The 1,055,000-nt window shown below is 38.4% G+C and overlaps 29 protein-coding genes and 9 long non-coding RNA genes across 66 annotated transcripts in view; 21 read left to right on the top strand and 17 right to left on the bottom strand.

Moving 5' to 3' along the window:
* The window catches only part of arl10 (ADP-ribosylation factor-like 10), a 6,891-nt gene extending 515 nt beyond the window's left edge, over positions 1–6,376 (top strand). The window contains exons 2-4 of one of the 2 annotated variants that reach the window (XM_082141471.1): positions 942–1,122; positions 4,041–4,216; positions 4,527–6,376. In XM_082141471.1, coding sequence (XP_081997597.1) covers positions 942–1,122; positions 4,041–4,216; positions 4,527–4,694 — 525 coding nt within the window. In that variant the 3' untranslated portion in view covers positions 4,695–6,376. Of the gene's footprint in view, positions 1–932; positions 1,123–4,040; positions 4,217–4,526 lie in introns of both variants that reach the window. The other variant, XM_082141470.1, reaches the window with a different exon arrangement.
* Positions 6,377–7,692: 1,316 nt separating this feature from the next.
* nop16 (NOP16 nucleolar protein homolog (yeast)) lies at positions 7,693–10,716 on the bottom strand. Its single transcript, XM_082141488.1, has 5 exons — positions 10,524–10,716; positions 8,676–8,784; positions 8,532–8,586; positions 8,330–8,436; positions 7,693–8,248 (listed from the first exon to the last, which is right to left on the bottom strand). Exons 1-5 carry the CDS (start codon positions 10,628–10,630, stop codon positions 8,111–8,113), a joined length of 516 nt encoding a protein of 171 aa, XP_081997614.1. The 5' UTR covers positions 10,631–10,716; the 3' UTR covers positions 7,693–8,110.
* Positions 10,717–21,627: 10,911 nt separating this feature from the next.
* On the top strand, positions 21,628–84,382 carry grk6 (G protein-coupled receptor kinase 6). Its single transcript, XM_082141311.1, has 16 exons — positions 21,628–21,834; positions 31,283–31,378; positions 55,008–55,120; positions 60,153–60,230; positions 60,470–60,570; positions 62,222–62,314; positions 62,877–62,940; positions 64,467–64,607; positions 65,268–65,458; positions 65,556–65,593; positions 75,303–75,392; positions 75,477–75,685; positions 78,702–78,839; positions 79,314–79,451; positions 82,635–82,769; positions 84,200–84,382. Exons 1-16 carry the CDS (start codon positions 21,783–21,785, stop codon positions 84,248–84,250), a joined length of 1,728 nt encoding a protein of 575 aa, XP_081997437.1. The 5' UTR covers positions 21,628–21,782; the 3' UTR covers positions 84,251–84,382.
* Positions 84,383–86,498: 2,116 nt separating this feature from the next.
* Positions 86,499–88,652, bottom strand: LOC309477999. Its single transcript, XR_014198738.1, has 2 exons — positions 87,358–88,652; positions 86,499–87,308 (listed from the first exon to the last, which is right to left on the bottom strand). It is a non-coding gene; the product is annotated as an uncharacterized lncRNA (long non-coding RNA).
* Positions 88,653–102,187: 13,535 nt separating this feature from the next.
* Positions 102,188–111,857, top strand: prr7 (proline rich 7 (synaptic)). 2 transcript variants are annotated; one of them, XM_082141453.1, is made up of 3 exons: positions 102,188–102,450; positions 103,785–104,599; positions 108,391–111,857. In XM_082141453.1, the coding sequence occupies exons 2-3, from the start codon at positions 104,299–104,301 to the stop codon at positions 108,825–108,827; spliced, it is 738 nt and encodes a 245-aa protein (XP_081997579.1). In that variant the 5' UTR covers positions 102,188–102,450; positions 103,785–104,298; the 3' UTR covers positions 108,828–111,857. The 2 variants fall into 2 exon arrangements, with proteins under 2 accessions (XP_081997579.1, XP_081997580.1); XM_082141454.1 differs by having other exon boundaries at positions 102,192–102,450; positions 108,394–111,857.
* Positions 111,858–112,162: 305 nt separating this feature from the next.
* dbn1 (drebrin 1) lies at positions 112,163–193,245 on the bottom strand. 6 transcript variants are annotated; one of them, XM_082141304.1, is made up of 15 exons: positions 193,056–193,245; positions 140,384–140,439; positions 138,252–138,364; positions 136,518–136,592; positions 130,650–130,796; positions 129,262–129,339; positions 128,215–128,366; positions 128,064–128,127; positions 127,673–127,726; positions 125,027–125,141; positions 123,613–123,717; positions 118,713–118,805; positions 116,189–116,625; positions 115,889–115,994; positions 112,163–114,996 (listed from the first exon to the last, which is right to left on the bottom strand). In XM_082141304.1, the coding sequence occupies exons 1-15, from the start codon at positions 193,136–193,138 to the stop codon at positions 114,944–114,946; spliced, it is 1,731 nt and encodes a 576-aa protein (XP_081997430.1). In that variant the 5' UTR covers positions 193,139–193,245; the 3' UTR covers positions 112,163–114,943. The 6 variants fall into 6 exon arrangements, with proteins under 6 accessions (XP_081997430.1, XP_081997428.1, XP_081997431.1 ...); XM_082141302.1 differs by having other exon boundaries at positions 136,503–136,592; positions 193,056–193,243; XM_082141305.1 differs by having other exon boundaries at positions 128,070–128,127; positions 193,056–193,241.
* LOC309478074 lies at positions 161,714–169,371 on the top strand. Its single transcript, XR_014198810.1, has 2 exons — positions 161,714–163,894; positions 163,929–169,371. It is a non-coding gene; the product is annotated as an uncharacterized lncRNA (long non-coding RNA).
* A 7,991-nt stretch (positions 193,246–201,236) lies between the features above and the next one.
* LOC309477386 (uncharacterized protein) lies at positions 201,237–219,750 on the bottom strand. The gene is made up of 10 exons (XM_082140645.1): positions 219,597–219,750; positions 215,665–215,925; positions 212,720–212,897; positions 210,579–210,815; positions 207,678–207,793; positions 204,966–205,113; positions 204,782–204,834; positions 204,555–204,652; positions 204,308–204,458; positions 201,237–203,938 (listed from the first exon to the last, which is right to left on the bottom strand). The coding sequence occupies exons 1-10, from the start codon at positions 219,615–219,617 to the stop codon at positions 202,601–202,603; spliced, it is 2,601 nt and encodes an 866-aa protein (XP_081996771.1). The 5' UTR covers positions 219,618–219,750; the 3' UTR covers positions 201,237–202,600.
* LOC309477387 lies at positions 212,904–214,356 on the top strand. The gene is made up of 2 exons (XR_014198620.1): positions 212,904–213,768; positions 213,834–214,356. It is a non-coding gene; the product is annotated as an uncharacterized lncRNA (long non-coding RNA).
* Positions 219,751–227,316: 7,566 nt separating the features above from the next.
* uimc1 (ubiquitin interaction motif containing 1) lies at positions 227,317–241,450 on the bottom strand. Of its 5 annotated transcripts, none has more exons than XM_082140289.1 (18): positions 241,096–241,450; positions 240,398–240,473; positions 240,166–240,293; positions 238,808–239,062; positions 237,093–237,599; positions 235,988–236,054; positions 235,168–235,205; positions 233,377–233,757; positions 233,000–233,248; positions 232,675–232,736; positions 231,960–232,075; positions 231,822–231,886; positions 231,482–231,710; positions 229,219–229,279; positions 229,013–229,121; positions 227,899–227,947; positions 227,734–227,779; positions 227,317–227,634 (listed from the first exon to the last, which is right to left on the bottom strand). In XM_082140289.1, exons 1-18 carry the CDS (start codon positions 241,201–241,203, stop codon positions 227,466–227,468), a joined length of 2,715 nt encoding a protein of 904 aa, XP_081996415.1. In that variant the 5' UTR covers positions 241,204–241,450; the 3' UTR covers positions 227,317–227,465. The 5 variants fall into 5 exon arrangements, with proteins under 5 accessions (XP_081996415.1, XP_081996414.1, XP_081996416.1 ...); XM_082140288.1 differs by having other exon boundaries at positions 235,168–235,265; positions 236,012–236,054; XM_082140290.1 differs by having other exon boundaries at positions 236,012–236,054.
* Positions 241,451–242,430: 980 nt separating this feature from the next.
* Positions 242,431–249,596, top strand: znf346 (zinc finger protein 346; the record flags this gene model as incomplete). 3 transcript variants are annotated; one of them, XM_082140175.1, is made up of 7 exons in its annotated part: positions 242,489–242,637; positions 242,969–243,072; positions 244,785–244,877; positions 244,977–245,124; positions 245,883–246,098; positions 247,608–247,707; positions 247,789–249,596. In XM_082140175.1, the coding sequence occupies exons 1-7, from the start codon at positions 242,517–242,519 to the stop codon at positions 247,922–247,924; spliced, it is 918 nt and encodes a 305-aa protein (XP_081996301.1). In that variant the 5' UTR covers positions 242,489–242,516. The 3 variants fall into 3 exon arrangements, with proteins under 3 accessions (XP_081996302.1, XP_081996301.1, XP_081996300.1); XM_082140174.1 differs by having other exon boundaries at positions 242,508–242,637; positions 245,883–246,167; XM_082140176.1 differs by lacking the exon at positions 247,789–249,596 and having other exon boundaries at positions 242,431–242,637; positions 245,883–246,167; positions 247,608–247,711.
* Positions 249,597–284,682: 35,086 nt separating this feature from the next.
* fgfr4 (fibroblast growth factor receptor 4) lies at positions 284,683–295,650 on the bottom strand. The gene is made up of 20 exons (XM_082141254.1): positions 294,957–295,650; positions 293,832–294,015; positions 291,991–292,172; positions 291,765–291,903; positions 291,274–291,534; positions 291,088–291,177; positions 290,825–290,991; positions 290,584–290,707; positions 289,669–289,859; positions 289,433–289,571; positions 289,145–289,338; positions 288,895–289,040; positions 288,686–288,807; positions 288,489–288,599; positions 288,219–288,409; positions 287,435–287,557; positions 287,078–287,148; positions 286,705–286,842; positions 286,517–286,622; positions 284,683–286,424 (listed from the first exon to the last, which is right to left on the bottom strand). The coding sequence occupies exons 2-20, from the start codon at positions 293,920–293,922 to the stop codon at positions 286,248–286,250; spliced, it is 2,763 nt and encodes a 920-aa protein (XP_081997380.1). The 5' UTR covers positions 293,923–294,015; positions 294,957–295,650; the 3' UTR covers positions 284,683–286,247.
* Positions 295,651–319,453: 23,803 nt separating this feature from the next.
* LOC309477199 lies at positions 319,454–322,801 on the top strand. The gene is made up of 5 exons (XR_014198574.1): positions 319,454–319,591; positions 320,141–320,231; positions 320,324–320,422; positions 320,642–320,765; positions 322,411–322,801. It is a non-coding gene; the product is annotated as an uncharacterized lncRNA (long non-coding RNA).
* A 35,307-nt stretch (positions 322,802–358,108) lies between these two features.
* nsd1b (nuclear receptor binding SET domain protein 1b) lies at positions 358,109–377,300 on the top strand. The gene is made up of 24 exons (XM_082140666.1): positions 358,109–358,213; positions 358,332–358,462; positions 360,002–360,584; positions 361,673–361,814; positions 361,963–362,135; positions 362,224–364,078; positions 364,158–364,270; positions 364,378–364,654; positions 364,924–365,024; positions 365,148–365,193; positions 366,126–366,307; positions 366,487–366,618; positions 368,034–368,157; positions 368,249–368,449; positions 369,725–369,904; positions 370,115–370,271; positions 370,354–370,559; positions 372,291–372,403; positions 372,496–372,765; positions 373,319–373,435; positions 373,519–373,660; positions 373,745–373,851; positions 374,617–374,815; positions 375,135–377,300. The coding sequence occupies exons 3-24, from the start codon at positions 360,234–360,236 to the stop codon at positions 375,647–375,649; spliced, it is 5,703 nt and encodes a 1,900-aa protein (XP_081996792.1). The 5' UTR covers positions 358,109–358,213; positions 358,332–358,462; positions 360,002–360,233; the 3' UTR covers positions 375,650–377,300.
* Positions 377,301–378,484: 1,184 nt separating this feature from the next.
* Positions 378,485–386,431, bottom strand: rab24 (RAB24, member RAS oncogene family). Of its 3 annotated transcripts, none has more exons than XM_082140669.1 (9): positions 385,982–386,428; positions 384,979–385,122; positions 384,656–384,724; positions 384,499–384,577; positions 383,038–383,105; positions 382,857–382,956; positions 382,719–382,769; positions 382,554–382,613; positions 378,485–380,616 (listed from the first exon to the last, which is right to left on the bottom strand). In XM_082140669.1, the coding sequence occupies exons 2-9, from the start codon at positions 385,093–385,095 to the stop codon at positions 380,555–380,557; spliced, it is 606 nt and encodes a 201-aa protein (XP_081996795.1). In that variant the 5' UTR covers positions 385,096–385,122; positions 385,982–386,428; the 3' UTR covers positions 378,485–380,554. The 3 variants fall into 3 exon arrangements, with proteins under 3 accessions (XP_081996795.1, XP_081996794.1, XP_081996793.1); XM_082140668.1 differs by having other exon boundaries at positions 378,485–380,619; positions 385,982–386,425; XM_082140667.1 differs by having other exon boundaries at positions 378,485–380,619; positions 384,499–384,724; positions 385,982–386,431.
* Positions 386,432–387,076: 645 nt separating this feature from the next.
* taf9 (TAF9 RNA polymerase II, TATA box binding protein (TBP)-associated factor) lies at positions 387,077–395,556 on the top strand. Of its 2 annotated transcripts, none has more exons than XM_082141448.1 (7): positions 387,077–387,229; positions 387,655–387,736; positions 388,192–388,328; positions 388,413–388,547; positions 393,037–393,118; positions 393,321–393,449; positions 395,230–395,556. In XM_082141448.1, exons 1-7 carry the CDS (start codon positions 387,194–387,196, stop codon positions 395,391–395,393), a joined length of 765 nt encoding a protein of 254 aa, XP_081997574.1. In that variant the 5' UTR covers positions 387,077–387,193; the 3' UTR covers positions 395,394–395,556. The 2 variants fall into 2 exon arrangements, with proteins under 2 accessions (XP_081997574.1, XP_081997575.1); XM_082141449.1 differs by having other exon boundaries at positions 387,078–387,229; positions 393,339–393,449.
* An 815-nt stretch (positions 395,557–396,371) lies between these two features.
* siah2l (seven in absentia homolog 2-like) lies at positions 396,372–439,132 on the top strand. Of its 2 annotated transcripts, none has more exons than XM_082141422.1 (2): positions 396,372–396,927; positions 436,509–439,132. In XM_082141422.1, exons 1-2 carry the CDS (start codon positions 396,538–396,540, stop codon positions 437,058–437,060), a joined length of 942 nt encoding a protein of 313 aa, XP_081997548.1. In that variant the 5' UTR covers positions 396,372–396,537; the 3' UTR covers positions 437,061–439,132. The 2 variants fall into 2 exon arrangements, with proteins under 2 accessions (XP_081997548.1, XP_081997549.1); XM_082141423.1 differs by lacking the exon at positions 396,372–396,927 and adding an exon at positions 428,868–430,055.
* A 4,451-nt stretch (positions 439,133–443,583) lies between these two features.
* Positions 443,584–448,417, bottom strand: rbmx2 (RNA binding motif protein X-linked 2). The gene is made up of 6 exons (XM_082140363.1): positions 448,319–448,417; positions 447,635–447,750; positions 446,656–446,707; positions 446,434–446,563; positions 444,394–444,574; positions 443,584–444,286 (listed from the first exon to the last, which is right to left on the bottom strand). Exons 1-6 carry the CDS (start codon positions 448,321–448,323, stop codon positions 443,685–443,687), a joined length of 1,086 nt encoding a protein of 361 aa, XP_081996489.1. The 5' UTR covers positions 448,324–448,417; the 3' UTR covers positions 443,584–443,684.
* Positions 448,418–448,552: 135 nt separating this feature from the next.
* Positions 448,553–451,367, bottom strand: gpr119 (G protein-coupled receptor 119). The gene has a single exon (XM_082140364.1). The coding sequence runs from the start codon at positions 450,716–450,718 to the stop codon at positions 449,645–449,647; it is 1,074 nt and encodes a 357-aa protein (XP_081996490.1). The 5' UTR covers positions 450,719–451,367; the 3' UTR covers positions 448,553–449,644.
* Positions 451,368–457,929: 6,562 nt separating this feature from the next.
* Positions 457,930–474,326, top strand: slc25a14 (solute carrier family 25 member 14). Of its 2 annotated transcripts, none has more exons than XM_082141437.1 (9): positions 457,930–458,096; positions 458,664–458,759; positions 459,418–459,556; positions 463,153–463,247; positions 467,909–467,994; positions 468,910–469,005; positions 469,135–469,259; positions 469,351–469,564; positions 471,946–474,326. In XM_082141437.1, the coding sequence occupies exons 2-9, from the start codon at positions 458,696–458,698 to the stop codon at positions 471,985–471,987; spliced, it is 861 nt and encodes a 286-aa protein (XP_081997563.1). In that variant the 5' UTR covers positions 457,930–458,096; positions 458,664–458,695; the 3' UTR covers positions 471,988–474,326. The 2 variants fall into 2 exon arrangements, with proteins under 2 accessions (XP_081997563.1, XP_081997562.1); XM_082141436.1 differs by having other exon boundaries at positions 458,661–458,759.
* A 1,052-nt stretch (positions 474,327–475,378) lies between these two features.
* pof1b (POF1B actin binding protein) lies at positions 475,379–508,805 on the top strand. Its single transcript, XM_082141313.1, has 13 exons — positions 475,379–476,004; positions 483,048–483,116; positions 492,430–492,647; positions 493,189–493,222; positions 493,460–493,540; positions 497,515–497,607; positions 499,208–499,321; positions 500,501–500,653; positions 501,406–501,525; positions 503,723–503,851; positions 505,204–505,274; positions 505,379–505,505; positions 506,949–508,805. Exons 1-12 carry the CDS (start codon positions 475,495–475,497, stop codon positions 505,500–505,502), a joined length of 1,716 nt encoding a protein of 571 aa, XP_081997439.1. The 5' UTR covers positions 475,379–475,494; the 3' UTR covers positions 505,503–505,505; positions 506,949–508,805.
* LOC309478059 lies at positions 483,168–772,997 on the bottom strand. Its single transcript, XR_014198796.1, has 2 exons — positions 772,911–772,997; positions 483,168–485,782 (listed from the first exon to the last, which is right to left on the bottom strand). It is a non-coding gene; the product is annotated as an uncharacterized lncRNA (long non-coding RNA).
* On the top strand, positions 526,461–533,888 carry LOC309477670 (protein sprouty homolog 2). The gene is made up of 2 exons (XM_082140988.1): positions 526,461–526,990; positions 531,269–533,888. Exon 2 carries the CDS (start codon positions 531,337–531,339, stop codon positions 532,186–532,188), a length of 852 nt encoding a protein of 283 aa, XP_081997114.1. The 5' UTR covers positions 526,461–526,990; positions 531,269–531,336; the 3' UTR covers positions 532,189–533,888.
* Positions 543,166–545,360, bottom strand: LOC309478250. The gene is made up of 3 exons (XR_014198906.1): positions 545,142–545,360; positions 544,718–544,848; positions 543,166–543,447 (listed from the first exon to the last, which is right to left on the bottom strand). It is a non-coding gene; the product is annotated as an uncharacterized lncRNA (long non-coding RNA).
* Positions 608,681–611,535, bottom strand: pou4f4 (POU class 4 homeobox 4). The gene is made up of 2 exons (XM_082141835.1): positions 611,263–611,535; positions 608,681–610,795 (listed from the first exon to the last, which is right to left on the bottom strand). The coding sequence occupies exons 1-2, from the start codon at positions 611,380–611,382 to the stop codon at positions 609,887–609,889; spliced, it is 1,029 nt and encodes a 342-aa protein (XP_081997961.1). The 5' UTR covers positions 611,383–611,535; the 3' UTR covers positions 608,681–609,886.
* On the top strand, positions 685,722–701,272 carry klf5l (Kruppel like factor 5 like). Of its 2 annotated transcripts, none has more exons than XM_082141394.1 (4): positions 685,722–686,037; positions 691,709–692,495; positions 692,616–692,675; positions 692,784–692,858. In XM_082141394.1, the coding sequence occupies exons 1-4, from the start codon at positions 685,867–685,869 to the stop codon at positions 692,834–692,836; spliced, it is 1,071 nt and encodes a 356-aa protein (XP_081997520.1). In that variant the 5' UTR covers positions 685,722–685,866; the 3' UTR covers positions 692,837–692,858. The 2 variants fall into 2 exon arrangements, with proteins under 2 accessions (XP_081997520.1, XP_081997519.1); XM_082141393.1 differs by lacking the exon at positions 692,784–692,858 and adding an exon at positions 700,023–701,272 and having other exon boundaries at positions 685,723–686,037.
* klf8 (Kruppel like factor 8) lies at positions 709,057–771,428 on the bottom strand. Of its 3 annotated transcripts, none has more exons than XM_082141373.1 (6): positions 770,357–771,428; positions 733,630–733,734; positions 720,118–720,574; positions 714,819–714,930; positions 712,962–713,104; positions 709,057–711,854 (listed from the first exon to the last, which is right to left on the bottom strand). In XM_082141373.1, exons 1-6 carry the CDS (start codon positions 770,639–770,641, stop codon positions 711,673–711,675), a joined length of 1,284 nt encoding a protein of 427 aa, XP_081997499.1. In that variant the 5' UTR covers positions 770,642–771,428; the 3' UTR covers positions 709,057–711,672. The 3 variants fall into 3 exon arrangements, with proteins under 3 accessions (XP_081997499.1, XP_081997501.1, XP_081997500.1); XM_082141375.1 differs by lacking the exon at positions 770,357–771,428 and adding an exon at positions 756,847–757,128; XM_082141374.1 differs by lacking the exon at positions 770,357–771,428 and adding an exon at positions 734,202–734,709.
* Positions 751,892–859,203, top strand: LOC309478055. Its single transcript, XR_014198792.1, has 2 exons — positions 751,892–753,395; positions 857,169–859,203. It is a non-coding gene; the product is annotated as an uncharacterized lncRNA (long non-coding RNA).
* rbm41 (RNA binding motif protein 41) lies at positions 758,862–781,076 on the top strand. Of its 6 annotated transcripts, none has more exons than XM_082141351.1 (7): positions 758,862–758,884; positions 773,754–773,870; positions 776,051–776,252; positions 776,376–776,580; positions 776,658–777,142; positions 777,858–778,005; positions 780,775–781,076. In XM_082141351.1, exons 1-7 carry the CDS (start codon positions 758,877–758,879, stop codon positions 780,963–780,965), a joined length of 1,356 nt encoding a protein of 451 aa, XP_081997477.1. In that variant the 5' UTR covers positions 758,862–758,876; the 3' UTR covers positions 780,966–781,076. The 6 variants fall into 6 exon arrangements, with proteins under 6 accessions (XP_081997477.1, XP_081997479.1, XP_081997476.1 ...); XM_082141353.1 differs by lacking the exon at positions 758,862–758,884 and adding an exon at positions 772,118–772,348 and having other exon boundaries at positions 776,086–776,252; XM_082141350.1 differs by lacking the exon at positions 758,862–758,884 and adding an exon at positions 772,119–772,348.
* On the bottom strand, positions 783,023–787,132 carry cldn2 (claudin 2). Its single transcript, XM_082141445.1, has 2 exons — positions 786,976–787,132; positions 783,023–784,491 (listed from the first exon to the last, which is right to left on the bottom strand). Exon 2 carries the CDS (start codon positions 784,434–784,436, stop codon positions 783,621–783,623), a length of 816 nt encoding a protein of 271 aa, XP_081997571.1. The 5' UTR covers positions 784,437–784,491; positions 786,976–787,132; the 3' UTR covers positions 783,023–783,620.
* On the bottom strand, positions 812,017–813,226 carry LOC309477983. Its single transcript, XR_014198718.1, has 4 exons — positions 813,139–813,226; positions 812,844–812,927; positions 812,450–812,539; positions 812,017–812,258 (listed from the first exon to the last, which is right to left on the bottom strand). It is a non-coding gene; the product is annotated as an uncharacterized lncRNA (long non-coding RNA).
* Positions 829,163–861,906, top strand: LOC309477896 (uncharacterized protein). 2 transcript variants are annotated; one of them, XR_014198713.1, is made up of 4 exons: positions 829,163–829,261; positions 838,251–838,364; positions 838,556–841,600; positions 861,361–861,906. XR_014198713.1 is itself a non-coding variant. In XM_082141397.1 (3 exons), the coding sequence occupies exons 2-3, from the start codon at positions 838,313–838,315 to the stop codon at positions 839,629–839,631; spliced, it is 1,128 nt and encodes a 375-aa protein (XP_081997523.1). In that variant the 5' UTR covers positions 829,174–829,261; positions 838,257–838,312; the 3' UTR covers positions 839,632–841,366. The 2 variants fall into 2 exon arrangements, 1 of the variants encoding a protein (XP_081997523.1); XM_082141397.1 differs by lacking the exon at positions 861,361–861,906 and having other exon boundaries at positions 829,174–829,261; positions 838,257–838,364; positions 838,556–841,366.
* Positions 830,820–838,296, bottom strand: LOC309478006. The gene is made up of 2 exons (XR_014198744.1): positions 832,972–838,296; positions 830,820–832,695 (listed from the first exon to the last, which is right to left on the bottom strand). It is a non-coding gene; the product is annotated as an uncharacterized lncRNA (long non-coding RNA).
* Positions 861,907–874,265: 12,359 nt separating the features above from the next.
* On the bottom strand, positions 874,266–891,493 carry LOC309477525 (uncharacterized protein; the record flags this gene model as incomplete). Its single annotated transcript, XM_082140809.1, has 5 exons — positions 890,591–891,493; positions 890,194–890,505; positions 889,564–890,110; positions 887,294–887,406; positions 874,266–874,648 (listed from the first exon to the last, which is right to left on the bottom strand). Exons 1-5 carry the CDS (start codon positions 890,670–890,672, stop codon positions 874,266–874,268), a joined length of 1,437 nt encoding a protein of 478 aa, XP_081996935.1. The 5' UTR covers positions 890,673–891,493.
* Positions 891,494–941,694: 50,201 nt separating this feature from the next.
* On the top strand, positions 941,695–1,002,962 carry LOC309477908 (uncharacterized protein). Its single transcript, XM_082141414.1, has 3 exons — positions 941,695–941,722; positions 993,855–993,968; positions 994,771–1,002,962. Exons 2-3 carry the CDS (start codon positions 993,911–993,913, stop codon positions 995,700–995,702), a joined length of 990 nt encoding a protein of 329 aa, XP_081997540.1. The 5' UTR covers positions 941,695–941,722; positions 993,855–993,910; the 3' UTR covers positions 995,703–1,002,962.
* On the top strand, positions 947,701–955,116 carry LOC309477965 (uncharacterized protein). Its single transcript, XM_082141497.1, has 4 exons — positions 947,701–947,781; positions 953,809–953,861; positions 953,947–954,258; positions 954,342–955,116. Exons 3-4 carry the CDS (start codon positions 954,015–954,017, stop codon positions 954,899–954,901), a joined length of 804 nt encoding a protein of 267 aa, XP_081997623.1. The 5' UTR covers positions 947,701–947,781; positions 953,809–953,861; positions 953,947–954,014; the 3' UTR covers positions 954,902–955,116.
* On the top strand, positions 973,184–975,445 carry LOC309477953 (uncharacterized protein). Of its 2 annotated transcripts, XM_082141480.1 has the most exons (5): positions 973,184–973,289; positions 974,254–974,319; positions 974,531–974,614; positions 974,923–975,012; positions 975,204–975,445. In XM_082141480.1, the coding sequence occupies exons 1-5, from the start codon at positions 973,189–973,191 to the stop codon at positions 975,412–975,414; spliced, it is 552 nt and encodes a 183-aa protein (XP_081997606.1). In that variant the 5' UTR covers positions 973,184–973,188; the 3' UTR covers positions 975,415–975,445. The 2 variants fall into 2 exon arrangements, 1 of the variants encoding a protein (XP_081997606.1); XR_014198716.1 differs by lacking the exons at positions 974,254–974,319; positions 974,531–974,614 and having other exon boundaries at positions 973,195–973,289.
* Positions 988,667–1,055,000, top strand: part of LOC309477898 (uncharacterized protein) — a 97,505-nt gene continuing 31,171 nt past the window's right edge. Inside the window, exons 1-2 of the mRNA XM_082141399.1 lie at positions 988,667–988,760; positions 991,600–992,327. The gene's annotated coding sequence lies outside the window, so the exon portion shown is untranslated. The remainder of the gene's footprint in view (positions 988,761–991,599; positions 992,328–1,055,000) is intronic.

The raw sequence follows: 1,055,000 nt of genomic DNA, 5'->3' as shown, positions 1-1,055,000 counted from the left end.
AGTTAATTGAACTGAGCAGACTACGTAGCGACTGTATGTCTGTGTGATTTTTGTATGCTGTGTGCAAATGTGTGCATTTGGATTCTATTTTGAGAAGTCACAGTATCTAGATGATATAAAAGTAATTATGTTCATTTCTGTTTATTTGCAATGCTTTTTAATACTTATCTCTAAAAGATACCCGAGAACAAAACAACCGTTTCAAACGAATTATTGCTTATTATCAAAACATTACTGTGTTTAGATGAGCTTAAATAGCCTACACAGTTCCCAAGTTCATGAACAACTTGAAAATATCTGAATTTACATATCGTGATATAAAATGATGTATGGAAAAAAAGTCATGGAAATGAATAAATATGGAAATGTAAATACTAAATAATAATATTTAGTAATGCTCAGGTCTATGATATTTCTGCCAGCAGCTAGATATTGATCTTGGGACAGTAAATCTTGCTTGCAGGTGATTTTGAGTTGGTTCATTTCAATGAATGAGTCAAACCAGTAAACAAAATGATTTATGATGAAAAGATCATGAAAGTTCATGATAGTGGGTAAAGTATATGGATTATTCATCATGAATATACAGTGCCACAAAAACAGTATGACAATGTAGAGTGCTTCTTGAAGATGACAGGCAAAATTAGATTGTTATTATTGTTAAAAACAATAAATCAGGCATAAGCCTGTTTTTTTCTTCTCTGCAACAGCAACAGAATAGCCAAAGTAACAGTAACGGGGTCGGTCGGTCTGTATGTTATTACACAACTAATACCCTAATTAATAATGGCAAAGGCAATGACTATTTGCAGAAATTGCAAAATTAATCCCTGCTTTATGTGCGAAAATCCCAGGAAAAACAGACTCTAAATCCAGTCCTGCTGTATTGCTCATTTCCCTGCCTTCTCTTCCATGAATGTGTGTATGTTTAGGAGGAGGAGGAGGAGGAGGAGGAGCGCAGTGAGAAGCAGGTGCTTGTTCTTGGGTTGGACGGCGCTGGTAAGAGCAGTATTCTGCAGGGTCTGAGTGGAGCGGGCCACAGGACGAGCAACCGAAAGCCCACGCGTGGCTTCAACTTCATCAGCCTACACACACCTGCGTGCCAGCTGGACTTCCTGGAAAGTACGAATTGGTGCCAGATCACCCTTTCCTCATATTCACCTGCATACCTTTGTGAAAAACAAGTACACTTTAGCATCCTTTAGAGAGTACTTAATATGGAAATAATCTGTGTTCAAACCGATTAATCTTGAAATGTGTGTGCATGTAAATTTTATTTATATATATATATATATATATATATATAAAAATAAATATACATGCACTCACATTTATTAGGTAAACAAAAACTTTTATCTTAGATGCGATTAATCGAGATTAATCTCGTATTAATCGTAATATTATTACATAATATATGTGTGTTTATATATTACTCTCTCTCTCTCTCTCTCTCTCTCTATATATATATATATATATATTTACAGTGTATATATACAGTATATATGTGTGTGTGTGTATATATATATATATATATATACTGTGTGTATATATATATATATATATATATATATATATAGTATACTGTGTGTGTATATATATATATATATATACTGTGTGTATATATATATATATATATTAGAGCTGCACGATTAATCGTTAAAAGATCGCGATCTTGATTCAAACACCCATGCAATCTCTTCCTAAATGACAACGATTCGCCTGTGTCTATTAAACCTATTAAATCTGCGTTTGCGCTGCCGCTGACATAGAGAGAGACGTTATCATGTATGAAACGGCTTCACAAAAAGTATTTTCAGACAATCATTCATTCAAGAGATTTGTTAAAAACAGTGATTCATCCAGTAATGAAACAAGTGAAGTATTTATGAGTGAGTCATTTAATCATTCATTCAAGAGATTTGTTCAAAAGTGCTGATTCATCCAGTAATGAAACAAGTGAAGTGTTTGAGTGAGTCATTTAATCATTCATTCAAGAGATTTGTTCAAAAACGCTGATTCATCCAGTAATGAAACAAGTGAAGTATTTATAAGTGAGTCATTGAATCATTCATTCAAGAGATTTGTTCAAAAACGCGGATTCATCCAATAATGAAACAAGTGAAGTCTTTGAGTGAGTCATTGAATCATTAATTCAAGAGATTTGTTCAAAAGTGCTGATTAATCCAATAATGAAACAAGTGAAGTCTTTAATAATAATAATAATAATAATAATTCATTACATTTATATAGCGCTTTTCTCGGCACTCAAAGCGCTTTACATGGAAGGGGGGAATCTCCTCAACCACCACCAATGTGCAGCATCCACTTGGATGATGCGACGGCAGCCATATTGTGCCAGAACGCCCACCACACACAAGCTTACTGGTGGAGAGGAGACAGTGATGAAGCCAATCAGTATATGAGGATGATTAGGAGGCCATGATGGACAGAGGCCAAGGGGCAAATTTGGCCAGGATGCCGGGTCATTTATGAGTTTATGAGTCATTGAATCATTCATTCATTCAAGAGATTTGTTCAAAAACAGTGATTCATCTAGTAATGAAACAAGTGAAGTCTTTATGAGTAAGTCATTGAATCATTCATTCAAGAGATTTGTTCAAAAACTCTGGTTCATCCAGTAATGAAATAAGTAATGTATTTATGAGTGAGTCATTTAATCATCAATTCAAGAGATTTGTTCAAAAGCGCTGATTCATCCAGTAATGAAACAAGTGAAGTATGTATGAGTCATTGAATTTTTAATTCAAGAGATTTGTTCAAAAACTCTAGTTCATCCAGTAATGAAACAAGTGAAGTCTTTATGATTGAGTCATTGAATCATTCACTCAACCCGATAAAAAAAACAAAAAAAACATTCAGATTAATTAAACATTTTTAAATAGACTGCAGCAATTGACATTTTGTCAGAACCTCTAGTAAATGACATGTTATTTTGCTTAGTTGTCTGTTCAGAATCATTATCTTTATTTGAAACATAAAAATCGTGATTCTTAATTCATCCAGAATCGTGCAGCTCTAATATATATACTGTACAGTGTATATATATATATATATATATATACAGTGTATATATATATATATATATATATATATATATATATATATATATATATATATAAACACATATTTTATGTAAGTAAACAACTTTTTTTAGATACAATTAATCGCGGTTAATAGATTTGACAGCACTAGTTTGAACTGAATGTAATGTTTTCAAGACACTAACATTTATATTGCAATTACAATTATGATTATGTTATATTACCAAAATTATGTTTTGCGCCCCATACACTGACAACCATATAAACATTCAACACACTATCTAGATATTTTGGACAAACACAGGCTATTTTTACTATATATTAAGCATACAATACGTTTAAAATGATTGTTCATATATGTAAATAATATGCACTACTTGCAGCAATCGTTCTCCCCTCCACCATGTTTAAAGTTTATGTCACTCCCAACTCGGAAACTTGGGTATCAAAACTATCCCCAAGTTTCCCAGTGGTATATACGACTTCATGGCCAATTTTTAACAAGGAAACTCAATACAATACTACCGAGTTTCCTGGTTACGAAGTACGATAATTCCGATAGCACACGAAGACAGCATTAATATCAAGTACATTACATGTGTTTTGACATGTTAGTCAACACATCAAAATTAGCATACTTCTTTAAAGCTCAGCAAAATAATATTAAAATTATTATAAAGTGCACTTTTTAAAAGTGTACTTAAATGTCAAGAAACACAGTCTTAAAGTTTTTTATAACATTTATAGTATATTTGCATGTACAGTTTTTGAAGTACACATTCAATACAATTAAGCACACTTCTTTTTCAGAAGAGTATGTTCATATTCCTCATGTGGGATACTTAAGTTCTTGCTCTCCAAGTGATAATGACTCAGTTATTGCCTTACCAGCCATTTCATATTTCCGTAAAGCCTGTTCATCTGTGTTTCTGGCAGTAATAACACATCACAGTTAATTCAATCACCTTGTCCCATCAGTTGGAGGTGGTGAAGACTTACGAATATACTGGGTGGATTACCTAAGGAAAACACACATCTTAGTGTACGTGGTGGACTCCTCTGATCGAGGCCGGCTCCCTGAGGCCAAAGACGAGCTCCATCGGTTGCTGAAAGCAGACGCTGATCTTCCAGTGGTGGTCTTGGGAAACAAGCAGGTGACCGAAAGCCTCAGTTCATAGTTGAACTTTAACCCTGTTTAGTGTCGGAAAGGCTTCATATTGATTTTCAGTGTTTTTTCCCCCTCTAGTTAAAGGGATAGCTCACCCTATTTTGAAGAAATTGTTTTTGCCCATACAATAAAACGGGTCCAAAGCAGCACTGGACCAAATTATTTTTTTGTTTTCTGCAAAAGTAAGGCATACCGGTTTGGATATTCCCTTTTGGGTGAACTATACCTTTAATAGAGTAGTAGGCTCCCTGTTTTTTGTGAATCTTGACTAAAATGCTTTTTATATCCTCATTCAGGATAAGCCCAATGCTGTTAGCGTCCCGGAGCTGCACGAGGCTCTTTCCCTGAGCTCTGTGGCGGATCAGAGGAAGCTCTTCCTGCTGGAAGCTCAGTTGGGATCTGACGGATTAAGCAGAACCTGCGGCCTCCAAAAGTTCCAGGACCTGCTTCTGACATTGGTGTGACTGGTTGGCACTGCGGTGCCACAAGAGACTGGCAAAGGGATCTTTTGTCATTCCATGTATGGGTTTCTTCCTCGAATCGTGTGAGAAGTAAGGAACGGTTCCGTCAGGATTATGCTACTTAAGGAGTTGAACAAAATGAGTACTGTGGTGATGTGGGCGTTATTGCTGCTAGTTACAGCGCACAATATCTTACTTTTCATGAATATGATTATATTCAGTATTACAAAGAGTGTATTATATTATATATTATGTTTTATCTCTGCATGTGGAGTCATATTTCCAATAACAAACTTATGTATTGCTGACACGTTCTCCTGCTTGCAACTGTAAGTATTTAGCTTGGAAATGCTATATATACATACAGTACCGGTCAAAACTAAGTTTGGAAACATGACTATTTTTAATGTTTTTGAAAGAAGTCTCCAAAGCTCATCAAGCATAGCATATATTTGAACAAAAATACTGAAAAAACAGTAATATATTCGAATTTAAAATAATGTTTTTCTATTTTAATATACTTTAAAATGTAATTTATTCCTGTGATCAAAGCTGAATTTTCAGCATCATTACTCCAGTCTTCAGTGTCACATGAACCTGTCAGAAATCATTCTAATATGCTGATTTGATGCTTAGTTATTATTAATGTTGGAAACAAGGAAATTATTGGATATCACTGCAATAATTATCCAATCACTGACTTTTAAGTATTTGCCTTTGGAAATCCAAACAGCGACTTTTTTGTTTTTGTTTGGCCGGGCAGTGTATATATGAATATATGTGTATATAAATATATGTGTGTGTGTGTACATATATGTATATATATTTATATATGTGTATATAATTAATAGTCTGATTTAAACACAAATTAATTTAAAAATATGTTTATACTTCAGGACAAATTATTATTAATTTATTTTATTGATATGAGAATTCAGGGCATGTCTGTAATTATCATGACAATAATGACACAATGGAAAAACATTCAATATTTATTTTCTTTATGAGAAAAAGAATCTTTATTTTTTATTTATTTTTTTAAATAGGGACATTCCGTGAGTGAATGAACTAATCCTTGAACGCTTTTTGCCTCCAGCATGTCAGATTGTGCTGTTGATAGTGGATGCCTCAGATAATTCTCTTTTTATAACTGTAATTCAGGCTTCCAACTGAGATGTGTTGAATTTGCACAGCTGTTCAAAAATAAGGCCTGTGAAATCAATACAGTCTGGTTATGCAAGTGGTTTGAATTAGCATCAACAAGAGCTAGTGGTATGAAAGAAGAACTATATGAAAAGTCTCTTGAAATACAGCTTATTTACCCCATATTAATTGCAAATTACAGTACACTGGCTACAGATACTCCTTTCCTGGAGATACATGGACAAATGAAATATGAATGTAATGCAAATGCAGTATTTTACAGTCTTGTGAGGATTTGGCAACGCTGAACAGTTGCTGTGAAGATTTTTTATTTGAACTCATTCACAACCATGCTATGCAGCATGTGACATAAGATGAAGTGATGAAGCAACAACAGTGTCTACAGGAGCACTACAGCACTGAAAACATGTACAAACCCTCAACGTCATTTTGGCACAATGTTGAATACTGCAGAAAACAACTGACGTGTCAGATAAAAAAGACCTTAATAAAATCGTGTGATTAAATTTTTTAAAACATTATTTATCCTAATGTTGGTGTAATTTTGCGGTCACATTTAACATTTTTCAGTGAAACTTTGCAGGCAAAATCCAGTAATTTCAATAGAAATCTGCGTGATTGGGGTATTTTGCACAAGGACGAAACATTTCCCCACGCAGATTTCACATTTCCTGCTCCCAGGTTCATTTTCAGGATGCTAATTGACTACAAAGCATTGCACAAAACCAGCACCAAAAGTCGCATTAATGGTAACTCAAGTAACTTTTTTTGATCCACCGTTTACCATTTGATCAAACTATCATAGTTGGTTGAATGAAGCTCATCAGGCGCCACCTACAGGCCTATTATGTGAAGTGTATGCGGACAACAACACGCGAAATGGTCAGGTGAAAGGACTTTAAAATTTTTGATAATTATGCAACAATAATATAATTGTACAGTAGCCTACTACTGGTCAAAAAATTTGGACACATTACTATTTTTATGTTTTTTTTTAAAGAAGTCTCTTATGCGCATCAAGCCTGCATTTATTTGATCAAAATTACAGAAAAATATTACAATTTAAAATAATGGTTTTCTATTTTAACATACTGTAAAAATATCACTTATTTCTGTGATGCAAAGCTGGATTTTCAACAGCCATAACTCCAGTCTTCAGTGTCGCATGATTTTTCAAAAATCATTCTAATATGCTGATTTATTATCAATGTTAGAAACAGGGTTTTTTTAACCTGTGATACTTTTTCAGGATTCATTGCTGAATAAAAAGTTAAAAAGAACAGTATTTAATTAAAATAGAAATTCTTTTATAAGTCTTTACTGTCACTTTTGATCAATTTAGCACATCCTTGCTTAATAAAAATAGCCTATTATTATTTTATTTTTTTAAAGAAAGAATTTTACTGACCCAAACTTTTGAACGGTAGTATATATTGTTACAAAATATTTCTATTTTAAATAAATTCTTTTTTTTTAAATCCAAATCCTGAAAAAAGTATCAAAGGTGATAAGTATATTGTAATAGAAAACCATTTTTTCAAATTATAGTAATATTCCTCAATATTGCTATTTTTGACTGTATTTTCAATCAAATAATTGCAGCCTTGGTGAGCGCAAGTCTTTTAAAAGACATTAAAAATACTATCCCCAAACTTTTGAACGGTAGTAACACAATAAAGCTCTTTAAAAAACACCTCTAAATTATTTCGATATGGCTGAACATATCCCAGATTTTTCCTTCATGTCACACTGTATCAGATTGTTGTTTTCAATCCCATGTATTAATTTTATTTGCCAAAACACACTAGACATCCATTACAAAGTCAGAATTAATCCATTGTAATTTATGAGTTTATATATGTCTGCATTTCACTCAACATCATACAATTACAAATGCAAAGCTTATATACATCTACAAATACTCAATTTGCTCACTAGATTCATTTAAACACTTAAAAGTGAACATGTTCTTGAAGATGCCATAGTAGAAAGGAACTGTTGGATATCCTCTCATCCTGAAGACACTGAAGACACTTCAACACTGCTTCCACTGTCCTGCAGAGTTTAGCTCCAACTTTAAACTAGCACACCCTGAACCAGCTAATAAAGCTCTTCAGGATCCCTTAAAAATAAAAATAAAAAAAAGTTCACATGCAGGTTGGATATAAACTTGGTGGACAGTGTGTCTCCAGGAGCAGGATTGAAGAGGTGATATTCTGACTAGCAGTTTGAGACCCCAGTTCTTCACCGTGACATCACGTAGACTTCCGAGATTGCAGAGACGCAATGAACGCGGCATATTCCCCAGGATGACACCGTTTGAATAATTCCACTTTCCGTTTGATCTGCTTCGGCGTGTCCTGGTAGTAATTCTTCTCGTCCTTTGCCATTGCCTGAAATGTCAATAAAGCATAATCAGTTACATGAACTCTATCTAAAGAGTGTTATTTGTGTACAATACGGCTCTCTTTGACCTTGTAATCCTCGTTGTGTTCCTTCACCATGTATTGAACATATTCAATCATGTCGGTGGAGCACGTGGTTTTGTCTTTCCCACGGACACTGGCCTCTGCCTCCATTTCTGCAGGCAAAACACCAAATCATATTGGCAGTGCATGAAAATATTACTACATCTCAATAATAACAGATTTCATAAGCACTGGTTTCAAAACGTACCTTTAATGACATAGGGTTTCAACACAACTGCCTCCATTGGTTCACTTTTTGTGTCCTGAAACATCAGATTAAAGCAATTGGTTGTCCCGATCAGGCAGTATTTGTAGAAACACACTGTAACGGTGATTCAAGCTTGATACTTGCCTTTTTAGGTTTAATAGGAAGCATGCCCTTGGTCCCAGGTGACAGTCCCATGTCTTGTAGATTTTGCTTCACTGTTTTGTGTTCATCCCAAGCTTTACGGATCTGAGGACTTGTTAGATAACCCGTTTCATGATAAACTTCATAATTGCATAACATTGTAGAGTAAAAGTCAACAACAGATTTTATCACTCTTGTGAAAATACACGAGCATACTTTTAAAAAGACTAACCCTTGGGCATCCTTAAGGACATTTTTGTCATGTTCCTGTTTTTTTATTGGAATTTTACTTTCACCCTGCTTTAATAAATCTATTTTTACACTAGGTACACAAAATAGTTGCACTCAAAACCTTAAAGACCAAAATGTTTCAATCCCAGGGCCATTTAACTATAAAAGTATGCATTCTTTGATAATAGGCTTTCATTCTGTTGGCAAGGCTTCACAATTAAAATCTGTACTATTTTTTTTTTTACCAGATGGCTCCTATAAAGCTAACTTCATGTTTTCTGCTTCGGTGTATTATGGACAATTGGATAAATTATTTAGCAATAATTGTGTGGGTTTGTTGGTGTGGATGTCAGAGAGTGGTTTGTATATGTACTAAACAAAATTGTGTGTGTGTGTCATTTTTGAGAGAGAAAAATTAGTAATGTTCTGCAAATCACAAATCCCATCTTTGCTGGCATCTAAGTGGTTCTGCGCCCAAACTAAATCTTACTGAAAGCGAATTTTTTGAGATATCAACCTCAAATTTGGAACACAACTTTTGTTTAGATTTATGGCTTTGATTTTCTAACAGTTTAACATGTTATAAACTATATCATTTATATAAAATACAACAATAATATGCCAAGGGTCTCCTTTAAAATGAGACCAAACTTAAGTCTGTGCTCCAACGTTTACATTTTTTATGACCATTTTTTTTATGACACAGATTGTTGTCCTCTAAGGACCTCAGATTAACTGTTTTAAATTGACACACAAAGAGTTAAAAAATAAAATACTTTATTGTAGCAAAATGAATGTAAATTACATTTAAATTAAATGCCACGAAACTGCTTTTTTGACACTTAGGTACATGTTTATATGTAATTGCGTATGTAATATGTTTTAGTTTAATGTCGTTTCTATTGAAACTTTTGTGTCATGCATTTAAATATATTTGTTAATTATCCTTTTGTAATGATGAAGTTGCAATTTAATACATCAAATATAATAAGATTAAATGCAAAATAGAATAACACACTACAATTAAAATTATAATCTAATACTTTACAAGTGCTTTAATATGTTAGTCAATGCATCAAAATAAGTGTACTTTAAAGCAAGACAAAAAATTATGAAAACATGATTTAAACAAGTACACTTTAAGTACACTTGAGTGGAATTTTATTTAGTTCATACTGTATATTATCTGCAGGTACAGTTGTTTTGAAAAAAAAAAAATACTTTAAATATTTGAAGAACACTATAAATGCACATTCAATTACACGCATTTCTTTTTAGGGATAGTCTTAATTATTAAATCATTCCCCCTGGTTTCACAGACAAGGTTTAAATCGAGTCCCAGACTAAAATAGCCTACATGTTTGTGCAACTTGCACTGATAGGCTATATCTTAAAATCTGTCAGTGCCATTGTTTTGTCTCAAGATGCACACCAGTAATGTTTTTTTCTTTTTCTACGGCATGTTTATACAAGCTATTTAAATGTCCTAAGTGTAACTAAGGCCTAATCTTAACCCTATATGTGAAACCATGCCAATAACTTAAAAAAAAAAAAAAAAAAACATTGTTAGCAAAAAGCCCTTTCTAGATGGCATATGATTTAGCATGTCCCTATACTTACCATTCAATGTGCGGTTTCTCCTTTCTTCTTAGCTTCCTTTTCAGGTTCTTCTTGTTTTTATTATAATCAAACGTGTTACGTTTACTTTGTTTCTTGAGTTTACCCATAATTATAAATTAAAACACCAGTCAACAACTGTCTTTACTCTGCGACACGCGTGTTTGAGGAACGCGGAAGTAACGACTTCTTCTCCAAAGGCATTTACGTCGACCTGGTTCCATATCGCCACCTGCCGTCAAAGGTGGAGAGACGACAAGCTTTGCCTAGTAGTGATTGTGAAATATCATGTTATCAATTTTTTTTTTATGTGTTATCGCTAATGGAGAAGAGTGTGGATAGAGAAGACTTTAAGTTTCATTCATGCTACCTTTATTAAGTGGAGACACGAGGAGGACGCAGTTCGCATATTTTGACCATTTACAAATGCAAGCGGGGCAACAACAAAATACGTTTTAAACATTCTGAGTCCCCCCTCCCTTTCCTATCAGTGCTTTGGTCCACTCTCCAACACCACCGACACACATTACACCCGCGGAGACAACGTGTAAGTAAGTTACAATCTGAAATTAAAATTAAGATTTATTTGGTTTTAACACTCCTGTGAGGAACTCCGTTATAGCGTTATAAGAGAAGCTGTAAAATAAGTGCGGTTTCTTAATTAATTGTCTTTTGCACGTCTTGTGTTCTTGAATGTAACGCAATCTGCTTTAGAGAAGGTGCACTTTAGTGAAAGAAAAATATTAAAGCGTATCACTGTGTAATGTGATTAAAATGGTAGTTCTTAACATTTTACTGTAGTGGGGATGTTACTTATGAGCAAACATAAACCGAAGTTTCTTCTCAATGCACTGTTTGGAATCTGACACCAACACTTTTTTACAGATATTTTGGTAACACTACAATAAGGTTTCATTTGTTAATATAAGTTTAACTACATTAGTTAAGATGAATTGTGAACTAAGAATGCACAATACTTAAGCATTTATTAATCTTAGTTCATTTTCATTTTGACATTTACTAATACATTATTAATGTGAAGAGGGGGAGAAAACAAGAAAGCTAAACTCTTAGTGCAGCCAACCTTAAGGATATAAGAACACTTTACAATATATCTAGTTTAATCAAAAAGCATGTGTAATTTATTGAAATCATGAAACTTTTCATGAAATTTAACCGTGAAACAACAATGTATTAACAGTTTAACAATGTTTTAAAAAAAAAAAACGTTAATGTTTTTTTCTTCAAATTCCATTTTAGTTTTACCCGGTTTCTGTTTTATTTTGTCTATATGGTTTAATCAAAAACATATCTAATTAGAAATTCTGTATTGTGCATTTAAATTTTTCTGGTAATCAAATGAAGGAATAAAACATTAATTTATCTTTTATTCAAATGAAAATTAAACAAGCCCTTTAATTGTTTGGCAAACAAGTGCAACACAACAGAGGGACGCTAACAAGTTCCAAAGAGGTGGTGGAGCAGTCTGTTGAGGAGGCATTCAGTGACCCTACAAGAGACGATGCCCTGGAAGGAAATCATGGTACACCCACCTACTACATCCCTCAGCACAGAGTGTCCATCATGGAGAGAGATTCAAGAGGTAGTCAAGCACGCAAGATCATCTTCTGCCCCAGGTCCCAGCGGTATACCGTACAGAGTATACAAAAAATGCCCTAAGCTCCTCTGAAGGCTATGGAAGCTTATGCGGGTAATTTGGTCCAAGGGAACCATTCCAACAAGCTGGAGAAGGGCAGAAGGGTGCTTTGTGCCCAAAGAACAGGGATCCACACAGATCAGCCAGTTCCGAACTATCTCCCTACTTAGTGTGGAGGGAAAGATTTTCTTTGCTGTGCTTGCGAAGAGAATGCATGCTTACATGACCCAGAATGGATATATTAACACCTCTATCTAGAAGAGTGGTGTTGAAGGGTTGTCCGGGTGCTTGGAGCATACAGGGGTTCTCAGCCAACTCATCCAAGAAGCAAAGGAGAAGAAAGGCAACCTAACAGTTGTCTGGCTTGACTTTGCAAATGCATATGGGTCTATTTCCCATACCTTGATCCAAGTTGCTTTGGACTTTTACCACATCCACATCCCACATAACATCCAGGGCATGATCACCAGTTATCTGAGAGACATCAAGCTACGATTCCAGTCCGCCAAGTGGCAGCCAGTGGAAAAGGGGATAGTGACAGGATGCACAATCTCTCCCATCTTGTTCATCATGGGAATGAACCTGATCATCTCTGCAGCGAGTACAAAGTCAAGAGGGCCGAAGACCGCAGCAGGATGTCAACAGCCAGCAATCAGGGCATTCATGGATGACCTTGACCTTGATCGTGATAACACCAACTCAAGTGCAGGCAAGATGGGTCCTAGCGAACTGGATCGCATGGCCACTTGGGCAAAGATGGTCTTCAAGCCCAAGAAATCAAGGAGCCTGGTGATCCAAAAGGGCAAAACAGCTGGAAGGTTCAAGCTACTTGTTCAAGGGGAAGTAATCCCGAACATCCAGGGGAACCCAATTAAATGCCCTGGAAAGTGGTATGATGATTCCCTGTCAGACAGGAACAGCATCTCCAGGACTGGAAAACAAGTTGAAGAATGGCTGAAAAAGAATGACAAGTCTGGCCTGCCTGGGAAATAAAAGTGCTGGATCTACCAACATGGCCTGCTCCTGAGACTCATGTGGCTTCTCACGGTATATGAGGTGCTTCTATCAACTGTTGAAGAAATGGAGAGGAAGTTCAACAGGCACCTTAGAAGATGGTTGGGAATACCCCCGAACTTTAAATCCTTGGGGCTTTACATAAGGTAAGCTCCAGCTTCCCCTGTCATCAGTGGTGGAGGAGTTTAAAGTCGCCAAATGCAGACTGTCCCTGACATATAGGGACTCTCAAGACCAACTCACCAGGGAAGCAGGAGTCAGAACAAGATCTGGCCGTAAGTGGGCCACCAGCACGGCAATTATCCAGGCAGAATGTTCTCTCATAACCAAAGATATCATCGGAAAACCCTGCACTGGAAGACAGGGTCTAGGAACAGCACATTTCCAGCAGTGGTCAAAGTCCACCCCTAGGGAGAAGAGAACCATGATCCAGGATGAAGTCTGAAATCTTGAGGAAGAAGGGAGAAGAGCAAAATCCATCGGGCTCGCAACCCATGGTGCCTGGACGAGGTGGAACCTCCCCAAGAGAACAATCACATGGAGTGAACTGTGGCGGCTGGAGCCCTTCCGTAAATCCTTTCTACTCCGAACAGTGTATGACACCTTACCAACCCCAGTCAATTTGCACAGGTGGGGGATGAGGGAGGACCCACTGTGCAGGTTGTGTGGTGGGAAAGGAACAATGGTGCACATTCTGTCAGCGTGTAAGATTGCATTGAGAAGCATTGAGCAAGAAAGGAAGAAGAAACAACCAGCCAAAGTAAGACCACTGCTGAGCACCATCGCCTTTGTGAAAGAGGGCCAAAGACCTGTCATCCACAGCCAAGCCAGGCAGAATCTCCTGCAGTCAGCCCAGAGATGGGAAATGGAGGTTGATCTTGAGAGGAAGCTCCACTTCCCCGTGGCAGTATTTTCCACAACTCTAAGGCCCGACATTATCATGTGGTCTCCAGAGGGAAAGAAGATCATTCTGGTGGAGTTGGTGGTGCTGTGGGAGGAGGGCTGTGAGGAAGCTGCAGAGAAGAAAAAAGCCAAATACCAGCAACTTGTCCAAGACTGCCTGGACAAGGGGTGGACAACACGGCTGATGACGGTGGAAGTCGGATGTCAAGGATTCTCAGCTCAATCTGTGTGGAATCTATTGACAAAGGTTGGATTGAGAGGCCACTTGAGGAAAGCAGCCGTTCGTAGGCTGGGAGAAGCGTCAGAGAGAGCCTCCTGTTGGCTCTGGCACAAGAGAGAGGGCACAAGCTGGAAGCCTGGAGGAGAGGGGCAGTGACCTGGCCAGTCACTGCTGACCCGCCAACTGGAGGGTGTTGTGGTTAAGGGTCGAAAAACCCAGTGAAGTTTGGGCACCACCTGATGACCTCTCTCCCAGGCCAAGGCTTCATCCATTAGAAATGGGTGTATGGTAGCATTGCAGATGTATTATACAACTAATATAGTTCATCTAATATAATATCACATGAAATTTTTCTTCATTTTTCTTTTTTCAGTGCAGTTTTTCTCCAGATATTAGCATGATAAATGTGATTTTGATTTTATAAAAGTTTAATAAACAAGAAGTTAATATTAAGTGATGTACATTTTAGAGAACATTTAGCCTGTTTTAGCTCTATTTCACCAACGAAAATAGTTGGAAACTAAGCCACGGCACTGTAATTGCGTCTCTGAGAAACACACCGAGGTGTTTCCTTACTGAACGAATCAGTTGAATCTCAATGACTCACTCATTAACAGTGACTTGCTGCCTCCTACTTGCGGTTTTAATTTCACATTTAAAGTATTTTTTCATGTTTTAAATCATTTCAAATATAAATATTCAACATTTTATTTTTAAAACATCAAAATATTATTTATGTCTGTGTAAAAGCATCTAAATGCCACTTCAAATGCAGCTTCTGTGTTTCCTCTCCATTGCAAATATTTTGATACAGCCATTTTGTGTCTTATTATAATTTAATTTGATTACATTTATGAAATTTACACAAAAGATGACGCATGCATATAATTAGGTTTAAAAATAAATGTGTAAAAGGTCTGTCCCAGACAAAACCTAAAATACTATGTGAAGGACGCAAGATAATTGAATAATTATTATGATACCGCGTGGTGAACCTATGAACCTAACATATTTAAACAACTATTGCTTTGTGTTGTTGGCCAGGTAAAATGACAGAGAAAAGAAAAACGGACATAAGATAATTTTTCAGTGCACCAAAACGCCAAGTAAATACAAAATTAAGACAATACATCATTATAAGAATGGGTGCTTATGGAAATACTAACGTCATGGTGTCACAGGCAAAGTGTACAGAAAGTACTGAGGGACAGGAAGACCAGGGACAGTCAGGTTTAGAATCTCAGGTAAGTGTGTTGAGCTTTTGTTAATGTTTTTTGGAGGTGTGCTTGTTTAGCAGATGAGCACCACTGACTCGACAATTTACAGTATGACCAGCCAATTTAACAAGTGTTATGAAAAAAAAGAGTCTTTATTTAGAAGTCTTGCTATTGGGTTGGATGAGGTAGTTATTAGGAGTATGCAACACATCTTCTGTTCCAGGAGTCAGACTGTCCTGAGACATTTACCCCTTTTCCACCAACAAGAACCGGGTGCTGGTTCAGAGCTAGAGCTATTGCCAGTTCGGAGTTGGTTCGACTGACGAGCTTACTAAGAACCGGTTTGCGTTTCCACCGGCCAGAGAGCCACAACAGAGCTATATCTTACGTCACTGCATACGTATCATGTTGCCCAGCAACGCTAGTCCGGCAGCGCCAAACACAAACACACCAGACTTGTTCGAGATGCATCGGCTTCTCGCAGAACGATCAGCACATGAAATCAAAGCACTGCGAAAGCGATCAAAAAGCACAAGGAGTCGTATGATCTCCAAACACTCCCGCAGCTCTGATCGGTCCACGCTGCTCCGATGCATCTCGAACAAGGCATCAACAATAATAGACGTTGCGTTACTATGGATGCTCATGGGTTTGCGAAAATAAATCGGCATCCAAACACGGCGAATCCAACGCGTTCGTGCAGCTCGCCGTAACTTACATAGACGGATATTATAATCGAGCTGCTATTAGCTCGACTAGCTGCTATTTAAAAATGGCGGTCACAAGTTTCTCTTCAGTCTTGTTGGCCACGGAAACCCCGCCCTCAGCCTCTGACGCAAGCGGTTCTTTCTTGGCTCCGTTCTAGACCCTGCAATGATTTGGTGCTACTTAAGAACCAGTTTTACTGGTTCGGAGCTGGTGCTTTGGCGGTGGAAAAACAAAGAACCGATTTGAAACTAGGCTCTGGCTCCGAACCAGCACCAGCTCTGCCTTGGTGGAAAAGGGGTAAGTGAGAGTAGAGGAAGGGTCAGAACCAGGGAGAGAGCCAGAGAAAGCAGCACAAGGAGACAATATTGCCAGCACCAGCACAGGAGACAGGAGCACAGTCTAAAGTTCAGATCTCAGTGACTGCACAAAGCCATACCAACCACATCCCCAGTGTATCGAGAAACAAATACTTCCAAACAAGTCATTGGCATTTCAAGAGAAATGTTACCAAGACTTTCCATGGCTACATTACAGTCCATCAGAAAGAGGGGTCTTGTGTTTTTACTGCAGCAAAGGTGTTTCAAATCAGTACTCTTTAGGTCATAGACCTGATGCTGCTTTTATTAGTACAGGCTTTAGAAATTGGAAAAAAGCCATTGAAAAATGTACAGCACACCAGACCTCCCAAGCCCACCGACATTATGTGACTTGTGAGTGCACATCAGTCAAACCCAATCAGCGCACAGTTATCCAGTGCATGGGGTAAACAGCAGGAGGTGGCAAGACATTGCTTGAATAGAATTGTTAGCTCTGTACGGCATGTGGCAAGGCAGGGACAATCTTTAAGAGGCCATACTGATGAAAGTGGGAATCTCTATCAGCTTCTGAAACTTAGGGCAGAAGAGGATGATCCCATTTTATTGAAATGGTTAAAAGATTGCACCATGGCACAAGCCCTGAATCACAGAATGAAATCCTGAAAATTATGGCCAATACAATAATCCGTGGCATTGCAAGTGAGATTAGGTCTCCGGCCCTTGTTGGAGATTAGGTCTTCCAGCCCAGTAGTTGATGGTACCCAGGATATTTCTGGTGTTGAGCAGGAAAGTGTCTGTCTTCTTCTGTGTCTCCAAGATGTTCCTTTGCTGCAGTTTGACAGTTTACCTTTAGTTCCATGACATCAGCTACATGTTCAAGAAACATTTGCATGTCATTCATTTCGGTAAAGTTGAAGCAAAAGGGTTCCAGAGCATCGATTCTGTCCTCTGGAAACTCAGCCTTCTCTAATCTGTCCATGGCTTATACTTATATACTTATCTACATTAAGTATATATTTATATATGTATATATACTTACAGAAATGATTTTTTAACAACATTGGGAGCTGTTCTCAATCCGACACGAGCCACACATGCGTCGATTGCAAGTGACGTCACTTGCAGAGGAAGCGCTGGTGTCTGAGCGTGCAAGGGCAAGTCTGCAGTCAGACCCTTCTCGTCTGCGCTATGTGGACCATGACCTTGTTCCACATGAGGAATTTATTGGATTATACAGTTTGTCAGAGACAACAGGCCAGGGCATTGCCTAGATGGTAACTGATGTGCTGTTGAGGCTCAATCTGCCCATGTCTGCTTTACGTGGGCAGAGTTACGATGGCGCCTCAAACATGGCAGGAAAGTACAGCGGTGCACAGGCAATAGTGAGGGAGCAGCAGCCATTAGCCCTCTATGTGCATTGTGGTGCACAGTCTAATCACACAGGCTGGCTGCTCAGCCTCACCAATGATCCGGGACTGCCTTTCTTGGGTCCACCAGTTAGACATCCTTTTAAGTCAGTCAGGAAAATTTAAGAGAATGTTTGAAAACATAGTTACCTCTGAAAATGTACCCATTACCACACTGAAACCTCTATGTCCAACCAGGTGGACTGTGCGCAATTCTGCTATATTAGCTGTGCTAGGGGAGTATGAGCGGGCACTTGGCAGCCTAGAGGAGATGGCAAAAAGTGTATCTAGGACAGCTTCAACTGACTGTGTTGGGCCTCACACTTGCTTCTGCTGTTGTTGGAGAGCTTGAGTGCCTAAACATTTCACTGCAGAAGAAGACCCAGACTGTCTCTATGCAGGCTGCAGGAGATTGTGTCCGATCCTCTCTTCAGGGAAAGAGAAATGACAAGAGCTATCTTGAACTGTATGAGAAAGCTACAGCATTGGTTAACTCCACTGAATCAGTTGACTCTACTGAGACAGCAAATTCAAGGCGCTTTGCTGGCAAAGCAGTGGATCATTACAGGGCAGAGTTCTTTAAAGTATTGGATTGTGTGGAGGTTCAGTTTGGTGACCGTTTCAATCCAGACAGTCTAAAGACTCTGCAAAACTTAGAGAGTGTCCTTTTGACCGGGGTGTTAACTGATTCAATGGTTAAATACCCTGAGTTGCATAGAGGTTCTCTCTCAGTACAGTTGCCCCTCTTGCGCCAGAAATACCCCTGTGGCAGCAGTGGAGAGGCAGCAGATGTCCTAAGGTAGGGTGACCATATTCCAGGTCATGTCCGGCCGGGATTTCGAGATCGCCCAAAATATCCGTGATTCGGCTTTTGCATTCATTTTGTTTACATGTACACCTTTTGATTCAGTAGTACTGAATTAATTCCGATTGGTTAATCTGAATGTAGTGTTTACATGAACGCTAAACAAGTGATCGGTTGATGTGCGTGTAAGCATTGCTAAGAAAATTCCTGTGTTTTCGTCTCGATCGGGATCCGTGTGAATCAGAATGCATGACCTGCAAAGCTGGCACGTACGTGTCAGTGTCAAATAACGTAATAATGTAAACATAATGAATGGTGACTGTAGAAAGCAAAAGCCGAATCCCGGGCATTTTGGGCGATCTCGAAATCCTGGCCAGATATGTCCTGGTTAAACAGGACGTATGGTCACCCTACCTAAGGGGAATGCCAGTGGAGGTTCGGGGGTTGTTTGACCAAGTTGAGGTCCTGTTCAGAATTTTGTTGGTGGTGCCAGTGTCCTCATGTGAAGCTGAGAGGAGCTTCAGTGCATTACGGAGACTGAAGACGTGGCTAAGGGCTACAATGGGCCAAGACAGACTCAACAGTGCACAAAGACAGGCTGAACAGCCTTAACATAAGCCTTTTGTTTAGTGCCTGTCCTGTCATGCAAGTTAGATTTAAATTACAGCTATATTTTATTACTACATATAGAGCAGTGGCTATAACCTAATAACCTAATCATTTTATTTGTTACAAAATCATTTTATTTCTTTTATAATGGAAAATTTTTCACAATATTGACGTTTTTCATTACTTTTAAAGTTAAGTTGAAAACTTAAAGTAATAACTTTTTTTTTCTCTCTTTCTCATCTATACTGATCTCACTATACAGTTGTGTGAGGGTGTATTTCTAAAAGAGTGTAGTCATGCCTTTATTTGCTAGGCATGGTAAATGTTTTTATATACTGTATTTTTAATTATAACTGTGAAGCAACAATGTTGCTATTAAATGTGCTATATAAATAAATAAATGTTGAAGTTAAGTTCAAATTCCATTGTATTTTGGTGGGTTGACTGTGTAAAGAACTTCAAAAACCTTGCAATAAAAAAAATTTGTTTTGAAGAATTTTTTGGTCAATTTAGTCAGCTTTTCCATTGAACCAGAAAGAAACTTTGAGAAGAAGGATAATGGAATGGTCTCCATGCTACACTAATAATAGTAGTAAGGCTTTCCTCTCTGTACACATTTCCTTGCAAGTATATTTTGCCTGTATTATTGGTGTCCCCTTCAAAAATTGCTCTTGAGAAATGTTATGTTTATTGTCCCCCCCCAACATTTAGATGACATTTTCACCCCTGACTTCACCGTGTTATTATTATTAGTAATTTTTATTATTCATTTTCATATTTATTGTTATTATAACCATCATTATTATTTTATATATATAAAGGCTTTAAATAATGATGTATAAGTTACCCGTTTTACCTCTAGATGGAGATATAAACTAAGCTTTGCAAAACGCACAAGTAACGAGTGCATTTAATCTGCAGTTCATGTAAATATATGAAAAAAAGTTCAGATGTCTGAAAAAGAAAATCTGTTGATGTCATCAAAGAAAAGACAGATATTGATAAATAGACAGTGATCAGCTTATATATTCAGCGTTATAATAATAATAATAATAATAAAACATCGTATAATAATAAGCAGATATATATGGGGATACGGAAACATATTATAGTATCTTACAAAAGACAAGCACGAACATTCAAAAGTCTGATTGAGAAAGAACGAAACCTACTATGGCGAAGATTTGGTCATGAATATTAAACAGATCACGTGGTCGATGTTTTATAGACTTTTTACTAAAGCAAGTGTACAAACATTTTTAGGACAACAATAATGAGCATTAAAGCACACACACACACACACACACACACACACACACACACAGTATATATATATATATATATATATATATATATATATATATATATATATATATATATATATATATATATATGTTTTAATGCTCATTATTGTTGTCCTAAAAATGTTTGTACACTATTACTGACCCCAAACTTTTTAACGGTAGTAATAATGTTACAAAAGCTTTCTATTTAAAATAAATGCTGTTCTTTTGAACTTTCTATTCATCAAATAATCCTGAAAAAAAAAATTTTGTACACAACTGTTTTCAACATTGATAATAATAATAAATGTTTCTTGAGCATGACATCATCATATTAGAATGATTTCTGAAGGATCATGTGACACTGAAGACTGGAGTAATGATGCTGAAAATTCAGCTTTGATCACAGCAATAAATAACATTTTTTTTAAAAATTACTGTTTTTGCTGTATTTTGAATAAAAGAAATGAAGCCTTGGTGAGCAGAAGAGACTTAAAAAAATTTTTTATTACAAATAATATAAACAATAATTGTGGCCACCACTATATATATATATATATATATATATATATATATATATATATGAATATTATGAATATTCAAGAGTTAAGCTTACAGTATTATTTATATAACGTTAAGCCTTCAAATATTGCCTAGTCTAACATCTATCATTTGTTATTATACTAATACTGTACACCTGATTGAAAATATGTCAGTTCTTCGTTTTACATGCTAAATCAATCACATACAGCGGGAAAGTAATGTTCTTTTAATGTCGTCGTCGTCTTCTTCTTCTTCTTCTTCTTCTTTTGTTTTCCACAGGACCGTTCAAGCAGGACGCTCCGGGTTGGTTACCACGCAACGTCAGCATGTCTCATTAATATTCATGAGCTCAGCCTTTGCCATAGTAGGCTCTACGACGCAAGTCCGAAGCTTCTGGGCGGGGAATCAGAGGAGCGAAACGGCAGAGCTGAGAGTAATTCAGGGTTAATAATATTCCGCCGTGGGGGGGAGCGGGGGAGGACACACATACACATACACACACACACACACACATACATACACTGCCAACCCGGCGACGAGGTTGGGCCTGCGGTGCCTGCCTGCCTGCAACCCAGGAAACATGGAGCTCGAGAATATCGTGGCCAACACTGTTCTGTTGAAGGCGAGAGAAGGTAAGACATGACAGCCCGCCTGATCATTGTCACTTTTGACAGCTGTGTTCCTCAAACGCCGTGCTTATCTGGCTCAAAACGATGGGGGATTCCCCCAAAGGAAGTTAGGCCAAAAAAGACAAGAGAAATGCAAAGAATGCATGCGTTATGATGCTTATTCATTTAAGAATCAACCCGAGAGTTACACATTAATCATGGTGTGTTGCTCGCTCGCCGCCTGCTTTGTGTTGTGTTCCTAACCTTGAGCAAAAAAAAGATGGACCTGTCAATCAAAAAAACATCTCCGTTTCTGTAAAAAACCCTGTTTGGGTTTTATTTTACGACATTTCTAGAGAGTTTCCGCATAAAGGAGAAGCGATAAACACTGTGTTGTCTGAAGTGTTATATATTGACAACAGTCATTAGTCTGTGTGCTCGAGATAAGCGCCTGAATTAACTGAACCTCTGAATTAACCGACCCTCTGATTTTTGAAAGTGTTTTTCAAAATAGTGATCTGTCTGCCTACTTGATAGTCAAAAATGGTGTCTAGTAGGCACTTTCAGTTGTTTATCATTTTTTCTGCAGGTGTATTTCTCAAACATGAGGGAATCCTGCTGTATTTTCTCTCGTCCGTGTTCGAACGGTCTTGCGCTGCACACTTGGGCTACTAACGTTACATTTGTTACGAAAATGAACAATGGCAGCCACAAGGTCTCTAAAAGATCGATGTGATTGTAGTTAATTTTATTCAGTATGAAATAATACATACAATCAGTGTAAGAAGCATATGGTAATTTTTATAGTTTTACATTCATTTTCAAAATACACCAAAAAAAGTTTTTAGTCAGGCCCATACTAAATATCCCAGGCAATGTATTACAAATGACAGTTGTTAACATTAGGACATTTTAAAATGTTGAAAGCTGTCTTATTCCATAGATGGTTTCAGTTTTGTCACTGCTGTATGATTGCTTAATGTGTTGTTTCCTCCTTTTTTTAGATGATATTTAGCAATAGCTTATCTGTAGACAGAGCTCTATATTTATGGTGTACTTACATTCATTTTTATTTTGGGAAACTTGCTTGTTTATCTTATCAAAATTGGCTTTGCAGTATTGTAATATTGTAGTATTTATTATAAATTATTTATCTGCGCACATCATTGATTAAAAATAATAATAATGTGCCCCCGTAATCCTTAATCAAATTAACTTGAAGCGACATCTCTCCTCTTCTCTGATGACACCATTACTGGTCAACCTGTCACTCACATGAGATCAACCAATAACAAACCAAAACCTTTCAATCAATTCATGTTTCACTTGGATATACATCACAATTGGGAAGAAAAGAGTATCGCAACTTCTGTTTCATGGCAATTTTAAAGTTTAAAGGGTTAGTTCAACCAAAAATTGACTCATCCGACCTCATGTTGTTTCAAATCCGTAAGTCTTTCATTCATCTTCGAAACACAAATGAAGAAATCTGAAAGCTTTCAGTCCCTCCATTTACAGTCTACGCATCTACCACTTTTACGCTTCAAAAAGAGATTGTAAAACTAATCCAAATGAATTGAGCAGTTTAGTCCAAATTTCCTGAAGAGAACCAGTTGCTTTATATGATGAACAGATTGAATTTAGGCTTTTATTTACATATAAGCCTTGATCAGTGAACATAAACAGAAGATCAACCGAACCTGCTTGATGCGTGAGAACAAACCTCATTGGTTCTTTCTGAAGCTCAAACATGCTGCGTAACACATGAGAACGAACCTCATTGGTTCTTACTGAATCTCAAACGTAAAGTGTAACACAAGAATGAACCTCATTGGTTCTTGCTGAAGCTCAAACGTAAAGCGAAACACGAGAATGAACCTCATTGGTTCTTGCTGAAGCTCAAACGTAAAGCGAAACACGAGAATGAACCTCATTGGTTCTCTCACGTCAGGTGAACATACTTGAGCTTCTGTTTACCACAATTGATGTGTGAATTGTGGTAAACAGAGTTATATGTGGATAAAAGCCTAAATTCAATTTGTTCGTCATATAAAGTGATTGTGTCTCTTTAGAAAATTTGGACTAAACCACTCGTATTCAATTCATATGGATTAGATTAACGATCTCTTTATGAACTTTTTGAAGCGTTAAATTGGTAGTTGCGTACTGTAGCTGTCAATGGAGGGACAATAAGCGAAAGTCCTACGGGTTTGGAACGACATGAAGGTTAGTAATTAATGACAGAATTTACATTTTGGAGTAAGTCTGTAAAGCAGACTTCCATTGAAAGTGCAATTTATCCGTTGGATGGTGAAATTTTGCTGACAAAATCGAGTCATTCCAATAGAAAAATATGCAATTCACATGAGGGCAAAACAAATTCCTCTCGCAGTCGCAGTTTTTGCACGTTCAGTTTGGTCACGCAAATTCTCTGTGCTGACCAACATAAAGCTGCATGGTTTTGATGCCATTGAAAATGTCGAAATTTTGCTAATCTGACCTCACTTTAAATGCACCCTAAACACATATTTAACTTCTTGTTTACTCCCTTATACTCTCTACTAGAGCTGCACGATTCTGGATAAATTAAGAATCAACCTTTTTTTTTTTTTTTTTTTTTTTACATATCACGATTCTCCTATGATTCTGAATAGACAACTAAACAAAATAACGTAATAATGCTACAATCTATTTAAAATGTTTAATAATCTGATTAATCAAAAAAAAAAAAAATCGGTTTGAATGAATGATTCACTTATAGGGCTGCACGATTAATCGGATCATTGGCTATGCGCCAACCAATAAAACGGCTCCTTTGAATTGCAACCAACAGATTGAAGCTCAAAAAAGTGCATCCATCTATCATAAACGAACTCCACACGGCTCCAGGGGGGTTATAAAGGCCCGTCAAAATACCCGTCTAAATGCCCGTCTCGGCAATATTCTCTCGTTTATGTCATAAGTGAACGGTTGAGAAGGAAACCGAATGTTTGTCATTTTTTTTTGGTCCGTGCATTCGTGCAAATTTTTTTTTTTTTCCTGATCCGAAAAATGATCCGATCCGCCACTAGTTAATTGCGATTAATCGTGCAGCCCTACTCACTCATAAAGATTTCACTTGTTTCATTACTAGATGAATCAGCATTTTTGAACAAATCTCTTGAATAAATTATTCAATGACATAGGCTAAAAAAAATGTAACAGCCACTTGTCGCCACCTGGTGGCGTAACGATGGAATCGATACAATCGCTATTTGATCGTTATTCGCTACCGTAGACATCAGTGTTTACTTTTGTCCCAGCACTTCTGTGATGATAATCTGAATTGTTGTAACACAGAAACAATGATACTGTGTGGTTGAAAAGACTGTGAAGCTGTTTCGTACCTTATGAAAACTGCTCTCTGAATCAGTGGCAGCACCGACACAGATCTGAATGTTCCGGTGTGATTTTGTCAAAAGTTTAATAGAAGTTTTAACAATGGAGGTGTTTCATTTCAATGCTGGGAACCCACAGGGTTTATAGGGCTCGTTCCACTTTTTCTCAGAAGAGCTGTTAAACAGAAAGCACAACAAGGAAGATGAGTGTTTTATATGCTATGTTATGTTCTATACTTTGTTGGTGATTTATATCGTGAATAGTGTGATGAAAGCAGGGCCTTTTTGGTAAGTGCTGGAGGCAAGTTTTGCACACAGTGAATGAAACCTCTTCACCTCTGCACTGCTGCTGCATAAACAGTATATTTCACAAGCCATTTGCATCTTGGCAACTTCCCACAACGATAATGACAGAGGTTTGCTACTGTATCCATACCATTGTAAACTCGCCACTGCAAACCATTTGTTTGAATTGCAAATAGCACACTGTGACGTTAGAGACACTTATGTTACAAAATAAATGCTGTTCTACTGAACTCTCTATTCATTTAAAGAATCCTGGGGAAAATGTAACACTGTTTCCACACAAATATTAAGCAGAACAACTGTCTTCTCCATTGATTATAATAAGAAATGTTTTTTATTTCTGACCATTACGAAATGATTGCAGCTTTGCCATTACATTTTAAATTGTAATATGTTTCACAATATTGCTGTTTTTGCACTGTGAACTAACATGAACAAACAATGAACAGCTGCATTTTTATGAACTAATATTAACAAAGATTAAGACATTCTGTAACAAATGTCTTAATTATTCATTATTAGTCAATACATTAACTAATGTTAACAAATTAACCTTATTTTAAAGTGTTACCAATTTTTTAAAAACATTTTTATGTCTGTGTAAAGAATCACTGTCCGCAAACCTGCTTTCATTATCATCACCACAATCATTTTAGCAAAAAGTTTATATTTGTTATCATGGCACATCTCTACTATCACAGTTCAGTGGCAGTTTTGTGGTCAAAAATGTAATTTGATGATTTTTACATCATGATCAGTGAGCATGATCATTTGTTTGAACTGCCTTTAGCACACTGCCTGACTTTACGTATTAATTATTGTCGAGTTATATCTTTGAGGTAAGTTGAGGTGCAAAGTCTGGGCTTTCACAGCAGGTTTTGATTATGTAAGATAATGAGGTTTCTCAACTGGGCTCATCTAGAGTCTCTTCTGTGAGAAAGTCTTTGTTGTGACGTACAGTCGTGTTTTGAACTCTTATCAGATCGCAGTCACAAGCTTCTCCCGTACATTTGTAATCATTTTATCTTCTGCCCTCCCGTCCTATCCCATTAGCGCCGAATCTATTCTTCAAATTCGCTCATAACCTAGCAACAATGCAAACACCTGGCCGTAGCTTTCACAAGAGTCCTCTCCATTCCCGACGAGCGTGTCCCACGCGCAGCATCGCTTCCTGACCTTTCTCTGCGCTGTCTGTTGACAAGCTCGCCGGGCCCAGCACCTGGGCCAGTCATTCTAATCGGGGAGCCCGAGCTGCCCTGATGACGTCAGCTAGGACAAGTGCGGGCCAGCAGGACATTCTCACGGCATTGGCGTGATTCTTTTCCTGAAATCAATCCAGGGACGTATTAGATGCGAGCTGAATGTAAAGATGTACAACAGGGACTAAATCTTACGCCTGTTCATGTTAGACCAGAATATCTCAAATTTAATTTGATAATAATTTAAAGGGGTCCTATTTTTCTTTTTTACGTGTTCAACTTTCTTTAGAGTGTAATGTTGCTGTTTGAGCATGAAAAATGTCTTCAAGGTTACAAAGCACACAAAGTCAATCCAAAGCAAGTTATTCTCTATACCTATCAGTAAGCACTGTTTCTGAACTCCCTGAAATGCTTCCATTGTAGTCTTGAATTTTTTCATGCGAACGTACACGCCACAATGTTCCTCATTTAAATAATTCCCGCCTAAGGCATATGCAAAAAAGGGGGGTTGAGGCCTGGTTGAGTTGTGTTAGTAGTATGTTGTCGCCATGTCCAAGAGACGCTGGTTTTTCCAAAGATGGTTTAGGGTTGATCAGCTTGTTCTTCTTGATTGTCATTATCGGACTCTGACTCAATCTTAGAACGGTAAAACTGGTGCAATAGTTAGCGTAGTTACAGTAGTGTTTACAGCTGCACCTCAGGAAGCCTCTAAGCAGATACTCTGGTTATGTATGCCGTTACATTTCTGACACAAGCTCTAAGGCAGCAATAGACCAATCACAACACACTGGGGGCCAGCTGACCAATCAGAGCAGTGCTTTTCGGAAGGCAGGTTTTAAAGTAATCAAAGCTAAAAAAAGATAGGGCTGGGCAAAAAAAATTATTTTTCGATTAAATGTGGTCGATTTCAGCGTAAAAGACGAAGGGACTGAAGGAACTGTCCCGATCGGACCAGTGCTGCATGGTCACGAAAGTTTAGCACTTGCACGCGTTTTCAAGCCTTGCCAATTAAAGGCATTTACGCGAAAGATAACTCGCACACACTGTGAGAAGTTTTGTGTGCATGTCTCAGTTATGGCACAAATAATACAATTAATTCTCTTTTCACGTCTCCCTGCGCTTAAACGGACAAATTCACACAGATTTATCTCAAAATGCCTGCCTTTGCGAGTATGCAAGTAAACATTGGCTTAAGTAAACAGTAGAGAAAGAATGCATGTGTATCGTTATGTTGTATCCATGCATTAGTCTTAAAGTGACAGCAGAGTAATAGTCCTGCTGGTGTCTGTTTTTTAATGTTAATCAAACTACAAAAGACAAAGAAATCACTCCCTGCTCTTCACTGAATAACGTTTTTGTAACGTCAATTAGGATTAACTTCTATTTAATTTGTACAGAGATTTACATTTGACTACTTTATTCAATTTCTGTACCGGAGAACTACAGTTAGACGTACCTAAAAAAAAACTTAAAATCACTGATTATTTCATTCGTATCTTTGTTCTATTGTGTTTATTTATTTGCGTTATTGCTTGTAGTTAAATTAATTATTTATTTTTTATTATTGATTGTTAACTTCTTTTTAATAATCTTTGAAATGTATGTTAGCTAGTTTTAGCTGTTGGAACTGGAATCGAGAATTGTTAAATTTCACTGGTATCTAAAAATTTCGGTGTCAACTTTTACTTTTTACAATACAAAGTTACATGGGTCAAAAACAATAACTATTTTATTCATTTATTACTTTTTTCTGTGTTGGGGCCAGTGAAAAATCATTGAATCAAATCGAATTGAGATCTTGTGAATCGGAATCTCAATCGAGATTAAAGTGGGCAAATTCCAATCGCAAGTGAGCATCTCTATGCCCTACTGACTCCGAAGGGCAGATCCCTTGACGTGGGGACTTTGGAGGGAGCAGGGCACTTGAACAACTTGAATTATTCTGTTTACATTAACTCCAACTCTCCTGCCATATCTTAATTTAAAAATGAATTGCGTGGACTTGTCTCCCTGGGTCACATGACCATAACGATTAAATTACTTCCTTGAAGTGACCATCGTCCTTAAAGAAAGGATTCAGTTGTTCACTATAAATGGCCCCTTCCTGAATCGTTTGGAATTCGCCAAGAGGGTGAAAACGGGTGTTGCAACAGTGCAAATGATAATAAAAGCAATGTGTTTGAACATTAAACGATGTACACATATTCTAGTAGACCCTATAAACACAATTATGAACCTGTAAATGAGCATATCAACATCATGATGGCAAATTAACTGTAAAATGCAATGTAACACGTGATTCAAATGAAGTAACAATCACATTAGTATAGTTTATGGAGCAGTTTAGATTTTATCATGTATATTACTGTATATAATTATACTATAAATATAAAAATGTATATATTAGATATATTTTTAAAGAAATGTATATTTTATTCAGCAGGATTGCATTACATTGATCAAAAGTGACAGTAAAGACATATACAATGTTACAAAAGATTCCCATTTCAAATAAATGCTGTCTTTTTTTAACTTTCTATTCATTAAAGAAAAAGAAAAAAAGAAATTATGGAGCAGTTTAGATTTTATCATGTATATTACTGTACATAATTATACTATAAATATAAACATGTATATATTAGATTTATTTTTAAAGAAATTAATATTTTATTCAGCAGGAATGCATTACATTGATCAAAAGTGACAGTAAAGACATTTACAATGTTACAAAAGATTCCTATTTCAAATAAATGCTGTCTTTTTTAACTTTCTATTCTTTTTTTCTACATGAAAATAAATAAATATGTATAACAGTTTCCACAAATATATTAAGCAGCAAAAACTGTTTTCAAAATAAGAAGAAATGTTTCATGAGCAGGAAATCAGCATATTAGAATGATTTCTGAAGGATCATGTGACACTGAAGACTGGAGTAATGATGCTGAAAATTCAGCTTTTCCATCAAATAAATAAATGACATTCTAAAATATATTAAAATAGAAAACAGTTTTTGAAACTGTAATATGTCACAATATTACAGATTTTCCTGTAATTTTGATCAAATGTGTTTTTGTGAACATATGAGACTTCTTTCAAAAACATTAAAAGTCTTACAGACCACCAACTTTTGAATGGTAGTGTGTATGTGCATTAAAAAAAAAAAATTTATATATATATATATATATATATATATATATATACATACATTTTATAATAAAGGATCACTGTCTGCAAAACTGCTGTCATTGTCGTCACGGAAATCATTTTAGCAAACCGTTTCTATTTTGGATATGGTTGGTCATAATTTTATGATTTTTACATCATGATCACGGAGTAGGTTTATTAAAGGGATAGTTCACTTTGAAATACATTTTTGGTATGTTTTAGCTTACCTCAAGGGCATCCAAGATGTAGGTGTCTTTTTTTCCACAGTAGTTTCAATTTTGATATTTTTAGGTCAAACCGTTCTTGTCTGTCAGTCATATAATGCAGGTCTATGGTCATTATCTCAAAACACAAGCACAGAGTCCAAATTAAAACAATTCCCCGTCGTCCAAATTAAACAATTCCCTATCGTAAGTACACATTGATGGCCTAAGACACGAAACGAGCGGTTTGTGTGAGAAAACGAACAGTATTTATATCGTTTTTACCTCTTATACACAGCCATGTCCAAGTGATCTGATCTGACGTGTACGCAGACTGGTGCATAGATATATACACACCAGATGTCGCCTTGTCTACGGCAGTTCATTGGAACGAATGTCTTTAAGGCGACATCTAGTGTATATATCTATGCACCAGTCTGCGTACACGTCAGATCAGATCACTCGGACATGGCTGTGTATAAGAGGTAAAAACGATATAAATACTGTTCGTTTTCTCACACAAACCGCTCGTTTCGTGTCTTAGGCCATCAATGTGTACTTACGATGGGGAATTGTTTAATTTGGACGACGGGGAATTGTTTTAATTTGGACTCTGTGCATGCTCTTTGAGGTGGTGACCACAGACCTGCATTATATGACTGACAGACAAGAACGGTTTGACCTAAAAATATCAAAATTGAAACTACTGCGGAAAAAAAGACACCTACATCTTGGATGCCCTTGAGGTAAGCTAAAACATACCAAAATTTAATTTCAAAGTGAACTATCCCTTTAAGTGTCATTACTAGAATTGTCTCTAAACATTTTAGAAATGTCTTTTTATTTCCAGTTCAAAGCTATGTGGTGTATTAGCCATCCCAAGTCTTCTCTTTAAAAAAGAGAAATGTTGTTACCATCACACAGGATCAAACATCCATACCATCACGCATTATACCAGAATCCACTTGATAAATCTGAGAAATGTTTTAACATCCTTGAAACAGTTTGAAGAAGTCTTATTTTTCAAGCTTTCAAAAGTGTCCTAATTGAAGAATTACCAATATATGACCTATTATTATTCACATAATAGGATAATATATACGTATTCATATCCCATTCAGTCTTCTAAAGCCCACCTGTGTTAAGATAGTAATCTAATAGCATTTTAGAGCCTGTATGCAGTTCCTGCCTCTAATTTGATCTTTGCTTGATTCCTTTGCAGGAGGGGGTGGGAACAGAAAAGGCAAGAGCAAGAAATGGAAACAGATGCTTCAGTTCCCTCATATAAGCCTGTGTGAGGAGTTACGTCAGACTATAGGTACACAGCTCACGTTTATATCAAATATGTCATAAGTGTTGATATGCAAGTCACATTCATGTCATATGAACAAACTGTTCACTCGTATAGAAAAAGTTGTTTTTTCTGTGTTTTTTATTTTTTTATTTTTTTTATTCTCAAATTCTCTGTCATTTTATTGTGGTGTCTTAAAGCTATCTGAAATGTGATTGCAGAGAAATATGGCAATATGCAAGGAAAATACCAATCTTAAATTGCTGTGGTTCGCCGGGTGAACTATACAATGAGAGAACAAAATACATAGATTTATATTGATGGAATGTCTTAAATAGTATAGCAGAAGTCTTGATTATCATTCTTAAATTTGGGGACAGAAAAACAGGAATCACCATATGGCCTAATGTGATTATTAACCTTCAAAAAAATTATGATTCCATTAATTAGATGTGAGCGCAGCATGTTCAAATTATGGCGTTACTGCGGTTTCAGAGCATTTCTCAATTATTGAGTACCTCACATTTATGACGTGATTTCTTATGAGGAATGTTGATGAATTACGACAGTGCTGTCTATACTTTAACATAACTTTATGCTGTCTATACTGTAAAATATTGTGAATGGTTATGAGTGCACATTTTATCTCCCTCATCTTTTTGAATGAGCAGCTGAAAGTAAAGCATTTCAAAATAAAAATCCCAGGTGTATTTTGGGCTTGTTTATAATGAAACGTTCCTCATTATGCCAAAAAAAAAAAAAAAATGTTTGGTTATTTATTTGTATTTTGGTCACATAATTATTGGCTAATATTAAAATTCTGTATTATTTTGTCTGAAATGAAATGATTAAAAAATAATTCATTAAAAATGCTACAATTTAGGCATTACAATATTATAATGTGCAGTATGAAAAAAGGGAACTAGTGTTATTATTAAAATGGTTTAGTTATTAAAAATCAGTGCGTTAACATGCACCCTCATAATGCGATTATAATGGAATTTTGGCAGTATTGCGATTAAACCATCTCATGTAAACGCAATATTTAGATCAAACTGATGCGATTTAAGCTCATAATCGTAGTAACCATATTCGCATTAAACTATGTGGCGTACACCGTTTTTAATCGCAATAAACAGTCATGGAAACACCTTAGGCCTTTCCACACTAATACTTTTTTGTTTGAAAACGCATATTTTTCTCTCCGTTTTGGCCTTCCGTCCACAATGAGACGCCATTTTTATTAATGAAAACGTAGCTTTTTGAAAACGCTCTCCAAAGTGGATACATTTTAAACTGCCGTTTTCGCGTTGTAGTGTGGACTGTGAAACCGGAGGTACTTGAAAATGATGACGCATGTTTAGTCATGTGATGCATATTGTACCAATAGATATTCAGGTTTACACCGGTATTGTGCCTGTTATGTGCTATTCACTTTCACACAGTTGCTAAAATATGTTACTTTGCACACTCTTCATATCACAGTCCTGCAAAGTTGACAGAAAATGTACTCTCATTTGCCAAACTCGCATGAGAGCAGTTGCGTTTTAAGGCTGGTTCACACGGGACGATTTTAAAATTGTCGGCCGATTTTCCAAACCTGAGAGACCCCACACACGGGGATAAAAAATCACGGGTCTAACAGTTTTGGTCGTACAGTGTGTGGTGCGCAGACACACGGCAAAATCAACACATCACACACGAACCGATTTGACTCCCGAGCATTCCCAGATCAGACGGGAAATCGCGCAAAATACCTCGAGATCAAACGTGACTTCAGAGTAAACAATCATGGCGGACGAAGAGGATGCAGTGGCAATAGTTTGTAGTTTGTTTTTAACCGAAAAAAAACGTTATCAAAAGAAAAGGCGATGATCTCTGACGTCCACCGGACTTTCTGGTGCGCCATACCGCCGGCTGTTTTGATTATATTTCCCGGTGTTTCCTCGCCGCCTCGTCACCTCGCTTTCTGATTGGCTACACTCCACAGTCCACAGGCTGCGTGCTCGGGGGACACCACACACGAGAAGAAATCGGGCCAAATAAATCCAACATGTTGGATATCCCCGATTTGAGATCGGAGCGGTCCCGACGTCCTTCCGAGCAGACGAGAGCAGCCTTAACACACCACACACGGCAGGAATATCTGATCAGATTATTTTACGATAATCGGAGCATCCTTAAGATTGTCGGAAGGGGTGAATCGGGGCTAAAATCGGCCTAATTATCCTGCCGTGTGAACCAGCCTTTAGACCAAACAGATGGTGACCTGGACGCATCAGTGAATGGTGAGATATTTAGCTAAATAAAATGATCCTGCCAGAAGAATTGCGCGATAACTTTATTATTTATTTTTCCTTCTGTATGATCTCAGTGAGCTGTTGTGAGGGTTTACGCATGCGCAGGAAGGGTGAATTCCCGACGTTTCAGTGTGGATAAGAAACTTTTGGAATATGCCTGAAAACGATAGTCATGAACAAAGAGCGTTTTTAAATGAAAGAGAGCTTGTGTAAGACTGGGCAAGGTTTAGCTCTCCTCTGGCCATGGACTTAAGACCAGTGTGGAATCTTCTCACTCAATTTACCACTCGCTGCTGCTTCTCATTGCTTTTAGAGGAAAACTGCCCATAACTGCTGGTCTAGGATCAGTTTTCATCGTAATAGTAGAATATTGGCGAAACAGATTTGGTGTTCTTAAAGGTTTCTATTTACAACGTGTTTCGCAGCGTTGAGCAATGTTGCCAATCACAAACATATCAGATGATTTCTTGAACACAATTAGACGTGTTTCAATTAGAATCCACTCAAAGTTCTGCACGCTCGCAAATGCTCATTATAAGTTAACTTATAACAAACAAAGTGTAGAAATGATGTCCTCTAAATAAGAGATTGATTGTGCTTCAGTCAGCTTCATTGATTATAACGGAACTTTGTGAGATCGCGATGAATTGAGGTGACAGCTTTTTTTGGTGATTATAAAGGGAGCGCTCTCTGCACTTTCTAGGCTTATAATCCATTCAGAATTGAAATACAACTTTTTTTGCTGCATTGAGGCAATGGTTATTTTTTAGGTGTGTAACGATACCCTCATGTCACGATTTGATACATATCACGATACTGAACTCAATATTAGAATTTTTTGGGGGGGGGGGGGGGCGAACTATACACAATACATTTTGCCACTATCCATGATACATATTGCCTTTTTGCATTGCAATATATTGTGACACTAATACATTGTTACACCCCTATTATTTATTATTTGAATTGGCTGCCATGCTAAATCACGAACATAGCTGCTTTAATAACAAATAATTTATCTGGAGCGTTCATGCTGGGATTGTATTGGTTGTTGCTAGATGACAGTAACTTGAAACCATTTCCTGACATACTATTTAAAATGTGTTTTTAAGGAGGAAGCGCATCTAACCTGGAGTTGGTTTACCCTTTGCCTATGCAAACAAGGTGTCGCACATGTGCAGAGACTAGCGCATGCATAGATTCACACACACAAACACATTCCCATATTTCTTATGTCTGTTTGGCTCCTTCTGAGGTTAATACATTAGTCCAGCTGTTTTACAGTCTTTGTAAAGGTTATGCATATGCAATATTGTATAAAATTGTATTATGTAAATCGGGATGTTGAGAATGTAGGTTGGCCACAGAGTTTCATGTCTGCGTCAGTTGACAGGGTAAGTGTGCGGCTGTTGTTGAGGAGAGGAAACTGTGGCTAGGGCAGAAAGAGGAAGTTAACTGTCATTTTTTTGACGTTAGTCACTTAATTCTTGTCAGGATGAGAAAAAAAATCTGTCAATTGTGCTGTTAATGTCTTTGATTTTGCACCGGGAATGTACAGGTCAATACATTTTGCAGATGCGTTGTGAATTGATTTGTTTAGACTTTTACATTTTTATACAGTATGTCTGCCGCCATGTGACCAACTTTTGCTGAATCAGTTTCCTTTAGAAGTCACATAGATGTTCTTACCAAATCTACTGTAGCAATGTGTGTATATGCATGCTCCCCGCCACCGCACCTCCCAACTCAGTTCATTTTAAAAGGAAATATACTATACAACAGGGTTCAAAAACTTCAATAGTCAATAATTGTATCCCTTAAAACAGGGGTGTCAAACTCAGTTCCTGGAGGGCCACTGTCCTGCAGAGTTTAGCTCCAACCAGCTCCAAAAACACTTGCCTGGAAGTTTCTAGTAATCCTGAAGACCTTGATTAGCTGGATCAGGTGTGTTTAATTAGGGTTGAAGCTAAACTCTACAGGGTTGTGGCCCTCCAGGAACTGAGTTTGACACCCCTGCCTTAAAACCATTTTTTAAAAAGTATTCATGCCTTAAAATAGCTGCAAATGTAACGCCTGTTTCACACATACGTGTTGTGGCATTTTCAACATTTTTATTGTCAGCGTCTTTTATAGATTATAGATTATATATAGATTTATATATTAAGTTGCTCAAGCAAGTGGCAAAGCGGTTAAACATGTAGGCCTAATTATGTTAACATCGCAAGCATTTTAAATTAAAACATACAATTGACAAAAACAGCTCTCTCATACCTTTTCTTTTGCATTTAAATCTTTTTTACAAGAAATATTGTGGGTCACAAAGAACTTGTTTTTCCACTTCCACGAAGAGACGAGTACAACTTAAATTACCCCGGGCTTAAAGTTAAAGGGGTGGTTGATTATGATTTCACTTTTTTAACTTTAAGTAGTGTGTAATGTTGCTTTTTGAGCATAAACAACATCTGCAAAGTCACGACGCTCAAAGTTCAAAGACAAGGGAGAGATTTTATTTTATAGAAATTGCTTTTTAAGGACTAACAAACCTCCCAGGTTAGTGACATCATGAACCCTAAAATGTACATAAACCCCACCCCCGGCAACACGATTTATAGATTATCATGACAGAAAATGCTAATCAATGACTAGAAGATAACTACACATAAGCTACATAAATTCATCAACTAACCATTCAGAAATGTTGTCTACATGTTGTCACTTCTTCTTGAGTCTCTCCATCTTTGTCTGACTCCGGTTTGAACATAAAAGACATGAAAAAAAATGTTCAGTGCATGTCTGTGTGAGGTAAAAAGACACAAGCTGTTGAAGTTCCGCCCCCTGTGCTGGGAGCAGCAGCTCATTTGCATTTAAAGGGACAGACATAAACGGTGCGTTTTTGCTCACCCTCGAAAAGTGACAATTTTAACATGCTATATAAAAATATCCGTGGGGTGTTTTGAGCTGAAACTTCACATACACACTCTAGGGACATCAGAGACTTATTTTACATCTTGTGAAAAAGGTATTATACCACCCCTTTGAAAATGACTGTGAAAAATAGTTTTTGGGAGGAGTAAAATTTACATATGTGGTTTCAACAACCAGATGCATTTACACTTGTCCAGTTTCGTCTGGAATGCGGAGACGACCTCCTGAAGTGGTTTAAGCAATCGGATTCAAATCCGTCTCGAATGCATTTCAGAGGGCATTTACTCCTGGTCTTTTCACGATCGGATAGCTATCCGATTACAGAAAACGCATGAAGTGGCGAGGTGTAAACAGACCCTTAGAGAGCAGGATGGCCGATATAAAGCGATATATAATATGAATAATTAATATTTATTTTAACTAATATTTAATAAGTTAGAAATAAATATGAAATATATTTAATAAATAAATCTTTAAAATAAACATGCTTTAGATGGCAATTGATTCTGCAATCGTATTACAGTATTTTTCACAAATAAAGTAATTGTTTTAAAATATATGAATAATAAAAAGGAAGTAAGCACGGCAACAGGGCACTCAGTAATATGGTACGTTTGTGCACACTGGTAATCATATCTTTTTCAAATAAAAACAAGGTAACACTAATTTTACATAGAGCACACAGTGAAAATGGCATGAATATGACATAGTGAGGAACTGGATATAGCACAGCACATTTTGACGGTAAATGAGAGTATTATAGGATATTGTTTGCCTGTTACTAATAAAATAAAAGCAAATGCTTTTTCTTTTTTTTTTTCGCAAAATTTTTTCACATACCGTTTACATTCTTTAACAGTTCAATCTAATAATAACATATTAGATATAACTGTTAAACAGAGACCGTAAAGATTAAACTAATGAAGACGGATAATGTGCGCGCAGTGTGTCAGGCGCATTCTCACGCATTTTCAGCGCCACCCGTCAAAATAAAAGTCTCGCTTCTGTCACATCGGCTAATCAGAAAAACGTATCGGCCAATGCCGATATATTTTAAAAATACAGAATATCGGCCGTGGTGATATATCGGTCGACCACTAATTTTATGTATCGCTCTCTACAACGTCGGACACATAACGGTCATTAATATGATTAACCTTTTGCTTGACTTTTTCAAACAGCTTATTAATGTGTTGCTAATGTTACACAAACCATCAGAATCAGTATCCTTCTAAAAATCAGATGAAGTAATAGCACTTCTTTAGAATAATGTTTTCTTGCAGAAAGTTGTGGAAGAAATTTGAGGTGTTACACAATCACTCTTAACTTCCTGACAGTTACTGATTTGATCTTGAGTGTGTGCAACGCCAGGGAAACATGCCATTTCCTTCTGTTCTCACAACAAAAACGTCTTGTATCTAAATAACATAGCTAAAAATGCTCAGAAAGGTAGATTTTCACATCTTATTTTGAAAATGTAAATGTTGCATGGCTGTGCAAAAGTGTGTGACGATTCAAGGATGTTGTGTGTGATTTATAGCAAGGCTGGCTGAATCTGATCATTATTATTATTTAGTATATTCTGACTGATACCTATAAGCTAATGAAGTTATGGTCAATATCATTTAAATGGCTAATATCTGTACAATTTTTTTCAATCAATTGTTTTAAATGCAAAAATTTAGGCATGAGGCATCACAGCATTATAATGAAAGTATGAAAAATGCAAAGCAGTATTATTATTAAACAGATTTACTAGTGTTATAATTAAAATGATTACTGTTTTTAAAGATTAAAGGAATAGCCTAGTTCACTTAAAAATTCACTTTTCCATCAACTGTTTGGTTACTGACATTCTTCAAAATATATTCTTTTGTGTTCAGCATAAGAAAGAAATTCATACAGGTTTGAAACAACTTTAGGGTGGGGAAATGATGATCGAATTTTCATTTTTAAGTGAACTATTCCTTTAAGTAAATGTTAGATGACATCAAAGGCATGCACAATTGAATATCCAATGCTGACCAATACCGATAAATAAATAAAAATCTGATAAAGGCCTATTGCCAATTATGATACTTGTATATCATGCTTACCTTGTTTCCATTTGACATGCTATATGATATGTGTTTTTATTTTATTTATTTTTTTGCCACGATTTCTGGTTGCTATCGGTGGTTTCCAAAAGTCCAGGTCAAAAGAGTTCAGTATTCTGGCCCCTATGTATGGCTCAGTTTTCTGATCCAATGGAAATGAAGGGCATAATATCATGATATGAAAAAATATACAGTATAAGCACATTTCTTCTCAACAAGCTATAATTCGAGTTATCATTCATGTTTGTAGCACAAACAGTGTGGGATGAGTTACGTGTTGAATTTACTACTTAGGGTTAAGAGTTTGTTCACATCCTAAGCCTGTGTGTAAGCAAAGCTGCTGTAAACAGCACTGTTACTGTACAGTAGACTTACACAGACACATAATTGAGGAGTGGGGTTTGGGGAGGGGGTGGATGGATTAAAAGTACCTATTAGTTTAAATCCAATCATATAATTTCCTCTGAGTTGGAGCCTAATTTATCCTAATGTCACCAGATTCTGCAAATGAGATGTGGTTTAGATGGGAATCATCTGTGAGCCGCCCAGAAGTCTACTCTGGGAAAACATTGAAGAAAAGCTTTCTCTGTTTCCCATTAGCCTGTTATATTAGCATGGTACCTGCCATAACCAGAGTTCTTTGGTGAAACATAGTCCCATGAATATTAATCAACTTGAGTTGGGCAGGAAGTGAAACGTGTGTGTGTGTGTGTGTGTGTGTGTGTGTGTGTGTGTGCTGTGCCCATCGTGCATCTCATGCCTGTGTCTTTCTCACTTACTTCCTGTTTCCTTTGTTATAATTACTGTCTCAAACCATTCCCCGAAACAGCTTCAGGTTTCTTTAGTTGGCTAATGGAGTTCTAATCTGATCTAAAAACCTTATTATTATTTTTACTATGACCACTGCCATTACACTTTTGTGAATAATCCCATGTTCTTTCATGTCTCAACTTTGGTGCCTTTTAAGTGTAAAGAGAATCATGCTGGCTTCGCCTTAGGTGTCTGAAGAAGGAACTTGAGTGCAAAACCACAAACGAAGGACCAAACAATATAAACATTGAAACGAATGGTTAAAAAAGACAGCTTTGGGCATCTCTGATTATTTTCAACCTTCCATGCCTGGGGTGTTCCCATCCCATTTAATGTGCTCCATTCAATAATACCTCTCTTCATCATTTTACATTGTGAACACGTCATGTCTTGCCACATTGCTTCTAGGGAGGCTTAAGATCAGTGCTTTCGATTTTTCTCCACTTTGTCAGCAGTATTATATCAAAATGTTCCTTACGGACAAGTCTGTCCCTAAATAATGAAGCTTTCTCTTACAGGTTTTATGTTTGATAGTGTGCCTCACAGTGAATTGTGCAAAAGAACATCATGTACATTTCATAAGTGTCATAAAACATCCTAATAAACAAAATACCATGAGTTACTTTTATTAGCATGAAGAACCAGTCATTAAGAAATCAGAATTTCGGCCATTTGCTTTCTTCAGTTTTTTAAAGAAGAAAAATAAAAGGTTGTGTTGGTATTAAGAGCTTGCGCTGACTCTGAAATGGCTCTTTTTTTCAGGATGATGTCACATTCTAGGCCAAAATAATAGGTGTTGAAAACTGTTAACAAATGGCCAGATGGCAACTTCACTATTCTTTTAGACTACTAGTATAAAAGGGATGTTAACCTTTAGAAGGACCTTTTTTTAAACCTCATTAAATGCATGTCATCTTTTATGTCAAATGTATACATGTAATCTATTCGTCCAATTAGAAACAACACACCAGGGCTGCTATGAATTAAATTAAATCATCATCTTTATTAAGTTATCATTATTGACTAAATCCATTTTTGCACTGAAGTGACATTTAAATGTATTGATTGTCACAGACTGTTTAATGCAGCTCAGAGGTGGCATAATGCATTTACCCTGTAATGACAATTGCATAAATAATACAATGAGATTTGGTTTAAAAATAAAATTCTGTATATTGAAATACCAAATGATTTTTAAGTGGCAGCAATTCCCTGTATTAATGAGTGAGTCATTGAATCATTCATTCAAAAGATTTGTTCAATACGGCTAATTTATTCTGAAATGAACCAAGTGACTGTCTTTACAAATGGGTAATTGAATCATTCTCTCAAATGTGTGTTTAATGCTGCTGACATATAATTTAAAAACGTATTATCTTTTCAAATCTTCTATTGTGTGTCATTATATATATTGAGTTGGCTCATGCTTTTTATTTTTCGCACTTCAGAAATGTGAAGTAATTTCTGGTAAGGGAGCATAGTGAGCATCGATGCTCCCTGTTTTTTGTGGTGCATTGTGGGATTTTTCTGCGATCAAATGTTACAGAGCACTGAAAGGATTTTGCGATTGAGACAGCCCTTAAAAAGACCGACTCTCTGATCAGTCCCTGACTACTGAAGTAGGGAGCTGATTGAGACGGCTAAGTTAGAAGGCTGTTTGTCTAAAGGTATGCTATGCTAACAGGCTAATCGGTTAACCGTGAACAAAGTCCTTTTAAGATAAGTCAATTCACTCGGCGGCCATCTTTGAAACGCCTCTCGGGCATGCAAGTGCAGCTCCTATCTCTTTGAATGGGGAAACATCAAATTCTCCAAAACTGTTCACCAAGCTCACGATTAAATTTCATATTTGAAATCGCCAATGAAATCTGACAACAACTGTCTCATAATTTAATTATAATTTTGTTTCTAAACACTCGAATCATGACAGAAAACGAAAATTTTCAAGCTGGATCAAGCTAATGCGCAGTGGAAGCGCACATATGCACTTTAATCCGTATGACTTTACCAATCAGCGATTGGCTCTTATTTAGAAAGTGGGATATTCCGCCATATTGAGCGTTGCACTTTTCCCCATTCAAAACAATAGGAGTGACGCGTCGTGTGTTATTCTATAGTCTTTGCCGTAAACTAAGTGGCCTAATCAGCTAATGGTTAGCAGGCTAGCTATCTAGAAGGATGCTAATCTAGCAGGCTAATCTGTTAGTGTTATGCTACTGATACTATTAGTGTAGCTTACTGATATAATAAACCATAGATCTGCGAATGTTTAAACTAATAATTTAAGCTTCCGTTATTTGGTATAATGTGACCACTTAAAAGACATTTATTGTCATATTTACATTTTCAAATGCTCTCAATGACCTTGATCTTCATTTTTCATATGACTCAATTCCTGGGATGAAATTTTCTTCCTCTCCACAATCATCTGCAAACTGGTAATCAGGTCTGGCTCCATTCAACGCTCATTTTCATGATCCATTCCTCCAAGGATTAAAAACAAGTACTTTTTGTTTGTTTGTTTCACATGGAAATATATCATTATGGAAGTAAAATGGGTTGACTATAATTGTTGGATACTTCTGAAATGTTTTAAATGGCAATCACGACAAGATATAAACATGGATAAATAATGCAGGACCATTTTTCACATCTTTACGCAAGACAATGTTTTCCAAGCTTGTTCAGTCTTGTCTAATTGTTGTGTTTTGAATTCATTGGTATTCTCCTGAAAAGGGTAATTCGGGAAAGCCTTGGGAATTTTTCGCCCTGTTGTGTGACATCACCTTATGGAATTGAGAAAACATGTCTTCATTGACTTTTGTCAAAGGTCATGTTTGAATTGTTTGTATGAGAATGTGTCTATTTTATTGCCATTGATTCATAAGCTTAGAAATGTCTACATGGCACTTCAGGCCAGACAACAGCAGATGTTCAGCCGCTTTTCTCCGTTTTAAAGCACAGCCGCTTGGCCTGGCACCTCAGGAAGCTCTCAGCTTCCGTGTTTAAAATGCAAGGAACCAAAAAACAACCAAAATTACAACATGCCCAGTAGCACATTATAATCCACTCGATAACAATTTTAGATTCGATTTTTGACAAAAACTAAACAACCCAACATATGTTTTTAGATTGTATTATATATTTTTATATTGTTATAATTTGACGTTTAATCTCCAAATTAATGCAGAAACAACATAAAGAATACAGTAGCCTATATTTTAAATAATTGTTTAATGGATTATTTTTGTGAAAGAAGGCCAGTATCACTGATACCAGTACTGCTACTAATGTCCCTATGGAAAATATTTATTTCTCAATTTTAGCCATTAATTATAGCCATTCAGCATTACAGTATAATGTAATGCTGTCAATTTCACTTTTAATTTAAGTGAATTTATAACAGTCTTCACACAAACCCATTATAATAAACGTCTCATTTACCTGTGCCCCTCAATTTTTCAATCGTCCCAGTCAGGCCATTTCAGATTTTTACTTGCCCTGTCAAAATGCACAAAGAGTTATTGTTTTCATATTGTTTTTGACCTATGTAACCTTGTAAACAGTGCTTTAAGATTTTCAGGTAGGTCTAACAGGTAGGAAATAGCCTATACAGACATTGAATAAAGTTATCAAACACTTCACAGTCTTCACTGCATAAATTATAAATGAAATATAGATTAATCATTATTAATGCTACAAAAGTTATTCGGTCAAGAGCAGGGACGTGCACAGACATTTTGAGGGGCAGGGGCTCAAGTGAAATAAAGGGCACTTCTCATAATTACGTCTTTTTTTTTCTTTTTTTTAAACAAAAAAGTATATATATTAACGCAACTCTGACTTCCTTTAAAAAAAAATTATTAAAAAAGTTAATTCATTTTATCTTCCTCAAACTCACGCAATTGTTTCATTTTCAAAAGATGTCTACAAAATAATCAGTTCACACTTCACACAGAAACCATGGTCTCCTTAGTATTCACTATTATAGAGCAGCAAAGGATCCATTCCACAATGTGCATGTTTTGAAAACATTTTCTATGCTACTAGTTTCAAGTATATATTTAGAATAACCTAAATAACTGCATCAAGCAGAGGGGCGTGTTTTACTAATAATTTGTTTATTTTTGCACAAGGCACTACATCATTTTAATTATTTTGGTGTTATCAGAATACATAACACTTTAAAATCAACACAAACATTCACTCTAAACTGAAGAGGGCTGTTGCTGCTATTTTGTTAACTTTACTGAAAAAAATCACTCCAAAAATGATTGACAAAATACAAAAATAAATTGTATTATATTACTAACTTATTTTATTACATGGCTTGGGAATGCTCCTTTAATTGCGTTGAATATTTTTTTAATGCGTTAAACTAAAAAAAGTATCGCATGTTAACGTGTACATTTTGACATCACTAATACAGTATACACAAATATATATATATATATATATATATATATATGTATGCATACATACATATTTACTCTCACTCACACACACACACACACACACACACACACACAGTATATTGTGTATATATATCCATGGGCCCATGGTTTCCGTGTCAGGCTCCTGTGGGCTTCTGTCTATATGGCTTTTGTGAGCCACCACTGCAACCGTAAATGAGCCTTCAATTCAGGTTTATGACATTGACTATATTTCCTTGGCTGTATATTTGGCTTTATCACAGAATTGCCCCACTAACTAAACAATGACAAATGAAAGTCTAATATCAGCCAATGCTCTTGGAGATTTTAGCATGACATTGACCTTGCAATTTAAAAGTGTAATTGATGATATTGCTCCGGTGAAAGTCAGGAAGAAGAGTGGCAGACATAAAGCACCTTGGAGAAACTCAACAGCAGTGCAAAATCAGTGGTGGACAGTAACGAAGTAAATGTAATTCGTTACTGTAGCTTTTTTGCGTATCTGTACTTTACTGAAGTATTTAAATTTGGGAAGACTTTTACTTTAACTCCACTACATTTCAAAGTCAAATATCTTACTTTTTACTCTACTACATTTTCAAAATCAGTCGTTCCTTTTTATTTATGAGTGGATAAAAACTTAACTGGTCAAACGAGCCACCTATCATAGTAGCCTACAACGTGCGCGCTTTGTTTTGAACTTGCCTTGGTGGTATCTACTAAGCACGAACCAGAGCCGTTAAATATGAGAGTTGCGACCATAGACAGTATATAAGAGGTTGCGACACACACGGCTTGTTCGACTTGAACCGGCGCTGCACAGACCGATCAGTTTATGACATCAAAGTATAGAGCGAAATCGCGAGAGCGATTGAAAAGCATACATTACAGAGCCGTCTACTCTCTAATCGCTCTTGCGGTATTTTAATGTCATTCACCGATTGGTCTGTGCAGTGTGCCGTTTCAAGTCGAACAAGCCTACTGTGATCTCGCCGCCGCCAATAATTTTAAGCGGGGCAGAGCGCATCAGCTATTATTGCAGCAATTATCGGTAAATACTGACGCATAATGAACATTGCTTATTACCTTGACACTAAAATTACTTGCATATAATAGCATTTTTTTTTCTGAGGAGTAGCAGAAACACTGCATTAATACGTTTTGGTGTTTAATTTTGTAGGGAAATTGGCTGCTCCCATAATGTAGTGTGTACTGAGTTAAGCAAGAGTCTTGTGACAAAAATTATAATAGGACATTATAGCAATACAAAAATCATAGTACTTGGATACTTAAGTACATTTGAAGGCAAATACTTTTGTACTTTTACTCAAGTGAATGTTTAAAGGCAGCACTTCTACTTTTACTTGAGTAATATTTTACCTTGAGTATCTTTACTTTAACTCGAGTACATGGTATGTGTACTTCGTCCACAATGCAGGGAAGCTATATAGATCATTGAAAAAGTTGTCTTCAATCAGCTGAACAAATTCTTAAGCTCGAATGGATACTTTGACAATTTTCAATCTGGTTTCTGACCACATCACACCACAGAGACAGCGCTCATAAAGATAATAACCGATATTCGCTTAAATACTGATACAGGCAAATTATCAGTGTTGGTACTACTTGACCTCACTGCTGCATTCGACACTGTCGATCACAACATACTTCTTGACAGGCTGGAAAACTGGGTGGGGCTTTCAGGGATAGTCCTAAAATGGTCCAGGTCATACTTAGGAGGGATAGGTTATTATGTAAGTATAGACCGTATGTAGCCGCGCCCCTTTTCAGTGCTGCGCTCGTTGTCTTTTGACTTCCGGTCTGTATTTTCACAGCGATTTTGCGTGTTTATTAATGAATGGCTCGTTTTAAAATCTTCCCGGTCGACTGACATTTGTTAAAGGGATAGTTCACTTTGAAATTAAATTTTGGTATGTTGTAGCTTACCTCAAGGGCATCCAAGATGTAGGTGTCTTTTTTTCCGCAGTAGTTTCAATTTTGATATTTTTAGGTCAAACCGTTCTTGTCTGTCAGTCATATAATGCAGGTCGATGGTCACTGTCTCAAAGAGCATGCACAGAGTCCAAATTAAAACAATTCCCCATCGTCCAAATTAAACAATTCCCCATCGTAAGTACACATTGATGGCCTAAGACACGAAACGAGCGGTTTGTGTGAGAAAACGAACAGTATTTATATTGTTTTTACCTCTTGAACACAGCTGCGTCCAAATGATCTGAGAGCGCGGGCGGGTATAGACATATACACTAGATGTCGCATTGGCTACGGTTTCGCAGTGGATGCCCTTGAGGTAAGCTAAAACATACCAAAATTTAATTTCAAAGTGAACTATCCCTTTAAGTCATCTGCTACATTACAGTCCTCATGATAACTTTCGTTAACTTTCCATTAAGTAAATCCACTTCAAAAGCTAATTACTCCTGGACAGCAGTGCCATAGAAATATACACAGCGGCCGCAAAAACGGAAGTTAAAAGACAATATTCTAAAGATGGCGGCGCCCTCGTTTCTCTGGCGCATAAGGTCTATAGGAGACCATAAGTCTGAGTGGACATCCATGACATGCGGAGTCCCTCAAGGCTCAATTCTTGTGCCACTCCTGTTCAACCTGTATATGCTCCCAATGAGCCAAATAATGAGAGAGAACCAAATTGCTTACCACAGCTATGCAGACGACACACAGATCTACTTAGCCCTATCGCCTAATGACTACAGCCTCATTGACTCACTGTGCCAATGCATTGATGAAGTAAACAGTTGGATGTGCAAAAACTTTCTTCAGTTAAACAAAGACAAAACCGAAGTCATTGCGTTTGGAAACAAAGATGAAGTTCTCAAGGTGAACGCATACCTTCACTCTAGGGATCAAACAACTAAAAATCAAGTCAGGAATCTCGGTGTGATTCTGGAGTCAGATCTTAGTTTCAATAGTCATGTCAAAGCAATAACTAAATTAGCATACTATCATCTGAAAAATATTGCAAGAATTAGATGCTTTGTTTCCAGACAAGACTTAGAGAAACTTGTGCATGCTTTCATCACCAGCAGGGTGGATTATTGTAATGGCTCCTCACTGGCCTTCCCAAAAAGACCATAAGACAGTTGCAGCTCATACAGAACACTGAACAGAACCAGAAAATATGAACATATCACACCAGTCCTCAGGTCTTTACATTGGCTCCCAGTTACATTTTAGGATTGATTTTAAAGTATTATTACTGGTATATAAATCATTCAATGGCCTAGGACCTCAATACATTGCAGATATGCTCACTGAATATAAACCCAACAGAACACTCAGATCATTAGGATCACATCAGCTAGAAATACCAAGGGTTCACTCTAAGCATGGCGAGTCCGCTTTTAGCTATTATGCCAGCCACAGCTGGAACCAGCTTCCAGAAGAGATCAGATGTGTTCCTACAGTGGTCACATTCAAATCCAGATTCAAAACACTTCTGTTTAGCTGTGCATTTACTGAATGAGCACTGTGTACAAAATTTGTACTGTTTTTTTTTTTTTTATTCTAAACTGTTTTAATTATTCTTATTTATTTTGATTATTTTAACTTCTTCTACGTAAAGCACTTTTAATTACCATTATGTATGAAATGTACTATAGCTATATAAATAAACTTGCCTTGCCTTGCCTTGTTGATCCAGCAAACAAACTCCACCCTGAAGTCAGCATGAAATCAAATTGTTTTTATTGATTTTGACTCATGTAAACTTGTATTTTAATAAGTAAGGTTGTTATCATGCCACCGTGTTACCATACCACAGCAAAAACTACTAGCCTAACATATGCAACATTTAACCAAATGTAGTTCAAGACAAGTTAAATAAAATAAGAACAAATAAACAGATTACAAGCAATAGCACAAATAAGTACAATAGAACATAGATGCAAATGAAATAAACAGTGGTTAAGATTTTTCAGGTGGGTCTAAGTCTAACAGTAGTATTCAAGTATGAAATGCTACAGAAATTGAATTTATCAAATGAAAAATAACACTGCATAGTATTCGCTGTATAAATTAAATACAAAATAATCTTACAAAAGTTATTCAACTACTTTCATTTTAAAGCTACAAAAGTTGTTCAGGCATACGCAGGGAGTGCTTTTTTTGTTGTTGTTTGACATGAAAATTAGACGGCAACATGAATATTAGTTTCTTGCTCCAAAACAGTCGTAATTTAGCCTTACGTCACAATTTTTGGTTTCAGTAACATGCAGTGACGAATTGTGTACTAATACACTAAATTGGATCAATTTCAATTCTATTTTTACTTTAAATAGAAGCTCACTGTGATTATCTCCCATCTCCTAACTCATTTGACCATTCACTAACAGGTCACTAAACCCCTCTTAGAATTAACAATGTGACAGAGCGAGACCCTGTTCTAAAGGCCAATCTCTCCATCTTTTCTGATGACTAAGTACACTCAAAGGAAGCCTTGTGACCGTGTGAATGAAACCATGTTACTGCTCATTTAATCATTTCCATATAATGGGCATAGCGGGTCAAACCTGGTTTGTTTTTAAGGTTCTTAATAGTGTTGTATAATTGAAGTACACCCCATATAGGGGAGGAGAGGAAGATAAAAAGCGATCCCATTTCATAATCAATTATTAACAACATATAATCACTCACAGTCTACTGGCTACAACTGAGACAGTTTGAACTCATCACAAAAGCTTAAAGTAGTCAATCAGAAACCCACTGATGCAAACCACTGAACAAAATTGTGCACCACACATTCTACGTCTACATGCAACCAAATAATCAGTTTGTAATCAGATTGACGACTCAATCGGACTCAAAAGCCTTCATGTAAACGCCTTAATCGATCCAATTGAGCTCGATCTGAATGAAATTTCGGGTGTGAAGGGGTGGGATATTCCTTTTCTGATCTATTCGATAGGACATGTAAACACTTGATCGGATTGAAAACCGAAACTGGAAAGTACTGCACATGTGCAGTGACGTACGGAACAAGCTGTTGTAGTTGTTGAATGAAGTGTCATGAATGACTGTCGTGTCATTCTAAAATTCCCCTCAATATTAAGATCAATATTAAGTCATAAGAAAAGTAGCAATGTAAGAGAATAGTATGTGCAAACAGCGGGGAAACTCTGTATATTCCTGCAGTGTGTGCATGTCAAAAAACTTAAATGTGATCAGAAACTTGTGACCTAAATGAGCACATCAACCCGATCACTTAATTTAGCGCTCAAGTAAACACTACTTCGGATTCGGAAACAAAAGTTGTGCATGTAAACATTGCCAGTGTGTGATAAATTGTCTTATTATGACACTAAATTGTATGATGTAATCAAATACAGTGGCCCCAAAAAGGATTTGAACACTTAAACCACAATTACAATGCCACAATATAACAAATGATCAAAATGCAATTATTTTAAAGAAATAGAGCTCAAATATACTTTTTAATCTGTAAATTTTGCCTTTTTAAAATATGAAGCAATAGATTAGTTGTTAAAAAATGACCTCAAGACCAATTAGTTGAAAATAATTGAAGAGTAGCTCATGAAAAGTGACTTTGATAAAAGTTGTAGCATAATTTTTTTGCTGGTGCCACTTGGTTTGATATTTTGTATCTTAAAGGGTTAGTTCACCCAAAAATGAAAATTCTGTCAGTAATTACTCACCCTCATGTTGTTCCAATCATGTAAGACTTTCGTTCATCTTCGGATCACAAATTAAGATATTTTTTATTAAATCTGAGAGCTATCTCACTCCTCCATAGGCTTCCAGAGGGACCGAAACTCGCCGGCCCAGAAAGTCAGTGAAGAAAATGTTGAAATAGTCCAAGTGACTACAGTGGCTCTACATTAAGTTTATCATGCGACGACAATACTTTTTGTGCGAAAAAACAACAAAAATAACGACTTTATTAAACTATTAGTGTTCTTCAATGTGGGCCTCTGACGAGAGTTCACGGGAGCGCCACGACGCATGTGCGAGAACTGAGATTACGGCGTTCTTCTTCTACTACTACTTGTTACTGGCTGCTCACTCCTTAGGAGTATTATCGCCATCTACTGTACAAGATGACGTCCCGACATTGCCGGGAGCGCAAAACGGTCTGTTTACAAGCAGCTGAAGACGCGCGCTGTATGTAAAACTGTATTCGTAAATATGTCCGCAGATTTCGATGTAGATGAAGATTTGATTTTTTTTTTTTAACCAACCATACTTATTTGAACCAGAATACACAGACATTGAACTACAAGAGATGGAAGATGCTGCAACACAACCGCAGTCTGCTTCTGAAAGACAGAGAGCATTGGACAGCTGATGGTGTAAATGTAATCAGTGCCAAGCGATGCCTACTGAGGCCATCCTTAAAAATATTTTGGTTTGCCGTAACAGCCAAAAAAAAAAAAAAGAAAAAAAAAAAAGGGGTCGGTTGGTCGGTCTATTCTTTCTTCTTTTTTTTTAAAGATTCAATGTAGAGTTTTGGTTCATTTAAGAGACGAGAGCGCGGGCGCCTCCATGTCCTGATTATATTGCCTGCATGCTACAATTAATACAAAACGAAATTCACTTTAAAGAAAGGCTTTCTACAAGACCGACCAACCGACCCCTTTTTTTTTCTTTTTTTTTGGCTGTTACGGCAAACCAAAATATTTTTAAGGATGGCCTCAGTAGGCATGGCTTGGCACTGATTACATTTACACCATCAGCTGTCCAATGCTCTCTGTCTTTCAGAAGCAGACTGCGGTTGTGTTGCAGCATCTTCCATCTCTTGTAGTTCAATGTCTGTGTATTCTGGTTCAAATAAGTATGGTTGGTTAAAAAAAAAAATCAAATCTTCATCTACATCGAAATCTGCGGACATATTTACGAATACAGTTTTACATACAGCGCGCGTCTTCAGCTGCTTGTAAACAGACCGTTTTGCGCTCCCGGCAATGTCGGGACGTCATCTTGTACAGTAGATGGCGATAATACTCCTAAGGAGTGAGCAGCCAGTAACAAGTAGTAGTAGAAGAAGAACGCCGTAATCTCAGTTCTCGCGCATGCGTCGTGGCGCTCCCGTGAACTCTCGTCAGAGGCCCACATTGAAGAACACTAATAGTTGAATAAAGTCGTTATTTTTGTTGTTTTTTCGCACAAAAAGTATTGTCGTCGCATGATAAACTTAATGTAGAGCCACTGTAGTCACTTGGACTATTTCAACATTTTCTTCACTGACTTTCTGGGCCGGCGAGTTTCGGTCCCTCTGGAAGCCTATGGAGGAGTGAGATAGCTCTCAGATTTAATAAAAAATATCTTAATTTGTGATCCGAAGATGAACGAAAGTCTTACATGATTGGAACAACATGAGGGTGAGTAATTACTGACAGAATTTTCATTTTTGGGTGAACTAACCCTTTAATGCATTGAAATTTTTAAGTGTGGCTTAAGAGTCCAAATACTTTTTGGGGCCAAGGTTTATAACATTTCTATTTGGATAAACATTAAAATAATAACTAACAATGATGGCCAGATGTTTAATGAACCAAAAGTATTGGTTGGGTGACTTAAAACATAACTTTATTTGAACGTGTAGTACATAACATGCTTTGACAAAAATTTTAAAGTTTCATAAAATGATCAACCTTTCAGCCTCAACTTCACATAAATCATTTTTATGAAAAGGATGTCAAAATTATAAATGATGTGCATTTTATCTGCTCCATAAACAATTCTACATAGGCTTCCTTATTATCCCAATTTTTTGAAAGCATATTAGCTTAGTTTAAATGTACATTAAAAAATCTGATTTTCACATTGATCTGAACGGCTCTGATCTGAACAAAAACAGTAGACAGGCTGAATAAAAATGTAAATCCTCTCTCTGACAGTAGGTGGCGCTTATGGAACAGCAGAAATATTGCTGTTTCCCCGGTAACCTTTGTAAACAAAGCTTATAAACACTAGTTAATTGGGCATTACACGGAGGGAAGATGAAAAGCACATGCCGTCCCCCTCACATTCATATAATTCATTCATTCATAAATTCTTGCAGATATTTTCTCCAAGCGCTCTGCCTTCCGTCATGTTTTCGAATGCGTTCGAACAGTCACAAAATTAAATGTGTAAACAGGAACGTGTCTCCCTCATCTACTTGTGATCAGAATGACCAAAACGCATCTTAATACCAGGTGTAAACCGGTCCGAAGTTTCCCGTTTTGTTCCACACAAAATAATAAATAAAGAAATATATGAGTTTCCTAATGAGGGGTTTGTAAATGAGAATCAACAGCATCTCCACAATGTATGGTGGTGGCCATTTCAAATTTTCAACAGTAAATCTGAAGACAAATATTTCTCTAAAGAGATCGCATCTGCTCTAATTAAAACAAGCGTGTATCAAGAGCAATAATGCTGATAGTAATCTGCACTCGGCAGTAAAGCTTGGCGCTTTGTGCCAGAAGCATTATGAAGGAGCTGTAAGCTCTCCATGTATTTATGCGGCATTGCTATCAATACCAGCCTCCTACACACTGCTTCTATGTTGCTGCTGGTCCACACACTCCCATTTTCCTCTGTGTAAATCCTGCTGTCTCTTTGCATATACCTGAGCAGCAAATGCAAATCTCAGCCACTGGCCATAGCCTTCCCACTCTGTTCACTTCGATGCATTCTCTGTCTTCATAATCACACTCATTTCAACCACTGCATCGGGTGTGTGGCCAAAGACGTGGACTAGAGCAGCTGTTACAGTCGGAACCTTGTGGTTTGAAATCTGCCTCACCTTACGTTACCGTAAGGCTTAATGATAGGCATGTTAGGCTATACTTGCTTTATCTCAAATTGAAAGAGCTCTATATCAATTTGGGCAATCAATCGACCAACATTTGCCTGTTTTGAGTTTATTGGCTGGTAATTGTGAATTTTTGTTTGTTTGTGTTTTTGTTTTGTTTTTTGTTTTTTTGGATTTTGAGTGAATATTGTGTAATTATTTTAATTTCAGAAATTCCTTACACAGAACAAACTACATCAATTAAATTGTCTTACATAATTATCTACAATATGTTGACCATTGGCCACCCTGATCTCTAGACAGTTCTTAACTGGTGGTCCATAAAATAAATAGATATTTTAAATGGAAACATGAAATTAAATTAAATGAAATTAACAAAAACAAAATTATTTTTTAAATAAAATGATTTTTTTTTTAATTCAAATAAAATTAATTTGAATTAAAAATTAAATAAATGTTACATTAAATAAAATAAAAAGTTAAATATCAAAATGAAACAAATTTTTACAATGAATTAAAATGAAAATAAAAATTTAAACTGAATTAAAAAAAAATGTATAAAAAATTTATTTACTTTTTTTATTGAATTAAAATAAAATGAAAAATAAAATAAAATTTAATTCAAATTAAATTACATTCAGGGCTCCAAGACTAACTTCTGAGATTACCATAAAGGTAATTAATCATAAAATGACTATTGTTTTACATTAATAAGTGCAGTTACTAATAATATTACATGTCTATCTCTCGGAAATGCACATTTGACAGTAAAGCACTGAGCTTAAGCTGAACAATAAGCAATAACATGTAAAAAAAAATTATAATAATTTGATAGAGAACATTTTAAATACGTTAAATTAATATTTTATCACATTAAAAATAACATTTAATGTTACATTTTGAAATAATTTCCATGTAAATACCCATGAAGCTGTGTTGACTGTTTGTTACTGTTTGTCTTTGTTCTGAAAAGTTATTTAAAAATAAAGTAAAAAAAAAACAAAAACAAAAAAAAAACATTTGAAGTGCTTGAATTTCACTCTAAATAGGTTGTACGGACCCTGAAATGACTATTTCTGCCACAATACCATGGTTACAATTAGCGTTACTTAGTACTACATTAAAAATCCATGGTGAATGTTGGTGATTTGTGGACTGAATGGCCTTTCATAACTCATACGTTTATGGTACAATGTTTCTCCTGGTTTCCAGGTCAGCACTATTTGACCTGATATGGTTAATATCAGAGAATTCTGCACTGAATTTGAATGTTTCTCATTAGATCTTGCAGTAATGTTATTAATACTGCTGTGAATCCAAACACTTTCTCACTGGATCACCCAGCGCTGTGTAGTAACGGTGTCACATGATCGAGATCGGTCCACGAGTAAAACTGTTGTGAGCTCGCGATGCGCTGTCTAGTATAAACTACGAAAAGCTGACAAACTGTCCGCGCTGCGCAGCTCGAACAAGAAGCACGGTTTCTTTATGCTTTGCTTTCGTTTGCCATTTGATATTCCTCATATGCAACAGAAATGGCAGCTCTTATCAGTTGGGCATTGTGGTGGTCGCACCAGTGCAAACTCTAACAAAAATGTTGTCACACAGCAAGAAAAAAGTCGAAATCGCAGTCTGGACATTTTCAATTCAATTAAAATTAAATAATAAACAAGTATGCAAATAATAAAACTGGTACAGGCACTTTGAGTCTTAATGCTCAGCGCTCAATGATTTCTCAAATCCCAATCATTTTTGTACACTGTTGGGTTTATACAGTTCATGAAAATATTAAAACATTTCAATTTTTGATTTTTAGCTTTTGTTTACGCTAAACATTGGTACTGTGTCGGGTCAGCACTTGATTTTCAGAGTAAAACCTGTGTGTCAAGCAAAACATGCTGTTCTAGATATCCGTATCGGCCATTGCAAAACCCGGTCGACCACTACTCTGGATGCAAGTACTGTGCATTTTCTCTGAATATGGCTTTAACGCAACAGCTTTACCAATCCTGGGGTGTGCCTTTGATATTTTGAAGATGTTGTCGATGTTATTATCCGTTTTGTTGTGGTCAACTAATGGTTTCGTCTCTTCAGTTTCCTTTCCAAAGCGAAAAGAAGAGAGGAAAGTGCTATTGATTTTTATTGTATTCATTGATTGTCCCAAATGATATTTACTCATATTTTCTTTCTCTCTGTCTCTCTCGCTCTCTCTCTCTCTCTCTGTGAGTGTTTGTGCTTAACCCCACCTTTTCAAAGCCCTTAGTCACTGTGTTTCGTGTTGGTCTCTTTTCACAGAGAAAGACTACAACAGCCTTTGTGAGAGGCAACCAATCGGCTGCTTTCTATTCCGTCAGTTCTGTGATACCAGGCCGGAGTTGAGGCGCTGTGTCAAATTCTTGGATGCTGTGGTGAGAAGCAGACCGCTAATTATTCTTCACTTCAAAGACAAAACCGTTTCTTCCCCTTTCATCTGCAAACCATACTGACTTACGTACAGTGAAATGTACAGTTCTGGAGCAACTACAGGAATAACTTTTGTCCCTATCCTTCCCTTACCCTGAACTATAATATAGTGTGAGGTCAGTGTGGTGTTTAGGTACATCTATGTTGGATTTTAAATCTTGCTATGATTGCCATTGCTAAAAGCTACACACCACAGCAATACAATAACGACACAGAGGAACAATACCATTGGAATCACTTTCAGAACTATGTTTTTCCAGATAATCGGAGATAAAAACATTCATAAATATATGAGTAATTTGCTCTAAAAATAGACCTTCCCGAAAATTCACAACATCTTTGTAAACTTCAGATTTGATAGTTAGAATTTTGTATGTTAATGAATTCCAATAATTTGTGAATTTGGCGCACGCTTGTTTACAATTAGCATAATTTCTGGCCATGAATTACAACTACATCATTTTTTGTACAGTAATGTTGTGGGATATTTGGACTCCCTTCCCAGGTTTGGCTCCAGTATATTGCAACAAAATGCAAAAGAGACTAATTTGCCATATGGCGAAAAAAAATATTCAATTAAAATGCAAGTTTGCTGACAAATACTATTTGTGCTAGAATAATAAAAAGGAAAAAAAAAGACTATCCAGCTTTTTTCAGTCTTTTTTTATAATGAAATGTATTGTCACTATTAGTTAACTAATTAATTTTGTTATTATATGAAAATATTAGCTAAAAGATTACATACTACATATTACAAACTAATGTTAACATACAAGACTTTTTTGTAAAGTGTTACCGAAATTATGAACTTTAAAAAATTTGAGACCAATGACGTATTAATACCTGATTAAGTTTTAGTTAGTGTATGCTTTTCCCTGTGAGCATTTTGTTTTTGCATAGTAAAATAAAAACTGTAGCTGTATTTTGCCTGTATCTTGCCATTAATTATAGGCTAGTCATTCAACATTACAATATAATTGACAGCTATCAATTTCAACATTTATTAGTCTTTAAATATAACAACTTTTAAATTAAGTGAACTTAAATCAATCTTCACATAAATATCAGTCCTGTACATTGAGTGCTTTTCTCTTTTTCTTTTGTTCTTTGATTAACATTAATGACAGACATCAGCAGATTTTTTAGGCTGCTGTCACTTTAAGACCGTGACGTGGATCCCATTTTCTCCCAAATCTTTACGTTCATTTAAAACTTCATTTAACTCGTTTAGCCTAATACCGTGCTTGTGAGGATACTCAACAAAATGGGCATTATGGTATAATTTTGTGGGGGGTTTTCATGCAAGTGCTGTCTGAAGCGGTTTTCTGTGTGCACTAGTCGTGTGTGTCGTTGTGATTGAATGGTGTAAACGCATTTGCATGAATAAGACCGTGGTCATATAACATGTTAACAGTCCGGCTGTCAAAATGAACGGTAACTCATGCGATTATTTTTTTCAGTTTAACGCGTAACATTTTTTTAACGAAATTAACGCAGCATCTATTTTATTTCCGTCATCCTTTGGCTAGCGTAACGCTATTAATTTTGACAGCCCTGCCGGACTTTTAATATAACTACAGCATGTGCATACAATAAACAGAACATTATCGACCATTGGTGTGAACGCCAATATAATATTGTTATAGTTCTCGTTATGGGTGTGAATGAGGCTGATGTTAGAGTGGTTAGTTTAGCACCCTGCTAACACCAGACTTTTGCTTTGTCTGGACAGTAGTCTACTTGTCCTGCCAACATGTTCAACTGGCCCAAACACAAACTAATTATAACCTCTACAATTTTTTATGTTACAATTGTATATTTATATTTATGATTAAAAATACCTTTTAAATATGTATTTAAATTAAATGTAATTTAAATATAATTTATTATACATTTTTCACACCTTTTTCACCAAATATTTTGTTTTCTATAACAAGAATTGTTTTTGTAATATCTGTAAATTTTTATTATTATAATATAACAAATTCATAAACACTTTTAAGAAATAATGTCATACATGGCAAAACTGATTGTGATTTTCAAAACATTGTAATTGTATTATTTATTATTAATAACTATTATTGCAATTTTGACAAAACTATGTTAGACAGTGGCAGTTAATAAATTTACCAAGCTGTCAAAATTAAAAAGTTGACAAGAATTTACAACCAAATTTCACAGAAAACCAAATGTTAAAGTTTGCATAGCATTAAAAGCATTTACATAGTCAACAAATATACCGTATAGTGCTGGCCCAATAAAGAAAGTTGAAATTTCTTTCAAGCGTACTCTTACACTGACCATCGTCTTTGTTGAGTTACTGCTTATGTGTAGCTTTTCAGTTCCATCAATTATGAGCTTCCTTTTCTGTTAGCATGCAGTGTTTTAAGGCAGCTACCTGTAGACAGTAAATAGCATGGTAGAACATAAGAATTTGGAACAGAGCCCATGTCTTTTGAATCAAAGTGATTGTAGATTAATTTCACTACTAATACAGATCATAAAAACATCTTCATGGCCTGCCTCTTTATCTCCACCTGAACAGGAATGCAGGGGTCACATTTGCGCCACTGCCTCTAACCCGAGTGAATGCCCACCAGCAAGTTTAGCCTGAATTTCTTTTCCACGCCCCTAACTTAGATGTTATAGTAGGAGCAAGCAGACTTGCGACTTAAGATTTAAGATCCTTTATTATAAAGCTTGACGCACTGGGCTTGGAGATAAAATTACATTGAAACAGAGAGTACCAGACCTTCCACTGAGCATTTAAAACTACTGATTTGAGATCAGTTCTGTCCTCCAAAATCCTGAGTTATAGGGCAGATTTCTCTTCGTAAATATTTTGCCGTGACATGCTGTTTCAGATATGGAATGCAGACTATTACTAAGCTTCAGCATAAACATCAGAACATGCATTTGGTCTTGGGTGTACATGCGCACGCCCACATGAAGAACTTGCTAGTGTTTGCTCCACTTTTAAAGACCTTGATACTGCATGTTCAGTAGAGAAACTGTTATTTTGTAAATAAACATGAATCTAAAACCAGATTGTACACATTTTCTGAAGCAAATGTGAGTGTTGCATGTTCGTGCAAAACTCGCTGCTAGGGTGTTGTGGGTGTTTGACAGCGCATTGGTATGGTTGCTACAGTGGTTGCTTGCTGGTCCCAAAAAAAAAAAAATGGTCCGCTTCTTCAATATTTGCATGTTTCTCAGAGACTGACGCCTCAGTAAGTTGCATATAGGAAATTATCAAGACAAGTAAATGATTGGGATGCTTTTTAGTAAAGTGGTAAGGCCTTCAGTGTTTAAGATCAGAAAGTAAAGCACAGAAGATTATGCTGCAATGTAATCTTTGTGATATAGTATTTGTCTTGATGATTTTGGATAAAACCCTCAGAAATAACTGTATTTTACAGCTTTTCTTAGGTTTACAAATTTAAAATGTACAATATTGGCTCTTGTTTATTGTTATATAAATATTGTTTTTGGGGGGGGGGGGGGGGGTTGTTTTGTGTTGTGTTTTGTCTTGGGTTTTATTTTGTTTTGTTTGAGGGTTTTGTTTTGTGTTGTTTTGTCTTTGATTTTATTTTGTTTTTTGTTTTGTTTGGGGGTTTTGTGTTGTGTTTTGTCTTGTGTTTTATTTTGTTTTGTATGGGTTTTTTGTTTTGTGTTGTGTTTTGTCTTTGGTTTTATTGTGTTTTTTGTTTTGTTTGGGGTTTTTGTTTTGTTGTTTTGTCTTGGGTTTTATTTTGTTTTGTTTGGGTTTTTTGTTTTGTTGTTTTGTCTTTGATTTTATTTTGTTTTTTGTTTTGTTTGGGGGTTTTGTGTTGTGTTTTGTCTTGGGTTTTATTTTGTTTTGTATGGGTTTTTTGTTTTGTGTTGTGTTTTGTCTTTGGTTTTATTGTGTTTTTTGTTTTGTTTGGGGTTTTTGTTTTGTTGTTTTGTCTTGGGTTTTATTTTGTTTTGTTTGGGTTTTTGTTTTGTTGTTTTGTCTTTGATTTTATTGTGTTTTTTGTTTTGTTTGAGGGTGTTGTGTTTTGTCTTGGGTTTTATTGTGTTTTTTGTTTTGTTTGGGGGTTTTGTGTTGTGTTTTGTCTTGGGTTTTATTTTGTTTTGTTTGGGTTTTTTGTTTTGTCTTTGGTTTTATTGTGTTTTTTGTTTTGTTTGGGGTTTTTGTTTTGTTGTTTTGTCTTGGGTTTTATTTTGTTTTGTTTGGGTTTTTTGTTTTGTCTTTGATTTTATTGTGTTTTTTGTTTTGTTTGGGGGTTTTGTGTTGTGTTTTGTCTTGGGTTTTATTGTGTTTTTTGTTTTGTTTGGGGTTTTTGTTTTGTTGTTTTGTCTTGGGTTTTATTTTGTTTTGTTTGGGTTTTTTGTTTTGTGTTTTGTCTTTGATTTTATTGTGTTTTTTGTTTTGTTTTGGGGTTTTGTGTTGTGTTTTTTGTCTTGGGTTTTATTTTGTTTTGTTTGGGTTTTTTGTTTTGTGTTGTGTTTTGTCTTTGGTTTTATTGTGTTTTTTGTTTTGTTTGGGGTTTTTGTTTTGTTGTTTTGTCTTGGGTTTTATTTTGTTTTGTTTGGGTTTTTTGTTTTGTGTTGTTTTGTTTTGTCTTTGATTTTATTGTGTTTTTTGTTTTGTTTGGGGTTTTTGTTTTGTGTTGTGTTTCGTCTTGGGTTTTGTTTTGTTTGGGTTTTTTGTTTTGTCTTGGGTTTTATTTAGTTTGTTGCTTTGTTTGTTTTGTTTTGTTGTTTTTTGTTGAGTTTTGTCTTGGGTTTTGTTTTATGCTTTGTTTTGTTTTCAGATCCATGCCTCTGTAAATTCAAAAGTGAAACGGAACTGAAATTGAACCTGTATTGAGTGATGATAATGCAAAATCATAAGTGTATAAATAATGAAGAATGTAGATATCTAAAAATATTACATGTTATATGCTAGTTACTTGTTATATGTCATATGCTAATGTTTCTCCATAATTTCAGGTGGAGTATGAAGTAACACCAGATGAGAAGAGGAAGGAATGTGGACAGGAACTCCTAGACACGTACCTCAACCCAAAGGTATCGAGAAGAGTAGCACAGGGAACACCTAAATCAGTCTCTTATATTAGTGTGTGCTCCAAATATATTCATTTAATGTATGGCGTTTATCATGATTTCAATGTGTGTGTGTTTTTTCAGTTGATTTTATTGACAAGTTTTGCAGTGAATTTTCCCTTTGTTTATTGTATAATTCATGAGCATCTATGCGTTTATTAGTGCTAAAGGATAGTTTCTCGCACTGATTGTTCCATTTGCAGTCAGAGGACTACATCCCTGAGGTAACAGAGGAGATGGTGACTAAGTGTGCAGAACGCTTGCAACAGGAGGCATGTAAAGAGCTCTTCGTGGAGTGTACCAAGTGAGTCTTTTAGACAGGAAACACTTATTATCCCATTAGATAGCACTGGTAGATGCAACTACTCTGACACAGTCTGACAAACACAAGGCATCTGAGCAACACATTTCTGAGTAAAATGAAATTCTGTGCATTTTCATGTAAATTAATTAAAGTGGATCTTGGCCGATTTTCAACCCGTTTTGTATTGTTACAATGTCGGAAGTATATGTAAATGAACAATGTTTACTCGTTCTCTGTTTCCTGGACCTGGAAATTCATGTTTATTTGTCATCAAAAGTCCACCGGATTACGTGCTTCGCTTTATCCGGCAGACTTTTGAAAGCTCCAGGACTTTTACGAAAACTAAAGATGACTTTACTAAAGATTTACTTTAGATGCTTCCGCATTTCTGTATCCCTGCCCACAGACAGCTGTATCGACAGAGGGTTATTAACAGAACAGTTATTTTAAGAAAATTGTTTTGTACTATGTCTACTCTTTAAACAGCATTATGGGAAAAAATTACTCTGTTTTCTCCAAAAGTTACTCTGGCGTCGAGTAATGATGCTCATTAAATATGCCCTTGTATCCGAGCTACACCAGTCACATCGGGTTATCTTATATAGGCGGCCCAGAGGCGAGCTAAACAGATGACGACAGCGCTGTGACGTCGAAGTCATTAGTAAACATTGCAAGATGTTTGAAACGGCTTTGGCCGCTACAATGAACGAGTTAGACTTGGCTTTTTATCTAAAAGAGGAACAGAAGACGGCGCTCGAATCGTTCCTTTGCAAGAAGGGCGTTTTTTCTTTTTTGCCGACCGTATACGGCAAGAGTCTAATCTACCAGTTAGCTCCGCTGGTAGCGAAGCGTATGGGGCTTATTGTTGTGATTGGTCGTAGTGTTATCCAATTGCGTGCAGTGAGATTTTCAAATGCATGCTTGGTGCCACCCCTCGAGCTGGCCGATTTTCATTAGTCAATGCCAGACCATTAATCCTTCAGATTTAGGTCTGGATTTCCAGGCTAGTACAAAAATGGCAACATCTTTCTTACCTGTACGCAACAGCGTTTTGCTTCAGGGTTTTGGCCGGAACTGACAGAACAGCTGTTTCTTTTAGTTTTTCCCCACTGTGTCCGTGGTCATCCATTTTGAAATGTTGACTACAAACACTGAGGTTTTTCCGATTTTCCACCACGGCCTTCTCTCCGCATTTACGATTCTTTGCAGCCTTCGTCCACTTCCGACAACTCGCTGGATCCTTCACTGGAAACCTAAAATAACCCTCTCCTGCTAAATGTTTTCTCTTTGAATTTGTGCACGCTGGAACAATACAAGTTGACAGTATTATGCTTAACAGTTTGCTAAGAGGTATTTCCTACTAAAGCAAGGGAGTATTTGACTCTGGTAAGCGTATCCATTGCACGCCCAGTGCAGTATGGGTGTTGAAGTTTTCCTACCTATTTGGTAAAAGTGAAGACAAGCCTTTTTTCTCAGATAGCACTGATTTAAAAAAGAAAAACACCTTTCTGCTGCATAGGCAGCCAAGTTTTATTGAAAGTCCATTTTGCCAGCGGTAAAGTGCCCCTTTAATGAAATCAGGATGCGTGAGTGAGAGTGTGTTTTTTCACTGTGCAGTCTAGTAACTCTTTCTCTCAATGTTCTCTTGTAGACTGATCCATGACTACCTGAGCGTGGCCCCCTTCGCAGACTACCTCGATAGTATGTACTACAGTCGCTTCTTACAGTGGAAATGGCTTGAGAGGTATAAACAGCACCTCCGCACGTTTTGAACTTTTCGGTTTTGTTTATAATGTGTGAGCTCAGTAATTTTCTGTAGTTCTGATGTTAAATGTGAGAAATTATATATAGCAATATAAGAAGTTTTTCTTCACCGCAAAGTAGAGTCTAATTATTCCATTGGGTGCCATGATTTATTTATGAAGCTAAGCTTATACAAACCAGATGTGAACTCTGAACTTGCTATTTATTTACTTTTAGTCATAAAAATGTCCTCTGACTGAAAGTCTAAGCCAGGCCTGGACAGTTCCCATCAAGACATTTTACAGAGAAGAATATGATATGCCAGAACAAATACTTTCACTGTCATGTACACTTTAAGAGGCCTGGTACACTATCCAGCTATTGAATACGAAAAAATCCCTTAATTAGATTAAAGCCATGCGTTTTAACATTGTCTCTTGAGATATAAGCTTCTTGTAAAGGCAACAGGACTGTAAAAGTATGTTATAATTAAATAAGACTGGGTCATGTTCGTTCTTCTGAAATGTAACTTTTGTTTATTATTCTCTTCTTTTCCTTGACAGACAGCCAATCACAAAAAACACATTCCGTCAGTATAGGGTTTTGGGAAAGGGAGGCTTTGGTGAGGTGAGTCTGAAATTTTGCTCTGTTTATTGCAGAAACATATCAGGGTGTTATTAATTATTATCTGGAATGCCACTAAATCAAACGCTATCTGTCCATTCCCAGGTTCATAAGGCTAATATCCTATTTTTGTTACACTATCAGACATAAATCCTTCAGATTATCATACATTCTGCCAGTCAATGTTGGCAGATATAGAGAAAGCAAGTCTCCAATTCTGATTTCCCTACCAGATATCTAATCAAATTGAGTATTTTTATTGCCCTCCGCTGCCCTGTGGAAGCTTCTTTTGGAACGTCAGTCATATTTGACGGAATGAAGAAAAAACAAAACAATTTTTTGCATTGTAATATTAGTTTTATTTATTGAAATTTTTTTCATCATGGTAGTAAATGTTGTATTGACTTAATTTTTTTATTTTTAAATATGGTACTTTTTTTATACTTATTATAGTATTGGAAAGAATTATCATAGAAAATATTGAGAATTGCTACAAAAACTTTAAGAAAGTTAACATTTTAAGGGAAAAATCTGCTTAAATACCCTGTTAAGCCTTACATATGAAATAATAGTCCGAAAAATCTCTCTTTTTTTAATTGAACAGTTTATTGAACCTTTAGACAAAATATAAAAAATAAAAAACAAGTTTAAATATGTAATCTAAATATGAATATCATATTTGATAACTTAGGCTTTTATGGCTCATATAGAATGATATAGGATGATTTGGAGCTCATACTCAAGTAGAAAAAAGAAAAGAAAAACTCAATTTTATTCAGAGTCCCAAACTGAGCAAAAATATGCAATTTGGAGCAATTGCTGATATTTATATGGGCAAAAAGTTGGTCTTTATAACTATATAGCAGACTACTTAAATACAATGCATATAAATATCAGTTGTCACTCTGTCTTTTTTTTTTTAAAGATGATATTTAAATGCTTATTTTCATGATCAAAGTTTTAATTGTTCCTCAGAAGCCTGATATATCATATTTTAACATGATTTTTCTAAAAAATTATGTATAATCAGGTAAACTGAAGTTGCTTTTGTCTAATAAGTGTTAATCTTGAAATATTACCAACGATGGAAAAGTTATTCTGTTTACTTTGCAAAAATCCGTTAAAAATTTCTCAGCAAAAAGACACGTGTACCGCGACCTGAAGGGGGCGTTTTTAGAATTATACTAAAACCTTGCTAAAAACAGTTTGTTCAGCAAAGTTTTGATCATGTTGATAATTTAGAGGCCTCATAAATTTGCATATCAAACAGAATACAGTACATTCATTTGAGATTCACCCTCTTAATGCAAACCAAAATCAATTACCAAACTTATCAATGATCACTTTAATGTAACATCTACCCCTCTATCCCCCAAAATAGCATGACATATCTCTCTGTATACTGGTTAGAACAAACTGGCTTATTGTGTTGCTCTTAAACCTGATCATTAACGTAATGCGCATAAAAGAGAGTTACTAATAAATGGGCCTCTAACTTCTCCCACTGTGTTCTTTTTTTCGCCCCCAAGGTCTGTGCGTGCCAGGTGCGGGCCACAGGGAAGATGTACGCCTGCAAAAAGCTGGAGAAGAAACGCATCAAAAAGAGGAAAGGAGAGTCCATGGCCCTGAACGAGAAGCAGATCCTGGAGAAAGTCAACAGTCGGTTTGTTGTAAGCATCTGTAGTGCTTGTTTTGCCCATTTAGATGCGTCACATTCTTCCACCTCCTCTGTTAACCACGTTTTTCACACACACACACACACACACACACACACACACACACACACACACACACACACACACACACACACACACACACACACACACACACACACACACACACACACACACACACACACACAAATCGCTGTAGTTTTCCAATCTCTGTTTTTGGGCTGATTAGATCACAGATGTCCTGCTTTCATGCGAGATCACGTCTGAGTTATCATTCTGAATCTTGAGATCTGTTGTCGAAAAATTGTAGTTGCGCTATTTTCTCTATTTAATGTTTACATTCAGAATCCTACATTTTATTAAACAACAGAAACAGGAAAAAAATATTTTTTTGATGCTGATTCTCAGCGGCCTTTCAAAACCTTAACGTCTGATGGTAACCCCTAGTTTAATGAAATTATAACTTTGTGTTTGGGGTTTGTATCCAAAGGCCTGACCTCGAGCACGCTATTTTGAGCTGTTTTGTTTGGCTATTATTCTCAGGATTTTCTCATAATTTCTTCCTATGTTTTTAGATACTTTCCCACGCAGGCTGTATCAAACATGGGAGTTGTGTTTTGTAAATGAAACGATGTACCTTTCTGTTTTCCCGTGGAGGTGAGTCTGGCGTACGCGTACGAGACGAAAGACGCCCTGTGTCTGGTGCTCACGCTGATGAACGGAGGGGACCTGAAGTTTCACATCTACCACATGGGAGACGCGGGTTTTGATGAGAAGAGAGCCGTGTTTTATGCTGCTGAGATCTGCTGCGGGTTAGAGGACCTCCATCGGGAGAGGATAGTATACAGGTGACAAGATTCAGACTGAATTTTGGATTACAAGGGACTGTTTGCAAAAAAAATCTGTATTTTGATTGACTTACTTTCTTTGTTCATCTTCTATCAGGGATTTGAAGCCAGAAAATATACTATTGGACGATCACGGTAAGTTGGCGACTGATGTTTTCTCTGTGATTGCTCAGCAAATTCAGCGGTTAGTGTTATGTTAATTAGTTTGACAATGGTAAAACAAATTTCTCGAAGAAAAGGAATTCCACATGGAACATCACATTCTGAACTGTAGTACTTATGTTTGTCACAAGAGGGAGTACTTTGTATAATATTGTTTTTGTGCCATAAAATCTTTTTCATCAAATGAATTACATGACATGCTGCAGGGGTCCCAAACTTATGGAAAACCTGGAAATATCAGGGAATCAAAAAATAATAATTTCAGCCCTAAAAAATAAATAGATTATTTATATTAGGTACATTATATATATTTTGATTAATGGCGATTAATTGCATCTAGCATAAAAGTTTTATGTGTGTATATGTGTGTGTGTATGTGTATATATATATATATATATATATATATATATATATATATATATATATATATATATATACATACACACACATATATAATATATATAAATATAAAAATATATATATTCACACATATATTATGTAAACAAAAACATTTATGTTAGATGCGTTTAATCTATTCGACAGCTCTAATGATATAAAATTTGCCAAAACACTATGACCACCTGCCTAATATGCTGTTGGTCCTCCGCGTGCTGATAAAACAGCGCTGCACGCACTCGAGGCACCGACTCTGCTAGAGCCCTGAAGGTGTCCTGTGGTATCTGGCCTTCAAGTCCTGTAGGTTTTGAGGTGGAGCCACCAAGGTTCAAACTTGTTTGTCCAGCACATTCAGATCATCAGCTCAATTGAATTGAGATCTGGGGAATTTGGAGAGGGGCAACACCTTGATCATGTTCCTCAAACCATTCCTGAACAATGTGTGCAGTGTGGCAGGTGCTTTATCCTGCTGAAAGAGGCCACTTCCACCAGGGAACACCATTGTCCTGAAGGGGTGTACCTGGTCTGCAACAATGTTTATGTAAGGTGGCACGTGTCAAATTGATGTCCACATGAATGGTAGGACCTAGTGTTTGCCAGCAGAATATTTGCCCAGAGCATCTCACTCCCTCAGCCAGCTTGTCGTCAACCAGACAGGTCCCACGCACCAGGACCTATGACCAGCTTTTCGGCTCCATACCGAATCGATCTTCAAGCAAAAGGAACTGGATGAATAATTGAATGCTACGATCCCAATCTGAATTTTGACTTGTGATGCAGGCTGAATCATAATGACACTGTTTTTGTTTGTTGGCCAGAGGAGAACTCTGCCTGGTTTCTTCCAAGTTTTTTTTTTTTTTCTCCATTCTGTCACTCACACACACACTCCAGATCTGATGAAGGACCTGCGGCCGGACATGACGACAACGATGTCCTGAAATGTCAACTAGTCTCTCCCCTGTGAAGGCCTCCTTCCCTTTACCTCTGTACAGACAAAACGTTGTCAAAATAGTTCCGGTTCACATGGCTAAAGCGATTAAATAATTCTGTATTATACATTTTTAAGGCCAATTTGTAAAGAAAGACTACACGCCTGCGCACATATACAGTATATTCAAACGCGCATACCTATAGACTAAACACGTAATACGCATGTGCACGCCGTCAGCATTTTCACAGGTTTGTGTTTTTAAAGCTTGCATAGAAATACAAAAATATATATTTTTAAATCTTCAAGGCTTGCACCTTGGAACCTATTTCAAGGTTTGTGTTCTCGAGCCACCAGGCACTGTTGTGCGAATGAGCGGGCCGGAGCGCGTTAAGGGTTTTCTGTTAGAAAGGTGTCATGTTCATGTCATGTCTAAGTTAATAACTAATGATCTTTGCAACGGAAGTGAATCAATCAAAACTAACTTCAGTTGGACAATAACTTTATTCTAGAGCTGCTGTAAAGCCAAAACAATCTCTGTTACTTTAATTTCCTATTATCACTGTAAAGCTGCTTTGAAACAGTCCATATTGTTAAAAGCACTATATAAATGAAGGTGACTTGAGTTGACCTGATGGAGTTTGGGTTACTAGCCACTGTCGCCTCTGGCTTTCTTAGTTGGGGGACACTTAATATTCAACAATATTATTGATCTGACTGTAACTGATGCTGCTGTACGAGATCTGACCTGAGCTGGACGATGACATCATTTTTTTGCAGAACTGCTTTATAGATGACATGAACTAATTTAATAATTGATAATCTTCAGCTGAACAACAGCCGAAATTGCATAATTCACCTGTTTTCACTGTAAAGCTGCTTTGAAACTATCTGTATGGTATAAAGCGCTTTATAAATAAAGGTGAATTGACACAGACACGGCCATGTGACGTAAAAGGACTCATTGGACCACCGACCTTCTTCCACTGCTCCAAGGTCCAGTTCTGATGATCGCTTTCGACGGTGGACAGAGGTCATCATAGACACTCTGATTGGTCTGAGTGCGATGAACTGTGTGTTGACACATTCTTCCCATAACCATCATTCAAATTTTTGTGTGACTCATAGATAGTTTGTTTGCTGGATAGCCTTCGTTGCCCTCGTGAATCGATGAGCCTTGGCCGCCCGACACCCTGTGGTCAGTTTGTTGGTTGTCCCTCCTCAGACCACTGTTGGTAGTCTCACCACTGCTGACCGGGGGCGACCCACAAGCCTTGTCGTTTCAGAGACACTCTGACCCAGTCGACTTGCCATAACAATTCGGTCCTTGTCAAAGTCGCTCATGTCGTTTATTCCTGCCCTTTTCTCCTGCATCCAACACATTGATTATGAGAACTGATTGTTGGATGACCATCTAATCTACCCTGACTAGGAGATGATCAATGATATTCACTTCACCTGTGACTGGTCATAATGTGTTGGCTCATCAGCGTATATTGTAATAATATTTCACAATATTACTATTTTTAATGTCTTTTTGATCAAATAAATGCAGCCTTGGTGAACATTAGGCATCTTTCAAAAATATAAATCGTACCGACCCCAAACTTTTGGACAGTAGTGTATATTGTATATTGTTGTACGTATAAAAAAAAAAAGATTTTGTAATATATAACATAATATAATGCAATATAATATAGCTTTTAAAATGTTTGTGAGTTTATAATTTATGAGATCATAATAATACTAAAGTTATTTATCAGGTTGTCACAAACCACTCGAAATATCCATGGAAAAGTCAATGAATACTCAGAAATTAATTGATCAAAATGTGAGAACCCTTACGTTATTAGAAATCCCTCAAATGAAGAGAATTGAAGTATTAAATTGCAACAACAGCAAAAGAAAATTAAATAGCATAAAAAGTTTGCTTTGTTTCCATATACAGTACAGGTCAAAACTTTGGAAACATTACTATTTTTAATGTTTTTGAAAGAAGTTTCTTCTGCTCATCAAGCCTGCATTTATTTGATCAAAAATACCGAATTTTTTTTTTATATTGTGATATATTATTACAATTTAAAATAATTGGTTTTCAATTTATTATACTTTCAATTATCATTTATTTCTGTGATGCAAAGCTGAATTTTCAGGATCATTACTCCAGTTTATCACATGATCCTTTAGAAATCATTATAATATGATGATTCATTATCAAAGTTGGAAACAGTTCTGCTGCTTAATATTTTTTCATAACCTGTGATACTTTTTTAGGATACTTTGATAAAAAATAAAAAAAGCAATTTTTTAAAAAATAGAAATCTTTTGCAACAACAATATACACTACTGATCAGTAATTTGGGGGTCAGTATTTATTTTTTATTTTTTTTGAAATAAATCAATACATGTATTCAGCAAGGATGTGTAAAATTTATAAAAAGTGATAGTAAAGAAGATTTATATTATTAGAAAATATTTTTTTATTTTGAATAAATGCAGTTCTTTTTAACCTTTAATTCATCAAATATATTAGGCAGCAGAACTGTTTCCAACACTCATAATAAATCAGAATATTAGAATGATTTCTAAAGGATCATATGATAGACTGGATGTCACATGTGACACTGAAGACTGGAGTAATGATCCTGAAAATTCAGCTTTGCATCACAGGAATAAAGTATATTCAAATAGAAAACGCCTCGGTTACGACTGTAACCTCGGTTCCCTGAAGAGGGAACGAGCGTTGCGTCGAAATTGACGCTATGGGGAACGCTTTGCGTGATGACGTCTTGAAGCACATGTAAAATCAGTCCAATGGTGTGGCGGAACGTCAGAGGCGGGTGACGTCACGTACCAGGAAGCTATAAAAGCCAGCCCGAAACAGAAAACGAAAGCTTCGTAGAGTCTGAAGTCGTGCTGACAGGCATGAAGGAGATATGGCAAGGTGACGCAACGCTCGTTCCCTCTTCAGGGAACCGAGGTTACAGTCGTAACCGAGGCGTTCCCTTTCAAGGGAACTCGCGTTGCGTCGAAATTGACGCTATGGGGAACGTCTATATACCAACGCCACCATAGCTACAAATGTCTGTCCTGTGTGAAATCAAGTGAGCAGCACTAGGAAGACAAAACCTGAGACCCTGGAGTAGAGTCTAGGTCTAAAGAGTAGAACCTGACGAAGGTGTGCGGTGAGGACCAGCCTGCCGCATCACAAACGTCCTGTAAAGATACTCCTGATAAAAGGGCCTTAGAGGCCGCCATACTCCTAGTAGAGTGCGACCGGACAGCCAAAGGAGAAGGCTGCCCAGCCGCCTCATAAGCAAGTGAGATAGCCTCAACCACCCACTTGCTCATCCTTTGCTTAGACACTGGACCTCCCTTGTTAGGGGACCCAAAGCATACAAACAATTGATCGCTTTTACGCCACAGGGCAGCTCTGTGGACATAAGCGTCTAATGCCCGAACAGGGCAAAGCAAATTATTCGCCTCCTGGTCCGCATTTTGAAAAGGAGGAGGACAGAAGGCCTGCAGAACAATAGGTCTAGCCACATTAGTGGGGACCTTGGGGATATAACCCGGTCTAGGATGAAGAAAAGCTTTAACCATACCCGGAGCAAACTCCAAGCATGACGGAGCAACCGACAATGCTTGGAGATCCCCTATTCTCTTGAGAGAAGAAATAGCAAGAAGGAACAGAGCTTTCAGAGTTAGGAATTTCTCAGGAACCTCCTCAATAGGCTTAAAGGGAGCCAGGGAAAGGCCTTGCAGCGCAATGGACAAATCCCATGGTGGCACCCTAGAGCGAACTGCAGGCCTCAGCCTCCAGGTGCCACAAAGGAAACGAGATACCAAGGGGTCTTTCCCCACAGACATTCCACCCAAAGGAATGTGGTAAGCACCTGTGGCCGCCACATAAACCTTTAAAGTGGACGGGGTCAGACCTCTAGTGAACCGGTCCTGCAGGAACTCCAGCACTGTACCAATTGGGCAGTTGACTGGATCCAACCGACGGTCACTACACCAAGAAGTGAATACTCTCCACTTCAGGGCATAAAGTTTCCTCGTGGAGGGAGCTCTGGACTGTAGAATGGTCTCAACAACCTCAGTTGAGAGACCTGACTCTATGAGCTGGGCCCCCTCAGAGGCCAAGCCCACAGGTTCCACAGTTCCGGTCGGGGGTGAAAAATCGAGCCCCCTGCTTGGGACAGAAGGTCCCTCCTGACAGGAAGCTCCAGAGGATGCCCGTCGAGGAGGGACACAAGATCGGGAAACCATACTCTGCCCGGCCAGCGCAGGGCTATAAGAAGCAGGCAAACCCGGTCCCTGCGAACTCTCTCCAGAACTCCCGGGAGCAGAGCAACTGGGGGAAAGGCGTACAGACGTAGCCTCGGCCACGTCTGTACCATAGCATCCAGTCCCAGAGGAGCTGGATGCGTGAGGGAGAACCAAAGTGGACAGTGAGACGTCTCTCGAGACGCAAACAGATTCACTTGTGCTTGGCCAAACTCCCTCCATATCAGCTTCACCACCTCGGGGTGGAGCCTCCATTCCCCGGGCCTCGGCCCCTGTCTCGACAGAGTGTCTGCTCCTATATTCTGGACCCCGGGGATGTAAGCTGCCCTGAGTGACAGCAACTTCCCCTGGGACCACAAGAGGATATGGCGTGCCAGATTGGATAATGGGCGCGAGCGCAAACCCCCTTGGTGGTTGATATAGGCGACTACCGACTTGTTGTCCGTATGCACTAACACATGGTGTCCCCTGAGATCTGTGATAAAGCTCCTCAGAGCCCGGAAGACAGCTAACATCTCTAGGCGATTGATATGCCAGGAATGATGATGGTCTTCCCACAGACCTTGAGATGAGCGACCCACTAGGATCGCTCCCCAACCCGTGAAGGAAGCATCCGTCGTTAGCAGTTTGCGACGACAAGGAGCTCCCAGCACTGGGCCCTGGGACAGGAACCAAGGTTTCTTCCACATAACCAAGGCACGTAGGCATCGCCGCGTGACCTTGATTGTGCGAAATGGGTTGCCCCTCGGGGAAAACCCCCTGGTCCTGAGCCACCACTGCAGGGGCCTCATGTGCAGTAGTCCAAAAGGTATCACGTTGGAAGCTGCTGCCATGAGACCCAACAGTCTCTGGAACTGTTTGACAGTGAGTAGCTGGCCTAGCTTTACACTTTTCACAGCTGCAAGGATGGAATCTATACGTGGCGGTGACAGGCGCGCCTGCATCGACACTGAATCCCAAACCACGCCTAAAAAAGTGGTCCTCTGAAGTGGAGAAAGCACACTCTTCTTGGCGTTCAGCCGTAACCCCAACTCTTTCATATGGGCGAGAACAACATCTCGATGTTGAACCGCCATCTGATGCGACTGAGCTAAAATCAACCAATCGTCGATGTAGTTCATGATGCGAATACCCTGGAGGCGCAGAGGCGCCAGAGCTGCATCCACGCATTTGGTGAAAGTGCGGGGTGATAAAGCCAGGCCGAATGGAAGAACTCGATATTGGTATGCTTTGCCCCCGAAAGCAAACCTCAGGAACTTCCAATGACACGGACTGATGGAAATATGGAAATATGCGTCCTTGAGATCTATCGTGACAAACCAGTCCTCGGACCTGATCTGTGGCACGATTTGTCTCAACGTTAACATTTTGAACTTGAGCTGCATGACTGACTCGTTCAGAACTCGGAGATCTAAAATGGGACGCAATCCCCCGTCCTTCTTTGGAACTATGAAGTACCGGCTGTAAAACCCGGTTTCTCTGTTGGAGGGAGGTACATATTCTATGGCCCCTTTCTCTAACAGAGTGTTTACTTCCTGTTCCATAACCAGAACCTGCTCGGGGCCCACCACTGTGGGCAGGACCCCCATAAACCGAGGTGGGCGTTTCTTGAATTGTATCTGATACCCTTTTTCCACGGTCTGCAGGACCCAATGAGAAACATTTGACAGTAGCTTCCACGCTGTCAAAGATTCTACTTAGAGGTACCAGCCTCTCGAGACTGGTTTCTGGATTTTGTTGCTGTTGAGTAGTCGGTTCGTCGCCCTGTAACGGCGCACCGGCAGGGAACGACCGAACAGACTGCTCTAGCACCCTCCTCAGAGGGGGCGGGCATCCCGAGGCCACTACGTTTCCGGGTGGACCTTGAGATATGTGCTCGCCGGAGACCGCTGCGCCCTGAAACACCGGAGGCGGCAGGGTTGGCAGACCGGTCCCCTGAGGGCACAGAAGAGAGACGGGCACCGTAAAAAGAGGTGTTGACCGCTCTGCTTCGGGGGGGACTACCCTCATTTGTCCTGAGCCCTCGGACATCAGGACTTTTTCCCAGCAGCCTTCTTGGCGGTAATAACGGTCCGCAGATCCGTTTTACCCCTCGAAGACTGCTGGGTTTGAGAGCAGAAAATCCCTTGTCCCCGAGATTTTTGTGGGGGAGCACGTGAGGAAACGCTCTGTTTCTGAGTGGCACGGTGCTCAGCGCTCTTTTTAGAAGAGTGAGGCTGCTCCCGCTCAGCAGCCTCAATGAAAGAACGGCGGGGGAGAAGTTTCTGAAGTGCAGCTGCCTGTTTTGAAGCTTCTTGTGATTTAGCTACAGCACTATTAACTGCATCTCCAAATAACCCTTGAGTGGAAACCGGTGCATCCAAAAGAACATGTTTCTCTTTGTCCTTTATATCACTTAAATTGAGCCACAGATGCCTCTCAGTGGCCACCAGGGCTGCTATAGAGCGGCCAATGGATTTAGCCGTTTCCTTGGTGGCCCTGAGAGACAAATCTGTGGCTCTACGCAGTTCAGACACAGTATTGGAACCAATACCCCCGCCCTCCTCAGAATCACCCAATAATTCAGCCTGGTACGCTTGCATTAGTGACATTGTGTGTAAACACGCTGCAGCTTGGCCGGCGGCGGCATAAGCCTTATGAACCAGGGAAGATGTGAATTTTACTGGCTTGGATGGTAGTGCAGGAGCCTTCAGAGAAGATGCCGTTGCTGGAGAGAGATAGCTCGCGAGCGTCTCTTCCACCTTCGGCATCTCCCCATAACCATGCTCTTTATAATTGTGAATGGAAGAATAGTGTGATGTTTGTGCAGTATACACTCTATATGACACTGGTTTCCCCCACGATCTCGACACCTCGGTGTGGAGATCGGGGAAAAACGGAAGGCTTCTGCGCTGAGGCTGTGCACGAGATGGCAGGAAACGCTCGTCGAGCTTGCTTTTCGAACGAGCGCCCTGCCGATCCTCTGGCCACTCAATAGATAATCGCTCGACAGCTCTCGTAACAACATCGAGCAATTCTTCAAACGCATGAGACTGAGGTGGCGAATCCTCAGACTCAGCGTCAATACTAACAACGTCCAACTCCTCAGAGCTGGACAATTGCAGTATTGGTGCCTCTATCGGGGGGGAAGAAACCGCAGCGCGTGCTTCCACAACCTGATGAGAGGCACTGGATCTATCAGAAAGAGGCTGAGATAAGGCAGAGCCTGTCTCAACATCTACTGATAGATCCATTTGCGAACCCCAGGTCTGGGATCGACGCCGTGCCTCGGCAGCGGCGGGACCCGAGCCCTGGGGAACGCGATCCTGGTAAAATAAAGCCAGGCGGGATCTGAGCGTACGCATAGGAAGCGCGTCGCAATGCTCACAGCCAGCACCCTCGAGTGCTGACTGGGCATGCTCTTCACCCAAACAGACAACACAAAGAGTGTGAGTGTCCCCACCCGTTAAATAACGCGGGCAGGGGTGAACACACACTCTAAACTGCTGCTGCTTACTCGCCATATCTGAATATATATAAATAATACAATATAGACAGACAACACCAAATAACAAGGACAGATTTCACACAGAGCGCAACTGAAGACTCAGAAAGCTTTCGTTTTCTGTTTCGGGCTGGCTTTTATAGCTTCCTGGTACGTGACGTCACCCGCCTCTGACGTTCCGCCACACCATTGGACTGATTTTACATGTGCTTCAAGACGTCATCACGCAAAGCGTTCCCCATAGCGTCAATTTCGACGCAACGCGAGTTCCCTTGAAAGGGAACTATTATTTTAAGTTGTAATAATATTTCACAATATTACTGGGTTTTTTTTCTGTATTTTTGATCAAATAAATGCAGGTTTGATGAGCAGAAGAAACTTCTTTCAAAAACATTAAAAATAGTAATGTTTCCAAACTTTTGACCTGTACTGTAACTTGTAATAAGTTATTAGTATTGAAAAACGATATTTTGTAAATGCACTAAGCTTTTGAAGATATCTAGTGGCACAAACCACTGACAGACATAATTTAATCTTGTTTATGAAAGGACTAATAAAAACAAAGCTGTGATGTTTCTTCTCAGGTCATATACGTATATCAGACCTGGGCCTGGCTGTGCATGTACCAGATGGTCAGACAATCAAAGGCCGGGTGGGAACTGTGGGATACATGGGTATGTCTTTGCCTTTATTAACCTCTAAACAATATCAACAGCAGAAGCAATCCATGTAACCTGCATATGTCTGTCTCCCATCAGCCCCTGAGGTGGTGAAGAACGAGCGTTACACTTTCAGTCCAGACTGGTGGGCTCTCGGCTGTCTCCTCTACGAGATGATCGAGGGTCAGTCTCCCTTTCAGCAGCGCAAGAAAAAAATCAAGCGAGAGGAAGTGGAGCGGCTAGTCAAAGAGGTGGAGGAAGAATATTCCAGCAAGTTCTCAGAGGATGCCAAATCACTCTGTAAAATGGTTAGTATCCAGTTAAATATTAATTATCCAATCCAGGGATTTTGGTACTCACCGATACCGATTACCGATGCCTGTATTTTCATTGCATTTGTCATTTTTAAAAATATTGGGGAACCAAAAGAATATGAATCATTATGTTCAGTATCGGTATCTGTATTTCCCTAATCCAATCCACTTATTAATTATAATTAATGTTATATAAATTTAGTGATCAGAATAATACACTGGGGGGAAAAAGTTGCTGCCTTAAAGGTAGGGTAGGTAATCCTGTTCAGAAACACTTTTTTTTATACTGGGTGAAATGGTCCTTCCATCCTGATAGTAGTCAATACATTATGTGTTTAGAAAAAGGAATGAAAAAAATCAGACCTCTGTTGCAGCTGCAGGACAGTAAAAACTCTGACCAATCACTGCCATTCGGTGCGAATGTAAAGAACCAATCAGATGCCTTCATGTCTCGTGCCCGCCCCGAGCCCCACTGCGCGCGCTGCCCGGCGTGCACTCATCACATGTCACCGTTCCCGGAAATATTCAGCTCAAAGCACCTGCATATGCAGTCAGCGAAGGCAAACAAGGCAAAAACTACTTCCTCGGACCCTGCCCGCGCTCTTGAACGACCTCCTCTGCTTCGCCCTCAACCCCGGACCTGTCCTCGAACCGACGATGCGGTACTTGTCTCCGGACTCGGAGTGTACGTTAGTCTTCATTAGAGTCAACAATGTTTTCATCATGGAAACTCTTACATGCAAAACACCGTATATGTTATGAATCTTACACGAAATTCATCTTCATCACAGTGTAACTGATGGTAATGGAAAAACGTGTATCAATGCAACCTGTTTTTAGTTTTGCCTTATAAATATAGCTCGTTACCGAATGAAACTTTACCATTATCGATATGCTAGCTTGATAGTGAGTACTAAAAGAAATCTTATTTGTTTATATTCATAGTGATAAAGTTAGGTATTTTATTACATGTGATTCTGACATGATGTCACTGTATGTACTGCGCTCCTTCCTCTCCACTCGTCTCAGGTAATAAATGCGTCTTGTTCCAGCCTGAGCGTTTGGCGTCGCGCGTTCATGTGTTTTGGGGGCGTGGCTTTGGAAGGAGCTCAGAAGGGAGGGGGTGGAGTGAATGGAAATAATGAGCTGTGTTTATTGCAGATTAAAAGGTCTACAGTCACTCGATTTTTATATTTTCTTTTTCAGAGTACTTACATTTTAATTATGTATTGGTATATAAAGACAGTTTAAACAAATTTGGAATGTTTTTTTTTTAGAAAAATGATTACCTACCCTACCTTTAAATATTCAAGTTGATTGCACTTAAAAATTTAAGTAATTTCAACTGACTTTAAAAATGTCTTTAAAATGACTTTAAAAAGTTAAAGCAATGCAAAGCATGTGTTGTCATAACTTATTTTTACAGTGTAGCAATTAAACACATCAATATTTCTGAGAAAATCCACATATTAATTAAAGATGCTCTGTCAAGTTTACCTTCACCCAAAAATGAAAATTCTGTCAACATTTATTCACCCTCATGTCGTTCCAAACCTGTAAGGCTTTCTTTCTTCTGTTGAACAAAAAAAGAAGATATTTTGAAGAATGTTGGTAACCATATAGTTTTAGTTCCCATTGACTTACATTGTACTTTTTTTCCATACAGTGGAAGTTAATTGGGAACCGAAACTGTTTGGTTGGTTTTATAACAACATGAGGGCGAGTCTTATATAGTTCACACAAGACACATCTCATGATGGGTAAAAGCAAAGAGCTGTCTCAAGACCTTCGCAACCTAATTGTTGCAAAACATAATGATGGCATTGGTTATAGGCGCCATTCTAAGCTTCTGAATGGTCCAGTGAGCACTTTTGGGGCCATAATACGGAAGTGGAAAGACAATAATTTCACCATAAATTTGCCTCGACCAGTGCTCCTCGCAAGATTTCTGATAGAGGAGTGAAAAGAATAATCAGAAGAGTTGTCCAAGAGCCAAGGATCACTTGTGGAGAGCTTCAAAAAGACCTGCAGATAGCAGGTACTGTTGTCTCAAAGAAAACAGTAAGTAATGCACTCCACCGCCATGGCCTGTATGCACGCTCACCACGCAAGACTCCATTACTGGAAAAAAAGCATGTTGAAGCTCATTTAAAGTTTGCTGCACAACATTTGGAAAAGCCAGTGAAATACTGGGAGAATATAGTGTGGTCACATGAGAGCAAAATTGAACTGTTTGGATGCCATAATACACACCATATTTGGAGGAGAAATGGCAGTGCACATTACCCTAAAAACACCATACAACTTGGTGTTGGCTCTTGGACAACTCTTCTGATTATTCTTTTCACTCCTCTATCAGAAATCTCGCGAGGAGCACTGGTCGAGGCAAATTTATGGTGAAATGATTGTCTTTCCACTTCCGTATTATGGCCCCAAAAGTGCTCACTGGACCATTCAGAAGCTTAGAATGGCGCCTATAATCAATGCCATCATTATGTTTTGCAACAATTAGGTTGCGAAGGTCTTGAGACAGCTCTTTGCTTTTACCCATCATGAGATGTGTCTTGTGTGACACCTTGGCAATGAGACCTTTTTGTAGGCCATCATTTGGGACTAAACCAGCTGTTATTAATTTCCACTGACAGGGGGCTGGATTGCTTTTTAATTAATGTAAGTTTTCAGCAGTTGTCTTGGCTTTCCATGCCTTTTTGCGCCTCCCTTTCTTCATGTGTTCAATACTTTTTCCCTGTGTCATTTCACATTATTACACATAACTTAATTTCTGAACTTATTTTTGTTTGTTTCTTTGTATGTATGGCTTACTTGGGTTGTTACCAACATCTGGTGAAAATGTCATGTCAATAGCACCTTTGGAAATATATTTACTGAGAAAAATGATGACGTGTTCAATACTTATTTCCCCCGCTGTATATATATATATATATATATATATATATATATATATATATATATATATATATATATATATATTTTTTTTTTTTTGGTTTAGCTGCTAATCAAAGACCCTTGTGAGAGGCTTGGCTGTCAGGGGGGTGGAGCTTCAGAGGTGAAGGCCTACCCTATTTTCCGTTCCATCAACTTCAAGCGGCTTGCAGCAGGCATGCTCGAAGCGCCCTTTATTCCAGATGTAAGTATTTTCTGAGATTGCCACTTTTTTTAAACTGTTATTGGCAATATCAGTCATAACAACTATTGTTATTACCATTACTCTTTCACTGTTTAAATGAATAGTTCACCCAAAACTGAAAAATACACCATTTTTGTTTTTTAAATAATTATCCTCATGTTGTTCCAAATCCATTTCAATTTCTTTTTGGCTTGGAACGCAAAAGGAGACAGTTTGAATCATGTACCAGTCGCTCTTTTCCTTGCATTTGCAGTGAATGGGAACTGGAGCTTTCAAGCTTCAAAAAGGACACAAAAGCACCATGAAAGTATCATAAAAGTAGTCCATATTACTTTTTATTTATTTATTATTATTCATACATCAGCTTTGGGGAAAGAAAAGAACACAATTTTAATCTTGCGAATGATTTGTTCATAAAATCAGACATGGCTTCTTCAATGAGACAACGTAGCATGATATGTTTCTCTGTTTCAGCCTCAGGCCATCTACTGTAAGGACGTGTTGGACATCGAGCAGTTCTCCACAGTGAAGGGGGTGGAGCTGGAACCCAAAGACGACTCCTTTTACTGCAAAGTATCCACTGGAAGTATTCCCATCCCCTGGCAAAATGAGGTTAGGTCACTACCCAGAATAACCTTGATAAATGCTTTACTCTGAACTAGACATGTGCCGGTATTCGGTAATACGATAAATCGCGGTAATGAATATGCATGATATTGTTATCGCGGGCACTTCAAAATACCGTGAAAAATAATAGATCAGAATTTAGATTTATAGAACGCGCATTAGCTTATTTTCCATCAACCGCTTAAAAAAACACTGCGTATATGCTGCGCGAAACACGTGCGCACTCTGATGTAAACAATCCCCACATGTAGAAGCACTGTGTGCATGCGGCGCAGTGCGCGCTCTAGTCTAATGTATACAATCCTCACATGGAGATGAAGCACGGAGCATGAAGAACGCTGCCGACGATTTATCCCCCTTCTAAAAGCAGGGCTGTCAATTCTACGCATTCAGCGTGAAACTCAAGCAATCGACACTTTTCACACGCTCTCGCTCCACACATCCATTATCTCACGCAGAGAAAAATCGCGGAGCAAAGATCGCACTGCCACCGACAGACTAGACAGAGCAGGCTACTTTTGATATGAAAACAATTCTCAGCTCTCATGTTCTGTCCATTTTATTACGAAATTCAGACAATAAATACCGTTTTGGCGCTTGTAAATGTGACGTGACAGATCGCTGTAGCGCCTCAGTTCAAGCAAACCGATCATCTGTTACTTTTTATTTAAAGATACAGTACAACTTACCGAAAGGTATTTATGTCTCATACATAATATCCATCAATTGGTGTTTTAACCACGAAAAGAGATCAATAAAACTGCAGGTGAACAATTATGTCACAGAACGTTACATTTACCTCAGGAAAGCCATTTAATGACCAGCACCTTAACTTAGTTGACTAGAAAAAAAAGCTATAGAGGAGTATTTTGCTAAATATGTGCACTATATTACATTTGTATTATATTTTTACTTGTGTCATAATTGTTATTATGATGAAAACCACATTATATTTAATTAAATTAAAATATTGTGATAATACCGTATACCGTGATGAAAGCTCAATCAATTAATCGCAGCATGAAAATTTGATACCGGCACATGCCTACTCTGAACCCTGATTGCTGCTTTATGACCAGCATGCAATAAAAAGGAAATTAACGTTGACTTTGATAATGTGTACAAACAGACTGCAATCAACACAAATTGGGGATATTTTCTCTTGAGAATAAACAGGACGTGCACTCAATGCTGCCATTATGAAATTGACTTCATGAAATAAATAGGGACGTGAAAAAGTTATGTTATTACAGCTTTCATCCTATAACCTTTTTTAATTGTTAAAAAATTTTTAATGCAGAATCAATATCAAAACTTAGAATGCAAGTTAGAAATATTTCTAAATTAACTATAGAAATTAAATTACTTTTTAATGAAGAAAGGTAATGTCATTTTAGTTTGGAGGATGTGTGTTATTTTAGTATTTATTATTTATATACTATTGGTATTTGTTCATATTTTGTATTAGTTTTTTTTTTTTTTTTTTTTGTGCTTTTGTCACTTTTTTTAACAAATATTTCTAAATAGTTTTATTTACAATTTACAATAAGGTTCTATATAAGCATTCATTAACTACATGATCTTAAAGGAATAGTTCACTTCAGAATGAAAATTCTGTCATTATTTGCTCGCCCTCACGTTGTTTCAAACCTGTATGAATTTCTTTCTTCTGTTGAACTCAAAAGAAGATATTTTGAAGAATGTCGGTAACCAGACAGTTGATGGAAGCAACTGACCTCCAAAGTAGGATAAAAAATACTATAGAAGTCAGTGGGGTCCATCAACGGTTTGGTTACCGGCATTCTTCAAAATATCTTCTTTTGTGTTCAACAGAAGAAAGAAATTCATACAGGTTTGAAACAACGTGAGGGCGAGCAAATAATGACAGAATTTTCATTTTTAAGTGAACTATACCTTTAGGTGCTTTCACACCATGTTGTAATGCCCGTAATTACGTAATTTCAATATGTAAAAATCGTTCACGTCCTCATAGAGTTCCATATTACAACTTGTAAGCTGGGAATTTTAGGACAGATCCTACTTGTACCACGTGACCACTGTACCACCTGACTGCTGCAGGTTCATTTAGGCGTTGATATGCAGTTAACATGAACTAACAATGATAAATACTTCTAAAGCATTTGTTAATCTTAGCTAATGTTATAAAAAAAAAAAAAAATGTATTCAGCATTTACTAATACATTATTAAAATCAAAAGTTGTGTGTGTTTATATTATTTAGTGATATGAGCTAACATGTATTGCTTAGTTGATGCATTAATGTTAACTAATGGGACCTTATAGTAAAGTGTAACCACAGTTTTAATGAATTTTTCTTTCCATTTGAGTTTTATTTCACTTCAACTTCACCTTATTTCAGTTAGTTTCCAAGGCATTATTTCATTTTTCATAAGATATTTTATCTCAGTATTATTTATAGAATATCATAGTTTTTTTTTATTAACAGTTTGAATTAATTTTTATATTTTGTGTTTTTATTTTAGTTTATTTCTTGTAATGTTTTTTACAAATATTCCTAAATTTTAATTGAAATTTTTTGTGTTAATTTAATAGTTTTAATTTTATTTCAACATGACAACAACACTGGACAAAATAAAATAATAAAAATGTATTTATAAAAATTCTAATTTAACATGTTTTGTTCATGAGACTAACATCCACTGCTAGAAAAAAAAAAGTGTAATTGGACTGTTGTCTCAAACTTTTGTAGTTACTGAGAGGTTAGTCTGATGCATGAGGCACACAAAAGCTCACACAAAGAGTCGTCATCCGATTGGTTGATTTCTACATGATTTCCCAGGAGACGTGTGTGTCGCGTTCTTTAACGGTTTGTCTAGAACCAAAGCCGCCGTCACGCCAAACCCCCTCATAGAAGAAGAAAGCCGTCGTGTTTACAACTGTGAGAATCACGCTTATCATGATCAACTAAACTGGATTTTCAAAAATATGTGAAGTATGTGTAGTTCACAGCATAGACTCTTTAAAATGCGAAAAAGAGTTTCACACGCCAGTCTGTTACTGTAGGGTCATCGACTTCTGAAGATCTGGCTACACAAGACTACTGAGATATAGACCTAGTGACAACAAGCCCCAGTTTATATTAGTTTGACTTTAATTCTATGTGTCGTCATTTCATTGATCCATTCAGATGATAGAGACTGAGTGCTTTAAAGAACTCAACATCTTGAACTTGGATGGCACTGTGCCCCCTGACCTGGACTGGAGAGGTCAACCCTCGCCCCCACCCAAACAGGGCTTACTGCAGAGACTCTTCGGCCGGCAGGTGAGATTTCATCACATTCTTCTATTATTTAAATGCATTGCTTTTGTTTCAAGACATTATTGTTTGTTCCATTAGTGAATGAGGTTCTCAGCCAATACTGTATTATGTTTGATAGTGAAATCGTATACGGGTTTGCAGGCGATTCTTGTTATGTAATAAAATATCAGTGTGCAGGTTTTCTTCCCCCTCTCCCTGCTGTATAATTAGTTAAGTATGAAATGATTCATGTAATATAGACAGATTACAAATGTATAACTTTTTAGAGCCGGTTACCTTTGTTCTCAGTTTTATTTGGCTCTCTTGTCACTCTTTAATCGATATGCAAACTAAATGTAAAGGCATGTTAAAAAAATTTGGCACACAATTTTGTGTTTTAGACAAAAAAATGCTTTTTGCTATAAAATTAGAGATGCACCGATTGCAATGTTCTTGGCCGATTCCGTTTTCCGATTTATAAAAAAATTTTGTAAGTCTAACCTCCCGATACTGATTTTTGCCAATTCCGATTTTCTTTCTAAGAACTATAATTGACAGCATATACAAACAATTTTTTTTACTTTTCTTCAATACAAATTTTTTTTTTTTTCATAAAAAACCACATGTAAAAAGTCAGTAATAAAAGAAGAACAAATAAACAAATTGTATTATTAACAAATTAGACTACTGTCACTTTAAGAGCTTATGCACGGATCCAACTTGCGTTCTTTCTCAACTATTTACATTCCAAAACTGATTGTGTTTAACTGAATACTCACCAAGACAGGCATTTTGACATAACTGTGTGTGTATTTGACCGTTTAAGCGCAGTAAGCCACTCATTTTGGTACTTGCGACTCACAAGCTGTTTGAGAGGCGGCTTTATTTGCGCGCCACTAATTTAGATCAGTGGTGCACGTGCTTTTGGTGCGAAACCTGTGGAAATTTGTCAAATTATGCGCAATACAAGCACTATTTAACTGGTGTGAGTGTGTTAGAGGAGGCGTGTGTGTGTGTCAATTCGCCGTCTGAGAAAAGAGAGCGTGAACGCGCAGCTGACGTTATTGGCCGAGAAGGCGGAAAATCAGCTGATTTCGGTCCCTGGCTGGTCGATCGGTGCATCTCTATGTGAAATGGTAGAAACATTGGGAAATGGGTGGATTTTTTTTTTTCCAAAACCGTTATTTACTACTTGTTAATGCTAGACTGTGGCAGGTGACATTGAGAAAGGAGCATTTTTATTTTTGAGAGCATTTGATTGGACAAGATTTGTATACACCCCTGAGTGCAAGATGAGTCATACATTTTGGGGGGCTGTTTTCCAGGAAGAGAATGTCTGCTTTTCAACTTTTATTAGCACACAGATGACCTCAAAGTTAGTTAAATTTGATAAGGTTTTTAATGCTGCTAAATCCCAGTGTTTGACTGTGCATGTGTCTATGCTGCCCCCGCAGGACTGCTGTGGAAACTGCAGCGACAGTGAGGAGGAGCCCACGCGGCTGTGAAGGCACGGCCTGCCTAGGGCTCCTCCCCTACACCACTGAGGATCTCATTTGTTTACAGTTTTTGCACATTTGTATTTTTAAGATAGCTCTATATAAACATTGGAATGTATATTTTCACTATATAGCCATGCAGTGTATCTTATTTAAAGTCATCGAAATGAAAAGGACAGAAAAAAGGGTCCCAATTATTGTCCTTTTATCATGTGTGAAGTATGGCAAGGACAGATCGTTCAACACTGCTCAAGTCTCAAACCCGGTTGAGCCCAACCGTTCTTGTACATTTCGTAGGTATGTCTCACAGCCTCTTTGCGCTTTTCTTTTCTTTTTCTGTTCTTGTACGATTTCACACATGTACAGGATGCACTCTGAATATTTGTTTTAGACGTGGGGAGCAAAGGAAATTTGCTTTTGCAGATATTTTTATATTTATATTTTGAATTTTATTTTCTTATGGTAATCTCGACAATCAAATGGCACCATTTGTATAAAACAGTGATAAGTGTGCATTAATGGATTTTAAAAAAAAGAAAAGAAGCAAAAACAGGAAAGGACTATAAAACAGAGGGAAATTTTAAGATCATAAATTCGCTACCAGAAGTCTCAAATATGTTATCTAAGGTTACTTAGCTAGAGATACCTAGTAAACCAAATAGGCATGACTTAAGTGCATATACGTACAATAACAACTGCAAACAGTTGTACCATGTTGTAAATACGCGACACTCATCTGTAAAGTCTTCAGTGCGTCTTCCTGCTAATTCTTCTCTGGATAATAGGGAAGAACATCCTGATTATAGTCCATAATGAGTCAAACCACGAGGCATTATTTTCCATTTCACAACATGACTGATAATAACATGACATTGTAATTTGTCAAATTCCAGCTCTGAAGACCGAACAACTTTAATACTCAAACGATTCTCAGCAATTGATCATTGCTTAACAGTTCATCATGCTAATAGACATGTTATTTAATGTTTTTATAAGTAGATTTGCGCAATTGTATGGGCTGCATACAATTTTAATTGCTGCTTTTTTACATGTAGGTCAAACAAAAATTCATTTGCCAAAAAGAAATGTTTTGTTCTGTGTTGCGTATCCCCTGCGATCTCAATAAGCTCTTTATGTTTTCAGTTGCTCGGAAATATGATGTCTTGGGAACTTTGTTGTAAATTTGATCTCTTGATGCACTTAAGACCAAACAACTTCTTAAATTGTTGTCCTCCATCTTCATTGAAGGTGCCTTTTTTAAGTTTTAAGGTACTCTTGTCATTAGGGCTGTTTATTCAAATATCTCCATTATATTTTTTGAGTTGGCTTAGCGTTTTGTGCGCACACTTTCTCTTTTCTTCGCTGTTGTTTTACCTCGAATATTACTGTGCCCTGTGGATGTTCAAACTTTTTCTAAACCTTGTGAATTCTTATTTTGGACATCGTAGAGTCTCGCGAAAGGCTTTGGGACTTTATATTGAAGCCTAGCTGAACGCGTAACATCAGTGACCTGCCAACTCAAGGGTCTGTAAAACATAACATACTTTGGAGGAAGTCTTCAAACGCACCGCCAGCGAATGACTTGGCGGATCCTTGAAAGTCGACACATTTCTCATCCACCTGCAGTTTACTTTAATTCTCTTGGATAAACTCAAATACATTCCAGTCTCTACTGTACTGTACAGTTGTAAAATTTACTCAGTTTGTTTTGTTGTTGTTTATTTAGCAATAATGGATTTGATAAGTATAACTATTATGTAAATGTGTATAAAATGACATTTCAAATCTAGAGCGAGACAAAACTTAGTTTGACTCAATGTTTTCCTGAGCCAGGCTTTTAACACTGTGAAGTGATCATTTCTGTCACAGTTGTATTTTTTTTTTTTCGCAAATTTATAACTGTATGTATGTACTGTATGTGTGCTTAAATGCTGTATGTCTGAGTGTATGTGTGCTTTAACCTGCACTGTATGTGCCCATATTCTTTATCATAACCACTAGTGGATGCCATTTTCTGCCCTAATGAAACGTTACATTTTAGGGAAGCTTTCAGTGTTTTTCTTTTCCAAGAGGAAAGGTGGAGAACTTCAGCCTTACTGATAATAATATTGTCCATTTATTAGTAATACCAATATCATAGATTTCATGTTTACCTCAAGGCAGAGCGAATCTCATAAATTTCATAGACAACAAGACTGAGAAAAGACATGCCAGTGGCTTTGGAGGTCAGTGTCAAAATGGAAACTAGCCACATATGTCAGTGTTATTAATCAATGCATTTTAGTTGTAAACAATAAACGCAGACCCCATTATATGAACTCTGTCATATTAGTGTTTTTGTTGTTGTTTTGAAGAGTATAAACAAGTAAGATTATTCCTACATCTTGTAAGCCTCAAAGTGTACGGTGCCATTTTAAGCATCGTTTTCCATTAGCAAACAACATGCCATTGAGGGCTATAGAATCAAATTAAACTTTTTAGTAACTGTATAATGTGCTTATTTGAGTAAAGTATGATATATACAGTAACTGGAGGATTTGGCTATTGTAAGTTTAATGTTTTTTTATCTCTATTGAATTTTTGTCTAGGTTTGCTGATAGTGACTCAATTTTAAAACAGATTTTAACATATCTGTATTATTTTAAAGCGGCACCTTTTCTTTTCTTTTGCCTAATGTGTATGTAGAAGTCCATTGCCCTTTCATTTAAAGGGATAGTTCACCCAAAAATGAAAAAAAATTAATTACTCACGCTCATGTCGTTCCAAACCCGTTAGACTTGTGTTTGTTTTTGAAGCACAAATGAAGATATTTTAAATGAAATCTGAGAGATTTCTGTCCCTTCATTGACAGTCCAAGCAACTACACTTTGACTCTTCAAAAAGTTCATAAAGAGATCGTAAAACTAATCCTTATGAATTGAGCGGTTTAGTCCAAATTTTCAGAAGAGATACGATCACTTTATATGATAAACAGATTAAATGTTGGCTTTTATTCACATACTATAAACATTGATCAGCGAACATAAACAGAAGCTCAGCCGTACTTGCTTGATGCGTAAGATCAAACCTCATTGGTTCTTGAGAAAGCTCAAACGTGCTGCGCAACAAAAATGAACCTCATTGGTTCTTGCACGTCAAGCGAACATGCTTCTGTTTATCACAACTGATGTGTGAGTTGATGAATGTTTTTATGTGAATAAAAGCCTAAATTTAATCTGTCTAGCGTATAAAGTGATCGTGTCTCTTCAGAAAATTGGAACAAAACCACTCAATTCATATGAATTAGTTTTACAATCTCTTTATGAACTTTTTGAAGCATCAAAGTGGTAGTTGGACTGTTCATGAAGGGACAGAAATTTCTCGGATTTCATTTAATAATCTTAATTTCATTAAATGATGAACGAAAGCCTTACGGGCTTGAAACGACAGGGTGAGTAAATTATCAAATAATTTAATATTTTTGGGTTAATTATCCCTTTAAGGCCAGATGAATGTGTTTGGTTGTCTTGTACCTGTTTATCCCTGTTCTTGACGCCTTATTTTTATGTGATACAAAAAAAAGGTTCCTGGATTGCACATTGAAAACTAATTTTTTGCTGAACTCAATAGTTAATTCTCACTCAGGTTACTGCCATTGTTATGTATGTTTTTATTTGCTTAATATATACGGCCTTACTGATAAAATAATGTCAAGTTACTGGTTTATATTTTAAAGTTGCATAAAAGACATGCCATTGGGAATGTTTATAGACTTTTCTGTAAAGTTTTTTTTTTTTTTTTTTTGATGGTGATGATGACGACAGTGAAGGAATTTGTTCTTTCTTGTCAAAGCACTGATGCTCATTTTCTCTGTTAAGTTTCTGCTGTCCGTCTCTGGCCTGTGAAGCCTGTACATTACGCATGGCCTCTCATGCAGGTCTTCTGTGTAACAAACTGAATTTTGTTCCCTGTTTTCCTTTTTATCTGCATTAGTATTCAACTTCAATAAATTTTTATTTGGTTAAATATTGTGTAGCTCTTAAACTCACTTCATATTTGAATTTATTCTATCTTAAATCTATCACAATTGACAATTCTTGTTTTTATGGAGTATTGCAGTATTTGTTATTTGTGCACATCATTATTTTTAAATACATGCGCCCTCGTTATCTTTAATTAGAATAACTTCTCCCTTTTGCAGTGGCATCTCTTCTCTGATGATGTGTTTGGCGTGAGGGCGGGACAACCTGTCACTCACATGAGATCGACCAATAGAAAACCACAACCATCCAATCAATTCCCCATGGACAAAATCAAGTCCCGCCCATACATTTTTCCTCTTTACCAAGAAGTAGTTTTACTCAGTTCCATGCCGACTTTGAGACCTTTTCTTTCTGAGTGACTACACCTTTGCAATCAGATTTACGAAGTTTTGTGGCTTTCTGTGGTCCACACTGCGAATTTGTATAAAGAACATATCTGCGTTAGGGAAATTTCCACAAAAAAAATTGCCTATTTGAAAAGTCTGGATTTCGTATGCAAATTTAATGTAGTTAAGGTAAATGTGACCGCACCTTAAACAATAGCCAATAGCGTTTGGTTTACCTCACAGACTGCAAGTCGTACTTGACAGCACCATGGAAGCGAATCCGAGCGCTGATGATACGTTGGATTCAATAGTAGAGGTGTGAACAAATTCTACCCATTTCATTCTTAACCAACGTACAGTTGGAAAACGGAATAAAACTTGAGCGTTTGAGCAACACACACACATCTCCAACTCATGTTGCTCCGTGACGTGTCAATGGTCACTTTGGCCAGGTGGTATTTATAGCATAGGGGGCGGAGCTTTAGATTCTAGAGAGCATTTGATTGGACAGAAAATGTGATGAGAAGCTGAAGTCCGTGGTGATGTCATAAAAATCCGTGATCCATTTTAGCGGAAGTGAGAGACTGTAAGTTTTGAATGTCTATACCTCCTAAATGCGAATTTTGTCATTGTTTTGGAACACACCAGCTTATTCATAACCTTAAAGGGGCTATATGCTTTTTTCTGAAATTGAAACTCGCGACTGACACCTGTGGCCAAAAAACAGAACTGCTCTTTCAGAACGCGCGCTCGTACATGCACACTTCACAAGTCATCTGCTGCAAGGAGGTCAACATTATGTTTACTGAGGTAAGAACAGTCAAATACACAATTCGCACAATCCATTGCACTGCTTGCGAGTGTAGGCTACTTGCTGACTAGCGGTGGTGGCAGAGTGATCTGAAACGTTCAACATGAACGCGCTTGACGTCACATCCGCAGACAGCGCGGGAAAAATCCGACCCGACAGAAAATAGGAAAAATAGGATACAGGCTTATAGGTGCACCAACTATGAGCGGACAAGGTGTCAGTATGCTCATCAGGAGATGTTTGAGTCATAAATGGTAAAATAAAAAGGCTATTGTTACGTTTATTTTGGGGAAAAAGATGCATATAGCCCCTTTAAGGCCTAACATATTTATAATTCATTTATGATTTCAGGGGGTCTTTAATGTTCCTGACAACATGTAGTCTCATTTAGACACTTGTTAGCAACCACATTTTTCAAGTAAATGCTTTAAAAAAAATTATTACGGACATTTTCAAAATATCTCCTTTTGTGTTTCACAGGATACAAGTTTTGAACCACAAGGGTTAAAATGATGACAATGTTCATTTTTGAAGAACTATCCTTTTTAACAGAAATTGACAATAAGAAACGGCTCAGACTGACAAATCAGACTCTTTAATGAGCCGCAACTGTACACTGATCCAGTGCCTGAGAGTAACAGTGTCTAGATGCCACTAAATTTTTGATACCCTTCTTTTTTTACGTCAGATGGGCAGATAAACAGCAGATGGGCTTCATCTGATCGCTCAATACCTTGTTATCCAATCCTAAAGAAAGGTAATGTCATTTATGCATCACACTAGTTTCAGTTCAACCTTGTTACATAGCTCAAATTGTGAGTGGCATTTTCTGTTAGCACATCTCCTGTGCAAACCATACATGATGTTCCCTTACACCTCGCTCTCCTCTCCACTACTTCCCTCTGTTGCTGGGCAACGATCTTTAAGAGTGATTTAAAATAAATAAATAATGCTGCAAATAGACTCTTCTGGGTTTTTTAACATTTGGTGAAGAGCGAAACAACCCATCACACACCGTCTGTGAGGTGTAGACGTAGCATCTGGCTCAAGGGCCTTCAGTGAGAACATGGGGGGGGTTGTTATTGACGATGAGAGCATTGAAGAGCATTTCTGCTGTACCTGACCAAGGTTTCTGGAGGGACAACTATCGAAAAAGTATCTGCTGTGATGGTGTTCACACGTATATGCGTCTAATAACGTTTGGTCGTTTTTTTCTGCCCAAAATCTTATGCTGCTTTGACCGCAAGAAGTTTTTTTTTTTTTTTTTTTTTATCTCAATATCTTCTTGATGATCAAAATAGCATTTCCAGTTATTCTTTTGCACAAGTAGTAGCTAAGCTAACATGCTAATTGGCTTGTATATGATAAATTCCGATGTTCCTCATTTGTAAGTTGCTTTAGATAAAAGCATCTGCTAAATGAACTGTCAAGTCAATTCACCTTTATTTATATACAATACAGATTGTTTCAAAGCAGCTTCAAAGTAATAAACAAGTATATAACAAAATCAGTTATGCAAACTTCATCAAATATGAGACAAATTCTGCTATTGGGCCGTGCTAAAAAAAAAACAACAGTGTTCCGGAAGTGTCGTAATTCAGCTTATGTTGCTGTAAATCTGCGAAGTTCATCAATTGTTAAAGTAGTTAAATTAAGCAGCTCTACAGAAGGAAAGGTGTTGTTATTTAGCTCGAGTCAGTTCAATGTTGATTCAATTCTGTTCAATAACATTGTCGGTTGCAAAATCAATCATGAAACCAATTCGATTCAGCTTTGAAGTAGCTCTACAGAAGATAAAAGTGTCAACATCCAGCTAAGTTCAGGTAAATATGTGAAGGTAAATGCTAATCTTGCAGGCTAATTCGCTAGCATTGTGTTAAAGTAGTAGGCTAATGGTATTGCAGTATGTTAATATAGCAGGTAAATTTGTTAGCAGTAGGCTATGCTAAGTTAGCTGGTTAATTAGATAGCTAGTCAGTTAACCAGTTAGCTTACAAGCTAATTGAAATAACAGAACGATTAGTGTTTAAGTAAGCCATTTATAGTTTTCGTTAAAATACGATTTGTTACATGTATTTTAAACAAAATTAATCATCATATTTACATAGAGGACATGATGTCAGGTTAACCTGAGTACGTAAAATAATCTTTTATTGGTGTCAGCTTTCCCATAGAAAACCATAGCTTTATTAATTTATTATCAGAATAATGTTAATGGAGCAGATCCTTCCCAAGAGTGATGTTTGTGATTCTTATTATTAATAATAATATACTTCTTGGAAAGTAAAGATTAATTATGATAGTCCTCCACAAAAAAAAAGCAATAAGAAGGCTTTTATTGGTGTTGTAAATCAGGATAGTCAGTAGTGTACATATTAAAATCTGAACATGGATCAAAACATTGTGTTCACTTTGAATGTGAGCACAATTATAAAGCATAAAAAGGCCAGACAAAACAAAAAGCACAAAAAAAACTTTGTTGTGGCTTCATTAAACATGTACAAAGCTTATTCATCTACATACATTTCAGAATTTAATAATAATAATAAATAAAAAAACAGATCATCATGACATCTGGATAAATGTATTTTGTATGGAGGAGTTTAATTAAACACTCATTTATACTCACTAGTAGGGAATTCTACATTGTATCGCAGATATCCAAAAGAGTATAGTTTGTCACGTTATGATCAAGATGCAGAGAGGCATAGCGGATCTAATTGCAGCTTAACTTTATTAAATAACACAAAAGATTGAAATCCAAAACGGAAATAAAATGAAACAGTGTGAAATGAAATGAAAATGTAAAATGAAACAACAAACAAAAAAACTGAGAACTGAAGGCATTATATACACAGAATAATTGAACTCAGCATGAAACAGGTGTGAGCTAATCAATGAAACAATGAATCAAGGTGACAACGAAACAAAAACAGGAATAAAATAGGAAATAATGATAAATTAACAGTCCTTGAAAACGAAACCAAAACACTAACATTGTGTGACAATCCATCTGTAAGATGAAGCTTAAGAGAAAGTGGGTCGTTCAACACAACAAAGACAACTAAACACAATCTAAAAAAAATCGACATCTAAACGGCTGAAATAGAGGAAATCCTTTGTTTGGAAATACAAAGTCCTGCAGCAGACAACTCAAGTCTACCGGTATCGTTTTGGATGTAACCTTCGTTCCCTGATGGAGGGAACAGAGACGTTATTTCGACTGACAAATGGGGTCTCATTTGGAGGCCTCAAACAGTTTAGAAAAAAAAGTTTAGAAAAAAAAAACAGCCAATGGAATTGGCAAGTGGAATTTGCATGCCAAGCAACTCCCTGTACATACGGATATATAAGATAGCAGCAGCATGCATCCACTCATTCAGGTTTATGCTGAGGAGCCAAGACGAGGGCTCCAGCCAATCAGCGGTGGTTCAGGGTTGTGGCAGGGGGGACATAAAGTCTTCGTTCCCTCCATCAGGGAGCTAGAGTTACTTCAGTTACCAAGACGTTACCCATCTGTCAGTACTACAACGTTATGTTGACTGACAAATGGGGGTCCCTATTGAAAGCGCCACAACCACTGAACTGTGTTACGAGTGATGGAGATGCAGATCCTGGCAAACTGTAGTGTGCCCTTTTAGCAACTGCTCCTATTGAGTCGTAACTAACCCAGTGCCTCACGTAGGCCCAGAATGTTAGTCCTCCATGTCAACGTGATGGAAGGGACAGGGCTTACCATGGAGACGGTCGTAGCTGCTGTTCCTTTTACTTTGTTATTTCACAGGAAAAGTACTTCAGTTCTAATTTCCCTTTTTTTCAGCCATGACCAGTATGGGGAAGCATACCTAGTCCAATGGAGAGGGACGCTACGGAGGCCACGTCCTACATGTAGGGATGGACATATGGAAATACACATGTAAACCCGTGGGGGAGTGCTACATAAGGAATGACCTCTGCTTTAGGTCCTGCCTAGACAGGGATGGAACTACTACCATTGCAGAGATGAGGAAGAGCAAAATCTGCCCAAGGAAAGACATACTGTGGAAGAATACACACATGGGATTACCAAGGAGGAATCACAACACATGGGGCATCTATGCCAGTACAGGGGCTGACCGAGAGGGGATGCACTCGAGTACTAGGGCTGGCGTTGGACAGCTCCGCCACTTCTGACTGCTGAAGTATGCTTTGGAGAAAACTCAATCCAAGATTCACCCTTAGAGGGGAATGGGGCTGCAAGCAAGAGACAGAGCCAGCCTTCCCGCACATTACCTGTTTGTACCCAGTGCACAGGAAGAAACCAGCTCCACCCAAAGATTGTAGAATATGGCGAAGGTAAAAGGTGTCGCCCAGCCTGCAGCTCTGCAAATGTCTGCCAAAGAGGCCAATGCACAGGAGGAGGCAACACTCCAAGTGGAGTGAGCCCTCACTCCGAGGGGGTACTGCTCGCCTTCAGATTGGTACTCCAAGGCGATGGCATCCACTATCCAGTGGGCCAACCTCTGCTTGGAGACAGCCTTTCCCTTTCTGCTGACCTCAAAAGCAGACAAAGAGTTGCTCAGAGCTTCTAAAGCTCTGCATACATTGATAGTCATTCAGTTTATAGGAATGGTCAGAGAACACTGGCTCTCATTATATGAATGAGAAGGAAGCTGTCGCAAGGAGCATCAGGTCTGAAAACCAGGTCCAGTTGGGCCAGTAAGGCGCAACTTCAAGACCTGCTCCTCATAGGCTCACTGGGGGAAACGCCTATTTGCGTAGGCCCAGGGCCAACTGTGTGGAAAAAAGCTTCCGTGCCAAGGTGGGCCTCAGTCTGGGAGTAAAAAAGCTGGCAGTGGGAGGCAAACAGGTCTACCTGTGCTTCCCTGAATCGACTCAAGATCAGTTGGACCACCTGGGGATGGAGTCTCCATTCTTCACGATTAAGCTCACCCGGAATGTAAATGGCGCAGAGCGACCTGAGCAGCGGCTGACTCCAGAAGAGATGGCAGAGAAGTTAAGACATTTGACGTGAGTTTTCAGCACCTTGGCGGTTGATATACACAACCGTCTCAGTGTTGTCCGTCCGGACCAACACACACTCGCCCTGATACAACAGTCGAAGCCAGCACAGGCCGAGCAGCAGTCATCAACTGCAGGCAATTTATATGCCACAGTTGAGGTCCCGTCCAGGAGCTTGAAGCTGCGTGCCCATTGCATACAGTGCCCCAACCTGTTCTGGAGGCATCTGTTGTCACAACAACATGCCTAGACACTTATTCTAAGGGCACTCTGGCCCGTAGAAAGGCAAGGTCTGACCAAGGGCTGAAAGTTCAATGTGCCAAGGAACCATACCCATCTCAGGACTCAGCTGCGTAGCCAGTGCAGTAGGGGTCTCTTATGCATCCCCTTGGCGGGGCAAGGGCAGCCTCCGCAACTTTGGTAAAGACACGGGGAGACAGGGGAGGGGAGGACCTTGTACTGGTACACCCGACCCTCGAAGACTAACTGAAGAAACGGTCTGTGTTGAGGCACAATCAAGACGTGGAAGTACATGTACTTCAGGTCGATTGCTTCAATCTTGGGGAAGAACGCACGTGAGAATGCGTTTCTGTGTTAAGATTTTAAACGAGAGTTTGTGAAGGGCCCGGTTCAAAACTCGCAGGTCCAAGATCGGCCGTAACCCACCACCTTTCTTGTGGAAACATCAGAGGGGGCTCTTGCCTTCACGATGAAGTAGAGTCGTGACCACAGTGTCAACATAATTATGCCCTCGCAGTAAGGGCATGAACCATACACGAACGCCATTTTAGCATATTCTGTTTATTTACTAGTGTGTTCTAATATGTAACTATGCCATGTTTGGTCTCATCTGACAGCTTATAAACTGAAATGAATGGTGGTGAACTTAATAGAGATATTAAAGTATCCTAATGTGCAATCTAGGTACTATTGGTTAAACATGCATTGAGGAGAATATGTTAATGTTCTTCTCCCCCTCTTGATCACTAACCATTTGCCTCATTTTTGGTTTCCTGTCGGTCGGTTTCGGTGTTGGTATTCAACTCATGTTTAACAATGCTTTGCTCAGGGTATAAGAAGGAAAGGTAACCGTTGATGTGGGAGAAAGGCTTTAACCCCACCACTCCCGCACACCGGTGCGTAACCTCATACTACAAGAAAGGCTTTTACGGCCTCTTCTGCACAAGAGTTACAACTAAGTTTTCAATACAGTATGTTGTTCCATTCTACTGTCTGTATATTTAAACATGTAACTTAATAAATATCTTTGCCTGCTTTAAAGGCTTTGAGAATCTTTCCTTTTATCACTGATTATGTTGAAAGCTAAAATGATTATAACTTTCGTTATCTAAAAGTTCAGGTTAAATCCTATGTTTTCCTATCATTTCTAAGAAAGACCTTTACCTTTAAAGAATAAGAGGTTAAAGAATAACAACAACTTTAATGGAGTCTGATTAATTATATTGAGTCAGATAAATATTTGAATTATACACATCATCCTTCAACTGCCTTTTGTTCCGATTATTGGTTCAAAATAGAAGTGTAAGCTTCCAGCCTTACAAAATTAATACTTTTATTCTGCAATGATGCATGTAATGGATCAGAAGTGACAGTAAAAACATTTATAATGTTACAACAGACTTATATTTCAAATAAATGTTGTTCTTTTGAACTTTCTATTCATCAAGTAAATTCATGTTGCCATCATAGGGAAAAAAATCATTTTAAAATATATATTAAATATAGAAAGCAGTTATTTTAAATTGTAGTAATATTTCTCAATATTGATTTATTTTGATCGAGCATTAAGAGACTTTAAGAGACCCAAACTTTTGCTTTTGCACAATTTGGCCACTTTTTCCATTACTGTATCACTGGGATGATATCTTTATTTACATACACTGAAAAAATAAATAAACCATGAAAAAAAAGGAACCATGAAAATCCTTTGTTTCTCAGCTTAGAACTAGAGATAACTGTTTAAGACATTGTCACCTTTGTAAATTATAGACCAACATAATCATGCATCTACTAATGGACAATGTTGAAATTCTTTACAATTATTAACATTCATTAACAAAGTTTCACTCGACAAGTTAATAATGGGCTTGTTCCTAGGATAATGAAGCCACTACAACATTTTGTCTCCCAAGAAATCAAGGTTAAGCCAGCAGTCTAAATATTTACCAGTGTGAAGAAGGCACTCTTCCTGTAATATATTATACTTACTTTTCATTCTGATCTCAAGACTACGCTTATGCAAAAATTCTGTGGATATTGCCAAAGCTTAGAGAGAAAAACGCAAACAGGCTTCTGTGACGACAAAGTTTTTGTGTATTTTGTGACAAAGTATTACTCATCGGACAATGACTCTCATTGTCTCAAGTGTTTGAGTCAATGTGTCACTGATTGTATCTGTATTGCTAGGCAGGCCAGATTGTGTCACACTCTTAGTCTGCTGGCATGTGATCCGTCATACTGAGCGTCTGTGGGTCAATTCCTGTCATTGAGGGCACACCACAGAGGCAGAAGGAGGTCAGCCAATCACAAAAAGAGTGACCTTTTGCCTCCATCGAGATCACTGTGTCATTTTTTCCCTGAGTCATTTACCCCATTCAGAATGAATGACATTGCCTTTCTTCTGAGGGATAATGCAGGAAATTGGCTTGGACTTGGCTGAAAGCCCTGGTGAGTAAATAATATGTGGCAAATGGTTCCTCTCCCAAGAAGACAGTATAAAATGGTTTTCCATTAAGCTTTTTTATGTTAAAATATGTAATATGCTAATTAAGTAATTCCTGAATACGTATGTATTCAACCATATAGAGTACAATGTATACAAATTAGAACCCTTTTACGCGAAAAGGAAAACACGAATTTTCCGCGTACAGACGACACCATTGTCAAAACGATCCCCATTCACACGGATCCGCGTAAACGACTAAAAACTCAGTATTCTTCTGCCAGATTGAAACACTATGTATTGAACACGTAATACTCATGTACATAACGTCATCATCTTTAGAGTTTCACGTTTTTTGGTTGTTTACATGGAGACTTTTTTTTAAAGTTTGCGTTTTCATGTAAATGAACAGCCAAAACACATAAAAAGTTTTACGTTTTAGTCATTTAAACAGCCCCTCAATGTTGGGCTACGTTTACACGTGGCCGGCTATTTTCATAAACGGACATGTCGCCCTCTCTGTTTTCAAAAATAACATCGTGCACACCTGTCAGTTTTCAGAAAAGTATTCGTTTACACGAACCCGTGTATATATATGCCATCAAGAGCATGCCAAATCTGTAGGTGGCAGTGTATCGAGAAGCTCAAGCCCACATTAGCCAATCAGAATCCCGAAAATAGCAACAACAGCACTCATTCATCTCTGCTTCTTGACATAATAGAGCAGCTGTATTTGCAAATGCAAACAGACGAAAAGGGTTTGCACCAACATAAATACGACTGCTACTCTGAATGCATCCACGATCACCATAGCCAAATGAAAATGTAAACATAGGTCGCACTTTTGACGCAGGTGCAAGTTCTGTCGCATACTGTGACGTCGGCTGCCTAAAACCATAGACAGTAAAAGAAATGGACACAGCGACCCCATAGACTTCAACGGAGACTAGTGAAGTCAATTAGAAGCACTCACTTCCTGATGGCTGAGCGTACTGCGCAGACTCAAACTGAGCTTGATGACGTAGATGTGACGTGTCTGACAGTTGTAAGTCTTCTAGTAGCTGTGCCAAGAGAAATCTGAATCATTCCCTTCCGAATCTTGCAGAGACGGAGAGCGTGAGTAGGAGCTGTCCATGAGCTAGGAGCAGGAGCAACTTTATGACTCTCTATGGGCTTCTCCCTTGACTTTATCGGACTTTATGCCTCCACGTCCCCCCGAATGCCTGCGAGCTTCTCCTCCTGTCTACGGTAATTTTTCTACTGTGCGACAGAGAGTTGCGTGATTATGATGCAATCGTTAGCCTATTTTTACAAAATCGGCTTCTAGTTCTAACGGCTTCATCATAGTGTAAGATACAAGGTACTGGAGCCTTTTATACACTGTCGTGTTTCGTTAGAAATAAACAATAGACAAATGGAGTCTTTAAACGCCTCAGATGTAAAGTTATTCGCTGTCAAAGTGACGCCAAAATGAATGGGAGTCAGTGGAATGCTAACAGCAGGTGATGGCTTGTTAGCCAATGGATGCCCCCATAGAAGGTACGCTTTCCAGGTGCTGGATTACCCCTGGTAATTTAGGCTGGATTGCCTAAAACTCAGTTTTTCTCAGTTTACATGCAAACGTGCAAACGAAGTTTTCCAAAATCTCCACTCTGGCCGGAGTTTTTAGAAAGAATCTTTTTCAGAGGCGAATCTTCAGTTTGCGTGTAAACGAAGGGCACAAACGAAGTGAAAAGTCTCAGTTTTTCAAAGTAACCATGTACGTGTAAACGGGGCCTAAGAGTGACCGGACAACAAACAAAGGAAAAGGAGTACTGACACAATTAAAGGTAATTAAAAATACACCTCTGAAACAAATGAACTCATAAGGATGTGACCATGGTAACAAAGGAGTGGCGGGAAAATCAAACAAAGGAAGACATGTGACTAATGAAAACAAACTGAATGTCTATTAAAACTAAAACAAACTGAACATAACTATGACACTGAAGAGATGATGAAGAACCAATTTTAATTTAGTTTAAACATTACCGTTTATTGATACATAATAGTTTGTCAATACATAGAGTGCATCAAATATGGTAAATTAAACCTCAAATGTGCTTTCTTGATGCATGACAATAATCCTCATTGGTTCTCATGCATCAAACATGCATGTTTGAGCTTCCATTAACCGTATTTAATGCGCTCAATTGGTATGGAATATTTTTTACTTTGAAAGTGGTTAGTGCTGCTACCTTATATAGAAGATGAAAAATGATAGGAATTCTAGAAATCTGATATCTAAAATATACATTTTTGGTTTGAAAGTGGTATGTTACAAGTTTTAGTTTTGGTAGATTTTTTTAGTGTAGACCAGGCAGTCTGCCAAGACCAAATACATTAACACTGCCATATTCATTTACATGGCAAAACTGCTGAGATTTGTCATAATTGAAAAAAGGGATAATGTCTATTGCAATGCTTAATATGAAAATAAACACATTTGGTTCTTTTGGATGTGTCTTTTATCTTTTATTTACTTGTAATCATGACTGTTGCACTATGACTGTCACATCTCTCATACTTTATAAGAACAACCATGTACAAACCACACCTTTGACTAATTAAACTCAAAAAAACGCTGGAGCCTCAAAAATCATTTTCACCAATCATTTTCAAATTTCTTGCAGTAATGGAGTGATGTGCAGTGACTTTTATAGTAAACTTCTAAAGGGCACTTACGGTTGAATGGAACACACTATGACTCACAGAAAATACTGCAGCTTTAACACAAGGGAAGCACCGAAGGACAGATAATGCTGGTAAGGTGAAGAAATGTATGGGACTGATTGTGGAGTTATGGAAATGAAGTGGAAAAATTTTCCCATGTTTCTGCTCTCTAAAGGAACTGAATGGTATCATAATAGATCAAGGTTGATATCTCTGAACTGCCTTAAACAGAATGTGTATGAGAGAGACAGACAGACAGACAGACAGACAGACAGACAGAGAGAGAGAGAGAGAGAGAGAGAGAGAGAGAGAGAGACAGACAGACAGACAGACAGACGGACAGAGAGAGAGAGAGAGAGACAGACAGACAGACAGACAGATAGATAGATAGATAGATAGATAGATAGATAGATAGATAGATAGATAGATAGATAGATAGATAGATAGATAGATAGATAGATAGATAGATAGATAGATAGATAAACAGATGTGGGCATGAAATTATGGTATTCATTAATTTCAATATAATGTGCTCATTCTTTACTGGGAAATAAAAGGCAAAAGCAGACTCTCTGATGTGTTTTATTCATCCACAGGGCCAGCAAGGAGAGAGAATGTTGTTCAGCATGAAAAACAAAGAATGCTTCAAGGAGGTTTTGCCCAGGGCTTTCAAAAATGAACACAGGCATTGATGGTGTCTATAGTATGATGAGTGTGTGGAGAGACTACGTCTAAAATGAACACAAGCATTACTCTGAGGTAAATAACACACTGCCAATCAAATAGCATTTTTTTTTTGTGCATGCTAATAATGGCTTATCCTATTGTCTGTCCTATCCTATTAACTTGTCTATGATGAAGAGTGGAAGCCCACGGCTACACTGTATGGTGAAGCACTGCATAATCATATTGGTAAGCAATATGGCAACCTCAGATATAGGCAACAACTTTATAGTCACTGTGAAGCTGGTGCCGTGTTCATGCAAGTTGTCATAGCAATGCTCTTTTCCCTTATGTCCAACACTGTAGCACAGATTAAAAGAGGAGGTAGTACAAATCAGTTCCATCCTGCTATCCTGAAGAATAGCCAACACTTAATAAATACGTTCCACAAGAGAAGGTCTGTCTTATGCAAAATTCTTACAATATGTTCTATGGAAAATCTGTTCTAGTATTCTTGAGCATATTTTATTCTATGGAAAAAAGCTCTTGAGCATGGTCTATACTACTGTACATGTTCTGTTAAATGCATTATGTTCTTAAAAACCGTCTTCAATGCTAAGTGCTCTTGCGTATGTTTCCTAGAGTGCCACTATTGGGTTCTAGAAGTAAAAAATTCGTTAATTTCTCCATAGGGGAATTGATTTTTAATTTATAAGTCTGTAAAGAGAGATATACCATAAGCTATGAGGTATATATTAGGTACCGTGTATAGCTATACTTCCGTTGAAGTGATCAGTCCAAGGTAATGTTTTAAAGTCCCCTTAATGTAGTCAATAATTGTATCCCTTAAAACTCATAATGCACTGTGAATGACATTATTACTTCTAATAAAAGTTTGTAATATTGTTATTCACCTCTGAGCTGGTTGGTTTGGTCCATGGCTTATAACTTAAAATTCCAATGTGAAAAATAGCCTTCTTATGGAATCAAGGCCACTGTTGCACTCTACACAAAATGTTCTTGAGCATGTTTTTTTCAATCAAAATGTTCTCGACCATGTTCTCTCCAATACAGAATGTCCTTGAGTATGTTCTGTTATGCAATATGTTCTTAGAACATTACTTGCAGTGGATTCTTAAGCATGCTTGTAATGAATTTTATTTAACAAAGTTCAGAAGCAACATGTTCACATAATCCAACCAATCAGCACAAGAGGAATAAGCATATAGCCATCACTATACTCGGCACTTGTACATTCTTAATCGACTGATTCTTCGTGTCTTGAGTGAGTCTTCATTTTATGTGAGTGCACATCATTTTAATTGTATTTCTCAAAGGTGCTTTAGATTTTTTTATGTGAAACTTTTTTTTGTATGTGTAAAATAATTGAGTGCATCTTAAATAGTCATATCAACGAACCTTTCCATCCAGTGAGAAGCATTTGTGAAACAAACCGAAGAGATTATTGTTATCATTACTGAAGTTCTGACGTTTAGACTTCATTTAACCAAACAATCACAACCACATCATAAACATGACCGATACAGACACAACAAATAATCCCATTCAGACAAAACCGTGCCACTTCAGTCACTTTGTTCTACAAACAGTTAAAAAGGAGGAGCGAGCATGTCAGATTGTTTAGAGAACCGTTATTCTCAATTTGATATAGAGAGCCCTCGTGAAAGCAGCAGCGCATCTCGCGCGGAGTGCCGTTGTGGGTGTTTCATGACGCGCGCGCGTCAATTACAGGTGTCCATTAACAATCGCGCGCATCACGACCAAGGAATGAGGCGGAACACCAAACGCTTTCTGTTTATCCAGGTAAACATTAGTGAAGACACTAAAAAACACACGCATGTAACGACAAGTCTGCTATTAACATTATGTGCCGCTGACAACTACCGCAACTTTATATGGATTGAATCACGTCCCGACCATTGAAAAGGTGTCACGCGTCTGAAACATCGTGACTGGAAGACGCTTATCATGTAAGTAGCCTACGAGCTTAAAGCAGCGTATTTGTTTCTATTTGAAAATTACGAACACACATAGGTGGTTAAATGTAGTATAAAAATGTAGTATACGCCTAATAAAAGCTATCTAGTGATACGGGCGTTCACAAGTGAAGATTGTCAAGTCCTTGCATGTTGTAGTTTACTCTTTGTAATATAAAATGTGGTGTTCATCAGTCATTACCAATTGCGCACATTTCTCCACAAATATCACCCACCTGAGAGGCTGCATATCATCACTGCTATATTAATGTTTATTTATGGCTTTATTCATTTATTGTGATGATTGGACATGGACATATTATAGCTTACCAAACACTGAAAACTGTGTTGTAATTATAGAAAAACAACACAGACCTTATTTTATTTGTAAAAATGTTTCTTAGTTATGTGATAACAGATTTTTTTATATATTTTTTGTATGAAACATATGCAATATTCTTTATATCAATGACAATTTGTTAATAGGGGGCATCAGCAAAGTCATATTTCTTCCTCAGTTAAGTAAGAGGTGATGACAGCTTCCTTCTCATTCATATAATGAGAGCCAGTGTTCTCTGACCATTCCTATAAACTGAATGACTATCAATGTATGTTAAACAAAACCGAATGTAACCACTTGATCAGAATTGGGGGAACCATTATTTATTGACCAATATTTGCATGGAATTGTCCCCAGTGTAAAGCAGCTCTGGTAGTTCCTCAGGTAATCTATAGGTCATGTCCTCCAAAAAATGACATAGCTGAAATCGTTTTTAAGGCAGTGTGTATAAGCAATCGGAAATGGATGACCACATTCAGATGGGAACATCAGATGCCATCAGTGATAATGACACAGGACAAAGAATTATTCTGCTTCCTCAAGGTCAGCAAGATCTCGGATAGAGATGTAAATGTGTGTAGGAAATAAAGCTTTTACTAGATCATCTCAGAACTGGTTACATAAGTTGTCTCAATCTTAGTTATAAAATGGCATTTTTATTTGTCGGCAGTCGAGAGCTGTCATTAACAGCTGAAGGGGTGCCATGTTGAAAGCCATCATTAATTTTCAAAATACATTAGTGAATGAAAACTTACTCTGTTGACACCATTTCTTTACAATCTTTCTGTAAAACTATGCGTACTCTCTTAATGTATGAAATTGATACTTACCCCCTAAAGTCATTGTGTGAGTTGTGCTTGAACAGCTGAGGTTAATTAAGAAATGGGCCATTGTGTGTGAAATATTAAGGGTCTGTGTTTTGAAAATATGACAAGTTCATAACTTATGACGGTTGCCCCCTTCTATGTTCTTTCCCTTTGTTGAGCAGCGTGACTGCTGGTGTCCTCTGGAGATCTAAAGAGCCCTGATCTGCTCAGCGGAGGATCACAACACAGGAGGAGACCCAGGCACTGTGAGACGTTAGCATTCCCTCATTGCACCAGCTGTCAGGAAAAGAGCATCTGCAGATATTCATTTCTTCTAGGGAAAGGGCCCCTGGAGGACCTTCGGAACGTGCCCCTACAGTTTCTCTTTTGCAATATTTCGGACATCTTGCGTTTTCGTGGAATGTGCTTCAAGTGAAATCAGGTCACTTTCTTTGACCTCCGGTCAGTGGGAAACCTTTCCGTCGGTTAACTTTGAAAAAAATGAGCTCAGCAAACACTTGGATAGACTCGTAATGGTTTTAAACAACAGGATTCATAGAAATATGATAGCTATGGTCTGTTCGTGTGCTTTGAGACTTGGTGCGTGAACTCTACGACTCAACCAGCAGGTCTCCTTAAGACTTTAAATCTTCCCACTGGATCCTGGAGGGCACAAACTTTATCAAGGTGATCATCATGGTGATGTCGCAGGGGACCTATACATTTTTGGCATGCTTTGCCGGCTTCTGGCTGATCTGGGCTCTCATTGTCATGCTTTGCTGCTTTTGCAGCTTCGCCCAGCGCAAGCTGAAGCTGCGGCGTGACGAGAGACTGAGGGAACAGTGCCTGCGGGCACTGGAGATGGAGCCTCTGGACTGCACCGGAGGAGGATACCCTCCTAGAGAACCCCCTCAGTTCTGCCTTCCACTTCAAATGATGTCTCCACAGCTGCCTGTTACACACACTCTCCCTCAAGCAAACTGGACTGTCTCTGAAGGTAGGATGTTCAAACAAGCTCAATCATCCAATGCAGTTTTGTCTGCTATCAGGGCTATGGGGACTATTTTGATTGAGGAGGCATGTAGAAGCTACTACATTCATTCATCCACCCACACTGTTGGAAGAAAATCGTTTCTTTACAAAGAGCCATGACTTAAAAATCCCAATGAAAATTTTTTTTTTGACTTTTAGACCAAGTCTTTTAACAACTCTTAGCAGAATATTAGCAAAATAAAACTCAAAAAAGGACTAGACCTTTGAAATGACTAAATGTTTCGAAATGTCCTTCTCCAGCTACCTGGTTAATTGCAAATACCACTTCATATAATTTAATGTGACCTTGGTCAATTTTCAAATCGTTCTTTCACCCTTTCCTTCTAATGTTTAATATCTCTTAGTTATTAATCTATGAGAATATATTTTGTAATTTTATTGACTTTAACAAGTTTCGACGTTACAGGTATGTTAAACACCTTTCACCTTTCTGACTCTTACCCCTCCTAGAGGTTCTAAACTACATCCACTAAACTCAGCACAGTCCTTTAGCCTGACTACTAATCAGACATTTCCTATAAAATTCCTATAGACTTCCACTTCAACACTAATGCTATATAAGCTAGAATTTGAAGCATTTCAAGTACACAATGCCTTCACAACTTTCAAACCAAACAACTTTTTAAACTTCCCTGCTGAAAAACACAGCATTGCTGGTCACCTGCACAAGGCAAGTTTTGCATGCTGAAACCAGCATGGGAAGCCGGAATGGCTGGCTACACCAGCTCCGTTTTCCTTGAGAACAGAATGATTATACTGGTCCACCTGCTAGACCAGCACAATATCATCATAAACCAGCCTGAACAGACATGACATTTTTCAGCAGGGTTGTCAAGACAGTGTCAGTAATTGTCTTGATGATCTTACCATTTCCAATTAGAAGTATCATCTTTCAAATAGCAATCTGCATAATCCAATAACCAAGCAGAGGACGCTACTCCTTTATTACCTTTTATTAATACTTTAAGCATGTTGTGTTTTAACACTGTTTACCAATCAACAAAGATTGTCCATCTCCTAAGGGCTGTACAACTGAAAACCTTGACTCCTCACACAGTGTTGGCAGCCCGAGCTGCATTCTTTCATGTATGACATGGTAACAGTGAGTCTTGTGGGGGTGTTGTGTAGGCAGACGAGTACAGCACTGAGCTAGCAGCAGCTAGAGCCGGGATAATCATGTGCTTTGGCTGCCAGAGATGGTGGATCCCCAGCCATGGGCAAAGAATGTCCCTTTAAACCTGTGCCAAACACACGGGATGGATGACCACACATTGAAACAGGGCCTGAGTAATAAGTCAGCTCATAAAAGAGTAAGAGACGGAAAGAATTCTGCTCTTTAAAGGGACTTTGTATCACTTTACAACAACAGACTCATCATGTCCCCTGTGACGCATTGAGCACCAAATGAGAAAATGGTCTTTAAAAAAAAAAAAAAAGTTTTTAATCAAGTAAACTTTCCCCAAAGATTGTATTTAATGAGAAGTATAAGTTTCAAGCTAGAGTCACCATCAAATGACTTATCTGCCGTAACACTGTCCTTGAATAGCTTCACCAGCAGGGACAGTTTTAAGAGGGGTGGGGGTGTATAATCATTGACATGTGCCTGACCCCTTCATAACGGACCTCTTCTACAGGTCAATACTAAATTCTGCTAGATGAATTGAAGAAAAATACAGTTTTAGATGATGTTGTGAACAGACCTGAAACTATAGGATGTCTGGAATTGACCCACCATATGAACTATTTAATGGTGCTTGCTAAGACAAACACAACTATTTCTTTAGTAAATACATAGACATGAATGTTATTTTAAATCATTCAGCTAGCCTGGACTGGCCATATCTACTTGCGACCCTACATAGGACAAGCTTTTTGAAGAATAGATAGATGGATGGCCATATCTAGGTATCAGAATATGATTGAGACCTAAGGCTGGAATACAATACACAACTATAAAAATTTAATAATTTTTAATGAAATCTGAGAGCTTTATGTCTCTCCATTGACAGCTACGCAACTACCACTTTCAAGCCCCAGAAAGGTAGTAAAGACATCATAAAAGTAATCCATGTGACCCAAGTGGTTTAACCTCAATTTTATGAATTCTTTTTGGGCAAAAAAAGAAAAAAAACATAATTTACCACTTTGTTTGGAAAATGTTTATCTCCAACGAGCGTTCACGAGAGCACCACAATGCATGATGTTTTATTAACAAAGTTCAAGAGGAGCATGTTCAGATAATTAACATAATTAACACGAGTGGAGAGCATTCAGTTAATCAATCCAATTAATGATAAGAGGTATATATACAGCAGACTTACCTCTGTTCGTTGGCAGTTTATCAGCTTCTCTCCACCACCCCTTCTCCACACTTTTAGTTCTAACTATTCCTACCGGGAGGAGTACTCTGGGTTCGGGCCAAATTCTGAGCTTGGAGCCCTCCCCCGGACAGCACGCCAAATACGCATCTTTACTCTATCTAATTATATGTAAGTGTGAGAGTGGACATTGTTACATGAACGTGGGTTGGGGGATTCATATTTTGTAAATAAAGTGGTAAATCATGTTTTTTTGCACAAACAAAGCACTCGCGTCTCTTCATAAAGTCGAGGTTAAACCACTGGAGTAACATGGATTACTTTGTCTTTACTAAGATGTCTTTACTACCTTTCTGGGGCTTGAAAGTGGCAGTTGCGTAGACTGTCAATGGAGGAACAGAAAGCTCTCACACTTCATTATTTTCATTTGAGTTCCAAAGATGAATGAATGTCTTACGGGTTTGGAACGACATGAGCGTGAGTAATTAATGACATCATTTTTGGGTGAACTGACCCTTTAAAATATCAAATATGTTTGATCTCCTCCGACTGGACGGATTCATAGTCTGAAGCAAAAAAAAAAATCACAGTCCATGTTCATCATACTACGTGATTTTCTGCAAAATCTTTTAATTTTAACATACAAAAATATGCAGACTGGCTCTGACTTGTGTCTAAACTGCAAATAGGGGCAAAAATCATGTAATGTATTCCAGTTTTTAGAGTTTTTCGACATGTACAGCCACCCAGAACACCCTAGCAATCCCCTTGCAACCACTCCTTGGATGGGCAAGCACCACTCACATTGTCTTGAGAAAATGAAAAAAGGTTTTCTCAACAATGTGGGTTAAAAGTGCAGTTTAAGAAGCACTGCCTCCATTAGCTGCAATCCTATATCAGAAAACATGATAACTAATAAGTGCTGCCTCTTAGCACTGCTAGCCTCTATGACTTTTTCCGGTTAGCTTTCATCTTCCATTCTAGTAAAAGCACTAATGATAGAGGGAAAACACTGCCTAGTCAAACAGCAAACAGTCTTATCTCCGACCTCAATATGCTGGTTATAACTTCTTTTCACAAAATAAAATCTATCCTAGCTTTCATCTTAGAGTGAGAGGTGACGTTGGAGGAAATGATAAAAGCTTCAGTTTTTCTACCCTCCCCTGATAAAATATACCAAGCCCTTATTTATGTTGTTTAATGTCCTCTGATAACTTAGTGCAGAGTTTTTTTTTTTATCTGATAAATCATGTGATTATGTATGTTTAATGATGTCTGGGCTGACTTGGAAAAAGAAAGGCCCACAATATTTTGGGGTCATGAGGCAACAGTGATTATAAGCAACTAAAACCTTGCATGTTTGGTGCAGCTTGCAGTGTTCTTTCTGTTCCTTGTTGAACCATTTGGCTTTTCTCAGCAGACACAGATGTCTTTGGAAAACCTCCATGCTACGAAGAGGCCGTATTGATGGAGGACCCACCGCCCCCTTACAGTGAAGTTCTGTCGGACCCCAGGGGAGGAACTTACACCAAACCTACAACCAGGTCCTCCAGGGAGCACCAAGAGTCTGAGACCAGCAAGATGGCCCCCGTGACCGTGTTTCCCGAACGTGGCTACTCGTCCCTCATACGCCTACCTTCGGCCAGACGCTGGGACTCGCTGGGGCACCTCCTGTCCACCATGGACCTCAACCACAACAACCTGCCAGTCGAGCCCCAGGCCTCTGCCATCACCACCATGCCTCGCGAGGGCCGGACTCACACAGACTTGGGCTTGCGGGGACTCCGCAGTCTGGATCAACACTATGGTTTGCCCACCGCCTTTCCCCTTTTGGGTCGAAGCACAGCGGTATGAGCCCACAAAAATAGACCTCACAATGCTGAGTCATATGTGGTCTGAAGAACTGCCAGAGGCGTTTCGATTGCTGTCTTTTGGGGGCAGAATCGGTTGAATCAGCTTTGTTCAGGGGTTAATTTGCAGATCCATCACACTCGCTTCTCTCTCTCGTCCTCTTTGCTCTCCGTGGCATCTTCGGCTGATGCAGAGCAGCAGCTATTATGTGAACGCTGTTGCCATGGCTCCCAGGAGCTGTCTGTAGCCCACCAACACCTCGCCCCTCACGTCCTCTCTCATCTGCGGCTCACTGATATAATACAAATGACGTTTCAAACCCTGACTTTGTGAAACAGGGTAAAACGCAGAAGTGCGACATAGCGAAATGACAGTGGTTGCTCCGTATTGTAGCTACACAATGCTGCTCAGCTGTACAAAATGTTGTTTCATAAACTGGAAAACAATACCTGGCATCTCTTTCTGGATTCTGTGCCAGTTCCTTTCTCGGGAAGGAGTCTGAACTTTGGGGGTGGAAAAGCTTCAAAGTATTCTCAAATTGTTCCTCCAAAGTAAGTTGTTGCCTGAGGAGTTGCAATTTTTGGAAAGATGTCTGTAGTTTCCATTGGAGAAAGTTGTCTCTCACAGCTTTTAATACATTACCATGCGGGTACACTGAGAAACTGCCTTTAATGATATGTCAGCAGTACCATTCTCTTTTTTTACAGATTCTGAATCTCTGTATGAATAATGATTTAAAAATATATATATATTAAATCCATCCTCCTGAAGTGCTCCTCAGATTGATGATAGCACCTTGTTTGTAATGACCTGCGAATGGGATTTGTCAACATTTTCAAGCATCACCATGTTGCCCACGGTACTTCCTGCTGTTGTTGCAGCCACATGTGGGATTTCCGGCATTTATTTAACAAACCGCATACATTTTTGCTAGGCTGTTTGTATTCTTTCGTAATCAATGTGGTGATTGCTGCATTGTGAAAATGCTTGATTTCAAATATTTTTCCCTTTTACTGCCATCATTTCTCTTACGTATGTTTCCGTGCCCTTAAACGATTCTACCTCAAATCCATTTAATGGCTGTCTTTGTCAGTTTCCCAGCGTATAACACTGCTTTCATGCATGTGCTGGATGCTTTCAAATGACATTTGATTAAAATAAGCTCTATTTTGGAAATGTGAGAAAGCAATTACAGTGTAAGTGGGCACACAATGCTTTTACTACATCATAGTGATGTCTTTGCTTCATCCTTTTTTTTTAATTGCGCAGCCATTACTAGAGTGCCTGAAAATAACAAAAGCATAAAGGAAAAGCACTTCCCACAACCCACATTATAAAGACTTGGTTTATGAGGCAGTGTTCCTTCCTTCATTATAACCTGTGCAGAAATTATATAATGCAATTAAATAAAGAATATATTTATTACTTATCCCTACAAAGATAAAACGATGCCCATGTCAAATGTTGTAAATCAAGCGCTGCTTCTTGTTATTTAAATGACAGAATGAAGGTGGGATCACAAATGAATTCTTTTGAAAAGGTTGAGGAGGAAAAATACTTTCTCAAAAAGTACACCATATTCTCTTTTTTAAATAAAAATAAGAATGTCCTGAAAAAATGACAACTAGAACTAACCTTAAATGCCAAATATTGATCAATTCAGGGGAAATATCCATATTCTGCACAGACCAAAATACAAAATTGTACAAAGACAATCAATGAAATTTACTGCACCTTAATGTCATTTCAAAAGCACCCTCTTACAGCAAGTTACGGCATTCAACGTGACTACAGCCCTCAAATTAATCAATGGGAAAGGTTTGATTATTCTTTTGGGAAGTATTAAAATGACTGTATATGCTTTTCCCTCTCTGTTTTATATATTCAGTTACATCACAACCGAAGCTAAAGACAGAGATGTAAACTACCTTCTCTCTGCCAGCAATGTGTTGCTATGCGACCGTAGCAGAGCCGTGTGAATCTGTTTGCATAGATGAAGTGAGCAGTACCGTCACTGCTCTGGTACACAGCCTTCTCACATCCACTATGATAAGTGGACTGTGGACTGCAAATTAGCATACAGTGTACGAGACATATTATGTACCAAATGTACCCCGTTTATGCCATTTTCAATGAAAGCCGTCATCAAGAGGCTCTGGTGCATCAATCCAAAGGGTTTATGTTGAGTAAATCTCTTTTGATCTGGCAAGAGTCTCAATTTAGGCCCAATTTTGTTCCTATTTCACACTAGATTTACACTCCAGATTTTCTATAGCGCATTTTCTTTCTTGTCACTTGAACTGTGAATGGCAAACTGTGAAAGTGTATCATGCAATGTTCATGTAGCCTGCAAAGTGTGCTTGCGTGTGCGGACACAATAATCAGAGCTGTACTAATTCACAGCTGCTATATATTTCAATGTTCATTTGAGGATTTTCGGTTCGTTTCTGAAAATTTAGACGATACACAAACAGCGCCAGTGAATGCCTAACGTATTTGATTAAACCTTAAATTCATGAATGTTTCACCAATCATTATTACATATTCGGGTCTTAAGCAACCCGGATCTATGTCTAACACGGATGGATCTCTAACTGCTGCTGTAGTATAGAACTCTCCTGATATTAGAGTAACTATTACAGAAGAATAAAATAAAGTATATTTTGTTACCTTTTGGAGCTTGGAAAGGTTCAGTTAGAGCAGATGTTTTATACCATCACCGTCCTCGTCAGAGCTCTTTTTCTCAGTACATTCAGCATCATATTTGCGATCCCAACCATATTCTCAAAGCTATCGTTTTCACCGCCTTAAAAATCAATATTTTGATCGCTCGCAGCTTCTTCACCAGATCCACCAGTGACACTAAAATTTGATTGTGTTCAGTATTTACTCCTGAAGTAAATCGCTGAGCCATTTCAAGATTTGCTGATGATACGTTCTATTCTTTTGTTTTCTGCCTGCTTTACTATGAGTGAAACCATCATTGTGTATCAGACATTGCCACCTTGTGGAATAAAGGTTAATTGCACTTAATTCAGTCATCAAAGATTCAATTATTGTTGTGATTCAAAAAAATGAATTGGAAAACAGGCATTCTTTTGTAATTTTTTTTTAATTATTATTCTTGTTATATTGTGTATAATGAATTAAGGAATACTAAGAAGGTTGATGTCTAACTTGAAAAAATGAATGATGAGGAGGGTAGTGAATGACGTCCCGGGTCACTAATGACCCAAGGTATGCGTTTAAGGGAGGTGCAAAGTCTCAAGTTATAGGACACTGTTTAAACATTTCTGTGTCCAGTTGGTTGCAGACAGAAAAACGTGAAAGTACACAAGTTTTCTGAAGGATTTTAAAGTCTTTTATTAACATACATAAGCACATAGCATGTCACAAAAGATCTTGTGCTTGTTTCAAAAACAGCGTGTGAGAAGCGGACGGGAAAAAAAGGAAGAGATAGAAAAAAATAATTAAAAAAAGAACTTTCAGGAGTCGCTAAGCCTTGCTTCAGGGGCAAAGAAGAAATTACTGTAGTAGAACAGCAGTAGTAATAGTAATAATAGTAGTGGTGGTAGTAGTAGTAGTAGTCTCCTAGTAGTTTGAGGGAGAAAGAGAATAATAATCACTACTAAGGAGGTTGGAGGGTGAACAGGAATACACGGAAGTCGTTTTAAAAGGGGCTAAGTTACTGTTAAAGATGCGGGTTACTTCCTATTAGGTTTCATACTGAGAAACCATGTTTTCTCTCTCACCAAAGAAATGCAAGAAACCCAATCCAAACGTACGCCACCCCACGGTTTTCATGAGTGGTGAATCAATACATGTTAGTTATTGAAGTACATTTTACATGAGAACAAAATTAAAGCTATTTACAGAACAATACTATTGGTTTAGTCTTATTGCTCGCCTTTCCACTCAAAAAAAAAAAAAAAAGGTTTGTAATGTAAAGCCAAGATGTTGTGATATGGCTTTTCAAAATGACTAAAAGTATGAGGAAGACAGTGGGTGGTGATAACTTGGCAGTTAAGGATGTGGGCTGGTACAGCAAAGATTACAGTTTGAGTCAGTGTTGAGTTAGTGAGATAACCTCTCACCATTCTGCCCTTGAGCAAGGCCATGTGTCCCTGCACTAGTCCTTGAGTAAAAGTCAGTTACAAAATCCAAATTTGATTGGGTTGTAATAATTGTAGGTAAAAAAAAATGTGTAGACGTCCATAAGGGTAACATCACTCTGAAACGGAGTCCTGGATAAAGCATTTTTAACAAGCAAAAAAAATATTATTGTACGGTATTTCAATAATGGGGGTACCAGGGTTTGAAGTGTGTAATTATTATGAGTTTCCTTCCCTTGGAGCGTAGAACTAAAAGGTTCCAAATCACATCCACGATAAATTAAGGTCAAGGCCATACTCTACGCAAGTACACAAACACAAATGCTTCGGTTTCATTCGCTAAAATATGTTAAAAGAATGCAATTCAGCCTCAAGGGGCGCTATAGCCAACATCAGCATAAATCATCCTCTGTAAGACACTGAATCCTGGTAAGCATGTTTACTTGGAAAATAGCAATGTGAAGGGAATTATTTTGGCTTCTTAAAGGGATAGTTCACCCAAAAATTAAAATTCTATCATTTACGACATCTGCATGTCGTAGTTGCCTGTATGACTTTATTTCTTCTGTAAAACAAACACAAAAGATAATATTATTTACGGACACCCTAAAAGGACAAGGTGAAGAAAAAAACATATGAGATGGGAGAACAAATTATTTGCCAATGCTTTTGCGTTCTCTCGCTAATGTTTGCGTTCCCCCAAGAAACTTTGCGTTTTGCGAGCGAACGCAGACATTTTGCAAAGGTTTTGCGAGTGCACGCAAAACCATTGACTTATTATTTTTCCTCCCATATCATATATTTTGTTTTCACCACCATGTCCCCTTAGGGGCTCTGTATATTTTGAAGAATGTTGGTAACCAAACAGCTTGTTCCACTGTTTGGACATAAAACAAAATATCTTCTTTAATGCTCCACAGAAGAAAAAGTCACATAGATTTGAAGCGACACAAGGTCGAGTTTTTGTCTGAACTATCCTTTTAAGTACTGAGGTCTGTTAACGCCACAGTAAGGCCGCATGCTAACATCTGGGACTGCGAGCTTGCATTGGCGTCGACGCTTGCGTACTTATGTAGAATATCTTTCAGGCCTGAACCTCCCCAATAATAAGGGACTCTCTTCTCCCTTTATCTTTAAACTAGATGTACACGCATACAGTTTATGTGCACACACTACCGCATATATAACTAAAACAATTCCCAAAGGAGTTCACTACAATTGTTATTGCCTAAGTTTCTCAACAAATCAAAGCTCTATTGCAGTTGTTCATAAAAAAAACCAAACGTCAGTTTCAGCCATTGTTTATACACATTGTCTCATATGTAGTCAAAATATACATATGCCACCTGGCGCTAAAGTCCTAAAAGGCCGTTACACCGACACGTCATACTCAAAATAATTGGCACAACACAAAATTGTTTCATAATCACATATAAACCCCCTTCATTTTCCGTTTGCTAAATACGACTGACTCAACTGAAGCTAAAATCGAGTTCTGACATGCCTTTGCTTGGACGAGGGGTGAGGGTTCGAGCGTCCCTGACCGATTGAGTCATCAAAGCAAAGACCCCTGTGGGCATAACACTCAAACACAAGTGATTTAACTAAGCAACTAGGATTGTGGGGAATTTGATTGAAGCGCTGAGCAGACCTAAGCTCGGCGTTGATTAAGGAGATAGAAACTAAAACGGAATCTAATCTGCTACTACACACACCTGTTAGGCACAGGGATCCATACAACACAGGTGAGCGCTAGAGACGCACTGTGCTATACTCTGCATAGCAAAAAGAAAAAAAAAGAGATCGAAATAAATAATAAACACACTCTCACTCACATACACGAACCGAAAGCGCTCATACCCACTGGCATCTTTAACAATAACCCGAGTCCTTCTGTGGCTAACATTGTTGTTGTTTTTTTCTCTAAAACATTTTGATGCAAGACTTCAGTAACTGTTGTAAAATCAGTTTTCGTCGAGGCGTCGCCTCGGTTTCCCTCGGTCGCTCCTAATCATCATCTTCCATCACGGGGTCTGTATCCCAGCACGTAATGTCGATTTCTGCAGAAGACAATAAGACAAACACCTTATATTAGGATGTTTTTTTTTACGGTGGGATGTACCGTAACGACAGACAATTAAGAAATTAGTGTTGCTGTAACACAGCGAACAGCCCCGCACACATGCAAAATGGACAGTTTTTCTCTTTTTGAAAAATGGACCAAAAATATTAATGTCCCCTCATGTACTAAGGGGGTGTAGACAAACCAGGCCTTTTATAGTTAACTAAAACCATAAAAAAAAAACTTTTGTTTAAAATAAAATGACCTTTAAATGAAACTATATATACACTGTATATATATATATATATATATACTACACACACACACACACATACATATACACACCGTTATGGTGCCGTGTCAATGTCATTTTTACATGAAGTGCTGAATTTTTGTTGTTACTTAAAATAAACATTAACTGAAATAAAATATTTTAAAAAACATTTCAGCTAGTTTCTCATTTTCATTTACAGTAGTTTAATACTACAATAACTAAAACTTAAACTGAAATAAAAAAATAAAAACTATAGAGACATATTTTTTATAAAAAAATGACAAAAACACAACAACATTGTAAAATAATGAAAACAGAAAATATAAACATAAAACAATAATAGGGACTCAAGGGATACTAAAATAACAATGATACAAACATTTGTCCAGGAAATCTCTTTAAAATGATAACTGTCCTCCCCATTAACTGTAAATACCATTTATATTTGATTATCAGTTGAATGTAAATGTGAACTAAAGGTTATTGGCTACTTTAAAAAAAAAAAGAAACGAGCCCTTCATTATGTCCCACCCAAACTTCCTGTTTCCCATCAAAACAGAAACAAGAATTGCGTTCATTAAACCATTTGATGTGCTTCAATCTGTGGCGATCTCACCTGGTGGTTTGTTATAAAAAACTGGTGTTGGGTTGACTTTTGCAGTGCAGTCTTCTGACTGGGCGAAATCCTCCTCCTGTGATTGGCTGAAGTAGCCTTCACTCGCCTGCATAAATGCAAACATATGATGGCTATATGTAAACATATAAAGCTCCATGCAAGCATAGAGTCCTGAATATGTGTCTTTGGCATTATGATAATGTCAAATATAGAAAGTATATGCTGCCACCTAGTGGCAAAATAAATATCATGCATAAGGAAATAAAACATTTAGAAGATTGATAGGCTGTTTTAACAGACCTGGGTCCCTTCTTTAAGCAGCGAGTCTCCATTGGTCAGCAGCAGCTGTCCGTCATCCAGGTCCTGGCTGTCGGAGCCGGACGCGTGCTGGAGGGCCTGCTGGTAACTCAGGGTCATCTGGTGGGGTCCCGACACGTCCACCAGGCTGGAGGGCTCGTCTTCGGGGCCGGTGCAGTAGGGGGTGTCGGGCACCTCATCGAAGCTCATGAGCGGCTGCGGGAGAGCAGGGGAGGAGCCAGGGCGATGGGGCTCCGGGGTGTCCTCCATCAGGTCCATGATGTGGGCGGGGGTCTGGGAGGGGGCCGAGGCTGGCGCTGGGCTGCTGTCCCACAAGTCTAACAGGGTGTCATCTGTGCTGCGGGGCTGGGGGGAGACACTCGGAGAGGTCTTGCTGAAGCCGGATTCCTGCACTGGAGTTTGCTTGGGAGTGTCAAAGGCTTGAGGGAGGGAAAAGGACATTTAGGAAACACTCATGAACATATAGAACTATATTACCACTGTCGCCTCTGGCTTGCTTTGTTGGGGACACTTAATATCTGACTGCACTGACGCTGTAGTATGAGAACCGAACTGAGCTGGACGATGATCATTTTTTACTGCTTTATATATGAAATGAACTAATTTAATAATTGATGATCTTTACAACGGGACTGAATCAACACTGATCTGATTTCAGCTGAACAACAGCCCAAAATGCATCGTTTTCCTGTTATCACTGTAAAGCTGCATTGAAACAATCTTTACAGTATAAAGTGCTATATAAATAAAGGTGACTTGACTATTATGTTCATGTTATAAACAATTTATTTGGAGAGAACTGCAATAACACTTTCTATGAAACCTACAATGCATTACACCAGGGGCCTAACATTTCAGAGAAGAAAAAAAAGTGTAAAACATTTACAGAATTTAAATGTTTACTGTTGCAGTTTGCCTTCTAAAGAAAATGTATTATTTTAATCTACAGATAATATTACAGATAATATTGTAATAACGTATTTTGAAAATCTATTTATGACATTATAATAATGTCAAATCTGGTTAAAATTCACCGAAAGTCGGTCCTTATATGTAAAAATTAAATATTTGAGGTATATTTGGGGTTTCTTGGCATCAGAGAGTTGGGTAATCTGAAAATATTTCATGTGATAAAGTATTTGAAATCAATCTGTCAATATTGAGTGAAGCCAACAAAAGTCATTTTTAAGGGTCAAATCAGATATTTAGGCAACAACTGCCCATTTGCACCCTTTTACAATATATAAAGGTTTTCATAACCCCACATAATATGTAATTAATTATGCAGTTCTAATATACAATTGCCTATTTACACTTATTTATGGTTATGGTACCTAAAAAGTGTTACATGCAGTTACTATAAATTGTGAACAATGCAACTAACCCTAAACTAAACCAAACCAAACCCTAATCCTAACCCTAGAGTAAGTACATGTAGTTACTTAATTTTACTCAGTACTTAAATGTATAATTACACTGTAACAAAGACACCTTAAAATAAAGTGTAACCAAAAAGTTTTCTTCCTGTTCTGATTATGAGTAAATTGCGCCCCAGTGAAGTGCTTTTCTTGAGCATACTCAGTGCAGTCAGCGTGGACACGCAAGAGCTGAGAAAGTCAGTCAGCTGTGAAGGCAAACACAACCTGGACAAACAAAAGAGCCCCAGGCTGCATCACAGGGGCCGGTCTGCATGCGCTAGATAATTCTGTGGGAGCAATAACAGCCTCCCATCTGTCTTAACTTCTTGAGCTGATGAGATTCAACATTTTACATCCCAAACAGTCTTTGCTGACTTATTAACTAGTTTTCTGGAGGACATGGTGGGAGATTATTTTTTTGGGATCTAAACTTTTATTATTTAAAATAGCACTGCTGCTTTATATATTAAAGGTCTGTTGATCATTTTATTTCTGTCTCCAAAAGGCTCAACTTCTGTGGTGTACTGACGCGCCATAAACCCGCATGTAAAATACAACAAAAGGATAAAAAAAGATGATACTAAGCGCCAGATTTACTAAACAGGGTAAATAAGCATTAGTGCAATTCCCCCAAAAATGGGAGATGGGAGTGGAAAGTTCTGCATGTGATCTACTGAAGAAGTGCACATAAAAAAACACAGACGCAGCCGGATCATTTCCATAATGACCGACACAATCTACCAAGAGAAGCCAAATTAGCGTCTGGTTTAAGACATGCTTTTTTTGGGGTGGTAAATAATGGTGCAAATACCAGTAAATTGACTAGCGCAAACTTTAGTAAATCACCTTGCATGATTCATTTAAATACCCATAAATGTTGCGTCTGAAAGGGAAACTCTTACAAATGCATATGCAATAAGGTCAGCCGCAAAAAAATCTGTCCACGGCAAATTTTTAACTGCATGTCTTTAGTAAATCCGGACAGTCGTTTTTTTATCGCCAAAAGAGGGTTTGCACTGGAGCAAGCTGTTAGTAAATCTGGCCCTATATGAATATCAAAAAGAGTTCCCTTGTTTTTAAGGCCTTACCAAACTCCTTTCGAAAGAAGTCATCTTTTTCCTCCTGAATGGCGATTTTAGGGATGGGAGTGCATCCAGTGGTCATGCTGCGCTCGAGGATTCCTTCGGTAGAGTCATCTGAGACATCAAAAAGAAGGTAAATGTTTGATGATCTCAAGCAACACATGCCAGACAAAATATCAATCACAACACAGATGACAAAATTTACAAACAGTCTGAAAGGATTGCTATCAATGCCAAACAACAGCAAGCAGTGTTTTGTCTGTCAAAAAGTGAATCGTCCACAGCGTTCTCATCAACGACTGCGACATTAAAACACAGACATGCCGCTGTGACCATGAAGACACAACACAGTGTGCAGCACAGAAAATGAGTTCACAAATTTACAAATGCATGTCGTTTTCTGAACATGCACTCAAGAATGATGTTTTATTAAAAAAATGTCTTATACTCAAAACAGCTAAAGCAAGCTGTCAGGTTAAAAAATATTTTTTTATAAGTGACAGGTGGTCAATATAAGACAAGATTTTAAAATTACAATGTAATAATGCAGAACAGATCTAGAATCTATTTGACTTGTTCATGCAATTTTTAGGAAATATCTTAATAATGATAACAACCCACTGGAAAGAACAATCAAAGATGAGTTCTCTTTAAAATCTCAATTATTTCTCCTGGACAGTAATGATATTTAATCGACAACAAATTAAAACAATTTTACTATCTCCCCAGACAGCAACATAGTGTCGGCACAGATCCGGCCCACATTTGGTACGCTTTGAATCCACATGTACCAGATGTGGCCCAGATCTGGGCCGACACTATGTTGCTGTCTGGGCAAATATAGTCAAATATATACAGTAAAATATCACAAATTGTGCTCAGGGTTGCAGAGATTTCAAACAGTAATCAAATTTATTCAAGATCAAATGATCAACAATCATCTCATTTATTTCTGTTTCATAAATTTGAGACAAAATTACTTTTGAAAAAACATTCTGAAAAGTCATGTCTCCTGAGCTCTGAAAGAGCAACCTCTGAACTATGAACCCAGCTAACAAAAATATGTTCTAAGAACATAAAAATAATAATAATAATAATAAACTTATGTAAAAGTTAAGGAAACCTTCCATTTGCTCATTTTGCAAACATTATGTTACTTTTGAAATGTTCTTTGAACAATCTAAAACAAGTATTAGCATTAAAAAAATGTTGATGAACATCCAACTAAATTGTTTCAGGGGAAAAAATCCATGAACAACATATAAACAATGTTTTTGTGCTGCTAACGTTTTGAGAACAGTGTTAAAGACCATATAACTTTGAATGAACATTATATTAATGTTACTAGAAAGAATGCTTGTTCATAACTTTGTCAGAACGTTCTGAGAACATTCCCTGATAGCTGGGAAATATTTCATATGGAAGTCACCAATTTGAAATGCAACAAAAACACTGAGAAGCAAATTTTGGTGATTAATACGATACAGCTTTAGTGAAGACCTCACACGACATATAACAGACACAACTCGTGAAACCACAATGACCATTGTAAAAACTGCTTGCACATGCCAAGTGACACAATTCAAATTCACCCATTTCTGTAAGAGAAAACCATAGTATCACTCTACATAAACTCTCTATATTGGGTCTTAGTACAGACCCAGTGTTTAGTCCTCACGGGCGACATTTGTCCTCGTGTTGCTATTTAACTTTATACTTGAACACACCACAAGGTCGGCTCCACAACAGTACAGTCACACAAGGTCCACGGAGCGCAAGCCCAAGGGCTCAGAGACCACAATCACATGCGGTGCAGCGTGGCGTACACTCACAGGTCAACAGGACGAAAGGGAGCGCAGGCAGGGCCACCGGTTATCCGTCAGAAAGAGCATGGGAGGAGAGGAAGGGGGACATGAGGGGAGTAACATTGGTGAGATTCAACCAGATCTCCCTAACCAAAAGAATCAGTTTGTCTCAGTCCTCCAAACGTCCATGGCTTAGCTTCAAAATAACACATGCTAAATGTTTCCTGTGCAAAATACAAAGTCAAAGGACAACAAGTATAGAACACATAAACTGACTATGGATCCAGAGAAGATGGCAATGTGGATCAAATAGACGTCTTGAGAAAGAAATGGATTGTGACACTGAGAAGGCCGTAGTACAGTTAGCTAGTAGGCTACAGCAGGTTACTTGAGATGGGACATACAGGACGGGAGATGGTTACTTTACAGATTTGAGGACCTGACTGTTGTGGGTCTGTCATCATCAGGACGCCATTATGTTAGTCGCATTTATTAAGCGCAGTTTACTCATCTACTTAATATGAAATGATAACATTTCACTCTGTTCTGTGTGACTTCCGCTGCAGACTTGTTTCGATGAATTACATAATATTAAACAAGACTACACTTTAAGACTAGACTGGGTAAATCCAGCCTGATCTGCCGGCGATTTGATTTCGCCCTGCAGCTCAGGCTGAAAACCTGTACATTTATCTCTGCTGCTTCCTTTACAAATTTGTGGGAACCAATCACAAACTGGCTTATCCACCTGGCGGGTTTAATCCAATCCAATCCCAGAGCTGTTACGGCTCTGTCCAATTATTTTAACCTCTCGACGATGCTCAATGGCTTCTTTTTAGCAAATAAATCGCTCAAGTGGGTGTAAATACCACAAACTTTCATGTTTTTTTTGCATAACCTGCAAAAATCGTTCGATTCCATTGCTGCTTCTGCAAACGTTTGGTTACACATTTCCTGCCTGGAGTTTTTGCGTAGCTCTCCAAAGTCACCTGGTCTGATTTGGTTGAAGGACTATCCAATTGCGTACAGAGTAATTTGAACTATGCCCGTTGATCACGCCTCTTGTGCAGTAGAAAATACAGAGCAGACTCTCCAGACCAATGTTCAATCTTAAAAGATTGAGCTTGGTCTGGTGATAGCCAGACTACTTTAAGATCTTAAAATTAATAACATTTCTGTAATCGTTTAACCACTATTTATCATGTAATATTTGTTTTGTTTGTCGTTGGATACAAAAGTTTTTTTCTTAGTATAGTCCTATGCTTTGACTGAATAGGATCAGTGCTGGTGGAACCATAAAATACACCAAAAATGCAACATAAATTCACAAAAAGTAATCAATTTTATTTGTGCGCTGTTATCCAATCTTCAGAATCAATACGATTGCGAGGAACAGACCCAAATTCAAGCCTTGATTCAGCGATATTAATCTCCATTCTCAGCAGTGATCATAAAAGACAAATCCAAGCAGCTCGTTATAAATGATTAATTCCAAAATTGTTGCCTCAAGAAGCTTTATGACATGTTTTATGGCAGTGATATCAAACGCACACTGGCTCTTGCTGCTTCGTCACAGATCGCGACATGCCCTGTTTCAGGTGATGTGTGTTTGACGGAGTGGATCGGGATAAGATTTTCAGATATTAACAACTTAAATTCTGCACTGTACCTCATACAAAACTATTGTATCTCGCCAGAGAGGACTTCGACTACAACACATCATCATTTGGACTACTTATGCAGCATCTATCCAAATGTACAAAAATGTGTTGCGTACTAATACCAGCATATTAACGCATTAAGCCTCTATTGGCTGGCTTTGGACCAAAGTGTTCGGCAGGCCAAAAAACCCTGGCTGTTGGCCCCAAAGCCTTGGGAGTCCGAGTCCTGCACGTGGGTGGGTGCCCGAGGGTATCCGATGGGTGAACCGCTAATATTTTATGTAACGGGTGGAGTAATATTTACGTTGTCATCTGCAGTGCAAGTGCGGGTCGAGAATCAATAGGCATGGGCGGATTGCGGGTCCGATAGCCAAGACCATTTCGACTCAATTCGGTACCCACTGATAGGCAGCTGATTTAAAATGGTCCCGAGCTTATTTCATGAGTTCACACTTACAAATAAGTCAGATAGAATAAATGGTATGTGTATTTTTGCGTGCTGTCCGAGGAGAGCGCTCCGAGCTCGGTATTTGGCCCGAAACCCAGAGTACTCCCCCCGTATTCCTGACTGTGGTAGGGATGGGAGGGATGCTGAAAACTGTCGAGGAATGTAGATGAGTCAACTGTGTATAAGTTTTCCTCTCATGCTGATAGGATAGAAGTGGTAATTGTGATTGACGACTTGATTGCATAGATTATTTGAACGTGCTCCTACCGAACTTTGTTAATAAAACATTAAAATCATGATAAAATCATTTGTGTTCACGCTCTGTAGTCTGAAGACCACCAAAGGTGTCTAATTTGCAGTATATTGCTCATATTTGGCTATTTGTTCTTTTAATTTTAAACCTCTAAGCGTCTGTATAACCTATTGTGTGATGTATGCACATTTGTTCAAAATAGCCTGAATGAGCAGATTGTTCACATGATGTAGGCAAAAGTTTTGTATTGTTTACACGACGGATGCACGTTCTCATCTTTTTTTCTTTTAATTATTACCATGTTGGGCATTTAAGAAGTTTTTCTTAAATGCATCAACTCAAAATGCCTAATGTTGGTTTGATTGCTTGTGTTACATGAGAAAATAATATTTTTTTTGTCATTGTATGGAGAAGCGCAGCTTGGACATTCTGCATAATATCTCCATTTGTGTTCCACAGAAGAAACTAAGTCATAATGATTTGGGGCATCATTAGGGTGAGTAAATAGTGACAGACGTTTAATTTTGGGGCGAACTATCCCTTTAATACTAGCACATACTAACCCTGGAAGACCTAGTGCGTCCCAGTGCAGTGCAGCTACAGTGAATGTGATTAGTGTTGCTGAGGAAGCCAAAAGAAAAACGGTAATTCAGTAAGAAGAGTGGCTACAGGCTAGACTGGTGACTTGGTGATCCTACGCTGATGCAGTGGCCCTCAGCAAGATCTGTCCAGTACCTACCAGGTGGACCTGGCTGCCGCCGCTTATGGGGCGGAGTGCGAGAAGGGGGCGGGCTGCAATCGGATGGACTGTGCTGCTGCCTCAAGAATGGACTGTCCAAGCGGCCTGGTAAACAGGAGACGGGACCATCGTGTGGGACACATGGACACCCACACACACACAAAGAGCGACGTACACAGGTGTGACAGAAGAAGACCAAACCGGATAGACATGAGGAAATAAATCCAGGGATAGAGAGGGGAGGAAATTTGTGTAAAAGTGAAAGATCAGAAAGACAGAGAAGCACGAGTTCAAAACAGAAGTGATGAAGGATGTGCACCAATTGGGTAGAGGGTAAATATGATCCAGGATCGTCAGAAGGAGAGATGGAATGGACGGATGGTTAAAAAGGAAATGTCAACAACCAAAAGGATGGAGTGAGCAGAAGAAAAAAAAAGAAATTACCAAGAAATAGAGAGAAAGAAAGTAAGGTAGAAGGAGAGAGGTAAGAAAACAGCTGTTAGTGTGATGGTCTCACACCCTTCAACATCAGATGGTAGTGAGGAGTTTGACATTCACTCCAACACTGAAAAGTCTATGATCTTAAATAAACAATGAAATGAGACAATCACCCATAAATAATATTGCATTGTTCAGCAGGATCATACAGTCTGTTGGAAAATGGCACTAATAAAGCTTTTTGACAGTAAATTAATCTTTGCTTTAGCATCCCTGTTGAAAACTAGGTTAAGGTGGTTTGCTGGTTTAAGATGGTTTCTCTAAAATAGCATTGATTCACTTAGCCTCCAAAAGGCACAATTGAAGCTATTGTGATAAAGTTGAAAATAAGTTGTAGTACGAAGCAAAACAACAATTTGGACCAAAAAAGTATTTTCTCAACTAAAAACAACATCAACCAGCAAACTCCATGACTTAGCAAAGCACAATCAACCAATTCATTCCAAACGTGATTGCATAGTGTTAGCATGTGGATTAAGGATAAAAAATACATACAACACAGAAATGTTGGGTATTTATATTGATCAAAATGACCAGCATGTTTTAGCACATACATAATCATGTTCTATAATTCTGAAGACATTCTCACATTTATAACTGTGGTTTACAGTAACTTGTAGCCAGCCAGCATATATGAAGTTTAGATGCTTCTCTCTTTAACCTCTTTTCTCTATATAAACATATCAATATCTATCTGTCTATATAATTTAACTATATGAATAATCTGTCTATGACCCTCAGAAATCGGTCATGGTGATTCAGAGCAGAGATTTCAGACAGATGGTCTCTCCTGAGTTGTGTTGTTCAATTCTTGTTAAATGACAGATTGAGAGACAAGTGAAGAGCAAGTAGCAGGACAAACAGAGGATCAGTAGCATCTCCTCCTCCTCTTCTCCACCATTCACTATGATCTTACCGGTCCTGTGCGTGGTGACTGGTGAGATGTCCACACTGTTGGCTATGGCTCTCTCTCTCTGCTTGAAGTATTCCCGTGGGTTATCAGGCCTCTGGGCAATGATAGCTGCTGCCTCCTATAAACATATTTAATATTTAATACATAATGCTATCGGTCAAATGTTTTTAATTTAATTTATTCCTGTAATGCAAAGCTGAATTCAGCATCATTACTCCAGTTTTCAGTGTCACATGATCCTAATAAAATTATTAATAATTGAGCACCAATAATAGGCCTAATTGAGCACCATAACAGCATATTAAAATGATTTCTGAAGGATCATGTGACACTTAAGACTGGAGTAATGATGCTGAAAAATCAAGAAATCAAAATTCCCTTGAGCTTTTAACATATCATCATAATCATCATTCTATAAGAATATCCTGTAAGTTTCAGAACTGAAAACTTCCTTGTTACTCCAAAAACAGCTTTTATTGTAACCAAGACCAGATAACAACTCGTTGTGGAATGAGCCAATCTATGACAGGTAAAAGACAGACTCCTCAGAAGAAGATCAATGCCTATAATAACATTACCTTCCAAAGGATCCTAATGCTAGGAATGGGGTTATTTATTTTCAACAATGTGAATGTCTCAGTTGAGCATTATTTATTTGTATTCTGTACATTTCACTGTGGATTCTTTGGTAAATCAGTCGCAATTTCGGCGCAGGCTTTGCAAATAGACTTTTACGATATGGACTCGACAGTATTGCCACAACATGTAAGTAACTGTGTTAATTCTAATGCCTGATCTGTGACCAGTGATTTCTGATATGAAATGATTCATGTAGGTACTTGTCAGATGTTCTTTGTTTATGTGTCAGTAAATCAAACCAGTGACTAAACGGTCAACTTCACATTGTTTCTCTTAGTAGGATGAAAATAATCTGTTATTTAAACTGTGATTAAATTACCGTATTTTCCGCACTATAAGGCGCACTTAAAAGCCTTTATTTTTTTCAAAAAACGACAGTGCGCCTTATAATCCGGAGCGCCTTATATATGGATCTGGCGCCTTATATTAATGTCTGTAAAACAACCGCTGACTTAAACCTTTTGTTTATACTTTCGCCTGGCACCGTAGCGCGAGCCTCCGCTGACTGCGCGCGCACCTCCCCAAACAGACGAGGCATTTATACTTGACGCAACTGTTTTGTTTTAGACTGAACACCAGACCATACAACTGATTTAGACGCGCAAACTGGGTGCCGGTGTGATGAGATGTACTAATATCCGTCTGCTCGGGCAGATTCGGCTCAAAGTCGTGCATCTTCGGATGCGGAGGCGCGCGTGCTGTCACAATGACGTCATTTTGCCGCGCGCGCGCCTCCGCATCCGAAGATGCACGACTTTGAGCCGAATCTGCCCGAGCAGACGGATATTAGTTTTTTATTACCTTCGCGCTCATGCGGACGCGTCGAGTATAAACAAGGTTTTACAGCTCAGCCACTTGTTTTTTTCATATTTTTTTGCAAGTGGTAGATCTTGGTTTACATTTGGACTTTGGATGTGATCTTAGGCTTGAAAAGGTTGGTGACCACTGCATAACGCAAACCCAGTCAAACGTTTGACTGCAGTATCTTCTATTCTATGCGCCTTATAATCCGGTGCGCCCTATATATGAAAACAGTTCTAAAATAGGCCATTCAATGAAGGTGCGCCTTATAATGCGGTGCGCCTTATAGTATGGAAAACACGGTATATATAGAAAGCCATCAAATTACGCTCCCTTCACAATTGCTGGAGCTGTCAATCAAACAGCGTATGTTTTTCAGTGGCTGAGTTCTGGACTCTCGCCAAAACTCTTTTATTTACATTGTGTTTGCATTGTTAGTTATGATGAAAGCAGTTGCAATGACGAGATCACTGCATTCATGCACTCAACATGTCTGTGATTGGCTACAATGCTCATCACTGCAACCTTTCATGCCACAATCTAAATATAATGCTATAGATCTAAATATAATGCTATAATTAACACTTTTCATGATTAGATAACTTTGAGAGCTGTAATAGTAAAAACGTAGTAAACGTCCACATGTAATACTAGCTATTTCTTATGCAAAGCTGTCAGCCAATCACAGCAGTGGGCGTTTACACTGAAGTCTCTCAGCAGGCACGCTCCTTAAAACTGGGTAAAATCAGGGTAGGAAATGACATTTTATTTCTAAATGATGACAAGTTTTGATGTAAAAATCATACTAACACTATAAGTGCACCTCAGGAAACATTATAAAATAATAAAACAATGCAGGTCATGACCCCTTTAAAAAAATCTTAATTATACCAAACTTTTGACCGGTAGTGTATTAAATGTAATAATTACATGCTGCGCAGGTAAGATAGTTTTGCATTAGGATTTTTTGGCCCCTTCTCATCACGAAGATCCTATCGACTGCACACACACAGAAACACACTTGTCTTTAAATAGCCCGAGGAATCCCACTGACCCACATGTAAATCCCAGCAGAATATCTGTCATCATAACACATAAAACAAATCTGCTCCACATTTCAGCTTGTTAGGGTCTGCTCTCCTTTTTAATACACTTATCTGAGAAATGAAGCGATGTTAGTGTGGCTCTAACAGCTCTGTTTCAACCCACCTCAACCTCTGATTCCTTTTTCTCCAGGTTCGGGTCTTCACAGCTGGGCTCTGTCTGTAAAGAGAATCAGTGCACGTTTATTTCCAGCAGGGGGCAGCAAAAAGTTTTTATAACAGTTAAATGTGGGTTCCTCCACATGCCGATGTTTGTAACTTATTTACTTTACAAATGACTGGTGCAATAAATCTGAACAGATTTTGTGTAAATACTTCTGAAGCCTGTGTACTGCCCTTGGCCACTCAGCAGCCACTTATTACAGGCACAATATTACTGAAGAAACATGGGTCATAGGTCTTACCACCCATTGGTTATCATGCATTCGTTGCATTTTTCAGGCCAGAACATCTTTTAAGACACAAATCCTGGTTTACTGTATGCAAAGCACACGCACTCTTACAATCAAGGGTTGATTCCTTGACCTCTCTTTGGCCTCTTCGTCCTCCAGCATCTTCTTCCTGTGACCGCGCATATAAACACAGATAGCATCATAATAATGTCTGGCTGAGGGTCATGGGTATTGGCGACTGTGGCGTCATTCCTACCTGTGTTCCTCGATCTGCTGCTCCCTCTCGCGGTACCGCTTCTCTCGATCCTCTTGCTCTTTTCTCTCCAGCTCCATCCTCTCTGCTTCAAAGCGCTGCCGTTCCTCCGCAATCTTCCTTCTCTCTTCCTCCTTTCTCAACTCCTCTTCCCGCTTTAAACAGACACACATCAGAAAAATATGAGTAAAATGTATTTAAATAAGATAGATAGATCTAAACATTGTACAACACAATACTGAACAGTAAATCAATGTTTTGGGCCTCCATTTTATCCATTGTAATTAGTAGTATATATATATATGTATATATATATATATATATATATATATATATATATATATATATATATATATATATATATATATATATATAAAGAAGTCTGAAAGAAGTCTTTCAGTTCTTTACATAAATGTTTCAAATGTTGATGTTCTGATATTCTGTGTATATGTAAGGGATAATGTAGAGCTCGCTTCGCGTCGGGGTCCTGATCAGCCTGTCGGGGTTGTATTCGCTATAACAACCCGCCCTACATTATCCCGCTTATTACATGGCTACCTACCAAATAAATCAATAATTTGAGACAAGATATTGATTTAAAAAGGAGTTTATTGATTTAAAAACGATTGTATTGCTTCCACTAAAGAAAATAGTCCGTTCCGTCTCTACGGTTAGAATCCTGCGTCCATAGCAACGCTCTGTTTTTCATGGCAACGGTGTGTTATACTTCGCAGCGGTTTGTTATCAAGAAATAACAGACCACATTCTACATTAGAATTCAACCAAGCCATGTAATATATATATATATATATATATATATATATATATATATATATATATATATATATATATATATATAAAAAATTACAGTATATTTATATCTGAAATATAATCTGACAGAAGCACTTCCTCATTAATGTTAAAACAAAGAGGCTAGTCAGATGAAGCGTCACATTGTGCTTACACTGGTTACAGTGGTTCACACTGCCATCCTCAGCGTCTCAGATCAAGCATCTTAGCAGCAGAAACACAAAAGTATAACATTTCTACCTTGGCTTGTTCCCAGAATTCCTCTCGATTGATTTTCTTCATCTCGATCTCTGCATTTGTTTTCTGGTAGGTGGTGCCCTGCGGTCAGGAGGAAAGGGGAAGTGTGAGTACTGGCCATTTTAATTGGACAGCCAGCTAAGGACAAAGATGTTGATCCAAGGGAGGCACTATGGGGACAGTTTGTTTCTTCTCCAAACATAAAGTCAGCTAGAGAGCACATATGTTGGGTTTTCATGTTTTATGGGGATATTCCACAAACTATATATTCTATCCTCTACCCTAAACCTACCCATCACAGAAAACTTTCTACAGATTTAGATTTTCAAAAAAACAATTTCCAAAAAATGTCCCCACAAGACCAAAAAATTCTGCCATTACTATCCTTGTGGAGAACAAACTGGCTTTGTGATTAGATTATACCAACATCACTTGGTTCTTGAATTTTATTGGTTGAAATGCTATTGGTTAATACCAAATTTTAGGGGATACAATAAAGCATACAATTTGCATATGTTATATGTTTCTGAAATTGTTGATTACAATTTAAAAGAACTGTTTTCTATTTTAATATATTTTAAAATGTAATTTATTACTGTGATCAAAGCAAAATTTTCAGCATCATTACTCCAGTCTTCAGTGTCCCATGATCCTTCAGAAATCATTCTAATTTGATGATTTACTGCTCAATTGCCACCAATTAGTGCTTATTTATTAATAAAAGTTCTTATTTTCAATGTTGAAAAAAGTTTTTACTGCTTTCAACACTGAATATAAGAAATGTTTCGTGAGTATCAAATCATCATATTAGAATGATTTCTGAAGGATCATGTGACACTGAAGACTGGAGTAATGATGCTGAAAATTCAGCTTTGATCACAGGAATAAATTACACTTAAAATATATTCAAAACTGAATTAAACTGACTTAAAAATTAGATGAATCTTGTATAACTTTAAAAAAAGTTACTTTGATGAGTTAAAGCAATGTAAAAACATTATTGTAGAACTTATTGATCATAATTTACAGTGCAGTTCTTTCATATTGTATTTCACAATATTACTTAACGTGAGAAAAAGAGACTTCTTAAAAAACATTAAATTATAATTATTACAAACTTTTGACGTAGTGTATACTTGGCAGAGACTATCATTCAGATAAGTGAGCAAAACAGCAGGAAGGATCTAGGTTATTTTAAAGTCTGTTTCGTATGGTACATAAGCAATCATTGTTTCAGTTCCTCTGAATCAACAATGTGGCTCTAAGAGCACTTTCCTCTAAAAACAGCAACAAGGCTGTGCCCTTGTGTCAGACATCACACTATTAGAGAGCCATTCACAGACAACTTGAGTCGACCCCTTTCCAGTGTGCATGCAAACAAAATCACGCACAACGTTCTCTGGGTTCTCCTCGTCTTTCGTCCGCAGGCGGCTCAGCACTGGGCTGGCCACTGGAGCCGTCCCATTGGTCAGCCTCTGTCCGATGGCTGAGGGGTCGATGTCGTCTATGGTGCTAGCGTTCACGACGACGTCAACACCCTGAAGAAAGAGAAGAAATTCATCAGTAGTACTGCTGCACACACACACGCACACACACACGTCACCTGGCAACCAGCATCAACCGCGCATTTAAATGACGAGAACTCTTTTAACTGTCACAAGAGAGTCAGACAAAAGAAGAAAGTCACAAAAGCATCAGGCTGCATTGACCGACTCTACTTGACAGGTTTCCTAAAGACATTTTGTGATTCTACCTTGTCACGTGACTTTGTATGAGACTGTTGTGAGGGAAATGTTTAAAAATTACAGTCCAGTAGTAAAAGTCTGATCAGTGTTGGTAAGTTTGATTCATTTCTGTGAATCAGTTCAAACTGTCTATTTAATGGGATTGGTTCACAAGTCTTCTTCAGTTACTTGTTTGTGCCACCATTAAAAAGAAGGGGTTTGGGAGATTGGAAGTCTGATTCATTTCCGCAAACCAGTAAAAATATGGTAATAGTTGTCCATTTAAGAGAATTTTTGATGTTCATGTGGCATTTTCTATTCAAATACACACATATATTGAAAATAAGGCTATAAAATATCAAGATATAATTTTTCTAGCTAATGCCGTGTCATAATTTCAATTGGTGCAACTGCAACAAAATTTACACTACTGTTCAAAAGTTTGGGGTAGGTAAGATTTATAATGTTTTGATTTGTAATGTAGTCTCACCAAGACTGTATTTATCTGATCAAAATACACTTAAATCAATAATATTGTGAAATATTATTACAATTGAAAACATTTTTTTTTTTTTTTTTTTTTTAAATATGGACTTGGAATTCCATTGGAATTGGAATGGAATTTGTTTCAGGAGCCATTACTGTAGTCTTCAATGTTACACGATCCTTCAGAAATCATTAAAGTATGCTGATTTGCTGCTCAAGAAACATTTATTAATATTATCAATTTTGAAAAAAGTTGTGCTGTTTCTTATACTGTTGTGAAATTGTGAGTTTCAGCATTCTTCAATAAATAGTATACTATTTATCTGAAATGTCTTTACTGTAACTTTCGATCAATTTAATGCATTCTTGATAAATAAAAGTATCACCTTCTTTAAAAAATAAAATAAAAAAATTCGTACTAACCCCAAACTTTTGAACAGTGGTGTGCATTATCAACTCATCAATAACATAATTAATGAAAGAATTAGTCCAAAGTGAATAACTGCAGTTAATAACATATGAAGGAATAACTATGAATGAGTATGAATGATTCATTCACATGCAATTAGGCTTTTCATGCAAGACAAAACAAGTCTTCAATGTGCTTGTGCGAGCATCACAGAATATAGAGCTCTTCCTCTAACTAAGCTTTTGTAAGAATATCAAACAAACCGACTGAATCTAGTTCTTGTGTATTTCTCTGACATAGCCACATGAATACTGCCATCAATGTTTTCAGTAGCTCAAAAAGAGCAACCGGTGAGTTGACTGGCACTTTAGATCAATTCATTCCTGATAGCACCGTCTCTCTTTCAACCCAAAAGCACAATCTCTGCGGCGGCCTTGGTTGTCTCGCTGATGTTTATCATGGAGTTTCTCTACCTCAATACCTCCATTTTCTCTCTCTCCCTTTCTCACCCACGCACCCACGTTGAAGAGATTGAGAGGCTTGAAAAGCAGAGTGGCCCCCCATTCAGATGCCTCACACCGACAGACACCTCCAACACAATAGCCATGAAGAGGAGCGAGTTAGTCATCTAAAAACATCTTCTGCTGCTCAATACCAGCAGTTAGGTGCATACACTCAGAAGCACACACACATCCAACAAACCCAACAAGACTCTGTGGCCCACCCACATGACTAGATTTACTCTTATCTGCTGGAGCACAGGACTGAATTACAGCAGAACTAAAGAGGCATGCTTTTAAACAAAGCCATAGAGAAAGCCTAAACAACAACAGAGGTGGTATTGAAAAGCACTAAAATACATATTAGTAAAAAATTCATGCATTATGAGTCAATGTTTGAAATGAACACTTCTGATGCACTTCTGAAAACACCAATTATGTTTCGATGTGTGAATCTCACGAAAACATGACCAAGTCTCATTTAACAAAACAAAACTTATTTAAAAGATATTTTATGCATATACTGCAAATAAATGTACTGTTTTCTAATTAAAGTCGTTTCAGTGGAAAAAAAGAACAATTTTGTGTTTCTATGCATATACTGTAAATATAAATATACACCACAATAAAATGGGCGCTCACTCTTCCTCGATGTCCCTCAAGCAGTTGTCTTGCTATCCCACCAAGTTCCGTGTTACGGGAAGAAGCAGTCTCCTGAGGGATTATGCCCAGAATGTATTCAACACCTATGGTGTTTCGGGGGAACAGCAATCTCCAGTAGGGTTTCAGCCAATCTCCACCCAGCAATGCTGCCGGAGTGTTGTGGACACACGTAAGGTTGTTACAGCAGTTTGCCCAGACTGTCCCATCAGTCCCATAGTGTCAGAGTTTTCCACTGACAGTCCTGTCTTTGTTCAATATGTCTTTGTTTGTATTGTGCTTGAGCACATGGCTCTGTCTTTGTTTGTGTTGGCCATGTGCTCTGCTGTTCCTGCATCCTTGTTACCAATTTCCACGCCGCCTTGTTTGGTTGTTGATGAGTCCTTGTTAGTCTGAGTGTGCTCCCCTGTTCTTTGTCGAAGTGTGCACACCTGTTCCTCATGTTCTCAGCTCCCTTTACAACGAGTTCTCTTTCCCTCTTGGTTTGCCAGTTCGTTGTGTGTGCCTACTTTGCCACAGTGTACTTCTGTGTGCTGCCTTGTGCATCGCTTTTCATTGTTCAAGTTGAAGATAGTGCCTGGATACCTTGTCTTGTGTCTGTTGTGTCTCCTGTTTGTTCAAGCCCTGCAAGCTGAGCTTCTCTAGCTGCTTCCTCTCTCTGCCAAGCAGCAAGACCGGTGCAGTGATTGATCATGCCCTGTGAGTCTATCTACGTGTGCTGTATGATCCTGTCTGTCTCTCGCTGCATCCATTGGCCTTGTGCTGCACATCAACCACAGCACACCAGCCTGCTCACCTTGGGCTGGTCTCGGCGGCCACCCTCTCAGCTTGCCTGTCATTGTACTTCGTTCCCTTTCTACAGTTTGGACTGTTATCACCTCCTCACCCACCATCTCTCGTCTTATCAATAAAACCCTTGTCATTCTGCGCTTGAGTCCTCTCTCATAGATCCGTGACACATAGTTGCAAAATTTGGCTGTTCCCTGCCAGTTAGCTGTTCAGGGAGCTGAATGGAGCAATTATCTCTTTCATCTATTATGGCTTTCAGTGGCCTGAGGGCAAGTTCCCTCTGAGGTAAGTGTCACACCACAGTATTGGGTGCTCACTCTTCCCTCAAGAACCTGTTTTACTAACCAGTGTTTTGGGAAGCAGCAGTTTCTAGCGGGATCTCACCTGAACTCTGCTCAGAAATTCTGCCGGAGTGTGGCACCCGCCTCCCTCTTCAGAGGGCATCAGGACATTTAAGGTTGTTCATGGGCATCCGTGTACTGAATTGCATTGACTGCATTCCCCTTCCTGTGGTCCTGAAAAGTTTATCAGAAGCTCAATTTGAACCCTTAAGAGTCAGCCACAGAGTAGGCTGTGACTTTTTTTAAGTGGCTCTTCAATTCAATTACTAAATTATTTCTTTAGAAGAGCAGAAGATCTGCAGGACCTTTTAGAACAACCTCCTCCTGCTTGGATTTTGGACCCCAGACCTGATTACATTCAAAACATGCTTGGTCAGTCCTTGAAGGGGGCTGACCGTATTCATTGTGAGCATTTCTCCATAAGGCTTACCGCTCCTTCCTGGCTCTCTTCTCGAGGGATGGGAGTCAGGCTTCTGGTTCGGGTTCTGTGCCTATTGAGGCAGCACGGCGGCTTAGATCATGGGGTTTGCAGGTGGACTTGGAGGAGCTTAAGACAGGTGTCCCTCTTTCTCTTGCTATATCCACTGACTCAGAGCATCTTTTGAGAATCCTGCGAATTCTTCTGATCCTAACGAGGAACCAATGCTGTCCGCATCTGGCTCAGAGGAGTTAGAAATAGTCACGCTTATGTGACTGCACATCTGGTCATACTTCATGTCTTCTTCCGCTGCATGAATCACTGGAGCAAGAAAGGCTTCACCTATTCACACTCTTAGGATTTACGTGTACCGCTCAGGCCAGTGGCATTTATGCACTTAAATGCTGGTCTACCTAGAGGTCGCAGCACCTGTGTTCACATAGCAATGCCTTTCGCATTGAATAACCGATGCAATTTCTCTGGCCTATGAGGCGTGTGGAATGGCTTCGCCTCTAGGTGTCAGAGCTCACTCCACCCGGGTATGTAGCATCTTACAAAGCACTATCCAAAATCCCTAAGAGCGTCCCCTCCCAGGGGGAATCTGGGCATACTTCAATATTGTGTACCAGATTTTCTTTGGGGCTCTCAGGGGGTGTCTCTACTTATCCTGCCACCCCTGGTGATTCAGGAGGTGGAGGTGTCCGACGGGCCATTTGCCCCATCTTCGCTCACAAGGGAATCTTCCCTTCAGTTACTTCGGGTGGTCCCTCAAGTTCGCTGCTTCAGGGCCTTGAACAAACCGATACTGTCGTAAAAATTATTCCTCTGTCAGACTTTGCGGCAGCTTGGCAACTTTGGCTTTGATGGGCAGGCATCTTTCCTCAGTGGGCTGTTGACATTCCCACTGGGGCAATGACATGACGCAGCGTTGAGTTACATTCAAAAGGGAACGTCTCTGATGACGTATGTAACCCGGTTCCTTGAGAAGGGAACGAGACGCTGCGTTGCCACACTTCGGGTGTGCCTTTGTGGCTTCCTTCAGACAATTAAAATCTGGAGATTCTGTGACACAGGTGCCCTTTTATGGTCATGCTTACGTGCTTTGCTACGTAACTTGACATCACCTTAGCCAATCAAGATTGGTGTATTTACACATGTGTTTCAGACATCAGTCGCGCAGAAGCGCTCCCATTGTGACAACTCTATTACACAGCATTTCATTCCCTTCTCAGGGAGCCGGGTAACATATTAACCTGAGGCGATTTATTAAATGAATATTATTTTAATGACAATTTGCCATATTTCCTCACCAATTCTCATTGTTGTGAATTAAGATATTTTATTTTTTTATTTAAACTTCATTATTCTCAATGATGATTCCCATTTGATTCTCATTACTGTAACTAAGTAATGAAGATCATATTGTCTGGACACAATCTGCATATGTAAAGGCAGTCAAATGAACTTCAATGAAATGTAAATACCTTGTAAAAGTTAAGACTTTAATTGAAATACTTTTTTACATAATGATAATAAGATTGTAAATAGATTTGTAAACATTAAGGAAATGGGAATTGGAGGGGAACATGGTTAATCACCAAAATAATGTCACATTATGATCTTTTATTTTTTCATGCAAAATATAATTTCTTATTTCTTTTATTTGATTTTGTGGTGAACTAGACCTGCTTTGCTAGCTTCACCCCGACACTAACAAAGAAAATTATTTTGGATGAATCACATTTCCTTCGTTCCAGACAGTTTTTTCAGGAAAGTTAGAAAAGATGAAACCTAACAGCTAACACTCCTCGCATGCTCAGAGGATAGATGATGTCAAAATGAGTGACAATGGGTTCATATATCATTGAAATGGGTCATTACCTAATTTAAAAGGGAAGTAAAAGATGTTTGTTTTACCTTGGGGAGACCCACCTGGAAATACTCGGCTATGGTGGCTACATGGCTGGCACAGGCACACTTCCTGGCATCGGGCACATCTTCACCAACCTGAACACACATTGTCAAGTCTGTGTTTATTCAGAGAATTCAACTGCAGTGTGAATAAATTTTTTTTTAAAAGTCTAGCACACTTCAGAGTACTGCCAATACATAATGGTCTCAGATTGCTCCCCTAGGTAGTTACAACCTCCCACTGCATTCAGAAAACCAAAAATAATAACATATAATAACATCCTTTAACCTAAAATTGAGGTGAACATTGTCTTCCACTGCAACCATTAGGTGCATTTTCAAGGCGCCAATACATTTAAAGAGAGACTGTCACTTTAATAATTCAACTAACAATAGAGATACTTCTCTGATCAGCACCCATTCAAAATAAAGAAGCTCACACAATTTAAAATAATTGCTGTGAGTGTGACATAAAGAGATAAGTACTAAAAATACAAAGTACAAAACATGCTTGTAATTAAACGAACATAAGAAAATAATGAAAGTATTTAAGAGTGTCTTTCATATGAGTTGTGCGCAATTGCTTTTTATGCAGTATTTGTATGCACTTAAAAATACTGGTGCAAACTTCAAATTGAATGATTTACACTTCTGGTCAAAAGTTTGGAATAATTATGTTTTTTTTATTTTAAGTCTCTTATGCTTGCCAATGCTGCATTTATTTAAACAAAAATACAGTAAAACAGTAATATTGTGAAATATTGTTACAATTTTAAATAACTGTTTTCTATTTTCTAACTAATTCCTGTGATGGCAAAGCTGAATTTTCAGCATCATTACGGCAGTCTTCAGTGTCACATGATCCTTCAGAAATGATAATGCCCAATTATATTACTGGTACTCTATTATTAATAATGTTTCTTATTATCACTGTTGAAAACAGTCTTCATATTTTTTGTGGAAACTACGCATCCTACGCATTTTAACGCATCCCTGCTGAATAAAAGTACTAATTTCTTTCTTTCTTTTTTAAAATCTTATTTACCCTAAACTTTTGAATGGTAGGGTATCACATTTTCCACAACAACATTAAGCAGCACAACTGTTTTCAACATTGATAATAATAAGAAATGTTTCTTGAGCAGTAACCTTTGGGTTACAAGTCCAACTCTCTAACCCTTAGGCCACAACTGCCCCCATAAAAGACTTAATGTTTCAAAAACATAAAACAAAAAATGTAATTATTCCAAACTTTTGACCAGTAGTGTAAATCATTTAATTGGACAGCTAAAATAAATGACTGGAGGCTTACATTTTCTTTATTCTAAGCAAGATTATACAGTGATTCATCTATAATTTTTGCCCTCCAACTCATGTTCAAAATTCAAAATGCCTTCAAGTCACTGTTATACTGGCCTATATCAGGCTGTGCACAGTAACAAAATGTATCTTCTAATCTAATCTAATCTTAGATCTTTAGCAAAATACAGTAGTAATTTCATAACTACTAATTCAGGATTGTGGGGGCTAAATATATGGATTAGACTTGGGGTCTCGCTCCCACCACCATATCAAAATTATTTCCTGCTTTTGTAAGATAAAAGAATGCATGTATAATTAAAGGGCGGCACTGATGTCGGTTGACTGTGGTTATGTTGACTGCTCTGTCTTTGTCGACCTCTAGAGCTGAAGTGTTCTTGCTAACGGCTTGCAAAATGTCAGTGTCACTGAGCGCAGGTTGTTACGTCATCTCACCCAGTTGATGAGGACGTAGCGCGGCAGGGCTGCCGTGGGCTCCTTCAGACTGCAGAAACCGTACATGATCCGGGTGTTATCGAAGGTGACTGCGATCTCTGCCAGACCGCCATCTGTCAAACACAACAATCACAGAGTTTAGAAAGAAAAGTCAATTTTTTCCCATCAGTTAGTAGTGTATTTTTTTTTCTTGTTTTTCAGTCAAAATATGGCCCATACTGGCCGACCACACAGTAATAGAACATGCTTTCTAGTCTAATCTTCTAAATGTTGGATCTTTAGTGAAGTAGTCATTTCTTAACTACTATTTAGGAAATAGGATTGTGGGGGATATGTGTGGGGTCTGGCCACCACCACCATCAGAATTTTTTTTGTTGCTTTTGTTAGATAGTTAGAGACATTTTTCTATAGCAGTTAGTAGTGTACAGTACTGTGCTTGACTGCAAAAAAAAAAAAAAAAAAAAAAAATGCTATTAAATAAAGTCTTGTTTTCCAGTAAAAATATCAAAACAAAAATATCAAGATATAAGACATAAGATATTAAGTTTCTTTTCAGAGAATAAAATGAAGTATTTTTCTTTTTTTAAGCATAAACTTTCACTAAAAATTCCATTGGGATAAGAAAATACTTATCAATTCAAAATACTTTAAGATATTCTCTAAATAATGTAATAGTCTTAATGTCTTGCAGTTTTGCTTCTGAAATAAATGTAAAAGTTTTGTGTATGTATATATATATATATATATATATATATATATATATATATATACACACACACACACTGTATATATTAGTAGTAGTATTTTTTTTATAAATATATAAATGTTTTTTAATAAAACTGTTAAAACAAAATAATTCTTAATAATACAATTCTGTAATATTAGCTGCAAACGTTTCTTATTTAAGTGGCCCATTATGCCAACCATGACTGATCGGTTAGTTACTGCTTCTCATGAGAGGTAATGTGCCAATAGACAGAAACAAATCTCTGGAGAGGGTTTGGACAGACAGACACACACACACACACACACACACACACACACACACACACACACACACACACACACACACACACACACACACACACACACACACACACACACACACACACACACACACAGTCTGGTGGAAGCTCTTTCCTGCTCCGGAAAAAGTTAATTACACAAAGTAGCAGACACATAAGCCCACTACTTACTGCCCACATAAAAACATTTTAATTCCATGTGTTTAATTTCAATGTCCAATTTCCCCCAACTCTGTGTACACTAAACTGATCTAAATATAATACCAATCCTGGTCATTTAAACGGATCATTTGAAATTGCAATTGGATAGATTGGATCCTTTCTGCTTTGAAATCTGATTGGCTGAGCTATATATATTTTTTTATTATTATTATTTTTTGTTATATCGTTATACAAAATATCTCAAGTTTGGATGGATGGTTTGCATCACTCTCATATTGTCATATTTACAGGCATTTTTAACAATGCTTAGATATGATGTTGAAAACTGCAGCAAAATGATGGCTTTAGAAACAAATACTTCAGGAACAAGAAAATCAAACTGTTCACTGTAAATAAACATTGCGGGAAATCTCTTGCAAACAGAATTCCCACAACAAATCGAACTTCTAAATCCTCTGTGCTAATCAACACAGCCCTTAATAATAACCTTCCCTCAGTCACAGACTAAATGATTGTCATCAGAGAGAAATGACAGGTTTCCCTCCTCCAGCTCTGAGGGAAAATACAGACCGTACAGTTTGATGCACCATAATAGTTTGAAAACGTAGTGAGATTTGAGTGACGGTTACTGACGCCAGTGTTTGGGATCTGTTCTGTTCATAGCTGGCAGGATTACAGTCCATTGGGTTTTAAGATTATTTAGATAAGCTGCAAATCAATAAAGATGTTTGTCCCTGCACAACTCCAACAGTGTTAATATCACATTTAATGCGTTTGGCTTCCGTGTCACGATATAATCGCAGGGTGGCGTTCACCGGCATAATCATGGTACATCAACAATGCAAATGAATGTCATCAGTCACAGTCTAGTGCATGACTAGATTCTGGTCGGTTATTATTAGATCGTCTATATTTGTACAGGAGGTATGTTGAGATGTAGCCTACCTCCCGATGAAGACAGGATCAAATCATTACTCTCGTCTTCATATGTGTATAAGGCCCTGGAGAACAGAGAAAGAAGAGAAAATTCAGTAAATGCCTGTTCAATCAAAGAATTCAGCAACAACAACAATACAATGCAAGAATAATAACAGTTATGAAGGAGGTTGCACAAAAATATTGGTTTTACGTAAAGCCCTTCTGCATAATGCATTATAAAAGTATTCATAATGTATATTATAATGCATTATATCTTTTCATAAATAATTGCAACCAAAATGCAAATCTAAAATTGGTTGTTTGCCATGTGTTTTAATGCATTACACTTTCTGCTATTATAAGTATATAGTATGTACATGGGGAACAGGACTATAAAATAAAGTGCTGCCAAACTCATCTCTGAAAGACTGGAATGCGTTCTATCCAGAAGGCCAAAGCAGTGCACTCTGGGACAAGGGTGCTGTTAGCTCCGAGGAGAAAAAGGCATTATCCTCTGTCATCTGAGAGCTGTGTGTGTGTAGGAGGATAAAATATGGAGCACTAGTACTTGTTATGCTTCTAATAAAAGTGCATCTGCTGCTTTTTTCATCCTTTCTCACGCTTACCTGCAAAAGCGAAAAGGATTCTGGTACAAGCGATATCTAGAGATATTAATGAATTGCGTACGCTCAGATAAAATATATCCCGGCATTTGTAACATGCCAAGGCTTTGATGTTTCGTTCTTTAAATAATGGAGATAATCATTAACATACTGTAGTGCACAGCTAATCTCATTCCCCATCACTGCAAAAATAATGAGTGGGAGTTTGGTGCTACGCTAGTAAAGACAACAAAGAGAGGAACAGAAGTTCTACTGCCGTAAGCTACCGCATGAAGCATGGGAAATGGATTAAAATGGCGTGTCTTGCTGTTTAGATGAACTGATATACAATGCTGAGAATATATTGTCCTAAAGTCTAATAAAAACAGTAACTGCAACTTCAGTACAAATGTGTAATTACAAATATGTATTTAAATACATGGCATGCAAGTTTCAATAGAAATTACATTTCATACAAGTATATTTTAGTTTACCATAAATCCCTGTCAGTACATTCGGCAGTATTCACTTTCACCATATTTCAAAGACAATATTATGAAATTACATATAAAGATATACTTAATTCCCACTCAAGTGTGTTGAAAAAAACTCTTAAGTTCGATTTATTGCATTAAATATAATTTAAACTATAATACATTTTTATTTCATTTTAAATAACATACAATTAAAGTGTACAAAAACATTAGGTTTACAGTAGTTCCCACTTAAAGCGATATTTCACACACACACAAAAAAAGAAAATGATGTCATCATTTACTCACCCTCATGTTGTTCCAAACCTGTATGAGTTTCTTTCTTCTGTTGAACACAAAAGAAGATATTTTGAAGAATGTTGGTAACCGGACAGTTGATGGTGGCCATTTTTTTTCCTACTATGGAAGTCAATGGGGTCCATCAACTGTCCGGTTACCGACATTCTTCAAAATATCTTCTTTCGTGTTCAACAGAAGAAAGAAACTCATACAGGTTTGGAACAACATGAGGGTGAGTAAATTATGACAGAATACAGACTACTGTATCCCTTTAAGCATTTTGTTTAAAAGTTTATTATTTTTAGCAAAAAGTACTCATTAAAAGTATGCTAAAATGTGCCAGTGCCATTGTGATATGTTGTGTATAGGGTGTTGCTTTTTGGTTGTTCTAAGTGTTTTTTAGTGCATTTCTATTTATCTGCAAGGGTGTTGTGAATGGTTGTCAGGTGGTTGCTCTAATCAAAGTCTAGTCTGTGGAACTTTTCTGCCAGTTTTATAATTCGCAAGGCTAAAAACATGTCCAAAGCACAAACAAGCAGATTTAAACAGTGAGGACTTCCCTTACCTGACACTATCTTCCAGCCTTTATCAGCCTTTATACTGACAGGCTTACAAAGAGACCCCTATTATAATGCAAACAATCACATGCAAATATTCTGGAGCGCTGGCAGAGAAAAAGTTTGGCTGCAGCCAAGGGTAAAACTACGCTACAGCTCTTAAATAATAATTATGTTGTCACATGTTTATGGGGGTAGAACAGAGAAGCATGTCAGAGTGGCTGAAGGTCCACGGGGTTGATATGGATGTGTTTGAAATATGTAGATTTCATCTGCCTGTGTGTCATAATGAGAGGAATGTTGTGTGCAATGGCCAATCAGCTTTGGTAAATTACATCTACCAGAAATCAGTTCATCTTGTCAAATGAACTAACAGCATTAGGACAGTATCCGTTCTTCGCAACGTAACGGCTTCTGCCATCATTCATTCGTCAATTACAATTTAACTTGTGCATCAGCATCCGATGTTCTTAACGTTAAGTTTGTCTGAAAATAATGTAATATGCCATTTAACGCAATAAACAAGTATTAAAAGCAATGTTGGTATCATATTGGTTATTACAGATTTTATAAATGCATTGGTGTTGGTTGATATGGGATATTAAATTGTGCATATGCACGTACCTTATTTTTGCAATTAGATAACATTTGTTGTAATCTAAAGACCACTTAAAGAGGTAGTTAACTCAAAAATGAAAATTCTGTCATCATTAACTCCCATAAGATTGTTTATTCATCTTTGAAACACAAATGAAGAGATTTTTAAATGAAACCTGAGAGATTTCTGTGAAACTTGAGGTTGAGGAGATTCCCCCCTTCTATGTGAAGCGCTTTGAGGTCTCAGAAAAAGCGCTATATAAATGTAACAAATTATAAAGTGCTTTTCCCCTGCATGGTACAACTCACTTTTGGGGGGGTAGTACCTGGTTAGTACCTGGTACTTCTTTTTTAGTACCACCTCGGTTGAGGTTCCAAGCGAGTCGTCCGATACTAAAATGTGACGTGTAAACACTGCAGATCACTGATTGGTCAGAGAGAATCATCACCCACTTTGAAGCGGTACTAAACTGCAGTGGGAAAGCAAACCGAGCCAAAGTAAAGCGAGCCGAGTCGTGCCGAGTCGTACCACGCCGTGGAAAAGCGTTAAAGTATTCCAAAAATAATCTAGCTATTTAATCCAGAAAGTCTTATGAAGAGACACAATCTCTCAATATTTTCATTTGTGCTTCAAAGGTGAACGACGCCATATGAGTTTGGAACATAAAGGTGAGTAAATAATGACAAAATTAAAATTTTTGGGTGAACAAACTATTTAAAGTTTAAAACACTAATAATTGAATAACACTAAACGAAATCTCCAGCATCTCTAAATTCACTTGTCTAATTTAAAATTCTTGGTTTTAGCATTATTATTTTTCATTTATTCAGACAAAATGGTAAAAATGGGACATATTATGCCCTTTTTACACAGTCTTGATTTTGTTTTGTTTTTGGGATCTACTAGAATAGGTTTTCATGCTTGATAAAAAAAAATAAAAAAAAAACATTATCAGCCCAAGAGCTGTAGTTCCAACCTCTTAAGTTTGCGATGCTGTTTGTGAATGTTCGTTGGAACTATGGTTTTGGGAAACGACAAATCGATGAACTATGTTGGTAACGACGGAACTTGCGAGCATAGTTATGCTTAGAGGAACGCACCCCTGTTTTGTTCCAGTCTCTCAAAAGCCCCTCCTTTTGAAAAGCACAATGTGCTCTGATTGGTTGGCAGGACCAGTGTGTTGTGATTGGTCAACTGCTTCAAACATGCTTCAGAAACACACCCCTTACCATAACAGAGTTCGATCTGGGGTGAACAAAAAACAGGCCTTGCCCCCTTTATTTTGCATAGACCTTGGGTGGGAATTATTTAAATGAGGAATATTGTGATGTGTTCGTTCCCGGAAGAAAACTCAAGACTACGATGGAGGCGTTTCAGGGAGATCAGAAACTGTGCTTACTGACTTTGTGCTTTGTAACTCTGCAGACCTTTTTCATGCTCAAACAGAAGCACACACACACACACACACACACACACACACACACACACACACACACACACACACACACACACACACACACACACACACACACACACACACACACACACACACACACACACACACACAAAAAGCACAATAGATACTCTTTAATATCAGCCATAAGAGGAAAATAGTATTTTAATAGTAGTGCATCCCTACTCAGCAGGCAACTCCATATTTACCCTTTCCGGCGGCTGTAGGTGCTTTCCACATCATTGCTAGGGGGTTGCTTGGAGGAGACCCTAAGCAGAAGGCTACACTAATAAAAGTGTACTAATGAGTTGAGATTCGCTCATAGGGTGAGTGTATATGGTTTTGCTGAAACTTCAGCTGCAACCCTTAAAGTTTATTTTAGTTTGTGGTTTATCACAGAATACGGAGGAGCCTGATAGACACAATAATGTTGAAGAAGAATAACACTGGCCCCCAGTGCAAGGCCATGCATTATGAGTATCCAGTACAGAAAGATTTGACAGATTCCAATCCATCGCATGTGATTACTCGGAACCTGCAATTATTATGTTGATTATAGAGGAGCTGAAAATAAGTTCACTGGAAAATATATAGCCTACAGCACAAAAATAGACCTACTTGACTACGCTCTAATTGTTTTCCAACTGAGTGGTCCCACAATTAAACATCTAGGGCAGAATTCTAAAACCTCTCCTTCTCCCGAGTTCCTCTTTCATCACCGAAACATTTCCCCTCAACCAAATATCACCATTCCCGTCAGGGGCCTCAGCCTGAGTCATAAGGTCCCTGGCTCATTCACAGTCTGTCTCACGACCCCCCTGGCTAACATAACGGTAAACACACACACACACACACACACACAGCTGAATATGCTATGGTAAAGAGTACAAGATGGAGGAAATATTAGTAAATAAGAAATACCACAGACATCAGAGAAAATAATACAGGGAGGAGGTGCAGCGTTTGCTGTTGTGCGCTTCTATAAATATTCCATTTAAATCTGACTCGTTTTATTATTCATAACAGACTCTCATGACCTAGAAACGCGGCTCAGAGCGTCAACGAGCCCAGGGAGAAGCTGAGCGCGATTTGCTCAAGCCCCAGATTGGGGGGCTCCTCTATTGTCTCGCAGGGTGGGAAACATGCGAACAAACTCTCTATAGCCATGCTAATTAAAGCGTTCCCTTAGCGTGAGTGAAACGTTGAGGCATTCCTACCTTAATAACACTACATGACCTCCTGCAGTGCTTGTTTCGTTCTGTTTTATTAATTTATTCACATTTCAATGCAAACCATAACTTGAATACAATATAATTATGGTGATTCGTTGTAAAAATGCCAAAAGCGGTACCAAAAGTAGTCCAAATGATGATATGTTGCAGTCGCCTCTGTGGGTATATAATAGTTTTGTATGAGAGACAGAGCAGAATTTACTGTAAGTTATTAATCGCTGAAAAATCTTATCCTGATTCATTCCATGAAGGCGCACAAATCAAACACGCATCATCGGAAACACAGAATGTTGCTATCTGTGACGAAGCAGGCGAGAGCCAATGAGAGTTTGATATCACTGCTGAAAAACGTGTTGTAAAAATTCTTGAGGTGGCCATTTTTAAATATATAATGAGTGCGGGATCTGATGTTTACAGTCGCTGCTGAGAATGGAGATTAAGATCACTGAATTAAGGCAATTGATTACTTTTGTGAATTTATGTTGCAGCTTTGGTGTATTTCATGGTTCTATTGTCAGTCACAGCATGGAACTATACTGAGAAAACACCTTTTGTGTCCCACGACAAACAAAATAAAAATATTACATAAATGCTATTCATTTTAAGGCTTTGAAGTGTAATCTTGTTTAACATCATGCAATCCTTCGAAACAAGTTTGCAGCAGAAGTCAAACAGTACAGGGCGAAATGTTATCATTTCATATTAAGTAGATATGTAAACTGCAATTAATAAATGCGACTGAAAACAATTACATTAATATGACAACTGAATACAATAGAATCAAAATATGAATGCAACGATTTTAATATTCATAAATAAGGATTTGTAAGCAGCTTTTCCAGAGCAGCAGCACGAGCTCTGATGACGACAAACATATATAACTACTATATATAACTACTATATATATATATATATATATATATATATATATATATATATATATATATATATATATATATATACACTCACCTAAAGGATTATTAGGAACACCATACTAATACTGTGTTTGACCCCCTTTCGCCTTCAGAACTGCCTTAATTCTACGTGGCATTGATTCAACAAGGTGCTGAAAGCATTCTTTAGAAATGTTGGCCCATATTGATAGGATAGCATCTTGCAGTTGATGGAGATTTGTGGGATGCACATCCAGGGCACGAAGCTCCCGTTCCACCACATCCCAAAGATGCTCTATTGGGTTGAGATCTGGTGACTGTGGGGCCCATTTTAGTACAGTGAACTCATTGTCATGTTCAAGAAACCAATTTGAAATGATTCGAGCTTTGTGACATGGTGCATTATCCTGCTGGAAGTAGCCATCAGAGGATGGGTACATGGTGGTCATAAAGGGATGGACATGGTCAGAAACAATGCTCAGGTAGGCCGTGGCATTTAAACGATGCCCAATTGGCACTAAGGGGCCTAAAGTGTGCCAAGAAAACATCCCCCACACCATTACACCACCACCACCAGCCTGCACAGTGGTAACAAGGCATGATGGATCCATGTTCTCATTCTGTTTACGCCAAATTCTGACTCTACCATCTAAATGTCTCAACAGAAATCGAGACTCATCAGACCAGGCAACATTTTTCCAGTCTTCAACTGTCCAATTTTGGTGAGCTTTTGCAAATTGTAGCCTCTTTTTCCTATTTGTAGTGGAGATGAGTGGTACCCGGTGGGGTTTTCTGCTGTTGTAGCCCATCCGCCTCAAGGTTGTGCGTGTTGTGGCTTCACAAATGCTTTGCTGCATACCTCGGTTGTAACGAGTGGTTATTTCAGTCAAAGTTGCTCTTCTATCAGCTTGAATCAGTCGGCCCATTCTCCTCTGACCTCTAGCATCAACAAGGCATTTTCGCCCACAGGACTGCCGCATACTGGATGTTTTTCCCTTTTCACACCATTCTTTGTAAACCCTAGAAATGGTTGTGTGTGAAAATCCCAGTAAACTGAGCAGATTGTGAAATACTCAGACCGGCCCGTCTGGCACCAACAACCATGCCACGCTCAAAATTGCTTAAATCACCTTTCTTTCCCATTCTGACATTCAGTTTGGAGTTCAGGAGATTGTCTTGACCAGGACCACACCCCTAAATGCATTGAAGCAACTGCCATGTGATTGGTTGATTAGATAATTGCATTAATGAGAAATTGAACAGGTGTTCCTAATAATCCTTTAGGTGAGTGTATATATATCTGCTCTGGAGAAGCTGCTCTCTGTCTCAAGTCGGACAAAATTTCGAACCGGCATGCACTGCTTTAAGTCAGACACCGATCAGTTTGCACAGCGCTGCATGAAGTCGAACAAGCCTAAAGACTAATGACTTAACAAGACACACCTGAGAGCAATGAACAATGAATGAACCAATGAGAACGTGACACATGAGACTATGGAAGCACATGACAGGATCACATAAGACTGTGATTAAACTTCAAAATAAGACATGAAACAAAACACTCTTGAAGTTCACTGACCCTGATGCTACAAAGATGTGAATGGTTTAAGTAAAAGTATCGGCTAGTGACCTTCCTCATTGTTAATTACATAGCAGACATACAAAAATGGCCAAATTAAAAGGTATGCCAAAGGACGAGAAAAGAATGTGCACGGAATTTGGTCAGTTCCACACAGCTGCAATTAGTTCCATTCTGGCTTTCGGAATTCGTTCTCGACCGTGTCATTATGATTACTCCGCCGCACGCCTAAGCAGGGACTAGTAATCTGATTGTTTCTCCGAGGGTCGCCGTGTCCAATCTGCCCCATACCCATGACTGCGCTCTTTTTTCCAGGAAGCCAAAGCAATCAAACATTTCCGAAATGTTTCCTACAGCCTCATAAACTGATTCCACATGTGTTGCCTCTATGAGAAACAAGACACAGGTAGTTTTCTCTAAAGTGAATGCATATGCACAGTACTGAAAGTCTCTTTCTTGTTGTGCAGAAGAGGAAGTATTGTGACATTGGAAAGAAAAGGTCACGGGTTTTGTAGTTCATGTGTTTTGTGTGGGAAGGAATATGTTGATCAGGGAGAGAAATGGCTGTGATAACAGATTTTATTAAATATTATCAGGTGTGCTTTGGGGAAGCACCGAAACTGATGTTAAAAGATTGTAGACGAACATGGTTTATTCAATGCCTTGTGTTGATATCTATCAAAGCGGTGTCCAATAACCAATATAATAGAGCATAGTAATAAAGTACATAGATGAAAAATATAGATATACACCCTATGCAAAAACTTAACCATTAGCTTATCAATAAGGCACTACCTTATTAGTACCTTAAGCTAATAATATGAACCCTTAAGGTAGTAGTGTGGCGTGTTGGGGAAAGTTACTTTTAAATGTAATGCCTTAATATTGATAACTAATTGTGTTACTTAGTTACTTTTTCTCAAGTGGAACTTCTTTGATCAATGTAATGAGTCCTTGCTGAATAAAAGTAATAATTTCTTTCCAAAAAATCTTACATACCCCAAAATTAACTGCAAAATAAAATGCACAGATCATCTTGTATAAAACAAAACACACACACACACACACACACACACACACACACACACACACACACACACACACACACACACACACACACACACACACACACACACACACACACACACACACACACACACACACACACACACACACACACACTTCACCCAGCTATTCTCTTGCGAAGAGATTGTCTCTCTGTAAATAACAAAGCTCAGCAAAACGTCCAGCCACAGAGGAGCTCATGCAATTAAATTCAGTGGATTGCAAATCAACGGTGGGAGGCAGATGCTATCTAAATATAATTGGCCAATACAGCCAGTTCTAATAAAAAAAAAGAAAGAAAGGATGCAATCCTGAATCATAGTTTTCAAACCCATCAAGTCAGTAAACTAATAACACTTGGAAATCTGCATTACAGTACAGTGGGAAATGTCCTAACGGAAAAGTGTTTTCCAGGTCCAGTAGTAGTGTATAAAATTCAATCCCGCATTCGCCCTAATATAGAACATGCATTTATTTGCACACAAATTCTGTTTCTGCACCAAAAATATTGACGCAGTAACAAAATTTGTGTGAAAATAAATGGATTAAAAATTACATCAATTCAAAATAAAAGTACTGAAAAGTGTTTTTGTTTGTTTTTTTGTTTTATAATACCACATACTTCGCTGTTTAACTGCAGAAAATGAGACGCACATCCAAGAGAAATAATGGGAGAAACAACATAAATGAGACTTGATGTAACTCTCACAGTCCATGGAAGGACCTGACAGCCTCTATGAAATACACAACAATCTAAGAATGTCCATTAATAGGCCAAATTGAGCACCATCAGCCCTGTGCATATATATATGCCCTACGTTTGATGTACTGAAGAACAGCCGTTTTAATTGGAACACAAATGAGAGAAAAAAGGAAAAGCTCATTAAAGGGGAAAATGACATGCACTTCAAAGAGCGAAGGAGGTGCTAAAGATAAAGAAATGGCCTGAAATAGAACAGTACTTCTCGTTCTCGGCTCACGGTTGATTAGGGCTGATGCTGGATTATAGTCCAGCACTAAATCATCACCTCTGTCCCGGGGCCAGATCGGGGCAGGTTTCCAACACACGGCCCAGATGTTCATTCAAATAATCTGTGTAGCCTCAGAAAACAGAGCCATTGAAAATTTTGATGAAAAAGCTTTGATAAAAAGAAAACCTGTTTCTTAAAGTAAACAAAATAAATAAATATAATTACATTTGAATAAGCAGTATATTATCATATAATAATAATATTAAATATAGATACAAGCAGTAATTAATGGGATAAGCACAAAGAAGGCACGATAAGTTGTGCCAGCATGGCTGGGAGCATCAGATCAAATGCAACAATGAGCAATTAAAGATATATTAAGATGATTTTAGGTGAAAAGGCTGAAAAATCATGAATACAATCACTAGTAATGTGATTTAATGGCAGGGCTTGACATTAACACCCACCAACCCGCAAATGCCGGTGGATTTCAGCAGTGGCGTGTAACGCAGTCACTCCTACTCGCCACTTTAGCGGGTTGAATCTATATACATTTTTCAATTGTAGTCTTTTAAAAAGGCATCTGAAATAATAAACTAAGTGCAATGAAGTGTTGTCAAAAAATATAGATTTTTCGATACATATCGACACTGAAATATGGGTCATTACCTCCCTGAAAATGACTTTTTGCAGGTTGGGATGTCTGTAAAGTGATAGCAGCATAATATACCTGCTGCCAAATTATGAGATAGTATTAAAAAGATCTATATTGCAGTTTTTCCACTTGGTATCGATGTCAAAATTGTGGCCAGTGAAAATGCTGAGTGGCAAGTAACTTTGGAAAACCACTAGCCACAGTGACTGGTGAGCAAAAAAGGTGACCAAATTGATGTGGTGTGGTCAAAGTAAGGTGACAATGACACATGCTAAATTTGGTGTCAATATGCCAAAGAATTGCAGCGATACAGCCTCTTGGCATCATGCCATCTAATTTGTTGAAAAACAGTTTCATATATCGACATGAAATGAAATCCATAACTTTTTGCAGGCATTGTCTAAAGATCGTCAAATCAAGGAATTGACCCTTCAAGGAATTGACCCTTCGCAGGGAGTTTGATTGACAGGCGATCTGACCAATCATAATCCGCCATCCGCCGAATCCGCCATTTTTGTTCGACAAAGCAGTCAGGAGAGATAGTAGATTAACGTTGGAGGATTTGAACTTGAAAAACGGTGTGTACTGACGTCTTTCCACGGTTAAAACAACATTCCTTCGTATGTTCATTTGTTTATTTGATGCTATAGATCAGTGGTTCTCAACCTCTCCTGCAGGGACCCCCTGACAGGCCATGTTTCTGTTTTAACCCTGAAATGTCACACCTGATTCAATTAATTAAAGGCTTAATGAGTAGTTGACTAATTGATTAATTGACTAATAACTACTCATTAATTGAATCAGGTGTGCCATTTCAGGGTTAAAACAGAAACATGGCCTGTCAGGGGGTCCCTGCAGGAGAGGTTGAGAACCACTGCTATAGATTAACTAGAAGGAAGAGATGATTGGTTCACGAGCAGCTTTAAGAGGCTCTACCGCGATCTGTCAGACACATTAAAGAGCCACAATCGGTATTTATTGTTTATATTTTGTAAAAAAAAAAGGACCAAATTTGAAAGTTGAGACTTTATTTATATCAAAAGTAACCTGGTCTGTCCTGTCTGTCAGTGCGTTATCAGTGTCCTCTCTGCTCCGCGATGTATTTTTCACTGCGTGAGAACATGGTGTGGCGTGAGAGCGACGTGGCTTGTCGGACGTAGCAACAGTAACTAAAGGGGGCGGGTCTTTGCGAACGGTCAATTAGATAACAAATGTTTTGTTCCTAGCCCTTACAGTTCAAAAGCTATTAACATAAACATGAGTGCAACTTTGGACAGTTGGTGGCGCTAGAGCAATTGATTTAGACACTCCAAATTTGCTGTGGTTAATGTTCAGACTGTCCTTTATCTGTGTGCCAAATTTCATAATTTTCCCACAAGCGGTTCTAAGGGCTGCCATAGACATAGAAGAATAGATCCTGGTCCCCAATCCACAAAATCTGAAAATTTCGTGTAGAGTCTCCTTTTCTGTCTTACACAAGAAATAAAGCCATTTACATTTCCAACAAGGAGAGTTTAATGGCAGAATTTTTTTATTTTTGGATGAACTATTCGTTTTAAGACAATTAAATATGGCATGTACTCTTAATAAGGGTTGTGGACTGGAAGAAGAGAAGAATGAGAAGGAAAGAAAGGGCTTGAGAAAGCAGCAGATGGACGCATCTGGCAGTGTAAGCCTGCGGGCTGGAGTCGAGGGGGAAGGGTCATGAGTCGAGGGGTCAGAGCGACACGTGGCCGACACACGGACAGATGTCAGCAGGACACAGCATGACGAAGGGATTCCGAACCAAGTCTCAATATAATGTGTGAAGATTGCACATATACTAACACATAGGGTCCTGTTATTCACACTTCTCAAAAAAGAAAATGGAGATTCGTGCCAATGTTTTTTTGGCAGATTTGCTTGTTTTCACTGTAAATAGGATACACATGCTATTTTACTTCACCAGTTAATTCCAGTATACAATCGGAATGCACAATTTAGACAATTTGGTATCGGCTAATATTAGAGGACTGATATTGTGGACTAATTAAGATGATATTGGATACACAAAATCATTTTTATTTATTTTTTTATAAAATTGCATTTTGTGTTGTATAATGTGCATTGTATTTTGTACATTGTATTGCTAAATGTAAATTGTATCGTTTTTGCATTGCAATTAAATTATATATCAAATAAAAAGACAAACTAGTGAACGCACATACACAAAAAAGGATGCAAGATGTAAATGTACTTTTATACATTTTAACCTAAAATATTCATGTTTGATTTATGTAAACTGCCCGTTACATGAATATAAGCATATGTTTGAACGTGTGTGTGAGTCTGTAATCTGGAGTGGATTTTACCGTCTGTCATCACTCCCTCTTTTCCCGGACAGTTTTCCTCAGACCATCTTAAAATCCCCAAATCAATAATTTAAGCTTAACCTTGTTCACTGCTAGAAGTGAAAAGCTGCTGACTTATTCATGACAGGAAGCCCCCTCCCTCCACCGCAAAGAAAGGAAAAAGATGGGGAAGGGGAAGTGGGGGAGGGGGTTATGAGACGGTGAAAAAAAAAGGAAAATCAATAGCAGGATTTGAAATAGAGGTGAACTACTAGTGCAGACATCTGCTACCCTGAGCCGAACTGTCCCAGCTGACTGCTGAGAGAGCTTTTCAGAGAGGGACGGCACACATGACAAATTTACATCGGTGTGCACACAAACCACACACACTTAAGTAGCAATAATCTTAGTCCATCAGTTATGCAAGATGAGCTGATTTTGTGCACACATACATGCAGACACAAAGCAACACATATTGTCACATTCATGCTCTCTTCTCTACCCTCACTTCAGAACAAGTTCAAGCTTGCCCTCTCCACTCCCAGCAGAGCATCATTAGGACAGCCAGCAGCATCCCTGCCGTTACCATGGCAACGCTGGTCCACGGGCATCTCTCTGCTGGAGGGGTGTGTTCATGCTCTAGTCTGTGCCCACTGCATTAGGATGTTCCACAGAGGTCCACACACACACACACACACACACACACACACACACACACACACACACACACACACACACACACACACACACACACAAACTAGTACGCAGTGCATTTGCAAGATAAGACTAGCCAATTCAACACACCAGAAACACCTGTTTTAAACCCATTATGTGTGTGGAACTGGACAGTCGACTTAATTTCATGCAATAGAAAGAATAACTTTTGCTCTCACATTCGAGTAATATAATATAATATAATATTTTTCTGACAAAAATTAGAACTAAAATTATTATTTTGCCCTCAGATTCTAGTGATTATAATATCATCTAATATAATCTAATAAATATATTATAGAAAATAGAACTAAAATTATTCTTTTGCTCTCACATTCGAGTGATTATAATATAATATAATATAATATAATATAATAAAATAAAATATATTAAAATATATTAAAATATAATATAATATAATATAATATAATATAATATGATCATTTTAATTGTTGCAGTTTTATGGCACTTTATTTATTTTATGGCACTTTTTGTAATACTTTTTATAATGTTTAACTGGTAAAATCACTGCAACGCATGGCCTTGAATATCTTTGTGCTTTAATATATTATATTAGTATAAACACATACAATATTACATTTTATGTTTGGCTGTAATATCAATGGGAAATAGCAATAATGTTTAGTTTAATGCTCAAATGATTAAATAACTAGCAGGAAGGTTAAACTGCTAATGAAGTTAAATACCTTTTACACCTTTGTGCCTTCATTTCACTTTAGAGAGACAAAACGATACCAGCCCAGACAAAACGGTGTCAGTGTGAAAGCATGTATTGTGAAAACATGGAATGTCCCCAGAAATGACTGTCACACTGTTCTAGTGGCTGACACAAGTAGGTCGTTTTCATTTGAGGACGACATTTGTGTGTATGCATGTGCATGTCAATGTCTATTTGTCAGTTTGAGTGCAAGCTGCCATCTTGAGTTGTCTTGTCACAGCTCGGTCCAGTCAAGCAAAATCCAATCAGAGGCTCTAGCTCATTTACAGCTGTAAAGTACAGTATATGTATTTGACTTTCAAATATAAATGAGACTGCTTGATGAAACATCACTTTGTGATTCTAGAAAGCTCTGAGTTTAAGTGCAAAAATACAGAGGTGACTTTACCCTTACACAGCCATATACAGAATATCAGGATATACAGGCATATCACACTGTTGTCATGGCAACCAAAAATTCCCATAAAATGCATAGGGGAGTATGGTCCCTCTATGCAGCATCTAAAATGGCTGAGCTACCATAATTCACTGCTCTCAAGACTGAATATTTTGGAGATTTATCTGCTAATGTTCTGGAAATTACGACTGTGACAAAAGAGAAAGCCCTAGTAAAAACAATAGCGTTTTGCTCAGCTAATGATCATTCCAGATCTTGATGCGCCGTGGTTTCCTGACAAACCAAGCAAACGTGTTTTCAAAACTGGAGCATATTTGCCACACATATGGAAAAAACATTTTGCACAAGTCCTCATGCGTGGAAAAGCCTCATGCTGACTAAGACAAATATTCCTTCAGGAAAGACGATCACAAAACTTGGTTCATTTTCTGCACATAATTGCATAAAGATCCTTGTTGCAAAGGAAATGAGTTTCTGGAAAACTGTGCTGAGGGCTGCAGATTTGTTCGCCCTGTTTTGGACATGCTGGGTCGGAGCTTATTCACACAGCGTCTCCGTGAAAAGTGTTTAATGAAGGCCTTCAGACTGCGACTCAAATATTTCGAATTGTGAACGTGCATAAACCAAGTTACCAGAAGTGTGAGAATTATTTGAAATGTTTGAAACATTAGTCAACATGAAATGACATTCACAAACCATTTTACTTCAATAACCTGACATATTTCCAAGTGAAACAGGATATTCAATGAGAAAAAAATGTGGATCTTCAACCACTGCAATGGAATGTGAGCATGAACGACCTGAATGATTACTGTACCGTTATAAGATGCTTTCGTGTAATACCATGGTCCTTTTTATAACTATTTAGTAGCAGGTTTTTATTTTTTATTTTTAAGTGGCTAGTGTCAACTCTATGGCCCAACCTAAGACAGATGGACCTGGGCTCTGTTTCATTATAGGATCCAGTGGCTCCTATATAAATGTTTAGGGAAAAAAACGTTTTCTGAACTTTTCTGAAGAGACACGTTCACTTTATACGCTGAACAGATTGAATTTAGGCTTTTATTCACATATAAACATTCATCAACTCATACATGAGTTGTGGTAAATGGAAGCTCAAGCATATTCGCTTGACATGCGAGAACCAATGAGGTTCATTCTCGTGTTACGCAGCTGCCATAATCCAAATTCAATCTGTTCATCATATAAAGTGATCACGTCTCATCAGAAAATTTGGACTAAACCGCTCAATTCATATGGATTAGTTTTACGATCTCTTTATGAACGTATGTACTTATGTACTGTAGGGTCAAAAATCGCTTAGATTTCATCAAAAAGATCTTCATTTGTGTTCCGAAGATGAACGAAAGTCTTACGGGTTTGGAACGACATGAGGGTGAGTATTTAATGACAGAATTTTCATTTTCATTCATGAACACTTCAGTGATGAAGAACATTCTTTGCTCACTTTCTGTGTATAATGTATTCCCAGTTTGAATATGCTACTAAAATAGAAAAGTCTTTATTTTCTAATCTGCAATAATCGACAATAATTTTTTTTTTTGTCATAATATTGCTGCCTTACACTTTAATGAGTTCCTGTTTTTGTAATAATAATGAATATATTTTGTAATAATTTATAGTTTTTATGTAGGCTATTTACATCATGCAATTATTGTATGTATACATATACATGTATACAACATTGGAGCAGCATTAAACAATCTAATTAATAATAAATGAAGACAACAGAGATAACTTTAATAAGGTAGGCTAATTATACAAATTGGCCTTACAAAGGCCATGGCAATCAATTCCATAGGGCAAATATTGTCATTTCTTACCCATGTGCTGCTAGGTAATGGAAAATACAATAAATTGTAGCACAAAATCACAAAACCGCAAAAGAGTCTAAACACAAGAGCAAAACCTCTTAAAAGTCAATAATTGATTTGTACGAGTATGAATAAACCTCCTCAACATCAAGCATGGCAATGCATGACATTTTCTTGGGAGAACAATGAGTGAAGGCTTATTCATATGGCATCCTCAAGGTTATTGAAAATCAGATAAATTCAGTAGAAGTCTCTTCTCCATAGGGGTTTTTACCACAATGATCAGCCAAGACAAAGTTTTCTCAGGATATCCAGATATCTACAGCGAAAACTCTCGAGTTCTTCCTGGATTAAAATACCTCACATGTTATGTTCCTGTTTCAGGGACATGCCAAAAAAATAAATAACTTGAATTGATGAGGCTTTAGAGACTGTCTATGAGGCATATGAATCATATGCACATCTCTGGAAAATCTATGGCCTGTAATCAGGAGCAGTCTGTTTCGAAAGTGCGGTGAAGAAGGAATTTGAGCAACATGACTCTAGATGGTACATTGGCAAACTATCCCAGAGGCAGATCAACCGCTCTACCAGGCCTGAAAAGAACGCAGTGAACTTAATTGGCAAAGAGTTGTTTGTGACGACCAGACGTGAGGGGGGGCATCTGAGTTATGTCGCCGTTTGACCCGCAGCTAGAACATGGTGACATCATTCCCTCGGCTTGGTTAGTCATCGTTCTGTAAAACTAGAGGGGCTGAGAAGGGGTGGCGAATAACCGAAAGTATTTCTTCAGTCTGGGAATGTGTTGGGAGTATGTGGCGGTGTATTAGCATTGGGAGGAGGTCGAGAAGCTGGGAAAATACCCTTATATAGTCATTGGTACAGCAAGACCCAGGAATCCATGAGGAAATGACCATGTGCTGCTGGTGAAAATGCTATTGGTATCAATAAATTGGGCAACCTCAGAGGAAATACAAGCCACCTGCAGAGCTATCTGCTTTCATTACCACTTCAGTGCAACATTGAGGAATAATTATACGTAATTGCAGTGATTACACGGGTTCCACAAGGTTTTCCATTTTTGAGTTTCCGAGTAATAGGTTAGATTAGAAGGTAGAAATGGGGACTCAGAGATGGGGACGCCAAAGCTTCATTTCGTGTTATATTCAATTTCGTGTTATAAAGTCAGAATTGCGAGATATAAACATTTATATCACGCACTTCTGACTTTATAACTTGAAATTGCGAACATGAATTGGGAGAAAAAAAGTCAGAATTGGGAGATAAAAAGTCACAATTACCTTTTTTATTTTTCATTCTGTGGCGGAAACAAGCTTCCATAGATTCCAGTGACTGTGAAGCAATAATGGGTGAGCAATAATGATCGACATGTGACACAATGATGATGTGGAACTTACACACCCACATACATATAACAAACATGCTGACATTGAGCCTATACTCTGAAAAATAAAGATTCGTTATTGGCATCTATGGTTACAAGAAGAACCTTTTACATCCATGGAAGCTTTCCATTAGATTATTAAAATGTTCTTCACACTAAGAATGTTTCTCCCAATATTATACAGCCTTAACTGGCTCTATTTATGTTCCTGATCTTACTGTACATGATTCATCAGTGCATATTATTGCAAAAAAAAAGTTGTTCTGCCTCTTACATGACTTTTGCTCTCATTGCATATCCTGAAATCCATCACAATACAGAAGTAAAATGTAAAAAATGTCAACTTTAAACACATCCACCCTAGCTCACACGTATACACACAAATAACAGCATACAGAGATGCATTAATGCAGAAACGGGGTCACAGGGTCCTCATGGAGATCAGGTCACATCCCATCCAGCATCAGCGCTGCTCTGACTCAAACTCTGTCAGACATAAATACCCTCTCCAGCACTTAATGCTTACTCAAGCTCTCTAGATTCAGAAATACTACACACATTGTGCACGCATACACAGTGTATGTTACATTACTCTTTTTAACAGCTGAGATTTTTCAAGCCTGCACACACACAAACATACAGTCACATCTGTTTCATTCAGCTAAGGGATGAGTGATAACTAAAAAAAAAAACTTTATTCTTCAAGAGTTTCTATAATTAGGGAACCCACGCCTCTTCGAAGGGCCTATTTAATGTAGAACCGGCAGGAAAATTGCATAGATTTGAAATAGAAAGAAACGCTTGAAATCATTCATGTCAAGGGCCTTATGTAGAGTTATCCAAAGTGAAAGATGAAAATCTATTCTTGGAGCTGTGTGGATTAATCTAGCAAAAGAAAAAAAAGAAAGATAAAAAACAGAATGTACCATAACCACAAAAGATTTGGAGAAAAAAACGCACTTTAATCTAACTTAAGACATTTGAGAAAGATGTCAGTCGCTTGATGCCAAGTCTAATTGTGAGTCCAGGATAATTTAGGCGTAACTTCCACTGCATCCAATCACAGCTGACAAACTCACATTGTCATTTAAATGAGGCTGCTTGTCTGCATAAAAGAGCATCACCACAATTCATTTAAACAAGTTGTGCTACTGCCACATGGAAGGAAACACAAAGAAAGTGATTAAAGTGCATGTTAATTCCATCCTTGTGGGTACAGCTGCCTGTTTGTCTGAATGCTGAAGTTAACGTCATTCAAGATCAAGGAGATTCACCAAAATTATTTCTTCTTTCATAAAAGTCTCATATCTGAGGTTGTAGAACCCTTGTGGCAAAAGTACACTTTAGAATTCTTTTAAAAAGTGTCCATATTATTGTTTAATACTTAAACTTTAAAATAATATACTTAAGTGCAAACTGAATGTAATGTTTTCGGACACTTAATTTGATTCTATTTACAATGAAAATGATTATAGTTTAAATCTATAAGGAAAACTTAAAATAAACTTTACATATTTATATTTAACTATACATCATATGTAATTTCAGAAATACTTCTATTGTCTTTTAAATATGTCTAGTGTACTGCTGAATGCAAGCATTTATGGTCAACTACAATATACTTTAATGGCATTTCCATTGAAACTTAAATATATATGTAATTACACATTTGTAATGATGAAGTTGCTATTTAGTGCTATATAAACTTGTAACAACAAATGTACAAATGTAATACCAAATAACACACATTATAATCAAGTATACATGTGCTTTACTATGTTAGTCAGCACATCAAAATAAGTGTACTTCTGTGAAGCATGACAAAATATTAAAATATAATTATTTAAAAAGTGAATTTTTAGTAGCCTAATAAAGTGCAGCACAAAAAGACATGCCACTGTTTATAATATTGTTAATACTTCTCAAACAAGCAAGAAAAAAATTATACTTTAATCATTACTGTACATGGCCCTGTAAAGTAAAGGCCCTGTTTACACCTGGTATTAAGATGCGTTTTGGTTGTTCTGATCACACGCAGATTCCCGTTTACACCTGGTGTTTTAATCTGTCTCTTTTGTCCACTTTTTTAACCACTTTTGTCCTGATGTCTTCGAGGGGAGGGTTTATGGGCGGGTAAATGTGCGTTTTTTTTCAGATCTTTCGATCTAATTGACCAAATAAGCTCATGCAATTTACATATGAACGCGATCGAAGGCGACAGCAAATAATTTTCATCTGAGCTTTCGGTTCTGCTCTGACAGCTGCAAGACCACACCAAACACTGTGAGTGTGCGTTAGAAATCAGGATTGATGAGAGAACACTGTGCTTTGTACAGCCGTTTTTCATCTTCAAATCAAACTTGGGTCTCCATCTGACAAAGTTTAAATCCTGTCTGGCTTACGGACTTCCAATAATGTTTACGCATCAGGTCAGTAGCGAAGAGTAGGCGGTCTTTTGTGGCTGTTCGAACACATTCGACGACATGAGCGTTTACATTATCTAATGCGTTTTCGACTACCTCTGGAAGTGGTCGAAAGTGGACAAGCTCAAACATTTTTTTGGGGTTGTCACAATAGCAAAACTCTGAATTTTATGACACTCGCTACCAAAATGAATTTGCTACTGCATGCACTTCTTTGGCCCCGTTTACACCTGTATTTAGCATCGTCTACTTGTGATCCGATTGACCAAAACACATCTTAATACCAGGTGTAAACAGGGCCAAAGAAGTGCATGCAGTAGCAAATTCATTTTGGTAGCGAGTGTCATAAAATTCAGAGTTTTGCTATTGTGACAACCCTACATTTCTTGTCCTTCGTATGTTTTACTTACTCTCAGTTTATTCTGGCAGTAATTTTCATTTTGCCTTATCACCTCGAGCGATTTCTGAGTTTCTCGCTTCTAAGTGTGTATTCCCTCTGCTTCCTGTTGCTCTGGAGACAGCATGACTGTTCTCCCTTTCAGTGTCAAAACTAAAACTGACCGCTGAAATGTCCAGGATATGTCGCAGCCTTACCAACAGCAGATGGTCAGCTGTAAACAAGATTTGGGGATTCAATCGGCAAACAAAACCAAGCTGACGTGCTTGTCTTCAGGCTGTTGCCAAGAAGGCCGTCACAGAGCTAACCTGAGGCTTCTCATTTGCTTTGGAAAAGGCCGGCTTCACTTTACAATGGCTGGGCAAGGTTTCATAAGAAATGATTGTCCAATTCCCTTTGGATAATCAGGTTTCAAGACACTAAAACACGTCCTTCCACGCAAGGCCACAAAATGCAATGTCCTGTTTAGAACTCATTGTCCGTTTTATCCCATTACATGAATTGACACTATGTCTTCGCTGCAGTGACGTAAGAGATTTATTAATTTATGAGATTTAATATCTGGGGCGTACATCCAACTGTATTTTTAGGATTAACAGCAGTTCTGCCAACCTTTGTGAAAAAGAACTACACTTTACTTTTAAAAAGAGTACTTGTAATGGAAATGATTTTTTTCATTTTTTTATATATACTTAATTTTTTCTATGAAAAATTCTTATTAGAACTTGAGTTTTTTTTTTTTACATAAGTAGGATTAAGTGCATCTTTAAATGTAAATTAATAATTACTTTTACTGTCTTTGAAATATTGTTAAGCATTTATAGTTAAACTAAAATATACTTTAATGTCATTTCTACTGAAACTTGAATCATGTCATGTATTTAAATATATTTGCAATTGCACATTTGTAATGATGTGCAATTTAATATATTTTTTAAAATAAATTTACTTTAAATGTCATGTTGAATAACACCACTGTTAAGATTATTGTCAAGTACTTTACATGTGCATTAGTATGTTAGTCACAATTAGGGTGCATACAATAAGTGTACTTCTTTAAAGCATGACAAAGATTATGAAAACGTAATGATTTAAAAAGTATTTTAAAGGAATGGTTCACTTAAAAATGAAAATTCTGTCATAATTTACTCACCCTCAAGTTGTTTCAAACCTGTATGTCAGTTGATGGACCCCATTGACTTCCATAGTAAGACAAAAATACTATGGAAGTCAATGGGGTCCATCAACTGTCTGGTTACTGACATTCTTCAAAATATCTTCTTTTGTGTTCAACAGAAGAAAGAAATTCATACAGATTTGAAACAACTTCAGGGTGAGTAAATTATGACAGAATTTTCATTTTTAAGTGAACTATTCCTTTAAAGTAAAAATGTACATTACAAAGTTCACTTTTTAAAAGTGTATAAGAATTATAGTCATGAAAGTGTACTCTCTTTAAGTACACTTAATTTCATTATTATGCACTTATTATGCATTATTATACTTAAATTCAACTAAGCACGCTTATTTTTCACAGGGCACTATAAAAAAAAAAAACTATCATCTCGTTAAAATATTATTCATAAAAATCAACGACATGCACGCCTATACAAATTGTGCTAAAACTGTGAGTTACACACTGGTCCTGTTCCAATCCCCAACAGCAAAACAAAGCCTGGAACAATATGCAAAACACATTTCATACTGTATTACACACGAGGGAACGGCCAGTTGTCTCTGCATTGGAAGGTTAACTGTAATATTTCCCAAGTGAAATTCTCAAATTTCAAGCTCTATCCCACATTTGGTCTGTTTCAGCCGCCCTGGTCTGTGTCATGTGGTCATGATGTCACTGCACAAGCAGGCGGTTCAGTTTTGTGGTTACTGAGGTCATAGTCACTTTCCATGTCACCCATTTTATGCCTGCTGATGATGCTTCGATACTAATGCTAACAGCAGATTAGCATTCCGTTTTGAGTTTTTTTCTCACTTGAGTCACAAGAGACAAGGACACATCTTGCTAATGGTTATTTCTGATTAGGACACTCAAATCTTTTCAGACATGCATTAAAAACCCAGCTGGTCTTTGGGGAGACAGTTAGCTCCTTGAGCTGAAGTGCTTGGCGTGAATAATACGAGTGTTATTTATCTCAAGCAGAAGAATACGAGAGCTGTCTTGCAAGGTCAGTACCCTACAATCGGGCCAGTCACATTAACCTTTTGCTTTTCCTTCAGGCAATAGTTTGCCGGTTTCTCTCGGCTAGCTTTCAACAGACAATTGATATCTTAAAGAAAGATTTCAGGCCAGTTCATCCCAAGAATGATAACTATAACGTGATAACATTCTGTTTATTATAAGCAGTTATGTCGTCTGCCACTTTAAACGCTCAAGCTTTTTAAAATCGGTGGATTCTGATTGGCTGTCAATGATTTTAGGGTTCATCAGTAACTTTCTAGCCAGTAATTCCAACAATATTGTTACTCTGAGTCGTTGTCGTTATAGTTGTTCTGATAGAATTAGAATGATTATAAAACCTTTAGTTATATTTATCAGTATAGTTATCCTTGGTGTGAACGGGCCTTTAAAAAGGGATAGTTCAACAAGGTCCAGCTTCTGATGTTCATTTAAAGGGAAACTCCACCCAAAAATGAAAATTCTCTCATCATTTGCTCACCCTCATAGCATCCCAGATGTATGTGACTTACTTTCTTCAGATTAAAAATAATAATTCATCTGCATATAATGCAAGTGGATGGGACCCTCAAAGATTACGCTTCAAAAACCATGCAAAACCAACACAACAGTCATCCTTGCAACCTCACTTGATGAATCAATGTCTTTTGAAGCTAAAAATTATGATGTTTTTTACTTTTTCAACAATAAACCGTCGCTTTGTGAATTGTGATGCATGCACAAGAAGTGATGCATGTTGCAAGAAGTGATGTGGAAGCAGAGGAGACGCCACTTTTTGCACGAGTTTCACAACACGTAACGCACCGATTTATCAACCGGGGTTGTATGGATTACTGTCGTGTTGGTTTTGTGTTGTTTTTGAAAGCAACTTTTAGGAATCTATCCACTTGTATTATATCGACTCACAGAGATGGATTATTTTTTTCAAACTCCAAAAAGTCTAGAAAGTCACATACACCTGGAACGACATGAGGGTGAGTAAATGATGAGAGAATTGTCATTTTTGGGCGGAATATCCCTTTAAAAGCAACGGAACCAAATACTAATATTAATTATGGGCCATTTGCTCAAAGCCTATAACATGTACATGTTTAAAAAGAGTCCACTTAGCTTGATGGCATTAAAAAAAGCAGAATAATTCAACAGCACTCTAGCAGGATGCTAAATATAGCGTCACATCTGCCTGAAGTTAGAAGATGGAGGCCACTATAATACGCATGACAGATTCTTCGCACCTGGACAACGGAGGCTTCACACCCACATGGGATACTGGTTCCAGTTGTCATCCATGTTGTCATTTAGTGGGTGAAGTCAAGCTACTCTGACGTTTTCCTTATTGAAGTGTAGAACGGTGCCACCTGCTCTCATGCACATGCAATTAGACCCTTCAGTGGGAGGGCAGCGAACCTGTTCACATCAGTGTTGCCAAGCACCAACAGCCACGCAGCTAAAAAACCTCAGCTGTCTGCAAATAGAGCGCTGCGGTGATGACGTATTAGTGTAGGCGACCCGGAAGTCGGCATCACACTGGTTCCCTAGACAAAAAACCAATAGGATTCTTCCATCGGCTTTTGAGAATATTGCCGAAAATAAGCTGTGTGACCAACACATTCTTTTGATTCTTGTTGTTTATCATGACAATCTTCACTAATGAACACAACTTTTATGAATGTTGAAGCCTAAATCCAATCACCAGAAGAAAAAGTAAAATGTAACTGCAACTGTACTTTTGGTATACTAAACTGATATACTTAAAGTTTGCTAAATTGGAACAGCTAATTTTGTACTTAATGCACTGTGCAGAAATAGTGCTGAAGTTCAACTAAAGAAATACTTAAAGGGATACTTCACCGATTAGCATTAAGCTTTGTATCAGTAGACACCCGGTAGTATTTTCGAATGACCATGCTTCCCTCCCTCATGTCCCCCTGAGACAAGAGCTTTTTTTTTGGCCAGAGGCGAGAGACTGCTGTCAGTAGTAGGAGCTAGTTCTGCATGTTTTCAACCCGCCCATAGGGGGTGGGATCTCACGATAAAACGGCGTCTTTTCAGTTTCGAGTCAACTAGTAGCCTAGTTGTATCAAGCAAGTGCATTCTGGGAGTTGTTGTCTTTCATCCACATGAGCCAAAAATACATTTTCTGGCTTTTCTCAGTCTAGAAGGCACCAACTTCTAAAATAATTTCACATTTCTACTACATAAATGACCCAATTTAAATACACATTCATCAAGTCGGATTCCATCATATCTTTATGCAAACAATAATAATCTTTTACATTGTAATCCTTTTAATTTTAATATTTGGCATGATTGTGTGCTGCTGTGCATCCCTGTGTGTTTAATAAGCAGAATGTACGCGCGTTGTTATAGGCGCACATTACTAACGCGCTCTTTAAATAAAAAAATACATATTGCGCCATTGACTTTAGACCAGTTGGTCAATGGCACAGTCTATTTCTGTTGCCTCAAAATAGCAACGCGCCAACTATGCGCCAGAACACACCTCGTTTTCAGACCAGCACGCCCATGGGCGAACAAATGGGTGCAAATGCATTTGCTATTTAAACAACGTGGCGCAGGACGTGACAATGATACTTGCGTCGCGCTTGCCGCTGAATTGCGCCGGGTGTAAGATAGGGCCCTGAATTTTCAAATAAGGGGAATAAGCCTGGATAATATCCAATTTCAGCTAATATGTACGGAACAAAATGTGGAACAACGAAGATGAGTAAATAATGACATAATCATTTTTGAACGAACTATCCCTTTAAGACAGATAACCAGAACATATGAGGACAAGAGCAACAGGTTTATAATATCTTTAGAATATGCTTGTGAAGAATTGGAGCTGTTGTCCTCTTGTCTTCTCCAGCAGGACAGTTAATGCATCGGGAGGGAGGTGGCAGCTCACAGAAACGCTGTGTTCTTCTCTTGGAGGTGACTGTAAAAAGCTCCAGGAAGAAGGCGTGAGTGAAAGCCTCTAGAACAAGCCCGGCTCCATATGGCTAGCGAGAGCTCCAAGACAAGCTCTTGCAGAGTGACATTTAGACAAGAAGTGCATGTGAAAGCATGACCACTGAACTTCTGTGCTGGATTCCAAATGCCAGTGTGTCCATTTATTGTGCAGACGCTCAGCCGATGCAAAGAGAGTAAAACTGAAATGTATCAAGTGCAAACAGCCACTGGAACCTGTGGCCAGACTATAATGGCTGGTTGACATTTAAGCATGAAAGGTTAGGGGGGTGAAAAAAAACTTTTGTATTGCACATGCTCTTGACTGTTTTAGAAAAGTAAATAATTATTGCGATTTGCAATTGCTGTAATTTAAACCACATATTTTGTTTTAAAACTAAATAAAATAAGATCACATAATTTTCATATTTGATTCAAAGTTCAAACCACTTTAACACCAGCTGGGTGCTAATCATTTCATCTCTATGCAGACTTTTTTTTTTTAAATTTTATCAGAATGGCCAAACTGAAGCACTGCCCCTTACACAAACACAATTACAGTGTTTGCTTATTGCTACTCCAGTTCCACTTTAAAAAAAATTGTTCCCAATCACACCACCTGCAGGACTCCACGGCATCTCACTCTCAGCCGCTTTCCAAAACAATTCACTGGATAATAAACATGGGCAGCCAATCTTTCAGTAATTGTGTGTTACTGTTCATTAATCTAATGTGGACATTGTTTTGAGTTGTCTGGTCTGGTTATTTCAGTGGGCGTATATACGGCATGAAAGAGATACAAACCCCTGTTTATCTCATTAAAGTCACCATGAAATCAAAATCAACATTTCTTATTTTTTATGGAATTGCAGTATTTATTATAAAAACATGAATAATATTCAAATAGCGGAATAGCAAATAATAAAAATATATCTATTTTATAACTGTACATTACAATATTGTGATGCCTGAACTCACTTGTAACATTTAAATAGATTGATTTTAGTGCTTTATCATTTTCATTTTTCTAGACAAAATAGAATAAATATACATTTTAATATCAGCCGTTTAATATTGTCACGGATGGTTGCAGGAAGGCAGATGAAGATAATGTTTCCAAACACAAAGTTTTAATAATAATTCAAATAACAGGCAAACAGGCAGGAGGAACTTAAAGGCTGTTTACACAATATTGTTTTCAGCTAAAAACGTAAAACTTTGTATGCGTTTTGGCCGCTCATTTACCCGACAACAGCGTTTTGGGTGCCCGAAAACGGGTTTCAAAGAGCACGTTTTTGAAAACGATCTGTAAACAACAAAAAACACGAATCTCTGAAGACGATGACGTCATGCACATGCATATTACATGTTCAGGCTATAGTGTTTCATCGCCATCTAATGGCCTGGCAGCAGATTACAGCGTTTTTAGTTGTTTACGCGGATCCGTGTGAATGGGGATCGTTTTGACAATGGTGTCGTCTATACGCAGAGAACTCGCATAAACGTACCCTGAAATACTCAGTGATAATGAGGAGATAATGAACAGGTGTGATGATCTGATGAGTGTCCATGACAACCGATGACTGGAAGGAAACAAAGACAAAGAACACGTGACTGATGAAAACCAACTGAAAGTCCATGAAAACAAACTAACTGAGCAAACAAACTAACATGAAATAATCTGTACTGTGACAAAGTAAGAGTTAAGTGACGAGGAGAGTTCCAATTGAAAATCATTGTTTCAAATCACACAAAAAAAAGTTAGAAAAGGCTACTCATAGATATGCAAATTTAATGAGCTCATACCATCATGAGGGGCCCCTAAAAAGTGTGGGCACCCCACCAGCTCTTTCAAGTACACCAATGCCTGAGTCATACGGATTTATACAAAAACATATAAGCCAGTGACTCTGAAACTGCAAATGGCTTGTGTGGACACACACAATCGTAATATATGGTAATCACTCATATAGCATTGCTTGAAGGCATATTTGTAAAGGAAATGAATGATCGCTGCTTTATGAACAACGAGTTCACTGACAGATTCCATGATAAACCAAATTGATTATGAGTCAAATGCAGTCCACAGCTTTGCATTACTATGCTGATAATTCGTTTGCTGACAAAAAGTCAGAATCAAATCACATAAAGCTCTGTTATTCGCAGCAGAACACTAATCAAATGAGGCAGGTTTACAGTATTATAAAGCATGCAGTGTGTGACATGCAGTCTACAGGACTAACCAGACCATCTGGACCTTTCACCACCAAGAATATTTAACCGCAACACTGTACAATCCAACCATGGCCAGCACTCCACAAGCCTGTCTTCAGCTTCAAGGCTTGATAAACCATTGTCTGCACCAAAGCAACGAAATACTGAAAAACAAACCAAGGCAGCGCTCTAAATAACCAGGACTGCCCGTTGTTACCGTCTAAAGGTGAAGAGACAACAACACCTGGTTGAGGTGTGAAGAGGCAATCATGAGGTGCAATGATGTGCGTTTCCAATATAAACCTGAAAGGAAATTTATCACAAAAAAAGGACTTTGTAAAAACTGTACTTACAGTCGTGCTCACCCAAGAGTAATAATAAATATACATACAAATTAACTAATTTGCCAAAATGTATTTGAAATACATTGATTTCATGCTAAGTTTACTACAAAAACATTTACATATTTTATTACTAATAATTAATTACTGTAATTTAAATACTGTATAAACTAAAACAATTCTATATGGATTTAACATCAAAATTATTTTAAAGTATGTTTATAATCTAACCTTCTACCTTTAAATACGTTGGTCAGTTCAATAATAATTCATACACTTTTATATTATTTATTTGAAAGAATTAAAAGAGCAGTTTCATGTCTATCTTTGCATTGTTCAACTGGTCAAGTTTGAGTGATTAGTAATAAGTTGAGTAATTAAGTAAATAGTAATACGTAATGCAATACTTTTTACATTGAGTATTTAGTACAGTAATCTAATAACACTGTTGAAGGTGTAATTAGAATTACTTTTTAGAATAACTTACCCAACACTGGTTACCAGTGTGGTCCAGTTCTTTTTAAAGAATCAAAAACAGCCATGACCAGTGTAGCTTGATTCCAGAAACAAACTTATAAACTGGTTCTTTTAATGAATTGTTCAAAAATAACTAATTTAATTAAATCATTCAGAAAAACTGCTCAGTATAATTTACAGCATAGCAAGAGAGACTATTTCTTTTCATACACTATAAAATTTTTTTTTACAAAAGCCTTACATTTTTAAGTTCAATCAACTTGGATGTTTAAGTTATTTCAGCTTAAAGCTGCAGTCCGCAGTTTTTCCACTTTGTCGCCATCTCTGTTTGAAATCTGCAATTGCAGTTATTTGCGGAATTGTCAACTTTACGTGGGTTGTGCCTCGGCATGGCACAGAGCGGATGAATCCAATGTTTTGAGGAGAATGTGTGGCTGTCAGTCACCGCGCTGGTGTGGATACTGTCATTCACAATCACAGATTCAACTTTTTGGAAATATGACCAACATAAGAATTTTCACCAGAAAATGTCATCTGAAAAAGTATGTAACATCCACTTTTGTTCTGACCAACTAAGGGGAAAAAAGCATTGCCGTAATTGTCACGTCAAACCGCGCAAATTATACTTTGTTCTCAAATTGTTAATGTTAACAACATCAGCATTGCGTGACTACATTTAATGCCCTTCCGATATTTGTCCTTGTTTTCGCATGGGCCGGTTGCAGTCTCTTTTTTTCACAGAAGTCCGAAGTCTTTTGCATTTTACAACGGGTGAATCTCCAGTTGTCACTGGTAATTGTCGTTTGAACCTTTCTGTATCCGCCATCAAATTGATAAGTTTAATTACACAAGTGCTGTGAGAAAAGGCTATAAACATCCTCACACACAACATAGCCTAGTAGCCGAGACTCCATCTTTGTGTGTACGTATGATGTGACGTAATGACGCAAAGACATGCTCGAATTTCCCGCAGGAATCCACCAGTACCACTGGAATTAAAAACATCATTACAAGCATACCGTTTTGAATCGAGCTAAGGCAAGAAGATAGTTTTGAACACCGGCTGGTTATGTACTTGCTCAAAAATTTATTTGGGATAATTTTTAACCCCAAAAAGCTACGGACTGCAGCTTTAAATTACAACAAACTGAATGAAAATCTAATACTTTTTATTTACTTCAAAATATTAAAATTTTGCTTCTCAAGTAAATATATTGTGTTTCAAAGATGCTTGAATATGGAAAACAATACGAAAATACTGGTCCAAAAAATACTTTCTGGAGTGTAAATTACGGGATCAATGGCAAGAGTTGAGCTTTCATCAGCCTCTCAAATGTCATTGCATTCGCTGGCCTGCGATCTTTTCACTAGTCGCTCTGAAAGGACCATCTGTGTGGACAGTGCAGCCGTGACTGTCCAGATGTCCACTAGTGAGTGGGCTGATACCACATCAGCAGGGGTCATTTCCACTTCATCAATGAAACACACAAAGGAAACGTCACTGGGAAACAAAGAGGTGGAACTGGCAGATGCAGCAGTGAGTAAGAGAACAGGAACAACAAAGAACGATCCAGAATAGCCTGATGCTTCAGTCAACCCACTCACTCTTCTACCATCCCAACTCGAACTACATAAATCCAGCTCTGAGCACATCTGTCTACTAACTACATTAACGTTTTACAATCACCTCAGTGAAAAAGGGAACAATACCCACAGGAGGTTTGATTAAGTCACACATCATAAAACTGTTAGATTGGCTGGCTACTACAGCCGTGTTGCTTTGGTGTAGCATGGCCAACAAATTAAGGGCCTCGTAAAATCCGACCGTGAAAATTTCAATGAATGATTGAGCAAATTGTTCAGCTTTTTGTACAACACAAATAGCTCTAGAAGTGGCAGCTCTTTGAGTGCTGGAGGTCTGTTTTTTTTTACTTACAGTTATTGACTGAATCATATCTACCCCCTTGTGACCATGATAATATGATTAAAATTCAGACACAAAAAACGTGATTCATCTCAATACACAAGACCGTGGGTGGCAGGATAAGGTTTCAGTTTCTCACCAAATTTGGTCCTTCCCTTAGAAGATGTTAGGAAATAGCCAATACAAATCCTATAGGGGTTAGTTTAGGGTTAGTTTGATGAAAATGCTGTCATTAATTACTCACCCTCATATCGTTCCAAACCCGTAAGACTTTCGTTCATCTTTGAAACACAAATGAAGATCTTTTTGATGAAATCTGAGAGCTTTCTGTCCCTCCATTGACTACCACTTTGACACTTCAAAAAGTTCATGAAGAGATCGTAAAACTAATCCATATGAGTGGTTTAGTCCAAATTTTCTGAAGAGACTTATATGATGAACAGATTTAATTTTGGGCTTTTATTTATGAGAAAAAGAAAGTATATTTTAGTTAACTATAAATGCTTGTCAGTACATTCAGCAACACACTAACCATATTTCAAAGACAACAGAAGTAATTATGAAATTACATATACGTACTAAATATGTACTAAAGTCCTACTTAAGTGGGTAAACAAAATACAAAATTCACAGAAATTCAGCTAATAGCATTTAATATAAATTTAAACTACGATAAATTAAGTCATTACAATTAACATGAAATCAAGTGACTAAAAACATTGCATTCAGATCGCACTTAAGTATATTTTTTAAAGTATATTGTTTTCACACTTAGTACTCTTTTACTTCACAAGGGATACTGTAGACATACTGTAATATCAACAATTAAAAGCATAACAGAGCCTATTCAGTAAGTTGGTCATCCTGATGTGAACAATGTGACAATGTGAACTTTTCAGAGGTTAGCCAATCAAAAAAGAGCTAATTTACCTTGAAAAAATCTTAAAGGTACAGTGCCAATACAGAAAATTCTGATTGTTTCGAGAGCAAGACATCTTTATAAGATTAAGTGGTTTTCAAGAAAAAATTTAAAGTTACAAAAGTGAAACTCAAAATGGAGGAAGATCTATGGTAGACACTGCAATAAATAATAATAGTATATCCACTGGCCCTCTATGGATTTCACCAGCGTCAGCAATTGAAACTGCACAGCTCAAATGGAAAACAAACACAATTTGTACCACCATTTCACACTGAATATTGACTAGCCATCTGTCAGTGGAAGAAAACAACATGTTGAAGCCACAGATGACTTGGCTTGTGGTTACAGCCCATGTGTACTACCCAGCTATTAGGAAAAACAGGATGCAATGCATATGGATTACATTGGTGAAAACAGTCCTTCATCTGAATATATAAGGGATCAGTCTTAGTAAAGTGCCAAGGATGGTCCTTCCTCAGGGAGGAGATGCTAGTATTTGAGTCAGCAGACTGCTTCTACTAGGACTTGACACAGATTTGTTTCTTGGTCACCAGCACACTATAAGCCTAGCAGTGGGAGTTTTGTCCCAAAAATTGCCACCGTGTGCTTCCTAAGGACCTCTTGCTAATTCTGGAAGCATGCAATGCAGAGCTTTGAAATGGATTAAGAGAGTGTTTTGCTAAGATTAGAGCACTGTAAGAATATATCATCGGGTGCACTAAGAAAGTCAAGACTGAAGTTGATGCTAAACCACAGCGTCACTGAGATTTTTGCCAACTATAATATTATAATTTTTTGTTACTCTGCACTACTCTTAAATGGCTGTTAAAGAAATGACAACTAAAATGACAATCCTGTAGTCATTTTCTCATCTTCATGTTGTTCCGAACTTGCATGACTTCCTTTACTCTGTGGAACACACAAAAAATATTGGTTACACTTTATTATAAGGTGTCAGTGTTCTAGTGTAATTATGCATTTAAAGGGATACTCCACTTTAAAATTAAAATTCTATCATCATATACTCACCCTCATGTTGTTTCAATCCTTTATGAATTTCTTTCTTCTGATGAACAGAAAGGAAGATATTTAGAAGAATATCAGTAACCAGACAGTTTCTGGTCTCATTGACTTCCATAGTATATATTTTTTCCTACTATGGAAGTCAATGAGACCAGAAACTGTCTGGTTACTGACATTCTTCTAAATATCTTCCTTTCTGTTCAGCAGAAGAAAGAAATTCATAAAGGACTGAAACAACATGAGGGTGAGTATATGATGACAGAATTTTCATTTTAAAGTGGAGTATCCCTTTAAGTACTGAGTATTAATAATTCATTAACTACATGTACTTACTATAGGGTTAGGATTAGGGTTTGGTTTATGGTTAGTTGCATGTAATTATGCATAATTTATAGTTATTACTACAGCAACTACATGTAACGTGTAACAAGGACATTGTCATTATTTTGTACAAACAATGAAAGTCAATGTGGCCCAAAAAGATGTTTATTTCCGCCAAAAAATAACTTTTGAGTTCCATAGAAAAAAGAAAGCTATTAAGGTTTGGTGCTCCTTGTGAAAAAAGGTACATAATAATATAATATAATAAGAGTGAACTGAATATGTTTTCGGACACTTAAGTGCATGTTGATTGTAATTAAGTAAATGTGATCAGAAAATTCTTCTGGCAATTGGATTATCATGATGACTCAAAACTTTTGTTTGTCACAGAGCTTATTTTCAGCAAAAATCCAAAAGCCTATGGAAAAATCCTATTGAAGTACACTACAAGTGCACATTCAATACAATTAAGTGCACTTCTTTTTTCACAGAGAATGACATGAGGGGGAGTAAATGATGACAAAACCTCTTTGTTTTTATGTGTGAAGTTTCCCTTTTTATATAATATGACATTTTGTTCAAACTGTACTTTCATCCCTCACATAACATGTAGCTTCACATAACATATAGCATCTAAACTGACTAAGGTCTGTTGCATTGCCGTGTCATGTGCTTACATAACCCTTGGAAAACTCTCTGACCATTAACCACAAGGAAAACAAACATGACATTGAGATACACCGAGGTTAGGGTGAATTATGCAAGTATATTAGATATAGCCTGTGACAACTGAAAGTCAGATTAGCAATGACACTGCCTTCGAGTCGAGTGGTGGTAAGGGTAATCTGTGAGTGACATTTCTTCCCGACTCCTGTCCCGAATGACAGGACCATGTATACATGGTATACATAAACAAAAAAAGCATAGCTGTGAGCAAGTGCTGGGCCTGGAAAAGCACAGAAAAAGAGTGAAAATGAAAATAAAAGTGTCATGTGTGAATGGAAACAGAAAGAGAGACAGACAGAGATGGTAAATAAGAGAGAGAGAAACAGGTGGGAAAACAGGACATACTCTCTGTACGTCTGCCAACCACGACTATTCATCAAGGCTTTGTGGAAAACCCCTTTTGCTTACAGTACGTGTGCTGCCCTAAAATTGAATTCAAAATCCTCAGAGCTTCAGATCAAGATAATTTGTCTATTTTGCAGATCTGATGATTTGTACTTGATATTTAATTTGATCCAAGAAGGGTGGAACTGTATCATAATACTAGATACACAGTAGTGTCTGGTGTTGGCAAGGATTTCTACTGTTATTGTTCAGGGTTTCTTAGGATTCTTCTAAAAATAACTGATAGTTATTGCAAAGAAGGGAAAATCTTTTTTCCGTTTGATTTGGTTTGAGTCCAGAAGTTTTGGTTTCAATCTCAATCAAAGATGTTGATGCATCACTATGAAATACCCTAAGAAAAGCCCCTGTTGAGCACAATCATTAACCCTGATTTTAGCTCAACTGCAGTACCATGATGTTCATGTGTTTCTGGGGCACTGAAATCTCAGAAATATGTCGCCAGTGCCGTCAGTAGAAGTTGGAGAGATTCACACTCCATTCTGTCCAACACTGCGCTGTGATCACACGCCAGCGCCGATGCCATTCTTGTGAAACTGCCTCCATCATCAGGGGCAAATCCTGTTATCCACGCAAAACACCCACAGAAGCTTCCAGACCGTTAACAAGGGGAAATGGATCTGGATGGACTTGACAACTAATCTCAGGGCCTGTAGGTCCAAAAACTGGGTTAAAATGAAACATCCTTACATTTCAGGACTGGATTATTTGTGAGGTTTCTCATCACAAGTAGGATTTGTTATGGGAACCACACATGGGTTTGGGTACGTCAATCAGCAATTTGCTTCGGTTCTTTGTTGGTTGTGTCTCTAAATGACTTTGACTTCCGAGGGGGAAAAAACATGGACAAAAACACGCAACAAAAATATCACCAGATTAGATTAAATATGGGTTTGATGTCGGGCTGTGAGATTCAAGGAGGCCATTAGAACCTGGACAAAACCAGTCAAGAAAAACTGTTTTAAAGTACAGGACATGTCCGGGTCAATCCTTGGTTATTTTTATCATTAGGTACACTTTAATCTCGAAGGGTGATCAGAGATTGGATCCTGATTTAAAAAAAAGTGCAGCATCCCTCTTACGTTTTCAATTACAGTCCCAGTCGTTTCATGGCTAAATTTAGCGGGGACAGTTATCTAGACTCCTGTAGCCGCATCAATCACGGATCTTCGCTCTCGGAATGAAGGCAAGATATCCACTGTGGCGTTTTTATTCTTGGACAAGGAAAGGCATCGACATTGGCAGACATTTTCTTGTTCAAACAATTCCTAAAAAAAAACAGCTGGCTTTGGTATAGGGATTGAAAAACGTGAACAAAAGAATTAGTAATTTATCTATTGAGCCTTATGAAAAGGAACGAGGAAGTCCTGACTTACATAACCTCAGGCTGACTCAATGTGTCACCAAAAGGAAGGTTAGCACTCTAATTTATGAAAAACCTGTCTCATTCTGTTATCCCATTGAAAACTGACACAAAGTACCTATCTATTTTGTGCAGATCTAACTCTGGCTCAGTTTCTGGCTCTGCCGGACAGAGGCTCATCATCAAAAAAATTTCCCTCTGAAGAAGAAAGATTTTAAAGCTGTTGATAACCAATATTCAGAAACTTTTGACCTTTTTATGACAAGGAAATGTTAGTTCAGGTTGTAAAATGACATGTGGTGCTGGGAACTTTTTTCCCAATAAATAATAAAGATGTGTACACTCACATGTATTCATGGTGTAAAGAACCACAAGAAGTTTCTTACACCACACGAAAAAATTTGTTATTTAATTTAAACATTTCTTGAAAATGATATATAAAAAGAATTCAAAACCATATGAAACCAACTTGGTACATACAAACATTTTTGAAAGATGTTTCCTTTTCCTTATTATGGACAGAATGAATTGTCAATATTCCTTACTCTTATGCTGAGTCAGAGAATACTGCAAATTCATTTGATTTAAATGGGCATGGTTCGTCACAAGTATGTACAGAAAACCAGCAAGGGTTTGCAAAAGTGAAACCCTGTTATATGCAATGTCAACTGTCAAATTTGGCTACAACCTTGGAAAAAAACACATTTGTGTACATTTATGGCTGTGGTCAACATCTGATATGTTCTTGGCCATTTCTAACACAAGTCCAATTGGCATTCTTTGCCACAAACCAATTTGTAACATGACCAAGAAGGGAGACAGGAAACGGCAAACATAGGTGGAATGTACCGGGCTCCTTTCCGACTGATTGATGCCTGCAGGGTATTAAAATTCCACTGCGGCAATCCGGTTGCCCCCACCAGAGCAGAAAAGAGATCCCTTGCCAGGAATGACGTGGCCTGGTGCAGTTTCATCTCCCAGCTAAAGGCCTTTAGTATTGCCACCAAAAGTCAGTGCAAAAGGATCAGCCATTGACTGGACACTGGGTGGGTGATCCGATGGGGTTTAAGTTGTACCCAGTACAAGAGACAGAACAAACAGAGATGAATTAGGCATGGGAGATTTGGATATACTGTCTGGGTGTAGTCGGTTTTTATATCCGGCCAGAAAGAACAGATCAGAGCGGTGTCTCTGGCCTGGCATTAAACCGGTACCCATCAATCCCCCCATGCCCCTCCGCTTAAGCAGTGTGCTTACCTCAGCAAAACGCTAAGGTCTACTATCATTCTTATATCCACACATCATACTCTCTCAGTCTTTCTCCTCCTAAATCTTCCTCTTAGCTTCCTAATCTCTTAGCTTGACATCCATTTTTTCAAACCTCCAAATTTCTCAAATGTAAAATGCCTTCATAATCAGCAGGAAGGACAACATCCACAGGAACAGAAACACAAAGACAATCAATCTCCAGCTGCAGAAACACTATTGCTTCTGAGACACTGCTTTAAAGAATCAATTGTGTGTATTTTATTGATGCAGCCTGCACCATAACTGCCGATCTGCTGTCTCACTTAGCTGTAAATAACCGAAGAATGCTGGGACTATGATAATGATGACACTAAAACAATATAACTAGCAACTTTCAGCCATATATAGGCTTTTCTATGAGTTTACACTACCGTACAAAAGTTTGGGGTAAGTACTTTTTTTTTTTTTTTCAGCAGGGAAACATTAAATTGAACAAAAGTAACAGTAAAGACATTTATAATGTTACAAGATTTCTATTTCAATTCATCAAATTGAGCAGCACAACCATTTTCAAAATTGATAATAATAAGACATGTTTCAAATCATCATATCCGAATGATTTCTCAAGAATCATGTGACACTGAGGACTGGAGTATTGATGCTGAAAATTTTAGCTTTGCCATCATAGGAATAAATTACATATTATAATGTATTAAACGAGGAAACAGTTGTTTAAAATTTTTATAATATTTCACAATTTTACAGTATTTTTGATTCAATAAATGAGCATAAGATACTTCTTTCAAAAACATTACCAAATCTTACCGACCACGGCATTGAACAGTGTGTATTACGTATATTTAAATGCTATTTATTTGGTCTAGGGCTCAATTTAGAGTGTAATTAATTATATATATCACACAACGCAATAAAAACAACAACTCAATCATACCAATATTTGGTATTCTTTTAACATAATACATGTTCATGTATTTTCAGTGCTATCTCGCAACCATCTACAAATTCATCACAATCTCAAACTTTCTCGATAAATAAACTTTTATTTGAGATTTATTATACTTTATGCAACACTTAAAGTTCTCAAATCTGATTGGCTGAGAGCCTTTTCCAACCAATATCCATCCAATATTACACTAATATCACACGGAAAGCATTTCACAATTTCTACTGGATCTATACTGCAGAATTTCGTACAAATATGCTATTTTCAGACAAGAATGTAGTTGTTTAGACCTCAAATATGCGATTTATATATAAACATAGAACCTATTTGACGATTTGTTTAGACGTTTTCGGAGATGTGAGCTCCAGGCCGTCAGCGGCCGTCATGTACCCGCAGAGAACAGCTTCATCTCGGCCAGTCTTTCGGGAATTTGCCACTGGCTCATATGTAGATAGTAGTTAACAAGGTATAATTCATTTTGAGTATATCAAACGGTACATCTTAGGTCTTGTTAATCTATTACTTGTTCAAGAGAAAATCGATTTGGCTAAGGCAAAGGTAAGTTTCATAGCTTTATTTTTTCATTTAACCTAAATCCTATACTAACAAGAGCGCTGCTTTTGTACTTTTGATTGATTGTTTTGCTTATGTGCATTTGAATACTCATTCATGCATATTCATGACTCTGTGACATTTAACTTCTGATCGGCTCAAGTAGGTTGCAGCTCACTTGATCAATAGCTTCAGCTGAGGCTTTCTGAGTGCAATTCAGCATTTGTCCAGCCGCTCTGTGGGTGTGGGGAAATAAATCTGGCCCCAATTCCCTAATCCCCTGTCACAGAATATCTCCTATTCCTCTCAAATTTAAAATCAAAGAGACCAAAACTAGTAGTACAAATCATTTGAGGTACAGCCATGTGGTTAAACGATCCTGGAATTAAAAAAATATATTAAAAACCCTGCCTGATCTGAACCCATTTCATTATAATTTGGGTGAAATGACATAAAAATGGTTCTCACTAGCATCTAAATGTTAATAAGGACTAGGCTAATTCCCCCGGAAGCTCCAAAGAACCTGACCTAAATGGTAAAATTACTCATATGCATTTTGTGTGTTTTTCTTTAAACTGTGTCATTCCTGCATATGTGGGGACTTGTGTAAATCTGTGTCCTTAATTCTCTGGGATTGATACAGATTACAGTGTTGAGGGATTTGGACTTCATTCAATGGCAGGTACAGAGCCTGTCGGAGCCAACAGGTAGTGTGAGTGTCCAAAACCGACCAACTGACTGCCATTGGTCTAAATATACTGATGTACTGATTCCAATGTTATGGTTGTTATCTTGTCCCTGCAGGCTGGGAGCCGGTCTGGCCGCCTGCTTGTTTGAATACCCAGCCGGCCTGCCAAAACGTGCCCTTTAGACAAATTGTGCCCTCCCGACATGGTGAGCAAGTCCAAGACCTTGATTTACTGAGTTAAATCATCAAGAGATAGAGACTGGAGCCATATGACTTTGAACAATGTTAATGGCTCCCTTGTGAAAAAGAAGTGTGCATAATTGTATGGAATGTGCACTAGTTTACTTCAAATTATAAAAGCATATTACAGTGTTTCCCACAGGATTTTGTAAATGTGTGGTGGGGGGACCTCGGTCCCACCAGGGGTTCATGGGGCATGCCCCCCGGGAGAAAATTTTGTAAATTTTTAAGTTAAATTCATCAATCTGGTGCACTTTGAGAGTTCAGAATGAAGAGCTCCAACCCATATTCAGTGTGCAAATTGAACTGTGTACAGACTTGTACCTGAAATTTAAAGGGGACTTAAACTTCTTTTTAGTTGTGATATAAATGTCTCAGTCTACATTACACTACATATTGCTACTACTACTACTACTAATAAGAAAAAACAATAATATAATATTATTCCTATGACAGTAATAACCATGTATTGTAAAACAAATGCATTGAAAAATAAATGAAACTTTCATAATTAGTTTTGGCCTAATTTCCATACATGCAAGAGATAAACCTGTGACGGAAACAGCAGTCGAGCTTTTATTTTGGCGGAAAACAAGTTTACAAATGCGTCTCATTACAAATCCAGTGAAATGCTGTAATCATCAACTATGCAAATGTGAAAATAATGTGTAACTGTGTTCCCAAATGCCCACTAAACTCAGCACATGAACAGATAGAGTTCACTGCATTCATCCACTTTGAACTGAGACGCGAAGCTGATCACATGCTGATCGGGTGAGCGAAGAGACCAGAAATGGAAATAACTTATATGTTATTATGAGAAATTTAAATATATTTTCCAGCCAAGACAGTCTATGAAATGGAAGCACTAAAATCTATTTGTGACGGTCAATGTTGATATTGTGGAAGGCCGCCACAAATAAATCAATGTATGGGATACGCTGATTAAACAATTTACAGATCAAATGTATATTAACCCTGATTAAAAAACGTACAGATAATATAATATAAATGAAAAAGGCCACTTAAGTGTATTTAAAGATATTATACTTTAATGACTGTGTTTCTTAACACATTTGAGTACACTTTTATATACATTTTAAATCATTATAACCTTTAGTCACACTTTAAAGTACACTTATTTTGATGTTGACTAACATACTAAAGCACATGTAAAGTAGTTTGATATTTAAATTTTTACTAAATTGCAACTTCATCATAATGTGTAACTGCAAATATAATAAACTCATGACAAAAGTTTCAAAAGAAATTACTATATTACTAATAAACTAGTTTATCATAAATGCTTGTCATTACATTCGGCAGAAGGTTTTAACCATATTTCAAAGACAGTAGAAGTAATTATGCAATTATATATAAAGATGTGCATCCTACTTAAATGGGTATAATTGCATGTAATTTAATTTAATATAAATTTTAACTATAATACATTTTCATTTAATTGTACATAACATGCAATTAAGCGTCTGAAAACAACATTCAGTTTGCACTAAAGTATATTCATTTAAAGTATATTATTTCTATAATAAGTACTCTTTTTAAAAGTAAGCTAAAGTGTTTTTCTTTTTCACAAGGGTATCCATGTACCCAAACCTTAAGCTAAGCTAACTGCAAGGACACCATCAAGCTGAAAATAAAAATCAGCCGTCCAACATTTAAAGAGGAAGTGTGAATTTTTTTCATATGATAAAATATTTTCTCATAACTTAATATGCTGAGAAAACTATACATAATGCATTGGTAGGTTGATTTGAACAAAAAGTGTAAACACTGTGGCACTATCAAAACATTGCATCCTGACCGGCCAGACAAAGCAACTTTGGCTGAACCAATGCTGTAAGCTTTTGAAAGGATCTGTTTGTCTGAACGTGCTTGAGAAATCTGCATTAAAATACTTATTATTATAGGTTAATTGTTTTCACTTTAGCTGGCTAAACAAAAAACAAGAAATATGCAAAAAGCCATTTTGAAAGTATTTTGTATATTTCAAAATGTTGTATGACTACATGAGTTTTTTAGCACACATTTCTAGTGAAATTTTGGCAACTGAAAATGTTCGGCCAAAAACGAAAAGCAATTTGTCTGAAATAGTTTTGAAGGGCCAAAATCATCGACTAAAACAGTTGGTGGCTCTCTGATGATGCTTTTTGGCTGTGCTAGAGTCAATTTCATGCACATAACATGGATAAGCTACAACAGTTGAAAATATCCGTGTTGTGGACGCACAAAAATAAGGCAATATGTTTAAAAATATCAACCATTAGTTGCAACTTGCAATATCTACATTTTTAATTTACCTGTGAATCTAAAAATTCTGTTCTGTCAATTATACTGATTGACTTCATCACTCAGTTTCTTCTCCACCAATAAGCTGGTGGTTGGCATTCTGGCGCAATATGGCTGCCGTCGCATCATCCTTTGGTGGTCGTTGAGGAGATTGAAATGTATTAAATGCTATATAAATGTAACGAATTATAATTAATTAATTAAATGATCCAAATTTAATTACTGAAACTTTATTTCCGGTTTCAGTGTTTCGGTAAAAAAATTATTTTGGTGCATAACTACACATTTCAACCATTTTCCTGGCTGATATGAAAATTCACAGTTGTGTGCAGACACAAACCATCAGACTATCAACAAACTATCAATGAGGAAATCTCACTTTAGCAGACTTACAACCACTGGCCACTGTGGTTAGCTGTGGTCATTCAGAGTACATCTTCCTCTTCCTTAAATCCCCCTAAATCAGCTGACAGGCAAGCAAACTTCTCTTGTTGCAGGATTCAAAATTAATCTTAGCGAATGTTATTGTGGATGAGAGCGAGGCTAAGCACACAGCCAGATGGTCTTCACAGGGGCACTCAGTGCTCACTGCGACGCCAACCTCCACTCGCGACCGCACAAAACTAACTCGACAGTGCACTGAGCTCTTCACATCAACATATCAGACTCCACTTTAAATTAGAAATCTGTGCATGTGTAAATAGCAACATGTCTCATTCGCTAACTGTGCATACACATGTGTTTTTGTGTGTCAAACGCGAGTACAAATATTTTCACGCAGAAATCATGATTCACCAATCACTTCTAAATTTTAGGATAAGAGACTGAGCCACTGCCAGTGACTTTAGAAACATGAAATGTATGAAGACATAATGTTTATTTATAGATAAAGTGACCCTAAGTGATAATGAGTCACCGTTTTCACAGATTCACGTTTTTGAAGTTTACATAGAGATGATAACAGTATCGTTTTCAAAAACTTGCACTTTGAACTCTATTTCAAAGTTTGCATTCTCAAGCCACCAAAACGCTGTTGTCGTGTAAATGAACGGCCAACACGCATTCAAATTTTTCTATTTTCAGTTGAAAATGGTGTTGTGTAAGCGGCCCCTAAGTTAATAACTAATGATTTATTCAACAGAAATGAATCAATCAAAAACTTACTTAAACTGGACAATGAATTGTCCATTACTCTGTTCCATTATTTTCCTATTATCACAGTAAAGCTGCTTTGAAACAATCTGTAATCTAAAAGTGCTATATAAATGAAGGAGATTTGACTTGACCAAATAATTGTCTCTCATTTGCACTATGAACGCCATCGGAAACGTATTCAAAGATAAAAGGCTCTTCGTGATGGCATTCAGATTCAAACCTCACCTCTCCTTCCCTGTCTCAGATAGTTCTGAGCTTTCAACTGACACCCACACTAAGCAAATCATTTCCCATAAATCCCCGAGCCTCATCCACTAGCATAAGCCTAGTCCCTGTCAGAGACATAAATATACATTTTCAAAAAGGATTAGAGCACATTTTTCAGCACATATTTCAACTGTTATAACTGTCGGCTTAAAATAAGATATTCCAGAATAGAATCCAGGGAGGAAAACTGAAAATGTCTCTGAAAATAAAATCAAAGACAATAAATACACTCAAAATATTTTTTCATATCTTCGTCGCTGATGATCTGTGACAATTGAGTTTACGATTTCTGAAATAAAGAAATTCATGCTGGTGCTCTACATGGAACATGTTGTGTTTGTTCATTGCAAAGTACTAAAACTCAAATTCAAATTCAGACCACAAAAGTTCTCCCTCAATCGGAATCTAATTCCCAGAAACGTCACAGCCATTTGACATATTCAGTGAGGAAAGATGATCTTAAAGCTTTAACTGGTGCAGATGGTTATTGAGACTCCCCATTGAGAGCCTGTAGTGAGATAAATGACCTTGAATGAAGAATAACTCTAAAAATAGACCCAATCTCAGTAATGCAATGATGTCCACTTATAGGTGCAACAAGTAAACCTATAGAACCAATTTAGTAATGTAGCATGCTTTCTTGACAATTTACAACAACAGTTATTATAAAGCATAAGACAAGTCCTTTAAATGATTTTTTAATGGAAAAACAGTGACGCACAAGGTTTCTATTTTTATCAGAGAGTTTAATTATGTAGAGTTCAAACACTAATCAACACCTTCAAGAGATTCAGTCAGTAGGTGATCATGCATATCCAGCCAGTCATTATTGCAAAATATGTGAAACAGGGGAATAAAAAATAAATAACTATATGAAAATGAAGTATAGTTCTGACTTAAAATGATTTAACTGTAAAGTATAAGAAGTTGGCGTAGAATGATACAAGATTGACATAAAACTAGCATTAGCAGCTATGTATGAAAAGTAATTGCTGACGCAATATTAAATTATACAATAGGGGCTATTATACAAACATATTTTACCTCAGAATTCTTTGATTGACCAATCAGAACAATGTTTTCCAGAGAGCAACGTAAAAAAGAAAAATGCCCACCTTTGTTCATGTCAGCGAGGAACTGAGCTGAGTACTTAGCTCAGTGCTAAGTGTGCTTTTCAATGCTATCACTGGGAGAATACTTTCATAGAGTAAAAAAAAAGATGAACTTTTCAATTGACCAAACTTAGGTGACCCAAAAACAGCTAAATCGGCTCTTCAGTTATATAATCTAAGCAAATTGTGCCCATGTCCGTTTGAATGGAGACAATGTTTTTTTTTTAATACCACTTTAAAGCACCCTAGACAATCTTATGCTATTTCGCTACTCTGCTTCTAAGAAGTGCTGCCAATAAAGCACTTAAATTGTCCTGAATAGAAGGCGGTTTTAAATCTTGCAAGTTAATTCCCAACACTTGTTCATGTTTGACTGTTTAATATGAGAATGGCCTCAAAAATCTGTACATTCACTCAGACCTACTTAGGGAAGTAAACTACTTTGGAAAATTGTTTTAACAGGGCTGAGGGAAATGTTTGAACAATAAGTTACTTATTTCCACGATCCATGTCCTGTCAACTGGTTTAGTTGAATAATTAAAGATTAAACAGAGTGAACTATCACAAATATTCACTGCCCTTAGTGACCACTACATTTTGGTCTTCTGTTCACAGCTAAAATAAGACCAACTAACAAAACTGAAATGAATGGACAGACCAATGCCAAAAGACAAAGAGCTTTTTGATTTGGGGAAGTCAGTAGCTGTTACCAGAGGGAAACTGGGAAACTTATTTTAGCAGAAGAGTTTCCTGATGGGAAGTTCCATCAGGTCAAAACCCAGTGGGGATCTCGCTATCTGAAAGCTCATTTTTGTCTAATGAAATTTTGGATGAATCTTCAAACAAATCTTTGTTAATGTCACCTCACTATGCAATGAAACTGCTTTTTGGAGCTTGCATGTTACGTTGAACCTCTTCGGCAAATGTATCACCAGCAGATATTTAATAGTTTAGTTTATCTGTGCATCCAAAACACATTAGCAGAGCTGTTATCATCCAACTGTGATCTCATGGCTCTGTCTATCGTTCTGTCCAGATGTAAAAGTGCCATGTCATCATAATCATCCTTATCACTGTTACCAGTTTCTCAATGATGTAGTTAATCCAGTGCGAGAAGGAACTGCCAGATGTTCAGCTCCACAAGCAAATCCATCTAAAATGAATCGGTCACCTCGTCTTAGGCCTTTCATAAACACTGTCTGAACAAAATTTGGTGATCTTTCCAGGAAACAAAAAAAGATTTTCCCCTTATGGAAATTTATGGCCATTAATGTCTTTCAGTGCAGAAGTTAAAACTCCTGAGAAACAATATCTGAGAAAGTTTCATATGACCACATGACATTTTCTTTGTTCCACATTCTTGTGTGCAAGCAAAATGTGTCCGTGCATGATTTTAATTTTGCCAAAACAATCATAAGAGTTGCCAAACGTTCTCACCTCTATAGTCACCGCTTGTCGCAGTTCTGACACAACTTGTCGACACCACAAATTAGTAAATCAACAGTTCACCACCATTAAAGAATCATTAGCTGAAAGCACAGTCAAACCACAACCAACGCAGCAAAAGATTTTTCGGTCTTGTTTCATTTCCAGTAGAGTTTAAATATGGAATCACATTTGCTGAGGTTAAGAAAACAATCTCCCACAAAAGAGTTCTCATTCCTTCTCAAAATATTCTGCTGCAAAATAACAGTCTGCAACTTCATAATAACTGCAGTAATCAGAGTTGCAACAAACAACTATTTTGATAATCAATAGATCAGCAATTAATGTACAGTCTCTACTGTATGTATATATATTGTAAATGCAAAATAAAATATGTAAATGTTATACATTGGGTGCAAAAACATTTTCCCCATCAATTAATCAATATAATTGATGGGAAAAACTTTTGGCACCCAATGTATACATATATATGCATTTATGTATATGCATTTACATGATAACTGATTATATTGACAAAAAAAAAAAGAGTTGTTTTCAAAATGAAAAATCAACAAACAAAAAAAGCTGTTCTTACCAGCTATCTATGAAAATCGGAAAATGCTAAACTTTGAACTTTGAGAATGTTGTGGCCTGGATCTTATCAGAGCTGGGATGTGGACATGTTTGCACTCCTGTAATGTCAAGGGTCGAGAGCCAGGCAAGGAGCCGCCTTTGTTATTAATATATGCCACTCACAAGGCGAGTAGAAGGGAAAATACACAGCCATGATCTGAATCAGCTGCCTTTCACAGACAGCCTTGAGTCCATGAAGAGAGAAGCCAAAGTATCATCTACCTACACAGCGCACCACTATGTCTGGAAAGTGATAACACTGCATGTCCTCTCTTCAATTATACTGCAGTCAGACTGCATTTCTTTCAGTATGCATCACAACTGAACTGTTACAGAGTACCGCCACATTTAAGATCAGTTTTAGTTGGAAATACCAACTGGAAATTGTTATCACATTAATGTGACTTACTCGACGCAAAAACCTCATAACAGATGCTTTGAAATACGCAAACTCATTTTATGCATCGTTGCATTCCAAACTTTGTCATATTCAGCATTGCCACAAGGGGCGCTGTAGTGCTTATTAGCATAAATGTCTTATTTTGCATTTAAACTACTGTTATGACAGAAGTTCAATTCGTTTAAGTTAATTGAGTCAAATATTTACTTAAATAAAGATGTTTGTCACTAATGTTTCGACACATTTCCCGAAATTAGTGTTTTTTCTTAGTTTTATTGTGAAATTAAGTTCAATTTAAGGTTGTCAGCCTAATTTACATGCTTTTATGCAAAACAATATAAATGTAACATTGAGATAAATGTTCTGAGTTTGGAATTAAATAATAGTATCTTCACTGTTCAACAGTTAATTCAACAGTGTGGTCATCTACTTTAAGCCGGGCGCACACTGTGCGATTTATTATCGTCCTTTACGATTGTTCTTTGTCAGACAGTACGAACATGATCATCGCCGTAAGCCATGTCACACAGATCTCAGTTGTCACTGATGTCAGACTGTACGAGAGTAAAGACGCGTTAAAAATGGACGCACGCAAGAAAACTTGTCCGGAGTTTTACATCATCGATCAATGACACGTTCGTTCACAGTGAGCTGCATTATACGCGGGATTGAAATGGTGGCTACAAAGAAATCTCTAAGGTAAATTTTGGTCATGGCTTATCTTGAAAAATGAAGACAATTTGACGGTCGTTGTAGGAGAAGTCACACTGCAGGACTGTGAGTCAAATCTTTTGACACTGCTAGAATTTCGTCGGAGGTAAAATTTTATCGCAATGGTCATTAATCGGCTGTCGGTGAACATGTCGAACTAACAATCAAGACTTCAGATTTTAGCCAAGGATCAGAGGAATCTTTTAGGATTTGCAAAATTTGTCTCAGACGGCCAAATCGTGGCCAAAATCGTACAGTATGCACCCACTACTTGCAACTACTTTGCAACTACATGTCAACTAACTCTCATTAGAGTATTAAGCCGCGTTTCCACCGTAGGAACTTTCCCCAGGAACTAGGAACTTTGGGCTGGTACTCGATGTGTTTACACCGCAGGAACCAGGGTCTAAATGAAGTTCCGGGTAAATATTTCCCCCTCCGATAGTCCCTGCTCATGAGGTAGTACTTTTTCAAAGTTCAGGAACTTTCAGGGGTGGGACTTGTGCGCTGCACAAGCTGATTGGTTGTGTTCACGCCGTATTTTGGTTGGATGACTCCACGCAGCATTTATTTATTTTTAACCTCCCTTTTTAAAAAATCTATTGCCGTTCGTGTCGTGGCTTCATGCAGTAAGAGTTGTCTGTCTGCAAATATGGAATTTAATAAAAAAAACTGGTGGACTGGCAACGAGTTTCAGGCTTTATTAAGGGTATTTGTGGAAGAGGAAACTTTCTGCGCGTTCGTCCCAGCCATCTCACGGTCAATGTCCGCAATAGCTGATAACATACAAATTTTATATCTAACGTTAGCATTACGAGCTTTCTGAACACGCTTTAGTATCAGTGCTCGTCTATTTTGTTTTGTTAATTACCTCGTTAGTAAACCAATACATAACTGCAGCACAGTTTGAATCTCCTCCATACTTATTATAAATGTGGCGCTCAAAACTGATTACTGTCCGTCGCAGACTGGGAGGAGCAGTTGCGCGCAGTTTACCTTCCCGGTACTTTAGACCGCGGTGTAAACGCAGAAAGCAACCGGTCTGGGGCAAAAAAAGTTCCTGGGACAAATTGTTCCGGGTAATTTCGGTGGAAACGCGGCTTTAGTAGGATGTAAGGTTAGGGTTAGGAACCTTTTCATAGTCCCTAGCCCAGACAGCAACATAGTGTTGGCCCAGATTCGGGCCACATCTGGTGCGCGTTGAATCCATCCTGTTTGGGAGAACTAATGGCAGAAGTACTTGTTTTTTGGCGTGTTCGCACCACAGGAACTAGGAACAATTTTAGTTCAAGGAACTCCTTTTGGGGGAACTAAATTAGCTCCTACTTCAGAGTAGGGTCTAAACCAGCACAATATGTACTATATGAAGTGTACGCTGATTGGCCGAACGCACGCGAAACACCAGCACAAACACATCAATTATAGTCTATATATTTATGCCAGAAAACTAACTCTACGAACATGGAAAACAGTGATAGACGGACCTCTCAACCTTTACGCTAAGGAGAAAATCCAATGCAACTTTGAAGGGACCAAGCGAAGCATGATTATGTATTTCTGCTCAGCTAGCAACACTAGGCATCAACCACGAGGCAAATGCTAATACCTTTGCATATACTGTTTACTTTCTTTGAACAAACGTTCTATCTAATAACATATTAGACAGGACTGTTTAACAGATCGTAAACTAATAAAGATGGAGAATGGGAGCGCTGGGTGCTTAGGCTCTGGCATTCTAAAATATATTTCCACTGTGCCGTCAAAATAAAGGTCACAACAACAAGCGCGGCTTGCATCACTTCAGAGTTCCTATTTGCGGTGTGAATGCAACCAGGAAAATGCCCCTAGGGGAACATTTAGTTCAACTTATAATCATGTGCAACTTTTTTTCTGGAAAATGCAGTACTTTAAATGTTGAGTAGCTTGTAGCTTGGCAGGCTACAGTTTTAATGTAGCTTCCCCAGCACTGGTTCAGCATGATAGATGACTTGATGACTATGATAGTGACCTGATGCAGAAGGAATGCAGGCATCAGACTGTGGGAATGTGGGAGATAAACTCCCTGCAGGTGAAGTTGAGATCTGGACTTCACACCACACTTTTAGGGAAATGGTAACATTTTACAGAGTCTGGTAGACCATGCGAAATATGAATCTCCAGTCCTCTGTGTGGTTTCCCCGACATTTCTTGGCAGCCGAACGCAAACAGAAGAGTTGTCTCTGGGGCTCTCACGTGCTTTCTTTGTGCTCAGAAGACCTAAACAAAAACCAAAAGGCTTGAGCTTAGCTGAAAGAGCAGACTTCTTCTGGCTGAAGAGGCAGTGGTTGTGTTTTGGTTGTGGCAAATGTTGCTGTTTGTTACATTTGAGAAGATGTACAAGTTGCAATGCACCAGTTTGACAAAAATAAAGGTTCCAAAATAAAGGTTTTCTCAACAATGCCATTGAAGAACCATTTTTGGTTCGCCAAAAAAAACTTTCAATGAACAGTTCTTAAAATAACAATTTTATCTCAGTGTGAAGAACATTTAAAAAATCTAAAAGAACCTTTTTCCACTATAAAGAACCTTTCAGCCGCTGGAAAGGTTCCATGGATGTTAAAGGTTCTTCATGAAACCATTGATCCCAATACAGAACCTTTATTTTTAAGAGTGTAGCACTTGAGTAGCTTTAACAGCAATTGTATATGCTAATAGTGTATTTCTTTGAGTCATTAATCTAGATCTGTTATGATCATAATATGTATCATGATGTATGATTATGTTTCCCACCAAATTCAAGTTGGGAATCTTTTCTTTTGCATGCTCTAGTTATATTACTGGAATTATATAAGCTACTGTATAATGGATGTTTGTGAAATTTAAACCGGAGTAACTTGCTTAAAAAGCCGTTGGTGAAATCTGCAAGAACTGTGTTCTTCCTGCATTTTCCTACTGCAGTGTTACACAAGACATCCTGTGCCATGATGCCCCGCAGTGCGATTGGGTCCCCACAAATCTCCAACAGCTCTGAGGTTAAAGGAAACCATGTATGCAGGTCCACCTCTGCTGCAATGGTTCACATGAAATATTGATTGAAACAAACTATTTATCATTTACAAAAGGTTTTCTCAAACAGGGGTTCGTGAGGGAAATGCAGGAGGTTAGTGAGTAAATGAAAAGCTATATATGAAATATATCTAATCAAAACATTGTATCAAATTGATGTATACAGTCTGTTGTGCTGCGTTTTTCAGAGTGAAGAGTGGCACTGCGTTCATTTCTGTGTGCAGCTTATAATGCAGTGTTTTCAAAGCAACTGAAGTTTGGGAACCCCTGATTTACAAAATCATGGACATATGCAAAACTGCAATGACCCAACAGGAGCTAAAGAATGGGATGGGGGATCAACCAAGACCAAAATTGGAAAATTTCTTCCAGAAGCCTAAGAAGCACTATAGACAGCTGATATAATATGTGACTGCTGACCAGAAGATACTCCACTAGTCTTGATCCTTCATCATCAGGTCTGAGGATCACATATCCATATGCTTTCTTCAGATCAGCAGCCCGAACATTCTTTGCAACAATTCTTTGATATTTGAGAGTACTCTGATATCCAACTCTCTATCCCAAATGGCTTGGCGTCACCTATCCTTGACAAACTTCAAAAGCTTTCTTTTCTAAACCCTACGGCACCCAACACATCAAAATCCTTTTAAAATAATTACGACAGCCTTTAGCCTATGAAAAACATCCTGGAACTCGCCCTCCAACCTTACACATGCACTCAGGACAATTTGATTTCCATGTCCGATGCGCCTCAATATGTTTAGAAGCTTTATCTACTCAGTTTTGAAGCCTACCCTGAGGTTCCTGGCAATGAATGGTGGTTAGTAAAATGCTGCTGACCCTCTGGGCTTGATCTCATCTTTTAAACACAGAGTTCACTTTGTGTTTAAGGTTTTCCAGACACAAAGGCTCCATAACGTGGTGTTGGTTGTATTGTAATGACACATGGATGAATACCAGGAAGAGGAATGTGAGTTAGCTCAATGATAATGTCAACTATGTGGGTACAGGAAAGAGGAGAGTAGTGTTTGCGTCTGGTATTGTCATGTGGTTTTACGCACGTAGAACAGGAGCATTGTTTGGACCAAGGTTTAAGGGTGAATATGGAGGAAGGCGGCTGTTTACAGAGGCTGAAAGTCTTTGTTCCCCTCAAGTCAATGTCACATAAAGTGGCAACTGTGGGACATCAGTTTATTCATATATAATCATATAATCAAGCAAATTACAGAGTGCCGATGCAGAAAACAAACATCTCAATGAAAATGAGAGAATATGAATCCTTCAGGGAAAAAGTGATTGATTTTATGTCCAGTTTATTTTGTGTGTGTGTGTGTGTGTGTGTGTGTGTGTGTGTGTGTACTGCATAGCCAATAAAAACTAAATAAAAACAAGATCCTACACTATTTACATAATAGCCAGGCTGTGGGTAGATTTTTATACTAACACTGTTAATTGGCCAAGCAGAGACTCAACTGGCCAATGCTGACTATCTCAAAAAGCTGAAATATCAGCCAAATCAATGGGCCTGACCAATATATTGGTTTATCCCTACTCATAACACGTCATCCAGTCAGGGTCCAAATTATGCTCCGTACAACTAAAGACATTTTCTCAAAATAATCCAAACCAAACTTTTGGCTGGGGTGCTAAACCAACAACGCATTAGGCTAATGATTCAGAACTAACAGTTTCGTTTCAACACAAAGAGATCAGATACACTGTCCTGTACAGGGTCCACAAACACGAGGGCCATACAAAAAAAACATATACGCAGTACAAAATGCTGAAATAGGCGAAAGTAGTTATTATAACAGAGGTAACGTTTCCGTCTGGTACAAAAGATAGAGATGAGAACACAATAAACGGCTGACAGGTTGACAGACAAGCCGTCGCCTCGCCCATCCCTGTCCTGCCATGCAAATGGAAAGGAGCTCCATTATTTCCACTGATATACTTCACTCAGTAGATAAATAATTAGGAAAGCTGCAAATGTTTGGGTTTTGGCATGATTATCTGGTCATGCTTTCTAACTGGCAAATCACAAGCGCTGTAGTGAAGACTCCCTTGAACTGAGCAAACAGTACAAAATCCCTTGCACAACTCTCTGGAGGTCAAAGCATGAACTGCAACCTAGTGTAAAATCCGAGTACACGCTAAAGATGCCAACAAATTAAAAATGTGTCATTTACACTAAAATGTATCAAAGTATGCACTATTAAAATGCAACTACCCCCCAAAAAACACCCCCCAAAGAATAATTAAGGGGTTTAAAAATCGATGTATCAAACAAAAGCCCCCAGAAATTGGAAACAAGAGATCCAGGATCCATCCCAGACGCATTAATCCACGCATCCCATTCTGTGCAACCCATCCGCATATAGTTAGAATGCCAGTTTAATTGTTTTAATTGCAATGCGGTAACAGCGTACTAAAAGAAAGGAGTCTTTTTAAGTCAGGTTTGATTTATCTTACCAGTCGGTTGCCGACGTCTCGTTGATAACGTCCTGGTAGGCTGTTAAGAGGGCCAGTCTGTTCTTGCTGAGATTCACAGCCATGTTTCTGCCACTGCAATCATCCAGCCCAGTGTAGCAGTGATGATGAGGAGCGCGAGAGTCACTGCGGACGGAGCGCGAGAGGAGAGGAGAGGAGGAGGAGGAGGAGGATAGATGTTGCACGCTGAACAAAGAGACGCTGCTGCCGCTCTGCTCCGACGCGCTGCGCGGTCCTAGTGCGTTCTTGTGTTCATAACAACTACAATGGAACGCAACGTAGTAAAATAAGCCAAACTGTTTAACTGGTCATTTTAAAAACGCGATGCTCATGGAAGAGACGCAGAACAAAGAGCAAGACGTCATCTGTTGCATGTGTGCATAGGCCATTGAAAACAGTGAATATATCATGGAATGTAATCATTTTCATCCTATAGGCTTCAAACTGTTTAGTGTGTATGGGGCGCTGAAAATAAACTGCACAAAAATGCTTTATTTTGTTAGATTTAGTCTTTTTATAGGCTATAAGAGTGTAAAAAAATTCTAAAGTGTTCTTCTAAATATAATAATTAATAGGGATGGGCTACAATTTAAATTTACTACCATTCAAAAGTATGAGGTCGGTAAGATAGAAAAAAAATATACTTTTATTCAGCAAGGACACAGTAAATTGATCAAAAGTGACAGTAAAACATTATACAAAAGAACTAGGTAAAATATTTATATTTCTAATAAAAGCTGAATCCTGAAAAAATAAAGGCCATCACAGTGTCCACAAAGATATTAAGAGTTGATAATAGTAATAATAACAATAAATGTTTCTTGAGCAATCAGCATATTAGAATGATTTCTGAAGGATCATGTGACACTGAAGACTGGAGTAATGATGCTGAAAATTCACAGGAATAAATTATATTTTAATATATATATATATATATATATATATATATATATATACAGTTTTCACTGTATTTTTGATCAAATAAATGCAACCTTGGTGATCATAAGATACTGTCAAAAACATTTCAAAATGTAAAAGATGTCCAAAAAAAAACAAACAAAAAAATACAAACGATTTTAACGATAGTGTTAATATAATATTAAGCAAAACCATTTTTATTTATATAACGCCTTTCCATTGCTCAAGGATGCTTAATACAACTTAATATAATGCATATGCAATTAAATCACACAAGCTGTAAAATCTTTATCAAAATAATTAAAAATATTAAAAAAATGGTGACAAACAGCATCAAAGCAAAGCACATAAATCATAAAGCTGTACAGTCAGTGTCCCTCTTATTTCGGAGGTCTCTGAGATAAGTCTCTTATAGGATTTTAGTATTAATATTTCGTTTATGATATGTGGCATTAGATGGGATGGAATGAGCTTTCAAGTTGTCTGTGTGCTGGATGTGTAGACTACGGCTGTATCTCAAAACATGCTGTGCCGCCTACCTAGACAGCATTTTCCGGGCTTTTGATCCCAAAATGTTTCCAGATGCTCAAAAACATTGTTTATTTATTTAGTTAGTTGTGATTGAATGTGTTCAACTAGACCAAGTGGACCACACACTTTCAAATGTCAGCTACATTGTAAGGTCATTTGGCATTGTCCTGTTCTTCTGGGCCGCCACAAAGTCAAACATGAAAGATAATCTTGTGCATGGTGGGAAAATCTCCATCCCCAAAGAGTAAACAAAAGCGCACCTTATCCTATAGTATCCTGTACTTAACAACCTCTTAGAGCTCCAAGGATTCTGTCCAATCCCATATAATGGCACAAGGCCAGGATCTGTCAGTCACACTGACTGTGTGTGTAATGTATTCAACTACGGCACAGATTTCATCCAAGATACACACACTTCCAGTAGGGTGCTGCTTTCCTGCTGAAAACAATTGCAGCATATCTAATCCCACGACCCAAAAACACACATTTGCTGTGTCGCACATTGGGAGATGGGCACGCACACACACACACACATGCACACGCGCACGCACACACACACACACACACACACACACACACACACACACACACACACACACACACACACACACACACACACACACACACACACACACACACACACACACACACACACACACACACACACACACAGAGAGAGAAATAAGCTATAGTGCTTAGCCCTTCACCCTCCTCACAGCCCAGCCTCCACATTAATGGCCACACACACACACACACACACACACACACACACACACACACACACACACACACACACACACACACACACACACACACACACACACACACACACACACACACACACACACACACACACACACACACACACACACATTCACCTTCCACTGCAGTCTCATCCAATCAGGATCTGTGTTTGCCTCAGAGTTTCCCCTCCCCTTGGCTGCCCACTAAATGGGTTACCATTAATTAATTCTTCTCACTCATCTGGTCCTTGGCGTCTCCGACTGCCTACAAAGGTAGCAATTATATTCCGTGGTGATGAGGATTGTTCTTAGGGAAGACATCTGTCCGGCAGAGCCTCGGCAGGCATCCAGAAGGAGGCATTCAGGAATACAACTTTGTGGGCACAATACAAGTCTCTGATTGAACTGCTATTGTGTGTTTAACAGCTCCTGTGATGTTTGCACCAGAGGTGATTTTTCACCTAAACACATTCTCTTCAGCTTGCTATTAATTATCAGTTCCAAATATACCGCAAAATAGCAATGCTGAAAATTGGTGTTAAAGGTGCCAAGCAACTTTAAAAAAAATTTGCACTAAAAGAAATCAATGACACTTTTAATTTCTAAATCCTGTTAAATTTACTGTAAAAAAAAGAGCCAATTCACTATAAAATATGTTACAAAAAAACTAATCTAAACTACTAAAATCTACTTTAAAGTCAGCATGAAACAAGTTCCTTCCTTATTGTGATGCATATCCAAGTGTCAAGTGAAAGGTAGGGCAGGGCTTATTTTTTGGAATCATCGGGAATTGTTTGAATGGTTGTGGTTTGCTATTGGTCGATCTCATGTGAATGACAGGATGTCCCGCCCTCGTGCCAGTAAACACATCATCAGAGAAAAGAAGAGATGTCGTTGCAAGAGGGAGAGTAAGTTATTTTGATTAAAGATTACAAGGGCACATGAATAAAAAAATCGGTCTTCATGCACTCTCTTGACAATGGACCTACTTCGCACAAAAAATGTCACCGAAGTTCTGCCAATGTGAACTCTTTGCTAACAATATATTTACCTGTTAGGCCCAAAGACAACCATAATTGGCATCTGTTTCCTGGCACTTAGAATCTCTCGGCTCCCTCCAACGATGAAAAGTCCTCTGCTTTCTTATTAGTTTTAGGATGTCTGTCTGTGCAAGCTATTGGTGATTGATTAGAAATAGTAAACATTTTGCACCCTCCAAATACATGAAAGTTCGTCTATCGCTCTCTCAGCTGCTGGCTTCCTATAAATGAACTGTCCAGACTGAGAACGCACCTCAAAAACCTTCTGATCGGCCCAACAAAGAATCTGACTTCATACTTACTTCAGGGATATATCTATACATTTTCTACACAATTCATTAAAATCGCTTACAGCACCTTTAATTTTTACAGTTTCATTTAAAACTATAAAAAAAAATGCATTTGTGAAAACATTTTTATAATAAAATTGTTCCATTAAATATATTATACTATATATTAATGGATTTCAATAATGTATAACATTTGTGTTTTGCTCACCAATAGCCGCAAGTTTAAAGTCCACGGTAAAACACAGTCCATGCAATTGTGTGAATATGTTTGAGATGGTGTAACAAAAACTTCATTTTTTCTTTCCATTCATATGTCAAATGATCCAGTGTCACAAGATGAGTGATGAGTGATCAAATGACAGTATGTGAACAGTATGAGAACATGGTTTTAGGAAATTTGATTATACTGACAGTGGACTCCAAAAAAAAAAAACCCTGGCAGGGAAAGATTTAAAGTACAGTTAAAGTTATTATGCAAAATTCATTTTAACATAATGTTTGAACATAAATGTCTGTCGGCAGTGTGTGTACACAACCACCCTATAATGGTAAAAATCCACCCACTCCTTTTTTAAATCCCCATTAATCATAAGCAGTGTCTCAGAACAAGCTGTTTGCAGTTTCTATGCAATGTGACGTCACATTACACAGGCCCCGCCCACGACTGCTGACGGACTCTGCCCTATTAGCATAGACTCCGCCCTCAGTGAACTGTACACAGTCGGCCATGTTTATCTCCTCGACAGAGCATTTAACAGCAGCATTCGAGTAAGAAATATAAAGCTATAGTTATTCAATCAAGAGTAGTGAGTTATTTTCTGTTTTTCTTTTGTTGTTTGATTCATATTAACAGCATAAATATGCCCAACAAAGGCATATTTATGCTGCTTTATGCAGCAGTAGGTACTGTATATTACGCTGTTTTCACTTTAATACACAAATCTAATATACACAAACGATTTCTTTACTTGCTGTTTATGTTACAGACATGAACTTAGTTTAATTCTCACGTGACGCGCCATCTGACATCCAGCTTTCTGTGCGTGAGCTTTGGATGTGTGTGCTCAGAAAACCATATATCAGAAGTTTAGACTGATATGGCTTTAAAGTAGCCTGGGAAAACCCAGACAACTTCCGGCAAATTCAGATTTGCTCGAGAAGTAGTCTGGCAAAGAGCTCATTCAAGCCCATTTCCATGGCCTAGAAATCGCGGCACCAATCAGAAACGTTGAGGCGGGCTTTACACAATGACGATCGCTCTAATTGGTTTTAGGTCTATCCAATTGCGCCCAAAAAGGCATTTGAGCGACGTCCGTTCAACTTTTAAATGCATTATTATATTCAAATTGCAAACACATGAGGACAGTCTCCATGAAAGACCCACTGGCAGATGAACGTGCTACTACATTTCTCTCCGAAACGGTAGGAAATGAAATTAGATTTAATAGAGGATTTTAACTGTGACACGATGATTGACAGGGCAGTTTAAGTGACAGGATGCACGCGACAGATCCGTCCGATAAAGATGACGAAGTTGTAACTTATGTCCCAAAGCTTGCCTACTTTTTTGCTACACATTCAAAAGTAAATACCTTTTCTTCACAAAAAGAGTACATACTTTTATGGCGTAGTGTAACTTAGGCGAATTGGGACGCAGCATATGGCTTTACACGATGACGATCGCTCTGATTGGTTTTAGGTCTATCCAACTGCGCCCAGAGACATTTGAGCGACGTCCGTTGGTGACGCCCCTTTGGAAATGATTTGTCTATGGAGCTTTGCCAGACCATAACTCAGTTACTACTGAGAATGGTCTGGTTTTAACCAGGCTAGCTTTAAAGCACATGCATATAATACATTTTCATGATAATGAAGAACTGCAATGTCACGTGATCGTGACCGCGATGTTTTAGTTTTTGGCAGAGTATCTGATGCACCCGCTGTACAGGCTCCTCCCTCTTCTGGAAAGCGGGGTGGGAAGCAGCAGCTCATTTGCATTTAAAGATACATGCACGAAAACTGCATGTATGCGTCCAATTCGCATACCATCCGTCCTAAATAGTCTTCGAAAATATAATTAGCTAGTCCCAAACCCGGATGGTCTACTATTTCCGGTCAGAATACGAAGTGCAGATCGATGCACACTCTAACGGCTAATATTACCCACAACCCCTCGTGCACGAGGATTCGACAACTACAAACACAAGTGAAAAGTGTTAAAAAACTACAGACATGGAGGATGTGCAAGTCCGGCGGTTATGTAGAGAGGTTTAGATAAAGGGGTTTGACTGAGTGATTAATTATCAGTATCTAACCTGACAAAAATGTATTTATTCAATGTTTACCACATTATATTTCATCTGCAGTAGCATTGTGGACTTTTGTAATGATACGTTTGGCCATTAACTTTCAAATGCATCATTATATTCAAATTGCAAACACATGAGCAGAGTCTCTGCATGAAAGACCCACGACTGGCAGATGAACGTGCTATAGCCTACATTACTCTCCGAAATGGAAAGGAAATTAAATTAAATTGAATGTGGAGGATTTTGACTTAGACAAGATGATTGACAGGGTTTAAACTGTGACAGGATGCATGTAACTAAGCGACAGAGCTGTCCGGTAAAGATGACGAAGTAGTATGTCCCAAAGCTTACCTACTCTTTTGCTACACACTCAAAAGCATGTACTTTTTCTTTCCAAAAAGAGTACATACTTTTAGGGCGTAGTATAAGTAGGCGAATTGGCGAAATGTTTTTCCTTCCACTCAAAAATGCATTTACAACATGGTATAATACATGATCTGTGGGGTATTTTGAGCTGAAACTTCACAGACACATTCTGGGGACAACTGAGACTTATATTACATCTTGTAAAAAGCGGCATAATAGGGCCGATTTAAAGGAATATTTCAAGTTTAAAAATTAAGTGACGAAGAATGGTAACTTTGTCCTCTGCATTTTAATCCATTCAAGTTAGTGCACTCACATTAGGAGCAGTGAGTAGTGAACACACACTGCAAACCGTGGACACACATCCGGAGCAGTGGGCAGCAATTTTGCTGTGGCGCCTGGGGAGCGATTGGGGGTTAGGTGTCTTGCTCAAGGGCATCTCAGTGGTTTCCTGCTGGTGTTGAGAATCTAACCCACTACCTTCGGGTTACCAGTCTGGACTCTTTAAGCATTAAGCATAGTATACTTAAAATGCAAAACATAGTATAAAGTGCAAAAATAATAGTAAACTATAAGTATGATGTTAAGTTCACTTACAAGTAGGCTACTTACAACTGCAGTATAAAACCTGCAAGTACTGTATCTGTGCACATTCTTTTTCAATTAATGTCATCTCAATTTTCGATTAAATTAACTTCCCCCCTCACTTGCAGGGACATCTCTTTTCTCCTTTGATGACGTATGACACAAGGGCGGGACATCCTGTCACTCACATGAGATCACAGTAATAAACCACATCCATCCAATCAATTCCCCTTGGACAAATCAAGTCCCACCCTACATTTTTCCTTGTTCAAGAAGCTGCTTACTCTTGATATACGTCACAATAAGGAAGAAAAGACTACCTTAAAGTCTTTGTGCATGCAAATACTTTCATGTTCGCCATTTAGTTTGGATTTCAAATATTTGAAAGTAAGAGTTAGTAATATGTTAGATGGTTGTAAAGGGTTAAACCAGCACAGCAGCTCTGTGAAAATACAATCCACATACCAGACATATGAAAGCAAGACCCATGGAGAGCCTTTTAAGTTAAAACAAAGAGCCTGACCAGCGGAAAGACCCGTGGGTTATGTCCAAAAAATTAAAGGAGAGGGGAGGGGAACCATGCAATTTATTCAGTCCTACAACAAAAATCCTCTCATGAAAGACTGCGTCTAGTACTTTGTCTTATCTGAAGTACTTTCTAGATTGACAGTCAAATTTGACTAGTTTGATTCTAGGGACTGGTCTAGGAATCTATAGCAAATCCCAAAGGACAAATCAGCTTTGTAGCAAATGTTGATTAAGCCTGAAAATGTGTTAATCTTTATGTTTGGAAGTTCAATATTGGTAAGAGGTTATTGGATAGCCTTTAAACACAAGATGATATCGCACCCTGGTGGCCACAGGCTGCTGCAACAGAAAGTTGAGAGTGCCCCCCCTTTCAAAAATTACCATACACTGTAGTTAATGCAGTTTGTTACTACCATAAATCCCGCAGTAGACCTTAAATGGGCAAGAAGCCATATTGAATTTTACGCAAATTAAAGCAAGGCTGTGAGGGAGAGATTTACGGTCTTCATGCGCTGTATAAAAGGTACTAGATCACATCCAATTTTCAAAGCTCACACCTCTATCTTAAGTTTTTTGGAAAGGTGTTTTGTCAGTTGAATAAATCGAAATGTTTTTAACAAAAGTAGGCTACAATCCACTGAACACATTAGCCCTCACTAAAATAATTTTTTACATGAATGACCATCTATTTAGCCCCCACTGTCAAATAAATAAATAAATAAAATGAAATGACAAAGCTTCTGCCACTTTAAAGATCACAATTTATTTTACAATAGCTATAGTTACTACAGTAAAATAATAAATTGTGATCTCTTTAAAGTGTAAGAACCTTTCAGCAATTAAAATAACAGCATGCAAGTACATATTTTTTTTATTATAAATATTCAGTGTTTAAACATGTCTGCAGTGACAATCTGTCACAGAGTCCATGTTCCATTAGCATAGCATGCAAAATAAGAAAAGAATTATAATTTTTTTAACCTGGTGGTATTACAACAGTTTATAGAACATTAAATAGGGATTAGCATTCTGTTTGGCTGCCTTTCAAGTACAGAAATTAAATGAAAGAAAAATACAACCAACAGAATAATAAAGAATGATCATACAAATGTGTTTTACACAAGTAATTAATCATTAGCAAACCGAGTGAAAATTATTAAATATAATTTGTCATCTGTAAACCTGTGAAATACATTGCATCAAGAGGTCGGTCTAGGAGGAGTGAAAAGCAAATTAAGTAACCCATTTTCTCACAACAGGCAGTTCTACATCAGTCTCTCTGTAAACACATATCAATGATGTCTATGGTAAACCATTCGATGGTTTATCAGGAACACAAATAGTAATTAACTACAATATATGACTATATGTTATTAAAATGCATTTTTAAATGATAAAAGAAAAACAAAAATGAAAATTTGCATTGGGACCCAAAATATGCATACCATTTGCACAATACAGTACATTGTTTCTAAAAGGAGTAGCTAGGGAAAATAATGATAAGATCCAGCACAGAGGTCATATGGAGCCCATTTCTTAAATAGCAAGGTTCAACAAATACACAAAGAGAAGAGAGAAAAAAAGAAAAAGAAATAATAATAATAATAATAATAATTCACACTGCCTAAGAACAGTAAAGAAGAACCTATAAAGGTGTAAAACATAAATAATAACTGAGAGTATGACCTACACCCACAAATGACACTGCTTTATCATAAAATAAAAGCAAATTACCATTTATAAACAAAGCAATTTATGCCTAAGGAAAAAGTACAGTAGCTGACCAAATCTTCTGCAATGATGTCCCAATGTTTTTGATATCTGGATCCAACAGTAACCAGACCCAGATTCTGTGTCCATGTTTTTCTTAAATACCTGTATTTTTTTAAAAGAAATCAAATGCTCCATAAGTCATATTAAATGTCCTTTATTGGCTGGCCACTTGATGATCCACTATCTACAGCATATGTTTCAACTTAAAAAGTACTAAAATATAGAATAATCAAGTTCAAGGCACCTTATCTTTGGTAAAAACCCATGGCCACCTGCATCAGTTCAAAGTTTAGTAGTGTTTTAAAAGCAGGTAATTAGCAGATAGCAATGCATCTGCAGAACTGTCTCTTTGATCATACACAACACAAACGTGTTTGCAGGAAAGGCAGAGCAGAGAGGAGTGATAAAGTATGCAAGAGTTAGTAACGCTCCCATGCCTGCATGCTAACAGCTTGATGGCTTTGAAAGGAGGGAACTAGAGAGTACTTTGAGAGAGGAAACTGCATCCGACTCTTTGAGATCATCAGTAGGTACACGCTGCGAGTAGAGGTCACTGTTTGATTGAGGTTCTAGATTTGGATCCAGAGATGCGCTCTCTGGTTCTTTCTTAACTGTCACTGTGCTTACGCTGGTCTTGTCTTCCCCTTGATTCATGTGATAAATACAAGGTAGAGAGTCTGGGGAAGCACCAATACTGTAGGGATTTTCAAGGGGGACATCCAATTTGGGCACTAAAGAGAAACAAGTGGCTTCGGGAAGAGTCAAAGCCACATTGGTCCTGTCCTGAACTAAAGCTCTGGCCCTGCTAGGAGAGCTAAGATCAGCTGGCTCATCTTGGTTCAAAGGCACCAGAAAGGACATGCCATTCCACTTTAGAGATGCTTCGAGATCCTCAGTTTCCACCTTTGGTCTCTTGGTCATAGACTGGACATCCCGACCTTGCAGTTCTGTGAACTCCATGTCTCCAGAAGACCTCTTGGAAATGGCTCTCTTGCTCAGGTTCAGTGGAAGGGATTGATCTTGAGGTGCACTGCCGTTGGGTTGGGAGGTCTTGCCAAGATCCTGAGCCAGAACTTCGGAAAGTCTCTTGGTGAAGGTGTTCATGTGTGTCGAGCCAAGACGGGTGCGCATCAGTTGACGCAACTGTAGGCTACAGCCGATGTCAAGCGGAAGGATCCTAAGAGGGGGCAGGGGAGCTCTGGTCATGGCCAGTCCTCCGTTTTGGGACGAGGCATCCAAACTACACCCTGAACACTGGTGCTGGAGACTCTCAGGGGTCTCGGGTGTACTGACTTTGGGCTGATGGACCATAATTGTCTGGTGGGGCGTAGAAGAATCTTGAGGAGTTACCTCATGAGCACTCACTCCATTGAGGCCGAGACGGGCTCTAAAGAGGTCCAAAGGACACAGTCCTTTAGTGGGACTGAATCCTTCAAGGGAACCACCTGCCAGCAACTTGCAAGGAACCGACAGAAAAGAGGGCGCTTGAGGTTCTACAATCTCCGTCTTCACATCTCGTCCCAGTACGGGTTGGTGGAGCACCGTATTAGAGGGTACAAGGGCCAGACCTTGGCCATGAGGATGGTTGGTGAGCTTCAGTTCTTGAAAAATAGTCAATGGCTGCACGATTTCCTGATGGGGTCTTTCTGGTTGCTCTGAGGGAGGTTTGGGATGCAAGGGCGGTCTTCCAACTCTGCCTCTGGCCAGAACTTTAGCATTGCGTTTTCCAGGTGGTCTTCCTCTTTTCCGTACAACAACAACAACACCATCTGGCGGTGAGGCCTAAAAAAGTAGTAGGGCAAAGAAAGGTAATCTTAGTTATGCTCATTTTATTAGTCGGTCTGAAAACTAAGCTTACGAAGTACCAGGATGATACAGCAAGCGTTTTTGAGAATAAAGAAATCACTGGATTTACCAAAATGTGTGACCTCAAACCTTCTGGAGCTTTGTTTGAGGTTTTCTACAATAGTGTGGCATAATTTATATCAGACAAATGGCATGTATGAACAAAGCATGGTTCTTAAACCATAATCAGATCTAATATGGACTAAATATTATGTTTAACTCATCTTATTGAGAGATCTTGCATATACGGAACAAAAAAAGGTCAGCATTTCTCTTTTCTAGTGCTATAGAAAATAAAACCCGCACCTGGTTTGTAACTGCATTCTTTTTTGGGCTGTTTGACACCCCTCTGCCCCGTACAGTCTTTTTGATGGTAGTGGGTGAGAAAGATGTAGCTCTGGGCTTGCCAAGTTCTGGGTTTTCTCCCCTTACATACAGTTCATAAGGGAGCATCAGCCTAGAATTTGATTGAAAGTGGGCATTCAGTTAGATGAGAAAAGCCCTCTGAAGCAGCAGGAATTAATTGTTGCTGTAATCAGAGCTTCACGCTCACCTTTCATAATGCCTCCTTGTGCAGGTGGCAGCGCTGGTGCTGCCTGGGCTTCCACCCAACTCATTGTACACGGTCTTCCACAAACGGTGCGATGTCACCTGCAGGCGATGGGGAGGACAATGGTTCTGACTCACACTACTGAGCTCACCGCTAATGCTTTCATTCCATTATGATGGATTACAGCTTACTCAGCAGGGCCAAGTAATGAAACGACATGACAAACTTACCCTCTCATATCCCCCCAGTCTTTTTACAACTGAATACATGAGGAAAAGGTCAACTGTGGGCAAACAAGAAAACGGCTTGGTTAATTAATAAGTTAAGGTGGAAAAAAAAACTACAGAGAAATTATTCTAGTGAGTGACTGGTGCTTAATTTGTTTCACATGTAAAAGCAGTCATGCATACATACTCTTTTTGAAACCCAGGTTGGGAACTTTGCTTATAGGGGAACCCCTCCGCTCCATAAAGATAAATAGCTGATCCAGGAAGAGCTGCTCTTCTGGATGTGGGAGCCAGTTCCCATCCCAATGCATCTCCACACTGCCCATCACATTCTCCTACAGGAAAAAAAAGTTACAACACATTAGACGATCTTTTCAACAATAACAAATTAATAGCAACAGATCGAAACATTAAGGCATGTACATTCACATTGGAAAATTTTGAGAGCAAATAAAAGGTACATTGCCTATCAATAGTGTAGCGATGTATGAAATCACAGCTCGTGCAGAAGTCACTCAGACTGAGCAACTTCCTCCTGGTGAACGCGGAAAATCCGCATGTCCACCTGGATTTCCATTAAAATGTCTGGATTTTGCCCCCAACAAATTCAATCAAAAGTGGTAAATGTGACCGCACCAATCAAGTTTTGGATGTTAAAATCCGATTCAAAACTTTTAAAGATGAGCCATGAGCTTGAAGTTGCTAAGAAAAGGCAATTATTTTAAATCTACCCAGCAAGCAGAGCTGTTTTGAAGTTTTGCAGGCCAGCTAGCTAGCGGGATAGGGAATGTTAGCTAACATTGGCTAAACTCAGGGTTGCCAACTCTCACACATTTGGCGTGACACAAGCTTTCAGGCTCTGTCTCACGCTGCCCAAGTAAATCTCACGCCAAATTAAAAAAGTCAGTGTGCTGCACATACTGTTTGGCGTATGACATCAAGAGTCGTGAGAGCACTGCATGAAGTCGAACACATGTGTTGACAAGGTATGGGTTTTAATCAAACCAATGAAGACCTGCAACCTCTTGATTGGACCAGTCTGTACCAATCACGTTTTCCCCAAACCATGCCAGGGTCACTGTATATAAGCTGCTGACCCCCACCTGCACGACAATCACCGAAGATGTTTAGACTGCATTGAGAAATGTAGTATTTGTACACAAAGCATATTTACACGGTAACTAGGGATGCACCGATTTGACATTTTTTGCCGATACCGATAACCAATAATTCTTTATATTTGAAAGCTGATCAATTATATATTGGCCGATAAATCTAAATCCACATTAATATATAACTTTTGAGAGTGGATTACAAAGACAAAAGTCTCACCATTAAAAGCCATGTCATTACAGCTGACAGGGCTCCCTGTAATAATAATAATATTTTTACATTTATATAGTGCTTTTCTGGGTACTCAAAGCACCTTTACATAGAAGGGGAAATCTCCTCAACCATCACCAATGTACCTGGATGATGCGACGGCAGCCATATTGCACCAGAACGCCCACCACACACCAGCTTATTGGTGGAGAGGAGACAGTGATGAAGCCAATTGGTTTATGTGGAGATAATTAGGAGGCCATAATGAACAGAAGCCAATGGGCAAATTTGGGCAGTTTAACGTTTCATCCGATCTTTTTGACAGTATAGTGTCCCCATCACTATACTGGGGCGTTAGGACCAACACAGACCCCAGGGTGAGCAGCGCCCCCTACTGGCCTCACTAACACCTCTTCCAGCAGAAACCTAGTTTTCCCAGGAGGTCTACTCTGCTATGAAGTAATATGATGCCATAAAGAATCGCATACGCAGGGTAAGATTTGTGAAAGTGTACATAAGTCTGCAAGCGTAAATTAAATTTGCATGCGCAAGAAGATTTGTAAAGGTGTAAATCGCTTTTTAAGTGTAAGAAAAAAATATTTGCAGGCAATGCATGTTTGTTTAAAGCATTAGTTAAGAGATTTTTTCCTTGAGAAAAATGAACATGTAGCTACTGTACCTGATATTTATCCAATTGAATCGATATTGACTCAAGATCAGAATCGTATCGCAAGCTTATGAATTGAATTCGTGAAATTCGTTTTAAGCACTAAAACAAAAAAACAGTAGGCTACCAGTTATTGTACCATGTAAACATTGTAACATGTTGTAACTTAACTTAACGAAATTCTGTTTACTTGGCGAATGTTTTGACTATACACATTTAGATTTTTTGGGGCATAATTTTTTTTAATAATTTAATATTTTAATAATTAACATTCATTAATTTAATATTTTTATTTTTACAACAATACAAACCCCAATAATTCTCCAATTCTATATTAATAATAATAATTATTATTATTTAATAAATATATGTATATATTTAAAAATAATAAATAAATAATAATAAATAAATAATAATAAAACAATAATTCTCGCTCCAAACTAAACTCAAGTTGCCAACCCTGGCTAACTAGCAACTCACCTTACAATATTTAATATTGGATATTGTAGTTAGAAGTATGGAAAACCGCAGTGTTCTCAAATAAAGTATATTTAATACAGTATTATCAGCCTTGTATATTTTTTATTTTCAATTGTTGTAATGTTGATTAATCTATGATCAGGATTGTTTATTAAATGGCTTTTAACTCTTTCATAGAATATAATATACATTTTTACCCAAGTTCAGTTTTTTTTTAAACCTAAAATTATGATAAAATTGGCAAACAGTGTCACAAATGGTGTGAAAGGAAGTCAAGATCTCAAAGTTAAAACAAAACAGGAAGCACTCAGCGACATCACAGTATTCTTCACTATTTGTTCAACATCTTAAAACATCCTGTTTGGTCATCAGATCTGTATTCATAAACAAGTCTATAGAACAAATCGAGTAGCAAACTCCACAGCATACCTTCATTCTTTCCATCCATGACTCTGATAAATTGTTATTGTTTAGCTGATCGGATCCTTGGCCATCCCTGCCCTTTCTTTTACGAGGTCTCCCCTTCAGACTGAGAGAAGAGCATCCTGGGACAGAAACATATATCATCTTTAGTCAACAGTACTTCACTTTTTTAGCTTTTTGTCATAACATGCAAAATAATTTTACAAAACAAAGTGAACAGTCCCATTTGATTCTTTCCTGTAGTGTGTAGTGCCATTAGTACAATGAAATACAACTAATAAAACAGCCATTTGTTTGAGTTAAAATACTGTAAGAGAATACAAACTACATATTAGGGTTTTCTACATGAATACCACAAGTGAAAATCCATTTCTCTCAATGTTAATAAAGTACAAACTAATACAATATTTAACGCACTCCTTTCTAGTTAAATATTAATGTGAATGAATTACATTTTAAAAAAAGAGCAGGTAGCCTTTAAGTATTTCTCAGTTCAGTAAATATTGTATTTGTAGGGTTGTCACAATACCAATACTAGTCAAATTTCAAGTTTTTTTTGCACCAATTTTAATACTAGAGCAAAAACCATTGTGACTTTGTTTAAATATTTTTTGAAGAACTTTTTGAAAATTAAAAATATTAAATATCTTTAATACATGAAATTGGTTAATTTTGAATGCTAAGTAAATAATACATTGAAACTAGAGATGCACCGATACTAACTTTATCTGCCGATACCGATTTAGATTTTATCTGCCAATACCGATAGTTTGATTTAAAAAAAAAAAAAAAAAAGCTCTCGCAACTAATGCTGTAAACTATACAGGGAACCCTCTCATAACGGTAGATTACTGTAATATTAGAAGTTCAAATATTATATTCAACTGAAATGCATTTCCAGATATAACAATTACACTAAAATAAAAACTGAAATGCTTGTATACAGCTCTGTTGCAAGGTAGTTTTCATAAACATGCGTCTCATGACTAATTTATTCAAACACATGTATAATTAACAGTAAATAAGCTCCAGCTCACTTACACATAAGGTAGTTTTCATAAACATGTCTTCATGACTAATTTATTAAAACATACAGTAAATAAGCGCCTCTCTAGTGTTTTTTTATAGCTTACTAATGAACTGTGAACATTAGCCAACTTTCCTGAGGTTAACGGAACATTAAGTGGCATTGTTCACAAGCTGTTTTATTTACTTCTTTCCAAGGTTGAAACACAAGAGCGATTACTAGAGTGGTAAGTTGCACTTTATCGTTCAACATGCCTTTTGATGTTCATGGTCTTTTCATTTGTTCCATTTCGCTCTATATATATATATATTATAGAGGAAGACATGACGTGCATCAACTACGCAACAGGGATCTGTAACTTCACAACAGGGATCTGAAACTTCACATTTAAGAGCATCGAAACGCCAATAATTTTTTTATTTCATGATAAAAAGGACATCATATTAAAGCTGAGACTTTTCTAATCAGAAATAAAGCACAAAGCGATTAAAAAACAGTGGACCTGGCAACCCTGGCTTGAACTACGGGTGATTCATAGGGTCAGACAGAGCCTGATTTAACGTTGCGTTCTTTTAAACTGTTAATGCGTTAACTTTCTTTAACAGCTCTAAATTTGGCCAATGGATAAAATAGTTTATTTATCGGCCGATACCGATTATTGGCTGATTCATTGGTGCATGCCTTATTAAAACATTAGTATGTAGCCTTCAAGTATTGTTCAGTTAAATAAACATTGCACCAAAAAAATGTTTTATTTAAAAGTTAGTAATACATTTAAAAATTAAGACACTTTCCAGGTAACAGAACAAGTAGCAGGTCTACTGGACTGACACTAAAACTTATGCACCGATCTATTTTGACATGCCAGATTGTTTTTTTGTACAATCTGTTGTCAAAAATCCCAATTTCAAATTCAGTCCCGCATTTTATTATGCTTTGCAGTGTGTACTTAGCAGCATGAAAAATTATGAATGGGTTATGTACAGAAAGCGAACAAAGAGCTCTTCCTTTATAATCAGTGAAACTGATATCTCTTCAGTTCAGCCACAGCGCAAGCTCACGGACTGCAGTCTATATTGCACAATTAATCTGTTATTTACAGCATCTTTATACTTTGGTGGTTGGAGGACACACTGTGCAAACTCTGGCGTATTGAGCCATACTAACTAACTTATTCTGTCTAAGCCCATTACGTTCATGCACTCAACAAATGTGTCTGTGATTGGCTAAAAAGTTCAATACTGCAAAAGCACATTGTAAATAGACTTACTCCGGTCTTACCAGAGCGCTTACACAAATATGCATGGAAGCGTTTGAAAGCGGCCCCCTATCGGGGGTAACGGATTGACTCGGTGCTTGGTTCTGCTGGTACTGCAGAAAGGCTGGTGCCGTTATGCTTTTAAAGTTTAAGTAACGACTTAGTACTGAAGTACCGGTACTTTTGACAACCCAAAAACTCACAAATCAGCCTTTTACCTAGGATGTACACTGTGTTTTACCATCCAATTGATCTAATTGATCTGGTTGTCTTTAATTGAGTTAACTGTCTACATGTTTGACAACTGAATTAGCCTGCCACATCACAGCAACGTTTATGGATAATAGGGCTGGGTATTGACACAAAATGTTATGATTCGATTAAGACTCACAAGCTTGAGATTCGATTTCATTTCATTCGATCTCGATTAATCGGGGCACGGTTAAAAATGGGTCCGTGACAGACTCTGTTCTGTTTATCTTTACAGACACGCATTTTCGGAGGCCAAAATTTCGGTGCATCCCTAATTCTTGGGGTTCATTCAAATGAGAGTTGAATAAAATCGAGAAATCAATATTTTTAACCTAGCCCTGTCACAATCCAGCAAGAGTGTATTACTCACCGAGCTGTGTCAGTATACTAGCATTGCTGTCTAGAGTAGGGTGGTTGAAGGTATCCCGACAGTAGAGGACTCGTGTGTTTTGGAGGGCCACTTTTATTCCCCCCAGAGCCAGCAGATGGGGGTCCTGCAGACCAGGGCAGCTAGCCTGATCCGGGACGCGGCTTTGAAGGGAACGGAAGCGGCAGTACTGGGGGTAACTGAGGACCTTCACCTTCTGCTGTACTTCTAGAGACTCGTCTGAAAGAGAACACAAAACACAAGAGTCAGTCCATACATTAGCCTATGTTCAAATAATGATCAGTACCAGTGTCAACACCCTCACAACAGCTTTAATGCTCACGTGCAAAAAAAACCCCAAAAACGATATATTTAAATAGAAAATATACTCATTCAGTATTAGCTACAATCCCTGGGCCCGACATTATTATCACACTCCAGGGTTCTGTTTGCAAAATATTATGAATAAGGCAATTTTACATTTTTGTAAGATGAATCACAATAATCTGAATGATTCCCTTTCGGGTCCCCCCTGAAATTAAAAGTAGTTCTCTGTTTTTATTTTAAAAATAGTAAACTTTTAAAATGTCATTTCTATTCTATCACAATCTCACAAAATGCTGCCTACAAGTTCCTATTCACACATTTCACTCTTACTTATACTTAACTATAATGTGACGTGCGTTGAGTTGCCTTTAGGCTGAAAAACAGACACAATGGACAATTTCACAAGCCTTCCTCTTTATTCACTTCCTGACAAAAGCCTAACTCAAACAACACAAGTTTCATAAGAAAATAAGACAAGATGTACTTAGCGATTTTGCAGTTATTAACCAAAACTAAAACTATTCAAAATTGTTGGTTAATTGAAATAAAGCTGAGATAAAACAAAAATTTGGATGAAAAACTTAAAAAGGAAAAAAACTAAAACAAATGAAAACTCCCATGATTTTCATTCTTCAACTTAAGCTAAATAAAACTGAAATAAAGAATTAAGGGTGAATATAAATATAAAAATAATAATAATAATAATAAATGACAAAAGCACACAATTAATAAAATAATTCAAAGCTAATTCAATCAAAATATTATATATATATATATATATATATATATATATATATATATATATATATATAAAGAAACTCAATATAACAGAAAACGATAAAAAATTTACGTGTCAATAATTCTTCATCAAGAGTAAACAAAATACATAAAATGAAACATTTCTGTCAACATTCATGTCTATCTGCCGCTCAACAAATAAGGTAAGACACCTGGGCCTGTTGAATATTAATTACAAGACAACACAATTAATATTCATGAGCCAAGCTGATAAAGGACCCACTTTATATTAAGTGTCTTTAACTACTATGTAATAACATTTAAATTAATACAGGGTTCCCACACCTTGGTTAACTTCAAATTCAAGAACCTTTCAAGGACTTTCCAGGTACAATACCCTTAAATTCAAGGACTTAATATGAGGACACATTTGTTGTGTTCAACAACTAACGTTGAGGTACCATCGTAGTAGTTTTGTGTGCGCGTGAACGTCATGGCAACGTACAACACAAAGTACCTCACGTGGGAAACACTTAACGTAATGCGTAAATGCGCGTAACTAAAGTAAATCAAGCAAGCTAGTGTGCATAGGCAAGAAGTGTTGGCGAAATAACACTTTCATCCGACCGGAGGGAATAATATGGATTTTTTTTCTAGAAAACTTCTTGAACAAAATAAATTCAAGCACATTCAAGGACATGTATCTATGCATATTTATTTCCCAAAACTTTCCAGGGCCTTGAATTTTTTTTTTCCAGATTCACAAACTTTCAAGGATTTCAAGGACCCATGGGAACCCTGTTAATAATTTGATGCAGTGCACTTAGTGTACATGCATGTTTTTACATTGCACTTATATTTTAAAAACACCTGCATGTATTTACATCTAGAATTACACTGTTGACCCCTTAACCCACCATTAAACCTAGCCATACCACCAAACCTGTCCTAACCTTACCCATATCCCACCTCAATATCAGCAAGTGTTTTGCAATACAACATTAACACAATGAGTACATTGTATCGAACTTTCTTTTTTAAAGAAACAAAAATGCAGTTAAGGATTTTTCATTACTCACCGTCACTCTCCGTTTTTCCTTCCTGTGGAGAACTAGCATCTTGTGAGCCATCAGACCCTATCAGAGGCTCGTGAACGTTTGGACTGCTGTGCTTCCACTGTGGCGGTTCCTGACAAGTCCACTTCACCAGATCCTCCACTCTGACTACAATCTTTTTTGATACAGCGAGGACTTCATCCTGTGCAAAGAAATGCAAAGTAAACGTCTACAGGACGAAACGACGCATCTCATACCTTCACATGAGCTTACAGGCAGGATCTGGTTTGGCTTAATGGCCTGAAGTATGTTAACACCTTTAGTGAATGCTAGAGAAGCCTCTCCCTTTTTCCTATGCTAGTTAACAAGAGACGCATAACCTCAGGCAAAAACAACCAACCAACTGCTTTAAAAGAAAAAGAGGCGTAAAAGCCCAGTTGACATTTAGATGCTTATCTATGCGACATTCTATTGTATACAATGAAAACCCTGAAAAGCTTTAGTATTTCTCCTTACTCATTTATTTTGCTACAAAATGGCCTTTTGTTCTAAACACATTATGAAGAAGTAAAACATTACAAGGGACATTGTTTAAAATGCTGTCTAGTTTAGCCATGACTGCTTCTTACAGCAAATGAATGAGTATCTTTCAACTTCAGATGAAAGAATCTGAGAGGAGTCTTGAAAGCTGTGGTCCGCATATGACTGGATTCTCCTAAATAAACTAAAAAAGAACTAGTTTATGTTCATTACTAATTCAAAAACTCTTCTTCATTCTATGTTTAGAGTAATAAGAGCCCCTTCAATCATTCTGTTACTAAAAATATTGCTAGTTAATCATTTAACAGCAGTTTTTCAGTTGTATACCACAGAAAGAGGGATTTGATTTACATTCTCTTTTGTATGTCATTCTCAGGCCACATTCAAGAGAAAACACTTAAAGTTACATAAAGCTGTGATGTGTGGATGCACGTTCCTAATAAGTATTATCACATAATTTCTATACATCTATTAATGTTTTAAATAATTAAGGCACCAATAATAATTTTTACAGAACCTTTTCTTAAAGTCTTGTAGAGTACATGTGTTTATTGTCCATCACTGGATTGTAAACTACTTGGCAAAAAAAAAAAAAAAGCCTTTGGTAACAGTTCTTATGATATTTTATAAATCATTCTAATATGCAGATTCGGTGCTCAGTCATAATTATTGGTGCACAATTATTAAAGGTTCTTATTATCAAAGTTGAAAATAATAAAACAAAGCTGAAAATAACAAAAATTCACATATTTTTGTTATTATTTTCTTTCTTTTTTTACTTCAGTAAGGACTTACCCTAAAAATTCTATCAAATAAATAACATAAAATTCCATCATTAATTCTTGTATTGAGTATTTAAAGGAAGAAGGTTACATTAGAAACATATTTTAATTTTAAACGTTAAATATTGATGTTTGTTTATTCAATTTAACGGCATGTATCATCGAGGCTATTTACATGGCAAACACAAGGTCAATATCATAATCCATAAAAATGTTATTATTATATAAAACATTTCAATTTGACATAAGATAGAAAATCTGAAATACATTCAGGTGATACATTCTGAAATATTCCATGTAAACATGTTTCTGAATAAAAGCGTTTTCTAGCAATGTTATGTACAAAATGTACAGTATATGAATATAAGAATATATTTGACAGTCAAATAACTTGACACGAGAGACATAAAGGAACTTTGCCTCTCAATAAATAAATAAAAACACTTATAAGTCTTGAGTGACCCAGTAAGCACCTAGTGAAGACGACTTGGTCATGTCTTGATTTGAAGTTATGGAATAAATATGAAGTGTGTAAACAATGTATTTACTGCTACTCTATTTCTTGAATCCTCAACAAATCTTGAGACTGACCGAAATCCACATAGAGTTTGAATGTGATCACAGAGTTCTCAATGCAGCCTATCATGCACACAATAATCTGTTTCTCTTTGCATTTGGTCAGTACATTCCAGCACATTATTAAAAAAATATTCTGATTTCATTTTCATTGCTACTTACTCCAAAAAGTAAAAACTGTACTTGAAAAGAAAACAAGATTACTTTGAATAGAATCATTGTAAAGTTGTGATGAAGAGCTGAGCAAGTCTTGCATATGTATTTCCTGGTCTGAGTGTGACTTCCTGCTTAAAGTGGAATGAATTGATAAATAAAAAAATAAAAAAAAAAAAAAAAAAAAAATAAAAAAATATATATATATATATATATATATATATATGTGTGTGTGAAAGGAGATTGTATGTGTGTGTGAGCAGAAATGTATGTATGTGAAAGGAGAATGTATGTGTGTGACAGTAGAAATGTATGTATGTGAAAGGAGAATGTATGTGTGTGTGAGAGTAGAAATGTATGTATGTGAAAGGAGAATGTATGTGTGTGTGACAGTAGAAATGTATGTATGTGAAAGGAGAATGTATGTGTGTGTGAGAGTAGAAATGTATGTATGTGAAAGGAGAATGTATGAATTTAATTTTTTTTATTCATATATATATATATATATATATATATATATATATATATATATATATATATATATATATATATATATATATATATGTATATATATGTAAACACAAACTTTTATTTTGGATGCGATGAATCATTTCACAGCACTAAATGCATTACAACCAACACTGATACTACATGCATGTTTGTGTGTGTGCATGTATAAAAGCTGGAATCGACGTAATCGATTACGTCGATTGCGTAAATTAGTCGTTGCGCGGTTCACATCCGGTAACGTAAAACTGTTTACAACACACAACTGCAAAATCTGTTAAATTACTATGCATGTACAAAACGTTGTGGATATCCACATTCAAACTGATAATACGTAGTAATTAATGTGGCGCTCACGCACACTTCCCCCTTAACCACAGGTTATTTCTGTATCACCCTCTTCGCTCTCACCTCTCCATGCTCCACCGCTCTGCCCTTCGGAGTGTCCTCAGGTAAGAAGTAGAGTCTAGAACTGGCCAGCAGGCGGCGCTGCGTCTGATCTTCCCACAGCAATGTGACCTCCGCTATACACACCGGCTCCTGAGGGCCACAGCGCATGAAGTAGAACTCCCCGAGCTCCCAGACCCGAGTCGCACCCCCGGATTCCTGCTTGCAACCCACTGACTTATAAAAGGCAAAGGAGCCTCGAAGGCAGCTAGGAGCACCTAACCACTGATCAAGACAAGAGCGAACAAAAGAAAACAGGTTAGAGAATGAACATACGACTGAATGCACATATGAGAAAAGAAAGAAAACAATCCTGTGCAGCTGTGAGAAAACATCTTAAATACCTTCAGTATTAAAGGGATAGTTCAGCCAAAAATGAAAATTGTGCCATTTTCTATTCAAATTTCTGCTGAACACACAAGAAGATATTTTGCAGAATATGGGTAACCGAACTGTTTATGGACCCCATTGACTTCCATAGTATGGAAGAAAAAAAAAGCTATGGAAGTCAAAATATCTTCTTTTGTGTTCTGAAGAAAGAAACTCGTACAGGTTTGGAATGACTTGAGGCTGAGTAAATAATGACCGAATTTTTTTGGGGGGGTGAACCGTCTCTTTAATGAGTCAGAGCACAAAATTATAAGTTAGCCTACACACGATCACAAGCAGTCTGTGGTTAAAAAACAACTCATCAATTCATTCATTTCAGTTGGAATTTGCTCCTGCGCAGATATTTTAAGCAAATAGAAGTGTTGTCGTTGCACAAACACTTCATAACAGTCAGAGCTCTGGTAGGAAACGTATGCATACGGAGCTCAAAAACACACATGCAAACACCCTTCACATGACTCACATGACAGCGTCGCTGTCTTCTCAAATCAGCTGAGCGCTAAGACAAAAATATTCGACGTCTCGACTTCTAGCAGGATATTTTTTTTTTGCTAAACATAAGAGACAAAAACATCCTATAGAGTGGGGCAAATTACACATGAACTAATTCACGTAACCCACTCAGAATCGTTTGGTAAAGTTTCCATGGTTGAAAACACATTCCAATGTATTAATCTACTTAGGAATGGCCTGATAGCAATGGAAAAACACAAAGATTTTTCTATTATTTGAGTTGCAGAAAGTAAAACATAAAAATCCCACAGAGATGATGCCACAGAGTTTTTTTTGGCTATCAAATATAAAAATGGACAATAAATGTGAATGCTACACTAATTATTTTATGGTTTTTTTTTGTGATATTCAAAGAAATATATATGAAAAATGTTATTGTTGTTGTATTAGCATTGTAAAAGAGTTTTAAAAATAAATAATAAAAACTAATAAAATTGTAAAAGTTCTAATGCAAAAAAGCTAATGGGAATTCATTTATCTGAAACACTTATTTGTGTGTGTATATATATATATATATATATATATATATATATATATATATAAAGATTGGTTAATTTTATCTTCAACATAATGAAGATAATTCAGTTGATAACATATTTTTGGTGAATGTAGAATAGTGTTTAACTATATTCATTTAAATTATATTTATAACATTAAAATTTTTAATACTATTGTTATTGTAATATTTTATTTAAAAAGTTATTGTATTAGCATACTAAAAGAGACTTACAAATAAATAAAACAAAATAGTTAAAGGTATAAGTAATGCAAAAGGCTAAAGAGAATTCATTTATCTGAAACAAAATGAATTCATTTGATGATAGATATTTTGATATTAGATCAAATGGACAATAAATGTGGAGGCTATACTGAATATCACAAAAACTAATTATTTAAAGAACTATGTATATACATATTAAGATTGATTCATTTATCTTTAACACACTGAAGATCATTTAGTTGATAACATGTTTTTGGTTAAAAGCATGAATGTATAATAGTGTTTAAATGTATTAGTATGTTATTTTAATGACATTTCAAATGTTTTAATACTAGTATCAATATTTTTGTTGTTTTAATAACTTACTGAAATGTTATTGTTGTTGTATTATTAGAAAAGAGTTATAAACAAATAATAAAAACAAATAAAATAAAATAGTAAAAGTTATAATGCAAATATTTTACAAGGGTGTATGGTGTATGTATGGATGAAAGCCTATATTTTTAACTATGATAAAATACACAATTTGAAGTTAATATCTTAACTTAAACTATAAAAGTTATTAATGTCAGCACTACAAACTATTTTCAAACATAGTCTACACCACAATGACAAATCATAAAGTAATAAGCTCTTTAACTATAGGCGATCTTTCTGTTTTCATTGTCATGATTGATATTGACATTAAAATATGAGTGAAAAATGATAAATAATGCAATATGCACATGGAAATTATTTAATTTATCCTTATGCATTTTGTAAATGGACAATTCACACATGCATAGCATTGTTTGTCATCTGTTTTCCACAGTAATATTACATTGCCTCTTGAACGTGGCCTGTGCATGACATTACTCAGTACTTTAACTCAACATGTCAATCACAGGACCCGTTCACGAGGGTCAATCACCCCCGCCCCACCCCCACTGGTAACCCACATTTTCACCGAAAAACCAACCAATCAGAAGCCACAACACTCGGCGTCCACATGTCGAGCGCCTACTGGTAAAAAAAGAGAACTAGTCTTACAGTTAAACCACAATACACGTCTGTGACTGTCAACTTTTCACTTTATATACTCCAACGAGCATTTAAGTGAGTGTTTCATCCCAATCCAAGAAAATATTACATGGAGAGCTTGAGAAAGACTTTGAAAGAATAACCAAAATGACCTTGGAGTTTTTACTGAGCCCAATTTTTTTTACATTTATTAGCATGCATAATGAAAAATTACTCGTATCAGAGTTGCTGATCATGAGGATGAAAATTGATTATATTTTATAAACAATCATTTTTAAAAAATAAACAAAATAAAAAAAAACAGCGATAAACAACATCCTCAATCCGGGTGCTCTCTGAAGCTAATAATACTGGTATTCACTCAATATGTGAAACAACATATTTCAGCCAACTTCCTACTGCCACATACATAAAAGTCTCATATATCATGACAAAAATGTAGGCTACTGCTGTAGCCTAGCATTTCTAGCCAACACGAATAATCTCTTAATATTAAAAGCATTGGAAAAAAATAAACGATGTTATTGTATACAACAATAAAATATACAACATTTAAATATACAACATTTAAAAAAAATAATAACATCACGGCTCGTGTAACGATCAAATAACTTAAGTTTGACGAAAAAACTTCGTAATCTCAAATAAAATCAGCAGCTCCACCAAGTTTACCTCTTCCTAGAAGTTTCATTTTAAAATCAGGCTTAATATTCGCGGGATTTCATCGAAAAAATGTGTCGACAGATCGTGAATATTAACAATGCAGCTTTCCCTTTAAAATCGTGGGCTCGATTCGTATCGTTTTTAATAAAGAAATTAAAACAAAATCTGCTTGGCAAACGTGAAATGTGGGGGTGGGGGGCAAAAGAGGGAGAATCTAGGTAGTCAACACGACACACAAAGAAATTAATCATTAACGAAAAAAATCGAAATATCAAACGCACGCGCTCTTGATATAACAATAAATCGTCACACAAAAAACACACAGCGTCGAGGAAATTTCAAATACATTTCGAAACAAATAAAAGTTTCTCGGCGAAATATGAGGCAATATTTTCAAGTCTTCGTTGGCTTATTGGATAGGAATCAATTCAGCATTTTAGCGAACTTCAAATATTACGACGTGTCGCGGGAACAGCGGGTAAAAAAAATATAGGATTTTAATTTTTAAAAACAAAGCGAATTTCGAGCTCGCGCGCCGAGCGCCTTGAGCTGCAACAAAGTAACAGTTTAAAGTTGTAATTCAGTTTACCTGTATCGTACTCTGCTCCATTGCAACTCAACATTCCCTTATCCCTCTCGATGCCCCCTATCAAGTTACACAGCCGGGTACTAACAGCACCGGCACACACATAAACGTAGCTGAAGAAAAGCTTGTGCCTTTTTGTGAAAATAGGGCAGGATCTAGGTGTGGCTTAACTCCATTTGCCAAAAGAACTTTAATATATGTTATGCATTGTACACAAAATTGCCTGTGGAAACATGCTCGCGGTTTAATTTAACCCAGTGACTAACAGTGATCACGAAATACAACACAATTTCAACATGGAGCCTTGAAATCAGCATTTCGAGACAAAATCCATATGTAGCCTACACTACAGAGCATGCGTGCTGTTCTTCAATAAAATAGCCCATTTTGAATGCATAAAATAAGCAGCGAACCCTCTAAAGATTTGCATTACTAGTCCGACGTGACATATTTAATATTTTGTGTTATTATTTTTTTAAATTAAATGTTTAAAAATATAATGTCTGGTCTATAATATATGTATGAAATTTCCCTCAAAAAATGTACATTTTCCGATTGTAAACACTGGTCTTGGTGGTCAGTACAGTCGTTTGCTGAAACTATTAGATGAGACTTATTAAATGTATAGGCTAAAAGATATTAAAATATTTATATAATAAACAATGCAAAATAGTTATATTTTGTTCTCCAGCAGGGGGAGTGTCCACGTGATCCACGAGACAATGGCTGTGACATTTCATTTTTCCTGCTCTTGCTGACACCAGAAAACTGAAAACATAAGACAAAATATCCTCATAATAGTCTTTTTTATTAATATTATTACAAGTTATTTAACAATTTGATATCAGTTACTGGCCAGCTCTCATTTCTTAAGCGGAGGGCAACAAATACAAACTTTACAATACTGATAAATGTTATTGAGGATTTGATTATTTCCGCGTGGTCTTGTGGCAGAACAAATGTTGCTGTCCCGCATCAGTCCTGAGAGGATATGTGGAAGCAGGAGGTCACACCACACCACCATTATAAACAGCCTCTTGCATTTGTGTTTTTATTCTTTCAGGTCATTGTAGAATGTCTGGGTATCTGAAGCAACTCAATGTAGTTTTCCACCTAATCAAGTTTAAAAGATTTTAAAATATAGTCTGGAGACATGGATCTTCTGAATTCTGAATGGTCATCCTTTGGTGAATAAATGAATGAATGAATAAGAAGATAGAAAAGGCAGTAAGTAATATTGTGATTATATAGGATCATAACTGCATAAATGTAATGAATTATTTGTTATTATAATGAACTGATAAAAAGATTTCTTGACGAGAAAAAAAAAGAAGTGTAGTTTTCATGTTTTCAATTTTGTAACCTGAAACCTGAAAATGAGGAAAGTATGAAGGTTAAAATGGATTTTTAAGGAAAAAGCAACAGTAGTATCATTATATCATTAATAATATCATCATCCTTCTCATTTCATCGACAAGCTTTATATTTTCTAACTCTAAACATATATTAGCGATTTGACAGCACTAATATTTGTGTAACACACACATGTTATACAAACTTTTATGTTATATATATATATATATATATATATATATATATATATATATATATATATATATATATATATATATATATATATACATATATATATACTGTGTGCATAACAAAAGTAGCAATAAATGTAATGTAGGGCCTATATAATGAATAATTGTATATTGGATTCAAATAATAGTTTTGGAGAAATTATATGCTTTATAAATATACAGTATAATAGCATTTTGAAGTAATTATGAATTGTGCCATTAAGCCACCCACAGTCAAGGTCAATTGTTTCTTGTTTCACATATGGCTCTGAATATATAATGCTCAAAACACAAAGTCATGATTTGATCTGCTTACTTCAACAACATTAAAAATTCGGTTCTTTTAGTGGAGTTTGCAACGAAATACCTCTTTAGCACACACACACACACACACACACACACACACACACACACACACACACACACACACACACACACACACACACACACACACACACACACACACACACACACACACACACACACACACACACACACACACACACACACACACACACACACACACACACACACACACACACACACACACACACACACACACACACACACACACACACACACACACACACACACACACACACACACACACACACACACACACACGAAGCATTCTTCCTCACACTGACACTGGGTTTAAAAGACCTCATGGAGGCGCTGTTGCCTTTAACATTTTTTTTGTCCGTGTCAAACTCTACAGGTTTCATCAGTCGATTTATCCTTCAGTTTCTGTGAGATATGACAGCTGAGATGTGCTTCAACATTCTCTAAATAAGCAAATCAAATAGATTTGTAAATTGGTTTCATATATGATATAGCCAGGAATAAACAGTGGCTTAATATTCAGACTCTTATTCTGTGATGGAAATAAACACTCATGAACAGATTAGTTCACATCTCATCATGGTTCCTACTGAGCCATTGTGAAAGTTAACAGATGAATTATGTACTTTTACATAACAAATTGAATTATCAACAAAAGTCTTATCTGTGTGAGTGACCAGTGAACTCATTGTGCCATCTTGCTGTTAAAAGGCTCATTTAAAATGCTGTACTAACAATTTCTTCAAGAAAAATACACTCTTGTGAAAAAGTGTGTGCTTAATTGTATTGAATGTGTATTTCAAATCTTAAAGGTAGGCAAAAACAATGTAATTGCACATCAATAAAAGGCCATTTAAGTGTACTTAAATCCAAGTGGATGCTGCACATTGGTGGTGGTTGAGGAGATTCCCCCCTTCTATGTAAAGCGCTTTGAGGTCTCAGAAAAAGCGCTATATAAATGTAACAAATTATTATTAATTACTTAAAAAGTACACTTTCATTCCTTTTTCTTCACTCAAGCCTACACTTTGCACCTTGCAATAATGTCAAATTTAAATGTTTACTTTAAAGTACATTTTAAATAATTGTTTTCATAATCTTTTGTCATGCTTTAAATAACTACACTCATTTTGATCTGTTTACCAAAGCAACATGTAAAGTAGGCTACTTTATCATTTTAACTATTGTATGTTTTTTTTTTATTATCACATTTAAAGTTTATATACTTTGAATGTGCTAAAAGTGGGTCAAAAGCAGTAATTTCAACTAGCCTAATTACATTTAATATAAATTTACAACAAGTCTCCAAAACATTACATTCTATTCACACTTAAGTTTATTTATTGAAAGTAGCCTATATTATTTTTCTAAATAGTTTTTTAAATGTACTCCAAAGTGTATACTACATCTTTCTCACAAGGTGAGAGAGAGAGAGAAGCTGAAATGCTAAGTATAGCCTATATTTTAGCATGCATGCTAATAGCTTGTTTTGGCGTATATACTTTTACATTTGGTGATAATAATAATGTTTTTTTTTTTATTGACCTCTATGATAAACTCATTTACAATCAAAGCTATTAAAGTATTTTGTAAACTGGCTCAACCAATGGCACGATTTGGAGGCGGGGCTACTTGTTTGTCGAACCAATGGCAGGTTCTAAGAATGCTAATCAGGCAAAAGTGGAAAATGCATTATTGAGCTAAATTTATGGAATCTTTGAAGAAAAACAATAGCAATTGGAGTAATACAAGACCACCAGGGTGGGATGTTGAAGTATTTAAACTAATTTAGGCGAAGAAAATGATATAATACCAAAAACAAACAGAACTCTATAGGCAGCAGCTAGAGAGAGGAAACACTCCACAGGAAGTGTCTAAAATGACTGGAACACAAACTGGACAAAGAAACATAGCAATGGTACTTTTGAGTTATGGGACGGTCTGCCTGAATTTTCTTTTAAAACCGACCTTGACCCGGTGGAAAAGCAAGCTTTCTCAGGAAGTTTGTGGCATCCTGAAATCAGATTTAGCTCAAATGTCAACATACTTATTGCAGGGGTTTTTCCTTTCTCTCTTGGCAGTGAAATCTGAAATATGACACTTCATGTTTTAGTTTGCAATCTTGCAAGAAATACTACTCAGTATTAACAACTCATGAGCTTCCTTGTTTTGCTCAACTTCTCGAGGCTGTGCGAGGCCACAAGGATTCTGGGCTTCTGCCAAATAGTAGCAGAAGTGCTGGGCCGATAATGGAACACAACTAGACCTGTTTAACTCCTCTGAGTTTCCTTTCACGAGTCCATAAAGTCTTATTGCTGTAAAATAAAATCCTTTAAGCCAGAACTAAAATCTGTTCCAAATTTAACAACACAAAAGCCTTTGTTTCAGCTGTTTTTTTCCCCCCAGAATAAAATATGCGTCACAATATCACATTGACAAACATGAGCATGTTCAAAAAGCGTGTGAAGTAATATGTGTATGATGGAAGTGTGAATCAACTGACAAAAACTTGATAAACACACAAGTGACAAAAGCAAGAGCCTCTGCTGAAACAACACAGCTAAAAACAGCCCAAGCTGCTTGGCTGCTTTTAGAGGGGTTTTGGCTAATTTATTTAGTTGGACCAGCTAAAACCAGCAGAACACCAGTTTGGCCAACTAAACAAATGGTCAAAACTTCTCAAAAACCAGCAGAACACCAGTTTGGCTAGCTAAAAAAAAATGGCTAAAACCAGCCGAGACCAGCTAAAACCAGCAGAAAACCAGTTTGGGCAGCTAAAAAAATGGCTAAAACCCCTCTAAAACCAGCCGAGACCAGCTAAAACCAGCAGAACACCAGTTTGGGCAGCTAAAAAAATGTCTAAAACCAGCCGGGACCAGCTAAAACCAGCAGAACACCAGTTTGGCCAGCTAAACAAATGGTCAAAACTCCTCTAAAACCAGCAGAACACCAGTTTGGCTAGCTAAAAAAAAAATGGCTAAAACCAGCCGAGACCAGCTAAAACCAGCAGAACACCAGTTTGGCCAGCTAAAAAAATGGCTAAAACCAGCCGAGACCAGCTAAAACCAGCAGAACACCAGTTTGGGCAGCTAAACAAATGGCCAAAACCCCTCTAAAACCAGCCGAGACCAGCTAAAACCAGCAAAACACCAGTTTGGCCAGCTAAACAAATGGTCAAAACCCCTCTAAAACCAGCTGAGACCAGCTAAAACCAGCAGAACACCAGTTTGGCCAGCTAAACAAATGGCCAAAACCCCTCTAAAACCAGCCGAGACCAGCTAAAACCAGCAGTACACCAGTTTGGGCAGCTAAACAAATGGCCAAAACCCCTCTAAAACCAGCAGAACACCAGTTTGGCCAGCTAAACAAATGGCCAAAACCCTTCTAAAACCAGCCGAGACCAGCTAAAACCAACAGAACACCAGTTTGGGCAGCTAAAAAATGGCCAAAACCCCTCTAAAACCAGCCGAGACCAGCTAAAACCAGCAGAACACCAGTTTGGACAGCTAAACAAATGGCCAAAACCCCTCTAAAACCAGCCGAGACCAGCTAAAACCAGCAGAACACCAGTTTGGACAGCTAAACAAATAGCCAAAACCCCTCTAAAACCAGCCGAGACCAGCAGAACACCAGTTTGGGCAGCTAAACAAATGGCCAAAACCCCTCTAAAACCAGCCGAGACCAGCTAAAACCAGCAGAACACCAGTTTGGGCAGCTAAACAAATGGCCAAAACCCCTCTAAAACCAGCAGTACACAAGTTTGGGCAGCTAAACAAATGGCCAAAACCCCTCTAAAACCAGCCGAGACCAGCAGAACACCAGTTTGGGCAGCTAAACAAATGGCCAAAACCCCTCTAAAACCAGCCGAGACCAGCTAAAACCAGAACACCAGTTTGGGCAGCTAAACAAATGGCCAAAACCCCTCTTAAACCAGCAGTACACCAGTTTGGGCAGCTAGACAAATGGCCAAAACCACTCTAAAACCAGCCGAGACCAGCTAAAACCAGCAGAACACCAGTTTGGGCAGCTAAACAAATGGCCAAAACCCCTCTAAAACCAGCCGAGCCCAGCAAAACCAGCTACTTGTAGCTTAAACCAGCTAACTAGCCTAGCTTGTTTTAGCTGTTTGTTTTTTAGCAGGGATGGTTTATAATGTTTGATTTTTTTGAACATAAAATGTGTGAAGTGCAGGCTTCTTTCAAAGATTATGTGCACCAAGTTTTCCTAATTATTTTTGTATGTGTATCACACTCTAAACCCAAACGTTCTTTGTTTTTTAAGATGAAATGAGGTTGGAGCATTTCCAAGAATTTCTACATAATCATACACATACAGATCCTCTCCAGCAGATACCGAGACAATATTCGCATATTTCAGTGTCAAATCACATGGGAACTTGTTTTGAGGCTTTGCAAATAATGCCTGCAAGCATCATAACCGTTATTATTTTACACATATTGTCTCTTTATGTCAGTTGTGTTTATTTAATACATTTGATTAAATATTTTCTTTATTTAAACATAAAATAATCATAAAACTTTTCAAAAATCTTCAATTTGTTTACATTAATTTTTAGTTAATGCATATACAGCGTTTACTGATGCATTTTTGACATTTCAAGTTGTGTCAATTATTATGAGTTCATGTTTTATGGATGAACATGAATTAACAATGAACAATGTTGCATTTATAATTAACCTAACCTATCTATAAAGTAGATTAATTAATGCTATACATGTTGTTACATTACATCAGGAATACTAATTCATCAACTAATTACATTATCATATATACTGCAACTAATGCATTAACATTGAGCCTTATTGTACTAAAATCAAACAGAAAAAGCGTCATTAAAACATTTACTAGTTAAAAACTTCAATGTATTGGACCTTCAAATTGATTTACCTCAGTCACATTTTATTTTCCACTGTAGATATGGAGTGCAGAAAACTTGTTCTGTCCATACTTTAGGACATTCTCATGAATCCCACATAACTGGGTCACAGTTTCAATACAAAGTGTCCCACAGAGACGTCACCCCCTCCCTCACTGTGTGACATACATTCCTCCTGTTTCCCTCCATATTCTCTCTTTTCTTTGAGGACATTTGCACATGTGCAGGGGGAAAGCATGAAAACACAGACCAATTCTTCTATCATCATCTGAATTTTCACCTTCTTTACTCCAGTCTTCAGTGTCACATGATCCAATATGCTTCTATATGCTGATTTGATCCTCAGTTATTATCAATGTTGGAAAAAGTGTAAGGAAATATAAAAGAAATTACGAAGTGCTATATCATACAAATACCACAAGATGGCGCTGCCATTCCACAATACAAAAATCACACACTGCTTATTCCAAACCTCTGATCCTGAGTGTGTGTGTGTATATCCAACTAAAACGAAACCAGAATGGCATATTAATGTTGCATTACTTCATTCCACGTGGCTTAAATATTTCTAGTCAACCTGTAGTTCATCCGGTCGGAGACTGAATAGCATGTTTAGAGAACACTGTAAGCACTTGAAATATACCCAGCACTTTAGAAGGAACATTCAGAAAACGACATGGTAAATATTTGCCAGCTTCTCAATGAAAATGTAAAGAAAAGATTGCTGTAAAGGTGTGCGCTCACAAACATTTCGATGAAGCACCGCTCAATTTTAAACCAAGCAACTTTCTTTCATATGCGTGGGGAACTTTTTCTCCCTCGTGTGAAACTCCGATCGTGAAATTTCACTGAAGAAAAGGGCACTGGCAGAAGTTATGTTTGATAGGTTAAAAACAGACACTTGAGCTGTCAATATTATTTAATACACATTTATAACACAACAAAGGCTTTAAATATATAAATTTGTGTATTTTTCATTTTATAAAAAGCCATAGAAATGGAGAGGCATTGAAAAGCACAGACACCAGTGTTACTAAAAGCACGTCGACACTATCTTTTGAATTTTCTTTTTCTTGAGAGTCTTAGGCTGTTCTTAGAGGAGTCAATAAGGCAGTCGGTGTTTTCTGATCGAGGACTGAAGGTGTTACTGGGACAGGAAGTCATCGACGAGGAGTCTACCCTTTCAGACGTCCCTGTCACCGCAGGATCGGCAAGACCGCTGGGGAAGCATTCATGAAATGATCAGTGCTGATTTAATGGGGGAAAAATTAAAGGCATATGCACATACAATGTTTAGCAAACAATATTGAAATTGTACCAGCTGCTCTTTGTAGAAACATCAGATGGTCCAGGTTCATCACTGCCTGAAAGTGAAGAATTAAATATAATAAAAAGCCTCATCGCTCAAGCTTTACTGGCATAAACAGCAGAAATTCAATCAATATGCAAATGTATTCAATAAATGTAAATCAATATTACACACCAGTGGGTCTCCGTTCTGTCCGTTCCAGAGCAGAAAGTAGGCCGTTTTCCTGCAAAAACACTACAATAATGAAACTTGATACAAACACAGGGCTCGACATTAACGCTTGTCTGGGACGAGTGGATTTTTGAAAGAGAGTTATAATTGCCCCGACCGGACAAGTAGCTTGGATTAAAACGGCAATAACAAAATAACTAGGGAATCATCAAATTGCGAGAACGATTCTGCATTCATTTAGCATAAGTGCCGATTGATAGTGGATAATAATATAACATTAATAATGTACTGACGGTAACCAGGTTGCGCTATCGAGAAGAGGAGAAATGGAAACAAATGAGCACAGCACATACAAAAGAAACTCAGTTAACATACTGCGGTAAAAAAACAGTACAGTTAAATACAGTTAAGCAACATCACACGACCAAGAGTGTGAATAACATCATAACTGAAAATGTGACACTGATTTAATATGACAGTTAAATAAACAAGTAATTAATATTAAGTCACTTAGATTTTAGACGGTTGAGCCAAAGATTCAATGACCCATTGAACGAATTGAATGAATAACTCACTTCATTAAGACGGTTTAGTGTTTAAAAGTATCATTCTTTCCAACATTTCTTATTTGTATATTAAAAAAAATATTTTAAAACAATCTCATAACATTATTTAAAGCAGTAGTAATTTTTCAGGGTAAATTATTCAATTTGATCGGTAACAGCCCTATAGTGTCTTTTATTTCTAATTTAATTTATTGATCAAATTTAAGAATTTAAAATGAAAGATAAAGCATATATTTATAATATTAGAGGGGAAAAATGCCCTTTATAAAGGTGAAAATATCCTAAATATGCAGATTTAAATATGTCAACGTGACTGAACAGTGATGAGAATATTGCTTCAGAATAAGTTATATTTACAACACAAAAAATATAAATAAATTCCAGACAAGCAAATGTTTTACTCGGACAAGTGAATGACCGATTTACTTGTCCAAAAGGACAAGAACGTGAAAAGACAATGTCGAGCCCTGACACAATACAAATCCTTTCAGAGAACGCTAAACATTTAAAAATGATGAGTAAGCATACTTGTTTCAGTATGTAACGGTCACCTGATTAGTTCCCGGGTCTTTCTTTTTAAAGCACGACTCAACATGTTCTGGATACTCCTGGGCAGAAAACAACTCCTGACACAGGTAGCACTTCTCCATCTCCGCTGATCTGTGAAGAAAATGACCATTAAAAGACAGTGTGTCGTGTCTTTTATGACACTACTATTGTAATTTATTCTCAACATGTTCATGTTTGCTTCACCTACTTGCCAGATCGCTGAGATGCCTCTGTTAAATTTCCTCTGGTCCTCTTCCGTCGGGCAACAACTATAATAAAATTAAATATTTCATTTCACAAATTTATTGACCTTTTCCACAAATATCTCAATAGACTCTATGCACACCGACTGCATATGTATTTCCACTAATATCTCAGTGCTAAGCGAACTCTTTCTGTCATATGTCTAATAACTGTTGATTACAAATAATTACATTATATATTAATACATTATTAACATTTAAAGCGACACTATGTAACTTTTCAACCTTCATAATATATTTCCAAGATCCTTGTGATGGTACATCGACTTACAATAGGTTGAATGACACGTCTGCCATAGCCTGACAGGGTCTGTATCGCTTTTACTGGCACTATGTAACTTCGGGGTTCGGGTAGTAACCAGAGCACAAAAAGAACTACAAAATTCGACTGCTTTACGGCATACGTCACTTCCACCACCACTTCGTCAAATTTGGACGTGAGAGGCCAACCAGCGTTTGTTTTCGGCTTTCGTGCGTATGTTTTTGTCATGGGGGTTGTTTACACCTGGCCACTTCATGCATTTTCTCAGATCGGATAGCTATCCGATCGTGAAAAGTCCAGGTTTAAATGCCCTCCGAAACGCATTTGAGACGGATTTGAATCCGATCCCTCAAACCACTTCAGGAGGAGATCTGAGACGCATTCCAGACGAAACTGGACAAGTGTAAATGCATATGGTTTTTGAAACCACATATGTAAATTGTACTCCTCCCAAAAATGCTAAAAAATTAATTAAAAAAAATGTGTGAGAGCGTTGTATAGGCTATTATGTTATATCCAGATATGACGACGCGCTGGAACACGCATCACCGCAGATGAGCAACTGCATCAAGCCAATGTGCAAACTATCGCAAATCAAAGTGAAAGTAAGTCGCAGACGCTTAACACACAATCTTCATCATTAAAAGTAAAGAAACGAAATGATCTTACCAGGGCTGTTACTGCTCTCTCTTATTGCGGTCTTTGATTTTGAAATTTTAGCTGATGATCTATAAAATGCAGCTCATATCTGTTGCTGTTGGTGACGTGCACTCCATTAAATCTGCATAAAGCGCAAGAATTGAAGATCGAGTTTTAAATCCGTTTCGCAAAAATACATTTATGTGACCAGGTGTAAATGGAATCGTTTTGATAAATCAGATAGCTATGCCTCACGAATTAGTTTGCCAGCTGAACTCAGGTGTTGTGAGGTGTGACGGATATCAGACAACGCCGTTTGATGTTGATTCCTGCGATTATCATGAGAAGAGCTTTCAATATCTCACATAATTATCATAAATAAGCCTAACGTAGAGGTTGTAAATAGTGTAAACGAGCACAATTTGCAAACTATTATGATAAATTGCAATAATCATGTCTAATGACATCATAACGGCCAATGTTATGAAATAATGCGACGTACATTTAACTTAATTGATGTTATCTGGCATTTTGTAATGTTTACATTCCAATAAAAACAACACAAATTAAATTATACAGTAGGCCTAGACTATAGACTATTTACTTGTGATTTAGCTGCAATCATGTAAAATTTTTATAATATAATTTACGACAGTGCAAGTATTCCACAGCGACTCTAGGGGTCGCTGTTTGACAAAAACACAATTTCTACTTAGTGTGGCTTTAAGTATAACCATAACGTTTTAGTAATAAATCCTAGATGCGTAAAACCTTTAATGTGAAGGTGGATCGGATCAATGTTAATTTGTCCTGTTATGTGACACTTCCTGAAGATTTAATTTTGTGCTAAATCTCCATACCCAGCACAGCACCGGAAGTCACGATGGACACTGATGTTAAATGCGAACGTGATTGTGCATGGAGTCCATTATAATAATCATAATATTTGCATAATGAATATGATTGATCTTCTTCCCTAGATCTATTTGCATACTGAATATTATTATATTCAGCATACATACTTCACACATAATATTCAGCAATATTACTGATTTGACTGTACTGACACTATTGGATGAGAACCGAACTTAGCTAGACGATGACATCACTGTTTCTACAGAGCTGCTTTATAGCTGAATTGAACTCATTTCATACTTGCACCGAAACTGAATAATCTCAGAACTGATTTCAGCTCAATAATGACTTTACTATTGTCTTTCATTTCCATCACTGAATCAATATTTTCCTGTTTAACCCTGCTTTGAAACAATCTGCATGGTATAAAGCGCTCTATAAATAAAGGTGACCTTGTGATTGTTCTTCCTGCTGGTCTGCTTCGCCGTCACAGTAAGCTGCGTGGATCTCGATCCTGCTGATGGGGAAGAGTTTAGAGCACATGGGACACTCCATCCTCTGACCGAGAGGAGGAGCAGCTTCTGCTGGATAGATCTCCTGCTCCATCATCTCCTCCGCTGCCACAGACGCACCTTCTCCCTCCTCCACCTCCATCACGTCGCTGGCAGCGTGAGACTGGGGCTGTGAACAAGGCAAGCTCTCTCACAATTACAAGGTCCTTCAATCTGCTTGTAAATAAAAAGTGTATTTCTTTAAGGATGCTGCCTGTGTGTTTGTATAGTGCTACTGTACCTGTGCGGGACTGGCGGGACTGGTGATCATTAGCTCGGGTGAGCTGTTTCCAGTCATCTGAGTCTCTGTATTCACATTCAACCGAATTATGTTTATGCCACAGGAAAGGCTTTCATCATCTACTGAAGAGTCACTTACCTGGACAAACTATCTCATCCTCGTCACAACCCTCATGAGTCTGGGCTTCCTGTTCCTCTTGCTCAGCTGGACCCTTTATTTGAGTTTCATCTGAAATATCCCACGGAGTTTTCTTCCTGTCAATGAGATGCGATAGGCCAGCTTTATAATACTTTTATGATGTTACTTGTCCTTTTTTAGAGCTTCAGCACCATCCACTTCATCACTTTGAGTAAATCTTTCAGTTCTATGCCAACTATTCCTTCAAATACTGTATATAAAAAATGAGAAAAATAAAATGGGTACATATGCAATAAAACAAATGTAAATGATATACAATACATTTATATTATACTATTATAACAGGAGGTTCAAAAGAAAAGCATTTATTATATAAATCTTAAATATATTAAACATAATTAATAAATTAAATATAAATCTTTTGTAACATAATACATGTCTTGTGTCTTTTTAACTTGCAGACCCTTAAAAGTTTTAAGTATATTAGACCATTCAATGCATTACAAGGCATAATTCATATATTAAAAATACTTTTATAATGCATTCACATAAAGGCTTTAAGTAAAGTGTTACTGATATAGCCTTTTTAAATGTGGTGCTGACTGTGTGCTTCTGACATAAGTATGTCATCTAGTTCTTTCAAAGGGTAGAATGTGTGACATAATTGGTGGAAAAGCCACAGTGGTGGAAACTCCAGAACTACACTGTATTTTACCTGAAAGATCTATTCGCAGCTGCAGTTACAGGCTCCTCTTGGCTGAGGAAAGGGCTTTTTTCCTGTTGAGAAGGCAAACAAGATATCAGCAACAGGTGCTGTCTTTGTTATAGTCAATAACTGGAGTGTCATCTTGTGGTTGATAATGGTATTACACTAAAAACAAAACCCTACAAAGCTACTTAGAGCCATGGATCCAAGCAGACATGCTGAAATTCTAGTTCTGACAACAAAATCGGATCATTTCACACGACACCGACATCCCTAGATCTAAACAATCAGCCTGATATAGAGATTACAATAATAACAAAACCAGTATACTCACTACCTGCTCATCTTTTGTCTCCGGAGAAGACACGACAACGTATGTTTCGCTCTGTCCTCCCTCAGCCTCCTCCTGTGACCCCACCACAGACCCCTGCCTTTCTTCCTCCCTCGCTTCTTCTACCGCTTTTCTGTTCTTTTCCTTCCCTCCCTCTTCTCCATTCTCCTCCTCATCCTCTGACAGCTGAGGAGCTCTGTTGCGCTTCCATCTCCTCCCAGCGAACGGCCTCTCTGAGGACCCAGGCAACACCTAAAAACAAACAAATGTATAATTTGGCAATCTTGAGGATTGAGGAATATTCATAAGGAAAGCTGATCAGTTTCAGATTGTTCCTATAAACGCTGTAATGCGACGTTTTGACAGTTGATGTCACTCACCGGCTGCCCCCAATCTGCTTTGCGCAGCAGCTTTCGCTGGGCCTCCTTCAGGCTCTTCTCGTACACCTCCATCTGACACATGATCACACGTGTGTACTCGTCCGGGCTTTGACCCATGGGACAGAAAGGCACTCCCCAGTAGTAGGAGATCGTGCATGGTCCTTTTCCCACTGACGTATGTGTAGGTTTACGGTCAGAGGTTTGGGATTCAGCACCTTTGGACGCTCTTGAGTCCTCCTCCAGGACAGACCGAGACATTTGTGTGTCTTGTGTGGAAGGATCGAGGGTGATGGTAGCTGAAGAGATACAGGACTGGTTTGGAGAAAGCTTAGTCCTGATTGGCCTGACTGAAATCTTCTTGACCGGGCTTGGGAAGAGAACCTGCAAATGACAACATTTTCCAATTCTGGTTAAACCTGGATGTTTATATGTAGCTATTGGAATATTTTTGTAATCAGCATATTCCCAATAATCTAAGACATGCACATATTATATTTTTTGGACATGCACTGATACAAGTGAATGTTCATTTATGTGGATATTTTGACCCAAAATTCTGAATACAGGCATATGGGAGATTCAAATTTCTAGAAACCAGAACATTAGCGGTATCTGGTTATGGCAATATTGTGCTTACAAGGGGCTTACATAATCGGAATTAGGGCTGGGCGATATGGACCAAAAGTCATATCCCGATATATTTAGGCTGAATATCGATATACGATATATATCCCGATATTTTTTCCGCAAAGTGAGAGCAAATGTTCAGTCAAAGTCAAAGCCAAATATGACATGTCACAAGTAGTTTTATTGAAACTGGCTATTTCAGTGAACAGTTGCAAAATCAAATGAATAATAAACAGGTTTCTTCACCTTAGGTCTGCACGATTATGACATAAATCATAATTGCCGATTATTCCCTTGGAATTGTGATTTATTAATTATGATTATCAAAGGTTACATTGAATATATATATATAAACAAATTTTGTGTAAACATGTTATAATTTATATAACATGCATACATACATACATTCATACATTATATATATATATATATATATATATATATATATATATATATATATAGGCAAATTATAACACGTTTACACAAAATGTGTTACACACACAAGTACTTTTCCCCTTTACTTAACATAAATTGTAAGAATATGACTAATAGTAAAGACTAGTACTAATAAATAAACATTAGGCCTATGCTAAATCTATTAAATAGCAGTCCCAAACTAGTTTTTGTTAACTGTAGTTTGTTATAAAAATATAAAAAATAACACAAAGAAAAATAGTGGCATTTTGGGGTTAATATGGAAACGACAGTTACCATGGTGAATACAAAATATTAACAATAACTGTTAATGAAACATGGAAACTCCTGGTGAATAGAATAGAATGAAAATCATACCTGCATTACTTTTATTTCGTGTTATTTACAACGTAACGGCGTTGCATGCTCGTAGTTTCTTTTGCACTTTATATACAGTGAGGCGATACAGCGCACGCCGACGCATTTGCGCGTGCAATTGAGTGTGTTGAGCTACGAGTACAGGATAACGGCTGACAGGACAAGAAAGTCCGTTTTTCTGAGGTGTTTCATATATCGATATATGTGATACGGTCTAATTCCATATCGCATTTCAAAAATATATCGATATATCGCCCAGCCCTAATCGGAATACATTCAAATACTGATTAATATAATAATATCCTTGTGCATTAACATGCAGCTGTTTTAAATTTACAAACTGTTAACTTTAAAGTACAGTATCCTGCCTACCTCATCACTGCCATCATCTTCTTCATCATCATCATCATCTGCTAAATGCAAGACCATGTGACTGGTAATTTCATTCCAAGACTGGTTTGGAGCTTTTTCTGCAGTTTAACACATGATGAAATGATTAGGGTGAACCCAAGTGTTCAGAAGCACAGATATTGTGCACTACCGTTCAAAATATATATTTTTTACATGTTAGGGAAAGAAGCCTCTGGTCAGACTTCTTACATTGATAAACAGAAAGTTTAAAAGAACAGCAATTATATTTTCTAACATTATACATGTTTTTACAGTCACTCTATATAAAATGATTAATGGTAGAGTATATCAATAGGAGCTTTTCAACTTTTATATAATTTTTCTTTACAAAGGCAGAATAATTGGCCTTGCTGAATTAACATTTGTATGGAACCATCGCACAGAGAACCCAATAACTTGTCAGGCCCTGTCGGCAGGAACCAAACTCGCTCTGTGTGGTGACGAATACTACAAAACACAGCTCAGTCTTGCAGCAACAGTGGGTCAACCACACATGCAACTTGAAGCATAAAGTAAATGCTTTTCTATTGCCAGAACTCACAATCAAACTGTCATTTCTATTCTCAACACTAAGCACTTCGTTTGACATGACTATACATCCCCAAAGTACCACTTAGAAATGAACTATGCAAGTTAATCTATATTTGTGTGGCAGCATCAGACAAAGATGGCAAGTTGAAAATTGTAAACTCTTGGTTGTAGGCCATATGTCTCAGAGTAAATAGAGCAAACATTGCCAGTATGGCCACAGTAGAGAGGAGGAGTGTAAGAAACAACATACCAGTGTCAGATTTTACATTCTCACCCTGAGTGGTTTGATCCTCCACTTGCTTTTGGTCAGGAGTTTTCTGTTAAAATGATAACACAATAGAGTTAGAACACAAATAGAGATGATAGATAGAGTCAGGGACGTTCAATCTCATCTCTGAAGATCTCGAGCGAATCCCAATTCACATTTTATGTATCCTATACAGAATGAGAACGTATGGGTAACATAGTAGGTCGAGGATTTTACAGATACTACACTATTTTTACACATAATACCTTCTTGGGTAGCTCTCCAAGAGCAGAATTGTGTCATTACAAGTTAAATCTTTGAAATAAAAATGATTAGAACATGCATTACAGAGGATTAAGGCCTGTTGACACCATGAACGATAACTATCCACACACCAATGCAGAATAACGTTCTGATTATAGAACGATTTTTAAAACTATATTTTTATTGTTATAGTTGTCATCCTTGGTGTGAATTGGCCTTTAATCCAGTCAAAACCTGATAAAATAGAACTAGTCTTTACAAAAAACATGTGAATGGGATTAGAATGAAGCTCTCTGAAGAATATACACACTATCGTTCAAATGTTAGGGGTTGGTGAGACTTTTTAATGTTTTTGGAAGAAGTCTCTTATGCTCACCAATACTGCATTTATTTGATCAAAATACAGTAAAAACCGTATGATTCTGAATTTCTTACAATTTAAAATCCACTTTTCATTTCAAGCGTAATCATCATTTATTCCTGTGATGGTAAAGCAACATTTTCAGCATCATTACTCAAGTCTTTAGTGTCACATGATCCTTCCATCATTCTGATTAATATGCTGATTTGGTGCGTAAGAAAATTTTTTTTGTGTTAAATGTTAAAAACAATTGTGGTACTTAATATTTTTGTGGAAACCGTGATACATTTACTTTACTGTTTAAAAGAACAACATTTACTTGAAATAGAAAAGTTTTGTAACATTATTAAGTCTTAACTCACTTTTGATCCGTGCTAAATAAAATCATTTCTTTAAAAAAAAAAAAAATTCATAGTAATCCCAAACGGTTGAACAGTAGCGTAACTGATAAACATCTACATAGTTTTAAGCTGTCCTACTTACACTTGTTTCAGTGACGTCTTCATTGCTGTTTTTGGGCACACATTTGGGGCTTGATTTCTGGGATCTTCTAGAAGGTGAAAGGCACGAATCTGGATCTGTGCTCAAACCTTGGCTTAGCTGTGTTGGTAAAGGAGTGTCTTCATCAGGTATTTGAGTATCGTCTTCCTTCCCGTTAGCATTTGATTGGCCATCTTTGTCCTCTGGCAGATCCCTTGTTGGTTTGAAGCAATCCTGAGTGAAGACGGGCCATTTGGAAAGAGGTGAATCCTTCTGTGGGGACAGAAACCTGTCGGCGCAGGTGGAAGTGGCAGTGCTGTCCTCTGTGTGAAAGTTTATCGAGCCTGCGCTCCCCGGGATGAGTTCCTGACTCAGTTTCTCCACACACACTATAGGCTGGCGAATGAAGCTGCGATGCCTGGGGAAGACAGGGGACAACTGGGACTTGGATTTGAAGAGCTCATCCTCTGGAGTGTCGCTGATGACTGTCAGTTTATCTGAGGTCTTGTCCTGGGAATATGCATCAACATGTGGGAAACAAAGGGGAAGGTTAATATTTTTATAATTAAAGGGATAGTTCAGCCAAAAATTAAACAACTTCATTAATTACTCACCCTCATGTTGTTCCAACCCCGTAAGACCTTCGTTCATCTTCGGAACACAAATGAAGATATTTTTGATGAAATCTGAGAGGTTTCTGAACCAGCCATTGGCAGCAACGTCATTGCAACTTTCAAGGCCCAGAAAGGTAAAGACATACCATAGTTAAAATAGTCCATGTGACTACAGTGGTTAAAAAAAATTTGGTTAAGAAGTGACAAGAATACTTTTGTGCGCAAAAAACAAAATCGACTTTATTAAACAATTTCTTCTCTTCTGTGTCAGATCTCCTACTACGCTATTTGCGTAGTGTAAACAGTGCAGCGCTTCCGGGTTCTACGCAAGAACGCCACCTCACCATTGGCCGACGCTGGTCACGTGAGCGCAACGACACATGCGTGTGATGCTGACGCAGGAGCTAGTATAGCCAATATTGAGTCGATGTTCTGACGTAGAACCAGAAAGCGCTGCACTGTTTACACTACGCCAACAGCGTAGGAGAATGACGTGGAAGAGAAGAGATTGTGAATAAAGTGGTATTTTCATGTGTTTTTTCGCACAAAAAGTATTCTCGTCGCTTCATAACATTAAGGTTGAACCACTGTAGTCACATGGACTATTTTAACAATATCTTTACTACCTTTCTGGGTCTTGACAGTTGCAATGACGTTGCTGCCTATGGAGGGATCAGAAAGCTCTCAGATTTCATCAAAAATATCTTCATTCAAAGTCTTACAGGTTTGGAACGACATGAGGGTGAGAAATTATTGACAGAATTAAAATTTGGGGGTGAACTATCCCTTTAACCATGTATGAAATATAAGTCCAAAAACTGTATTTTTAAATGAACCTTCAGCCTTTTTTTTGTTGTGTTGTGAATATGTATCATATTTTTGTTGTGTATCATATACAGCAAAAAAGGCCTTTTACTTGCTAAAACAGTATAAACTATCAATCAGATGAAAGAAGGTATATAATAGATTGCGTACAAAAGCAAGGTTGAGATCATTTTGACAATTTAGAGGCCTTGGAAATTTGGGTATCAAATATGATACAGTAGGCTTTATAGGTTTAAGAAGAAAACATATATAATGTGAAGCCATTTCATAAAAATTAACCTGAGAGGTAGCAGGAGTCTTGGAGACCTGAGTTAAACTCCTCGATGAAAGATGCGAGGAGGTCACCTGTGACAGATCAGGCATTTCCAGCAGCGGACTAGTCTTTTCCCTCTCATTCTCGCTGTGTCTCTGATCTTGTCTGGGGTAAGACAGCTTTCGTCTCAAGTGCAATATTGTATTTGCTACATTCTGCTGTGGTTGACCTGAAGAGCTGGCTGCTTCATCCTGACCCTGTGAGTCTTTTACAGCGCTCTCCTGCAGAAACACACACAGCATTTTTTATTAATGCCATTCTGCTCTTTTGGTATGAGACTTGTGACTTGTGAGACTTAAGGGTGGAATCCACTACACATTTGCACAGACCCTCCCCGATTTGCAGTCTGCACGAGGTGCCCAAAGTCTGAGTCGATTTTAGAACACGTATTGTTTTCATGTGTCATGCATCTCCTAGCAGAAGTGCATGTTGGTTGTTTTTGGAATGACTTGAAAGTCTGGTAGTGTGTGATCCTCAGTTGTTTAGTGCATGGTGCCAGTTTTTCTCTGTAACTATTTAGAAAGTCAGCAAGTGTATGATGCCTAGTGCTTTAAAGGTGACATATTATGCCCCTTTTCACAAGATGTAATATAAATCTATGGCGTCCCCAGAATGTGTCGGTGAAATTTCAGCACAAAATATCCCACAGATGATATATCATAGCTTGTCAAATTTGCCCCTTTTTGGGTATGAGCAAAAACGCGTCGATTTTGTTTGTGTCCCTAAATGCAAATGAGCTTCTATTCCGCCTCCGTTCCATAAGACGGCTGATCCTTTACATGGGCTTCGGATACTCCGCCAATAACAAAACGTGAATCTCCCTCATCCAAAATCCCAGAAATAACCAATAGCGGAGTGCAGCCTTACCGAGAGACTCAGGAAGAGGTAGCAACTTTTAGACGCACATGGATGTTTCTGGATGGTTAGTGGATACATTTATGTAGTTGTTGTGGAGTTACATTGATTCATCTCATCGACTTGCATGTACCGGCATGTTTAACTTTTACATAAGTTGACACAGTTCCATGAAGTCTTTATAAGACAGCTGTGAAATGGTTTGGTCAAATAGTGTTCAGTGCTTGTCTGTGCAGCCAACAACAGTTTGCATGCTTTGCTCGAACTTTGCGTTAGAACTGGTTACACTGTTATCGCTTGCGAAAACCAAATGGCGGCGCCGGGTTGGTAGATGCACCGGGGACCCGATTATAGCACTTAAACACGGAAAAAGTCAGATTTTTATGATATGTCCCCTTTAAAATCTGTTCCCATTTTTAAAAGTCGTGTAGTGGATTCCAGCCTTTATGAGAAAAAGTGTTTCCCCAACATGAAGACTTTCTTCTATGGCTTTCTGTATCTCGCTGTCTTCCAGCTGTCGTCTCTCTGCAGCAGCGCTCTCCGCTTCCTGGGCGCTCAGTCTCATGGCCAAGAGCAGCATCTCTTCTTCCGTCATCTCTGAATTTTCAGAGAATTGAGGCACAGAAGGGTCTGAATGAGATGTACGCCTAATATTTCAGGCACAATTTATGATTTGTTTAGAAAATCTTGAGTTGCGGTACCTCGTAGTTGGGACTCGTTCTCTCTTCGTCTCCTCCGGGATGTCCGAGAGGACCGTTTAAGGGGACTATCGTCCTCCTAAGGATAAAAAGGTCAAATCTAAAGTCGGTTTATTGTCATTTTATTCCTTTTATTTAAAATTAACCACAGTTATGTTTAAAAATGTCATAGTTATAAAAGTCGCATGAAACGGAAGTTGCAATAGTCTTTTCTTCACTATTGTATGTATATCTGAGTGAAACGGCTTCTGGAGCAGGAAGAAATCTAGGGCGGGACTTGATTTTGTCCGTGGGAAATTGATTGGATAGTTGTGGTTTGCCATTGGTCAATCGCATGTGAGTGACAGGTTGTCCCGCCCTCACATCATCAGAGAAGAGAAGTTGTTGCAAGAGGGAAGGGAAGTTATTTTGATTAAAGATTACAGGGGCACATTATTTTTGTATATCTAGAATGTTTGGAAAAACAAAAACAATACATTTTGCAATTCCATTTGGTGACGTTACTGGCATTGAAATGAGCACAACACAAGACAGCCAACTACATTGATAAACTACTAAATATGTGGTACTAACAATGTTTAGCAGAAACAATTGTTAAAATGGTATTTCTTAAAGGAGAAGTTGCTGTTTTTCCCACTTAACCAACTCTCAAACCTTTAAACGAACGAACACACACACACACACTAGGTGGTACACAGTACCTCTTGATCAGAATCAGATATGACCAGGGTCTCCTCATTGTGCTCCACTCTGCTGACTTTAGCTCTTCTTCCGCTTTCATCCGGTGTGCGCTTCCGGCGGGGCATCATGCGACCTCAATAACATTAATTTTCCCTCTCTCTAACTTACACACCTTTTGACACGCTGTCTGAGACGCTACCTCAGCTAACTGCTCAGAAACTTCTACTGAACGCGTTCAATGTTCATATCAGGTAATACAATGTTAGTTCGTCCAGTCAAAGGCTCGAAAAACAAGGATTTCAATTCCAGGAAATTTTCACAAGCGACGAAACTAGAGTCACGTGAGCCAAGAGAGACCAAGAAAGACGTTACGTCATAGCCGAGAGCGCGCGCGCTGGATCGAATCATTTCCGTGAACCGGTTTGTTTCAAAGAACCGGTTCAATGATTCTTTTACGTCATTACGTCGCCGCATGACGCTGAATTTTAAATGTAAAAAAAAAAAAAAAATCCATAGGTTCTCAAGACATTTAACAAAAAACGCAAATGCAATACTAAAATACATACAAATATTTTAATTAAAGGACATCACAAAAATAAATTAATTTACCAGATATTTCTTTAGGGGAATTTTTATAGACTTAAAATAAGTTTCAAGGGCTGTTTGCAAAATAACCAAATAAGGGTTTTAAGTCACTCCACTTACTCCAATGAATATAATTTTTTTTCTAATATCAAAAACAGATCCATAGATAGATTGTTATCAGCGTGGTATTTAATCCTCCAACGTTTAAATAAATCGCAGTAATTAACGTTACTTTATAGGCGCATAGCCTGCTTATTATATATATATATTTTCAAATTTAATTTACAATGTTGTTTAAAATTTCATATGTTCCAATTTAGTTTGCTGAAGACAAAATTCAGTTAATAAAAACTAAAGTAAATATCCTATAATTTTCACCAACAACAAAATTGTGGCTCAGTTAGCGCGAGAATTGGATCGATTTAGAGTCAGACCACTTCCTGAATTTACTAATTGGACTCAATTTATTCTCAAACCAGCACACGTTAGTACAACATTTGAGGTGATAATAATTATATTTGTGTCAAATCTATGGTCTTAAGGGGAATTAAGAGGTTATTTTGCGTTACTTCAAATTGTTAGATGGTAAACAGCTTGTTGGAAGATTCGCCGTAACTTAAAAAGAATGCCAACTTTACTTGCCAAGTAAAAAAAAGTAACGATCCTTTAGCAAATAAACACTTCAATTACACTCCAATTATAGGAACAAGACATGTTAACCTCTTCTAGATTCTCTTACATATCCTTGTGTCATGCGCATTGCTTGGCGCATATAAATAATTTTGTGAAGCATGTAGGATAAATGGTGCACATATTTGTTTGTAAACAGAATAAAAATGGGTTACAGCATTTCGTTATGAAGAAACTTGTGCGGCGCATGTCTCGTCTGCGCATGCGCAACCCGCCTCCTGCAACCATCATGGCGCAGCAAGAGCCGAATGGAGATTTTCCATATTTACCTTCAGGGGCGGCCGAGGGTAAGAGATCGGCGACACTCAATCAGAATAAATGGTGTTACTTTCGATGCATTATTTATTAGTAAAACATGACATTTATTCCGAGAATGTACAGTGCCTGAGAGTGGGAGCATGGTAGCCTAGCTCAAGCTCTCAGGACTGCTGCTTTAGTGTCTATAGGCAGAACAGTGTACACAAGGTCGATGTAAGACATAGTCTGATACTTGCAATTAAATGCATAGAAAGTCTATTTTAGGTGTGCATACTTGGCCTTGTAGCTTTTTTGTATGTTTCTTGTATACAACAATGAAATGCCCCTAGTGATTGTTTCTGATGCTGACCTGTCTTTCAGTGAACCGAATGATAAAGGAGAACAGTGACTTGTTCTCCGATTCTCAGTGTAAAGTGTGTAGCGCTGTCTTAATCTCAGAATCCCAGAAACTTGCACATTATCAGGTAAGCTTTCACATTCACATAGACAAAGTTTATATGATCGCAACACGTCCTTTGTTCGTCAGCCAATAGAACACCAAACGTGGTTTTAAGGGCTAAATATTGATTGCAAGTATTTCAGGCTGTGTTCACAATGACATACTAGCATACTACTCGTACTATTTCTGCAGTATGCATACTTTAAAAATGTTTGTATGCATGCAATACTCAGATGACTAACTGAAATTGATGAACTCTTCAGTATATAACAGCACACTGTGCTGACTGCTATCAGAGACAGTGTATAGTAGAGTGCAGGACACTTCAATTATATTTAAAGGGAGAAATTTGTACACCCAATGTGGTGCTTTTAATAAAGAAAGTTCCAAATAAGAGAGTGTAAAACAGAGTATGATACCGTTCATGACAGAATGAGTTGCTGATTTGAAATATATCCTATTATTCAAATGTTTAGTTAAATTATGGGTGTGTTCACACACTTGGCATGTTTGGTTCGATTAAAATGAACCCTGGAGTGATTGCTCATGGTTCATTTGAATAAGTGTGAACGCTGTCATCCAAAATCCAGGGATTCCTGCTGGTGTTTTGACTCATTTACACATTTTATTAGCTCTTCACGAGTTCTCAGCTGGTCAAAATACCATCATATTTATCCCAGCACACAGCATTGTTTTGGATGTTCGGTAAGTTCTGTGGCGAATATAGGCTATGTCATAAAAGCCAACCAATCAGGTTGTGAACGTATCCCAATGCCTTTAGGTTCATTATCTTTAGGTTTGGTGCTAAAAATACCAATGTGAATGCTAAGCGGACCAGGACTAAATGTTTTTTTTTGGTTCAGGCCAAACAAACCAAGCGAACCAAACTACTACGATGTGTGAACACACCCTAAATATTTCCCAAGATGGCCGCCGAGTCAGCTGGCTTGCTTTAAAAGGTACTTTTGTGTACAAAATACAAGAAGTGCGCATGACAAGAAGCAAGTGCGCAAGGCTGTCCCAGGTTGGAAAAATGCCAAAGTTTAGTGCCCATAACGCACACTGAATCCACACTCTCTCTAAAACTGCTTCAGAGCAGTATTTGAGTCTTAAGCCCAAAGTATGCTTTGGATGTCTGCATTATAATTTTCATCATCAGGAGGATCTGCCAATGTCTACGCACACTTTCACACACACGCACAATTTTTACTTAACTTGAATTTTTACAAAACTATTTTGTACGTGTGTCCCATCGGGTAATCTAAGTTCTACACACTTGCGGTCTTCACGCCCAACTCTTGGGCCAAATACAGGAAATATGGCATGTAAGTAGACAAGTGGTCAAGTGCAAAGGCTGTATCCCACTATGCAATACGTTCAACATGACATGAAAATCATCTGGTCATTTGATCTGACTGTCAAAGTTTAAGAATTTTTTTTCCCCAAATGTGAATGAAAGATGCTATACATATTTCCAAAAAAATTTGCTGAATAAAGCTTAGAAAATGTTTGAGGTCATGTGTCAACTGTAGTGTACTACTGGATAAAATGTTTATCATTGTATGTACAGTATCATACTACACCCTGTTTCACATACTCGCCTATGAATAGTACTTGAGGATGGTATAGCTTTAGTGGTTAAAGTTCCTGTCCCATGACAGGACTCACTTTCTAAAACATCAGCTAAAGGACAAATTAGGACCTTCTCAATGTTAACCTTCCTGTCTCTTCTTGTAGAGCAAAAAACATGCGAGCAAAGTACGCCGGTACATGAGCCTTCACGGTGATGAGGAGCCTATTGCAAAACGGTCCAAGTCTTCAGATGATGCTGTAAGTCAGATGAGCAACCAGATGTCATGGAGACTTACTGAATATTAGATCACGGATATGTTTGTGTCCTGTATTAATGGGCAGTGTTCTGTTTTGCAGACAAGTAATGTCGACGAAGAGGGCAAATACAAAGCCTGCAATGTGTGCAACATGGCATTCTCTTCCCCGGTCGTGGCACAGTCACATTACCAGGGCAAAGTTCACTCCAAGAACCTTCACTTGAAGACCTACGGTCAGCAGACTCCTGGTAAGAAGACTTGATTATCATTAAATTTAGTACTTGAAATACAGGAATGAACAAACTGAGCTGTACTCTTGTTTTTTATAGTAGATGGTCTTGCTTTGCGATCAGTTCTTTTGCACTGGGTATTTTTGTAATACATAAAACCTAAAAAAAATCCCTCTTGCAACAACATTGCCTCTCTTTTCTGATGACGTGTTTACTGACACTCGGGCGGGACAACCTGTCACTCACATGAGATCGACCAATAGCAAACCACAACAGTTCAATCAATTCCCTATGGACAAACTCTACGTTTTTTCGTTTCACTCTGATATATGTCACAATAAGGAAAAGAAAAGACTTCGGTTTCATGTTGACTTAAAACACACAATGTAGTAGAGCTTCACTCGATTCATAACCCACGTGATCTTATACTTAAATGACAACCATTCGGCTATGTCTATTAAACCTTTAATAAAATCATGATGGAACATTCAACGATTCAACAATCTCCCACAATTCTGAACAGACTACTAAATAAAATAAAAATAGAGGTTCTGATAAAATATTAATTGCTGCAGTTTATTTCAAAATTAATTTGAACAGTATTTTTAAAATGGTTTAAATGAATGATTCAATGACTGACTTCTTCACTTCTTTAGTTTTTCACATGCTAATTGTAGACAATATTCAGTAAATATTACACAGAGCGCTAATATTATATTCCGAACTGGTCATTTCATCTAAAAATCTGACCTGCTGTGTTTTCCCTCATCTTCCAGCATTACCTCAGCCCAAAGCACAGGTGAAGAAGGATGAAGGGCTACCGAAAGGTGTGCAGGGGCCGGCAGAGCGTGACCCCAACCGCTTCTGCTCTATCTGCCAGGCCTCCTTCAACAATCCCCTCATGGCTCAGCAGCACTACAATGGCAAGAAGCATAAAAAACACCTGACTAAACAGAAGCTGATGGAGACCTATGGGCCGTCCATTGTACCAGGTCAGAACATAGAAGGGGGGTCTCACAGCCTTCATGACATCAAACAGGACTTACACTTACATCTCTCATGTAAGGAACTACATCTCAGAATTGTATCCAGTCAGAAAAATAGCATTCATTTTGGTGGCTTTATAGATTTTTAAAAATATTTTATCAATAATTCATATATAAATATGAAGAAAGCTTTAAAAAAAAAAGTACAGGCTTCACATTTTTTGTTTGTTTTTAGAAGTCAAAATTACTTTCAGTGGTAAGCGACTGCATCTCTAGTTGTTTTTAACCTGGAATGTTCCTTTTAACCTTTTATTTTTCAATTAAATTCCTATAAGTCTATATTATTTTTACTTCAAAATATTTTCTGCCACATTGCAAATGCCATAACTGAATAGGTTGCACAAAACAAAAGGAATATTATTGAATACATTTGCATGCACATCAAATTCGGTTTAACATAATAAACAGTGAGTTGAATATATATTTTGAATTTGATATTCCTTCATACATGGTTATTGCAAGTAGTGGTCAACCGATATATTGGCAGGTATTGGCATTTCTTAAATTATAGGCATTGTACCATAAGTTTCTCTTTGGCCCATTGTGTCAGAAGTGGGACTTTAATTTTGAGGATGGGTCAGACTTTTATTTTGACAACGCTGAAAACGGCAGTGCATGATCACACAGTCTTTATTAGTTTGCCGTCACTGTTTAACAGTTCAGTCTAATAAATAGAATAAAAAAATAAGTTTTCTCTGTTCAAGTCAAGTCACCTTTATTTATATAGCGCTTTTTACAATACAGATTGTATCAAAGATACAAAGTTTACATTTTGTTTACAAAGATTAAACAGTTTATAAAAAAGCGTCAGCATTCAACAAACACAAATTTACATCAAATAAATTGGGATGTCCCGAGCCGAGCTCAAGGATCGTTTATTTGTATAAGGATGTATTATTTCCTTTAGCTGATACGCTTCAGATGCACACTGTTCGCCATGATGGTTTTGAATTACTTGAAATATGATTGGAATAACTTAAAAAAAAGAGTTAATTGCAACGTGCAGCGCAAGTCTGTCATATCGGCTATATTACATTATAATGAGAACATTATAAATGTGTGTTTGAGGCATGGCTTTTAATGGTGAGACTTGGTTTTTGTATTCAGGCTGTTAAAAATGATATAAAAATTTGGATTTAGATTTATCAACCAGTATATCCGTTATCGGCTTTCAAATATAAAGAATTATCGGTTATCCGTATCGGCTAAATTTTCATATGGGTGCATCCCTATTAAAAAGTTATTATAATAATATTATAAAAAAAATTATATTATCAAATTAAATGTTAGTAAATTTGTACACAAAACACTTTGTTTGTATGTCCTTCAGAAAAATGTACCTGATAAATATCCAAATGAATCTATCAAATCGAATTCTATTCAGAGTTGAAATTTGTCAATGACTCTTTGTTGTTGTGTTTTTGTCACTAAAATGTGAAACGTCACTTCTCTCAGCCTCCTCACTGAAGGGCTACCCATGTACTGTGTGTAATATTGAGCTGAACTCCGTGGAGCAGTACCAGGCCCACATCAGCGGCTCCAAACACAAGAACCAGTGAGTATCTCATGCTGCTTTCCTGAATACATTTCCTTTTCTTATTGGTCAACAAATAACATATTTCCCCCATTTCCACAGCAACAGACTCAAGAAAGGGCCAAATGCGTTCGCCTGCCCACCCGACAACTACCAGCCCGATTTCCAGTATCCGCCCAACCAGGAGGGTCTGGAGTCCGGGGGGGACTGGAACAGCTTCACTGAAGGCTATGAGTGAGAAGATGCCCTCGACGTTGGTTGCCCTCTGCTCATTTGTGACAAGCTTCCTCTGTTTAGGCACAGGTCAATGTGTGTCTGCACTGTGCATCTCCTAATGCCAGCTATTCACTACGATACATCTCTTCCCGTCCATTGATTCCTTCTGTCACTCTCACACACAGTTGAAGGGACCACAATAAACTTCCACAGCTCCCCCCCCCCCCTCTCCATATCTGAAAGCAACGGAGGCGAAACTTAAGAGTGCTGCTTTTTCTTTTTTTCTCGAGTGTTAGGAGTGTTTATTAGCGTTTATGTATTTTTTTGGTTTACAAAAATTAATTTCCATGTTCTCCACACACAGATGCAGGTCCTGAAGGTGGTTTCGGGAGATGTTTTGTCTATATGATCGATACTCTTATTTGTTGCTTTTTATCTTAAAACGCTCAAGCTCCACGTTTTGTGTTGAATGAATGTCTTTGGAGTTCAAAGGGGTCGGATTTGATAGTGCGCAACATTTGGAAAGTTTGCTTTTCTTGGGAGCTTAGAGTGCTTTATTTCTTAAGTTCTGATTTTCTACAGCAATTTTGGAGAAATCTATGTATTTTTAAGCAATTTTAGTCATTTCTGTTTAGGCTGGGCAGTAGATGTCTTTCATTTCTCATGGCTCCTTTCCATTTCCATGTAAACGTGAATCTTTAAGTAGGAAGTATGTTGTAATTTCATATACTTAGAGATTTAAGCTAAAGCTTCAGTTCTCACATCCAAACTGAATTTGTCCTAGTGATTAAAATTGTCCAATCATAAAAAAATTAGTCCCGCTCCATAAGGGTGATTTATTTTAGTTTCCATTTAGGCACAAACGCATAAGTTCATCTTGACATTGTCACAACATAGACTCTTGCAGTATATTCTGGTGTGTTACTCTTTTTACAAAGTCAATCTAGTAAGAAATTGATTAGTTTCAAACGTGCTTGTAAGATGAAAGCCTCTGTTAGGGTATAATGTGAAAACGCTCTCGAATTTCAAATAGGGAAACATAAATGTAACAAGTTTTCGATGACTGTTGAGCATATGTGTAATGTATGGCTTGCATTGTTTATTTTTGCAATGTACATTACATTGCAAATTGTCCTTGGCATAAGAGACTGATGCCAATGCTAAGACGTCAAATCAGCAATAGTTCAATTAGTGTTTAGCACCTCCATATTAAACAAACGCTTCTGTTTAAGAGTCCGTTTATTCGGGGGAATTGTATATGAAGTTACTGTGAAAGGTTGAAACGCTACTTTGTCATTAAAGAACCGAATGTGAGAGACCATTAATGTTTTCTCAGACTGAAAGAGCCTAGTTTTTACTCTTTTAAGCTTGGTATGTTAGATGTATGTTTGATGGGCTTTGAATTCATACAGACTCGTCATAATCCGTTATGCTATTGAACACGATAGCAGTCAGCAGAAGAACTACTGTAAGCGAGTATAGACAGTGTTATGTTATACTGACGAATGTTTTTGCAATCTTGAAGGCTTCTACGCTGCACAACAGCAATTACGTGAATGCATAGGGCCTTCAAACTTGGTAGCATTTATGTATTTGATGTCATTTTGCTTTTATTGGTCAATTTTCTTTTCAACAGACATTGTGAGCCTAAAAAAAATGTATGTTACTTTTCATCCAGTAAAATGTTTTGAGAACTCCTGTATTTCAGACATGTTTTAATGAGCATAGCCTACCTGAAATTGCTCTATCTACCGGTTTTTCAATGTGTTATTTCTCATAAATGTGCATAGAACGGTAAACCAGCGTGTTTATGATTACGATAACAAATGAATATAAATACCAGTTTGTAGCATAACGGACTGTTTTTGTACAGCTAAAATAACTGGAAGCGGCCGACACCGAAAGCCTTGCAAATTTAAGTTAGAAATGGCTCTTACATTTAAAATAAGGTGGATACTTAAAAAGAGCCATATTAAAAATAAAATAAAGTCCTCCTATAATTAAGTTTGCCGGTTTTCATTTGTTCTTTATGGAAACTTGTTTCCACCATAGAATAAAAAATAAAAAAAGTAATGGCTTTTTATCTCGCAATTCTGATATGATATAATATATGATATAAACTCGCAATTGTGCGTCAAAAAGTCAGAATTGCTAGATAAAAAGTAGCAATTATCTCTTAAATAGTTTTATTTCGTGGCAGAAACAAGCTTCCATAAGTCTTTGACCTTTCGAATTAAAGCTTCCGTAAGCAATGCTCCCAATGCCCTCCAGAGACACTGAAGAATCAGATTCAGTTTTTTTCTGTTTTTGCTACTGTACCGTTAAGACGTCTATATGCAGTGTTGGGGAAAGTTACTTTTAAAAGTAATGCATTACAATATTGAGTTACTCCCTAATGTTAGGCCCTTACACACCAAAAGTGAAATGAAAAAGCCTCAGGCTGAAGGAAATGTAAATTTAGGCCTGTACAGTAGAGGGCGCCGCATCAAACAAACCTCTGTGCTGCCATTCTGTATTGAAGAAGAATGGGATGTTAAAAAAAACAAAAAACAAAACAAATGTGATGGTTATCTAAAGTCATTTTTGCTTGGTGGAATTGGATCATTGAAGGTCAGCAGCAAAGACATTGGTTCACACGAAAATGAAAATTCTGTCATCATTTACTCACCCTCAAGTTGTTACAAACCTGTATGATTATTATTATTTTTTGATAAACACGTTATAAGATATTTTGAAGAATGTTATTAGCCATTGACCTCCAAGGTATTTTTTTCCTACTATGGAAGTAAATGGCTACCGTCAACTGCCTGGCTACCAACATATATTTTGTGCTCAACAGAAGACTGAAACTCATACAGGTTTGGAACAACTTGAGGATAAGTAAATGATGACACAATTTTCATTTTTGGGTGAACGAGAGATTTCAGTCAATAAATGGGAAAGAAAAAGTAACTTGTGTTACTTATTTGAATAAGTAACTTAGATATTGTTTAAAAGTAATGTTTTTCTTTACTAGTTACTTTTTAAAAAAGTAATCTGATTACATAACTCAAGTTACTTGTAATGTGTTACCCACAACACTGTCTATATGTATGTCAACACTGTCCTCTGTTATGATGGCCAAATCGCTGAATATGGAATTCTAGACATTTTAGTGTAAATGGTTTTATGTGCGTTCGGTTGTAACTTGTGAATTACCCGGGTTCTTTTTCCCCCCAATGTAATTTTACTTTTCTATAGAGGCGAGTTGGGCCCTGTCCTAAATGGAATCTAAAACCCTTGCATTCTTCCTCCAATCGGCTGCTTCAGTGCGGGCGCGGTAACCGTACACATCACAGGGCGCATATCACAAAGGGGGGCGCTCGCGAGCACCCTTCTGAAACCTAAAATGACAAACGGGACACCTTCATGAATCTGTCTTATCTTGAATCACTACAGTACACATATAATAAGTGTTTATATTCTGACTATTTTAGACTGGTTCGGGTCGTACCACTGCGGAGTAGCCCAGTACCTGCGTGACTCGTCACAGATATAAACAGAGAGAAGTAGCTCCGGCTACAGTGTTCTTCAGCAAGACGCATGCAGTTCTGCTTATTAACCACTAGAGCAGCGAAAGTTACGGACTGCAGCTTTAATGTCCCGCCGAAATGTAATGTATTATTTAACAAAAATCCCAACGTTGGCCTTTAGTTCATGGCTACGGGATGTGCTCGTTCGTGTGAATCTGTCAGTGCCGCAGTTCACTCCATCTCGCCCAGAAAAAGCATACAAGTTGTGAGAAGTCAAGATGAGCAAAAACGTGACACGAAGTGTGGAACAATTTGGGACAGGGCCTTGGACTTCAGGTGGGAAGTTAAATGTCTGTTCTGTGGTCCCTGTGTAAAAGATGACACAATTTTGTCAAAGTGAAAAAAAATCAGTTGCAACTTTTTTCAAATTTTTTTTACTTGCACTGAAAAGTTTTATTCGAATTCTTCCGATTCTGGGCACATGAGTTCCTAAACATGATGAATGATGGGATAGGCCTTTGCTTTTACTCAAATACCGCTACGAAGTGGTATTAAAGAGAGTGTGAGAATTTAGTGTGTGTTAAGGGCACTAAACTTTATGCTTTATATATGTCATCCCCCCCCCCAAAAAAGCATACATGTTCAGACCTTGTCCTCTAGATGGCGTACTTTACACACTTGTCTTTACCTTTTCTTTATCACTTTTGGTGCAAGATGGATTTTGGGCCAATACATGGCTAATATATCTTCTCTGAAATGCATTTGTGGTAATGTAAACTTCTCCAAAATCTAATCAGTTTTATTGCTCATGGTGCTGACAGAACCATTCACCATCTGTAAATCATCAAGGATGAGTTGTTAGCATTAGAAACAGATTATCGCTGTCATTGTGGCTTATTGTCAATAAACTTTTGTCTTTGCTATACAACATAGATAATAAATCAACTCTAATAATGAATAACAAACAAACAACAGTTAGTTAAACGTTCACAGTTGCTACACATAAAAAAAAAAACTATTTTCTTAAAACAAAATTGTGAGTAAACTTCCGTTTTTACATGAGACTACTAAATAATTTTTGCAGCATAAATGGAAACTAAACAGTGGATTTTTAGTTCCCAGCATGCTTTGCATAGGGCTGGATCAGGAGATTAAATGTCAAAATTAAAGTTTGAATAAGACCTGTTTGTTCATGTTCAGTTAGGCTATGACATTTAAAGCTGCAGTCAGTAGTTTTTCCTCTTTGTCGCCATCTCTGTTTGAAATCTGCAATTGCAGTTATTCGCGGAATTATCAACTTTACGTGCGTTGTGCCTCGGCATGGCACAGAGCGGATGAATCCAATGTTTTGAGGAGAATGTATGGCTGTCAGTCACCGCGCCGGTGTGGATACTGTCATTCACTATCATAGATTCTACTTTTTGGAAGTATAACCAACATAAGAATTTTCACCGGAAAATGTCATCTGAACAAGTAAGTAACATCTACTTTTGTTCTGACCAACTAAGGGGAAAAAAGCATTGCCGTAATTGTCACGTCAAACCGTGCAAATTATACTTTGTTCTCAAATTGTTAATGTTAACAACATCAGCATTGCGTGACTACAAATTTGAATGCCCTTCCGATATTTATCCTGGTTTTCGCATGGGCCGGTTGCAGCCTTTTATTTTTCTGCAGCCACTCCGAAGTCCGAAGTCTTTTGCATTTTACAACAGGTCAATCTCCAGTTGTCACTGGTGACTGTCGTTTGAACCTTTCTGGATCCGCAATCAAAACTGATAAAGTTTAATTATATCAAGTGCTGTGAGAAAAGGCTATAAATCTCCACCACCAACATCCTCACACAGCCTACTAGCCGGGACACCTTCTTTATGTGTACAGATGTGACGTAATGACGCAAAGACATGATCGAATTTCCCGCGGAAATCCACCAGTACCACTGGAATTAAAAACATTATTACAAGCTTACCGTTTTGAATTGAGCTAAAGCAAGCAGATAGTATTGAACACTGGCTGCATGGTTACTTGCTCAATTTGATTTGGGATCATTTTTAACCCAAAAAAGTTACGGACTGCAGCTTTAAAAGAGTTTCTGTTATATTGATTGTTTTTACTGTTGCCATTGTGTTGAAGAGGAGAGCTTGTGCTTAGGTGTTGTGTAAGTTTATAGTGTTACTGTTAGGCTATATTATATTATTGCTATACCCAATAATCAATAATCAATAGCTGTAATAATGTTAGTAGTGACAAACAACTTATTTGTCCTTTGCAAATGTTTGTTAGGTTCAGGTTCAGGTTTATTGATTTAGCCCATTTCATACACAGAACGGTAACCCAATGTGCTTTACATCATCATAACAATAAAAATATCATTAAAACAAGTTAAAATAAAATACAAGTTCAGTCAGTCAGTAAATCAAACACAAAACATCAAATACAAACCCCCCCGATTAGTAAAAGGCATCAGAGAAAAGTTTAGTTTTTAGTCTAGATTTAAAAATAGAGAGGTCTTAATATCCATTGGAAGAAGGTTCCAAAGACGAGCCGCAAAACAGCTGAAAGCTGCCTCTCCTTGCTTAGTACGAGCACTGGATTGTACCAGTTGAAGTTTTCCTGCTGATCTAAGTGATCTTATAGGGCTATAAGTTTCAAACATTTCTGTTATATAGAGAGGTCCTTGGCCATTTAATGATTTAAAAAGAAGAAAAAGGACTTTAAAATCAATTCTATAAATCACTGGTAACCAGTGTAGAGATTTTAAAATAGGAGTAATATGTTCTCTTCTTTTGGTTCTGGTCAATAGCCTTGCTGCTGCATTTTGAATTATTTGAAGAGGTTTTATTGTTTTTTTAGGAAGCCCAGTGAAGAGACCATTGCAGTAATCAACCCTGCTGGTAATAAAAGCATGAATAAGCTTTTCTAAATCCACTGTTAGTATGAAGTTTTTAACCTTTGCGATGTTTTTTAAATGAAAAAAACCCGATTTTGTAACTGCCTTCATGTGGCTTTTGAAGCTTAGGTCGCTATCAATAATTACCCCTAGGTTCTTAACGGTTTCTGCTACCTCAAAACCTTTTGATTCCAGTAGTGTGGCAGTCTTTAATCTCTGATCTTTTCTCCCGAAGATGATTACTTCAGTTTTATCTGTGTTTAATTTAAGAAGGTTTTTAGACATCCAGTTTTGAACTTGATTGAGATAATGATAAAGAGATTCAAGAGGAGCGAAGTCGTTGGGCGACAAGGATAAGTATAACTGTGTATCATCTGCGTAACTATGGTAACTAATGGAATTGTTTTTCATAATTTGGCCAAGCGGAAGCATGTATAAATTGAACAAAAGAGGGCCAAGGATTGAACCCTGAGGGACACCACATGTTAGGGGCAAAGGGGCTGAGGCATGTTGACCAATAGACACATAAAAACTCCTGTGCTCTAAATAAGACTTTAGCCAGCAGATGATTGAGCCAGAAAGACCCACACAGCATTCAAGTCTTTCTATTAGTATGCTGTGGTCCACGGTGTCAAACGCCGCACTGAGGTCCAACAACATAAGAACAGTGGTTTGTCCAGCATCATTATTTAGCCGGATGTCGTTGACTATTTTAACCAGGGCTGTTTCAGTACTATGGTATTCTCTAAAACCTAACTGGTAAAGATCGAAACAGGAAGTTGAGGTCAGAAAAGCAGAGACTTGATTAAAAACTATTTTTTCCATTATTTTGCCGATGAAATTAGATATGGGTCTGTAGTTGTTAAGGACAGACCCATCCAAGTTGTTCTTTTAGCCACAGAAAAGCTAACATGTAATAACACAAGAGTTCATAACTCTCTCTGTGTAATAAACCTACAGACTACAAATTGTTACCTCAATTTCGAGTAGATTCTAGGTTTGATTTTACAGTGACAGCACTATTTCCAGTTCCTGTATCCCTCATGTGCTGTAAAAAATCAATGCGGCGAGATTTTGCCAGGTATTTCCATTTATAAAAAGGCAATGGGGAGGAGGCTTGACTATTTTCATTGATAAGATCTATTTACTCGAAGGGGGAGGTATCTGGTGCCTTTCCATTCACTGAAAGAGAGGAGTACTGCCCCTCCAGCAAGGCGCCACAGTGTATAAACAACTTAGTTGTATGTACTATACCAGCATGCTGAAACATAGACTCCCCTGTGTGAGCAGAACAAACCCCACCCACCATCATTTAAAGCTTGCATGTATATTCATCGAAGAGATATTAGCACCGTGTTAGGTTTAGCTCTCCAGTGAATTGCTGTTATTTACAGGCATGACAGATTAATCTCTCCAAATTTGCCCCGACAAAGACGTTTTGAATTACCTGGACCTCAGTGCTGTGAAAAGAGGATTGTGTCGAGCTGGATGTAGCGCAACATGCTGTAACTTCAGTGGTTATAGTCTGTAGTTTCATAGTTCGACCCCTACATTTCATCCGAAATGAGGCCCGGGGAGCTTTGGGTCATGTTGAGTGTAACTTGATGAATGAGTGCTGGACTTTGGCAGACCCATTCAAGTTTACACTCGCGTTTCTAAACATGCCCTTGTGTATTGAATGGCCACATGGACACTTGTTTGAACCGAGTGCTGTTTGCTGAACCCCTCTTCGGGATGTGTAGTCATCCTTTATTCGCTGTTTGCACGCTTTGCATGGAAAAGACCTCAAGCAAACTGTCAAAATGCTTTTTTATTTAAATTTTATAGTTTTCCTAAGGCAAGACACCACAGGTGAACAGGGGGAAAATGTTAACAACAATCATAGTACATTAAAACAACTGGTTTGGAAAAGCAAAGTTTTCTGAAATAACTGATTTCCAGAAAAGAAATCTATTATTAGAAAATGATACGAGATTCAACTCATTATTTTAAGTTGAAACGACTTACACAGCCAATTTGATTGTAGGCTACTTTAAAATTTAAGGCAGCAAGTTTAGTTTTTTAGTTTTTTACATAAGGGATATTTGATCTCTTTTTATCACTCCATAAATCAGAAAATACTTTCAACAGTGTAATACTGTATTAGGAATAAAATGTTATTGTGAATGATTTTTGAAAAAACTTCAGATTATAGATATAGGAATAAAACTGGGAAGCTGGAAGAATTTCTGGCTCAGTGAAGGAGAAAAAAACTCATTTTGAGGAAACAACTTTTAAAGATATGTATTATCATTGAAATCTACAGATGCAAATAGATAAAGTGTAATATAATAAACACTTTAATGTGTATTTTGGGTGTGGTTTTTTTCACTAGTCTGAAATAAGATAAGTTATGGAAGGTCAAAAATGGTTTTGCCTGCATGTCTTGCCTTAATAATAATAATAATAATAATAATATATTTATTGTCTACTTATTTATGCTACTTTCCAAAAAGTCTATGGACCTCTTTTATGGTACTTTTGTGGGTTTTTTTGTCCTTTTGAAAGTCCCTGGTCGCTTGGAAAATTTGTTTGTGTCCCACAGGATTGTTTATGCTTTGAATAACACGAGGATGTTATTCTCACGTCATTCTCATTATGTTTTTCTTTTTCTTTTTGATTGAACTGTCCATTTCAGAATATTATGATTTTTCATAAACCTCATTGAGTCAATCACGCTTTAGAGTGTTATTATTTAGAATATTTGAACTGATGGTACAGTGTGTGTGTGTTTGGGTGTGTGGACAGTCAGGATGCAGGAAACAGGGGTTGGGGGTTTGCTCATGGGTGAAGAGAGAAAGTGTTGTTGAGGGGCATGTGGGCGGCAGGAGGCTGTATTCTCTGTTTTGCCTGTCACAGTTTCAGGGGGTTATTGTCTAGGATGGAGACATCCGGAGGTCAATGCCTCAAACCCTGTGTGAGGAAGGGAACAAAACAGCCCTGTATAAGAACAGACCAAATGGGGATCACAGGTGGCAGGAATGGACTACATCTATATGGAAATGAGCTCACTGTTCTCAGCGTCCCACTGCAGCCGCTGCTAATTTGCTTATTTTCACATGGAAGAAGAGTATAGGGTGGATCTCACGAAAACTGAGAATGTCCCGGTCAAAATATTAATTAAATACATAAATACGGTTATTTAGGACAATTGGGATCATGGGAGGATGTTTTTTTAGTTTTTGTTTTTTGACATTATTTTCATGCCAATTAAGCACAGTTTAAGCACATTTTCTTGCTGTAATATGTCCAGATGTTTTTTTGTTTTGTTTTTTTTTCTCCGAAGACTCCTATTATGTGTTAGTACTTTACATTTAAATTGCATTAAGGAAATTACATCTAAATTAACAAAATGGTACTTAATGTTTAGAGTAAAATATTACTTGGACTTGAAAGAACAAAAAGGAAAAAGAGTAAAAAATGTCAAGACCGACTTTAAAATAATGCGTTACAATATTGCATTACTCCCTAAAAAGTAACTAATTGTGTTACTTTTTATGGAAAGTAATCTTGCGTTACTTTTTTTTTTTCACCTGGGCTGGGCTTGCTTGAATTTAAAAAAAGTCCTATTTTTGGCAAATGTAAATTTGGCCCTTTCACACCAAAAGTGAAATAAATAATCAGTCAGACTGAAGGAAATGCAATGTCACGCCTGTACAGAAGAGGACGCCACTCAAACAAACCTCTCTGCTGCCATTCTGGATTGAAGAAGAAAAATCAACAAACTTTTGAAATAAAAACAAAAAGATTTAACACAAATGTGATTTTTATAGTCATTTTTGCTTATTAGTATAGTTGATCATTAGTATAGTTGGATCAAGGTCAGCAGCAAAGACATTGGTTAATAAAGTGAGATTAAATGCATTAAGTATATTTGTGTAATTTAACATTTAATTACCGGTATTGCAGGTTTGCATAATATTCAGAGTTTGCATTTCACTGTTTTTATTCATTTAGAGGAATATCTGTTTTTGTTCTAGAGCTACAATAACCAAAAGTTACCAAAACAATCTAAAGTAATTAGTTACTTTACTAGTTACTTGAAAATAAGCCACGTTTCTTGTAATGCATCACCCCCAACACTGGTCAAGACCATGACTAATTATTAGAAATTCTCATTTAATATTTTAATAAATAATGGATAAATATAATATGACTTTTTTTTAGCAAAATAAAATGGACAAATGAAGTAATATCCTCACTTTTCAACAAGAACCTCTTTCAGAGACCCATTAGAAATGAAACAAGCACTGCTGTTGGCTCACCCTGGTTGAGTAAAAGCTTAGTTTTAGCCACAGAACGGGCTGAGCCGTTCTCCTGAGATTTTGCAATAATTTTCAAGTGTTTATCCTTCAGAAACAAACAGCGCATGAGATACATGTTTGATTTCAGCTCAAACTTATTATGTAAAAAAAAAAACATAATTTCCCGAGAGCCGTGGTTCCAGGAATTAACACCACCAGACGTCCATGGGCAGTTACAAAAAGGCTGTTTCATTACGTCAAATCGGATGTTTGCTTGACATAATCCAACAAACATGAGAGCATGTTGAACTGGTGATAAGAGGGGGCCAAACATTTGTTTGCCTGATGGCTGGGACTTTTTAGCGTTATGGCTGCTTTAGTTTGCAAATACGAAAATAGAACGAATAAGACAACGACTGGAGATAAATAATTGTGTCTTAATGGGGTGTCCATGATAAAGGAAAGGAAAAATCTAGTTTAAACACTTCCCAAATTCTTGGCAAACTCTGTGTATTCATGGTTCCATATGATAAAAAAAATAAAATAAAATAAAATTCCTTTAAACTCATCTTCAAAACAGATTAAAATGTCATATGATGGAAATTTGTTTTTTTTTTTACTTTTTTTTAATTTATTTACAAATACAATGAATTACACACTTTGCACAACATTAACTAACCTTGCCTTGTCATAAAAAAATCTAATTATTTGATATTTAAGAGACGTATTGACCTGTTTCTGCATGTTAGATGTATTTTTAAACTTTTTGGCAGCCAGAAGTTTTCAAATATTATAGTGAAGCAGTTTAAACATTTATTTTTTAAATTAAATTAATAATAATAATAGAAGTTTGTGAAACTACCAAAAAATTCCTTCTTTTAATGAGGCCTTTCTATATCAGGACAGTTATATCACTATCGTTTTTTTATTTTTTATGCACCCCTAAAAAATATAAAAATGAACTTTAATAAAAAAAAGTAAAAATGCTTATTAAAAAAAACAAGTGTATCAAGTCACTGTATGTTAATGATTTTGTTTTTAAACATTGTTATATAATGCATAGACATGGACATATTAAGTATGACAGTACTTTGTAGGGTCCAACATTGTCTCCTAAACATTTCTAACATTAGCAGGATATTTCTAAAGGAGTCCACGCTGGAGTGAATTTCATACCACCCCTAAACAAACCCCATAAAGGAAGCCGTATATGTCTGCATGCAATTCTCAAGTAGGATTAGTTCACTATGAGAGCTGAAAGAAAGTCCCATGTACTCCATTTCCTGGGCTCCGGGACAAGTGCAGGTGGCTGAGGGGTTCGGATTACACCCCAATGAAAGTTCCCCCTACCCTCTGGTCCCTCCTTTCCCTTCCAGCCCCCCTTTTACCCAGCAAGCCAAACCTTTCCATGATCTGAGAATTCCTGCAAACTACTCCTAATTCTTCTGACAGATGGACACACTTAATCTGCAGCGGTCAGGCTGGAAGTAAGTGCTACAACCTGTGAACAGGCAACTAGGACAGCCACCTGTCAGGACCCCTGTCACATGATAGGCACCGCATGGCACACAGCTAAGCTATCGGGACATATTGTTGCAGAAATATGCTTGGGATTTAAAAAAAAAATTAGTTTTGCACATTTGAAAAGTATTGAACAGTAAACGAGGCAGTTTGTATTAATCTCTAGAGCATTTCAATCCCCGAAATCCACAAATTTTTGTAATAAAAAGGCCATTTTGAGATACTAAAGGCCGGTTTGCAGCTCAGTGGAATGAAAAAAGCACAAGGTCTAGGGGATGGTGTTGTAAATGAGTTTTAAATTGTAAAATTTACAGGTTGTTCTGTATGCTTATATACAGAATATACTAGAGGTGTAATGATACCCTCATGTCACGATTTGATACATATAACGATAATGAACTCATGATACGATATTATTGCGATACTCCAAGACACAAGGTAAAAGGTTAACAAAAAATGTTATACTGTGTATTAAAATGCTCAATTTGATACACTGTGGGTGTAAATGAATAGGCTTGGACTTGGTGCTGGAAACCCAACGCGCAGGACAATAGTGACACCAGAATAAAAATATTCATGATTCTGAAGCTGAAAATACAGGATTATTTTAGACGAATATGCTTGCACTCTGTCACTGACAAGATTTATTTAAAATAATTTAGGCCACTTTTTACTGGTAACATTAGACATTTGGCATTATCAGGACCCACAAATATTCCCCCATTGCATTATTATACATTATAGCCTATTCAACATTATATATAGTAGTTTAATGTAGTACTGACATTAAAACTCTGTAATCTATACACAATACATATTGTCACTATCCACGATATATGATATATTGTTACACCCCTAATACATACAGATATATGATAGCTGACGGTTTTTTTTTCTCAAAAACGACAGGATTTCTTTCTTTTCTCTCTTTTTTTTTTTTTACATTGATTCATTCAGAGCCTATTCAAAATGACACATCTCTAACTTCACCCCAAAAAGGAGGTGTTTCCCACAGCATGCCAACAGATGGATATCATTTTGATAGTTTAAGTGTCCGAGGAAGCAGAGACGGAGTGCGGCTCTAAGAACCCATAGACCAGACAACAGGTGAGCGGTTACGGTCAGCCGGCAAATCTTACTGATATTCTAACCTATTGAACTTTCCCAGAACAGGGTTCCCCTGTAGACACACATTATTGCATTGCAGGACCTGTTCCATGCGCTTTGATCCACTCAATGTGAAGCAGATCTGTGGCGGTGGCCTTAACAGTGAGATAATGAAAGCAGGCTGGCTGGGAGAGAACTGACCCAGGACAATGCTTCTCTTTCAGGCTGCTGGCATGAGCTGTTGGATACTTGTACTATACAGCTAGTAAAGTGACTTTCCAGCTTCAGCACCTTTAGCTGATAAAGCGGAGTGCAAACAAGAATCAGCTTCCTTTTTGGTTCAGAAAGATCTTTCCCTGGTTAACTAGCAGTGCCAGGGTTTTTCCGAGCTTCTTCCAGTGTGACAGCCTCTGGTTTTTTTATATATCCTGCTGAAAAATAGCTAGTGGACCAGCTATACCAGCTCTAACACTGGTTTATGCCGGATTTCTCAGCAGGGTAATGATGGAAAATTATGAAGCATTGGAAAACAACTAGATGTTTACATTTTCTGAAGATAAAGTAAGTTGCCAGCAGGGACTCTTCATTGTACATATAACATGACAATAATGCAATGCTCATATATGCAATTCAATATATCATTTGCACATTACCGTATAGCAGACGTTGCACATTCGTACACTTGCATTTTGCAAATATCTTTATTGTAAATAGCATATATATATATATATATATATACGTAATTCTGTCTATTGTGTATTTTCTATATTTTTATCACTGTATTGTGTTGTATTGTGTTGCCTTTTTTATTATTGTGATATATTCCTTTTAATTGTCCTAACTCCTATGTATGTCTGCTCTTCTTTTTTTTCTGCACTGGATTCTCCTATAAACATACTTGGGATTAAAGCTCATTCTGAATCTGAGTTCCGAACATGATTCAGGTTGGATTCGAACCGGGATTCTCTTGAGCGCAGCGACACTTCCTTCCCTGTGAAGTGGATTTTACACGGTATTCCTCCATCTTATGTGAAATTACAGTAGTGAACATGTACATGAACAGTGAACATGGGATTGAACATGCTATTTTCGAGAGTTAATATGAAATAACTGATCATCGATTCATCACTTCACAGGAAGTGGAGAGGGAAATTGCACATTGCGCATCACTCAAGCACTTAAAGAAGTTTGAATAAAATATAGGTGGTGAAAAGGAGTTGAGTATCCAATGTTATTATTGAGTATAAAGTCCTCATGAAATAAAAGTTGCGACAGACTTTTCTTCCCTATTGTGATGTATATCCGAGTGAAGCGGCTTCTCGAACAAGAAAAAATGTAGGGCGGGACTTGATGTTGTCCATGGGAAATTGATCGGTAGTTTGCTATGTCAAGTAAAGTGAACTTCAGCTGATATCCCATTCTCAGAAAGCAGAGAGCAGTGAACGGTGTAAATCCTGTCAATCAGAACAATCAGCATAAGACATAAAGCCTGAACAGTCTGACATCAACAAGGAGAGAATTTACTATGAATACATAAAATGACTGATGACCACAAACACACAAATAGGACACAAGAAATGGATGAAAAAAAATATAGATCTGCTTTTTTGTCATTAGTGGGAAGAGCATATTCTTATTTATTATGAATTTCATTATACGTTTTAAAATTCATGTGCCCTTGTAATCTTAATTTAAAATAACTTTCACTCCTTCCCCTTTACTTTAAAATAACTTCTCCTCCGCTTCAAGTCAAACACAACTCTCTTCTCTGATGACGTGTTTAATGGCGCGAGGGCGGGACAACCTGTCAATCACATGATATCACTGCAATAGAAAATCACAACCAATCGATTCTCAATGGACAAACTCAAATCCTGCCCTACATTTATTCTTGTTCGAGAAGCCCAACTTTGAACATTGTCTGGCTTCTCTCAGTAGATTGTAAGTATGAACATTTTATTAAACAATAAAACTTATAATATAACACAATAAGTGTTATGAATCAGTTGAATTAATGATTTAATTACACAATCACACAGACAGTAGGTGCTCCTGAAATGGCATACTACTTAGTTTAGTTTGCATACTTCTTAGGCACTACATTTGATGAGGAACAAACTTCAGAAATGTTAAAAATTGTGTTCTGTAGGCTCTATGAATATGTGTAGTAAGAATGAAATCCAGATGCCATTCACAAATGGCTTCATGGAATAGTAAAATTGGATTGCGCACTCCATTGGATGCGCACTTTGAAATCTCGATAGAAGTACTTTTAATACTTTTTGTCTACTGTTTTTATGAATGCTGTGAATTCGGACATACAACCCATTTCAGCCACACTTTAAATTAGCATCCAATTTTCACTATTAACTAACTGATAACTAAGACTTTTTCCTCAATAAACGCCTAATTACTGCTTATTAATAGTTAGTAAGGTAGTTAAGTTTAGGTATTGGGTAGGATTAAGGGATGTAGAAAATATTCATGCAGAATAAGGCATGTTAGTGCTTCATAAGTACTAATAAACAGCCAATATCTAGTAATATGCATGATAATAAGCATAGTGATAAACTAAAGTTTTACCCTCATCTCACACACTGTTTTTCATAGGGTATAACCTGATCTGTTTTAATAGGGAAGTGTGCATAGTTTTGTAGTTATAGTATTGCTACAGTCGGAGTCAAGGAGTCACTGAAATGAATCAGTAAAGGAATCTGAACTTGTGAGTTGAATGGACTCAAACAATTCGAGTCATGTGAATCAAAATCCCTGTTAGTGTATTACAACAGCTTCAAATGTGGCTGATCCAATAAGAAACTGTGTTTTATAAAATGAATGTTTCCTGAACTCAAGGATCAAAACGCATTTGTTGCTTCATAAGCTGGATGTTGCGCTCAAGTTGCACTTTTGTTTTGGGTGAGTGGGGTGAAACAAAAGGCTCGGCTTCGGCTTTTGGGTTTTAGCCTTCCTTCGGACTTATGGAGGAAGGATCTTTCACTTCCCTGCTTGTAATAAGTGACTTCTCCTGTTCCATGCGCACAATGGTCACTCTGTTGGGCCCTTTTTAAAGGCGTTGAGCCTGCACGGTTCGGCAGCCCTCCCTGCCGTTTGCTTAGCCACCCAAACGCCAGGCGCAAGGCAAACAGAGCCAGCCTCCACCGCAGCCTTTCAATGCTCCGTCCTGACTCTAAGAGGCTTATGTCCTCACCCAGGGGTGGTAGGAAGCACAGGATGAATGGATGAAGGAGGGAGGGGCAGGAAGGAGGAAGGTATCGGCCCAATCAGCCGTTACCGCTGAGATCAGAGGAGCTAAAGAGAGTGACCGGTAAAGAATGAGCATTGCTGCGGTACCTCTCCGTTACGATTCGAAACTCCCCTCGGTGAACTATTTGGTCGACTTTCAAACAAGAGATGAGGAAATAGCCGAATGCCGGTGATGTCACGCTTTGCTGGAGATGCAAACATCTTTAAAGTAATCTCCTCTTTTTGTTCTCTAGGTTTTTTGGGAATGCAGGAGGATCCATAATTATTTGCTAATCTGGGAGGAAGTGCTGTTTGCATGAGTACATTGAGATAGAGGAGAAGGATGGGTCTATTAAATAAGACCCCATTCAGTGAATGAATGAGAATGGAGGGATGAATAGTTCCTCGCACAGATGAATACAAGCGTATTGCTTTGCACAATGACAAGACCACAGGGACCTTTCTTTGAAATCGGGAGTTAATCTGGAAAATTCCTGGCAGCAGGCACCCGACGCACAAATCCTGATGCCTGGAGAATGGCACACTGGCACAACGTCAGTTAAAGGCCATTAACAAGGTTTTACAGCCCCCATGCAAGTCCAATGCGGAAGAGATGAATACAGCCAGCACGTTTTCTAGGCCAGTCTCGCTTCTGTTTCATCTCAGGAGTGGCATGTTTGTAGTGCCCATTCATTTTTTGTCCTATCTAGTAAATTATTTCAAATTATAAAAAAATGCTATTCTCACATACAATAATTTGAATACACATTCTCTGATGATGAGCATGTTTTTAGTTTCTTTCATAAAAGGTAAAAAAGGTCAGCTTTATATAGCTGTCTTGATATCATAATGAAGAAAATAAAGTGTCATTAAAAGAATGAAGTCTTGAAAAGAAAACCTTATGAAATACCACGGAATAATCTTATATTACTGTTGTTGTTGCTATTATTATTAATATTTGGTGGGGAATCAAAATTAGTATAATTAATTGCATTTCAAAATTCAAATCTTGGTGCAACCAGCAAACAAAAACATGCAGGAAATTATATTATACATCCATGGACAAAAGTATTGGCAGTGACATAAATTCTGTGTTTTGCAAAGTTTGCTGCTTCAGTATTTGAAGGTAATTTTTTGCATGTTTTATGCTGGAAAATAATGATAAGCAATTCCGTTTCAAACGCTTTTATTGGCAAAAACATTCAATATATCAACCCGATCTCACGGGAAAACGTACAAATTCTACGAGGTGGCTTATTCGTACGAATTCATACGACCTGACTCGTACGAATTAGTAAGATTTTTGCAAAATCGTACATATTTTACGAATTTGCCAATTCGTATGAATTCATACGAATGACCTACCCCTGACCCCGCCCCTAAACCTACCCATCACGTGGGTTTAGACAAATCGTACAAATTCGTACGAGTGAGGTCGTACGAATTAGTACGAATTAGCCAACTTTTTATCATTCGTATGAATTCGTACGAATTGGTCGTGAGATAGCGTTGAATATATACACATAGTCGTTGTTTATAGTGTTGACCCTTCTTCATAACCTCTGCAATTCGCTCTGGCATGCTGGACACTTCTGGGCCAAATCCTGACTGATGGTGATCCATTCTTGCCTTATTGGTGCTCACAGTTCATCACAGTTTTTTGGGCTTCTGCTTTTGTCCACTCACCTTTTGAGGATTGACCACAGGTTCTCATTTTTCAGTTTTCAAAATTTCAATTTACTGATCTCCGATCACTCTTGCCTTGTGACATGGTGCTCCATCATGCTGGAAAAAGTGAAACAACTAGAAAATCCAAGTTAAACTGTTTTAAACAGCCCACAATTAGCAGGTGAACTGTTAATAATTGAGTTTTTGGATAGGAGCATCCACAAAAGACTCGGTCTTTGCAAGGAAAGATGGGTCATGGCTCATCACTTGGTGCTAAATTTCAAACCATTCGAAAATCACATTTGTCAATGCAAGATTGCAAAGTATTTCGGTATTTCACCATCTACCATGCATAATATTGTGAAAAGATTCAAGGCAAGGCAGTAAATCTCTGTTATGCGTGACTTCAGATGGTATTGCATGAGAAACCGTCATGCTACTGTGTTCAGTATAGCCACATGGTTTAAAGGTATGAGGAAAATATATGAATTTTTACTTGATAGTTACACCATAGGACATTTTTCAAAATCATATGAATGGAAAAAAAGTACATTACGAAGAACTTTTCTTTATCGTGAACTCTCTTAAATGTCATTGACCCTTGAACTGGCCACCCAACTGTCTCAAGACAGCACCATTTCCAATACCAGTTAAGCACTTCCTTTACAGGAAGAGGAGGAGTGGTGTGCTCTAATGCAAACACCAACATACATAAATGGCACGGTTCGGAACTGTGATTCAGATCAACCGAACACAAGACTCATTCTTCATTGTGCAACGGTGGCTAACCTTTTTGTGCCATAAGCCAGGAAATCCTGGGTTGGCGTGCCGGTTTGGCTACCAGTCCATTGTCTAAACCCGGCATCAGAGACTCCATTGAAGTTCTCCATCCAGCTGTATAATTGGGTAGAGACGGGACCCCCTCTAAAAACAAGATATTGCCCCACTCAGCCGGGTTAGAGCAAGCCGAAGGTGTAAGCTTGTTCGCTTCCTGCCTCTTCCTTCTCAGGATTCCAGTTTCCTGCCTGGAGCTATTGCGTTTCATGGTGCATTTCCCCAGTTTGGTCGCATGCATTCTGCAATATTAGGCAAGGCCAGATTAACATAAGAATCCCTCCAGGAGTGCTGTCAGTGCAGGAGATGTTTCCTCAGGAAGTGATTTGCTGTGTAATCTTAACTGGCCAAAAGCAAAAAGAAAAGAAAAGAAAAGAAAAAACTGCAGGAATATGTAACTGTCAGAAGTTAGCACAGCTTGTCTAAATGAACACGTTCAAGGAAACAGAGGTGACCAGCAGAGGAATCTTGGGTTTGGAATGGACAAGAATCCAAAGCCACTGCCAATTGGTTTCTGTGAACAAACTAAACATCTGACCAGAGATCTCAGCAATCTGTTTCCAGATATTTTCTGGGAACTTTATTGTTCCATAAAGTTCACTAGAAATTATTTCTTTCAAAAACACTTTCTCCTGTGCTCTCTAACATGTTCTTTAGCATGCTTCAGGGTTAAAAGCACTCTCTTACTCAGTGTTTTAATCAGTTTTAGAATTACATTTAAAAACTGTCTGTCAAAAGTTACATATTCATTGTTTATACAGAATAATTACAGCCGATTTATCAATAATATAAGTGTGAGTGGGCAAGGCAAGAGACCCGATACCTGGGATTCCAGCTTACGAAGTGAGACCTCAGATGGACAAGGTTGAAGCCGTATGCAACTGTCCCGGACCCCATACAAAGAAGGAGGCATGTTCTTTTCTAGGACTAGTTGGATGGCACCGGCACTTCATAGCACAGTTCTCCAGCATAGCTGTCCCCCTGACTAACCAGACCAAATTAACTGTTAAAAACCCAGTGATTTGGCCTGAGGACTTTGAACAAGCCTTCACTCAGTTATCTGTGCACATCCCCAGTCCTGCGAACAGCACTTGTTTTCTGACAGACAGGGCATGTGGAATAGTGTGAAAGTACATCTGTGTTGTTCATTGGTGGCCAATAAAAGCGAGAGCTGATTCTATGGTATGTTTTCTGATGTTTCATTGTATCTAATTATGACAATATTCTTTAACAGATGCATTTGTCACACGGCATGATTATTTAAACTTGTGGCAAAAAAAATATAAATTTTTTAAAAAACTTTTTTTATGGTAAACGTTTACAGGATTTTATGATTATGCACTTATACTTATATATACATGTACCCCTTTTTAGATGGGGTGCATTGCGTTAAATAAACAGCACAATTCACTTTGAGGTACGCAAACTCCATGGAAAGTCACTGTGCTCTTGGTTTGAGTAGTCTTGGATTGATAACCATTAGTCATTTTTACTCTGTTATTTGCTTTGACTTTTCATTTTGCTCTTGGTGTGAATAGTCTTGGAGGTCTTTCCCCCCTTGCTGATGGGCCGGCCAAGCACCTTACTGTCCATTCACGCACAAAGACCACATTGAGTCTGCAATGCTGGACTGAGAGTCTTGACCTGTAGCCCTGAGATAAACCTTCAAAACAACAGCTGTGGTGGAGGAGGGGTGAGACCTGGGCCTGTGGCCATGGTCACGCATGGAGGCCTGCTGTTCTTCAATTGAGATGGTCAGATCCCTCTTTTTTTGTAATTAGTTCTATGAGTGGTCTTGGATCAGAATATGGAAAATTTTCTGTAACATCTTTGTAATTAGTGTGAATATAATGATCTATCTATCTATCTATCTATCTATCTATCTATCTATCTATCATTTGAATTAATTTCAGAATAGCTGTTTTAGTGCTCATCGTCTCTACCGCTTCACTCAATCGTACGCACACATCCACAGTCGAAGCTTAAAGATGTTTTCAGCTGTCATTGCTGGCTGCATAAGTGGTTCTTTGTTCTCCGCATGCTGTGAAAGTGCCGGTTTGAGCCACTGCCGGCCTCCCCGCGGCTCCCCTCCACCCCACAGTTCTGTGACGTGAGGTCACTGCTATGCCCTACCTGAATCCAGGCCCTTTGTCAAGCCAGGAGACCCCACCAATACTGAGGGAGACCTGCAACTGGATCTCGAAGTTCCTCTGGCTTCTATTCCACTGTTCTGTTTTCTCTGTCAACAGAGCACTTGAGAGAGTGAAGGGGCAAAGTACTTCTGGTCTTATGGTGATATGGGAGTGCAAGGACAATTTAATCCTCCACGGCCTCTTGCCCTGAGACCTCTATGGCTGGTGTGTTCCTTTGAGAGGCTAAATGAATGTTCAGACGCACAGCTGTGCGAGAGCTCAAACGAAGTTCGGTTCATGACATAAATCTGCCCTCGAGTGGGCTTTATCTCCTATCTGAGCTAAAAAGGCAATCCAAACATAATTCAAAATATTTGTGTTTGCTTTCTACGAAACTAATTTGACGCACTTAATGTTGTTTTCTCATCGACTTTGTCCAGAGCTTTTCATAGCTCCCTTGGCATTGCAAAATATCAGCATTTCTTTTATTTAATTAAAGTTACAAATCATGCATAAGTGCTTGTCCTCTTCCAAGAACATTTCACAATACAGTTTTCTCTTCGAAAGCAATCTTTAAATGAGGATTTTCTTGTATGTTTCGAGTAGGCCTCAATCACGCTCGGATTTCCGAACTCTGTTATGTTATTAGCTTTTGGCGCAATTTGACTGTAAGTCTTGAAACAGATGTGATGCTTTTGGTCTCAGATGAGACAGATTTTATGTTTGCGAATGAAATGCCTTTGATATCTGAGATTTATTTGACATTTATTGTCGTCGATTGTCTGATGTGGAATACATAGCTATAGCTTGTAAGCCTACAACACTACAAAACAACTCTGAATCCAATGGGACATTGTTCTCTTAGCAATAGAGAGACTTTATGGAGAATTTATGACTCTTGGGAAAAGCCCAGAACAAATGAATAGTGAATTAAGAGGGACACTTTTAGTGGCAAGATAAAAACAAACTCCTAATGCCAGTGCTGAGAACGGAGCACAGATCACAGCTTTTGTGGCACTCAAAGGAGTACTTATAGAAAATTAGTGCAGAATATTTCATTCATTATTACGGTAATAACTAGATGTACCGCATCGCGGTACAAAATATGACCGCCGCTCAGGCCTGCACTGGCTTTCCACAAAAATAAATGACGTGGAGTAATTTGGCTGTATTGCGTGTTTATGTATATACCTAAAAAAAGTAATAGTATGTGCATGTCTGTCTGTGTGTGTGTGTGTGTGTGTGTGTGTGTGTGTGTGTGTGTGTGTGTGTGTGTGTGTATGTGTGTGTATTTGTGTATGTGTGTGTCTGTGTGTGTGTGTGTGTGTGTGTCTGTGCGTGTATGTATGTTTGCGTACATGTGTGCGCGTGTGTGTTTGTGTGTGTGTGTGTGTGTGTGTTTGTGCATGTGGATTTGTATGTGTGTGTATGGGTGTGTGTCTGTGCGTGTGGATGTCAGTGTGTGTGCATGCTTGCGTTTGTTTGTATTCCTGCATGTGTGTGTGTGACAGTATCATCCTAAACCAGCAACCCTTCGCTCAACAGCACCATCTACAGGCCGATGAGTGTACAGTCACTAAATGTGCACATAAATGAATTTATTTTATACCCCCCCATGGATGAAATTCTACAAAACTTAGCAGAGGATACCCCCAGAGGTTGTCAAGTTAATCATACACATGAAATATGGTGCAGTTCTGAACATCTCCACTGAAGATAGGGGCGATTAAAGCAGAATAATATTGCATTTTCATTTTTTATGGGAGGGGCGCAAATCACAAATGAGTGATTATGGGCTAGGTTGATGTGCCATAAAAATTTCTTCATCCTCGGTGCCACGGTTCAGGTAGTTATTTAGGAAAAACTGCATTTTTTTGGGTTTGGGGGGGCCCAGCGCGGGGGGGGGGGGGGGAGTGGCCCCCGGGGACCAAACGAAATTTTTCCGTAGAAGTCTAGTAGAGCAACATACCATAAAAATTTCTTCATCCTCGGTGCCACGGTTCAGGTAGTTATTTAGCAAAAACTGCATTTTTTGGGGTTTGGGGGGGCCCAGCGCGGGGGGTGAGTGGCCCCCGGGGACCAAACGAAATTTTTCCGTAGAAGTGTAGTGGGGCTACATGCCCACCAAATTTCATGTTCCCCGGTGCTTCGGTGTCCCTGGTATCGTTGACGAAAAATTTACGGGGGCCCCAGCGCGGGGAGGGGGGAAGTGGCCCCCGGGGACCAAACGAAATTTTTCCGTAAAAGTCTAGTAGACGAACATACCATAAAAATTTCTTCATCCTCGGTGCCACGGTTCAGGTAGTTATTTAGGAAAAACTGATTTTTTTTGGGTTTGGGGGGGCCCAGCGCGGGGGGGGAGTGGCCCCCGAGGACCAAACGAAATTTTTCCTTAGAAGTCTAGTGGGGCTACATGCCCACCAAATTTCATGTTCCCCGGTGCTTCGGTGTCCCTGGTATCGTTGACGAAAAATTTAAGGGGGCCCCAGCGCGGGGGGGGAAGTGGCCCCCGGGGACCAAACGAAATTTTTCCGTAAAAGTCTAGTAGACCAACATACCATAAAAATTTCTTCATCCTCGGTGCCACGGTTCAGGTAGTTATTTAGGAAAAACTGCATTTTTGGGGGTTTGGGGGGGCCCAGCGCGGGGGTGGAGTGGCCCCCGGGGACCAAACGAAATTTTTCCTTAGAAGTCTAGTGGGGCTACATGCCCACCAAATTTCATGTTCCCCGGTGCTTCGGTGTCCCTGGTATCGTTGACGAAAAATGTACGGGGGCCCCAGCGCGGGGGGGGAAGTGGCCCCGGGGACCAAACGAAATTTTTCCGTAAAAGTCTAGTAGACCAACATACCATAAAAATGTCTTCATCCTCGGTGTCACGGTTCAGGTAGTTATTTAGGAAAAACTGAATTTTTTTGGGTTTGGGGGGGCCCAGCGCGGGGGGGTGGAGTGGCCCCCGGGGACCAAACGAAATTTTTCCTTAGAAGTCTAGTGGGGCTACATGCCCACCAAATTTCATGTTCCCCGGTGCTTCGGTGTCCCTGGTATCGTTGACGAAAAATTTACGGGGGCCCCAGCGCGGGGGGGGAAGTGGCCCCGGGGACCAAACGAAATTTTTCCGTAAAAGTCTAGTAGACCAACATACCATAAAAATGTCTTCATCCTCGGTGTCACGGTTCAGGTAGTTATTTAGGAAAAACTGCATTTTTTGGGGTTTGGGGGGGCCCAGCGCGGGGGGGGGGGAGTGGCCCCCGGGGACCAAACTAAATTTTTCCTTAGAAGTCTAGTGGGGCTACATGCCCACCAAATTTCATGTTCCCCGGTGTTTCGGTGTCCCTGGTATCGTTGACGAAAAATTTACGGGGGCCCCAGCGCGGGGGGGGGAAGTGGCCCCCGCGGACCAAACGAAATTTTTCCGTAAAAGTCTAGTAGACCAACATACCATAAAAATGTCTTCATCCTCGGTGCCACGGTTCAGGTAGTTATTTAGGAAAAACTGAATTTTTTGGGGTTTGGGGGGGCCCAGCGCGGGGGGGGAGTGGCCCCCGGGGACCAAACGAAATTTTTCCTTAGAAGTCTAGTGGGGCTACATGCCCACCAAATTTCATGTTCCCCGGTGTTTCGGTGTCCCTGGTATCGTTGACGAAAAATTTAAGGGAGCCCCAGCGCGGGGGGGGAAGTGGCCCCCAGGGACCAAACGAAATTTTTCCGTAAAAGTCTAGTAGACCAACATACCATAAAAATTTCTTCATCCTCGGTGCCACGGTTCAGGTAGTTATTTAGGAAAAACTGCATTTTTGGGGGTTTGGGGGGGCCCAGCGCGGGGGGGGAGTGGCCCCCGGGGACCAAACGAAATTTTTCCTTAGAAGTCTAGTGGGGCTACATGCCCACCAAATTTCATGTTCCCCGGTGCTTCGGTGTCCCTGGTATCGTTGACGAAAAATTCAGTAAGGTGACAAAAAAAAAAAAAAAAAAAAACTTTGACAATCCCTATATGACCGGCTAGCTACGCTAGCGGCGGTCATAATAAATGGTAGCACCTATAAATATTAAAATCATTCACTTGATTATTGTTCATTTATAACATTTGCACTTTAATCTGGATTTGGTCTGGATTTGTGTCTGAAAAATGTTTAATGACTTTAATAAATCATTAATCCCACTCACCTGCTGTTTGTGTCACTTAAACATATACAAATCACATATATCATAGAAAATGTATACATAACTTTACACAAAATGTATAAAGCAATGTTTATAAAGAGTTTTTTTACAGTGTATGTGACCTTAGATGTTTTCTGGTGTGTAAGGAACGACAAACAGAGGTGAAACCGGGAAGGAGAGAGAGACAGCAGCGAGAGCCCCGGGGACCGGCTGCTGGTAATGGCTTTTGACGCTCACTTCTTCCGTAATTTGCCGATTAATGGGTGACAGATGCGCATAATGCTTCTGTGCATGGAGCCAGCCAGGAGAGGATGGACCGGGAGTGCTCGTGGGATGAGATAATGCCTATGAGAGGAAAGAGAGTTAGGACCCTCTATCAGCCTCTCTCGCCCGCTGCCCCAGTGTGATTTCCAACAGATGTTCAGCACAGAGAGAGTCGCATGCCAGTAAATTCAGCATCCTGAGAAATCTCTGGATCTGAGTTTTAGACTAGGAAAAGTTTGAGACGTGGAGACAACTTGAAATCATCTGTAAATCTAGGGTCTTTCAAACCTGTGAAGGGTCTGCAGGAGGTCTGTGATTAGATTTTTGGGAACACTTTATTTCCATGGTCCCCTTTAGACATTCTAACAATAACTATAAGAACCTTTGCAACTACATGTCAACTAACTCCTTTTAAAGTATAAGTAGACCGTCTGATAAATATCTGCTAACACTTTATTTCGATGGTCCCCCATAAGACATTTTACTGACTATATATGACAAATATTTAAAATATACCGTCTTTATGTTGTTTCTACATTAATTTGGAGATTGAATGTGAAATTATTATAATATAAAAATATATTAAAAACTTAATTGTTAGGTGTAATTAATCACAATTAATTACAGAAAAAAATTGAGATTAATTAGTTATGTTTCAGTTATTTTATTTATTGACAGCACTAATATACTGTGCAACAATTAATCGCGATTAATCGCATCCAAAATAAAAGTTTGTGTTTACATAATATATGTGTGTGTGTACTATGTATAATTATATTGTATATATAAATACACACACATGCATGTATATTTAAGAAATATTTGCATGTATATACTGTATGTATAAATACATCATTTATATTATATATAAATACCACATTTTTCTTAAATATATACATGCATGTGTGTGTATTTATATATACAATATAATTATAATTATACATAGTACACGCACATATATTACGTAAACAAACTTTTATTTTGGATGCGATTAATCGCGATTAATCGTTGCCCAGTATTATATTGATGATTTCAAGTTTCCACGCCCAGGTACCAGCACGTTAAGAGCCCCAAAAGTGCCCGAAAGGTTGAAAAATAATAATAATAAAATATAGCTGCAAGCAGCGATGACGGGCCCAAGCCAGTTGCACCACTATCCCGGTGCCTAAAGGGTAACTGTGCACGACAGGCAATATGAAGTTTAACCCTGTAAATGTAAAAAAACAAAAACATATCAAAGATGCCTGAATATGACACTTTTACTGCAGCAGCTGCCACTTTGACCGTGAACCACAACAGCCACATCCATAAGATCATTTAAATTTAGATGAATTTCATGTCATAAGATGTCATAGGTCACTTTGAAATCTTATATCTATATATATTTAAATTGAATATCTTTTGCAGCTCAAAATGTTTTAAGTCCAGCTTTCATCTAAAGGTCTTTTTATATTTTTATTAACCTAACTATTAAACTAATTATATAAAACTATATTGTAGGTTCCCTTACAAATTAAGGCAAGGTGTAAACTTTAAGAGTTTATAATTGCCCTTTTTGCAATTTGATTGAAATACTAACATGTTTTTTAAGTTTTCTAATTTTACAACACAGTGTGTGTGTTTGTGTGTGTGCACTTAAAAAAATGTGGCTGCCTTGAATTTTTAAGTGCAATCAACTTGAATGATTGAGTCATTTCAACTTAAATGACATTAAACTGACTTTAAAAATTAGTTGAATCTTGTATAACTTATAAAATAAAGTTTACTTATTTTGATGAGTTAAAGCAATGTAAAAACATATGTCGTCATAACTTATTGATCATATAACTTTTTTACAGTGTGTGCATGTGTGTGTGTGTGTGTGTGCGTGTGTGCGTGTGTGCGTGTGTGCTTGTGCGTGCGTGCGTGCGTGTGTGTGTGTGTGTGTGTGTGTGCTGAATGCTGAGTAGATTTCCTGCAGTGAGTTGCAGGGCTCCGGATCTGAGGCCATCTCGCCCCCTCTAATCCCCCTTTCCTGTTTTGTGTAAATGCAACGCCACAGAGGAAGAGCGGGATTTATTTGATAATTAGGCAGATAATACCTTACAGCCAATTACCTGAGATGGGTGGGTTACGAGTGTGTTTTGTGAGCGTGCAGGGCTTGTGGAAGAGGTGGTGACGCCCATATCCCTCCACACTTGATAATAAACACTCAGCGATTCAGATTTGCAAAAACCTGGAGTCCTTGTTGGTCGGGTGAATCAGTGCACATGGAAGCGAAGCATCTAATTGAACGCTGTCAAGAAAGCAGACGAGCGTCGGAATCTGGAAGAGTTTGTGGCTTTGCAGTTCTGCCTAAGCAATTTCACCTTGCACTCGCTTCTCCACACACATAAATATGGCCATGGATCAAAGCCTGGCCCACAAAATAGCATCAGTGTGGAGATGCTTCTGTAATGTGGTTTGGGTATTTTTAAGACCGAATGACTGCGAGAAAATCTTTTTGCAGTGAATGAGTTTTTGAGCCCTGTAATCTGATCAATTTTCATTCGAAGCTGAAATGGAAAAGAAAGGAATGTGCTCTAAAGGAAAAGACAGATTTAGACTCGGCCAAATTAGTCTGTAAAGGAAGTCCTTTGTTTATTTTCAGCTGTAAATGGGATCTCCTGTCAGCACGACACTTGCCTTGGCCTTCACACTTCTGTTTATTGGTTTCTGTGGGCAAAGAATCCCCTGCAAGCTCCTCCATACTTTGAAGAACATCCATTTCAGTCTCTGGCTGACTTGGTCTGGATGTTGGGAGAGGTACGAGGAGACATGCATTTAAGACAATGAGCCAATTGGTTATTTTGGAAAAGGCATCCTTTGGTCTTTAAGACATCTTTAACACACTTTTAACTTTCTTGATGTATAAGGCCGAATTTGAACTCTCTTGCATGGGATCCTTTTCTTTAAATGGATCCCTTTCTTTCTCGATGGTCCACTCTATACATTCTACTAACTATATAATTTTGCAACTGCATGTCAACTATCTCTCATTAGAGTATTATAAGGTTAGGTTAAGGTGTTAGGGTTGGGGTTAGTAGAATAAGTTGTCATGTATAGTCTGTAGAATGTCTAAAGTGGACCATCAAAATAAAGTGTTAGCAGATATTAAGCAGACAGTTTACTAATGCTCTAGGCAAGGCAAGGCAAGGCAAGTTTATTTATATAGCACATTTCATACACAATGGCAATTCAAAGTGCTTTACATAGAAGAAATTAAAATAATAAAAAGAAATAAGAATAATTAAAACAGTTTAGAAAAATAAAAAATAAAATACAGTACAAACAGTCGGACGAACATTGGCACAGTGCTCATTCAGTAAATGCATAGTTAAACAGATGTGTTTTGAGTCTGGATTTGAATGTGACTACAGTAGGAGCACATCTGATCTCCTCTGGAAGCTGGTTCCAGCTGCGGCTGGCATAATAGCTAAAAGCGGACTCGCCATGCTTAGAGTGAACCCTTGGTATTTCAAGCTGATATGATCCTAATGATCTGAGTGATCTGTTGGGTTTATATTCAGTGAGCATATCTGCAATGTATTGAGGTCCTAGGCCATTGAATGATTTATATACCAGTAATAATACTTTAAAATCAATCCTAAGTTTAACTGGGAGCCAGTGTAAAGACCTGAGGACTGGTGTGATATGTTCATATTTTCTGGTTCTGCTCAGAATCCTGGCGGCAGCGTTCTGTATGAGCTGCAACTGTCTGATGGTCTTTTTGGGAAGGCCAGTGAGGAGTCCATTACAATAATCCACCCTGCTGGTGATGAAAGCATGCACAAGTTTCTCTAAGTCTTGTCTGGAAACAAAGCATCTAATTCTTGCAATATTTTTCAGATGATAGTATGCTGATTTAGTTATTGCTTTGACATGACTACTGAAACTAAGCTCTGACTCTAGTGTCACTCCAAGATTCCTGACTTGATTTTTGGTTGTTTGACCCCTAGAGTGAAGGTATGCGTTCACCTTGAGAACTTCATCTTTGTTTCCAAACGCAATGACTTCAGTTTTGTCTTTGTTTAACTGAAGAAAGTTTTGACACATCCAACTGTTGACTTCATCAATGCATTGGCACAGGGAGTCAATGGGGCTATAATCGTTGGGCGATAGGGCTAAGTAGAGCTGTGTGTCGTCTGCATAGCTGTGGTAAGCAATTTGGTTATTTCTCATTATTTGGCTTATTGGGAGCATATACAGGTTGAACAGGAGTGGCGCAAGAATTGAGCCTTGAGGGACTCCGCATGTCATGGATGTCCACTCAGACTTATGGTCTCCTATACTCACATAATAACCTCTCCCATCTAAGTATGACCTGAACCATTTTAGGACTATCCCAGAAAGCCCCACCCAGTTTTCCAGCCTGTCCAGAAGTATGTTGTGATCGACAGTGTCAAATGCAGCACTGAGGTCGAGTAGTACCAGCACTGATAATTTGCCTGAGTCAGTATTTAAGCGAATATCGTTTATTATCTTTATGAGCGCTGTCTCTGTGCTGTGGTGCGGTCGGAAACCAGATTGAAAATTGTCAAAGTATCCATTCGAGCATAAGAATTTGTTCAGCTGATTGAAGACAACTTTTTCAATGATCTTACCTATGAAAGGAAGATTTGAGATTGGTCTATAGTTGCTTAATATGGTCTTATCCAGATTGCTCTTTTTCAGGAGGGGCTTGACAACTGCAGTTTTTAGGGAGTTTGGAAAACTCCCAGAGAGAAGTGAAGCATTTACCACTTCTAGAAGATCTGCTTCTAAACTGTTTAACACACTTTTGAAAAAAGATGTGGGAAGTGTGTCAAGAGCGCAGGTTGATGTTTTAAGGTGCTGTACGGTTTCTTCCAAAATTTTGCCATCAATTTCTTTGAAATCAGACATAGTAACTACTTTCTCAGGTGGTTTGATCTGTCTGACCCCAGCGCAACTCAAGGATGTGCTGATCACCTTTCTGATATTATTGATTTTGTCAGAGAAGAAGGAAGCAAACTCACTGCACTTGCTGTCTTGAGAGCATTTCACTGGGAATCTGGCTTGGGGGGTTTGTCAGTCTCTCTACAGTAGCAAAAAGAGTGCGTGTGTTGTTTAAATTACTGTTTATAATATTTGAGAAGAAAGTCTGTCTAGCTTTGCCTAGTTCCATATTGAAAGCATGAAGGCTGTCTTTGTAGATGTTATAATGGACTACAAGTTTTGTCTTCCGCCACATGCGCTCTGCTTTTCTGCATTGTCTTTTCATATTTTGCACTGCTGTTGAGTTTCTCCAAGGTGCCTTTTGTCTGCCACTCTTCTTCCTGACTTTCACAGGAGCAATATCATCAATTACACCTTTAACTTTTGAGTTAAAAGAATCAAGGAGAAAATCAACAGAGTCAGCAGATATGCTTGGTGTTAAAGATATAGCCTTCATAAATAGTACACTAGTGTTCTCATTTAAGCATCTCTTCTTGACAGACACAGATCTGGCTTCAGTGGCAGGAGAGATCAATATATCAAAGAAAATACAGAAATGATCAGACAGTGCTACATCCTTAATAACAATCGATGAAATGTTTAGACCCTTACTGATAAGTAAATCTAAAGTGTGTCCACGATTGTGTGTGGGTCCATGTACATGCTGAGTCAGATCAAAAGTTTTTAAAACAGTTTTGATTTCTTTTGCCATATTATTTTCTGCATTATCTATATGGATGTTAAAATCTCCAGCAATGGCAAAACAGTCAAACTCTGAGGTAATTGTTGATAACAGTTCTGTAAAGTCCTCAGCAAAGGCTGGAGAGTATTTTGGAGGCCTGTAAATAATGAAAAGTAAAATGCGTGGAGCACCTTTTAACACAATACCCAGATATTCGAAAGACAAGTAATTCCCAAATGATATTTGCTTACATTGATAGATATCTTTAAAAAGAGCAGCTAGACCCCCACCTCTAATGAGAGTTAGTTGACATGTAGTTGCAAAGTTACTTGTAATTAGTAGAATGTCTAAAGTGGACCATTGAAATAAAGTGATAAATATGCATGTATAGGTCTGTTTATAAATTGTGAGAAAAATAGCATGATATTATTAGACAACATGTTCATGTAATAGCATGTATAATAAATAAAAAGTAAAATATAATATAATACAAAATGAAAAGGTAGCCTATATTGCTAAAAGACCCCAGTTTGGAAACCTCTGGTTTAGAATATGTGTTACCTTAACTAATCTGCAATATATGACATTTTAGCCATAGAAGATAAATTATAGCACTTTTGTCTGATTTTATGGTTGATTTGACAGACAGGTTATTAAAACCTTGATAAACAGCTTTGGAGATTGTCTTTCCCCATTCAAGATCTGTAACTGAATGGGGCCGCAGATGGCCACCAAGTGGACTGACTTGCCTAAAAATGACTTTTATATGTAAACATACTAATGAGTTGAAATGCTATTTCCAATTCATTAAAGCGTAGACATTTCCCTCATTTTGGTCTTAACTTAAAGTTTTACGGTGTGCCATGCCTCAACATTCAATGTCTGGAAACTTGCTCTTTTACACTCTGATCCACTTCATTGGAGGCTGCCGTTTTCCACAGTCTTGGGCTGGATCCCAGTCTGTGCCCTCGGCATGCGCGTCGCTCCTTAGCTGATGTGTTCGCGTGGAAGATCATATCGTGTTGGTTTAGCCATTCGATACTGACAAACATTTATTCACCCTCCACCCTTTCTAGTCGCCCTCTGCTGTGCCGCTCCAGGTCATTAAAAACTTGTCACAGTTTGGGCCGGTTTAAAGGATTGCCGTGGATAAGTTGCCGTCACACATCTTGTTGTGGGAATGCTGATAAAGTGGGTTGGTTTGGAGATTATGGCAGACTATGAAGGGAAGTGAGGCGGTGAAGGGGCCCAGATTCCCCATTCCGATTGCAGGGGCCCATCCCACTCCTCCCATGCTTGAAATCCAAGCCAAATCAATTACACTCCCCCGGCACCTCAGAAATTACAGAGCAATAAATAACCCCCCAGAAAAATATGAAGGAGTTTGCAGGCGGTGGTGAGGCCCATGGCTTCTTCATGGTTCCCTCTTCTCCCCCTCCTTCCATCTTCGCCGCGCTCTTCCTCTTTCAGGGACTTTAGTTTAGGTCCCCTTGATTCCTCCTGCATCTCTAGTTTCAGGGCTTTCTGTTGTCCATGACCTACAGTCCAGCTTTAGGATATGTGATCCGGTGTGTAGCAATCGCTCTGCTTCTCCTGTAGCCGACAGGGATTGTGAGACATTTATATTGTTTCCTGAATTGGACCTTCAGCTCTTGGTCAATATCTTGAGCCAATATCTCACATTTTAGAATTTCCCAGATATTTTTTTGTTTCATTTATGTCTTTGCAAAGCTGTCTAAATATACCATATTTAAATGATGATATTTATTATTTATGAATGCTCATTCTAATTAATTATAGTAATTAATAGCCTACTACTAAATGTAATAATGTAGCATTGTATTTAATAATAAAATAAATATTCTGTATTTTTCTCTAAACAAATAAATAATTGTATTCATTTATTTATTTTTGAGATGTAACTTTCATGAAGACATGTTGAAAGTTTATTAAAGGGTTAGTTCACCCCAAAATTAAAATTATCCCATAATTTACTCATCCTCAAGCCATCCTAGGTGTCCCATCCTACTTTCTTCTTTCAGCCAAACACAATCGGAGTTACATAAAAAAAAAAAATATCCTGGCTCTTCCAAGATGTATAATGGGAGTGAATAGAAACTGAGATTTTGAAGCCACAAAAAGCGCATTCATCCATCATAAAAGTAATCCATACGACTCCAGGGGGTTAATAAAGGCCTTCAGGAGTGATGCGTTTTTGTAAGAAAAAAATCATGCTTACATTTGCTTTTTAACTTTGTTTCCATAAGAATTTCATTGTACAAATTAAATTGCCATCTCGTAAAATTGTTCGTTTTCTATTTTTCTCATGAGATCGGATTGGCTACCATAACAATTAGGTAAACCATGATGTATTTACTATAACAATATAGTTACATTTGCTTGGATTTTTATCAATTCATTCTCACCACATTAATTGAACGAAAAAGTCATTAAAAACAATATTTAGACGTGTTTTGGCTAATAACAGCATGTTTTCTGACCTGACCTGACAGACTCCACTTATCACCACACAAAATAAACTCCTTTTAAATCCTTACATAACCAGTGTTTCCCAAAGACACAAAAAACATTTTAGCATAAACTCTTTCCATCCAGTTGTACACATAGCATGCAAGTGACTGAAAATCCGCTGTGCGGACTCAGAAATGCTAAGCTTAGCTTTTGTTGTTTTTAGCAATTTTAGCTAAAAAGAACTGAAAACAACAGCATTAATTGTTACGTCTACTTGCAAACTAGTTAACTAAAGAAATGTCTAGGTTTACTCATTGTGAAGACCACTTTAAAGCAATTCTCTCAAATTTGAGCCTCTATTTAACATGTTAGCATTTACAGTGTACTGAAGAGCTCACAGAGAGATATACGAGTCTGACATCAATATTAACCGGAATGTCAAACTCCACTATAATCCAGCAGCAATATATCTTCAACATAAACTCTGACGTATGCCAGTTCTGACAGTCCATTTCAACGAAGTCCAAACCTGTGTGGAAGCGTAAAAGCCAAAATAAAATGGCGCCATTTACTGGGGGATGTTTACCCTTCACACTTCCTGGCCTCACACACTCTAAGCATTATCCACAGAGGCTCTGTGTATAGACAAGTGTTCAAATACTTCCCTTGATCAGCAGATAGAGAGAAAGAGAAAACACACTCACTCACACACACACACACACACACACACACACACACACACACACACACACACACACTCACACACAGATAAGCCATTGTGCTCTCGTCCGGAGCACTGGGCTGAAGGCTAAGCGGTTGAACATTAACTTTGAACTGCTGGACGGTTAGCATGACTCAAATACAGCCAGTCCTTACATCATGTGTGTAACAGTGAGAAACTATACTATTCTATAACAAGAGAAATCAGTTTTTTTAATAAGTCTGATGTTTGTGTGTGTTTTTCTTCACTAAGTGAGGGAATGTGTCGCTATTAAGAGAAATTTTGTAAGTGTGTGACCTTAATTGGAACAGGATACAGGAAGGCAAACATCTGATGTAATATTCTGAAGTAATTGCTACATAATTACTCTGGCTGGCCTTACTGCACTACACACTGGTTTCTGTAGATAAAAATGACATTGACATAGTGTGCCCACTGTAAGATGTTTCCATTGCAGAACGTTCTGTTATTACTTTGCTCTTTAGCAATATCACTCCTCAAGAGGTTTTGATAATAAGATTGACAAATGATGCAATGTTGCATGCAACATATCAATTGTTTATCCTAAGTATGTACTTTTCAGGGCTACACGTGTGCGAAAAGGAATGTGTATCAGTTAGAAATACTTATGGGAATCGATGGTAAAGCAATGATATCAGATTGTAATAGTACTTTGATTTCCCTTGTAAAAAAGTACACTTTAGCATAATTTTTAAACTTATTATGGAAATAATATACTTTAAAATAAAATTGTTAAGTGTGAATGTAATGTTTTTGGACATGTAATTATTCACAATTGAATAATATTTTATTATAGTTTCAATTTATATTAAATGCAATTTATGTAGTTATAATAAATGCTGTTTTTTAGTAGGACTTAAGTGCATCTTAATATGTAATTTCATAATTACTAAAAAAAAAAAAAAAAATGATATGGTTAAAGTGTACTGCCAAATGTACTGAGGCATTTACGGTAAAACACCCTAAAATTCAAGTAAAACAAAGTAAAAAAAATTATAATCAAGTACTTTAATTGTGAGTATGTGAGTATTTCAAAGATTATAAAAAAATATATATATTATTACAAAAGTGCACTTTTTAAAGATGGTATATATTCATATACCATCATTTACCAGGTTATTTAGTGCACAGTGCTGCTAGCAATGCTATGTTTATGGGTTAAAATGCTTGAACTGATTAACTGTATACCCTGAACTTGGATAAATGCATTAATGCATAAATGCGGATGTTCAGCTACATTTGGTAGTAACTGCTTGTCTGGCTATGACTGGATCACCTCTACTTCTTGCGCGCCAACCAACAATCAGCAGAAGCAGCAATTCTTTTCATCAGTAACACCAGAACAGTGATTATGGTCTTGGGATGAGTCGAGAAATATCTCGAAGGTTGGCGGGCTTGAAACACATTCTTGCTTAAATGATTTAAAACAAAGACAAACTATAGGTGGCATCCAAAAAGCAGTAACTCACAGAAGAGAGACTGTTTGACTGAATTGAGGTTAAGTCAAATTCAATCACCAGAGACGAAATGGCCGCTACTGATGGATTCTGAAAGACAGTGAAAACTTACATCATTGATGTTTTGAATGAATTGCCTGTGAACTGAAAACAAAACAAAAAAAACAAGGTCAATTCTAGTATGTTTTGGCAGGGACATTTCCAAGGACAGCTCCAGCCAACAAAATCGGGGATTGTCCCTGGACAACACGGACATCTGGTCACTCTAAGAACAAAAAATTGAAGTAGGAAGCCAGAGCTTGATGCAGTCCAGGGCATTTGGTAGGCTGGATTGGGCCTTTGCCCTTTGGCTAAACATGCAGGACATACAAAGAGGAGAGACGCCTAGTCCATGGTGGACAAACTCTTATCTAACCAACACCAGCTGGCTGAGATTGTCTCCATGGAGAGACAGACGTATGTGGACTGTAGAGATAGTTGTCCCCGATAATTATCCCATCTCATAATGGTTTGTTACACATGAGAGATAACTAAGTGATACAGTAGACTTGCGTCTAGACAATTTAGATGGTGACACTGAGGTGTGATCAGATAGTCAATCTGATATGATTGAAGCAGACGAAATACTAACAAAGAATTGTGTGAAAAGAATGCATTGATCTGATGTTCATGGAAAAAATACTGGCCTCGTTAAATAAAAATCAGCAATTCTAATCCCACGCTAAACCATCACAAACCCGGTGGCTATAAACCTAGTTCGAGATTCTTCAAACATTCTCTCAGAAATTCAAACATTCTCTGCTCACGCATTCACAGAAATAAGATACAAAAATGGCTCAGTATTTTAAATTATACTTTATTTAATATAAAACAAACAATAAACAAATAAATTAAATATTTCTAAAATAATTCTTTAGAGGGGAAATTTATAATATCATTGATTGTTACAATGGGGAATACACAAATGGAATGTCATGTGTTTTATAATTCTTTGTACAATTTTTTTTTTTTGTACACAAAGACTGTGCTCTTACAATTTTGGTGGTGTCATGGACTGCTTAAGAATTTATTTCCTGTTTAGAAGTCAAACATCACTGTAGCTGCCTGAAAAGAAGATATCGAGCTTTGGCGATAAATCGAAATTGAACAATTTTGCTCTCATTGGGGAAATCAACCACCAATTGTCCCAGAATATGCCCAAAGGGAACCGTAGGAGCGTCCCTGGCTGAGAATGCAAAGTACTAGGTAAATTAACTTGAGAAAAGCCATTGGCTTCTTATCAGCTTGTGGGATGAGGCTTTGCATTCCCTGAAGGACATTGCTGAGTTTGTTTAGAAAGGCCAGCATTAGCATTTGTATATTAAAAGATAGTGCAGGATAAAGATGGGCAGCTGGAGCCATTAGCATAATAAGGGGCTTTCTCATTTGCACACAGGCCTTAGACAGCCCCCCAATCACCCTAGCCAGCAGTCACACACATTACAGCTGCATGAGACCATTGTCCACCTCGGCCTATGCCTGGATCCCGCAAACAAGCCGGGGTGGTTAAAAGGTTACAGCCAAACAATGGAGGATTCACCATTTGAAATCAATCAATATCAAGGCATTTCACATTCAATCGAGTCCTTTTCTTCCGTACAGTACTGACAATTGAAGCGTTGCTGGTCCCCGCGTTTTCTCATTTTGAATGGGGTGAATGGTTGGGGAGATGACCACGACAAACCATGCTTACCAAACGGTGAGGCATGAAATGAACAGAACAACAGGAAGTTGAGTGCTCAGAGGTTTAGCCTTGACAGTGTACAATGGTACGAGCAGCGAACAATAGCTATTGTAAATGTGTCGATTGTTCAGGGATAGCTTCAGAATAGATTTACATAATTTCTTCACCTTCACTTTATATCATTTAGAATAATTTATAAAATGTAATTGTTTTCTGTAATGATATGTACATAAAATATTTTAAGATATTCACAGAAAATAAAAAAATCAGGCACTTTGCTGCCACTACAACATGCAAGATCCTGAGATTTAAGACAGTTTTTTTAAATAAAAAATGTAGAATAATTTTATATAGAGAGAGATTTATATTTATCAACGCTATTCGCTTTTAATATCAAAATAAATGTTCTCTTTAAAAAAAAAAATCTGGTTTGAAAACGCTCCTGTATGCTGCTCAATATAGCTTTCTACATCTAGCAGCACCCATTCAATAAAAACTCATGACCAGTCCTCTAGTAGAAATCTGATGATATGAGAGTGAAAATGATTCATCAGCGAGTTTCATAGTGCCAAGCATCAGTATAATGTTCTTAGGCATAACAACAAAGGTGAAAATCCTTGTACCACTTTTCATAGCAACATCTGATGTCCACAAGCTTGTGCCCTCAGCCAAAAGGGCCTATCGCATCGTCGTCTTGAGGTCCATCCGAGAGTGCACATCGTGGTAGCCAAGGAGGCATGGGACAGTTGACATCGCATCATGGGTAAACACTGAATCATTGTCTGAAGAGCAAGAGCTGGAGGTGTCCTCACAAGATGGGGAGTACTGTTCGAAAGGGGTGGATAGGTCCAGGTACTAAAAAAAATCAAAAATATGAATGGTTTAGAGGTTTGGATACAAAAACAACATCTTGTGGGACTCAAACTTTTGTTGAAACAGGCGTTTACCTCATCTGAAATGGACACCAGCACCCTATCAAGCTCTTCCACGAGCTGTTTGAATGTTGGTCTTTGTGTTGGAACCGCATGCCAGCACTCTCTCATCTTCATGTAGCTATAAAAGCAATTTGAATATAAGTAAATCACAGTGAAGACTGAAATTAAACTTTTTTTTTGGTGAACAGATTGATGCTTACAGTTCATGGGTGCAGTTGGAAGGTTTGTCCATTCGATGACCTTCCTTCAGCAGCTTAAAAAGCTCCTCTACCGGTATCCCAGGGTACGGCGATCCCCCCAGTGTGAAAATCTCCCACATCAAAACTCCAAAGGACCAACTGCGGAAGCAAGAGTCCAAAAATGTCAGTGCACCATGTAGGATAATCAGCTTGAGCCATTCTAATTCAATCCTCTTGTTGAGAGCATATTTTAGTCATTAAAAACGTCCACCATCTAATCAGGATTAAACTATACGGGTGCATTCTGGTTAATCTGAATGGACCGGCATTCCAGCAAGGGGGATCCCTGCTCAGCTGATTCTTTGGCATAGCTGTAATGATTAGCCAGACTTACACATCGCTCTGGTGTGTGTAGACTCTGTCAAACAAGGCTTCTGGTGCCATCCATTTCACTGGCAGACGTCCCTGAAATTGGAAACAACAGGGCTGTGAGTGGGACAGTTAGCTGCCACACAGGCCGAGCCAAAGCACTCCACCTCCTTTTGATCCACAAAAATATGACTGCCCATTCTTTCGCTAATCCCCGCCCCCCTTTCCCCAATTATCTTCAATTAAGCTTTCTGCCAATCACTATGGACACATTACACATCTGTCTTTCAAAGCATTAAGGCATCAAACAGGGCCATGCAGTCCTGCTTACAAATGGGATGTCTTCAAAAGAGCAAAAAACTTGAATAGAATTGTTACTTACATTAGTGGTTTTTTTGTAGTAATCAATTTGATGCACTCCTCTTGCCAAACCAAAATCTGCGATTTTCATCACGTTGTCCTCTGTCACAAGAACATTCCTTGCTGCTAAATCTCTGTGAATGCACTGAATGGCAAAAAAAAAAGAGATTTCTATTTAGTTAAAATGGCACAAACAATTTTTCGCAGACTCTTTTCCGCTTCTGGTAAGTAGATAAACATGTTCACATTGAGGCTAGAGTTTTGTTCCCGCAAACCAGATGAAACAGAAATGAAAGCTGCTTTCTATATGAGGTCTGCTGTATAAATCAACATATAGCAAGCAACATTTGCAAAAGTTTAAACAAGCCGAACTTTAAATAGAGTTGGACTTTACATAAAAACAACACAGAGCTAGTTTCTGATGTAAATGCATGTCATTAAGTTTATTTTGGTTTTCATTTGAAATAGAAGTGGTATTTGAGGATTGAAAAAGAGGACGAAAAAGGCCCCTGGTTTGTGGCCCTTAATGGAGGGGTTTCAGACGACTGCATTCTTAGCAGGCCACAAAAAGCTAGTAATACGATCCAGTGCACAGGCGGGTCCGAGCGCCTGCTTGCTAACAGATTTATGGCAGTGCTAAAAAGGACAAAGCCCACAGAGACAGGATGGACACAGCGGTAAACACGACACACCACCACTCCACTAAGGAATGCTTGGCATCACGTGTCAGACAAAGGGACGTGTTGATAAGATGCAGGGGGGGCTGGTTTCAAACCGAAGCTAATTGAGCCCTGCAAGCAACTTACTCTTTTGGAGGCCAGGTACTCCATGCCTCTTGCCACTTGGTAGGCGCAGGAAACTAGGTCTTTGAAGGTGAGCTGTTCCTCAGGAACCTTGGTCACATCGAAGGTGTAGTCCATGCCTGGAGGTCGACGAGCTCTGAGGTATTCCCGTAGGCTACCCTTAGACGCATATTCAACCAGCACGTAAAGTGGACCTGATCCAGAAATATAAATTGAAATGAAGTCAAATGTCCATATGAAGTTAGTTCAACCATGTCACTGTGTTTAACTTACCATCCTGTGTGCAAACACCAAGAAGATTTATGATGTTCTTGTGCTTGTCCATCACCTTCATTAGCTCCATCTCAGAGATGAGGTCTGCCAGGTCTTTGTCAGTTGCATCATCTAAAAAAAAGACAGAAAAATCCTTCTTAGTCTGAAATTCAGAAATGCTTAACACTTGAATACGATATCTATAAGTACAGACATACCTTTTAGCATTTTAACAGCTACAGTTGCCGTTTGATCTTGATTTTCTCTGTTTATACCATAAGCCTCAGCTCTCACCACTTGACCAAAACAGCCCTCTCCAAGTGGTTTCCCTAAAATCAAACTAGCACGAGAGAATTCAAATAAATAGTCAGTTCACCATCATATAAAAGAAACATATTTTACAGCTATGGTTGCTAGTGCTACTTACTTCTCTCTTGGAAACTCCCAGTCAGGGTCATAAGGCAGTTCAAACTCCATAACTCCAGCCAGCATTGGGGAACAACTGGAGGAAAGACGAGCCACCCTCATCAGTGACGCACTTGATTTTCCAGAAGAATTGGACTCCACAGAATACTGAAATAGGGTCCAAAACATACAGGATTAGAACACAGAATGCTCTGCTGAATACCATGTTCTTGGGGAATTATCATGAGGATTGTTCAGAAGTGTCATCTTACCTGTCTGCGTAGAGGAAATTTGGAGAGTTTCTGCACTGGGAGTGTATCAAAAGGCTCCCGACTGGGATGAACCTGCATTCGGCATAGGACCACGATAACTATGGCCATCACCAGTGCCAGGAAGCCAGATGCATAGATGATGATGTCAGTGTACTTGGACTCTGTAAGGTCTATCTCCTTGGCCACGTCCTCCTCTGTGGAAATGATAAGTTTTATTTACTTGTACCCCTGAGTCACGAACAATATTTATGATTTGTGTCGTCAATGTGTCTATACAAACAAATCTACCTAATAAGACTGTAAGCCAAGCAGACTGATGAGAGAATCCAATAGAGTTTCCCGCCAAGCAGGTGTATTCCCCAGCATCCTCCATTGTAATATTGGTAAGATATAAGACTTCCACTTCAGACATGTTCAAGCTTCCTGTCTGAGAAGGTGGAAGAAACAATCAAAATGCTCATTAATTCCATACCAATCTAGTAATGTGATGTACCTCCAGAAAAGTGTAAAAACTCGCTAAATACCTTCACGATCTTCACATAAGGAATGCCATCAGGCCCATAACGGCTGCCATTCATCTCTATGTGCTTTAGCCATTGGATGTGAGGCTGGGCATCACTGTAGACTTTACACAGGAACTGGGCATCTCCACCCACTACAGCTGTAATGTTTTTGGGTAGACCAGCTTGAAGGATGGGTCTGTGTGGAGAGCGTTCTGAAAGAAGAAATCTGAAAGTTCAGTACTTTGATACTATATTCACAAAATATTTACAATTCTATCAAAATTCTCAACATCCCCCCAAAAATAATGTTATCAATGAATGTTAACATTCAAACGCATTTGAAGGAAGATAGTCTAAGGCACAGGGATAGACAAGCGGCACTTCCAATGCTGATCAACGCTCACTAATTAGTTCCATTAAGGGATTTTTAGAACCAGGCCCATGTATTGGGTTGCTTTGAAGTTGATGGGCTCTTTATTTCCTGTTCTTTCCACCCTGTCTACTAGGACACAGCAGTTGACCCCACGCCGGACTCTTAACAAACAGGTCTGTCACAGGTCAGGTAGAAAATTGGTCTGGACGCCTCAACCCACAGCGCTTCCAGGCACGTACCACAGACCGATGCCAACCCCCCAACCTGCATTCCCCTGCTGTGATGATATTTATTGCCCTTTTCCTGTGTAGTTCTTAAATATCTGTATAGACATGTAGAGCCTCGGGTGAACCCCGGTGCCTGTGGTGCAGCAGTGTGCCCTGTGGCTCTCTCTGAGGTGCATTTGGTGCCTGTCTCGCTATGTGACGCCACTGAGCTGCTGGTACAGGATCTCACTGATTTGATGCTTATTGCTTCTGACACTTGCTAAGCATGGCAGACTTGCGATGGCTCCTCGTGGAGCCAGGCGGCTGTCTAGAGCAGGCAAGCAGAAGCCCTCTTACCCAACACGTCCAAGAGGTAGGTGTGAGCAATGGACCCATATTTGTTCTCCACCACACAACTGTAGTTCCCACGGTCTGAGGGAACCACACTCTCCATGACCAGGCTCCAGTGTTGATGTCGTAGCTATGAACACAAAACGGTAATGTGTAAGCATGAGGCGGTGCTGATATTTATTGTGAGATTTTGAAAAGTTCAAGTTTGTTGGGATGTCTCCAACAAACCAAAATATCAATCTCTCACCTTGATGCCTCCAATCCGGTGCTCTCCTCTGAATTCTCTGCCATTCTTTAGCCAGCGAATGGTGGGAAGAGGGTTCCCTGTGGCAGGGCAGCGGAATTTGACAGTGTTTCCAGCTGGGACTGCGTAGAGCTTCTTCTCCATCCTTTGAGTAAGAGTCCAGTATGGTGCTAAAATGTAAGAAACAATGGTACAATTCAAGCTATCACTCTGGAACTGAAACGCAAGTAAACGCAACTGAATGTGTAGTTACAATAAACACTAACCTCTGGAGATGTAGACCTGGTCATTTTCAATCTCAGGACCAGCGTCATCAATACCATTGTCCTCATCATCATCCCCTGATCCTACAGCATCTGCAAAGGAGCATTAAGGGTTCAAGTTATTAGATGAACATTCAAAAGAAAGGGTTATTAATGAGACTATTAATCTTCTTAACGGTCAGAACCAACCTGCCACTGTGATAGTGAAGTTGCGTAGAGCCTCTTTGGTGCCGCGCAGCATACACACATACACTCCTGAATCTTCATATGTGGCATCCGCAATCTCCATGACTGCTGCCCTTATCTGGATACGAGCATTGTGTTGCACCCGGATACCACCCTTGAACCACTGGACAGCTCCAGGACGGTTTGTGTCACAACGGAGTTTTAGTACATCTCCAAGCTCTAGAAGTAGATGCTCTGATGTTTCCTCAGTTGGCTCCTCTGAAACTTTTTGGACAAAACATGAAAAACAAAGTTGCTAATGGCATTACTATCACACTTAACTGAAGCTTACACCTTAGCTGTGACCTTTTAACTACATTATGTGGTTTGTCCCACTAAATACTCGTAATATGGTTTTCACGGCAATAAAACCCCAATGGCTGACCTGCCAGAGAATGATGGTAGATCAGCCCTGAAGAAGAGAAGGTTAGATGTTATCAGATGCTATGGCTTACCTGATAAAACTTCCAGCCAGGCAGAGCGCGTTGTTTGACCAACTGAGTTTTCTGCCTTGCATACGTACTCTCCAGCATCTTTCACGGAGACATTCACTAAAGGAAGAATGTTGACTTTGGAGAGGTTCTCAAGAAGAGGCTGCGGGGGAAACAAATGTAACATTACTCCCTCTTTCTTTAAGACAGAAAATATGCACAATAGAGGATCTTTAAATCACTTTCTCACCGTAAGCGCTGTAAAAAATGGTGATCCATCAGGCCCTTGGCGATTGCTGTCCTTCTTGAACCACTGGAGACGTGTTGAGGCTGGCTGGTGGAGTTTACACACCAGTTTCACATGTCCTCCAACGAACACAGTAGCATTCTCAGGAAAACCAGGAATAAGAATTGGTCGAGAAACTCGGATATCTGGCGGAATGTAGAAAAGGAGGTTTTGAACAACTACTCCTATAAATACTCTGTAGAATAAACCACATTTAATAAACACTTCTAATTAACATAACTTCTCACTAATTGCTAACCAGAGCCTTTCTCACAGAGATCACCACTGTTTTGGAGCAAATCAGGCAAACAAAGCCACAAACAAAAGAGAGAACAGAAACACAATTCTTAGCTGAGAATGACCTAACTTTGACTTCACAGCAGTGTTTCTTGTGGCCCGGAGGTGAATGTGATTTTGAGCATTTGAGTGAAGAACGCCCCCTAACCAAGTAATGTCACCTCCAGCACTGAAGCATAACATTCTTCCACCAACACACTAATGAACTTCACTGAATAAAACTAGGGCCTGGCCCGTATCTGACCCTGAAGAGGGTGTGAATGGTCAGCAGGAAAATAAAGGACAAGCTAAACAAAACACACAAACACATGCGGCCACCAAAAATAGCCTGAATGGCTCAACTGGCAAACTTTACATGAAAAATATGCCTCTTAAGGACACATTTTGAAGGGGCATGCAGTCTACATTTTTATCATAAGAGGGTAATTTGCAATCATGAAGTATCACAGTACTAACGGACTAATGGAAAACTCCATTAACCAAACTCCAAACTCCAATAAATCCACGAAAGACTTGCGTTATTTCTGAATTTAAAATGTGCATAAAAGTTATATCAAATAATTATATAACTTACTAGTTGTAGATTAATCAAATTATTACTACAAATGTGTGTATTTTTAGTTCCTCTTCAACAAGTTCATTTCTGCCTCTTCTTGTTCGTTTAACTCTGCATGTCTCACTTGCTTGGGTGGCTCGGCCCATTAAAGTCTTACAGTTGTCAAATGACTTTAATTTCTCCTGGCAGGAACTTAGTGGGGCATTGTTGGGCTGCACCACAGGGATTGTCAACCTTTATCACCTTCCTAGCACTGTATGTAGCTCACAAGTGTTCAGAGAAAGATGCTTTTAACGAAGACTTTGCCCCAGCATTGACAAGGGTCTACATCTTATCCCTTCATTCTCTAGACCTCAGAATGGTGCACTCAGGGTGAGCATATCAACAGCCTAACAAAAAATGCCACATAAAGCTTTTAGGTAATCCTGTGATTTACAAGAAAATACTTTGATTTGTATACATAAGGCTTTTTCACACAAAAAACAGTTATGTGTAAGTCTTAGTAGCTCTTGGAGATAATCGGATACCTCCCTGGCAGGTACAAAATGGAGACAACCCAGTGTTTGTACAATTAAATAGGAGACCCATCTTGCCCCAAACCAAGCCCCCCCCCCCTCAACATCCCACAAGCCCCTGTTACTGGCACCGGGCCAGACAGATTTACACTTCCGAGCCTCAGGGCTCTGGAAGGATCAGGTAGCACTGTTTATAGCTCAAGAAAATACTGGGATTCTCTTACTCTCGAAACGATTACATCCTCTCCAACTTCTCCTGGACTTAAATTCTTTACAATCAGCTCGGCTCCTTTTATCATATACTGAATATTCATCAGATATTCAAACCGTTTTAAGTAAAATTCTAAATATTAAGTAACTTTGACAACTTTGTATTTTATACTTGGAAAAGTTGGATTTGGGTGATTTCAAATGACATTGTTAATTGTAATCCATACCTTTTGCCCGGACTTCCCTAGATGTTATGCTTCTTGAAAACGCCAGTTCCGTGAAGCAGATGGTAATGAAAACCTTAAAGATGCTCAACATCTTGCTGAGGTAATGTTTGTGAGTGTGTGGAAGACAGCTGGTCAGCTTCAAATGCTGACTCCAGGCATTGGCAACCTCACTGTAGTCACAAACCTGAGAGAAAACAGAACTGATTTACAATTCACAGAAGCTATTGTGAAAGATTAACCTTTAAAATTATACATAAATGCATAATGCATTGCACATCCCAACCCTGCCCACTAAACCACATTTAAAAATGAATGTCCTATTGTACACCTACATCGTTGTTAGACATTGTCTACCTCCTCTTGTACATGAATAACCCTCAGGTACGAATGTGAAGCAGTTAAGGACAGTTGTATATGAATAGAACCTGTACAGCGTGCTTTTGATGGGTCGTTTCAATATAAACACGTGAATTGGACCCGGAACATCAACTAATTGTCCAAACTCTGAATCTATAAAAATATATTTTTAAACAAAAATCATGTAGCCTACATTGAAGATTTTTCCACGTAGCTTACTCCGAATGTGCTTCTAAAATACTTATTTTGCTCAGCATGAGAGATAAATAAGAGCAAACGTCACGAGGGTACGAGGAGACACATGTGTTCTCAAAACATACGAGAATTTCACACCAGAGTGAGAGTTTGGTTAAGGTAAATAAATCCGTTTACAAGTGTGAAACCACTTGGTAGAGTTAATGAAAGTCATTCTGAGCGCAAGTAAATGTTTTCAGAGACAGAAAATTGGAATTGAAGCTAATCAATAAAAGTTTTCATTTACGATTCAAAGCGAGCATTGCGTTTTTATACGAAATTCCCCAACTTCGCGGAAATAACGCTTAAGAGAAGTTTAAACTAAACAGTACTATTTAATTTACAATCTAATTAGGCTACAATAAGTCCATAAAAATTAGACAACATTTTCAGTTGAATTTATCTGAAGCAACTAATTAGTTAATAAATAGGCTACCAATTGATATATGAATAGGCTAATATTCATGCAACGAATCTGATCCTAAATTTAACCATATGCACACACAAAACAACAACAACAACAAAAAGTTTTACCTATTTTCGTGTGCCCTTTGCCCGGTCCCTATGGGTTCGATAAGGCAGTACTTAGTGCCCTTGGATCGCGGTGGCCCTCGAGATACTCATGTGTCCTTTTTTCCCCTTACAGATTAACAATACTTTATCCTTGGAAATCCAATAAGCAACTTTTGGGAAAGTCTGAGTTACGCTGGTAAATCCATTTAAAAAATAAAACCAATAGACAGATAGTGCAAGGGTAAGACTACTAATCTTCGGATTCAAAGTCCAGTGCTGCTTTCCTTTGATGAGCTTCTCCGTGTCTCGCGCTGTGCTCGTGAGCGCTCCCGACTCCAAAACCGCTATAAATCCACAGAAATCAACGACGCGGAGGATTTAGATAGTGTCTATTTTTTCTTCTCAAAATGTAAAAAACAAAAAAAATCCAGCCTTAGATTGTGTGAACGAAAGCATCCAATACCAAACACATTGTAGCGTCCCTCTGTCTTATTTCACATGAATAATGTGATTTGCGCGCACTGACAGCGGAGTGGGGTTTTGCGCGCTCTCTCTCTCTCTCGATTGGGTTTTCTGTAGAATGATTTGCTCCACACAGCTTTGGTGAGTTTAAAACTGAAGAGCCCGAAGAGTCTCTTTCTGGCAACTCTCTGCTTACACTCTGAGGCAGAGCAAGCGTCTGACTGGCAGTGGGAGACAACAGCACTCTGAGGGGAAGGTTCATAACAATGGACTAAAACCAGAGGGAGAGAGAGAGGGGGGGAGAAGGGGGTGTCAAATCCCCCACCCACAAAAACAAATCCCCAGAGGCAGACCCTAGCAATATAGACTATTTATATTAGAGGTAGATAGATAGATAGATAGATAGATAGATAGATAGATAGATAGATAGATAGATAGATAGATAGATAGATAGATAGATAGATAGATAGATAGATAGATAGATAGATAGATAGATAGATAGATAGATAGATAGATGTGTACTCTTGAAACATTTTGTCTGTTATATGTTGTTTGCATCCTTATTTTGTGAAAAACTTCCCCCCCCCCAATTTAATAATATTTTAAAACAACGACACAAAACAATTATTATTATTATTTTTTTAATTATTTTTTAAATCTCTGGCCAATTACACCACCTAGACATTTTTTACTTTAAGCCCAATAAATAATATGACTTATTTCATATATATATATATATATATATATATATATATATATATATATATATATATATATATATATATATATATATATATATATATATATATATCATCATAGAATAGATTGATTAAGGTATTTTTTTAAAGAATTTTAACTTAGTTCTGGACAAAAACAAATCTGATATGTAAAAAGTAAACAATCCCACACTTATATGGTAAATAGACTGACTAAATAACTCTAAATTACACCTAGATTTATTGCATTGTAAATAAGCAGGAAAAACAAATTAGGCAGTTCCTTTGAAAAGTTCACGAGCTCTGTATTCAACAACTGTAAATGACACCTTTCCTTAATTACATTATTGTGTTATCTTTCCCACTAATCCTTTCAGAAGTGACGTCACAATGCGCGCGTAATTGATTTATTAGTTGGCGATGCCAAGAATGTCTTTTAGAAACATCGCGCTTTTTCTTCTTTCTTCTTCTTTTAATTCCTGGATCAACGTATTTGCGACTGATCATAGGCTACGTTTGTTCAAAATGACACATTATTATGGAAAGTAGGCTAATCACTGTTTCCTGTCCTCGCTGCAAAGCATCTTATAGCGCATCTTATATTGGACATGCGGTTAATGTGAAAACTGTAATAGAATGGTCAAGTTTCCGCGACCGTGCAGGTGTTATAATGAACTAAAGCCTGAGGCGGAGAGAGTGAGGCTTAAAGTGCTTACGAGAAGGATCTGAGGGGAACACTTGGTTTGAAATGATCCCGTTTCTCCCATTCATCAGCGGACTGTGGCATAACGAGCCCCGCGGTCAAGTCCAGAGGAGAAGACACACACACACACACACACACACACACACACACACACACACACACACACACACACACACACACACACACACACACACACACACACACACACACACACACACACACACACACACACACACACACACACACACACAGTGCACATTCATTTCACGCGCATAAATAATAAAGATGATCAAACGCATTATGTTGATCAAAGGCTAAACATTACTCATGAATAAATAAATAAATAAATAAATAAATAAATAACTACTTTTCATACATTTAAAATCACTTTACAACCGGCCGAACTAACATAACATTTTCACAAAGAACACAGACCAAATGTATTAAACAGACAGACAGACAGACAGACAGACAGCTAGCTAGCTAGCTAGCTAGCTAGATAGATAGATAGATAGATAGATAGATAGATAGATAGATAGATAGATAGATTAGATTAGACAGACAGACAGACAGACAGACAGACAGACAGATAGATAGATAGATAGATAGATAGATAGATAGATAGATAGATAGATAGATAGATAGATAGATAGATAGATAGATAGATAGATAGATAGATAGATAGATAGGACAGACAGACAGACAGACAGACAGACAGATAGATAGATAGATAGATAGATAGATAGATAGATAGATAGATGTTGAAAAAGCTTTTCTTTTCTCCTATTCCTTCTATATCACTGTCCATCCCGCTCTTTCCCTCTGTCTGTTTATCTCTTACTTTTTCTAATTTGATCCTCTGGCCTCTCTAAAGAAAACGCTGACATTCCCCCGAACAATGCCAGATTTCCCCCCACCATCGTCCTCAGCTTGTGTCTCCAAGGCCAGGAATTAAAGCACTCTGGAGTAACAATCGGCCCCTCTCCCAAATCCCACTGCCCGGTCTTTGTTATGTCCTGCTGAATGTGAATGCCCCATTAAAGCCTATTATCTGGAGCTTCTCCGTTGCCCTGCAGATCCACTTCTAACCGTCCCCTCAAAAGAACTCTCTCCTCAGAGCTGTGGCTGACCAGGGTAATCAGGTACACACATTATTTCATGATTATATCTAGTGTTTAGTACTCGAAAAATATGAAAAGCAACCGCTTTTGCCCACTTGTTGCACACAAACAGATTCTGCATATTTTTCTAGATTCGAAAGTCCAAATGTACAAAAAACAGGAACAAATTAAGCTGTAAAAGATGGCCATTTCTTGACAAGCTCACAAACAAGAGGGCAGCATGCTGGGAAGAACACCAATGACCTCAGCCATTAATAATTTCACATTACTCTCAACTATGCAAGGAATCCTCGGCTTGAAAACACAACATCTTAACCAGTCACTATTGAGTTTCCCTCCAATGAAAACACCCTCGATTCCTGTCATATATATGTATGTTGATAGCCAGTGTTGATGTTTATACTACATTATTCTGACTGTCCAAAGTTCACTATGTTACTGGTGTTGGGCAACACATACACAATTACAAGCAAGTGTTTGTGCAAGAGGCTGCCTGAATGTTACTGTATTACAGTTCAAACTGTAACAGATAACCTCAGAATGACATCACCGGAGTATACACTTTTAAAGCATTTTCAGAATTATGAAAAGTGTTTTGGTATTTTGCTACTCACAGTTTAAGCTTTAAAGGGATGGTTAACCGGAAAATGATAATTCTGTCATTAATTACTCGCCCTCATGTTGTTCCAAACCCGTAAGACTTTCCTTCATCTTCGAAACACAAATGACAATCTTTTTGATGATATCTAAGCGATTTCTGTCCCTCCGATGACAGAAACACAACTGACACTTTGACGCTTCAAACATGTGAATAAAAGCCTAAATTCAATCTGTTCATCATATAAAATGATCGTGTCTCAGAAAATTCGGACTAAACCACTCGATTCATATGGATTAGTTTTACAATTTATTTATGAACTTTTTGAAGTGTCAAAGTGGGAGTTGCGTAGTTGTCAATGGAGGGACAGAAAGCTCTCAGATTTAATCAAAAAGATCTTCATTTGTGTTCCAAAGATGAATGAAATTCGTACTGGTTTGGAATGACATGATGGTGAGTAATTAATGACAGAATTCGATTTTTACTTAACCTGTTCGTCAATATTTATTGCATGTTTGAATTAATCAGTCATGTTTTTCATATAATTATGTCTATTTAGGCCTATTATTATAGCGTTGTAAAAACTTTATTTTGTATAATTTAAATGTACGTAATCTAAAAATCCGTTAATTTGAACCTTTAGTATTATAATGCAGGACCAGCTGGGATTCCCTGTTTAGTTTACAGCATTAGTTTTCCTTGAGAATAATTCTTTTAACTGTTTTTTTTATTTTTTTATTTTTTACTGTTTTTTAGGCCTGGGCATTGACACAAATTTCACGAACAAAATTTAATGTACAGTAGTCTTCATGACAGACCCCAATTAATATCGAATTGAATCGTGAAATTTGTGTCAATGCCCAGGGGGGGGGGGGGGGGGGGAAGAGTTAAAAAAATTATATAAATACATTTTATTTTTTTCTCTGAAATGTGTCACTTTGGTTTTCAGTGACATTGCTTTTACATCAAATGTGCAAAAGTTCAGATACATCACAAAAATGATTCTACTGTTTTAACAGGGGTGTGTAGACTTTACATCCACTGTATATTTACACACATAAGTTGTCTCTCTATATATAACATTAACAATATATAGATAAATACCATTTACCAAATTTGACATTGTATTCACTACTTTTCTCACACAGTATAAACGGGTAAACATAATTAGCTTTATATCTTTTGAAAGCGATCCCGTATTTGGAGGTCATTGTAATTAAAAGCCCCCGGCTAAAGCAAAGTCAAAGGGAATGCAGCATCCGAGAACCGCATTCCCCGAATGCATGTTGGCAACAAATCAACAGCAACATTCTTCTTGTCCTCCCCACCTCCTTCTTATCTGATTACATTAGTGATACGCTGGATGGCCAGCTGGGAGACCTGAAAGAGTCTGAAAGTATTGATACTTGCATAACTATGCTAATGAGCCGCTCCACTGATGGCTGTGATAGGGGAGACAGTGGTGTGAATAATTAGCCAGGGTTGCAGCCAGTGAACGGCCTATAGCAACAGAGCATGTGAATGCAAGGTGGGGCTGGTCGCTCATTAACCGCAGCACTTGTTGGTCCCAGGCTATTGTCTCGTGTTTGTGTTAATTATTAGCTGGACCGGGCCAGACAATGGTGTGACTGAGAGGTCTACTTTGTAATGCAAGTTGACTTCTGCTGCCAAACATATTCTGCGAGGGTCCCACACCCAGCTGTTTTTACAGAGATGGATATCCCTGCAGCCACTGTTTTCTCTGCTCGTCTTCTTTTCTTCTCTGGTTTTCTCTTCTTATTCTTTTTTTTTTTTTCATTAGAGATGAGGGTAGATGAACCTTCTCTGAACTCATCTCTCTTGATGAATCTGATAGAATGTGTGAATGATTTCTTAAAGCATGAGCATATGTGTTAATTGACGAGTGCGAGTATCAGATGTTTTAGGACATCCGCATGCAGTCTCCGTTTTAATTAGTATCTGTTCTAATTAAACTCCTTAATTACTCTTTTTTTCACACCTTTCTGGAAAAGAAGTTCAAAGGACAAATACTTCTTTAAACTTTATTTTGTGGATCATTTCAGCCTTAGATATGCTGCCTATTTTTAGTCTGAAAAATTACAACATAAAAACGTTTTTTACATTTTTAAATATCCTATTTAGATAGATAGAGCAAAAGGAAAAAGAGTCCTCATTTGTTAATATGAAAGTGATAACAATTTAGGACTATTTCCTCCACCATCAATGTTACAGATAGAATTTTAGGGTCTGATTTTCCCGTGTGTGTATTTGTGTCAGGGTTAGTTAATCATTATTTAAAACTCCAATTCCCCGCGAGTGAATTAGGTGAATGCATCATTGTCTCATTAAAACAACAATCCATTTGTGTGAGTGTAACAGCTCTCGTCATGAGGCAATTCACACTCTCACTCCAGACTCGAGTCCTGATATTGCCAGGACAGGTACACTTACACACAGTATATCTTTCAGTACATACACACACATGTCTGATTTATCCTGCAGAATTACTCATCCAAGCATCGCCTAAGCAGGACAGCCCTTTGATAAACTTTGCACATATGAACGAATCAAGAGATTACACTCTGTAAATATGTTCCGAGCTGCGATGATCTCGGGAGGTCCCGTGTGTATTTTGGTTCACCCTGACAAGCTTTTCATCCGAGGGCCTTTCTTTTGAGGATTATATCCAATTGCTATAGATGTTATCTCCATGGAAACAAAACCATATTTGGTGGAGTATTGATTACAGCTGAAAACAGAACCGGAGCACCCAGACAGTAACCCCGAAGTCCATGTTTATGTTCATAAAGCTTGCGCTAAAGGGATCAAGACATGCGCAAGGAGAAATAACATAGTTGGAATTATATGTAACTGGATCTTCCCAGATCATCCAGATCTCAGAGAAACTGCCCTTTTTCGGGCTATATGCGATGCGAGGCATGCTTGCTGCGTTTTTGAAATCCCGATGTTCTCCGCTTCCAAGGCTTTGGAGACGTCCAACATTCGTGACTGAATGTTTTTTGAGCTGGAATCAAAGAGCGCTGAAGCTCGAGCCAGATCAAAACTGACCATTTTAATTAATCAGCGCAAGCCAGTGAATATTAGCTCGATGATGTGCTTCAGATCACTTCATTCCCAATTGCTTGTGACAGATTCCTGAGATTTCTTTTCATTAAGAAGGTGTCTTATGAAGACATTAAGCCTGTTTGACAACGTCACACCATTCTTTGTTGGCTCCACGACCCCCTTTGTGGACCGGCCTTGTGGGGTTCAAAGGGTCGCCATCCCCGGTTTGAATTAAGGAGTATCCAGGGTTCTTCTCCAGGGCTTCCTGCTGTGGCCTATCTTCAGAGGTAATCCAGGGGGATCGGCTCATAGTTCTCCGCAGCTTATTAGATCAGGCCGCTGAAGAAAGCAGGAGCTGGAGGTCGCATTGTTTGGCCTGATTAAGAGCTTCTCGTCGTTGGAATCTGGGGAGCCCTGAGTTTGCCTCTCAGCTTTTCTCTCATGTGACACATTGTTGCGGGATAAAGTGAAGAGTTTCTTTTAACGGTGGCTCATGTGTTAACAATAGGATGTGCTGAGATTAGACTTTACTTCTTCAGTTTTACCCTTTGAATGAAGATTTTGCTACTGCAAGTAGAGTGACACAGGTGGTCACCATTGATAGTAGTTGTCGTCATGATTGAATACATTTTTACCCTGTTGTAACTTGTTACCCTTTTTGGAGTCCTTGATTTTGATAGATCAATAATGGCATTCTGATCTGAGGCACGGTGATTTTGTATAAAGATCGATAAACTGGCCACAAAATGTTTCTGTATGGCTGCTAATGCAACACAATTCTCATGGCAATTTGTAACAATTTTACGTTTCGGCAAATTAGCGGCTAATTCGTATAATTGTACGATCTCATTATATGTTTTTGCGCAATATTCTTACACCCGACTTATTATTAGCTCTTTCCCCGCCATTGACGAAAATTTCCGTCATTTCTGAGACATGCTTCGGAAATCTATGGCTTTCTGGGTTTTCACTGTTATACGGTAGGGGGCGCTGTAACACATCTTCTGAAAGACTACTGAATCTCCGGAACAAAACACAGGAGAAAAAGAAGCAGAAACATATGTTAAATAACGTGATCATCAACATTAAACAGCATATAAATCTAAATTGCCTAATGTTAACGAATGAAAGGTCGACCCAGGACGAGCTACAGGACTGTGAAGCTTTGGGGATGTTGATGGACTCTATCTACTCCATCTATGTTTTGATCATAGTTCTGAATCAGATCTGGATGTAGTCTTTGATAAAAATGTGATTTTCCAATGCTATCTCTCGACAAATTTGAATGTATTTTACAAGGTGCCTAATTCGTACGAATTCGTACGACCTCACTCACAAACCCAGTGATGGGTATAGGTTTAGGGGCGGGGTCAGGGGTAGGTCATTTGTACGAATTCGAACAAATTAGCCACCTCGTAAAATACGTACGAATTGCCATGAGATTGGGTTGGATTTCTTCAGCTTTTTGCTCAAAATGTTGCTTTTTTTATGAAACTTATCCAGATTCAAGTGTTTCTAATGCAACACGTTTTCATGGCGATTCGTAACTTACATTTACATTTACATTTACATTTACATTTATTCATTTAGCTGACGCTTTTATACAAAGCGACTTACAATTGCTATATATGTCAGAGGTCGCACGCCTCTGGAGCAACTAGGGATTAAGTGTCTTGCTCAGGGACACATTGGTGTCTCACAGTGGATTCGAACCCGGGTCTCTCACACCAAAGGCATGTGTCTTATCCATTGCGCCACCACCACCACAAAATGTAACTATTTTGCATTTTGGCGAATTGGTCACTAATTCATACAAATTTTTATAATTGCATTCACACGTTTTCATTCAATCTGCTTACACTCCATTGATGGTTAGATTTAGGGCTGAACAAAAAAACGTAAAAAAAAAACTAAAAAAAAAAACTGTTGAAACCTTCAAACTGACATTAGCCAGATATATCAGTCTGCTGCTTACTAAATTGATGAAGTTCATATCATGCTTCAATGTGCTGGTTTATAGGGGAGGTAGTAATGATGATTGATGTGCTCTGAGGACTTGAAACAGTTCATCTCAATAAGCCAGCCTCCAGTGTTTTGACCAGCAGGCAACAGGTGTGCCTGCGGTGTGCATGTATGGATCAGAACAACACAATGATCTTGCTTATAATAGCCCTCCCACCCCTGATCTACACCTGGCCCCAGGAAGCCACGGGTGGGTGCCGAGAAGAAGACCCTCTTAAAACCCACTGGAGATCCCATATCTCGCTCTCATGACCGTAACGCTCGGTGGCGTGTCGCTCTTGAACTCGTCTCCAGAAGAGAGAGGCAAACCGCCTTCACATTCTCCTGAGACAAAAGGGGGATGGTTCCCGGGGGGTGAAGGTTTCTGGTATGTTTGGATTTTGAGATTTCAGTCACGGTTTGAGAGACAAAAGGACCTACACTCCAAACAGAGACAGGAGGGACCAGGTGCCACCTGGAGTGCAGCATCAGGGTCTTGCTCGACAGCGCCAGCGTGAGACTGGACCAGCAAAGACATTACCAATGCTTTTAAGATGTTTGAAAAAGGCTTGTGCATTATTTTATATTATTATATTTATATATATTTATTATATTATATTTAGAATAAATGTTGAATAAAATTGAATAAAATATTGTTTTGCTTTGGTATGCTTTGTTTAGTGCTTTAATTAAAATTATGACTTTAAATTGTTAATTTATATATTTTTATTTTACAACATCATTGATAATAATTATTATGTTTACTTAATTTAATGTTTATTACATTCATTTACATTTAAAATAAAAATGGTTAAACTTTCATTTAAGGTGACATAGTTACACATTACTGCATGTACACTGTAAAAAAAGTTGCTGCCTTTAATTTAAGTACAATCAACTTGGATGTTAAGTTATTTTAACTTAAATTACATTAAACTGACTTAAAAAATGAGTTGAATCTTGTATAACCTATAAAAAAAGTTGATGATTGATTTACTTATTTTGATGAGTTAAAGCAATGTTGTCACAGTGAATTACTATAGTAATAACAGTAAATTATGCACAATTACAAGAAACTTACCCTAAACAAAACCCTATACCTAACAGTTACTCTATAGTAAGTACATGATAATTAATATGACTCAGTAGTATACAATGTAACTACGTCACCTTAAAATAAAGTGTAACCTAAATATGTTTTTTGAATACATTGTTTTTTTTTATCATTGGCTTTGTTTGCTTTGTTTTGTGGTTGTGACTTTTATTTATTTTATTTTATTTATACTTTACACTTTAAATTCAATTACATTTTAAATTGAATAATATTACGTTTATTTCCATTAAAAATAAAATAAAATGTTAAACCTTCGGTTTTTACGGCTTTATTTTGAGCTTTAATGAGAATTATGACGTTAATTATTTATTTATATTATTATATTTTTAATTAGTTTATTTTTTTATTTTTTTATGAAACTTTTAAGCTTATTTCCATGTTAAATAAATATATTTTCTTGATTGTTAGTTCACTCTCCCTGGAGATTTCCCGCAGTTTTGGGTGTCCACATCTGTGCCTGATTAGCACAACAAAGGAAGCCCAGCGCCTCTTGCATTAATGAGAGCTCCTCCAAGCCAGGGCCGAGGACCTCAGCACAATACACCCAGCAAATTACCACAGGCTTCTGGAGAAGACGCATTCACATCAATGGCAGCTCCTGTTCTACAGTTTACCAAACCAAAATTACATTTGAAAACCTCTTCCATAAACCTTAACCCTAAGAAAATTCCTCTCCAAATCATAATACTACTTACTCCCACAGTCCTCTTTTATTTCCTGGGAAAGACGTTGGGGAAATAGGAACGAAAAAGACCATAGGTCCATTGGTGATGTGAGCACCATTGTGTTCGGTATGGATTCAGCTGCTTAAAGAAGAGCAAACATGGATGACATTTGAGCTGCGCAAACAGAGCGCTCCTTCGTCTGTTTGTCTTTGCATGAAATGTGAGGAATTGTGGAATGACACTTTTGAAGAAAACCTCACTTTTAGTATCTGATTGATCACTTTTTAATAGGTGATTGGTTTTGAGCCATAATAGAGCGCTGCAGTGATGACGTATTTTGTAGGCCAACTCGGAAGTCAGCATCACACTGGTTCCCTCAACAGAACCAAATATGATACCACTGGCTTTTAGATTATTACAGAAAATAAGCTCTGTGATCAACAAAAGTTTATGATTCTTCTTCATCACAATAATCTTCACAAACGAACATTTTATGAATTGTGAAGCCTATATAATCGCAGAAGCAAAAAGATAAACGTAGCCTATAAACCAACCACACCACAGCCACATGGCTTCAGTGTATCAACACTGTACAAAATATTGTATGATCAATACATTATGATAACATATGTTTTTACATTGCTTTAACTCATCAAAATAAGTTAACTTTATTTGTATAAGTTATGCAAGATTCAACTAAATTTGAGTCAGTTTAATGTAATTTAAGTTGAAATTACTTAAATATTCAAGTTGATCGCCCTTAAAAATTCAAGGTAGCCACTTTTTTTTTTACAGTGCACCTTAAAGAAACTCTTTCAGTCTTTATTTAAAAACGTTTTTCCCTTAAAGTTTGACTTTCAGTTTGCAAGAGCAAGATTATAAACACAAGAGGACTGTAAAAGTGCAGCGGACTAGTGAGTAGAAGCGTTTCCCTGCTGTGTGATAATGTTTAATGTCCCTGACTGACATTATATGTCGTCCCATTTTACCACTTTTCAGCAACTACCTTTTTTAAAACAAGTAAAAGCTTTAAACAAATCACAAGGGGGTTTTACTGATTTATTGTAGATAGGTAACAGAATAAAACATGAAAATATCTAGAGCTTCTATTAACCACAGACTTTATTTCAGGCATTTAACCAGAAACCCATTGGCTTCAGGACAATGGAATCGGAAGTGCTAAAATGCTAACTCATTTTTTGGGTTTGGCCTACAAATATACATCATTCCTGCAGACCTCTTTTACCATAGACATGCACAGTTGATTTGCCAAAATATATAAAAAAATGTTTTACATAAAGTAACATTTTTACAGTAAAGTATGAGTGAGCATGTAGAATCGGATATATGAATGAATCTATCTTTTCTATTCCTGAACTAATGCAACACATGATGCTGCCAAAATTGGATTGAAAACTGTCATATATTATTCGTATGTCATTACAAGCTGTAATCATTGCCTAACATGTTCATTATCACTGCTTAACTGAATACGCAATGTTTACAACCCAGACAGCAACATAGTGTCGGCCCAGATCCGGCCCACATCTGGCACGTGTTGAATCCGACACAATGTTGCTGTCTTGGTAACCACAAAACTTGTAGTATCTTATTCTGCCATTACTTTCATACTCATCTCTGGCTGATAAAACTGAATATGCATATTCCGTGAAGCTGCTTTGAAACAATATTGTAAAGTGATATACAAAAAAAAACCTGAATTGAACTGAACATGACACAAGGTCAGTAAAAATCAAGCGCAGGTGCCGAGTGCCGAAAGGCTGTTAGAAACGTGGCCTAATGTCAGAACAAGGTGCTAATGTTCTCCAACAACAAAACGATGATTCACGACCGATCCCACATGAATGGTCAATTAATGTCCTCAGTTGCTAGTGTTTATTACCCTGCCTAAATGAATCGGGGGGCCTCCCCGGAGTCTCCTTCTCCTCTCCTGCTAGCGAAATGAGAAACAGCAACGGCGCTTTTGCTGATTTGCCGAACACGCACTGTGTGGTCTGAAATAGAGGGGGAGAAACGCCTGACTTTACGGGCTTCAGTAATCGGCAGGCGTTAAACTGAACAATTAGGCGCTGGCTATATTGTCGCCCGGTTTATGGCTCTACTCCGGCTTTAGCTCGCACAATATGGCTCCATTCAGTCACCCCTCCCAGCCTCTCTGGTAGCGGGACGCAGAGACACCCCTGAGCCGAAAAGAGAGGAAATTACAGGTATATGCAGCTAAGCAGCTTAGTGTACCGTTACAAACTGAGCATGGGTAATGAGACATATCAGTGCCCTGCGGCTGGAAGGATGGAACTTCTCATTAGGACGTCTTTCTGGACGTTATGGAGAATAGGTTAAAGGGCCAGACCCCTGAGAGAGTGACACCGGTCTCAAATGGGATCAATCGGGGCAGATGGCAACGGGGCAAAGGGATTATTCGTATAATCTGTTTAATGAAATCTTTAATCTTGGAACTTTTCTTGAAGGTGGTCTCAGTTATTCCACCCTGACATACTATTCTACTAACTATAAGTAATATGTAAACAAACTATTATTAATTGTCAGTCAAAATAAAGTTAGCAGATATTAAGCATATAGTCTACTGACTGGTTCACATTAATACTCTAATGACTGGTAATGGCATGTAGGTGCAAAGTTACTTATAGTTAGTAGAATGACTATCAAAATTGTGTTACCGTTAAAAAGTGTTACTATTAACGTCAGTTAACACATATTCTAACATTAACAAACAATGAGCAATTTGTTAAAGAATTTATTAACACTTTATAATAAGGTTCATAGTTAACATTAGTTAATTTATTAACTAACATTAACTAACAATGAGCAATGCATGTGTTACAGTATTTATTCATCTTTGTTAATGTTAGTTAATAAAAAAATACAGCTGTTCATTGTTATCTAATTTTAATAAATACAACCTTGATTTTAATAACGTATTAGTAAATGTTAGAAATGAACATTAACTACGATTAACAAATGCGGAAGAAGTATTGTTCATTCTTAGTTCATGTAAACTAATGTAGTTAACTAATGTTAACTAATGAACCTTATTGTAAAGTGCTACCAATTTATTAATCTTTTTTGAGGTTAGATTAAAAAAAACTATCCATGTTAGCTCAGGTCATTAAATAAAATTTGATTTTAATAATGTATTAGTAAATGCTGAAATTTAATTAACTAAGATTAATGAATGCTTTACACTGTAAAAAAAAAAATTTGATCAATAAAAATAATCAATGTTTTATTTAGCGGGAAAAAAGTCAACTATTTTAAGTTTGTAAAAATAAATAAATAAAGTTTAATGTAATTTAAGTTAAAATGACTTAAACATCCAAGTTGATTGTACTTAAAAAATTCAAGGCATCAACTTTATTATTATTATTTTTACAGTGTTTAAGTATTTTTCATTGGTAGGTCATGTAAACGAATGTGTTTAACTAATATTAACAAATGGATCTTATTGTAAAGTGTTACAAATATAACATATGGTAAATAAATAAAACCTGTTTTTATACACTATATTTCTCCAGCGTTTTTCTGAACCGGTGGAAAGCCACAGGGCTTGGGCCCCAGAATGACAGAAGGTGAGAGTGTACGTGATGTGTTTGTCGACAGATCCGACAGGGCCACAGCTGCAGGCCGACCTCAGGGTCTCCCGAAAGGTGTTTGCAGTCGGATGTAGACCCTCTCCATCATGCTGAAAAGTGATGACCCCCCTGACAGTACCCTGGCCCCTGTGGAAAAATGTGTGTTTTGCGGAAGACAAATGTGAGCCAAATTCGCCATAGAGGATGATATTTATCTCTGCTATAGGAGACTGAGATGAGCAGCATTAGTTTAGTATATATAATGGGTAAATGAGTGACAACGCTGAAAGAATTAGTTCACCCAAAAATGAAAATTCTGTCATTTACTTGCTCTCAAGTCATTCAAAAAAATGTTCTCTCTTCTATGGAACACACACACACACATTCACACACACTTAGTATGATTTATAAGCTGTTTATAAGCCGACACCAAAAAATGTCCGCACAAGGACAAGGATTTCGGATAATGCCATCTTTGTGGGGACATTTTTGACACACACACACACACGCACGCACGCACGCACGCACGCACGCACGCACGCACGCACGCACGCACACACACACACACACACACACACACACACATTCTTACATCTATCTTTATGAGGACATTCATTGACACAATGCAATCTCTTGCCGCTTACCCTAACCTTACCCATCACAACTAAGTGCCTAACCCGGACCCTGACCCTAAACCTACCCTTAACCTAATTATAACATTATCCCTAAAATCAAGTCTTGATCCTCAAACAGGCCTTTAAAGGGCTCTCATAAGTGAGGACCGGCCAAAATGTCCTCACTTTACACTCTTTGACCTCACTCCAATGGTCTAAAACTCAAACTGGTCCTCACAAACATAGTTGTACAAGTACACACACACACAGATATTTCCAACTATTTTGTTCATTTGTTCACTCCGGACTCACATTAAACTTTAATGTGTTTTGGCATGGTAATGAATATGACAATGTTATGACAAATTTAACGTTATATAAATCTAAAGATTTAAGATTCGAGGTACACTACAAGTGCACATACAATACAATTAGGCACACTTCTTTTTCACAAGTTACAGATTTGGAACAACATGAGGGTGAGCAAATGATGACAAAATGTTTATTTTTGTGTAATCTATCCCTTCAGTTGTCCTTTTCTTTACACTGAATACTTTTTGGTAGCAGAGATGTAGAAATAAAACCATCTTGATGTTTTTTCATGCCCCGTCGAGTCTTCCGCCCCATGCCAGTCTAAAAATAGCAGCCCGTGCACTTGTGGCTTGTGATGGCCTGACTGATTGCGCTGTAGCGGTCTGTGATTTCAGCTGAGCAGAAAACCATATCGTTTCCGTGCGCCACGTGTTCTTTCCCGTTGTTTTACATATGGCTGTAAGTGATTCCAGGCGTTTGCGATGCACTGTGACGCAGATTACGAAATGTAAGTCAGGGTACAGTGCACGAGAAGCCTTCAATTCACCCTCTAATTACATTCATTATATCTAATTATGTCTATTAATTATCTGTGAAATAGCCTCAAATGCACAAATAGCACCGATTTGTTAAGTTCAGGACGTTTTATTTAGAAGGTCCCGGAATGGTTTCTCTGGTCAAATACACTGTTGGGGAAACGCATAGGTCGTGCAGTGTAAGTGATGGCAGCTGCTGTGTTTAATATGGCAAATCTCAGCTTCCTAACCATTGGCTGGATGAAGTGTTAATGCTCCCATGTGATGACAGGACATAAACAAAAAAGATGGCTGAAAAGGGAAATAGGAAAATGGTTGAGTTGTCAAATAAGCATTAAATCGTTCATTTTTTATGCCAGTAGATGCTCTGAGACCTTAGACTCACAATAAATGATTACGTCTGTAAAAACAGACTAATTCTGAAGTCTCAAGGATACATTGGTCCCCAAAATAGAGGATTTGGACACTTAAAGCAATAGTTTACCCTAAAAATTAAATAATTTACTCGTCCATCATGTTGTTCCAAAACTTTCTTTAAATTAGAGTCAAGGCGATTTTTTGTTCTGCTAACATTTGACAACCAGAAAGTGTCACAAAAGTGCACTTTTCGGGGCCAAAGTTTCCGGGGCCCCAAGTTGATCCCTGTAATAAGTCCTTCATGTTGTTCCAAAACTTTCTTTAAATTAGAGTCAAGGCGATTTTTTGTTCTACTAACATTTGACAACCAGAAAATGTCACAAAAGTGCACTTTTCGGGGCCAAAGTTTCCGGGGCCCCAAGTTGATCCCTGTAATAAGTCCTTCATGTTGTTCCAAAACTTTCTTTAAATTAGAGTCAAGGCGATTTTTTGTTCTACTAACATTTGACAACCAGAAAGTGTCACAAAAGTGCACTTTTTGGGGCCAAAGTTTCCGGGGCCCCAAGTTGATCCCTGTAATAAGTCTTTCATGTTGTTCCAAAACTTTCTTTAAATTAGAGTCAAGGCGATTTTTTGTTCTGCTAACATTTGCCAACCAGAAAGTGTCACAAAAGTGCACTTTTCGGGGCCAAAGTTTCCGGGGCCCCAAGTTGATCCCTGTAATATTTCCTTCATGTTGTTCCAAAACTTTCTTTAAATTAGAGTCAAGGCGATTTTTTGTTCTGCTAAAATTTGACAACCAGAAAGTGTCACAAAAGTGCACTTTTTGGGGCCAAAGTTTCTGGGGCCCCAAGTTGATCCCTGTAATAAGTCCTTCATGTTGTTCAAAACTTTCTTTAAATTAGAGTCAAGGCGATTTTTTGTTCTACTAACATTTGACAACCAGAAAGTGTCACAAAAGTGCACTTTTTGGGGCCAAAGTTTCCGGGGCCCCAAGTTGATCCCTGTAATAAGTCTTTCATGTTGTTCCAAAACTCTCTTTAAATTAGAGTCAAGGCGATTTTTTGTTCTGCTAACATTTGCCAACCAGAAAGTGTCACAAAAGTGCACTTTTCGGGGCCAAAGTTTCCGGGGCCCCAAGTTGATCCCTGTAATATTTCCTTCATGTTGTTCCAAAACTTTCTTTAAATTAGAGTCAAGGCGATTTTTTGTTCTGCTAAAATTTGACAACCAGAAAGTGTCACAAAAGTGCACTTTTTGGGGCCAAAGTTTCTGGGGCCCCAAGTTGATCCCTGTAATAAGTCCTTCATGTTGTTCAAAACTTTCTTTAAATTAGAGTCAAGGCGATTTTTTGGTCTGCTAACGTTTGACAACCAGAAAGTGTCACAAAAGTGCACTTTTCGGGGCCAAAGTTTCCGGGGCCCCAAGTTGATCCCTGTAATAAGTCCTTCATGTTGTTCAAAACTTTCTTTAAATTAGAGTCAAGGCGATTTTTTGTTCTACTAATATTTGACAACCAGAAAGTGTCACAAAAGTGCACTTTTCGGGGCCCCAAGTTGATCCCTGTAATAAGCGCAAGTCGTTTTAGAAGCCAGTACTTGTGCAAATCCTCAGTTAGTGATCTCAGCTCATGACTGAGCGTCAAAGAGAACGACAGAGCAATCCAATGAGTAAGTCAGGGCCCGAATCCTCCGGTAGTGATTGAGGGCCAGGTGGGGGCCCTTTCAGCTCAAACGGACCTTGAAGGCGGCTGATTGAATTCCCACTTCCTCTCTGTGTTTCCCTCTCAGCGGTGTGGACAGCAGGAGTGTATCCTGCACGGCACTTCATTCTGCTCCACTACTCTTTCCACACTCAATGTGCTTTTTGTTCCCCCTTTACACACTTTTACACACACATACACGCTCAGAGAAGAAGGACAGAGGAACTCACTTAGGTTTTACAGTTATGGTAGACACTTACAGTTTAAATGAAACAGAACAATGTTCAACACTTCCATGCAGTGGGAGCTGCATACTAAAATAAAAAGTATGTGAAACAGGATGCAGTATGCAGTCACATGCTGTCACATGACTTAGGTAGGTTGTTTGATTAATTCAATGATTTAATTTGATGTAAAAATTTCTTTTGGGAGACCTATCTAACAATGGGTTGAGAAGATGTCAAACTGTGGTTGATATCACTCTCTGTTCATTCATCATGCTGGTGAAAGAAGGTCATGTGCATTGCATTGTGGGATACATTATTCCATGTGCACATTTTGTAAGTAGCAGGTCATTCGATTACTCCATGCATACATACAGTTTACAAACTACAGCGGACAGAATACACACTGCTTACTTCAAAAAACGTATCGTCATTCTAAAGATATTCAAAAAGATTCCACCAAAATTACACATACGAGAAGAACCAATAGAGGCTGTATTATTTTCTCACCATCGTGACTTAATTTTCCTATGATCTCAGTATAACAAATGTTGCTGTCTTGTGATTTTCAACTCAATGTATTTTGAGAAACTGTTCGTCAACTCACCATTTCTCTGGTCAGCCGCAAACCATACAGATGTGTCTTTGACAATAGTCTCCGTCTCAAATGTCAGACAGTAGTTTAAAAGTGGTCCATCACTGACAGACATGGAGTTATTTCAGTCTGAGTGTCTGATTAGAGTAAAAACCAACATTCTTGTCCATGACAGACATCCCACCTCTCCTGGAAGGTCCGGGAGTCTCCAGCATTATTGATAGCGGCTCCCTGACGCCCGCAAATCCCAGAAATCCCAGAGGCCTGTTTCCACCTGGTTTTAAAGTCCCCCTGTAGTCAATAATTATATCCTTTAAAACTCATCTTTGATCACCAAAATTACTTATTTAAAATGTTTTTCCTTGAAATGAGTTTTTGCAGGGTGGGATGTCTGCCATGATCATACTGCACTTAGTAATGTTTATATATATATATATATATATATATATATATATATATATATATATATATATATATATATATATATAAATTCAAGTTCATCAGAGTAATTAGAGATCTCAAAAAAACAAATTTTTTGTTGCTTTAAAATCATGAGAAATTTGAGATTAACAAAAGAACGTTTGTCATATCGAAATTACAAGAAGTTTAAGTCAAGATCAAATTTTGTCATAATCACAAGAATGATCAAGAAAATCAAGTCGCAATCTTGAAAAAACTACTTTTGTTGTGTCCAAACCACAAGAAATGCAAATTGAGATCTCGGGAAATAACTTTTATTGTTTCAAAATAACGAGAAAATCAAGAGCTCAAGACTTCTAGGAAATTCAAGGAAATTTAAGACTTGATCTCAAGAAAACAACTTCTGTTTTGTCAAAATGCTAGGAAAATCCTGTCAAGGTTTTCAGAAAGCAATTTTTGTGTTGTATCCAAATCACGAGAATTGCAAACTGAGATTTTGAGAAACAACTTTTGTTTTTTGAGAAACAAATTTTTATTTAGTTGTGATCACAAGAATATTAAGTTGGGATCATGAAAAAAGAAGATAATTCATGACCTCTTAGCAGAAACAGATCAGTGAAAAAGCCTGTATTATGATTCTGAACATTCATTATGCATTGTATTATTCAAAACATTCAGAATATGCATACATGGTTGATGTGTTGATCTTCAATAATTTCCAAATATTTTCCAAGCATTCCTGAAATAAAACATCTGGAGTGCTGTAGATTCCAAAACATTTATAACGCAGAACATGGTAGAACATCTCATAAGGCCACAATTATTTTTCTCTAGATCAATACCCTCTATTTACGCTTTCCTTCGAAATCAAGCAAAGCCATGTTTACGACTCAATGCAGGTCTGTAGTAGGCCGACTCAAAAAGTGCACCCTGCATCCTGTTGCATAGACATGTATCTATTAACATTTCGGTCTAGACCCCTTGGTCCCTGCTACATAGACTCGGAGGCACCATAAGTATCCACTTAAATTTATTGGACTCCCTTAAAACCACAAACTCAGTGTTGAGCTGCCGGTTGTCTGAGGCCCCTCTTTCAACACCCGTGTAGTGAAAGTCCTGTCTAATAACAAGACGGACGTGGGCTGGGGCGACGTCAGCTTTCGGATCCGGCTGGTCCGTTACAATGGACTCCTGTCACCGACCCCTCCACCCCGGGATTCGGAGGGAGTGTCTGGATATGAAGGCCAGGGTTGGTGCTGTTCATCCAGGCAGAGAGCGGCCCCCGGGGATTACGCAGGGGCCGACGGACAGACAAGCCGACTGCAGCGCCATGCCGCCATCCACTTTTGAGGAAATGACCCCATGCTAAGTGTTGCCTGACATACTAGAGAGGCTGGTGATAAAGTAATTGGCAAACGTAGAGACTAATCTCACTTGTTGAGCATTTACAGGCTGATCTGAAGCTCTGATAAGCACAACCCAGACTGCTAACCTGCATATCTTAGTCTTGCGCAATCAACCTAAAGACTTAAGATGAAGTTCTGACTAGTAATGACTGAGAACGGTTGAGCAGGCTAGAATTTGAATGCACTTTTTCAAAGTATTAGACGATAAAAGTGTCGTTAAAGGAATGGTTTATCCAAAAATTCAGGCATTATTTACAATATTTATTCACCCCTATATCTGTCACGAAGTGGCTGTGGTAATCACATCGTCTTTAATCATAAATCCAACTGGGAACTAACAGGAGATCACAGGGATAATAAGCATAGCAAACAATCATGTAAAACATAGACAACACTGAACAAAGAACAATGAACTAAGGGGCTTAAAGGCCCCCTGAAATCAAAATGTACGTTTTTTAGCTTTTCGTATGAATATGTTAGCCTTAAGTTTACGAATAAGCTGCTGTGTTCCAAAAACAACGACAAAATTCGCATTTAGGCGATATAAGCATTCAAAACAGTGTCCCACTTCCGCTAAAATGGATCAGGGATTTTTATGACATCACCACTTGACATATGACACTTCAGCTTCTCATCACATCTTCTGTCCAATCAAATGCTCTCTAGAATCTACAGCTCCACTCACTATGCTATAAATACCACCAGGCCAAAGCGACCATTGACACGTCACGGAGCAACATGAGTTGGAGATGTGTGTTCGGTTGCTCAAACGCTCAAGTTTTATTCCGTTTTTCAACTGTACGTTGGTTAAGAATGAAATGGCAAGAATTTATTCACACCTCTACTATTGAATCCAACGTATCATCAGTGCTCGGATTCGCTTCCATGGTGCTGTCAAGTACGACTTGCAGTCTGTGAGATAAACTAAATGCTATTGGCTATTTGAAAGGGGGAGGAGCCATTCAATATATCCCGCCTTAGCTTCATGTTTCAGTGGAAATTACATCAACGCATCATACAAAGCTGCACATTCCAAGGCACTTCATTGGGCCTTTAAATTCACACAGGGACTAATCAACATAACATGGAACAGGTGCATAACTCAAATCTGAAACCATAGCAACCAACAAGAAATGATAACACAGGCAAACAGGGACAGGGGAAACAAAACCAAAACACAAATTAAACTAACATACCCTGACAATAGGCTCAGCCCGCTTCAAGTCCAAACCCATGTGCTTTCTTTTTTTTCTTGTCTGTAAAAAAACAGAAGAAGATTTTTTTTTAGTTCACACAACTCATGTTTCCTCGACTTGTCAAGTAAACATCCGCCAAAAATGCTGACGCAATTGCGGGCAAATAAATGTTTTCCTTTAAATTATAGTCACAAATGGGAGATAGACGCAAGTATTTCACTATCTTAAAGCAAGATTATCCGATGTATCCAATCTTTTAAAATCAAAATGAAAGCATTTTTGTCTGTTCATCAAAAAAAGTTACTGTATGGCTTCAGAAGACTTGTAATATAGCACACAATTATTATTATTTTTAGTAGTATGAACTTTTTTAATCGATTTTTTGACCACTTTTATGTTTTTCTTCTTTTTTCAAAACTGGGTAACCAAAAATGTCTACTTTTGTCTAGCACAGAAAAAAACAACCAGCATATGGGTTTGAAATCTGAATAAATGATGACATAAATTACATTTTTGGGTGAACTATTCTTTTTAAATGGTCAAAAGCTTACGATAACACTAATCATGCCAAACTCCTGACATATTTAACAGAGGAAGACATACGGACTGACACGGCTTGTACACAATGTGTATTGAATGAGACAGATGTTTCCGCATCATCATGACATACAGCCAGTCAGTGGTCATCCAGTAGTCATACTCACTGAATGAGTCACTCTTTGTGGCTTTTTCATCCAGGATATTTCACAATGGAACTAGGCTGTGGATTAGAAGTGTGTGAAAGAGTGCTTCCGAGAAAGCAAACCTCATTTTCGTGCTGGCTAAGAAAACAAACACGGAATCGGAAGGGAAAGTGGGAATTGTAAACAAACTGTTCTCTTCTTTTTCCAGAATTTTCTTAATTGCACATGGAAAAATGGTAAGAAGAGATCAAACCGATCTTTACATGTGTTCAGCGGCGCCCTCACATATTTAACGCTTGTATTCTTTTGACGCTTGTATTCGTCTTGTTAAAAAGAGGTAATGAAAACAGCCTCGCATTTCTGCAGGCGACATAATCAAAGCCTCATTGGCTGCTCTTTGAACACGTCTTTATTTTTGCACATTGGCAGAACAAAGCTTTGCTGGAACCAGCCAGAGTGGCCCACACATCCATTCTGTAATTTATGGATTTGAAAGAAAATTAGTTTTAAAATACAAGATATTCTACACTGTAACGGATTTCTGTAATTTGAACAGTATTTTACTGTAATATGTACAGTAAGATACTGTAAAATATGTATACAGTATGTTACTGTAAACAGCAAAGGATTATGGGAAAATATAGGGTCACTACTGTAATTCTTCACTACTGTAAATCAATTTACAGTAGTGAACTTGCCCGCGAAAAACTGACCAATGGCAAGAGGGATTTCTTTTCAAGTGTTTTTTTGAGGGGTGAAGTGGCAGTTAATGCACGGACAAAAGATCATGTAACTCACCAAAAAGGTTAGTATATAATTTCTATTTTATATAAAATAAACATTTTCAAATGTTTTTACTTATGTTAACAGCAAACTAACATGATGTATCGTTTTGTTTTCGTCTGAATGGTTTTAGTGTCTTTTTTTCCTGACTGTCGTCAGAATGTTTTTTTTGGTGCCTTTATTACTGTCTTTTTTCCTGACTGTCGGCCGGGTCGCTGTCACGGTGATAATATTAACTGGTGAGTAAGTTAAGTTCACCTATATTAGCCGAAATATTCTTTAGTTAAAACTATAAAAAATAATGGTTGTGTGTTCCTCTGCCTCTTTAACGCAAGTTAGCTCATCAGGCGGGCGGAGTCGACGGTAACGTTAACCGAGCTAACAGCGAACTCAACGTGAAATACTGAGGTAAAGTGAGATAGACGAAACCCTTGTTAAAGTACGGGTTTTAAAGACCCACTCCGATGAAAATCATGTTTTTCTAGGTGTTAACATGTTCTTGTGGCATTTTCTTATGCTAGAGGACATATCTTGAGAAAAATAAGCTCAAAGTTGTATTTCTGAGTATTTCTGCATTCAAATGGCTGTGAATCAGTAGCAGACGCTAAAATGCCGGCTAAAATAGACTGGAGTTGTGACGTAGTAACTCCACTGGGCGGGGCCACAAGCTCATACTCCCCTCCGCCCCGCACGCTCAGGTTCTGAGGAGTAGAGAAGACGATGGCGGATCAATACCTATGTGCGGTAGCGGGTTGCAATGCTAAGAGGAGAGATATTGGTATTAGCTTTCATGCTTTACCAAAACATGTTGCTGTGAGAGATGAATGGATTACGTTCCAGGGTTCCAGACTGCGACCATTTTTTGAGAATGTGCGAGTTAAAATTTTATGTGGTCGCATTTGTGCGAGTGCATGGTCATGTACTACTCAGTTAAATTCACGCATGAATTTTCCTGCATTGAACTTGTTTTAGCGCCCGCCAAAGTGAATTTTTGTCCCGCCAAAGTCTTATTTGATCGGTGAGTAATGTAGATGAACTGTTGCGCTTGTGACAGGACATGTTTATAACTGAAAGAACGAGCAGAGAGAGAGACCCGGACGCGCGCGCGCGCACTCTCTGTCTTCGGAGCCAGGCGAAAATGTAAACAAGACTTCACCGTCTCCAAACTAAGCGCTGTCTTGCTCTCTCTCCCTCGCACATATTAATCAAAATAAATCGACACGGCGGTAAAAGGTCGGAAGACCAAAGTTTCATGTGGAGCATTCGGAGATTTTTTTTCTTTTTCTGAATTGCCGCTGGGTGTGAATTGTGCTAAATAAGTTGCCTTATCTTCTCTGAAAAGCGTTCCGGACATTCAGCTGACATAAAACAACACTTTAATTAAACGAAAAAAACTATCCAGTGATGAAATGTTTTCTGTGTTGACAGAAAGAAAGAAAGACAGAAAGAGGCTGTTGCTGCCTATGTATCTCGCTTCAGCCAACGGCTCCGCCCACAACGCAGAGGCGAATTGCTAATGAGCTACTGCCGCTCTGCTGAAGCGAAGTCCCAGAAAACGGCACAGGTTTTGTGATTTTGGCTAAAAACGGCATAATCATCATTTCAAGACCACTGAGAATGTTTAAAAATAGCTCAAAATATGATCGGAGTGGGACTTTAAACAATATTTTCACGTAGGCCTATATGATTTATTTTCAGGTTTGTGATCTGGATAATGCCATCTGCAACGATGGAGTGTGTTGGAGCCTTTTCATTGTGATAACATCAACTGGTATGTAACGTTATGGTCACCTTCACCTAAATTAGCCGAAGTAAACTTATTAAACAGAGAAGCATAATAACTTTGGTATGTTCTGTCTCCTCTTTCACAACTTTTTGGCAGATGTACAGCGTAAATACTGAGTAAAACTTAGTTAAAGGGATAACGTAGTACACCTTAAACAGAAAATTATGTATGTCATCATTTACTCGCCCACAACGTGTTCTAAACTTGCATGAAGTTCTTTCGTCTGAACATTTATGTAAAATAAGATATTATTAAGATATAAAATAAGATATTTTGAATAATGTTGGTAAATAGTGGCTGGTCCGCATGGACTTCTATAATAGAAAAAATACTTTGGATGTCAATGGGGACCAGTAACTGTTTGGTTGCTCATGTTCTTTAAAATATCTTCTTTTGTATACAGCACATTAAATAATTTAATGGAAGTTATGAACAAGTTGAGGGTGAGTAAATGGTGACAGAATTTACAATTTTGAGTAAACTAACCCTTTATCCAACACCATTGTTAATTTCATCTTTTGTTTTATTTTCAAGTTTGTGGTCTGAATTATGTCGTCTGAAATGTCGGAGGTGTATTTTGGAGTCTTTTTTGTGATTGCCTTCGTAATGGTGATAACATCTACAGGTGAGTAAGATGACATCAACTAAATTAGCTGAAGTATGCATTAGTTAAGCAGGCAAACATGTTCTTTTCTGTTCTTTATTTTGAATTTGCAGCGGCCATTCCCTCCGGACTGTACATCACTGCTGACGCTCTCCACTAATACACAGAACGGGTTGACGTTGGAGGAGGAAGAGGAGAAGGAGGAGGAAAGGGTTAGCAATATACCATTATCAATATAGCAAAGTTTTGCTAACTAATATTTTTAATGTTGTTTAATTGATTAAAAACTATAAACACCATACAACATTATAACTTACCTCATCTTCACCCCACATGTTATTGTTGTTAGTAATAAGTTCTGTTATTGTATTTTAGTTTTTTTTTCTGTAAACTATAACACTAAAAGGCTGCTGTGACTTTATCTGTTTCAGGAGAGTCTGTTCTCAAAGCAAAAACATGGATGCTGACAATGAAGGGCAGAATCATCATCCAGTTACAACTGCTAACAGACGACTCTTCAGCATTAGCTGTCTATTTTGTCGAATGCAGAATCAGGTAAACCAATATATATATATATATATATATATATATATATATATATATATATATATATATATATATTTTTTTTTTTTTACATTACATTACATTTACATGCATGCATTTGGAAGTCACTTTTATCCAAAGCAACTTACATTGTATTAAGTTTAATTTAAATTATCCATTCCCTGGAAATCTAAGCTACAGGAATATTGAAAAAGAATGAAGCTTTAATGATTTTAATGTAATGTATTATGGGGTAATACCATCCCTGTAGGTTAGGGGTGGAAATTGGCCAAAATTTGATGATTCGATAGTATTGCGATATTTGGGCCACAATTCAATATTATTGCGCTTCCTAACATTGCGATACAGCAAGTATTGCGATTCGATTCTGCGATATATTGCGATTCATGTCCCCCATATTATTCAAAGACATTACAAAAAATAAGACTGCTCAACTCACTACAAATGTCACATTAAATCTGTGAACATCTTCTACACATTTACTGGAGGCTAGTGCAAAAACTTTGTCCTTGAACATTCAGGACACAGGACCTTATTACAGAACGTAATTATATGAACGCGTCACCACCGCATTAGCACCAAAAACATGGAGATTTTATTTTAGAGAATAATTACACAACCTATTCGATATACTATAATTCTATAATTAAATAAACTAATCGAATATCCAAAAATTGTGACTCATCCCTGCATTTAATACCTTGTTTTTTTCCCAAAATCTTCACTTACGTCTCGATTTTCGAAGGGGATTATAAACGTTTCTTCCTTGGTTCGCTTTTATTTAGGCCTATTACATTCACATTCTTTACTGTGGTAAAGTAGAAAAACGTTGTAGGACAGATAGCCTACATTTTTACTTGCACGTCAGATTCATTTCAACACAGTTTTTGCTTGTTATTAGACATGTACGGCGCGTCAAGTTTATTTGATTTTTAGTTTCGCTCTCTTTGGCAGCGCAATTTCAAACATAGCTTAAATGTCTTGCCCTTGTGGAAGATTAAATTCACTTTTCATACCTTTTACAACAAGTAGAAAACATGAAGATATCAGAAAATAGATCGATGGTCTCTTTCCTCCTCGTGTCATCCCACTCAAAGCACAGAGCGGTATGGCTTCATGTGGAATCACGTGTCTTTGTGTGGAAGTATTAAACGAAAGTTTTTTTTTTTTTTATATAGATTTAACTTTTCTATTATGTAAGTTTCTAATATTTACTGATATGTATTTGAATGCTTTACAGGCTTTGTGTTGCTTCTTTGACGGAATTGCTCAAATAAAGACTTTTTTGCTCGAATAAACTACATTTTTTTATTTCAATTTTCATAATAACCCCCCAACCACTGCAGGTAGTTGGTCCATTACCACCGCAGTGGTAAAAAAAACTGCCACCGTCACAGCCTTATAACCTATATTGGAATACTTTGCGCTACTGTATCAATATAATTGCGTGCGCAAAATATCGCGACACTGAACAGAATCGATTTTTCCCCCACCACTACTGTAGGTGGATTCAGAATCAGATGTAGTGCTTTTATTAACGCCAAAGTACATGCAGCATCAAGTTTGAGGGTTAGGGAAAATTCTGCCAACACCGGTCTGAAAAAATTATATATTTTTTCCTTGCTTGTGTTTGCAGGTTCATTCTGAGAGTCAACCCTGATGGCACCAAACACCAAAGGCACAGATCAGATGGAAATCTGGAAAGGTCCAAAGAAAAGCATCAGCCTGAAACCCTCAGTGTTTCTCATCAGAGAGGTTGTCAACTTTGACTGGCAAAATTACTGAAATGTAACAACACAACACTGACTTTGACTGTATTTTATTGTTTTAAGGCCTGTTTTGCTTTTCAGTGTGTGTACGTTTTTGCCATGCTACAGATATAAATGGTCACCAGGAGATTAATTCTATGGACTTTGGAGATGTTGCCTTTTTTTTTCTTCAGCTAGTGGCTCCTAAAGGTCAAGATTTGTAATTTGTACTTCTAAAACAAAATGTTCAACGATTAAAAAGAATATTATAAGGACAAATGTTTGTGAGTTATTGTGATTTTTTGGGGGGTGGGGTAAACATAAATTAAAAAAAGAAAATTTAAATGAAAAAAACAACAAAAAACAATACTAATACTGTAAATGAAAATACGGTAATAATACTGTAAATGCAAGTACAGTAAATGATACAGTATACTGTAAGTGAAAATACAGTAATAATACTGTAAATGCAATTACAGTAAATGGTACAGTATACTGTAAGTGAAAATACAGTAATAATACTGTAAAACATTTTACAGTAACTTACTGGCATCCAGCTGCCAGTAAGTTACTGTAAAATTTACAGCAACCTCTTTACAGTGTAAAATTAAACCACATCAGAAAGATGCAGTGCCATTAGCACAGTTCAGGGGTTAGTAAGCAATATTGAAATGATGGTAAGAAACTCTGTAAGAAAAATTATAGAAACTCACATAAAAGATGAGTTTCAATTTCAATTAATAAAATTGGACAAAAACAGTACTATATTGAAAAAAACAACCAATAAACTATAGTTAAACAAACCCCTAAGCCTTTTAACTTTTGACATGCAATCATCTTGCAGTTTGTCACATAAAACAGGTGAACAATCCCTCAGAATTACATCGGAGGAAGGACCTAAACAATATACAGAGACCAAAATATCAGCATATTTTGTTGATCCTGAAACAGCATTTCTGTGCGAAAAAGTAGTCCCTAAACTTAACCCTACCCATAAGTTATCCCTAAAATCAGAAGGAAATCAGGTGAATAAAACCAATGTAGAAGCACCTAACCCTGATTTGTAAGCCTAAACTTGAAATAAACTGTAAATTTGTCCCTCAAATCTGATTGGTTGATTGGAATGTTGACCCAGGAACATGTTTGTGGCGAGCAGGACGAGGCTGAGGGCCGTGGGAGAACGGCGTGAGGCTGGTGGCGTGATTGATAATGAGCGACACCTGCGCGACGCACCGGTCTCGTATCTCTCACGGAGGAGCGGAAGCATAAAAGGAGGAGCGACGATCGTGAGAGATACGAGACCGTTGCGTTGCGCAGGTGTCGCTCATTATCAATCACTCCCACGGCCCTCTGCCTCGTCCTGCTCGCCACAATGTTGTACTAGGTTAAATCGGGTTCAGCAAAATATCATTGAGACAAGCAACCATCCAAAACACACCTGCAATGACATAGAAACTCAGAACACCCTGGCCAACATCTTAGCCGTATCTCCACGTTCTGTGGCCAACCACCACTCATGATCTAAAGCTATTTATTAAATACAGTTCAAAATGCATATGTTGCAAAATAAATGAAAAATAATAGGCTACATGATGTGGTTTCTGCATGATTTCCAGTTCAACCAAAAGGGCCCTTATTTATCTCGCCTTACAGACTTGGAGGAGAGAGACGGCGAGTCCAGGGAAGTGAAGCAGACCACATTGAATCGCTCCCGTTTGACACTAATAAGCAGATACGTTCTCCAATAAATGCTGGTGACATTTAAGAGCAGTGCCAGCTGTTTGTGGAATCTGTGTGGAGAATGAAGGGAGGAATTAACCGGCTACAGGAGGATCCTGACTCCCTTATATATATATATATATATATATATATATATATACACACACACACACACACACACACACACACACACACACAAAAACCCACAGAACACCAAGATCCGGCCCTGAATAGCCTCCACTGGCTCAGGTTCCATAACTTCCTGTCCTCTTCTTCCATCTAACCAAGGGTAAAATATCATTTTATTTCTCTGCCCTTCCTTCCAGTAAAATTTGGGAAGGGAGAGCGGGAAAGAAAAAAAGGTTGTCAGGAATATATTTTGATTTCATAGACTCTTGTTTTGAATATCCACAAACATCTACAAAGTTACAGAACCACAGGGCAATGAAAGGTTAAAAAGGATAGAAAGATCTTTCCCTCAAGAGAACAAAGCATCAGAATGGGACGAAGAGAGAGACAAGAGAGAAGAATGTACATGTTCAGTGTGTGTTTGTGGTCTCCGTGCCTCATGTCGTGTTCGGTGGGGGCTTGTGGTTACTTCGTTCTGCGAGGGAGACAGACTGACGGCGACCCTACACATGTGGCCCTTTCAGCTCGAATTCCTCCTGACCAGAGAATCAGTTGAGAAGCAACCGCCAAGCATTGGCTGAATAAAAATGACTCTTGGTTTAATTTCATTCCTCTTTTTGTATTCTATACAGCGCAATAGTCAGGCTCTGGGAGTGAAAATCCCATTCATTTTCGCCAGAGGAGACTTGGATTCAAACGATAACTTTAATAAAATTACGATACAAAATGTCAGACCTCTCCAACTTAAAATTTTTCTGTTAATTTGATCAATTGTAGCAACAGTCTGTTAACGTGTTCAATCAGAAATAATATATTGAGACAATGGAAAGATGTGAATTGTTAGTTAGTTCAGTGATTCCTAGTGGAAAAACTACATTACCAATGATTTTGGAACATTGTACCAATGAACACTGTACAGTGCCTGTCCACTGACATGAACGCTGCACATTATTTAATAGATTTAAAAGTTAGTTTCCCTGTGCTCCCAAATTACTTACATTTCGTACATATATTCTTATTTTGTAGTAAGCTTAAATATATATTGTTTCTATATACATAATCAGCATATTTAAATCAATAGTTTTATATTTCTCCATTGTTTTTACTGAATATGTCATTTGCAACGCTTCATGGGATTGTAGTTCTTTCCCTCAATAGCTGTCTAAAAGTCTTTTTGTTCGATTTTCAACTGTAAATTTGCATCAAATGAATTTTTTTAAATCCCTTTGTGACAAATGAATGGGGAGAAATACTTCTGGAGCCAATATCGCTGAAACAGTAGACAGACGCAGTTGCATTCTATAGGGTACATTTCCACTGAATCGCTTCTTACATTTTTCCAAGAGAACGTAAGGTGGTCTGTATACCAACTCACTATCATGATGCTAGGGTGTGCGTTACAGTATGTGTTTTCTAGGGTAGTTTTGGTTGTTGCCAGTGTCTGGGCCACTGCTAGTTAATGGGGTGAAAGGTGGTGTTAAATCTCGATACTCTCTGGTCTCTAGATATAGCTCAAGACCCGTTAATCTATGTGACTTCTATAGGTCAGACCTATGAAAATCTTAAGTTTGTTCACTTACAAAGTAACAACTCACAAATCATTAGTAGCACATCTTCAGGTTTCATTCATGTTTGTAGCACAACCAGTGGGACAAGTTTGGGTTACAGTTTATTTTAAGGTGACGTATTTACATTGTACTTACTCAAATAAGTACGGAGTAATATTAATTATTGTACTTACTAAAGAGTTATGGTTAGGGTTTGGTTTAGGGTTAGATACTTGTAATTATGCATCATTTACAGCCATTACTAAAGTAAGTATACGTAGTAACGTGTAACTACATCACCTTAAAATAAAGTGATACCCAAGTTTGGCCTCAAAGTTGAATACTTAGGGTAAGGGGTTTATTTAAATCACTATTCATTATTACGAGTGATAGTGAGGGTGATGATTGCTAATTGTGCACAGCACCAAATACTTCGACCTTGCTCATCTCGGGTCACTAAAGTGTTTGTTGTCCTTCAAGTGCTTTGAAGCATGTTTTCACATCTGGTTCTGAAATATGCGTCTCACACTGTCTTGGTTTGGCACTGGAGGCATGCGGGTAAGATGCGTCTATTTAGAATATGCAGTCAATGTGTCAGAACTGACAGTTAAAACACTGTGACGCACCAAGCCGACGGTCGGCCATCGGCGTCAGCTCAGTTTTTGCGATGAATCAGACCCCGTTGCTGGCTTTTTGGCCGATTGGCCAAGTCCATGATCAAGTTGTACATCCAAGTATGAATTAAAAGTTCTGGGATGTGCTATAAACTATGGACTGTGCATCTTACGTTACTTGAACGTACACCAGAATAGTTCAGTACAGTGTCATCTGGCGTTCAGAACAGGTAGAATCCATCGAGTCCAGTGAGTCAGCATGTGAGTGAGTACTCAGTACATTTGGATGATTCTGATTCTACAATCTTGATTGATGTGACTGGACCGGCTTCAGGTCTTCAGAGACTCAAACTACAGCGCTGAGACAGTATTGCAGATAGTTTACACAGAAACTTCTGAACCCTGTATTTCACCTAATTAAAGGAGACGTTAGTCTGTGTGTAAAATGCCCACGAGACCCTCGTTAAGAAAAAGAATGAAGGAAAATTCTGGGTTTGGATATCTGAATATAAGTGCCATTGACGTAGTATGAGCAAAATTGCATGCAACTGAATAATTTCTCCATGATGCGCTTTCAAACAATTACAGACCTCAGATCCCACAGAGAATTTTAAATGTACATGTTAGATGAAATTCTGATGTCAAGAAATAAGTAATCACCCCTTAAACCGCACTTTAAATTAGACTTTGGCGCATTTTATAAACTGCGGTTTGTCTTCGATAGTTTGCAGGGCTGTGAAATGCAGTGTGAATGCGACACTTAAGGTGATTTATGTTCCACTTCTTCTTTGTCCCGGTAGCTGAGTTTCCACACAGTTAAGTGTCTCCCAGTAACCACAAAGTAAACTGGCTTTGTTCGTCTATTCTTTTGTTGTTTTTTTTGTTTTTTTATTACTATGGCGTACCCACAAACCTCTTTGTTTTGTCTCGTCTTTCTGCCTATGTACAGACACAATAATGAACACTCTCAGCTTGGTGAATCATTTATGAAACTTTTCACTCCAATCACAGAGTCGAGAAAGTTCTGCCGATAAACTTGTAAACCACAGGACATTTGCAGAGCATGTCAATGAATTTCTAATGAAAAAAATAAAATAAAAACCACATTGTTTTTTTGTATTTCTGTAATCGTTTCCGTAATCAGGATGAGGGGTAAATGTTATTTGCGGTGTTTTGGTTTTTCTCCGGCCTGGAGACGGGAGAATTGAGGCTGAGGCTGGGTCATCATTGCTTCCCAGTAGAACTCCCAAACCCGGCCAGACGCTAATGAAAACCTTCCCTCTCCGTTTAACAGCTCATAGATAAAAAAGCGGAACTCGAGAAGGATAGAGACAGTGCCAAACTCCCTATCTCGCCCTCTCAGATTTACTCTTCCACTTTGTGGAGCAGGGATCTTGTCTGTCGTTTGAGCTTTGCCATTAAGGGAAAAGCTGTGACAATATTCAAATAAATCAAACTGATTCTTAACTATCACTATAACTATAACCAGGGTTTGAAATAAACTTTTTCACTCACCGGCCAATTTGGCTACTACATTTTTAAGTTACCGGCCATTCAGAACTTCTAATAGCCAAATATATATATATATATATATATATATATATATATATATCATACATTCATTTCTTATTCAAACAAAATCCGATCATCCAGCCATTTCCTCCCTTCCTCTTTCATCCACATTCTTTTCATCAAAAATGTGTTTTAGGTGGACAAATCAATACAGTACAAAGAACATCAAACAAATGTAGGATGTTGGAAAATAACAATGTCTTTTCTGTTAACCGCCATTTGTTGCGTAGTGACGTACATGTTCAATAAGCCAGATATCAAGCGTAGCGTCGGTTCTGGCAGGTCACCCTCAGCTGATCCAGGTATACCTATAGGAATACGATGCCTATCACTGTATACATATATAAGCTCCTTCAGTATTATCAGCAGCTATTGCGTTTCTCAGGACCTAATTACCCTCTTCCCTCCCCAGCTCCTCCTCTCGTCCAGTCAGGATTTGGCATTCTGATTCCCCATTGAATCAGAATAAATTCTCGAATTATGTTGTACTTTAAAATCTTGAATTAATGATATCTGCAATACATTCATGTTGGTTCTGTTCTGTTTACCCTAAGGGGGGTTATTGCTGCTCTCCCTGCTCTTGTCCATGCTAGGCTGCATCTTGTCCTCCATACCGCCAATCCTGACAGAAATGTGCAGATTCTGCGCAATACGCTGTATTTAATATTTCATGATGACTCATGAGTTGAGTATTTGCGCTAAATCTGTGCAGATTTGGCTTACACGAACTTCCCCAGCAAAGTGAGTAAACATAATAAGTAACACACCAAATTGGCTAGTGATTTGCCAGCGTTACCCGCCACAGTTGATTTTTACCCGCATTTGGCGGGTCGACGGGTGTTAATTTCAAACTCTGACTATAACTAAACCCCCAATGGTGGTAGCATCCACATCTGGTTGAATCACTCAGGGGTGGGCCGCAGTTCTTGCCTAGTGTGGCGGCACAGACAGGTGATAATGAGGAGGCTGTCTGCTTTTACAGTAGGGCCGATGTGGGCCCCATGCAGCGGGGCACAAGGACGGCGTAGACCTCGTCAAGGACTACCGATGGGGCAGCAAGGGAGTGATTAAGTTTTTAGGGAGCTGGCGGGCAGATATGGGGGTTAGAGGCTAAAGAGAGGGGATTTATTAGGGCTGTAAATTACAGTCAGACGGCTTCCTCCTTCTCCCTCCCCGCTTCCTTTCCTCTCACCCTCCCTAGCTTCTCCACAAAGTCCTCATAGTTCCTGAACCTCTCCCCAAGTTTAAGGGTGCAGTAGAGACAGAACCCTCCAGGCTCAAAGGCGTCTTTGTGCACAAGAAACCCAGAGAAAGAGAGCGGGTGAAAGATGGATATGAGAAAGAGAGTCAATCATTTGCTTTGACAGATTATTGTGACCTTTGTGAATGTCATTAACACTTCATTCAAACAATCAGGCTTTGTCAGGGGTTGACACATCTCCTAACTGACCACTAGGGTGAGCTTGAGTTAGCAGAGGAGATGGAATACACTGCATGCATCTTTGGAAACCCCCTACATTCAGTGAACGTCATCTTTTCATTTATTAGCTGGACAATATTCCAGTAGCCTAAGTAAATAGAAAGTGCAAAACTACACAAGCAGACATTAACTGCATCCGGACATTTATTTGGCGTAATAAATCAGAATATTCCATACTCCCTCGCCTCAATCCTGAATAAGCACACTATTTCACCTTCAACAGAAAAGCACTGTTGCATACTGCAAATGCTCCACTTTTGACTGGTTTTGACTGGCGCTTTCTTAGGGTACATTTATAAGACAACGATGTACTAAATACTGAAACGTTTTTCCTTTTCGTTTTTCAAGTACAGACGACAACAGTGTCAAAAATTCACCCCAGTGAAAACAATTTAAAATGCTGTATTCTGCTGTCAGGACAGTTGGCGATGTCACTTTGTAAAGAAACACTACACGCCTATAAACTAAACACATAATACGCATGAGCATAACGTCACCGGTTTCACAAATTTGCGTTTTTGTAGTTAACATGGAGAAGATAACGGTATCTTTTTCAAAAACTTGCACTTTGAAACCCATTTTCAAAAGTTTTAATTTTCAGGCCCCCAAAATGCAATTGTCGTGTAAATGAACAGCAAAAACGCATAAAAAGTTTTCCATTTTTAGTTAAAAACTGTCATGTAAACGGTCGCTTAAACTATTCTGTCTCTCATAGGTGGAACTGGATATGAATTGAATTTTTATTTTATTGAATTGTTTAATTCAGGTGTTCATATACTACTCTAAATATAGCGACTCCAAATTGAGTCTCTAATATTTAATTAAATACAACTGTTCATAATTATGAAAATATGCCTCTGATTATATTATAAATTATATTATTCAGCAGCTAGACCCAGTCCTCTAATCTGATTGGCTAAGCAGCAAGATTTATACTGATATTTACTATGACTGTTTGTATCACTCCACCCGTTTGTTTTCATGGCATTCTGCAGAGTATGTGAGAGTATGTGCGCAGATTGAAAGCAGAGTGAATTGTGTAATTTTGCCTCCAATACTGAGGAATATACAAATTAACTGGCTAATATTCGTCTGAAACATAAGTTACTTGACATTAAAGGGATAGTACACCCAAAAATGAAAATTCTGTCATCATCTACTAACCCTAAAGTCATTGCAACTACATAAGACTTTTGTTCATCACAAACACAAATAAAGATCTGTGTCTCCCAAAAGAGTCGCAATCACTTTATATGATGAACAGATTTAATTTAAGCTTTTATTCACATATAAGCATTGATCTACACACACACAGAGCAAATCATATTGTAAACAGAAACTCAAATGTGCTTAGATCTCACATGTCAGTCAAGCATGTTTGAGCTTCCATTTTCCATGTTTAATGTGCTCTATGTACTGCATTGTTTTTAGTCCAAAGAATCAGTCAGTGATTTGTAATATCATGAAAGTAAATGATGACTGTTGTTGTCAGTGCGGAAGAAACTACTTCAAATTGTGAGTAGCTTTAACACTGATTCAGTTGTTGGACTCAGAACATCTCAAAGAATCGCTAAAACACACAGGAATCTCTTCAGGGTTATTTTTGGTACAGACATTTGGGGAAGATTGTGATGTGGGCAGAACGGTGAAAGAGAGGGTTCTGCACAACGAGTGTTTTGTAGCTTTTACACACAACAAGAGGGAGCTTTATGTTTAGAGTAACCGGTAGGTTGGACGAGGCAGGAAGAGGGCGATGTACAATGATATATCGCATCTATTCACACCAGGCATTTCTCACTCCTGGATGCAAGGCTCAGCTAAGGCCATCTCACTTCAATGTCAGTTTGTATGGGCTAAGGTATTTAATGTGGACCCACTACTGTAAAGACACTCAATAGGGAAGGTCTACGACCGAGGATATGTTCAGAGATCCCGAACACAGCTCTAGTACAACACAGAAATTGCAATCTAAGAGTCCCAGCTGTGTGGTTTGGTGTGCCAGAAAGCATTTCAGATATTTTTTTCTTGGCCTACCAAAAGACTCTCATAGCATCCCCCCCAAAAAGCTATTTTGTGCCCACATAGCACCAATGTCTGAGTTTACTGGTAGCATGTTAAGGCAGAATTCATGTTCTGTTATTGTTAGCTCTCAAATAAAATACAGCACCCTTTCGACTCTATAAAACATGGGTGGGGCTTTAACAGTTTTGAACTCTACTCGCAATAAATGAGCTATTTTGGTCATTGAGTGAACCAAAATCTGTAGCTCAGGGGTATTTGATGTCACATCTGTTTTCGCCCACGAAAACAAACTGAAGATGTGTCATGTAGTCACATATTTGTATTGTATTTTTATCCTAATAACTGGAATTTTTCACAATCCTAGAACGCTCGTAAACCTGCATCACATCACTTTTGGCAAGATTCAAAAACACATTTTTTTTTATCATAAAACTATTCATACTGTCAAAGAAATAACTTATCTGCACAAAACAAGAAATTAATTTAAAAAAATGACCTGTATTAGTTCCAAACCGCCCAATCTATTAGCTTCTAAGAGCATAAACTCTCCCCATAGCCAAATAACTCTGTTTTTGTGCATAAATGTCATCATCTAATTGTTTTACAAGTTAAGATTAATAGGAAATTGGCTTCAGCTAAGTTTAAAGCCCTTATATCCATCTTTCAGTATAAGATACACTACCGGTCAAAAGTTTTGGATCGTTAAGATTTCTAATGTTTTTAAAATAAATCTCTTCTGCTCACCAAGGCTGCATTTATTTGATAAAAAAAAAAAAGAAAAAAAAAGTAATATTGTGAAATATTATGACAATTTAAACCAGCTGTTTTCTATGTGAATATAAAGTAAAGTGTAATTTATTCCTGTGATCAAAACAGAATTTTCAGCATCATTACTCCAGTCTTCAGTGTCACATGATCCTTCAGAAATCATTCTAATATGATTTGATGCTCAAGAAACATTTATGATTATTATCAGTGTTGAACAGTTTTTTACATTTTTTATTTCAGGATTCTTTGATGAATAGAAAGTTCAAAAGAACTGTAACATTAAACACTACTGTTCAAAAGTTTGGGGTCAGTAAGAATTTGTATTTAATTTTTTGGTTGAAAGAAATAAAAGAAATCAATACTTTTATTCATCAAGTATCAAAAGTTACAGTAAAAACATTTATAATGTTAAAAAAAGATTCTATTTCAAATAAATGCTGTTCTTTTGAACTTTCTATTCATCAAAGAATCCTGAAATAAAAAAAAATACACAACTGTACATGAGTAATGATGCTGAAAATTCAGCTTTGATCACAAGAATAAATTACATTTTAAAATATATTAAAATAGAAAACAGTTATTATAAATTGTAATAATATTTCACAATATTACTTTTTTTTTTATCAAATAAATGCAGCCTTGATGAGCAGAAGAGACTTATTTTAAAAACATTAAAAACTTTTGACTGGTAGGCTAGTATATATATATATATATATATATATATATACATACCCACTGGTTTAGCGGTAAAACACAAAAATAATCTAATCTACTGTACATTCCTGAGCAGGACGCTAATAGTTCAGTGTAGCCATTATGTCACGGGTCATTTTCAGAGGCCAGGACTGTATGATATGTGAACCTGGTAAGTGATGCTCTCCAGTAGTACAGCGTGTTTTATCAAAGGGGGCATGTGTTCCTGTGATCTCTCCCCTCAGGGCATTATCACTGCTGTCCCGCGCTCTGTTTTATCAGGGCTGCTGGGGTGGAGGGGAGTCGGTGTGGGACGGCTTGGCTCCAAGTGCTAGGCCTGATCTCATGGAGCTATATCAGCAGAGATAGTCCTGCAGAGGAGTGGTCGACAAGGTTTTAGACTGTGTGTGGGACAAAGACACCTCTCTTATGGGAAACCAGCACTGAAATAGATTATCGGTTAGCATTGGGTGTTGTTTCCTGTTTTAACATCAAAATAAGGTTAGATTGGCAGTGCGTACTGTAATGTAGAAAGAAAGCTATGAAAATATAACCGTACCAAGACTGGATTATAACAAAATGGGCAGTTGACTTCAGTATCCTGCAATGTGACATGGCAATATGTCATCAAAAACTTTTATTTGCGTTATTATTAGCCATGTAGTTTAAAAAAAAAAGATATATACAGTATATATATATAGTTTTTAGTTCAGTTTTACTGTATAATTAAAAATGTATTTTCACACTACAGGACTATTTAAGTAAACTGCAAAAACAGCTCGGGGTTTGATGACAATAAAGGAAATGAAATTGACTTTTGGAACAAAGTAAAGAAAATGGAAAAACACTCTTTTCTCTTGCTAAGACTGGTTCCATAGCTAGAAATGTATGTATGCTAAGTACAAAAAAAAAAAAAAAAAAAAAAAAAATGATTGGAATATAATATAATATAAGTATAATATTTGAAAACAATCGTATTAGTGTCAACATTGTTTGCTGTGGTGGAAATGACCAATAATAATAATAATAATAACAATAAATTAGGGTACATTTTCATATTTTAAGAAAGTCTAGAACATAAAAGTAATTATTGTTTATTTATTATTTATACTATTTATTTATTCATTCATTCAGTTGTTCATTTATTCACTAATTTATTTATTTAGGCTTTCTTTTCTTTTCTTTTCTTGAGGTGGCTGAGAGGGAAATCTGACTGCATACTTTGCGTTCTGATCTAATCTTAATTCTTCTTTTAATGGGTGACACAGACTGAATCAGGGGTCAGCATGAAACTGGCCAGATGGGTGGGAGAGCTGAGCCTTATGGCTGTGGCCTTCTCAACAAGATAAGCTGCGTTGTGTCCACTCACCTTCTTCCCTGTGGCACAACCTCAGGGGGGCAGATAAGGGGCTCTTTGATGCATGAAAGGGGGAGAGGACAGGGTAGGAGGGCAGAAAGACAGGATGAGAAAAAGAAGACCCCTAATCTTTTAATTAAGTTTGCGGAATAGCCTTTCGGTGTCGAAGTAAATGCCACTGTAAAGTTCTCTCTAGACTATATACAGTCAGATGATTAGCATAATTCAGGTAACTTTGATTTCACAGATGAACTGTTCCTAATTACCTATTCTAATGAGAGCATCATGCGACTTAATCTGCTAACTTTTGAATGCCCTGGAATCACAGCTTTGGTGGCATTTTGGATTCAGATTTTAGTTTTATTGTTCATATTAAGTATGAACTAATTCAACCTAATATGATCTCAACATAGAAAAAAATAGTGCTTATTCCAAATATATATATATAATGAATTAATTGTATTTAATACTTTACAAAGAAAATACAAAAATGTATACTTTACTACATACAGTAAATATAAAAATATGAATAATGTATGAGTATACACAATTAAATGATTTGATTCAATAATATTTAATTTGAAATAATTTAAAATATTTAAAAGATGTTTACAATTATATTGATTATATTCACACACATAGGCATGAAGTATATATAACTATATTTACATATATTTATTATAACTTATATATTGTAAATGTTATATATATAACTTAATATATATATATATATATATATATATATATATATATATATATATATATATATATATATATATATATATATATACAGTGCTATGCATAAGTTTAGACACCCATGCTAAAGTTGACTAAAAAGAGGAATAAAAAATCATCTTTTGGAAATTGAACTTAATGCCTTAATTAAAAAAAATTGGAAAAATCCAACCTTTAAGGACACCAATTTTCTTTGTGAATGAAAAATGTATCGTAAATAAATAAATGTTCTTCCTTAAAATACAGGGTGCATAAGTCTGGACACCCCTATGTTAAATTCCCATAGAGGCAGGCAGATTTTTATTTTTAAAGGCCAGTTACTTCATGGATCCAGGATACTATGCATCCTGATAAAGTTCCCTTGGCCTTTGGAATTAAAATAGCCCCACATCATCACATAGCCTTCACCATACCTAGAGATTGGCATGGTTTTATTTCAGTTAGCCTAATAGCTGGTTTGATTTGCATTGAGAGATGATCTTATGGAAAGTACTCCATGCCAATCTCTAGGTATGGTGAAGGCTATGTGATGATGTGGGGCTATTTTAATTTATATATATATATATATATATATATATATATATATATATATATATATATATATATATATATATAAAACTGTATATACAGTATATATATTGCACAGTATTGTTACTATTGTGTATACAAAAATATAGTCCACATGCATTGCCATCCTATTTAAACAATTAAGTATGACAACTAACAACGACCCACAGCGCTAAGAGCTCAAGCCGAATTCCAGCACAGGAATGAAAGATTAGGGTCACAGACTGTGTGTAGGCTAACGGCGCTGATCCACTTGTCCGACACGACTGTCGCGTGGTGTCGCGACGCCTCCCCACATTGGTACGTTGATGGGGGTTTACCGCTATGGGCGTGGTTTTGACCCAGCGGGAAATGTAGCGTATCAGAACAGAGGACCTGCGAGAGACTTCCCTCCGTCTCCATATGCTCTACTTCTATTGGATAGACGCGTCGCGTCTGACGGAATTCATTTGCATAAAGATGGGCATCGGCCAGCTTTTTGACGCGCAGCATTTTTTCAAATGAAGCGCCGCCTTCCCGGAATGCTTTGCGGGCGCGACAAAGTCGCTTGACGTCACCCATAGGAATATAGTGGAGCGCGGCGCGACAGAAGTGTCGCACGGACAAGTGGATCAGCGCCGTAAGAGGTGTGGGGAGAACATGTTTTACAGCAGCGCCACACCAGAGTGTCGGAGGCAACCGGCAGCCTGTCTGTCTCCATCTCTCCAGTTTAATTAGAAACACAACTGTGATATGAACCGCCGCCGAACAAAGAAACAGTCAAAGCCCTGTTGAAGATGCAAAGTACACCACAACCGCCCAGTTACAGTGCAGAAAGCGCTATCTCAAGGCCTGGAAGACAACCTTCACACTGTCCTAGATTGAGCTATCTATGACCTGGCCCAACACGGTACCCAGCGGAGATTGGCCTCTGCTTTTATCTGCCAATGTCATTACTATGGCAAAGGAGAATCGGATTAAGGCTTTTGGGACAGTGTTATCCATAGCAGTGGGATAGGATGTTAGATAAACAGGAGATGAGGAGGATAAAACAACACTGGGGAGGCGGTGTGGTTTAATGAGAGTCTTACAAAAGGAGCCCTTATATCCTTCACTGGGTTTTGCCGTTGTCAATCAGCCAGACTCCTAAAGATAAAAGTCCTACGTTCCCATGACCTGAACTGTATCTAAATCAGGTCTCAGTTTGCTGATTGTGGCTAGAAGGAATTGCAAGCAACTCATTGAATTAAACATGATATTTTTAAGTAAAGACTGAAATATTATTTTCTTGTAGAACTCAATCATCTTTGTTTTATTTACAATTTCGAAAATTCAGATAGTTCACCCAAAAATGAAAATTTTGCCATTATTTACTCACCCTCAAGTTGTTCTAATCCTGTATGAGTTTCTCTCTTATGCTGAACACAAAAGAAGATATTTTGAAGAATGACAGTTGATGGTAGTCATTGACTTCCATAGTATTTTTTTTTTCCTACTATGGAAGTCAATTGCTACTGTCAACTGTCTGGTTTAAACATTATTTGACAACCCTCAAGTGTCCATGAGAATGTTGTAGGCTCACCTCTCTATTTATGTGTATGTATTTTTATTGGACAAATTAAAAAAATTGCTATAGTATTTCCGATTCATTTCCTATGGGTGCCCAATTTTGCCAAGTTTTTTTTTTCAACTTCGTAACATTGTTGAATCGAGTCCAAATTGTTTTTGTGTGTATTGTGTTCAGGTGGCAAAACTTTGGAAAATTAGCCAAGTCTTGTACCACTCAGATTAAAGAAACTATTTAAAAAAACAAAAACAAAATTTGTCCCGAAGAACCCTTGAGGGTTAAAATATATATATTTTTGTGTTCAACAGAAGAAAGAAAATCATACAGGTTTGGAACAACATGAGGGTGAGTAAATGATGACAGAATTTTCATTTTTGGGTGATTGAAGTTGCTATAGACTTCTTTGTTAAACGGTTACTTCACCCAACTCATCATTTACTTACGAAAGTCATTCCAAACCTGTATGATTTTCTATCTTCTGTGGAGCATAAAGGATAATATTTTGAAGAATGATGGCAACTAAACAGTTTCTGTTCCCACTGGTAACCAAAGGAAACCAAAACTCTCGCCAAAATTCATCAAAATGACTTATTTATGTTCCACAGAAGAAATAAAGCCATACTGGTTAGGAAAGACGTGAGGATGTGTAAAATATGACATGATATTCTTTTAAGTAAATAATTTAAAGAATTTAGTTTGCCAATCATCATTAGAAACCTTCCTGTTGTTGGACATGGATTATGATTAAATGTGTTTATTGTTTTAGTAGTATTGCTCTCGTACAGTCAGGGAAGCGCTGTAAACTTTTAATGATGTCCATAGTGCAAAAGAAGCATTTAAGAAATCTTTTTGCAGTTAAAGAAGCATGTGTTACCATTAGTCAAACTTCCTCAAAGTTGGTTCCAGTGTGTAACAAAATACTACAGTTTGATATAGACCAAGTCTTGTTCTTGCATGATCTATAGGGTTTATAGAACAAAAAAACAATGAATAGCATTTAATTTTTTCAGAGCATTATAAACACTCCCACAGCAACTCAGTCTCTTTCATCATTGTTCAAGATGAGCTTTGCGTCAGTCAGCGAGATAAGTTCAAGAGCCAGGACATGTGTTAAGTACGAAGCACTTGTTGTATTTCCTGTTTGGCTACATCCTGTCTCGGACCAGATGATCCAACGCTGTTCCACTTTTATGTCTGATCTCCTGTCCTCACCGGCCCGCGTATTCCAATCCTCTCTCTCAACCCTTGACCAACCTTTTGCCCCCGTCGCCCCTCTTAAAATCCCGTTATCCCTCACCCAACCAAACAGGAAAAATAAACTTGACCCTTCAGATAGCTAGCAGTTCCTGTGGAGAAGTGACCCCCCGAATACGCCGCCTCTCGGTTGCTGCATTCTTCATCCCCCTGATCAGCGCTGAATGTTTACCCAGGTGGAAGGGTCAGATCTCCGCTGGGCTTCAGGGAGTGGATGCCCGGTCAATCTCTCACTTTCTCATTCATCTATCTTTCTGTCTATCTATCTCCCTCCTAGGCGGATGATTCCCAAGAGATGCTCTCTCTCGCGACCTCGCTCTTATCTAGTGAAAGGGTCGTATCAGAGAGGCCATTTGCTTGAAGATATCAAAGTTCTGGCTCGTCTCCGTCCTCGTCTGTGCTGATCATCTAAATTTAAGAGCATTTTAAGCTAATGTTCTTGAGACTTACAATTTAAACATGTAACTGTAAATAAAAATATTTGGTAACACTTCATTTTAAGGTGACACAATTACACGTTACAACATGTGCTTACTATAACAATAACAGTAAATGATGCATAATTACAAGTAACTAACCCTAAACCAAACCGTAACCGTAACTCTATAGTAAGTACAATGTAACTACGCCAACTTACAAATAAAGGTTACACTTTATTTTAGATGTCATTGTTACAGTCTAATTATATATTTAAGCACTGAGTAATATTAATTAACTACTTGTACTTACTATAGGGTTAGAGTAGGATTAGGGTTTGGTTGAGGGTTAGTTGCATGTAATTATGCATAATTTATTGTTATTACTACAGTGTGGCAAGTACATGTTACATATGTAACAAGGACACTGTAAAATAAAGTGTTAGCCAAATAAAAGTGTAACCAAATATTTATATGAACTCAAGGAGCTATACTTGCTATACTGTTATTTCTGTGTTTGTAACTTAAATTGAAAAAATGTAATGTAAAAATGCCTATGTCAGAATGTGTTCATACCTTGTACCACTGTACCATGAAAAAACATATTGGATTGGACAAGTACATGCAATTTTACTGTAAATAATGTTAAAAAAAGATAAATTAGGCAATGTATATATATGTATGTATACACCTTGGATGTTTAAGTCATTTCAACTTAAATATCATTAAACTGACTTGAAAAATGAGTTGAATATCTTATAACATAAAAAAAGTTGAAAAATGCTTATTTGGCTGAGCTGAAGCTATGTAAAAAGTAAAAACATGTTGTTATAACTTACTGATCGTATAATTTTTTACAGTGTTATGTTTATAGTACAAGTTTTTTTTTCAGTGAATATAATCAGCTGTTATCATAAAGTTTCAGGTAAATTGACAAAACAAACATTTTAGTTTAAATTTCAAATATTCCATTTAAAAAAAGATTCAGCCTCATTCAGTAATGATGTCACTTTTTTAAAATAACAATATTATTGTGGTTTCTGGGTATTTTAGCTGAATGCAACAGCATTATTAACTACTAAATCCTCACACATTCCTCAAGCATTATCACAGTGGGAGGAGACTGATTTAAGCTCAAATCTGTTTCTATTTTAATCACTGCACTTGATGCCTGAACCAGAAGAAGACATGGGGAGCGAGAGAGAAATGGAGGCAGGGAGAGAGAGAGAGAGAGAGAGAGAGAGAGAGAGAGAGAGAGAGAGAGAGAGAGAGAGAGAGAGAGAGAGAGAGAGTGACCTGAGAGAGGTGAGAGGTTGGGGGTGATGGTGCACTTACGAAATTCATCAATCCAGCGTATGTGAGTCCATGTGTGCATCACTGCCTGGCATGCTGGGAAACCGAGGTCTTCCCACACTCCCCCAAGAAAACCAACGCTGGACAAGACAAGTCAGCACTATCAAAGTCTACAGACTGTGACCGAAGACAAATACACCAGCACTCCCATTCCAGATTATTAACTCATCAATCTGAGCTCTCAGCACAAGACCTGATGCGTCCACAGCTGGTTAAAGGACAAATATCTCCTCTCTAAGCAACTTTGAAATCTCAGTCTGTGATATGCATATTCTAATCTTCTCTTAGGTCAAGTTTCAACCTTGCATGCTCAACAACAGCGCCCAAAAATGCACCTTCAACCCCCCGTTGAGAGCTCTTAATATAAGAAAACATGGCTAACATTTAGAATTTCTAGGAACAATCCTGTAAACCCTCTTTGAAGTTGATACTATCAGAACTGAGAAAGATCTTAAACGTGATATCATCGCAAAGATTCGGCATTTAAATGCCAAACAATCCCAGATCTATTGATACACATGTTGTTCCAACCCCTTCCAAGCAGTTGATATATTTAGCATGAGTGTGGAGTTCAAGACACAACCACGGTTTTACAATTAGGGAGGACGAGGTAAGATAATGATGAACGTCCTCCATAATAACTAACGTAATAACACCCAAACATAAATAAGGGCACTTCTTGACACGAATTACAGGAAAAAATTCGTCCACTGAGATCTCCCCGTGGATAACATGACGACACCGAACGTGTGTTATGTATTGGAAGCGTGAGGTATGTGTGTGTGTTTAGCGCAGCTTTTTCCCCGAGCCCTCAGTTCCGGCAGAAGGATCGAGAAAGAAAAACAGCCCTGTGTCTTGTTGCCGGACTGGAGCGGCGCACACAGAACACATGGTCCCAATTTCACGGCTGTGGATAGAGAAGTGCGGGCGGATGCGGGGGCAGGAACAAGCATGCAATCTGCAGGCATTAATACCTCAGTAATAGTCACATTCGCTTAAAACCAGGAAACTGTTTTTTCTTTCTTCAACACACACACACTCACACACATTCACTCTCTCTCTTTGAGTGGCTGAAGTGCAGCAGATTGTGCTAAACAAATATAATGCAGAGAGACGAGCCCATGTCCTGTTTCCTTTGCGTACCTGCAGTCTTAATGAGTGGCGTTACAGTAAACCGGACATGTGCTTTAGGACTCGCACGCGTCTGGCCCAGGACAGGAAACGGTCCTGTTTTCCCAACTGCAACGGGCTGTTCTGGGGAAGTTGACGGACAACTTGAATTTCCAAACTGCGGTCTCGGAGACCAGCGTGTAATTACCGGACAGGAAGCTGCTTTTACCCGGGGTTTTGTGTTTTCCTGCTGGTGTAACCGCAGTGCCCGGCCCTGGCCTGCGTCGTGAGTGTTAAAATGGATTTAAAGGAGGTCAAATGACAGGATATGATAAGGGCTTTAGTGCCTGTGAAGGTTTTAATAAAACCCAAGCCTGAGCTTTGAACTGTGTCTCAATTATAACCTATCAATGATTCTCAAATGGCCCCCGGGGTTCCTCTGGCTTCTGTGTAGTATTATGGAAAGCATGACTTCTGGGTAGAAAACACTTCAACTGTGCGGATGTAAACAATACAGCAGGAATGGTTCCAGGATAGTGTGCCTGGGGTGGGGGTGGGGGCAGCATTACGAAAAAACTTGGAAAGGCAACATTAGCCTATATTGCAATTGTTGGCAGTGCTTGGTAACTGATTATATGGGTTCTGGATTACATAATCAGATTCCAAAAATTAAGTACTTGCAATTAGATTAGATTACGTTTTAAAACGTGGTTTTAAGAGGGGGTGGTTAGCACAGGTAGAATCTGGGGGGCATTGAGGCTCCAACTCCACCTTAGACCCGGCCCTTCAATACAGTATCAATTTCTGGGATCAATGAATGCCGTTTTTCCACACAGGGATAACCTACAGAACATGCACATTTGCTAACATGAATGCTAAGAACATGTATGTTTGCAATAAATATGTATATTTACCCACAGTTTGCTATATTTGCTATCGTTTAATGAACATGTGCTAACAGTTTGCTGAGAACATACATGTTAGCTACCAGGTACGTTTGTTATCCAAGAACAGGCACATTTAATAACATAATGCTAACTTGTATTGACAGCTTCTTTAAAACCTTGCAAAGTATTTATTACACTGAAATTTGAGGTAAGTAAGCCATCACTGCTCATTTTAGTATGTGCATTCTGGATTTCTGTCTGTACTATTTATTGTTACAGTACATAAAGGCAACTGTTGAGCGGTAAAGCCAGGCGCTGCCAGTTTAGCGTAGCATATGAGAGGAGCCTCGAGTTTCAAAGAGGTCAGATAAGCTTGTCGAATGAGGTGCACACAAGCTTTTGTTTGATCCTCAAACATCATCACAAATATCAAAGCTACTGCCCACCCCTGCAATTTGGAGCCAGAAGGCAAGACTTACATGCATTTTCATCTACAGCCATGAGACACTGATATTATTCTCAGGTTTAAGGCTTTATAACTACATCTCTGTGTCATGGAAGTTATTAATTACAGGATACAAATGTGAATAGGTCTACAGTGCGGACGTATAAAGGTTATATTGTCCATAATAAACAACATGTGACCTGCGGAATTGAGAGGAAGTGCATAATGTAATATACCTGCATTACAAATGGTTTTCCTATAAGTGCTAATGGCATTAGCATGAACTGAAAAGGCATGGTTCATGGTTCATCTGCTGATTTCTTTTTCCTCAGGTGCAGAAAGTTCAATCATATGATGCTGACCCCCGTTTGGCAGGGTGATGGGTGAGGGCCAGCTTTCACATACGGAGCCCAGTGAGGAGAGCCAGCATGGGGGTAATTAAAACAAACTGCCAATGCTGTTTTAGCCTGAGCCAAACAAACGCCATCAAGTGTGGTGCTCTCGAGCATGATGTTGGTTGCCGGCGCTACAACGAGAGGTGCCAGTTGGGCTAGTGATCGTGAGGACATGCTAGACTGTCAGATTCACATGAGACAGCACACAGTATGTTTGCTTAAATGCTCAGACAGAAACCGTGTCTTCACCTTAAGATGTGTTTGCTCAGCCTTTGGTTCAACAGTAATCTTATTTTCTCACACTCTGCAAGAAAGCCATGGCTTTTGTTAAAGGGGGAAGGTTGAAATCTTCCAGAGATGCACTCAACCTGTTCACCACCTAGGTTCAGCTGGACGGTTGGCAGGGTGACAGCGTGGCTGGCACTGGCAACTGTCTGGGCCAATTTTGTCTATAGGCTAGCTGGAGATGCTAACAGATTGTGTCAGCTTCTTCAACACTAGATTAGAACACAAGCATATGCTCTCACAAGCTAAAAAAAAAAAAGTCTTTGTCCATTTTCACTGTTTCCACAGTGATAACCTACAGAACGTGCACATTTGCTAATATGGATGTTAAGAACACAGATGTTTGCTTACATGTTTGCAAAAACTATGTATATTTGCAAATAGTTTGCTAAGAACATGCACGTTTACTAACATGATTGCTAAGAACATGCACGTTTGCTGACGTTTGATATGAACGTGCTAACAGTTTGCTAAGAACATGCACGTTTGCAAACATGAATGCTAAGAACATGTATGTTGACTACCATTCATACCAACGTTTGTTAACTTGTATGCAAAGAACAGCCTATGTTTAATAACATGAATGCTAACCTGAATCATCCATCATACACTCCACTCAGTCGACACTGATGTCCAAAATCTGCAGACAGTCTATTACTTTCAGCAACTAGCATTGACTCATCCAGACTGCAAATTAGAGTCAAAAGTGGTTGTAGTGCATTACACCCTTAACTAGTGTGAAAAAAGGCTGCATTGCTATTTGTCAAGTATTTTCCTTAATTTTAGTCAGTTGGTTTTTTCAGTTGGTTTAGAATAAATCAGAAAGTAAAGATGAGTCCCTGTGTCCACTACTCTCCTAGAGGGTCCTTTCCATTACATTCATTTTAGTGAATCGTTTTGTTCAGACAATCAAAATTAATTGGCTCAAAAAGATTTGAGTCCTTATGTTCACAACTCTCCTAGAATATCTTTTCTCTTTAGTGACTGGGTTCATTTAGACGGTTCAAAAATAATTGGTGCAAAAATATTTTTTTCCCTACGCCCACGACTCTCCAAGAATGTACTTTCTCTTTTCACTGGTTTACTGAATCAGATCATTCAGATGATTTGATATGGCTTGGTTCATAAAGATTCAATTCATCCCCCATTCACAGCAATGTACACCAACTTTTCAAAAGTTATATATTGTCAGGGTGTTTCATATTAAACAGTTTAAATTTTAAACGCTCACATTTAAAGTTATGTTAAAGTCCCCCTTGTGGTGAAAATCAAGCTTTTAATGTTGTTTATGTCAATGTGGTGTTTTTAGGGTACTAAAAACTTTAAAGGTACAATATGTAAGATTTGTGTAATAAAATATCCAAAAATCACTTGCACAGTGTGATATATTTCCTGCAGTTGTGTACTTACAATATCCCAAAAGTTCCCAAAGATTTTTAATTGTAGAGAAATTCCAATTTTAAATAATGGCTCGTCCCTGGTAATTGTTGCCTGTCAATGGTGTAATATCCGCGTTATTCCTATTTTCCGCTTGTACTGCCATAGTAACCATGGCAACAGACGTGGACAACTCCGTTACGTCTAGCGGCACGCTCACACTTTTTTGTTGTTTCGTTCAAAGATAATGGACCATGGCCAGCAAACTTTGGGACAAACGGAGAAATAAAACGAGGATCAATATCGGCGTGGCGTTTTCGAGATGCCGAGAGCTCCACGTCCACGACTAACTTCGACTTGACAGAGACGCCGCTCTTCCATGTACTTTATTAGACAGGTGAGCAAATGTTTATAAAACTAATCAATGTAATATAGCTCAACATGATGAAATGTTAGAATATGATCAGTATGTTATTCTAATGTTGATCTAGCTTACTGCTTGTCTCATATAGCCAACAAACGAACACATAGAATAACATTATAACTTTCAACACACTCAAATGCAGTTTAGTATGATAGTGTAGACCAAGTGAAACAGCGCTGTGTTACCTCACAAGTTTAATTCGTCTAATAAACTGACCTGTGTGTGAAGTAATTCAGCACTTGCGGGAAGTTCGGTAGAATGAAATGTCCTCATTCCTTTATATCCGCGGGACTCGTGTGTGGCTATGTGCAAATGAGAGATATGTGTCTCTCATTTGCAATCGCACCCTGCTTCATAACACAGTCATGTTAAAAAACATCAATGTATTCAGTCATCCATAAACATTATTAGATCCATCGGCATTACGACAAGTTCCATAATTCCTTTTAGAGTCATCAACCTACGCCATGCCTTTGTTATTGTAAGAGGTAAGCAACCCCTAGCGGCGAAGAAAATTACATATTTTAGCTTTTTGAAAGCGGTTTGAAATTGCTGGTGTTTCTGACATCACAAACTACCTTGTAACCAATCACGTCAACATGTGATCATCAACTAGTGGATCTCTGAGATGGTGTGAGTGAGTGGAGGCGGGGCTCATTTGCATATCCATTGAACCGCATATACTAAATGAGGCAAGGGTTACATTCAAGCTATTTTAAGGCATGAAGAAATTTATTTTCTAGGAAAAAACATTTAAATATGTAATTTTGGTGATCAAAGATGAGTTTTAAGGGATATAATTATTGACTACATTGGGACTTTAAGTTACATATTGTGCAAATATACATTTTTATAAACATTTTGTAAATATAAATAAATATATGTGTGTGTATATATATATATATATATATATATATATATATATTATTTTTGTGCACCTTATAAACTAGAAACACACACAGCTTCATAATTTTCAGAGACCCTCCTCAGCCTGAAGCGAAACATGAACAGATAGCGGGAGGCAAACGGTCTCAATCCAGCCACACTGTCCCTCATTGTTCAGGCTCTGAGAGGCCATTAGGCTCCACAGAGGGCCGTCAGAGAGGCTCTTTCTCTGTGGATGGAGGGGTGCATTGGTAGAGGACAGCTCTGAGAAGGGCAGCAGTGTCCTGGGCAGCAGGCCTCGGCTTTGATGGGGCCAAGTCAGGCTTTGGCTGCATTCCTCGCATGTCTCCCTGGTTTCCCTCTACCACATTACGACCTCCAGTCTAAACAAACAAGCTGCTCTCGAAGGCCCAAACCCTACCCTAAAATATAGGCCTTCCATTTTTAAAAGCAGGAACACATATTCTTTGTTTCCGTGCCCACAACCAAAGTTGTTCCACATGTCCCAGTTTCTAAACTCTTGTCACTTGCCACATTTTGTATGGAGATGTTCGCCTCGGATGATGCTGAACTGAAGAGAAAGACTCGCTGTGTAAAGTTGATGTGGCCACAAAAGGTAAGGCCACCGAAATTCAATGCACATTAAAAAGTGTTTACTACATTTTTTTTCTCCTCTCAAAAATTCTTAACATTTCCTCCCATTTGGGTTATTATGCCAAGATGGTGGCAAATTTCATTTAAAAGGAGAAACTGAAATGGTTTTATAGCCCATCTGGAAAAAATGAATGCATTCACAACTTTGAAAAACAAACTAATTTCTCATAGAGTGAGTGCTAAAACAGGCAACCGCAATGACTTCAGTTTAACTCGCAAACAAAAGAGCCAACACAAGAGAAGCAAGATGTATTATGTATTAATAGACACTAAGGCAAAAACAACTTTCATACAATTGAAGTGAAGATATAATTGCCCATGCGACTTTTGTAAGATTTTTATTCAGGTTTTTTTATATTTATTTTATAGTTCTAAATTGTTTTATATTATATTATATTATATTATATTATATTATATTATATTATATTATATTATATTATATTATATTATATTATATTATACTTGGGAAAATACAATATTGGTCATATTTCTTAGTGATATCATTAAACCAAACCCTGAGGCAGTTTTGCACAAAGGGGCAATAACTGTGGTTAAATACCCTCTGATTGCTGACTGCAGACCTTGAAAGCAGAGACAAGAGGGGGGAAGCCAATGAACCGTCCCTGTTTTTAGTGGAGACAATGACCTGAAACAAACCTTATGAGTGACATGATGAATAGTGTCATCATGACCAATAGTGTCATTCCCCAAGGGTAAGGTTGTGAGAATGGTGAGATTGACATTGCCCTTTTGTGCAGGCCTAGAACATGATCTTCCCATCATAAAAACTTTGACCATCAGAAGACCAGCTGCAAAACTGTTTTCAGATCAGCAGGCAAAGGGAAACCCATGATTTGAGTAAATGAATTGCTTTTAAGGGATTTAGTAATATCTTGTTCACCAATTTCACCTAATGCGGTCTTCGCCATTTAAGTAGACTTCATTGATAGAATGTTTTTATATAAGGATTTTAAATTTTGTTGACGAAAAACAACAAAAGCTAAGCTGAGCATTACTGACATTAGCCGCTTTTCCATTACAGATTCGTGCAAAACTTTTACAATATTTTCTCAATTCTAAAATAACCGATGTTATGCAACAAAAACATTTTTCTTTTCTCTAGCGATAAGTCATTCCAAAAATCATGGCAACGGATGTTGGTAGGTTTAAGTATATCGCAGCAAATTGTATTATTTTTAAATAAAAATAAAATGTTTAAGTATATCGCAGCCACCGTACTAGCCATTATTTTTAATCGAAAAAGACGTAGGTGTATTATCCAAGCATTAATGGCAAGGAAAGCCCCTTATACTTGGGAGCGGCCGTGTATGAGGTGTTTGTGGGTGTTTCTCCCTCATATCTGCTTCAAGATCTTGATACATTGTGGAATTTCTTTGTTGTTTAGAATCCCGTAATTCCTTTGTCTTTTACGAGTTTAATAAAGAACTCTCTGTCTTGTCTTCTGTCCAAACATACCGCGCCTTCTTTAAGGAATGATCGACTGTTACGTATGCCAGGTGACCTGTAAATGCAGAAAAACGTTTCCATTGCAGTTTTGCAAAATATTCCTTTTTCAAATTGCCTGAAAAACCACCTCATGCGAACGTAAAAACTTAATGACGTGTTTCCATTGGGTGTATTTTCAATTCACAATTTCAATTTGCGCAATTTGAAGGGTAATGGAAACGCGGCTATTGTTACTGACATTCATTTTGCAAAAAAACATACTACTGTCCAGTCTTGAGGGTAACACATTACAAGTAATGCGAGGTATGTAATCAGATTACTTTTTCATGTAACTAGTAAAGTAACACATTACTTATATATTTATAACAATATATGTTACTTTTTCAAATAAGTAATGCAAATAACTTTTTTTTTCTTGCTGAAGCAAGAGTGTTGTACTTTCATCTTCTGCATCCTATTCTTCTGCGATTCAAAGGGGCAGCACAGCTGAAAGGTTTGTTTGAGGTGCGCCCTCTTTTGTACAGGCGAGAATTTGCATTTCCTCCAGCCTGAGGCTTATTTATTTCACTTTTGATGTGAAAGGGCCTTTACATTTAAGCCCAGCCCAGATGAGAAAAAGTAATGCAAAAGTAACATAACGCATCACTTTCCAGAAATACTTATTGTAATTAAGTACTTTTAAAAGTAACTTTCCCCCACAGTGCTGTCCGTAAACATACTGCTGCCCACTTATGAATTGGAGAAAATATTAAAAGCCAAAGTTACAAAATTTGTGTGATTTTTTGCCTACTAATGCAGATTTTTTTGAAAACACCAACTTTGCAGTGCTGAAACTGTTTGTTTAAGCGTCCTGAGCAGCCTGACACAACAACCAATGGTGTGATTTTGGGGCGGGACTAATGACCAATGGCCAATGGCAGACAAGGGAATGTTCGGACATTTTTTTGTTTGTTTTTTTGTTTGGTGATGCAGAAATTACTCACTCCACTTTATTAGAAGAAATTAAACAAACTAACAATAAGCAAAACTGTCACTGTCATATTAATTTATGTTTATATTTGGCATAAAACATGTTTGACAATGATGATGGAACTTTTTCACTTTCATCTTCCTTTTTCATTCATTATGAGTTATTATACATGCAATTTTATCTCTGTCTTTCTTGTTCTGCACAAAGCGCATATTTGCATGCAAATGGCAGCATTTTAAGTTAAACAAATAAAGACATTTACATAAAGCTAGGCTAATGAAATCTTGCTTTGTTTCTTCAGGTTTTCTGAGGCCTCTTTTCCTTTTGTTTCTGTCAAACATTCTTACCACCTCCTGTCGGCCCGCTTCCGCTCCTATAGCCTTGAGGAACATCTATATTGTCTCTCCGTCTCAATCACGCACACACAGTCTCTTTGTCTCTCTGTCCATCAGGTTCAATTCTGAAGCAAATGGTACTGACATCTATGTCTCTCTCAAATACACACACACACACACACACACGCACACGCACACACACACACGTCTGTCACACTCTAGTGATTTCAAGGAACCAGCTGCAATAAAACTGTCTTAGAGCTCATATATTAATCACTTTTCCTATTTGGGCTTCATGACTAAATCAGTGTAATGGAAAATCAACAAGCAGAAATTAATTACATTAATTAAGAATCATATAACAGGAGTCTAAAAAACAGTTATAGTTTCCTAAATGTTGCCCAGTTTTCTAGGGTTTTAACCTTTTTTCACATTTTGCACAGTTTCCGAGAACAATAGGTACAAAAATAATATGATGAAATGTGAGAAATATTTTAAAGGAGATATATATTAAACATACAGTCTGAGAGACTATATTGAAAATGTAGGATTCCAAATCAAATCATGTACATTTACTCATATAATAATTAGTTTAGCTAATTGAAAGAATCTGTAATTGTAGAATAATATATATATATATATATATATATATATATATATATATATATATATATATATATATATATATAATTTATAATACATTTATAATATTATATATATATATATATATATATATAAATATATATATATATATATATATTTATAATCAAATCAAATTGTGCCATTAATCATGTGAAGTCTTTGTACAGACGGTCATACATTCTTGAAGCATTATTCTCAAATCATGCTAGATAACATGACCCTCAGGTTATATAAAGATAATTATATTAGCGTTCACACCAGTGGATGATATCGTTCTGCTTATTCTAAGCGGGTGTTTGTCTGTCACTTTAAATGCTCGAGTGTGTTAAAGCAGGATGGATTCTGATTGGCTGTCAATGTTTAGGTTCATCAGCTGGATAAAATCGTTCTGAAAGTGATTCCAAATTTCCAATGTTATAATTTCTCTGTGCCATTATCGTTAAAGCTGTGGTGTGAACTCTGCTATTCATTAATACTGAGACCGATTTTTATAACTATATCTTTATCGTTATCATCCTTGGCGTGAACGGGCCTTTACACAAACTCAAGTTCATGCAGCTTGAGCGCTGCTTTTATTACTAAAGAGGACAACTTACTAAACAAAATGAAATATAAAAGTATATATTTGGATTAATGGGTGGGAAGGAAGAGGCTCTCAACAGCATCAGATCGTGACCCGTCCCGGTCCACCCACACCAGCAAGGAGCCCTAAACCCTCTCATCAACAGCTATATGACAGGCCTCATCCCACAGAACCACGATTCAGATTGACATCTCAATGAGGGGGCCGGTGCCAGTCTTTTACAAGCGCCATTTCACGGCTGTGCTCTTTGTCCTCTACCCCCCACTCCACCCCACCGGGTAGAGACCAGCCCTTTCTCTTTCAGAGAGAGAGAGAGAGAGAGAGAGAGAGAGAGAGAGAGAGAGAGAGAGAGAGAGAGAGAGAGAGAGCTACGACGGGCAGATACGGGGAGGGCCTCTCGTCATGCCCCACTGCCCCTCAATCGGTGTCTGAGTCATTGCCCACAAAAACTGGCTTGCTCCATATACCTCATTTTTGCATATGAATGAGCGGCCCATTGTCCGGCCTTAAATGCACATTAAACCTGTCTGGAAACAATCGAGAGGAGGCGCACACTTTTTCCCCACCTTAATAAACTAATTAATTGGACATATGAGATTTAGGAGAGGAAGAACATCTTGGCGCTGTTTATTCCAGTGCTTCCTTAAGCAACGGCAAGTGTCCCACATAAAGGAAAGGATGTTTATAGTTCTGCCAAGAGTAGCTCAGTGTCTTTGTACAGAGGCCAAACTGAGACCTCTGGCTTTTGTCTACATAAGAGGGGTTGAACAGACCCATCCAGCCAGGCAGACCGTTGCAGAGACACTTTCGTCGTGTCTTGCCCTGCAGGCCTGCCCTTTGCTCTGGCCTGGAGAGCAGACATTGGAGATGGGCCGAGCTCAGGCAAACCAGGTCAGCTAAGATCTGAGAGAGAGCAAAGTGCATGTCCAAAAAAGAGTGATTAGATATATCAATAGGCATTTGCATTGACTCACACCATTGACCTGCTCTGGTCAGCTTTCTTGTCAGCCTTGTTCGGCCGTGTTGAGAATTGTCGGTTCACTTCATCCACACAGAATCTCAGTAAATATATTATGATTGATGCAGGTGTGTAACGTTCTACAACCCAAATCCAATCTGTTTTAAGGCATCCAGAAATGAAAACTTTGCCATCATTTAGCTGCCCTCTTGTCATCCCAAACTCATTTGGACTAAATACTTTTCACTAGATACTTTGAAAAACGTTTCAGTTGTTTTGCCCATATACAGTGAAATTATTGGACCAATTAATGGGGGCCAAAAATGTCAAGCTTTAAAGCTCATATCAATTCTGAACAGTGATGAACATCAAATGTGTCTGTGTATGCATGCACCAAAACTCAACTAGGAAACCTCATTGGATCTCGCACAACTTGAGTGATCATATCAATTCAGAAGACAATACACCAGGTAGTTTCTGCTACATGTATGTCCTTTTTTCAGCTTGAAAGTTTTGGATCCTATTGACTTTAATAAAATGGCCATAAGCTGAAACATTCTTCAAAATATCTACTTTTGTGTTCTGCAGTTATGAGTTTGGAATGACATGAGGATGAGTAAATGATGAAAGATTTTTCACTTTTGGACAAACAAACCCTTTAAATGAGGGGTTCTAAATTATACGCCTTTCCATGATGTGCACAAAGACTCAGAGACGGATAGTTAAACATGGAAAGGGAATGCTTCGGATACCCTTCATCTGCGTACAAAGCTAAAAGAGGACCAAGACTGAGAACATCTAATCTCTGGTTTTCCTGGACCTTTTCTCAGAGTTAGCGGTTTTGCTAAAGTACAGGGACTTAGATGTGAATGTCAACAGTCCAGACTGGACATATAGAATACAGAGTTTTTATAAGTGGCTTTGCATCTTAAAATCCAACAAATAGTCATTAGCCCTGCATTTTTCACCACCTACAGCGCTAAACTCGACTAAAATCTGCCATTGCGCTCTATGAAGAGATTTCTGTAAAGATGTGAATCGCCAGAGCCGCTAGTCTCCAGCTAATTTTTGTGGCGTGCCCCATGTTGGGCTTTGTGTCCTGGCTGTAAATGCTTGGCTCCATCCCACATGCAGAGGTCCTTCAGGGCCAGCGTCCCAGAGGGGGACTCCATCCCTAGCCTCCAACAGCCGTCATCTGCCCAGTGGGGTTTGTTTGTACTCGCTCCGAGCAGGAGCTCCGCATTTCTCCTTACACAATGTCCGGCCCCGCCGATTCGGGGCTAGGGCCAAGATGCCCTCAGCGTCGTATGGTAAGTAAGGAGCCCCGGGGGCCTCTTCGTTGAGCTCCTGACGGCCCAGCTGCGCATGAGGTTCCTCATCTTTCGTGCTCATTCTTTTAATTAGACAATCTGAGAAGTAGCTCTCCGAGGGACACCTCCACCTTCTCAAAAAACCCTGCATGCTCAGAGAGGTGGCGGTCCGCATGTGAGCCCCAAGCTCATATACATAATCTCGCCACATACCTCCACCCCCCCTCCACCCATCTTCATTTCAATAGCGCTCCCCTCCTTCACCCCACAGATACTCAAAAGGAGCCCACACCTCCCATTTCCAGGAGCCTGTGGGCGCAGTGAGAAAATGAAGACCTCTGCGCCCCTCCAAATCCCCAGGAATTTCTCATTAAGAGCAGGTCCTGGGCTCCTGAGGACCCCCGGGTTCCCCTCCGCACCCCCCTGCTCCCTCAAGAAGTCGACCCTCTTGCCCGAGTAGAATGGACTACTCCAGTCCACTTTGTGTCGGGCGGCTGTTTCCCTGTGTGTGTTATTCATCTCGCTCCCATTCTCCAGGCACAAGAGGCTTTCCCCGCCAATGGTGCTTTGAAAGTCCTCAAGACTTCCTCTTCTTTTCACCACATTTTTTATGTGTGTGCATGTGCGCAAGTCAGTGTCCGTAATGAAAGGCCCGGGCTCTGGATAGCACAGAATAGGGGTAATTGAAATTACATTTTTTTTAACGGTCTCCCATGATAGGAAGCGGGAGTTGGTTCATCAGGACAGTTCTGAGGTTTTGTGCCTTGCTTGGCATTCAGCTACAGGCTGTTTTATTGACGGGCGAGTGTTTGGGTGCGGAGAACAAGAGTGTACTTTAGTGCGAGCGGGACGCAGTCAAGAACAGTTATGTTTTTATTTCTTTGTGGCTTACAATCATATCAGCTCAATGCTAAGTGTTGAAAGAGTATGTTTAAACAGTATGAACAATATGGTTTAACATAAACTGATAAGATAAAAGTAGATCTTAGCGAAGAAGTGGGAACTCCCTGTAAGGTGATCGCAAGAAAATTAAACAAATTCTATGAATAAACATCAATATATGCTGACCGTGTAAGTTCTTATAAGTAACAGTTTTCACTCCAGAATCATTGTAGTGCGGCCTGCAGGTATTTCGTCTATGAAAGAGTGATTGACTCCATCTAGAGGAGAGAATGACTCTCTGCCTGAATGTGAGTCCCTTTGAAACTCACTCAAAATCATAACCCAACACAAGACAGGACGTAACCCTACTCAAGAGTCAGTTGGATCAAGTTTAGCATGCAAAATATAATTTCCTCATTCACATGAAGTCAAATTACAAGTCCAAACATGAATTGTTAACTGTATTATTGTATAATTTACGTTCCTCTGACAAGCAGTGAGGAGTTTGCAGTGCATTTAGTTTGTGTAAGTCTTTGTGCTGTAAATCTACAGTCTTCGTTTACACAGGATGCACAATAAAACTTTGAGTGACTCATTTATGTTTCTCAACCACTCATGGTTTTACTTGCCAATTCGTGCTATCATTCAAGACACTGGGCTGTTTAAAAAGTTGAGTAAGGGAGGATGTGGAAAAGAAGGAAAGCAGTGAGACAGATATAAAGCAGGAGAGAGCTGTCACAAATGAAGACAGCTGTCAGCTGGGATGCATGGCGGGGCTCAGAGGTTAAGGAGGAAAACAACGGGGGTGGACAGTGGAATCTCAACAGGAAAAGACACACAGACTCAGACACACGGGCCTCCGGAACTCTCTTTGAGAGATGGATGGGTACAACCAGACACCTTCAGCAGATCAGCTGGTGTACGGTATAGCGTAACGCACAGGATAGCCTCTACTCATCAACATGCGGACACCTGATGGCCCTGTCCTAAATGCTCCATATTTGTGGTGGCAATGCCACATAGACAATTGGGAAGTAGTCCGATGCTTCAGTCCAGACTTCGCAAAAAGAGAAAAAGAATCATAAAATGATGAATGTATCAATAAGGTGCAGTAGACCTGCATGGACATGCATGAGCAAATCCACACCAAATGTATAATTTGGAACAGGGCCCAGGGAAGCGGGCTTCTTAAATTCTTTTATTGAGTAGTGCTGCCCTCTGCCAGTAATATTTGTTAATACATTTGATGGTTTGTTAAAGTCCCCCTATAGTCAATAATTGTATCCCTTAAAGCTCGTCTTTGATACCCAAAATGACATAGAATTATTTGTTATTTTTTTTACATTTAAATAAAAAATTATTCCTTGAAAAAAAAATTATTCATGCCTTAAAATAACTTGAATGTAACTCTACACCATTGCCTCATTTAGTATATTGCGGTTCTATGAATGTGCAAATTAGCCCCGCCTCCACTCACTCACACCAGCTCAGAGATCCACTCGTTGACGATCACACGTTGACCTGATTGGTTGCAAGGGAGTTTGTGACATCAGAAACACCAGCAATTTCAAACCACGTTTTTGAGACTGTCTTTGGTTCACTGCAGTTTTAAAGAGAAAATACTCAGCAATGGTGTTGACTTATGAATTTGCACATGGTTTGTCTTAAAGCATATTAAAAACACCACATAGACATAAACAACATTACAAGCTTGATTTTCACCACAGGGGGACTTGTCAAGTACAAGTATTGGCCATCAATTAAAGTATAATGTATAATATTGCTTCCTTAAAATTAATAATGATATAGGCTACTGATATTAAAATCGGTTCTCAGATTAACCTTTTCTTGTATATGTTAGAGGAAAACTATTAAACTTCATTTACATGCATCAAAGTGCAATATCCAGTGAATATTGTTCACTGAGTCTAAAAGATCACCAAAGTCCCACAATCTAAATAACACACAAACACACACACACACACACACACACACACACACACACACACACACACACACACACACACACACACACACACACACACACACACACACAAGACATGCTCTGCTGAACGATTGTTGAAGGGTAATAGGTCAAGACAGAACTGACTGACCACCAGGGGGCGTAAGAAAGAAGGCTGGAGAAATATTAACAGGCATTATTCATCCAAAATGAACAATATAAACAATGAGACGATTAACTAAAATCTAAAATTATATTATAAGCAAAATAGTAATATATTATAATAATAATGTAAAAGCATAAAATATTTTAGTATTATACATATGCAATCTATAGTTTTATTACAGTTTCAAATTTATTTTTTCATTTTCAATTTAATGTTTCTATTTTTAAAATAAAACTATTATGATAAAAATACCTTTACAAAAAATGTGGCCTTTACAGGGCATCTCTTCTTTGGCCTTTGTGCATGTTATGCAGCTTTAAATAGTTTTGTTGTTGTTGTTGTAAATCAAATTTGACCAGAAATAGATTTTTGACATTTTTCAGACATGAAAAAAAATCTTTCCTGAAGATTTAGCCCCACACACATAGTGTTCTACAATAGGGAACAATGGGGCTAAAGGCCCGGTGTAAAAGGCCCTTCTGAATGTTCTTCTTACATGACAACAAAAACCAAAACTTAACTAGACTTAACATACGTTAGTGTATAGGTATAGGCCTATTGGTGTCAAGTTGCCAAGTGTGGAGGATAATACTCATAAACACACACACATTTTGTTTTATCAATAGGCTATTTAATTTCACCCTCCCCTTTCATTAATAGGGATGAATTCAGGTTGATTGGGACACTTTTCCTCAGTCATCTAAAAAAAGTGTCCCAATCAACCTGAATTCACCCCCAATCAACTAGTAATCGTTAATTACAGTTAATCAGTGTGCAATATTTCAGATGGCATTGTGTGTTGAATTAGCAAGTAGGCTACAAATGTAGACTAAATGGACAGCCTGTCATATTTGACTGAGAAACAGAAACAGAATAGAGACAGACTTATTAAGAGTATGAATCGGTTATGGTAAAGTTTCCTGCTGTATTTTCTGCCAGTCGAGGCGCTGTTCAGTCGAAAGCAGTCAACAGGCCCACAGACAGCGCTGCTGAAACACGAACTCTCAGCTCAACACCAATTTTGACATCTTTCGCAAATGTACTTTTGAGGTACCAGCGAAAAACATCTTTAACGACGTCGCCAATCGACATGATAAGGGTTCCCAAGCCCCAAACACGCCCTGCCCTTATAATAACCTCACGGGACTATTACAGTACAGGTTTTGAGTTATTCAGGATTTGGAATAATAGACGTGTTGCTATGCAGTGTATCATATGTACGTTTATTGTAACGTGATCTAAAGCTCATGCTCGTCGTATTAAAGCGCTCTAGTGTCACATTCACACGACATTAAACTCGGCCACAGTCGGTGAGATGATGTCGGACTCCTCCATTTTCTCTCTCCTCAGACAAAATTAAATAAATAAATACACGGCAGAGAAAAACAAATGCGCTGTTTATATATTCACACGTCCAAACAATAGGATCAACACGGTTTCGGTGTCGTTTCCATATGTTAGAGAAGTGCGTTGTGATGCATTGACAGCGATATTTATGTGGGTCTTGTTTATTCCACAAAATCTTAGTAGACTACCTAATATATTTGTACATATAAGCCATTTTTATAGCGCAGCATTGCTGAACGCACGTGCGTCTTCACGCGCACTGTCATTTTATCAACTCTAATGTTAAAAAAACGTCGTTTGAAAACGAGTCACAACTTCTTGAATGTATAAAAGCCTTACTTCAAATCGAAATTTAACACTTTGTGGCCTGTGCCAGCACACACCAGACTCCATCTTGAATGATCAAGAGCGCTGAAACTTAAATATAATCGCGTATTTGCATACGCTTCCGAGTGTTTGTGTTAAATTTGTGTTTATTTCAGAATAGGATTTTATGTCACTTAGAGGAAAGCCTACCACTTAAGGGTAGAAATGTCCCGTTACAAAAGCACAGTATATATCTTAACATATAAAAAAAATATATTAAAAGGACGTAAAATGTTCGATTAAGCGTGCATTTGAGCGTTTTGAAATGTTTAATTGTGTTTTGGGATAAAGTGAAGCACAGGAGTTGAGAAGAGCTCCTCTCGCAAGGGGTTGGGTTGCCGTGCCGATTGGCTGCTGTTCTTAGACACATACAGTCACGGGCTTGAAACAGAACCAGGGGCAGGTCGACAGCAAGGAAACCATAATCATTGAAAATGAAAAGTACAACGTCCGCATCGTAACGCAGAGGTACGTTGTGACTCAGACATCGCGCACTGGGAAGGTTCCTCTCGGTGTGAGTGTTATAGTGCATGTGTTTTTATATTGAAGGGGTAGAGTGATGATGATAGCATGAATGTGTTCTCAGGTTCTCTGGCCTACTACTGCAGCTGCGGCTGGGATTTTCTTGATCCACTTTCACAATTTGGGAAAAAAGGTCATTTCACGCGCGCAAACGAAGAGTTGTCAATATGAATAACACTGGCCAACATTTAAATGGTAAGATTCCATCGGTGTTTCATTAGGCATCACGTTTTATATGTTTTAAAATAACGAAATATCCGGTGTAACTCTGTGAACTCTGATGTTTGTTCGGGAGAGAGATATTATTAAAATATTAGCTTATAAATATTGATGAGATTAGCACGCGTGACAATGAGCACAGCGCTGCCAGTTTTTACATGCATGTCACTATTGTATCTCTTCATAATACTTCATTATGTGAATCATGTGTCAGAGTTCACTCTTCGCTCTGTTATATATGTGCGCCCGCTATCATTCCTGCGTTCCTGTGTTATGGAGAATGTTCGAAATGGAACACCATACTTCCCCTACTCGGAATAGTAAGCATTAAGCAGTACGTAATTAATCCGTTCCGAACGTACAGTCGCGCTAAAAACTTTGTAAACGCTTAAGAATTTTACATAAAATTCCACTATAATGTAAACAAACCTCCGTTTAAGTCCTATAGGCCTATCTCAACTAGGAGAATCCAATTAAATGAATGATTCATACATATTTATACTCACTTATTTAGTATATTTCACTTGTTTATTGAGCAAAATTATGCAGGTGAAAATATCCTTTTTTTGGAGAAAGGAACATCTAAAATTATATTATAATAATTCAATAGTTCATATAATAATAGGGGTAATTGGAGAAGGTGTTAAATAATTGGATAAAAATCAAGTGTGAGTTTGACAGCCTCAAATTACTGAATGAACATGAACCTGGGTCTCCTGTCAAAAAAAGTTGTTGATGCTTACTAGGCTGGAAAAGGTTGCAAAACTATTTCTATAGAGAATACAAATGGACTCTCTTACTCTTCCAAGAAAAAAATATCATCTGCAAAAATCTCTCCAAAAGCAGGACATATAATATTCAAGGAGAAACCTCAGAGTAACATCTAGAGATCTTCCGGTTAGTGTTTGTGAGTCCACCATCAGCTATACTAGAGAGACAGGGCAGCAAGACAAATTTTAGTCTAAAATTTGACAAAGTAGACGTGGATGAGACTAATGGAAGTGTGTTTTGTGGACAGATGAGCCAAAAAAAGAGCCTTTTGGTGTTAATGAACCATTACGGTTGGAGAAAACCAAACACTGGATTAGGCTTAATAAACAAGTGAAAAGATGTAATTATATAAAAATATATAATACATAACTCCTTTTATGTAGTTAAAAGGTTTAGATGAAGATGTGATGCAAATTTAGGCCTACATTTTTTTGCAAAATTTCCTAAAGGTTCCTAAACTTGCAAACAACAGTGCTGGGCACTTGTTGCCAGCTTTTCTTTACTACTACTGTACCATTCTTTTTTTTTCTTTTTTTTTAGCGAATCCACACAGAAGCACAATTTATATTTGGCTACTTATTTCATTTTAAGATTTTTACTCTTACAGAGGAAGTGATGATGAAGTGAATGCTTACAGTATATGTATATAAAAATTTGTTTTTCAGATAATGGAGCAGTGCCAGTATGATTCGGTCACATATGCTTACTCTCAGTAATTCCACACATTGGTGTACTTGTTCACAGGTGCTGCATCTGCTTGACAGTATATGGAAATCTTCACCCATTGGCAGACAGACACTTGGCTTTGACCCTGGCCCTTCCTGTCTCACCTGTCCATGGGTTAAAAACTTAAGAACCATAGTTTACTCATATTTGTCTCTAGAAAAGCCTTGGAGGCTTATGGAACTATGTGTGCACAAATAACTCAGATTGGTGTGTTGTAGCCAGACTGAGTTATTAACACATCTGTCTCAAAATGGATGCAGCTGTGACTGACAGCTGCACGTCCCCACCCAGCCCTGATTTTAGTCTGGACTCATCCAGTCCATTTGCAAATGGACTGCACTTTGAGTCAATTCTGTTTGAAGACGAGGACGAGGATGAAGTTATGGATCCAGAGACAGAGTCTCGGCTGGAACGAGCCTCGTGTGGCTCAACAAGAGAACATACAACAAATACAAATTTAAAGACAAAATTGGATGTCAAGCCTAGAAGCAAAATTTCAAAGGCTCGCTCCTCCTTGGGGAAAGAAGTCGTCTTTGAAGACAAGTCTAAAAGTGATTGTGGGCTTTCTTCTCATGTGAGCAGGCCTGCCAGGATTGTAATGGCAAGTTCACCATCAAACCACCACCAATATTATTAGATATCTCTTCATACGAAGAGATCAGCTGTTCTGCAAACTTTTAAAATTAGGACCATGTCAATATACATAATGCTAGTTATTAATACGTTTAATTATTAATAAAATAATATAGTTGATCATTTATAAAAATATGCTCATAAAACGTATATGCTAAAAAAATTTATGAATCCTATTAAATATTTTTGTATGGTGACCTCGAGATCCTATGATGAGGGAACAACATATTTTTCTTGTGACCACGAGTTTAATGTGTAAACGAACCTGTAAATGGATATTATTAATTAACATTTTATTTAGAATAAAAAATGACAGACAATGCGGCATTAATATTATATGCGTTAATATTTATATGCATTAATATTTAATGCAGCATGAATATATATTAATATATTTTATTATATTATATTATATTATTGTAGCCTATTATAGGCCTATTAGGCTTTTATAGTAATTGAAATTATATCCATTTCTGTGTGATGGATTGATATAGGCTTCTTAGCATATGACTATTTTTCTAGGCACACTTACGTACTATTAACACTTACATAACTACGGTTATTTAACATATTAGGCTATAATATTTATTATTTTCGGCTAGTAATTACTAGACTACATTAGTAAATAGGCATAATTATAAACATGTAATTAGTTGTGTCTATTTATGTCTCATTTATCGCTACACACTGGCGTAGCCTAAGCCTACAGAAATACAGTCATCAAGTCAAAACTTTATTGGCATGATTGTCGGGTATATATGGGATTTAAAAAAAACTTATGGCACTTTAAATATTAAAATAAATAATATAGAATGTTAATTAGGTAAAGAGATACATGAAAAGGGAAAAATGAAAACAAACACATAGGCTAACAATGAATATAAAAACTTAACTAATAGCAAAAAAAGACTAAAAAAGAAACGATCAGTGAATGGATTTAAAATACTGTGGTATGGGAAGGATACATTTTTTTTTCTTGTAGGCCTATATTATTTTATGTGTTTACATATTCTTTTAACATAATTAACCTAATTTATATATGATGTCTACCAGCAGACAAAAAAAACGAAACGAAAGGCTCTACCACCAGTGAAATATTTGGAGCATGAAGTTATATGGGCTAAATTCAACCGTAGACCATGGTGGCCCTGTCAGGTGTCTGTTCACCCAGTCGAGGGAGTTTACCACAGAATTAAAGGTAAGTACACACAGAAGCCATACTGTAAATGTCCCTTCATCATTTCATGAACCAGATTCATAACTTTTCAGTCGCTTTTTTCCACACAATCCACCCACAAGAATGTGAATTGTCCTTCCTTGAATTGCTTTGTGCGATTGTGTTTCAGAGCCACCAGATAGGACCAATCGTCAGTATTTCCTCAAGACATTTGGGGAACCTGAAGAACAGGCATGGGTTCCTGAGCGATCTACTCATATATTTGTGGGTGGATATCAGTTTAACAATCTCCCTTTTGTGAAAGGAAGTGGACGCCAACAAGATGAAAACGTCAGACACTCTGTAATTTCTGAAACATCCTTTCAGTAAAATGGATATTGTGACCTTTTTAAAACCCTTGTGAAATTGTTACTCTTGGGTTACTTTGCAGATACCCAAGCGCTTTCTGAACTCTTGGAGAGCTAGTGTGGTTGAAGCAGAAGCTCTTCTCCTGGAGAAACCAAGGGTCACCACTCCATGCTCAGACTTCTTCAAAACAATCTCTGAAGGAACCACAAATAACACAGAAAACAAAGTCTCTGTGCCAGTGGAATTACCCAGCATTAGTCTTCTGAGCAATGGGACAGTTACACAGAAAGACCACCTGAACACCTTACCACATAATCAGGGGTCTAAAAACAAAAAGAAACAAAGAAAGTCGTCAACACATTTGAAATCATCTGAGGAATTTCATTATGAGAAGGATAAGATTATGGAAGGGATGGACAGTCCCTACTCTGACATTGATTCGGTACCACAGATCCGCAGATGTCCCAAAAGCTCTGAGCGAATATCAAATATCAAAAAATCAAACTCAACCCCAAGTCAGCTTCCCATTACAAATGACAAAGAAATTAAAAAGAATGTGGAGAACCAGGGTGGCCTTTGGTTCAGTAAAACAGGGAAAGGTCAAGTCAATGGGGGACTCGGTCGTGCTGGAATTAAATCTGTGAATTGTTCTTTTGGGAAGGTATCTTGTAAAATTAAGATGCCAGATTCAGCAAGCATGAAATCCAAGGACAATCAAATCACCGGACTTGAACATCTATCAACCGAAGCCAGGAAAGCTCTTGGTAGGAGAGTGAAGTGCCTTCCGGCAAGTAGTCGCCTGATGACGAGAGCACTGAAGGCAATGGAGGAGGAAGAGTGGATGAAGAAACAACTGGTAAACCGAGAGTCAACCTCAAATGTTGAAATAGGGAATTGTGTGTCTTCTTTTGACTTTACATTACATGAAACAACAGATGTAGACAACAATGGCCCGTCACAGAAGATTCCAACTACCGCAATCTGTGATCAGAAAGAAGACTCAAACTTTAGCACACACACCCAGCTATCATCTGATCTTGAAAGTTGTAAAGACAATGAACATTCAGTCAAATCTGAGGATGAAACTTCTTTGATATCTCAAGCACCTGTTGCCTTTCATTCATCCAAATTCAAACAAGAGAGTCACATTTCTGATTTATCTTCTAGTTCTACTCCATCTTTGTGCTTAAATATGGAAGATATGGAGAACATGAAAGAATTAACCTTCAAATCTCTAGCAAATGAACACAGTGGCCAGCCTCTGTCGTTTCATCCTGATGCAAACTATAAGTTTAGCACATTCCTAATGATGCTCAAGGATATGCACGATAGCCGGGAAAACGATGGAACAGCATTGGTAATAGAACCGTTACCCAAAAATGAACTTATTAAAGAGGAGCCATCACTGATTCCGAATGTGAAGGATGAGCTTACCACAGTGAACACAGTAGTTACAGAAAAATGTCAATTAGGCAAAATCACATCCAAACGGAAGAAGATGAAGCTGAAGTCTGGGACAAATAGCATCCAGGAAAATCATCTAAACCCTACAGTTTCAAAAAATGCTCAAAGACACAGTAAAAAAATTCGTTCGAAAAAGAAAACCACTGTGGTCACATCAAACATCCACTCCAAAGATTCATTTGACAAACTGATATCTGAGCTTCACCTGCCCTCAGAGGAACCAGAGACCTCAGCTAAGTTCTCAGCTAATGTGCCCAAAAAGCGTTGGCAAAAGTTTGACCAAGTCAATAACAAAGCGTTACATGCAGACGAAGGAGGTTGTATTCAAGAGACAAAACGATTACCCTCAGAAAATTGTGAAGTTTTGGTGGGTGGCACAGATAAGTCTTTTTCTTTTGTGCCCGAGAAGGCAACTTCCATCAATGCATTAGAAAACACTCAAGCCAACTCTCAAAAAAATGACACCCCTACAGGTAAGGTAGACAATGCTAATATCATCTAAAGATTGAGTCAATTTTTAAGTGGGCTCAAAAATGTTTGTGCTTTTTACAGAATGTAAACGTATTCGGAAACCTAGCAAAAGACTCATAGAATGGACAGAGGAATATGATCAATTGTTTTCTACTAAGAAGAAAGCAAAAAAGAAACCTGAGTCGTTTACTAAGGTAGCTAAGTTTATGCTAGCTAATCAAGTTCAAGTTGGATGTGTAAGTTATCCTGTATTGTGTAATTCGCTTTAACATTCTGACAATTTTTAAAAACTTCTGAATAGGTCGAAAACCATAATTGCAGTGGTCCAGTGGAGAAAACATCTGGCGAAAGTATACAGAATCCTCAGGTAACAGAACTAGGTGTGTCGAGGCCCCTGCCAGAATTACAGACCCCTCCTCCAGAAGACATGTCTCGGAGTACTCCTTCAATAAATATTACGCCATGTCAAGAGAGTCAAGTGTTGTCTGTTGACACGCTAACTCCACCTCCAGAAACAATCCCATCACCATGTGCTGAACTTTGCCATAAGGAGCAGCTTCAAAATGCTTTGGCTATTGGTGAGTAGCTTTTTCTGAAGGTTTACATAATTATGAAGAAATTCACAAATTTGATGGAATTGTTTGAAAAATATTACAGTATTTTTCCAAACAGTCATCACATTGTTTTACCAAATGCAATGGTCATATGTAGACCCTAGTGCAAGCCAGAACCACTTTTTTCCCCTACGTTTTAGTTTATTTATTGTTTTAGGGCTGACTATATTCATGACTTTTTATCAGAACAAAATTACAGTCAAAAAGAAATGATTGTTCATAATTTTTAATAGGTGATGGTGTGTGTCTAAGCACAAAGAGACAACGGAAACCCACCAAAAAGATTCTAGAAAGCTCCATTGAAGCTGAACCAATTCTCATGCCTAAAAGAAAGGTACTATTTAAAAAAACTGTTCACTTTGATAGATAACTAAAAACTATTTGTGATTTTAGTCTAGTTAGTTTAGTCTAATGACAGGACAAAGGGAAATTGGGCTAATAGCATTATCATTCACAGGTGAAGTCACAGAAGATGTGCTCATCTGGACAATCTACAAGATCAGGTTTGACTGCTTTCACAACTCTTAAAACCATAATATTAATATATTGGACTGCTTCATTATTTTAGGGACATAGCCAACAATCAGAGACAATTCAAGGGGCCACGTTTTCCGAACATACAGCCCTGGGGTGCGTTTCCCGTACAATGACGTAACTCGATGCTTAACTACCATAGTACGATGCATTGCCGAAGAAAAACTAGCTAGTTAATAGTTTCCCGAAACCGTATTGACGCAAATTTGCCGTTCAACAACATTGGTTAATGATGTCACGCAGGTGATGGAATGATAACTTATTTAAATGAATTCCGTTTGAAATCGAATTAATGCTAGATTTTTTGCTATAAATTACGGGCATGGCATCTGAGGACTAATTTTGCTTTATTTCCAGATTCAATCATAGTGAGCCTATGAATGAGCTTCTTACGCACTAGAGCACGTATGCACATGCACACTCTTCAGAGTGCTTTAAATCTTTAAATGCTTTAAACAGTGCTTTAAATCTTTTGACAAACTAAAAGATGTAAATGACATTTGTTTGTATTCAAAATAAAACATATAGATTGTACTGAATGTCATCTTGCTTATTTTGCTCCACATAAGGGTTTATTAAGTCCATACGACATGCAAACAAGAGGTCAGAGCTGTCGTTCTAACCACACAACTTTTTGATGCAGTTTGCGAATGACGGAACTTGCGACCATAGTTGGCTAACGATGCTTTTGGGAAACGCACCCCAGGTCATTTAATTATGTACTAAAAGATGTATGTCCATCAGTTACATTTTCAACAATAATCTAATCTAGTTGAAAATGATGTTTTAAGCTCTAGAAGATCTGGCATATGCTGCCACTGAACTTTATTATTTTTTATAAGTTTATTTGGTGCCTTAGTTGTCTTTTGGTTTACAATCTGTAATTGTATTGTAAATGAAGGAATGGGACAACAATCATCTAAAAGTAAGAACAAGCTGTCTTCTGAGTCCATCGACAAACCAACTGACCCAATACTAAAAATCACAGAGATGGAGATAAAAGTTGCCCCTGCAATGCCTCATACAGTTGACCCAGAATCCACAGCGGATGACTCAGAGGCTCTCAGATGCTCAAGTTCAGAGGTCAGTAAAAAGAACAGTCTTTTATTATTTCTTAATGTTCACTTGATTGGGTACACCTATACAACTGCTTCTAATCAGCCAATTCAATCAGCCAGAGAATTCAATGAAAATTATTTAAATCAATCTTCAATTAAATGCTCATTTAATTAATTAACCGGAATATCTGGCATTTCGTTCAGATGTTTGAATCTAGTTATGGCTTGAGTTCTGAAAGAGAAGAAAATCCACAATCTGATGAAGGACTCTTGGATAATAAACGACTCTCAGAGGACAACGGTGGCAGCATCTTACTCAAGGAAAATGTGTGTCAGGTAGGTGTGTTGAGGCCCGTTTACATCAAGAACGATAACTATTATTAGTGTCCACGCCGACGGTCAATAAGTTATGTCGTCTGCTGCGTTAAATACTCAAGCTCTTTAAAGTCAGGTGAATTCTGATTGGCTGGCAAGGTTTAATTATCATTAATTGTCCAACAAATCACTCTGAAAGTGATCCAGTGATATTGTTCCTTTTCCCTAAGAAAGGGGCGGGGTTTAAGCGGGCTAATTGATTGGTGAAGTCCAGCAAATGTCACGCAGACAGAAGTCTGTTGACTTAAAAATGCTGCTTTCGGAGGATGCATTCCAGGGTAGGAAGGCATCAAGGCACGTCCGAATCCAATGTTAGCTTAACTTCCTCTCTCCTGAGATACCTTCATCTGATCGATTTTTGAAGGCAGCATAGATGTATCCTTCACTGTCTTTGATATCCCCCAATCCTGTGCTTTCCACTGCCTCAGAAGTCTGTCCGAAATGAGTTTTGTGAGGTACCTTCATGCGCAAACGCTGCCTGTAAAGTCCTTGTCTGATTAGGCAACAAGTCAGCTGCCTAAGTTTTCGGACGCAGCCCATAAGATTTAATCTTAAACAAATGACAGTGTCAAATGAAATGACATTATCAATTGGAAAAAAATTATAACTATATTTCAGACTAAAGGGATAGTTCACCCCAAAATGAAAATTGTCGCCTTCTGAAGCGAAGCGATGCGTTTGTGCAAGAAAAATATCCATATATATCCAATATACCCAGTATCCAAACGAACATACGGATTCGACTTAAGTCTAAAGCGCAACTTATGCGAGTAATGTGACGTACTACACTACTTCCGATGTTACAAGTTGAGTAAGTTGCGCTGTAGGCGCAAGTAGACTGCGTATGGCTGTTTGGCCTGAAGCTAGAATTTTACTTACTAAGTTTTAAATATTTATATTTTTCTTACTCAACTCATCGCTTTGCTTCAGAGGGCATTTATTAACCCCCTCGGAGCCGTGTGGAGCACTTTTATGATGGATAGATGCTAGATGCACTTTTATGATGGATAGATGCACTTTTATGATGGATAGATGCACTTTTATGATGGATAGATGCACTTTTATGGACTTAAAAACAGAAACAACCATTCACTGCAATTATAAAGCTTGGAAGAACCAGGACATTTTTTAATATAACTCCGATTGTATTCGTCTGAAAGAAGAATGTCATTTACACCTAGGATGACTTGAGGGTGAGTAAATCATGGGCTAAATTTTACTTTTGGGTGAACTATCCTGTTTCAAAGAAGTGATCTTGATCTTGATTTTAGCAAATTAATTTATCATTTAAAATATGAATTCACTAAATTCAGTTGTCGATAGCTATGGTATATTAGACAATCCCTCAATGACCTCCTCCTCTGCTGTTTCTGAAGGCATGTGAGAAGCAGGGAGATCTCCTTCTGTGCGAAGGGCAATGCTGTGGGGCATTCCACCCACAATGCACTGGTCTGAACGAGCCTCCCACAGGAACATTTTTATGTCAAGAGTGCACGTCTGGTGAGTGCCTGCTTCATAATTCACAAACCAACAATTTGACTTTAAATAATTTTACAGCTTTTGACAGCTGGTTTTGTGAATATTTGAATAGGTATACACTCATGCTTTGCTTGTAAGAGCCTGGGTGAGGACGTCAGGCGCTGTATGCTTCCTGGATGTGGGAAGTTCTACCATGGGGAGTGCGCTGCCAGCCATGCACCCACTGTACCTCTGAACCGGGCCTTTCGTTGCCCTCTCCACGTCTGCCTGTCGTGTTTCATCACAAACCCTACCAATCCGTCCATATCTAAAGGTTTGTTGTGCTTAGAGCAGTTAGGTGCTAGATAAGGTAATGACCTCTGCCTTAAATTTTTTTTAAATTATTCCACCTAGGAACAGCGATATATTTACATGTGTAAGATTCAGTCCATAAAGTGTGGGTCCAATAAAGTTGTTATTTTTAATTAGGTGAGTTATCTCATCATCATGGCAACATCATGGATGCTGTGTTTGTTGGACCAGTAAGAATTAGCATTAGGATGTTATCTTGCAAACTGGCTATACCGATATTATTATAACATGAAATATTCATGGGCTGTATTGACCAGAATATTAACAATACAGATAAGCCCATGATTATTTCATGTTGTAGCCGATATGAAAATTCTATGCTATTTTGTCCAAATCATTTTAAAAGTAAATACTTATCAAATAAAATCAATCATTTGAATTAGGTGAATTTGTGCATCACAACATTATAATGTACAGTGAGAAAAATGTATATTCATTTTGAGATTTGCTAAGTATTACATTTAACAGTATTTTTTAGTGCTTTTAAAGATTCACTTCAAGTGAGTGGCAAAGGTAATCTAAATTTAAAACTAAAGGAAATTAGCACGTACATTTAAATGTCCAATTTTGCCTGACAAGAAAAAAAAAATAACCTTCCACCATGGTTAATGATGATGACGTTGAATTCGTGGGACCGTGGTGTAGTTCGTTTATAGCCTACCTTTTGCTTTTTACTTCTGGTGACTGCATTTAGGCTTCAAAAATCATAAAAGTTGTGTTCATCTTTGATAATAATCTTGATGGACAAAACATGCAAGTATCATAAACTTTTGTTGGTCACAGAGCTTGTTTTTAATAGCGATAATCCAAAAGCCTATGGGAACATCCTATTGGGTTTTTGCCGAGGGAACCAGCGTGATGCTAACTGCCGGTTGGCCTATAAAGTGATGTCATACCTGAACCACTCTATAGGTAGGTGTGCGCGGAGTCTCCACCTTCTTTCACGTCAAAATCTAGAGCCGAATACAAACATATCCACGTTGCTATGATCAGATGCTTTTCTTATGCTTTATAAAAAAATGCTTGCTGTTTTTTCAATTTTGTTGTGTTTATTTTGTAATTGAGAGGAAAGCGAGCTGTACATATTTACATATTCATCTAACCATCGCTCTTAGCAGTGCTGGTCACGTATTTCAAACTTGTGAGTATATCGGGGCCTTTAGTGTTCACCATCTAAAACACATATTTTTCAAAAGTGGGTGCTTTTATTATGAAATTCTCTGTATTTTGTGTCTAGGCCAGCTAACCCGCTGTATCAGATGCCCTGTGGCATATCACGCCAACGATAACTGCGTTCCTGCTGGGAGTGTCACACTCACCCACAGCAACATAGTGTGTCCCAACCACTTCACACCAAGAAAAGGCTGCCGCAACCACGAGCATGTCAACGTCAGCTGGTGCTTCGTCTGCTCAGAAGGTTCATTCAGAACGTTCGTTCTGTTTGCTGAATCACAGTTTGCACCTCTGATTTTAGTGTGTGCACTAAATCATTTACATTATAATAATGCCTTTAGTAATCCTTGATGATTCATTCAATTCAGCTTAAAAGAACTTCCCTAAGAAGCTCACTTTATTAAACCCTATCAGAAACACTTCTTCTCTGAATCTGTATCACTTCCCTCTACAGGTGGTAGTCTGCTGTGTTGTGAGTCATGTCCTGCGGCATTTCACCGAGAGTGTCTCAACATCGACATGCCAGAAGGCAGTTGGTACTGCAACGACTGTCGTGCTGGAAAGAAACCGCACTACAAGGAGGTAGTGTGGGTAAAAGTGGGCCGCTACAGGTCAGCATGCACACACCGACCCTTATCATTCCTGTTTTTTACAGTCAGTGCACACAACAGTTTCTGCTCTACTCTTTGTTAGATGGTGGCCGGCAGAAGTTAGCAATCCCCAAAACATTCCTGAGAATATCCTACGCATGAGACATGATGTCGGAGAGTTCCCAGTGCTTTTCTTCGGCTCTAATGACTACCTGTGGACTTACCAAGCCCGTGTTTTCCCTTACATGGAGGGTGATGCCAACAGTAAAGAGAAAATGGGAAAGGGAGTTGACTCTACCTATAAGAAAGGTATATCTTCTGCAACTAATTATTGTTGCTTGCTTTTTGTACTATTTCTAATGCCCTATCGTTTTATTAGCAATCAGATTAACATTTTTAGCTCAGTGAATGATAAAACGGGTGTTAACATCTATATTAATTTAAATGTAAAATAAAACACAAAAAAATTATATGCTAATCACAAAATCATATGCTAAAGTGAATTACAGTGCGTGCATAATTATTATGCAAGCTAATATTCTGATCAAATAAATTTTTTTCAAGCACATTTGACCAATTACAAACCACAATAATCTGAATAACTTCGATTCATTTCATATTTAATAATTTATAAGAGATATATAATTGTTAAGGAAGGCTGGAAGTGAAAAACGCCTTAATTATTAAGCAGGTTTTCTTTTACAGTTAAAATAGGCCAAAAAAGAGATTTAACTCGCACTGAAAAGTCTAAAATTATGAAATGCTCATGAGAAGGATGCAATACTAATGCAATATTAGAAATGGCTAAATTAAGGCGTGACCAATGGACAGCAAAACGCTCATTGGTTCAGCAGGGTCATACAAAAACAGGCCAAGAAAAAGACATGTTAACGGCAAAACAAATTGGAATTAAGGTGAATAATTAGGTGTGAAACCATCAGGAACCCTTTAGACTCCAGTGCCACCATTTTCCAAAACTGCAACCTACATGGAGTCTCCAGAAGTACAAGGTGTCAGGATCTCTGAGACTTTGCTATGGTAAAAATCCTGAAACATGACCCACACTAAATACGAATCACAAGCTGAAGTGTTGTGAAATACACGAAGACTGGTTTTTTATAGGCCTTATAGACAGATATGTTGTCTATAAACAGTCTTCATGTATTGCATTAGTACTGCAAGTAAGTACAAGGTGTCGGAATCTCAGAGACTTTGCTATGATAAAGAATCCTGAAATATGACCCACGGCACACTTAATAAGAATTACAAGCTGAACAAAGTAGTGTGAAATACATGAAGACTGTTTATAGACTACCTATCTTTCTGAAGGCTTTATACACAGATAGGTTTAGAGTGACTCTTGAGGGACCAGTTCAAGTCAGACAACAGCAGGGAGTCGTGATTTGAGCTGCTATAACAATGAGTTAAACAAACCTTTTAGGGGTCAGGGAACTGATCAGATCCAGAGAGTCCAACATGCCGGACGGGACCTTAACTTTAAAGGAATAGTTCTCCCAAAATGAAACTTCTGTCATTATCCAAATGAAATCTGCCTAATGTCATTCCAAACCTGTTTGACTTTTCTGTGGAACGCAAAAAAATATATATTTCAAAGAATGTTTCAACTGTCAAGTCAATAGGGTCCAGAACAAAACTGGCCCACAATGACTTTAATTTTATAGTCAAAAACACTTCTTTTTTTTTTTTATACTATAAAGTACACAAGTGTTAGAGTGTTAGATGACGGCAAAGGTAATTTAAATTCATAAATAGGGAAATGTACAAATACATATACAATATTGACCGATACCCATAAATTATAAAAATCTTTAATATAGGCTGATAGGCTAAAAACATGTGTAACTCCTTAACGACTTCATAGCAATGCCTTAGCAACCATCCACAACACCCTAGCAATCGTGAAGGCGACATTTGCACACACAACTCATGTAAAAACCTAGTTCTTATATGATTTTTGGTGTAGCTGAAATCAGTGATCAAATGAAAATGTCTGAAATCAAAATGTTCAATGTGGTTTAGCTTTGGAGGAAGCTGCTCTAAGGTTCAAAGAACTGCAGGCAGAGAAAGAACTACGGCAGCTCCAAGAGGACCGACAAATTTACAAGAAACCCCCACCATACAAACATATTAAGGTACATGACCATTACAAGACACACTATGAGATTGATTGCTAGCTTTATGTTGCAATGGTATGTTGTAATCTTATCTTGGTTAAATCCAATAGGTGAACAAACCAATTGGCAAAGTTCTGATCATCTCAGCAGACCTTTCGGAGATTCCTCGCTGCAACTGCAAAGCGACAGACGAGAACCCCTGCGGAATGGACTCAGAGTGCATCAACCGTATGCTGCTGTACGAATGTCACCCACAGGTTTGTCCCGCAGGCGAGCGCTGCCAGAACCAGTGCTTCACCAAACGGCAGTACTGCCAGGTGGAGATCTTCAGGACACTGTCTCGCGGCTGGGGACTGCGCTGTGTGCATGACATCAAAAAGGTGAGCTGATTTCGAATGTTCTTCATGGGCAGTGTCTCAAACATCATTCATGCAGACCACACAATCAAAAGCCCGAAAGTATACTTTGTTCGTGTTCCAGAACTGTCCGCATAATGCAATTGCTCAAAAACAAAGGTCCACTACGTAGTGTATCCATTCACAGTCAAAATAAATGAAGTATACTCTGAAGGGATTTGCATGCTCAACTGTGCACAAGATGGAGTTGAATGTGGAAAACATAATATACCACACAGTTGTATAACGCTTAGCATGTTGCTAAGCTAATTGCTCCAAATCAACAATATCATAATTGCTTCTGTAATCACACCAAAAACTGTGTTCGGTTTTAGAGTAAACAAACTTTCGAAAAGTGACTGACTTTTTTTTTATATTGAGCACTCAAATTTTTCCAAAGATATTTAACAATTAGTCCATCTCAGTCCTCCTCCTTATAATGTCTCTACAGAGAGCCAATATGGATGTGGATATAATTAGCTTTAGCTTGTCCATTCTGCTTTCTAAACAAGTCTTTGTTTTTAACGCTTGACCCAAGGGAGGATTTGTTAACGAATATGTTGGAGAGGTGATTGACGAGGAAGAATGCCGTGCCCGGATTAAACACGCTCAGGAGAACAATATCGGCAATTTCTACATGCTTACGTTGGACAAAGTGAGGTTCTAAAACTACAACTCTAGTGTCTCCTAAGATTTCTGTTATAGAAGCTGAATAAATTGCTTTGTGGTTTCTGGAAGGATCGAATTATTGATGCCGGGCCCAAGGGAAATGAAGCCCGTTTTATGAACCACAGTTGCCAGCCGAACTGCGAGACCCAAAAATGGACAGTCAACGGAGACACACGTGTTGGGCTCTTTGCGCTCACAGATATCCCTGCTGGTAAGTCAAATTCTTTTTATATAGAAGACTCTGTGGTAAAGCCTCACATTTACACCGCTTTTTTGATGTGCATTTTCTTTAAAGGCACAGAGTTAACATTCAACTATAACCTTGAGTGTCTGGGCAATGGGAAGACAGTGTGCAAGTGTGGTGCATCGAATTGCAGTGGATTCCTGGGAGTGAGGCCAAAAGTAAGCAGATGATCTTTTATATAGTATAACATAATGCTATAGATTGATCATTGATTTGTTTGATATAATAATGTACACTGCCGGGCCAAAACAAAAAGTCGCTGTTTGGATAGGCAAATGCTTAAGAGTCTATGACTGGATCATTATTGCAGTGATTATTATGTTATCATGTTATATGTTTGGCATCAGTTCTTCTAGCCCTAAGTGATGGAGTGTGTAGCTTTTCATTTCTTAAACAACCATGTAGGAAAACGCATTATTCGTTTTCATATTCCAGGCCATATTCCAGGATGACAAGGCCAAGATTCATCAGGCTCAAATTGTGAAAGAATGGTTGGCAGGGAGCATGAAGAATCATTTTCACACATGAATTGGCACCTCTGAGTCCAGACCTTAAATTCATTGAAAGTCTTTGGGATGTGCTGGAGAAGACTTTACAGAGTGCTTGACTCTTGCATTGTCAATGCAAGATCTTGACCAACCGATGCAACTCTTGATGGAAATGACATCACAAGATGTATTTTGGTCAAGATCGTGTATTGACAATGCAAGAGTCAAGCACTCTGTAAAGTCTTCTCCAGCACATCCCAAAGACTTTCAATGAATTTAAGGATGGACTCTGGAGAGGTGCCAATTCATTTTCTAATGTAAATCTGTCCGATTTTCACAATTAAGTTTTTAGTATCCAAAGCATTCTTGCAAATTCAGTGGTCCTTTCTGCTTTGATAAGTGATTGTAGTTAGACATCAACCCTGTGTCTATCAGAACAACCCCCCATCAGATGATAAAGGCCGTAAACTGAAGAAGAGGTCCCAGATGAAGCGCAAATCCCAGCAAGTAATCAAGGAACGGGAGGATGAGTGCTTTAGCTGTGGAGATGGAGGACAGATTGTGTCCTGCAAGAGGCCAGGCTGTCCTAAGGTTTACCATGCCGACTGCCTCAATCTCACCAAGAGACCTGCAGGTCAGTCTTTCTTGAAGTATTCTCAAACAGGCCACTCACTGACCATAAAGTCATTATTCAGCTCTAGTTAGTTCAATGTTGATTCAGTGGAGTTCAATAATGTCAATGTTGCAGAGTTCCCTTTCAGTAGGTCACGTTCGACATTACGTTGACGTCTTGGGATCCCCGTCTCCGTTCCCTCCTTCAGGGAACGAGGGTTACATGCATAACCGAGACGTTCCCTATCAGTCGTCTCCATTCCCTCTTTCAGGGGACGAGAGTTACATACGTAACCAAAACATTTTAAGAGATTCAGTGAGAAACTTGTTTTGCGTTTCAGGCCGTTGGGAGTGTCCCTGGCATCAGTGTGACCTGTGTGGACAAGAAGCAGCTTCCTTCTGTGAGATGTGCCCTAGTTCCTATTGTGTCGAACATCGGGACGGCATGCTTTTCATATCCAAACTGGATGGGCGATTGTCATGCAGCGAGCACGACCCATGCGGCCCCGAGCCCCTGGAGCCTGGCGAGATCCGGGAATGCCCCGGGGAACTCGCCACACCGTACCCTATAAACGTCATCAGAGATGCCAAAACCAAAACCACAACCCGAAACACTATGGATGTCCCGCAGGCTCCCTCTCCCCCTGATATAGCCCCTCAGGTCTCCTTTAGCCCCCCCAGTAGCCCTCCACCACTTAACATCTCTTTAAACTGTGCATATTCACCCATCTCTCCCTATGGAGAAGAAAACGAAGAAGAGGAAGAGAGTTTGATGCACTTAGAAATGGATGCTGAGAAGAGCGTATCTCAAGATAATTCGGAACGGTTGAGGATAAAGAAGAAAACCGAAGTATGAAGGTTTAATCTATTGACTATTGAAGCAAACTAACCCGGGGTTTAAATTTCCCAAACAGACCTCTTTTCAGCCATGTTCTTGTTTTCTCACACTAACTTTCACTGAGGGTATCTGGTGTACTTTGAATTCCAATCACTACAACATACTTGAAGATGGGACTCAAAACAGTTTGCATCTCCTTCTGTAATCTCTTGCTGATTTTATGAGGTTGATTCGAACTGCACTGAGGAAGATGACAATGCTTACGAAAAAAAGATTCAAACAATGATTGAACAGTATCCACTTCATACAACGCCATCAACAGTTACGACATCATGGGACGTCATGAGATTTCGGCCATCTTATTATTTCTTGCTACATCTGGCACTATGAAAGATGTTGAGCGTCACAAAAAAGCAACAATGGAGAGAATATAGATACAGTATTGAGGGAAGGGAATATATTTTTCCATGGAAATGCCATTGCCTTCTTCATCGAGTCAAATAATAATGACTATAAATAAATAATACGTACTGTTACCAAAACTCATTTGTTCTGTAAATTTGCTCTGTGAGCAAATAGTACAGAACATAAGCTAAGGTTAAATTTTACTATTGAGAAAGTGGTTGATGTATTCAAGCCCAAAGTATACTTCGGTTTTTATGCGAATGCTATATGCATACAAGTGCGTGTGGTGTAAATTTCGTCTTCAGCACAGTACATGTACTGTACACATGCAGCCCGACTTTTGTAACCGTGTGTAGTTTAGTTACGCTAATAATCTGGTACACGAGGTGGCAACTCTGGGACGAACTGTTAAAAAAAAAACAGGAAACATAAGAGATGGAACAACAAACTTCTGAAGACCACGTTAACAATAGAAATGCACATTGATGAGCAATTGTGTGAAGAGATTAAGGTCTAGGGAAAAATAGCATGGACATTAGACAAAGGTGAACATTTCTAGTGCACGTGTCAACCGCCTATGTTGGCATATGCTATCAAATTGATTATACTTTGAAAGGCTATGTGTTTGGCTCTACGCATATACAAAGCATTTGTATCAAAACTGAAATATACTTTGTTGACGGTAATTAAAGTGCCCCTATTATGATTTTTCCGATATTACCTTTCATGCAGTGTGTAATATAGCTGTTTAATGTATTTTTTTTGCAAAATTGTGTCCATTAATGCAGATTGTCCTATTGTTCTTACTACTTTGAGTGATGATAAAGGATGGAGCGAAATTGTTTTAACAAACTTTAATGTTTCATCCGTCATTCACGCTCGGCTAACGTATGCACCGTTACTGATTGTTATAGTTACAGTTCCTGCATGTGCACTGCAATAAATTAGAAACATACACATCGGTTTGTTGATGAACAGACAGTTGTTAATGCTGATGGTGAGGAATTACAGTTGCAACATCTCATAATGTATGACAGACTAAGTTAGCGTATCACTGAGAAACGTCCTGCTCAAATCATCCTTGCGATGGAGGTTCGGGTTGAATAACTAGTTCTTCTAATATTTCATCTTAGGACTCGTGCTCGGATTGATATGGTCAAATCAACGGCAATTTCCGACACACGCTGTTAGCGGTAGACCAATCACAACAGAGTGGGTCATTTGGCCAATCAGAGCAGAGTAGCTTACGGAAAGGAGGGATTTTTTAGAGAGACTGAATCATCGGACGAGTCGTTTGAGAATCATTGAAAAATGTGGTGATGTGCAATCTATATTACGAAAGTGTTTTTTTGACCTTTGATGCATGTTGTAGGAGACTTCCAAAACACAATTAGGAACCTTTAAAACAGCATAATAGGGGCACTTTAATACAATTAAAATATCAGTGTCTTGATCCTGTATTTTCCACATTGTATTATAGCCAGCCGTTTAAATTTCTTTAGACTTCAAGACTATCATTTTGTTAAAGCACTTTTGTATAATAATCCAAAATTTGCCTGCTAACACATGCTAAAACAAAGAACATTACAAGAATGCTTGTAATTTATTTGAGATCATTTAGGAAATTTCTCCAGAAATGTCTTTGAATTAATCTTAGCCAGATGGCACAAAATCCATAAGAGCTTGATGCAATTTACAAAGGAAGTGTTCCTCTGTTTTAATTGATCATATCAACCGAAGAGACAGATATTCCCACAATCCTCTGGTGTAAATTGTGCTGTGAATTTAATGGTAAACTGTGTGATTTTTGAAACGCTTGCGGCATCAAACAGTTACAAAACGCTCAAACAAACAGGAAGTCCTGTCCCAACTCACACCAGGGCCGCTCAACCAGGGCAATCTTATAAAAGCGCAACTATGAGGTCTAGTTAGATAAGCAAATAGATGAGCTGTTTTATCATGTTGTATATGTTTTTATACATTTAAGCTATATGAAAGAAAGTAACAGACTTTGCAATCCGGATACGTAAACACTCCCAGTCAAGTCTTTGGTGAAAACTTCATGTTAAATCAACATACAATTTGAATGCTCATATTTCTATTCCTCTATCGTCATTTGTGAAGCTAATGTATAGGACAAATGATTTTCGCCTGTTACTTGTCTACACTCCTGAATTCCCTCTTCTGATTTTCCTGACCCCCGTCTAACTGGTCAAGTTTTCTTCATGTTGAACAACATTTAAACTTTTTTTTTTCTCTTTTTTTTTTACTGTATTCCTGTATAGAATTGTTAACTTAATTGTTTTCATGCTGCTCCTAGAGTCATTCCACTTCAGTATATTTCAGACAAATTATCAAGCAAAAGGGGGAAAAAATGTGTTGCCTTGTCAGAGATTTTAATTGTGCTGTAGTGCTTTGTACAGAATAAACAACAGTACACACTTGTTGCATCCTTGCTGCTGTTTTTATTACCTCCCTGTATATAGTTTGATCTAAATTGTATTTCATTTATTTATTGCATTTGCCAATCATTAATTGTCAGTAATCAAATGGGTGGGGAATTGAAGCTATTAAATCTCACAAAAAATGCTTTGGTCATATTTCACCCCAAATAAAAATTAATTCGATTTCACATAAAGATGATGAAACATCTTTTATGATCATTGACGTGTTTCGGATTGCAGCATTTATTTCATGACAATTAAGCACATTTCCACATGCAATTATTAGCCAACAATAATGCTGGAAAAAAAAAATTCTCATTACTGTAACACAAAACTATTCTATTTACATTGTAAACCAAGTATACATAATGGTAGACTTTGTTATACTGTACTTTATATATACTGATTATAATAATAAAACAATTATTTAATTTTTTATTGTCCAGACAGGATGATTTAATTTCTGTATTACAGTAATGATAATTTTAGCAGGACAATTGTCATGACAATAATTTCACAACGCAAAACTCTTGCAGCTAATTTCATTTCAATCTTCACTTTAATTCTTAATAAAACTGGGGTGAAGCTGTTTTATAATGTTCAATATACATGTATGTGTGTATATATATATATATATATATATAATAAATGAATATATTATTTTGGTGAGAGTATATCTTAAACAAAAATAAATAAATAACTTACATATGTGAGTGCAAGCAGGAATAGGCAGCAAAGGATGAATATGATATGTTGATAAAAAAATATTTTCCATGTTGAATTTAGGTGATTACTGCTCAAAGTTAAAAGATTGATTTACAGTATTGACACGAACATGCTAACCGCACACTGAATATTTTATTATTACAATATCTGATCGTTTGTAATGACTTGGGCTGCACAGCTTGTACTATTTTGATACATATTGGTAAAGATGGTCCGTATATGCATGAGGTGTTTAAGACCACATGCTTTAGTTTTTTTTTAAGTGACAATCTTCACGTAATCTCACAGTAAAATGTAACGTAGTAAATTAATATTGGGTCCTTCTTTCCTGTAGGATGCCCAGTGAAAATGGCACAATATCAGGATCTCTTTCACGAAAAACATTTTTTTTTGGCCAGTATTTAATACATTCACAATATGAACTGAGAGTGAAATAAGGCTGTAAAGTTCGCACAAACATGTCCACAACAGTTAGTGTCCCAGTTTACAATATCTTACCCATTCAGTCAAATTAAATAATAATAGAAATAGCTGTAAACATTAACATCACATTCATCAAATGCTGCACATCAACTCACTTTTGAAATGCAAGGATAGATCTATTATGTCAAACAGTCGACTGCAAATAATGGGCAACATGATACAGGAAACCTTGGGCTTGATTTTCAAACCGTAATATTTCCAGATATCAAATTCACCGTGATGTTAAAATGTTCAAGTGACCATAGTTGTAGTTATTAGCCTTTACCATTTTGACAGCATCATTATGATCCAAGAATATAATAATGGGAAACTGCCTTTTACTCTGTGATTTTCCACCCAATGAACATCCAAACCATTATCGTGAGAAAATGTTTGAACTGGTTTCAGATCTGTGAAAACTGCAACTTAAATAGCTTCAGTTTAGTGTGGGTGTATGCAACAAAACTGTTCATACATCAGTACAGCGTGACAAATGAAGGGTGTAAACATTACGATCCTCAAAAGATCTATAAAATGGAGACACTTTAAATTATAAAAAGTGATGAATCACTCAAGGCATAGTTTGTGAAAATTGGCAACGATCATCTCCATGCGATGGCATCTCTCCCTAAAGCTTGCTTGGTGTCTTTTTCTTTTTGGTAAAATGGATTGCCATGCACTGTTGATATTTGCTTCAGTCAATAGAAAAGGAAGAATCCTTGACCTTCTTCGTTTTCAAAAGCCCAATCTCAACATACTGCACAGCAAAAAAAGAAAAAAGAAAAAGCAAAACACTCCAGTGGATGCTTTGAGGAGTGTAAAAGACAGAGAGCCTCCAGTCATCCCAGAATAGATCATATGATACAGCAGTTTTTCCTGTGATAGGTCAGTTATGGCAGCAGTTGTCAAAATAAGAGTCCTTCTTTTGCCCGAGATCCACCCCCTTCTCTTCTGTGAGGATACAACACCAAATAAATAAATAAAATAAAAATAGACAATATCACATTATTTTAGCAATTCTATTCCTATTATTATTTACTTGCTTTAATGGTATTCGTAAATAAAATTATTATTAAATGCATTCAGAATTTGATGCATCAAAAGCTTTGGAAATTGCAGTGTCAATTAAAGCAAAATGCGTTCAATCGATAATGTAGAAAATTTACAAGAACATTGGTGTACATCTGTATATGAATAAGAATCTGTTATAAAATAAGCATTAAGGCCCGTTCACACCAAGGACAATAACTATTAGAGGATATCGACATGAAAAGTTCTTTTTTTGAGTGGTCTAAACTGTTTTTATACTATTTTATAATCATTCATAAAAAATAAAAAAAAATAAAAAAAATTGTATATATATATATATATATATATATGAAGAGTTCAGATGCAAAAGCCTCTAAGTGCCATCTGAAATTTTCTTCTAGAATGATAATTTTTATCAAGCTCATACAATTAAGTTCAGTAATTTCACTTAAATTACAATTAATAGGTATTTTCATTGTCATTTAAGTGAAATTACTGAACTTAATTATATGAGCTTGATAAAAATGATCATTCTAGAAGAAAATTTCAGATGGCACTTAGAGGCTTTTGCATCTGAACTCTTCATATATATACCGTATTTTCCGGACTATAAGTCGCTCCGGAGTATAAGTCGCATCAGTCAAAAAATGCGTCATGAAGAGGAAAAAAACATATATAAGTCGCACTGGACTATAAGTCGCATTTATTTAGAAATTTATTTTCACAAAATCCAAGACCAAGAACAGACATTTAATCTGGAAAGGCAAGTTATTCAACTACACAGTAGCACACAGAACAACAGGCTGAGTAGGTGTCCGGTGTGTTAACGCAACACATTAACAGTTATTCAGCTACACAATAGCATAAAGAACATATACCTGGGAGGCTGAATAGGCTAAATTAACATAAGCCAGCGAGTCCAACAAGCAAGTTACCAGTAAACAAGTTCACCAAGCTCCCGCGATCTCATTCCACATCATTTTCTTCATCATCCGTGTCGCTTCTGAACAACTCCGCCAACTAGAGCGCCCTCTCGCGGCTGTAGACGGTAATGTTTTCTTATGGTTCATCTCAGTCTGAATTAATTTTGATATATAAGTCGCACCTGAATATAAGTCGCAGGACCAGCCAAACTATGAAAAAAAGTGCGACTTATAGTCCGGAAAATACGGTATATATATACATACAGTATATATATATATATATACACACACACATACACTGACGGGACACTATTTTCAACAGGAATAACAGCTCGTTCTGCGCGTCATATGTCATTACGCTATTTCAACATCATTCCACATGCGCAGTCCTTTCAGTTTCGGTTTTCAATCCGATCAAGTCTTTACATGAAGGATTTTCAGTCTGATTGAGCCGTCAATCCGATTATTAACGGATTTTTGGTTGCATGTAAACGTAGCCAATCAGAATCCATTTCACGTTAAAGAGCTCAAGCATTTGAAGTGGCTTACGGCAAACCTGCGGCGCACGCTTAGAATAAACGGAGCGTTATTCTTCATTGGTGTGAACGCTAATGTAGTTATCGTTCTTGGTGTGAATGGGTCTTTCGGCATCTAAGCCCACGTAGGTTAGGCAGGTATTTCAAAGCCTGCAAATCTTTGCACATACATAAAGATATCATGAATGTTTTTCACCACAAAGACAAGCAATTTACCAAGGTCATTGTAGTGAAGTTTCTGTGCTTTTTCATGCCTATGGTAAGCATCAAGTAACTGACAGAGTGCTACATTAGTTAGCATGAAAGCTGATGTACCTGAAGCACACAGGACCAGGTGTATAGTGTAAAAAAATAAATGTGTTTTTTAAAGATTTATTTTTGAGAAAAACATTCCCACCTTGCATGATCTCTAAAGCACAGCTACTGAAATCATCAGCCACCTTCTGAAACACCTCATCTGTACGGGAATAAAAAAAATTAAGAAGTGAAACTTCTCGGTGTGTAATAGCGTGTTCCACATAAGTAGTGCTCGACAGAGCAGATACACTGAAGTATCACTTACCAACATTTTTTCCTGTTTTGCTGGAGGTCTCGAAATGTTGAGCACCTATTTCTGTAAAGAAAAGTTTGTTTTTTTCAAATTGTTTTGCAATGGTTGCATAACAATTTTTTTTTTAAAAGCAGCTAAATTCATGCTTACCATCTGCAAAGTCTTGAACATCATGGTAGTCTACTTGCCGCACACTTCGATCGGCTTCAATGAGGTCACTCTTGGTACCACACAAATATATCTTGCAGTGCTGAAATTAAAATAATGCGTCAATGAAGTGCTGAATAATCTTAAGGCGTTCCTGTTGTTGTGAGACATGGGTATATTTTACCTCTTCACAGTTCTGTAACTCCTTCACCCAGAACCTGGCCCTTTTAAAACTGCTGCTGTCAGTCAGATCTAAGTGCAAAAGTGAGACAACCACATATTTAAGATAAAAATGTAATGTTTTCCAACTTTTCTCTTGCAAGGGACTCATTTCCTTATGATTATTTCCATGTACACTACCATGCAAACGTTTGGAGTTGGATATCTGTTATTTTAAATCATAATACTATTTCACACTATTATGGTTTAATATATATAATAATATACTGTAGTTTTAATTAAATAAATGCAGCCTTGTTGAGCTTCTTTCAAAAACATAAAAGACTAATTTTGAAATACAAACATATTTATAATGTATGAGAAATGCTCACCAAGCCTGCATTTATTTGATCCAACATACAGAAATGTTGTGAAATATTATTACAATTTAAAATAATGGTTTTCTATCTGCATCATTACTTCAGTCTTCAGTGTCACATGATCTTTCAGAAATCATTCTAATATGCTGATTTATTATCAATGTTGGAAACAGTTGTGCTGCTTAATATTTTGTATAACCTGTGATACTTTTTTTCAGGATACTTTGATGAATAAAAAGTACAAAAAAAACTATAAAAAAACCTAGCATTTAATTAAAATAGAAATCTTTTGTAACAATATACACTACCGTTCAAAACTTTGGGGTCAGTAATTTTTTTCTTTTTTTCTTTTTTTGTTGAAATAAATTAATACTTTTATTCAGCAAGGATGTGTTAAATCAATTAAAAAAGTGATAGTAAAGATTAAAAAAGTGATAGTAAAGATTTATGTTGTTAAAAAAGATTTCTATTTTGAATAAATGCTGTTCTTTTCAACTTTTTATTAATCAATGAATCCTGAAAAAAGTATCACAGGTTCCTAAAAATAATAAGCCACACAACTGTATCCAACATTGATAATAAATAAGCATGTTACAATGATTTCTGGAAGATCAAAGGATAATGAAAAATTAAGCTTTGCATCACAGAAATAAATGATATTTTAAAGGATATTAAAATAGAAATCCATTATATATATATATATATATATATATATAACTGACTGGTCTAAAATGTGTTATATATATATATATAAACATAAACATTTTAGACAAGTCAAAAAAAAAAAAAACTATCACGTGAACAAAAAATTCAATTACATGAATTGAACATATTTCGTAATATTTCGTTATTTTAACACATTTTAACTTTGACAATAATTGTTTTTGTCTCCCAAACTTTTAAGTAGCCCTGATTAACTTAGAACTTATTTGAACCAAACACATGAACTGCCTTGCAGGACTGGTAACTACTGTAAAACAGACACAGAGTGAGCAAGTATGAGCCGTTTACTTGCTCACCGTCACCTGACTAGACTAGCTGCCACATCCTGCATTCTTTCCACAAAAAAGCCACTTTCCGTGTCAAACTGTGAGAGAGGGATATACCATAGCAGACGATGGCAGCACGGGCTCCTCTGTAATAGATTCTGCTCATGGCCTCGTAACGTTCAGACCCAGCAGTGTCCTGAGATGAAGGAAAACACATGAAGTCACTAATAAGTGGTCGACAAGCGTATATGAAGACCCTAGTAACAACACTTACCCATATTCCCAGCGTTATCACTTTGTCATTGACATTGAGGGCTTTTGCAACAAACGCAGCCCCTATAGTCTTAATGAGACAAAAACAAATGAACACGTCACGCCTAGCCACATCATATCAGATCATTGACATCAGTGGAAGGAATGGTGGCTTTACCTGTGCAGCTGGTTTATGTGACACATGATTAAAGACAGCTGATACCCAGTACATCTTACACAAAAATGTCTTTACTGAGAACAAACAATCTCAGAAGATGTATTAGTTATGGCCCTAATGACCATAACTAATTACTTCTTCAGGTTTCTATGCAAACGCATGCTTACATTTTGATAAGGTCCAACAAGAAAGCGGCGATGTACGTATCTCTCCACCAGGCTGGTTTTGCCCACACTCTCCTTGCCAAGCATGACCACCTTAGCGTCCACTCGCATGGCAGTCATGATTATTTTGGTTTGTAGAAAAAGACACTAAAAAACAACAACAACAAAACAAAACATGGGTCAATTGTGTAGACATTATATATACACTCTAAATATGTACAGGATATCCATTGTGAAAATGAAGTGTGCTTAATTGTTTTGAATGTGTTCTTGTAGTGTACTTCAAATCTTGAAGGTATATTTAAAAGAAAATGTACTCGCAGTAATATAATATTAATGAATAAAAGGCCACTTAAGTGTCCTTAAAGAGAGTAAACTTACATGACTGTTTCTTAATACGTACACCTTTAAAAAAGTACACTTTGCAATAATGTCAAATTAAAAGTTTTTCTTTGAAGTACATTTTAAATGTTTAGCTGTGTTTATGTAGTATACTTATGTTGATGTGTTGACTAAGATGGTAAAGCACATTTGACGTTAATTTTAAATATAGTAAATTTACAACATCATTATTACAAATGTGTAATTATAAAGGAATTTAAACAAATGACAAAGGTTTTTACCAAAAATTATTTGTCAGTAACGTTACATCATGCAGTACACTTTAATCATATTTGAAAGAAAATATAATTACGAAATTAAATATAAAGATAAACTTCTTTTAACTTAAGTAACGTATGCCAAAAAACACAGTTGGTTACATTCAAGAGTATTTAATATAAATTTAAATTATACAACATTCTCAAGTGTCCGAGAACATTACGTTCAGATAGCATTATGTATATTACTTTCGACATAAATAGTATGCTTTTTAATATGCTTAAAGTGTTGTAGTAAAGAAATCAGAGCTAGCTTTGGCTAATGCGCAGTTTCAGTTTATCAAGCAAAATATTATCCATATGAAACACACTAGAGGTTTGTTGACCTTCTCATATTTTTCACTCACCTGTGTATCAGTTGACGGGACTTCAGGGCGACTTTACTGACAGATGAACACTGTAACTGGGTGGCTAATGGTTCAGTTAGCAATCCAGACTGATGTGCCAGTGAAAACTCCTAATAATACTACAGTTAAAGACTACTTGATGAATAAATACATAAGCAGCAGCGAATCACACAAGACACCTCGAACTGAGGACACGGTCAAAATTAAAATATTCAGTGATTTGTTCACCTTAAAACGATAGAAAAACAAACAGCTTAGATTTCAACATCACTAAATACAGCAGAGCTAGATAATTTCCGAGCCATGTTTCTCCCGTTAACAAGGGACAACTACAGTAAATGGTCTGACAGATGTTAGACGTATTCGGTGGAAGAGGAACTGTAGTGTGTCTAGCTATCTGGAATAAACTAGTGTGTGTTTTTTTGTTTATATAGAGGAGGATGTGACTTCACTAGGGTCAGTGGTTGTGTTTCAAATGGCCATGTATGAATCGGGAAACAATTGTTCTTAAGAGTCGGAACTGTTCGTTGATGGGTCAGAGTGAATCAGTTACAGCGTTTCTGGGGGTTTTGTCTGGAATAAAACGTACTGGAAATATGTTTACAACTTAATTTATGTTTATGAGTTACAACTATGTATAGTGCAAAACGTGCAAAACTATTTCGCACGCAAAATTCTAGCATTGTTTAATGTAAAGGCTTAACGTTATTGAATTTAGGTTCAAAATATATTTTAATAAGTTAAATCGTGACTGTAACGAATTGAACTTGGACAAATTAAATTTGTACAAATTCTCGTTAACAATACCTAATCGAAAAACATAATATAGCTTTACTGTAACGTTTAACGCTTGTAATATGCTATTTTTAAAATCAATTGCTTGAAACGAACTGTTCGAAAGAACCGAGTCGCAGAAATGATTCAGACGTCCTATTACTATAGGCACGTGCTGCAGTTTGGGCGCGTTGATTGTCTAAACCGCTGCTGATTGGTTCCTCGAGTCACTTGACGCGTCACAGTAGGCTGGATCTCTCTGTGATTGGTTGCTTGCATCCGCCACTCATCCTTTCTTCATCCCGAGTGGCTGCGCTGCTTCGGCACCGCCCATGGTGGCCAAAATGCGGTCTAGGTAGTCGACTCCATAGACTCTGTACGTTTGAAACACAACCGAACCGAGGCTTCAGGGGGAGGAGAAGCTGAGTTCATGTGAAAATGGCGTCTCCGAAAACAGTGCCTAAAGATGCACAGGTAAATAATGAATCAGAAACGGTTTTATCGCTGTGCTGTGCACCATTAATTGTTATTTAACAATAGTGATTAAAGCAGCATGATTAAAGAGCGACTGTGCATTTTATTCATCTTACTTATTCTTGTTTGTGCACATACATGCGCTAGCACGCTAACTGGTCCACTGACTGTGTCTGTAATGCAGTGGTTTGAGTTTCAATTTGGCGCGGTTCTAACACGTTGTGTTATAATTTGCCATATTTTTTGGGAATATAAAGGTTTTGCATGTATGATTTATTTACAAATGTAAAGTAAGATGTGCACGGGCTGCAAAGAACCTGCAACAGAGTCGAATTGATGCTAATATAGTATGCATAATATTTCCTTTTCCCATTGTTTGCTTTCTTATTTTATTATTATTATTATTATCTTTATTATCTTTAAAGGTTATGATGCAGATTCTGAAAGACATGGGGGTCACGGAGTACGAGCCTAGAGTGATCAATCAAATGCTGGAGTTTACATACAGTAAGTCAGGATGCCTTTAATGAAATCAAAATTGACAATGTTTATTTGTTCATTGAACATTGCAACATTTATTATGAATGATTTATCCATGCAAGTCATTCTTTTTTTATGCATGTGCTCTCTTAACCTTTAATCAAAATAACTTGCAACGACATCACTTCTCTGATGACGTGTTTAGTGGCGCAAGGGCGGGACAACCTGTCGCTCACATGACATCACATCACAGCAATGGCAAACCACAACAATCCAATCTAGTCCCCGTCCCGCCCTTCGTTTATTCTTGTTCAAGAAGCCACTTCACTCAGATGTACGGAAGAAAAGACTATCGCAACTTCCGCTTCATGCCAACTTTTAAGTATATTGCTAAATGCATTAAGAGAAAATGTTAACGCACTCCAGCAATAACCTTTCTGTACTAGTAAATCGCCCAATAACATTTTAACGTTTTTCTACAGGATATGTAACCACTATTATTGAGGATGCAAAAATATATTCCACCCATGCCAAGAAGTCCAGTGTGGATGCAGATGACATAAGGTTAGCAATCCAGTGTCGAGTGGATCAGTCGTTCACATCTCCTCCGCCACGAGATGTAAGTCTCTCTTGATGACTAATTCATAACTCATATGTGACTTCTGGTAATTAATTAACAGTGCTGTTTGGTCCATGGTTTCAGTTTCTGTTGGACATTGCAAGGCAGAAGAACCAAACCCCTCTGCCACTGATCAAACCGTACACCGGTCCACGTCTTCCACCAGACCGCTACTGTCTCACCGCACCAAACTACAGACTGAAGTCCCTGCAGAAAAAGGTATTACTTTAGCTTTAGTCTGTCTGGTCAAAGTTTTGGATTTGGTGATCTATGGATATAGAGATTTCTTACTACAGTTATTGTATCAAACTTTTTTGGCTTAGAGGCCCACCTTTTATCCATGACAATATTCAAAACTATAGTTTTGTTTTTCAAAACTTATTTTGTTTTTAATCTACGGGATTATCTATTTTCTGTTGATAAAAATAAAAAGATATTATTGTTATGATTTAAGGTTTCCAAAATGTTTTAGAAGCTGAATGTTTTTCATGGATCCCAAATCTTTTCACCAAAGTAATGAACAAGAGTGTAGTCACAATTTTCAGTGAAGGTTTGCGGGGGAAAAAGGTCCATCCATAGAGTATGTAGAAAGCCCTGCTCACAAAGAAGTCACTTTTCAAATCGGGCAAGCTTTGTTGGCCAACACGGAGAATTCACATGATTGCAAAACCCATTGCAAAATCTATGGGGAATATTTTTTTTTTACCTCCACGTGGAATTCACAGAAAAATGGTAAATGTGACTGCATCATATGAATATATATAATTATTATAATAATAATAATAATTATATATAATAATTTTTTTACTATATAGATTGAATTCTTTAAATGCATATGGTATTTTATTCATTTACATGCCCTTTCCAAGTAACCAGCATTATTTTAGTATCTTTGAAATACTATTATAGTTTTATTAATATTTAGAAATTGTTTATATATATATATATATATATATATATATATATATATCACACGCGCACACACACGAAAGAAGAGTTTGGTTGCAAAATGCAACAAATCGATGTTGATTAATTGTAAAAATGTGTTTTCTTTACCAAGAAAGTGGCAAGATGAAAACCACTATTTTCTGTTTCAAACTTTCACATAGCATTTTTAGGTTATAATAACATAAAAAAATTCAAATCCAGATTTAGATTTTCAAAGATTTATTATAAAAAACGGATAATCCCCCCCCCCCAAAATGCAATAAATCCATGAAAATTGTTTCCCCCCAAAATACAATTAATCCATTGAATCAATATAAAAGTTATTTTTCACATTGAAACTGTTGAAAATACACAACAAATTAAGTTTATTAGTATAATAATTAGGGATGTCCCGATACCACTTTTTCACTTCCGATACGATACCGATGTCGCAGCTTTGGCTATTGGCCGATACCGATATCAATCCGATATTTTTATTTTATTCTTGAACTAATACTACTAATAATAAAATATATGGAAGCACTTTGCATAATTAGCCACATAAAAACATCTCACTCAAATGGAGAACAAATACTTCTCCAGTATATAGCTAGTCCACAACAGCAGCTGATAATGAAAGACTGCCAAACTTTATTCAAAAGACCCTGAGATATGTTTGGTAACCTGAATGAATTTAAAATTAATTTGCTATATTTTAGATCAATATATTTGTTTCCTTAAAATTTTAATTAACTTTAACTTTATTCTCATCTGAATTATAAATAGTTTATTTCTGTATAAAATAATACTACATTTAAAAACACATTTGATCTTCTTTTTTTAATCAATGTAGAATGTGTAAATTAAAAATAAACAGATTAGTGCTCTGTTTTAGGACAAGAAATGAAAACCAATGCAATATGATGAATGTCCAAAAGATGAGATCATTTTTGCTTTTAAACAGTGTGTGTGTGTGTGTGTCTGTGTGTGTGTGATTTTGGTTGGGTGACAGTTACAGTTTGACAAGAGTTTACAGTTTGACAAAAGCACAATGTTGTGTTTTACACAAATATAAGTAGGCTAAACACTTTTTGCAGTTTTAATGATGTCCTGTATGAAAATGACGGAGTATGTTTTTCGATCGCGCCCGTGCCTCTCTCTCTCTGACACACACACACACACACACACACACACACACACACATTCCAGCATTGCAATCTTGACATCGCAGCCTGTTCATTTTGCTGCATTCACACCAAACGCGAATAGAGCGTCAAATTCGCGTCTAGTTCGATGATTGAACAGTTTGAATCCATTCGCGCGCCCAAAGCGAATAGGACGCGCCGCGCGCGTATAATGATAAAGCGAGCATTTGAAGCAATATAGACGCGCGTTCAGAGCTAAGGCAGGGCTACAGATTAGGTGTCCGTCCCTAAAGAACCCGCATATGTCTATGCGCGTATCTAACAGTATCGTTAGTTCCGTATTACATTAAATAATGTGCACGCGAGTTTTATTTATTTTTATACCGTCTATTCTCTGTGTAAATCCATGCACCAAACGTACGTTCAGTACGAATACATGTACCATTCCACCCCTAATAGGTATCGTATCGGATAATTTTTTTTCTCCCCTCCGATATCCGATCTAGCGTTTTGGGCCAGTATCGGCACGATACCGATGCCGTGGATCGGATCGGGACATCCCTAATAATAATATTAGTATCATATTTTTTGTAAGTTTCACATACAAAAAAAAACGTACTCTGTCATATTAAGAACACTGTAAAGAAGATTCACATATTGTAGTATACATTTTATATCACTTGCCGAAACCACCACAGGTTCATCAATGCCGTCAAATTTATTCCTTTTTTTTTTTTTTTTTTTGATCGAAAAGTACAAAGTAGATAAGAAAAACTAGGAAGCCGGGTGTATTTAAAACGCCGCGGTTACTGTTTACAGTGCTACAATGCATGGAATGGTGCGCTGTGATTGGTTGAGCGAATGTATCGCATTCTGCAGAGAAGGGAAACTGGCGTTTGGAAAGAAAGGGAGAAAATGTGACAGAATAACATGGCGGATATCGCATTTTATGTAAAATTTTAAATTGACTTTTCGATACCGACCAGATACAATACTTATTTTTGTAGGAACTCAATTTAAAAAAAAAAAAGTTTATCGCATTTTGGCTTTTTTAAATTTTATATATAAATTTTATATATATATATATAAAAACACCTTTTTATTTATATTTATATATATATATATATATATAAAAAAAGGTGTTTATCGCATTTTGGAACCAAACTCTATATGTGTGTGTGTATATATATATATATATATATATACACACACACATATATAGAGTTTGGTTCCAAAATGCGATAAACACCTATAAGTATACAAAATACAAAAATAAGTATTGTATCTGGTCAGTATTGAAAAGTCAAACAAAACATTACCTAAAATAAAAATGATGTGTGTGTGTGTATTATAATACACACACACACATCATTTTTATTTTAGGTAATGTTTTGTTTCAAGTAATGACAATAATTTTTGTGGTTTTAGTTTTTTTATAGTCGAGTTTTTATTTCGACTATAATAAACCTGATAGTAACTTTTAAAATTTGGGTCTCTTCATATCTAGGTTTTTCTAGACTGTGTGAAATCCTGGGCCCGTATTCATAAAGATTCTAAGAATCCTCTCAGAAAACTCTTAATTTAGCTTAAAAACTTTTACGTAGGAGTCTTAGCTTAAGAGCAATTCGGGACCGATCTGAGAGCAACTCTGAGTAAGGAAAAGACAAAAACTTTCATCTTAGTGAGGAGGCGGGGTTGACCCCGTTGCTATGTATGACACAATCTTTTGAAGACTGTGATTGGTTGGTTGTCCAAAAAAAAAAAAAAAAAAGTGATTTTAAGTATAGGGTCTATTCTAAGCCTTCACTTTGAAATTACATGCGTATTTTTTCCTATTTGACCGTTCACACACACACACACACACACACACACACACACACACACACACACACACACACACACACACACACACACACACACACACACACACACATTATATATGTGTATATAAATCCTTTTTAGTTTTATTTACCATGGTATGGTAATAATGTATCATGCATGCTGTTAATTTCCTATAAGGTATTTGCTTGGCTTAGAATGATAAAAATTGTTCCACTCTTTCCAATTATTTTCCACTGATTGCTGGCATGTCTATTTAAGTGGTGGTTTGAATGTTGGTTTTAATGTATCAAACATGGAATTTTCCCAGCTGCCAAATATCGTAATGTAGTGATTACTTTCATTTCTGGCGCTATGGCATTTCTGTGCAGTGTTGGAGATATTAGCGTGTCTCTAATAAGATCAGTCACAAACACGATCCCTGCACGATCTAGCGTCTTATTAACTCACTGTCATTCATTGTCTGCAACACATTTCTTCTCCCTCTTCGTCTTTCTGCCATTTTCTCCTCTGCTAAAGAAACTCTTAAGCCTCTTAAAAGTCCTCGTCCGTGCTCCTAACAATTTTGACCTTAAGACCTCTTTTAAGGGTTAAGATGCTTTCTGAATTACTTTTTTTCTTTACTAGGATTTTTTCTTTAATTTTAAGAGTAAACGCCCACATTTCTAAGAATTTTCTTAGAATTGTGTCACTAGGAGCTACTTTTTGCATTAAGATTCTTTATGAATACGGGCCCTGGTTCTTAACATGAAACTAACAGATGTACTGTCTGATATGGTTCTGATTTGCATGTTTAGGTGTCTTCGTCCACGGGCAGGATAACAGTGCCACGGTTGAGCGTGGGAGCAGTGTCCAGTAGGCCAAGCACTCCAACTCTTGGTCAGTTATTCCAAATACTTCCTGTATAAACTGAAACATCTCTAACATCTAAAGGCACTGAGTTTTCAGGACACTTTGCATGCTCACGATTTCCAGCATACATTCATTGAGCTATTTGTAGATACATAATAATACACAAGCTATTAGTAGTTTTCCTTTGTTCTCTTTGGTGAACGAGCAAAATCTAAAACTCAATTTTCAGGATCCTCGTGTTTTTCAGGTACTCCATCAGTGCAGACAGTGGGGACCAAAGTGGGAACACCTGTGTCACTGACCGGCCAGCGCTTCACCGTTCAGATCCCCAACTCACAGGCTGCCTCTGTCAAATCAGGTACAGTTTCCACCGTAGAACAAGCAGTTCTCTTTGTATGATCTTCTTGTATATTAAGGACCATGTGGAAGATTTTGTGCCAAATCAGTGAGCAGGTCAAAAGTTAAGCTATTAATTGAACTACAGTACCTGTCAAAAAACAGTACCTGTTTTTTTGTGGAAACAATGATACCATTCAAACATTTGTGGTAAGATCTAAAACAAAAAAGGAGAGAGAGAAATTAGTACTTTTTATTCATCATTGAAGGGGACCTAATGGCGCTTTTCCATTACCAGTACCAGCTCAACTTGACTCGCCTCGGCTCGCTTTTCGCTCAGTTTTCCATTGCAGATAGTACCTCCACAATAGTACCTGGTCGTCATAGCGACGCCACAGGAAACTGGCGTGACGTAATCTTCTACGCAACACACACCCGCTACCCACACACACAGGACAATGGAGGAAATCGCATCTGGCGCGTGCAATGATGACGCAGTGAATAGTGACGATTCTCTCTGACCAATCAGCAGTCTGCTGTGTTTTCACATCACATTTTAGTATCGCCTCAGCTCGCTCAGAACCTCGCCGGAGGTGGTACGAAAAAAGTACCTGGAAGCAGGTACAGGTACAACTTTTACACAGTGGAAAACCAAACAAAGGCGAGTCGAGGCGAGCTGGTACTGTGTAGTAGAAAAGCGCCATAATATGCAAAATTCACTTTTATATTGTTTGTGAACAGAATAATGGGTACACAATCACCCTGTTGTGGTAAAAATTCATCCACTCCGTTTGTTATTTTCCCCATAAATCTGAAACTGTCTCAAAACGAGCCATTCAGGAATGTGCTCCAGTGTGACATCACACATGCCCCGCCCACGACTGGTGACAGAATCTGCCCTATTAGCTTAGCTCCTCCCCTCAGTGAACTGTACACAGTCCGCCATGTTTATCTCCTCGCCAGAGCATTTAACAGCAGCATTCGAGTAAGAAATATAAAGCTATAGTTATTCATTCAAGAGCAGTGAGTGAATTTCTGTTTTTCTTTTGTTGTTTGATTCCTTTTAATAACATATATAGCAGTAGGTACTGTATATTACGCTGCTTTCACTTTAATACACAGATCCAATATACACATGTCATTTCTTTCCTTGCCGTTTACGTTCACAGACATAACCGACTGTTTGTGAACTTGGTCAAAAACTCAGTTTAAGCGCAATAAGACGTGAAAGAGAACGTAGTTTAATTCTCACGAGACTGACATCCAGCTTTCTGTGCGCGAGCTTCGGATGTGTGCACTCAGAAAACCATATATCAGAAGTTTAGACTGATATGGCTTTAAAGCACATGCAGATAATAAACTATGATGATGATGAACTGAAATATCAAATAAATGCTGCTCATTGAACTATCTATTCATCAAAGAATCCTGAAAAAAGTATGTCCATTTCCAAAAAAATGTTAAGCAGTACAACCGTTTTCAACATTGATAGTAATAATAACAATAAATGTTTCTTGAGCACCAAATCAGCATATTAGAATGGTTTCTGAAGAATTGTGTGACACTGAAGACTGGAGTTATGATGCTGAAAATTCATCTTTGCCATCCCTGGAATAAATGGCATTTTAAAATAAATTCAAGTAGAAACCTGTTCTTTTAATTTGTAATATTTCACAATATTACTGAGAGACTTATTTCAAAAACACTTTAAAAAGAACTTTTGACAGAAATAAAAACATGACAGGCTTTAAGAACATGTAGTGAATTACAGAGTGAATTATTTAATTTGTTTTCATTCACAGCTACTCCTACCACTCCCACGGTTCAGAATGTCCTCATCAACCCCTCTCTCATCGGCTCCAAGAACATCCTCATTACTACCAATATGGTGTCGCAGAATTCATCTAGTGACTCTACGTCTCTTAAGAGGAAGCATGAAGATGAGGATGACTATGATGCTTTATGACCTGCTGTTGTTTCTTACTAGTATGGAAGCAAAAGTGATCATGTAAATAAGCATTTGATAACTCTGAATTTGCCTTTCAGTAGTATTGTCTTGTTTAGAATATTACCATTGCATATTACCATGTATTGTTAATTTTTGTAAGTAAAAAATCTAATTAAAATGATACATTTTGTGTTTTGTTGTTTTTATGTTTCACAGACTTCATTTAGTGGTTGAGTTAATTATGGTGCAAAAAAATCTTGATCACCCTGAGCCAGTTTAATAAATAATTTAATTATTTAGATAATTTATACTCAATATTAGGTGTAAATAAAACGTAACGTGCTTATGAAATCAATGAAGTGCCAGCAGAGGGAGCTACTTAAACCAGGGCTCTTACTCCAGGATGCTGACACTGGTATATGATTATGGTCTATTATACTGATATAATTTAGAGGCAGCAAACGAGAACGGAACAACATTTTTACATAGAAACAAAATCTTATGTGCACATATAAAAAAATAGCTATTAATATGTATTTCGAAGTGGGGTTTTTTTTCTAGATTGAGAACGATTGAAAATAAATAAGCTCATTTTAAGGTATTTTTTTTAAATATTCTCATTGCACATATTTCATATGTGTATCCCAAGCATGTTAACTGAAGTGATTTTTTTTTTTTTTTACCAGATAGGAGGGGGTTTTAATAGAGCTAATAAAATATGTTCCTTCAATTTTATAGTCCAGTAAGAACTTTTTATTAAGACTTTATATCTCATTTTGGTTTTCTTTCTGTTTAGTTCTAATGATTTAGCTTTAATCTTTTAAAATGCGTCAGTCTTCTGATTGCATAAAACGATGAAACATCCTTCTGTAGTGTCGAAGTGCCGTAGTGCAACTGTTTGCTGTTTACTTCACTAGCCAGTCACGTAGACTCTTACGTAAATGTCAAGAACAGCTCTGTGATTGGCTGAGAGGAGTGTCAATCAAACGTCCTTCATCCAATAGTCTCGTTACTCCCTCTCAAACTATGGCGGCCATGTTGTATCCGCGGGGGATTGGAGGCTGCTCGGAACCGAGTCTCTCGTCAGTTAGGAGTACATGGTGAGGCTCTCGGGCTTGAACTCGTCTGGGTTTTACACCATTAGAGATCTACACTCCTCGCCATGAGCCGTCCGTCCTCGACGGGTGGTGCGGCTGGGGGACTCGGAGCTGGTAAAACAGGAGGAAGTAAGCATGGAGGAACAGCCGCAGCCACAGCCGCCGCTGGGGTCTCTGGCTCTGTCCCGGGCTCTGGTACTGTGCCCGCGGTTGCTGTAACCCTTCCAGCCGTTGCCCTACCGGGACAGTCAGCAGAACTGACAGCGTTGTTTGAATGCCCGGTGTGTTTCGACTATGTGCTGCCTCCGATATTGCAGTGCCAGGCTGGGCATCTGGTGTGTAACCAGTGTCGGCAAAAGCTCAGCTGTTGTCCAACCTGTCGCGGCCCTCTTACGCCGAGCATAAGAAACTTGGCAATGGAAAAAGTTGCATCTAATCTACCGTTTCCGTGTAAGGTAAGAACAACCCCGAAGCACGAGTGAAATGCATTCACAACTTTCTTAATAACCAATCCAGTCCCTGCCAGGTTGTTTCATTCTGTCCTGTATGATGATGGCACACTCAGCCATGAGTTTAGAAAGTGTGCTCATATCCTGTAACTAAAGCTAAGATGCCACAGGTGTATTACAGCAAGCCAAGAACATGCAGCCCTTCTCCTTCATTCATATTTTCAGTCACCTTTCGCTTATATTTGAAGTGACATATCTAGCTGAAGTGTGTATTTTGTCTTAAAATACTTCATTATCTATTCTTTATTCTAGCTGAATATTCAGTTGTTCGTAAATGGATATCATATCACTAAAATTCAAAATTCTTTTTTGAGCATCCCTACCAAAACCGACGTATCAACATTGTCTCAACCAATGGCGTGTGTTTGGGGGCGGGGTTATCCTTTTGTTCAACTAATGACAAGCAGGGAGGCGGGGAGTGTTTCGGAAACCTGTGTGAGAACATTCATTGTTGTTTTTTTGTATTTCCGTTTGGTGACGCTAGGGGCGCAGAAATTACACTTTAGCTTTAACATTTGAGATGGGGGTCATATAGGCTGTGCCCTCATTCACTATTCCCTACATTAGTCCACTAAAATAGTTCACTTGAGAGAGTGAATGAAAACTAGTGAGTGAATTCGGACACTGAGCGTACCGGACGGGCTGCCGCTTTTGCATAGTTTGTGCTTGCTGTTCAATAATCATGGCAGCTCCAGTTGTTATGAACATATTTATCTTGAACTCTGTCATGGAAACTGTGTGAACCTTAGTTAAACAATTTAATAATCAGTTAAAAAGAAACTTAGGCTATACTTGTATGATATTATGCTGTGGCCACATTGAACCAGCGGTTTGGAAAATGGATGGATGGATGATTCAGTCGAAGGCGTCATCTTCTGGTATGACTTGGATATCTATTTGGCGCACGACTCTCACAGACAGTGCATTATGGGTGCGCTCCAGTCGTTGAGTGTATATCATTTGTACACTCGTTATTGCGGTGCATTGTGGGATTGAATGAGTGCACTCAATAATGTCCACTATGGTTTCGGACACCACTACAAATGGCTGTTCCTTCAAACAGTGCCCAATTTAAGGGTATAGGGGCGATTTTGGACATAGCCATAGTTTCACAGGCCCCCCATCATACTCTTAGATATATCGCTATGGATATATACACATATAAATTGTCTTTACTTGCAGTACAGAGTCGTTCTCAAGCTGTTTGCGCAATAAAGAGCTGCATGCCTCACCGCATACGATTAAAAACATTTTCAGGTTTTCCACCTCATCCAGTGCTTTTTTTCCATCTTATAAATTATACTGTTATTATTTCGGTGTGAGAAAGCGCTACAAACAATTCAGTGCTTGACTGAAGTGTCCAAATGAACCAAAATTAATCAAAAACATTTTCAGACTTTTTGCAAACCTAGCAGTCCCACCAAGATTTCCTGAATTTCCTTTATTTTTCTCTTTTTTTTTCTTTTCCTTTTCCTCTTCCTTTCTTTCTTTTTGCAGATTTTGTCATCAAATGACTGACTAATAACTGACTTTGTGGTGTAATTCAGGGATCAGTCATATTTTACTGGGGTAATTACTGGAGCAAGTTTGATTGCTTTGTTTAAATATAAGAAGTCTTATTAAAACCTTGCTTGACTTGGTTTTGCTTGTTGGACCAGAAAGATCTGAATTCACTCTGAATGAGTTCTAACTCTTGATACAGCATTAAACACTAAGATCAGTTCACATTTTTTCCCCGTACCACTGCAGCATTGCTGCAGTGTGTTGTAGCTTTCTGGGCAGTTTGAGCTTAAAGTTTTCTGTTGACTGGCCTGAAACTCCTTGATTACATCATCAGTACATTAAAGTTGTATTCTCTATGTTATCACTGGTTGAAAGTTGATCACTACTCTTGTTCCCTGGGGTAATGTTTCCTCCTTACAGTGGCTATAATCAGGACATGGCAACTGGTACGTGATGTTGTGCAGTCTTTAGAGTCTGTGATACAAGCCATCAGTAAAGGAAAGTAAGCCTCAACATTTGTGGTGAAAGTAAAGCTTGCTCCACTGTTGTTTCAGCAAAGGGCTTTGTCAGTTAGTTGTTCGATGCTCTGTGCTAACAGCATTATATATGAAAAAAAAAAAAAGGAGGGATGTTGTGAAAAATCTCGTTCTGGCATTTTTATTGCAATCTATTAATTTTATTATAATTTTCTCTCTTTGGCCCTTGGAATAAATAATAGATAGTTTTATTTTGGGGTCATTAAATTGTATTTTTGGACTGGGGAGGACATCGAGACCTGAAAGTTATATAGTATATAGAACTTTTTTTATTTATAAAATAAAAAAATAAAAATAAACTTGCCTATTTCAAGTGGTCAAGAAAAAAATGTTTTTCATGAATTTGCCTCTTTAAGCTAGCCTGGGTTTCCCCATGCTGCCTTGAGCGCAGCGCGATTTTATTCACGCTGCTAGGCAGCCTGGACACCATGGACCAGATTTTCCCCTCAAAAAGGGAACCAACCAATCACAGAACGGGGAGGGAGCAGCAAGACGATGACGACATCTATGCGACACACCGAAGCAGTTTGTTTATATCTATGGATCCAACATGGCATCAGACGTGAAGTTACCTTTCGATGCAGCCTTAGATACTGTTCTAAGTAGTTTAGAACGCAAGTTTATTTCGTCTTCTTCCTCGTCGAATTTCTGTCGCTCTACATACGTCATCTGGTATAATTGAAACGATTGGCTATGAGCTACGTGCAGGCGCATCTGATAGACATTCGTAGCGCCCAATTAACGGCTCTGGGCATTCGTAAACCACGCCTCAAATACGAGAAAATGAACGTGGTTCCCAGACCACGTCTCAATGAGAAAGAGGTCTGACGTTAGCCAGGCTATATTTAAGCTGCTTTTGTAGGTATGACTATATGACTTTCTTCTGTGGAAGACAAAAGAAGATATTGTGAAGAGTTTGGTTACCATACACTTGATTTGTATGAACAAAGAACAGAATTTCTCAAAAAAGGTTCCTTTGTGTTGTTCATAGGCTAATAAAAGTCATACAGGTTTAGAATGGCATGAGGGTGAGTAAATGATGACAGAATTTGATTTTTGGGTAAAAATAATACCCCAAAAAATGTAAAGTCAAAATAAGCTACTATAAGCTAATTAATAAGGTACTGTTTATATATTTCCTGGCTATCTTTGCATTGATGCATGCTATTCTAAATAAAAATTGGCCATTTTAATAAGCGTGGCTGCTTTGTATACAGGGGTTACCAGGGTAACCATTATATTTCTGCTGTTCCATAAGGGCCACATATGGCAATTCAATTTTATTTTAATTCAGCCCACAGCAAATATTGACTAGGCTAGTCGGTGTTACTGTTGTTACAAGGTGTTCAGCCATATACTGATGACATTACTTGGCCACTGCGGCACTGCTCCAACTGTCATGTAGCATTTTTTTATAGAAAATATAGTTCAATTGGACAACAGATGCCACATTTATAAACTGAAAGTGTCTGCTGCGTTCCATAGCACAGTGCAGCATGAGTCAGATTTCACTTATGTGATGAGACTAAAGGCTGATTTATACTTCTGCGTCGGACCTATGCCGGAGCCTCTACGCTGTAGGCAACGCGTTGGTTTTCATTTATACTTCTGCGTCGTTGTCCGCGTTCAGGCGCGCAGAGGGAGCATGTGAAACCCGAGGGAGCGGTCCTAGCAGACCAATCACAGCGCTTGCGTCCGCGTAGAGTTGACGCGTTGTTACATTTTTGTAGAGGTGCACGTCAGGGTACGCGCGCTACACACAGCCTACGACGTAGCTACGGCGTAAGTTCGACGCAGAAGTATAAATTGGGCTTAAGGAGAGGTAACCGACTGGACCATGGCGCCATGGTGGAGGATTTGGTGCGTAACATCCTGAGCATAATTGACAAATAAATAAATGTAGAATGTGCAGTCAATACCGCTGCTGTTTATTTTATTTAGTTTATTTTGTGTTTTGCTTTCTTTGTTTAGCCATTGAATCTCACCATTGCATACAACACTTGAGACTCTGGCTTCTTTGACACTTGCTAAGAAATAAGTAGGAGAGAGAAAATATTGTCAAATTCAACAGTACTATAAATAAGCTTTAACAACACAAATTATACCTTAACCTGTTAACTTGCATCCCCATTTGGGACCCAAATCCAAGAAATGGCATACCCACTTGTGTTACGCAGCACGTTTGAGCTTCAGCAAGAACCAATGAGGTCATTCTCGTGTTACGCATCACGTTTGAACTTCAGCAAGAACCAATGAGGTTAATTCTCATGTTACGCATCACGTTTGAGCTTCCGCAAGAACCAATGAGGTTAATTCTCATGTTACGCAGCACGTTTGAGCTTCCGCAAGAACCAGAGGTTCATTCTCGTGTTACGCTTCACGTTTGAGCTTTAACAAGAACCAATGAGGTTAATTCTCATGTTACGCAGCACGTTTGAGATTCAGCAAGAACCAGTGAGGTTCATTCTCGTGTTACGCATCACGTTTGAGCTTCAGCAAGAACCAATGAGGTTCATTCTCGTGTTACGCTTCACGTTTGAGCTTCAGCAAGAACCAATGAGGTTCATTCTCGTGTTACGCAGCACGTTTGAGCTTCAGCAAGAGCGAGTCTAGCAGTCAAGCATTTGAGATTCTTTATAGACTTGATGCGACAAACTGGTAGTTGGCGTGACTGAAATCTCTCAATTTCATGTAAAATATCTTCATTTGTGTTCCTGAAGACGAATGAAAGTCTTACAGGTTTGGATCAACATGAGGGTGAGTAATTAATAACTACCCCTTTCATTGTATATGTGCAGGTCTTAAAAAAGGTCTTAAATGCATTAAATTTGATTTGAAAAACCCTGCAGATACTCTTTTCCACATTCCTAAAAATGATTTATTCGGTTTATAAGAAACATGCGCCTCGGGAGAAGTGGAAAAGGAAACGGAAGACTTGGATCTCAGTCGTAGTGTCCCGTCAGATGTGCTAGCAGCACACCTCATGTAGGATGTCCGTTTGGAGCTCGGCCCAGAGAGTCTGGCAGGAGGTGAGCAGTTCCTCAGAGCTGTCACTGAGATAGGATGCTTTCCTCACACGCCAGGCTCTGTGTCCGGCTGGCATACGCAGCCAGATTAGACATGGATACACTTAGTCCCCTCAGGCTTGGGCATTTATTTTGCCATGTGAATCTATTTTCAGCCTGTTCAGCGGGTTTGTTAAGACACAAGCTGATGTCACCATGAATAGTGGCGGGTGCAAAGCGAATTAGAGGTTTGTAATGATCCTCATCAAACCCTGTTTAAATAGGAGAGCACCACAGTGTGGCGAACACTGGGGACACCGGGCCACTGTGTATTGCAGCACTGAGTGAAATACTCGTCCAAGCATCTGTGTACACGACACAAAAGGCTCTGCTGCCCTTGAAAATCAGTTTGTGCATGGTTTTGAATTCTTATATTCTTGTTTACAAGATTTATTCTCACATAATTCTTAGCAAAAATCTTCATGATTACCATAGAGAATGTAGACCACATCAGGCATGCTGACGTTTAGTCATTTTGATATTTTTGGTATTGTTCTATAAGTGTCCACTTGGCTGGCTGTTGTCAGCATAGATATGTATAAGTAGATGCCACACTCCATCGCCTCAGACACGTCTGCTCTCCTGTCATCTTGCAACGGTCAACGTGTCGTCACTCAGAGTAAGAATCAATGATGCCACAACATGCAGCTTCTGGTTGTGAAACCGTCGAGATTTAAATTCCCCAAGAAATGGGATAACCTATCATAGGTGAGAATGTGTTGGTTTGTGTTTTTGTATTAACTCAAATGACATGTTTTTACTATGGTACTTTTACCGTGTACACGTTTTAATGTCTTGTCAGCTGGTGCCTTCGTCTTGTTGTAGGCTATTGTGTTAGTTTAGCTAAATCATCTGCTGAAGTGTATTTCATATATAGATATTCATACATGCGTCTACCTACGGTTGCAGACGCTCAGTCAACTGGCTCGTGAACGTTCACGGACCGCTCCAATATGGCGGACAGCTTGCGTATAGCGGCCCATTGAAACGGCCCCTAATGAGGCATCTATGTGTATATATGTCTTTGGTTGTCAGGCCATTGTAATGTAATGTCTGTTTTCTTGGTTTTAAATGTAAATAAAATCTATAAATAAATATGAGCAAATTTGAAATAACTGGGAATTATTCATATAAAACTTACACATTTTTTAATGTAGTTAATATTAAAATATTGTCAAATATTTAGTTTTTGCTTTTAAATAAAAATAAAAACTTCATTTAAATAAAAGACATTAGCAAATTAAAACTAAACAAATACTGTTTAGCATGTTTATAAAATCTTCAACAAAAGTTGAAATTTAGTTTTTATTTATTTAGTACACACACACACACACACACACACACACACACACACACACACACACACACACACACACACACACACACACACACACACACACACACACACACACACACACACACACACACACACACACACACACACACACACACACACAATATTTTAATATATTGTTGTTATGCCCCTCCTGAAAAAGAGCATTCTTGGTACCACTGATCTCTACACACAGATATAGATATTTTTTTAGTTCCATAGTACATAGAATTTAAACAACATATTGTTTTTGTGCCACATGTTTTGGTTACATAACTCTCTTCTTTTTTCTCAAATATAGGCACACAAACCCAAGTATGCCGCTTATCATAAAACACATAGACAAATATTTCACATGCAATATTATACAACACACACACACACACACACACAATCATGCACAGAGATCTCCAGGCACTCAGTGTCAATTAAGTAAAGAAATGGAAGGATTAATGAGAAATCTGCCGTTTTCACACATGAGCTGTGCTGAGAGGTGGATCAAAAGAGCATTTTAGCGCACCGCGTTTCCTCCCCCTACTGTAAGAGCTGAGGAATGAATGTGAGCAGCCCCTAATTAATTTCACAGATGAGTTGCTCACGGGGTGACTCGCTCGCCCCTCTGCAGCTGCATGTGTTGAGAAGGGACACGGTCAGCATATTGACGTGTGAACTTCAGAGGGCAAAGAATGACAGAAATGAAGGACAGATTTTGTGTATCTCTGGAGGCCGAACGCAGAAAGGATGACCGAAGTGAAGTGTTAAGGTTAACGCAGAGTGCTTTTAATGGCATCTGTACATTAATTCGCCAGAGGTGATGTAGGACTCTTCAAGGATCTGTGTGGTCGATAAAGTACAATTGTTGTTTGTTGAACTTTCCTGCATCATAATACCTCCTGTTTCTGCACTGGAAGATCACACTAGCAGAGATTATAACAGTGAGCAATATTTTTTTTTTTTTTTTTTTTAAATGTCTTTATGCCACTGTAGAGAGACTAACAAACCCCCCAAGTCACATTCCCAATGGGTCAGACAGCAAATGGAGTTTGCTTCCTTCTCTAAGAAAATCAATAATATCAAAGTTGTGCTGAGGTCAGACAGATCAGACCCCATCAGCAGAAAGTAGTTACTAATTACTATGATTTCGAAGCAAAATTTTGGAAGAAACCGTACAGCACCTTAAAACATCAGCCTGCGCCCTTGATGCACTTCCCACATCTTTTTTCAAAAGTGTGTTAAACTGTTTAGAAGTAGATCCCCTAGAAGTGGTAAACTCCTCACTTCTCTCCGGGAGTTTTCCAAAGTCCCTTAAACGTACAGTATGGAATTTTTCGCCACTAGGGGTCGCTAACCTATTTACAATAACAAAGGCGTAGTTTGATGACGCAACATTTGCTAAGAATTATGGATCTTGTCGTCAACGTCAAGCCGACCGATCTTATCTATGGATCTAATAATGTTTATGGCTGACTGAATACATCGATGCTTTTATCATGACTGTGATATGAAGCAGTTCGGGATTGCTAAGAGACAGCTATCAGCTATCATATAAGGAATATGGACATTTCATTCTACCGAACTAACGTTACACACGAGTGCAGAATTACTACTCACAGTCACAGGTCAGTTTATTAGACAAATTAAACTTGAGGTAACGCAGCGTTGTTTCACTTGGTCTAACATTACACTATCACACTAAACTGCATTTGAATGTGTTGAAATGTATGTGTTAGTTTGTCTGTATGAGACTAGCAGTAAGCTAGATCAACATTAGAATAACATACAGATCATATTCTAACATTTCATCATGTTGAGCTATATAACATTGATTAGTTTTATGTAAATGTGCTCACCTGTTTAATAAAGTACATGTAGAAGCGGTCAAAGTCTCGGACGTGGAGCTCTCGTTTATATACTGTCTATGGGAGCTCTAGGCATCTCGAAAACACCGCGCTGATATTGATTCTCGTTTTAGTTCTCCTTTTGTATCCAAAGTCTGCTTGCCATGGTCCATAATGTTTGAACGAAACAACAACAGCGTGCAAATAGACATTGCGAGCTACCGTCAGTCGCTTTGGTTACTATCAGAGAGCTCTGGTTGCCATGGCAGTAAGAGCGGAAACCAGGGACAACGCGGATATGACGCCATTGACGGTGACAAAACGGAAATAAAGAAACGGGACGTTTCTCGAATTAAATTACAAATTTCTCCTGGTTTGAAAGTTGTTGGAAACAGTCGGGATAATGTAAGTACACAACTAAAAAAAATATATAACATAGATATAGTGATTTTTGCTATTTTTAAAGCAAAAAAGTTACATATTGTGGCTTTAAAACTGCAGTTGTCAAGCCTCTCCTGAAAAAGAGCAATCTGGATAACACTGATCTCTATCTAACGTGCAATATTTTTACTGAACATTGACCATATGGAAACTCCGTACTATAGTGGAATTGCACTGATTTGCTATTTTTTATTTTTTTTTATTATTATTTGGAATTGCTGTTTTTTTAGGGTGGGGGTGGAGGGGTATAGATAATGGCATCAATTATATGCATTTATTCATTTTTTTGGGGAAGTGCCATGATATAATATATGCATAACAAACACAATTATATTACACAATTATACAGCACAGCAATATTTTAAGGAAAGAGCAGAAAGAATGCACAGTTAGCTGTTTTAGATCTGTTTAAAGAATGCATGGTAATGATGAGGAAACTGTCACTGCTGCTTCTTGCTGATTCAGTGGATATTTTCTCCACACCGTCACTTGTCATTATCGCATACAGTGCGGAATACAATATAAACACCTCTCAGCTCCACTGAAGTGCACACATTGTCTGGACTATTATATCCATTAGTCATATTACACAGCCACAACTGAAATCATAAAAAAATTATAAAAATTAGTATGGATTATTCAGTGGTTTCTTTGGTTGCGGTCACATTAAGCTATGAGCATGTGAAATTACTTTGGATCCTGCAGCGCATAAGTTTGTGTGAAAGGATGCCATTAACCCCCAGTTTCACAAAAAAAGGCTTAAAGGTGCTCTAAGTGATGTCACGCGTTTTTTAGGCCAAAACATTTTTTGTCACATACAGCAAACATCTCCTCACTATCCGCTAGCTGCCTGTCCCCTGAACACACTGTAAAAAAACGCGGTCTCTGTAGACACCACAGGCTCCACAAATGGCAACAAAAACAAACTGGGCTCACCCGTACCACGAAACACAACAAACAGTGCTCCAGCCAATCACCGACAAGAAGTATTTGAGGGTGGGGTTTGGGGGTTAGTGCACGTGCACATGAAGGGGGTGTGTGGAGGAGAGAGAAGCATGAAGAGGGAAGTTTGAATTATGGCCGACACACGACCAAAGAGACGACGTTCCGATGAACAAATTGCAAAGAGGGACAAGGATAAGGAACGCGCGAAGTCCCGAATTTACATCGGAAAAACCCTCGAAAGGTGGCGAGAACTTCGGCGGCACAAGGGCTTCCAATCCGACATTCAGTTGCTCTGTTTTTGCAGAACAGGTAAATCCATTTTTATTTCTAAATTGACGTTCATGTTCGCCAAACCAACACAAGGATGTAATTAGCTAGAACTATGCAGTCAGCGTTAGCTTTGGTGAATACAACATATATGTTTCTAGCAGTGATCAATCTCTATTGTAAATGGTCAAGCAAATTCACAGTAGGGCGACAATTTGTGTGAATGATTGTTTTCATCCACTGTTTGTTATGGATTTGAATGTTCATTTATAGGCTATAGACAACTTAGACCAAAGTTTTTTATGCCGCCGCCGTTGTTTATGCTGACTGGGAAACGCGAAGCTAGCGTTATCTTGCTATTATTGCGTCCTTGTATGGGAGCTATAGTTATAGTTATAACCTCAGGTGGCGAAACGATTTTAAGATAATGTTTCTCTTTTTCTGCATTCTGTTCTGCAATATATAAAAGCATTTATCTAACTTGGTGACATTACACATTGAATGAAGTATCAGTAAAACTTAACTTTGTTTTTAGTGACTACTTTGACTTTCCTTTATGCCGGAGGGGAGGGGAGGAGGGAGGAGACGGGATGAGGAGGAGGGAGGGTCTAGCTAGCCTCCGTTTTGTTTGACAACAATTCGAATGTCAACACTCCCGGCATCACTTAGAGCACCTTTAAGTCTAGTTCCAGACTAAAATGCATGTTTGAGCTGTTTTAAATGAATGCAACTTGCACTGAAATAGATTGTTTTGTCTCAAGATGCACACCAGTAATGTTTTTTTTTTTTTTTTTTTTAGCACGTTTATAAAAGCTACTTAAAGGTCCTCATTAAACTAAGGCCTAATGCTGGCTTAGTCTAAGCCCTGTCTGTGAAACCAGGCCTGAGTGTTAAACAGTTTGGTTATTTTACTCAAATACACAAATCAAATACTTGAGTAAAACTACAGATACCCTAATCAAATATTACTCAATTAAAAGTATTAAGTACTACTTTTCCATTTTACATGAATAAAAGACAAAAAACACTTGATTTTTAATGTACTTGTGTTATAAAATTACTGATCGATTAACCATTTATTTATTTATTCTAGCCAGCACTTGTCATACTAGTGATTAGTAGGGGTGTGTGATATTAAAACGTGATGATATTTGAGGTGATTCATTGAGGTGAAAAGCTGTCTTGAGAGATCAGCATGACTGTTTGCAGCAAAACCTTTCACAGTGCTTGCATTATTTGCACTGCAGGTTTTAGAGTGAAGCACAGCACTATTTACATGAGCGCAGGTTACGAGTTTCTTCCGTTCACAGTAAATGCTGCTCCACAAGAACTTAGTCTCCGAATGTGCTTTCTGTTCAGGTTTCCAATAATGTGCCTTTGGAAATGCATAAAAATCTGAGGCGCTTTGTGTTTCACAGCGAAGCGTTGCGCTGTTATCATTTATATGCATGGAGCGCGTCTCAGCAGCTTTGTTGAATGTGTAGTATTACGTACTACTTTCGCCATTTTGTCATTGACCTACAAGTTGATCATGTGATGTGACCTACCAGTGTCAGTCGCGTTGCTTCACTGCCATTCATAAATCCTCTCCTGTGGCCTCATGGGATAGTAAAGTATCTTATCATATGCACGCTTAAGTAGTGAGTCATCCGGGTACTTTTTGCCTACTCTTTTATCAGTATTGTAAATTCGGACATACTGTTTTTTTTGCCCTACTATATAGTAGGGAAGTATGTAATATCAAATGCAGTCTCTCTCTGCATATCCTGCAAGTTTGGGTTGCTTATAACATTCATCTGGGAATGCAACGTGCGTCATTTCACCAGATTTGTAACGTAAATCATTTATAAACTCAAGCCAACACAGGAGAAAACATCAATATGTTTCTAAACATGCAAACTGTAGTTGGTCACGATTTCAAAGTTTAACCCCTCGCTCGAGTTTGCATGTATTGATGTCCACAAACTCCACATGTTCTTGTCCAAGAAATTACAGTGGCTGTAGCATTTGTAGCATTTATAATTAAATGTTTGGCCAATATTAAATAAAGATATGATCTGCTGTAAAGTGAAACAACACGCAGGCATTTGTTATAATATGTATAGGAGTTGATTGTTTATTATGTTTGTTACATTTTGTATTTTTAATCGTGTTGTTCAATAAAACTATACGATTACTTACTTTTGATACTTTATTTGAACCAATTATTATTATTATTGTCTCATTGTTATTAAATAGCCTATGTATTTTAAGTCATTTTAAAGACTATTGTTGTTCACTTAAGTCTTTTTTTATTACCACAAAAATGATTCGATTAACCGTCAAAATAATCGACAGATTACTCGATTACCAAAATAATAATTAGTAAAAGTTTCTTAAAATAAAAATACTCTGATAAAGTACAGATACTTAAAGGGATAGTTCACCCAAAAATGAATATTCTGTCATGATTTACTCACCCTCATGTCGTTCCAAACCCATAAGACTTTCGTTCATCTTCGGAACACAAATGAAGATATTTTTTAGATATTAATTTTGGAGATTAATATTTTGTAAATAAAGTGGTAAATTATGTTTTTTTGCGCAAACAAAGCACTCTCGTCGCTTCATAAAACTGAGGTTAAACCACTGGAGTCACGCGGATTACATTTATGATGTCTTTACTTGGCCTTGAAAGTGGCTGTCAAAGGAGGGACAGAAAGCTCTCAGATTTCATTAAAAATATCTTAATTTGGGTATGAAAGTCTTGCGGATCTGGTAATTAATGACAGAATTTTCATTTTTGGGTGAACTATTCCTTTAAGTCGTACAGTAACAAAGTAAAAATAGTTTACTGTACACCACTGGTGTTATATAAAAACGTACTTTTTCAGATGTTATTGCTGTTAATATATCAGTACATTTTCATCAGCAGCCCACAGTCAGTTTCTAAGCTTTACTGTCAACCATTTCTATGGAACAAAATATGACTTAATAATAATAATAATAATAATATGATATCATTCCTTTTTTTGGTTTCGGTCTTCCCAAACCAGCCATGCTAGTCTTGAGAGACTTTAGCGCATGTTCTAGGAGCTTGTTTTGTTTTGTTTTTTGTTATGTGGTTGCCGTTTCAGGCATTTACCTCCTCCACTTTATTAGGAAGAACAAAGTAATAGCACATTCCCGTAAGCACAGTAGTTACATTTCTGTGCAGCTCTTTATTATATGAACGGAATTGCTTTTCATCACGCGCTGAGCAATTTCATCCTCAGCTCCGTCTTCAAATTGGATTATCTGATGCAGTGGAATGCACCCAAGCTCCTTCTTCCTCCCGCTCTCTCACTGTACAATGTGAGGACGCCTATGGAAAACAGTATTGAGCTTTGGTGCCATGTCAGCAGCATTTTGTATCAGCCCCGTGGGCACACTGATGCGTCGCTCCTCACTTCTTCTGCACATTAATGATGGACGCAGCGATCCTTGACCACATTCTGCTCGGCCTGTTTAATGATGCGACATCTGCCTCGCGTACGATTCTGCCCGAAGCGCGCAACCTTCCAGTGGCTCTCTAGCGATCATGGCTCACTGGCCACAAGGAAAATGGCCCATCGTGGAATCCAGACAGGGTAATGGAATATAACGATCCGCACAAAAAGCAGTTAATCATTTAAAAGTTAATAGGTTAATTGAGCTCTTTGTGACAACTTTTAAAGGAAACCTTTGTGAAAAAGAAGCACACTTTGGCATGCTTTTAAAAAGAATACTTATTACGGAAATAAGAATATACTTTAAGTTTTCGGACACCTAATTGCATGTCATTTACAAATAAATGAAATTGGATTATAGTTAAAATTTATGATAAATGCAATAAATGGTTTAAGTACATTTTTAAATGTCATTTCATAATTACTTCTATTGTCTGTTGAAATACGGTTAAAGTGTACTGCCGAATGTACAAGCATTTATGGTAAACAAAAATATACTTTAGTGTAATTTCTATTGAAACTTTTATGGCATAAATTTGTATTTACAAATGATAGTAACTATCATGACGTAATGATAGTTGCAATTTAGTACATTTAGAAAATATTGACTTTAAGTGTAGTGCTAAATCTAGTTCTTAAAATGTGCTTTAGTATGTTAGTCACATCAAAATAAGTGTACTTTAAAATGTTTAATTAATAATCATAATGTAATTATTAATGTCATCTCATGTTGTTCCAAACCCCCCTCCATACAATGAGAAGTCAACAGGGAGGTCGGGGACCATGTTTTGGACTTAATTGACTTTCATTGTGTGGGAAAAATGAATGAGAATTTTTTCATAATAGCAGAATTCAGTCAGTCATATGGTTTTGAAACAACATGAGGGTGCGTAAATAATAGCATCATTTTTATTTTTGGGTGAACTCTTTTAAGTCAAACATTGTGACCTGGATTTTTCGCCATTTGTATATGGTTTCAACAATGGTTTCTTATTTGAAAAAAAGCTTCTGAACTGTAGACTTAAATTTGCATCTGGACAGTTTGCTGAATTTTATTGAGTTTAACCTTCGTCCCTCATCGCTTAAGCTTTGTTTAATGTCCATTATAGCGCAGTCAATGAGCTCTTTAGCCAGCCGTAATCAATCCCTTACTGGGTGACCTTTCCTCATCCCATTAAACTAGCGAGCACTTACCTTAAATCCATGGATGAGTTAAATAAGCTAAGTGAAGGGGCCTACCAATCCTCTTTGTAAATATATAGCTTAATATCTTCCCTCCCCAGATCAGTTCCTCGATGTGAATATGGTTAAAGGAAGTCAGGCGAGATTAATGGGATGGCTCAATTGTCTCGGTTTCAATCATCTTCTCTTTGTAGCCCTTCTTCTACAGCCCGTCTCTGTCCCCATCCAGCTGCTTCCTTAGTAACTTGGCCATTCACTTAACGGAGCCTTTTAATCAGGGGCCATTTGGAGCAAAGAGAGCTCTATGAGAGACGGGCAGCTTGGACTATTGTGCCTGAACTGAATGATTCCCAGGAGGCTAAACTGGAGGGGACACCGCGGTTTGTCATACAATGGGGCTCAAATTGAATGAAAGTGCAATTTAACCTTGTTCTACCCAATTAGGATTTGAGGAATAGAAGATATTGATGGTTGGACATGCCACTAGACAGATTTTCAAACCAGTGATTTGTAGGTCTCCTGTCATGGCATGTAATATTTGGTCAGGCTGAGGTGGAATGTTGTATGATTTAAGTTTTTTTTTCAAAGAAATTCATTCTAATCAATACTAAGAAATATTATTAAGGACCAAATCAATCAATTTGAAATGATTTCTGAAGGATCATGTGATGCGCTCTTTCACTTGCCCCTTCAAAAAATGCGTCAATGTCGAGCCCTATGCGTGGTGATGAGCCAAAACATTATGACCAGTCACAAGTGTGTCGTTATTAATGTCTAGATAGATTAGATGGTAAGTAAACAATCAGTTCTCGTAATCAACGTGTTGGATGCAGGAGAAATGGGCAGGAATAAAGATCCAAGGAACTTTGACTTGGGCCAAATTATTATGGCAAGTCGACTGAGTCAGAGTATCTCTGAAACGACAAGGCTTGTGGGTCGCTCCCGGTCAGCAGTGGTGAGACTTTACCAACAGTGGTCTGAGGAGGGACAAACCACAAACTGACCACAGGGTGTCTGGCGGCCAAGGCTCATTGATTCACGAGGGCAACGAAGGCTATCCAGCCAACAGATTATTACTGTGGCATAAGTCACACAACATTTTAATGATGGTTATGGGAAGAATGTGTCACTACACACAGTTCATCGCACTCTGCTGTATATGGGGCTTCGTAGCCACAGACCAATCAAAATGCATATGATGATCACCATTGAAAGGGCACGTGAGCATTGGAACTGGACCTTGAGGCAGTGGAAAATGGGTCACCTTGTCCGATGAGTCCTGTTTTCTTTTACATCACATGGACGTGTGCACCGTTTACCTGTGGAAGTGATGGCACCCGAATGTACTGTGGGACGACGACAAGCCGGCTGAGGGAGTGAGATGCTCGGGGCAATATTCTGCTGGGAAACCGTGAGTCCTACCATTCATGTGGACGTAAATTTGACGTGTTACCTACTTAAACATTGTTGCAGACCAGGTACACCCCTTCAGGACAATGGTTTTAACTGGTGGAAGTGGTCTCTTTCAGCAGGATAAAGCAACTGCCACACTGCACACATTGTTCAGGAATGGTTGATTGATTCATATGACTCATATGATGAAGAGTTCAATCTGTTGCCCCTCTCCAAATTCACCAGATCTCAATCCAATTGAGCATCTGTAGGATGGGCTGTACAAACAAGTTTGATCAACGGCGGCTCCACCTCAAAACCTACAGGACTTAAAGGATCTGCTTCTAACGTCTTGGTGCCAGAGACCACAGAACACCTTCAAGGGTCTCAGAGAGTCCATGCCTCGGGAGGTCGGCGCTGTTTTGCATATTAGGCATTTGGTCATAATCTTTTGGCTAATGACAACATCTGTTACATTTGATGATATTTTGATGATGGCTGTGATTGTGTTTAGTAAAATGTTGTTGTTACACCATGGCTGTGTCCAAAATCGCCCTCTATACCCTTAAATAGGGCACTATTTGAGGGAACAGCCATTTGTAGCGGTGGCCGAAACCTTAGTGGACGTTACCGAGTGCACTGATTCAGTCCCACAATGCACCGCAATAATGAGTGTACAACCGATGTAACCCTCAACGGCTCGGGATTACCCATAATGCACTGTCTGTGAGTTGCGGCAAATTAATTCCAGTGTCTCGCCAGAACATGGCGCCTGCAACTGAATCATCCATCATCCATTTTCCAAACCAGTGGTCCAATGTGGCTACATTGTAATATCATACAGTATAAATATAAATATGAAGTATAAATTATTATTTAATTTATTAAATTGTTTAATTAAGGGTTATACATGCTAGTTTCCATGACAGAGTTCAAGATAAATATTTTCATCTTATTACTGGAGCTGCCAGTTTGCTAAGTTCCAAATAATTATTAAACGGCAAGAACAAACTATACAAAAGCTTCATCCCTTCTGGCTTCCTTCTTTCACTCCCTCAAGTGGACTATATAAGTGGAGTAATGTATGATTTCAAACACAGCCCATGTGTACATGTAGGCAGTTTTACATGGCCTTTAGTTCTCCTGTGGATGAATGTTTTATTGCGCTGAGATATCACATCAGTGGTTTATAATATAGCCAGGCATATATGCCATGCCAGGCGGCGTAATGAAAAGTGTTGACACTAAATTATTTGTGGCAGAATATAAATTTGTATAATGCCAGACATGGAAATATCCAAGTCATTTACTGCTAATTCCAATCAGGGAGGGGAAGCCATTTCTCCTAATTCATTCTCTCTCTCTTCCTTCCCTTCATAGTCTCTCCATCATTTACATTTCACACTCTGTCGACCCTAAAATTTCCACGTTCCTCAGCTCTTTACATTCTGCTCATGTCTGCGTTAAGAGCTGGGATTCTCTCTAGTGTTTGTGTGTGCGTGTGCAGGAAATGGAAATTGGAATGGTTTTGGAGTGTGCACACACTGGCAGGCTGCCAATCTCATCCCGTCACTGTCTCGCTTGGCTCTTTGAGCGCTTGGTGTTGGGGGGCTGCAGTTGATTGATTGACAGGTGGTCCTCTCTGTTGAGCTCTTCGGGGTACAGCTATGACAGAAATTGGTGCCTGTTGTAAGGCGAGTGATAACTACTGCAGTCTGTCCCTCAGTTTGGGTATGTTTGTAATATTATACACATCCATTTGCTTAAATGTATATTATAGCAGTTAGTTCTGGTCTACTTATTGGGATGAAGTACTAATATTTATTGAAATGATAGTCTAATATAAGAATTTCATTGTTTCTATAATATAACCATTCGGCCTGGCGGTTGAAAATCGGCTTTTGTAATTTTTTTTCATTTCGAGTACTGATAGGTTGAAGATCAGATATTCTTCAAGGATTTTGGCTTTTTTGTCTCCAATAAAATCTGAGTTTTGGCATCTGGAACTGTGTGACTCAAGTGATTTTAGACTTTTTCTACAACAAAAATCTGCAAAATGCTAGACCTAACGAGTGGTAGCTGACTAAAATACCCGTAATTTTAACCCTTCCATTTAAATTTTGCATTGCAAACGTCAATAACAGCCTCAACTTGTCAATGCTAGCAAATGACCATGGTATAAACTAGGGATGGGCATTTGTTTCTTAAAATTATTAATTAATTTGATCAAAAGTAATTCCATTTGGTGCTGACGGAGTCACGTGATGCGCTCGAGGTAGTTAGACGGGCCCAGGAGAGCTCTCTAGAAATCACCTAATATATGTTGAATTAAACACTGAAACATTGCCCAAATAGTTGTAAAAAGGTTATCTGATACTTGTGTGTAACGCGGAACTATGGAGCGTCGACCAAAACCCAGGAAAGATGAGCATAAAGTCGCCGAAACTACTGAGAGAAAGTCTCCGCAAATGGCTGCTGAGGGGATCGTCTCTGAGGGGGAAAGTTCAGCGGGGGTTCTTGCCGCCGCGCTGAAAGAGTTTCGGGAGATCATTGGGAGTGTTAAGCAAGAGCTGATCTCTCAAATGTCGGAACTTCGCAACTCCATTCAGGGATCAATTGATACCCTGACCATGTCTGTCTCATCTATGCAAGGCCGGATCGCTACGGCCGAGCAAAGAATCAGTGATGTGGAAGATGTAGTTTCGGGAAATGAGCGGTCACTCAATCTCATCAAAAAAGAAAACGAGGTTCTCAGAAATAAGATGGAATATATAGAGAACTACAACAGACGAAATAACATCCGCTTGATTGGACTGAGTGAAGGAGTTGAAGGTCGGGATACGGTTGAATTTTTTAAGACATGGCTGCCGAGCGTGTTGGGAGAAGAGAACTTCGGCGCTCCAATTGTCATCGAGCGTGCACACCGCGTTCCAGCAGTGCGAGTCCCGGGAAAGGCTCCGCGGCCCATCCTGATTCGACTTCTGCGATTCCAGGACCGTGAAAGTATTCTTCGTATCGCCCGAGATAAAACACCAATTTCTGTTGATGGAAAGAGAGTCAGCTTTTTCCCGGACTTCTCATCAGAAGTGATGAACCGCAGAAGAGGGATGATTCCAGCGCTTAAGGCATTAAAGGAGAAGAATGTCAACTGTCATCTTGTATATCCCGCTCGTATTCGCATTCTTACGGAGGATGGTGGAACACGGTTCTGTCACACGTCGGACGAAGCCCTCAAGTTTCTGTCGGAACGTGACTGAGTTGTAGTTGATGACGTGGTGGAGTCTACGACGTTTTGGGATGGATACAGTCTAACGTTACTTGTCCCAGATCGATTTGACTCAGCGATTAGTTGTTAGATCTGGATGGGTGAGTGATTATGTTAAACTGAGATCTTGGGAACTTAATATTCTTTGGCCACCTGTGACTTATTTATTTTTTATTTTTTGAATGGGTAGCCTATAACGTTAGGCCTATTTTGGTTTATTTTCCCCAAGTATTGAGTTGGGCCTACTGTATTTCGTTTTTCTCTTTCTATTGTATCAATATCAGTGAGGGGCTTCATCTGATAATGGACTGAAAAAAACAGACTTGGACAGTTTTTCTCTGACGGGCGGCTGCACATGATTAGATTTGTAATAAGAGTTCAATATGTTTAGGGCATTATTATAAATGACTGTTGATTACTTATATCAGTGTGTTTTATATATAAGGGAGCTCGGGAGTAGCTTTTCATTTTTGCTTGGGAAGGAAGTGCGACCTATTCGTTTCTCAACGTTTTTTTTCCCCCCTTAGCTGCTGATAGTTCTGGTTCAGCAGCTTTAGCAGGGTTTCTGTGTTTATATGTGTTGTTCTTTTATTATTATTATCATTTTTATGTTATTTATTTCCTTTTCGGAGAGATACATGTCAACATTTAAAATACAGGGTGACAGTGGATCAATCAGGATAATGTTTATTTTTTATGAGGGTGTTTTATATGGTGATTTTGATACCATAGATTATACATGACAACAAAACCTTTGAAATTTGTGACTTTTAATACTAAGGGTCTACATAGTCCAGTTAAAAGGAAAAGAGTATATATGTACCTTAAGAAGTTGGGGGCAGAAATAGTTTTTCTGCAGGAAACCCATTTAACGGACTCCGAGCATAAAAAATTAAAAAGGGAATGGGTAGGTCAAGTGTTTGCTGCATCGTTTAATTCTAAGTCAAGGGGAACGGCAATACTGATAAATAAAAATATCCCTTTTACAGTTACAAAATCGGTATTTGACCCCTCAGGAAGATATGTAATGATACAAGGACATATGTATTCTGAACAGTGGACAATGTTGAATATATACGCGCCAAATATTGATGATCACTTGTTTATGCAAAATGTTTTCCTTCAAATCGCTCAATCATCAGGCTCACTTTTGGTAGGTGGGGACTTTAACTTTTGTCTTGACAATGTACTTGATAGATCTTCAACCAGACCATTGCCTCTTTCTAAAGCAGCTCAATCAACCACTGCTTTTATGAAAGATTTAAATCTAACTGATGTTTGGAGGCATGAACATCCACAAGATAGAGATTACTCTTTTTATTCACACCCTCACGATTCGCATACCCGTATAGATTATTTTTTGTTATCCACCCAACTTTTATATGGTGTGATGGATGTTGAATATCTTCCTCGTTTATTGAGTGACCACTCTCCCCTTGTAATGTCATTGTCCATCCCAGAAAAAATAGGACGAACTTATAGGTGGAGGCTAAATCCAATTCTTCTTAGACAATTGGAATTCCAAAAATTTATTAGAGAACAAATCGATATTTTTACGTCTACAAATAAACATTCTTGTTCTAATAGCTTCATATTATGGGACACTTTAAAGGCTTATCTTAGGGGCCATTGTATTGCATATACTAAGGGGTTAATAAAATCAAAAAAATCCAAATTGAATGAGCTAGAATCCGAAATCTTAGCACTTGAAAAAATATACCATAAGGATCAGAATAAGGATGTTTATAGGGAATTACTTAATAAAAAAATGGAGTATAATAAAATGAACACCTACCAGGCAGAGAGGGCTATTATTAGTTCTAATCAACGTTATTATGAGCTTGGCGAGAAAGCACATAAAGTTTTGGCCTGGCAATTAAAACGGGATGAACAGAAGCGAACGATAAATGCTATAAATACAGGCAACGCGGATACATATATTCCTGTAGAGATTAATGATGCATTTAAGCAATATTACACAGAGTTATATACTTCTCAGGCAAGTACAGAAAGTACACAAATGGATTCTTTCTTATCCTCAATCCACTTACCATGTCTTTCAGAGGAGGACAGGCTTGATTTGGATCAACCTTTTTCTGCCTCTGAGTTGACTGAAGCCATTCTTAAAATGCCTAATAATAAATCTCCGGGTGAAGATGGCTTCCCATCCGAATTTTATAAAGTTTTTAAAGATTTACTTGTGCCATACTTGATGGAAGTACTTGACCAGTCTAGGACGGACAAGTGTTTTCCAGACTCTTTTTCCAATGCATTAATTTCGGTAATATACAAAAAAGGTAAAGACCCGCTGAAATGTGCGTCCTATAGGCCAATTTCTCTCCTTAATGTGGATTATAAATTAGTTACTAAAATGATAGCCAAGAGGTTAGAAACTCGTCTTCCTCTGCTGATTAACCCAGACCAAACTGGTTTCGTAATGGAGAGGCTTTCAGCAAACAACTTGAGGAGACTATTCAATGTCATTCATACTGCTAAAGAAAAACGTATACCGGGAGTAGCTGTCTCTCTTGATGCCGAAAAGGCTTTTGATCGCATTGAGTGGCCATATCTTTTTGAAGTGCTAAAAAAATTTGGATTTGGAGCTGCATATATTGACCTAATTTATTCACTTTATAAATCTCCTAAAGCAAAAATAGTTACTAATGGAATTACTTCTGCCACATTTCCCTTGTATAGAGGATGTAGACAAGGATGCCCCCTAAGCCCAGCTCTCTTTGCACTAGCTATTGAACCTCTAGCCGAGGCTATTAGATGCCACTCTGATATAAAAGGCTTTGGAATCGGCCCTGAAATGCATAAAATATCATTATTTGCAGATGATATTCTTTTATTTCTTACTGACCCCATAGACTCTTTGTCAAATCTACAGAATGTGTTACACTTATATGGCACTTTCTCTGGATACAAAGTGAATATTGACAAGAGTGTCATTTTGCCATTATCAGGGTTTGACTCTACTGCACTGGACGGCTTTTCCTTTAAGTGCTCTCCTACAGGAATTAAATATTTGGGTATTCAGGTAGATGGTGACTTAAAGAATCTCTATAAACTTAATTTGGCTAGTCTTTTAGAGAAGGTGGGTAGAGATTTAACCAATTGGATGGATTTACCACTCACATTACTTGGTAGAATAAATGCTGTTAAAATGACTATTTTGCCCAAATTCTTATATATGTTTCAATCTCTTCCAATATTAATCCCTAATTCATTTTTCACTTCTCTTAATAAGTTATTAAGATCCTTTATTTGGCATCGTAAAACTCCTAGGGTCAGCCTTGATAAACTGGCTTTGAATTATAAGCAAGGAGGACTGAGACTTCCCAATTTTAAGATGTATTATTGGGCAGCCCAATCCAGGTACTTAGCTCAAATGTTTGCTAATACCCCCTTTCCCTCTTGGCTGAATATGGAGAAATTTGAGATAAAAGAAGAATGTCCTGCAAATATTTTATATACATGGGATGACAGACTGATTAAAACAAGAACTAATAATCCCATGATTAGACATTCAGTTCAGACTTGGAATAAATTGCGGTCTCTGCTGGGACAGGATCATTTTCTTTCCCCAAAAACACCTTTATGGGGGAACAGATTGCTACCAATGTGTCACCAAAACAAAAATTTTAAGATATGGGCAGATAAAGGAATTACACTGTTAGAGCATTGTTTTGACGGTGATGTCTTAATGTCGTTTGAACAGTTAAAGAATCGATATAATTTGAGTAATAAAGAATTTTTTAGTTATCTACAATTACGAGATTGTTTAAGAGTCAAAACAAAAACTTATCCTAAATTACCAGATTTGACATTTATTGAGCAACTCTGTTATTCCGATAAACCACTATATAAAACTATCTCTAGAATATATGAAGCTCTTATCTCAAATCAGCCCTTAGATGACCCAGATAAATCCAGAAGGAGATGGGAGCAGGATTTGGGGGTAACGATAGATGCAGACCTGTGGGGTCAATTATGTAAAGATGGGGTCACATCAACCTTGAATTCTAGGTATAGATTAATTCAGTTTAATTTTTTACACCAGCTTTACTACACTCCAGCTAGATTACATACATTTAATGACAGTATTTCACCCCTCTGCTTCAGATGTGGTACAGAGGAAGGGACATTTTTGCATTCCACCTGGTTGTGTCCTAAAGTTAAGGTGTTCTGGGTACAAGTATGTGATAGTATATCACAGATTCATGGAATTGACTTTCCAATGGATCCAGAGGTATGTTTATTAGGCAATTTTAACAACTCTAACCTCCGAAACAGACAGGCTATTAAGCTTACTGAAATGTTGTTAATAATAGCTAAAAAATGTATTGCTTTGAAATGGAAAGCAGACACTGATGTGCCTATTGGAATGTGGTTGTCAGAGATTTGCAGCTGTGTACCCTTAGAGAAGATCACATATTCAATGAGAAACAAGGGTGAATTATTTTATAAAATCTGGAACCCCTTTTTGAATTATATAAATATAGTACCACATGTCTTGATTTCATAGTTAACTGTAGTTAACATAGTTACACTGTCTTACATTGTATCTCCATTTGCTTTATTATTATTATTTTTTATTTTTGTTATTATTACTATTTTTTTATTATTATTTATATATATATATATTTTTTTTCTTCTCTTTGTTGTGGTTTTTGTTGTTACTGTTGCTTCATTTGTGTTTTGTCGGATGTTTGTTATTGTATTTGGAAAAAAGTTAAATAAAAAAAAAAAAAAATTAAAAAAAAAAAAAAAAAAAAAAAAAAGTAATTCCATTTTGTAAGATCATTTTCATCCAAGTAATTCCAAACTTCGCGAGGCAGACGACAACATTATGTGATCAAATACAAACAACTTAACACGCTCCACAGCGCCACCCAGTGTAGTTAGTTCTAACTGCGAATTAGTGCTTGTGATTTATCGTGGATATAGTGCATTTACGGCCGAATATTCGTGCACACCCCTAGTATAAATGGGAAAATCTACAGCTAGCTGTGCAATAAATAATTTTAATGTAAAGGCAAAGAACCGCCCGTCGCTAAGCGGAGGGTTGTTGCCTTCACATAGTGCATTCAAGTCATATATCCATTACGTTTACAACCGTAGGATGTGCGCTGAAGAAAACGCATCTCAAACGCATTAAACAACACGCACGTCGGATGGTGGTGAAAGCCGTGCAGGTTTATGTTTTAGTTTGAAGTCCTTAATATAAAGAACATCTCATGTTTAAGATAACTTAAGCCCAATTTATACTTCTGCGTCGGACCTATGCCGTATCCTCTATGCTGCAGGCTACACATTGGTTTTCATTTACTTCTGTGTCGTTATCCTTGTTGACGTGCAGTTACCCATAGAGGGAGGGATTCTAGCAGACCAATCACAGCGCTTGCGGTTTGCGTAGAATTGACGCATTGTTACATTTTTGGAGAGGTGTGTGTCAGGGTACGTCGTACGGTCGTAGGCTATCTGTGCTACACACAGCCTACGACGTAGCTACGGCATGAGTTCGACACAGAAGTATAAATTGGGCTTTAGGGTGTGTTCCCACCTGTAGTTTCGGTTCTTTTGGTCTGGACCAAAAGGTGAAAATACATTTAGTCCTGGTTCACTTAGCGTTCACACTGTCTTTTTTAAGACCGAACTTAAAGATACAAAAATAAAAAACGTATTTTGCGACGGAACTCGCCGTCCAAACCAATGCTGTGTTTTAGGATAAATGTGCTTGTTGTATGCGTACATATGATGGCATTTTGGCCAGTTGAGAACTTGTGAAGAGTTTATAAAATGTGTAAAGGAGTCAAACAGTGGCAGGAATGCCTTCGTCACACACACTCACACTCACACACAAAGATCTGCTGCAAGAAGATGGCGTTTCTGATGCCTGTACCGAACTGTGATGGGCAACATCACAACTATGATGTTTAGGGTGTTTTTGGTTCGTTTAGATGACTTTGGTCTGTGTTGCGTCCATATTTCAGTCGAACCACACCAGATTTTGTTTGTTTGGTGCACACCAGGGTTCGGATGGCAGCGTTCACACTTATTCAAATGAACCACACTAACCAAGTGTGAACAGACACACCCTTAGATCGTGCACTTCTCCGGCAGAAGCTCATTCTGTGTTATTTTTTCAGATGTGTTCACAACATCATAATATATCGATTATAAATAATATTGTCCCGTCCTGGGGGGGGAAACTCGGGGTTTGGTCCTCACAGAGAGAAGTTTTGCATGTGCAGTGTTTAAAACGAACTGAAAGACCCGTACTGAATACGTGTACATTCACACCCTTAATGTTTATCAGTTAAGATTTAAATTACAGAGCATTAATCACAATATAATTTTGTTTTAGTTGTACTTTGGTTTTGATTTATTTATTTATTTTTTAGTGGTTTTGTGTCTATGGTCTACAGCATTCGTACCAAACAATTTTTTTTTTATTGGCAGAAGAAAAATAAAGTGCCAGACCATGATGTGTCTGAAATGTCACTTAACTTGATAATAAATGCATCTTTTCTTGTAGAAAGCACGACACTCGCAAGTATGCTAGCACTCGTGATATCTCTTAAATTTCACTAGTGTGGTCCAGAAGGTGTTTAAAGTCCCAATGTGGTGGAAATCAAGCTTTTAATATTGTTTATACGTCTATGTGGTGTTTTTAATATGCTTTAAGACAAACCATGTGCAAATCCATAAGTCAACACCATTGCTGAGTATTTTCTCTTTAAAACTGCAGTGAACCAAAAACGTGGTTTGAAATCGCTGGTGTTTCTGACGTCACAAACTACCTTGTAACCAATCAGATCAACGTGTGATCGTCAATGAGTGGATCTCTGAGCTGGTTTGAGTGAGTGGAGACGGGGCTAATTTGCATATTCATAGAACCGCGCATACTAAATGAGGAAAGGGTGTTGAGTTACATTCAAGCTATTTTATGGCATGAAGAATTTTAATTTTTTTCAAGGAAAAAACTTTAAATATGTCATTTTGGTGATCAAAGATGAGTTTTAAGGGATAGAATTATTGAATACAGGGGGACTTTAAGAGAGAGCTGTTTATTCAACCTTCTTTGAATAGATTACCTGAACAGTTCCTGGAATTACACATGACATTTGCCTTACTGTGAAAACACATTACTAGCTCCTGCGAAATAAAAAGCCTTATGTTATTGTACTGAACCAGTATCAATACGATCTGTCTCAGTCCCAGCTCAGCGAACATTACATTTAAACTGCAATCACGGGTCAATCTGTCATGCCCCATAAATCCATGAGCAGTATCGCTTAATTGAATTGCCTGGTTTTGAGAACCCAAGGCAAGTTTAGTGCTTTCTGTATCCTTTATCTCTCATCATGGGGTCCAAATGGAAAAACACTAGGTTTTTTAGCTGGAGAAGTACACCTTGTCCAACTCATCCTCGTGTGTGTGTGTGCGTGTGTGTGTGCGTGTGCGTGTGCGTGTGCGTGTGCGTGTGCGTGTGCGTGTGCGTGTGCGTGTGTGTGTGTGTGTGTGTGTGTGTGCGTGCGTGAGCGCGCGCCCATATGCTCATTACGACTGTATGGTGTGACACTGTATAACATGCGTCAACATTAAATGTCAACAAAAACCCGATCCTGCTGTCTGCTACGTTATATCCTCACTCCTCAGCATGATTTAAAAAATCTGACACCACCAAGCAAACATTTTATTATATTTCTCAAAATGATAAACACAATATAATTGTACCTTATTGGTTATCTTCCAGGGTGTTGAATTTGTTTTACCTTTGTGTTATGTTGTGTTATGTAGTGCATGCAGTTAATAGTTTAAAACACTCTAGCAAATCTCAAAATTAATATTCAGTTTTCATATTGTACATTTATAATGTTGTGATGCCTGAATTGGCTTGTAGTAGGGGTGTAACAATATATCGCAATACAAATATGCAACAATATGTATCGTGGATAGTGACAATATAGCCTAGTTCAACCAAAATGAAAATGAGTGTGTTAGAAAAAAATTCAAGTTTACAGAGTTTTTAGTGTCAGTATTACATTCAACTACTATAATATTGAATATAATGTATAATAATGTAATGCGGAATATTTGCTGGTCCTGATAATGCCAAATGTCTAATATTACCAGTAAAAAGTGGCCTACATTATTTTAAATGTATCTAGTCAGTGACAGAGTGCAAGCATATTCGTCTAAAACAATCCTGTATTTTCAGCTTCAGAATCATGAATATTTTTATTCTGGTGTCACTATTGTCCTGTGCATTGGGTTTCCAGCACCAAGTCCAAGCCTATTCATTTACACCCACATTGTAATATCAAAGTTAGCATTTTAATTAATCGTTTTTTGTTAACCTTTTATCATATGTCTTGGAGTATCGCAATAATATCGTATCATGAGTTCAGTATAGTGATGTATCAAATCGTGACATGAGGGTATTGTTACACCTAGGGCTGAAACGATTCCTCGAGTTACTCAAGTTACTCGAGTTACTCGATTACAAAAATTCCTCGAGGCAAAAACTCTGCCTCGAAGCCTCGTTAAATTCCTATGACGCGCACTAACGCGCAGGGATCTGATTGTTTCATATGGACCGTTGTTCAATGTTCAGGAAGCACACCATAGCGTGTGATACATTTTGAATTTAGTTGGCGCGATGGCGGAGAGTAAAGATAAACGCAACTTTTAAATACATAATTACATTTTTAAAAACAAAATTATAGGCTTAAGTGCAGGGTCCGAAAGTTGGTCGTTTTGTCGCTATGGTTACACACACACACACACACACACACACACACACACGGTGGCAGTGCGCTCAAAGTCATCTGTCAGTTGTGCAGTTACCCAAAATCTCCTGAATGAAGTTAAAACCCATCATGTCACTGAAATGTGTTTTTTTAAATCAAGTGATTAAAGTGCTCGTTGCCGCTGCGATCAGTGGCGCGGATACAGTGTTTTCTCGTGTGGCTCGCGCACACACCGCTCTATCTTTCACTCGGACGCGCGAGACCTTGTTTGTACGTCACGTCTGCCAAATAGTTACAGACAACAACAAAAAATGAAAATCCCCAGCCTGCTTCTCCAAATCCACTCGTACTTTTGGGGAAGACATTATAATCGGCTACCAAAGTAATTGAGCATAGAACATTTTCAATTAACAAACAATATAATACTACAAAACGTGCTAATATACTTAGCCTAAGTGAAAAACAAAATGCTGTTCTTTTTCTATTTAACAAAATGCATATTTGCAATAAAACATTCCCCTTTTCAAAGCTACACTATGTGTAGGTGTCTCCAATGCATGCAATTTGAAGTTAAATTGCAGTTAAATGCAATCCTTTTTTTTATGTTGTATTAAGAAGACAAAACTAAGGCCAAATGGCCTTTACTATTTAAGTTTGTATTCATAGATTTACATGTTATACATGTTTTACAGTAAGTTGACTTGTATTGACAACTTGACAACTGTATTGTTATATATATTGTTGGCATTGGCACTTATAAACACTAAATGGGTAAAAATTGCAATAAATAGGCTTAGTTTTGGAGCCAAATGTTGGAGTTGGAATAAATACCTCTGGTTTTTTTTTTTGAGAAATAAAAGCCAAATGCTTGATCATTTTACAGCCACATCATTTTCGTTATGCATTATTTGTTTTGGTTGTTTAAAAACACACACATTTTTTTTATCCGATTACTCGATTAATCGATCGATTAAGTGCTAGATTAATCGATTACAAAAAGAATCGATAGCTGCAGCCCTAGTTACACCCCTAACTTGTAGCATTTAAAATGATTTTAGTTTTTAGTGTTTTATTTTAATTTATTGAGACAAAATAGTATACAATTTAAATATTGACCATTTAACAGTTAACAAGTCATCTTCATTTATATAGCGCTTTTAACAATGTAAATTGTTCCAAAGCGGCTTTACATTGATAAGAGGAAATTAAAATATATAACATGAATAATTGGCTTCAATTCTGTCTGATATGAAATTTAAATTCAACAAATTTTTAGTTTAAAGGTGCTCTAAGCGATGTTGGGTGATGTCACTTCTTGTTGACGTTCGAAGTATTGTCAAACAAAGCGGAGGCATCTCTCCTCTAGCTAACTTCCCTCTTCATGCTTCTCTCTCCTCCTCTCCCCACACCCCCCTTCATGTGCACGCGCACTAACCCCCCAACCCCCACCCTCAAATCATTCTTGTCGGTTATTGGCTGGAACACTGTTTGTTATGTTTCGTGGTCCAGGTTGGGCTAGTTTGTTTTTGTTGCTGTTTGTGGAGCCTGGGCTGTCTACAGAGACCGCTTTTTTTTTTTCAGTGTGTTCATGGGACAGGCAGCTAGCAGATAGTGAGGAGATGTTTGCTGTATGCGACAAATGTTTCGGCCTAAAAAACGTGTGACATCGTTTTTAGAGCATCTTTAAATTTCCAGGAAAACTGTATCATGATATATACTTTTACTGTGAAATAAAAATGACTCAAACTGGGATGTTCTTACCACCCACCCTAAAATACTAATGCATGTCATTGTAATGAAATAAGAATGCGAGTGTCAGCCTCCTTCCCGTGTAGCCCAATAATTGTATCCTCCTGATTGTCCTGCCAGTCATCATCAGGCTAAAAATAGGCGGCCTTTTCCAAAGCGGGGAAACCAAGAGGTATGAGCCTAGTGTGAGTGTGTGGGTGTATGTGTGAAGGCACTCACCCAGAAAGTGAAAGAGGCTAAAGATGAGTAGAATGCAGTGAGACAGATTGTCTCTCTCCTTGTGCATGAATGTAAATAAAACCTGTGGCAGCCAGGTTCATCTGATGCATCTCAACCCTAAGGAGGGCCTTGAAGGAAAGAGAATGATGAAAAGGAAAATGGACAATGGGGAGAAAAAAAATGAAATGCTGGAGCTGTGAAAATAAGTCATAGTCAGCAAGCCAGCTGTGCTTAAGGAAAGAAAATCCAATGCATGGTGTGATTTATTATAGGCAGGCAAACACACACACACATGTGGAATATACAGGATTAGGGATTGGCAATTTATTTGCTGTATATTTCCTAAACATTTTTGACAGTTTGATATGAACAATTATTATGATATTAACGGTTTATCGAAAAAGAAAAAAAATTGTAGGATGAGACCTGGATCTAGCCTATTTGTCGGTTGTGGATTTTATGTACATATGTCCGGCGTGTACATTACCAGAGTGGTTAAAAAATGTGTTTACATGGATGAATCATTGACAATAAGATCAGTAATTTGCATTTATACTTTTATTTTTTTATTTTTCATAAATATAACAGGATTTTTATTAGGAATGATTACAGAATTATAACAGAAATTAGTAATTTTTTCATTTTAATTATTAAATGTAAATCTTGTACTCATTTAGTGACTGTAAAATGTATAAAAATACCATTTATAATTTGAATTACATATAGATAGTATTTTTTTATTTGTTATAAAAGATTTCTACTTTAAATAAATGCTCTACTTTTAAACTTTCCGTCAAACAATTGTGAGAAAAATGCATCACTGCAGGTTTTACACATTCAAGCAATTTTAAACCATTCCAGCGCAAGAAGAGGCGAAAGAACTCAATTCAGTTCTCGTGCGCTGTTATCTGTACGTATAGCCGTGAGATCCTCTTTCGTATCTCCTTGCACTTGAATGGACACATATACGCATAATTATGTCAAAATACCCGTCTAGGCAAGTATTCTCGTAAACCCAGTTGGTTATGTCTAAAAGGAATATTTCACTTAAAAATGAAAATTCTGTCGTAATTTACTCAGCCTCAAGTTGTTTAATGTTTAATTAATGTTAATCAAATAACAAAACACAGCACATATGAATCCATATTTGATTTATACAGTGAACACTATAGTGTTATTTTACATTTAGGCCTAATTACATTTCTGTACCTGAGTACTACTGTTAGACCTTACTTTATTTGTCTATATTGTATTTATCTATGCTTATAATTAGTGTATTTTTTCTTACTTTTTTTTACCGACCCTGTCCTCCTCCTCCCTCCATTTAATTTTTTCTTGCAGATCTGGAAAAATTATCCGATCTGTGACTAAAAACCGTAATATGATCCGAACCGTGAGTTTTGTTATCCATTTGAAGGATCATGTGAGTCTGAAGACTGGAGTAATGATGCTGAAAATTCAGCTTTGCCATCTCGGGAATAAATTAGTTTAATATATATTAAAATAAAGTTGTTTTATTTTGTAATATATTTTTTTTTACTGTATTTTTGATCAAATAAATTTAGCCTTGGCGTGCCGTGCATTAAAGACTTTCTTAAAAACAAAAATATAGATAGGCTATCTTTATTTTGATATTCACAAATCATGTATAATCATATTTTTCCCCTATGGCTCACTCACTCGTGTATACGCATGTTTTTATATCTGCCCTTCAAAGTGCCGCAAGGGGAATAAACGAGCCCAAATCTAACATGAAAGACCTGTAGATTACGTTCTGCTTGAAGTCCCCAAATGGCTGTGCTACAGGCATGAGAGAGGGGAAAAAAACACGAGCGGAGGAATGGGGAGGTGAGAACCCCCCCTCCACACACACACACACACACACACACACACACCTCCTCCTCCTCCCCCACCCCCTCCCGTCGTGTGCAAGCGTGCTGCCAGTGCTGCAGTCCACAATGTTTTTCCGCGTCCGCAGCTCTGCTGAGTTGTCACCCTCCGGAGCGCAGCAACAACAGAGCAGAGAAGAAAGAAAGAAAGGAGGAAAGATTGTTTTGCAGAGATCGCAGTCATTTAGCCAGCTATATTTGTAGGATCTTGCACAATATGAGAAGAGGATGACGCTTTCCTGCGGGTACAACATCTCAGCTGACTGCGTTTAAAAGCCTTTAATTGAGGCTGATCAATATGAACAGGATGCTGCGGTTCGTAGATGTGTTTGTGGCTTATCCTGAGAGCTTTTTCAAAGAACTGATTTGACCTGAAAATCCAGAATTGGAAACTGAGAGAAAAGCGTGTTGTTGTTTTTTTGCGTCTGCATGGAAGGAGAGCAGAATTTAAATTGGGATTGAGGTGTTTTGACACTGACAGTTTCTGAACGGCTACTGAATCACAGCGCGGGTCTCTTTCTGGTCCTGTGAGGGGACAATGCAGTCCATGGTGTATGTTTTGAATCAATAGATTGTTTGTTTGGTTTTACTGCTGTTATGTGCATGTGTTAGCCAGCAGACGAGGGGACTGCGACGCTCTAACCGGTCCGTAAGACTTGTTTTGGCAGTGTCCTTCAGGACACACAAACAGAATCTGAGGTAAACGGAGAGACATTGAATATAATTACTTTGTGCTGCCATACACACTTGAACTTGTACAGATGCACTCAGGGGAACGTTGTTTTCGCTTGAGTGAGAGAGTACAGCGTGTTCAGTTTGCCTCTGACTCTTAGTAGGGTCAGTAGGTTCATTCCACACAATTTCAAAATCATTTTTTTTGCATTAATTGTAAGATTCTTAAGATTTAGATTTTATCCACCTGTGAATGGGAAGACCCCAAACAGGTTTCTTGTTTATGTTGAGCAGCATTTCTTCAGGTTGATTTGTGAATACTGAAGATAGAATTAGGCTAGCCTAATTGTGTCCGACGCGGCAAACGGTCTCCAAACATTTTGACTGGAGTATTATTGTATTGAGGTGATGTTGTGCCCGGCCTCCTGTTTCCCTCTCCTGAGGGATTTGTCCCAGTTGCGGTGCCTGCTCGGTTGGCCACGACAACGAGGTGTTTGTGTCACTGGCACAAATCGACCAGTTTGTCATACCAAGCCACTTCCAGGGAGCAAGGTGAGTATTGCATGTGAAGATCATAGTTCAATATATTAATTTTATTTTTGTTAGATATTATGTATTATGGTACTTGTTCATTTGCTGTTTGCTGCAGGAATATTTTATAGGTTTTTCCCCTTCACTTAGGCTATTTTACTTGTTTTCATATGTGTCAGCTGGCATTAAGCCCATGCATTTACTTGGAAACCAAAGGACAATTTTAGGAAAATATGAATGTTACAGGAATAGGGAATGAAGTTGTGCTGCCTATGCCTATGGGCATAAAGTTTTAAAATATTGCTTTAAAAATACTCTCATAATAGTATAATGGTAATAGAATACTTTTTCTAGGCTAAGTTTAAAGAAAAAAGTCATAAAACACGAAATTAAATTCATAATTTTATGAGTCACAAAAAATAGCCTCAAAGACAAAAAAAACGCTAAAAGGCTTAAAACTATCATGTTTTTTTTTTTTACGAAATGTTATGAAATTATTAAATTAAACTTTGATTTTATATAAGGCGTTTTACAAAAATTCTCAAAACATTACGATTTGATTCTAGAATTGTTTTTGTTTTAGTCTCGCACTTAGGCTACATGTCATCCTACATTACAGAAGGCTCAGTTTCCATGTCTTTCCAGCTCAATGCCAATTATACTATGTTCATACAGACACATTACACTAATTGCTCCGTAAAAACATTAAATGTAATTGAAGAACCGAGCGAGAAGGCTGCAAGCAAGAACTCCCCTCCCCCTTTAACCTAATTACTCTGGCTTTCACTGGGCCGATTTCAGCTTTCAAACTTTTAACTAAATTGCTATTGATTCCGAGTGTCCAGGCTTCCATTGCAGTGGTTGAAGTGGGTGCGACGGCTTGCCACTGATCAGGAGAAATCTGATTTCTCTGTGCCTTTCGATTGGGTTATTTGAAGGCCCCCACAGAGATGATTGTAATTATGAACTGGGTCTTGCTGCTTCCCAGCAGTGATGAGGTCATGTGCAGAGACAATGACATGGTGCCTTATAAGAGGGGACCAAGATGATGGTGGCCTTTCTTGGTCAAAGAGCGCTTTCTCTTGCCGTGTCATATGCGTTCACCCTGTCCTTGAGAGAGAAGGGAAGAGAGACGGTAATGATGCCATCTTGTCTGTCCTGGGTTCAGTCTCTTGGGATCTGAATGCGGAGACGCCTTCGCTTTCAACTGACACTTCGGTGATGGCAACTCAAGGTCCTCCTGCTTGTTAATGGAGGAGAGATAAGCCTGCCTCTCATTCATTTGCTCTGAATAGGTGAATTGGAGACATCAATAGTTTCTTGAAATGAGGCTACCCAGTGCCAACTGTCAACATAGTAGACAAAGGCATCAGTCATTTGGTACAAGAAACGGTACCCTTGAAGCTTAACAGTACTTGTAGCACAATGTGCTTAAAATTGTTTTGAAAACTGAGCATTTTATCCTAGGGTAAAATTAAAACCCAACAAAAAACAAATGAAGTGTGACTTTTACATGCCCATTTTGTGTTCTGATTTGCCGTTAATTTGTTGATTTTTTTAAAATACATTTTCATGTCAACACACTTCAAAACTAGTTAATAGATTGTCAAAATTCCTTGTCATCTATCAAAATGAGACTATGACTACCCCCCCCCCCCCCCCCCCCCCCCCTTTTAGCTAAAGTGGCAAGATATCATTTGCAACTTAAATGTGGAATTGTGTAAATAATTCAGTAGCTAAGCTCCTAGCCCAGGGTCTGTGCGTCTCCACAGGGCTAAATTGGCACAGCGTCAAGGGTGTACCAGAAAGAGAGCACTTCATTTGTTATTTTATCAGGTCTCTAGAGCAATGTATGCTGGTGATAGATTCAAAGTTTTAATTAAAGTGAATGAGAGTAGGGAACCAGTGGCAAATATGTTGGTCCTCTGCTCTTTTCTTTTTTCAGAATTGATAGTTGGAATTGTGGGCATATTAGTGTTTGGATGTTCAAATGCATTGTTGAAATGTTCATTTGTTTGCTCTAAGGGCTAATCAATGCTTGGTTAGTGATATACTGGGTTGTTTTGAGAAGTTCACAGCTGAATTCAGGTATCCACCTTATTCCTGATGACCTTACTGCGTTTTGAATTATGGGTGGCACCTCCGGTTTGGTGAACTTCCATTCAAAAAGGCTGAAACGAATCATTTCAAATCATAAGGTTTCCCTACAAATAAAGCTGATCCGACAGTTTGACTGAATTTTCCTTCATGATTTATTTTCAGACATCATGAGAATAACATTATACTTGGTATTTTAACGTGACATGTTATAACAAGAATATCTGTGGCAAGAGCTCTTTTTCAGTCGCTGCTTTCTTTTCCTCGTGACTATTTTCTTTTTTCCCTTTGCAATTCACTGTTAAAGTATGAAAAAGGACAACATATACTGCACATTTGTGGTCTGTTCTCCTGAATTTAACCCTCTGGAGTCTGAGCGTTTTTTTTGGCCCTGGGGGTGTTCTGACATGCTCTGACATTTGTGCTTTTTTCAGTTGCTTATAAACATATTAATGGCAAAGGTGTAAATTCACTCTATATAGCACAAACAGGACTACAATAATATGTGAGCCACATGTATGTACATGTTTTCATTTTTGAGAGAATAATGTTTATGCGTGGTTATCGAAAAAACTAAAAATTAAAGTTTTTGAAATAAGGCCACAAAACACATACTAAATATGTGGCAATAAGACTTTTGACTAATGGATATCGTCGCCTATAGTTTTTTCTTCCAAATTATGTGAAAATAGTCTTGCTTTATCGTTCACATAAAACCATACATTGATTTAAATTGATGTAAAACAGGTTTTGCTTGGAAAGCCAATATGCGAGGGGGGCGTGAACGAGGAGTGGTTTACACCTTAGAATACACCCACTCTGCATAATTAGCCATTCACTCAGGTGTGACACTGACTGAGCCACAATGCATGAAGGACAAAAGATATATTTAGAAGAAGACTTATATTGACCATTTAAGATTTTGCTTACATCTATCTTGTAGATATGTTTTGCTATTTTATTAAAACGGTTACAATTACAACAATAATTACAATTTCAACAATATTTCAAGTGTACTCTTTCTTTGTAAAAAAAATGATTATAGGCCTACATTTTATCTTTGTATTCATTAGTTTGAATATAACCAACATTGGAACAGCTAACATCTTAGTTGATGACTTTATTTTTGACAAAAATAGTATTTTATATAGGCCTATAGAAATTGCTAAACAAAAGCTTATTTGATGTGGCAGTATATTCTACAGTAAAAACTGTACCCAAATCTAGTCAACAAAATGTTGTCTTTCATATTTCGTCTGACTGTAACGTTGTTTTCATGAAATATTAGGGCATATTGTTAATTTGCAGTTTAATACCTTGCTTATAATACAAATAGCCTACATTTTATTTCAACATTCAGTCGATGTTTACTTATCTCAGTATAGCAATGCAGTTTGCTAAAACATCATCATTCATTCACACACGCGATTTAAATTTAAACTGTCTTTGCCAGCTGTGGTAAACAGCGCGCATCTCTGCCGTTTATCCATTCATAAACAGAAACCCACGTGAAGAAATTCACGTGAGAAGGAAAAAACTTACTAGTATTCCTCAGCTCGCTCCTCGATATACCCGCACTTCTGAGGGACATTTTCCATTAGTATTATTCCTCACAGCGCTGCAAGACGGTGTAAACAGGTAATGATCTAAATAAACTTGTGTGTTTTCTCGAGCTGATGGGGGCGTTCACAGGATTGCCTCAGCCATTTGCGTTTGAATAGCGCGCGCTCTCCGTGGGCGGAGTCACATTACATCTGAATTAGCTGTAATTAGGTCGACTGGAATCGCTCTCTTTTAATACAGATTTCACAAGATGAGAATATTTGTTTTTTATATAAATTACTTCATTTAAAAGAAGAGAATTCAAACTTCATGCCTGTTTGTCTGTATGTCTGTTTGACTGAGTATTCGCTTAGTTATTGTTAATTTTCGGACGCGTTTCAGAATGGACTACACTGGCAGAGAGAAGGCAGAACTCGCTTCGTGTTTATTTTTCTTTATTTGGCAAAAAGCACAATACTTTGTTTTTATTGTGAGTATACACAAAAATAATACACATTTAACAGAATCGATTGATGTATGAAACTCCTATGGAAAATCAAAGTCAACAGAGTATTTATGAGTTTCTTTTACACTAATAAAAAAAAAGCGAGCTGGTATCGCCGGCGATACCGTAGACCTCAGGGGGTTAACTTACGGTATATGCCATTAATAACTCACTGGAATGCTCAAAGAATCTCTTGTTATTCTCCTCAAATCCTCACGTCTCTTTCCAGGTTTGTTTTCACTGGTAAATGCAATTTATAATCCGTCAAAATGACGGAAATCACTTTGAAATAGTATCAGTAATGCTGAAGTTAATGAACATTTTTGATTAAGGCGGCATAAGTTACATAATACAGATATATATTACTACAGTGATAGTTAACCCGTCCATTATTGCTGTGGAAAGACTCGCGCTTTTGGGGTTGTTTGGTCTGTTGAAATACCTTGTTGATGCTTTTACACTTAAATTTCCTTTTAATGTTCGATGGTTGAAGGGTGAGTAGATTAATTTCATCTCATTGTGACACTTTTTTAACGTATTGCGTTCATAGAGCGAGCCTTTTCACTGATTGTTTACAGCTTAACGGAAGTTACACCCATAATTCGCGCAAAGCGTCATGGGGCGTAGGAATAATATGGATAGTGATGAATGAGGGCTCTGAATACACACATGCTCATAAAATCGCACACACACGACAGTGTACCCTAAACAAACACTTGATACGGTTCCCTTCCTACCAGATACGCCAGTACCCTCAGCTCCAACAAGCTCCAGAAAAAGGCTTTATCTCCACCATACGGCCCTAGGATTACCGCTCAAAATCCTGTCATTCTCTCATTAAAAAGGTGGATTAGAGGATAACTGTCTGATTTGGAGGGAAGAGATGGGACACATAAACCTTCAACACTCCTAGAAGTCAGATTGTTTGATTCGTAAAAGAAAGGCTGGGTAATGAGGAAGGATTAGCTAAATGAATTTGAGGGTATTTGGACACAGGCCATGTCCTAATGAAAGACAGTTTGGAAAACCCAGTGTAACGTGAAGGAGATATAATGATTCTTTCTCCTAGCTGCTGCTTAACGGCTTTTGACAATAAATGTCAGTGTTTTAAGGCAGTTACAGCCTCTGGGGTCTTCTGGACCACTGGATAACGGCTGTCACTCATTGATTTTTGCTAGGCAGCCAGTGACTTACCACTCAGATTAATAATTAATTTGGCAGATATTGAAGCACACCCTTGGGGGGCGTTGAGTGGGCTGAACGCCCACACCTCCAGCCTTGCACTAACTTGATAGAAACCGATTGTACTGTGGTGCAAGGATTTAAAAGTAATTTATAAAGTTTACATGGATTTTCAGAAGAAAGAATCCAATAATGCTTTAAAAATGGTTTTGAGTGGGAAACTAATTATTTATTTTAGTTTGTGTGCTTGAAAATTTCGACTTGGTCTTAGTTCTTCACTGTCTAGACATAATTGAGCTTGCTTTTTGTCAGAAAGTCTGTATGTTGCTCCTTTTTCCTGCCCATTCATGCTAGGATTTTCTTTCTTTGTTGCTTTGTCTATGGCCTCATCTAAACCTTCACCCATAATTTGAGTTGAATACCTTGTCTTTACTGCAGCTCTGCTAAGCTGATGAAATTCCCTGAAAGGGGCATTTATCAGGTTATCTTGGGATTTCACCTTTTGTTGATGCAAGTCCAATCCAGTAGGCCATTCAGGGAGATAAATGTTGGTTTTAGAGTGTGCAATGAAAGTCATGCGGTGTGCACATTTCTAGTAAAGTGAGCAGAATGGGGGAACATTCATATTTGACCTTCATTGATATTCCCTTCCTGAGATAATCAAAGAGAGAGCCTTACTGTGCTATTCATCTTCAAGCAACACAATCCATCCCGCTCATTTCCCCAAACTGCATGGACACGTGCATTAAAAGAATGAGAGGGTTGTCACAGCTTGACACATGATTAGTAGCAACGTCGCTTTTATGGCAAGTACACACATGAACAGACGGATCACTCTATGTAATTTATGGAAACGTTTCAAATGATACTGCCATATCTCGACACGTGGCCTAGTTCCTTCTTTGCCCTACCTATATATAATCTCCTGTGTCCTTCACCTGCCCTCCTGAAATCCCCTTATCCTACTTTTTCTCAATTTTTTCTTGTTCTCTCACCATTTCTCAGCCTCCCACTCGCTGTTCCTGCTACTCTGTCAGTGTTTTCCCATTACTTACCCGAGGACTCTTAATCCAAACATTCTTCACTTTCAGTTTTGTACCAGAAGCCTTTTATTAATGTCTCTTTTCTTCTTCTTTTTTTCCCAACAGTATGCCTCGGCCGGATGCCTGCTGTCCCTTCACCACAGCGAGAAGCCAGAACATGAGGAAGTGTGTGAGTTTCGCCCGTACACCTGCCCATGCCCGGGGGCCTCCTGTAAATGGCAGGGCTCCCTGGAGGCCGTCATGCCACATCTCATGCATGCCCACAAATCCATCACCACCTTACAGGGCGAGGACATTGTCTTTCTGGCCACGGATATCAACCTACCCGGGGCTGTGGACTGGGTCATGATGCAGTCGTGTTTCGGCCACCACTTCATGCTGGTTCTAGAGAAGCAGGAGAAATACGAGGGACACCAGCAGTTCTTTGCAATCGTTCTGCTCATTGGCACGCGAAAACAAGCGGAGAACTTCGCCTACCGCCTCGAGTTGAACGGCAACCGTAGGCGGCTCACGTGGGAGGCCACGCCACGCTCAATCCACGACGGTGTAGCGGCAGCCATCATGAACAGTGACTGTCTTGTATTTGATACCTCTATTGCTCACCTGTTTGCAGACAACGGCAATCTGGGTATTAACGTGACCATCTCCATGTGCTGAGGTGGCAGCGTTAGGCTTTTTCCATTGATCCAAACCATTGACAACCTCTGCTCCCTAACAGACTGCAGATTCTGAAGGCAACGGTTGGGAGATGTATACATTTGTGTATATTTCTGTTCAAGAGTCACCTGCAAAAACAACGCAGACTTTCCAGATTCACTTGTAGGTTAGTATGGTAGATGGATGGCAGGAGTTCTTCTCGAGATAAAGAGGGGAGTGTGCAGGTGTTTGGAAGCCAGTTGAAGTGCAATTGAGATTTTTCCCTTGTACACCCCAAGGATTCAAACACCTCAATCTTCGGAACCTTCCGGTAAAGTTCAGGTGTGGATGACCACATTTATTGTCTGGGATGTCCGGCCCAAAATCCACAGGAACTTGACAAGTGAATCTAGCTTCACAGAATCAAATGCTACATTGGGAAGATTCTAGGCATGAATGTGTAACATTTGCCTCAGAAAACCTATGTGTACAAAAACTGCACTGACTACTTTGGTTTTCCTCTCGGTATATCGAGTGGAACCATGACAATGTAAATGGTAATCCTCTGAATTTCATAGTTGTATAATGGCTTGATAAAACAATACCCATGGTGGAGATGCAGTGTGCATGGTGGAAATAAAATTCACTTGCAAAAATAACTACAGAGCCACCATGTTTAAAAGGCAAGAATCTAACCTCTTTTTTTTTCTTACCTCTTTTATTTTTATTTTTATTTTTTTACTTTATCTGTCTTCAATGTTGCAAGATGTAGATGAGGATAAGTTTGTTAATTTGTGGTCTTCTGTTAACTTATCCAGAGGAGAGAACTGGTTTGTAATCAACACAGATTCAAGATCATCAGCTACATGAAATTACAGAACTACAGCCAACCTTTTCAGATGTTCTGTTACCCATGATCTAATGCCACATAATAATATTCTAAGATATATTTGTACATGATGCTTGATTTTTAAATGGATAGTTGACCTACCAATGATAACTCTGTCAACGTTTACTCATCCTCATGTTGTGTTGTAACACTTTTTGTGGGACACCAAAGCAGAAGTTTAGCAGAATATCTCAGCTGTTCTCTTCCAATGCAATGTACGTGGATGGGGACCAAAGGACAAAAGATACACCATACATGTAGTCCATACAACTTGTGCACTATATTGCAAGTCTTCTCAAGCCATATGATCGCATTGGGTGAGGAATGCCTAAAACTTAAGATGTTTAACACTGAAAACCATGCCTTTCACTTTCCTTGTATGAAAAAGAGCAGCTTGCACATTTAGCTAGATGACTGCTTATGTGTCCCATATGGTAGAGGTAATCATACAGAGTTCAGAATTAAAATTTTTGTGAGAACTATTCGTTTAATATAGGTGTTCCACCTTTGCGTAAATTGTCTTGTCACCAATGACTGTATGTAAAAGATTTAGCCTGCGCACAAACCCCCATCTGTTATTTTCCCATTGATTAAGTGTCTGAATTTGACTGGTTTTGTTGTCTTTGTACTTTTTCTTTCTATATATTCAAGGTAATCTGTAAGATTAAGGAAAGCTTTTGTAAATATATAAACAATTTTAGTTTTGTTGATATTTGTTGTTATTGTTAAGTCTCTTTAAAATGATTGTTTAGTCTAGACTGAAGTTTTGTCTGTATGATTTGAACAATTCCTCACTCTCCCCTTGAGAATGAACCCACAATGCCTTACTTGTATACAAACTTAGTCTTTTTTCGAGTCTGCCTTCTTCTAGGACTCAAAGTGTGTCAGGTTCAGGTCACTATGCTCCAAACCTCCAGTGTCTTGAAAGAGACTTTTACAGAATTTACAAAGTGGCATTATGTGTGGGAAGGACATGGCGTGTTCACAGAAACCATTTCACTTACACTGTTCAAGTATGGAACCCAGCCTCTTATCAAATACCTCTGAAGACTTTGGAGATGTCTGTGCGAGAAGAGCATTGATATCCCTGAATGTGGTTGGTTCTGTGAAGAGATCCCAAGTTTGATGCACAACTTCACACCCTATTTCATTCTCTCTGGAAAATAATAATTTAAAAATGTAAATTAAATGTTTTATAAATCTGTTCTAGAGCAAATGCATTCTGTTTTGTTGATGAATTTGTACATTTATAGACCCATATGTGGAGATGAAAGTGCGGTCAATGTCTCCGGACAGACTCTCGTTCCCATGGTTGTGCTCTCTACATGCAGTTGTCATGGCAACTAAATATGCTAATGAGGAATCTAGCTCATTCATTCCAAGTAGAAAATTCTTTTAATTCTCTTAGTCTGAAATCCTATTTTGACACATTTTGTAGATGACAGATCAAAATCAGTAAATATGTCAAGGTATCTATAGGACATGGATCATTCCTCTAAAGACCTTTAAAAATGATGCTGTTAAACCAAATGGAGGGTGACTAGCACTTCCATCATTTTAAGTTATGTTTAAAAATAGCAAATGTGTGTTGAACAGGATGGAGTACCTGCATGTAGATGGCAAGCCCTGAAGGAAGCCCAGAGCCCTGAGTCTTGGGTGGTGTGACTATAAAAACAATAGTAATGGGAAAAACTTATTTTACACATTTAGCCTAATCTGTTTGGATTTTCAAATAATACACAGATATATTCAGTGGTCTTAATTCTGATATGACCAACCACCAATTGTAGCTTGTTGTAGCAAAACATACCATGTCAAAATAGACCAGCAGCCATCTGTCTAACTCCCATGGTATTTCAGACTCCCCTACACCCAAGTGAACCTAAAACGGAATAAATACATTTTAATGAAGCCACCAGGTGGTTTCCCGAGCCGTGTGCCGTACCTCGCAATCAAGCCATCATGATCAATATTGAGCACCACATCCTAATGAACTGGCGAATAAACAAGTTCCCGTCAAGCACTAGAATCCTTAACATGCATGATGATGAAATGAGCTTTTTCCCATTTCCTATGCCAACCCAGCGATACAAATACTAGCACGTGTGAGTTTACAGGTCAATCACATTTGACAAACTCTAACCCTCATTATTTCAAATGCATTAATCTAGGAAAAACAATATTGAATAGATAAATGTAAGGTTAAAGTTGAGATAAAACAGAAGTAGCGACTGGACTTTTTTTTCTTTCTTATTGTGACGTACATCCGAGTGAAACGGGTTATCGAAAAATAAATTGTTGGGCAGGGACTTTCGTTCTATCGATATATCAGTTTTTGATTGGATGGAGGCACTACTGTCGCAGAAACAACTATTTCAATAACAGTTACTGCAATATATTAGACTCGCTTTGCCACCAAAATCTACACTGTAAAAAAATTATATGATCAATAAGGTATGGCGTTTTTACATTGCTTTAACTCACCAAAATAAGTTAAGCAATAAAAAAATTTAAAAAAAATTGAAATGAATTAAACATCCAAGTTGATTGTCCTTAATTTAATTTAATTAAATTCCTTTTTTACAGTGTATTTTTATTTTGCTTTTAGAGGTCGTTCAAATGTAATTTTCCACAATGAATGGTGTTTCTGCAGAAACCTAATGCTTTGCTCTTGACCTGTTCATTAAAATTTTGTTACATTGATATGAACATTCTTATGGTGAATAATTCACATAATTTAGTTTGGGAAATACTGTGAGACTGGCTAAAAATGTAAATAATAAGGCCGCTTATAACAACAAAAGACCGCTACATCCAAAGACCTGATGACGTATGGCAGCTGTTTATTTTTTAATAATCGGTGTAAGCATTTTTTCTTCTTTATTTTTTGATAGCTTCATCAAACCTGGGTTTGTGATGTACTCTAGTGAGTGAGCATGAAAAGAGGGACTTCTTATGAGAGTGACAGTGCAAACAAACATTTGACCTTTAACCTTGAGTATTGACAGAATCTTTAGTGTCTGTGACAGAACAAGACTAATGGAGTCACATCTGCAATACTCCTGATTGGCCAATTAATGGATTGTTAAAATTTGACTTGAATTGAACTGCTCGCAGTAACTAAGGATATTACATATAAGGCCAATTTTCTTAATTTACAGTATAAACAGCTGTGCTAACTGGCGTTTAGCTACCGAAATCAATTATTTTGGACATAAAAAAAAAATGTCCAAAGACAAGCTAGATAAATTCACCACAACAACCTACATTCACAACTCTGTTTATTACAAATAAATGTGGTGTGTATCTATTCAGAGTATATTTGTGTAGTTCTGTTTTATCCTCTCTTGCTAGGTTATTGAATATGTTGATGTGGCAATAGCGATCATTTGAAATATTAGTGATGAAATGCTGTTTCCTGTTGAACAGGTATAAATGGATAATGTGCAAACCTGCATGGTCTGATATATATATATAATTTTTTTTTTTTTTACTTCACGCCCTTAACTAAATGTCTTTTAATAGTTTTACAACTGAATCCATAATGATTGGTGTACTTTGATTGCATCATCTTGATTTTAGAGTATTCAGTTGACACTGTTCATCAAGACATTTTTGGTTTTTGTACCATTTCAACTCAAATAAAGATTATTTATTTGTCAAACAACTGTGTTGGGGGTAATGCATTACAAGTAACTCGAGGTATGTAATCAGATTACTTTTTTCAAGTAACTAGTAAAGTAAAGCATTACTTTCATTTATAATAAAATATCTGAGTTACTTATCAAACAAGTAACTTAATTTTCTCATGTATTGACTGATAGCTCTCCTTTCGGGAGGGACGTGCAGAGGCGTTGTGTGTGAACATGATGGTTATCGCAGTTCTAGAATAAATGTGAGCATTTACTCATCTCACTCGCACAAAAACAGATTCAGTATTCCTGTAAATAAAAACAGTGAAATGCCAATTCAAAATATTATGCAAATCTGCACTAATTAAATATGTTAAATTAAACAAATATACTTTATGTATTTAAAGGCACACTATGCAGTTTCTGTTTTTCTCAAACAGCGACCCCTAGAGCCGCTGTGGAGTACTTGTATTTACCGTTACTGTCGTAAATACCACTCACGCAGAGCCGTCTCTGTACTCTTCCGACCGCGCTTTCTTCGTCGACTCTGCCATGATTCACGTCTGAAATGCGTGCTAGTGTCTTCCATAGAGGCTGCTTCATATGTTGTTGATGTATGTGACATCGTGCCGTAAAGCAAGTCGTGATTCTCGCGAGATTTGTCGGGTCGCCACCTCTCAAACCTGCATTGATGGTTTTCCCACCAGCGTCCCCCCACCCCCCGCCCCGCTTTGCTATCGGGATGATTCGCCCTACTACGAGTTCTCACTGGTTCGTGTTTTTGAAGTTTGCGCAGAAAGAACTTAACGGTGTCGTGTTAGCGGCCCCTAAGTTAATAACTAATAATCGTTGCGACGGAAGTGAATCAATCAAACTAACTTTAGCTGGACAATAACTTTATTCTAGAGCTGCTATAAAGCCAAAACACTTTACTTTAATTTCCTATTATCAATGTAAAGCTGCTTTGGAACAATCTACATTGTTAAAAGCGCTATATAAATGAAGATGACTTGACTTTAGATAAACATTACATATGTTTGTGTTGAAGTGTTTAAATTTCTTCTCCAGCATCCCATTCTTCTACGATCCAGATTCCAGAATGGCAGCACGAGAAGGGATCCAGAAAGGTTTGTTTGAGCGGCGCCCTCTTCTGTACAGATGTGAATTTGCAGTTCCTTCAGCCTGAGGCTTATTCATTTCATTTATGGTGAGAAAGGGCGTGTTATGGTGTGACATAAATATAACTTTTTATATTAGAAAACAAACTAGAAAAAAGTAATGTAAAAGTAACATAACCAGGGTTTGAAAGTAGGTACCTGTATATGTGTGTGTATGTATGTGTATATATATATATATATATATATAAACACACACATATAATAAAATTTGGATTTCATATATTAATTTCTTATTCAAACAAAATCCTGTCATCCAGCCATCTCCTCCCTTACTCTTTCATCATCCTCATCACCAAAAAGGTGGACAGATCAATACAGTACAAAGAACATGTAGGATGTTGGAAAATAATGTATTTTCTGTTAACCAAATGCTTTTTAATCTTCGCTATTGCTTCAATGCAAATGAACAAGCGTGCCGTTATTTGTTGCGTAGTGACGTGTGTGTTCAAGTAAGCCAGATATGAGCAGATTCTGCGCAATACGCTGTATTTAATATTTCATGATGACTCATGAGTTGAGTATTTGCACTAAATCTGCGCAGATTTGGTTTACATGAACTTCTCCAGCAAAGTTAGTAAACATAATAAGTAACGCGGCAAATTGGCTGGTGATTTGACAGCGTTACCCGCCACAGTTGATTTATACCCGCATAATTTCAAACCCTGAACGCAACCCAATACTTTCCATAAAAAGTAACGTAATGTTAATAAAGTAACGTAACAAAAAAAGGGAGTAACGCAATATTGTAACTCATTACTTTTAAGTGTGACTTTCCCCAACACTGCAAATGAGTATATTGTGTGATATCAGGTGGTCATTATACAGTTAATTACTCCAGACAGATGTTTAATAAAAAATCTAAAGATTTATTTACATTTTCAAATTACACACACACAAAAAACACAAAATTTGTATAAAAAAAAAAAGAGGTAAAATTACTATCTGCTCAGTTTCGCCTGTTCTCTCTTTCACGACTGTGATCTCTGTGTTTGGCAAACCCTCGGTCATTACCTCTGTCTCGCTCCCTTCTGTCTCGGTCTCTGTCACGTTCCCTTTCTCTCTCTCGCTCCTCATTTCTCCCTCTTCCTCTGTCCCCCTCCCTGTCTCGCTGTCTTATGTCCTCTCTGTTTCTATCTGTCCAATTGTCTTCTTCTCTACCCCTGTCACGCTGTCTTATGTCCTCTCTGTTTCTATCTGTCCTATTGTCTTCTTCTCTACTCCTGTCACGCTGTCTTATGTCCTCTCTGTTTCTCTCTGTCCTGTTGTCTTCTTCTCTACCCCTGTCTCGCTCGCCTTCATACCTATCTCTGAATCTGTCCGCCTCATCTGCTCTGTCCTGTGGATTCCTGGGATCCGGTCCGGGTCTGTCCCTTCTGCTCCCTGCCAGTCCCTTCACAGCGTACTTCTCATATGCCGTGTCCTCCTTCTCCTTCTTCACTCTGACAGGGGAAGACGCTGACGTCTCAGTCCGTGCCTCGCGTTTCTCTTCCTTCAGTGCCTTTTTCTTCTCTTTCTTTTCCTTCTTCTTTTTCTTCTTCTCCTTTTTATCTGAGGTATAACAACATGAGCCAATCAATTATTAAATCAATAAAAACGTGAATTGCCTCTTGAAATAATGTAGTTCCACTGACTGTACAGATACAGCCTCTCTTTACCTTTTTTGGGCTTTTTCACGGGTACAGCCTGATCTTCCTCAGACTCAGTCTCAGAAGGTTGGGGCACGTTGGGAGCGCATCCCTCCTCTCGCAAACGTTTGGTGACATCATCGATGTCATCTGTGTCCTTTGGTGGTCGGTAATTTGCGACATGGTCCACACGTATGGTTCGACCCTTAATCTGTGGAGCAGAAAAACAATTCATAAAGAACAAATATATACACTCACCTAAAGGATTATCAGGAACACCATACTAATACTGTGTTTGACCCCCTTTCGCCTTCAGAACTGCCTTAATTCAACGTGGCATTGATTCAACAAGGTGCTGAAAGCATTCTTTAGAAATGTTGGCCCATATTGATAGGATAGCATCTTGCAGTTGATGGAGATTTGTGGGATGCACATCCAGGGCACGAAGCTCCCGTTCCACCACATCCCAAAGATGCTCTATTGGGTTGAGATCTGGTGACTGTGGGGGCCATTTTAGTACAGTGAACTCATTGTCATGTTCAAGAAACCAATTTGAAATGATTTGAGCTTTGTGACATGGTGCATTATCCTGCTGGAAGTAGCCATCAGAGGATGGGTACATGGTGGTCATAAAGGGATGGACATGGTCAGAAACAATGCTCAGGTAGGCCGTGGCATTTAAACGATGCCCAATTGGCACTAAGGGGCCTAAAGTGTGCCAAGAAAACATCCCCCACACCATTACACCACCGCCACCAGCCTGCACAGTGGTAACAAGGCATGATGGATCCATGTTCTCATTCTGTTTACGCCAAATTCTGACTCTACCATCTGAATGTCTCAACAGAAATCGAGACTCATCAGACCAGGCAACATTTTTCCAGTCTTCAACTGTCCAATTTTGGTGAGCTTGTGCAAATTGTAGCCTCTTTTTCCTATTTGTAGTGGAGATGAGTGGTACCCGGTGGGGTTTTCTGCTGTTGTAGCCCATCCGCCTCAAGGTTGTGCGTGTTGTGGATTCACAAATGCTTTGCTGCATACCTCGGTTGTAACGAGTGGTTATTTCAGTCAATGTTGCTCTTCTATCAGCTTGAATTAGTCGGCCCATTCTCCTCTGACCTCTAGCATCAACAAGGCATTTTCGCCCACAGGACTGCCGCATACTGGATGTTTTTCCCTTTTCACACCATTCTTTGTAAACCCTAGAAATGGTTGTGCGTGAAAATCCCAGTAACTGAGCAGATTGTGAAATACTCAGACCGGCCCGTCTGGCACCAACAACCATGCCACGCTCAAAATTGCTTAAATCACCTTTCTTTCCCATTCTGACATTCAGTTTGGAGTTCAGGAGATTGTCTTGACCAGGACCACACCCCTAAATGCATTGAAGCAACCGCCATGTGATTGGTTGATTAGATAATTGCATTAATGAGAAATTGAACAGGTGTTCCTAATAATCCTTTAGGTGAGTGTACATGATGTCAAAAATGTACAAATAAAAAAAAAATATATATGGCAATAAGTTAAAAAGGGCACTGATAACTACTGATATCATAATGAAGAAAAACAAAAAATATAAAATTAAATATATAAACATTAATTAAACAATACATTTAAATTATATTATAAAGTATATTAAATAAAATATAATAATTTAGACTTTTTATAATATGATTTGTAAAGAAAAACTAAAGATATAAAATAAAATATATAAACATTAATTAAATTATATATTTGAATTATATTATAAAGTATATTAAATAAAATAATTTTGCATTTTTATAATGTTCGACTGCATGATATTGTTTAAAAAAACAACAACTTTTATCTCTAAAAATATATAAATAGAACTTTTTTAATATTTGCCTTTTTTACGATTTTTTTGAAAAGCGTGTATACAAATAATGTCACTGATCCACAACTAGGCTAGCATTTACCAATTATATATATATATATATATATATATATATATATATATATATATATATATATATATATATATAAACAAATATAAATAACAACAAATAGCATATTCCAATAGTACACACAGCGACTGGAAAAGCCCTTCACCTTGATTCCATTAAAGTTATCCACAGCCAGAATGGTGCTCCTTTGATCCTCATAGCACAGGAAGCAGAATCCTTTGGATTTGCCCGTCGTCTTATCTCGCACCAAGTTGATGTTGGCAATCTCTCCGTACCTGAGACGCACAGAGGAGGATGAAGCTTGACTAGGAGGAAATAAAACAGAAGCACTGCAAGAAGATGTGTTTTTGATGCAATTAGGACTTACTGGGAGAAAACACAGATGATGTCTCCTTCTGTCAGATCATATGGAAATCCACCTGCAGATTACAACAAATTTACAAACAAAGCTGAACAGCTCAGCATTTACCTAAAATAAATGATCAATAAATACAGAATTTATAAAACAAAGTATTATGCAATTCTTAAAATTGTTCTTCTGGCAAATGAATGCGAGTAATTAATATGAATTAAAGGTCAAATCAGCATTAGTGTGCACATGGTCTTCTAGAGAAAGAGTGTGATCATGCCATTGTCTGCAGAAGAACACGTTTAGTGAAAGAGGCAATGCTGCCATCATCTGGCACAGTGCAAATATAGTCCATCCAGAGAGCATTGCCTACTACACCACAGACCCCCACTAGTTTTTACACTGTCTTTCTCGTAATCAATTTATTATTTTAATCTTTTTATGTGTTTTATTTAAATTATTTATTTATTTAGTATGATAGCTTGATCTTTTATATATATTTTCGTTTTTACATTTTTTACAGTATTTTTCTAATTCAACTTATTCTTATTCTATTCTTATTTATTATTTTTAAGTATTTTATTCAAATTATTTATTCATTTACTATGACAGTTAGTTTATTTATCTGGTGTAAAAATGTCGCATTAACAATAAAGGAAAAAACTTAGCCTAAACAAAACATGGTCAGGTCAAAGTGTCTGAATAATGTTTGGTCCCAAATTTTTATACATTTTAATCCACTGTATGAAGGATTTGTGGGCATAATATGTCACAGTTTACTTTATTTTGCTATCCTCACTTACATAAATTAACTATAGTGTCCTGCACCCACTAGTAATAAACAAAATATAAAAAATTATATCTGGTGTCTGAATCCTTTTTGGTTTGACTGTGTGTGTGTGTGTGTGTGTGTGTGTGTGTGTGTGTGTGTGTGTGTGTGTGTGTGTGTGTGTGTGTGTGTGTGTGTGTGTGTGTGTGTGTATAACCAGTCACTTACCGATGAAGACCCAGGCGCTGTCCTTATAGACTGAATGCCAGGACACACTGTCTTTGACACCCAGTTCAGCCTCTCTTTCATTCAGTTCATTGATAAGTTTCACTTTGGTGAGTGGACTAAAGACAGATAATGAACATATATTTGCATTATATCTTATTTAGTACTATGCATTCTCTCTAATGATGTTTATTATTCTGTTGTGGTCTGTGCATGATGATACCAGAATTACTTATGATTCTTCCATTAGGATGACTTTTCACTTCTTGAAAACAATTAACTTCTTTAAAATATGTCAACTGTATTCAGACATTTTATCCCAAATATCCATTTATGGTAATACAGTATCCTCTAATTATGCAATAACTGTCACGCTGTATGCCGAAAGAGTGGTCGTTTTATGTTTTCATTTTCTTGTTATATGTCAGTGTCCTATAAATTATTCAAAAAGAATAAATGAATCGAGAATAAGTAGTTTACTTTCATGTTTTACCAGATGAATATTTAGCTTTTAGCTACTGCTACAGACACTGAGGCTAGTTGTTTAGCTTTCACCTTTAGCGACATTTCCTTTTCCATTACTGAGGGGTCTAGTAACTTAACTGTATTAGACTAATAAAAAACATATGACAACAAAAGTAAGGGAGATATTAAATTCCAAAGCATAAATTTCAACGCATCACTTACTTCATTGTGATGAGCCGGAGTCACTCCGGAAGGATTTAGTTCCACTAGCGGTTTTCGCGTTTTGCACGTGGTACTACTTTTTCCGGGTTGTTGAAAAGGACTGTGGGATATGTAGTTAACTGACTGTTAAACTCAGATTTCTCCTTTAGCATTAATTGTGTGTTTGTAGCTGAAAGTGTATTTCTCATATTTTGCAACAGGTTTTAGCCTACAGCTGAAGAACTAATGAACATATGAAGCACACTGATAGTTTTATTGGCATAGTAAAAAGGCGTAACACTATAGATGTATAACGTTTACATAGGCTACATGTTGCCTATATACAATTTAAAGGAGTACAAAAATAAATGGTCTACAATAAAATAAATGTAATGGTAACATTTAAATAAAAGTAGAAATAACATTGAAATAGCCTAAGTTAACCTAGCCTATCATTTTAGAAATAAAATAATACACTTATTTTATTTGAATACACTTATTCTAACAATAATTTCACTGTTTACACATGTTTCCTGGCAATTTATGTTTTTTTGCACAGTTTTTAAGTTGTCTTCCAATTAGTGGTTGGCCTTTTGTCTTAACACAGGGAAACTTTTTGATGCCCAAAACCCCCACTCTTGTGGAGGACCACAAGCAGATCATATTTTTATGAAGCCCCATTTATACTGGCACAAAAAAACAAACAAAAAAAAAGTGCAAAATAAATGTCATAACAAAAAGACAACATGTTTTGGTCAATATTAAATACATTCCTTGAATTTTGTCATTGTATGAAGTCAAAGCAAATATTTAAATATCATTCAATATATTCTTTAGCAAGTGTTTGCTAGCCAAAATCTTATACTGCTACAACGTACATAAATATTCGGTTTGCATAGTTCATTGTACTCTTACTGTTAACCAGACTTCCTTTCCCATACTTTTTTTTTTCTATATCACCAAATTACATTTATTTGTGAATGTATAATGGATAACAAAAAAAACCCCCCAAAAAACCAAAACTGTTTTGTTGAATATATATGAGTTTAATCTATTTTACAGTCATCTATTTTACAACTGAAAAAAAACACAAGAAAAAAAAAGAGGAAAGGGGGAACTAAGTGCTATGGTTATATTTAGAATGTAATGTGTTCATTGCAAGCGGACATGTTAAGCAAATAAAGTCTGTTTTATTTAGACAAATGCTCTGGTCTCCACATCCATTAACAAAGCCATTAACGACAAAGCAAGACCTTTTACAGTTTCCTGTGACTAGAGGACTAAAAGGACATCCCCACTCTATTGGCAATATTATCCTGATGTAGTTCAGGAATTGTGGCAGACCTACTATATCTTGTCCTGAAACGCTACTGCCTGAGTGACAGTCGGGTGGTCTGTGGGGTATCTGTCCGCTGTCTCGGAGTGTGTCACACAACACAACACAACTTTAACATGAGCGAAGAGCTCGCAGATCTTGTTCCTCACCTCTCGCTGCCAGCAGGCGTAGACGAGGGGATTTATAAGGGAGTTCGAGAGTCCCAGCAGCCAGAGATGGTTCTCCAAAAAGTGATAAAGTTTACAGTTTGGACAAGACACCTGCACAATACTGACCACAAAAAAGGGGCACCAGCAGAGAGTGAAGCAGCCAACCAGCATTGCAACAGTCCGCAGGGCTTTTACGTGACCCCAGTAGCGGCTAGACGACAGAAAGCGTGTACCCGATTGCTGGGCGGAGATGCGCTTCTGGTGGCCGCAGGCGATTTTTAGGATGTCCATGTAGAAATAGATGAAGACCGAGAGTAGTGGGAAGAAAAACAGGCAGAAAACCACAATGATGGTCTTAGGCTCGATGACGGAGAAGAACGTGCAGACATTGAGATAGTCTTCTTTCTGCATTGGTTTCAAAAAGCTGGGCGAAAATCCCACAAACATTGAGATGAGCCAGACAACAACCAGAGCCCCAGCAATCATCTTCTCATTCATAAGCTGCGAATAGCGCAGGGGCAACTTTATAGCCATGTAGCGGTCCAGTGAGATCAAGAACATGGTTAGGATGGAGGCCGCAGAGGGTGCGAGGATAAAGGTCATGCGCAACAAACAAATGCCCTTCTCCATGGAGGTCGTCGTTCCTTCCAGAGCATCAGTGGCGATGCCAGTGATGGCAATGCCAACTAGGATGTCCGCAATGGATAGGTTTAAAACAAAACACCAACTCTGGCAGCCCCTTTTGCGGATAAGCAAGACCAGGGCAATAGCGACTAGAAGGTTGGTAGAGATGATCAAAATGGATCCTACACTAAGGATGCAGCCCATGGTCACTACTACTCTTTCCATCTTGGCAGGGGTTGTGAGCTCAGGACTGGCTGATGTCACTCTATAGTTCTCCAGTGAAGTCTCCTGAGACAAGTTGAAAGCAATCATTGTTGCATTAAATGTCTCATTTCATTTCAAAGTTGAGAGTTTAAACAGACCAAGATATTGATGGTTTCAAGGGGAGGAAATGGACACAAGGATGTAGATTTTTCTTTGCTCCCATTGGGAAAAGCAAAACTTTTGGCTGCTGTGGTTCCGTTTGTCCGACCCTTGTTCTGTCTGGCTGTCATCCAGGTCCCATAAGAGCATGCTTCCTTCTAAGCGACTATATCCGTGAGCATTCGATTATGATGAACCTAACCTTGCTGAAGTACGAAGACATCTATTGATGAAATCTTTATCCTTGGCTTTTCATTAAGGAGTAATCTCAGGATACTATTCGATTTCCAGATGTTTTAAGAGTGCTCCTTGCCTGAAACGGTGATGAGAAGCAGAAGTCCTTTCTCATGAAATCTCCGTAAAACTCCAATAAATTCAACAGAAAACATATTCCAACTAAGGAAAAGATGTCCAGAACAAGGATTCCAAGTGAGTGCGTCTTTCAGATTCGGTTGGCTTTCACTCAAAATGGGGTGATGTGCCAGTGTCCATTTTGTTGTCCGCAAATCTTAGATGTCTCTCTGTCAGCAAGGGGGATCAGTCTACTTACTCTGAGCAAACAAAAAGGGGGAAGAGAAACTGATGAACATGGAAAGAGGTTTGGGTTTGGAGAGTGGGCTGGGAGGTGGGTGGACACTAACAGCGTGGCTGTGATCACTCATGAGTGAGCCAACTCTGAACAAACAGAATCACTCATGGGTGAATAAACCTTTACCCAAACCATTTAGCATTTTATCATAGGAGCCAGAGTCAATGCACAGATATGAATATATTTTGAGAGCAGGACGAATCAGTGACATTGATTCCGCAATAATGCACTTCAACTTCCCTCTCGAGGTCAAATGAATGAGTCAAAGCCCTCAAGTACAATGGGCTTAAAATTACACAACTGGTTTTTAAAAATCTGCACACAGTTGTCCATTCCGAGGAAAGATCTATTTATAACAGTGCTACACAATAAAGCCTGACTCCCACCGGCCAACAATGTGGTGATGTTATTCATCCCTACTAGACTTTTCACTGCTATTGAAAGTGGATTTTGGTCAGCAGTTGTTGTGCCCACTGCTACGCTCAGCTCACAGAAAGCTCTTGGATGCGATTTGTGCAGAACTGTGTCTACCCCTCGCCGACACATCACTGCCCGTCTTCACCTTGAGGTGGATAAATAAGGAACGTCTTGGGCTCTTTGAAAAGAATACTGAAGATTCTTCAGGTTGTTCAGAGCATCGGGAGAATGTCTTTAAAGCGGAGACTGCTTTCCATGTTGTTGTGCTGTGCGTATTGCGTGGCGTCACTCTTTTGCCTTCACCCGGACAGAAACAACTGTGTCTCGAATGGTGCCCGGTGAGTTTAAAGGCCACCTTAAACTATTTAAAATACATCTAATCTTAATTTTCAAGCAATTAAAGGGATAGTTGAGGCATTTTTTAAAATATCTTCTTTTGTGTTTAATATGTTTGTAGCGACTATTTTAATACTTGTAGCACATTTTTTAGTTTATGAAAGTAGCCCACACTTTGAAATATACTCGCAGTAACTTATTTAATAGTTTTATACTGCAAGTATACTACTTGTAAGTTTTATTTAAGTGAACAAAACATCATACTTAGGCTATAGTTCACTATATATATATATATATATATATATATATACATATAGGCAACATTTTAAACAAAAGCTGAAAACATCGCATTTTTGTTGAAGATCGCGTCCCCCAAAGCTTCACAGTCGTTTCCTCTTCATGGGTTCGACATTTCATTCAGTAATGTTAGGCAGTTTTAATTTATATGCTGTTTAATGTTTGATGATTGCGTTATTTTACATTTGCGTAAGCAATCTTCTATTGTTTCTTCTTCTTCTTCACCTGTTTTGATCTGGAGATTCTGTACTCTTTCAGAAGATGCGTAGTTGCGCTCCCCTACCGTATAGACCTTATGCGCCAGAGAAACGAGGGCGCCGCCATCTTTAGAATATTGTCCCTTAAAAAGAAAGGGGGCAGGGCTACATAAGGTCTATAACAGTGAAAACATGGATAGCCGGAAAATTCAGTCAATGGTGGGGAAATGTAGTCTGGCTATCACCCGACCAAGCTCAATCTTTTAAGATTGAACATTAGTCTGGGGAGTCTGCTCTGTATTTCTACTGCACAAGAGGCGTGACCAACGGGCATAGTTCAAATTATTCTGTACGTAATTGGATAGTCCTTCAACCAATCAGACCAACGATCCAGGTGACGCACTTTGCAGCGAAAACTCCAGGCAGGAAACGTGTCAACAAACGTGTTGGTTTGTAGCATTGATCAACGGTTTGCAGAAGCAACAATGGCATCGAGTGATTTTTGCAGGTTGTGCAAAAAAAAAAAAAACATGAAAGTGAGTGGTATTCACACCCACTCGAGCGATTTGTTTGCTAAACTAAAGAAGCCATTGAGCATCGTCGTTGGTTAAAGGAATTGGATCGGATTAAACCTGCCAATAGCGTGCCAGGTGGATAAGCCAGTTTGTGATTGGCCCCCGTAGATTTGTAACGGAAGCAGGATAGAAGAATGTACAGGTTTCCAGCCTGAGCTGCAGGGCGAAATCAAATCGCTGGCAGGTCGGGCTGGGTTTACCCAGTCTAGGGGAAAAGTAGGTTTGAAGTAAATTCCTCTGTACACTACCAGTGGACTAGCCTACACAAAAAATCAGATACTCAGACTCAGGAACATATCTGTTTTCTTTAGTAATCAATATTTTTCAAACAATGTAAATTTATAAGACAGTATGTAAAACTATGTGAAAAAGTATTTAATAGGCTTCTCAATCAAAAGAGTAAACACATCTACAAGCCAAGTATCCTTAGAATACTTAAAGTCTGGTGGTGAAAATCAAGCTTTTAATGCTGTTTATTTGTCTATGTGGTGTTTTTAATATGCTTTAAGACAAACCGTGTGCAAATTTATAAGTCAACACCATTGATGAAAATGGTTTTCACCATTGATGAAAACGCGGTTTGAAATCGCTGGTGTTTCTGACGTCACAAACTACCTTGTAACCAATCAGGTCAATGTGTGATCGTCAACGAGTGGATCTCTGAGCTGGGCTGCGTCAAATTTCAGGTGAAGGATAATCCACATCTTATGTCCGAGACTGTGATCTATCTATATGACCTTATTATTTTTATAAGTATTAGGCTTAGCATTATTTCTGATCACTGTTGATATGCTATATTTTTACCATAAAACTTTTACGACAAACATGTCCTGTAATATCTTCAATTGTTGCGTATACCGAGCTGCAGCGGACGCATTTGTAAACGACTTTACTTGGACCCATTGTGCGAGCTGTCTCTTTAATACCGCGTGGTTTATATACATGTTGCTGCTGATTGGCTGACATTTTTGTCACACCCAAACAAGAGAAAACGTATCTCAAACCCCGTTGCATACCGTTTCCAGGAAACATGTCGTTCAACCCGGAAACCGTAGCAAAACGTTGCACGCCGGTTTGAGCTTCAATGTGGTGTGAGTGAGTGGAGGCGGGGCTAATTTGCATATTCATAGATTATTATTTTTTCAAGGAAAACACTTTAATATGTAATTGTGGTGATCAAAGATTAGTTTTAAGGGATGAAAGTATTGACTACAAGGGGATTCTCGATCAAAACATTGAGTACAAGTATAGGCCAAATATACTTTTACTTTTCTGTCAGTATAGGTCAAGTAAGTGCAATTTTAAGTATATTTCTGAGAAGTACATTAAAAGTGTACTTTCTTATTTTTAGTTTTAAGGAAGTATGCTAATAGCAGACTTTTTCGTGAAGGGAGTGATGACCGAGTGTTTATTTTTGAAATGGAGAATCATCCCTAGTGAATCATGTGCATGAATAACTGTAACTCATGACGTTCATCACTTCTGTGTGTTGCAGGAATCTGGTATCAGTTGTTCAGCAGCTGTACCAGCGTGTGATGAGGCTCCTACGCACAACTCTGTGACACCACATCTAGAGGGAAGGTGAAACCACAACCAAAGTCTACGGACCACTTATCATGAGATCAGCATTATTGACATAGAACTGTTGACTTTTAAGCGTGAGAACTTTAAAATATATTTCCCAACATCATAAAAAAGGTGCATCTCCTTTTACAATGAGTTTGTGTGTTCAAATTTATGATCTATACCGAAGCATTAAAAAGCCATAAGAGAGATTTACAATGGACGGAAATGACACTTTTTGTGATCTCTTTGCAGGTTGGGGTGTTCATTGCGAATGATGCTTATTGACGTAATGATGACGTCTTATTCTGCTGGTGTGGATTTGTGGGAGCATAAAGATGGACAAATTTTGCTTGCATTATAACATGCAATCTGTATAACCTTATAGAGCAAATGGACAGACAATACAGAGAGAGTCAAAAGGTGATTCTTTGGTTGAACAAAGAAGTTAGTTATTGAGTGGTGTGATTGGGGAGTTCACAGTTTTCAATTAACAAAGTTACATCTTTTCACAATACATTTTTATTTTTGTATTTACATTTTTTTTTTACATTTTGTTTTATGGGGGAAACGCAGACCTTTTATTACCGTTGAGTGATAAAAGAAATGTGTAAAGATGAAAATGAAATAAACTTTTACAATTTCTGATCTCTGAATTTTATTTTATTTTGGTAATCCAATATACAGCGGGGGGAAATAAGTATTGAACACGTCATCATTTTTCTCAATAAATATATTTCCAAAGGTGCTATTGACATGAAATTTTCACCAGATGTTGGTAACAACCCAAGTAAGCCATACATAGAAACAAACAAAAATAAGTTCAGAAATTAAGTTGTGTGTAATAATGTGAAATGACACAGGGAAGAAGTATTGAACACATGAAGAAAGGGAGGCGCAAAAAGGCATGGAAAGCCAAGACAACTCCTGAAATCTTACAGTAATTAAAAAGCAATCCAGCCCCCTGTCAGTGGAAATTAATAACAGCTGGTTTAGTCCCAAATGATGGCCTACAAAAAGTTCTCATTGCCAAGATGTCACACAAGACACATCTCATGATGGGTAAAAGCAAAGAGCTGTCTCAAGACCTTCGCAACCTAATTGTTGCAAAACATAATGATGGCATTGGTTATAGGCGCCATTCTAAGCTTCTGAATGGTCCAGTGAGCACTTTTGGGGCCATAATACGGAAGTGGAAAGACAATAATTTCACCATAAATTTGCCTCGACCAGTGCTCCTCGCAAGATTTCTGATAGAGGAGTGAAAAGAATAATCAGAAGAGTTGTCCAAATGCCAAGGATCACTTGTGGAGAGCTTCAAAAAGACCTGCAGATAGCAGGTACTGTTGTCTCAAAGAAAACAGTAAGTAATGCACTCCACCGCCATGGCCTGTATGCACGCTCACCACGCAAGACTCCATTACTGGAAAAAAAGCATGTTGAAGCTCATTTAAAGTTTGCTGCACAACATTTGGAAAAGCCAGTGAAATACTGGGAGAATATAGTGTGGTCACATGAGAGCAAATTTGAACCGTTTGGATGCCATAATACACACCATATTTGGAGGAGAAATGGCAGTGCACATTACCCTAAAAACACCATACAACTTGCTGTTGGCTCTTGGACAACTCTTCTGATTATTCTTTTCACTCCTCTATCAGAAATCTTGCGAGGAGCACTGGTCGAGGCAAATTTATGGTGAAATTATTGTCTTTCCACTTCCGTATTATGGCCCCAAAAGTGCTCACTGGACCATTCAGAAGCTTAGAATGGCGCCTATAACCAATGCCATCATTATGTTTTGCAACAATTAGGTTGCGAAGGTCTTGAGACAGCTCTTTGCTTTTACCCATCATGAGATGTGTCTTGTGTGACACCTTGGCAATGAGAACTTTTTGTAGGCCATCATTTGGGACTAAACCAGCTGTTATTAATTTCCACTGACAGGGGGCTGGATTGCTTTTTAATTAATGTAAGTTTTCAGCAGTTGTCTTGGCTTTCCATGCCTTTTTGCGCCTCCCTTTCTTCATGTGTTCAATACTTTTTCCCTGTGTCATTTCACATTATTACACATAACTTAATTTCTGAACTTATTTTTGTTTGTTTCTATGTATGGCTTACTTGGGTTGTTACCAACATCTGGTGAAAATTTCATGTCAATAGCACCTTTGGAAATATATTTACTGAGAAAAATGATGACGTGTTCAATACTTATTTCCCCCGCTGTATATATATATATATATATATATATATATATATATATATATATATATATATATATATATATATATATATATATATATAGTCATTGCATGAAGGACCACCCACATTTGACATCTCAGCTCTTTCCTTTAAAATGAATTTTTCTAAAATTCCTTCTTACAATTAAGGTTAAGGAAATCTCATATAAAATAAGTCATAGAGTCTATCCTACCAATCAATTTTTACCAAAAAAATAAAAGTGATATTTAAACTAAATGCTCTTTCTGTGAAAGTTCTACGGAAACAATTTCTCATATGTATTGATCCTGCCAAGATACAGTGTTTCTGGAAAGATGTTAAGAGATTCATTGCTGATAATATTTTAAATACTTCTCTCTATACTTATACTTATCCTATAAATATGTGATTTTAAGTTATGGTATTAAGGACCATTGCTCAAAGGATGTTGGTTTCCTTATAATTTTTTTTTATTTATATGTAAATTTCATATCCACAAATGTAAATTCACAAATGGCAAACCCAATTTTACAGCGCTTAAGAAGATTAAAATGTGCAAAGATGCGATGTCAAAATCTAAAAATATGCAATATGTTCTTAATTTAACATTTTCATATAAACAGTATATATTTACACTTATTCAACAATATATATACATGTTTATAGACTCTGTTGTTTTCTTTCTTTTCATTTTCTCTTTTTTGTAATTTCTATTGTATTGTGAAGCACGTGACATGTTCTGATGTAACATGGACATGCTTTTGCACATTCTATTTGTTGATAAAAAAAATAAAAGCATTAAAAAAAGCCATGAATTTCTTTAACGTCACCCTGGGGGAAAAAAGTATTTAAAAAAAATATGTTGTTTAAATCAAACCTCACTGATTGCTCCCCCTTGACGGACAGGGTGACATTGAAAAATGGAGGGGGCGGAGTCTAGTCTCTTTCAAACTTCCGGGCGGGAACTTCCGGTTGCGGTGAGTTGAGTTCCTGCTAGAGACACATGATGGTAAACTAAGAGCCGTAGGTGCGCTCCTGGAGTTTGACTGCGAAAAGTACAATAATCCTACATGTGGTCGAGACGATGGGGTCAAAAATAAAATAACAGAGGTGACTGAACCACCAAGCCTCAGGTACGTGAGCTCACGGAGTGATATCGCGATGACTCAGTTTTGTACTTTATAATGCCGAGAGTAGTTCTGCGTACCTGGCTAACAGTTACAAGCCGTTAGATGTCCGATTCGCAACCAAGTAACGTTATAGCGGTCTTTCACACTACGCCAACGCCATAGATCCATTTTATTTATATTGGTGAGTTTGTTCGCATTCTGTTTATCTTTTTAATTTGCAATAATAACCTAAAAAGTTAAATGTTACACGGGTTGAAGAGAGAATAGGCGAGAGCCGTTGCTTGCTGTCACTCAACCTCCTTGGCGACGGAAGTAGGTGGAACTTCAGATCACTCCCACCAATCAGGATCGCAGATAAAATGACTGACAGACTTTACAACCAATAGAATTACCGCAAATTTCCTATGGCGCTTGCAATGATTCTTTAATGCGCTTCGTCGTATTCCGGTGCACATTTGTCTATGCATCTGGGAAGACTGGCTGTAACACAGACGGGTAGCGCTATGTTGTACAGTGTGAGATTAAAACAGCTGGTTTGCTCATATTTTGGGTTCCTGCTGTTTTTAGTAGGACTCCATCAAGCCGAGGGGGCCGCTACAGAAATGGCAAACCTGAACTGGAAGCCGTTCGTCTATGGAGGAATGGCCTCAATTGTCGCAGAATTCGGTGAGTCTCTGTTGTGCACCTGCTATTTTTATCACCTATTAAAGAGCACTTTTTCATTTAAGTTTGCATTGCATTTATTCGGAATACATGTTATTATCTCATATGAAAGTGACAGAATGCATATTCATATTTGAGAGAATATAATGTATTATTTAGTTTTGTTCAGACGTATTTTTGTTTACGTGTCCAATAGCTGATATAAAGAATAACTGATAGAAAGTTTCTTTCTACATTTTGACACTAATATGTAAATAATAATAAGGTTTCCACAATAAAACGGGCATTATAATTTTTTTTTTATTATTATCATTATTATAATTTTATTATTATTATTATTACTATTTATTACTTCTATTAGATGCTTTACTAAATATACTGTTATTTATAACTATCAAAGTATTACCTTCAGAATCACAACTGGCGTGTTTGCACAATTGGAGGGACTTTAAAATGAGCCTTGATTGTTAGTGGAAGAATGATTTGCAGAACATGAAAAACAACATTCCCAACCACACAAAGAGAGCGAACTGTTCAAAATAGGGTAAGACATTCGATGACAGATAAGAGAAACAGGGCAGCCTTTAGATGCAGTACTAATATGCATAATAAAGTACTTCTAGATTTGATCTGAAATGTAACTCATAATTGAATCTTGCAGGTACGTTTCCCATTGATCTCACAAAAACGCGTCTCCAGGTTCAAGGGCAGACGCACTGCATGGAGGTCCGATATCGGGGGATGTTCCACGCTTTATTCAGGATTGGAAGTGAAGAAGGCGTCCGGGCGTTGTATTCGGGGTGAGTTTGAATTATTTAAAGCTTCTGAATGACAACAAACGCTTCACTTTAGCATCAGTGTTATGGTGTTTTACCTTACAATTTCTGAAGATCAGAGTTGTGTTCCCTTTTAAAGGTATATATGTAACCCCTTCAGTGGGTTTTAAATACAGCTGATAGCTGTAATAAACTCTAAATATAGATGATATTTAATTCACGAGGTTTGTAGAGGAGCTGAGTCAAGTGAAACTGGCCCTCTGCTTTGGCGTGCACAGACTGCAGTTCCAGTCTACGTGGTCATTTTATCTGTGCGTCTCAGAGCATCTTGTTTTTCAAACCATCATCTGATATTAATCTGCTGTTTCTTTCCCTGGCCTGAAGCTTATGGTTAGGAGGTTACTGCCATTGCTTAGCCTTAAAGTGTTTTAAAAAGAAAATATGTATTAATTGTTAGTGATTCAACTTTTTTGCCTGTCTTTTTTGCAAGTAGACTTGGATTGATAAAAGGACCAGATTTATATATAGAGACTGGTGGGCTTTTTTAATTATTTGGGCCAGATTAATTTTAATTAATCCGGCTGATTCTTTTCAGTGAACATGTTGAATCGTTTTGCAAACAGACTGAACGATTCATTTATGAATTGGACTCTTCCGTTTGCTGCGGTTCTCGAGTCAAAAACTCCCTGATTTAATGGGAAGCTTTAAGAAAATTAGAGATGCAGTGATTTATCGACGGCCGATATTTATTTAAACTACTGTTAAAACTGCTACCTAAAAAGCACTGTTTATTTCATATGTATCTTTGTTCTGCTGTATTAATGTATTTATGTTGGCCTGCTGAATGTTAAATGGATCCGCTCCTTGTTCATTAGAAAATATTTGATGATGCAGCAATAAACTAGCTTGTACGACTTAGTGCATGCGTTTTTGAACTTAATTTATAACATGATCGAAATACTTACTGACAAAACTTCAAATAAGAGAGCAATTGACAAATATCAGTATCTGAAGCTGCCAATAATTGTTTGTTAAAATTGGTATCGGTCCAAAAAAATCCCACAATGCATGTGCATCCCTAACAAAAATCATATTAGTTATTTCAGAACTAAATCTGCTGTAAAAGGTTGAGCTGTTTAAGCCTATTATATGAAATGCTTGATTGTGGATGCATAGCGTTCTTCTAAAAACATTGATGCCTTTTAGCCCATGTTAAAGGGGTGGTTTACTGCTTTTTTTCTTTGCATGATTGTGTTTATGGGGTGCAATATAACATGTCTTCGTGTTTTTTTTGTCTTATTTTTCATAAATTTCACCTTTATTGTAAGCCGCTTTCTCCTCTGTCATTTGAACGACCGGTTGACTTCCTGATTCTATGAAACCACTCCCTCGGAAACAGGCAATTGGCTCAGATTGGTTAGTTGGGCCGGTGTGTTGTAATTGGCTAAACTGCGTAGTGCATGTTGTCTGGAAACTTCACGCCCATTACCTTTACGGGCGAAAGTTGCATGTGCTCCGGTCAAATGTAAATAATGGTGTCAATACTGCCGTATCAGTTTGAGCAGGAATCAGACCCAGAAAGCGGCAATGAAGAGAGTCAAGCAACCTCCGCAAACACGGCTCTTACAAAACGTTTCTGAATGGTACATTTTTTTATTATTATTATTCTATTCTATTCTATTCTAATCTACTATTATTATTATATAAGAATTTCGATACGCTGTTACTTGAAAATGCTACTGCTGCTTGTTAGCTTTTGAGATACGGTTTTCTCCTGATTAAACATTTAATATAACTGAATAAACGACTGAGTAATACCGTTTTTTAAAGTTATTGTTTTAACTTGAGCAGCTGAAGTTTGCTGTTGCGATTACATATCATTTTTTGAACTTTATACACGTTTGTCTTATACACACAAAATAGCATCGAACTAACTGGCTATAAACAAACAGCGTTGGCATTGGTTTACGTTCTTGATCAAATCGAAAAATTACGTCATAAAATATACATGGAAAATACATTTACAAAATTAGTACATAATTACAAATTCAGGTCCAAAATGTTTGTACGTGTAAGTGGCTACTAAAGCCAGCGCTGGCATTTGTTTACGTCCTTGATAAAACTAAAACATTACGTCTGAAATTATACATGCAAACATTATAAAGTCTTACTTACAGGTTGTGGCCCAACAACTGCTGCCTCTGGTTTTAAAGTTGGAACTGCTTCATGTTTTAGTAACAGTTTCTTGTTGAATCCGGCATTGAATTCGTGGAGATTCTGGAAGCTGTCTTCCGTAAAATGCGCAGCACAGAGAGCTATTACGATTGAAATTTTCAGGAACATAATCAAACATAAATTTTAGCCATTGTTGACGAACTACAGCGTCCGAATGAAGCCCGGACACAGAAGACCTGGCAGCGGGGTGAAAATAACACACTTTCGACGGCATGGCTACAGCTCTCCACTATAGGCCTAACTCTTCCTCTTCGACAAAGCCGCAGAAATATGGCCATGCCCCCTTTTTTGCATGGGTTAGTTACGTATAAAACCCGGGAAGTATCTCGTTGTAGTCCCATTCGAGTCGTTTTTGTAGGCATTAAACTTCCTGATTTTTAAAAGAGGATATCTCTGCTTACGTTGAACTTTCAGCGCAGCAACTTTGCAGATACTGTTCTTGCACCAACAGCAACATTACACACCATTTAAAATGAAAAAAGTGAAATCACAATCAACCACCCCTTTAAGTCTGCATATAATGTATGCTTCTGTTATTTGCCACTACAATTACAGACAATTTGTATTCCCCAATTTTTTAATACTATATGGTATATTTAGTCATTTTCACTTGTTTGAACACTTGAATTATCAGTAGCCTAACTTAAATTGATATTTTAGTCTATTGAAAGTTCATGTTTTTAGTAATAAAACATTAGCATATTTTCAGATCAATACATATTAAATGTGTGCTCTTATCTTCCTTATTGACTAGTGCTGGCTAAAGCAAATAATAAATGTGCTTCATTGATTAGTACCTTTTACTATTAATACTTAAGTTAAGTACATTAAAAATCAAGTTGTTTTGTACTTTTATTCATGTAGATTTTAAAAGTAGTACTAGTACTTTCACTGGAGGAATATTTTATTAAGTTTACTCAAGTACTTGATTTGTGTACTTTGTCCACCACTTATCACAACATTTTGTGCAATTTGCAATGAGGCCAGCCTGTTTTTCAGAGGAATTTCTTTTACCTGTGGTACTATGGAAAAATATGGTGAAATGGTGTACTTTTGTTGAACCAATTTGCACAAATGTTTGCATATGTGCTTTGCATGATTTTGTCTTTGTTTTCTAAACATAAGAGAAACTTTTGATGATGTGCACACTTTAATGTTTTCTGACATTGACGACCATTCATTCTTTTCTCTATTAGTTTGGCTAATCCTTAGAACTTAATTTAAATCTTTGCATTAATAAATGTGCTTGTTAGTCATTGCATGGTCTTGTGATGAATTTAGTCTGTCATTGAAACTGATCTAGGCCTATTTAGATTTCCATTTAACCTCAGAATGGAAAGAAAGCAATGACCTTGAAGTTGTGGGTTTTTTTTTTTTACTCCTAGAATTTCACCTGCGCTCCTCCGACAAGCTTCCTACGGCACAATCAAGATCGGTACCTACAACACACTGAAGAAACTGTTTGTTAGCCATCCTGAAGGTGGGTTTAGGATGAATCCTTTGATCATACTGTTCATTTCATACTACATCTTTTCTTCTCAGTGCAACATTTCTTTAGTTTGAGAACAGAATGGAAAAGCTACAAAGCTTTAAACTTTGTATTTGGCACTTTGATACTGTTATCCTCAATTACATGATCTTACAATTATATTAATAGCTAACTATATCTAAAATATAAAAACATTGATATCAAACATATCTGCGACCTACTTTGACTGTAGCGGGTAGCTCTATGACAAGGAATGAATCGTCTCCAGAAAATGATCTACACCGTAATGTGTTGAGCGATATGGGGTAGTCATTGACTTGTTAGCCAACATGACAAACATGTTGCACACATCCAGTCACAAATGTAAAAAAAAAAAAAATGTATTAGAGTAGCAATAGCTTTGAAGGGATAATTCACCCAAAAATGAAAATTCTGTCACTAATTACTCCCTCATGTCCTTCCAAACCCGTAAGACTTTCGTTCATCTTCGTAACACAAATGAAGATGAAATCATTTTTAATGAAATCTGAGAGCTTTCTGTCCTTCCATAGACAGCTACGCAACTGCCACTTTGACGCCTCAAAAAGTTAATAAAGAGATTGATTGATTGATTGATCACAAATAAATATTCATGAACACACATCAGTTGTGGTAAACAGAAGCTCAAGCATGTTCACCTGACATGAGAGAACCAATGAGGTTCATTCTCGTGTTACGCAGCACGTTTGAGCTTCTGCAAGAGCCAATGAGGTTCATTCTTGTGTTACGCAGCACGTTTGAGCTTCTGCAAGAGCCAATGAGGTTCATTCTCGTGTTATGCAGCACGTTTGAGCTTCAGAAAGAACCAATGAGGTTCATTCTCGTGTTACGCAGCCTGTTTGAGCTTCAGCAAGAGGTTTGTTCTCGCGACTCAAGCAGGTTCGGTTAAGCTTTTGTTTATGTTCGCTGGTCAATGTTTATGTGAATAAAAGCCTAAATTCAATCTGTTCATCATATAAAGCGATAGTCTCTTCAGAAAATTTGGAATAAACCACTCGATTCGTATGGATTAATGATTTCTTTATAGTTTTACAATCTCTTTATGAAATTTTTGAAGCGTCAAAGTGGTAGTTGCGTATGCGTAGCTGTCTACGGAGAGACAGAAGGCTCTTGGATTTCATAAAAAATATCTTCATTTGTGTTCCAAAGATGAATGAAAGTCTTACGGGTTTGGAGCGACATGAAGACGAGTAATTCATGGCAGAATTTTCATTTTTGGGTGAACTATCCCATTAATTTCCCAGACTACTGAAATCAATGTTGAATTAGATAGTTAGAATCAGTCCAACGTTCATGTAGTTGTCCAAATAGTGTTGGTGAGGATTTACATAAGCAATTGACCGTTCGCAAAGACCCGCCCCCTTTAGTTACTGTTGCTCACGCCGCTCTCGCGCCACACCATGTTCTCACTCAGTGAAAAATACATTGCGGAGCAGAGAGGACACTGACAACGTGCTGACAGACAGGACAGACTAGGTTACTTTTGATATGAAACAGTCTCACCTTTCAAATTTGATCATTTTTTTTTACGAAATTTAAACAATAAATACCGTTTTGTGGCTCTTTAATGTGTCTGACAGATCGCTGTAGAGTCTCTTAAAGCTGCTCGTGAACCGATCATCTCTTTCTTACTTCTAGTTAATTTATAGCATCAAATAAACATGAAAGAACATAAGAAGGAATGTTGTTTTAACCGCGGAAAGACATCAGTACACACCGTTTTTCAAGTTCAAATCCTCCAATGTTAATCTACTAACTCTCCTGACTGCTTTGTCGGACAAAAATGGCGGATGGCGGATTATGATTGGTCAGATCACCTGTCAATCAAACTCCCTGCGAAGGGTCAATTGTTAACAGTTGCCCTTGAATGCATTTCAGGTCAGTCCCGTCGTAAGGTTACATTTTCAGTTAGCTACCTAACACTGTGCAGTAACTAGGCATGATGCAAGTCAGAGAACAATAAATCCTGTCTCTCGTGTGCTAATCTGAGTTTGTCCTAACCAGCTGTGATTAAGTGGCAAGTCGTTTTCTTTGTATAAATCTAGCATTTTGATGAATAGTCATGCCCACAGTGAAGTCTGTTTTTATTCAAGGTGTCGTTCCACAAAACAGATGGGATTCGGGGAAATTTAATGATTTTGGTTAGATTTCTCTTACAATTCTGGATCCATCCCATCCGATCCTGACATGATGAAAGCAAAAATTCAGTTCTCATTCATTTCTCTAGGGTGAGTTTCCCGTTGCCAACTAAGGAAACACACCCCTGACTGATTTATAAGTGTTTTTGATTCACTAAAAAGAACGGTCACATAAGAGCACTTTGTTCAGGAAGCTCACTGAATTGTCTAGCTGTATAGTTTGTGATTTATTAAATGATTCGTTCATCCCAAAATTTTAATTTACTCCTGTTGTTTCAAATCCGTTGCAATTAAGATGTCTTTGAAACCTGAGCGAATTCGGTCCCTCCATTGAAAGCTCATTGCACCAAAACTTTGACGCTTCATAAAGAGATTGTAAAAGTGGAATCAAGTGGTTTTATCCAAGTCGTGAACTAGGGATGTCAATTTTCACAAATTCCCATGATCGATCGTCGTTTAAATTAACGATCAATTAATCGATTAATCGTTAGCCTTAATACTGCGATATGCGTCCACTGCAGTGGCTATAACAGCATGACAGGGTCTGCAAATGCTGCTCAAAACGCTATGTTCCTCACCAAATCAATGAGAATGGTTTTAAATATAAATAAAGGGCTAGTAGGATTGTAAAATGTTTCGATGTGATTGATAAGTAAATTAATTATTTAATAATCAAATATAACTACTAATACAACGTGTCACCAACGCCGCCTCATATGCGCTTAGAATGTGTGACTGTTGTGGACGCGCTCTTCCTGGAACAACTGCACGCGCTGAATGAATCTGCTACCGTTAAACTGGAGCACTTTGCTAGCACGTTATTTATCTAAAAGAAACGCATCCTATATGAGATTAATCAGATATATTCAAAATAAACATAATATTACAAATTATATCTGCACAAAATGACGCAAATGCATGCACAAGTGAACTTGAACTAAGTTACGTGCCATTCATTCAGAACTACTCATGTTGTGGACGCGCTCCTCCTGGAGCAACGCGACACGGCAACTAAACCCAAATAATTCACAATGTTTTATTACAATATTGTAATCTTTATAATGTTATGTAATATTACAGTCTCAATAGTCATTATTAGTCGTGCACTGCCGTTTGAGCTGCGCGCGCTGAAGCTGACGCTTTACTACAGAGTTAATTCTTAACCAAATGCATCCAATATGAGATAAATCAGATATAGATAGGCCTACAGAAAATAAACAGTATTACAACTTACATTTGCACAAAACAAAAGGCTGCGAATGCACACGCAAACTTATAGTCATGATGAAGGTGTAAAATGGTCCCAAACATAACTCCGGCGCGCTCGCTTTACATGTTGCGCGGTTGAGCAGCGCGCACGCGCATGAAGACCTGCTTAATCGATGATCGATAAGTTGTATCGATTAAATGTATTATGGACAATTAATCGATCGTCGATTAATCGTTGACATCCCTATCGTGAACACATCAAATATGGTGAACCGAAGCTCAAATGTGCTTGATTGAAGAAAAAAAGAAAAAAACCCTCATTGGAACATTATTCTGTTTTCTCACCTCCTGTTGCTTGCTTGGTGGTGTTACACAATGGGATATAGATAACAGGGTTTTAAGGAACAGGTATTTTTGATTTGAGTAAAAAAAAAAAAAGAATTATGTAGCATTAGCTAAATTTTCCACTGTTACGAGGCTCTACCAATACTGTTGTTGAAAACAAGGTGTAACCACCATCACTAATGTGCGGTCCAAACAAAGGCAGACAGGTGTCTAGCATTACCTTATCTGGTGCTGGCGCCGCGGATTTCCATCTGACCTGCTACAGAATCTTCCCTGCTCTGCAAACAACATTACTTGAATCCCTGTGACAAACACTCAAAGAAAGGTCACAGCTTGGCCTTTCTATTGTATTAAACATGCTGTATTTAGACTCTTCTGGATGATTTCTATTGCTTTTACTGCATGGTTTTCCAAGGATGTTGCCACTTTTTGTCAAATGCTTATTTTGATACAGGCTTTGCCTGCTGGTGTGGGGATACCAATACCCGTTCTCCTGCCAAAATGAACGGCTGTTCTGACTGTTGGTCACATTGATCAAGGAATCACTGTAATTATTGATCTAAATTTGATCCACACTTAAATTGTGTTCTTTCTCCTCCTGTCATCACACTGAACTCTAATCTCATTCATTTTCTCTCTTGGGGTCTTATCATTAGTGCCTTGCTCTATAAAGACTAGGTGCCACATCTTAAAATACTATAACAAGGCTTTACTCAGAGCATTTACAAAAATAAGGCTTCAGTGCACTTTAAATTAGTTTATCTGTGGTTGATTATTGCATGTCTTATTCCTTCCTTATTGTGTTTGTTACTGATTTGAATCATTAAACTGCTAATTGATTTGTAGCTTCTTTTTTAGTCTTTAATGAAACGTGTTAAAGAACCATTCTGAATCTAATGGGTGCTCTTGTCTGTTTTCCAGATGAAACTATGGTGATTAATGTGTTTTGTGGGGTGGTGTCTGGTGTTTTGTCCTCCTCTTTGGCAAATCCAACTGATGTGCTAAAGGTATGTAAAATCTCCTGTATGTAAAAAGCCACAACAAATTTTAGTATAATAATGCAGAAAATGTTTAATATAACTGTGCATGTAATTAGTCTTTTTTATTTATTTATTTAGAATCTTTTGATTATCCAGAGAGAATAAATAAATGTAAAAAACTAAACATGAATAAATAAATATAGAAAATTTTATTTGACACATGAGATTTGTTTGATCCAAAAACTGAAATAGTACTACAATTTAAAATAAAGTAATGGTGAAGCTGAATTTTCAGCATCATTACTCCAGTCTTCAGTCACATGATCCTTCAGAAATCATTCTAATATGCTGATTTGATGCTCAACAAACATTTCTTATTGTTAGCAATGTTGACAACTGTTTTTGCTTATGATAGTTGTGCTGCGTAATATTTTAATGAAAACAGAATTGTTTTTCTGATTGTTTTGATAATAAATTAGAGATTACGATTCTCCCACATTCCTGAATAGACGCAACATTGATTTCAGTGTTTGACGGCTTGGCCAGCACGCAGATTTGCTTACGGTTATGAATTGCATGCAAACACATTTTGTGTACATACTTTGTGTTAATAACCGAACTGCTTGCGGCCATGTTAAAGATAAGTATGTTTCCCATCTTATCTTTATCCTAGCTAGGATGGCACGATATTGAAGAAAAATGTGATATGCGATAACTTGTTAAATAATGCAATATGTTACGAAATAGCTTGAAGTGTGTAAAATAAATAAATATTTAAAAAGTTTCCGCTACATTTTGAAGTAACCTATTCAAATCATTCAGATATCGCAAGCTATTGTGATATGTACATTTGTGATATTTAAAATTTCTATATATCGTGCAGCCCAACACAGACCACTGAGCTTGTTTTGTCTGAATTCTTATTTCCCTCGGCTTTATCAGATTCGCATGCAGGCTCAAGGCAGCCTGTTACAGGGAAGCATGATGTCTAATTTCATCAACATTTACCAGACCGAGGGCACGCGAGGCCTGTGGAGGGTGAGTGCTTTCATTACTTCTTGTCTGAGACATCAGTGGTGAGATTTCAAAGCATGCGTGGCCATCGGCTGTTTGAATATCTCCTTAGCGTTCCAGCTTCTGGGATTTTGATGCCTGTCTTGTTTTCAGGGTGTCATTCCTACTGCACAGAGGGCAGCCATTGTGGTGGGTGTGGAGCTGCCAGTCTATGACATCACCAAGAAGCATTTGATTCTTTCAGGCCTGATGGGAGACACAGTGTTAACTCATTTCATGTGAGCATTTCTAGCAGTTCTTTTGATACCTAAAATTTGAATTATTAAAACATTGACCTCATGAATCACATTGTTTCTTCTGTTTATTTAGTTCCAGTTTTGCGTGTGGTCTGGCAGGAGCGCTGGCCTCCAACCCAGTGGACGTGGTGAGGACGCGTATGATGAATCAGCGTGTTGTCGCCGGTAACCATATGTACAAGGGCACCCTCGACGGACTCATGCAGACCTGGAGAAATGAAGGGTTTTTTGCTCTCTATAAAGGCTTCTGGCCCAACTGGCTGCGTCTCGGGCCCTGGAACATCATTGTATCCTTTATCAGTAAAATACTTTGTTTTAGGACCTTAAAGGGGCCAAGTGCGATTGTTCAAGTGGTCTGGTTTCAGACCTGCTTGATTCTATAAAACCCTGGTGCTTTTGCTTTCATCTTCATCACAAACTTGCATGGCGCATTATGAAGAGCAGGTCAATATATTGTTCGTATTTATTCGGTGGTATTATGCACAGCAGAGTGAACAACACTTGGGTCACTATCAGAGCATGTGAGCGGAGTGGAGCGGGAGCGAGCGGATCTTGGACAGAGCGCAGAGCGGCATTTTTAAAAGGACGGAGCGTCGCCTTATTTCCCGCTCCAATTTCGCTCAGTTCACACCACGAGTCTGAAGCATGCTCAGTCAAACCTAAACCAGGATCCATCTGTCTTGCACAGTCATCAACAGTAGACTATTTTCAGTCAAAACTCGGCTCAATAATGGAGTTCAAAAAGTAGGCTACTTCAAAAAGGAAAATGAGAAGTCATACAGGTGTAGGCTACTATTAATATAAAACCAACTAACAATGATAATGTGGTACAAGAAAACGAATGTGGAGACATCGTTTCAGTCAGCAAAGATTCATTTTGGAATCTCAAAAGACACATCTCTCGAAAACATGAACGTGACCTACGCGAACACGCAACAAAAGGTTAGCAAATTGAATACGGTAACTTGTAACAAAGTGTAAATTAAATATAGCATAATATTCAAACAAATTCGTTTTTTCATTCAAGTAGACCTAATGGTTCGTTTTATTTAGCCGAATTTGTGTCGTCCGTAATAATATTTATATTATTAGGCCCATTTATTCGTTTTATTTTACAGCAGTTTGTGTGTATGGAAGCCAATTTAAATTTTAATCGTGCGCGTTGCGCAAAAGTTCACTTATCAAAATTCTGGCCTTATAGTTAATTTACTTTTAAAAAATGTATATTTTTGTTTATATAATTTTTATTTATATTATTAGGCCCATTTATTCGTTTAATTTTACAGGACTTTTTGTTTAGGCTATATTCCTTCTTACATAGGCCTGTAATTTGAAATAAAACATTTCAATTTGAAAAATGTTGTTGTTGCTCATTAGTTGTTTAGGAGGTAAGGCTGTGGTCTAAGCTAAAAGTGATATACATGTAGATTTTTTTCCTTTTTCGGAGCGAGCGGGGGGCGATTTGAGTGGAGCGCGAAGCAAACCTCGTTGAGCGCTGAGCGATAATGAGCGGAGCGGCCTGATGTAGCTTTGAGCGGGGGAGCGGACGGGTGAACAGTTCCGTGAGCGATGAGCGGAGATTCTCACCGCTCCACTCCGCTCACATGCTCTGGTCACTATATGTGCGTCACAAGAAGGCGGCTTTCTGCTGCATGCTAACGGGCTCAGAGAAGACAGCTGATTGTGAGCCTTTCATTTGCTCTCTCTCTCGCTCGTATTCAAGGTAAATCATCACCAGTGTCATCCCCTACACTGTAAAAAAATGATTGTTGGTTTAACTTAAAAAGTAACCTGGTTGCCTTAAAATTGAGTTCATTGAAATCAGAAATTTGAGATTGGTTTAATCAACAGAAACTCAAAATATGATGTTATCTGAACCACATAAATTATCCAGTTGATTTGACAAAAGAAAAAAGATAAATTTCAAGGATAAATCATGAAAATATTTGTTTACAGTGTCCATCTTTTGTTGAACTAATGACGCTGGCTAAAACGCATGAGTAGGTTACTTTACTTCTGTGAAGTAACACAGTGCGGACACAATTTCACGATCCGCATGACAGCTTTCACATTCCAATTTTTCATGTGAACCATGCTGTTAAGAACTAAACTGCCAGTGTGAAAGCAGTCTGTGAAATGTCCTTGGGTTCGTAGTGTTTGCATAGTCCAACCACTAGAGGTCAGTACACTGCAACATGAGATCGATGGATATACAGTATATCTCTCTCTCTCTCACACACACACACACACACACAAAGTGGGCCCCAAAAATACTGTATTTCTATTATTAATATATTTTCATGAACTTATCACAGGTATTACAATATTATGAAGTGGCATTTATTTTGAATAACTCAAACACACTTTTCAATCAAAACGTAAAATAAATTTGTTTAAGGTTTCAAAATTCGAAACAATAGATATATTGTTGAAATCAAAGACAAAAGGAGTGTCTCAGAACAGTTAAGTTAGTTCTTGCGTCATTTGTTTGCAGATACCACTGGCTTCAATATTTTCTATGTAATGCAATGAAATTCCAACATTTTGAAATAGACTTAAAGGATAAGTTTGTAGATTTTCAACCATAACATGAGAATAAGATTTGTGTGTGTAAACGCATATGCTGACATCTGTCTATTCTTCCTGTGATCCTTGACTTAAATATCAGTTCTTCCTCACCTTTGAGCAGCTGAAGAAGTTTCCGTTGTAGCTGAAACTGTGACTTCGCTGAACTGTGTGTCTGTGTGTGTGAATGGAGCTTTTGTCCTTCAGCATTCATCATCCCTTCTCCATCACACACACCTATAAGTATGTTTATTTAAGAACTTGTTTTTTTCTGTTCTCATTTGTATTGCACATACTTGACACATTTAAACACTCGTTTTTGCACTCGTTAATGCTTTATTTTTCACTCCTGGCAGCTATCTGTCCGTCAGCGTCATGTTCACAGGCCCAGTGGTGATCTCGTAATATATGCTTAGTCTGGTGAATATCTGAAGTAAAGTGCGATAGCTGGAAACCATCAGGCGTAGTTTCTCCTCACTCATGGCATCAAACGATTATGCTCAAGTTAAGTTACTAAAGACACGTCCACCGGGTGAGGATGTAGAGCAATAGATAGTGTATTACTGAATATAAGTAGATTTGTTTTCTACTTTTTTCTAGAATATTTGAGGTCAGCACACTCTAAATGAGATGTTATCCTTGTAAGTTAAACTGTTCACATGTAGACACCGCTGACAAATCTTTTTGCTTTATCTGTAGACTGCAGATATGATAGGACATGTCCATGTTGCAAACTTGTATACAGGTCAAATTAATACCAAAGGATCTAGTAAGTTGGTGATGTGACCTCACATCCTGGATCTTTGAAATCAATGGGCCCGCCCCGTTCATAAAACTCAAGCAAATTTTAGTGTAACTTTAATCATTCATAAGTCCGTTCTTTCTCAAGTTGGCACATTTAAGTCAACGTTGCTTGTTTCATAAGGCCCAATGTGCGCAAAAAGCTTCTTTTATCCAATATTATGTCTAAGACTTCTGAAATTCTCAATGAAAATAGGTGAGGAGTTTATGCTTGAACACGCACAGAATTGAAATCACTTGTGCACAAGATATATGTACTGGTTTTCTCTTTTTTTTTTCTCTTTTTTTTTTTTTTCAGCGATCTCTTAATTGCCACATAGATGTGTGTATGCAGTTTGTGTGTGTGTGTGTGTTCTGAGAAGCACATGCAAGATAAACATTTTGGCAACTGTCAAAAGTGTGTAAATACTGCAACTGTATGATAGAACAAAAATAAAATATTAGCATATACTTTTTTTTTTTGCATTTTAGGTCAGATTTTGTGGAAAAAGGGGTCAGTAGCATTTCTGGCGCTTGCCTCCTTTGCCAAAGTGTACATGTTTTGAACCAGAACTGCACTGTTGTTTCTGAGTTTTAAAGTGACATTATTATTATTATTGGGAAGGTACTGTTACATATTTATCTTTGTATGTCAATATATTTCAAGCCTTACCGCTTCCTGCTTTTGTATTTATGTCTTTGCCTGATCGTTTTATGCCTCTTGGTGTGCTAGCCAAACATGAAGGGTTTAACTTCTGCTATAATTCAATGTGCTCTGTTGTTCATAACCTTTAACATGTTCTTAAGCAATTCAAACTACTGTAAACTAATCAAACATTCTTGCTTAAGTTATATGGGCAAACTGTTCTTCATACGACTTTAAGGGGTTTTCCTCTTTGATATACTTGCTTCCAATTCTTTCTCAGACTTTGGCTTTTGCTAGATTGGTCATTACAGCATGGTGCATGAAATATTCCTCTGGATAACTTTTGAAAATGCTTATTTCATTGTGTAGCAAAGACCAAGAACCACATTAACGAATGTGCCAGTGTTTTTATTTCAATTTACTGTTAGTCACCCACAGATCATGGTCTTTTTTTGCTTTGCAGATTTTCAACTTTTTTTTTTATTATTTAGCAGATATTTGCTGTTTTATTGTATGAAATGTTCTTTTGTGTAGATGTACTTTAATTGTATAGGGTGTTCATTTGGATGTATAATGGAAGCCATGATGAATGTTCTGACAACACTGTCATACAATGATAAAATTATACAATTTACTCCTAATTTAAAATTTACTGCAGCAAATTCATTTGATAAATGAGCTTATGAAAAAGTGCAGAATTAAGTTTACACACACACACATGATATATTTGATGTGTGTGTTTTGAAAGTGGGTATAAAAGCAAATAAAATCCCCAACGCTGCTTTTTTCTTTTCTTCAAAAATCGAAAAACATCCAATATCCATTGCTGTATATTATGCTTGCAATTGCCAATTTCTTTGTGAGCCACTCTTTAGTTAAATGTCTTTGGTGAACACATTATTTATTATGATCTGTTGCTTGAATAGACAATGATTGTATTAAACATGTCTGATGTTTTTTTTGTGTTTTTTTTTTTGTGTGTGTGTGTGGCTGGTTTGATTTATTTTGCTTTGTCTGATGTAACTGCACCCTGATAATAAACACAGTTTTCACTGAAAGTTCGTTGTTTATAGGTCACATTTAGTCCCATTGAGGCATAGGACCAAACAAAATTAATGAACTGCATCATCATACGGTTCTGTTGTGTTTGAACGTTTTGTTCAAAACGGCATCACACTTTTTTTTTTTATCAAATGACTCTAACCGTTAGCAATTTGATAAAAAAAAAGTGTGATGCATTTTTCAATGATATTATGAGATCATCATAGTGTTGCAATCAGGCATGGAAGAAACATTGCACCTCCATGCCAAGGGTTGAACAGTTTGGCCACCTGCCCAGATCTTTAACCATCAGACTTACACCTAGCCTACATGCCAAGTTGTAGCGTACAATCGGTAGAATTCAAAGGTATTTTCTTTGAAAAATTTGCATTCATGAATATAAAATATTGCAAGAAATCGTAATAAGTTAATAAACATGAAAAGGGTCGTTTCACCAAAGAGCACATATTTTTGGCTGATACAAAAGTTTGGGGATGAATTCCTTCCTATAATGTTTGAAAAGTCTAACCAAAACACACTGCAATAAACACAGTTCCAAACTAAGTGAACATGGTTTCTTCAAATTGATGACAAACGATGTTGGGTGTTATACTGGGAGCAAATACTGATATTGAACTCTGCAAGTTTACAATTTACTGTAACAATTATTTACTGGGTAGAATTATTTGTTTAATTATTTTTTTTTTTTAATCCGGAAATCTTTTTATTATGTCACTTGAAATTATTAGATATATCCACAAAAACAAAATTAACAATGAGTGTTGGTAGTTGACGGTAGCCATTGACCTCCATAGTACAACTGTCTGGTTACCAACATTCTTCAAAATATCTTCTTTTGTGTTCAACATAAGAAAGAAACTCATACAGGTTTGGAACAACTTGAGGGTGAGTAAATGACAGAATTTTAATTTTTGTGTGAACTGTCCCTTTAATAAATGTGCCAATCCTTTTTTTCCACAATGTACAGGTGGGCCTCCCTGTTGCTCCTTTCAGATATTTGAGCTTAGGGAGGAGTGATTGAGAAAACACGCCTCTTCTCATTTATACAACATTACTGGAGAAACTTCAGGAGTCAGTTAGCGGCGCGCACACGGGCTTCGCAAACTTCACACACATTCATATGATAATTCTTTTTTAATTTTCTGGACTTACACAACCGCAGAAATGACTCTACCATACTCTCAAAGCGTGAGGACGATGAAAACCGTGACCGTCGCGGCGGAGCCGTGCACACAGACTGTCATGACGACTCCTGGCGGGATAAACGACGGTTCAACGACTTATCACACGGTAACCCTCGCTGGATCTCAGCTACAACCAACCTCTCCTGTCGGGATAAATGACGGTTCAACGACTTATCGCACGGTAACCCTCGCTGGATCTCAGTTGCAACAAACCTCTCCTGTCGGGATAAGCGAAGGAACGACTTACCGCACGGTAACCCTTGCTGGGTCTCAACAACTACAGCCCGTCCAGTACATTAACAACCAAATGCAGGGGAACGTGGTGTACGGAGGCGCGCGTTACCTGGTGCCCGTGCAGCAGCAGCAGCGGCCCGCGGAGTACGTGTACCTGAGCCAGGCGCCGACGCAGCGCGTCATGCAACAAGTGTACGTTCAGAACGCTCAGCCCATGAGCGTCAGCAGCGTCGACGAGACCGACTACAGACAAGTTGTGAGTGTTTATTTATGCTTCTAACTTTTCCTTTTGCTTTACAGTAGTATCTAAATAGTTAATATAATATAATTTAGTATTATACTCAATCTATATATCTATATAATCTATATAGGGGTCCAGGTAGTTTGTGGAGAAAATGACCAAAATTGACAAAAGATGCTGCTGATGCTGTCGTGTCGATACAGCTGTATTGGAGTTTAATGTCAGCAGCAGCCACCGAGTTCAAAAGTTTTAGGTTTCTTTAGAGCCCCCTAAGATCAGAAATTGAAATTTAAAATGAATGTGCTAATGCAGTTTCCCAACTTTTATTTTTATTTTTATTTTTTTGAGTCACGGTAACGTTACCTCTTAATTTTTCCATAACTTGTGGTACCCTACACTAGTGTTGTCACGATACTGGAATTTCTAGTAACCTCTATACAATAACTTGAAAAGTGTCGATATTCAATACTATTTTCGATACCATGGGAAAGAACAGCTGTATCTGTCTTAGATATTTTTTATATTTTCAAATTTTTGTTCATCCAAGGAAATCAATAATCAATCGCTTTATATGATCACAGATTTCAATGTAGGCATATATATATATATATATATATATATATATATATATATATATATATATATATATATATATATATAAACATTGCTCAGTTATTTTTAACTATCTCACCTAAATGTTTCAATGTATTCAAGAGTCAGTGTATTTATGTTTTTACAATGAGCTAATTTTGTTGCAATAGCACAAGATGTCTTTTCTTTTCTTTTTTTAAAATCAACCCAAGTAAACAGTTAGCAATAAAATAAGAACAAATAAACAAACGACTAAGGATAGCACAAATAAATACAACAGAATAAAGATGCTTTCACTTTAAGACCTGACTCACGTATCCAGTATACACGTGCTTTCTTTCTGAACTGTTTACATTCACTTAGGACGATTGTGCTTATGTGAATACTCAGCAAGACAGACATTGTGGCATTTTTATTTATTTTATTTTTTTTGAGTATTTGTCCGTTTAAAGGGATACTCCACTTTAAAATGAAAATTCTGTCATCATATACTCACCCTCATGTTGTTTCAAACCTGTATGAATTTCTTTCTTCTGCTGAACAGAAAGGAAGATATTTAGAATAATGTCGTTAACCAGACAGTTTCTGGTGCCATTGACTTCCATAGTGGGAAAAAATATATACTATGGAAGTCAATGGGACCAGAAACTGTCTGGTTACTGACATTCTTCTAAATATCTTCCTTTCTGTTCAGCAGAAGAAAGAAATTCATACAGGTTTGAAACAACATGAGGGTGAGTATATGATGACAGAATTTTCATTTTAAAGTGGAGTATTCCTTTAAGTGTGTTTGTTTGGCACTCGCAAACTTTATAAGAGGCAGCTTTATGTGCACGCTTTGAATGTGAGCGCAAATGAAAAATTAAAATGATGCGCAACTCTCGCAATCCTGCACTGAAATTCAGACCAACCTTTCTTATGATTTGCATTTTTACTATCCATTTGTGTGTGTTCTTTGCTATCATTAGAGACATTAGAGATTGGTGGTATATGTTAATTAAATGCTACATATTTTAGCAATTTAAAAATGTTTGAAGGATTTTTACACGGCATCCCTGACGCCAGGGTCACCAGACGCAGCACCCTGGTTGGGAATCACTGTACTAATGTAATGGAGGCCAGAGCTGTGCAGGTAAACCTCACTGCCCTGATCTCAAGAGGATATTGGATATTGGATCCCAATGAATATTTTAAGGCTATATTAGTACCTGGACCAAAGATGGAAAGGATTGTTCTATTAAGCTACGTTATGTGACTTCAAAATTGTTCAATTACCAAAATTTGAATAATAAGAAAGTCAGGCTACTCAGTTAAAGATGTCATAGTAGCTTGAAGCAACAACAACTGAAACTCAAACCGAAAATAGTTAGCAAGCAAAAATGGAAAGAGACAGTGCCATAATATAACATGAATCAACGTCGACATGGCTTTTCAGAAATACGTTTTAGTTTGCATAGCATCACATTTTAGTTCACGACATTGTTTTTTTGTGAGTTATAATAGCTCCTGCCATTTGACCTTATCTGATTATAATAGAAATTAGAGCTGTGCGAATCGCATTTTTGATTTTGGCTTCCAACGATTATGAAAACAAGATAGTCGAGGTAAATGATCATTGTGGCGCTGCCACATTCAGACGGAGCGCTTTCGTTCCTCCCTAAGCCAAACTTAACATCCAGATCAGCCGAATAAGTGAGTGTTGTAAAATGCAGTCTACTGTTGCTAAACTGAGGGACGTGCCTGCCTAATATTAAACAGTGTCATTAAAAAGAATTAAGCCGCTGTGTTCCCCAGGCGGCTTTCCGTGCTCGTGCTCCGAGATGGAGCGGAAAGCGCATAAGCAAAGTATAGCCTACTGTTTGATTCGGATTAGCGATCTCATAGCCTACTCACAAAAATGTCAAAAAGCCGTTTTGGCAAGTATCCTCGTAAACACAGTCGTTTGTGTCTTGACTCTTAAGTGAATGTAAACAGTTGAGAAAGAAAACGAGTGCGTAACTGTATATTGGATCTGTGCATTCGGTCTTATGCCATGCTCACACATCACATACTCCCTTTGCAGTGCGTATACAGTACGTATTGCAGTACGTAGCCTATGCAGTGCAGAAGCAGCACGGTCTCTTGTGCTTTCACATAAGACACGTTCGCAGTGTGCAACTGATCTGCGGCTGTATCCACAAACACAGCATTTATTCATTATTTTTATTTTAAATACAAAATTTGTAACTGAAAAATGCTTTATTCAGCATCTTGATTCTCTTTGTACACAGTACCGTTCCACAATAATTTCATAGACGTATTCACGTTTATACGCCCTAAATTTGAACAATGTATTATTAAATGAATTACCGTACTTCTAGATTTATATATCAAGATGCTCAAGCAAGTGGTAAAACATTTAAACATATAGCCTACTTTTCTTATTAAAATCACAAACATTTTAAACTAAAACTTACAACTGACAAAAGAGCCGACTCTCATGCCTTTCTTTTGTATTTAAATCTTCATATAAGAAATGCGGGTCATAAAGAACTTGGTTTTTCTTAAATGAATAACTTTTGTAGCTTTAAGGATTAATATAAATTGAATGTATCCAGGGAAGACTATGACGTGTTATTTTACATTTGATTAGTTTTACTTCGCTACATTAGTAGCCTAATATAGTTTTTGCTGAAGTAGCCCATTGATAATTGTGAGATTTTACTGATATCTTAAATTACTTATATCATGAAATAAGAAGGATGAAGGTTTCTGTGCGTTCGTTTTCGTCATTCCAATTAAACTTCTATCTGACTCCATTTGATCACAACCTCGATTGGATTGGAATGCCAATTGGTAAATTAAATAATAGTTTAGCTACGCATTTGATTATTCTATTTAACTCTTTATTGAAATTACACCCGTTCATCCGGATTCCTATAACGCTTTGAGTCTCGAACCGGCCAGGTATACGATCTCATAATCACAAACTCGTCAGTCTTGGTCATTAGACAGAGCTGGTTGACTAATATTCTAGACGGCCGTACTCTACTTACTTATTCTAAAATATATTATTTAGTCCCCATAGATCTGAACACACTTAATGACGGTAAGATTATATCTAACCAGAGGTCACGACCATTACCACAAGCTGACCAACTTAACTACTTCTAATGGTAACTTTGTATAATCATGCCATGGTTTCCCACGTACACTTAGGTAGAATAATATTACAATAGTAAGAGGTTGCGGCTCACTCTATTTAGATTGGTCTAACACACTGTTGTTCTAAACGGAAAACCCATTATTAGCCTCTACAGTCTAAGTATACATGACTAATGTTAGTCGGAGCTCTAAAACTTCAGTCGGTGTGCTCCTCTGCTCCACCTAAGCTGTATTTTAGTCCGTTACCAAACACGACTGTTAATTAACTTGCATTGACATAGAACATCATAACAATATATATAATCTTTCTAAGTGAACCGAGTGAAGAGAAGAATGTGTAGGGAAGGAAATAGGGAGAAGGAACAAATGTGAAGGAAGGACGGGAGGGAAAAACATCTTTCCCGCAACTTCACCCTGTTGGGTGTGGAGACAAATGGCAGTATGCGTGTCCATATCTCAGGAGATCAAAGTATCTGAGGTTCTGTTTGTCAGTGCTTGTCAATTCATGAGCATTATTAATGTTTTGATGTGAATAAGGGAAAGTAGGGGTTAGTTGACAGTGGCCACATAGGCTACGCTATTTCTCAGTAACTAAGTGGTTTTGAGTTGCATGCACATGGGCGTAGATTACGCGGGCTTTTTCGTAGAGCAAGTGTGTTCACGACAAGTTGAGGTTTTCGCGGGCCAATGTGTATACATCCAGACTTAAAATTCAAAGAGTCAAGATAGTCTATACGTGACTTTCACGTTTCCATGGTAATCAGTCACTCGTGCATCACGACTCGCCCATGCTCGCACCCGCGCTGTATCCAAGGGGGTAATCCATCAGCCAGAAACTGAAGCTTCCCCGGGGGCCGCCATTGATTAGCAGACCATCACCTGCTGTTAGCATTCCATTGACTCCCATTCATTTTGGCGTCACTTTGACAGCGAATAACTTTACATCTGAGGCGTTTAAAGACTCCATTTGCCCATTATTTATTTCTAAAGAAACACGAAAATGTATAAAAGGCTCCATTACCTTGTATCTTATGTTATGGCATAACCACTCGACTCTCTGTCGCACAGTAGAGAGATTACCGTATAAACAGACGGGTTGCTCACGTCACATCTACGTCAAGCTCAGTTTGAGTCTGCGCAGTACGCTCAGCCATCAGGAAGTGAGTGCTTCTAATTGACTTCACTTTTCTCTGTTAAAGTCTATGGGGTCGCTGTGTCCATTTCTTTTACTGTCTATGGCTGTATCCATCATTTTCATCGAGGTCACAATGAGTTCAAACGGCAAAAAACTCTTCACTCCGTTTTCCCGAAAAAGTCAAGCACTGTAAGGCTATGTTCACACTTAGCGTCTTTTTTCAAACTGCCAGCGTCTGTTCTACATTATAACCCTATGGAGTAAACCGTTTTTTCAAAAAAGTCCTGAGCGCTTTTTTAGACACCACCGCCGGCGTCTTTTTCTGCAGCTCAGAGCGTCTTTTTAAGTTGAAAAAAGTTCAACTTTTCTGAAAAGAACGCCCTACGTCAAGCGCCTTTTTGACAGCTGACCAATGACAAGCGAGTAGCGAGACCTGTCCTTTCCATAACAACAAGAACAACTGTCTGTCGTGCACCCACAAACGTCTTTGTGAACCGACATTCTCCTCCCCGGTAACTTCAAAAGCCAACGCAAGAGCCAACTTTCTCTTTCTCGACATTTTTTGCATCACACAGCACTAGGCTACTGTTGCAGCTCTTGTTATAGCAGCCCGGTCTCACCCCAAAACGTCATATACTTACGCGTCTTGACCATGCGTCAACATACGACGAAAAGGGTACCCCTTTAACGTCAATATGAGACGCAGACAGAAGCGCACCAGCAGCGCCTCCTAGCGGTACCCTAACGCATACCTAAACCTACCCATAACCCGAATCGTCACATATGGACGTTATGGGGGTACCCTTTTCGTCGTATGTTGACGCATGGTCAAGACGCGTCAGTATATGCGCCAGCCACAAAAGACGCGCTCGGCTGCTATTTGTAACCGAACGCTGCCAGCGTTTTTTTTTGCAAAAAAAATCCCGTTGTCAACTTTTTCTTGTCAAAAAAGACGCTAAGTGTGAACATAGCCTAAGTTGTCATGTGGTATCCGAATTGTGTTGCACAATGATGAATAGCACTGCCTATTTCTCGAGTTGAATAATTAACAAGTTTTGTTGGAAATTGAAAATATTCACTACCCGCACAAACGTGCGCTTATTTTCAGTCTTTTTTTTATTCGTAATGTCTTTTATTTTCACAGATATGTAATCAAAGCCCTTCAAATTAGAATAAAGATGGTGATTGTTTATGCTGAATTTAGATTTTCATGCATTAAAAGCCACTATCTGCTTGAATCATGCAGCGTTGTAACGTGTAGCCTATATGATGTTTACCATATATAATTCGGTAACACTTTACAATTAGATTAAAAAAAAATTGTAGACAAACTTTAAGTTGTCTTGAAAAAGCCGAAAAAGGCTATGTGCAGTATAAAGTACAGAACATCTTTCTTTCTTTCTTTCTTTCTTTCTTTCTTTCTTTCTTTCTTTCTTTCTTTCTTTCTTTCTTTCTTTCTTTCTTTCTTTCTTTCTTTCTTTCTTTCTTTCTTTCTTTCTTTCTTTCTTTCTTTCTTTCTTTCTTTCTTTCTTTCTTTCTTACTTACTGTTTTATTGCTTTAAACATAAATAGCATATTAAGCCAATTAAGCAAAAACCTGTCAACAAAGGTCTGAAAAAACGAAAAAACAACAACTGGTATAACGCTTGGCATTCTATCCCCCTCACTTTTGAAATGATGGCTACGCCCCTGTGCACGCACAAATAAATACATGTTTCTCTATGTTGGTTTCAAACATCTATAAATGTGAATTCTGTCTTCCAATCTAAAATTACAATTTCATCCTTTTATATCCTAACATGTCCTGCTATTGGTCAGTGCATGTTCATTAACTTTTTCTTTCTGTCAAATAATAACCTTCAAAAGGTTTTTTTGTAATCAACAAAGTTTATGTTTATTCACTGGAGTAAAAAGTGTGACAACTAGCTCCCCAGTCCCAACAAATGAAATTATGAATCTTTACTGTATATTGCCTATATTATACTTATAATAACTTATAGTTTAAAATGTTTGTTAATGTTAATAATTTAGTTATAAAGTTAGCCTTTTCCCCTTGTACCTTTAGATCTTTATCTCATTTTAGTAAAGACACAACAAAACCACATGACATTTTTTTTTGACTTTTAAGCACAAGACAAAACATGTTCAAGAAGCCTGATTCATTCATGTTTTCTTTTTCTATATTCAGAACATAAATGGACAAACATCTTTCTACAGCCATTCATCCAGTCCCGTCAAGAGCCCTGAACCATCTGAGGTAATAAAATAACATGTTCACGAACATATAAGGCTGAATACTGTTTGCATGAAATCATATGGTTAGTAGTAGCACACAAACACACACACACACACACACACCTAAAGTTACCCTTGACCTCTTGACTTTCATGCCTTTATGCGGAATACATGAGCAATAGATACTGTATTACACATGCTTTCCTCTAGGTTTGTTCATGCCTCTGGCTTGCTAGATGAGCTGGTAGAACTAGCTTTACTGTGAGGCAGGCTTTGGTGTGTATGTGTAGTTGCACGCACATGCTAATATGACCGCGTTTGAGCACAAGTGCAGTACCTGCAGGGTTTAGGGTGTGTCTCAGAGAAAGAATGGACTCGGTAATTCCCAGAGGAGACAGTGTGTTAACACCCATTTAGATTGGGCCCGACAATAGTCATAATATTGCAAGGAAAGTGTTAGAGGGAGTTGTCCTTTATCGCAACTGTTGCTGTCAACCAGCCTGCAGGTGATTAGAAGATGACAGGTTTATAAAAGAGCTTAATGTGTTTTCATAACATAGCTGTGGTCACACGGATGTTTTATTGTTTTATTTTTTTTAAACTTAGTGTATCAAGAAAACAGCAGTGTCAGTGAATTGTCATTTACATTCAAGTTGCAGTATTTTAAATTATGCAAAAAGTGTCTAAATATTTATTTAATTGTGTGTACGTGAGATTTCAGATAAATAACAACTTGAAATTTCAATAGATATGTCATCCACACTACTTTCCTGCAACACTGAAAAATAAGGTATGATTTTTTTGTTTTGTATTGAGCCAAGCAGTGTTTTTGGCCAGCTGAAAACACCAGACGCTCTTCTGAAAATGCCTTGCTGTGGTTTTTTTTGTGTTTTTTTGTTGAAATGCTTTGGTTGCTCTGATACGAAATATCCGTGGAAGTGTAACTAGTATCTGATTTCACAGATAATTTGTTTCTATATATAAAATGACAATACAATGAAAAGTGTTTGCTTTGGCTCTTGCTTTAAATGATTTTGTTCTGTTGTTGTGCTTGTTTTTGTCGTCTGATGCCATTGTACAAGCCGAATGTGGCGGTTTATCGGTGTGGTATTTGTCCCTCCCCTCTTCCACTGTGATTGGACGGCTGGGTAAAAAGTAGGGGTGTGCACGAATAGTCGAATCTTCAAATATTTGATCTGTAATTATTATTCGAAAAATAAAAATACTATTCAAATTTTGCTACATATGTTGCTTTGCTGGTCGTAAGGGGGTGAAATCCTAAGCACGCAAACTAAAACTAAGTGTCGCGCTGTGAAGCTTGTTAACAAGTTGATCGTATCTGATCACAGAATGTTGTCGTCTGCCTCTGGCGCACCGAAGTTTGGAATTACTTTGATCAAATGGATCAACATGACGTGTGGATACATTAGCCCTATTCGCACAGGATTAGTATTACCTGGTGACCTCTAGTCATTTGTAATAATTGCGGAGGTTGTCTGTGATCTTAATCTCGTGCAAATTGGCCATGTCTGTAATTTGTCAAGTAAAAATTTCCCCGCAAACCTACCAGATTTTGCCGAACACCGAGGTCCTGTGATAATATTAGTCCTTTGCAAATCAGCATCTCTGCGATTTGGCGGGGTCGTATATCATTTTTTCAAGGTTTTTGTTTCCTGTTCGCCCGTTTTTTTTATCCATCTTTCGCGAATAATGGAGTGTTGGAGTGTTTTGATAGTATTTTGGGTGCTGGGTATATCTATATCGCTATACACCATACAACTATAAAATTGGCAGAAAGAGAAGGCTGACAACCATCAGAAGACTGAAAACAAAAATGATTAGATGGAGATGGATGACATGTATAGCAGCATGCGGTATGAAACACTCTTCTGTTTATGGTATATCACACATCTATAGAACTATAACGACAAGACATTTCCAATCAATAGCCTATCCAAAATATGCAAAGCATTGACATCATATCCGGGAGATTCGAGTAAAATCACAGGCTTCGCTTATCCCGTGGGAATGTGCCACACGAAATTCAGATGTGGGGGTAGGGTGACCACCATCAAACAAACCAAATGTGGGACGATTAATACGTTTGTGTGGGCCAATGTGGGACATGTTAACAACACTAAAACATAACCTGAAACTGTAATATAATGTCTATCTAACTTAATAAAAACATTTGTATTCTGCCTTTCAGCTGATACAAATACAAAAAATTCTGGTGTCTAGAAAACACCATTACATCACAATGTAACATAACATGTCTTTATTTTACATGTCATTTAAATGGGCGGGTCATTTTTTAAATCACACAAGTTCCCCAGATAATACTAATCCAGTGCGAATAGGGCTATTCTTGGGTGAAACTGAGTTTTCACCAGGATGAAATCACATGAAATCCAAACATCAGTCGAATGAGGAAAGACAGCTGTCCATCACTGCATTCACAACTGAGTGAGCCGAGAAGATAACTTATCTGATAGCAAAATTATGTCGAGACATATGCTTCCTTTAAGTTTGGTCGAGGGAGACAGGTTTAAAGGGGTGGTTGATTATGATTTCACTTTTTTAACTTTAGTTAGTGTGTAATGTTGCTGTTTGAGCATAAACAACATCTGCAAAGTTACAATGCTCAAAGTTCAAAGCAAAGGGAGATATTTGCTTTTAAAGAAAGTGCTTTTTAAGGACTACAACAAATGTAGGGACTACACGACATTCCTCCCTGGTTAGTGACGTCACTAACCCAAACATTTACATAAACCCACAGCCCCCGGAACACGATTTATAGATGATCAAGACAGAATATGCTAATCAATGACTAGAAGATAAGCTGCATAAATTCATCAACTAACCATTCAGAAATGTCCTGTTGCATTCTACATGTTGTCACCTCTTCTTGAGTCTCTCCATCATTGTCTGACTCCGGTTATAAAACATAAAACATAAAAGGCTAAACGTTTTAGAAATTTTCAATGCATGTTTGTGTGAGTGCAAGCTGTTGTAGCTCCGCCCCCTGTGCCGGGAGCAGCAGCTCATTTGCATTTAAAGAAACAAACACAAAACTGTGTGTTTTTGCTCACCCTCAAAAAGTGACAATTTTAACATGCTATATAAAAATATCTGTGGGGTATTTTGAGCCAAAACTTCACATACACACTCAACATCAAATACTTATTTTACATCTTGTGAAAAGGGCATTATACCACCCTTTTAAGAACAGAAAACACAAAGCGCTGTAAGAAACTTCACTTAGCACACCGTTATCGGTGTCTCTGAAGCGTCTGTCGGTGGAGCGCATTTTCCCTGAACCTGGACTTATTGTTATCAGAATGAGGAGCCAACTTTCACCCGAACATGTGAATATTATTATTTTTTTCCAACATGAACATGTATAACAATATAAGCACGATAACCATATGCTGACTCGACTGTATATGGACGTTCTGCACGATAACTTTATTCCCGTTCGCTCTGCTTCAGCCAAACAGATACAGTTTGTTCTTTGTTTCTTTTGGTTGGCCAGACTCCAGCCAAAGCTCAGCCTAATGCTGTTTAACACAAGAGTGTGAAAAAAAAACAGTGCCAGAATTAAGCCAGAAGTGCAGAATGTAAGCCAGACTCGGCCCAGACTTTGTTGCTATCTGGGATGCATTTGTTCTGTATATTTTATTGTTTACACACATTGTTTAATGTTTTCAACTAAAAGCTATAATGTAAGCTTGTTGTGCATATTTTCTTATCATAATCTTGTTCACAAATGATGACAAAAAATGTAATGTTAAAAAAAATAATGGGTATCATTCACCAAGTATGCTTACAAACGATTTTATGAACAAATCACGATTCACCAAAAATTCGGAATTTAACCGTCGGGTTTCAACTGAAACCACACGTACGCAAAAAGCACTTACTCTGTACAGCCTTATAATCGTGTTAAGAAATTGTATTTTATCCTATCATGACTATAATACAGTTTTTTTTTTACCCAAGTAAAACAATATCATTCCAAACTAGTCATTAAGTGTTGAATGTTCTAAATGAAAATAGACTGAAACCCTTTACAAAGAATCTTTCCATAAGACTGTTTTCAAACATTGCAATATTATTTTTCTGTTTATAATCACATGATCCCGAGTCCTTCTGGTTCATTTTAAAAGCTAATTTATTTAAGGTCTTACCTAGGATTTTTAAATGCCAAATTCAAATGCTCCCATGCACACAAGAACTATACATGAAAATTATTAATACAATTTTTACATATTGTAATCCCTCAGAGATGTGGCAAAGAAACATGTTTTTTGGCATTCAATTTTCACTCCAAGTCATTGTTTTGCAAGAGCCAAGCCAAAATCATGATCTTTTCAGAGTCAGCTGTCAAAAAGTCAAATCATAGGAAAACGTCAAACAGTCAAGTAATGAGTTGAAGGGTCTAATTCAAGTCTTACTAATAATGTATAAAATCATAATTACAAGCCATTTCCAAATTTGTTTTTATTAAAGGCAAAATTAATTTTAAATATAATTATTAAAAACTTGAAACTTATGTAAAACTATTCCATTGGAGACAGCAGATAATCGATCTGTAAAAGTGCAATATCAAATAATAGTCAACAAAACAGCTAGCTAAACCACTACTGTCACGGTTCCCCTGTTCAAGGACTCTTATTTTGTTATTCTGTTGCCTTGATGTTTCTGGTTTCATTTTCTGTGCATTTGTTCCTGTTTCCTTTGTTTCCATTGTCGTCTGGTTAGTTTCCATAATTACCCTTGTCAGTATTCATGGTTACTTCATTAGCCTCTTGTATTCTTGCGTATATAATTAAACACCCCATGTTTTTAATCAGTGTTTGTCAGTCGTTGTTCACTTGTTGTAAAGTCTCCCGTAACGTCAGTTTGGATTAGTACTACTATTGGCTTCTTGTTTGGATAATCCTTGTGTCTGTATGTTCATGGACTAAAGACTGCTTGCTAAACAATCCTCACCTCTCCTCGTCCCTGCTCGTCCCATGATCTGATGCATGAATTCTTGAAATTCAACACAAAAGAACCACAGCACAAAGTTACAGTTTGTTCATATAAGATACTCGCGTACTAAAGCCCATTTTTATATTCATCATTGTGCCTGCATCAGCTCAATAACATCATTTGAAACTCCTCCAAACCAATCTTCAATGCTATCTCACATTACCATTCAATTCATCCTAAATGTGTTGAGTGCAATACACCTAATCACAACTAAATCCTCCTCTGTGAACGAAACTCAAAGCTTATGATGTGCTCCCAACTCCTGTCCCAGCATGTTTGCGAGCACAACCCTATGACAGCTTGAGTGTAATGTTTTTAAAACTTTAGGATAGGCCATATGAAAGACCGATGACGACTTAACCTTAGCACTAGACCTTCACGTTCAAGGGTTCAAAACAGAATGAACTGGCAGTGCCCATAGAGACAGTGTTCAAAATAAAACTGACAGGAACCTGAACAGATAACAACTTACAAGTCAAATTTTTTTTCTTCTGATGCGTAGAACCGAAGTTAAAACGACCAAAAATCAGTTTATTGAAATAACCCAGTTTACATAATCTGACAATGTTTACAAGTTTATCAAAAAGCAGGTTATTCCCCACATGCATTTCACTCAGAGTATGCAACATACTTCAATATAATTAGTCCCTCCATTCCTTCAAATGTCAAATCTCTCAGTTTCTCTGTATCTCTCTCCACTTGCTTCCTGTGGTCAGACACAACTTTAGTTTGAAAACCGAGCTCCTCCTTCCTTTCACTGTAGACCAGAGCAATGACCTGCTGTTACACTGGAACAGAGGAGCTTTTGGCTCACACATTGACCTATTTTTGCACACAGTAAGGTATTGTGGAAAGCAAAAGGCAGAAAGGACATCCCACAGTTACAGGATTAGTTTGTTTGTTAGGTAGTAATGATTAGTAGTGTCTTCTCATAATTCTTGGGAACTCGCTTATCAAAAGGTTAGATAAGACTTAGTTGTTATTTTCACATCAAAGTAAAGGGATACTAATCTGCAGTTCCTATTTCTCAGTAATTATTGGGTGATAGTAAAGTATCACTTTTGCCCACTCAACCATATGTACATTTCTGGAACATGTCAACAACAACATGTCCTGTGTGAACAGACTTGGACTCGAACTTGGACTCTACATATCATATAATTAATTTGATTAATTATTATTCAAATGGAATCCCTAGTGATTATGGATTCAAACTTTTATATAATATAATATAACCCTACAGTTTATATAAAGGTAAAGTATTTTTCATATCTTTACATGGTGGGATATATATACAGTATATAAAAAATTTTTTTTATGAACTTTCCGTAATGTTGATTTTAGGATTACAGCACTTTCTGTGCATTCCTGTGCAGAGTTGCTCAATCCTGCTGTGGGAATCGATGTTACAATAGTACAACTGAATGAAATTTGCATATAAGAAGGGAGTTCAGGTGATCTGGAACTACTCCTAGAAATATTTTGTACATTAACTCTTGACATAACCCATATATAAAGTTTTTTTGGTCACACTTTAGACTATGGTCCAATTCTCTCTATTAACTAACTATTAACTAAGACTTTTGCCTCAATAAACCCCTAATTTACTGCTTATTAGTAGTTTTTGTAGCGTTTAAGTTTAGGTATTGGGTAGGATTAAGGGATGTAGAATATGATCATGCAGAATAAGACATTTATATGTGCTTTATAAGTAACTAATATCATGGTAATATGCATAAGCAACTAGTTAATAGTGAGAATTGGACCTTAAACTAAATTGTTACCTTTTTTTTTTTAAATGCACACTTTTATTGATTATGCATAGGCCTAAGTGGCAGTTTGTTGGACTTCTAATTCTAGTGATACTACCTCTAGTCACTGAGTGAAACTAGAAGAACTAAACTCTATAATGTGTCCTTGCTTGCTGTGTGCAGAACTTGCTGCAACTTGTCAGATGGTAAAAGTAACTAATGTCCAAAGTACGTTTCAATCATTGATGATTTCTTATCTTCCTAATCTTGTAAGAACACACCCAGACGCAATCTTTTATTAACACAACTCTGCATCCACTCATGCACAGCTTATCCTGTAAAAATTAAGAGTTTAGTAATATGCGCAACTGTTAACAAGCTGGGCTCTTTGTTGTTGCAGCTCCAAACCGGTTTCGGCACAGTAGTCTCAGTAGTCCTTGAACTACTCTGAGTCTCAGAGTCAGTCCACACACCCAGTTAACACAGTCACTGCTGGTCTTCCTGCTACAGAATGTGTGGAATGTTCTCAAGGCCTGACACACCCATTGTCAAAAAACACTTTTGTCTTTCTATAAGTGCTCTCATAACAGATGCTGACCCCTGCAAACACCTGGACGAATGTCTCTTTTTATAGTACTTCTGCTGCATTGCTTAACATGCACTTTTTGCAGAATGCATAGGACAGAGCAGAGACACTTGTAGGATACTTGCTCCAGTTGCTCTTCTAGTAGAGCACGGTGCTACCAACACTAAGGTCACAATTTGAGTCACAGGAAACACATACCAGTTGAAAACCTGGTAATCGTAAATGGTACGATGGTAATGGTAAATGACTTCTAGTTGTGTCAAGATGATTCAAATTGAAACCTAAATATCTTTTGTAGTGTCAGTTCAGTTATTAAACCAGACCCTGAGTGATTCTCTCTCACGGATGAGTGGAATCTGGCCCGACCACTCCGACACACCTTGAGTTCTCGAAGTTACTGGAAGATTGACGAAACTGCTGCTCTGTCTTGCATTATATGTCGTGTCATCAATCATTTTGATACCCAAACACCGCTGAAGCTTTTAGAATGCAGAAATGTCAATCAATCTGAAACGCCCTTAACTAGGGATGAAAACGCTATTAATTATGGATGCACCAAAATAGATAATTTGGCCAATAATTATTTTAAAAAGTATGCATAAGTTTAGACACCCATGCTAAAGTTGACTAAAAAGAGGAATAAAAAAAATCATCTTTTGGAAATTGAACTTAATGCCTTAATTAAAAAAAAATGGAAAAATCCAACCTTTAAGGACACCAATTCTCACCATACCTAGAGATTGGCATGGAGTACTTTCCATAAGATCATCTCTCAATGCATATCAAACCAGCTATTAGGCTAACTGAAATTAAACCATGCCAATCTCTAGGTATGGTGAAGGCTATGTGATGATGTGGGGCTATTTTAATTCCAAAGGCCAAGGGAACTTTATCAGGATGCATAGTATCCTGGATCCATGAAGTAACTGGCCTTTAAAAATAAAAATCTGCCTGCCTCTATGGGAATTTAACATAGGGGTGTCCAGACTTATGCACCCTGTATTTTAAGGAAGAACATTTATTTATTTACGATACATTATTCATTCACAAAGAAAATTGGTGTCCTTAAAGGTTGGATTTTTCAAATTTTTTTTTTTATTAAGGCATTAAGTTCTATTTCCAAAAGATTATTTTTTTATTCCTCTTTTTAGTCAACTTTAGCATGGGTGTCTAAACTTATGCATTGCACTGTAGCTTTCCAGACAGACAGACAGACATTTCTGTAAAGCTGCTTTGGAACAATGTGTGTTGTGAAAAGTGCTATGCAAATAATTTTGACTTTGAAAAATCAGAGCAATGCCGATAATTAAAAAATGGTCATACTGGCCGATATCATATTTGTGCATCTCCACTACTACTACTACTACTACTACTAATGCTTTCTAGCAGATGACAATGTACAGAATGCAAAGTTTGCTTAGAGACAGATTAATTTTTCCATCAACAGCTTCAGTAGCTGCATATCCCAAAGTTGTTCTGCTCCCCTGGAGGCCTTATACCTTTATGGTTCACTCAATTCCCAGCATGTAGTTTGGTCTTCTGCTTTTAAGAGTATTGTTAGAGAAGTCACTCAGGAGTGTCTGAACTGGATCGATACACATGGGTGTGGGTTTTTTAACTTACTATTCATCGAGGTGTGGACTGGCTGATGTCTCTCGTAGTATGCATCACTCACAATCTACTACTAAAATGTAACAGATACTTGTAAACGTTAACCCTCATTTCTGAGCAGACATAGGCAGAGTTTGTTTGTTTCTTTGAAAAGTTTCCTCCATTTTGACATAGTAACAGTTATGGAAGCGTTATGTTTTGCATGTGTCAAGGAAGAGCAGTGTTGATCCTGTAGCTGATTTGTTTAATATTAAACTTACAGAGAAACATCTGATAAAATTCATGTAACTCAACAAAAGTTGTGCACTCATGCTCAGAGTATCCTCTCTTCACATCCTGCCCTTTTCTAGTCGGACTTGGTGGAGAGTCCAAGCATTCAGGGGGACATCGTGGACTTGAGGGAAATGAAGAATGGCTTCTCGTCTGAGATTAAGACCGAGGTATTCGAGGTGGAACCCGTCGCCAAGATGGACAACCGCTTCTTTGGTGAGCTTCTTGCTGAGGTTTACCGCAAGAACTCCGATATTCACACCTGCATCTCCGAGCATGTGGCGAAGATCCGGGGAAGGTAGAGCACATCCTTCAGCATTTTAATGCTTTTTAAAACAGTTATTTCATAATAAGTACATTTTCGCAAGCTAATTCATGAAATGCCATGCTTCAATTACAATAATGAGATATAATGTGCAGATTGCATCTCACATATTCTGCCTTAGTGAATTCCTCCCTGTGTGCCTTAAAGGAGTATTTAAATTGAAGATTTGCATGCAGATAGCAGCCCTTAACCCTGTCAAACACTAGCTAGATGATTGATGACTTAACTGAGAAAACCTATTACAGACCAAAATTACATCTCATCTCTTCACCTAATCTACAGCCACTTTCTCAAATGACTCATTAGAGTGATCAAAAACCTGAATCCTCTCCGCCTTGTCTAAAGCTGTCTAAGAGCAAGGCTCAATCTAGTGATTCATGGCAAGTTAAGAGGTTCTGTACTTTACACCTTAGAAATGATTGTGAGAACAGCAACACTTCTGGACGCCTCTGCTTTAAGGCTCTTTTTTTTTTTTGTCATTTTGACTCATTCAAATTGTTCTCCGTCTCTGCAGGAAACACCTTCTGGACTCCACCATTGACTACAAGGTAGGGAGTGGCAGATTGTTCAGTTCCTGTGAAGTTGGCTAAAAGTTGTCCATGTTGCATACAGGATTTCAAGTTTCAATCATGGTTCATTCCAAACCCTCATTCTAAATTAATTTATCAATTCATGATATTTTGGAAAGAAAAAAAAAAGTTTGAAAATAATGTTCTTCCAGCTCTTGGTCGAAGAATATATGATGAACTTGTTAAACACTTGTTTGTCTGTATGTGTGTTTTCAGGTGGACAAAGATGAAATAGAGAGTCTTATTCCCAAAGGAGTGTCTGAACTGACTAAGCAACAGATCCGCTACCTACTGCAGGTGAGCGCACATTACGAACGACTGCCCTGCCCACTTCCAGTCAACCCCACCCACCTCTCAGTACACCCCACCCTCAGACGTCTCTCCTGACAGCAGCAGATTATTAGCTCATAAAACCTGTCCTAGGAACACATGTTCCTCCAGGCACAATGTAGCCTCTCAGACATTGTTTGAGCTGGGAGTCTGATAAAAAGAGAGAATTGCTTCATCTTCAGTCATTTTTTGGATATTCAGTCAACTTTGAGCAAGTTAGATTAGATTAAGTGCTGTCATTATTTTCTGTTAATATATATATATATATATATATATATATATATATATATATATATATATATATATATATATATATATATATATATATATATATATATATATATATATATATATATATATTCTGTTTTCTGTTCTTTTTTTCCACAAAAAAAAGTTAATATATGTGATTATTCATTTAAGATATCATTCACTATATTGTCAAAAGTATTGGGACATCCCTCCAAATCATTGAATTCAGGTGTTCCAATCACTTCCATGGCCACAGTTGTATAACATCAAGCATCTAGGCATGCAGATGCGTCTACAAACATTTGTGAAAGAATGGGTCGCTCTCAAGATCTCAGTGAATTCAAGCGTGGTCCCGTGATAGGTTGCCACCTGTGCAATAAGTCCATTCATGAAATTTACTCACTAATACATATTCCACGGTCAACTGTTAGTGGTATTATAACAAAGTGGAAGCAAATGGGAACAACAGCAACACAGCCACGAAGTGGTAGGCCACGTAAAATCACAGAAAAGGGTCAGCACATGCTGAGGCGCAGAAGTCGCCAACTTTCTGCAGAGTCAATAGCTACAGACCTCCAAACCTTGTGTGGCCTTCAGATTAGCTCAAGAACAGTGTGTAGAGAGCTTTGTGGAATGGGTTTCTATGGAGGTATTTTTGGTGCAAAACTACTGAACGCCTGTGACAGTGGAATTTGAAGTTGTAGAGAATAGCCACACATGTGTATCAGTAAATTTGAAGTCACAGAGAGAAATGTTTTAAGAGTTGCAAACTTGTAGACTTTTTTTTATCTTCCACAAACACAACACAACAGTCACACCTTCTCAAATTCTTCATTGCAGGTGCACAAATCCTATTCTACAAATCACAAATTAAGAAACTCATACGCTCACATTTTTGCTACAGTTGCTGCAGTGAATATGGTGCAAAACGCATTTACACACCCGCATCGAGAAATGTGAAGTCACGGAGAAATTTTGCTCATCTGCAAATCAGTATGTGAATTCATCCAATGAGAGTTGCACACTTGTAGAATATTTTCTCACAAATGTCTTGTATATTTTTCTAGCACAAACACAAGTACATAACTACAGCTGCTTGAATCTGCCTCGACGAATCTCAAACACTGTTTTTAGCTTTCAAGTGACAAGTTTCGCGCGCTCTCCCTTTTGCACCAAGTGCACCGTGAAATGTGGGGCAAAAGTGAGTTGTGCATCTGTAGAGGCAGTGGGCGGAGCCTACATGAATATTCATGAGTTTCCCGGGCATGCGCGTGGAACTGCTCATTCTAGTTCACGCTCCTCGTTTCTCAGCAGGTTTAATGGATTATTTCAAAAAAGGTAAAAATAGTTTCAGCGCGAACTTAAACTACAATTAAATAGAAAACAGTTGATAAAAATATTTCACAATATTACTGTTTTTCAGATAAATGTAGTCTTGGTACCTTAGAGGTACCTTACCTTAGAACCTTACTAATACCAAACTTTTGAACCGTGTATATATTATTAAATCAAAACCAGAACAAGCACACCTTGCAATCAAAACATTAAAAATAATATTGTTATATTATTTTGCCAGTATGTTTGTAAATATTTTTGTTTAGAACATCAAATTGGTGGCTTATTATATTCCGTAAAATAATGTTAAGTGTTTTTTGTTTCTCATTTACAGTAACCTAGTTGTATCAAATGTAATTTATCCACTTTTGTCCATACAATTTTGTTTAATCCAAATTGTACGTATGTATTAAAGCAACACATTCATGCTTGAGTTTGGTCTTACATGATTTGGCTTATTTAAACGAACAAGAATTTAAGAACAATCACACCAGGATATATTATATATATTTTTTAAAGTGTTAGCCCATAGATACATTTGTGAAGGTTTATTTAATTTATTGCAATCAACAAATGATAATAATTAGTAAAAGCCACAGTTTTAAAGCTTTGCAAGGTGCAATTTATACGGCGAGTTGAAGTTTGCTGTAGCTACTGTATATAGGCCTACACGAAGTGAATGCCAGCAATCATTCAGTCAGTGACGAATTAATAACAACATGAATTTAACAAAACGATACACAATTGTAGTTTAAGTTCGCGCTGAAACTATTTTGACCTTTTTTGAAATAATCCATTAAACCTGCTGAGAAACGAGGAGCGTGAACTAGAATGAGCAGTTCCACGCGCATGCCCGGGAAACTCATGAATATTCATGTAGGCTCCGCCCACTGCCTCTACAGATGCACAACTCACTTTTGCCCCACATTTCACGGTGCACTTGGTGCAAAAGGGAGAGCGCGCGAAACTTGTCACTTGAAAGCTAAAAACAGTGTTTGAGATTCGTCGAGGCAGATTCAAGCAGCTGTAGTTATGTACTTGTGTTTGTGCTAGAAAAATATACAAGACATTTGTGAGAAAATATTCTACAAGTGTGCAACTCTCATTGGATGAATTCACATACTGATTTGCAGATGAGCAAAATTTCTCTGTGACTTCACATTTCTCGATGCGGGTGTGTAAATGCGTTTTGCACCATATTCACTGCAGCAACTGTAGCAAAAATGTGAGCGTATGAGTTTCTTAATTTGTGATTTGTAGAATAGGATTTGTGCACCTGCAATGAAGAATTTGAGAAGGTGTGACTGTTGTGTTGTGTTTGTGGAAGATAAAAAAAAGTCTACAAGTTTGCAACTCTTAAAACATTTCTCTCTGTGACTTCAAATTTACTGATACACATGTGTGGCTATTCTCTACAACTTCAAATTCCACTGTCACAGGCGTTCAGTAGTTTTGCACCAAAAATACCTCCATAGGTTTCTATGGCCGAGCTGCTGCATCCAAGCCTTACATCACCAAGTGCAATGCAAAGCGTCATATGTAGTAAAGCACACCGCCACTGGACTCTAGAGCAGTGGAGACGTGTTCTCTGGAGTGACGAATCACGCTTCTCTGTCTGGCAATCCGATGGACGACTCTGGGTTTGGCGGTTGCCAGGAGAACGGTACTTGCCTGACTGCATTGTGCCAAGTGTAAAGTTTGATGGAGGGGGGATTATGGTGTGGGGTTGATTTTCAGGGGTTGGGCTTGGCCACTTAGTTCCAGTGAAAGGAACTCTTAATGCTTCAGCATACCGTCCTGTTCCAACATGAACACGCACCAGTACACAAAGCAAGGTCCATAAAGACATGGATGAGTGAGTTTGGTGTGGAGGAACTTGACTGTCCTGCACAGAGTCCTGACCTCAACCCGATAGAGAACACCTTTGGGATGAATTAGAGCGGAGACTGAGAGCCGTCCATCTCATCCAACATCAGTGCCTGACCTCACAAATGCGCTTCTAGAAGAGAGATCAAAAATTACAATAAACACTCCTAAACCTTGTGGAAAGCCTTCCCAGAAGAGTTGAAGCTGTTATAGCTGCAAAGGGTGGGCCAACTTCATATTAAACCCTACAGATTAAGAATGGGATGTCATTAAAGTTCATGTGCATGTAAAGGCAGGCGTCCCAAACTTTTGAAAATATAGTTTGTAGATTCACACATAAACAAAAACGTTTATGTTAGCTGCGATTAATAACAATTAATCGATTTGAAAGCACTAAATATAATATAATCTAATAATAGTTAATACATATGAAGCACTTTAGTTGGCAGTAGTTTCAGACACAAAGTAAAGTCTTTCTCTCCCTCATCTAGACTCGTGTGACGGCTGATAAGACCATGCGTCTGTTGATGGCCACGTTCAGCAGTCTGCGAGAGGAACTAGTGCGTATGCAGGAGGATATGAGGGTGAGTGCGATTATTCTACCACTAAACCAACCGACAGCCTCCTGTCCTGCAGAAGCAGTAGATATGATGATGGAACATATCAGGTTTTGCCTCGTGGGCGTGCGTTTGCTTTACAGTCCAGCTTTCAGCTGACCTTGTGTTTTTCAAGGTGTGATGCGTGTATACACAGATTCAATGGTATGATGTAACAGCTACACAACAGCCGCCAGCCCTTTAACATTATATTAGCATTGTTTTGTTGAAGGTAAAACATTTTTTTTCTAGTTCTTCGATTAAACATGAGAAAATTACAAAAGTTAATGTCAAATGTAATAATATGCACCTTACTTCTGCAAATAAAAATTCAGATTGTGATACAGTATACCACAAGAATATCTGCTTTGTTGGTATAGCAAGAGGTAATTTCCTGTTTGACTGAATAGAGCTTCTGCTCAGTTTAACATGAATCATCACAAATACATGCAGCATCTTTTCAATTGGTAAGCCAAAATGGAGCAGCCAACAGCTACTGAAGACAGCAACTACATCAGTGTCTGTGTTTTCACTAATTATCCACTCAAAATAATAACTGTAAAAAGATAATTGCTTATAACAAAACTTTGTGTGCGGTCTCTTTTGAAGCAAGACGTATTGCAAACTTGATTAAGAAATACGGAAGTGATTGCACTGAATAATCTGTGCATGAATGGATGCTTGTGTGTGTGAGACATCTGACTGATCATGATTGGTCAGTTGAAGCATTCTGATGTCATATATTTTATGGTATGACTAGGGCTGCATGATTTGGGAAATTCTTTTATTCTTTGCAAATTCTTTGCACAATAATTAAACATGACTATAAAATATGAATAATAATATTGTTTATTATTATTATTATTACTATTGTAATATTTCACCTTAAAAAAAACTTTTAAAAAACCTGTAAAACTACTAATATTTAAGTCTTAATTTTCAAGCATTAAACCATCAGGCTTTTTTTTTGGCAGAAACCGCAGGGAGCCCTTAAAGCTTCTCTTTTTTTGAAAACAGCTGCTTTATACAGTAAGCGCTTCTCATTACAAGTTTGGGAAGATGGTTGGCACGTGTTGTCTTCCCAAATTCCAAAATGCATGTTATGAGTGACCCAAACTCAGAACACATGCGGAGAGGATTTCATGTGGAGTCGCTCTGAAACACTGAAAACACCAGATCGCACTAAGCCATATCGAAAATTCTGTTTATTTTGATAATTTGTGCAGCGCTAGTTTTGACCATTAAACTATATATTTGATCATTGTCCTTGGCAGACTTTCTTCTTACAAAAGTTTTACTTTTAAAAAACATGTAAGCACTTAAATCAAAGGTAATTAGCTCTAAAAGGTGTGGTAATGTACAGTTAAAATAAATAAATAAATTAAAACAGACAGTAATAAGAGTCACCGTTTTGTAGTTTGTGGAGGGTTTTTGAAGATATAACCTGTTAGCATAGAATTTGAGTAGCATCTACTGAATTTACAAATCTATAAGCCTTTTTTTTTTTTTTTTTTTTTTTTTTAACTAAGCATGCACAATTATGTGGTTAGTTGCAACTTGCATTTGGATTAACTGTGTGCATTTGCAGAATCTGGAGAGTGAGAAGGAGGAGCTGGAGAAAGAACTGAGCTATAGGAAAGATCAAGGTTTTCAATATGAGAAACTACTGGAGAACGTACGTGAGCAAAGCAGACATCTGCAGGTACCATAAAACTTGACTTCATCACTCCTGTCAACAATGCAACACTTTAACAGCAGCCTTTAAGTAAGAAATGTATTCTTATTAAATCTACTAAAGTTGTTCAATCAAGAGCAGTGAGTGAATTTCTGTTTTTCTTTTGTTGTTTGATATATATATTAACAGCATATATAGTAGCAGGTACTGTATATTACGCTGCTGTCACTTTAATCTAATATACACATGTGATTTCTTTACTTGCTGTTTACATCCACAGATATAACCCACTGTGTCCATGTGAACTTTGTGTGTTTTTGACATAACCTTGTGTGTATTTAACAGTTTAAGTGCAATAAGACGTGAAAGAGAAGTTAGTTTAATTCTAATAGGACGCGCCATCTGACATCCAACTTTCTGTGCGCGAGCTTCGGATGTTTGTGCTCAGAAAACCATATATCAGAAGTTTAGACTGATATGGCTTTAAAACACATGCAGATAATAAACTTGCATGATGAATGATGATGAAGAACTGCAATGTCACGTGAGCGTAACCGTGAAAGAGATCATCAAAACCAAACAGATGTTTTAGTTTTTGGCAGAGTATCTGATGCACCAGATGTAAAGGCTCCGCCCTCTTCTGGAAAGCAGGGTGGGGAGCAGGGTGCATGAAAACAGCATGTTTTTCCTTCCACTCAAAAATGGTAATTTACAACATGGTATAAATTATCTGTGGGGTACTTTGAGCTAAAATTTCACAGACACATTCTGGGGACACCTGAGACTTATATTACATCTTGTAAAAAGGGGCGTAATAGGTCCCCTTTAATCAAGTAAAATACATTTGCATATGCCTGCCTCCAGAGCAAGACATCGACGATTAGTTTTACATCATCGCACCATAGGCATTCAGTCGCTTAACGACTGACAAATGCCCACACTGGATGCGAGTGTTTCGTCTCATCACATCACAGGCAAATAGAACCCATTATAATCAATGAAGCTCTCTACACTGCCCTTAAAATGTATCATTTCAGATAGAGAATGATGGTCAGAATGAGGAATGAAAATAATAATTTTTCCACACTTATATTTGTTTTTTGTTTTGTGCAAAAACTTGTCATGACCCCTTTAATGATGATAACTAACAACCTGTGCATGTTATTAGATATCTATTTCAGATCTTTCATTTCCATTTTCTCTTAGGCGGCTTTGAAGGAAAGTAACAATGCTCAGCGTTCTCTAGAAAGTCAGCTACTGACCTTTCAGAGCAAAGACCCCAGCAAAGACTTCCGCATCAAAGAGCTGGAGGGCAGCAAGAGGGCCCTGGAGCAGGAGAATGAGCTGCTCAGGAAGAAGGTGGGCAAACCTCAGGGTCTTCATCAAAATTCGGTTTAATAATTATACACCATACACTCACATTTATTATATAAACACAAACTTTTATTTCGGATAAAAAAAAAAATATATATATATATATATATATATATATATATATATATATATAAATTATTTTTTTATTATTTAAATATCATTTATTACAAACACCAGCTGTAAAGTGCATCTAAGCCTAGTCAAAATCCTTTATTATACACATAACACACACGACTCACAAGAACAGTTCATTTCCTATCAGATATAAATGAAAATGATGATGACTTGAAATGACTTGCGGCTCATTGAGTCACATCCATCACCGCTCCGACGGTGCGATTCACTAAAGTTTTCAATAAAAGAACCAGTCAAACGTTTGTAAAGCAAACTACACTGGTCACACTGCATGTTTGTGTGCAGTGAAGTGTGCCGTAAAGACGACACAAGAGAAACATTGTTCACGGACCTTTAAACTCATCAATCAATTCACACTGAAAAATGATAATTTCTTCTTTGTAGACTGTGGCTGGTCCAATCTAACTACATGCTATAATATTATGTTTCAGTATTTACTTAGCATTATTTACTATTTTACTATATAATTAGCAGTCTTGTAGTTGGCTCAAAAATAGGAAAGTAGACATTGTACTGTGGAAATCATTGATTCTAGGGTTGTATTTTTTGTCTTCCCTTCCCTCATGTGTCTTCTTCCCCTTTTGTCTGTATCTCTTCCGCAGTTGACAGGGCAGTGCAGTAGTTCCACTGTCCAAATCAAAACACAGGAGCTGTCTAGAGAGTATGAACGGATGCTGAATGATCTACGGGGGGAGAAGGACAGAGAGCTCCAGAACATGCGGGTAAATAAGGAAGAAACAAAAAAAATGCAAAGGAGTTGATGAATTTGTACTCAATGTACAGGGTTCCCATGCTTCTTGAAAGTACTTGAAATTATATTTTATTAGCAAAGAGCATTTTCAAATGATCTACCCTATCAGTACGATCCGAGGCTTATTTATATAGCCGAATCATCTTGGTTCCTCGAACCAAGCATCCCTCCGACGACTCACTCTCGTCTAGCTCCTATCCCAGTCAGGGATGCGGGGGAGAACTCTGGGTTCGGGCCACATTCCAAGCTCGGAGCCCTCCCTCGGACATGAGGCAAAATACGCATATTCTTTAACTCTATTTATTTATAAGTGTGAACTCGTGAATTTCAGACTCATGGATTCAAGGGCTAGAAAGTATGTGAAAACAAACATAGGTGCTTGAATTAAACCTAAACAAAATTTTGTGAGTAGCATGGTGCTATTACAAAAAATGGCCTTTATACACTGAAAAAAAGCGTTGTGAGTGCATGGATCGTGATCACGCGCAGCAGCCCTACATGATAAACACGTGAAGATATTAAACAAGCTCAATATCAGGGAAATTCAGTGGCGCTTGGCACAGGATTCAGCTACATAAAATAGTTTAATCAAATTTCCAACGAATAATGCCTAATAAAGTATGTGTGGTAATGTGAGGTTATATATTTATAAACATTTGTTTTTGTCAAACCTTGTATTATTTGAACTGAAAAGTTGTTTAAGTCCTTGTGTTATAGTCATTTTATGGTTTAGGATGTTGCATAAACGCTGATCTCCCCCAATTAATTTTATTTGTGCATGTCTTAAAGGTCTTAAAAGACTTAAAATTAATAATAAAAAAACCTGCAGATATCATGTAAAATATTTTGAATATTTTGTAATGCCTAATAATTACCTTGTCCACATCAATTTCATTTAATTGCAAAATGTATGTATATTTTAATGTTTTAAAAACCTGCAGATATCATGTAAAATATTTTGAATATTTTGTAATGCCTAATAATTACCTTGTCCACATCAATTTCATTTAATTGCAAAATGTATGTATATTTTAATGTTTTAATCAAGTAATTATTCATAAAAAACTAAAACATAGATGTTAAAAGCAGGAATAATAAAGCTGAAAACTGCATCTCTCGTTCAAACTCGCTCGCTCTCTCTCTCTCGTACACTCTACTCTCTACTCAATGTATTTAAAAAGTCATTAAGTTTGATCTTAGTTGTCAGTATATGCCTTAACATACTGCAGTAATGATAGACACAGGTATAGTAGGTCTTTGATAGTGTCCAGATTGGCAGTAACAAACCCACCTTTATTGTGTTTGATATAAAGTAAAAGGTGCTTTTAAAAAGTGCTTGAAAGTCCTTGAATCTGGTGTTCATATGAAAGAGTGGGAACCCTGAATGTATTAAATTTTTAGGTAAAACGCACTTAAGTATGGAGAAGCTGTTTATTGCTTTTATAAGCATCCTAAAATGCTTTTATAAAATGACTAGTAAGACTCAAATGTTCAATAAATATTAAGAGACAAACTATTTCATTCAGTAATATAGTTAATTAGTCAAACTGTAGGCTGTGGATGATTGATAAACAATTTGGGTCATTAATATACTCTACTGTTCAAAAGGTTGGGGTCAAAACAATTTTTAAAATGTTTTAAAAAAAAAATTATTATGTTCACCAATTCTGCATTTATTTGATCAACATTACAGTAAAACTGTAATATTGTGAAATATTATTACAATTTAAAATGATTGTTTTCTGTTTTTATATATTTTAAAATGTAATTTATTCCTGTGATTTAAAGCTGAATTTTCAGCATCATTACTCTAGTCTTCAGACCCTTCATAAATCATTCTAATATGCTGATATGGTGCTCAAGAAACATTTATTATTTTTATCATCATATTTGATAACAGTATTTTTGTGGAAACCATGATAAAAAAAAATTTCAGGATACAGTACTTTGATCAATAGAACACGTTTATTTGAAACGGAAAGATTTTAGAACATTAGAAATGCCTTTTGATCGATTTAATGCCTCTTTGCTGAATACAAATAATTTCTTTAAATACATTTATAAACAAATCTTACTGACCCCAAACTTATGAATGTTAGTGTAGAATCCTTCAAATGCATCCCATCTAGTCAGAACTATCTATTTTATGTGTATTTCTTGTTTTCCAGTCTCAGCTTATAAAAATCCAGTCGGAGCGCACCGTAACACACACCTCTGACAGCACCTTGGAACTGCGCATCACTGAGCTCCTGACCAAACTGGAGCAGCATGAAAGCGTCATCAGACGCCAGCAGGAGGTACGTCAACATACGCCCTCATACAGACATAAAATGCTCTGTCAGTGTTGTTTTTAACAAGCACACAATGCGTTTGTCATCAGATCTGCCATGTGATGCGACATTTTCCCAATGTTTCCATGAGCTGAAATTTGACAGCTTGGAAACCTGCTGGAAAAACATAAAGCTCAATGAGTTGAAGCAGTCCTTATTTTTGGCCTTTTTATGCCCTTTATTATTAGATAGGACAGTGTAGATGAGACATGATCGAGCCGGGACTCGAACTCAGGTCGCCTGAGGCACACCTGCGTCATTTGTCGGAGCGCTGCCCACAGGGCTATTGGTCTGACAGACAGTGCCTCTTTGAACCATTTCATTTTCATCATGCTATGTAATGTATGCAGTCTGTCATTCTAGAAATGCCTCAGGAGCAATTTTAAGTTAAACCTGACTTAAAGGGGATCTATTATGCAAAATTCTAAAAAAAATTGTCTGCAAACGAGTGGTTTCAGGTTTTCCCGTACTCTTACATAAGAGTAGGGTGAAGCCCCGCCCATGACTGGTGACGATCTGCCCTATTAGCATAGATCCCGTCCTGAGTGAGAAGCACAGTCTCTGCCATTTCTGTTTACTCGCTGTATCAGCTAGCTAGAGTATTACAATGTCTGCGCCAAAAAAACTTTACAAATGTTATTGGATGTACCAGCAAACATGAGTAACCATTGACTCCAGCCGTCTGAGCCACTGAGTTGAATTTCATTTATCAAGGAAATGTGTCAAAGAAAGTCGTTAATGTGTTATATATTTGAGAAAAAATCAATTAACGCCTGATTGCTTCGCAAACCAGTCACTGATCAACACTGGATTTGCACTAAACTTGTGTCTAAAAGATTTTTAGATTAACATGACGGTACATGCTAGTCGATGAGTTGAATCAACTTAACTCCACAACAACTACATAAATGTATCCACTATTTCTTGTGAAAAGGGGCATAATAAGTCCCTTTTAACTCAGGATTAACCGAATTAGAGGTTCTAGGTTTACTGTAAAACTAAAACAAGGATTTTTTTTTTTTTACTCCAGGTTAATTCAGTCATATAAATAGATATTTAGATATAATAGGAAAAATAGATATTTAAAATATGAATTATATCAGAAGTCGGTATTGACATGTTCAAGGAAAACAACATCTATTTCTAAACGCATCACTGAATGAGGGCATGGTTCTCATTGTAAGGAACAGCACTTGATAATTGGCATTCTTTCGTTTCTTCCGTCTCTGCGTTACCTCAGCTTCATTACTCTTGAGGAATGTGAAGTCATAGTACAATACTGGAGTGCTTCATTCTGACCTTTGTCTTTTTACTCTCAGGAGATCATGCGACTCAAACAGCAGAAGACTGACAGCTCCAGCAGTGCGACGAAGACTATCGTTACAAAGAGGTGTGTGTGTTTTTATTGCTTATGAATAGTCTGAATACCATGTGAAAACTAAATTGCCATTCAGTCCTAATGGTTATTGTGAACTCTTTCTTATCATGGAACAGATACGCGACCCAGTACCCTTTACTTGGTCTGCTGAGTGACGATTACAAGTACACACCACCTATTAAAGAGGACAGGACCATCATCTTCGAGAGTACGGGGGAGGTCACCACACGAGTAATCTAGATTGTAAGACTTGAAATTGTTTGTAATGGGAGGCATTTCTCCAGGTGTTGTGTAGAAATGACTTTTTACTATGGTCACCTAAAAGGGGTCATGTAAATTAGAAATGTTCTATGATATTTTGAAAGGGAAAAAAAAAGCTTTTTAGAAAAGGAGGGCGTTTACATAGAGGGGTTAAAGGTACAGCAGGCAAAACATTTTTTTTGTTTTTTTTAACACAAATGCTCATGTAAAGCTAAATTCTGAATCTATTGGATTATATTTAATATTATAAACATACACTACGAGTAAAAAGTATGGGGTCGGTAAGATGTTTTTTCTTTTTTAAATTGATACTTTATTTAGCAAAGATGCATTAAATTGATCAAAAATGACAGTAAAGACACTTATAATGTTGCAAAAGTAATTTTTTTAATCAAATAAATGCAGTCTTGGTGAACATAAGACTTCTTTCAAAAAACATCAAATTATACTGACCTCAAACTTTTGAACAGTAGTAGGGTATACTTATCATTGACTTTAAGTTTTCTGGGCACATGTATATTTTCATGCAAAAACAAAAAAAAGTGGCACGAAGTTTTCTTTAGTTGCACTACAAGTTTCACATCATTTCCATCATTTCACACCTTGTCCAGAGCATTTATCTTAAGCATGTGTTTGTCTGGGAACAGTACACTGTTCTCTAGTTAATAATAGATCAGTCCCTGGCGTAGAGGGCCAATGCTAAATTCTACTGCTGGCATAAATGAATGATGTCATTGAGCTCACTTTTTGCCAGTGACCTCATTATTTTATACACAATAACCGATGAAAAACAAAATGATGCAATAAAGCGGAATGCATATTTAATCACACTTCTGCTTAAACAAAGAATTGCCAGTAAGCACCACAAAGACCACAGAAAACAGGTGCTGTTCTTGCACCAGTTATTATTTCTAAGATAAAACGGTATTTCAGCTCTATACAGCCCAGTGAATGTTTACATCGACACCAGCAGTGCCAGAACATCTTTACAAAATGTGTTGAGTTGACAAATCTTGTGGTCGTATCATATTTTCAGAATGGATGAACCAATATTTCAAAGTCTCATCATCGCTGGGCGTACTTTCTGGGAAGGAAGCCAACTTGTCTGTATCCATTGAGTTTCCTACAAAGATTTTTGTTTCCCCAAAGAAATTCAGAGTGACATTTTATCACTCGGAATATTATCAAAACTACTACAATACGAAACAAATCCTGAAATCTGAAAAACTGCCAAGCATTCTCAAGCTTGTAATGAACGCTGACGGGGAAATACCCAGAATTAGCTGAGATGGTTATCAGGTGGTTAGTGAATATAAAATGCGTTTCCTACTAAAACACAGCATGCACAAGTAGCCAAACTGTCTAGGGAATTTGTCCATGTGTGTTTTGTTATTACCAATTCTTAGAAGTGTCTCTTTCTGACAGGAATGAACTGGAAGAAGAAGATTCCCCGTCTGAATCTCACTCCCTCTCTCTCTCCCTGCATGCCGCCCTCTTCCCAGTGGCTCCTATTGGTGGCGGTGGCGCTGACTTTTAGTGCTTAGGCTTTGGAATTGGATAATGCCATATGAAGTATGAACCAACCACAGCATTTAATGACACAAAATCTTCCAGAAGCATCTTGTTTATTACGATATAGCGTGACTACTGATAGTTATTTTTATATTTGTGTCATCTCTTCATATGATGCACCACAACACTACTGTAAGAATGTAAATATTTGGAGAGAAACGACTTGCAAGTATCATATACCTTGGCTGGAATGAAAGTTAAGCATTGTCAGTGATGTAAAAGGTGATTGCTGGTTTTCTTATTCATTTGGGTACATTAATTATGCAAAAAAAAAAAATCTTTATTTTCTTATGTCACAGAGTTGATGCTTTATATAGAAAATGATGCCTATAGGTAATAGTGGTCGACCGATACATGTTTTTCAATGACAGATATCTGGAGAGCAGGATGACCCACTAAATACAAAAAGTTTGGGGTCAGTAGCATTTTCTAATGTTTTTGAAATAAACATCAACCAGGCTGCAAAGCACGTTTGATTAAAAATACATTAAAAACAGATATTGTGAAATATTACATTTTTAAATAATTTCAAATATTCTATTTGAATATATTTTAAAATGTAATTTATTCCGGTGGTGTCAAAGCTGAATTTTCAGCACCATTACTCCAGTCGTCAAGTCACCTTTATTTATATTGCGCTTTTTACAATTTTTACAGATTGTGTCAAAGCAGCTTTACAGTGATAACATGAAAATAATATAACAATGTTTGTTTCTAGAAGAAAATTGTCACATGATCCTTCAGAAATCATTCTAAAATTATGCTCAAGAAACATTTCTTCTCAATGTTGAAAACAGTTGTGCTGCTTAATGTTGTGGAAACCATAAAGCATTTTTCCTGTCTGTCTATTGTCAGGATACTTTGGTGAAAACAAAAGTCAATATTTTATTTGAACACATTTTTTTTTTTTTTTTTGTCGTAACAATGTAAACGTTTTTTCTCTCTTTTGATCAATTGAATGCATCCTTGCTGAATAAAAGTCTTACTGACCCCAAACTTTTGAATGGTAGTTTATATAGCCTAGAAAACGTACACGAGAAGCACAAGAATGTAAAAATAAATAAAGTACAAATAAAAAATAAAAATCACATTATCTGTTTACAAAGCTGTTGGATATTGTACCTGGCACAAGGGGGCGCAAACACACAGTTATCAGCCGATGGCAGATCGTTTATTTTTATTTTTTTATATATAACTAGGACCCTCCTAGCGATTGTTAAAAAACAAAGTGTAGCCTAATCTCTGGCTGATACATCGGTAGACCACTAATATGTAATGTAAGCTGGTGAGGGGGTTTACTGCTTTAAAGTGGTTGATAGCACATGGGAAAACTGATTAGTGTAAGCTAATTTCTCAAAGCTATACTGTATGTAACTTTTTTTCTTTATCTGTCAAATGGTTCATTTTAGCCTATGTAAACATTGGTTGTTTTTAAATAGAGTTAATAAACATTAAAACTTACATAAACATTTCTGGTTTTTTTTTTTTTTTTTTATATTTGGATTGTCAATTTGATTTATTAGCCTATTAATTGCTTTGTTTTCTTTGTTGTTACAATAATGGTTTCAACATTTTTCCTGTCTGTATTAGGTTTTTTTTTTTTTTCAGTGTCACTGATATATAGGCTAGCCTACTATTATAGTTTTTGTTAAAGTCCCCCTGTAGTCAATAATTGTAACCATTAAAACTCATCTTTGATCATCAAAATGACATTTACACTTTTCACTCTTGCCTCATTTGGTATACGCAGTTCTATGAATATGCAAATTATTGAATTTAATTAGCGCAGGAAGTCAGCGTCATTATTTGTAAATTGGCGGCTTCACTTTTCTACAATAGAAGAGAGTGAAGGTGTGTCGTCCATCTTTTTTTTACAGTCTATATGGTTGCTAAGCGTCTAGCTGTAACATTTTAACACCACATCGTATCACACTGTACAAATTTGGCACCGCAATGCGGGGTTAACATAACCCCGGGTAAAAAGGGGTACCAACCCCACTTCTAAATTACAAGTGTGAAATGTTCCTTTACCCAGGGATAAAGGCAATTAGACTGATGATTACCTGGGGTTAAGCGCAGTGTGAAAATCCCTATTGGCTTGTTAGTCGTGACGTAGGGAATACTGTTTCCGGGTCCAAGGCAAGCCTCCATTCGTTTCAATTGAGAATACATTCTCAACTGCCGTTTATGAGCACTGTTTATTCATATCACACTTTTAAGCTCAAGATTTTAAAATGCTACAGAGTACACTAACAGTCTCCTCATGGCGTCCCGGACACTGAATATTTGAAAGATTTATAAAAGACGAATATCTCTCTGGCCAACTGAGATTTCGCTATGGAGATAAAAGTTAAAATCATGATTTTTTTAAGGATCATGTTGCCTTGGCAACTAGATGAAATAAAATAGGTTTAAGCTTTTTAAAAATATTTTATTTTATTTCAGTTAAAGTTTATTTTGTTTTAAGTAACGGAAATGTTTTTTTGTTTGTTTTTGTTTTAGGTAAAACCCTGGTATGAATTGCTTAAAAATAAAGTTCAGAAATCACTAGTCTATTCACCAGAGGGCGCCAAAACAACAACTTTTCCTTTCTAACACAGGACAGCTTTTGACATCCCCTCCATCAATGAGGTCATTATATCTGAAAGGGCTTGAATACCACTTTGGGTGATTCATATCTTTGATAAAAAGATTAAATTAAAGTATTTCCCTCTTAAATGCTACCTATGATAATCCTAAAGTTAATTTCAGAATGCAAACAAATGCTAATGATGGTCATTTAGGCGATGTGCATACACTGTATACAAAAATGTAATTTGTTAATGTAATATCACCAGTAGACTATATAAGATCACACAAAAATTGTGATCAAGCACTTTTGAAAGATTGTTTGCACAATACTGCAACATTTACAAAGATGAGATGCAGCATTATACAAACCCTGTCCAAAATGTCACCAATCAGCAAGACCCCAAAGCCCACCGTTAAATGTCCAGCCCAATGTCGGTGTCCCACACACCTACAAAGACTTTAAGAACAGACATCACCCCAGACTAATGCCATTTCCCCCTTCACTGGTTTCCCTGCTCTCTTTCTCTCTCCGGATGATCCCACGGCCCTGCTGTGCTGTACAGTGAGAGGAGAGCAGGGGCAGTAATGCAAAGGCATTGATTATGGCTGATAATTCAGAGCTTTGATGTGGATAATGCAGCCCATCTCTTCCTGCACTGGCCGTTCACTCCCAGCCCCTGGGGCCACAGAGGATATTGGGTTTACAGACACTGCTCAGTCTCTTTCTCTCTCTCTCTCTCTCTCTCTCTCTCTCTCTCTCTCTCTCTCTCTCTCTCTCTCTCTCTCTCTCTCTCTCTCTCTCTCTCTCTCTACAGTATATCACTCAGTCCATTTCTCCTGCACATTTTTATGCGCTTCGGACTTTGGCGAATTACAGTATTTTATTAAACAGATTTGCATTTTATTAACTAATTATCAAGAGGAAACATTGAGTTTGTTCTTTCTTGGTTGCTTTACTTTGTGTGTGTGTGTGTGTGTGTGTGTGTGTGTGTGTGTGTGTGTGTGTGTGTGTGTGTGTGTGTGTGTGTGTGTGTGTGTGTGTGTGTGTGTGTGTGTGTGTGTGTGTGTGTGTGTGTGCACCTACTTAACTATATTTTGTAGACATATTTGTACCCAGAAGGGACCAAAAACCTGACAAAATCTCCCAAAACCTCCCTTTAGCGACATCCTGCATATTGTACTGTGTATAACTGTGTATGTGACAAATAAAATTGAAATTGAAATTGAAATTGAATTGATCCTCATTTGTAAAACTGGTATAAAAATAAAGTAATAAAGGCTTTTTAAAAATGTAAAAATGCTGAAAGCTTTGTGTGATGGGTAGGTTTAGATGTAGGGTTAGTTAGTGTAGTGGGATAGAATATACAGTTTGTACAGTATAAAAACCATTACGTCTATGGAATTTCCCCATTCAGATAGCTAGGTAAATGTGCGCGCGCGTGTGTGTGTGTGTGTGTGTGTGTGTGTGTGTGTGTGTGTGTGTGTGTGTGTGTGTGTGTGTGTGTGTGTGTGTGTGTGTGTTTGTGAGGTCTGGTTTGAGTTTTAGACCATTGGAGTGAGGAAAGAGATTAAAGTGTGGACATTTTGTCCGATCCTCACTTTCTGAGACCCCTTTAAAGGCCTGTTTGAGGATCAAGACATGATTTTAGAGATAAGGTTATATTTAAGTTAAAGGTAGGTTAGGGTAAGGGTTCAGATTAGGCAATTAGTTGTGATTGGTAAGGTTAGGGTATGGAACTAGAGATTGCATTGTGTCGAGTGTGTATACCAACTTAACTAAATTTTGGGGGAAATTTTGTACCCAGAAGTGACCAAAACCTGACAACATCTCCAAAAACCTCCCGTTAAGGATGTCTTCATTTGTAAATCTGGTATAAAAATAAAGTAATTCAAGTTTGTTTGTTTTTTTTATGTAAAAATGCAGAAAGCTTTGTGTGATGGGTAGGTTTAGGGGTGGGGTTAGTGTAAGGAGATAGAAAAACCATGACGTCTATGGAATGTCCCCATTTAGATTTAGCTAAGTAAACGTTGTGTGTGTGTGTGTTTGTGTGTGTGTACCTGTGCTGCATCCTCTGAGGATGCTTGTGTGTGTGTGTGTGTGTGTGTGTGTGTGTGTGTGTGTGTGTGTGTGTGTGTGTGTGTGTGTGTGTGTGTGTGTGTGTCAGGATATGTCTCTCTTGTGTAAATCATGTGTTCCATGATCTTTTTTCCTCTGTTTCTCCAGTGTGTCTCCACTGTATTTATTTAGTTGTGTCTATTTGTGTCTGGAATCCTTTGCATGCTTGTTTTTTTCACTGCCTGTTTTTCCCATTTCCCATAGACACTGATTCATGTGAACAGACGCAGACCTCGTTTGACAAAAGAAAGGATCCAACTCATTTTTTGTTAACATTGAGCTGTGGTTGACTTAGACTTGATGAATGCTCAGTTGGTGCTGTTTTTGCTTTGGCGAATTTAATGCAAAATATGTTTATTTTGAATTTTAGACACAGCATCTTGCAGGTCCTTTTGGTCCTGTGGGTTTAAAACACACTTTTAATACTAACACTAGTTTATTCAATTTGAAGATCTGAAGGCCTCTGCATTTTAACTGAACCAACAAGTGTCATATGCACCACATCTCAAATGATGTATAGTGTCTAATATAATTATGTGGTGGAAATAACATTTCAAACATTTCAGAAAAAAAAAAATATATATATATATATATAATATATATATATATATAAAATATACATAATTTAAAAAAAAAAATTCTAAAAAAAAGATTTTAAGGAAGTAGAAATGAAAAAAGAGTAGATTTCAAATAAATAAATAAATAAAGATATATAGATAGATAGATAGACAGATAGATAGATAGATAGATAGATAGATAGATAGATCACTCTCACACTATTCGAACCACAGAACCCCAACAACAGAACCAGACTCAACAAATCAAGCACATTTTCCAAGACATGCCTAATGATGACAGAACAATCCACCAAAGACAACACTACATACCGATGCAGAAGAGCCGCCCTGACGATGATTGACAGCTGACACGGCCTCTCACAGGAACCTGAGAGCAAGATAGCGAATAGGAGACGTAACAAGAAAGGGAGGGAAAAACAAAAGCACAGGTGCCATCTAGCGCTTCCCGCTCCCCCACTGAATACCATTGCTCCGTTGGGTCAAGGGCCCGGGAGGTGAAGGCTATGGGCCTTTCAACGCCACTCTGTGTCTTTGACAGCACGGCTCCGATGGCTGCGGCAGACGAGTCGCAGGTGACCAGGGTATCACCGGAGGTGCTGAAATGTGCCAGCACTGGGGGCAATGTGAGTTGAGCCTTAAGAGTGTGTCCCATAGCCTTAATGCTTGAGTCCACACCCAGGGTTCATCTATCCGCAATAGTTGCTGCTGTAGTGGCTGTAGTTGGGCAAGAAAATTCAAGTAATAACCAGTCATTCATAGAAAGGAAGCCTCCTGCACTGGCAAAGTTGGTTTGGGGAATGGACTGGATAGCCTCCACATTGGAATTAAGTGGCGAAATGTTCTCCACCGACAATTTGAATCCCACAAATTCAATGGCGGGTGCAGCAAAGAGAAATTTGTCACTGTTGAGGGTCAAGTGATGTTTGGCTAGTGCATCGAACACCTTACTGAGGCACTCATCATGAAACATCCTGGTCCCCCCATTCACAATCACATTGTCAAGATTAATCTTGACAGAAGTCATTATCTTCTGTAAGCAGGAACGGTCAGAGCTTGGGTTGGGAACATCCAAAGCATGCGCACAGAAACCAGCCTCTCATACTGCCTTGAGCACGATACTAAACTGAGTTCAGTATAGAAGGGCAAAGCGTCCACATGCAAAGCGTCCACATGCTCAATGATATCTGCATCCCACAGCCACTGCAGCTGACACACCATCACAAAGGGCCAGGGGAATACGGTGTAGTGGTTGAATTACAGGGGTGACAGCGGGATTGAGGAGAGGTTGATGGGTAAACTTGGTGAGACAGCCCAACCCTTCAAACAGTACTGGCCACTGTTGCTGCCACGTTGTAGTGACAGCCAGAATAGCAGACCCCAACCCACCCCTACATGTCCCCCAAAGCGAGCCCCAAAGCAGTGAACAGATTCAGCCCCATCACATTTGCTCCCTTATGGGCCACATGGAATACAAAGAGGGCAGTGTTCTTTTCCCATAACAAACAGTCAATTTAAGCTACCCTAGTATCTCTATTTTGGAGTTGCTTTACCCACAAATGTCAGTAGAGGGTGCAGTCAGGGGGAGGGCATTATAAAAAAAACTCTCTGTATGTGTTGGCATTAAGAAGAGAGACACTAGCCCCTGTGTACAGCAGCAATGGAACGCACACATAATTTAGGGATACAGTACATTATTTGAATGTCGCCAATCCACCATAGACGACAATACATATGTATTTTATCAAATTTAATAGAGTATGATAAGATTATGGACCAGGGTGGAAGAACACTTTATTTCCTAGAATGCATCATCTGTGTTTACAATTAGATTTAGAAATGGTTGTGTTTTAAAAGTTTTTACAGTCTACAAAACATTCTTGAGTGATAGCCGAAATTGATTAATGACCTTCTGAAAAGATAGAGCTTTTCTAGTCAATTCAGCTTGGCATTATACAATAAGAGAATATGAATCACCATCCACTTTCACTGAATTGAAAAGAGCAGCTTAGACATTCTGCTTAGCATCTCAATTTGTGTTTCACAGAAAAAAGAAAATAGTTCTAAATTACAAATAATCACAAAATGAGAGTAAGCAAATGAAGACATCATTTTAAGTTTGGCGTGAACCATTCCTAAAAGGGCATGGAAATGGCTCAGCCCCAGTGTTTGGAGACTGCAGCAAAAGCTTTGAGTAAGTTTTTCTGGATGTGCTATTAGGCTCTGTCCACTCTACACTCAGCAGTGAGAGAGACTGATTCAGACAGAAGTGCTTCCGCCCCAGGTTCATATTTCCTCACTTCTTGCTGCACTTCAATAATTAATATTCATAATCGCATATCATGTCAGCAGAACACCCTCAGCTTCCTCTGCGGAATGACTGATCCCATCACCAACATTATTTTCCATTGTCACATCAGCATATATTAATATATTTTATTCTACATTGCATGCAGCTGAAGTTCGCAAGCGTTGGCCAGCCTCCTGTCACATGATCCCAGTGGGTGGTCACTTAATACAATTAAGTGCAGTGACACAAACTTTAGAGTTAAAAAAGGCTAAGAAGCAAACTTTTTGCAATATTCTTTCTTTCTTTCTTTCTTTCTTTCTTTCTTTCTTTCTTTCTTTCTTTCTTTCTTTCTTTCTTTCTTTTTGCTGATCAGATTGCAGTGGGGTATGGAGGACTTGAAGTAAAATTCACCACTGGGTTTGGTACAATAACTCAAATTGTAGCCGATGTTTCATTACAGTATACATTGTTTTTGATACCCACTATCAACAAGGAGAAACACTGCAGCATTAATAACATTAAACTATAATGTTTGTATTAATGCATAATTTATTAAAACTATATTACATCAAAGTCTCATCAACATTGCATTTTTTTTTTTACATCGATTCAAATATAATAAATTAAATAATACATTATCAAGCATATTTTTTATCTTATATTTGTTGTAGTATTTGGCCTAAACCAGAGTGGCCTATACAGGGATGCACATAACTGGTGCGCACGTGCGCTTGAGTGGTAAAAATAAACGATGTACAGCAGAAAATGTGGAGGGAAGTGCTTTTGAGTACCAACATTTTGGGCAGTTTTGAGGACAGGGACATGTTTACTTACTTAAGTAGGATTTCTGGATCTCTGGTAAGATAGCAATCATGATGATAAGTATGTCCATTAATTATTAGTTATTAATAAGGGTGCAATGCAGTTGATCCCGTGACGGATCGGCACCTATGTGATTCACTGATTAACTGCTAAGTTTAACCATCATAGAGTGAAAGGTTTTCATTTGGGCGTGTTTTATCTTGCCAAATGACACATTCAAATGATTTTAAACGTGGAAGGAGAGGCGGAAATCTGGACTCCTGCTCTGTTATCTGTGCCCACAGCCACACACACCCGCACACACCAGAAGTGTGCGCACGCAGTGAGAGAGAGAGAGAGAGAGAGAGAGAGAGAGAGAAAAAGGCGCGTTTCAGACAGCACTCCAACACCAAATTGATTCCTCTTTCGTGACACATACACACACAATTATGTCAAAACACCCATCTAATACCTAATTCTCTCAGTTATGTCATAAGTGAACAGTTGAAAAATAAAGTGACAGCAGCCTAATATTTCTGCTGTTGTCTGTTTCATTAATGTTAATAAAATTAAAACAAAGATTAACCTATATTTTAATTTCTACTGTGAACAAATAGTGTTATGGTGAGGAGAGCAGTCAGGATGAAAGTGATGACAACAACTTGTAGGATAAGTGTGCCACGTAAAGTGTGAGTACCAAGCAGCGTCTTCAGGTGCTCCCATGAGAACCAGACAAAAAGGTTATGTGCACCCCTCTATATGTGTGTATATAACAGAATATAGTGTATATATTATATATATATATATATATATATATATATATTCTCCTCACCTCCAGGAGAAAGGAGCTGTGTGCAAGCGGAGCACCCGGCTAGTTGCAGTTTACCTGCTCATAACTGACAACACACAGGACGAAACTGCATCAACCTGGAAATTGTAAAATCTAAAATCTCGCAAAGGTTCTGCGTGCAGTCCAAGTAAATACTTACTGCAGTAAGCACGTACTGGACACATCAACGATAAGGCTGGATCTGGCTTGTCTCGAGGCAGCGCTTGCAAGTTCACCACTTGATCCCTAAAAGGGATAGTGGGGACTTTGGACATTTAGCCCGGATGGGGTTTCAGGATAACGTGAGAGGACAGACCGAACTCAAGGCATGTTTCACTGACAGAGAACACCTGTAGGTCTCCCACCCTCTTGATGGAAGTGAACGAGGTCAGAAACACTGTCTTCAGAAGCAATCATGATGATAAGTATGTCCATTAATTAGAGAGAGCCCTACGCTTGACTGACTCCAGTGGCTCAAAGGGAGCTCTCTGTAGGCCCAGCAAGTCAACAGAGAGATCCCACAAGGGAATAAGGGTATTCAACCTCCTGGCACCTCTAAGGAACCTGATGATCAGGTCGGTCTTCTCTAAAGACCTACCATCCAATGCGTTGTGATGTGCCGCTATGCCACATACACTTTCAGGGGTAAGGGGTACAACCGGCCCTCCAACCTGTCTTGCATGAAGAAAAGCTCTGACATGGCTGCACATCTCTGTGATCTTCCAGTCTTCGTTACTTCCGCAGAGGACACATATGCCCCAGCAGCCTCTGAATTATTTTCAGTGGGACAGCTGTTTTTCCTCTGAACGAATTCAGGCAATTCAGCACTGACTGTGTGCTTTCGTTCATGAGATGCGCAATCATAGTGACTGAGTCCAACTCCATCCTGATAAAAGAGATTCTCTGCACTGAAGAGAGCTTGCTCTTTTCCCAGTTGACCTGAAGCACCAATCGGCTGAGGTATCTGAGTATCAGGCCCCTGTGTACACACAGGTGATCTCAAGAGTGAGCTAGAATCAGCCAGTTGTTGAAATAATTGAGAAAGAGGGGGGCGTTGAGAAAGCGCACTTTGTCGATCTCCCTCATCTCAGCAAGGTTCAGCCAGAGATGGCGTTCCTGGACCACTAGTGTGGGCCTCGCCTGACCGTGAGCCGGTATTGTAACTTTTGTCGCTCTCAGAGTGAAGTCAATTGCCAAACGAAGTTCCTGCATCAATCCAGGATGGCCATGGAATGCAGGGTGGAGGCGGTCTGTCCAGCAGCAACCTACAGGCCCTGTACGGGAGCCTAGGACAATTCCGTCAGGTGGCGGCGTTTTGCAGCCACAAATGCACCACAACTGTATGCTCCACCTGAGGAACATCCGTGTACCCCCTGGCTGCCCCACCATCAAGGGTAGAGAGATTGGAAGAGTCTGTAAAGCATGATCTGACAGTAAAACATCTGGCTTCCACAACTTTGTGAGCTCCTCATGCACTTCCGAGAAGAAGGCCACTAGGGTGGGGTGTGGCTGTGAGTCGCGCTCCAAGCTCAGATACCAATTATCCGACTGAGAGCGCTCAGAACAGAGTAGAGGATTTCATTCTAGCCCAGTTTTCTCGCCGGCCCAGGAAAGTATGGCCGGCAACTCCGCGTCACACTCAGACTGGGCCAGTGCACCCAAGGGTGAGAGTCTAGCCGAGTCCTCCATGTCGGAAGGCACTGGCTCACCTGCCGAAGCTGCTGAGGACAGCTCATCCTTATCCGGAGGCCTGTATGAGAAATCAGGTGCATCATGTATGCAACGTCAAACTCATCCGGAAGCTCCACCGGGTGCAATGTGTGTGACGAGGAATGGGAGGCCCGTTCTAGCTCTTTTAGAGGTGGGGTAGATATACCGCTGCAATGCGCTGTAATCTTCCAGCAACGAGGTGAATGAGAATGAGCATCTGTCTGTAGTGACATATTAGCTCCTTTTATACCCGTATTATTTATACCCAAATTCTCATTGGCCTTTTCTGAAGTATCAGAGGTATTTGGGGCTCCCAAGTGCGACCCCTAGTGTCAGCATTCAACATCACGCTGAAGTGACTGACAGATAGGGAACTCATTAGTCAACTAGAAAAAAAAGAAACTTTATAGAGGACAATTTAGCTAAATAGCAATTGAATATAATAGTCTTGACTCTGTTTTGTAATATTAACTACTAATGTACCAACTGACAGGGATCACTGTATAGTTTACAGCTAAATGAAAGATATTTTTTTTCCTTAATTGGCGACACACTGCACCCGATATATATCCAAATGATGCTATTTTGAATCAACATCGAAATCAAATCGAATCAAGACCTTGTAAATTGGAATTGGAATCCAATAGTGAAATGTTTGTCAATATCCAGCCCTAGTCAACAATGACAAAATTTTCATATCTGCATGAACCATTCCTTTAAAATCTCAGCGTATCTACTTCATATGACCTGTCAACCCCCTTGCTCCAGTAACTAGGGCTCCTATCAAGGGTCAACAGAGTCCCCCCTCACCTTTGGCCCTCATATACACAAACTCTGCTGACACTGAGACCTCTTTGGGATGGGCAAGTACCTTCATCTTCTCCAATTGGCTGTGACTTTCTCTCAGCCATTTGACCTCTCCTCCTCTGTGCTGATGGAGTTTAATAAGAAATGGGCTTGTCTGTCAAGTCGTGGTTTTGATTGGGGGTGTGGCCTGCATAGACATTTAATTTCCATCATCTGTTGAATCTATATCTCCAGTCATAAGCCTCCTGATCTGTCCAGGGGAAAGGTGACTGACTGCCTTCATTTGTGTTATCTCTCCACATGTTCTCTTGGCCTCCTTTCACTCTACTCATACTAGTGTACGCCTAAATGTTGAAAGTATAAACTATTCAGCAGTCTACCGGACCCCAAGCTGAGTATTTATTAGGATGAACTGGTGCTTTCTCTCGTTCTCATTCATCAAGTCTTGTCTTTTATTCTATCTCCCCATTTCTTCATCTGTTTTCTCTTTATCTGTTTATGAGACAACGAACAGACACTTATGGCAGGTCTGCACTGTCTTAAAGATGTTCTTAAAAGGGCATTCTGGAAACTCTCCTTCTTCTTCCCTTCCTCTATCAGAGCTCAATCATACTTAATGCTGTCTTTCCCCTCACTCCATCCATCTCTGTCATTCTCTCTCTCTTTCTCCTTCGCTGAGCCTTTGCTGATGCACTCCTGGCCATTAATAAAAATTTTATACATAGTCAGGAAGTGCATTTGCAGCGGGAGCGGCTGGAGGCTCTCAGGCCGGCAGGAAATGAGCCTCTGGCTGGCGGCCAGCTCGGCTATTCCGAGGGGCCGTCAGCTCAGCCAATCAGAGAGTTTGGTTCACTTAATGGAATATGGATACTTCACCCCCAATCTATTAGCGACAATTACGTGGTGCGTAGGGGGGACAGGGAGTGTGTTTGTCTGTTATGAGAGGAGTTTGGGGTGTGTTTTGATGGGTTGTGTATGTGTGTGTGTGTGTGTGTGTTCATATCTTCGCCCATGTCCATGTAATGGGGTGATGATGTGTAAGTATCTCCATGTGTGCATGGGACCAGGCGGCGAAAGGGGCAGCGGGGAAAGATGGAGAATGTGGAGGGGGGTGGGCATTAATTCTGATCAGATACAGATGGTGGTGTTTACGTAGCTCAGTGGTACAGAGCAGGAGGATGAGAGGGCTTGACTAGTTGTTTGGAAGAATAAGCTCCACTTGAGTGTGTGGGGTTAAGACCACTTTAAAAACGATACTTCAAGAAATCAGGAAGAATAGCTCTCTTTGCTTTCTGGGGTGTAGTTTAAACGGACAGTTGTCATTTCCTCACCTTACCAAAACTATTTTACTTTATTTGGAACACAAAAGGACAAATTATTATTTTTTTATTCTATACTGGTCACTCTTTTCCATGACAGGGGTTTTAAGCTTCAAAAAGGACGCAGAAGTACCATAAATGTAATTTTAGTGATTCATTTGACTCGTGCACTCTATTCCAAGTCCGACCAATAGGCACACATATATACAGTGTGAGTGAGTTGAACTTGACAACCAACTCAGTCTGATTTGTGAACAAATCATTCAAAGCGCCACTGTGAAAAGTCAATTCATAAAAAAATAAATAAAAAAATAAATCGCAGCCATTTGTAACCAATGTGTCGAGGCTTCCGTTGTCAGCAGCTTTGCAGGTATTTAGCAGTACAAAAACAGTTCATTATGCTGCTTGATATTGCAGATGGGTATTAGTTATTGCACTATTTTAATATATTATAATCATAAACTGATTTGGTGCACTTTGTTATTCTTCTAGTTATCTACTTGCAGCTCAATTATTTTATGTGAACTATCCCTTTAAGCGATCTAGAAGAGGCAGGGCCGTGAATGAGGAGTGTTTTGTAACTCAATATTACAGCTTCATCTGCAGTGGTGCTTTGACATGGGAAGTGATCTTTACACTAGCACTGTCATAACAGAACACACACACACATTCACACAAACACTCTTTGTTTCTCTATTTATCAAACCCCAAAATTGTTTGTTTATCTAGCCTTGTTGAGTCTCTTTTTCTGCTTTTAATTTTCTCATTCTATCTCTCATTTTCATATTTGAGTTTGAAACACACAAACATGCAAATCCCTCTTGTTTACACACACACACACACACACACACACACACACACACACACACACACACACACACACACACACACACACACACACACACACACACACACACACACACACAGAATACATAGTGCCGGCAGAAATGAATGACTTTGTCAGCTGTGTGCCGGTCATTAACCAGGCCTTTTAACATTGATCCTTCTATGGGCCAGTAGTGCCTCTCTCTCTCTCTCTCTCTCTCTCTCTCTCTCTCTCTCTCTCTCTCTCTCTCTCTCTCTCTCTCTCTCTTTCTCAGGCAGTATGAGTGCCATGGGCTGAGGCAGTGGCAGGCCTTGAGGGAAAATGTTCCCATCACACTCACACACATACTGATAATGTGAGATGGATACATGCTATTGCATCATACAGATGGGTAGAGATAAAAAAGGACATGAGTAATTGTACGTCATAGCTATACATTTATTATTTTAGGAAATTTGTACTATAACACCTATAAAAAAGAACTTTTTGTTAAATATATATTTGAACTTATTTGTATTTTAAAAAGATCCATTTAAATTATAAAATGTATTGGTCACAATTTAGATTAGGTTCCAATTCTCACTATTAACTCTTTAACCCCAAAGTGTAACTCCGGTGGTATAGGCTACTCCCACTTTATGTCACGTTTTCGCTCGTAACTTCATGAAACATGCTCCGATTTGCTCAAAAGATATGCTCAAAAACCAAAATTCATTGCGTCGTTCACAAGATATTCTATCCTCACGGAGTTAGGACATATAAAACCGAACAGGCGCAAATGTATAGCTAAGTAAAATCAATTATAGCTTTCACGTGACGTTTAAGTCAAGTCAAGTCATCTTCATTTATATAGCGCTTTTAACAATGTAAATTGTTCCAAAGCGGCTTTACAGAGATACAAGGATAGTTTAAAGTAACAGAGATTGTTTTGGCTTTATAGCAGGAAAAGTTTACACTTGTAACATTAAGAAACTTGCACAGATCATAGAAAATGGCACATCAGTACTTACAGTGCATGCTCCAAATTGAAATGAGTCCAAAATCAACATAATCCATTGCGTCGATCACGAGATAGTCCTCATGGAGGCATCATTTTAAAAATGGCCATTAGTGGGTGTCAAGGGCTAAACAAAAGGTTACCTTGATTCCAAATGCTGTAACTTGATTATTTTATGCTATCACCACAAAATTTGATCCAGATGCTGCTCAAATGTAGAGGAACTTCACCAAAAAAAGAATGGTCCTACATGTTATTTCCTTCCTGAGTTATTGCATGTCAAATAAGAAAGATATTTAAAATAATAATAAAATATTATATATATATTCTTTTATTTTATTTTATTTTATTTTATTTTTGTGTGTCTTTTATCAGCAGTAATGTTGTTGTTGTTGTTGTTTTTTTGTTGTTGTTTTTTTCTATCAAACAATACCTACCTTTTGACTCTCCTTGCAATAGTTTTGGAGTTATGAGTCTTTACTTTGTGTATGCCACTCAGAAAAAAACAAATCTAAACTAACTCCTAAGGGCTTAAATGGTTAACTATTAACTACGACTTAGTAGTGTGCATTCATGGCCAGCTACAAGACTTTAAGATAAATAGGGATATTATTTAAAGAATATATTAGTTTTTAACTAAATTAGATGAACAATTCTGGGCCATTTTCCATTGGTTTAATATAGCTTTTTTTTTTAAAGGGCTTGCCTTTTACAAACATTCATTATAACCTTTTTTAAAAATGTTGTTCAAATGTGAACACCATTAACAATCAGCATACAAACAACCGTGTAAATGATCAAATATCTAATGCAAACAAACCATAAAATCAGTAGTTAAAAGTTTTACAGTTCTAGGTAAGAGGTTTGAGGACATTGGTTTCAAACATTTATTAAACTTAGTCTTAGAGCCTTAGATTGTCAGGCATTAACTTGTAAATTACATTTAGTTTTATTTATTTATTTTCTTTTTATCAAATCATAAACATTGTGATGAAACGAGTAACTTAAAAAATTGCTAGAACTTTAACGAGAGCATCTCTTGAATTTGCTGTCAGTTTCTAAATTTTAAAGTTTCTTTTTTTATTTAATTTTTTTATGTGTGTTAAATTTAATAACATATGTATGGTATGTTTCATGAATAGTTGAATATTATGAGACCACAAATGATGGGAAAAAGTAGAATCAAATACCAGTAAACAGAACTGTTACTGCTATTTATGCAGTAAATTAACATCCATCTCATTGAATAGTAGGTTATAGAGAGAGCATAAATTATACAAATTACATTGCGAATTACATTCTTTTTTGGGGTTAAGCTGTTCTGTCATGCGTTTTGAACGTGTTTAGCATAGAGAAACCTTATTCACTCTCCTCTCTCGTGCACTGTTTGGTCATCCTAGCTATTTCCCTCTACAGGAAGCCAGGAAGCACCCCTCTTCCTGCCCCATTACGCACGCGCACACACACACACACACACACACACACACACACACACACACACACACACACACACACACACACACACACACACACACACACACACACACACACACACACACACACACACACACATCTGAAGTGCCAGCCTCATCAGCCCTGTGAAGGCCTCATCGACACGACAGCCATCGGCACTGATCCTCAACAAACTCGTCTGCATACCGGCGTGACTCCGATCTTCAACCAGATGTAACTGGATAAATATTCTGAATGTTCTGATCCAATCTGACTTCTGACCTGTAATGCTGCCTGAATCATAATCACACACTATTTGTTCATTGGCCAGAGGAGAACGAGACTGAGGCTGGTTTCTCCCAAGGTTTTTTTCTCCAATCTGTCACCTGATGGAGTTTTGGTTCCTTGCCACTGCTGCCTTGGCTTTTGGCTTGCTTATTCGGACATTTAATATTCAACAATATTATTGATGTGCCTTACTTAAGGTGGACGATGACGCAATTTTCTTCTATTATTTTCATGTTATCACAGTGAAGCTGCTTTGATACAATCTGTATTGTAAAAAGCGCTACATAAATACAGGTGACTTGACTTGACATACACACATGCACGCACGCACACATATACAGTCACATACACACAAAATGTGTCCTGTTACCTTGGAGATACCTTCCATGTGACTTCTCAATAGACTGACATGGACACATATGAATATCCTGTAAATTTTATGCATTCAAGTTATTATTTTAAATTTTTTTCATTATAATTTACATTTGTTCGTTCTTGATCATTTCACTGCGATAATGATAAGGTTAAAACTTGTTGTCTGTTGGCAATGACTGAAGTGAAGGAATATGGGCTGGGTTCCAATCTGTCATGCACTCGATTGAGACACTGAATTATTCACTGTTCTAGGATGTAACCTGCTCTAGGACAGCTGCTAGCTGGCACAAACACATCAGAATGGGTCAGTGAGTTCCGAAATGTTGAGTCTACAACCACATGAGGCTCTTAGAGTTAAAAATTGCATGTGATGTTCATATACCTCGATGTTCTGTTCATGTTCACCAACTGTGACGTTCTGTAAAATATCGAGGTCTTCCTTTATATATATATATATATATATATATATATATATATATATATATATATATATATATATATATATATATATGTGTGACCCTGGACCACAAAACCAGTCGGTAATTTAAAAAAAAATTAGATTTATACATCATCTGAAAGCTGAATACATATTCTTTCCATTGATGTATGGTTTGTTAGGATAGGACAATATTGGGCAATATTTGAAAATCTGGAATCTGAGGGTACAGAAAAATCGAAATATTGAGAAAATCGCCTTTAAAGTTGTCCATTTCTATTGGCGATAGTGCTGCATCCATTCACAAAAATAAATGTTTTATATATTTAAGATGGGAAATTTACAAAATATCTTCATGGAACATAATCTTTACTTAATATCCTAATGATTTTTGGCATAAAAGAAAAATCTATAATTTTGACCCATACAATGTTTTGTTGGCTATTGCCACAAATATACTCGTGCAACATCAGACTGGTTTTGTGATCCAGGCAGGGTCACACACACACACACACACACACACACACACACACACACACACACACACACACACACACACACACATATCTATATCTATATATATCTATATCTATATATATCTATATATATATTTATTTATTCCATATACTTTTTTTCCTATAGGCCTACAGTGGCACCAAATGTTATTGGACACTTAAGACACACTTTTATTGCATTAGAAAAATTATCAAACCAAGTGGTATCTGCAAACAAACGTCTTTTCACAGAACTAACTTGCTTGTGTCAAAGTGATTTTAGTGGATGTATGAAGGTAGTTCTCCTCAAGTTCACACAGGTGTCCCAGTCATTATGTGTTCAAAATCATAAAGTGTCGATACCTTTTGGGTTAATTGACCGTTCGCAAAGACCTCTTTAGTTACTCTTGCTATGTCCGACAAACCACGCCCTCTCACGCCCCACCATGTTCTCACGCAAAGTCTAAACTTTAAATTGTGTTAATTTTGTTAACGAAATTTAAACAATAAATACCGTTTTGTGGCTCTTTAATGTGTCTGACAGATCGCGGTAGAGCCTCAGTTAAAGCTGCTCGTGAACCGATCATCCTTTCCTTCTAGTTAATCTATTGCATCAAATAAACATAAATGAACATAAGAAGGAATGTTGTTTTAACCGCGGAAAGACGTCAGTACATACCGTTTTTCAAGTTCAAATCCTCCAACGTTAATCTACTAATTCTCCTGACTGCTTTGTCGAACAAAAATGGCGGATTATAATTGGTCAGGTCGCCTGTCAATCAAACTCCCTGCGTAGGGTCAATTCTGAACAGGATATCTACAGTAAATGTGATATTTTCTAATGCACAGATTCTACATACTTTTAACGGTAGCTTAAGTGCCCAAATACTTGGTGCCACTGCATGCAAGTGAAAGATCAGCAAGAATGAAATTGTTGATATGTCTACAGAATGTAGAACTGTTTGTCTCTTTATGGCTCCATGAACTTACACATATTCATCAATAAAGTTCTTGTCAGTTATTGTGTTTCTCATCTCTCTCTCTTTCATTGTTTTCATCACCTTTCATATTGTTGACTCATATTTTCCTTCTTTATCTTTCTATCCATTTCTCACTGTGTTCTCTCTCACTCACTCTCTCTCTCTTTCTCTTTATCTCCTTTTCCCTTCCTCCCTCTATCCATCTTGTTAGGCTTAGCTCAGGGAATCATATAGAAAAGTTCCTGAGGGGGAGAAAATTAGAGATTGGGTTTCAGCCCGATGATGCCACTTAGCCATTAACTATCTCCTGCAAAACCAAGTGCCCCCCCACCCCAACCCTCCTCAGCCCGGCCCTCCTTCCTTCTACCATTCATATCCAACCACCCCTCCTTCTCCTCCCCATCCCATCTCCCTCCCTCTCTCCCTCACTGTTTCCCACCCTTCATCTCTATCTCTCTCTCTCTCTCTCTCACACACACACACATACATACACACACTCTGGGAGTGAGTGGATGATCGCATGAGCAGGAAGCGCTGACCATACACAGATAGAGAGAGAGAAAAAGAGAGAGAGATAGACAGTCCGAGAGAGAAAATCCAGCACTACACTTTCAGCTCATACTGAGAGACGACAAACTACAGAGCTGCTGCTGTGGTCTTTCCACACTGTTTTGTGGAAGTACTTTTGAAAAGCAAAGCTCCTCTCAGTTACTTTGCCCTGGGGACATTTTTGTTTCTTACTCAAATAAATTGGGATATTTCGTGTGACATGTTGCCCTCATTTCTTCGTCTTACTTCTGAGTGCTCTTTGAACATGCAGTGCTCTGGCTTGATAAAGGCTGTTGGTGTTCTTCAGAGGGAATGACTGAGCACTGAGGAACCAGGATTGCTTGCACGTGTGGGACACTTGTGAAGAAGCATCAGGAGGCAGAAAACTGCTCAAGAAAACATAAAGGAAAGAAAGAAAACAAGAAACAAACAAACATAAAACACTGCTTTGGCGCAAAATGGATCTCCCTCCTTTTAGGGGTAAGAGATTCTTTATTTAAATCTATTTAAGTCTTAATCTGTTTAAATCTTTTTTTTTTTCTTTTTTTTTTTTTTGCTCAAACTGTATTCTCTTGAGATTCTCTAGATCTAGTTCTCTGAATGAAATATAATCTAGTTGACATATAATGGGAGTAGAATAGCATCCGAGTGAGAGATGATCTCTGTGTGTCGCCTACCCTGACCCAGCCAATGTACTGAGCTTCGGGTGTACAGGCATGGAATTGATTGTCCTCAAGGTTGGAGATGTCAATACTACCCAGTTTGTGCTGGCAGAGGCTGATGGAGAGTTTGGAAGTGGACATGGGACAGCGCTACACACATGTGTGCTCAAAATGGTTTATAGTGAAGTTTGTGTGTATTTGGAATTGGTTTGTGATAAAGCTTTCAAAGTAGAGGCCGGCATAAAGGAATGTGAATTTTGTGAATGGAATGTGAATTTTGTGAATGGTGCAGGTTAACAGTGAAAACGTATAAAAATGTCTCAAATTTCCTCACTGTGTCAATTCGTTTTATATTGTCATAATAGTTGTCAATATCTATTAATATTAATATGTTCATATTTAGAGTTATAGTTTTAGATTTACATGTTTGTCAGTGTTTTTTTGTTTTTGTTTGTGTGTGTGTGTTTTGCTCAATAATACTATCTTTTTCTTATATATTCCTCCTTTCTCTAAGTAACCCTCCCCCTTTCTCTTCTCAGTCTCTCTCTGTCTTTCTCTCACCCAAACTTGCTGGTCTGCAGTGTCTATTTCAGTCCTTCCTGGGGGTCGGATTCGGCACATCCGGAATCTCATACAGTTTATTGTCATTCAATCCCACTGTGTTCCCAGAGGGGCCTATAGGGCAGATCCCAGGGTCCTGGTGCCTGACAACTCAAGTCCAGCCGCAGTTAAGCCTGGCCCCTAGGAGCATATATATGCCCTCTGCAAGGCCCCCGGCCCCTACCCCCCACGACTACCAGCTAATCAACCCTCAGTCAGCAATTGCCAATCTGCCACTCTATCTGAGTCAGAGAGAGAGAGAGCAGAAATGGAAAATGGATATCTCTAATGACAGTTAGCCTGCAGGAAGTCAGACTGGCCTGATGGCTGGCTGCAGAACTGCTGGATGCTTATCAGTGGCAGCAGGGGTCAATGAAAGGAGACTGGAGGCTTTAAAAATAGCACCACAGCATGATGTCATTGGCCAACTTCTCATCAGCCCCCAAACAACAGCAGCAGCACCTCATTCACCTGATGGTCACACCCATCAATAGATAAACAGGCTGAACAATCTTCAGCTGTTCCAATGTTGTCCAACGACCCTTTACAGGACGACTGTTTTGCCTTTTCTCATTTGCCTGTTCTCATTTGCCTCCCTGTTTGGAGGTTTAAAGTTTCTCCCAGTCAGTGGAGTGTGGTGACTGTTATGAATAATATGCGCTTCTCATCCTCTTCCTGCCCTGGATTGGATTACTATGTGTGCAAGGTAACGGGTGCAAGGAGCCCCGGGGCAGAGCCGCGAGGTACAGCTCACTCAGCACTGATACTCCCAGAGCGCAGAGGCCTGTCTTCAGGTTACCCCTCATGGCAGGCAGGGCTGAGTAAACAAGGCCACTCTCTCCCTTCTTTTTCTCTCTCTGGCTCACTAGATGCAGCTGTCTCTCACTTGCTCTGAGCTGTATGCACAGTTCTGGGACATAAAGTGTGCCTTAACCTGGGACAGGTGTTATCTTCTTGTGCACTCACAGTCTTCCATTTTCTTTTTCTTTTTTAGATCAGATGTCTGTTGCATGAATATTCCCCCTAGTATAGTGGTTTAAATGTGATTTTAAAAAAGTTGGATGAGTGCTCATGTGACCTGAAAGAAAAAGAGAAATACAGACAGCCATTTGTGGTGAATGGTTATGGACTTGCTTTACTTCATCCAATGTAAGAAATGCTGTCAAATTTGGAGAGCCAGATACAGAATATCCTTTTAAATGATAAAACCATCCAGCAAAAAATAGAAGATGGAGTCTTCAGATGTGGGATCGGGAAAAAACAATACTTTGGATGAATGCTAGATTGCAGAAACAGATTCTGAACTGGCCTAAACTGATCCATTCAAGTGCTATGCTGAAGTAGTGTAGTGTAGTAACCTTCCTATTTCCCTCATTCCCAGTCATCACAATTTTATAAAATGTATCAATTTCAGCAAAGTTTTTGCTCATTTAGAGTAATTCTTTTAGAGGTCATGGTCAGAACTTACAAATGAGAAGACTTGACCTGAACAGCATAATCAATATCTCAGCATACACTCACAATGCAAGTAGACTTGAATCAACAAATCCAACGTCTATTGAATGTTCCCTAAACAACAGCCAGTAGCACTTTGGAAGGCACTCAAGTAGCAGTTATCCACTGAATTTGTTTAAGAGAAAACAGTTGTGCAAGCTCCACTGTAGAGACATGATAGACCAGTCCACGGCCCTAGTACGGCCTCACCCTGGTGTGCGGTCTGGGGCAGGTGGAGCTAAAGAGTACTCTGGGACTCAGTAGGGAGTGGTAGTATGCTCTTTGTTGGGGGTTTAAGTGTTGGGGTGATCTGCTGGACTTCCTGATGTCAGCACCTTACCTGCTATGCCACTGTAGTGTGACTTATCGACCCTCTGGCACCCTGACTGCTACTGCTGGGTGCGGTGGAAGAATGTTTCTGGGGCTTTTATATAGCAACTTCTGCTCTGGTCTTCTGCTTCACAGCTTATTTTACAAATGCACTATGCTCATTGACAGAGCTTGGAAGTGGTTGGTGAACTCTACTGGGAGGCAGTTTACGGTTAATGGATGGTGGCTTTCCAAACGGTCTGGCTCAAGGGAAGTAACTCATGGGATAAATGGGTATTTCATTGATGATAACTTGAGAGGAACTTTTGTGGACGGAATTAATGGTGAGTGGGCAGTTAATTAGAAAGTAATAGTTTAGAATTTTTCTTTGTACCATTTCTCAGAGCCCAGGAAATACATATTTTTGAGGTGTAATTTGGGTCTGCTTTTAGACAAGATCTCTGCAAGTCAGTGGAAAGTTCCAAATAAACTCCAGTGTAGCCGCGAGTGATAAATGCTCCCAAGTGCCGACACACTTGAGGAAAACCACATGGAGAGGACATGTGCAAATGCTCAAACAAATATGCAACCAAAGTGCCTGACATGACACAGATGAGCTAACCCAAAACTTCCTCTCTGGCTTGCCCGCAGATGCGAGACTAAAAGTCCAATGTTGTTTTCGAACTCAGGCCCCAAATAATGAGCTCATGGAAATGAACAGCAGACCCCTTTCAACAATTAGATGGACTGATAGGACCTGACTACAGCTCTCTGCTGGGTTTGATGTAATTACTCTCCAGGACTTCTCTTTCCTCCTCTGTGTAATTTGCAAATGCATTTTGTGCTTCCGACCTGGGCCTCCTTATCTTGAGTTTCTGGCTAGGCAGTGGGAGCGGGGGAGGATGCTATCTGACTTCTTTTTTTTTTTTTTTTTTTTTTTTGAGAGCATTCAGGGCTCTTGCCAGGAATTCAGCTGACTGTGCCCCGGATGCTTGAGGGACTGGGAGCAGACACTGCTTCTTCTAATCACTGCTGTTGTGTATGGATTTCCGTTACTTGTTATGTCAGAAACAGCTCTCTTCTCATGGCCAATCTCTTCCTAGGCAGCCTAAAATGTTTGCTTTTTTCCCTATCACACATTGACTTTTGGAACAGTCTGAGAGTCTGACAAACATCAAAAAGTTGTCTTCTATCTCTTTATTGATGGAAGAAAACAAAACCCATCGCTATCTAATCCAATGCAATCCAATGTCTTGTTTGCCTATGACGTCCAATAATGCAAGCAACATGTTTCTCAATTCCAGGATGCTGATTATTTCCATGCACATTCCAAAAGCCATGTTGTTCCTGTTTATGAAGGATAAGGCCTAACAAAAGAAGGGCTCCAGGGAGGGGCAAAATTCCACCAAGCTGCTGAGGAAGAGATACCTCAGGACACTAACACTAATTCTTTTGGGTTCCCCAGTTTCTCACAATTCATTGCTGTCAAATTCTTTGCTCTGGTTCCTATCCCTTGTGTCAACAGCTGTTTTCTCCAGATGCTAAATTACAGTGTGATGTCAATGGCGTTATCTCTCCATCCTCTGTGTCTAATAATAACCATAGCTTTAGCCATAGACCATCTGAACTTCAACCATTTAATTTGATTCTAAATCTAACACTGATCCATTTATTTTATCTTTTCATTCTACAGGTTTATCCGACGTACCCTGATATTGGTCAGCCTTGCAGCTCAGCCCCTATCCTGGTGGCCCTGAAAGAATGGATCCAGTACCACCTTTTCGGATGGACCCTGAAAGCCTGGATCTTCAACAGGTCCCTGTTTTGTCCATAGACCAGATCCATGCTATAAGGGCTAATAATGACTATGTGGAACGCCCTGTGGCGCTGGAGCCTGCCACTCAGGTTGGTGTCTTCTATGTGCATGATGAGCGACATCCTCAGATGTCTCGCAGTCAAAGTCAGCATCAACATTCCCACTTGGCCTACTTGAGTCGTTCCAGTACTGTGAGCTCCATGTCCCGCGGCAGTGCTGCTTCGGACCAGAGACTTCTTACAGGACTAACGCCTTCCCATTCTGGTCTGGCCACTGTGGTGCGGTCCCAGCCCAAAGGTGACTTGAAACCTGACTCACTAGGCAAAGGACTGGCTGACAGTGAGGACTTGGGCCTGCATCTCTTCATCTGTGAACGTTGCGGCCACTGTAAGTGCCAGGAATGCTGTGCCCCTCGTAATTTGCCCTCCTGCTGGACCTGTGGCCAGCGCTGCTTGTGCTCAGCTGAAAAATTCTTGGAGTACGGCACTTGCCTGTGCTGTGTGAAGGGTCTGTTCTACCACTGCTCGGCAGATAAAGAGGACAACTGTGCTGACCGACCATGCTCCTGTGCCCCGGCTCACGCCTGCTCCCGCTGGAGTGCCATGGCCTTCCTGGCGCTCTGCCTGCCTTGCCTGTGCTGCTACCCTCCTGCCAAGCTGTGCCTCACTTTATGCCAGCGTGGCTACGATCGCGCCACACGTCCAGGCTGCCGATGTAGCAACACCAACACTGTGTGCCGCAAGATCTCTGCCACCAACCCTGCACCCTTTCGTAAAACCCTGGAGAAGCCTGTATGACAGGCTGAATGAGACTCTCGCAATTCTCCTTCGAGGAGACACCTCTATTGCTGAAGCAGCCGGAAAATTCTGCTAAATGAACTGACCAACTCTAAACCAATCAGGCCTCCCTGCATCATGTTCATCATCATGTATGCTATCCAACCCCCCTGCCTCCCCGATTTTTTTTTAGTAAACCCATGTCTATTTATTTATTTATTGGACTTTCCAAGATGGAGTTGGGTAATGTGAACCATATGTAACACAGGGAGTATGCTATCAAAATAAATGCAGAGGCTGTACTTAGTAAAAGGATCATCTAGGCATCGCTTTCAACAGAAAGTCAGCGCTGAGTGTGTCTTCTTCAGCCTTACTGAATGGAAAAACTGTAAGCAAGCTGGTTCACTCTGACTTTACGTGGATACAGGGCACTGGTTAGGGAGGAGAGCCCAACCAAAATCTGACTATGTAAGTCAATTCTGTTTGACACCAAAAACAGGACCATTTAAAATCAGAAGATTAAGCTCACCTAAGAGGGATGTGTTTCAAGAGAGGCGGTAAAGAGAGACATTGTGTGCGAATGAGTGTGTAAGGAAGAAGAAGGGAAAATGTGTGCGTTTGTATGTGCATGTGTGTGCAGTCTCAGGCCGGCATCTGCTGTCAGCAGAAGCCTCTCTTTTTATTTTTAGAGGAGCTACTCTGAAAGACAAAGTGTCTGGTCAGGTTTCCAGCCCAGGGCAGCCTGACGCCAACCTCTCCCAAGCACTCTTACATCCTCAACTCATTTTTTCTCAGCTGCCCATTGTACTTTCCAACTGTTGAACATCAGCGATAGGATCCCTGTCCATTTCTGCACCGCTGTGGGACCAAACATCAAAAGGGACTGCCTGTCCACCTTTGACAGTCAGGATGAGATACAAGCCATTACTTTGGACAAATCAGCCAGAAAACCTTTGGGACCATGCTTTAGGTTATCATCAGATCCGAGTTGTATCAGCAAAATGAAGCCATTGTGGTTCCCCAGTTCTGCTATACACGAGGCATGAGTATCTCTAAAGACTTTGGCCTTTCCTGAGCTTCTCTGGTGTGCCCTGAATGCTTTGCAGAAAGTGAGGTTAATGGAAACTGTTGTGTCATCTGACAGGGAGAAGGGATTGTGTTGAGACAAGGGCTTAGTCACCTGGCCAGAACGAGGTAGAAAACCACACTTGGGAACAAGGTGAAACAGATGCACTGGCATCCAAAACTGGGAAGCAAGATGAATGAAATCCGTTTCAAGTGTGTGTGTTCTTCCCCCAAAAAATGCACATCCTTGTGAGTTCCTTTGCTATATTTTTGTATGTACATAGAATTCTTATTGTATTTGTATTTTTATTCCATTTGTTTTAATCTGGTTATTATTATTACCATTACTTTCTATTACTGTTGGACATTAACCTTGTCAGAGACCTGGCTAATACTTAAGACTAACCATAATGCTGATTTTGTATTGTGGAGGAGAGGTCCCTTGTGCATAACACTTGTTTTGCATCGCAGTACAGTAAATTTCCACAAAAAAAGTGAGAATTCTCTCTTATTAGTCACATCTATCTATCATAAATTGCTTTTGTCCTAAGAACAGAAACAATCACTCAGAACTGATCTAAAATATTTTGTGGTGTTCAGACAAGACCTAAAAAGTCTGAAATAAAAAAAAAGAAGAAAAAAAAGAAAGAAAAAAAGATTGGTTTAAGTCACACACAAGCTTCCAGAGCCAATCATATGTTTTTCTAACTACTCAATATTTACTGGCATGAGAGTAAATAACATGCATTACTATCAGAGTGTGTGGCAAACTTTCACAGTGTGAAATAGTGAGAAGATACCTCTCCTCCACAGTTGCATCCCATAAGAATGGCTCCTCTAAGGAGCGTCTATGCTATGGGGTTTCAGTGTGCAGGTACATACAATTTACAAGAATGCCTAACGGGTGCTGTCCGCAGTCTCTAAGTTAACCACTAAAAGTTCACCATGTTGTATTAGTAAGTATTGCTTTGGTACAATTGGCATCTTGTAAGTTGTAAAAGAATTAAAGGAGAATATATAAATAAATATATATATATAAATCTATACAAATGAATCTATTATATATATATATATATATATATATATATATATATATATATATATATATATACATTTTACACTTTTTTGTTGCTGATATTATCATAAAGCCACAGATATTTATTTAAATGGTTGCAAGAAAAGCTATGTATTTATTTTGGGTGGATGATAAAAAGACATTGAATGAAAAGACCCATGTGATGATTTCAGCTTTTTTCAAAGAGGATTGGTGGATATGGCCATGTGGCCATGGATAATAAATAAAAAGTTTTCAAATATTCTGTGTACAAAACTTGTTTTTACATCTGTGACAATTTACAATTCTGACTGTAAATTTAATTGCTTTTGATTTGAAATGTTTAGGAAAGATACAATTTAATGCAAGGCTTTAAAAGTACACGTACACCCACAGCTGCAATGCTGAGTCTACATTGTTACATCTGTAGTTTTGTGCCGTTTGACTGCTATTCTGCAGATACCTGAAGGAGTTAAGTGCATAAGTGATCTGTTTAGAAGAAAATGCTGTGAAGTAGCAAATACTGTATATGCGTGGACACTGGTTTCAGTGCCGAGGGGTTCCGGTCAGTCTTTGTCTGTCTCTTTACTCCACTCCCCGCACTTCTGCCTGTTTGCCTCATAAATAAGTAATCAAGGCCAGCTCGTACTAATGGCCTTGGAAAAGAGGGACTAGAGATTTGTGTGTGTGTTACTTCTGATGTGTGAGAGTGTGTATGGATGTGTTTGTATCACCATTTGTGCTGTTCATCACAGACACACAACCACGCCTCATTTTCCCAGAGCTTCAAAAGCATTAAGCCTGTTCCCCAACATCTTAATAGCCCACCCTCTCTCTCTGCTTTGTCTATATGAGAAGACACTGCATGAATAATACAGTCTTGCCTTTATGTGTGAGTACATTCAGATGTACAGTGCATACATCAGTCTGGCGTCTGCAGACACACGGTTCTTGATAGTACAGTATTTATTTAACCCATTAAAAGGATAGTTCACCAAAAAATAAAATGAATTTACTCACCCTCATGTCATTCCAAACCTGTCTGACTTATTTAAAATATATATAAAAAATAATAGCATAAGTTCCATATGTATTCCAGGATTCATATAGTCTTCAAAAGCTACTGTATGCGATAGATTCAACCCGATCTCACGGCAATTCGTTCATATTTTACGAGGTGGCTAATTCGTACGAATTTATATCACTCGTACGAATTTGTAAGATTTTTGCTAAATCGTACCTATTTTACGAATTGCCCAATTCGTATGAATTCGTAAGAGTGACCTACCCCTGACCCCGCCCCTAAACCTACTTATCACTGGGGTTTAGACAAATCGTACGAATTCGTACGAGTGAGGTCGCACAAATTTGTACGAATTAGCCACCTTTTACTCACTTGTACGAATTGGTCGTGAGATAGCGTCGGATAGATTTGTGTGAGGAACAGACGGAAATTTGTGTGAAAATTTTAACATCAAAGTAAACTAGGGTTTATAAAAGTTGTTTTGCATTATGGTTTTTAGTTAATATAACTAAATATAAATTTCAATTAGGGTTGTTTCATCAAACGTGTGCTCAAACAAGAGGTTCTGTGCAATGACACAGGGTTCATCAAGATGTGTCATGGGATACAGTAAACCAGGACTGTCAAAAGTCAGAAAAGAAACTAACTCTGGAGGGATGCTCTTTGCTTTCTTAACCTTTAACCCAGCTAATAAAGAGCAAGAAGGGATGGGGTCGGTTGATCTTCTACCATCCTGACCTCATGGCCTCTGTAACCAGTGAATCCCCCTATGAGGGCCTTGTCTGGCGGGGACAGGCACTGTTGAGGACACTCCAGGGGTCGGGGATGGAGCTATAGAGGCTGTCAGTCAGAGCTCCATGCATGTGTCAATCACAGTGCAGCGGTGTGTGAAAATGGACCTTTTCTAAGACACTCTAATCCAAATGTAAAAACACTCCACTTAAAAGCAGCAGCATTAGGGCTTACAAATCACTTACATAATTGAGCAATATCAAAGCTCTTATTCTAAAATTAGATGTTTGCATTTGTAATAGTTCAAAATCACGTGTGTTTGAAGCTCCTTCTGTTTTACACTAGCTGTATTAGCTTACATGTAAACGAGCCATTTGCCTTACTTAAGGCAAGACACTAGGCAAAACCATAGTTTTTTCATGCACTAGTCAGTTTTTAAATTTTGGGCTGTGTGTATTTTCCTTCCATAACTTGTCTTCTCTCAGAGTAGTGGAAAGAAAATATCCCAAATACACAATGAAGTGTTTTATCTATTTATCTATTTATCTATTATCCACTTTATCTCTGAAGGTTTTTTACAGAGCAGTTTGTTCATATAACATTTGCCTGATTTACTGATATAATTTTTTATTCCTAAAAATATGTTGTTGTTTTCTCTGGCTGTTGATAGTATTTTCTGATTTATGGAGTGATAAAAAAGAGATATCCAAAACCTCAAAAAGAATTTTGAACCGGGAGTTATCCAATGTTCAGATTTCTGTTCTGGAAATTAGTGCATATTTAATTAGACAATGTCTCATTTGTATATTTAAACACAACTTGTTCTTGTAATACAAAACAATTGTCCTACAGTTTTTCCTCACTCGCTTTGGCACATATTTGAAACAGTCTTAATATTCTCTAATCTGTAATTATCACTGTCTGTTGGAACATCACGGGCCTCATTTATAAAAATGTTTCGTAGAAACCATCATTTGGTCTTATGATATTTTCTCAAATGTGCGTAGGCCTACGTGTAATTCAGAGAACCAACGAAAACAGTGCCCCTCCCTTCCAGATGTGAAATTTTATAAATCGCAAATGATCTTGAAGTTGTGCGTAGCGGAATGGTTTCAGACCTCCGCCTTGTAAACGCCACCTAAATGTCATGAACATATAAAAGAGGACCAGTCAATGTCAAAATGCTTTACTTGAGAATTGCGAGCGGCAAGACTTGCTTAGATTTCCAAATACCTGCAGTAGGCCTACTCCAAAGCTGCATCTGAAATTGCGTACTTTCTGAGTACGTACTATATTTGAAATTTAATTTAATTTGCGGCCGTTAAAACAATGTTCTAGGCTAGTATGAAAATGGGTAGCATGAATGTTACTGTCACGTGACCTACCAGCATCCAGTGTTAGGGGTAACGCATTACAAGTAACTTGAGTTAAATAATCAGATTACTTTTTTCAAGTAACTAGTTAACACATTATTTTTAACACATTTTATTTTTAAAGTTACATCAAAATATCTGAGTTACTTTTTCAAATAAGTTACACGTTTCTTTGTTTTTACATTATTACGTATTATTATTACGTAATATTGTAATGCATTACTTTTAAATGTAACTTTCCTCAACACTGCCAGGCCAGCGTCAGTTGCATTGCAACACTTCCATTCAAAAATCCTCTGGGATAGTAAAGTGTCCATCGAATGCGCACTTCAAAATCTCGGCGTAAGTTGTAGGTCACCCGGGGACTTTTTGTCTACTTTTTTTTCACATACTACGTATTCGTTCGCAAACTATATATAGTAGGGAAGTATTCGATTTCGGACGCAGTGCGACTCTCTGCCACAAGGAAAAGTGTGCACGTCTGCTTAAAAATATAAACTTATACACTTCCCTCGTCCACTTCACGAAGTGGAACGCACTTCAAAATGGCGGCGGGGATTCCCCCGAGGGGAAGTGCTTAGGGTAGTTCGCAAGTGCGTGTCTAAAAGCGGTGCTGCGTTCCAGTCCACTTTTAGACACGCACTTGCGAACTTCCCTAAGCACTTCCCCTCGGGGGAATCCCCGCCGCCATTTTTGAAGTGCGTTCCACTTCGTGAAGTGGACGAGGGAAGTTTATATGGACAGACCCCCGTTCCCTCGATTTTGATCAAGGGAGCGAGTCTACTTCATATGTACACTTCAGGCACCTATATGTCCCACAATGCAGTACGATTGTGACGTCACCACAAATCTCGTTTAATCACCACCACAACAAACAACTCTATGATATATTAATTATATATATTTTTTAATTTAAACCAACCCACAAACACCTATATACATTTGGATGCTGCATTAAACAAATTCCTAAAGGGAATTTAAAAAAAAAATAATAAATCAACTCCACAGCTGATTCCAAGTGATCAAGGGCTTAGGACGTTCCAATTCAGCCCATTTGAGTTTCCGCCAGTAGTGGGCACTTGTGCATCGTAAGCAATGACGTACATCCGAGTGAACGAGACGGAGGGAAGTTAGCGAGTGAAGGGCATGACAATTTTGGACTGGAACGCAGCCCCTGACGTGGCGCTAAGCACTTTTCCATGTCAACGTTTTAAATATGAACGTTGGCATTGGATTTTCGCGTTTTATAAATGAGGACCCTCAACACTATTGCTTGTCTGCAAAATATAGTAACTCAGAGTCAGACCAAAAAACAAAAACAAAAAAACTAATTAATTCATGCTTCAAAATCTACTGTAATTAATGTGTCAGTGAATCGGCCAATGCTTTGCTTTTTATCATCGGGTGTGCCACACTATTGAAATATTTGTTATATACAGTACAAATGTCATATTTTTTTCAACTTTTCTGTTGACACTGACTGCTTTTATACAAGAGCACTGAGCTTTTTTGACACTGTTTTTTTTTACCAAAAATAACTGGTAAAACTCAATACTTTATAAAAAGAAAATGAACATTTGTATTCATACAGTACAGTTATTTTACCAACGGAAAATTACTTGACAGTTGCTTGTTTATTTTTACACACTCTATTACATCTTCCCCTGATACCACCACCACACATTCTTATCTTCCTATGCTGTTCCACGACAAGCAAACTTTTCAGTTTACATGTAACACATTTCTACAAAAATAAATGTACTGAATAAATATACAGTTATTTATGCTGTAGCTGCTGCTGTTTAGGGTTGGGACATTCCTCCGTGTTCAAAAATGGTGGTGATTGTACTTGGAAAAATACATTTGCATGTGATAGCTCACACGATGAAAGAATGTTTAGAAGTTGTTAAGAGTTTGACAATTTCACTGAGAATCTACGCATTGATCAACAAGCCTTTTGCATTTAGTTATTGTGCAAATTGTAGACAGCTGCGCTTACTCTTTTACACACGTGCCAAAACAATCAATACAATATCAACAAAATCAATAAGGAATTCAAATCTAATGAGAACAACAAACTAACTGTTCATAGATGTGAACTTATTGTTTTGAGGAAAACAATTATCTAATTCAAGAACTGAGCATAAGTGACTGAGAAAAACTGTATTGTGATTATTCAACTGGTGAAAGTATGATGATATCTATTGGTTACATGTTCTACCGTATTCATGATGTAGTGTCTTAAATAAAAGCCATTTTTGAATGCATGGTTACTTCCAGCACGGTGACTCCGAAAAGGTGAGACTGGTGTGTGTGCAGGCCTGAGCTGGAGCCTCAGAGGCTGGGGGAGAGCTGGAGCTGTTGACAGGTGGAGGTGTGATGGAGAAGCAGGCGCCAGAGAGAGCTGAAAGGGGCTGAAGAAGGCCACGGTGCCGGGGCAGAGCGGAGCCAGCCTACAACCCCTAACGGGGATTTTGGAAAGACGGGGCATCATTGGTCATATATTTGAATTCTTTTTGCCATTTAAAACATATATACTTTTATTTATTTTAAACTGAACTTTATTCATTTTTTTTTATTATTATTATTTTGAAATCTAATGTTTAATTTAATGTCATGGTGATTTTCTTTCTTCTTTTCTTTATTTTTTGATAATGTTGTGCTGCTCATCTTGGCCAGGTCACTTCTGTAAAATAGATTTTTTTATCTCAGAAAGTTTAATCTGGTTAAATAAAGGTAAAACATTTTTTTATATATATATTTATGTAAATATATTTTCTACCAAGCCTTTTTTTGGGCCATTTTTTGTATATTTTATATTATATCTATATTTAATTTTTTTAAATTTTTTTTGATAACAGTTTATTAAAATGTGTTCCACACTTTCTATCTATCTATCTATCTATCTATCTATCTATCTATCTATCTATCTATCTATCTATCTATCTATCTATCTATCTATCTATCTATCTATCTATCTATCTATCTATATCTATCTATCTATCTAATATTATTGTTTTATTAAAATAATAATAATGCTAATATATATATACATATTTTGCCCTCCATTTATTTCAAACATAGAAAATACATTTACAAATCTCACATTTAAAGAAAAAACTTGAATTGTTGTACATGAATACATGAAGTTTAAAATGTAAAAAAATACAAATAAATAAATAAATAAATAAATAAATAAATAAATAAATAAATAAATAAATAAAATAAAATAAAATAAAATAAAATAAAATAAAATAAAATAAAATAAAATACTTGCCACACTGCAAAAGTTGGAGTTTATAAAAAAGTTGGATGAATAGTTTGAGGAACATGACCAAAAGTTCAAGATGTTGGCAGGTGGTTTTAATGTTGTGGCTGATCAGTGTACTTTAGAGTGTAATTTTAAATGATGAATGCAAAATATCGTTTTGATCTTTAGGAGACTATTCCATCCACATTTGCATTTAGCCTAAATGCAGTATACTGTAAGATTGGAAATGTGTTTTCTTGCCCCTGAAATATATTTTTGAAATATATTTTGGTATATGAACGTTAAAACTAAATATATTTTAAATGTAAAAAAATTTATGTGTACAACATATATGTAGCATATATTTAAATATATTTTAGCCAAAAAAAAAACAACAACAAAAAATCACTGTATGGGTAACATCCTACGCTCCCTAGAATTGTCCAAAATGTTTCATCCTCATTTCAGTTTGTTAATGGACGGATATGGTCCAAGTAAATGAATCTCAATTATAGACTGTCTAGACATGACTGAACGCCATGGCTGTGATAGAGTTTCTGTTGACTTGCCGAGGGCCCATCTGTGTTGTGGTGATCGGTTAGAGGTTGGCGGTGTTTGTGTTAAAGTGTGTGAAGTGTGTTTTAAAGTTGGGTTGGCTGAAATCTATGTATCCTGCTGCTCTTATGTGGCCAATGAGATGGTGGGAAAGAGCAAATTTGGAAAAGATGGGAGATTTCCTCCCCGCTAACAAGTTCCCACCGAACCAATTTCATCAACCCTGTGGGACTCAAATCCTAAGCAGTTTTTTTTGCATAATCCCTTGAGAAAAACATTCAATTATTAAATAAAAATAGAGATTTTTTTGATAACAGTTTATTAAAATGTGTTCCACACTATCTATCTATCTATCTATCTATCTATCTATCTATCTATCTATCTATCTATCTATCTATCTATCTATCTATCTATCTATCTATCTATCTATCTATCTATAGCTATCCATCCGAGGTGGGACTGTACTCGATGAAAGGATGGCGTGGTGGAAGAGTGATGTGCGGCGGGGGAGACAGAAGAGCACAAGGGAAGAAAGAGCGAGGGAGTGGGGGAGGAGAGGAGAGGAGGAGGACTGTTTGCGGGCCTGCTGGGTGGCTGAGTGCAGACAGCTGGAGGAGGAGTTGATGGGAATGGTATCTGCAAGGTCAGGGGTCACTGGAGAGAGCTTTAGCACACTTCCGCTGCCGGCCCCACGGCTCTCCAGTCTCTGGAATTCTGCTCCTCCAGCTCCCACTCAAACTTGTGTGTTTTAAGCCACGTTTCTTCCCTTTTCACTGTATTATTTTTTTTTTTTTTTTGTCTATCTCTAATAACAAAAAAAAAAATAACAAAAAAAAAAAGTGGAATATTGGATGTGGTACTATGATATTATTGTGTTTTTGGGGACATGTAAAAATGATTTTTCGAAGTTGTAAATAAAACAGATTATTGGAGTACATTTTACTATGTTTAAAAATGGCATTTCAGAATGTCATGTTTAATTCAATATGTTACTTGCTGTTGCTTTGCAATTATAAGCGATTTACTAGTGATTTTTTCCCCCAAAGTAAATACTACACCATTTTAAGTCCTTAAAGTCATGAACACATAACATTTCCACCATGACTATTAATGAACCTATATTACTGACATATATAAAAATATGGATGGATGGATGGATGGAGATAGATAGATAGATAGATAGATAGATAGATAGATAGATAGATAGATAGATAGATAGATAGATAGATAGATAGATTAAAGGATGCATGTAGCATATAGGACAACTGTACAAAAGTACTACAAATACTACTATACCATCGATGCTGCAACAGTTCTTTTTCCATAAGCATTCAAAGTCTTTCTTTATTTTTACAGTCATTCCTCTCCACGCCATGGCCTACATGCATATTCCTGTGTGTGCTCCCACAGTCAATCAATGGCAGTATGGATCTACTGCCGCATCTGTAATATAGATCTGCCCTTGCTCGATCCATGCAGTCCTGTCATTTCAACAGCGGAAACGCTGAGCTCTTCTCTCTCTCCTGGTCGCGCGCATATCGAGTGGCTGTTTTTCTCTGCGCTCTCTGATGGCCCTCGCTACAGCCGTGCAAAGAGGCCAAACTATGATGAGGATAATATCTGTTATTTGGCCCCAGCCAGGGAAGCAGCACACACTGCACTACCATTAAAGGGCATTAGTGTGTGTGTGTGAGAGAGAAAGAGAGTAAGCATATATCTGTAGAAAGTTTGTGTGGCCTCTATAAGGAACAAGATAGCATGTGCTGAATGCTATACATGCGTGTTTTTGTAACATGATTCTGTCATCATCTGTGTGTTTCTCGTTTAACGGCCCCCCCGCCTGTCCTCCCCCTCCCACACTCACACACACACACATACATACATGCAGGGGAATGAGCAGTGCAAAATCTCCCTGCAGATGTTCTCGATTGTGGTGATCCAATATCCTCTTGTGTTCCGCTGTCTAAAAAAAGAGAGCTGTTTTACATTTCCCCTGGGGGCAAGAAGGGAGAGATTCTCACAGCGATAGAGCTGACCCAGGTCCTTCGAGGGCTGCCCCACATTATTTTAGACTGAGTCTGGGTTTTTTTTATTATTTTTTTTATTTGGGAGTCATTTATTTTCAGATATGGTGAGGAAGATGTGATAAAATCTTGTTGTCTGGTCTCTTCATGTGATGTTTAACAATTGCAATCCGTACAATCAATTCATTTGATTCGCGACAATTCTGAGAGACAAGACAGAAAAAAACACACATCGTTTTTATTCTCAGAAAAAACACCTACGTTATATTTTCCTCAAGTGTTTCTGAAAACATATCAACTTCACAAACTGCTTAGATTTGCCAAGATTTCAATGTGAAATAAATATGAAACATTTTAATCCAAATCTTTCTAGGACTGCGCAATCCATTTGAAACTCTACGCTCTATACTTTTATGATATGCCACCACTAATTCTCTCATACGTTTCTCTTTTTATTTTTCCTACATTTATTTTACATATAGCAACATTAAACTTGATGCTTTAAAAGAATATTCATTGGTTTAATATAATTTAAGCTCAATTGAGGCTGATTACCACAAAAACTTATTTTGACTCGCCCCTCATTTTCTCAAGTTGCAGTGAGACACTTACAAATGGAAAGTTAATAGGGCCAATTTTTGGAGGTTTTTTTTATAATAATAATTTTATATTTTATAAAAGCACTTACATTAATTCCATTAAAATGTGTTTAGTATTTGAGCTGTAAAGTTCATTTTTGGGTTTTAGGTGCTATGACAGCTAAGTTGTAAAATTGGATTGCAAAATACTGTAACTTTATAGAGAAAAGGTTAGTAAGTGTTTTTCGTGCTATAATCATGTCAACGCATATTATTTGCATCTATTGAAACAATCATTTATTTGCTTAATGGCCCCCATTTCCACTAAAAGTGCCCCACTGTGCCCTAGATTTTGTTTTGTTTTTTAAGAAAAGGAGAAAGAAAGAACCCAGACAGCAACATAGTGTCGGCCCAGATCCGGTCGTGGATTCCACACAGCCCAGATGTGGGCCGGATCTGGGCCGACACTATGTTGCTGTCTGGGAAAAATCTAAATGAATTTGTGTGGTAATCAACATTAAACCACAAGTGCTGTCGATTGAACTAAACTTGTATTAAACCCGGAATAGTCTTTAATGAAATAAAACTGAGACCTCAATTAACTCTGACCCAGACAGCAACATAGTGTCGTGTCGGCCCAGATCCGGCCCTCATCTTGGCCGTGTGGAATACACATGAACCAGATGTGGGCCGACCCTATGTTGCTGCCTGGAGAGCTATGAAAGAACAGCATCTGAGCATCCCCCCCAATATAGTTTTTGGTAAATAACGGTAAGGTCAATTATACGTTATTATGCATCTAATATGATGGGTAATGAGATGTGATAAATGTACAGTACATTAAACAACTGTGGTTTTAAACGTGTGATCATGATGCATATGAAGGCTGATGTACCAGCTGTGTGTTGGTGTGTCTAATCCTGCGTGGCTGGAAGCTGGAAACAGGAAACGCTGGTGCATTCCTCACATTTTTCAAAATGCTGCAAATTGCTGAGCACATCCTTTTGACCGGACATGATCACTGACCTGGGAGGTAAAGCGAGAGAGAAATCAGGAGGAATAGAGACTGATGCACATGTGGGAGAGAGAAAGAGAGAGAGAGAGAGAGAGAGAGAGAGAGAGAGAGAGAGAGCACTAAAACACTATCTGTTCCGTTCCAATAACATCAATCCATGCTTTCACATTTGTGGTCACATTTATAACCTGCAAACGGAAATATTAGTCAATCATCTAACAGATCCGTTCAACAGGATCTCAGCTTGAAAAGACAAAATGATGCCTTTTACAAATGGGCAATTGCATCTTGTGAAAGGATGTACCTTTACGACTTTAGTCACCAAAGCCTGGATGATTACTCAGCTTGAACAGCAACAATAACCAGAATCTCGGTCTTAACAAGCCTGATGCGTGACTCAGACTGAGGAGAGGAAATGCAAAGAATAGAAACATCCAGTCCTTCCGAAAGGCAAGCGCATAAATAGGTGGCCAGCTCAAGCAGGAAGTCTCGGCCACTGTGATGGTCAAGCCAGCCTCGGTGCTGTTTTCCTTCTCTTTGCACGTACAAAGGGGGAGGGAACACATTTTTTTTTCTTGCAAAAAATGAATGGGGAATTCTGACCATCCTGAAGAAAGAGCTGCTGGATAAATTATTGAGTGCATTCTATCAAGTCTGAGCACTCACTCTTATTCACTGCCTTCCACTGCAGGTTAAGTGTAGGTCCATTCAGTCTTTTAAAGGGAGACTCCGGGACGGTGGACCACGGTACGATGAACAGATGTTCTCGATTGTAAATGGTAGCTGGCACATTCCACTTGAAGGTTAACAGGAAAAACTCAAACCTAATATTAAAGGTGTAGTTCACCAAAAAATTAAAGTCATTGACTTCCATAGTAGGAAAAACAAATACTATGGAAGTCAAAGGCTAAAATCAACTGTCTGGTTACCAACATTCTTTAAAATATATATTTTTTGTGTTCAACAGAAGAAAGAAACTCATACAGGGTTGGAACAACACGAGGTTGAGTAAATGATGACAATAATACATTTTGGGGGGCAAACTATCCCTTTAAACTATAAAATACAAATACAATACAACAAGTATTCATCATCCATGTCTCTTGTGTCAAATCTGTCCTGTTCAATCATATGTAAGATATATTACATATAGTAGTAGCATTCAAGTCAAGTCACCTTCATTTATATAGTGCTTTAAGCAATATAGATTGTTTAAAAGCAGCTTTACAGTGATAATAGGAAATTAAAGTAACAGAGATTGTTTTGGCTTATACAGCAGCTCAAGAATAAAGTTACTGTCCAGCTAAAGTCTCAACGATCATTAGTTATTAACTTAGTGCGTCCTTTATACACAAATATAAAGGATAATGTAATATTATATAGTAAATTAATCAATGTAAATATAAAATATATAATTTTTCCATGCTTTGACCCTAACTTGCACCTATTCCATATGGCAAAGAGATGAATGATCTTTGATGTAATGAAATACACCTGAAAGTGGCGAAACTGCTTGAAAATTAACTTCTTTTCTTTCTTTTTTTACTGGAAATAATCATTTAAAAAAAAAACCGTTTCTTTCTGACTCAAAACCTACAAACAACTGACAGACAAAATAAAAATCACAAATCAAACTAGTACTTAATTTAAAGGTGCAGTATGTAATACTGATAGTGGTTGAAATGGGTACTGGAGTCCAAATTCAAAATATTGGGAAAGGGTTGTTTCTCCCGCCCTCTCCTCCTCAGACTGGACGTTCACGCGTGTTGCCAGATTGAGGATGCAATAGGAATGATCGCAATTCACAATGGAAGACGTTGAGCTTCACCCTCTGGATTTATCCGCGTTTTAAAATGCGTTTAGTCGTAGAGCTTATTGTGGATGCCGAGGCTTTTTAGGTTGGGTAGAAAATGCAACCTTTGACCAAGTTTGTTTGCTGGTTTCCATGGCTGAAACACACTGTTTTATGGCAACTGGCATCCTGGGGAGTTGAAATTCTATAAGGTAAATTGGCAGTGGGCGGAATCACACAGACAAAAACAAAAACAAAAACAGTCATTCCAACACGTATGTAAACTTAGCATGTTTCATAAATATCTGAAACATATTATAGTATTTTTATGCTTTAGTATAGTCCATTTTTTTTTACATAAATCACCTTTAAGGTAATTGTCAAATATATCATCATGTTTGGTTCCTTTTGAGAAGAATTAGAATGAATTGTCTCGCTATCAGCATTACAGAAATAAAATGCTTTGTAAAAATGTTTTAACCAAATATTATTAGCATTAGCAATGTCTATTTGATAATGCTAATTTTAAGGCATGTGGACTCTCATGTTCACAGGAATTTGCATATCATATGTCTGCTTTGAAGATAGGAATTCTTCAATTCAAACTAGCTCTACGATATGCATCTTGACTGTGCAGTCGCTGTATAATCGACCTGATAATACACTGACTCAGAGGGACACATTCGTGTAGTTTTCATTTCCTCTTCCCGCTTCTCTTCTTCATTCCTGCTACCTCACACACCATTCAGGAAAGTGAAGCCCATTGCCAGGCGGGAAGAACGTCAGTGGCCGATAAAGCCATCGGGAGGAACTTGGAAAGAACATGTTTGATGTCAGCGCCAGCGTATTTTTGGGCCCGTGCGGAACAAAAGGCCTGGTATATTTAGCGGTGGTCAGGAAGCAGGCTGAGAGAAGGGCCGGGGGGTTCAACAGAGGCCTCGTCCACTTTCCCACACTTGCAGACCGGAAACAGGCGATGACAACTACTCCACCAAGAGGCCCCAGGTCGCCTGTTAGGGGAGCCATTGAGCTCAGAGGAAGGAAGAGGTTATACAGCCCTCCCCCCATCAACATCCCAGCTTTCCAAGAGTGACCTGAGCTTCCCCCATTATGCATATTTTGTCAACACCAAACGTTTTAGGCAATGTGAAGGTCCTGGCCCAGTTGCATATAGGCAGACACATGTTAATTTTTTTTATAAAAGGAACATTGTGCTTCCTAAATGTGTAAGTTAAGCTGTAAAAATGCCATCACAAATAAATGAGTTTACAGCAATTCACTTCCAAACAAACACGCTGTGTATTTCTCCACATCTTTTTTGGTTACATCTGTCCTACGCTCCATCTGCACATGGCCTGTGTTGTCTGACCCTGGCTTGTACTCAAGCTTGGCATACTTTAGTGGCATGCTTATCCTAGACACATTTCCTCCGCAGGAAACTCAGTATTAGATTGCAGTTTTATTTATTTACTTCATTCACACAGCTTGATTGCAGAATGCTCAGGGGAAGATGAAGTTTGCTAAAGCATTTCCCTTGCAATCTGTTATTGGTCTTGTTTATTAAACAGTCCTTTGCCATTTCTGCTTTATTTTCTGTTAATATGTTCAGGGATTAATTTTACTTGCTCTAGAGTAAAGCTATAGGGTGAAGTGAGATGATTGTCAGCTCATCATGAAATATCTAAAATAAATACATAGCACAATCTTTTATTCCTTAAGGGCATGAATTGCTCGTCTTTCCCTGACAATGTATCTGCATTTAATGTCACTAAACATCATACTGTATATGTTTTAGACTGTATACTATGTCTATAACTTCTCTATTACTGTTCTTCACCTACTAACTACTGTTTTATAAGTTATTTCTCAAAATATTACTTTTCCTCACTAATTGTAGCCTACCACAACTTATTTCTGAACTTTTTGGCTTGGTTTCACTGACAGGGCTTATACTAAGCCAGGATTAGGCCTTAGTTCAATTAGGACATTTAAGTGGCTTTTATATGCCTTATAAAAAACATTACTGGTCTGCAACTTGAGACAAAACAATGGCACTGACATATTTTAAGATATGTCAGTGCATGTTGTTTTCAGTTAAACCAGCTCAAATATGCATTTTAGTCTGAGACGGCTTAAAAAATAAGAGGTTGTAATGGTCAAAGAAATGAACACATCATAAACGGGACGCCTTGTTACGCCTCAACCTCAGTATGTACTGGGTTTTGTCTCCATCTAGTGGTCAGTGGGTGTCTCTGCAAACAGCACACAGTTGTACATTTATTGAGCTTTTATATTTGCCCCCAGTCACATGAAAAATGCAACGTTAAAGCATAAGACACAGACACATATTAATTTAAGTCAGATAAATGAAGGATCAGAATAACAAGTGTTTGTCGTGAGACCTGTTCAACTAAACATATAGCCTATGCTTAATATAGTTTGTTACCATATGTCACCGACAGAAGGCAGTGTTGTTATATTATCAATGTGTTTTCACGCGTTTGCAGCGCAGTCGTTGTCGAAAAATTGCTCTGGTACTTAGGCCCAGATTCAGATTTCATTTGATGTCCTGTCAGTAAAGCTTGTTGATTTCCCCCCACTACTTTCCCACCACTAAAAGGCATTTTATTAAAGTTGGAATGCCCCCTTTTAATGTAAAATAATTTTAATGACTGTTTGTAAGCTTTTTCCCCCTTAAAAAAAGAAAAGAAAAAAACGTATCAACGTTACATGGGCAGTTTCCTGAGCTCATATGTATCAGAGAGGGACTTATGTGACTGAAAGTGTCTTGATATTTTACCATAACAAAATGCCAACAGATTAGGCTACCAGTGTAACTGTCTTGGTTCAGTTTGATGTTGAATGTTAACCTGAATGTTAAGAATGTTAATTCTTCTTTAAAGATTAACAGTCATTCATCTTTAAAGTGGTTGTTTGGAGGTCTCTGCAGTTTGTTTATTTGTGTTTGATATAAATCATATATATGTATTTTATATATTTCATTGTTGACACTTGATTTATCAAAATTGACTAGGTGCTACCAATTGCATGGATAAGCCTCTTTCCCCCTCAAACTACTGCTTTATGTCAGTTTGAAAGTTATGTTGACATGTAGAAGCAAATTACTTAAACAATCATTTGGCTGTAGTTTGATAAAACTCACATGCATATGTCGGTCCAGGATCTACTGGCTGTTTACAGGTGAAGTACGAAAAACCTTGAAGATCAAGTGAATGCAGGCAAATGAAGAGGAACGTAATAAAGAGGTGTCTGAAAGGCGATATCTGAGGGATTTATTTATTTTCTGATGGGGGGAACGTAGGCATGAAATTGTTTGGGGAGTTTAAACGCTGAAGTATTGAGGGAGTTCAAGGCCAATAAATTTAGAGAGCACAAAAGTCTGCGAGTAAAGAGCAGAGTCTATTTTTATTATTAATCCTCAAAATGAATTAGATTTTTTTTTTTTTTGTGGGGGGGAAGGGGGGTTGAGACAGAGTTGATTTTTCTTCTTTTTTTCTTTTCTTTTCCCCTTCATTTTTCAACAGATGTAGAAATGATTGAATTCCCACTAGGCCTCATTATCTGAATCCTCCTGATGCCCAGGGAGGGCTTAAGGTCTTAAAGAAACGATTCAAACATGATTTGTATTAAAGCCAACAATCTCCCGCGCTGGAACATCAAATTACTGAAAACTTGCACAGAAAAATGCGTGTGTGAGGGAGTTGTGTTTTAATGTGTGTGTGTGTGTTTTGGGGCGTGGAGTATTCACTTTCCACTGTTAATGCATTTGGCTCAATGAATCTTAACTCAGATTATAACTGATTATGTCGAAATAAAGAGTATAGTTTTGGTCTGTTATTTTATTTTTGATGTGAAAGTTGCCTCAGGTTACATTGTTTTGACATACTAAGCTTTAAAAAAGTCATTGGCTGATACCTCGCAACTTTTAGCACATCTATTCATAAGAGCAAAAGGCTTTAGCATTAGCAGAGTTTATTAGCGGATACATATGCAGCCTTGTTAATGACTTAAAGCAGGCCTCATGGGAGCTTCCTTCTCTTCTGTGTGTTAATTAGTGCTTTGTTTGCTCGTTTATTAATGGTTCAGCTTTAACCTTACAAATCCGTCTCCGGCAAGCATGCACCCATGCCAATTCTGTTCTTTTTTTTTAAATGTCTCTTCTACTAGTGAAAGCAATTGACATAGTGCAAACAGCTGCATGCAACACTAAATAGATGTGACTTTAGGCGTCCTCCGCTTTCGAAAAGCGATGTTTGATCCGTATTCTGTCATACTGGTTGAGATAGGCCTCAAAGGCTGGAGAGAGAGCAAAGAAAAGAGACATGAATGAGAGATATGTTTCTTTGTACCGACTGTGGCATAGCTTTTGACTGTTGTGAAAAGAAAATTGACTGTGATAGTGAGACTCACAGTGAAATTGTCTAAGGGGACGATATGCCCACTAGTGCCCCACATTGGGCTCCTCTGAATGGATTCCCACCGTGGGACTGGCAACCACATATTGCTCTGACCGATGGGCAAGCGCAGTTCTTTGATTCTTAATATTCCTAGCAATCCAGGGCCTAGGCAGCGCATGCACGGCCTCACGATCCACTTTTCCTGTTCTATCCGCTTCTCTACTTCTCATGTCTTCCACTCACTGTTTCTACTGAATAAAAAGCTTTGAAGAGGAAAAAAGATAGAGAGGGTGGAAAAGAGAGGGAGGATCGATGCCCCCTCTGAAAGATGCAGGGCCGAACAGGGCCCGGGCTGCATTGTGAGTCCGGCCCCTCGTCGATCGATAGTGCAACTCGAAGTCAGGAGGAGGCTGAAATCCCTGGTTGAATGAAGCACAGCTAAAAACACCAGAGGAAAAGCAGGAATGCTGAGAGGAAAGGCAATTGACAGGCAGATTGATTGATAGAAAATCTAAATTCAGATTTTGGGGCAGGGAGCAGCACATGGTACTGGGTGTAAATGTTAACATTTGTGTAGTGAGTCTGTACTTGGGTGTTCTTGATACGTTTGTGCATATATTAAACAATTAGCAATTAAAGGCAGATGCCACACCAAGAGATGCAGAATGACTGATTCAGTGTGTTTCAGTGAAGATTTGGCCACCAGCGCAGTGTAGCAACAGCGATGGGGTAGAATAATAATAGCCAGAGCAAGACGGCAGCCCGCCTAGTGGATTATGACTTCATCTACTGCTAATGAGGGAAAGACTGCTCTTTGTTCTTCTTCAAATCAATAGACAGATCATAATAAGACCTGGCTCATTTAAAGCTTTCCAACAGGATCAGAGCAGCGTGACTTTTATGAGGACAGACCCAAGCTGTTCCACATTATCTCAGATAAGAAGGCCTGAGCAGACCTATGGGAATTGGGGTTCTTTTGTGTCTCCAATCATTTGCCGCCCTATCAGGGCACAAGAATGTGGACAAATTATAGTACAAAGATTCAATTACCCAGGAACCTTTTGAGACATTTTAGCACGTTGGAGTCTTAACATACTATTTTTAATTTTACGGTCTGATCTTGCCTAGCCTTAAGTTTTCAAATCGAGTCTTTGTGAGTTTATTTCTTTCGTAACAGATTCATTCCATCATATGCTAGGCCCCACCCACACTATTTCATCGTACAATGTACATTAGTCTTTGAATTAGCATCTGCACCTCCCTGTGCCTGAACAAACACTTCCTCGTGCAACCCTGCCTGACTCTCCAATAGACCCGTCAATGCTTCCCCATCTCTGGGGCACTGTTCCTTGATAACCCATTAATCTGGCCAGGCATCCGAGAGCCTGGGCAAACACCATCTCTATATGGTAAACACCCTCCCCTCTCCCCCTCTGTTGCCCAGGTGGCTGGGCACGGGAGCCTGGCGCCGTGGGGTTAAATTCTTTCAGATCATGTACACATAATAGGCCCGGTTAATATTCATGACAGGGGCCAGGTACAGGGAAGGTTAAATTTGACTTACTTTTCAAAAGCGCATTACTAATGCATGATGCCAATAAGAATATTCAAAGAGGCCGGGTGACCAAAGGTTGATGAGATCCTTACCTCTCCACTGACATTTTAAACACATTACCATGTGGGTGCCCTGCCTCTCAATTGTGGAGAGAGAATAAATTGCTGGCTAATCATGGCTAACCCCCGGCCTGTCCGAGCACAGACCTGCATGATGATGTTACTGGTGAGAGGGCCACTTAAGGGTTATGTGGGTTTTATTGTGGAATCTGGGTAACTGGAGAGGAAGAATCTCTTATGATGAGCAAACTGATCCGTCTTGAACTTTCCTCCAGATAACTGTCAAAGTCAAAACCATAATATGGCAACATTGTATACAATCTGTTGTGGCCACCAGCATAAAAGCACCTCAGTTATGTTAATCTCATGTACAGTAGCTAGGCTTTTGAGTACCATCATACAATCTTGACAATTTTGCTGAAGGGGTCATGTGTCACCTTTTTGACATGACATTTAGGGACAAGTAGATCTTAAATTGTATACAAGTCTGAGGGCTAAGTAGGATATACTGTGTTCTCAAGGATATCTTGTTTACTTTGTACCAAGTATCCAAGTAAGTAGTCTTGTGTAGCCAGACCTTTGCCTGATGACATGACATGACATGACATGACATGACATGACATGACATGACATGAGGGCTTCATCCGAAATCGCATACTCTCATGAGTAGGTACTTATTTTGAATAAGTAATTAAAAGTACCTTCTATATAGTATGAATGTAATCTGGACGTACTACAGTCGCAATGTTGTCATTATCAGGTGACCAGTGCCATGCACAATACAGAATCTCGCCGGAAGAAGTAGGCCATCCGGGAACTTTTTGCCTACTCTTTTTATGAGTACTGTGAATTCGGACATACTTTTTTTTGTCACATACTCTTTTTCGCCTACCATATAGTAGAGAAGAATGCAATTTTGATTGCAGCCACGGTCTGGGTTGTATAGCCACTGCAATTGGCCATGGACCACCTATTTTGACTGGAAGATGACGTCTGACTGACATGTAAAGTAACTAATCAGAGTTCGTTTTGCTCAGTGTCAAGTTTATGGACGGGTAAATATCGCTAAATTCGGAGGATTATTTATATTATTGTTATATCGTGATATCTCCCAAACCTAAAACTGCTCAGAATTGAATATTTTGCCATTGTTTCAAATCATCATTTAAAATTTGAAACTGTGAAGAAATTGAATGGGAATTTTAGAAAGTTAACATAGCATTCTGGGAATATGTGTTCTTACACTCTGTTCTATAAATGAGGTACAAATTTATATTGGGGACATTTCAAACTCAATTACCCTTTTGTCTGGCCTGTTGTTTAACTTTTTAATCTTCATACAATTTTCAGACAAGTCTTTGTCAAGCCATTGTTCTAAGCCATTGATTCTTGACAAACCCTCATTTTTATAGATAATAAATTGTGGGTAGAAAATAAATTGCTGGCCAATCATGGCTAACCCCCGGCCTTTCCCGAGCACAGACCTGCATGATGATTGGCCACTTAAGGGTTGTGTGGGTATTATTAGATATGCTCACTGAATATAAACCTAACAGATCACTCAGATCATTAGGATCACATCAACTAGAAATATCAAGGGTTCACTCTAAGCATGGCGTGTCCGCTTTTAGCAATCATGTCAGCCGCAGCTGGAACCAGCTTCCAGAAGAGATCAGATGTGCTCCTACAGTAGTCACATTCAAATCCAGACTCAACACACATCTGGTTTTTTTAACACATTTTTATTCCTTTCAATGTAAAGCACTTTGAATTGCCATAGTGTGAAATTTTAATTCCTTTCTATGTAAAGCATTTTGAATAACTGTTTTAATTTTTCTTGCTTTCATTTTGTGATTATTTCTATTCCTTTCAATGTAAAGCACTTTGAATTGCCATAGTGTATGAAATGTGCTATATAAATAAACTTGCCTTGCCTTGCCTATTATGGAATCTAACAAACCCTAATATTAAGATTTAAAAAATCACACTGAATTCCAGTTGTTTTATTTCTTTCTACTTTCTTTCTGTGAGTGAATATTCTTGATTTCTGTTTGCTTCCTCAGTTCATATTCAGGAATTTAATTTTCAGAAGCAATCATAGCAAAAACAGTACCATGTTAATATGAATATGTTTTTCGATAGACCAATAAAAACAACGATTTAAGAAGTTGAAATTAATTCAACTCTTGCCAGTTCTGTTTGTAGTGTACATAAGCCTGTGCGATTTTTTTCCAGCTTCTTTTGCATAGTCCTCTTCGAGGGAGACGATTAATGTGGGAAGACCCCTCTCAGGGTGGACTCTTGAGGTCTTGGCGGTGAGCAATGAGATTATTCTCATACTGAAGAACTGACAAGTCACATCATCAATTATATGAACTATTTCAGTCATTCTGCATGTGAATGAGGTAACAATGAATACATCAAATATAACAGACATTTTTCATTGAAGAAATGAATTTGTCTTGATGCTGCTCTATCAAACCTTCCCCCATAGTCCAGAAGTCCACATTATGGCTGTATACCAGAGGTAGTCTCTCATGGCTTGTCACAGGTTGGTCACCCGCAGGCATCTGATGGACAAAGCGATGTGTTAGATAACAAACAGAGGGCAAACTTTCATCTTTCAGACCTAATCAGTGTCAGCGGCAGCTGAAATGGAGCTGTCTGTCACCCTGAGGCACAACAGAGCTACCGTCAGGAGGTAGAGGAGCAGCACTGGAGGCTTCAGGTGACACACATGCATTACTGGCACTCGCAATGCCCTGTTTGCTCCAGTTGTTTCTTTCTTATCTGTTACCAACAGCACAGGCATACAAGCACACACACATTTATCTCACAATCCTGAATATAATCTAAACCTGGAGTCTAAAAAGTTGAATTTGATCAAATTCTCGCTTACACATCATGCTAACACTTGTTTTGCTGGTTTTGAGTAAGATAGACTCACTTTCTAATAATGTTTTGTTTTTCTTCACCATCTTCTCTGATCAAAGTCAAGTTTGCAGGGTTATTTATACACCACATTTGGCAAGGGGCGTGTTGTCCTTTCTTAAAACATGTTGATTTGTCTCGCTTTCCTTCTTTGGCTTTTTGTTACTAAAAGACTGACAGTCCAGGGGCCCGCCTGATGTATGAATATGATGTATTTTCCACGCACATATTGGGATTTATAAAAAATTAACTTTGCATGAATATGTGTGCAAAGTCCGCACACTCCAGACCAAGCGTACACACTCTTTTACAGAAGTGAGCGAAGTAATGAAGAAAACAGATTGATTTTAAACTGTGTTTTCATTTTGATATACACATTTAGATCAAATATTCCACTCTCATTAATGGAGTTAAGTACTCAAATTAGGCTACATAAAGTCATTATCCAAAAGTTAAACAAAAAATTTTAAGTTACAATTTGAATTTAGATATTTGTAGTGAATACGCTGCTCTTGAACACCTTTCCTGTGGCATGCTACCTTTTAATGTTTTAATGACAGCAAAGAGTGCTATGCGCATGATAGACTTGTGTCCTGAGAAAATATTTCTCGCGAGATCAATGATCAATTATGTGCAATTTCATTTGGTGGTAAAACGGTTCATTGGCAGGTTTGAAAAGGTTCGATGACAATACTTTTTAATATTTATAGTCCGTATCTCATATTTTCCTAATAGGAATATGCATATGTACATAATGTAGATGAGGATATGCATAGTAAAAATAGGTGTTGTAGGCTCCATATATGGTGATGTCGGGGAGGAGATGGGATGGAGATACATATACGCACAATCTTCCGCTGACTGGGTTTTATATCTGGGACGCATCCTTTTATAAATCTGAAAACTTTTGTGTGAACCCAAAATATACAGCTTTAGTGCGTACACACACTTTTAGGATGAAATCTATAAAGTTTTAATACATGAGGCCCCAGGTTTATAGGCCTTTAAAAAAATTACTAGTGGATGAATTTTTCATCTAATCTCTTTCTGTAAATGATATTATCTAAGTCCTTCCAGACCTTACTCCCAATGGGTGTCTCCTCAGACCTGGGCCCTGGTTACTTCTTAAACGGTGGTAAATGGCTCTCGGCACAAATAATGCATAAACAGCTGTTTTGCCCAAGTAAGTTATCCTCTTAAAAGATTTAGAAGCCTCTCCCGCACTCTCTCCCACTCACTCTCTCTCTCAGTTAATTCATCAATTTCTTATGATAGCAACAGTTCGGAGCAGCGCAAGTGTTTAAGTACCAATTAGGGGCCTGGTTCCCTTGGTCCTATTTGCCACACCTCTTCTCCTCCCCAATCTCTATTCCTCCTTCCTCCTCCCACCTTCCTCACTGTCCATGTCCCTTCACACCTCTTTCTGCCCCCACTGACCGCACATCCATTCTGTCATCTTCTCATCCATCGAACCCCCTCCCATCTTCTAAGATGCCTTCTACTTAAATTATGAGGTTCGTCGTATTTTCTTTATTAAGTTTTTAGTACCCTAAATTATTTATCCTTGATAATCACTGATCATAAGATTGAAATAAGAGCACATCAATCAAACAGAGTTTTATTAAAAGCTCTCTTTCCCTCGGCCAGGGACAGTGTCTCCACCCTGAGCAAACATCAAGCCAAATGGTGGTGTCCTGAGCTGGCGCACCCCAATCTAAGATGAACCCACTGGACTCAGTCAGCTCAGTCTAAAACCCTAAACAGGACATTCACTTCAACCTTAAACACACAGACATATGCACACACACACATATACACATCTTGTAATAAACAGGCCAGAGACAGATGGTGTTCATCTCTCTCATGTCAGAAGATCTTAAGTTGTATCCCTTGAGGTAGAGCTCGACAGCCGTATCTGGGTTTATAATTAGCCTGTAACTGATTGGTCATCACTTTTAATTCTGATGTCTTGCCACATCTTGGAAAGCGGTTCAAACTTGATTTGCTGAGAGTCCTCATGACTGAGAAGAGGGCTGGACACACATTCTGTAGTACCATATTCTTGTACAGTCGGGTGTCTTTTCATACAAGGCCAGGCCGAAGCGTAGGCAACTCTGACTCCTGAAGAAAGGAATAAAACAGATGGTAACAGCCTAAGAAGCACTTGAGAGAAAAACCTTTTGGGACATAGTCTGAATTCATAACTTTTGCATGTGGGGCATGTGACATTCTAGGAGGGAATACAGTCTTAGGGTGTGCAATGAATTTTCACACATTTGATTTTCTTTGTGTTTCTGCAGATTTCTTTGACTGGTCTTTTCAGTGTTTACAGCTGAGCACAGCTACCGTTCTCACATTTCATTCTGTTCTTGTGGATATTTCTGGCATTCATCAACATCAAAATTGTTGAAGCAATATAAAAGAATATAACTTGAATAACTTCTTGATCCCGGAAAAGCCCCCAATTTATGTTACAACCCAGGATGATTTCAATGTCTTGGAGTTTACCGAGTCTTAGCTCTAAACATACTTTAATAGACATAGGTAATGCTCATACAGGATCTTAGTTCTTTCAATTGTATGTCACATTTTGTCACATGGAATCTAAAAGCAGAAGAAAACACCTGCTTTTAGATCCCTGACCTACTACCACACAATTTGACACACAATTACCCACAAGAGCACCAGTATCATTTTATATGTAATGGCATATCAGGATATATATACTGTCCTCCAAAAGTTTCTCAGTAACAGCTAGGTCTATGTTTCCTGCCACAAGTTCTCTGCCCCCTTCTTAAAAACTTTGTCTTATATTTCTGTATGATTATTTCATTTTCCCTCACTTTGATCTGAGTTGCATGCCAAGGGACACCATTTTTTTACACGTTCAAAGATGTTTTGGAGCCAACTAACTTTTTCTGTTTTCTGTTTCTCTACCCCTCCCACCTCCTCTTTTCCTGAATGGCAGGAGAGAGGGTCTTTATTCTGATTTGACACCACTAGTCGGGCATGTTTCCTTTTTTTTTTTTTTTTGCTGACGTTCCACATCAGAATTGCACTCTGAAGAGGAATAAAAGATCATCTTTGAGAGTCTCCCAAGATTCCCAGCGCCCTTTCAAGATGCGCTTCTCGATTCATTTACTTGCCTTTCATGTTAAAAATTCGGTTTCATTATGGCAATTAGCTACTTTATCTCCATGCCAATTATTGCATTAAAATAACCATCCTTCTCATCTGAAGCACCGTCTTTTTGGGGGTTTTCTCTAATTGATTCTTCTGGATAGCACTGTTTCCTTATTGCTGTGTATGGTGATTTGTTCTTCCTCATTTGAGGAGCATTTGCTTGCTCATTAATGGTAGCTTGTTAAATTTCAGGATTGTGGTAGCACCATGCCAAATCAGTAGTGCAGTCCTGTTAAGTAATTTGTCAAACATGCCAGATAACGGGCTGTACCACGGAGCCATGACACAAATAAAGTCCCGTCCTTTGTTGCATGCTTCATGCCTTGCTCGAAAGACAGTCTTTCATTAAAAGAACGAAAGAAAGAAAGACAGAAAGAAAGAGCAAAAATATGATGTGTGTGTGTGTGTTGCATGCATGATTTATGAGGTCCACGGAGAAAGGGAGCGTGGAGAAAGAGAAACAGAGGAGGAGACAGCTTCAAAGGGGAACGCTGTTGATTTTCTGCTCCGTCCAGAGATCCGGGAGGTCGGGCAGAAGGGGAGCCCAGGGGAAAGGCTCCTTGGTGGTTCATTCGTCTCTCTCGCACCCCCAGCCCCCACCGCCCCCGATATCCAGAGATTCCTGCACCCCCCTGATCTGTGCCCTGCGGCAGCCAGGGTCAGCCTCTGGCTCCCTCTAATGAAGCCCCCGGCCCCCTTGCCTGCAGACTGAGTGGCATGTGTTCGTTTCACCTCCTACTCGACACATCCCTGTGCGCCTGCTGAAGCCCAGCACATCGAACTGTACACGCACGTACACACCAGCCACCCAAGCCTTTGATTTGGACTTCTCCAAACAGACATAACCATTTCCAATCCACCTTCACTCACAATGCCCCATTGTATGCCAGTTCAGGCAGCTGAGTTAATAGAAAATAATTTGGAGATGATTGTTGGTACCTTCTTTTCATTTACCTTAACTTTTAATAACATGATTGTTAGTTATTGATTGATCCTATTCACTTGGAATTATGTCTTTGCACAGTGAAGAAACCAGGATTATTGTCTCCATTACATAAGGAACATTTTCTTTTCATTTTCTAAATTTCTGTGACATTTGATAACTGAAATCATTTAAAAATGGGAACCTTTTTGACTTTAACTCTTATCTTTGTACGTTTTAATATGACCATACCTCCCTTGCTTTCTCGCTAAAAAGAAAAAGCTTCTGGGAGGCTTGGGGGCGGCTTTGGCGGCTAATTAAATTAGCAGCTAAATTAAAACTTGATTATTCCCATGGTATATGGTGTAAATATATTTACATACTACCCTTTTTTTTTTTTTAAACAAGACTGTCTTTTTCCTGGGGTTCTTTTTTGCCGTGCAAAGGAAGTTCTTCAAGGCCATGTCTTGAGGGGATCGTCTGGAGGACGGAGATCTTTAACTCACTGCTAATTGCATTAATCTAAACTCTTTCAAAGTACTTCTGATGAGGCTAATTCTGTCTCAAGCTCCTCTCTTTTTTTCACAGTTCCTTGAAAGGGGACAGTGCTTACGGAGACACAAGCAGCTAAGTCTTTCAAAGGGGATTCAAACGACCCTCCTGCCGCTGTCTGACGGAAGATGTCTCTTGGGACTGGAGTATGGCTGTGCATTTTGATAATGCTGTTGTAGTGGATTTAGCCTTTAGTGTTAAGGATTTAATACAGTTGGGAACTGACATTTTAACAGTTATTTGTTGTTGTGGCCAATGGGTTGGATGAGCAGTTAACACTGCAGGTGGTGTAGATTCAGAACTGAAGTTCAGGTGATACAGATCTAATCAAGGGTTATTGATGTGGCCAGTGGTGTGAGAATTACATTATGGCTGGCATAATAGATACCATTCCATTACACAGCTTTTTCCATGTTTCATGGTTTTAAAGTAATTTTTGACTTTTTAAATCCATATGCATCAGGAATATTCTGGGTCTATGGTATGGAATTAGCCTACCACAGAAAGTTGTAACTTATACCTCAGTTTGTAAAAAAATGTACAAATTAACAAATGATGTGTCTACAGTTTTTCAGTTGCAATGGATGCAAATAAATTAATCTTGATTCATTATAGATGTGGGCAACGGTTCCTTTTGAATTTTAAATGGATTGTTGTCCGTACCTAACTTGCCGATTAAGAGATATTTAATTTACACTAAACAGAAGCAAAACTTGTAGTCTATAAAAAGTATGTCACAAATAAGAACCTTTTTTTCCCACTTACCTTTCTGGAGATTGTTCATTAGGAACATAGGGTAAGTGATGCTTCGTCAAAGGTTAAAAAATCCTCCTGTTTTTTTCTTGGCCTTGGACCCATTTATGTCACAAGCATTTTTCATTATGAATCTAACACTGCACTTTTGTGTGGACAGCAGGCAGTGACTTGGAAAACATAACCCTCCATTCATAATTTACTAGTATAGCATAGGACCAGTTCCATTAATGGTGTATTCTGGTACTGAGGTTCTGGACATAGAAGCATTTATAGAGCGTTGACTTCTGGGAGCCCAGGGCTCTTTGTCTTTCTGTTGCTCCCAATGCCAGGAATCAGATGAAGGCTTCCAAGCGCACTTTGTTTTGTTTAGTATTTTCATGTTCTATCCGTTAAAGTAATGGTCGTTCATGGTCATTCACATTCTTATGTTTTCAATGGCCTTGATATTTTATGTAAGACTGTTTGTGTTTGATTTGAAATGTTCAAGCAGGACCTGCAGTACCTAAAAAACGTCAATGTATTTTTATGGTTGTGTACACATGTACAAGTACTTGAATTCTTTGGCTTTGTAAGTAAGGCTAGGTATGACTGACTACCACACAATACGATACTACATGATGGGGCTTTTCACACTTGAAATAGTTAAACCTGGGTCATTCCAGCCCCGCGGGTAAATGGGTTATCTTGCCTCACGTTTCACATTGCTCATAATTTACACATAGGGTTAACGATTAATTTTTGGTGTTCATAAGCTGCCGTTTCACACGTACACTCCTAAACCCTGGGTTAATGTTCTTATTTGCATATTTGCGGTGTCCGTGTCATTGATTGAACAAAGGCAGTACACGATCGGTGTACATAAATTCTCTAGAATTGTGTATCCATGTATTGCTGACTGTACTATCAAATTTATACTGAATGGACTTTTCGGACTATAAAAGTAAGAATGAAACGATCTCTTCTTTACTCCAATTGTCACGTATTCTGTCACCATATGACATTTGTCACCCCACTGAAATGACTGTTTATATACAACACGCAGCGTTTCCATGACTGTCCAAAGCACATGAATATGAGCCACTCGATTGGCCGTCAATTGCCTAGCATCTACTGTAGCTGTAACTTTCTAGCACCACTGCATAGTTTCACACTGTACATGTTTGGCACCGAAATGCAGGGTTTTAACATTGCTCTGGGGCAGGGTTTCACAATTGTGGTGATATAGGCATATGTACAGTTTACATGTATCATGATAATAACCACATGTAAAAAACAGTGCTAACCCCGCTTCTAAAATACAAGTGTGAAATGTTCCTTTACCCAAAGTTGAAAGAGTGGTTACAACGACAACCAGGGTTAAGCAGAGTGTGAAAAGCCCTGATGTGTCACAATTCAATACATTGTGGTGCATCACAATATCAAAAGGTCAAAACTAATATTGTGATATAATGAAGAAAAAAAACTAATTAAAACAATGGAATGAAGAAGTTTTGCTTCACTATTAATTTTTGAAAGCCATTTATCCTCCAAATCAAGTCATGAGGTCCAACTAACATGCAGTTTTCAATTTAGTATTTCAACTTTTTATGCGTTTTGGCCGTTCGTTTACACGACAAGTGCCTGAAAAAGCAAACTTTTAAAAACAGGTTTCAAAGTGCAAGTTTTTGTAAACAACAAAAACGCGAATCTCTAAAAACGATGACGTCATGCACATGCATATTACGTGTTAAGTTTATTGTGTTTCATCGCCATCTAATGGTCGGGCAGCAGAATACAGTGTTTTTAGTCATTTTCGCGGATCCGTGTGAATGGGGATCGTTTTGACAATGAAAATGGTCCTTTTCCGTCTGTACGTGGAAAACTCAAAGGAAAAACTTCTTTGTTTTAAGCATATCGTTGTCGTGTAAACGTAAATTGAAACATTTCTTGATGATGGTTTTCAAGACCACATGAAACCAACATGAATACAGAGTTAGCAAGTTTTTGAAATAGAATAAAATTACTTTCTTCCATATGGACATTCTTGTTTTTTCTTGCCCAAATACAGTACGTGTCCAAAAGATATGTGGGATCATTTTCAGGACATGATATAAATGCACAAATAAATTATAATAAAAATATCAATGGAATGAAATACCAATCTTATCAAAGATGATTGCAAGTTTTGTGACACTTGACTGTATCGGCACAACACTGTTTGTAGGAGTGTGTGTTTGTGAGTTGGAGGTGGAGATTGGGGTATGGTGTGGACCCAGAGGAGTGAAGCAGTAGGACGGCTGCTGTCTTTCCGCTTTGCTGAGTTTTCCTTTTGCCCCTTTAGTGGGGATCCTAACCTCTCTGACAAAGACACGGCTTTCTCATCGATTCTCGCTCACTGACTCTCCCTGTGGCCTTGTCCTTTAAAGCATGGATGTTATGAATGCTCTGCCCTGCCCTGTGTGTATGTGTGTTCACAGAACCATGATTTTGAATGCCTGAGTGGATCTTTATGTGCGTGTTTACAAGGTCATATCAGGTGTGTGTAGAGAAGAAAAAAATTCGTAGAGGTGGGGACCGGCAGGGAATTTGTTTCTGTTTGCTTGCATCTCATCTTGAGAAGATACAAAGAAAATTCAACTCCTTTTTCATTCTATTTCTTCTCTCTCTCTCTCTCTCTCTCTCTCTCTCTCTCTCTCTCTCTCTCTCTCTCTCTCTCTCTCTCTCTCTCTCTCTCTCTCTTTCTCTGTGTCTTGACAAAACTTTGCTCTGGTTGAGGTAAAGCCTCCCTTGGCCCCTGTCCTGGCCCTGCTGAGTAGGCGGATGTTCATCCTTCCCACTTGTTTTTACGTGCCATTGGCCTTCCCATGTAAGAGGACTGTCTGGTAGCTTCTGCATCATTTAACAGGCTGTAGCAGCGGGATGCCAGGTACTGTCCTGACATGGCAAGGCCCCCAGGTGAGCCGTCTCACCGTTGGCACCTCTCTACAATGCCACTCAGGGCTTACTGAGTAAAACTCATTTCTCTTGCCTCTCTCTCTGCTCTGTTATCTTTGCAATGCCGAAACAGCACACAGAGAAAAATTATTCTTTTTTTCCCGTGCATTTTTCAGAACGAAAAGTTGGAGACTACAAACACTTGCTAAGATTAGTTTTCTTTCCAAATTTTTTTTTTAAACAGCCTCAAACTAGTGTGAAAATACTGTACTTGCAACATCAACAACAAAAACAACAATAATAGTAATAATAATAATAATAATTGTGAGCTATTATGGGGGTGTGTCTGATAATATTCTGAATTCCTGTATGGGATCTTTCCCAGAAGATTTATTGTCAATTGCTATAGATTTAGTTATATTTTAAACGCTGCCCTATCTGTGATTTGTTTTATAGATGATTCCACACACATGGTCTAGTTTAATTTAAAATGCTTATTTTTGAATATTATATTATATTATATTATATTATATTATATTATATTATATTATATTATATTATATTATATTATATTATATTTAGGGCTGTGCAATGATTAATCTCGATTAATCACATCCAAAATAAAAGATTGTGTTTACATAATATATATGTGTGTACTGAAATATAATTTTACATAAATATAAATATACTTATTTTGTATACATAAATACACACACATGCATGTATATATTTAAGGAATATTTGCATGTATATACTGTATATATATATATATATATATATATATATATATATATATATATATATATATATATAATTTATATTATATATAAATATAAATATTTTATATATAAATAACACATACATGCATGTGTGTGTGTGTGTGTACTTGTACAACTATCTTTGTGATGACCAGTTTGAGTTTTAGACCATTGGAGTGAGGACAAAGAGAGTATAAAGTGAGGACATTTTGGCCGGTCCTCAGTTTCTGAAACCCCTTTAAAGGCCTGTTTGAGGGTCAAGACTTGGTTTTAGGGATAAGGTTATAATTAGGTTAAGGGTAGGTTTAGGGTAAGGGTCCGGGTTAGGCACTTAGTTGTGATGAGTAAGGTTAGGGTAAGCGGCTAGAGATTGCATTGTGTCAATGAATGTCCTCATAAAGATAGATGCACAAGAATGTGTGTGTGTGTGTGTCTGTGTTTATGTGTGGCAGAAGTGTTCTCTTTGTAAATGAGTTGAGTTTAAGCTAAAGCAGGTATGAAACTTGGAAAGATGCTTTGCTTGTTTCTCTGGATCCCTCTCCTCATTGCCTGTTTTAATCTGACTAAATACGATAACCTGCTCTTCATAAAAAATGGATGCTACTTCATTCAATGGGACCACCGGGGGCCCCAGGAGGCCCCATAAGCGAGGAGGTTGAGGGGTCTGCTCGCCAAAATCACCGGGCGTAATTAATTTCCCCATAAATGAAATTTGGTTAAAAAGAAAAAAAAGAAACCAAAGTGGGTGGTGGTGGGGCAGAGCGACGGAGCAAGGGGGAGCAGAGACGCTCTTGCCCAATCATGTGGGAGAGTTTGTCAAGCAGGAGATTGCAGTCTAAAATATTTATCAGCCGCCCTCCACCAAGAATGAGTGAGCCAGCTCCAAGAAGGGACACGACCTCTCAATATTTCATGAGCCAGTCCTGGCCCAGACATGGGGCCCGCAACTGGGCTGCCTTCCCCTTTAACGCTACATGCATCAGCCGTCCCTTTAATGGACCCAGAGGTTGGGGCTGGCATAGGGTAGGATAGGGTATGTATTTTGATGGGGGGGTTGGTTAGGTAAATAGAGGAGTGGGTATCCATGCAAAACATGACCTTTAAAACTACACACAAAAGAAGAAGATAACAATGACCTCTTGCCTGCTTTAAATGTTAGTTGGGATAGAATTAGAATGAATTGAAACTCGATTGAAAATGATTTTCCCAATATACACTTAATATTGGTTGTTTCAGACCTGTGCCTGCACAATCCCCAGCCCGTATGCAACAATAATGCAGACTAGTGTAGGAATTCACCCTGAACTTGAGCTCTGGCCTGCTGTAAAGCACCCACTCAATCTTGGCTGTGGTCAGAGGAAACCCCGTGTTTAAGAATACAACAGATCACATGAAGGATAAGATACACCGTCTGCTGTGGGGACAAATGAACACATACTTAGCCCATGGCTTCATAAATACAAAATATCTGGTAACATTTTATTTTGATGGTCCCTTTTGAACTTGCAACTAACTCTCACTAGAGTATTAGACTGTCTGCTTAATATCTGCTAACTCTTTATTGTGATTGTCCTCCAACAGACATTCTACTGACAATAAGTAACTTTGCAAGTACATGTCAACTTATTAAAACCCTAAACCTATCAGTCTACTAATTGCAATTATTTACACTCTAATAAGAGTTAGCAAACATGTAGGTGCAATGTTACTTATAGTCAACAGAATGTGCTAAAGGGACCATCAAAATATCTCATTCAACTCTGAAATATCCATGGCTGACTAGAAAGGAAAAATATCTGCAAACGAATTGCAGATATTAAATAAAAAAAAATGGGTAAAGGATTGAAGGTTCACTATCAAGTAAAGTGTGACTGTGCATGTCTGCATGATTACCATTGGTTGTGCTCCAAAAGAGGTGCTAACGTATTTAACCTCAGTTCTTTTACCTTCCTAACTGCCTTAAATATATCCTGACATTGACAAGAGATCAAGGCATGAAAGGTTTTACTTATGAAAGCTACCAATGGCATTAACAAAAAGTTCATGCTGGGCAAATCGAAAGAAACAGATGTGCAATTAAACTCAAAAGCTTCCTGGTGATCGCTTGCATGTGGGAGGTTGAGTATTTGCATATCCCCAAAACCACATTTGAATGATTGTTGATTTTACATCTGACAAACTACAGTGATAGAGCAGTGCTACTGATCCATGCTCATATGTATGCTTGAAATTAAGTACTTGTGGCATGTTGATGGCAACAGACCAAGTTGATAAAGAATATTGCCTCTTATCCTCACTCAGCTCAAACTGTGTGGCCTATTGGGTGGTGCAACAAATTCAGCAGTAACTCTTTAGGATGCAATTCTGGCCATTTAGTTTTTTTTTTTTAAACAAGTTATTTTAACGTTTAATTTCGAGCTCTATGGAAATATCTAGCCTATCAGTACAGGTAAATAAATAAGGGTAACATCCAGGGCATGACAGTCCTTGCCAACAAGAAGATCATTGCCGTTTGCTTTGGAGTGTCGCACCTTGAGCACCACTGGGTGCTAGTGTTTGACCTTTGACCTTTCAGAGCATTGCATGTGCCTGGACCGCTCAATAATTGATGTGTGTGCATCATCCTGCCATGGGAGTTGGGCCACACCCCCTGTAGGCCTGGTTTCACACGCACACTAGTATTGATTTTGTTAACTGAGACAATTCAGCCAAGTGAGGAGCATAAACACTGCCCACTTTCTTCAATATCAGTTGGATGGTTCATTTTTGAGCGTCCTTCTTTTCATTTTAAATACAGCAGAGAGAGAAACATGAGATATGTAATGTCCTTATCTGTTTGCAACATACCTTTTCTAAATGCCTAAAATTTTCACACAACAAAAAAATGCCGTGGGTGTACTGGCTTTACATGTTTCTATTCCCAAAGTACCTACCTAGTCAGTAGAGATACACCGTTCGACTGGCCATAAATTGGAACCGGTTTTTAGTTTTATTTGGGCCGATCTCTGTTCTGAACTTTCACACAAACTGCATTGCACTCATTTCCCAAAATATAATTTGGGTGGAAATATTACAAAGTCTGTAAACAGGTCGTTAACACAGGCCAGAGATGGGACATGCTGAAGACGATGGCAAAGAGGAGACCAGCAGAGAAAATACAGAACCAGGCACAACAAACTCACTGTTTGCAGTGCACGAAATATAGGAAGTAAAATTTTTAATTGGTGTTGGGGTTAAATGTATCTCTGAAAGCAAATGTCTTCAGAAAAGTTTTGATGGCATTTTGTTTTCCTCTTTCCTTAGCTTTGATCTAATTTATAATATTACCGCCCCTTAATCTGCACGTTTCCACCCACAGCACCGCCATTTGATTTTCACAAGCGACAACAGTGTAACCAGTTCTAACGCAATGGCAAAAGTTCGAGCAAAGCATGCAAACTGTTCTGTTGTTGGCTGCACAGACGAGCACTGAACACTATTTGACCAAAAAGTGTCACAGCTGTCTTATAAAGACCTAAGGGAACTGTGTCAACTTGTGTAAAAGTTAACCATGACGTTACATGCAAGTCGAATAGAATTAGATGTATCAATGTAACTCCACAACAACTACATAAATGTTTCCACTAACCATTCAGAAATGCCCAGGTGCGTCTAAAAGTTGAGGAATCTTTTTGTCAAGTCTGCAGCCTGCGTTGAGTAAGATGTATTGTCGCTGCATATTCTACGTACACGGTTAAATTGACTGATCGGAAGACTTTTGATCAACGGCCTGGGATGAAAACTATCCCCATGCAATATAGTATTGCGATCCATGGGCTTGCGAAAAAGATCAGTTTTTATGGTTGTGCCATTTTTGTATACCTGAATGTCCAGGAAACTGATGCGATGTTTTTTATATTCCAAAGTAAATTTCAAATGTTCATTACAAGAGTTAAGATACTCATGGAAGCCCATTAATTCTAATCTAATGTGCAGTCAATAATCAGAAAAATATCATCGATAAACCGCTTGTAGAATAAGATCTTAGAATAGAATGGATTTCTCTGATGCAGCAAAAATTGGTTTTCAATGAGACCCATAAATGAGCAGGCATAGTTAGGAGCCATTTTACTTCCCATGGCAGTACATTTCTTTTGTATATAGAACTCATCTTGAAAACGAAAAAAGTTATTGGTTAGAACTATATTAGCCAAGTCTAATATGACACAAGTCTAATATGCCACCGTCATGTGGAATATTTGTGTACAAACTCTGAACATCAAAAGTAGCCAACAGCAAGTTGTCAGAGGTAACATCAAAGGTTTTCAGTGAATTGATAAAGTCGATAGAGTCACGTATATAAGAAGGGAGGGTAACCACTTCCGATTTCATAGTCAACGAAAGCAGATATATTTTCTGTTAGGCTACCAATCCCACTGGCAATAGGTCCTCCCTTCAGAGGGATATCTAAGCCCTTGTGTATTTTAGGGAGAGTGTAAATTACAGGGATCACTGGATGTTCAACCTTAAGAAACTCAAAGGCATTTTTGTCAAACTCGCCATTGTTGAAGTGATGTTCTAGTTGGGAATATACCCAGATCTTCAACCTGTTAGTAGGATCAGAGGATAATTTCTCATAGAATGTCAAATCACTTAATTGTCTTTTAATTTCATTTTCATAATCCACAACATTTTGCAAAACAACAGCTCCCCCCTTATCAGCAGGCCGTACCACAATCCTATTATCCTTACTCAAATCCATTGCAGCTCCTCTTTCCTCTTTAGACAGATTATTGTACACTTTATAGGCTATCCTTTTTTCTTTTTTAGTAGACCCTTTACATCATTCTCAACTAAACGGCAGTACGTGTCAAGAGAGGCATTGCGGTGCTTGGGAGGAATGAATGTAGACCTTTTCTTGAAGTGACTATAGGCCGAGTCACTAGGGACAGAGGTGGCAGACGAGTGGACTTGGTCCAAAGAAGAAACACTCCTAGTTAGACTGTTTCTCATATCAGAATGGAAAAACTCCCTCAATCTCAGATTTAAAAAATACTTCTGGAAATCAATAATAGTCTCAAAGTCATTAGTGTGGGTGGTTGGAACAAAACTCAGTCCTTTACTTGTCTTAACAGACAACATTTTTTCAGAAAGATTAATTACCGTACTCTCCTACTGGTCTGGATGCGGGGCTGCCTGCGTCCTTAATCGCTGACTTCTTCAACATCGTTTTTGCTTGGAAAGCTTGCTCTCCGCCAGCGATGTGGATTTTGAGGTCTTCTTCCATGAGTGTCTTAACTCTTGTAATGAACATTTGAAATTTACTTTGGAATATGATAAACATCGCATCAGTTTCCTGGACATTCAGGTATACAAAGATGGCACGACCATAAAAACTGGTCTTTTTCGCAAGCCCACGGATCGCAAAACTATATTGCATGGGGATAGTTTTCATCCCAGGCCGTTGATCAAAAGTCTTCCGATCAGTCATTTTAACCATGTATGTAGAATATGCAGCGACAATACATTTTACTCAACGCAGGCTGCAGACTTGACAAAAAGATTCCTCAATAGAGGTTATAAAAAAGATTGGGTTGATTCGGCCAAAAAACGTTTTGATCAGATAACACAAGATGAGTGTCTTCGATCAAATAAGCGCCCTAAAAATCCAAACAAGTCTCCTTTATGTTGTGTAAAATATTCCCCACTTGTGTCAGAATTTAGAAAATCTGTTTACAAACATTGGCACATTATTGATTAGGACCCTAAACTAATCAGAGTTTTTCCAGAAAAACCGAAGCTTATTTTTAAGCGTGCCCCTAACTTAAAAGACCACCTAGTTAAAAATGATATACGTCCACAACTCACGACGTCCTTTTTTTAGTATGCCAGACGGTAACTATAGATGTGGCAGTTGTGGCCAATGCTCATACACACATAAATGCAAAAAAAATTATCATCCACAGACTGGCAAGACATTATCCATTCGTGGTGTCATTACATGTAGCACAACATATGTTATTTATTTAATTTGCTGCCCTTGTGGCTTAGCATGGGCAAAACAACGAGAGCTCTACGGACCAGATGTACCATTAGAACAGGGGATGAGCGCAGTCCTGTCGCAGCTAATTTTAGATTAGCCGGGCATCAGCGCCCTCAGATATATCGGGGTGGAGCGGGTCAACAAACCGTCTAGAGGAGGAGATCATGATAAAAGGCTTCTGCAAAGGGAAACTTTTTGGATTCATTATTTAAATACAATGTCTCCCCATGGTCTTAATGAAGAATTTGATACAAAACCATTCTCATAAAAAAAAAAAATATATATATATTTTGTAAGAAATTGTCTGTTTCTATGCTGACTACATTGCAGCAGGTTTTATGTGGGGTAATGTTCTTTAATTGTTTGGGGTTGGCTTGTATATATGGAATTGTTTCTTCCACTGATTGTTTTTCTTTTTACTTTTCTCTTTTTTTTGTTTTCTGTGGATAGCTATATGTTATGTACTCTTTTGGGGATATTAAAATTGAAAAAGCCCCCTTTAGAGATTTATAAGTTTGTTAAAAAAAAAAAAAAAAAAACTTTATGTAAGTGTTCTCTTAATTGAGTAATGTGTGGGGCTATTAGGCTTTTTTAGACCTAATCAAACTAATTTAAATCCCATGGTGGGTCAGTTGATTGTAAGGCCTATATATATATATATCCCTTCATCATTTGCGCCTGGCAAATACGCCATTATAATAGCAAGCCGCCATGGAACAAGCGCCTGCTTTTAAAGGGAATGTGAGATGACGCTCTGATTGGTTTAATTCACGTTACGCCCTAACCACACCTATGAGTAATGTAGCTACTTCAGACCAACCCATTTTACTTGCGTTTCGCGTTTGATACTTGCATTTCAGATCGTTAAAATAGGGCCCTAAGAGTCTCTCGGTAAGGCTGCCCTCCGCTACCGGTAGTTATTTCTGAGATTTTGGATGAGTGACATTATTCACGTGTTTGTTATTGCCGGAGTGTCCGAATCGGCTCTCTTCTGATCAGGGCAGGGAGCAGAAGCTCATTTGCATTTCAAGGGACAAACACATTTTTGCTCACATCCAAAAAGGGGCAAATTTGACATGATAATAAATTATCTGTGGGGTATTTTGAGCTGGAATTTCACAGACACATTCTGAGGACGCCATAGATTTATATTACATCTTGTGAAAATGGGCATAATATGTCACCTTTAAAGTCAGACCATTCTGTTTTTGCTTTAAATCATGAAATTATGATTGCTAGTTATGCAATTATGATTGCTAAATTATGATTGCTAGATTGTTAAATTATGAGCTGCTAGTACTACCAGCATTTGTTTGTTTCTAGGCGTTGGTGTTGTTTTGCTTAAACTATTGCGTCATTAGCTTAACAACATGCTGATTACAAACTTGAATCAATTCTGTTTGCTGTGTGGAGTTGCTACCTATGTAGAGAGTTTCAAATGGTTATGTTTTTCAGTAAAATTTCATGGGTAAACGAGGTCTATTGTCAATAGTGTAGTGGTGCATGAAGCACCGACCACACAGAAGTCACTTTTGATCCAAGCAGCTTTCTGTTGGGAAGTGCAGAGAATTCGCAAGACCAACTTGAACACAAGCTAAATCTGCATGGAGAACTTTTTTGCCTTTCCAATTGCACACAAAATTTCTGCTGAACAACGGTAAGTGTGACCGCACCTTTATTATAGCTTGACTAATGGAGTATGTTAGTTATTTTGGTCAAATGTGTAATTGTGTGACTTTAGATAACGTTGATAAGTAATCATATCATGCTATAGTGTGATTATCAGTGTTTATGTCTTGTCTATTTATTATTATTTATAGGTTATCCATACATTAACACTAATGGAAATAATTTTCTATCCAACAGGAAGCGGTGTTTCAGGATGAGTGGTTAAATCTTAGATGATGTGCTTCAGTGCATTGCATGAGATATTATTTTTTGCTTACACATTTTGTTGTCTACGTACAGGCTCTGGTTCAGATGTTTTTCTGGGTCAGTTCTGGCCCCATTGGTAAGACTGACCCCATCTTGTCCTCATGAGATCCCCTCCCTGTCCGCCCCAGGTGCCCCTGGCATAGTCTTCACTCAGTTTTGTCCGTTAAGTACCACCTCAAATATTGATGAGTCTGTGTAGGTCAGGAGGTGGTGCATGCATGAAGTTACTGTTGACCACTGAGGTTTAGCTAACCCCCTCTGAAAGTGCCCATCTACAGAATGTTCAGCTTCAGAAGCCTCTGAGGAGAATGTACTGGAGGTCTCCATAAAGCTGATGTTTTAACAGTAGCCATTAGGGGTGTAACGGTACATGTATTTGTACAGAAAAGTTTTGGTATGAGCCTTTCGATTCGGTACCCATGTATACCAAACAAATACAGTGTTGTTTTAACCAATGCATGTTCAGTCTGTCTCAGTGTGCGGAACATAATTTCAAACTCAGAGTTTGCCCCATAGGATGGGACAGTATTGTTTTGATCTTATTTATATTACATCTGAAAAATGACGAAGGACACGGAGTGAGCTGCTGCCGGAAAAGTTATCTTAAACATGGGATGTGCTTTATATGAAGCAATGCAATTCATAAACCCTTTAAATCATAAATTTAAAGACAGGCATAGTTTGTTTTTTGTCCCTGATGTAGCCTACCGAAAACATACCAAACCGTGACTTCAGAACCGAAGTACATACTGTACCAAATCGTAATTTTTTTGTCCCGGTACACCCCTTCTTGCCCTTCTTTTTCGTCGTTTTTTGGAAATAGGAGTAGTTTAAATTGTTACAATTAAACTTTTGGTCAAACTTTAGATTAGAGTCCAATTCTCACTATTAACTAATTATTAACTACGACCTTTGCCTCAGTAAACGCCTAATTACTGCTTATTAATAGTTAGTAAGGTAGTTATTAAGTTTAGGTATTGTGTAAGATTAAGGGATGTAGAATATGATCATGCAGAATGAGGCATTAATATATGCTTTATAAGTACTAATATATCCAAGTTATATGCATTATAATAACTGTCCATAACTAGTAAATTGTCCATTAGTGAGAATTGGACCCTTACCTAATTGGAACTTGTTACCTAAATTCTTTGTATATCAAAATTGTATCTGTTTTCAGATCAGTAAGGGTTTATATATATATATATATAAAAATCTTCTTTATTTCTTTCTTTCATACATTTGAAAATTTTCATGACGGTGAGTCTGAACTTACAGTAGGTATTTGGTAAGATATTATCAGACTGTAATGATGGTGTGTAAACATAATGTAACTGTTGGTGCACCATTTAATATAGTGCAGATTTGCAAACTATGAATCAAACGTTACATATGCATAATTTTGTTTATCTTTCTGGACATCTCTTACCTGTCTGTGAGATAAAGATCTGTTTCTGCTACTGAAATGCAAATGGTATGGTTCCTGCTGATTTAGTTTTTATCTTGGTTAGTTTTTACCCTGCCTGAGGTTAACACTTTCACACAAACTATCACACAAACAGCAGAACCTCATTGTCTATTGACATGTTTCGAACCCAGTGTGGTGAAAGTGAGAAGTTGTGGGGGAGGAAGCACCTTGTAACCATGATCTGACTCGCGCGTGTTTGTGTTTAAAATTCAGAACTCTGCTGATTGACAGAGCCTTGCGTGTGGCTATTAAAGAGGATTCGAGCAGCCACTCGACGGAGTGTGAAATTACACCTGTTCGCTGTTTGCACACACTCTCATATCTGCATGAGCCCAAAATCACCATCAGAATTATATTCAAATACCTCCATGAGACAGCCAGTGACATGTGAAGGTCAGGTTAGAAATGTTTGTTTGGGATGTCAGTTGTCTCATTATAAATTGGATATTTAATCCCATGTTCAACTTTTTAAGATATATTTATGTTTAAGTAAAAGTAGGACTAGGACTTTTTACACTGACTTGGGAAATGGTAAGTAAACCAATGCTACTGTATCTATGTAAACCAATGCTAATCTGTAAACCAAAGTGATGGGTAGGTTTAGGGGCTGGATTAGGGGTAGGTCATTCGTACGAATTCATACGAATTAGGCAACTCGTAAAATATGTACGATTTAGCAAAAATCAGGTTGAAATAAACATGAAAGAGAGTACAACATTTAAACAGAAGAGCACAGAAAGTAATGTTTGCATAGGCTAGGATGGGGGGGTAGATAGATAGATAGATAGATAGATAGATAGATAGATAGATAGATAGATAGATAGATAGATAGATAGATAGATAGATCTCAATATTTGATCAGTTATGTGTTTTTTGAATTTGTGTCCTCCTTTTCCAACCCGATTGATCTACCCGTTCTCATGCGATTACGTTATCCAAACCATCTGCGCACATTGTCTTCCTCAGTGCATAGACGTGGATGAGCCGGGCTGCTCGACTCTTGCGTGTTTTTACTTTAATTTGTCTGTGCTGTTTGTTGAGTGGTCCAGTGGAGCGCGTGGTGACAGATGATGTGAATTATTGATTGCAGCCTTCCTGTAGCTGAGTGTAGCAGGCCTTGTTCTCCTCCTATCCCCACCCATCAGCCTCTCTCCAGCAGCACCACTCTACTCCGCCTGCCCTTTGCTCCTTCACCACCTGCAGACTGAGCACTCACTGAGCGCCCTGGGCTTCAGAGAGAGAAAAGATAGATGTTCACTTTGGCTCCAGTTCTGTTCACCAGATCCATGCCTTAACATTCAATTCAGGCGGATCTCTGCACCCTGCCCTACAGCTGTTCACAATAACCCTTCAAAAATGGCATAATTGTTGCAGTAGTATTTATTTATAGTGAAATTGGGACAAAAGTTGGAAATTGTAGAGAATCTTGATTTTAGGGGACTTGTTAGATACAAGGTGTTAAATACAAAAATACAATTAAGAGTTTTTGTTTCATGTTTGTTTTTAAGTATCCTCTGATACTTCTCCACAGCATGGACCCCACAAGGTACGGTAGAAATTCCTTAGTTGCCCATGTTGATGTAATGGCATCAGGCAGTTGCTTCAGATTTGTCAACTTCAGGTTCATGTTATGACTCTTCCATTCCACCACATCTCAAATGTGTTTTGTTGAATTGAGATTTTGTGACAGGAAGCCAAAAGAGTGCCCCGAACTCTTGTTTATGGCTTATAAATGAACCGGCTTGAGGTGATGTATGTTTTGTGACATGGGATGTTATCCCACTAGAAGTAACCTTTAGAAAATGTGGTCATAAAGGGATGCAAACCACCAACAACCAGCAGAAGGAATTCCCCCAACGTCAGTCCTGCTAACCATAGACGTTGAAACCAGGTGGGATGGATCTATGGATTCAGGTTGGTAATGCCAATATCTTCCCCTACCATCTGTATGTCAGAATAAATCAAGAATTATCAGTCCGCATGTAATAATCTTCAGGTTGTCTGCAGTCCTGTTTTGGTCAGCCTGATGTGTCCAGGTTAGGTTTAGTTTCCTGTTTTAGGGCTGACAGGAGTTGAAGCTGGTGTGGATTTCTGTTGCTGTTGCCTATACATTTCAAAGTTTGACATGTTGTGGGTTCAGATATGTTCTGCTGTTTGTCTGGTACTGTCGTCTTCCTGTCAACCCGAGCCAACCTAGCCATTGTCCTCTAACCTCTCTTACTAATTAACAAGGTGTTTTCACCCACAGAACTGCTGGGTTTAGCTTCAACCTGTTCCAACACACTAGCCTGTAATTGTGAGGTAATCCTGAAGACCTTGATTAGCTGGATCACTGGTGTTTAATTAGGGTCGGAGCACCCCGGCTCTGAGAGCCTTGCAAATCCCGAAAGGCAGGCAGTTTCTCTGATCTAATACTCTAAGGCCATGTTCAGACTGCCAGCAAAAGACAGATTTTTTTTGCATATCCAGATTTTATCCAGAAGGGTTTTTGAAAGCCTGGACAGCAAAAAACACATGGAATCAGATTTGTTTCAAGTCTGATTCAAACCACATTTGACTGGCTGCTCAAATCGGACTTCAAATTGGCTTTTGAGTAACTCTTAACACGACACACACAACGATACCCGGTGATGGAAATGCTGTAAGTATTCAAACAGAATTCAAATGGTTTTTGAACAGTATTCAAAAAGATTTGCTGTGACTACAGCACAGAACATCACAATATATACCAGTCTCCAGTTCCAGTCTACCGATTCTGCACCGTGCCTTGACAGGGCGCTTATTTGGAGAACGAGATGATGCACCTCCATTTTTCATGTATATGTTTTGAAAGCCTTGTCACATACGTGGGTATGATTACGTTGTTACCAAAGCAACCCAAGCAGATAGGTTGATTTATGTCTGGACACACAAATCTTATTTGATCACTTGCAGTTAATAGTGCAGACAGTCTGAAAAGAAAAGAAATCCGATTTGCCTCACTTGGATCACATGTATTTACTATTCTGTTGTTTGGTTTGAACAACAGCTGAACCTCTAGAACACGTCTGGATGTTTTTATATGGTACACTTGTTTATATGGTACACTTGAGTTGTGGAACATGGTTTAACTTTAGATATTTACTTAGTTTATCCAGTTTTGACTGTCAACAAACTCTTGCACACTTTGTAGCTTGCTCTTGCCAAGAACACTCTTTCTTAGAAAGGAAGAGCCTGACGTGAAGCGATCCAATATGTTTTGTTTTAAATGCCATTTAGCGATGGGTAAATCTCAAATTGATTATACAACAATAATAGACTGGTGTGGATTTTTCTTTTTTTATATCGGTGCGCCAGTCTTCAGGAATGGTTATACTGGGTGTATCTTAGTTCCATAGTGCCTCTAGGTCCCTTGAAGTTAACCAAACCATTGTGACAGATATAATGGCTTTGCATTACAGCTTAGATCCCAGTTCAGAGCACTATATCAGTCCAGTTCATTACCTAAACCCAGCATTTCATTAGTTGTACATCTCTGTAGAGTCCCATGGTGAATTCTCAACTTGGAAACAGAGTACAGATTTTTTTTTAGAGCATTTTAGCATGTCTTGCACTGCACCGGCTCTTTTGTTGGAATGCTAAAGCTTTGCTTCTGAATATAACCTCAAGCCCTGACTTAGCCACTGTCTAGGCCATTAGCAGGGACTGTTGCATATTTTTATATAGCATGGTACCGCTGCTGTCACATGTGTCAGGAGCCACTTTTGGCCTGATGGATTGGTGCAATGGAGATACCATGAGTCGAGGTGATGGCATCCGTAGTAGCAGGCGGGGAAAAAAAAGAAACAATTACCTTGCTGCAAAAACGTAAAAACCTCATCAATATTTCAGCTTGCTTCTCATTGTACAAGACTGTTGTTCCTCTTCGCTGGCTGAAAATACTTTCTTCCCAGGCTGCTCTTTACCTGGAGAGTCTCCAGCTGCCGTGGCACAGCCGACTCTAGACAAGAGGGCATGGGAGTGAAAAGTGGTCATACTCATTGAGTAGTTTCTCCTCATAGAACCCCCGTCTCCTCTGCCCAGGTCCCCATCACACCACCAACATCTCAGGAAAGCTCCTTATTTTGGTGATGATTAGCTTATTACTAATTCATGAGGCCATTCAGCTGTATGGTTGCCCCTTCCTCTCATCAGACCTCTTCTACCCATTCCTCCCCACCTTGGTCAAACCATCTAGTAACCCGTCCACACACACACACACACACACACACACACACACACACACACACACACACACACAACACACTTCCACCTTTTTGGGCTCTGAAGCACATTGATTTCTCCATTAAGCAGCACTCCAAAGCCACTCCGTCCCCCCATGGATTCTGGTCTCCCTTCCTTCTCTTTGACTCACCCTCGGCCAGTCATCTGGGAACAGCTGAGAGACAAAATTGCTGTCAACACTCTGATTCACATCACATCTCCAAGTGCTCCACAAATGATCCATGCAAAGCACTATAGACATGGAATGGAGACTGTCTATCCATAGTGCCTCCTGCTGGAAGGATGTGAAACTACTTAGTAGGCTGGGTTTCTGCTGCTTATGGGAATGTCACTAGAAGAGGTACACCAAGATGTGTTAGAGCAGGGTTGGAGCTAAAATTGACAGGAGCAGGTTTTAACACCCCTAAACTAGATAATACAGCAATAGTTTATATTACATGACTAATATATGTTGGGACATTGTTTGTTGCGGACTGTGATGTGCAACAGATTTTTTTCAGATTCAATCAATCCCTTTTTTATTGTGTTTATATTAGGCCATATGTGGGGAGAGCTGTGTGAATGAAATTGCTGAATTTGGAATAAACCGTGCTATGCATTTTCTTTCGGGCGAGTGAAACCCAGGGCCACAGGCTTGATGGATTTTTGCTGAAGTGTGTTTCAACATGTTGAACCTGTGGGCCTGCTGTATTGTATCGGAGCACAGCTCTAATGGTGGCAAAGGCAAAGTGCAATGCTGCATCTAGGAAAATCAATATGGTTCTGCCATGGGTTTAGGTTAGAAAAAAAAAATCTCAGATATGCATCCTGATGAAATATTATTTCTCCTCCCTCCTCTTTTTTTCCCTGTTAGAGTGATCATAAAAACCGTGTGCCCTCTTTATAGTATCGATCAGTCAATAAATGACTTCTCCGACCAAATGGTGAGTACATTATCAGGTCATAAGTACACCTTAGCAGAAAAAAAAGCACAATTTGCCAAACAATTTTTTTGTTTTGTTTTGTTTTGTTTTGTTTAAAATACATTTACAACACTATTATTTGTTATATTGCCTTAGCATTAAATTACAAAGAACTAGTTAACACTGATGCAAAGGTTTCTAATTCATCAGCTGAGGGATGGTACATTTGACATCTTTCTCTTTTCTGACTGCCACAATCAACCTCTATATTTTATTTTGCTTTTAGAGCTAATGAGGACGCAGAAATCATATTTGCTGACGTCTCCCTTTTACCACTAGTTGACCGAACTATGATGAAATGTGAAAAAGGTCTGTTCTAAGTGCCTCGCTCTAAGTGCCACAACAAATAGCTTAGCTCTTAGACATTCATACTGTTGGTTTGATTGTTTTTCAGAGTAAATGATGTGGAAACCACGACTAATGTGAGTAAATAAGGCAACATCCAATTTATTTCCAGCCATTTCACATATCATTGATCCTTCCTTGGATGTACATTCATTAACATGCATAATTAAATTTTCTCCAGAATATAACACCACTCAAGGGGATATGATTTGAAGGCAAGTTATTGAGTAATGTGCAACTGATCGTGAGGTCATCATGAGCTATGATTGAGAGTTTCAGGTAAGCTAAAGGACACTTTACTCCAACTGAGACCCCTGGACGTCTCATTTTCCAGGGTTGAGTTAGTGGTTGAGTAGGAGGAGGTTGTGTTCTACTTTGAGGAGGTGCTTATTTACATGGCTGACACACTGGGATCACCTTCAAAGCAGCTCGTAATGAGACGGGACGAGTGAGGAGGGAGGCCTGCCGCTGCATGTGGTGCAGGGGACGACCGGGGAATGCACTGAATTATAAATGAGTCTTCTGCACAAGAAATGTGACAGTTAGCTTTAATTCCCCGTTTAGCCGGAATAGGCTTAGACAAGACTGTGCTAACTAATCAATAGAGCCCCTGCCGCAAATGTTCTCGCTGCTCCTCTACTCCTCAAGCAGGCCAAGACTCAGATGCCTTGAACTCTACTCTGCTCTGATTCGTCTTCGTGTTACTCTGTATGAACATGGCTTTTACATATTTTTGGATGTGAAGTTTAAGAGGTAAGCACTCCACACCATAAATATGGATTTTCCAGATCACATCACCTTGAAGGAGCTTGCACTGAAACTGAACTTTAGCCAGTCCTTTAGCCAGTCGGTGTATGGAAATGCAAATAAGATGATCAAGAGCATTAATGAGTGAAATTAGACATAAAGATACCTACATTTCCCAAATTTCTGCAGATATACTGTACTGGAATCAAAGTCCCTTAATGACATGTGAGTCATTAAGGTAGCCATCTTGTAATGCCCCATGGCAGCTATTTCTTATATGGACAATATACCGCAGAACCTGATTTCACACAACATCTTCCTGGGTCAACATCTTTGTTCATCCTGGAACTCTATTCCAATCAACCAATCAGATTTGAGGGACAGTTTACAGTTTGTCAAGTTTAGGCTTACAACCAGGGCTAGGTGCTTTTACATCAGTGTTATTCACCTCGTTTCCCTCTGAATTTAGGGATAACTTATGGGGTTAGGTTTAGGGATAGGGTTAGGACAAGAACATGTCTAACTTGGCAAAATCAGGACGTGCCAATATAATACAGCTCATATCCTTTCATATTGGAAAGACCAAAATCTCCAAAATAGTTAGTCTGTTTCCAGCCAAGTCTTTAGCAATTTTTGAGAAATCTTCATTGCATCTTTTTCATCAACACTATTGTATTCTATATATTTATTTATGCTTTTTTGCTTATTACAGCACTTGCATATTGTTGCCATATTGTTGGTTTGATTGCTTCTATTGCGCTCCTAATTTGTAGGTCGCTTTGGATAAAAGCATCTGCTAATATAATAAATGTTGCTTTTTTCTCATTCATTTTTCTACAAGTATTCCATCTCCCCCTTATATTTTCTTTGTTCATTGTAAAATGTGATCAGTAAGGCAAAGACAGACATAAGGTATGTGAATGTTATTTATAATTCTGTTGAAGAGTGCATAAATGTTTCACAATGTGGAGAGAGACCAGGGAGTGTTACAAACATGCTGCATTTACATAATAGTTCTGTACATAAGAGCTTGCCCTTGTTTCTACGTGTGTACAGACAAATAGTGCAGTAAAACTGATACAAAACCATTTTAAAATCTTTTAAAGCAACAACAAAATGTATTATTAAAAAGAAAAAGAAAAGCGGATTCATGTCAGTAGACAACAAAGAATAAGGTTAATACTGAACTAATATCCACAAACAAATACATTACATGGCATTAGAACATGAAAAGTGAAAATTTTACTAGTCTCTGGTAGATAGACCTGGCTGTATTGCATAAAATCAGGTTCAGATCACTTGTTTTGGCCAAGATCTGCCAACTTAGACAGGAATAGAAGACTTGTTTGACAAATTTATTTATTTATCTGTTTGTTTGTGGGTTTTATTTTTAATGGTACAATACTGGAACTGCACATAAATATGGTACTGCAGTTTCTTCAAATGATTGTTCTGGGAAAAAAGAAGAAATTATTCATAGTCTGTTTGATAAGAATTTCTGTCTGTCCAGAAGTAAGTACAGATTATTTCACAGACAAAACTCTGTCATAACTGGTATATCCAGTTCTTGAAATCTAATTAACTTTTTGTGAAGTGCCTCAAACAAAATTCTTTTAAAGATTGATGGCACTAACCTGGCCAACTTTAGCAAATCCAATACTAAGATTTTATTTGATCATCTTGGAACCTTCTTAACAGTTTCCAAGCAGACTGTGAGAAAAAAACACAAAACACACCAAAAAAAACATGTCTTCCAAATTTACAGCTGGAAGTTGTGCATCACACACAGTAGTGTGGGTGGTCCCATCTTAAGGCAGGGACTAGATCATTTTACAAACTTTTCATCTCAGTAGAGGTTAAAATGTTTTGTGTAATTCACTTTTTGGCCATTTAATTAAATACAATTGTTTTTAAATGGAACGACATCTTGATAATTGTTCTGATTCTTTCTAGAACATCTTGAAATCAGGTCTATTTTAGTAAGGTGTAAAGGGGCCAAACATCCTTCATAGTGAAACATGCAAAAGCTTTTCTCTGACCTTGGCTCATCAGTTGGGGCTGTGGGTTGTGTAGATGCAGTGGAGGGAAAAACTTTATCAAATCTCCAATGACTTTTGTGAAATTCAAATGCGCTCCTACAAGCACAAGATATGAAGCAGACTGGCATTCGCAGAGATGAGTGATACGGCACCCAGCGCTCTGACAGGACGGCGATCGATCCCTGCAAACCTTGTCTTTATAAAAGGCATGCGAAGATAAAGGGAAAAAAGCTCTAATAAACATCTCTTTAACTTGGCTTGCTTACAACAAAGCTACCCTTTCTGTCAGCCAGAGCTGCCTTAGAAAAAAGGATGCACATGTGATCAATTATGGATGCGCTGTCTCCTACCCCTGGAGTTGGCGAACACATTAGGTAATGCAGGAGCTCAATTTAACTAGATGGGCTTGTTAATGTGTCCCGCTGGGAAAGGCCTCCGGTTCCTTTGAGTTTCCTCTTGAGCGGGGAGGGAAAATAATGTTTGGAGATGGTAGATGAGAGAACGCTTGGAGTTGGCGCAGCGTCCCAAAGAGAGGGCCACCCCTTCCATGCTCGAGTCAAGGACACACGATGTGGGCGTTGGGCATAAACACTGTCAAGGACGCTGGTTGTGCCCTGGGAACCGGCTGCTGAGTAGACTGTGCTTTGCAGTCATTGTGCTCCTAATGCAATGGAGATTTAAATGATGTCAATGCTTGATTTTGACTTCTGGTGGTTTTAATATGTTGTCAGATATTTGGTTCCATTTATTCATTATTTCACTTGAACTTTTAAAGTCCCCCTGTGGTGAAAATCAAGCTTTTAATGTTGTTTATATGTGTATGTGGTGTTTTAAATATGCTTTAAGACAAACCATGTGCAAATTCATAAGTCGACACCATTGCTGAGTATTTTCTCCTTAAAACTGCAGTGAACCAAAGACAGTCTCAAAATCGTGGTTTGAAATTGCTGGTGTTTCTGATGTCACAGACTCCCTTGTAACCAATCAGGTCAACCTGTGATCATCAATGAGTGGATCTCTGAGCTGGTGTGAGTGAGTGGAGGCGGGGCTAATTTGCATATTCATAGAACCGTGTATACTAAATGAGGCAAGGGTGTAGAGTCACAATCAAGCTATTTTAATGCATGAACGTTTAAATATGCCATTTTGGTGATCAAAGATTTAACGATACAATTATTGACTACAGGAGGATCAGTAATCAGTTAAGAAATTCAAAGTTTAAATTCAAACTTGCAGATTATTATTTTGCACTCATGCATTTTAATTACTCTGAACATATTTAAGTAAGATAATTCCTACATTTAACTTAAAATTATCTTGTAATCTCAACTTAAATATTTTTAGTAGTGGAAACTTGGCAAGCGTTAACAAGCTAATTCAGTAAATGCTGACTTGCTAATTGGTAACACAATGCTTTGATAGAATTAGCATAGCATAGCAATTGCTGAACGAGAATGGCAATATAGAACTTTTTACATACGTACAGTAGATCTGTTCTCAAACCAAGCTCATGCTCCACTTGATGGTAACCCTCCAAAAAACCCAACATAACTAGCATAACAAATCATTAAATTAAACACTACTAAATCTCCCACTTAACATTAATCTTGCATACAAAACCCCATTATGTAACACTTAATTCTAGCATTTACTATCCCTTTTGAGTGCCATGGCAAAGCACGCTGCATAGGAAATGGAAATAACAGTCCAGTTTCAGTTAAATTTAAGCTTGTCTAAATTAAAAGAATCCAGTTAATTAAACTCAAAACAGTGAAAACATTCAGATTACTTAAAAAGTGTCAGTTTTGTGAACTCAAAAGGAAAAGAACGTTCTACATACTCATAAAGGTTAAATTGATTTATCTAATTTGTTCATACTGTTCATACTCAAACCAATTAATTATTTTGAGCGTTAGGGATTAGTTTCAACCCACAGGGCTTGTAAATTATTCAAAAACTGTTCTTATTGTTTGTGATATATTAAATCAAACATGACTTGAAGGTAATTTGTAGTGTCGTTCAAGAGGAACCTGAGACCTCTTGTTCGTCTCTTCTGGATTATTTTGCTTTGCTTTACAGTAGCATGAGATGGAGAGTTTAGCTCCAAGTATAGTGACCCAGACACATGCAGATTCAGTTCTTGCCGAGAAATGTATGATCTTTCTCCTGTGCCATGCACTCCATAATAGGCCTTTGTAGAGAATCTAAAAGGACCTCAATTAGCGGGCCGAGAAAGCGTATGATGGAATGAGAGTGCCATCCGTGAACTCACTCTGCATGCGTCCGCTAATGCAGGCTCCGTTCGGGTCTGTGCCCTCAGCTCTAATGTGAGCCACGTTGCTCTTTGAGTGACACACCGTATGCAAAAAAAAAAGAGAGCGAGACCAGACTGGTCTGGGCTTTTTAATGTGACCACTTCCTTGGGACCGGGACCTGAGTGGTAATTGCAGACTGACGGAAGGGAGGTGGCAGGTGTGACTGTCAGCTCTAATCAAGCCCTCGTGCCCAAAACCCATGATCCTTCAGGAAAAAAAAAAAAAAACGAAAAACGAAAATAGAGCGCTCACTTTCCACCGCCACATCCATTTCCTCTCACCCCACCTTCGCTCGTCCCCTGACTCTGTTTTCACCTTTCTCTTCTCTACCTTAGCCTGTGCTCTTTCACCCCTTTCCACACCTGTCGACTCGATTATGGAAATTAGCATTTGTGACGGGGCTCTAAAAAGCAGATTAGCAGGAGGAAAGGCTTTTTATTGTGACATGACTATTCCATTGGGGGACCAGAGGGTGGAATTTGCACATCATTTGGAGGGGGTCCCTTATGTTTGCTTATTCTCGTTGGGAAAGAGAAGTGGATTGTGAATATTGTTTTGTGTGTGTCCCCAAGGGGGCAGGGTATGGGTGCACAACAGGACGTCCCGTGGAAGGAGTCTTGTTTCAGCAATATCCTGTCAGATGTCTCTGACCTGCATAACCTCAAACATGAACACAATCATTAAATGCCACAAAACAAGTCTTCTTATATGCATTTTTTATTTATTTTTTATGTTTATGTTCTTTTAGGAATATTCCCGGTTCAATGCAAGTTCAGGTCAATTGACAGCATTTTTGGCATAATGTCGATTATTGCAAAATATAATTTTGACTCATTCAGGATTACACCGAGGCACTAGATTTGAATGGAGACAATTTTGGAGAAATGTAAATCCTAACATTTTTAAGGCTCAAGATTAATTCTTCCATAAAATCTTTGTTATTGTCATTTTACGGTTGTTTTAGGAATTATGTTGTCAGGGCAATGAAATTGTACATTTGGATAAAATTTTATACAGAAAAGGTTAGTAAGGTTTTTTTTTTTTTTTTTTTTTTTTTTTTTTCACCAAAATAATTTTTGATAATAATAAACTTTTGAAACAATTAGCATTTTAACATTCCATTTTAAGTACCAAAAAAAAAAAAAAAAAAAAAAAAAAAGTGGTGTCGATTGAGCTTAATTTTTTTTAAATGTTTTTACTCTAAAAACTCCTGTAATGCAGTAAAAAAGAAGAATATAACATTTGTTGTTAATCTACTTCACACAAGCTTTCAAGTCCAAGAACTTGTAAAGGCAAGACAATGATAAGATGAGATCTGAAGTCTTTTCAGAAAGATTTGATTCATTAAAAATGCACTTTGTCCCATTACGCCGACAGTGTTTAAATATTGTAACTGCCATATATCAGGTTGCATTTCACTGTATCATAATACAGTACTTGAAAAGTGCTTAACCCAGGGTTACAGGAAGATCTCTCCCACGTCAGCAGCTCCTGCTTCTCAACATCTGAGGCCTGAGTTCTCTTCTTCATCTTTTTGAAGGTAGTCACTCAGAAGGAGGGCTCTGAACTGCTGGTGAATGCAAACTGTGCGTCAAGCACAGAGTTTAACTCCTGATCTGATGTCAGTATTCATGGCGGTGAGTAAATAGCCTTCCTTATAGGATTTTAGTATCACGTAGTATCATGTATTCATGGCCGATTCCAATTCCTATTGTTTTTTATAAGCAAATTGGCCAATTCTGATATTGGTTGCCAATTTTTTTTTCTTTGTTTAAGCAAATTTATTTGTTGTTTATTTGCTCTATAACAGGTAATATAATCTATATAATCTATAACTGGCCTTAAACAAAAAATATCTGTAGCCATTTGAAATGAGAGACAACCACTGCATTTTATCACGGTCCAAACAAAGATGCTACACACACATTTTATTTATTTAAATTACATTGTTACAAGTTTCTTGTACATATAAATAATGAAATTACAAGTTTCATTATTTATATGTTTTATTATATCTTCAACATTAGCCTATAATACATCGTTTTGTTGATTCAATGAAATTCAAGTATATTTTATGGTAACACTTTATAAGGCTCATTTGTTAACATTAGTTGACTACCTTAGTTAACATGAACTAAGAATGAGCAATACTTCTACAGCATTTATTAATCTTAGTTAATATTAATTTCAACATTTACTAATACATTATTAAAATCAAAGGTTGTATTTGTTAACATTAGTTAATGCACTATGAACAAACAATGAACAGCTGTATTTTTATTAACTAACATTAACAAAGATTAACTAATACAGTCTCAAGAAATGTATTGCTCATTGTTAGTTCATAATACATTAACTAATGTAAACTAATGAACTTTATTGTAAAGTGTTACCATTTTTATTTAATTTAACCTTTTTATTAGACACGCAGTGGGGAGAGGTCAGGAAATAATGAAGGAACAGAGTCAGAAAGTCTCACAAATGACGGGGAGCTACAGTATGACTCATTTTAGAAATCTGAGAAAGCCTAAATTTGAGCTATTAAGATGATTTATAAAAGGAAATGCTATAAAGTTTAGGCTATAATTATACTAACATTGCAGGAAGGAGTGTTTCAGTGCCTAATTTGATATCTATAGCTTTATTGTATTAAATCTCTCTCCTTCACACTGTCACAGGATCATTCCCGAAGGGTTTGGGTGTCTGATTGTCCAGGCTGGTCATGTCTGGTGCTTCGTTGAACAACATGTGGAGGAAAGCCAGTATTGTGTAGAATATTTTATTTTTCTGCTGAGGAAGCCAGAAGGTCAATATCTCACGTCTTTGAAGATGAGGAAGTGGAGTTGTTGCTGTTTTGGATTGGTAAAGTTTTGTTAAGTTACATTCCTGTCTTAACTTTAATTTTAAGTTTTTCACTACGTATTTATTGTAAGCGCTATTTATTTAAGACAAACATACATCTGTCCAGTGTAGTCCTAAATATGTTATGCCATTTTTAAGGTTTGTTAATCATGGCGTGCAAGTAGGTCTTTGGTTATGCATATAGTCTGCAAAAACATTGTTTCAGAGCATTCAAGCAGGTATCATAGTGGCAGTTTGGTGTTTAATGAAAATAGAAATATTATTGATACAAGTTAGAGCTATAAAGTAACAATTATAACACATTCACAAATTTTCATTTGGTTCACAATATTTCCCAATCCTGTTCCTCTCGCTTATACTTTACCATCCTATTTTTGAAAGTCGCAAAAAGATTAAAATAGAATAATAACCTTATCTTAGTTAAGTAAGAATTATCCATACATGTACTAAGTGGGTTATATTCAAGATGACAAAATAAAAATGTCCCCTCCCACCCCATACAGATTTTGTCAGACCTGCACATCCACAGAGTGGCTTAAGTTTGAAGAATGAATAAACCCTCTGTAAACGCATAAGAAGAAAGACGGCTGGGGGGAGGAGGAGAGGGGAACGACATGGCTGCTAATTTGCTGACATGGGGGCGATGGGGAGGTTGGCCTCTGATAATATTGTTTTTTTGAAGGAGCAGCACAAGTAGTGAGAGGAACAAAAGTAACTGTGCCCCACAAATCCTGTAGCCAATTAGTCTGTATCAATAATTAATAGGCATTGTCTGTATGGGCCACAGCAGATTGAGTTTCTCTCTGCCTGCCTAGATTGTTATGACAAGTAGTGACTACATAATGATATTAGCGATTAATAATTCAGCGCAAGCAGTGTTGCTTCAGGTGACTGGGCTGGTCGTGCTTCCACTCCAGACCACACATGTGCGGGGTGGTCAAAAATAGTATGTGTTTGTTTATATGTGTGTGGTTGAGGAAAGCATGTTGATGGACAAAGTAAATCTAGCTAAATAGACTAAGTAAAACTGAAAGCAACACAAGAGTTGACCCTGAAAGGTAACTGTGACCAAGTGACTTTAGGTGTTATCACATTGAACACAACCTCTTACATTTAAAGGTGAATGTCTTTTTTTCTTTTTTTATGTTTCATTGGCTGACATTGCAGTCTTATTTTTATAGTGACACCTAGTGGTGTGGATGCAGCTATTGTAAAAATAGATTATTCACAGGTATTTGAGATTAATTTATTCTGCAAGTTAATGTGTCCGATAAAAGGGAGGTAAAGTGAGTTGTAGTTGGCTGGTCATGTGACCTCAAAATGGCCGCCCCTATGTAGGGACCCGCTCTATGTACAATAAATCCTTTTATTGGACTACTGATATTGTATGACTAGTGTCTTCATCCAAGTGAGCAAGGTTATTATCGTTAAGTAAAACTAAAGCTATTCAAAAAATGTTTGTTAATTTAAATAAAGCTGAAGTAAAATAAAAATGACTATTAGGTGAAAAACTTGAACTAAACAAAAATTAGAAATGGCAACCAACTAAAATAAAATTACTAACTGAAAATAATGAATAAATAAAACTAAAGATAAAATTGAAGAAAAAAATGTAATAGTAATATTTAAAAAAACAAAAATGAATACATTTACATTTATTCATTTAGTAGATGCTTTAATCCAAAGCCATTTACAACTGAGGAATTCAATAAGCAATTCATCATAAAGAGGCATAAACACAAGATTTGCTAGTTATACAGAGACACCATTCAGAAAAGTACAAGCTAAAACAGGGAGCGATTAAGGAATTAAATACAATTATAACAATTTACTTAATAATAAACTTAAAATAAAAATGAAAACTTAAAGGTTTAGTTGACCCAAAAATGAAATTATGTCACCATGTACTCATCCGCATGTAGTTCCACTCTCATAAGACTTTCGTTCATCTTCAAAACCCAAATTAAGGTATTTTTAATAATATCTGAGAGATTTCTGTCCCTCCATTGACAGTCCACGCAACTGCCATTGCCATGATGCCTGTCTTGTGTTCCCCTTGTGCCATGTTTTGTAGTTTTTTTTTTTTTATGTTGATTAGTCTTCCCCATGTGTGTCTTGTTAATTTGTTAAGCTTGTTTGCCCCTGTGTATTTATAGCCCTTGTGTTTCACGTGTTACTTTGTCAGTTGTTGTCTGTGATCCTCGTGGTTTTGTTCCTTGAATTCTGTTATCTGTTTAATATATTACTTTATTTATAAAAAAACCTGCGTTTAGATCCTCACCTTCTCTAGTTTAATCCAGCACCATTACAACCACTTTCTCTTCACTTTTTTTTCTGAAGAGACACAATCGCTGGTTTAATTTAGGCTTTTATTCACATATGGGACAGATTTCTGAGATTTCCTTTAAAATATCTTCATTTGTGTTTCAAAGATTTGTGTTTTCAAAGATTTTGGAAAGACGTGAGGGTGAGATTAGCGTTAGGTTTAAGTAAATCAACCCTTTAAAATATATGAAAAAATCCAATTTAAAATGTGGTTACACTTTATTTTGAGTTAGTCTATAACTATAAAAAACTCTGCAACTATGTCAACTAACTCTCATTAGAGTATTAGTTGACTGTAGTAGACTGTTAGGTGTTAGGGTTCGGGCTAGTAGAATAAGTTGACATAGTTGCAAAGTTGCTTATAGTTAGTAGAATGTCTAAAGTGGACCATTAAAATAAAGTGTTACCCAAAATATTAATAAAAGTATATAAATAAAATTAATATAAACTATACAAACACTACATGTGAGTGTATGTTACTTAAAAACATATCTTCCAAAACTGTTTAAAAATGTGAGAAGAAGTGCAGTAATAATATTAGTATACACTTTGAAGCCAGTGGCCGCTGCGCTCCTGCCCATAAAGCCCACACTAATGGATTCAGAGCATCAGAGCTGTCTGCTCAGCCCACAGGGGGAGGATCTGGGACTTGCCTTGTTGAACCCACTTATGTGCTCTACTGTCAATGTGACAGATTGGTGTGTGGCCGCCGTCCCAGCGGTGCAGCTCCACATCTGGACCATTTCTGGCTGTTTTGAAATGCTTTAAGTGCTTTATGAGGTTGCCCAAGTGACAACCCTTAGATCAGTTTTGTTTGTTAGGACTGATTTCAGATTAGCATTTGATTTAGAGCATCTTTCTGGCAGTCTGCTGCCATGCTGATCGAATGATGTCAGTCCAGTGTCTCAGCATTTGCACATGCCTTTTTTCTAGCGCTGGATTGTTATAATTATATGTGAAAATCAGTGCTAGAGGAGGTCAAAATGGCTTAGTGTTTCAACATCACTCTTGGGGAGCCCTTAAAAGATGCGGTGGATAATTCAAAATTCTTTTTTTTTTTTTTTTTATAGTTTTAAAAGCACACAATCCTAAAGTTTTGAAAGTCTGAAATTTGCTTGCTCCCCACCATGTTAAAATCTTTGTGAAGTGTGCATTATGTAGGAAGAAATCAGTCACTTATTCTATAGCGTAAAATATAACATTAAAATCACATATATGCTCAGTTTTACATTGAAGGTTTAATCATTTTTTGTGCATTATTTTTTTCTATGATCATATGCTATATATTCTCTTCATGTGCATTCCTGTAAAAAAGTTTATTTAACTTGGATGAATGTAATTAACATTTCCCTAGCAGATTTGGTAGGTTTGCTCCGACAGTTTATTTCCGTAATAAATTAATGACTTCCTCTGATGTGCTAGTGAGGGCCTCTGATATTGTCTGATTGACGTTTAACCCTCTCCATTATTACACAGGGGGTAATCAATAAATAAATGAGTCATCAATGTGAATTAATTGCTTAGCAATGCATTATTCATCTGTAGAGTTCATTTACGAAGAGAAGATCCCAGTGCTGTTTATCAAGTTGAAGGAAGAGTGTAGCAAAGAAAATCTTCTGCATTGAAGTTACAAGAAGACTTCTACTTTTTCAGGTACCCTGTGCATATATTATACTACAAATAGGTCAAACTGACTCTGTGAGAGTTTTATTTTCAACAGCTCAAAGTAGATTATCACTTGTCGAGTCGAGTCAAGTCAAGTCACCTTTATTTATATAGTGCTTTGTACAATACAGATTGTTTCAAAGCAGCTTTACAGTGATAACAGGAAAATAACACTCCAGCTTAAGCAAGTTCAATGATGGGTAATTTTTGTTGTAAAAAGGTTTGTAATTTAGTTCATTTATATATCTAGCAGCTCTGGAGAAAACCGTGATGTCATCGTCCAGCTCAGTTCAGTTCTCATATAATGGTGTCAATGCAGGCAGATTAATATTGCAGGCAATAATATTGCTGAATATTATATGTCCCCAACTAAGCAAGCCAAAAGCCAAAGGCGAAAAAGGTGAAAATGGCGACAGTGCCAAGGAACCAAAACTCCATCAGGTGAGAGAATGAAGAAAAAACCTTGGGAGAAACCAGGCTTAGTCTCGTTCTCCTCTGGCCAATGAACAAATAGTGTGTGATTATGATTCAGGCAGCATTATAGGTCAGAAGTCAGATTGGATCAGAACATTCAGAATATTTATCCAGTTACATCTGGTTGAAGATCGGAGTCCCGCCGGTATGGAGACCGGTTTGTTGAGGATCTGTGCCGATGGCTGTCGTGTCGATGAGGCCTTCACAGGGGAGAGTCTAGTTGACACAATATCTGCTGACACTTCAGGGATGCGTTGTGGTCGTGTTTAGGCACAGGTCCACCAACTAAACTGGATACGGCCCATATCCGGCCAGGAATCTACTTGCTCAAAGGAATGTTGCAGGTTAAATACTACTATTCCTATTGATAGCCATAATAATGGCATCTGTGTCATTGTGTTGATTATTTAACCTGTTACTTGAAACTAATTCTTTTTTCTTTTTTTAAAGCATTTGTCATAGTCTGCATCAACATTTTCATTTAGCACCTATAACTGGTGCTAGCCTGGTGTGGTGTCAGGTAACTTTATGTGTGATTAGTATTGATAGTTTTCAATTGGTGAGGAGTTCATGTCTATGTTGATGTATGTTGATCTCTGATTGTAATGGAAATGTCACAGATACAGGGTTTGTACCATCATACAGGTTGGCTTGATTATAACAATTAGATAATCAGCTTGCAATATCAGTGTACCAATATCAGCTACCAGGATCAAGCCTGAAGTGTCATAACCAGAAGTACGTATAAAACTTTAAAAACTTTTAAGCTGAAAAGTGTCATTTTTTTCATAATATGTCACAAGTAATCATGTCTCTGGAATGTGCTTTTAGCGAACAACACTGCGTAGCCTTTAGTGGTGTTAAAAAAAACACACAAAAAAACAGTACCCACCTAAATGGGCCTGTCAGAGTTTCCAAACCGCAGAATAAAAAAAACAAGGTTCAGGTCTCCCCTGTTCTGGCATTATTCATTCGCAAGATGCATTATATCCTTTTAGACACAGCATGTTTACTTAGACCTCACATTACTTTTCTGTGTAGCCGATACTCAGCAGCTGTTGCATAACATGAATCGAGTCATATCACAGACGTGTACAATGCGCACACTTGCAACATCAGACTAGAGCGCTTCCCCCTGCTGTTGTTGATTTCGTTTGATTCATTCAGTGAGCGTATTTACTTCCTCCGAAGCGAACGGGGTATAGAGAAGTGAATCAGATGTGTTGTGCTCAAGCCTCCTCTAATTGACATGGACCTCTCCCTCCACTGGCTTTCTTCTATCCTGTGTAAAAAAAAAAAAAAAAACGGATAAAAAACCCACTACGTTTGTACCTCACTGTTCAGCTTTTATCTATATTTTAAGCCACACACAAGGTGTAGAGTTGAGCTGGAGCTTGTTACAGGGGCCTGCGAATGCATAATTCATGAGCGGGAGCGGGTTGCAGCAGCAGCTAAATAAAAGATATTTCTTTCCGTGGCAGGACAGCAGCAGATACCTGTCCGTGCTGCTAGCTAGTGTCGTGGAACATGCAGGAAGATCAATACGCATTTGTGTGACACAAATCGCTCAGTCGACTGTGTGCCTTGAAAGTGATCAGTCCCCCAATGCTTGTCCCTAATGTTGATCCACTCTCGGATGCCAAAAATACTTACATTTCAAGCACAGCAGGGCCTCCTTTACCTGACGTTCCGCAGTAGAGGCGAAGGAAACTAATTTGTCTTGTTCACAAATCACACTGTAAAACATTATTGTGAATTTAGCAGTAAAAGACTGTAAAAACGCTACGGTGAAAAATAACTGTTAATTGGGTAAACAGAACGTTTCCGTACTATATACGGTAAATAAATGAGATAGATCTAACCGTACATTTAATGTAATTTTACAGTAAAATACCGTTAAAGTTAAGTCATTGTATAATTTACAGTATATCAAACCGTAAATTGACATTCCCACAATTCCCTGCGTGACACTTCACATTTGATGTATTTTTGTTGAAATAACTGTTTCTTCAACGTTTTTTCTAATCAGTTATGTATATTATGGTTTTATGTTACATTTAATGTTGTTAAATTAATGTTTATTGCATTTTTAAGATGTCATGTGTGTTACCATGATGGTGTTTAGTGTTTGTGTTAATTACACTGTGCAGCTTATATATGTATATATATATATATATATATATATATATAATAACCTTTTTGTGGAAAAGCTGCTTGCGATGAGTCAGCATGTGACACTCATCACCACTGATTGGTGTTTGTCCGTGTATTACAATGGTACAAATCAGATATTAGAACTTCAATAGGTCAGTAAATTAACATTATATCAGATAATGAAATATGTTTTTTTACTGTAAATTTAAGTTAAGTCTGTTCAACCTGAAATATTGCTACCGTATTTTTTTCCGGTATATTTCTGGCAACCACAGCTGCCGTTTTTTTACCGTGAATTTAACAGATTTCTTTTTTTACAGTGTACAAATGAAGCCAATAACAGGTTATGTGACTGATTTTTTATGTAATTACCAGTCTTTGAAACTCTTCAACACCTAATGAGCGTGAAAGAGTCAGTGTAGGCTGGGAAGTTCTTTAATTTAAGGCAGCACTGAGCCACTGTTCCACTTTATTAGCCGTCGGCACTGAGCCCATTACAGAACACTCCAGTTTGCAGGACTCAAACTCTCAAACTCCCTCTGCCTAGATTGCAGTGGATGGTGGATAAGGCAAGATTAAAAAATCATGTCAGGAGAAAAGACTTGATGTGCAGGCGGAGGCATAAAACCGCATACGGAAGGCGGCAGCTTCAAATTGGACAGCAGACTGCGCTGTATCTCTACAAAATGCATGAATCCACTGAAGACCCGAGATCAACCCCCTGACTGCCTGTCTTGGTTTCTCTTTTTGGACAAAGCAGCTGTGGTTCTGTTGAAGGGCTTCGAAGGAGTATCTCAGGGAGCGACTTGATCACGTTCTGAATGCGAGCTGGAGTGAGGGTGCGAGCTGGTCAGAACAGGGGGTGCGGGTTCACATCTAAAGGCACGTGCGATGCAGACTGAAGCGTGCAGAGCTGCACCGAACAGACTCTGGCTATGACGGGGTGGAGAGTTGGGGGGGATGATCTTTTAAAAGCCTTCGTTCTCCACCAGTGAAATTATTAGCAGTATATGAAAACAAGGCTGGCTTCAGGCTAGCCACCCAGGAGAGTGCTCAGCCTCAGGGTGATTCAGAAGAAAGTAACTCAGGAGAAATAATGGGGCTGGGAATACAAGGGGAAGGTAAAGGGAATTTTTATTCGGTTCACTCATAGTCTCGCTCTTCGTTGTCTCTGAAGCATTCACGACTTGCTCACCACCTTCTCTTAGGCTCAAAGTCCTCGCTTTCTTCTCCGCTCCTGTACACCCCACATCTTGGCTGTTGTTGTGGAGTAACAAAGCTAAAAAAAAAAGCCTGATGTGTGTTCACAGGAGCAGACTCTTTCGTTGCTTGGCGGTTCACCCACTTTCAGACCTGCAGGGTCTTTTTTCTTCTTCTTGAGTTTGTCTAGGGCCAGTGTTTACATGCTATACAAATGTGAAATGTAAAGCAGACCGTTCACATCGCAACACATTCGGACATCATGCATGGATTCATTATATTAACTTTCATATTCAAATTTGGACCAAAAACTATAAATCTAGTAACATTTCGACTGCTTTGATTGAATCTGAATAAGCATTTTGTTAAAAAAGGATCACTCCAGCAAAGAGACCTTAAATATTTACTGAAAATGTAGCTGACTCTCAGCAAATATAAATCTTGCATAACATCATGAAGCAGAAGGAAATCTATCCCTTCTTCCCCTCATTTTCTGAATGAGCGCTGCCTGTCTTTGACCTCATACAGATGGATTTTTTTTTACAACAAAATATTAAATTTAACAGAGACATATCTGTTAAAGTGGTATATTTCAGAGTAAAATACATTTAGAAATGCATCGTATAATCCAGATCATGATATGTATCGCTCCCGTTCCAACAGGATTTTCGTGATGGAATTTTCCTCACATTTTCTGCACTTGTAAATGGGCTTTCCTTAGTGTGGGAGCTTGTGAAGTGTACAGTGCCCACACACTCAAACTTGTGTAGCAGGACCAGCTCTGACTGTTATCAGTTTTGACATGTCAAAGGCAAGGCAGGGCGTTAGCCTGTGGCGTCCGGGAAAACATGCTAATAGTCAGATGCATTAGTGCACTCAGGGGCTCGTGATGATCAAAAAGGATGTGTGTTTTTCAGCAGCCCCATCTCACGGCCTAGCAAAGGTACAACTCGTGCAGACAGCTCCTGCTCTCCGTCCACATCCTGTACATTTTCAGAAACCTTTACCTTTACCTTTACCTTTACCTTTACCTTTACCTTTACCTTTACCTTTAGTTATTTAGGTGCACCTTGAGAGCAAAAGAAAATTGTTGTCGTTTTTAACTACACTTCACAGTGTTTATGTATAATTTGGAGCTGGAGTGATTACACAGTTGATGATTAAAACATGTATATGTAATGTTAACATTATTATGTTGATCTGGGTCATCTTCAATAGATAGATACTGTGATAGAAATATTTTATATAATGGGTATTTTCAACATTAAATGTACAGAGAAATGCAAACTAAGGATGCTCCGGTCAAAGGCCATATATACTTAACCAAAAAATGCTTAACACAGTAGAACTAACAGTCATATGATTAGCTAAGATCATTACAAACCAATCACCAGAACAAATTACAGTGAAGAAGACTTGAATGACATTGATTTTTACTCAACTGTATGATATAAATGTACATGTATCTTTCTATTCAGGAGACTCACTTGGTTGTTGTGGCCAGTGATCTCCCGGCCGTGAATAAAACTTCATTTCTACAAAGAGCAACTTGGGAGTCGTGTCAGGTATGCTGCCCAGTTGAGAAATAGATTCTACGCTCAAAAGACAACAGCAGAACATCTATGTGTGATTGAGGTTGTCAAGGTTCTACGCTCAAAAGACAACAACACAACATCTATGTGTGATTGAGGTAGTAATAGAAGTACTAAAGATTCTATGCCCAAAAGACCACCGCAGAGACAGTGTTGATAGTGTTGGAAGACTATAGAGCCGCCCTCGGGGTGAGGCTGTAATACTCTGAGTTAGTATTAAATATCCTGTGTCGGACCAGCGTACACCTGAGAAGGACGGTGAGAGTGTATAGATGCTAAAGACCTGTGTGCTCATGTGTGATTGAGGTAGTGATCGTAGCTTCTTGACGGGACCCCGTCACCTTACTTCAGGGAAGTATTGTATTGTATTGTATTGTAAGTATTCAGGTAATTCAGGGAATTACCTCAAGATACTATAGTTATTATTTCTAACAACTGGAAGTTGTTTAAATTGTCCGTGGTGAAGAAGTCAGATTAAGTAGGTTGTATTCGTATTGAGAATTTTCACGACAATAGATGGATGGATGGATGGATGGATGGATGGATGGATGGATGGATAGATAGATAGATAGATAGATAGATAGATAGATAGATAGATAGATAGATAGATAGATAGATAGATAGATAGATAGATAGATAGATAGATAGATAGATAGATAGATAGATAGATAGATAGATAGATAGATAGATAGATAGATAGATAGATAGATAGATAGATAGATAGACTAACACTGAAACAGCATTGACTCAACATTAGCCAATGAAATATATGGTGCTTCCATCTATCGGTACTGTCACTGAGCATTAGTTCTCTTTTTTTTTTATTCCATTAGAAGACTCTCATGAATATGCTAGTGTCAAGCTAATAAAATCCATTAATATTAAATCCACCATAATACGCACCCTCTGCTCTCGTAATGGAGGTCCTGCTTTCACTGATAATTTAAAGCCACTGTGACCAGGAGTATTCCTAGGTTTAATTGGGGCGATTCATTTCAGTACAAGGAATTTTGCCTATACCAGCATGATGTTCCAGTTAATATCTCAAGAATTCCACTATTTTAAAAAATGTAACATTGCTTTTACCTGATTCTGTTGGCACATGTATTTTTATAGGTGTCGAATTCAATAGAGAATGTTGGGGAGATTAGGAGTGTTATAACCTGTAAAACAGGGAGTGTAACACAGGGTGAGGTTTAAAACCATCAGTTTAAACAATTAAGAATGAGTTAAAGGGGTGAAGTCACTATCATACATCACCTCCACCTTAGGTGACAGTACAAGTTGCAAGTGTCAGTGTCAAAATATCAATTAATTAGAGGACAATAAATCTATAAAAATCTTTTTTTTATTTTTTTTTTATTAATTGAGGAAGGAAAGTACAATTTAACTTTGTTTATAATTTAAACATGGATGTTAAATGACAGAACGGGTAGAGGGTTGTTATCTCCCATGTAGCCTACCTTTTGAAGCATTTTATTTTATTTTATTGCATTAACAATAACAATAACAATAACAATAGGGGAATACAGAGTCATACAAAACACTTGAATCTATGAAAAATGTATGTGTTAACATAGATTTTGATTTATGTATATGATATTTCCCAAATAAAATTAAAATTTTAGTTATATTATCCATTTAAACCGGTATCACAATCCACAAACAAGACACTTATGTCAGTTATAGTGACAAATTTGTAAAACACCTCAAAAATAAACAGAGAAACTTTGGACCAACCTCTAAAGAAGTTTTTCCTGCTATAGTTTACTTTCGCTTTCGAACCCGGAAATAGGGTCCAGAGGTCATTTTGTGACCAGGTAACCATGACAGCAGTGTGCTACTGACATTTGTTATGAATCAGTATCAGGCGATAAATCGACAAAACGTATCTTGTCATTGTTTATCATTCTATTATTAAAGTAGATACTGTTAGCTAATTTTCCAGAAGCGCTAAAATGGACAATTTTTGTATATCAATATAATAATAAAAAATAAAAAAACTGGCAGATATTCCATGAAAAGTCAGATCCCCATAGTGTCGGCCCAGATCCGGCCCACATCTGGTACGTGTGGAATCCACATGTACCAGATGTGGCCCGGATCTGGGCCAACACTGCTGTCTGGGTTGTCTGGCAACGCGTGTTTATTGAGTCTAATACACGTTTAATATAGCCTATTGATCTCCTTCAAAGAGTTTGACACGCAATGGGGGAAGAAAAATAAACTGGTTCTTTAATCTAGCGACAATAAACGCGTTTTTCAACTCTATTGCCTATTTAATAGGCTACATTTGAAGGAGGGTTTCCTCACATGTCTGATACCCATCATGCATTTAGGGAATTTGGCACGGCAAAACCTGGTGTTTTCAAAAGGGTGAATTTTTATCAGTGCCCAAAAAATCCGGGAAAGGTGTGCCAAGGGCTGTTTAAATTTTCATGGCAAACCAACAGACTCCGTGGCCTGAACAGGTCGTTGAGTAAATCTCCAGTGGCTGTTCAAGCAAATACACTTAGCTACTGAAATGAACTGAATCCTGTCCAGTCAAATCTTTAAAGGGTCTGCATGCCAACCCCTCGTCATGACAGCCATCGGCACAGATGCTCAGCAGTGGCCACAAGAACCAGGCGTGATGAATCTGATCTTCAAGCAAAATGAACTGGATGAATATTTGAATGCTACCAAGGTTTTTTTTCCCTCCATTCTGTCACCTGATGGAGTTTGGGTTCCTTGCCACTGGCTTTATTGGGGACACTTCAACAATAGTATTGATCTGACTGTACTGACAGTGTTGTATGAGAACTGAACTGAGCTGGACAATGACATAATTTTTTTGTTGTTGCAGCAGAAATGAACTAATTTCTAATCAACTAATTGATGATCTCTTTACCATAGACCTGAATTAACACTGACTTAAGCAGAGCAACAGCCGGAATGCATTATTTTCCTGTTATCACTGTAAAGCTGCTTTTAAACAATCTGAATTGTAGAAAGCACTATATAAATAAAAGGTGACAACTTGACTTGACTTGACTTGTCAGATTTGATATCCACATTGCGTCCTTCCATAATTCTCAATCCTCACATTTTGAAAACTTTCTGCCATGGCAAAGCCATTTTTTTTTTTCTGTTTAAAATCTGGTGTCCAATGTATCTCAGGACTAACTGTGTACAAGGCCCTACTTTTTTTTTATTTTATTTTTTTTTTATTTTTTTTTTACAAACATTGAAGGCATTGCTCCTGATTTCTTCTTCAAACATGCCCAGAGCTCGAGTAATTACAGAGATCGTCAAATCCTTTAGTCATCGCTGATTTTCATTAATAGACAGTGTGCTCATTAATCTGACTGTTGATGCACTTATTAGCGCTCATCAATTCATTATTCATGGCCTGAGTGAATACAAAGATAGCGGGTGTCTGTGTGGGACAAGGCGGCCAACAGCAAAGCGTCCTGCTGAAATACCACCAGCAGCACCGCCAGTGCTGGACGGAACCCCTACTACTCGGTTCGTTATTATTGCATATTGTCCTCACACCGACAGGTATAAGCACACACTGGCCCCACAATGCCGCGGGTAAAATGTGAATTCATTGTGGAACGCTTGTTGGTAATTCTGTTAACAAAAGGTATCCTTAGAAGGAATTAAATATTTATTCGTTCTATGAATAACAATTGGTTAGGGACGACTGGCTGTGTTCACTCTGTATGGCACATTTCCGAGAGATACAGTACGTGCGAAAGAGTGGAGCAGAGTCTATCTATCTATCTATCTATCTATCTATCTATCTATCTATCTATCTATCTATCTATCTATCTATCTATCTATCTATCTATCTATCTATCTATCTATCTATCTATCTATCTATCTATCTATCTATCTATCTATCTATCTATCTATCTATCTATCGATCTATCGATCTATCTATCTATCTATCTATCTTTACCTTCTCCATCCGCAGGCCTGATTGCTTGATTGCTTGACAGTGTTACAGAACGGTTGGGTATCTGTATTTATTTATTTATATAGTAGTACAATTTATTCTAACGCTCATACACTGTACAAATTATATATATGATCAATAAGCTATGACAACATATGTTTTACTCAAAAGTTAAGCAATTTTCAACTTTTTTTATGTTATACAAGACGTATAATATATACCATTTTTTTAATTAGTGTATTACATAGACTTTTCCCAGTACATTAAGGTTTTTATTGATGCAAATGAGAAGGGGGTGTTACAGTCAAATAATGACAATCAACTGCAGTTTGTAATGTGTTTAAAATGAATTACATTTCTAATCGTAATGGTCACTTTGCCTGAAAGAGCTCCTCTGTTATTTTTATTTTTTATTTTTTTCATCATAACATATTTATTTGTTTATTTCTTATTTCGTTTGTTCTCTAAAATGTTGTCGTGATAATGGTGACAGCACTACTGGATAATTTTTTCTTTGCTAATAAATTCATTAACATAATCAAGATAAATTTTTTTGGTTACACTTTATTTTGTGTCATTGTTACAGTGTAATTATATATTAAAGTACCGAGTAATATATACCAGCCCGTTCTCATCCCAAGTCGTCATATACTGACGCTTTCAAAATTTCTTCAATATCTGACGCACAAAGCACCCTTTAGCGTCCACATGAGACGCATAACCCTACCACAGACCTAAACCTACCCATAACCGAAGCGTCTCATATGGACGCTAAAGGGTGCTTTGTGCGTCGGATATTGAAGAATGTTTGAAAGTGACGATTTGGGGATGAGAATGCGTGTACTTTAGTGTTAGAGTAGGATTAGGATTTGGTTGAGGGTTTGTTGCATGTAATTATGCATAATTTACTGTTATCACTATGGTAAGTGCATGTAACATATGTAACGAGGACACTGTAAAATAAATTGTTACCAATTTTAGCTATGTATAAAACAATAGAAGAAGAAGAATTTTCCACATTTCTGCACTTTAAAGTTCCCGTTATAAACACATAAAAAAAGTTTGGAATGCAATCAAATTTGAAGGAAATGATATGCTTTATAACAGGATTGCAGGTAACAAACAAGCTGCTACTCTTCTGAGAACACTTCTTGCGCTATAAGCAGTTTTTGATTGCGTTTATGATCATATTCCTCTTGTTAAGGTGTTTGCCTTCCTCGCTGTTAATTACCAGCACGAACTCCCCATGACTGGGCTGAGTGGAGCTGGCGGAGGGTGAAAACACTGGTTAAGCAAATTGGTATTTAAATGTATACTCGCTGGCCTTCATGCCTTGCATTATTCATTGCCGATACAAAAAAAAAAAAAAAAAAAAACCTTGCACTTCAAGCCGGGGTTCTGCAGCAGGCGGACATGAGGCCTGTCTACTGGGAAGTGCGAAATGTAGGGCAGAGAATTGTGGTCCGTGCATTCAGCACTCACTCCTCTTCTGTCTGTTAGGCTATATATATATATATATAGCCTAAGCACAAGTCAAAGTTTATGTTAAATGAAAATCTTTTATTTAAAATTTCAGATTTTTTTAAACTCTTCATTTTGCTGACTTTTCTGGTTTTGATTATTGATCGTGTATTTGATGAATGAATTGCGAAGCATGTACTTGATGTGCATCTTCAAAAATACCCACCGTCAGTGTATTTAATTTCATTAATTTTGTACCTCAGCTAAACGAATCTATTTAACGGGTGTCCGGCTACAAACGGGATTTTATTTTGTAGTACCGGACCGTGTTAGGGTATCTTGTCAGTTTAGAATAAATTATGTATGGGACATGATTAGAAGCTTATACGCATTACTTTGAACATATTTCTTTGAATTAAATGTGAGAAACTCATTTCATCTGTTTTGATTTACATATGAAGTGGAATTATTTCATCAGCATGGACGTATAGATCTAATAACTGATCTCCTTTTGATTTTGTGACATTTGGGAAAACACATACTTTTGAACAGAAGGCCCAATAATACACATACCAGCATTATCTTAAATATGTTTTGTTTTTTTATCCTCATTTGTTCTAGACCTTTTCGTTGTCACTGTCCATTGTTTATATACAGTATATATATATATATATATATATATATATATATATATATATATATATATATATATATATATATAGTTACGTGCGTGTGTGTGTGTGTGTGTGTGTGTGTGTGTGTGTGTGTGTGAGTGTGTGTGTGTGTGTGTGTGTGTGTGTGTGTGTGTGTGTGTGTGTGTGTGTGTGTGTGTGTGTGTGTGTGTGTGTGTGTGTGTGTGTGTGTGTTTATTTCGGTCATTATGTAGCCTAGACATTTCTATATTTCTGGTTTGATATTTATTAAGAACACAACATGATTATTGTCATTTGTTTTTTGTTTGTTTTTTAAATATAAAAATACATTAGGCTAACCTATGTGCAAATTATAGAGAAATGTTGCCTTGAGATGTTTATGACATAACAAAAACAACGTTATAATTTAGACTTTTCCAGCACTGCGTCGTGAAATTAACTTTTGTTAGGTGCTGTCCGTGGTCCTGAATGCCCTGATACGTTACGTTTTATACTGACATTTGTCTTAAGTGGATATTTTTGTAAGATTGTTGTCCTTTTGTATAGAGCGGTGACATTACATCAGTAAATAACGAACAAGTAAAATCATAGTAGCCTATCTTTACCATTATTTTACTATTAGGCCTATTCATTTATTATTATTTTGTACTTTTCTTCTCTGTTGATTGCCACTTATTTGACCGAATTAATACAACACAATTCTATACCCTATGTCCATCAATTTACATGTACATTTGGCAGACTCTTTTATAAAAAGAAAAAAAAGTTCACTTCGAAACTAAACAATAGCATTTTTATGTATTTTTCTCTCTGTGACAGACAGAGAGCCTCCCTCATTGTCTTCCTCGCGTGTTGGAATGAGCACGCGCCCGCGCTCGCTCTCGAGGAGAAGCGTCCTGCACGCGGAGGAGCAGCATATATATCGTCATTAAAAAGTTATTAACTCCCACGATTTAACTCTTCAGCACTCGTATAATTCAGGCTTTCGGATTTTAGAGTGTTCTCGTGAAAGTCTCCAATCTCCATCATGGGTCAATGAAGACATAAACGTTCATTTTAACCAATGAGGTGTTTTATTACATAATAATAATAATAATTCAGACTACTTGCATTTGTCTTGACTGGATATCTTTTTGTTAGATTTTTTTGTCCTTTTTTTTAGCCTTATGCTGTAAATGTATCTTTCGTTTTTATTTTATTTTTTGTGAAATAAAACGTCACGTCACATAATATTCAAACAAGACGGTTCATGAGTTTAGGTTTATATAGCCTAGATTCATTGGCTCAGAATATTTGATTTGCATTTCATTTAACAGAGCGAAGACTAACATAAAAATCAAAATAGTTTTTGCATGAATGAAAAGTGATACAAAGTCTTCAGCCGAAAAAGTCACGACATTCCTAAGACTATTTGATAAATCTTATCATGACCGATCAAAATACAATAAAACATTTACAAGAGTCTCACATTTCGCCCTCTACACCAAGGGATGAATAGAATATCCCCTACAGTAAATGTGTTTAATCTGTAATTGTTTTTGAGTATTAGGTAACACTTCATTTTACAGTGTCTTTGTTACATACTTTACCGTAGTAATAACGGTAAATTATGCATAATTACCTGCCCTCAACCAAACCTTAATCCTAGCATAACCCTATAGTATAGGCTATATTGTTTTATTTTGTATAATGTTGTATAATTATAAATAATTAATATACTTAAATATATAATTACACTGTATGACCTTAAAATAAAGTATAACCCATTTTACATTAGTGTTCATATTACATGTAAATTATCATTACAATAATAATAGAACAAGAACAAAGTGTATTTAGAAGACGTGCAACTCAATTTTAACGTAAATTTAATGTAGGCTATATGACACCGCATGAACACTAATGTCAGGTCAGGTGTGACCTTTAATGGATTTTAAATGAAGACTTTTACATCTAAATAACATAAAGCTGATAATTAATTTTGACCAGTGACATCATTCTTTTGCAAGTTGGACAAGAGCCAAATTACATGATATAGTTTATTACTCTGCTTCGATTGTTTTGATGGTCTATCAGTCAGTTTGTCTCCGTGCCAAATATTCAGATCTCTCTGTCTTTTGATCATCCCCAGCTGCTTCTGTCATTCATTAGACTTGATTAAGTATACAAGAATCTTAATTACAACAGCCATGTTTTAATTCTTGTCGAATATGCATAATTCCAGTCTGTGATGTGGCATGCTCTTGAGTGATCATATTACACAGTTATATGTATATATTTATTTTAATCCGCTGTTAAAGACAGCAAGTGTTACAAAGATTCCCTTGTTCACCTTGTCAGGATCAATTTGAGTTGCTCTCCTTTGCACCTTAATTTAGGACTTTTGTCTTTCAGTTTCGCAAGTTGGTTATTTTTAAGTAATCCACAATGATTGGCAGTCAAAAACCAGCTCAGACTTCAGGTTAGGCGCTTTCGTAAGCTTTCGGTTCTCTCAGTGTGAGAACTCTGATATCTTGAACGCTGTATTGGGCTTATATATTAACGCGCTTTATAAATATTGCATTGTACTGATTTAGAGCTTCCAGTGCCGGAGGTGTGATCTGACCGTAAAGCGCGCACACGCGGATCAAAACATGGGAGCGCGCAACGCGGATGGAAACACTGAGGGAAGTTTATTTACCTCGCTCGAAATCGTCTGTAAGGCTGGGCTGAAATAAATGAAACGTTGCTGCAGTAATTCTCAAAAAAAAAAAAAAAAAAAAAAAAAAAATTCGCGATTACTACTCTCGACTGAGCCGGTCGAACGGGCCTTGTTGCTGCAATGTTTGTGAGGAAAGAGGGAGCCATAGTCATGTACCAGAGAGCTGATTCTCCAAGGCCCTCAGTCGAGCAGCACTCAAGACTCTGGCTTCATTAAAATTTTATACGCAGCGCTTGGCCAAGGTCTATTTATGAAAATGCGCTTTCCGCTCCATGGAAAACACAAGACTGTAAGGAACCATGGGGAGGAATGTAAATCTAAGAGCGGAATTATATACACTTACACATATTTTTCACTCCAGCTGCATTTTACAAAATAAAGTAACCAATGCCACAGTTAAAATATTGCCTCGCATTTGACGTCTATATGTTGAGTGGTTTCAACGGTTGATGAATTATGTAGATGGTTTGGTGAGAGATATGCAAATCCTCAATTGTGGGCACATTTGAGCACGATAGGCTATACCAATTTGAGTATATTGTCTCGCATATTTCAAGATATTGATGCAAGAAACAACTGTAGCTAGCCAGTATGTTTCCTTTCACTATGGACAAACTGTGATTTGTGCTGATGAAAACACTCTAAATATAATAGCGTCACAATATTAGGTTACACATTTTGGTAACACTTTATTTTACAGTGTCCTTGTTATGTTACATGTACTTACCATAGTAATAACAGTAAACTATGCATAATTACATGCAACTAACATTCAACCAAATCCTAATCCTACTCTAACCCTAGTAAGTACATGTAGTTGCTTAATATTACTCAGTACTTAAATATATAATTACACTGTAACAATGACACCTTAAAATAAAGTGTAACCCACGTTTTAAGATGTCCGTATTACAGTGTAATTGAGTAATAATAATGAACTAGCCTGCATACTACTATAGGGTTAGGAGTAGGATGTGATTAAGGTTAGTTGTGTAATTATGCACACACACACACACACACACACACACACACACACACAAAAAAAAAAAAAAAAGTTATCCAATTTTGTAGTTACAATCGCTCTCATATGCACTATAAATGCGTTTAAATATCTCAAATAAGTTTGCCACTGCATTCAGTCTTTAAAGACATGGGGCGGAACGATTCTGATTTAACTTGTCTCGTGCCTTTTGTATTCAGCAGGAAACGAAAAAGAAACGATGACCTCCAGTATGTGAATTATTCAAATCAAACAATTGACGCAAAGTGTCGTGGGAATAGGCTTTACCTCGTGCGTCTACACAGCCGCATTGTTTTCTGTAAACTAACTTACTAAACCAAGCCTTATGGGATAAATTGTCTTTTGATAAGAAAATTTAAACTTTTTGCGTTGGTGTGTTTATTATATAGATTAATCATTTAATATATATTTGAAATTTTCGTTTTTATTTTATATTTATTTATAGTAGCATATACTTTTCATTTATTATGGTGCGTTCAAGTCATGTCGGAAAATCGCATTTACGAGTTGATCGCACGTGAACGCCACCACAATGTTGTTAAATACGAGTGGGAAGCTCGGGGTTTTCTTTAAGCCCACGAGTTGGGGGCGTGTCAGTGAGAAACGTGGCGAAATACTTGCGTATGTAGGCTTGTTTTATTTGCACACACAAAAATAAGCCAACCACCTGCACAAAACATGATTGTAATATATGTAACGATGAAGTTCGCAGTCGCTTCATAAATTACCGGTAATTAAAATCATCAAAAAGCAAAACATTTTTTGTTCTTCATTTTAGAAATAGAGTTTAAAAACCGTGCTATTTTTGTGTGTGCAAGTATACCGACATCTTGCTCCGACTTCCCAAATCGACAAATACGACTTCCCAACTCGTAAATGAACTTCGCAGGAGTACATGAACGCACCATTAGGTATGTGTGTGTGTGTGTGTGTGTGTGTGTGTGTGTGTGTGTGTGTGTGTGTGTGTGTGTGTGTGTGTGTGTGTGTGTGTGTGTGTGTGTGTGTGTGTGTGTGTGTGTGTGTGTGTGTGTGTGTGTGTGTGTGTGTGTGTGTGCGCCTGTCTGTTGTTATTATAATATTTTCTATATGACAAATTATTAAAAAGTAGCCTATTTGGTTGTTCTTCGCCACACTTTTTGTTTAAGACTGATTCGGACTGACTTTTTGTAGGAATTCAATTCCTGTTTATTTGAGGATAATGAATGAGTTTAGGCTACTGAACTCCACGGGGGAAAGGACGAGAACTCTTGTTGTACATCCGTTCAGCAATAAGATATCTTCCTCTTAACAAACACTTGCAAAATCGATAGTATCATAACACTTCATATTTATTATTCATAAATAACTAGATTTACGGACTCAAAACCACCTGCTGAACACCAAAGAGAGTCCGAACTTGACAACTCCTAAAATAAGCGAACTTGTTTTCCTCCTACATTGACCAATTTAATAGAGTAACGTGTTATAAAACAAACACATTCGGAGTTTCCTCATACATAAATGATGGATTTAATCGGGCTTGTAGAAATTTATATGAACGTGATTTTTTATTTATTTTTATTTTATTCGTTTAATCTGCTCGGCTAACATTGAGGATAAACGGAACCTCGCCATATTTGAGGAAACTACAGACATTTCACTGTTAAAATTAGTTTATTCGTTCGTTATTAATGCGACATCGATAAAACACACAAAAATAATCGCGTGTTTATGAGGCATAATGACAGCAATAACTGAAACGACAATAATATTAATCATCATGAAGGTCGGAGATTTTGATTTAAAATAAGCCTGAAATTATTAAGGGACGAAAAAAGCTTAGTAGGCTTCATTGCATGTGTGTCCTCTTATTTAGAGAACGGTATAACTAATAATTAGTGTTATACTAAGCACAATAAATAAAGAAGACTCATCAATAAAGCAAGTTCAGGGTCATAAACACACTGCAGTAACAGAGGTAAGACGTGCATGGTTTATTGAAAATTCTGTCGCGTACACATACACAGTTAAGCACACTTTCACAAATGAACTATGTGTGGTATTCAAAATAAATTAAGCTCAAATAAATAAGTAAACGACAATATCAACGAAGTAGAAATATAAATAGGCAAAACAAATAAGAAAAATCGGAATCATATCTACAAAGTGCAATGAATCTCTGAAAATGTAATGAAATGTTCCCATCTACAAACTTAGTGTAATAATAATAATAATTTATATTTCGACGTACAGTAGAAGGGGGTAGTCACAAAATAATTATTAAATAATTTGATTGTCAAAGCATCGTTGAAGTGAAATTAGTTGCAACACACAACGCTTCGTGTTTTCTATCTAATTTTACCCAAAATGTGTCAAAACGGAAAACAACAACAACAAAAAAATCTAGTTTTATGCCCTATTTCCAAAATGACCATGAATGTGTCAAGACGTCAGGAATCATGAGGTAGACACAGAAACGTATATTAAGGATGTCCGTGTGTACGTGCGTTCGCCTGATGTGCGTGTTCTCTCTTATTGCAATACATCAAAATGAATGGAATTTTCAAACGGTAAATGAAACACTTAACGCCTTGTAAACCATGCAAAGGATCACAGCAGAACCTTCATGAATTTCTTCAGGAGCATATAGAATAACACTAAGGTTTCTAGAATGGGACATCTTTTGCACAACAGCGTTTTTAGCTTTCTTTCTTTTCATCCTTAAAAAAAAGAATTTTGATGCGTTCTTCACACAAAGAGGTGCAGTGTATTCACAGATATGTACACAGATGAATATAAAAAGAGTTGTTTTGAGTTAAGAGAATAATCATTATTATTCAATTCTCGATTTTTGTACAATAATTGCAACGTTTAGTTGATGTTGGTTGTCCTCCGTCTTCCAGACCGCGTTGTTCTTGACATAATGCCATGACAAACTTTTTGGGACAGTTTCTGTCTCTGGGATGTTGACGCCCAGCTCCCAATTCCTGCGTGGGACGCGTTTCGCCTCACCATTGAAGAGTTTTGTCGGCTCTGTTCACTTTTATTTAAATTATAAGTTTATTTAAATGCGTTATTTCTGGCCTAGTGCGTAGCCGAAAACTTCATCCGTTTCTGCTTTTGCCTTTGATTACAAAACCACACGCGGACCACGTTTTTTTTCAGGTCCAGTTTCTCGGCGATGGCAGCGATTTTCTCTGACGACGGTCTCGGCTGGACGGCAAAGTAAGCCTCCAGCGATCGCTTCTCTGGAGCAGCGATCGAAGTGCGTTTTCTCTTTTTGTCCCCGCCGTTAAAAATCTCCGGTTTGGCCATTTTCTCTCTCTGAGCCCGTTCTGCCTCCTCTAACCACGCTTCCAGGATAGGCTTGAGGGCGACCATGTTATTGTGGGACAACGTGAGAGACTCGAACCGACAGATAGTGCTCTGGCTCAGGCAGCCGACCCCGGGGATTTTAAGATTGGCCAACGCCGAACCCACGTCGGCCTGCGTGACCCCGAGTTTGATCCGCCTCTGCTTGAAGCGCTCGGCGAACGACTCGAGCTCCCGGGGATCAGGCTCGGAGTCTCCAACGCCGCCCAGAGAGGTGTGCGAGCCCAGGCTGTGGTGGTGCATGTTCATACTTTGCTGGTGGTGATGCTGCATGTGGTTAATTGCTGACATGTGTGAGTGCGGGTGGGAAGCGGTGGAGCAAACGTCGGAGCCCATGCCTCCAATGGAGATGCCTGGGGTGAGGTGGTCGAGCAGGTCGCCCTCCAGGCCCTGCGTCGGCTGGTGGTGGGGATGATGGTGGTGAGAGGTCAGCACTGACGGGTGATGAAGGTGCCCAGAAGAGGACGTGGGAGTGCAGGTCATGCTCGTCATGGTGGTCATGGTGTGGTAGGTGGCATCTGGCTTGAACGGATGACTCTTTTGAGCTATGTCCACCGCCGCCAGCGCCTCGGCTCTCTGGAGAAGGGTCTCGTCAAAGCCGGCAAAGATGTTACCCTGCAACTGCGTGACAGAGAGCAAGCATAAGTATCAATGGCAAAATCAGTTTTAAGTTGATATATTTTTGTTAAGAAAACTTAACAACCAGATTATGCAACCTGCATTTGTTTATTTATTTTGGTAAACAATGTTATAAAAAGTTTATGGGACCAAATTGGGTCACTTTTAGAAAATCATCTAAAGCGGCAATCAAATGGATATTCAATTAAACGCCAATTTCCAAGTGCTGCTCTAATTTCTAAAGTGCTAATTTCTAAAGTGCCGTAACAACTTATTCTATGTTTAAAAATAAACGCAGTAAAATAAATGTTGCTAAAAGTGCAAGATTTATTTAGGCGACAGAATTTAAGCCAACCGAAACCGATGCACTTCGATTTTTTTGTCACGCTGGGAAAAGTTTAGACCACTTATAATGCAAATGACTACGGTGATCATGAATCGCAAACATCAGAATAAAATATTAAACTTACCGAGGGCGTGGGCAAACATGCTCGCCGGATAGCTTCAGAGCTGGAATGTAGAGGTGTGTATTTAGGCTCGTGCAAAATCGGATGCATACTAAACGGCTGTTTGCTATTCATGGACATCATTTTGGCAGAGGTGTGAGGGGGTCGCTTCTCGTCTTCCTCGTTTATCTCCGGTTAACCCCAGTACAGTGTCTAATCTGGATGATAAAAACTGAAAAGGTATGCCTGAGAAAGTCTTCCTTTCTGGCTGAGCAGTAGCCAGGCGCGAGCTGTCAATGTCTGTGACACAGTAGGAATTTACGCAGGCACCTAAAATATAACGCTGTCTCCTTTAGCCCCACCCAGATAGGTACAGGTCCCGCCCAACTACTATTACAGTACCCTCAACTGTTATTGGTAAGTTTGGGATGTGAACACGCCTCCTGGGTTTTTGGTCCCATTCCCCATCATGTGCGCTGGAGCAAATAAGGCGTGGCTCTGGCTTTGAGACTCTCATGGTGTGTTTTCATTGGTGCTGTGATTTTGACAGGTCGCCCAAGATTGGTTGTTGTGAACACTGCGATCTTTATGTTCACATGCTCGTGGTTTAAATATCTGTCACCATATCTATGAATTGTTATGATCCACATAAAACATACTTTAACGATTCAAATAGAGATTCAAATGATTTGAAATGAAAATAACGGTTAATTAGTAATTAAAAACAAACAAACATTTAACCCCTTTTTATACATTTTTATTATGACATTTAATTTTTTTTTAATTTATGATCAGGGAACACAAACTAATGTCATTCTTAAATGCACTGTTTGTAGTCATTTTGGGACACATAGGGACACCTGCCAAATAAATAAATATAATTGGATTTGAAATATGAAACTAAAATTGTATCATATCATTTGTTTTTTTATCTTTAAACAATCGAATTAATGACTGAATATATACAAGTGCTAAATATTTCCCTTAATTATGATCAGTTTTGTTGTGTTGTGTGAAGCAAGTGATGTATTTTATTTATTTATTTTTTCTTCATGTGGCCAGCCTTAACAATTTGGTACATGAATTAATTATTGTTCATTTACTTTGTGGTATGCACCACAATATGGATTCTCAAATAGAGCATAAATAGGCTGGGATGATAAGAGCCCATGTACAATTAAATATTGATTAAAAAAAAACAAAGGTCAAACAAATGAGAGCAGTCAATCAAATACCTCTGACAAATGAAATGCTGGTACCACCATCCATTTGCATGAATGAATGATTTAATTAATTTCATAAACACTTTTTGTTATATTGGTTGAAACTCTGTTCATGCCCTGATACTGTAGCAATCAATAACAGAAGTGGTCTAAATTAAAAAAATGAAGTCTCAGAACCCCCCAAAATTCGTCCAATCATTGCATTCGGTCCAAATGCATTGATTGGATGTCTTATCTGCTTGTCAACCTAAGTATTTAGACATCACACATCATCAAGGCGTTCCATGATGAGGCTATGCAGAGTTGTAGACAGACAGTCACAGAGCGCCGCAAACAAACATAGCCCCATTTTGCAGTTCCTCCTGAACCAAAACTTATGCTACTGTCATGCCATGTGGTAATTACCATAATTAAGAAATGGCAAAAAAGCGTGGTTCAGTGAATAGATCACATTACCCTTCATGCAGTGAAGCTGCTAAAATGGGAACTTCATTACTGGACCTTGACTGTTTGATCAGCACCTCTTCAAAGTGGGTTGTGTGTTGTACAGGTTTTGTAGTGCATGCAAGCTGCTCTGGATTGGCTTGTATAGAGCCTATATCTATCACTCTAATTGGTGCTGAAACCCCAGACATGGACAATAAAGTCCCACAATGGGAGAAGGAGTCTCTGCGAGTGTGACTCAGAAACCTGAGATGCAGACGCAGATAGCAACATCGTCCCCTCGTGCCTTGCTCTCCGGCAAGGCCTTGGCACCCGCTCATCAAATATGCATCAATGCTGCCATCTCTCCCCCAGCAACCACTGTCACTGGGGACTCCAAATGCTATGGGACGGACAGAGAGGCACAGCAAAAGTGACAGAACAGAGAGAGAGGCAGTCTGGAAAAGAGAAGAGGGCTCAAAGAGTGAGCTTATACATGTAGATAGAGAGACAGACATGCATCCGAGATGATACACAAGCCATACTTGTTGAATTTATTGAGTCGTTCCCTCTTTTCACATCATTCCTGCTTTCTCTTTCAGACTGCCGACACAAAGTCACAGTCATTTTCCTGATGAGTTTTCTGCAAACAAGCCTGGGGAAGTGCTTGATTATTGCTAATGGAACATTTTCCTCAATGAATATTAATGCTGAAATGGGGAATTGGTGGTATTGGCTGTTAGGATTCCTTCTGCAGATGATAAGTTGAGGTGTTGATACTGTTATATTCTGTCATCTATAGTTCACAGAAAACAGGAAAAGCGTCCATGTCATACTAACTACAAACTATGCAACCACATTTCGAGAGCTGTAGTTGCAACTAGACAATGCTGTTTGCGAATGTTCATTGGAACTATGGCTAACAACATAATGTGTGACCATAGTTGACTAATGATGCTTTTGGGAAATGCACCTCTGTTGGACTAAATTGTGGATATGTGTGTTTCACTGTATAAATAAAAACGTGTTGTGGAATATATTGGACAGAATTCCATACTCAAGCCTCCAGACTTTAAATGAATGATTCACCCAAAAATGAACATTCTGTCATTATTTACTCACCCTCATGTCATTCTTTCTTCTGCAGAAGACAAATGTTTCGAGAAAGGAAATCAGTAGGGACCAAAACAACACTGAACTTTCAATGCATCTGGAAAATTATTATTATTATTTTTAAATATTTTCTTTTGCGAAGAAAGAATTTCTAACCTGTTTGGAATGATGTGGGAGTGAGTAAATGATGACATCTTTTTTCATTCGGGGTGAACTATCACTTCACCTTTTATCCTTGCTTCTTGTCTTTACACTTTAAAATGGTTAATCTCATTTATTTGTTTTTCTGCTGCCCTTGACTAATTGCTCAATTTTTACTGTACATCAACCATCTGAGTACAGCCAGATGTTTTGTTTGCGCAAATGCAATGGGAGTGTGGTGATGCCAGAGCTCTAAAGAGAGAGTGAAAGCAAGACGTCAACACAAGTAAATATTTCTGGTACGTTAAGCAAATGGACATGAGCGCATGTACCTCGCTTTTCCTTTTTCTCCTCACTTTCTTTTTTCCATTCTTGCCCCCTCAAGCCTCCCCCATTTCGTGATTGGTGAATTATTGATAGCGTGTAAAATCTAACATTGTAGATATGTGACCATTCACCAAATCAGCGGGTTCACACTGTGGGGCTGCCGAAGGGAAGGGGTGTCTAAGCACACACTTTAATGTAATTGCCTTTAGGGTTCCTGGTAAATATTTTATTGTCTGCCAGCACAAATTAAAGGTACAAAATTACCGAAACGGGGTGATTCCTCACTCCGAAGCTCTGCAGAAGATGTCCTTGTGCTTGTCATTTGACTTGACTTTTTGGGTACTTGTCTTATAGTAAGTTTTATATTCAAAGGATCGTGCAAGATGCTCACCTGGGAAATAAAAGAAACTAGAAGCAAGCATGCGCCTCAGAGAGCTGTGTGTGGTGGTTGTTGGGGTTTGCTGTTTGGTTCTGTTCACTGAGGCTGAAAGAGCTCTTGATTTAAGTGATTTTGGTGGAAAGAAAAGAAAAAGAAGGGTGGGCGGGGGATTGGGGGGGGGGGGGGGGGGGGGGGGGGCACTCGTACATTGCCAGTCCGAGAGGAAAGTAAGCAGAAAGATGGGAACAGGAAAACTTCATTACCTGATGGGGCAGTGGCCAAAAAGACATTAAAAATGAATGGCAGCCGACACAGATGGTAAGCTGACCTGGATGGGATGTGAAGCGTCGATGGGAAGATTTGTATTTTTCTGTTCCACACTTAGAGAACAAATTCTCAAGTCCAGGTTGTTTTTCTCCTCTGGGATTTCTGTCTGTTATCGCTGTTCTAAATTAGATGAAACTATTTACCCTTCGCCACTGATCCCTGTTTTTACTTTCGATTCCTTAAAGATACAATCAGTGTGTCTTGCTAACCTTTTCTAGGCCTCGTCAAGTTGTTTGGTGTAGTCGCTTTTCATGCCTCGTTTCGATCTCCTTTCCCCGATTTCTTTCTTGGAATCCCTCCTGTGTGCACATACTATGATCTGCATAGCTTCCTTGGCACCCCGTAATTCTCTTTGCACCATTCCGCTGTTACCTGCCGTTCGCCGTCCAAACGGGATGGGCCGCACTAAGTCTGGATCAATAGATTAACTGAGTGGTTATGAATTATGCAGAAGAGCCCTACAGCAGTTGAACGTAAAGAGCTTGTGCTCTTGAATTGGCGTGTAAAAGCTAAGTACAGGCCTGTTTACTTGTTCCCCGGCATGCTGGGTGCTGTGCTTCAAGATCCCCCCCTTTAGCGAAGACCCCTGGGACCTTAGTCAGGTAGAAACAATGTGATGTTATTGATGGGGATGACTTGAACTCAATTGGAAAAATGTTTTGTTTTTTAACTAGTTATAGGTTGGTTTGCTCTAACATGCATGTTGAAAGGCAGCGTAGAGAGTTTGCTCACAGTGTCTTGTCGCTCTCTTCTGACTCAAACCTCCGAGGACACAGCTACAGCAATAGCATTAGCTTAATATTCAACCGCGCCTGTAATTTTACATTTGCATACAATCAAACTTGGTGTCGCTCATGTTTTTTTGTGTGTTCTACAACAGTAAAACAAAGGAGGGAAAAGAATAAACAAGCAAAATGCTGTAAATATGATAGTGAAGGCATATTCATGATATGTAAATCTCAGTGTAGTTTTAGAGCAGTACAAAGAAAGAAAAGGATCTTTTTATGCGTACCAGGAACTGTTTTCCAGAAGACAAGTGTGGCATATTGAGACAGATGCGTTGTGTGACTTTTACATAACCGTCAGCCGCTCATTCAGTGCCAAATAAGAAGCTATGAAAAGAGGAAGAAGGCCCAAAGCTGAAACATTTGTCTTGGATCTCCTTTCTTCTTTATTTATTAAAATATTAATGTCTTTGCTTGAGGCCAAGTGTGTTTATGCATGCCGCTCAGAGCGTTGACCGAAATGCCGACTGATGCTCTCTCATTGATTTTTTTTTATTGTGGGTGTATCTGTCTAAGTAGAGGCTGCCAGTCACCCTACCACCCTCCCTGTTCTCCTGCTCCCTCTGCTTCAGTATGCGTTCCTCTAAGTCCTGGCCCCATTCCTCTGCTTCATCTGCCCTTATTAGACTCTTCAAATGGAGCTGCTGGTTTAACTCGGTGTGTCAGACACTTCAAAGGACGGCTGTGTTAATTGTTGGTTTGTTGGAGATGCTTGTAGCGGAGGGTGTGTAAGGGATGTTGCAGACATGCTGGAATCTTTATGATGTGAGCAATGAGCTGAGAAATGAGGAAATAGAGAGAGCAGAAAAGGGCAAATGAGAACTTTCAAAAGCTCTGGTGGATGCGAGATGACATATCCATTTGTTTATCTATGCATGTCATGTAATTTTCTCCCGTTAGAGAAAGTATCACAGGATTCCCTTTATAAGTTTAGGGACTTTTTCCCGTCGTCTCAGGTCTTTTGGGGAAAGCAGGCAAATTATTCTTCTGTTTCTCATGACTTTTTTACAGTATTGTAATACATGTAGTAAGTGTTTATCCAATACTTTAAAGACAGACAAAAAAAATGCTCAAAGATTGTAGGCCAAACTCTTGGGAAACTCAATGAATTATATTGTGATTATAATATATTAAGAATGGCCAACAATATTGTTGCTGATCCTAATCATGTCCTGAGTAATGAACTGCTTCAATCAAACAGTAGATTTGGAAATCCATGATTTAATAAGGTGTGTTGAAGGACTTGTTTGTAAGAGACCCAATATACTCACAGCGAAGATCTTTTTCGTTCTCCGTTTAGGGGTAAAACGAAGTTCGAAATGCGTGAGCAGTTGTTAGCTACTGTTAGCCAGAGGTGTAAAGTCCAGGGGTCAGAAAGTAAAAGTCCTGCCATATGTTTATTCCACCCATGAACTCAGCCAGTTGAACTCAGCAGCCACACACATTACGTAATCGCCACAGAACAATGGTAGTACAAAGTTGTTTAGCAGTTGTAGCAAACTTTTCTAGATGTTCGCTTTGGCAAGCTGTTTCGAACTCCCAAAAAACTCCAAACGAAGTTCGTTTTGGCCCAATTTTGTTCGAAATGTCGTCACATCAGTTTGTCCTTCGATTTTGCTTGAAGTATATGAGATGTAGATGGTCCCTTTAGTAAAGCTGCTGTGATGCAAGACAAATTTGTGATAAAAAAAAAAAAAAGTAACAGATTGATTATTAAGATGGAAATTTAGGTCTTTGTAACCCTGACCCCTCTTGTACTTGACCTTTATGGTGTCTAGATGTATTTTAGCTTCTTTAGACACGTACACTTCTCTACTGAAATGGGAAGTTGATGCCTAATCGTCCTTGTCCACTGAGTAGAGGTAATGGTATTGAGGGTCTTTGCAGGTGGCCTGGTGAGCAGCGCAACATCATGAGGAACATTGAAGAGCAGATTTTGAAAGCCTCTGGGGAACAGGGGGTGGGTTTGCATCGGGTAGGAGCGCTCGGGACCCCAGCTGGTGCAGAACGGGGTCCCATTGTGCTCCCCACCCTCCTCCTCGCAGTGCTAACAGGATTAGACGACGGAGATCACCCTCTCCTCAAAACCACAGGCTTTTCCTTGCATGTCCTGTCTGATCTGGGGTTTTAAGGGTCCCCTTGTCATGCTTTAATAAACCAGAAACCTCTCCCACAGGGAGACTTTGAGATTCAATCTTCAAGACTCCATCTGAAGCACAAGTTAACAGCACATATGAAGACGGCTTTTGGATGTTATGGCTCCTCAACATGGCCTGGCTTTCATTATGACTCATAACCATGCTGAAGAAACCAGATAAACCACATAACCCAGCCTACTGTGGTTTGCTGATCTAAGCTGGCTTAAGATTCCAACCTGGGGTGCGTTTCCCGTACAACGACTTAACTCGCTGCTTAACTACCATAGTATGATGCATCGTTGAAGAAATCAAGTAGCTAGTCACGACTGTTTCCCGAAACCATATTGTCGCAAAGTGGTCGTTCAACCACGTTGGTTAATGATGTCACGCACGTGCTGGAGTAATAACTTCTTTTAATTAATCTGTTTGAGATCGAATTAATGCTAGCTGTATTGCTATAAATTACGGACATGGCATTTTAGGACTATTTCAAATTTTTATCAATTATTTTGCTTTATTTCCAGATTCAATCATAAACTCGTTCTAACGTAGGCTACTAGAGCACGTATGCACATGCACACTCTTCAAAAACGGTGCTTTAAATCTTTTGACAACTAAAAGACTTAAATGACATTTGTATGCATTCTAAATAAAAGATTCAGATTGTACTTAACCTTATAGAGAAAAAAAAAAAAAAAAAAAAAACCTTTCCCTTTGAAACATCACTTATCAGGCTTATGCAACTCTGAATAATACCTGAACTTCGTATTTTGAGCACTTCCTGCGTTGTTGTTGCTTTTGCCTCTTTATGATGACTCGCTGAATTTAGTCCTAATTTGTAAGTCGCTTTGGATAAAGGCGTCTGCTAAATGACTAAATGTAAATGTAAATGTAAATGTACCGAATGTCAGCTTTCTCATTTTGCTCAAGATAAGGATTTATTGAGTCCACGTCATGAAAACAAGAAACTATGCTTCTAACCACAGGTCGAGAGCTGTCGTTCCAACCACACAACCTTTCTATGCTGCTTGTGAATGTTCATTAGAACAATGGTTTCAGGAAACGCCGACTCGTTGAACTATGCTGATAACGACAGAAGTTGTTGTCGACAGACGGCCATAGTTGGCTAACGGTGCTTTCGGTAAATTCACCCCTGGCTAGGCTGATACAATAAGTCTAAAACTAGCCTAACCAAACTAGGAGAACAACTAAGACCAGAAAACGAATTTAACCTTAGGATGCATTATCCAAAAAACCTATATGAATACATAAAATGGGTCAAAACTTCTTCTTTTTTTTTTCATAAACCATAATTTTGAGTAATTCATGTATTTACAAAGATGTGGGGTAGTGATAAAGAAGTGTTATTTTTTTTCTGAACCTTTGACAAATAAGCATGTCAAGAAATTGAATGATGTTATAGAAAAAACACACATCTGAAAACCATAACCTATCGGGTCAGTTTGATCCTTTATGCATCCTAAGATTAAGATGTCATTGTCAGCACAAAATAAAAACTTCTCCAAGGCTTCAAGGTTTGCGCACACTTGTCTTCATGAATTGAAAGGAAAATGGATGCACATGAGTGTCCTGACCTTCTTTTTCAAGACCCTCCCCTGTGGACTTGAGCCTGACTTTACGATGAATCCCAAGCAGTCTGGCATTCATGTCACCACAGTACAAAAACTCCCCATATCACTTTCTCACACCAGATACCACACACGTTCTAGAGGTTCCTTCAGCTTTCACCCTTTAACCTCAACCCACACTCAACACATGCTGAGGTTGGCAGCATTCACCTTTAGTCCGTTTTTTTATTTTATTTAAATTTTTTTTGTGTCTTTACTCTGTTTTTAACCTATATTCTTGATATTAGAGTTAACAGGTCCGGTGTAAATGCAGCAGTAATCCTGATGGAGGCACAGCGCTCGTACCTGACAGTGCAGCGGGACACCGCTCTCATTACCACAACAATGAAATAATTATGAATGCCGCAGCGAGACTTCATCAGAGGAATATCTATTGTATTATTTATTCAGTCCCCTGGTTCAGGGAGAACACATATAAACTTCCAGCCATGCTCTACCCCAAGCACACACTCTCTTGTCTGCCTTTCAAAGCGGTGGCTTGCTCCTGCCCCTGTTTTATACTTCATTTCTCCAGGCCCTGGGATACTTTGCTTGGACATTGCCTCCGATATGTGTTCATGGCTGACCCTAACCGTCTCAAAGGACTATTACAGTCTGCACAGTGCCAGTTGGAGGATGTTCATTCATCAGTAAGCGGTCAATACTCTGATGGGTTCATGGCTACAAGCGATTACTCAATGTGGAACCAGCTGCCTTCGGATGGAAGGCCAAAGCACAGGCCCAGTCCATCCATGAAGGGCGATGCCTGGAGAATCGGCTCTATTGAAGATAACACTGCAGCAAGACCAGCCACGCGAACACACAAAACAGGTGAGCGCTGTCTTCTAGCTTGCCGGAAGGGTTTGACTGATGTTTCTCATCTTGCATTTGGTGAACTTTTTAACTCGGGCAACAAAAGCGTGTGGGGTACGTTCATGCCCCTGTGTTTTTCTGCTCTTGTGTCCGTCCTTTGCAGTGAGGTTGCACGATGGTTGTGAGAGAGCAACACAGCATCATAAATAATGCAACGCCTGCCTGGCAACGCCATTGCTGGTGCTTGGCAACTTCTAAAATGCCGTAGCGTTGTGGGGAAAGTGGATGCAGTGGGCGGAGTCCTGCAGGTGCTCGGCTCCTCTTTCTCATCTTTCTCATCCGTTCATCCGATCCCGGCTTGGGAGATTGCTAGTGTACCAAGCAGATGCACCTCCTGCTCACTCAGCTGAAACAGAGGAGGCCTTTGTTACTTTGCACTGTAATACGTCACATATCAATACGTCAACGACACACTCCTCTCAGCCCGCAATGAAAATGACCATTTTTTATGGCTTTTTATCATATAGTAATGAATGCACATATGATTCAAATTGGAAATTTCAAATGTCTTGTGCAGTGCATACACTTACAGAGGCCTGGTAAAAGATTCAGTTGTATTACATCATAAGAGATCAAGTGAGAAAAACAGTCGATATAGAGATATTTTTTGGACATTGAAGATTGGCACATGCCAAGCAAATGTTGCCTGTGCATTATGAATCATGGTCATAATAATTGTAATTGTAAAAATGAAAAGATGAAATGAAAATATTTTCACTAATCTGATAATATTTTGAAGCCAATAAGTGATACATTGGCCAGTACTAGATATCATTTTTACACTTATCTTCAAAACCAAACATCTTGTGGAAATCTGCTTTCAATTTTTAAATCGATCTTTAAAGTTCAAGTTCTTTTATTTATATAGCACATTTTTTAAAACAGCCACAAGACTGACCAAAGTGCTATACAAAAGGCCACAGAAAAAGAAAAACAAATTCTAAATTATAAACACTTAAAGGACAAAGTATAGATCCAGAATAAAAATCCAACTATAAGAACACAAAAGACACCAGTTAAAAAGCCAAGGAGCCATATATATATATACATATACATTAAACTGACGGAGAATGCCAATCTGATCTCTAATCTCTATAAAAGAAGGGACTAAAATAAGTTTCTGATTGTATAAGGATGCCGCGGTTCAGCTATAGTTGGGAGCTTGATTTTTAAGGGATTTGTACACAAAAAAAATAGAATTTTAAAATCAATTCTAAATTGGATAGGCAGTTAGTGAAGAGCACTCAGAATGGGAGTCATGTGGCCGCTTTTACGGCTTTTCTGTAGAAATCTGGCAGTGCCATTCTGGACCATTTGAAGGTGAGCAATTTGTGACTCAAATGTACCACAGTTTAAGTAATCTAAACAAGTAGTAATACTGTAAATGCATGGACACCTATCACTAAAGGTTAGAACGTGTTTAATTTTAGATAGTTGACTCTCATATCCCACAGTTATGTAACAAAGTTAGGCCTACCATGACCCTCTGAAACAAATAAATGATAAATAAACATAAATAAAGAATATAACAAAGAATACAGACACAAATGCCTGTGTGCCATAGATTTAAAAACATTTTCTTCTTTTTTTAATCAAACATTAATAAAAAAAAATAAAAAAAATTAAATTAAAAAATAGGTAGGCCAACCAGAAATAATTTTTTTTGGGCCCCATAATCATTTGGTCATAATTTAATGCATCAAATATATCAGCTTAATTTTTGAAGCAATATTGATCAAATTAAAAATTCACATTGATATGGCGACCAACATATTGTTGTGCTATCTTTTTTTCTGCCAAATGATTGCTGTGAAATAAAGTAAATAAAGTTTATCTTTACATTTTTCTTTGCTCTCCTAAAGATAAACGACCAGTAAAAACTTCACAGACTCAAGCATACATGTATGTTTGCATATGTGACTCTTAGAATTGAATCAGTTCAGTGATGTGTAACATAGTTCCCTTTTGATGGCGCTCAGATACTCTGGATTTCAGTTAGTGTGCATATCTGTGGTATCGTGGTGTGTTTTCAACAAGTGTGGTTCAACCGTTTGTCTGTATTGGAAATACTGTGTCTCCTATACCCTCCGGCCTTGGGCCTGGCCCTCGCACTATGGTCCGTTTTAAGGAAACATCGGCCCGTCGGGCTAAGGTGTGCAGCTGAAAGATTAATAACTTACCACCTTCTCTGATTTGTTCATGTAAATTATTAACCATCACCTCATTATCAATTATTTAAATATCAGACTTTGTTCTTTTTTCCCATGCTCTCATTCACAGAAAGAATTGCAGTCCCTTTCTCTGTTTTGGACACATTTTTCTCAGTGGCTCGTGAGAAGTGGGGGTAACATGTCTATAGTTCTGTTCCATCGTTTCTGTCTCCTAAAACATGGTTAATACTTCATGATGAAACAGCGGATATGGTAACAGGGTAAGTAATGCTCTCTGGGCAGAAATATGCCACTGTTCAACGGCTTGATGAATTCCAGCACAATATCCACAGAAAGTGCTGATGCAAGCATTTATCATGGAGAACATTACTTACCATAACTTTGCAATCAACTTATTCTGAAATTCTTCAGAATAAAAGTTAATGATTTGAATAAAAAAAATGAAAAAGTACCATATTATTTTATAATTTATTTAAATCTATTTAAGCCTCTGTTAATTAATGTTTTCCTAAAATAAGAATTTATAAATTAATACAATTATTACATAATTTGAAAAATCGAATACATTAGATTAGCAATAAAAGGCTATTGATATACAATTATTATCAATATTTTTAAACTACTTATACCAATATATAATAATATAATCATAAAGTAGTTATTTAAATAATAATTTCTGAAATAAACATAAAATAATTAATAAAAATGTGATTCAGTGTCAATTTCAGGAATTGAATACAAATGACAGTCAGAATTTCCATCAGACATGCATTTATTCTTTGATTTAAAAAAAAAATTAATAAAAATAATTGCATAACTGAAGATGGTTAAATTCTAGAGACTGACTGCACCTTTGTGTGATTCCATATTTGTTGATAGTAATTAATGTGATTGCCATGTAGCTGAATTCATAAAAATTATTATGACGGAATAAGCAATTAGAGGTGGAATGAGTTACAATGTGTGTGAGTTACAAATTTTGACCTTGTGGAGAAATTAATTTTTTTGGTCCCCATGATGAAACAAGCTTATAAATCATGCAGAATTATACTTTATCTAAAATAGCAGAAAGTTTTCTGTGATGGGTAGGTTTAGATGTAGGGTTGGTGTGGGATAGAATATACAGTTTGTACAGTATAAAAATCATTATGTCTATGGAAAGTCCCCATAAATCATGGAAACCCAACATGCATGTTTTTGTGTACACACGCCTCATGTGAAATTACACAAAGCAAGACGGGAAGTATGAATATCTCAGTGAAATCTTACTTAAACATGTTTAAACACTGTATAACATTTGTCTATGTAAATTTGACTGAAAAATCCCAAAAAGTGTCGTCCCTTCCACCAACTACCTGTTTGAAAGGTCAGAGGTCAGACATGTATGCCACCCTGCCTGCTTTTCTCGTCATTTCCCAATGAATTTCACCAGAGGCAAAAAGCGCTCTGGTTCATCCCTGTCAAAATCAACAGCACTGTGCGCAGTTAACCGAGGCCGAACCTCTTCGCTCAGCGTTGCCGCCAATTTGATGTGTTTATGATGTCAAGAAGAAGCCTCATATATTTTGCATGACATTTGCTGTTTCCTGTGATGGTGCCTCTTAGGTGAAGACAGACACACGGAGGTATAACAAGCCACCACTTTTGCTCTCATTACGTCTCAGAGGCGAGATGGAGGGAGATAGAAGAAAAGAGAAGTTTAGCGGCACACCCAACTCTCTCTCTCTCTCTCTCTCTCTCTCTCTCTCTCTCTCTCCCTGCTCCTCTGCATTAAGAGCTGCCTGGGGGCATGCGAGCAGGGCTGGGGGGGGGAGGGAGGGTCGGTTAAGAGCTGTCATTTAAATAAGCGTTTACAGAGAGAGGAAGAGAACTGGGGGAGGAGTACAGAGTCATGGAAGGCAGAGAGAGAGAGAGAGCGAGGGGGAAGGGGTGGGGAACAGTCGCTTTAATGTGTCTCTGATCTCTCGCACCAGTCCACAGCTGCTGCAGCAGCAGGCCGTCCTGCTCGGCCATATGTTCCCTGCGCTGCTCCAATTATCCTCCCTGGAGCAAGGGCCCACTCACAGCCTGTGTGGCTGGCCCGCCAGGGTCGGCTACTGTTTCAGCACAGCTCTCACTGCTGTCACCGCGCTCGCACCCAGAGCGCCCCCTCCTCTAACGCGCCCACCAGCCCGACACACACACACACACACATCTCTATCTCTGTCTTTTTCCTTTCCACCCCATCAGTGGCCTGTTGTATTGAACGTGGACTTTATTTTTGGCTTCCCCCTGTTTTAGAAACCAGGTAGACGCGAATAGGTTTTCAAAAGTTTACGTGAATATTAAAGGAAGAGTTCGGCCAAAAATGTAGCCCACACTGTAAAGTGATCAGATCAAAATGTAGGAAACCCGTTGCCTTAAAATTATTAAGTAATTAAACTTCATGCAAAATTAGGTAATGTAGAATCGTCAAGTTCACATAACTTAATTTTTTCAATTAAGCATTACGTTTATTTACTTAATAATTTTAAGGCAACGGGTTTACACTTTTTTTTTTTTTGTAAGTGAACTCAAGTCATCCTAGGTGTATATAGCTGCGTTCCATTACCCTTCTAATTGCGCAAATTGAAATTGCAAATTGAAAATACGCCCAATGGAAACACGTCAATTTCGCAAAAACTCCCATTTATCGCAAAAAAAGTTTTTACGCTCGCATGAGGTGGTTTTTCAGGCAATTCGAAAAATAAATATTTCGCAAAACTGCAATGGAAACAGTTTTTGCGCATTTACAGGTCACCTGACGTAGATGACGCGGTGTGTTTGGACAGAAGACGAGACCGAGTTCTTTATTAAATTCATATAAGACAAAATAATTACAGGAATAATGGATTCTAAACCTCAAATAAATGCCACAATCAAGACCTCGAAGCAGATATGAGGGAGAAACACCCAGAAACACCTCATATGTGCCGCTCACAAGTATAATAAGGGTCGTTCCTTACTATTAATGCTTGGAAAACACATCTCTTCGATTAATAATAATGGCTAGAGCAAGTGGCTGGGATATAGTACATAAACCTACCAACGTCCGTTGCCATGGTTTTTGGAATGATTTTACTTGTCGTGAGAGGAAAAATTAAGTTTTGGTCACATAACATCAGTTAATGGAAACGCTGTCATTTTGCAATTGTTTTTGTTGACATTTAGAAAAAATCACAAAAGTTTTGCGCAAGTCTGTAATGGAAACGCGCCTTATGACATTCTTCTTTCAGACGAATACAATCGGAGTTATATTATAAAAATGTCCTGGCTCTTCCAAGCTTTATAATGGCAGTGAATGGCTGTTTCTGTTTTGAAGTCCATAAAAGTGCATCCATCCATCATAAAAGTGCATCTATCCATCATAAAAGTGCATCCAGCCATCATAAAAGTGCATCTATCCATCATAAAAGTGCATCTATCCATCATAAAAGTGCTCCACACGGCTCCGAGGGGATTAATAAAGGCCTTCTGAAGCAAAACGATGAGTTTGTGTAAGAAAAATATTCATATGTTCATCAAGTAAAATTCTAGCTTCCGGCCAAAGTTGCGCTTTAGACTAAAGTCGAATCCGTATGTTCGTTTGGCCTGAAGCTAGTTATTTTACTTTATTAAGTTTTAAATAAAGTTTGCTTCAGAAGGCCTTTATTAACCCCCTCGGAGCCGTGTGGAGCACTTTTACGATGGATAGATGCACTTTTATGGACTTCAAAACAGAAATGGCCATTCACTGCCATTATAAAGCTTGGAAGAGCCAGGACATTTTTTAATATAACTATATAAAAGAATGAGGGTGAGTAAAGCATTGGCAAATTTTTATTTTTGGGTGAACTAACCCTTTAATGGGGGTGGCCAGAAGCAATTTTGAAGGCATCTTTCAAAAATAAGTTATTTGCATTTTTTGGTAATTAAGTTGAAATATTATTAAAGTAAAAAATGTTTGGTTATGTAGAAATCATCAGTTCACAGGTCTAAATTCGGCCAGATCAATACAGTCGCAGTTTGATTACTGTACGCACTCATATGTCGCTCATAACTCATTTGGCATTTTCTGGCAAACACAGCAGGAGTTTTTATTAAAATGTCAACTCTGTTCTTTTCCATACGCAAACATTGGCTGTCGAGTTCAGTTGTATTTTTCTTAGATAATTAAATTAATTATAAATTAGGGTGGGATTTGAACCCAGGTCCCCCAGCATGCTGAACAACAAGTGCATGACTAACCTAACGCGTCGGTTGCTGACATAGAGAACTACTAGTTGTTAAAAAGTGTTTTTTTCTTTGGTCATGTCATATTTTGCCTAGGGCACCGAGTGAGCCAGAACTGCAACTGCAACCCCCTTTGAAAAAAAATAAAAAAATAGATAGGATATTTTGATTACTATTATCCATGTTGTTTTTATTGTTATAATAAAAAGCATTATTATTATTATTATGGTAACACATTACAATGAGGTTCATTAGTTAAGATTAGTTAACTACATTAGTTAGCATGAACTAATAATGAACTGCACTTATACAGCATTTATTAATCTTTTTTAATGTTAATTTCAACATTTACTAATACTTTATTACAATCTTGTTAACATTAGTTAACGCACTGTGAACTGACATGAACAAACAATATATTGTTATCCTCGTTACTATTTTATTGTTTTAAAAATAATCATCGTAATCAGCATCATATTTACTATTTATTATTATTATTATTATTATTATTATTATCATCATCATCATAACCATTATTATCATTAGCATTATTATTTACTATTATCTATATAATTTATAATATTTACCAATATTATTTATTTATCAATATTGTCAAATATTAGTTGCAGTAGCATTATTAACCTCATTGTAATGTGCAGAACATAATTTGTTTATTTCACTGAAAGAATGCATTCATTGTCGGATTTACATTGCATTTTCTATGATGGAATGTTATTTAATATTTGGATAAAGCACATATTTACACAGTTTGATGCAAACCTCTGAAAGTTTTATATTTTTGTTTGCATGAAATAAAACCACAGGAAACTAAACTAATCAAGTAATGACCTGGGTTCATCAGGAGTTCAGCATCTAAAGAAAAAAAAACTGAGCTAAAACCCTTCAGAAAGGCAGAACAGAAGCTTCTATGTGGAGTTTTCATTAAGGCCCTGTGCCTTTGATCGTCTCATTAGACAGAAGACGGATGGTGAAGCATGTTGACACATTCATTTTCATTCAACTGAACAAACAAAAAGGAGAATTTCTACTACTGGTGAATAAAGGAGCAACAATCATTTGGCTGTGTAAAACCAGAAATGTGCTCACCATAAAGCATCACTTGAGATTTAAAATGAAGCTACTTCTGTATCAAAACAGAGAATATGAGTGACAGGTGATGCTGCTGGGACAGAATGGAGGTTGTATCTTACTATAGTGTTTCCCAAGCAACTAATGGTGCCACAGGGGCTGATCCACACGCCGAAACCTGTTCTCAGGGCGACTCTGTTCTCTCTCCAGCAACTCACACCCCTTCATGACTCTGTTTACTGAACTTTCCACCTGTGAAATATTTATTAGAAAAGGAAGCATGGTTGAACTCAGGAACAAGAGAGAGATGTGGGATAGAGGCGAGGGGCAGAGTTTCTTTTTAGATTTCTGTCTTCTGTCTGACAGTGGTGGTTATAAGGACCGGCTGCTGCTTAGCTTGAAGAAATTCTGTATATAACTCGACACATGTACAAAATGTTTGAGTTCCTGGTATCATAACTTATCTCTGTGACGCATTCACCACTACTTCATATCTGTGTGAGGTCATGGGGTCGCAGAGAGCACCATGTGCTGTAATTCAAGATGGAGGAGCGAGACGGGGGTCATAGGTCAGAGAGCAGGAACAATATTGCAACTCTCTCTGTCCAGCTCTTATTCGTCCATGCATGTCTTTTATTTTGCTGCCAGTCTACACACAAAAAAAATCTGTTTTTCTGTGTATTATTTTGCCGAAAAACAGCATCCTTCAGTTCCTCGCAATGTTTGCATTGGACAAAAGAATAGGAAGTAAGCCAAGCTGGCTCCTCATGAATCTTTAACCGGGAGTTTGTTTTGTCTTATGAATGTAATTAATGCATAATTAATATTTAAAGATTGCCTCATTTATCAAATTTAACCACTTTACCCACTCACCACAACAGAGTTGACTCATAAAACTCAGAGAATAAACAGCAGAGAGATTTTTGGAGTCTGCGAAGACGAGGAAAGCAAAGACTAATGAGGTTGGTGTTTAATTAGTGGCAGGTTGCAGCGGTTTCTTTTATCGAATGCGGATTCCCCTGGACCGTCAGGAAACGGGTCAGCAGACAAGGGTTCTGTTCAGATCGGAGTCTGGCACATGAGAAGCCAGAGCCGGGTCTCCAGCGACCCTCTTGTTCTTCCTCCCCTGTGACGATACTGAGAATACTGACACATTTATTGTCCCCTTTCATTTGTGGCCCTCACGCAAATATATAAGAGATCGTTTTTTGCTTTTATGAAAACTGATACGCTTTCTTGGTGGAATACATGGGCTGAATGCTATACTGTAAATGTGAAATATTAAATCAATGATTCGTCTTTAAAGATGTACCGTGCAATTTCTGCAACACCATTGGTACCAAAAGGAATCGCAAATAGGGTTATTTTGGATTGACAGTTAGTCTCACCCTAAACTCATGCTAGTTGAGCCAGATGTTGACAAGTCAAAGACCATTGAGCCACAGTGGTGCACTTTTGGGGGAAAATGACATATGAATGGTTTACTTATGACATAAGCTGTTCGTGAATGTAAAAGGTCTGCAACATTTTTAAGATCAAAGTGCACGATAAATGGAGTTATTGTCTCCCAAAAGAAAGACCTGATTCGGAACTGCCTGAAATGAGTCATCAGTAATTCCAGTCTTACTTCCTGCACAAACCTGCAGAGGTTTGTAACAAATTTGCATAATGTCCACCTATGGTCTTCATTGGCTGCCCGTGAAAAACATCTTTGACCCGCCCTCAAACACTGCTGTTGCAGCTGAACCCTTGAGGAGTTTGGTTGGGGGTTTGGGGTTTAGAAAGACTGAATCCTTTATCGAACCGTTTCAGACACTGTGAGAAATGAGGTAATGCTGCGATGTATTTTATGAGAAAAGTGTTTTTTGACCTTGGATGCATGTAAACGTATTTTAGAAGACCTTCGAGTGTATTACTAAAAGTGTACTAAGGGCACTAATGTTATCTTTATTGAAACCAAGTATATTTCTCATCAAGTTAGTACCTTTTAATACTTTTAAAATGTTTTATTCCAATAACTAGAAGAACACAGACACAATCAAGCTGATTTCTCACTAAAACACCCTCACAGATCATCTTTTCAAGTCATTTCACGTTTGATTTTGACGTGACACAAAGCGATGATATCTAATTGGGGGATTTGTTCACCTACTTTTTAATTAGTTTTGCCATTAACACCATTATTTGTTCATTCAGATTGATTCGCAGACTCAGAAAGCTTGTGATTTATCATTGTGAACAGTGCAATGGGAATTACAGTATATTGCAATGGATGCATTGTCTCATCTCATGTGACCTTTTTCCATTCATTCTCATTTACTTGCTTTTATTGCAGAAGTAAGAGCGTTGAACTTTCTTCTCCTGCGTCCTATTCTTCTATAATTCAAAATGGCAGCACAGCTGGAAGGTTTATTTGAGCTGCGCCTTCTACTGTACAGGAGTGAATGAGCATCTCCTTCAGCCTGAGGCTTATTCATTTCACTTTTGGTGTGAACAGGCTTTTACATTTGCCAAAAAATAGAACTATTTTTGTTGTATTAAAAAAAAATCAAGCAAACCCAGCCCAGTTGAGAAAAAGTCATTTGAAAATGTATTTTGCATGAAAAGTAACTAATGCACTTTTTAGGGAATAATGCAGTATTGTAATGCATTACTTTTAAAAGTAACTTTCCCAGATTCTGCTCATTGCTGTATTTGACTGTATCTGCACTCTTACTGTATGTTACTGTAATAGACATTGAGCTGCCATATTATTCCTGAATCTTAATAAGAGGTTTTCGTTACAGTTCTATGAATTGATCTCACTGACAAAAGAGAATGTTTTTGACTAAAATATTTGATTTTGATGTGACACTTTGAGGTTTGTAAAAGTTTATGTGTTGGTCTGAGATTGTGTTTTATAGTTGTGAGAAAATGGTGAATTGTTTCATGATTTGTGTTAGCAATCACGAAAAACTGTAATGGCAAGTATTTTGTTGTTGTTTTCATTGGATGTTTATATTGAATTATTTATTACACAATTAATGAAGAACATAAATAGCAGTTACTTTCGGAAAAGTACATCTATATCCGGTCTCCATGTACATACAGTATCTGTGCGTACGCCATACCAGCCCTGCAGTGACTCGTGTGATGATCTTGTCTCAGTCCTCTTTATCTGGTCACTTGAGACCAACGTAAGACTTCTTCCATCAGGCTGGCTAAAGTGGGGATTAAGTAGGGCATTTCTCCCTGTCAATATATAATCATTGAGCTCAGCTGGGATGACATAGATCTGTTTCCTCTGTCAGTGAGTGATTGTGCTAGTCTATCAAAGGCTGTGATGCACCAAACCACTGATTTATGCCCCCACTTCTGTCACTGTTGTTGTTCTTTTCTCTGCATGTTGATGTCGAGGGACTTGCAGTGGAACAGTAGCATGCTGTCTCGTTTAATAATCACTGACAATAAACTTAGGCTGCAATTGAAAAAGCTCACTGAATTCCCAAGCGGGGGGTGGGGGGGGGGTTGGGTTGACACATTGGGGTGCTTGGATATGACCCAGTTTACATGCATCTAACTGAACATGACAGAAAATATCATAAATGTCTGATTTTCTATGGACTTCCAGTGATAGTTCACTCAAAATAATAATTATGTTGTCATTTACTCACCCCCGTGTCCTGAATCACTCTTTGAAAAATGTCGCAATCCAAAATGTTATTTTGGAACCTATTGGCTTTCATTGTACGGACACAAATGGATGAAACATTCTTCAAGGTTTGGAACGACATTAATGAGAGTTAATGACTGCAATAAGGTGAGTAATCCAAAATTATTACAGCAAGGGGAAAAAACAAAACAAAATGCAAGCAATCAAATTGATATAAACATCCTCAATAAACATCGTTCAAAAGTGAGGAGAAAAAACACTCCCCTTTTATTTGAAACTCTTTGGAAATGTTAAACAAGCAAATGAATGAGAGTGAGGGAGAGATACAAATATGCTCATGAACCACTAGGCTCCTTGAACTAATGGAGACAGCAGCTAATGGGTTAATTTAATTCCGCTAGGCAGCACACTCTGTCTTGTTGCTAACAATTAGCTGGGAATGGAGTTGTTAATTTTTAATGACGAGCAAGGTAAAGGGAGAAAACAGAGGAAAAGCCTTCTGCACTTAACAGAACTGCCAGAGTGGCACTTGCCTTCTGTTTTTTGTACACAAAATATTACAATTAATAATAATAAAAGAAAAATGTTTACCTCTTGCTATGGCTTTTTTTTTAAAGTTTAGAATATGTTAAAACAATGGGACTTACCCGATCTCACGGCAATCCGTACGTATTTTACGAGGTGGCTAATTCGTACGAATTCATACGACCTCACTTGTACGAATTCGTAATTTTTTTGCTAAATCGTACATATTTTACAAGTTGCCCAATTCGTATGAATTCGTACGAAGGACCTACCCCTGACCCCGCCCCTAAACCTACCCATCACTGGGGTTTAGACAAATCGTACGAATTCGTACGAGTGAGGTCGAACGAATTCGTAAAAATTAGCCACCTAGTACTCACTCGTACGAATTGGTCATGAGATAGCGTTGATCTATCTATCTATCTATCTATCTATCTATCTATCTATCTATCTATCTATCTATCTATCTATCTATCTATCTATCTATCTATCTATCTATCTATCTATCTATCTATCTATCTATCCATCCATCCATCCATCCATCCATCCATCCATCCATCCATCTGTAATTTATCTATCATTGCTGCCTATGTTAATGGTCTCTATCTCTGTGGTTGCTATCTCGCTCATAAACTCAATATTGTTGATTTTTATAACATCCACAGTGATGCTCAATCCCTTTCACCCACTTGCACATTAAAATGCTGTTATTGTAGATACTGTATCAGCACTTCAGAGACCATTAAGAGGGAAGGCATTGACAGAAGCAGAGGGGAAGACAGGAACAGAGGGACTCTAGTGTCTCCGTCCTCACTGTTTATTCACAAAACCATGAGTTTTTTTTTTTTCTCCAGTTTTTTTTTTTTCTACAACAGTTTATAAAATGATCAGATACCTGAAAAGATAAGGAACAACAGCAGTAACATTAGAGTAACCAAACACATGCAACATGCGCGCACAACGGTCTGTATTTGTACAAGGATTCTAATGCAAATTTGGATTGATATTCAAACGTATGTGTGCTGTGGGAGATCATTTGTGGAACAATGACATGAAAGCATTTAAGAACACTAAAACATTTTATTTTATTGTGATTTTCTCCAAATCATTTGATAGTCTTGGCAACAGTTGGGACAAAAACATGGAGATGTTTTGTAATTTTCCTTAATTCTTTATTCTAATTTTGAATACTGATTTTCAACAGTTTTCTTTGCTAAACCATTGATACTTTTCATTGTTTTTTTGTTTGTTTGTTTTTTCTGCCACCTTGCATTCAGAAACAACACCTTGTGGATACAGAATGCCATTGAACAAAACCTCAAGAGCGCAACATCGCAATAATGGACCCTATATACCCTATATCAATTTATGACAAATGATTAAGCTCAAACGTGCTGCGTAACACAAGAATGAACCTCATTGGTTCTTGCTGAAGCTCAAATGTGCTGCGTAACTATTAAAAACATGCGTAATAATTTAAATTAATCTTTATCTCTCAATAACCTTTTTTTTTTTTTGCTCTGAGGCAGAAACGGGCTTCCATACCCACAGTACATGTGAGGTTGTTATTTGATGTTATGTGCATTAAAATAAAACAATGTCTGTTTTGAGTAAACTGTTTTGACTGGTTATTGAATATATAATCAATCATTAACAGTGCTATAGAAATAGTGAGCATTATTGACAATTTTTTTATATTAAAACAATTAATCAAAAAAAAAAAAAAAAAAAAAACTGAGGTGCTATCATTACAATGGCTAAGTTCCTTTACAAGAGAACAAATCATTCATGTTCAGTCATTCATGATGATTGCGCACTTTAAGCAAGCCGTATCTTTTACCAGTTAGCTGGATAATCCGAGGATAAGCTCGTATAAGCTTCCGTGGATTTGACCGGGCAGCGCTGGCAGTGGACTAACCTGCCAATACAGTTCCCTAAAAATGACTGAGATTCCCACAACTCTGATCATTTAACCCTGTTATCCGTATGTCCTATTCAAAACAACTAGCCAGGCAAGGGCACATACATCGTGAAATGCTATTCAACTTAAACAGTAAACAAACAATGACTTTATTGTTTTGTCTAAATAATTAATGGCACTAACTCCAAGACTTTATCTTGGCAAGCACAAATATCTGTTGAAGAAGATGCTGACAACATATTGAACCATCTGTAGCTCAAACAATACAACAGACATTTAACAAAATGTGTATAACACACTGTGAATTCACTCACTTTCTCCTAAACACACACACACACACACACACAGGTTAGGCCTGTGTCGATCAGAGGCTGTTGAAGTGTTTACAGACAGACAGGGCAGATGAATAAGTGATGCCGTTGATGTATAATAAATGGCACTGCTTCGTTACACATTCTCACAATCAGGAGGGCATTCCAGAGGGCAGTCAGGGATGGACGCCGTGAGCTCCAGCATGCTAACATCATCAACAAGCGCCTAACAAGAGCTCTGCCTAAATGTGGGCTGCTGGGCCGAGAAACCTTGTTGTTGTGTCCCGCGCTGGGATTTGGGCCTAGTATAATGTCTAAAGGAGATGACCGTGTAAATACATCATCAATACAGCGAATATGCTGCTAAAATGAGGGTGTAGGGAAGGTGAACAATAGTGTAAAGACTGGATTACATGTTTTACCAACGTACCACCAATTCGTACAAATTCATACGAGGAGACTAAACCCCAGTGATGGGTAGGTTTAGGGGCGGGGTCAGGGGTAGGTCATTCGTACGAATTCAAACGAATTGGGCAACTCGTAAAATATGTACGATTTAGCAAAAATCGTACGAATTCGTACGAGTTAGGTCGTATGAATTCGTACGAATTAGCCACCTCGTAAAATACGTACGAATTGCCGTGAAATAGGGTTGGTTTTACCTTTACTGGATGAAATGTATTTGCTTGACATGAGCACCCTAGTGCAACATTTTGTTTTCATACACTTGATTATAGCTATCGAACACGTCGTTACAATGTTATAAGTGCAAAAAAAATTGTTTTAATAAGTATTTGTGTCTAATTTTCTAGTTACAAATACATCTAAAAATCATTGGAACAAGATGCATGTGCTTCAAAAGCAACACTACATAAGAAATTAGGACTTCATTCATTTTATTAGATTGATTTGCTGGACAGGATCACCCCAGTGCAACATTTAAAAGATTAATTTAATCTTTTTCACTGTGCTTTATGGTTTATTACATTTTATTATGGCTATCAAACATGTCATTGCACTTTCAAATCCTTTTTTTTTAAGTTTAATTCCTAGTTAAAAATATATCTAAAAATCCTTGAAGCAAGATGCATGCACTTGAGAAGCAACACTGCATAAGATATTAAGACTTGTTTTTCAGGGAATTTATTTATCTGTTTTAGTTTTAGTTTTGAACGATTTTTTTACACTTGTTTTATAAACAATTTAAAAACGAGTGAACAAATCTGCCAGTGCTGCAAGACTTATATTATATTCACGCTTATATTCACGATACTGTATATTCTAATCTATGAAAACAAGCCTTGATATCTTATTCAGAGTTGCTTCTCAAGAAAATGTATTTTGTTTCAAGCATTTTTTAGCTATTTTAACTGATAATCTTTATACAAAAATTACATAATTATATTTAATTATATTAAATAAAATTAAAACTAAATATTTATTTATTTATTTGTTTGTTAATTTATTTTGCTAGCATATATGAAATGCTTCTGTCTCCTTCTCAATTACTGTCCTGTAATTCTCTTTTCAGGGTGTTTGTGTTGTGGAATGCTCTTCTCTAAGAGTCAGTCATTCTGTGGCTCTTATGTCTTTAATCTCTCCACCTCCTGCTCTCATCCTTTCCTAATCCTCTTCACTGAGAGAACAGAGGAAACTGATATTCTCTTCCCATCTGTCTGTAGTTTGGAACTTCTGTAAAGCATGGGCAACCACCCAACCTTTTCTAACTGAAGAGATCCAATACAAGGTTGCAAATCTGCAAGAAAAAAAAAACATTGCCAACGTCTACAAATAAATTTGTTTCACACCGGCTCAACGACTGTGCGTGCCTGTGTTTGCTAAGGAAAATGATTTAGATTTGCATGGTGTTGGAAATGTCCTTTGAAGTATTTGTGTAGCAGCTCAAATAGTGTTCGATTTGGTCATTTCTTCCTCTGGAGAACAAGAACGCTGTTGTATTTGCATGCGGTTGTATTAGTGTGTATCTGAATGACGAGGCCTGTGTTATCTGGGGTAAGCTTCATCTAAAGCTTCATAAAAGAATTTCAGGGGAGCTGAAATTCTTGCATCAAACCTGTTTTATCCGTGAGCACCAGCGATGTGATTTTGTGCTGTTATCTCTTTCTGAAAGCATTTTTACCTCCTTTTGTAGAGCGTGCACCTGTGCAGAATGTTTAAACGATGTTGGATGCTCAAGGCTTTTTGGAATGAATAGAAATAATTTTTTAAGTGGTAATCCTACACTCTAAAAAGATGGTTCTTTAAAGGTTCTTTACACATAGTAACAATTCTTTTTAGTACCATATCATCTTGAAAACCCTTGTATGCTTAGTTTAGGGTTCTTTATTCCCGCCCTTTTGTTGTTTGAATCTGTAACTGTCAAAACAGTTATTTCAAAACCACCTCATTATTGACTTCCAGGAGCTCAACGATCCAACTATACTTTCAACAGGTAACTTGAAATCCTTCTTAAAATGTTTATACATATTAACTTTCAAATTGTAAGTGGTTTCCTATAGCAGTCGTTCTGTCCTTTTTAAATTTATTTATTAATTTATTAATTTATTTTTTACAAAACTCTAAGTGTGATTATGAGTTGAGGGCATTTCTCTTCTCTTCTCCACTAATCAACCAAGTTACAGAGATACTAAATTTATGATCCATATTGTTAAGAGTTCTCAATTATAACTTGGGTTTATGCATAAGCACGCCCAGTCACAAAAACATTAAAGCTATACCATTTATATGACTTTATATCACTTTTTCCTTTTAACAATGTGAAGGGCTCATATAGTCAATTCACAACAGCTACGTTTGGTCTTTCAAAGCATGGTTCTTTATATAGAACCTTATAAAAAGGATTCTATTTAGCACCAAAAAGAGTTCGATAGACTTTTTGTAGCCCCACCCCTTTTCAGCACTGCACTCGTTGTGTTCTGTCTTTCGGTTTGTATTTCCACTGCATGAAGGTAAGATCTTACGATTTTATGAATGAACCGCTCGTTTTAATATCTTCCCGGTCTACTGACATTATGTTAAAACGTGGGCTTTAAGCATTACAATGCTCATGATAACTTTCGTTAACTCTACAATAGGTAAAACCACTTCGCCATCTAATTATTCTTCGACACTGATGCCATAGAAAATATACAGAGCTATCACACAAATAGAAGTTCAAAGACAAAAACTCTTAAGATGGCTGCACACTTGTTTCTCTCGCTCTTAAAGCCACACCAAGACACACCAAGCCGACGATGGGCCGTTTTTGAACGTCGGCCGACATAGTTTTTCCGGTGTGTTCCGCACCGTTGGCTCTAGTCGGACGCCGTCGGATTTGTTTGGGCCGATTCAGCATGCAGAATCGGCGTCGGGCATCAGTGAGAGAGAGAACTCTGATTGGCTGTTCAGCTTAGTGAATGAGTCAGTGCATGAGAATAATAGCAGAACAGCAAGCAAAGAAGTCAAAACGGTCAGAACGCTGTTTTAATTTTATGTCATCTTACCTGAGTGTTCCTTTCAATGTTTACATGAACGGAGTGGAATAAAGAAAGTGATCAGCAGGATTGATATTCAAAACGGTAAGCACACGCTGCTTTGTTGACGATGTGTGTATCTGCTGTCTCCAGTGTCGGTTTCCCTTTTTGCATGACGAATATAGACGAATATATCTGCAGAAATAGATAGTCGTCTCATTTACACACAGGTGCAGTACAGGTGCAGTTTGTCTTCTTTGGCACATCGGTTTGGTGTGTCCCTACCTTAAGATCTATAGTTACAAGCCGAAGAACCCAAAGCTACAGTATATCACAACCAATTCATACGAATTCGTACGAGTGAGTAAAAGGTGGCTAATTCATACGAATTCGTACAACCTCACTCATACGAATTCGCTGGCTACAATTTGTCTAAACCCCAATGACGGGTAGGTTTAGGGGCGGGGTCAGGGATAGGTAATTTATACAAATTCATACGAATTGGGCAACTCGTAAAATATGTACGATTTAGCAAAAATCTTACGAATTTGTACGAGTGAGGTCGTATGAATTCGTATGAATTAGCCACCTCAATTCGTACGAATCCGTACGAATTGCCGTGAGATCGGTTTGGAGGAACGTTAATCTTGTACTTTTTAGGACCATTTTTTGGTAACACTTTATTTCAAAATAATTTTTTTATTTCTACTAACCATAGCCTAAGAGTCTACTAATGAGAGTTAGTTGACAAGTAGTTGCAAATTAATGAGACTTGGGTAACATGCAGTTGCAAAGTTACTTATAGTCAGTAGAATGTCTAAAGTTGATTTTTTAAGAGTGTACTATGTTGCCTAGTAGCACAGCTGGACACAGACCTAAAATGGCCGCTCAAAATGGAGCGAGTGCTGTAAAAGAGGGCCAGATGATCAAAAAAGCTGCCCGAGGGGAAGTGGAGGACAGGGTCTGACTGTAACTATCTCTATTAGTTTTATTAGCTTGCCCCTGTAGTAACCACCTCCTCCTCTCCCCTCAGGCCTGCCGTATGATGGGCGTCCAGGGGGCCTCTACCCCCACAGCCATCCATATAGGGTGACGTGGGGCCCCGTCAGCTGGGAAGCCTGACACCAGTTGCCCGGACGAATTGGGGAAACATAGACTATATTGGGGTGGTGTTTCTCCCCATCTAATTAGATGCTTAGCCTAGTCATTAAACTACAGTTGAGCTGACACAGAACAAAGTGTGTTGCTGTATTTTGGGTCTCCTCTGAAAAGAACCTGTGTGAGAAGGGTAAAAAGGGTCAGCTGTGGAACAAGGAGTTTTGGCAAGTCCTGTTTCAACTTTGACCCCAGGCTCTCGCTTCTCAGCGGTGAGAACAGAGAGACAATAGGACCCATGGGCCGCTGTCAGCAACTACAAGTGCAGAACAAATCTGCCACTGCAGGAGTCCATGTGGAGTTGTTATTCACGTTCACTGCACCGAAGCCTTTTATAGAGACATTTTATGTTAATCTGTCACTGGTATTTATAATTATGCATGCATATTTTTAGGTTTGGGTAGATGCAAACCAGAATTCATAAACACTGTAAGAAAAACAGATAATGTCCTTGCAGAAAATGACTAGCATGTTTTTCGTTAAGTTTATAGATTGTTCCTTCAACCCTATAATGCATTATTCAAGATACATGTAAAACACCTGTGAAAGAAAAAAAAAATACAGAAAATTCCTTCATATTAACAGACTATTTTTTATAAACTTTTCTTAGAGACAAATAGATTGATTTCTTTTCAAAAAGATTGAAGTTATGCATACGTAAAAAGCTTTAAGTTTTCGAAGCTGTCCAATACACTGATTTTAGTACATAAGTGCATAAATGCATAGTATGTGTATTTACACTTTGCACACTTAACTCTAGCCATGTACAAATTCTTAAAAATATGAATACAGGTCATGGTGAATGTAGGAGAAACTTTATATTGCATTCCTTTCACAGGGTGGATCAGATTAACTTTTATTTCTATTTATTTTTTATATTTATTTAGCCATAATATAAACCATCTAAATTTACTTTACTTTGCAGACCCTCAAACCAATACCAAAAAGTTTTTTTGTTTAATTTTGAAATTTTTCACTAATACATTTGTTGCACGACAGAAACTAGACTGAGGCATCTCTTTGATTTATGTCATACAGTGTATTCAACAACTCCCAAAGTTCAATAGTCTTGATCACCAACCCTTGAGTAGATACGCAATTCTTCTCTATTCAGATTTCATATTTAACTTGCCTCAGGCAACTGCTTTCAAACACTGTGGACAAAACAGTAAGAGTGCCACAATTAGAGAGAATGGCAAATCGACGAGAAGACATAAATTGATGAGCTCAGAAATGTCTAATCTCCCTGTGCGTGCCAAGCAGCTGTTGCAGATGCATGAGCACTTTGAAGCCTGACAGTGAATGAAGAGAGTCATCTCCCTTTTCCTGCTGTTCTCGTTCTCTTTCTGTGTTTCTGTCACTCTTTGTGTGGGCAAACGGACAGTGTGCAATGTTACACCCTCTGTCTTGCTGCGCGTGGCTTGCAGCATTGTCTTGGGTTTTCTTTTGTGAGGTATAGGCAAATCACTGACTGATGCCTTGGTGGGCAATTTAAACTGCACTTTTCAAGGACTTGCCCTCTGTCTGTTTGCTTGTAAAGTCAGTCACATGCATTGTTCCACTATTGTTGGGCCCTCAGGGCGAGTTAACTGTTGGTCAACAGAAATAATGCTTTGGCGGACAAGACCATATATGACTCATGTGTCTCTTAAAGACACAAATTTTCGAAGGACTATCCTTTCATATATGTCAGAGATTAAAAAACATTTAGTACCAGGTTGTAAATTTCCTTCTACTGTAGATTTACACCACCGGTCAAAAGTTAAGTAGAATAATAACGATTTTTTTAAACATTCTCCTGTAGTCAATAATTGCATCCCTTAAAACTCATCTCTGATCACCAAAATGACATATTTAAAAAAAGTTCCTTGGAAAAAAGTTTCTTCATGCCTTAAAATAGTTTGAATGTAACTCTACACCCTTGCCTCATTTAGTATATGCGGTTCTATGAATATGCAAATTAGCCCCGCCTCCACTCACTCACACCAGCTCAGAGATTCACTCATTGACGATCACTTGTTGATGTGATTGGTTACAAGTTGTGATGTCAGAAACGATTTCAAACCGCAATTTTGACACTGTCTTTGGTTCAATGCAGTTTTAAGGAGAAAATACTCAGCAATGGTGTTGACTTATGAATTTGCACATTGTTTGTCTTAAAGCATATTAAAAACACCAGAGAGACATATAAAGACTTGATTTTCACCACAGGGGGACTTTAAATGTTTTTGAAAGAAGTATCTTATGCTCACCAAGGCTGCATTTATTTGATACAGTAAAAACTGTACTATTGTGAAATATTATTACAATTTAAAAGAACTGTTTACAATTTTAAAATATTTTAAAATGTAATTTATTTCTGTGATGCAAAGCTGAATTTTCAGCATCACAACTCCAGTCTTCCGTGTCACATGATCCTTCAGAAATCATTCTAATATGTTGAAGACATAAATAAATAAAAAATCCAAATCAAAAAGATTCCTTTTTGACTGGTATTGTATGTACAGTTTACAATACAATAAAATACAATACAATACATTTTATTACCAGCATAAAAATAATCATTTTAGAATTAATTAGCATTTGGTTTGTCTCCCTTGTGCTTCAATGAAAGCAGGACTCAAAGCTAAATTTTGCACACAGGAATTCATATGATCAATATTATAACATTTGTTTGATTGTATTTGATCAGTAGCCTATAAATCAGAAATATTTCTTCATTTTATGTCATAACTTTGTTTAAAATTGATCAAAATGCTAAAACTTTGTTTGTTTTCAAGTTTAAATAAAAAAATGTCCCCAATTTTAATGTGGTCTCAGACTTTTGTCGGATGCTGTCTTGTATGAGTTTATAGAAAATGTATATAAAAAACCCCCAAATTGGTCTCATATTGTGATGGGTTCCTTATAGCCTATATTGTAGATTGTTTCGGCCCTATTCCCAAATGCCCAGAGCTGTTGCCAGATTGGTTTAGATGCATCAAACTGTTAGCTAATGCATGGCTGATTAGCCACAAACAAATGTGGTACCCTGCGGTCCATATCCGAAAGTGATTATTCATGTCATCCAGAGATTCAGCCAGTCAGTCTTTGATAGTAAGAAAGACTGGCACTGGTCCTAACCTGTGGTTAGTGATAAAGCATGCTGATTAATGGCGGTATTTTATTTAAATCCACTCATGCAGGTTTATTGAAGCTTGTGTCAATAAGTACTTGTGCATCTAGATTATTTGTGACCGCTATCGACTGGCCATGTGTAATTTGTCCACTTTGCTTAGCAGGAAGTGCAGTTGTGCACAAGTCCTGACATGGGAAGAACATCCAGAAACCTTCCCCCAAGTGGCACGGCATTCCCCATCGTCTCTGGGACAAGGAGAGACATCTCCAGAGCCTTGTCGCCACGTGCCTTCGGTAAGAAATCCGTCAAGGAACAGCTTTCATGGGAGTTGCGCCTTTGCCGGATCAATACGTCTGTGGAGCACTTCCCAAGATGGATGACACAGTCCCCTCTTGTTAGCGAGACTCCATCAGCCAGCCATGATCCGGCATTACCTGGATCACAGAGCAAGATCCTTAGGGACCCTGATTCGACTCCATCACATAGCAGTCATTTAAGGCGTCTAATTAATGTTAGTGTTGACAATGATAGATCTAAACAACACTGATTTGAGCAATATATGGGGGGGTGGAAGTGGTGGGGTTCATATTGCGGGTTAATGGGTCATAAAATAATTCATGATTAAAATCGTATCAGATTACTCTGAACCCCGTGTTTAATCAGGGTCGTTTTTTGGGCGGTGCAACTGGACCATGCGGCACGGGACCCCGCGGCAAACACGAACAAACCGAGCGGGACATCCCATAATACTTTCAATTCCAAATACTTCCCAATTCTTTCTTGCTTTCTTTCTTTCTTAAAAATAATAATCAAATACAATCACACTTTAGGTTAGCGTCCAAGTCTATTAACTAACTATTAACTACGACTTTTTCTTCAATAAACTCCTGATTACTGCTTATTAATAGGTGGTTAGGTTTAGCTATTGGGTAGGATTAAGGGTACGATTATAGAATATGATCATGCAGAATAAGGCATTAATATGTGCCAATAAACAGCCAATATCCTAGTAACATGCATGCTAATAAGCAACTAGTTAATAGTGAGAATTGGACCCTAATCTAAAGTGTTACCTAAAATACAAAATAATTTAAAAAAATTACATTTGATTCCTATTCTATCTAAAAGACAACTTATGTAGATTTGTATATTTTCCTTAGTAATATCATGTTTGTTCATTGCATTGTTGTTTTGTGTTGTTTTTAATTGTATTATATTTCATTTATAAAAGATAAGATACAAAATACACTGCCGTTCAAAAGTTTTGGATCGTTACGATTTTTTATGTTTTAAAAGAAGAAGAAATTGTAATAATATTTCACAATATTACTGTTTTTAATTTGTATTTTAATCAAATAAATGCAGCCTTGGTGAGCAGAAGAGACTTCTTTTAAAAACAGTAAAAATCTTACAGATCCAAAACTTTTGAATGGCAGTGTATATTAAAATGAAATAAAAATGTATGTTGATTTCGAGACTGGCTGGAAGAGGTATGTAGATTCGTGCAGGTATATTTTACATTAAAAAGAAAATCATCTTGCTTTGCGTCACATGAACAAGGCATTGTATTCAGTGTGGCTTCATATTTAAAAAAAAAAGTGCGTTATAATGAACCAGTGACAGATTTTAAATGGGAGCTGTAATCTTATTGTTGTGCACACTGGAAAAGAAAACAACATGCCACATTTTCATTGTCATTCCCACCACAGCAGATGTGGAATATAAAGTGAGTTCAGGGTGGCGTGTTTAGGCCCTGAAGCCAGTCAATCCCTATAGCGCAACAACAACGTGAGACCTGCACGGTTAATATGGCCATGTTATTTTAAGTTGGACAATGCTTGATAAAAAATTGAGATTAACCTTGCAGAGGAGCAAAAAGAGGAACTGTAACCACAAACCTGTCATTCCCCGGAACACCCTTGACAGTTCAATAAGAGTCCTCATGCAAATATGTTGGCCACTAACGGTTTTTGGGTTATAATTTATTTTGTCGGAGTTTGTTGAGGTGTAGCATATCTGATGTTTGAATTTTCAATTCAAAGTAAATTATCTGTGGGAGGTGCAACTGAGCAAGGTGGGTAGACTGAGCAAAAAAAAAAAAAAAAAAAAAATATATATATATATATATATATATATATATATATGCATGCACCATTTTATTTGGGAGCTAAATAAATAGGAATGGAACTGGTCAAGAATGATTTGTTTTATAAAGCATTATTTTAGCTAGCTCAACGTATCATTTTTGCCAAACGCAAATTTTCAGCTCCAAACAACAAGAAAACATTTGTATTTAAAAACCTGTTTTCTTCCACAGAGACAATGAGAATGAGCTCCAGTCGTCGACACGGTTCATTTATTGATCATCTGATGGTTGGGTAACGACACTAGTGGCTTAATAATGAGGGGTTGATGGAGAGCCCTACTGAGTGTGTGTTCAAAAGGAACAGAATGGGGTAAAGTACGCAACTCGTGGGAGGCTGATGACTTCAGTGAACGCTAAGAACAGTTTGGGGCCAATGGAACATATGCTGTCTGTCAGCTTTGTGTGGTTATCTGACACACCTTTTATTCATGCCTGTCCTTCTTTTCGCCAGTAACCGTTCCACCTCCTCTCAAACTCTCTATTATCGGTGTCAACAGTCTGTTTTGGCATATTGATGGAAAACAACATTTAATCATTTGAAATATCTGATGTCCTGAACATTCATGTCTGGCTTCATATGAAAAGATGGACTCGGAAACACACACGGTTTCAACAAATTCAAGTTATTTATTTATTTTGCCTTATACTATACCTTATTGTGATACTGTACTTAATATAGGCTTACCAGAAGTGATATTTGAAAGATATAAAGCACAAAATCAATGATGCAGCTAGAACACATATAAGCAAGACACAACAGGCAAAAACATTTCTTTCATGCACTGGTCATTTTTTTAATTTTGGACTGTTAGGCTTTTAAAAATGTGGAAACCACTTTTATGTTTATTAAATGTTCCTTATATTGCATTTTATCTTTTTGCGTCTGTAGATTTAAACAATAATGCAAATATTTAAAGACTATTTTCTCGAAATAAGTTTTTCTTTTACTGGGCCATAAATCTGCACTTAGCTCTATACACACGCAGGCTTACCAGTTTTTCCTATTTATATGCTGAAGGTTTTTTTGTTCGTTTGTTACAGTTTTTCTCAGTCGCTTTGGTGCATTTCTCACATCACTATATACATTTGCGCAACAGTTAGTTCAACCTCCACAACATTTAGTCATTTGTGCACATCATAGTAGCAGTTTCTCATTCCTTCCAACAAATTGCAAATGCTTTTGGACATGCATCAATTGCTTTCATACAACTCTCTGCAGTTTTATAACATTATCATTTGCTTATGTCATGTCAGTCAAAATGAACTATACTTGTGAATGCTGAATAGTCATTCCATATAAAACTAATAGTCCTCATTTCATTGCTTGAGTCATTACATACAAAAATTTTGAACTAGTTGTCAAAATCTGTCAAGCAAATTTTACACCATTTGTTTGTTTTGTTTTGTTTTGTTTTGTTTTTTGAAAATGTCTCCTAAATTGAACAATTTCTCTCAGGTGAATCTCAGCTTTCACTGATGAGAAGGGGTGTGTGAAGCATTAGTTGCAACCAATGTTCAGTTCCAATATGTACTGCAATATTGTTTACAGTTGTGCACAGCTCTACCCAAAGGAAGTTTATGTTTGTTGTAAATAAGGGTGTCTTTTTTTATTTTGCACAATGCTGTGAACAAATTAGAATTGCAAAGAGCATATGCAGTAAAAATGTGAATCATACATATTCAGTGTCTTGTACTCACTGTTACCTCACTAAATACAGTAATGTGTAACTTTACTGTATTTTTCAAATGGCTGTGCAAATAGTATATAGTGCTGTCTTGAGGATTTTCAGGTAGTGTCACCAAGATCTGACTTTTTTGCATTGGAAAACATTTACAGAGTAAACTGTCACTATGAAAACATGGCAAAGCCATTTGACTATCTTGTTCATATACAATGGTGTCAGGACTTTTCATTTTGATGACACTGACACTTTCATTGACATAAATACTTGCTTTTGAGGAATGAGCTATCCATTTTGAGCAAGTGACACGCTTTTGCAGGTTATCAGTTTGTACTAATTGTTTTGAGAACTGCATTAACTGTTGTGCAAATGTAAATAGTGATGTGAGAAATGCACCAAAGCGACTGAGAAATTTTTTTTATATATAATTTGTCGGATTTTATCCAACATTTTATTCCCCAAAAAAAAAAAAATTCTGTCTGTTGGTAGTATTTTCTGATTCATGAAGGGATGAGATTCCCTCTGCAAAACCTTTAACACAAATACGTCAACAAAACAAACAGACAGACAGACAGACAGACAGACAGACAGATGATAGATAGATAGATAGATAGATAGATAGATAGATAGATAGATAGATAGATAGATAGATAGATAGATAGATAGATAGATAGATAGATAGATAGATAGATAGATAGATAGATAGATGGATAGATGGATAGATGGATGGATGGATGGATGGATGGATGGATGGCTAGATAGATAGATAGATAGATAGATAGATAGATAGATAGATAGATAGATAGATAAGATAGATAGATAGATAGATAGATAGATAAGATAGATAGATAGATAGATAGATAGATAGATAGATAGATAGATAGATAGATAGATGGATAGATGGATAGATAGATAGATAGATAGATAGATAGATAGATAGATAGATAGATAGATAGATAGATAGATAGATAGATAGATAGAATTACTCTCATCTTCCACTTGTTGGAAAAATTGATAGTCCCGCTCTGTGATTGATGAAGGCTTCTAACATTGACAAAAATAATCACTTCTTTAAGAAACAAACTGATTTGTAAAAAATATCTAGTGCACTCAGAGAGAGAGAGAGAGAGAGAGAGAGAGAGAGAGAGAGAGAAAAGTATTATAGAGTTCAGGTTTGGCCTTCTAACGAGAACTGGGACCTGTGGACCTGTGTGTCTGTTAATCGCGGGGCATACTGCCGATAGAGTGATTCACTCTGCTGTCTATGCAATATTTAAGGCCCTTAGCCTGGGTGCCATTAATGGAGTCTTTCGCTGCTGTTTTCTGCCTCTCGCTAAAGTAAAAAAATAAATAAATAAAAAACTCTCTCTGACATGAATTACATTTACATCTCTCCAGACTGGAGGGATCAGCAGCTTTTGCAGCTTCTTTGGTGAGGCAGAAAATGATTTTAGGCGTTATTAATAGTGAAACTGCTCGTTGAATGTGTATCATAAAGATAATCCATTAATTCCCTTTTCACCCATATGAAAAGCAGTGCACTGACTTGGGGCAACATAAAATTCCAGTGAAAAAAGTGTAGAGGGGTGTTTTGATTACTTACTAGCTGATCTTAAGTCTAAACGGTGATTCCTACGGAACATTCAGTTTAAGTATTTTAAGTGTAAGTGGTGCTCTCCACATTATTCTGCAATGTGGAAGTAAGCTGTTTGCAGTGAATGCGCGAGACTACCGATTCATTAGCCACTATAGGTAAATAACAAATAATAAAAAAATGCAGGAAACGGGAAAACTATTTGCACTTCCCAGACAGCAACATAGTGTCGGCCCAGATCCGGCCCACATCTGGTACGTTTTGAATCCACATGTACCAGTTGTGGTCCAGATCTGTGCCGACACTTTGTTGCTGTCTGGGTTCAAACCAGTGTGTTTACTATTTTGATAATAAATAAATAAAAATATTATAACAAATACCAGTTTGCAGTATCAAGCAGCATAACAAACTGTTTTTTGTAAAAATGTAAAGTTCTATCATGAAACTCTAGATGGCGCAGGTTCAAAAATTCTTTAACCTGCTTGCAATTACATTATTCTCTATAGGGCACAGCTGATTGGTTCTCGCTGTATTGGTAGCCAATGAGCTTGCTGCTCAACATTCATATGCTTGCCTATTAGCAGTGCAAGGCGCTTTCAGCAACCCCCCACCTTCCCCAGCTCCACCTGTATAGATCTGCATACGGGGGGATTCATGTATGCTTGTACAGCTGCAGCATATCTTATTTGTTCATAGCAGTATTTCCAACACGATCTCACAGCAATTCATACGTATTTTACGAGGTGGCTAATTCGTACGAATTCAGACGAATGACCTACCCTGACCCCGCCCCTAAACCTTGCGCGTGAGATAGCGTTGGCATTTCATGCATTTCAGCGTTCAAATTCCATAACTTTGCAGCAGCAGCAGTAACAAAAGCAGCAGCAGCATAGCAGATCTAAGACCCTAAAACAACTGTAAAAATATCAAGAATAACTTTACAGCTCAAATAATAGTTTAACAGAGATTAATGAAAATGAGCGCTTTTATAAAAGTTTAGCATTTTTGTATTTAAACCTTCCAAAAAATTGGCCCCATTTAACTTTTTTTGCGCCTTGTTTGTAAGTGCTTTGATTATATGTAAAGTTTGTACAATTATTTTTGGCTGTACTCAACAATATGCCACTAATGCTGTCGACTGAGCTTAAATTTTACTGAACCCAGAATATTCCTTGTAGAAATAGTGAGAAATAGTCTAGATTTTAGAAGTCAGTGTTACTACTATGCACAACAGGCCACAGTTTGAGCCCCATCTAGTGTTATCGGAGTGTGTGAAAATCCATGCGTTTGTGTGGCAGAATGTCAAGCTCACGCTGCAATTCATTTTTGATGATGCTCAGTGAGTCAGCTCACTATTTTGACAGGCTGTTGTGTGTGATGTGACAAGCAACATTGGCCTCCATTTTCAATTCACCAGCATCAAGCATGACAAATTCACTACAGCACATGTTGATCCGCTCCTTCCCAATAAGGCCTTTCGATATCACGGTCCCGAACCGCAGAGAATAATGACATCGCAGGAGATCATTAGGCCTGGATTGACGGACAGGCCATGTGATTTTCTGCCTCCAAAGACCACAAGGCAGTGACCCCGGCAGGCACCCCTTGATCTTGGGGCTTCGGCCCCTTTCTTTTGAGACTGCCGAACAAGTGGCTCCTGGTGTTGTGGAAGAGTGAGACTTAAATATTTAATCTTTCTTTTTTTCGTCCTCCCTCTGCCCTCCCCTCATATAATCCTGTGGTTCCAATGCCCTGCAGCTGTGAGTGACAGAAAGGCACATGGTGCCCTATGAAAAATGTATCTTCAGAAGCTGACACTGTATAGGAATTTTACTACAGGGACAAGGCTTGATCTTGCGATGAAATAAATATGTTTCCTCGGCTTTGTGCCGTAGCAGGCTCTTCTTCGCGGGATGCCGGCACAGGTGTTGAGTCGAACTTATGTAACATCAGATACCCGCTGTGCTGGAACAAAGAGGCGCTCCATCTCCATCTGTGTCTGCGGCCATATATGAGACAAGCTTTTGTTTTGAAGCATTAGATCAGAGGATGGGAAGTTTTCAAACTCAATTCAATGCTTTGGGATGAGCCAATGTTGCCGTTTAGATCCGACAAAGCTATGATGTTTATCATGAAAGGGAGAACTTCTCGATAAAGGTTTTCCAAAAGAATAGACCTTCGCTTGTCGTTTCTGGTCTACTACAACTCTATTAAACCCTACATCCAATTTTTTTTATGTCCTTCCCTCACTAACTTTCTTCCGTCTCGTTCATTCGGATGTAAGCGTCTGACCAGAAGATGGCGCCTGCAGCTGAATCATCCTAGCCTGGGAAAACCCAGATAACTTCCGGCAAATTTAGATTTGCTCTGCAAGTAGTCTGGCAAAGAGCTCATTCAAGCCCATTTCTAATCCGTCGAAATCGCGGCACCAATCAGAAACGTTGGGGCGGGCTTTACACGATGACGATCGCTCTGATTGGTTTTAGGTCTATCCAATTGCGCCCAGAGGCATTTGAGCGACGTCCGTTGGTGAAGCGCAGCAACTTTTAAATGCATTATTATATTCAAATTGCAAACAAATGAGCACAGTCTCTCCATTAAAGACCCACTGGCAGATGAACGTGCTACTACATTTCTCTCCTAAACGGAAATTAAATTAGATTTAATAGAGGATTTTAACAGTGACAAGATGATTGACAGGGCAGTTTACGTGACAGGATGCACGCGACAGATCCGTCCGATAAAGATGACGAAGTAGTATGTCCCAAAGCTTGCCTACTTTTTTTGCTACACATTCAAAAGTAAATACCTTTTCTTCACAAAAAGAGTAGATACTTTTATGGCATAGTGTAACTTAGGCGAATTGGGACGCAGCATATGGCTTTACACGATGACGATCGCTCTGATTGGTTTTAGGTCTATCCAATTGCACCCAGAGGCATTTGAGCGACGTCCGTTGGTGACGCCCCTTTGGAAATGAGTTATTAAAGAAGCTTTGCCAGACCATAACTCAGTTACTACTGAAAATGGTCTGGTTTTAACCAGGCTAGAATCATCCATTAGGGGTGTAACAAAATATCGCAATACAAAAATGCAACATGTATCGTGGATAGTTCACCCAAAATAAAAATTACTGTGTGAGAAAAAAATTCAAGTTTTAGTGTCAGTACTACATTAAACTCCAATATCTAATGTTGAATATAATGTATAATAATGCAATGGGTGAATATTTGTGGGTCCTGATAATGCCAAATGTCTAATTTTACCAGTAAAAATTGCCTAAATGATCTTGTCAGTGACAGAGTGCAAGCATATTCGTCTAAAATAATTCTGTATTTTCAGCTTCAGAATCATGAATATTTTTATTCTGGTCACTATTGTCCTGTTCGTTGGGTTTCCAGCACCAAGTCCAAGCCTATTCATTTACACCCACAATGTAATATCAAATTTAGCATTTTAATCAACAGTACATTTTTTGTTAACCTTTTATCATATGTCCTGAAGTATCGCAATAATATCGTATCATGATATGTATCGAATCGTGACATGAGGGTATCGTTACACCCCTATCATCCATACATTCATTAATTTTACAAACCGCTGGTCCAATGTGGCTACAGCATAATATCATACAGGTATAAATTCATTTTTAATTGATATTAAGTTGTTTGATTAAGGTTAATACATGACAGCTTCAATGGCAGAGATCAAGATAAATCCTTTCATTAAAACTGGAGCTGCCAGTTTGCTACGTTTCAAATGATTATTTAACAGAAACAGAAACTATGTAAAAGCGGCAGCCCGTCCGGTACACTCCGTGTCCGAATTCACTCACTCAATTTCATTCACTCCTTCAAATGGATATTAGCGGAGTAATGGGAATAGTGAATGAGGGTATAGGGGGTGATTTCGAATACAGCACATATCAAATACAGTTATACAGATATTATTATAATGCATGTTATTTAAAAAAAAAAAATTATAAATACTTTTTACTCAGAATTATATGCTGATAATAGAAGCTGCATAGTACCTTGTATAGTATACAAATTTTATGAAATTAGAAAAATATATATATTTGTTGCACGTGCAACAAAAATAAAGCCACCCGAGCACCTGTTTGTATGCTGTGAGCTGCAGTGAGTGTCTCAGAGGTGCTCTAAAGAGAGGGGTGGAGGAAGATGGAGAATGAACGAGTGCTCTAATGGATCTGTGCTAATGGTGCCGGAGCGATTAGAGCAGGAAAGACTCTGGACTTCCAGCCCTTATGAACCCTCACTGACTGTGCAATGCGTGGAGTGAATTACCGTGCATGCTCACATTTGTGTTTTTAAATGTATGATGCAAAGTTTCTTTTTTAAATCATATAATGTTTGACACATGTAAAAGGAGGTAAATGAGATAGTTCTTATCTGAATTTGGGCCATTTTTTATAAAGCACACACAGTTAAAATGTATATTCACACAACACTAGGCCTGCCTCACCTCAAGATATCAAGCAACAAGGCAAAGCAGCAATGTGACTTATTGTGTGTTTGTTTATGTTTATACTTGCATGTGTGTGTGTTTGTGTATGTGTGTGGTGGGAGGTGGGGGGGGGGGGGGGAGGGGGGTGCTCTTCATTAAGCAGCTCAGCATAATGTTGACAATCTGTAATGTGATGCAGAGTATCTCAGTGGGACTGCTTGAGTGATCTTAATGAAGAGAACATCAGGTGTTAATTAGCACACATTTAATGTCACTAATATAAAAATGGCTGTTTGCCAAGTGCGTCTTTGACAAACAAGAAGCAACTTTCTGCTTTCGGTCCAGCCACTGAATTCTGGTCATCTACTGCCACCTGGAGACAATATTCTGGTAATGCAACAAAAGGCGTTTGAATCTACACTACCATGAAGGTTTGGGGTCAGTAAGATTGACAGATCGATTGGTTCATTCATTTATTTATTGATTCATTGATTTGGAAATTAATACTTTTATTCAGAAAGGATGCATTAAAAATGTATTTAAAAAATGACAGGGAAGACCCTGTTCTTTTGAACTTGAAAAAAAGTTTCATGGTTTCCAAAAAAAACAAAAAACATTAAACAGCACAACTGTTTTCAGCATTGCTGATAATAGGAAATGTACCAAATCGGCATTATAGAATGATCACGTGACTTTACTATAAAATAAATCAATGTATATGAAAAAGATAAATAATTAAAACCTCAAAGTTAACTCCCAAAATGTCTAATAAAGCTGTCAGATCTGTGCTTGTTTGTGAAAAACTTGCAGCCACGTTTTCACAAGTTCAGGTTAACTACTACACTGCAATTTTTTATGATCAATACGTTATTACAACTTATGTTTTTACATTGCTTTAACTCATCAAAATAAGACATTTTCAACCTTTTTTATAAGTTATACAAGATTCGACTCATTTTAAGTCAGTTTGATGACTTAAACATCCAAGTTGATTGTACTTAAAAATTTAAGGCAGCAACTTTTTTTTTACAGTGTACAGTACAACATGGTGAACTTCTAGAGTCATTTACCAATTATGGCAAGTATATTTTTTGTATTCCCGTTTGCTCAAACTGCAAAAGAAAAACACTATTGCATTCCAAAAAATTTCCAATAGAGGAAAAAACTGTAGAAACCCTTTTGCTGCAGCATTAACTAGCATTTGTCATTTTATCCCAGGGTAATATGGTGCAAAAGTATATAGCCTATATAGGCTATATAACTTTGCTAAATTTACATATAATTATTGTGGAAATACATCATCACAGTCTGTGAAAAGGATCCATTAAGTGTTGTGAGTAGTTGCCAGGGTGTTGCTATTCTGGTTTCAACCTTTTTTTTTTCTTCTTCTTTTTTTTTTCTTTTTTTTGAATGTGAAAATTGCATGTCTGATCGCCTGGAAAGCGATTGACACCTCTATCCTCAACAATCTGCACAATAGGTTTGTTTATTCAAATATATGACTAATAATAATGATTTCCTTGACTTAACAAGCACCACTAATAACACATTGTACAGTTGTTATTTTTCATCTTTGTCATGCTCGATTGATGTTATAATTATTATGGCATTATTTGGTTTAATATTATTATATTATGATAAATCATTCTCATTTATTGGACCATCGTCATCTTGTATTTAATTCCTCAGTCTAAGATGTAAACACAAAATCCAGACAGTGATATCAGATGACAGGCTTCCTCATCTGTCCAGACCCCCTGCTCTTTTTACCTGAACCCCATGGGGGTGAAGGGTGTCCAGAGAGGGAGGAGGCAGGTCACTGGATCTTTAGATAATCAGTGTGGGCTAATGACCCCTCCAGAGAGAATGTGTCTAATCCATTGAGCCTTAGGGAGCACTTCTCCCTACCCCCTCATTTCACAGACAAGCACTGAATACTGAATCCAAAGCATGTTTTTCCCAGAGAGAGTGTGTGTGTGTGTGTGTGGGGGGGGGGGGGGGGGGGGGGGGGTACATTTAAAAACTATCCCCAAGTCTACACTGCAACAGAGCAACACAACAATGTTGAACCAATATCATTAAAACCATGTACAAGCAATGACCTATGAATTGACTTTTAAAACAAAAAATTACTGACAGACTCTGGGTTACTGTTGTCATTATTTCTCTTTATAACAGACATACATTTTAAAATGGTTATTTAGAGTGTACCTTTAAGAATTATTACAAACTTTGGTCACTGTGATATTTGGTTTATAATGCATTTTCATCACATTTTAGTCTTAGACTAAAATGCATGTTTGAGCTGTTTTAACTGATAGCAACATGCACTCACATATCTTAAAATGTCATTGTCATTGTTTTGTCTCAAGATGCACACCAGAAATGTTTTTATTTTATTTATTTATTTTTATTTTTTTTATCTAAGGCAATTTAATAAAAGCTACTTGAGTGTCCTATTTAACCTGGCTTAATCTGAGACCTGTCTGGGAAACCAGGCCTACGTCTATTAAATAATCTGAACTTAATTACTTTTGGATGGACATAAGGTCTACAGACATTTTCCACAAATTTTCATGTGTGTATTTACATTTTATTAGATTTATCTACCTTAAAGCCACACTAAGTAGAAATTGTGTTTTTGTCAAACAGCGACCCCTAGAGTCGCTGTGGAATACTTGCACTGTCGTAAATATATTATATTATAACGTTTTTACATGATTGCAGCTAAATCACAAGTAAATAGTCTATAGTCTAGGCCTACTGTATAATTTAATTTGTGTTGTTTTTATTGGAATGTAAACATTACAAAATGCCAGATAACATCAATTAAGTTAAATGTACGTCGCATTATTTCATAACATTGGCCGTTATGTCAATAGACATGATTATTGCAATTGATCATAATAGTTTGCAAATTGTGCTCGTTTACACTATTTACAACCTCTACGTTAGGCTTATTTATGTCCTGATAATTATGTGAGATATTGAAAGCTGTTCTCATGATAATCGCAGGAATCAACATCAAACGGCGTTGTCTGATATCCCTCAGGACTACGTGATAAATACACCTCACAACACCTGAGTTCAGCTGGCAAACTAATTCGTGAGGCATAGCTATCTGATTTATCAAAACGATTCCATTTACACCTGGTCACATAAATGTATTTTTGCGAAACGGATTTAAAACTCGATCTTCAATTCTCGCGCTATATGCAGATTTAATGGAGTGCACGTCACCGAAAGCAACAGATATGAGCTGCATTTTATAGATCATCAGCTAAAATTTAAAAATAAAAAGGCTGCAATAAGAGAGAGCAGTAACAGCCCTGGTAAGATCATTTTGTTTCTTTACTTTTAATGATGAAGATTGTGTGTTAAGCGTCTGCGACTTACTTTCACTTTGATTTGCGATCATATAACATATATATTATATGTATAACATATAGCCTATACAACGCTCTCACACGTTTTTTTTTTGTTTTTGTTTTTTTTTGCATTTTTGGGAGGAGTACAATTTACATATGTGGTTTCAAAAACCATATGCATTTACACTTGTCCAGTTTCGTCTGGAATTCGTCTCAGATCTCCTCCTGAAGTGGTTTGAGGGATCGGATTCAAATCCGTCTCAAATGCGTTTCGGAGGGCATTTAAACCTGGACTTTTCACGATCGGATAGCTATCCGATCTGAGAAAATGCATGAAGTGGCCAGGTGTAAACAACCCCCATGACAAAAACATACGCACGAAAGCCGAAAACAAACGCTGGTTGGCCTCTCACGTCCAAATTTGACGAAGTGGTGGGGGAAGTGACGTATGCCGTAAAGCAGTCGAATTTTGTAGTTCTTTTTGTGCTCTGGTTACTACCCGAACCCCGAAGTTACATAGTGCCAGTAAAAGCGATACAGACCCTGTCAGGCTATGGCAGACGTGTCATTCAACCTATTGTAAGTCGATGTACCATCACAAGGATCTTGGAAATATATTATGAAGGTTGAAAAGTTACATAGTGTTGCTTTAAATGTCACATAAAAAACAACAAACTGATGGTATTTTCACATGTCAGAATCACAATCACTTTTGCATGTATAAGGAATATTTCTTGATGTTTGGTCTCACATACATTCAATACACATATCTTAGATAACAAAACACAATCACACATATATTGCACCTGATATTGTTGTTATAAATTCAACAATAAATTCTACAATCATATCTTAAATGTCTAATAAAATATATTATAATGTACAAGTATATCTTAAGAAACAAACAAACAAATATACTGTATAAGTGGAAAGCTATTGGAAAGAATAAGCTGCAAAAGTGGACCAGACTTGATGCCAATTGTCTAAAGTCTGGTATTGTGAGAGTAACCAAATCATGTAATAGATTACACACAGTAACTTGTTCTTCACTTCTGACTGAACGATGGCATAGCTTCCCACTAAAATATATTGAAAGAGACAGCAGATTTTTCTAAATTAACTGATTAACACACTGGAACACTAATCAATACTCTCAAGTGTCCCATCTGCAGCACATTGTTTAGAAACTTCCACCCAGCATGGAATTCGAATTAGTACAGGCTCCTTAATGTTTTTGAGATCAGTTTATCTTATCAATCTTTCTGTCTGTCTCTCCATTTATCATTACACTTTGTCTGGATGATAGATTTAGCGCCAGGTCAAAGTCCCTTCTTTAGACTTCCCTATTCTTACAGTACCTTCAGTCATTTACTACATTACAGGACATGATTCCTTCCTTATAAAGTAATAATTTATAACAGTTTTATTCAACTGTGAGTTATGTTTCTTTATTACTAAATCACTATCCTTTGCTATTTGAAATTAATGTTTTTCTTATTTCATTTTTATTTATTTGTGAAATGAAAACTTTTTTTGGACATCTCTCGCTTATGGACAGAGTGCAGAAACTGCTGAATACATTTTCTGTATAAATTAAAAACAATATTGAGAAAGGATAGAGTTAAGTGCATATTGCTTACTTCTTGCTTTGTGGGTTTTAGTATATTAAAAAAAGATGAATACAACGATGAAGTGTAAAACTTGCTGAGAGATGTACCTTGGGCTGATACAAACAAATAAACCAATTAAGCTTTTTAGATCACACAAAAATTGGCTGGAAAACCACTTTAGATATTTCAGCAATAAAGTGTTGGCAGAAAGCGAAGCGAGGATATTGAGGAAGTGAATGGTTTCCTGTGATGACTGTGAATGTCTGTCAACATTTTATAATGACATTTTATCTGATTGAGTCATGCAGGACTTGTAGTTAGTGTGTAATGTGTGTATTCAGCATAGCTGAACAGAGTTGAACATTTCAAGTTAGCTTTTGGCACAGATCTTCATGTTGAGTGTCAGTTGTTTTTGAAATTATGAAATATATGTTTTGTTTCAGCTTACAGTGTTTTGATGCAGTTTACAACAAGCCAACAAAAGGTAATGTGAAAATATGTTTTCTCTGCTGTACAGCAGAGGGTAGTATCAACCTTGAAGAACAACATCTTGGACACTGTTGAGTTTTCTTTTGAGTTTTTCAGTTAAATCTAATATTTATAATGAAATATAATGACTGGAAATGAATAGAATGGCACAGTGCTATTGTAAGACATGATGTGCCAATAATGCCTGGAGCAACCTGAAGAGCTTTTTTAGCACAATTTGTGTGTTTTTAACCTTATTTCCCGGCTCACACTTTTCTTATCCTAATTTTCCAAGTTGCAAGTTACAAAAAACACACAAGCAGTGCTGACTGACTCTGGTCACGGCCGGGTGTTCTCCGAGTCCGATCGACTCGGGTATTACACACAATGTTAAACAGTTAAAGTAATAGATTGGGACCTGACCCGGACCTGGCTGACCATTTAAAATATAAAAAAAGAAATAAGAAATATAAGAAAAAGAAAACCCTCCTCCCATCCCTCTATCGGGAGTAAAGCCCATTCCCAGTCCTAGGGCTGGCAAGCAGGTCAGCGGCCTGGGTCACCCGTCTCAGGAGCACTTCGAAGGCCACCTTGGGTGATGGAGGCGTTGAGAAAGCACACTTTCTCTGCATCCCGCATCACCGCCAGGTTAAGCCACAGGTGGTGCTCCTGGACGACGAGTGTGGACATAGCCCGACCCAGAGCCTGTGCCGTGACCTACGTGACGTGTAGGGCATAGTCGGTCACTCAATGCAATTCCTACATAAACTCTGAATAGGAACTACCCTTGTGCAGATGTTTCAATGCTTTGGCCTGGTGGTGGTGTTTTGACAAATGTACTGCAGTCGCATGTTCCACCTGTGGAACCGCAGATTATCCCTGCCCCGCCATTGAGGATAGTGACGGTGGAGGAGCCAGCAAAGAGTGTTCTGGCAGAAAAACGTGCTTTCCATGACTTTGTGATCTTCCATGCATTTCCGGGAAGATATATTGTGCTCCAAACCAGGAACCAATCGACCAACCACAAGCTTTCAGGGCAGGGCAGAGGAGTCCACTCAAGCCTGATGCTCTCGACCGCCTGGGCAAGCATGGCTGCCAAACTGGCATCAGCCTCAGACTGGGCCATCACACCCGAGAGTGGAAGCCCAGGCGAGTATTCCGCTTCAGAAGTCATAAGCCCGCACTCTGATGCTGCGATTGACAGCTCATCCACCTCCCAAGCCCTAATTGAGAAAGTAAGTTCACCCTTGGGTAAAGCGCCTAACTCATCCGGGAGACATGAGCATGCTGTGGAACGGTTACTCCCATTGTGACCCCCAGTTTGCCCTCAGTGTTCTTCGACGAGGCCTCATACCTGAAGTGAGAAGGAACAGGAGGGGAAGCATCTAAGGTGACTCTCTGGCTTTTGAAAAAGTACGAGAGTCAAGACCACAAGGCCATGCTCTCAAAGTAAGAGCATGAGCCATGCACAAATGCTGTCTCAGTGTGAGCATGGCCCATGCATTCAAGACAGCAATCATGGCTGTCAGAGAGAGAGAGAAATCGTCTGCACCCAGAAAGACACAGACGGAAAGACATCTAATGCGCCCAGGGGAACTCCATGCACTTATCTGTGCACGCAGAATGTGCTTGTGAATTCAGCAGTGTAGTTTTCCTTTTAAGGTGAAAGGAAAATCTCATAAGATATGTGGTGCTTCGGCTCCGAAGAACAAAGCTGAATAAGTGGTACACGCCAGCCTCCTTTTTTACCAGTATGTCCGGGGGAGTGGCTGGCATGTAAATTCCACTCGCCAATTCTCATTGGCCTTTTCTGAACACGTCAGAGGTGTTTGCGACCCCTAGTGTCAGTCTTGACACAACGTTAAAGTGACTGACAGATAGGGAACGAAGTTTACAACGGTAACAAGATGTTTTTTGAAATTTTTTCATGTATTTATGAAACTAAGCGGGGCAGCCAGTCTCGGAGCCCTCCCTGGCTCTACAGTGCCCCCACATATTTCCAGTGTAAATCTGTTGTAAAAAATGCAACTGTAGCGCTCATAGAGAGTCACTGGGGCAGATTTCTGGCTGACCCACTTATTTTCACATGACCTTACTTACGTAAACCTCGCTCCAGAACAAGACGCTATCAGTCCGCTTAAGCTATGTGTCTGCATCAGGTCAGAATCTAGTTGGCATGTCTGTTCTTCCTATGTGGAGTATAGCGTATCAAATTAATGAAAGTATAAATCCTTCAGTTTAAACATGCTCATGTGAATAGCTTTTATATACAGTAGTTCCCTTTCGTGGTCACTCCGAGTTACGTCGGATGACGACGAATGGGGTTTCGCTTAGAAAGCCTATCACCTTCGAGTATATAAAACGAGCCAATGGCAATGAAATGCCATGGGTCTGCGGAATTTGCATAGCGTAACTCCGCCCCACCCTGGGGGTATATAAGGAAGTACGCTGGCAACATGCAGATATGTTTCGCTTCGGAGCCGAGAGCTATTTCTTCACTCCAAAAGCCAAATCCTGAGTTACTCTTCTCTTCATATTCATCTTCGAGATCAGCAAACTCTCCGGTGTTGGTGTGACGGCGATCTCCAGCGAGTGCACATTACCCTGCTGATCTGGTCAGTGATCTGACAGATAGTGTGTTTCTCCCTGGTCGCTTCAGCATCCGCGGAGTTTTTCCTCTCACAAAAAGAGCTTGCACGCGGCACGTCTTTTTAAAGATGCCTCGCCCGTGCACTTCTGGTTGCGGTCGCAATGTTTCCTCTTCTGATGGGCACAATCGCTGCTTTGTGTGTTTGGGCATTGATCACACTAAAGCAGCGCTTGTGGATGACTCATGTTCTCACTGTGGGAACATGACCATCTCCACGCTACGGTCGAGACTCAATGAGTTAATTCGAGTGAGAGTCCCCTCATCCACACCCCGATCTACGGTCTCCCTGAGAGGCTGTACTTCGGCTGGTGGCCAGGGTGACCTGAGGGTGACGGTGTGGAACAAACCGCTGACTCGTCCACGGTCCACACCCCCCTCTCCAGCGTTGGTACCCGCGAGTGTTCAAACTGAGACTGCTGGTCCCTCTACGGAGGCCCCGCAGATCTCTTTTGGTGCTCCACAGGAGGATGCAATGTCGATTGCTGCATCACAAGGTGGGCAGGAGTCATCGGGAAGTGAAGATTCGGCTGTGCTGCCACCTTCGGGTGTGCCAGCATTGCCCGAGTCAGATCGCGAGAAGACAGCCATGCTTTCCCGGGCAGCCGCGGCCATTGGGCTCGAGTGGTCCCCGCCACCCGACCCTGTGCGCTCGTGGCTGGACGATTGGTTTTTGTGTGCGGCTGCTGACCCCCGTCGGCGTCCAACCCCAATACCTTTCTTCCCGGATGTGCATGAGGAGGTCACGCGGTCCTGGAAGACACCATTTTCTTCCCGCGATCGTTCGTCGACCTCCTCCGCCTTTCCTCCCCTCGATAAGGCCGCTGCTTGTGGGTACACTGGGGTTCCCCCGGTGGACCGTTCTGTCGCGATGCAGCTGTGTCCGGCAAGCGCTTCCTCTCGTGCTCCGGCACCTAGCTCGTCTGGGCCTTCGGGTCAACTGGGAGAAGAGCAAACTCTGCCCCGTGCAGAGGATCTCTTTTCTCGGTATGGAGATCGACTCGGTCGCCATGTGCGCGCAGCTTACGAGCGAGCTTGCGCAGTCACTGCTGACTTGTCTTCGCCAGTTCGAGGACAAGAGTGCGGTTCCACTGAAACTATTTCAGAGGCTCCTGGGGCATATGGCATCCGCAGCCACAGTAACGCCGCTCGGATTGCTTCATATGAGACCGCTTCAGCTTTGGCTTCGCGATCGAGTCCCGAGGTGGGCATGGCATCACGGCACGCTCCGAGTTCCAGTGACTCCGGCCTGCCGTCAGACCTTCACCCCGTGGTCGAACCTCAGTTTTCTACGGGCCGGAGTCCCCTTAGAACGAGTTTCCCAGCATGTTGTTGTATCAACAGATGCCTCCACCACGGGCTGGGGCGCCATGTGCAATGGACATGCTGCCGCGGGCTCCTGGACAGGACCTCAGCGCCTTTGGCATGTCAATTGCTTCCAGTTGCTGGCTGTACATCTCGCCCTGCACCGCTTCCGTGCATTGCTCAGGGGCCAGCACGTACTAGTCCGATCAGACAATACCGCGACAGTAGCGTACATCAACCATCAAGGTGGTCTACGTCCCAGCCGTATGTCGCAACTCGCTCACCACCTCCTCTTATGGAGTCAGAAGCATCTGAGGTCGCTTCGAGCCATTTATATCCCGGGAGACCTGAACCTTGCGGCCGACGAGCTGTCTCGGCTTCGGCCTCTCGCTGGAGAATGGAGACTCCATCCCCAGACGGTCCAGCTGATTTGGGATCAGTTCGGGGACGCACAGGTAGATCTGTTTGCCTCCCACGACTCGTCCCATTGCGACCTGTTTTATTCCCTGACCGAGGGCACGCTCGGCACGGATGCACTGGCGCACAGCTGGCCGCGGGGCCTACGCAGGGGTATGCGTTTCCCCCAGTGAGCCTTCTTGCGCAGACCTTGCACAAGATCAGGGAGGACGAGGAGCAGGTCATTTTGGTTGCCCCGTATTGGCACAACCGGACCTGGTTCTCAGAACTAGTACTCCTCGCGACAGCACCTCCCTGGCCAATTCCTCTGTGGAAGGACCTGCTTTCTCAGAGACGGGGCACCCTGTGGCACCCTCGTCCCGTCCAGGAGCCACACGTGGAGGTTCCAAAGATCGGGACGAGGGTGCCACAGGGTGGTTTGAGGCAGGTTTGAGTACCCTACCACCAGCGGTGGTGTCTACCATCACTTCCGCTAGAGCATCGTCCACAAGACATGCCTACGCGTTGAAGTGGAACCTCTTCGTCAACTGCTGTTCTTCTAAACATCAAGAACCCACAAAATGCCCAATCAGTGTTGTGCTTTCCTTCCTGCAAGAAGGGTTGGAGCGAGGGCTGTCTCCCTCCACCCTGAAAGTGTATGTTGCCGCCATTGCCGCTCATCACGACGCAGTTGATGGTAAGTCTCTGGGAAAGCACGACCTGATCATCAGGTTCCTGAGGGGAGCAAGGAGACTGAATCCTCCTCGTCCTCCCCTCGTACCCTCTTGGGACCTCTCAGTGGCTTTAACTGCCCTGCAGAGTGCTCCCTTTGAGCCTCTGCAATCAGTGGAGCTTAAGTTTCTGTCAATGAAGACAGCGCTCCTGGTTGCATTGGCCTCCATCAAGAGGGTAGGCATTTTCGGTTGACGAAGCGTGCCTGGAATTCGGGCCGGCTAACTCTCACGTGATCCTGAGACCACGGCCTGGATATGTGCCCAAGGTTCCCACAACACCCTTTCGAGACCAGGTGGTGAACCTGCAAGCGCTTCCCTTGGAGGAGGCAGACCCAGCCTTGGCACTGCTCTGTCCAGTACGCGCCCTCCGTGCTTACGTAGACAGAACGCAGTGTTTCAGGACCTCAGACCAGCTCTTCGTCTGTTATGGTGGGAAGCTGAAGGGAAAGGCTCTCTCCAAGCAAAGGTTGTCTCACTGGATAGTGGACGCCATTGCTTTGGCATACCAGCAGCAAGGTCGACCATGCCCCCTTGGTGTGACGGCCCACTCCACTCGGAGTGTGGCATCCTCTTGGGCTCTAGCGCATGGCGCCTCGCTAACAGACATCTGTAGAGCTGCAGGCTGGGCGACACCTAACACATTCACGAGATTCTATAATCTCCAAGTGGAGCCAGTTTCTTCTCATGTACTCGCTTCAACTAGCCGGTACTAGATTCTGCTCAGGTGTCTTCGCTTGCTCGCCATTCCTCTCCACGGACGGGATACGTGCGATATTTTCCTCAGGTGAGCCTTATAAGCCCTGAGTCTCCTCCAGCACTGTTGACGTCAACGCCAGAGTTTGCCTCCGGCAGCTTTCGCGCTTGGCTAGGTGCCTCCATGTACATGGTTCCCCCTCTGGGGACCCCCACATGTGTATTTCCACTGTAAGCCTCTCTGAGCATGTGTCTTTCCCTCGGCAAGCCACCTTGCCAACCCTGGGGTTGAAACATTCCACCTGCGGCTGGACACCCCAGTGATACTCCATATGCAGCCCCTCTGGGTCATATGTGTATTCCAAGTCCCCCCCCCCTTCGGGTTGGGCATAATTGCATATTTCCACTGAGATATGCTTCCCAGTGTACCTTGGTATTCCTGTGTTAAGTAGGACTCCTTCGTCTGTGCTAGTCTCACGACAGGGAGCTCAGACTTACGCAGGGCACTGGAAGACAGCCGAGGTGGCGTGATTAGACTGGGGACCCCATTCGTCGTCATCCGACGGAACTCGGAGTGACCACGAAAGGGAACGTCTCGGTTACATATGTAACCCTCGTTCCCTGAGTAGGGAACGGAGACGTTACGTCTCCCTGCCACTTCCGCTGTACCGCTGGGAACGCCTGACTTCAGTCTCGGCTCTTCAGCGAAGAACCAATAATGCATGTTGCCAGCGTACTTCCTTATATACCCTCAGGGTGGGGCAGAGTTACGCTATGCAAATTCAGCTTACCCATGGCATTTCATTGCCATTGGCTCGTTTTATATACTCGAAGGTGATAGGCTTTCTAAGCGAAACCCCATTCGTCGTCATCCGACGTAACGTCTCCGTTCCCTACTCAGGGAACGAGGGTTACATACGTAACCGAGACGTTCTGTTGTGTTTGTTTTATGTTTGTTCTAAGAATAGACATGACTTTGTTTTCTTCACTGGAATTCCTAACTTTCAACATTCTAAAACAACATTCGGACGCACTAAATAATACATTAAGGCAATTCTAGATGGCATTCTATGCGTTTGTCGTGTGTTCTAAAGTCTGTCAATCATCATTAGAGCGCCACCCTCAGGCTAAATAATGCAAGGACATTGGAATTTTGCGAAAACAATTAGAATATAAAGCTTACAAAATGTTTATCATAAACTAGCAGTTAAAGGACCCAGAATCTGCCCTGCCTAAATTTATGGCCAGGAGGAACTGAAACTAATTATGTATTAAACATAATTCAGTTTTTACACAATTCTATAATATTAAAAATTAATTCGACAATGCACAGACATCTGTTCATGTCTGTACTTCTTCTACCAAAACATCCCATATCAAACAAATGAAAGACATTGTGTTTTAGTTCAGTGGTTTCACTAATGTTATTCACTCTGTTTTTCCACTACGCAAGAAGACAAGCAGTCCCAGTGCTCACGTGTCTAAACACATAAATAAACAGTTTAAGTCACAAATCAGCACCTTTAAGCTTGTCTGCCAGCCAGCCTGAAAACTGTTGCCTGTTTTGTAATGCTTTTACATATTTATATCCTCATGTTTACTTTGATTGACAGTGATGCTCATTATCTTCTTCAAGTGTTACATTATTGTCTTAACTTTGCTGACTTCTTGAGATTCTTGGGATTGAGGTTGTTATAAACTACATTATAATTGTACATTAAAACACAACTTTGATAAACAACATATTTAATACCAACTCTTGCCAGTTGCCAGATCAGATGAAATTAAATGCTGTGTAGAATTTTTACAGTATCTTGACATGGGAAGATTTATTATAGATCTTTGTCACTATCAAATTCCTTGCTATTGGGCGTTATCAACTTTCAATAATCTAAAGGCTGTGCAATTTTGCACAATGAAACTGTTTTTCAAAATGGTTGTTTTGAGAAGGTGTGGCTCTAATTTTTACTTGTTATTATACTTTACATTGTTCTGCTGAATGGAAGCAGCATTTTTGTAGATGGGTTCAACCCAAGGGTGTAGCAATCATGGACATGGAGTTCAGATTTTGTAGTTTTTACATATAAGGTTATGCAACCATGGATTTGCTTCTAGATATTTACTAAACGTAAGCAGTAAAAAAAAAAAATTACCCATTGCAATACATTTTTAAGAAATTTTTTATTTTTATTTTATAAAGTAAATTTTTACTTCATATCAGATATTGAAAAGTTGACATGAATGTTAGTAACTTAAAATCATGAATCTTAAATTATGATAAAATAACTCAATTAAATATACTATACTTTAGTATAGTATAGTCAACACTATAACCATAAAACAGTACAATTCATAACAAATTATTATATTATATTATATTATATTATATTATATTATATTATATTATATTATATTATATGAAAATTACAGTGTTTCCAAATACATCATAATTTCTGATTACTCAAGAGAATGTTCTGAGTATTCACAGTACCGGTTTTTCTTTCCTGTGTAACATTTGAAATAGTTTCACTATTACAGAAACCACATAATTAATTTTTGCAAAAGTATATTCGTTATAATCACATAGTTGTCAGTGCTTTACAAAATATTAGGAATGTTCAGACATATATTTTTTGTCTAAAGCAATTGCTTGGAGGCTCTATTTGACTGATTTACAGCACAGCTATTTCCGTGTGGTGTCATAGTTACTGTGAAACAAAAAGAAACTGCTGAAAATCCCTGCAATTATAGAATACAGAAAATAATTTAATGACAATATAAAAGAATCCTAATGGAATGATGTCAGACTAGTATTTTGTTACTTAAGTGTGTGTGTGTGTGTGTGTGTGTGTGTGTGTGTGTGTGTGTGTGTGTGTGTGTGTGAGAGAGAGAGAGAGAGAGAGAGAGAGAGAGAGAGAGAGAGAGAGAGAGAGAGAGAGAGAGAGAGAGAGTATGTGCAGTATTAGAAATAGATTGTAGTTACAGGCTCCATCTTCACTGTGCATCCACTCCGGGGAGAGGCCGATGAAGGGCTATGCTGTGAAAATGGGCATTATCAGTGTGTGTGTGTTTTTTACATGTGTCTGTGTCTAGTTCATCTACATCTGTCACTGATGGAGCTTATGGCATAAAAGCTTCAGTATCAGTGTGCATGCCTGGACAGTCAGCACAGTGAGGAACTGAAAGTGTGTGTGGGTCAGGATTAGATGAAAAATTATTCATTAATAGAAAAAATTTTTTTTAATTCAAATGTAACAAATATTATGGAAAGGTTTAGATGTTTGTTTATAGTAACTGTTAAAATAAAATAATATTTAAAAAAAACAAAAAACAGTTTAAGTAATAGTTTTAGTTCTTTGTTATTCTTTGTAATTGATATTCACATTGTTTACATAATCATTTTATCTGCATACACACAGAACAATGTTTCCACAGAGTTTAGCACAGCTCATCTTTCTCTAAAGTCGGCTCTATGATTTCAATGTTTGTTCTGTGTCAACAGCATTGTGTTAATCTTTGGCAAAAAAAAAAGTCCTCTTTACTGACAGCTACAGTCTTATGGTGACCCAACCAAAACCACACCCTGAAATATCCTGCTCTGGATATTCTCATTACTTAAATTTTCACTCTACATCTTTGTGGTCAAACCCAAGGCGGACACAAGCACACAAGCATATGAGAACATATGCACTTTGTAAACATCAACAACATAATGCTTTCTACAAAGGCCTTTCCCAATTATTAATATAATTATTATCTTTTTTACAAACTAATTTGCAATGTTCTAGGAATGTCCTAATAAGAACCACCAAGTTTGGTTTTTTTTTGTTTTTTTTCCAGGTTGTATTTTTCATTACCAGAAACTAAGTTCCCAGAAAGAAAGTTTAGCTTGGTGATTGTTATCTGGGTTTCACTTCATTATTGTCTTCAAGTGCTGATTCTGTTTTTCAGTCTTTTTCCATCATTTACAGAGATCTCTCAACCAAATGTAATGCTTTTATGATGTTTGGCTGATTATAGATTTTAGATCTTTGTAATCCTTAGATCTCTGTTTGTGTTTTATTTACAAATTATAGGCTGAGTTAAGGTATGAAAAGGCACATAGAGGCTAATTATGTCATTCCGTTCAGTATGATTACAGCATTAGACGTAACCCAACATGTCAAAGTAAGACGGAAGATAATATTTAGAGTTCCCTATCAGTCAGCCATTTTCGACATTACATCAGAACTGAACTGACAAATTGGGATCTCAGCTGAAACTAAACTAAACGAGCCAATCCATATTGCCGTGCGAGATTTGCCTCGCAAAGCGGGTATATAAGGAATTTCCACCAGTGTGTTTCTGGATGCAGTCGTTTTCTGGCTCCGTCTGACAGTCACGATCACTGCCTCACATGTCTGGGCTTAACGCACGTTGAGGTGGCATTCGTGGACGAGTCATATACCCACTGAAGGAAGATGACCATCATGGTGCTGTGGTCAAGACCTTAATTACCTCAAATGAGGTGGAGTCCCCTTTGCTATATCTCAATCTAGTTCCTATTCTGGCTATCGGAATAGGGCTACTTCGCTGAAGAGCCAGGGTGACCTGATGCTCACAGTGGGGACTTACCCGCCGAGCCAATCCCCGTGGGCCCCCCACTCCTCTAGCGCACCCAAGCTGTGGAGCTTCCGGGTGAGATTGCTGGTCCACAGCATGGAGCCAGCCGCAGGAAAGAAACGCAGCCCCTGCCAAACCCATCAAGTGTAAGAGCAAGCGGCCCTGAGACGTCCTATTGGCGAAGGACGCGATAGAGCCGGTCCCTCCAGCCTACAGCCCCTACTTCATTGTGCCCAAGAAAGGCGGTGGGTTACGGGTTAGTAATCTTGGACCTGCACGTTTTGAATCGGGCCCTTTACAAGCTCCCGTTCAAAATGTTAATGCAGAAATGCATTTTCGAACATATCCATCCTTAAGATTGGTTTGCAAAGATCGACCTGAAGTAACGTATACTTTCACGTCTCGATTCTCCCTCGACACTGACCGTTCCTACTCTACGTTCAAGGGTCGAGCATACCAGTACAAAGTCCTCCCCTTCGGGCTGTCCCTGTTGCCTCACATCTTTACTAAGGTCATGGAGGTGGCCCTCGTTCCGATGAGACAAGGTGTTTGCATCCTCAATTATCTCAACTATCTCATACTGGCCCACTCGTGAGAGCAGTTGAGCGAACACAGGGACATGATGATTAGACACCTCAGCCATCTGGGACTTCAGGTCAACTGGGAAAAGAACAAACTCTCCCCCGTGCAGAGGATCTCTTTTCTTGGTATGGAGTTGGACTCGGTCAACCTGATGGCATGCCTCATGCAGGAACGTGCTCAGTCTGTGCTGAACTGCCTGAACTCACTCAAGGGCAGGACGGCGGCCCCACTGAAAAAAACCTTTCAGAGGCTCCTGGAGCAACCTTCAGCCTGTGATCAGATCCTTCGTTTCTATGGGCAGGAGTTAGAATAATCCCCTAGAACAATTGCCCAGGCATGCTGTTGTCTCAACAGATCTCTCTCTCTCTCTCTCTCTCTCTCTCTCTCTCTCTCTCTCTCTCTCTCTCTCTCTCTCTCTCCACCACCGGCTGGGCTGCCACATACACCGGGCATGCAGCCTCGCGTGTTTGGATGGGACCCCGACTGCATTAGCTTATCAACTGTCTTGAGTTGCCAGCAGTACGGCTTGCGCTGGCCCGCTTCAAATCGCTGCTGCAAGGCAAGCACATACTGGGCCGTACGGACAGCAATGTGGCTGCTGTATACATCAATCACCAAGGAGGTCTCCCGTCGAATGTCACATCTCCTCCTCTGGACACAGAAGCATCTGAGGTCGCTTCGTGCTGTTCATATTCCGGGCGTGCTCAATCGTGCAGCCGACGAGCTCTCACGGCAGCTTAAGCTTGTGGGAGAATGGAGACTCCCTCCCCAGGCGGTCCAGCTGATCTGGAGATGGTTCGGAGACGCACAGTAGACCTATTTGCTGCTCCGAACATGTCCCACTGCCAGTTGTTTAACTCCCTGACCGAGGGGACTCTCACCACGGATGCGCTGGCACACAGCTGGCTCCAGGGGCCTACTCGCATAGACACTGTGCAAAGCCAGGGAGGACAAAGCAGGTCTTGTTAGTTGCGCCCTACTGGCCCAACCGGACCTGGTTTTCAGAACTCATGCTCCTCGCGACAGCCCCTCCCTGGCATATTCCTCTGAGGAAGGACTTGCTTTCTCAGAGACGGGGCACCCTATGGCAGGACTTAGGTGGTCTACCCCAGGTGGGGCTTACGCCTTGAAGTGGAACCTGTTCGTTGAGTGGAGCTCTTCACGCCAAATTATGGTTTTTAAAACATAGGCGCAGAGTGTGACGTCATATTGTAACCGTTGTAGTATGCCTGTGTGGGTAAAAAGAATTTGTCCGCTATACTCTTGAGCGTCAAGTCCACCGTCTGCGTTGTGTAAGGTAGGCACAAGGCAGGTTTTTTGTGTTCATTTCTATTTCCTGTCGCTGTAAAGGCTCATTTATTGTATATGACAGTGTAAACAGCTTAATAACCCTTTTATTTTAAAGGCTTAGTTTATTTCCCGTAGACCGGTACGTGGCATTACGATTGAAAGCAGTATCAATGATGTCAAAAATGTGATGTGCAGGCAAATGTAATATCAAAGTCTACACAATGAAACAACAGAATCACAGACTGCTGTGGTTTCTTTGATCCAGAAAAGAAATATTTAACCTCATGTCCAAACTTGTAACATCTCCTTCCTTCAGGAAAGTGCATTTTCATACAGCAGGCCTGAATTGTCTTTAACTCTCTTGCCATGGTCTATCAACATGATTTGTTTAAAAAGTCACTAACAAAATGAATGTGTTTCTGTGGTAAGATCATCATGTCCAGCAAGGCAGACAAGTTATATTTTAATCAAAACCTTCCTGTATACCACATGATCAATGAGCATGAAAAAAGGAAATAAGAAAGGAAATCTACTCAGACATATGCTTAATAGATGTATATGACAATTTAAGGTAACACTTTAGATTAGGGTCCAATTCTCACTATTAACTAACTATTAACTACAACTTTTTCCTCAATAAACTTCTAATTACTGCTTATTAATAGTTTGTTAGGTAGTTGTTAAGTAGGATTAAGGGATTTAGAATATGATCATGCAGCATTATTACAGTAATATGTGCTTTATAAGTACTAATAAACAGCCAATATCCAAGTATCCCTCACAAGTATCCATTGAGTAAATGCTAGAAGTATTGTTCATTCTTAGTTCATATTAACTAAGGTAATTAACTAATGTTAGCAAAGAAGTTTATTGTAAAGTGTTACCAAAATTATGAACACATAGAAAACAAGAGTGAACCAATAAAATATTAATGACTGATTATATAAAATAAAATAAAAAGTGCATATTAAAATAAAACCTGTAGCTATAGTTGGCAAAAAAAAATTGGGGGAATAATTATGGACAATCTTGTTATTTTCTTCCCTCACAATCTTGTTATTTTTTTACCCACATTATTTTCATATTTAAAAAATTTAAAATATTTTCCGATATCGTAGGGTCAATAAAAATAAATGATCTTGTTTCAATGCTAGTTCACAGAATGGGATGCTAGTATTCTTAAGTACTGTAGCTTAGCTTGACCAGTAGGCCTAAAGCTGTTAAAATGTTTGTTAGCACGATAGATAGATAGATAGATAGATAGATAGATAGATAGATAGATAGATAGATAGATAGATAGATAGATAGATAGATAGATAGATAGATAGATAGATTGATTGATTGATTGATTGATTGATTGATTGATTGATTGATTCCAGAATCTTATGATTGATTGATTCCAGAATCTTATGATTAGTATTAATCATAGCCAAGATTTGGTAGGATTAGCTGACATCTTGGTTAACCATGATCCATTCAGTCCATTCATCTCAAAATCCCACCAAATCCCAAAGGTGAAAACTGACACCCCAAATCAAAAGCTAATTCAGACCCTTCTCATTTTCCGTTGTGTTGCTGTTGTGTCGCATTCTGCCGTTAGAACTTTTGTTTTGTGTGGCACCAATGGGAAAGCTGACCCCATGATGCAGGTGCCGAAATAATTTATCACTTCTGGCACCTTGTGGCAGAATCACAATGACCCGAGGCTCTAAGTGAGGAAACAGCATCTCGCCACTCGTGCTGCGAGACAAAAGCACGGGTGAAATTCCACACTAGTTACCGCTTAGTTGACTATGTTACCACGCATGCAGCTCCCAGAGGTCCTGCCGCTTGAGTAAACGCTGTTTGGCTGTCACACGTTGCCTGTCGCCTCGGTTTACCTCGCGTTTTGTGCGTTTCGTGTTCATTCGGATGTTCTTTGGCACTGTAGCGTGATGTTACAATATCAAGATGACGTAGGTAGCCATGTTCAAGCATGAAAAGATGATGACATCAGGTTTTAACATGTTTTAACATGTCTGTTGCAACCTTACAAATATTGTATAATTATAAAATTAGTTTGGGTGGGTTTTTAATAACTGTTATTTATTTTATTTATTTTATTTATTTTATTTATTTTATTTATTTTATTTATTTTATTTATTTTATTTATTTTATTTATTTTATTTATTTTATTTATTTTATTTATTTTGTTTCATAGGCATTTCCAGCTGAATTTGACCAGAACAAACACCACAGCAGTCTGCTCACGTCAAATAATTTTTCCATTTGCTCAGCAAGTCATCTGTTGACACTGTCATTGAGCCTGTGTTTCTCACGTTGCCGGGCAACCATGAAAAGGGACATCCTAACATTTAAATCACACGCAAAACTAAAACCGCAAGAATGTACTACTGCTCCCACCCACTGCTATTAGGTCTGAATGTAGTCTCCTGACGTAAGTCTGTCCTAGTGAAGAAAACCAGTGGGCGGACCATCATACCTCCAGCTGTGAGAAACTTCTGTGAAAAAAAGCTGTGATTGACACAAAACTCCTTCAGTGAGAATGAGTCATTGTATTGCACCACTGCTATGGCTACCCCGTAAAATTAAATTAAATTAAATTAAATTAAATAATGTGTTTATTAAATGGTTTAAAATAGAATTTATCTCACCTTTAAAATAGTCATAACAGGTTTGGTTAATACTTACTGCAGTCTTACTATGTGACAGTCAAAAAAAATCTGTTGATTGCAAATATGTATCACTCCATTAATTAAAGGTATAGCGGAGGATCTTTCCAAATTTTAGATAAGACCCGCCCTCTCCACTTTTTGAAAAGTTTGATTGATTCACCAGAATGATTGACAATTAGGAGGACCAATAGTATAGGTTACCCACCAGGAAGTAAAACATCCTCTGCTATACCTTTAAGTCTTGTTAATCGTGTGTTACCAGAGTAGAACCATAATCAATTTCCATACTCACACTAATGCACTGACACTATTGGATGAGAACTGAACTGAGCTGGACATTTAGTTGAACATCACAGTTTTTTTGCAGAAATGCTTAATAGAGTAAATTAACTTATTTAAAGGCCCCCTCAAATCAAAATTATTTTTTTTAGCTTTTACTGTAGTATGAAAATGCTAGCTGTAAAATAATGAATAAGCTGGTGTGTTCCAAACCAATGACATAATTTGCGTTTAGGAGATTTAAGCATTCAACCGCTTAAATGGATCACGGATTTTTATGACATCACCGAGGACTTCAGCTTCTCTTCACATCTTCTGTCCAATCAAATGCTCTCTAGAATACAGCTCCAAAATATCACCTGGCCAAAGCAACCGTTGACATGTCACAGAGCAATAAGAGTTAGAGTTGTGTGTTCGGTTGCTCAAACGAGTTTTATTCCGTTTTCCAACTGTGCGTTGGTTAAGAATGAAATGTTTAGAATTTGTTCACACCTCTACTATGGAATCCAACGTATCATCAGCGCTATAGGATTCGCTTCCATGGTGCTTTCAAGTAGAGCTGCTTTACAGCCAAAATGAACTCTGTTTCATCATTGATTAATTTCCTTGTTATCACTGTAAAGCTGCTTTGAAACAATCTGCATTGAATAAAGCATTGTATAAATAAAGGTGATGTGACTTGACTTGATTGTCTTTATAATAAACATTGCTTTTATTAAATTGTTATAAGGGACATTCTTTAAGTGCCATCACTCTACTTAAAGATATATAGTTTCTAATACGTGAACTAAAGTCAATATTTGGCCTGTATGGTTGCTGTGTAGTGATATACACAGTACGAGGAGAAAAGAAGTTTGCGTCATACCTGTTGCAATTATGTGTGTTTTAGCAAGACTAGAACACTACACCAACTGGCACCAGTACTGTATGGTTCACAGTTACGGTATAATGCTTATCATTGTTCTCAAACTATAATATGATATCACAAAAATTCTATCACCTGTTCTGATTTGTGGTACCATGAAAAAAAAGAAGCTTGCTTGATTTCTCAGGTACTGGTGATCTGGCCGAATGATATACTCTTACTGTAATCGTTTACCTTCAGTCATGATTCATACTTAAACAACAGACCGCTCTTTGTTCAGTGGAAAGTCCACATGTCCTGTCATTTTGCAAGAACTTTCTAGACTCCTTAATTGCAAATCTCAACAGGAACCAAAAGAAAGTCTTATCATGTGGTCATTTGCGTAACATCCGCCTGCACTGTAATTTTCTTAATCAGTATTATTTTCTTATAAACTGCATGAGATTTAGAATAGTTCATATGTGAAAATAAGTTTCTTTCTTACGCCATTATTTTATTTGTATTTTTTTATGCATAAACCTCACTAGATTTTGTGAAAAGACAATACAAGTCTTAGCAACCCTTGTGAAAAAAAATATACCAAAATGTATTTAAAATACATTGATTTCATACTAAGTATACTATAAATCCATTAACATATTTACTGACATATCGCTTAAGACTTACTGATATAAATATTATAATTAAACTTTATTTGGAGTACTTCTTTATTGCACAATGCACATTTCTTAATATTAAGCCTAAAATGTGTTTAATATCATTATTAGTAAGGATAGTATGATCTCTGTATAATATCAGTCTTTAGTGTACCTAAAGTATACTTGCAATAGTTCCACTTTAGCACAATCAGATATACTTAAGTATAATTTTTGTTGAACTTAAGCACTATTTCTGGATAAATAAAGTACATTAAGTACAAAATTAGTTGTTCCAGTTTAGACAGTATATCAGTTTTCTAAATGTACAATTGCAGGGTATTTATATTAAGTACATAAATATGCAAACGTATTTGTATACTTAGCATAAAATAAATGCATTTCAAATGCATTTTGGTAATTTTGTTTTTCACTAGGGAATTGAGTAACTGACTAAAACAAACTAAATAACTAATAAAATAACTTCTTAAGTAAATGTATGTTGTTTTAAGAATGTTTTGATAAAACAAAATAAACTGATTGAGAATTTTTTTTTTTTTCCAAAGTGTTAAGTAAGTATTAAGTGATGGAGGATATGCTTGTTTCAAATTTGCAATGAATATGGTCTCTTTTTTAATTCAGATTTTGATGAATTAATTGGGGTCAACACTCATTTTATTACTGTAATTTTGTCATTATTCTAGCTGGCACTTCCTTATAGAATTCTTAGAACAGATCTTCCATTGTGGATGTGTTGACGCAATTAATCTTTTGACTGAAATTACATCACAAGAATGATCTTTTTATGGAAACTTCATACATTTTTACTGATCGAATATCTATCTGATTTGTTAAAACTGTCCCACTTGGTCACATACTGTAAATGTGTCTCCGCAAAACGAATAGCGATACATCCGATCTTCAATTCCTGTGCTATATGCACATTTAACAGAGTTTACGAAAGCAACAGATATGAACTGTATTTTATTTATCATCAGCTAATTTCAAGATCAAAGACCACAATAGGAGAGAGAACTGCTTCAGAACTGGTAAGATAATTTACGGTGTATTCACACTTGTAGTCCTGGTCTGTTTAGCGTTCACATTGCCATTTAAACACCGAAACTAAAAATACCGAACCTAAAGGCATAGGGATATGTTCACAACCTGATTGGTCTGCTTTCATTACATATATTTTGAGATGGAACATTCGAAACAATGCTGTGCTGTGCTGTGAGACCAGCTGAGAACTCGTTAAGAGCTTATAAAAGAGCTTAAAATATAAAGGAGTCAAAACAGTGGCAGGAATCCCTCCGTCACACACACAAACAAAGATCTACAGTGAGAGGAGGGTATGCTCTGGCATTCTGTTCTTTTTAGGGTCGCATCTTCTGACATCATGTCCCGTTTTTGGTTCGTTTACATGTCTTTGGTCAGAGACAGAGACAGCTGAAAAGATGGGCCTCGGTCCTCTTCTAAACGAACTTTCGTTTCGAATGATATGAACGCAACACAGACCAAAGCATGTAAACGCACCAAAAATGGGACATGATGTCACAAGATGTGACTCTAAAAAGCGAAGAATGCTCAAGCATACCTGTTTTTTTCATAGTCGCGATGTTGCCCATCACAGTTTAGTACAGGCATCAGAACCGCATCTCCTCGCAGCAGATCTCTGTGTGTGACGGAGGGATTCCTGCCGCTGTTTTGACTCTTTTACACATTTAATAAGCTCTGCACGAGTTCTCAGCTGGTCAAAATACCATCATATGTAGGCTATGCACATACAACAAGTGCATTTATCCCAGCGCACAGCATTGTTTTGGATGTTCGGAAAGTTCTGTCTCAAAATAGGCATTATGTCATAAAAGCCAACCAATCAGGTTGTGAACGTATACCTATGCCTTTAGGTTTGATGTCTTTATGTTCGGAGTTAAAAATGCCAATTTGAACGCTAAGCTAAGTGGACCAGGACTAAATTTTTTATTTTTTGAGGGGTCAGGACCAAATGAACCAAGCGAACCGAACTACAAGTGTGAACACACCCTCAGAGGTCTCGGTCCACTTGTTTGGTGAGCACCAGGGTTCGGATGGTAGCGTTCACACTTATTCAAATGAACAGCACTAACAGAGTAATCGCACTAGAGTTCGCTTTAATCAAACCAAACATGCCAAGTGTGAACAAACCCTTAGTCCCAGTACTTTTAATGAAGACGATTGTGTGACACCGATCTTTTAGTTTCTTTTGCGGAGACACTCAGCTTCTCATCTGCATTGGGTCATATAGTATGGTTTCAAGATTTCTTTGAAATCTTGACATGGAGTGTGCAATACAAAACCAACCAAGCATGAGGAAAATAAACCACACTCATTACAGTTAGAGATATTGTTCTTTTCTGTTGGTGCGATGCAGAACTGGTCTGGATCCAGATAAAATGGAATGTTGTCCAGTTGATGTGGGAGGAAAGATAATGCAGGTGAAAAGGGAAATAAACGAGCTCTGTAAGACATAGAGTGTGGGAATCTCCTGGTACAATTGTTATTAGTTTATGGAGTAACAATAGAGAGTTGATCCCAGAGCCTTCTCTCAGACTGGACTTAAGGTAACCTGACACTGTGGGACCACAAAATACACACACACACACACACACACACACACACACACACACACACACACACACACACACACACACACACACACGTAGGTTTTCATGTTTTATGGGGACTTTACATAGACATCATGATTTTTATATAGTAAAAACTGTATATTCTATCCCTTGACCCTAAACCTACCCATCACTTAAAACGTCATGCATTTTTATATTTTCAAAAAAACATAATTCTACATGATTTATAAGCTGTTTTCATTATGGGGACCTAAAAATGTTGTCCCCATATAACGTGGGGTTTACCAGGGCCATGTCTTTACAAGAAAGTGAATAAGAATCATAAGATACCTACCACCATTTTGATGCACAAACAGACACTTGAGATGAGATTGTAACTGATTACTTTCTGATGAAAACATAGTTATCACATCAGTCAATCAATATGACAAACTTCCCCTTCCTGTTGTGCTCCATTTTCACTAACCAACTGTAAAATCTAAATATCTATATCTAATGTCTATGTTATTTATAGGTATTGCAGTAACAGCATTGTAAAACATTTAACTGTTCTCCTTTGGTCCTTGCAAAGCAGGTTTTTAGTTTAAGTATCAGAATATTGATCAGTCATGCCATAAAAACGTACCATACGGCTACATACAACAGATGGTTACTAGCTGTGCAGGAACAGTACACTATCAGCAAACAAGGCAGTCGCTATAACAGGCAGTGGGCTGAGATCATGTTGAAAGCATGGGATTCAAAATGTAATTTAAACCTGCTATCAGGAACTTTAAAAAAAGTAAAATAATTATTTTAAAGGGACATTGTGTAGGAATTTCTCCCATCTAGTGGTGAAATTGTATTTTGCATTCAAACGAATAATGCTCTCCAGCGCCTCACTTTTTCAAATGCGCGTTGCATCTACGGTAGCCGTTATGTACCTAAAAGCTATGACAGGATGTCTTATAATAGCACTTCGAGTTTTTCTTCGGGTGAACATGTTTGTTATTTAAAACAAACTGAAACTTGAAACAACGAAAAAAAGAATGTTACAGTATGAACTACTGACTGTCAAAAACATTAACTATGGTAATTAGTAGAAATGCCTTCTTTACTCGTTATATTTTTTGAAGTATGTGCATTGTTAGATATCATCATCATCAGAGCCTTCTCTAACGTTACTTTACTCAATAGCTGCTATTCATCAAAGAGCCTGTTTAACTTTTAACTATAAATGTTCGACTGTCTATATAATAAAGTACACAACCAAGCAATGAAAAAAAAGCTTGTAATTAAGACTGTAACATTGACTTACCTGTCGAGAAGAAAGCAGGCAACTTCAGGGTCTCTTTTGAAAGCTTTCTCCTGCATTAGCTATCCTGACAGTAACCCTTGTTTTTGTAATCTCCGGTCACGTTTCCTTTTACGATCTATTTTGGACTTTTTCGACGACGAGGACTCCTTGTCCTGTGACTCATATGTATGTATGAATGAACGGTGTATAAATAACCGTGCAGTGCAGCCTTTTAAACTTGCCGCGGCAGTGACAAGCGCCTCTCACTTCTCTGCTCCTCCGCTTCTGCTGGCTTCAGTCACGTGACGCTGGCTCTAAACGAAACGCGTTGGCCTAGTACTTTTTGTCCCTCTCTGCTATTATAGTTTTTCAAGATGGCGGAACTACATGGAAGCCTCCGTGGACTTACCCGTCCCATGTATATAAAGATAATAAATTCTTCGTTTACGAGGATTAGTCTGAACATTGGCATAGGTATTTGTACACCATTGAGGGCATATTTATGAATAAAAATATAGATTTTAGATAATAAAATACCTAAAAAGCTACACATTGTCCCTTTAAGTGAATTGGAAATATTGAAGATTACAGAATATTAACAATATAAGTTTATAAAGTTAAAAATATGTACCTCCTTTCAAAAGTTTTGTTGGTAACTTAAATATTTTTGGGGAAAAAGTCTCTTATGCTCCCCAAGGTTGCATTTATTTGATCAAAAATACAATAAAAACAGTAATATTGTGAAATAGTATTGTGATTTAAAACAACTGTTTTCTATTTTAATAATACATTTAAAATACAATATATTCCTGTGATTCAAAGTTGAATTTTCAGCATCATTACTCCAGTCTTCAGAGTCACGTGATCCTTCAGAAATCATTCTAATATTCTGATTTCTGCTCATGAAACATTTATTATTTTCATCATTTTTGAAAACAGTTGTGCTGCCTAATATTTTTGTGGAAACCAGGATCTTTTTTCAGGTTTCTTTGATTAAAAGTTCTTGATGAATAAAATAATTCATTTCTTTCAATCTTTCTGACCCAAACGTGTTATACATATAATTTGTAATGAAAAATATTACAATTGAATAAAGCTAAATTGAAGCTTTTGCACCCCATATAAAATTAAGTTGCTTAGGCTTCAAAAATGGGTCCTTTGCAAACATAAAAGCACAAAACACACATTACATCATCCAATATCACAAGTCTACGTTGCTGAAATTTGAAACATGTCGACAGTAACGTTTCCTTTTTCTCACGCAAGGTAATTCTTTGCGTACTGCAGATAAGCGTATCAACAGTGAATGACTTCAAATTGCATATTTTATTGATAGTACGCAGAAATGGTTTAACTCCATGTTCTCTGACCTCATTCCACTGAAACGTCATTCTCTGTCTCACCTGAAGGAATCCAGCATTTCCTGAGCCCATATATGGTCACTTCCCACTGAATTCCGGTGCTCAGAATTGTGCAACTGCACTCTAAAAGTTACATGCAACATCCTGCTTGATCTCAAAGACTTTTTAATGGATACGCACATACGTAATTTTGTTATAAAGCAAACATTACATGTCACCTTTAACTCGTTAGTTTCCTTAGTGATTCAAATAACAGGTATTAATATACAGTAAGGTCTGTGGGAAGTTGATAGATTTCTGTGCGTTGTTATTCTGCCTTTGTCTTTCAAACAATAGGATCTTTAACGTTTTTTTAGCAATAGTTCTTGGGTAAACAGTCTGTTTAAAAATCACAGTGGTATCTGAAAGTCTGACAATAAAACTGTTTTCTAACGATAATCAAAGTTCAAAAATTATATGAATATATTTCAATGCTTAAAACAAAATTTCTTGACTTTTATGTCACAACAAATGCTTTCATTCCAAGCATTACAACAGCTCACATTGTTGGCAGTGTATTTGTGAAGTTTCACAATGACCCATGTGAAGTTTTGCCTTCTGCACTATTTTGATTTTGCCCATTTTGTTTATCCAGGTGTCTCCTTTCAGAACTGCAAATTATGTGAAAACTTGTCTGTGTTCTTAATGAAGACTTTTTGATGACATCTGAGAGATTTCTGTCCCTCTATTGACAGTCCAACTACCACTTTGACTTTTCAAAAAATTCATAAAGAGATCGTAAAATGAATCCATATGAATTGAGCGGTTTAGTCCAAAATTTTCTGGACACATGCTCACTTTATATGGAGAACAGATTAAATGTGGGCCTTTATTCACATATAAACATTCATCAGTGAACATATAGAAGACATATATCAACCGTACTTAAAAAAAAAAACCTTTACAAGAAATATAAATAGTCCTCACTTTAGATGAGCTCACAAAAATAATTAACTGAGAACTACTAAATGACCTGAATTAATCATGAATTACAGTAGGAATGCATGTTAATAAAACATGTATTAACACACTAACTATTACTATGTCTAAAGGTACTAAGATGTGTAAATGTACTTTTAAATAGTTTATTAATCATTATTAATAATGATATATTCAATTATATTGATTATATTATAATGATTATATTGATTGCTGTTCAATATAACTTTCTAAATGATCTTTAATCATTTACTTGCACTTTCTAAATTATCTAAATGATCACTGACAACTCCAAAAATACTTGTTTGTAAATAATGTAATAATTTAGAAATGATAAATTGATCACTAATGAAGTATGAAAATACAGTTATTAAACACATTATAGATATGCTTATAAATCAAGAATAAAGCATTTATAGCTGTATTCTTACTAATGTCTATTAATGTTGTCACAATGCTTTATAAATGATGAATGAACTATTTACTTATGCTTAACTAATGATCCATAGCATGCAGTTATTATAAATTGTTACCAACATTTTGAACAAAGACTTCTTTCAAAGACTATAACGTGCATAAGCAAATCTCCTATCGCTTGTTTCTGCTTCTTCTTCACCTGTGTTTTGATCCTGAGATTCTGTACTCTTTCAGAAGATGTGTAATAGCACCCCCCACCGTACAACAGTGAAAACATGGATTGCTGGAAAATTCGGTCAGTGAAAGAGTTAAAAATGTTCTCAAAACATCAGCACAAAAACATAATTTATAGATCGTTTGTGAAACGTTTTTCCTGATATGTTTTAATCGGATGTTCGTCTAATGTTTTTAAATGTTGCTACTTGTTTCAGAATATTTAGAGAACATTCAAAAGTAATGTTCCTATTATGTTTGAAGAATGATAAAAAAAGAATGTTCCCATAACGTTCAAAAAAAAAAAAAAAAAAAAAAAAGTTCTTAAAACGTCCAGAGAAACTGGGAATGGTTCCAAGAACATATTGTTCACAGATGTGTGGTTCGCTTTCATTTGAGCTGTTTTGGTCAATCCGGTCACCTTTAAAGCCAGAAGCAATAGGAAGTCATATTTAAAATTTGTATTTGTATGTATTTATATGAGACAGCATGAAAGAGAGAGAGAGACAGCCATACAGCTTATGTGCTGATAATTTCTCTAAATGCTCTTAGCAGACAGCATAATAACTCAACAGTGAGTAATAGAGTACTGTGTTGTGTGTTTTTTTTTTACATATGAGCATTGTGTTTTAGAAAGTGGCCATAGTTTTTGTATTTACCAGAAGAACAAAAAAAATCTATTTTTCACCTTTTGTCACACTACTCATTCTGTCATTTCACAATGAGAGTCTAGGCGTGTACATGGTTGGTTGGCGCTGCACGGTTTGCTTAGATCAATGCTGATTCTTACCGTATTGAAAAGTACACATTTTAGCTGCAGTGCTGTAATAGCGGAGAACAATCAGGGCCTATTCAGGGCTGAAGGACACCCTCCCTCAGTCAACATTTGGCTCTCAAATCCATAGCCGGCACTGGCTTTCTGGCCCCCGGAATGCATCAGTTACTTTCAATGCTCAGATATTCATTTACAGAGTTGTTGTGTGGCCACTTTAAGCTGTTCACTGTGAAAGTGTACTGAGAAAAGGTTTCCAGCAGTGAAAAACAAGATGCTAAATGTTAGCATATCTGTCATACTGTCTGACACGGCGATTGAACAATGAAGCAAAATGGCATCGAAACACAGCGTGAGTGGATACGTGTGTATTGCCCCATAGCACACGTGTTCAGGAGTGTGTGCGAGAGCTGCTGCTGTAATTTGACCTCAGGAAGGTGAGCAATTGCAGGCAGAGCGCTAGTAACCACACACTGAAACTCGCCGCAATTCATCAACCAATTGCCCATGCAAATCTGATACGAACCAGGCAAAGACAGGTCTGTTGATTACACAAGCGCACATGCCGCCCTCAAGGTGCTCAGGTGAGATTCTTTAATAGTTAGTGTACTTAATTCTGCATAAGTACACATTCAGTCTCCCAGTGATTCTTTCTCCAAATGTTGTCCCGGCACTGGCACTCTTAGAAGAAAAGGGTTCTATGTAAAACTGTAAAGGATTTGTAAGATGCAGGAATGAATGAATGAATATCTATCTATCTATTACAATACTTTTTGAAGTTATATGAATATCTTTTCATTTTGATTCATTTCAATTCTACTTTTATCAAATTTAAAGGGGACCTATTACGCCCCTTTTTACAAGATGCAATATGTAAGTCTCAGGTCTCCCCAGAATGTGTCTGTGAAGTCTCAGCTCAAAATACCCCACAGACAATTTATTATGTTGTAAATTACCATTTTTGAGTGAAAGAAAAAGCATGCTGTTTTCATGCATGTATCTTTAAATGCAAATGAGCTGCTGCTCCCCAGTCTGCATTCCAGAAGAGGGCGGAGCCTGTACAGCTTGTGTCTCCGTACTCTGCCAAAAACTAAAACATCTGTTTGGTTTTGATTATCATCGCAGTTACACTCACGTGACATTGCAGTTCTTCATCATCATGAAAGTTTATTATCTGCATGTGTTTTAAAGCCATATCTGGGGTAGGTCATTCGTACGAATTCATACGAATTAGCCACCTCGTAAAATTTGTACGAATTGCTGTGAGATCATAGCCTGGAAATCCAGACCTAAATCTAAAAGATTAATAGTCTGGCGTCGACTAATGAAAATCGGCCAGCTCGAGGGGCGGCACCAAGCTTGCATTTGAAAATCTCACTGCACGCAATTGGATAACACTACGACCAATCACAACAATAAACCCCAGCTACCAGCGGAGCTAACTGGTAGATTATACTCTTACCGTATCCAGTCGGCAAAACAGCAAAAACGTCCTTCTTGCAAAGGAACGATTCGAGCGGCGTCTTCTGTTCCTGTTTTAGATAAAAAGCCAAGTCTAACTCGTTCATTGTAGCGGCCAAAGCCGTTTCAAACAACTGGTGTTCATCCATAGCCACCTTGCAATGTTTACTAATGACTTCGACGTCACAGCGCTGTCGTCATCTGTTTAGCTCGCCTCTGGCCCGCCTATATCAGATAACCCGATGTGATTGGTGCAGCTCAGATCGAGGGGCATATTTAATGAGCATCATTACTCGACACCAGAGTAACTCGCAGAGCAAATTCAACTTGTGCTCTCGCAAGAACTCTGGATTACCAGGGTAGTGAGATCGGGTTGGATTTTCTGAGTGCACACATCCGAAGTTTTCTTTCACGTCTTAATGCGCTTAACTGTCAAATACACACAAGGTTATGTCAAAAATACACAAAGTGCACATAAACACAGTCGGTTATGTCTGAACATAAACAGCAAGTAAAGAAATCGCTTGTGTATATTAGATCTGTGTATTAAAGTGAAAACAGTGTAATATACATACTGCTATATATGCTGTTTATGAATCAAACAACAAAAGAAAAACAGAAAATAACTCACTGCTCTTGATTGAATAACTATAGCTTTACATTTATTACTCGAATGCTTCTGTGAAATGCTCTGTCATGGCAGACTGTGTACAGTTCACTGAGGGCGGGGTCTATGCCAATAGGGCAGAGTCTTTAGCAGTCGTGGGCGGGGCCTAAGCATTTGTGATGTCACTCTGCTAAATATCTGCAAACTGTTTATTCTGAGACACTGCTTATGATTTATTGGGATTAAAAAAAGAGGTGTGGGTGAATTTTTACCATTATAGGGTGGTTGTTTACATGCACTGCCGACACATTTAAGTTCAAACACCATGTGAAAGTGAATTTTTCATAATAGGTCCCCTTTAAATTAGAACTGCATCCTGTCTATTTTACCCAAATTCAATTTCCATTCAAATTCAGGAACCAGAGAAATACAAATCACTCACATTAAGTAGCCTACTCTATATACCTTCTTCTCCAAATATAAGTTCACATTGTGCTATCCAGAATGCTCTGGAATGTTCGAAGTGATGTAAGATTGATGAACGCCGAATACTTATCGTTCTGAACTGGGAGGTGTTGACTCCTAACAACCATCATTTTGCTGCAAATTATTATAATTAAAGTCTATCACAGACTGTACTGTCACCAAGGTCGTTCCTTTCCTCACTTTGTATGCCCATAACATCCATGAACAAAGAACATTCAAATAAAACAAAGAGTCTTTCATTTTTAAGAAGCAGAGGTTTGTTGTAGCACTCATGTGTTCTCTTAACAAGATTTTAAATCAAATTAAGCATTATTTGCCTTTTGCATTATAAAATGTACATAATGTGCACATTACACAAAGCATTTTTGGCATTCAGTAATCTTTCCATGATATAGCATTTGTAAAGTAGCAACCCCATTTCAACCCATGAACAGGTGTTTTCACCTTGTCTGACCTTTCTCACAGCGGCAGTTCACTCTGAATTGGCCCTAAACAGTAACACCTGCAGTGGCCACATCTGTTTTTGACTGACCCTGTCTGTCCTCAGGCTCTTTGATAAAACAGGAGGAATGCAGATGATCCAGTTTCCGCCCCATCACTTTTTCTTACCCTTCGTCCACGTTGCTGTGTTAAGTCTAAGAAAATTAATGGAGCAAAAGAATGGCTGCTCTAAATCTTTACATCAAGATAAATAATTAAAACTGGTTGGTTTGGTGCTTCCTGTGAGGTATCTGGTGGAAACAGATTCATGTTCAGATGTGTTTGAGTCCGAGATATGCTTCAGACAAAACAATAACAGCTTAACAAGTGAAGTGGGATTTACTGAGTTTCACTTGTAATAAATGGGCATGTTACAATATGCACTAATGCCTTATGTAATGTCTGTGTGGGTTCCACACAACACAAGAGCTATGGAATTATGTTGTTATAATGATTGAGAGAGCCAGACATTGTAGACTGAGACTGTGGCAAATAAAAGCACAATAGTTGGGTTCATAAACTAAACAGGGTTCCACCTCAAATATCGTTTATATAGATAGATGTAATGAGGGGGAAAAAACTGTTTACAATACGATAGCATCGGTGTCATTTTCTTGATGGTAAAGCCTCCATGTTATACACCTCTCAGGTGAGCCACGCCCTCCTGCACTGTGATTGGAGAAGGCGCTATTTCCTTCGCTCTGAATGGCTGAGGCAGCTGTCACTATGTACTACGTGTCCACAGTGTGATACTTTACAACAGGTAAGGCTACCTGAGGGACACAGGGAGGGTCTTTGGATACACCGCGCGTCTGGATGTACCGACCAGGACGTTTACAATAACCCCGTATATGTGTATTCGTAATTAAGAATAAGTTTTTAATATAATATTCGTCATTTGCATATAGAAATGGCAAGTGTAGGACTGGCCGTAAGCGTCCCGAATACAGAAGAGAGAGCCGTTTTCACGCAGCTTAAACCCGTGCGGATGTGTGGCGCGGATGGCCCAGAGGACTCGTCCGTGTTTGAGGACGTCAAACCCGTGGTTAGAATCGCAACAAACGCTGTTGAAATGGCTCAGGTATGACAGGCGCCCTGTGGTGTCAATACTTTCAATATTTCAATATATAAACATCCCGATAAAGATAGAGCAGATGCAGTGTAAGAGAAAGCACCTGATCAGTAATAGAAAATAATCTTTATGAAAGGCTTCCTGCAATGCAAGTATTTGTCTATTTACAGGCATCTTTTTGAGGCTGTGTAACCTAGGCTATGTTCTCGTTGCAGTGTGCATGTTACATCCTCACATAAGAGGCCACTAAATTACTGTTTATTTGTCTCGCATTGCTTTTACATTTATTCATTTAGCAGGATTTGTATGAAAAGTCTCTCAAACAATACAATCATTATTATTACTATTATTATCAACATAAATAACAATTAATCTCATATTTTTAATCTTATGATATATATATATAGTACAGTGCAGTTAAATGCAGTTAAATTTGCATCTAGGTTTTGCAATAAACATTGACGTCATATTATTCTCATAAATGGTGTAGCTTATACTTGACTGTGACTTGGCTTGAATATAATATACTTGGTCATGAATATATTCTTCCAGATAAATGGGAGCTCAACCTGCTTTACAAGGGCACTATGACATTAATACTTAACTTGCTAGTAAATGCACAAGTTTGGCCTTTAACATAACCTTCTTTATAAGAGTGGGATCTAAGTATTGGAAAGTGTATTGAAAAGCAAAATAAATAATACAAATAGAAACATGTACCTTGATGTTTACTGGGGTACAAGAATACACAAATGCTTAGCAACTTATCTGAAGTTATGTATAAAATCATGGTGACAATTTAACACTGGGACAGTGATAGTGAGAAGTTTAATGTATTAGTTTCCCCACAGAGAAAATTCAGATTAATCCACAAGGTCATAGTTCATTTCAGATTTCTGTTTCTCTAAAGTTTGCTCTTTGGCTTTGGCCATGGCCATCCGTATCTACTACACATTTCTATAATGTTGTATTTTCTGTTCTGATGATCGTATTCGGAGTCCACAATGGATGGGTCTGAATGGCTTACCGGATGTGCTCTGTTGGATCGTATGGGATCCTAACTAGAACACCAGTGTTTATGACTGGTTTAGCCAATGGTTGATGACCTCGTTGCACTCCTTCAAAAGCTGAAACGGCCACAGGGCTCATGTAGGTTGTCAGCTTCACTGAAGGAAACCGCCTGGGCCTTCGCTTTGGCCTTGTTAGCTTGTTGACGCCTGTATTGTGTTGGTGATGAGAAGCACATGCTTCTAATCGTGTGCTTTCAAGAATTCAAGTAATTGTTGGAAAAAAGTACCTGCTATTAAAGGAGTCATAATTACCCATAATCATAGTCTAATTGCAATAAAATTGCTTAAATAATCCTAAAAATAATACTTTTAAATTAAGATTATCTTAATTACTGACTGATTTTTCACATCTAATCAAAAGATCAATCCATCTCTGAGTGATACATCCATCTGCAGCTCTCTTGTTGTTATTTACTTAAATTTTCAGTATGGTTTCTTCACAGCGTTTAACAAATCCAAAAGTCACTATCATATCCACTGCTGTGACGAGCAGTCAAGATGGTTCCTTCACTATTCATTGGCCTGAAAAGCCAAAACAACTGTTATCTATTTCCCCCAAAGCCATAAAACATCATTTTCGTCTCAAAGGTTTTGTTTTCTCTTGCTTCTGCCCTCGAATGATTTGTGCTGTTATGGCTCTAGTAAACAGACAAGAAGCCTATCAGTTCTGGTTTATTGGGATCTGTGGAAATCTCCATCTTTTTGAATTCCTTTTGGGCCATAAAAGGCAATTATTTCAAAGGGAAAGACCTTTTGTGTTGTAATTCGGAAAAAGGTCTTTGGGCTAACCGGCTACTTGGACCCTGAAATAGGCTGGGAAACTTTGAGAAGGACACATACCGGGGTGCGTTTCCCAAAAGCAATCTTTGGCCAATTATGATCGCAATTTCCATTGAACTCTATTGGTAGTGACGGAACTTGCGACCATAGTTGGCTTTGGGCAACGCACCCCTGTCCAGGTTTGAGCCTTTTGTGTGTGTGTGTGTGTGTGTGTGTGTGTGTGTGTGTGTGTGTGTGTGTGTGTGTGTGTGTGTGTGTGTGTGTGTGTGTGTGTGTGTGTGTGTGTGTGTGTGTGTGTGTGTGTGTGTTTTTGATCTACGCAGTAAAATGTTGTTTTGTACCCCATTGACTTTCATTGTATAGACAAAGCTTTCTTCACAGTGTCTTCACAGTGTCTTTGTGTGTGTGTGTGTGTGTGTGTGTGTGTGTGTGTGTGTGTGTGTGTGTGTGTGTGTGTGTGTGTGTGTGTGTGTGTGTGTGTGTGTGTGTGTGTGTGTGTGTGTGTGTGTGTGTGTGTCATAAGTCATACAACTTTGGAACAGCATGTGGGTGAGAGACCTGATAACACAATTTTTCTTCTTGCGTGAATCCCTTTAAGAACAAATGAGATTTTTCAAGAAAGTGAGCCGTATTTTTAAAGAACGTTGATACTGAGCTGCACGAAAACCTCCATCTTATTTATCTCAAAGATTATTTTTATGCCTAACTTGGCTCCCAGTCGTTATCGGTCCCTAAAATACATAACTGAGCAGTTGTAAATGTTCTCCAATCATTAACTCAGTTCTTGGGCCATGATTCAGCTGCTGTTCCTTCTCCTCACACATACCCAGTGAACAGAACCGGGTCTCCAAGGCCAACGGAGGCCATGGCCAAGTGCACTTGCCTCTCTGCCAGTGCCACCACAACACAAGGCCCGTTTGTGCCCTGGACTAAGAGCAGGGGCAGTACACTTGCCAGGTCTGGAGATAAAGCGAAAACTATTTTCCATTAATTACCTGGGTTTTAACTTTCCAAAGCTGTCCTGATGGGGATGAAGGTGGAATTGTTGAGGTTAACACTGAGAGTAGTACAATCGTCTGCAGTAAATGGCTCATCCGCTGCTACTTGAAAAGCTGCAGAAGCGTCAGCATTCATTGTACATTCCCAGAGAGTACATGACCTCACACGTTAGGGTATGAGTTACCTGAAAGGATGAAGATATTTGTACATGAAACCACATCATGGGTTGCCAAGGAAATGCGTTTTGACAATACATGCCTTATTGTTGACATAGCTGCCACTTCAGACAGCTGGACATTGCAGTGCTTTTGAAATGTTTATTGTCTAATATAATAACTGCAGTGAGGACAACAATAAAGGCAGTGTATTTAATGTGGGGTCCAAATGTCTGTGATCACATTAATAGAATTAAAAAGAAAACTATAAGTAGTTTAGCATTATCTTGTATTGTTAACAAAACTACTTTGTTATACATATATATAGTCAAACCAAAAATTATTCAGACGCCAGATATAATTTTTTATATTTTTTTTACTAGTGGGTGCAGGACACTATAGTTAGTGGATTAGCAGTAAATTTGGGACCAGACACTTTGACCTGACCATGTTTTGCTAAAGTGTTTTTTCTTTAATTGCTAATGCGACCTTTTTACATCACAGACTGATTAAAATTAAGCATTTCTTGGTAATTGGTTGGCCTAAATTGGTATTATTTAATAGTGTACTTAAATTTAACAGCTGACAGCTATTCAAACTAATTCATTTGAGACAGTCTAACAGAAGGATGGACAAAACCAGTGAAATATCAACTGATTTGATAACTCTGTGTCCTTGTCATAATGAATTACCATTTTCTAAATTATAGAGAATAAACTGTGATAATGTGAGAAATGTTGAAGGTGTCTATATATATATATATATATATATATATATATATATATATATATATATATATATATATATATATATATATACTGTATGTATATATATATATATATATATATATATATTCTTAATCAAAATGATATTGAAAAGATAAAACGTCATGATATCGAGAAAAAAAAGCTTGATGGTTACACGCACCACATCGAAGTTTAGAGTTATTGAATTGAAACTTTCCATGAAAATGATGTACTCGTTTTTGAAAACCATATGACACCAATATGACTACAAAGAGTAGTAACGTTTCAAAGAACTTGAAGCTTGAGTGCTGCTGTCCATAAAGCAAAAATATGACATAAATAATCATTCTGAAATGTATAAATTTTTTCATATATAAAATAATATAAATTGTTATGAAATATGAAAAATAGAAGCATTCCTCACTAGTGGTCTTTATTTTGGTTACACGCTGCAGACACTATGGACTGTATAAACCTGGAACGTTTTGTTCAAGACAGGTATTTACGTTTTTCAGGTTTTTGCATGTGCTAACCATTTCATCATCGCTCATTTGACTTGTCAGTTGACTGGTTTGGTAAATCTGGTTCTTTATAATCGCAAAAATGCCCTCATTTATCAGTCTCGGGGGTTTACAGCAACGTTGCACATGAATGGCTCTCCAGGGTGCACTCGGTTTTTTTTTGTTCTATTTTTGTACATTGTTTTTGCCCATATCTCCTCTTGCTATCACATGTCACTGTTTTGGTTTTGCTTTGTGTTCTATAGTCCTTCATGGCCGCCACACCTATGAGGTTTCTGTTTACTCTGTGCTGCATTAGAGCACTATGCAGAGCTCTTGGCTTTGTGCGCGCGGTTAAAGCAGGGAATGATCTCCCACTGCTTGTGCCAGGCACTGTGATCACAAATCAACTTCATCTAGTGTGAAATACAATACATAGTATATTCTTGCCAAATCTCTTCACTCAAAACAATCTTTTTGAACAGCTGCGGTGAAGTGAAATGAGTAAAATGGCAGAACAGATATCTAAGTTTGATGCCAGCTAATCCAATTACCAAGACACACACAAAAGATATCAACCTGGACTGCATGCAAACAAACAAATAAAAATTACATTTAATAAACTTAATTAAATTAAGTAAAACATTTCCAATTAAATTGATCCTTTTCATAAATCCGTTTTAATTTCAGTTCTGGTCTTGTTATACAACTTAAAATAATTCAGTTATACCTACTATATACAATGAAAATTAAGTAACATTTATTTTCTTTGGTCTTTTTTTTTTTTTTTTTTTAAATAGAGAAAGTCATTGGCTATTTTCTGGCATTGAACAATTCATAAATAAATTACTGTATTTTAATTGAAGTGCTAAATTAAATAAACAAAATGTTTGTTTTTAAAAAATATCAATTTCCTGTCATTTGTCAGTCTGGATTTCTGTACATCTGGTTATACCAATGATTTATTCAAACAGATTTATATTAAAACGGACTTCCATTTTACAAATTTTGTTTGATTGCACTCAACAAAATACAATTTTAATAATATATTCAGTTGAAGTGTAAAAAGGTTATTTCTATTAAAATATATTATTACTATATAATATTATCACTATTATTATGTGCAAATCTTTTGATGTAATGGAGTTTTATTGGCATACTCTTAAAAATAAAGGTTCCAAAAGGGGGTTTTCGTGTTCCTCAAAGAACCTTTCAGTTAGCAGTTCTCAAAATAACCTTTTTTTTTTTTCTTAGTGTGAATAACATTTTAATAATCTAAAGAACCTTTTTCCCACTATGAAGAACGTTTTGTGCAATGGAAAGATTCCATGAATGTTAAAAGTTCCTCATGGAACCACCGATGCCAATAAAGTAGCCTAGCTTTATTTATAATAGTGTACTGTATCATAATCATCTTCTGGTCATTTCAGACACGGATGGAGATGGATAAATACTTGCCCCAGAGCGGTCCGGTGCTTACCCAAAACATGATGGATAAGAAGTACCGTCGGGAAAGTGCCTCAGTGGTGGATGAGTATTTTGCAGATGAGAAGCCTGCCCCTTACAGTCTCAACATTAACGTTATCCTGCCTAATACCACACATCTTCGCACTGGCCTTTACCGCCCAAATAAACCTCCGGTGCATCAGATAAAAACCGAGCCTGGCGTGGACGAACCTTGCGGCATTCAGGCGCTCCCCGAATTCACCTCCGTCTTCAGTGTGCCCCAGACGGTCAACAGCCTCTTCATCAAACCCGACATGTCTGTCGCAGACGAGCTCCACATCGGCCCTCAGCAGCCGTCAGTCTACCAGATGCCCGTCAGCAGCAGCGACCTCACCACTATGACTTTCTCCCAGAGTCAATCCATGAACGGGATCGGCTCGTCCGGCAGGACCATGCTCAACCTGAACACTGTGACCTTGACAGCGCAATCTGGTGAATTTGTAATGCCCGAGCCGTTCTTCACTTCACCCCAGCCACACAGTTTGCCTCCATCGCCTCCCAACTCCCAGCCTGGCAGTCCGGAGAACCAGGCAGATCTCATTACCTCCCCTCCCCCACCGTACCAGGGTAGAATGGGAATGAAGGTTGGACAGATGACCCCTCACTCCATGCTAATGGCCCACGGTCAGGGCATCCTCACGGGGCCCAGATACAACCGACGGAACAACCCTGAGCTGGAGAAGAGAAGAATTCACCATTGTGACTTCCCAGGTTAGTGTGCCTTTCCAGTAAATAGTTTGGATTACATGATGTGCCATGCCTTCCTGAAGATGAGCAGAGATTATCAGGGACTTTTGTGAACTAACATTTGGGCAATTTTCTCTGTACCAGGATGCACTAAAGTTTACACAAAGAGCTCTCACTTGAAAGCACACCAAAGGACTCATACAGGTAAGAAACCAAACACAGACACCCAAAAAATGAAAATGATGCAATTATTTATTCACCCACATGTCGTTTCAATGGCATATGATTTTCTTTTAACTCCGTGGAACACAGAGAAAGGAGATATTGAAGAACGTTTCCATCCAATTACAGTTTATGGAGACTGAGGATTTTCAAGCTTCATAAACGGTGCAAAAGCAATTTAAAAGTATCCCACAAGTCTTCTGAAGTCATACAATTGCTTTGTGTGAGGAACAAACAAAATGTAAGTCGTAATCTTGACATCCGCCCTTGTCAATTTTCCTCAATCGGAGTGAATCCAATTTAAGATTCCAAAAGTTTTGTTTATGAACCTTAAGCATTTCAAACCCATTCACATATTACATGTCCATTACTTGTATTCTGAACAAAACGTCAGTCAAAAAGTGTCCAGTCAGTGCGCTCAGAACCTGAGCAAGCATAATTGTCATTTTTGCCTTGATGACAAATGTAAAAAAAAAAGCTGACATATGTCAGAAGAACAAGCTAATATTTAGTAAATATATTCAGTCTCCTCCACTGACAAGTTCATGAACATACAGACATAAACATGCAAGCATACGCATCACGGCACTGAGCATGTGCGCAAGATGTTTTTGAATCTTAATTGAGAAAAAAGTTGGATTTAAAGGTGCAGTAAGCAATTTCTGAGACATGCTGTTGAAAGTGGATCAGCCCGAGTACCACAACAAACTTGTAGCCAGTCAGCAGAAGGGGGCGTGTCCACTCATGATGAGGGGAGGAGAGAGAGTGAGCCAATCAGCAGGAGGCGGCGTGTCTCATGGGAGAGATTGAGCAAGAGGGAGATTTGAAGAAAGACTGTTGAAAGAGAGATGGCTGAGAGACATTACAAAAGAGAAAAGCAGAGGAATATCACTGGAAAAAGAAGAGTTCTGATCAGGCAAGAGCTTTAGGACCCGTGTTAATAATAGAAAAGCTTCCCAGTGCTTGAGAGACTTCAATGGGAAGGCCTGAAAACGGACGCCGAGGTTGTGTTGTTTCTGCTCCATATGTGAGTAGCATTGGTTTTGAGTGTGCGCGACTTGTGTACTCGTTAACTGTTAATATTTTGTTATTTCTTGTCGTTCGTTCATCATCCTCGCTTCATTTTTCGCAAAGCTTTATTTTGCTTTGCTTTTGTTATGATAAAGAGACAAACTCTTGCATTGTGAGTTTTATGCATTTTGGGGGCAGAGCAATGAAGGGAGGGGGAGTGTTTGTTTGGATTGATTTCATATATCAACAGTGTTCAACAATGCTTCTTAGAAATTGCTTACTGCACCTTTAAGCATTTAAATGCTTAAATGCAACTGGACTGAAAATCTTATATTTTCAGTCCAGTTGATCCATCAATCTGATAATAAACAGATTATTTGGATCCATGTAAACTTAGCTGGTGATGCAGTTGCATCAGTTAAAAGCTCGCTGGAAGGGAAGATTACCAGTGAATAGTGCCTTACATTTGGTCTGTTTCTCACACAAAGCAGTCATATTGCCTTCAGAAAACTTTTAGAAGAAGAATATTACTATCACTAGTGATTCATAGTTCTTTTGAATCACCTTTTTGATACTTTTATTAATTATAACTGCATGTTAAAGAACGGCAGATCCATTATTCAAAACTTCTTATTCTTGTGTTCCACAGAAGAAAGAAAGTCATACAGGTTTGGAATAACATGAGGGCGGTTAACTATTCTTCTAAAGTTAGAAGCAGTTGTTACTACTTGACCAGATGCAATGTACCATCAACACAAAAGCTACAAATACAGCAACAGCTTGCTGAGAAGGTGACAGCCTAAGGACAAGCAATATAGAAAGACAGAAAACAGGGTGGAGGGAGAGATTAATCGACTCTCTTTTCATGCTTTTATACACATTGTGTCTGCATGCCTGTACAAGCCCTGCATGCTTTCCCGAGGGGGGAATCGGCAAGTGGCGGAGGAAAAACCTGTTCCTCCTGCTTTTTCTGTCTGTGTTGAGGGGGGAAGGAGTGAGTCGCCGGGAGAAAAGAACTTGGCAGTTTCAGTGTGTTCAACTCTGTAAGATGAAACCCACTGCAATCCCAGCACCCTTTAGAATTAAACCGAAATCTTCCCTCCCAACACCAATGGGTGAAATTTTTTTAACACGATGTTAAGCTGATAAAAGCACCTTTTCCGCCAAGTTAGCCTACCTCTTCTTTTTTTTTTTACCATTTCGGGGTGGTCACCATGAATGCAGAGGGATTCCCTGTAGCCTGAGGTATCATTATTGTTGTACTCTGTACTCTGACTCACTGGTGCTCTAGAGGTTTCTTCGTAACTCTGTTTAAGCTTATACGAATGTTCCCATGTGGTACGTTAGGAAATCAAATAAGTGCTGGCGCAGTGCAACAAGTATGGCATTATTTAGCATGGATGAAACTAAAGCACTTAGCCATTTGAGATAGTGCCTTACTACGTATTTTAGTACAGTTAAGGGTCAATCCTTGGCATGATTCAAATGAGTGCCTAAAACTACCTTAATTGTGGTAAAAATATGGCCTTGTGTGGTTTATTGCATTATGTTGGCGAACAAAATCATTGAATATGTCGCATCTCACTGCTTTTCTTCTCAGACCATGAACAACAATTCAATATTTAAAAGTGTGTTTTGAGGTTTTTAATTTCCAATTTTTTTTATAGTTTTATTTTTTTCAATAGGCCTAATTAATTCCACGCAATTTTAAAACAGCCTTGAGTGGCTTTTTGCATTATAATAAAAGACACCAGTGTTTAATATATAGCTAAATGTATTCTAATAATTTGGCCTGTAAAAAAAAATAAAAAAATAATTATATTTAAAAAAATTATAAAAAAATTATATCACAATAAACATTTTTAAAAAATATTCGTACATGTAAACATTTGCTGAGAAAAGCCCCTAAATGAAGGTAATTTAAGAGAAAAATGAAAAAAAAGAAAGAAAAAAAATATATAGGGTTCTTTTTTTAAAACAATTAATTTCACAGCCCACATAATAAAAATATAAATAAATTATCTGGCAGAAGAAAAGTTGAATTCAAATAGCCTGTAGTCTGTAAACGGTTGCCCAGCAGCACATGAGTTGGAGTTTTAATATAGAATTTAAAGTAATATAGAACAGCTTTTGGAGTCATAACTATGTATCTATTCAATAGAATTTAGAGTATTGCATTAACCTTTTATGAACCTTTTAAAAGCACCGGTCACCGCGGACATTTCATTTTCGAACTACCGTGATACAACAACCAACATAATAAAATATTGCTAGATTCACTTTCATCTGTTTTGGATAAAACCGGACGTTATGCAAGAAGCAACATAATATAATTTTTAAGAAATGTCTTCTGGGTTATTTAACCCTCTGTCCATCAGCATGGTATGTTTCTGTTGTTTACGTCGTCAGGTCATCATTCCTCAGGTGGACATGGTTTGGAGTTGTATTTCAAAAGCTGTCGGGGGTTGGGAAAGATCCCGCCGCACTGAAAGCTGTCAAACAACAGTTAAGAGCTCTAGAACATTCTGTGCTGACAGATGAAAGTGAAAACAGGTCTATAACACAGGTAATTTTAATGTCTTCAGGAATGATGTGTTCTTTTCACAAGATCAAATAAACTATGTCAGGATGTTCTAGATGTGCTCTGACAAAGCAATTAAATACAAGCCTGCAAAACTTGTTGTTAGCTTTGTAACCTAAGTAGTAATTTAAGCAGTTAGCTTGGGTTATGCTAACGGCTCTTCAAAAAAAAACAAAAAAAACGTTGCCAGTATGGTGGAGCATATCTAAACATGCTTCAAAGGAATTGTACAGAATATATTCTTGCAGCCTTATCCTGTTTATAATGTGCTAGCCTAACAGCTTCCACAATGCAAAACTTTCACAGGGGCAGTTTACACGAAACCGTTTTTAACTAAAAACCTTGTGTTTTGGCCATTCATTTACACGACAACAGCGTTTTGGGGCCTGAAAACGAGACTTTTGAAAACGTGTTTCGAAGTATACGTTTTTGGAAATGAGACAGTGTAAACAAAAGCGCAAGTCTGTGAAAACTGAACTCATGCGCATGCGTATTACATGTTAAGTCTATTTGCACATAGTGTTTCTTTACAAAGTGACGTCGCCAACTATGGCCTGATAGAATAATACAGCGTTTTTAGTCATTTTCAAAAATCCGTATAAACGGAGATTGTTTTGGCGACGTTGTACGCGAAAAGCACAAAGGGAAAACTTTTCTGTTTTCAGTACATCATTCTGAAGTAAATGTACCCTAATTACTTTGAGGGTAATTGGTGCTTTTGTGAAAGCCTGTATTATCTTAGTAATGGAACTTGTTGCCCACCTTCCTCAAACAGAAGCCACTGATAAACACCTTACAATGGTGATTTTATGGCTATCCCTGTGAGTTGTGGAGGTTATAAGCGATAATGGTAGTGTTGTAATACTGTTCTCTTTAAGTGAATCCGAATTAATGCTAAAATTAGCTATTTTTATGTCGATTTACGTGGTTAACCATATTCAACCTCCACATTTTTATGTCTTTATAACGGCTGTGTGTGCGCAGTAAAATGCTTTAGCGATAACAAATTGGCCGTTGCACAACCTCCAGCTAACCAAATAATATCTCTGTTGTTTGAGCTTGTTGGCCCTTAAACACAGATTCCACAAGCTGAAGTGTTTGATGGGGGCATTACCTTGTTCAAGACCCTGAGCTATTGGAGTCTTTTGTCAGAAGGGCATTTGTTCATCTCCTTTTGAATTCTGGTTTCATGTTTAGAAAAAGAGGAGGGATGAGCGCTAAGCTTAAAGAGCTTTCAGCACCATTCAAACAGCCAGTCAAAGAGATGAATTTGTGCTCTCTTCAATTATTTCCCATATCTGAGAGCTGTGTAGTTTCACTGTGGTAAAGTTAGTAGCTGAACTGAAACATGATATTTCAGAAAACTTATTGTTTGATGTTATGTGGTTAAACAACTCTTGTGTTGTCAAAGCTAGTGTTTATTGGACTATAATAAGGTTCCAAAGTGACAAAGAAAGGTAATTTTTTTGAAAATGAATACTTTTATTCAGCAAGGATGCTTTAAAATGATCAGTAGTGACAGTAAAAGCATTTATAATGTTACTAAAGATTTCTATTTAAAATAAAGTCCTTGAGAACCTTGAAAGGAGGTTTTTATGTTTCCACAAAAATATTAAGCAAAAATTTTTTTTAAATAATAATAAATTCTAATAAAGCAAATTAGAATGATTTCTGAAGGATCATGTGAGACTGAAGACTGGAGTAATGATGCAGATTTTTTTCTTTGCCATCATATGAATAAATGACCATTTTAAATATATTCAAATATATATATATATATATATATATATATATATATATATATATATATATATATATATATATATATATATATATATATATATATATATTACATTGTAATAATATTTCACAATATTAATGTTTTACTGTATTTTTGATCAAATAAATACAGCCGTTGTGAGCATAAGAAACTTTCAAAAACATTTTAAAAAAATCTTGCCAACCCCAAATATTTGAATTGTATGGATTTTTTATTTTATTAATTTTTTATTAAAACCATGGCCAGTTAGAAGTATTTATGGATAATAATAAAAAAATTAAAAATTTTGTAAGGTGTGGTTAAAAAAAGTAATTCAGGTAATGCACAACAACATACCTGTGCTAAAAGAAGATTTTTTTTTTCTATAATGAAACACAAACCTATTATACATGAAAAGCGACCAGAACCTGCTTACATCTGTCAGTCAAACTCCAGTTGTCATGAAATAGCAGTTAACCAAAAGAAAGGTTGGGACTTCCGTTTGACAGCTGCTTATATGGAACGCATATAGGATTTGAATTATAACATAAAAATACATATAGTAATAAACAAACTCTTTCTTTCACTTCCCCCTTTTTCTCTCCATCATGCAAAAACATACAGACACAAGTTATTAGTCTATTCATAACATAAAGTGATTTAGTGTGATTTTTGTGGTGGTAGTATTAAAAATGTGTTGAATGAGCATTATCTTTTCACACTGAACGTGGCTTTTCAGGATTCAGTGCTGTGGCAAACCTCACAATGTCAGATGTTATCAGTGCTAAGCGTCATGGAAATTACTTCCGTGTTTACACATGGGAGTTCTATTACTCTCCAAACCTCAAGCACATGCATGTCTAATTCCTCTATAACTGCCATTTAAAAATGGCACAGTACACATTGTAACATGTTCAAGCTGGACTTTGTATGAGCCTGGACTTCGAAACGTTGCCTTGAAATAACATAAATGACGGTCATTTGTTTTAAGTTTTCTGTTTGCTAATTTTGAAGCAAAATTTATATAATATATAATATAATATATAATATTTTCTTAAAAGTTTTGTCGTTTTTGTAACATTTTGTATGGTCTTTTAAAGCTAAATCAACAATGATTGAAATGATTCTGTGGTGAAGTAAATACTACAGGAAAAAACTATTGTAATTTCTTCATGAAAAAATAAATTCTGTATTAGTACTCAATTCAAGCTTATAGAAATTAAAGCATATATATCAACAACATAAAATTAAGTTAAAACTACTTAAAGCTGTAGTCAAAATGTATATAAGCAGCGAGAACATCATGAATCCTGAATCACTACTGTACACCTATAATAAGTGTTTATATTCTGACTATTTTAGACGCCAACCGCTGCGGATTAACCGAGTATCTGCATGACTCATCATAGACATAAACAAAGAGAAGTAGCTCCGGCTACAATGTTCTTCTGCAAGACGCATGCAGTTCTGCTTATTAACCGCTAGAGCGCCAAAAGTTACGGACTGCAGCTTTAACTTTTCTGATACTGGTGTTCCCATCATGCACTGGGGCATAATTAGTAAGGCTGATTTTTCGCTGTTTTCCAGCTGTATTTACACTTTTTTACCAATGCTTTTGTTGTTAGGTTTAGTAACTTGCCATTTTGTGACATATGAAGTAAATTTTCTACTCAAAAGATATTGAATTATACCGTCATTGTGTACCAAGTATTGAGGTCTCTGTGTTCAGGTGCCACGTTACTTCTATTATGTAGATATGGTATCTACACAATATCTTTTGTATTATTTACGTAGATGTTTCTAAGCATACACTTCAAAGTGTGGTTTAATTCAGTGTTCATTTTTACTTAAACAACAAAGAAACAACAAAGTAAGCTTCAACTAAGTAGAAATTAACCAACAAACTTTTTCTGGCCAAGTTAAATTTTCTTTGTTAATGTGATTTAACTCTGTTTTCTTTTCTTTCTTTTTTTTGTAGGTGAGAAGCCATACCGATGCAGTTGGGAAGGATGTGACTGGCGTTTCGCCCGCTCGGATGAACTGACGCGGCATTACCGCAAACACACCGGCGCGAAACCCTTCAAATGCATCGCCTGCAGTCGCTGCTTCTCTCGTTCAGACCACCTGGCACTGCACATGAAGCGCCACCAAAACTAACGGATTTCACATCAACTTTCATAACAGTTTTATTGTTCTAAATATTTCACAGTCATTCACGTATACGAAGATCAAACTAATGAAAGCTCTCCACACATTTTGTCATGAAGAGGACTGGACATCACAGCAAAGAGCTCCAACAGGATGTATACTAATGTACATATGTTTTGTATGTGTTTATGTCTGTAGATTAATGTGAAAAGATGTTATGAATTTTATACTTGACCTCCATCCACTTTGTCTGATTAAATTTGGAAATGCTCCTTCGGGACCGTATAGTGTCTTCCTAATAACTTGAAATGTAAAGTTTGATCTATTAATTCCAAGGTGATAGTTAATTGTTCATTTGAGACAACGCTAGTCTATACTATTTATATGGAATTTCCCACTCACAAAAAGTTGTTTGCTTTTGGGTAAGATGCTGCGATAAAAAAGAAATGTTTGCTGTTCTCACAGTTGTGTATCCATGGATACAAATCTTTATGAGATTGTAAAAAAGTAGCGCTCAGATCAGTGAACTGTTTGACATTTCGGCTCTTTGTATGACTGTGATGAATGTGAAAAATGAGCTCACAAGAGCCCCATTTGACCATGTGTGCCAAATTTGTATTTCACACAACAGCTGATTGTTTTATAAAGGTAAGAAACTTTAAAGAAAATAAGTGAAGAGAGTGCGATATGTGGAAAGTTTTGAAACTTCACAAAAATCCATTTCTTTCCCAAGAACAAATTTGTATTTGTTGTGGACATCGTAGCATTTGCTTTTGTAATGGGCTCCAAGACGGGTCTTAAAAGTTCTCCAGTTCCCTTTGTACATGTCCTACTCTTATGAAGGGAACTCTGATGGATCAAAAGGTACTGTACATATATTGCTGTTAAAGTTTAACTACATGTAAATACTTTTCTCTTTGAAGCTGATTGTTTTTATTATGAACAAATGGGATTTTGCTACGTTTGTCTTGACTGTGGGTTAATTGAGTGTGTAGGTCTTGCATACTAAGTGATCAGTTTAACATTTTGTATGTAGTAGTTTGAATACAGAATTTTGAAAATAAAAGAATAATCACATTTCATAGCTAGTGTCTTTTCAAAGTGTTCTGTATGTTAACATGCTTCCTTGACTCTTGATGAGTGGAATGACATTAGAATAGTACTTAGTTAATACTTAGCTATGGAGACAGACATTTCCATGTTATATTTATGAGGGGCAATAATTCTTGGAACTATAAGAAGGTGGACTTTTACTTACTCTAAGAAACGCTGGGTTAAAAATAACCATTGCTAGGTAATTCTGACCCAGCTTGTTGGGTTTTATACATTTAACTCATAGTGCTGGGCAGGGCCGGATTAACAATTTCCTGGGCCCTGGGCAACAAGACTCAAGGCTCCCCGTAGTTAGGGGGGTTCGGGGGCATGCTCCCCCGAGAAAATTTGGATTTCTCTGACCTACATATGTGCAATTTAGGACTTTTGAAGGCCAAAAAATTATAAGAAATAGGCTAGCTTTAAAACCTTGTCATTAGATTATTTATCAATACCTGCTCTCTCCTCATCTTCATATTTCTTATTCTCTCAGTATTCTTATCCTGGCCTATTCTACCTCTCCTATAAAGCTGAACTTTGACTGATAGTCTTTTCATTTTCGTCTGTGTCAGTGACGAAAATAAACATAGGCTCAACTGATATTTATACGTTTTATGAATCATTTTCTTGTTAATTTTAATGTTAAATGTTAATTTACTCAAGGCTACCAGGAAAGCTGTAGCCTAAGTCAGTATTGCCATTAGGAACCTTCTGCAAGCTTTGGGATTTGAAAACGTCTGTTTTTAAATGTTAAAAGTAATTTTAAATAATACAAATTATAGACTACGTTTACCGCAGTTGGTGGAATTGGCAGACGTTCCCTTAAGCATCGCGCGCTGTGGAAACGCGTCAAAGCATTTTCAGGTATAATTATGCAGCATTAATGCACGAATGATTTTGAATGAATATTTTAATCATGTCGATATACAATGGTCACATAATGTTAAAACTAATCTTGCTATTGATATCTTTGTTAGACTACCGACCCTATAGAACAAATATCCGGCTAATATCGAACCTGAAATGAACTTTACCGCGCTCAACCAGCGGGAGTGCATTTCACGAATTAGTAATCGCTGGCGTTCAGCGGGAGGAAAGTCTGCGTGAACCCGCGTAGATTCAGTTTATGCAGTGAAGACTGTAAAGAGTTTGATACCTGTATTTCCTACCTGTCAGGGCCCCCTAGATGTCATGGGCCCCTGGGCAAGTGCCCAGTTGCCCTAATGGTTAATCCGGCCCTGGTGCTGGGTCAAACAACCGGATTTTGCATATCATATTGTGGAAATCTACTTTTAAATCTACAATTTTTTTTATTTTTTTTTACTGATTGCAAAATTGGTGTGATGTTCAATTCAACTCCCGAGATTGAACAACATTCAATTGAACATAAATTCCGCTTGTACCATAGGGTGCCCCGTCTCTGAGAAAGGAGGTCCTTCCTCAGAGGAATTGGCCAGGGAGGTGCTGTCGCGAGGAGTACTAGTTCGGAGAACCAGGTCCTCCCTGATCTTGCACAGGGTCACTGGGGGAAACGCATACTTGTGGAGGCCCCGCGGCCAGCTGTGCGCCAGTGCGTCCGTGCCGAGCGTGCCCTCGGTCAGGGAGTAAAACAGGCTGCAATGGGAAGAGTCGTGGGAGGCAAACAGGTCTACCTGTGCGTCCCCGAACTGTTCCCAAATCAGCTGAACCGACTGGGGATGGAGTCTCCATTCTCCAGGAAGAGGCTGAAGCCATGAGAGATCGTCGACTGCACAGTTCAGGTCTCCTGGGATATAAATGGATCGAAGCGACCTCAGATGCTTCTGACTCCATAAGAGGAAGTGGCAGGCGAGTTGCGACATACGGCAGGAGTGTAGACCTGTAGCTTTCCTGTAGCTCAGTGGTAAGAGCATTGCGTTAACAACGCAAGGTTGTGGGTTCGATCCCAGGGGATTGCACATACCTATGTATAAATGTATAGGATAATGCAATGTAAGTCGCTTTGGATAAAAGCGTCTGCCAAATGCATAAAATGTAAATGTAAAATGTAGACCACCTTGTCGGTTGATGTACGCTACTGTCGTGGTATTGTCTGATCGGACTAGTACGTGCTGGTTCTTGAGCAACGCATGGAAGCGGTGCAGAGCCAGCCATACCGCCAGCAACTCGAGGCAACTGACATGCCAAAGGCGCTGGGGTCCTGTCCAGCAGCATGTCCATTGCACATGGCACCCCAGCTCGTGGTGGAGGCATCTGTTGAGACAACAAAATGCCTGGAAACTCGTTCTAAGGGCAATCCAAGCGGTGTTGTTGCGGCTGCGGATGCCATATGCCCCAGGAGCCTCTGAAATAACTTCAGTGGAACTCAGGCAAGTCAGCAGTGACAGCGCGTGCTCGCTCGTAACTATCTCGATCCTCTGCACGGGGCAAAGTTTGCTCTTCTCCCAGTTGACCCGAAGGCCCACTCGGGCTAGGTGCTGGAGCACAAGGTCCAGCCAGTCGTCGAGATAGTTCAGGATGCGAACCCTGTGTTGCCGTAGTTGCCTCGACGACTTTATTGAAGACGCGAGGAGACAGGGCTAGCCTGAATGGGAGAATCGCGTACTGATATGCCCGCCAAAAGCAAAAGCAAACCGTAGGGGCGTCTGTGTCGAGGAAGAATGGAGACATGAAGTAGGCGTCCTCTTGGGGCTCGGAGGAAAGGGCATCAGTTCTTAGAAAAAAGATTCTCCCTGGCCCTCCACCAGGGAAAGGAGTGGTCCTGCTACCAGCTCCTGAGAAGAACTGAGCCCTAACTCCAAGCTGCCCGTCTCAGGAGTGCTGCTTAGCCTGGTGTTTGGCCGTCTTAAGGGCCGGAGACGGACGGTGGCGCCCTCCTGCGCCCTCCTCCTGCTCGGGACCGGTGAAGGGCCTCAGTCTGCTTCTGGGGGGTCGAAGACTGTTGGGCACAGTCCTCAACCACACCGCCGAAGAGCCCAGCCTGGGACATGGGGGAGCTGAGAAAATGAGTTATCAGACCTCCTCACATCAACCTGGCTGAGCCCATTCCTGGACCACACTTGTGGACATCACCTGGCCCAGGGATCACGCCAGGGATGTCGTCCGTAGAGCGAGGTCAGTACAGTGCGCGGTGGATCGACCAGCCCGGACATGTGAGGACAGACCATGATCGCCGCGACAACGAGTGCAGTGAAAAGTCACGGGAACTCTTGCAACCTGTGGTGTCCTGATGCACGTCCGGGAAGAAAGGCACTGGGGGTGAGTGCTGGTAACCAATCGTCCAGCCTACAGCGTTCGGGGGAGGGTGGCGCCGAAAGTATCCCCTCTCAAGGAAGAGATAGATTGGGGTGTGGCAGAGGGGACTCTACCCACACGGAGATCATTGAGTCTCGACCTAAACATCGCGAAGAAAACATGACTCATCCACCAGGGCTGCCGAGCGTGATTAAGCCCAACACGCCAAACAGCGCTCGTGACTGTTAGGCAGAAGAATCACGCACCCACATCCAGAAAACACACGGCCCTCTTGAAAAAGACATGCCACGTGCAGCTCTTTTAGAGAGAGGAAAAAGCTCAGCAGAGTGCTGAAGCACCCAGGGAGAAGCACACACACTGTCGGAAGATCACTTCACAGACCAGCAGCAGGCAATGTGATCTCGCTGGAACACGCCGTTGCACCAACACACTGGAGAGCCGCTCGTCTCGTAGAGTGAAGATAATTCAAAATGGCTTGTGGGAGTGAAGAAACTCTTGGCTCCGAAGCGAAAAATTCAAGTTATCTTGAGTTAGAGAAAAGTTTTATCGCGCTTAAACGGACGAATACACTGAAAATTACGTTAAAATTACAGTTTTGGCAAGTTTCCTCGTAACAACAGTCTTAAATAAGTTAAAATAAAAAGTCTTAATGAACGTAAACGGTTGGGAAAAAATCTGATGTGTATTTCCATGCATTTGTTCTTAAAGTGACAGTAGCTTAAAACTTTGCTCTTTAGTAGTTGCTCTTTTAGTAGCTCTAAAACTTTAATAAGGATTAATATTTATACATTATAGTGTTTTGTATTAATACTGTTAGACCTACCTGAAATTTGTTTGTTTCTAATTTGTTGTATTATATTTGTGCTTATTGCTAGTAATTTGTCCATAAGTGACTTTATTTAACATTATTTAATATACTATTTGTTTATTTATTTATTTTTGTGGTGGGGCCAGTGAAAATTTTGGCAGGGCAAGTAACCAGTAAATCTCCTAATCATTGAGCCCAGTGTGTTTATAGAGTACTACCTTTTAAGTCAAGTCATCTTCATTTATATAGCGCTTTTAACAATGTAGATTGTTCCAAAGCAGCTTTACATTGATAATAGAAAAATTTAAGTAAAGTGTTTTGGCTTTATAGCAGCTCTAGAATAAAGTTATTGTCCAGCTAAAGTTAGTTTGATTGATTCACTTCCGTCGCAACGATCATTAGTTATTAACGTAGGGACCGCTAACACGACACCGTTTTAACAGAAAACTCTTAAGACTTGTTCCTTTTGTTATATAATAAAGTTACAAAATCTTTTACGTGGAAAAAAGTTAAATAATGTTATAGGAGTCACTTGGCCCACCTTACATCTCAAAGCTGGAGCCAGGCCTTCCACTCGGTATTAACTTGTAGGCTATACGCTGTATTGTTAAAAAAATGAGTCAGCTTGTAAAAAAATAAAATGCACTAACTGCTGTAGCTAACGAAGGACTAAAATTGGGTGGGGAACAGATTTGAGCTGAAACAGAAAACTAATAATTACAGTCTGACAAGATAATTTACAGAATGAAACCCAGCCTACAACAAAAGACGATGACTGATGAGGGGAACACCCATTACAGCGCGTTCTGTGGAGATGAAAAGATGAAAATATGTAAACCATTTCAAAACAGTGAGCGCTACTTCCCGGAGTAAAAGTAAAACTGTCTTTATTGTTGAGAATACCTATAGGTATTCTTAAACATAGGCCTATTTAAGCCTCGCTCATTCCTGAGGTGTTAACTGTGCTTATCACGGCAGCGCGAATCCAGTTAAAACTTGCCCCACTTCTTATACCGCTTGATAGAGACCAGAGATAGACTTCAACATGTCTTGAAAAAAAAAATTAAATAAGGATATTTCAGATTATTTAAGTGTCTGTTTTACTTTTGTTTGCTGAAATTGCTGAAGGATCAATGAATGCGCATCGCTCAAAAACCAAAAACTTTATAGGCTACTGACCCTTTTTAGTTCGCTTTATTTAAACCAATTTTTATTTAATTTTTTTATTGTAAAAATGCAGTAATATAGCCTTCTATTCACATACTATGCCTTTGTAACTCAGAAAATCCAGGTTGAGATTAGGCTACTTGACTGGTTTGTGTAGGACTTCTATTTTGTCAAGCAAAATAGTTGAAGTGGGGCAATTCTTAATAGAATATTCCTCCACTTCTGCACTAATCTTTCTCCCTAGTTGCCTTTGCTCATTTTCCAGTCATCTTGAATGTTGAATTGTCAATACAACCGAAAATTTTGTGAGAACAGCACTTCATAAATTGATGTTGATTTCCTAAAATGGTTTTGTCACCAACGCTTATGGGGATTTGTGTTCCCTTTGGTTGGGCACTTGGAACTTCATTTATATGACTAATTCTTTTTCATTTATGCAAACACAAGGTTTTGTGCCAGTTTCTTACAATCAATCTTGCTTGAGTCACACAACATTCAACGTGCAAATAACAACCAATAAATGAATGTGTAAATCAATAAGACTGACCATTACAAAACAATTTTATTTCCTGTCTTTATTGTGCTAGTATACTGACACAATACAGCAAATAAAATGATCAGATAAATCAAAAAGCAATTGCTTCTTTTCTCTTTTTTTTACACTGTTACTCTGATTCTAAGTTTTACTGACTTAATTTACTAAGTTATAAAAATTAAAAAGTATTGATAAACTTTACTATATTTTTCTGAGGCAATACGTTTTCAAGAGTTTTTCCAAGTAAAGTTAACTAATTGAAATGTACTATTGTGTAGCCTATCTCAGGGTATGTGTTAATCATTATTGCACCAGTTGAGAAGTGAGTGTCATAAAGATTGTGTTTTGACCATAATTTATTCTCCCAGACACTAGGGTAATATAATCTTAGGAACAAACAAAGGAAGAGCACCACTTCTTATGAACTAAAGTCCTGACCAAGTTAGTGTTGGACTTTGACTTTAATAGTTAGACAATGCCAGGCAATTTTATTGACAAAATTATAAAATATTTCTTCATAATACATATTTACCTATTTGATACTAGTGGAACGATAAGACTTTAAAAGAGGCCACCGCACAATGCTTTGACATGAGCTGTTACACATCTGCACCACTAGAGGACGCCAAACCGCTGCAGTCGCTGAACCCGAAACAACAGCAGAACATCTCAGCACCGTCTCATGGTTACACAGCAAATTTCTTTAAGATATTGACAGCTGGATTGTTTTATTAAGGCCATTCTCATATTAGAACAAACAAAATTAGTATATAAACCCTCAGGTATAGTATTTAGAGTGGGATTGATACCAAAAGTGAGGGACTTGATTTTGCCAAACAGTCATAATCCTAAATCAAGGATGTTGATCCAGGAACACGTCATACTTTCGTCTTAATAAATTTGTCACCTTTAAAGGGGTAGTTCACCCAAAAATGTATATTCTGTCATCATTTACTCACCCTCATGTTGTTCCAAACCTGTATGAGTTTCTTTCTTCTGCTAAACACAAAAGAAGATATTTAAAAAAATGTTGGGAACCAGACAGTTGACGTTAGCCATAGAGTGCATGGCGCAGGTATGACATCACTTTGTAGGCCAAAACGCGGAAGTGAGTCAGCATTTGAGCACTTCCGGTTCCATTCAGAAGTCAATGTTTTTTTTTTAATGGGGTTTTGGTTAAATGGCTGAAATAAGGTCTGTGGTGAACACAAACTCAAGACACTTTCACGTTTTATTCTATGACATAAAATACATCAATATTACCCAACTCGTGATTTTTTTGAAGCTGTTACGTGTCATCATGCCGAAAAGGCCTCATCCTCTTTTACAGCATCGTTATACTTATAATTGTGCTCTTACAAACTATTCTTACTCAAACGTTCTGGGAAAATGTTTGTAGATAAAAATCGGAAAGATTTGTCAGAAGCTTAGTGGCGGTGATGTTGAATTCGTGGGACCGTGGTGTAGTCTGTTTATACACTACCTTTCTGGCGACCGCATTAAGGCTGCGTATTCATATTCAATATTCATAAAAGTTGTGTTAATCTGTGATAATAATCTTGATGGACAAAACGTGCAAGTATCAAACTTTTGTTGACCACAGAGCTTGTTTTTAGGGATAATCCAAAAGATTATGAGAAAATCGTATTGGGTTTTTGTTGAGGGAACCAGCGTGATGCTAACTGCCGGTTGGCCTATAAAGTGACGTCATACCTGAACCCCTCTATAGGCTTCCATAGTAGGAAAAAAAGGAACTATGAATACTATGAAAGTCAATGAGTACCGTCAACTGTCTGATTACCAACATTCTTCAAAATATCTACTTTTGTTTTTAACAGAAGAAAGAAACTCATAGAGGTTTGGAACAACTTGAGGATGAGTAAATGATGACAGAATTTTCATTATTGGGTGATTTTTAAGAGACATATAATGAAATGGGCATGGGGTCCATTTTTGTTGGAAATACTGTTATAAAACTATTAGAAAAAAAAATAATAGAAAAAAAGAACAAAAACACAACGCACCGTGTTGCACCAAAACATTTTATTCTATAAAAGGAGTGGGTAATCACAACTGTACAAGGGAAACTGACTTTTAACACCATTTCTCACAGTATCAAAAAGCTTGTGTTTTCCTCGCTGATCTTTACAGACTTGTTCTGTACAAATACAAAAGAAATAACATTAATTACTTGTTTTGTTATAATGATAACTGCATTGCACTGAGTAATATAGTACTGGCCCATAAGTTACTGCATTCAATATAAAATACCTATGATTCTGAAAGTTTAAAAGAGAATTTAATGATAACCACACTTGCACACATACACATACACTCACACGAAACCCAAACTCTTTCATGATTTGAGTACAAGGTCGCACACTATTTTAAACAAATCATATGCAAGTAATGAAAGCAAACATACTTTAAGATAGACAAGCATGTCACAAAATTCAGTCGTGGGCACTTCAACATTGATAAGAGGCTGACTCCTAACATTACGCCATCTTGGAATACAATTATTTCAATTTAGGATGGTATGAAGGTACATGTTTTACCAGCATGTCTTGTAGTAGTTATAAATAGGCCATGCATATGCTACGAATGGCCATGGTTGCACACATTTCATGTGGATTATCAGTGCTTATAGGCCACATCTGTCAGGGCACCAACGCTTTGACATGCTCACCGACTTCACAAAGAAAACTCTACTCTCCATGCAACACTTTAGGGGTGTACAACACATTAGGGACTCATTTCAAGGGATAAAAATAAAGAAGATTCAAAGAAACAACAAAAAAGAGAAAGAAAACGAGTATTTCACATTATCTAGTCAGTGTTAAAAATAGAAATCCACCCGTTACATTTATTCAAGAACTTTGTAGATTATATACAGTATGTACATTAACTCTTTAATTATTCATTGTCTGTAAGTCTATGAACAGTTTTTTAAAAAAGAAAGGGATCGCAATCAAATGCATATACTCTTCTAGAAAGATGTGCTTAGTAACTTTGAGTTGAAGCAAGAGAACAATACAAAATCTTACGACTACATTGCTCTCTGAACCAAATATCGTGCAGCTGCTGCAGACATGCACTTAACTCTCAAAGGCTGGAATCAAACAAACGTTTCTTCTGAAGAAAGGCATAATGCGCACTTAATCAGCTGCTAGCAATTGAAATTATGACCATGACAATGAGTGCTAGTTAGAGGGAAGAAGTGTCCAGGATACCCTCTCCTCGCAGATTTACATGGACTCAGCCCAACATTTTCATAATATCTCTGACCAGTAACTCCAACATATTTTGGGGGGTTGAGGGGGTATTTTTGCATATCATGCATATCAGGGCAGGAGCTGTTAAGACATGTTTGTCACTGTGATCTAGGTGCAAATAGGGATTTTCAGGGTGCCTCACAAAAATAGGGGTCCCAGTGGCGAACCCTGAGGAACTCCGAAACCCTGTTGCGCAAATCAGATTTGCACGTTTACTTCAATTAAGGCTCTGATGGGCTAGAAGTAACAATGCATCTAGACATCTGTACTATTATATCTCTGATCATGTCTTTTTATTTTCTTTTTTTTTTTACAAATATGCAAACAAGTGTGCTTATACACAGACATACACACATACATACCAATTTTAGTAAGCCCCCCCCCTCCCTGCAAGCTATGTTGCTTTTTTTTAAACTTTTTTTTTCACAGCCTTATGAAATAATATCTGAAGGTTAGATTAACACCCATCAAAAGGTGTTCTTTATGTTAGATGCCATTATTGGCAATAAAATGTCTTTTAAAAAACAAAAAGAAATACTGTTTTTTTTTTTGCGGCAAACTATTTTTGGGAAGATGCTTAGACAACAGATACTAATCAAGAAAAATATTTTACAAAAATTCACAGTCTTGTCAGCCCCCTGCCTCTACTTCTCATTTGGGTTAGGGTAGATATAAAAACAGATTTGTTAAATAAAATAATAAAAAAAACAGTAAAACAGGGTACATCTTCAGCTGTCTTTACAATGCGCTCTACGTTAACTTCCATCCACACAGAAGCGTACAGGCCCTAAGATGCATGTAGAGCTTGTTTATACAAATTTAGGACAAGAAAAAGTTTTGATAAAACGTAAGAATTCAACAAGGCAGCTGTAGATGTATCTCCAACCCTCCTATCTCATTAAAATGATTACATTTATTACATAACTTTACTTTTTCCAAACCATCTTGCATAAAATCCTTTACTTTCATCTTTTTCTAACTTACAACAACTCTCAATAAGGGGTACCTTCCCCAGTCTTCACTCTCTGCTTATAGCAGTGCTGCGTGCGGTTTGCCTTTCTTGTAGTCCCTTCAAGTATTGGCTAATGATCAGGCATGCATCTAGACATCTGTACTAGATGAAGGTGGAGGTCACCAGTGGACGGGTGGTTTGTGGCTTTTAGAAGCTTAGCTGAAAACTGCAGTCATGTTCTGACCAGGAGGGGTAACCTATATGATTGCGCCACCCTTTCTCCATATCCAACTCATGTTCTTATCCGGAGACTGGGGGGGTGACGTCAACAGCGTTTGGACTCCCCGGAGGGGCGCGCATGTCTCCTGAGGAGCAGGCAGGGAGGTGAAGGCTGGGGAGGGTGGCGGGAAAAGTGTATCACATCATGACGTGGCGCCGTCGATGAAGTGCCAGGTGGTCAGAGCGGGAGAAGCTGCGGTCGCAGTCGGTGCAGCGAAAGGGTTTGATGCCGGTGTGCTTGCGAAAGTGTCGCGTCAGCTCGTCCGATCGGGCAAAGCGCCAGGTACAGCCCTCCCATGTGCACTGGTACGGCTTTTCACCTGTAAAGGCACCACCACGTCAATCAATATGCCTGATATATATATACATAAATACAAACTTAAAAATATACACTTATGTATATATATATATATATATATATATATATATATATATATATATAGAAATATATACACACTTCTGTTTAAAAGTTTGGGTCGATGTCTAATGGTCACCAATGCTGCTTTTATTTACTCAAAAAGACAGTAAAAACAGTAATATTGTGAAATATTACATTTTAAATTCTATGTTTATATAATTTATAATGTATTTTTGTCAGTGTCATATGATCCTTCAGAAATTATTCTAATATGCTGATTTGGTAATCAGGAAACATTTCTTAAAGTCCCCCTGTGGTGAAAATCAAGCTTTTAATGTTGTTTATATGTCTATGTGGTATTTATAATATGCTTTAAGACAAACCGTGTGCAAATTCATAAGTTAACACCATTGAGTATTTTCTGCTTAAAACTGCAGTGAACCAAAGACAGTCTCAAAATCACGGTTTGAAATCGCTGGTGTTTCTGACATCACAAAACTACCTTGTAACCAATCACATCAACGTGTGATCATCAATGAGTGGATCTCTGAGCTGCTGTGAGTGAGTGGAGGCGGGGCTAATTTGCATATTCATAGAACCGCGTATACTAAATGAGGCAAGGGTGTAAAGTTACATTCAAGTTATTTTAAGGCATGAAGAAATTTTTTTTTCAAGGAAAAAAGTTTAAATATGTAATTTTGGAGATCAGAGATGAGTTTTAAGAGATACAATTATTGACTACAGGGAGGCTTTAATATTATCAGTGCTGAAAAAATTGTAATAGCTGTTTAATATTTTTGTGGAAACTGTGATAAAAACATTTTTATTTGAGTTTAAAAGAACAGCATTTATGTGAAATAGATTTTTTTTTTTTACTTCATAAATGTCTTTACTGTCACTTTTGATCAATTTAATGCATCATTGCTGAATATAAGCATTAATTAATTTCAAACTTACATATCTAGATAGATAGATAGATAGATAGATAGATAGATAGATAGATAGATAGATAGATAGATAATATATAAATCATTTCTGTGCCAAAAATAACAGCAGAAAAAAGGCATACCTGTGTGTATTCTCCGGTGGGCTTTCAGATGCGAGCTCTTGGTGTAGACTTTGTTGCAGCCGTCATAATCGCACATGTGCACACGTCTTCTCTTCATGTCCGGCGAGTCGGGGTCAACTTGGATGTCCACATCTGTATTCATACTAGGAACAAAAAGTGAAACGTTTTCGCTATTAGGGTGTGGCGATCAATTCAAGTCATACCAAACCTATCCCTGGATTATCTAAAGATTAAGAGCACATTTGAGCATGTGAAGGCAGGTACAAACATTCAGCATGATCTTCATGAATAAAACAGATTAATCCATCACTTGGATTACAGTGATCAAATTTGATCAGTGATACAATGAAAACTTTTATTGCAACACTCTTAGCCCTAAAAAAGCCAATAGTATGATATTCGATACTCAAATTTTTAAGGCCTCTAAATTATCAACATGATCAAAAACCTATTGTTCACAATCTACAACATGCCTTTGTCTAATTGTATACTTTTTTAACAAGTTAAAAGGACTTTTAGTATATTTCTAAATACATCCTCTTTAAGGTTACGGTACACGTGTTCTTTTTTTTTTTTTTTTTGCTGTAAAATCTTTACTGATTTTATAAAGTAAATGTAAGTATAACTTTGATATTGTTAGTAATATTCCAAGATGAAAATTTTCTGGACAGATGCCTTAGGTTTACTTGATTATAAATACATAATTTATGTTAAAATGTGAGTCGAATCAAGGGAATGGGAGAAAGGGAGGGAATTTTAATCAACTTGACATCTCACTAGTTTTAAGTGTTTTAGACCTGTGGCGCTTTCCCCTTCTACTACTTCTGTATAGACTCAGCTCTAATAGAAAACAAAGGCACAAAGCCCCATAAAAAAATGCTAAAAATAAGGAAGTGCACTGTGTATTTTATTTGCCATTACATAGTTTCATGTTTGGCTTGGGAGTTCACATTTATCTGACAACTTGAGAAGGGGTTTGATAAAACCAATAGTGATGTAAATCAAATATGTGCCTCTAATTTATATGCATGCATAAAATAAACCTAGCTGTATAAAACACTACCTAAAATGATTCTTGCATCACAGAATTATATATGTAAATAGCACCATTACGACCCCTAGTGCAACAATCCTAACTGGCCAGCAGGGAGAGCTAAAGAGCAAGTGTGTGTGTGTGTGTGTGTGTGTGTGTGTGTGTGTCTGTGTGTGTGTGTGCGTGTGTATCTAAATTCCATACAGCTGGAGAGCTTCCAGTTCAATGCCGATCTCTCTCCCTTTCCCTTCCTTCTCCAATCCCCCTCCCCCTGCAATGTTTTTTTTTTTTCAGCCCATGTCTTTCTCCCCTCCTTTCCTTCCTCTCTCTTTCTCAGCCTCTTCCTTTCCCCTCCCTGGCTGCAAACCAGTTCACTCCCCCCAACTCATTTCCATCGGATTTCTCTCTCCCAGCAATCACCTGACCGCATGTCCGAACAATTATACACACACTGGCAAAAGACCCTCTTGTTCTCCATCCTGCCCTGTCACCCTGCCACTTCTGTTTGTCCTTCTTTGCATTTTACTCCCTCTTTCAAAGGTGTGACGACATTGCAAGTTATGTAACATTGTTTACACCCAGTTTGGAGAGAACCCTGCCCAGCAACACACACACACACACACCCAACAGGAGAGGATGCATCCAGCTTAAAATCAACGCAAAGAAGAGCCATGGGCCTCCAGTGTGTTGAAGGTTACATAATCATCCAGAGGAGTGGTGCAGTGATGCCATTAGACCAGGATGTCAGATACTCTAGCACACACTGTACATATCCTGGGATTGAGATATTCAGATGTATATGCGATATAGGATATCTCTCTCACCTGGGATCCATCCCTTGCGTGCTGAAAGAGGCCGATCCAGACTCTGTTCCGCTTTCAGCATCACTGTCAGACTGAAACTCCACTGGAGAGGTTGAGCCTGGCTTTATACGCACTGAAATGACATGATATAAAAGAAAACAAAAGAAATTTGAGTTAAATGCTGAATTGGAAAATCAACATGAATTTCGAAATTTTTTAAGTATTTAACCTTTTAATGACAATAATTGTATATTATTAAAGTACCATTTTAAAGGTTCCTAATTTTGTTTTCTCCTACAATACGTTTACATGCATCCAAGGTCAAAAAACAGTTTAATTTTCTCATAATATACATTGCAGCATCACCACTTTTCTGAAACGTTCGATAATTGATTCATTCTCTCTAAACCCCTCCTTTCCGAGAGCCTACTCTGCTCTTACTAGTCAGATGACCCAGTCTGCTGTGATTGGTCGACCGCTTACAGCACGTGTCTGAAACAAAACGCATCTCTATCCATATCTCAATTTCAGCTCTTCCTCAACACTTGTTTACACAGTCACACAAACAGTGACAATGGTGTCAGTTTTACCGTGTCAATTCGAGCGCGAGTCATTCTTTGAAAGTGCTTTTTTTTTTTTTTTTTGCTTTCACAGCACGAAAAACTGTGTCTTCTTGAAAGACATGTCGACAACATGAACCAAAATCTTTCAGGCTTCAGCTACAACAGCAGTGTTTGAGAACGGGTCAAAGTAGATGTGTTTCACGGGCAGCCAATGAAGACCATAGGCGGACATTGTGTAAACCTATATACAAAAGATGTGTTTACAAAGTGTTGACTTTTCACTCTTTTCTTAGAGGTAGCATAAACTGGCCTTACTTTACCAGTTAGTTTAATTGAAATTATAGTTATTAATATATTGACTTAAAAAAAAAAAAAGATTTATTTAACTATAATAACATTGGCCTTTACATTTTACAAAAAGTAAAATACAACGATGAGCGTTTTTACTGTATCCATCCATCCATCAGTCCGTCCGTCCATCCATTAAAACCAAATATAAATCTCATCAAGTTAATGTTTTTTAAGCATTTTTACATTTAATCCAAAACAACTAAAGGCTGTAACAATTTAAACAATATTTGTGAACTGATGTTCAATAGTCAACTTTCGAATCATCAGTCATCAAGCTCTGTATACACTTCTTACAGACATCATGAAGATGTACCTTTAATTTCACCAAGCTAATTTCTCTCTAAAAAGCCGATCGTTGCTCTAGATAAGACCCTTGTTCCTCGGCTGGGATCGTATATAGCCCTTTGAAGCTGCATTGAAACAATTTGCAATTTGGACCTTCAACCAATTGGTTGCCATTGAAGTCCATTATATGGAGAAAAATCCTGGAATGATTTCCTCAAAAACTTTAATTTCTTTTCGACTAAAGAAAGAAAGACATAAAAATCTTGGATGACATGGGGCTGAGTAAATTATCAGGAAATTTTTATTCTGAAAGGAACTAATAGCTTTAACATTATCATTTTGTTCTTCAGACTGATTCACGAACGCGAACGAAGAGGCAGGATTTATTACATGAACCAATCATATCCAATCACATCCAATTATAGCGCGATGGAGGCATTGTCTCTTCTCACGTGACTTTCCCTTATTCATTCCCAATTACCCCCCGTCAAACCCACTGCACGCTTTAGGGTGTCTGTTAAAACTCAATGGGCTTGGCGCGGGCTCCTGCTGTAACTTTAACTTTATCTATCGGTTCTGTTCACATGTTTGGGTCGTTTAAAAAGCCTCCCACTGAAATGAGGTGCGAGTCAAGCACTGGGACAAGCAATTCAATCAAATACAGAAAAGCATTCCTGACGAAAATTTTATTCAAACAACATCACTTCCAGAACATCTTCTTTGTGTTTTTTGGCAACCAGATAGTTCTTGAGTCCACAGGATGAAGAAATAGAGAAAAAAGAAAGAAAAAAAAATACAAGTTAAATTCATGTGCAATGTTGACACAGGGTGTGGCTAGTTGAGTACTGGGTTGATGTCTCTTGACGTGACCTTTAACCACAGACAGAGGAGATGATTTGGAGATGCCCAGGAGTTTGCAAAGATTATCTTCTAAATGAAAGGGGGAAGGGTGCTGCCCATTCATTAATTGTCTACTCTCCCTAAACCCAATTGTCTCAAATTACTCAAAAGAAAGAAAGAAAAAACATCTACAGAGATACTTAATCTACAGCCTCTCATTGGAGACAACATGGGGTGCTATGGGCCTGTTCAATAAAGCATGCTGAGTCCTCCACCTCGGCAGTTTTCCCATAAATTGAATCCAAAATGAAACTGATCTACATTATGGTTTCTTTGAAGATGATCCCCACCCAAATAACACAATTTACTGACCTTCATAATCTCTCCATTACATTACTTGGTTTCAAAGAGCAACATACAAAGTTAATAACCGAAAACAAAAGGAGCCAAACACAACTCCTCCCTGAGTTTAAACTTTGGGGTTGAATCAGTGTGTTAAACAAGCATTAGCATTTTTTCCATAGTGTTATTTGGGTGGGGTTCTCCCATTCAAACACATTTAGCAAATTTTATTCATTTTTGGTGTGTTTTAATGTTCTTATTACGGTCTAAGACATGCATGGTGTCTTTCAGGGGAGACTGAAAGCCCTGAAATTAAAAGGGAAATGGGAAGGAAAAGACCCAGGTGGAACAAACCATTTCACTCTTAAGAAAATGGTGCAGTCGTGGCCCAAAGGATAAAGAGTCAGACTGGTAATCCGAAGGTTGCGGGCTCGATTCTCAAGGCACCTAAACCCCAATCCCTCCCCGGGCGCCGCAGCAAAATGGCTACCCACTGCTCAGTGTGTGTGTGTGTGTGTTCCCTACTCACTGCTTCTAATGTGGGTACTGTTCACTAACTTGAATGGGTTAAATTCAGAGGACAAATTCAGAGTATGGGTTACCATTCTTGGCCTTGGGTTACATCACCTCAAAAAGAGGGGTGAAGCATAGTTTCTTTAAAAAAATATATTACGGTTTAATACTTAGTCTAAGGGATTTGTTTGAAATCCCCAAAGACATTATTGATACAAAGACAGTGTACTTATATCACAATGAATGGAGAACGTGCAACGCGCAATAAGATGGAAAAATCCCGCCTTCTAAATAAAAGAACCAGTCGGCATTTGGTGAAGTTATTGCTTTTGATTCTATAAAAACAGTCAGTGTTCTGAGCTGTGCAATGACATGTGCATTGACTGGACCATTCTAAAAAAATCCAGTTTTTGGTCATGATGTGAGCATTTAGAAACTAAATGTATGAGATCGTCAGATTTCATTAGTGATTTCAAATATGAAATTTTATTTTGTACCATTGTAACTATGGCATTTGAGGGGAAACTGTGGTTAAGTTTTATAATTTGTCCTGCTTAAAAGTTAAATGCTATGGCAAAAGATGATGAAACAAGTCCATGTTCCAATGTTTCTTTTGAACAAAAATGCTTTTTTTTTTCAATCAGAAACCTCAGAAAACCTTTTTTTGTGAGTGAAACTGTAACACGGCCTGTACTTGTTACTTAGCAACCTGTATTCCTTTTAAATAAAGGCCAATTTTTTTTTTTCATTATCTCCTTTAATTAAAAGTTTAAGCTTGTTTCTGCCTCACCCTGAAATCCTCTTTTGTGTCTTTTATACGCACATCCATATGTGTGGGAAGAACCTGCGTCTGAACACAGATAACTAAACGGCAATGGCACGAAACTGTAAGAGGGCGAGACCAAGGGTGTGACCACCTAAAGGAAATGGGTAGAGCTAAAGAAGATCAGCAGTAACATATGAACTGTTTCAAATAGAGGAGACAAGATTCGTCCCAGGCTCATTTTTGCATTCTTACTCCCTCAAAAGACCAACTTCAAAATGTCACTTAACGCATGAGAACAAAAAACATTTGTACTTGCGAGAGCATGTCACTCTACTGAATAGGAATGAATGTGATTTGGATTCCTTAACTGGTCCTTTAAGTAGTTTTGAGGATTAAAAAAAAAAGTATAATGATTGGAAAATTAGACTTATAGGAGCCTGTCAAATGACAAATGATTAGATTTTTAATTTAAGATGTCAACAAAACAGCAAGAACGAGAGCTGTTAAAGTTAATGATGCAGTTAAAAAAGGTAATTAAAGGGTAGTTCACCCAAAAATGAAAATATTTCCTGCAGGTTTGGAACAACATGAGGGTGAGTAAATGATGACAGATTTATATTTTTTTATTTTTGGGTGAACTACTACCCCTTTAACATTATTTTTACCAGCATTAACAGATTCATTAAATTTGACATTATAACTTCTGGATTCTGTTCTCTATGGTTTTTAAAAAAACTGATCTGAACCTTCAGAGATGATTGAAACTGATGTAAGATTACATCTACAGTATAAAGTGTAGGGAAAGTTTTATCATTGAATTAATGCAGATTTAACTACAGTAAACACAGCTGTTAAAACGTTTGGGGTCCTTTTATGTTTTTTTGTTTTCTTAACAGTAATATTGTGAAATATTATTACAATTAATACTTTTATTTTAATATGGTAGAGTGCATATTGTTTCTCCTTAAAAAATAAACTCAAATGTTTAAACTATGAAAATATTATGATAAATACAATGTAAATATTAAAAAATATTATACTTTGTATATTATTAATTAATATTTTATATTTCAATTTAATTAAATATTTGATCGATTCACAGTTCTGGTAACAAACAAGTAAAAAAAAATATTACTGACTCACAACTATTATTAAACTGCTCGGATTTCAAGGCATGTCATCAGCAAAGCAGCTAGGGCTGTGCAACAATTAATCGTGAATAATCGCATTCAAAATAAATGTTTGTGTTTACATAATACAAATGTATTTGTGTACTGTATATAATTATTCTGTATATAAATACACACTCATTTTTGAGAAATATTTGCATTTATATATATATATATATATATATATGTATATATATATATATATATATAACTTTTTTTATATATATATATACATGCATGTTTGTGTATTCATAAATACAAAATAATTATACACAGTACACACACATATATTATGTAAACACAAACTTTTATTTTGGATGCGATTAATCGTTGCACACATGAAAAGGTTTTTACACTGACTTTTACCATTGATGACTCTTACTTAAAAGCTACTACACTGAACTACTACTGTAGCTATTGTATAGATGTATGAGGTTTTATGCTCATTCTATATCTTTCAGTTCAAAGGTCAGAGCGCACGGCCATCTCACCTGATCCCTCCGACCGGCCGTCGCTCCCGATGAGAGGTACAGTGATGGCGGCGGTGGCCACTCCATCCGTGGGTACAGTTGTATAGACCACCGGTAAGGATTGCACCACCACAGGGATGGTCTGCAGCTGCCCCATCTTACTGGGCATGCTCACAGAGGGTATGGTGTGGATGACATGGAGGATCTGTTGACCTCCGACCCCTTGCGTGGATGCCAGTATGGATCCCGCCGACAGCACCGCCGGGATGGTAGCGCTTATGTTCTGAAGAGTCGGGTTTGCAGGGGTGGAGGTCGTCGTGGCTACCGGGAGGGAGGGGCGGGGCTTGTTGAGAGACAGGTCCACGGGTTCCGTCTGGTCGTCATCGTTGTGTCGGGCGCTGATGTCACAGAGCGGAGGGGGGGAGGATTTGATTTTGAGGTCTGTGGGCTCAGGACAATCGTCTAATGGCTCTTCTTTCTGTAGAGGCAGAAAAATAGAAGAAGATTTTTTTTTAAAAACCCGAGGGTATAAGGGAGATAAGGAAGGAATATGGAAGAGCAAACGATGTGAGGAAGGAGATTAGGAGGGAGGGACGGAAAGGAAAGGGAGGGTACAGAGCAGAAGCTCCACAAAACACAGGGACAATGGCTGGCCACATTGGGCAGAGGAGAAGGCCTGAAACTGGCATGAGTCCAGCTCAACACAGCCAAACGTCGACACTCCCATTTATACACACATAGTCAAAGCAAAGATCTGTGTATGTATGTGCACAAGCTCCACCCACTAAACTCCCTCTGCAGTAAGACTCATAACAAACCTCTTTTGGTAAAGGCAATAAAACAAATGGAACGTTTGAAAGCAATTCTTAAATGATGCCTCATGCAAACAGAGATGTTAGTGTGTTTTTTAGCGCCAGCAAGGGAACAGTCAACACTAAACGCTAAACTTGTGGTGCTTATTTGTGCAAAACTTGCTGCCATGATGGTAGGAATTCCTAGGTGGTTGTCAGGGCATTGCTATGCGGTTGCTAAGGTGGCTTTTAGCACATTGTTTTGCAGTTTCTGGGTCTATATGATATTCTGGTCTCTAGACATGGCTCAGTTGCCTTCTTCAAATGTTTGTCTATGGCAATTCTAGGGATGTACAGTAAATAGGCAAAAACACTATTCAGACTATTCAAAATAGTTTTTATTTTCATAGGCATTAATTAAACATTTCTCAGCCTAATATTTTCCATAATGGCAGCAGTCTACTTTTTAACCCTAAAATGCATGAATGTTTCGCCAATCATTATTAATATTTGGGTCTTTAGCGACCCGGATCTATATCTAACATGGATGGATCTCTACCTGATGTGATAATATAAAACTCTCCTGATATTACAGTAATATTTACAGAAGAATAAATTAAAGCATATTTTGCTTGGAAGGGTTCAGTTTGAGAAGATGTTTTATACTATCATCACTGTCCTCGTCAGAGGTCATTCCAGTATTCAGCATCTAGCTCATATTCACAATCTCAAACATATTCTCAAAACCACCATTTTCAACATCTTCAAAATCAATATTTCGATCGCTGACAGCTTCTTCACCAGATCCACCATCTAGTGACAGTGACACGAATATTTGATTGCTTCAGTACTTCTCTGCAATAAATCACTGCCTCAGCCATTTGAAAGCCTGATTACAAAAACAAAAGTCTCACCATTAAAAGCCATGTCCAAAACACACAATTATAATATTATCATTTTTAATTGTATACAGCCTATATGATAGACTTGCGCTGCACATGCTGCATCTTATATTCCAGTGATTCCAAATCCATTATTTCTTCTTTTTTTTTTTTTATCCAAATTTTCTTATTGGACAGTTAACGATAACATCAAAAATGAACATGTATCGGCCGATACAGATATGGTGGCCGATATATCGTGCATCCCTACTTAATAGTAACGTTTTGTCAATTTGTTTTAATTTAAAGGTGACGCATGTAAGATTGTATGACAAATATAAGTTTTATGTAAAAAAACATTCTCTTAACCCAGTTTATTGTTCATTGACTACTTTTAGATGGGCTTATCTCCCCCAAAAGTGTAAACATTGAGCCTCCCAAACACAATGAGAGCGGTCTGCTCAGATCTGCCGATCTCTTTCCAGCTCAACCAATAGAGTTTGAGGCTTGGCTACTGTAGCAGGAAGAGCCAGAGGGTGTTTAGCTGGTGTGGGACCAAAGCTGACGCATTACATGGGAAAAGACATTCAACTTTGGTTACAGAAGTGCAAGCTAAAATTAAACAGATCTTGAAAATGTCAAAGCAAATGGGGCATTGCAATCCAACACACTTCAAATGGACGCTTTAGTACCATACAGTATCATCATGTACTCATTCAGAAAGACCAATGTACCAGTTTATAGTGTTCGCCTTAGCCTTCTCAATTGTTTACTTATGACATATAGCAACACAGCTAAAAGTATTCAGAATATGTTGGACCTTTATTGAAAGTAGCCTACTTTTTTTTTTTTACCTGTGTGAAAGGAGCGCTTGCAAGGTTGTTTGAAAATGCATTTTGTGTAATTCTGCTAAGTTCCACTTGTGTCACAGAAACTACATTATTCGCCTTTAATAAGGTCTTTCGACCTGTGGCATCCACACAAAGTGATAAAGATGCCTGGCTTTTCAAATAAGCTGCATGGCAAATTGTCATGACGTCCTACAATAAAAAATAAATAAATAAATAAATAATATATATATATATATATAGAGAGAGAGAGAGAGAGAGATAGAGAGAGAGAGAGAGAGAGAGAGAGAGAGAGAGAGAGAGAGAGTTGTGTTGTACTTACTCTTGAATTTCCCAAAATATAAGTGGACTTTTAGATTTTGTATTGCAAATTGGATTTATTCACCAAATAGTTGCATTCGTGCCTAAAATTGTCATATCGTGTGACATAAAAGTCATTCTATATAAAATGAAAATGGGATATACATTTAAGTAACTAACTTCACCATAAATCTTTATCATTACCATCTTAAGATTTAACTTTTTTTTTGTGCAGATTCGTTAGATTTTGTATTCTTTTTCTAAATCATCATGCAAAGTAATACATCTCTCCTCAGCCTTTCCAGATATTTTAGATTATGTTATACCCTGTTATAAATCTTTCAAAATGCTTGTGACTCTTGCTGATACTGTTTCTCGTGTTCCATTTACTTTTTTTATGATTTAAAACAAAAAAGTGTTTTTATTGTGACCATTCTGAATGTCACACCAAATGATTTAGTGTCACACTATATGATGATCCGCAGCATATCACATTTGTCAATTCAAAAAAGTGTATTTTATATTTTTATGCATTCAACATTCAATTACTTCAATCCAGTTAACATTAATAAGAATAAAAATCATCAAACATACTAACATCGTTTTACAACTTTTAAAACGTTATTTAAGAAACTCAGAAATATGAGTAAATCAACCATCTCACGTCAAGAACCTTCAACATGAACATTTTAAAATTAGAATTTTAACAAAAACTTTTAAACATTTTAACACACATTTTAATGTGTTGTAACAACAGTTATAATTGTTAAACAGTAAAAATATTATCAATCTACAGTTAGTCAAATGTTGGTCTACAATTAGTTGTAGTGTTGTATGATAATTGTTCACATTAAACCATATAGATTCATGGGTGAATTTCAGGTCGTTTCAACATGTGGAGAGAAGAGATCGGGGAAGAGGGGTGAAGGGAATGAGATGTAAATTAGGACAATACTGAGGTGATCGGATTTGGACTGACAGTGTGAACAAGTGTTTTTGACCGTATGAAATTTATGAGGCTATGAATATATTTATTTTTTGCAATAGGAGTTTTTACAAAATTGACGTGTTTCAATTGGGCATATTTTCAATTCGCAATTTCAATTAGCTCAATATGAAGGGTAATAGAAACACAGCTACTTTCATGTTGTAGAAGACAAAAAAACTATTTGCAAACCCCTCCACGTTGCTGTGGTTGTTTTTGGCGTATACCCATAGAAACCAATGCAGATATTACAGAAGACGACACGGGTCACATATTCTATTGTATTTATTTATTTATTTAATTATAGAGCACTTTACAGGTAACACAGTAACTCCAAAGTGCTGTACATCCCAAGTACATAAAGCAATAATAAATAATAAAAACAAACAAAAAGAACCTATGAAAAACCAGAAACCTATGGAGTGTTGCACAAGAAACATTACAATTAGGTCTTAAAGGCAAATAGATGGTAAGAAATACCATATTTAAAAAAAATATCATTCCCAAGGGAAGCATAGGCCCATATAATGAAAACAAGACAGGCCCCAAAATGGACCCTTGTGGAACCCCACTGGTGATAGGTGCTGGATAAGAAAAACAATTACCAATCTTTACTGTAAAAGATCTTTGCTCCAATCGGATATCAAATCTGACACAAATCTGGATATGAACAGTTGCGATACTCAGTATGGACAGTTAATAATTTAGATCAGATTCCAAACCCTATAGAGGGTGTCTGTTCTGTGTGAACTGGCATGATCTTTTTACTTTTTCCTCAGGACCTCCTCTCTCCTTGTATGGTCAGCAGAGTCTTTCCCTGTATTTTTGTGTCCTCTCTTTACTTGACATTTCTGCCTGACACAGACAAAAAATAAATAAAAATAAAAAAATAATAATTGCATCTTTTAATATGCAAAGGATGGCAAACATGATGAAACATGGTTAAATGAAGTATAAAATTGAAAAGGGAATACATTAATTGTATGGGTAATTTAATGTTCACCATTAAATTCATTCAATATGTTTTGAATTGATTTATTTATCATTAAAAAAGGTGTATGTAATATTGTGTGACATATTATATGGTGTTAAAAACGGTCAGACCATATGATACAGTGTCACACCATATGATGTTTTGTTCAGTTAAGCTAATCTCTTGGTTAACTAAAAACATCTAGCTTACACTTAGCATGTAAATTGCCACATGGCAGCAATGATTTTTAAGAATTAATAAGTAAAAATAGTAAAAAAAAGTGTTTCATTTTTTATGTAAATAATGTCACACCATGAGACACAAAACATTGACCACTAGTGATCATATCACATACATAACTTTTTAATTAAAAATGTAAAAGTCAGAAGTTCAGAACTCACCTCTTGACCTTCCAAACCACTCCAGCTCCAGAGATGACACTGCAACTTTCTGGTTGAGTGTGGACCTCTTCATCATAATGATGTCCAAATTATTGCCCGTTCAAAATATAGATTGCAGTGTCACACCATATGACGCCCATTTTACGGACAAAATGTATTTGGCCAGAACTTGCTTTAAAATCATGCACAGACATCAACACTTTCTGTGTCCATTAAAAAAAAAGCCTAATTCTGTTACTTAAACTGTAAATCTACCAATTATTTATACTTTGCTGAGATATATTGTCATATGAGTAAGGTCACACATACCCGGACATGGGTACACCATATGACAATTTTGATGTTTAGATAAAAAAAAATTGAAGAAGTAGAGGTCTTTATACACCAACTACAGCTATGGTATGCTGTAATAATATCTTGTCAGAGGAACAACATAAAGGTATATTTTTATTAGTATATGACATCATGGACAGGTAGAATTGCATGTCATGTCATCCACCCAGGTACAGACAGAGGTTGTACAGCTGAGTTGTCTAACTGGAGGTGTTGGGAGGAAACGAGTGAGAGAAAACGAGAGCGAGTGGGCCGGGGTGGGAGCGAAACAGAGAATAAGGGAAGAGTGGGTGGGAAAGGCCTCTGGTTGTCATGGAAACTGGAAGGTATATCAGCTGACTCATTTTCCCTCTCCCAATCCCGCCCACCTTTCTCTCAGTCTCTCTATGGTTCTCCACCCTGCTACCTCGCTGCATCCCCACCCTTCATCCACTCCACCTTTCTTGTTGTTGTTTTCCATTGCTTAAACCTGAAGAAATCCCATAAAGATGTGTCGATGGAGACAGGTGAACGACATCCATAAGTGACCCAATTATCACTAGCGCTGTGTGGGATGATAATTGAGTGTGTTCAATATCTATTAGCAGTTGTAGGAAACGGTATCGGCCTGAGGCGGCGAGTGAGTGTTGTGATAAAGACGAGCCTTGTGGCTGTCATTATCAAAACCAATTGTGTTTGATCTGTGTGATGTTTTTACTATTTCATATTAGTTATACATCTGGATTGCGTTAACCGGAAGCAGACAAAAACGTAAACTAATTGTGAGAAACAAACAACACATCATACGGGTTCTTCACAAATCAACATTGTTAACAAACTGCTTACAATACATTTGAGGTATTATACATACACACACATATACATATACATATATACATACATATATATATATACATACATATATATATATATATATACATACACACATATATATATATATATATATATATATATATATATATATATATATATATATATATATATATATATACATACATACATACATACATATATATATATATATATATATAACAGACAACTTCACAGAGACATTAGGTTAAGGTCCCAAGTGTAATAATAATTATGGTATGAATATGACCAAAATCTAAAATGATTTATAGCAGGATTTTTTGGTATCATGTTAACTGTATACAAACCGTTATTTTTGCTGGAAATTTTTCATATATATAACAAACATAACCACAGTTTATTTTATTTTTTTATCTAGCGACTTAAAAACAGTAACATATTCTGAATATCAGACAGAGTAGATAAGCCATGTTTGAGGCCATTCTAAAACACCTGATACAAGCATACAAGAGTTAGTCACACACTCCATATTAATGTGCCAAGTCGCAACATAACTGCCAACAGTAAACAACTGGTTACACAGGTTACACTATGGCACAGTATGGCATGACGTGTCAAAACAAAATTGTCACCATTATAATCAACAAAGCTAACTACAATGGAAGTGTCCATAAGTTACACACTTTCAAGTGTATGCTATAATTTTCTGCTGGGTGTCAGATTTTTTAAAATCTCGCCGTGGATATACTGCAGTATAAACAGATCAAAAAACAATATCAAGGACCTACAAAGATCCAAAGTGAACCAAGTAGTCCAGTGAGAAAGTATTGAAAGCATATGAACGAGGACAGAAGAGGAACTGCTTATGGTAAAGGCTGGCAGCGCAGAGAACATTGATCCATGTTTCTCACAGTGTAGAAAAGCAGAACAAACTGGTAGAGCAAAAGAGAGGCTGAAACTGTAAACATGAGTTTCTGGTGAAAAATGCTTCCGTTTAATATTGTTAGGAATGATGTACTGATGGCAGTATGACCCTTTGCTGACCTTACTGATGACCATTAATGGGGAAATTGGCCATTAATTATATTACCAAGGCAGTACACCAAATTTACATTCCACCGCAGAAATTAGAGAGTAAAAAGCTGTTTCGGTTACTAATCAATTATCAGTTATCTAGCATGTTAAAGAAACTATTTGCATTCCTGCCTCGGAAAATAAATATGTATGTAGGGCTGGAATGATGCGTCAACGTAATTAATTATGTCGATTAAGTAAATTAGTCGTTTTGCATGGAATGCGTCGATTCGTTGAGATAATTATGTTCCCCAATGATGGTGGCTCCAGGGCATGCTGAAAATCAGCCGTTATTATAAAAATATCGAGCCCCATCTAAAGTGTGATTTTTTTAAAGGTGCTGTAAGCGATGCCACGCGTTTTTTAGGCCAAAACATTTTTTGTCACATACAGCAAACATCTCCTCACTATCCGCTAGCTGCCTGTCCCCTGAACACACTGTAAAAAAACGCGGTCTCTGTAGACACCACAGGCTCCACAAACGGCAACAAAAACAAACTGGGCTCACCTGCACCACGAAACACAACAAACAGTGCTCCAGCCAATCACCGACAAGAAGTATTTGAGGGTGGGGTTTGGGGGGTTAGTATGCTACACGCGCATGAAGGGGGTGTGTGGAGGACAGAGAAGCATGAAGAGGGAAGTTTGAATTATGGCCGACACACGACCAAAGAGACGACGTTCCGATGAACAAATTGCAAAGAAGAGGGACAAGGATAAGGGACGAGGATAAGGAACGCGCGAAATACCGAATTTACGTCGGAAAAAACTCCGAAAGGTGGCGAGAACTCCGCCGGCAGAAGGGCTTCCGATCCACATTCAGTTGCTCTGTTTTTTGCAGAACAGGTAAATCCATATTTCTTTCTAAACTGACGTTCATGTTCGCCAAACCAACACAAGGATGTAATTAGCTAGAACTATGCAGTCAGCGTTAGCTTTGGTGAATACAACATATAACGTTATGTTTCTAGCAGCTAGCGATCAATCTCTATTGTAAATGATCAAGCAAATTCACAGTAGGGCGACAATTTGTGTGAATGATTGTTTTCATCCACTCTTTGTTATGAATTTGAATGTTCATTTATAGGCTGTTGACAACTTTGACTAAATTTGTTTACGACGCCGCCGTTGTTTATGCTGACTGGGAAACGCGAAGCTACGTTATCTTGCTATTATTGCGTCCTTGTATGGGAGCTATAGTTATAGCTTCAGGTGGCGAAACGATTTTAAAATAATGTTTCTCTTTTTCTGCATTCTGTTCTGCAATATATAAAACCCTTTATCTAACTTGGCGACATTACACATTGAATGAAGTATTCAATGTAAACTTGTAAACAATGTAAACTCAGTAAAACTTAACTTTGTTTGTAGTGACTAGACTTTCCTTTATGCCGGAAGGGAGGGGAGGAGGGAGGAGACGGGATGAGGAGGAGGGAGGGTCTAGCTAGCCTCCGTTTTGTTTGACAACAATTCGAATGTCAACAAGAAGTTACGACTCCCAGCATCGCTTACAGCACCTTTAACATACAGTACTGGGTTTTTTTTTTACAAGCTGCAGTGGCTGCGAGGCGCGCGGCTCAAACGTACTCTCTGCAACTGGATACAAAGCATTAAACGCTGTTGCTGGTTATTGAAAATATCTAAAGAACGCGCATCAATTGGACTAATTTATTTAATTATGCACTGTCGATCATGGCAAAACTTCACGGTTTTATGGACACCGCCGCCATGTTCGACACTGTTGCTATGGTAAGTTAGAATGTGGTTGTGACTTCAGCTGGTGGATCATACAGCTGAATAAATATATATTAAAGCAGCTATTTTAATCTCCTGAATGAGCAAAACATTTTCAGGATTTACACTTGTAAGCAGTTACAGCTGTAAACCCCAAAAATGTACTGAGAACACATCCATAGTAAACACCTTTCCTAATTAGGCCTGCAATAAACCTTGTCTTTTGTGATTAATAATAAAAGACAGGATGATGGTGTCAAAATTAGGTCCACAAAGGATGACGAAAAGAAAGGTATCCATTCAAATAGTAGAGTAGCTTTAATACAACAACACAAAAGAGAGAATCAAAGTACCAACCAACCAACCAACATCAGATAATGGAGGAACTGAAACTGAGGGCATATAATTCTGTAATACTGTATACACAAGATAAACTCAATATCAAACAGGCGTGAGAACTTAATAAAAAACCATAGTAACTAATGATGAGCGAGAACATGGGAACAAAGACAAGCAAACTAAAAGTCAATATGAAACGAAACCAAAACAAAGGCAAACATGACAGTTGGTGCTGCACTATGCTAAGTTTTTTAGGCATAAAAACAAAGCTGCACCACCAAATAGAGTCATTAATCTCAGTAGTCTAACTGAAACAAATATGTCATTCTATTCTGCTAGTTGAGACCTGTTCAACAATATGACAAGTCTATCTGTTATGTACTATGATTTTACATATCAAATTTTCATGTAAAGCAGTTATTTTTAGCACTTCTAAAATACAGAAAATGTGTAGTGTTGCTCATATTCCCTATTATCACTATAAAGCCAAGCTTCTAAGCTTTGAAACAACACATTTTGTGTTGGTTAATTAAGTAGTTGTTAAGTAACATGATAACTTAGAAGCGCCTCCTGCTTCGAATTTAAGAGGTTATAGTTAACGTTCAATCAGTTAATTGATCATTAAAGGGTTAGTTAACCCAAAAATTTAAATTCTGTCATTAATTACTCACCCTCATGTGAGTCAAAACCCATAAGACATTAGTTCATCTTCAGAACACAAATGAAGATATTTTTGATGAAATCTGTTGACCCCTCGATAAGCAGCAACATCATTGCAACTTTCAAGGCCCAGAAAGGTAGTAAAGACATCATTAAAATAGTCTATGTGACTACAGTGGTTCAAATTTAATGTTATGAAGCGACGAGAATACTTTTTGTGTGCAAAAAACCCCAAAATACAACTTTACTCAACAATCTCTTCTCTTCCACGTCATTTTCCTACTGTGTTGACGTAGTGTAAACAGTGCAGAGCTTCCGAGTTCTACGTCAGAAAGCCGGCTCGTTATTAGCTAGCTCCCGTTTCAGCATCACACGCATGTGTCGTGGTGCTCACGTGACCAGCTTCGGCCAATAGTGAGGTGGCGTTCTTGCGTAGAACCCGGAAGCGCTGCACTTTGTTTACTATGAGAATAGCGTAGGAGATCTGACACAGAAAAGAAGAAATTGTTGAATAAAGTCGTTATTTTTGTTTGTTTTTTGCGCACAAAAGTATTCTTACATTTGAACCACTGTAGTCACATGGACTATTTTAACGATGTATTTACTACCTTTCTGGGCCTTGAAAGTTGCAGTGCTGTTGCTGTCTTTGGAGGGATCAAAAAGCTAAAATATCTTCATTTGTGTTCCGAAGATGAACGAAGGTCTTCCGGGTTTGGAACGACATTTTTGGGTGAACTAACCCTTTCATTTAAACAACAATCGATTATGGGAATTTATGTAAATTGACATCCCTAACTCCCACAAACAATACTACCCACCCTGGGCCTCACCAGCCTACCGGTTTACAATATTATGCTGTTTACGGAGATTTATTTGATAGACAAACGGTTATGTGTTTGAGCACAAGACTACCTGAAATACCTGGCAACCGACTGCAAGCCCCTAACTTCCCTTTCACAACCGCATGGCTTATCAGATAGCGCATGTGAAATGGACAACAGATCTTAACGGAAGCTACAAGGTACTTTTTGCCCAAACTGAAAAACTCAAATCAAGATCAGCAGCTGACTTGGACTTTTCGACCATTGGATTTTTTTCACAGATTTTTCACCAGTGGCAAAGCTGTTCTATAATAAACACTAGTAGTGAGTCGAGTCTTTATGAACTGCTGGCTGGGTAAAAGCGCATTAGACACAGAGAAGGCTGTGTGTGTGTGTGAAGAGGCTGAGGATAAAAGGGTGTGGGAGCACATCTTTTTGCATGAGTGCTCCCGTTAGTTCCAGAGTGAGCGTGTGCATGACGGGCATGTATGGCGTATGTGGATGTGAGCATGTCTGTACCCCTGCAGGTATGTGGTGTTCCATGTGTGTCTTACGGCTTAAGGAGTGGGAGTGTTGTGAGGGGGTGGGGTAGAGTGTCAGTGTGTGTTCAGGCGAAGGGGTATTGGGGAGGCTACATCACAGTCGTTCCAACTCCCGCCAGAGCCTCGTTGCCATGACTACAGTAGAACGGAAGCCTCCCTCGATATATCCTATTAGGGCTTTGGCGAGACTTGGAAGAAAAGATAGAAGGACAGAAATGGAAAGGTACAGAAAGAAACCACCCAAAAGTGGAGGGTAAGAGAACTGGCATGTAAAGATATAAGGTAATGCTTCCTTATGTGGAACTTTGGTCTATAAGATACAACACAGCAGAGGGAATGCCAGTTAATGATCACTCTTTCATTTCCTCATGCTCTCTCATATATTTAGTAATGGAAGACTTTCCAAGTTCCCAAACATTGTTCTAAGGAATACTGATAGGTAGAGCTGTATTTATGTCTTTCCTACTCTCTTGCTAGTCTATGGTATGCATTTCTGCTGCATTTTCAACACAAAACAGGAAGTGCTTTACAAAAACACTAATTCAATTTGATTCGCTGACTTCGCACAATTTCCGGGAGTCAGGGTGCACGGGTCTGTATTGGTCTACAGGGAAAACAAAGTTGTGTTATGTTGCAAGGCAGCTAGTATGAGCTTTTCCGAGAAAGTCAAGAGTTAAAGTTTGCAAGGTTCATGGTAGAAAGTAAACATCACACAAAAATCTATGGCTGGTCATCTTGCATCTCACTCAGACAGCACCTTCCTGTCTAATTTAGTAGTTCTTCACCAGGAGCATTGTGCAATTTCTTTAATTTTTTTATTGGACAAAAACATTTTGGTCTGTTTTCCCAGAAGAGAAGATGCTATTTTTCAAAGCATATATGCAAAAGATGCCTAAAAGCTATATATATTTTTTTTTAAATAAAAATTGCCCTATATATATATATATATATATATAGTCTAAACGCATATCACAAATTTTATTGTGAATGATTAATTTATGTATGTTTAATGTTTTTATCTTTTTATTTTACCACATAATTTTTTATTAAAAAAATATGGTGAAACAACTTCCCTCTATTGACGTATACCGGACTTCTTCAATCATTTAGCCCGCATAAACCTTTTATCCTCCGAACCGCCTTTCCTACAATCGATTCCATGCTTGCATTCAGATCAGTCTCAAAAGGGATTTTAATTTAGTTTTTTATACCAATGCTCCTTAACCAATCATTAACTGTTAACCGACAAGATTTTGTTAAATTAGTAAATAAGTATGAATAAGAGTCTGTGACCCATTAAAAATACCAAAATTTGTTTTTCAGAGCATGAGGATTTAAACATTGTCACATCATGCACCTGGAGCACTTCTGTGAATTCATATTTATATAAAAGGAATAAATACGTGAATATTATATATTTTATATATTATATATATTATATATACATATATACACACACATATTATTATACAAATATATTTAACTTAAATGGATCATGAACTGCATTTTATTTTTATAATGTCATCATTATATGATGCAGATCATTATGATCATTTACATTTTTGGGTGAACAATTCCTTTAACTGATAGCATTAATCAGCCTGTCGATTAACAGTTAACCAGTTTATTGTGCGCATCCAATCAACAACCGATACACAGAACCCCACCCTACTTTTTTTTTCTTTTTTTATGATCCGTTTCACTCATATTTCAGAAATCTTCCATTTCATTGTGACTTCAACTACTGAATGTACAAATCACATAATCCAGACAATCATTATATAAAACTAATATTAAATGCATTTGTAGTATAAAGTAAACATTGGCCTAACATTTAGATTATGCCCTGGCCTTATCTTGAGAGAGGAGATCCAAGTTCTCCCAGTCTAGAGGAACCCTGAGGACCACTGACTTCATTCTCACGACACTGCAACCACACCCCTTTCCAATAACTCTAGGCGTCATACTCTCCCAGGACTCTCCCACTATGAAGTTCAAACCCTGCACACATACATACACCAAATTACAAAAGCTCACTCACCACCATACACTCCACCTCCTCTGGCTCAGACTTGATTTGTATGGATGGCATCTCCTCAACAGGCTCAGAAGTGGCTGCAGTGGATTTCTTCGGACTCGTCTGACACTGCAAAGGAAAAACAGAGAACACTTAAGGGCTAATCAGAGCATTGAGATGTAGTTTTACCAACAGTTCTGAGAAGTTAGCAGAATGCTAACCTCTGAACAGATTTGTAAAAACCTACAATTTGCTTGAACAAAATGACCTGAGTTATCCAAAAAGAAAGAAAAGTTAACAGGAGGTCACAGAGGCTATAGAGAGAGAGAATCCATTAGCCTCAATAGACTGATGTGAGAAGAGTTAGAAGATAGTTACTCTCTCTTAAGCTAAAGTTAGTTGGGGGAGGAGGACACAGAGACATCAAGGAACAAAAGAGATGATTGGAAATCAAGTACAGGTCAATCAGATGTGGGGGGATGTCTGGAAATGGAGTGAGAATCACAGAGAAGGGAAGACCTCAAGGAAGAGAAAGGCAAAAAAAACAAACAAATAAAATAGTTCTAATGGTTCAAGAGATGGTTCTAAAGACTGACCAGCTGGAGAAAGACAAGATGAGAGAAAGAACAACTGAACAAGCAGGGAGGAGTAGTCAGCAATCCTGTGTCGCCTCCCTCTTCAAGCAGAGCAGTCACACCCAGTTCTTTAAGACTGAATAGCAAGGGAAAGAGGCCTGTCTCACAGACTAGAGCAGCAGTATTAGTGGAGAGAGAGGGAGAAATGTGGTAATGCTTAGGCATGGGGGTGGGAGTGGGGGTCATGTGACCCAGCTGCAGTGGATTCCACAAAGAGGTGTGGCCCCCCATAAGCTGGGGTGTGGCCGTCCTCAATGTGCCCCTCCTCTCAACCTGGCACTGACACACAGCAAACCCGTGCACGGTGAACAAAATGTCTTCTGATGGCTAATATTGTCTGAGATAGCTGGAAAACAATTGCTTAATTCAAACTGAATGAGAGTAGAATGTCTGTAAACAGGGTCCAAAAAGTACTCACTAAGTGGCTTTGGTGAGTAAATAAAATTGTGGTACTCGCACATGGCCAGTGACTTTAATTGCCACATTTAACCCCTTAAACACTGAGGCCATTTTTGGAGTTTTTTGTCTGAGTGACACACAAAAAAGTAAAGACTCATAACTTCAAAACTATAGAGAGGAGAGTCAAAAGGTAGATATCATTTGTTAGGAAACTTTTTATATTTTTAGAAAATATAAATTTTTATTACTTTTGGACAATCTAATGCTGAGAAAATGCTGATAAAAGACAAAAATATTAATATTATTTTTTAATAATTTAGATATCTTTCTTATTTGAAATGCAATAATTCAGGAAGGAAATACGGTAGCAAAATAATTCTTTTTTTGTGATGTTCCCCTATGTGTGGTCTGCGTCTGGATCATTATTTTATGATGATAGCATAAAGTAATCCAAAGTTACAGCACTTGGAACAAAGGGAGCCTTTTTGTTAAGTCCTCACACATTTGGAAGGCATTAAAAAAAATGAGTTTTCTTAGTGACATACACAAAACTAAAGACTCATAACTTCAAAACTATAGCAAGGAGATTCTAAAGGTAGGTATCGTTTGAAAGAACACTTTTCAAATTTTTTGAAAATATACATTACATTACATTTGGACATTCTCCTGCCGAGAAACTGCTGATAAAAGACAAAAAATATATATAATTTTTATTATGATAATGCATATCTTTCTTATTTGACATGGAATAACTCAGGAAGGAAATAAGGTAGAAGGAAAATTCTTTTTGGGGGAAGTCCCTCTACATATGAGCTGCATCTCGATAAAATTTTGTGGTGATTGGATAAAGCAATCAAAAGTTATAGCATTTGGAACCAAGATAGCCTTTTTGTTGAGACCTTGACGCCCCCTCATGGGCATTTTTAAAATTGTTTCACCATGAAGAAAATCTTGTCATAAAAGCAATAGATTAAGTAAATTTTGGGCTCATTTGAATTGTATTAATATGCTGTAAAAAATTAAGTGCAATTTTCAATGATTTTTGAATGTTTCATGAGATGTATGATGTTTTTGACACATTGCAGTACATAGTACAAAAAACTATTTTATAGATTATGAAAAAAAATATTCTATTTATCAACAAATAACTCAGCAGTACTTAGGAGTTTTTCGAATTGGCTACATTCACTGTAAAGTTCAGACTCTAAGCTTTCAAATGACACCAATTTTGTTTGAATCAAGGCAATATTTTGGAAAAATATGATAATTAATATTTTCGCAGCTAGGTGGCGCCTGTGGGGCGTCTACGGGCGGTACACTCCGGTTGAGAGAGACTAGTCAGCACTCGTTCAGAGTTGATCGAAGTGGTTGGATGCATTAAAAAGCTGAGATTCTAAGCTTTAATATGATACATATTTTGTGTTATTCCACGTTTGAAATCGAGCACGGATGGTTCCGGGAAAACTGGAAAACACTTTGCACCCCGGGAGGATGAGAGACTTGTTTTTTAGCCAAGTATGCATCACTTCGTGAGGAATATCTCGTGATCAAAGCAATGGATTATGTTGTGTTTGGGCTCTTTGTAATCGTGAGAATCTGCTGTCAATAAAGATGTGTGATTTTTCACAATCCATGCATGTTTCATTGAGTTATGAGCTGAAACGTCACATCAAAACAACATCGCATCACTGCTATTGCTACTTCATAGATCCGCCTGTGGAATTTTTTGTGTTAGAACGCCATAAGGAATATATTTAGATCTGAGTGATGGATTATGGCGAGTTTGGGCTCTTTTTAATCTTAACAATCTGCTGTAAATAATGATGTGCCATTTTCCACAATTGATGCATGCTTCATTGAGTTATGAGTTAAAACGCGACAAGTGCTACATCTATAATAAACGATCTATGCGCGCCGGTGGTGGTTCGTGTGTTACAACTCCCACGAGGAATATCTTTAGATCTGAGTGATGGATTTTGCTGAGTTTGGGCTCTTTTTAATCGTGAGAGTCTGCTGAAAATAATGATGTGCATTTTTCTACGATCTGTGCATGCTTTGTGAAGTTATAAGTGAAAACCAAACGCGAGTGCTTCATGAGTATATACTAGGATAGGCGCGTCTGAGGTATTTTTTGTTTTAGAACGCCATGAGGAAATATCTTTAGATCTGATTGATGGAATATATTAAGTTTGGGCTCTTTGTAATCGTGAGCTCCTGCTGTAAATAACGATGTATAATTTTTCATGATCGGCGAATGTTTCATGAAGATACGAGTAAAAAGGCCAAGTCTAAGCTACCTTGCTAGGCTACGTGAATCAGTGGATTTTTTGTGGTTTAGAACTCCATGAGGAATATCTTTAGTTCTGAGTGATGGATTATGTTGAGTTTGGACTCTTTTTAATTGTAAGCATCTGCTGTAAATAATGATGTGTCATTTTCCACAATTGGAGCATGTTTCATGAAGTTACAAGCGGAAATGTGTCTAAAATGCAGCATCCATATATGGTTTACACATGGGTCTCTTAAGGGGTTATTTTACAAAAACCTTGCTCAAGTTTATTAAAAACCCTGGAACAATTATGCTTGTTGTATTCTACTCATTGAGACCTTTCAAATGACATATGACACAGGACTATCTGAGCTGTATGATGTTTTTGACATATTGCAGTATGTGGTACAAAAAAGTAGTTTATAAATTATGAAAACATTTTTTTTTCTATTTATCAGCAAATAACTCAGCACTACATTGGAGTTTATCAAATTGGCTACATTCATTGTAAATTTCAGACTCTAAGCTTTCAAATGACATCTATTTTAAGTTGATCCAGGTAATATTTTTGAAAAAAAATTATGATTATTAATTTTGCAGCTAGGTGGCGCCTGCGGCGGGTACACTCGTATTTAGTGGAATAACTCTGCAATCATTAGAAGTTGATCGAAGTAATTAGATGCATTAAAAAGCTGAGATTCTAAGCTTTAAAATGATACCTATTTTGTGTTGTTCCATTCAGTGGTTGCTTAGTAATTTGATTATGAATATTTTTCATGGGGTGGCGTCCCGCCGGCGGGACGCTTAGGGTTTAAGGGGTTAAGACAAATGTTATGAATGATAGGCTGTCATTTGCTGAAGTAAACTAGAACCACAACGAAAGGGGAAATTGTTTTTTAAGATTAAACCTAAATACACAGTAAATGTTCTATTATTTCTAATTACTAATTAGGCACTGAATAATGTACCCATAAAAAGTTGTCTTAGCCAATGAAATCGGTTTGGTGTCCAAGGGGAATGGGTCTCTGCAGGGGATAGGATCTTGCACAACACATCTTTCCATCGTCAAGGAGTGTTTGGTCTGAAGAAAGTTTAAGACCCTTGTCTTAGAGATTTTATCATCAATTTATTTGTCAATTTATCAAGGTTTTCTTTTTTTCAAACTCCTTTTGAACAAGAAATATTCTTCACATAGTGATGAAAATATGATATGTCTTTATGTATTTGTTTTAGTTGCAGCTAGACTAGATGATGGAGAATGGCTCATCTCAAGAGTCACAATGAGCTGCACTGTCACAAATATGCAAGGAAGAACACAGCTAAATAATTCCAATGTCAACAATCCCAAAGGATAAAAATATTTGTAAAAAATTATTAATAAAAAAAGAATGTAAAATCAATTTCATGGCCAGTAAGTTTTTTTTTCCTCAATGCTATTCTATTGGCAAAAAGTAGCTTTTGGACACTGGCTGCAAGTTATACACACAAGACTGGCTCCGGCAATATAAAAGTATGTGAGCACTTCAATGATTGAGAGTAGTACTCGTCCACTGGCAAACCCTTTGGAGAGATGATGATGTATATCGGTGAGGAAGCATTACCAGAGTATGTGTGCGTATACATGTGTGTAAATCCTCCCCAGGGAGCTTGTGCTGAGGGTAGTTCCAGGAATAAAAGAGGGTGGGGTGGGTGTGACCCCAGTCCCTCTATACCCCAGCAGGAAGTTATGGAGAGAGGAGGGGGCTCTCATTACCGAGAGAGGGAACATCAAGGATTAGAGAGAGGAAAGCACAAAGTAGAGAGGATAGCAGAGGTAGAGAATCAAGTAAAAAAAAAATGAAAGAACGAAAAAGATGTGAAGAAGCGAGAGAATGAATGGGGGTGGAGGGGGAGAGGAAGAGAGAACCATCACAATCTGGGTCATGGCGTTCTCTCTCACTCAGTTGCTCCCAAGCCCCCGTGGCAAACCAGTCCCCGCCTCAGTGCAGCGTGGGTAGAGTGGCCGTCTGGGACTGCATTGCTCACCACACACACCCTTTTGTCCACCCCTCCTTCTCTAAAGAAAGTCATTCTTTAGTACTCATATTTAGGATTTATTGGCTTTCTTGAACAACTTTAGAAATTCTAACTTAAACAATCCTCATCATCTTAAAGTCCCCTTGTGGTAAAAAAAAAAAAGCTTTTACTGTTGTTTATGTCTATGTGGTGTTTTTAAAATTCTTTAAGACAAACCATGTGCAAATTCATAAGTCGACACGACGCCATTGCTGAGTATTTTCTCCTTAAATCTGCAGTGAACCAAAGAGTCTCAAAATTGCGGTTTGAAATCGCTGGTGTTTCTGACATCACAAACTACCTTGTAACCAATCAGGTCAATGTGTGATAGTCAACAAGTGGATCTCTGAGCTGGTGCGAGTGAGTGGAGGTGGGGCTAATTTGCATATTCATATACTAAATGAGGCAAGGGTGCAGAGTAACATTCAAGCTAATTTAAGGCATGAAAAAAAATTCAAGGAAAAAACATTTAAGTATGTAATTTTGGTGATCAAAGACGAGTTTTAAGGGATACAATTATTGACTCAGGGGGACTTTAAGCATTTTGAAAGGAAGCGCTGAAACTTGGTTGGGTGAAGAGGTAACCTATAGTTGTTGTTGAAGAAACAGTTAGCAGCACATCCCCAGCCCGAGTGCCATGGAACATTATATCTCTTGGGCACTTCCAGAAAAATATCAGGAGCTTCCAAATCTTGAATCCCAGTTCTCCAAACTTGACCAACAACTGAGGCATGTCAGAGGATCTAAGGTCAGCAGAACCTTATTTATAAACCCTATTGAACCCTTGTTGAGAATGAAGAATCTGATAACAGAACACCATGAGACTTACTAGGACCAAAAGGGGCCCTGAGAAGGAAGTTAAAGGACTTCAGCTCTGAAGGGCCGAAAGGGTGTTCAAAGCCGCATGTTGCACAATCATGTAACCAGAGATTGGACGCTGACTCATGCTCCATACCACGACTAGGCCCGACTGGACCCCCCTGTGAGGAGTGTTTGAGAGGGTGCAGAAGAAGTACATGCATAGGGGGTAGGGAGGTGTGTGTTGTTCTCTGAGTGGTGTGGGACAGTTTACCTAACAGCGGGGGAGGGAAGGCAGGGCCTCTCCATCTACCGTGCTGTTGTGTTACAAGTTCCTCTGACCACTGTACACAAGCAAAACGTATGCCCAAATTCCAAAGTGCAAGAGCTGCCCCACTCTTTCTCTGGATAATGGAGGCAAGTGGAGGTGGAGTTTAAGAGTGAACCCATTCCGAGTTTAAGAGGAGATTTGTTAAGTCAATGTCCAAAGTTTTATTCAATCCCAGACTCCTTTTCGGTTTTGATAAATGGGTATCTAAATAAAACAGTATATGGCATAACCACCATCTCTCAACATTGTACCAGGACATATCACTGCTCTAACTAGTGTTATTGTTGATATTCACCCAACTATGCGCATTGCACATTGAGAATTCAAGAAACTAAACTTAAATTCCCAATTTATACTTTACACAACTACATTAACTCTTGTTAATTAAGGTACTTGTTAATGTAACTCTTGTTACATTTAGTATCATATGTAAACTCACAGAATAAATAAATGGAGGTGGGGGGGGGGGGGGGGGGGTGTGTACTTGGCTGTGTTAGGCCACATCCACACGAAGCCAGAGCTTTCCCTATCCGATATTTTTTTCCCCGTTCAAAAAAAAAAATTCCGTAAACACGGCGTCGTCTCAAGAAATATCTGCGTACACACGAAACCACTGAAACCGACTCAAAACGATGTAGTATACATGCCAGACCAGTATGTGGCGCTGTAATTCTGCCACAGACATACACTAAAACGGAGAAGAAGACTTGGAGCTCGCGCATAAACCTTGCGCGCTGTATACAACAATAATATTAGGCACAGTAGCTTCTTTTTTTCTTTTCTTTTTTCTTTTTTAATCAAGAACTTTGTTGAACAATATGAAAAACCATAAATGTAGTTGCTGTGACTTAACGGTGTCTGTCTAGTTGACACTTGGTGTGATGACATCATCGTTTCACAAAATGTACGGATTGGCCGTACACACGAAAACGCAAGGGCGGCGTTTTCAGATTTATCCACCTTGGGACCCGGTTTCAAAAAATAGCGGTTTCAGTCTCCGAAAACGCCGGATCCGTGTGGACAAAACACCAATACGATAAAAAATGTATACGTATACAGCGAAACGCGTCTCCGTGTGGACGGGCCCTACAGTCTAGAGAGCATTCAGCGCATAAACATTGACATTCACACACATTGGTCTACAATCTAGCACAATGGCCCATAAGCCCAGAGAGGGGGAAAAAACAGCTTTCTTCTACGGAGTGAACACAGAAAGAAACGACAGAGGAAACTGATTTGAGATCAGATTTTGACATGATGCATAGCAAAGCTTGAGGATAGGTAGTGAGGTGAGATTCTGTCTCCAATTATCCTGCTCATGGATTATAATACACTAAAAACAGAGCAATTCCAAGAGGGTCCTCACACCATCGGTGCTCAGGCCCTAATTACCTTATTGTGAAGAAAGTTTACCTAACCTTTTACCTAATCAGAATAAGTAGGACGAAAACATTTATTGTTTGCTTGTTAAAACTCTTTTGTTTTTGAATATTATACATTTTGGAATACATTTGCACTAGTTTGCATGTCTCTTTCCAATTATTAGTTTGCACAGTTCCACTGACAGTGCTTTTTTGATCTTAGCTTTTCTAAAGGAAGTCAGGTAAAATGCTTGGTTGATTGATGTGACACACTTTAGTGTTTAGGGAGCAAGCTGGTGGTGTATGAATCTGGTTTGAACAAAGAATGTTCTCACATATTCATATTTGAAAAATATGAAAATCAAGATCAATTCTAAACCTACTTCATTTCCATTCAGCAAGATCTTTCCCTACAGACTGTTACTTACACCATACAACAGGACAAGATTGTTTGACCGATGTGTAAATTTACCAACAGGTTATGTTAAATCTACCAAAGAATGTTGCAAAGCAAAAACATCAGACTTTCTTTTTTTTTTGCTTTGATGCATCTATAAGCTAATGTAAATTAACATTTAACAGATTTTTTTTTAAAAATATATCTTGATTTTTTAAAAACTTTTATCAGATATTTTTACATTTAAAATGCATGTCTTTCTCTTCTAGACCAAAAATAATGATGACTCATCTTGCACTCAGTGGAGTATACAAATTTCTGTCAAGTAAAATTAGCAATAGCAAGTAGCAAACCGTGGTTCACAGCTGTTACATGGGCTAAAGGCTATTTTCTTATATAAAAACTCACCCTCCAATGTTCCACCCTGATTATTTGTTTCAATTGGAAATATGTCAGCATAGTAAACTTTGCTTATAAGCAATTTCATCAGGTGTAAATGTATCTCTTGTTTCTATAAAAAGCTTCTTTGAACTGTTTTATGTGCTCACTCTCGGTCTTGCACCGTTATACCTTTCTCCACTGTCATCTTCATGTAAAGTAACGGTATCCAAGTCTCCATACTTGCTTTATTTGCTAGGATGCAAGCTCTTCTTACATGTAAGAACTTTGAGCAGTTGTCATTTTTGACAATTGATGTAAAGCAAAATTTTAAATTGCCCTTCCTATATGCTGTAATTCTTGAATGCTGTAAAATAAGTTGTGGCGTGAGTGTGAAGTGAACCAACCTCTAAGAGAGTAACTGACTGACAAGTAAACTTACTTTGTCATTGCTTTTCTCAGAGTCGCTCCACTAACTCCATGCACTGCCAAATAAGGTGCTCGAGGATCAACTACGAAAACAAATGAGATGTTCCTTTAGTGTTCATTGGAGAAGATAGCCTGTACATCACTGGTGGGGGTAACTACTCTTTTTGTCAAGAAAACAAGATCTATGATTGTATATGCATGTGCAGATCTGTGTGTACGTGTCGTGTACATGTTTTCCGCTGCTGTTTAAATATGTCAGAACAGTGTAATTTTAATGCAGTCTGTTGGGGCCTGGGGCACATCTTGTTCTGTGTACCAGCCAGTGCTGTCACTGTGTCCCTCTATGTAATCAACTCATCGGTCCAAGAGCGAAAGAAGAGAAAGAAAAAGAGTGAGAGAGACAGGGAAAGAGAAAAGAGGCAGAAAGGGAGGATACACATGTAAGGTCACATCTGCGTAGGGTGTGTAAGGGGGATAGTCAGGCAGAGGGTTATGTGACACACACTGTGCTGCAAGGACTCTGTCCTACCCTCTGGTTCTTTCCTTTACCCTCTTAAAGGTACATCGCCTCCCTTTGGCCAAAGACCACCCTGTGTGTCGGGCTTCTCTCCTTTACAGCACTATGCCCTTACAAAGTAAAGTTGTGGTACCAGTGATGGTTTCAGACAGTACTTTGAAATTAGTCTCACAAAGCCAGACTTTTGAAAATTGTCACAAAGTCTGGTCCACTTTGCAGCTTATTTTAGACAACACTTCCCACTAAAGGCGCTGTTACATTTTGGCAAAATCGCAAAATATGCGTGGGGAAATGTTTTGCCCTGACACAATCAGGACTCTTTATTGTGTGGATTCTTATTGAAATGACTGGATTTTGTAAGCAGAAATACTGCAAGATGTGTGAGACAGAGTCATGTCACCCTCACGCACAGAAGTCGTGCTGGAACAAAAGGTCTGTGTGCAACTGAGGCCCTGCCTCAGAGGAGTTTACTGAGGGATGAAATGAGAGGAAGTGAGCACTGAAAAGAGAAACTAAGGAGTTTTTGAGGTGAGAGTTGAGACCAATAAATCATCACCTGATTAAGTCAAGGCCAACTGGATGACTGAAGTAGGAACGTCTGGGCTACAAAAGGTCTAAAAGAGGGGCAACCAACTGCATTTCAACACATTTCACCCTAAAACAATGCATTTCAGAAAATGCTAACTGCAAAAAGAATTTCAAGAAATAGCAAAAAAAAATATTCTGTCATTATTTACTATTTTGAAAGCTCACATGACTTGTACACTAACGTGTTTTGAAGCCATATGATAGATATTTGTAATGAACAGACCAAAATTTAAAAGCCATTATTTACTGAGCATCTCCACAGTGGTTCTCAAATCAAACACGGTGTCATTGATGTTAATGAGGTTTGGCCACAAAACAATAATTCCAAAGGGTGCTAAATAGCATTAGCACTCCATTTTGCAATCTAAAAGACTTTTGCAGTTAATTTGGCGGAAGGGAAAGATAAGTGAATTTCAGTGCGTTTATCATACAAAACTATTATATGGCTTCAGAAGACTTGGAACACAGTGCTACTTTTAGGCCTGGTTTACACCTGGTATTAAGATGCGTTTTGGTCTATACATTCCCGTTTACACCTGGTCACTTTTGTCCACTTTCAACCACTTCTGTCCTGATTTCCTCAAGGGGAGTGTCTTTGGGCGGGTAAATGTATGGGCGAAGGAAAAGCATTCTGAGCTTTTCTTTTCTGCCCTGATATGGGTTAAGTATCATGTGAATTTGAGCAATTTAGATTCCAATTCCGATTATGCTTATCGATTCACAGTTGAATCCAATATGGTTAAAAAAAAATGTTTTAAATACAAATAAAAAAAAGAGGCAAACATATATAAACATATTTATTCTGTGTCTTTTTGCAAAACGTTCTGTTGCAGCTGAATAGGCCTACTAAAAAGCTAAAAATCAGCAGCCTAAAGAACAACTAACTAATAAACTAGACTAACTAATATAAATTTCAAACATTATTAAAAACAAGTGTACTGTCAGTTGCTAATACAATAACAAATAAACAAATGATCAATATAGCACAAATAAATACAACTGAACAAAGTTCAGAAATTGAAATCAAATGTAAAATAGCACTGCATAGTTTTTTATATATAAAATAAAATATAGATTAATACTTAGTTACAATAGTTATTCAGTCAAGATCAGTGAGCGATTTTCTTTGGTTCTTTGATTATCTGTAATGACACAGATGGCAGCAGGAATATTTGGCTGCTGTCACTTTAAGACCGAATGCATGGATTCAATATACACAAGCAATTTCTTTCTCAACTGTTAAAAATCACTTAAGACATAACCGACTGTTACGGGGATATTTTGACATCATTTTGTGTGTATTTGTCCATTCAAGTGCAAGGACACGCAAAAGAGGAATCAATTTAGTATTTGTGCACTACACAAGAGGCGGCTTTCTGTGCGCATGCTCAGGATGTTCCCAGCACAGAAAACTGTGTTTTGCTTGAATGGTTTAAAACCACATTAAAATGCGCACACAGTAATCAACAAACAGAATCGAAATTTAAATTGTATAACAAGTATCCGATTTCTGACCTTAAGTATCCGATTCTGAATCCGATTTTCGATTCCCAACCCTAGCTCTGATAGCTGCAAAATCTTGCAGAGCGCTGTGAGTGCGTGTTAGAAATCAGGAATGGTGAGAGAACATTGCGCTTGGTTCGTTTTCCGTCTTCAAACCAAACTAGTGTCTCCAGCCAACATAGTTTAAATCCCGTCAGGCTAGCACACTTCCCATAATGTTTACGTATTAGGTCAGTAGGCGGTCTTTTGTGGCTGTGAATTCGACCAAAATTGTAATTTTTACAGAAAAATAAAAACATGTTAATTGGTTAACTGTAAAGTTACCTTACCATATACGGTGAAAAGCTGCAAATGGTTTAACATACTGTCAAATTTATTTATATATTCCCAGAAGTCCCTGCATTACACCACATATGATTGCATTTTATAACCATTTTGTTTCTTATTTTTGTTGTCAGTAATGTACATTAGAGTCTTTTGTGTTACATTTTATGTTATTTAGTTAATGTTTATTGCAATATTTTAGCGTTATGCATGTTACCTTGATAGTGTTTAATCTTTGTATGTATGACGCCTATATACAAGTATTGACCATGTTTTATGAACAGCTATATTTAAAGGTAAAAAGGCAGATTTTGGTAATAATAAATAATTATAAGCATTTTTACCGTAAATTAAACAGGTTATTTTTTTAACAGTGAGCGTTTACACTACGAAAGCAATCCAGTCTATTGCGTTTTTGAATACCCCTGAAAGTGGACAAATATTACACCCCATTTACACCTGTATTTAGCATCATCCACTTTGGATCCGATCAACCAAAACGCATCTTAATACCAGGTGTAAACAGGACCATAAGATCTTTTTGGTCCTATTTGGAGCTTGACAGAGTGGTTAAACTGAACGTTTTTCCGAATTCTTCTTTGTGTTCTTCTGAAAAACTAACATCATAAGGGTTTGGATTCAGAAACAACATGATGAAGAGTAAATAAAGACATAATTGTCATTTTGGGGTCTACTGTTTCTTTAAGAATACCAGTGATGGCTGGGTGTATATATTAGCTGGAAGTAAATTCAAACAAGCGCACAAGTAGGACTTTCTCTTCATGGTTGGCAGAGTCACCATAGCAGTGAACTTGCCCTTATCTCACCACACCCTTCTGACGCAAACTCTGCTGCTACTTCTCATAGCCCTCCCCACCCTAAAACACACACACGCACAATAGTCCAAACCTGCTCATTCCTCTACCTCCAGTTCATTTCCTCAAAAAAGAAAGGTCTGTCCTGCATACCAGCAGAAATAAAGTTTCTTCACATGACGCGTCAATGTGTCAATGTGTATACCTCAATGTTTCACCTCGTCTCAAGCCATTAGTCTGTGAAGCAGACGAGCACAGAAGACAGGAAGGAAGAAGTTTCTATCTTTCTGTAAGGCAGCTCATCTCTGCTGCAGAGCTGCACCGAGATAGAAAACAAAGCAAGAAAAGAGCTGGTGATGACAACTTTAAAGGTATAGGGGCAAGCTGCAATTCCCAAAGCACATACCTGAGCGGATAGCCTTCACTTCCCTGGAAGAACGTGGTCGAGAAAGACACATTTTCACCTCGCTCCTTAAAATTACGCTACAGTAAAAGGCTAATGCAAATGTCCAGCATTTGCATTTGTTTAGAGGGGGGTTACACAAACAAAGGTTCGCAGCTAGTTTTCCAAATCACCTAATTTTCACATTCTGAGCAATGGCTTGCATCAATAGTCACACAACACACACACACACACACACACACACACACACACACACACACACACACACACACACACACATATTGAGACACACCCTCCCCACCCTGAGCACCCCACCCCCGCTCCCTCTTTTTCACTGCAGACAGTTTGGCAGAACTGCAGGGGTTGCTATGGGGACGGGATTCTTTCCCTGGTTAATGATTGTGCTGCAATGGTAGGGGGTCATTCTGTCACATCGGCTCTAATCTGGGGAGACATGGACAATATCCTTACATTCCCGTACCATACACACAAACACACCCCAGAGCCCCCACTCACCCAAAACCTCACCTCGAACTTGGTTTACTTCTTTTAGGTCTGGGAGCTAAACTGCATAATGCTGCAAGTTCCCTTTAACCTCTTTCTTACAAGTCTTATTTTTCCTTCGAGTCAGTATGCTGGTGTCTCACTTCCTCTGCTCTCTCGGACAACCGAACCCTCAACCGAAATACGTTCGTTTCTTCCGCCACCAGCAATATAGCCTACACAACCTCTAAAAAAGAAGTCCAGCACAATCTCAAGGCTTTAGCTGAACTTGATCTTGTTTTTATTTTTAAAAGAAATTCAATTAAAATGTATCTTATTTAACTCTTAGGGATTACTTTTTCCGGAACGAGTACCAGTACTTTAATTTTTGGTACTTTGCAATACAGAAACTTGTATTTTCATTGCATTTGTAATTTTTACAAATATTGGGTTGAAAGACCAAAAGAATAGGTATTATATTAGATGACTTTATTTGTTTAGTTAACAGATGTACTAATACAACTATCTGTAATGCTAGTATCTTATATAGGCCTAAATTATTAATTCATGTTTCTGGTTATATTTTGCTATTTGAAAAATGTCATACATGTCCACTTTGTTCATTAACTCAATACTGAGGCCTTTCACTAGAATAATGTACCGTGTGCACAATCAGTGAGCTGAAAACGGTGGATATTGTAAAATATTAGTGTAAAATATTAGAAACCAAGATGCTGAGAAACCGAACTAAATGAAGGGGCAGATAGTAATATTGAAGTCAATGGTCCTAAAATAATTTTTTGAAGCTCAAGCTAGGACTGGATATTGCATTTAACAAACTTTCATTTCTACAGATGACATAGAGGGCTGATTAATTTGTGATTTCCTTGAGAATATAAGGTTTCCTTTTAGAACATTAAAAAAATAAAAATAAATGTAAAGCCTAAAACCCTCATAAAACCTGTCAGCACAGCAGGCTAAATCATTTTGTGATTCGATAACTAGGTTGGACCGCACTGGCCGATATTAATCAACCGATACTTTTTTATTTGGATACTAAATGAAAATAAACATAACACTCAAATTAAAATACTGCTGAACTTTATAACAAATATAAAAAATAGTACTGAACCATGAACATATAGGGCCCTATCTTGCACCCAGCGCAATTGACTTTGTACACCGTATCATGTATCATTCCTACATGTATCATTCCTACATGTATCATTCCTATTTTGCACCCACGCACAGCGGACTTTTCCCTCCACAGACGCACGTCGGTTAACTAAAGCCTGGAACACACCAAGCCGACGGTCGGCCGTCGGGCAGTTTCCGTGCGTAGGCCGACTAAATCTTCTCAGTGTGTTCCGCACCGTCGGCTGAAATTGGTCCTTGTCGGCTTTGTAACGGCCGATTCGACATGTTGAATCGGCGTCGGGCCGTCGGTGAAAGAGGGAACTCTGATTGGCTGTTCAGCTTAGTGAACGAGGCAGTGCACGAGAATAATAGCAAAACAGCGAGTAAAGTCAAAACGGTACAGATAGAAGGCTGTTCTAATGACATGTCATCTTACCTGAGTGTTCCTTGGCGCATATTTCAATATTAACACGAGAGGAGTGGAATAAAGAAAGTGTTTAGCAGGATTGATATTCAAAACAGTAAGCACGCAGTGCTTTGTTTACGGTTTGTGTATCTGCAGCCGGCACCGTCGGTTTCCCTTTTTGAATGACGAATATAGACGAATATATCTGCAGAAATAGACAGTTGTCTCATTTACACACAGGCGCAGAACGCGCATTCTAGCTAACAGTCGGCAGTAGTTCTCTCGGTGTGTTCAAGTGCAGCTTTTAACCCCGACGCGAGGCGACAACACAGTCGGCTTTCATCAGCGCTAGTTCGTCGGCGTCGGCTTGGTGTGTTCCAGGCTTTAGAAATACACTTGCGCTCCTGGGGGCGGTTCAGCGCAAAGAGGAGGCGTGTTCCGGGGCAAACGTTCCCTGATGCTATTTTGCAGGTTTAGAAAACAATTCCGCCACTGACCGAAAAAATCTAGTTTAAAGTCATTAGCATGTTATTCATATGCTATTTTAAGGGCGTATGCTTGGCCATAATCAATGTAGTTGATTCACAACGCGCATACACTTTGATTCTGTCATCTACAGAGAAGCAGCAGTTTTCATTTTTGGAAATCATACATTATTACGGTAGGTAGGTAGGTAGGTAGGTAGGTAGGTAGGTGGGTATAGATAGATAGATAGATAGATAGATAGATAGATAGATAGATAGAGAGACAGACAGACAGACAGTTTATTATAAAAGCATACATCTAGCTTACACATTTACCCAAATTATCATACGCCTGTTTAACCGAAGTTAATTTGGGTGTGTTTCTCCATCCCCAATGTCACTTCTCTGTGTTTTACGGCCCTGACGAGAACGTCGGTCTCCTCGGCTGTGAACCGCTCCTGGCGCGCGCCTGGCAAATCCGCCGTTATAATAGGAATCCGCTATAGAACAAGCGCGCCTGCTCTTAAAGGGAATGTGAGATGACGCTCTGATTGGTTTATTTCATGTTACGCCCAAACCACACCTATGAATAATTAAGCTACTTCAGACCAACCCATTTTAGCTTTGCGTCGGGCGCAAGAGTCATTTATCCCGCCGGTATAATAGCAACAGCGCCCAAGCCCCGCCCACAAAGTTACTTGCGTTTCGCGCTTGATACTTGCGTTTCAGACCGTTAAAATAGGGCCCTTAATGTACTTTTAAAATTAAGAAAAAAATTATAAAAATTATTCTTTCCCATATATATATGAAAGCCTATATTACAATTTATTAAAGCCACAGAAAGGCAAACGTTTAGCTTAATGCACAATATTCCAGTCATTATGCACACATTAACAACGATTTGGGACAAATATTATGTAATTTAATGGAAAACTATTTGAGTGGCAGGATTTTGAACCACCTACTGAGTCATAGCTGGCCGCCGTCGGTGTTTGTACATTCAAAACAATGTGTTACAATTTTAAAGAACTGAAATCGTACATATTTCTGATTTGTTTATGTTTCTGTCATTTTACTTTCACACATTAATAGCTTTAAATATACAACTCCACTGGCTAACAAATACATAAAAGTCACCAGCTGGACTAGTCTGGCTATCACCAGACCAAGCTCAATCTTTTAAGATTGAACATTAGTCTGGGGAGTCTGTTCTGTATTTTCTACTGCACAAGAGGTGTGATCAACGGGCATAGTTCAAATGACTCTGTACGCAATTGGATAGTCCTTCAACCAATCAGCGACGCGAAAACTCCAGGCAGGAAACGTGTCAACAAATGTGTTGGTTTGTAGCATTGATCAGCGGTTTGCAGAAGCAACACTGGTATCGAGCGATTTTTACAGGTTGTGAAAAAAAAAAAAAAACATGAAAGTGAGTGGTATTCACACCCACTCGAGCGATTTGTTTGCTAAACTAAATAAGCCATTGGGCATCGTCGAGAGGTTAAACGGAATTGGATTGATGGTCGTGCGAGAGACAGATAAATCAGAGTGTGCGCTTCTCTATCATCATTGGGTAAAACCCGCCAATAGCGCGCCAGGTGGATAAGCCAGTTTGTGACTGGTTCCCGCAAATTTGTAACCGAAGCAGGATAAATAAATGCACAGGTTTCAATTCCAGCCTGAGCTGCAGGGCAAAATCAAATCGCCGGCAGATCAGGCTGGGTTTACCCAGTCTACAGCTGGACATACACTAATGCAAATAGATGGTAACAATTGTGACATTAAACATTTGGGTTAGACTTCCATGTGTTTTTGTCACACCGCTTTAACCGCTTGACGTAACTACTAATGATAGTGTCCTCTTAGTCTTGATGGCAAACATACTGCTGTTCTTTCTCTACTAATGCTACATCTAGTCAACAAATGAATTGCTTCATAATGGTATGACAACATGTACTGTAGTGTAATGTATATACCGTTTCATTGACTGTTTTAAATCTACATCTGAGTGTACCACTCTGTGCAGCGAAGACTCGCGTGTCAAAACAAACTCCATAAGACATCAGTGATTTGCCTTTAGAGATCGCTCTCGTACTGTATGACGACAGCGGACACTTCTCAGCCGCTCAGGTAACAGACGCAACATGGAAAAACTATCGCTATAGATTTTTGCCAAAAACAGATTTATCGTGACAATTAATCAGCAAAACTGCTCAATCGGACGACCTCTACAAAAATGTGAATGTATCTGTTCGAAACTTATTAATTAAAGCCCAAAGCATACTTTGGTTTTTACACACACGCTACGGTATACGTACAGTGTGCGAGAAACACATTTAGTCAGTACATGAACCTTGAATTTTTTTATGCACTGATTAGTTTTAATCCAAAAAGTAGAAAAACTGGCCCAGACCACTGTTACACAGTCGGAAAAGAAACAGAGAATACGGCAACCGGCAGTAGAAGTTGAAGAGCACTTGCGTTGTGTGAGAGGGTTAAAAGACACTGGCAGCTCTAGTTTAAACGAGTACAAAGACATTTTTTATCACTCAGAACTTTTGGAGAAAAAGACACTGGACAAGGATGAAACTTTCTAATGGCGCGTTTCCACCGAGCGGTACAGTACGGTACGGTACGGGTCGGTACCCTTTTATTTGCGTTTCCACTGCCAAAAGTTGAGAATGGTACCAAAAAGCCGAACCGTACCGTACCACTTTTTGGGTACCCTTCCGTTGGGGTACCTAGCACAGTGGTACGGTACTAAAAGGTGGAGCTAGACTCACTGCAGGACGTTGATTGGTTGACAGAGAATCGTCACTTGCGCGTGCTACGAGGGGAATGACAACATAAGAAGCGCCATTTTTTAATATACAGTTTAATATAATACTACTGTTACTGTGTCACGAAATGTAATTTTAAGAGTTTTTCAGGCGAGAATGTAGTTGTTTAAAGCTCAAATCTGTGGTTTATTTATAAAGATGATTTGTTTTTCCCCGGTTGTGAGATCCATGCGATCAGCGGGCGCTCGGCGCTCATGTTTCCCGGCTGGATGAGCCTTTCCTCGGCTAAGTTCTTCTGACGTTCGCCGATGACTCCGACGGTAGTGGTTAAACATGAGATATAATTCGTCTTGTGTAGACCTAACGGGCGATCTTTGGTCTCGTGAATATATAATTCGTTCCCTGTCAATCGTTTTGGCCGAGGGCTAAGTTTAGTTTCATATTATAGGCTATTTGTATTTAACTTTACTGTTGTAATGTTAGATTAGAGCGTAGCATTTGGACATTTGACTGAATTGTTTGCTTTATTTCTTATTGTATAGCTTCTTGTACCTTTTACTTAAACTTTTATATTGGCTATTATTGATAAAACTGAAATTTTACAAAAAGAAATATGGTTTCTTGTCATTTTCTTATTACAAGATTATCACTGATGTTTATTGCAACATTTGTACAAATGCATATATTGCCTGTAATATGTGTAATTTGTTTTATTATTTAAACGAAAAGAGGTAACGTTAGGGTTGTGTTTTAAATTTCGTTTTGTTATAACGTTAAATAGAATAACGTATAACGTGCAGTGAATAATCAATATGCGTTGTGCATGAACCACATTTGTGTCCCTATAATGTTTAATTTATTTAAATGAAAACGAAAAGAGGCAGAGTAGTGTTTTATAACATATTTCGCTTTATTGTTGCTTAAAATGTACATACAGAGTAACAGAGATAACCGGAGTAGCAGAGCGAGCTGAGTGACCTTTTAAGAACGCGCTGTACCATTTGCATGTAGGAGTCGCACATGGCAAGTACAAACTTTGCGTACTTAATATTGAGAAAAGCCTAATGTCGGCGCTTGTCTTCTTGTGACAAACATGTCGAGGAGCAAGAACAAGATCTGCTGTATATGTCATCCATTGTAGTTTACTATGTTCTTCTTCGCGCGAAAATGACGTCGATCGAAACACCACGCCCATCAAGTAAGGGTACTGTTGGCAGTGGAAACGCTAGCCAGATCATGGTTAACAGACCCGAACCGTACCGTACTGTACCGTACCGTACTGTACTGCTCAGTGGAAACGCGCCATAAGTGTGCATGTGTTGACCTCCAGTCAAATAGCATACAAAAAAGTATACTTTGAAAGGCTGTGCATTCAACTGTGCGTACTTTGGGCTTAAATGGTAATACATTCATTCAACTTAAAGACCCCCTGTGGTGAAAATCAAGTTTTTATTGTTGTGTATGCGTCTGTTGTATTTAATATGCTTTCAGACAAACCATGTGCAAATTCATAAGTCAACACCATTGCTGAGTATTTTATCCGAAGTGAACCAAAGACAGTCTAAAAAACACGGTTTGAAATCGCCGGTGTTTCTTACGTCACAAACTACCTTGTAACCAATCATGTCAACGTGCCGGCGGGTTTTGCATATCATTATTACTTTTCTGTGAAGCACAGGAATCTCAAAAGAAGCCATACCGGTATATCTTTCTGTTGATATGAAAAATCTTGTACATTTATCAATATAGCGGGTGAATTATGTATATGATGTCTATTATGATGTTATGATGAACTATAGGACTATGCCTTTCTCCACTGACATTCTAAGATGTTCAAAGTGTTTCTAAGGATGCTGATTTTTAGATGGCAGACTGAGACGGCGAACGGAACATGGTTTGTGTAACATTAGCAACACATTATTAGCCGTTTGATAACGTAGTCAAGCAAAAGGCTTGACCTAATTATATTACCGTTATGTGTCCGACGAGCAGAGTTTACTACAGTAACTTGAGTAAAAGTTGATCTCTGAGCTGGGTGAGTGAGTAAGTGGAGGCGGGGCTTATTTGCATATTTGTGGATCCACGCATAATAAATGAAAAAAATGGTGTAGAGTTACATTCAAGCTATTTTAAGGCATGAATACATTTTTTTCACAGGAAAAAAACATTGAAATGTCATTTTGGTGATCAAAGATGAGTTTTAAGGGACAGAATTAATGACAACAGGGGGACTTTAATGTTTATGTTCAACCTTTCTTGAAATGTTGAATATTTACTGAAATACAAGCTTTACAATAAAAAGTTTTTCACTTATGACTAATTAAAACTGCAAAAAGTCTATTTATATTATACCAATGATTAACTACTCGTCCATGTATCCACAACAGCAAACCAGTGAACAACAGGAAGAACTTCAGATCTGCAGGTGTAATGTTGACCCTAGTCTGCAGGGTGTAAGAATATAAAGGGATTTTACACCTGACTGAGTGTGAAAGTCTTTTATGACCTTGTATTAGTGGATCATAAAAGACATGCTGGACTTATCCCACCTGTATCTGTATTCGCACACTGTACTGTATTCAGAATAAGGCCTAAACTGAAGGTGTCAGAAGCTCCAACTTCATATGGGTAACATTCTTGACAATAGACAATGGGCAATGATCAACAAAGCATGTGATGTTGAGGCACTACACCATATTGTTGACTTACCTGAAATATCTAAGGGAGGAAGAGTGATACCAAATCAAGTTTATACAAAACTGAACACTGACTAATTGGTGTTGCACTTTTAGAGCTAAGCTTTAGGACAGGTTAAGGGTGTGACTGAATTGCAGTCAAAAACACGAGAGGCGATTTAAGACAGGGAGTGAGAGGAACTGCTAGGCGTGCACCATAGCCGCCCTGCAAAAACACAACCTCAGTCACACCCAGGGCCAACTGCACCCTTCTCCTAAAAATAACTGTGCTCTTGGACCGAGACAGTCCCTAACTGTCTCAACTCCTAAAAACAGATACACTTTACATCACCCCCTGGCTAGCTGGCTTGATTAGGCTGCCAATGGATGCCTCAACCTAGAACACCATCCTAAAACGATGTCACCCAGACAAAACCCAAAGGCTGAGACCTACAGAGGGTTAGAGGAGTGTTAAACCACTTTGACCAAAGTTTGTCCACAGATGTTAATGATTACCAGCTGTCTGGCACGCCCAGAGCACTCTCTGTTCCTCCAATGATAACGCCTCAGTCCACTCACCTCCCTGACTCCTTCAGTAACTGCTCCTGCAGGAGACGCTGCTCCAAAGAAATGAGCTCAAGTGCAGAACACATCAACAGAAGATATTAAAGGCAAAAAGTGGTGTACAATTACATTAATGTCTTTTAAACTTACGGGTTGCTCTACAGAGTAGATTCAAATGTGTGATACCTTAACAATGTGTCTTTGTAGAGATGGATCAATATATCGGCAAAACATTTAGGCATATTGAGATGATCACATCCAATAAGCTAGATGGTTTTTGTTTTTTTCCTTTAATAAATTAGACTCTCTACTTGATTCTGATTGGCCAATCACTGCATTTTGCAGTCAAATCATTTGGAATAATGACTGTTGTCCAAGGCATTGCTAACTGACCATTAATTTGGGAAACCACTATTACCATTAATTATCTTAACAATGCATATTTGTGATGGATGCATATATTGGCCAGGCTAATTATTGCAAGATATTTGGACACTTTTAGATGCATATATATATATATATATATATATATATATATATATATATAGCATCTAAAAGTGTCCAAATATCTTGCAATAATAAGTCTAATATATATAATTTCACAGCTCTCTAAAATACAAACCGTTAAAATAATTAATAAACTAAAAAATTATATAAAATAATGACTGTTGTCCGGGCCATCACATATAAATGTTTATTTGGTAAACCATTTTTCAAAATAACAAAATAACCTCTTTGCTGTGTGCTGGGGTGCTAAACATCCTGTTAGGCTGTTATTTTGTGATAGTGACAGGCATTATAGCAGCTCTAGATATCAATATTACCCTTTAAAAGTTCCAGAACATACTTTAGTGCAACAATAACAAATAAACAGACAGTTACAAATGCACACAACAAATGTGACCCCTTCCTTGTCATGGGATGTTCATGACAGTTTTCAGTAACGTTAGCCTACAGACAGTCCTAGTTGAGTACAAGCTGCAGTCTCTTATTAGGCAATGCATTGCCTGCAACACATTCATATTTAGCCCTTTAATAAGTGAGAGCGGATGACAAAAGACGATAAAACATAGAATTAGCCAGCAGCAACAACAATTTCTTCATCTCATGCAAATTCAAGGCTGCTGTCCCTTTAAGAAATCAGCTAAGATGGTGTCTCTCCAGCAAGCGGCACTCGGCGCGCTTCCTTCCTGCGTTCACAGCTTTAAAACAGCACTGCAGATAAGACGACCCTGACGGATGTGACACACTGACTTTCTCACAAGTTGCACAAGTATTTCAAATGCACCAGCATTATCGTTAGGAGGCTTTCGGATAACGGGCTGGCTCAGAGGCGCATGCACAGGAGTGAAGTAATCACCCAGCAGCTCAGCTATTAAAGGCTCGTTACGGTTAACGGCGAGCAAACCGAAACCGGGTAACTGCTCATAGATGAGGAACTCCCGCAGAATGGAAATAGGACAGCGACTGCCGTCTAAAGCTACCGGCTACGTTGCAAATGAGTCTATAGCGAACGATAAACGGACTTACTTTTTTGTTCCGAGTCTCCGTGTGCATCTCGGTATCTAAGCGGCGGCGGCGGAGGGGTGGAGTGGAGGGGGGGTCGATCGGATCGGGCGGGGTGATATTTGAATTACAGTCGATGTCAGTTTTTCCACCTCAGTATTAGAGGAGAAGGGTGCTCTCTTTGCCTCGGCGGATCACATAAATCATATCCCCGGCGTCGAGAAATAAACCCGCTTTCCGTCGCCCCGGTCGTCTTTCAGTGTGTGTTTGTTGCCGTGTTTCAGGGTTGGGCTCGAGCTGTGAGTCTCTCCTCCGCCTCTCCCTGCTGCTGACCCCACCCTGCGTCCCCACCCCTTCGCTGTGTCAATCACAGCCTCTGTGTGTGTGTGTGTGTGTGGCCAGAACCAGCAGCGGCGCTCAACGCGCCACTGCGATAAATAGGACTTCAGAATCATCATCATCATCACACAACCCTCACCTATTGACGTCAAGTTGCACCGGATGTTCGGAGCTACTTGTGGTCTTTTTGCTAAAGATGATGCCTCATGTGCATTCATTGCTGTGTGGAGGTTTGGAGACAAAATTGCCCCTAAAGTAAGAAAAATCAGACATTTAGGGCCCCAGAATGAATTTTAATTTAAATTTAATCTGATTTAGCTTACTTTAGGGACAATTTTGTCCTCAATTAAAATGATTCAGTGTTTTTTTCTCTAAAATGCAGAATAGTGGTAGGATTTCACAGGACTATAATTAGCTGTATATAAAATAATCAAAGTCTATAGAGCGGTACAGGTATGACATCACTTTGTAGGCCAATTGGCAGTTAGCATCACACTGGTTTCCTCAACAAAATCCCAATAGGATTTTTCCATAGGCTTTTAAAGTATCACCAAAAAAAAAAGCTTTGTGACCAACAAAGTTAATGATATCATACTTGCACGTTTTGTCCATCAAGATAATTTTCACAGATGACCATAACTTGTGAATTTTGAGGCCTAGATGTGGTCACCTGAAGTAAAAAGCTAGGCTATAAACGAACTACACCACGGTCCCACTGTTTCAACCTCACCACCACTAAGCTTCCAACAACTCTTTAAGTTTTTACCTAAAAAAACATTTGTCTAAAACGTTTGAGTAAGAATAGTTTGTAAGAGCACAATTATAAGCATAAGAGGCTGTAAAAGCTGACTGAGTTTACCTTTTCTGGTAGCCTCTTTCATTTAGCCACTTGTTAGCAACCACTATTTTCAAGTCAAGTCACCTTCATTTATAGCGCTTTTAACAATATTGTTTCAAAGCAGCTTTACTTACAAATTAAAGTATCAGAGATTGTTTTGGCTTTACAGCAGCTCTAGAATAAAGTTATTGTCCAGCTAAAGTTAGTTTTGATTGATTCACTTCCATTGCAATGATCATTAGTTATTAACCTAATAATGTTGCTCACACTACACCATTTCAAGACACAAAACAGCTTAAAAAAAAAAATCACAAGTGGGGTGATACTGATGTATTTTATGTCTTAGAATAAAACATGAAAGTATATTGAGCTTTTGTTCTCCACAGACCATATTTCAGCCATTTAACCAAAAATCCATTCAAAAAACCCTTTGACTTCTGGATGATGGAACTGGAAATGCTAAAATGCTACCTTGCTTCCGTATTCCGGCCTACAATTTTATGTCATATACCACTCTGTATCAAGATTTTTCAAACTGGTGTGCAGAGGCCCACTAGGGGTCTTTAAAAAAATATATTACCACTCACTGAACTTGGCACAGTTACCATTTCATTCTGCATCTGCTTAATTTAAAACCATTATTTTTCAGATAAGATCTCTTACTTTTGGCTTTAAATGAAAATAGTTTATTTACTATTTATTAAATAGTAGGCTATTTATTTTTAGGAAATGTCTTTTTTTATTTTATATTTTAGTCTCACAGAATTTCTTTGCAGAGGATTGAGGAGTCTAGTTTATTGGTTATCAACTACGTTTCCCATAAGCCTTTCAACCTACACTTCCTGTGATAACCGGAAGTCTCCATTCAACAGGAAACATGAAGCGGTAAGGGACAAATCTGAAAGTGACAGTTCAAAGAGTTTTTAAATAAATGACTCGCAAGTTGCAGGCTTGGTGTAGGGTCAAATATGGCCGGCACTGCCCCATCCTTTAATATCAGCTTTTTTGCGAAGCCTGTATCTAATTGTGAGCGGTTCACAAATCAGACCGGGGGATGGCGTTATTTTAATGACAGGTCCATGTCATGCGCGAGCGCTAATCTCTCCGTGCTTTTGCACAGTAGAAAGCTCCTGCACCAATCCGAATAGACTTCCACGACTGGCCGATGAAAATGCTACATGAAATCTTGTTGGCTGAGAGTAAACTGCACCTGGAATTCTTTCGACAATCAAAGACGGATATTTATTTCTTTACAATTTAAAATTAATATGAATGTAAATAAGCAAGTCTTGTCTAAATGCATAATGCAGTTCAAACCCATCTGAACGATTTATCTAAAAACAACACATTAGTCTCTGACTGCAGTGCATAAAAGTTAAATGTTAATATGTCATATGTCAAATACTTAAGCTGAATTTAAAAACATTTCAAATGGAACAATGGCAATAATGCAATTATGTTTAAAATGAAAAAAGAACGCTTGGTGACGGAACCTCAGTGTACTTCAGGCTATTTTACATTAGTGTATCATTCACTTGGCTTCTACATTTCAATCAGGATTGATGGATCAGCACAAACTCGGGATTTTACACAAATTATGATAATTCACTGTATTAAATTAAGACTTCGGACAAACCCGAACGCAAGCAGTTGATTTAAATTTTAAAGCACAACCGTTTTTTTTTTGTTTTTTTTTACGAGATTTGTTGTCCAATGCTTGCATTATTTGGTACAAAGTGCAAATAAAATGTTTAATGGCAAACTCATGTTTCCTTGTTTACCGGTTAATAAAATATGAGGGTCTATATATTGGTTCTGTAGCCTATAGGCCTTTGTCATAGTTTTTAAAGTTTCCTATTTTCTATAAGGCCTAAATAAGTGTCAACCGGTTAACATTACTATCTGTGACTGTGACATCAGGTATTAAAATGTAGCCTATTTATTTATCCACCCCTGCATTGTGTTCATGTTATAATCTGCGTATGAACGGGATAAAAATAGTTTCAAATATTAACACTCATAGCTGCATAACTATATAACAATTTTTTTTTTTAATTACTGCTGTAAATCTGTGCAATATAACCTGCAGTACTTCAAAAATGAATAAAAATACCCAGCAGAGAAGTGATATGAACATGTATTGCTTATATACGCTCTTGAGCACATAAAATATAATAATATAAAATATAATATTTGCCATAGATTGACATAATAACATGTTTTAGTAAAAGAAATATTTTAAAAAACATATATTTTTTTCACTTTTCAAAACTGCAAGGGTTTTATTCCCATTGTACGCACAAAACCCAATTGCCAGGGCTTGTAGGCTATTTGGTAGCCTATTATTGTCTTATTTGTCACTGTGGTTTTGCTTTAAAGGGGTAGTGACATGTTTTTTGTTTTATTATGTTCCCATAGGTGCAATTATAGTATTACTATAGTTTTTATATTCTATAGTTAGAATCTGCGTGCATACGGATACGCAAAAGTGTGTGAAATTCAATGTAGTATGCACTCCAGGTGGCTAGGTGGCAATGTGAAGCTCTGATCGGTGCCTTCACTGTCTAGTAGACTTTTGCGTTTTTACCGTAGACGGAAACGCGACGGTGGAGCGTTTTTAAGATTTCCACTCTGGAGGGTGGTTTCTACGGTGGCCGAGAGAGCTCAACGCGCTGCAACTGAAGAAAACACATGCAAATAGAAAAACACCTGCAAATTAAGAAAACATTTTCATCAGTTTCACAACACATGTGTGCTCCAAATACTCAAAACACAACCAAATACAGAAACGCGCTGCAAAAGTTCACAACACAACCAAATACAGAAACGCGCTGCAAAAGTTCACAACACAAACAAATACAGAAACGCGCTGCAAAAAGAACAGAACACAACGGAAATGTTTCCGGGGAACCCAATAAGTGACGGACCCGGCTAGGACGCGCTTACAGCTGTCTACTTTTATTATTTTTTTATTTATTTTTTGCAAAACATACAGAGATGACACGTTTATGGCATACAACTTTTTATACAATATACAAAATGTATTTACAATATGTTCAATGTCATAAGAATACTAAAAAGAACAATGAGCTGAAGACTAAAATAAATAAATAAATAAAGATAGAGAAAAAGAACATGAGGGAAAGACATTAATCTATACATCAGTTACATTGTACACATTTTGTCATGTTATGTTAAAGTTTGAGAATAACATAAAGTATATTAAAAAAAGTATATAAAGTATGTTAAAGTTATGTTAAGTTTCATAAGAAATGTTAGAATGCAGCTAGGGTCCAAATATGAGACGGCAAGTTTTAAAGTTGAGACACTCACACACAGATATCACGCATATTTTAAAAACTTTGTTGTATAAAATGTATATTTATTTGCAACAGTTATGTTAACAGCAATAATATTATATTTCTGGTAAGAACGGCTATTCAGCTGATGGACACGCGCTGCGTTGTCATGGGAACATCCCAGGTGAAAATAATGAGGAAATTATGTTGTCTTTCGTTGCTCCCTTCATCAACATAATGGCACACAAGTGCCCCGCTCCCTCCAAAGTGCCCAATTCAAGGGCTCTGCCGTCTGCCCTTTTAAGAGAGTAGGGCATAGGTAAAGCTCACGAGCAATAAGCACGTCCCAGTCGTCCGTCCGTCCGTCACTTATTGGGTTCCCCGGAAACATTTCCGTTGTGTTCTGTCCTATTTGCAGCGCGTTTCTGTATTTGTTTGTGTTGTGAACTTTTGCAGCGCGTTTCTGTATTTGGTTGTGTTGTGAACTTTTGCAGCGCGTTTCTGTATTTGGTTGTGTTGTGAACTTTTGCAGCGCGTTTCTGTATTTGGTTGTGTTGTGAGTATTTGGAGCACACATGTGTTGTGAAACTGATGAAGATGTTTTCTTAATTTGCGGGTGTTTTTTCTATTTGCATGTGTTTTCTTCAGTTGCAGCGCGTTGAGCTCTCTCGGCCACCGTAGGTTTCACTTTTTTGCGTTTTTAAGCCCCAAAAACGCCGTCGCCGTCTAAACGAAAGGCACATCTGATAAAATATTTTTACGTTTTCACCCGCGAGCGTTCTCGTGTAAACAGGGCCTAAATCTTATGCAATATTACTTTTTGTGAAGCTGCTTTGAAACGATGTGAATTGAGCGCTATAAGAATTAATTTGACTTGACTTGATATAGACTTAGGTCTATATAGGCTAGCCTATCGTGGCCACAAATTAAAAATTCGTTCCGCAGATTTAGCAGCACGTATATCACACGCCGTTCTGCCTGAAGCGATTGTTTGTACAGTAACTTAATCTAACTTGATTCGTATTAAGTTCATCAAAATATTATCCAATAGGCTCTATGCACGATCGCTTCCGCATAGGGTGACCAGACGTCCCGAAATCTAAACTGTTGTCCCGAATCCCGAATCTGGCCCTAATTGTCCCGAAAATTATACTAAAGCAAAATATTGAGTAGTTATTGTCTGATAAACATTAAAAACTGTCTGCGGAGGTTGAGGCCGGCGACACACTGGCTCAATAGCATCCAGCTGCAGCCCCGCAGACTCACCTCCGGCTAGACACCAGTGGCTGGACACCAGTAGATGGACAGCCTACGTCATTTCCGTTTTCTCCGTCATTTCCGTTTCGCCGCTAATTTCCGGTTTCACCGCTGGATGGACAGCAATTTTATTTCCTATTTTCACCTCTGGATTGACAGCATATTTAGTTCTCACCTCTGGATGGACAGTATATTTATTGTATATTTTCACCACTGGATAGACATATATTTATTTTATATTTTCACCTCTGGATTGACATATTTATTTTATATTTTCACCTATGGATAGACAGCATATTTATTTTCTGTTTTCACCAGTGGATAGACAGCATTCTTTGCAGGCTTAATTGCACACGTCTTTTCCGTATTGTCATTTTACTTTTATGACTTAAAATATATAATATGAAAGCTGTGTGCAAATTGAAATATGATCTTTATCATATCTCTTTACATAAAACAATTCTCAATAATATACTTAATATTATAACATCAATAATTCATGCAAACTGCATTCACAAGAACCACCTTGAAAATATATATTGTTCAGATCATATCACTATTTTTTGTGACTTAAATTCAGCCTAGATCAATGGACTATAACGTTTTGTCAATACAACAGACTTGTACATGTTAATTGACCACAGTTTTTTGCCTTGCCCATTTGGATATTCAATTCTTATTTTTTTTTTGTAAATGTAACCACTTCTGTTTTTAAAATATACGTAGATTCACATGATCAGACAATTTACCAAACAATCCAGATCAAATTAACACTTCATGTTTTTGCAATATTTATTGGAAATTACACATGGTACAAATGGTACAATCTTCACACATTCAAGTAAAAAAAAAAAAAAAACGTATTTACAATATTAAATCATACCACTCAAAGAACGATTTAATTGGAAAATCTATTGTAGCAACCTAAGTTAGCTCTAGAATTGAGGCACAACAGAGTTCACTAATACCTTTAAACAAGTAATAAAAACTCAGTGAGTGTTTTAGCGCAATTTTCTCACGTCATGGGATCACAACACTAAGAGATAGTAAATCTTTTCCTGGATTTTTTTTGTGCGTTCCCGAGATTAGACCTTCCTTAACATAATGCCGAAAACCCGAAGTCTCTAGGTGGTCTGGTTGAGGAGTAGTGCTAGATAGAAGTGCAAGATTGGTGCGCACAGACAGAACAGAAATCATGAGTTAACAATCGCAATTTTGTCCGGTGGAAAATTGCGTTAAAAAACACGACAGTACCTTGAAAACAAGACGATTTTTTTTAAACTGGCTAGTTTGTGCATTTGAATTCTGACATGACCTATAAATCATCGACAGTTTATTATTTTTTTCTTACCGCTGACATCTGCGTGGCGCATCAAATTTGAAAAGTGAATGACGATACGGAAATTACGTCAATTTGAAAAGTGAATGACGATACGGAAATGACGTCTGCTGTCCAGCCACTGGTGTCTAGCAAGAAGTGAGTCTGCGGGGCTGCAGCTGCGTGGCGTGTCCGTTTTTATTTCGGCTCCCCTGTTAACAGGTTAGAGCTTGCACACTGCCTGCGTGACACGCGCGCCTCGAGACGCGCGGAAAACGCGTGCATGCTATAAATAGAACCGACGCCTATTTTTCACGCGACACGCAAGCGTGTTGGAAGCGTTTCCAGGCAAAATAGAATAGGAAAAGATGTTTGTATGTCATTTTGACATGAAAACATATTAATAAATGACATTTTGATGTTTGAAAGTTTAAGTTTTTACATAAATGCAGATATGTAATAAAAAAAATATATGATCGATTTTCAAATATTGCACCTGTCAATACAGAACGAAATATTCTGTAGCCTATTTTGCCTATTATTAGAGCGCAAGTTGCTGCAGCCGCGAGGACAAAATACTTCACTACACAATTATCTCGTTATTTTCGTTTAAGCTTATTAGCGTTAGGCTATACTGAAAGGTCTGATTTACGCACTGTTACTTACAACAGTCATTGTTTTGTGGCAGACTAAAGAATAATGACAGACTGTTGATCTTTGAATAAAAATATGTTTGGTTCAGGTTTGAAATTCATTATCTTTTATTATAGGCTACGCAGTCTAATATCATAGAAGCCCCACATCCCGTCACCCCAGACCCAAATTTTTCTTAAATATATACAAGCATGTGTGTGTATTTATATATACAAATTTTATTATACACAGTACACACACATATATTATTTAAACAAACTTTTATTTTGGATGTGATTAATCTTTTGACAGCCCTAATATATATATATATATATATAGACTAATTAATGTCATTTTATTAATAGATTGATGTGCCAAGAGTGACAGAGTCTTCACGTAGACTGAGTTAAGCAAGAGTCTTGTGACAAAAATTATAATAGGACATTATAGCAATAAAAAAATCATAGTACTTGGATACTTAAGTACATTTGAAGGCATATACTTTTGTACTTTTACTCAAGTGAATGTTTAAAGGCAGCACTTCTACTTTTACTTGAGTAATATTTTACCTTGAGTATCTTTACTTTAACTCAAGTACATGGTATGTGTACTTCGTCCACCACTGGTCGGAAGCCGTTTTTGCATCCGGTGGAGATAATGGTAAATTACACTCGTTGTTTACAAGAACTTCCAGCGGTTAACGTGAATGATGTTAACACTATTGTGAGGCAGTTAGCTGTCACACCTAAGAGTAAGAAAGAGAAGGGCTTTAAATTATATATTTTGAGCTACATCGACAGGGTGAGGGTGAGTATTCTCTCATATCATGCGAAATCCGACTAGCAAATCGGTTTCGAAAATCGTTGTCTCCGTTTCTGAGAAAATTTATTTGATGGAAGTTTTGCCGCTAGTACACTTCGCTATAGAATGCGCTATGCGGAAGTAAAGGCGCTGGCTGAGATTCTACCGGAAATACGCCAGCACCGTTCATGCAAAGAGCATATTGATCGTTACTGAAATTGCTATGGATATTACTTAAAGGGGTCATCGGATGCCCGTTTTCCACAAGTTGGTATGATTCTTTAGGGTCTTCATGTAAAGTTTGTCACATACTTTGGTTAAAATTCCTCAATGGTTGTGTAAAACAACACCCTTTTTACCTCCTCAAAAACAGCTCTGTTAATAGCGACCCGTTTCGGTGCATGTCTCTTTAAATGATAATGAGCAACTGCTCACAAGACAAGAAAAGTTTTGCCTTGGCAGAAAGTATACAAATGGCTGAGGGAGGAAATATGCTAATACGGGAAATATGCTAATACGGGACAGTCCGTCAGCGGTCGTGGGCGGAGCATGAGCAATGTGACATCATATTGCTCAGAAAATCCAAACGGCTTGATTATGGGCTTTATGCACAGCTGCACTACTTCCTGAACTTCAGGCAGGTCCTTTGTTTCCTGTCTAACATTATTGGACAAACTGATTAATCCAGGTGTGCCTGACCACCTGGATTAATCAGTTTGTCCAATAATGTCAGACAGGAAACAGAGGACCTGCCTGAAGTTCAGGAAGTAGTGCAGCTGTGCATAAAGCCCATTGAGAGTGTTTAGGCTTTTTGAGGACAAAAAATAAAGGAGTTTTTTTAAAGTATATGGTGGTTGTGCCCACACACAGCAAAGACACATTTATATGCAAACACCATATAAAAGTTAATTTTGCATCCGATGACTCCTTTAATATTTCTGTAGAACAGCCAAAAAGCGTAGTAGATCATTCATAAACTCGTACATAAAGGAATGCGCATGCTCATGCTCATGCCTCAAGCGTCTACGCCAATAAGATTGCTGTATTATAAACTAATGAAATTGGTTGTGGGCGGGGCGACACGGGTTTACGCAGAAGCTGTGATGTACTATGTGCTATGTACTACAAACGTGCAAAATAATCATACTTCAGTTCTTTAACAAAAAAATATATTGACAAATTGACTAGAAGCACTGTCAAATGACAATCGTTTCAATTTAAGTGGTGAAGCTAGAAGAAGCAACTAACCTAGTTAGCTCCTGAGTTATGTGTTGTTGATGAAAGATAGGCTAAATTATAATACTACCCGACAAAAGGGATTGACATATGTATCTAGAGTTGTATTTTGTTGATTTATATGACAACACTGGCCAGATAATATTAACCTCCGTGTAAATAGGTCATCATACTATTTAGTTATCTATGATCGTTACTTGGAGCTTGCTAGTTAGCTAAGGTTAACGTTACTAGCATCTTACGTTCGATCTCGACAACAATGGGAAAATTATCGTTAATGTTGTTAGCTCACCAAGAAACTTTCGATTTAAACAGAAATGGCTTAAACAGTCAAGAAGTGGATAAAATCACTAACGTTACTTACTGCTTGCGGTAGGGGTTGTAATGGCGATATAGTTGGAATTGCCCCCTTCTTCAGTATCAAACGCTGAGCGAAGCCTGCTTGATATTGTCCCAGGTTAGAAAAACTGTCAGTGGTGAAATGGGCAGAGCAAACTAACAACTTTGAATTTAAATGTTGCGGTATCCTGTTGTAGATAAACATCAACCATGCCTGTTGACAGTTCTGTTCTGTGGGAAGGGTATGAAAAGTGCTCACATCCCCTACACAGCCTGGAACATAACATTTATATCCATGATCTGCTATTTTCCCTATTGTCCTTGCTTGCTTCTTCACAATACCTGCACAACTTCTGATGATTCGGTTGTGCAGGTCCATGTTAATACTGCCTGGCCTAGAACATGGGCTGGTATATGCAAATTCTGGGGGCGTAAATTGCATTGTGACTGCAATGTCACAGTTGCTGTTATGTTGGGATTCACCCGTTTTTCAGTGGTCTTTTGCAAACACGAGATTAACATATGAAGGAGGAAACAATGGTGTTTGAGGCTCACGGTATGTCTGTTCCATGTTCAGAACTCTTATTATTAACTATGCCAAGGTAAATACAGTTTTCCATTCTATGGCACCAATATTTAATTTATACATAAAGGCCAAAATTAACGGAATGCATAGCTGATATAAAAATCTGGATGACTAGTAATTTCCTACTATTTAACTCTGAAAGAACAGAGATTCTAATTATTGGACAAAAAACGTCCTCACGTAATAACCTAGAATACTGTCCAACACTTGATGGCTGCTCTGTCAAGTCTTCGTCGCCGGTTAGGAACCTGGGTGTGCTCTTTGATACCAATCTTTAATTTGAAAGTCACGTGTGTGTCTAGTGTCTAGTATCTGTAAAACTGCATTATTCTATCTTAAAAATATATCTAAATTACGTCATATGCTCTCAGTGACAAATGCGGAACAATTAGTTAATGTGTTAATGACATCAAGGCTAGATTATTGTAATGCTATTATGGGTGGTTGCCCTGCACGCTTAATAAACAAACTACAGCTGGTCCAAAACGCAGCAGCTCGAGTTCTTACCAGAACCAGGAAGTAGTGTTGTCACGGTACCAAAATTTCAGTATTCGGTACCGATACCAGTGAAAATCCACGGTTCTCGGTACCAATTTCGGTACCAAAGCTTAATTTAGATTAAATGTACATAATTATATTAAAGTGTATATCACAAAGATGGAAACTGTAGTATTAAAAACACTTTACAATAAGATTCCATTTGTTAGATAACATTAGATAAAATGACCTAACAAAAAAAAACAATAGTTATATACTGTCGCAATTATTCTCCTTTAGGGGTTAATTTAAAAATACATTTTTAAAATCAAAAGTTAACATTATTTCTGTTAACATTATTTAATGCACAATGAATGAAGTGAACAAACATGACCAATCAAGTGTTTTGTATTAAATAACATTCACAAACATTAATTAATGTTGTAAAAATATATTGTTTTTTATATAACGCATTAAGTGATGTTAATGAGATAAAATGTTTTATTTGACTTGACTATACTTTTATTTAATCCAAAACTGTATTCATATTTAACTTTAAAAGGGCTTTTTAAACCTCCTTAGAGTTATCCAGCCAAGAATAAGACTAGAACTACTTTTCTGACGGACTGATATTAATGACGGCTTTTTATTTCTCATCTCCATAAATATATCTAGTAGTAAAGCTAATGCAAGGGCTAGAAATAAATAAATAAGCCTATGTCACACTTCCTCGTCGTCATGGAGAGCGCAGTTCGCACAAGTGTTTGTACTCCCGTGGCGTCTGTCGTTGCTATGCATCCATGAACGCACATGGAAAAGTGAGCGCGCCGCTTCTATTATGAGCGCGCTTGCCGCGCGCCATTTGAAATAACGTATCTGCACGCGCAAAAACATCAGCACCACATCAGCAGCAGCACCGCCGATCGCCATCAGCGCTTTAATGAAGAGGACGCAACTGCACGCGCTTCGGGCATGCACGCGCATCAAGTACCGGGTTTGAGAAAACCTGGTACCGTGACGTTTAAAAAAAAATGAGTACCGACTTGGTACCGAAGTACCGGGTCTTTTGACAACACTACCAGGAAGTATGACCATATTAGCCCGGTTCTGTCAACACTGCATTGGCTCCCTATTAAACATCGTATACATTTTTAAATATTACTGATTACTTACAAAAAGCGTTAAATGGTTTAGCTCCTCAGTACTTGAGCGAGAACACCGGGAACACTTCCCATAAATCCTGATGTACTCGTGACATCATAAGAAGAATGGCATCTACGCTAATCTTAGTCTCTCTGTTTATCCCGAGGTTTACCGCAGTCTGCCGGATTCATCCAGTCCGTATCCAGATCTGATGAAAGACCTGCGCCCTGACATGACGACAACGCAGTCCTGAAGTGTCAACTAGTCTCTTCCCTGTGAAGGCCCCTTTCTCCTTCCCTTTACCTCTGTACAGATAAAACGTTGTTAAAATAGTTCCAGGTTCACGTGGCTACGCGGAAACGATAAATACATCCTGGCTAATTTATTTGTTGAATACTGTTTAACACAGAATACTTTAGTGATTGAATATACTTTAAATATATATTAAAAATATATATTTTTTATATTCATGCATTGTCATGAATTGTCATGAAGTCATGCATTGTAATGAATTGCTTTTTGACAGAAGGGGATTCTGATCAAATTTAGATCATGCATAATGCTTTTTACAATGTATGTTTTTTGTTTGTTTTTTTTACAATTCCTATTTGCTTTCTTTTTATATAAAATACAAACTCATTCTGCCCCAATTTATGAAATCTAAGCTACAAAACCTAGTTTGCATAAACTTTTTTGTTATAATTCAATGTTTTATTCAATGTTTTAATGTTCAATATAATTTAATGTTACCAAAAAGAGTAACATTAAAATTATAAATGCAGTTATACTCTATTATAGCCTATATGGGCATGCATTTAAAAGTAATGTTCAACAGGGTACTTAGTAGGTCTACTCTGTTTTTAAAGCAGCATCAAATATTTTAAATAAAGAATTAAATATTGCAACAAATGTGATACAGAAAAGAACAAGGCCAAAAAAACTTAAGGGTAATCACTAAAATTTATTCTGTTTATAATTGATTAAGGGCTTCTATATAATCGTCATGTCAGTAGGCTATCACTCAAACTTTTACATTTTCCGTAGATTTTAACTGCATTCCCCATAATCCTCTTCACAAACACTCACTTCCTATTGAAACAGGAAGTTCTTGTACAATGGGAAACATGAAGCGATAAGGAGCAAAGCACTTTACAAGGTGTTTTATCGTTAGTGTACGTACGGGTTCTGTATGCTGATTACACCTAGTGATCACCTGCCAACTTCTTCACACGTAAAAAAAAAAAAAAAGAGTAAGAAATCTTACTTACTGGTTGCGGGCTTGGTGCCGGGTCAAATATAGTCGGCACTCTCCCTTCCTTCAATAAGAGTTTACTTGCGTAGCCTGCATTAAACTGTGACAGGTTCACAAAAGAGTCCGGACTGAAATGCGCTGAACAGATCGTTAATGTCGGACTGTAACGATCGGGAATGTCGGTAAAGAGAAACTTCAGCCATTCGTTTCTGATGTTGGGATCTTTTGGGAGGCTGTGCAGAGACCCGGGCTCGATCCTACAGCCGGGAATGGCACAACGTTTGATGGATTTACCCCACATATAGAATCTAGATACACACAAATAACACCGGGTTCTTCCTCCTTTTTTAAATTTTATTTTTTAGAAACAATATTAATCTCCTTGTGGTTTCACCATGGGCGGCCCATTAGAGTGGGCGATCATATGTTAATGTACTCATGGCTGTGACGTCAGGCCACGACGGGTTCTTAGTGAGTGAGGGGTCAGTTACATAAACATAAAAAAGAATAAAAGGTTGCATAAACACAGCCATTATGTGAAGCCAGTGTCTTAAGATCTAGTATGATCCATTTGCAGTTAGTTACTGGACAGACAGTCTTACTTTTTGTTATCAAATTAGACCAATCTATGTTTTTATGTTACTGACACAAACAAAGGTTATGAACAGCCTTGGAGAAAATTAATAAAAATGACTAACTTGTAGCGGTTTATGTAAGCAGACCCTGTTTTTGCAGCTAAAGCAATATGTTATCTTCAAAGGGATGTTTAGCGAACCATATGTCATTTCCTATTGGTCTAGGTTAATTAGGCCTATAAGTATTAATGTTTGGCTGTTACCTAAAAAATATAAATTAGATGGAAATTTCATTTTTAAAATATTGCACAAGTTTTTTTTCCATGCTAACCACTTTCTATCCAGGTTTAACCAGACAAGGATGTCTGTTAGCCTAATTTTGTTTATTGCAACCAGAAACTCTACCTCATATTTTCTGGCATTGTCAGTATACCAAAAAAGAAAAAAAAAAAGTTGTGGTTATAGGTTTCTAAATGTATAAATGGCAAATTGTTGAGCAATTTTTTTCTTTTACTGTATGAACATGTAATATATATATATATATATATAGATAGATAGATAGATAGATAGATAGATAGATAGATAGATAGATAGATAGATAGATAGATAGATAGATAGATATATCAATAATTCGCTAAAATATTCGCTAATATTTCAATAAAATAAATCACAGTAGTTCCAGCAATCAGAAACCTCTTTCTTGGTGTGCTAAGAATTAGAAATTATAGAGTATAAGAGTATAAACTAATATATATATATATATATATATATATATATATATATATATATATAGCCTATATATTAGTTCTTATACTCTATAATTTCTAAACTAATATATATATATATATATATATATATATATATATATATATATATATATATTCGTTTATACTCTTATACTCTATAATTTCTAATTCTTAGCACACCAAGAAAGAGGTTTCTGATTGCTGGAACTACTGTGATTTATTTTATTGATATATATATTTATTTATTTTTATATATATATATATATATATATATATATATATATATATATAGCCTATATATATATAGCCTATATATATTTATTTATTTATTATTATTATTATTATTATTAAGCATTAATAATACTAAAAAGAAGTTTTGGCAGCTTATTCTGTAAATGGGCAGTTCAATAAAAAATATGTTTTTGCCACTTAAATTAAATTGGTTTATGAATGTTGGCTTTGATATGATCAATATACGGTCAAATGTAATTGAAGTTGATACCACATCATCACTGTTCTGCATCCCGGTAGGTCTTGACACAGATGTGCGTATTTGGTATTTGCAGAGTAAGAATGAGATTTGCTCGACTGGTCCTTTGATTTAAACTACATTTCCCATAATCCTTTCAACCGACGTTTCCTTTCTGTTGAAAATAGGAAGTGTGGTTCTGGTGTAAACATGAAGCGGTAAGCGAAAGGCTATTTTTATGTTTTCAAGTTAATTAGGTCTGAAACTACGTGAACGTTGACCGCATTATAATAAATATTCCCACAGAGCCATATTAAATATGAGCAGAGATCTCTTGTATTGATAAAGCAAGCCATATTACTAGCTGATTGCTACATTTGTGAAGGGTTAATGATGAGAAAACACGCGTATATCTGTTGGATGGTGGTTAGTGTAACGTTACCTGGCGTTTTCTGAAACAGGAAATATAACTAAAACTCATATATATATATATATATATATATATATATATATATATATATATCAAGCATATTAAATCTTAAAAAATGAATAAAAAAAGTGATTGGACATTTTCAGCTTTCTTCCTCATGAACGCAGGATTAAATAAAAGAAAAACGAATACAAAAATGGATATTGTAATAAAAATATTCTACTTGCACATCATGATAGTCTTATCATGCACTGTCTTTATTTTATGCTGGTTAAAAAAAAACAAGAATAATTAGATTTGCATTAAAAAAAAATCAGGGTGCATAAGGAGGGGAGAGTTTAAAGCTACACTGTGTAATTTTTTTAGTTGATTCTTAGCAAAAAACACTTAGTTCTTTCAAAAATATATGTGCTCATTAATGTATATTTACTTCTTTCACGCCTATTTTCGAGGACATGTAGCAGAGTCGCCACTCGCCAAGGAAGCGAAAGAGAGAATTAAAACGTCAACGCGACAGGCAAATCAGCAAGACCAAAGTCAATATTGGAGTAACTTTTCCCAGATGGAAAGAGCTCATGAGGAGCAAAGATTTTAAAACGGATGCCGAAGTTGCCTGTTTTCTTCTCGACATGTAATTCAGCCTATTTGTGTAAATTCGAAGTTTTATAGTTGCTTGTCTAACCATAGCATGGTTGTGCATAACGCCAGAGCGACCTCTAGTATAACTTGCGTTACTTTTTCACTATTGACGTTTAATTCTCTCTTTCGCTTCCTTGGCGACTCTGCTACATGTCCTCGAAAATAGGCGTGATCCTCCATCAGCAATCTTTCAAATCTGCCGGCAGTCGCGAGTAATCTCCCCCTCGCATTCGTCTCTGTGTCACTGAGTGTAAAGCGCGAAAGGCGAAGCTTGAATTACAGGTATGTCCCTCTTTGGCTAATGTAGTTTCAAGATGGAGGGGCAACATGGCGACCGGCATTCGAACCCCTCACCCGTATGTACTTTCAATGGCAGACTATAAACTTACGAGAATACTTGAAAGAAGTAAATATACATTAATGAGCACATATATTTTTGAAAGAACTAAGTGTTTTTTGCTAAGAATCAACTAAAAAAATTACACAGTGTAGCTTTAAAGTAATTGTATTTGTGGTGAAAAACAGTTGACAGAAATGTGTTTTGTGATTTTCAGGGTTACACGTCATGCCTGTGATGATGTGCCCATCCCTGAAGAACAGGAGACAGAGGGCCAGAGACAACTACACAATCTGCTGCTACAGCAACTGGATACAGATGCAAACATTGAGCGGTCAGTTTCTCATAACTAAGCATGGCTTTATAATCGATTTTAATTTGGTACACAGACACACATGTATAGCAGTAACTGACTTGATTGTTGGTGTTTGGTTATTTTATTGAAACAATAGAGCACTGTAGGGATGATGTATTTTTGTAGGCCAACATGTAAATAAGCATCACTCTGGTTTAGGGCTGAACGACATGGACAAAATTTCATATCTCGATTTTCATGCCAGATATCTCGATATCGATACAATACGATATGACTACGGGTTCGGTGAAAACCAAGCATTTCTCAGAAAAATAAAAAGATCATAATACAAAAAAATTTGGAAAGTATAGTTTATTTTAGGTTTCAAACATATAAATTCACATAAGTACTAAAAAAACAATACATTTAGAGTTTGTAAAATACACACTGATGTCTATGGAAGAGGTAATAATAATCCTTTCCATTATAATTCGACACGTTTTATTCATATCAGATACACATTGTGTAAGTAACTTCAATGTTTACTCTGTTCTATTCCCAGTTCACCAGCCACTTACTTTTAAGTATTTCGGGAGAAGTGGATGAATTCACGTGTTGTAAACATAGAGGTTGTAAATCCAACAGATCCGATTCTCTGAACTGCGTCTGCGGCACAAACTAAAGGCCAATTTATACTTCTGCGTCGAGTGTATGCCGTAGTGTACGTCGTAGGCGACGCTGTCGTGAGCATTTATACTTCTGCGAATGTCTGTGTTGCTCTGCAGTTACACCGCCGAAACGCTAGTTGGCGCGGGTGGGTTTTAATGTTCCACTGTGTTTACATTCCTCGCGGCTGTTTTTGAGTTTAGGTTTCTACGAGCAATGGCGACTGAAGGAGTCATACAGATGGCTGTATTTCCGCACTTCTTCAAGCAATCTCTCGGTCACTTGGTCTATTTCCATGGCTCTTCACTGATCTTCGGAATTTAAAAATGGCGGGCGGGAGGTGCAGAGTGCAGAAGATCATTCCGGAAATGCGTAGGAGGAATCCAGCCGACCAATCACAGATCTTGCGGTCCGCGTCGCCGCGACGCGTAGTTAAATTTTTGAGGAGGTGCGCGTCAGGGTACGGCGAAGGGTACGACGTATGGTACACGTCAATGCGTATGCTACGCCGTACCTTCTACGCGCACCCGACGCATAAGTATAAATTGGCCTTAACACGGCGGCGCCCATCGCGCATACAGCTCAACTAACGCGATCGTTATAAAGGTGTTTAAACAACAATATACTTCCACTTGCATGTATTTGACAATCGGAATATCAGATATTTCATGCCATAGCTAACACATTTGTGAATATTCTGAATAAAAAAGGAAAAATGACATAAAAGCAGATCATTCATTCAGCGCTGTTGCTGCTGCGGTGTGTCACGTGACAAGCAATGACGCGTCACCATGGAAACGCCGCCCCCCCTCTCACAATATATTTCCCACGTCCCTGGTACTAGTGTGTGCGCGCTGGCTTTAGCACTCGTAAAACTGATGTTTGTTGTGACTGCCAGAGTTGTATGCAGGGCGAGCGCGGAGAGGGGAAATCTATATCGTTGCTTTTTGCGATAGTAATATCTTGAAAGTTCATATCTAGATATAGATACGATAACGATATATCGTTCAGCCCTACTCTGGTTCCCTCTAAAAATAAATAATAATTAAAAAAACACACACACAATAAAAAATTTCCATTGGCTTTTGGATTATCGTAGAAAATAAGCTCTGTGACCAACAAAAGTTAATTATTTTTACATATTTTGTTCATCGTGATAATCTTCACAAATTTTATGAATTGTGAAAATATAATCGCCAGAAGTAAAAATCTAAACATAGGCTATAAATGAACTGAACCCAAAAACCCATTGACATTAGGACGTTGGAACTGGAAGTGCAAAAATGCGAACTCATATCTGGGTTTTGGCCTAAAAAAAGGCTTCCTCTCTTCAGCCCTCTATTGTTTATGTTACGTTTTTATTTTTAAATAAACTTCATGTCATGTTCATAAAAAATCATGTCTTTTATATTAAATTAAATCTATAATTGTATTATATTGTTTTTATTTCAATGATTATTAAATAAATATATTTATAATATATTTCATATTATTTGTTTAAAGTGTATTTACATAATGTATGAAATATTTCCTCATTCACATCATTGTTGTAGGTGTGTCGCTAAGAAGAAATGCTTTGCTCCAGCAGCAGTATACAAGCCTTTTGGGGAACAGGCAGCCGGTGTGAAGAGTCTGTCCCAGTTCCAGGCTTTGCAGGACGGGGATCAGGAACTGGCCGCTCTAAGAGAGTTGGGCCTTACAGAAGCTGAAATAGAGCTGTGGAGATGCAGGGACCAGCCGGAAAGCTCTTGGAAGGTCGTTTTTCAGTTTTAACATTACGTGAATTCTAAACTGAATGATTTTTAACTGTAAGGAAAGTGAGAAATGTAAAGGCTGTAGGTCACTCAATGCAATGTCACTCAATTCACTATTTTACAGGACAGAGGGGTTTGTGTGGCACCAGAGGCAAGGAATATGCGCCTAAAGGCCATCCGGGATAAAATGGTGGCACATGCGGAGCTGCTGTCCCGACCTCAGCGTTTCTCGAGCAGTCGGCCGCTTTCCCGTAGGGAGATGGAGATCGAAAAGGCTCTTTTCCACGGCAGTGACCGCTGCAGCTTCCTCACTGCCCTTTACCATCGAGGTTAGACAACAGTAATACTAAGTAGCACCTGTAGGAGCTTTTTTTGTTTTAATCTTTGCTGTCTTTTCTATTCACAGAAGAAGAGTCACTGGTCAGCCAGCAGGGGGGGACATCTGCCATCACAATGGACCATTTCTATAAAGACTTTCTTGAAGGCCAGAACAAACATGTTGCTAGTACTTCAGAGTGTTTTCCTCAACCAAAAATTGTCACTAATATCCAATGTAAATCATCAAGCTCTAAAACTGACCAATCAACTCGTGCGGTCTGTGATTCCAGCCCATCCATAGACCAACACGTATCCCAGGATTCAAGCCCTGTAACGGACACTGTCCTCCAACCACAGTCTCATGAAAAAAGAGTTAAAACTATGAAAATGACAGTTAGTCAGTCCATTGGCTCACTGAGTGCAGCTTTTGTCCAAGGGCATGATGGGCCCCTTACAGTAAGTGGAAGGATAGAGGAAATTTCAGATGAAGAGATCAAGAACAAACGTGAGACAGAAGAGGATATACGGAATATTCCCCGATTTAAGAACTACCAGAGAGGAAATCCATCCAACGTAAGTGAGGATAATAGCAACATACCTGCTTTAGAAATGTTACAAAATTTTTACGAAAGAAATAATGAATTAGTAAGAAATCTTTATAATATATTATAATATAATTTAAAAGTTGGGCTCTATTATATATTATATTATATTATATTATATTATATTATATTATATTAAAATATTTGGGGTTGGTAAGATTTTTTTATGTTTTTTGGACAAAATCTCTTATACTCGCCCAGTTATTACAATTTAAAATAACCGTTTTCTATTTTAATATTAATTAAAATGTAAATTATTCCTGTGACGCAAAGCTGAATTTTCAGTATCATTACTTCAAGGATCACAATCATGATCCTTCAGAAATCATTCTAATATGCTGATTTGAAGCTCAAGAAACATTTCTTATTATTATCAAAGTAGAAAATAGTTGTACTGCTTAATTTTTTATGGAAACTGTAAAAAAACAACAAAAAAAAACTCAGGATTCTTTGATGAATTGAAAGTTCAAGAACAGCATTTATTTGAAATAGAAATCTTTGTAACAATGTAAAAAGTCTCCACTGCCACATTTGATCAATTTAACGCATCCTTGCTGATTAAAAGTATTAATTTCTTTTAAAAAAAACGTTTAAAAAAACGTACTGACCCCAGACTTTTGAATGGTAGTGTATGCAAGGATGTTTCTATACATCCGAGTACATTTGTGTCTCTCTTGTGTGTGTAGGTCCTGTGTGTGAAGAACATGAGTCCACGGGCAACAGTGGCTCAGCTGGTTTCTCTTTTTTCAAGGTTTCAGAAGGACGACAAACAGCCCATTCTGTACCGCCTGCTGACTGGCCGACTCAAGGGCCAGGCTTTCATTACGTTCTCTGGTAAGAGAAAGACTCCATTGTGCTATATTATTTCCCATAACAAGCAACCATACAGGCTTAAAGGTGCAGTATGTAATATAGACTAGAAGGTGACCGATTGATCAGTTTTACAGATTAATAGACACTAGCCCCGTTTACATGCACACTTTTTTGCTATTCTGATTGAGATCGTTCTGATTGACGGATTCCGGTTGACTGTTTACATGGGATGTTATCTAAACCGATCTGGTGTTTACATGTGCTGACGCTTTCAATCGAAATCATTTTGTGACATGCGCACACAGCTTGTCTGCCGGATCTGGAAGCTCATTATTTCCCACGTTTTCAATCCTGTTAAGATGGTGCATCACTTAATCGTCGCGTTAGTTGTAGGCATTAGCCGCGTTTCCACTGTCGGGCCATTGCGAGCCATAAACGGGCCGTGCCAGGCTAACCGTGCCCAAAATCTGCTGCGTTTCCACTGTCGGGCCAGAAGCTCCACAGCGCTTCACTTAAAACACGCCCGTAACACGCCTCTCTGGAACAACGTCACACAAACCCATTATTTCACCAACAAAATGGAAGTTTTATCAGAAAACTGATCAGAAAGAAATCACTGGAAACAGCTAGCGTGATCGCAAAACCAGAGCGACCGTTTGCTGGCATTTTTAATTGAATATTAAAACCCAAGAATAGATGTTTTACCACAGATTTACAATAAAAAGCGATACATTGATCATAATGAATTAATTTGTGTCAAAATTGCACATTAGTCACACAGAAATAAAGTGGTTTACCGTTTATGACGTTTGTGAACGTTCACAAAAAGAAAGAGGACACGCAACTTATTCAGTCGCGTCTGTTTCTGTTTATTTGGTAGCCGTTACAGGACATATTTACATCACATTTAGAAAGAATGATAATTTCTACAAATATGCCACCAAAAATATGACCCGAGGAGCTTTAGCACTCTCTCCCAGAAGGATACAGATTTTCAGTCAAAGAAAAAGAGGATAGTCCGAGACATAGGCTACTGACAGATAAAATAAAAACAGGATTATGATAACTTATATGATTTGTCTGATTTCTTCAAGCGTTCATATTTACCATGTTTACTATGGTAATGGTTAGCGTGCATCGTTTTTTTGCATCGGGTATAAATATTACCTTATACGGTGATCAGAATCCACATCGAATCACAAACAGAAGGCATTATGTTAGCTGACAGAATTATCTGGCGCAAAACCAGGCATGCGCAGAAAGACGTACACTCAAAGTAATCGGATCAGCTCGTTTACATGGTGTAATCTTTCGTTTGATCGGTTCATAAAAAGGTTTATTCCACCCCCTTCAATCCGACTGAAATTTCAATCGGTTTGAGCATTTTCATTCCGATTGAAGTGTTGACATGGAGCATTTTCATTATAATCGGAATACAGTGCTACATGTAAACGGGGCTACTGATAACTGATTGCTGGAACCAATGGTTATCTGCAAAAATCCATAGCGATAGTTTTTCCAGGTTGCGTCCGTTACTGGAGCGACTGAGAAGGGTCTGCTGTCATTATACAGAACGAGAGCGACCTCTAGAAGCGAAATAAAATATCACTGGCGCCTCATGGAGTTTGTTTTGACACGTGAGGCTGAGGGAGGTACATTTCCAATGCGGATTTTTAACGGTCAATGAAATGGTATATACAGTACACTACAGTACATGTTTTCATATCATTATAAAGTAATTCATTTGTTGACTAGATGCCGCATTAGTAGGGAAAGAACAGCAGTATGTTTGCCTTCAAGGCTGAGAGGACACTAACATTAGCAGTACCTTGAGCGCCTGACCCAAATGTTTAATGTCACGATTGTTACCATCTATTTGCATTAGTTTATGTCCGGCTGATCGCTTTTATGCATTTGTAATGCAGCGAAGTTATTTAAAGCTTGTCATGAGAAAGCAAACTCTATCGTCATGCAGCCGACAGACACATATAAACAAATCAGAAACACATTCAATTTCAGTTCTTTTTTTAATCGTCACGGTAATACATATTTTGTTAATTTGATTAGATAATCAAGTGTTCTAAAATAGAGGCAAATAAAGTATGAAAGTATACATATAATACACATATGTGTCTAATTTCAATGCTATGGTGTTTGTGTAGATATTTAAAGATGGCCGTCTGTAAGCGTGACTTTTTGGATTTATATGAAATGGTAACACTTTACAATAAGAGTCCATTTGTAACATTGATAAAAGTATTGTTCATTGTTAATTTCAACATTTACTAATATGTTTTTACATTTTATTGTTGTATCTCTTAACATTAGTTAATGCACCATGAACTAACATGAATGATCAAGGTATAATTAATATATTAATATTTTTTATATTTAAAAAGTTCAGTACATTTTCATGGTTCAGTACTGTTTTCAATTTTTGTAATAAAGTTCAGCACTATTTTATGTGTAATGTTTGTTTTCATTCAGAATCCTTTTTTTTTTCAAATCGGTTGATTAATCGGTTATCAGCTAGTGCGGTCCAACCTAGTTATCGGTATTAGTAAAATCCACTATCGGTCGACCTCTAATATTGACAGCTAGTGGTTGAAATGAGAAGAAATTCATACTGGTTTGAAACAACTTGAGAGTGAGTAAATGATGGCAGAATTTTCATTTTTGGGTGAACTATCCCTTTAATGCAGAACTTCATATAATGCATCTGGGCACACAAGTACACAGTTGCTGGTACAGTATGCTACATTTGGATTAACTGCCTTCTGTGTTTCACAGATGTCAAAAGCGCCCAAGCTGCTCTAGACTTGTTAAATGGCTACAAGCTGCTTGAAAAGCCTCTGATCATTGAGTTTGGCAGAGAGAGAAATAAAGAGACTGATGCACAGACTGATGGATCCTCTGTAGATCCCAACACCCCTTCTTCAATACAAAAAGATGAACAGTCCTGCAACGAGAAACCTGCCTAAATGTATTTAAGTGGCTTTTTCATTCCATTTTTGTAAATAATAAATTGTATATGCTGTTAATTTGGAAATAATGTCACATTGTGAATCTCTTAAATAAATCCCTAAACAGACGTCTCAAAGTATATTTGTAATTCTTTTGTTGACCAGCAGATCCCACTCTTTCTCCATTACTAAAGTCACCATAAACACAAAATGAACAGTTCTTTAACAGTCACCAGCAGAAGCAGAGTGACACTATCTAGATACTACTATCTTCTGTTGCTATGTGTAGATGTTTTACTTTTGCTTCTCTAAAATATATGCAAGGTTGTGCTCGCAGTCAATGAACCCTGCAAGTACAGGACTCCACAAAAGAACCAATTACATTTCAGTGCCATGTTTGCTATGCTATCTTTCCCACATAGTTACACATTAAAATGGGGTTAAAATCAATGCACTCAAGTTTCAGTTGGAGTGCTTTTACTGTAAATCACTTGTTTATATGATAACATCACCTTAGCATAAACGTGTAATACACAGGGTTCAGTATATTGTTTTGTACGTGTCTGTAAGGACATATTTGGGCAATTAATGAAACAAAAATAACCCCTTCTTTCATTTGAAGAACAACAAATAGTTCAGTAGGATAATCCACCCAATCACGAGCTGCGCCCACCCCAGGGATATGCTAATTTACATGAAATTTACAAAGATTAAATATATTTTTTAAAAAGGAACTATATTCTTCTCTTCTTTATTCTTAGTAAAATAGGATGATGATCCAATTACTGCCAGCAATTTATGTAAAACATTAACAAAAATCATATATACAATCTTTAAGACATATTATTAGCTACTACAATGGACATTTTTATTTTTAAAAATGAATCAATCACAATGCAAGACCCTTTAAATTGAACAACTAAAGGGAAAATGACCCCACTTACAGGATCCAAGATATATATTTCTTTAACACAAATATGTAATTTTAACCTGAATCTTCATGCTGAATTTAAAATTATTTTGTATCAAAATTTCTATTATTTTACCCTGAGAAAATCATAGCCTAGGGTTTTCACTCTTTTAAATGCCAAATTTGATCATCCTTGTGCGAGGAACCTATGTTCCAAAACGTAAAAGAAAGCTATTTTCCTCCATTCATCTAAAAAGTCTAAAATATAAATGTGTAAAATATTATTTGGAAATAATTTGTGAACTATTATGTTACATTTATTACATTACATTTCTACTCACTATAGTACTGTACTGTAAAGGTTAATTTCTGAATGATTTGTTTATTATTTTAATTTGCATTTATTTTATTTATTTATTTATTTTAAAGAAAAGAAAAAACAAAACTTGCACAGACTTGCGCCCCCTGGAGATCCTCGGACCCCAGTTTGAAAACTCCTCCCACTTTAATTTTGACTTAAAACTCAGACTTGAAAGTATACCAGTCTTCCTTTCACATTTTTACTCTAAAATTCTCTCGTAGTTTCTAAGGCCACATCCACACGAAGCCAGAGCTTTCCCTATCCGATATTTTTTTTTTTCGTTCAAAAAAAAAATTCCGTAAACACGGCGTCGTCTCAAGAAATATCTGCGTACACACGAAACCGACTCAAAACGATGTAGTATACATGCCAGACCAGTATGTGGTGCTGTAATTCTGCCTCAGACATACACTAAAAACGGAGAAGAAGACTTGGAGCTCGCGCATAAACCTTGCGCGCTGTATACAACAATAATATTAGGCACAGTAGCTTCTTTTTTTCTTTTTTAATCAAGAACTTTGTTGAACAATATGAAAAACCATAAATGTAGTTGCTGTGACTTAACAGTGTCTGACTAGTTGACACTTGGTGTGATGACATCATCGTTTCGCAAAATATACGGATTGGCCGTACACACGAAAACGCAAGGGTGGCGTTTTCTGATTTATCCACCTTGGGACCCGGTTTCAAAAAATAGCGGTTTCAGTCTCCGAAAACGCCGGATCCGTGTGGACGAAACACCAATACGATAAAAAATGTATACGTATACAGCGAAACGCGTCTCCGTGTGGACAGGGCCTAAGAGAAGAGGAACATTGTGTTTTTGAGCTGCTAGCCTCTCTGGCCTAGAGTCTGGAGTCAAAGACTAATAAACAACCCAAAACTTTATTAAAAAAGTGAATATGATCATTTAGAGCTCAAAGTGAGTGCATATTGATTTGTTAATTTTGACAAAGTGAACATTACTGTCATATTAAAATATTCAAACAAACTGTAAAACAGTCAATGTTGCAAAAACATGCGACTACAAAAAACATTTTGTATGTTTAAGTGCAGTTATGATCCAGTGCTTCATAAAAGAGGGCAGCTGAAAAGTCATTGTCAAATATTAGCTCTGCATGTTAGCATATGATCCTGTCGATTCATATTGAAAATCATCTTGCTGTTTATTTTGTATTTTTGAACCTCCAAACAAAGAACAGAAATGTCCAATGTGAGACGCGAAACCAAAAAGCACCTCATATTGTGTTCAATCAAATTCTCTGGGAATGTGTCCACTCTGCTTGCGCCTTAATCCAACAATCCAACCCATTATAAGAGTCTTTTGACGGTTCAAGCATTAATCACTTAAGTGCTTTTAGGAGAAATGGTACAAAACGACTGCACAGATTAGTGCAAATCCTCAAACGTAGCCGGTGACGTCATACCCGGCTGCTGTGTTCTGCCGAGCCGATTTCCTTGGATCCTGGGCGGGCGTATTGGAGTGGGTACTAGTGCTTGTATGGCTGTTAAGGGTCTGGTTCTTGTTGGTAAAGTTGGGGTTAGTGGTGGAATGTAGAGTAACTGGTTGGTAAGGCATGGAAAGGGGCTGTCCGCGCGGGACGGTGCGGTCAGGGTAGGGGTAATGGCGTCTAGTCCCCCTGCTACCATCTAAATCATCACAACAGGATGCACTCAACAGCCCTCCACCAAGCATGGACAAGAGCGAAGAAGCCAAACCCACATACAGGCAGTCGCCAATCTCAAACTTGAGCCCGGCTGGCATGTTCTGCATGTAGAAGGTCTGCACCACCTCATGGGTCTTCCAGGACACGGGGATCAACGCCAAAAGCCCTGCCAGGAGAAACAGGGAACCACCTGCCCCAGCCACCTTGGTCTTGATTGAAGAGCCGTCCATGCAGACGGTGCACTGCATACCGACGGTGGACACGGCACAGGCCATGACTGAGAAGATGGACGAGATGACCATCATGGCTCTGGCTGTTTGTAAATCAGTGGAGAGTCCCAGAAGGGTGTTGTAGGTCTCACACTGGAAGGCTCCGGTGCTCTGGTACACACACTCCATCCACAGACCTTTCATGCTGACCACCGCCGTCACGATGTTGGGGCCAACATGTGCGGACGTCGCCCAATATGGCAGAAGAGTGGCTACCAGGGTCCCAAGCATGCCAAAAAGGCCAAAAAAGAAACCCATCAACTCTAGCGCTGCTATCGCCATGTCTCCCACTGGATGAACGTGTTCTCCAAAAGTCAGACACACTTCTGCTTGATCACTGTAAAGGAAAACAGCTCACTTTAGCTTTTTTGATCATTTTTAATTATTCAATCATATTGTGTTATTCAATATTACATTTAAAGTTAACTTAACATTTAAGGCAAGGCAAGTTAAAAAAGATGATACTTCTCATCTGGCAAAACACCGGTGTATCTTATTTTGCATCTTTCAATTTCCCCAATTAAGTGGTTTATGTTTCTCTCTTACCCAATTCTCAGTGCCATTTGAGTTCAGTTTAGAATCAAAAGGAAGAGTACAGTGCAGTCAGTCAGACCGTCAGACGTACAGTGGATACTCTGAGATTTTCCCATGATGGTCAGTATTTTCTGTGGTTTTTCCCTCGGCGCGCCTATATAACTCTAGATGTCTCTAGAGAGATCAATTTTCACCTCAATTGAAAAAGGTGAGCACTCACAACTTGCTCACAAATTTGATTATCCAGACCCTCACGGTTTCCCCCACTACAATACCGTGGATTAACTAACCCCACCAGACTATATCCCCATACTAGTCACCACAGTGTTCCTTTGACCATCATGAGTAAATCCCCGTTAGGTACCTTTTAACAATTTAGACAGTTATAAAAATAATTAAAAGAGATAAACTGGCAAAACACTGGTGTATCATATTTTGTACAGCTGCTTGTTATATTGTGAGATTATCCCATGTGAAATGTACTGTGTCTGTGGTTATCTTTCCGACGTGCCTAAAAATCTATTTGACGTCTCCAATAGACCCGATTTTTCCCTAAAATCGGACTGGAGGAGCTGGACTGACTCCTCGGGTTCACTGCCCCATCAGTCTGCACCCCACAGAACCTCGAGTTTAATTGACACATCAAACTCACTACTCCAGGTCATCAGCATGGTTTCATCTCTCAATTTCTCCAATTAAGTAATTTATGTTTGTCTCTTATGCAATTTTCAGTGCCATTTGACTTAAGAATCAAAAGGAGGATGCAGAAATAAAATACAGTGTAATCAGTCAGACACACAGTGGCACAGTGCTCATTCAGTAAATGCACAGATAAACAGATGTGTGTTGAGTCTGGATTTGAATGTAACTACTGTAGGAGCACATCTGATCTCTGGAAGGTGGTTCGGAAGAAGATGTTTAAGAAACTTCTTTTTATGTCTGACCCTTCTCGTACACTGATAAAAATGATTTTGTGGTAAAGTAAATACTACAGAAAAAAACAATGTAATTTACATGAAAAAGTTAGTTCAGGCAAGAGTTAAAAAAAATAAGTAAATTCTATATTAGTACTCAATTCAAGCGTGTAGAAATGAAAGCGTAAATATCAACGTTATAAAATTAAGTAAAATTACTCAACTTTTCTGATCCTGGTGTTCCCATCATGCACTGGGCCTTGAATAATTAATAAGGTTGATTTTTCACTGTTTCATCATTGCTTTTGTTGTTAGGATTAGTAACGTGCCATTTTGTGACATTTGGAGTTCATTTTCTACTCAAAATGACACATTCAAACACAAAAACGATCCATCAAATGTTACCGTCATTGTGTATTGTCTACCAAGTATTGAGGTCTTCTCTGCGTTCACATGATACTTAACATCTGATATGTAGATATGCTGTCTAACACAATATGTATTGTATTAATTACTTAGGTATTTTAAAGTAAAACATACTTAATTCAATATTATATTGTTTAAGTGAAATGTATTGCAAAGGAAACTTCCAACTAAATAAATATTACTCAACCTTTTACTAGCCAAGTTAAAATTACTTATTTTCTTTGTTACTTTCACTTAACTTAGTTAAGTAGAGTTTACTTAATTCCATATGTGAAATTTACTTAATAAATATGCGTGTGAAATTTACTTAAAAAATATTCGTGCAAAAACTTGCCAAAGAAAAATTGAGTAAATTTTACTTATTGTTTTTTTCAGTGTATTTTGTATGAGGAATATCAACTTTTGCTTTAAGAGTAGCATATGCTAGAATGAGCAGATTTCGGAAATCTTTTGTTCATCGGACTGTAAAATTAATAAATCAGAATTGGTAGTCTAAGTAAGTCTAGGGTTCTGAAAAATAGAAAGGACTAAATCAATGCACTGCAGCCGGTTATGTATTTACATACTTGTTTTAAGTGGGTTTATTGTATTGCGTTTTGTTACTTGATGTGGATGTGTGCGGATGTGAGACATTTTTGGAAGACAATTCCATTAATAAAGTGAAATCGAATTGAATTGAATTACAAATGTGTAATTTCAGGTATATTTCTACATGACAACCAAGTGTCAATGCTTGTCAGAACATTCAGCAGTACACTTTTCAATTTCAAAGACAACAGAAGTAATTAAGAAATCACATATAAAGTTGTACATAAGCCCTACTTTAAAAAGCACTCTTAAATTGCAAAAACATTACATTCAATACACACTTAAGTATATTCTTTTATTATTTCCATATCAAGTACTCTTTTTAAAAGTATGCTAAAGTGTAATGCGAGTGTACTTACACTACATATGTTAACGGGTGAGATGTTTCCAGTGGTTCTTAATTCACTCATGTGTGGATGTGTGTTCCCACAGTCCTTCTATTTGTGATCCTACCATCTCTGTTGTGCTGTAGATATTAGAAGCTGCCCCTGGTCATGTATACACAGGCACCTCTGGAAAAGATAAGTTAAATATTTACTCGTTACTCACCCCAAAACTGACCTTTTCTGCTTTCATCCCAAAAACAAGGCCACTATGGAAAAGAACAATTTCAATCATGTTAGTGTTATTTGTATTCCAGCAGTGTGGAATTCACTCAAATGTAATCAGATGTTTTGCATTTTATATATATAAAAAAAAAAAAAAAAAAAAAAAAAAAAAATATATATATATATATATATATATATATATACACATGTATATATATATATATATATATATATATATATATATATAAATTGTGTAAAGATGTGTTGAAATTCTTAGCCGTGCTGCCCTCTCTTGATATTTCTGCAGAACACTCGTTGCAAATGGCTCATTTGCAATTTCTCATTTGCAATTTCATTTCATTTAAAGGGGTGGTATAATGCCCTTTTCACAAGATGTAAAATTAGTCTTTGATGTCCCCAGAGTGTGTATGTGAAGTTTCAACTCAAAATACCCCACAGATATTTTTATATAGCATGTTCAAATTGTCCATTTTTGAGGGTGAGCAAAAACGCACTGTTTTGTGCCTGTTCCTTTAAATGCAAATGATCTGCTCCTCACGGCACAGAGGGCGGAGCTACAACAGCTTGCACTCACACAGACATGCACTGAAAATTGTATGCACTGAAGAGGTGACAATATGTAGAAAGCAACAGGACAGGTTAGTTGATGAATTTATGTAGCTTATGTGTAGTTATCTTCTAGTCATTGATTAGCATATTCTGTCTTGATAATCTATAAATCGTGTTCAGGGGGCGGGGTTTATGTAAATTCTATGGTTGGTGATGTCACTAACCCTGGATGAATGTTGTGTAGTCCCAACCAGCCGTTTGTTGAAGACCTTAAAAAGTGATTTATTTAAAAGCAAATATCTCCCTTAGCTTTGAACTTTGAGCATTGTAACTTTGCAGATGTTGTTTATGCTCAAACAGCAATATTACACACTAACTAAAGTTAGAAAAGTGAAATCATAATCAACCACCCCTTTAATTTCATTAATATATATATATATATATATATATATATATATATATATATATATATATATATATATATATATATTAGGGATGCGCCAATATTTATCGGCCATTTTTTTATTAATTTAAAACCATTTATTAATTAACTGCTTGAAGACATTGAGTTGCATGTCTGTTGCATATTCAACATAAAATAATTAAATACTTACCAAAACAAAATTAAATCTGTACAAAATAAAACATAGTTTGTCAGATGTGGTTCGGGGGTGGGGAATTTGTAAATCACGTGAGTGATTACTCAACATTCACGTGAGAAATGCGCGCTGAATGTCTGCGGTCTGGGCCTTTTTCAAAATCTCGGATAAAGACCAAAAAATCGCCATTTGCAATGAGTGTTCAGCATGCACGTGGTGGAGTAATACCTTCTTTTAATGAAACTGTTTGAGTTCGAATTAACGCTAGTTTTGATAGATGTTTTGATATAAATTACAGACATGGCATTTGAGGACTATTTCTCATTTAGTTATTTTGCTTTATTTCCAGATTCAGTCATAGGCTCGTTCTTACATAGTCAAGCACGTTCACGCATGCGCAGTCTTCAAAAACGGTGCTTTAAATCTCTTGACAAACTAAAAGATGTAAATTACATTTTTATGTATGTAACACGTTTTTTAGGCCAAATTTTTTTTTGTCACATACAGCAAACATCTCCTCACTATCCGCTAGCTGCCTGTCCCCTGAACACACTGTAAAAAAACGCGGGCTCTGCAGACACCACAGGCTCCACAAACGGCAACAAAAACAAACTGGGCTAACCCGCACCACGAAACATAACAAACTGTTCCAGCCAATAACCGATAAGAAGGATTTGCGGTGGGGTTTGAGGAGGAGGGAGGGTTATAGCCTCCGTATTGTTTGACAATACTTTAAACGTCAACAAGAAGGGACGTCACCCAACATCACTTAGAGCACCTTTAAAGACACAGGTTGTACTGAATGTCAGCTTGCTTATTTGGCTCAAGATAAGGATTTATTAAGTCTACATGTCATGCACACTATGCTTCTAACCACAGGTCGAGAGCTGTTCCAATCACACAATTTTGCAATGCTGTTTGCGAATGTTCGTTGGAACGATGGTTTCAGGAAACACGGACTCGTTGAACTATGCTGATAACGACGGAACTTGTGAACATAGTTTGCCAACGATTCTTTTGGGAAATGCACCCATGAACAGCCTGCTGCGTTCCTCAGTGCTGCCAAGGAAAAACTGCCGCCTCCCAGTGTTCCGACACCCTCTGTGGCTCAGGTATTTGAAAAAGTTTACTCAAGACAGCATCTGGGCATTACCCAAAACATTATGGAATTTATCGCACTAGTCGATCTGCCGTTTTCCGTCGTGGAAGACGTGGGTTTTCGGAGGCTTGTTGAACACCTTGAGCCACGTTACTCCCTACCTAGTCGGCGATATTTTTCAGACGTGTGCCTGCCAGACATGTAAAATGTTGTAGCCGCACATATACATGAGCTCTTGGCCACTGATATTTCAGCCATCAGTTTTACAACCGACATTTGGAGCTCTGATGTAAGCCCTACCTGTATGCTCAGTCTCACTGGCCAATGGATTGATAAAGATTTGAAATTGCAAAAAATATTGCTGCAAGCACAAGAATTTACGGGTTCACACACCGCAGAGGTGATCTCTTCAACATTCAACACAATGCTTGAAACGTGGAAAATCGACAAATTCAAGGTCCATGCAGTTGTCAGAGACAATGCAAGAAACATTACAAAGGCAATGGATGTCACTGATGTCACGGGTTTACCCTGCGTAGCACACACTTTACAATTAGCTGTCAACGAGGGCTTGACTTGTTTTGGTAAATGGCATGCAATTCATTTTAAAATAAATTGTATAGTGGAGAAAATGCTGTATTACTGTTACTACAAAGAAATATTTTTTTCGGATTAAGCTATGTTAGCTACTAGCATCATCTCAAACATGTTACTTTTGGTAAATCAATAAAACAAGAGATTCACTGACAAACGTTGTTGAGCTATATAACAATAGCCGTTTTTCCATTACCCTTCAAATTGTGCAAACTGAAATTGTGACTTGAAAATACTCCTAATGGAAACACGTCCATTTTACAAAATCTCCCATATATCGCATACAAGTTTTTACACTTGCATGAGGTGGTTTTTCAGGCAATTTGAAAAAATTATATTTCGCAAAACTGCAATGAAAATTTTTTTTTCCGCATTTACAGGTCACCTTACGTCATTCTTCACATGATCATGTTTTAAAGATGGTATGTTTGGACAGAAGACGAGACAGAGTTCTTTATTAAACTATTCATTAAGGACTTAACGGCTTAACGATCTATGGAGTAGGACGCAACTTTCGGAGCTCCTGCAGTTAGCGTTAAATTACGTTCATTGGCACATTTTCGCGTTATTTTTCTTGGTGTGTGCTCTAACACTTATTCTTTAACTATTGCTGAGTAAAATGCCTGCTAAACCCAAATCTGGCAATGCTCCATCTGCTGCGCTTCAGCGGCCTGCTGCACACGCTTCATCCCCGCCTGGTAGTGATTCCTCCTCCCCTTGCGACAGTGCTGTAATGCCCGCTGCCCCACCCGATTTCAAGGAGGAGCTGCTCTCATCACTTCGTAAAGAGATGGCGGCAATTTTCTAAACCGAGCTCCAGGCTGCTCTAAGCGAGCATTTTACGTCTATCAAGACGGAGTTGCAGGCAGTTAAATCCGAATTGACTGGTACTATTACAAACATCCAGGCTAAAGTGAGCGCCCTGGAGAGCACTGTAGTTGAAATGGAAACTTCACTCTCCACCTGCAGTGATGACATTGCTTCGCTACAGTCTAAAGTGGAACATCTGTCTGCCGGGCTGCTAAGAGTGGACAATAAATGTGAGGATCTCGAGGCCAGATCGCGTCGCAATAATATTAGGATCATAGGTGTCCCCGAAGACTCAACCAGCTCTTCCATGATGTCGGCTGTCTCCACTCTGCTCAAAGAGGCCTTTCAGCTGGATAAAGAGCCCATTCTGGACCGCGCTCACCGCACCCTGCAGGCCAAGCCCAAACCCGGGGAACGCCCACGTCCCATAATCGCCCGACTGCACTATCATACAGACTGTGTGGACATTCTGCGGCGAGCTAGAGCCCAACAAAGAATAAAGATCGGTGATATGACTATACATATCTTCCCTGACCATACCGCGAAGACTGCCCGTGCCCGTGCTGCCTTCAATGACATCCGCCGCCAGCTCCGTGAGATAACGTTGCCTGGGTTACGGTATGGCCTTCTTTACCCGGCTCGCCTCTGTGTTACATATGACGTTAACGAAAGAGAGTTCGAATCACCAGAGGACGCCAGATCATACATTAAGACATTAACCAAGTAAGAGATCTGGTATCTTTTCAGGCAGTTTTACCATCGTGGAAGTGGTATGAACAATTAACGTTACGATCTTTTTACTTAACACACTAAGTGCTTTGTTACAGCTGATGTTCATCATGGGTGCCTTGTTCTTTATTGTTGTAAGTTGCGGGAGCCCGTCTTAAGCTTAACTGTTTCTATTAGGCAAAAGCCGGTAGCCTTGTCCTTAGGGAATTTACTCCTAGTGGAGTTAGCACTGGGTTCTCCATCGTTTGGGGATGGGGTCGATGTAAGTGCTTTGGTGAGGGTGGGAGGGGTGTGGCTAATGTTCAGCCTGTTTGGCCATCCAGTTTATGTGTGTGTGTGTGTGTGTGTGTGTGTGTGTGTTAGGGATGGGCGATATCTTATCGTTTGCGATATACCGCTGAAAATTCTCCCCACGATAAAAATGTGTCTCCTCGCGATAATAACGATAAGTCTAGTTGATGACGTAGTTTTGTGCGTGCCCGATTCACTGTTCACGTGCGGAGTGAAGCATGGCGGAAGGCGGACGTGAGGCTGAGGAGAAGCTTGTTGTTAAGCGAGGAGCTACCTCCACAATTTGGAACTGGTTTGGTTACAGAAAATCAGAAAGCGGGAAGCGGCATATGAGGCGCCGGACTGGACAAAAGCGAAATGAACTGCGCGAGTGAGCGACAGTGCGCGAGAGAGACCGAGTGTGTCTGCGCGCGCGAGCGAAAGTGCGCGAGAGAGACCGAGTGTGTCTGCACGCGCGAGCGACAGTGCGCGAGAGAGACCGAGTGTGTCTGCGCGCGCGAGCGAAAGTGCGCGAGAGAGACCGAGTGTGTCTGCGCGCGAGAGAGACCGAGTGTGTCTGCTCACCTCACGCGAGCAGGGCTTATATGCTCCGAGAACGGACACTGCACGGACACTGCACTAGTGATATAAAACACACACACACACACACACACACACACACACACACACACACACACACACACACACACACACACAGGTCTGTTAACTTAAGCAATACTTTTAAAAAGGTAGTCTAATATTTTTCTGACTAACAAATTACTGACACAGTAAAGGGTAGATTTAAATAAATAAAAACTAAATTTAAATAAATACTAAATAAAAAAAAATAAAAAAAACGAAATTTAAATAAATAAAAACGAAATTTAAATAAAGAAATTGAAAAAAATAAAGAGAAAAATGGAATAAAACAAAACACAACACAACTTAAACATAACAATCTGATATTTTACAGAAGAAAATAATTTATCGTCATGTGTATCGTTACCGCAATAAATACCTGAAATTATCGTGATACATTTTTTAGGCCATATCGCCCATCCCTAGTGTGTGTGTGTGTGTGTGTGTGTGTGTGTGTGTGTGTGTGTGTGTGTGTGTGTGTGTGTGTGTGTGTGTGTGTGTGTGTGTGTGTGTGTTTGTCGTTATCATTTCAGGCACGCTGTCACACATTCCTGTATTACTAGTCAATATCTATGCTCCAAATTTTGATAACCCAGATTTTATGAATAAGGTATTTGAACGTCTCCCTTCTCTGCATGATAACCTCCTCATCTTTGGAGGGGACATGAACTACGTTATTGATCCTAGGTTAGACCGCTCCTCTCCCAAAAGCTTGACCCCATCATTAATGTCCAGGTCGCTCTCTGACTTAATGGCTAAGAATGGTTGCATTGATCCCAGGAGATTCTACAACCCTACCATCAAGGAATATTCCTTTTTTTCACATATGCATAAATCCTTCTCTCGGATTGATTATTTTTTCATTGATGCTAAACTTATCTCCAAGGTGTCAACGATTAAATATCATCCTATAGTTATCTCTGACCATGACTCTCTTTGGATATTCAGCTCTCTCCGCAATCCCGATACTCCTCACCATGGAGGTTAAATACTCTGCTCTTATCAGATGATAAATTTAACTCTTTTATTGTATCTTCAATTGATGATTTTATCATGATCAATCAAAACAAGACTGATCCTATTTCTTGTTCACTGCTATGGGAATCACTCAAAGCATACTTGCGGGGTCAAATAATTAATCCCCAAATACGCGGACGACTTGTTGTTATATGTCTCCGACCCAGGCCGCTCTATACCAGTAATTTTGTCCTTTATTCAGAAATGTGGTTCTTTTTCAGGTTACAAAGTTAATAACTCCAAAAGCGAATGTTATCCTGTTAACGCTCTAGCCTGTCAACTGAGTCAGTCTGATGTCCCCTTCAAATTGAGCCCCTTAGGTTTTAAGTATTTAGGAGTTAATGTAACCAGAAAGCTAACCTCCCTTTTTTCTGCCAATTTCTCCCCTTTAATGTCTAAAATCAAGTCTGACTTTCAAAAATGGAGGGGCTTGCCATTATCGCTTATAGGTAGGATCAACACAGTTAAAATGAACATTTTACCCAAGTTCTTGTTTCTATTCCAATGTATCCCTCTATTCCTATCTAAGCGCTTTTTTAAAACTATTGATCAGGATATATCTAGCGTTTTATGGTGTGGAAAGGCATCCAGAATAAGTAAATCAATTCTTCAGAGATGTAAACTTAATGCCGGACTCTCTCTCCCAAATATCCAGTTATACTACTGGGCAACACATATTCATAAAATCTCATTTTGGTCCAAATCCACGCATCCCCCATGGTGCAAGTTAGAGATACATTCATGTGGCTCATCCTCTTTGCCGGCTTTGCTCACCTCATTTATCCCTACCAACTTCTCTGGCTTTACAGATAACCCAGTGGTAATTTCCACTCTAAAAATTTGGTTCCAACTTAGAAGGTATCTTAAATCTACTTCTCCATCTATTTCAGCTCCTTTGCTAAAAAATCATTTGTTTCAACCTGCACTATCTGATCCCATGTTTTCTACATGGTATGACAAAGGCCTGAAAACTTAAAAAAAATTCTATAGAGATGGTACTTTCCGTAGCTTTGCAGATTTGTCTAGTGAATTTCAACTCCCGCCATCTCACCTCTTCCGCTATTTCCAAATCAGACACTGCGCCAAATCCTTGTTCCCGGCCTTTCCCTCATTACCCTCACTCCAATTGTGGGAAGAATTTCTCTCTCTGGACCCCCCTCAGAAGTCTTTCATTTCAGAAATCTATAACAAACTCCTGAATCATGATACCTCATCCATCACTAAAGTTAAGGCTGCCTGGGAGGGTGAACTTGGGTTGGAGTTGCATGACACTTGGTGGGACGTTGCCCTCAACAAAATCCACTCTAGCTCAACCTGTGCCCGTCTAACTTTGATACAATTCAAAGTATTGTACAGGATCCATTTCTCCAAGGCACGCTTGTCACAAATTTTTCCCACTGTCACCGACAGCTGTGACAAATGCCATACCTCTCCCTGCAATCTAACTCATATGTTTTATTCTTGCCCGTTAGTTTTTTCTTTCTGGCAGAGGTACTTTGATATTATCTCTGAAATACTTGTGACGACTGTAACTATCTCTCCCCATATTGCCATATTCGGATGCCCAGAGGATTATAATAGATTTACATCAAAGCAATTAGACATCTTTGCTTTCACATCTTTACTGGCGAGACGGCATCTCCTTCTCCACTGGAAATCTACAAAAGCCCCTTCTAGCGCTCAATGGCTAAGGGATGTTATGTTTTTTCTGAAATTAGAAAAGATTAAATATTCTCTAAGAGGTGATTCCAGCAAGTTTTACAGTAAATGGCAGCCCTTCTTAACTTTCTTTAAATCTCTTCCCTCTTTACCCCCTGATTAATGGAACCCCCCCTCACCTTATTGTTGTTTACCAGTTATTGGTTTTATTTTATTTATTTATTTCTGCTTTTGTGAATTTGTGAACGCCTGTATGTTTTGAACTTTGTACTTCGTTTGCTTTGTTTACTCGTTTTTTCTTTTTTTTAACGTATTGTACGTTTAAAAAAAAAAGAGGAAAAATTGCTAAGTATGGCTTTATTTTTGTGTCATCTCTACCTCATTGTTATGTATTTTTCAATGTGCCATATTTTTCAATAAAAATATCCAAAACAAACTATTCATTAACTATTCTTTATTAACTATTCATCCGGAAATTCTGAATCCACAGTTCCTCCATGAAATTGCGTCCTTGCCATTTGCCTAATGCTTGGATATCACGCCTACGTCTCCTTCGATTAAAGCTACACTGTGTAGGATTTTCTCCCATCTAGCGGTGAAATTGTTTATGACTACCAACTGAATATTACTTTCTAGCCCCTCCCATTCCGAGGGCGTTTTAACTCCTACGGTGGCCGTATTATTTCAAATCTGCCGGCAGTCGTGAGTAATCTCCCACTCGCATTCATCACGGTGCCACTGAGTGTAAAAACGCGAGAGGTGAAGCTTGAATTTCCAGGTATGTCCCTCTTTGGCTAATGTATTTTCAAGATGGAGGCGCAACATGGCTGCCGCCATTCGAGCAACTCGCTCGTATTCTAAATGGCAGATTCTACGCTTACAAGAATACTTGATTAGTAATTACACATATCATATCATTTTGCACATTTTAGCACATATCATTTTGAAAGAAGTGTTTTTTGCTAAGAATCAACTTAAAAAATTACACAGTGTAGCTTAAATAATAGCTAGTGCGGTCACCGTGGTGGTTGCGATATATGTAACATACCAACATCCGTCGCCATGATTTTTGGAATGACTTATCGCAAGAGGGAAAAATTTAGTTTTAGTCGCATAACATCTGTTAATGGAAACGCTGTCATTTCGCAATAGTTTTATATCGACATTTAGAAAATATCGCAAAAGTTTTGCGCAAATCTGTAATGAGAACGCAGCTAATGATTCGTTTTCTGTCGCTAAAGGTATCCAAACAGTTGCTCACCTGTCTAATAAAATGCATTATATATTAAAGAGTCTTTGGTGTTTCCATGGTTACTAAGGAAGTCAAGAAAATCAAGGGTAGCACGAGTATGATGTCATTGATAGATGACACAATGACACGGGCCGTTACACTGATAAAAATAGCTGATTTCTCTGGATTTAAACATTGCTGGGAAAATGTAAGGGCACAAGTCAACAACATATATAACATTATTTTAGTGGTTTTGGGATATTTTTATCCAAAAATCGTACGTATTAGGTGCGTCCCAATTTGCATTCTTATGCACTATTCTATGCCGTTTTGTAGTATAAAGTGTGAGTAGTGTGTTCACAGTTCACACTACAAATTTCAAAAGGAAAAAGTGTAGGCTACTGTAAATACTCAGATGATGCACTTATTTAACCTGAAGAAGGAAAAAAAAACGAAAGCATGCCTCCCAACTTGCATACTATCTGTCCTTTTCAAAATTAAAATTAGTGTGTCCCAAATCATAGTACGTTGAAAAGAGTATTCCAAACATACCCGGTTGGTTTACTTTTCCCGGTTAGAATCTGAAGAGCAGATCTATGCACACTCTAACTGTGTAACATATCGATGGCTGCGTTCTCCAGAGGTCACTTTTGTTGACCGCATACGTCAGGCTGCTTCATTTTAGTAACCTGACCACTCAAAGTTAGCCTGACGTCGTCATACTCAGATTCTAGTCAGAAAACTTCGCGACCTAAAAAATTTGTGGGCGGGGCTAAGTTCGGCTGGCATCCAGGCTAACTCAAAGTATACTTAGGTAAACTTTTTCCGTATGGATTTTTTTCAGATCGGTATACTTGGTTAATATTGCCCATAACCAGGGTTGGGTAGTAACAGAATACATGTAACGGCGTTATGTAATCAGGATACAAAAATCCAGTAACTGTAATCCGTTACAGTTACATCAAAAAATGTAGTAATCAGATTAAAGTTACATTTTGAAAAAAGGGGGGAATACTTTCAGGATTACAATGGTTTCATTTAAAACTAAATAAATAAGTATTTTGGCATAATAACACTATATTAAGCGCTGCTTGATTATACAGTAGTTCCTGGTTCTGTTGCCAGTAATGACTCACGTGTGACACGCGCTGGTGCATGCGCAAATAACAGCTTTCTACAATCTCCTCAGACGCAGAGTGAACCACTGCTGCGAGTAGAAACGATGCTGCCTGCGGGTAAAATCGCTTTCTATTCTATTTTGTAGAAATTGGGAGAGTAGCTTTTTTAGTAGGCTACCCAAAATGTCCTTTCTTATCTTTTCTCAAGTAACGGGATGTTCGCTGTCTAGGTAACGTAGGGGAACTCCCACTGCCAATGCCCCACGTCCAGTCAGGCAAATTAAGAAAGATCACGGCTTTAGTCAACATGTAGGCCTATTTTAAAATAAACTAATATGTAGAATGTGTAAAATTTTAAAATGTTGTGTTTTTATTTTTTAGTTAAAAATAAAACAAAATAATCTGTAATACCATACATTAGCCACTAGATGTCTGTATAGCCCTTTACATAAATATATATTCAGGCATGTGTGTATATTTTGCAAATATTGTACACTGGACCAAATTCTTAATAAAAAAAAAAAAGAAAAAATGTTTTTTATAATATTTCTTCTTGCTTGACTTTATTTATATAAGTGACCTTTAAGTAATCCCAAAGTAATCAGTTACATTACTTTCATATTATAGTACTTGGATTACGTTACTGAATACTTTTTTTTTATGAAGTAATTTGTTACTGTAACGGAATACATTTTTAAAGTAACCCTCCCAAGCCTGCCCATAACCCATTGCGCGTTGAACAAAGATTCGATTAGAACAACAAACATAAGTAAAACGTGTTTAAAAAAATACTACAAACATGACGGATGTGCGAGCCCGACGGTTAAGTAGGGACTGAGGTTTAGATAAAGGAGTTTGAATGATTAATAATCAGCATATAAGATGACTAAAAGATATTCAATATTATCCACATTATATTTCATCTGCAACAGCATTGTGAACTTTTGTAAAGATACGCTTGGTCATTAACTTTTAAATGCACAAATTACAGACACATGAGCAGAGTCTCCACATGAAAGACCCACGACTGGCAGATAAACTTGCTAACTACATTTCTCTCCGAAACGGTAGGAAATTAAATTAAATTGAATGTGGAGGATTTAAACTGTGACAGGTTGACTGACAGGGCAGTTTAAACTGTGACAGGAGCAGTCCGTTGAAGACACACAAAGCCTACTCTTCTGCTACACACTCAAAAGTATGTACTTTTTCTTCACAAAAACAGTACACTTTTAGTACATTGAATAATTAGGCGAATTTGGACGTTATGCACTCGACAACAGTCACAGCTTTAACTAGCTGCTACGAATAACCCTATAAAGTTCATACACTATTCGGTTGAGTAGGCCTACATAGATTTTGCTATTACTATTTTTCCTAGTATGATTTTTGGTGAATTGCATTAAAACCATCTAGGGTCGCAAACAATTAAATTATTAAAAATAGTATGGAACCCCCCACATGCAAAAAACAAACAACAACAAAAAAAAACCTAACAAACAAACAAAAACAAAAAAACATACAAAAATGTCCCCGTTTTTATTTATAATTAATAACAATTGAGATTTCAATGTAATTTTGCCACTGAACTAGGTAGCCTAATGTCTCCATTTCAGAAATCTCATTCATCACAACAGCACGACTGCTAGTCAGTGCGGATCTTGCTTTTATTTTATACTACAGTTCAATAAACAATAAGTTAATATTGAGTAACTTACATTGTTCAATATTGTCCGTCTCCGCCAAAGGAGATCCGAGGAGCACAACTGAGTCACGGCGTTGCTAAATGAATCAGTAAACGAATCGGTTTAGAATGAATGAATGATTCAATTATTATCATAATAACATAAAAAGACTTGGCGCCACCTACTGGTGACCAATCAAATTCAATGACTGGAACTAGCGTACCCAACTGTATAAACTTGAGAGAACTAACTATAAACTTAATTGAGAGAAAAATACAGAATACTATTAAAGCAAAACAGGAAGTGTGAAACATTAAAACAAGTTAAAACTCAATAGTGCATTTTAATAAATTAGTACATAATATTCTATTGTACAAGTATGAGCCAAACGATTACACACATTATCAGTGAGACCAAAATTCTGTCAACCATCACTTATTTGCCACATGGCAAGCACAAAGTGAAAAACAAGTTTGATCCATTATGCTGTCTGTTGTTTTATTTAAATTTTTTTTTTAAAAACATTTGAATTAAATAGACAACAAACAATTACACATTATTTTATATAATAAAATATATTTAAGCGTAGCCTACCTGTTTAATTATGTCGTCAATACAACAAATAGTCTGTACCATTGCAGAAATATAGGCCAATATCACAGAGCAGCGTGTGTGTGTGTGTGTGTGTGTGTGTGTGTGTACATACTGTACACAGTTTGAACCGGTTTCAACTGACCCCTTGACTCAATCTCAGTTAAATCACCTCACTGTAATGAGATTATACCAATAATCCAGCCTCTTACTGGAGGGTCAACCACAAACCAGAAAAAAACAATAGCAGCTCGTGACAGGGCATTTTTGCCCATTTATGCCACAAAATTATTGTCTACACATTATACCTTTGTAGTACTGCACTGAATAATAAGATAAAATATACAATATACTACTAAAGGGTCACATAATTCGGTGGGTAACAGAATTCAGCATAACACCTCAAATCTTCACTGGTTCACAATGAGGTCTCTCAGGAGTGAGATGTGTACGGTGTCCAAAGTCCGGCCCGGCTAAGACACATTTTTTTAAACATTCACCCATTTTCAATCAACATTAAACACAAAGCCAAATCTTCAAACTACATTCACAAAACCCTTTTGTTTTCAGGCAAAATCAAACAATCGTCCCAAAATCATTTCACCTAAGTGTGCTCCGGTCAGGATTTTGGGGGTCTGATCACCGATTACCAATCACTGGAAGCAGTATTTGCCAATACAGTCACCGATACGATCACAGAGATAAATAATAGCCTACTATTCTTGACAACAATGTATTTTAAGTAGGCCCTTACCTATTAAAAAAATGAAGAGATGAGGAAGTGTCATGAATTGACAACTCTTTATTTATTGGCAAGCAACATGTGCAACATTTCCATTCCCTCTCTTAGAGGTAATTAGGAACAGCTTAGAGCTTAACAAATATAGCATTCCTGTGAAATAAAAAAATTAAAAAAATTAAAAAAAACAGAACAGTCTATATCAATAGAAAGTAGTTATATGTTAAACAACACTGCTTAGTCTTCACTGTAAATTAAATATAGATTAATCCTAGTAAATCTACTAAAGAGCAGTGAGTGATTTCTCTTTGTCTTTTCATGTTTGATTAACATTAATGACACAGACGACAGCAGGAATATTAGGCTGCTGTCACTTTAAGACCGGTTGCACGGATCCAATATACTGATACATATGCGACTATTTCGAAAAATGTTTATGTTCACTTAACCCCTTAACCTTATTTTGCTTAATTTCAGCCTGAAATTGACATAAAATTTGAAGCCTCCCCTTGCTATTAAGCAAATAAATAAAATCGGTGTCATTTTAAATGAAACACCTTAAAATAACATAAACAAATGTAAATATATATATATATATATATATATATATATATATATATTATTGTATGTGTCCAAAATATAATAAACCCAGACACTTTTGGAGTTTTTGTTTTTAAATCTTGTTTTTTAAAGCAGTATTTCCCAAAAATGTACTAAAGATAGCACAAATAAATAAAATGGAATAAAAACACAGGTAGGTCTAACAGTAGTCGGGCTGTTTAGGTAAGAAATAATATAGAAACTGAATAAATTAATTCAATATAAAATGATCTTAGATTGTTTTCATTGTAAAAATTAAATACAGATTAATCAAATAAAGTTACAAAAGTTGATTAGTCAAAAACAGTGAGTGATTTTTTTTGTGTGTGTGTGTGTGTGTGTGTGTGTGTGTGTGTGTGTGTGTGTGTGTGTGTGTGTGTGTGTGTGTGTGTGTGTGTGTATTTGACTGTAACAAGCAATTTGACACTCACACGAGAATGAAAATTATACGCAATCCCACACCGAAATTCAGAGCAACATATCTTATGATTTGCATTTTTACTATGAATGTGTGAGTGCTATTTGAGACGTCAGAGATTGATGGTATATAATAAAAATCCACCAGATGGCAGCAAAGACTGCACAAAAACAAAAACAATATTGTTGATACCGGTTTCAAAGGATACTTTTATAAAACCAAAGGGAGCCAAAAGACTTATCCAAAACCAACCTCCGCACTGACAAAAAAATGGATTTGGTGCCATTTTCGCTGTTTCAGAGCTCAGTACTCACTGTGCGGGTCTGAACGAGCTTCCACGTGTGTGTGTGTGTGTGTGTGTGTGTGTGTGTGTGTGTGTGTGTGTGTGTGTGTGTGTGTGTGTGTGTGTGTGTGTGTGTGTGTGTGTGTGTGTGTGTGTGTGTGTGTGTGTGTGTGTGTGTGTGTGTGTGTGTGTGTGTGTGTGTGTGTGCTCGGCTCTCCATGGCTCTCTCTTAGGCAGATAAGTTGTTTCCTCGCTGCCTCTGATTGGAGCCATGCCTGCCAGTCGTCCTTGACTATGCTGGTCTGGTTCAGCTGTGTCAGGGATGTCTTCAGCACTGTGACCTTAGGTCAAACATGAAAGCTAGGAACACCATTCAATTAACACGAAAACCATTAAAAGACTGGTATTGATTGCATACCTCCTCCTCCACCTAGGAGGAAAAAAACTGCCGGTGGATCTTCTCATGGACAAGTTGCATTAGGAGGGCAAGGTGAAAGAACTCATCCTTTACAAGGGATACAGTCCTTGAGCTGTTGGCTCATTTCCATGGCGGGCCGGAAGGTCCAAAAATAGGACTAATGATTTGTCGTGGGAAGTCACTATACTACAGCCCCTAGCTACTCACTTTCCCACTGATGTGCCAGCGGTGGATCTGTATACGTACTCTCCTCACACAGCGAGCGACTCGCTTTCCTCAGCGAGCAACTCACTTTCCTCACACAGCGAGCGACTCACTCTCCTCAGCGAGTGACTCACTTTCCTCAGCTGGCGACTCACTTTCCTCACACAGCGAGCGACTCACTTTCCTCAGCTGGCGACTCAGTCTCCTCACACAGCGAGCGACTCACTTTCCTCACGCAGCGAGCTACTCAGTCATGTACATTGGCCTAATATTATAATAAAATCTCTACCCTTTCAAGTACTGTATTGGTGCAATAACTAACTACTTCAGTAAAGTGTTCAATTTTTGTGTTGCATAAAAGTCATTTATTCTGAACCAATAATCTTACATTGATTCTCATTGCATTGCATTGCATTGCATTTTTTTTTTTTTTTACATTTATAAAGGCAATTCCCCCCTAACTGTCATCTTTCAAGTCAAATTCTATACATTTTAAGTCACTATATTGCTTTTACCAATCAAATTGACTAGTATCAACAAAAAAAATGTTTTCCCACTGCAGAGAAAACTTATATTTATAAAAAGTTTAATATGCAAAACAAGCATAAAAAACACTGTTTAACCACTTTAAAATAAACACCTGTAAAGCTTTTGTTGATTTTATAAATTATCTTTAAAATAGAATATTCTGAAAAAGTGACATTTCCATTTTTGCTGATTCACATTGGTATCAAAATAGGTAAAACACATTTCAAAGTTACATACACCATTATGTTTTTGTAAAGATCACATTAGTTAACTGTAAATTACTTGCATGTTGTTTTTCTCTATCAGATTATAACAGATTATTATTTGATGACACCATTCAAAAGAATATTCAACATGAATGCCCCATTATGTTTTATGATTATTTTTTGTTTTTGAACTCCAATTGTATTCATAAGTTTTATTGGCCAGCAGCAGTCCTTAAACAAACATAAAATACACATAATATTTTTTTCATTTTTGCCCCATGCATTCATGTTGAATAATGTTTTTGTTTTTTTATGCTTGTTTTGCATATTCAGCTTTTTATAAATGCCACCTCTGATGCAGATTCTGTTTTCTCTGCAGTGGGAAAAAAAAATTGTGTTGATACTAGTCAATTTGATTGGTAAAAGCAATATAGTGACTTAAAATGTATAGAATTTGACTTGAAAGATAGGGGGGAATTGCCTTTATAAAAAAAAAAAAAAAAAAATGCAATGCAATGCAATGCAATGCAATGAGAATCAATGTAAGATTATTGGTTCAGAATAAATGACTTTTATGCAACACAAAAATTGAACACTTTACTGAAGTAGTTAGTTATTGCACCAATACAGTACTTGAAAGGGTAGAGATTTTATTATAATATTAGGCCAATGTACCCATTAGGCCCATTAATACAATATTAGCCAGATCAAGGTGATGTCCCATACATTGCACGGTTATCAGGCCAGGGAAAGAGGTCTCTTTCTGAATCCTGTTTTTCTCCCTAAATGAATTCAAAATGATCACTTTGACAGTCTCATCAAATTCCTAAACTAAAGGTAAAAGACAAAGAGACAACTCACCAATCTTTACTGTGGCTCCGTCACTGGCGAATGAGGCCAGCTTGTTGGTCTCAGTATTGTGTCATAAAAAGCTACAGCATTCCCAGCAGGCACTTCTACCAAATGCAGAACTTTGGTTTTTACTACAGTGTCCGTTGTCCGACTATGTCCGGTCCGAACAAACTATATGAAAAAAAATCAGTTTTCAGTCTTAAGTCATTTTAATTTGAATATACACACACCGGGGAACACCACCAGCTGGTCATCAAAATATCTGATTTCCACCATTTCGTCAATGATATGGTTGCTTGTATATTTGGTGTTGGCACTGACCTAAGGGCAGAAAAGTAATAAAGCTGCCTTACTTGACAGTGTGATTAAGTGGAAATTTTAAATTTACAATCATATTTAAATGGCTGCAGTATTTACATTCAAACCATCAAAATAAGTACATAAGGAAATAATGGGCTCATAGCTGGTGTGGTTCAAATCAGTTAAATGATTATTAGGCTGCATAGAACGGTCAGCCGGAACTGGGGACACTTCCTATAACACCTACTTGTTACATCATAAGAAGAATGGCATCTACGCTTAGTCTATCTGCTTATTCCGAGGTTTACTGTAATCAGCTGGATCCAGGCCGTATCTAGATCAGATGGTGGACCTGCTCCTGGACCCATCCACAACGCATCCGTGAAGTGCCAGCCTCATCAGCCCTGTGAAGGCCTCATCGACACGACAGCCATCGACACTGATCCTCAATAAACTCGTCTCCATACCGACGTGATGACTCTGACTTCCAACCAGATGAAACTGGATAAATATTCTGAATCTTCTGATCCATTCTGACTTCTGAACTGTAATGCAGCCTGAATCATAATCATACACTGTTCGCTCGTTGGCCAGAGGCGAACTGGCCCCCGACTGAGCCTGGGTTCTGGTATTATTTTCATGTTATCACTGTGAAGCTGCTTTGATACAATCTGTATATTTAAAAAGCGCTATATAAATAAATGTGACTTGAGTTGACTTGACATGGGGCTGAGTTTTTCTGCTAAAAATGGCCACTGCTCCTCATGTGGTGAAGAGTGGACCACATGGTAGCAATGAAATAAGTACATTTTATATTTTTATGGATTAAAATAAAATTTTAAGTGATCATTTTCCATCTTAATTACATGTGATGGGGTTGAGTTGTTAAGCTTGACAGTATTAACAGTACTTGACAGCCCTAACTATAATACACCTAAAAAATATGAATAAAAAGTATGATATGACTTACCTTGTTTTGCACCATGCTGTTGAAGAGAGCTGAATGATGTCACATATGGGTGGAATCTAAATTATTATGGGCGGAGAATGGTTGGCGTGACAGGGTTGAGTTCAGACTGAGGGACATAACTTTATAACTTTTTTAAATCAGTTTTTTTTTTTTATAAAATATCTTGCAATTATTTAAAAAAAATTCAAAAGCAAAGAACTCAAATAAATACTTGAATTATTGCCAAAAATGATAGACACTATTAACATTTTATTAATTATTTTCCAAGTACAAATTCACTAAGTGCCTCAGGGACATGACAAAATGCTTGGTGTGAGAGAGAAATATGAATTTTCTTAATGCTAAAAATAATTTAAATGCAACAATTATTTGTATTCATTATAATGGACATACCAGAGTATTTTAAAAAGCTTTTAACATTTCATTTTGGTGAACCACCTCTTTAAAAAGTCCAGGGGGACTGAAATATTACAGAATCTGTGTTTAACATCAGTTTCGACCCGTTTTTTAATCGTTTTTGCTCACCTGTAGAATTATAAAAGATATGCTGTGAGACAGGAGTACTGCTGCAAGTTCCAGCAAAGCCCGGTAGCCAGTAGGCTAACTTAGATCAACAGCGCTAAACGCCCTCTACAGGAGGCAATAATAACAGCAACACATTTTCTTTTCTCACAAGAAGAAATTAATGTTGAAGGCATTTAATGTAGTTTAATCAATTTGAAAGGGGTGTCCTTTTTTTCACTCTTTTATTTTAACATATACATTTTCCAACCTACAACACTTGCGTGACTCGTCATAGACATAAACAGAGAGAAGAGACTCCACATCTACATGAGAGTAACATGTGGAAAACACATGTGGACCAGGCACCTAAGCAGGTAGTACAACATATGGGATGTCATTGAGGTTGACTTCCACCAAGATGATGGCCACACATTCCCATGTGGGCCAACCATCGCAGGGAACCGCCTTCCTTTCTGCTGGTCCCCAAACAGATAAGTAGTTAGTCCGGTACCGAGACTTTGCATTCTGTTCTACCACCGCAGAGCGAGAGAAGCAGAGAAAAGTCAGGGCTGGGTCTGCCTCCTCCGAGGCAGCGCTCGCAGGCTCACTATCTATTCCCATTACAGGAGAGATAGGAGCCTTGGCATATATCCAGGCCAGGGTCCCCAGCAGGAGTAGCCCTGGCCCGAATCCAGGCACACTTCGTCAACTGAAATGATGCAAGTTCCCACCTTCTGAGGAGTAAAACACAATAGGAGAACTGTTACTTAAAACAGGTTTTTAACTCGCTACCTGACTACTCAGAGGACTGCTCCGAGTGCATGGCACGGGAGAAGTCTCCGAGAAGGTAAGAGCTATGCAAGAAGGATGACCCCTTGCATTGCTCAGGAACCAGACGATCAAATTGTACCCGCCTCTGAAGCCGCACCGTGACGTGCCCATGAGGACATCGTCACCCAGAAAGGTGGAGCGGAAGCCGCACCCCACAATTTTAGTGCAGGAGGGAAGTGACAAAATGACCGAACATCTCGGGGGTTCTTATTTCTAAGAATGCCAACGAACCGGTTCTACTCTGGATCACAAGCAGGCCTCCAGTATGGAGGGGGCTCACGCAAAAGTATTAGTATCCATAGCTCTTTCAGAGGTAGATACTGAACCACCACAACCAAGCTGCCGTTTAGGGCTCAGTGCGGGTGCCATCGATGCCCATCTCTGAGTGACTCAGAGGAAGTCAGAAGGCTCTCGAGGTATAAGTATAGTTTGGCCGGAAGGGGTCAAATGAAAACTGTTCCATTCTGACATAGCACGCTGACGTGCAAGAAAGCTCACCGGGGAACGCTCTTAACGTGAACCTTGGCGTCAGTTCGTTCCGATACAACCACTATCCCCAGTGAGTAGCGAAAAGATAGGGGAATACCCAAAGCAGCACGGATGACCCAGTGCAGCCCAGAGAATCCTCCCTACTGACACCTAGGGGGATGGGGTTTCCACTCTCTTGCTATCATGAGGCCCTGAAAAAAAGCTGAAACAGCCAGAAACACCTCACGGCACTACACCGGTGAATCAACAGAATTCCAGATACCATCAACCACAACTTCAGTAAACAGGGACTCTACTCGGAAGGCCCGTAGGCGGCCCGAGACTGAATCATGTGTACATGTAAGTGCACTTACCCGTTTCCCTCGTTTCAGAGGATCTCAAAATAGCGTGAGACGCCCAACCGATACCGAATCGTCATAATGAGGGCTGGTGATACAGACGTGGCTGTTGGTGTCTGGCTCCTGGGTTGCACACCTACAGCTCACCTCTGCTAATGCTCAGGGATAAAGAAATTTGCTCTTTCTTTGAAAATGTAGGTACCACTGGCCCCGCTTTTACAGGGAGCCAGCGGCGGAACAGACATTCACAAACAAAGACTCCCCCCGGTCCTCCACCGAGGGGAGGGAGTGAACCGGTACCATCTCCAAGTACAAAATCCCATCCCTGGGCGGCCCACCGCACTAGCGCTTGCGCTTGTACTTATCACCTGGCTTGGCAGCACCTGAGGTGGGCGGGGCGCTACGCCTGCGTCTGGATCCACGCTGAGCCCTGGGTGAAGGCTGCCGCACGTGCTCAGCGGGAGAAGAGGCGGACGTGGAGGGGATGCCCTCGGCGACGAGCAGGTGGAAGATCTACCCCCGACGGCCGGGTGGAGGCAGCATCAGGCCGTTGGGGAAGGATGTGCCGGATGGCCTCCGTCTGCTTCTGTACAGTGGAGAACTGTTGGGCGAAGTTCTCCACCACGTCGCCGAATAACCCAACCTGGGAAATGGGGGAGTCCAGGAAACGAACCTTGTCCGCTTCCCTCATATCCGCCAGGTTGAGCCAGAGATGGCCCTCCTGGACCACCAAGGTGGACATCGCCAGACCGATCGTGCGAGCTGCAACCTTTGTACCCCGGAGGGCCAAATCGGTTGCAGTGCGGAGAAAGGAATGCAGTGCGGAGTCGCCCCAAAAGAAATGTCCGGTCGGTCCATCACAGTGGGACCGGCGCATTCCTGCTGAGCTTCCCCCGGCTGCGATGCCTGAGAAACGGGAGGGATCCACGGGGCCACGCTGGGGGGGATTACCCCTCACCGTAACTCTCAGATCACCCGTACCCTGCAGCATTCCAGGTTTCGCCTGGGAGGTTAACCCAGGGGGCGCTCTAGAAGGGGGGGAAAGCACGGGGACTACACTTCCGCGTTTAACCCCCTGAGGTCTACGGTATCGCCGGCGATACCAGCTCGCTTTTTTTTTATCAATGTAAAAGAAACTCATAAATACTCTGTTGACTTTGATTTTCCATAGGAGTTTCATACATCAATCGATTCTGTTAAATGTGTATTATTTTTGTGTATACTCACAATAAAAACAAAGTGTTGTGCTTTTTGCCAAATAAAGAAAAATAAACACGAAGCGAGTTCTGCCTTCTCTCTGCCAGTGAAGTCCATTCTGAAACGCGTCCGAAAATGAACAATAACTGAGCGAATACTCAGTCAAACAGGCATACAGACACACAGGCATGAAGCTTGAATTCTCTTCTTTTAAATGAAGTAATTTATATAAAAAACAAATATTCTCATCTTGTGAAATCTGTATTAAAAGAGAGCGATTCCAGTCGAGCTCATCTCATCTCATTACGTTATAATCGGCCACGCCCACGGAGAGCGCGCGCTATTCAAACGCAAATGACTGAGACGATCCCATACAAACTGTGAATGCCCACATATCAGCTCGAGAAAACACATCAAGTTTATTCAGATAAGTGTAGTTGTCTACACTGTCTCGCAGCGCTGTGAGGAATAATAATAATGGAAAACTTACCTCAGAAGTGCTGGTATTTCGAGGAGCAACGGATGGAATAATGTAGTACGTTTTTTTTTTCATTCTCAAGTAAATCGCGTTGCTGTGTGAATGAATGAACGCAGAGATGCGCTGTTTACCACAACTCGCAAAAAGACGGTTTAAATTTGAATTGCGTTTCTGTGTGTGAATAAATGATCTGCTTTTAGCAAACTATTTTGCTATACTGAGTAAAATCGATTGAAATATGTTGAAATAAAATGTATTTGTATAAGCAACGTATTAAACTGCAAATTAACATTTATATTCCTTATAATAAAAACGAAAGACCTATGTTACAGACATATGAAAGACAACATTTCGTTGAATAGTTTTGGATAGATTACACATTTTTACTGTAAAATATCTGCCACCTCAAATAAGCTTTTGTTTGCCAATTTTTGCTAATATGTTAAATATAGTATGTTTTGTCAATGTAGGCTATATTCGAAGTTTGAAATATGTATGATAAAATGTATACTTTAGTTTTTACAAAGAAAGATTACACTTCAATTGTTGTTGTAATTGTAACCTTTTTAATAAAAAAATATATATTTACAAGGTAGATGTAAACACATTTTAAAAGGTAAATATAAGCATTTTCTTTAAATAATTTGTATTGTGTTTTATTATTGACAAATTTGGGGAGAGGATACATATTCCAAAACTGAAAATACAGTATGAGAATTAACTGCACAATTACTAGACATGTTTTCCTTGGATATTATACAATTTGCAAGCAAAATTTGTGAAAAAAAAAAAAATTGACATGCTTCCAACTGTGAACCAATTTGGTAGAATATATATATATATATATATATTTATATATACTGTATATACTGTATATATATTGCTCTTGCATTCTTTCTTGTGGCTATAGGTGACACACCTGAATGAATGGCTCATTAAGTATGCGGGCCCCATTGTCTCCTAAGGTGTGAACAACTACATATGCATGATGCTGTTGAATGGTTGATGCCCCTTGCGCATATTGCCTTTACAAACAAAAAGTGTTTTACAAGATTTAAATCAATGTATTGTGTTATGTGAATGATAAGGGCAGGATGATTTTCACATAATTTTGAAGAAAAAACTCGAGGCAAAGACATCAATTAGTCAAAAGTCTTATTGACACGTATTTAGTATGTGTTTTGTGGCCTTATTTCAGAAACTTTAGTTTTTAGTTTTTTCAATAACCATGCATAAACATTATTCTCTCAAAAATACAAACATGTACATGCATGTTGCTCACATATTATGGTAGCCCTGTTTGTGCTAAATAGAGTGTGTAAGGACCATCCATTAGCCCAACGACGGAATCCAACGGCCTGGCGAAGGTTTAAAGCGTGTATGTCTTTTCAGCGCTCCAGTGATGTTCACTTAATTTATTGGAACTTAGTTTTAGTATTACTTTAGCTCTATGCGTAATCTGACTCCAATTTCAAATGATAATCAAATTTAGATCGTATTTCTGATTAGAAAATAATCATAAATATTGATTATGAATTAATTTAGATCTTTGATTATTCTGATTATCCCATACTTTCAATTATTCGTTCATTACGGACCTAGTGTATTGGAAATAATGATTTCAGAAGAATACAGAATAAATCAAGGTTAACATTTATTTGTCAGGTAAAATTGTTTCATGCCAATTACAGAAGTAAATTATTAAAAGCCAATTCAAAAAATATATGACATCATTTACTCAAAGATGACTCTAAAAGTAAGTAATGTTTTCCTGACAGAGACACGCAGTAATGTGTCAGGGTTTTCCAACAGGAAAATACTGACATGCATTACTGTGTGGGGGTGATCCTGGTAAAAGATTCCCAAAGGTTGCTCTGTTCCCTCACCTTAAATACCAGATCAGAACAGAAGGGGGGTTAAGCAAATGTTGTTTAGAGTTGTTTGGGCCAATCCATGTACCCCAGGGGGGTAGCACCTGGTTTCAGGAGATATCGTAAAGAGATATCAGCCAGAGAGGAGAACAGGATTTTCCTAAGTTCTCAATCTTTTTCATTAAACCAATGACTGCAATGACATTAAGACCATTTTACCAATCGCACTGTGACCCTTAAAATGACACCGAACATGAAAAGGAAAAAACAACATATTCACAAGATACATCATATGTGATATATATGACCTTTCAGTGACTTGAGGAGGGAGAAGAGGAGGGAGAGGGGGATGCAGAGATAAGGAAGAAGGACAGTTTGGGCAGGACAGTGTCCTGTGCTCTCTCTTTGCTATCTTCTGTCCATTGTGCATTTTGTTTTAACAGGAAAATCAGTTCTTACAAGTGTAATTATACCTTTGCCATTAACCCTCTGAGGTCTGAGGTGTTTTTGGGGCCCTGGAGGTGTTCTGACATGCTCTGACATTTGTTTTTTTTTCAGTTATTTATAAACATGTTAATGGCAAAAGTGTAAATTCACTCTATATAACACAAACAGGGCTAGCATATCTGATCAACATGCTTGTAAATCTTTGTATTTTTAAGAGAATAATGTTTATGCGTGGTTATTTAAAAAAAAATTCAGCAACTTTCTTTTTTTAAGAACACAAAACACATTCTAAATATGTGCCCACAAGACTCTTGACTAATATATGTTGTCGTTTCTAGTTCTGGCTTCAAAATGATGTGAAATTCATCCTGCCTGATCGTTCTCTTAAAACAATACATTGATTTAAACATTGTAAAACAGTTTTTTTTGTCAGAAGAGGTTTATGCGTGGGAGGGGTAATCGCTCATCAATATTAATGAGATTCAGACCAGGGGTGTGACATAGACACTCCCCCAATGACTAATGGGCCATCAAGAGAGGCAGCCTGAACAAAGAGGAGATTCAAAGGTTTTGTTTTTCACTGTTTTATTGTAATTCCTCTATGAGGAGGAACTAAATGTTTTAAATTTGCAATGTTTTAAACTCAGCTGTGGTCCAGGTTCCCGTGCAGGCAGGAATCTCAGAGTCTGTGGAACCATATCAATGTCAGTCTCTGTTTTCCATGACAGAGTAGACTGCTTGTTGCTTGTCTGAATGTTTGTCTTGGCCCTCTTTGCAACAGGTGTCTGATGATCACCATCACCTTTATAGCTGTAAAACAAACAAACAACTGTGAGCATGTTTATTACACAAAATATAACAACTGCATTTCAATCATTATAAGTAACATTGGCCAGATGCAAAGCCATACAGACACATAATGTTTGTATGGACTATGTAAAACCAGAATATGTAAACAGAATTATACTAATATCTGAAAGAAAGGGAATAAGTGTACTTACTTTTCAGTTGTTCTCAAAACTGAACGACACCTGTCGCGTGACCTCCCAGTGCGAGTTGCAGGTGAGGGTGAGAGTGATGCTACCACATTCCTATAAAAATAATAATATTAATATTAATAAAGGTTGAACAAAGTACTATGCCAGCACATGCATAACTGATGGACAGTCAGCATTTTGGTAAAACAACAAAAATAAGCTCTTTTATACTAACATTACCAATCACTAATTGTAATATTGTGCATACATAACACCACAATTTTTGCAATTGTGTCTGGTAATTGTGTTTTGCAATTGTGTCTGGCAATCCACACAGGCAGGCACATGTACATTTGTAGCATCACTATAAACAAAATTGGTGTAACATCTGTAAAATAGTGGGTAAATATGTACTTACTCCTTCTGATTTCTGTCTGTGTTGCTGCGTGCCCTCTTAGTGCGAGTTGCAGTGAGAGGTGAGAGTGAGCAACCTACATCATTCCTTTCAAAAAAAGTTGAAAACTATTATTATCATATAGAGTACTATTCCAGCACATGCACAACTGATGGGCATTAGCATGCTGATAAGATAGCACAAAGAAAAAATATGTAACATTATCAACCAACCTCCAAAAATAAATAAACTCATACAGGCTCATATTGTAATAAGTATATAAACAAAATTGCACAAACATTGGTAAATATGTACTTACTCTTTCTGACGTTCAACTGTGTTGCTGCGCGCCCTCCGAGTTGCAGATGAAGGAGATGCAGCATTCCTGTTTTAAAAAAAGTTTAAAACTATTATAACATAAATATTTCAAAGTATATTATCATTAGTCTATATGAATAACTGATGCAAATAATTGTAGACATGTGCTGTAGGCATATATTGTGTGTAATGGGCCATTACGGAGATAGCACAACGCAAACATTAACACATTTGCAATTCATCAGCTGGGCATATTTACACATTTCAGCACATACACACATTTGCAATAGATATTTGCAAGCACTCTTCTTTTAAATATAAATTACTCTGAATGGAAAGTATGGAAATGGTCCAACCAGTAAAATCTGTAGCCTACGTTTATTTAAAATAGCTTGTCAACTAATTTCTCTGTACTGTAGGCTAATTGGCCTACGTGTTGTAGCCTAGTCATTAAAATTAAATAAAACAATTTAGTTCATATTTAGGTTTAAATAAAATCATTATTTTTTTATTATTATATGAAAAGTGAAAAGCATGAGTCAGATCATGCGCAATCGCGAGACAAATGGAGTGGGCAGAGAAGATTTTGACCATTTCATTAAGTTTATTTTTTGTATAAAGCCTTTCTTTAAAGTGAATTTCGTTTTGTATTAATTGTATCTTAATTTTAATAGTTGTTTCATCAACCAAATGCCTGTATTTAAAACATAAGAATTAAAAATAGCAGGAACTGGAGGCCTCATAAATGAACCCAAACTCATAAGCTTTGCCTAAAATACCAGAGAAATATATAGAAAGCTCGAAATGTGTTATTTTAAACAAAACTATTAAAAACGAAAGAAAACAGACTGCATGAAGCCTCTCTCCTACTTTATAAAGCATAGCCTAGACAATTTAAATATAATTACTCTGAATGACAAGTATGGAAATGGTCCAACCAGTAAAATATGTAGCCTACGTTTATACAAAATAGCTTGTCAACTAATGCAAGTAAATTTAAAAAGACTTACTAATCCGAAATATCCACGGCTGGATCAAGTCGCTCTTCAAAACGTTCGTTGTCAGAGTCCTGTTCTTCTTCTGAGGAAAAAGTGAACTCTTCATTGCTATCCAGGACGAGCTGAAGGGCTGTGTGTCATCTTCCAACGGCGCAGGAAAGTGAGTGAATGAAACTTGCTGGTTTTAAAGCATTTCAGGGGGCTTTTTACCTTATTTTGCATAGATCACCTCAGCACATTATCTTATGAATAGCGCTCTGCGAGTGGGTGTGAACTCATTTCAGGGGGCGTTTACCTTATTTTGCATATCACCTCAGCACATTATCTTATGAATAGCGCGCTCTGCGAGAGGGCGTGAACTAATTACAGATAATTAGATGAGACGGGAGAAACTGTACTTCTCTTTAGTTTCATACAGATTACATTGCAGGAGAATATTTGTTTTGAATGTGAACTGTTTTATTTTAAAGTAGAAATTTAAAGCTTTCTTTAGACGCATGTTTCATGGTTGTGTGATAAGTATTCGCTGAGTTTTCCAGACTTGTTTCAGAAAGATTTTTGCGGAGACAGAGTGAGCTGAAAGCGCACGCTGTTTATTTTATTTATTTAAAAATAAAAACAAGGTTTTGATGTTAATGTGAGTGTACACAAAAAAAAGAAGACCCTCTATAGTTTATAATCATGTATTTATTTTATTTATATGACCATAAATGACGGATTTTTTTAAGTTTATGTTGCTGCTATGTGAAAAAAATCCAGCAAAACGCGTGGGCGCGTTTCTCGACCTCAGAGGGTTAATATGTTTATAAGCAACTGAAAAAAACACAAATGTCAGGGCATGTCAGAACATCTCAAGGACCCCAAAAACCCCTCAGACCTCAGAGGGTTAACGGAAGCGAGTCTCGATCTTAGCACCGAGATGATCATATCCCCGCAATGAAGACATGAATCATCCACAAGAGCCGCTTCAGCATGCTGAATGCCCAGGCACGTGACGCAGCTCTCGTGGCCGTCAGAGGACGACAGAGACCGACCGCACCCAGAAACGCATGGATGAAATGGCATCTTGAAAAAGACACACAAATCACAACCGTGTTTGCTCTTTTAGAAATGGGACCCGTCACCAGTGCCGGAGCACACAGGGGAACAACCGCGGCAACACTCGAAAGTGAAGCACTCACTACTTCCGTCCTCAACCGCATCAACAAAACACTCTTACTAAGAAGAAAATTCTGTGGAAACAGCTGAAGAGAGCTTCCGTAGCTCGCGACCACCGCTGCAACTGCTGTAAACACCGACACCAAGAGAGTCTTCCAGAAGAACACCGGCACACTCGTTGTATAGTCGCTCGATCAGAGACCATCAGAATGAACCGATCAGCTCCGAAAGCGAAAGACAACTAGTAGGTGCATCCACTTCCGTGTTTATACCCGCAGGGTAAGGCGGGGCGTTGATTACACACCTGCCAAAGCTTGTTGGCTTGATTTTAAGAGTAATCAGAGTGATCGGGCTCACTAAGCATTATCCCATACTGTCGGTATACGATCGACTAAGTCGAACGTTACCCGACTGACAGGGAACAATAGTCAAAAATAGATAGTTATACTTTGTCGTGCGACACAGTGTTGATAAAAAAACATGATTATTATCAAACAAGTGCAACCTACATATGATGGATTTTTTTCCCTCTAACTACAGATCAGAAAAGACAATGTTACTTAAACCCTTAGAAGAAAAAAAATACACACATTCAACATATTCATATGAAAGTAGTCTTACACGACAGACAGTATAGCAGCCTCTATGTGCTGGAGTATATATAAAATCAACTTACTGACTACAACAGTCCTGAGGGTCAACGCACGAAATGCCACTTTTTGGTTTGAACCACTCCAGTTAATTTTTTTTTAGCCAAGGAGTTCACCAAAAGCTTTCCCAGGATATGCCACACAGCTTCTTTAGTGGAAAACCCACCAATAATTCCAAAATAGGTGACCTTTTTAAAACACACACACACACACACACACACACACACACACACACACACACACACACACACACACACACACACACACACCACAACAATAACAGAGTATCCATAAAAATATAATACATTACAAGACAAATTGTGTGAAAAATGCAAGTGCTTGAACTTACCAACTTCATTTGTTCTGGCTGATCCTTTATTTGATTTTCAAGCCTTTCCAGATCAGATAAATCTGACAAAGGAAGGTTGAATGAACTGAGGTCTGGAAATTCATCACTCTGCGACTGAGCACTGTTCTGTTTTTGTTCTGACAAGTTGTTGCTTGATGACCTCTTGTGCTTTAAAAACTTCAGTCAGCAGGGCTGCAAAATACAAAAATAATAAATGAGCATAAATTAACTTGAAGCTTGTTTTTTTTTAATATAGTGTTTGGTAGGATAAAGAGTCAGTTAAATCTGTAAGGAATAATTGATGACAGGCCGCTGAATTATTAGAAAAATAATGCACACCCGAGGTGGTAATGCGGTCACGACGCGAAGCGGAGTTATTTTAAAAATAATTAGAATTATTTTTCTAATAATTCAATGGCCTGGAGTCAATTATTCCGCTTATACTACAGTTACCACACCTTGAAACATTGTTCAGATGATGTATTTCAAGACGTTTGTCAAGTTGTCATTAAAAGGCTCTTGTATGTAGGACTAATTTCTTACGCATCATATGCCTTTGTTGCTAATTCCAAAGCGTCATTTAAGAGTTAGTAACAGAGGTTTGAGCCACTGATAGCAGACCAATGTGTCATGAAACTACAGAACACAGACAGGTGGTATATATACAAAGGTTTATTAGAGAGCACTGGATCGACAATGACAGGTAAGTAGCTGAATTGAATACTGATGGTAGTGGGAAATCTGACAGAGTCTCTTATCTGAACACAGGAATGAAATGAACCGGAGAGACAGCGTGAAGACCAAATAGGATGACCGACCAGACGAGGAATCAGAGACTGGATGGATCAGACGAAGAACAGGTAGGTAGACCTGTAATGTTCGATATAGGTTGAGGGTAGAGAGTCGGGTGAGTCGGTGTAGTATCGACGAGACCGGACAGTGAACTGATGGAAGTGCTGAACATAAGTAGTGCTAGATCATGAGTGCAGAGTGCAAACAGGTGGTGAAGGCAGGTGCAGACAATCAGAACTCAGGGGATTGTGAGCGAGGGGGGCGGAGTGAGGATGTCTGGTGCTGACAAGGGTGTATCCGTGACAGTAATGAATTGAGGTTCTCGATCTGAAACTATGTCTTCAGGGATCCTGAAATGTCTGAAGATTTGATTGAAAAGGGTTTCAGCGGTCTCGAAGGCTGTGGGTAAACCAGGCAGAGGAATCAGCTTACAGGCTTTAGAGAAACGATCAACAACCACAAACATGTGTGGGAGTCAGAGGAGGGAAGATCGGTAATGAAGTCCACCCCGAGGTGTGACCAAGGTCTGGTGGGTATTGGGAGTGGAACCAGTTTGCCTTCAGGAAGACGTCGAGGGACTTTGGCCATGGCACAGACTGGGCAGCTTCTCACGTATCGGGAGGTATCCTGGGTCATATTGGGCCACCAGTAGTGTTGTTGCAAGAGCGAGAGGGTTTGTTGGCTGCCTGGGTGTCCAGAGCCCAGAGATGTGTGTACTGAGTCCATGAGGGACAGACGCAATCGAGTTGGTACATAGTTCCGTCCCTCAGGACCTCCCGGCGGAGCAGGTTCGGCTAGAGTGGCTTATGGTCATCCAGGCTCCACAAAATGGGACTGACTATTACGGCTGGAGGGAGGATAGGTTCCGGATTCGAAGAGGTGGATTCTGGTTGATGCAACCGAGAGAGAGAGAATCAGCCTTGATGTTCTTGTCACCTGGTCGATAGGAAACTAAAGTTGAATCGAGTGGAAAAAAAAGTGACCACCGGGCTTGACGGGTGTTGAGTTGCTTAGCATCTCGGAGGTACTCCAGGTTACGATGATCGGTGATGACTTCAAATGGATATTTCGCTTCCTCCAGCCAGTATCTCCATTCTTCCAAAGCCAGTTTGATAGCCAGTAATTCCCGGTTGCCGATGTCATAATTCTGCTCCGCCGGGGACAGCTTTTTGGAGAAGGCACATGGATGGAGTTTGGGAGGCTTCCCCTGCCGCTGCGAAAGAACGGCTCCTACCCCCGTGGCAGAAGCATCTACCTTGACGAGAAATGGAAGATCTGGATCAGGATGACTAAGGGTAGGAGCGGAGCAGAAGGAATCTTTGAGCTTCTCAAAAGCATTGGTGGCTTCAGTGGTCCAGGACAGAGACTTGGCCCCTTTCTTTAACAGAGAGGTGATGGGTGCGCTGATTTTGCTGAAATCTTGAATAAACCTTCTGTAGAAATTGTCGAATCCCAGGAAACATTGAAGCTCCAGTTGGAAACAGCTTCCACCTTTCTTCTGGTCCATGGAGATTCCGTGTTGGTTAATCACATACCCCAAGAATTGGATGGACTCTTGATGAAATTCACATTTCTCCAGTTTGAGGAACAGCTGATGATCGCGTAGCCGTTGAAGAACCATCTTCACATGGCGAATGTGTTCAGACAGACTGGACGAGCAGTGGTGGACGAAGTACACATACCATGTACTTGAGTTAAAGTAAAGATACTCAAGGTAAAATATTACTCAAGTAAAAGTAGAAGTGCTGCCTTTAAACATTCACTTGAGTAAAAGTACAAAAGTGTTTGCCTTCAAATGTACTTAAGTATCAAAGTACTATGATTTTTTTATGGCTATAATGTACTATTATAATTTTTGTCACAAGACTACGTGAAGACTCTAATGTCACTCTTGGCACATCAGTCTATTAATAAAATGACATTAATTAGTCATATATATATATATATATATATATATATATATATATATTTGAATTGAATACATTTTTTGTGTGTTTAATTTTGGACGGAAGGGGACTGTTCCCATAAGGTATAATACATTTACAGTATTTACTGTACATATTTTTCACGAGCGTCTATGGTCATAATTATAAACATCCTAATGTTATGATACATTCACATAAACCTGCACAATGCCATTGAATATATATATATATATATACACACTACATTATGGGAGCAGCCAATTTCCCTACAAAATTAAACACCAAAACGTATTAATGCAGTGTTTCTGCTACTCCTCAGAAAAAAAAAAATGCTGTTATATGCAAGTAATTTTAGTGTCAAGGTAATAAGCAATGTTCATTATGCATCAGTATTTACCGATAATTGCTGCAATAATAGCTGCCTGCTGCTCTCTGCCCCGCTTAAAATCATTGGCAACACAAATTGTTTGGAACTATTGAGAGCTACACGAATCACGTGACCGCGCGGCGGCGAGATCACAGTAGGCTTGTTCGACTTGAAACGGCACACTGCACAGACCAATCGGTGAATGACATTAAAATACCGCAAGAGCGATTAGAGAGTAGACGGCTCTGTATGCTTTTCAATCGCTCTCGCGATTTCGCTCTATACTTTGATGTCTCTCATATTTAACGGCTCTGGTTTGCGCTTAGTAGATACCACCAAGGCAAGTTCAAAACAAAGCGCGCACGTTGTAGGCTACTGTGATTGGTGGCACGTTTGACCAGTTAAGTTTTTATCCACTCATAAATAAAAAGGAACGACTGATTTTGAAAATGTAGTAGAGTAAAAAGTAAGATATTTGACTTTGAAATGTAGTGGAGTTAAAGTAAAAGTCTTCCCAAATTTAAATACTTCAGTAAAGTACAGATACGCAAAAAAGCTACTTAAGTACAGTAACGAATTACATTTACTTCGTTACTGTCCACCACTGTGGACGAGTAAATGAGTATGTCATCGATGTAGACGATGATGAACCGCTGAAGATAATCTCTGAAAATTTCGTTCATGAAACCTTGAAAGACGGTAGGAGCGTTGGACAAACCGAAGGGCATGACCCTGTACTCATAGTGCCCAGCAGGGGTGATGAACGCCGTCTTCCACTCATCCCCCTTACGGATACGTATCAGATTGTATGCACTGCGGAGGTCTAATTTAGAGAAGATCCGTGCATCACGTAGTTGTTCCAAGGCGGCTGGAACCAGAGGAAGGGGGTATCGAAACTTGACAGTAGAAGCGTTAAGGGTCCGATAATCAATACAGGGGCGCAAGCCTCCGTCCTTTTTGCTTACAAAGAAAAAACTGGAAGCGGCAGGGGACGTAGAAGGTTGGATGTATTCCTGACGAAGAGCCTCCTCAATGTACTCCTCCGTGGCCTTCTGTTCTGGGATGGACAGCGGGTAGATCTTACTGGTAGGTGGAGTCGCCCCAGGCAGCAGGTCGATCGCACAGTCCCATGGCCGATGAGGTGGAAGTTTAGTAGCCAGCTGTTTACTAAATACATCCTGGAACGCCCCGTAGTAGATTGGGATCTCAGGTTCGGTGTTAGTGGCTGGACTCTCGATGGTAGTTGAACCGATTGACAGATTGGAAACCAAAGTAGATGAAGAAGAGAAAACCTTCTTGACAGGATGTAGACAATGAGAAAAATAGTTTTCTCCCCACTGACGAACTTCTCCAGTGAACCAGCAAATATCCGGGAATGGAATTCCAGCCACGTGCATCCCAGGATGATGTCAGCCGTTGAACCCTCCAGTACCAGAAAGGATAATTCCTCTTCATGCAAGCATCCGATTTTGACAGAGAGGAAGGGACTGCAGTACTGCACGTCACCACGACCAAGCGGTTTTCCCAGGATAGATTGTACATGCAAAGGTTAATTTATGGATTTCCAGCGAGCTTGAAGTCTTTGAAGTGTAGAGAGAGCGATGAAGTTGCCTGCGGAGCCGGAATCAATCAACGCTTTTGCTGAAAAAGAGATATGCAAGGCAGACTGGAGTATATTTCATGGATGAAATGGAAAAGGGAAGATCAACTGTACTCACCGCAGGTCGTGGTGGACGAATGGGACATGCGTTGAGAAGATGACAAGCAGTTCCACAGTAAAGACAGATTATTGAGAATGCGACGTTGCCGTTCTGTTGAAGTTAAATGGGTTGAATCCACTTCCATGGGTTCTGGTACTGGAGGGTTGACTGTCGATATTGGGCGAGGAGGAGGCAGTGCAGGGTTATCATAAGCAAGCAGTGCGACGCTGGGCTACTCGAATGGAGTGTTGAATGAGACCTTCCACTCCTATATTGTCGTCGTAGATAGCCAGTTGTAAGCAAATGTCTCGATTGAGACCCTGACGATAAGCGGTAATCAAGGCCGTTTCATTCCATCCACTGTTAGCTGCCAGAGTGCGAAACTGCAATGCATATTCTGAAACAGAGGAATTTCCTTGCCTCAGACGAAATAACTGATCATGAATAGACAGATCATTAGGAGTTTGACCAAAAACTTCTCGGAAATGACCAATGAAATCCGTAAGAGACTGAGTGACAGTACCATTTGTAGCCCATAGTGCTCAAGCCCAGAGAAGTGTGCATCCGGTGAGAAGAGAGATGATAAAAGCAATTTTCGCTCTTTCCGTGGGGAACTGTGAAGCTTGCATTTCCAGATACAGTTCGCACTGAAGCAAAAAACCGCTGCACTCCCCCTCCTCGCCAGAGTAAGTCGCTTGTCTGACCATGGGACTGACAGAGGCAGACGAAGAAGAATTGGTGACTGGTGGATGAAGAGCTTGACGAATCTCCTGTAAAACAACGTTTACAGGAATCTGAGGCGAAGCTTCTTCATGTCACGGTTTATGAATTCACTGTCTCTCTCTCGTCTAATGTGCTGTTGTGTGTGTGTGTCTGTGGGGGTGGTCACTGATCATCAGTGATCAGTAGCGCCAGCTGGATTCAATTGTTTGTCCCTTTATATGTTCAGTAACTGGTGTCTCATGTTGTCAGATCGTTGTGGTTTCCCGGTGTGTTTCCCGTGCCTGTTCCTGTGTTCTTCGTGTTGGATTTGGATTCCCTGTGTCTTCGTCGTGTTCGTCCCCGGATTCTCTGCACTCTGCACTGGATCACAGAGCACCGTCACGAGGGATCATTTCACTGGATCAGAGCACCGTCACGAGGGATCATCATTGGACTTGAGCACCAGCACCTGTTGTCCACCGAGGTCCCTGCATCATTGTTCCACCAGCGTTTGTGTCCGCCCGCCTGTCCTGCTGTGTTGGCGACCATCTGTGTGCTTTGTCTGACCATTGTGCTTAATACTAATAAAGAGCGTTATTGCATTTACATTCTGTTCTGTCATCCGTTACAGAACGATCTGACCACATTATAATAATAATAATAATTCATTACATTTATATAGCGCTTTTCTCGGCACTCAAAGCGCTTTACATAGAAGGGGGGAATCTCCTCAACCACCGCCAATGTGCAGCATCCACTTGGATGATGCGACGGCAGCCATATTGCGCCAGAACGCCCACCACACACTAGCTTACTGGTGGAGAGGAGACAGTGATGAAGCCAATCAGTATATGGGGATGATTAGGAGGCCATGATGGACAGAGGCCACTGGGCAAATTTGGCCAGGATGCCGGGGTTACACCCCTACTCTTTCGAAAGACATCCTGGGATTTTTAATGACCACAGAGAGTCAGGACCTCGGTTTTACGTCTCATCCGAAGGACGGATTATGGATTATGGATTATGGATGTAGCAGGCGCCACGACTTGGGACGAGTTTGCGGCTCGAAGCATCGCGAGAATGGACACCCAAGAGGAGAGCATCTCCAACACAGGACGGGCGGTCCAAGCGCTTGTGACGCAGGTGTCCGAGCTCACCCAACAACTTCAACAGCTAAGAGTTCCCACTGCGCCGCCCACACCGCCCGTTCAGCCCACTCCACCAGAGCCGCCCCAGCAGCGTGAACCGAGACTGCCGACACAAGAGGGATATGCAGGTGAACCGGAGTTTTGCAGAGCATTGTTGACCCGATGTTCTATGCACTTTTCATTACAGCCACTGACGTTCAATCAGGAACAGACCAAGGTGGCATTTGTTCTGACGCTGCTATCAGGCAAGGTGGCTCTCTGGGGAACGGCGGTGTGGGAGAATCAAGACCCATGCTGCGCCTCGTTCCAGGCACTCTCCGAGGAGATGAGAAGGGTTTTCGATCGTGCAGTGGCGGGTAGGGAGGCGGCCAGACTACTCGCCGATCTCCGCCAAGGTAATGGCTCGGTGTCGGAATATTCTATCCAGTTCCGCACCCTGGCTGCAGAGTGCCGATGGAACGAGGAGGCACAGTGGGATAGATTCCTGCATGGGTTGGCTGACCGTGTCCAGAGGGAGATTTATATGCTGGACCTTCCTCGCAGTCTGAATGGACTTATTGAGCTGGCGTTACGAGTTGATGCTCGGCTGAGCAGAATGGGTCGCTTCCAACAGAACCTTCCGTTTCGCGGCACGGAGACCCTGCGCTCCGACAACCTGGACACGGTCAGTCCCGTTTGCGATCCCGAGCCCATGCAGGTGGGTAGAGCTTGGCTTTCCCGGGAGGAGAGAGAACGGCGGAGATCCCAAGGACTGTGCTTATACTGCGGGAAGGCGGGCCACTTTATCCACTCATGCCCGTTAAAAGTTCAAACCCGGTAGTAACAATGAGGCTACTATCGGGTGGGATCTCCGCCAAGAAGACCTCATCATCACCATCATCATCTACTCTCCTTCCGGTAAGACTAAGGTGGGCAACCCACACACACGACACCAAGGCTTTACTGGATTCGGGGGCAGAAGGTAATTTTATGGACTCGGAACTGGCTCACCGTCTTCACATCCCTGTCTCCCCTCTCTCGTACAAGATTTCTGTCAAGGCTCTTAATGTACAACAACTTCCCAACATTTCACACACTGCTGAACCCATCACTCTCATCACTTCTGGCAACCACACGGAGACAATAACATTCCTCCTCATGAACTCACCCCTCGCACCTGTCATACTCGGACATCCCTGGCTTGCACAACATAATCCCAGAGTCGATTGGGGTCACAATTCTGTATCTATGTGGAGTAATACGTGTCATGAGTCATGTCTAGTGTCTGCGTGTTCGTCTGTACCTGTGTCTGTGTTCCAGGAGGAGGCGGTGAATTTGTCTAACATGCCCGAGGAGTACCAGGACCTGAGAGAAGTGTTCAGTAAGTCTCGTGCTGCTTCTCTTCCTCCACATCGTCCCTATGACTGTGCCATAGACTTAGTGCCAGGTGAGTCTCCGCCTAAAGGCAAGTTATATTCACTTTCTGTTCCAGAGAGGGAGGCTATGGAGAAATATATTTCTGATTCTCTTGAACAACATCACGGTAAAGAATACTTATCCTCTGCCGTTGATGTCTTCAGCCTTCGAGCGATTACAGGGAGCATCCGTCTTCACAGAACTGGATTTACGTAACGCTTATCATTTGGTTCGCATAAGGAAGGGTGATGAATGGAAGACCGCGTTCAATACCCCTAGGGGGCACTTTGAATATTTGGTCATGCCGTTCGGGCTGTCCAACTCCCCAGCGGTCTTCCAGGCACTCGTCAATGACGTGCTGAGAGATATGGTTGACCAATTCATATATGTCTACCTGGATGACATATTGATTTTTTTATCTTCTCTCCAGGAACACGTGCAGCACGTCAGACGAGTGCTTCAGAGGTTGCTAGACAATGGGCTTTTTGTCAAGGCGGAGAAATGCGTTTTTCATGCACAGTCTGTTCCTTTTCTAGGGTACATCATCTCGTCTGAGGGAGTGCGTATGGATCCTGACAAGGTTAAGGCTGTGATAGATTGGCCAAGTCCGGATTCCCGTAAGGCCCTACAGAGGTTTCTGGGGTTTGCCAATTTTTATCAGCGTTTTATTCGCAACTTCAGCCAACTAGCCGCACCTGTGACTGCCTTGACCTCCCCCAGAACGACGTTCAGGTGGTCCGATACAGCGGAGGCTGTATTTGCCAAACTCAAGAGCCGCTTCGTTTCGGCTCCCATCCTCATTGCCCCGATCCATCACGTCAGTTCGTAGTGGAGGTCGACGCGTCAGAGGTGGGGGTAGGAGCAGTTCTTTCCCAACGTTCTTCCACAGACGACAAGATGCATCCTTGCGCGTTTTTGTCTCATCGTTTATCACCTGCCGAGCGTAATTATGACATTGGTAACAGAGAATTGTTGGCAGTCAAGTTAGCGCTGGAGGAATGGCGTCACTGGTTAGAAGGGTCAGGGGTACCTTTTATTGTATGGACCGATCATAAGAATCTAGAATATATCAGAACCGCCAAAAGACTCAACTCTAGGCAGGCTCGGTGGGCACTTTTTTTTTTCTATTATTGACAGTAGGCTGTAACGAAAACCCGTGCAGCAGGACTATCTTTTTATGTATATTCAGTTCAATGTTCTATTGATTATAGATAGGACTATATACTTTATTTATTAAAATTAAACTGCACATTTCCATTGATTGTGAAGTTAGACATCGAAAATGGCAGATCAAGCGCATGGGGCTGCATGTTAGCAAAGGTTCAGTCCAGCTCGTAGGGAGAGAAAACTTGACACTGAATACTCTGCGCCTGATGCGTTTCGGACAGTGGCATAGAAAGCCCGCAGCTGGGTATTTAAAGCGTCTGCCCCGTCTCTCTCTACTTTGTCCACAGACGTATTTTTGGCCTTAAGCCAGTCGTTAAACACATTGACAGCCCAAGCTGTTGTTTTTTTTTTTTGGTGTTTTCTTCATGTTTTTCGCCCTCAAGTCTGTCTAGCTGTTCTTCGCTGATTGTTTTATGTCTTTTGTTGCCTGCTGCTTTTGATGTCCTCTTCCGTTTATTTGTTTTTTCATCTGGGTTATCCAATACTGCCGTCACCCAGTTGTTAAAATTTTCATGTTCACCATAAATATAAAAATGTACTTCCGGAAAATCAAAATTGTCTGTCATTTTTACTTTCTGTCATGGCAAACGAGTCTTGAGAGGACCACTTGTCCATAGATCTAATAACCTTCGCATCACACCAAGACAGACTAAATGCATTTAATCATGAGGGAAACAAGATATGTTTATATCAAGTTCAGTAAGTGGAGATCTAGTTATGTGGTGGTCTTCATCACACATGCTTCTGAACGTTTCATCCGTTCTTAGGGCAGCATTGGTCTCAGGAAAAGTCATGCGCTTTTGCATATAGACACCAGACTGTACACATTTACCACATGATGAGTAACCTGTATGAGACTTAACTCCCTTAACATATGCACGAGCAGGTGCATCACAAACTACAGAACAAATTTTTAGGAGTAGTTCCTTTCCTTTGAAAATAAAGCCTGACTGCAGGACCCTAACTTTGTCAACTACATTTATGCATTTGGCAGACGCTTTTATCCAAAGTGACTTACAGTGCACATCCCCCTGGAGCAACGTGGAGTAAAGTGTCTTGCTCAAGGACACACTGGTGGTGACTGCTGGGATCGAACCAGCAACCTTCGATTTACCAGTTCAGTGGTTTAACCCACTAGACCACCATCTCCACACAGACCTAAGCTTTTTAAATACTCTATCAGAAAAGGCTATAAGAAAAGCTATAAGAAAAGGCTTTTTGGTTATGCCTTGCAATAAGCCTAAAATAGGCCAAAGTTGCATATTTGAACTCTTGTGCAACGGAATGCCGTCAAAATTCAACTGCAATCTCAGTGTATGTCTGTTTGGTAGCTGGGGCAATATTTTTTCAAGAATTCCAGACAATGCATTAAGAATGCCAAAATAGTACAAAGAACCTCCTGCTACTTGTTCTATTCTATATATTGTGTTAGTCTTAAGCAGTGTTCGAGCGTCTTTTGGAAGGCTGGGATGAAATGCTGTTAATGCAACCATTGTGATTCTGAAGTCTATGGCCCAGTCAGTTAGAGCATTTCTAAAAGCTTCATCAGGACTTTCCTCAAAATGGTCACCACTATTCTCAGAATCAATTTCAGAGTCTTCCGACATCACTGCATCAAAATCATCATAATTAACGGAGTCTTCCAACATCACCACATCATAATCATCAAGATCGTCAAAGTCCTTATCTTAGGGGCCTCGTTTTCACTAGTTTTCACAGTTTCACAGTTTTCACACTGTTAATTATGAGGAGTGTCATTACTAGTCTTAGAGTTATGAGTTTGCAAAGACTTCAAAATCTGAGCAACACTTGCCCTTGCCCTTGCCTTGCCCTTGCACTGCTGTGCGAGGGATGATGTCACCTGAGCGCGCATACATGTTTAAAATACATGTAAATAATTATCTGCATGCTTCATTACAAAAAAAAAATAATAGTTTTGCTATGGTTATAAATATTAAAGAATGCTGTGCAAAACGACACTATATTATTATTATTATAGTTTAATTTAAGTTTTACCACAGATATTTTGTTTTGGACAAGTTCACGACATTCGACGAGTAGATAGCACATTATCAGATACGTTCAGGAATTTATGTCAATTTTAAAATAATTTTTATGTTAATTATTGCTTCATTAAAACCATCCTTGATTGAACTTAAGCCAAGTCATTTCCAGAAGTGGCCCGGATCTCTCAGCCAGATATGGTGAACAAGAATCGGCCCAGTGCTTTACAGCCGTAACAAAAATGCATGTGCCAGAGTGAGCTGCGGGCCACACTCGGCCCGGTTAATTAACAAACACCGATGCAGAGTCTGAGCCGCAGGGCAGCCGAGCTCGGGCCGATTACTACATGCTATCTGGGTCCTCTGATTGGGTAATAAAAATATTCCTCCCAGCGCAATTTTTCCATTGCGCGTGGAATCTGCCTAACAACATCGATTTCATTGGCCTTTTTACGCAGTGGTATTACGCAACAAGGAAGTGTGTATACAAACTGGATACCACTGTTTTCAGCGGAATCTGAGGAAGACGGCAAAAAAGACGCACCTCTCTATCATTAATAGTTTTTAAGATAATTACACATTTGTAAAAGTATGCAATTTTGGGCGGTACCGCCCAATCCGTCCCCAGAGGAATATTAGAAATTAAAATATGCACATATATTGCAAATTAATGTATTTACATAAATGGTTATCTAAATGTATTTACATATAAAGGAAATAAATATATGTAAATATTTCCAATAAAAATATTTACATACTTTAATATAAAAATGTTATTAAAATTTTAAATATAAAAATTTTCTTTTAAGTCATTTAAAGGGATAGTTCACTCAAAAATGAAAACTGTGTCATCACTTACTCAACCTTGTGTTGTTCTAAACCTGTATGGGTTTCTCTGTTCTGTTGAACACAAAAGAAGATATTTTGAAGAATGTCGGTAACCAAACAGTTGATGTGTCCATTGACTTCCATAGTATTTTTTTTCCCCACTATGGAAGTCAATGGACACATCAACTGTTTGGTTACCGACATTCTTCAAAATATCTTCTTTCGTGTTCAACATAACAGAGAAACCCATACAGGTTTAGAACAACACGAGGTTGAGTAAGTGATGACACAATTTTCATTTTTGAGTGAACTATCCCTTTAAATATATGAAAATCTATTTATTATTAATATATTTCAATTTATGTGACTTCTGTTTGGGGAGAATTTATATTCTAAGTTTTGACTGCAAATGTCACGTCCGTTGTTTTTAATTTGTCCTTCTTTGATTTAATTATTCAAATTTAATGATTTTAGACCCAAGTGAATGAAGACAAGCAGCATCCGTTTAAACAACCTAATAATTTCGCAAGTAAAGATGGAATTTCACTGACTAAAATGAATTTCATGCAAAAAATGTGTAAAGAATTTCATAAAGGAAACATTAATGTGCACGTGAGAAATCACACAGACAAAGAACATATATTCTATTTAATTAGTTAGACTTAATAATAACTAAACACTATTGCTTACTCCTAACATTTCAAGATCGGCTAGATATTGGCATGCCTTTGAATGAGCAACTTTTACTTTCACTTTACCTCGACGCATTGCCTGTTATCTCACTGGAGTTCCGCCTTTAGAGGGCGCTCGTGTAACCGAAGCAATGACACGCATCCGAGTCCAGGAGAAGAAAAGAAGTAGGCGAGGGAAGGGAAAGGGACCATAAACATGTGAAGTGGAACACAGCCGTTCATTCTGCTCTAAATCTGATGTGTTCAGACTGTGAGTACATTAATTTGTATTATTTATTAGGAGGAATCTAAATCCAAACGATTAAACGAGTCAGTTCATTTAGTGAATCACTCTGAAATTAATCGAAATGAACCGACTGAAGTTGTACATTACGCTCGTGAAACGTAAGCTCGTTAATGGCTGGTTTTTCACATTACAATTTGTGAAGATTATGAGTTGTTGATTATAAGTTGTGTTTTCATTTTATGTGTTTTCATTAAAACAGTTTTTAATAATAAATCATATCTAATGTAACATTCCCCTTGTTGATAAAATGACAAAAACTGCATGCCCTCTTTAAAACCACAACCCCCCTTACCATCAACATTAGATTAACAGTGTTAAGTAAAACGTATCATGCAAATGAAATATCAAAGTTACCCTATTTAGCTTTTTCGAATATTAACTTTCATGCAGTGTGTAATATAATTTTTTTTTAATATATATATAGCTGTCTGTGAATGTAAATGGTCTGCAAAGTTGTAAAGTCGGAAGGGCACGATAAATAAAATTATTGTCTCCCGAAATAAAGAATTGACTCTGAATCGCCTAAACGATTTGTGAGGAATTCCAGTTTCACTTCCGTGACCTGCATACCTAGCGCGTAAACACATTTGCATAATGCCCTACGCGGTCTTCATTGGCTGCCTGCAAACAATGTTTGACCTGCCCTCAAACACTGTAGATGATTCAGATGATGTCATGTCGAGAAGACGCTGTTTTCTGCTCTGCAAAAGCAAATTCTCTTTGTAAACACTTCCAAAGAATGAGGATGTGAAGAGTCAGTGGTTAAAATTACCACCACAGCGATACAACAGCAGGATCTGTCATCGGCCTCATCCAAAACGGTGACGAGTCTGCTTACAGGCTGGAGGTTGAACAGCTGTCAGACTGAACAGACTGTCTGGTGCAGTCATAACAACCTTGAGCTGAACACGCTCAACTGTGGAGATGATTGTGGACTTCAGGAGAAACCCCCCTGCACTTCCCCCACTCACCATCATGAACAGCACTGTGGAAGCAGTGGAGTCTTTCAGGTTCCTGGCCACCACAATCTCTCAGGACCAGAAGTGGGACACTCGTCTCACACAGACCTCATAGTGAAAAAGGCCCAGCAGAGGTTGAACTTCCTTCGTCAGCTGAGGAAGTTCAACCTGCCACAGGAGCTGCTGAAACAGTTCTACTCGGCCATCATTAAGTCTGTCCTGTGCTCCTCAATAACTGTCTGGTTTGGCTACCAATAACTGTCTTCAGCTACCAAATCAGACATCAGGAGATTACAACGGACAGTCAGGATGGCTGAGAAGATTATTGGTTCCCCCTACCCACCCTCCAAGATCTTTACACCTCCAGAGTGAGAAAAAGGGCTAAGAAAACTATTGCCCTCTGGCCGGCGCTACAGAGCACTGAGCATCAGAATATACAATAGGGCTGCACGATATTGGGAAAATATGCGATATGCGATATTGTTGTTGAGTATTGCGATAACGATATTTCTCGCGATATAACATTTCCCTAGAGAAATGCTATTTTTATTAAAGGTGCCCTAGAATGTGAAATTGAATTTATCTTGGCATAGTTAAATAACAAGAGTTCAGTACATGGACATGACATACAGTGAGTCTCAAACACCATAGTTTTCTCTTTCTTATTTAAATCTCGTTTTTGAAAAACACCCCTGAAAAACAGGCGATTCTCCACATAACACCAACTGTGACGCAACAGTTGGGATCATTAATATGTACGCCTCCAAAAATTTGCATATGCTAGCCCATGCTCAGTGCCAGGCGAAACTGCACAGCCGAATCATCAGAAGTTCTGCAGGTGAAGAAACAAGCAGGAGGAGGATCATAGGGAAAATGGCAGATCTATCTATAATCTATCTATATATAATCGGATACCGCTACAGTTTAATTCGAAGTTGTTAGTTGCTCTGCCCATTTCACCGCGGACTTTTTTTCTAACCTGGAACAATATCAAGCAGCCAGGCTTCTCTCGGCGTCTCATACTGACGAAGGGGGCAATTTCAACTAACGTTATATTCCCGCAAGCGGTAAGTAGTGATTTTACTAACGGTAATTTACACTGTGTTATTTAGATCCAGCGCGATATTGTTTTTTTACTCGAGAGACATCGTGGCTTGCAAACGAGCGAACGAAGCATGGCAGTTGCTCAGTGTTTGGATGTACAAATGAACACAAACATATATTTTTTAGCTCCTTCATCCGAGCCTCTGGAGAACCAGTGGGTTATGTGAATTTCTGATGTGTAATTGTTCAAATTCAGACAGATAATCTTTCTCTCAAAGTCGTTCAACACTATTTATGCATCAGTAAATCGCGTTGCAGTGATAAGATCTTCATTCACGCGATCAACAGGCTGTCATCTGCTCAATGGTCATCACTGCAACCTTTTATGTGATGGGAATAGATCTAAATACTTAAAAAACTTCTCACGATTTATTAATCCCGATAGCTGTAATAGTAAAAACGTATAAAAGCTGTAATAGTAAAAGTTTTCCTGATAGCTCTACATTTAATGCCAGATATTTCATATGCAAGCATGTCAGCCAATCACAGCAGAGGGCGTTTACACTGAAGTCTCACAGCAGACACGCCCCTTCAAACTGAGTGTTCAAATCAAAGGATAAAATCAGGCTAGGAAATATGCCTTTTATTTCTAAATTATAACAAATTTTGATCTAAAAAACATACTAACAATATAAGGGCACACTAGGAAACATTATAAAATAATAAAATAATCCATTCTAGGGCACCTTTAAGTTTTTTAATTTATTTATTTATTTTATTTTATATATCGTCGCTGTCGGGCGGAAACCTCGTATGTCCAAATTTGGTCAATTTCATATTTTTTCACAAATCGATGCTATTGGTCAGTCCCCACGTGGTTCTGTTATTTTTACAAATTATTAACCAATCTAAAGTGTTGAAAATAGCTTGAGAGCAAATCTCGTAACTCCATTGGACACTTCAACTGTCTGAGAATCCTCGTAACTCCACCTCTTCTTCTCTCCGCGGCGGGCGGGAGCCTCGCGGCATTTTGGCTCCTCAGGATTGAAACTCGCAACGATTAAGAAACCCTCGTCGAGCAACACGTGAAGCAAGCCTTAACTCTGATTTTATCTGTGTTAAACTATGATATCAGTTATTGATGTATTTTAAATGTCTACGTATTACTAGGCTTATTATTAGGCTCATTATACTTGTGCATTGAAGTTTTAAAGGGGTGGTAAAACGCCTTTTTTCGAAGGCTTGATTGTGTTTGTGGGGTGCACTGTAACATGTGTTCATGCTTCGTTTTTAAAAATTTGCATTATTTTTCACATATTTAACCATTATTCTACACTGCTCTGTCCCTCCTTGTAAAAACGGTCGGATGATTTCCGCGTTCTATGAAGCCCCCCCCTTCAAAATACGCAATGGGCTCAGATTGGTTAGCTGGCCCAGTGTGTTGTGATTCGCTAACCGCCAAGTGCACGTTGTTCGGAAACGTCACGCCCCCTTATCTTTACCGGTAGTTTGTGCTTCAGTAAACAACGGCGTCAATATTGCCATACCAGTTTGAGCCCGAATCAGACCCAGAGAATGTTAGTGGAGAGGATCGAGCAGAACCTGTTCAAGGACGTTTCAGAAAGGTATGTTTTTTAAGACTGGAGATCGCTATAATTATGACACTGTTACTTTTGTATATTTAGAACGATTGTAGCTAAATATCTGTCGCCTGAACTATTAATCCAATACGAACACTAAACATTGGCTTTACAACAGTAGCCAAATCAAACACAAAACCATGTTTAGCATGCCTGTAGATAAACAAGCATGTAGATAAACAATACATAAAAGCTATAATCAAAGAATAATTTACACTGATCACATAAACGACAACAACCACGAACATTCCAAGTTCGCTGCGCTGGTGATATGTTTGTCGGATAAGTATGAATTAACGTTAGCATTTAACAAACTGGTTTGTGGAGCCAAACAGCGTTGTCCTTCGTTTACTTCCTTGCTACAACGTACAATTAACAATACGAACTATTACAGGAAAACACAACGACGAAAAATAAATCATACTTACAGGTTGTGGCCCGTAAACAGTTTCTGGTTTTAAAGTTGGAACTGCTCCATCTTTCAGGACTAGCCGTTGTGCGAATCCTTCATCAGAGGAGGGGTTTATGTAAATATTGGGCTTAGTGATGTCAGCAAGCCCTCAGGAATGTCGTGTAGTCCCTACTGGCCGTTTTTTGTAGTTCTTAGAAATTGATTTCTTTAAAAGCAAATATCTCCCTTTGCTTTAAACTTTGAAAGTTGTAACTTTGCAGATGTTGTTTATGCTCAAACAGCAACATTACACACTAACTAAAGTTAGAAAAGTGAAATCGTGTTTTACCACCCCTTTAAAATGTATCTAATATAATACTTGAATTGAATTAAATGTTTTGGATACCAGCTTTAAATGATTGTTTTTATTATTATTTTACTGACTCGAAGTTGGCACTGTGCATGTAAAATACCCCAAGTAGCAGGTTTTATTTATGGGAGAAAAAGGGTCTGTCTACTGGCGCCAGTAAGTTAAGCCTATTTTTGCATAACTCTGTCTGTTTTTTAGACAATAACGAGTGAAAATAGTTAGGTTAGATACATTTGAGTAGGCTTGTTTTGTTAAAAATCGATAGCTGTAATGCTTAGGTGCAGAAGGAAGCCCGTGAGCCACGAAGGTAAGTTTGCGTGCAGATTAGGCAAATTTCCACCTATTAGACAACGTTAGTCAGCTCATCATTTTTTGTTCTGCTTCACTTATAGCTCTTAAACCTTTAAAATGGAGTTTAGGAAGATGTATGTAACCACAGTCGTTAGCTTTGGTTAACTATTGAAGCCTTTTCTCTTGTCAAAAGGCTCAACGCGACCGCCGATTTTGTTTGCGTGCAGATATTAATTTCCGCCTATTTTAGACAGCCTAATATTTTGGTATTGCATCACTCATATCTCTTAAACGTTTAAAATGGAGTTTAGGAAGATGTATGTAACCACAATCATTAGATTTGAATAGCTCTTAAAGCCTTATCTCTTATCAAAAGGCTGAACGCCACCGCAGACTTTGATAAACACTGCGACGTCTGTGTCCGTACCATTCTAATCAATGACAGCGTAACCTCGTATCTCCCTGCTCCCAAGTCATAAATCTCGTATCTCCAATTAAACATGATTTTAGGGAAATGTTGTGTTAATGTTGGTATACAACAGTATATGATAGCAATATAAGGTATAATACCAACTTTAACGATACAATGTTTATAACTCAAAAAATATGCAGTTTTTTTTATTTCCTGAAAAATAATGGTCTTGGAGATACGAGGATTCTGCCCGACAGCGACGATATGTAATGATCATACTAAAATAAACAGGTAGGCTAATATATATTCTTCTGATCTTCAGAAGAATATCAGTTTTTTCATAAGGAGTTAACGTTACACATGCAACACTTTGATTAATGGTTGTCTGTGAAACTCTGTTATTGTTACTTGGCATTTCGTTAGAAGTTTTGGTAGATATGGGCTTACACTTTCTGAAGTCTCCATATAGCTCCCTGAGGTTGCGTTCCAGATGACTGTGGAGATTAGTTTTCTCTCGACGAGGCCAAAAATTTTCACCACGACTTAGTGACACCGTCACTTATGTTCACATATCGCGTTTTTTGCGCGTGCAAATTCGTTATTTCAAATGCAGGCGCACGGGAAGCACGCTCAAAATGGAAGCACGTTTTTCCAGGCCCGCCTATGCTGCGACGAGATGAGAACATCTCAACTTTACAGAATTCCGCATGCTCATGCAGGTCATGGTTGCATAGCAACGACAGACGCAAGCGCTTGTGGAAAGGAGATGGCGGCGCGGCCGCTTTCCATGCGTTTTTAGACACGATATGTGAACGGCCCATTACACAGTACCTGCATTTATGACACGTCTTCTCTATTGAAGCCAAAATATTGGCATATTTTAGACGTACAGTTCTTTTTAGGCACAGGTTCTTCGCTGTTGTCATTTTCCTCGCTTGTCTCTACTCCCGCCATTAGTTTTTATTTTCCACTCTCTGCTCTGAGCCACTAGGTTCCCCTTTGGGCCCGATCTAGCCAATAGCATAATAGCACCTACTGGGGATTGGGTATAAAGATAGTAAGGCCCCATTTGATTTGTCGAATTTGGATAAACAACCTATGTATGCATGCATCACACAAATGCTTGGCACATAAAATAAATGCAATTTATCGCACCTCGCTGCGATCCGAATATCGCATATACTATTATCGCGATAACGATAATTTTTCGATATATTGTGCAGCCCTATAAGTATTTTAGACCCAAAGTATATGTATGTGTTTTTTTCCTGTATATTTCTACTGCTGTACATATAATAAAAGAAACAAAAATGTTAATAATGTTTTATGCATTAAAATGTTGGTTTCTTATATTATTGTTATATTTCATTTCTATTGTGCAATTCCTATGTATGTCTGCACTATCATGTATGTCTGCATCATGTCTGTACTTTTCTTCTGCACTGACACCAAGACAAATTTCTTGTGTGTGTAAACAACATACTTAGCAAATAAAGCTCATTCTGATTCCGATTTTTCTAACCTTTTGACGATTGCTTCTCAAATCTATGTGAGGTCTAAATGAGATTGTCATTAAAGACAAAATGCTTGTCCATTAAAGATCGGACAGTACGCACTTTATTTGGGACCAATTAATTATTGATGTATATATTTTCTACCGGGTGTTCAAAATACGTAGTTTTGTGTTTTATATTGTGGAGGCTCGCGGAAAGGAGGGATTTAAAGAGTCTGAATAATATTTGGACGAGTCGTTTGAGAATCATCAAAAACTTAGGTGATGATGTGCAATGTTATGAGAAAATGTAAGTGTTTTTTTACTTTTTATGCATGAAAACCTGTTGTAGGAGACCTCCAAAACAAAATGAGGAACCTTTAAAATAGCATAATAGGGGCACTTTAAAGTTCTCTACATATGATAATTAACGAACTATAAATGACAGCAATTGACCAATCAGAACTCAATATTGCTGCAGTTCAAAATGGCCAGGAAAATGGTTCAAGTGCATCTTTTGACATTCTTTAAAAAGAAGAGAACAGAAGGTATGATTTTTTTTTATTTTTTATTAGTGTTTAAGGACATTCCTCTGACATAACATTAGAAAGAATAATGAACAGCTAAAGTGCATTGATTCAGTAAGGGATCGTTGTTAAAGTTGTTTTGAATTATTGAAAGTGAATGCAATCACTGAGGTGATAATGCACACATGCATATTTTAGCTAAATGTGCGTGTTTATTTTTTTAATTGATTTAAATCTGCAAAGAAACCGTTCAAGCCACAGCTAACAAAAACTGTACTGCTAATAGCTTGACATAAGCACTTAAGCAGCCTGCCGCTAATAGCTCGAAAGCTGCACTTTTGATGCTTCTATCCAGTTATTTCGAATAAAAGGATACATACTGTACATGTGACAGTGAGGGATTAGAAATGATTCTGAGAGAGATAGACAGAGAGAGAGGGGTGCATGCAGGCAAAAATGCTTCAATGCATTACAGGTTCATCAAAACGCATAACGGAATATAGCTTTTGGTCAAACTACACCGCTACTTGCTGGAAAAAGTTAGCTACAGGAAAAGCTACACTGTTTTAAAAACAGCTGAGCTACTGTCAAACTACTGAAAAATTTAGTTACGTTAGTAGTGTCGCTACTTGCAGTTAGCTACTCCCCAACACTGGATAATGATTAGACTATAAACACTTCAGTGCCCTCTGAAGGCAACATTTAGTTAGTGTGGCATGCAGGAATTGTGTGTGTGTGTGTGTCTTTCTCGTCGAGATTTCTCGTTGAGTGAAAAGCTGTCTCGCGATATCGCCATGGCAGAGTGTGAGGGTAAAATTAGCATTGAATATTCCACCACTACATTCACATTACATGCCTCCACTGTCGGTTTGCTGTTTTTATTCAAATAAAAACCATTGTAAACGTTTACTCTGCTCATCCATCACGAGTTGCAGTCGCACATTGCAGCAGGAATCACATTTCACTGATCGCGTGACGATGGCGTCGGATTCATTGCGCAACAGGGGCTAAGCGTCTGATAAATGCCTTATCTTGTAGAATGCGCGCTCAGCACCGCCGCTCTCTATACACGGAGTACACACTATCGCGAATTTGAAAGTGAAATAAAAACACGTGCTCCCTGATGCGCGCAAATTAGGATGCATTCAATAGCCTGTCTCCCAATATCAAAGTTATCGCTGGACTGTGTAGTTGTGGCTCTGTTCTCTGTTTTGGTCTCTGTTTGCGCTTTGAATATTGAGAGAGTACTTTGATTATGGTTGCAGTTGCACTTATTGTTTGCACTTTAATAAGACTAAGACTAGGCCTTTAAAAAATAAAAAATGTTATACCATTTTTATTTCTATGTTGAATTTGTGGGAAAGGAGTTGAATTAGGAGGTCCCTTCGTCATGAGGGTTGACAGGAGGTTTTGGTGGTTAACTGTCAAAAGCAGAAGACAGATCCAACTAGATGAGTAATGAAGATTTGGAATATAATACTACATACAAATTATTTAATGAATACTAGACTTCACAAATCTAGATTTTTATTCTACTTTTTGATCCTACAATAATTGCACCCCCTCTCATCCCCTGAAATAGTTTTTCAATTCGACCTCTGAATGTAAGAGCAACATAAAAATTAGCTAGATTAGTTAAATGGTGTCTAAATGACTAGCCTATATGAGCAAACATTTGAGCCTGAATAATTTAGAGTGATTGTAAGAGTGATGAGCATCTGCTAAATGACCAACAGTGACCACAATTCACACCTTCAGTCAGTGAAGCCGCTCCCGCAACCGTTCATGAAAGTTTAAATGCTGGGGAATATTTCCATCTTCCCACAGGAGAAGAAGAAGCAAGCAGGAGAAACTACTCCCGGAGAAACTACTGACATACTATTGTAACGATGGTGGAAGAACCCTGCAGTATAAAAGATGAAGATACAGAGGAACAAACAGGTTGGTGTTTTCCTTAATTCTCTTTAATGACTGATGAGGAACATTAAGATGAAAACTGATATTCAATACATCTAATTCTAGATACTACTAGACTCAGTAGTAAACAGGATTTGTGCTAAATAAGAATTAACTTTATTTCTTTGTGTTTCTCATTTGTCCTTTTTTAATTGAATTGAATATGTTGATTTTAGACATGGAAGTGAATGAAGACAAACACCATCATTTCAAAAATGAAGATGGAAAACTGAAATATCAAAATGAAGACAAATATTATCTGTTTCAAGAACCTCATTTCAAAAATGAAGATGGAAATGCTGTCGTTTTAAAGACTGAAGAGAATTTCACACAAAAACAAGATGGAAAATCTGGAGTCAAAGGATCCTTCACCTGCTCAGAGTGTGGAATGTTCTACATGCATAAATCAGACCTTAAGAGACACATGAGAATTCACACTGGAGAAAATCTGTTCACATGCACTCAGTGTGGAAAGAGTTTCAGTCGCAAAGGAAACCTTAATGAGCACATGAGAATTCATTCTGGAGAAAATCTGGTCACATGCACTCAGTGTGGAAAGAGTTTCAGTCGCAAAGGAAACCTTAATGAGCACATGAGAATTCACTCTGGAGAAAAACCGTTCACATGCACTCAGTGTGGAAAGAGTTTCACATCCAAAAGCTTTCTCAACAATCATCTGCGCTCTCACTCTGGTGTGAGATCATTCAGCTGTAATCAGTGTGATAAAACATTCGTTTTGGCATCAAGCTTAAAAACACACCTTAAAATTCATACTGGTGTAAAGCCTAACTTTTGTTCTTTTTGTGGAAAATGTTTTACACGACTGCACAATTTAAAAGAGCATGAGCGAATTCATACTGGTGTGAGACCTCATGTTTGCTCTGACTGTGGGAAAAGCTTCACTACATCAGGCGCAATAAAACAACACCAGAGAATTCATACTGGAGAGAAATCGTACAAGTGCTTACACTGTGGAAAGAGTTTCAGTCGGTCAGAATCCTTGAAAATTCATGAGAGAGTTCATACTGGAGAGAAACCGTATGAGTGCTCACACTGTGGAAAGAGTTTTGCTCAGTCAGGAAACCTTAAAGATCATGAGAGAGTTCATACTGGAGAGAAGCCATACCAGTGCTCTTCATGTGGGAAGAGTTTCATCAATTTATCTAATATGCAGACTCATATGAAAAAGCATTGCCTGAAGTTGTCTAATGAGCAAATGTTTATGATCAGATCTAGGGATGTCAACGATTAATCGACAATCGATTAATTGTCGATAATACATTTAATCGATACAACTTATCGATCATCGATTAAGCAGGTCTTCATGCGCGTGCGTGCTGCTCAACCGCGAAAGCGAGCGCGAGCGCCCCGGAGTTATGTTTGGGACCATTTTACACCTTCATCATGACTATAAGTTTGCATGTGCATTCGCAGCCTTTTGTTTTGTGCAAATGTAAGTTGTAATACTGTTTATTTTGTGTATGCCTATCCATATCTGATTTATCTCATATTGGATGCATATGGTTAAGAATTAAGTCAAGTCAAGTTTATTTGTATAGCGCTTTTCACAATACAGATTGTATCAAAGCAGCTTCACAGTATTAAATTAAAATAATACAACAAAGTTTGTTTCAAGAGGAATTTATTGATTGATAAAATTAAATTAAATATCCCCAAAATATCCCCAACTGAGCAAGCCAAAGGCAACAGTGGCAAGGAACCGAAAAACTCCATCAAGTGACCTAATGGTGTCCTAAAACTCCATCAGGTGACCTAATGGAGAAAAAAAAAACCTTGGGAGAACCCAGGCTCAGTCGGGGGCCAGTTCTCCTCTGGCATTTATGAGCTAGAGGCCGGATTGTAGTTTGAACTGTAGGATTATAAGAATGCCTGGCTGAAGAGATGCGACTTTAATCTAGTTTTAAACTGGGAGAGCGAGTCTGAGCAACGAACAGTATCAGGAAGACTATTCCAGAGTTTTGGAGCCAAATGTGAAAATGCTCTCCCTCCTTTGGTGGTTCTGGATATCCTAGGTATGACCAAAAGCCTTGAATTTAGTGATCTTAAAGAGCGCGATGGATTATAGGGTGATAGAAGATCCGTTAAATAGACTGGAGCTAAGCCGTTTAGGGCTTTATAAGTCAGTAGCAATATCTTATAATTAATACGGAGCTTTATAGGTAACCAATGCAGTGATGATAAAATCGGTGTTATATGATCATATTTTCTTGATCTCGTAAGAACTCTAGCGGCGGCATTTTGGACTAAGGCTACGTTCACACTGCAGGGCTTAATGCTCAATTCCGATTTTTTGAAAAAATTCGATTTTTTTGTAAGGCCGTTCACATTTCCAATTAAATGCGACCTTTTGTGATCTCCTGTGTGAACGTGAAATGACCCAGAAGTGACTCGCATGCGCAGAAGAGTACTCAACGGTCAACGACGTCACTTTTTGTTTGCGGAAGTAGCTAAACTTTAACTGTGATTCTCTCTCACACACACACACACACACACACACACACACACACACGAGCGCGCGCAGCGACCGTTACACAAGAGCCAGACAGCAGCCGCTGACCTATCTAATATCAGATTCAGCACAAATAAGTTAACATAACGTATATATAATGGCCGTGGGCTTTTTTTTTATTTATTTTTTTATTAACGGGCTCGTCGAGGTCGACCCGTTCGGCAGATTTACATCAGCTCGACGAATATGCAGTCCGTTTTCAAACCGACGACTACTTCAACGCAGGATTATGACGTTTTTCGCGTATCAATGACGTGCGGGTCGGATAAATGCGACCTGGCCGTTCAGACTGAAGTCGCATTTGAAAAGATCGGATATGTATCGGATTTGGGACCACATACCCAAGTGGCCTGGGTCGCATTTGAAAAGATCGGATCTGTGTCGTTCAGACTGTCATGAAAAGATCAGATACAGGTCGCATAGGGGCAAAAAAATCGGAATTGGGTCGTTTCAGCCTGCAGTGTGAACGTAGCCTAACTGTAGCTTGTTTATTGAGGATGCAGGACAACCAGCTAATAAAGCATTACAGTAATCCAGTCTCGAGGTCATGAATGCATGAACTCACTTTTCTGCATCAGAAACTGATAGCATATTACGTAGCTTAGCAATGTTTCTAAGGTGGAAAAAGGCTGTTTTTGTAACATGAAATATGATTTTCAAAAGACAGGTTGCAATCGAGTATAACACCCAGGTCTTTTACTGTAGAGGATAAAGTAACAGGACATCCTATGATGTTAAAGTTGTATTGTGTCAATTAACTCTGTAGTAAAGCGTCAGCTTCAGCGCGCGCAGCTCAAACGGCAGTGCACGACTAATAATGACTATTGGGACTGTAATATTATATAACATTATAAAGAGAACAATATTGTAATAAAACATTGTGAATTATTTGGGTTAAGTTGCCGTGTCGCGTTGCTCCAGGAAGACCGTGTCCACAACATGAGTAGTTCTGAATGAATGGCACGTAACTTAGTTCAAGTTCACTTGTGTATGAATTTGCGTCATTTTGTGCAGATATAATTTGTAATATTATGTTTATTTTGAATATATCTGATTAATCTCATATAGGATGCGTTTCTTTTAGATAAATAACGTGCAAGCAAAGTGCTCCAGTTTAACGGTAGCAGATTCATTCAGCGCGTGCAGTTGTCCCAGGAAGAGCGCGTCCACAACAGTCACACATTCTAAGCGCATATGAGGCGGCGTTGGTGACACGTTGTATTAGTAGTTATATTTGATTATTAAATAATTAATTTAATTATCAATCACATCGAAACATTTTACAATCCTACTAGCCCTTTATTTATATTTAAAACCATTCTCATTGATTTGGTGAGGAACATAGCGTTTTGAGCAGCATTTGCAGACCCTGTCATGCTGTTGGCCATACGCCACTGCAGCAGACTCATATCGCAGTATTAAGGCTAACGATTAATTGATCGTTAATTTAAATGACGATCGATCATGGGAATTTGTGAAAATTGACATCCCTAATCAGATCCATTACTTACAAATAATACACTTAACAAGTAAATAATTTGACATTCAGATTAATCAAAAGCTGGATAATTTGCTAAAATTAGTAGTGAAGTTTGATTGTTTGACAAGGGGAACCTTTGGGGAAGGTCAAAATAATAGTTTAGAAAACTAGTGTGTTGCCATAAAATAATTTGGGAAGGGTTATGATTTTGGAAGGGATGTGTTTTTCTTTGTGGAGCTCAGTTATTTTAATTAATTAAGCATACGAGGCATTTGTGTACAAGTGGCAACAATAGTTTATTAAATCATAATCCATATTTCAAACAACTTGTTTTAGCTGTTTGGATGTGATGCATTAAGACATTGAAGACTTTTTTGGGATTGAAATCACTCTGCACAATGTGAATATTAGGGCTGTCAATGTTAACGCATTAACATATGCGATTATTAAAAAAATCTTTATTGTGTTAAACTAATTTAAATCCAAATAAATGACTGAAACACACAAAGGTAATTTGCGTCACGCAGTTGATGATATTGGGGATCGGGAGTTTAATCACTCTTAGCATCTATAATGGCCTAAGCACCAGTAACTCTGATAGGCGGAAATTTATCTTTTAAAAGAAAATTGGATGGCCCTCTGGATAAACGCAAAGTTGTGTGCATACACTGTGACGAAGAACTGGCTTACCATCGAAGCTCGTCGAGTTTAAAATATAATTTAAAAGCAAAACACATCACAGGTTCTACTAGCAAACTGACGAGTCGTGTGCAACAACCCACACTGGATCAGTGTATACGGCGTGTGAGTAGACAAACGTCAGACAGAATCAGAAAGAGCTTTATTGCCAAGTGTGCTTGCACCCACAAGGAATTTTTCTTGGTACTGAAGCTTCCAGTGCACATATACAAATACAAATACAAATACAACAAGAAACATAGTAATACAAATTCTAAGCATAAAATATATAAAAATAAATAAAAATAGTAAAAAAGTAGGGTCACAGTTGGGTTTAGTCCGAATAAACATTTACAGATTATGAACATATTTACAGTATTTTGAGTAGTATGAATAATATAAATATAAATATCACCTGAGTTAGAGAATATTACACTAGACAGTGGGAGTCTAGTGCATGTTACAGATTATGAACATATTTACAGTATTTTGAGTAGTATGAATAATATAAATATAAATATCACCTGAGTTAGAGAATATTGCACTAGACAGTGGGAGTATTGCACTTATAGGCATATGCCTTGGGGGGCATGTTAAGTGTTCAGAAGGGAAATGGCCTGTGGAAAGAAACTGTTCCTGTGCCTGGATGTTCTTGTGGCCAGTGATCTGTGTCGCCGTCCTGACGGTAACAGTTCAAACGGGGTGTCCAGGGTGAGTGGAGTCTGTGATGATTTTACCTGCTCTCTTCCTCACTCTGGAAGAGTACAGGTCCTGGAGGGCTGGCAGGGGGGCACCAATAATCCTCTCTGCAGTCCGGACTGTCCGTTGTAGTCTCCTGATGTCCGATTTGGTAGCTGAACCAAACCAGACAGTGACGGAAGTGCTTAAAACAGACTCAATGACGGCTGAGTAGAACTGGATCAGCAGCTCCTGTGGCAGATTGAACTTCTTCAGCTGGCGAAGGAAGTACAGTCTCTGCTGGGCCTTTTTCACAATGGAGTCAATGTGATTTGCCCACTTCAGGTCCTGAGAGATGGTAGAGCCACTCCTAACCCTGAATGACTCCACTGCTTCCACAGTGCTGTTCATGATGGTGAGAGGGGGTAGTGCTGGGGATTTTCTCCTGAAGTCCACAATCATCTCCACTGTTTTGAGTGTGTTCAGCTCAAGGTTGTTATAGCTGCACCAGACAGCCAGCTGTTCAACCCCCAGTCTGTAAGCAGACTCGTCACCATTTTGGATGAGACCGATGACGGTGGTGTCGTCTGCAAATTTCAGGAGCTTGACAGAGGGGTCTTTAGAAGTGCAGTCATTAGTGTACAGGGAGAAGAGCAGTGGGGAGAGAACGCACCGTTGGGGGCCGCCAGTGCTGATGGTGAGGGTCCTGGATGTGAGCTTCCCCAGTCTCACTCGCTGCTGCCGGTCCGTCAGGAAGCTGGAGATCCACTGACAGATTGAGGGTGGCATGGAGAGCTGAGTCAGTTTGGCTGTGAGAAGATCAGGGATGATGGTATTGAAGGCTGAACTGAAGTCCACAAATAAGATCCGTGCATAAGTCCCAGGTCTGTCAAGATGTTGCAGGATATAGTGCAGTCCCATGTTGACTGCATCATCCACAGACCTGTTTGCTCTGTAAGCAAACTGAAAGGGATCCAGCAGGGGTCCAGTGATGTCCTTCAGATAGGCCAACACCAGTCTTTCAAACGACTTCATGACCACAGACGTGAGAGCGACAGGTCTGTAGTCAATAAGTCCAGTGATTTTAGTTTTTTTGGGAACCGGAATGATAGTGGAGCGTTTGAAGCAGCAGGGAACTTCACACTGCTCCAATGATCTGTTGAAGATCTGCGTGAAGACTGGGGCCAGTTGGTCAGCGCAGGCTTTTAGACAAGCAGATGAGATGCCGTCTGGGCCTGAAGCTTTCCTAGTCTTCTGTTTTTTGAAGACTCGGCTCACGTCCTCAACACAGACCTTAAGCTCAGGTTGGATGGCAGAAGGGGGGAGGAGAGGGGTTGCAGGAGGTGATGGTGGATGTGTGAAGTGCACATCAGAGCGGGTGTGAGGTGTGAGTCTGGGCTTCTCAAACCTGCAATAGAATGCATTGAGAGTGTCAGCCAGTTGTTGATTCTCCACAGATGGGGGGGGGGGTGGTGATTTGTAGTTGGTGATGTTCCTCAGGCCTCTCCAGACTGATACCGGGTCGTTGGCTGAAAACTGTTTTTTCAGCTTTTCAGAGTAGCTTCTTTTAGCAACTCTGATCTCCTTTGTCAGTCTGTTTCTGGCCTGGTTATACAAGATTTTATCCCCACTTCTGTAAGCATCCTCTTTGGCATGACGAAGCTGTTTGAGTTTCCCAGTAAACCATGGTTTATCATTAGTGAATGATAAGAATGTCCTGGTAGGAATGCATGTATCCTCACAGAAACTGATATATGATGTTACAGTATCTGTGAGCTCATCCAGATCGGTGGCTGCAGCTTCAAAAACAGGCTTACTACTTCCATAGCAAAGTGGATTGCCAAGGACTGCCGTCCAGTCAATATCATTGCTGACCAGGGCCTGAAAGAAGTGATCAGGATTGCCACTTCCGACCCATTGTTTGAGCTACCGTCAAGATCAACAATCATGCCCAGGATTCACGAACTGTACATTCCCCAAGAAACATGATCGCTGCATCTAGATTGCTTTCTTTCGAGCATATGCCTTGTATAGCACACATTATACAGAGGGCAATAGTCATGGTTCTTCGTGAATGCAGCTTTGATGGCGTTTTAGTGAAATGTCATAAATTAGTCAGACATTTCAAACATAGATCAGATCTAATATGATAGATCTGAAAGCTCTGCAAATTGCCCATGGCCTGGGCGAAGAGTCTCTAGTGGAAGATGTTCTCACAAGGTGGCATTCCACCCTCGAGATGGTCAGCAGGATACTACTCAACAAAGACCCCCTGATGGCAAGTTACATTGGCTCATCAAAACCACAAGCTATCCTTTCTAACATCTGCAGAGTTTGATAAGCTTGCCAGGTTGGAGAAACTACTGGAACCATGCAGGTTGGTACTTCACTTTATTTGATATGTTATTTTTAGCCAGTATTTATTGATTTTTATCATAATAAACCCATAACCCTTTGACTGCTATCAAAACAAGTCCTGTATATTTAAAATAGCTCATGTCAAAGTGTATTGAGAGAAACCAAATAAGTAGCCTATAGCAGGAGAGAGAATAACACTTTACAAAAGGGCTGCACGATTATGGCCAAAATGATAATCATGATTATTTTGATCAATATTGAGATCATGATTAATTATCACGATTATTTGTTGATTTTAACCAAAAATTGTATTGTCACATAGGCTAATTATAACTGCTTTCACATCCATATTGTGCTACATTCCTGCTAATGTACAAATATGTGCATACAAAAAAAAATAGATCCTCTTATTCACCAAAATTCAGTGCATCTCCTTAAAGAATAAATAAAAATAAAGAAAATGTAGCAAAACTTCAACAGGGCACTATTTTCCATTGTGTAAATATATTTTAGGAAGCAAAATACAGGTGAAACTCGAAAAAAATGTATATCGTGCAAAAGTTAATTTATTTCAGTAATTCAACTTAAAAGGTGAAACTAATATATTATATAGGGTATTTTTATGCAAAGTGAGATATTTCTAGCCTTTATTTGTTATAATTTTGATGATTATGGCTTACAGCTTATGAAAACCCCAAATTCAAAATCTCAGAAAATTAGAATATTACATGAAACCAATAAAAAAAAAGGATTTTAAATACAGAAATGTCAATCATGCATATGTACTCAGTACTTGGTTTGGGGCCCTCTTGCATGTATTACTGCCTCAATGCGGAGTGGCATGGATGCTATCAGCCTGTGGCACTGCTGAGGTGTTATGGAAGACCAGGATGCTTCAATATTGGCCTTCAGCTCTTCTGCATTGTTCTGTCTCATGTCTCTCATCTTTCTTTTGGCAATGCCCCATAGATTCTCTATGGGGTTAAGGTCAGGCGAGTTTGCTGGCCAGTCAAGCACAGTAATCCCATGGTCATTGAACCAATTTTTGGTTCTTTTGGCAGTGTGGGCAGATACCAAGTCCTGCTGGAAAATGAAGTCAGCATCTCCATAAAGCTTGTCTGCTGAAGGAAGCATGAAGTGCTCTAAAATTTCCTGGTAGATGGCTGTGTTGACTCTGGACTTAATAAAGCAGAATTTGATCGTGGGAAGCCAAAATCGTGATTGTGATTAAAATTTGATTAATTGTGCAGCCCTACTTTACAATAAGGTTATATTCATTAATGTTATTGTGGGTAATTACAGTACCCACAATAACTAGTAACTACAGTAATCAAATACTAGCAAACTACTGTTTAGTGTTTATTAATCTTTGTTTATAGTTTGAAAAAATAACTAATACTAGTAACATTTAAAAAAATATTAGTAAAGGCTGACATTAAAATGAACTAAGAAGACCTAATGATAGGTCATTGTTAGCAAATGCAATCTATTAATTGGATGTGTGTTTATTATTCAGATTTGTCTTGGAACTTCTTCGGGGTGAAAAATATGTTTCCTGTTCTGTTGTGTTACCCGCACTTTGCCACTTGGCCCTGAAAATGGCTGTCACAGAAGACGACCCTGCTTATGTTGTGCGCTTTAAGGATGCATTCAAAGAGGATTTGACAAAGCGCAAAGAAAACACAAACATTGCTTGGCTCAAAATCGCAACAGCTCTTGATCCCAGATTCAAAAACCTGAAATGCATTCCTAAAGCAGAAAGAGCTGAAGTTTGGGAAACATTAGACAAGATGCTGAAAGAGGAGGAACTGGCTCCACATTCCTCAGATGCGGGATCAGAGCATCAAAAGAAGAAAATTGGTGTCCTCTTGATGGGCTCTGATACGGAGTCAAATGATGAAACATCACTGGAATCCAGCTCTCTTGCTAGATACAGAGCAGAGCCTAGCATAGCCTTGAACAATGCCCTATACAATGGTGGTCTGCACACAGCAGAAGTCATGACAAGCTGGCGACCATTGCACGGAAACATCTACCAACTCCTGCTTCAACTGTACCATGTGAGAGACTATTTTCACTTGCAGGGCACATAGTGCACAAGAAGAGGACTGCTCTGGCACCTGAGAATGTTAACAAACTTGTATGCCTTAGCAGCTGGTTAAATGCTGACTAGAAAAATAAGCACCACTTTGGGACCAAATGGAATAATGAGAGGAAAAGAAAAAAGAGGGAAGGTTATCACGTGTTCTGTCCTCACTCATGCAAAGTATTGGTTGGTTAAATTTGTAATACATTAATCATATGTATTTACTCGTTAATTCATCTGACTCCATAAATGAAAGGTTTTAATAATATCTGTGCCTCACTAAAAGTGAGCGAATGTTTGACTATTCCTTTTAACCATTAAATGAACAATGTCAAAATCAGTTGGAATAATCACATTGTAGCAATTTAATATTTCAGATATCAGAGATCAATTCCACAATCAATTCAAATATCTAGAGCATGGTTATACATTGGTTACACCAAAGAATCTTACCCAGCTTGTAGCCTACCTGAGATAGAGAGAGAGAGAGAGAAAGAGAGACCACCTACTCCATTCGTACCCAGCCAAGAAGAAGAGACCAGAGAGCCCGAGCACACCTTCCTTTATTCTCTCCTGACCAGGTGACATGGGGGATGGGGAAGACCACCCTCAAATGGCTTCTATCCCACAGAAGGGGGGTTGCCTTATCTGGCCTTATCTCTAAACCAGTTTTCTATGAACTTCTATAAACCTTATTTCCTTTTATTTTATCTATCTGGATATGAGATATCTGTACCACTCATTTTGAGACATTTCAAATGACACCAAAAACATAACAGTCAATGTTGAATATTCACATTAAACCATGTTCTTGTGTGAGTTCCTAGTTTCTGAGAGGAAGAAAGGCTGTATTGGGGAGGTCAAATGTTAATTAGCCAGCAGGGCCCTTTTGTCCCATAAATCAGGCCTCAACCAGTATTTTCAGTCTTACAGATTCCCTCCTTGATCCCGTGGGTCACATTCTGATGAACACTTATGGGGTCACAGTAAGACGTTTGTTATAATCCTTGAAGATGTAGCACAAAAATTGTCTTTACAATGTTGGCATCTGTAGAAGCTCAGTGGGCTGTATTCACCTGCAGAACACCTGTTCTCACCAGGTGTATAGCTGGAGTCCAGCAGGTGGATGAATGCATTCAGGTTCTCTTCCTGTAATCCTGTGATGTGAGCAAAGTTCATAGAGTCAATCTGGACCTTTTGTGACTTGATCATTTGACGTGTCATTCCTTCATGGAGAAACTTCCGCTTCCCTGGCACCTTCTCCACGATGATGATCTGACCCTTCTTGACCAACCCTGTCACCTCCAGCGGTACGGTGGTCTGGGCAGACCTCAGTGGATGAAGGGGTTCTCCTTTGGTCCACACGGCTTTGTGTGAGACACCTGAAAAGCATCTTAAATGTCCACTTCACGATTGAGCACATATGAACTTACAGTCTTAAGGAAATGCATAGGAACGCATAATGCAATAAGGAAAAATCATGTCATGTTCAATGTAAAATACCATGTTCATGTCAGCAATTGTGAGTGGTACGTTTGGTCTCATTAATTACCTGATTTTTAATTACCACGCCAATAGTACTCCTATAGAGGGTCAAGGAAGGACACAGGAAGATCTTACAAGCTCTTACCCTGTTTCTAGAAATATTTAAATAAATGGCATTCTAACAAAACAACCAGTGCTGGGTTCAAACATTTCATGAAGAGTGTCAGCAAAATTTTGGTGTAACCAAACATAGGGATTCAATTGAATTGATGTCCAAATACATTGTTGCAAGTAAAATGGACAATATACAAATATGCAGAAAACAAAATAAGTTTCAGAAATTAAATCAAAATAAGTTTCAGAAATGTTTGTCTGAATTACTCAAAGGAAATCAAAATAAGTTTCAGGGATTCAAATCAAAATAAGTTTAAATGCAGAAATCAAAATAAGTTTCAGAAATGTTTTTCTGAATTACTCAAAGGAAAAAATGCAGAAATCAATAAAAGTTTCAGAAATGCAGCAAGAGGTTGGTGTAAACCAAATAATCAAATAAATGGTAGGATCAATGGTTTTGTGTGTTTGTGTGAGTGTTTTTTAGAATGTCAGAGTGTGTTTTTGCCTGTGAGAGAGAGAGTGTGTGTGTGTGTGTGTGTGTGTGTGTGTGTGTGTGTGTGTGTGTGTGTGTGTGTGTGTGTGTGTGTGTGTGTGTGTTTGTGTTTATCTGTGTCTGTGACAGAGAGTGTTTGTGTGTGTGTCTGTGAGGGAGTGTGTTTGAGAGTGTGTATGTATTGATCTGGCTAAGTCACAGTCGATGACAGAGTTGAACTGTAAATTTTGTAATTGATTGAAGCGGTAGTGGTATGTTTGAGAAATCAGGGGCCCTCTGATCTTCCAAGCACTCCAATAATAATCAGAAAGTTTAAACATTTTGAAATTTAATAGCAGGTCTGTCTCTGCTTTGTAATTTGCATCATTGACTTGTGACTGTAGCCATTAATATGTATATTTCAGTGTTTTCCCATGAGTTGGCAGTGTGTTGTGAATAGCGTATGCTATGTGTGTCTCTTTTAGACTGTTATTACCATATGTGTGTGAAGCTATCTGGATCTGTTTGTGTGAAGATGACACATCTTCATATGATGTGTAGTGTTCAGTTGTGAGGGTATAGTGATCGAGGTGTGTGTTCAGTGTTCATGTCTCGAAGATGGGTTGAATCTAATCTATAACAATTGTGTTGCAAATTTTGATCCAGTTCTAAACTGGGAGGCCATATTTATGCAGTAATGTAATAGTGTGACGTGTGAAAAGGCCTTTTGTAATGTCTTTTCACCCATCTCCCGAGTCTCAGGTTATATTCTAACAATTCCGCTGTCCTGGATTTGCTCCAGGTGGGCTCCTGCCCCTCCTGGCATCCGTCTTCCGAGGAATTTGCAGAAGTAAGCCTGAGACAGAAAACAGAGGAGAGCGAACCACAGATAATTCCAATATTTCGAAAACATTAAATTCAGACGTGTGGAATTCTTTTACTTGTTCCATTATCATGTCAGTTGCAATTTTAATTCCAGATGTCACATGAAACCGAGTTTCATTGACCAAGTCTGAATTGATGCTGTTGTTTCAGTGTGTTGTGACACCTGAAGCTGCTTTTCCAGTTCAGCCTTCAGTCCGCTGCATGTGCAATGCTCATTGCTTTCTCTCATTACAGCCAGATCTGTCGTTCACACATTTTAATTTGTGCAGATATTTTAGCACACAAATGAAATTCTGGGTAACACTTTATTTTGATAGTCCGTTTTAGGGGTGGGCGATATGGAAAAAATATCATATCACGATTTTTTCAGGAAAAATCACGATTAACGATTTTATCACGATTCTTTTTCATGTTGCTTTTTAAGACTATTTTGCAAATTACTGAGCCGCAATACAAGCAAACTTATATCCCCATTTAAAAAATATAGCCATACAAGTTAACAAAACATAAAAAAAAAAAAAAAAAGACAAAGTAGCATATTTTAATGAAGTGTATGTTTAATGGAAGTGCAATTGTGCAAAGTAAGAACAGTCAACAAGACTTGCATTACAATCAGACTTCTCATCACAAAATGAACATTGTAAAAAAAAAAAAAAAAAATCAAACATTGGCAACAGCTGTAACAGTCAGTAGACTGACCCTGAGCAAAACCCATGTCAGCATGTTTTTATCTTTCTATTTTTTTTGAGGTAGCATCTAGCATGAAAAATATAGATAAACAGATGCATCAAAAACAATTAAGTAAGCTTAAAAAGTTAAATAAAAATGTTTAAATAAAAAAATATTAACTAGTTATAAATTAAGTACAGTCAGAGACTATAGGATAAATCCACAAATAAACATTTGCTTCAAAAGGTAAAACAACACAATAAATAGTGCAATGTGATTCAGGAACCAAACAATCAACCAAAGGTGCAAACATATTTCTGAATCCTTTCAAACTTAGCAGCTTTAGAACAAACCTTTCACATTCCTACAAAGTATATATCCTAAGAACGTAAAGTATGACTGATCCCAATCACAAATTTTTAGAGAGGAAAACCAGTTGATTGACTTTATCTGGCTTGAGAGTTGCCCTCTGGCATGTGACAATATTGCCACCAGTGCTAAAAGCTCTTTCTGAGGGAGCACTTGTGGCCGGAATGCACAAGTACTTTTTAGCAAGTTGGCTAACTCTTGGAAAGTTTGCCTCATGGACTTTCCACCATTCCAAGGGATTCACCTCACTTTCTGCATTCGGTATGGACACGTATCCCTTCAGTTCCCCTTCTATTGCCTCTTTTAGAGAAAAGGAAGTTGATCCTGAAACTGCAGCAGATGCACTTGCACCACCTGAGGTTTTCAAAAAGCTGGCAAGTGATTTCTTTACTTTCTTGTGTGGGGTTTGTTCTGCGTCAGAGCTCTGTGATGTGGAGGCAGATGTAGGCTGTTGAACCGATGCTGCTGGATACTGTACGGTCAGCAAAGACTCCAGCTCAGATACAGCTCTGGCTTGTATTCCCTCTATCTTGTCGCTGGCAATGTATTGGGTTTTGAACCTGGGATCAAGAAGCGAAGCCATATCCAACAGGTCATCAGTGGTGGGATCCTGATATTAGTCAGTGAGGTAATTGAGAATTGTTTGCTTCATTGTTTTTGTTAGTTCAGTGTCATCATCATTCAGGCTCAAGATGTTGACTTTCAACAGGTAAAGCACTGGCTTTACGTAGGACACACTCACATAGTCCTCACCGGAGAGTGCATCAGTGAAGTCTCTCAGTGGACTCAGTGCTTTTTTCACAGACTCCATCACGTCAATGTCTTGCCATGATGGGACCAAATGCCTCGCCTTCCGGTCTGCCTTCAGGACCTGCGAAATGGCCTTTTCCTGGTCAAGCACTCTCTCAATCATGTTGAGTCTGGAACCCCATCGTGTAGGGGATTCAGTGATGAGTTTATGTTGAGGTAGTTTCAGCTCTGTTTGAGCTTTAATTAATTCCCTCTTTTTCTTCCAACTGAAAGAGAATGTACTGACGACTTTCTTGCAGATAGATGTTATGCGTTCAACACGAGGGTCTTTGGCACTTTTTTCTAAAAAAAAAAAAAAAAAACACAAAAAACATTAATTGATTAGATTTATTTACATTTTAGTTAACAAAGGTTTATATTTTTCAATTGTAATATTTTATTGAAACCAAACAAATTGTGCTACAATACCATATGTTTTTCATATACGAAACATTTAAATATAATAATCCAATTTATATAGTAAACTAGTCTTATAATTTTACTCTGTTCAGTGTTCCTAATCTACCCTTATTAGTAAATATTTAGTATTACAAACAAACTTCTAAATGCCAGTGACAATATTTTATTTTTAGTTTCACTCACCAATAGCTAGGTGAAGTCTGTGCCCAAAGCACTGCAGACGTGTCCAACTGTTGAGCTCCAAGGCCCTCACCATGTTAGCCCCACTGTCAGTGGTCATGCAGGTCATGTTCGCTTCTTTCAGTCCCCAACATTCAAGTGCTTCCTTTAGGCCTTGTGCTATGAGCTCTCCCGTGTGGTCTTGTGGGAAGTATGTTGTTTCTAGACACGCACTGCACAACTTCCAATCATCAATGAAATGAATTGTCAGACTTAAATATGGTTCTGAAGTGCGGCTAGACCATAAATCAGCTGTTGTGGCAAAAAAAATTACATTTTGAACTTTGTGTTCCATCTTGTTGCGGCATTCGGAATACAGCCGTGGAATGGCCGTGGCAGAAAAATATTTGCGGCTGGGAATCTCGTAACGCGGATCTACAACTTTGAGCAGTCTTTTGAAGCCCTCGTTTTCCACAGTTTTTATGGGGATCATATCCTTGGCCAGGTAAAATGTCACTGCATCAGTTACATCTTTCCAGCGCTTACTTGTCCTGTCATACGGAGTTCCCTTCTCGAATACCTCCTTCGTTAGAGTTGTTTGTTTAAGCCGTGTAACGTTAGCCTCTGGCTGCTGCGTGGATGTACCTGATGGACTCGCGTGGGGTCCCTTCATAATTTGACTGTCAGCATATTCTTTATGGTGTTTTCTCTTGAGGTGGTTAAAAAGATTAGTTGTGTTGCCGTCTGACGCGCGAATCTTATCATTGCAACATTTGCAAATAACGGTCGTTTGCGCCGTGTCTGTTATAGAAAATCCAAACCATTTCCATATTACCGATGTTGAATTTTTTTTAGGGATCAACTCCTCTGTGTTTTCATCCATCGTCCTTGCGTTGTTTAATCTCACGTGCAAGTCGTTTATGATCCTGTTAACACGCTGACATCTAGCGCGCCGCGCATCGCATGTTGTATACGTAGCTGAAAAAAAGCCATAGACCTGCATCTGATAGAACGCGCAATGGAGCGCGATTCTACGATATTTCCGAAAAAGTGAATCGTGGAGACATTTTAATCGTCCACGATTAAATATCGTCATATCGCACACCCCTAGTCCGTTTGTTGAGACTATACTAGTTATTAGTAGCCATTCAGTAGCTTGTCAACAGTGCATCAGTTGACATTCAACAACACTGTTTCAACAGACAAGTAACATACATTCAACTGACTGCCTATATACTATAAGGTACAATTCAAGTGTTAATCTACAGATTTTACGAAAAAGTGCCTGTTGACTGTCAATGTTATTTTGCATCAGGTTATTAACCAATTGGCGACTAACTTTCAATTGTCAACTAACTTTCTGTAGATTGAGTACCAACAACTCAAGATCAATCTGTCAGTTAAATGTCAACAGTCATGTCAGCATATGAAGTATATGATACTGTATATCCTACTCAAGGGGTCTCATATGCATCAAATTAATAATTATTTTAGCTGATTTAAAAATGTTTTAACCATTTGTAGATAATCTGTTGATAGTCAACTAAAGATTACATGTAGTTGCTTATTTGTTGCTTGTCAACAAAGAAATTGTTTATGATCAGTAGACTATTAATAGACATTCTCAACTAAGCGTTAGTAGATATATTTTAGGACTATCTAATTAAAGTGAAAGACAGTTGATATCAGTTGAAAGTCTATAACCTATCAACAGATTGCATACCTGACCTGACTGAAGTAGAACAAACACTATGGCCAGCACATCAGAGAGAAAAAAAAATCACTTTTATTAAATAAAAAATAATACAACCCATTATTTACTAGGATATCACAATCACATCTGAACCATCTGATTATGTGAAAAAAAATATATTGAGCATTCCAAATGAGAAAACTCTCAATAGTCTACATCATTTCAAATGCCCGAGGCCAAGATCAAAAGTTATAAACAACAAATAACAATAATTATTAAGTAATACATTTAGCCTTTCATGACAGTAAGTTTACAGAAAATCGCATTTATTTAATGCAGTTTAACGTTATAACAGTTACTCATTTAAGAAATAATCTCTGTTCCTGCTGCAAACTCGCTTCGGAGGATTAACAGACAAGACTATAGTTTAAACCCTTAACAATACCTTCTTTAATCGTTTAACCATTTGTAACATTTAGTTTATTTAACGTTACGGTGAGACACAAAAGGCGTTTTCTCCTATAGAACCATAATACACCAAAACACAATATAAATTAACAAAATACATCATTTTTATTAGCTAACGTAACGTTAGATGTAATCCAAATCTTTATAATCCATACGCAAGCAAGAAACAGATCCAAATTCAGCCCTTCATCCACATCCAGCGGTCCCCATCTCCATTCTCAGCAGCGACCGGAAATGTCAAATCCGAAATCCTGCGCTCGTGATGAATTTAAATTCAAAAATTGCGCCCTCAAGAAGCGTTACGACATGTTTTACGGCAGTGATATCAAACGCTCATTGGCTCTCGCCTGCTTCGTCACAGATTGCAGCATGCCGTGTTTCAGTTGAAACAACATTGAAATGCAGAAGCGCGCGCGCGCGCCGTCTTCACGCAAAGGGAAACTGGGTTAACATTTTCATGGATTAATAACTTAAATTCTGCTCTGTCCCTTATACAAAACTATTATATAATGCAGGAGAGGACTGCAACACATCGTCATTTGAGCGACTTTTGGTACCGATTTACATTTTCGCAATAAATTATTATGATTACACATCTGTTGTTTTTCTTCATAATTTTAGCCTGCATAGTTTTAAGAAATGGTTATGGGTAGGTTTAGGGGCAGGAGTAGGATTAATGTTAGTGACTCAAAATATATTTTAAGGCTATTAATAAAACTGGCATTTCCCTACACATCTCTGTCCATAAAGTGTTTTATTCTGTATAAAATGAGTAATTTATATTTAGGTTTGGGAGTAGGGTTAAGGGAACTTACATTTATCTATAAAACAGTATAAGGGAAATGATACAGATATCTTTATGATTCGTAAACGTTTTGTAGCTGTGAATTCGTAATAATTCTACGTTGCAGACATGTCTGTATCATACGTTTCAGCATCTATCCAAACGTACAAAAAAGTATGTTTTCAATCTGTTGATAGGTTATAGACTTTCTACTGATATAAACTGTTTTTCACTTTAATTAGATAGTCCTAAAATGTATCTACTAACACTTAGTGGATAATGTCTATTAATAGTCTACTGATCATAAACAATTTATTTGTTGACAAGCAACAGATCTAATCTTTAGTTGACAATCAACAGATTATCTACAAATGGTTAACAATTTTTTTAAAACATTTTTAAATCAGCTAAAATAATCATTAATTTGATGCATATGAGACCCCTTGAGTAGGATATACAGTATCATATACTTCATATGCTGACATGACTGTTGACATTTAACTGACAGATTGATCTTGAGTTGTTGGTACTCAATCTACAGAAAGTTAGTTGACAATTGAAAGTTAGTCGCCAATTGGTTAATAACCTGTTGCAAAATAACATTGACAGTCAACAGGCACTTTTTCGTAAAATCTGTAGATTAACACTTGAATTGTACCTTATAGTCTATAGGCAGTCAGTTGAATGTATGTTACTTGTCTGTTGAAACAGTGTTGTTGAATGTCAACTGATGCACTGTTGACAAGCTACTGAATGGCTACTAATAACTAGTATAGTCTCAACAAACGGACTATCAAAATAAAGTGTTACCAAATTCTGTTTCAGAAATTCAATTTTAATGACGAAAGTCACACTTCTCCAATTATTATCCTGCTCTGCCAGTGTAATATAATGTTTATTATAATTCAAGTTATAATATAATTATATTCGTTAACAATACAAGTCAAATTATATTGTTTTCGGTCTCTGAAGAGTCTCTGGAATGGCTTATTTGTTAAAGTGTTCATTTTTCAAAAGACGATTTATTTTAGATTTGGCCCTGTAGTCGCAGCCGTACTGGCCAGTGCATTGTATGTGAAACACAGGTCAGGCTGAAAGCCAATGAGGGACTCTGTCGTTGTTAACACTCAATGAACCGCCAGCACATGCTAAACACATGGTCAAGTCTCTGCTATTTATCATGTCAATACATTTGAATATTAAAAGGCTTTTTGGCTCAGGGCTGATAAGATGCACATTCGCTGTTTCTCTTTTTTCTTTGCTAGGTTTCAAGTACCTTTTCTTCTCATTTAGTCCTTTTAAATGGCCATTATAACGTTTGATTCTTCTATTTACTCTTACTTTATATTTTTCCGTTTATAGATAAGGAAACTAAATCGCTTTGCAGTCCTTCTCCTAAGGATGCACGACACAAGTGGTCAGTCCCGAAGATCAGAAGCTGAGGCAATGACTAAATATCTAGGACGTTGCCGTAATCCCAACGCGCAACAATCAAAGATATATTCAGTAGCCCTCTTGGATGCCCTTCAGGAACTTAATTCAATCGTTTTACTTTAGTAGGTTTTGGCCACCATTAAAGATGCCAGTAGATCAACTTTACTTCTCTTTAATAGCTTTGGATTAGCCAGGCACGTGATTGTTCACGCACAACATTAAAGTAACATTAAATTAGAACAGAAGTCATCGGAAGCGTTCAAGCTAGGTCGATCAATCAGCATCTTGCTGATCCTAGTCGAACTAACCCATCCTCTCATCCAAGCAGCCCGCACACTTCCTGATATCAGTTATTAACCGTCGTTAATCTCTGACGCAACCTTGTGGTAATATACGAATCCGGTAATCTATTTTGGTAAAAACAAATCTGAGTAATTCAGAATAAATTCAAACGTGACAATATTTCGTTCTCTGAAGCCTTATGAAAAGGTTTTTGTTTCAGGATTAATGAGATGCGTTCGCTTTTTCTGATTTTCAAATTCATTGAAACATTCACATTATAGCCATCTCATTTAGCACAGACACACGCGTTTACTTCAGTTTACACAGGACACATGGCCTAGAATACAACAAACATGCGCCTGATTTTAAAACTTTTAGGCTTTACTTTTTCAGCTCTTCATCGAGTTATTAATTATTTGGAAGATGTTATTCTCACTTTAGGTTTCGTTTCCTGTTGCTTAGGCAAAACAAGGAGATCTTTCAAATCTAATGCACAAGGGTTTCCATTCTTCATCTAGCTGCCGCATCACGTTCTAAACAAAGGGCTTTAATTCCGACCCGTAAACAATGCAAACATTTCTTCAACACTTCTATAAAGGGCAGAAAAAGTTTACTTACCATCGCGGCGGAAGAAAGAGAAGATGTTCAAACCTCTTGTTGATTTTAAAATCCCAATACTTGCTGGAAAGGATGTCTCGTGAAACTGTTTTGATCTGTTTTGAGATCACGTCTCGAGGTCACCAATTTTGTAAGGCCCGCTATATTAGTCCAATCTCCGGTTCGCCAATACACGGGGAAGGTTATCACGTGTTCTGTCCTCACTCATGCAAAGTATTGGTTGGTTAAATTTGTAATACATTAATCATATGTATTTACTCGTTAATTCATCTGACTCCATAAATGAAAGGTTTTAATAATATCTGTGCCTCACTAAAAGTAAGCGAATGTTTGACTATTCCTTTTAACCATTAAATGAACAATGTCAAAATCAGTTGGAATAATCACATTGTAGCAATTTAATATTTCAGATATCAGAGATCAATTCCACAATCAATTCAAATATCTAGAGCATGATTATACATTGGTTACACCAAAGAATCTTACCCAGCTTGTAGCCTACCTGAGATAGAGAGAGAGAGAGAAAGGGAAAGAGAGAGGGAGAGAGAGAAAGAGAGACCACCTACTCCATTCGTACCCAGCCAAGAAGAAGAGACCAGAGAGCCCGAGCACACCTTCCTTTATTCTCTCCTGACCAGGTGACATGGGGGATGGGGAAGACCACCCTCAAATGGCTTCTATCCCACAGAAGGGGGGTTGCCTTATCTGGCCTTATCTCTAAACCAGTTTTCTATGAACTTCTATAAACCTTATTTCCTTTTATTTTATCTATCTGGATATGAGATATCTGTACCACTCACTTTGAGACATTTCAAATGACACCAAAAACATAACAGTCAATGTTGAATATTCACATTAAACCATGTTCTTGTGTGAGTTCCTAGTTTCTGAGAGGAAGAAAGGCTGTATTGGGGAGGTCAAATGTTAATTAGCCAGCAGGGCCCTTTTGTACCATAAATCAGGCCTCAACCAGTATTTTCAGTCTTACACCATAGATGCTTCTGAAAGAAAGACATACAAATTGTTGTCCTACAGAGATGTGAATATGAATTTTGCTCTTCAGATAATTTGACTTTAGAATAATTTGATGAGATTTGTCTTTTTCTGTCAAGTTAATTTCTGTCTAGAATCAACTGATATCTGTAAAATCTCAGTGTGTTTTCTATCCAAATGCATGTTCAAGTCATTTGATTTTGAATTAAATTATAAATGTTCATATTAAAGTGACTTTTGATTTGGTGTCTTGCAATATTAAATGTCTTCTGAAAACTTCTGAAATTGAATTGAGATTGAAACTGTTCTGATAGTTCTCTTTGCTGGATATAGCATTTTTGTGAAATTGTGACAAAAATAAACATTTTGTATGCCTAATGCTGCGTTCACACCAAACGTGAATATGCGCAATGGTAAGACGCGTTTATGCGCGTCTGGAGGTCTTGCGGCGCGAATGAGGCGTTTAGCGCGGCGCGGTAGACGCGAATACGCCTCATTCGCGCGTCAAGTTCGCGCGAATGGCGCGAATTGAGCGTCTGGCGAGTTAAGCGCGAATGTTTTATGTAGTGTTTTTAGTGCATTCTCGCGTTTGACGCGAATTTGCGTTTGCCTCCCGAGTTGAAAAATCGCAACTTCTGCGTCAATTCGCGCCGCGTTAACCAATTAGGAGCCTGCTTGCTGCTGTCACGTGGTGAAGTGACAGTTTATAATGTTATTTTATGTTTGGCCTCAATAAATTATTTGTAATATGACTAAAATGCTTGGTGTGCAAAGCAAATCTTTCACATAAAAACTCGATTTCAATATATGAGAGATACTCATTTTGTATTGAATGCTATATTTTGCTTCAAAATTTTGTTTTTATGCGCGTCGATTTCGCTCTTGACGCGCGAATGAACACAAAGTGGTCACGCGTATAACTAGACGCGGCAGGCGCGAATTTAGACGCATATTCGCGTTTGGTGTGAACGCAGCATTAGCTGGTTAAATGCTGACTAGAAAAATAAGCTTATGTGTGTTCTGTTTTAGTTTGGTAAGCAGGAAATTGAAATTGAATTGAGATTGAAACTGTTCTGATGGTTCTCTTTGCTAGATATAGCAATTTTGTGAAATGATGACAAAAATAAACATAAAGTGTATGTTTAATTTCACGATAAGTGTGTGATTAATCACAGTTAATCACACAAAAATGTAATCTATTGACGGCCCTATTATATATATATATACAGTATATATATACACACACACACTATATTGCCAAAAGTTGTGGGACGCCTGCCTTTACATGCACATGAACTTTAATGACATCCCATTCTTAATCCATAGGATTTGACTTGGCCCACCTTTTGCAGCTAAAACAGCTTCAACTCTTCTGGGAAGGCTTTCCACAAGGTTTAAGAGTGTGTTTTTGTGAATATTTGACCATTCTTCTAGAAGCGCATTAGTGAGGTCAGGCACTGATATTGGATTAGAAGGTCTGGCTTGCAGTTTCCGCTCTAATTCATCCCACAGGTGTTCTCTATCTGGTTGAGGTCAGTGCCCGGTTGCATAAAGCACCTTAAGTTTTTCCCTTAAGTATGATACTTAAGGGGCGATTTCCCCTTACCTAAGAGAATAACTTAAGGGTGTTGCATATAATCTCTTAAACGGTTCTCTTAGGTAAGGGAAACATTTAAGTGTTTCACGACAGCGATCCTGGATTCACGTAATAAAAGTCTGTTGTTGCCATATATACGCAAAACACTAACACTTTCGCAATCAAATAAAGTAGGCTACGATATCGGAATGGATAAAGAAAACCAAAAAAGAGAGCCTAATTGGACAGAGGAGGAGAAATGCATTCTTCTTGACGAATATGGTAAAAGAAAAAACATTTTTGACCGTTGCGTTTAAATGACGGGAAAGCCCCCGCAACCTGGTGAACCACTCTGCTGACAGACGATTTATGCACGTGGAAAACATCTCCCGCTAATATTGCGCGTCGATCAAATCGGTATTCCTGCAACAATTTTTTATCGCTAAGATGGTCCAAAGGGTTCTCCCTATCCCTAAAAATTATTCTTGGCACATAATGATCTTCAGCTGGTTCCATAAATTCAGCCATTTCGTCTTATTTTTGTCCGCGTTACTCTTAAGGTTACGATTTCCAAACCTTAAGTTATACTTAGGGAAATGACCGTTAAGGGGTTTTATGCAACACTTGACGCTTTTTAAGGGATTACAAAAACAGCTTGTTGTGAAAAAACAGCGTTTAAGGGAAATTCTAAGTGTTTATGACGTTTCACTTAAAGAAACCCTTAAGTAACACTTAAGGTTTTTTTTCTGCAACACCCTTAGGTTTAAGGGAAACATAAGGTAGAACTTAAGGGAAAATTACACTTAAGGTGCTTTATGCAACCGGGCACAGGACTCTATGTGCCGGTCAAGTTCCTCCACACCAAACTCACTTATCCATGTCTTTATGGACCTTGCTTTGTGCACTGGTGCGCAGTCATGTCGGAACAGAAAGGAATGCTGAAGCATTAAGAGTTCCTTTCACTGAAACTAAGGGGCCAAGCCCAACCCCTGAAAAACAAACCTTGGGTTTGTTTGGGGTTCAAATTGTTTGGGTTCAAATTGGGTTCCCCTCTCCACCAAACTTTACACTTGGCACAATGCAATCAGGCAAGTACCGTTCTCCTGGCAACCGCCAAACCCAGAGTCGTCCATCGGATTGCCAGACAGAGAAGTGTGATTCGTCACTCCAGAGAACACGTCTCCACTGCTCTAGAGTCCAGTGGCGGCATGCTTTACACCACTGCATCCGACGCTTTGCAATTTACTTGATGTAAGGCTTGGATGCAGCTGCTCGAACATTGGAAACCCATTCCATGAAGCTCTCTACGCACTGTTCTTGAGCTAATCTGAAGGCCACACAAAGTTTGTTTTTTGTCTTATCTTGAATCACTATGGTACGCCGCCTATAAGTGTTTATATTCAGACTATTATTGACAGAGCTGGATGACAACCGCCACGGAGTTTCCGATTACCTGCGTGATTCGTCATAGATATAAACAGAGAGAAGTAGCCCTGGCTACAATGTTCTTTCGCATGACGCATTAAGTTTTGTTTAAGTGTCAAAAATTACATGAGGCATTTCTCAATACCAAGTACGCAAAGTTCAGACTTGCATCCTTGGTAGTTCGGACTTGGTAGTCTGGTAAGGCCACGACCAGACAGAGCACGTTTTTCAGGTTTGAAAACGTGAGGCGCACCGCACTGCCTTTTTTTGCTTGCCTTTTTTTAATTTAGAAAAGAGCAGTGAGGGGCAGTTGGGCTGCATTTATTTATTTTTTATTTATTTTTGAGCAGTGCAGTGCTCTTTCTTTTTTTAATGTTGCTAGGCAACTACTGAATCAACTGTCCTGTCAGTCTAATCAAGGATTATAGCGAGAGCACTCTAGAATCTTTGGTTTGCTGTTAAGTAAACTGTTATATTTACAGAAACTAATAGCAGAGGGCGCTTGCTCTGACATTGATCGAGGGTGAGAGGTGGACAAACACATAAACTGTAAACACTTAACAGTTCGGCCGGAAGCTAGAATTTTACTTAACTGTTTACGTAACATTATTATAAATATTAATATTTTCTTACACAAACACTTAGCTTCAGAAGGCCTTAATTAACCCCCCGGAGCCATGTGAAGTTTGAATATGATGGATAGATGCACTTTTATATGACAGAAACAGCAATTCACTGCCATTATAAAGGTTGGAAGAGTCAGGACATTTTAATACAACTCCGATTGTATTCGTCTGAAAGATGAATGTCATATACACCTAGGATGACTTGAGGGTGAGTAAATAATGGGCTAATTTTCATTTTTGGGTGAACTATCCCTTTAAGTGTTTTAAGTAAACTGTAAGGCCCTAAGTTAAAATGGGGTTTACTAAACCAGGTTTACTATTTGTAGTAAAAATAGTAGTTGCCAGTATCATCTTGGAGCACAAATGTCAAATTAGTGGCACATTCCGGAGTAGACACCAACACTGGATAGCGTTTATGCCCAAATCATTGCTCTGATCATCCAGTTTTACAGCAGGAGGTCGATTTCTCCTCTCCATACCATAGTTAAATGACTGCAATCTGCCATCTGACTCTTTTGCTGTCAAAAAAAACTCTTGTACATGACGCAAAACAATTTAATTCAAACTGTGCAAGTCCAAACATCATGCATTATGTCTACAGAAAAGTTGTCAGAAACACTGAAGTACTGCAGTGTTTAAATAACATGTGTGTTTCTCACCACAAACATGAGTTAGTGTTGGGTCTGATTGTATACCTTCACAGGGTTGCAAGTGTGTCTCTTTAGTGCACAAAGTTACATTTGGCTCATCTTCACAGAACACAGTTTGATAATCTTTCTTTCATTTAGACAAAACCTACAGCTATTCCGAGCTCTAAAACATTCAACAAATCCAAAAAAGCAATGCAAACCAAGATTGTCTCTGTTACTTGGACAGTGTTACCACGCACACAACCACCAAGACCTTCTACTCTAAAAGTCTTAAGGACATGTTATTGATTATAGGTTCCAATATTGCATCAAATCCATATGTCCTGCGCATGGAAAAGTGCACATAAATGTATGTTTGCTAAAGATGAATTAAATTGTGGTGGGGAATTTCTCAAAGTAAAATATATACCACCCAATTTGTGAATTCCCTTCTTTGACTGGATTGGCAGTCTCAAAATCATCATAAAACAGTTTATTTGAAGTGTAGTTTATTTGAAGTGTATTTTATTCAGTGGAAAACAGGGGATGTCTCTTTATGTACTGGCTTTCTTCAGTATCAGAGTAAATGCCATCTTTATTTGGTATGCCCGACTTGAACCTGTACAAGGTGTTAGGATGCATTAAAATGCTCTTAAAGGTTTGCAGAATTGGAACATACGCACATTTGTCAGTCACTGCAACTTGCTCATATATTCCAGTAGTCTGGTTTTTCCTGTTGTCAAATCTGACCACAAATACTTTCGTCACAGACTGGACGATTCCCCAATTTTTATTTTTTATTTATTTTTTAACATATGAGTTTAGTTTAATGGAATTAAGGTGAAAGGGTTTTCAATTTCCTGAAATGACTGCTCTATTGTACTTTTAATGTCCGTGTCCTGTGAAGATAAGCAATTTAGAGCAGTCTCTTTTACTTGATCCTGGATGTCTTGAACAACTTTCGTAGACATAACAAAAGTATTCACAGCATTCTAACCGACACCTACAGCTTGCAATTGTACTATTGCTGATTTCTTTGCTAGAAACTGGCAAAGAACCGTCATTTGAACATGTAGCCACATCAATACTACTTGGTAGCTCAACATCTGCATTCTAAACAGCACTATCATCAACATGTAGAAGAACTTCTTTTCTTCTTTCATGAACTATTCAAATGTTTGTGGAATCCTGAAAATGTTCCAAATTCTACACCGCAACCTGCTTGAACACATTTAAGATGAAGTGATATGCCAGGTAACAGTCCATGGATTAATTTAAGATGTCGAACAAGCACATTTGTGTTCTCAAGCCAGCAAGAACAAACAATACTGACAATCAGTTCTAATGCATGAATCTAGCTCTGAGCTCAGCAACTCTTGGACTCTCTGAGCTTGCAACATCAATCTGAAAAACAGTTGTCTGTACAACATGTACACATGGTACTTGTGCAGCACTTCGCTGTAATATGTGCCTAACACAAAGTGCACTTTGAACTGTTCAAAGGCACCCAGACAATTATGTACACAGCAAATGTGTTAAATCCACACTCATATTGTGGAAATTAACACTTTTTCTGTGTTTATATAGGTCCACACTAAATCGAGTTAGACTTACAATTTAAGTAGTGTTACTTTTTTTTTTTTTTTTTTACACTTGATAGAGTTTTTAAAAAGCACTGTTAGTGTTCACCATTAAAGGGATAGTTCACTTTGAAATACATTTTTGGTATGTTTTAGCTTACCTCAAGGGCATCCAAGATGTAAGTGTCTTTTTTTCCGCAGTAGTTTCAATTTTGATATTTTTAGGTCAAACCGTTCTTGTCTGTCAGTCATATAATGCAGGTCTATGGTCATTATCTCAAAGAGCATGCACAGAGTCCAAATTAAAACAATTCCCCGTCGTCCAAATTAAACAATTCCCCATCGTAAGTACACATTGATGGCCTAAGACACGAAACGAGCGGTTTGTGTGAGAAAACGAACAGTATTTATATCGTTTTTACCGCTTATACACAGCCATGTCCGAGTGATCTGATCTGACGTGTACGCAGACTGGTGCATAGATATATACACTAGATGTCGCCTTGTCTACGGCAGTTCATTGGAACGAATGTCTTTAAGGCGACATCTAGTGTATACATCTATGAACCAGTCTGCGTACACGTCAGATCAGATCACTCGGACATGGCTGTGTATAAGCGGTAAAAACGATATAAATACTGTTCGTTTTCTCACACAAACCGCTCGTTTCGTGTCTTAGGCCATCAATGTGTACTTACGATGGGGAATTGTTTAATTTGGAAGACGGGGAATTGTTTTAATTTGGACTCTGTGCATGCTCTTTGAGATAATGACCATAGACCTGCATTATATGACTGACAGACAAGAACGGTTTGACCTAAAAATATCAAAATTGAAACTACTGTGGAAAAAAAGACACCTACATCTTGGATGCCCTTGAGGTAAGCTAAAACATACCAAAAATGTATTTCAAAGTGAACTATCCCTTTAACACCAGTAGTTTTTTTTTTCCCTTCACAAGCTCCATTTACACCGAGTTAGTTATGAAACTACACTAGGTGTGTCAATAACTTAACACCAAGGGAGTTATTTTCAACACTATTATAGTGTCCAACTTCTGTGAAAAGTTTGTCAACAATAAAATACACATTGCTGTCAATAAAAAGTATTTTCCCAATCGTATTGAAAACAGAAATTTGGTCCTCAACAATACAATCAGGTCTAGTCTATATTATGTCCCATCTGTTTTGACCCAGTTCATGGAATGCATCCGTGTCTGTGTGGGATTCTGTAGCATTCCTGCCAACTTTTCACCATTGTCATCATTCCAACAGAATGTTTTCATTGGTCCACACTCAACTTGACTCAAATGGTGTGGTTTCCCAAAGATAGCCAAATGACATCTGATGACTTTTTGCCACAGAGATTTGGTGATATTTTTGAAATTCCGAATAGTGTATTCTTAAAAACATTATGCTTAGCCTCGAACGTCATGCTCCACATGTGCACTAATGGTCAAATTTTCCGAATACAGGCTGGATATTGCACCATAAAATAGTATTTGGGCAGCAAGTTTTTGTGTGGATACAACTCTTTAAATAATTCATGGTGCTCAGTTATTAAATACTTAAGGAGGACAGTCATGCCTTTAGAAATACAAGGGGAAAACACCAGGTTTAGAATTTGAAGTAAGAGCAGGAGCAAATGCCAATTTTATCACCTAAGGGTACAATATCACCAAACAGTAATGAAATGTTTTTGATAAGACAGAGTGCCTGGATAGAGTTGAGCCCTATGCCATTTCCACTGTGCTCTAGATTCACCTTTGTTGGATGATTTTTTCATATAATCATATGAATATATTCTGGAGAGCAATTCACTCTGTGAAACAAATTGTGACAGATACTCAAACAGTAGTTCAATTTCAAATTACACAACTCTTTCCAGGAGGTCATGCATCACATCTAAAGAGTAGTTGTGGGATACATGAAAATACTGCAGACTATTGAGTGTTGAGTTTCTTTTGAGGCCATGTGTTTACTTGAGTCGAGGGTCAGATTCCAACTCACTGGCAGTGCTGTTCAAAAATTGCACGATCACGCAAAATAACCCTAAAATCATCCTCATTATAAACAAACTGGACATCAGCTTTTTCAGTCAAACATAGACGACAGGAGTAGTGGCCACTAAATGGTTCTGTGAACCCAAGGATTGAGTGTATCCCCAAGTTGTCTCCAATTACTTGACATTGTGCTATAAACTCTACTTGTGGATATGGGTAGTTAAATACCATCTGTCTCTAGAATCCTTTATGTCACGAATCAATGGTTCCAAGATGGGGTCAAATCCATATTTTTTCACATCTTGCACATGAAATCTATCAAATGGATATTCATCAGTCTTGAATAAAATTCTGGTGGTAGATCTCTCAGCACAAAATAAAGAGCACCAGCCTTTTGTACCCCACGTTTAGGGCCAAGAGGGCTTGAGGTTTCAAATTCATCGTAGTATACCTGAATTTGTAAAGCACTGGGATGTTTTGAGAATAATGGATGATTTTGGAATTGTAAAGGATACATCATGCAGATGCACTGGGACACATCCTCAGTGATGTAATGCATGATGCATTACATCATGCATTACATGCATTACTACGCTAAGACTAATATTAGCGTAGACGCCATTCCTCACCTGTGGTAAATTGTTTGACAGTTTGATTAGTCAACTTGCGTTCTCTCAATAACTCATCAAGTTGCTCTTGGACTTCTGATGCAGAAGTTGGACTGTCAAGGTTCAAAGAAGCGAGTTACTCCTGTGGAGAATTTGACCCACAGATCGGGCTCCTTTAAGGATCGCGTTTCTGTCCTGAAAGCGTAGCAATTTACTACATCATGCATTACTACGCTAAGACTAATATTAGCGTAGACGCCATTCCTCACCTGTGGTAAATTGTTTGACAGTTTGATTAGTCAACTTGCGTTCTCTCAATAACTCATCAAGTTGCTCTTGGACTTCTGATGCAGAAGTTGGACTGTCAAGGTTCAAAGAAGCGAGTTACTCCTGTGGAGAATTTGACCCACAGATCGGGCTCCTTTAAGGATCGCGTTTCTGTCCTGAAAGCGTAGCAATTTGAAGATCAATGTTCGCGGGCCCTTTCTGTTGCTGTCCCCGGCATAAATGCGATGTGCCCTTTCTATCTCTATCGGTCTATCTTTAAGAGAGGGAATCCACAGGGATAATTGAGTCTGCATGAAGCCCACAGCGTCGCTGCCCTCGTCCCCTTCTTTAAGACCAACGAGGCGAATATTGCATTGACGACTCTTGTCTTCCAGCCTCGCCATCTTATCTTGAAGCATATCTACGGCCGACTTAACTGCAGCCGAATCTTGCTTAACTTTCCGAACTGCCGTCTGAATGTTATCAAAGTTATTGCTAATCATTCTCATCTCCTTCTCCAGGGAACCAATTCTTTCTGCGATCGGTTGAAATTCCTCCTTAAATATTTCTCGCACGACACCAAGCTGTAGTTTCAGCTCGTCGGCCACCATGACACGCATTGCGTCGTTATCAGGATCCTTCAGCCGTTTTTTCTCCGGAGAAGCTGGTAAAAGTTGACGTTTAGCCATCACCACTGGTAACAAACCTATATGCTGCGATAGTGCCGAAGTTTAAACTTAAACGAATGATTAATCGACGCCGAGTTGGGGAGCTCAAGACTCAAGCAGCCATCTCTGTCAGAGGGTCACGTGATCTCGATTCAGTGACTTTTTAGCCAAAAATTATTGTAAGTGAATCAGGTATCAATTATGGATATAAACAAACAAGTAAAACACAAATGAATGTCAAATGCATTCACATTTTATTTTAATAGGTAGGACTGAACAATTATGACAAAAATGATAATTGTTGATTATTCCCTTGAAATTGTAATTGGGATTATTAATTACGATTATCACAACATTGAATGATGTTTTGAATAGTTTGGCTATGGGACCCACATTTCCCCATGGTCATCAAGCCGCGACCCACCTTTTTAGGAATTATATAAGCCTATTATAATACATTTGTTTACACAAAAATTGTTGACACACAAGTTCTGTCCCCCTTTACTTAACAAATTTTTTTTTAAGAATATGACAAATACTGATAAACAGTAGGCACTGCGAGGTTAAGCTATTAAATAGCAGTCCCAAACTAGTTTTTGTTAATACAATCTTGGTATGAACCACCACAGTCATATAAAAATATACAAAATAACCAGTAAGTGGCATTTTGTTATGGAAACAAACAACAATTAGGCTACCATGGTGATACACAATACTTAGAAGCACTGGTAAAGAAACATGGAAACTGCTCCTGATAAATAGCAACACACATGGCGTACCAATAACGTAAATAATTGATATTTATTTCTTAACTTACTAATTTACGACGTTGCATGCTCGTATGACTTTAGTGAAGTGATACAACGCGCTCCGCCGCATTTGCGCGTGCAGTTGAAGAGTGCGCGCTCCTGCAGTATAGCGGCTGAGAGGACAGGAAAGTCCGTTTTTCTGAGGTGAGAGACTGCGCTGCTTGACTGTTGTCGCGCTGCTGCTGGCGCGTCACGCATGGCGACGACGACACAGATAGGCAGACTGAATCAAGTCACGTTTAACGCCTTTATCATTAAATGTGCAAAGAAAAAACATCCATATAAAGTCTAACGTGCTTAAATCCAATGCGCTATTTCCTAGTATCGATACAATCGTTTCATTACCTTTTAAAATGATATTAGATCGATATATGTCGTCCGGAAGGCCAACTTGCCGAGCACAGATCGATCCAGTTGGATCGTAGGAATATAAATCGATACATCGATGTAGTTGATGAATCGTTACACCCCTAGTCTATAGGTATGTGCGTTTGAATATATGTGCGCAGGCGTGTAGTCCTTCCCTACAAATCAACCCTCAACATACTACTTGTCTGGCCTTAAAATTAATAATACAGAATTTGTATCGCTTCCACGTAGCCACGCGAACCGGAATTATCCCGACAACGCTTTATCTATAGATAGATAAAGGGAGGGAGGCCTTCACAGGGAAGAGCCTAGTTGACATTTCAGGACTGCGCTGTCGTCGCGTCCAGGCGCAGGTCCTTCATCAGATCTGGATACAGCCTGGATCCGGCAGACTGCTGTAAACCTCGGGATAAACAGAGAGACTAATATTAGCGTAGACGCCATTCTTCTTATGATGTAACGAGTACATCAGGATTTATGGGAAGTGTTCCTGGTTCCGGCTGACCTAATCTATGCAGCCTAAGATTGAATTCTATAATGTGTTATGTGTATGCTAGGTCAAAGAGATGTGTTTCAGTCTAGCTTTGAACTGACAGAGTGTGTCTGCTTCCCGGACAATGTTAGGAAGACTGTTCCAAAGTTTGGTGCGAAATAGGAAAAGGATCTACCGCCAGCAGTTGATTTTGATATTCTAGGTATTATCAACTGGCCGGAATTTTGAGATCGCAATAGACGTGAAGGACTGTAATGCGCTAAGAGTTTGCTCAAGTACTGCGGAGCTAAACCATTTAGTGCTTTGTAAGTAATCAGCAATATTTTAAAGTTTATACAATGTTTAACAGGGAGCCAGTGCAGTGTTGACAGAACTGGGCTAATATGGTCATACTTCCTGGTTCTGGTAAGAACTCTAGCTGCTGCGTTTTGGACCAGCTGTAATTTGTACACACCAAAGAGCACACCTAGGTTCCTAACCGACGACGAAGACTTGACAGAGCAACCATCAAGTGTTAGACAGTATTCTAGATTATTACGTGAGGAAGAGAGACTAGTTGACACTTCAGGACTGCATTGTCGTTGTGTCCAGGTGCAGGTCCTTTATCAGATCTGGATAGGGCTTGGATCCGGGGACTGTGGTAAACCTGGGGATAAATCAAAGACTAATATTAGCGTAGACCAGTGGTGTAGTCTAGTTTTTTGTAGTGAGTATACTGTAATTTCCCGTTCTCGTGAAGTGACTTTCATAGCAGCTCTGTGATGAAGTGCACATATGTAGCCTACATCATGTCTCAATACAGTGAAACGCTGAAAACACCACGAGCGTGAGTCACGCGTGCTTCAGTGTGTGTGTGTGTGTGTGTGTGTGTGTGTGTGTGTGTAGTGGAGCACACATTGAGCGCTCATTCCCAGAGACGCGTAGAACAATTGCAGTCTCTTTTAACTTTAATATTCACAGACACTATAGTCCATATCGAGATTTGATTCATTGTACAGCCTTACTTTTGATTTAATCATTCAAAAATAGCCAAATTGGAACAGCTGTAGTTTGTTTATTAAGCGTGCAGGGCAACCACCCATAATAGCATTACAATAATCTAGCCTTGATGTCATGAACGCATTAACTAATTATTCCGCATTTGTCATTGAGAGCATATGACGTAATTTAGATATATTTTTAAGATGGAAAAATGCGGTTTTACAGATACTAGAAACGTGACTTTCAAATGAAAGATTGGTAACCCAAACCCAAAAAATGCAGTTTTTCCTAAATAACTACCTGAACCGTGGCACCGAGGATGAAGACATTTTTATGGTATGTTGGTCTTAAGGGCCCACATCAACCTAGGCCATAATCGATTGTCAAAGTTTTTTTTTTTTTTTTTTTTGTCATCTACTGAATTTTTCGTCAACGATACCAGGGACACCGAAACACCGGGGAACATGAAATTTGGTGGGCATGTAGCCCCACTAGACTTTTACGGAAAAATTTCGTTTGGTCCCCGGGAGCCACTCCCCCCCCGTGCTGGGCCCCCCCAAACCCAAAAAATGCAGTTTTTCCTAAATAACTACCTGAACCGTGGCACCGAGGATGAAGACATTTTTATGGTATGTTGGTCTTAAGGGCCCACATCAACCTAGCCCATAATCACTCATTTGTGATTTGCGCCCCTCCCATAAAAAATGAAAATGCAATATTATTCTGCTTTAATCGCCCCTATCTTCAGTTGAGATGTTCAGAACTGCACCATATTTCATGTGTATGATTAACTTGACATCCTCTGGGGGTATGCTAAGTTTCGTAGAATTTCATCCATGGGGGGGTATAAAATAAATTCATTTATGTGCACATTTAGTGACTGTACACTCATCGGCCTGTAGATGGTGGTGTTGAGCGAAGGGTTGCTGGTTTAGGATGATACTGTCACACACACACATGCGGGAATACAAACAAACGCAAGCATGCACACACACTGACATCCACACGCACAGACACACACCCATACACACACATACAAATCCACATGCACAGACACACAAACACACACGCACACACACATGTACGCACGCATACATACACGCACAGACACACACACACACAGACACACACATACACAAACACACACACATACACACACACACAGACAGACATGCACATACTACTACTTTTTTTAGGTATATACATAAACACGCAATACAACCAAATTGCTCCACGTCATTTATTTTTGTGGAAAGCCAGTGCAGGCCTGAGCGGCGGTCATATTTTGTACCGCCATGCGGTACATCTAGTTTTCTTGACAAATGAGGCGTAGTTGAGCCTGTTGAAATTGTGCCTGGCATGAGATACGACATTAGGAGAAAAAAACAAAACAAAACAGATGTTATGACCAGGTCCCAGTGAAAGATACATGTGTATGTCCCAATTTTTGAAACATTACAATGTATGTGTCGAAATGTAGATGTTTGTACAAAGCTGACAGAATTTACAGGAAGGCACAAATCACATTTTGAGGACTCTGTGATGGAAGTTAATTCCAAAATCATCCATTATTCTCAAAACATCCCAGTGCTTTACAAATTGCTTCACAGAGCAAAGTCTGGCCTCCTCACTACTGCCACTGATTGGCAACTGGAAGTGGATATTGGAAAACAGCTAAAGATCCCAACCAGAATAATATCCACAAGGCTTCGTCCAGACATGATTATATTCTCAGATTCTACCAAGCAGTTGATCTTGTTGGAGCTCACTGTGCCTTGGGAAGAGCGCATGGACGAGGCCAATGAGAGAAAGCGCGCCAAGTTACACACACCCATACACACACATACAAATCCACATGCACAGACACACAAACACACACGCACACACACATGTACGCACGCATACATACACGCACAGACACACACACACACAGACACACACATACACACACACATACACACACACACAGACAGACATGCACATACTACTACTTTTTTTAGGTATATACATAAACACGCAATACAACCAAATTGCTCCACGTCATTTATTTTTGTGGAAAGCCAGTGCAGGCCTGAGCGGCGGTCATATTTTGTACCGCCATGCGGTACATCTAGTTTTCTTGACAAATGAGGCGTAGTTGAGCCTGTTGAAATTGTGCCTGGCATGAGATACGACATTAGGAGAAAAAAACAAAACAAAACAGATGTTATGACCAGGTCCCAGTGAAAGATACATGTGTATGTCCCAATTTTTGAAACATTACAATGTATGTGTCGAAATGTAGATGTTTGTACAAAGCTGACAGAATTTACAGGAAGGCACAAATCACATTTTGAGGACTTCTGTGATGGAAGTTAATTCCAAAATCATCCATTATTCTCAAAACATCCCAGTGCTTTACAAATTGCTTCACAGAGCAAAGTCTGGCCTCCTCACTACTGCCACTGATTGGCAACTGGAAGTGGATATTGGAAAACAGCTAAAGATCCCAACCAGAATAATATCCACAAGGCTTCGTCCAGACATGATTATATTCTCAGATTCTACCAAGTAGTTGATCTTGTTGGAGCTCACTGTGCCTTGGGATGAGCGCATGGACGAGGCCAATGAGAGAAAGCGCGCCAAGTACCAGGAGCTAGTTGAAGAGTGTAGAAGGCAGGGCTGGCAAACCCGTTGTGAGCCTCTGGAGGTGGGCTGCAGAGGATTTGCAGGGCGATCACTCTGCAATGTGTTTAAAACCCTAGGCATCACAGGGGAAGCTAAAAGAAAGGCGATCAGATCCGCAACTGAAGCTGCAGAGAAAGCCACATGTTGGCTGTGGATTAAGAGGGCAGAACCGTGGGCAATTGCTGCTGGGACACAGGCCGGGGTCTGATCAACTCCGGTCGGGTCGCCTGGGCGAGGGTTTCTGAAGTTGAAAGACCCGAAACACCCAATGACCCCAGGTTACATCACTGAGGATGTGTCCCAGTGCATCTGCATGATGTATCCTTTACATTTACATCTGGCGCAGCCAGTGACTCCCAGGAATAGACTGGGTGGCAACCAAGGATAGTTTGGTGACTACTGGAAAGACAGTTGGCAGCCGGGAAGAAGGCACCCGGGACAGGAAGGGCCAGCTACCCAACCTGAATCTTCTGTGAGGGAGAAACCCAAAATTGCTACGGAAAAACCTTCTGAGATATACCCCCAGGGGAGCCCGAGAGGGGGGGAGAATGAGAACCCCAATAGGACGGATTTAATGTTATCGACCCAGGCAAATGAAATTTCGACAATGCAAGCAAGATGCATCTGCGGAAAGGTATGTGTAGCGGTTGTCCCTCTGCGTTGTGTAATTTTTTTTTTATAATAAAGGACTGTCCACACAAACTAGTTTTTGATGCGGGTGATTTAATTGTAGTGCCTGTATTAGTAAACAAAACACACACAGGCACAATCAGCGTTGCTCGTTCTTCCACTAACACCATCGCCGGAAAGAGCGAGGGCACCATTCATAACATTTACATACACACATTTACATTATATATAACAATATTATAATATCATATATAGTATAATAATATAATAGTATAAACAATAATATAAAGTGAAATTCGTATGCATTTTTGTACATTTATACCAGAAATACAGTGTTTAAGACATCAATTAACATACCTGTATTAGTAAACAAAACACACACAGGCACAATCAGCGTTGCTTGTTCTGCAATGCCTGTTAACCACAAAAATGTACGTTAAATGTACCAGGTAGTTAATCATTAAAACACATATACTTTCACTTTTTAATATAAGATTCGTTATCTTCATAATACATCTCATTATAACCATATACATACATCTCTTTATATATATATCATCTATCTTTATATCTCTCACACGCGACACATGTCTCGCACACGATACACACTCGGCGCCGCCATTTTGTATAGTTCGCTGTTCACCCGATAATTAAACTCATAAACTTAATTTAACACACTGATAACTCGAACGAACAGTTTGACATAACATCAGCTTGAATACTTTCACATATTTTATCGTTTAAACATGAAGTGAACACTTATGAAACATACTGAAACATGAAATGTACAGAGCTCGTGAGATCGTACCTCTCTCCACTAACACCATCGCCGGAAAGAGGACGAACCTAGATTGCACCGCAATTTTCTTCTCTCACCTACGTATGACGTCAGCCGACGTGCATACTGTGATTATTACTTTTAATATGAGCTCACAATAGTCTTTCAAAATAAAATACCCCATAACAAACAATAATAACGAATAAAATTAAATACTATAAACAAATAAAATGAATAATCTGGTGTAACAATATATCCCTGCTACATCCACCCCCACTGTTTTACACCAGATTATGAATCACGTACAAAAACTTTGCAAGTTAACAATGTCACATGTTCTGAGATCACATTAGATCCGATCAGCTCTCAACTATCTCTTCTGAGATTAAGGTAACCCAGGGGTAGCTAATCCCTAAATTACCTATAGAAAACTATGCCTTTTACATAGTTCAATACATGACATCCAGAATTGTACCCATGAATGTACATCATACAAGGTATATGGCCAAGAAAAAAAAAAAAAGAGAAAAAAAAAAAAAAGTCTTCAAACAGTGTAACATCACTTAGTTTTCGTTCAACACTTTAAATCTCATGAATTGCGTGTACTCTCTGTGTAGACATTGACTGTATTAGCCTGTTTACTGGTCTAATGAGCCTTCCAAATCTTGACCTTAGGCCTTCTTGACCATTTGATTCTCTTTCAATCCTCTGATCTTGCACACTTGACACGGGAGTTTCTGTAACAGCTGGATTATTAGGCTCATCGACTTTGGAAGCACACTCATCACTCAAAACTGCTGATACAGAAGAATCATCAGACACCATTGAACATACTGACAGAACTGAACTGGGTAAGTTGTCGGAATTTCTCTCACACACAGATTTTCTGTCCATCTTAGTGTCACATTCTGCAACCACGTCATCAGTTGCATCACTCTGATCAACGTTGAAACACTCAACAGACTCCTTTCTCGTCACATTCGAGGCATCAGTAAGATCGGCCACCCAACGAGATGTACGATCTTCACTCTGAGTTTGATTGTCTACTTCACAAGAAGCACAGACAGTGGAATTCTCAACACTGTCACCACTATCACTGCCTTCATTCCAAGCAGGCACTGGCAGGAAGTCAACAGCAACAGACTTTGCCTCATGCAGCAAAACATTGTATGGTGTTCTAGTCAGTCTATGCAGAATTTTCGAAGTCGCAAATGGGTGTCTGCTTAACGCGTCCGCCACTACATTTTTCGGTCCTGGGATGTATTGAATGTCAAAATCATACGGTGACAACTTCGCTACCCACCGCTGTTCACATGCATCCAGCTTGGGTTTTGTGAGGATGTACTTAAGTGGGTTATTATCAGTCCACACAGTAAACCTGTGTCCCCGGAGCCAATGACTGAACTTATCACTAATAGCCCACTTCATCGCCAAAAACTCAAGTCTGTGTGCTGGGTACTTTGATTGTGCATGATTTAAAGATTTAGACGCAAACGCAATGGGCCTAGCCACAGCACTCCCCTCCTGAACCTGCGACAAAACGGCACCAAGCCCACTAGTAGAGGCATCCACAGACAACAGAAACGGCTTCGAAAAATCTGGGTGAGCAAGCAAAACTTGACTCACCAAGACAGTCTTCAAATTTTCCAGGCTTTGCCTGCAATCGTCAGTCCAATCAGATGAAGAGAGGGCTCGGCTTCTTTTCAGTCGCTTCATTTCTCTCCCCATCCTAGGTCTTTTCTGTCCCGTCAAAAGCTGAAACAATGGTTTAGCCACTGAAGAGCAATTCTCTATGAAATGCTGGTAGTACACTACCATGCCTAAAAAGGACCTGATTTTACTCGCTGATGGTGTTACGCCGTCATTCTCCATCAAGTCTTCCTCAGATATATTCACAATAGCTTCAATTTTTGCTGGATCACTGGCGACCCCTTCTTCAGACACGATATGACCCAAAAATTTTACTGACCTTCTCAAAAAACGACATTTTGAAGGAGACAGTTTCAAATTGTGGTCTTTCAGACGCCGAAACACCATCTCGAGCCTTTCCAAACTCTCCTTTTCAGTCTTTCCGAAAACTAATAAATCGTCCAAATAACACAAAAGACTCAAGAAATTCTGGTCCCCAAACACAGTCAACATCATTCTCATAAATGTTGCTGGACTGTTACACAATCCTTGGGGTAACCGATTATACTCGTGGAGCCCCAAAGGTGAACAGAACGCAGTGAATTTCTTATCGTCTTCGTGTAAGGGAATGTTGTAGTACCCGGAAGTCAGGTCCATGGTACTAAAGTATGCGTTCCCCCCCAAAGCCGCCAGCACATCAGCTTGATGTGGAAGAGGGTGAGCATCCTTCACAGTGCGTGCGTTTAACCATCGGAAATCAGTGCATATCCTTAACTCACCATTTTTCTTCCACACCAAGACCAATGGAGACGCAAACTCACTGCTCGACTTTCTTATGATTTCTTTTTCTTCCATTTCATCTAAAGTCTCTTTCAACTTCAAGTAATGTGCGGGAGATAGACGACGATACGGAAGACGAAAGGGCTTGTCGTCTGTAACTCTGATACGATGACAAAACCCCTTCGCTTCGCCACAGTCCAAACTGTGCCTGGAAAACACACTTTCATATTTCTCAATGAGGTCAATGAGCTTGTTCTGCCAAAAGGAAGATACTTCACAGTCCCTGACATTCAGATCGCTCAGCCCCAGGTCACACAACCTACGGTCACCTACTGAGCTTGCTGCAGATGAAGAGCCACTCGTCATCACACTACCACTTGACCTATCAAAATGTACTTCACCTGAATTTTGGCTAACCATCACATCTGTGCTTTGAGCGAGATCCTCCAAAGCAACACAAGGATACACGTCGGCCACCTTCGCGTTTCTCCTCAGCACAATTTCTGCACTGGTCGGATTGATCATCTTTACAGGAAGCCAGCCATCACCCCACAAAGGTGACACAACCCTCCCAACCAACACATTCCGATGCACACAACGCGAAGTACTTGGTTCAACGACCACTGTGCTCCCTGCTGACAGTACTGACCCTGGAGGCAAACGACCCCAGACAAGGTGTTCACTCATAGGCTGCAGTGTCACGGATGACCTCAGTCTCAGCGTACCCACCCTGTCAGGAATTGAATCACCCCTCCATCTCTCTATACATGAAAGCATTCGCAAAAAGTGGCTATTCTCAGATGGTACAGCTGCGTCAGGTCTATTCACCACTCTCCAAAATTGGTCTGTACGTTTCATCTGACTTATTAGAGGTTTCAGAACATTAGTTCCGAGGATGATTGGGTCCTTTTGACCACTCACAATTAGAACAGGGACACTGAAACTAACCCCGTAGACTTCAAGCTTCAGATTACATACACCATCAGGACTAGTTTGTTTTCCACCGCAACCTACCAAGACAATATCTGAAGAACTCAGGATATCTTGGTCCAGCACCCCAGCACTTCTGAGCTGCGGAACTACATCAGCGCTCAGAGTAGTCGCCATGGAGCCACTGTCCAACATCCCCTGAAGTTCAACTTTGTCCTGTAATAACACACTAGCATAAAACAAACTGCTACTCTGATCAACTTGCATGCTATTCTGAAAAATTACGGTTTTCGTTTTGCCAATACTCTCACAGAAGAAAGAATAAACAAATCCCCGCCCCGTATGAGACTCTGTGTTTCTTTGAACGCTGTGTGGGAACGCTGTGTGCATCTGGCTGCCGCTCCACGCTTCGTCGTCTATTGTTTACGTTTGCTGTGCCCGCTTCTTGGACAGTTGGTGTTCCCCTTTCTGCATCCTTCTACAAACTGGACTTAATTTTTTCTACTTGGCTGAGCGTATTTTTGTTGTTGTTACCGTTGGGAACTCTCTGCTGTCAGCCTGCTACGAGCCCTCTCACCCTTCTCTTCTTACCAGTTGTTCGATTAGCTTGCTGTCAGGTTGGGTAGCTTTCCTCTCCGTAAGAATTTATAGATGTTGTGATGGTTGTGGTCCTGGCTAACGTGACATTGCTGATAGCCGATTTTCTCATGGCGATTACAACCACATCAAAGGCTTTAGCACTCGTGCTGTCTCTGGTTTCCCTTATTTTTACTGGGTTACCTTCCAACATGGATTTTGGATACCTGTCACCCGAACTCAGGGCGCTTAATCGGCACCCACGCCTCGACTCTGAAACGTACGAGCACTGCCGCTCGCTCGGGATCACCCGGCGCCCGCGCTACGTGCACCGTTCAGTCCGAAGGATCATTAACTGTCAGCAATCAACACCAACTGTGATCCCGTGCATCTGGTCAAATAACAGAACTCTGGTCAAACCGAAACGCCTACTAAGCGACTGTCGTCCACCGCGATCGCTTGTCTGCGTAAAAATGTCAAATTTCAATGTCAATTTAGCTGATAATTCAGATATGCTGCAAAACCACCTTGCTCTGCTGAACTGTCGCTCTATCTCGGACAAAGGCCCCTATCTAAATGAACTTATTACTGACAAAAACCTGGATATGATATTCCTAACTGAGACCTGGCAAACACCGAATGATTTCATGCATCTTAATCTGCTAACACCATATGGATACCAGCACCTGTCTAAGCCGCGTTTATCTACTAAAGGGGGTGGCCTTGCGGTCATCTATCGCAACTCCATAACGCTTGCTCAACTGGACTTCCACACTACTACGACTTTTGAATACATGGTTTTGAAAATTTCCTCGAACAGTCCCCTAACAATCATCCTGATTTATAGACCACCCAAACAGCAAAACGATTTTTTCTCTGAACTAAGTGAACTACTAACGTTAGCCTGTGATTCATCAACCAAGGTCATCTTGCTTGGTGACTTTAACATTCACATTGATACTCCCTGTTCAAATAGGACTCAATTAATGAATGTTCTGAACTGCTTTGAACTTTATCAGAATGTTAACTTCCCAACTCATACCCACGGCCACACACTTGACTTAGTTTGTACATCTGGCTTGAATGACATCTCCATCAATGGTCTGGTTACTCCTATCTCTGATCACAAGCTTATTACCCTTGATTTTACATTAACTTGTCCAACTAAATGTACTGACAATATTAACATATCTTATCGTAAGATCAATGCTATTAATGCTAGTATGTTTGCTGCATCTATTACATCTTCTGCTATTTCTGATGTTTTTGATTTCACCTGTCCATCCAAAATATTTGATTTGTACCATTCTGCCATTGCTGACGTTTTAGATGAGCATGCTCCAATTAGGACTAGGTCTGTTCCCTTGTCCCACTCTTCGCCGTGGTTTAATGCTGAGTTACGTGCTATGAAAGCAAGAGACCGACAGCTGGAACGTCTTTATCGGAAAACCAATCTAACTGTACACTTTCAAGCATTTTCGGACCATATCAAGCTTTACAAAACCGCCTTAAATACAGCTCACTCTTCATATATCGCTAAAATCATCAATAACGCAAACAACAGGTCTAAAACACTATTTAGCATTGTAAATAAGCTTGTGCAGGCACCCGCGCACAATGCCTGTTTACAAGAATCTGACGACTTGTGCTGTTCTTTTCTGCAACACTTTCAGGGAAAGCTGGATGCTTTACGTGGGACTTTTAGTGATGAACCGACCACTTCTAGTTGTGAGCAAGCTCAGATACAAACACTTAATAACTTTATGTTGACCAACCCCATCTTGATTAGTGAAATTATACAGAAATCCAATTCTTCTTCTTGCCGGCTGGATCCTGCACCTACAACCCTTCTGAAACACTGTACCTCTGTCATTTCTGCACCTATCTCACATCTTGTAAACATGTCTCTTCTCTCTGCCTCTGTTCCAGTCTCACTAAAGACGGCCGCAGTTACACCTATTCTTAAAAAAACAAATCTGGACCCAATTGACTACGCTAACTATCGCCCAATCTCCAATCTACCGTATGTCTCAAAAATCATGGAAAAGGTTGTTGCCACTCAATTGCAGTCATATCTATCTCTCAACAACAGTTTTGATTTATTTCAGTCTGGTTTTCGCCAAAACCACAGTACTGAAACTGCATTAGCAAGGGTTATCAATGACCTCTTACTCTTTGGTGACTCTGGAAACCTTTCCTTACTTTTACTACTCGACCTCAGCTCAGCTTTCGATACTGTCTGCCATAAAGTCCTACTCATGCGCCTCTCAGAGATTGGTATCTCAGGAGCCGCGTTATCCTGGTTTTCCTCCTATCTGACAGATAGGAAATACTACATCACTATGCACAATTACAAATCTCCCACTGTCACTCTCAAACAAGGTGTTCCACAGGGATCAGTTCTTGGCCCATTACTATTTATTATTTACATTCTGCCTCTTGGACAAATCATTCGCCGCCACGGTTTTCAATACCACTGCTACGCCGACGATATCCAGATATATACTGCTTGCCGACCAGATTCTATTCACCAGACCACATCACTATCATCATGTATTAATGAATTAAAGACCTGGCTCAACTCCAATTTTCTCAGTCTGAATCTGACTAAAACAGAAATATTAATCACTGGCCCCCCATCTCTAACAAAAAATTTAAGTAACATTCCCAGACTTGACCTTGAAGCTACATCAATAATTCCATCTACCACTGTCAAAAATTTGGGTATCATTCTTGACCCTGCACTGACGTTCGACTCTTACATTAGTGAACTTTGTAAAGCGTCCTTTTTTCATTTGCGCCGTATTGCCAAACTCCGTCCCTATGTCAGCCCAAAAGACGCTGAAGCACTAGTACACGCTCACATCTCGCCTCGACTACTGTAATGTTCTTTTTTCTGGACTACCAGCACACTCTATCTCACGTTTGCAATATATTCAAAACTCTGCCGCAAGACTACTAACTTACACTAAAAAAACTGCCCATATCACTCCAATTCTGTTTAAACTGCACTGGTTACCCGTGTCATCCCGGATCACTTATAAAATTCTTCTGCTTACCTTTAAGTCACTCAATGGTCTTGCTCCAGCCTATCTCTCTGACTTACTTTCTCCTTATATTCCCCCTCGAACTCTCCGATCTTCTGGCTGTGAACTCCTCTGTGAGCGGAGATTTCGTCTGTCGTCTATGGGTGGCAGGTCTTTCTCTGTTATAGCCCCTAAGCTATGGAACTCTCTTCCGTTGGCTCTCAGGACAACAACCACGTTGCATGAATTTAAGCATAAACTCAAAACCCATTTGTTTAATCAGTATTATCAGTCATGAAAATGTTTATTTGACATAACACAGTCACAATGTTAACCTAGGTACCAATAATCTATTGCATCTTTACTCCAACTGCCCACCATGCTGTCTGTGATTAATGTTTGTTGCCTCTGTTTTATGTTTGTATTGCAAATGTAATGCGATTTGCAACTGCAATCGCCCATTACTTGGACTGGGCAAATGTCCATTGTCCGTTTATTTGTAAATTGCTTGTTATTTACTGTCATTGTGAAGCGTCCTTGAGCTTGGGAAAGGCGCTATATAAATTAAACTTATTATTATTAAACTTATTATTAAACGGACTCAATATCAGTCTCACCAGAGGAATTACTACACAGCCCCACCTCGTCCTCTGCCCGAAGGGAGCTGTCTAGTTTCCCTGTGGTGTGACTTCAGTTTGCCGACCGGAGCCCACCCTGGACGTTGTTCGGTCACAGTAGTAACTCACGTGTCCAGCTGCAAAACACTTGAAACACAAGTTATACATTTTACAATGAGCAGTCGTGCTGTGCTCACTGCTCCGACACACTCTGCATTCTCGACTTCTATTCCCTGTTTGTTTAGGCCAGGGGCCCCGTGTAGACTGAGCGTTGCACACTAACGCTTTTTCTAGCAAGGTTAAGACTTTGTCCAGCGCATTCTCGTCATTCACGCCTGCACCCTGTTCAGACTTAGATGGTGGGGGAGTCACGTTAACTTCTGGTTCAGAGACAACTGTGGTAAATTGTTTGACAGTTTGATTAGTCAACTTGCGTTCTCTCAATAACTCATCAAGTTGCTCTTGGACTTCTGATGCAGTCCATGACTGTACAGGTTTACTCTTGAAAACAAAAGCTAACTCTCTGTCAGGACAGTTGCGGATAAACATAACTGCTAACTCTTTGCTTCTGTTATGCAGAGTTCTGCCTTCCAATCTCAAGTTCTGCTCAGCAACATCTGCTGCCTTGTTTAATCTTATCCAATAATCCCACGCACCCTCTTTAGGATATGGTCTCACAGAATAGAAGTCAGCCAACGGGATACCTGAACTGCTCTGGTCCCCGAAGTGCTGCTTCAAAACAGAAAAGAGAGAGTCAACAGTAGGAGTTGTCGTACCATTGCGCAGCCACACTTTCATTACATCTCTGGCCCGCCCCATTACTCTGTTCATTATTTCATCAACCATGTCAGAATTGGTCACATCTAGTTTGTTCAAATATACCCTCATCATGTCTTCCCATTCCATGATTGAGTATCTATCTGAACCATCCCCTCTAAAGTGTGGTGGTGCTGCCACCTCAGTTTTCAGGATCAAACTCATTTTTGATGCATCAATGACAGTAGTATTTGAATGATCAGTCACATGACCACTGTCACCTTCTTGAGACTTCTTGGTGAATGGATAATTCGGAAGATCAGTTTTCATCATACTTTCTCTGATTGACTGTCCAATCTCACTTCCAATTTGTTTTATGAGGTTACTCATTTGACCTGACATTTCTGACTCCAGAGGAGCGTACTCAAAATTACTGGCTCTTGGTAATGGGCTACCACACATTTCACTACTGTCGTAAGTAGAACCGGCAACTGTTCTACCCCGGCCTGTACTGCAAAACTCAGGGTCCCCAAACACCCTTATGTCATCAGGCGTGTTTATCAGATTGCCCCGCCCTCTACCGACCGAAAATGTGTTGTCCCACCCCAAATTACCTTGTTTAGCAGCCATTCCCTTCAGATGTCATATAATTGGCGTTTAAGCTTATGGTTCGGCTGGACTTACCCTGGGCAAATAAATTTTGCACTATGTAAATAGAGCTGAGATTGCGGTGGTGGCAGTATTGCGTGAAAATACGTTGAAGTTCCAAGTTAGCGCTAGCTTGCTCCATTAAATCATCCACCACGAGCAGGTTTGTCTTGGTGACAGGCAATAAATCATCATCATTCAGAGTCTGTGGTATTCCTTGCACAAATTTTATGTCATACAATTGAAGTAAATCATCGTACAAAGTCTGCCAACAATCATACAACCAAACAATGTTTTCAATTTTCTTGGAAATGATATTCAAACCTTTTTCCAACAAAAGTTTTACAAAATAAGACTTTCCAGAGTTGGACGGCCCACTCACGACACAACTGAAAGGGTGTTGAAGTCTGAAATCAAAATCGGAAACATCCTGAGAGCCTCTGTGCATCATCTGATCAGTAGCCATAAGGAAGTGTACTGAAGTCGCGTAAAAGTCTACGTTTATTGTACACTACCTTAAACCTTTTAACGACTGATTTGTTGTGCAATGTGAAAGTCTTCTTATTCCTGACAATGTCTTCCGTCTGAGTCAGGATGTATTTGGATCTATCATGCGACGTCACATAGCTGTCAACCAGACCAATCAGGGATTCGAGACAGATAGCTCGGGAATTTTTAGCATTCAGGGTTATCCCCTTAGTTTTCATGCACGATTTACCTTTGGCTGTTTCAAAAGCATACGATTTGGGGCCGCTCGACGAAAATTGAGTTATATAATCCCCATCGTCCAATTCGCTAGTCAGCTCCCCTAAATGATCACCCAGAGGCGGCTCCCAGTCCCCCTCCCTAGACACAAATACGACGCTGTCTGTGTCAGAGTATAGCAGTCGGTCGCCGAGCTTGTCCATCAATTCGTACAATTCCAGTCGGGCGTGCGCGGTGGTAAAGGCACCTACAAAAACATTCACGTCGCGCGCCTTGCAAACATCCTCTTTGGGGGGTTTATGCTGGACGAGAGCCACGTCTTCTGAGACGAATGAGAAATACGTCAACGTGTCGGTATTGCTGAAAACGATCCTGGTGAAATCTTCGGGGTCGCTCACCAGAGTCGTTTGAGGCAAGTTCTGCCTTAAAGAGAAGCGTCCCCACAAACTATTCAGAATTAATTTCGTGATTGCCCTCTGGGCGGCGTTGTACTTGATCTTTTAGGGGTTGAGTTGAATCCCCTCTTTTTCAAAATACTCGCGAATGTAAGTCTCTTTCTCCGCATCCGTGACGACATTGGACGGGTAGCCGGACGCTTGTTGTTTCAAACGCAAAAAAGGTTTTTACGTATTCGGCGAACAACGTGTCTGACCGCTGTGGAAAATGCCAAACCTCGTCTATCTTGGCTACCACATAACCCTTCTCGATGGCTTTTAAAAGCTCGATACTGACCCAACACCCCGAGAGCGATCTTTCTTCGTTCGTGTGGGTACAGCTCGTGGTCTGGTTTTGGTCGTGAGCGCAGGTTCTACATAACGGAAACATGAGTTTTCCTTGGCATCTGTAAGGGAGAACCGGGTGCAGTAATTTGCGGGGTGGGTACACGGTCGCTTTGATAAGCCCGTGATAATTTTCAATCGGTTCAAAATCTGTGAAAATGATTTGGGGGTGTTCGATCGGGTAGCTTTTCCTCGCCTGACAATACGGGTACAGATACCTTTTTTTCTCATCACCGGTCACTTTGTGATATAGTTTATAGGCGTTCGTTCGCCCGCCGTAGAGGGCATGTCGTGGGTTCAGTCTCTCTGGGGCAGAATAATCGGCCATAAATTCTATCACAGAGGGAATAGGTCTTTTTCATGCGGTTCCATTCGCATTCCCAAAGAACCTCGATTTGCAAACCGTACGCGTTCCGCAGAATTTCAACCTTATCGTCAAACTGGTTCCTGAGAACCCCGTAGGGTACTCCGGACAGGGGGTGCGTCTGATGGGGTGCAAAGCGACAGCAATGACCATGGAAGATGCACCCCGCGTATTCTAATCCTCACCTGACACCGTCCTGCTCGTAGTAGCCGTCTAAAAACTTGCCGATCGATACTTCGCCGTGGTTTACGGCGTGGTGAACGTCCACGTTTCTAGTCTTTTTTACATACTCGAGCCATTCGATCGAACCGCTTGAGTAGGACTTATTTTGATGGACGTACGCTTTGTTATGCGTGAGGGCGAGCGTGTTTCTGGCGAGATAATGTGTTTTGAAGACCCCCATTGCGCAGCTGGCGATCATCGTGAACCCAAAAGGGTCAAGTTCGGTGCAGTGTACGAATGACTCTCTGTATTTCATGCACCCTTCACGTAATAAGACGACATCGTTAACGCCGTACGGGTACAGTTCTTTCTTGAAGTCAAAGAACTTACCCTCAACCGTGCGGTACCACGCATCAAACTTTTCTCGGCCTTTATCAGACATGTTATCGTAGTTGTAGAACTTTTTGTCGGGGTATGGTCCGAAATAGTTCTCATTTTCCACCCTGTTGAAAAGATGGGGAAAGTAGCCTTTTTCAGTCGTCGTTAAGTCTAACGCCGCAGGCATTTTGGCAAAAGCGAATGGGAAAAATGAGTAACTGTCGATATATCGCTGGGCAAACGTTTCATCGTACATAAACATTAATTTGCACCCTTGCATTATGACCTCAAGCTCGATCCCGGCTTTGCAAACATACTCCAGGATGAGAAAGGAGTCAAATCTGGAGGCGTAATGAGCTATGAAGCAGTAGTCTTTGTATCGGGGTTGTCTGAAGCGGTTGATTAGCTTAGCGATGCAGTTGGCACCATGAGCAGTAAATTTCTCCCCTTTGAATGTGATGGCGCAGACAAAATTAGCCACGTGCCGACCGTTTTCGTAACGCGTTTCAAAATCGTAGAAGATGTATTTCTCACAGGGTTCCTTAGGTGCTAGGGGTTGTATGAAGCATTCTTGATCCCCATCGTCCGTCAGACGCTCGCGACAATGCACGCATTTGTCCGGGGGGCACATGTGTTTGGTTTTCTTGGCGCCCGGTTTAACGTCGTAACGTCTGTTACATAGTTTGCAAAATGTTATAATATCACAGGCTGGGTATTCCTGACCGGGAGGCGAGTTTTTTTTATGCATTTCGTAGCAATAACTCGATTTACAGAAACGCAAACAATCCGGACAATGTATGGTTCTTACAGGGAGCGTGTAACAATCGGCGTCGAAACAGATGTTGCAGGCGTGCTTACATCGGTGGTTTCTGCGGTTGGTGAAAGATTTGTAGCAAAATGGACACACGTATGGCGAACCCATGAATGCTGTCAAATTCAGTATCATGTAGTAATGATCGTTGTGGAGATACAGGAAAATCGTTTTTGGATGGGGTTCGTCAGAATTTTTGTACGTTTCTAAGACCATGGCGTTAGATCTGTGAAATACAACAATTTTAATGTCTAGCGCACGTTCAAAAGAGGCTATGTCGCCGAGACCGATTTTGTCTTGGATGGAGAAGCCAACGTTGTTTTGGATGATGGTAGCCAGTTTTTCTAACTCGTTCTCGGGTAATTGGGGTCTAAGAAAACGCACGAGACAGATGGAGAAGCACAAATTATTTGAAATATTTGTGGGGCAAAATAAACTCGTCTTTTTTCTTTTAATTACCTGATCGATGGCCAGGTCTGTGAGTTTACGACGCTGACCGCCACCTCCTTGTCTGTTCATGGCTACTGAAGCATCAATTTCAACGGCCTTGTCGGATAGTAACCGATTGTTGCTCTGTAAAATTTTTCAATTTGATCGAAAAGCGAATCCACGTCGTAATTATTACCGTGAGTTAAAACTTCGCTGACTGGTGCTTGGAGACTGGAAGCCGTCAATGTAATATTGATTACGGGGGCATTGTGGTCGAATTCTCTAGCAAAGGAAACAATCCCACTGAGCATGTCATGTATGCAAGTGTGATAAGAGGCCAAATCTGTAGAGTTAATCTCTCTCAGATTCATAGTCCTTCTCAGCGTCACACTATTGAAACGAGGTCGTGGTAAAACATGATATCTGTTTACGTCGCCACCCTGGCGAATCAATCTATCAATGGCCGTACGGCTTAATCGAGTCTGTGTAGTAGGGTCGACATTACCTGATGTCGATGGTTGTGAAGTATCATTACCGGGAGGGTGCTCTGGTGGTGGTTGGTTGTTTAAAACACAGCCGAATTGCACAACAGGATCGTTGTCTACGCTTAGCACATGATCGTACAAATTCATATTTGGATTTACAGCTAATTCAAAAAGATCCAAATTAGTGGAGGATTGTGAAGATTCTAAATTAAACAAATACTCTTCTAAAGAATCCGGAAGCATACTTAGCATTTCAATCTCGTCCGGCGACAGTTCTGCGTCAAAGCTTTTAGCAGCGTCCATTTTAGATTTCAGACCAAAACATGAAATATAAAAAGCATACGTGAAATAGTACAAAATCAGAGTATATGTAAAAAGCATACATGAAATAGTACAAAATCAGAGTATATGTAAAAAGCAAAAAACATGAAATAGTACAAAATCAGAGTATATGTAAAAAGTATAAAAAAGCATACATGAAATAGTACAATATAAAATCAGAGTGTATAAAAATCGTTACATGATTTAATGGAACACATCTATTTTACTCATCTGACTGTTCGACGAGAATAAGAAGAAGATGATGGATCAAAAGTACCAGTTCACGATGGTATTCGGTGAACATGCCTTCGTTTCTATTGATACGTCGAAATATTTCATCGGCCAGATTTTGAATAAATCGATCTTGCGCATCCACTCTGCTATGTACCTCCAGCTGAGAGCTGCGAAGATCACCGCTCAATGCGGCTAATCTACTACGTGTTTCGATCTGTGCGTCGCGAACCTGAACGTGCAGTGTCTCTAAACGGTTTTGTGTTTCGCTGTGTGCACGAACCTCCCCGTGCAGTGTCTCTAAATGGTTTTGTGTTTCGCTGTGTGCATCGCGAAACTGTTGTCTCAATGATTCTATTGAATCAATAAGCGCATACATCAGAGGAGTAGCACCGTCATCATTAACTGTCTGAGACCCTGCTGCTGGTGCTACTTCTTCATCCTCAATGACCGATACCTCGTCGTCGCACTCACTCGCCCAAGAACCACACTCCCATGTTTCCAGTTGATCGCTATCCCAAGCCGTCACATCATCATGCTTTCCGGCTGAGCCTGTTGTGTAGAAAATAACAAAAAATCTTAATGGTCTGGTTCAATTTGGATTTTTAAACTTACGATAATGTAGTTAGTCTTACCGTAAAACACAGTCGTGTCAGGACTGGGCTGCTGACTGCTTGCCCCACTGGTAGATGGATCGGGTGACTGGTTGACAGGCGGGGTACCAGGGGAAATGGCAGGCGGGGTGGCAGGTGGAGTGTTAGGTAGAATAGCCGGAGGGGTGGCAGGAGGTGTGACTGGAGGGCTGATAGGACTGGGGGGTGGGACGGTAGGTGGAGTACCGGGTGAGCTGGAACCAACGGTCTTTCTGACCTTTCTCAAAGGTTCACCACTTGGTCCAGCACTCTCACCGTCATCTTCATCTTGCGTAAGATCTACCACGGCTGATACTGCAAATTAAAAATTTAGTTAAAATAATTTAAATAAAAATAAGTTCATTTAATTTATAAAACAATATTAAAAATAAGTTCTCACATGCATCATTAATGGATTGGAAAGCGACCAATTCAATATTCGGATATTCGTGCCTGGGAAAATATAAAACCTGTTTATGCATGAAAGACAATTTGGTGAGTAGACATGTGCCGGTATTCGGTAATGCGATAAATCGCGGTAATGAATATGCACGATATTGTTATCGCGGGCACTTCAAAATACCGTGAAAAATAATAGATCCGAAATTAGATTTTTATTATAGCTTATTTTCCATCAGCCGCTTAAACAAACACTGCGTATATGCTGCGCGAAACACGTGCGCACTCTGATGTAAACAATCGCCATGTGTATAAGCATGCGGCCGGTGCGCACTTCTAGTCTAATGTAAACAGTCCTCACATAGAGAAGCAGCATGGTGGAAGGAGGAACGCCGCCGCCTACAGTCTATGGCCGCCGCCGATCTATTCGGATCCATCCCGCTTCTAAAAGCAGAGCTGCCAACTCGACGCATTCAGCGCGAGACTCTTCACACGCGACACATCAGTTTTCTCACGCAGAGAAAAATCGCGGAGCAAAGAGGACACGAAGACCGTCAAACAAGACAGAGCAGGTTACTTTTGATATGAAACAGGAGAACAATTGTGTCACAGAACGTTACATTTAAACCATTTAATGACCAGCAGCATGTTAGATGACTAAAACAAATAGATAAAGAGGAGTATTTTGCTGAATATGTGCACTGCACTTTTTTACATATTTATTATATTTTTACTTGTCTTTTGGCCTACATAATTGTTATTATAATGAAAACCACATTATATTTGATTTAATTAGTTATTTGTAACCTTTAATAATACCAGCTGATAGGGCTCTATATGGTTTCATAGCATTATGTGAGATATTTTTTTTCATGAGAAAAAAATACCATGTGGGCTATCTACTGTAGCCTTCCTAATATTTATCCAAAATTAGTCAATACTGAATCAAGATTGAAATCAAATCCCAAGTATTGAATTAAAATCGTTAAATTTGTGTTAAGCAATACAAACAGTAGCCTACCAGTCATTGTACCATGTAATCATTGTAACATGTTGTCACTAAACTTAATAAAATTCAGTTTAGTTACCAAATGTTTTGACAATCACAATTACACCTTGTGATGCAAGTTTTATTTTATTTTTTAATTAATTAATTAAAAGCAATTAATCGCAGCATGAAAATGTGATACCGGCACATGCCTATTGGTGAGTTGATTTTATAAACATCAACCGTGAATAACAAAACACATACATATATACACATACACACACACACACACACACACACACACACACACACACACACACACACACACACACACACACACACACACAGCATGTAATGTAACCTGGATCTCCACCCTTCAGCCTTGAGAGGGCGACTGGCGCTTGAATCTAAAATGCTTGTTCTTTTAGCAAAATTTAATGACACACCCACAGACACACACACACACACACACACACACACACACACACACACACACACACACACACACACACACACACACACACACACACACAGACACACACACACACAAACACACACACACAGCATGGCCTTAAAAATAAAAAATAAAAATAATAATTTTAATAAATAAAACTAACTTAGTTAAACAGATTATCAATCCTAAAATAAATCAAAACAGCATGTCATAGCAATAACAACCACAAGATGGCACTATTTCAAAAACAGCATGGCATAGCAATAACAACCATAAGATGGCACTATTTCAAAAACAGCATGTCATAGCAATAACAACCACAAGATGGCACTATTTCAAAAACAGCATGTCATAGCAATAACAACCACAAGATGGCACTATTTCAAAAACAGCATGTCATAGCAATTAAAAACCACGCGATGGAGCTATTTCACAAAACAGCTTGTCATATCAATAACAACCACAAGATGCCACTATTTACAAAACAGCTTATCATATCAATAACAACCACAAGATGCCACTATTTTACAAAACAGCTTGTCATATCAATAACAACCACACGATGACACTATTTCGCAAAAACGGGCCTCATACCAGTTACAACCACAAGATGGCACTATTTTACCAAAACCAGGATGTAGTTCTTACCTCCCCGGCGCTAGGGGGAGCTATGTGACGTCGGTTTAAACATCAACAACAACAAACATGGCGAATGGACCGCCTTCACCATTGTACAGTGTTAAAACAGACTTTTATGTTTTTAAACATCGCGTAAACAAATCGACCTAGCTTCAGAAACCATGTAGATGGCCGAAAAATAATAACACGTAGAACTCATAGAACATAAACCCCAGTTAGCAGGGAGATGATGCCACGAAGTCTAATAGGATGCAGAAATTAGATCAGATGGCTAGAACATTGTGACAAATAAGTGCTCTTTTAAATAAACAATGTTGCAGGGGGTAAAAAATAAACCATGATTAAAACACTAATGTAACAACAGGATGGCAGCGTCTTTTCAAAATAATAGCCGAGGGAATCCACGTGTTTTCATAATAAAAGTCATGGGTAATGCGATGTGGAAACGCACAAAATTATAATTGTGTTTTTTCTGAAACATGGACCAAAACTAGATGACGATCAGATTTATGTGCCTAGAGTCTAATAACCGAGAAATTATGATATGATAACCCATCAGCCGTCACCCGGACGTCTTTTTGACTAAACAGTTTTTTCAGAGCAGATTAATATCATAACAACTATGAAAATAATATAACTATAAAGATTTTAACAGATGACCCCTGCAATAGCAGACAACGGATAAAAACCAGCAGACCGTAGTTAAAACAGTAATAGCAGCCAACAGATAAAAATAACAGTTACAAACAGCAATAGCAGACAGCAGATAAACACAGCAGATAAAAATAACAGATAAAGCCAACAGATAAAAATAACAGACAAAGCAGTTAAAAACAGCAGAAAGCAGATAAAAATACAATAGTTAACCCCCTGAGGTCGGCTGTATCGCCGGCGATACCAGCTCGCTTTTTTTTTTATCAGTGTAAAAGAAACTCATAAATACTCTGTTGACTTTGATTTTCCATAGGAGTTTCATACATCAATCGATTCTGTTAAATGTGTATACTCACATTAAAAACAAAGTGTTGTGCTTTTTGCCAAATAAAGAAAAATAAACACGAAGCGAGTTCTGCCTTCTCTCTGCCAGTGAAGTCCATTCTGAAACGCGTACGAAAATGAACAATAACTCAGCGAATACTCAGTCAAACAGGCATACAGACACACAGGCATGTAGCTTGAATTCTCTTCTTTTAAATGAAGTAATTTATATAAAAAACAAATATTCTCATCTTGTGAAATCTGTATTAAAAGAGAGCGATTCCAGTCGAGCTCATCTCAGCTCATTACGTTTTAATCGGCCCCGCCCACGGAGAGCGCGCTATTCAAACGCAAATGACTGAGACGATCCCATACAAACTGTGAACGCCCACATATCAGCTCGAGAAAACACATCAAGTTTATTCAGATCAGTGTACTTGTCTACACTGTCTCGCAGCGCTGTGAGGAATAATAATAATGGAAAACGTACCTCAGAAGTGCTGGTATTTCGAGGAGCAACGGATGGAATACTGTAGTACTTTTTTTTTTCATTCTCAAGTAAATCGCGTTTCTGTGTGAATGAATGAACGGCAGAGATGCGCTGTTTACCACAACTCGCAAAAAGACAGTTTAAATTTGAATTGCGTTTCTGTGTGTGAATGAATGATCTGCTTTTAGCAAACTATTTTGCTATACTGAGTAAAAATCGACTGAAATATGTTGAAATAAAATGTATTTGTATAAGCAACGTATTAAACTGCAAATTAACATTTATATTCCTTATAATAAAAACGAAAGACCTATGTTACAGACAAATGAAAGACAACATTTTGTTGATTAGTTTTGGATAGATTACACATTTTACTGTAAAATATCTGCCACCTCAAATAAGCTTTTGTTTGCCAATGTTTGCTAATATGTTAAATATAGTATGTTTTGTCAATGTAGGCTATATTCGAAGTAATGAATCCTTAACTTTGAAATATGTATGATAAAATGTATAGGCTACTTTAGTTTTTACAAAGAAAGATTACACTTCAATTGTTGTTGTAATTGTAACCTTTTTAATAAAAAATATATATTTACAAGGTAGATGTAAACAAATTTTAAAAGGTAAATATAAGCCTTTTCTTTAAATAATTTTTATTGTGTTTTATTATTGACAAATTTGGGGAGAGGATACATATTCCAAAACTGAAAATACAGTATGAGAATTATCTGCACAATTACTAGACATGTTTTCCTTGGATATTATACAATTTGCAAGCAAAATTTGTGAAAAAATAAATTAAAATAAAGAAATTGACATGCTTCCAACTGTGAACCAATTTGGTAGAATATATATTATATATATATATATATATTAGGGGTGGGAATCAATAAAAAAAAAAAAACTAATTAATTGCACAATTTCTGTAATTAATTGCGTTTCCCCCAAGCTTGTAATCATCAATATTTAAAGGAATAGTTCACTTTAAAATGAAAATTCTGTCATCATATACTCACCCTCATGTTGTTTCAAACCTGTATGAATTTCTTTCTTCTGCTGAACAGAAAGGAATATAGAAGAATGTCAGTAACCAGACAGTGTCTGGTACCATTGACTTCCATAGTATATATTTTTCCTAAAGACAATGGGACCCAGAAACTGTCTGGTTACTGACATTCTTCTAAATATCTTCCTTTGTGTTCAGTAGAAGAAAGAAATTCATACAGGTTTGAAAACAACATGAGGGTGAGTATGATGACAGAATTTTCATTTTAAAGTGAACTATTCCTTTTAACTTAGAATCACCTAATTAAACAACACAGGGGGGAAAAGGAACAGAAAATAGCCCTATATTAAAATATAATCAATTTAACAGATTATTATTATTATTTATTTTTTTAACTAATTATCAAAATAAAATATAGTCCTACTATTATTAGCAGAGCATGTGATCAAAGCAGGTCATAATTTTACCATTGTTGCCCAGCATGGCTATACCAGCTCAGCAAACAGAAGTCTACTGAGAAATTTCACGTTATTTGAGCGGACTTTACTTTTCCAGTGCTCGGTACATGATTGAAGCGTTTGGGCCGTTAACGACAGAGCCGCCGACACACACACACACACACACACACACACACACACACACACACACACACACACACACACACACACACACACACACACACATACACGGAACTGAGAGCGCGCCGCTGGGCCGTTAACGACAGAGCGCGCTGACACACACACACACACACACGCGGAGCGGAAAAGACCCGCTCATGAAAGCTGCGCGAGAATGAAACCTGATCGCCGAACACGGAGAGGCGGGACGGCATATTTCAGTCTTTTCAATAGCAGCCGCAACAGGAAATCATTAAAACAAAAACAAAAACAAAAAAAAAAGTGCTGCGTTAATTGCGTTATTTTTTTTTAACGCGTTAAACATTTCAAATTAATCGCAAAGATTAACGCGTTAATTCCCCCAGCCCTAATATATATATATATATATTGCTCTTGCATTCTTTCTTGTGGCTATAGGTGACACACCTGAATGAAATGGCTCATTAAGTATGCAGGCCCCATTGTCTCCTCAGGTGTGAACCACTACATATGCATGATGCTGTTGAATGGTTGACGCCCCTTGCGCATATTGCCTTTACAAACAAAAAGTGTTTTACAAGATTTAAATCAATGTATTGTGTTATGTGAATGATAAGGGCAGGATGATTTTCACATCATTTTGAAGAAAAAACTCTAGGCAATGACATCCATTAGTCAAAAGTCTTATTGTCACATATTTAGTATGTGTTTTGTGGCCTTATTTCAGAAACTTTAGTTTTTAGTTTTTTCAATAACCATGCATAAACATTATTCTCTCAAAAATACAAACATGTACATGCATGTTGCTCACATATTATGGTAGCCCTGTTTGTGCTAAATAGAGTGTAATTATACCTTTGCCATTAATATGTTTATAAGCAACTGAAAAAAGCACAAATGTCAGGGCATGTCAGAACATCTCAAGGACCCCAAAAACCCCTCAGACCCCAGAGGGTTAATAACAAAAGAACGCAGATAAGTGAATTTAAGTTTTATATTATATTATATTGCAAAAGAATATCTAGAAAAAGAAATTGGCCAAAGAAAGTTTAGATCGGATGAGGTCGGAGGTTAGTCCCGCCTCCAGGAAGGCAGTTCGTTTTCATAGCGTGGAGAAACAAAAACGAGAGCAGCAGAGAGTGTGACGAAGAGAAAGATGACGCAGATTGACGCTAGACAGCTGCATTGTTCATAACTAAAGATTCGAAATAGTTTAAAAATAGATTATTTTTGTGAAAATACCATTAGAAGTCACAATTTACATGTAATAGTCGGATGTCGGTTTGACAGACGAAGAGATTGAGACGAACGGGAAAAGTTTGAAGTGCACGAAAAAAAAATTAAGACTGAAACCATCTAGATTGAGGCCAAATCTAAAGAAAACCTTTTTATTTTTCTCTTTCACTTACTTTTTCTTGGTGAGTACCATTTTTGCAATAATATGTGTATACTGAGTGGTTTTGAAATATGGAAAGTTATCATTTGAAATGTAATGTGACAGACTTGCATCTAAAAACGGTAATTTAATCTATATTTTCATGATAATTGTGTAAATAATGTTTAACGGTTCATAATATGTATATTTGTTAAATTTATCTATAAAGAAATGTTACATGTGACGCTAGCTTTGCTAGCTGTGTGCATAGGTTTCAATATACTAAGTGAACATGTGGTTGATTAGCATGTATGTTCAGTGCATTGGAAATTGAGTGATAAACCAGACAACTTAATTTAAACAGTTTATTGAACAGCTGAATAATAATTACTTTTGGCTTTGTTCCTGCAAGGCTGGGGTTTTTTTTTTTTTTTTTTTCTCTTGTTTTCTTGAGCATCGTTGCCTATTGAGTCCTGATCTGTCCCTGCCGTGGATGACTGTTCGTGGTTTGGACATGGCGAGCCAACCGTCTGCTTGATCGTACCTGGAAATTAAAAATTCGTTTTGCTGAACTGGTAGGACAAAACATACTCACCTTGAACTGTGCTATTTTGTTTTTTTTCTCTTTCTGGATTTTCCCTGGATCAATCGTTGGATTTTTTTTTCATATGGACTGAACTAAAAATATTCAGTGACATCTGAACATTGAATCCGATTCCCGAAGTTGTTTTTTTTTGTTTTTTTGATACTCTGGACACTGATTTTGAATTGTGAACTTGATCTTGAAATCTAAATTTCCAAATTGAACTAAGGTGTAAATTGTGAACTGAACTACTGTCTAACTTTGCTGTTTATTGTTTATTCATATAATTTTATTTGTCAAAAGATTCAATTCATTTTTTTTTTTCCTTAATAACAATCCCTAGTAATTAACATTTACCTTTGAGTCTGAGTTGCTTTCTTTCTTTAGTTTCTGTTATAAATTCCCTATACTCCAGTGAGTCGAACCCATCTTCTGTAATCTGGTCCTAGATATAAATAATCGCCTGTACCCACGTTATTATGCCATAAAACGAGTAGCTGGGGGTTACAGGTAAAAGTTGGCGAGCCAGACAGCCAGGAGTATAAATACAAATTTTAACAGATTTAAACACACAGTAAGCAATTTGTAGTCATGGAAATTGTGAATAGGGAAAATATCAAAGTTCCGAATTCAGTTATTGTCAGTGGCATAACTCTCTCTGAACTGGACCAAGAGCTGGAAGCCAGTCTGAAGGTATATGGTTCGATCAAGCGCAACTTGCTTATCGACGACCCAGAATCAGAGTACCACCGCAATGCAATTGTGGAGTTTGTTAATGAATCTGCCATGAGTGATCTGGAGCCCTCCCTGCCTATGGTTATCCAAATTATTGAAGATGCAAATGTTGCTTTCCATGTTCGCAGCCTAGGGAGTGTGTATGCCTCTGCAGTTAGTAGCAGTGCTACTGAAGAGTACTTGGAGAGCCTGCAGGCCATCGCCCAAGCCAGTGGAATGTCTCTGCAGGATGTTCTTCAAATTGAGCTGCAAAAGATCTCTGTTTCGAAGTTTCCACCAAACGAACCCTCTAGACCTGGTACCCCTGCACAAGTGATTCTAGAACCTAAAAACCCTGCCAAGGAGAGCACACCGGTAATGTCACCTTACCAGCTGAGAAGCCCTCACACTAGCGTTGCTGAAACCGTGTCTGTGAACCTGCCTACAAGTGCGCTGAATCCTCCAGGTATTCAGCGGGTGGTGATGGAGCATGTAGTGAAAACCAATGATGCAATGTCCTCTTCTCATGCCATTTTGCATCTTAAAGCTTTCTCAGGAAGGAGTCCAAGACCGAGTACTGAACCTGACTTTGATACTTGGCGGGCCAGCGTTGACTTTCTACTTAACGACCAGTCACTCTCTGACTTGCATAAAACCCGAAGAATTCTTGACAGTCTGCTGCCCCCAGCCTCAGATGTTGTCAGGCATGTTGGTCCAGACGCATTACCAGCACAGTGCCTTGAACTTTTGGAATCTGTGTATGGCTCAGTGGAAGATGGAGATGAGCTGCTAGTGAAGTTCATAAGTGCTCTACAAAACCAGGGAGAAAAACCTTCAACTTACTTGCATCGTCTCCATGTGATGTTGAGCGCCACAATCAGGCGTGGTGGTGTTACAGAAGTTGAACGCCATCGTTGTCTTCTCAAGCAGTTCTGCCGAGGGTGCTGGGACAACAACTTGATTGCCGACCTGCAGCTGGATGGAAGGAAAACGTCACCCCCTTCTTTTGCTGAACTTGTAGTACTCATTCGTACTGCAGAAGACAAACAGTCACTAAAAGAGGAGAGGATGAGGAAACACCTGGGATTAAATAAGCATGCTCCTGTTCCAGTCAAGTTCCGAACTACCACTCACCAACAGTCTGTCTATTGCAGCAATGTACCTGATGAGCCTAAGGATGAAGTGCAACAACACCCAAGTCAAAAGCAAAAGTCAACTAAGCCTAAAAGTAATGTTGATAAGTCTGAAGTAGATGCACTTAAGAAAGAAGTCGCACGGCTTCAAACCCAGATTTCTATGATGAAGGCGGACCCTGTTAGAAAAGAGAAGACTCATTCTGATGGGAATGAACTTTACGAACTGAAGCGTCAAGTAGCTGAGCTCCAAGCTAATCTTGTTCCAAGAATACCAGAGAAGTATTCAGAGAGACCTTCAGCTTCCAGGAATTTTCCTGTGAAATATAGATCCAGGATGATGGAACCAGAGATGAATGAAAGCACACAACCCATTTGGAATTCAGCCAACAGACCCCGTCCTGGCTATTGCTTTCGGTGTGGAGAGGACGGACATCTTGCAGTCAATTGTGAGAATGATCCAAATCCCCGCAGAGTGGAAGAAAAGCGTCGTGAGCTGAGGGACCGTCAAGCCGCTTGGGACTTGAGGAATTCCTCTAACTTGCAATCTTTAAACTGAGATCAGTCTCTGTCGTGGGGCAGACAGAGACTGGCAAAAGAGAACAATGCCCAAAGAAGCATGGCCGTCTGAACAACCAGAATGTTTATGGCACTCTATGTCATGAGTTACCTGCAGGATTGGTGGGAACCAGGTGTACTGCCAGGATTCAAATTGAAGGAAGAGAAGTCAACTGTCTTCTAGATACCGGATCACAGGTAACCACCATTCCTCGATTCTATTATGAAAGGTATTTATCCAGACATCCCATGAAGTCATTGGAGCATTTGTTAGAAGTTGAAGGAGCCAATGGACAGGCAGTTCCTTATTTGGGTTATGTGGAGGTCAGTCTGAAGTTTCCCAAAGATTTCCTTGGTATGGAAGCTAAAGTCCCCACCCTGGCATTAATAGTTCCTGATTTGATGAACTCACCACAGATTCTCATTGGAACAAATTCACTTGATGTGTTATATGCCAACTGCACTCAAGGAGAAACATCCACCTGCAAGTCACTCTTCTATGGCTATCAAGCGGTGATAAATGTTCTGGAGAGGAGGAAACAGCAAGCTTCTGTTGAAACAGTGGGGTGTGTAAAATTGAAGGGAAACCAACCAGAAGTTGTGCCAGCAGGATGTACAGTAGTCCTTGATGGCCTTGTTCAAGTGAAAGGTCCTCTGTCTGAGAAATGGGTGTCAGTGGAGTTACCTGCACCATCTTCCTTACCTGGTGGTCTTCTAGTAGCTTGTGGTCTGCACAGTCTACCTGCAAAACAACGTATTACACAGTTACCCGTGGTAATGAGAAATGAAACTCAAACTGACCTAATGATTCCTGCGAAGGCTGTCATTGCTGAAGTTCATGCGGTCCAAAGAGTAATGGGGAAAGAGTTTTCCAAAGGAGTTGAAAGTGAGAAGATGGAGTTAAATCCTCCCATGATCCCTATTGACTTTGGAAATTCCCCTCTATCACCTGAGTGGAAGGAGAGGATAACATCCTTACTGAACTCAATGCCTGATGTTTTTGCATTGAATGATTTGGACTATGGTCACACTGATAAAGTGAAGCACAGAATAAAACTTAGTGATGAAACCCCATTCAAACATCGAGTTCGTCCTATTCATCCCCAGGATGTGGACGTAGTCAGAAAGCATCTACAAGAACTTCTCGAAGCAGGTGTCATCAGAGAGTCAGAATCTCCATTTTCGTCTCCAATAGTCGTTGTACGGAAGAAGAATAACTCTGTGCGCCTATGCATTGACTTCCGGAAGTTAAACTCCCAGACTATAAAGGATGCCTACGCCCTTCCTAATCTGGAAGAAGCTTTTTCAGTCTTGACCGGATCAAAATGGTTTTCAGTCCTTGACTTGAAGTCAGGCTATTATCAAATTGAGATGGAAGAGTCTGATAAGCAGAAAACCGCCTACGTATGCCCACTTGGTTTCTGGGAATTTAATAGGATGCCGCAAGGAATCACCAATGCGCCTAGCACGTTTCAGCGGCTAATGGAACGATGTATGGGAGACCTAAACCGGAAGGAAGTTCTTGTGTTCATTGATGACCTCATAGTTTTCTCGAACACTTTGGAGGAACATGAGACAAGATTGATGCAAGTACTCAAAAGACTCAGAGAGTTTGGATTAAAGCTTTCACCGGAGAAGTGTAAGTTTGGTCAAACATCCGTCAGATACTTGGGCCACATCGTATCTCAAAATGGAGTGGAGACTGACCCTTCAAAAGTAGAAGCCCTTAAAACCTGGCCAAGACCTACAAATCTGAAGAAGTTAAGATCTTTCCTCGGATTCTCAGGTTACTACAGGAGGTTTGTACAGGATTATTCGAAGATTGTGAAGCCTCTTAATGATCTTACGACTGGATATCCTCCACTGCAAAAGGATCGCAGAAAGAACATGGATAAGACAAAACAGTACTTCAACCCAAAGGAGCAATTTGGAGAAAGATGGTCCAAAGAGTGTCAGCAAGCTTTCGACACTGTCATTGCAAAACTTACATCTGCTCCAGTGTTAGGATTTGCCAACCCTAAGCTGCCATATGTGTTGCACACTGATGCTAGTACCAGCGGCCTTGGTGCAGCACTGTATCAAGAACAAGACGGGCAGATGAGAGTCATCGCTTTTGCAAGCCGCGGACTTACTAGAAGTGAAGCAAAATATCCAGCACACAAGTTAGAATTTTTGGCGTTGAAGTGGGCCGTTACTGCCAAATTCAATGATTACTTGTATGGAGCTGACTTCACGGTGGTGACTGACAGTAACCCCCTGACATATATCTTAACCTCCGCAAAACTAGATGCTACCAGCTACAGGTGGTTGTCAAGTCTGTCGACTTTTAGCTTTAAAATCCAATACCGGGCTGGAAGTAGGAATCAGGATGCGGATGGATTGTCAAGACGCCCACAAGAGGAAGTTCCTGATGATCTGGAAACGAGAAAGGAGAGGGAAAGAATCAGGCAGTTTGCTTACCATCACTTGACCAATGCCCCACAGTTGGTTGTTTCACCAGAAGCAATAGAAGCAATCTGTGACCGCCATCAAGTATGGCAGCAGTGTGACGACTCTGATCCCTTGTACCAACCAGTGACTTTAGTGGAATCTTTCGCGGTTGGAGCGGATGCCTTACCTCAAGCGTTCCAGCAGGAAGACACTTACCAGTCTGGAGAAATTTCTCAGTTGTCTGAACAAGACTTAAGGAAAAGACAGCGAGCGGTTATCAAGCAGCTGGAATCCAATGAAAAGCCCTGTTCTAAGACCATGCCCTCTGAATTATCCCTGTGGTTCAGGGAGTGGAATCGTTTGGAGCTTAAAAATGGAGTGTTGTTCAGGAAGACGCAAGAGCAAGGAGGTGAATCATATCAATTAGCACTACCTGCTGATCTTCGTGATATGGTAATGAAGGAGCTACATGACGAAATGGGTCATTTAGGCATTGAGCGAACTGTGGATCTAGTTCGATCCAGATTCTTTTGGCCTAAAATGTCATTGGCTGTAGAACAAAAAGTAAAAACCTGTGAGCGATGTGTCAGACGGAAAACTCTGCCAGAGAAAGCTGCTCCATTAGTGAATATCAAAACCAGCAGACCATTGGAGTTAGTTTGTATGGATTTCTTGTCACTTGAGGCGGACCGAAGTAACACCAAGGACATACTGGTGATAACGGACCATTTCACAAAGTATGCTGTGGCTGTACCAACAAGAAATCAGAAAGCCCAGACTGTAGCCAAGAGTCTGTGGGACAATTTTCTAGTACACTATGGGTTTCCTGAGAAACTACATAGCGACCAAGGTCCAGACTTTGAGTCTCGCACCATAAAAGAGCTGTGCAAAGTATTTACCACAGTTGTCTCTGAACCAGAAGTTAACGTGACTCCCCCACCATCTAAGTCTGAACAGGGTGCAGGCGTGAATGACGAGAATGCGCTGGACAAAGTCTTAACCTTGCTAGAAAAAGCGTTAGTGTGCAACGCTCAGTCTACACGGGGCCCCTGGCCTAAACAAACAGGGAATAGAAGTCGAGAATGCAGAGTGTGTCGGAGCAGTGAGCACAGCACGACTGCTCATTGTAAAATGTATAACTTGTGTTTCAAGTGTTTTGCAGCTGGACACGTGAGTTACAACTGTGACCGAACAACGTCCAGGGTGGGCTCCGGTCGGCAAACTGAAGTCACACCACAGGGAAACTAGACAGCTCCCTTCGGGCAGAGGACGAGGTGGGGCTGTGTAGTAATTCCTCTGGTGAGACTGATATTGAGTCCGTTTATTCTTTCTTCTGTGAGAGTATTGGCAAAACGAAAACCGTAATTTTTCAGAATAGCATGCAAGTTGATCAGAGTAGCAGTTTGTTTTATGCTAGTGTGTTATTACAGGACAAAGTTGAACTTCAGGGGATGTTGGACAGTGGCTCCATGGCGACTACTCTGAGCGCTGATGTAGTTCCGCAGCTCAGAAGTGCTGGGGTGCTGGACCAAGATATCCTGAGTTCTTCAGATATTGTCTTGGTAGGTTGCGGTGGAAAACAAACTAGTCCTGATGGTGTATGTAATCTGAAGCTTGAAGTCTACGGGGTTAGTTTCAGTGTCCCTGTTCTAATTGTGAGTGGTCAAAAGGACCCAATCATCCTCGGAACTAATGTTCTGAAACCTCTAATAAGTCAGATGAAACGTACAGACCAATTTTGGAGAGTGGTGAATAGACCTGACGCAGCTGTACCATCTGAGAATAGCCACTTTTTGCGAATGCTTTCATGTATAGAGAGATGGAGGGGTGATTCAATTCCTGACAGGGTGGGTACGCTGAGACTGAGGTCATCCGTGACACTGCAGCCTATGAGTGAACACCTTGTCTGGGGTCGTTTGCCTCCAGGGTCAGTACTGTCAGCAGGGAGCACAGTGGTCGTTGAACCAAGTACTTCGCGTTGTGTGCATCGGAATGTGTTGGTTGGGAGGGTTGTGTCACCTTTGTGGGGTGATGGCTGGCTTCCTGTAAAGATGATCAATCCGACCAGTGCAGAAATTGTGCTGAGGAGAAACGCGAAGGTGGCCGACGTGTATCCTTGTGTTGCTTTGGAGGATCTCGCTCAAAGCACAGATGTGATGGTTAGCCAAAATTCAGGTGAAGTACATTTTGATAGGTCAAGTGGTAGTGTGATGACGAGTGGCTCTTCATCTGCAGCAAGCTCAGTAGGTGACCGTAGGTTGTGTGACCTGGGGCTGAGCGATCTGAATGTCAGGGACTGTGAAGTATCTTCCTTTTGGCAGAACAAGCTCATTGACCTCATTGAGAAATATGAAAGTGTGTTTTCCAGGCACAGTTTGGACTGTGGCGAAGCGAAGGGGTTTTGTCATCGTATCAGAGTTACAGACGACAAGCCCTTTCGTCTTCCGTATCGTCGTCTATCTCCCGCACATTACTTGAAGTTGAAAGAGACTTTAGATGAAATGGAAGAAAAAGAAATCATAAGAAAGTCGAGCAGTGAGTTTGCGTCTCCATTGGTCTTGGTGTGGAAGAAAAATGGTGAGTTAAGGATATGCACTGATTTCCGATGGTTAAACGCACGCACTGTGAAGGATGCTCACCCTCTTCCACATCAAGCTGATGTGCTGGCGGCTTTGGGGGGGAACGCATACTTTAGTACCATGGACCTGACTTCCGGGTACTACAACATTCCCTTACACGAAGACGATAAGAAATTCACTGCGTTCTGTTCACCTTTGGGGCTCCACGAGTATAATCGGTTACCCCAAGGATTGTGTAACAGTCCAGCAACATTTATGAGAATGATGTTGACTGTGTTTGGGGACCAGAATTTCTTGAGTCTTTTGTGTTATTTGGACGATTTATTAGTTTTCGGAAAGACTGAAAAGGAGAGTTTGGAAAGGCTCGAGATGGTGTTTCGGCGTCTGAAAGACCACAATTTGAAACTGTCTCCTTCAAAATGTCGTTTTTTGAGAAGGTCAGTAAAATTTTTGGGTCATATCGTGTCTGAAGAAGGGGTCGCCAGTGATCCAGCAAAAATTGAAGCTATTGTGAATATATCTGAGAAAGACTTGATGGAGAATGACGGCGTAACACCATCAGCGAGTAAAATCAGGTCCTTTTTAGGCATGGTAGTGTACTACCAGCATTTCATAGAGAATTGCTCTTCAGTGGCTAAACCATTGTTTCAGCTTTTGACGGGACAGAAAAGACCTAGGATGGGGAGAGAAATGAAGCGACTGAAAAGAAGCCGAGCCCTCTCTTCATCTGATTGGACTGACGATTGCAGGCAAAGCCTGGAAAATTTGAAGACTGTCTTGGTGAGTCAAGTTTTGCTTGCTCACCCAGATTTTTCGAAGCCGTTTCTGTTGTCTGTGGATGCCTCTACTAGTGGGCTTGGTGCCGTTTTGTCGCAGGTTCAGGAGGGGAGTGCTGTGGCTAGGCCCATTGCGTTTGCGTCTAAATCTTTAAATCATGCACAATCAAAGTACCCAGCACACAGACTTGAGTTTTTGGCGATGAAGTGGGCTATTAGTGATAAGTTCAGTCATTGGCTCCGGGGACACAGGTTTACTGTGTGGACTGATAATAACCCACTTAAGTACATCCTCACAAAACCCAAGCTGGATGCATGTGAACAGCGGTGGGTAGCGAAGTTGTCACCGTATGATTTTGACATTCAATACATCCCAGGACCGAAAAATGTAGTGGCGGACGCGTTAAGCAGACACCCATTTGCGACTTCGAAAATTCTGCATAGACTGACTAGAACACCATACAATGTTTTGCTGCATGAGGCAAAGTCTGTTGCTGTTGAGCAGGTGCAGGATACGTTCCATCTTACATGTGAGCAAAGGCAGTGTGATGGCACTGATGTGGATGGGCTTTCAGAACGTACAAATGGTGGTGAAAATGTGTATGTTGGGTCTACTTACTTTACTGGGACAGTCTCTCGTCAAGATTTGTCAGCTGTTCTTCGATCTCATCAGGACTGGGAGCATGGTGCAGCCGTTAGGAGTATGGCATATGTGCAATACTTGGAATGCTTGGCGGATGTAGAGCAGAGTCAGCTTCACAGTCTTACTCATGATGAGTTGCTGGAAAAGCAGAGTCAGGATCCTGTAATTGACAGAGTGAAATTCTTTGTAGAGAGAGGAAGACGTCCATCTCGCAGAGAAAAAGTGTTTGAGTCTAAAAGAACTTTAAAAATTCTGCGGCAATGGGGCAAACTTAACTTGAGGTTGGGTATTCTCTATAGAATCTCAAAGAATCCGGTGTCTAAGAAAAAGACTTATCAATTTGTGGTGCCAACAGCTCTCCGGAGTACTGTTCTGAAAGGTGTGCATGATACTGCTGGCCACCAAGGTCAGCATCGCACCCTCTGGTTGGCTAGACAACGGTTCTTTTGGGAGTCTATGAAGGAAGACATAAAGAAATACGTTAATGAGTGTGAGAGGTGCGTTTTGAGTAAACGACCTGAGCCAGAGGCGAGGGCTCCACTCGTATCAATTCAGACAACTGCTCCGCTAGAAATGGTGTGCCTTGACTTCTGGTCAGCGGAAGATGCGAACAATAAGTCGGTCGATGTGTTAGTGGTCACTGACCATTTTACTAAGCTTTCTTGCGCCCGAACCAAACTGCAGAAGCAGTTGCCCGTGTTTTATGGAACAAGTTTTTCTGCATTTATGGATTCCCGGGTCGCATACATTCCGACAGAGGTGCGAACTTTGAGAGCTTGTTGATGGTTGAGCTATTGAGATTGTCCGGTGTGAGAAAATCACACACAACTCCATATCATCCCATGGGGAACGGACAAACTGAGAGATTTAACCGTACCCTGGGTGATATGATCCGTTCACTTCCTCCGAGATCCAAAGTTAAGTGGCCACAGATGCTAAACACTCTTACTTTCGCGTACAATTGTACAAGACATGAAACCACTGGGTATCCACCGTTTCTCTTGATGTTCGGACGAACACCAAGATTACCAGTGGATGTCCTTTTTGAAAGTGTCATCGTGGATCATGAAACTGTTGATGTTCATAAGTACGTTCAGTCACTTAAGAAAGACCTGAGGGAAGCAATATTAGTCGCGCAAGAACATGCCAAACAGCGACAGACTAAACAAGCGGAGTATTATGACCGAAAAGGAAAAGGGCATTCTCTTGAGTTGGGTGACAGAGTGCTTCTTGCGAATAAGGGGGAACGTGGGAAAAGAAAGTTAGCAGATCGATGGGAGAAGGTAGTATATGTTGTTGTGGGTAAAAGTGACACTTTGAACACGTATAAGATACGAAATCCTGGGACAGGTCAAATCAAGACTGTACATCGTAATCTGTTGATGCCTGTCAACTTCCTGCCAGTGCCTGCTTGGAATGAAGGCAGTGATAGTGGTGACAGTGTTGAGAATTCCACTGTCTGTGCTTCTTGTGAAGTAGACAATCAAACTCAGAGTGAAGATCGTACATCTCGTTGGGTGGCCGATCTTACTGATGCCTCGAATGTGACGAGAAAGGAGTCTGTTGAGTGTTTCAACGTTGATCAGAGTGATGCAACTGATGACGTGGTTGCAGAATGTGACACTAAGATGGACAGAAAATCTGTGTGTGAGAGAAATTCCGACAACTTACCCAGTTCAGTTCTGTCAGTATGTTCAATGGTGTCTGATGATTCTTCTGTATCAGCAGTTTTGAGTGATGAGTGTGCTTCCAAAGTCGATGAGCCTAATAATCCAGCTGTTACAGAAACTCCCGTGTCAAGTGTGCAAGATCAGAGGATTGAAAGAGAATCAAATGGTCAAGAAGGCCTAAGGTCAAGATTTGGAAGGCTCATTAGACCAGTAAACAGGCTAATACAGTCAATGTCTACACAGAGAGTACACGCAATTCATGAGATTTAAAGTGTTGAACGAAAACTAAGTGATGTTACACTGTTTGAAGACTTTTTTTTTTTTTTTTTTTTTTTTTTTTTTCTTGGCCATATACCTTGTATGATGTACATTCATGGGTACAATTCTGGATGTCATGTATTGAACTATGTAAAAGACATAGTTTTCTATAGGTAATTTAGGGATTAGCTACCCCTGGGTTACCTTAATCTCAGAAGAGATAGTTGAGAGCTGATCGGATCTAATGTGATCTCAGAACATGTGACATTGTTAACTTGCAAAGTTTTTGTACGTGATTCATAATCTGGTGTAAAACAGTGGGGGTGGATGTAGCAGGGATATGTTGTTACACCAGATTATTCATTTTATTTGTTTATAGTATTTAATTTTATTCGTTATTATTGTTTGTTATGGGGTATTTTATTTTGAAAGACTATTGTGAGCTCATATTAAAAGTAATAATCACAGTATGCACGTCGGCTGACGTCATACGTAGGTGAGAGAAGAAAATTGCGGTGCAATCTAGGTTCGTCCTCTTTCCGGCGATGGTGTTAGTGGAGAGAGGTACGATCTCACGAGCTCTGTACATTTCATGTTTCAGTATGTTTCATAAGTGTTCACTTCATGTTTAAACGATAAAATATGTGAAAGTATTCAAGCTGATGTTATGTCAAACTGTTCGTTCGAGTTATCAGTGTGTTAAATTAAGTTTATGAGTTTAATTATCGGGTGAACAGCGAACTATACAAAATGGCGGCGCCGAGTGTGTATCGTGTGCGAGACATGTGTCGCGTGTGAGAGATATAAAGATAGATGATATATATATAAAGAGATGTATGTATATGGTTATAATGAGATGTATTGTATTATGAAGATAACGAATCTTATATTAAAAAGTGAAAGTATATGTGTTTTAATGATTAACTACCTGGTACATTTAACGTACATTTTTGTGGTTAACAGGCATTGCAGAACAAGCAACGCTGATTGTGCCTGTGTGTGTTTTGTTTACTAATACAGGTATGTTAATTGATGTCTTAAACACTGTATTTCTGGTATAAATGTACAAAAATGCATACGAATTTCACTTTATATTATTGTTTATACTATTATATTATTATACTATATATGATATTATAATATTGTTATATATAATGTAAATGTGTGTATGTAAATGTTATGAATGGTGCCCTCGCTCTTTCCGGCGATGGTGTTAGTGGAAGAACGAGCAACGCTGATTGTGCCTGTGTGTGTTTTGTTTACTAATACAGGCACTACAATTAAATCACCCGCATCAAAAACTAGTTTGTGTGGACAGTCCTTTATTATAAAAAAAAAATTACACAACGCAGAGGGACAACCGCTACACATACCTTTCCGCAGATGCATCTTGCTTGCATTGTCGAAATTTCATTTGCCTGGGTCGATAACATTAAATCCGTCCTATTGGGGTTCTCATTCTCCCCCCCTCTCGGGCTCCCCTGGGGGTATATCTCAGAAGGTTTTTCCGTAGCAATTTTGGGTTTCTCCCTCACAGAAGATTCAGGTTGGGTAGCTGGCCCTTCCTGTCCCGGGTGCCTTCTTCCCGGCTGCCAACTGTCTTTCCAGTAGTCACCAAACTATCCTTGGTTGCCACCCAGTCTATTCCTGGGAGTCACTGGCTGCGCCAGATGTAAATGTAAAGGATACATCATGCAGATGCACTGGGACACATCCTCAGTGATGTAACCTGGGGTCATTGGGTGTTTCGGGTCTTTCAACTTCAGAAACCCTCGCCCAGGCGACCCGACCGGAGTTGATCAGACCCCGGCCTGTGTCCCAGCAGCAATTGCCCACGGTTCTGCCCTCTTAATCCACAGCCAACATGTGGCTTTCTCTGCAGCTTCAGTTGCGGATCTGATCGCCTTTCTTTTAGCTTCCCCTGTGATGCCTAGGGTTTTAAACACATTGCAGAGTGATCGCCCTGCAAATCCTCTGCAGCCCACCTCCAGAGGCTCACAACGGGTTTGCCAGCCCTGCCTTCTACACTCTTCAACTAGCTCCTGGTACTTGGCGCGCTTTCTCTCATTGGCCTCGTCCATGCGCTCATCCCAAGGCACAGTGAGCTCCAACAAGATCAACTACTTGGTAGAATCTGAGAATATAATCATGTCTGGACGAAGCCTTGTGGATATTATTCTGGTTGGGATCTTTAGCTGTTTTCCAATATCCACTTCCAGTTGCCAATCAGTGGCAGTAGTGAGGAGGCCAGACTTTGCTCTGTGAAGCAATTTGTAAAGCACTGGGATGTTTTGAGAATAATGGATGATTTTGGAATTAACTTCCATCACAGAAGTCCTCAAAATGTGATTTGTGCCTTCCTGTAAATTCTGTCAGCTTTGTACAAACATCTACATTTCGACACATACATTGTAATGTTTCAAAAATTGGGACATACACATGTATCTTTCACTGGGACCTGGTCATAACATCTGTTTTGTTTTGTTTTTTTCTCCTAATGTCGTATCTCATGCCAGGCACAATTTCAACAGGCTCAACTACGCCTCATTTGTCAAGAAAACTAGATGTACCGCATGGCGGTACAAAATATGACCGCCGCTCAGGCCTGCACTGGCTTTCCACAAAAATAAATGACGTGGAGCAATTTGGTTGTATTGCGTGTTTATGTATATACCTAAAAAAAGTAGTAGTATGTGCATGTCTGTCTGTGTGTGTGTGTATGTGTGTGTGTATGTGTGTGTCTGTGTGTGTGTGTGTCTGTGCGTGTATGTATGCGTGCGTACATGTGTGTGTGCGTGTGTGTTTGTGTGTCTGTGCATGTGGATTTGTATGTGTGTGTATGGGTGTGTGTAACTTGGCGCGCTTTCTCTCATTGGCCTCGTCCATGCGCTCTTCCCAAGGCACAGTGAGCTCCAACAAGATCAACTGCTTGGTAGAATCTGAGAATATAATCATGTCTGGACGAAGCCTTGTGGATATTATTCTGGTTGGGATCTTTAGCTGTTTTCCAATATCCACTTCCAGTTGCCAATCAGTGGCAGTAGTGAGGAGGCCAGACTTTGCTCTGTGAAGCAATTTGTAAAGCACTGGGATGTTTTGAGAATAATGGATGATTTTGGAATTAACTTCCATCACAGAGTCCTCAAAATGTGATTTGTGCCTTCCTGTAAATTCTGTCAGCTTTGTACAAACATCTACATTTCGACACATACATTGTAATGTTTCAAAAATTGGGACATACACATGTATCTTTCACTGGGACCTGGTCATAACATCTGTTTTGTTTTGTTTTTTTCTCCTAATGTCGTATCTCATGCCAGGCACAATTTCAACAGGCTCAACTACGCCTCATTTGTCAAGAAAACTAGATGTACCGCATGGCGGTACAAAATATGACCGCCGCTCAGGCCTGCACTGGCTTTCCACAAAAATAAATGACGTGGAGCAATTTGGTTGTATTGCGTGTTTATGTATATACCTAAAAAAAGTAGTAGTATGTGCATGTCTGTCTGTGTGTGTGTGTATGTGTGTGTGTTTGTGTATGTGTGTGTCTGTGTGTGTGTGTGTGTGTGTCTGTGCGTGTATGTATGCGTGCGTACATGTGTGTGTGCGTGTGTGTTTGTGTGTCTGTGCATGTGGATTTGTATGTGTGTGTATGGGTGTGTGTCTGTGCGTGTGGATGTCAGTGTGTGTGCATGCTTGCGTTTGTTTGTATTCCCGCATGTGTGTGTGTGACAGTATCATCCTAAACCAGCAACCCTTCGCTCAACACCACCATCTACAGGCCGATGAGTGTACAGTCACTAAATGTGCACATAAATGAATTTATTTTATACCCCCCCATGGATGAAATTCTACGAAACTTAGCATACCCCCAGAGGATGTCAAGTTAATCATACACATGAAATATGGTGCAGTTCTGAACATCTCAACTGAAGATAGGGGCGATTAAAGCAGAATAATATTGCATTTTCATTTTTTATGGGAGGGGCGCAAATCACAAATTAGTGATTATGGGCTAGGTTGATGTGGGCCCTTAAGACCAACATACCATAAAAATGTATTCATCCTCGGTGCCACGGTTCAGGTAGTTATTTAGGAAAAACTGCATTTTTTGGGTTTGGGGGGGCCCAGCACGGGGGGGGGGGAGTGGCCCCCGGGGACCAAACGAAATTTTTCCGTAAAAGTCTAGTGGGGCTACATGCCCACCAAATTTCATGTTCCCCGGTGTTTCGGTGTCCCTGGTATCGTTGACGAAAAATTCAGTAGATGAAAAAAAACAAAAAAAAAAAAACTTTGACAATCGATTATGGCCTAGGTTGATGTGGGCCCTTAAGACCAACATACCATAAAAATGTCTTCATCCTCGGTGCCACGGTTCAGGTAGTTATTTAGGAAAAACTGAATTTTTTGGGTTTGGGTTACCAATCTTTCATTTGAAAGTCACGTTTCTAGTATCTGTAAAACCGCATTTTTCCATCTTAAAAATATATCTAAATTACGTCATATGTTCTCAATGACAAATGCGGAATAATTAGTTAATGCGTTCATGACATCAAGGCTAGATTATTGTAATGCTATTATGGGTGGTTGCCCTGCACGCTTAATAAACAAACTACAGCTGTTCCAAAACGCAGCAGCTAGAGTTCTTACCAGAACCAGGAAGTATGACCATATTAGCCCGGTTCTGTCAACACTGCATTGGCTCCCTATTAAACACTGTATGTAATCAGCAATATTTTAAAATGTATACAAAGCACTAAATGGTTTAGCTCCCCAGTACTTGAGCAAGCTCTTAACGCATTCCCATAAATCTTGATGTACTTGTTATATCATAAGAAGAATGCCGTCTACGCCAGTGGTGTAGTCTACGTGATACGCAGGTATACGCCGTATACCCACTAGAAAAGGCCAAGGATTTCCGTATACCCACTTAAAAAAAGCGTGAGGATACGTAACAACTTTGTTTTGTGTCAGAACTTTCACACTTTCATTCATAAATTCACCCCGTCTGTGTTTGCGAAGCGACACGGATAGAATCGCGGAATCCAGTCACGGAATTTGGCTATTTTTGAATGATTAAATCAAAAGTAAGGCTGTACAATTAATCAAATCTCGATATGGACTATAGTGTCTGTGAATATTAAAGTTAAAAGAGACTGCAATTGTTCTACGCGTCTCTGGGAATGAGCGCTCAATGTGTGCTCCACTACACACACACACACACACACACACACACACACACTGAAGCACGCGTGACTCACGCTCGTGGTGTTTTCAGCGTTTCACTGTATTGAGACATGATGTAGGCTACATATGTGCACTTCATCACAGAGCTGCTATGAAAGTCACTTCACGAGAACGGGAAATTACAGTATACTCACTACAAAAAACTAGACTACACCACTGGTCTACGCTAATATTAGTCTTTGATTTATCCCCAGGTTTACCACAGTCCCCGGATCCAAGCCCTATCCAGATCTGATAAAGGACCTGCACCTGGACACAACGACAATGCAGTCCTGAAGTGTCAACTAGTCTCTCTTCCTCACGTAATAATCTAGAATACTGTCTAACACTTGATGGTTGCTCTGTCAAGTCTTCGTCGTCGGTTAGGAACCTAGGTGTGCTCTTTGGTGTGTACAAATTACAGCTGGTCCAAAACGCAGCAGCTAGAGTTCTTACCAGAACCAGGAAGTATGACCATATTAGCCCAGTTCTGTCAACACTGCACTGGCTCCCTGTTAAACATTGTATAAACTTTAAAATATTGCTGATTACTTACAAAGCACTAAATGGTTTAGCTCCGCAGTACTTGAGCAAACTCTTAGCGCATTACAGTCCTTCACGTCTATTGCGATCTCAAAATTCCGGCCAGTTGATAATACCTAGAATATCAAAATCAACTGCTGGCGGTAGATCCTTTTCCTATTTCGCACCAAACTTTGGAACAGTCTTCCTAACATTGTCCGGGAAGCAGACACACTCTGTCAGTTCAAAGCTAGACTAAAACACATCTCTTTGACCTAGCATACACATAACACATTATAGAATTCAATCTTAGGCTGCATAGATTAGGTCAGCCGGAACCAGGAACACTTCCCATAAATCCTGATGTACTCGTTACATCATAAGAAGAATGGCGTCTACGCTAATATTAGTCTCTCTGTTTATCCCGAGGTTTACAGCAGTCTGCCGGATCCAGGCTGTATCCAGATCTGATGAAGGACCTGCGCCTGGACGCGACGACAGCGCAGTCCTGAAATGTCAACTAGGCTCTTCCCTGTGAAGGCCTCCCTCCCTTTATCTATCTATAGATAAAGCGTTGTCGGGATAATTCCGGTTCGCGTGGCTACGTGGAAGCGATACAAATTCTGTATTATTAATTTTAAGGCCAGACAAGTAGTATGTTGAGGGTTGATTTGTAGGGAAGGACTACACGCCTGCGCACATATATTCAAACGCACATACCTATAGACTAGGGGTGTAACGATTCATCAACTACATCGATGTATCGATTTATATTCCTACGATCCAACTGGATCGATCTGTGCTCGGCAAGTTGGCCTTCCGGACGACATATATCGATCTAATATCATTTTAAAAGGTAATGAAACGATTGTATCGATACTAGGAAATAGCGCATTGGATTTAAGCACGTTAGACTTTATATGGATGTTTTTTCTTTGCACATTTAATGATAAAGGCGTTAAACGTGACTTGATTCAGTCTGCCTATCTGTGTCGTCGTCGCCATGCGTGACGCGCCAGCAGCAGCGCGACAACAGTCAAGCAGCGCAGTCTCTCACCTCAGAAAAACGGACTTTCCTGTCCTCTCAGCCGCTATACTGCAGGAGCGCGCACTCTTCAACTGCACGCGCAAATGCGGCGGAGCGCGTTGTATCACTTCACTAAAGTCATACGAGCATGCAACGTCGTAAATTAGTAAGTTAAGAAATAAATACCAATTATTTACGTTATTGGTACGCCATGTGTGTTGCTATTTATCAGGAGCAGTTTCCATGTTTCTTTACCAGTGCTTCTAAGTATTGTGTATCACCATGGTAGCCTAATTGTTGTTTGTTTCCATAACAAAATGCCACTTACTGGTTATTTTGTATATTTTTATATGACTGTGGTGGCTCATACCAAGATTGTATTAACAAAAACTAGTTTGGGACTGCTATTTAATAGCTTAACCTCGCAGTGCCTACTGTTTATCAGTATTTGTCATATTCTTAAAAAAAAATTTGTTAAGTAAAGGGGGACAGAACTTGTGTGTCAACAATTTTTGTGTAAACAAATGTATTATAATAGGCTTATATAATTCCTAAAAAGGTGGGTCGCGGCTTGATGACCATGGGGAAATGTGGGTCCCATAGCCAAACTATTCAAAACATCATTCAATGTTGTGATAATCGTAATTAATAATCCCAATTACAATTTCAAGGGAATAATCAACAATTATCATTTTTGTCATAATTGTTCAGTCCTACCTATTAAAATAAAATGTGAATGCATTTGACATTCATTTGTGTTTTACTTGTTTGTTTATATCCATAATTGATACCTGATTCACTTACAATAATTTTTGGCTAAAAAGTCACTGAATCGAGATCACGTGACCCTCTGACAGAGATGGCTGCTTGAGTCTTGAGCTCCCCAACTCGGCGTCGATTAATCATTCGTTTAAGTTTAAACTTCGGCACTATCGCAGCATATAGGTTTGTTACCAGTGGTGATGGCTAAACGTCAACTTTTACCAGCCTCTCCGGAGAAAAAACGGCTGAAGGATCCTGATAACGACGCAATGCGTGTCATGGTGGCCGACGAGCTGAAACTACAGCTTGGTGTCGTGCGAGAAATATTTAAGGAGGAATTTCAACCGATCGCAGAAAGAATTGGTTCCCTGGAGAAGGAGATGAGAATGATTAGCAATAACTTTGATAACATTCAGACGGCAGTTCGGAAAGTTAAGCAAGATTCGGCTGCAGTTAAGTCGGCCGTAGATATGCTTCAAGATAAGATGGCGAGGCTGGAAGACAAGAGTCGTCAATGCAATATTCGCCTCGTTGGTCTTAAAGAAGGGGACGAGGGCAGCGACGCTGTGGGCTTCATGCAGACTCAATTATCCCTGTGGATTCCCTCTCTTAAAGATAGACCGATAGAGATAGAAAGGGCACATCGCATTTATGCCGGGGACAGCAACAGAAAGGGCCCGCGAACATTGATCTTCAAATTGCTACGCTTTCAGGACAGAAACGCGATCCTTAAAGGAGCCCGATCTGTGGGTCAAATTCTCCACAGGAGTAACTCGCTTCTTTTCTTCCCCGATTACAGTAACCAAACCGCCATGAAAAGACGCGAGATGAACCAATCTAGGAAAAAACTCACGCAACTTGGGATCACATCCTTCATGATTTATCCCTCTACGATCAAAGTGATGCATCACGGATCAACCTCTCTTCTCGAGACGCCGGCAGAAGTGGAATCGTATGCTGCCCAGCAACAGGCATTCTGCCCGTATCTGATGACACACCTGCGGGAATGTTAACGGACGCCGACAGCCCGTAATCTCTTGGAACGGATTTAAAGGTTCTATTAACGCCGCGATTGTGCCGAGCACTTCATTGGTGAACTGTGATGCCGAGTAGGCCTTGGACTCGAGTGATCGACTGTTATGTTGGCCACGTATCCAGACGAGGTTTCTGTTTTGGCAGGCAGGAGAGTTCGTTCTAACTCTCTGCTTTCTGCCCTCTCATTCGGTTCCTGTTGTTGTTCCTTTAGAGTTTCAGATGCCATGATTTTTCCATGTAAGTCCACAATTGTTTGTTTTATATTCAAAGGGAGATACTTTATTATTAATGATTTATGGCTCTTAAAGTAGTATCTTGGAATGTTAAATGGCGCCATTAAGAGAACAAAATGCTTGGATTATTTACGAACTAAGCAAGCATCGGTTGTATTAATACAAGAGTCTCATTTGAAAGCTTGTGACGTACATCGTTTTCAGAATAGGCACTATAAATTAGTTTCTTTTTCTTCATCTACTAAGAAAACGAAAGGGGTTTTGATATTGGTAGCTCGGCGCCTTCCCTTTTCCTTACATTGTTCAAAGAGTGACTCAGAAGGTCGTATTACTTGTATACTCGGTACATGGTCCAATATTAAATGCGCTTTTGTTTCAGTTTATGCCCCTAATGAACATGATAGTGAGTTTTATCAACAGCTTGTTCGTATGATACTAAGTTTTAGTGACTATCATCTTGTGATAGGCGGTGACTTCAATGCTGTGCATAATCCCTTACTTGATAGGTCCCAAATATCTCACTCTGATCTCTAACCTCCTCAAAGTTGTTTAATGATTTTATAAAACAGGTCAATGTGTGTGACATATGGCGACTAAAGAATGATAGCGCTAAGGACTATACATTCTTTTCAGCTCGCCACAAATCATACTCACGCATTGATTATCTGCTCGTATCTCCTGTCTATATTCCATTTATTGACAACGCTGATATATTACCCCTTCTTCTTTCAGATCATTCCCCGGTAACTTTATGTCTTCTCCCATTTTCCGCTCCCTCTGGACGTAAACGTTGGAGATTTAACACATCCTTACTCCATGACCAAAAATTTATATCACAATTGCGTACCTCCTTAGTTGAGTTTATTGATTTGAACAGTGGTTCTTCAAACAATCCACAATCCTTATGGGAGGTGACAAAATGCTTTATTAGAGGGAAATGCATTTCTTTCTCTTCTTCTCGTCAAAAATCTAGAAATAGCCGCATAAATGAGTTGGAGAAACAAATTCAGACGTTGGAACTGGATCTTAAAAACAATTATTGTCAACGGAAGGAGGAAGAACTTTCTGCAATTAAATATGAGCTAAAAGGATTGCTTGTGCACAGAGCTGAATTCATTTTGCATCGAACTAGGCAAGTAAATTATTAGCTTTACGAATCAAGCAGATGGAATCTAGATCAATCATACATGCTATAAAGAATGAAGACACTGTATGCACCCAACCCGAAGATATAAATCAGACTTTTAAAACTTACTATGAACAACTATACACTTCGAATTCTTCAAGTTACCAGCAACATATATCCTTTCTTCAACAGCTTCATCTTCCTAAAATTGATAAACATCATCAGGAGATGTTAAACTGTCCCTTGTTGCTTGAAGAATTGAAGTTGGCCTTGGACTCTATGCCAAAGAAAAAATCACCAGGAATTGACGGAATTCCCCCTGAATTAATCTCTGTTATTTGGGATATAGTATCACCATTTATTTTAAACTCATTTAATTTTGCAGTTGAAAATGGAGCCCTACATAGGGACCAAAACACAGCTCTGATAACCCTTTTACTTAAAAAAGGAAAAGATCCCTTAGAATTTGCTAGCTACCGTCCTATTAGTTTAATCACCACCGATGCTAAACTTTTCGCCAAAGCTCTAACTCTTAGACTGAATAAATGCATAGACAGTATCGTTCACTTTGATCAGTCCGGTTTTCTCAAAGGCCGATTGGCGTCCGATAATATCAGGCGACTATTACATATCATTCATAGATCCGATTCTTATCCAGCCTCCTCCGCAGTTATCTCACTGGACGCGGAGAAGGCCTTTGATAGAATTGAATGGAGCTTTCTCTGGGCGGTCCTTGAATATGTAGGGGTCGGACAAGGATTTATTAAAACGGTTAAAACACTCTACAATAGCTGCTCAGCTCGTGTTCTTACGGGATCCTTAATGTCCTTACCCTTTTCTCTTGGTCGGGGTACTCGCCAAGGCTGTCCATTATCAGCAGTACGTCAGTCATCAACTATACAACCCATTATCTGTGTAGATACCTCGCACAAAATCTCTCTTTATGCAGACGATATCTTGCTCTATGTTTCCAATATTTCAGAGTCTGTTCCTGAATGTTTAAATCTTTTTAATTTATTTGGTACTCTCTCGGGTTACAAAATTAATTGGAATAAATCAGCATTAATGCCCCTTAATGACGCAGCGAAGCAGGAATCCAGTAGCTTACCTCCTCTGATCCCCATAGTTAAACAGTTAACATATTTGGGCATCATTATTTTCCCTTCAATTCATCTCATCCCTAAATCTAACTATCAAACTCTCCTGAATAAGATCAAGGAAGATTTAGATAGGTGGTCCCCCTTATGTTTAGCTCTTCATGGAAGAATATCTACTATTAGGGGTGCAACGGATCAAAAAACTCACGGTTCGGATCGTTTCTCGGATCAGAGTCACGGATCGGATCATTTTTCGGATCAGCAAAAAAAAAAAAAAAAAATGTTATTAACACTTTTAAATTATTAAATTAAAATATATAAAATCAACTTAAAGTGCACAAGGCATAATATCTTCTTTTTAACATAATTAATGAAAAACAACTTAAAGTGCAACATAAAAAGGCATCTCCTTCCTTTAAACATGGACCAATGCTTTATGTGTTTCCACTGTCATATAGGGCTGTCAAAATTGCTCAAAAATGACGTTCGAATATTCCCTCTAAAAAACACATATTCGAATTATTCGAACATCTGGTTGCGCATTTTGTCAATGACGCGCATTAGGCCTATGTCAATAACAGGACAAATTAATACAAAGAGACATAACTACTTGTATATGTAGTTCATTTAAGTTTAAACATATTTGACAACGTATTACCTTGCTCGCTCGCACTCGCAGGCACTCTTTCTCTCTCTCTCTCTCTCGCCGTCACCCATGCTGCGTTCACACCAAACGCGAATAGAGCGTCTGGCGCGAGTGATTTCAATGTGAAGTCAATGTAAAGACGCGTTTACGCACGTCTGGAGGTTTTGCGGCACGAATGAGGCGTCACGCTCTCGGCGGTTCATAACGCTCGCCATGACCACGCTGTGCGCACAACTTTTTTTTCATAAATCAATCCGCGGATCACGTGAGTGCCGAACCGAAGATATTGATCCGAACGGATCACGGATCAATGATGATCCGTTGCACCACTATCTACTATTAAAATGAATGTACTTCCAAGGGTAAAATTTTTGTTCTCTATGTTACCGCTAGCACCACCTGAATTTTTTTTCAAAGAACTCAACACGGCTATTTCTAGATTTATCTGGATTAAGAAAAAACCCAGAATCCGACTAGAGACGATGCAGCGTAAGAAACTTGATGGAGGTCTTTCATTCCCTGATTTTAAGATTTATAATCTAGCCTTCCAAACAAGAACAGTCCAAACCTGGGTTAATCCTGATTCCCGGGTTCCATGGCGAGATTTAGAAGTGAATATCACCCACCCGGTTCGCCTACAAGATCTACCCTTTGCAGGTGTTTCGAAATGTTCTAAGAAAAATTATGGACCAATCATTGAGTACTCCCTTGAGGTATGGAAAAAGGTTGAGAAAAGTATGGGTGGCCCCTTCTTATACACCAAAATAACACCATTGTGGCACAATACTTGTCTGTGTACTGGTAACAAACCTTTTGTCTTTAAAGCTTGGTCTGGTGCTGGTATTTATACCTTGAAGGACATTTTCTGTAAAAAAGGCATCAAATCGTTTCAGGAATTAAGCTCAGAATTTTCTTTACCTGGATTTTCTTTTTTTTTATATTTGAGACTGAGGTCAGCCCTGAAAGCATATGGCGTTCCTTGGACCACCAACATTTTACCACATCCATTGTGGAAATGGCTGGACCCTAATACCTCCTCTAGTGGCTTAGTTTCTAAGATCTATAATTCAATTCTTGTTTTGCAATACTCATATATTCCAGCTGTCCAGTCCTGGGAAAGGGATGGTTTAGCTAAACCTGATTGGGATGTGGTATGGGCCAGATGTTTCACTGCATCTAAGAACCTGGCTCACCAGATGATTCTTTATAAATGTATTAATAGAGCTTATATTACTCCTAGTGTATTATATAGGATGAAGGTTAGATCTGATCCATACTGTCATCTATGCAACACATCTACAGTAGGTTCTTATTTGCACATGTTTTGGGAATGCCCAACGGTGGTTCCTTTTTGGACCTTTTTAAGTACTGCCCTTTCGGAAATCCTACATTTGGATATACCTCAAGACCCATTGCTATTTCTACTTTTAGATGATTCCGCTCTTCAGTTGAATGCTCATCAAAAAAGGATCTTACTGACAGCAAGTACTGCTGCCAAAAATACTATTTTAAAGCTATGGATAGAGCCATCCATACCAACAACTTTCATTTGGCTATCTTATTTCAGAGACATTGTATTGCTGGAAGGTACCACTGCCAAGGTCAATGGCGCAAAGGACAATACTATTCAGAGCTGGACAAAGATTGTGGACATTCTGTTAGATAAACTGAGATTTTGACATCTTACATCTCCCTCTCTCTGTAATCCTTTTTCTTTTTTTTCTTTTCTTTTTTTTCTGTTTATATATGGACAGTTTCATGGCATCTGTCTGTATATAGTTCAGTGAGCTTTGATATGTTTCTGGTATGATAACTTTAAATAAAAATATTGATCACAAAAAAAAAGTCACTGAATCGATTTCAAGTCACTGAATCGTTTCGGATCGTATCGTTCTAAATGAACCAATATCGTCCTTGAATCGTATCGACAACCATGAATCGTGAATCGAATCGAATCGAATCGTTGTTAAAACGAATCGTTACACCCCTACTATAGACTGAACTCATAATACGCATGTGCACGTCATCGGTGTTCGCGTTTTTGAAGTTTGCGCAGAAAGAACTTAAGAGTTTTCTGTTAAAATGGTGTCGTGTTAGCGGCCCCTAAGGTAATAACTAATGATTGTTGCGACGGACGTGAATCAATCAAACTAACTTTAGCTGGACAATAACTTTATTCTAGAGCTGCTATAAAGCCAAAACACTTTACTTTAATTTCCTATTATCAATGTAAAGCTGCTTTGGAACAATCTACATTGTTAAAAGCACTATATAAATGAAGATGACTTGACTTGACTCTCCCCGTAAAGGCCTCTTCCCCTTTACCTCTGTATAGTTAAAACGTTGTCAAAATAATTCCAGTTCACATGGCTACATGGAAGCGATAAGTAATTCTGTATTATACATTTTTAAGGCCAGACAAGTAATTTGTTGAGGTCAATTTGTAAAGAAAGATTCCACCCCTGCGGACATATATTCAAACGCGCATATCTATAAACTTAACACGTAATACACACATATACTGTACGCCATCAGCGTTTTCACAGGTTTGCGTTTTTGAAGTTTGCGCAGAGATAACTTTTTTAAAAATATTTTTCAAGGTTGGGACCTTGGAACCTATTTCAAGGTTTGCGTTCTTGAGCCACCAGGCACTGCTGTTGTGCGAATGAGCAGGTCGGAGCGCGTTAAGGGTTTTCTTCATTTAAGGAAGAAAAAAAGAATTAGTGCTCACAATAACAAGACACCAGAGCAAACATGAAATTGACATCCTCACAAATAATGGCAACCATTTTCAGATCATTGTCCACCTGCATTGAGAAGACACTGAATTTCTGCTTTGGAAGTAAGTGACTTGGCCTATTGGTGATTTTTTGGTAGAATGCCGTCTACCACCTCTCAAGAAACTTGTTGGATGTTTCGGCATTGAACAGCAGAGCCGAAATCTCTGACAGCAGAGCAATCAGATCCTGATTTATCTAATGAGAAAGCATATTACCAGATTTCAAAGTGGTTACTTAGTCTATCAAACAACATGCACACACTATCCAATTTGGAGGCAAAGGATGAAAAAAGTCCTAAGAAATCATGATTGTGTAAATGAGTCAAGCAGAGTATTTATTTGAACTTATTTGAATTTATTTTAAAACGAATTACTACATCTAAAAGGTATGTATTAGAGAGAGTGAAATCTATGGATTTGTCAAAGAGTAGGTACTTAAATTACAAGCAGGCATATCTAAAACAGACATAAAACAATCTTTGAAACTTAAAAAAAAAAAAAAAATTTACCAATCCTTTTATTTCCAAAAATCTTGGAAAGATATCAAGGACATCAGCTGATCTTTCAGGATTATGTACCAGTTCTTGTCTATGCTTAAAAGTTTCCTTCTACTTTTGCATAACTTCAACTTCATCAGCTGTGTGGACAAGAAAGGAAATTGCCTCCCTGCGTGAATCTCCTTCAAGTTGTTGCCCATCATCTATCCTTCTTCGCCGACTTGGTCCTCTTCTTTCAGGCATCTCCATGCGAACACGTTTTGGGTTCTTCCTCGACAAAGTTTTAAGGCGCCAGGAGATGGACCCTATTCCCTTTTCCGGATCGTAGAAATGTTCCTGTCAGAAAGACAAGAAAACACATTTTTGTAACATCCAAACAGTCATTACATTATGTTACATTTAATAGATTAACTGCCATTACAAACAACAACAAAAAAGAGCACAACATTTCATTTCAAACTAGATTGTGTTAAAAGTACATCGAGACCAAAAATTCTTACATAGCCCTTTGTTGAAATCGGGTCTCTCAGGTTAGGAAAAAGAGAAATAATGCCCAAGGCACAAGTTTCCTGCTGTTTGAGGGTGGGGATCCTCCTACAACGTAAAAAAATATGGTTATGCTAAACTTAACCTTATTATCTACACAAATTGACAGAGCTGTGTGTATTTCTTGCATCTGTGCATTGAAGTCTTACCCATGAATCTCTGTCATGTAACAACAATATAAACAAGCTGACATCTGGTGCTGGGCTTTAAAGTTTTGGTTGTCTGATATTCTTAAAGCACATACTCACCACCAGATTTTTTTGCCAGGGCATCTTGGACTATCTGATTCAACATGACCACAATACAGATGAAATCTTGACGACTACTAAAATGGTAAAATATCATTATAAAAGGACAAATTAACCATTATGGGAAAAAATGCATACATACCCGTTTTGCCTTTTCAACGTCTATGCTAAAATTGTTGCTGGCCCTTGCTGCCTGAGCTTGCACTGCTCTCTCGGTCTCTTCATGGTATGTTGAAGACAGTGAAAGAGTATCAGTGCATGTGCTGGGGGCTGAGTATCTTGTGGGTGAAAACTCTTGAGAATTTTTTTTTAAATATTTTTTCTATAAAGGTTTCACCCATTTGAATAAAACTGTTCTGATGCAATTTGTTGAGGCTCCAGTTGATCTTTGCTGATGTTGTCTCAACCAGTTGGAGTCAGAGGATCTTTGGTGAATGAAAAGACAAGGCCGCAGCCTGGCACAAACTTAGGGGTCCTTCAAAGACTTCTAGCTCAGCATCATCTTCACATCAGGATTTCTAGAAAACGGAAACAGGCGCGATCTTGTGATCAGTGATTTTTAACCCTCTGAGGTCTGAGCTGTTTTCTGGGCCATGGAGGTGTTCTGACATGCTCTGACATTTGTGTTTTTTTCTGTTACTAGTGACATTTTCATGGCTAAAGTCTGATTACACTGTATTCAGCACAAACTCTGCTACAATAATATATCAGCAGCATGTATGTAAAAGTTTGTAGTTTTGAGATAATGACATTTATGCGTGGTTTGTGAAAATACAAAAAAAAATTATCACTGAAATAAGGCCATGAAACCCATACTGATTATTTCTTCACAAGACTTTTGAAAATTGTATGACATAGCCTAGAATATTTGCTCCAAAACTATGTGAAAATCACCCTGACTGCTCATTCAGATAAGACAATATATTGATTTAAAATTTCTAAGACGTGTTTTGTGTGACAAAGCCATATGCGAAAAGGCGTGATCATCTCATGAATATGTAAGGTTTTTAACACCTGAGAAAGACAAAGACACTCCCCTAACTGCCCTATTAGGAGCGATCAGGCCCTGTCATTCAGAGCAACCTTGCACAAAGAATGAGGAAATTTAAAAAAGAATGGCTTTTAGATTGTTTGGATTTATTTACAGCACAACACAATCCAAAAATACAAATGACAAAAGAGCAGATTGAAAACAATGATCCAAAGACAGAGACCTTTGTGCCATTCCTAAAAACATTGTACAGATGGTGGACAACCAGAATGCCTATTACCGCCGCGCCAGCTGCCGCGGCGAAATCACCGCGGCAAAAATAAACCAGCCGCATTTCAAAGTCGTTCCCGAAATGACCGCCAGGTGGCGCAAAGGGACATTGTGCAAAACAGCAGCAATTGCCGTATTTTAAAATGTAAGTGGGTTAAATATAAAACCCTAAGCCTAATAGGCATATTTTTCATATATATATATATAGGCCTATTAGACTACAACAGAATAGAACCAAAGATAGAATCAATTTTAGAACTGAAAAAATAGAATCAAAAGTTAAAAATAGAGACGATATTAGGAGCAATGACGCTGAATATTTTTACTATTCTATTGAGGAATTAGATAAATGAAGAGCTCTCGTGAGCGATACAATTGCATAGTAATTTATAGTGATTTTCAAAAGCAGTCCTTAAAAAAAAAAAATACATGGAGTAGTTAGGCATAATTTTTGAGAGATTACGCGGAACGCGTTTTAGTTAAGATCCTGGTTTCAATGCCCTTAATGTATATAGGCTAGGCTACTGCTTAAAAAAATGTCACAACGCGTTTTGAGATTGTTTTGAATTAAACATTGAAGTTTAAAATGTAGTCTTATGCCACACCAGGCCGAGTGGCGTTACGCATTGTTCAAAAATAAGGTTTTATTCTGGCATGTTGAATTGGCGTTAGAATTTTGTTTTAGATTTATTAGATTTAGATTTTAGATTTCGTTAGATTTATTTTTCTCATAACAGCTAAAATAACTTAATATATGCCTTGTCTTAATATGACCTACTTAGGCCTAATATAGGCAATAGGCATATAATAGCCTATATAATAAATTAGCAAAACTTGGCCACTAAATATTTAATTTTCAGTTATTTTAATTATCACAATTAAAGTTTTCATTTTATTCAATTGAACAAGCGCAACAATCAGCATTTAATCAAATATTCTAAAAGATGTATTATTAATAATAATGTTATTTCAACATAATATTTCGTTTTTTCGACATAATATGTGCGTGCAACAAGCAAGATGTGTATTTGTAAATCCGGTGATGCGTGCAAAATTTTTATCAATAAACTAGTGTTTTCTGACAGTGTCGACTGCAAAGATGAAGTTGACGATCGCCATATTTGTAGTGAACGCACCTAGAGAGAAATGCACATAAAGACATAATCAGAGAGTAGCCTTTTTCTTTTCGTTTTGAATTATTTCGTTTGAAGACATTTCAAGCTTTGTGTATTTGATGTATTTATCATGTCTGTGTGAGGCATACGCTGAGTTTCGTTAAGTTAGGAGGATGAGATGCGCTCCAGCTGACGTGCAATGCAAGTGACCGCGCGGGCGCCTCCATGATTAGTGTCTGTTATATTTGCTTCTCTTACTTATTAAATCCAGCAATTGGTTGATGAAAAATTGATTAAAATTAAGATACAATTTATAGAAAACGAAATTCACTTTAAAGAAAGGTTTTCTACAAAACAAAACTTAATGAAGTGGTCAAAATCATGTCTGACCCACTCCATATCCATCTCTCGATATAATGCATCCTATCTTACTCGTGCTGTTCACTTTTCATATTCAACATAGATGGAAAAAAAATAACATTATAGTATTTTAACAAATATGATACTAAATGAGATTATTTAATGTCTACAACAGTATAATAGGCCTATAGACTCTATTTGTACAAATTGCTGCACATTAATTTAATTAAATGAAACCTTGTAACGAATTCACACTGTAGGGTAGATTGTGTACAGTTGAGACACCTTAAATAACTTGCGTTCGCAGCAAGCACAAGTTGTGATTTTTGCTGTGCACTTGCATATTAGTGTCAGCTGGGAAGGAAATATAGAGACCAGACCTCTTGGAACTTTAATTGAATACATAGCGTTGGTAAAGCATACTGAAATTACATCCCTACAAATGTATTGGGCCCTACTGAAAATAAATGTATCGAATTTAAGCAAAGTAGCCTAAATGTTAAGACTGTAAGCACTTTGCTTTTTTACGTAGCCTATAAAGGATTCTTATAGCCGACTTTGTGTTAATATAATTTGTAGAGAATTTTTTTTAACTCAAACATTAACACTGAAATAAATGAAACTAAATTATTGTAAATTTTTTGGCACACCACGACGAGTGGCGCTATGCATTGTTCTAAAGCCAGGTTTTATTAGTGTTCGACAAACGCGGCGGCGCGTTCATTTGAATGAAGAGCGCTTCTCGCTCGTGTGAGCGAACACACACTGGAACGTTAAGCCATGTCGCAACGAGTGAATCGTGGCAGAGTGGTTGAACTTACGTTACGATCATTTAGATGACACGGGTTCGAATCCCGAACTAACTTGGACTACTGATATTTGTATATTAGCCTATTAATGCATTGTATAGTCTATTTGTCTAGTTCTAAAACATAGTTTTTTGCTTATAGCCTATTTACAAAATAAAATCACCATGCATTTCCATTTTACACTAAGGAACAAATATTATACAATGACTTTACTTCTGTAGCCTATAATAATTCCAATCGTAATTTCAAAAGCAGTTCTGTTAAAAAAAAATGTATATAGGCCTATATAATTATGTATATATGACGTTTAAACGACAAACAATAAAATCAGAACCAGTATTCTGTTGCGTTCATGGTTCCAGTGGCAGTAATGCATCCACGGCTTTTCAAAATGTCACAAAGCGTTTTGAGATTGTTTTGAATGAAATATTGAAGTTAATAATTAAGTGTTTTGGCACACCACGACGAGTGGCAAACTCTTTGTTTTGTTTTGCAAACTCAGCTAGCCTGTGGGGGGTTTGGAGAAGGCAATAGTTGCTTTATCGTGGGGGTGCAGGACAGAGGTGTTAATGTTCCGTCTTTCATATGGAGAGTGTCGGAGCCAGCCTGATGCAGGCAAAGGCAAAATTCTTTTAAGGATTAATCTCAAAATCTCCAAAAGTCCATATGTAGGCCCTATATCTTATTAAATTATAAATATTGTAGTTTTATTGATTGTATTTAAAGGTTTTCCACACACAATTTCAATTTAGCAGATACAGAGCTCTTTAATTCGCGACCCACCTCGTTTTATTGTAAGGTGAATTCAGCAAGGCATGTTGTATCTTTGAAGGAACAAAAGCTATTTGTTACAGTTTTTTTCTTTCGTGATTTGTGTGGATGACACACAGCGACATATACAGTATTATCAGCTGTATGGTGGTTTTTTACGATGAAATGCTTCATTTCGAGAAAGACCCGCGCGCGCAGTGAGGGAGACGGACCAAACTTAAAAAAATATCCAGCGCGAGAGAGGCAAAAAAACCCGCCTGTTCTTAATTTATGTTGCTTTAAATGTTGCAAGAATAAGATTCTGTGTTTCTTATTTTGCATCACAAAGGGAATAAACTCTATCGATGCAACCCTGTTTAAATAAATAAACTGTCCCGACACTTTATTCGTACCTTGAAATGTGCGATGGGTTTTCAAACTTAATTAATTTTCTTTTTCTTTTACATTTTCATTGTTTATTTTTTAATTGAAAGCTATACTGTATTGAAAGTATTTTTCTGATTTGTTCGATCTGTTTTGAAAAATGTCTTCCGTTGCTATGGCCGGGTATTACTGTCAGTCATCTCAATCTCGTGAATGATTCACACACACAACAAAAATAATTTAGCAGATTAAAGACGAGCTTCATCATCTTCATTTTCTGGTGCGATCGGCTGACGGTCTTCCTTCATCAGATGTGTCGTCTTTGCAGCGGCTCAACTGGAATGTAGCAAATTTATGTTGTAATGTACAATTGATAATTAAACAAGATGATTGACTTTAATAAACAGATGCATATTTAAGCATCAAGAACGGAAAAACATAAACACTGTCGGCTACACTGAGATTCGATCTCAGATCGTTTGAAGCTCCGAGAGGCTATTGTTAATGCATTGACCACATAGCTATCGCCTGAATAGCCTAGGTCTACTATTTTCTCTGTTTTAAAAGTTTGTTATATTCTTTTTATTTTTTTAACATTGGCAATTTACTGAAAAAAAACAATATAGTGTAGCAATATTTTAGAACTATCAAATCTCTCTGCATTAATAATAAAAAAGTAGCCCATGTTTGTTCGGGATTTGAAACCGTGTCATCTGAATTATTGAAACGTAAGTTATAGCCTACTGTTGCAATCTCTGCCTCCCTCTGGCTGCTGTTGACAAAAAGAAACGCGTATGTGTGACGAAGTGAGCTTTTTGGGTTTCCGTAGTGAAAACAAAAAGCATAGAAAAAAAAAAGGTTTACGGTGCGAATGTAGTAGTGACGCAGTCGATAATTTCCAGTTGAATGCTAGCATAAAAGTGCCTTTTATGCCCGTCTATGTGTACCACTGCACTGTGAGTAATAAAGCCCGAGTTCATTGCTGCAACCATCCGACACTTGACTGTTTTGTGCTTCGGCTCTGTTAGCCCGGACCACTATTGGCAAGTTACCTGCCACGAGCCAAGTTATTATGTTGAGACCAGCTCGCTCCCAACCACGGTTCGGAGCGTGGAAGCTGTAAAGGTAACACTGGGGGCTTCGTCCGGGATCTAACAAGCAAAAAAAAAAAAAAAAAAAAAAGGTTCATCGGGCGCGTAATGACGGCGCTCGGGGCTCGAGCTAATGCTAGCGCTAGGACTACGAGGTCTGTTGAGATGGAAACCCCAAATGTAAGCACCAACCCGTTTTTAACGGATATAAGAGACATTAATGTGGACTCAGTTAATCACGGAGACGGCCGATATGCCGACAGCACCAACCCTTTCGCGGCTGGCACAGAACGAACGTTAGCCGCGGACGGCGCGATTGTTTACGGCCGGATGCCGTCATTCAACCTGGCTTCGCCCCCCACACCACCGTCATCACGGTTGACTAACCCGTTCCTAATGCCCGTGGAACCTCAGGATAAAACAGATGGTGAGTCCACATACTTTTATCAGCAAACATGTGACTGTTCAAAACGTGTGACATCCAGCTCAGCTGCAGCTCCATCGTACAGTTTGAAAAATAGCCCCACTCCAACGTTTGCCCTTCGCAGTGCAAACCAGCTAGCTAACCCGTTCACTTCCATGAGCTGTACGGCACAAAACCCATTTTCCCCGGCCCACGCATTGCTCTCCCAGTTCACTTCGACACCTTTTCCACCCTGCATGCCCCGGCCCGTGGAACGTAGTAGAGTAATAAGCTATGAAGATGACTATGCCTCACACTGTGATCGATATCAATATGGTCAGTCAGCTGTGCAAAGGGCCAAGTCGGCGCCACATATATCACACAAAGAGCCAGATGTTGAAATAATGGACACTAGTGATGATGAGTATTATGGGCATAAAGAGAGAATTCCAATATTAAAGCCAGGCCATTTCGATGGAACGGGCTCCTGGAAAGACTTTATTCACCGATTTGAAAGCTGTGCGAGGGCAAACCATTGGTCAGAAATGACAATGGCGGTTCAACTGAGATTCAGCCTGACTGGCGCAGCTGGAGCTATCGTCCATAAAAACCCCAGATCTGACCGCTGGAGCTACCGGCGGATTGTGACTGAAATAGAGACCGCCTACGGGCCGCGCTCTGACCATGCGGCAGCCATCGGCATTGAACTGAGACAGAGAGTTAGGGGGCAAAACGAAGCCTTACACCTATTAAGGGATGACATATACGAGAAAGTGTCCATTGTGTATGCTGACCGTACAGAGCTGGAGCAGGACGCCATCAGTGTGGAGGTCTTCACCAACGCCCTGGCCGACCCTGAAGTGGTGCAAAAACTACTGGAGAAGCAGCCGCGCACCCTATCCAGAGCGTATGACATTGCACACAGCTACGAGACTACCAAGAGGGCCGCCAGAACGGTCACACAGTTCATGCAGCCTGGCCAACGTGGTTTCGTAAATCAGAGAGCCAGGGCCGCCACAGTACGTGAGAATAGCAGCAGGTCAGCTTGCGTGGAGCCAGTGGGGGTAGCTGTTTGTTCCATCGACTCGCCAGAGAGGGCTCCAAGATTTAATCAGCAGCGGCGCCAGAAGAGAGACACAAATGTCAAAATGCCTATGGGGGATGTCCAATGCCATAACTGCTCCGGTCTGGGGCATATCCAGAGGAACTGCCCTTCCCCCCGTCGACCCAGACAGCAAGGCTGGACAGTCAATAAGAACACAGCACCCGACACAGGTAAAGTGGTCACCTGTACTGCGAGTCAGGAAGATGACATGTGTGTTAAGATATGGATATATGAATTGGAAATGTGTGCTCTGCTTGACTCTGGTGCTAGGAGGAATGTGTTGCCCCTCCATGTCTTTAACTCCATTCCCACAGAGTCCAGAACCCCAATGGAGCCATCTGTCGCACAGGTCCTGCAGGGTATCGGCCCCAGTGGTTTGGCAGTGCTGGGGGAAGTCAACCTACCAGTACAAGTTGGGAGCAGAGCTACCAATGTGAACTTTATTATTGCCGACACAACAGAGAACACAGAGGTAATTCTGGGGCACCCTTTCCTCCATCAGACAAGTGCCCAGCTGGACTATGGTCGCCGTGAGATAACCCTCTTCGGTGAAAAGGTACCTCGTTTTAACCCAAGCCATCAGTCCCGGGTGCACATTGTCAGAGTGGCCCGCACAACAGTGTTGGAGTCTGGGTGTGAGTATGTAGTGCCTGGCACCGCCCATCTGCGCTATGCTACTGAGGGAGACCTGATGCTGAGCCCAACCAAGGGTTTCATAGAAAAGCACCATGTTCTTGTGGCTCACATCGTCGTACAGGCGCAGCGGTCAACCAATGTGCCCATCAGAGTCTTTAACCCTGGTGCCCTACCTGTCACCTTGAAGAGAGGTGCTGTGGCGGGGATTCTACAGCCAGCCACGGTGTTGGGGAAGGTGGAGCCCCAGCCAACCTTGGCCCCACCGGCCCTTGAACCTACTAACTCTGTCTGTGCTTCTTTACCGACCCACCTGCAGGTCCTGTATAACGAGAGCTGTGGTAGTCTGTCCAAGGGCGACCAGGAGAGGTTGGCCCGCCTGCTACGGTCTTACAGTGATGTCTTTTCCTCTGGGCCCACTGACCTGGGCCGTACGGGACTCGTGCAGCATGATATCCTCACCACCCCGGGTCCACCTGTGAAACAGCAACCACGCAGGATGGCTAGAGACAAACAAACTGCAGCAGACCAGCAGGTGCAGCAGAGCCTGGACACTGGTGTGGCCCAACCCAGCAACAGCAGCTGGGCTGCACCAATCATTATGGTCAGAAAGAAGGACGAGACCTTGCGGTTATGTGTCGACTACAGGCCCCTAAACGAGAGAACCATAAAGGATGCTTATCCACTGCCCCGCATCCAGGACACCTTAGACACACTGTCCACTGCCAGGTACTTCAGCACGCTGGATTTAACATCAGGGTACTGGCAGGTGGAGATGACGCCGAGAGCCCGAAAAGCTGCTGCTTTCTGCACCCGTAAGGGCCTGTTTGAATGGAACGTGATGCCTTTCGGACTGTGCAACGCGCCGGCCACGTTCCAGAGGCTCATGGACCGTGTCCTGGTGGGGCTGCAGTGGGAGACCTGTTTGGTCTACCTCGACGACATCATTGTCCTGGGGCGGGACGGAACTGAAATGTTGGAGCGACTGAGTCAAGTGTTTGACAGACTACGCGCAGCCAACCTGAAACTTAAACCGTCAAAGTGTGTCCTGTTCCGAGAGCAAGTGGCTTACTTGGGGCACATTGTCTCCGCCAAAGGTGTCGCCACCGACCCCCAAAAGATCCAAAAAGTGGCTGGGTGGCCCGCACCCCAAAACGTATCTGAAGTGCGTCAGTTTATCGGCCTGGCATCGTATTACCGACGCTTCGTTAAAGATTTCGCCTCCGTTGCCAAGCCCCTCCATGAACTGACCAAAAAGTATGCACGTTTTAACTGGACGGACGAATGCCAGGAGGCGTTTGAACAGCTGAAAAGCCGTCTGACGTCAGCACCCGTGTTGGGTTATCCCCTCGACAGTGGCCAGTTACTCCTCGACACGGATGCCAGTGACTGGGGAGTTGGAGCAGTCCTCTCCCAAGTGCAAGAAGGTGTGGAGAGAGTACTCGCTTATGGGAGCAGGAGATTGTCAGCCACTGAGCAAAACTATTGCACCACCAGACGAGAACTTCTGGCAGCTGTCGAATTCACCTCTCATTTCCGGCAGTACCTGCTAGGGAGATCATTCATCATACGGACTGACCACAGCAGCCTGCGTTGGTTGACTCGGATGAGGGAGCCCGAGGGCCAACTCGCTCGCTGGCTGGAAAAACTGGCAGAGTACGACTTCCAGGTGATCCATCGTCCAGGGAGACACCACCAAAATGCAGACGCGCTCTCCAGAAGACCCTGCGGGATGTCCTGCCCATGCACAGTGCCAGAGCCTAGCCTTCATAACCAGCTTCAGCACAAAGGGATTCAGTGCAACATGGCAGAGAGTCCAGCTGCAGAGGATGCTGGGGAAACTCCTGCAGAGCAACCTCCAGTGGGGGTAGTGGTGCCCAAAGGTAGCTATGGAGGCAGCCCTGCAGTCGAGCCTAAGTATCTTTCAGTGGGGGTAGTGGAAGCTGTCAGTGACAACCCAGCTGCCTCTTCGTTCCGTCCAGGTGTCTACAGGGTCAGTGAGCCAGCCCAAACCAACCTGTTCAGTGGTTGGACCAGGGAGGAGCTAATCAGTGCCCAAGAAGCTGACCCAGATATAGCACCAGTAAGGAAGTGGATGGACAAAGGGATGGGCAGGCCATCCTGGGTTGACATAGCACCCTACAGCCCTGCCACCAAAGCCTACTGGTCACAGTGGAAAAGGCTCTACCAGAAAGACGGAGTTTTGTTAAGGAAGTTTTACTGTACGGATGGAAGGGTGTTCTATCCACAGATCCTGCTGCCTCAAGAGTACCGCGTCTCAGTGACAGAACAATTGCATGATGGCCCAGTCGGTGGCCATTTTGGAGGAGAAAGGACCCTCGCACGTCTCAAGGCCCGGTACTACTGGTACAATATGAGAGATGACGTCACCCTGTGGTGCCGTACTTGCACCAGCTGTGCAGCGAAAGCCCGCCCCAGGAAAACACCTCAAGCCGCCATGGGCACAGTGCGAGTTGGTGCCCCCTTTGAACGGATCGCAGTTGATTTAATGGGACCATTAAATGAAACTGAAAGGCACAACCGCTACATAATAGTAGTACAGGACTACTTTAGCAAATGGGTGGAAGCCTATCCTGTTCCCAACGAACAAGCAACGACAGTGGCTGAAAAGATTGTTTCCGAGTGGGTGTGTAGGTACGGAGCTCCACAGTGCCTACATAGCGACCAAGGTACCAATTTCGAGTCGGCTGTGTTCCAGGAAATGTGTGAGCTGCTGGGAATCGACAAGACGCGGACCACGCCGTTTCGCCCACAGTCAGATGGCCAAGTAGAGCGTTTCAATGCCACCCTGCAGGAAATCATAGCCACCACTGCGGAACGATGTCATTGGGACTGGGACATTATGACACCATATGCAGTCATGGCTTACCGCGCTACTAAACACAGCTCCACGGGCCTGACGCCTAATATGATGTTATTCGGACGGGAAATTACAGAGCCAGTGGATCTTGTTGCTGGGCTGCCACCTGACCCAGACAACACTACTACCTCTCCATCTTATGTTGTACAGCTCAGGAAACGGCTCGAGCAATCTCACCAGTTGGCCCGAGAGGCGCTGGGAAAATCTGTGGAGCGTGCTAAACGACAGTACGATAAAAATGTTTGCAGAGTCCAACACAAAGTCGGTGATGCAGTATGGCTCTTGGTCAAAGGCACAAAGAGAGTACAGAATAAAGTGCGAAAGTTCCTGCCTTCCTACGAGGGCCCATACTTCGTCGTTGGTGTACTGGACGATTTGGTCTATCGGATTAAAAGGGGCCCGAGGACAAAGATGAAAGTCGTTCATCACGACAAACTTAAAGCTTTCCATTCCAGGACAACACTTGACAATGACTGGGTCTTTCAGGAGGCTGAAACGTGGGCACCAGTGGAGGCACCACCCCCGTTGTCAGACCCCAGCTCTTCAGAAATCATTATTAGCCCCCTTGACCTTTGGGGCGAATCACCAGAGGCAGAGGACCCTGTGGTGGGTTCCCTTCCGGGTCTTTTCTCTTTACCACCATCATCGGCAGCTTCACCGAGCAGCAGCCAGCTCCCTTGCCACCCCGCTGAGCCTTCACTAATTGAGGCTGGGACCCAGCATGAGGCAAGGGGACAAGCTGCTCGCCCTGTTTTGAACTCCACCCCTCGGCGTCAACCCCGGAGGGTCCGCAGAGCTCCTGACATGTTTGGTGACTGGATTGGTTATTGAGCACATCTGCCTGAGGTTGGGTGTAGGCGGATCGCTGCCCTCCTCAGAGGAAAAGAGTTCCAGTAAAAATAAAGACAACAAAACAAAAGAGTTCATGTGTTGTCAAAACAAAAGAGTTCCAGTATTGTATCATTACAAAAGTAACTTGTTTATGTTGTTAAAAATGTGAAGATAGTTTGGGCTTAATATAATTGTTTACTATCAACAGTCGGTAATTTGGATACTAATGGGCTACATAGTTTTGTTATAGCATCCTGGGTATGTTTACTGCTAAGAACTTAGTTTAACAGAATATTTTGCTTCAGTTTTGCACTTGAAATCCTGCACCCCTGGGTAATTTTGCGCTAACTTTGGGTTGAGTGGTTAAAGTAATAGTCCCATTTTTCTCAGGGAATGTATAAGTGTCATGTCTACATTGCCTAGGACATTTGCTTACATGCGAAGGAGTATGCAAGATGCTTTAATGGACGTTGCCTCTTCACCTTAACTTTCCACTGGAGGAGGGTCCTTCAAGGACTGTGGGAAATACGGGTCATGGTTGGGGATGTTTGTATTATGACTGTCTAATTAATATTTCCCTGTGTACAGTGTAATGATTCTGGAGATATGTTAAAGGTTTAATCATTCTCCAGAGTGGGGGTAGTGTTGCAATCTCTGCCTCCCTCTGGCTGCTGTTGACAAAAAGAAACGCGTATGTGTGACGAAGTGAGCTTTTTGGGTTTCCGTAGTGAAAACAAAAAGCATAGAAAAAAAAAAGGTTTACGGTGCGAATGTAGTAGTGACGCAGTCGATAATTTCCAGTTGAATGCTAGCATAAAAGTGCCTTTTATGCCCGTCTATGTGTACCACTGCACTGTGAGTAATAAAGCCCGAGTTCATTGCTGCAACCATCCGACACTTGACTGTTTTGTGCTTCGGCTCTGTTAGCCCGGACCACTATTGGCAAGTTACCTGCCACGAGCCAAGTTATTATGTTGAGACCAGCTCGCTCCCAACCACGGTTCGGAGCGTGGAAGCTGTAAAGGTAACACTACAACTCGGCCACAAATTTGTTTTGTTTTATTTTGTTTGAAATGTATGTTTACATATTTTGCTTTCGTTAATGTTAACCAATTCTGTTGTAGCATAATAGGCCTATATTTTTTCCCTAAAAGTTGTTTTATTCTCTGCTTTGTTTGTTTATATTTTTACATATTCAATCAGTCTCATTTTTGTTCAAATAATGAAAAAAGTTTTGTTTTTTTTACAAGATCTAGCGCCATTTTTTTTTTTTTTTTTTTTTTTTTTTTTTAAATAAACAGATAGGAAACTTACCTTTTAAAATGCCGCAGTTGCTGCTGTTTTGCCCTGTCACTTGCGCCACCCGGTATAGCCTAGTCATTTCGCGAATGACTTTGAAATTCGACTGGTTTATTTTTGCTGCGGCAGTAGGCTAATAGGCATTGTGGTTGATTATTTATTAAAGAATTCAATTGATAATCATAACAACATGTAAGCCTATTTAATTCTGAATATAACAAAGAATGCTTAAACCGACTCACATCGGTTAGTAACTGCGAGTCCTGAAAATGTTTTAATTTTACGGTAAGTTATTTTAATTTATTTCACTGTTATGTTTCAGTTAATAAATCTACAAACACATTAAAATAACATGAAGTAAATGACAAGTAACCTATTGACATAGCCTTTCTAAATGATAGAAAAACTGGGCACACAATGTTAACGTGTGTCTACTTTGTTTAAATGTAATGAATTTGAATTCGTTTAACCACAATATTTATCTTGAATTTATCTGTGACCTCAGCTCAGATTACTGCCGCGGCAGATTACGTCATAAAGAGAATAAACTGACACTTTTCAAAGTCTGTGATTACAGCGCCACTCAGCGGTAAAAGGCAGCAAATACACATCCCAATTTTGCCGCCGCGGGAACGGCGGCGGTAAAAGTCTCATTCTGGTTGTCCACCATCTGTACATACCTTTAATTTCCAAGGTGTTTGATTTTCACTTTACCATGTTCATGTGCAGAGACTCATGTGAATGTTGAAGTCAGCAGGACTTAGTTGCATCTGGTCCCTGAAAGAAAAGAAAAAAAGAAAAAACTGTGAACATAATGATATCAAGAGAAACTATAGGGCTGCACGATTTTGGGAATAGATTTTAGATTTTTCTGGTTAAAATTCTTTTTAAAATTCACAGAATACACACACACACACACACACGTTTCCAACAATATATAATGAACACCAGGTTTGTTGTGCCTTGTAGGCATAGGCTACGCAGTGCTGCATAAAATAATAATAACAATAAATTAAATCTTCCAAAAGATTTCAAGAACAACTACGCTAGAGAAAAATATATTGATTATCATATGTTACTTCAAATGTTTCCATTCGTTATGATGATATGAAATGAGATAATAGTAAAAACATAAAGCCTAATGTTTGGTGCATTTTTCCTTTCAAACGCAATCGCGCTCCAAAATATGATACATTAAAACCCACAGCGCGCTCCAAAATATGATACTCAAACCCACAGCGCGCTCCAAAATATGATACATTCAAACGCCAGCGCGCTCCAAAATATTAAACATTATGGTTATACATATCTATGTTTGAGCAGATATCCACAAACAGTATTTATCAGGAAACACGGGGCTAAATAGTATAATATTCACCATATACAGTATCTAGCAACAGTTCAACTGCAATGTGAAGTTTATGCAACAATACCATAAACTAATAAGTAAGAATTTCTTACCTTACATATTTCTTGTCTTCAAATCGCGTTCTTCTTCTTCTGAGGTAAATCCATGTAAGCTCACAGCGTGTCTTCCAAACTTGACGAAAAGCAGAGACTTGTGAAGTGTTTTGGTGTTTTGTGTTTGAGGTAACGAGGGCGTTCGCGTCCCATGTGGAGATTTGCATGTGAATCTCTTTTGCGCGAGTGGGCGTGTCGAATTAAAAAGTAATTAGCAAGCGTTTGAGATACTGAACATCCTGTTGGTTTTATACAAATTACTTAAACAGAGAATATTTGTTTTCAGTTTGAATCCGATCATTTAAAAGTACACACTTAAATGTTTATAAAGGTAAATGGATCATAAATGTGTGAGAAGTATTCATCGAGTTTTGTTTCAGTTTATAGACGTGCTCAAGAAAAAAAAGTTCACCGCGATGGAGAGGCAGAACGCACACCCTGTTTATTTTCTTTATTTTACAAAAGCACAATGTTTTGATTTGATTGTAAGTGGACACATACAAAAGTAGAAATATCACAGATTATTTTTTTATATTTCTTTTTTCTGTATAACCATAAATGACGGAGTAATTTAAGTTTATGTTGCTGCTATGTGAAAAAAATCCAGCAAAACGCGGGGGCGCGTTTCTCGACCTCAGAGGATTAAAGTGTGAAGATGTCACACCCTCAGAATTTGAGTGAGCCAGTAAGAAGTTTTCCCTTTGGAGGGAAATTTTACAATCCTTTGTGTTCTAGCAGGGCATTTGAATATGTAAGTTGATTGGGTGTTTAAGAGAAGAACCTTCAAGATTCTTAAAATATGAATGCGTCACATAGTTGGCAAAATGTGATGTAAATTAACAAATGGGGAACTAAGATTGGATTTCATAGATAACAAACATGCTACACGTGTTTTAGTTAACCATAGTATGCAACTCTGAAACAATAATACAATAGAGTTCAAAAGAGAGAATTAATACATATGCCAAACCCCATGTGTCTGATCTGTCTCAGTCTCTACATATCCCCCATTTCAAACGTTGTTGTCCGTCCTATAGAACTGAATTCTTTGTTTCAGGTTCGCAGTTGATGACACTGACGTTCCCCTCCATCCTCCCCACCACCATCAGGTTGGCCCTGTCCATCCATTGGGGGTAGACTCCACCCCTACCTTCATCTTCAGGCAGGATCAGCCAAATCTGCATCCCCAGGATTTGAACTAAGAACGGGACTTACGCAAAATAACTTTTCTATACAACTAAACATGAATCATTGTAGCGCACTACTATCTGTTAATACTTTATGGAATAAAATCCATGCAAACATTCACCTGCCTTCTGAGTCTTTCTGGTAGAACTGCAGTGATATGTGATCCTTTGGGAAGTCAAAGAAGTAAAACTATGAAATGAAAATACTACAATGGAATGCCTGAAGTTTAATTGCGAATGGCCAAGAATTTAAAAGATGTGTACATCAGTTAACAGTGTTACCAGACATTATATGTATTCAGGAGACTTGGCCTCATCCGCAATTACATTTGATCATTCCTGGGTACAAGTTGTTTAGAAAGGATAGAATTGGATCAAATGGTGGGGGATGTGGAATCTTTGTTAAAGATTGTTAAAGGTAGCTTTTAGAGAAATAATTTTAGATAATCATAGTGAATATGTCGTTGTAGAGGTATATGGACACATGGAGGGGAATAAAGGTGAATTTATCAACAAAATAAAATAAAGCAAATGAAGTGGAGGTTTGATAAAGCTGACTGGGATCGATTTAACAAGTTATGCATTGATGGAATGGTGAATTATAGTACTGAAGTTGAAATAGACTTATGTTCTGACAGATTAAATTTAATTATTAGAAATGCAGCTGAAGAATCCATTCCTAAATCGGAGGGTAAAGGTAGGAAGAAAATTGTTCCTTGGTGGAATTAAGAATGTACTAAAGCAGTTAAAGATAGAAGTCATTTAGGGAGCTAAGGAATACATTAATTGCTGCAATATCAGAGAAAACGGTTCACAGGCAAGGACAATGATTAAGCAAGCTAAAAGAAAATACTGGCAATCATTTTGCTCCACAATAGGAAAGGAAACTCAATTGGGAGAAGTATGGAGTATCCTAAAACAATGATGGTTGGAGTTTATAGAACTCAGAATATTCAATATAGATGAAGGGAAAACAGCAGTGACTGGAGAAGAAAAAGCTGAACTGTAAGCCTACATATTTCACAAAGCACACAGCACAGATAATCTAGAAGAAAATTATAAGAGAAGGAGAGAAGAAATTTTAAAGCAACAGCAAGATATTTATATAAAAAACAAAAACAAATAATCAAATAGATTTAGATGCCACCTTTAAAATGTGGGAATTAAAACGAGTATTGATGAGGGTTAGAAGTAGGCTACTGCCCCAGGAAAAGATAGAGTTTGCTTTACTATGGTTAAACATATGAATGATATAATACTTCAAGCAATATGGATCTTTTTAATAAAATATGTGTGGAAGGACAACTGCCTTAATTCCCGATATACCAGGAAATGAAAAATATGATAAAATGGCTAAAGAGTCACTTAAACTGAACACTCCTACTATTACAGTTTCATTAAGTAGGATGGAAGGAAAAAGTATAATTAAAGAAGCTTGCAATTGGAAATGGTAAGGAAATTGGAATGACTGTAAAACAGGAAGACATTTTTATAAAATACAAAAAAGCGTAAGAAAAAGTTAAATGATACAAAACTTAAATAGAAGATTGGAACATTTTAACAAGGCTAAGAATTCTACACTTCACATAATTGGAAAGCATGCGTACTGGATTATGTGACCTATGCCAAGTAAAGGAAACAGTTGGACATGTGTTGTGAACAGGAAAGGAATTAACTACAAAGAGAACTACAGAACATAGGATGCAAATAATTTACAATCAGCAACATATTAAACACAAAACCAGGATCTGGTAAAAATTATAAAGACAGTTTTAAAATGTATTAAGAATAGTGGACCTAAGAATAGAATCTAGATCTCATCATGACTGAAATCACTTCACACTCCAGCACAGGAGGTGGCGGTGTTACCAAAAAGCTGGTATGCGACCCGCCAATAAATCCTTAGAAGAAGAAGCAGCTGAGACTGATCTGCTGTTCTTCAGACTGTGAGTACATTCATTTAATCATTTAATAGGAAAAATCTAAACCCTAAAGAGTCAGTTCATTTAGTGAACCAACTGATGTTGTACATTACGCTCTGGTTAATGGTTTTTCAGATTACAATTTGTGAAGATGATGAGGTTTATTTTATTTTTTATTTTTTTATGTAATGAACAAATGAAACCTGTTAAACAGAGTTTAAATGCATGTAAATCAATGAGAAACATAAAAATCAGCTAGAGGAGTTGAAATGTTTCTAAACAGTTGTTTGAGCAAAACACTTAAAGCTGGATAATTGAGAGTGATTGTTAATGGAGAAAGAATTGTTTCATTATACCAAATAAATAGATTGAGATTCACAAATAAATGTAAAGAGATTCACTAAAATTTATCAAATTCACAAATAAATAAAGATCCACAAATGTATAGAGTCTAACTAAAATTAATTAATACAAAATATTTACAAATGTGTACAAATGTCACAAACACATCTCTGCATGACATTCATTTATGAATCGTTTCCTGTGTATTTGTAGATCCCTACCAACCCTCTACTACACACACCTTGGCAATAAAATCGCCATTGGCTAGTACATTTTTTAGTTTACTCGCAAGACTAACATACTATACACACACACACACACACACACACACACACACACACACACACATATATATATATATTAGTGGTGGGCCGTTATCGGCGTTAACGTGCTCTTATCGCGCGATAAAAAAAAATATCGCCGTTAATCTATTCTGCAAATTGGGTTGGGAGATGGCTATGATGACGCAATCTACCCGCGGTCGTGAGGTAAACCCGGCTGCAACGCATATTCGTCGTCATCTTAAGTAAACACGGCTGAAAGTGAAAGCTGCTGAAAAAGATCGGTGCAAGTTGTGCAACATCCATTATTTGGACTTGGTTCGGATTTAAGCCGTCCGACAAACAGCAGCAAACTATAGACAGAGTGTGTGGAGTGACAGTTCGGTAAGTTAACACACGACTAATCCGTTCTACCACCTCAAATTCAAAACGAAACATGATATCACTGAATACCAGCGCGCGCGTATTATTCCCATTCCAATAGTGGTGTAGGCTAGCACATAATCTCTGTCTGCGCCCGATTTTAAGAATCGTTGTTGTGTTTCTTTTTAACTGAAAAGACATCAGTTAGACAATATTCTCATTTTAAATTTGGGGTTTCATAAGCTCCAAGCCATAATAAACATTAGACCTACTTAAGTCTCTGCAGCTAGTGTACTTAAATTTTATTTATCTGCAAAATTATGTTGTATACTTACAGTTTTGCACAATATATGTTCTCAAAACTACATACACCCTTTAAAAAAAAAAAATACATTTAGCAGTTGTTTAGCAGGGTCTGTGTAATCTGTTCTGAAATGGTTTATTATAATATACTGTATATCGTTATCGCAAGAGGCTGCAATGTATATCACAATATAGATTTTAGGCCATATCGCCCATCCCTAATTGATAGCCTATAGTAGTTGATAATAACATAGGCCTACCTAATGTTGCCTACGGACGGTAACAGTACAGTAGTAACCTTTTACAGTGAGTAGAACAGCTTTCTCAAGCAGTTTGTGATGCATTTTGGAAACAGGAGATGAGCCCCTGGTCTAATGCGCCACCTGGCTTGAGAAACCCGTTCTCAAAGACTTACTTTTATAGTCATTATTTGGGTAGCACACATATTCTGAATGCCTTCGGCAGAATTCAAATGAGCCATTTTAATCTAGATTAATCTAGATTAATTTCAAAATTAATCTAGATTAATCTAGATTAAAAAAAATTATCTATGCCCACCTCTAATATATATATATATATATATATATATATATTAGGGCTGTCAAGCGATTACAATTTTTAATCTAATTACTTACGTGATGTGACGATTAATTAATCGCAAAACTCCTTCCCTCGCACTCCTTTTTTTCAGAAAGCTTATATCATTTCATTTTTATAATATTTTTTATATATTGTAATGCAGTTTGTTTTGGAGGTTCTTTAAATTGCTAGATTTTATCAATAAATAATATAATTTAAGCACATTCTTCACATTCTTTCAACTTAAATTCAAAATAAGTCAAGTCAAGTCACCTATTGCGCTTTTCAGGGCTCCAGACTAACTTTTTTCACCTCCGTCCTGGAACCGTCCTGAAAAACTATTTGAACCGTCCTAAAGTGAATGTCAACCGTCCCAAAATAAACATGTTATTTTTGTACTTTGTTATTATCATCTATAGTTGTAAGTTGTTGTTAGTCACATAATAAAAACACCATTAAAATTTTACGATATATTATTATATTTATTTAGCTCCATTCAAAGTAGTTATCTGTAAACAGGTAAAAAACAGATTTAATAAAAAATAACATGAGTTAAATGCTTTTTTTGTATTCATGCAGAACAAATCTTTTTTTTTCTTTTTTTTTACATATACGAAAAATAAGATAAAAATACATACAGCTCAAAACGTTTTTGAGTTGGTTGGATTAAAAAATAACAAATAAATACTGGTGACTACATCTTAAAAATATCATCATTCTTTATTCTTTCAAGCAGCAGACATATTTATTTGTATGAATTAAATATAATGAATCCTTATTAAAGCTATTAACGAACAGTGAATGCTTTTCTCTTTTTCTTTTGTTGCTTGATCAATATTAAGGACACAAACCGCATTCACTTTAAGACATCGGATCATGTCCAATGACGTGCGCTGATGCACATCCGATACACTCAAAACTGTTTAAGACATAACCAACATAGTTATAGTGAACTCTCCAAAACGAACATTTAGACATAATGTTGTGTGTATTTGTCCAGACACGAAAGAGAGCTCAATTCCGTACTCGCGCGCTGTATAGGTATCTGTGCATGGCGGGTCGGGTGTGTGCGCACAGAAAACAGTACCGAATAGAGCTCTTTTTTTGCGTCGTCACTCTAATTCAGATCTATATGTCTGCTCTACTCATTCTCCCAGACGTTTACTTTTTTAACGTTTTATGAGACATTCAGCGCATGTCAACCCGTGTGCCGCCGGGTAGATCAGCACGTCACAGTACAAATGTGCGCATCTACCACAAACGCAGGACATCAGTTCTGACTGGATCGCTTCCCAAATATTCACTATCTAACATTTTTGTCTAGTTTTTATTCGTTGACGAAAATGTCAATAGATTTTCGTCATTGTTTTTGTCATTCAAAACTAGTTTTTATTTAGTTATCGTCTCGTTTTCGTCTGTGAAAATAAGCCATGTGATAGATGTACCGCGAAACAAGTCTCCGGGTGAGTAGCCGGCCAGTGATAGTAACTATAGTAACAGCATTAGAAGACGCGCTCCGTTGTAGTCAGCGCTTGGTCGGTTAATTTTGGCATTTTCTAAGTTGTGACCCTAATAGGCCAGTAATAAATGAACACACAAAATGTCTTTCGTCCTGTAGGCGTCCTGGAGAATATTTCTGTTCGTCCTAAACACATTTTCTATCGTCCCCAGGACGATAGGACGCCGTTAGTCTCGAGCCCTGGCGCTTTTTACAATACTGATAGTTTTGAAGCAGCTTTACAGTGATAACAGTAAAATAATGCAACAAAATTTGTTTCGGCTGTACAGTAGATCTATAAGAAAATAGTGTCATAGTCCAACTTAATTAAGTTTCCTTACAGTTCGTTCACTCTCGACGTTCGTCGATGAGCGACTGTGGGAATCTCGTTAGAGAGCCAATCTACTTTCCTTGAGAACTGCCCCCCCCCCCCCCCCCCCCCCCGACTGAGCCTGGTTTCTCCCAAGGTTTTTGTCTCCATTCTGTCACCTGATGGAGTTTTGGTTCCTTGCCACTGTCACCTTTGGCTTTTGGCTTACTTAGTATGGGACACTTAATATTCAACAACAATATTACTGATCTGCCTGCATTGGCACCATTATATAAGAACTGAACTGAGCTGGATGATGACATCTGTTTTTACCAGACTGGCTGTATTAATAAATTAACTAAATAACCAATGCACATTGGCGTGCAGTCATTTGCAACAGCTGCTCTGCCTCGCAGCGCGGGTATATAATGAGCAGAGGGTGCAATTGCACTTCAGCTTTTCGCTTCGGAGCCGAGCTTGTGTATGTCTCTGAAGAGTGTTTTCTAAGAAGAGAGAAGAAGCTTGACGTGGTGTTGGAGATAGGGTGCGTGAGTAGTATATATGCTATGGCAAGTGTCAAAATTTGATTGATGGCTTCCGGTTGTCATTGACCTTTCCGGTTGCCCTTCCGGTCACTATTGTTATGGATTGACCTATTGACCCTTCCTATCCGTCGATCATGTGGTTTTGACAGTTAGTTTTGACCTATTGCCCCTTCCTATCCCTTCGATCATGTGTTTTGACAGGTTGACCTTCCGGTGTCTATCCGGCATATGTTGTTATGGTTTGCCCTATTGACCTAGCAATTCTTTGATCATGTGGTTCTGACAGAAAGTTTTGCCCTATTTGAACCTTTTTAGTCCTAGATCATGTGGGTTTGACAGAAGCTTTTGCCATTTAACCTTTTTAACCCTAGATCATGTGGGTTTGACAGAAAGTTTGAAGGCGCTGTTAGGATATGTGTCAGCATCTCCTCCGCATTCCAGAGCACATTGTGTGCCCCTTTGGAATGAGAGAAGAAAAAAAGACTGTGTAAGTGTGTCACACGACCATTGAAAAACAATTATACAAACAGTTAAATGTTTATAGAGTGCTGAAGAAAAACAACATACAGGTTATGGAAATCAGTGTGGTGTCTATCACACAAAAGAATAAATGAATAAGGATTAAAGAATACAACACACAATATATAATATCATACTAAAACCTACCACAAAAAAGTTGAAAACATACTGTTCTTTAAAAGTATAAATGAAATGGTTACAAAATAATTTAACTAAGGTTGAAAAACATTCTGTTCTTTAAAAGTGTATAAAAATAAAAAAAGCTTACTAAAACCAATTCATTCAGTTTTAGATGAATAAAAGAATAAAAATTCATCTTACATTATTTAGAGAGTTGAAGAAGCCATCCATACCATGGATGTGCACAAAAATGCAATGTATGAAACGGGGTCACAGCTCCATCTGTTGGACTCTCTCTGAATCAGCGATCAGAATGAGACAATGTGTTAGGGGTACATTTATTTCAAAGTTTAAATGATATCTTTATAAAATGTTTTTTTATTAAATGTAATATATTATTAAAAGTCATAATAATGTTTTTAAATTCAATACATTATTAAAACTGGTAAAACAAAAACACTGTTTTTCCTGTACTAGCTCACCAGAGCACTCAGAGTGGCGCGCGTGCATGCGTCTATGCGCGTGTTCTCTCTGGCTGAGTTCTGACCCCCACCTCGCATTCCAGAGCAGTGATAGTGAGAAAAGGTTCTCCTAAATATCGCGCTAACTAAAGTTGAAAAACATACTCAATATAAAATAGGATATTAAGACAACTATTTCGTGACTTAACGCTGATGTAAACAAAAACTTTGTAAAACAATCATTATCTCTGGTGCACTGGGTTGAATATGGTAGTCATCAAAAAAAAAAACACAGATGATGGACATTTTTGCGGATGGTTCGACAGGTTGAAATAAATTATAGCTAGTTAGTTAGTTAGTCTATATCCTGCCTTTCACTATGTATGTATGCTGACTTTGAGGTCTGTATTCGCTGAATCGACTATAACACTGATACACAGCGGTCATATTTTCTCTCGTATTGACTGGCGTTTGTTTAAAAACACAGATGCTGATCATTTTTTCCGGTCGTTTGGCAGTTTGAAATAAATTATTACCTCTTCACTAGGATGTGGGGATTCTGCCTCGTGATAAGGCATTTCCTGGGACACGAATTTATTCCTTATACAATAGCTCCATCTCGTGGCGAAAGTATCGTTTTTCACTACAGTTTCACTACAGCCAACAGGCCTATAAATAAAACGTCTGGATTCCAGCCAAACCATCAGTTTTGCCAACTCTCTACCCTGACCATCTCTGCCCACCTTTTCAAGATGCAAAAAAGTAAGTGTTTTATGTTATATTATTCCGCTGTTTTTATACATTAGGAATAATTCATTACTTTTTAAGCATTGATTGAATAGTTGCTGGCCTGCTATTGCTACGGTGTTTTATTTAAAAAGATTGTTTTAACCCTCTGGGGTCTGAGGGGTTTTTGGGGTCCTTGAGATGTTCTGACATGCCCTGACATTTGTGCTTTTTTCAGTTGCTTATAAACATATTAATGGCAAAGGTATAATTACACTCTATTTAGCACAAACAGGGCTACCATAATATGTGAGCAACATGCATGTACATGTTTGTATTTTTGAGAGAATAATGTTTATGCATGGTTATTGAAAAAACAAAAAACTAAAGTTTCTGAAATAAGGCCACAAAACACATACTAAATATGTGACAATAAGACTTTTGACTAATGGATGTCATTGCCTAGAGTTTTTTCTTCAAAATGATGTGAAAATCATCCTGCCCTTATCATTCACATAACACAATACATTGATTTAAATCTTGTAAAACACTTTTTGTTTGTAAAGGCAATATGCGCAAGGGGCGTCAACCATTCAACAGCATCATGCATATGTAGTGGTTCACACCTGAGGAGACAATGGGGCCCGCATACTTAATGAGCCATTTCATTCAGGTGTGTCACCTACAGCCACAAGAAAGAATGCAAGAGCAATATATATATATATATATATTAGGGCTGGGGGAATTAACGCGTTAATCTTTGCGATTAATTTGAAATGTTTAACGCGTTAAAAAAAAATAACGCAATTAACGCAGCACTTTTTTTTATTTTTTTTTTTTTTTTAATGATTTCCTGTTGCGGCTGCTATTGAAAAGACTGAAATATGCCGTCCCGCCTCTCCGTGTTCGGCGATCAGGTTTCATTCTCGCGCAGCTTTCATGAGCGGGTCTTTTCCGCTCCGCGTGTGTGTGTGTGTGTGTCAGCGCGCTCTGTCGTTAACGGCCCAGCGGCGCGCTCTCAGTTCCGTGTATGTGTGTGTGTGTGTGTGTGTGTGTGTCGGCGGCTCTGTCGTTAACGGCCCAAACGCTTCAATCATGTACCGAGCACTGGAAAAGTAAAGTCCGCTCAAATAACGTGAAATTTCTCAGTAGACTTCTGTTTGCTGAGCTGGTATAGCCATGCTGGGCTACAATGGTAAAATTATGACCTGCTTTGATCACATGCTCTGCTAATAATAGTAGGACTATATTTTATTTTGATAATTAGTTAAAAAAATAAATAATAATAATAATCTGTTAAATTGATTATATTTTAATATAGGGCTATTTTCTGTTCCTTTTCCCCCCTGTGTTGTTTAATTAGGTGATTCTAAGTTAAAAGGAATAGTTCACTTTAAAATGAAAATTCTGTCATCATACTCACCCTCATGTTGTTTTCAAACCTGTATGAATTTCTTTCTTCTACTGAACACAAAGGAAGATATTTAGAAGAATGTCAGTAACCAGACAGTTTCTGGGTCCCATTGTCTTTAGGAAAAATATATACTATGGAAGTCAATGGTACCAGACACTGTCTGGTTACTGACATTCTTCTATATTCCTTTCTGTTCAGCAGAAGAAAGAAATTCATACAGGTTTGAAACAACATGAGGGTGAGTATATGATGACAGAATTTTCATTTTAAAGTGAACTATTCCTTTAAATATTGATGATTACAAGCTTGGGGGAAACGCAATTAATGACAGAAATTGTGCAATTAATTAGTTTTTTTTTTTTTATTGATTCCCACCCCTAATATATATATATATATATATATATATATATATATAATATATATTCTACCAAATTGGTTCACAGTTGGAAGCATGTCAATTTCTTTATTTTAATTAATTTTTTCACAAATTTTGCTTGCAAATTGTATAATATCCAAGGAAAACATGTCTAGTAATTGTGCAGATAATTCTCATACTGTATTTTCAGTTTTGGAATATGTATCCTCTCCCCAAATTTGTCAATAATAAAACACAATAAAAATTATTTAAAGAAAAGGCTTATATTTACCTTTTAAAATTTGTTTACATCTACCTTGTAAATATATATTTTTTATTAAAAAGGTTACAATTACAACAACAATTGAAGTGTAATCTTTCTTTGTAAAAACTAAAGTAGCCTTTACATTTTATCATACATATTTCAAAGTTAAGGATTCATTACTTCGAATATAGCCTACATTGACAAAACATACTATATTTAACATATTAGCAAACATTGGCAAACAAAAGCTTATTTGAGGTGGCAGATATTTTACAGTAAAATGTGTAATCTATCCAAAACTAATCAACAAAATGTTGTCTTTCATTTGTCTGTAACATAGGTCTTTCGTTTTTATTATAAGGAATATAAATGTTAATTTGCAGTTTAATACGTTGCTTATACAAATACATTTTATTTCAACATATTTCAGTCGATTTTTACTCAGTATAGCAAAATAGTTTGCTAAAAGCAGATCATTCATTCACACACAGAAACGCAATTCAAATTTAAACTGTCTTTTTGCGAGTTGTGGTAAACAGCGCATCTCTGCCGTTCATTCATTCACACAGAAACGCGATTTACTTGAGAATGAAAAAAAAAAGTACTACAGTATTCCATCCGTTGCTCCTCGAAATACCAGCACTTCTGAGGTACGTTTTCCATTATTATTATTCCTCACAGCGCTGCGAGACAGTGTAGACAAGTACACTGATCTGAATAAACTTGATGTGTTTTCTCGAGCTGATATGTGGGCGTTCACAGTTTGTATGGGATCGTCTCAGTCATTTGCGTTTGAATAGCGCACTCTCCGTGGGCGGGGCCGATTAAAACGTAATGAGCTGAGATGAGCTCGACTGGAATCGCTCTCTTTTAATACAGATTTCACAAGATGAGAATATTTGTTTTTTATATAAATTACTTCATTTAAAAGAAGAGAATTCAAGCTACATGCCTGTGTGTCTGTATGCCTGTTTGACTGAGTATTCGCTGAGTTATTGTTCATTTTCGTACGCGTTTCAGAATGGACTTCACTGGCAGAGAGAAGGCAGAACTCGCTTCGTGTTTATTTTTCTTTATTTGGCAAAAAGCACAACACTTTGTTTTTAATGTGAGTATACACATTTAACAGAATCGATTGATGTATGAAACTCCTATGGAAAATCAAAGTCAACAGAGTATTTATGAGTTTCTTTTACACGGATAAAAAAAAAAGCGAGCTGGTATCGCCGGCGATACAGCCGACCTCAGGGGGTTAACTATTGTATTTTTATCTGCTTTCTGCTGTTTTTAACTGCTTTGTCTGTTATTTTTATCTGCTGTGTTTATCTGCTGTCTGCTATTGCTGTTTGTAACTGTTATTTTTATCTGTTGGCTGCTATTACTGTTTTAACTACGGTCTGCTGGTTTTTATCCGTTGTCTGCTATTGCAGGGGTCATCTGTTAAAATCTTTATAGTTATATTATTTTCATAGTTGTTATGATATTAATCTGCTCTGAAAAAACTGTTTAGTCAAAAAGACGTCCGGGTGACGGCTGATGGGTTATCATATCATAATTTCTCGGTTATTAGACTCTAGGCACATAAATCTGATCGTCATCTAGTTTTGGTCCATGTTTCAGAAAAAACACAATTATAATTTTGTGCGTTTCCACATCGCATTACCCATGACTTTTATTATGAAAACACGTGGATTCCCTCGGCTATTATTTTGAAAAGACGCTGCCATCCTGTTGTTACATTAGTGTTTTAATCATGGTTTATTTTTTACCCCCTGCAACATTGTTTATTTAAAAGAGCACTTATTTGTCACAATGTTCTAGCCATCTGATCTAATTTCTGCATCCTATTAGACTTCGTGGCATCATCTCCCTGCTAACTGGGGTTTATGTTCTATGAGTTCTACGTGTTATTATTTTTCGGCCATCTACATGGTTTCTGAAGCTAGGTCGATTTGTTTACGCGATGTTTAAAAACATAAAAGTCTGTTTTAACACTGTACAATGGTGAAGGCGGTCCATTCGCCATGTTTGTTGTTGTTGATGTTTAAACCGACGTCACATAGCTCCCCCTAGCGCCGGGGAGGTAAGAACTACATCCTGGTTTTGGTAAAATAGTGCCATCTTGTGGTTGTAACTGGTATGAGGCCCGTTTTTGCGAAATAGTGTCATTGTGTGGTTGTTATTGATATGACAAGCTGTTTTGTAAAATAGTGGCATCTTGTGGTTGTTATTGATATGATAAGCTGTTTTGTAAATAGTGGCATCTTGTGGTTGTTATTGATATGACAAGCTGTTTTGTGAAATAGCTCCATCGCGTGGTTTTTAATTGCTATGACATGCTGTTTTTGAAATAGTGCCATCTTGTGGTTGTTATTGCTATGACATGCTGTTTTTGAAATAGTGCCATCTTGTGGTTGTTATTGCTATGACATGCTGTTTTTGAAATAGTGCCATCTTATGGTTGTTATTGCTATGCCATGCTGTTTTTGAAATAGTGCCATCTTGTGGTTGTTATTGCTATGACATGCTGTTTTGATTTATTTTAGGATTGATAATCTGTTTAACTAAGTTAGTTTTATTTATTAAAATTATTATTTTTATTTTTTATTTTTAAGGCCATGCTGTGTGTGTGTGTGTCTGTGTGTGTGTGTGTGTGTGTGTGTGTGTGTGTGTCTGTGGGTGTGTCATTAAATTTTGCTAAAAGAACAAGCATTTTAGATTCAAGCGCCAGTCGCCCTCTCAAGGCTGAAGGGTGGAGATCCAGGTTACATTACATGCTGTGTGTGTGTGTGTGTGTGTGTGTGTGTGTGTGTGTGTATATGTGTATATATGTATGTGTTTTGTTATTCACGGTTGATGTTTATAAAATCAACTCACCAATAGGCATGTGCCGGTATCACATTTTCATGCTGCGATTAATTGCTTTTAATTAATTAATTAAAAAATAAAATAAAACTTGCATCACAAGGTGTAATTGTGATTGTCAAAACATTTGGTAACTAAACTGAATTTTATTAAGTTTAGTGACAACATGTTACAATGATTACATGGTACAATGACTGGTAGGCTACTGTTTGTATTGCTTAACACAAATTTAACGATTTCAATTCAATACTTGGGATTTGATTTCAATCTTGATTCAGTATTGACTAATTTTGGATAAATATTAGGAAGGCTACAGTAGATAGCCCACATGGTATTTTTTTCTCATGAAAAAAAATATCTCACATAATGCTATGAAACCATATAGAGCCCTATCAGCTGGTATTATTAAAGGTTACAAATAACTAATTAAATCAAATATAATGTGGTTTTCATTATAATAACAATTATGTAGGCCAAAAGACAAGTAAAAATATAATAAATATGTAAAAAAGTGCAGTGCACATATTCAGCAAAATACTCCTCTTTATCTATTTGTTTTAGTCATCTAACATGCTGCTGGTCATTAAATGGTTTAAATGTAACGTTCTGTGACACAATTGTTCTCCTGTTTCATATCAAAAGTAACCTGCTCTGTCTTGTTTGACGGTCTTCGTGTCCTCTTTGCTCCGCGATTTTTCTCTGCGTGAGAAAACTGATGTGTCGCGTGTGAAGAGTCTCGCGCTGAATGCGTCGAGTTGGCAGCTCTGCTTTTAGAAGCGGGATGGATCCGAATAGATCGGCGGCGGCCATAGACTGTAGGCGGCGGCGTTCCTCCTTCCACCATGCTGCTTCTCTATGTGAGGACTGTTTACATTAGACTAGAAGTGCGCACCGGCCGCATGCTTATACACATGGCGATTGTTTACATCAGAGTGCGCACGTGTTTCGCGCAGCATATACGCAGTGTTTGTTTAAGCGGCTGATGGAAAATAAGCTATAATAAAAATCTAATTTCGGATCTATTATTTTTCACGGTATTTTGAAGTGCCCGCGATAACAATATCGTGCATATTCATTACCGCGATTTATCGCATTACCGAATACCGGCACATGTCTACTCACCAAATTGTCTTTCATGCATAAACAGGTTTTATATTTTCCCAGGCACGAATATCCGAATATTGAATTGGTTGCTTTCCAATCCATTAATGATGCATGTGAGAACTTATTTTTAATATTGTTTTATAAATTAAATGAACTTATTTTTATTTAAATTATTTTAACTAAATTTTTAATTTGCAGTATCAGCCGTGGTAGATCTTACGCAAGATGAAGATGACGGTGAGAGTGCTGGACCAAGTGGTGAACCTATGAGAAAGGTCAGAAAGACCGTTGGTTCCAGCTCACCCGGTACTCCACCTACCGTCCCACCCCCCAGTCCTATCAGCCCTCCAGTCACACCTCCTGCCACCCCTCCGGCTATTCTACCTAACACTCCACCTGCCACCCCGCCTGCCATTTCCCCTGGTACCCCGCCTGTCAACCAGTCACCCGATCCATCTACCAGTGGGGCAAGCAGTCAGCAGCCCAGTCCTGACACGACTGTGTTTTACGGTAAGACTAACTACATTATCGTAAGTTTAAAAATCCAAATTGAACCAGACCATTAAGATTTTTTGTTATTTTCTACACAACAGGCTCAGCCGGAAAGCATGATGATGTGACGGCTTGGGATAGCGATCAACTGGAAACATGGGAGTGTGGTTCTTGGGCGAGTGAGTGCGACGACGAGGTATCGGTCATTGAGGATGAAGAAGTAGCACCAGCAGCAGGGTCTCAGACAGTTAATGATGACGGTGCTACTCCTCTGATGTATGCGCTTATTGATTCAATAGAATCATTGAGACAACAGTTTCGCGATGCACACAGCGAAACACAAAACCATTTAGAGACACTGCACGGGGAGGTTCGTGCACACAGCGAAACACAAAACCGTTTAGAGACACTGCACGTTCAGGTTCGCGACGCACAGATCGAAACACGTAGTAGATTAGCCGCATTGAGCGGTGATCTTCGCAGCTCTCAGCTGGAGGTACATAGCAGAGTGGATGCGCAAGATCGATTTATTCAAAATCTGGCCGATGAAATATTTCGACGTATCAATAGAAACGAAGGCATGTTCACCGAATACCATCGTGAACTGGTACTTTTGATCCATCATCTTCTTCTCATTCTCGTCGAACAGTCAGATGAGTAAAATAGATGTGTTCCATTAAATCATGTAACGATTTTTATACACTCTGATTTTATATTGTACTATTTCATGTATGCTTTTTTATACTTTTTACATATACTCTGATTTTGTACTATTTCATGTTTTTTGCTTTTTACATATACTCTGATTTTGTACTATTTCATGTATGCTTTTTACATATACTCTGATTTTGTACTATTTCACGTATGCTTTTTATATTTCATGTTTTGGTCTGAAATCTAAAATGGACGCTGCTAAAAGCTTTGACGCAGAACTGTCGCCGGACGAGATTGAAATGCTAAGTATGCTTCCGGATTCTTTAGAAGAGTATTTGTTTAATTTAGAATCTTCACAATCCTCCACTAATTTGGATCTTTTTGAATTAGCTGTAAATCCAAATATGAATTTGGACGATCATGTGCTAAGCGTAGACAACGATCCTGTTGTGCAATTCGGCTGTGTTTTAAACAACCAACCACCACCAGAGCACCCTCCCGGTAATGATACTTCACAACCATCGACATCAGGTAATGTCGACCCTACTACACAGACTCGATTAAGCCGTACGGCCATTGATAGATTGATTCGCGAGGGTGGCGACGTAAACAGATATCATGTTTTACCACGACCTCGTTTCAATAGCGTGACGCTGAGAAGGACTATGAATCTGAGAGAGATTAACTCTACAGATTTGGCCTCTTATCACACTTGCATACATGGCATGCTCAGTGGGATTGTTTCCTTTGCTAGAGAATTCGACCACAATGCCCCCGTAATCAATATTACATTGACGGCTTCCAGTCTCCAAGCACCAGTCAGCGAAGTTTTAACTCACGGTAATAATTACGACGTGGATTCGCTTTTCGATCAAATTGAAAAATTTTACAGAGCAACAATCGGTTACTATCCGACGAGGCCGTTGAAATTGATGCTTCAGTAACCATGAACAGACAAGGAGGCGGCGGTCAGCGTCGTAAACTCACAGACCTGGCCGTCGATCAGGTAATTAAAAGAAAAAAGACGAGTTTATTTTGCCCCACAAATATTTCAAATAATTTGTGCTTCTCCATCTGTCTCGTGCGTTTTCTTAGACCCCAATTACCCGAGAACGAGTTAGAAAAACTGGCTACCATCATCCAAAACAACGTTGGCTTCTCCATCCAAGACAAAATCGGTCTCGGCGACATAGCCTCTTTTGAACGTGCGCTAGACATTAAAATTGTTGTATTTCACAGATCTAACGCCATGGTCTTAGAAACGTACAAAAATTCTGACGAACCCCATCCAAAAACGATTTTCCTGTATCTCCACAATGATCATTACTACATGATACTGAATTTGACAGCATTCATGGGTTCGCCATACGTGTGTCCATTTTGCTACAAATCTTTCACCAACCGCAGAAACCACCGATGTAAGCACGCCTGCAACATCTGTTTCGACGCCGATTGTTACACGCTCCCTGTAAGAACCATACATTGTCCGGATTGTTTGCGTTTCTGTAAATCGAGTTATTGCTACGAAATGCATAAAAAAAACTCGCCTCCCGGTCAGGAATACCCAGCCTGTGATATTATAACATTTTGCAAACCATGTAACAGACGTTACGACGTTAAACCGGGCGCCAAGAAAACCAAACACATGTGCCCCCCGGACAAATGCGTGCATTGTCGCGAGCGTCTGACGGACGATGGGGATCACCAATGCTTCATACAACCCCTAGCACCTAAGGAACCCTGTGAGAAATACATCTTCTACGATTTTGAAACGCGTTACGAAAACGGTCGGCACGTGGCTAATTTTGTCTGCGCCATCACATTCAAAGGGGAGAAATTTACTGCTCATGGTGCCAACTGCATCGCTAAGCTAATCAACCGCTTCAGACAACCCCGATACAAAGACTACTGCTTCATAGCTCATTACGCCTCCAGATTTGACTCCTTTCTCATCCTGGAGTATGTTTGCAAAGCCGGGATCGAGCTTGAGGTCATAATGCAAGGGTGCAAATTAATGTTTATGTACGATGAAACGTTTGCCCAGCGATATATCGACAGTTACTCATTTTTCCCATTCGCTTTTGCCAAAATGCCTGCGGCGTTAGACTTAACGACGACTGAAAAAGGCTACTTTCCCCATCTTTTCAACAGGGTGGAAAATGAGAACTATTTCGGACCATACCCCGACAAAAAGTTCTACAACTACGATAACATGTCTGATAAAGGCCGAGAAAAGTTTGATGCGTGGTACCGCACGGTTGAGGGTAAGTTCTTTGACTTCAAGAAAGAACTGTACCCGTACGGCGTTAACGATGTCGTCTTATTACGTGAAGGGTGCATGAAATACAGAGAGTCATTCGTACACTGCACCGAACTTGACCCTTTTGGGTTCACGATGATCGCCAGCTGCGCAATGGGGGTCTTCAAAACACATTATCTCGCCAGAAACACGCTCGCCCTCACGCATAACAAAGCGTACGTCCATCAAAATAAGTCCTACTCAAGCGGTTCGATCGAATGGCTCGAGTATGTAAAAAAGACTAGAAACGTGGACGTTCACCACGCCGTAAACCACGGCGAAGTATCGATCGGTAAGTTTTTAGACGGCTACTACGAGCAGGACGGTGTCAGGTGAGGATTAGAATACGCGGGGTGCATCTTCCATGGTCATTGCTGTCGCTTTGCACCCCATCAGACGCACCCCCTGTCCGGAGTACCCTACGGGGTTCTCAGGAACCAGTTTGACGATAAGGTTGAAATTCTGCGGAACGCGTACGGTTTGCAAATCGAGGTTCTTTGGGAATGCGAATGGAACCGCATGAAAAAGACCGATCCCTCTGTGATAGAATTTATGGCTGATTATTCTGCCCCAGAGAGACTGAACCCACGACATGCCCTCTACGGCGGGCGAACGAACGCCTATAAACTATATCACAAAGTGACCGGTGATGAGAAAAAAAGGTATCTGTACCCGTATTGTCAGGCGAGGAAAAGCTACCCGATCGAACACCCCCAAATCATTTTCACAGATTTTGAACCGATTGAAAATTATTACGGGCTTATCAAAGCGACCGTGTACCCACCCCGCAAATTACTGCACCCGGTTCTCCCTTACAGATGCCAAGGAAAACTCATGTTTCCGTTATGTAGAACCTGCGCTCACGACCAAAACCAGACCACGAGCTGTACCCACACGAACGAAGAAAGATCGCTCTCGGGGTGTTGGGTCAGTATCGAGCTTTTAAAAGCCATCGAGAAGGGTTATGTGGTAGCCAAGATAGACGAGGTTTGGCATTTTCCACAGCGGTCAGACACGTTGTTCGCCGAATACGTAAAAACGTTTTTTGCGTTTGAAACAACAAGCGTCCGGCTACCCGTCCAATGTCGTCACGGATGCGGAGAAAGAGACTTACATTCGCGAGTATTTTGAAAAAGAGGGGATTCAACTCAACCCCTAAAAGATCAAGTACAACGCCGCCCAGAGGGCAATCACGAAATTAATTCTGAATAGTTTGTGGGGACGCTTCTCTTTAAGGCAGAACTTGCCTCAAACGACTCTGGTGAGCGACCCCGAAGATTTCACCAGAATCGTTTTCGGCAATACCGACACGTTGACGTATTTCTCATTCGTCTCAGAAGACGTGGCTCTCGTCCAGCATAAACCCCCCAAAGAGGATGTTTGCAAGGCGCGCGACGTGAATGTTTTTGTAGGTGCCTTTACCACCGCACACGCCCGACTGGAATTGTACGAATTGATGGACAAGCTCGGCGACCGACTGCTATACTCTGACACAGACAGCGTCGTATTTGTGTCTAGGGAGGGGGACTGGGAGCCGCCTCTGGGTGATCATTTAGGGGAGCTGACTAGCGAATTGGACGATGGGGATTATATAACTCAATTTTCGTCGAGCGGCCCCAAATCGTATGCTTTTGAAACAGCCAAAGGTAAATCGTGCATGAAAACTAAGGGGATAACCCTGAATGCTAAAAATTCCCGAGCTATCTGTCTCGAATCCCTGATTGGTCTGGTTGACAGCTATGTGACGTCGCATGATAGATCCAAATACATCCTGACTCAGACGGAAGACATTGTCAGGAATAAGAAGACTTTCACATTGCACAACAAATCAGTCGTTAAAAGGTTTAAGGTAGTGTACAATAAACGTAGACTTTTACGCGACTTCAGTACTCTTCCTTATGGCTACTGATCAGATGATGCACAGAGGCTCTCAGGATGTTTCCGATTTTGATTTCAGACTTCAACACCCTTTCAGTTGTGTCGTGAGTGGGCCGTCCAACTCTGGAAAGTCTTATTTTGTAAAACTTTTGTTGGAAAAAGGTTTGAATATCATTTCCAAGAAAATTGAAAACATTGTTTGGTTGTATGATTGTTGGCAGACTTTGTACGATGATTTACTTCAATTGTATGACATAAAATTTGTGCAAGGAATACCACAGACTCTGAATGATGATGATTTATTGCCTGTCACCAAGACAAACCTGCTCGTGGTGGATGATTTAATGGAGCAAGCTAGCGCTAACTTGGAACTTCAACGTGTTTTCACGCAATACTGCCACCACCGCAATCTCAGCTCTATTTACATAGTGCAAAATGTATTTGCCCAGGGTAAGTCCAGCCGAACCATAAGCTTAAACGCCAATTATATGATTCTGTTTAAAAATCCTCGGGACGTCAATCAAGTGGCGATGCTAGGACGTCAAATGTACCCGGGAAACACAAAATACTTTATGGAGTGTTATCACGACGCGGTCGACCGTCCTTTCAGGGTACCTAATGATAGACTATAAAGCAAAAACTCCGGAGCAGTACCGTCTCAGAACAGGATTGCTTTCCGACCGTCAAGTGGTTTATATTCCGAAAAAAAGAAGAACGTGATAAATTGCCATGTCCGCCAGACTTTGTAAACATCTACCTGTGTTAAAACTAGTATTGTCAAAAGACCCGGTACTTCGGTACCAAGTCGGTACTAATTTTTTTTTAAACGTCACGGTACCAGGTTTTCTCAAACCCGGTACTTGATGCGCGTGCATGCCCGAAGCGCGTGCAGTTGCGTCCTCTTCATTAAAAGCGCTGATGGCGATCGGCGGTGCTGCTGCTGCTGATGTGGTGCTGATGTTTTTGCGCGTGCCGATATGTTATTTCAAATGGCGCGCGGCAAGCGCGCTCATAATAGAAGCGGCGCGCTCACTTTTCCATGTGCGTTCATGGATGCATAGCAACGACAGACGCCACGGGAGTACAAACGCTTGTGCGAACTGCGCTCTCCATGACGACGAGGAAGTGTGACATAGACCTATTAATTGATTTCTAGCCCTTGCATTAGCTTTACAACTAGATATATTTATGGAGATGAGAAATAAAAAGCCGTCATTAATATCAGTCCGTCAGAAAAGCAGTTCTAGTCTTATTCTTGGCTGGATAACTCTTAGCAGGTTTAAAAAGCCCTTTTAAAGTTAAATATGAATACAGTTTTGGAATAAATAAAAGTATAGTCAAGTCAAATAAAACATATTTTATCTCCTGTATAGTTTGGTAATGCTACAATAAGATACCATTCATTAACATCACTTAATGCGTTAACATAACACATTGAGTGAACAATATATTTTTACAACATTAATTAATGTTTGTGAATGTTATTTAATACAAAACACTTGATTGGTCATGTTTGTTCACTTCATTCATTGTGCATTAAATAATGTTAACAGAAATAATGTTAACTTTTGATTTTAAAAATGTATTTTTAAATTAACCCCTAAAGGAGAATAATTGCGACAGTATATAACTATTGTTTTTTTTGTTAGGTCATTTGATCTAATGTTATCTAACAAATGGAATCTTATTGTAAAGTGTTTTTAATACTACAGTTTCCATCTTTGTGATATACACTTTAATATAATTATGTAAATTTAATCTAAATTAAGCTTTGGTACCGAAATTGGTACAGAGAACCGTGGATTTTCACTGGTATCGGTACCGAATACTGAAATTTTGGTACCGTGACAACACTAGTTAAAACTGCTACATAAAGCCACTCCTAAACAACGACGACTTATTTTACAATCGGCGTCCGACGAATTCATTTTAACGCTCTGTGAAGTGGCTCTTAACATCCTATATGGCACAATTCCGGTCAACAGGCAGCAGTACCAAAAACTGAAAAAGAGAAAAGTGGATATTAAATTTGTAGCCGATAAAAAAATTGGCATAGCGGCCAAGAAACGAGTCTTCAACCAGAAGGGTGAATTCCTGTTACCGCTCCTAAGCGTCGCTGTACCCTTTATTTCGAGCTTGATAGCAAATCGATAGGATGGAGTATGCCGAGAAGATGTATTTAGTCCCGCACCATCAACTGGATAAGATCAAGAGCGAAAATGTTCGCGAGAACATTCAGCGGGTCGTGGAGAACGATTTGGACGGGTCCATAAGAAATATTTTACAGCGGACTGATTTGAATACTTATGAAAAAGCCAAACTTTACACCAATACCCTGAGCAGGTTTTTGACCATCGTTAAACAAGGCGATCGCGAGAGCAGTGTTTTAACGCTATAGTTACCCAATCCTGACCTCGCTTATAAAGATGAACCACCAACTGCTGCTAACGTCGAAGACGGTAAAGCCGTGGAGGCTGTTGTCGACGAAGTTCTGAAGAATGTACCTTCGAGAAGCGTGAAAAACAGCAGATACATATTAGACAAGATGTCTAAAGCTAAAGGACTAAGCGCATGGAACGAATCGGGGGAGTTTGTGTTCAGGGGTAAAGTCATACAAGGTTCACACATGCTCGATTTGTTAAGAAATGTTACGGCCTCGCACAAAGTTAGGGATGACCGGAGACCTCTAGGATGGTCAGAGTTTCTACACGCCTTCACCGAATTAAACATCCCATTTTCTACAGTGCCGAATCAACAGGTCAGACTCACGATTAACTCTAAAGAGTAAACCTGTAGAGCCCGCATCACCTCCTGTTAGACCTTCTAAAAAAAAGGCCCGGAGATATTCACCTCGCTGAATGATCTCCAGTTCAAGCACCTTATGTTGTGATTGCTAGCCTATATTTACTTTAAATCCAGGAAATTTGTTAATGAAAAAATTATTAAAATTAAGATACAATTGATACAAAACGAAATTCGTTTTAAAGAAAGGATTTGTAGTTTCTATTTTGAGGTCTCTGTGAAAGTTTGAAAGTCTTTTAGGGTGTACTCACACTAGGCACGGTTGCCATGAACCGGGCCCGAGTACGATTGTCCCCCCTCCCCACTCCCCCTCTGGCCTGCACTCACATAGGGTTTCAGCATTCGTGCCGGAGCACGCTTACGTCATTATGGTGCGACGGTTTCGGGATAAACAGGAAGAGCGGCGCTCTCACTGAACGCAATGGAGTCCATCGCTCTGTTTACTTTGTGGATAATTTTGAGTCGTTTGGTCCACGGTGGTCCACAGCCCTCTCACAGACTGTTGTTAAACAGATCTATCGCCTTTGTGGCACGAAAATGTTCATGTAATCGTGCTGCTCGTATGAGGAGGTTTGCAAGGTACCAGCTGAAGTGCAGCAAGGACTTTGTAGCTTTGATTACGTCCTGTTCCGTGCTCCAGCACGGTTAGCGCTCACACTGCATGCGAACCGCGCCTGAGTCCAACTGAACCGTGCTCTGGCCCACCTCTTCCAAGCGGGCCAGGGCCGGCTAATCGAGCCGCGCCCGGGCACGGTTCGGAGCACTCACACTAGTCAAACGAACCGCGCTTTGGTGGTCAAACGCACTCGGGCACGGTTCAAACTGGCTAGTGTGAGTACACCCTTAGTGCGCTTTCAGAGCGCTCGCGTCCATAATGGAGAACTGTCACGTAATATTGTTTTTTCCTCATAAATGCGAACATAAATGCGAACAAAGACAAAAGACTTTTAAGTAAAACTTACTCCGAAATTGTGTCCTCGGCGGAATTCGCTCTTCAAAATGCTGCCGTTCGTAGTCTGAGATACAATCTTCCTCTGAGGAAACAACCCGGTATCATGCATTCTTCCTCGCTGTCCAGAATCATCTGAAGGGCGTCTTTACTGGAGAAGCGTGCCATACTCAAAACGCGATGAACTATCAGTAAGTCTGATGAAGAAACTGTGTTTTTATGGCATTGATCGGGGGGCGTATGCGATGCATACTAGATCACCTAAACTATTTACCATTTGAATAGCGCCGGGGGTGGGGCGGCCTCAACTCATTATAGAGATAATGAGGCAGAAGGAAAAACGGTACCTCTCCTTGCTTTCAAACGGATTACATGAGTTGAAAACATTTGTTTTTTATATAAATTACTTCATTTAAAAGAAGAGATTTCAAGCTTCATAAAGGCATATCTCACGTGTCTGTATGAGAAGTATTCGGTGAGTTACAGTTCATTTTCGGACGCGTTTCAGAATGGACTACACTGACAGAGAGAAGGCAGAACTCGCTTCGTGTTTATTTTTCTTTATTTGGCGAAAAGCTCAACACTTTGTTTTTATTATGAGTATACACAAAAATAATACACATTTAACAGAATCGATTGATGTACGAAACTCCTATGAAAAATCAAAGTCAACAGAGTATTTATGAGTTTCTTTTACACTGATAAAAAAAAAGCGAGCTGGTATCGCCGGCGATACCGTCGACCTCAGGGGGTTAAAAAGTTACAGGATACATGATATAAGTAAACATGGATAAATGATGTTAATATAACATAAGTAAAAATTATTGTAATACAATATGGATATAATAGAAGATAGTAAAAATGGATATAATAATAATAATGTTAGTACAACAAAATCTAAGTAAAATTGAATATAGTACAATTGGATATAACGACGTTACATGAATAGTCTAAGTAAAATGGATCACTGATAGTCTAACCAGAAAAGAAAATCGTGACAGGGCATCATGTTTTTGTCTAGGATGTAATCGACGTACATTTCAACAATTTCGCCGATGGTGACATCCATTTCGATAATTTTAATAGCATCGTTCTCATCATTGACGTCATATTCTTTTGAACTCAAGCTCATCTCAGTACACACATCCGTCACATACATACAAGTACACAGCAGATCGGTGATCCCGAGTGGGGATTGTGATTCACACATCATATCTAGAACCTGTTTTATCATTACACCGGGCGGATCGGTACCATGAACGCATTTGTCCGTCAAATTATCCCATGAATTAGCCAGTCCTCTTATATACACCATTTGTTTCTTGAAATTTGTTTCACGCGTAGTGTCTTCCATAAATGGATGACCATCGCGTGATGCATCCGCAATAATCTTTTTCATCATTTTGGTCATCTGTCGTCTGTAATGTCCTTTAAACAGGAATTCCATACAACTCTTTAGGCTACAGGCTGCACCCATGTTGGAGACGGCTTGGTCACTCGCCATTCACAATCGAGAGACGTTCCCAGAGATCAACGACGTCGTGCACTATTTCCTCGCAGGGTTTGTCCAGAAGTCTCGCGCTGATTTCTTCTAGCTTAGCGGCGATGAATGGTTCATCTTTTAATTCGTGCAGAATAGTCACGACTGTTCCTTGAATACGGTGGGGGTGAGATTTTAACCCCAACCGTCCTAGGAGGATACCGATGATGGTATGAAAATAGGGTCTAAACAGTTTGGCTGAAAGTTCATCAAAATGTGTGTCAAAGTAGTAGTTAGGGGGGTCGAACAGGCAGGAATGTTGCAGTTGACTGGGATGATCAATCTCACACCCCTCGCAGTCGTTCTTCAGCTTCTTGCCGATAAGATGTTGGAGCAAAACCACGGTCGCGGCTTTTATGATTTTGAACCCCACGTCACTGAAACACCCGTCTGTGACGTCGAAGCCATGATTAGCATGATGCAGGGTCCGGTCGATTGTAGATGCGTCGTGCGATTCCCGATCGTTATGGATCCCGAAACTTTTGTCTGGCTCGTGGGGACGGTCGCACTCGAACCCCGAATCCCAGTCTTTGTCGCACTCGATCCCCGAACCCCAGTCTTTGTTGGGCTTGATATTGTTACCCGGACCGTAGTAGAATACATCGCAGCACGGGCCCAAGTCTATAACGTTAGCCGGACTCCGGTCGTTTTGGAGGTCCGATGGTTCAGGGTTGATAATGTTACCTGGACCCCAATCGTTTTCAATGCACAATTCAAAGTCTATGCGATGTTTGATAGTTTTAGCCTGAGCCCAGTCTTTGTGATGATCAGTGGGTCCACGGGCGTTGTCGTCCGGAGGGTCGAGAATGCTGTCGAAAGAGATTCCGCAGCTGCACACATGATCGGGTTCTGAAGCACCGTCTTCAGCCATGGTTTATAAATGCAGTATGGGGGGTCTGGTCGCCGGAATTTATGGTCGTTGTCGTAAAGGGGGTGGAGACGCCGTAGCACTTGAGACCTGATTTATAAACGACGCTTGGGTAGGTCTGGCCGTCGAGCTTTATGATGGCTGTAGTGAATGGGCGGGGACGGCAGAGCGTATGTACTGCTACGTGAGCATCTCTCAGGGTGGAACAGCTGCACTTTAATTTTGTTGTATCCGTCATGCATGTCGCACCATTTGAACATTTTGTTGATGATTGAAAAAACCCTATTCAGCAAATCCAGATCGCACCACTTGAACAAAAATTGCATTTCATACTGATCGTGATGCTCGTTAGGCAGGATGTGCCCTGACCGAGTGTTGTTGAGTTTTGTCTTGTCTTTGCAGCAGAATATGTAAACAGAATCATTCGGCTTCTTTTGAGTATGGTCACCTATCACGCGGTACCGGACGTTCGGGCTCACCCCGTCCCACTCCGCCACGTACAAAGGCTCCTCGCCGCCGTCGTTCAGATCCTTCCAGACACGTTTGTAGAAGAGAGACCAGTCTTTTTCAGGAAATACCACACACACGTCTTCCCCAGCCTGAAACTCACCGACGCCATCAGTGGTGTAGAGCGTAACAACTCGAGTTGGTTTGTGAAATTTGTACCCGAATACACGGTTACTACACATCATAAATTCAGCTTTAGTCCATTCCGAAATTTCATGGAGAAAATTTGTCAAACGGATGTGACCAAAAGGTTTCTAGGAGCCATAGTCAGACTTTCCATCATCCTGCTGCTCAGCCCCGCATCTGACGATTGAGGGGTGGATAAACCGTCCATGGTCATGTAGATCATGTTTCTAGTGGTGGTGGTGGTTGTAGAACACACTGACCCCATTTATATAAAATGATCTGGAATGCGGAGGAGATGCTGACACATATCCTAACAGCGCCTTCAAACTTTCTGTCAAACCCACATGATCTAGGGTTAAAAAGGTTAAATGGCAAAAGCTTCTGTCAAACCCACATGATCTAGGACTAAAAAGGTTCAAATAGGGCAAAACTTTCTGTCAGAACCACATGATCAAAGAATAGCTAGGTCAATAGGGCAAACCATAACAACATATGCCGGATAGACACCGGAAGGTCAACCTGTCAAAACACATGATCGAAGGGATAGGAAGGGGCAATAGGTAAAAACTAACTGTCAAAACCACATGATCGACGGATAGGAAGGGTCAATAGGTCAATCCATAACAATAGTGACCGGAAGGGCAACCGGAAAGGTCAATGACAACCGGAAGCCATCAATCAAATTTTGACACTTGCCATAGCATATATACTACTCGCGTGCAGCGGACAGACACTGAGCAAATTACCAACAGCTGTTGTCACAGCTCTTATGTCATCGTGTATCGACGATAGTCAGAGATATCGCTGCTGGCAGATGCCTTTGACGATATCAATACGATAATTAGCTAGTTTTCCCATTAATGTATTAAATCATTATTATTATTATTATTATGAAGCTAGTGTTGTTATTAAATTAATTAGGAACTAAAATTAATTTGCCTTGCCTAAATTCATAACGACATCACCACACATGCGACATCACCGACGTACGTATGATATCCATTCACAAATTGTCAAGAGTGCTTGTTTTAACAGACGCATCATTCTTATACAGAGCCAAGATGAAGACGGCATCGTTGTTCGTCGGTATTTTGTTTCCATAGCACATTAACAAAACATTTAATGACACTAATAACACTAAAAACAATACAATTACAAAATATTAATGATAATAATAATACCACTAAAATTATATAGGCCTAATAACAGTCTTTAGTTCGCGAACGCAGCACAACTCTGCCATCTGTGAAAATCAAAAGCAACTTCAAACACTTGTTTAACAAGTAATATTCTTCTAATTGTTTCACTGTCAATAATGTGCTGGTTCTCAGCGCCCCGCCCCAGTACCTTTCTTCCCTGAGGTGCATGGTGAGATTACCAAGTCGTGGACGGCACCTTTCACTGCCCGAAACCACCTTGGTAAATCCCCCCTCGTTACCCTTTATGACGGGGTAGCTAAGGGGTACAGCAGATTGCTCTTGTGGAGTGGGCCATTGCTATGCAACTGGGCCCTAACTACACCAAAGGGGGCAATCCGTGTCTCCCTTCCCAAGCCTGTAAGTACTCGTCGGCTCTGACCGATAAGGCTTATCAGGCTTGTGGGTAAGCGGCCTCTACCTTACACACTATGGCGTTGTTGCAGGTCCACCAGGCCAAGGCACTGAGGGATTTGCACGAGGGTGGTCACGGCCTAGAGGTTCTCCAAGAACTCCGTACCACAACAGACCTCGTGCTTCATGCGACGAAAGTTACGGCGCGGTCTCTGGGCCGTGCGATGTCCACACTGGTTGTCCAGGAATGCCACTTTTGGCTGTGCCTGGCTGACATGCAGGATGCCGACAAGACTCGGTTTTTAAATTCCCCTGTCTCCCAGGCCGGCCTCTTTGGCGACGCGGTAGAGAGCTGCGCCCAGAAGCAGACTGAGGCCATAAAACATGTGCTGCAACGGTGGCCAGCTGCTGCCTCCACCCGTCCACCGGCTGCAGCCCCTCCGACTACTCGTCGCCGAGGGCGGTCCCCTGCGACTATCCCCATTCTCGCGCAGCAGCAACCTCCACCTAAGCTGCGTCAAGGAGCCTGTCCAGGCACCTGCTAAGCCGAGCAGCAAACGTAAAGCGAAGCGGCCCTAAGACGGGCGACCCGGAGTTGGAGCTTCACTCCCTCACTCTCTCACATCTGTGAGAATGTCAGATGCCCATTTCTTGCGAGCGGAGATCGCAGTCCTACTGGCGAAGGACGCGATCGAGCTGGTCCCTCCAGCCGATATGAGGTTGGGGTTTTACAGCCCCTACTTCATTGTACCCAAGAAAGGCGGTTGGTTACGGCCAATCTTGGACCTGCGAGTCCTAAATCGGAGCCTTCACAGGCTACCGTTTAAGATTTTAACGCAGAAGCGAATTTTTCAGTGCGTCCGTCCCCAAGATTGGTTTTGAGCGATCGACCTGAAGGACGCGTACTTTCATGTCTGGATTCTCACTTGACTCAGGCCGTTTCTGCGCTTTGCGTTCGAGGGTTGAGCATATCAGTACAAGGTCCTGCCCTTCAGCCTGTCCCTGTCTCCCCGTGTCTTCACGAAAGTCACAGAGGCCTTGTTCCCCTGAGAGAACACAGCGTTCGCATTCTAAACTATCTCGACAACTGGCTTATTCTAGCACAGTCTCGGGGATCAGTTGTGCGAACACAGGGATATGGTGCTCAGTCACCTCAGCCGACTGGGTCTTCGGGTCAACTGAGAAAAGAGCCAACTCGCCCCTGTGCAGAGGATCTCTTTTCTTGGTATGGAGCTGGACTCGGTCACACAGTCGGCACGCCTCACAGAAGAGTGTGTCCAGTCAGTGTTGAACTTCTTGAATTCGTTCAAAGGCAGGACAGCGGCCCCACTGAAGTTATTTCAGAGACAGGTGTACGCCTTGAAGTGGAAGCTATTTGTTGAATGGTGCTCTTCTCACCAAGAAGATCCCCGAACTTGCTCGATCAGGGCCGTGCTTTCCTTCTTGCAGCAGGAGTTGGAGCAAAGGCTGTCTCCCTCCACCCTGAAAGTCTATGCTGCCATCTCAGCCCACCATGACTTGGTGGAGGGTAAGTCAGTTGGGAAGCATGACCTGTTCATCAGGTTCCTTAGGGGGGCGAGGAGATTAAATCCACTTCCACCCTCCTTCTTTACCCTCTTGGGAATTGTGCCTGGTGCTCAGAGCACTCCAGAATGCCCCATTTGAGCCTTTGCAATCAGTAGACTTGAAAATCTTCTCTCTAAAGACGTTGCTCCTGGTTGCACTGGCCTTCATTTTTTGGACTGTTTTTTTCAGAATTAAGTAGTTGGAAATTACTAGTCATTAATTTTTTTATATCAGCTATGCATTCCGTTAATTTTGTGAATTGGTAAGTTTTCGTCGGGACGTGAAGAAATATAGAGCAAAGTGAAAGATTAAAACTAATGCCATGCTTCCTTAATGATGTCTCCCAAGGGTAGTATGTACAGGATGAAAAGCAACGGTCCAAGTACTGAGTCTTGCGGTACTCCATACTGAACTTGTGATCGATATGGCATCTCTTCTTTTACTGCTACAAACTGATAACGGTCAGATAAGTATGATTTGAACCATGCTAATTCAATTCCACTAATGCCAACATAATTTTCAAGTCTATTCAAAAGAATGTTGTGGTCGATGGTATAAAATGCAGCACTTAGATCAAGTAACTAATAGAGAGATTCAACAACGATCGGATGATAAGAGCAAATCATTTGTAACTCTAATGAGAGCAGTCTCAGTACTATGATACTTTCTAAATCCTGACATATGTCTATTTTTAAACAGGCTGGAGAAAACTTATTGCAAAGAACACTTTTCAGGTATAAATACTTTTAGTCTGTATTAAATTTGGATGTATATATTTAGGGATCATCAAGACTAATTTCTGTCACGGTACATATTTTTTTGTTTAAAATGTTGTTGAATCATCTGGCTCAACTAACTGGTCAGTCTCCGGCTGATCCTTAGATCTCACTCTGCCTGTGTGTGTGTGTGTGTGTGTGTGTGTGTGTGTGTGTGTGTGTGTGTGTGTACTCGTCTATCTATCTAAGTGGGGACGTTGGTGTCGTTACACACTCACTAACAGGGACCGTCGAGCCAAGTGGGGACATTTTTCAAGTCCCCTGTTGGTCATGCTTTAAAACATGTTAAAATCAGCCAAAACACGCTCTGGTTAATTTTGTACATTTTTGACCAAGTGGGGACTTACATGTGTGTGTGTGTTTAAGTCCATACTCAGCAGCGCTCCTGTAGGCTGGAGCAGGAACTGCAGTGGCCCATTAACACACGTCGTTCACACTTCTCTATTGTCTGAATGGCTGCTGTCCTAGAGAGGCTCTGAGACTGTAGAGCTGCTGTTTAACTGCTTAGTTCAGGAGCTTTCAGTAACACTTTATAACAACTCCACGCTATTAATCATTAGTTAAGCATTAGTAAACAGTTAATTCATTTATAAAGCAATATATACACTAATATATACACTAATAAGCAGTATATAAATGCAGTTATAAATGCTTTATTCCTGTTTTAAAAGCATATCTATAATGTGTTTAATAATTGTATTTTCATACTTTATTAATGATCAATTTATCATTTCTAAATGAAGTATAGCATCATTTACAAAGCAGTTATTTAGGAGTTGTCAGTGGTTCATAAGATCCCTTAGAAAGTGTGAGTAAATGATTAAACTATTTCAATGTACATTCATACATCATACACTTATTATTCAGACATATAGTAATAGTTACTTAGTGTGTTAATAAATGCTTTATTAACATGTATTTCTACTCTTTTCAGGTAGATATAAAGCATTTAGTAGAGGTCAGTTCACTATTTTTTGTGAGCTCATCTAAAGTGAGGACTAGTTATGCTAGTTATGTAGGAGATTTAAAGGCTGTTAATATTTCTATGTTCTCTATCACTGTGTTGTGTTGTGTTTGTTTCCTTTTTCTGTTTAGAAGATAAATGAGTCTTTAAATCTCCTTTATAAATGCTTTACTAGGCATAACTAGTCTTCACTTTTGCTCACAAAATAGTGAACTGACCACTACTAAATGCTTTATAACTCCCTGAATCTACTACATTTACTCACACTTTCTAATTGATCTTATTAATCACTGACAACTCCTAAATAACTGCTTTGTAAATAACGCTGTACTTCATTTAGAAATGATAAATTGATAATTAATAAAGTATGAAAATACAATTATTAAACACATTATAGATATAGCTATAATAGATAATACAGCAATAATACAGCATTTAAAGGTGTATTTATAAACTGCTTATTAATGTCTGCTTTATGAATTATGATTTAACTGTTTACTAATGCTTAAATAATGATTCATTAAATGCAGTTATTATAAAGGGTTACCATATATATATTATATAATATTTTTCATAATATAACTTCAAATATGCATATTTTTTTTTATAAAACATTAAATAAAAAAAACATGCCAAGAGGGGATCTGCAACTCAATGTTATAATTATAATGTAATTATTATTATATTATAAAGGTATTAATAATGCGACAGATAGTATTGGCTGCCTATTAATTAAAACATAACTTCTACAAAAAAAAACAACAACAAAAAATCAATAGACATGTCCTAATTTTTCTGTTTCCTTTGTTTCTAGGATGTTGATGTACAGAGAAAGTCAGTGTTTGAAATATTGCTCAATTTAAATGCAACCAAACATATGTCGTTCGTTACCATCCAACAGTGGACCTTTCTTTAAGATCTAATTCAAAACTTTTGAGTTGACTTGCTGCATCTGGTCATTTTGAAGAAACAAAAATGAAATCATTTTTTTTTTCATAATATAACTTTAAAAAAAATTTAAATAAAAAAAATTAAACATGCCAAGATTGAATCTCAACTCTGAATGATCTCTACCTATACAACAGTGGACTCACAATAGCCTGCAATGGAACTGTGTGTGTGTGTGAACAGTTAAGTATGTCTTTATTTTGTAACTATAAGTTATATATATTTATATATAGGCCTTCATAGATACTTTCTATGCTTGGTTATGCAGTCCCTAACAATTTACTTGCCATTGTTATGTGCCATTGCACTCACACATACATGTCTATATTACTAACAGACCAATGTCGCTCTACACTGGCCAAGTGAGGACTCACTGAACGATCTCTATCTATACAAGTGAGGACTTGTGTGTGTGTTTGTGTGTGTGTGTGTGTGTGTGTGTGTGTGTGTGTGTGTGTGTGTGTGTGTGTGTGTGTGTGTGTGTGTGTGAACAGTGAAGTGAACTGGCAGTGAAGTCTGTCTTCATTATGTATATATAATATATTATATAGTATATTATATATCTTATGCCTTTTATCATTCATAATATTTGTTTATTTTATTTAACACTTATTTTCTCTCTTCATAGATACTTTCTATGTTTGGTTATGCAGTCCCTTTAGGGTTTATAGGATTAATCAAACAGAAATAGCTCTTTAGCCCTCTGAGGTCGAGAAACGCGCCCACGTGTTTTGCTGGATTTTTTTCACATAGCAGCAACATAAACTTAAAAAAATCCGTCATTTATGGTCATATAAATAAAATAAATACATGATTATAAACTATAGAGGGTCTTCTTTTTTTTGTGTACACTCACATTAACATCAAAACCTTGTTTTTATTTTTAAATAAATAAAATAAACAGGGTGCGCTTTCAGCTCACTCTGTCTCCGCAAAAATCTTTCTGAAACAAGTCTGGAAAACTCAGCGAATACTTATCACACAACCATGAAACATGCGTCTAAAGAAAGCTTTAAATTTCTACTTTAAAATAAAACAGTTCACATTCAAAACAAATATTCTCCTGCAATGTAATCTGTATGAAACTAAAGAGAAGTACAGTTTCTCCCATCTCATCTAATTATCTGTAATTAGTTCACGCCCTCTCGCAGAGCGCGCTATTAATAAGATAATGTGCTGAGGTGATATGCAAAATAAGGTAAACGCCCCCTGAAATGAGTTCACACCCACTCGCAGAGCGCGCTATTCATAAGATAATGTGCTGAGGTGATCTATGCAAAATAAGGTAAAAAGCCCCCTGAAATGCTTTAAAACCAGCAAGTTTCATTCACTCACTTTCCTGCGCCGTTGGAAGATGACACACAGCCCTTCAGCTCGTCCTGGGGTGCGTTTCCCGAAAGCATCGTTGGCCAACTATGGTCGCAAGTTCATCGCAATGTCCATTGAACTCTATTGGCAACGAGGGAACTTGCGACCATAGTTGGCTAACGATGCTTTCGGGAAACGCACCCCTGGATAGCAATGAAGAGTTCACTTTTTCCTCAGAAGAAGAACAGGACTCTGACAACGAACGTTTGTATTTTTGAAGAGCGACTTGATCCAGCCGTGGATATTTCGGATGAGTAAGTCTTTTTAAATTTACTTGCATTAGTTGACAAGCTATTTTGTATAATATACAAAATATAATACATATTTTACTGGTTGGACCATTTCCATACTTGTCATTAAGAGTAATTATATTTAAATTGTCTAGGCTATGCTTTATAAAGTAGGAGAGAGGCTTCATGCAGTCTGTTTTCTTTCGTTTTTAATAGTTTTGTTTAAAATAACACATTTCGAGCTTTCTATATATTTCTCTGGTATTTTAGGCAAAGCTTATGAGTTTGGGTTCATTTATGAGGCCTCCAGTTCCTGCTATTTTTAATTCTTATGTTTTAAATACAGGCATTTGGTTGATGAAACAACTATTAAAATTAAGATACAATTAATACAAAACGAAATTCACTTTAAAGAAAGGCTTTATACAAAAAATAAACTTAATGAAATGGTCAAAATCTTCTCTGCCCACTCCATTTGTCTCGCGATTGCGCATGATCTTACTCATGCTTTTCACTTTTCATATAATCAACATAAATGAAATAAAAAATATATAATTATTTTATTTAAACCTAAATATGAACTAAATTGTTTTATTTAATTTTAATGACTAGGCTACAACACGTAGGCCAATTAGCCTACAGTACAGAGAAATTAGTTGACAAGCTATTTTAAATAAACGTAGGCTACAGATTTTACTGGTTGGACCATTTCCATACTTTCCATTCAGAGTAATTTATATTTAAATGAAGAGTGCTTGCAAATATCTATTGCAAATGTGTGTATGTGCTGAAATGTGTAAATATGCCCAGCTGATGAATTGCAAATGTGTTAATGTTTGCGTTGTGCTATCTCCGTAATGGCCCATTACACACAATATATGCCTACAGCACGTGTCTACAATTATTTGCATCAGTTATTCATATAGACTAATGGTAATATACTTTGAAATATTTATGTTATAATAGTTTTCAACTTTTTTTAAAACAGGAATCCTGCATCTCCTTCATCTGCAACTCGGAGGGCGTGCAGCAACACAGTTGAACGTCAGAAAGAGTAAGTACATATTTACCAATGTTTGTGCAATTTTGTTTATATACTTATTACAATATGACCCTGTATGAGTTTATTTATTTTTGGAGGTTGGTTGATAATGTTACATATTTTTTCTTTGTGCTATCTTATCAGCATGCTAATGCCCATCAGTTGTGCATGTGCTGGAATAGTACTCTATATGATAATAATAGTTTTCAACTTTTTTTGAAAGGAATGATGTAGGTTGCTCACTCTCACCTCTCACTGCAACTCGCACTAAGAGGGCACGCAGCAACACAGACAGAAATCAGGAGGAGTAAGTACATATTTACCCACTATTTTACAGATGTTAGACCAATTTTGTTTATACTTAGTGATGCTACAAATGTACATGTGCCTGCCTGTGTGGATTGCCAGACACAATTGCAAAACACAATTACCAGACACAATTGCAAAAATTGTGGTGTTATGTATGCACAATATTACAATTAGTGATTGGTAATGTTAGTATAAAAGAGCTTATTTTTGTTGTTTTACCAAAATGCTGACTGTCCATCAGTTATGCATGTGCTGGCATAGTACTTTGTTCAACCTTTATTAATATTAATATTATTTTTTTTATAGGAATGTGGTAGCATCACTCTCACCCTCACCTGCAACTCGCACTGGGAGGTCACGCGACAGGTGTCGTTCAGTTTTGAGAACAACTGAAAAGTAAGTACACTTATTCCCTTTCTTTCAGATATTAGTATAATTCTGTTTACATATTCTGGTTTTACATAGTCCATACAAACATGATGTGTCTGTATGGCTTTGCATCTGGCCAATGTTACTTATAATGATTGAAATGCAGTTGTTATATTTTGTGTAATAAACATGCTCACAGTTGTATGTTTGTTTTACAGCTATAAAGGTGATGGTGATCATCAGACACCTGTTGCAAAGAGGGCCAAGACAAACATTCAGACAAGCAACAAGCAGTCTACTCTGTCATGGAAAACAGAGACTGACATTGATATGGTTCCACAGACTCTGAGATTCCTGCCTGCACGGGAACCTGGACCACAGCTGAGTTTAAAACATTGCAAATTTAAAACATTTAGTTCCTCCTCATAGAGGAATTACAATAAAACAGTGAAAAACAAAACCTTTGAATCTCCTCTTTGTTCAGGCTGCCTCTCTTGATGGCCCATTAGTCATTGGGGGAGTGTCTATGTCACACCCCTGGTCTGAATCTCATTAATATTGATGAGCGATTACCCCTCCCACGCATAAACCTCTTCTGACAAAAAAAAACTGTTTTACAATGTTTAAATCAATGTATTGTTTTAAGAGAACGATCAGGCAGGATGAATTTCACATCATTTTGAAGCCAGAACTAGAAACGACAACATATATTAGTCAAGAGTCTTGTGGGCACATATTTAGAATGTGTTTTGTGTTCTTAAAAAAAGAAAGTTGATGAATTTTTTTTTAAATAACCACGCATAAACATTATTCTCTTAAAAATACAAAGATTTACAAGCATGTTGATCAGATATTATGCTAGCCCTGTTTGTGTTATATAGAGTGAATTTACACTTTTGCCATTAATATGTTTATAAATAACTGAAAAAAAGATCACCTCCAGGGCCCCAAAAACACCTCAGACCTCAGAGGGTTAAGGTAACGATTTCAGGTCACTATAGTGACCTATATTTAGTATAGCGTAAACCATACTTTATACAGTGAATAATGATTTTATTAATCAAAATGAACTTCGCGTCCCCAGTTGGATGGTAAAGAACGATACGTGTTTGGCTGCTTTGTACATTTCTTGCCATCACAAACACACTGTAAAGATTTTGGAGGTCAATCTCAAAATGTTATGTCGAAAAACTAAACACGCTTTAGGGTCTGTTTACACGACATCATTTTCAACTGAAAACTGAAAACGTTTTGGCCGTTCATTTCAACGAAAATGCCATTTTGGGGGCCTGACAATGAAAGCTTTTGAAAACGAGTTTTTGTGAGATCATCTAAAGTGAGGACTAGTTATGCCTTGTAAAGCATTTATAAAGGAGATTTAAAGGCTGTTAATATTTCTATGTTCTCTATCGTGTTGTGTTTGTTTCCTTTTTCTGTTTAGAAGATAACTGAGTCTTTAAATCTCCTTTATAAATTATTTACAAAGCATAACTAGTCCTCACTTTAGATGAGCTCGCAAAATAGTGAACTGACCACTACTAAATGCTTTATAACTCCCTGAATCTACTACATTTACTCACACTTTCTAAGTGATCTTATTAATCACTGTAAACACCTAAATAACTGATTTGTAAATAATGCTATACTATTCTAAATACTACATTTAGAAATGATAAATTGATAATTAAACACATTATAGATATGCTTCTAACTCAATAATACAGCGTTTAAAGGTGTATTTATAAACTGCTTACTAATGTCTGCTTTATGAATTATGATTTATCTGTTTACCAATGCTTAACTAATGATTAATAGGATGCAGTTATTATAAAGGGTTACCATGTATATTATATTATATTTCTCAAAATATAACTTCAAATTTGCTTTTTTTTTTATAAAAAAAAAGCATGCCAAGAGGGGATCTGCAACTAAACGTTATAATTATAATGTAATTATTATTATATTAAGATATTAATAATGCGACTGATAGTATTGGCTGCCTATTAATTAAAACATAATTTCTACTCTTAAAAAAAATCAATAGACATGTCCTTATTTTTCTGTTTCCTTTGTTTCTAGGATGTTGATGTACAGAGAAAGTCAGTGTTTGAAATATTGCTCAATTTAAATGCAACCAAACATATGTTGTTCGTTACCATCCAACAGTGGACCTTTCTTTAAGATCTAATTCAAAACTTTTGAGTTGACTTGCTGCATCTGGTCATTTTGAAGAAACAAAAATGAAATCATTTTTTTCATAATATAACTTTAAAAAAAATAAAAAATTAAAAAATTAAAAAAATTAAACATGCCAAGATTGAATCTCAACTCTGAACGATCTCTACCTATACAACAGTGGACTCACAATAGCCTGCAATGGAACTGTGTGTGTGAACAGTTAAGTATGTCTTTATTTTGTAACTATAAGTTATATATATTTATATATAGGCCTTCATAGATACTTTCTATGCTTGGTTATGCAGTCCCTAACAATTTACTTGCCATTGTTATGTGCCATTGCACTCACACATACATGTCTATATTACTAACAGACCAATGTCGCTCTACACTGGTGTAACGACTATGGCTCGATGGGTAAAAAATTGACTTTTAATTTATATACTAATTAAAAGTGAAAACACTTTCTAAGTCCCACAGACTTGGCGAACTCTGTAACTGAACCCCCGTTTACGACTCGCTTCCCCCCTCTCGACAGTGTGAGCTTCAAAGACATTACTGACATTCCGATCTCAACAGAAAACCCGCTCTGAATCACACACACACCAAACCACTCTGAAACTCCTAAACTACAAGTTACACACACGCATGAAATGTTTTTATGTAGTTTTCTTGTCTATGGGTTGTGATGGGATAAATTGAGATATTTATGCACCTCTGCAGATGTAATGGACACGTGTGTTGATACATTTGAGATGTATCTGTTTCATTAACTGATATTAATGTCGGGTATGATATCCTACGGATCGTACTGAGCTTCTTTATACAGAAATATAAACTATATTCCGCACAAATGTTTATATTTCTATACATAATGTGGTATTAAAGTTTTAATGCATTTTTCTGGGTACGATCAGAAGAGGCGTTCCTTCACAAACAATGAAACGCTCCCGCCTCAGAACCGAAAGATTCCATTGGGTCCCGTCATCAAACAGGGCGTTACCCCGCGCTGCTTTAAAACCAAAACACAAGCAGACGCTCGCTCTCTCATCCTTCCGCTTCCAACTCATCCAACTTCTCTGGACCCTCCTCCCCGGCGCAGCGCTTCTCCAAAGGAACATCTGGAGGAGGCCCTGGCCTTCTCCATCGAACGAACCCATGTTCGAGTCGTAACAGCCGGCCTTTGCAACTAAGATTTCCAGCCTCTCCCATCCCGGGAGACGAATCTGAACTTTTCCGGTAACGTTAAATTCAAGTGAGCCTTTACATCGTTTTTCGAAACGACCCAGAAGAAGAAGCTAGACGCAAACCAGCCGGACACGCGCACGCGCGTCCCCTTTTCAGCATCACACTGAAAGAGTACCACATCTCGCAAGTATATTGATTCCTATAAAAGCTGTTCCAGGTGTCTAGGTCTTAGGTCTGTGATTTAAGTTACCCTCTATCTTCCCTCTATATCTTTCTTTCTTTCATTCCATTTTCATTCTGATCACGCTATGTTTATGTTTTTGTTCGGTTAAATGTTTATTCGTTTGTTTGCATTTTTACGTACGTTTATGTTTGTAGTTTATATAATCTCTAGTGTGTGCCATTTTATTAATAAACCCATTTATACTTTTAACTGGCTCTGTGTTTGAAAACCCACTTTTTATAAAGTCAATGAAACAAAAGATCTATAAAGCTACAGGCTCTATATTATAAAACTACTTTGAATAGTTTTTATTAATAAACCCAAAGAGGTTTTGTCTTCGTGGCCAGAAGACAAACTCTCTTGGAGTTTTGTAGACAGGAATACTTCTTCTTAACTGTAATGATCAGACAGTACAGAACGAGGCATTTCCTATAATTGATAAAGTAAATGCATATGCGATTTATGAATTATGACCATGCGTTATAAATATTAATATTGCCAAAATTCCCTATATTCTTGAGCTAATTCACATTAACCCAGAGGCATTTACGCTACACTGGCCAAGTGAGGACTTACTGAACGATCTCTATCTATACAAGTGAGGAATTTGTGAGGGATTTATACACTCTTTTATACGCTCAAAACTGTTAAACATAATTGAAAGATCTTATAAACATTGAGATCTTTCAATTTAAATGAATTAATTTCTCACTTAAAGCCCATGTTGCAGGTTAGAGTACCCAGTAAGCCAATGTATAGAAAAATAATGTAGGAACTATATTTAAATATAAACATATACTTATAAAACGCTATTTAGGCTTCTGGAGTCGTTTTTGTGAGAAATTTTTACTTCCGCATTTGAAAACCGCCAAACCGGAAGTGACGTAACATGAGGTAGAGCGGTCAAAGTAAACAATAGGAAAGCAATGGATCGCCATGACAGCTCGGAAAGCTGGGGGAATTGTAGTCTAAATGTTTACTCGTATGTCGTATGATATATATATATATATATAACGTATATATAATTCATATATATGATGATATCATATAATTATGAGCCTGAAATGAAGCCAAGTGAGAAGGACAGGCCAGGGTTAGACAGAACAACTGTGAGTTGTGGTGTGAGGAGAACAGGGCGAGAGAACAGTGTTAGCTTATAGATGTATTCACGTTAGCCGACGATATGTACAACACTATGCTCAGATCATAATACTGTACAGATTATTATCATCATGTATCAGGCAATAGCAAAGCTAGTACTTAGACCCTTACCTGCATGTGTTATGTGTGTCAGCCTTTAGGAGACAGTTTCCAGAGGAAGGGGGACTTTATAAAGGCTTTGAATTGACCCATTTGGTGACGATGAATAAAAAAAATTATCACAATCACAACTGTCTTACTGTACAAAAACTTTATATGTAGAAACAGCCAACACAAACATTAAAGTCGGTTTTTACAGATTGAAAATGAATTATAGAACATAATATATTATATTTATAATAATAATAATAATAATAATAATAATAGTGTCTTCTGCAGACTAATAACAAACACATAAATGCAGTTCATTACAAGTTTATGTAGGATATGTTAATTAATTAAATTAAGACAAGGCACATTTTGTAAAACAGATGTACAATGTCTGACGGATCCGTGAGCGTCATGTTTCCCGCCGGCGGCCGAACCACATGCTGACGGCGGACCGTCACCGCGGGCGACCCGATGAAGGAGCCGGGACAGTGTCCACATATCGCCGGGATTATAATCATCCGGTCTATAGTGAACGCTACACACTACCGCGTTTTTCAAAGCAGAAGCAGAAGTGAAGTCCCGTCTCTTACCCGGCACAAAACGCACACAGGCACGGAAGATCGCACCGTCCTTTTATTCGGAAACCTGTGGACTCGATGTCCTGACAGGCCATAATTCACAATCATTTACCACGACGATGATTAATTGAAATACAATAAGCACCGAAAACACACTGAATCATGACTGCTCCAACTGAATACCAACCTATCTCTGCACTGAGCGCGAACGCAGAGCCAAACGACTACCTCATGTGGCGTCATATGACGCGATGGTGAAAAAATGCGTTTTTTCAACACGGTCAAGGAAACTGTCACGTTTTCTATTAAATTTGTGCCCTTATGTCTTGCAAAACAATTTTTAATCCTGCATTTACTTTTCATATGGTATTTTCATACAAGGTTATATTAATAAAAAAAAATAAAAAAAACCTGCAACATGGGCTTTAAACACAAAGACCAACAGAACTTGATTTACTATACAGGCTTATTTGCACATGCTTACATATTATTTCCAAGACTGTGTTATTTATTTTAAAAACCTAAGCTAGACTGAAATGTGCAATATTTCTACCGTATACCACAAAGATATGTAATTTAAGTCCAAAGGGAAACTATGTTTTTATTGTATTTTTATTACTGCCAATGTCTGAGAGACCACAACCCATAAGATTGCTAAAGTAAAAAATGTGTACCGTTGGTTCATTAATGTTAAGTAATATTTTTGACTCGAACAAAATCACTTAATTGTCAATTTTTAGGTATTTGAAATGTACTATCATTAACTTTTGTAATGTTAATTTATATTATGTTATATATATGCACGGTAAAACTCTCTCCAATATGATATATACACATTATAATGCTTGATCTGTAGATAAAAGGCTGTGGATTTGCATAAAATGACTTTATTTTGTGTATTTGTATTTTATGTTTGTTGCTGTTTTAAAACGACTCGCTACCGTGTGCCTGTTCACACCACAAGGACTATGAATCGGCATCAAACGCACAATAACTGGAATTTAAAACTTCACTATGTGAAGAAACAAATGATCAATAAACTGTTGGACAGATATAGGCTACACTAGGATTTGTGCGCTCGAAATTTCTTCGCTTTGTGCCGTGAACTTTTAAATGCGCACTTGTGCAGCGCTGAACACTGTGACTCCATGTTGCTTTGAGCACATCATTCTGCACCCGCGATGTGCATACGCGCTTTGTGCGCTCTGTTTTGAAGCGTTTCATATTATCATGGTTTTTCCTATATTTTTTATACCTAGCCTGCACAATACATTTAAAATAAGCATAATTTAATTGTATATTATATTGTATGCACTAAAGCTGGTGAAAACCTATCTCAGGTCCACAATGTCAGATGACAGATTAAGCAATTTAGGTGTTCTAAGTATTGAGTCAAGGAGGGCAAAGGCCTTAAATCTAGATGAATTTGCTGATCTTTTTGCAAAAAAAACCACAAAAATCGTAGAATGCAGTTAATGTGACTGATTCTGAATATGTAATGCAAATTTAAAAAATATAATGGCAATGCAAATACATTGTTGAATGATTGGTAATCATGGTATTTTGCCTGTTAATGCCTATAGTGCAGTGCAGAAAATGATATGACAACAATAAGGTCTAAACTGGCCCCTCTAACAGTACAACTGGCCCCAGCTTGCCCCCAGCTTGAATGTGAGGCTATATGTAAAGCAGAAAAGCGCAATATAAATAAAATGTATCATCATCATCATGTGATTATATTTACTACTTTTGTGAATAAATCTTGCTGCAGCATTTTGGACCAGTTGAAGGCGAGCGATTTGTGACTTGGAAATACCGCAATACAATGAGTTGCTGTAGTCTAAATGGGAAGTAATAAAAGCATGAACAGCCATCTCTAGTGTTTTGTCAGTTAGGAAGTGTTTAATTTTAGACAAAAGACGGAGTTGATAGAAACTAGATCCAGTTACTGAAGATATTTGTTTGTCAAATTTTAAAGGCCCATCTAAAAGCACACCCCAAACCTTTCTTACTTTGTCAAAAAAAAAAAAAAAAAAAAAACTCAAATACTCATGAACATGTGAACACGTGATGATAAGTACGCATGTGACCATGTTATATACTTGTGCATGACCTGCCTGATCTCATGAAAATGCATCTCTATGGCACGCATTGTGTTTATCGTGCAATTTTTACGCGAAAATATATTTTTTTACATGCATATAATACGCACTTTATTGAGTGTAATACACACACATCCTACAAAACTAATCCTAACCAAACATATAATACATATTACATATTACACACCACTACTAAACCTACCCTAAACCCACCCATGCCTATCATATGCACGTATAAATTGCACAATAAACACAATGTGTGCTATAGAGACGCATTTAGTGTGACCGGGTTGGAATGACGTGACAATTTCACAAATTCACGTTTATGTTGTTTACATGCAGATGGTAAAGGCATCGTTTTCAAAACGAGTGATAAAAGGCATAATATATAATATACTACATAATATACTATATATACATAATGAAGACAGACTTCACTGCCAGTTCACTTCACTGTTCACACACACACACACACACACACACACACTGTTCAAGTCCTCACTTGTATAGATAGACATCGTTCATTGAGTCCTCACTTGGCCAGTGTAGAGCGACATTGGTCTGTTAGTAATATAGACATGTATGTGTGAGTGCAATGGCACATAACAATGGCAAGTAAATTGTTAGGGACTGCATAACCAAGCATAGAAAGTATCTATGAAGGCCTATATATAAATATATATAACTTATAGTTACAAAATAAAGACATACTTAACTGTTCACACACACACACACACAGTTCCATTGCAGGCTATTGTGAGTCCACTGTTGTATAGGTAGAGATCGTTCAGAGTTGAGATTCAATCTTGGCATGTTTATTTTTTTTAATTTTTTTAATTTTGATTTTTTAAAAGTTATATTATGAAAAAAATTATTTAATTTTTGTTTCTTCAAAATGACCAGATGCAGCAAGTCAACTCAAAAGTTTTGAATTAGATCTTAAAGAAAGGTCCACTGTTGGATGGTAACGAACGACATATGTTTGGTTGCATTTAAATTGAGCAATATTTCAAACACTGACTTTCTCTGTACATCAACATCCTAGAAACAAAGGAAACAGAAAAATAAGGACATGTCTATTGATTTTTTTTAAGAGTAGAAATTATGTTTTAATTAATAGGCAGCCAATACTATCAGTCGCATTATTAATATCTTAATATAATAATAATTACATTATAATTATAACATTTAGTTGCAGATCCCCTCTTGGCATGCTTTTTTTTTAATAAAAAAAAATGCAAATTTGAAGTTATATTTTGAGAAATATAATATAATATATATGGTAACCCTTTATAATAACTGCATCCTATTAATCATTAGTTAAGCATTGGTAAACAGATAAATCATAATTCAGAAAGCAGACATTAGTAAGCAGTTTATAAATACACCTTTAAACGCTGTATTATTGAGTTAGAAGCATATCTATAATGTGTTTAATAATTGCATTTTCATACTTTATTAAATCAATTTATCATTTCTAAATGAAGTATAGCATTATTTACAAATCAGTTATTTAGGTGTTTACAGTGATTAATAAGATCACTTAGAAAGTGTGAGTAAATGTAGTAGATTCAGGCAGTTATAAAGCATTTAGTAGTGGTCAGTTCACTATTTTGCGAGCTCATCTAAAGTGAGGACTAGTTATGCTTTGTAAATAATTTATAAAGGAGATTTAAAGACTCAGTTATCTTCTAAACAGAAAAAGGAAACAAACACAACACGATAGAGAACATAGAAATATTAACAGCCTTTAAATCTCCTTTATAAATGCTTTACAAGGCATAACTAGTCCTCACTTTAGATGAGCTCACAAAAACTCGTTTTCAAAAGCTTTCATTGTCAGGCCCCCAAAATGGCATTTTCGTTGAAATGAACGGCCAAAACGTTTTCAGTTTTCAGTTGAAAATGATGTCGTGTAAACAGACCCTAAAGCGTGTATTATTTATTGCACTTTAGTTTTTCGACATAACATTTTGAGATTGACCTCCAAAATCTTTACAGTGTGTTTGTGATGGCAAGAAATGTACAAAGCAGCCAAACACGTATCATTCTTTACCATCCAACTGGGGACGCGAAGTTCATTTTGATTAATAAAATCATTATTCACTGTATAAAGTATGCTTTACGCTATACTAAATATAGGTCACTATAGTGACCTGAAATCGTTACCTTATAGAGCTATTTCTGTTTGATTAATCCTATAAACCCTAAAGGGACTGCATAACCAAACATAGAAAGTATCTATGAAGAGAGAAAATAAGTGTTAAATAAAATAAACAAATATTATGAATGATAAAAGGCATAATATATAATATACTATATAATATACTATATATACATAATGAAGACAGACTTCACTGCCAGTTCACTTCACTGTTCACACACACACACACACACACACACACACTGTTCAAGTCCTCACTTGTATAGATAGACATCGCTCATTGAGTCCTCACTTGGCCAGTGTAGAGCGACATTGGTCTGTTAGTAATATAGACATGTATGTGTGAGTGCAATGGCACATAACAATGGCAAGTAAATTGTTAGGGACTGCATAACCAAGCATAGAAAGTATCTATGAAGGCCTATATATAAATATATATAACTTATAGTTACAAAATAAAGACATGCTTAACTATTCACACACACACACAGTTCCATTGCAGGCTATTGTGAGTCCACTGTTGTATAGGTAGAGATCGTTCAGAGTTGAGATTCAATCTTGGCATGTTTATTTTTTAAAAAATTTTAAATTTTAATTTTTTTAAAAGTTATATTATGAAAAAAATGATTTCATTTTTGTTTCTTCAAAATGACCAGATGCAGCAAGTCAACTCAAAAGTTTTGAATTAGATCTTAAAGAAAGGTCCACTGTTGGATGGTAACGAACGACATATGTTTGGTTGCATTTAAATTGAGCAATATTTCAAACACTGACTTTCTCTGTACATCAACATCCTAGAAACAAAGGAAACAGAAAAATAAGGACATGTCTATTGATTTTTTGTTGTTGTTTTTTTTTGTAGAAATTATGTTTTAATTAATAGGCAGCCAATACTATCTGTCGCATTATTAATACCTTTATAATATAATAATAATTACATTATAATTATAACATTGAGTTGTAGATCCCCTCTTGGCATGTTTTTTTTATTTTAATTTTTTATAAAAAAAATGCATATTTGAAGTTATATTCTGAAAAATATAATATAATATATATATGGTAACCCTTTATAATAACTGCATTTAATTAATCATTAGTTAAGCATTAGTAAACAGTTAAATCATAATTCATAAAGCAGACATTAATAAGCCGTTTATAAATACAGCTTTAAATGCTGTATTATTGATTTAGAAGGATATCTATAATGTGTTTAATAATTGTATTTTCATACTTTATTAATTATCAATTTATCATTTCTAAATGAAGTATAGCATTATTTACAAAGCAGTTATTTAGGAGTTGTCAGTGATTAATAAGATCACTTAGAAAGTGTGAGTAAATAGATTCAGGGAGTTATAAAGCATTTAGTAGTGGTCAGTTCACTATTTTGTGAGCAAAAGTGAGGACTAGTTATGCCTAGTAAAGCATTTATAAAGGAGATTTAAAGACTCATTTATCTTCTAAACAGAAAAAGGAAACAAACACAACACAATGATAGAGAACATAGAAATATTAACAGCCTTTAAATCTCTTACATAACTAGCATAACTAGTCCTCACTTTAGATGAGCTCACAAAAAATTGTGAACTGACCTCTACTAAATGCTTTATAACTACCTGAAAACAGTAGAAATACATGTTAATAAAGCATTTATTAACACACTAAGTAACTATTACTATATGTCTGAATAATAAGTGTATGATGTATGAATGTACATTGAATTAGTTTAATCATTTACTCACACTTTCTAAGGGATCTTATGAACCACTGACAACTCCTAAATAACTGCTTTGTAAATGATGCTATACTTCATTTAGAAATGATAAATTTATCATTAATAAAGTATGAAAATACAATTATTAAACACATTATAGATATGCTTTTAAAACAGGAATAAAGCATTTATAACTGCATTTATATACTGCTTATTAGTGTATATTAATGCTTTATAAATGAATTAACTGTTTACTAATGCTTAACCAATGATTAATAGCGTGCAGTTATTATAAAGTGTTACTGAAAGCTCCTGAACTAAGCAGTTAAACAGCAGCTCTACAGTCTCAGAGCCTCTCTAGGACAGCAGCCATTCAGACAATAGAGAAGTGTGAACGACGTGTGTTAATGGGCCACTGCAGTTCCTGCTCCAGCCTACAGGAGCGCTGCTGAGTATGGACTTAAACACACACACACATGTAAGTCCCCACTTGGTCAAAAATGTACAAAATTAACCAGAGCGTGTTTTGGCTGATTTTAACATGTTTTAAAGCATGACCAACAGGGGACTTGAAAAATGTCCCCACTTGGCTCGACGGTCCCCTGTTAGTGAGTGTGTAACGACACCAAGGTCCCCAGTTAGATAGATAGACGAGTACACACACACACACACACACACACACACACACACACACACACACACACACACACACACACACAAGTCCTCACTTGTATAGATAGAGATCGTTCAGTAAGTCCTCACTTGGCCAGTGTAGAGCGACATTGGTCTGTTAGTAATATAGACATGTATGTGTGAGTGCAATGGCACATAACAATGGCAAGTAAATTGTTAGGGACTGCATAACCAAGCATAGAAAGTATCTATGAAGGCCTATATATAAATATATATAACTTATAGTTACAAAATAAAGACATACTTAACTGTTCACACACACACACAGTTCCATTGCAGGCTATTGTGAGTCCACTGTTGTATAGGTAGAGATCGTTCAGAGTTGAGATTCAATTATTTTATTTTTTAAGTTATATTATGAAAAAAATGATTTCATTTTTGTTTCTTCAAAATGACCAGATGCAGCAAGTCAACTCAAAAGTTTTGAATTAGATCTTAAAGAAAGGTCCACTGTTGGATGGTAACGAACGACATATGTTTGGTTGCATTTAAATTGAGCAATATTTCAAACACTGACTTTCTCTGTACATCAACATCCTAGAAACAAAGGAAACAGAAAAATAAGGACATGTCTATTGATTTTTTTTTAAGAGTAGAAATTATGTTTTAATTAATAGGCCACAACAGAGAATTAATTTCTTAAAGCAATAACTTTGCTCTAATGTCCACAACATAAAGCTTCTGATGTTTTATAGTGCTTTCATTGAAAGTGTTATGATATTCTGTATTATTTGTTGGTATGGAACTGCTACTGAGGTACAGAAGAAATTATTAAGAAAAGTAGTAACAAGTAAATTGTTAGGGACTGCATAACCAAGCATAGAAAGTATCTATGAAGAGAGAGCGTTAAATAAGAAAAATTATATTATGAATGATAAGAGGATATTCTCGCCTCTGCTTTTGAACTGTTGTTGTCGGGCCGTCTGTATTTTTTACCCCGTTGTAGATTTAAATGGTCTTTCCTAAAAAAAATCGTATTTTAAAATTTTTGATAACTGATGGGTTATATATATATATATATATATATATATTTTATATATATATATATATGTATAGAGAGAGAGGGAGTTACATAATGAAGGCAGACTTCACTGCCAGTTCACTTCACTGTTCACACACACACACACAGCTCCATTGCAGGCTATCAAGTCCCCACTAGTATAGATAGAGATCGTTCAGAGTTTCAGGTCCCCACTTGGCATGTTTTTTTTAAAATAAAAAAATGCATATTTGAAGTTATATTATGAAAAAAGAGCTTAAAAGAAAATTTTGTATGTCATTTTTGTTTCTTAAAAATGACCAGAAACACTAGTCCCCTCTTGGCCAGTGTAGAGCGATAGTCCCCGTTAGTAATATAGACGTGTGTGTGTGTGTGTGTGTGTGTGTGTGTGTGTGTGTGTGTGTGTGTGTCAGTTACACCCTTGATGGTTTGGAGTTTAACCATTTCATTGCTGTGTGCTTTTGCCTGCATTAACCCTCTGAGGTCGAGAAACGCGCCGACGCAAAAACACCAAAACACTTCACAAGTCTCTGCTTTTCGTCGAGTTTGGAAGACACGCTGTGAGCTTACATGGATTTACCTCAGAAGAAGAAGAACGCGATTTGAAGACAAGAAAAATGTAAGGTAAGAAATTCTTACTTATTAGTTTATGGTATTGTTGCATAAACTTCACATTGTGTCACGGTATCAAATGAGGAGAAGGATTTGCAGGTTAACAGTGTTTAATAAAAACAAACTCACAGCCGTACACAAAATGATAATCCAAACAGGTGACACAGAGAAGGCAACAGAACAACCAGTGACATCAAACAATGAACCAGCAAAAGACACACACAAAGACACAGCTTATATATGCAGGTTAATGGGAAACAGCTGGTGACAAATGATCAATGATTAACAGACAGGAGTATGGGAAATGCAGTTCATGATACATATGACAGTGAGGGGAAGAGACATCTGGTGGCAACTCAGGGAACAACTCTAATACAATACAATAACACAAAACAGTCTCACATTGTGACAGTACTCCCCCCTAAAAGGAGTGGCTTCCAGACACTCCATAAGACCAAGCACAAAAGTTCAGGTGGGTGGAGGAACGGAGGTGGATCTGGGGGAGGGATGGAGGGTCTAGAACCCCAGGGCGGGGCCGCAGGGGGTGCAGGGAGCCAGGGCGGGGCCGCAGGCGGTGCAGGGAGCCAGGGCGGGGCCGCAGGCGGTGCAGGGAGCCAGGGCGGGGCCGCAGGCGGTGCAGGGAGCCAGGGCGGGGCCGCAGGCGGTGCAGGGAGCCAGGGCGGGGCCGCAGGCGGTGCAGGGAGCCAGGGCGGGGCCGCAGGCGGGACCAGAGACCAGAACGGCGCTGGAGACCAGGGTGGTGCTGCAGGCATCTCCAGACACCAGAGCCGAGCTGCAACCCATGGTGGTGCTGGCGGTAACAAGAACCTGGGCAAAAAAGCACAAGAGGCCCTATGGGCCAGGTTAGCTAGGGCAGACAGTTCAACTAGCTTGGGGTCGGCCATCTTGGGCCAGGCAGAGAGTTCAAGGAGCTCGGGGACGTCCATCTTGGGCCGGGCAGAGAGTTCAAGAAGCTCAGAATCGGCCATCTTGGGCCAGGCAGAGAGTTCAGAGACCTCGGAGTCATCCATCTTGGGCAGGACGGAGAGACTTTCAGTCGTGACAGGAAGTGCAGTAGACTCAGGTTCAGACCTCTCTGCCGTGACAGAAAGTGCAAGAGATTCAGGTTCATATTCCTCAGCCGTGACAGGAGGTGCAAGAGACTCAGGTTCATCTTCCTCAGCCGTGACAGGAAGTACAGTAGACTCAGGTTCAGACCTCTCCGTCGTGACAGGAAGTGCAAGAGACTCAGGCTCAGACCTCTCAGCCGTGACAGGAAGTTCAAGAGACTCCGATTCAGACTCAACGGCCGATTCAGGTTCATGGGCTTGAGAGACATCTTGCTGAACAGAAGAGCAGAAAGCAGACCACACACACCACAGAGCCATGGTAAACACAGGAAATACTGAGTCCAATGAACATACCTCTGGTGCCTTCCTGAGAACAGGTGCAGGCATGATGATAGCCCTCCTTAGAACAGGTGACGCTGAGACAACAGCCATCTTGGGTACTGCTGCTGGCTTGGCGGCGGCCATTTTGAGGGCAGGTGCAGGCTTGGCAGTGGCCCTCGTGAAAACCGGCATCGGGGTTGGAAGGCCAGCCCTCCGCACTGACCCTAATGGAGTCTCTGCCAGACTAGACCTCAGACGCTGGGTTCTGGCATGGATAGGAGAGAAAGGTGAGGCAGCCATCCTGTGAAGTGGCTCTGGTGCGGCAGCCATCTTGTGAAGTGGCTCTGGTGCGGCAGCCATCTTATGAATAGGCTTGGGTCTCCTCTCCATCTCCCTCTCTCGTGGCCGACGCTCGGGAAAGAGTGAAACAATCATGTCTCTAGCACTCGCTACATCCATAATTGGCTCGGGTGTGGCAGCCATCTTGTGAAGAGGCTCAGGTGTGGCAACCATCTTGTGATATGACTCGGGTGTGTATTCCCGCAGGCCCAGAGTCCCAACACACAACGACCGGTGCGCACTACCTCCCCTCAAAAAATTGCTTGGACGGGGTCTCCTTCCTGACCTCCGAGAAGAATTCACCTTAGTCTTGGAAAAGACCCGAATCATCTCCCCGGTAAGTGCCTTGAAAGAGGCACAGCATGGGTCCCGTCTCTCCCACACCTCTGTTCCCCATGTGGCTGCTGGACCGGTCAGCAGCAGTAGCACGAACGCTACTTTCGATTCCTCAGTTTCGAAAGTCCTGTGATGCATATCTAGATGCAGAGAACACTGATTAATAAAGTCTTCACATAACTTAGGCTCACCAGCGTATCTCTCAGGGAAGTCCGTGCTAGGCTCCGGCTGACCACTCAACTCCGTGGGGTTGGGGGAAATGGATGGTGTGGGCGACACGGAACCACTCTGCAACAACAGGAGCTGTTGTTGCAAATCCGCCACCCTGGTACTCAGTGCCTCTCTCACCCGCTCCAAGTTGCTCTCCTGTGTCAGATCCATAGCAGTGATACAAAAATAACTCCGGCTACAGATAACTCCTGTGGCTGATAACCCGCTCCTTCCTTAATGGCTGGTTCATTCTGTCACGACCGCCAAGGTAATAAGCACAGGATCCAAAGTGCAGCAAAGTGAGGTGTTTAATATCAAACATAAACTCACAGCCGTACACAAAATGATAATCCAAACAGGTGACACAGAGAAGGCAACAGAACAACCAGTGACATCAAACAATGAACCAGCAAAAGACACACACAAAGACACAGCTTATATATGCAGGTTAATGGGAAACAGCTGGTGACAAATGATCAATGATTAACAGACAGGAGTATGGGAAATGCAGTTCATGATACATATGACAGTGAGGGGAAGAGACATCTGGTGGCAACTCAGGGAACAACACTAATACAATACAATAACACAAAACAGTCTCACACTGTGACACATTGCAGTTGAACTGTTGCTAGATAAATGGTGAATATTATACTATTTAGACCCGTGTTTACTGTTAAATACTGTTTGTGGATATCTGCTCAAACATAGATATGTATAACCATAATGTTTAATATTTTGGAGCGCGATGGCGTTTGAATGTATCATATTTTGGAGCGCGCTGTGGGTTTTAATGTATCATATTTTGGAGCGCGCTGTGGTATCACATTTTGGAGCGCGCTGTGCGTTTGAATGTATCATATTTTGGAGCGCGATTGCGTTTGAAAGGAAAACTGCACCAAACATTAGGCTTTATGTTTTTACTATTATCTCATTTCATATCATCATAACGAATGGAAACATTTGAAGTAACATATGATAATCAATATATTTTTCTCTAGTGTAGTTGTTCTTGAAATCTTTTGGAAGATTTAATTTATTGTTATTATTATTTTATGCAGCACTGCGTAGCCTATGCCTACAAGGCACAACAAACCTGGTGTTCATTATATATTGTTGGAAACATGTGTGTGTGTGTGTATTCTGTGAATTTTAAAAAGAAATTTTAACCAGAAAAATCTAAAATCTATTCCCAAAATCGTGCAGCCCTATAGTTTCTCTTGATATCAGTATGTTCACAGTTTTTTCTTTTTTTTTTTCTTTCAGGGACCAGATGCAACTGAGTCCTGCTGACTTCAACATTCACATGAGTCTCTGTACATGAACATGGTAAAGTGAAAATCAAACACCTTGGAAATGAAAGGTATGTACAATGTTTTTAGGAATGGCACAAAGGTCTCTGTCTTTGGATCATTGTTTTCAATGTGCTCTTTTGTCATTTGTATTTTTGGATTGTGTTGTGTTGTAAATAAATCCAAACAATCTAAAAGCCATTCTTTTTTAAATCTCCTCATTCTTTGTGCAAGGTTGCTCTGAATGACAGGGCCTGATCGCTCCTAATAGGGCAGTTAGGGGAGTGTCTTTGTCTTTCTCAGGTGTTTAACCTTACATATTCATGAGATGATCACGCCTCTTCGCATATGGCTTTGTCACACAAAACACGTCTTAGAAATTTTAAATCAATATATTGTCTTATCTGAATGAGCAGTCAGGGTGATTTTCACATAGTTTTGGAGCAAATATTCTAGGCTATGTCATACAATTTTCAAAAGTCTTGTGAAGAAATAATCAGTATGGGTTTCATGGCCTTATTTCAGTGATAATTTTTTTTTTTGTATTTTCACAAACCACGCATAAATGTCATTATCTCAAAACTACAAACTTTTACATACATGCTGCTGATATATTATTGTAGCAGAGTTTGTGCTGAATACAGTGTAATCAGACTTTAGCTATGAAAATGTCACTAGTAACAGAAAAAAACACAAATGTCAGAGCATGTCAGAACACCTCCAGAGCCCAGAAAACAGCTCAGACCTCAGAGGGTTAAAGGATAAGAAATGTCTTAGGCCTTGTCTTTTCCTACGTTTGAATGACAAAATAAAGGCAAGAACCAGTTTATTTGTAGTGTGTACTGACAACAATACATAAAACATACATAAAATATATAAAACACTTAAGATAAATACTTATGGACTTACAAAATTTAAGCTGCAAATGATAACTTCTCACTCATTTGGAAGTGACCTATAACATCCTATGACATTATATTCATCTAAATGATCTCATGGATGTGGCTGTTGTGGTTTATGGTCATAGTGGCAACAGCCGCTGCAGTAAATGTGGCATATTCAAATTATTTCAACGTAGTGTACAGTTTTTCCTAAAGTTGAAATAATATAAAATTTACACATTTTATAAGCTCTTCACGAGTTCTCAGCTGGTCAAAATGCCATCATATGTAGTCTTGGGCCCGTCAACGCTGCTTGCAGCTATATTTTGTGGATTTGTCTGCACGTCTTGATGCTAGAAATGTTTCAAAATTCACAAATGCGTGCGGGGATCTACAAATGCACAAGAAGCGATTCACAAATCAATGCCAGCCAGAGTTGTGTTTCTGACATAAAATACATTTGTACATTTATTTTATTTTATTTTATTTTCAAATCTCATTTTATTCATTTATGAATTTTATTAATTTTGTGAAACTCTTTACCTTTATTTGTAAATTTCAATTAATTAATTTGTAATAAGGCAACTATTCTATCCCCATAGATTGTAAATGTGATGAGCATCTACTAAATGAGCAACAGCGACCCCAATTCACACCTTTAGTCAGTGAAGATTTGTGAGAGTTTAAATGCTGTGGAATATTTCCATCTTCCCACAGGAGAAGCAAGCTTGAGGAATTACTCCAGGAGAAACTACTGACATAATACTGAAAAGATGGAGTTTGAGAAAGAACCCTGCAGAGTAAAAGAAGAAGATACAGAGGAACAAATTGGTTGGTGTTTTCCATTATTCTCTTCAAAGACTACTGAGGAATAGGGGTGTAACGGTTAAAATTACTCACGGTTCGGTTTTTATCATGGTTTTAGTTTGTGTTCACACTTGACATGTTTGGTTCAATAAAAAAAAAAACCCTGGCGCAATAGCACTGTTAGTGTGGTTCATTTGAATAAGTGTGAATGCTGCTATCTGAACCCTGGTGTGCACCAAACAAGTGGACCAAGAGCGCTGAAAAGATGGGTCATGGTCCGCTTCCAAACGAACTCTGCTGCGGTTCGAATTATATATAAACGCAACACGGACCAAAGACATGTAAACAAACCAAAAACAGGAAGATGAGACCCTAAAAAGGACAAAATGCTCATGCATATAATTTTCTTTCTCGTCATAGTCGTGATGTTGCCCCATCACAGTTCGGTACCGGCATCAGAACCGCATCTCCTCACAGCAGATATTTGTTTGTGTGTGTGAGGGATTCCTTCCGCTGTTTTGACTCCTTTACACAATTTATAAGCTCTTCACGAGTTCTCAGCTGGTCAAAATGCCATCATATGTAGGCTACACACAAACAACGAGTGCATTTATTCCAGCATACTGCATTGGTTTGAATGTTTTTTTTTGTTTGTTTTTTTTTACAGAGAACCGTTACACCCCTACTGAGGAACATTACGATGAAAAATGACATAATATATCTGAAACTAGATACTAGCATTAAACAAGATGTCTGCTAAATTGTGATTGAACCATATTCTTTTCATTTCTCATTTCTCCTTCTTTATTGAATTTGCTGATTTTAGACCCGATGGAAGACAAACAGAATGAAAATGAAGTCATTTCAAATACTGAAAAGAATTTCACACAAAACCGAGCTGGAAAAGGATCTTTCACCTGCTCTGAGTGTGGAAAGAGTTTCAGACATAAATCAAACCTTAAGAGACACACGAGAGAACACACTGGAGAAAGACCGTTCTCCTGCATTCAATGTGGAAAGAGTTTCACTCAGAAAGTAAACTTAAATGATCACATGAGATCACACACTGGAGAAAAACCGTTCACATGCACTCAGTGTGGAAAGAGTTTCATATATAAAGGAAGCTTAAATGATCACATGAGAATTCACACTGGAGAAAAACCGTTCACATGCACTCAGTGTGGAAAGAGTTTCATACATAAAGGAAACTTTAGTGTGCACATGAGAATTCACACTGGAGAAAAACCATTCACATGCACTCAGTGTGGGAAGTGTTTCACTCAGAAAAGAGTGCTCAAAGATCATCTGCTCTCTCACTCTGGAGTGAAGTCATTCAGCTGTGATCAGTGTGATAAAACATTTCTTTTGGCATCAAACTTAAGAGCACACCTTAAAATTCATGCAGATGTGAAGCCCCACATCTGTTCTTTTTGTGGAAAGGGTTTTTCACTACTTAATGCTTTTAAAGTGCATGAGAGTATTCATACTGGTGTGAGACCTCATCTATGCTCTGATTGTGGGAAGACCTTTATTGCATCCGGCACCTTAAAGAGACATCAGAGAGTTCATACTGGAGAGAAACCGTACAAGTGCTCACACTGTGAAAAGAGTTTTGTTCGGTCAGAACACTGGAAAGATCATGAGAGAGTTCATACTGGAGAGAAGCCGCACCAGTGCTCTTCGTGTGGGAAAAGTTTCATCCAAATATCTCATCTACAGGTTCATAAGAAAAAGCATTGCCCAAAGGTGTCTAAGTGAGCAAACTTTCATGTTCAGATCTAGGTGGGCGATATACCGGCAGACACAATGGACTGGTAGAACAGGAGTTCCCAACAACATTGCTGCAGCCTCCCAACATGGCACATTTTCTATGTCTCCATTGTCTTACACACCATTTTCAGGTCTTGTAGTCTCTACTATTAAGCTGATGTCTTGAATCAGGTGTGTTTGTTTGGGTAGCCATGCAAAATGTGCAGTGTTGGGGGCCTCCAGGAACGTGGTTGGGAACCACTGCGGTAGAAATTTGTCAACTGGTAGAGATTTTGGACTATTTTCTCCACATATGACTCTTTAGATGAAAACAAAGATTTTTGGAAAAATAATTTCTCTCTGTATACAATGCACAGAACATGCAAAGTTGATCCTTCAAAAACTTCTACAACTAAAGTAATCAGCGTTATTCCAAACAACTCCAGTTGATGAATCAATGTCTTCTTAACTCTTTCCCCACCAGCGTTTTTTTTTTTTTTTTTACGTTGCCACTGCCAGCCCATTTTATTCTATCTTCATGCATTCTTTTTTTATCAACACTTGAATGTGGGTAAGTTTCATAAAAAAAGCAACATTTTAAACAAAAAGCAGAGAAAATCACATATTTGACAAAGGCTTCGTCTGAATCGAATTCAGAACGATGATCAAAACATAGATGGAGTAGATCGAGCCCATCAATACCCCTAATGCTTGCACAGTCTTATAGCTCGTCCTGGGTCGACATTTCATTTAGCAACATTAGGCAGTTTTGATTTATATGCCGTTTAATGTTGGTGATCGCGTTATTTTACATATGCACATGATTACATATGATATCGCTTGTTTCTGCATCTTCTTAGCATGTGTTTTGATAAGGAGATTCGGTACTCTTTCAGAAGATGTCATAGCGCCCCCTACCATTTAACAGTGTAAACACGGAAAGCTGGAAAAATTCCTCAATTGGGGGGAAAGAGTTAAGTGAAACAATAGGCGTGTGTAAGAGAAACACTAATTAACATTACCTTTGTTTTCACTTTTTGTGTTAATTTTTTTAAGCGGTCTTGTACTTTTGCATTACATGGACTACAAATCTCTGTTTGTGTTCATCTGAGACAGAAAGTCATATATATCTTGGACGGTGTGAGGGGAAGAGTTTCCCTTAAGAGCAAGATGTGATGCAGAAATATATTCCCAACCGAATACAATAACTGGGGGGCTTCCGGTTTGAACGCACATGGAATAGACGTGTTTTTCTTGGCTCCGCTTCAATACCTAAAAAAGTCCTAATTACAGCAGATTAATTAACTGTGCTTTGCAGCTTAAGTTATTAGGGTTTACAGCGCAACATGACGAAGCCAAATAAAGTTAAGAAACCGGAGAGGGGAGCAGAAGAGGGCGAAAAAGTTACAGAGTCTATCGCGGGAGAAGCTGAGGCTAAATCTCCGCCGACTACAAATGAGGATCTTATGTCTGCAATCAGTGCCTTGAATAAGACTGTGGACCAAAGACTGGGTGAACTCTCTTCTGCGCTTTCTAATTTGTCATCGGCGCTGACTGACATGACTGCTCGAGTTGAAGAAACTGAGGAAGCAGTGCAGGCGCACGAAGGCCGTATTGAATCCCTCGAGAGGCTAAATGTAAGAGATCTTATGGTTCATAGTATGGACTCGATTATTCAAGACTATATGTACCATTAAAGCGGACAGTGTATTTGAATTTCAGCAGAGGAGTGTGGGTGGCTAACACATACAGTCGCCGGTAAGGTTTATTTGTGGTTTGGTGAGTAGGGAGAGAGGCGCTATGTTTCTTAGTTGCCTCCCTGGAAGCTTTGGGTGGGGGGGAAGGAAACCTTGTGTGGGTATTCCGTGGGTTGTGTTTAAGTTCACGAGTTCAAAGAAGGTCCAAATGTTCTTGTTTTGGTTATGGTGCGGTTTATACATATATAAATGTATATATTGTAACTGCATAAATGTCAACTGATACTTACGGTAATGATCACAGTGATAGACTGGGCAATATTAGGCTCATCAGTTGGAATGTTAGGGGAATGAATAGCCCTGCAAAGCGTGGAAAGGTTCTTCTACATCTTAAAGCCTTGAAAACCGATATAGGTTTTATTCAAGAAACACATTTAAAGAAGGGTAGCGAGAATAGATTAAAGTCTAACTGGATTGCACAAGTGTATCAGTCCACCTTTTCTACCAAAGCCAGAGGTGTGGCTATTTTGATTCATAAGAATATACCATCCGTCCATCACAAGACTATCTCTGACACAAACGGTAGATATATTATTGTGTTGGGCTCCATAAATTCAAAGCAAATTACTTTAGTTAATTTATATGCACAAAATTTTGATGATCCCCTCTTCTTTCAGAATGTATTTAAACTAATCCCCAATATCTCTGAATCAAATGTAATTATTGGAGGAGACTTTAATTGTGTGCTGGACAATGTGCTCGATAGACAACCAAGTCAGATTGCCAGCACTGTTTCTAAATCTAATACAACGTTAAGACAGTATATGCAATCTCTAAACATTGTCGATATATGGAGGATTCTTAATCCTTCAGGTAGAGATTTTTCCTTTTACTCTCACGTGCACAAGACATACTCGCGCATTGATTTTTTTCTGCTGGATTCAAATCTGGTGCCGAATGTATGCAAGTCACAATATCATTATATTATAATATCAGATCATGCCCCCCAGTCAGTTGATTTTAGATTGGATAATTTAAGAAGAGAATTTAGGTGGAAGTTAAATAATACACTTTTAAAGGATGAAGAATTTAATAAAGAGCTGGAAAAAAAGATTGTGGAATTTATAGAAATCAATGATAACGGTGACGTGCATGATTCAAACTTATGGGAGACACTGAAAGTTGTAGTCAGAGGGGAAATAATAGTATTTGAGACTGCTCAAAGGAAGAAAGTTAGGATGAGAATGACTAAATTAGAAAATACTCTTACCAAATTAGAAAGATTACACAAAAATTGCCCAAATACTGAATTATTGAAAGAAATTATTGCATTGAAATATGAATACAATTCTTTATTATCTGGCAGTGTACTAAAATTGTTATGTAAAGTTAAACAAAGATACTACGAATTAGGAGATAAGCCCCAAAATTTTCTAGCACGGCAACTTAGACAAAATCAAGCGTCTAGAGCCATATATCAAATTAAGAGTAAAGAGGGGAAAACAATAACTAATCCAAATGAAATAAATAAAAATTTTGCGACTTTTTATGCTGAGGTCTATACCTCCAGAGACAAGTCTGACCAGGAAAATATTGATAGTTTTTTGGAAGGAATACATTTGCCAAAATTAAGCGAAGAGGCTTTAACACTAGAAGTGCCAGAATTCCATAACTACTAGAACTGCCGCGAGCGGTCATTTTGACCGCTAGATTTCAAACTCTATATCTTTAATGATACATACCCAATTGAGAGATTAATGCATTTATTGTATTAGGATATATTTTAAAAACAAAACAACACCAAACTTTACATTTAAACAAGTTTAATTATACATTTATAAATAATATCTGTAGATGTCCTGAACAAAATAACGGAGTAGCCTATGTTTTCATGTTTCCACTGTTCGATCGCGCCCGCCGACACACACACACACACACACACACACACACACACACACACACACACACACACACACACACACACACACACACACACCATATTACAGCATTGCAGTCTTGACATTGCAGCCTGTTCATTTTAGCCATAATAAAATAGTCAACCTAACATAAAAATTCCACTGCTCTGTTTATATATAGTATAGCCTCGTACAATTCGTACCATTTTGCACGTGTGAAGAGGATGATTTTTTCCGTCGATATTGGAACGTGAGTGAAGTACAAAGCCTATAATAAAGTAGTTTAGTTTAAAATAGTTTACCATCCAAATACATCGCAAATGTTGAAACATTTTGATTCTAATTAGAGAATTACGTGAGCCTAACGCCGCTTACTTTCACTTGCGCTTATAAAGTATTTCATTTTGGCTTGTTTATAGTTATTTTTTCATTCTTGTTCTGTTCTGAATATCATTACATTTAAATTATTTGTTGTTGAATATGTTTTGTGTATTTTTACCACATTTTATTGTTGTGTATATTGGTATAGCCTATAATAATACCGCGAAATTCAGTGCGGTCAATATGACCGTCTATGGCAGAAATAGGTAAATATGTTCATTTGTTTTTTTGCCTTATGTGCAATTTATATGAAAAACATTTTAAATGAAAATACAGACACTTTTAGGAAAAGTCAGGTACCGGCAGGATTTTATTTATTTTTTCAACAAAGTTATTGCAGATATAAAATTCAAAACGGTCAAAATGACCGCCATGGCACTTCTAGTGTTAAAGACATTAGATGCAGATATAAGTATTGAAGAGGTGGAAAACGCAATTAAAGAATTTCCTAACAACAAGGCCCCCTGCCCTGATGGATTCAGCATAGAATTTTACAAAAGATTCAGCAAGGTTATTCTGCCATTGTTGGTACGCATGTTTAGACATTCACAGGAAGTTGGCCATTTCCCCGCATCTATGTATGATGCCAATATTGCTCTTATACCTAAACCAGATCGAGACCGACTGCAGGTGTCATCATACAGACCGATTTCTTTACTACCCACTGAAACAAAAATAATTGGGAAAATCCTTGCAAATAGATTGAAGAAGCACATTTGCGATATTATACATCCAGATCAGACAGGCTTTATGCCAGGTAGACACATGTTTTTTTAATTTGCGTCGCCTATGTAATGTTCTATATTCAAACCATAAAGAAGAAGCTGCAGTTATTTCACTGGATGCACAAGGGGGATTCGACCAAGTGGAATGGAGATATATGATGTCAGTCCTAAACAAATTTGGTTTTGGCCATGTTTTTAGAGATTGGATAAAAACAATATATTGCTGTCCAAAAGCCTCAGTAGTGACTAATCATAATATCTCAGCTCCTTTTTCAATCTATAGAGGGACGAGACAAGGATGTCCACTGTCCCCATTTCTCTTTGCAGTTGTGATAGAGCCCTTGGCTGCATACATTCGGCAACAGGCAGATATCCAACCTATTACGTTAGGTGGCCTACCACAACATATTTCACTTTACGCAGACGATATAGGCTACTGTTGTTTATAAAGAATCCCTGTAAGTCTGTTACACATCTCCTCACTGCAATTACAAGATTCGGGAATATATCAGGTTTTACTGTTAATTGGGAAAAAAGTGAAATGATGACTATTTCGCCCAAAGCTTGTAAACAGTATGTAAGTTCCACCCCATTCAAGATAGCAGAAAACTAATTTACTTATCTAGGTGTCATAATAACAAAAAATCCAAGAAATATACTTAGAGTCAATTGGCAAAAGAGAATCAGCCAATTAAAAAATAATATAGATTTCTGGAAAACTTTGCCAATTTCAATGGTGGGTAAAATTAATGCGGTAAAGATGGTGAGTTTCCTCCACCTATTTCAATCTATCCCTTCATGTATACCACAATCCTATTTTAAAGAGCTAGACAAGATAATTATTCAGTTTTTATGGAATTATAAAGTGGCAAGAATGAAAAAACAACACTTATTAAAATCTAAAGAAAAGCGGGGATTTGGGTTACCTTTCTTTAAAGCATACTACTAGGCTGCACATTTGAATATATTTTCTTGGTGGAGAGTTTATTCAGCAGATGCAACTGGTGAACAACCTGAATAGCTTAGAATTGAACAAGCCCTTTGTCCTAACTCCTCATTACAGGCACTGTGCAACAGTCCAGGGAAGATTAGCAAGCTTATTTACAACAGCCACTTTGTAATCGGTCAGTCTCTAATTTGGAAACAAATTAGAATATATATTAAAGCCCCTAAGGTAGATCTTGATAGCCCTATATGCAAGAATCACTCCTTCATTCCCGCTCTTAATGATATGGTTTTTTCACTCTGGAAACGGAAGGGAATAGGTTGCATTGGCTCACTTTATATGAATGAGCAATTTCTGTCATTTAAAGAGCTCCAATCAAAGTATGAGCTACCAAATTCTCACTTTTTTAGATATCTGCAAATTAGAGACTATGTCAGAAAGTATTTCCCCGACTTTGAACAATTTAAAAAGCACAACAAATTAGAGGAAATAAATAGATTTAAAGCCGGAAACTCCAAAGCGGTGTCATATTTCTATAATATATTAATTGATCTGCTGGATAGCGACACAACTACAATTAGGAAAGCATGGGAGGAGGATTTAGGTTACGCCATTGAGGATGCAAAATGGGAGGAATGCCTACAAAACATACATGATTGCTCGATTAATACTAGACACAACTTAATCCAGTTCAAATCTTTACATAGAGTATACATGTGTAAAACTAAATTGCATAAGATTTTCCCTGAAGTATCACCGGTATGTAATAAATGCAAGGTTGCAGAAGGTACACTTCTACATTCACTATGGTCATGTTGCAACCTTCACAAGTACTGGATTGATATTTTCGACCTACTTTCAAAAATGTATAAAAAAGAGATAGCTCCAGATCCGATGATTGCCATTTTTGGGGTGATTTCAGTACCTTCTTTCAGTAAATTTGAAAAACAGGGTATTTCTTTATTTATGGTTCTTGCAAAAAGACTGATTCTTCAGAGGTGGAAACTGGATATTGTTCCAACATTCGATGTGCTGCAAAGTGAGCTAGTGAACATTATTCATATTGAGAAGTTACGATTTATCAATAACGACAAGCTAGAAATATTTAGGAAAATATGGAAGCCTGTATTAGATTACTTTGGAATGTGATGAATATATACTGGGTCTTATACTTCATTACATATTTGTAACTCTTAATTTACTCATCTGATGTTACCACTGTGATCTGTCTGGAACTCCTCTATCCTATGTATCAGGAATACTAATCTGTAACTAGAGTTGCTTAACTTTTATGTATTTGGTATACCGTGCTAATGTTTCCATTTTGGACCTCTGTTCAGTAAAACAAATAAAATATAAAAAAAAATAAAAAAGATTACAATAACTGAAATGCTGTGTGTGTTGTGTTGTGTTAATGATGAGTGACAGAATTAAAACATACAGTACTGACTTTTAAAGCACTTCCCGCAGGTTTCAAGCTCACACTAAAAGTGCGCACTGATCTATATAAGTGGCCCGCACATAAAGCCACCTCTCAAAAGCTGTTTGAGCAGGTACCAAATTAACTTCTTTTCGTGACTTATTGCACTAAAATGGTCAAATACCTACAAAATTGTTGCAGTTTTGGAATGTAAATAGTTGAGAGAAAATGCATATTGTGTAACTGTATAATGGATCCGTGCATAAGCTCTTAACCCTCTACCGCACACATTATGACAGACCTATAGAAAAAAAATATTTGACTCTTTTTCTTTTCTTAGAATGCCTTAACTGAAGTGCTTTAAAATAAAACATTATTTTAAGGTACTTTATGATATGTTGCCATACGGCAACAACATACAATAGTGGAAATGACTTAGAATAAGTGTAAGTTTACTTATAGTTAATATTTTTCCTCAGAATTGTTGTTTGTGTTGATTCAATTTGTGCTATGATAAGCTTTAACACAATACTTATAAACAACACCTTACACATACTTTCCAACAACTGATTCTTCCAACTGATTCTATTTATTCCATTCTTTTTTGCTGAATTATGATTTATATTATTTGAATTTCATTACATTTTTCATGAATATTATTAAATAGCAAATTTATACAGTTAATAACAAATACAATACTGTTCATCAATGTATCATAAAACATTGACATAAAAACATTTACATAAAAACATTGCAGTTCATGGAAATTCAACATTACGCAATCTTATGAGAAAAGATTATGAACATGAGCCCCATCCCATAATCCTTGAAACTTCACCTTTTTTCTGTATGACGCTTCACAAAGCAGTTTTTTTCAGAGGTGAGACAACTCACCTTTGGTGCACTTCACCCTAACAATACCCTTACAGCCAGGATACTTGCACCTGCCTTTTTGAGACACCATGGTAGGCCAGTGGTTGGTCTGGTCCAGTCGTACTGGCTGTGGTGGCAGTGGGCAGGCAGGTCTCCGATGTTTTTTTCCCATCCAGAGCTGATTCAGTGCTCTGTGAGGGCCTACCTTTGCGCTTCAGCCCTCCCTTGTTTTCTTTGCAAAGGCAGTGAGCAATTCAATTTTAAAGTCAAGCAGACTGAGTTGTGCATTTTGTGTGAGCCCCACATCCTTACATACAGTCTCTGTGGTAGAGCAGCCAGCTTTCCACCGTGGTCAAGTCCAACATATGGAACACAATGCGGTGGTACCACTTCTTTGAGCGGATTTTGGTGCGGTACAACCTTGTCCTCTGTGAAGGTGCATCCAGCAAGACGATTTTGTCTTACAGTTCCCACACTGTGGATCCCTACGTTCTCAAACTGCAACTGAAGATCAACACCACAAAATCAGTTGCCATAAACATTTTGTGGGACATATATATCGGCACTATCGAGGCCAACTTCAAAACAATATTTCCGCTGGCACCCAGGTCTGGAAAACCCTCCACTGAAGTGATTGGACCAGTGTAGAAATCAAAATTGTAGGAGATGCCATTCTGATCACATAGCATGAAGATCTTGTAGCCCCAACGCTTCGGCTTCAATTGAATGTACTGCTTCAGCTGGCTTTTAGCTTTGAATGGTACAATCTACTCATCAACACATAGGTGCTCATCCATTGGGATGTGATTAAAACTCTCCTGTAAAACTGTTAGGAGTGGCCTCACTTTGAACAGCTTGTCATAGCCAGGCTGTCCAGCAGGTACCTGTTCGTCGTTGTTGGCAAAGTGTAGAAAGCGCTTGATAGCCTCCCATCTTTTCATTGACATTGTGTCAGCCACACAATCCACTCTTGTCTATGTGCCCCAAAACATTTGGGTATGTGGCAGGCCTTGTACAGACATGTGAAGGCATATCCCCAGGAACTGCTCTATATCCTCAAAGGTGACATTCAAGGGCGTGGTTGGGTCACACTGGATGGCATAGAGATTGCTCTGGAACACCATCTTTTCAATTATGTTTCTGCTCAGAAGACCCCTGAAGTATTCAATGGGCTCCTTTACATGGTCAGCATGAGGGAGGCTGCCCTTCCATCCTGGAAAGGCAGCAGTACTCCTCTTTTTCCTCCATTTCAGGTTCTTTGTCTTTTGTAAGGGTAGGCACAGGGCAGCTCTAACCTCTTCTTGATCTAATGAAACATAAGCAAACATGCATTAATGTTATGTGAAAATCATGTACACTCAAAAAATTTACTTCGGCATGTGTTGGATTAGGAAACTAGGAGTTTGCTTAAATTACATGACTTAATGGGGTTTATCTTCATTAAATGATTCATTCTTGTCTGTAAAACATGGTTAAAAGAATATTCAGATGAATTATAAACATTCACATCAATCAAATGAGAAGTAGATGAATCAAAACAACGATCGCGTGGACTGTCAGCTATTGCACATGCTCCACTTCCTTGACAGGCAGCTGATTGGACGAATGCATCACGTAGGGCTGGCTTCTCCCGAATTTCAAAACCAACCATAATGGCGGCTCGTTCGTAATACGATCTCGTATTTTACGAAAACAGTCCACCGAAACTTGTTTCTGAAAACATTTTAAGCGAGATATAGGCCATACAGTTGCTGAATCTGTCTTCTTTTCAGATCGACAAAGTTCAGTTTAAAAGATTAGAGGCGGCGAGCCGAGCCGACCGCTCCTCATTTGCATTAAGTTGGCTGGATTCAACCGATTCAAATCGACGCCCCGCTTCTCCAAAGTCCCTGCGACGCTACCAGAATGCATTGCACGGCTGCTCCCATAGAAATGAATGGGACGCGGGAATAGTGGACTCTGCTGACGAACATATGCTGCAGGTGCATCGTTTGTCATCCTTCATCTTCATGTAAGTATTACATATTTTTAAACATAAATTTATGTAATTTAACCTGGTGAGTTATAAATAATAGTTCTGTCAGGACCACTACCGTCAAATACGATTGACAATTAGCATACAGTTTGGATTGGCGGTATGGTTCCGTTCTGGGCAGGAACTCCCTGCGCATCCATGCAGCCTAGCATGGATAAGAGCAGGGAGAGCAGCAATAACCCCCCTTGGGGTAAACAGAACAGAACCAACATGAATGTTTGCAAATATATTTAATTCAAGATTTTAAATTACAACATATTTCGAGAATTTATTCTGATTCAAGGAGAATCAGAATGCCAAATCCTGACTGGGCGAGAGGAGGAGCTGGGGATGGAGGAGGGTAATTAGCTCCTGAGAAAAACGATAGCTGCTGATAATACTGAAGGAGCTTATATATGTATACAGTGATAGGCGTCGTATTCCTATAGGTAGATGTGGATCAGCTGAGGGTCAGCTGATGCGAGCTTGACTAACGTGACCTGCCAGAACTAACGCTACGCTTGATTTCTGTCAGGACCACTACCATCAAATAGCATACAGTTTGGATTGGCGGTATGGTTCCATTTTGGGCGAGCCACTAGATAGCCTTTTTTTAATAGCCACTAGATAGCCTTAGAACAAGCAGTGTTTCAATAATAGTTTATAATTTTTTTAATATACACAGCTTAAATATAATGAAAAATAAAATGAAAGCACGGTATGCAATACACTATAGCTTTAAGAACGCTGTGTTTCCAAGAACTAGATAACAGTTAAGGCTGATTTATACTTCTGCGTCGGACCTACGCCGGAGCCTCTACGCCAGGGAACGACAACTGGCGGCCCGCGGGCCAAAATTGGCCCGCCAGCAATATTTTCTGGCCCGCCGGATTATTTTGGAAGTCCTAAATGCTGCACAAAACTCTTCCACTACTTGAGAAAAGCCGTAGTCGCGCGGAGATTTCACCGCCGCATACTATGTGAAACACCCATAGGGAATCATGCGGTGCAGGATTACATTTTAAAGTATAACTGCGTTCACACCGGACGCGAATAGCGCGTCAAATTCGCGCCTCCCGCGTCTAGTTATACGCTTGACCACTTTGTGTCCATTCGCGCGTCAAAAGACGGTAGCGGTCAGAACTCTGGTGTAGGCTACTTTGGACGGAGCGGGCGGTCTGACTGACAATAGCCCACTCCCGACATCTTTTGACAGCGTATCCGCACTTAATTCTGACCACCTGTACACCTATCTCTGAGGAGCTGTTTGGTACTGAAACCATTGTCAGTCAACAACGTTCTTTTTTTGCAAGGATGTTTGAAATAGTTCGGCAGAAAATAGCCTACTTCATTTGTCAGTAGGGCAATATGATTTTCGTTTATGTTGCTTAGAAATTTGAGTGATAGGCTTTGTCCTATTTAATTTATGTTAGGCTATTTATATTTCATAATTTTTTTCTGTGGCATTTTTTTTCTCTGCTGACAGTACATTGTTAAAATAGCCTAATATTTATATTGACACGAACACAATTTTTGTATAGCATTTATTATAGGCTACTTAATCTCATTCTTGCCGTTAGAGACATTTGAATGTGAGATTATGGAAACGAGATCTAAATTTTGCGGAACCGTCAGGTCGGGAAATAAAGCGGGTGAACACCGAGTGTATTTTAAGCGGTTGCTGAATAGAACCTTGTGGGAGCGGGACAGAAAAAAAACAGTCCCGCGCAGAACTCCTTAAACCTTAGGTGTGTATGTGTGTGTCCCGAATAAATAATAATACAAAAAAAAAGGAATAAAGTTCAAAAGTCGGACTGTAAGCGAATGAGTATGATTGCTATTCACACCTTTATTAAAATGGCTGTAATCTGTTACCACAATAGTACTTGATCTGTTTAAAATGATTTCCTTGATATATGCCTAAGGTGTTAAATTAAAAATCAAAATTAAAATTTGTCTAATCCAGTAATTAATTTTTTCTATTTTTGATCTGAGCACAATCAGAAAATCAGAAAACCCATTGTTATTCGTTTTTTCATTTTAGTTCAGGAAATAAATAATGGAAAAATAAGTCGTTTTTCATCTTTTTATTTTTGGTTTTAATTTGAAAAAACGATTGAACGAATGATCCACGGACGGTGACGGACCCATCATATTCCGCGATTATAGGCCTATATAAAAGTATTTAATTTGTATCCATAGGCCTACTCTGTGTAGCTGGCCCGCCATCTACTGGCTAAAAAAAATATTGGCCCACGGCCAAAGTTACTTGCCGACCCCTGCTCTACACTGTAGGCAACGCGTTGGTTTTCATTTATACTTCTGCGTCGTTGTCCGCGTTGACGCGCAATTACACTTGCAGAGGGACCATGTGAAACCCGAGTGAGCGGTCCTAGCAGACCAATCACAGCGCTTGCGTCTGTGTAGAGTTGACGCGTTGTTACATTTTTGGAGAGGTGCACGTCAGGGTACGCCGAAGGGTACGCGTGCTACACACAGCCTACGACGTAGCTACGGCGTGAGTTAGACGCAGAAGTATAAATAGGCCCTTAGACCAAGCGTGTCCGATAACGCTGAAGTGACTCAATTGAATTGTGACTGTTTACTATGTCTTTTTTAAAGCTGTGCCACAGCAGAATTATTCCGTTTGCATCATGAATTGCGAGCAGCTGCTTGAATCTGTGCTGCATAGTGCTAAAAGCACAGCGTGTGCAATGCGATCAGTTGCCTATGACAACACAAAGTAACGTACATAGCCAATATGATCGCATTAGCCTAGCAAGAGCATTTTAATGAAAACGATTAAGTTGCCAATACCCTGATAGATTTGAGCATTAAAAAGGACATAGCTTAGCTTTGTGAAGACTTTCAGAGATGAATGGAGAATGAATCACGTCGAGTCCTGTGTCAATAATGCAGCGATGCGAGCAGCAATGCAGACTGAGGTCACTTCCAAATCAGGCAACTTATGATCAATGCGGCAAATCTCGTGTTCAAGTTTAAGATGAATCTGAGGTGAAATCCTTGTGGGGAACGAATTCCTCTTGCTAAATACCCGATTGCACGATTCCTTGTGAGATGATGTTGTTTGCCTGCCGAATTTCGCTATGTAATTAGCTCCTGAGAAACACGATAGCTGCTGATAATACTGAAGGAGCTTATATATGTATATGGTGATAGGCGTCATATTCCTATAGGTAGATGTGGATCAGCTGAGGGTTAGCTGATGCGAGCTTGACTAACGTGACCTGCCAGAACTAACGCTATGCTTGATTTATTGGCCCTTGAGAGACTTTCTCAGTTCAATTGTTTTCTCTAGGCCTAACATTACAGTACTCGTTTCTCAGTTAGCTAATGTTAGCTAACGTTAGTTGCCGTAAGCTTAGCTGCGCTTTGGTAGGTTTCAATAATTTAGCTACACCCCGGGTATTATTTCTCGTAATTGCTTTCTTTCTGCTTGAATGGCGATAAATGAATAAAAAAACACACAAGCAAGTTTGTCAGTTGCTCTTCAATTAGACACGGTGTACGGTGTGCGGTGCGGGGCGGGAGGGGAGTGCCAGTAGTCGTAAATTAGCTATAGTGAAATGTATTTTGAACATGGTTTTGAGTGGTTAACGTTAAGTTAAGGCTTGTGCAGACTAACGTTACACGACTTTCAGCGTCGGCCCATGCCTTTGCTGTTTAGACTACACAACTTGCCATCTTGTGAGGGAGTCTTGAAGTTGTTGTGGCGTTCACACTAACGTTACGTGACTGATCGATAACTACTTGGTTACTATCGTAACCTCAGTTCCCTGAGAGTAGGGAACGAGTATTGCGTAGCTATACGCAGTGGGGAACCTCCTTTTCCTTGATTTACTGAAGCCTAAAATGTAAAACGCATTTTGCAGCTGCACAGCTAGCACAGTGAGTGTCTGGGTCCGTGTACTTGGCGGCCAACGGATTTTCGTTTTGAAAGGAAAAAAACTAAAACGAAAAATGGCCGGTTTCCCAATTACCATTAGTAAATAGGAAAACGAAAAACGGAAAACAACCCATTATTTGTTTTTTGTTTTGATATTAAAAAACGGAAAACGAAAAACAATCTCGTTATCCAATCTGTGTATCATTCGTTCAGTCGTTTTTTGAATTAATATTGAAAGTAGAAAAATTGGAAAACGGTTCCTTTTTCGTTTTTTCCAAAAACCGAAAAACAAGAATTCAGCTGGATTTTTTCGTTTTTCGTTCTCAGTTAGAAAAATGAATAAACAGCTTGAATATTCGATTTCAACACGTGGGCGGGAATTAAACGCCCCTTTCCTCTGATTTGTCAGCCGAAGATCAAACTGTTCCGTCATCTGTTCTGCACAGCAGAATAAGAGTTCCTCCGTTGTGCGGATCGTTGTGCAACTACATTTAATCTTTTTCTCATCAAACAACCAGACTAATGAATGTCTCGACACAACCCGTACCGGGGAATAGACTAGATGGGGCTTTCTTCTGTGTAGACCAGGAGTTCTCAAGTGCCAGGGGGTCCGTGAAATAATTAGCTATTTTCCGGATTGTAAAGTCAAGTCACAGGGGTTTTTTTTAACATGAAGCACGCTACGATTAATCTTAATGTTGACCTTCAAAAATATATAGGCGCGCCAAGAAGGCTATTGGCTGTAGGCTATTTTGGTTGATTTTTGGTGTGCGCCAGAAAGAATATAATAATCATTTATAATAATAATTATTCTTATATAATAATTTCAAAGGCATGATATGTTGTAGTCATTTTGAAAGTACACAAATAGACATATAAATGTTACTGTTTCGAATGAGAGTATTAAACGACAGTAGATATTAAATCCCCTGCTGAGCAACACATCCAAGTGATGTTGCGTGTCGCAGCCTGTTCGTTATTAAAATAAAACACATTCAACCAAACATATAAAACATTACTCTGCTTAACTGGTCTGTTGACATTCCAAACTAATTTCCCTTGCTGTGGAGATGCTGATTTACGTGTAGGCCTATATTGGGACTCGAATGAAGTACGAAGCCTTCTTTACATTATTAATTATCATCCAAATGTTACATTGCAAATATGGATAGGCTATTGGACGAATGAGAGATGCCCGAAACCAACGTCTGCTCTGTACAGTTTCAGTTTCTCGTTAAAATACGCATATGTTATTAATAGTGTTTATAATGTTAATGTTGTATTTTATTTACCGGTCTTTTACACTATTTATGAATATGCTTTTTTTACAACGATGTGACACGCGCGTTTCCCTTTCAAACCTGACACGGCGCGCCACGCACAAGCGCGCATCCTAGAGATATAAATTATAATACATTTTAATAAAACACAAGGCCTATACATCATAAAACTTCTCCAGTTGTTAGATAGGCTAGTCAGTCTGAATGACAGTTTATACGTTAACGTTAATATAGGCCAATTATATAGTCAATGCATTATTCTTTTCTTTTTGTATTAGTGTTAAAAATATTTAATTTACAACTAATTATATTGATTTATATCTTAATAAAAAAAATGATTAATTACTGGGTGAGGGCGACCCGTCATTTATCCTGCCCATATAGCCAGCTGATGCAAAGCGTAGGTGAATTTATATACACAGAAGAAAGCCCTATCTAGTCTATTCCCCGGTACGGGTTGTGTCGAGACATTCGTTAGTCTGGTGGTTTGATGAGAAAAAGATTAAATGTAGTTGCAATAAATGCGTTAAGAATCCGCACAAAAAACGACTGAACGAATGATACACGGATTTTATCCGATTGTCCTTGATGTGTTTATAGGTGAAAATCGGAAAATCAAAATACGTATGTATAAAGTCGTAATCCTTAATTCTGCATTGGTATTTTTTCGTGACCTGGAAAGTTACTTCCGCCACGCCAAGACCCGCCCTTCGGCCAGGCGTCCATGAGAACGCAAGGTAAAACCACATTCTCTGGTAAAACATAACAACATTTGTTGATGTCCGCGCTACTGCGACAATGGAAACAAGTTATGTTCTCTTTCGAGAAAGCAAACGAGTCACAGTAAGAGATGATGACATGTCTGTTGACAAAATATGCAGGATATTTCAGGTAAGTTACTGTTATTGCTCAATATATAATAGAGGGTTTTCACCAACGTCACGTTCTGGGCGGTAACCAGGTTCCGCGGCCATTATGGAGGCACTTGGATGTAAACAGCATGGATTGCACTGCTTATGTACTACTGAACACATTGTTACACTAATAAACCACGAAAAAAAACTCATGGAAGTTGCAAAATCATATAGAGAAGGAGTTGGTAAGCAGGAAAGAGCGCGAAATTTTGACAAACTAAAGTTAATATGTGGGAAAGATATGAATGAGCTAGCTTCTCTAGCCCTTACTGCAATTATTCATTTTATTTCTTATCCCGACATAGGCTATGTAATAATAATATTTTTAGGAAAAAAAGCTGTGCATACCAGCCTCTTACAGTTATGCAGCTCAAGACGCAGTAGTCCAGTGCGGCGGATACACATTTCCATGTTGTAAAATTTAAAGGTCCCATATATGAACATATCCCAGCAGCATTGCAATGCAATCTTGACAAACGTCGAACGTTGGGGAAGGGGGTGGGGCTATGTCGAGTTTTGGAATACGACACACCTTCGGTTACCCGGTTACTACGTAGTAAACACATCAAATTCTAATCGACCTGTTTAGCTGGGAGGCTGTCTATTTTTGTGGGGTGTGGAGAAATGGAGGCAGTGAGCGACTTCACATTTTCACAGCTTTTAATTTACACCCCCGAGGCTATATGACACACATAATCCCATAAAAACCCATTTTAACCATATGGGACCTTTAAATAAGACAACATCTCTTTCGCAAATGCAAACCCCTCCATCAATGCAACGTCATTCCCGTATTGCCAAAGAGCTGCATGGACACACAAATCAGATCTGAACAGTTTTGATACAGTGTGGACATTATTTTAGATCAGATTCTAATCATTTATTATTTTATTTTTAAAACTTATTTAAAAAATACAAGGCTTAAGACATTTATAAAAATGCCTTCTGCATTTTTGTTTTGCTTTTCACTCCATTGTACCGAAATCGTACCGAACCGTGATGTCTGAACCGTGGTATGAACCGAACCATGACTTCTGTGTACCGTTCCACCCCTATGTTAAACTATGATATTTTTATGTTTTCAGAAATGTTATTTAAACGTTTTGTTTATATTCGTTATTAAGCTAACAATGAATCTGGATTAGCATTTGTCTTTTTACTGTTTACCATTTATTTTAAATGTTCTTTAAACTTATGGTATTTTTCATTCTATGCACTTCAACAGGTTGATGGCAGCAGTCTGTACATTACAGATGATGCAAACACTGCAACATTTCCAGAGCCATTTGGACGTTTTTGCTCCCTCGATCTTATACATTGCGGTCATTACGAGGTCCACAGGGATCCAGAACAAAGTCAGCTTCCTGCAAGCAGAGCCCTACCCAGTGCTGCTGTTCCTTTTGCCTTCATGCGCCGCCCCGCACCTGCTGCTTCTGCTTCCACCGAAACACCACGACCTTCCCCTGGAACTCCACAAGCTACTGGCCTGTTCCCTGCAAGATCCTTCCAAAGGTTACTTGTTAAATATGCAACTGAACTCTGCTGCTAAAATGTCATCCTATAGCTAAAATATTAATATAATTTTAGGCCCACAGGTGTGATTAAAAACAGTCTGGTTTATCCACAGGTCAATCCATGTTGCTGAAATAGTAAATGACAAGCTCAGTACTTCCAGGACAGTTGATGCAACTGTTGAACGAATAACAGCAAAGGTGAAGGATGCATTAGGCTGTGATGAGCCAATTACCCTGACAGACAGCCAAGGAAATGAAATAGTGGACTCAGATGGCACAAGAAGTAAGTTTTATGATCAGAATGTTGCTTCTAATTTGTGTTTTGTAATTAGTGTTGATTTTAAAGGGCACATATTATGCCCCTTTTCACAAGATGTAAAATAAGTCTCTGATGTCCCCAGAGTGTGTATGTGAAGTTTTAGCTCAAAATGCCCAACAGATAATTTTTTACAGCATGTTTAAATTGTCATTTTTGGGGGCTGAGAAAAACGATCTGTTTCAGGCCTTGTCCATACGGACACGGTTATTTTTATAACCGTGACTTTTTTTACGCGGTTCGGCCGTTCGTCCACACGGAAACGCTGTATCAGGTCACTGAAACCGAACATTTTTGAAAACCCCTGCCAGGGTGAAGATTTTCAGAAACGCCGGTTGCAGTGTTGTCGTGTAGACAGTAAAACCGGGGGTTTTGCCTTGCAACGTCAGAGTGGGTAGGCTTCTGATTGGCCAACGTGGCTTTACGATTAGGGGTTATATCGCCGCCTGCTGGTGTGGCATGCTCTTGACAGCGCTTGATGGCGTGTTTTTGCGTTTTCATGTAGACGGGAACCGAGCATGTGTGGACGGGATTTTTTACGGACGTTTTTTACGGAAACGTAGGAGGAAAAACTCCGGTTATAAAAATACCTGTGTCCGTGTGGACTAGGCCTCAGTGTGTATGTCTTTAAATGCTAATGAGCTGCTGCTATCGGCCCAAAGGGCGGAGCCTCACGCGCTCAGAGCCAGGACAAGCTCATCTGATAATATCAAAACAGAAACTCTCAGTAGAGTTTAACATGTCCGACTCAGAGTCGTTCATTTCGACTCTGAGCCAGAGAATATGCTGTGTGGAGATAAAACAGGTATAGTTGTAACGACAATGACTATGACATGCGGTCACATGCTGTTCAAATTAGTAGATCCTGATCTCCCAACACATCCTTCGTTGTCTCCTTAGACAACAAGTTTGTTCATGGCGCCTCTGAGTCTGCTTGAACGGTCAAAATGGTATCTTTGTGGCTCCCCAGAGGGACATTTGATTCACATAGGGAACCCTGTTTTGGAGAATACCCTCTAAAACCCCCATTTGAGCATGGACTCCCTGTGACTTTTACAGCCTCATGACATTCCAACGCACGCACACACACACACACGCACACACACACCAAGAGACCAACATTTGTGTGTAACTCAGGATAAGCAATATTTCTTGTAAATATATGTACAATTCCATTATGCATGTGTGGTTAGTTTGCCTTATAATAGAGGTGTGGTTTGCTAGAGTATAATTTTGAATTCTAAAGGTTCACTGAAAGAAGGTTCCTCAATAGTGTCTTGTAACCCGACCTCGACCTGGTCATAAACTTTATGACTCCAAAGCTGCAGCTCAGCCAGTTCTTCTGCAAGCCAACATTCCAGACATTTCCACACATATGATCCAATAGCAATGTTTTTGATATGTATTTTTATGTGTGTATAATTGGCCAGATAATGTCTGAGGTATCTATGCAACGTTATTATGTTAATCAAAATCACTAGGCTAAGTGATTATGAGGAAATTATGTAACCCTGTATTTCTTTCATGCAAAAACGTCATTCGAGGTGTCAATGTAATGGGAAATACACGTCGGAGTCGAATCTTGACTGCAAAGTACAATAATATGCATTTACTCCAGGAAATACCATATTTCTAAATATGAATGTTATTTTCGACCTCTCACATGACAGTCAAAGGGGGGGGGGGGGGTTTCTTCACAAACAAAGAAACCTCTCCCCGCTTCAGATCAGAAGATCCGATTCGTCCTCCACGCAAAAGAGGACGGCACATGGGACACTGATAAAAGTCCAAACCTTCAGTTTAGACGCTCTCTTAGCTCTTAACTCTTAACTCTCAACTCTCAACTCATCCTCTCTTCGGACCTTCTTCTCCCCGGCGCAGCGCTTCTCCAAAGGAACATCTGGAGGAGGCTCTGGTCTTCTCTATCGAGCGAGCACATGTTCGAGTCGTAGCTGCGTCCCTTGCAACAAAGACTTTAAACCTCTCCCATCCCGGGAGATGAACCTTATTTTCCGGTAACATTACATTCAGTGAGCCTTTCAAGCTTCCCGCGACACCGGAAGACGCAGCAGAAACAGGACACCATCCTCACTTCCTGCCTCAGCCTCAGCCTCACCCGAAAGAGCACAGAATCTTGCGAGTAACGTAACTCTCTCTAAAAGCTGTTCCAGGTGTCTCGTGAACTTAGGTTTCTGTATTTAATAATTACTAGCTTTTCCCTTCTCTCTATATCTTTCTTTCTTTCATTTCATTTATTCTGACCACGCGATGTTTTCTGTTTTGTTTGGTTAAATGTTTGTTTGTTTGTTTGCATTTTTACGTACGTTTATATCTGTAGTTTATATAATCTCTAGTGTGTGCCATTTTATTAATAAACCCATTTATACTTTTAATTGTCTCTGTGTTTGAAAACCCACCTTATAAAGTCCATGAAACTAAAAGATCTAAGCTACAAGCTCGATATAAACTACATTTAGTAGTTCTTAATTCAGAAACTCAGAAAGTTTGATATTCGTGGCCAGAAGATAAAACTTTCTCGGAGTTTGAAAAGGGATACGCCCTTCTTAAACTGTAATGATCTTACATTTATTCGCTGGACGAATTGAATGGTGATCAGACAGTTACAGAACAAGGTAATCTCGATAATTGATAAAATAAATGTACATGCGACTTATGAATTATGACCATGAGTCATAATTATTAATATATCCAAAATTCCCTATATTCTTGAGCTAATTCACATTTACCCCGAGTCGTTATTGTTACATGTTTGGTGGAGAATTTTTAGGCAGTTTCAAACTTTATTTGATGGACAAATTCAGTTTCAGTTGAATGTGTATTATGGCTATTAATAATGGTACACGCGCGTTTTGAATTGTGAGATAAGTCGCTAAAGCGAACTCACTCAGCTGACGTTGGGCACAAAGCCAGCTCAGCTCTTCAAATTAACAGTTTCAAAAATGTCTAAGCATTGTTATCACTGTTAAGTGCTAAAACTGCAGTTTACATTTGTCCCTGTAAAGACGAAGCAAACTCTTTGCAGTGGGTACATGTAATATGATTTAAACCGACTAAATAAGAAATCTCTTCTTTTTAGTGCAAAGACGTAAAATCTGAACTGAACAGTGTTTCAGTTTCAGTCGTAATATAGGCCTTATGACATACGATACGTTAACGATAAACTCCTGGTCAGAAATTGGCCCCGCGATCCAATTTTGTACACCTACGCATTATCAAAAAAATGCTATTTTGATTAATGTTTATGGGAGGTGGAACAGATTCAATAATTCCTGTTCACAGCTGTATTAAAACAGAAGAAATAATTCCTGTTCACAGATGTTTAATTCCTGTCCTGCTCACAGCTCTATAAATTAAAACAGAAGAAAGAATTCCTGTTCACAGATGTTTAATTCCTGTCCTGCTCACAGCTCTATAAATTAAAACAGAAGAAATAATTCCTGTTCACAGATGTTTAATTCCTGTCTTGCGCACAGCTCTATTAATTAAAACAGAAGTATTAATTCCTGTTTTTATTTAAACCGTTCCATGTATAATTAAACAGACGTGTAATCCCTGTTAGTCACATGTTGTGAAACCCGCGTAATTTTTCGCATGCAACCGAGCGCAAAATGAGCCCATATTTCAGATAAAAGATAAAAATCTGCAGTCTGAATACCCCACTGACCAACACTAGAGGGCAGCCTTTAGGTGTGTGGCAGTTCTCAAATCACGCGCCCCACTGACGTCAGCCTGCATGAGCGCAATAACGCCATCTGGTGGACGCTCTCAGATAATTCCGGCTTTCATTTTTCTGCTAATAATTTTCCTGTTTCTCTCCCCCGATTATAGAATGAATGGTTTGACTCTCAAATATTCACCTGCATTCAAAGCTTAGCTTATGCTGACATTATTTGGAGTTAGACAATTCTTCTTTTCTGTTTTCAACTTTCACACTTTAAAGTGAAGTTCGAAAAAAAAAAACTTTTCGAATTAAAAACTTAGGTTTGATTCACTCAGTTAATTGATAGTCAACCTAGGAGGAAGCACGCCACCGTGTGGCCATCTTGGGTCGACGTATCAATATCTGTTTCACCCCCAGTCTGCATTGAAGTGTCTCAACATTGCTACCCTTCTCGTTTGATTATTTTATAATCAATACTAATAACTTCAGTGTTATTGTAAGGATTATAGGAAGTCATTCAGATTTTTTTTGTTTAATTATTGTATAATTAGTATTGATACTCCACTGTTATCATTCTAATTTTCTTGTCTTCTTTATTATTATTGGGACCTCTCCTTGCATGCTTATTTGAATTTTAATTTAAACTAGTTTGAATTTTAATTTAAATTGTGTTCACTAACAACCAGGTGGACCACGGAGAAGGAATACGCCCATTTCCTTTGTGGCACAAACCTACTGTAGGGCCTATCCCTCTGCCTGCGTCTCAAGCCTGTGTTGTTATTTGAATTTTATTTCATTGATAATTTTTTTTCTTCTCTTTCCCCAGCCTCTTCAAAGGGGGGGGGGGGGGGGGGGGTAGGTTATTCCGATAATTAACCATCAGTTATCATAATCCCTTTTCATTGTATCATTATTTTAGTAAAGCCTTTGCCTCTGACTCCTGCATACATATTTACTCAATTTGATGAAACCAGAAAGCCTTAATTCACTTTAAGTCTAACATCTTAATCCCTTATTGTGTATCTATTGGCAGGACTCAGTCAGTGCACTGTGGTGATCCGAAAGTCATCTCTGGTGGTTTCCGGTGGGCGGGGATCATCTGTCCGGCGTTACTGACACTGCGCTCTGTCTGGTGTTGGGACCGTCGGAGAGTCTGACCGCGCTCGCTGGTTTCCACCTGGATGACCTCTATTCACCCCAGGTAAACTGAAATTTGATAAAACCCATCCACTTATTATGAACCACAGAATACTAGATATTCCTCCGGATATATTTTAAGTGTTTGGCCCACCTTTCTCTCTCTAAGACACACCTTCTTTCGAGGTCCTGTCCCGATAATCCACGCATCTCCTGGCCCTATCAGGAACTCTAGCAGTGTTAATAGGCTTAGGCCTCTTTATATATTTTTTTTTATATAACGCTCCCCGTGTTATTGTGTGTGACATTTCATTGCAGACCAATTCACTTCCTTGTGTTGTGTTTCCCTCTGATCTCCCCTACCTTCAACTTTGTCTTTTTCTCCATTCTGTTGTGATTTGTTTCGCTCATTTCACTTAGACACAGAACCTAAGAGAGACCCCAGGAAAGCTGAATAATAGAGTGACGATCAAAGCGGGCATCGCTAGACGACCCCCCAGGCTACCGCCTGTCCAAAATCTCTATTGTGGGTTTTACCCATACCCACGAAATTGGCTCCGCTAACTGTCGACATCAGTTAGCCCCGAAATTCTCATAAACGGCATAGCCCGTATGAGTATAACTCATTAACCCTAAAACAAACTTGCATTGTGTCTCTTTTTGTGTGTGCTGTGCTTCTCTCACCACAGTAAGCAGAGATGTCGAGCTCACCCAGTCCCGCAGTCCGCTGGCACGACCTCGAGACGTGGCTGCGAGAAATGATGGCAACCATTCTGCCCCAGGATGCCGCTGACCCACAGTACCTGGACCAGTTTGAGACCTACGATCCAACCCAGAAGTACGACCACGAGCAGCTAGCCAAAATCTTCGGAAAACTCGCACTCAACCTCGTCACCAAGGCCCGGGCCAGCGAAAGGACCAACCTCGACCTGGAGCAGAAGGCAGCCGCACTACAGCTCCAGGCCACAGAAGCCCTGAAGGACCGAGCTCACACACAGAGTCGTCTAGACCAGCTACTCTTCCTGACCGAGGAAGAGGACGAGACGGACACAACGCTACAACAGGAAGTTGAAAGACTTCAAAATGCCCTGGACGATCTTCGACGGCACACAGACCAAAGACAGCAGTCGGAGGAAAACACCCGGAAGGAACTCAACGAAAGGCTCCAACGGGCTGAAGCTCTCCTTGAGAGAGCAGAGACTGAAATCCATCAGCTCACTCAGCAGAGACACGATCTCAGAGACGAAGTTGACATTGTTCGCAGAGAACTGAGACATTCTTACAGACTTAACAGTGACCGGGAAGGGGAAGAACATCTCACACCATTTCCCTCTTCCAGCGAGTCCACGCCTGTCAGCCAAACACCAAAAGCTAAAGGGGGCGGAGCTGTAAAGGGTCAGAATCCTCTCCAGACGGATTGGGCCCCCAGCAACAGCTCTCCTCCCACAAGCCTTGACAAGCTGGCCAGAAACATTCCTACGTTTGCCGGGGACAACAGCGTAAATTCGTATCTTCGAGACATTGATTTTCACCTACAAACTGTCGCCAACGTGACAGCTTGGGACAAATTGTACTTGTTAAGAATCACCTCAAGCAGAGATGTGCGTAGTTTTCTGGATCGTCAACCAGAGACTGTCAAAGCAGATTACAAGCAACTGCGACAAGCTTTGATCCGTGAATTCTCTGACCCAGAATCAGACCAAGGGTTTATCACGGCATTTGACGTCAAACAGGCCCGACTTGAACACCCACACTCCTACTATGGCCGACTCCGACAAACGTTCTTCGGAGCAATCAACACACCACATATGGAAGAAGATATAACCTTTAGAACTTTGTTTCTGCGGAATCTGCATAGCACCGTGAGTAAACATCTCGGTGTGCTCGTCTGCCCACGAACCATGTCTATTCGAAAACTCAGAGACTTAGCCCACAAGGCTTACACCAAGCAAAGGGCTATGGATGAAAAGACTGTAAAAACACACACAATCTACTCCGTCTCTGAGCACTGCTCAGAGTTAGACACAGAAATTGTCCAACAACCCCTCAGTCACAGACCTTACCACAGAGAATCAACACCGTTCCAGGCCAGCAGATGGCAGCACGACGGTGACGGTGCTCATCCAAAGCATCGGACCGAGCGCTCGTAAAGATTCTGGAACCAGCACCACCCGCCGTCCAGAACTCCAAGCCCAGACCGTCGAAACTGGAACCACTCTCCCCAGAACACTGGTGAGCCCGAGTCTTCTTACACAACAGATGAAGACAGTGCAGCCACGTCTGACACAGACACAGAAAACGAACACTAACACCGACTGCTTCAAGGTCATGACTGAACCGCAGCTGAGTAACCAGACCAATGTCTGCGCCACATACAGACAACCCACCCACCCACCCTAACGATTGCAGTGATTACACAGCACAAACGAACTTTACCAACTACACTGCACGCCTCAGAGCCACTTACGCTACCTCCGCTGTGTACAAAGAAAGTCATGGGGGCCTCTGATGAACAGACTTTTCCTATGCCACCACTTACCCCTCCACCACCCTCGCAGGCCATCTGAGCTCACTAACAACCAGTGCCTCAGACAGCTGTCTGCCACCACGCACATGTTGCGTTCACAGGACTTCAATACGCATTGTGCACCTGTTGCCATCACAGCGCCACAGCTTGTAAGGCCACAAAGCACAAGGGGGGTCAGGCGTAACAATGACGCCACATGTGCCAAAAAGGTCCCAACTCATGAACATTGCTCCTGTCAACACAGCCCTCCAAGCATGGGCAACCGCCCAGCCTGAATACCTCACCTGTGTCCAAATCTGGACCGCAGCTGACACTGTGCTGTGTCTCTCCACGGTCACCGACCACGCCCCGACACTCGTCTTGGCTTTCATCCTGTACAGGACTCAACGAGATGTGAACATCTACAGCCAAGCTCACGAAAGCCGTGTCCGAAGGTCTCAGAGGGAATCCCCGGAAAGGGGGTGCCAAGTCAGAGACCACGCCGAACCTCATCGAGCTGAATCCTCAGCTTCTAAGGACCACCTGCTATCCTACCATCATGAGCCACCTGCTACACGACCATCAGGATTCACCTGTCATCCATTGTGCTAATTTGTTGTTCGATGAAGTCCATCCCCGGTCTTCATCTAACAAAAAGGGGGAATATGTAACGACAATGACTATGACATGCGGTCACATGCTGTTCAAATTAGTAGATCCTGATCTCCCAACACATCCTTCATTGTCTCCTTAGACAACGAGTTTGTTCATGGCGCCTCTGAGTCTGCTTGAACGGTCAAAATGGTATCTTTGTGGCTCCCCAGAGGGACATTTGATTCACATAGGGAACCCTGTTTTGGAGAATACCCTCTAAAACCCCCATTTGAGCATGGACTCCCTGTGACTTTTACAGCCTCATGACATTCCAATGCACGCACACACACACACACACACACACACACACACACACACACACACACACACACACACACACACACACCAAGAGACCAACATTTGTGTGTAACTCAGGATAAGCAATATTTCTTGTAAATATATGTACAATTCCATTATGCATGTGTGGTTAGTTTGCCTTATAATAGAGGTGTGGTTTGCTAGAGTATAATTTTGAATTCTAAAGGTTCACTGAAAGAAGGTTCCTCAATAGTGTCTTGTAACCCGACCTCGACCTGGTCATAAACTTTATGACTCCAAAGCTGCAGCTCAGCCAGTTCTTCTGCAAGCCAACATTCCAGACATTTCCACACATATGATCCAATAGCAATATTTTTGATATGTATTTTTATGTGTGTATAATTGGCCAGATAATGTCTGAGGTATCTATACAACGTTATTATGTTAATCAAAATCACTAGGCTAAGTGATTATGAGGAAATTATGTAACCCTGTATTTCTTTCATGCAAAAACGTCATTCGAGGTGTCAATGTAATGGGAAAAACACGTCGGAGTCGAATCTTGACTGCAAAGTACAATAATATGCATTTACTCCAGGAAATACCATATTTCTAAATATGAATGTTATTTTCGACCTCTCACATGACAGTCAAAGGGGGGGGGGGGGGGGGGGGGGTTCTTCACAAACAAAGAAACCTCTCCCCGCTTCAGATCAGAAGATCCGATTCGTTCTCCACGCAAAAGAGGACGGCACATGGGACACTGATAAAAGTCCAAACCTTCAGTTTAGACGCTCTCTTAGCTCTTAACTCTTAACTCTCAACTCTCAACTCATCCTCTCTTCGGACCTTCTTCTCCCCGGTGCAGCGCTTCTCCAAAGGAACATCTGGAGGAGGCTCTGGTCTTCTCTATCGAGCGAGCACATGTTCGAGTCGTAGCTGCGTCCCTTGCAACAAAGACTTTAAACCTCTCCCATCCCGGGAGATGAACCTTATTTTCCGGTAACATTACATTCAGTGAGCCTTTCAAGCTTCCCGCGACACCGGAAGACGCAGCAGAAACAGGACACCATCCTCGCTTCCTGCCTCAGCCTCAGCCTCACCCGAAAGAGCACAGAATCTTGCGAGTAACGTAACTCTCTCTAAAAGCTGTTCCAGGTGTCTCGTGAACTTAGGTTTCTGTATTTAATAATTACTAGCTTTTCCCTTCTCTCTATATCTTTCTTTCTTTCATTTCATTTATTCTGACCACGCGATGTTTTCTGTTTTGTTTGGTTAAATGTTTGTTTGTTTGTTTGCATTTTTACGTACGTTTATATCTGTAGTTTATATAATCTCTAGTGTGTGCCATTTTATTAATAAACCCATTTATACTTTTAATTGTCTCTGTGTTTGAAAACCCACCTTATAAAGTCCATGAAACTAAAAGATCTAAGCTACAAGCTCGATATAAACTACATTTAGTAGTTCTTAATTCAGAAACTCAGAAAGTTTGATATTCGTGGCCAGAAGATAAAACTTTCTCGGAGTTTGAAAAGGGATACGCCCTTCTTAAACTGTAATGATCTTACATTTATTCGCTGGACGAATTGAATGGTGATCAGACAGTTACAGAACAAGGTAATCTCGATAATTGATAAAATAAATGTACATGCGACTTATGAATTATGACCATGAGTCATAATTATTAATATATCCAAAATTCCCTATATTCTTGAGCTAATTCACATTTACCCCGAGTCGTTATTGTTACATAGTTAAGTTAGTTTAATTACGGTTATAACTTATTTGCCATCTGCTTTTATCCACTATTAATACAAGCCTGGTGTAGTAGACCCCGTCTGTATGATGACCAAAATATACTGATGATTTCAATTATGTTTATTGTACATCACACAAAAGATGAAGTGTTAGTATTACTGCAGAAAATCACTGTAAGAACTGAATAAACACAGTATAAGTCCGCATTAAGTCTTATCCATAAACACTCTCTCTCTCTCCCTTTCATTATCATGGAACATAACGTTACACAACGAAGTACACAAAACACTCGTTACAACTAACAGTGAACAAATATATACACACCTTTTCAGTGGGTGCTTAATAAACCGGTAAACTGTATATCTGTAAAACGACTCAATGAGCTGTCATTAAGTGCGCGCTCTCACTTTCATTTCTGTCGTGATCAGTAACGTTAGTCCTGTCGCTCCTCCGGAGACTGTAAGCTGGATCACGAGAGCAGTTGTACTTATCAATCCTCGAGTAACAACGAGAGTAAATGAAGACTGCTATGTTCATTCTTACATCCAACAACAAAACACCTCAATCGCTTTAGAAGACATTCTTGTCTACAGCTGCTCAAGCGTCGAAACAATGGCGGACTGTGTCCAGCTCACTCAGGGCGGGTCTATGCTCAAACTGCAGTGTCAATCAACAGTCGTGGGCGGGGCTTGGGCAATTCTACGTCACATTGCAATGCCCATATGGAAAAGGTTTGCTAAAAACTCCTGTGATTCTTATATGTTCCAACAGAATATTGTAAGGGACATATATGCTGCAAAAAACACATATATAAATTGTATTATATTAGTATATTTTTAATCATATTATGTCATATATGTCCTACATACAACTGAAGCCATATAGATTTTCATGATGTAAAAACATAGGAAAAAAATAATGCTAATTTAATATGAATGTCCAGCATGGACGTGTATAAAACACAGTGCAGTTTACCAATCAGTATAAGGCTGTACTTCACTCATGCTTGTTCTTATCTTGTCCTAAGTCGAGGCCTATGCCTGTAGTCAATCATGGTTACTGTATATACTGTATAATCAGCCTTAGATGAAACACAACATTTAAACTACACACACAAGCACACATTTATTAGAGTGTGTTCTACAAGATACAGTTGCATATTTCACATATAAATAGTTTTCATTTTAAATCCTGCATCACCTGTTTTCATTTTCATTTGTGACAATTTCTCTAAACTTTGCACAGTACTACTATGGTATACAACATGCAGTTCTATTCTTAACCTACAAACATAAAACTTTCCTAAATGTCGAAGTGATTCTTATGGGTAAAATAAAAAATAAATTAAAAAAAATCTAAAAAAAAAATTCAGTGGCTTAGTAAATATCACAGAAATAATAAACTTTATTCACTTAATAAAATCTCTGAATATCATTTACTTGATAGTTTGAGTTGAATATACCGAAATAATTGACTAAAACTCCAACAATTAATTTTGTCTGAAATTTACAGTTAATAAAAAGTTTGAAGTTTTTCACAAAAAGAATTTAGTATTTGACTAACCAATTATTTATTTAAAATACACTGAGCTAATATATTTGTGAAATTTCCATCAACATATTTGAGAATGGATAATTAAACTGATCTGTTTCAAGAACCACAAATATTACTTAAATAAAATCAATATTATTAATATTTAACTCAATTAAAACAATGCGCACCCCCCTCCTCCTCCCCTCCTCCTCCCCTCTGAGGTGACGACAGCTCAACGGTTGAGTGAGCGCGCGCTGTTTGAATTTTCTCCAGTCCAGAACAGTTCTCCTCTTCTCTTCTCAGCGGCGCAGAATTGGTGCATTTCCTCTGTGAAATTCAGGTGTGTGCATGTTTTATTTTATCTGTATAATCATTAATGTGCTTTAAATCATTTTATTTAATGCGAAAGAACATACAGAGACGCAATGTTACTCACCTTAAACGAGTTAAACGAGTGTCGACTCGCGCCTGCCTTTTTACGTGATTGTAACGCCTTGCATAAAAAACACACGACTATATTCCTAAAGATAATGAATCTAACTAATTTGGTTGATAAAATGTCCTCAGAACTGTGCACTGTTTGTTTATTGGCAGGTTATGGAGTCAGTCGCGTCGCAGTATCTTTCGGCTGTGAGTGACGCAGGACGGCGGTGTAAAGTTATAAGTTCCCCCGCAGTGGCGAGTCTATCTCCGGGATGGGAATCAGCGCTGATCTGGTGGATACTGGATAACAGACCGGTTGATTACACTTGAATGTTTAGGCCTAAATGTTTAAATTTTACTTCGAAAATGTTTCTTACATGAGTTTAAATGTAGGCAATATTGTATACGTGTTAAAAATAGTATAAAATATGCTGTATTGCTGTAGGCTACTCATTGACAATAAAGGCCAATGTCATGTAGTTATACCGGTGGTTGTATGGAATATTTTTTACAAAGGTTTAGAGGAAATAAAAAAGTTAATATTACTGGCATATAAACACAGTTAATATTACTCATAAATATTTGTTTCCCCCCCCCCCAATTATTTCTACTCAATTGTATTTGTTAATGTACCAAATGTAGTTACTCAGATCTATTTAATTAGTTTTACTTACATTTACTCAGTTAATACAGTGTATGTAATTTATTTCACTGCTTAAAAATCTAATCAATATTCTAAGTGTAAAAATGTTTCACCAAAAAAATTGAGTAAATAATATTACAAGTTTTTAGAGTGCATCACCACCAGAGTTCATTTACAAAAACATATTCCAGCCAATTTTCAACATTTTAATCACTGTTCTAGAAACATATTTGACTCAACTTTGTTCATTTGCAATAATATGTTATGATTTGTTCACAAACAACAGGCCCAGACAGTTCACAATTAATGTAAATACACTGTCTTACAATGTCATTGCTTTATAACTGCTCTTTCAAATCCTGTAGGAAAATTAACAGTCTTCATAAAGGTCTGTCATCATATATTCACCCTCATGTTGTTTCAAACCTGTATGAATTTCTTTCTTCTGCTGAACAGAAAGGAAGATAATATTATTTAGAAGAATGTCAGTAACCAGACAGTTTCTGGGTCCCATTGACTACCATAGTAGGAAAAAAATATACTATGGAAGTCAATGAGACCAGAAACTGTCTGGTTACTGACATTCTTCTAAATATCTTCCTTTCTGTTCAGCAGAAGAAATAAATTCATACAGGTTTGAAACAACATGAGGGTGAATATATGATGACAGAATTTTCATTTTAAAGTGGAGTATCCCTTTAAAAATGTGCCAACTGCATATAAGTGAATCAGATGTTGGTCATCAAAACATGAAATCTGTATGAAACACATAAACAAATGACTTTAATTTGACTAGTATATGATTCAATATAAGAACTTTAAATGATTTATATATGAATTTTATATGAGTTTTATATATTTCTACTAATACCATACACATTTCCATACTTTTGTCATGTAAAACTCATATAAGTCTTTTAACAGTATTCATATATGACGCAAAAATCCCCTACAAGTTTTATGTGTGCTATTTAGTATGAAATGGGCCATAATCGGTCTGATTTTGTATAGGACATGTATTGGCCTTATATGAAACACAGAAGGTAATTCTGGCCGATTTAAGTAAGGAAGATAATATGGTTGCTGTATATGAACCATGCAGGTTTTTTTCTTATGGGTGATTCTAAGAACAGCTCGTTCTGAGACACTGCTTATGATTTATGGGGATTTAAAAAAATAAAACACTGGTTGGATTTTTATCATTATGGGGTGGTTGTGTACACACACTGCCAACACACATTTATGTCCAAACACCATGTAAAAGTAAAATTTTTATAATAGGTGCCCTTTAAATACAAAAGTGAAGTAAATATTTTCTGCTTCCTAAGGTTCCCAATACTGGAAACAGAACTCCAGAAAAATCTACGCCATCTCTGAATATGACTTTGTAGAGTTCCAGAATGTAAGAGTTCAGATTTTGGATATGTGACTTACATTCTGTTGCAGATCCTTTTTTCATTACATGCATGATTAATATTTGAAAATAATTTACAAGAATCAGTTTTGAGTCATGGTCATGAATTTATTCATTTTGATTTAATTATAAGACTATTTACTCAACAGAAATGTAAATTTACAACAACTAAGAGAATGTATCTGAGGTTGACACTATTACAGAGTAAAATATTCAGAAATATGTGTAATCATTTGTTCATACCGTATACACACCATTCACACCGTCCTGTCGGATGCTTGGACAATAATTCCATTGTTTTATTAAGTTCTGAATGTCATATTCTGAGTTTGGATAGAATGATTTCCTCTCTTCTACTTCCTCCTGAGTATCTACAGTGGGTACGGAAAGTATTCAGACCCCCTTACATTTTTCACTCTTTGTTATATTGCAGCCATTTGCTAAAATCATTTAAGATAATTTTTTTCCCCTCATTATTGTACACACAGCACCCCATATTGACAGAAAAACACAGAATTGTTGACATTTTTGCACATTTATTAAAAAAGAAAAACTGAAATATCACATGGTCCTAAGTATTCAGACCCTTTGCTCAGTATTTAGTAGAAGCACCCTTTTGATCTAATACAGCCATGAGTCTTTTTGGGAAAGATGCAACAAGTTTTTCACACCTGGATTTGGGTATCCTCTGCCATTCCTCCTTGCAGATCCTCTCCAGTTCTGTCAGGTTGGATGGTAAACATTGGTGGACAGCCATTTTCAGGTCTCTCCAGAGATGCTCAATTGGGTTTAAGTCAGGGCTCTGGCTGGGCCATTCAAGAACAGTCACGGAGTTGTTGTGAAGCCACTCCTTCGTTATTTTAGCTGTGTGCTTAGGGTCATTGTCTTGTTGGAAGGTGAACCTTCGGCCCAGTCTGAGGTCCAGAGCACTCTGGAGAAGGTTTTCGTCCAGGATATCCCTGTTCTTGGCCGCATTCATCTTTCCCTCGATTGCAACCAGTCGTCCTGTTCCTGCAGCTGAAAAACACCCCCACAGCATGATGCTGCCACCACCATGCTTCACTGTTGAGACTGTATTGGACAGGTGATGAGCAGTGCCTGGTTTTCTCCACACATACCACTTAGAATTAAGGCCAAAAAGTTCTATCTTGGTCTCATCAGACCAGAGAATCTTATTTATCACCATCTTGGAGTCCTTCGAGTGTTTTTTAGCAAACTCCATGCAGGCTTTCATGTGTCGGGCCACTCTGCCATAAAGCCCCGACTGGTGGATGGCTGCAGTGATGGTTGACTTACTACAACTTTCTCCCATCTCCCGACTGCATCTCTGGAGCTCAGCCACAGTGATCTTTGGGTTCTTCTTTACCTCTCTCACCAAGGCTCTTCTCCCCCGATAGCTCAGTTTGGCCGGACGGCCAGCTCTAGGAAGGGTTCTGGTCGTCCCAAACGTCTTCCATTTAAGGATTATGGAGGCCACTGTGCTCTTAGGAACCTTAAGTGCAGCAGAATTTTTTTTGTAACCTTGGCCAGATCTGTGCCTTGCCACAATTCTGTCTCTGAGCTCTTCAGGCAGTTCCTTTGACCTCATGATTCTCATTTGCTCTGACATGCACTGTGAGCTGTAAGGTCTTATATAGACAGGTGTGTGGCTTTCCTAATCAAGTCCAATCAGTATAATCAAACACAGCTGGACTCAAATGAAGGTGTAGAACCATCTCAAGGTTGATCAGAAGAAATGGACAGCACCTGAGTTAAATATATGAGTGTCACAGCAAAGGGTCTGAATACTTAGGACCATGTGATATTTCAGTTTTTCTTTTTTAATAAATGTGCAAAAATGTCAACAATTCTGTGTTTTTCTGTCAACATGGGGTGCTGTGTGTACAATAATGAGGGGAAAAAAAATGAACTTATATGATTTTAGCAAATGGCTGCAATATAACAAAGAGTGAAAAATTCAACCCTCTGGGGACTAAGCCCTTTTTGGTCCGTTTTCTCTATTTTTACATTTGGGCTTATAAACCATATGTAAGGGAGATGGAACACCATGTGTTTGGTATCTATGGATTCAGAAGACCCTAAGCTAACATAAGAATGCATGTAATGTGTTTATAAAGGAAGTATGAGTAAAAAATGTACAATAAACTAGAGAATTTCAAAAACGAAAATTTTATTTTAGTCATTTATTACTGAAAATCACACCTCACACAACAATAGTGAAGAGTTTTTGAACACAAAATATATTTTTCAAACCCTTTGCTTGACAGACATTTGTAATTGTTCAATCAAAAATGTAAAGAACAATGAAATAATTAACTATATACAAACAGTCCCAGGCGTTTTTTTCTCAGGCATGCCAGTAAGCAAAGCAAGGCCTCTCCAGGAAGTTGCAGAGGGCCACCTGGCATGCCCCACACTGCCAGGGGGTCTTGTTGTACACTCTGCTTGCCTTGCAGTGCTCACAGTACTTTCTGGTATCTGCAGGCTTGTGTGCAGGGTTTGCTGGGTCCAAGGGGGCAATGGGCAGGGGTGTGTGATGAGTTGTCCTGTCTGCAGCCACTGTTGTCTGAACCTTAGATGTAACCCCAGCAAGTTGAGCACAGAGCTCCTCCGTAAAGGCTCTGTGTGTCAGCGGTGTACTCTTTTGCTCTTCACACAGTTCTTTGTGGAGGATGTAGCTGTTGCATGTGGCAATGTCCACAAAGTGTAAGAACATAGTCTTATACCATCTATGCGCTTTGTGGTGAGCAGAAGTGTACTGGATGAGCTGATCAGACAAGTCCACACCCCCCATGTATTTGTTGTATTCCACAACTGGAGTGGGAACCGGAATGCTCACTTTCTCCCAGGTTCCATCTCTCTTTTTTTGCCTTCTTGCGACCTTCTCAGATGTGTAGGCTTGATGGATGGTCGAGCAGATGGACACCTCTCTTGTGTCCATCCACTTGACAAAGAGCAAGTCACCATCTCGGATCCATCTGATTGTGCCTCTTTGGGATTTTTTGGAGAGGGCATTCACGGTGGATTTAGGGGTTTCCTTCCTCCCCTCTCTATATGTACCACAGGCTCTAAAGTGCAGAGACGACAGGTGTCTGAATAGCTGAGGGCTTGTATAAAAGTTATCACAATAAATGTGATAACCACTTCCCAAATACGGTTTGTCCAGGACGCCCACAACTGCGTCATTGGAAAGTCCAAAGCCAGTGGGGAACTTTGCCTTCCCCGTGTACACGGTAAAGCTAGAAGTGTATCCATTTGAAGAGTCGGCCAAGATGAACAGTTTGAATCCCCACTTAGTTGGTTTGTCCTTTATGTACTGTGTCATCCCTGTTTTGGCTTTTGTTGCCACCATCCTCTCATCTATTGCCAGATTTTTGTTTGGCTGGTAAAAGGACTTGCATGCTGCCTTGATTTCTGTCATCAGAGGCTTGAGGCGAAACAGTGGGTCATGGTCTGATGTGCCCTTTTTGCTGTCATTCACAACGTCCTCAGCCGGATCGCTCATGTGCACATTCGAGGAAATGCAGAGCCACCTGTCCCTTGGCATCACTTTCTTTGGAAATGGCACTGAAAATATGTTTTTTTGCCTCCAGTAAGCTTTCACTGATCCAAGTTTTAGCAGTCCCATGAAAATGACAAGTGCAAGATATTTTAGAAAGTCTGTGGGGGTGACATCAGTCCATTTGAATTGCAGTCCTTCTGCTATCCTCTTTGTAGCTTGCTTATTTGTGTTACTGCACAATTTTCTGATGACATTATTACTGAAAAAATGCTGGAACAAATCAAGTGGACTGTACACTTTGGATTTGTAAGACTGAAAATACTGGTTGAGGCCTGATTTATGGGACAAAAGGGCCCGGCTGGCTAATTAACATTTGAACTCACAGAAGCACATGAACTAACAACAAAGAACTCACACAAGAACATGGTTTAATGTGAATGTTTATCATTGACTGTTATGCTTTTGGTGTCATTTGAAATGTCTCAAAGTGAGTGGTACAGATATCTCATATCCAGATAGATAAAATAAAAGGAAATAAGGTTTATAGAAGTTCATAGGAAACTGGTTTAGAGATAATGCCAGATAAGGCAACCCCCCTTCTGTGGGATAGAAGCCATTTGAGGGTGGTCTCACCCCATCCCCCTTGTCACCTGGTCAGAGGATAAAGGAAGGTGTTCTGGCTCTCTCTGTCTCTTCTTCTTGGCTTGACGTGGAATTGGATTGGTGGTTTCTCTCTCTCTCTCTCTCTCTCTCTCTCTCTCTCTCTCTCTCTCTCTCTCTCTCTCTCTCTCTCTCTCCCTCTCTCTCTCTCTCTCTCTCTCTCTTTCCCTTTCTCTCTCTCTATCTTAGGTACAAGCTGGGTAAGATTCTTTGGTGTAACCAATGTATAACCATGTTCTAGATATTTGAATTGATTGTGGAATTGATCTCTGATATCTGAAATATTAAATTGCTACAATGTGATTATTCCAACTGGGTTTGACATTGTTTATTTAATGGTTAAAAGGAATAGTCAAACATTTGCTCACTTTTAGTGAGGCACAGATATTATTAAAACCTTTCATTTATGGAGTCACATGAATTAACGAGTAAATGCATATGATTAATGTATTGCAAATTTAACCAACCAATACTTTGCATGAGTGAGGACAGAACACGTGATAACCTTCCCCGTGTATTGGCGAACCGGCAGATTGGGCCAATATAGCGGGCCTTACAAAATGGTGACCTCGACGTGATCTCAAAACAGATCAAAACAGTTTCACGAGAAATGTCCTTTTCAGCAAGTATTTGGGATTTTAAAATCAACAAGAGGTTTGAACATCTTCTCTTTCTTCCGCCGCGATGGTAAGTAAACTTTTTCTGCCCTTTATAGAAGTGTTGAAGAAATGTTTGCATTGTTTACGGGTCGGAATTAAAGCCCTTTGTTTAGAACGTGATGCGGTAGCCAGATGAAGAATGAAAACCCTTGTGCATTAGATTTTAAAGATCTCCTTATTTTGCCTAAGCAACAGGAAACGATACAAGTGAGAATAACATCTTCCAAATAATTAATAACTCGATGAAGAGCTGAAAAAGTAAAGACTAAAAGTTTTAAAATCAGGCGCATGTTTTCCGGCCATTGTTGAAACCAGCAACACGTTAAAAGAATGAGCAAACTAACAGAAAACAGAGAAAGAAAAATCTAAGTTTGTAAACGATCGGAAAACACGTGATTTTATAAATAAAAAGGCAGATCGATGCATTGTTTATGAAAAGAACATTTTGGGAAAACAGGATGATATTATGTACAGGCTAAGACTCAAATATTAAGGCTATTGCTAAATGCTATTGGCATGCTGTTTTCAATCAAAACGCTCAAGGCTATGCTAAATGCTAAAGCCATGCTGCGTCCAAGACTAATGCTAAATGCTGGCTGACTGGTAGGCCCAAAAGCCACATTGAAAACATTAATATCCTATACTAAACCTAAACTAATCTTGACAGACTCTATTTTAAACAAAAAGACAAGTCGATGCATTTGTTTAAAAGCAAGTTTGAGAAAAACAGGATGATGTGATACATATTCATGTTTGCAATGATTCTGTTTGGATTTTCAAATTTGAAGTTGTGCTTAACACATTGTGCACATATAACACAATTTGGTTGTTTGTGCTACAACATGCACATAGGCTAATTTAAAGTTTATTCTTTAAACACAGGATTACTTTACTGTAAGTGTAGTTGAAACACTTAGGCAAAGGTGATATAGATGATGTATTCTATTGTTTTGCTGTGGGTGTATTTGGAACACTTAGGTAAAAGGTTGTAGATGTTGTATTCTAGGCCATGTGTCCTGTGTAAACTGAAGTAAACGCGTGTGTCTGTGCTGAATTTGATGGCTATAATGTGATTCACAATGAATTTGAAAATCAGAAACAGCGAACGCATCTCATTAATCCTGAAACAAAAACCTTTTCATATTTAAGGCTTCAGAGAACTAAATATTGTTACGTTTGAATGTATTCTGAATTACTCTGAGATTTGTTTTTTCCAAAATAGATTAACGGATTCGTATATTTACACAAGATTGCGTCAGAGATTGGCGACGGCTAATAGCTGATATCAGGAAGTGTGCGGGCGACTTGGATGAGAGGATGGGTTAGTCCGACTAGGATCAGCTTTACGCTGGTTGATAACCTAGCTTGGACGCTTCCGATGACTTCTGTTCTAATTTAATAGTTTTGGAAAACGGTTGAATTAAGTTCCTGAAGGGCATCCAAGGGGGCTATTGTATATATCTTTGGTTGTTGCGCGTGTACGGCAAAATCCCTAGATATTTAGCCAACTGCCTCAGCTTCTGATCTTCGGGGCTGACCACTTGTGTCGTGCATCCTTGGGAAGGACTGCAAAGCGATATAGTTTTCCTTATCTATAAACGGAAAAATATAAAGTAAGAGTAAATAGAAGAATCAAACGTTATAATGGCCATTTAAAAAGACTAAATGAGAAGAAAAGGTATTTGAAACCTAGCAAAGGGAAAAGAAAAACAGCGAATGTACATCTTATCAGCCCTGAGCCAAAAGGCCTTTTAATATTCAAATGTATTGACATGAGAACAAGTAGAGATTTGACCATGCGTTAAGTTGGTCCAGAGACCGAAAACAATATAATTTGACTTGTATTGTTAAAGAATATAATTATATTATAACTTGAATTATAATAAACATTATATTACACTCGCCGAGCAGGACAATAATTGGAGAAATGTGACTTTCGTCATTAAAATTGAATTTCTGAAACAGAATTTCATTTGTGTGCTACCCAGTGCCAAAAAGGGGCGGAGTATACCTTTATTTTTCACCGTTAGAAAACACGGCTAGGAGTGTGGCACAGGTAATAGCACGCTAAATAATCCTTGACTGGGGTGCACCAACTGAATTGAATCTGATAAGATAAGTAAATTTACGAGGAGGGTGTGAAATGCTAAACAGCAGACAGAAGTACCACAGTTTTTTGCAGGTCAAAAAATATCTGCACAAATTAAAATGTGTGAATTGCACATGCAGCAGACTGAAGGCTGAACTGAAAAAGCAGCTTCAGGTGTCACAACACACTGAGACAACAGCAACAATTCAGACGTGGTCAATGAAACTTGGTTTCATGTGACATCTGGAATTAAAATTGCTAACAAGTAAAAGAATTCTACACGTCTGAATTTAATGCTTTTGAAATATTGGAATTATCTGTGGTTCGCTCTCCTCTGTTTTCTGTCTCAGGCTTAGGCTACTTCTGCAAAATGGTGGAGCCCACCTGGAGCAAATCCAGGACAGCGGAATTGTTCGAACATAACCTGAGACTCGGGAGATGGGTGAAAAGACATTATAAAAGGCCTTTTCACACGTCACACTATCACATTACTGCATAAATATGGCCTCCCAGTTTAGAACTGGATCGAAATTTGCAACACAATTGTTATAGATTAGATTCCACCCATCTCCTAGACATGAACACTGAACACACCCCTCCATCACTATACCCTCACAGCATCATCACCTGGGGTAGATAGAGTCTATCCAGGGTGAACACTACACATCAGACGAAGATGTGTCATCTTCACACTAACAGATCCAGATAGCTTCACACACACAGGGTGGAGCTGATCTCATGATCATGGTCTAACAGAGACACAGAGAATAGCATACGCTATTCACAACAAACTGCTAACTAATGTAACACACATGAACAACTGAATGGCTACAGTCACAAATCAAGACAAATTCTAAGGCAGACCTGCCATTAAATTTCAAACTCTATGATTGTTGGTGGGAGTTGGAAGATCAGAGGGCCCCTGATTTCACAACTTACCACTAATAACAGAAACATAATTAAAATGGATAAATCTGAAGTGAGACCAATTCAATCAAGTACAAAAATTTACAATTCAACTCTGTCATCGACTGTGACTTAGCCAGATCAATACACACACTCTCAAACACAATCTCCCACAGACACAGACACAGACACAGACACACACACACACACACACACACACACACACACACACACACACACACACACACACACACACACACACACACACACACACACACACACACACACACACATATACACGTCTATATTACTAACAGGGGACTATCGCTCTACACTGGCCAAGAGGGGACTAGTGTTTCTGGTCATTTTGAAGAAACAAAAATGACATACAAAATTTTCTTTTAAGCTCTTTTTTCATAATATAACTTCAAATATGCATTTTTTTAGTTTTAAAAAAACATGCCAAGTGGGGACCTGAAACTCTGAACGATCTCTATCTATACTAGTGGGGACTTGATAGCCTGCAATGGAGCTGTGTGTGTGTGAACAGTGAAGTGAACTGGCAGTGAAGTCTGCCTTCATTATGTAACTATATATATATATATACATATATATATATATGTATATATATATATATATATATATATATATATATATATATATATATATATATATATATATATATATACATATGTATATATATATATATATATATATATATATATTAGGGGTGGAGCCGAACCCGAATACGGTATTCGGAAAGCACAAATAATGTGTTTTTTACGAATACTTATTTCGAACAAATACTTTTAAAAATATTTGTATTCGGGAACAAGAAAAACTTTATATCAAAAAGCTACGTTTCCTCATGAGACATGGCGACCGGCGGTGCTGCTGATGTGGTGGCTGAAATATTTTGGATTAGGCTAATGTCACGTTGTCATAAGGGGTAGTTCACATAGCGCGTTTTTTGCGCGTGCAGATTTCAAATGTAGGCGCGCGGCAAGCGCGCTGCATAGCAACGACAGACGCCACGGGAGGGCAAGCGCTTGTGGAAAGGAGAAAGCGTGCGAACTGCGCTCTTCATGATTACGAAGTATCAGCAAAGAATTAATTGATTTCTAGCCCTTGCATTAGCTTTAGATATATTTATGGAGATGAGAAATGAAATAAAAAAGCCGTCATTTTGTCATTAATATCAGTCCGTCAGAAAAGCAGTTCTAGGCTTATTCTTGGCTGGATAACTCTTAGCAGGTTTAAAAAGCTCTTTTAAAATTAAATATGAATGCAGTTTTGGATTAAATATAAGTACAGTCAAGTCAAATAAAACATGTTTTATCTCCTGTTTGGTAACACTACAATAAGATACCATTCATTAACATTACTTAATGCGCATCTAACATCAACACATTGAGTGAACAATATATTTTTACAACATTAATGTTTGTGAATGTTATTTAATACAAACACTTGATTGGTCATGTTTGTTCACTTCATTCATTGTGCATTAAATAATGTTAACATAAATAATGTTAACTTTTGATTTTAAAAATGTATTTTTAAATGAACCCCAAGGAGAATAATTGCGACAGTATATAGCCTAACTATTGTTTATTGTTAGGTCATTTTATCTATTGTTATCTAACAAATGTAATATTAATGTAGTGTTTTTAATACTACAGTTTCCATCTTTGTAACCGTGATATAAACTTTAATATATGTAAATTTAATCTAAATTAAGCTTTACCGAAATTGTTACCGAGAACCGTGGATGTTCACAGGTATTGGTACCGAATACTGAAATTTTGGCACCGTGACAACACTAGTAGCTCTGTTAGCTTGGTAATTTAGACAATATGCTGTTGACAGAGTAACATTAACGTAGGTAATGGCTGTTATGTTATTTTCTTTTCAATGACGTTCCTTGTTACATGTTCATTGCTGGATTTATGGAAAAACATCAACCAATATTGCATATCCATAATTATTATAATTGATATATAATTAAAGAATACTTACACTATAACGTAAATTAGAAGTGTAACGCAAAAAAATGGATTTTTACACCTATTTTGAAATTTACTCGAATACAAATACAAATACAAATACTTTTCCTCTCTCAACAAATACAAATACAGATACAAATACCGGCTGCTTTGCACACCCCTAATATATATATATATATATATATATATGTGTGTGTGTATATATATATACTGTATATATAACCCATCAGTTATCAAAAATTTTAAAATATGATTTTTTTTAGGAAAGACCATTTAAATCTACAACGGGGTAAAAAATACAGACGGCCCGACGGCAACAGTTCAAAAGCAGAGGCGAGAATATCCTCTTATCATTCATAATATTATTTTTCTTATTTAACGCTCTCTCTTCATAGATACTTTCTATGCTTGGTTATGCAGTCCCTAACAATTTATTGTTACTACTTTTCTTAATAATTTCGTCTGTACCTCAGTAGCAGTTCCATACCAATAAATAATACAGAATATTATTTGATATTTTTCATTTTCTTTCATTTTCACACTTTCAATGAAAGCACTATAAAACATCAGAAGCGTTATGTTGTGGACATTACAGCAAAGTTATTGCTTTAAGAAATTCATTCTCTGTTGTGGCCTATTAATTAAAACATAATTTCTACTCTAATAAAATCAATAGACATGCCATTTTTTTTCTGTTTCCTTTTTTTTTTCTAGGATGTTGATGTACAGAGAAAGTCAGTGTTTGAATTATTGCTCAATTTAAATGCAACCAAACATATGTCGTTCGTTACCATCCAACAGTGGACCTTTCTTGAAGATCTAATTCAAAACTTTTGAGGTGACTTTTGAGGTGACTCTAATTCAAAACTTTTGAGGTGACTTTTTTCATAATATAACTTCAAATATGCAAAAAAAATAAAATAAAATAAAATATATATTTATAGGCCTAGGCATCAGAGATCACAATATGCATAGTAAAAAAAAGAAAAGAATGACGAACATCATCAGTTATCAAAAATTGAATTGCTTGAGGAAAGACCATTTAAATCTACAATGGGGTAAAAAATACAGACCGTCCGGCAGCAACAGTTCAAAAGCAGAGGCGAGAATATCCTCTTATCATTCATAATATAATTTTTTTTACTTTCTATGCTTGGTTATGCAGTCCCTAACAATTTACTTGCCATTGTTATGTGTCATTGCACACACACATACATATCTATATTACTAACAGACCAATGTCGCTCTACACTGGCCGAGAGGGGACTCTCGGAACGATCTCTATCTATACAAGAGGGGACTTGGCTGCAATGGAGCTGTGTGTGTGTGTGTGTGTGTGTGTGTGTGTGTGTGTGTGTGTGAACAGTGAAGTGAACTGGCAGTGAAGTCTGTCTTCATTATGTAACTATATATATATAGTATATTATATAGTATATTATATATTACGCCTTTTATCATTCATAACATTATTTTTCTTATTTAACGCTTATTTTCTCTCTTCATAGATACTTTCTATGCTTGGTTATGCAGTCCCTTTAGGGTTTATAGGATTAATCAAACAGAAATAGCTCTTTAAGGTAACGATTTCAGGTCACTATAGTGACCTATATTTAGTATAGCGTAAAGCATACTTTATACAGTGAATAATGATTTTATTAATCAAAATGAACTTCGCGTCCCCAGTTGGATGGTAAAGAACGATACGTGTTTGGCTGCTTTGTACATTTCTTGCCATCACAAACACACTGTAAAGATTTTGGAGGTCAATCTCAAAATGTTATGTCGACTTGCTGCACTGAACATTTTTAGTTGGTTCAGTTGAAATATATGAAGTAGGGATGTTCATTTAACATTTTGTTTTCTGACTGAAAGCTGATGGTTGTTAACCAGTCATCATCAGTTAACTGACATGATTTGAAGGTTAGATTAGAATTAAATGGACTTAGAATAGAATAGTCTGTGACCGATTCAAATACCTAAAAAATGTAGATTTACATGTGCAAATAGCAGCATAAACAATAGAACATGAGGATTCACACATCAAGCACCCGCAGTGCTTCTGTGAACACAGTAAACCAGAATAAAAGTGTATATATAACTGTATATATAATAAATAGGCCAACTTAAATGAACAATTAACAAAACTAAAGTGCAATAAATAATACACGCTTTAGGGTCTGTTTACACGACATCATTTTCAACTGAAAACTGAAAACGTTTTGGCCGTTCATTTCAACGAAAATGCCATTTTGGGGGCCTGACAATGCAAGCTTTTGAAAACGAGTTTTTGTGAGCTCATCTAAAGTGAGGACTAGTTATGCCTTGTAAAGCATTTATAAAGGAGATTTAAAGGCTGTTAATATTTCTATGTTCTCTATCACTGTGTGTGTTTGTTCCCTTTTTCTGTTTAGAAGATAACTGAGTCTTTAAATCTCCTTTATAAATTATTTACAAAGCATAACTAGTCCTCACTTTAGATGAGCTCGCAAAATAGTGAACTGACCACTACTAAATGCTTTATAACTCCCTGAATCTACTATATTTACTCACACTTTCTAAGTGATCTTATTAATCACTGTAAACACCTAAATAACTGGTTTGTAAATAATGCTATACTTCATTTAGAAATGATAAATTGATAATTAATATTTAATAAAGTATGAAAATGCAATTATTAAACACATTATAGATATGCTTCTAACTCAATAATACAGCGTTTAAAGGTGTATTTATAAACTGCTTATTAATGTCTGCTTTATGAATAATGATTTATCTGTTTACCAATGCTTAACTAATGATTAATAGGATGCAGTTATTATAAAGGGTTACCATATATATTATATTATATTTCTCATAATATAACTTCAAATATGCATTTTTTTATATATATAAAAAAAAAACATGCCAAGAGGGGATCTGCAACTCAATGTCATAATTATAATGTAATTATTATTATATTATTAAGATATTAATAATGTGACTGATAGTATTGGCTGCCTATTAATTAAAACATAATTTCTACTCTTAAAAAAAATCAATAGACATGTCCTTATTTTTCTGTTTCCTTTGTTTCTAGGATGTTGATGTACAGAGATATTCAGTGTTTGAAATATTGCTAAATTTAAATGCAACCAAACATATGTCGTTCGTTACCATCCAACAGTGGACCTTTCTTGATCTAATTCAAAACTTTTGAGTTGACTTGCTGCATCTGGTCATTTTGAAGAAACAAAAATGAAATACACAATTTTCTTTTAAGGTCTTTTTTCATAATATAACTTCAAATATGCAAAAAATTATAATATTTTAAACATGCCAAGATGGAATATCATCTCTGAACGATTTCTACCTATACAAGAGGGGACTCGCAATAGCCTGCAATGGAACTGTGTGTGTGTGTGTGTGTGAACAGTTAAGTCTGTCTTTATTTTGTAACTATAGTTACAAAATAAAGACAGACTAAATTGAATTGAATTGCTTGAGGAAAGACCATTTAAATCTACAACGGGGTAAAAAATACAGACGGTCCGGCAGCAACAGTTCAAAAGCAGAGGCGAGAATATCCTCTTATCATTCATAATATAATTTTTTTACTTTCTATGCTTGGTTATGCAGTCCCTTTAGGGTTTATAGGATTAATCAAACAGAAATAGCTCTTTAAGGTAACGATTTCAGGTCACTATAGTGACCTATATTTAGTATAGCGTAAAGCATACTTTATACAGTGAATAATGATTTTATTAATCAAAATGAACTTCGCGTCCCCAGTTGGATGGTAAAGAACGATACGTGTTTGGCTGCTTTGTACATTTCTTGCCATCACAAACACACTGTAAAGATTTTGGAGGTCAATCTCAAAATGTTATGTCGACTTGCTGCACTGAACATTTTTAGTTGGTTCAGTTGAAATATATGAAGTAGGGATGTTCATTTAACATTTTGTTTTCTGACTGAAAGCTGATGGTTGTTAACCAGTCATCATCAGTTAACTGACATGATTTGAAGGTTAGATTAGAATTAAATGGACTTAGAATAGATAGGTGTCTGTGACCAATTCAAAAACCTAAAAAATGTAGATTTACATGTGCAAATAGCAGCATAAACAACAGAACATGAGGATTCACACATCAAGCACCCGCAGTGCTTCTGTGAACACAGTAAACCAGAATAAAAGTGTATATATAACTGTATATATAATAAATAGGCCAACTTAAATGAACAATTAACAAAACTAAAGTGCAATAAAGAATGGACACTTCAGGACATAATTTTCAATTTTCACCTGACAATGCAAGCTTTTGAAAACGAGTTTCAAAGTGCAAGGTTTTGAAAACGATGCCTTTACCATCTGCATGTAAACAACATAAACGTGAATTTGTGAAATTGGTATGTCATTCCAACCCGGTCACACTAAATGTGTCTCTATAGCACACATTGTGTTTATTGTGCAATTTATACGCGAAAAGGAGTTTCTGTGTGCATATGATACGCATGGGTGGGTTTAGGGTAGGTTTAGTAAAGGTGTGTAATATGTAATATGTATTATATGTTTGGTTAGGATTAGTGTTGTAGGGTGCATGACATGTGTATTCACCTTATTTTCCACGAGGGTGACGCCATTACGTTCGTTTTGTCATCTTACTTTGGGCTGAGAGGGACCTCAACTTCCGTCTGAAAGGACGCTAGTTTCTAGACGTAATTCTATTGTTCTAACGGTAAAATATGTCAAGTATTATATGGTCAGTTAGGGGCTGCCATAACAATTGGATTAAGAGGATAGAACAATTTAACCAACAGTGTTACGAACACAATGTAAAGCGATCGGAATGTTGTGGTGTACTTTACGATTTACACCCGGATGTGCCGTGTCAGTTTAGCGGAAGTCGGATGACAAATTGCGGAAGCGCAAAGTATTAAAAGTGGGCGGGGCGGAATAAGGTGAATTACACGCAATAAAGTGCTATCATATGAATGTATTAAATGCATGAATAAGCCTTTCTGCATCTGACAGGGATAAATAAGTTTGAATTCTGGCAATATTTTTAAGATGGAAAAATGCAGATTTTGAAACCATTTTGATATGGGCATCAAATGACAAATGCGGATCAAAGATAACACCTAGATTTCGCACTTGTGATGCTGGAGACAATAATTCAGAATCAGAAAACAGACTTAGACAGTTATGTTTGTGCAAATCTGTCAGCATACCAAAAAGTAACAGTTCCATTTTTGATTTGTTAAGCTTAAGATAGTTGTCATGCATCCATACCTTTATTTCTTCCAGACATACGGTAAGAGCTGTAATTGCGAGATTTGGATCAGGGAGTGAGCTAACATAGATCTGCATGTCATCAGCATAACAAGGAAAAACCCCGTACCGTACTTTCTAATAATGTCACCAAGCGGCAACATATAGATGCAGAACAAAGTAGGTCCTAGTACTGACCCCTGCGGGACGCCCTGCTGTACTAATGTTGCCTCCGATTTGTTCTTCCCCAAATAAATATACTGCAAAGAGATGCCAGAGGTGCCTAACAAAACACGCAACCTGTCAAGGAGGATGATATGACATATAGATGTGAATAAATGTAAATGTAAATATAGTGTCAAAAGCAGCGCTAATGTCTAGCAGAACCAAAATGCTGCAAGCACCCATATCAGCAGAAACATTAGGCGTTTCTCAATAGCAAGTACGCACAGTTTGGACTTGCCAAGTCCAGCTCAGGAGAATGACTCCCGAGGACGCGAGTCCGGTAATTCTGCTAATGGAACAGCACGTTCTTCAAAGCGTCAGTCAGCTCGCTCTGCTACTCCGGTTATCTCTGTATGTACATTTTAGGCAACAATAAAACAAAATATGTTATAAAACACCACACTGCCTCTTTTCGTTTTCATTTAAAGAAATCTTAAACATTATAGCCACACAAATGGTGATTGCCTGGATCTCACAACCTGGATCAAATTTTCATAAATCTTTATAAATAAACCACAGATTTGAGCTTTAAACAACTACATTCTCGCCTGAAAAACTCTTAAATTTACATTTCGTGACACAGTAACAGTAGTATTATATGTCAACTGTAAATTAAAAGATGGCGCTTCTTATGTTGTCATTCCCCTTGTAGCACGCGCAAGTGACGATTCTCTGTCAACCAATCAACGTCCTGCAGTTAGTCTAGCTCCACCCTTTAGTACCATACCACTGTGCTGGTACCCCAACGGAAGGGTACCCAAAAAGTGTTAAGGTTCGGCTTTTTGGTACCATTCACAACTTTTGACAGTGGAAACGGAAATAAATGCATACCGTACCGTACCGTACCGCTCAGTGAAAACAAGCCATTAGAGATTAGAGTCGAATCTTCCCTAACAATTTTTAAGTCTCTTTTAAAAAGGTATTTGTTTTCTCTGGCGTATTGATTTTTTTTTTTTTTAAATGTATATATTATATTATATTTTTGTGTATTAGAGTGTGTATATTTAGGATACGTATTTAGTTGTCTTGTACAGCACTTTGGCCAGTCTTGTGGCTGTTTTAAATGTACTTTATAAATTAATTAAACTTGAAACCACTGATTGTAATAATACATCAAAATTCTTACTGTCAGTTAACCGGTTAGTCATAGTATTCTCAATGTATTTTAACACTGGCACTTTAGTTGAACCATCTGAATATTTTAAATGCAACAATCAACATAAAATTGAGTTTTGACCTTTGTGTATTTTTTTTACAGTGTATTTTTTAGGGCAATAAACCCAGACAGCAACATAGTGTTGGCCCAGATCCGGCCCACATCCGGGCTGTGTGGATTCCAGATGTGGGCCAGATCCAGGCCGATACTATGTAGCTGTCTGAGACTGGTGTTTTAGTGTTATTATGAACATCGCCATCACATTCAGAGATACTGCTAAATGTAAAAGCAATCAAACGTGTCATTCTTTATTATCAAACAGTGGACAAAATAAGTAAATTTGTGTAATGAAATGAATATAACATGTGCATGCATACTGCTGCTGCTTATCTTTAGCATGTACACTAACTTGTGTGGAAATGGGCATGGAATGGTGAAAAAATGCTGACCTAAAAATTGTTACACTTAATTTAAGTGATATTACTTAACATTAATGAACCAACATACAATAAAACTACCAAAACACATCATTCATGTCTCAAATTAAGGCATTCTTTCAGAACTCTAGTGAAGGTTTCAGCCAACAAACATAAATTAAATATACAAAACAAAAAACACACAAACAACAGGCAGCAATATGCACTATTTTCTGCTGTTCAGAATTCAATGCAGTTTATGTTACATGGTTCATGTTTACATTAATGTACAAACCTTTTGTATAGATGGTGATGAAAATGAAAGACTAAGACTTGTGTATGTGTTTAGCTACATCTTATTTTTTCTGATTTAAAAAAAATAATATTTCAGAATAATATATATCAATGTGGTATACGGTAGAAATATTACACATTTCAGTCTAGCTTAGGTTTTTAAATTAAATAACACAGTCTTGGAAATAATATGTAAGCATGTGCAAATAAGCCTGTATAGTAAATCAAGTTCTGTTGGTCTTTGTGTTTAAGTGAGAAATTAATTCATTTAAATTGAAAGATCTCAATGTTTATAAGATCTTTCAATTATGTTTAACAGTTTTGAGTGTATAAAAGAGTGTATAAAAATGGGCTCTGAGTTTTGGCAGTGGTTGTGTCTAAGTGAAATATGTAGTTTGGAAGATGTAGTCACTGAATGCATTAATACAACATTGAATGACACAGACATTTGCAACACTTCTACAGTAATACCGTAGTAAAATATATTCAGAATCTAAAAAATTAAATACTATCAAAACAATTAGATGTAGCTGAACACATACAGGTATTAATCTTTCAGTTTCATCACCATCTATAAAAAGGGGAAACTTGGGGGAAAATGTGTACTGTACTGTAAACAATGACCATGTAACATATAATGTTGTGAATTCTGAACAACAGAAAACAGCAGAAATATTTTATAATGCTTCCTGTTATTTGTGTTTTTTTATTTAACGTGTGTTTTTTGGGGGTAAAACCTTTTCTAGTGTTCTGGAAGAATGAGTTGATCTGACACATGAATGAAGTTTCAGTGCATTTTGAATGTGAAATGAACTGCTGTCAAGCTGTAAGTTGGTTTGGAGAAGATATCATGGTCTTTTAACCTGACATCATTTAAGACATCATTTAAGACTGTGGTATAAATGATTGAATGATTTAACCATAACTCATTACTATCCTTGATTTCTAAAATAGGTATTTTTCATGTGTATGTAGACTAGGGTGTGTGATATTGAGTTGTTGCACTTCCCCCCCACACACAATTTACATATCAATGCAGGAAGGCCTTAAAGGCCAGTGTTTTTCTTAGGTGAGACCCAACAACCCCCAGAGTCCTGTTACCAATATCTGTGCAACTTCTCAAATACACTAGAATAAACTAGAGAAAACGCTGGGATTTACCCTGCCAAATTAAATTAAATTACAGGTTTTTACAATCACTAGGACACATTTCTCAATATTTAGGTACATTTTCAAAACTCTTCACTCAGTTCTCCTAACCAACTTACAGCTTGACAGCAGTTAATTTCTCATTCAAAATGCACTGAAACTTCATGTCTCAGATCAACTCATTCTTCCAGAACACTAGAAAAGATTTAACAACAAACACACTTTGTCACTCATAAAACAAACAAAAAAACACAAACAACAGGAGCATTACACAATGTTTTCTTTTGTAAAATGCTTTCATAAAACAAGAATGACACTATCTACTGTTTATAATTCACTGCAGTTGATGTTACATGATCCTTTTTGATTACAGCCCAGTTATCATCTATGATAATATTGAGCAGGTGGATACCTATAAGTATATAGGTGTGGTCATTGATCGTTCATTTACTTGGAAAGCCCACATTGATTATCTTTGTTCAAAATTCCGGCAACGATTGTATTTTTTAAGAAGACTTAGGCTGTTTGGTGTAAATCAGAGAATTATGCAATTATTTCATTATGCCGTTTTAGGTAGTCTTTTAAATTATTGGATGCACACTTCATATGGCAATCTTTTGGTCCAATTAAAATCACAGCTTGTACGTCTTGTGAAAACTGCAATGTTAAGTTATGGGTGTAAGAGAGTACTCATCACTTCAATCAATTTACGAATCGTGGATTTTTAAAAAAAAATGCACAGACAATAGTGAGTGATTCAAGCCATGTTTTATTTCCAATGTATCAGCTTCTGCCATCATGGAGACGGTATAGAGTCCCACTGAGTAAGAGGAACCGTTACAAAAAAATCATTTATTCCTGTATCTATTAATATGTTAAATAGCAAGATGTAGTAATGCCGTTTTTTTAAAACTCTTTTTGGTTTGTGTGTGTATGTATATGTTGTGTACTAATGCAGCTTTGAGTCCAAGACAAATTTCCTGAAAAAGGGCAATAAAGTAAAGTATACTAACAAACTAACTTTTTAACATTACTGTACTAAAATATTCCTAAGTTTCCCCTTTTGTATAGATGGTGATGAAAATGAAAGACTAACACTTACATCTAATTATTTTGATTATATTATATTTTAGAATCAGAATATCTATTTCAATGTGATTGAAATCACTTGTTATTTTTAACAGTTTAACAGTACTATTATTATTAACAGTTTTAAAAAGAGTATGTAAACATGTGCAAATTAGCCTGTATAGAACATAAAGTTCTGTTGGTGTTTGTGTTTAAGAATAATGAATGTAAATGGAACAAAATGCATTCAATGACATCTTTCAAAGCAGTGATCCACAGTTTAGCTCACATAGACGGATGGTGTGATCACTGTGTGAAGAGAGTTTTGAAAAAGTGACTTTAGAATTGGGAAACTTACATTTTATTTGTGTTTGGAATAATCATTAATTTAGTTTCATTGCGAACATAGTGCTAAACAAGTAAACAAGATTTTATATTTAAATATTATATTATAATATATAATACTGATTTCAGAAAATCCCTGGGAGTGTGAATGAACAGAAATCAAACAATCGCGGGACAAATTATCAGTGTATTTTCCGGAATCTCTGTGTGAACGGGGCTTATGTGAGCCAAACTGTGGATCATTTATTATTGCTTTGGCAAAATTTTTTATTTATTTCTCACTTAACACAAACACCAACAGACATTTATGTTCTATACAGGCCAATTTGCAGATGTTTTAAATTCTGAATCTAAAAAAAACAAAAACAAAAAAATTATATTTAACTAAACACCTATACAAGTGTTAATCTCAGTTTCATATTTTTGTACAGTATTGTAAACGTGGATAATGTAACATTAACTGCAGTGAACAGTAGATAGTGTAATTCTTGTTTTATTTATTTTTTAAATACATTTTTACAAAAGAAAACTTTACAAAATAAATTTGGCAGGGTAAATCCCAGCGTTTTCTCTAGTTTATTCTAGTGTATTTGAGAAGTTGCACAGATATTGGTAACAGGACTCTGGGGGTTGTTGGGTCTCACCTAAGAAAAACACTGGCCTTTAAGGCCTTCCTGCATTGATATGTAAATTGTGTGTGGGGGGGAAGTGCAACAACTCAATATCACACACCCTAGTCTACATACACATGAAAAATACCTATTTTAGAAATCAAGGATAGTAATGAGTTATGGTTAAATCATTCAATCATTTATACCACAGTCTTAAATGATGTCTTAAATGATGTCAGGTTAAAAGACCATGATATCTTCTCCAAACCAACTTACAGCTTGACAGCAGTTCATTTCACATTCAAAATGCACTGAAACTTCATTCATGTGTCAGATCAACTCATTCTTCCAGAACACTAGAAAAGGTTTTACCCCCAAAAAACACACGTTAAATAAAAAAACACAAATAACAGGAAGCATTATAAAATATTTCTGCTGTTTTCTGTTGTTCAGAATTCACAACATTATATGTTACATGGTCATTGTTTACAGTACAGTACACATTTTCCCCCAAGTTTCCCCTTTTTATAGATGGTGATGAAACTGAAAGATTAATACCTGTATGTGTTCAGCTACATCTAATTGTTTTGATAGTATTTAATTTTTTAGATTCTGAATATATTTTACTACGGTATTACTGTAGAAGTGTTGCAAATGTCTGTGTCATTCAATGTTGTATTAATGCATTCAGTGACTACATCTTCCAAACTACATATTTCACTTAGACACAACCACTGCCAAAACTCAGAGCCCATTTTTATACACTCTTTTATACACTCAAAACTGTTAAACATAATTGAAAGATCTTATAAACATTGAGATCTTTCAATTTAAATGAATTAATTTCTCACTTAAACACAAAGACCAACAGAACTTGATTTACTATACAGGCTTATTTGCACATGCTTACATATTATTTCCAAGACTGTGTTATTTAATTTAAAAACCTAAGCTAGACTGAAATGTGTAATATTTCTACCGTATACCACATTGATATATATTATTCTGAAATATTATTTTTTTTAAATCAGAAAAAATAAGATGTAGCTAAACACATACACAAGTCTTAGTCTTTCATTTTCATCACCATCTATACAAAAGGTTTGTACATTAATGTAAACATGAACCATGTAACATAAACTGCATTGAATTCTGAACAGCAGAAAATAGTGCATATTGCTGCCTGTTGTTTGTGTGTTTTTTGTTTTGTATATTTAATTTATGTTTGTTGGCTGAAACCTTCACTAGAGTTCTGAAAGAATGCCTTAATTTGAGACATGAATGATGTGTTTTGGTAGTTTTATTGTATGTTGGTTCATTAATGTTAAGTAATATCACTTAAATTAAGTGTAACAATTTTTAGGTCAGCATTTTTTCACCATTCCATGCCCATTTCCACACAAGTTAGTGTACATGCTAAAGATAAGCAGCAGCAGTATGCATGCACATGTTATATTCATTTCATTACACAAATTTACTTATTTTGTCCACTGTTTGATAATAAAGAATGACACGTTTGATTGCTTTTACATTTAGCAGTATCTCTGAATGTGATGGCGATGTTCATAATAACACTAAAACACCAGTCTCAGACAGCTACATAGTATCGGCCTGGATCTGGCCCACATCTGGAATCCACACAGCCCGGATGTGGGCCGGATCTGGGCCAACACTATGTTGCTGTCTGGGTTTATTGCCCTAAAAAATACACTGTAAAAAAAATACACAAAGGTCAAAACTCAATTTTATGTTGATTGTTGCATTTAAAATATTCAGATGGTTCAACTAAAGTGCCAGTGTTAAAATACATTGAGAATACTATGACTAACCGGTTAACTGACAGTAAGAATTTTGATGTATTATTACAATCAGTGGTTTCAAGTTTAATTAATTTATAAAGTACATTTAAAACAGCCACAAGACTGGCCAAAGTGCTGTACAAGACAACTAAATACGTATCCTAAATATACACACTCTAATACACAAAAATATAATATAATATATACATTTAAAAAAAAAAAAAATCAATACGCCAGAGAAAACAAATACCTTTTTAAAAGAGACTTAAAAATTGTTAGGGAAGATTCGACTCTAATCTCTAATGGCTTGTTTTCACTGAGCGGTACGGTACGGTACGGTATGCATTTATTTCCGTTTCCACTGTCAAAAGTTGTGAATGGTACCAAAAAGCCGAACCTTAACACTTTTTGGGTACCCTTCCGTTGGGGTACCAGCACAGTGGTATGGTACTAAAGGGTGGAGCTAGACTAACTGCAGGACGTTGATTGGTTGACAGAGAATCGTCACTTGCGCGTGCTACAAGGGGAATGACAACATAAGAAGCGCCATCTTTTAATTTACAGTTGACATATAATACTACTGTTACTGTGTCACGAAATGTAAATTTAAGAGTTTTTCAGGCGAGAATGTAGTTGTTTAAAGCTCAAATCTGTGGTTTATTTATAAAGATTTATGAAAATTTGATCCAGGTTGTGAGATCCAGGCAATCACCATTTGTGTGGCTATAATGTTTAAGATTTCTTTAAATGAAAACGAAAAGAGGCAGTGTGGTGTTTTATAACATATTTTGTTTTATTGTTGCCTAAAATGTACATACAGAGATAACCGGAGTAGCAGAGCGAGCTGACTGACGCTTTGAAGAACGTGCTGTTCCATTAGCAGAATTACCGGACTCGCGTCCTCGGGAGTCATTCTCCTGAGCTGGACTTGGCAAGTCCAAACTGTGCGTACTTGCTATTGAGAAACGCCTAATGTTTCTGCTGATATGGGTGCTTGCAGCATTTTGGTTCTGCTAGACATTAGCGCTGCTTTTGACACTATATTTACATTTACATTTATTCACATCTATATGTCATATCATCCTCCTTGACAGGTTGCGTGTTTTGTTAGGCACCTCTGGCATCTCTTTGCAGTATATTTATTTGGGGAAGAACAAATCGGAGGCAACATTAGTACAGCAGGGCGTCCCGCAGGGGTCAGTACTAGGACCTACTTTGTTCTGCATCTATATGTTGCCGCTTGGTGACATTATTAGAAAGTACGGTACGGGGTTTTTCCTTGTTATGCTGATGACATGCAGATCTATGTTAGCTCACTCCCTGATCCAAATCTCGCAATTACAGCTCTTACCGTATGTCTGGAAGAAATAAAGGTATGGATGCATGACAACTATCTTAAGCTTAACAAATCAAAAATGGAACTGTTACTTTTTGGTATGCTGACAGATTTGCACAAACATAACTGTCTAAGTCTGTTTTCTGATTCTGAATTATTGTCTCCAGCATCACAAGTGCGAAATCTAGGTGTTATCTTTGATCCGCATTTGTCATTTGATGCCCATATCAAAATGGTTTCAAAATCTGCATTTTTCCATCTTAAAAATATTGCCAGAATTCAAACTTATTTATCCCTGTCAGATGCAGAAAGGCTTATTCATGCATTTAATACATTCATATGATAGCACTTTATTGCGTGTAATTCACCTTATTCCGCCCCGCCCACTTTTAATACTTTGCGCTTCCGCAATTTGTCATCCGACTTCCGCTAAACTGACACGGCACATCCGGGTGTAAATCGTAAAGTACACCACAACATTCCGATCGCTTTACATTGTGTTCGTAACACTGTTGGTTAAATTGTTCTATCCTCTTAATCCAATTGTTATGGCAGCCCCTAACTGACCATATAATACTTGACATATTTTACCGTTAGAACAATAGAATTACGTCTAGAAACTAGCGTCCTTTCAGACGGAAGTTGAGGTCCCTCTCAGCCCAAAGTAAGATGACAAAACGAACGTAATGGCGTCACCCTCGTGGAAAATAAGGTGAATACACATGTCATGCACCCTACAACACTAATCCTAACCAAACATATAATACATATTACATATTACACACCGTTACTAAACCTACCCTAAACCCACCCATGCGTATCATATGCACACAGAAACTCCTTTTCGCGTATAAATTGCACAATAAACACAATGTGTGCTATAGAGACACATTTAGTGTGACCGGGTTGGAATGACATACCAATTTCACAAATTCACGTTTATGTTGTTTACATGCAGATGGTAAAGGCATCGTTTTCAAAACCTTGCACTTTGAAACTCGTTTTCAAAAGCTTGCATTGTCAGGTGAAAATTGAAAATTATGTCCTGAAGTGTCCATTCTTTATTGCACTTTAGTTTTGTTAATTGTTCATTTAAGTTGGCCTATTTATTATATATACAGTTATATATACACTTTTATTCTGGTTTACTGTGTTCACAGAAGCACTGCGGGTGCTTGATGTGTGAATCCTCATGTTCTGTTGTTTATGCTGCTATTTGCACATGTAAATCTACATTTTTTAGGTTTTTGAATTGGTCACAGACACCTATCTATTCTAAGTCCATTTAATTCTAATCTAACCTTCAAATCATGTCAGTTAACTGATGATGACTGGTTAACAACCATCAGCTTTCAGTCAGAAAACAAAATGTTAAATGAACATCCCTACTTCATATATTTCAACTGAACCAACTAAAAATGTTCAGTGCAGCAAGTCGACATAACATTTTGAGATTGACCTCCAAAATCTTTACAGTGTGTTTGTGATGGCAAGAAATGTACAAAGCAGCCAAACACGTATCGTTCTTTACCATCCAACTGGGGACGCGAAGTTCATTTTGATTAATAAAATCATTATTCACTGTATAAAGTATGCTTTACGCTATACTAAATATAGGTCACTATAGTGACCTGAAATCGTTACCTTAAAGAGCTATTTCTGTTTGATTAATCCTATAAACCCTAAAGGGACTGCATAACCAAGCATAGAAAGTAAAAAAATTATATTATGAATGATAAGAGGATATTCTCGCCTCTGCTTTTGAACTGTTGCTGCCGGACCGTCTGTATTTTTTACCCCGTTGTAGATTTAAATGGTCTTTCCTCAAGCAATTCAATTCAATTTAGTCTGTCTTTATTTTGTAACTATAGTTACAAAATAAAGACAGACTTAACTGTTCACACACACACACACACACAGTTCCATTGCAGGCTATTGCGAGTCCCCTCTTGTATAGGTAGAAATCGTTCAGAGATGATATTCCATCTTGGCATGTTTAAAATATTATAATTTTTTGCATATTTGAAGTTATATTATGAAAAAAGACCTTAAAAGAAAATTGTGTATTTCATTTTTGTTTCTTCAAAATGACCAGATGCAGCAAGTCAACTCAAAAGTTTTGAATTAGATCAAGAAAGGTCCACTGTTGGATGGTAACGAACGACATATGTTTGGTTGCATTTAAATTTAGCAATATTTCAAACACTGAATATCTCTGTACATCAACATCCTAGAAACAAAGGAAACAGAAAAATAAGGACATGTCTATTGATTTTTTTTAAGAGTAGAAATTATGTTTTAATTAATAGGCAGCCAATACTATCAGTCACATTATTAATATCTTAATAATATAATAATAATTACATTATAATTATGACATTGAGTTGCAGATCCCCTCTTGGCATGTTTTTTTTTTATATATATAAAAAAATGCATATTTGAAGTTATATTATGAGAAATATAATATAATATATATGGTAACCCTTTATAATAACTGCATCCTATTAATCATTAGTTAAGCATTGGTAAACAGATAAATCATTATTCATAAAGCAGACATTAATAAGCAGTTTATAAATACACCTTTAAACGCTGTATTATTGAGTTAGAAGCATATCTATAATGTGTTTAATAATTGCATTTTCATACTTTATTAAATATTAATTATCAATTTATCATTTCTAAATGAAGTATAGCATTATTTACAAACCAGTTATTTAGGTGTTTACAGTGATTAATAAGATCACTTAGAAAGTGTGAGTAAATATAGTAGATTCAGGGAGTTATAAAGCATTTAGTAGTGGTCAGTTCACTATTTTGCGAGCTCATCTAAAGTGAGGACTAGTTATGCTTTGTAAATAATTTATAAAGGAGATTTAAAGACTCAGTTATCTTCTAAACAGAAAAAGGGAACAAACACACACAGTGATAGAGAACATAGAAATATTAACAGCCTTTAAATCTCCTTTATAAATGCTTTACAAGGCATAACTAGTCCTCACTTTAGATGAGCTCACAAAAACTCGTTTTCAAAAGCTTGCATTGTCAGGCCCCCAAAATGGCATTTTCGTTGAAATGAACGGCCAAAACGTTTTCAGTTTTCAGTTGAAAATGATGTCGTGTAAACAGACCCTAAAGCGTGTATTATTTATTGCACTTTAGTTTTGTTAATTGTTCATTTAAGTTGGCCTATTTATTATATATACAGTTATATATACACTTTTATTCTGGTTTACTGTGTTCACAGAAGCACTGCGGGTGCTTGATGTGTGAATCCTCATGTTCTATTGTTTATGCTGCTATTTGCACATGTAAATCTACATTTTTTAGGTATTTGAATCGGTCACAGACTATTCTATTCTAAGTCCATTTAATTCTAATCTAACCTTCAAATCATGTCAGTTAACTGATGATGACTGGTTAACAACCATCAGCTTTCAGTCAGAAAACAAAATGTTAAATGAACATCCCTACTTCATATATTTCAACTGAACCAACTAAAAATGTTCAGTGCAGCAAGTCGACATAACATTTTGAGATTGACCTCCAAAATCTTTACAGTGTGTTTGTGATGGCAAGAAATGTACAAAGCAGCCAAACACGTATCGTTCTTTACCATCCAACTGGGGACGCGAAGTTCATTTTGATTAATAAAATCATTATTCACTGTATAAAGTATGCTTTACGCTATACTAAATATAGGTCACTATAGTGACCTGAAATCGTTACCTTAAAGAGCTATTTCTGTTTGATTAATCCTATAAACCCTAAAGGGACTGCATAACCAAGCATAGAAAGTATCTATGAAGAGAGAAAATAAGCGTTAAATAAGAAAAATAATGTTATGAATGATAAAAGGCGTAATATATAATATACTATATAATATACTATATATATATAGTTACATAATGAAGACAGACTTCA

Source organism: Leuciscus leuciscus (genome assembly GCF_965113295.1).
Source record: "Leuciscus leuciscus genome assembly, chromosome: 16".
In the NCBI taxonomy this organism is placed as follows: Eukaryota; Metazoa; Chordata; class Actinopteri; order Cypriniformes; family Leuciscidae; genus Leuciscus; species Leuciscus leuciscus.
The sequence above is the reverse complement of the archived record's forward strand: the minus strand, read 5'-3'. Positions and strand labels throughout refer to the sequence as shown.

Coding starts and splice junctions, on each gene's coding strand:
- fgfr4 (XM_082141254.1), bottom strand. CDS start 293,922: ATGTTGAGCATCTTTAAGGTTTTCATTACCATCTGCTTCACGGAACTG. Junction 291,535..291,764: donor CTGGCTGGAAGTTTTATCAG/GTAAGCCATAGC, acceptor TTGTCCAAAAAG/TTTCAGAGGAGCCAACTGAG. Junction 286,425..286,516: donor TGGTGTCCATTTCAGATGAG/GTAAACGCCTGT, acceptor GATTTTTTTTAG/TACCTGGACCTATCCACCCC.
- siah2l (XM_082141422.1), top strand. CDS start 396,538: ATGAGCCGTCCGTCCTCGACGGGTGGTGCGGCTGGGGGACTCGGAGCT. Junction 396,928..436,508: donor ATCTACCGTTTCCGTGTAAG/GTAAGAACAACC, acceptor TTTTCCCAACAG/TATGCCTCGGCCGGATGCCT.
- slc25a14 (XM_082141437.1), top strand. CDS start 458,696: ATGGCAAACCTGAACTGGAAGCCGTTCGTCTATGGAGGAATGGCCTCA. Junction 459,557..463,152: donor GTCCGGGCGTTGTATTCGGG/GTGAGTTTGAAT, acceptor TTTTACTCCTAG/AATTTCACCTGCGCTCCTCC. Junction 469,565..471,945: donor TCGGGCCCTGGAACATCATT/GTATCCTTTATC, acceptor CTTAAATATCAG/TTCTTCCTCACCTTTGAGCA.
- klf8 (XM_082141373.1), bottom strand. CDS start 770,641: ATGTGGGGTAAATCCATCAAACGTTGTGCCATTCCCGGCTGTAGGATC. Junction 733,735..770,356: donor CGGCACCAAGCCCGCAACCA/GTAAGTAAGATT, acceptor TTTCCTTTGCAG/TGTCAGACGAGTCCGAAGAA. Junction 720,575..733,629: donor AGGAGGTGGAGTGTATGGTG/GTGAGTGAGCTT, acceptor CTGCCTCTACAG/AAAGAAGAGCCATTAGACGA.
- rbmx2 (XM_082140363.1), bottom strand. Junction 446,564..446,655: donor ATCATCTGTGTTTTCTCCCA/GTAAGTCCTAAT, acceptor TGTGCGTCTCAG/GTACGGAGAGATTGCCAACA. Junction 444,287..444,393: donor CGTGAAAAAGCCCAAAAAAG/GTAAAGAGAGGC, acceptor GTTATACCTCAG/ATAAAAAGGAGAAGAAGAAA.
- klf5l (XM_082141393.1), top strand. CDS start 685,867: ATGGCAAGTGTAGGACTGGCCGTAAGCGTCCCGAATACAGAAGAGAGA. Junction 686,038..691,708: donor ACGCTGTTGAAATGGCTCAG/GTATGACAGGCG, acceptor TGGTCATTTCAG/ACACGGATGGAGATGGATAA. Junction 692,676..700,022: donor ACACCAAAGGACTCATACAG/GTAAGAAACCAA, acceptor TTTTTTTTGTAG/GTGAGAAGCCATACCGATGC.
- rab24 (XM_082140667.1), bottom strand. CDS start 385,095: ATGACTGCCATGCGAGTGGACGCTAAGGTGGTCATGCTTGGCAAGGAG. Junction 384,725..384,978: donor TTGTTGGACCTTATCAAAAT/GTAAGCATGCGT, acceptor TGTCTCATTAAG/ACTATAGGGGCTGCGTTTGT. Junction 382,614..382,718: donor CAAAACAGGAAAAAATGTTG/GTAAGTGATACT, acceptor ATTCCCGTACAG/ATGAGGTGTTTCAGAAGGTG.
- LOC309477965 (XM_082141497.1), top strand. CDS start 954,015: ATGAGAAAGGTCAGAAAGACCGTTGGTTCCAGCTCACCCGGTACTCCA. Junction 954,259..954,341: donor TGACACGACTGTGTTTTACG/GTAAGACTAACT, acceptor TCTACACAACAG/GCTCAGCCGGAAAGCATGAT.
- pou4f4 (XM_082141835.1), bottom strand. CDS start 611,382: ATGATGTCCATGAATAGCAAACAGCCGTTTAGTATGCATCCGATTTTG. Junction 610,796..611,262: donor CATGTTTGCCCACGCCCTCG/GTAAGTTTAATA, acceptor TCTGTCACGCAG/TTGCAGGGTAACATCTTTGC.
- rbm41 (XM_082141348.1), top strand. CDS start 773,136: ATGAGGAGCAAAGATTTTAAAACGGATGCCGAAGTTGCCTGTTTTCTT. Junction 773,192..773,753: donor GCCTGTTTTCTTCTCGACAT/GTAATTCAGCCT, acceptor TGTGATTTTCAG/GGTTACACGTCATGCCTGTG. Junction 778,006..780,774: donor GGCTTTCATTACGTTCTCTG/GTAAGAGAAAGA, acceptor TGTGTTTCACAG/ATGTCAAAAGCGCCCAAGCT.
- nop16 (XM_082141488.1), bottom strand. CDS start 10,630: ATGGGTAAACTCAAGAAACAAAGTAAACGTAACACGTTTGATTATAAT. Junction 8,785..10,523: donor GAGAAACCGCACATTGAATG/GTAAGTATAGGG, acceptor TTATCTAACAAG/TCCTCAGATCCGTAAAGCTT. Junction 8,249..8,329: donor AACACAACGAGGATTACAAG/GTCAAAGAGAGC, acceptor TTGACATTTCAG/GCAATGGCAAAGGACGAGAA.
- LOC309477896 (XM_082141397.1), top strand. CDS start 838,313: ATGGTGGAAGAACCCTGCAGTATAAAAGATGAAGATACAGAGGAACAA. Junction 838,365..838,555: donor AGATACAGAGGAACAAACAG/GTTGGTGTTTTC, acceptor TGTTGATTTTAG/ACATGGAAGTGAATGAAGAC.
- cldn2 (XM_082141445.1), bottom strand. CDS start 784,436: ATGGCGATAGCAGCGCTAGAGTTGATGGGTTTCTTTTTTGGCCTTTTT.
- LOC309477386 (XM_082140645.1), bottom strand. CDS start 219,617: ATGGAGCAGAGTACGATACAG. Junction 215,926..219,596: donor TGGAGCAGAGTACGATACAG/GTAAACTGAATT, acceptor TGTCTTGATCAG/TGGTTAGGTGCTCCTAGCTG. Junction 204,653..204,781: donor GACTGGGGGGATATGAGAGG/GTAAGTTTGTCA, acceptor CATCGCCTGCAG/GTGACATCGCACCGTTTGTG.
- gpr119 (XM_082140364.1), bottom strand. CDS start 450,718: ATGATTGCTTTCAACTTGTCTCAGGAGACTTCACTGGAGAACTATAGA.
- grk6 (XM_082141311.1), top strand. CDS start 21,783: ATGGAGCTCGAGAATATCGTGGCCAACACTGTTCTGTTGAAGGCGAGA. Junction 65,594..75,302: donor TATACTATTGGACGATCACG/GTAAGTTGGCGA, acceptor GTTTCTTCTCAG/GTCATATACGTATATCAGAC. Junction 82,770..84,199: donor AGAGACTCTTCGGCCGGCAG/GTGAGATTTCAT, acceptor CTGCCCCCGCAG/GACTGCTGTGGAAACTGCAG.
- taf9 (XM_082141448.1), top strand. CDS start 387,194: ATGGCGTCTCCGAAAACAGTGCCTAAAGATGCACAG. Junction 387,230..387,654: donor CAGTGCCTAAAGATGCACAG/GTAAATAATGAA, acceptor TTATCTTTAAAG/GTTATGATGCAGATTCTGAA. Junction 388,548..393,036: donor TGAAGTCCCTGCAGAAAAAG/GTATTACTTTAG, acceptor TTGCATGTTTAG/GTGTCTTCGTCCACGGGCAG.
- nsd1b (XM_082140666.1), top strand. CDS start 360,234: ATGGATGCAGCTGTGACTGACAGCTGCACGTCCCCACCCAGCCCTGAT. Junction 364,271..364,377: donor AACCTGAGTCGTTTACTAAG/GTAGCTAAGTTT, acceptor ACTTCTGAATAG/GTCGAAAACCATAATTGCAG. Junction 370,560..372,290: donor TGACTCTACCTATAAGAAAG/GTATATCTTCTG, acceptor AATGTGGTTTAG/CTTTGGAGGAAGCTGCTCTA.
- LOC309477670 (XM_082140988.1), top strand. CDS start 531,337: ATGGATCCAGTACCACCTTTTCGGATGGACCCTGAAAGCCTGGATCTT.
- uimc1 (XM_082140286.1), bottom strand. CDS start 241,203: ATGATGCCCCGCCGGAAGCGCACACCGGATGAAAGCGGAAGAAGAGCT. Junction 240,294..240,397: donor GAACGAGTCCCAACTACGAG/GTACCGCAACTC, acceptor CTGAAAATTCAG/AGATGACGGAAGAAGAGATG. Junction 236,055..237,092: donor AAGACGTCACTGAAACAAGT/GTAAGTAGGACA, acceptor TCATTTTAACAG/AAAACTCCTGACCAAAAGCA.
- pof1b (XM_082141313.1), top strand. CDS start 475,495: ATGACTCTACCATACTCTCAAAGCGTGAGGACGATGAAAACCGTGACC. Junction 483,117..492,429: donor AGAGCCCTGAACCATCTGAG/GTAATAAAATAA, acceptor GCCCTTTTCTAG/TCGGACTTGGTGGAGAGTCC. Junction 493,223..493,459: donor ACTCCACCATTGACTACAAG/GTAGGGAGTGGC, acceptor GTGTGTTTTCAG/GTGGACAAAGATGAAATAGA.
- prr7 (XM_082141453.1), top strand. CDS start 104,299: ATGGTGATGTCGCAGGGGACCTATACATTTTTGGCATGCTTTGCCGGC. Junction 104,600..108,390: donor AAACTGGACTGTCTCTGAAG/GTAGGATGTTCA, acceptor GGCTTTTCTCAG/CAGACACAGATGTCTTTGGA.
- LOC309477908 (XM_082141414.1), top strand. CDS start 993,911: ATGGAGTTTGAGAAAGAACCCTGCAGAGTAAAAGAAGAAGATACAGAG. Junction 993,969..994,770: donor AGATACAGAGGAACAAATTG/GTTGGTGTTTTC, acceptor TGCTGATTTTAG/ACCCGATGGAAGACAAACAG.
- LOC309477953 (XM_082141480.1), top strand. CDS start 973,189: ATGAAGAGTTCACTTTTTCCTCAGAAGAAGAACAGGACTCTGACAACG. Junction 974,320..974,530: donor ACAGTTGAACGTCAGAAAGA/GTAAGTACATAT, acceptor TTTTTTTGAAAG/GAATGATGTAGGTTGCTCAC. Junction 974,615..974,922: donor ACAGACAGAAATCAGGAGGA/GTAAGTACATAT, acceptor TTTTTTTTATAG/GAATGTGGTAGCATCACTCT.
- dbn1 (XM_082141302.1), bottom strand. CDS start 193,138: ATGGCTGTGAATCTCAGCAAGAACAGACTGGCCCTCTTAACAGCCTAC. Junction 140,440..193,055: donor GAGACGTCGGCAACCGACTG/GTAAGATAAATC, acceptor TCTGTTCTCCAG/GGCCTTATACACATATGAAG. Junction 118,806..123,612: donor GCGGCAGCCAGGTCCACCTG/GTAGGTACTGGA, acceptor ACTCTACCGAAG/GAATCCTCGAGCGCAGCATG.